Source organism: Ischnura elegans, chromosome 6, assembly GCF_921293095.1.
Source record: "Ischnura elegans chromosome 6, ioIscEleg1.1, whole genome shotgun sequence".
NCBI classification, from domain to species: Eukaryota; Metazoa; Arthropoda; class Insecta; order Odonata; family Coenagrionidae; genus Ischnura; species Ischnura elegans.
In genome coordinates, this window is record NC_060251.1 from 82,425,688 (window position 1) to 83,579,120 (window position 1,153,433).

The window sequence follows — 1,153,433 nt, forward strand, 5'->3', positions numbered from 1 at the left end:
AACTTTTAGCAGCTGTTCGCCGGACACTTCCCGCCTATTTTGAGCTTGATCTCTCAAGCGAGTCTCGTGTTATTGTATGGATCTTTAATATTTTACGGTTTAACTTTTGGCCTTATTAGAATACGAAAAACGTAAGTGATTCCGGTGCAGGGACATCTAGAAAGCGTTCTGATCCCATTATTCTCGGATGAGGGTTTGTTCATAAGTAGATATGCGTAGTCAATCAATCGCCTGACTGATCGTCTTACAGAAAACAGTACAGAGATCATAGGAATACACCAGGAATTCTTTTTAAATATCCAACGTCACGTAAAATCCGAATCTTTTTTAGTATTGTACACACATTATCATTCCATTTAAGTACACTTCGTATAACCTACCGAAAAATGATGGGGGTGGTCTTCAGCCCCGTAAGAGTAATACCTACCCTACAAAAAGCCATTAAATATTTCGGTATTTTATGATAGCATTTTGAAAATAAGAAATTATTGTGTAATAAAAAAGACTGCGACTTTCGAAATTTTACTCCTAATAAAATACCTCGGGAAAATTTATAAACGAGTTCCAAGTGCGCATTAATTATTAAGTGAGTTAGAGATTCCATCCTCAACTTTCGAAAAATATTAACATATTATAATACCGTCCTTTCAACGTCGCAAGTTATATCACAGCTGCACATGTCTAGTTGAATCTAGTTTGATGCCCAGAAAGTCGAAGAAGAAACCTTTCATATTTTTTCATCTTCCCTGAGCTTCAAATGTAGGCATTTTAGTTATTTATTAGCATTTATTGGCGTTGGGTTCACCACCCACCTTCGTTCATAAAGTGTGAGCAGCCATAACAGCACTCAAGCGCTGAATTTCTTATTTTGTCACGAAACTACTAATATTGCCTAGCGCTCGAAGTAACTTACTAACAAATGATAGAGAGAAATCATCTTACATAATAGGAATAACACGACTAAACCATTTTCAACGCCAAAATTACTAACGCAGTGCCGTTAAAGAGAAGACCTTTTTAGGAGTCCAATCATTATGATCAAAATACGAGTCATCCGAATGGGTGAAGTCACAAATAGCATAGACTTACTAGTCAGCTGCAATTTATGGATCGATAAATCAGGCGCACGCATTTCCCAAGAAATATCGTCTTACAACATCGAGACACTCGCGAGCCTAAACTCGGTGTAAAAGGAAACTTGGATAAAAAACTTTCAATGAGAAAATCTACAGTTTATTAACACACATATTCTATTATTAAACATCTCATCTTGCATTTCATTACTAGGAAGTCGTATATTCCTTGTACAGCGATAGCCTTTGTAGAAATCTCAGGTATTCTTCTCTTACCCTTGCGTTGGGAGAATCACTGAATTTCATGAGCGTAAACTACACAAAACTAAATAAACTTGATATATAGCTGTACTCACAGAAACTTTTTCAATTATGAATCCTCGGATAGGTATAAATAGGAAAAAAACTGTTGTATAACACTTTTAAAGCACATTTTAACAATACAAACATGTCACATCAAAGATAGCATCATGGCAACACATTTATCCAGCACCTAAAATTTCAACAAAACACCGAATTCGAGCGTAGCAAAAACCGGCCAAGGAGGCGAAGAGAAAAATTAATTGTTAAAGATCGATGGAATCGCAATCGAGCCATGATCTTCGAGTTTCGATCCAAACTAGAATTTTCAGCTTCGATCTTGACCATTCCGTTTGATCTCAGCATCAAGGGCATACCCAGGATCATAACTAGGAGAGGCAAGCCAAGTTGTGACATTTTAGCATAGAAAAGGTGAATGAAACCAGCATTTTAAGAAAACTATAACTAAGTATGCTTTATTAATTTATGAGATTATTTCTTTGAAAAAATAGTTTTATTTTAATTATATACTTAGGTATCTTATACTAATACATATCATTTTTCGAGGGTTTAAAGAAAATTTGTTGAATACTTTCGTTTCAATGCAGTACTGATTTTGCTGAAAGACTTTTGCAATTTTTGCTTCTAGGAGGGGGGGGGGGCAGCTGCCCCTTGCCCCTCGCCGAGCACGCCCATGCTCAGGATAGCCCCTATCAGCCTACGATAACGCCATCCGTCCCATATGAAAGACTTTTCTCTACGGTCAGTTAAATTCGGAATACACGTCCTCAATCATTCAGAAAGTATCTCAATAATTTTATTTTTCTGCAACCACAAGTGAAGCGAATATTTCAAAGGTGACCCAAAAACTTGGGTATAAGTGCAAGGGGCGCAGCTATAAATTAAGTCTAGGGGGGGGTTTTAGGCGCAACTAATACTGAAGTGTCCGGGGGCTTTGGAATACCCGATAGGGTAAGCGAGAAGTGCGTGGGAAATTTAAATTCCACCAGTGAATTTTTAAGATAAATGGTTCAAAATGGCGCGTTTAATGGCTGTGTGAATATTGAGATGTTTCGTTTGTGAGTCATCCGTCCCCCTAATATGAATTACAAAATTTGTTATATTAAAATATTTTCATAAAACAATTCTCTAAGCTCTGGGGTGGTGGGGTTTATCCCCAAACCCCCCCTCGCTGCGCCACTGGTGAGTGCATTCGCAAATTTTTGCTGCCTAGAATTCAATTATGTTTTCTGAAGTTTTTTTGAGATTTTTTCTACCGCACCAATGTGTATTTAGAGTGTTTTTCGAATGCATAATAAACATATTTTTGTATAAAGTACATTTTTTCATAAAAAATACCGTCGATTTTTTCAATTTATCGATCGTATGGCTCAAATTAGGATTTTTGTGGAATAGTCGATCATTCCATTTCCATTTAAAGTTTATTTTAACTGACATTTTTCCAACTATAGCGGATCGTGAGGAATACAGTCACGTCGCAAGCGCCAATCCACCTTTTTCTGACCCGTGCCATTTAACTACGAATTTGTCGACATTTCGAGCCGCTGGCGAAGTTTTGGTGACATTTTATCACATCATTTTTTCCAAGATTTCCGAATAGCCTCCCTGGTGGTAGCATTGAGCAACTGGTTGAGTTCTTCAATTTTGTTGCTTGGATTGATTAATTCTCGCGTTCTTCAACGAATTTAATGAGCAAGGTCTGGATCTGGCCAGGTCGGCTGGTCGGCGATCGCCGGGGGCCCCGAGCTGAGGGGCCCCCCTAAGTCCTCTGGATTGTCGATAATTCACTACATAGTTCATAATCCTCATATCCCTATGATGGAGTAGTGTAGAGAACTACAATTCAGAGGACTCTGGGGGCCGCGAGCTTCTGGAGCTCACACAACCCTCGCGTATATCATGAAACGGCCGGCATGCACTGATGAGTGAGAGAGCTTCTCTCTTGCTCCTGTCCCACACTTACGCCAAATACGACGACGAATTCATTTGAATCTCCTTCGTGAGAAGAGACCACGGTGGCAACTGCACATGCGACTTTGTATATATCAGTATATATTTTTGGGACTACTAAGGATCATGTGACATTCCATTTTTTCCCTCGTCAACTCTTCCCAATGTCTCCAGTTCCGTAGCGAAATCCGATATCCCCGCAGGTGTTTCTGGAAAGTCGATACCCCAATTTATTCATCGAGGAAAAAATATCAGGTTACAATGTTTGGGTATCTTTACACACCTCATTATTTTGAGTGTTTGACTAACAAGATACTATTACCGTGGGACTCACAATCAGTGCCACGGACGGGAAGTAGGGAAGGAAGGGAAGGAAGCGTTATTGGAGGGGGAAGTTGCGCGCGCACAGCACAAAACTTCTTTATTTTTCCCCACACAGATCGTGAAACTCTAATTAGTTTGGTTAGTGAGAGAATTTCATCCTCTTTGAAGTGTTATCATGATACATATTTACAAAAGCGGTGCGCAGAAAAGAAATGAAAAGAAGAAAAAACTCTTCAATGTTAATAATTTTTGACGAAACTTGAGTGCTTGGCTGAACAAGAACAGTGGTTCCTGCGTTGATTTGCGACATAATGAGAGTATAGATACAGATTCAGGTACATTGAAATATTCGTGTTTTCATTTTAAGTTTGACAAATACCGTCTTGTGACGCGCTTCGAGTTAACTTTCCGTGCGGTTCTTTCCCCTCTCCGTCTATTTTTTAGTTCGTTTTGTACATATATTTTAATTTTTTGTGTGCTTAGTTTCTATGTACTTAGTCTTACCGAATGTGCAGCTCTCTTCCTGTATCGGTTACAATTTCAACGACTATTATTAACTGCAAATACTGGAAGCGTTTGAGATGTGGGTCTGCGGAAGAATGGAGGTGGTGAACTGGACGGGGAGGAATGGGAACAACGAAGTGCTGAACATGGTGGGTGAAGAAGGACAGCTTTTAGATGAGATACGGAGGAGGCAGAAGGCATCGATTTCGGGAGTAATAAGCGGGGAGGGGATGTTGAAAACAGTGTTGCAGGTTAGAATGTTAGGTAAATGAGGGAGAGTACTTATGGAAGAGAATAGGATTTTTAGATAGAATGAAAGGGAGTTGGCCTTACAGTGAAAAGAAGAGGGAAGTACATGAAGGAATGGGAGGCTGCCAGAATGCTTCTCAAGCACTCCATGCTAACCGACCTTAATTGGTAGAATAATACTTTAATAAATATTTTTAGCTGTGAGTGAAAGTAGCAATGTCGTTGAAGGAAAATGTATTATTTTCAAAATCAATGGGATGAAATTTTGAACTGTGGTACTTAATTTGATCTATATGTTCTTGCATAGAGTAAGTATATATATATACTTACTCTATGGTTCTAGTTACCAAATATATAACATTAAATCATATTCCGCTCACTCCAGTGGCGGATACACATGGAGAGCGCAGGGCGCATCTCCGAACAATGCAGAATCGCAACTGTAACTTTTTTATATCATAAGATAGCATTGTCTTTTATATGCGTGTAATCAATTTAAATTAAACTATCTTAAATTTTTCTTATAACTTGATTATTTTTCATCACGATAAAAGTGTAGGTAAGTAATTCAAAATATCTTTTGCGCCCCCCCCCTTGAGTTTTTTCTGTATCCGTTACTGGCTCACTCACATTGAATCAACGCCGCAAACATTAACAGACTGAATTGAATTTTACGGTATATTGCTGAGTGCAATTTTGCATAAAACAAAATCAAGGTTTTGGAACATGAGGAAATCATAAGAACACGGTAGTGCCAACGCATATTTACACTCGACACCTAAGGCCTTGCATGATATATTGCTGTCCTTGAAATCTTATCTATCAAGATAAGCACTACTTCTGATAGAGTGTGACTAACCTTCCTTTTAAAGCATTGCGATCGCGAAGGAAGGTTAGAGGAACAATATGTGGAAATGAATATAAGTATATGAAATTTACATGCAACGATATAGTGTCTTGAAATTTTCCCCAAAATCATCCTCTCAAAAATACTAAATTTTACTCGCTCCAGTTTAGTAGTTTTCTACTATTTAGAATTAATTTTTAAGCTATAAAAAAATAGATTAACAAATTTGTATGTTTGAACTTATTTTTCTTGCTGGCAAGAACGCAGCGAGATTTGACCTGTAGGGCTTCGCACACCATCCCCCCCCCCCCCCCCCCGAAATGCTTCGCTGACTTGTGGTAATTGTTATTGCTTCTCTTGCGTAATAGTACCGAATGCTGAATGTTTATCATTGTCTAGTACAGTTGCAGAGTTTTTATATGTGGATATACTAGTGATATTTGATGGGTATCTCATGATTTCAAAGCGGCAACTGATGAAAGAACTCAGGATTTAAGACTTTTGAAATTTTACTGCGTCATTTACATTAAGGTAAAAGCCTGAAGATCTTAAGCTTATCTTGCAATTACGTTATTTTGCATTAAGTATTACAGTCCCTTTCTAGTCAATTACTTATAAGCCTGTGAAGAACCGCCTTTCTCTCCGTGAGCGACCGCTTCAAGTTCTCGCCATGCCGACGTACAGGGCAGTAAATGTGTGCCATGATTTGCCTCCTCGAAATATCCCCATAAATACGGTTACCACAAGCTGAGAAGCTACTAGTTTTACGACGCGATGCGAGAGAGAGGGCTTCAACAGGCCATAAAAATCACGCCAAGCACCACGATTTGCATACGGATTAAATAATCTCCTCCGGATTTCTATTTTTTTAAAAGGGGCTCTCATCCAAGAAAATTATCGCAAGGGATTATATTCCCCTACCCTCCTTTACGGGGTCGGAATGACTCCAAGACGTATAGAGGACCGAGAAAGCTCGCCTTGGCTAACCCGACAGGATAGACTTCTTTTATTTTTTTGACCGAGATACAATTAATACTAGGTTTCTGGATCACTGAGAAGAATGAACCCTACTCATCAAATCATGAATTCCTGGTATTTAGCGATAATTCTCAAAAATAGACTGCAGTGACTCCAAGCGATGATAGAGAATATAAAAGAGCAGCAAATACTGGAATGAGTATGAAGTCAGAGTTTTCAACCCACGACCCTCGGCCAGCATGCGGCCCGCCGGCCGATTTCTTGCTGCCTCTAGAGGTTCAAGAAAATATTGCATCGCGCTGCATAATTAAAAATATTTATCTACTCACTCGTCAAAAATAATCATTGTCAAAAATCACATTGATTGATCAAACTTTTTAAGCAATAAAGATCACTGCACTTTGAAATTACATCTTTTTTATTTTATTAGTGTGGTGGTAATGTGACGTGGAGAATTGTGGCTCTCCGGACAATGTGACGTAGATTTTGGCCCTTGCATTAGAAAAGGTTAGAGATCCCCTGGTCTAAAGGATTCCTAATTTCCAAGAATTCACTGCTTCAAGTAAGGGATCGACCATTTTTAAAGATACAGAGAATGATAATCAGGCGATAATCGTGCCTAATTTCATATTTGTGCTTAATAGTGTACTCTTGGGCAGGTTAATAAATTGACAAGGCAAGAGACATATTGTTTTTTTATGGTGGGCCGAGGCAAGAGAAATATTATTTTTTTATGGTGGGCCGAGATGGCTCGCCTTGCAAACACGGTAGGATAAACTTCTTTTATTTTTCACCGAGATACAATTAATTCTTGGCTTATGGATCACTGCGAAGAATGAACCCAACTTCTCAAATCAGAAATTCCTGGTATTTAGCGATGATTCCTAGAAATAGACTGCAGTAATGCCAAACGATCATGGAGAAGATAAAATGCTGCAAATACTCGAATGGCTCTGAATGATTTATAATTTCTAGGAATCCTCCGTTTCAAGTAAGGGATCAACCAATTTTAATGAGACAAAGGGTTGTAAACTAGAGGTTCATCGAGCCTCATTTCATGATTATCCTCACTAGTTTACCTTTGGGCAGGTTGAAGAATCGAAATTGGAGCATCAATTTAATAACATCAAGCCGGCGCCATTAATTTACTACCATTCATTAGGGCATTTTACTGGTTAAAGTACTTTTTCATGGTGCATTTTGCTGATTACCCCAGCCTGTCTCCCCTTTCAACTTGGACTTGCCTCTTCACTCCACAATGAGTCCCACCAGTGGCGTAACAAGGAATATGCCTTGGGGGATGGGATGGCGACCCCTAGCCCCCCCAAGCAAAATCTGGTAACATTTTTGAAAAATGACATGCCTGGAAGTACATTTTTCACCATTTTGACACTAAAAATGTAACTTTAAGCAGATGTTGTTATTAAATGTCAAAACTAGGCGATAGTTTTAAATATTTTTTTAATTCTCTGAAGCTTTGGGAGGGGATCTATTCCCTTATCCCTTCCATAGTTACGCCACTGAGGCCCACCCCTTATCATTCTGCCTATAAATCTTATTCTCTTCCTCCCCTTCCCGGCTTGCAAACTATTTCTCCCTCTACCACGGTTTTTAACATTCCCTCTCCGCAGACCACTCGCTCAATACAAACCCTCGCTATCTCCTCCGCATCTCATCTAGAAGCTTCTTTTCCTCACCCATCATTTCCAACAATTTGTCGTTCCTCTTCCTCTTCGTCCACTACACATTATCGATTCTTCTCCACACCTACATCTCAAACGCCTTAACTAACAAATGCAGCGTAATAAATACACATCAAATTTTCCATATTGATTATTTATCAATTCGCGCGGTATCTCAATAGGCTTGGCTCCTGGTCGGACGGTGCCATGCTCAATGAGCATTGCTCATATACCGGCTTCCGCCTACAGCAAGTCCTGGAAGTGCTGCCAATCCAAATCTTGAAATCCTCATCCATCAAAATCAACCTTCAGGTCGAAACACCAATAATGAGTGCGAAGATTACCATCGTTAACAATGGTTAAGCCTTAATTGCATGAATTTCTAAATACGAGCAAAAAATTATTTCTTTACGTAATATATCCAGAAACGCTTCAATTACTACATTTTATTAACTTTTTCTGCTTTTTTTTAATTTTTAAGGAAACTTTTTAATATGTATCACGCACGATAAATCGTGGTTAAAGACAATTTTACATGAAATGGATATGTATCATAGATTTGGCATTTTTCCACAAAATGTTTTCATTTCACATATTCATTGAAAACTTCTCATTGGCGCCCGTGCCCTTACTAATTAAATACATAGATACAACTCAGATAAATCCTCTTATTCGTTTCTCATGCGGGGAGCTGACTTTCTTCAACCTAATGAGAAGCTTATCTCCTTTGGTACCTACTGACCGCTTCGAGAACCACATGGTATAACGACGTGGTGTATCATATCTGATAAGTACACCATGCGCTAGAGCGGAAATATTGTACCTTTCAAAAATAACCGGCAATGAGTGTAGAGTATCATATATGATACAAAATGCAGACTGTTCCACAGGTCGTGTATCATTTTTGACCTCTGATTTTAGTAACTTCGCATCGAGCAATATTCATGAAAATTGGCATACTAATGGGGAAAGGTCCTAAGTTTTGTAGAATGTAAGCAAAATTTTACAATTTTGACCTTTTGACCTCATAATGTCGGTCCAAACAAAAATTTTGAATTTGCCTTATGGGGTTTCAATGTTAAAAAATGTTTTAATGTACAGTGAAGGATTAAGTTTTAGGCACATTTAACAAAAGATCCCTGCCTGCCCCCCTCCCAAATTGAATGCTATGCCTTAGCTCGGCAAGACCTATTTCAATGCATAATTATGTACCTTGTACATGAACGCTCCTTTTACCTTCCTTGCTTACCCAACATCCCTCCCTACATTACAGTATTGATGTGCATTGCCTCCCCTATCAGTGTTTCCTTCTTGTAAATTATCGAATGATGTTTGTGAATCTCCCTTCATGTTAGCCATGGTTCACAGCATCAAAAGTGCAATGGCCACTTCTCGCATTTAAGTCTTCTCTTTATTTATTTGTCGGTCTGAGGTCGTAACGACTTAGTTCCCGTTAAATAAGAGGTTTCTTGGCAACTCTCCGGAGTAGGGTACATTTTCAATTTGGCAAGATTTCTATTTCTAGATTATAAGATATGCTGCAGAATATAATGAGAGCGGAAACGTAGACTTGATAATTAACGCATGTGGTAGATGATAACATTCTTTAAAAGTAAAATCGCAGTAAGTGGAGGCAATTAGCGTATGGATGTAAATTTATCGGTAAGTAGTTATAAGACACGGTCTCAGGCGTTACTCTGTGGAATTGCTTCATCATAGAACAAAATAAAATAACTTTATTTTATTCCACATTTTATTTTTAAATAGCACGACCCGGGCTTCAGCACCTAATGATAGCATTAGATGCTGAAACCCGGGTCGTGCTATTTAAAATAGTGTGGAATAAAACAAAGTTATTTTATTTTATCGGTACTTCACTTAATTGAATTCAGGCAAAAGGCTGCATTCTTTTGCATTCAAGTCGCATTAGCTTAAATTTTCCTTAATATGTCTCTTTTTTTTAACTCTTAGTATTTTGGTTTGTTTCTCAGACATATCGTTTTACCAACTCTTAACTTCCATTTTTGTAATATATTTTATAGATGAACTCATTTCTGAAAAATGGATGGTTGTTATCATTGCTAAAAATGAAAGGTATTAAATATTGTATTGGAGCTGACATGTTTCCCAAATTAGAGCGATTTGCCTTCAAACGAAGGGACTCGGGTTCAATCTAAGTGAAATCTTCTAACACCTTAAAACAAATCTTTGCGATGCGAGACGGTCTACCGTAAATGCGAGTAGTGATATAGTACATGAAACCAATGGAGTCAAAATTACATTAAACAAAATGAAACAAAGGAATAGTCATAACTGGTCAACAATCCTAAGATTAGTTTGATGCTGCTCTCCACTAAATTCCTCTATCATCTTTTTTTTCACAGCCTTTCACAACCTTCTTTACCTGCTCCGTATATTTCATTCGAGGTCTTCCTCTTCCGTTTTTCCATCTACTTATCCCTCGGCGATTGCCTCCATCAGACAATTAAGCATTTTTAAATAACATAGACAAAAACCAGGCCAAAAAAGAATATGGTTTGTGAATACTTCTACGTGATAACAGCCGTGATATTTTTGTTTGTAAATTGCCAAAAATTCACATGTTTTAGTAACGTGTGCACATGCTGCTACTCTCTCTTTGATTGTATCTGGCAAACAATTACGTAAATTTTTGACCCCAAGTATAGAAAGCTTCGTTTAAACAAATTAACATTTGCTTAGGGAATTAAATATGAGTGGGTGAGAAGCCAAGGGATACAAGTGATTTCTTTTTTCCCCACAGAGTTAGGAACATAAATTAGGCATAGAAAACAAACGAGATCAATTAGATGATTAGTAGTGCAAATGATTTTCCACTCGATGTCAGCACTGAGCAGAGACTCTCTCGTATCCCTTGGCAAGTTTTTGTGTATTTATTCTATCAATTAACTGTACCTAGCTCTGTTCAGAAAAAAATCACTTTTACCCCTTGTATTCTCAACAATATGAATATTGTTCGTAGACGACTATATATTCGTATACAGCAAAAGAGAAGAGGCTTAGACAAATATTAAGTTAGAAAAAACAAAAGCTTGAAGAGGTGAAACAGTTTTGTCACTTAGGAAGCCGAATTGCCAACGACGGACGAAGCAAGAAAGAGACAGCAGAATGGCGCAGGCAAAGCAGGCTTTCTGCACAAAGAAGGATCTTCTTACAGCTGAGAATACAAGTATATACTTAAGTTAAAAGTGGAAGCTTTCGAAATGTGGTGCTATCGAAGGATGATGAAGATAAAATGGATCGACGCAGTTGGTGATGAGGTAGTGCTGAGAAGAGTGGGAGAAAAGAGAAGTCTTCTAAAGACCGAAAAGACGGGACAAGTCGGGAGAAGACAAGACGGGAGAACTTAGTTGGCCACAATACGGCGCATGGTGTTCTGATGAATACAATCATAGAAGGACAAGTGGACAGTTTTTAATAGTCAAAATAAATTCATTAGATGTAGAAGAAAATACATACGAAAAATATCACATATTTTTAAAATTAAAACATTATTATTTTTTAATAGCCAATAAGAATAGGGCAGACGCAGGGGACTCTACAAAAAGAAGAATCTTTTGACAGATGAGAGTACAAGCATAGAAGTGAGGAAGAAATCCGTCAGATACTACGTATGGAGCATGTTTCTCTATGGAAGCGATGCTTGGACGTTGACAGCAGCAGAAAAGCCAAGAGTGGAAGCATTCGAAATGTGGTGCTACTGAATAATGATGAAGATAAAATGGATTGACCGTGTAACTAATGAGTAAGTGCTGAGAGGAGTGGGAGAAAAGAGAACTCTTCTAAAAACCTTAAGCAGAAGACTTAGTTGGCCACATTATGAGACATGATGACCTAATGAAAACAATCGTTGAAGGACAGGTGGAAGGGAAGAAGGCAAGGGAGGGCCACGAGTGAGTTTCATAGGACAGGTTATAAAGGATGTAAAAGATATGAAATGCGTCGCTACAAAAAGGTTATCTGATAGGAGAGAGGAAGGTAGAACTGCCTCGAACCAATCTTGAGATTGTTGTCTAATGATGATGATGAGCCAGTGGCGTAACTATGGGGGGGATGAGGAGGATAGATCCCCCCCAAAGCCTCAGAGAAATAAAATAATGTTTAAAACTATTGCCTTCTTTTGACATTTAATAGCTGTGCCTGCTTAAAGTTTATTTTTTAGAGCGAAAATGATGTGAATTGTATTTTCAGGCATGTTATTTTTTTTTTAATTTCCCCAACGGGGGTAGGGAATCGCCGCCCCAGGCTATCCCATCCCCCCCAAAGGATAGCCCTAGTTACGCCACTGTGATAAGCGATATGATAAGTAAATAGATATATTCTCTACAGCTTATATTCGTGATGATTTTTACATATCAAAGAATGATGAAGATTAAATTGATCGACCGTGTTAGTAATTAGGAAATGCTAAGAGGAATCGGATAAAAGACAAGTCTTCTAAAAATCTTAGGAAGACATGATGGCCTGATGAAAACAATCGTAGAAGGACAGGAGGAAGGGAAGAAGGGCAAGGGAAATCCCAGAATGAGTTAGTTGCATGGGGCAGGTTAGAAAGGATGTAAAAGAGAAGAAATACGTCACGATGTAAAGGCTAACGAATAGGTGAGGGGAATGGAGAGCTGCGTCAAACCAATCTTAGGATTGTTGACATATGATGATGTATTTGTTCGAATGTGCACTTCACCTACCGAGATTTATGACTTGACGCATTGAGTTAACCCATTAATCCCCAGCGTTGCGTTCACGCAAAATTATTGAATCCTAATTCTCAGAACAAGTTTCTACTTCAGAATAATTTTTTCTTCGATTTACTGACTTTTTATAAGTATCTCTAGTTCTAATTTTGTTATTTTCACCAACATTATCATTTATGCAATTGTATTTTTATGACTGATGGCATTTGGCATCAAAATCGATGCGCACATACGAGACACCCTAGGAAAAATGACACACCCCAGCATGTCCGTCAAGGCAGAATGGGGAATTTCCTCCAACGGAATACTCCCGGCGAAGATGTCGAGTGTGCAAATCAAGATAAAAAAATAATAGGTAGATGTAACCTAAGTTTTAGAAATTACTTTTTTTGTATTTATTTACCGGAGTTTTCCCATTGTTGCGTATACGCAGCATTATGAAAATCATAGCATATGATGAAAATACTTTTATTCCAAAAATTCAACTTAATTAGGCCAAAATAAATCTGAAAATGCGAAACAACCGAAGTTAAAAGCTCTAAGTACAGTCTGGGGAATAATGGGTTAAAACCGGATCATCAGATGTTGCATCCATCAGGGACCCTTGAATGTCCCGATTTGCTGCCTACTCTTTTTTAGAGCAACGACCTCCTCATAGGGGTCACAGGAAAGTATTTCCATTCCACCAGTATATGCTGCCAACACTGTTAACCGGGACACGCAGAACAATCGCGGTTTCACGTCGTTTCTTTGTGACCCTTTTGTCTTTTTGGCGATGAATATCACTGTGCCCTAGTTATAATAGGATACTGCTGATTTTATGGCTCTACTTTGAGTAAGTTCTCGATCCAAAACGTCGAGGCATGTGAATCAGAAATATATTCCTGAAAAACTTTTTCTAGCCACCACGAAAAGTGAAAATATTAATGACTATACCAATTATCGGTGCATTCTAACTATTAAAAAAATACACAATCTACGATAAAACAATTTGAGAAGCTATAGGCTATTTCTTCTGTGGTAAAGTCAATAAGAAAGTACTTGATAAATATTACTCGTTCTAACATGGTTAAATTCAGATTTCCCTCCTATAACGTAGTGTCCTAAAGGCACCAAAACATTATCTTCTACGTGTAATAAAAAAACTTGTTGACTGTATAAAAAGTATAAATATTATAAATCGATCCATTCGATACTATAGCCGGCAGTACAAGAAATGTGATTCAGAGCAATGTAGTTCACGTCACGGTTTTGCAGAAAAACTCTAATTAGGAAAATATGGATTTCGCAAACCAATCATCTATTTATGTTGATTATCAGACCACTCAATTTTCATTATTTCTCGGAGAAATTATTCACATAAATGAATTCATGTGGCCGAGGAAATCTGAGCTATTATATTTCTCCGGCAAGCAGTTACTTGGTTACATATACCTACACTTGCTTTTAGTTAGAATTGGAGCATTGTATTTTTTCATTCAGGTTAACAATCCCTCGATGACTTCCTTTTCTGTTTAAATCGATACCTCAACATGCATTAAAGAGACAAGAGAATATTCCTCTTTTGAAATCAATATTACGCAACACGTTGCTTATATGTATATCAGTTACTATTCCAACTTACCATCCAAATCACGGGTCTAAGCGCGCTTCAATATTTTTTTCTTCCTGTAAGTAATTTTCCTTGCGCTGTTTAAGTTAAAACTAGCTATTGTGGATGCCATTCCACCATATTTCTTCTGTTATGACTAAAATCACATTTTATGGATGCTTATTCTAGTATTGCATACACACAATCATTATTAATTGGTTATAATAAAAAAAATATGAATGTGATTGAAATCTGAAGTGCCTCGTTCTAGTTTTTCGAGGACACAAGATTCGAGAGAGGTCGAATAACATCGAATTTTGCCTCTTATTTTTATATAAATATTATTTTTTCTCTTAATAGTGATAATTATTGGGTGATTTAAATTGAAATAGTTGGTCTGTGAGGGCCCACTGTAGAATTATATTATGTATTTTTCTTATATAACCATGATGCACTTTATCACTGCTCGATAAGTTTATCTAAACATAATATTGAAGCATATCTTTTTCTAAAACTAGTAATCACTCAGACAAGATTCGTTATTTTTTTGGTTGAGTTACACATTCATAGGATGATTCATAAGACCGCGGGCTAAAATTTTACTTGGCATTCGGTAAATCACCTATTTTGTACATTCATCCTGGTATATTACGAAATTAAACTCATGAGTGAGGTTTCATAGTAATATGTTCATTTTCAAAGGAAATGCACGCTTCATATACCAAAACGTCCATTCCTTTTTCAATCGCCATTCTTTCAAAATTCCTCGGAAAGCCCTGTCATTCAATATTCTACACTAAAATTTGCAGCTTTATAGCCGTTCCAGAGTCCTAAAGGCTTGATAACCCAGGACGCTATCAACATCCGCAGCAGAGACTTCTTAATAGCGGTGGATAAGTGGAACATGCATATTTCACCAGCCTCTTTTTCCATTTAAAAAAAGTAAACAGAATTTTGATGCGCCCTCTTTACCTCATATGATCTCGCGGCCTTGGAAACGCAACAAATCATTATTTAAATTATTTCCGCGCAGACAGCCTCTCGTAAAGGCAATTTTAAACGCGAGCGTTTCATGGAACCACCGCATAGTGGGGGGTAAATGTATCCTATTTATTTCCATGAAGAATGCCTCTTGTCAAGTAGTGATGAAACTGCATAAGAGTTTCATGGAACCACTGCATGATAGGAATAATTATACTGTTTATATAAATTAAAATTGTTCATATTGTCGTTTTTTCTCCTTCCAAAGCAGTCATTTATGACATTGCATTGCAGGAACCAAGTAATTTAGATATTGATAGATATAGTAGACACTATTGTAAAGCGATAAGTTGGTTACTCCAATTTTGAATTCGGCTATTCATTCTTAGAAGCTTGGATCTATAAATTGGATGCATGTATCATGATTCTTATTGTCTATAAGTAATTTATAGGATAAAGATAAAGTGATATTTAGCCATTAATTTATGTATGGAAAAAGTGCAACAAACATTTTTCTTGGGTAAAGGAATTTTATTGACATTTATCCTCATGGATAGTGCAGTTTATCCGTGGGCAGCTATGGCAAAAGGAAAACGCTAATATGACCGAAACTGTATTGAAGTTTTTATTATGTAATCAGTTGATTGATCTCAAGCAATCATACAAGAAATACTTGTAGCTATGACCTCAATTTTCAAATTTGTGGAATTCACATAATGAGTGTGCAGTAGTAATATTAGCGACATTTTATCATTCGTTTTAAATGTCTAGCACTGCACAAAAATGGACAATTTGGAGCTGTAAAATGAATAGATATATGGTCTCATTCTGCGAGGAGACATGTTATAAAAATTATGTTATCCCGCATTAAATAAGTGAAAATTGGTGCGATAGTATTTTTCACTCATACACAGCATCAAATCGATCTGGAACACTTTTCTTTAGGTTATTACCGACAATTGGTCCTTTTGTTTCAGCCCAACGAAAAACAGTACCAGTTATATAATTACGGAGGCTTCCGCGGTGAGTTGATTGGTGATGGTTTTCCGGGTTTACACCGCGTTGATTCATGTCCGCAAAACATGAATCAACGCGGTGTAAACCCGTACAAAACCATCACCAGTACTAGTTATTAGACTGGGAAAAATCTCCCACGATTTTAATTGGCTTACTCGCCTAAATAAAGCGGAAAAATGCGTCTCGAAAATTGATTCGTGTGTTAATAAAATCGGTTACGAATGATTCGGCAATTGATAATTTTATTTGGTGATACAGGTGGCTTGAGCGGGGAAATACATTTCCTGGTAATTAAATAGGAATTTAGTTTTTTTGTTTTAATTTTATGGTTGACGTGATTTGTCTGCCATCACAAATTAGACTGCGGCGTAACAAAAGTTTAAAGTAGTTCATTATATTTTGACAACAATGAGTCCTCCATTTTGTCATCCGCAATCTTCATTCCATTTTTGCCTCTTATATGTAAGCAGCAACTTCAACAACATGGAACCACCTATTTTCGTGGAAATATTAACCCTCGCTCATATTTCGGCCAACTGCATTTGGCACCATCGTGCGACGGGACAATTTATTCGTCCATAAGAAAAGCAAAGGAAGCACAGAAACAGTCCTAAAGGTCTTGCTATTAGGGAGGTAAAAAGGATGAAATACGTAAATACGAAAATATTAACTGATGGGAGAGGAGAACCGCGTCAAAACAATCTACTTGCTTCAGAGGCGTAACTCTGGGGGGGATGAGGGGATATATCCCCCCAATACCTCAGAGAAATAAAAAGGCTATTTAAAATTATTGTCTAGTTTTAAATTTAATAACTGAGTCTGCTTAAAGTTAAATTTTTATTACAATAATGATGTAAAATGTATATCCAGTAATGTCATATTCCAAAAATTTTCCCGGACCCCCGTTACCTGGGGGGGGGGGTCACCACCCTAGGCCATCCCATCCCCCCCAAAGCATATTCCTAGTTACGCCACAGATATACTTAGTGTTAACTTAAAATGATAGCCATAAATATGCATCATATATTATTTACAGAAATGAGTATTCGCTACGCAGGGAAATGATGATAAGGTTGTTTTATTCATCAATCACATTGTTAGAAGTAGAAATAAAAAAAATCGCAATCAAGTGTTCCCAATCCCTGGCTCCGAAGGTCAAACCATACAAGTCTCGATAGCCACTGCAGGGAAGACATGTAGCATCCTTGAGAATCCTTACTTCAGAAGTGCACACGTATATCTTTTACGGAGTCATCAAAAGATTGGAATTGACCACCTTAAGCGGGTAATACGGTTGAGGATAAAGGGGGAATGCAGGTGGCGTGACGTTTTAGCAATCACTTCTTTGTAAGGAGGAGAAGCGACAAGATGAAGCCTTGGAAGTATACCCTGGATATCTGCAGGTATATAAAGGTGGCGCCTTTGCTCGCCGACCCGTAAGGTGTCCTTGCCAGAGACGCTGGTGGATCTCAAGACCTAAGAACAGAAGACGAAGTTGATTTATGTCACACGTTTCGTTTACACGGATTTGGTGTGCCAGTGGGTTCAGCTGAAGTGACTCGATCCGGTAGCAGTGATCCATATTTTGGTTTTCGTCGGCTGACAAATTGTTTTTCTTCGTATTCACCAGCGTTCCATCTACAATATCATCTCCAAGGATACCATCCGGAGATGGTCTACATCCTTTTCATCGTCTGCGTGGCTGCACTCAAAGTTTTCAAGAAAACAACTCCAAATGGTTCGATTTCGTCGTATATACGACGATAGTAGTCAAAATATTACCTTTTCCCATTAATTGAGCATCAAAATATAACTTAATGATAAGAATCTTACACAATAACTTTTTAAGTCGTAAAATACGGGAAATTTTATATATTAATCACATGTGCATATTTTCATTCGCAAATCTGTTAAAATTTTATTTAATATCTTTTGTCGGAAATTTAAACTAAAAAATCGAAAATTGGGTCGCAATTACATATGTTTTTTTTAGAAGATACAAATTTGGAACACCGATCAGATTTCCCGAATTGCGAAGACCTGATTTACGACTTGATGCTTGCTGACTGCTTGATGAATGAAGCTTAATATTTTCTAGGAATGAGTGAAATTAATGCCACCTAATCCCATTAAAGTCCTTCGAAATATATTTGCTTGTTGAAGTAGAGTAGTGCCTGGGATTTTAATTTTTTTCTAATTATTAGTTTTACAGAGCAAAAGGGAGTTTCTTTTGTATTTACCCCATTGTAAATTGCTTTACTATCGGTTGGGAATATTATTTACGAGGGGTCATAAGTTTTCTACAGCTAAATGATCTGATATTATTACCACGAATCTTGGTAGTTATTCGCGCCAAGTAAAAATTTCGTTGATAAAAATAACATACTTGACCCGCATTCGTTTCGGAATCTCACGATTGCTTATCAAACATGCCTCCATTTAAATTACCGTTAGGTAATCTTTCGAATTGAATCTCAAAGGGAGCATTTGATAAATCATGGTTCAAATCGGAGTGTGTTATACAATATTTTTCTACAGCATATTTCATCCCTTGCTTGCTTGAATGTGTGTACCCATGGGCGTATCTACGTCAAAAAATTCATTCATTCATGTTGTTATTCGTGACCGCAAGCGTAATTTTTCGTCTCATTTAACCTCAGCTTCCGCGTCCTCAAGATTTCGGCGGGCATCAATAGGCATACGGAGATTTTCCTCAGGCTTTACACGATAAAATCCTATGGGGTGTATCTTTGGTATAACCTCACACACAACGAATAACTTCCGTCGTATTTCGTGTAATGTGCCACGTCAGTGACCCAAGCGCATTCCCTGAGTAATAATTTCGGCTTCATACCCCCGCGTACGATAAAAATACTTCGCTCTCGGAGAATGCACGCTTCTTTATGGCTAACGCGTTATGCTTTTTTTGTGGCTTACGCAGTCAGCCTTTTAAAAATATTGGAGCCAATCGTTTTCATTCTAACGCGCTTCCCTCATGAAATACCAAGAACCTTGAAGTTTTGGGGCAATGCAGAGCCATAAAAAAGAGCAAAGGGTAATGCGACGTTGTAGATGAATCTTATCAGTCATACGTGTTCATTAATAAAGGGCATTGCTTCAATTGAATTTTAACCTTCCAATATCATACTTGTCAATAATAATAAGCAGAAACCGTAAAATAAACTTCGCAAAAAATAGCCTATGTTTTTGTCAAAGTGTTCATGACTTCATAATTAAGTTTAAATTGTAAATATTCTCATCAACGCAGAGAAAAAATGTCTGACTGGCTTAAGCTCATTATTTTGTGTTTAGAACGCGAAGGTCTTCCGAAAAAGACCTACATGAGCACAAAAGACGGTGATAAATGAATATTTCTAAATGTACTCCTAATAACTTTTTATATAGACCATTAAATTTAATTGCACTATTCTCATTTTACGATGCTCAACTGAGGTTTCCTTTGTGAATATACTGTAATAAAAGCATGTAATGATGGGTTTTAACATAAAGTCATTTATTTTAACTTTTTTCCTGGAAATTATATCGAATAACTTTTGCTATAAGTGTTTTGAGCATTGCTTTGAGGGTGAGACCCTGTGAAGAAATTTACATTAAATAATTACTTGTATCTTCATTTTAAGTATTAATGAATTGTAATAATGAATATGATTCTAATTTTCCTCATTTTGCTAAGCGATTTCACTCGATTATTTGAATCTGAGAGTAGAATATTGGTGAAATTATAGTTACTTTAAAGGTTGAGCCTTATTTAGAATCCCGAGACTCCTTCCTGAAGATCTTGATTGTGCCTGATTTCCTACTACCCATGGTTCTCCCACGAAATATAAGGAATATTGCCTCAATTACCTAATTTTTATGCGATATCATATGAGTGCATGAACTAATACAATGATTTTCAGTAAAATGTGAATCGGTTTGAATCCACATGGAATGACCACATAACGTAATGCAAATGAGTCATAAAATAACTTGTCCTTTTATTGCTGTGCCTCTGCGGTGGAATTCGCTTTTTTATACCTACCTCATTTTTTTACTCTCGTTTCAGTGAAATAATACCGTAACGCTGAGTATTCCAATGCTAGATAACTTCAAATTTCAAAAGCTTCATTTTTTTAACATTAATGCATAACTTTTTTCGATATTTCAACAGGCAAAGTCACTGTCTATTTGGAAAAACGAGAGTTCGTGGACCACCTGGAAAGCATCGACCCTATCGATGGAGTTGTTGTGGTCGAATCAGATTACCTTAAAGGGCGCAAAGTGTTTGGCCAGGTAAGGATTCTTAATTTTCGGAAATGTCCCAACTACCAACACATTTTTTTTAATGCAAAAGCAATAGCTAACCACGATAGCAATGGAAATATTTGGCTGTATGAATATTCGGGCAAAGGGACTGAAGTCCTCGAGAATCAATTTCCTATTGGGAGTGAATAGCTTCAAATTGACTCAGTGTCTTGTGGCGTGGTATAGCGAAATTCAGTTTCAGATGCAACCTAGTGTGATCCACGTAATTTTTGGCATGACTTCTTCACTCGAAAGTTCGTGCGGTTCTTTACAGATTTTTCCGATTTTACAAAGTCGTGGTCATTTTTCTGTTGGGGTAATTTTTCCATTGAGTTTTCACGATAGGAATTTGCCTAGGCATGGCGGACGAGTTTTCACCAAAGATTTAATTATACCATGACCCTTCACAAAGATTTGAATCGATTAAATTCATTTTTCTACCTTTTACGAAAGACATTTTTTTGCATCCAATTACCACTAGTAATTAGTGGAGGTGAATTCAATGAAAACCTAGTCAAAGTAAAAAAACCTTCAAGCCTTTATAGATAACACTTCTCGACTAATCAGGTATAATGCCAAGTTTTAACTCTTAATTTAGTTCTGCCTATGCCTTCATTAAACGTCTCACATCGATTGAATGGACTTAAGTATATGACACCTTTGTTTGAATTTACGAAGCATCATGTGTGTGGGCTATTTTCCGCATTCAATTAAACTTATTCTGAAAAGAGTTAACATGCAGAGTGGTGTGGGCTCCAAGCAGATTTAAAATAAGCCCACACCAAAATTGGCTCCTGGTTTTAGTGTGCTTTTTCAGCTCGGCTAATAGACTGTCTACCTTCTTACATTCTACCCATAAAATCTGTTTTGCATTATCAAGAGCTTTATAAGTAATATTAATAATAATAATAATGTCGTTTATTTTCGTAGGCACTGGGGCCCATGAGAAAATAAAAGTACAGCTTTCTACATTTCCATCTTGGTAGATAAATAGAAGTAAAAAAGTAAATAAATATAATTACAGACAAATGCAACCAGTGCAGATCGCCGAGAGCATGAAAAAACAATACAATATTTTCAAAAATAAATAAATAATCGCACTTAGATATAACAAACTAAATACAAGAATTTAAGGTGACAATACATCATGGCAATTATGACAAACAAACATTTTTTTAAAGAAACCATAACATTAGGATAACACTGTTATTTAGCACAATTCCAAATTTATTTGACAATTTATTCACATATGTATCAAAAAAATAACAATAACAATAATAAGAAGAATTAGGCTAAACATGAATATAAACAAAAGAAATTCAACTTGAGGTTGAGGAGGCATTCTTCAGAAACCCATACGTGCTATGTTAAAACCTATTGATATTTGTATTGCTGACTTTTACACCACCCAACTGCTTGCACATGTATAGAAGTTTTGAGATATCGTGCTGAAATTTTTACTTTCTCTGCGCACAGATATGATTTCAATGCTTATTTTTGACAGGTGACACTTACCTATCGCTTCGGGCGGGAGGAGGATGAAGTCATGGGGGTGAAATTCAGCAAGGAGTTCGTGGTAGCCAATGGCCAGATGGTGCCCTCTAAAGACTCCGACAAGGACCTTACCCAGGCGCAGGTAAATAGCATTTTTAATAGTAGAATAGCTAAAAGCCTTGAATTTGATTATGCAAGGGTAAAATTTGGTACAGCCCTCCCTTCGACCAATGCATTAAATCGAATGCTTGCCAAAATGGTACCTATAACTGATGATTTCAGGTTCCAATTTCTCCATATTTCCGGTGCAACCGCGTCGGTTTGTTGGTGATGACAACAGTTTCGCTGGCACTGCTGCCAGCGTCTTCAGGTCGAAGATGATGCCGGTCCACGATTTTCGTCCTCCTTATATAGGGGGTCAGTCCCGCCAGTTGTGGCTGCCGCTCTCCTATTGGTCCGCCTAATGAGCCTCCTCCAATGGGCATCCAGATGGTAGCCGTCGTCTCTGTTAAAATTGTCCGTCCGGGCTATCTCAATGGATTCGCGGATGAGTCTGGGAAAATATCTGCCTTCTTTCACTATTATATCACTTTCCTGCCTTATATCACTGCCTTCTTTCACTATTATATCACTTTCACTATTACTATACTGTTGTCATCACCAACAAACCGACGCGGTTGCACCGGAAATATGGAGAAATTGGAACCTGAACACCGCGGAAATCTACGTAGTCACATTGATGATTTCAGGGTTAACTGTGTGAAACATTCCCGTTATGGAAATTGAAATAATTAACTTTGTTTGTTGATATATTTGAAAAAAATACGAGCCGAATTTCATGGCATAGTTACATCATCAGGTGTGACCTGACGATTGAACCATGCCATGAAGCCTGGGCTGTGATTTTCAAAAATATTAGTGAACCTGACAAAATTTATTCTTTCCTAAAATATATTGTAGTGGTTCTGCCGTCAGAGGAGAATTTCTAAAGCCACTCGAAAAAATCCTCACCTAGATGCAATAAAATCCGGAAGATAAGGTGTGTCTGAATATTTATTTATTTATAGATTCTACCCAAGATCAGGTTTTACGAAAACGACATTGTTAATAAGGGTGATGTTACACACCCACACACCCAGGCAATCATTAATGCAATAATCATCCCTCGTTAATGCAATTGGGAAAATGACTATTCTTTGAGGATAAAACAAGGGTGCTAGTTTCCCTGTTATCCAAAAAAATTAAAGAAAACCTCCTTTACCAAAAAAGTTAAGTGAAATGGATTGATCTTAATCTTAAATAACAGTGAAACACGCTTTAAGGTAAAAATGTCCCCAAAGTAAATCCTTCCATAGGTTTGGTAGATTTGTAGATTTGAAATCATTGTCTTACGTCAATAAAATCCCCTTTTATAAATGATAACTTTATGAAAGTCCTTTATTACTGCAGAGCCGTCTGGTGAAGAAGTTCGGAGCCAATGCAACGCCATTTTCCTTTAAGTTTCCATCGAACTCGCCGTCGTCCGTCATGATCCAAACAGTCAACAGCGACGACAGCAAACCCTTGGGAGTGGAGTATAGCCTCAAGACCTACGTAGGAGAACACATCGACGACAAGAGTCATAAGAGATCCACCGTCGTGATGGCTATCAAAAAGGTATAGATCCGTCCTAATTCTTTACATTCGGAGACCCTAGCACCATATCTAAAAAAAAGAATATTCCCTAATAGAACAAAATGTTGATTAAAGTACATAAATAGATTCATATTAAGTTGGTGTTTTCATAAAAGTCTTCAAGCACTTTTTTGCCTTCAAAATAACGTTTTCTATGCATAAACTTCTTAAAAATGCTCCTCTTTAAGAAGTTTACTTTTAAGAATTTTTCATGCATTGATCACCCGCCCCCCAGTAATTATTCCCGAGCATTGGCTTGGATGGGTGAGGGTAGAGCTCACCCCAGAGTGAGCCAAAAGCGTGAGAATATGCAAAAACTCAGGGTAGGGTTCTTATCTCTAGGCCACCTATAACCACAAGGATTAATGCATTGATTGCGTTCAATTTGTTCAAATACATTACACAAGTACACAAGTAATGATAAAATATGCGTAATTTTTTTCAATCCTTTGAGTGATCCCAAACGGTTTATTTGACAATTAATCTACCCCTTTATAGGGAGTTTTTCAGGTTATAATGTGAAAATCTATCGTTTATGATTTCAGATTCAGTATGCTCCTCCAACGAGGGGTAATCGACTGCCCAGCTCACTGGCATCCAAGGGATTCACTTTCTCCCAGGGAAAGATTAACCTAGAAGTGACGCTGGATAAGGAAATCTATTACCATGGCGAAAAGGTTACCGCCACGGTTGTGGTCAGCAACTCTTCCAGAAAATCGGTGAAAAACATGAAGGTTGGCTCTTATTTACCGAGATAATAAAAATTTCTTTACAATTCTGGGCACGCATAAATATTGGTTTCAATCGTACCACCTTGCACTGTAAGAATTCTTCTGATCCCTTATTTCTTTACTGATTAAGTCTTTTTTTACTGATAAAAATCCGATCCATAATACTTTCTCATTCCATTGATAACTAAATACTGTCCGCATAAATTCATTAGCTTTTGGCTATATGCCACTAAAATCCGTAAGTTTTGGTTTAAATACTTATTTAATTAATATATGCAAAACGTAAATTTTGGAAATGTCATATTTTGTCATGGATGAAACGATTCCACAAGTTCCATATACTATCGACGCTCAAATTGAGATAATCCTCTAACGATGACATTGTTTGCATAAAGGCATTATTCCATAAATGACTTAAGTGGCCGTTTTCATAACATCATCAACAAAGTATGCGTCTATAAGAAGTGCAATACAGGTTGAAAATGAAGTATCGCCTTACGCGGATATTTTGTATTCCTGTCGTAGACAATTATTACGAACAATTTTTGGCCATTATTATTCATAGATTGTATTAAGTACTTGTTTTTGACATATCGCAGTATAATGCACATTCGGGAAAAAGTGATAGCAAGTTTTGAAGCCATCTCTTCGCACTCGATTTTTCGCCGCGACCAGCTCGAAAAGTAGGCGGCGGATCGAAGAATGGAAAAACGGAGTATCTTTATTTTTAAAGATTTATTACAATGGTCAGTTATTAAAAATATGGCAGCCCTTGTGGACTGACCAAATGAAGATAATATTTATTTTGCGTAAATTGCGGAGGACTTATTTCTCGTAAGAATTTTTTCTCCGTTTTACGAATTGCATTGCGTTATCTCCATAAATGAGATTATAAACTCTTTTGCAATAAAAAAACGTCGCGCATCTCTTCTCATTTACGCAAAAAAATGGGACTTAAAAATTAGTTTCCCCAAAATAGCAAATCATAATCATTTTTGCCATTTTTAAGTGCAAAATCTCCATAGTACTAGCTCATAAACGATTTTGCAATGATAGACGACGCACTTAGTAGAAAAAAATATGATTTGTAAATGGAGCATTTTATACGAGCACACAGAAATCAAAGAAACGAGAATAGGAGAGTACATTGGTTGCGAATCGTAACGCCAATTTGAAAGTCACGTCCTTATATTGTAGAATTAATCGATTATTCATATATTCACTTACTTGCAATACACGAACTGTATACAAAAGAATATAAAGCCAATGTACTCCCCTCTCCATCTTTCTTCTCTAGTTACTTCGTCACGATACGGGAAGAGTGACATCAGACGATTTGCAACCAATGAACGAGGGTTGCCGAGTAGGTAATGCACCACAGTTTTTTTCTCAGGCGACAACAATGCATTGTTTTCAATTGCAATGGTGCGAATATGAAACGTTGCAATGACATATGCATTATCTGAACTTTTATCGCTCCTTCAACAGATAGCGCAGCAGCAGAGCCGTTTCAAAGTGGCGTCTGTAAGTGGTGTACGTTGCAAGCAGCCGTCATTGAATTTTCACTGCAGAGAGCAGTTCGATAAAGTTTTGTGTGCGAGTATAAAATGCTACATTTACAAATCATATTTTTTTCTGCTAATTCTCATTCCATTGATATCTTTTCACTGCAGAGAGACTGTAGGGAATATTAAAAAAACGTATGTGAAAAAGCCTATGGAGTATCTGCTGTTAGTAGGAGTAAGGCTAGTCGCTGGGCTCAAAGTACGAGGACATCAGATGACGGTTCGGCGGTGCTCCACGATTAGCAGCAGTCGGAGCCAAGGGCGTACCCAGGATCAAAACTAGAGGGGGGCCGTGGTTGTTCAAGTGTAGCACAGAAAAGGTTAAGGAAACTAAAATTTCAAGAAAACTATAACAGCGCTTCATTAGTTTTTAAAATTGTTTGCTCAAAAATAAAATATTTTTGAGCGAACAATTTATTATATTTTTATTTTTATTACATAATTTGTACAAATATCACTTTATTTGGATTTAAAGTAAATTTGTTCAAAATTTTCGTTTTGAACTACATTTACTTTTCCTTTTAGGGGGGGGGCAGTTGTCCCCTACTGCCCCTCGCCGGGTAAGCCCATGGTCGGAGGTCAGAACAAGGATTGGTACTAAGAGGGCATACTCGCCAAAAATTCTCTTTCTCATTCACATCTTGAGGAAGGCCGTAGAACGAGACGGAGATTTCGTGTAAAAATACGGTGTATAGTTAAAAAATCATTCTTTCGTGTGTGCAATCCTCATTATGCGCAAAGAATAAATGCGAAAGATAAAAAATATGATGCATTACTTCATGGGTAACCCTCATATTTTATATTTTTAACATAGTTATCTAACGCGCCTGAAGAAGTATTAACTTCAAAGTTGGTGGGAGTCCTTTATAAAAATTAACTCATAGTATTGATTAAAGGTCATGGTGATCCAGCACTGCGAGGTGACCATGGTGAATAACCAGTTCTCGAAAGCCGTAAGCAGCATGGAGACGAAAGAAGGCTGCCCCATCACTCCGGGTGCTTCCCTTACGAAGACCTTCTTCTTGACTCCGCAAGCCTCCTCCAACAAGGACCGCCATGGCATCGCTCTTGACGGCCACCTCAAGGTATTTCACACCGGGAGAGCATATATATACTACGTATAATACCCACTTCCGACCACTGACTAATTCATACCAATATTTGGGGTGAACGAGACGAGATACGACAAAAAGTCATTGAATCGACCCCTCTAAAATCCATCCCTCTTATAAGAGATTAACGAAAGTTAATTCCCTAAGAAGGCAGTGTTCTACATACTCTGTAAATGGAATTTACTTCGAATTACATATTCACTCAAAATTTCTTGGCGATGAAGAATTCATTACAATGTAGCTCATGTTTTTATCTTAACTTTAACCGCCCCTACGAAGCAATATTTCCGTTTTTCTAATAAATTTCGTATGCTATGTCGCACTGGCAACATATGTTAATGTGGATTTCAAATAAAACTGTGAAATTTTAAGTTAAAAATGTGATTTTCATGAAACAACTGACTAAATGAGGTAATTTATCGAAATAATTTTATACTTCATGCATGTGCATAGATTCAGCCATCTGATAAAAAATCATATTGCTCTATCTTGATTGAAATTAAATACTTAAAAAGTAAAAATGAAATTGCTGCACTGAAACCAATGCTTGACTTATGGAACACCATGGGGGTCCCCGGTGATCCCAGTTTCAACGAACTAAATGACGTATACATAAACCTTCATGTTGAAAAACTACATGAATTTACTTAATTTCATGCTGATTGGGAAACATTGGTGGAGTATATTGATCTTGGATAAACCACCCTATTCTTTAATATGGATCCAACCCTTCTTTTGAATAGACTAACAAATTCAGGCGCAACAGAGCCATTTTCAAGGAATGAGACACCCATTATAAACCATAAATGATTGCATATTTCCTTGAAATACAATGGTTTCGGTTGAAAGTACACGAATAAATTGGAGTCATTGGAAAAACATTCTCAGAATACTTCAAAATAATAATGTATATTTATGTGTCCACCATTGTAATTATGTTCCATACTTTTATTTATATATGTACCATTTATGTATGCCCACCCCGTTCAAATCCCGGTGGTGGCAGAGAATTTTCAGAGACTACCCGATCCCTGCTTGAATGTTGTGTCGAGGACATTTCAAGCGCAACAATTCGTCCGTCGGATGGGACGTTGAGCCGTGCTCCCCTTGGCGCCTTTCATTAAGAGCAGGCTAACGCTGGGTTTCTCTCCACCCTCTTGGCGCAAATCACCACAGCTGTCGGTCGTCTCCTCCAAATGCCATGCCATATTTGTGTATGAATTACTTAATGTATCATAGGCTATTCGATTTTTCTCCCTTTCCAGGACGATGACGTGAACCTTGCTTCATCCACGTTGGTCCCCGAAGGGCAGGCTCCCCATGAGGCGATGGGTATCATCATCTCGTATTCAATGAGGGTTAAGCTCCACTGCGGAACTCTGGGAGGCGAACTACAGACAGACGTACCGTTCAAGCTCATGCACCCTGCGCCAGGTTAGTGTATATGTACTTCGATCCATTTTCCACATCTTCACTGAGCCAACATTCCTCGTTTTTCTGGCCTTTTCTGGCCCGTGCCCCCGTGGCCTTCCCTAAATCCGCCTATGTTTACCAGCCACGTCTATTCTTAATTCGCACGCATTTTTTGATCTAATAATTCTTTAACGACTTATTTTCTTGCATTTCATTGAATATTTTAGTATAAATTCATTCTTTTATCTTCCCTTTTCGTTGTTATTCAAGGCAACGGTAAATTTCTAAGTGTGCTTTGCAAGTTTATTGAATCTTCCCATAGTGCATGGAAGGCTTTCAGTGAGCAGATAAAAGAGGGAAAGGGGAGAATTTTCTGCATGAGAGCTCAAATGAATGCATCAAAGGCTTTAAATAATTATTAACTAATGCTCCAACATTCTCGTGACCAGCGCGAACTGCGATTGGGAGAGATGAGTTGCTCATGCCAGTGTTCCGATTGGAAATTTCCCAGAAAAAATAGAATGACGATCCGGACTTCGAATAATATGATATCAGAAAGGAAGCTGATATTCTCGCAGTCCGCAAGCGGGGACACGATTGTTACTGGGATAATGTTTCCTCCACAGTGCTTACAAAATCGCAAAGATTAATGACTAGTATCTTTATCAACCAGGATAGTGTTCCAGTTAATTTTTCATCCTTTCATACTCCTCCGTTGATGACCGTCAGGTTGAATGAAAATTGAACTTTGTTTTTCCACATATATTAATTTAATCACGACCGCGGTTTCGACGCACTGCGTCATCCTCAGGCATGAGGATGGGCCTGAGGATGACGCAGGCATGGAGATGAGGATGGGCCTGAGGATGACGCAGGCATGGGGATGAGGATGGGCTTGAGGATGACGCAAGCATGGGGATGAGGATGGGCCTGAGGATGACGCAGTGAGTCGAAACCGCGGTCGTGATTAGATAAATAGGTATATGTGGAAAAACAAAGTTCAATTTTTATTCATCATGAGTAAATTCCACAAAGTGACGCCTCAAACCATCAACTTCGATAACCGTGAGGTTTTCCGGCTAGTGATTTTGTCGCTTTTTGTATTCCCATTCTCATTCCCCAGCGTCCATTTTTCCTATAGCTATCCGTCATGATCTATATCGGACATTTCCTTTACAGCCTGACTTCCTCACTTAAATTTTTCTACATACAGACTCTCTGTCTAATCCGTATTTTCTTTGAAGGTTTTTCTCACCTCCCACCATGTCTTAAAATCATCTCCTCCATCCTCTTCCATACTCACATCTCTATTGCCGCCAGTCTGATCTCATCCTCTTTCCTCAGCGTCAACGTTTCCGCACCTTAAAGCGCTACCCTCCAGGCTGAACTCTCCGCTAGTGTCCATGCACGAACAAAATGATCTTCGCATCAGTTTTTTTTTCTATTCGTAAACTTCTGCTTTTCTGAAGATATTGTCTATTTCGATTTTCTTAAAGCTCTACCTATTTTACTCCAATGCGCTTTTCAACGTTTAGACTCGTAAATGTTTATTATTTTTTTTCAAATATCTTCAAATATTGTATATTTTCCGTCCCTTGTCCAAATACTCCCAATGGCACAACTTGGAATGTATATTGCCCGTGGTTGTATGATCTTAGGTTTTCCCAGCGTATCAGATGCAGAAAAGTTTCTCGGGTTTTCCACCGGTTGATGTCGTCCATGTCTCCCGACGTTTCGAGCAGCGACTTGCTGATCATCCTCAGGGGATCTTCCGTCGGGAGACATGGACGACATCCACCGGTGGAAAACCCGAGAAGTTTTTCTGCACATATGTCGCCCTTGTTCTGCGGATCTGATTCCACTCGTTTATACTTATCCATTTCTTTCTACAGGGACTGCCCAAGGCACGGGTGGTGGTAATCAGACCGCTGTCGCAAAGCCAGCCCCCGCCCAATACGCCAACACGGATGACGACGACAACATCGTATTCGAGGAGTTCGCCCGCCTTCGACTCACCGCAGACCAGTGAAAGTTCAACCAGAATACTTCCCTTGTGACCGATTATTATTCACATCTTACCTATTTCGAAGCAACAGGGTAAAGAGAAGGTCTAGAGGATTTTATCGCACTCATAAAGAAGCCTAAATGAATTATTACTTGGCCTCAGGGTAACTTTGCAGTAAATGGATTTCCATGTCCAAAGGATCGATCTTTTCGGATGTAAAATACAGTATTATTTCCAAAAATCAGCTGCCAATTAGGTCTGACTTTTAAGGGACGCAGTATGCACCTATTAATTTTTAAATTTGCTCACCCTGTTTCACCATCTTCCGTTTTTGGTAATGGTCTGCCACTCTTCATTCTATCCATGACCTCGGCTCTCTTCCTAGCTATTCCATGCTTACCTGACATCCATCCCTCAAACGCAGTGTTTAATAGCCCCTCCCACGATCAATGCAAAAGAAATATGGCGATTTTCCACAAATTTATTTAATGAAGCTCCACGCGTTGGGACCGATCGGTCATTATCAAGTACATTATTATTATTAATGTAATTGATAATTGATTTACTAGATATTAGTATTATTGAATTTCAAAATGACCTCACGGTCGTGCTTCGTTAATTAAATTTGTAGAAAATGGGCATCTCTCTTTTTCTTTAATCAGGTGCCATTCCACTATATCTCGCTTGCCTTTGTAACTTTTATCCCCTCCCACCTAGCACCAACTCTATCCATATCCTCTGCCTTCTCCCCATCCCTTATGTCGGATCTGGTTGATATGGTGACTAGAGAGTTGGCTCCAAACCCTATGGGCCCGGCATTAGGTCACGGAGGAGGAGATTTTTTAAAAGACATCCCTTGTCTATCCCTTCTTGAGTGTTTTGCTTAGGGTACTTCAATTTGAGCCCTCCCTCCGTTGAATGGGATTTATGGCAGTGATAATTTTTGGCATCTTTCTTAATGAGCAGGCCAATTCTAACACCAGATTTCTCTAAATACCACCTTCCCTTACGGCCCAGATGGCCTTAGCTGTCGGTCGTCGAATGTCTACCTAAATCTCCCACAGCAATCTTCTCACCTGACTAAAGATTCAGCTAATCTTTGCCCATTTCCAATGTTTCCATCTCCTTTATTACATTCAACTTCTCAGTCACCTCGTTCGCTTTGAGCCAATTATCATTCTCCTTTCTCAGGGTTTACTATTTTTTACCTTACATTATTACTATTTAACTCCTTAAAAGGCACTATACAAAGATTCTCTTCACATTTCCAATTCAGTATCTGTCTCCTTATGCCTTTTCGATGGATAAATTTCTCCTTTAACTCCTTCTGTTCTATACAGGGTAGAGAAAAATTTTGTCAAGAAATTTTAACCCTGGGTAGCTGATGCCATTAGGAACCAAAAGTACAAATGATGTTTAGGTCGAAAACGCACCATTTTTAAACAATACAAACTTTGTGCCGAGCGCTCCGATTGGCCGCGAGTTTGCCCTGTTGCCGGATGTCTTGGATACATTGCGATCTCCGGAAGACAAAGCATTCAGTCATGAGTTGTCCAGTGCATCCGGAAACTGGGGAAACTCTAGGCGCTAAAAGGCTAATCTGAGCGCTTTGCTCAATGTTTCTGTAGTGGTTCATTTTCGACCTGAACATCATTTGTGATTTTTTTTCCTTCTGGTAACAGCTATCCTGGGTTAAAAGTTCGTGACAAAATTTTTCTTCCCCCTGTATACACTCTCAGATTGTCCATTGCCTCACCGATGCTCTACAAACATTTATTACAGACTGTTGTACATGCTTTCAGTTCACATTCGTACAATATTAATGAACTCCGCTTTTGCCACCACGAACTAACTCTACTTGCCAGCATTGCTTCTTCAATTTCATTTTTTTTAATTTCGCTGTAAGATGTCTTGGAGTATATGCTTATGAGAACTTCACAATAATCGGTTATAAATAATTCTACCAGAGTTTTTACTCTGATGTTCTCCGCGAATGGTTTTTAATGCCCAAATGAAGCTCTAAGAGGTTATTCAGAAGAACAATCCACAAGTGGATATCATACTTGAGAGAACGCGTCACCCTCGCTCTTACGGCTGTTTTCCGTGGCGTATTACCCCTTAAACATTTATGTTGTAATCTTTAAATTTTCTGTTTGCCCTGGTCAACATTTGCTTGTATCTCAAATTTGAAAGCTTTTCCTCGGCGTTTTCACAAATTGTAATCAATGATCTGAAATGCAAGAAAATGTAGACAAAATTGTACCGTACACACAATTGTCAAGACGGTAACGAGTAATGCATCACAAAAAAGGAATAATGCGACCTTTTGAGAGGGATTACTACTTAACTTAGAGCTGTCTAACGCCCAAGGTAACAACTTATTTGGTATTAACTAAGATCTGTGCGGTGAATATGATTATTGAATGATATATGAATATAAATACACTGATATGCACACGATTGACGCTCATGGCCGCTAATTATGGTTTGTATGAATCGAGCCATGTTGTTTTTAAATTCAGGTCATATTCAATATAAGCATCCTTCATCATCGAAAGAAGTAAAAGAAGAATACCGTTAATGTGATGGACAGCGAGAGGGCAAAGCTGAAATTCCAAATTAGTGATAACTATTAAGACGCCAAAGACTCCAGTAATTACGCACCTAACTTCGCTTACCTTAGTGTATTTATTTTTGAATAGCGCCATATTTTCACGCTGGCTTTGAATGTAACAAAAGCTTATAGAAAGATTTAATGAATGTAAAATAAAATAGTTATTCGCTACTTCACTCTGAAAATTGGATTGGCATGAGCTTTCGCTCGAGTTGCCAATGACGTATAATATGATTTTCGAACGATACAATTTTCTACCACTCGAGGCCAAGTGATAACTCCTGGTTTGAAATGCAATTTTCTGTCTTGCAGCAATCTTTACTTCATGAAATCCTGTAAAACTTTCACTGAAATAAAACTTAATACAGCAATTACTTGTTTGTATCCATTTTACCAAATCGTGCAAATATTCTTTCTTCATGTGTTCCATGAGACAATGTAAAATGTACCGAGCTCAAGTGTAAAGAGAAGGCCAAATAAGTTACAGAATTTGATGAAATAATCTAAGAGTAGATTAACTTCCTTGGCAAATTCCATTTCCGGGTTTGCAAGATGCATGAATTTTTTTCGGAATTCATGTGTAGCTAAAATGAGGTTTTGCATAGTAAACTCCTCAAATCTATGCACTTCTCCATTAAAGTGTATGTTAATTTGTTTAATTTATCGAGAATAAAGTGAAACTTTTCAAAATCTTCATTTATAGCGGGGTTTTGGTTTATTTTTCCGTTGAGAGAAGACATCATTATTATCTGATAAGCATTTTTTTATTTTTCTGCGTGGGTTCACATTGTTGATGTAGGCTGTGTAAGTACCCTTGGACAGGTAATCTTCTATGGATATACACTCAACCATTTAATACTGTATTTCATGTAAATTTAAACTGTTTTTTTTTTAATTTTTCATTGGTAAAAAGTTTATAAGCCCAAATCATAACTTATATCGACTTGGTACCTTTTTTAATAACAATGTTAGTCAAGACTGCTTCCATCCACTTTCGCAGCAAGCTTTCTTTTCCTTTGGGGTTTCTTTCGTCGGCTATTTCTTAAAATGAGTTTACCGGTTACGGGTTATTATTATCGTAAATTTTTCAGCTATCCAACCCTAACCTGTCCCTTGAATGTGTAGTACTCTCACCGATATGCGTTGGTTAGCATGTATAAGTGGAACACAAAAACCAGAATTTTTGGAGTACCTTTAATTGTAAAAATTAAATAAAAAAATCATGAAATCACACCCTTTTAAATAAATTTTTTTTGATTAAATTGCTATAAAAATTGATATCTAATCGTGTAGGGAGCCGAATGCGGCCTTCGGGTTGCAAACACCTGTGGTACATCATATTTATCAGTGTGTTTATGATCTTTGGGCAATAGCTGCTCCGGCGAGTTAAATGTAAGGGGGAAGGCCGAAAATAAACCAAAACGCCGGTATAAACTTGACACGGGGACTTGCTCCCAGGTTGCTTCTCTGCTACGCTATCTATAAACTTCTTTCTCTGTCCACCAGAAGTGTTTCGTCTTCATAGTACAAATACTATACAAGAACTCTCTGTTTGGCTGGGGATAGAGCTGATGCAAACATTGAAACTCAAGCATCAGTTTTATACTGGATTATGAGAATAACCAATGAAATACTTGCGAATAGATTTTATTAAAACCCAAATACTTCTTCATGTTCGTGAGTAAACTTGTAATGGAAATGAAGTTACACGTGAAAATAAGAACATATGAACAAACGCTAACGTCATAATCAGACAATCATTACCATCATATGATCTCGACTGCTACAATTAAATATTGGCCTCTTGGGATGTAGTCGTAAATTCTTCTTGTTGATATTTGCGCTGAGGTATTTTTACGTTCATTGGAGCTAAAGAGGAAGAGAATACTATGGCTCCTTCATGCATCTGCTCGAGCACCTTACGTCTAACAAAAGAGGTTGATTGGGTCAACCCTCTTAGTGACACGGGCCCATATGTATGTCAGCTCTTGTTTCAATGTATTTGAATATTATAGCCAACAAATAATTTATTCATAGTAAAATAAAATGAAACATAGCATTGATATGTAAAATAATAACTTCATATAAAGTTTTTTTTTATAAAGTACTGCAGAATCCTAAATTTACGACAGCTTTTTTCTCAAGTAGCAACAAATTTTCTGTGGTAGTACTACAATTAATAACTCGCCGTAATTTATACACTTTCTGCCTTAAAAATGACACAGCTAAATGAATTATTTCCTCTAAAATAACAAAAAAATATGGTTCTCCCTTCCCCTTCCGGAGGAGCCACTACCTTTTTTCGGGTACTTGTTCGAGTTAATACTCAGGCATAGAAGTGTATCCCACACCACTTCCAAGCACATCATTATTTAATGCTCAAGAGCCCGTTAAAAAGTGTTCGTCGCCACTTGCCCCACGTTCTTTTCAAACACCTGTCATAGGGGTCGTCATTCTGAGCGTAGTCAGCCCCTCCCCCTGTGGCCACAAATCGACGGACGGCGCAGCGGCCTTTTCACCTTTGTCTGTCGAAGCGGACGCCGCTCATTAACAATTCAACAGACATTCAGCGCTACAGGTCTCTGCGCAATCCGCCCACAATCTTAATGGGCCCCTCATGAACTTTGCGTCTGTTTCGTTGGTCACTGGTGGCAGCCGGGCAGATCGAAGACAGAGCGACGACTCGATTGGTGGAGGCGTCGGCGTGGGAGGATTCCTATTCAAGTGATTTCAACCAATGGTGAGAAAGAATGGAGATTTCTATGCGGTAAGGTGGTCAAGATCGATGGACGTGGTCACAGGTCGTCCGGCGTGCGTTACTCTTTTTTTTTATAATGACCGGTGGCGGAGTATTTGCCTTTTGAGGGGACACCTGTCCCATTGTGATTGCGGGGTTCTCGGCCACGCGTAGGTGGCCAACGCTAAACACGCGTACATTCGTAAAAAAAAAATGTGCTTAGGATGACGTGTGATTGATTTCGTCCCCATTCTGGATATCATAGGAGTGACGGCATCGCAAGAAAACAATGGGGAGGCAATCACGTGGCTGAACTTCAACCACCGCACTGGCACTATTGTCATAGGCAAAGATATTATTGGGGGCATTTCTGAGGAAGAAAGAAATAACAGCGATGAGTGACGCCATTGAATAAAAATGTCAATTAAATATTGTTCTGAAAATGTCAAAATAGGCTGTTATATTCATTCAAATTATTGAAATATTAGCCCATTTATTCATTATACGATTGTGTGATTGATGTGATCACTTAAGGATGCTAGTAATGGAGAAAGGGTTGAAATGGTTGCTGAAGGAATTTTTTTAAAGGGATGTCTGTCACTTTTTAAGATGGTGCTGAGGCGTGATTCAGCAGGTTTGACGGAAGTCAACCTCTCAGTCATAGGTTTACCATAACCAATATCATTCTCATGTTCAGCTCTTCAGGAAGATAGTATCAGACAATAATCTTCTTGAATTATTGTGCAAGTTTCCGCTGCATTGTTCATCACAGCTTTGAGATCATGCTCTTAAAATAATGCCCTGAAGTCAAAGAATGCGAGTGAAATGAGTAAAATCTTAAAGCACTCAAACACTTACAGCACACAAGCCGTAAAACAAGCTAAGTGTCCTGGGGTGCTGAATATCTCTTTTAATTAATTTTATATTAAGGTACCAGCAGGTTATATAGGCACTAAGAGGATATTAGAAATAAAATACTTACTGAATCAAGATGGTTCCTCAAACTCCTGCTTGAGATCTTGACATTCACTGTCAATTATATCTGACCTGACCAGAAAGATGTGTCAACTCGGGTCTTGCTAACGGTGTTGTCACAAATGATTTGTCTACCCGCTCTCCGCCGGAAAATCCACTTGTCACACCTTCCCCGTGTGTCCATTAATGATTCAGCGCCGTGTAGTGGCCACGTGCAACGTCCTCACGTAATGATCGGTCTATTAAATTCGATTCTCCTCTACTTTTTCCTGAAAACGGGGGGAACCGCCTACTTCATTTGCGGGTACCATAAGCCACGCCTTTCTTCCCGAAATCCCAGTTACCTCTTACCCTGCTGGTCGACTTCGCCTCCTCCGTGAGTTGAGTGGCGGCAACTGGTGACCCCACGCCGATTCTCCACTCGGGGTCAGAAGGTCTTCGTCGCCCACAGGGTCGGATCAGCCCCAGGAGATGGGTTGCTTTGGAAGTGTTGAAGTAACTGATTGCTAGCATAGCATTGCCGGCGGAAAATCATTCTTGTAGTTTTTAACTCAGCTTTCCTTTGAATCCAACTTCGGGTATCTAAGTCTTCTGCCAAAAGTTTACGGTGACATCAACTGGCGAAGTAGCATTTACCCACTACATTCTTCATAAAAGGTAATTTTTATACTCCTATTACAAATTTTTCCTCGCCGTGTTCTCAAAATTAAATCCTGTGTAGTAAGCGCATCAATTTAATTCAACGGTCAGGAATCAGAAATATGCATGTTACTACTTAAGAGGTGAAACAAATGACATTTTTTCCAATATAATTTGTGTTGATAAATTTGTAGGCTTTTAGTTCAAGTAGCCTCCCAATCCAAAGGTTTCAGGCTGGCCTTACATAGAATGTGTTATTGTAATTATTTCTGCATCTTATGAAACATTTCACTCTCTCTCATTATCTATAATTCGTTTTTGCTATTTCAGACTATTGCATTAGGTATTGAGGAAGAGGCATCACTACAAAATATTTTTGCAAAGATTTTTTTTTTGCTTTTTTAGACAATATCATTAGCAGCAAATGTGAGTTTTGAAAATTGCAAATTTTCCTGAAATCCGTCACGGACAAGTTTTAAATAAGCGCGCGACAATTGACAACATGTAAGGTTCTTTTCTTGCAAAAAAAATATTTACGAGGAATAGGAAAGGCACTGAATGTACCATTGAAACTAAGGGTCAAGCAACCCTTTGGGTCATTGAGAATACTTCTCATCGCCACCAGAGGTCACCTGAGTTGGATTTTTGGAGAAATTCGCCGGAGAATGGGTGAGTGTAACCCTTATTATTATATATTTATGCATTATGCTTATTATATTGCACCTGCAATATTTTTTGCTTCTATCCATCTTTATAGTTTTAAAATTATAAAATGAAAACTCCATCATCATTATCTTCACTGGTCCACAATCCTATGATTGTTTTGACGCAACTCTGCTCTCAATTCTCCTATCAGCAATTCTTTTACTATTCAACCGTATCATATTTTTTGTCGTGGAAAGATTATAGTAATTTTTTTGCATATTTCTGAATGATCATTGCGAATGATTTAATTCCCAATGATCATTCGGCACGATCATTCGCATGATTATTCACCTTGTATTGGGGTCTCAAAACTGTTCATTCCATTGCAGGGCGGACGCTGCCGGCTCCAGTTCGTTGCCGGGTGTGTGGAGACAAGTCGTTTGGGAAGCACTACGGCGTGTACAGCTGCGACGGTTGCTCCTGTTTCTTCAAGCGGAGTGTCCGCAGGAATCTCACCTACGCGTGCATAGGTGAGTGTCGAGCTAGTCTCGTGACGGCTAGATCTACAGGGTGCGGCAATATAAATTCCTAAGTTCAAAACTTAATAAAATCTATTGCATGGACAGTTTTAAGCGGAAAGTAAATTACGCGGCCGCGCAGGGCACCAAGCAAAATGGGGCTCCTAAGCGATCATACTGATGATTATGGTAGCATTTTCATTTAATGTAGTTCATTTTCAGAACAAAACTTAGTCACGTCAAAGTATCAGTCGGAGACCGAGTCCAAAAATTGTCAAAACAAGACGGCGGAACTTTGCCCGCGCCAAAAACTCGGAAACAGCACCTCCAGATATTTACGACCTCCTTGCACCTAAACCATACCTTGCGAGCCACCACTGCGGTGTTTGGCAGTGGGTGAGCATTTTTTTCATCAACATACACTCAGCTAAATGTAGCTGCCACCGCAATTGATCGTGTAATTATGTGGTAGGGGTTAGCTGTCATTTAAAATTATTGAATGTGTTAGGAGACACATTTTCTTAAATCATACAGAGCCATAAAATCCAATTAGAGATCTCGAGGTTATCACTTAAAACGATCCAGATGGTGTGAAGACCTTACGATGAGTATCTTGCAGCCATTTATTACTCTTCGTCGTCTTTCAAAAAGAAAAAGTGCTTTCGGCCTGGAATGTTAGTTATGTATCCTTACTCAAGGCCCCGCAGCGCCCACTATGCATTTGTATTAGCATGAGCATGCATAGTTGTCATAAACCCACAGAAACTAAGTTGCTATTCTATCCCTCCGTCAAATTAAAAAAATGTTTGTTATAACACCGCAAATTTAACACTAACGTACACGTCCGTTCGTCGTCCGTTATAAAATACATTTTTTAAACGCTCCCTGAACATATAAACCCTCGATATGCACTTCTTTTCTTCGTGCTGAGAACTGACGCGGGTATACTACCAGCTAAGAGACATGATTTTTGGTGGCCCAGTCTTATTACGTCACGAAGCTTTACGCCACCTTACTTCCAAGCTTTCTCATCGATGATATTGGCTGAGCGTATCGGTAAATGTCGAAAGATGGACTCAAGCTCACCACCTCAGCTACGATGGCAATTTTCCCGGTCATCAAAGATCTGCTCCCATATACTTCCTTCTTAGGGGATGTTTCCTGCTCCCCTTATTTTTGATACGGTGTAAAAGGTCTGATACATGGGAATACTTCTGAAGTTTCGCAAGGCCCTGGTTTGGGCGCCAGACGTGGTTACCCGAACAATTAGTTAATTAATTGCAATGTTCCTCAGCGAGATAGAAAAAAGCTGTTTTACTCTTTTCCTTATGTGGCCAATATTGGAATGAACTCCTTTGGCGCATTCAGGGGTACCTAGTTCTCAGAGCTCCTGCTCACCAAGGGAGCGGACTTTTACGTAGCTTATCGCAGCCTTCTTGAACGGTAAATTGAGGCAGCGGTACTTGATAGGCTATTGAATCATCTAGAAACACACTATTGACCACATTGAGCTAATACTTAGCGGTTAGGGGTAGTTAGCGCTCAGAGCTCCTGCTCACCAAGGGAGCGGACTTTTACGTAGTTTATCGTAGCCTTCTTGAATGGAAAAAATTGAGCGGGCGCCACTCGATAGGCTATTGAATCATCTAGAAACACACTATTGGCCACTTAGAGCTAATAGTTAGCGGTTAGCTAGAGTTAATAGTTAGCGGTTAGGGATGGTTAGCGCTCAGAGCTCCTGCTCACCAAGGGAGCGGGCGTTTACGTAGCTTATCGCAGCCTTCTTGAACGTAAAATATGGAGTGGGCGCCACACGATGGTCTATTGAATCATCTAGAAACACACTATTGGCCACCTAGAGCTAATATTTGAGCTGCCGCTAATCATAGACGAGTGCTGATGAAGTTGCGACCGAAGAGACATTCCGAAAAATGAATGAGAGCATACACCGAGCTACTACGTAGCGGTCACATTCAGGGGGAAATTCCACAACTGTTGCGGTAGTGCTCTAAGCGCTCCCTTGACTGCGCCGATATGCTGAATAAGTATGTACTAGAGCGCTCAAGGTGGCTGCACGGAAAACAAAGTAGAGACCACTATAAGTATTATACCGGCAAAAGGAGAAATCGAATGAAAAAAAAATTTAAGTAAATTTTAATTAAAATACCGACACTTCTCTTTCTTCGCAGGTGTTGACATTAATGCTGATAAAGTTTTCCATTGGAAATAAACTGCATAAAAACGAACTCTATCGTCGCATGCAGCTAATCAGACCCATGAGACCCGTCACGTGATTTCAGATTTTGCCATTTCAATCTTTGATCCTTGCTCAGAAGCCAAAAATTGCACTCGCATGTGTATCTGAAGGCACGAGAAACAATTAAATCACGTTATCGCTCACCCCTCTCATTTCAGACTTTCCCGTATGTTGGAAGATCTCCTAAGTGGCTGATTCCGTCGATATCATTATTAGATTTGTAGCTCATTGCAGGGATGCCGACTTACAATAAATATTGGGGGGGGGGCAAACCGGGGATCTTGTCCCGGGAAATTTTATAAGTAGTGAGTTTTAAGTTTTTAATCAAATTAGAAGAGTCATACAGGTATGATCAGCATTAGATTCCTTTTAACTCGAATCTCGATATCTAGATACTCCGGGGAAAATCGACAAGTGTGACACATTTTTTTCTCACACCCATAACGAATTTTTGAGGGGGCTCGGGACCCCTCAAGCCCCATGGAGTCGGCGCCACTGGCTCATCGAGTTTTTTCACATTCATTTCCTCTCGATAGTATATTTTATTTCAACTTCTTCTATGTGAGCATTAAATTTTACGAAAATGAAGTTTTATTTAAAAATCTACGCCGTATAAGTATTTTCTATGGCCGGAATCAGCCGATCAGAAACAGTAAGACAACCACGTGATCCTTTCAGCCCTAATTGCATGCGTAGAAACAGATTATCCCTCTTTTTATTCTTACCCTGAGGTCTTAGCATCGTGTTTTCATTCTAAAAAACTCAAAAGACTCATTAAGGTTTAGAAAAACATTTAGCGGTTGCATTTGTACAATAGTTTGCCAATTCTTTACACTTAAATTTTTATTTGGTGTCATCATTACCTATGTGCATTACATTTGCTCATAATTTAAAAAAATAGGTGTGAGTTCCACTAATGTAAAAACCAAACAAATGTTCATGATATCAGAATTTGTTGTAATTAATGTTTTCGCGCAGTATTCAATTTAATGTAAAAAATACGTTATGTTCCATTTTAATGGTAATAGCATTTTTGCTTTCACCACTTTTGGTACTATATCGTTTAATTAAGTTTTATGGCGATAACATTTTTGATTTCTTTTCTAATCGTTTGGTGCGTCAAAATCCTTCGAATGTAAGATAGCCACCTCCCGTTTCAAAAAGTGGTAGAGGCGTTCTGAAACTTACAGTGATGTAATATTGTAATGACTATTAAAATTAACCAATTCCCTGAAGAGTAGCACACACATTGCGAGGTTCGGGGAAATAGCCTTTTCACATAGCTACTTCCTGCGCTCAAAATTTAAAATCATTATGAATGAGGGTAACTAATGAATAAACACATTTGAAGGCATGCATGGGATGTAATCTAATTAGACTAATTAGATAATCGGGATCAGAATCGTGCTTTGTATAAGAAAGGCTGAAGGAAGGACAAAAAGCATGAAGGGACTTAGTATTTTGAATGAAAATGTCTTGAGCTCGCCACCAGGTAAGAAATTTAACATCGGCATACATTTCGGGTTCCTGATAGGGTAGGGGGAACTAGGGTCTGACAGGTCTTCTCATATTTGCGATTAAAAACAAAATACAACAAATACTCTAGAAGATATTTTATTTATTTTGATATAAAAATTATTAATTTTAAATTAAACGATTGTGGCTCCGGATTACACAAAATAAAAAGAATATAATGATAACAGCATTAAAAATCGTGTCAATTTTTTAAGCGTCTGGGTTGGGGGGCCATGCCCCCGTGTATACGCCCCCTAAATACGCCCGTTGGGTAGCTTTAAGTATAGATGGCGAGCCGAAATCGGAAACGTCGACTAACCTTGAATTTCTTATAAGGTGGCGAACCCGAGAAAATTTCACTCATTATACACTGGCAAAGAGTTATGATCGCTCATAACTGACTGATAATGGCTGACTTATTAGCCACTACTCTGTTAATTAATACGAGTCGTACCAAGCTATATATAAACAGAAATTAATAAATTTTAATGCTCCGGCAGACATTAAATCACGTACTTATTAATGGTCTTGCTTCCTATTCTTTTACAGCCGGTACTGGGAAATGCGTGGTTGACAAAGCGCGCCGAAATTGGTGCCCACACTGCAGGCTAAGCAAGTGCCTCGCCGTTCAAATGAACAAGGAAGGTGAGACCTGAACATTTCTCTGCTTTTTAGTGAGCTCTAAAAATCTCCTTTTTTTTAAAGAGCAATCTCAATCGATTTTTCAACACGACTCGTCAATTTCGTAACCAAGGCGAGACCGGTTATCGCAGGTTGAGAGCCGGAGATTAGATAAGTGACACACGATTCTCTGGTGACCACTCATTTTTTGATGGAAGTTAGATTCATTATACAACGATGTATTTTTTCACCCAACATACCCTCTCATTTGCTGAAGTTAATAAAGATGCTTGCGGGCTAATGATTTCATTTCGTTTGGATGTGTATTTATAATTCCGAACTTTCAGATTGGGTTTCTCTGTGATATATGCTGTCACCATGACTTTCATTTGACGTATAGTTATCCCCTCAGGGAAATTGTAGTGAGCGCTCAAGGTGGCTGCGTAGTAAGAAAAATAAATTTGAAAAATCCCAGGGAAACCCAGCCTCAATATTTCTCTACGAAATTGAAAGAGTTGGCAAATGAGATGCCTCAAGATGGATTTAATGAAACCATTCCCGCCAAGAATACTTTCTGCTTGAGATTGGAAAGATATTTATGTACTTTGCTCCTATTGTAGTCTTTAGTAATACTGTGAAATATTTTGGTGATGCATGTACTTGTTTCTTAACACTCACTGCATTTTGTATCAAATATGATACACTACACTTATTACCGGTTATTCATGAAGGGCGCAATTCTTCCTCTTTAACGCATGGTTTATCAGATATTATACAACATGTCGTTATACCATGTGGTTCTCGAAGCGGCCGGTAGGTACCAAAAGGTGATCAGCTTCTAATTATGTTGAAGAAAATCAGCTCCCAGCATGAGATACGAGTTAGAGGATTCACCCGAGTGGTATCTATATATGCAATTAGCAACGGTTTGGGCGCCACTGAGAAGTTTTCAATGAATATGTGAAATGAAAACCTTTTGTGGAAAATTTGTGATGCATACCCATTTAATATAAAAGTTGTCTATAACCAGAATGTATCATATGTGATACTTATTAAACTATTTTCTTAAAATTAAAAAAATAGCAGAAAAAGTTATTAAAATGTAGTAATTGAAGGGTTTCTGGTTATATTTTACAAAGAAAAAAGTTTTTGGCCAGTATTTAGAAATTCATGTAGTGAAGGGTTAAGAGAAGCCCATAGCCATGTACCTTCTTTTGGTGGTAACGAGGTCAGATGTCATTCAATGAACTAATGTCATTCAATTGCTGCGAGAGACCTTGATATAAAGGATTAATCTTCAGGGTAAGCATATTTTTGGGTGAAGGATAGTAAAAATAATCTATAAAATGCCATATCCAGTTTACTTTTATGATACTCGCATTTAATATACATACAGTAGGCGTACATATTGAATTTCGATTTCGCACCCGTCTCTGTCAGTGAGCTTATTTCGACTGGCTTATTAATTAAATTAATTAGTGGATAAAGTTATTGCAAGCTTCAACAACATATTTTATGAATTTCTACAGCAATGAAAAGTGAGGGGTTTCTTCAAGAGGCTCATATTCTTAGAATGGTAGGTCGTAGCCATATGGCTACAGTGGGCGGTAAAGAGTTAAAATCCTGAATTATAAAAAAAAAGATTTTCCAGCCGAAATTAACAACATGCGAACATAATTCGTCGTCGGAATCAACAAATCAGAACCATCAGGCCCTTCGCGTGATCTCGGATGTTCACATTTAAATGTTGGATGCATGCGCTAAAGCCTATTACAATTCTTGCTCGTGTTTTCACTGAGTGTATCCATCTCTTCAATGACTCCCTTTGTTTGTATCGATAGAACATATTTTTCGTCATTAATGATCTCTGACTGTAACAGTGAAGTTGTTGTTGAAGACATCCGTCCCAACCAAAAAGTGTTTTGGCGATACATCTACCACGGGAATCAGCAACTCAATTATCGAATAATTCACAGCACAATTCATAGTAGATCACATGGATCAATGGTAATTCACCAGTTAGTAAGTTCCATTGAAGCAGTTACACCGATAATTGTACACTCTGTGTTGCGATACTAGCTGGCCTCTATTCACCTTTTACATTTCTTATTTACAGTTTGACTAGCCTCACCCAATGTCTTCCCAGCCATAAACCTTTCCGCTTGATTGAAGATCTTATCTGAAGGCCTGCTCCCTTTCATTCTATCTAAAAATCCTATTCCCTTCCTTCCTCTCTCTCGTTTACCCAACATTCTACCCTATAACACTGATTTCAACATCCCCTCCCCGCTAAGTACTTCCTCCATCCATACTTTCCGTCTCCGCAGTATCTCATCTAAAAGCTGCCTCTCCTCACCCACCACGTCCAGCACTTCGTCTCTTCTCCACCTCTCCGTCCACTTCACTTCCTCCATTCATCTCCACTCCAACATCTCGACCAGTTATTTATATATTAAATTTATAAAATCTCGTTGAATGAGAGATATCAGTATGTGAACTGAAACTGGTAATGAGGGGTTAATTTTGCTACTCATTTCAATTCACATCGGCATTATTCCGTGGTCAAGTGGAATGTATGCTGGTGATTACTAGCAAATTCAACAATTTGGGCAGCACATTAGAGGAAAACGCATAAAGCAATAAGGACAGCAGGAAAATAATTGCGTTAGAACATGAGGCGTTCATAAACAGGAAGAAGATTATGAGAGGATCGCTATATAAGAGGTTAGAGAAAAGGTTAGTGAAGAGTTTGATCTGGAGTGTAGCTCTTTAAGGTGAAGAAACGTTGACACTTAGGAAGGAGGACGAGAGAAGATTGGATGCACTCGAGATGTGGGTTTGGAGAAGAATGGAGATGGTGAGGTGGACGGAGAGGAGGGGGAAAGATGAAGTGCTGGAGATGGTGGGTGAGGTGAGGCAGCTTCTAGGTGAGATACGGAGGAGACAGAAAGTATGGATGGAGGAAGTACAAAGCGGGGAAGGGATCTTAAAAACGGTGGTAGAGGGTAGAATGTTAGGTAAACGAGGGAGGAGAAGGAAGAGATTAGTATTTTTAGATAGAATGAAAGGGAGTGAGCCTTACAGTGAATTGAAGAGAGAAAAGCTTGAAGAAAGGGGAGACTCCCAGAATCTTTCTTAAGTATTTCATGCAAACCTACCCTAATCGGTCGTATGTTTAAATAATTTTCTAATGGTCACTGCACAGCCTCGCCGGGGGTTCCACTATGCATTAGCTCCGCAATTTGAAATGCCTGTAATTCGTCAACACCAATTGCTGAGAGAGCGAAATAAGGCGTCAGTTTAATATAATTACTATCTTGTTGATATAGCCGTCATCTTATTTACCCAACGATTTTTTTCCCGTAAAGATGAGGAAATGGTGACTTAAACGATTTATGTTCCCGCAGCTGGAGGATAAAATAAACGACTGATACTGAATTGAGATAATGTCGTTTTCCTTGAATCATTGAAACGAAAACTCCGTTAAGAATATAGATATCAGACTTTATTATTTCCTTAATACATGTTGACGGATTGTGCGGATTTCAAGTTGCGGAGCAATTATATTTTGTAGGCCTCGGCTTGGATGTCCAGTGACTGTAGTGGATACCTACTTGAATTCCGCGTGATCTCGGACAAATGCAGATGTAAAGTGAATCGAGTATTGGATTAAATCCATTTCTTATGGTCAATATTAGGTCATTCCTCGATTCTATTATCAATGGCGAAATTTTTTAATGGTAACCACCGAACTGCAAAAGAGGTATTTGTGATTTTAAGATGGTAGAGCGGAAAGCAATAACTAACATTCATTCAAATCCGTAATAAAAATGCTGAATTTACGATTGCTACTGAGGTACCAGTAAAAATGCCCAACCCTATTTTCATATTGAAGTTGAATACCCACAAATGGAGGTAAAAACCCAGTTATAGAGGTACATCGGAGACACCTTCATGTGAAATTGCTAGAAAAGCTATTTAATTTGCTAAAGTAGCAATTTCATGCGTCTTCCTACTGAAGTATCCTGCATTTTTCATGGATGCTTGCTTTCAATTAATATTATATCCACACTCAAGCCTTTCATTGTGAAATACTCGGATTAGTATGTAACTATGGACAACAGCGCTACGGCCCGAATTATATGCACTCATCAATTACTTTGTTACTTTATTACTTTGTTTGAAATTATAAAAAAAGCTGTAAAATGTCCCGTCGAAGAAAATAAACGCCTGTTTTAAATCAATTTGTGATCAGTGCCGGTTGTAGGTTTCCACACTATTGCTCATACCCTTGTAAAGTTAAAAAAAACTGCTCAGTGCTTAAGTCATTGATAGCATCATAAATGTTATCATTTTTTGGCATTTAATGAGGATATTGATTAAAATTGCGTAATAAATACTCTTCGCCCTTTGTGTTCACTTTGTCCATTCCACAGTTCACACACCTCTCGAAAGGCACTTCACTAAAGAATAGTTCAAGGACCTAAAGATTCAATATTAAGACGGTCAGGAGCACACTTACTTCAGACGCGAAATCTCTGCTTGGGTGTCGATCAATTCATCACACGATTCCAAGACCTAATGTGCACTCCTAAAAAAATCTGTTTCTTTACCGTTCCTTGACGAAACACGTGCGGAATCAGGGAAAACCAGGGGAATATCCGAGATTACTCCGAGCCTAGGGCTGCTCCAAATCACAAGACTGGATATTGGTCGTTGATTCAGATGTGTAACTTAAATTGGTGCTGCCCGGGTCGGTCTTGGATTTTGTCACCCCCGGTCGCGCATTGCAGCCCACGGTTGATCCCTCCTGAAATATGAATCCCGGCGCTGACCGCTCCCCCTCCACCCCACCTAATTACCACCAGCCTCGCTGCTTAAGACAAGTCCCTTGGTGGCTTATGCGGGCTCGGACGCCGCTCTCAGGTACATCGAAGACGCTGATGATGATGCTGCATGTTTATTGGTCTTTATTAAGGCGAAGGATATGAAAGTGTCCGCACCATAGAGTATCACTTGGATTAATGATATCACCTGTAAAATGGGAATACACGAACATTTTTAAGTGTGATTTCATCATTTCACTAAACATTTAACGTAATTCACAGTGTCCGGCGATATCTGGTGGAAATGTTTTATATTCATGAGAATAAAATAAAATGGTAAATTTCTACACAATTGTATTTACAAAATACCGACCCGGTTTCGATTCTTGATAATGACACTACGTGTCGAAACCGGGTCGGTATTTTGTAAATAAAATTGTGTGGAAATTTACCATTTTATTTTATTCTCATGGATTTAACGTAAGTTATGGCATTCAGTCAAATATCAGAATCTGCATTCTTTGAACTTAGAAGGAGGATAATGAAATTTTTAAAAACTTTGCTTTATTCTACCATTTTATTTCCAGGTATGACTAGTTTCGACTCAGCGGTGTCATCATGTGACACAAAAAGTCTAATCGGAGGCATGGTTCTTATTTTTGATCCAGATGACCTCTTATATTTGACTCCCTCCTTTCACCTTCTTCCTCCCCCATCACCAGGGACAAATATAAGAACCATACCTTGTGTTGGACCCTATATCTGATGATGCCACTGCGTCGAAACTAGTCACACCTAAAAATAAACTGGAGGAATAAGAAGTGTTTTTTTTTCATTTCATTGTTAAAGTGAGCTTCCAAAAAGTTGAGTTAGAGACGACAGAGATTTTCAAAGAGGATGGTTAACCAAGGTTTGAATATTCAATATGTGACTCATTCCGATCGCATTTCTCAATATTTTTCCTCTCACTAGATGGCAAGTTCAATTATGCATGACAGGAATGAACTTAAAATAATTAGTGATTATTTTTAATAATATGTAATAATTTGAAGGCAATTTCTTCTCTTCAATAAGAACCCTTTATATAACAAAACAGTGTTTATTTTTTAAAAGAGAAATAACCAAAATGAAGTGTTTAATGCACGATAACAGGATGCTTAGGGTGACTATTGGCTTTGTAATTAATAAGATTTGGATATTATATTTCAACACACACACACCGATGAAATTTAATTTTGCCTTCGCAGAAATTTTGATTTAATTACGTTCGCTTGAATTATTAACTCATTGCCACAGTCCTGATTTCAAATCACTGAATGCGCACTAATGCCAGGTTCAAGCCCGAGGTGGGATGATTGTGGGTGTGTTTTGTCCACCGAAGCTAAAAATCGGTTCCAAGAAATTTTCGTCCTTAGATATATGCTCATTTTAACTTTATTGAAATAAACACTTGCAATTTTCCACGAATATTAATATTTACTCCGACCTAGGTTTCGATGTTTCCACATCCATCTTCGAGGTACAAAAAATACATCACATTAATCAATACAAAAAATGCAGTAAATTTTTTTGTGTCTTGAAGATGATGTGGTAACGTCGAAACCTAGGTCCAAATAAAAGTTTAAAATCATGAAAAAATGCAAGTGTTTATTTCAATATGGAAAAAATACACTCCATCACGCTTGGATCTTCTGATTTTATTTCAACTTTAACATAAATAAGCTCTTATAAAAAAATTTTTTTTAAAAACCAGCCTTTATATTTAGATTACAGGGGATGAGCAACGTTTATATATGACACAAAGCAAAAAAACTCAGTGACCCCGAAAAACCAAAAGTGACGTATTAAAAAAGTCACTATATTTATTAAATTTTCAGTGAATGGTAAGCCCCCTATGTTTCAAAATGCCACCCCTATGCTTTTTAATGCCTACTATGTGGATATGCCTAAAGTGGATAACTTTTACTGTGGTCGCAAAACACGAAAATCGACCATTTGGAACTTCTTAGATCAAAAACATGTTTTGGGGGGCTATAGGTTGACTGGGGGGTGGTTACAGGGGGGTTGGAGAGAGAAAGTTATATTTTCATGTATTGTCATCGGAAATGAAGAAGTGTGCAAAATTTCAGCGTTTTTGCTTCACAGGAAGTGAGTCAAATTTGAGTTACAAGATTTGTACCAGACAAACAGACAAACAAACAGACAAACAGACAGGTTGGTGAGTTGATATAAAGGCTGGAAATATGCAGCTGTCGATTTAATGAAGTGCATCTTGGTGTTTCATGGAGCAAAGTAAGTAGAATTCACAAACATTGACGCACGCCAACTCGAGTAATTCCGTCGCTTCCTCAGTTATTATGAGTTGCATATTATCTACCGTAAGTTTACCTCATGTTAAAGAGGCTTTTTTATTTATAAAATAACATAAGGTGTGATTTCTTCTTTTCACAATTTCCAATACCCATTACTCACCGCGCACGATATGAAGTCATCATTTCCGGTTGCGACATACGTCGTGAGAACAGCCGCTGCGATATATGATGCAGTTAACAACGCATTTGCGCCAAACTCCTGAAAATAAATTTCGAAGATGTAATGGGCACTCGTGATTTGAGACCTACGACTAATGCGTTAACATAGCAGCAGGAATTAATTCTGTGGGTTTCTTCAGTGGGGATTTTTTTATTGGTGCTAATTAAATTCATGAATAGAATATCTAATTAAGAAAAGATTTTGAAAAGACCTAAAGGTACACTTATTTTCATTTTGTGGTGAATGCATTGCCGATACTTTTCAGTAATATTCTCAGAGTTGAAATTCAAAAATAATAGTGAATATACACGTACTCCCTAAAAGGATTAAATAGGAAAAATTAAGTAGGATTCCTACGTTTATTTTTTAACCTTTCATCACTAAAGGCATATGTTGAGGTTTCTGCTGTTTGTTAGCAATTTTTGCGGGTGTTACAGATACATTAACCTACTTTACACGGGATTGTTAGTTTCAAGTGGAGTAGAGTATTATTTAAGTACCTATTTTTAATCACATTGACTTCATATTCCTCACTTTTATGTACTTAATTAACAGTTTTTCTATGATCACTTTAAAAGAAAACTGCGCATTTATTAAAATGTTATAGCATTAAAAATGAAAAATAGCTTTAAATGAATTGCGCAAGGAATACTTTGATTGCAAAACGAGGAACCAGTAAAAGAATATGGAAAGAAGTGGAAATTGGAAATCATTCGCTAATATTGTGACAAGTAGAGAAAATTATGACATTTGGTTTTTATGTAGCGGACTTTAAGCTATTAAGGTGAATTTCATAATCATCAAACATCCCCAAGCTCCTATTTTTTCATAGACAATTAGTTTAGGGATTAAGGAAAGGAAAATGTGACAAAATGTTACCATTATAATATCGTAGGTTATAGATTATACTAATTAATGATCAATGACTTACAATTTGCAGCCATGGAAAATGACGGTAGGCCCGGACGAAGTGGAAAAGGTAGACTCCGAAGAAAATTGCCGTTACGCACATTCCCGCAACTATTACCCCGCAAATGTACTCTCCAATCAAAAAATTGCTTAGGTGCGTCGCCAGTATGATGCAGTATCCAACGAAAGCCACAACCTGAGAAAAAAGTTCATTGTTTCATTATTAAATTCCCTTAGTAGTGGTGTGAATTATTGTATCGGAACCCCCCAGAAGCTTTCCTTTAACCCTTTCCGACGAAGAGTTGCTTCTGTGAGAAATTAAATTTGAAGACCTCTCATTAAAAAAAAAGTGAAAATTTTCTAAGCTATCATAGTAATTGTGGCAGCAACATATTTCATCATTAAATTTTACAGTAAAAAGCGCACGTAGTTTAAACATACATTTTTGATGTTACTTAGAAGCAACATTGGATTATTATGGGTTAAAGAGATTCCATCTTGACTGAAAAACTCAAAACAAATGCGTTTGCATATTTTGACATAAAATATTTTAAATAAAAATCCAATTACAGAAAGACGAAGTGCTGTACATCGTGGGTGAAGAGAGGCGGCTTCAACATGAGATACGGGAGAGATATAAGGTATGGATGTGCTGAGGGGCAGGGTATTGAAAAGAGTGTTGGGGGTAGAATGTTAGATAACCGAGGGAGAAAAAGGAATTGAATAGGATTTTTAGATAGAATGAAAGGGAGAAGGCCTCATTGTGGATTGAAGAGGGAGTTACATGAAGGAAGGGGAGGCTGCCGGAATTCTCCATGAAAATACTAACCTTCATCATCACTGGTCAAAAATTCTAAGATTGGTTTGACGCAGCTCTCCACTCAGTTCTCCTATCAGCTAATCTTTTCACACCTACGCATTTCTTCTCTTTCGCATCCTTCTTCACTTGTACCATATATTTTGTTCGAGGTCTTCCTTTTCCGTTCTTGCCTTCCACTTGTCCTTCGACGATTGTCTTCATCAGGCCATCATGTCTCAAGATGTGGCCTATAAGGTTGTTCCGTCTTCTTGTTAAGGTTTTCATAAGGCTTCTCTTCTCTCCCACTCTTCTTAGGACTTCCTCGTTACTAACTCGGTCGATCCATTTGATTTTCATCATTCTTCTGTAGCACCACATTTCGAAGGCCTCTATCCTTGCTTTCTCCGGTGCGGTCATTGTCCATGCCTCACTTCCGTATAGGAGCATACTCCAAATGTAGGTTCTTAAAAATTGTTTCTTTACTTCCATATTTAAGTTTCCCGCTGTAAGCAGGTCTCTCTTTTGGTGGAATGCTCTCTTCGCCTGGGCTATTCTGCTGATAATTTCTTTCTTACTTCTCCCGTCACTCGTTATCTTGCTTCCCAAATAACAGAATTCATCCACCTCTACCAGTTTTTGCTTCCCTATTTTAATGTTAGTCTTGACTTCTGCTCTTCTGCTGCATACTAAGATCTTGGTTTTCTTCGTGCTAATTTTCAGTTGATATCTACCCCTTACCCTACCCATATTAATCAGAATATTTTTCAAATCCCTCTCTGTTTCTGCTATAGCGGCTATCATCGGCAAATTTTAGCATGCTAATTTTTTCTCCATGGATATTCACTCCCAATGCCTTTTCTTTGATTTCATTAATAGCTTTCTCAATGTAGACGTTGAAAATATTGGGTGACAATGAACAGCCTTGTCGCACTCCTTTCCTAATTCTTGCTTCTTCACAGCTGGGCCCTGATTTTATCACCGCTACTTGGTTTTTGTATAAACTGTGGATGATTCTTCTGTCATTATAAAGAACCCCAATTTCCTTTATAATTCCAAGCATTGTGCTCCAATCCACGTTGTCAAATGCTTTCTCTAAGTCTACAAACGCAACGAACGTTGGCTTGTTCTTTTCCATTCTCTTCTCTATGAGCAGTCTAAGGGCCAATATTGCTTCCCTTGTACCTTTGTTTTTTTCTGAATCCAAATTGGTCCTCATCCAAGTACTCTTCTGCTTTCCGTTCTATTCTTCCATAGATGATCCTTGTCTTATGTATTGTCGATGATATTGTCTTTCTTCAATTTTTTAAATTTTAGGTGGCATTTCATCATAACTAAGTTATGGTCACTATCGATATCTGCTCCTGGATAACTTTTGCAGTCCTTCATCTGGTTCCCGAATCTTTGTTTCACTAGAATGTAGTTGATTTGGAATCTTCTAAGGTCTCCTGGCATCTTCCACGTGTATCTTCTTCGCAGGGGATTTTTGAATAAAGCGTTGGCAACCACTAGCCTGTGCTCAGTGCAGAATTCAAGTAGCCTTTCTCCTCTTTCATTTCGGTTACCTAACCCATATTTCCCAGTTATTATTCCTTCTTGACCTTCGCCGGAGACAGCGTTCCAGTCACCTAAAATAATAAGATTTTCTTCCCCTCTTACCTGCTTGATAACTTCCGCTATATCTTGGTAGTCATCTTCTACTTCTTCGTCTTCATAATCTGACGTAGGCATGTAAACCTGTACCACTACAGTAGCTACAGGTTTAGTATCTATCTTCACCATTACTATCTTTTCATTAAAATGCAGGTAGCTTTTGACACGCATCCCGGCGCTCTTTCTAAGCATTATGCCTACTCCAGCATTACCATTTAGCGATCCTGTGTGTGTCATTCTGTAGCTTCCACTCCACAAGTCTCCTTCCTGGGGCCACTTCATTTCGCTGATGCCTAATACGTCGAGGTTCATTCTTCGAATCTCCACCTTCAAGTTCTCTAGCTTACCGCAGGTACGAAGTGATCTAACGTTCCATGTTCCTATCCTTAACAGTCTATCACCTTTGACCGACGTACCCTCTCGAGTAGTCCCCGTCCGGAGATCCGAATGGGAGACTAGTTTACCTCCGGAATATTTTACCCGAGAGAATTCCATCATGTCATTATATAAATTGAGTGGAGAAGCTGCGACTCCTCGGGATGATGTGGTGGTTTCCCCTTGCCTTCCACATCGCAGTACTACAGCCGTTAAAGTAAATGTTACCACGCCCGTAGTGAAATGTGTGTCACTGTACCGGCCAGTATGGTCTCCACCTTCGCACATGTGAAGAAGAGCTGCTGCCCTCTCCCCCGGGTGATGAGAGGCATAATTATTGGCGGCCCCCAGTCGCCAAGTCACGGTATCTTCACAGGTTTCGGTATCATTTAAATGGTCTACCTCACCCAAGGGTGGCCCAAAACCCCCTCAGAACACCGCCGCTTTTTGTCCACGACTGCTTATTCGACGAGAGAACTCGCTCATCTCGCAGCTAAACTCTATATCTAAAGGTCGACCCACCATCCGCAACCCGGTGGACGCACTCGGTGGCTTTAAGCTCAGCCGCGAGATCCTAACCTTAACGGGCAGAATACTTTTAATAAAAAAAAGATACCATTTATGCAGTAGTATTCGAATGCGCATATTGAGGACGATTCAATGCTTACATTTTTCAACTAGCACGACTACTCTTTTTCTTAGCATCCAGTTCGTGACCTATCTCTCTTTCACGTGAACGAATTTCTGTCTTGCATACTTATATTCAAGGTCTATGTAGTCAATACCCACCCCCTTAAACTAGGTACTTGCGTTTAGAAGAACCTAGGGATTCCATCGTTCAATAAAATGTAATCATTGACTCCAAAATTTAGGTATAAAGTCAAGTTTTTCCTGGTGTAGCCAAATCTCATATAATATTGCATTTTGCGCTACCGGAATCTTTTTTTAGTTTCACCACTCAAAGAGCTGAGTTTCCTCAATTTGCAGTAGTTTAAGGGTAGAGTCTATTAGCAAATTCTTGAAAATGTGGTAGACTCTGGATGATGGCAATGGAAGCTGACTGGTACGTAGAACACTCTCAGTCGCTCTGAATTAAAAGTTCATTTAAAATATTTTTGTACAGGAGAGGTATGCCCAAGTTTTTGAGGGAGGAGGTGAGGGCGGTGTGCTCGTGATTTTCTGAAAACCAACCATAATACGATAGGTGGGGCCTAGCCTCTAAGAAATTCAGTCGCTTTCAGACTCCCGTGATGTACACCGCGTGAGTAAGTTAGCTGTGTTACCAAGTGGGAAGATGGTTTTTGGTACAGTTTTCCGTTTCCATTCACTAACAAAGTCTTTTGAGAAAATATGGCAACTCCGGCCTCCCACTCTCCCCACCCTTTAACCCTAATGCCGCAGCCCCCACCTCCAGCCGCGACGCCTCTCGAAACTTTCCGAGGTAGCACGACTGGGACAGTCGCAAAGATATTTAAAAAGGATCAAGGCGACAAAGAGCAAAAGGCTGGTTACTATGAACACAGCACGTGAAAGTGTTCCTACGGGAAGAAATGCCAGACGAATCAGAAACAGGAATCCATGGAAAATATAAAAAGAATGGCAACCTTCGATACTTGGAGCTAGAAGAGGATACTGTCCCGGTGATCAAATGGACGAATATGTTGAAAAACGAGAAGGTATACCGGAGAATAGAAGGAGCAAGGAATTTTAGAGCACTATACGTCGCAGAAGAATCAGATGAATAGATCATGTCAAGAGACCCAGAAACTAAATGAGAATTATAATTTAGGTGGAAGTTGAAGGGAAATTCCTCCAAAGAACACCAAGAGATAATTACTTGAGGCAGGCAAAGCAGGAGCACTTGTGAGAAAGTAAACCCACACAGAACTACATAAAAATTGTTGAATAGGTGGAAATCACGGGCTGCAGTATATCAATCTTAAGACTGCAAGGCTGTGATGACGATACACGAGCGCTGCATGAAGGCTTTCAAATCGTCTAATAACAAACCATTGGCCCATTAGAACGACCATTTTTGCCACTTTTTGATTTCTCGCCAATCAGCCACGATTGCTAAGTTAAGTAGCGGCTGAAAAGACCGCACAGAAAAATGACTGAACGCTAACCGTGGGCAGCTACGAGGCGCTCGTACTCATGGATATTCCACAGCTGCTATCGAAGGGCACTAATCAATCACTCCAACAGAATGTGCACGTATACATTTCGCTTTATTTCACTACGCTGCGTTCCGATCACTATTTACTGAATCGCTTCCATCACTGCGGAGGTTTGGACTTTAAGTACACAGTCTGAATCACACGATATTATACCTTGTACAAGCCCTATGGCATCGTTTACACCATTTCCCTGACTAAACCCAGAATGCAAGAACTCCTCATTGAAAAACACTATACATGGATTTGCACTAATTTTTTCTTGTTACCATAGGGAGTGTTGTTCATCGCAGAACAAAATTGAAACGTAAATGTAAAGACGTATATATCGCATTGCAAACGTTACAAAGAGTGAACTTGATAGGTCAACGGCTTCCAGGCTTTTCCAGGAGGAAGAGTCACACAAGTACCACATCAATGCAATGAAGAGAACAAGCACGCTAACCATGATGCCAGCGAAAATGCAGCATTTCCATCATGCTAACTCGAAATCACATAGTACTCGATTTTGCATATGCTACCGGGTACACGAAAATTGTACGAGGTCGTGTATCGTGTGATTCAGGCTTAATGACGCGACCATCATACTCTCACTCTTTCTCAATGTGTTCACGATTCACAGTCCACCGATTTATGCTCACAACTTCTCCGAGCCTCATCAGTCCTCTTGGTTCCAAGAAGTACGATCCGTCGCAGTGGACCCGGGCTTCGGCATCTAGGTCCATTGTAGTCGACTGGTAAGGGGAGTGCATCACTGGGAAGTCCTCCGAAGCCATCTGCACGGCTTTTTTTTCTCACCGTCTCCGAGTTTATTATACCGCTGTCCTTCGGTAATAGTTGCCGAACATTTCGAGCGGGAGTCACAGACGAAACATATATCGGACTGTTGCAACGCCTCGTTCGCGTCTGGTAGCTTCGCACCTTGCTACGGCCGAGGCTATCCCCGCTATCTCTGTTCCCCAACCCCTCTCTCCTCCCCAGCTGTCTTCCTGCTTTCAGAAGATAATGCCCTCCCACCCAACGGTGACGAACCACACTATCTCACTCTCGTTCAATGTAGAAGTGTGAGCTGGCAGGACTATCAGTCCTCCTTCCATCGATAATAGTCGCGGAGGAGGAAATTCAATATTAGTACTAATTCATGGAGCGAGTAAATTCTACGAATTCGACGCATTTAAAAGATTGAGGAAAAGTGAAACTATTTTAGTAAAAAATTGTTTCAGATTTGACTTGGTGGAAGAGCGATGCATCCATGATAAAAAAACTGCAAATAGTAATTTCCACACGTTAATACAAAACTCAACTACCGACCATGGCAGTGGCGTAGCCAGGAATTTTGTTCGGGGGGGGGGGGGGGGGTCCTGACCCAGAGGGAAAATGTTTTGAAAAACTTGGTACTAAGTTGAGGGTTTTCAACTAATCATAACACTTTTAATAATAGAAAAAAACTTAATTTTTCAGAAAAATCTTTTGTAAATTCATGATTTTTCAATATTTGGCTTTCTTTTGTGGTGAAAAGTAAGTTTGCTTTTATTTTGGGGGAGTTTGGACCCCAGGTCCCACCTTCGCTTCGCCACTGGACCATGGTTTCGACATTCAATGTCATTTTCAAGGTGATACAAGATTCTGGGTATAAATACTTCGAAAGTGCTTGTTGTATAACCTTGAAAAGTACATATGATGTCGAAACCATGGCCGGTAGCTGAGTTTTGTGTTAAAGTGTGGAAATTACAATTTATGGTTTTTAAGATGCAACTATTTATTTCAAAATATATTAATAACACTATTGATTGAGTATTACAGTCGCTCGTATACCATTTATTCACTCATGCCATTAAATACCCTACGTAAGTACACGGGTGTATGATCTAAATTAGATACGTGGGTAATTTTAATTAACATTAATGAATTAACAGAAGCATTATAATGTATATAGTAAGGATAACTCTTCTGTTTTATTCGATTATGTGACGCCTGATCCGGGCGTCAATGCAAAGCGGCTTATCCACGTCTTCCTGGGCCGGGTCTAACAAGACAGCAAATCGAACCAAACGGATGGAATTCTTTTTTATTTACATCATGGAGATCTTCCCTTTAATCGCTGCCTTTCACAATTTTTCTCCGAAGAAATCATTATCCGAAAGCCAAATAAAACAGGAAATAAACCAAATATGCGCTATCTTTCCGTCGACAAAGGTAGCCAATAATATCGGGGGGTGGGTGTAATAAAATGTAACACAAGAGATGTGCGACTCTTCGCCTAAATCAACCGAAGAAAAATGTTTCAGGTATTTTACTACTTATTAAAATGTTTGAGTTTGGATAATATTTCTCCGAAAAAATAACTTGAATCTAATCAGCAGCTGACCTTAATTTGGTTGACCTGACCTGTTGTTTAAATCAATTTTATAATGCGAGGAACTGTAGGTGCCACAGTTTCGCAGTAAAAAAATTTACTACCTACACCGCTACCCATTACTCGTAAATCACTCTCGAGAACAAGAAACTTCATCGCATCAATTCAAGGTTGAACATTTATGACTGACTCGGTATTCGTAACGTGTAATAGACCAAACAGGTAATCACTATCGATGAAGCAATCGTACCAAAAAAAGATAATTTTCAGAGGGCGGAAGTCAATCATGCATCGCATGTTTATGTAAGAAAATAACAAAAGTTAACATTTAAATAAAATATTTAAGTACATTTAACCACATTCGGTGATCAATGTAGGTATCACAAAATCCCTAAATCAATAATTACTGTTATGCATTCATAAAAACCCTACTTTAAAATGTACACACCGTGCGTAAATACCTAGTAATATACGCCCCAATAACCACAAATTTTTCTGGCATATTTAGAGGAAGAGAAACGACGAAGTGCTGGACATGGTGGGTGAAGAGAGGCAACTTCTAGATGAGATGCGGAGGAGACAGAAGGTATGGATGGAGCGAATACTGAGTGGGGAGGGGATGTTGAAAACGGTGTCAGAGGGTAGAATGTTGGGTATACCAGGGAGAGGAAGGAGGATAATAATATTTTTCAGATGGAGGGTAAGGGAGTAGGCCTTATTGTGAATTGAAGAGCGAAGTACATGAAGGAAGGGTAGGCTGCCGGAATGCTTCTTACAATCCATTAAACCTACCCCAATCGGTAGAGCATTTTAATAATAATAACTTATAGTAATAATATTAATATTTTCACATACGTAACAGATTTACATAGAAGACTGCATGCCTTTGTTATCCTCATCCTGTCTTATATATGTGTATATTCACAATGGCGAAAAGAAGACATGAATCGTTTTTTTCTGTTTTCCATACACGCCGTGTTTGCACACGGTAGTGTTTGCGCTTTGTTCTGGAAGGTCGCTCGACTCCTTTATAGCCTGTTCTAAGGAATGCTCTCCCGAAAGAATCGCTCACTCTGAAAATTATCAAAACACAAACAGAGAGGGTTTTCTGGTGACTCTGGTTATTAATTCCGCTCAAGCTCGCTGCTTTCAGAGCGACCCTCTGCCTTTCGCCATGGAGCGATGCATGATGGGTTGGAGCTCACAGCACCCTCATGTACGAGCAGGTGTTACCGATTTTTTAAAATAAATACGCGGCGTATTGCACCTTGGTGTCAAAACATTACCCACTAAGTTGGCGTGATGGCTGTAATTCCAGAAATACCGACGGAAGCCATTCCAGAAAAAGCAAGACCGTAGCCAGTGTGAGTTTCAAACAGCCATTCTTCATGAAATTTTTTGAGGTCCAGTCTTAGTGACCCCTTAATAATAATAAATATCCCTTAAATAGCCCTTAGTGAGAGTAATAATACAGTATTCCACGAGACTCGAAATCTAACTCCATATTTCCAAGTTATCACTCGCGTTTTTGTTTTTAAAGGTAAACTAAAGTTTACTATGCCTTAGGGCTGGTTTCCATAGAACACTTATTAAGTATTATGGCTTTGTTTCCCCTCACATTATTTCCCTATTCAATTCGCAGTAAGAACTACTATTTTTCATTCTATCTAAACATCCTATTCTCTTCCTCACTCTCCCTCGTTAACCAAAAATTCTACCGTCTAACACTGTTTTCAACATCCCTTTCCCGCTAAGTACTCCATCCATACTTTCTGTCTTCTCCGCATCTCAGCTAGAGGCTGCCTCTCCTCACCCACCATATCCAGCAATTCGTTGTTCCTCCTCCTTTCCGTTCATCTCACCTTCTCCATTCTTCTCCAAACCAGCATCTCGAGCGCCTTCAGACTTCTCTCGTACTCCTTCCTAAGTGTCCAAGTTTTCGCACCGTAAAGCGCTACACTCTAGATCAGACTCTTCACTAACCTTTTCTTTTAGCTCATGTATTACGATCCTTTCATAAGCGCCTTCCTGTTCATGAACGCCTCTTTTGCTAACGAATTTCTCTTCCTTATGTCTTTACTGCAGTAACTGCTGTTGCTGTGACAACAACTGTGTAAAATTAAAAATAAACCCCTTAAAAATATCAACTCTATAGAAGAGGGGTTCGTAAAACTTAATTTTCCACGAAGAATATGAAAAATAAATCTGCGGGAAATCAATTACTTCTTGAAGATGGATTAAAAGATTTAAAATTATTGAAAATACTTTTGCTCTGGCAAATATATATATTAAAATATATATATTTGCCAGAGCCAAATCTTCAGAGGTATATCTTCCATTTTAATCGAGGTCTGAAAGGAGCAGTGGCGCAGCGAGGGGGAGAGGGATTTGGGGGATAAAATCCCCCCAGAGCTCAGAGAAATTTTAACTTTAATCCATTTTAATTAATAGAATTGATATTACTAATAGAATAGTGTAAGGATTAATAAAATATCCCTAAGAAAGCCGTAAAACTCACCATTTTGAACCATTTATCTTAAAATTCCGCAATTTATTAATCTCAGACCTACCGCTTATCCTGGTGGGTATGCCATACCTTAACACACCACGGTATTGGTTGCACCTACTCCCCCCCAGCCGTAATTCCTAGCTGCGTCCCTGGAAAGGAGTAGCTTTTAATGTTCTCGTTCAACAAGTAATTTCTTCCTCAACTATGGAGATCTTCTTTACATTCCCGTTACACTCTTAGATCTGGTCGTGACTTGTCTAGGTAGGTCAGTTTTTTACACTCTATTTCGAGCCTGCGAATTCGAAACCAACGTTTTATATCTACATGGCTTTGCAATGCTGGCATTTTATGCAGGCCACTGCATATGGATAAAAGGGAATGGATAAAGGTGTTTGAATGGATAAAAGGGTTCATACATTTTTCGTACGATGCTATGCGGAATTCAAAAATGTGTAACTCATGAAGTAACTGATATAAAAAAATTAATAATTACGAGACTTGATAAGGAAAATAATGGTGTTCCTAAATATTTTATCGTAATTAATGATTTATAATTTGAAAAATCATCATCAACATCAGTCAACACCTGAGATTAGTTACTCTATGTATACTCTGCTGCTGTCAACGTCCAAACCTCGCTTCCAGAAGAAAAATACTCCTTATGTAGCATCTGATGAATTTTTTCCTTACTTCTACGCTTGTATTCTCAGCTGTAAGAAGATGCTTCTTTTTGTAGAAAGCCCTCTTCGCCTGCGCTATTCTACTGACTATTTCTTTCTTGCATCTTCCATCGTTTGTAATTTGGCTTCCAAGGGAAGAAAACTCTATCACCTCTTCAAGGTTATGCTTCTCTACGTTAATGTTTGCATTAGCCTCCTGTCTATTGCTGCATACTAATATCTTAGTCTTCTTTTTGTTCATTTTCAGCTGATATCTGGCCACTATCCTTTCCATATTTGTCAAAGTCTTCTCCAAATCCTTCTCTGTCTCGTCTATGAGTGCCATGTTGTCAGCAATTCGCAGCATGCTAATTTTTTCTACGTGGATATTGACACCCAAAGATTTCTCCTTGATTTCATTAATAGCTTTCTCGATGCGCACATTACAAATTATGGGGGAAAGTGCACTCCCTTGCCTTACCTCTTTTCCTATTCTTGCTTCTGCACAATTGTGTCCACATTTGACCACAGCTACATGGTTTTTATACAAACTGAAAACAATTCTACGATCATTTTAGAGCTCCCTGAGTTCTGTCAGAATTCTAAACATTGAGTTCCATTCCACGTTATTAAATGCCTTCTTTAAATCGACAAATGCTTGAAAGTCGGTTTGTTCTTCTCCATTCACTTCTCTATGAGAAGCCTAAGAGCCAAAAGTGCTTCTCTTGTGCCCTTGATTTTCTTAAATCCGAATTTGTCCTCAACCAGGAATTATTCTGCTCTTGGTTCTATTCACCTGCAAATGATTCTTTTCAGAATCTTCGACGCATGTGTCGCAAGGCTCATGGTCCTAAAATCTTCGCACTTCTCTGCTATCTTCTTTTTGGTTATAGGAATGATTATGTTCTTTTCGAAGTAACTAGTTAAATCTCCTGGTATAACCTAAAGATAAGGTTAACAGTTGAGTTAAGACCTTTTTTTCTGCATTTTTTATTAGCTCAGCTGGAATGTCATCTATTCCTGTGGCCTTATTCTTTCGTAGGTCTCTTATTGCAGCGTCAATTTCTGATCTTAAGATGCTCGCTCCCATGTCGTCCTTTTCTACTTCACCTTTCCTCTTGTTAAGTCGGAATAGCTGCGACTCCTCGGGATAATAATATGGTGGTTTCCTTTTGTATACCGTTAAGATTTGCCATAGAACGTAGATGTTCAATGAAAGCAAAGAGGAAGAGTTGACTACTCAAATCATGAGTTCCCTGTAAATTAAACATAAGTGCATAAATTGGCTCATTTTCCTTGATCTGATTATGGATGAGAACTTTTGCATGGCAAAGATCGAATTGAAAGATAAACAGAGCGAGAATTTTCCGGGTTCGCGTTCGTTCAAATAGATAGCTGACGCGCCTTCGAGTGAATGTCCGACAATGTGTGGAGTCAACGCTTGGACAAGTATTTCATTGCGCATACATCCGAAGCATGAGTATTTATCCTAAATAGGCAAAACACATTGCTCTTTTAGGATCAAAGCATGATATATTCCGTAGAAAGCACCGTCTATTTGAGTTTCTATTTTAACCGTAGAAAGTAACGAAATTATAAAAAACCTCGTTTTCTAGATTGATGGAATGCCGCTACTCGTAAAACTCCAATCAATTTAATTGGTCATTTGGGGTTTGCGTATAAAATGTAGGTCTTCAGATAAAATACCTATCTGCATGCATGTAAATTGATGTTTTTGTGGTCTAATGGCCGTCTACCCATCGATTTATTTCCATAATATTAAAAAATTGTGAATGTTTAAGTGCCTACGTCATTTGATTTGGTGTCATTATTATTATAGCATTCTATTGGTTATGGTAGGTATCCATGGATAAGTAAAGAAGTAATCTGGGAGCCTCCCTTTGCTTCCAGCACTGCCTTCTTTAATTCACTGTAAGGCCTTTTAACCCATTTACAGCCAACGTTGCGAAAACGCAACATTATTGAGAAATGCAAAAAAATGTTTCAATTGAATTTTATTAATTTAGAATTCGCTTTTTTCTATAAAAATAAGTTTAAACTGATTTTTAGTGAGATTATAATGACAATTAATAAGTAATTCGATATTTATAAAAATACTCAAAATGTGTCAATTTTTGAGTCTCCTGTTAAGCAAGATAAATAATTTTTCCTAAGAGTAACTATTCCCTTTATTAAGTTTTTTATTCGTCCATGTGGACGTAGAAATTTCAATTAACAGATATTAAAGCTTATATTTCGTCAGAGAGTCAACATTATGCGAAAATCAGATCCGGAAAATAATGTTGCGTTTTCGCAACGTTGGCCTAATCCGATATCTATAGGCAGTTATGCAACCCGCATTACTACATATTTCCGTCTCGTAAGTATATGCCGATTTTACTGTCAGATATAATCCTACGCATTTTTATGCCTCGTATTTGACAGATATCGTCATATTTGATAATTAAAATTCTTAGATATTATATTTCCAATGAGATGCTGCATTATTTTACCTAAATCCAATATAAAATAGAGATGCATTACGGCTTGAAAGAAATGAGTCAAAGCGAATATGTTTACAGAAGATAACGTATTTTCCAGTTTTTAAAAAGACATTTTTATCACAACGGATTGAATTACAACAAATTATTATTATTTATGGATTACATGAAAGCATTTCGGGTGCAATGGAACACACAACTTTGTACTTTCAATCCGAATTAGTCCTTCCTTACTTCACGATTCAGCGATATCACTGACTTCCACAACAGGATATTGGGTGAATTAAGACGATAAGGCGTAGATATGGTTCGGCAATGATTGAACCAAAACATATTCAGATTAATAAAAAATAATCTACACTTATCAGACAATTCCTGTCTGGACAAAAATGACAGATTTGTAAATTATGACCTCAATTTGACGACTTGAAAAATTATTACAATTCGGAATATTTGCGCATAAATTTTGAAAAAATGAGCAAATGGTACCTTACTTTGGTCACTACAGTGCATAAATGTTCTTTTAAAACAAGCCTTTTAGATTTTGCTTTTAACTTTGGTGCTTATGTTATTCAGACGGTTTTAGGGTTCAACCAGGCGATAGAAAATTACTTCTATCGAAATTTAGGCTTGGAAGCAAGTGTTATTCTGGAATTTCTCAAGATTATCCCTGATCCCTCGAACCATCGTATGTTTTTCAATAACTTCTTTTCATCTTGAAGACTATTTATTGTTTTGAAAGAAAAAGGATTATTTGTCAATGGAGCCGTCCGTGAAAATACGATTAAATACGTATAACGGAGGAGTTCCTGATAGAATATAATAAAACCATTGACGTGAAACCGAGAGGAACATGAAAATAAACATTTGATAAAGCCCAAGGTCTTAGTATTGTTCGATGGAATGATAAATAGATTGTCCCTGTAGACAGCAATAAAAGTTTTTCGCTTCCATTTGGCACAGGGAAAAGTTTCAGCAGAAAAAAATAAAATACTATTTCACATAATATTCTATGTTAATAAAAGAAAATACCATTCGTGTTATTGGGGAGTATAGTAAATACATGGGAGGTGTGGACCTACTTGATAATGCAAATGAAAATTACCGCACTAGAATACAGGGGAAAAAGGGTCCTAGCTTATCAACTTACTGGACGGCGTTTGCACTAACGCCAGGAGATTGTACAGGTTATGCAACGGAAGTAAATTTCACTGGTAGACTCCAAATCGTATCTAGCAGGGACGCATCTAAAAAGTGAAATGAATAAGTCAGTAGATGACGTACCCCTATACAATTCGCGTCCATAAACATAGAAAAAGTTAGGCCATATAATTCATCGCGGATTCGTGAAGCATGAAGGGACGAATTTGGCCAGAGAGTTAAAAAAAATTCAGTAGTTGCCGAAACAGTGTAAAAGCCAAACCATGTTTGAATGTACGAAATTTTATGTTCCATTGCACCCAAAATGCTTGAGTATTTCATAATTAGCCATTAATTTTTGTAATTCAATCTGCAATGATAAAATTAAAGTCAATGAAAAAATGTGAAATACATGCTCTTCTGAGAAAATTTTCGCTTTGACTTATTTCTTTCAAACCGTAAAGCATGTCTATTTTATAATGGATTTAGGTCAAATAACAACAACATCTCGTTGGAAACATAATATCTAAGGATTTTATTTATCCAATATGACGATATTTGTCATATACGTGGCATAAAAAGGTATAGGATTATATCCGACAGTAAAAACAGCATATTCCTATGAGGCGGCAATGTATTGTAATGCGGGTTGCATAACTGCATACAGATACCGGATTCGGCCAACGTTGCGAAAACGCAACATTTTTTTTTACCATAAGCAAATTTTTTTGAAGGCCCATATTTTCAATTTACCTTATTTAGCATGTTATTAGGTCAATTGAAAAGAAAAAATTATATATTTTCAAGTATTTCTTTACTCGGCCGGTAATGGGTTAATCTATCTAAAAATCCTATTCTTTTCCTTCCCCTCCCTCGTTTCCCTAACATTATACCCTCTAACACCATTTTCAACATCCCCTCCCGGCTAAACATTCGCTCCATCCATACATTCTGTCTCCTCCGTACCTCATCTAAAAGGTGCCTCTCCTCGCCAACCGTATCCAGCACTTCGTCGTTCCTTTTCCTCTCCGTCCAATTCACCCTCTCCATTTTTCTCCATACCCACATCTCGAATGCCTCCAATCTTCTCTCGTCTTCTTTCCTCTGTCCACGTTTCCGCACCGTAGAGAGCTACACTCCAAATCAAACTCTTCACTAACCTTTTCTTTAAACTCTTACATAACGATCATCTCAGAAGCTCCTTCCTGTTCATGAACGCCTCCTTTGCTAGTGCAATTTGCTTCCTGATGTCCTGGCTACTGAGTCCTTTTTCCTCTAATGTGCTGCCCAAATAGTTAAACTGCTCTTCCTGTTCAAGTTTTTCCCCACCAACTTTTATCTTGAGTCTCACATTCCTCGCTCGCGATACTTTACAAAACCGCATTACCTTCGTCTTCTTGTGATTAATCCTCATCCCATACTCCTCGCACCTCTCGTCTAACGCATCCACTAGAGCCTGTAGTCCCCTCGCTAACTGGCTAATCAGCGCCTAATCATCCGCGAGCCTTACCGATTTCAACATCATTCCTCCCACTTTCACTCCAGCTTCCAACTCGTCCCACGCTTCTCTTACCATCTCCTCAGCGTATACGTTAAAAAGCAGCAGCGATAGAGGACAGCCTTGCCTCACACCTCGGCCAATGCTTGTCCACCCAGATTCTCCGCCCGCTAACCTCACATTCGCAGTCTGGGCCATATACAGATTACGAATTAGTGGTCTATCCCTCCAATCAACACCTATTCACTTGAGGATATCCATTAACTTTACCCAGTCCACACTATCAAACGCTTTTTCAAAATCAACGAAACAGGAATATGCGTTCCTAGTCATATTGTAGGTTCCTCTCCACGAGGGACCTCATTATTGCAATTGCATCACGAGTTGCCTTTCCTTTTCTAAAACCAAACTGATCATCGCCCAAATACTCGTTTTCCCTCGCCTTCATTCGTCTGTTAAATATTCCACTTTCGCCGCATTCGATATTAGGCTGTTATTTCTATGATCTTCGCATTCCACAGCATTCTTCTTTCTTGGAAGCGGAATTAAAACCGTCTTCACGAAATCCTCCGGCCAACACCCCTCCTCATAGATGCTGCGAACTAGTTCGAAAAACCTTTTCTTACTATCCTTCCCTAGATTCTTCAGAAGCTCACACGGGATAGTGTCAACTCCCACTGCTTACCTAGCCTTCGTATCCCTAAGTGCTCTCTCTATTTCCGAATCTAATATCCCCGACCAAAGATTATCTTCCTCCACTGCACTTTCCTCCTCTAAAGTCAATCTCTCCGGCCTGTTCCTTCCTCCATAGAGATCCTCCACGTATTCCTTCCATATACTCTTTACCTCTTCTCGCTCGGTTAGCATCCTTCCATCTTTAGCCTTAATTTTAGGCATGGTTTGCCCTCTTTTGCCGCCCGAAAGCGACTTAACTTTGGCGTACAACGCGCCTACTTCTACATCCTTCTGAAACTTTTCCATTTCCTCACACTGCCTTTTTCATCAAGCCTCCCTTCCTTCTTAGTTTCACGCCGTAATCGATTATTTATTTGCCTATACATTCTTTTGCCCTGCTCTGTGTCCATGTTCTTCCACTTCCGTCTCTCCTCCATTTCTTTTACCATTGCCTCCGTACCCAAAGGCTTCTTTATCCTTCTGCTGTCAACGTAGCCAATTGAATTCTCCGCCGCTTTGACTATTCCCGTTTTAATATTATCCCACCCTTCCTCTACAGTCTGTGTACTTCCAATCTCCCGGATACTATTGTCCACCATATCCTGATAATCTCTCCTCATAGTCCCCTTCAGCGCTTCTACATTCCATTTCCTCGCCTTCGTGACTTTCATAAGTCTTTTGAATCTTGCGTTGCATTTCATGAGCACTAGGTTGTGGTCTCAATCCGCATCCGCTGCAGGAAGGCTGCGCGAGTAAACCTCTGTCTTACCATGATGTAGTCTATCTGACATCTCCCCACGTCCCCCGGACTTTTCCATGTGTACCTTCATCCTTAATGATGATTGAACTACGTTTTTGTGATGAATAATTTGTTTTTCCTGCAAAATTCTGCTGCGCTCTTTCCTCTGTCGATCCATAATCCTTGTCCAAAATCTCCTATTTCGTGTCCATCCCTCCCTTCTCCGACTGAGGCGTTCCAGCCCCCCATCACTACCAGATCTTTCTTACCCGGGGTGTTTCTATTTATTTCCTCAAGCTGTTCATACACCTCATCTACTTCTTCCTCCCTATGATTGCTAGTGGGCATGTAAACTTGAACCACCACAAGGTTGGTGGGCCGCGCCTCAATTTATACGACCAGAGTCCTAACGCTTACCTGGTCAATACCTACCACACGCTTACCGATCTTCCCGTTTAACACTAAAGCTACCCCTCTTTCTGGCTGGCTGGCTTTCCTCCCCACCACTATATATAACCTTATACCCGTCACTCCAATAGTCCCCCCCATCCCTCCACCTCACCTCGTATAATCCTAAGATATCTATCCTCCCTTTATCCAATTCTCTTTTGATATTTTCTAACTTTCCCGCCCTCATCATTGTCCTCACATTCCACGTCCCTACATTTATGACTTCTTCTTCTCCTTCTTCTTGGTCTTCTTTTCTTCTTTCTTCATTGCTGCTGCTGATAATGATAAGTCTCTGCAAGGATTTCGCATGCTTACGACCCCGAGGACCTTGACCACCTCGCTGCCGTAACCGACACCCGCCCTTTCCATGTTTTTAGGGAAAAGATAGTTGGTAGAGTTTCCCATTTCCATTCCAACAGTGTTTTTCACGTGACACCATCACGCGGACCACCTTTCGTCTGCCTCCTACCCTTCGACCTATGTGGCATGGTTGGCCCTACCGGGAATAATTTGGAATTAATCCCGCCAGTGCAGCTCTAGGCTTCATGGGAACGCTCAAGCCTTTCCAACGCGACAAAATTGTAGCCCAAGGGAAAGCCGTTGTTAATTAACGAGGCACAATCTTACTCTAACTTAGAGTAACTCTATTGGATAAAATAACAAAAGTAATTGAAATATACAAAATCCATTACCAAGATGACTCAGAACATATGCCATTCATTACCTCCGACACATCGAAGTTTTCCTTTAAATGTATGCATGAATCCACCTCTTTAATTTTTTTATAGAACTTGGCTCATTAAAATTTCCATTTTTTGCGAATCTCTTTACTTTTTTTTTGATACCACTCAATATAGATAATGACAAGCCCATTCTTGGTGTGCTCTTTCACTTTTTCCTTAAGATATCATTTGCATTAATTACCCTCTCGGCACCGACAACAACAGGAAACTTGCCAGGCCACGTTTCCAAACAGCTGTGTGTTGTACGTCATCACTTTTCCGCGAAGCTGACGTGGAAAAAAAAGCAAGAGAATCAATGACGATTGCTGAGACTCTTGAAAATTAATTGATGGAACCAATTGCTTTGGTGCCATGTACGCTAAGGAAAAAATCCTTTTTTGTAGAATTTTCTAAAGGAAAGTCATAACTTCTGAGTATTATCCAAAATAATATTGGTCCTACAGTCGAAATTCAACCATGTAATAAGCCCTAAGGACAGCGCTGATCATCGTATGAAAGTAGAATGCCTGATATGGTGAGCATTTAAAGACATTTTCACGTGTATGAAATAACAGTAGAGCTAAAAGTTCGTTAAGTTAATCTGCTACCTCCTGCCATTTGAGGCAAAACGGCATCGGTGTTGGCATTCCATATAGCCCAGTGAAGTGGATCGACTCTCTAGTTTGAAAGAAACTTTGCACTTGAGGCACAAAAGCCACATCTTGAGATTGAAGTTTCTTATCAACGAGGCTTGCATCACGTTCTTATTAAATGAAGCTTAGAATATTATTAAATAATGAATACGTATTTAATTTGAGTCCTCCGTCATGATTTTAAGTGTTCATATTTGATTAATAGTACTAAGAGATTGAAAACTAACACCTTATAAAAATGGAAAGTCTCCTTCGGCATGTTAATTTAAACTCGGTTAAATAAATATTTTACTACAACAATTACCAACATTCTATTTCAAAACTGATGAAAATTGGATGGAAACAAATAAATTACAACTGCGGAACATGAAAAATTTCGTATTTATTTAGGTCTTCCGTTATTCTTCTAGAGAGTCCGCAAATTATCAATTTAATTTAAATAAACACTCCATTAAACGTTAAAACGGCTATTCAAACTCACAAATTCAAACAGATACCCGGCCTGTCAATGCGCGCCTGACTAGCGCTATCAACGGACACACCTCTGCAGATTATTCAGGACCTGAATTGAACCACCCAAGCGGGAAAACTGTTTCCACTCGGGTAATCCCGAAAAATAATCATGTAACTTCAAATTCAGTTTGTAAGCGTAGCCGAGGAAATCCACTGAAAAAAATATGACAGAACTTCGTGGCAGCGGAGGTAATGAGCGACATATGTTTTAAGTCACTTGGGTATCAACATCAATGAGGAAACGTTGAGACAACAGATTACATTGAAACAATTCTGTGTCGTTGAGAAGAGAATAAATGAGTTTTCAGTTGAATAGGAATCGTAGTATAAATTTCACAATTGGTAAAGAAAGCAGAACGGTGCCAACTTTGGCAGCTTTGTACAACCAGGATAACGGCTATGGGAACAAAATCAGTTATTACGTATGCTCGTAGCAACGACTATTGTATGCTTTAGCAGTAAATTATTAGTAAATTTATTGGCATTGCCTCCTTTTTTTACGTAAAATTTGATTTATGATACTTCTTAGTCTCATTTCATTAAGTGCAGCTATATAGGAGACATCGAAAAGAACGTTGCCAGCAACAATTTTAAGGGTAAATGAGATAATCTCCTGTGGTACCAGGCAAGAATTCGAGGGGGATGAGGTTATGTAGGGGTTTTAGCCCCCCCCCCTCCCGAAATGTTTTCCCTGGTGAGATTACCCGCCATATATCTGCTGAAGGGACCACTAGCCCAGGGCATATTTCCTTTGGCACACCAGTTTTCGTAATGCAGTGCAGTAATATTTCATAATGTCTACCAATATCTAACGATGAATTCAAATTTCTGGCCGGGGAGTGACACAAGGTTGTCCTTTATCGCCGCTGCTTTTTAACGCATACGCTGAGGAGATGGTAAGAGAAGCGTGGGACGAGTTGGAAGCTGGAGTGAAAGTGGGAGGAATGATGTTTAAATCGCTAAGGTTCGCGGATGATCAGGCGCTGATTAGCCAGTCAGCGAGGGGACTGCAGGCTCTAGTGGATGCGTTATACGAGCGGTGCGAGGAGTATGGGATGAGGATTAATCACAAAAAGACTAAAGAAGACTGGCGGTCCTCGTCTACCAATCCGTAGGTCGTGGGTTCGATTCCCGCCTGGGTAGGTGATCCCTAATCAGGGCATGGATGTTTGTGTTGTGCTTTGTCAATGTTGAAAACCCGTTATAAAGGCCGCAATGTGATGTTTACGGGGAAGTGGGAAATAGAGAAATAAATAAATAATGCGGTTTTGTAAAGTATCGCGAGCGAGGAATGTGAGACTCAAGACAAAAGTAGGTGGGGAAAAACTTGAGCGGGTAGAGCAATTCAACTATTTGGGCGGCACATTAGAAGAAAACGGACACAGTAGCAAGGACATCAGGAACCGAATTGCACTAGCAAAGGAGGCGTTCATGAACAGGAAGGAGCTTCTGAAAGAATCGTTATGTGAGTAAGAGTTTAAATAAAATGTTAGTGAAGAGTTTGATCTGGAATGTAGCTCTCTACGGTGCGGAAACGTGGACACTAAGGAAGGACGAGAGAAGATTGGAGGCATTCGAGATGTGGGTATGGAAAAGAACGGAGAAGGTGAGGTGGACGGTGAGGAGAAGGAACGATGAAGTGCTAGACATGGTGGGTGAGAAGAGGCGCCTTCTAGATGAGATACGGAGGAGACAGAAATTATGAATGGAGGAAGTACTAAGCGGAGAAGGGATGTTGAAAACGCTGTTAGATGGTAAAATGTTAGGTAAAACAGGGAGGGGAAGGAAGAGAATAAGATTTTTAGATAGACTGAAAGGGAGTAGGCCTTACAGTAAATTGAAGAAGGTAGTGCTGGAAGGAAAGGGAGGCTCCCAGATTACTTCTTTAGTACTCAATGGAAACCTACCATAATCGGTAGAATACTATAATAATAATAATGCAAACGAAACAATAGCAAACCCATTAACATGCGTGCGAATTGACTACAAAATGTCAACATATGTAACCCGCATATCTCCTAAGCACCCTTCGCAGCAAATTTATGGCTACGTGTCTGTCTGATTCAATATTAACTTTCAGTGAGAAAAGTGGCCAATTGGTAAATCACTGTTACCAGTTATGTTTTTATAGAAATATCTATGATGCTTTCATGCTGTGTCCAGCTTTCATGGGGGACTGCATTATTTTTAATGAATACGCCCTTCTGGGCTGATGTATGCTGCATCCGAAAACGAATCTTGCCGCGATGCCAATCGCGTACATGAGAGCCAATAGCGGACCAAGATAGAGGAAGACTTTAATCTTAGAAAATCCGTATCTACCGACGATGAGTCAGATGAGTCTGACTGTGATGGATACGCCTCAGAGTCCTCGACGCGTGATATCGTAGTAATCGGTCGGATGATTCACTCTTCTCGTTAGATCTCTTACAATTAGTGAAACAGAACTTACCCGAGGATCACGCTGGGCATAAGGTCACGTTATTCTTCCTGATCGTCATATTTCCTTTACGGTCTAAAAGTAATCAAGTTACAACTTTGATAAGTCTCCTTCGTAAAATGTTCTCGGAATCGCCAATGGATCAGAAACTGCATAACTGTCGACGCACAGTGAGCGGAAGTCAGAAAAAGCCGGACAAAATTATAAAATAACTTTTTTTGAGTTATAAATTTGAAATTTCGCATGTTAACTCGGAAATTATTGAACTTTATAGAAATGTACCTCATTTAACATGATTTTTACCCGTTAATAAGATGCAGAGGCTCAAACATGAGCAAATTTCCATAAAAATGCCCGTCTTCAATTTTCTCTGAAAATCTTCCAAATAAAGTCGATGGTGAAGTTAAAGGTGTATTCTTACGGAATAAAAAACTAAATAATCTGTTGTTATGGTATTTTTTATTTTAATTTCCGTAATCTTAACGAATATCTTCGATCTTGCCATGCAGTTACATAATGGCGGACACTGTTTTTCGACAAAAGTTTACATTTAGTAAGAGTTTCAAATGGGTTTTCGGCAAAGTCACGCAAAGTAACTTATATAAAAGTATTATTTGAAGAATTCTTGAGGTGCATATGCAGTTAACTTTGAAATAAGTTTGCGACGCCGGATATTAAATTGACTTTTCGATCGCGCGGCAGGGTTCGTCTCCGTGGCAGTGTTTGTCATCGACACGTCGCGATGTTTCGATGCCCGACTCGGTCTTCATCCTCAAGGCTGTGAGGGTCGAGTGAGATTTTTCCTTTCGTATATACATTCGTTCTCGTGGTCAGGTGACTGCTGATTGACTGTCATCAGCGGCGAGCTCTAATTGGCCTCATAAAGACGTGTTGGTGATGATTTTGACTAGCCATTTTGATTGTTTTGAGCACACGTTTCCAAGTGTTGCTCAATGCATATCCGGAATCTCTATTTACTGTGTTTTTTGCCAATATAATTTCAACTGACACATATATAAGTCGATCCCAAAAACCATTGGATCGGCAGAGCATCTTGATGTTGTCGAACTCAACTGTATTTCTGCAATTTCAATGGATAATGAGTAATTATCATTTATTAAAAGCCATAGCAATTCTTAAGACATTTTGTAGAAAAAATAATCCATTTCGCGTCGTAAACAGAAACACTCTAATTTTAGGAGATACAAATCAGGAATTCATTTAAATAAGCGTTTAAATATTTGAGGCATTTCAGAGTAAGGCGGGAAGAATCATTGTAAAATTCACATGTAGTGAGGCACTCAAGATTAAATTCCTCATGAGCAGCCAAAGGTAAAGACCAGTAGAAATAATTTTTTTTAATCCAGAGTAGCATGTATATATCACATCTTTAAAATGTATTTTTTTCTTTTATCCAAACGCATGTTGAATCGAACGCGTGAAGCATAGCTTTTCAAGGAACACTGATCGGAAAATCACGTGCGGTAGCCATGTCTAAAGACTCATTTATCACGATGAGGAAAAACAGACCCTTAACGCAGCGTGCGACGGTTCGCGCGTAAGCACGCCATTGGCTCATGCTCGGTGACGCCAAGTGTCGCGTGTCCATTGTTTCGGGACGCCGCGCCGCGCCGAGCCGTCTTCATGTCTCCGCCGGGCCTTGATGCAATTGCGACCGCTTCAGCACTTGGCTAAAATGCACGTGCGACAATAAATCCCGAAGCGTGGCCGCCATATTCGCCACGGAACGATGCCAAAGACATCAATCAAGACCTTTAACACCGCTCTCCCTTCTTGTCACTCTTTTCCCACTCCACTAAGTCTCGCGAGAGAGAATGACTGATAACCTCTGTGGCTCATTCCCCAGGGCCATTTTAAGCGTATACAAGGGCGGCTGTTCGAATTTGTGGACCGTGGACGATTCATCATGATACATGAACACCGGACAACCTTGATGAGCGAAGCAACCGCCCGACGGAAGGGGGATAATCGACTCAAGTGACGCTGTCCGCAAGTTTTTTTTCTTTCTTTTCCTCAGCTGAAGGATTATAATGATTTTGGCGGCTTGAGGGAGGGTTAAAAGTATTAGGTGTTAACTTAGGTATTTTACGTTTGTGTCGGCTAATGACATGTCTTTCCTTAACCCTGCGATGGTTATACCTGCTAATCACGTTGATGACCGTGCCGCAGGTGCGTCTCAGAGTGCTGTTACGGTGAACCCAAAACTCACCCCAAAGAGCCAGTTTAAAAAGCAACTTGATTGAATTGGCGTATTTGTATCGTTGTTGGTGCAAAGTGATGTTTGTGACAAATAAAAACTTTTTATCTAAAATTTTCACGAAGTTCAGAATCGATAAAAATTATACATTAAGAATTGGCACATTTATAAAAAATATACATATTTTCCATTTTTAATTATTAACCTTGCTGTCTAATCTTAAATGCATCTTAATATAACTTATTACCAGGCTTCAAAAATACTCAAACATTTCGTATGATTCAAGTCAGGTTTGAATATGTAGATCGTGGACGAATTGATGTATTAATATCAGACTACATAATGAGCCTAGCGCCCACCCATGGAAAGGGTGCCCATGTTTTAACCTCGTCGTATAATATTAAATAAATCTTAATTTAACTCTTATCTCGGCGTCAAAAAGATAAGAAATTTGGTTGTTTCAGGTAAGATATGGTCGAACCGTTCCATCATAAGTGGAAGAGATATTGTAAGTTCACTTGAAAATGATATGAAAGCATCAACATGCGTCATGTAGAAGAGTGAATCACGTTCCTACCTGGAACTCGAAAGATCTCTTTCATTTATGATACAAAATTTCCTTTGATACTAGACAGGAGAGCATAAATATCTTTTAAATTTCTGTAGGAAGGGAGGACTGAAAGTGAGCGGATATCAAGTAATCTCCGAGACTCTCCTTACATTTACGCATTTCGTTAATAAAATAGCCACGGAACCAGTGGTGTAAACAGGAATTTCGTTCGGGGGGTCCAAAATCAGGGGGGTTCACGAGAAAATTTATAAAAAAACTGGGTAGTAAAAAGGTATAAGATCTAAATTATCTGTCACGATGAAATTTGCACGGGCTAATTCAAGTATCTTACTTATGGCCACTCCCCCTCCCACGCACAGAACGCAGCAAAATTCGCACCGAGTTTTGTCGTTAGCCTAACTAATATTAGGTGTTTTAGCATGGCCTGTGTAGGAAAAATCACGAAATACGGTGAATACAGTATCATACAGTGTGCACCTCTGTTTTCTCAATCTCGGCTTTGTAGTCCTCAAGCAACACCTGGGCAAGCACGTCCTGCGTCAATCTCTTCGACACCGACAACGATGTGCGGGGGCGGTTGACGAGGAGTACGCAGGACCCCGCTTCGACGACAGGTGCGTGAGTAAGGGGCCCTTCCCGAAAAGAGCAAAGCCGAAGGGTGCCTCCGGTCGCGTGACCCGTGACAAAGGTAGCACGCGGCCCGTCGAATGGCCACACGCCGACCCAGCCGCGGTTAACGAGGTGTGCAGGAAATGGCTGACGCGTCGAAGCGCGGCCCTTGCGACCCCGTAAATATCAGCCATTCCGTTTCAAGTCAGCTGAAATACCGAGAAAAATGATTGAACGTTGGCCTACCAACAATTTCGACCCCTAGTTAGACTGAGTTAACGGAGCTTTTTTTCAATCATGAAGGTTGCATTTTTCGGATTTCACTGCGTCGTATGCGTCAGTGTCGGATATAAGTTGTCATTTTGAGGGCAGGGATCCATTACTTTCCACGGTGCCTATTTTGTTTGCAACAGTGATGAATTTCGGCCGGAACACGCCGGAGCTGCGCTTTCAAATAATATCATGGCTGTGGCGGCTGGTGGTTATATATCCAGGGTGTGCATTATTCTTCCCGCTTCCCTGCTACAACCTACACATTATGCCCCTCGATCTTGTGATGTAATTGACTTTGGAATTTCTTACAACCTCCCCATTATATTCATTCCCTCAGTAATCTATTCATTTACGTCTGACCATCTTCCTTTAAAATTTTCAATTCCCCTATCCAGCAAAACCATAATGCCTCCAGAATTTACAGTTACCGATTGGGATAAATTTGTTATTTTACTCAACAACTCCCTATCTTCTCTCCCGCAAATTGCCAATCCCACTCCCGAATCAATTAATCAACAAGCCGATGCCATTACTGCCGAACTGCAAAATGCGAAAACCCGCGCTTCACGCACTTTTACCCTACGCATTCAAAGGACTGATCATTTTTCCCAATCCTTAATATCATTAATTAAACGCCGCAATGCTGCCCGTAGGGAATGGCAACGTTTTCGTGTCCCTGCAGATAAAATGCAATACAACAAGCTCGCCAACGCCGTCAAAAAAGAAATTCACAAATTTAGCACCATCCAGTGGGAAAAACATATTGCCAATCTAACTTTAGAAAATCCCACAGAATCGCAAGACATCCGCACCAAACCCATTTGGCGTACCATCAGAGCTTTAAAAAGAACAGAAAAAATCCATTTCATCCAATCACAGTTAATAATGTACTTATTTTTGTTCCTTCTCAAAAAGCGGAGATCCAAGCTGATCACCTTCAAAAAACAATGTCCCTAGATTCTTCCGTTTCTCCGATCGAACCCAAAGTCTCATCTTTTCTTAAAAATCTTCCCTCTTCTTGCTCATATACTGAAATTACTGACCCTTCTGAAGTCCGACTCTTACTAAATTCTCTGTCAATCAAAAAAGCCCCCGGACTAGACAAAATTTCAAACTCCCAACTAAAATTCGCCAGCCGTTCTCAAAATGTTCTCTTCCTAATTACTGATCTCTTCAATCACTGCTATTCCCTCCCATTTATTCCCGCTGCCTGGAAGCAAGCCAAGGTTATTCTCCTCCCTAAACCAGGCAAAGACCCCAAAATTCCAGGTAACTGTCGCCCAATCTCTCTTCTTTCCAACTTATCAAAAATTCTAGAAATTATTATTCTTCGCCGCCTCGAAGCTTTTGCTTCAAAACAATATTATCCGACCAGATCAGCTTGGCTTTCGCCGTAAAATGTCTGCTCCGCATCAAATTCTCCGCCTTGTGGAGAAAATTAGCCATGATTTCAACCGCACTCTCTCCACAGATGCAGTATTTTTAGACGTTGCCAGAGCATTTGATAGAGTATGGCATCACGGCTTACTTTACAAACTCCAACTCCTCCAATTCCCTCCTTCCGACATCCAATTTATCAAGGAATATCTCAGCCATCGACAATTCTGCGTCGCCGAAGGAAAAACATTATCCTCCTTAAGACCCATGGAAGCAGGCGTTCCACAGGGCTCAATATTAAGCCCACTACTATTCATAATATACGTAAATGATATGCCGTCTACAAAACACACAACATTACACATGTACGTAGACGACACTGCAATTGCAGCTACATCACGTAAGGGAGACACAAGCATAACTAAACTAAACACTCACCTAAAACTGATTCACCACTGAAAACAAACATGGAAAATTAACTTCAACGCTTCCAAAAGTACACACATACACTTTTCAAGAAGACAAAAATTCCAACCACAAACATACACACACATAAACAAATCACGAATACCAAGAGCAACCTCGCATAAATTTCTCGGCGTGATTCTAGACAACAAATTAACTTTCACCACGCACTTGCAATCCTGCTTACAAAAAGCTACTATTGCAAGACAGGCAATATTTTCTCTTTGTTCAACCTCATCGCCGTTACCACATAAATCAAGGGCCAGATTATATGCATCAATTGTGCGTCCCACCCTTCTATACGGTTGCGAAATTTTCGCTAGAAATAAAACCATCCGTAGAAAACTGGAATTTTTTCAAAATAAATCGCTTCGCCTTCTCCTGAATCTTTCCAAACTTACTACCATGAATGACGTTCGCTGTGCTTTGCGTATTCCATCTATCAATGATTTTATAAATTATTTGGTAAAACATTTTAAATCCAGGCTCGGGGAAACTAATAATACACTGCTTACAGACATCTGGAACTATGATCCAAACGTTCCCACCACATACATACTGCCTTTGCAAATTACTCTTCTATGAGTCTATCCTATGTCTTTCTTTCTTCTAGATTTAATGTATTGGTTATTATTCAAATAAACTTGTGTCAAATGATATGTTCCTGGACTGCAAACAAAAAGAAAATATATATTAACTAATAACTAATAACTATTTAATCAAAAGAGACAAAACAAAAAAAAAGATAATAAGTTTAAAAAAGAAAAGAACTTAAAAAATAATAATAAAATGTTTAAAAATATTAAAAAATAGATAAATAAAACAAAGTCCAAAAAAAATAATAAATAAATGTGCACTTTATCTATGCATAAAAATTCTTTTATTTTTAATTAATCCAACTGTTTAGTATGTAAGCTTCTGTTAACGCAAACACTCACGAACTCAAACAACACAAACAAATGCGCAAAAAATTATTCTATTGTAATCTGGCTGGTTGTGGTGAACATGGTTTACCGGTACGGCTTTGAACGACGATAATGATTCATCATTAGAGAAGATATACAATGATGAAAAAGGGCATGAAGTTCAAATAAATGCTGCTAAATGGCACTGCATGCATTGACGGACTAGGACCCTTAGCGCAGGTAGTGTAGGTGGCTGTTAATCACCAAATATGCGCGTGCGCACTCGCGTCGTGCTGAGTCTGCTCCAAGCACCCATTTGAACATGGCATGCCCCCCCCCCCCCGCGTACATCGTCCCTCTCGAGCACCAGCAAGCGATCGCGAAGACCGAATATGCGGCCCGGCCAGCGCGATGCCACAGGATCGCACCCTTGTCGAGCAGTGAATTCGCCAAGGAGGTAGCAGTAGCGTTTGGAGCTTCGCATCCCATTTCTGTTTGAACAGGATTTTCATCTCTCTCTATGCAAAGGAATAAATATTTTTCTTTAATAATACATTCATCTTTGAGTGTGCAGTTGCTAACATGCGTATATGCACGCGCCGCCACTGTTTCATGGTGTTTTATGTTTGGTAAAACCTGATTCCCCATTGTATTTTTTATTACAAGTTTTTAAAAAAATTGAATTTTTTAGGGGAGGGAGGCAAGTTATGAAAATCGTGTGGATTAAATGTGTTGCTATACGTTCCGGCATCTAAAATTTTAGAAACTAAGCCCTAGTTTTCAATACCCTTCAGCGATAATGCGTATGTGGTATGATGTGAGCTCCGGTATATGCGGTCTGATAGAAATTATTTTTCAAAATTGTTCATTTAGTTGGTGAATTAAAAACTTTCATTGGAGAGCCACCTAAAAGATAACCATCTTTTCAACCACCGGAATGGTAGAAGGCGCACCATCCCCGCCCTAGGATCGGATAAAGTCGTTGTTTTGGCGGGGATAGGGAGGGGGCGGTTCACTACTTTGCGCGGTGCCTTGGTGGTATGCAATGCCTCTCAGCGTTAATGTGAACACTCTAAGACGAGCGGCTTTTAGATATTCTCCAACTATCTTTAAATACTGGAAATAAATGTATAAAACTTTGTAAGGTTCACCATTATTTTAATATGGGCACGACCCGGGTTTCGTAACGTAGTTACATCTTCAGGCGACTGATCTTACATGCATCTTATATTTATACATACATGTAAGATCAGTCACCTGAAGATGTAACTACGTTACGAAACCCGGGTCGTGCCCATATTAAAATAAAAGTGAACCTTACAAAGTTATATTCCTTTATTTCCAGTATGGAGAGGTTTCACAAAGTAAAGCCTGAAGCTATCATTCATATCTTTAAATAGGCTGCTGAGCTGGTAAAATAAAATCTTGCATTGGAGAGCTACCTTTATGACTATCATTTTTCCAGGAATTAAAGGTGGGTTGGTCCTCTCCCTTAATCGGCCACTGGTAGTTGTGTACTTTGACAACCGTCCGCAGAGGCCCTCGCACAAACATTAATCACTCATATTTAACTACTTCACGATAAGAGGAACGAGGAAGTGCTAGGCATACCCGACGATACCATCAAGGTAGGGATAAGGATGAAATGAAGACGAATGATAAAACCTCAAGCCTTCATTAAGCCATCATCCCCGTCACGTTAAAAAAGCTGGAGGAGAGAAGTAGGGGATCACCAGAGTTTCACAAATTTTCTTTTCAATTCTTGCGGCAGCCAACAACTCGTGCTTTCCCATTCTTGCTGTAGGAACCAACTATTGTTTTTGGTCATCGTTATTAATCCCACCAAATGTGTCCATTTCTTTTCATATTTGTTAAAACTGAGTACAAAGTTCACTTGTCCTTTTAAGGAAATACAATAACTACTGCCGTTTTGTCCCCTACAGCGCAAATACTGTTTTCTTGCCACTCCCGTTAAGGCCTGTATACACCTTACATTAACACGTATGAATTAATGTCTGTTTGCATGAATGATTTTTGTGGACGGGAACGGAACATATACGAATGCATGAACCAAATTAGAACAGGTTCTATTTTCTGTGCATGCATTCGCACAAGTTGGGTGGATGCACGGTGCATTTTGGCGTTCATTCTCGCGTTCATACATTTAGATATTAACCCGTACGTGTTGATGTACCGTGTAAACAGGCCTTTATATCCGAAGAATCCGTGCGGGTAAATGTAAATTTTTTACAGCAATCTCATGAACTTTCGGTCGTTTCAGCCGTTCAAGAGGAGCGAGGCCCACGCAAGTCCGCTCATCGAAAGTCACCGTGGGACAAGAGGGTTGACCCGCAGCGGCCCTCGCTGCCTTCGCCCTCGAAGGCTAAACCACGGCCAGTCGTCTGTACATCGTCGCCCGAGAGGGGTAAATGGACAGCGGAGACACGGAGACCTCCCTGGCCTCCCAGGTAGGGTGACTGTAGTTAAAACATATCATAAACTGGGCTCTAGGGTGTGAATTATTTTTAAAATTTTACTCGGATTCTTAATATGTACCTCATAAAATGCGCTATTGGCGAATAGAATAAATATGCTTGAAAAATGGTATCTCAACTATCTACATACACACTACCTCAAAAAAAAGTAATAATCATTATATTCGCTGATGAGAATTCGCAACCAAAAATACAAAAAATGATTTAAAAAATAATAATCAAACATAGCTTAGTTTTTTTTTAAAGAAAATAATTACGAAATTTAAAATGTGAAAAAAGAAAAGAAAAATAAAAATGACAAAAAATATTATCTTTGTAAACTTGTAGTTCAATTAGTTTTTAAGCTTCATTTTCACGCAAACAACACTACATACGTCAACAGAACATATGCACCAAGCAACGTTATCTGAATGATTGAGCTGAGAAAGGGCTCGGTGGAACAGTTGTATGCTCTCTCTTTCGGCGCTGTGATGTATCGTGAAGGGCGATTGTAAATCATTTAGTGTTCGTTCATGCAGTGGCAGCGAGGGGGGGGGGGGTTTGGGGGATGTAACGCCCCCCAGACCTCAGAGAAATTTTTAAGTTGAACATTTTACTTAATTGAATCAGTATTACTTAGCGAATAGTGTTAGTATTAATCAAATATCCCTCAGAAAGCCGTAAAACTCGCCATTTTGAACCATCAGTCTTAAAATTTTTGTGGAGGAGGGATCACACCACTCCTGCTTACCCTGTCGGGTATGCAATACCCCCACACCCATAAGTATTAGTTGCACCTAAAAAACCCCCCTAACCATGATTCTTAGCTGCGCCACATGGCATCTATGGTTTAACGTTGATAAGTGTTTTGGAGAGTAGGTCTTAAAAAATTTTAATGCAAATTTTTGCCAACGTTTCGGGACACTTATACATATACCTTCATGAGGGCTTATTTTTTAGATGAATTGGCTTTATATAAATTAATCAAGACCTTCACTCCAAGACACCAGGGGCGAATCCAAGATTTTTTCTGGAGGGGTACAAGGGTCTGACAGGTCCTCTCATATTTGAGATTAAATACAAAATACAACAACTACTGTAGAAAATATTCTTTTTTGTTTATGAAAGTTATTTATATTAAACTAAATGATTGATGCTCCGTATGCACAAAATAAAACGAACTTAATGATAAACATATTTAAAAAATTTCTATTTTTTACGCATCTGGGGGGCATGTGCCCCTGTCCCCCTCCTAAATCCGCTTATGCAAGACACTAGTCAACATTAAATGCAATAACAATTTATTTTCTCAGTTAGTCAAAGTGTCATTATTTTCACGGTTTAAATGAAAAGTTATTTCTCTTGAGGGCAAATATTCAATCCGTTTTTTCATCCCAGAAACTGTTTCCGAGGAATAAAATATTTTGGAGTGCAACACTGCTGCGATCTCTCCCATAAACACTGTGACAAGTGCTTGCGAGCCGCACTTAAGGTCAGCTAATTGGTCCTGCGCCTCCCAATACCCTACTTCCCCCTAGCACAAATTAAAAGGTTGAAATCATGAATCCAAAATAAAATCCGAGGTATTGAAAGTGTTTTTTTAAAACCAAATTTTATTTTCTCTCGGGAACGATAAAGTTTGAAAAACAAATATACCCTTAATTTCCCGTTTTTCTATCAATCGCATGATCGCATACTTTAAAAAAATCGCCGCCCTTAACTCTGTCGCACATAAGTCGATGACGTCACGAGCTCATTCCAAGCGGTGCGCCACTTCTCAGCTTTGTACTTGTTCTTGGCCCTCGCGTGGCTTGTTTTTATATAAACTTATCATTTCCTCAATGCAAAAATTTCACGGAACGAGAATATAAACCATAACAGCAATGACGTCACTAACTCATGAAAAGTGGGCAGCAAATTCCATGTGTTTTTGTATCACATCAATTTATGAGGGGACGGCTAAATGAAGTACATAGATGTTTTTTCGTCCACACTTGTTTTTTTATTCCATTTACGGAACTTTTGAATTGCGAATTATATAGAGATGTGCGAATAGTATCCGCGAATACTCGAATACCACGAATACTAGGAAGTATTCGATATTCGAGGTCTCGAATAGTTATGCGAAAAGTACCGCCTCGAATACCTCGAATACTTTGAATTTCGCGTCGTACACTGTCGCACGCACGTCGTTGGTAGTTGACTCGGAAAAATGTTGAGAAATCTAGTCTTTTAGTGCATGCAACGCCGTTTTAGGCAAGTTGACGAACTACATCAAATGCGCGGGTTAGAGCGGTGGAAAGAGTTCGACTTGGGGAACCTAAATTGATCCGGGTGAAAAAATCCGAAAATCCCCGGTTTCCCCCACCAGGAAAACCTCAGTGGCGTGGGATAGTAACTACGTAGCACAATTCCCAAAATCCGCTTCCCCCTCCATCCATCAGCCCTCGGCCCCTCCTCCGACGCTTTCCTCCTCTTCGAAATCAAACAAAAGCCCCCAGCTCGCGCAGGTTTCGTATAAATGAGACGAAGTGTTTATCATGTGCCATTTATGGCTAATAAGCACAGGCACTTAGTTTGAATCTTTTCCAGGAGATGAAACTACCATAGGGAGAAACTCAGTGCCGTGGGATAGTAACATTGGCGCATTTCCCACGATCTGCTATCCCCCTCCATTCAGCACTCGCCTCACCCACTCTGACGCTTTCCTCTTCTCCGGAATCAAACAAAAAGGTCCTCGCTCGCGCAAGGATCGTATTACGAAGACCTTAGCTTCGAAAAAAATATCGAGTTACGAGAACAATGAAAACGTGTTTCACGCCCTCCCCCCTTTTCTCACCCACTGACCTTTTTCTGGCTACCTGCTTCGAAGTTCCCCATTTCCGGAGGTCAACTGCCGCATGAGTACCGTGGGATACTTACATTAGCGCATTTCCCAAAATCCGGTATCCCCCTCCATTCAGCACTAGCCCCCCCCCCCCCTCTGAGGCATTCCTCTTCTTCGAAATAAAAAAAAGGTCACAGCTCGCGCAGGGATCATATTACGAAGATCTTAGCTTCGAAAAATACCAAGTTACACGAGTACAATAGACACGTGTTTCGGACTCTCCCCTCTCTCCCCCACTGACCTTTTTTTTCCTACCAGCTTCGAAGTTCCCCATTTCTTTGAAGGTGAACCGCTGCATGAGTCATCTATTAGCACAAAAGGTGTCCAACAATGACTTTCGTCAGTTGATACTACACCTTTATTGGATTGAAATATTAGCAATGTTCGCGTAATTTAAAAAAGAATAAGACCAAACACGACGTATTTCTGAGTTTATTTAAGCATTTTACGCAAAGAAATAAATGCCAAAATACGACGGAGACTTAGCATTCTGGCGAAACTCGATATCCTCGCAACTGAGCTTCTAGGAAGTTGATGCGGTATTTTTTTCCGAAAACATATATCAAGTTACAATTTATGAGTGGTGCTATAAATCTTTATTGTTACAGTCCCATAGGAAGGGATATTTTCTCAGGATATTTGGTTTCTCCCTGATAGCAATTCCAATTCATCTTCTTATCTCGTGAGAACTCCCAAAGATGGACTGAAAATAATTGAAGAAAATCCGGTGGAGAAGAGCTTGTATTTTGCAAAATGCCTCAGATTGTCAGCTAGCACTTGGCAGCAGTAGTGGGGGTAAAGCGATGTTAGTTGAATTAATTATATGCCCAATTGTTTCCATAAAATTAAAATATTCCATTAATCAGCTAAATTCCTGTTCGAATCCTTATAAGGAAATCAAAATTACTCCTCATAATCTTGTGTTGCCTTCTGCATATGCAACCGAGTCAAACATTCCAGCATTCATCGTTTAGTATTCGAGGTATTCGAAATTCGAGGTATTCGAATATTCGAGCAATGATTTAATATTCGAATTCGAGAAATCTGCTATTCGACCCATCTCTAGATTTATAGCTTATTCAAGTGAATTTATTGTCCTTATGGGCTTGTCTTTTATTATTCTAATTTTTTTCCTTCAAATATCCTGGTGTTGAAAATTGAAGTGGCTACCCTAGCCCTGGATGCTGCCTCATTTAACTAGCTCATCCTTTTCCCAGGGTTTTGGACCACGATGAGGAAAGGTCACCGTTCACTCGGCCTGTGGCAGGAGTACGGCCACTCGTGTCCTCAACGCCCACCGAGTACATCTCGTCCGGGCAGCCATGGAGTCAGCACATCAACCGCTTACTCCCACTTCACTTGAGTCTGTACCTTCCAGGGACCTCAATGATGCTGCAGAGTCATTCGATCTACCAGCACGCGATGGAAAATTTAAGTAAGTGGGATATTGTTCTATTTGCTGTGAGAGAGTGGTGACGCGATTTGAATAAAAATCCAGTAGGTAGGCTATTTATAGCAGAACATGGTAGTGTAATTGATTAAAGGGCTTGGTTACTGATCGAATGGTCCCAAGTTTGAACCTCAAGTGAAGGGTATTTGAGTACTTAGACTAACTTTGTGCACTTTAGGATCTGTCACATCTGGGTATGCAGCGTAGCCTACTAAAGTACATTCATTGGCGCCGACTCCATGGGGCCTGAGGGGGCCCGCGCCCCCTCAAAAATTTCTTATGGGTGTGAGGAAAAAATTTGTCAGGCTTGTCGATTTTCCCCAGAGTGTCTAGATATCGAGATTCGAGTTATCAGGGTTCTAATGTTGATCATATGACTCTGCTAAAATGCTTAAAAAACTTAAAACTCACTACTTATAAAATTTCCCAGGGCAAGATCCCCGGTTTGGGCCCCCCCAATATATTTTGTAAGTCGGCATCCCTGTTCATTGGGCGTGCTCAAAGTTTTTCTTACCTCCTTCTTTTTTGCATCCAGAAAATACAGGCCATCATGACCCTAAATCTACGAAGCTCTTCTCCATCACTACTGGTCTACTCTGGCGGTCCATCTTTGAGTCCTCGACCTCCCCAGCACTGGTTGGAACCCACCGGGACTTCGCCATTGGCAGAATGCGCTGTACAGCATGGCCTCAGCTGTTCCTCTTAAAGGCATCACAGGATGTACCGTGGAATGGTGGTGAGGATATGGTCACACTGGCCCTTGAGAGGGCCTATCAGGTCATGGGAGAGGACCCATCCCTCATCAGGGCTGCCCTTGCCTTGCAGAAGTCTCTTGAATGCCTGAGGGCCCTTGGACTCGACTCGGTCGAGGTGGGCCTGCTGGAAACCATCCTGCTGAGCAGAAAGGGTAGGTGTCCACGATATAAATCGGAAGTGAATTTGTATGGAGTACCCAAGTGGGCTCGGGTGGTTACACTTCTGACACAGGAGAACCAAGTCCAAGACTTTTATCCCCATACTTCTTAGGAGGGGTGAGGAGAGGAAGGAAAAAGGAAGGAGACGCCATCATGATAGGAGCCGGATAATACCTCCAGGGTAGGGATAAGGATGGAAGGATAGGGATGGAAGAAATGTGTGCCATTATTAAGGTGGTGCGGTCTACCATTAGGAAAACCAAGTTTTGCTATTCCTACAGAAAGGTAAGAAAATTCTATAATTAAGAATATTCCACAGATTTTTCTGTAGATAATGGGAAGTACTCCATGGGATGAACTAGTAAGGACATCAGGAAGAGAATCGTGCTAGCTAAGAAGTCGTTTATGAACAGGAAGGAGTTCATGAGAGAGTTTAAAGAAAAGGTTAGTGAAGAGTTTGATCTGTAGTGTAGCTCTTTAAAATACAGAAATGAGGACATTTGGGAAGGAGGACAAGAGAAGATTGGAGGCATTCAAGATGTGGGTGTGGCAAAGAATGGAGAATGTTTAGTGGACGGAGAGGAGGAGGAACGACGAGGTGCTGGACATGGTTGGTGAGGAGAGACAGCTTTTGGGTGAGATGCGGAGGAGACAGAATGTATGGATTGAGCGAGTTCTTAGTGGAGAGGGGATATTGAAAACTGAGTTAGGGGAGTAGAATGTTAGGAAAACGAGGGAGAGGAAGGAAAAGAATAGGATTTTTTTTAGATAGAATGGAGGGGAGTGAGCCTTACTGCGAATTGAAAGGGGAAGTGCTTGAAGGAAGGGGAGGCTCCCAGAATACCTCTAAAGTATTCCATGGAAACCTACCTTAATTGGTAGAATACCATAATAGTAATAGGAAGTACAAGTCTAATGAGGACTCAGGGCAGGCTCACGGGGTTACAGTCCTGAGGGCCGAGTCTCTAAGTCTGACACTTTTCACCCGCACACTTCTGGAGAGGAAGGACAGTGGAAGGAAAAAGGATAGGAGGCGCTGCCACGATAAGAGCCCCGGGATGCCTCCAGGGTGAGAATAGGGTTTGAAGGAGTAGGCTAGAGAAATCCCAACTCTGTCATTAGGGTGACGTGGGCCACCATTAGGGAAACCATGATTTAATTTTTCTACAGAAATGGAAGAATATTCTATAAATAAAAATATTCTATAGATTTTCTGTGGATAATTGATTCCGGTTATACCACTATGGGTATAATCACAGGGATCCTCCCTTGCCCTACATCTAGAAAGTGCCCGTTGCCTCCTGAAAAATTTTGCAAATTGAAAAATCAAATATTTCTGCATTATATAAAACTTCATCAGAAATCAAGCTTTTGTGAAAGTAAAATTGTAAAACATTTTCACGAAGATGAAACACCCTCCTTGAAGTAGGGGTAACCCCCAGACCCTTCAAGGGGAGGGTAGTCTCATGCCCCCTCAGCGAAATTCCCTAGCTACAATCATGCCTTTACATTTTGTTTTCGCACATAGGAGACTATGCGGACGAAATCGTGTATTCTTCAATTAAAGAATGTCTTATTTTGTGGAAGAAATCCATCTAAGTCTCATGGAGACTGAAAGAAATAGTAAGCATAAATTTTCAATAACTCACAAAATTTGATAAAAATATGCTTTTAACTAAACAAATATGTACAGAAATGAAATCACTGCGTAAAGTTTTATTTCTATTCATCATTAAGTGGTCCCATAATTCAAGCCTGAAAATGTAGTTCAAGTAGTCGCATAATTCAAGTTTTTGAAGAAACAGGGCTGAACAGTTGACTTGACCACACATGAAATGTTGTGAAAACAATGTGAAATTGCAATGTGATATATGGATCGGTATACTATGCATCCTTCATAGAGTCACGACCACTCTATCAGCAGATCAAAGAAGCAATAATGCAGTAGAAAAGTTGGGGGTTAGCAAAAATTGTTCAAGTTGCACATTCAGTAAGAGCCGCAAAATATAATACATATGTTTCGAATTTGATGCACCAATATTCCTCGGAATCTCATATAAGCTGTTTTTTCATTACCATAAAAAAAGTTGCTTATTTTATTTTATTTAAAATTTAAATTTTTTCTAAGTTCATAGTTTATTGAGCATTTTAAAAAAGTTACAACGAAATTTCTATTCTACACGATAATATTTTTGAATATCATTGTTCAAAGATGTGCATATGTAAGCTTAAAATAAAAGTTATTTAACCTTATCAGAGATTAAACAAAAAATTAAGTCCATTTTCATTTTTCTTCATTTTTAATACATAGTTTAATATGCTCCAATACCGAGTATTAATTAATAACCAAACCTTTCTGCGCACATTTTATAAAATTGAATTATTTTACTCTGAGGTCTGACAGACCCATGATAGGTGGTTGCAGGGGCGCAGCTAGGAATTAAGGCTGGGCGGGCTTCAGGTGCAACTAATTCCGGGATGTGTGGAGGTATGGAATACCTACCAGGATAAGCGGTTGGTGCGAGATTAATAAATTGCGGAATTCTAAGATAAATGGTTCAAAATGAGCTTTACGGCTTTCTGAGGGATTTTTTTTACTAATCCTTACACTATTCTATTAGTAACATCAATCCAATTAAGTAAAATGGATTAAACTTAAAAATTTCTCTGAGCTCTGGGGGGGGTTATCCACCAAAACCCCCCCTGGCTGCGCCACTGGGTGGTTGTGTGACAAAAATATATATGCTAGGTGTTTAAGGGTTAAGTATACCAGGACAAGCCACAATGAAAAATTTACAGAGTCATTGCAATGCACAAACTGTTCAAAAATTCCACAGAGAAAAAATCATACGCCTTGACCAAGATTCAATCCCAGATCTCCCGATATCTGGTTGAGTGCTTTAGCCAGTTAAGCTTCCAAGGCTCTGTGAAATTTGTGGACTATAGCAAACAAGAACTTAGCTTAACAGGCTAAAGCACTTAAGCGGAGATCAGGATAGCTAGGTTTGAATCCAGGTCGAGGCGATTAATATTTTTGTCAATGGAATTTTTGCCTGAAAATGTTTCACAATACGTTTTGATATTATAACATATCATAATCCAATGATGTCCAACTGAAGTTGTAAATCCTACCTTTCAATTGCTGCAACATGCATGCCACATGAATCTGTAAACATACTTGTTATTGTAACAAATTACTTTATAAGACTGTAGCAGGTACCTGTTACTGATTACCAATTTTTAAAAGTAGTTGCAGTTGACTCCATTTACAACACCATTTTTGAGATACCTCATTCACTATAGACTTCAATCCTCTGCCAGTTTTCAGAGCACAAATGAGATATTACAGAGGTCTACATTTTTAGTTTCTCTAAACATAATGATTATTTTTCAAAAGATGAATATCCCCCACTGTTCACTTTATTGAATCAGATTGGAGCAACTCCGAGGAACATGTGTCAGCCAAGTGGGGCAATGGATGCACAGAGCCCAGCAGTTGGGATGAGGACGAGTGTCGTTTGCAGTGCGCAGAGGAGGGTGCCTTATTGGCCCTTGCAATGCATTCGGATAAGAGACAAAGGGGGCGCCACTCGCTAATCCTCCTTACTGCCATGCCAGCTATACTTCATGCAAGCACCCATGATTGCCAACGACCAACCGGATCTCTTAACCAGCACCAAGACCCTCTGAGTCATCTGCTCTTTGGAGAGTCTTGTAGACCCCTGCTGGAAAGGATACTCCAAGCTGTATTTTGATGGTTTCCCCAGCAAATACCCTCAGAAAATTTGTGAAATTAACACATTCATGTGTACGATAAATGTCGAGAATAATTCCTCTCCCACAATACAGTTTGTTAAACATAATCTATTTTAGTGTAACTATGTATGTAGTTTCCATTATAAAATACAACTGATATTATCAAAACACTTTGTTGATGATTTTTTGAAATTTTCATTGCCATTAGATAAATAAAATCTCCTTATTGTTAGTTAATAACTTAAAGGAGTGAGAAAAGGCATATCAAAAGAGCATAATACCAGATGAATGTTATAATTTATAGAGTACTTAATGATAAAGTGGTAAAGGAGCAATTATGTAGTGGTTTTGGAAAAATAAAAATTGTTCAAGATTGTATTCTTGGAATAAAATAATGTCCAAGGGACTTTATTTGTGGTGAGGACATAACCAAGGACAAGTCAAAAATCTGCTTGTGACACTGAAAAACATCTGATGGTGTTTTGAATGCGTGTCTGAGGGTTCAACTTCATGCCCTTTGAGTTTGAAACCCGAGTCTCACTTAGCTTTTTCAAATGATGACTTATCATTGATGCAGGTGTTTTTTCCCTCAAATTTTCCATGCATTGAGTTGTTTATGTGGTCTTCGATATATAAAGCTCCTACAGTGATATCATATGTTGGAAATGTTATATACTTAATAATGTATCTTTTCACATTTCCCCAGGCCAATTCACATTCATGCCCTTTAAAACGGCATAAACAGCTTTTTTTAATCAGGGATATGTTATAAAATATGAAATAGAGCTCAACAAGAATTATTTTACATTCCATACCCTTTTATTTAAGTTTAAACCCTGTTATTATAATATATATTCATTTTTCTGCATTGTCATAGTCATATTATGTCGTACTACACTTATTGACTATAACAACACAAAAGTAATTTCCAAGGGGAAAGTTACTACCAATAAGATTATGAAACCCATTAAAACCTTCAATAGGGAAGACAGTGGCAGATACAAATGGGGCGAGAGGGGCACCCCCCTACCCCCCCCTTCCTCCCCCTCTCCCCCCCCGCGGATCCACCAGCATTGCCTAACATTACGGAACCACAATTGTAACTTTTTTATACCATAAGATGGCATTGCCTTGTATTTAAGTATAAACAGTTTAAATGAACTTCCTTTAACTTTGCTAATAACTTAATTATTTTTCATTACGATACAAGTAAAGATAGCACAAGATATCTTTTGAGACTCCCCTTGAGTTTTTTTCTGTATCTGCTACTGAGGGAAGATGGACGCCAACTATCCAACTCGTGGAAAAGAGTGCTCAAGCCATCTTGGGAGAAAAAGAAAAATGCAAGGAAAGATGGACCAATGACAAGACGCCTGACTCCAACGGATGTGTAGGTATAAAAGATGGTTGAAACCACCTCTCTGCACGCCATTGGCTTGAAGAAGCCAGCTGCAATGCCGGCAAAACTGTTGTCCAGGACAGTAGACAAACATACTGTGTACATTCTGTATATGTACATATGTACCTCTCTGCTGTATGATCTCCATGACTCCCTTTAAGCATTCAACCTTTTTTGTCACCTGCTTTAAAGTAAAACACAGTGTTTGGCTGGCATGAGTAAACATTTTACATACTTGTGAAGTAAGAGGCTTCAAGGAACAGTGCTGTAGTTGGGCCGGTACGGCGTACCCCCTAAAATCCAAACTAGCAATGAGCGTACTGGTTAAACTACTTTTTTAAATCGGTATAATACATATGTTCAGCTCTTGGCAAATTATGGGTGAGTACCGCCTAAACTTTTTTCCCAACTAAAGCACTGATACAAAATTATGGTTAAAAAACAGAATTAGAGAAATTGATTGCTCAGTTTTATTCCTGTAAACCATGCATCACCTTTGGCTTTACAAAGCACTAAAAATATACATTCTTTAATATATTCATGTATTTATAGTATGTACACAACTATTTATAAGTTCTACATGGTATAACAAAAACCAACCGTTTACCATGTGTGGAAAAGCAAGTAGCATTTTCAACAGGATACTTCATGATGGTCCTGTGAAAAGCATTGCTAGCTAATTCACTTGATTAGATCAGAACGCATAGGATGGAGGAAAACTCACATTCCTTGAATTTTATTTACAATAATGGGCCACTTATTAAATGGCACACAAATAAATCGATAAAATAAAATTCATTATTGCTAAAAGTGACTCTTCGTGGTATGAAAAAAATGTATGTTACAAGAAGACTAGTCACTGTAGAAATGAATGTTTAGGTACCACCAGAGCTTGAGTTTGGCACACCTGTTTTTGAAAATATAGCCACTACATTAATGATAAATGAATGAATTTTCAAGAACAAATTTGGATTTTCTCTATTTTCTTTAACAAAAATAATAGAATTGTGGTAATTTTTATGACCTATAAATCATTTTTGAGTTCTTATGTAAATCAATATATTTGTAGATGATTTCTTATTAAGAATTTACAATTAGATATTATTTTTATATAATTGATGGCAAAATTTTTTTCTTAGAAATAATTGGACAATGTGGCAAAATTATTAGCTTTGATCATGAAATTTACAAGAAAAGGCATTCGTATTTTTGATAGATGATATGGGAGGTCAGTTTTTATTCTCATTGAATGCCTGGTTTGCATTTAATTGCCTAATTGAGCACCAAATTGAATATCAATTAATATTCTATACAGAAATATATTAAAATAATGAAAATGTGATGACCTATTACCTGCAAATAGCTGTATACATACCACAAAATTATTTTTATTGTTTAAACATGATTTTCTATTCTGTAGCATGACTCTGTAGTTTGGGCTCTGACGTTCACTCAATATTATTGCAATAAATTAAAATGCATTTCAAGTTCTAATTTTAAAAAAAATTAAGGTTAGTTTTTATGAAGTCCTACTAAAATTTAAAATTCATTCAATGAAAAAATAATTTGGCCTCCCTAAGAATGATAAATGGTATTGCTTTGAAGGTATCACTAATGTCATTTTATGAAAAGTTTACAGTCACAAAGATGATTCAAAAGAACATATTTGCTTTCAATAAGACCAGGTTGGTAATGGGCTTCCTACAAATATTCAATACTTCAGAACGTGAAGCAAAACATTACAATAGAAAATCTGTGCGTTTTTAAGATGATAACTATTCATGTCTTGAGATTGTCAGTTATTATACACAAATCTGCTCCTGCAATATCTGTGCTTCTTAGCAATCATGGGCATAACCAGCGGGGGGGGGGGGGGGGGGGGGGGGCAGAAGGAGGCAGCTGCCCTCTCTGGAAGCAAAAATCTTTAAGGAAAATCACGATTGGATTGAAACAAAAGTTTTCAACAAAATTTCTTTAAAATCATGAAAAATGATATTAGTGTAAGACATGTAACTAAAATAAAACTATTTTTTCAAGTAAAGAATTTTATAAACTAATAAAGCACCGTTATAATTTTCTTTAAATGTTGCTTTCATTCACCTGTTCCATGCAAAAATGTTAAGACTTGAATGACCATGGCTTGCCCCCCCACTAGTTTTGATCCTGGGTACGCCCTTGATAGCAATTACTAACATAAATGACAGATCCAACAGTCAGTCCTATTATTCAAGTAGAAAAAATAAATGCTACACATTCCAACTTCAAATATTACACTGGCACTTCATTCACAATTATACTTAGGCCGCTCATCTTGAGAAATGCAAAGAAAACAAAGTCATTCATAACAGTTGATTCAATAGTACCTAAATACTTTAAAAAAGTGGTAGTTACCAAATTATGCTCAGCATAACACTTGGTATGTAACAAATGGCACCAATGTCACACGGACAGCTAGCTTAACCAGCTGGAGTACAATTGTCTGCATTTTGTGCCTAGATCAAACTTCAAGAGACTTCAAGCATTGATGCACACGCTGCATGAAGAAAATTAAAGGTTTAATTTCTCCAAATAGTTCACTTAGCACTTGGAATTTCAAAGTGAAAGCATAGAAACACACATAGCTGGAATGTCTTTGTCCAGTCATAGAGGTGGAAAGTTGAAGGAAGAAAGATATGAAGACTGAAAAGACAAGGAGACAATGTTATTAGGTGGCTGATGAGGCACTGAGTTCATTGGAATTGTGGTTATAAGACAATTAATTCCCTTGTCCACCTATTTTATTTTGCTGCGTTTATAGTGGTAGAGTTTGAAAAAGAAAGATACCAGCACTTTTCAATGTTTTGATCCCTTGCCTACTTCTCCAGCCAGTGGCCTAACCAAGGGAGGTCACAGCAGGCACATGCCCTCCCAAAACCAATTACATAATTTTAGCAGAAAAATATTAGCCTATAAAAATAATTTATCCTACTCTGCCAATATGCTTTAGCAAATCAGCTCCCAGATCTATTGTGTGTGTCATTTTAAGTGCCAAAATAGCATAAAATGTCATTTCTAGAGATAAAAATGTTCATATATTTTTTCAAAGAGGGCTTTCCACCCCCCTTCCCTGCAAGTTGTGCCTCCCCCCCATCCCAGCACATCATCTTGGCTACGACCCTGACTACAGCCATCCAGGACCAAAATTCACCATCCTTAATCCTCTCCCAGATAAGTCGATAATGTTTTGAGCTCATACTACTTCTCACCTACTCCTCTTTTGCACCGATCAAGTGTGGTTTGATGTTTTTCACTACTTTGCTTGTGATTAGGTAAATGGGAGAGAGTATACTTCCACCAAACTCAAGATGGAGCTGTTTGTAAAGAGTGGGCTCACCCATGTTCGAAACCTTTTATTGTACACCAGCCGAGTGCATCTGGATGGAATATTTAAGTCAAAGAAATTTTTAATTCAATTGATTATTATGGAGACTAAACATAGATTCACAGAAAAATTAAAATAGGGGAAATTAGCACGCCAAATATGTATGTATTGCAAAATTAAGAAGTTTTCCCAACTCAGTGAAATTACATGGGCAATTTCCGTCATGAATTATAGAATTCTGATGGAGAAAATACATTTGTTGTTCTGTTTACAGCAGGAATAGAGAAAAAAGGCATGAATTTCTTTGCAGGTTATGATGACTTCTGGTGGTACAGTGAATGTAATCTAATTATTAACAAGGGGCACAAATGTGCTATGTCAAAGTTTCAATGCCAATTTTAATTATGACTGATTAACTGATACATAGCATAGATGACTGATACATAGCTGACTTAAAAAATATGCACACTTTTACTTCACATAATACTTGATTCAGATCAAGTTGAACTCTTTCCTAAAATTGTAAGTATTATAATTATTATTAAATAAATTATTGTTGGCTTCTTCACTCTGTGGATCCACGTTATAATACCAGTGGTGGCAGAAATTTCATATACTGCCCAAGCCCTACTCAAGTGTTTTATGGAGGGTGTAGCGTTCAAATCAGTGCGTGCTACCACCAAAAGGCAGCACCGCCTGGAGGGAGACAGGCGGAGGACCCTTGGCGCCGGCAGGGTGACAGGACCCATGGGATTTGGTGCCCTTATGAGGGGAGTAGCATCCTGGAGCCCATGCAAGTTAGACCTGCCAGCCGTAGCGAGAACCTGTGACTGAATCTGTGGCCATCGCGATTCGCCTATTTTCTGAGTGAGACACACTTATATTGATACTTGATACTTGAATTGGTACTTGATATATCGGCCCGGTGGCAGTAAAAGGGTGGCTCATAATGATGCAATGTTTCTCTCAATCCTTTCTTCTCCATGGTACAAATGACTCAAGATGTCAGTCACCCACTCCAATTCCATATCTACTAACCTACCCTGTTTCACTCCTATATTGAGTCCTCTCTGGCCAAGAAATGCAGGCTAAATAAAGAAAGTGAGTGACTGATCTTTTTAAAAATCTCCTTCTTCAATGAATGCTAGATCCAACAGAAATGGTAAATTGAGAGACGTATTTTGCCAAACAGAATAACAATAAGAGAAAAGTATGTATATGAATTAGTTTTCACCCCCAACAATGATGGACTTGAATAAATACTAAGTGGAACTGAGGATGTGCATGTCCTTTTCTTTTTTTTTATATTTTGTAAACAGCTAACACCCCTTGTTACATGTCTATTAAGGTGACTTGTAGGGCTAAATGTAGGTGTAGAAGGCTGAATCCCCTCCATCAAAGAAAAAGTTAACCACATGCCTGGACCTCAACCCTTTCCTGTCGACGCCTACAGTTGGAAAATGTTTTCCGTGCTATGAGTAGCATAAGAATATTGAAAACCTTCCTGGGCGGAGCTTGTTTTTGGGGTGAAGTTACCCTGGTATTATCGTCCCTCACATTTGGGACCAAACTCAGCGGGACACCTGTCCCTTACCCCGGCCACTGGACTAGACCCTCTAACCGTATCATTGCACAAATTCATGGTCAACTTATTGCATTAACAGTATTTTTTTCAACTAAAGATTGTATTTGATATTCGATAATTTACTCTTCTAAAAGAATTACTGAATTTTTTTTAAGCATTGTGGAATTTCAAACGAGTTTCTTGTGTTAATATCAACAAAGTTAGTGAATATAAGATAGGTAATAAGGCTATATGTCTGGAAGTCTGTTCTTTTAAATACTAAAATTTTGTTTAAAAATTGCTTATGCCCAGAAAAAATCAAAGAATTCATTTCAAAGTATAAAAAAAAATTAGTATGCAACAAAATATGTATATCATTGAAATAACTATTGACAAAATAACCACTTCCAAATGGATTCCTGTGTTGAGATGACCATAAATGAGTGGGGGGGCCAGGCAGGTCAGGGAGTGGCCCTAAGGACTCGCCAAGCTGGGTCTCAGGCAGGGTCTAAATGCATCCGACAATTAATATTATAATTATTAAACATTATTATTATAATAATAATAAGCAATTGCTACCACAGTGGTCACTTCCCTTCTCTTACGTCGGCTCTAGCCGACATGAGTGAAGCGGGAAGGGAAAAGAGGGAAGTCATTTGCGTTGAAACATCCGCGACAGCTATACCCGATGTCAGGTCTTCTGCGTATGGAAATGCCCATTGGCTCCACCTGACGTTTGCCACGAAAGGGTTAATAGACATTTTGGCCCATGAATGGGATAATATTTTGCACAGTGGACTTATTTTATAAGTGACTTCAGAAAATAATAATGAGTGGCACATAAAAATATTTTCAAGGTTTACGTTAATCATAAGGAGCACCAAACTTACCAGTTTAATCAGCCCCACAGGACAGTGACAGTAAGCATTTAGGTATAATTATATCATGGTCTCCAGCATCTCTGGGGATAAAGTCTGCTCATTGTGGGGCGTAGACCATTCTCAGCCCTTCACTTCCCCTGACTCATGAAGGACAATGCTTCCTTGGTGTGACGTTGTCGAGGCATTGGAGTTCGATGTCGCAGCTGGAGCACTGCCGGTCGACTGTGTCCTCTCCATGCAAGCTGCAGGCCTCCCATGACCTTTTGCACTTTGCATCACTAAGAGGGACTCGACTGAAGTTGAGCCGGTAAATGTTGCGGATGCTGGAGCTGATGGAGGGACGTCTCGCAACCTGTATTCATTCACATTGATAATGAAGGTTGATAATCAATAATTAATATTTCAGCATAGACTTGGCAGTGGTACTTGATATTAGTGACAAATAATCTTTTCCCAATGGAATAATTTTATCTTGTATGTTGGAGTACACGTAATAATTTGTATAATTCATAAAGAAATGTTTAGTTTTCATCAACTTGTAATGGGAATTGAAATGATCACCAATCATCATTTATGTTTTTAACAATAAACATTCCCATCTTTCAATGGTGAATTTCTATCGTCAATTATCAACCATTATCGACAAAAACAACTTTTTTAAAGGTTGAGATAAGAAATAACTACATTTTTAACAATGAAATTATATGTAAAATGTAATTATAAAATATTTTGCAAAACATTTATTTGAAGTGATAGTCACATGTTTGCAATAAAATATTGTGTAATTTAATGGCTGTGTAAAAGAGACATTACTGTCAGTACCAGGTATGTATACCTTAATGCAAGAGAGAAGAAATGAGTATTGATTGAGGATTAGTACACATCAAAGGCCTTAATCTCAAAATACACATCACATCATTTTACTGCCTATGAATGAAAATTCTATGAGAATAAAATAAAAAAGATTCTACCTATTTCTAGGCTTTAATAATTTCCATATTGCTTGAAGTTCATCATATATATTATCAAATGCAATTTATGTATGATTTACAATTATTTATTTCATCTGACATCAATGCAGATCAAGCACTTCCTTGAGGTATTACCAGGATGGTTAAAATCCCTGAAATTTGGAGATTCTCTTCTAAACTGTGAGAAAGCGTTTATGACAAGAAAATAAAAATTAAGAATGGGATTTAAAAAACCTAATTGTATGACTAAAATTGATGTTCTTATCATGTTGAAAAAGGATTTTCCATTCGTGGATTGCTTACAGTCAGTTCCATTCTACTGTACTATGCTTACGTGATTCAGTGACTGATAATTTGCATTTCATTCATGTCAGCTGTAAAATAATTATGTATGTCTAATTTTAAAAACTGGTTCAAAAAGAAGAGACTGAAATGAAATGAACTTTATTGAATGATATTGATGGTAATGGTGCAACTGGGCATTTTTTTTCGTGAGAGGTTACGGTTCATTTTGTTGGAGAGTGGATGCAAGGAGGATGTTAGCTGAAGAGGATACATCATTCTGGCTTGACCACTTTCTTTTTTAATGTAAATTACCTCATTAACATTAAAGTATTCCATCAGTAAAAGTAGGCTTAGATGGCATATTTCGCCAATCATCTCCCCTCACAACCCTGAATCCTCTCTTCTATTCTCTTTAAGACCATCTACTTTTCTCTTCAGTCAGGGGGGGGGCAAAACCAGGGGGGGAAAAAAACAGGGTACTATTAAGTGGAGGGTGTTAAACTAATTTTAACACTTTTCATAATCGAAAAAACTTCATTCATTAAAAAACATTTTGTAAATTCATGATTTTTCAATATTTTGTTTTCTTTTATGAGGGAAAATAATTTTGTTTTTATATATCGGGGAGGGGAGTCCGGACCTCCTGGACACCCCCTTGGCTTCACCACTGTCTTCATCCTCATATCCCTTGCTTGAGGTGGTTTGCAAAATTGCATAACTCTTGTGAGTAATCCTCATTCTATAATCTTTAGATTGCTTTTCAAAGGCATCCACTAGAGCCTGCAGTTCTCTTGTAGATTGCCTAATCAATGCGAGCTCATCCGTGAACCTCACTGATTTAAATATCATTCCCCCACTTTTACTTCAGGTTCCAGTCAGCCAACCCCTGTCTGACCATCTCCTCAGCGTAAATGTCGAAAACCGTTGGTGATAGTAGACAGCCTTGCCTCACTCCTCAGTCAATGTTTTCCCACCCAGATTCTCCAACCACTACATTCACCAGAAGTCTGGGCCTTATACAGATTGCGAATGATTTGCCTGTACCTCCTGTCTATGCTTATTTTCTTGAGAATGTCCATTTACTTTACCTAGTCCACTTTATCAAATTCTTTAATAAAATTCACAAAGGAGGCATGCACAAACTAATTATATTTCAGGGTCCTCATTACCACTGTTACATCTGGAGTTGACTTTCCTTTTATCAATCCATACTTGTAGTGCCCAAATATTCGTTTGCTGTTGCCTCCATTCATCTGTTTAAAATCCTTAGTGGCACTATTGCTGCAAGTGATTGAAGGCTAATAGTGCTATACACTCTCCACTGCTTTATTCTTTTTTGGTGGCAGAATTAGGACTGTTTTCACAAAATAATTTGGCCCAGACCCTTCCTGATCAATCCTGCCCACAAGTTTGGAAATTCCTTCTCCTACCACCCACCCCAGACTCTTTAGAAGCTCTCATGGGATATTGTCCAAGGTCACCAGTTTCCTAGATTTCATTTCACTAAGGCAGCGGTTCCCAAACTTTTTCTTTCTGTGACCCATTTTAGCCCAGATGCTTTAGCCACGACCCCCTAAAAATGGTTGTCTAAGTTTAAGTAAATAGTTCACCATAGTATTTGTATACATCTCGCGACCATATGTCTCATAGCAAAAACCATCTAGTAATGCCAACTAAACTCTACAGAGTAATAGGATGCCTTGGTAGTGCATGTGGTAGAAAGTTCATGTGAATACGGGAGATTCAGGTTCAAATCCCAGCCAAGGCAAATGATTTTCCCTGTGTGGAATATATGCAATTGATGCAATCATCTCAAAATTTTTGGGGAAAATTGATTGAACCATTCTCAGCCTTTGACTGTATCTGAATTACAGAAATGTTTACATAAGAGAAAATGCCAAGGTAAATTTTTCATATTTGAGATGCATACTAATTGATACCTCCACTGCATAAACGCTCAACAATAGCCCACCGAATCAAATCCGCTCATCTAGATAGCCCTTATAGTAATAGATGAGTGAATTTGTTTCAGTGGGCGATTGTTGAGCGTTTATGCAGTGGAGGTATCATAATGGTGATTAAGGTCACTCCATTAAACCTGAAAAATTCTATTTGGTTGTTCTAGCCTCAAACAAGTAATATATCAGTGGGAAAGACACAATGTGATAAGAACAAGATCTGAATCTCTCCAGCTTTCCTCTCCATCTGGCAATGGCTCAGGTAGGTGGATCAAAGACATAAACTTTGAAAGCACATTTGGAATGCAAATTAGCATATTTTATTGCTTTCATCAAATTCCCTTGATTTACTCAGAGAGTCAAGGTTTGTGAACAATTCAACCCAGAAATATTAAAATGTTAAGTAAAGAGATTTACTCGAATAATTTGTAGAGAAGGAAATATGTGTACTTCTGTAAATTATATATTTATAAGTGAAAATATAAATACCCTTTTCCAAATTTTACAACCTCATGTAATTTAGTAAATAGACTTATATTTTCTTCAAAAGTAGACTCCACATGAATGAAAAAAAATCCCAAGAATGAAGTGCTTGATCCGTCAGTTAGTTGAATAAGAATCGTCAAATTCAAAATGCTCAAGTAAGAAGAATTTTCATTGAGAATTACAAGGTAAGAGCATGCAATAAATATATACTCATCAGAGGACATGAGAGGCACTAAAGATGACTAAATTCTCACCCAAAGACAGATACATGGGTATAACAGAATGGAATATTTACAAGGTCTGTTACCAATATCACACAATACATATGTAGGTATAACACAAAAATACCTGACACCATTCATAGATAAATATCAAAATAGCAAAGCACAAAACTAGAGAAAGTTTTACCCTACTTCAAACATGCAATTAAAAAATATATTATCAAGACATTTTTTTATAAGAACAATACCGGTATTAAACTGCAATACATATTCAGCTCATATTTAAATAACTATGGAATTGAATAATAGCTGTTCATTCCATCATTAGATGTTCAATGAAATGGATGCTTTGACATTATAGGTACAATCGAGATTTGACTGTCCATCAATTGATTATCTGTTCGGTCAATTAGGTAGGTTCTTATCTATCACTTGCTTAGAGCGACTTCTCCAAACACACCCTTACCTACCTTCCTGTAACTACACTTCATTACTCTCACTTTTCTACCTGTCCCTACCACAAAATAACTGGTAGGTATTTCGATGGAATGGGAGTGAAAGATTTAGAGAAGATGTGACACAGAAATCAAAGTAATAGTTGCCATTAAATAATAATGAATGCAGTATCACATAATTAATTATCACCATTCATTGCAGGCCAATTTTAAACTCATAAGAAAATAATGACAGAGTATAAGGTGCCAATTGGAGGAAAGAGGGAGGACTTATAGCACTCAGTGGATCATTGAGATTTTTGAGGCCCTCTCAAAACTATATTGGGGGTTAACATATGAAAGTTATCATTTTATAACTTCCTAAATAAAGGCATCATTAAAAATGGATAAAGAATGGCACCTACTAAAAATAGCTACCTACAAAAATTCTCACAAAAATATTTGGGATGGAGTAAACAGTTTTTGGGGGTTTAGTCTTCAGATTTGGTGTGTATAAAGCATTGAGCAAGGGGGTAATTAGATAGAATATATCTGTCAGAATTTTCATTAGTTACCGTACTTTCTATAGCAGTGACCAAAAATACACCATCACTGGGTACTTAATTGCAGAAATGGAGGGTATGTGTTGAGGGTTGCATGCTATCTGCCATCATGATGTTGTTTTCAGCTTTCTAATCGATCTAAAATGATAATAAACTGTTCTACTTGGGTTTAAATGCTAGTATTCATTATACCTGCTGTATAAATGCCAGTATTAATTATAATTGCTGCATCTAAATCTGAAAATATGGTCACTGAAAAAAAACTAAGCAGTTTTGCTGTTATTTGTTGAAAAATCAAACCTTAAAGGTAAAATTTTTTCATTAAATGATTGAGAAAAAATCACTGCAATAGGGATACAGATTTGCAACTTTAATGAAGTACCAATTGCTACTACTTGTGAAAGGTGAGGGATCCTGTTGATCTTCCTTTGCCTAGCAGATATATTTATATAATATAAATCAATTTCAAAGAAATACATATTTTTGTTATCGTATCATGTAGTTTGTCTATCATACTAAGGGAAGTTTGGTTAAGCACTTGGACACTGATGCTAATATTAATTTGATAATTTTTAGATTTTTAGGCATCATAGTCCGCATTGAATGCAATAATCTATCCACTAATCAATATTTTCTTTTATAAAAATCATCCTTGTAAAAGGTTTAATATAAGTTTTTACTGCTCAGGAACAGGGGCACAGCTCAGAATTAAGGCTTGGGGGAGTTCAGGCACAACTAACACTGGGGGGTGTGGGGTGGTATGGAATACCCACCAGGGTAAGAGGGAGGTGCGGGGACCCTAAAAAATTTAAGAACTTTAAGAAATTTAAGAACCCAGAAAAAATTAAGATAAATATTGAACCATAAATGGTGAGTTTTACCACTTTCTGAGGGATATTTTATTAATCCTTGCACTATTCCTTAAGTAATATTAATCCAAATAAGTAAAATGGATTAAACTTAAAAATTTCTCTGAGCTCTGGGGGGGGAGGGTTTATCCCCAAAACACCCCCTACTGTGCCACTGCTCAGGAATAGTGCAAACAAAAATAATTAAATAACATATTTTTCGCAATAAAAACAAAATTCAATTAAGGGAAAAATATTTACTGTTTTGTACGAATAAAACTTTCTTTATTTGACGTTTAAAATGCCCATCTAAAAAAGTTTTTTTTTCCCCATCGCTAGGCTAAAGCCACGAATGCCCCTTGACTATGTGCCTGTGTAAGGTAATAGCCTGTTGTGGATGACCAATAAATGAGGAATATCAGTTGTGGCGGAGCTCTTAGGTTCGAGCGTCACCACGAAGGACAGCCACCTGGCTGAGGTCGTTTCCCGTGGACCCTGAGGTCCCTGCCGATGCTGCTGCCAGAGTACGTGAAGGCTAGTGCCAGGAACGTACCGCGAGAAAGAGACACTCACAGAAAGGCAATGGAGAAGGACTTCCATGTGTGAGAGACGATAGTACACATCTGTATTGTTTGCCATCGGAATAAAGGTGGTCGAAATTATTTCCGTCCACATTATTGAAGTGAGGTTAGTTACAACACTATCCCAAACTCCCTTCATCTGTCAATCAAGGCTAGGCAAATACATCACATGAACGTGACGGAATGTTGACATGAGCAATAAATGGAGATGGTTGGGAGGGACCTTGTTTTTCAACTGTCTGCCAGTTCCATACTCCCTTCATTATATGCCTTTTCTATCCTTCCCTACCCATGGAATGGAGATTAATCCTGCTATGGTTTTCATGTGAAATGAGACTTCATGAATGGAAATAAAAATAAATTTAATCCATTTGAAGGGTTTTTGTTTTAGTCTGTTTATCAATGTGTTGAAAGTTTCAATTTTTATTTGTGACAAAATCTTATCATTTACTTTTATGTAAGAGCAAGCAAGGAATGTTTATGGTTTTTTGCATGCTGCCTGGTGGATCAATGTTCATTTTATATTTTTTATGAATTCAAATGTTTAGAAAACTGCATTTATAATTAAGATAAGAGTTTTAGTGAGTAAAGAAAAATTCAAATACGTCAAAGACATGGTGCAAGCACAGAAATAGTGAGGGAATGATATTATTAAATCAAATGCACAAGGGCTCAGTAAAATCTCTACAGTATTCTTGGGGATAAGGTAGTGGTGATCTTGATTCTCTTTAAGGGTAAGAAACCAGGGAGATAGAGCATGAAAAATATGCCGCAAGCTTATGTGTCAACAACATAATACATATGTAGATATATTTTTCAATTCTTGAGAGTAAACAGCGATAGATATATATATATATCTCATTTTATAATGGGTTTCCAATTCAGAATGACCTCTTAACACTTGAATCATACTCGGTAGAGATTTTACTGATGCATAGAGTATTTGGATATGTTAGTACATACAATTACATTATTTACCTCAGTATAGAAGTGATAAATTCCTCTGCACTCAATATTTACCCATCAGAACTACTCATTTTGATCATCTGGAAGTAAATCTTAGAATTTCCCCATGGAAATGTTAGTGTTGTTGAAATACTACATTTTCACTGTCTGGGTAGCTAACATTGCATGCCACCTGAAGACCAATCAATATTTTAAGGAGATGAAATCATAAAGAAAATAGTCAAGGATAGGATGTAGTTGCTTATGACTTGGGAAAAAATGAATATTCTGAATGGGAGTTGAATAAGGCAATGAGTACATACTGATGTTGTCCTAAAAAAATTACATCAATATGTAAAAGATACAAGAAAATAGCCAAACGTATACGTAAGGAGTAGGTATGTGTGCAGTGGGTATATGCATACCTAATCACAAATTAATACAGTGTATGATCCCAGTGTTCTTGCAAGGCTAAGTCATAAATTTATCAATACTGAAACAATGAGGTGCACCTAACTACAGAATAAAATTTATCTTGAACTAAGTTACAAGGTTGACAGATAAGCCTCGTAATGCTGTATTATCATTGAAATCCAGGTGAAAGTAAATTTTATTATTTATATGTGATAGAGCATACTTCTATTAAGACGAGTGGAATTCAAAGTTGAGAGGATTGGCTAAAATAGGCCAAAAATAGTCTAATTAACGTTTCAACTAAGAATTTCACCCTATGCATAACGATGATACCAATGTTTTAGTGTCTGCCACATCAATGGAAAGCCTGACCTTAAAATCTAATGATGCAGCACGTGTCTTACAAGAGTGGTGTAATCAAAATTCTCTCCTCCTCAATGTGGAGAAATCTAATTTAATTTACTTTTGCAACAAGAATAAACAGCAATCACAGATCTCTGTCAAGACTGATGGTAAACCTATTCCACAAAACCTCAGTTCCTCTTTCCTGGGTGTAACTCTTGATAATCAAATATCTTGGGAGGAACATATTCAGAAGCTTCGCAGTAAATTGAGTTCTGTCTGTTATTTGATCCTGTCTATCCGAAAAACTGTAGATATTATGTACTATTATCAATTTATTATGGTGAATTCTACTCACATGTAATGTTTAGTATACTCTTCTGGGGCCCTAGACCCAATTCCAAAATAATCTTCAAAATTCAAAAGAGGATACTGCGTATTATCGGCAAGGTGCCTGTTCATGCTCCATGTCGCCCTCTTTTTAAGAAATTCAACATTTTACCTCTCCCCTGTGTATATATGTATGCTGTAATTGTCTGTGCAAAAAAGAATCTTTCGAATTATGCAACAAATGGTGATTACCACTGTCATTATACAAGGAGTTCTACAAGCCTCCATCAAACATTTACAAGAACCAAGAACTCAAGTTATGCACCTTGGCACATGGGCCTACTGCTATTTAACAAACTCCCACCAGAAGTGAAGGGAGTCAAAAACATATATCTCTTCAAATCAAAGCTTCGTGAGTTTCTTTTGAAAAAGTTATTTTATTCTGTGGATGATTTTCTTCATCCATAACACCTTGCTTTTTACATGATGTATGGTAATACCTTGTAGTTTTTTGTATCTGTGTATTTTTTGTACCATAATTGACGTGTCCTATATTTGTGAGAACAAATCGCCGGACAAATAAATTATTATTATTATTATTATGCATAAAGGTCACTTGAAATGTCTCTAAATGCTGAGAGAAATTCTGCAATTTCTACAGACAAAATAAATGACTATAGAAATTGAAAAAAAACTTCGCTCTAACTTTAACTTGGCAAAAACTTATTTTTAAGGAAAGAAATATGACTGAATGGGTGCTAGCAAAGCTTCAATTTATGGCACTTATTAGCATTTTATCCAGTGTAAATTGGAAATCCAAGTGGGGGGTATAGCCCACCCTATCCCCTCTCTGGATCTACCTTTGTAAATGATCATACTTTTAACATGCTCATTGCATAGCATGTTGATTGAAATGTCTTGGCCTTCAGCAGCAGAGCACATAAATTGACATGCTCTATCACTTTTACTTCAACTTGTGTACATATTGCAATTTCAAGAGGAAAAATTGATTGAAAACTAGAACCATGATGAAGTTTTGGCACTTATATGACAAATACATAAAAAATATTGTACTAAGAGACTCATAGCCCAGCCAGTAGATTATTTAGGCTATTTTAGATATATATAGGCCATTGCTTTGGGGATGATGCTTCATTACTTGCTGTTGTGCCTTGATAGTAGGCAATACCTCTCAGCAATAATGCATCTGATGTCTGAAAGCATCATGAGTTTCAAACGTGAGGCTAAAGATAAAGGTAGATGGGCAAAGACTTTAGCACATAGTGGAAGGAAGATGAGAAAAGGCAGAAGGCACTCGAGATATAGGTCTGGAGAAGAATGGAGAAGGCAAATTGATAAGAGAGGAGGAAGAATGACAACAAGCTGAACATGGTGGGTGTGGAGAGAGATATAAAATTGTTTGGACAGCTCATTAGAGGAAAACAGACACAACATGAAGAGAATCACATTAGCAAAGGAGGTGCTCATGAATATAAAAGAGGTGATGAGAAGATCATAACATAAGAGTTTTCAGAAAAGGCTAGTGAAGAGTCTGATGCTGAATGTAGTCCTTTACAGTGTGGAAACATGGACTCATGAGATAGAGGTCAAGAAAAGACTGGAAGCATTTGAGATATGGGTATGAGGAACAATGGAGAAGGTGAATTGATTAGAGAGGAGGAAGAATGACGAGTAGCTGGACATGGTGGTTGAGGAGAGGTGTTGATGAAGTTCAAATGAGACAGAAGGTTTGGATGGAGCGGATGAGTGAGTGGGATGAATGAGGTGAATGAAATGGAATGAACGAGTGGTGTGGGGATGTTGAAAACAGTATAACAAGGAGAAATTTGGGTAAATCAGGAAAAGGAATACATACTTTGTACATATTCTATGAACACATATTTTAATCCGTAGATCACTGAGTAGTTGTGTGAATTTACACAAGGAACTGGATGACCTTCTATTTTACAAATGGATGGCACTTTGGCAAAAGTAGAATTTCAAGATTCATAATCAGAATCGTCCTTAGAACTTAAGCTAAAATATTTTTTCTTAGTGGATTGGATTTCTTAATGGAGGATTATTATACACATTGGGCTACTTATTTGATCATGTTGTCTTGATTGATTTTCAATCAAATGAGCATATTTTTACAAAACGACAATTAATGCTGTACACACATAAATTAATTATGTTCCATGGTGACTCATATATGGTGCTAAATACATAATAGTTCACTTATTACCTAACACCTGATAGGTGCACATATGCACATTTTGTTGCATAAAAAGAGAGTGGGGGCAAAATAAAATTATATGAAAGAATTCTAGGAAAATACTGACAGCCAAGTTTACCCACTGAGTGATAGATTTCACAAAGATAATTATCTATGTACTTTTTAACATCATAATTTAAAAAATCATTGATATCTATCAAAATCTATTCAAATCAGCTAATCACACTGGGCTGTAATATAATTTAGGTACCTAAGTTCTAGATTAAAGGTTTCCACAAATTAGAATTATACAGAACAAAATTTCAGGATTGCCACAAGAAAAGAGACCAAAATCGCCTATATTTCAAAATAATTAAAAAAACACACAATGCTTCTACATGCTATTATCACAGCTCAAAAAGTATAACATTAATCAAAAGGTTTTTGTACCTTTTCCAAAATACCTGCATTATTTTTTAATAAACTTCACTCAAAGGGCACACTCTACTATTGGGCATAGCCAGAATTTATAGTAGGCCTTCTAGAGGTGGTTGATGGATAATTAATTTTCAATCTGCCCATGTTATGCAGTTTCGAATGAAATACATTTCTTTGGGGGGGGCAGCCCCATACTTTGATGTCAGTGATAATAAATGTCTGTCTCTTCATAACTGACATAAAGAAGGTATCCTGTAAAGTCTCTGTATGGGAATTATTTGTTGGGGATGAGTTAATTAACAACTACACAAACAAATTCTTAAGGGGGCTTTGAAAATCACAAATTGAATTTCATTCACAACAACCTTCCTACAGGTCCCTAGGTCTGTAGCAATCCTGGTATAATTTTTGCTCTTTTCTAGAGATATGATATGTGTATATTACAATTCTATTTTATAACTTTTGGTAGAGAAATTTACTAAGCAATTTAAATAAATACAAACAGACTAGGTTTGTAAACACAAATAGGAAGAATTTGCAGTATTTAACAAATCATTTGACTGAGCTGTGATTCAAACCTTGATCTACCCATAACCAGACAGGTATGATACCATAAGCCCATAAAATTTTGGCAATTGTAGCCCATTCGGATTTGCCTCTCTCCATCTCTCATAAGCACCCAGGCCAAGGGCATACCCAGTATCAAAACTAGAGGGGGCAAGCCGTGATCGTTCAAGTTGCAACAAAGAAAATATTAAGGAAACCAAAATTTCAAGAAAATTATAACAATGCTTCCTTACGTGCGAAAGATCCACAGAGAAAAAATCATTCGCCTTGACCGGGGTTCGAACCCAGATCCCCCGATTTCCGGTCGAGTGCTTTAGCCAGTTAAGCTACTGAGACGTCATTCTTCCCTGTGGATATTTTCGGACACTACCGGACAAGATGTTGCTGGACTGCAGAGCATATGATGCCACAAGCAGTCCAAATCGTGCGCACAGCACCACAGCCGGAGAGCAGGCCCGGACATAGAACACAAAGAGGTGTTCGCTCTAGACTAGTTTCGCACGATTGTGCATTGCGGGTGACTCCCGTAAAAGTTATCACCGCGGTTAGTCCCGGTATACTTTGAACTAGTGCTTCCTTAGTTTTTAAAATTATTGTATTTGCTCAAAAAATGTTTTTATTCCAATTATGTACATGTTTTATACTAATATGTATCACTTTTCTTGCATTTAAAGAAAATTTGTTCAAAACTTTCTATTTTAACTAAATTTAAGTTTGCTTCTTAGAGGGGGAGGGGGGCAATTGCCCCCAGTTGCCCCCCGCTGGGTACACCCATTACCCAGGCTAATACTGCTCTTTAGTGAGTTAATGAATCGATAAATGTTGGGGAAGAGTTAAGATAATACAAATTAGGTTATAACAACTCACATGAAATTAGGACAGTCCATTGTACTTCATATTGAAATACTTGGAAATAATATTTATGATGGAAAATCATTGTATGCTATGGCCATGCCCCTATGAATGATTCGTTAAACTCATTAAGACTGTGGAAATGATTCCTCTTTATTTTTCCCTTTTTGGGAGAGCCCCAGGAGCCCCAGATATATAATTCCCGGTGCCACCAATTCACATGGTGGCATACAAACTGAGGTCATGCAAATTGATCCACTATGGAGGGAATAATTACTGGACTCTATAACGGAACCATACCTATCTTCTGACTAGAGGGAGACCTTGGTTCCAATTTTGCTCTAGTCAAATGATTTTTTTCACAAATAGTTTCCTCCTAGGGTTTTTTTTGGTGATGAGATCTATCTAGGATGGAGTTGAACTATCTAGAATTACCTACACCCAGAGTGCTGGTGATTACCACACCTACATCTACATTAGTGGCGTAACTATTAGGAATATGCTTTCGGGGAGGGGGCCCGAGGGTGAGTGTCTTGCTGTCACAGGGTGCGTGCACCCTCCCTGACACCAGTCGGAATTCAGTGATTCGTCTCACTGCCATGATATTAATAAATGATATTTAACTTTAAGCATATCGATGGCTAAGTTCTAACAACACGTATCTCAAGAATAGCAAATTTTCAGGAGAGCAAAAAATGATTATTAATTTATATTACTTATACACTGAAATAAAAAACCAAAAGTTCATAAAACTGAAAAATTTCATTTGCAAACAAAGAGTTGTTTTTTGCTTTTATTTTATTTTTTTAATGTTATTACACTTTGTTTAAGACTCCTGTCTCAAACCAGCCGAATATGAGATACGTGCTGTTAGAACTTAGCCATCGATATGCAGTTATTATATGTCAAAACTATACAATAGTTTTAAATAATTTTTTTATTTCTCTGAGGCTTTGGGGGGATCTATCCCCCTCAATCCCTTCCCCATAGTTACACCACTGATCTATATATCACATCACTGAGATCTACCCATAATGGACCTGAACTACACCCAGAGTGCTTGTGATTACCACATCTAAATCTATGTCCTATCACAGGAGAAGATAAGACTTGGATAATAAATTTGCCCAGGCAGATTTTCTGACCTTGAGTGCAGGGGAAAAAATCAGATGATGAAGTCGAGAGAGAGATAGAAAAATAAAAGACAGGCAACCCACCTGTAAGGGACATGCACGTGCTGTGTGAATAGAGGCAGCCTGTGAGATGGAGGTGGGGTGGGGGGAGGGAGAGTGGGCGGAGACGAGGAACCTATCGAATGCACCTCTTCGATGCGCTCCAGCTCGCTTGCAATCGCAGCGGCGCCCGCCGAGTTCTGCTTGAACAGCCTGCCCCTCGTCTGCTCTCCCCCTGAGCCACTGCCGGCTGAACTACCGCTGCCCCCGGGGTCATCCCCCCTGTCGAGACTGAACTGCCTCTTCAGCAGTCGGCATCCCGGGCCCTGGTTCCCTGGCCTCAGGAGAAGCATTGCTGATGCCGACCCGGCCACCGACGAACTGCTACCGCTAGACCCCTCGCCCGGAGGAAGGCAGCGGTAATGGTTGTAAGGCAGGCTCAGGTCCCCATCGCCGAGGATGCGAGAAGTCAGGGACCGAGATGGTTTGCTGCTGAATGGGGCACCGGTGAGAGCCGAGTCCAGTGGGGATGTGGATGTTGGAGGCGGACTGGACTGAATGCCGCCGTTTGCCTTGGAGAGCTTATCGAGATCTTCTTCCGTGACTGGGTCAGAGCAGACGATGATTTCTTCTTCCATCTGCGTGACAGGCTTCCCTGATCTTCATGCAAAACATTAAATGATGGAAATGAGTGAATTGCTGTTCCCAATTGGAATGGTTCCCAAACGTTCAATGCTGCCCACAAAAATTCTGGCACTGTTGCTTTTGAATCATTTTGTTACTCACTCTGAAATAAATCGCCCATCACCTGTACATGAGTGAGTTGTATTCCACCTGTCCATTTCTGGCCATTGAGATGAACACTTAACCATTCAAGCTCTTACAATTGTTAAATAAATAAGGGAACCAATGATATGTAATAAATTTGGACATTTGAATAGAAAAAATTACAAATTTTAAAGAAAAGTAGATAAATTTACGTATTTGATCAAATTATGAAAATTTGAAACCAAAGTAAACTGCAGCAAGCAAGGAATAGAGGAATGTTAGCTTTGAAAGTAAATTTAATCCGGTAAGACAAGTAAGCCAAGCAGACGAGAATGTCACAGAGTGCAGGAGAGAAGTGTGCTAGTCAGAGGGCAGTACTAGAGAGAGAGCAAACAAGTGCTCAGAGAGGTTACTTGTAGGTGCATAAATAAGTTGCACAGTAGAGAGTATTTCCCTAGGGGCAAGAGCTGGGACTAGAATTTCCCCAAGGGCACACATTTGAACTGCAAAAATCCGCAACATAATCCTCCATTTAGTTTTTATATAGATTATAAAATTAACTTACTCTGGCACTGGAGTTGACGGTGGAGTTGGAAGAGGCTTGTCAAAACCTTCTTTACCTAAAAGCCAATATGTTCGCATTAACCCTTTACCCTTAACTTCTGTCTCTCCTCGGTATTCTATCCTGTAGCCACCAACTTCATCTAATTTCAATTTTGTGGCTTCTGAAAGGTGTATCCTCCAGGGAGAACCTGCTCAAGTGAAAATTGGATTGTTATAGATTTCATAAAGAGCAAGTGCATAATGCATAAATATAAAGCTGGTAGTTTTGTAATACCAACCTGAAGAATTTTTACTTGAGAATTTTTGAACAAAATTAAGGATAGACCATACGGTATGTACAGTATCTAATAAACAACCTAGAGGTGGAGCAACTGAAATATGTATGTCCAAAGCTACTGAGAGGGAGGATAGTAACAAGGGAAATGTCTGAGGCACAGTTCTGGGCTTATCTTTATAAACTATCTGGAAGCAGTGACCGATCCTCTTCTGCACTCCAATGGAGCTAAATATTCATAAATACATATAAGATTGAAGAGGAGGGAGATGAATTAAGTGCATGTGTGGCATATAAGTTAGAGCGAAGGCTGTCTAGAAAGTAACAGACGTTTTGAAATAAAAAATAAGCAAAGTGAAAATAACATTTTTTATCATATAAGCTTTGAAGTTTAGCTATTTTAATCCATACTCGCCATTTAAATTAAGGCATTTGTCTTTTTTTTGATGTGGGTCATTTCAATACCATCTCTGTAGAAATCTGCCGCATATAGTTCAACCACAAGTTTGGGTACACGGTATTGCAGTTCAACATCAGTGTCAAATCGTTGCATAATGAACCACTTCTCCATTGATGGTAACAGGTGTTAGTCCCGGTAGCCCCTCAGAACCAAATCTGGGCAGCATGACTGGTAATAATTGAAAATTTCCCTTCTAAAACTATCCTAGAACTGCTGGGTTTGAATTGTCATGTATGGGTGAGCATTGTCACAGAGAAAAAAAATTTATTGCTTAGTTTTCCCCGATGCTTGTTTTGTGCCATTCATGTAAATTTTTTGAGAGATTATTCATTGACCATACACATGGCAAATTTGGTGATAAATTTCAATTTGTTTGCGATTTTTCACCAACAAAAACTTATCATAGTTCACACTTGACCATTGGAGGGATTTTTAATGGCAGTGATCATTTTAACACTCCACCGTATACAAAGTACCATAGGCACCATGTGCAGGATACCCCGGCTGGTTGCGTACGAAAAGTAGGATCACTCTGACACGAAGATAGCGGCACTAGTCCCACCTAGTGCTGTGATGACAAAATGCCTGTTACTTTCTGGATAACCCTGGTATTTTGAGGGACACAAAGCATAAATCAAATATTACAAAATAGTTCACACAAACCTATTCCTTCGTAAATAGAACACTTTAATAATAATTTGAAAAATAAAACACTAATTCAATCCAAAAATGTAAAATATTCTTATTACATATCTTCTTTTATTTCTATTCTAATTATCTCCTCATTATTGAAATGTAATACTTGCTCTGTAAACTTGATTTTTGGAAGTAGAATTTTCAGAATATATTTTTAAGCTACTGCCACAATTCATTTACAAATTGGTTATACTTGATCAAAAAAATTTTAAGTTTACCTGTGGATTCCATTCTGGATGCTGTGTTGACAGTATCTCCAAAAAGGCAGTATCTTGGCATAGTTAATCCAACTACACCTGCACAACATGGACCTGTATGTAGACCTATCCTAAGCCTTAGAGGTGTCAGAGGCAGATGACGGATACGAAACCTGCCACTCTGGTAAAGCAGGTGAAGTGCCATTGTGGCAATCTGATCAGCATGATCAGGTATTCTCACTGGAAGGCCACCAACAACCATATATGCATCTCCTATTGTCTCCACCTGTGAACAAAATATTAGAATCTTTAATTTCCAAGGGTTTGCAGAGGTTAATAAAAACAGGAGTGGATTAACATTATCGTTTTGAGAGGGACAGTTTATTACTTCCTACACCAACTTGGTGGAAAGCAATACCTCTTAGCGATACATAATGCATTTGAGGTCTGATGTATTCATAAATGCATCTGAGATATATTACCCAGGATTCCTCTGATTATTTCCTTGAGCTGCTCATACATCTAATCTACTTCTTCCTCCCCATGATGCTGGTAGGGATGTAAACTTGAACCATCACGAGGCTGGTGGGTCGAACATCATCTTCTACCACCAGAATCCTATTCCATACCTGATGTATACAACCACTCTACCTCAGTATCAATGCTACCCCTCATTGACTAATTTCCCCACCACTAAAGATAAAGCTGTACTCACCACTCCATAGTTATCCTCTCTATCCTCCATCCTCATTTCACGCAGTACCAAGATATCTATTTTCACTTTCTCCATTTCCCTTTTGATATTTTCCAGCTTACCCACCCACATCATCGTCCTACCATTCCATGTCTCTACATTAACATCTACCTTTTCTTCTACATCTTCTTGATCTTTACTTCTTCTTTCTTGATTGATGCTGCTGCTGATGATATTTCTCTGCATGAGTTTCACATGCTGGCGACCTCAAGGACCTTAACTACACTGCCGTGAATGACACCATAGGCGGATCTAGGGGGGGGGCACGGGGGCTCGTGCCCCCCCCAGACAATTAAAAATATGCAAGATTTTTAATACCCATTATCATTTCGTTTGTTTTGCATTACAAGGTATCCTTATGCCCCCCCAGAACAAAATTCTGGATACGGCCTTGCTTGTGCCCCCCCCAGAAAGAAATCCTGGATCCGCCCCTGAATGACACCACTCTTAGTGGACGGCTCCCATTCAATGAGTTTATAAGGATCACATGAGTGCAGGCTATATTTTCAGGAAAGAAATAGTTGGTAGGCTGAATGTTGATAACTTTCATTCCAAATGTATTTTTTACGTGAAACCATCAAGTGGACTACCTCTTGACTGGGTTCTTCCTTTTGACTTATCTTGTATGGATAGGTTCACTAGCGGGAGTAATTGAGAATTATTCCCACTAGTGCAGCTCTTAGGGTTTATTATCATAAATATTATCTTTATTCCTATAAGTATTCTACCAATCAAGGTAGCATAGGAACATGCAAACCTTTCCAACACGATATGGTTGTAGCCCAAGGGAAAAAGAAATGTGCATGTGGAGGAGAAATAAAAAGGTGAAGCGGTTGGAAAGGAAGAGGAGCAACAAATTGCTGGACATGGTGAGTGAAGAGAGGAAACTTCCAGTGGAGATATAATGGAGAAAAAAAGGTCTCGGTGGAACTAGTGTTAAGGAGGGTGAGGATGTGAAAAACTGTGCTATAGACATTAGAGCTAGGTAAGAAATGAAGTGGGAGGTACAGAAAATATTTTGCTGATAGAATGTTTGGGAATGGGCCTCATTGTGAATTAAAATGGAAAGTCCAATGTGGGAGGGTAGACAGGCCAGGTGATTTACATTTAATGCTCCAAAACCAACAAGGATAAAAATTTAATAAGAACAATGAGTTTCCCATCACCATTTCATGAAGTGTAATAAAATCTCTTATCCTTCATTACGTAAGTCGATACGTACATGAGTAATTGAATTCAGCAAATACTCAATCTCTTACCTTATATACATTGAAGGCATTGATGGTGGCATCAAAACATGTGTAAAGGTCATTCAACAAATCCACCACTTGGAATGGAGTAGAATGTGCAGATATAGCAGTGAATCCTACTATATCGGAAAAATAAATTGTTACTTCTTGAAACTCTTCTGGATCCACTGGTCTTCCAAGTTTCAGCTTATCTGCAACGGAACTGAAAAATTGACAAATAATTATTATAATGATTGGAAAAATCTACATTTTTGTGAATCGTGCTTCATAAATAATATGCATTTTCCTTTAAATATATAAGACTATTTAAACCCTTAAATATTAGCACTAACAGACTCAATGAAAATGGAAGTGGAGTTCACAGAGATTTCATTGAATTAAAGTGGCATTTAGGAATAGGATATTATGATGATTCCAATTTTTCAAGCCTTTAAGACATCTAATGTTAATATCTCCCTGAAATAATAAATTACTGTTGTGCAGGTTTGTATTTTTTTGCACATAAGTAGACAAATTAGAAAATGGACACAGTCGTATGTGTTAACATATGTCAGCAGTGTTGTATTGGCAGTTGTTTTTCTTTATATGCTAGCAGTGCCGGGATTTATTTTTGATTCCTGTTTGTTTCTTCCCAACGATTTTTTTCCCACGCTAAGATGGTGGTCATCAGTTGACGTTGTGTGATGTAGCAAGGTGAAGTCCCAAATATAATTTGTTGATCACGCAATCTCTCACCCTTTTTATTCCACCTTTTACCTGAACCCAACAGTACATACATATCTGGAAGGTAACTGGAGGAGGTCACTAATATCAAAGGAGGCATTTATGAATGAGATAGAGTGAATGAGAGTATTGCTTTATGAAAGAGAGTTAAGAAAAGGCTAGAGAAGGGTCTGATCAGGCGTGCAGAAAAACAGTTGTCATCCATACCTTGGCAGCATCCGGTTTAAGAGTTGTTCAGTCTTCTTTTTCTCTATATCCAGCTGTTCAGTTCTCTCCCTGATCAGTTCTTCCAAATTATTTGAATATTTTTCCAGCATTTGGAACATTGTATCTACAAAGTTTACCTTCCTGTAAAAAATTAAGCATCATGAATTTAACATCTATGTCCCATTCTCTCAAAAGAACTCTTTGCATCAGAGCCTAGTCCTCTCTCACTTCAGTCAAGGAAAATGACTCAGAGATGGAAATTAAGAACAGGAAAATTAAATAAGAAAGGGTAACTTGAGACTAATGAAGTATCATTGATAGTGAAGTGTTTCATGAGCAATTATGATATCATTGTAATTAAGTTTTTACTACTTTATGCATCACCTCATGTAATAAACGGATTAATTTTAATTCATCCCTGTTAAAAATTACCCATTAGTCCCCATTGAAAAAACCTATAGGGAATGATATTCCCCATTAAATTTCAATGGGGAATATATTGTCCCTATGGGTACTCAATGGGGAATATATTGTCCCTATGGGTACTCAATGGGGAATGAATATCTCTTATGGGTTTTCAATGGGGAATGAAAATCTCTCATGTGTTTTCAATGGGGAATGTCAAGTATTTTCACAACTTTAAGTAACTATGGGAAATATATATTTGGCGTTTAAAATACCTTAGTTACATATTTTGCCCATTATATTACGAAATTATTTTTTAATATAACGGATTAAATATCGTATTTGGAAACTAGCGCCACAACGACCGGCGGCCATCTTGCATACCAGTGACCCAAGAGCCATTGCAAATGAATTGTTTACATTCGTAGTTACTGTATTTTGTGACCGTTTTGTGACTTTGCGAATTTAGTTGTGCTGTAGAATCCTCTTTTACAAGCAAATTTACGTTGAAGTACGCAATGGAAGAGGAAAATAATCCGTGTTTCGCAGTGAAGACTGGCAAAAAGGCATCAACACATCTCCGCTGAGCTGGCCATGTAAATGTAAGTAAATGAAACATTTTTTCTATTCGTTAGTAAATCACCGAACATTTGTATGTATTGATACGATTAATGGACCGATAATTTCATTTCAATAAGTATTTAAGATTATTAATTACTATGTTCACAGTGTAATTACAATTTAGCATGATCTTTCCTTTCTCGGCCATAGTAAAAATACAATCCATTAGGACCGATTAAGTTGAAATATCAGGGTTCTCGCAGAAGAATCCACTTTGTTAGTAGTCCATTATGGCATCCAGTTCGTTATGGCATTAAATTATCAATCTCAATTCGCTCGTATACGAAGGGTATTTTCTTGAAAAATTAATAACCATCGGGAAGATATTATGTCGAAGAATTATAGTAATTAATAAGCTGTTCAAAACATTGCCATCGCAATTTAAATCTCTCCGATCATTATCATTTAGGTATTGATTTGTACTTGAGTACATTTTTCACAAATGCCTAAATTGCAATGAAAGTCTTAAAGAGTTATATTGTTATCAATTGCTATAGAATGTTACTAAAATTGAATGTCAATTCAATTCTATTGAAATGTCAACTATTTATGTTAGGGGTTCCACTTACCCCGGTGTTCCTTACGCAGTTAACGGGTATATATAAATATTTATAAAAAATAACCTGTTTGTTGAGCACAGAATAGATACTTGTTAGGAAGTTGAGCCTAGCATTTTGTTCGCCACGTTGATGCATACACATAAATGTGAATGCGTTAGAGTGGGAGTGCATAAATATGCTTGCTAGATGCCATGTGTAAATGTAATAAATAGGTAGATTTCCTGCAGGATAGGTTCATAGCAAATGATATAACCTTGTTTTTATTACTAATATTCTATATTTATTTGCAGGGACAATGGAGAGAGTCTGGAGTCAGGATGACAACCTGAAAAGGGATATACCAACTAGACTAAAGCAAGTTATCACAAAGGCATTTGCCACCAAAAGTTGTGACATGGTTAAATACCAAAGGAAGAAGCTACTGAAAAGTAGCAAATAATACTTCACATGTCTATCCAGACTGATGATGGATGCAAATGCTACCAGCTAAGATATTGATTGTTCATTCCCTGTCAGCCTTTGTAATACTCGCATACCATTCACATCAATCCCCTGATCGACCCCAAACACCACGAACTTTGAAAGAATTTGAACACAATTGTAACATTGGTTTGTATGAGACATTTGAAGTGGTATTTGTTAACCAATTCGGTCCAAATTTTGATATTTTGTTAATAGTTACTTGCTCTTTCATTTGCTTGAAGTATATGCTACCAACTATGGTTTACTGTGTGCAAAAATAAAAGCATTCAAAATTAAATTAAATACTTTACACAATTGGAGATAATTCTTTAGGGCTTGAAATGTTCCAAACAGAGTGGCTTTTTGCACACATCATACTACCATGTGGATTCTCTTCTTATCTTTTTCTCCAAGCACACTACACGTTTTGCCATCCTTTTACCTTTACTTTTTTGGTATCTGTACACTCCAAGGAATGCCTGGTGTTCATTATTGTAACATATCCTTCTTGTCCTTCCATTTGCAGTAATGTTATTACTGCAATATGATATGGCTTCACCTTTTTGGAGTTTTAATTCGTCTCTATCTTTAGGCATATTTTTGCATTTAAATCACAAAGTACAGTACATTAGTTCCTAAGAAGTGTAACTTGTGAAACAAATCTGGCGAATTATACCAATTATCAACATACAATTAATATCCTTTGTTTAGAAGTTTATACGCGGCCATCAAATCCAATACTACCTTTGTATTAACAGGAATATTGTTTACTTCATCATTTCCAACATACATATTAAAGTTATGTGTATAACCATAGCTGGAATTGCATAATTTGTACAGTTTTACCCCAAATCTTGCCCTCTTTAACCTTTTGTATTGTTAAAGAGTAGCATGCCTGTCAACAAATTTATGTTATACAATGTAAAAATGTTTAATTTAGCATTAAATTCATATCAATGGGGGTTGGGGTTGGATCGTCATGGCGCCCAGTAATAGTGCACGAGCCTGTAGTGGCTGCAATAATTCTCTGAATCTAGGTGAAAAGTTTATTTCTTGCGAATCCTGTCCGCTTATTTTTCACTGTAAATGCTCTGGCTTTGACGAGATAGCATGTAAAGCGCTAGTAAGCTGCCGGGATATTTTCTGGAGGTGTTTTTCATGCCGTACTAACAAGTTTTCGATTGCCAAGATGGCGTCCGACCTTGAAGCTATTAAGCACGACATAAACAATCTTAAAAGTGCCCGTGTATTGACTCAGGTCAAACCGAAGAATAACGTTTCGTCCGCAAATGTTGTGAAAGCAGCCGTGGAGCCTGTACAACCAAAAGTTCCCGCACCGAAGTACGAGAAACCAGTTACACGTCAATCTAAGAACGGCGATACATCCACTCCCGCCTCGCGGAACAAATCTGCCCAAAGTGCCCGCAATACTGAACTGTGCAACTCCCCTGACCCTGAATCTGTTGGGATTCTTGAACCTTGTCATCCCCCCAACGCACGAGATGATGAATTCTCCCGTGTGATTAATAAACGAAGACGGCGTTCTCCTCTGGCCATAGGAACATCGGAGAAGAAGTGCTCCCTCGCTGGTATTCCACGACAATCGCATCTTCATGTATGGAACTTCAACTCCAGCACATCTGTGGAAGCTATTCAGGAATATGTTCGAGCGGAAATTCCTGATTTGGATACTTCATCGGGCATGGAAATTGTGAAGCTCGAAGTGACCCGCGGCAACCATGCCTCTTTTCGCATCTCAGTGAATAGTGAGTTACGGGAAACGCTTATAAAGCCTTCATTTTGGCCCAAATATGTGCACGTCGGAAATTATTCTTTTTGGAGGGCACGCCCGACAGCACCGATAGGGTAGCGAGGTTCCTCAAGATCCTGCACATTAATATACAATGTTTGAGTAACAAGTTTCTGGATCTTGAGGTCCTGATGTGTGAACATAAACCTCATGTGATTTGTATCAACGAACACTGGTTGAAATTAAGTGATTTGAAATTTTTAAATCTACCTGGTTATTCCATCGCTGATGTATTTTGCCGGTCGAAGCATAGAAACGGAGGCGTATTAGTTTTAGTTTCACAGTGTGTATGCTTTTTCCCGACCTGCTTTTCACAGGATTTTCTCAATGAAGAGTTGTCCTTTGAGTCCTGTATAGTGGGTCTCAGGGTAAACAATGTTGAATATCATTTATTATCTATTTATCGTTCACCATCGAGTGATTTTAATGTTTTCCTTAACAAACTTGCTAAACTATTAGAGTTAATTCATGATGCTATACCAAAACCTAATTTAATTATAACTGGGGACTTTAATTGTGATTTCTCAAGTAATTCCAAAGCTAAACAGGAATTCTTAGCTATCCTCACTTCTTATAATATTTGTGTTACTAATGCAGAACCGACTAGGGTAAATGGCCATTCTTCTACTATTATAGATAATATTTTAACGAACATTGACTTAGGAAATGTAAATACTGAAGTAATTATGTCCCACATTTCTGATCATTATCCTCTGTTATGCAAGATTTTAATCTTATCTCCTAGTTATTGTAAGAAAATTTATAAAAGGCAGTTTACAGAGCAAAACTTTAATATCTTTAATAATATGTTGAAGGCCCATGATTGGTCTAATCTATATCAACTCAGATCCTATAATGACTCATTTGAGTATTTTTATTCTTTATATCAGTATTATTTTGACATTTGTTTTCCCCTGGTCTCCCAAAAAACTAGAAACTTGTATTTAAGTAATGGAAACCATTGGGTTACTGACGAAATACGATACCTCTCTCGGAAAATGAAGGAACTAGCTATTTCCTATAAAAATAAATATAACTCAATTGATTGCTTGGAGTATAGAACATTTAAAAAAATGTACCGTCAAAAGTTACAATTGGCTAAGAAAACATTTAACAACTGTAGAATTCTTAATGCCGATAATAAATCTAAAGAAATTTGGAAGATCATAAAGGAAGCTAAGAGTTCTATTAATGATCATCATGATTTCAAATTACTGGACTCCACTGGTAATATTATTTCTGACTATTTTCAAATGGCATCTAACTTAAATGAGTTTTATTTGTCCCACCAGACTACTACAAATACTTCACTTCCTGTCAATCATTCTTTAAACCCAAGCCTGCCTAATTCTTTGTACCTGTTCCCTTGCTCTGAATTGGAACTGATGAACATCATTAAAAAAATTCCTAACAAAAGTAGTCCTGGTATAGATGGCATCCCAGGCATTGTGATAAAAAAATCAGCTAATTCTATCAAGGAACATATACTTTTTTTAATTAACAAATCCTTACAACTTGGAGTTTTTCCTGATGCCATTAAATCTGCCAAAGTTGTACCACTATATAAAGGCAAAGGTAGCGAACAGGATATGAATTCTTATCGTCCAATATCCTTACTAAATCAGATAGGGAAACTATTTGAAAAGGTCTTCCATAATCGACTTGTATCATTTCTTGAATTTTCCAACCTTTTGTCTGGCTCACAGAATGGTTTTAGGAAAAGCAGATCTACATCTACAGCCACCTATCATTTGGTAAATTTAATACTTTCAAATCTTGATAACAGAATCGAAACCTTGGGGCTATTTTTTGATTTTTCCAAGGCTTTTGACCTAGTCAATCATCAGTTACTCTTGTCCAAATTAGGACACTATGGTATTCGAGGTATCCCTTATAACTGGATAAAATCTTACCTCAGTGCAAGGCATCAACAGGTTATTTTATCAAAGAATGGCACTAATTTTATTTCTCCCAGTAAAGAAGTTACATTAGGCGTACCCCAAGGCTCAGTCCTGGGCCCTATCCTATTTTTACTTTACATTAATGATCTGCCAAAAATTTTGCAGACGGTTCAAGGAGTTGAGCCAATTTTATATGCTGATGATACTAATGTAATTGTATCAGCACCATCGTTAAACAATTTGTCCTTGAGGGCATCTAGAGTTTCTGAACTCCTGTGTGAATGGTGTACACAAAATCTTTTGAAACTCAATCCTGACAAGTCTGGACTTATATACTTTTCCAATAAAAATAAACCCCCTGCTTTATTGACCATTGATCTAGGGGGATCACGCATACCCCAGATTTCTAGTTCCAAGTTTCTCGGAGTTGTTTTAAATAAAAATGTGTCATGGGACGAACATATATGCAATCTTCGTAACAGGTTGAACTCTATTTGCTTCCTTATCAGAAGTATCAGGAAAACTGTAAGCCTTGATATTTTACTCTCAATTTATTACGGAGAATTTTATTCTTTAATTATCTATAGTATTCTGTTCTGGGGTTCTTCCACCCATTCTGATTCAATTTTCAAAGCTCAAAAATGTATAATACGATTAATATGTAATGCTCCTTTTAATGCACCTTGTCTTTCCTTTTTCAAAAGGTTAAATATTTTGACAGTTCCATGCATTTACATTTATGTTGTAAGCATGTTTGCTAAAAGAAATTTATTTAATTATATGTCTAATGACAATGTTCATTCCCACCAAACTAGAGCCTGTAGAGATCTGCATCAAACATATTGCAGGACTTTAAATGCATCCTTGGGGCCTAAATCCATGGGCCTTCTTGTGCTGAACAGGCTCCCTACTGATTTTAAGTACGAAATGGACCCAGTCCTGTTCAAAAGGAAAATAATAACGTTTTTAAGGAAAGAACAGTTTTATTCCGTAAAGGAATTTTTGGGGAAAAAATAATTATATTTAATATGGAATAAATTTTATGTACTTCATTAACTTCTTTTGGTCAAATTATGGTGCCATACACTTGTGTATTTTATCTTATTATTGTCTGCAACATTTATATGTATATGACGTGTCCTATACACTCAACTCATGTATTTTTTACTGTGTTCAGTGTCCGCTGGGCAAATAAAGGTTATTATTATTATTATTATTATTATTATTATTATCAATGGAACAATTGTTTTTATTCATTCTGTTTTATTAGGGAATTACAGTCCCTATAGGGAATATCTATCCCTATAGGGAATAGGTGTCCCTATAGGGAATGGGTGTCCCTATAGGGAATGGGTGTCCCTATAGGGAATGGTAGTCCCCATTGCCAATTCCCTATAAGGAATTTTAATGGGTATTTTCAATGGGGAATTACAGTCCCTATAGGGAATAACTGTCCCTATAGGGAATGGGTGTCCCTATAGGGAATGGTAGTCCCCATTGCCAATTCCCTATAAGGAATTTTAATGGGTATTTTCAATGGGGAATTTTTAACAGGGATTAGATAGATTTTATTTGACTTTGACGTTTATACATAAATAAAATTGGAGCATTAGTAAACATTGGATTATCAAGTAGAAAAGCCAACTTTACTGCTCTGTCTATGCCATTGTAAGTTTGCAATTCATGCTCATCTAGAATGAAATTGTTATACATAATTTTATGCCCTCGACCCAAGCCCAAGGGTGATGAGTAACAAATTTTACAATAATTTTTTATACACATATTCCTACGGAAAGGGAATCTACTCGAGAGTAACTATGGCATGTAAGCTTCTACCGATGATGCTTGGTTTCCAAATCTAAAAAATTACCGTGTAAGCTTGTGTAAGAGGCGCACCCCTATTTTGAGGATCGAAGCTATAAAGAAAAAAAATTTTGCAACATTTTTTTAATCCTATCGTGCGGTGTTGCAGACGTATGCCTGGAATTTCGACAGTTATCGAAATGTCCTCTTTCAGTACTATTTGAAAGAGGAAATTTTGATAACTGCGGCGGCATAAGAGGGAGTAGAAAGAGTTCCGATCCTCTCTTTGCATACGTTGTACAAAGCCTTGGATAATATCCCAATGATTTTTTTACCTACTTACCTCCCATGATTAAGCTTCTTGAAGAGGTCATGAACAGCATTAAAATCAGGTCTCATATCAGCTGCTTCTGCCCAGCATTGCCGCATGATATTTATTGCCTCTGGAGGTGCTGCACCCTTGCTAACTGATGGTCGTATTAATGGGGGAGGACGTTTAACCTTCTCGATGATATCTGTAATTTGCAAACATTGAAGTTTCTGTGAAAACTGACGAGAAATCCAACAGACAAAACATGGAGTTCGATACCGATACATAAACAACGGTAGCCAGTAATGCGCAGCATCAAAATGCTAAAAAAAGAATAACATAAAGTTATAGATGAACATATCATACAATGAATGAGTGCTATATGTAATGTACTCTCCTAAGAGAACACAGGCATCCTTCATTTTCTCTCTAGCACTTGAACCCTGAATAGGACTCCAGCACTATAGCCACGGTTGGACCATGATCTCCACGACTTCGGCAAACTTAAGATTGGAAGCCAAGGCCTTACCCTGATTTGTGAATAAAATTTTGCTGGTGTTTTAGAAAAAAAAACTCTACCTAAATAGAAATAATGATGGAAGACTACAAATGGATTACCTCTGGGAAAACACAAAAGTGATACAGAGAGAATTGCAATTACAAAAAATCATCATTAGTTTTTCTGGTGGGGCACTGGGTAAGGCTGCTTATGGTACAATAAACTTTAATTGCTCAAGAAGAGCAGAGATCACAGCATATGACTTGATCAGGCAAAAATTTCAGATATAGTTTACAAATATGAGCTAACTATTAAATCTACTGATTCAAAGCAATAGCATTTAATTTGAAAATGGTATTTGGGAATGTGTTCAGCTTAAATACATCCAGCACATACCTTCAGGCGTGAGTGATAGCATACAAAAGGGCTCCCCTCTCACAACAACCTCCTGCATTACTATTCCGAAGCTGTAAACATCTCCTGGCTGACTGCCTTTCCTTCGTAAGGCTTCATCCCTTAGAAGTTCAGGGGCTGTCCATAGAAGCTCTGACAAGGAGAAAATAATTACAGTACTATAAGTCAAGTTGCTAATAAAGTACAATAACTGGATATTTTAAACAGAAGGAACCAGTGGTCTCATGGTGGAACGTGCCAGAATGCCGCTTCAGCTTTGGTAAGCAAAAGACATAGGTAACAGTCAAATAACACTTTTATCAATTTTGTTCCTTTAAAAGTTCTAATACATATATGCAATTGTAATCAAAGCAAAAAAAATTGTAACAAAATGTAAATAATAAATTGTGATTAAAAACAAACAGAATAATATTTCACTACTAAAAAAAAGTTAAGGAAGTCAAGAGCATTCCGGCACTGCTGATTTTGCCATGACGTCATTCAAAGGAACACAAGGAACACACACTTACTCATGCATTTACGACTTACACCATACCTAATTATGACTTCTAATAATGAAGATGCAGAATCAAGGGATAAAAAATGTAGTTGAATTCAGTGGCGCAGCGAGGGGGGTTTTGGGGGTTAAAACCCCCCCCAGAACGCAGAGAAATTTTTAAGTTTAATCCATGTTACTTAATTGAATTGATATTACTAATAGAATAGTGTAAGGATTAATAAAATATCCCTCAGAAAGTCGTAAAACTCACTATTTTGAACCATGTATCTTGAAATTACACAATTTATTAATCCCGCACCTATTGCTCATCCTGGTGGGTATTCCATATCCCCACACACCCCAGTATTAGTTGCACATAAACCCCCCCCCCCCCACCCCCAGGCTTAATTCCTAGCTGCACCCCTGGTTGAATAAATGGAAGTTTTGCAGTGGAGAACCCTCCTTGGTTCCTACTTGGTGTAGTGATTAAACTTACAAACTATAGAAACAAATAATGATAAAATATGAAAGCTGGAAACTTACCTCTTGCTGTTTTAGATGGTGGAGTCAAGTTCTGAGCAGCGTAGAACGATGGGAGGCCATAGTCGGTGACTTTGAGGACCCACCTGGCATCAATGACACAGTTCCGTGATGTCAGATTGCCGTGGACCTTAATAGGGCAGGAGTGAAGGTACCTCATGCCCTGGGAAGGGAAAATAGGAGAAAATCAATGAATGATGAGCTTCAATTGGAGATTTAACACTTTTCAACTATGGCTGCGGATTTTAATTTGATAATTTTAAGGTAAATGATGGCTAATTACTATGCTTGGACCTCTGACCAGAGCAGACTCTTGACAGACAGTTTGATGAAATATTGTTCCATTCATCTGTATAGAAATAAAGGTGTAAAATGTTTGAAACGTGGTGTTACAGAAGAAGGATGAAAACCAAACCAAGAGCCTACTCCACTGTATTATGAGAATTATCGTATGAAGAAGATAATGGTTAATGGACAAGTAGAAGGGAAGAATGGCAAAAGAAAGCCTTGAATAAGACATGTGCAGCAGGTGATAGAGGATGCAAAACAGAATACATAATTACATCAATGGTAAAATATTAGCTAATAGGAGAATGGAATGGAAATCTCCTTCAAACTATGTATTCTTTGTATGTTTGCTATGGATGACAAGCCTGCAGCTGGCAGGGAAGGAGGAATTAAACCTACCCTACAAAATTTGGGAAGATATAAAATTTGGTAAGTATCTCTAACCAAGGCCGTAGCCAGAAAATATTTTGGGGGGGGGGGTTTGGAATAGTAGACAAACATAAAATTATTTTTATAAGATAAATAAAATAGCGTATTCGGTTAACTATACATATTTATTATAACCCTTAAAGGAAAATATAAAAATATTATTATAAAATTGAATTTAGCCTTCTAGCTTTTTTTGCAGCGACCAAATGAATGAACTCCTCGATGGCGATGTCAATTCTGCGGTCCCTCAGGAGGCTCATAAGTCTCTCACCTCTCTACTAATTCACAGCAATATTATTTCACACACTGCACTACAACTACACATACTGCACCTACAAATTCGCTTAGATAATTATTGACTTAAGTCGCATTGGACTACTAGATGACCCTGCGCCGCTATATAATAATGTCATGTGAGCACCAAGCGAGCATAAAGTATCAATTTAATTTTTTTCATTTCAGAGGGGGATCAATCCTCCTTGATCCCTCCCCTGGCTATGGCCTTGCCACTAACCAGTGGCATAGTCAGGATTTTGAAATGGGAGGTGTTTACTAGAGATTTCAGGGCCCTTCCGGAGAGTATGGAAAAGACTTCAGGGCAAAGGGGGGTCCGAGGATTCTTGATGTCGGAAACAATATTTATAGGACTCAAAACAGTATTTTTGTACGAGTATTTATTAAAATAAAGTATTTTCTTATTTATTGAGACTATCCTCTTTTAAAGACCCTTGGTCGCGACACCGAACCCCCTCCCTCCCCTGTGGCTATGCCACTGCCTTTAGCCCCTCTGAGTGAATCCCCAAAAATATGTTCCCCCTCCAAAACCACCAAACAAATTTTTATGGCTGTCACCTTGCTGGTGATGGCTATTCCATCATTGAAAACACCTTTATCCACCCAGAGGACGGGGGAAATGTTGAGCGTTTCATTGAAACATTGGCAGCTATGAAGCGTGACCCAATTAGAAGCGTGAGAATAATTCACAGCAAAGGAATGTTTACACTCAAGAAAGCAAAGTGTGTAATTTTAGAACTATTCAAGGTTCGCTCTGATAGGAGTGGTCCAGGAGAGCATTTCTGATAAATATCAGAAACTTATTCCATAATAGCTTAGCAATACAAATTCTTTGGATACACCAAACAAAAATCCCCAAGTGTGGGGGACAAAGGATTAATGTGTGGTATCACATGCCTAAGTCCACGAATATTACAGAAGAGGATGCTCAAGTCACTCTCTAAACGTGTTGTCACCCACTGCACCAGTGGCGTAGTCAGGAATTTCATTCAGGGGGGGACCAGGGGGGAAAATTTTCGAAAAACAGGGTACAAAGTTGAGGATGTTAAACTGCTTTTAACACTTTTCATAATTGGAAAAAACTTCATTTGTTAAAGAAATATTTGGTAAATTCATGATTTTTCAATATTTTGTTTTCTTTTATGAAGGAAAATAATTGTGCTATTATATTTCAGGGGGGGGGTCAGGACCCCCCAGGCCCTCCCCTGACTATGCCACTGTGCATTGCACAGTGTGCAAAGTTTAGGAAAATTTTAATTTATGTGATTATACTCTATAATACACACATAAAAGGCAATGCCATCTTATGATAAAAAAGGTTGCAATTGTGTTTCCACAACATTTGGCAATATGGGATGCCCCGCAAGAGGGGGGGGGATGCAGTATCCGCCACTGCCTCAATGCAGGGGTGGTGGCTGGGGCTCATTATGGCCCCCTTTACATGAGGGGATTCGGTGGTCCTTCCCAGGAAAACTTTAGGAAGTTGAACTCCTGGAGATGGCTTTTGAATCATAAAATTTTTTTGTGATAATTTCACAGAAATTTATAACATTTAATAATATATTACAGTTCTATTATCTATTTGGTGGATTTGTTCCAAAACACTGCATTAAAATCTAAAAAAAACTATAAAATAACAATTTTGAATAACCCTTTCAAAAAAAGCATCAGGTTCTCTTTTATCTCGTGACACCTTTATTGTATTTGTTGTCAGGGGTGCCGCTAGGAATTAAGGCCAGGGGGGGTTTAGGAGCCACTAGACCTGAGGTGTGTGGTATACCCGCCAGGATAAGCGGGAGGTGCAGGGGCCCTCTCTCAGAAAATTTTTAAGATGAATGGTTCAAAATAGTGAGTTTTATTGCTTTCTGAGAGATATTTTATTAATCCTTACACTCTTCTATAAGTACATCAATCAAATTAAGTAAAATTAATTGAACTTAAAAGTTTCTCTCAGCTATGGGGGGATTTTATCCCCCAAAACCCCCCCCCTCGCTGCGCCACTGTTTGTTTTTTATATAAATATTTGCAGTGAGCATGCTTTAATAAAGCAACTAATAAAACTTAGAATTTTATAATTGTAAAAAAACTTTGGTTCAAGTAATCTGAGTCTTTTTTTATTGCACATTTCATATGCACGCTTCACGATAGACTTATGAGTTTTGGGGCCCCTCAGCGATTGTCGACCAGACGATCTGACCAGACCACAGTTGCAACTTTTTTATATCATATGCTTCCATGAGCGGTTGTAAGTTCACTCCACTGAAAAGGTGACCCATTAACAGGGCTGGGCAAGATACAGGCTTAGAAACTTATTCCATAATAGCTTAGCAATACAAATTCTTTTTTCAAATGTTTTTTTCAATGATAAGGAATGAAAATTATATAAGAAATGAAAAGGGTGAGGACGACGTGGTTCCACAAGTTGTGAATTCCCAGGAGCGCGTCCCCGTGGGGGCCGGAAGACTTCAGGGAACTCCCACCAGCCTGAATTCCTCCGACATCCACTGTGCTGCAGAACCAAGACCACGCTGCCCTCAAACAATTAAGGCGAAAAATTAGGTATATGAACACCGATCCTACCGGTAATCATGGTAATCCCTCTGGAGTAAAAGGTCCAGTCACGAGGCTGGCCTTTTTCGCGCAAAATTTACTTCACCAATCTATAATGTGGACGAGGCTGTACCAAAAGAGATTAAAATAAAAATTCAAAAAACTGCTCCAAATGTATTTGAAATGCAAAATACAAAATACCTTAGAGTTGAGTATTTGAAAAACGAACTACAAAATAATAATCTCTTGAGCAAAATGCTACAGATGTGTTATAAGAGATAATAAGAGATACTTCAAAAGTATTTCACAAATGTATTTTTTATTTTAGACCGTAAAAATTACAAAAATCTCTATTTGAAATACGAAATATAAGATGCATTAAGGTCGTTTTTTATCAATTACAAACTACAAATGTATCTAAAATACGTATTTTAAAATACTTGTATTTGAAATACTGCCCTGCTTATTCACTTCCGCAAAAAATGACCAGCACGAACATAGTGCGCGGAGTATACCCGAAGCTCAAAATACAGCCGTGATGACCAGTGAGAACTTTCACGAAGAAATAACATTCTTGCCTATCGCGATACCAAGGTGAAATAATAGGTAAAAAATTACCGAACCACGATCAATTCATCGATACCACGATCAACATAAATCACTAAACCCGCTTAGGGAAACAGCTAAGGATAACTTTCTTAAGATGTATGAAAAACTGAGATACCGATTGCACTTAAAATTCGTTACTGGCTTAAGAGTATCAGTCATGATCTGTAATAATGTTTTGCAATAAACAGTGTTTTTAAGTTTCATTTTGAAAATGTACTTGTCTACCATGACTTTTCATTAATATTTTAGCTAGAAAAAGGAAGGAAAAAAAAGTTGTCGGTGGGGCTCGATCCGGTGACCTCTCTATTGACAAAGTCTTAATTTTTTTCAATGATAAGGAATGAAAATTATATAAGAAATGAAAAGGGTGAGGACGACGTGGTTCCACAAGTAGTGAATTCCCAGGAGCGCGTCCCCGTGGGGGCCGGAAGACTTCAGGGAACTCCCACCAGCCTGAATTCCTCCGACATCCACTGTGCTGCAGAACCAAGACCACGCTGCCCTCAAACAATTAAGGCGAAAAATTAGGTATATGAACACCGATCCTACCGGTAATCATGGTAATCCCTCTGGAGTAAAAGGTCCAGTCACGAGGCTGGCCTTTTTCGCGCAAAATTTACTTCACCAATCTATAATGTGGACGAGGCTGTACCAAAAGAGATTAACAAATTGAGATAATCTAATTTCGACATTTACGCCAAACATTTGGCGTGTATCTCACGTTCGTACAAAATTTCATATCGCCGAAGCAAATCAATATATGGCTCCATAGTGATGGACTATTGTTGCCCACTTGAGGTTTAGTAATTAGAGTAATTTCACTGTGGTGCTTCAGTTTTTAATTACGCTGTGGTTACTTCTGGATACTGAAATGTAATGCAAAAATAAACGCGGAAAAACTAGGACATACGTGAGCAAATTGGACCGACTGGCCATTATTTTTCTTTTATCGTGACGTATTCCTCGTTAAAAACTGCCGTCATCTTTGTGTTCTCCTATCACATTTTTCAGTCTTTTGCCTGTGCCTCGAATTTAAAAAATCGCATGAGAAAAAGCCGAAAAAATTTCAAATTTGATATACAGGAAAATGTTGACGAGGGTAAAATTTATACGACAGGAAAATTTCAAGATTATAGCACATATTTGAAACAAGTGATAAGGCAGAAAATGAGACGGTCCGAGCGCGAGTGATACATCCTCGCATACATTCGCATATACATCGGCGGAATTAGGGGGGGGTAAGTGCCCACCCAAACGCTTAAAAAATAGACAAGATATTTTGTACGGTTATCAATACGTTCGTTTTGCTTTGTGTATTACGGAGCCTCAATCATTTAATTTTAGATTAATAACTTTCATATTAAAATAAAGAGAAAATTATGGTATGTTGTTTTTAAACTCAATTATGAGAAGACCGTTTGCCTGTGAGACCCTTGTGCCCCCCAGAAAAAATCCTGGATCTGACCCTGGTTCTAATCTCAACTATCCTATTAAACCTCCATATTTGAGTCTCGGCGTGGGTGATGGTGAAGTTTTTGGAGGAGGCGACCGACAGGTGAGCTCATTTTTTAGGCGAATTCCATCCCTGATGCATATACCTTTGCACCTTTGCGCGCAATTTTCAGAAATTCAAATTTGCGGCCAAATTCGACAAATTGAAGAAAAATTGGTTAATAAGCTCATTAAAGATGGTTGAAGCGGTAATCGTATTAAGTACCAATAAGGACGACTAAGTTCATGAACCATTTGCATTTATTTAAAAGCCGGTTTCAATGGAAGGCTAGTTATCCGATCGGATATACAAGAGTGGGATTTCTGGTGAACGACAGTAAATAAACCGCAATCTCGACCCGCTATATCCTTTCGACAATTTGATTGAAAGAAAATAAAATTTCCATTTCATCGAAGCTTGTTTTGCATCAGTCGGTGTAATTCACTGGAACTCCTACCTCTCTAAATTCCTCCATTGACCAATGCGATTAAACTCATTGGAAAGCCCACGGCTAAAATTGCGCTCTGCGAAGAATAACATTTCGGTAGCGAATGAGAGTATGACCAACTATTCGCATTGCAGGCTTTAATCTGTTTCTGGGAAATTGACTGGATTGATTTTGAATTTTGATTTCATTCGTACCAACAATTCGCGAGCTCACAGATATCAGTGCAATCTCTCGGCTCTACCGACCGAGACCCGCGAAAAAATGGTCTTTTTGAAAAATCAAAGGATTGAAAAATATTAACTTGCTTCTCGTGGTCATAAAGTCCAAGGTAATTTTTATCACGTGCTTTATCAAAAATATTCAGGTGAAATAGGTATATGATTCAAAAGAACTAATTGTAAGTGAAAATCGGTGAAGTGCATTAATCCGCTACACAATGACTGCCTTTTAAATAGCAAGGTGCCTTGAATGACACTATAGGTTTTTTATCCCCTGTCTCGGCATTCGAACGATTATTTTAGTAAAAAATTGTCCATCTTCACCCAGAAAATTCAATTTCGAACTCAAGAGTCTTTGATCAGTTGCCAACTTCCTTACAGAATTTAGCCACTTCACGGCAATAATTTATTACTCGAGTAAAATAGTAAAATAATCGTCTTAAGTCGAGAAGTCAGAAGCAGTAATGTGTCATTCTCGCATTACGCAATGTAATGTAAAGTAACATCCCTGTTTCCCTGTTTTATTTAACTTCCATACGACAAGTATTGTACGTACAGTACATATAATGCACGCCAAAATTAAACACCTAAGTCTAATACAAAAAATTAATATTTTAGATGCAGAATATGTAGCTCTAAGATGGAGCAAGAAGAGCATTTTGCAACGACGAAAATCATGCTGAGAGTACAGGTAGTCCGGGTAGTGGCTATTACCATGGTATATATCCACAAAATTTGAATAGCAAGTGTTGTTTAACTGAAGTCATTCTAAATTTTAGATATAATTTATCCGTGGCATATGGATTAGTAATATGTTTTGCCAGCTCGTTCGTTCCTCGCCGGAGTTGAGCGACCAGTAGATATATAAGGATATTGGTTGAAATACAATAGAGTGAAATGTTATCGCCTTTGGCCAACCAGGTGAGTTGCATCCCCAATGGGACTGCATAGATGAGACCCAGCTCCATCCCAATAGAAGGCTGATTTCTGTTGCCACTCTATACCATATTTCCGAACTGAAGGCGGCTGGGTGGAAAATAGAAAGTAGCCAATGGGAAGCGCTGCCCCTTCCACCTCTCCGTTCTCCTCCATCCCCTTCCCTTTTCCACTCCGCTCCCCTCCATCCGGCCGACCGGCGTTGCCAGCCTTGGGAGTAACGGTACTTTCGGGGGCGGCAGAACGAGCGCCAAAGCGATCTCCAAAGATTCGGCTTGGCAACACTGCCAGCTGGAGAGCGATGTTCACTGCTCGGAGTTCGGAGAGAGACTGCGGGATCTTCCACACTTTCTCCTGTCGCTCTTCTGTGATTGGCTAGAAGAGTGGGTGGGTTGCGAGCACGCTCAAGGTCAGCCGCCTTCAGTTCGGGAATATGGTATAGTCGCATTGTAATCGGTATCCAAAAATGTCTGCGGCGCGGTGATGAGTGCAATGTAATCTTTTTTCCAATATATTGCATAATATTGTTTGTAATAGCTAGTAATAGCATTGAAAATTTATGAATTTGATAGATCACATCATCATGTATATAAATTGTGGTTAACACTCCTACTTTCCCCGTGAAACTCGGATCAATATGTTCATCAGCGACGCGAGTGGCCACTTTTGTAAACCCATTTAAATGCGCCATGGGCGGCAAGAGTTTTCTTACCTGGGTAGCCGAATTACCAACGATGGAAGGAGCAAGAAAGAAATACTCAGTAGAATAGCGCAGGTGAAGAGAGCTTTTTACAAAAAGAAGAATCTTCTTACAGCTGAAAATACCAGCATAGAAGTAAGAAAACAATTCATCAGATGCTACATATGGAGTATGTTTCTCTATGGAAGCGAGGCTTGGACGTTGACAGCAGCAGAGAAGTCAAGAGTGGAAGCATTCGAAATGTGGTGCTACCGAAGAATGATGAAGATAAAATGGATTGACTGTGTAAGTAATGAGGAAGTGCTAAGAAAAGTGGGGTAAAAGAGAAACCTAAAAACCTTAGGCAGAAGACGGGACAACTTCGTTGGCCACATTTTGAGGCACGATGGCCTGATGAAGACAATCGTTGAAGGACAAGAGGATGGGAAAAAGGGCAAGGGACGGCCCCGAATGAGTTACTGAGGACAGGTTATAAAGGATGTAAAAGAGAAGAAATATGTAGCTATGAAAAGGTTAGCGGGTAGGAGAGAGAAATGGAGAGCTGCGACCATGGCTGCGTCAAACCAATTCTAGGATTGTTGACTAATGATGATGATGGGCGGCAACGCATATAGAGACCGACTTTAATCTGACTTTTTTGTAATGTAGATTCCGTTTAATGGGTCCACCGGTTACTTGTGGCATTCGCTTAATTGGGGCAGATCTTGAAGAACAGAACCCAATAGAGGAATATCCCAGAGCATTCTCCCCTTAATTGGCACAGCATACCGCTTTATTGGGCCATGAGTAGGCGACAGAGACTCTACACTCGTGACGAAATTAAATTTTTTTGTTTTCAGAATACTATTTTTTAATATTTTCCTCCTTTGGTTTACTCTTATTTTTCACAAATATTCTTATTCTTGCCCTATTTTGAAAGCTCTTGTTGCTATACTATCCGCAAGAGGATAAGACTTTTATTTAATAGGACTTAGTAGAAGACACTCATTCATCGTCGCCCGAGGCTGTGAAAAATATTTAATGATAATAAATTAACTCAACTCGCTGATTTATTAATCAAATTAATATTTTAATAAACTTGTGTTGCATTATAAATATTCTTTAGTCTTCTTTCTATCATTTCAACGCTTGTTTATGCCCATATACAGGATAGTTCGCCTAATTGGGGCAGCCGCTTAGTTGGGGCAAAAATCACAAGTCCCGATATGCCCCAATTAACCGGAATCTACTGTATTAGTGTTCATACCATACATGCGGTTCTAGCTCGTCGAATCGGCCTAGTTACAAAGTTATGGACACGGAGAGAAGCCGCTAACCTTGGCCTTCGCAAACTGGATGCCTCAAGGGCAAAAACGATCCACCGGCTGGATCCGTGTCGACTTTTCATGCATCCCCTCCGTCGGTATTTGTCAATTATCCCTGCTACTCCTAACAGGATGTCGGTCCCTTGCTTCCACCTGTTGCCCTACCCGTGGCTCCAGCTGAATGAAGGAAATGGGGTCTCCGTTGAAAGTTTTGGCCTGTGCGGATGGTGAGCAGATACAGAAAAGGGGGGGGGGCGCAAAAGATATCTTGAGTTACCTTTACTTTTATCGTAACAAAAATAATCAAGTCACATGAAGACTTTAAGAAAATTTGAATTTAAGAGATTATATACACAAACCAGACAATGCCACCTTATGATATAAAAAAGTTATAATTGTGGTTCTGCAAAGTTTGGCGGCCCCGCAAATGAGGGGGGGGGTTCCCCCTGCGCCCCCCATCTGCATCCGCCACTATGGAAACTGTGAGTTCTCGTTTGGCCGCGCTCTTATGCGATAAAGAATTGGCAGTCGAGCCAACGTAAAGAGTGATTCATTCCAATGATTTATAAGATACGGGAGGGTAGAGTTTACCCCAGATAAAGCCTTAGGCAAGGGGACTGCATAGAGGAGGTCAAATTCCATCCCATTTATGATCGATTGTTGATTTCGGATGCCACTGCCATTATAATCGGCTTTCAAAAAAAAACCCGCGGCGCGTAGTTGAGTGCAATGCGATCCAATTATGAAAAATATTTTTCAGTATATTGTTCGTAATTGCTAGGAATAGCTTTGAAAAGTAATGAATTTGATAGATCACATCATCATGAATGTAACTTTCAGTTGACACCCCTAATTATACCTTATTTCCCCGTGAAACTCGGATCAATTTCTTCGTCAGCGACGCGAGTGGCGACTTTTGGTAACTCAATTAAATGTGTAGTGCAGTGGCGTAGCCAGGGGGGAGGTCCGAGGCGTCCTGACCCCCTTCCCCCGAAATATAAAAACGCAATTATTTTCCTTCATAAAAGAAAATGAAATATTGAAAAATCATGAATTTAAAAAATATTTCTGTAGCAAATGAAGTTTTTTCGATTATCATAAGTTTAAAAACCATAACTTTGACCCTGTTTATCAAACATTTTCAAATGCCTCCAAGTTGTCTTCTTTTTCTTTAAGCTGCTGCATTGAAGCTTTCGCGGTTCACGGTGATTAAAAAAGAGTGACATACGGGTGTATGCCGCGTGTCGTAGTGGAGATTGCCCCGGCGCGCCGGGGCAATCTCCACTACGCCGCGGCGTTTCGCGACCGACTGCCGGTCACTTCTTCAAGGGAATGATGCTGGGATTTGGTTTCGGCTACCTTTTTATTTCAGGTGGGAAGGGTGGGCGGAGGGTGTGTGGAGTGAGGACTGGAGGGGGAAGATGACGAAATGTTGCGGATGACCAGTCATCCGCAACATTTCGTCAGTTTCGTTAGCAGTCCTGCCAGCGTCTTAAGATAAATGTTTTCGGCGTGTGGTTTCTGTCTCACTTATATACCGTGGGCTGGATGGCTTTAAGCGAGGGAAAACCACACTCCAATACCTTCAACCTGAAGATGCTGGCATGATAGTCAGCTGTTGTCCACAAGCAAACTGACACGGAAGAAAAACAAAAAAAACAGAGATCAAGCCATCACCGCGGAAACCTTCGAAGGTACGAAACGATCGTTCTAACATTTATGAATATCAAAGCCGTGGATCATTTTAGCGTAGTTTTCGGTGGAATAGCGTTGCCTGAGATTCGAACTCACCCTGACGAGGTCCGTGAGCAGGGAGAGGCGGAAGGACCAATCCAGTTTGATGTCGTCCTGCACCAGGACGTCCTCCAGGGATCCCCTCGTGCACCACTCGAGCACCAGAGCCAGCGGCCTGCGCGGCGGCTCCGTCAGTACACCCAGCAAAGGGTTCACGTTCTCATGTCGAAGGCCGTGCAGCTGCAGAGACGGGAGGGGAAAAGTCACAATGGAACAATTTTAAATTACATTGGTACATAAGCCTGTATGACACTTTACAATTTATTGGCCAATATATCGGCGCGCAGTATTTTTTAAAATATTGGGTGCTACGTACCGTATGATACGTATCAATATTTGCACCAATATTGGCCATAATAGTGTTGTAATATCCTACTAGAGGACGCCATTGTATTTCGATGATTTCACATTGCATAAGCATTTGTGTGATTTATACTTTTAAATCAATAGTGGAACAACTTCTTTCGTCCACATTATTGAAATTTCAAGCGAATTCTTGGAACAAAACCAATGTTTGCAGCCAAACAGCATGTTTCGCAAAAAGCTTCTAGTTTTGGCCTCTAGGAGTCAACAAAACTGACTTCTGATTAGAGATTGGCCGCGAGAAAATAGAACCTGTTCTAAATTCCAAACTGGGCGAAAAATTGTGTCCAATATTGTGAAAAGGATATATTGGACTAGAAATTGGTATGTGTCAGTTGGACCACAATCCAATATCCAAAGGATTGGTCAATTATAAATTGGGAAGTGTCATACGGGCTTCAGGGCCGCATTCCAGAATCTGAGTCAATGTTGATTCTTCATTGTACCTTGGTGGTTCTGACCTCAAACTCGATCTTGAGTCGAGGTTTTAATTTTAGAAGCTAAATTCAACTCAACTCACTTAGGCTAGGGTAATATGATAAAGTTCTGTGGTAAAATCTCGCTAAATAGTACCTTTACTTAGACTATTTTCGTTCATGGTCTCCCGTTGATTACAAAATTGCATTGTTGGAGCGCGATATTGGATAGGAATTCGTTTTTATGATTTTTAATTTTTATTAGTTATTCGTTCGTAAGAGACCAGGCGTTATTTCGTTAGAGCATTTTCTTTTTATGTGTGAACGACTAGTGTCTTAACACCCCCGCCACTTCTCTATTGAAGCGGCTTGCGGGGTAGTATATACATGGTGGTATATAGATGTAGGTGAATATCACACAAGGAAGTGTTTTTACTAGAGATATTTTATTTCGAAAACGTGACACGAAAGTGGCGGGAATCTTGGAACTTGGAGACTCAATTTGAGTTGGAATTCAACGTATCAACTTCGGATTGCAGTTTGAGCGAGCTTTGGGACTCAAGTAAGGTTTTGTAATACCAATGTGGCATCTGAGTCGAGTTTGAGTCAAGATCAAGGCTTGAATACCATTCTATAAGACGACCGTAATACTTTTTATTGAAGAAAATACGCTATTTTCGTTATTTACAAACCAACAGGAAATTAAAACGCTGAATGAATATTTGAATTCATCAACATGGTAATAATTTAACTTTAAAAAATGGAAAATCACATTCATATAATACTCGTTCTGATTTCACGCGGCGTGATGTAATTTTATGCATAGTAGCTAAGGGTAGGTTAGTTCATGCATAGTAGCTAAGGTTTGGTAGCAGATGAAGGTTTGTCCGAGAAGGGTACAAGGTAAAGCAATACGTGAATGACGTCATATGAATCTCAAAATAACGCTGACCGTGAGATTTTCCCCTTCCACCTAATACTCCTTTAAACATCACCGGTAGTTTTCATGCATATAAGTTGACATTTATAAACTCTTCAGACCAAAAGTAAACACATGTGCACCTTTACGTTTTTATTTTTATAATCCTTCAAGCGTGAATTATTGTCGTTTAAACCCGCCGTTGCACTTAATGCTTTGCAGTACACGATTCTTCCACTACACGCCACATGTATTTTGTTTTGCATTCGTAAAACAAGATGGATGACACAACGGCAAGCACGATGAGTGTACGTCGTCCATTATTTTCATTAATTTATGCATTCAGTTGTTTAAAACTAATGAATAATGTTCAATAAGATTATATCAATTGAAAATAATGAATGATAACAAAGTATTTTTGATGATAATAATTTTTTCGTACTAATGTAGTGCATACAAATATAGTTGCAAAATTCCAAGGTGCACATACTATGTGCACCATACTGCAAAATATTTGTTAATAAATATTTCTTTCGAATTTCACTCCGATGTTATTTTTCCCATCCACCCTGATAATGAAAGAAGACTTATGAATTAATAAAACAGCTCAGAGACTCACGGGTCTGAAGAGGATAAAGGTTATGGGAAATGATGTCCCTTGGAACACAGAACCGGGGGGAAAATATCAGCAGTCTCACTTAAAATGGCTAAAAAACAACAAAAGGTTGCAAAATATAAATAATAAACACCTGCAAGAATGAAGGCATCAGTTTCCGAAAATGAGTATAAATAATCGACTACCGAATAAAACACAAAAATGATACTTATTGCAATTTTTATACGCATTGAGGCAGAAAAAATGCAAGTAAGAAGAATATCAGCAAAATGGGTAATTACAGGCACAAAAGATACTTTTGCAAATATCGCACAGATAATTGTAGTTCATAGTCCAATAATAGTTACGCAAAATGAAATGATCTACTCGCATGAATATAATTAGAATAATATCTATCTTTTTTTAGTATTCAAATGATCGTTTAGAGAATTTAAATTTCAATGGTATCCTTAAAAATGGAATCGTTGAAAAATTGTGATAATCCCATTTTTGTATGTTCCTCAAGAAATAACAGATGTATTTCCGCAATGAGTAAGAAATGAATGACGCGATTCACACAATGCACTCTGAAAAAACTCAAAGAAAATAAGGTAAATCTCTGTAGTGGAGTACCGCCTTGGAATGAAAATATTTTGATCCCCATTTAAGAGCTTGTCCGAGGAGGAGCTGAAAATAGAACTGCACGTGCATCCTTCTTTTTCTGGAGCACGGAAAAATATTTCAACGAGTTCCCTCCCTTTTAGCGACTCCGCAAGCCTTTCACGACCTGACCGAAACACCGAGATGCCTCCGTACATAGAGGAGTTTGAAGGAAGAAGCCACGGCACTAAAGGGATTTGAATTTCCGACAGCGGCGGTTGTTTTATTGCTTCACTTAGCTTCCTTCGCGTGGGGATACGAAGAAGACCTTTGGGGTTTTCCCCTTCGCAATCAACATCGCATTCAGCGGCGGAATGGGAATCGGACCTTGAATTCCGCCGCGCGCTGCACAAATTGGCTTGGGCCGGATATATCTGTTCCGCATTGGAAACTGTGACATGGCCACACAACCTCGGCTTGGGGAGAGATAAAGTTCCACTAAAGTCGCACGGTAAGGGAGCAACCTCGTTTATCCTAACCTCAAAAGCCAATCACTAAGGTTAAGCGGTCGAGAAATTTTGTAAAGTATTAATTAGGTTGGCGAATCATTACCAATAACTTACGACTTTATTTACGAGAACCACTTAAAATCACACTTAAAGTTATGGTTCGACTTCGATCCTAACTAAAAAAGCCAAACACTGAGGTTAAGTGGCCGAGAAAAATGTTTTTAAGTATTAATTGGGTGGGCGAAACATAACCAATTACTTATGACTTTGTTTCCTATAACCACTTAAAATCACACCTAAAGTTATAGTTCAACCTCGAGAGATCGGGGTTCAATTCCCAGTCAAGACCAGTAATTTTGCCTCCATGGGATTTCAGCACTTGGCTTACATTTGTGGGTGACTTCCACTAAAATCGGACGGTAAGCGGGCGACCTCGTTTATCCTAACCTCAAAAGGCATTCATTAAGGTTAAGTGGCCGAGAAATGTTTCAAAGTATTAATTGGGTTGGCGAAACATTACCAATAACTTATGACTTTATTTCCTAGAACCACCTAAAATAACACTTAAATCTATGGTTCCACCTCGAAATATCGGGGTTCGAATCCCAGATAAGACCTTTTATTTTGCCTAATAAGTGGAATTTGTGCATTTGATGCGCTCTTGTGAATTACTCCTCGGAATTATACCACAGACTATCCACGGTATTTTTCCTTGAATTAAAAAGATATGCTCTCCTAAATATATCCATTTTTACAACTCGGGCCGTATAGAATGGTGAAGTAACCTAAATACTCATGAAATTTGCTGAAATCTGAGATGATGAAGTTTGATGAAATCCGAAAGGTAAGGAATAAATAAATTGTATATATTATAGTCGAGAGCAATTTTAACTTACCTTATGGGATTCACTTAAAAAACACTGTTGGTACTCTACGTATACCATTTATTAAAGTTATTTTACTTCCTCCTAGTTGAACAGTTACAACAAAAATTTGAGGTTGCATCTACTTGCGGAACAATTTTGTTTTTCAAGGTAGAACGACGAAGCAGAAAATATTCCGATGACTTTGCGTGTTTTTTTAGATTTATTATTAGTATTTTTATTTACTTGTGAATTCCTTTTAATTTTTGGATTCAAAGTGAAAAATAAAAATTTAACATTCAGGTATATGTTAAAATAAAAATAATGGTATATTCGACTAAAATAACTTCATGAATTCCATTCTATTGATTTATAGCTAATAATTATTTTCACAAGGACGTGGAATAGTTCCGCAAAATATATCCATTGACGGAATTTTATCAAATCAATTATAAGGCATCGCTGCGAAATTTCTTTAGGAATTCATTTTCAAGAGCTTTTTCCATCATTTTTACTAGTCAAAATCAAGAAATAGAGAAAAATGAACTAATGCCATCAATAGTTTCATGGAAATAATGAAAATTCGCCAAAAAAAGGCAAAGAGTAGGGGAATGAAGATATGCAAAATTAGAGGGACATATGCTACCGTTTGCACAAGGTCTGATGGAAAAAAGCTAAATTAGAAAAATCTAGCCTCTAATTGTATCTATTTTCTAAAAAAAGAGCAGGGCTACGTACTATTATGAAATGGGACCGAATAAAAAAAATACAAACGCAGCTGATATTCTTGCGAAGAATTTATATTCAAACCTCATAGGGATTGAAGGCGATTCTCAAGGCCACCAACAGGTGGGGTATTCGGGGTAAAGTGCCAGGGGAAGGTATAGGGGGTCACGAGAGACATGTATGACATAAGAGGATTTTGTCATTTTCGGTGACAACGTAAGATTTCAGCTACTCCTTCCCCACCTTCCAAACAAGTATTATGTAAGACATCAAACATATCTGCTCTTAGATAAATACCCCTTTTTTGCAGTTAGAGTTCTCAATTTCAGACATTACCTCTTGAAAAATCAAAAGTTTTAGAATGTGGGGTAGCTCGTTGGCAGGAACCACCTTAAACCATGCACAAAGCTTAAAGAAGACGTATTAGAGTTTTTAGCGTCTATGTACGCAGTGGCGGATTAAGAAAGGGATTGCCGCCCTTCCGTAATTACTGGAAAAATTGAAAAGATGGTAATATTTAAGGTGGCTCTCCAATGAAAGCATGTATTTCACCAGCTCATAAAAAATGATTAAAAATAATTGAGGACCCAAAAATCCTAGGGGTACAAGCGCAATTTTATAATTTTGATGATGAGTGCAGCTGATGATTCGTAGATTACTCAAAATTGTAGGAGCAAAAGTATACCAGTGAATTACTGATACGTGTGTAATCATAGTTTCACTTGTATACTTTTACCGCAACAATATTTAGTACCCTACCAACCATTATGCGCAATTATCTCCAAAATTATAAAATTGCCGTTTTACACCTTGGATCTTGGGTCCTCCATTGATACATTTCATAAAACCACTTGTCCACGCACATCAGACGTCAGACACATTATCGCTGAGATGTATAGCATACCACCAAGCCGCAGCGGAAAGCAATGAACCCTATCCCCAGAACAACGTCCGTAGTCCGTCCATGGATGCCCGTGTATGACGAAGCGATGAGAATCACAAAAACTGCCGCTCAAGTGGTCGTATTTTCATTTTTATGGTGTAAAACCTCTTTACTATTTACGATGTGGTCTTGAAATTTTTAAAGTATAATTAACAGGCACTCTGTAACATTTCATCTCAAATATGAAAATTTGCCTCTGACAACATATTGAGCTAAAATAATTATTTGAAGTTACTATTATAATGACTGAGTAGTTAATAAAAGTCCTAATATACACTTGAGAGATTCAAGTGAAAGATTCTGGTTATAAAATTGATTTTTTCACTGTAAATTTATCGTATTGTTTTCATATAAAATTTTATTATATCAATAAATATATTTTAAATCGAAGTTTAAGCTATCTTGATAATTGAAGCAGTGTCATTCATAATTAATCAATCATTAAAAGACATAAGACAATGCTCGTAAGAAAATCGACCCGGTATTGATTACCTTTTTGATGGACGGATAGAGCACGAGTTCAGGTGGCCTAAAAGAAAAGAAATTATCAAAGAAATGAAAATACAAACAAAAGTATAACAAATAAAACCCGCTATCATACTAAAATGAAAAAATATACAAAGGAGACTGAATTACGAGTAGGATACGTAAAATAAAATAATGATTGCGTGTAAATGATACAGTAATTAATTTCTTACCTATACCAAAAGATTTTAAACTGAATGAAGATGAATATTGAATGCAAAATAAAAAGCCACTCTTAACCAGTGGGAATATACATTGAATTTTCAGTGAGCTTTGTCAATAAGAAAATGAATTACATATAATCAATTGTAAAATATGAAAAATAAAATTAATTAAATTTTACAGTTACCACCATGCTCCCAAAAACATTAAATTCCCAATTTATTTAAAATTTATAAAAATAGAGGATAATTTGAGTATTACTTTGGCTCTTTTTTCGTGTGACAAAAGCAATAAGTAGAACGGTTTTCACAATCTGCCATGATACATTTATATGAAAAATAATTAACAATGGTGAGGGATATTTTATGATGTGATGAGTTCCGGAAAAATCAAGTAAAATATGCCATTGCACAATTATTTTATTTTGGCTGTTGGGGCGGCCGATTGCATCCCAATTTAATAAACGATTTCATTATATTGACTAACATGAAAGAGGGACAAGTGAAAGTTAAACAGAGAGATATAAATGACATTTATTCTCTTTTTAAATTTCCCGGAAAATTTATTGGGTAGCCCCATGGTTCCAGCACAAATCGAAGAGGAGAATGACAAGATAAAGTAGAAATATTATAAGTGAATCGATGTCAGAAGTTTTTTGGGCGGAATATCCTGTGAAACGGTGCCTTTTTGGACTTCAGTGAAAAATATTTACAAACATTTTTTTCTTTTTGGAGAGAGGATGACGCAGGTCCAAAATAGTTAAAAGGATGGCTTAATTTCATTATTTTTGTTTTTATTACGCCTCTGGCCTACATTCTGGGACTTGCCATAACTTATGATTCCACCACGTCAATAATGAATTTATCAAAATCTCGCCTGCTATCCTCAGGACGATAATTTCGAGATATTTCTTTAGCTCACAGCAAGGAATTCTTTGCTAAAAATTTTGCGAGTGCTCGTCAAGGTAGCTAAAAACTTTTCGTGCTGTGTAGCCGCGTCAATGTTCGGGTGGCCCCAACGTTTCCCGATCGATACTTGTCGCTTTATCAAGGGAATCTAGCGAGATAGGAAATTAATCACCTCATCGGATTCCCTTGAAAAAGCGATCAGAATTGGTCGGGAAACATTGGGTTCACCCGAACATTGACGCGGCGACATAGCTCAAAAAGTTTTTAACTAACATTACAGCATTGAATTGTATTGTAGATTCTTAATGATTTCTGACGTTTGGGTATTGATGTATTGATCCTAAGGGGACATGGGCCTGCAGGAGTGATCAAGAATAAAGAAATAGAAATTATGTCCCTTTAGAATGTGGGGTAGCTGGTTGGCAGGAACCACCTAAAACTATGCACAAAGCTTAAAGAAGACGTATTAGAGTTTTTATTATTAATTAGAGCACCATCTTTCACTATGAGCATGAAACGGCTATTATAATTAATGAGTTAGTAATCGCCCTCCTCACATTGGCTACCTCGCACGCAATATAGGTGTCTGTGATGAACGAGGACGGGTTTCGGCGTGAACTCAACCAACTTTTATTTTTTTTAAATTACCAAAATTACCACCACTTACCGTCAGAAGCACGTCCATGGCTTTGTTCTTAAGCTCGAAAGAACTTTGGACAGGAAGCTCCTTCAACTGCACCATATCACCCTGAAAAAGAAAAAAAAACGTATCGAATTAGGGAAAATTAATGTATAGCATTCGCAATAATTACTATCGGCGCAAAAAAGGTAGAACGCTGAACTTGAAGCATTTGTACGAAATTCTGCCGAAGATCTATTGAATCGGGTCATATATCATTTTACTCATTGATTATTCGGCTAATACAATGAATCATTAATCATGAAACATTGTTTAAACGGAAACGTTTGGCTTCTACGGATGAAAGAGTGAAGAAGAACACGTAATAAAACTATGAAAACGGCGAAACGGTCGTCTTCTTCATCTCGTCATGGGAAAAATTTTGAGTTGCAATTGAGAACTGGTGCATTTTATTGTAATTTTTATAGAGAGACTAACATCTTTGCATTACAAAGAGCCTTTCAAGATAAAATTTTACCCATTTATTGATTGTTAAAATGGCCGAAAGGTAGATTTCAATTTCCGAGTTTCAGAAGTGTACATGAATATTGAAGTAACGTATGCTAAATTTAAAATATATAGTATAAAATTTTCGTGTAAGGAAATGTTTATATTATTCCTCTTACTTAAAATAAATCAAAAAAACGATAAACGCCCCGCGTCAATGCACTCTACCAAAACGACGATTTTCGTTATGAAGCTTCGGCAGAATTTTGTAACAGTTTTTTACATCAAGAAATTAAGCCCCTAGTTAGTGGATGTTAAAAATAGGAATTAGTACAATAGAGCAATCGATGTAGTGAAAGGTTACGAGCTAATAATGTTTTTGTGAATCGTTAAAACGAAAGAATAATTGGAACAGCAATATTGATGGGAATTCAAGTTTAATTTTTTTCCCTTTGAAAGCATATTTTGGCTGGCAATAAAATATGTACCAGAACCTGACGGAGTGAAAGGACGTTTATAATTCCCAAGTCCCTTGAGAATCCAGATAAAACACTGGTAGCAGTAAACAATATACAGGCTCATATTTCGTTCGGTTGTACAACGGCTTGTGGAAGTATTTTTTAGTGGCCAAATCATATCTCTAATCGCCATGTTTGTCACTTCAACTTTCTTAATTATTTGGTTGATTTTGTCGAATGATTCTCTGAAAAAACTCCAAAAACTTAGGTGGTCCCATCTTTAACGACTTATTACATGCTTTACACGCTAGTTGATCGAACATTTGTCTAACAAGAGGCTTTCACGATGATCATTCTACAGAAGCAGGCAGCTAAAAAGAAGAACTACCACACTACTACCACACAGAACTACAAAAGACAAAATACAAATGACTGAGAGGAAGTGTTGCGTTCTTCTTACGGTTTCTATCCACGCACTGTGAGACTTTTTATCCCATGAAAAAAAAAATCATTGTGTAAAATGAAAATTACACACTCTCAAGTTCATTTCAAATTATTTTCAATAGCTATGCCGCTTTTCTCGGTTGACGAATGGCATTATTGTTTGAGGTCAACTTAATAATGCACAGTATCATCATACGCTAAGGTGAAAATTGTATTTGCAAGAGTCAATCGACCACTGAGGTAATTTTTCCCGTTCAAGAGCTAAAACATGTTGTTACGTATCGGTAAAACGAGAATTTACCAAAAGTAATACTGGTGTAAATTTAGGTATGAATATTTTCACTTTGAAAGGATATTTTGCACTGTCATATCACCAAAAATTCAAAATGATGTTAAAAGTTTTAAACAAGTAATACATCATGAAAAAGACCTCTTAACGCAGCCCAATATTTCAATGGTACAAAATATACTCACGTTGTATCTGGCCCTGGAGTCGACCACCAGTCCCCGGAGGCTGCTGGTGCTACCCCGGATGGCCGAGGCTCCTTTGGCGGCCGCGGCGAGGGGCCCCGGCCGCAGGGAACCCAGCGAGCCAGCCAGGAGTCCGAACTCGGGCCGCTCGGTCGGGACCAGCCCCTCCGGCGCGCCGCCCAGCTCCTGCAGGTGCTGCAGCCAGCAGCACAGAACCGTCTCGATGCCCGCGTCCACCTGCAGTAATATGGAGGGGAGGGGAGAAATACGGTCACGGGAGCCGCAGAGATGCAGGAAGGTTGATTAAGCGTTGGAAGTCCGAGTTTTTCAAAAGAGAGATACCTTGGTCACGTGAGGAAGGCATATTTATGACTTTCAGAAGCCGAAATTAGTTTTCAATTTTTTCAATGAGTTAAGCGTGATGTTTTACAGACGAAATAAATTTTTAAGTCGGAAAAATGGAAAAATATTGCTTTAATGCCAAAAAAAATCGATGGAATGGAGTAAAAAAATGGCGTTTTTTTAAACTTTTGATTTATAGCTGATTAAAAGTTTGCCGATATGGGCTTGTAAATGTTAGGCGTTTCCTTCAGAGGCAATCGACATGACCCAGACTGCGTAAACAAAGTTTCTTAGAAAAAAAATTGACAGCCAAGGAATTTCATATACCTGGATTCCATTAGTATAAAAGGTCATAAATAAGACTTATTTTTTTTAACGAAATTTGGTTACTTCATTCTCGATCAAAAAAATTGACCTCATTTAATTTAGATATATCTTTGAATAAAGAAGTGGATTAACAAAAGAATGGCAGTGGAAATGCATGCTAATCTTAGAAATTTCCAAGTTGTCTCTCATTAATATTAAAAATTATTTACGACTAAAGATGCTATGATACGTAATTATATGAAAGCAATGATAGGCATGACTCATGTATTAGACGATGACTCTTAAGATGAAGTTTTAACTTATTACAAAGAGTGAAGAAAAGAAGTAGAAATAGAATGTTTAATGTAGATAGAGTTAATCAAAATGATTCGAAACTATACAAATTCCTCAATAAAACCCCAGGTCTTGCCACTTTTCTCCACGCAGATCACTATAACAGAAGGTTTTATAAGCTCATTGGGAGGCATAACATATTTTATTGAACCTTCTAGGCCCATATGGGATGTTTTCATATACCGAACCATTATCACGCTCTTAGCTAAAAGAAGAAGATAGAGATTGACTTAGACAAGAGATTTTACATGGTCAATGACGGAGAAACACTCCTTAATTAATGTTTCTTCTCCTCTACTGTTTGATAGAAACTATCAAATGTAGTTTATTTACGACTTTTTAATTCAAATAAAAATTCATGAAAACAATTTAATGATAATAGTGTTTAGTACGGTAAAAGTATTCAGTGATAATTAAAAGAATTCAGTAGGAGGACGTTAGGCAATAGTAGTATTGCAAAGTAGACAAAGGCGGTATTTCATAAACAATTTTGAAAAATAAACAAATGAGTGATGAATGTCAGTTACATATAAAATAAAGGCCAACTTTGTAAAACATTCATCCGTAATAATGATTTTATAAATATTAGTAACTGATTTATAGAATGTTATATACAATTTCATTTTCAGATAGCAATGTTATTGGCCCTAAAATATAGGTATTTATACAATTTACATTCAAATATATCAATATTAAGGAGTATTTGAAAATTATCCTAAACATAGGTGCAAAATTATCTTGTAACACGCAGCGTTCCAGAATACAAAAGCCAGTGAAAACACAAGAACAACAAGTGTGACCACAAATAGATGGACTCAGAATGCAACCACGACTATCGAGAAACATGAAGCTTTCAGAAACGAATTCGTCAACAACGTTAAACATCGAACAACATAGCACCATTAATCAATGCATTTTCATTACAACAGATATTGTTGGTAAAGCATATTACACAGTTTACACCGAGATTCCCACTGAAACATACCACTGAAAAATCCAATGGACCCTAATTTCCTCGATAATGGTATTACATGTGTCGTGAGATAAAGTGTAGTGAACATGCCATGGTGACTGAATATTGGAATGGACACGTGTTTTTAGAACGAGGATATAAGAATCACTTTGATGATATTAAACTCCTTTCATGATTTTAATCAATTTCTGACCTTTTTAACCATTATCTGAAAACTGTGGTCCATAAAAAAACATGCTGTACATACTTTTAACACTGATTTAAGGAGATTGAAACAGTTTAATAAAACACAGTAAGCTTCGAGTTAAAGTTAAAAGAGTACACTGAAAAGACAGAGCAACGAATTGTGAACATGGAAACTGCTGTACAACGAACACAGCCATCAAGAGGTAGATTCAAACACGGTAATTTTATAGTGAGACAGTCTAGGATTTTGAAAACCATCGAATACCACAACACTCAAAATGTTTTTAATCCTTACTCGCTCTGACAGTATGGGAGAAGGCAGCTGCGCCAAAAAAGAAAAACGAAAAAACACAGTCATCATTTGGACTCCAAATTGCGCCACAAAAATCAATAAAATGGTCTTGCAACAGAGTATATATAACTTAGTTTCAACATGAAATCACTTGGATGTTTAAAAGAATATATGTTAGCAAGCAAAAGCTTTGTTCATGGATGCTTCAAACTTGAAAACAAAAATGTATCAGCCTTGCCTTTCGAAAAAACACTTAAAAAATTCAACAGTATTTTTCTGTTAATTCATTTCAAAAGCTTTGCTAAAGTCAAAACATAGTCTCTGCGACAAAAAAAGCTTACAATGGTGAAAACACCTGTTACTCTTTTCATACCGCTGGATTGCAACAAAACTAAATGGCAAAACATACAAAGGAGTAAATATAATTCATTAGAAACCCACCACACGCGATACAATCTCATATTTAATTTATATTTATGAAATGATCATACTTAATTGGTGAAATAGTGGCTTAAAACTATTTTTCAGGTAATATTACATTTACACTAATTTAAAAATATCGCATTAGTAAAGGTTAATGCTGTTCATATGAGTGAATTTCCAAGACTCGGGACTTAACAATTTCATCTTAATTAAAAAATAGTATCAAAATGTATTTATCAATTGATAATGCATGGCATTTTTTTATGATTATCCATGTTATTGGTCCATTTTTACAACAAAATTATCAAAAAACAGAGCGTTATTCACGCTGCTCATATTTTTGATGAATAATGGGACGTATTCACTGATTTCCTTCCTGTAAAATAATTTTTCGGGAGCACAATTATTTGTTGTGCTATTAATAATTGTGTTTATGAAATATTGATCCATAGAAAAGACCCGATAACGATGAATTACAGGAGCTTGTACGGAATGATGGACAATAATGACCTTCAACGAAATTAAGCGGTTATTGCGACACTCACCCTCCTATTGTCGTGAACTGGTGGAAAAACAAAATCTGATGGCGTCAGCAGAATCTTATACGGACCTTTAGACATCCTCTTCTTAAGGAGTTGCTTCCTGAAAACATTTAGATTCATATTAGCACAAAACAATTCAGCGTCTTTTTTCAATAACAGAATAAGAGGTTAGGTTTGAAGCACTTTATCCACTCGCTGTCTAGGAGAGTTTACGTAGTATTCAACATGTATTTCATGCATGAGTAGAAGCACTTGAATGATGTATGTACAACATAAGTATTGATTGTCTCTTAAAACCAGAACTGTGACTAAGGATGGGATGTACGCTGCTTATTCAGCTATGTAACAAGGGTAGGAATACATTTTTACTATCTTCCATTGCCAAATAAATATTTATCATAAAAAATTTACAACACTTAGCTTCGCGGAATTTTTCAAAATAGTGCAGTTGTTCATATGTTAAAAAATATTTGATAAGTGGCAATGCATTTTTCCCATTAGGGAAAAAGTATTTTGATAAAAATAAATGCTGAATTTAATAATACGTAATTCAAATTTGATAATGTTTAATTCGAAAGTTGATAACTTACTTGATGGTCGATTAACCTGGTCTTCACAGGCCATGTTAACGCTTCATGCCAATCAAAGTTTTTCTCCTATGCACTGAGCCGTAATCAACGTTATTATAAAGATTAATTATGAGCGATCTATCCGTTTTTGCGCCGACAGTATTAAAAAACTTTAAAGCTGATTCTTTGATCTGCTGGGAAATCCTGAGTACATGCATACATATATCATGTATACATATAGGTACGTACATTCTTGAGCCCTTCCGAAAATTTTCCATCTGTTGCTCATCCCAAACAAGCGCTCGTCCGAAGACCCTTATATTCGGATTATGGAACGAAAGGGGGGATCTGGAGGGTCCTTTTGTAAGTCAGGGCGCGGGGTTAGGAGCGATGAAGGCTACGCGGATTGTGGGGATGAAAGTCCGAAGGCTTTTTAGGACGGGAAACAGACGAGGAATTAACGGCGTGGATCGACGTGCGCTGGGGGGATGGGATAGTCGGCCGGGCCCACGGATGAAAAGGCCTGGATTTGCGACGACACCGAGCACAACAAAAGCAACCCTCGGGGATGAGTGGTGGGAAAACGGGGTCACAGCGCCGCTAAGCCAAGCAAACAAACAATTGGGTTGGGCGCAAAAAACATGGGTTGCCCAAAAGTCATCCGATCAAATTCTCGCGGCGACGGCAACAAGCTACTACTCAGATTTTTTCCCTTCCTGACTCCTTTCTTGTTCTCCTTCGACTAGAATGAATTTAAGCGTTGACATGGGAAAGGTAGTTAGTAATTTTAAACGTAAAATTAAAAGTAAACGTAAAATTTACAGCAGACAAAAGAAAGAGGTTTGCCAACATTGTAAAGCTTATATTAATGTTAGGGATGTGCGAGTATCACTTTTTGATCTCGAGTTGAGCTGAAAACTACTCGCGAGTATCGAGTCGAGTATGGCAATTGTGATCCAGGCAACTAAGCAATCAAGCTCCAAAATATTCTCATTTTTCTTATCCCCAATTTTCTACTCTGAATGCTTAGCTTGATCTAAAAAGGAAAAGATTAGGAGGAACGTTGATGCAAATCGTGTCCGAATTAGAAAAGCGAAGAAAGAATTATAGGAAACAATAGTATCGCATAAGAAAATACGAGCGGTACAGCGGTCCACTCCGATAACGCCGCCAGGTCGGAAGACGGTCGTCAACCGCGTCTGACAAAAAAAGCATTCGGCGCCCACGTCGACTACTATGGTGGTTGATTGATACATATACAACAAGCTAAATCTCATAGGCTATGGGATTAGGACGACTTAAAAAAAAGTTTTCTACGGATTAAGGAAGGTTTCCATGGAGTACTAAAGAAGTGATCTGGGAGCCTCCCTTTCCTTCCAGCACTGCCTTCTTCAATTCACTGTAAGGCCTAATCCCTTTCAATCTATTTAAAAATCCTATTATTTTCCTTCCCCTCCCTCTATCCCCCAAAATTCTACCCTCTAACACCATTTTCAACATCCCCTTCCCGCTAAGTACTCCTCCCATCCATACCTTTTGTCTCCTCCGTATCACATCTAAAAGCTTCCTCTCCTCGCCAACCGTATACAGCACTTCCAGCAACCAGAAAGACTTATCGACCATAAGAGCGGTATCATTACATGAGTTTTCTGATAGCACCTCCAGTCGGCAGATTTCTGAACTTACTGGCCTCGACAGCTCTGTAACCGATATTACTAGACTCGACTCGACATTCGTAGTACTACTCGAAGCACTCGAGTCGAGTACCAACTACTCGACTCGACTCGAATTTTCGAGTACCTACTTTCACATCCCTAATTGACGTACAAACTTCGTCAATCGTAGCAACTGATATATTGTACCAATTTAATATCTAAATTTCCCATGCCATTGGCATGTGCATGCACTGCCCTCTCCATTAAAAAACGAAATTTCGATTATTTCTGATTTATTACAATTCCCATGTTAACTATTCAATTATGAGTTCATCCTGCAAAAGACGCTTAGTCATTCTACTCGGCTAGGGTAGGTGAACGGACCTTCTATCTGGATAATTATAAATTTTATAATTTTTAAATTTTAATTAAAAATTTTATTTATAATTTTCCAGACACAATAGATGCACTATCATGAAAAATTCCGATACGCTGACTGTTGGAAAATTTTCATGATAAATATTTATTTGGCAATGGAAGATAGTAAAAATAATGATAAATTTGAAACAAATATTTCTGCCCAGCAAAAATAATTAGTAGTAGAGCCTAAATGAAATAGGACTACCTCCCAACTCCTTTTCTAAAATATGCGTTATTTTCTGCGGTAGGTTGTGATTTCATGTCCCTAAACTGTAATACTCGATTTCAAGGAACAAAGTATTTCTACGCTTGTTACATTGATGAATAAGCAGCGTACATCCCATTCTTAGTCCCAAATTTCATGTAAAAATAATTCAAAAAATTATCAAAGTAAAGGAACGTACCATAGATGCCAACCATTTTGAGATATAATTGTAATTTGTAGCACTAGGTAACGTTGATTATAGCTCAGGGAAATAGATTTATCGTTTGCCTTGGCCAAAAAATATTGATTGACATGAAATGACGGACCTTTTCTGATATTGTTCCGTAATCTAGAAGCCAGTGAGGCTTTACTTTTTAGATTTTCGCAACGATTAGGTGTCAACCGTTTTCGGGTATACTGCTACGTGATAAACTTAGGTGCGCAGCGTTCAATACCACCTGATGGAGACGCCGGGTCTGTCAGCCACTTAAGGTCATCATGCAGTAGTACAAGTACATCCGAATATGGCTAGTAATAGAGATTCTATATTCTTCGTGAATTTTTTTATCGTTTCAATGAACATTGAAGATAAATTAATCCCTTCACGACACCAAATTATGAAAACATTATTGATTATTTTTGTGAAAATCATGCTTTTCAAATAATATTTTCAAACGCAAAAAACAAGGAAAGCGATATATATTTACCAAATTCCACAAAAACATCAATAGGGCCCAACCGGTTCCAAACACTGCTGTTCATGATTTAGTCGAGAGGAGAGACCACATAGCATAGTTATGGGATTTACTTAAGGGGGTATAAAAATGATGGTTTAAGGGCTGATATTAAAAAACGGTTGGAAAAAGAGATGGCTCAGTATAAAGTCAATTTTTATTCATAAATTGCAGCCCCTCTGACGATGTCTCCAGCTTTACTAAAGTATTATGTCGTCCTCTGGAGTTCTCTTAAGATGAGATGATGGTTAAATATTTTTCCAATAAATATATACTTAAGATGTCGACGACAGTCAAAGATTCTTAAGTATTTTGCAATGGTCTGTGATATATGAAAGCCAAGACATCATAATACGTTAAAAATCGCCATTTAAAGGATAATCGTTACCGTAGTTTGAGATATAGTTGGAATTCGTAACAAATTAAAGAACCTTTTTAGATTATCAACCACGAGAAAATTTCCTCGTTCAATCATTAAAAAAAACTCGGGATAGAGTGGTATATAGCATATTATATGACCAGAAAAGCTCTAAAAAGAATTTTCACCAAATAAAATAAGAATCAAGTGACTAAGTCACGGAAAAGTTGAAATATCGTTAGCAAATGTAGAAATCATCTAATAGCAGTTTATAAAATCTAAAATTATATTGTCTATGTGTGCTGCCATGATTATCAGGCATTTTGAATTGATGTACTTGCATAATGAATGTACAAATACTTTTGATGAAAACTAGGAAAAAGATTTGCAGTTTTGTACTCTGTCCCTCAGGCTACGTAGAATTATTATTCTAGTGGCTTTTTATTGGTTTTCTTCTATGGTGGCAATTAAAATTTCATATACTTTTCGGAGAAGAAATACGTCGGCGTTAAAGGATTGGCTGATAGCAGAATTGAGTGGAGAGCTGCGTCAAGCCAATCTTAGGATTGTTGACCAGTGATGATGAAACTTTTTGGAACGAGCAGTACCTAGTAGTCTAATAGTTGAATTCACGGTATTGAAAATTACACATTCACGCTACCTCACAATGTCTACAGACGACCAAAGAATCGAGTATCCTCAAATAGTTTTAGCGCACACGATATCACCCTCATGGAAAGGTGATTAAAGGAAGTCATATTACTCGCATTCTGTTCAAGATGCTATTCTAGACCACTATAGAGTAAAGAATTGCAGTAACCATAGTAAAAACCACGTTTAAACATTAAAAGCATGCAAATGTATGAGTTCAAATTTAAGGTTGTATTTCTCAGTTAATGTAATATGCATGGAATTTATATATTTGGAAAAAATAAAATAATATGACGTCTGAATCTTTTTAAAAGTTAGCCAAAATAATGTTACGGGAACAATATAGCATTCAAGAGCATGAATAAATTTAATAATGTTAACATTTACAAGGCAGCACTGAAAACAAAAGATGGGAGGATTTAATACAAGCAGGTATGATCGGCAACTGGAGATTATAGGATAGGAAAATTATATTTACACTATTGCCACTTGCAAAATTTGTATCACATCCATAAATTATTGGATGAATTATATAAAAAAATCCACAAACTTAGAGATTAGCAGTTCAAATAATCCATTAATGTAAATATTAATGAAACCATTGATCTACTTTAAAATTTTCACTGGGTAGTAGGAATGAGGTTTCCATATTACCTTGCAATTGCTGCAGCCAATACGGCTATTATGACGAAGGCAGCTGATCCAAGGACGATGGAAACTATATGGGCTGCTTTCATGTGATGACCTACGAAAGACAATGCATTTAGATATTTAATTACGACAAAATGGAATATATTGAAAAGAGTAAATTTAATTAATTACTTCAGAAAGTATACATTCCCTTAAATAAAAAGATCTCGCCACTTGAAAAAAATTCCCACCAAAATATTTCCCTACCAAAAGTTAATCCCTCAAATTTGTATCCTAACTTAAGGAATGAATCCAATTTATTAATATTTTTTAAATCAATGATATTTTTTTAATTTTAAAATTCAATTAAGTGGTGTAATTTATTTCATACGCCGATTCAATTAAAAACCTGTTATTTTTAGCTCATTTTAATTAATGCTATGCCTCCAAATTAAAAAATAAATAATTTTCCAACAAAATGTGTATGGGATTCATTTTAAAGTTGAAAAAATATAATACATTGAATCCTCGGAAATGGAGAGCCAACTGGTCAAACTTTGCGTATGAGAAAATTTAATTATACCCTCATGTTTAATGGTTTTGCAAGATAAACGTTCGGGGTCAATCAGGCACAAATAAAGTTGATAATATATCATCGGTCAATTGGGAAACGTCAGGTATGGGTAAATTATGAGGCTCTCCAAAAACAATTTTGAACCGCAAAAGGTACGAAATTAATTTCTGAGCAAATAAAGTAGTCCCATTTAAAATGAAGAATTGATGGAATACATAATGCCTGTATCTTGTCTCCAGTAAATTTTGGTCATTATATTACATTACGAATACAAAATGCAGCAGCCATAAGAATTGATGAATAAACTGATGGAAGCAGGAAAAGAAATCAAGAAATGATTAAATTGATATCAAAAATTTTATTTAAAAACTGTAGCGTAAGTTAGAAAGTAACAGTAAACAAATATTCATGGTAGGAAACAATAATGAATATTTTGTCTCATGTAACGATAGTTTAAAAAAGGTAGTATCATTTAACAGTGATGAATAGAGAAAAAGGAACTGAAAATAAATATTTGAAGTAAATTATTGCAATATTACCTTTTGAAAGGCTCTCTGTTTTGTAAAAGTTATATTTTGTTTGGTATCAATTAATTCGTAGGCAACATTATTGCAATAGACTTTGAGGACTCTATATTAAATTGTCTTTTGCTATATGTTCATTAGTACTCTAGTATATTTAAACATGGTGGGACAGAATAGTAAGCTCATCACAATTATCGTTAGAAGCGGAAAAAAACTCTTTACATTATAATATTTTGGAGAAAAAACCAGTTTTCTTTTTATAATAAATTGGTTAAATAAAAAACAAAAAGGCTATTAGCGAATTTTACGGGTTAACTTATATTTCACCATGATATCCTTCATTTTACTGAGCCTACGACCATGCAAGCACATGAATATGGAGGAAAATCAATGAAAAGGTTAGTGATCCTGCTATATAACTTATCGCTACAAAGTAATGAGAAACATAGTGGCTTTAGAAGACCGTACGTTAAAGTTTAAAGAATAATAAAAAGAGGAATTGATGACGTCTGATTATGATGAAAGTGGAATAAATATTATTTCAAATTAATGTATCAATAGTAGCATAACACTGGTAAGCAAAATCATATTTAACATGTTACTCATCCAAATAGCTAATGCATCAAACGTATTAATTATCAAGGTGAAATAAGTCGGAAACTTGACCTGGTAATAAATGGTACATCCTTCACACCTACTCATTTCTTAACTTCTCTTAATTGCCTTATTAGTAACAGTGAATTCAGGAAAACGTATTGCGTTAGGAATAACATTAGTTCCTTCACTATGAAAAACATGTTTCGGGCGGAATTTCAGCATCTTCTGAAGCATAGGCAATATTCAATATAGGAAGATATTCAATAATTTCTGTCGCATTCAAATTATTTTACAAATGCGAAAATAATTCATATTACAACGTTGGTAATTCCTTTTATAATAGGAAAACTATAGTTTTGAAATTAGGTAAACCGAAAAAGATGGATCGTAAAAATTTGCCCTTAACGAGTTTGGATTTCTGTCGATCAATGGGACTCTACATCACAAAAAATTTGCAAATTGAATTCAGTAAAATGAATTGAGTCGGTTGTAATCCCTTGGTACGACGATAATTACGACACAGAACATTTTTAACTCGGCGAGCGACACTATTCTCCCCAAGTCAAAATCAGTCGATGCGACCACCAGAATTTGAGTGAAAAACAATCAGCGATCACAACATTTTCCCATAGCGAAGGAATTAAAGGGAAAGACAGGCATCTCAACGGTCTGTGGGAACAAAAGGATGACACAGCTTCACTCGCACCAGTCAGTGTCACTCTGGATCCGCCGACCGCCAGACGGGAACAAAAAACCCGTCTCCATGGAAACCTTTAAAGGACATCATCTCCAAACCTTTTCTGTTTGTCTGAGCTGTGGTCTAAAATTTTGATCATTAGCGTCGGCTAAATCCCGGAGAAATAGGGATCTTTATTGATATCTCATGGGAATGAAACTCGTTAGAATCGGCCTTAAAAGGTAGAATATTTAGCGTGCATCCATTTAAATGTGGTATTTATATATTAATTCGTGTAGCACCGAACATATACCATTCCTGTGCCACCAAACCATTGGCCTTTTACATCGGAGCTTATAACTTAGCAATTCAACGTACACGAATATCCATGCCCTGAGTAGTGGCAACCTACCCAGTCTGGGCACGAACCCGCGACCTCTTGCGTACCGTACGCGACCCCTCAAACATATAAGACGTATGGCGTTTGAATTTATCAACGATCTTATTTAAAAAAATAAAGTTATGTGAAAATGGACATTGAAAATAACACTATTTCCAAATATTGTGCAAATACGCCTGTCACAGTACTACTACGACCGCTGCTAAACAGGTATCTTGAATCATATGTGACCCTCCTTAAGCCTCACGTATTTAAATCTCTTGGTTTTGCGGCACACCGATAAACACCGCCGATGTGACACAATTCAAGATACAGAATTCGTAGACAGTGGATTTAAATTGATAAATTCAGGGAAAACGTAAGTGTTCTCCTCTGATAAGATAAGAAGGGGCAAGTTCGGAGGAGTAGGTTTTACGTTCCTCACAGTTAAAGGGTAAACTTGGACGTGTAAATCATCGTGTATATTTGTGTGTGGTTCATGAAGAAACCACGAAACTAATTTCATTATGCTATAGTAGACTCACCGTACCAAGTACCATCCAAGTCCCTCTCGAGAAAGAGTTTGGTCACGGTGGTAAGAAGAGTCGAGCAGATCAGAGAAGAGTGCGTATTTCGTTCTCCACGGATAACCCTTTGCGGTTCAATTTTTTGAAATTCAAAGAATCTGGTCCAAATTAATGTTTAAGAAAAATAAATAATGGCTAGGATTGATTGCTGATCTTTTAAATGTTCTTTTTTTAATTTATGAAGTAAACATCCACCGGATGTAATATTTAGCATGCTTAATCAAAAAGTTTATTAAATGAAAATTTTTAACGTGTGATATCTCTTGAGACATTGCCCTTACAAAATCGCAGCGCCTTGTGATGCCACACTAATCTGGAGGTTGGGCGTACTCGGTCCGTCGAGTTAGCCTCGACGCTTGGCCTGCAAATGATTAACCTAATGGGATATGAATGCATCTTATAACTAACCCCTTGGCTTATTGGGAACAAAGAAGTGCAAAGAACGAAACATAATTTAAGGAATAAATTTTACATTCATCCAACTAAAAAAAAGCTCTTTAAGAAATCACTACTGTCCATGGGTTTATAACTTACTACAAGAGGGCTTAAAAAGCCAAAAAACATAATATTTACTATTGTATTAATATAAGAAGTGTTTTTTTTGTATGTATGTACACCATTTTGTCCTCTCTAAATATATTTGGAATATTCCTTGTAATTATTATTGCCCGTATTGTTCTGTTAAAAATATAAGCTGCCATAAATTCTGGGATGGTAGCCTCATCACAGATATTTATTAGAGGCTACCTTAAGTATTTTAAGTTTTAAAGCTTTTTACTACAATTTAGATACGACCATAAAAGTTGGGAGCATATAAGGAAGGCATAAATTAAACTCAAATGACTGAAATCACGTGGAAGACGTGTCTATTTTGCCCTAATAACGGTATATAATATTCTCAAGTCTTTCTATCCGCTAATTTTTTTCAACAAATTTGTCTTTAAAAGAAATGTACTGCAACGTTCTAAAAGAACTCATCTTTCCGATGCATTGGTTCCACACCATCGTACAGATATGTATCATACATTGTTCATAGTTTCTATTTCCCGCAGATGAAATTAACTGTCTGATGATGCTAAAATATGTAAATTTATCGAAAGCTATAAAAGAAAGCGTGTGATTTTTTTACGAATTCTAAAATGTTCAAATGAAAAGAGAAATTGATCATCATATCTATTGCATGGTTGTATACGCATTAATTATATGTAATATTATTAACACATTATTCAGGATCTTTTAGTCGTACTTTTATAATGCTTTGATTATTTGTTACGCTAGATTATTTAAAGTTGGAGCAGCTGCGACTCGTGGGAATAATAATGAAGTGGTTTTGCCTTGCTATCCACACCGCAGTACTAAATCCGTTAAAGTAAATGTTACCACGACTGCAGTGAAATGAGTGTCGCTCTACTGACCATCGTGGTCTCTACCTTCACTCATATGAAGAAGAGATACTTCCCTCTCCTCGGGTGATGGGAGGCATAAATGTTGGCAGCCTCCCCAAGTCACGGCATATTCATATGCTTAATGTATTTTTTGTGAAGAAAGAAATACATCGCTATGAAAAGGCTAGCGAATATGAAAAAGGAATTGAGACCTGCGTCAAACCAATCTTAATATTGTTGACTGATGATAATGACTTATTTGTTGATTATGTAAATGTTTTCTTTTGGTCGTTAATAAATCAAATCTAAAGGATCCATGTGTCCACGATATTAACGCTTGCATTGGACGTAAAAAAATCTTGTAAATTATTTGTGAAGATCATTTATCTGTTTAGGGAAATAATGAGACTTAATATATTTAGAAATAAACGTTCTTGAATCCAATTTAACGAAATAAATCGCTTTTTAAGATGTCATCATTTTTTAAATTCTTTTACATGGGACCCAAGGTATATAACTTGCAACCAGTCAACTTTAAAGCAAAAAATTATGATAAAAATAAACTTCTCCAACTGATAGCAGGATGGTTACTAACTCAGCAAAGGGTAAATCATTTATTTGATAGACATTTCGTGTGTGTATATCATTTCTTTCTTGAATCTATCATGTCACCATTCCACGAAGTGAACAAGAAAATCTTTAATTTAATTATACAACTTAGATAATTATTTACAGAAAGGATTCTTGGGTTTTCCACTGGGTAATTGACTGCATGTCTCCCGACCTTTTGAAGATCGACTTCCTTTTCTGAATAGAATATCCCCTGAGAATAAACCCTAGGATCTCTTCTGCACTGGATACGCCGTGAAAATATAAGACCTTACATTATATTATTATAATTGAAGTTATAATATTCACCGTTCCAGATGCCATCCTCGTCATCCCGAATGCAGTCATCGGCGTCGTGTTCGTCTCCTCTACACCTGCTCCTCGGCCCCTCCTCCCCCTCCAGCCGCCCCCCCTGCAGCGCTACAACATCCTTCAGCAGACTGCCGTACTCCTCCTCGTACTCCTCGTCGTAGTCCTCCTCGCCATCCTCCACGTCTTCCTCCTCCTCCTCCTCGCCATCGCTGCCCTCCTCCCACGCAGCCTCCTCGTCTCCATCGCCACCTCCGCCGCTGGCGTACTCGCCCCCGGACCCCGCCTCCACCGCTCCTCCACCGAGGGCCTCCGTGTCCTTGTCGCCGGTGTCTTCCGCGCGGCCGTCGCGGTGCTCCGAGGAGGTCGTCGCCAAGGATGGGTGCGGAGGCGGTTGGACGTGGGCGTGACCTGTACAAAACGTGAATTAAATAATTTCGAAATTGTGGAAATTTTTAGGAAACACGACTTTTTAGTCATTTATTCCTGTACCACAGAAAACAGCTATATTGGTATTTTACATCGGGGTTTTAAACTTAACAATCAGATGTAATCGAGGTATCGGTACTATTAATGGCAATATGAAACATACTCGGCGGTGATATTATATTTTTTGCTATTTCTGGTTGCACTTATGGTACGCACATTGTATGGAGTTAAAATTAAGACGCAATTACAAGTTAATGTTGCATATACAAGTTGATAATTTTCATAAAAGTAAGGGCATTGGTACCATAAATTACAACAACAAAAAATTGTTACGGGTCGGCTGTGCAACTAGCTTAGCCGAAAATAACATTTTACAAGTGTAAAATATCCATTCCCCTGCACTTCTACTGGTAATTAATAAGACTACAGCCAATGGAAATCTTACGATAGCGGACCGGTTCTCAATAATAGTACGAAAGTATGTTCACGACGACGCATTATCACCACGATATAACTATATGGACAGTTTAATATACACAGTAGTATGACGAACGATCGGAATACTCCGACGACAATCAAGAAGTAATTGTTGCATTTTCATTTTATAAATCAGAGGAGATATAAGGAATAGAATACTTGATTATATACGTACATTGCTTGAGACTAAGTCCGAAAATGGTCTAACCAAGATGGCGGAATCATGACCACGCTTAAAACTCGAGTACAGCGCCTCCAGTGTATTTAAAACCTCCTTGTAACTATATTTTTTATGTTCCCAAATAAACGTTGTCGCGTAAATAGCACGACCAGTGGCACAACAAGTCAGGTACCGCTCATCAGAGTCACCGCTAACTTGACGCGAGAATAGTGAGCTCACCGTGAAGGGGTCCCCCTGGCCTCTCCTGCCGTAATATCTCCCTCCACCTGATGCCGGCCTTCCTGTGCCACGCACGGTACACGACGAAGCACACGGACCGGGAGCCCGTCCGGGCGTCGATGAGCACCCGATGGCCAGACCGGCTCACGAACACCATCGGCGGTTCCGGACTCGGCGTCGGCGGCGCTGAGGTCGCGTTTCCCGCAAGAGGTTCACCAGTTGCGTTGGATGCGGCAGCCGTAGCAGAGTTGCGAAGCGGCAGAGGGGAGATGGACGGCGAGAGGGTGGTCGGGGAGGTTGGAATGGAAGGGGGAGGCGTCTTTATGGTACCGGTAGATGACTTCGCATTCGCCGCGGTAGGTTTTGTGACTGCAGGTGTGAAGATAAAAAGATTAAAACTATATTAAAATTGAATATTTGGCTAGGCATGGCATTTCTTGTGGCTAAAGCTGATTAGAAGATTAACTAATAAAATGAAAATGATTAAAAACGCACGCTTTTTCCAAAAACAGGCTGAAATGCACTAAAAAGCAAAAAAAAAAAAAATAGTTTTTGCATAACTTGGCGAATAGAGCATGCACAGAGAAAAATGTTCAGGCGGTACGCTTAAACGTTCGGCCATCACGACTGAATACTTTAATCGGTATTTGCTGACTGAACTTTGCAGTGAATTCAACAGGAAAGTCCAGTTACACCAGTTAAATACTCCCACCAAGTGTTTCCTGCGAGAGACAAAATGATGTAGTAGTTGCATTGGAACAATTTAAATAACATGGCTAAATGAAACTTCATCATAATGCCTGAATTGGGTCAGTGCTATTAGTCAAAGAGGACCAGATCCATAATCTCAACTACCTTCTGTGATAGAGTTTGGGTCACCTTGACAACTGTCTTTACAGAATTTGATAAATGTGACTAAATTGTTTAATTGGCCTGTTTAAAAAGTTTAAAATAAATTGGTCAAATACCTTTACTTCTTAGTATTTTTTAACCCCGTTGCATTTGGTGCAATAGTTAACGCACAAGCTGGTATTGGGAAATATTTATGTCCCCAGATATGAGGTAGACAATTACTGGACCTTTTTTTCCGATGAAGTTCATTTATTACACACTTTGGTACAAACAGAAATAATCTCTCCATTCTCAAGTTGAGAAAAAAATCGGGAAAAGGACAGCTTTACATTGATAACATGGAAAGCCGAGGTTAATTAGAAATAAGTGTGGAAAAGCCGAAAAGTGAGTAAGGATTGGCCGTCAATATTGGCATCTAAACCTCATCAGTACCCAGTACCCACTCGTCATTCTCCGAATGATTAAAAGTTTAGTTTTATTTCTTTTTAATGCATCCTGAATTTGGAAAAAGGGCATTCTTTAAAACATTTTTATTTTATGATATGAAATGATACTACTTTGCACTTTTTCTCATAAAACTTTATTTCACCTGAGTAAACATGTTTCACTGGACTGAAGCATTATCAAGACTAACAAAAGAGTTAACCATGCCAGAATAAATAGTCTCGTACAAATTTTCACACTCACGAAAAATGAGAAGGTGAGGTGGAATGGAAATGTAGGAAAATGGACATTTGGGTACAATTGTGTGACACCACTTCATACCTTATATTGAATCTCCACAAAGTATCTGCTTCCACTCAATTGATTTGTTATTTGATTTTTACTTTTCCTGGTGTATCATGTAACCGGTAAAACCAGAACTGTTACAGAAATATCACAGAAAACAATTATGCGCATTTGAGAAATTCCGCACATGAAATTTTTGACTAGGACAGGGCTCTTATCCTCCGCAAATTTTCAGTGATGGAAGTGCCAGAATATACTATTGCGATATTTTTAGAAAATTTAAAAGAAAATTTCCACAAGAAAACTTAATATTTTATAGCATTCGATTGTATGTAGTGATGCGAAAAAGTAAGAATTTAAATGCAAAATCGTTAATATCACCTCTCTTCTTTATGTTGTGAAATATCCCTATAACATGCGAGTATTTTATATTTGTATTTGATGATACCCATACAAGTGGAACCATCTTTTTTGAGGAATAAATATATTCAAATAATTTATGGGTTCTGATAATGCATACTCCTCTTGACGAGCTTACAAGGACTTATATCGTGTAAAAATACTTTATGAATGCCTAGAAATATTTTTTAAATATGTTTTTAATTGTAAATTGTCTAGTGGTCAGTGAAAATCCTTCTAATTTAAAATAATACAATATTAAAAACAGTATATCCACTCACCTTTGACTGCAGGGATTGCTGTGGCTATTCTCTTCGTCGTTAGTGTACGCGATGTCGAATTGGGAGGTGGTGGTTGTGATTTGAAGGTGGCTGAAGCAGTTATGATCTTGGGAAGTTGAGTCTTTTTGGCTTGAAGGACAGCTGCGGCGGCGGCTACGGCGTCATATACCACTGAGAATATGTCCGCGTCTAAAGGATGCATCTCCTGGAATCAATTGAAAAATTTGGCCGTCAATAAATCTATCTATAGAAAAACGTCTGTAATAAATCAAAACTTGAAGCTTGCACGTAGTGGAAGTGATCAATATTATCACTGAAAAACACTTCGCGATTACTACAATTAATTAAAAAAATTACTTCCGGTTTCGGCTGTCACGCCATTATAAAGTTCATAAAATATCCATACACAGACATGAGATACTTCTTGATATTCCTCGATGAGGTATTTAACACAAATATAATCCAGGTTGGGTACACACGGTATAGAGTACAATGAAAGACTCACACGACTAAATTTTCGGTGGCCTCATCACCTTCTTCGCAGTTAAGAACAAGAGCCAAACCCACTTTTGTTCTTAACTCTGAGGAAGGTGGTGGTGCCATCGAAAATTTAGTCTTGTGAGTATATCGTGTCTTTCATTGTGCCCTACACTTTGTGCACCATACTTGGGTTATATTTGTATTCATAGAAATTTATTTACAAGTACAAAAATATTTATGTACAAAGATATTTACGTATAAGGGCGTGATAGCCGAAACCGGTGGTAATTTTTCAATAAATTGTGGAAGTCACTAAGTGTTTATCATTGCTAATACAAATCTCTGGGTGGTTCTTCTTAATAGAATTATCTTCAGTTTCACGGGATAGGTGCAGCAAATTCGGTTTCGCGTATGGTTGCTCTCGCCGCCATTAAGACGGCATTGAGTTTCTCCCATTCCATACCCTTCTATTCCAATCCTTAACCTGAATGAATCGTCGTGCTCTCATCGCTCAAATCTCTTGATTTTTTCTCATGAACAAAGAGTCACTACGTCTCACCCACATTTCTTAACACTTTCATGTCTGAAATTATCACATCCATATCGCAGTTTAGACAGGGGCAGATTCATCCTCAAATTTGGGGCGGGGTCATAACATAGTTCCGTGGAATGTGGAATATTCCCCGGGTGAGAGAGTCTCGTGTAAAATTTTTTATAACACCAATTTTTCAAAGCATTTTAGTGCCTAATGTTTCATTTTTATTTAAAAAACTGACGAAGTTGAACAATTTCAGACATTTAAGGATAGAAAAATTATTAAAATAATAAAAATAAAAAAAATTGGTAAGTTTGGCGAGGGGTCATGACCACTCAATTCTCATGATTTAATCTCATGAACCAAGTGTCAATTTTTTTTAAATTTCTGGGTCAAAATTTCTACCTTACATACTTTCCACTTCACCAAGAGTTATTCAGTATCAGAACTCCATCATACAGAAAATATAAATAAAATGCTTCGCTTGGAAACTGGAAAATTTTGACGCAGTACTGGTACTCTCTTTTTGTTTTCCGAGCTGGTTTAAACTATATTTCCTTAAATAATTATACTCACAATGCTGAAAAGTTTCGTATTTTACAGAGTTTTTACAAATTCGCTTTGCCGTTGGTCGTCTCATTCGGGCCAAATCTTGCAAATCAATTTAAATCCACTTCCTGATCAGCTATCGAGCCGAAATTTTCAGGGTAACTCTAAAAAATGCTGCCATTGATTGAATCTTAACCAGGATAACTCCAAACAATGCTACAAATGATTGAATCGTAACACAATGAAACTACGAAATACAAAGAAGTACACTTATTTACATCTTAATTGATAAGTATAAATTGAGTATTATAGTCGAACATACGTCCTAAGTTTTTCGTTGTATACGAAGCATTTCTTTAGAGACTCTTTCAGGATCATAAACAATTTATTTAGACGAGAAAAACGTCGTTTTTTATAAAAATATGTTGTTCATATTGTAATATTATTTTTCCATATCATTAGAAAGTGCACTAAGCTGTTTAATATGTATCATGCAAGTTTTTATGCGACAAATAGGGCAGAAATAAATGGGACTTTAAGGAAGAATTTATGAGAATATTAAAATTGGGAGCAGCTATTTCTTGAAGGCGAGATAGGGGGCGCTGTGGACCTCATAAAACCATCGAAGCGGAAAAGGATCTTAAATATGGGAAGCGGAAAATATCAGTTATCCGCACATGTAGTTTACAAATTGCAAATTTATGGTCGGAAAAGTGTGCAATATCATGGAAAACCCATCTATATATATCCTTATTTCTGATGAGAGTCGACATATTCTCCTTTTTACCTGGGCTATGTATAATAGATTTACATATTTTTACTTATCGAATGAAGTTTATTGTGCAAGTGACTGGAAGATTGATGGCTATTTAACATCATGTAATAGTTATTTACCGAAAATGACCTTTTTCTTGCTTCTAAGTACTGTTAGATTTCTAATTTCTTGACTAGAAAAAGAAGTAGTGGGATAAACACGAATTACTAGCATTAAGTGAAAAATTGGTCCTAAACTTAATGAGACAAAATTTATGCCAGAGCTATTGTAAAGATTTGATTCAGACAAGCAGGTAGTATGACTTAATTTTCAAGTTCACTCAAACCATTTTGGCTATGTAAGCTATTATATATTGTTTTGAAAAGATAAGATATTATTTAAAAAATTGTTCAAGCATCCTCAAAATTTATCCCAACGTAAAAAGAACTCATTTTATTTCTACAATACTCCACTTCTTTTTTATTACAAGTCAAATTTCATTCCACATTTTGCATGTGAAATTTACAGGTAGAAAGTGACGGCATCTTCATTTCAACCTTTTTATCATCCAAAGGGTTTATATTCTACGCAATCCAACTATCTCATCTAGAAAAAGAGTGAAAAGAACCAGAATATGACCTCGGCTTAAGTTGTCAGACCAAGTAATGAAGGATATCGGATGTAGGAGCTTCGAGAAAATACAGGGTTATCATAAAATAATGGTGCGGTTTCAGTACTTTATAGGAAGATAGTAGGGACAGGGTGGCAGGGATTTTTCAGAGGCTGCCCGATCCCTGCTTGAGTGCCTCGAGGAGGGAACTTGAAGTACAACACCCTGTCCGTCGGATAGTACGCCGAATTGGTACGGCCATGGTCCCCTTGGCGCCTTTCTTTGGGAGTAGGCTTACGTTGACACCGGATTTCTCTATTGTCGAGCGACCAAGGGTGCAAGTATTGACATTTACTCATTACGTAAAAATATTTTTTGAACGAAAAATTTGGAAAATAAATAAAAACATAAACTGTACGAAATGCTGTTTTCATTTCAGCCATATTCGACACCGCACCGTGCTTTAAAAAGATACCCTTAGAAAGGAAGGCCGAGGGACGAGGAGAGCCGACCAGTCAAGGTGCGACCAACCAATCTTCAGACTGATTACCGGAGAAGAAGTATGATTCTGAACATTTAAATTAAAAAACAAATTTTTTAATGAATAACTTAAAATTTGTTTTTACACCGAATTCGTTATTAAGGGAGGGGATAGAGATACCCCACGCCGTCATCAGGACCAACTTGGGCCAGCGCTAGCAACACCATTTTTTAATTGTTACGGAGGCTTCCGCTGTGATTAAGTTGATAATTAAAATAGTTTTTAATATTCTGTTCGCCGGGAAAGTGTAAAACAAACATAAATTGATAATTGCTTTTCGGGTTAATGCTGCATCGACACATTTTTGGTGGACGACAGTTTCGGGCGCATTCCAGCTCCCAAAGAATTCCCGAAGAAGACGGGAGCTCGAAAATGTCGTCCACGAAAAATCAGCCAACGCTGCGTTAACCCTAAAAACAATTATCAATCAACCACAATTTAACATTTCTACGGAAAAAGAAAGACTTGCCTATGGAGAAGAAAAACCCTGCGATTTTCCGTGGATAACTACTTGAGCACTTACCGTCACTCCGAGGCTCACAGTTGTTGACTCGTCGTCCAACCCTGAAGGCCAGCTTCCGTTACCAATGGACACCGCCGCAGCCGTAGTGGTGGAGACGGGTGGAGAAGCCTCGGCGACCAGAGGGTCCTCATACGACATCACCTTGACTTCCCCGCGCCAGGAGAGCGCGGCCTCGATGACGTCACTCGGGAGCGAGGGGGCGGAGCAGGGGTCTGGGGGGATGCAGGTGGAGGGGAGGCGGAGGAGAAAGAGGGAGGGGGGGTTGTGAGGGCGGGGGACGGACGTCAGGGCCTTCTCCAGAAGGGCCAGCGTGGCCCCCAGCTCCGAGGTCGAGGCGCATAGCACCACGGCTGCAATAACGGGAAAATTTAAGTGTGTTACATCAGTAGTCCATGCAATGGTGGAAGTTATGTAATACTTATTTTCTGATGTTGATTAGCGTCTCGGAGTATGAATCTATGATGTACTAAGAATGATATGCAAAGTTTTCGGAGAACTTTTCGCGATTCATTAGAAACTGCTTCGGGCTTACTGATAGCGTTACCCAGATGCTATGGGAATTAGGCTGGGTGCCGCTAGAGACTCGGAGGCTGCGCGCTATGCTTAGCTTGCTTGAACAATTGAGATTAGAGTTTTGGCCGCCTTTATATAGGCAGCCCAGTGGTGTAGGTTCTCCCTGATTGGTCGCCTCGCGGCTAATAGCATAGTGGTATGGGGCGAAGAATCTCTTCCACGTACTGTGAAGTTGGTAGCTATCCTCTCGGTTGAAATTATGAGGATGTTTGGATATTTCAATCGCCTCTCGGATGATTCTCGGAAAATATCGGGATTCTCTAGCGATAACTTGGCTTGCGAGGTAGTATGTAGATTTAGATGTAGATATATTTTATATCTCCTTCAGGGCTATGAATGAATATGATTTCATCAAATTGATACATGAGTGCACGAAAGAGTATTAAAATGTTATTTACAATATTACGACAAAAAATAAAATGAATTCAACTGTACATTAATTAAAAATAAGAGAATAGAGTTTCGACAGACCTTATTACTTATTTCTTATTAAGGGGACGCATCATTCATCAATCCCTCCATTTATACTGCGACCTCCTACTGTTCCCACACCTCAATTACCACATCGTCCATGTAAACGTTAAAGAGCAAGAATAGTGGTGAGCCTTGTCTCGGTCAAAGGTTCACTATCCTGATTCTCCGTCTTCAACCATAAATTTTCTATTTTCTGCTATTGAGAGATTACGAATGAGTCGGTTATCCCTCTAAATGACTTCTATTCTATAGAATAATCATTTTATCTACTCAGCTTTCTTGATCAAGTTTTATTTTAAGTATTGGGAAAACTTACCCATTCCAGATAAATCCTATATTCCTCTCTACCTGATTACTTGATATACAGTGGCTGTCCTAATAATTTAGAGTAATAGGGTAAATATAAAAAAAGTAATTCGTGTAGGAAAAAGAGCGGTCTTTGAAGAGTGACGCGTCTGTCTAAGGTGAAAATATCTGCCAAAATATGACTCCTTAATCAATTTTTTATTTCCCATTTTCCACTAGCATCAAGCTCAAAATTATATCTGATCTTGTTATTTTGAACGATAAGCAGTCTAAAATGTCAAATAGAAACTCCGTGCCATGGAATTGCTAATGCGCATTAAATAGCACTAAAATTATCGTCCTGTGTGAATAATGGTAATTATTTTGAACATTATTTTGCGATGAATCTCTTTTGTAACAATGGTGACTATCTTCTGAAACGGATGATTTAAAAATCAATGACTGATGTTCAAAGTGAAGGATATTCCTCTGAGAGCGGCATGGTTTTCAGTTATGCATACTGCAAATTTTGCATTCGACTTCTTAATTGAATTTATTCCTTCAGTCACATCAACGTGATCAAATGTTTAAAAATGACATGGAAAATGAAACAGAGCGTTCGTGAAAATGGTATCTGAGAAGTTTTATTCCATAGCTATGCAAGATCATCATTAATCAATGCAAAAAAATAAAGTGATAAGATTTTCTTAAATAAATATCAGCTGGCATATGTAGATACTGCTTTGTTATTTGATTTATTATAAGAGCAATCAAAATTCTGGTATACCGAATTCCTTTTAAAATATGAACAAAACTATATACGAATTCGGACCTTAAGTATTTTTAAAAAATTGGAAAATCAATGTTACCTGAAAACTACGGTTGATTCTTTTTTATCACCCATACTTTTATCTTTTGGCTTACCTTACGTTAGTTTGCAAAATTATAAAAAAGTTCAAAGAGATGTCACTCCAAACAACATGGATGACAATGGATTGGTGGCCTTTAATGCGGCAGAGAATTACTCAGCATTGGAGAAACTATGCGTTGCTTGACGGCTGGGAATGAAAGGAAGAAAATGACCTTGTTGATAGACTTCGATCCTGATTCGAACTGTAACGGACATGGAATGGCTTCCGAAGTCCGTATAGCTTTTTCTTTTTCATTCAGTCCCAGATTGTCAGCCTGTTGTTCCTATCCGTCTGAGCTTTCATTACTGCTGCTGTAATTATTTTTTACGGCGCTCGCCAACTGTTCTTTTGACCCCAATATCTCTATATTTTCCGTTAATAAAGCTGTTTCTCATTTTGAGCTCACTCTTCCTCCACGCTCTCACGATATTGCTCATTTCGTCTTTCTTCGGTAAAAATTTTTATGCCTCTTCTCCACAAGTTCATTATCATTTTCTTCACGAACGAACGCTACCGTTGGGAAATGACCTTTCCTCCATCATATCAGATATAACTTACAATGAAAGCAAAAAATGACGGAGTAGTTTATTATTTTCTCTCTTTTGGCCTCTTATGGAATAAAAGCTATATATGATCAAATTGATAGGATGGTTGTAGCTTCGGCTTCAAGAAAATGTTTTGAATCCAAGATTTATTATTCAATGGACTCTCGATTACTCCCTAAGTGTCGCACAAGGTACGGTGTATTTTCTTATTTTCTATCTCACGAAGTCTCCAACTATATTGACCATCGACAGTGGTAAATAAACGACGATAAAAACAAACGATTTCCGCTATTTTTCAATTATTTCAAATCAATAGGTACTATCCAAATAAATAGGTCTTAATACATTATGTAAGTAGAAATAGCCCTGAAGGCCCTAAAAAGAACTAATGATAACTAATAAAATAGCTGAAGGATTGAGCAACGTGATCATTGTCTGATATGAATTGATTTTCAGGCAAATATTTTTGTTTAAAATTGAAGGATGTCATTTGTGAAAGAAATATTAGTGAAGCATTATTTATGTAAAGTTTGAGGATCGTAATCTTAACATAGCGTTAGCACCGATTAACCTCTTCGCTCATATCACATAAATTAGTGGGCGTTTTTCATTAGATCTCGTTGAATCTGGTGAAGAATTGGAATTGTTGTAGAATCGGCACGTTAATCGTTATCATCAGCCAAAAATCCAAAGTTTGGTCAGATGCAAATCAATCTGTTCCTTTATATTACTAGCTAGTATTTCACACTTACATAATTTTTCTCTATGTAATAACTCATCTGCTATATGCATATTGTCCGAAGCATACTCCTGGGGGTTAGGCGGGGGCAAGACGGAGCACTAGCCGTTGACAATTACCAAGGAAATGCGCATACTAAGTTCTGTCTGACATTTATAAAGGGAATTTATTGTTCGGGGGAAAAAAGAATTCCTAAACCTATCCGTTTGGCAAAATTTTTCCCTTAAGGTACCGCTTCTGCAAGACCTGGAGATAAAGAGGGATACTAATATGATGCTCTCCGTGTCGATCTGAAAAACAACTAATCCTAATTGATTAAGCAATCTTAGGCTAACGCGTAGCCTTCGAGTCACTAGCGGCTCCCAGTCTAATTTATAGTAACATTTGCGCAACGCAGTCTGTACGCCCCAGCAGATTTTGACCAATCGTGCAGCTTCCCATTGTATTTACTTAAATTCACGGATTAAGTCTTTCTTCTTCGGATCCCATATGCTCGCTGCATATTCAAGGTGTGGCCGGACGAGTGCGAAATAGCATCTCTCTTTTACTTTTTACTCAAAAATCTTCCGAGAGCACGCTCGAAGAATCCTAGCTTCTTCAGGGCTGCGCCAAAAATATTTCTTAAGTGTTCCACGCGATAGTTTGGAGTTATCGTAACTCCCAGATACTGCACTTCATATGTCGCCTTTGTGTTAACACCATCCACAACATATAAATGGGAATAGTTATACGACCAACGCCAGATGTACTGGCGAGTTCAGCAGAGTTCAGAGAATGAACCGGCGAAGAAATTCCAGAAATAACCGGGCGGATAAGAATATCAGGTTTGCGCACTTTCGTCATGCCGTAATCACGAGGGATTGACAGTGTATTTTCTATATTTACATGAATCTTCCCATCAGATCTCTCCCTATTTCTAATGTACTATGTACAAAAACAAGCTGCACGTGAATCAACGAGAGATAACGATAAAGGCAGAATTATCATGCAAACCCCGCGTAATAAATGATATAAATTCCGCGAAATTCCATGACCTTGACGACAATTCTGATGATGCTGCAGTGCAGTGAAGCATGTTGAATCTTAAATAAACGTTTTTATTTGGAAATTTTTGCAGTATATTTCCATAATTTCAATTTCTATACTACAGACAATTTTCCTTTTAGCTTCAGCTGTAGCTCGTCTCTTGGCTATCCAACCGGCTGAGCTGTATTACCTCCTCAAATTTGTGGTTTCCTAGTTCAACTTTCATCTTAGTCTCTTCATTTTTACTGCTGCCTGATACACTATTTTTTCGCAATACCTAATTTACAGCTTACAGTGTGCCACTTCATCTTCCATATTTATATGACTTTTATTCAGATACATGTATGTAAATATTATAAAGATTCCTCTTAATCTCTGATTTTACATTTTACAAATTTCACCAGCTGTACGCTAATCACCGAGGAATAACGAGTAAGGCAGAATTCTCAGCCACCAGTAAATTTGAAATGAACCATGACGATCGCAATGAAACAGAGGAAACGCCAAAAGAAACACGCCACTTGTGGATATGACGTTACCTTACGATGACTTGCGCCCATTCAGTAACCCCTGCATTGCCTTCGCGCTCTCTTTAAAGATTAATGGGCTTGCGAAGGCGAGAAATGTTTGCACGGTCATTTAACTCGCATGGAAAGACGCGCGCTATTAGGGACCGAATCACGTGGAAGGCAAGCAGCGCGATCTCCACGGTCCATGGAACAGGTCAATGGCTCTCCATGCTCGGTCGGTCAGCTCGCTTTACACCATCTATTGCCCCATTTTTGGATGAAGTATTTGACGGGAAATGGAATGGGTGCTACAGGGTACTCGATGCGAGCTGCTTTTGTCGCCTTGATTCATGCTTTTCCGTATTTCTCTCCTCAGGAGAACGCTTCACTTCCTCTCATGCGGCTATATTGTGCCTTTTTTTCGTGCAAAATAGCAGTTTGTTACTTGAGCTGATATCTTGAAAATTTCAGGATAAATACAATATATCCTTGTCAGTGTTAACCTGTATATCTAATCTCAAGTATTCAAAATTTTGTGCAAAATATATACATCTAAATATAGATCAGAGGTGTTGAAAAAATAGGAAAAAAAGAAATAGTTTGTTGTCATAATGAAATAAAAAAAACTTTAATAAGCATTAACTTTGTGTTGAGCACTTCCTATGAATGGAAGTTAGGTTGAACGTATCCTACGAACAAGTGTACTGCGGGTTACAGAAAGTATGCGTTTCCGAAGCTAACATCTTCGGTCGCTATAAACTAGTGTGCATAACTCAGAAAGTATGCGTTTCTGGATCAATGTTTATTACATTTAGAATAGACTACCACCTGTCAAAGTACTGAATACTTTTTTTCGAACACTTTGAATAGAAATTAAACCTGAGAAAATACCGAGGTGCTGAAATTTTCGATGATGAAAACGGTCGCACAGTACAACTTTGAACAGGAGTGGGACGACGCGCTTACCTTTGTACGGAGGAGATATTAAAGACTTGAGGCCAGCAATTGTCCGGCTCGGATCCGGCGTGTGGAAGTCTGATGAGTGGTGGCTGATGATGAGCTGCCTTGAGAAGATGCCTCGTTGACGCAGGGCGTGCCCAAGAACCCTACTGAATTTCGGCCACCAACCCGTCTCTATAATGATAAAAACATGATAAAAAAAAGGACACCGAATCAATGAGAGGAATTCCTATTCTTCACAAAAATATTGTCTTACATGAGAATCGGAAAATGCTAAGAATAGCAGAGAACCAGACAATCATACAGAGGAAAGAATTTAATATCTATGAAAACGTAAAAATGCATTAGACTCTAATATATTCAACAAAGATGAGTTATATAGTGTAAATAAACAGGATATGGACGAGTTCAAGTTTTGAATTAAACTGCTCGAATTATTTTTAAAATTGCACCAAGAAGCAAGTGAAAAAAATCTAAAATAAAATTTTTGCAAATATTAATCGTATAAAGAATATGATTAGCATTAAAACGTATGAAAAATCCGCGTCGGGTGGATTAAAAATCAAAGTTTCTTCCCCTCTGCCGGGGACCTCTTCAGGACTAATGTCACACAGTAAAAAGGTCCCCGGCAAAAGTTTTATCAATTAAGGTCATACTGACCCCACAAGTGTTAAAAACTTCACCACATGAATATTAAATGTATAAGTAACCGAATCTGCAACTTATAATTAATTCGTTTTGAGCTTGAATGAGCAGGTTGAGCATTTCAACTATTTAGGCATTATGTTAGAGGGAAACGGATACAGCAGTAAGGACATTAGGAAGAGAATTGCATTAGCAAAGGAGGCGTTCATGAACAGGAAGGAGCTTCTGACAGGATCGTTATGTAAGAGTTTAGAGAAAAGGTTAGTGAAGACTTTGATCTGGAGTGTAGCGCTTTACGATGGAGAAACGTGGACACTTAGGAAGGAGGACGAGAGAAAATTGGATGCACTCGAGATGTGGGTGTGGCGAAGAATGGAGAAGGTGAAGTGGACGGAGAGGAGGAGGAACGACGAAGTGCTGGATATGGTGGGTGAGCAGAGGCAGCTTTTAGATGAGATACGGAGGAGACAGAAGGTATGGATGGAGGGAGTACTCAGCGGGGAGGGGATGTTGAAAAAGGTGTTAGAGGGTAGAATGTCAGGAAAGCGAAGGAGGGGAAGGAAAAGAATTGGATTTTTGGGTAGAATAAAAGGTAGCAGGTCTTATTGTGCACTGAAGAGGGATGCGCATGATGTACTGGGAGGCTCCAGGATTCCTTCTCAAGCACTCCATGGGAACCTACCTTAATCGGTAGAATACTTTAATAATAAAAAATCCTTGAAAATTTCATGACCTCCAGGATACCTAGGGACATTTTAACCTAGCATATCATTCGAACCATGATATGACTCATATTTAATGACAACATTCAATACGCACCTGAAGTTACCACAGATATTCTCTTCCACCTCATCCTCTTACTCGCTCGGGAGAGAGCCTCGGCCATTGCGGTCAGCGATGGAAGGAGACTGACCACGTCCCTAGATGGAGTGCCCTGAAAGAAAAGTGCAAACACAAAGTATGTTTAATATGCTTCTCTCAGAATGCCTTTATTACCTATGTTCTGTACCTTAAAGCATCTGTATAAATTTAACAGCCATAAGTTTTCATAGTATAATTATTTATTTTACCAATCGGCGTTGCAAGTAACCATTTATGTGTGCCCTTGAATTTTCATACAAAATTTAGGTAGAAAGGGCAACTTCATTTTTTTTCGGGTTGGCAACTGTATTGGCGGTTCAGTCGGTAGAGCATCTGACAAAAACATTCCTGAAAGAATGGGGAACTAATTGATTTTAACTCAGCATAATTTCGCCCTATCAGTAATTCCCACTCAAACAAGTATAATTCATGCATGCATATTTACTCAGTATAATTTCCACTAACCCACATGGCAATATTTCTCATACCTCAGTAATCAGTAGCAATATTTCTCAGTAATCTCAGCAGCCCGCATTTAGAAGAAAAAAGGGTACTTGTTTTTTGGATACAAAATGATTAATTAACCCCACAAAACAGAATGTGCTTTATCTTCTCTGTTAGTGCGAGAATTTGAGCAGCAAATTACACACTTTTTATTAATGTCTTTCTCTACCTCTAATATTCTATAACTTAATGTTCTGCTTTGCGGGCATCGTGGAATAAATGCACGCATTGAGCCAATAGCATCACGTTAACCATCAACATTCAAAATTTGAGCTTATTTTAAGACTGCGAACCTCTAGTGCCTGAAAATTTACTTGGTAGAATCTACATGCTGAGCAATCCAGACTCTTCACGTTTCTGCAACACCTAAAAAGTGTAAATTTGACGAAAGTAGTAAAACAAGGCAATATCTCTACATTTAGGTCCGGTCCGGTGTTAAAAAGTGGTAGAAATAAATTTTTAAACAACTGATAAAGTCTTGTTAGAAGGTAAATTCATTCAAGTTTAATGATTCAATTGCAAGTTAAATAAGTTTTCCTGAAAATTAAGTAATCATTCCATTTCTTTCATTCCATTTATTTTATTTCAAATATACTTTTGGGGAATTGTACTTACTATAAATCAGTAAGTAATTCATTTTTGGACACTTCCCTTGAGGTTGCTCGTGGACCAGTATCGATACGTTGGTGTTATCACTTGTACTAATTTATGCTTAATTAAATAATAACGATGGTAGCTACTACAGACTGGCTTTATGGAATTTTAACTTCCCGACCTTAACGCGGGAGGTATTTCCAATGCAGTAACTCAACGTGTGAGAAAGAGGATGTACGAGGCACTAAGACTCACTTCAAAACTTCTCCTTCCAGATTTTGATCTGTTGTTCTAAGTTTCCCTGCTACGCGGAGACCCTCGGAAACTTTTATGATTCACATACCTTCCGCCGAAGCACACATTCAGAACAAGGCGATTGAAAGTCGGGACTTTTATTGGAGCGATTCAGTGTTTCCAACGAAGCAAAGATGAAATTCTCAGAAAATCTGAGTCGATTAATTCGACCATAAGAGTTTGTAACTCGTTCCACCTCAAATAAGCGTTAGATTTTCTGCCATAAAACACGGGAAATTCAAGAAAAATCCATCAACTCTCCGCAAAAAGTTCAGTTACTGCTTAAATATGCATGCCTGATAATTTCCTTCAATCATACGAATGATACATAGAACTGAATGCAAAATAAAATAATAATGTAAGCTACCTCCCCACTAACTGTCGTTAAATTATTAATGTAGGTAATATTTAAAATACACTTAGGAAGAAATAAATGAAAATTTTTCGCCGTGCTTTCATGCAGCTTTTGGTTTCGAAAATTGAGGAGAGGAATAAAAAATCTGCTGAAAAAATATGCCTAATTACTTGTTGTCATCTGTAAGAAAAAATATTCAAGTTTCATAAAAATTCAGGTAAAAACGATAAAAATAATAGCAACTGCAGGTATGTAAATTGGAGGAAGGAAGCTCACAAATTGGAGGAGCAAATACTTAATTTGGCGCTCGTCGAAAAAATAAAGTTTACCTTGAGAGAGCCTCAAAAACTACTGTGTGGCAACCTCACGATCAATTTACTATACGAAACATGGCAAATAGAGTCGGTGTTAATGTTTCTTGGTTAGTAAACTTTTTCTTGTACGACTTTTTTCAATAGAGCGACCTGGTCTTTGATGAGTAATTATTATCACCAGTAGTACATTATTATGATAATATATATGATGATTGTTACTAATCAAAACCCGGGTTTATTATGTAATAAAATAAGTGTTATTCTTCTGATGGAATACCACAAAGTTAAAAATAAGTAAGTGAATATTTTAGGGTCAGAGTTACATAAGATTTAAATAAAAGATGGCAGAACTTTTCCACAATATTTTAATGCGTACGACGCGATTCGACTCACAGAGCCATCATCTGGTAGAAGACACTGTCTTACATTTAAATATCACCTTATGAAGGTCACCTTATGTTTGAAGAAGGGGTGAGAAACAGGCGTACTGAGTGGAGACAGTGAGAAAAGATACAACTAAAGAGATACGGGATTCACCATTTCCTTCGACCATTCCCTTCCCGGTACCCCGGCTAATTCTCACTCCTTTCTCAGCTCCCCTTCGGGGACTCCTCTCCCCCGCCTCTTTCCTGCTTCGCTACTCTCCATTTCTAACGACGCGCGGCCTCACTTTTAACCCCCCACTTCTGTGGTTCTTCCCACGTGTCTTTTTTCTGCAGTTATACCTAGAGTCCTCCTTCCACCTTAGGTTTTCCCGTATCTCTATAGTTGTATCTTTTCTCACTGACTCAACTCTGTACTCCTGTATCCCACTCCTTCTTCAAGCATGTGAAATCCTCCCCCACCCCTTTCTCAAAGGTGTAAAGGTGACGTTTTAATGTAAGACAGTGTATAGTACCAGATGATGGCTCAATGAGTCGAAACGCGTCGTACGCATTAAAATATTGTGGAAAAGTGTTACCAATTTTTATTTAAATATGTCGAACTTCCACCATGGTATAACGCCAGCATCTGTTGAACTTATTCGGTTAAACAAGAGCTGCCGAGTGGAAGTTGCCATTTCGAAGGGAAGGCGTCTCTTCCATTGCGATTGTATGCCATGGGTTTTGGAGCGAAGATAGGATGAAGTGAAACCCGTACTTGGCGTAACCCTGCCCTACTGTCGGCGTCATAAGGATGTTCCACTGTACTTTGCAAATTTTTATCTGGACTTTAGTGCATGCTATAACAATGAATAATACGTCAATTTAAAGGAAATTTTATTCTTAATTCTGATTTATCTTTTTTTATGAAAAATTCAAAAAATTAGACACGCGAGTGCAATAAATGACTCCGCGCACCATAAAATTAACCGTTTTGTCAACTTCACCTAGGGAACTTGTAACTCCACCTAGGGAAAACTACTGCGTCTACAAAATTCATCTTCCACAATAAGTTGCAAACATTAATTTAGATTAATAAAATGGTGTTAACGTATTTTTAGAACTCATATGCTGTTGTAAAATAACGAAAATGTTTAAACACTATCTAGTCCAACAGTTTACCCCGGATGAAAAATAAAATTAATAGAAATACTTCCTAATTTATTTAAAAATTTTCTATGATCCAAAAATACATAATTTTTAGATAGCACAGATTATATATAGGCATTAAAAAATACGCCCGAGCGAACGAATGCTACGTTGCCACATCTTGCGCGCGAAACTTAGCAAGGTAACTGGCACTGGCCCGGCGCGGCCCCGTTTGGCAACATGACATTAATAGAAGCTATTTAAATTCACAAATATCAGTATTTTTATAGATTATACTTCATAGAAAATTTTCAAATAAATTAACAAGTGTTTCTATTAATTTTATTTTTTCTTTCGGGATAGACTGTAGTACTAGATAGTATTTAAACATTTTCGATATTTTATAGCAAAATATGCGTTCTAAAAATACACAAAAGCCATTTTATCTATCTACATTAGTGTTTGCCACTTATTGTGGAAGATGAATATTGTAGACATAGTAGTTTTCCCAGGCTTGAGTTACAAAGTTCACGAAGTTGACAAAACGGCTAATTTTATGGCGCGCGGAGTCATTTATGTCACTCGCGTGTCTTGATATTTTATTTTTCATAAAACAAAAAATGAATAAGAATTGAAAATAAAATTTCCTTTCAAATGACGTATTATTCATTGTTATGGCATGAACTGAAGTCTAGATATATATTTTCAAAGTACAGCGGCACATCATTTTGACGCCGACAGTAAACGAAAGGTGCCAATGGGGTTGATTAACGTCCGATCCCACGGACAGAGTGTGGCACTTGAAAGTTACTCCGCATACAGGGATCAGGAAATCCGAAAATTCTTGGGTCTCATCTTATCGCCACGGACCAGCTAATGCTGGACTCCACCGAGACCATAGCATATATGCAATATAATTCCTTTGAACGTAAGTTTGTGGTAAGCCGTACTCATGTCTGCATAATGAAATGTGAACAAGAAAGATAGCAATCCCGTTGAAATCAAATGGCTGTATTCATTCTTACTTGAGGTGGACAACTCCAGGTTATGAGTGGAGTATGCCGCAGAGCTGCCAACCGAGGAGTGATGGCACACAGCCCAGGATCCAGGGATGCCACCACAGCAGAGATGGTTGGGTCCGTTAGGGCGTCCAGGATGGCTGCCAGTTCCCCAGATTCTTGGTCACATAGAGCTGTAAAGAGAGAAAATAGACTTCAGTTCCACAAGTTAATCAATTTATAAACCTAAAGGAGTTTGTTGAACCCACTCAACATTCTTTAATCAGCAATATATTTTTTCAACATTCATTGAAAGAAATTACGCACAATCAATAGGGATAAACGCAGCAACAACGTTCGATAAAATAGTCTAAATGAATTTCGAACCCTCTCTCTCTTACTCCGCATTACCATATCGATGGCTATGTTCAAACAACACGTATCTCAAAAATAGCTACTTTTCAGGAGAGCAGAAAAACGATTATTTTTTTCTAATTGTGTGCTAAAATCAAAAACCAAAAATTTATACAACTGAAAAAGAAGCATACATTTGCCAACAAAGAGTAGTTTTTTGCTTGAATTTTATTTTTTAATGTTATTACACTTTGTTTAAGATACCTATGTCAAACCGGCCAAATTTTGAGATTCGTGTTGTTAGAACTTAGCCACCGATATGTAAAAGCTTTTAATGTATTTGGCTTTGTACGGGTAGTTCTTCACTTGTTTTCCTCTTCATCCATCGCTCTATCTCCATTCTTATCTGCACTGATGGGTTTTCTGTACTTACATGATCCCCACAAGCCGCCTTGATTGGTGCGCGGCGGGGTGGTTAGGACCCTAGCCGTTTACAGAAAGAATGTGCGCGATGGAGTGGTTTTACAACTGAGGCGACCTAGAATTTGTTTTAATTCCTTTATTTTTAGGATTTACGCGGATTTCTATATTAATTCGTTTGACAAAATGTACGTCTTATTTTAACGTTTCTATCAGGCTTTGAAATGTAGTCTAGTTGTGAGATGATATTTTACGTGTCACTTAGAAAGGCATATAATCTAGATTGCTTAACGATGTAAGCCTAGCTCGCAGCATGAGTCTCTAGTGCTTCTAGCGGCCCCCAACATAATTTGCATTAGAGCTATGTAACGCTTTCTGCTCGCTCTTAAGATTTTTTGACGAAATGTAATGATTTTATTTCTATTTTATTAAGTTCACGAATTCATCCTTTCTACTCCAAATCCCATATGCTAACCAACTTTGGATGGGTAATATCTCTGTACCTTGTAAAGCAATGATTCATATTTCGCTTTTTGCTATGTTTATATTTGCAATTTTACACTAAGTGCTCGTGATCAATGGCACTCCCTGACAGGAAACGTTTTTGTAGAAGCGCAGTTCTCTATCCTATATACTTACTGCTGCCATACTATAATTTCTATCTGCTGTAGGTACAAGTTAATTGCCCTTCGTTCTAATATAATTCCATACTTATTTTATAAGTTCTACTATGATAACACTATTCTCGCGTTATATTTCTTTGCCAAAGAGAACTTTATAATCCTTAGTTCTAGTGAATGTACTTGAAAATTAGAAAAGTATTGCAACAATGATGCTAATATAAAATTTCAACTTAATTACATGTATAGTAATGAGGTTTTTGAGACAAGTCCTTCAGCAATAATTCATTAGGAACATCAGGAGATCCTGGCAACGATAATGACGTGTACTAATCTCTAATCTTTCATTTGTCAATCATTAAAATTGTAAGCTCACTTCCTCAAGCTTCCAAATTAAAATTCCGCTACGTGCAAGAAGGGAGACAGAATACAGAGATGGATGTCGTCATATTCGGAATATGAAAGGAAAGTGCTCGAAAAGTTGAGTCAAATGATAAATTTTAATGGAAAATTAGCTGGAACTAAAGAGGATTGAAAAACGCGTAATTAATAATGAATCTGGTTCTTGTCGAAATTTCCTGACGGCTCTAAAGTTTTTTCCATGGGAACTTGAATGTGACTTGGGTGATAATAAGTTGAATCTGAATTTCCACAACTCTTTGTGCATGAAGAAAATTTTGAGTACTGGATTTGGTTGTGAAATTCATAACAAAATGGAAATGTTAAAGAAATAATGACGAAGTATTTATGACAACTTATTCGATTCCCTGAGCAGCGCATGCTGTATAATTTGACTTCGAGAGAAAATAAACAACTATGTAATGCCTCTTACTTAGAAAAGGTTTACAAAAAATTCGTATGGATCTGAGGTAACCTTTTGAAAAAATACAAATTAATTAGTTACGTGTGGAGTAAAGAGGAAGACACCAGACAGAGTCATCTGGAAGGGAATGCTGAGGTGGTGCTACATGGCAGACTGCCTGATGATGACCAGAATGGACTAGGTATAGGTTGATTATGAGAGAGCTGAAGTATTTCTGCACATTTAACTAAAGGCAACATGGTACTACTACATGGTGGTGCTTTTACATAGAATAAATTATTATACATTAAAATATTTTTGCACCCTGTCGGTTAATGCCTGCCACAACGAATGAGGAAGTTATCATTATTAAATCTACAAGCTTAGAAAGCTTATAAATTCGCTCTTTACGACGGTTATTTCAGCATTGCATACCGAGGGGCAAGCATTATAAAAGATTATACCAAAATAAAATTTCCTTTTCGTATTACTACTAATATTCACACTGAAGTGGAAAGTCGTCATTATAGTTGCAATGACCTACCAATTTTATGTATAAGGCCCTTAATTCACTTAAAAAGTATATTGAATGCATTATACCTACCGTAGACACACATCCAATCGGTTAAATAATCTTTAAAAAATGGAAAATGAGTTTCAGATCACTTAATAAAATATTCACTTTTTTATCGTGTTGAAATAATGTTTGTTGAATGAATAAGTGGAATTTAATATCATAATAATAATAACTCTCTCCAGAATGTCATTATAAATTCCATAGCAATTGGGATTCGGCCTAGCAAATATTCATGATATCATTTATGGTGACGTTCCGATAGAATAATTTTGCAACGCCCTCAGGGCTGATTGATTCCGGGTACTCAGATGACGGTCTGTTGCGGATGGGTGAGGCCACCATTGATTGGAGGAGCTGGGTATGACTTTTTTCGCCACTTTAAAAATTGGATTGCACGCTTTGCTATCTTTTGGAATGAGAAGCTAAGCTGAGGCCCACTTGGCAACGGCCGGCTTATGATGACGCAAGGTATCTCTATACCCTTCCTTCCCGGCCCCCCTAAAGTGCAAATAACCTTAGCCGTGAGTCACGTCTTCCAAGTTAATGCCTACCCCTGAACCAGTTTCAATAGAGTAATACAACCGTTAACTCACACTTATCCCTGCTTCAATATACTGCACAGTTCTCTCCATTTTGTCCCTTGTTCCTAGTCTTGATGATTTTCTCAGTAAGTAGTTACGGTCTAGACTGGAAAAGTTAAGCGATGTTAAAGTTGAGTTAAAATGGAACAAAGTGGTCTCTCAAAACCAAGCTCATGAAAGCGTTTCGTGTAAAAAACTTTAAACCCATACCTTGAGTTTGAATACCAGTTTCAGACCAAGTGAATGCCAGACTGGGTGAGTGGATGGAATAGAATTTCCTCTACCCTTGGAAACCAATGCTTGATTTACAACAGTGCGTTTTCTATTCAATTTCAGTGCAATTCAGCTGTGAGTGAATAATACATTAACTCCAACCTCGGCCGTGAATGCATCGCAAAATCTGAAATTCTCTCTCTTTTGACATCCCGGTGGACAAACATTGATAATTTTTCGTGATACTATATCTTGTTTGTTAAAAATGACGTTCAATGACTAAAAAATAAAACTTATTGCCATTTTGAGAGATTTTTTTTATGGGAAATGAAAAGCCACCTTCAATACGAAGACTTAGTCGAAGTAGAAACATTTTGGCTTTCTAAAACTTCGGGTCCGCAATGCTTAATAGCAAATTCGGTTCCTCAAAACGTCGCAACTTTCAGAAAGCAAATTTAAACTTAACTCGAGGGTCATCTGGAAAAGTTTTAAGGTGAACATAATTTTCCAGAACCTGCCACAGATTTTTAATGAGATTAATTAATTTATGAGATTTATTACTTTTAATTGAAGAGGGAAGTACATGAAGGAAGGGGAAGCGTCCAGAATACTTCAAGTACTCCATGAAAACCTACATTAATTGGTAGAATAATTTAATAAAAATAATTTTATAGGATGATAGCTCTGATTTTTATAGGTTTAATATCCTATTCGATGAAAATATTTCTGGAAAAGACCAATTTATGTAACGACCTAGAGTATCTTGATTAGTATCATAATAGTAAGAGACCGTTTATTGCAAATACGATTTTGGCAAAAGATGAGAAACGCGCAAAAGTTGAGAAAAATCTGAGACGCAGAAAGGATGTCCCAAGCTTCATATTAGATTTCTTCACCACAAAATGAAGAGAGATGGGACATAAATTTTGACGCTATCCGTCACCATCAAACCTTTATCAGTCTTTTTCAACCGTGGATGGGGTTCATAATTGCGTTAATATCCCCTTGACGGAGAATTCTAGCGAATGGCTACTTGAATACGGTGAACGCAACAAGCCTTAACCGCACCCACTTAGGCCGTGGGGCGGGCAACTGGAGTATCCAATTGCAGCATGTGATTCTGATCCATCCTCCCCATTTAACGAGCGCGAGCAACCCATTCGACCAGCAGAACACAATGGATCCCGAGAGCGCGAAATGTGTTCGAGTCTCCTTGCCATGCAGAGCGTGTTCCTGACGCCCACCCGACCGCCCTGGCCATAATTCTTCCTTTATTGCCGAAGGGGCCAGGGAGCTGACGTGCTCCAAGGTGGCGGCGATCCCTCACGCCCAATGTCGAAATGCCTGCTCTCTTCGTCCGGCTAAGGCAGTCACGTTCATTCACTACCCCCTTCTACCCCTGACCTCCCTTCTTCTCCCAAGGGCGGAACTCTCATCGGCCATACCAGATCGGTCCTACCTCCACGGCCGATCTCTTGACCAAATTTCGGAAAATTCCTAACATTGCATACACAAGAATTGGCATGAGAAAAAAAACCTGGACCGGGAATAGAACCACGGACATTTGGCTATCCGGGCCACTGCGCAGACCACTTCGCTATTTAGGTTCTTTAATTCCCGAGGCAAATATGAATTATGGCTCGAACACCCATGAATTAAAAAAAACCTGGATAGCGTAGTGGTCTGCGCAGTGGCCCGAAAAGCCAAAGGTCCGTGGGGATTTTTTTTCTCATGGCAATTCTTGTATATTTCACCGCCGTTCCCGCGGCAGGATAAGAAATATTACTCCTAACATTACGCTTTAATTCTTTGTGTCTCATTACTTTCCGCCGTCCAAAAAATCCTGGGATAGCTTTAATGTTGCCTTCTACTAAATTCTTTCAGAATTTCATCCTGACTTTACAATAAATTTCTTTTAGCTTGCAGTTGTCCGTGGTGTTCAGGATTCGTGGATCTCTCAATCTTTCAGGTTTCCATCGCGTTGACTGTCAGATGTTTACGACAGTTTCACCAGGATCCCACCAGGCGTCTTACGGATGAAGTCCGGAATTCAGGAATACATTTCTTTTCCTGAACATCCGCAATAAACTTCACGCACTAAACCCGCAAGTTCAAGCTCATAAAATGGATAAGGATAGACATCGCCCGAGACTAAGGAAGCCCCAAAGCGCTTGAATTTCACAAATCCAGAAATATTCAGGGGGGTTCAGTTCCTTTCCATGGGCCATCTCGCACTGCGTAGGTTTTTTTTCTGGATGTGTCCGAAGGGTTCACTCTGTTGGAACGTAGGACCTCTCAGCCGGAAGCCATTCGCTCTACCCACTACGCTAGCTGTATCTGAATACTAATATTGTTGATAACATACCAATAAAACGTGTCGTGGAACGAAAATGACTTTCTCGCCGGGGAATTGCAGATCTTAGAAAAATCGTGTGTATCAAATATGCTCAAGGGAATGAAGAGAGGAAAAGTCACATAAAAGAGAAGCATAATGCAGACTATTCCATCGAATACAAATCATACATTTTTCGATAGTTTTTATGACATATTGCAGTAGAATGATTCGGTATTATTCATGGATAAATTTGTTTCTTCACAGGGAACATCAGTTTTTGGATACGAAAGATAAGGAAGGAAAAGTCATTTCAATGGAACACGATTGTAGTTTCATCAAAATGTTTATACTTGTTTATTTTCTCATTTATAGCAATTTGAAATGGTCTAAATGACCTACGTAACACAGTAACATTGACCTTAACCTTCTATTTTCGCGTGCACGGGAATTATCTTATTGGTGCAATACCTAATTTTTATCCAGTCATCAGATGTCACCTTCAGTAATGCTCCAAATTCAACTGGACTGGAGCGCGTGGATAGATATCGTTTGGGCCCTCATAACTCAATCCAATGGGTCATTGCATATTCAGTCCACCTCCATTGTACGAGACTATCCTTAGTCTGGTCATCGCTGTTTGCTGACCCCATTTAGAGCCAATAATTTATACCATTGAGAGGAACGACGTAATCCACTCATGTGCTAGAGCAAGCGGCAAAACGCAGATGATTATCTCCAAATGGGGAAATAAATACATTTCGCCAACAAAGGCACAATGCGAGAAATTGTGCATTGGCTACTGTTGAAGTCCTGGAAAGGAGTTCCGATGTTGGCACAGACAAATCCCTCATTTGTGATGAAAGCCACGTCTAGTTGCAGACGAGAATCTAGGTGAAAGAAGTTAATTGAGCTCGTGAATACAGGCATGAAAAATTCAAAGCGGCAAAAATTTAATTATTTTTTCCTCAGCACCAATTCTTTTCCTTTCTGGACTTAGTCTACCTCTCGTTCTTTTCAACTTTCAAGCTATTTTTCTTCTCTCGGAAACTTCGGGTATAATTTCATTCCAAAGTAGCCATTTTGAATTTTATGCAAGTAATTCTAGCCCTAAAGTTTTCACATACTGAATGCAAAACTAAGTAAGCCATGGATATTTGAGAAAAATGCAATATTCGAGCTGGAAAAAATATACCATAAGGCTTTTAAATGGTACCAAGAAGAAGAAAACGATGAAATGTGCTGAGATAAGACGTTTATGATGCATCGTATAAATCTACTTCACCAATTGATTGAAAAGTAATGTGTTACATCTCCAAATATGCTTCATATTTAACCATTAATTGTTCGCGCCTCGAAAGTTACTGTAACTGGTCGTGTGCGGTCATTGTGACCCGAGTTGAGTTTATTGCGATTTGCAAAATTTTTGCCAATATCATTTTATTGCTACCCACTAAGTAAGTTGTTCGAATAAGGTTTATACATTTTTATTGCTAAATTTGCAGTTAGATACACAATATACATTGATTAAACTATGGCTGATGCATACAACACGGTGTCTATATTTTTGCAGAGAGCGTGTATAGAAACATGAATTTTATAAAAAGAGGGAAATGTGTTCAGCTTTACAACAACTGAATAAATCAGCCTGCTATATAAAAAAACTAAAATAAGACTAAAACAGAATAAAGCGTCGGGTCTAAGGTGGAAAATATTTGATACGCTCACGGTCGTGTCGGGTCAAAACATTGGTTACAGCGAAACAAAGCAACACTCTGAAAATCCAATTTTACTGAGCGGTAGAATTGAAATAAATAATAGACTATAAATAATTCCATTTTCAAACGACGTTATTTTATTTAAGAAATTCTCTGAGGAAACATAGTCGGGTCAATATGATCCGACGCAACAAATTTAGGGTTAAGAAATTTCTAGAGAATAGTTGATCATCTTTTTCATACAAATGCGATGAATATAAATTAAAATTAGAAAAAGGATCTTTATGAGGCTTTGAATCATTACTTATTTTACCATATCTTGGCAACTGACAGCTACTCGGAAAGAAAAAGCTCGCCATACACCTATTGGTATAGCTTGCAGGGTAGATTGTTGTAACGTTTGATGTTCATGTTTTAATTACTGTTATTTATTTTATGCGGATATTTAATGAATATGGATGGAATGTCGTCAAGGAGTTGTTTAGAGGAGATAGAAGATCGTTAAGATGAAGGGGACTGCATAGAGGAGTCCTAAATCCATCCAATAGAAGGCCGATTTCCGTTGCCATTTCGGTCGCATTTTTATCTGATTTCATAAATGTCCGTGGCGCGGTGATGAGTGCAATGCGATCCTCTTTTTTCCAATATTTTCCAGTATAATGTTTGTAATTGCGAGGAATAACATTTAAAAGTTATTTATTTGACACATCATATCATCATATAAATAAATGTCGGTTGAAACCGCTAACTATACCTTATTTTCCCGTGAGACTCGGAGCAATTTGTCCGTCAGCGACGCGAGTGGCGACTTTTGTAAACCCATTTAAATGCGCGGTGGGAGACAACACACTTAGAGACCGACTTGTGGATCCTCTTTTGTAATATTTGCGGTTAAGAGGGAGGCCATTGAAAAAAGAGCTTGACGGAGGGAGACGAGAAAAATTTTAATATAAATAGAATAAAGAGGTCTTTGGAAGAACAAATAACCTAATTTTACAATGAGCATGTGGAAGAAATAAAAGCCACTTATTGAGAATGGTAGGTAACTGTGAAATGCACCTGGGTGAAAATGGTTTGAGAACAACAGTGAAGTGTGGAAAATTACAGTGAACTTCATTCATTCATCATGGCATCTCATTCTGCAATCCCCACCAGCCTACGATCGATTTTATGTCCATCACAAGCACCTTAACTCTGGCATTGCAATTGTAGTCGTGACAAGCTGCGGTAATCCATCTGCTTGCTGAAGAGATATTTTCAATCCAGGTCACAGGGGGAAGCGACGCACAGCACGAAGTCAGACCTTATTGAGATCCGCGAATGATTTAAGAGCTTCCTCCCTAAAAGCGGATGCTAATCCTCATCGCGCTCACAGTGTGACATGAGATGCCGCGTTCACGTTGTGTCTGGTCTAATAAAAATGAAATAACATCGCTGGTATCAAGGAGCGACAATGCAGGCATAAATTTCTAAATTATTCTTTTTGTTTTACTCACCGCCTTTATGGTATGAATTGATACGTGTACCGTCAGCTGTTCTTAGGTGCTCACTCAAAAGAATTTCCGATTAAAAATGAATGCGATGACGTCAAAATAACATTTGGAACTCTTCAAAAGGCTACAGAGTAACTGGGTAGCAATTAATGGCGTGCGAATCATACAAATACGAAACTCTGATCCATAGGTAACTTAGCACAAATATCGAGTTACAAACAATAAGCGTACACAAAAAGGCTCTAGGAATTTATTACTATTAACAAGCGCTTCATTCCGAAATAACCACAAAATTTAAGTAACTAACCAATGCGACTTGATTCACTTAAGGTTATGGCTCTAAATTTAAGAATAAGAAGGGTAGGATCAAATGAAACAGGAAATATGAAACACTTTCAAGTCATGCGAATGAAATAAAACTATTCTTAATACTGTGATCCAAATTTCCGTTGGAGAAAATGAATGATGAGCGAAAAATATTCACATGGGTATAAAGGATTGAATACAGACTTTTTTAAGGGAATAGAATGCAAAAAATTCACCCATCATCTTGATAACGTAAAAAAGACAGCTCTAGGTTACCATTTAGTTAATTTTACTACCGTTACACAAGATATGTGCACCATATAGTTTAAGATACGCTTTCATAAAAATACCTTTACAACAGTCATTGTTTATAGTTGTCAATAGGGTAGAATATGATAGTTGTATACATTTTTTAGCCAACGTGACAAGTAGTTATCATAAAATAACCAGGATATATCAACTTGCATATCGGGCCGTATGTATTGTCAACATACCTATTGTGAATCTTAATGCTCCAGGGTTTGATGACAATCAAATGGTGGCCTTTTTCTGCGAGGGGGATATATATCTAAAATCGGACATTAAAGCGTATGATTTTCATCCCAGAAACATTATTCAGAACATTTGAGTTCCAAAACTTGTCTCAATAAATTCTGAGGGGCCAAAAACTAAGAAACATACGCAAACACACAAGATCCGAGAGCAAAATAATACCTGCCATGTTCGAGCCAACGGATATTTCCCCATCCCTCCCACCATGACCTGAGAAGGGTTGAATGAGTCTTTCAGGCAGGAAGGAAAAAAAACTGAAAGAAGTCGACTGAGTTGACAAATATATGCGTGGACCGTTCCCCCGTTTCTTTATTATTTTTTAAAATATAACCCTCGCAATTTGAGCATCGTTATGCGCACCATTCATTCACTTCTTGCTTCCAAACACCAAAGGAACCGCAGGATGACCTTCTTCGGGCAGGTAAAAACGGCATGCATCAACGTTTCAAGTATAAGTATAGAAGACTTTTTTCATCATTTCAGCAAAATTCTGTCGTAGACGTAGTTTTAATAATCTGAAGAAATATTGACTTCCACCGCATTTAACTTTGAAGTTTTATCATTAATTTAGGAGGTTAGAATTGATAAAATGATCAAATTAAAAATCAAAGGCCTTGATCGATAGGGCGGTGTAAGTGACGTCGTGTAAAATTCTGAAATGCCAAAAATAACGGAGCTATTCGGATTATAACAATAGAATCTAAAGATATCTCCAAATTCAATTTCGTTTGTGTAATTTAGCCTTATAAGGAAAAAAACTGACCATATTTCAGCATTAATATTACTCAATAATGTGACGAGCGATTTTTTTAAAGAATTAGCTATGAAAAATGCGTCGGCCAAATGTTTATGGCCCCTGGGCTAATATGCAGATTTTGACGATAATATTTATCCTTTCATGAAAAAAATATTCATTTTTACCTTTGCAGTTCAGGATTATTTACCAAACGAGGAATAAACCTAGTAAGAATAGATGACGCACGACATTGCCTTGGTCTATGATTGAGTGATTGGAATAGAGCCGGTCTCCCCCATTCAAAAGCGTATACATTACTGGAACGGCAGCTTCTAGAATGGTCTCTTACGCAGTTGTAATGATGACATTAAGTTTATGTATTGATCTGTTGAGTTAAAATAATATACAGCATGCACTGATTGCCGATTAGCCATAGATAGTAGTTCCCACTAGTTCATCCCGGAAGCGATTACTTAGGAAGTGTTTACATATAATGTTGTAAGAAAATGTGTTTATAACGCTGATACGTCGATTAACTTTCAGTCAATGCAAATTATTGTCCATTATATAATTTTTTCCCTGGCGATGGAAAAATTCTATTTTCAATCGCCCTTTGAATACGTTTACGTAGTTATCTTCGTAACGACCAGTATTTAAGTAAAATAAATATACTTTACCATATTAATTGATTTTATTTTATATCTAATTGAAAATTACCAACATAAGTAAACGTTTTGATAATGTTCGAATGGCAATCTACATGTCTACTGCTCATTATATTTAAGCCTCAATGAGCGAAAAAGTATTATTTTCATATCTCGGTCTAATATCTAATAATTATTTTCAATAATTATTTTAATCATCCTAGGAAACCCTTTCTAACCCAGAGCTGCTTCTCAGAGAAATTAAATGACAAGACTTCTCATTTTAATAATTTGAAAATTATTTATTCAATCATTATTATTGCAGCAATTGCACATTTCACTATTGAACTTTGCAGCAGGAAAGAACACGTAGTTTAAATATTTCCAGAATAGAGCTGAAAATGTGTGCATTTAGGATTTTACTTAAAAGAAACATTGGGTTATAATGGGTTTAGGATCAATGAGCGAAAGAGTACTGTTTTCAAATCTCGGTCTTATATCTAATATTAGTTTTCAATTATTATTTTCATGAGGACCTGGACTTCAGGTTTATATAAATTGGGTTATAATGGATTAAGCCTAAATAAGCGAAAAAGCACTGTTATCAAATCTCGATCTAATATCTAATATTTGTTTTCAACAATTATTTCCATGTGGACCTGGACTTCAGGTAAAAAGACTACTTACTATTCTCATTAATTAACGTTAATGCCTACAGGTATTTTTTTGCCATCTCTCCTGTACTCTCTAGAGGTTGGATGGAGGAGAGCCATGGAATGGTGGAGAGGAAAAGACGTAAAGAGGGGAGGGAAAAAAGAAGAGTGGCGGCAATATATCACGGGAGGGGATATGAGAGTGGAATTAGCGGCACATGATGAAGCGAGGGGGGCGTGGCGGGTGGGTTGCGGAGGAGAACGGCGGTCAAGAGGCCCCCGGCGGCGGCGGCAGCAGAGGCGGACGATATGGGGACGGGTGAGATGGGGAAGGAAAAGGGACTTTTTTTTTAATTCTAGGGAGAGAAAGAAAGGTTTTGCCGACGACCCCTTCGGTAAAAGGTAGAGAACTCCGGGATTTCATTTTAAAAGAATTCATTAGCGGTCCTTTTTTGTGAAATCGTTTATGCTTTCACGTGGAAAGCTAGAATATAATCGGAATGGTGATATACATTTAAAGTATTTAAATTTAAATTTAAAATATAAAGTTTATCGGGTTTTCCACCGGTTAATGTCCATTATGATCCCCGACATTTCGAGCAACGACTTATTGTTCATCCTCAGGGAATATTTTTAAGATCCCCTGAGGATGAACAGAAAGTGGTTGCTCGAAACGTCGAGATACATGGAGAACATGAAACGCCGAAAAACCCGAGAAAATTTTCTGCATATAAATATATGTCGGTTTGTATCATTGATTGAGGCTGCGTGACTTGGTAACACATTCCCTTTCCCAATGTAGTGTTATAAGTGACATCATGTAAAATTATGACCTGTCGAAAATGACGAAGATATTCTGATTATAATTATAGTTCTAAAGGAACTAATTAGTATTCTTTTTTTTGTGAAATCGCTTGTTTTCACGCGGGAAGCTCGAATATAATCGGATAAGCATTATGAATTCATATTGGTTGCATCAACAAGAAAAAGGCTTTGTGAAGTTCCACAGGAGCAGTGAGATAGCGCACAATAATATGTTGGTGAAAAGAAATATTAAATCGTCTTAGAAGACTAAATACTGTCAACCATAAGGATAGGATTCCACAAATGTCTTCCTCCAAGACTTGTCCTCCTGTAATTCTCCAGAAAAGGGAGATAAATTAAACGAGCGTGAGAAGAAATATATTTTTTTAATGAAGGCGGTAATGCATCCCAAACCTTCCAATTCGTAACAGTGGTATAGAGAATTTCATTACTGAGAGAGTTGAGAGTAAAATATTCTGTATTTTGTCACATTACTGTGTTTCACTACATTTCATCGTCATCTACCTCATTATGGAAATAAAAAATAGACGCTAGAAAATGCGATAGACTGTTATTGAAAGTGCGATGAAATAAAAATAAAAATGCGATTTTCACGTATCTCTAAACATTACTAATTAAAGTTATCATATTCCATGAGTATATTTTTGAATTTTCGTAGCTTTAGCGTTCGTAGCGCTCGTCTTTACATTACTCTACCGATGTCGGTTGTCTCATCAAGAAAATAGGTTGAGAAAATATATGTTAATATTGCCGCAGGGAGTGGTGGACAGGGGAAAGACGGTGGAAGAAGGGTGAGATCGTTTCTTTTCGGCTAACTGGTTGCTGTGATAAATTTATTTTGCAGTCTAAGTCCTTGGGGTCTTAAATTTGGATTTCGACTGCTTTTCTGATGAGTATATCCAAACCCTTTTACTGTAGCAGCTATGTTCAACTTATCGTAGATAATTTCGTGTCCTAGGTTTTATAGCATTATGTGCACAACATTTAGAGTGGCCTTTTTTTCGATTTGATTTCGGCACATCTTCCTAATTTATCCCAATTTTTGTTATTTTTTCAAATATTAAAATCATGCCAATTTGAGGGTATCCCGAAAAAAGATCTAAAAATAAGGACCACCCTAGAACAACAAGCTTGCTTGAACATGATTGCTTGAATAATTGAGAATGGATATCTTTGAGAGCGACACGGAGAACATAATATTGGAGCCCCTCTATATCTCCAGGTCCGACAAAAGGGATAAATTAAGAGAGATATTTTGCCGAACAGACAGAATGTGAATTACTTTCTCCCCCGAACCATAAAGGACTTTAATAAATGCCAGTCATAATGTCGCATTAGCATTTCCTTTTATGTTGAAATCATTGGTGTCCTAACAACCCCTGCCACACGCCTTTTACGCGGCTTGTGGGGTAGTAGGTAGATGTAGATGAAGCTTCTACTCCTACTCCAACCGTATTGCTCTTTCATGTTCATATACCTGCTACCCCGAAGTACTTATTACCACTATTTTGGCATGATAATACTTCGAAATGCAGAAACGCTAAACCGTTTTGATTAGGCTCTGTTTCACTTCTACTTGTGGTACAATATGAAGCGTTGACAAGGGAAAAGTATTGAGATCGAATTGTAAAGAGATTGAAAGAAAAAATTGAAATTCCGTTTTTTTCATGGAGATGGTAGTACATGCACATTCCAATGATAAGGTAGAATGTCAATTGGTACAATATAGCAGTTACTACGATTGACGAAGTTTTTACACTAATATAAGCTTCACACTGTAGGCAAACATCTTTCTTTCGTCTCCTGTAAAATTCACATTTAGTACATCACTACTTTTCTCATGTCAACGTTCCAAATATTGTCCTAATCCAAAATTTGCGAAGGAAATTTCCGTCCACTATTTCGTCCGTTGTTGCTCTAATGTGTAAATGAAAGTCTTACGTCTAGTTATTGAAGTACCCTGAAGACGAGTAGGGATTCTCTGCGAAATTATTTTTGCGTTAAATTTAATCCTGTGGTAGAGATAGCCGATATAAAACAATCAAATTACGATAGAATTCAGAGATTATTCTCGCGTAGGGGTATTTTTATGACTGAGTACTGTCATAATTAAGGACTTATGGGGAATTGAAACCCCAGAGTAAAAGCAAAATGAGCGGTTATCTATTTCTGTGTAAGCTACCAAGATTGAAATGGCAAAATTCGAGCTCACGTAATGGGTTCGAAAGGTCTCATTGGCTGACCACGATTATTGCGTTTTTTATCAATCTGTTCATTTATATTTTAAAAATTTCCATTAAATTAAGTGGACATTAAAAAGTCATCGTGTGTTTAGGTTTAAACACAATATATATTTATAAGTATTTTAAATGTATATATAAAGTATTTCCCCTATTATAATACTAAGGTTGGGATTTGGGGAAATTTAGGTCTACGCAAATGGTTACTGCACAAGGAATTTGAGTGCTCTTGTACACATATTTACTCTGAAATAAAAATAAAAATATTAAAATATATGAAATAAAGATGGCAATATGGGTATTATTGTCCGTTCTCTATTGTTCTTACGTAATAAGATAACAATGACTGCTGATTGTCAAGGAAAACAATGAGGTTGCGAATAACGATCGCAAAATTTAATCTTCGTGATAAAATAAACATTGCGTAGAATTATATTTGGTCATAATTCGTATCATTTTTCAAACATATCATCGGTTTTGACCTTTTCTGAGACAATATATACGAGAGCAACATATCTACGTGGGCGAGAAGACGGTCACATAGATGCTTCATTTGGCGGAAGGACATAGGATGAAAGGGAAGAGATGGAAATGGCGAGCTGATGACCAAGCCAGGGAAATCCGAATGGGGAGACAAGACAAAAGAGAGGTGGAGTGCGTAGTGGTATGAAGGCGGAGGGGAAGAGGACCTGTTAAAATTACGCCGTCCGAGGACATTGCTCAACGTGATCCGACTCCCAATATATCGCCGGCCAGGTTCATTCCAACCCTAGAGGATCCCCTGGCATTCTCTCTCATCTGTTGCCGTTTTCCATCGGGCCGACAATATAACGGGATGCGTAATACAAAGAGCATAAAATGTCGGCTCGTATCCAGCCTCACGGTCATCATGGTCGCGGCATATTCGGCTCATCTGATTCGAATGATGTCATGTGAGTAGCACGAAATACCATTGTGCGCAAAATTCCCTTTCCTATCCTATCTCCCATGATAACTGTGTGGACTTTGAAAGGACCTGTTTGCATAAAATTTACAAATGTAAAATGAAATTATGGAAATTAGAAGCCTGCGGAAGCGTTAAGTTAAAAAAGAGAGAGGTTTAAAAAAATAGTGCAAATAGGAGGGCATTTAATCTGGTTGTAATTAGTGGTAGCTAATGTAAGGCAGCGAATAAATTAGCAACTATCCCTACCAATGCTGGTTTATTTCCGTATGCATACCTACAATCTAGATTTTTCACACTTTCTGATTGGAGGAGAACATAGGCGGATTTAGGGGGGGGGGGGGGCAGGGGCACGTGCCCCCCAGACACTTATAAAATAGACAAGATTTTTAATACGGTTATCATTACATTCGTTTTGCTTTTTGTATTACGTGGTATCAATTTTAAATATTAAATTAATGACTTTCATGTTTCAAAAAAACTAGAATATTTCATACAGTAAATGTTGTATGTTGTTTTTAATCTCAAATATGAGAAGATTGCTTGCCTGTCTGGCCATTGTGCCCCCCCCCCTCCCCAGAAAAGATCCTGAATCCGCCCTTGGATGAAAAAGAAGTTGTTGCAATACGGAAGTGGAGCACACAACCGTAAGCCCCTGTAAAGTAAGCAAATTGGAATAATTATGTTTGTCGGTATTAAATCTTCCTCAAACGTACTCCTTTATCAAAGGGAGACGAAAATGATAACAAATCACAGCTGAAATACTGTTACCCTTCCGTCAGGCGCAATGGATCTGACAGGCAGAGTGCGAGTTCTTTTTTCATTTCTCCGTGCCACTAGGCGGCATAGACCCTTGGCGTATATAAGTAGTAGCTTTTTGTTTTGACATAATCTAAGTAGCCTTTCACTTTTTGCATTTATGCCGTCAAATCAGTGGCGAATTATTTAGCATAATCAAACAAAATAATGGCATATTAGAGCAAATTAAAAGCATTGTTAGATAAATAAGATAAATAGATAAAAAACAAATCTTATAGACTTCAAAAAATCCTAATGCTAAAATACATTACATGAAATAATACTTAATAGCCTAAAGGGCACGTTTATTCGCACCTAGCTCCATCGGTACGGGAATATATGACGGCATATAAAGGGTTCTATGTATAGCACGAAGTACATCATGTAAGTGTACAACTACTCTAATAATGGTGCTTTAAACTTTAAAAGTTTTCCACTGAGCCATGCTAAGTGTTAATAATGTTTTTTCACATTGCGCCTGAACTCAGCAGTTCAAATATTGCGCCTGACGAAAGGTTAAATCATTTTACGAGCGTTAATTCCATGCAACAAAGCGCAGTGCCCATTCAAGGTAGACATAGGCGAGTTTTTTTTCTGGAAAAATATTTCTACACTTTTGCTCGAAGCCGTGACAAGCTCGTCGAAATCCCTCGATTTGGAACACTCTTCGCAGAAGTTTTCGTTGTAGACGCAACTCTTGAAGAAGTGCTCACTTTGTCCCACATAGCATGTGAGAAAAAATTTCCGGTACGCTATTGTCCACGCTTTTAAGGCGATACGCGACCTAAAACGTCCTATCGAACTTAAATTTTTTGTTCCTTATTTTAACCGCAATGAAACCACTATCACAAAATGTATTGTTGTGTTCCCATACTTCGTGATGTTGAATCACGATACTGATGGGTAGAAAGCTCGGTCTGAGAAAATGATTCCAGGGTTAAAATTTGGATGAAACCCTCTTCGACTGTATGTTCGTCAATGGATATCAGTGTCCATTCAAGTATTATAGAAACCAATCGCCGTCGCGGCGGTTGGTATTATATTTGAGCTTAAAAACAACGTACAATTAATGCTGTACACATTATTTAACTGTTTGAATATGAAAGTTATCAATATAATATTAAAAATTGAGTAATCACGTAATACACGAAACATAGCGAATGTTATGATAACCATATTAAAAATCTTGTCTATTCCTTAAGCGCGCTGCCGGACAATGAAACAATGACTGAGCGAGGTCAAACAGAAATGCTCCAAGTTCGAGCAGGCCCAGAGATTGGTAGTGATCTCCCCACCCTGAATTAGTGATGTCCATTAGTCTGTAGATTAGTACGGAGTGAGCCCTACCCTTGATATCAACATCAACCTTGACGCTGAAGCACTGATTAAGTGATAGATAAGACTTGTACGCTAGGGATGGCAAAATAGTGATGAGTTGATGAGTAGCGGGACTCCAGATATTTTGTGATATTTCCGAAAGACAATGCTAATGGATCCGTAGATCAAACAATGGGAAAGCCTGTAGACGTGTGAGATAGACTTCATTCCCACTCCAATTCTACATGGACTGTGGAAATGGAAGATACGGATCGGGCACCAACTTGCCCGTGATCATATCGAAAAGCGCTGCTGTGTGAACTAAGCGTTTGAAATTACGTTCCCCGGATCAGGAGGCAAGGTGAACTCATAACGTGATATATTACTAGGAAAACATTAAATATTAAATTTCTTGCGTTTTGCCATACCAAGTTACTTATCTTGAATGAACTCCTCCTTCATCTATTCTGAATGGAACAGCTTCATGAACTTTCTAGCCGAAGCCCAAATTGATAGCACATATGATATTCTATATATGATATAGTATATTCTCTTGGATCCAGTATGGAATCACCGGCCTTCGCTTTCTAGGCCAATGCATAAACCACTATAATATCAAAGTTTCTTATTATTATGGAAATTATAGCGAGGATCATGGCAGTCATTGTTGAGAATTCTCTAACAACTAGCACTATAAACCACGATAAATTGCCATTGAGACTTTGAAACCAGGATACCACAGTGGTCAACGTATTTGCCTCGAATGCCAAAGGCTCGTTCCAAATCCAAGGGAGTATCTTGCATGGTAATTAACTTAATTTTAAACATATCACTATTATGTAAACAATTTTAAACATATTAGCGGAAAAAATCAATATGTGGCTTGGATCTTTTGATATTTTATTTAATATATAAGTTCTGCAGACAATAATTAGGAATTCGTAATCGGCAAGGCTTCGAATGAGCACAGCACAGTTTGTAGCTAGGTTAATGAAATACCTTCTGTTGTAAGTAATCCACGCCGCAATTACCATGAATAAGACGGGACTGAGACCTTGCAATTTCGTGAGAAAATGTTTCACACCAGCGAGTACAATAACAGAGACCTCCCGGAAACCTCAAACCATATGTCTTTCTGAATATATTAGGCTGTACTTCCCCGTAAGTATTAGACAATAATTTCGGACTAATTTCACAAATATCTTAATCTCAAAATTAGTCTTCGAGTATTTTTTTCTTCAAATATAATAACACAGTATTAAAACATGGCATCTATAAAGAAATTTTCATTTTAAATGCTGTAAATTTTAATGTTTCAATTTTATATTTTAAATGGTTTGAGTGTGAATGCAAATAAATTTATTGCATCTGAATTATTATTAATTTCCTCAAGGGAATATGAAATCAAATTTATGTTTTCTTTCTGAGTGCGAATTAATGCAACCCATCCAATGCTCTGAAAAACAGCAGAATAAATATTTTCGATTTTAACAAAATGTGTTTCTTAATCAATGGTACCAGATAAGCAAAGCTATCATTTCTTCTTGAAAAACGTACGTAACTGCTATTTTAAGACGTGTTCCCACATCTCCAAGTAGAAGGAGACTTTTCATTAATGATGATGCTGAAATATGCTTACTTACATTTTGCCTAATGTTTTAATGCCAGTGAATTCAACAGTTTTATTTTATTCCAAGGAAATAAATAAATTTTAAATTTGGAAATAAATTTACCTTTCAACATCTATTTTATTACAAAAAGGGCATCCATTTATACTTAATAGTTACCATGGACATTTCTTAAGAATTTTGAACGAAAATTCAAATATTGTTTTTAAATATGTTAGAAAAAGCCAAAATTAAAAAAAACATAACAATTTTATGGAGAGAATTAATGTTTTTTTCAACCTCTACGGATATCATAACAATTCAATACTGGTACTTTCATTTTTATTGGAAATGTAGAATGCTCACACAATTTTAAGAAAAAATTCTCCAAAGTACGTATAAACGTGGTAAGTGCTATTCGGGAAATTGAATAACTTGGTAGATATATAATCCGATCACCAATGGCTTTGCTGGAGTACTAAAGGAAATAGGTGGGACAAAGTGAACAATGCTTTAAAAGTTACGTCTCCGACGAAAACTTCTGCGAGGAGTGTTCCAAATTGAGGGATTACAATGTGCTTTGCACGGCGTCGAACAAAAAATACGTAGACTTTTACCGCCCCTGAGGCGCCTGATACAGAATAGCCCAAGTGCATTTATCCTCGTAGAGCAAAAACTTTCTCGTTTACTGGCATGCATACAGATAGATCGTATAAAACTACTTTCCTATCCTAAGAACTCAGCTAATTTTTTTGGTGTAACATCAGTGGCGCAAATCTTGTAGATCAATCACGATAAAATAATTAGCACAAGGAGAGATAAAAAGAGTTTTCTTTTCAAAAGAACATCGAATACGAGTGATTTGTAGAATACATGCTGGAAATATTTGGGTGTGATAAGTAATAAATTTTACTGAGAAAAATATATTTTGAGATAAATATTTTCAAATTTGCAGGCTTCGGTGGCGGTGGAGTACAGTCCTCGTCTGCCAATCCGTTCGAATCTCGCCTGGTAAGTGGTCCCTATCCATGGTATGGATGTTTGTGTTGTGCTTTGTTAATGTTGGAACCCTTGTTGTACGGGCATCTATGTGCTGTTAACGGGGAAGTGGGAAATAATTAAATTATGCTGTTCATGGGTATTAGTAACTTCTAAATCATCTTATTAATCATTTATTCCTTTGAAGTATGCTTCTCCTGGGAGGTAAGGCATGAAAAATGACAGCAGCGGAGTAATATAGGGTGCAGGCTTTACATATATGGTGCTACAGACAAGTGATGAGGATGAAATGGAACGACCGAGTCAATGGTGAGGAAGTCAAGGTAAGGACAGAATAAAGAGCAGAGAAGCCTCATACAGAGCTTTGACAAGAAGACAAATCAACCTTACCGGCCGTATCATGAGACATGACGGCCTGATGAAGACAATGGTAGACGGACAAGTAGAACAGATATTGAAGGATTTGAAAGAGAAGAATGACGTTAAGAGTGAAGACTAGCTCACAGGAGGATTGAGTGGAGTGATGTGTCAAACTAATCTTAGTGTTATTGACCGCTGATGATGATGAAATATTTGCTTAGGCTACGGCTATTTGGAGCGCATCAACTCAATTTTTTATAGCTCACTACTATTGGCGAGGCGCTGTTCAATCACTTCAGTATGTTCTGTCAAGACAAATTAAAAATTGAAATGAAAACTGGATTTTACCTCCGGTATGGTTTAAGTTAAAATTATAAAAAATCAATTGCTTTAAGAACACACAATTTTAAACTATTATAGAGCTTGTTTTCTTAATGATAACGAAACATAAATGAGTTCCTGCGGAGAGCTTACAAGATATTTCTGTCCATGAGTTCATTCTTGCTCAAACATATACTGTTCCTGAAGGAATTCTTCTCGGGTTTTCCACCGGTTGAGGCTTTCCATGTCCGACGTTTCGAGGCTCGACTCGAGCATCGTCATCAGGGCAGTTGAATGATTCATCTGCCTTCATCATTCTCATTTCGAGGCTCGACTCGAGTATCGTCATCAGGGCAGTTGAATGAGAATGATGAAGGCAGATGAATCATTCAACTGCCCTGATGACGATGCTCGAGTCGAGCCTCGAAACGTCGGCCATGGAAAGCCTCAACCGGTGGAAAACCCGAGAAGAAATCCTTCAAATTGTTCGCCGGGAAAAACTTCGATCCTATTATACTATTCCTCTCTCCTCGTCTTTCCATTTCATTGTATGAGTGCAATGATATTGGCCTGAGGGTACCGGGATACGCCATAGAGTTAGTATAAGGCAACGAAATTCTTTGTTTACACAACCGTTCTCATAATTCACACTTCTCGCAGTGTGACAGAATATTCTTACTCTTTGCAAGATAATCTCAAGACAATCATTTTTAAAATCATTGTTGAGAATTACAGGGATCGCTATCATTGGCAACTAAACCCAGGGTCTTTTCGGAGTTTCTACTTCGTTCGCGGTTTTCGTACCATATAAATCATTTTAACGTTATATAAAGAGATATACAAAAGTGAAATACGATTGAATACCTCACGAAAACCAATTAATCATTCACTTTTTACTTTTGGTAAAATAATTAAGAAAAGGCAAAAATATCAAAATAGGAAATAGCTTGGTATGAAACTCTGTGAAAGCTTACTCAAAGTTAGAAATTGCATTTAAACTTCGATTGTGAAGGAAGAAATAGCTTGAAATCCCTTGCAAGCAATTTGAAATGAATATCGCCTAAGTATGGTCACCATAGATTCTGAACAGCAACGTGTTACACAAATTACATGCGACGGTTAGTACTGAGAGTTCACTTAATTTTCAGGGAGACCGTTGGAATTAAGGAGAATCACGGATAAGAACAAGTCCCATTCAGATAGGTTATAACATAATCCCAATTTTGAAGGGTCAAGATCACAAAACCGTCAATAAATAGTAAATCAACGATTTCAGTAACGTCCAACGAAATTTAGAAGGACATTCATATTGGTCTAAGTCACTAACTTCGGTCAATTACAATCACAGTATAGACGTCAGAAACGAATAATTTTAGCTCTTCTCGAAATCCCCTGAATCCAATTGGAAACGAACATCACCTCAGATCGTGGTCTACAGAGATTCCGAACAGGCTCATGAGATTCGAGTTACATGCGACGGTTAGTGCTGAAAGTTGGTAAGAATGGCCCTAGGGAACGGAAATGGATGCATCATTTCAGTCTCCGCTGGGCCTCGGTGGCAAACTTTCTCGGTGATCATACAGCGCGACAGAGACGGAGAATCGAATAAGCTTTGGTGTAGTCGGAGATGGAGTAACTTTGAAATTACTTCTGATAAAAATGGCGCATCTAGGGACAAAACTTTCCTTCGTCTTTCTACCTAGAGTAAGAAAATGACTTACGAAAAGAATATCTAAATGAATAGTTACATTTCTAATATATTCAAATAATTATTCGATAGAAAATGATACTTATAAGAATGTTAGTGGTTCGAATGCCATAGAAATCCAAATTTCATAGTCAGAGATGAGGAACAAGGATGGAATTTGCCGGGATTACATTCATTTTGAACCAATCTGTCCTCCAAGCTCTGATCTTCTAATTATCGGTTTAGCATGAATGGTTAGGAATACCGTCAGACGTGTATATCGATATTGTGTCGAGAATTAAACAGAAATAAAAAGTGCGTTCTTCCTCATAAGGCTGTTCACGTCTCAACGAATCAATAATCCACCTCGAAAAATCAATGTATATTCCTTCCAAATTAATTTTAATTAATAAAAAAATGCCCAGTTTCAAAAATAAAAAGGTGACTTTTTCAAAAAGATATGTCACTTCACCAATATAGCAAGTGGGTGGTTGTGGTTCCAGCCACGGTAAAATGGATTTTTTTCATGTTATATTTGAACCTTCGCTTACACAACTTAGGTTCTCTATGATTGTCCCTTTATCATCATCGTCACCACTGCAAGTGAACTGTGCGATTGGTAAGATAAAAAATTCTCACCTAATGTAATATTCTCAAACCTTTGTAGTTCTCTCTCATATTAACAATCACTCATCAGGATCAGACCGTCAATTTTTTCATGCGCCCATTACTTATTGATAAACCGAGGATTTTGCGTTTAAAACTGTTTCTTTCGGCGTTAATGTACAATATTAATCATTTCTACGTGATACGAACGGAAATAAAAAAGTAAAATTAAATTAAATACCTCATTTGACGACAAGTTATGAAAAATTCACTGTTTATTGTGGGTGAAATAATTAAGGAAAGACAAAATCTTTAGCCATTACCATGTAAACATTTCTCTCTGCTTGTCCATTAGCCACAAGCCGTTGCAGGCATTATTTGTAAATACCTCTCCACCCTATATTTTGATACCCAACGTCGGGAGAATACGACCTCAATCCCCTACACATATGCTGAGGCATTTCATTCGTACACCTTTTTCTCAAGGGAGCGAAGGGCGAGTGAAAATAAAACCCCAAAAATCGAAATATATCACCGTTATTCCCGAGCTAAAAAAGAATAGGAATGCGGGCACGGTAGATATGATTTGCAATACTCTTAAGGCTTGGTCGAGGCGAAAAGGTGGCCAGAAGGGAACGTAAATCACCGTTAAAAAAAGGCGAAAGGTAGTCAGGAGACCTCTATAACTATGATCGAGTGCTTTGTTTCACTGGAAATGGGAAAATAATGTTTTCACTGCTCATTGTCCCGTATTTTGGCTGCCAGTGAGAGAAAATCTAATTGCATCCACTGAAGTAATGTACACTCCATTAAAATGTCTCTCCTAGCCTATTCCAACACATCATAGGATTTTAATTGCGCAGCGTAATAGCCGTAATGCATACAATCGCACGCGACACGTAAGTGGAGGTCAAATGCGAATATACGTGGTGTAGTACACGATGAGATTCTGATTTTTATCATACATTTAATTTTAGAATTGTATCAAATCGAGCTATAAAAGGATATGTAATGAGAATTTAGAAAATTAAAATATATAATTTGAATACAATCCTCTCTGCATGCGCAAATCCGTAAATGCAGTGGTTCTTAATAATATAATTTATTTCTCTTAATGTATATTTAAAATGAAAAATATATGCATTTCATCTTCGCAGACAAGATAGCATGACGTTGAAATGAAATTTTTGAGTAATTATCAAAGTTGACGAATTATCCATATCGATGGCTAAGTTCTGACAACACGAATATCAAATTCGGCCGGTTTGAGACAGGTATCTTAAACAAAGTGTAGTACCATTATAAGTACAATGCAAGCAAAGAACAACTCTTTATTTGCAAATGAATACTTCTTTTTCAGTTTTATGAACTTTTAGTTTTTAATTTCAGTGTGCAAGTAAAAGAAATAAATCGTTTTTTTGTTCTCCTGAAAGGTTGCTATGTTTGATATAAGTATTGTTAGAACTTAGCCATCGATATGTGACTTTACCATTTACTCTATTCTCGAGAGAAGAAGATCTTCAAGAGGAATAATATTAAACGAGCATTTCATAAGCTACCTGCAAAGTTTTCCTCATAGTATCGATCGCCATTTTTCAAATCGATAATCTCCATTCATGAAACTTTATACGATTTATACCTATTTTAGAGCATAAAAATAATCCACGAGGTTCATTAACAAAAAGTAACTTCAATGTTTAATATCCAATATAAGTTTACAATACTCCCAAATAACAAGGCTGGAATTTATTATATAGAACTTATCAATTGTTTCTGTTTATTATGCTACTTTTCCTTGATTTTGATCAATAACAAGTAGTATATCCAGAAGTGCCGAAAAATTAATATTTAATTTCTTGAGTGAAAACTATTTATCTATTTTTAAAAAATCTTTACCACCCACTTCTAATGCTGACACAAAAATATTAGATTCTGTTAAATATTTTATCTTCATTACCACATTTTATTTCCATTTTGAGAGCATATTTATAAATCTTTACCACCCACTTCTACTGCTGACACAAAAGTATTAGATCCTAACTAATATTTCATCTTCATTACCTCATTTTATTTGCATTTCGAGAGCATTTGAAAGACTTCTTACAAATCCACAAACAAGAAGAAAATCCAAATTCCAAAAATCTGAAATCATAGAGACGGATGTTTTTGCTTCTATCTCTCTCCCCCGCAGGACAGGCAGTATTTCTCCCTTGATACCCCCACTTCCCTTGACCGAGATTTTACCCTTTGTGTGTGTCGTGCGGTGCATCTGCGCAAAAATCTGGCGCAGCCGAAGCGACTGAATCGCGAGCAAAAAAATATCAAGAGTCATTGTTTAAGGGACGCGGGAGATCTCCTAGAGATATATATTTTTTTCTTCCTCGATCGCTGTAAACTTGACGGCGGAGGAAACGCTGCTCGGTGCGCCAAGAGTGTCATTGTTTAGACCAGAAAAGCGGGAATACGGCCCCCGCTAAAAGGACACCAACCCAAATGGATTGTGGGGAAGAGTAGCAGCCAGCCGCAGCCCGACGATGCAAGCGGCCATTGCAGTGTCTTGGAGGAGCGAGAGAGAGAGATATCGATTGAAAGAAAAACAAAATAGAAGAGCGTGCGTTTTTAAAGGGCCTTTAAGGTTTTAGCAATTTTTTGTTCACGGTTGGGAGAGCATCTTCTTCATCCTTCAGTCTCTACACGCCCCGAAAGTAGGGCGATTTTCCACGTGCGCTCGCCTAGAGAGCATGGCGTTTCTCTGGTACAAATTTGTCTCCATTAATCGAGACTTGGCACTACCAGAGGAGGCTATTCGGGTTCTCCAACCGGTCAGTTATCGTATTACATTGCCGCCAATGTATCGACGTTAGATGCCTCCATCATCAATGGTTGGCGGGAACGAATTCATAGCTCTGTAAATTTTTATAGTATTTTCAATCACCATGCAAGGATTTATGGCTATCTTATTTCCCATAAGTGTCTCAGGTTTATAAGTGTTTAGGTTCTCCTACCAGTCAGTTATCGTATTACATATCCACGAATGTTTCGACGGTAGAGCCCTCCATCATTATTGACTCACAGTAAAAAAATAGATAGATTTGTATTTATTATAGTTTTGTTAATCACCATGCAAAGATTTATGGCAGTCTTATTACCCATAAGTATCTGAAATTATTGTATTAGATTATAGCCAATGTTTCGACGGCAGAGACCTCTATAATTAAGAGCTTACAGAAATAAATTGATAGCTATTTATAATAATTCCAACCATCACTATCCAACGATTATAGCAGTCTTATTGCCAAAAAATATCTGATGGAATCAACATAACAGAGGTGAAAGTTAACAAAGCCTATTTTGCAAAGGCTTCTCACCTATAATTAAGTTTGATTTAAAGACCACAAAATTGAAGGTTTTAAAACCCTGATATGACTAGTGGTAATTTAATGGGATGATATGAGAACTATACACGATGAATAAATCCGTATGGAAGTCGAAAATGAGGTGATAGCGATGATTAATGAAGGGTAGTGATGTAGGATAATAAAGGATATGGCGATAATTGATTTTCTATATGAAGATATAGTAAAATTCTCCCCTGCCAATGCCACTGGCTTAGCTGGGCCTTGAAGAAAGAATGGCAAAATTAATTAACATCACTATGATGGAACGGGTCAGGACTTGAAGTAGACCGCGGAAGAATTGGCTACAGGATGCAGAAGAAGACTTGAAGCCAATGGGAGTCACGAGATAGAGGTAAAAAAGCAAGAAGAAGAAAACGTTGAAGAAAAATTGTTGGGGTAACCAAGGTGCACTAGATCAGTGGATTTTGATGGTGGTTATTGCCTAAAGAGTAAAGAGTATCTGCCAATCACTGCAAAGAGACATTTTCGCGAACCCTTATTTCAATTTCTCTGATAGAAACGGCCGTGAAACGAATTGATTTCCAGGCAGAGAAAATCTTTTGGACCTGGAAACCAACTATACACCTTAGGCTGTCCAGGCCACAAAAACTATCGCAATATTTAATTAAGTTTGACAAGTTGATACTGAAAGTCAAAAGTCAATGATTCTTATCAGACCATTATCCTCCATTCTGTTAATCTGCTCTCTTTCTTCAACATTCTATCAAACCCAAAATCATTACCTCAATCACGTTTTTCAACATTTCATATGCTTACTATGCTCCATACATACCCTTACTTACTATATGACTTACTTACTATCTTACACTTAATTTACTTAAAATTTTATTTAAGATGATTCCGACTACAGCTCAATTTACGTTTAATCTAAAAAAAAATACGCAAGAAGAGTATTTCAAGCTTTAATTTATGTTTATCAACGCAAAATAACTGAATTTAATAGTTGGCAGAGATAAAGTTTATTTATGTTAAATGAGCCCTTTCAATCTGAAGAGCCATTCATTGGGAAATTTTAAATTCAATTAGCCAGAGGCCTGGAAAATCTAGGCAGCTCAACCGTAAAATTGTAGGAAGTGCCCAAGGGCTCAACAAACTCAGCTAATAAAACGCTAGAATCTTCGATTAAACAAACTGAGCTGTAAAAGTTTCTTTTTCTCTAGTGCTCTCCATGAGATTCAAATTTCCGTGGAAATTCATTGAATCTACTTCCCGTCAGCACAAATTTTCTCTCTCAATTGTCTCTAGAATATTTCAGGGAAATTTCGAAATCTTATTAAATCAGATTGAAAAATGAACACTCGTTTGAAATTTTTTCTTAAGCTCCATCAATAAGTGCGGTTCTCAGAATGCATACTTTAACTGCCAGAATTAAAAGGTTTCCCGTTCAAATCCGCAGAAATAGGGGTAGTAGGAACTTTATGCCATCCAGTCTGGAAGACTAGCCATATGGGGAAATACCGTACAACACAGCAAGATTTGGCTCAGTTCATTTTTCTGACCTTTGAAGCCATTTAAGAAAACGTAGACCATGAAATATGTTGCTTCGATTTTTTTCATGAATGGAAATTTAATTGAATAATATGTCTAAATACGGGGAAAAGCTTAAGTGATGGCTTTGATACCATTGAAAATATACCGAGAAAGCGGCATATCTCAAAATTTTTAGCGAAATGATATACGCTGATTTTTTAAAGGAGTACTCATGTATCTAACAATGAAAGATAAGCTCTCCTTCATCAATGGTAAGATAGAAAATGCTAATTCATTGCTAAGGGGCATGGAATAATTTTTCGTATTATTCAATAGAAGGAAAATACTTTTATGGTAACAAAAACACAATATTCAATGCTCAAAACTTATAACTAGGGAACGGAGAACAAGTGGAGCAGTAATTAAAAGAAAGATAAGATCATAGTGGAATATATACTCCTGCAGAATTCACTGAATTGCAGTGAGAAATTAACTCTGAGGAGTTTAGGATAAAATAATCAGCAATATCTTTCACACATACTGCGTGAGTTTGAACTTCACTCGTTCAATATGCCTTTAATGGGTGATGATTTTAGCAACTATCCATGATATCAATAAAGCATCCTTTACCAAATAAGCCATAATATCCATCTCTGTAGCTTTCAAAATGCCAATCCTTCATTTGTGGAAATGAGGTAACAAGAGCTACTTGTTGCGTTCTCTTCACTAAGTGTTCATTTCATTAGAATGATGAGAAGCTATTGCGGTTCTCTCACATTCCAAGAGAAATGTTTCCATATCGAAATTTAGGAGATTAGAAAATAAGTGATACAGAGATGGAGATTTTACGGGAATTACCGAAAAATATTTTAAACCATTTGCAATGAATCGGATCTTAAAAAGAAGGTCACATCTGTAAAAAGCAGAAAGAGGTAGGAGTGTAAAATATTTATGTGTTGGAAACATCATAGAGTGCTGGAACACACTTAATTTTGAAATCCGTAACTAAAAGAAAACAGAATATCGGACGATGAAAGAAATTATAAAAAATTAAGATAAGAAAGTAATATACCCTATAGAATTTACCAAATCGAATGCAACTATTGACTCTAAGTTCATGAAGATTATGTTCATGAAGAAGAAGAAGACTGACATATATGTATTTTTTAGCTTGATGTATGGTATTCTTTGCCTTAAGTCATTTCGGAGTTCAATAAAACGAACTGATATCCAATATTTCGCGCTGATGCTCGGTATATCTTCATTAAGTTCTTTGGAAATTCTCCCGAATACACAATAAAAATTTTCTACTACCTTCTTGAGTGCAGAGAAAAACTATCAATCTTATTTTTCACATTAAATGCTAGAGGTTTTATAGCTTTTAACGAGAAATTCAACCTTGTGGGTGGTTACTGGTTATTCCAGCAATTGCCATCAGCACAAGAGTCAAACGTAAATATGTTACCTTTTTGAGCATGAAGAAAAATCATTGACTCCATTTTTCACATAGGATGCTAGATATTTTAAACTTATTTTTTTTACAAAACATTCAATATTTTGCGAGGTTATTTCAGCATTTGCATTTTAGCATAAGAAAGGACTCCACTCATACGACAAACGTCGATCGCTAATGGGGGATGATGAGAAAGCTAGGAATATTTGCCTCGCTCTCTTTACAAAATGGACATTCCACGAGAAAATAGAGAAGGAAGTGGAGGACGAGAAACTGTGACACCACTCTCACCTCCAGACGGAGTTAATTGCGGCGTTTTCGGAGAAACAAGCGACCATCTTCGGGCGCATCCATTAATGACGAAGTCTCGGCCCCCTCCTCCGAAGCTGGATGCATCATTTAGTATCCCGTCATACAAAGCGAGGCGGTTGGCGGGGAGAAGGTCTTTCTTGGGGCTCGTGACCTTTCCGCCTGACCCCGAGACGAGCGTGTCCAAATACGGCTGCAAAACTCATCTCCTATCGCAGCCGCAGCGGCACGCGACGGAGAGGAAGACGAGAAATCCTTTCGGGAGAAGAGTGGGGCGGTGCCGCATGACCGTGTTTACTTTTGCAACGGACCTCGTCTCTAACATACGCCAAGGGAAAACCCAAAACACCCCCGTCCACCCTAGGGGGAAGAGGAGGCGATCCTGGGAGGGTTGTGTTGATGTTATTTTTTCCGATAATTCATTGGAAACACCTTACACCTTAGAAAGATGCATTTGGGGGATCGAGAGATTTTACAAATTAGTAATTACTATTATTATATAAGAAAGGAAAGACAATGGCTGGTTCCTCAATTTAATAATCACTGCGACCGATTTCGAATACATAGTATCATCATCAGGGCCTGATGATGGTACTATGCATTCGAAACCGGTCGCAGTAATTATTAAATTGTGGAACCAGCCATTGTCTTTCCTTTTTTGTTTCATCATGAAGGTGTTCCATCATGTTTCGCCTGACCGTGTTTACTTTTGCAACGGACCTCGTCTCTAACATACGCCAAGGGAAAAATATTAAAATGCAAGTAAAACGAATGCAAAAATTAATAATAATTATTGATAAATATAATAATATTTTTGTATATAATTAAAAAGTGTATAATAATAACTTGTTACTGTTATTATTATTTAATTGCTACCCATAAAGAAGCATAAAAATGTTCGTCAATTTTGATGTTAAATCAAAAAACTATGATGAAATTTTAATAATTTTAATTTTTACAAATTAAAATCGTCTTTACTATAAATTCATGACACACTTGTAGTATACATGGATACAGAAATTGTTAAATAACGCGATTTTTTGCTCAGTTTTTGAAACATAAATTTGCCAGGTTTAGATGAAGCATTTTCCGAACCATCGCGCGCGTCCCTTTCCTTCAAATTCAGCTTCCCAATTCCCATTAAAGCCCCTATCATTTTATTTAGAAATCGTATTCTTCCTCCTTTCTCCTTGCATCAGATTTTGCAAACGTACACTGCTTGTAATATGCCTTCTCAACTTACTGCTAGCTCCCTCCAGTGGTGGATCTAGGATAGGGACAAGGAGGGGGGCTAACTGGGGGTCGAAAATAATTAACATTTTATCTAGTGTAAATTGGATACCCAATGGGGGGATATAGCCCCCTTAGCCCTCCCCATAGAACCGCCACTGACTCCATCCACACCCTCTTCTTCATCCGTATCTCATTTATTTTTTTATTTTCCTCGCTTACCATATCTAGCACCTTTTCGCCAAAATCGGCGGAAAATTGCGTAAATTACTATGATACATCATAAAAAATAGGTTAGAACGAGCATGATATGACTCTTTAAACATCCAAATCGCCTAAATTTTAATTTCACTGTATAAAGAAATTAATGTTTGTAATTGAGTATTTTTAATACAGGAATCAATGCTAAAATATCCATTATTGTTGGCTGTCATTAATATCAGTCCGCTATTTTTAAAGAAACCATTAAGACTTTTTTACACATTTGAAAAATTTTATGGATATTTTATTTACCAGAATTGCTCATTCGGATCCTTCTCTGTCGAATTATCTGAACTTAACCTTAGCTATATAAGGTGTAAAATGTCGCGTATTACTGGGTCTTTTCTCGTATAGAATATATTTAAGCAATCATTAGCATCCATTTTTTGAGTGTTTGAAACCGCCACCTTTTGTCAAAGCATAGATTTGTACTGTGGCATCACCAACGTGATACCTCAATTTCGCGGAGGGATAACAAAAAACGGGACGTCTGCCAAGACTGAAGCTAACATGACTAAGTGGGGTAGTTCTGGCGTCCATTTTATCCTTCGCCGTCCAAAATGACGCAGATAGTCGATGGAAGACTTCTTTTTTCCAAAATCATCCAAAGCGTGCGAAATGTAGGCTAGGCAGCGGCAGATTCTGGAGCGATTCCCATCTCCACCAATGTCGGTGTTTTTTATTTTGCTAAGGATAATTATTAAAATTTTTGTATACGCTGTCAGTATTATCATTTAAAAACTGGTCCAACACCCTCTTAAGGAATACTTTCCGAACCCGTAACCCAGAAGACTTAAAATAGCTCATTTATCGCCTAATTAATAAATAGAACTCTGTCTTTCAATTTGCCTCCAACTTATGAGAGTTCTCCATACACCCCAAAATATGTCTCCATCCACCCCAGTCAACTGGTGCACAGACTTGGTATCCACTGTCTTCTTCTTGTATATATTAAAAATGAATTTAGAAATAACTCGTATATTTTTTTATACATTCCTTTGATTCATTCATGCCCACATTTCCTTCATGTATAAACAAGACATCTTCTATAACCATAAGGAACCCATTGAACTTTCTCCACAGATTCAATGGACTCGATTATGCGTGTGGATTCAGGGGGCCTTCATATCAAGTACGTAATGTCGTATTACATGAGTTCGCTTTAATTACATAAATTATTTCTTCATTAAAAAATTATCGGCTGAAATTTGGAAAAAAATGCTGAATAACGAGAATACCAGAACAAGTTGCCGAATAAATTTGCCTCGAAGCGCACCGTTTACAAAAGAGAATTATGTTGACATGTGTGCGCTAAACATTTGTCGGGGATAAATAAGCCTCCATTTAGAATTCAAGCTGCATCCCATTTCGTCCAAGGGAAAAGATGAAAAGATAAAACCATGGCATGACCGATGACTTTGACCTGAAGCATATAGCATAAAAAGAACCCAGTTTGAACACTAGTCATATTTTATAGCGATATGGCAGTGGAATGATGAGGAGCAACCATCCACAAGACATTCACGAGAGCCTCTGCCCCGAAGCAATGTGCACAGAAACCTTGAAGCAGTTCATGTATAGGTGCATTTATGATATTGCAAGTTTATTCGAGTGGCATTTTCAAACCTTTCCACGTTAAATTGCGACCAGGTAGATGTTTAGAAAGGAGAAAAAGAAATGAAAAAAGTCACCATCCTCGAAAGGAGTGTGTGGAAAAGGGCCAACGATTACCCTCTTCGTCTGGGACCGACAGGGGCAGCGCGACCTAGCGGACGACCCACAACGTCGAAACCCCGTGGGCGCATGTTTACCTTCCGCGGGGACACACTTTTAGCGAGCCCTTTATTCATCATCGGTTGAAAACTGGGAGGACAAGACTCGCAACGTGAATTATTAAGCGCGCTGGAGAATAGAGACCGCGCTTTCCATCCAAAAGAGCTCATCTTCCCCCTGAATGGTGAACGAGTAGCCAATCTTCTTCCGCGCGCCAGTGGCCGTGTTCAAAGCATGTATCCCTACGTAACTACATCGTGAATCGGAGCTAAGGGAGTGTGGCAGGGGTTTTAGGATACCAACAATGTTAACAAAGAGGGAATTAAAATATTGAGTGAATGTTCTATGCACAGAGGTCATTGAGTCATCATCGTTCGACATTACAACGAATGGTGTGACGCAGCGCTTAGCACAATTCTTCTGTCAGCTAACCTATGCATATTTTGAATTATTTTTCTATTTTATATGACAGAGAGTGAGACAGAGAGTTTGGCTGGAGCGAGTACTGATCTGGAAGGGGATGCTAATCGCCTTAGTTAAATGAGAGAATGCTAAGCAAGCGGGGGATGAGATGGAAGAGAATAGGATGTATGGATACAATGAAAGACAGTATGATTAACTATGAATTGATGAGAAAAGTCAAAGTTGAGGGAGGAGATATGCCCCGGCAGATCGCAAAATATTCCTAGTAAACCTACGTCAGCCGATAAAATACTTTTAATTGTAATAATATATGTATCTGCTATCAGAATGTTTTTTTCGGGTAATATTTTACGCAGTCACCCGAAAAGCGCAAATATGCGAAATTCCACAGAGGAAAAATCACAAATTTCACAGAGGTAGCTTGAATCGCTAAAGCACTCGGCCGGAAATCGAGAGATATGGGTTCGAATCCCGGTCAAGGCGAATGATTATTCCCTCTATGGAATTTCGTACATTCGTGGAATATTCTTTGATAAGACCATTCCTTGGGTAGCAACATTTATCGAAATTTAGGTCAAGATAATGCGTTATAAGGAGAGTGAAATCGGGGAACAATTTTGCACGTAGGCATGAATATTGGCTCCCCAATATTTAGATCTCGGATCAAGTCCCGAGGGAGGCAAATATTTAACGTACTATAAATCGAGACCTCTACTTAGAGGCTTGGTAGAAGCATTTCAAATACCGACTTCCGTCCATCTGACGGTACGGAAAACCCGTCATTTCTTTGACAGCTTTAATTGAAAGAAGACTTAAGCCGATACCGCATTTCTCTCCACTATTTCTCCTATACTCATCCCTCAGTGGCACAAATTACCACAGCTGTCAGTCACAAATGGCCGAAAACTTTGTCAACTGTACGCATTGCAACACTGAAATCGACGTTCCTGGAATTTGAGCGGAAGTAGCCGGAGCAGAGATTGGTACCCGTTATGTCCATCGCGTGGGATGGCTCAAGTATCATCTCTAGCATTGATCACGGAGCGGTTTTCGGAACGGGAACTGGAGTGAATTGCTTCGACGAAGGCTATTCCCGGAGAGCCCAGAAAAATCAATGACGGTCATACTTGGCGTATTTCATGCATCTTCAACGGAAGAAGTTTATAATAATCTAGCCACTATCCTTTGTTTTTCATTTAGTTAACCCATTGTAACCCAATGTTGCTTCTAAGCAACATCAAAAATGTATAAATTTTCTGCACTATTTAGGAAAATATCTAAACTATGCATTATTTTGTGGAGTAAATTGCAATGACGAAATATTTTGCTTCCACGATCATGATGATTTTAAAATGAATTGAAGTTGTTGATTGATGAAGTTTTTAAAATGAAAAATCTTGAAATTTGATTTCTTCCAGAAGCAGTTCTGGGTTAGAAAGGGTTAAAGGATTGTATATTTCTGGACCAGATATTTTGCCGTGCATTCAAAGTATGGCCCGACTATTATGAAGTAACATTCTTCTTACACATTTTAGTACGAGAACCTTCCAAAAAAATGCTTTGCGAATCCCGGATTCTTTACGGTTCTATCACAAATACTTCCCATAAACATGTGCACACCGCAGGGGGTTGTAAGTTGTTGAGGCAGCTCACAGGGCATTCAGCATATGGAGATGATAATAAAAATGCTTTTAGATATTTCTCAAATGCACAGTACCACTCCCAGATAGATCCTAGATTTTTATCTGTGCCAAAGGATTTCATTTTTCCTCCTTTAAGGATACCTTCTCCACCATTGTTGTGGGTTTTATGTACTCACTCTATCTTTCTTTCTTTTGGTTCGACTAAGTTTTCTTCTCTCAGTTCTCTCGCTCAAAAGAGACTCAGTTTTTCACCGTCTTCCAGGGCTTCACCTTCTTTTTTTGATTTATAACGCAGGCCTCCTCTCTGAAGCCTTTATCTAAAGTTCCTGGCAGCAGTCTCATCCGTCTTTATTATACACCCGTCACTTATTATGCAAATATTGGCGACACGCTTATTGCCGTGGAAGTGATAAGTCGCTAGAACGAGAGATGGCAGCATATCCGGGCTCAAAGATAATGCGCTTGAATCAGCGCATAGGAATAAATTGAAAACAGAACTAGACTATATTTTACTATTATAAAATAATACCGTGACTAGATGGATAAAGTATTGCGGCTTGATAGTTTATTGAAAATATAGCAAATGAATTCTAAGCTCATCACGGCACGCTAGTTAGATAAGCAAAAAAGCAGAATAATGGAATGTAATACTATAGAACAATCTCCATATATTTCAATGCTTCTCTAATGGGATTTAAAGATAAAATGAACGAGGTAAAATGGCACCAAAAATGATTTGCGTTACATATATATATATTCTACATGTGCTTATAGTAAACAGAAAGGATTCATTATCTGAGTTTCAAATATCTATTGCTAATAGTTCTACTTTTGCGCATATGAATTGAAGTACGGGTTCGTCGTAATGAATTTTCAAGGTACAGCGGTAATGTACTTCAGCAAACTATGAATTAGATTTTTTTCCTCACGATAAAACTCAAAAAGGCATGAAAATTTTACAGAATAGAATTCGTATTGCTTTTTCACTCGTTATTTCTCCGTTGAGGAATATTGCTTGAAATCAACGTAATTATTTGTTGCGCGAGCGTGGTGGGCATTTGTTTGTTCTGCTAGCAGTCAAAGGAAATTTTTCATCGGAGTCAACCTTAATTAGACTTTAAGAGTACAGCACGCCGTCACAATTTCGAGTATCTTTTTGTATTAAGTCATACACCCCTTTTTTCCAGATCTTTCATACAGCCGTAATGTACATCGTTATTCAAAGATATAGATTCTCTCTAATCATGGCCAATTAAAGCTACAAAGAAATATTATCCAACACTAAAACCTCAGCTTATGTTTGAATACGAGAATAGCGGATAAAGTCCTAATGAATTGACTTTTTTTAGTTCCTGATACTCCTTCTTTATGACCACAAAATTTAATGGAAATTAAATTATCAATCAATATAAACAGCACGGAAAAAACGAAGGCGTCGTAGTCAGCCAATCAGAGCCAACATATCAATTATGTAATATCGGATTTTTCAATGTATAAGATTTTGTGAAGATATACGTTCTCTGGAAGTATGGATAATTAAAGCTGGAAAGAAATATTATCTAACACTGAAACCCCAACTTAAGCATGATTATGGGAAATGGAAATAGCCAATATAAAGTCCTTATCAATAGACTTTGTTAAATCCTGATGCTTCTTTTTGCGATTACTAAATTTAATGGAAATTAAAGTTCCAATAAATATAAACAGCACAAAAAACGATGGAGTCGTAGTCCGCCAACCAGTGCCAACATGTGATATCGGATTTTGCCATTTCCATATTAGTCACATGCTCAGGAGCCGAAAATGGCTCTCGATTTATATTTGCCCTGAGGATGGGCTGAGGTAAGAACATGGGATGAGGATAGGCGGAGTAAAGAGGTTTAGAGCAAGGTAGAGCTGACCATGCATAAGGGCTAAAGGAGACCCGAACTGGGATAGCCAAAGCAGCGGAGGAATATAGGGAGGAGCTGGGCACAGGATGGAACGGAGCTAAGCTAGCAGGCTTCCTTTTCTGCCCAAGGTTTACACGTCTTCGGTCAAAGGGATGGCACGGGCAGATGGGCTAGCAGCAACAGAAAGGTGAGTGGGAAGAGCCGTGACATGAGGGGAAACAGGGTGGAGCGAAGGATGGCAGTGAAGGAAGTGGGGCAGAATAGATAGTGAAGGTAAGGAAGACTGGCTAGAAAAGGGCACGTTTCAGCTTTCAGGAGATAAGCCGGTGAGTGAAGTAAGAAGAGCTAAGGGGATGTATTACCAGGTGTAGGACATTTATTAGTGTTTACCGATCGGAGAAATCAAGAGGAGATTGGCATTCAGTACATGGGAATTTACAATTCAGGGTACAGATGCTAAAGTTTTACCGTGATGAATACCCTAAATTCATAACTAATATCATTATAATCAATTCTTATCATGAGATAACCTTTTTCATTGCGCAAATGAATTCATGCGTAACAAAAAAGAATATGTAACATACTATTCATGCGTTTTACGCCTTACTCTCTTTTATCGGTTAACTCTTGGCATATTTCTCTTGGATCAGTAAAACCACCGTCAAATGCTCATTTATACATGACCCCTAAAGAAATTATTTGTCATTATTCTATGGAGAAAGTCTAATATTAAATTTTTTAATATGATAAATACACAAAAGTCAAATTTCACAATTTCCATCATGAGGTAACTTTTTTCAATGCATATATTAAAAAATACGAAACAAAATAGAATAAAATGCATTCAGTGTGTTTTAAGGTCTGTTCTATTTTATAAAGTTACTCTCGGAATGTTTTTTTGTGTTTATCGGCGTTTCGATGCTTTGTCATATCTTTATCAGGGCATGAATAATGGTTACAATAATTCAATACATGAATAGATGAACAATCATTACAATGATATTTCTTATAATAATAAAATAAAAAATATAAAGAAATCTATTGTAGATAAATGGAAAATAAAAGACAAGAATTTTAACATACCAAGGGGATTTGGAATACCGGAGAAGGTTACCTTGACTGAGGAGGAAATAATGTACGGGATCATAAACCCCTATCAAGCATCTCGCTCACTATTCCATGGATACGGAGTCAAGTACGCTTGACGCCGTGCCTGTTTGGCGGTCTATGAGGCAAAGTTCGAAGGCTTCGAAACTTTCGTCAAGTGTCCTCATGCGTGCAGTTTAGACGAAACCCAGTTAATCGTCTCTTGTACGCCAACCTAAGTTTCGTCTTTCATTTAGCCTCTGATGACGAAATAACAACTAACTAGATTTCGGTAGTGACATGGAGTAGTCGTTAACGATCCCCTGCAGGATATCGACACTTTTCGAGTTATGTTTCCTCTATGACAGTGAGAGCTATTTGAGGTTGAGTGCTAATACAGGTTGTTTTTAAGAAGGAATCTTCAATATTTCAGGAGGTCATAGTGGAAACAATATTAAGTATTTTTTGTCTATAAATATGGGGTCGCAACTCCTTCCTGAGCTATGACAACGCGCAAATTATTTTGGATGGACTTTGCAATTTCCATGAAAACGGTTGTTCTTTGGAATCCACTTTTCTGGATAAATCTTTGAGCGTAATTAAACGAGAGCTTTGAGCGAGTATTAACAATACGATTGCGCAATCTCACTCATTTTAGGATTAATTGTTCAGGCAATTATAATCGCACATTTTCGTCCAACATTAATTGTTTAACGTCCCTAAAATTCAAGAATGTCGAATAAAATGTCGAAAAGGCTGGATACCCAAGAAAAATCGATTTCATGGTAACTGAAAAGTGCATTCAAAAAATGTTTACGTTGCCGTAGCTCAGTAACTAATGAGTTTCGACCACACGTTTATGGGCAAAAAATGCATGAAATTATGTCCTTCACAACCTACTGAAGTATTGTAGATTCCTCCTGAAACACCCTGTATAGTATAAATGACCCAAAGAACACTCAGACGGTAGGATAATAATTTGTATTAATGAAAGCTTTATGTGTTTAAGATGAAGCACAACATTTTTTAAAGACTTGCTTTTGCGTTTATCATAAAAGTAAGAAGACTGTACTTTAAGTTGACTTTCATTGTATTATTAGGATAAAATATTTAAACAGAAATGTGCAAGTGACGAATGGAATCAGCACTTCCAAAAATTAATGCCTGGACATGCAATTCGCGTTATAAGCTTACTATATTTAAGGGGCTAGTTAGATTTAAGTATCACGTGCTCTGTAAAAGCAAATTGTTTTAGTGGTGTCAATAGTGTCTTAATAATAGTCGATTTCCAATCTGTTCGCAATACATTTTGAATAAATGAATCTTGATTTTTTAATAGCGTTTTCTTAAAAATTCAAGCCTGGATCAGTTTGTCAACGAGAATGGCTCAATTATTGGCCACCTCTTATAGAAATAATAAGAACAACTTTCAAACTATGCTCATTATAGTGCTGTCTACAAAACAAAAGTAATAGCCCTCAACACAGAAAACCGATTTGGAACATACAAAAAATTGATGCGGACCAGAAAAGGTGATTTTATTCCTCATTCCGCGCGGCTGTTTTACATTAGAGTTTTATAAGCGACCATATAAAAAACTAATTTTTTCAACGGTGTATCATAAATAGCTACGCTGCAGTATGAATTATGCGAATGATAATTATCTAGATGGTGCGAGAATTCGTCTCGATCGAGTTTTTGCAAGTTCTACTTCATATTTAATATCAATATGAAATGGTCTAATTAAGTTTATCCAAAATTACCCTCCTTCCGAAAGTTTCTCATTACAAGGAAATTTAAAAAGATAGTATTAATTATTTTTCTTTCTGCGTGCGCCGCTATGAAATAACGAAGGAGAAGAATGTATATACACGTGAAATTCAATCTATTGTACCTGATAGATTAATTCGAAATAACTTTGCTTCGCAGTATGTAGTTCCATTTAAAACGGTATAAATTGCCCTTACAAATGGTGCATACAAGTTCTTCAAGATGCTAAGCAATCCATTTAATGAGTACTAAGCATTGACATACGGATCGAGCAGTTTATTAAATTTTTGGAGGTCGATTCAGGAGCCTTTTAAAGAATATGTAGTTGAATGTTAAAAAAGTCAAAGTTGATTTGAAAATTCCGATGGGAAGGCGTTAGTAGTGAAATTAAATAGTGAAAGAAGTTGAAAAGAAGCACATTTTAATATTAATGAGAATGGAGAACGTTCGCATTAACAAGAATTCCGATGCAAAAATAATTCTGGGAATCGAGGATTGGTAAGGTATAGATATTTAGAAAGGCAGCTGAATATAAACTCGGTTAAAATTTGTAAAATCTAATTGAAACAATAAAATAAACAGCAAAACAAATTCCAAGCATAGTGAGAAAAAACTTTAAAGTGTAAAACGGTCACCCAAGGCGATCGCTATCGAAATCAAGTGCTCTAACCAAGGGGACCAAATATAGTAGGCCCAATTCCATTCCATTGATTTCTGTTGCCAATTTGGTCGCATTTTATTCGGTTTTCAAAATTTCCGCGGCGTGGTGATGAGTGCAATGCGATATCCATATTTTCCAATATTTTGCAGTATAATACTATAATAATTGCGAGTAATATAATTGAAAAATTATGAATGTCATAAATCACATCTTCACAAATGTAAATTTTGGTTAACACTCCAAATACTACCTTATTTAGCCGTGGAATTCGGATCAATTTGTCCCTCAGCAACGCGAGTGGTGACTTCTGTGAACCCATTTAAATACGCGGTGGTTGATAACATACATTGGTGGATATATGGGGGGGGGGGTAAAGGGGGCTTGAATATCCTATTTACATTAGATACAATGGTAATGCGGTGATGAGTGCAATACGATATCCATTTTTTTCTAATATTTTCCAGTATATTGTTTGAAATTGCGAGTAATATCATCGAATAATTATGAATTTGATAAATCACATCCTCATAAATGTAAATTTCGGTTAACACTCCAAATTATACCTTATTTCCCCGTGAAACTCGGATCAATTTGTCCCGCAGCGACGCGAGTGGCGACTTCTGTAAACCAATTTAAATGCGCGGTTGTTGACAACACATTTAGAGGCAGCCTTGAGTATCCTCTTTTGTAATATTCTTGGCTTTAACCATGTCCACACTTTGGCTTGGCCCCATACAGGGATGAAGAGAGAAAGAAAGAGAGGCAGACAGGAGATTAGCGAATGAACTGGGCGTTAATTTGAAATGACGAGAGGAGAGCCGAAACGACGAAGGGACACACTCCAGGTGGGTAGGATAAAGGTAAGGGTGGAGTAAGGAACCGGGGTAAGGCGGATTTAAGGATAAAGGTAGGGTGGGAGGCGTAAGTGAGGGCGATTGGGAGGCTCGATCCCTTTTACTAGGGGGCGGTAAACAAGGGATCCAAAGAGCCTTAGACCGCCATCCCCTCAAGGCGATCGACCCGCTCTCCGAGGCTCTTGCGGCAAGTTGAAGAAAGAGAAAAGCTCGGCTGTCTCCAGGGAGAGACCGCCAAACAGAGTCACTGACGCAGCATCCACCAGAGTGTGCTGGCGGCGCGAGGGAGCATGCAAAAGACTCCATGATTGACTAAAAAAAATACGCTAAGAATATCTCAGCTCAAGTTCAACCAAACCGGTGGAGACTTTTTAGAACAGAGCATTGGAAGAACCCTTTAATGTCCATAAAGATTGCAGCCATAAGATTGCATCACAAAATACATTTTTAAACTTATACCAATGCGTAGAGTCCAAAAACATTTATATGAAAGCGATATCTTTAATATTTTCTGAGATACAATCCGGGACGTGAAACAATATCAATTTTTGCTCCCTTATGGCCCATAGGGACATATGGGTCCTACGTGTCCCACACCATAAACACTCTAACTTTGCGAAAATCAAAGCACAAATACGGAGTTTTTCGTACTAACTCCACAGGCTAGATACATATAAAGTATAAACTGAAAGTCCTGTTATAATTGACGATCTCATTGATTTTTTATAAACTATCAAATTTCTCTTTCGTAAGCAGCATTCCAAGTGAAAGTTCTTGACAATGTGCAAACTACAATATATAAAGGATATCACAAAGAATTTACAACTAGAAGCCAATAGCCTCTTCCTCAATAAAACCAATTCCTATAATCATACAATTTCTCATGTAATTTTGAGAGAATTTCAACAATTTGGGACCCATATGTTCCTTAGACCTTAAAGGGTTAACTGTTGTTAAATTTTTTAAAAATGATGTGGTGAGAAGCCAAAGGGTACAAGTGTTTTTTTCCTAAACAGAATTAAGTATTGAAATTGTACAAGAAATACATAAAATCCTAGTGACTAAGGGATACGAGTTAGTCTTTGTTCTGCGTTGACATCGAGTGAAAAATCAAATGCACTTCTCGGTATCTAGTTGATCTTGTTCGTTTTCTTTACCTAATTTCTGTACCTAAATCTATTCAGAAAAAAAATTACTTCTACCCCTTTGCTTCTCACCCACTCAAATTTAGTGTTAAAGGTCATCATCATAGTTAGAAAAACAATCTGAAGATTGGTTTCCGGCAGTTCACCATTCCGTTACCCTGTGAGAAAGCCGCTAAATATTTGCCTATTTCTTCTCTTTTGTATCCTTAATAACCTGTGTTATATTAGCAATTCATTCTAGGCCTTACTATGCCTCTCTCTCCCTATCCACTTCTCCGTCTACGATGGTCTTCACCGAGACGTCTTGCCTCATTCTGTGGGAGGCCATGATGTCCTCTCAGTGGAGGTTAGGTTATTTGGGAGATGTTAAAGGTTTTCTACCTATTAAGATAGATTTACATTGAGCATCTTGAATCATCCAGCCCATTAAAACTTTGCAAATGTCGAGCACAACACATATGTTTGTTATGTTTTCTGGAGTTTTGGCGAGGAAAAAAATTCTTTTGAACTACGCCAACGGTATTTTAATTTTTTGTTATCAGTCCTAATGGATGTATATATAGTCCTAATGGATGAAGTTGTGTACATTATTTGATGTATGAGTAAACAATTATTATACATTAGCCTAAAAAATTCTCTGAAGCGTTGTCGTAATTTTGAATTAAAGAATTGTTATTATCTGGCCAACATTCCAGAGAGAATATGCAAGTTCAAATTACTTAATTATAGATTATAATAATACAGGTATGAATGTGAATTATGTACTCTTGGCCTAGCACATCCCCTTTTTGCTCATACTCCCCAAGTACGTCATCACCCTCTGAGGTCATGAAGATCTACATGCAACAACTGATGAGCGCGATTCATCCTTAAATAGCTGGCTGCGGGAGTATTATCCCTGGATGATGTGGTGGATATTGCGCAGTCCTCGTTTCCAAAACACTCGACCCACTTGCGCTACCAGACTGGAGCGACAAATCTCATCGGAAATGAATCCATCGGAAATCAATCAGGTGGCCGAAGATTGGATCGAATTTTGACATCCGACGCTTTTCGCGGGGCTGAACTTGCCTCTCTGCTGTCCACAACCTCCGTGACACCACTAATTAATCACTTGTGAACCGAGGACCGTGACGGTATTGAATGAAAAAAAAGGAAAACCATCAAAAGTTCTGCGCGAACATATAAATACAAAACGAGAACGACACTCGTTGCTTTTTAAAATGACTTCAACGTCAATCCATTACGCGAGAAAAAAATATATATATTAATGCATTCGCATTGGGTCATAAATCAGTCTCGAGAAGGAATACGGCAGTCTATTGGAGTTAGATTAACGAGAATTATACTCTTCCCCATTGGTCCTTAGAGAATTGGGTTATTTGTCAGTGTTTGACATCGGAAAATTGGAAATGCTGGGTTGCCTGTCAAAATTTAATGCTGATGAAACGATGGGGTGCGTTGAAAAATGGGACATTTTCCACGAAAAACATAATTGCTCAGCGAGTTTAAATGTGAATTAAATATTAATGGTAACTATAAGTCTTATTATAGTGCATATTTGTATTGCCCTTGTTCTAAATTAACTCATCAATCATTATTTACCGTTATTTACATTTAAATCCCATTTTATCACAGTACGGCTACCATGATAAAATATTCTTCCCTATTGATCTTATCAGTGAAGAAATATAATGAGGTAAAATTGGTGTTTGGCATCGGATGAAATTATTTCTGGAAACGATTTCAAGTAAAATTTTAAAGGGATGCATGAAATTGAAGTGTGCTAGCTGAATCATATAATAATCTTTAACTTTTAATTGGGATTTAATTTTGCTCATAGAATCAGGCAACTAAGGTGGAGACTCTAATAAATTTGATGTATTTTCAGTTGTACCTAGTTATACAGATAACATTGAGGTGATAAGCTAGTTTTTATAAGATACAGTTTTCTGAGTTACAATCATATTTTACTGAAATCTTTCCATCCAAATTTGAAATCGGGATCTTCCATTCCACGCTCTTGTGGTCTGTCCCGTAGGCTACCGTACCCATGTACGCCTTTCTCGTGTCTCATTCCGTTATTTTTACGCTCTAAAACTTTACATTATTAATATTTTCCATGAAGGATAAGGGACGACGGATTGCTAAACAGTATGGGCGAGAAGAAACTACTAGATGAGATACACAGGAGATACACAGAGTGTTAGGATGGAGCTAATGCTGAGCGGGGAGGGGAATTAAAATCCGAGTTAGTGGGCAAATGCTATGCAAGTGAGGGAGAGGAACAAAAGGAAGATGTTAGGATTAATAGAAAAAGTGAAATTGCAATAGAGTAGGCCATATGGGAATCTAAAAGGGATGTCGTCTTTGAGAGCGAGATATGCGGGGTTATTTTGGAAAAAGTTCCATATTATTTTTACCCTAAGTAGGAAAATTAATCAATAATAATAATAATAATAATAATAATAATAATATTTACATATACCGACAGGTTTTCTTTACATTCGCGATTATTTTTATGCCATTAGCTTCAAAGATTTTGAGAATATACCATCATTCACTTATTCCCAGTTTATTTTTCTTAATAATGAGGTTCTATCCTCGTAATTCGATTTAATGCCAGCAAATGGACGCGAGCAGTAAGTTATGTTACGGTCTCTTCGTTGCTCGGCCATGAAGCTGAGCTACTAGCATTCAATGCAGAACTCACCGAGACCACTTCATCCCAGTGGGACTTCACAATTCTCCCAGCAGGGATCTCCAGTGCAGCTATCCGCCGGATCAGCGGTTTGACGTGCCTGCTCGTAATGTGCTTTCATCAGGAGAGGCAGTCTAGGGCTCTTCACGTGCTAAACGGCTGGAGCAACAGCATTGCTACTCCTTAAAGGTGATGGGAGGTGGTACTTGCAAACGTAGTCGATTACTCGGGGAGGGAACCCCATGAGATGGGGTTGAATCGATTGTTGAATACCATGAGGGAGCAAAGAACACTGAACTCAAAACAATGGAACACTGGTCGCTAAGCACCGTGCGTGGGAGCAGTTGAAGTCAGGCTGAAGCCCATTCGAGCCAATAAACATGGCCGAATCCTATGTATTTTAAATTGTGCGCAATGTTTGATTGAAACGATGGCACAACAGCCATCCGTACCAACTTTAACCCTTTCTAACCCAGAGCTGTTTCTGGGAGAAATCAAATTTCAAGATTTTTCGTTTTGAAAACTTGAAAATTTTACAATCAATGATAATTATCCTGGCATCTAAATATTTCGTCATTAAAATATGCACTACAAAATAATATTTAGTTCAGATATCTCCTCAATATAGCTGAAAGTTTGAACATTTTTGATGTTGCTTAATTAGAAGCGACATTGGGTTATAAAGGGTTAAGGTTTTAGCAACGAGTGAGCGAGAGCTTTAGGTCCAAGCAGTATTTCACTTACCCTTACATGATCAATTTTTGAATAAAGAACTCTTAAAAAATTATTAATTCTCTTCATGATGACTTTTTTTGGGATAGGATTACAAAAGGTATTTACTCCGTGTTATGAGAACCAGGGTATTCACATTACTACGCCGGTACGTCTTCATTTCACGCCCATTAATACAGCTCAATTGCTTGCGAGGCTTGCAGTTACGCATTAAAAATAGATACACCTAATAAGTTTCCAATTCTACATTATATAATTATCCAATCATATAATTAGTCAACGTTAAGGCAGGAGCCTTAGCTAGAGACAAATACAGACCATTCTTTAAAATGCCACGGTTATGTAAATTTCATATACTTACGGCTGCATTGGGTAGGGTCCTTTTCTGAGCCTCCTTGAACGTGTATTTTTTAAAGGCGTGCACAGGTTTGACCTGGACTCGAACCTGGTACTTTTCAATCAGTAAAATCAAACGGCTTACGAATTCGAACACCAGGCTCTATGCACTACATAATCAAATGCAGTAGCAAATTTTTCTTGGTCATCAATTCCAACTGCTGCTCAAGACGAAGGAATATAGCACTACACAACTAATACATGACCTAGTGGTACAAAAATCATATGCAGGAAATATTAGATGGAATGTGGAATGGAAATTTGAAAGAGGATTTAAAAAAATAAATGATTGTCTATTCTAACTTAATCACCTATTTATGTAAATTTCTCCGACTGGAAATCTTAGAACCAACTATAAATACGATATTCTGATGCTTTTCCACATATTTTCACTCATACACATGCTTAAGAACAAGTGAAGTATTAATGACAGCAATAACCGGCAGATTCCCTTTAATTTATCATTATTAATTAATTACCCATTAATACGGAAAGAACATAGCTAGGTATTACAGATAAAAAAACTATAATTTTAGCCTTCATGAGAAGTGAAGAGGTAAATCGCTGACATAAATAATGTATTATTCATTTCTATGACCAATGCACACTATAATAACTTTTATTTAAGGTTAAATTAATCTTGAATGAAAATATTTCTTAATTTTTCTGAAGTTAAAAAGTGTAAGTCTCAAAAAATAGTACATATCTTCATAGTAGTTGAGGGCAAATTTTAGCCTTTTACCCCATTGGATAGAATAAAAAAATGAATGCCAAATTCAGGGCAGATCATTGGATACCTCCTTAATCAAGGGTCTCTCTAATTAAACCCTTGATTTAACCCAAGTTATATTTTATCTACCGCATGATCTTACCGAGCGACTCGTATTTTTTTTAGCCCGAATATCACAGCGCGACCTCCCTGCTTGCAACGTATATATTTGCGAGCCACCCTTTTTAAAGTAGGGCGTTCGTGGTAACTCTCATTAGTGCAGCCGCAACGGGGTGTTGGAAAAGAAAAGAAACGCGAAAGTCAGGCCGGGGAGGATTGCGAGCTCAAAAAAGAAAAAAAAGAGGGGAAGAGGGTAAAACCGCGCGCGACCACCGGAGTGTGCTGCCACCTAAAGGACGTGGGTTACATTCGATTAGAAGAGGCGCCTCGGATTCCATGGCCGTGGTAAACTTCGGATCAAAGGCGGATCCCAAAAAGTTATCCTGAAGACAGCGCGCTATAAGGGCGGCGGTAGGTCAGGGGACGGAGAAATGAAGAGAGCGACCCGATACGGGTCTTTGAGTAATTAATGATGCGCCGTCCGCCTTTGCAGCCGAGATACACATCACCCGTGGAGGTAGCAGGGCGAGATTCCACCAGCACAAGATACCGCGAGCACGTTAAAATGCGTTTTCTATTCTTAAATTTGGCAACACCGCGGTGGGAGTAGTAGTATTTATTTGATAACTGTGGAATAATATAGATAATGTCGTCTAAGACCATTCTGCACTATTTACTGACAGGAAAAGAGAAAAAATAATTATAATAATAACACTGATATAAAAAACAAGATCGATCTTATAATGCGATCGGAAAATTTTAAAAAGAGCTGCAATTATATTTTATGTTAAAGGTTAGGTGAGCGTAAGAACGTGATGAACCGAGAGACACATCCAGGATTGTCTCCTAGCTCTTCAGCTAGGTTTCCCCCAAGGTTGTGATTCACCCGATACCTTTTCAATCCTTGTTCTACTTACAGTTGTAAAAATTTGCTCTTATTCGTTTGCGGATAGAACCTGAGATTTTAGCTCGGCTTCCTATTAAATTCTACTATATGCCATTTTATCACGCTTAACCCGTTCTGTGCATGCTTCTTGAAACTTTCCTTAGCTGTTGTTTCATCCCACAAGCCCCTCGATAAACGTCTTTATCCAACTTTCCTGTCTCAAAAGGTGATCGTTAAGTTGTCAGCTGTCATTTCTGCTGTATCCCTACTTCTGGTCTTCCTCGGCCGATCCTTTTGATGCCTTCCGCCACTTCCGCCTCAATAAATTTCAAATACAGAAAAAAATATGTTCTTGTACCTATAACATAGCAGTTATATTTCCTTTTGTTCACGGTATCAAATTTCTGCGGCCATTTTTTCCGAAATTACTTACAAACCCAAAATACAGGCGTTTTTTTCGATTTAAGGAGGGATAGGTTTGAAATGATATACGAAAGAGACAGATTGTATGGAAGCAGCAAAATACTGAGCGGGAAGGGGATGTTAAAAATAATGTAAGGGGGTTGAAAACTGGATAAACGAGGTAGGGGGAAGAAAAGAATAGGAAGTTTTAAATAGAATGAAAGGGAATAAGCCGTATTGTGAATGTACGAGGGAAGTCAATGATGGAAGGGGAGACTGCCGGGGCATCTCTTAAATACTACAGGCAAGCCTGCATCAGTCGGTAAAATATTTTATTTGGTTTTATTTTTTTTACCGAAAACTGCCCTATTTGGACTTCACATCGGGATTTTCAATAAATTTAACAATTAAACGTATAAGAACATCCATGCCCTGGACTGGGGAAACCTACCCAGGCGGGACTCGAACCCGCGACCTTAGGTTTGTAAGCGAGGAGTCATATAGGTACATTAATATTAATAGTTTTGAAACGATTAAGGGAAGCCATATCGGATTTTCCCAGTTCAACTTCGGTTGCATGCGCAGCAACCTAATATCGTTCTTGCTCGCATTTAATCCGAAGAGTGGATGGGGTTGTGTGGTGGCTGAGTGGAGCAGGGTGAAGAGCGAAGAAAGTTTCGTGGTCCCTCTCTTAATGCCTGCCACGAATCCTAATCGAGGCCACATTTCCACCATCCCAGGCCCTCACCCCACCTCCTCCTCCTCCTCTTCCCGCTAATAACTCCGCTCCGAGTGCGGCAACTGTTTTTGTTCTGCTTCGCGCTCACCCCGCGAGACTAACATATCTCCGGCGCTGTCAACCTCCCGCATCCCTTGAACAAACATGCCCCGCGGAGAGCATCCCCATCGCTCTTTTTCTCTCTCTCCACGTGCCTCTTTATATTCTACGCTCTCCCTCCTCCTCTGACCTAATACATTCTCATAGAGGACAAAAAGTAGTCATTACGTATTGTTCAAAGTATTCAGTGATTACTGAAGACGTAGTGAACAAATTTATTTCCTATTTTGAAGATGATATAGAACTACGCCGATCGTTATACTGACCTAATACATGCTCATCCCACAGAGGAAAAAAATTAATCATAACATGTTATTCAAAGTATCCAGTAATTACTGAAGGCGAGGTGAATATGTTTATTCCCTATTTTGAAGATGAAGATTAACGCATTCTTACCCAAAATTTCTTTTAAGAAACATCGAAAATGTATAAATTTTCAGCTCTATTCAAGAAATGTTAAAACTACGTCTTCTTTTGTGCCCAAAAGTTTAATGGCGAAATTAATAGCTTCCACAATAGTTATGACTGAGCAGACGATTTTTACATTTTTAGAATGAGAATTCTTGAAATTTAATTTCTTCAAGAATCAGCTCAGGGTTTGATAGAGTTAACAAACAAATACGCCAATTACAATAATAAGTTAACATATAAGTCATAATAAAATCTTTCCCTTTAGAATCTCCCCAGAAAAAATATTAAGAGGGTGTATTTTCATCAAATTACGAAATATTTCACTGACTATGTTTGTCAAAACATAGAGTAATTAGCCCCCAAGAAGTCTCCGTTATAGGAGCGGAAACATTGGCCATTTTAAAGTCTCTACGCGGGTTACCCCAGTAGCAACGAGAGAGTGTATTATTACGAATAAAGCTGCTTTTGTTAATTTTATATATCCAGGCAAAATTTGACCGAGAGCAGAAAACATCACGTTAGTACGTCCAACTTTGATTACAATGTAAATGTAAAAAATGTACAAGTAAATTCCATATGAGCTGCCTAATTTATTTTTTATACGTAAATTACTAATTTTATAAGAGAAAGGTATTTTTAGTGAATATAAAAAAGGCTTGAATTAAATATCAACGTATAAACTTTTATTTTCACCTCTGCATGCGAGGCATACCCGAATCCACCGTTGACCTCGGATAAATTCACTGATCTTTCAATATGCAAAGCATTACTACCAGGTGAGTTCAATAAATAATGCAACACATTTTTTTCATGGCCAAATTTGATTGAAAAAAACTTGGTATTTCTTGCGGAACATTTTCAAACATTGCCACTTCATCTCGTATTGCGTTGACTTCCAATAGGTGACCGCGCTACACAGAGCTGTTAATATGGCGTTTTTAACCGAGGTGCGTTCCAAACAACGGGTAGTTAATTTATTTTGATGGAAAACCAGGGTATCTCATATATTCATAGGCGCTTACAGCATGTATACAGTGATCTGGGAGTGAAAAAAATCACAGTAAGTCGTTGAACAACTCATGTTTCATCATCCTTGCTTCGGGGATGATGATGAAGTTATTGATACAGTACGACGTTCGCTCCGACATAGACCAGTGGAATGGATCCGTGATGGCATGCAAGGCCTCCCTTTAAGATGGCGTCAAACCGTAGCATTGAATTTATTTCATCTATTTATTTCAAAAGTCCACCTACAGCAATATTGCCAATTTACAGAGGCCCAATATAACAAGAAGACAAAATACATATAATGTAACGGGAATCAAATACATCAAATATGCCGAGAATCAAATCCTTAAAGTAAAAGAATACAAGTACATAAAAATAAAGGGAATCGGAGCAGTGGTAAGAAATGGGAAATGTTGCTTTTGATTTTCAGAGGGGTAAGATAAAGCCAAGTTAGAAAAGACGATCGGGGATAGGGAAAAGGGATCAATAATGGAGATTAGGTTGAAAAATAGTGTTGTATAGCTAAAAGATCGGGGAATAACACGGTGTATTTGGATGCTGAATAAAACAATCCCTACTTAGAAAAAAATGTTTTGCATCACTTATTGAACTCCCTTCGTGGAAAGGAGGTACCTACTATCGCAGTTCACGGGCGGTAGATCGACGCGAATGTGCCCAGAAACTTTCTAATTATTATTTTAGTTATTACCAATTGTGCTGCTATTAAGCTGTAATAAAATTTTACCTACGATTACTAATCCTCTCCCACATATGTTTTAAACCTTTAAGATAACGTTAGGAGGTTAGTAGGAATTATTATTACCACTTTTGTGATTATTATTAATATCATTACAATTCTTAATATTCAAAATATTTATATAAGCGCACATGGATCATAGCAAAATACCCCGAACGGTCCCCTCCAAAATTGGACTTCACTTTCCATTTTACAATAAAACCTACGATCTTCGGTTCCATTGATAATAAGCCCTATTTTATTCTTCTCCTCTACCCATTACCTAACAATCATACCTCAATTCGGCTTTAACCATTCCATTATCTCTTATTACTCGCTCGATCCAAACCCTCAGTTCCAGTGTCGCAGTGAGGGGCGGTTTTGGGGCATTAATCCAAAATACCCCCAAAGCTCAGAGAAATTTTTAAGTTTAATTAATTTTATTTCATTAGATTAATATATTTATTTAATAGTGCAAGAATTAATAGAATATCCCTCAGAAAGCCGTAAAACCCGCCATTTTGTACCATTAATTTTAAAAATTTTCTGGGGGATGGCCCGCACCTCCCGCATACTATGGCGGGTATTCCATACCCCCCTTCCCCTCAGTGTAAGTTGCGCCTAAAACTCCTCCTAGCCATAATTCCTAGCTGCATCCATGCTCTGTTCACTCCGTATCTCATCTAAAAGCTCCCTGTCCTTGCCCATCATGTCTAGCACATCATCGTTCCTCTTTATCTTCATCTACTTCAGCTTATTCATTCGTCTATAGATCCATATATCGAACGCCTCAAGTATTTTCAATTCGTCATTCCTCAGCACCCATGTTACCACACTGTAAAACGAATTACCCCATAACACACTTCAGTAGCCTTGTCTTTAAACTCTTACATTACGATTCCCTCATCAAGCCGTCCCTGTTCATCAACTTCTCGTTTACTACCGCCATTATCTTTCTAATATACTTGCTGCTGCACTTATTTTAAGCCCTGAATGTGTTTGTAATTATACAGAGGTACTTTCGAGGTCCGTATGATAACCATTCACCTTGCTATGTCTAATTCTAAATTTAACAGTATTCATAAACTTGATTTTAAATTTAAGATAATGTTACCGTATCAGTATGACATTTTCTCTCTATCAGGGGGCTTCCAAGTCACGGTTCAGTGTACTGCTAGAAGCCGTGCAAGGTACAAAAAATAATTGATATGCTACTTTCAAAGAACTGATACGCAGTTTTGGGGAAATAGTTTGATAATTGTTACATCTAGAACACGAAATAATATAAGTATATCGTTTATAAAATTTTAGTACAAATATTTACGAGAAGAGCAATATACTCAAATATCTATTCAGTTATTAAATGAGTTATTCATGGTAAAATATTCCTATCATCATTTACCACGATTTTTTCTCAGGAGCAAAGCAAACACGTTCTTGAACGATGCGCTCCGTAACTGAGATCTTAAAAGCTTTATTGGATAAGGAGAAGGGCCACTTTTATGGACCAGAGAAAACAGTAAAAACCAGTTTATTTTCCCATTTATCTTTTACACTTTCTCTTCGAAGTAAAAAAATCACTGAAAAAGAATTTATGCTTCCAGACATACGCTCCATAAAGATAATGAAGCGAAACATAAGTCTCGCTGTTTCTGAGCGATTAGAATTTAAGGAATACAAAGGAACTCAACGCATTAACATTTCTAAAACCTGGACTTTATGACTACAGTAAACGTGAGCCATTAATGTGGATTTCTTACGAGTCATCAAAGTGTTAATAATAAGGATATAAAAAAGATCTTCCAAAGCTTAAACGGTCAATGAAAAATTTCACAGCAATCATAACTTCAAATATTCGTTATTTTGACACTTAGAAATTCATCACTACAGGAAATCTTCTCATATAGTGATACCTAATTAGAATGAAAAGGACGGAAGTTTGTAATTACTACTTACATAGACTAGCACAGCCTCAAGATCGGCCATCGCTAATTAATCTTCTGATAAAATGAATTTTTAATCATTAATGATAAATATCTCATAAACTCATCGGTAGTGTTTTCGTCGAATTGGCAGAGCCTTTGTCGAATCAATGGGGAGTCCGGAATTCATATCCCGAGTGGCACCCTTGAGCATCTCCGAGCAAAAAACTCCTGAAGTATGAGGAGGTACATGAAAAGAAACTGCATTCCCTGTGGTGCGAAGAATTTATACGTCTGCAGCTAGTTCTAGGGTTAGAACTACCAGTAGAAACCCAAAGCAACATTTAAATTGAATCCGAGTGTATGAATTATCTAAAGTTATATCGTGACTTATTTTTTTACCTTCAGCTGCATTGTGATTACATGATATATATTATTTGAAATTAATCATTACTATTTTTGCATCCTGAAATCCAAATTATTTTTCTCAAGTACGTACCTGTTTGTCGAATATTTTTATTTAAATTAAAGCAAACTAAAAAAATGGATTTACATGCCATACGGTTATGTTTTGCGCAGAGCATGAGAGCTATTTGACCATTTAGTTAACAAATAATTTTGGTCACCAAAATGTTTACCATTTAGCATATAAAACTCCAAAAATTAAGGTTAAAAAAATCCACACTTTTTCCTGTCAACGGAGCCGCTCAAGTTGAACCCAACAATATCGTTTTCAATGGCCTGGACAATAATACAAAAAAAAAAACGCGCTTCCAATGGTGATTTTTGTTTTTGTGGTTTATTTTAAGTACGAGGAACAATATAAACATTTCCTTACATGAAATGTTTGGAAATATTTTTTACATATAGCATATGTAACTTCGATATTCATGCACCTTTATAAACCTCTGAACTTGAAATGTACCTTTCTGCTATTAAAATTCAAAGAATGGGTAATATTTCATTTAAAAGAGTTATTTTTAATGCGAAGATGTTTTCTCTATAAAAAATACGTTGAAATGTACCAATGAAATATTTTTTTCCGTGATGAGATGGACAACGACCGTTTCGCCGTTTTCATACTTTTTCGCGTGTTCTTCTTCACTCTTTCGACCGTAGAAGCGTTTAAGTTTAAGCATTCTTTAAGGATTCATTATTGAAGTCAAATTAACAATTAGTAAAACTGTATATGACACGACTCTAAGGCGCTTCGACAGAATTTTATTCAAATGCTTCAATTTTAGGTTTCTAGCTTATTTGCGCCGATGTGGTCGATAATCCGTTCGTCTAACTACAAAAAAGTTCACATGAGAATTATTCATCTTAATATTTTCCACTCCATAGAATCAGAACCTCGAAAAAAAACATTAATTTACTTTCGAACGTGTTAAGTCAAATTGTTTCGCTTTGATTACCGTCAAAAATATAAACTCCTTCCTCTCAATTATTTTCTTTCAACTGCTGCTCATCTCCACTCCAGCACGTGTTTTGAGCCTTTCCTTACCAGCAGCCCTCACTTTTTACGAAATACCTCCACCTCCTCCTTCAAACTCTTTCGCAGGCCTCCTTACCACCGCCTACAACATCTCTCCACCAGTCACCTCTCTGCTTTCTCTTCCACTGGTTGGCTGACTGCTCCCAACGCCCCCGGGACGTTGTTCTCTTTCCAACTCCACACAAAACATCTTCTACACTTCCCCTCAAAGCTCTGCGGTTCCACTCATCCGAAAAAACCATCATTTGCACTCCCTGTTTGTTGTTGACCGGAGAAAGGTGAGCTCTTGGAAAGGATGAAAGAGATGGATAAAGAGTGGCGGGTGAATAATTCTAAAATGCGGCCTGTAATTTACTTCTCTCTCTCTTACATCGGCTTTCACATCCGCCCTTTTTAAATCCTCATTCTAGTGTAAATATGTTTGGAAAGGGGACTTCTATAGGCTACTTAGTACTGAAAAGTCTCTCCCTTCAATAAAAATTGCGATTAACTTTACAAAAGTTTAATCGCAGTTAAGGTTTACAAAAGTTCTGATAGATCTCCCATTTTGCGCGCACTCAACGTATTACCTGCAGTGTAGCTGTTTTAGTTACGCTACAACCTGCAAGCCTAGAGTCTAAAATAAATGAATTCGTTTCAAGCTTGTTCAAGTTTAAAGTTTAAGTTAAGATTTAAAATTATATATATTCCTCGAATATGATTTAGAGTATATATGATGATGGATGGAATAATTATGGAGATCAAATGGATCGAGCGAGTAAGTAATGAGGAAGTTCTAAGAAGAGTAGGAGAGTACGAATCATGATAAGAAAACTTGTTTTGATTGGTCATCTCTTAAAACATGATAGCCTCACAAAGGCAATCGTGGACAGACTATTAGATGGCAAGAACGTAAAGGGTAGACCTGGAATAGAATATACTGCATTCACTGTATGTTGTTGATCGGAGAAGGGTGAGCTCTTGGAAAGGATGAAAGAGATAGTTAAAGAGTGGCAGGTTCTGAAATACTTTAATTTATTTCTCTGTCTGTTACATCTTTTCCTTTCCCATCCATTCTTTTTCAATGTTCATGGCACGGTACAAGGGGACTGCATAGACGAGACCCAATTCCATCCCAATGGAAGGCTGATTTCTGTTGCCACTTCAGTCGTATTTTAATCGGTTTTTTAAAAAATTTCTGCGGTGCAGTGATGAGTACAATGCGATCTTTTTTTCCAACGTATTGTATAATATTTTTTGTGATTGCGAGTAATAGCATTGAAAAGTTATGAATTTGATAAATCACATATTCATGTATTTCAATTTTCGTTAACACTCCCAATTTCCTCGTGAAACTGATCAATCTGCTCATCAGTTGAGTGGAGTACTGTTTCAAATCAGCCTTACAATTTTTGACCAGTGATGATGAGAATTGGTTATTTATTAGGAGTTCAAAACGAGGACATAATTAAATTTTAGCTCTTTAAGCATTTTTATTAGCATATTTGCTGGTTTAACATTGTTATTTGGCTTAGAAATTACTCTCCTTTACACGGATTTACAAAGAACTGGTGTGCCTTAGAGTTTCCTCCATGCGAGCGACCTTTGCAGAAATGATGCTTTGGTTTCAGAGCTTGTTCCATTTCATAACATTTCCGTCAAGTCTTCATTCTTCGCTCCCAGGCGTTTCCGTCCTCATCACTTCTTCGCGACCGTTCTAACCAAAACTTCATGATTTTGGGGCCCTCTTAGGCTCAAAAACGTATTTATTCCATGGGGTTCATGATTTTTTTTTAATTAAATAAAAGATGTAATGTCCTTCCCTTCCCTGTTTCATACAATTTCCTGGACTCCAAAGTTTCAAGGCTTCAATGGATGACAGGAACCTTCCATGTATATAGCACTAGCGGGAGCCACACAGACATTTTAACTCGCATAAACGAATTTCAACTCTCTCATTAGGAACTGCCTTTCTTCCTCATCTCTTGAAAACTCGCTGTATTCTGAGGGCAGGTTTTTTTTTAACATCGTGCATAAGTCAACCAAATTTTATCCGACCAATTTTGCCTAAACCACCCACGAGGAAATCACAGTGAGAGAAAGGATGACTTCTCACATGCAATAATTAATGGCGAAATTAATGCACAGTTGATGATTACTTCATGGCGATGTTGAAGCCTTCATTAATATCAATGGGATATCGCCTATGAGTTGGTGAAGATTGAGGACATCGATGGTACGAAAAGAAGGATGTGCTTCAAAGGTCAGATCACAAACTTAACATGCCAGATTTAGGAGAACCTTTAATACACATTTATCAGCGACTTATTACGATAATTAGTATTAAGATATTATTATTATTACAATATACGATATTACGATATTATTATTACGATATCCGGTAATTTCCGTCAATCATATCGATACTTGAGGCCAAAATTATTCATTATGTTGCAAAGAAATGTGGCAAAGAAGGAGAATAGATGTGGATTTACATCAGCTCTTAAAAATGGTTTATGTGCTTACTTTTACTAAGAAAGAACACAGATTTTTAACATAAAATGTTCTTAATTTCAGGTATTTTGTGAGTATGCTGTTGATAAGTGTTTCTGAAAGCAACTTATTTTTCGTGTTTGTTAGATTTACATGTATGCATAATATCTAGAAAAACTATTTATTTGTTAAAACTGAATGCAAAACAATTAGCAAATAAAAATATTCACTGAATTGCATTTTAAAAATTGCATAATAAATAATTAGCACCAGTTCTGTTGGAAGAATGTATGACCGTAGCCACAAAACAGGTTTATATGTGGTACATATATATTCCACTGCTTTTTTAAAGGGTATACTGTTATTGTGTATGAGTGGAATCAAGATACATTATAATTTTAAAAAGGACTTTGAAACCTTGTTGATTTAGAGGATTCGTGGGAATGTCAGTAGCAGATTAGTGCCTTCGATGAAAAAATAAAGAGTACCTATCCTCAGAGTTCTTTATGTGGAAGTAAAATCTCACGAGAAAAAAAATATATATTTCATTAATTACTAACTTAAAGGAAATATCTATATTTCTTTTACTTACAGATTTTGCTGTGTCTTCAGAAGATAAATTTCATTAGCACTAAGATGGGCTCACGAATTGAACTTACCTGTGAATAGAAAAAAGTACAGGGGTTACTCATAAGCACCAAGCATTCCAAATGATAAATTTGAAATACGATCTGAGTTCAATACATTTAGTGAATGGCGATTAAAACTTAGTTATGGAATTACTCATTAAATATTCACATTGAATATAACATCCGTCAAAAGTTAAATGAACTCCTTCTCAATTGCAATGCGCATGCATTTCATAATATGTATTAATTATTGACGCCTTCATAAATATCAGGGAAATATTCAACATCCTTTCGATCACAATTATTGTTAAAAATAATTACGAGTTAAATGAAACATATTAAAAATCTATAATTGTTTATTTAGAGCAATTTTTTACTCTAACTGATGCAAGGGTGCAGTCTGTATTCTAATGTAATTACTTTAAAGTATGAAGAAAAGAAAAATGTTATGTTATGACATTTCAAATATTTATGAGCAATGAAGTTCATATGCACCGACATACATTGATGGCTCCAGGTCATTGTAGATAGCTTTGGGCTCACGAGGTGGTGTTGCATTTAGTGATTTTATAATTTAAGATTCCCGAGGCTCAGAAGAGAATCTATTAAAACATTGAAGAGGGCGGCCGACCCATACTTACAAATAGAAAGGATTGTTCTTTAGGCTGAATGAGATTATTTTAGAACTGGTTTTTGATAATTTTCTATAACATCATCAGTCGAAAGTGTTTATTTATTGGTTAAATTTATTTCCAAGCCGGCGGTAACGCAAGCTATTGCTAGAAAAACGTTTAGAGAACTTAAAATAATCACTTGTGGAACCGAAATCTGATAAATAAGAAATATAAAAATTGTATGTAATTCTCAGTATTTTGCTGACGCCTGGTAGCTCTAATATAAAATTTGGATATTATTTATGGAATTAACAAAAAGAATACATTCAATGAGTCATCATTCAGGAGGAGGCATCATTCAGTCAAGAATGCATCATTCAGTTGGGTCAGACGTGTATTGAACCATTTTCCTTTCATTCCTAGGGGCAAGTATCGATTTTTATCAAACGTATAAAAGGCCTTCGATCTCAGTTCAAGTTTTTATAAACGCCCTGGAGTTGTTAGAGATTTTATGGAGCATTAAAAACAGCATTTAGTTCTCCTAAGGGCTACTTCCTTTTTTGTTAACTGAACTTCAGTCAGAAATCAACGTAAAGGATATATCTGGCTATTTTGTGTGAACTGCGTTAACCGGGTATTCAGGTCAGACGCGTGTCCATAAACGCGAGTTTGCGAGGATGATTTTTCTCTTTTTTTCTGTAAATGGACCTGAAGGGGACGAATCAATCATACGGGTGCGTTTTAATTTTCTCTTAAGAATCGTTTTGTCATAGAGTTAAAAGAATGCATCGCTTTTGTTCCACCGGTCGTAATGATCCTTTCATCGCTTGCTAATCACTTAATCTTAAGCTATCATCATGGAAAAATTTTTTGGGGCTTTTTTTATGGATACGTTGTGCATATTGATCCCTTTCTTTGTGATGCATATCAATCCATTGTCAACATTCAACTATGTTTTACACAAAAATAAACTATTTCTGAGAAAACATTATGGTAAAATTCCGTTTTGGGAAATGATCGACAAGAGTCTACGCTTAAATTCAGTGAATTTCAACATGATAGATTTTATTACAATCAAGCAATAACTTAGCGAAATGAGACCGGTTGGGCGGTGGTGATGCGTCCTCTATAGGTGGAAATGAACTTAATGCAAAGATTCGGCTCTTCAGAATAGAGGAATAGACAATGAAGACGACAGGGCACAGAGTTTTCGGGCCAGACGAGTTCCCATAAACGGGAGGTGAAGCACGAAGCCGGGGGAAGAATGGTGGATTAAGCCCGTCGACAACCTCCCTTCGGCAACTAACCCCTTCACGGGAGCGCTTCTACTCCGGAGACGACCAGCGAGCGCGCCCCGCTGAGATGGAGACGCGAAAGGCATGCCGGGAAAGCGGAGCAGACGAAAGTCAAATTTGCTCACAGGGCTCCTTCCCTAAGCGTTTTCATCAACCCCGACCTCTTGCCGCATCCGTGAGCTTGAGAGAGGAGAGGTCGCCGTGTAAGAGGCGAGGCGTGGATTAATTTCACCCCTTTAGAGTCTCGGGGCGGCAGCTGAAGAGATTTCGCGGAGTGTACGCGTTTAATCTCTCCCGCGTCGAGGATCGCATAAACAATATTAGGATATTAGATGAGGAATGGCATTTAGGATCGGTGACTTTGGGACGCGTCGAAGCTGTGAATTTATCAACGTGTTCAATTGAAGGTACAGATGTCATAAGGTCGTGAGATAATCAAACTAAGCAGCTATGCCTGTAAAAAGTTGCAGTGATGATTTGAAGCTTTGCCAGTTGAGGCAAAAGTGAAATAAAAGGCTTAGAAGTAAGATTTATTACTGAGATTTGGATAATCAATTGTTATAATTGTTGCTCAGGAATGAATGAAACTGTTATTTCCATTATGGAAAATGAAAGAATAAGCCTTTGATAGACACTAGATGAACCACATAACTGATGATTACCCAAATTTTATTCCAAAATATGGCATCAAAATTCATTACACTTAATTGAAAAACTAAGATTTCGCGGAAAGTATGCATTTCCTGCGTGGAGGATCACATGAAAAATATTGGGATAATGGATGAGAAATGGCGTTTAAGATCCGTGACATTTGGATGAATCAAAGAAGTAAACTTGTCAATATGTTCAGTCGATGGCATAAGACCGTGAGATAATCAAACCTTACAGGCGTGCGTATCGTGCGTAATTTTACAGTGATCATGTAAATTGAGGCAAAAATGGCATAGTAGGATTAAAAGAAGGCATCATTACAGGCATTTAGGATCCGTGACTTTGGGATGCGTCAAGGCTGTAAATTTATCTGTGGGTTCATTCGAAGGCATATAAGTTATAAGATCGTGAGATAATCAAACTAAGCAGGTGTGCGTTTCAAAAGTGATGATAAGAAGCTGAGTAAATTGAGGCAAAAATGACATGGTAGGCTTAAAAGCAAGTTTCATTACTGACTGCGAGATTAAGTTAATCAGGCATTATTGCAGAGGAACAAATTTAACTGTTGTGTCCATAATGAATATATCTCTATAAGTTTATAAAGAGAGAATCCTAGGGTTGGAAAGACATTTAAAGAGTAACAATAAGATAATCAAAGTAAACAGGTGCTCGTATCAAAACGACATAGTGATGAAATGAAGCAGTGTAAATTGAGTCACAAATAATGTAGAGGGCTCAAAAGTAAGCGTCGTTACTGAGATTTAGGGATTCAGGCTTATTGCAGCGGTAGAAATTAACCTGTTCCTTCCATAATGAATATATATATTTTTAAGTAGAAGTTGGAAAGTCATTTGAAGAGTTATAAAAATGGATTTTTGTTATGCAGAAATGTTGGCATTGGTGTCGATGCATAAATTATGATTTATTACAAATGTACTTGTTCAAATTTGTCATATGGCTATGTAATAAAATACTGCGGTTCATTTTTTTTGCTATTAAATATAGTCACAGATCTAAATTCACAGCACCAAACACATAAATTGATGGCTAAAGGTATCTTATATACAAACTACTGAGGAAAATGAATAGATCACAATAATCTTCGACTGGAAAAATATCTCCCACACTATTTTTAAGTAAACTTTGAGGTGCTTAATCTGTGAGAAGCCTTGATGATGAATTCTTAAAAGTCATTCCAGTCCTGTAGACTAAAATTCATCAATTTTACTTTCGTAAATATGTGAAGCATAATGAATCTAGTGAGACACCGATTTTCATCAACCATTTGTGTCAGTGTTTTAATCAGGTTTTGGTACTTAAGTTCTACGGCTTTTTCACTTTCAAAATTATCCCATAAATTTCGTGAGAATTGCTTACTCAATGGAGAGAATGAGAATTAATAAAGCATATTAATATCATTTCGTCGTTATGATAAATTCAGATAATAGAGAAGTTGCCCTTTGATATAATATTAGTCTATTAGGTGGTTTTGAGCCTGTTGTATGACTACTGGTTGAAAATATTTGTCCCTGAAAGTTGCGGGGGAGTGAAATAGGGTATTATGAGTACTTAAAGTGCTATACATTCGTGTAGTTTTGAAAAATAGCGTGCACAAATACACTTTTCAAGCATTTATATGAGTCATTACTGAAATTTTAACTGCAAATGTTGCAAAATGCGTACACATAATTAAATATATTCAGTTCCACTAATGATGTCGAGAAATATTATTTGAAATAAGTATTTAAATTAGATATGAAGGGTAATTATTAATTCTAACTCTCCATATTTGTGAAGTTGGCTCTAAATTTTTGTAGCGTGTGGGATTTTATGAGAACAAAAATAATTAAGTTATTCTTCCTTCAAAGCCCGATACAATAGTCCTACGACTGATCTTCCGTAATTGATTGAATTTGAAATCAAATCAATGGAGAAAGCATATTTTTTTCAAAGTGTAGTCCGTTGGGTATCAAAATGAAGCGGAAGATATAAGGGGAATGATGAAGATGGAAGACAAACAACGTCAAAGAATATATATTTGGTGCGTCTCCTCTCTGCTCTCTCAAGCGCCATAAAATTCAATAATGAAGCAACGAAACACGAAGAAAAATAGACGGGAGATGAAAAAAGAAAAAGCTCAAACGAGACAGAACTCTTCCCGTGGCAAAGAAGTAGGTCGGAAAATCATTTGGACATCTCGTTCATCCCACTTGATTTAAGCCTGTCAGAGAGGAAAAATTGACGACGGAAGATGACAAATGGACATACCGTTCATTCTAACGGGTTCAATTCTTTTGATTTTAGCGTGCCTGAATAGCTGGAAGTCAAAGAGGTCACAAAGTAAGTTTTTTGAAGTAAACTGAGAAAGAAAGGAATAGTTTCAATAGCGATGGACATATATTCTTCAGATTGAAGAGATACGCCGTAGGACAAATATATAGATAATTATTCAAGTCAGTGCCTATGCATGAAAAAGGTTACGTCAACTGGGAGTATAACGTAATGCTAAATCAGCATGAAACAGACTAATTATATTTAATTGCCAGAGGAAAACTGTCCTTCCCAGGCTCTTATGAAGCAGGTACTACATTCTTACACCTTGGGTACTTCGATCAACAAATATTTTAAAAATATTGAAAGAAATGTTTCATTTTAATCAAATATTTAGAACAAGGTTTAAAAATGAATTATAACATATTATATTGAGCAAATGAAGGCAAATTATAAACAACTTAATTCAAAATTCTCGAAGTACGTATTTTCCAATTAAGATCATTTTAATGTAATTGGACAACACATTTAAAAACATCCATGCCCAGGCGGGACTCGAACCCGCCCCCATCGGTTTGACAGGTGTGGTCTTAACCCCGCCACCTGCCAGGCCGGCATAATCACATAATTATTACGCCAGCATTGCACATACTTATTTTTCATCTCCCTGAAAATTTATTGAGAAAAATTCCGTAATATTATTTTCATAAATTTCTTAATATCTGTCGCTTAGGTTGCACAAAAGTCTTTCAATTTGATGATAATTAGCGTGAGGGCAGAGTGAAGAGAACTTATTGTTGCCAACCAAGGGCCCCTGGGTTCAAATACCAGGCAAGGCACCAATATAGGCCAAGCATTAATACTCAAAGTGCGAGGGGTGCTTCAGAAAAGTTACCTGCACTTCACTTCTCCTTGTGACAGCATATCAAATCCTTAGGACGCAGTAGCATTATGCCAAGGGGAATCGAAATGCGTAAATGGTGAGTGTAATTTAGGAGACATGGAGATTGAGGAGGAATCAAGGAAAAGGTAAACAGGAAATGGAAAAATTTCATCCAAAAATGTCAATATGTAAACTCTATGGTTTATGAAACTCGTAACATCATAAATATTTTCTTCTAATAAACGTAAGATTCCCGGCTCAAGGGTCCGTATACATACTTTATTCATCACCTATAGAGCATATGTGGAACCAAATACAGATCCTGAAAATTCTCTACCTACATGCTGAAGCTCCTGTAAATCCTCAACCGACAAAATCGAGGCAAATATTCATTTTTTGACCTTACAGGCATGCTGTATACACTGCTAAATGATAAAGTTGTTCCAAAAATATGAAATAAGTCATTGAACAGATCTGTAAAAGATTGAACGTTAGCAAATTCTTCATGATTTTTCCATTACGAATAAAATATTAAGGTTCGTATCGCCAGTGTTAGAAGTTTGATATTTTTTAATAAACTCGGGTGTTAATATGCGGTGCCCTACCATTATTCAGACACAAGTAGGGTATCTTCATATAGTTTCATCTCCAATCTTTCATATACAGGTTGAATATTTTAATTAGCTACAGTACCCAGGTCGTCCGTATTTAACATCACAAATGGGCCTTACAATGTATACTTGTTTTATTTTTTTTCGATCCATCGTAGTGTAATTTTGGCACGACCGCTAGGATTCCGTAACGAAGTTGCATCTTAAATTAAACGCGTCTGGTTAATTATGGATAATTATGTTTCTAAAATGGAGTCGGGCCTACTTAAAAACACAAGTGAGCCTCATTAACTAAAATTTTTACATTTTCCTCCAATTTTACAGAATTAAATTTTGGTAAGTGCTTGAGTGCTACAGAACAAGAAAAATACGGATAAAAACAGGTAAAGAATTTATTTATTCTAAATAAAGACCACTTGTCAAAAGATTGAAAGCGCATTTTCGCCACATCACAGATAGGAAAAGCAACAGACAGAGAGGATGGGATTGGACAAGGAGGAAAGGTTGACGCAGAGGCATGGTCAAAGGGTAGGGAAGGGAAGGGCTTCCGCCTGAGAATGATTGCCGCTTCTGACCTCTGCCCGAGCGTGTCTAATGCCAAAGCACTTGAGAGGGGGCGTTTCCACCGCCCACTCGCATAACCCCACACAACAGGACTCCTACTAAAGGATGAAGCCGCCCCCTCCATCCTGGCCCATCCTCCTCGTCTTTGCCAAAAACGTGTCCGGAATCTTCTATTAGTTTTATTATCTTGTTTCATTCTTCATTAGCGGGAGATAACACCTGGGCTGTGTATATCGTGTGCATCCGCAGTCGCAGGCTTTTAGCAAATACGTCTGGAATGAAGGCATGCGATGTAAAATTCTGCATGAATGTAGAATACTTCATTATCACACCCCATTTAATCCGGAGGATGTTTTTAATAATGTGGGTAGAGCTCAACCCAGATTAAGCCACAGCTGTCATTCTTATAGGGTAGAGGGTTCGGTTTCTTTCCTTTGGCAACCTTGCACTTCCAGAACGTTTGATGTGCTGTGAAAGCTGAAGACGCGCTGGCCAAGGAGGAGCCAGAACATGTAATATGACATAAAATTTTAACATTATGTACAATGTATATTGAGAATGTCTCCAATCCTCCATGCATGTAGTTACATTATACATGTACATACATGCATGGAGGTTTGAATGCAATGTTAAAAATTAAAAATAGTAAAATACGTTGTAATGGCGGCTATTGAATCTGTATAAAATACTGAATTTGGTGACGGAAGTTATGTTGGAAGAGGTAATCGAATCAATCAGTCAAAGTCGAAAAATATGGCCCTTTTGGAGTGCATAAAACACTTTTTTCTTGAACTAATTGACATTGTCACTGATAATTTCATTCACTTTTCCGATAAGTTTTGTATTTTTGACTCTTCTTATTGCATCAAATATTTGTCTAGGTATAAATAACCTTGATAATAACCATAAGTCTTAAATAACGCAGTCATTTGAGAAAATATACAGTTATTTCAGAAATTCATTCCGTCTGAGGGAAAAAGTGAAATTAAACAGATTATTATTTAAAATGTAAATTTCAAAAATCATAGAACTTATTTTTAATCCCCCTATAAGGATACTAGTGCAGCAAAAAGTAAATAAACACCTTCTGAAATCATATGGTAATTCCTAAATCATTACTGCTGCGAAATACTTAAATGGAATATTTGGATGAATATTTTGGGTTGTATTGGATCAACTATTTTTCTTTCAATAAACCTTGAAGTGCGACCATAAGTCTTAAATTACGCAGCCAACCAAGAAAATGTACAATAATTTCATTAGTTAATTCTGCCCGATGCAAAGAGTGAAATTAAATAAGTTATTATTTAAGTCTTAGAATATCAAAATTATAGATCTTGGTTTTTACATTCCCTATAAGGATACTAATGCAGCAAAAAGTAAATAAATGCCTTCTGAAAGCATATTGTAATCCTTCAATCATTGCTCCTGCGAAATACTTGAATAGAATAATTGTTGCTCTGTGAGTGAATTTGAATAAAAAATTAATAAATAAAAAGTATTTCTACTCAATCACTGGAGTAAGTATTCTGACTAGCCTCTGCGCAATACAAACACTATTGATTATTCAGTGGTAGCTACAACGGCTATAGCCTCTTCGTGGTATTTATTTATCGAATTCGCAAGAAAAGACTGGGGTCAGGGGACTTCATAGACACGAGCCGGATCCAGACGAGCCCAGTGGTGATACTCGGGGCACCTGGACCACTTAGTGAGATAAGAGCTCCAAGCGTGAGGGGCAAAGGAGTACAGCAAGAGAAAGGCTCTGGTCCTTTTTACTTCAAAAACGACGCCAAAGTCAAGAAGGTCACGCAGGGTGATAAAAAGTGAGAAAAAGAGGCATCTCTTCTTCCGTGCTTATGCCGCAGCCATGTCCAACAATTCTTCATCTTGAGCAAAGAGGACAGCTAATTTGAGAAGATACATCTCCTTTTAAGCTTAAGGCTTAAGTGTAGAGCAGACATTAATTTTTACTCAATTGCACGGGTTTTCCAAGGCATTAAGATGCATTTTTAGGTCCTACCGAATATTTTCAGGATCTCCAAATATATTTTATATTTGAATATCCTGAAATATATTTTATATATTTGAAGATCCTGAAATAATTAATACACATGCAAAAATATATATTTATCACATTTGTGATAGTGAAATATCCATGCAACACAGGGTAGTAATTATATGACAATTCTGCTTGCATTTTCATCACACGAATGCAGTGCCAGGATAAAATCTATATAGAAAACACACGAATGAAGTAAAAACCTTTACTCTCAAGATCAATTACGGGTTACAATTGTGCATAAAAATCACAAAAATACATGATTTGATATAGAGAACCTAGGAAACCCAACCTAAAGTAAAAAATTTATAGAAATAAAGGGGAATTGAGTCTCGATACTCGAAGCCTGCATGAGAACAAATACAGGAAAACATAAAAGAAAAAATATGAGAGCGCCAATTCAGGCAAAGCTCCTAATTAATTTGGGACAGGATAGAATTTATATAAAATTTCTGGCCAAAATTTCATCACCTTCTTCTTCCCTCCCGAGGTCAATTCCTGGTAACTCTTCAGAAAAGAATCACAATTATGGTTAACCATCCGTCGGGCTCAATGGATATGACCGGCACAGCGCGAGTTTTTTTTTCATTTCTCCGCGCCACTAGGCGCCATAGACCCTTGGCGCTTATGGTAGCTCTTTGTTTTGACATGAGGTATGCAGCCTTTTTCTTTTCGCATTTATGGCCAAAGATCAGTGGCGGATTATTCAGCATAATTAAGCAAAATAATGGCACTGCAAAGCAAAATAAAAGCATTGGCATAAAATAAATAAGATATGAAAATAAAAAATAACGATCGTAGAGCATCCACATGCTAAAATGCATTACATATATTAATACTTAGTAAAATAGAGAGCAATTTAAATCGCACCTTGCTGGATTGGTCGTGGCCATATAACAGTGTGTAAAGGGGTATATACATAGCAATTAAGGCATCATTTAAGAGTTCGTTTACACTGATAATGGTGCTTTAAACTTTATAGGTACTACTCAGACATGCTAAGAGTTAATAATGTTTCTTCGCATCTGTGCCTGCCGGACACATTGCGCCTGAACTCAGCAATGATAATATTGCGCCTGACGAAAGGTCAATTTGATGATAGTGGAATTGAAGTCTCGCCTCTCCAAAGCTTGCATGAGAACGATTATATGAAAAATGCAATGAAATAAAAAATAAGAGCACCAATTCAAGCAAAGCCCTTGGAAAAAAACGAGAGTTTCAACGTTTCAGTCTCAATAATGAATGTTTCAGCAGTTGTTCCCGCCTTTTAGAGTTCAACAAACCACCCACTCTCAGTTTGGCAATGCATGCAGTAAATTTTCAACGCGGCTTTCACTCGTACAGCCGTGTAAGAGAAACCAAAAGCCTTCCCACCGCGCCCTGTCGCCGCATAAAATTAGCATGTTACACATCCGAGGGACCAAAGAGCTGGAAAATAAAAAAAACGTCACTCACAGAGTTCCGCCAGCACTTAAACCGTTGCTGAAATTTCGAATGTTTGATCGTAGACCCAGCCCATGTTGAATTTCTCTTGTTGGTTCGCTTCTCGCAAGCCTGTTCCTCGATGAATGGAAATGGTACAAGTGTGCTCCAAAATGTACGATTTTATTTTTAACTCGACCCAGTTTTTTACATTCTACGATAAAAAAAATCATGCGCTCGTGTCTCTAAAAGTAGAGACCAGAACTAATAAAAATGTACTGTTTTTTTATTCTTTTCTTATAACTTTTTTTCAAAGCAGCTACCACGTACGAAATGCACGTAAATTTTTAGATTTTATCGAACACTATTTTATGCCACAGCAAAAAGATTGGGGAAAGACTTACATTGAACGATCGTGAGATTTTTAGAGAGCTGATGATTCATCAATCAACCCAAGGCGAGGGATCATGGATTTTTTCCCTTATTTTAGCATTGCTTTTTTTTTTTTTGAAAAAATATTTTCCCACAGCCTGTTTTATTTAACCGACGGATTCTTCTACTTAGAATCTCTCTGATTTTTAAAAACAAAATTCAAATTTAAAAATTTTTTTTCAATCCTCTCATTCTGCGGGCAAAATGTGACCTTTCAACCCCTTCGAGCTCAACATTCACCGTTCTTTTGTCATTTCTCTGCTGCGTTTTCGGAAATATCGGACAAAAATAAAGCTCAGCGCTCCTTTGTTACAGGGTATGGTTATTGAAAAAATATATACCAACCGGGTTGAATGAACAATGCGCGCTACGGTTCCCGGGAGCCTTTCTGTTCATTCCTTTGGCTGCTGACCCTCTCATAGGGCGTGGACTATTTCTCCTCTACCTCTCCTCGCATAGCTCCCAGGGTAGAAATAATACCCATGCAACCCCGCGTTACCACGTTAGGTTTACCATGACTACTCAATTCAAAACTATAACTATATCCAAACTAAGTGAAACCTTTGAACTAAAAAGAGGCAAGTAATAAGACGTATAATATGAATTATTCAACAAATATACAAGCACTGTTTGGCGTTGATCAGTTTCTTAGTCGAATACGACACCATTAGCATTACGTTAAAGTATTATGATGCCAAGTTCATCATTATTAATGGATAAAAATGAATTTTTAAGTATCTAAGACAGTATTATTAAAGGTCTAAGACTGGGATTCATATTTTGATATTTTTAACGGCATTTATTTTTAAACAATAGTTTTCAGTTTTACTGTTCATAGCTACGCTTAGCTATGAGATTATGGACTCTCTTTAAAAAAGTGTCCAGTAATGGACCCAGAGAGGCCAATTAATACTTAAACGTTGAAAAACACATCAAAGCACACACTGACGTAAATCTGTCTCTGTGTGCGGAACGTAATAGCATGTGTAAATTTTAACTGCATCAAATTATTAAGGATTTGGAGCAAATATCTTTATATATAATACGCTTCAAAAGATAAGAGTTGGCTATGGGGGTAGACGATGAGAGAAAAATAGGCTTGATTCCAAAGTGGAGCAGCTAAATGCTGATTTCAACAATGAAAGTACGTGAGCTCGGGATAATTCCTGAGGGTAAGGATTAGTAGAATGCCGGTAGGTAGTCTAGGTTTTCGGTAAACGCGCGTAGGAACCCATCATATGTATCACGTGAAGTAAGATATTTATGCAGCAATGCGCCCGGGAGAAAAAATTAGGCAGATATAAAAAGGGAATACGGAATATATAAATATTTTTAGCATTACTCACTATGAAAGAACACTGAGCTTCCATTGAATGATTTTTCATAGTACCCAAAAGCACAGTAATAGTATGCCACTCGCTAATCGTATGCAAGTCCCACAAGCCACACAATACCACGTTGCTATGGAGACGCGCGAGGTATGTTGTGACCAAGTTGTGACGTTATCCGCCCTTTATTAATCTGTACTATAAGAATAATTAAGATAATGAGGAAAAATTAAAACATTGAATTTCATTTAAATCACATTTAATTCTTAACTTGTGTCCCTTCTTCACCGCGAGATGTTGATTTATTAAAAAAAATAATGAACTCGGTAGTTCAATCGGAAGGTTGTTTTGGATTTTTGATGGGTAAACTTATTAAGCTGCACATAAAAAGGGATGTATAAAGAATTTTACATATTTAGGTGAGGGGGTTCGGATTTGCTTCTTTCCCTTGTGACCCCTCGCACTTTGAGTATTTATGCTTGGCCTGTCTTGGGGCCTCACATGGCATTTGAGCCCAGGTGCCCTTGGTCGGCAACAATACGTTCTCCTCACTGTGCCCTCACGCTATTTATCAGCAAATTGAGAGACTTTTGTGCAACTTAAGCGACAAATATTAAGGCATTAATGTAAATAATATTACCAAATTTTCTAGGAGATGAAAAATTCATTGTATGCAATGCTGACTTAATAATTACATAAATAGCAATAATAATTATATTATAAATACATATTTATTATTAAATATTTTTGATGATGCGGAAGTCAAATCAAAATCATTCCAACGTGTCTTGAGTTCAACCTCACAGGGAACCACAGTTCTTTGAGAGCCTTTCTATCAAAAAGGGTGTATTTTTTTGTCCACGCTCCAACTATCCTTCGTTTGAGGAGAAGAGTCGTGAAGTACGGCCAACTCGAGAACCTTGTTTCGATGTGGAGGGTTTTGAATGGTGCCTCTCGTTATTTGTAGATTGGATGACATACTCGGGAGTTCCACTAGAGTTTTTGAGGACTGAAAACCCGAAGTGGATGTACTGTTTGGGAGCGGGACAGGGTGCAAGTGGGACGGGACTTTAACCCTTAAATATAAATATACTTAGCGGGGGTACCAACCCATCTCTATATTAACAATTCTATTCCAACAAAATGAATTGACCTCTCCTGGCCTTAAAATTATTAATAAAAAATCGTCATGGAATCCTTCAAATCAACCTCATTTTGGTTCCTTTTTTACCGTATAAATGAGCTATGAAACTGTTACAGCTTGACTCATTTAATTGATTTTTAAATTAAATTTCGATCGAATCGAGATTTGCTTTTACTAGTAGTTTAGACGAAGAACTGCTTAATAGCAGTAATTCCATCCAAAAACACAATACCGCGAGACTCCCTCAATAAGAATGCCAATGGGGATTTCCGAGCTATTAAATTCCCTTTGACGGCTAATGTTTGTTATAAATATGCATATTTTTCCCTAAAGGGAAGAATTAATCTTGATTTAATATATTTTGTAAACAACTGAAGAGATATATGAACGTGAATATAGATTTTAGATTTTTTCGGTGGATGGTTTTCACAATTTTTTTTACGATAATTGGGTTGGTATTCTCACTTTTTCGAACCTTTTAAAGGCCGAAACACTATCGCCCTCCTCAAGTATCTTTACCCCTGTTAGCTAGGATTATTATTTTCGGATCTCTTTGACCTACCCAACGCATTGTCTCTGCACCACCATTTGCAGCATCTTTAGGCAGTGATTTTTTCTGCCTTTCCAAAATATACCTATTTCAGGGTGATACTTAATCCAGTTAAAATGGAATGCTAAGAATGAAGCAAGAGTAATGTAAATATAATAAATGCTTCACCTTAGCCACCATGCAGGGATGTAACAGCTGTATTTTCGAGGAAGCCTTGTATTGCATAATAAGTTTTGCAAAAGAACTTTGGTTGACAAGGCTTGGGAATGGAATTACCTATACGTGAAGTTACAAGAAAAACCCTTATATAGAGAAATAATAGTTGATACGACATTCATAGAGTGTATTTCAGTGACGTTATATGAGCAGAAACATATTCAGATGATAGAATACATGAAAATATTACCTAGTACAAGATAATAAGGCATCATTACGGAAATATTACTTATGCTGGCCTTTGTACTCGGCTATAAAACTATTATCTACACTGTTAAATACGCTCGTAGCGTGGGTCATAAGGACTAATAGGGACGATTGGTAGATTAAGGTCTTTAATTTTGGTTATAACTGAGTCCCATTAAACAGAACGTAATCTTTGCTCAAATTTCAGGAATCAGCGCTATCGAAATTATAAGGTGACACATGATGAACATCAAATGTGCTTGTAATATGAGTTAACCTGGAAAACGGTGGAATCAAGGAATTAAAAAGAATTGAAGTGGTCTCACTGAGGTGTAAATATTGTCCTCAAATTGACCTAATGGATATTTAATCGAGTAACTTAACACGGGAATACCATTTGTTATAACTTATTGGTAGCATAAAATGTGAAATATTGCCTCCATGGATTTTATAAGTTAAATTCAAACTCCGTATTTCTAAATTGCTTATTTAAAATTCTTTATTGCAATCGCTCGATGTATGCCGATAGCTACATGTCGCTCCAAATAAAATATTTTTCTAAGAATTTGTACCCAAATGCCATCGTATGATTGCTGTTCAACTTTTCACCACAATTATCTATACTTATTGCACTGTAGAAAGTAGTATTCCCAGGGGGAATAATTCTCTTTCTAGTATAAGTTAAGAATGAAACGACCATTAAACAATTCCTAGTGACGGTGTTACGTACAATATAAGCTTAGCAGAAAGAATGTGAACGAGAGGCTGATATAACGCGTGTTGTAGAATTTATATCTTTCTCCGTCTCATTTTAAAATTGATCTTCTTTGTTAAGCTTCAATGCTGGATATACTTGGCAACCAAGAACTTTGGTCCATTGGGTTGTAAGAGAAGGGTTGGGTTGGGAGGTTAGGCGTTGGCATCTTTCGTGATCCAAACAGAAGGCGTTAAGGGGACCACGGCTTAAGAACTGTGGTTTAATGGCATAAATAGAATCCACAATTCGGTTCATTAAAATTATTAATAAGCAAAATGCACTTATTATTCTCTCGCACCACTCATACATCCCTATTCATCAATTCAAACGAAATAATCAGACCTCTCACTCCTTTATTTTGCAAATTGTGTGAAACTTTCCTCGTTCTCCATGCTTAATTCGGTTGAAAATAACACCGCAATGTTTGAGCAGGCTCGGATTGAACAAGAAATAGGCATGAAATATTGTAATGTTAGCGTGGTTAATCATGGTCGAATAGCAGAATATTAAATCAAATGGAGGAATTTACTCAGTATCAAAACATCTTCTCCAAATGCTGTAAAATATGCTTCTATTGATCAGCATTGAAATTAATTGAAATGTAAAGAAGAATGTTGAATTAAAACTTTTGGGCTATGTCGCCGCGTCAGATTTTGGGTGGCCCCAACGTTTCCCGACCGATGCTGGTCGCTTTCTCAAGGGAATCTGAAGAGGTGGGATTTAAAATTGGTATATATAGGTATACGTGTCAGGTGGTGGGGGGAGGGGAGTGAGAGGTTGGAGGAGTAGGTTGTCGATTATTTTTGCCGATTACGGGTTGCCAAGTACGGCTGATTTTAAGGCCAGTGTCTCTGTTAAAGTTGTTTTTCTCCTCTTTAGATATTTCTATTGCTTCTCTTACGAGAAGCAAGATTTGAATCAATTTTAACGAAGAATTATGTAAAGAAGAAAATCATAGAATAATCAAATAAAAAGCCATATAGTGCATAGTTTCCCATCTATATTACAAGTCAGTCACATAGTTTGCCATCATCCAATAAAAATCGTATATCAGAGCGGAAGTAATTTTTATGATAAAATTCCAATGGATCTAAAATGAATGTGTTTCAACTCCAGAATTTACAAAGTAGACTAAACCATTACCAATACCTGCGAGACGTTTTCTATACTTCAGCAAATTTTATTTTCTTGATCGAAAACCTTAAAAATTGAAGCCAAATTACTGTTTCAATTTCTGTTTCGCCCCTGCAACAAAATAGCTTTGAATGGGTTTGAGTAGCAACAAGGCTAGCAATAATCACACATTTCAAAAATTTTCATCATCCTGCTACCATTTTTTACATGAAGGGGCATCGAAAATGTTCAAGAATTTGAAAGTCATGGGCCCCGAATTGTCTGGTCAAAGTTTTTCCTTCCAGGAAAATAAATTTAGGAAGAAATGAAAATTTTGCAAATGAGACGAAGCACTTTTTTTTACCTGCAAACAATATGAGAGAACATTGATCAATCAGTGAGAATAAGTTTTGCGACGACAAATAAAATGGCAATTAAAGGAACACTGTTTTTTCGATCGAGCGAGTTCTTCCATAGCCTTAATCTTTCCCATTTGCCATGAAACATTTTCCTAAGTACGCCAGTAAATTTCTCTTTCGAACGTTTGCTTGCTAGAAAACTTGCCTCGAGTCATTTCCTCTCTCCGCTTTAATTACTGCTCCATATTGACGTATCTTGTCGATTCCGCGTCCTGTCACATCTCCCCCCTGCTTCTTTCCCCTCCCTTCTTCCTACCTTCCCCTTACAGATCACACCAGTTCGCATTCCCATCGGAGTGCCCACACTCTTCAAGTATCTCCCTCTCACATTCTCCTCTTCTTTCATAAACTCCCCCCCCCCCCCACTCTCTCGCATGCATGCCCACCCAACCTCGCCCATGTAATACTTTCCCGCACCCTCCTGCTACCCATAGTGAGAACACCCCCTTCTTCTCTCGTCCTCCCCAGAAAACTCCCACGTCTCCTGAAAGCTTTCCCTAAATTATTCCGCCTCGGAAATTATTTTCCAGCCGCACGCACACGGTCTGTTGCGCGGCGTGCGAAACGTAGACGCGGAGTCGTCGACACGCGCGAAATATGCGTGCGTTATTTTCAAGGATATTCTTGATTCGTTTGGAATATTCTGCTAATCTAGCAGCTTGGAATCCGGTGTCCCGTGCCCATCGTATTGGTTTGAATAGCGACAGGGCCAACTATAATCACACATTTCAAAATTTCTCATTATCCAAATACCTTTCCCTACGTAACGGGAACATCTGCCATATTCAAGATTTTGAAAATCATCTGTCCAGCAAAATTCCTTGGTCAAAATTTTCTATTTCAAGAAAAACAAATTTTGGCAACCGGGAAATGAGTCGAAGCTATCTACTACCACTTCATGCCATCCATACTATTTCATTTCATCTACTATATGCAAGGATTTGAAAATCATGGGTCCTGCAAATTTCCAAAAGGAAAATAAAGTTTTACGAGAAAAGCTATTGATAAACTACTGACTTTTAGGGTCGAGTATAATCGGCCGAGTTAATCAGCTCACTGTCAGTATAATGCTAAATAGCTTTAAGACTGGACTACTATGATTTATGTCACAATTACTCCCGCAACGCCGCAACAGTGCGATACCACATTTGTTCCAGCGTCTTTAGTTACATTTTGTAGGTTTCTATTCAAATTATCTTCAGAGTGGTTCAAGATTCAGTTAAAATCGAATGAATGAAAGTATCTTCCCATTATCCGGGTTGAAAATGCCATGTAAATAGAAAAGAAAGACTGCAAATGCAGCATAATGAGAAACAGTAGCAAAGGGCATAGCTGAATAAAAGGGTGAAAAGTCCCCCCTCCGGGATTTTTCCCGTAGTATCGGCATACGATTTGGGATCAAATAGGACTAACCTCCCCACACTTCCATCCCGCTAGAGGCCCACCAGGGCCTGCTAGCTCTAAAATACGATTTTCACTGTTTTTTAGATATCTAGGACTAGAAAGCATATTTTGTGATGCGGTTTGTGGCATTTGAAAGCTTTTTTAATGGTGCAGATTTCCATTTGCTTTCAAGAACTTAAGTGAGACAAGGAGAAATGGCGTCGATTTGAAAAATTCTAACACATATTTAAAAAAAATATTTTTGAGAGGGCCATAAAGAACAAATATTTTCCGGTGGCGTTTTTAAATACCTTTCGGCTTGTGTATTGGAAGAAAATTGTAGGTTTTGAAATATTTCGAAAAAAATTAGGATATGCCATTTTCGGCCATTTTTTGCTGTTTCTTTATATGTTCTGGATCTACATAACACCCGTAACATGCCATATTACATATATTTCGTCCTCTCACGAACGCCCATCACAGGTATAGATTTGTATGAAAACTGGCGCCGAAAATGGCTTGAGGGCCTCCAAAAACTGCCAGAATGTGAGAATATAGATTATGAAAATGAGATTACAGTTCATCAATTGATAGGAATAGTTCTATTTCAACATTTTGATAACTATTTTATTGTCGACATATTTTTTAAATACGCTCAGTTGAAGTGTAGAAAAAAACCATTTACCAAATCTTGAAACTTCGATCTAAATAAATGATTAAGGAAAATAGTTTCAACGGCAAATATTTTAAAAAGACATAAGAAAACATAGACAGAACATTTGCATATAGTACGTCAATGGATGTATTTAAAAGTATAACAGTAGGAAAGTTAAAAAGGAATTGGCTTGAGGCTAGTGAGATGTGGATATGGTGGAAGATGGCAAGAACAATCTGGACGGAAGGAAAACAAATAAGGGACGTGCATGAAGAGAGAAGATATCTGATGGGGACGAACACAAAAAAAGGATATTTATCGACCATGCCATCGAAAAAAAATATTTATCACAAACATTCTCGAGAAAATTTAGAAGAAAGAAAGGGAGAGCATTTCCGAGGTAGAGGTATTTGGACGAATTAAAGAAGTAAATTGGATACAGGAAGTACATGAGTCTGATACGAAGGGAAAATGACTGAGTTGATTAGTTGAATTAACATAAAATCAGACATTCAAAATTTCTATAAAATACGTCAAAATTCCTGAGTATATTTGTATGAATAGGCTTTAAGGATTGAAATATTTAATGATATTAGAATGACATAATTTTATTCACTCTGACAGTATATAAATATATAAAATAGCCAACAAGACAGTGCCTTCATTTCATGGTACTCAAGATAGCCGTATCATTCTCCAAACCAGTATCAAGCTCTCTCAGCTTTGGTTACGATTTCCGATGGAACATCTACAAGGGGCTGTTGGTATGATATTCAGCAAAATTCAGATATAAAAGTCAGATATAAAATAATGATATCTTATAGCTCCACAGGAGTAACAAAAAGTATTTATGTTTGGGATTCCAAGCATTTCGTTAAAACACGGTATGTGAGCTGAGTTTAAGCTACTGAGTTAATGTCGCGTCAAGAACACCACTGAACAGACAGGCTTAGACTATTTAGTGACTAAATGATCGTAGTTTTTCCCGGCGAATCGAATGAATAAAATCTTCTCGGGTTAAGCACCGGGTCAGGCTTTTCGAGGCCAACGTTTCAATGAGTACCTCACTCATCGTCTTCAGGGCTGAGACTGAAATTATGTCATTCTAATATCATTAAATATTTCAATCCTTAAAGCCTATTCATACAAATATACTCAGGAATTTTGACGTATTTTATAGTCTCAGCCCTGAAGACGATGAGTGAGGTACTCATTGAAACGTTGGCCTCGAAAAGCCTGACCCGGTGCTTAACCCGAGAAGATTTTATTTATTTAGTGACTACTTAAAAGAGAAATGCATAAATATGCATGTGATTTCAAAGGGCTGTCAAAAGCAGTATAAGGAATGTAACTTCAGTTTTCACATACTGGGAGAAGGAATTACATTTGTCAAGCCTTTGCAATAGCTTTGCTCTTACTTAATCTATCTGAAGAATTTATACTGTTAAATTAAAGATACGTCAAGATTTTAAGTTAGATGTTAACGTATTGACAAAAGATCCGCAAAATCAATAAGATTTAGAAAAAGCATAAGAAAACATGGGAAAATACATATGAAATTTGACATTCAAAAGGAATTAAATGTACTGAATGAAAAGGGAAAGAAAAATGTATCATTAGCTAATATAAAGATAAATCAATCTTTTTAATTGTTTTTTTTTTACAGATTACAAATAAGAAATTTAAAAAAATATTTCAAATTAAATTGTGAAGCATAAATTCATGTAATAATTAAATATAGAGCCTAAATGGTGGATAAAACCTAAATTAGGATCCAATCGCAAAATCGGGCAGCATCAAATAAAAATCATTGATCAGTGAAGAAATGGAACTATTGTCCTTCATTTCAAACCGTAACTCATTTTCTGTCTGGAACTCATCTCATGGAAAATTCTTACCTTTAATTATAGTGTATTTGTCAGGAACTTTTTATCCGGCCTATCAATAGCACTATCTTACATTTTTCTGCGATAAGGAAATCAGGCATTTAAAAGTTTTCCTTAATTTTAAACGAACAGCTCAAAAGCCACCGATAAATGCAGAACTGCCTCCTCCTCAGTATAAAACTCTACTGTCTGTGCCCTTATTTAACGAGGTGCTGCGGTAATGGCCGTCTTTTGGTAGACTCGAGTTATTGGATTCTGGGAAAATTTGTGCGAGAAAGGATTGTGAGCGTCTAGACGACGGGTAATTGAGTTATCTTACTTTTCTTCAAAAAAACCCTAGAGCATACACGTGGTAATCGATATCTCAATCATCATTGCTCTTCCTGCTTCAATTACTGGGCTTAAAAATATATTCTCCTAGAGAAAAAAATCATTGAATTTGGCCGGAAAGTATATTTAAAAAAAGTATATTTATTAAATGTATAAAATAAAAATAAATGCTTTTTAAAAAAGTCGAAAAATACAGCACAATTATCAAAATTCACAATCGATTTATTTTCATAATATATATTTTTTATTTTTTGAAAGTAAACATTGCAACGTTTACATAAAAATTGAAAGATAAAATTTAACAACCTAAAGAGTGAAAGTGAAGAGAGAAGAAAAATAACAAACATTCAACATTTATTTGGAAAAATACCGCACTAATATTTACTGCGGAATTTAATTAACGTCTCTAAGACGTTTTTTTTAATTTATAATATAATTTAACATGGTTTAAGTAAAAAATTAAATAATAAAATGTAATGAACAGGAAGAGTTAAATTATTTGGGACGATAAAAAAACACGATAGAAAAACTTCCAACAGAGAACACTGTGTAGCGTAGAGGAAAATTGTTTGGAGTTGATATTAATGGACTCCTGTCACACGCACGAAGCTACGCTTGATATTTTATATTTCAATCCACGATGATTATGCAAATCAATAGCGCGCTTCCCACCCCGTCCACTGGCACGGAAAGCGCGTGGCGTTACATGGACCACGCACTCAGTACCTACGGCATCGCCGCCTTCCTGTGAAATGTCACACTTCACTCCGGACGGTTTTGCCCTTTCAAAAATTCAAATGAAGGCCGGACGAGAGTAAAATTTCATTTCCCTCTTACTCGCTTGAAAAAGAATCGTCGTGGAGGGAGGAGACACGATAACAAAATTAGCGAACAGGTACCTAAAACGAAATTTTTTTGAAATCATTCCATGTATTGAAATTAGCCAAATCTCAATTTAGTTAATTTCAACATATCTATGCGGTTTACGCCTAGAATTTCAACTATTTGGCCCTTTGGGAAACACCAGCAACGTTTTAAATTGACGAAAATGGGATATGCTGTTTTAAAAGAAAAAAAAGCATGTCGACCTGAAAAATATATCGAATGCAGAATATGGAAGATAACAAAATACAATGTAATTAAAGATAACAAAAATAAATTAAAATGTTGTTTTTTTCATTAGATAAGACACAACCATCTGCACTGAGGTGAATATGAGTTGAATAGAGTCACTGCTAACCTTCCAATGCATGGTTTCTTTGTTAATTATAAAGCTGATTTTGGTGGTTTACTTTTCGTTTCTATTTTGGGAATTTAGACATTTCTTTTCTCGGAAGATATAGTTTTACACAAGAATCAGAGAATATAACCACGTAAATATGTTACATACTTAATTTAAGAAGAAATTTAGAAGTTAAAAATCAATGCTGTTTGATTGAACAAATAATATGATTTGGTACTTGCTTTAATATTTATGGTCAGTAGTGGTCCCTAGCATGTGAAATTGTAACGCTCTTCATCTATGAACTTTCTTCATTATAATATTTGAATCTACTCATTCTTTGTCACTTCACTGCAATTACTAAACGAAAAAAATGGAAAAAAAGTAAAGGATTATTTAAATGTGATCACAGAATCTGCGACTTTTTTCTAGAACTTCAAATGGGTTTTTCGTAAATATTAATGAACGGAAAATATCTTTCCCCTTTGGTGAGACCTGCGAAGAGATAAATAAAAATATTGCCCAAACACCGGAGCAGGGAAGAACTCGAAGCAGTGAAAAAAGTCGCTGTTGAACAGGTCCTTTAATTTGGTACCTTCGTGGGAACAGGATAACCGCAAATAGTAGTGCAGTAGTGAATTCTCAAGTTGGTATCTAGATGTTTTTCACCCATCACACACTTAATTAGGACCACAAAACTCGGATAGAAATAAAGTATAATCAAGGCTATTGACCATGATTTATGTTTCTGATGACGTGATCTATCAAAGTCATAACGTTTGATTGCTATTACTCACGATTGGAAATACTGTACTGCACTGGCGGATTCAGAGAGGCTATATATATGATTGATATATATGATTCAGGCTATAGACCCTTTGGGGTACCCAATTAAATTAGATAAAATAACTACTCCTGAGAATTTAACCACAGACCCTCCGCCCAACCCCTTTTATCCCAAGCCTGGATCCGCCACTGCTGTACTGTAAAATAACGAATATTACAAAAAAGGAATTTCAAGTGGGCCTCTAAAGGTGTTGTCACCCACCGCGCATTAAAATGGGTTTACATAAGTCTCCACTCGCGTCGCTAATGAACAAAATGACCCGGGTTTCACGGAAAAATAAGTTCTATTACTCTGGTAGAGGTGTTAACCGAAATTGAATACATAATGATTTGAGCTATCCAATTCATAACTTAATACTATTCCTCGAAATTACAATAATTATAATGCAAAACATTGGAAAAAAGTGGATAGCATTGCAATCATCACGCGGACATGTTTATTACATGACCCGATTTAAAGCGCGACCGAAATGGCAACAGAAATCAACCTTCTACGGGATGGTATTGGGGCTCATCTATGCAGCCTTTATGTGTAATATTAATGGAAAAAAGAGCACAAATCGCAGCTTTCCGGACATTTTTGAAAACCGGTTAAGAAGCGACCGATGTTGCAACAGAAATCCACCTCCTATGGGGTGGAATGTGGCCTCTTCCATGTAGTCTCCCAGAGCACAGCATACATTAGCCGCAGGTGAGCATGCATGCATTAAGAGTGGGTCCTAGTGCTGGTTAGCGATGCTTTCGCGAATGGCGATATAACCCAGAGGATCCCGGTAGCTGCGGAGGCGATGTTTACGACTGCAGGGGAAAAGCAAGCGTGTCGACACGGCCGTTAATGCGGCCCGTCAGATGCAGCACTGAGAGAGAAGGAAAAAAATGGGACAAAGGTGGAAGGGTATGTGGGTGAGGATACAGTAAGGAGGACGAGTCACTCTGGGCCAGCTACGAGTATTAAAAAAACCCAGACATGTCCCAGTATTCGTATACCACCCACCCATGCACACAACACGGAAGGGTTGTGTCGGGGAGGAAGGGGATTTTGTGCAGCGCTTTGTTGCAGTTGTGCCAGGGAAGGGGAGGGAAGGAAAAGGGTGGTACCACTTTCCATCCTGTTGCGCTCAGCTAGAGCAGACACACATATATATTTCCCCTTTAAAAACTTACGCTGTCTTCGCTCGATATCAGCGGTGGCAAATCGAAGCGGGCCGCGGGAGCAGCTTGAGGCCGACTCATCCGTATATATGCTACTGCTCCATTCCCTACCGAGTGTTTGATAGGCATTAATCAACGCATCACGCAAGAGTGCGCGTGTACGCTCGTGATTGAATGGTAGCTATGCTAAAATTCTCAGGCACTTACCAATGTATTTATTTAAATCCTCAGGTGATTTTTTTACTCAGCTATTTATTGTAAAAGTGTATTGTAGATTTGTTTTTAATTATGCTGAGTTCTCTATAATTTTTGGTTCTTTTTTTTAAAAAATCCAGCTGATCAGCTGGATTAAAAAAAAAAAAAGAACCAAATGCAGATTTGCTGCATCAGCACAACTTCTGTTTCATGAGGTGCTTTAAATTCTATGTTAAAATTTAATTTTCTGTAAACTACTGTATTAATTAATCTATCTCTATTTATGAATCAAGGGAACATACCCGTGGGGTTCAGTCATCACCCGTTTTATACCTTCTACTCGTACGGTCTTTTTTGGCGATATATCACTTGCCTAAAAATAATGCTATCAACTTGGAATTTTGAGGGTATATTAAGTACACTGTTTTCATCATTTTCCAGTGCCTCAAATATAATGTTACCGATTATTTGTTTTCTAAGATGTATATTTTAAATATTTTGTTTAAAGGAAAATGTCTACTTCTCTTACCTATAACTCATTTCTATACCATATGTTTAAAGCGAGTAATCTGTCACCAAAAAAGAATGATCAAGGTAAAACGATACGTTCTCGGAAAGCAAGCGGTCGAATTCCATCTGATAGGCTTTCAAGCCACCCAGGGCATTAAAATTTTTTTTCTACCCCTCCTTGAACCTTCAAGAATTGTTGGGATGAAATGGATGTAATATATTCGTGAGAAAGACGTAACTAAAAAAAATAATTATTAAAAAAATGTAAGTAGGTCGCGGGAGTCTCCGACGTCATCTAGAACATATATGATACGCTTTTTCCTTCTGAGAGTTGTTGCGAGTTCTTTAATGAGAGGAAATTATGTTTATCTGAAATTCCCAGGCTCCTATGTAATTAAATTGACTAAACAACTATTTACGACGCGAATTGCTTCACTCGCAATGCACTGTTTAGTGCACTGCTCACTGTGCAACAATTTTCCCCAAGATTATCACAACTAGCCAAAAGAAGATGCATAAATGTCACAGCGTGACGCAAAACATGCGGATCGCATTAATACAATTTTAAAAAAAGTGTAAGAAATAACCATGACTAACTTCTTGATTCAAAATTGTAGGCTAAAGTATTTTCCTTGTTATCATATGTGGAATCTTCTCTTTAACTCATATTTTGACCTTTGATAGTTCTACTTATGCACACACAATTGATGAGATTCTTGAACAAGTGTTTTGATTGTTTCTAAATTAAATATAAGATTAAGCGAGACTTAATAGATGAAAACCTGACATTTACCTTTTGGTTCTTAATTTTATTGTTATTTACTATGTAAATATCATTTATTATTCCCATTTAATGATGCACGATAGCCAATATTGGACCAGAAAGGTTTATTTTTAATATTTTTTTAGCTTGATCCCTGTCCGAAGTGAAATTCTGCTATTGCAACGATTTCGACGCGTGAAAATGTTTTTGGCTTGCTAGGCATTGATTATTCGGGGAACGACTCACACAACACCAGGTCACAAAAAAGTAGACGCCTTGCAAACTGCCGCGAGCACACTCGAAATACGGATGGCATATGAAAGTGCAATATTGCATTCTTTTGTTCTCAAGACCAGACAGCCAGCGGTGACATTCGGCCCATCCGCCTAGCAAAAGTCATGTTCGACCTTCGCCCGACCTATTCAAGAATGAATCACGTTTGGCTCCAAACATGTAAATCTCCACGCGTACAATAAATGTGAAAAAGTAAATTGAAAATAAAAATCGCAACGCATCTCTCAATGACTCTTGACTAACCAATTCCCATCGGTGAAATTCCCACATTTAAATTCTTAAATTCATTTGGATTCTTCTCTGACCAGAAATTTGATTTTACAAGACATTATTTTATCTCGAATTAAACAAGTGTTCATTTGCCATAACTAAAACCAAAAAGGTATAAAAACAAGAATTTATTCGATTATTTGGAGTTAACTGGTTATAAAAGTGGCCAAGTCAAATACCAATCTCGCGGCAGAATTTCGAGGCTGTAAATTTACCTTGGGAGATCGACTTTAAACGAGCAGAATTGGATAAATCATCACGAAAAAAGTGCTCTTTGGAGGTATTTTAAATCAAAAACGTATCCGAGTTGGAATTTTGAACTGCCATGTCGTCAGTATCAGGTCGTAAAGGTGGCAAAGATAATTATATGTTATCAATTATGGAAATATTTGAGGCTGAATAATACTTTAGGAGAGGATTTTCCGATTTATATTGAGCCAGTTTTTACAATCCTATTTCTTATAAGCTTTTCCTTATTTCAGTATTAATTAAAGACAAAAATTAATAATCTGGAAAGGCAATGGACTCTTATATAATGCTAAAAGCGGATTAATTATACCTTTATGAGAAATTATGCTAAATACTATTGAATTATAAACGGGTTTCATCATTAAGCAAAAGTAAATATAAGCTTATGTAATTTATTAGTACCTATTCCATTTCCTTTGTTTCTTTGTTTTTAATCTTGTTATTTATTTAAGCCAATGTCATCGCTAGAAGCGTTTTCTTCAATGCTATATAACAAAGACATAAAAGTTATAAAGCCATAAAATTTATAAAGATATATCACATATGATCACATGATAAATAAAAAATGCATTGCTAAATATTATCTGAATTCATATTTTAATTGCCTTGCATTTCACATTTTTTGTGATCAAACGTGGTATCTTCACCTAAAATCATCATTTAATAGTATTGCTTAGGCACACACAATTCATTAGTCTCTGAAACAAGGCAATTATATTTTAGCAAGCATAAGCAGAGTCAAATAATCGATGCATATTATTTCTAAAATTTTCAAATTGTAAAGAGCATTGATGGAATTATAATCGACACAAAATCTGAATAATTTAGCCTTCTTTTAGTCGCTATTTCATGATGAATCCTCCTAATGCCAGCCAAAGCACGAGAAACGTTTTTTTCCCGACGAAACGTTCCACTAAATCAATACCCAAGGGCTGGCTAGATTCCGCACTCTTTCAGTGGAACTAATTTCCCGTAATCTCATTCACGGTGTTCGTGGTCGCCACTATTTACCGACTTATCGGTCGACGAAAACTTATCCTGTCTCCGGGCTGCGAGCCAACTTGGAAGAGAATTCACGCAATTACCCGAGCACTTGGGGCAAAGTTAGGCCTTCATATTTCGAATGGAAATTCGGTTTAACGCCACGAGGCGATCCGGGAGAGATAGTCCATGTCATCCAGGGGCACCACAAAAGTTTCTCCGCTCGACTGGAAACTAAGTGTATTTAGAGAGTAGGCTTCCCTGTGGCTTCCGAAAATCTGATGCGTGAAGAACCGAGTTAGCAACTGAGTGGAACTCGGCTTCGGATGATCTCTCCTTCAATATGAATGAACGATTTGCCAAGAGAAAATTCGGAATCAAATTCTGCTCCTATCGGAAGAAACCGAAAGCTGATGCAATAGTGATAGACCGGGCTCCATCCTAGTGATACCAAAAATATGATTTTATGCAAAGGTAGCAAGTTTTTTTAAACCTTTCATCGGAATCACCAACAGATCATATTATATGATATCTCAGGGGAAGTATAATTGAGTAAAAGTTATCTGCATACGTGGCAAATTGAAGATTCCAATTAGTTACTTTCATTAAAATTGTATGGATCGAACATGACGAAGCACCTACCCATGAACATTCCCCAGAATTGCTAATTTTATCGAAGTACATGATACAAGTACATTACGATAATCGTTAGAAAATAATATAAAAAAGATTCGACAAATATTAAATTAACTTAAACAACCAATTTTATTATCAGCAAGCGACATTTTAATCCCTTATGTAGAGTAATCAAATGGTAAATAATACAGATTAAACGTCCTTCTATATGAATTATTCATATCTTAGTCTTGTTTTTTTAATAAAAGCTGGCGTAAAGTGATGAATTTTCGAGAATTATGCCCAAGCGGATAATCCACCTAAACATTAAAGCAAAGAAAAATAAACCTTGTTTTTCCAAGCCCTACCTTAGAAACTCAAGGAAAACTGAGGGAGATATTGAATTTTTGACTGGTCCTGACGCCTATTACAGAAAGAAGAGAGTATCAAAAGCTCAATTTGGTAAGATAACAAAATCTCCTAAGTGAATTTAGGGGAGATTTACCTCCCCCAAACTGTCCCTATCCGAATCTCGCATCGTGGCATTTCCAATTAAAAACGATTCCACCGCGGCTTTTTATGAGTGGAGTTCCATTAACCCTGCCGTCATCGAGGAGGGATGAGATTCCGAGCCGAAGGAAAACCACCCTTAAAAGCTAAGCGTCACAGGGATTCGTCGACAAAATCCTCGCGTCTCCAAGGCGCTCACGAGATGAGGGAAAGGGAGAGTGGATCAGGGACTTAAGGAGGGAGGGCGGAAGAGAAAAAATTGAAACCCGAAGAGCGGTAAGGGCCTTGAGGAAAGGTAAGGAGGGATGGCAGAGGAGAGATGAATGAGAAAGGAAAGAATATCATTGGAAAGGGAAGACGTTTGAACGGACAGGGAAGAACAAGGCAGGCTGGGAGTTAAACCCTTAAGCGTTTGGGAAGTAAACAACGAGTAAGCCCATAATGCGGGGACATTTGGTCAGGAATGGAGTTGTGTTCCCAATGGTTACAAACACAGAGAATAAAAGTAAAACTGACAATTAAGAGTTTTCTATCTCGGAATTTTTTTCAAACAATTTGTTAGGCTCTAAACAAAGAAGGAAGACAAGGTAAGCCGAAGGTCCGTGCTGCATGAAACAAGTGACTGTCACGCGCACGGGTAAAAGGATATATACAACAAGAATTAAGTTGAGAGTTAACTGGGAGAGGTGTTTTTACTGGCTAGGATGCCTGTCCGGTAATTGAGACATCCGGATTCGAATCCCGGTTAAACTAAATATCTTTTCATGGCAAATTTTATCCTTGGCGTGTATATGAACTACTCGCACGCTCCGCGCGCTCGTTAAGGGGCTACGCCCCTTAAAAACCCCGGTTCCGGCTTCGCCGTCTACATTTGTGGTCGTTCGAAAAATTTTAGTTCGAATAATCTCACCTCGGCTAGGGGCCGGCTTCGCCGGCCGGGGAGTAGAGAAGCGCGCCAATCATTCCTCGGAACGGCTTCGCCGTTCCTCGTTGAGAGGCGGCTTCGCCGCCCAGGGGTTTAGTGTGCCCCTCCGGAGCTACCCCGCTTAATTACTCGGAACGGCTTCGCCGTTCCTCGTTTGGGGTCGGCATAGCCGCCCAGAGGGCGAGGGCATTTCCGAACTGTTTCACCGTTATACCGTTCAAGGGGCGGCTTCGCCACCCAGGGGTGGGAGGAGCCCACAGCGGCTGCGCCGCTTGAACATCGGGGCGACTTCGCCGCCCGAGGGTTACTGAAGGTCCCCCTCGCCTGCGCCAGTTACTCCTCAGAACGTCCTTGCCCTTACTCGATGTGGGGCGGCTACGCCACCATTGGCTTGAGAAGCCCCCCCGCGGCTGCTCCGCTTATACTTCATAAATGGTTCTGCTCCACCGAAAGGGGTACCCAGGGCGATTTGGGGGTTCTAATGTGTGGCGGAATTCTGACGATTCTTTTACCCGGAGAGGCGATTTATAAGGAATTTTTGGGGAGATTTCATGGGGTTATCGGGGGTTTTAATAAACAGTAGGGGCTAAATTGTGACGAAAAGTACTCGGAGAGGAGACTTAAAATTTTTTAATTTTTTTCGGCGAGGTTCCAGGAGGTGATCCGGGGTTTTCTAGTATTTTTTCCCGTATACTTTACGGTGGCCCGCCCTCACCAAATATTCCGGGACGAGATGTGCGGCGTATTGTTTGCGAGAAGTTCCCAAATAGGAGACTTAAATACACATTTTACACTTGGGGGGGGGGGGTTCAGGGGGATACCGGGGGTTTATATGCTTGTACACCTGGCGGTTACCATCCGTTCAAATAAATTTCGTGGCGATGAGTCGTTGGGGGCGGTGAAATAGTCACGAAAAGTACCCAAAAAGTAGACTTATATGCAAACTTTTATTTTTTGGGGGGTATATGTTGGTTTACCGGGGGTTTATAGGTTTTTACTGCCAGGGGTCATCAATCGTCCACATCAATTCCGTAGCGATGAGTGATAAGGCTTGGGAAAGCGGCGGAATTGTGACGAAAAATACCCGAAAAGGCTACTTATATGCAAATTTTAATTTTTTAGGGGGTTTCGGGGGGTTTAAAGATGACGATACTATATGGTCACATTCATTTACTGTCATATCTAACAGAAGTGTGCCCTATGATATCCATATTTCAGGAGTAATACAATAAAAAGCAAACCAGTCCCCGAAAAAAGTGAGTAGTGTCCGCCATTTTTATTTTTTCGCGGTTAAATCCATTAAATTATTTATCAAATGTTTTAGTTTTCTGAAAGACAATGCATAGTTGTATGTAACTACAAAGTTTGAAAGAAATCAGTTAGGTTGAAATAGACAAAATCTTGTGTTGATCTTTTAGAAATCGTAATTTTCGGTGATTTTCGGAATATTTAAATTTCTTTCTCAGTAACCAAGGACGATGAAAAAGAATTGTTACCATAATTTCGTAAACGATGTTATGAGCATATATAATAATCATTTTCGTTATCTTACACCTGAAATTAAGTCGAGGGGAGAGGAAGTTATGAAAATATTTTCGAAAAACCACTTTTTGGACGCCATTTTGGCTGCAATTTTCTTAAAATGAAACTAAGAGCATTACAAACTCACATGGCCACGTTTATCAGCTTTCAAAAAATGCATTATTGATTCGTGTAGCACGCACGGTTCCCGCGCAGTAAAATAAAAACCGAAAAACGGTCCCCGGAAAAAGCCCGATTTCGGCCATTTTGTCGTCCTAGCGACGACACGTGGGGGAAACTTCCGGTTTTCGGATTTTTCCTCCGGATCATTTCGGGTTCCCCGCACGCGTGCCAAATTACAGCTCTCCAGCACGTCTGGAAGTGGTCGGGAATTTGTATCCATCAGTGAGTCAGTTACCTCAAGGGCTGTATATAGATAGGAATTGTAACACCTCCTAATTTTAGGTAATTGTGTCACAGTAATTCCGTCACACTGCTTTATGGCTTCGATTAAGCATTTTTTAGAGAATCCAATATTAAAACCTTAGACGATGTCAGCGCCTACCTTTCCAGGAGGACAATTAAATCTCTGCGTTATAAAATGGTGATAGAATAAAAACGATTTAGAGTTTTTGCGACGGAATTTCCAATTATGCATGTGCAGTTTCATACATACTTTTAAGTCTTTATGCGTTGAATATTTAAGTTCATGTTTGCCAAAGTTATACAACATAAAGCACACAATTAAATAAAAAATTGATTACCTTGTTTGCTGATATACTCTTAAAACTATGATGAAATAGTTCATTACCAATCTCTGGCAGCCATCTTGAATGCAACAATCACCAAATAAGTGGCTTAGTTATTTGAAAAAATTAAAAACCGATTTCATTGAATTCAATCATTTAACTGTTGATTTATCAATATGTTAACATATTTCCAGCATAAATTTTAATTTGAGAGAGAAAGTTGACATTTTTATGGAACAGCCCATATAAAAAGGTCCACGATTTGATTTCCGTCTGGTAGAATGTATTCCCATGGAAATTAATGTGAATTTAATTTAATGCGGGAGGCCTAAAACAAAGGAGTTCAACTGATTAAAATTAAGGCTTTATTTATCAGTAAAAACAATTAAAAAAACTATTTTCTGACTTTTTTGTTTGCTAAAATTCATCGATAGAAATTCAGTATTTCCACTGAAATGCTCTTGGCTGGCTTGAAATTTTTTATGTGCTTCTGTAAATTCTCGCAAGAAACTCCAATCTGTCATTGAAAGTGTTATGTAGCTGTAAGGCGTTTCATCATGTCCTAAGTCCTCGTCTGCCAAACCGAAGGTCGTGGGTTTAAATCCCGCCTGGGTAGGTGATCCCTATCCAGGGCATGGATATATGTGTTGTACCTACTTTGTTAATATTGGAAACCCTCTTTGTAAAAGGCTGTCATGTGCTGTTCAAGGGGAAATTGATAATAAATAAATCATGTCTTCCTTGCTTTAATATGTTAAGAGCTAAATTCTGGCTAAAACTTCATGTTCAAACTAGGGAAAATTATTTTCGACTCATCTTGGAAGGGATTATAAGAGTTTTTTAATACGCCTCTTCATGCCATGTCGCCGATCCTTAAACACACTGATAGAACCCTAGGATAGGAAAATATGATGGATGGATGAAAGTCTGGGTCATTTGTATGCTTAAAAATGTCAAACATCCCAAATGAGCCTAGCTCGCTTCGGATATTTGTCCAATGTCAGGATATTTAGTTTGCAAATCCTGTTTTGGCCGTGAAATATTGATAAAAGAACATTGAGAAAATATTGGAACATTGTTAGGTACGTGATAAAACTGATGAATCACTTATTAAATTAAATTACCAATAACTTTGATGCGTGATAAAACTTTTAAATTACTAATGTAATAGTTTTATCCCCCACAAAACAAGGATCCAATTACAAAACCCAGTTCTATCTCATTATAACGCACACGCAAATAAAAAAATGTGGTCTATCTTTTATTTTTACTTTTAAAACATACATTTTCGTCCCCCTTGAATGTCCTAAAAGAATGGTTAGAATAAAATTTAGGCGCTGAAGAGGAGGACGTGGAGAGAAAGAGAAGATGGCGAGGAAAAAAAGGAAATGGTGGCGTAAATAAGAGAAATCCGACAAAATTAAGGCGAGAGCATCCTTTCTTACTGTTAACTACTTGAAAAAGTGAGTAAGTGCAGACTGAAAGAGATTTGCTGGAAAACAGAGCCGGGAGAGATACAGGAGAAAATTTGAGAGGAAAACAGGGGTAAAGACTACGCCACCCGTCCGGAGGGTTCAAATGAGCAAGAATAATAATTCAATCATGAATATACGCGCAGGATGGATAAAGATATCAGGAATAGAGGCAATCTATATATATGAAAGAAAGTCGAAAATCGTGTTAGTTAGTTAGAACACATATTACTCGAGAACGGCCGCACCGATTTTAATGATATTATGTTCTTTGGATTCGTCTCAGCCCCGGATAACATACAAGACATTAAAAAAGGACAATTTCACAAAAAAATCATCTCTTTCTTAGTGATATGTTTTTAGGAGTTAGTGACGCAACAACAATTGATAAGTCGGTCAAAACTACAAATTAAATTATTTGTTTTGTTTTTACCAATTTAATAACTGAACTTTGTGGCAATATAACATTTCAATTACTAAATATATTCAAAATATTGAAATTGTATTTAAAAAATTTAATTCGAGCTAATTGTAAGCCCAGCTCTGGTTGACTCTTCATTAGCGTGTTTGTAAACAAATCTAGAAGCAATTTTTGACAAACGGTAATGTCCGTGTCGTATTCGTGATAACGATTAACGAATCGCATGGCCAGTCTTTCAGTTTTTGTGATGTTTGTGCTCATGTGCTAATGAATACCCATGATTTTCTCATGACCAATCAAACGTGGTATATTAACGAGTCGGTAAATCATCCGCTGTATTTCTTCCTTCGCTTCAAGAGCGCAGCTAGGAAGTGGCCTTTAGCCATGTAGCCAAGAGGGAATATTCAAGAAAAGCCTTTAAAAGTTTTCTTTAATACTTTATTTCTTCATGAATGACACTTACGTTTTAACGACGAGTCATTTTGAATTAACCTTAAATAAGGATATGAAAAAAATCTCTCTTTATCGATTAAAAGTATTTCAGAATATTTCCTATTCGTTTCAAGAAAAGAAAAAGAAAATTCTGAACGGCGATGAGTCTTCAGATGAAATTTAATATTGAAATATAATCTAAACATTGCGTAGGAATATTTCAAAAATTGCCTCGTCTTAATGATAACTAAAATATTTCAATAGTGATTTTTTTAACATTCGAAAAATCATTTAAAGATATAGGCAAATCAAATAAAAAACACAAGAATCATTTTACGCTACTTAATTAAGATTTCTTATATGTACGGAGAATGCCTCAACCATCCAATTCGATTCGAATTGAAAAGAATTTCTCGAGTAGCTGGCACTCACAAACAACTAACTGGTTTTTGCTTAAAGGTCAAAGGAGGTATATTCTCCTCGAGCTTGGAGACTCGGAGCAAGACGATCTAATTAAGCTTTCTCGGTGGACCAAGCATCCGCCTTTAACGTATCCGTGTTCCAGATCCCCTTGGCAGAAAATCTGAAGTAGAGAATCCTCAATGGGTACAATAAGCCACTAATAATGTGGGCTAACGGCAAAGGATCAACTCTCTGAGAGGCATTTTGGGGAGCGGAAAAACTACTCTTCGACGATCTTCCAGACATCAAATACCTAATCATCATCCTTTGGAACAACATTCAGGCCTCCATTTTGGCTTTATACCTATGGCTTTTGTCGGGAATAAATCCAAAAACGGGCTCAATCGGGCTAACTGACTGTTCATCAAACAGAACTAACTGATCGTAAAGAAAGATATATACTGACTCTTTAGTTATTTCCTCAAGATGTTAAAATTCATTAAATTTAGGTATATGAATACAGTTTCTTCTCCTGACCTTCCTTATTATTACAACAATGTAGTGTTTATGACCTTGGAGTATAGGTCATGATTTAAATTAAATACACATTTGGCCAACGTTTCTGAGATTTATTCTCCTTCCTCAAAAACGTTGGCCAAATGTGTATTTAATTTAAATCATGACCTATACTCCAAGATCATAAACACTACATTGTTTTAGGTATATGACAAAGACAAATATGGAAAAAGTGTAATCTAATCTTAGGATTGCAATACTTTAAATTTTAGCATCAATTAAAGTTAAGCTAACTTTTTAAGTCATCTGGGATACTGCACCTTTGACATATCTCTTTTCACACAAAAAAATGCTTGAGAAACAAATGTCGTAAAGCATTTTCCCTTTCCAGAGAAAAATTCTTTTTTAGCTTTGGAAAGGGAAAATGGAAATGGAAATCAATAAATAGCATGAAAACCATTGAAACGTGTAATAATTCGCCACTTGTCCGTATGTACACACATGCCGTGGTATTACAATGCTAATTGCAGTAGGAAGTATTACTACGCAAGCCTCATATATCATACCCCGCGGTTCTCAAGATGCGCGGTACATAATATGATAGGTATTTTTGAAAAGGCATCCATGCCGTTCCAAAGCTGCCTTCGCCCTATTGAACCCAGGGATTTCACTCTACTATTGGCAAGAAAAAATACTTTTCCATCTCCAGAAAAATATTTCAATATTCAAACTTATACCGATAGGATATAGGAGCACCGATATTTCAGAACCACTTAATTCGTGGTTGGGTATTGAATTGGTATTATTTTAACGCCCTCTCCACTCTTACTCTGCAGATTCTCCTAGCATGAAAAGCCCAATAACTAAATTAAACCTACAAAAAGTAATGTCCTCTTCCAGACCATAGCCATAGTTTAAAAGTTGACTTGATTCATAAGCTAAAAAATCGATGTGCCGGCCTCGGTGGCACCGGGGTAAAGTCCCCGACTGCTAACCTAGAGGTCGCAGGTTCGAATCCCGCCTGGGTGGTTTGTCCACCAGCCAGGGTATGGATGCATGTGATTGTCAAACAAGTTTATTGTAATAGAGGACTATCTAGTCCTAAATACGCTTGTAATGAAGACGGCATTGTTATAATTATTTTCGTGAGAACATTCATAGGGCGTTATTTTGCAAGATACCCTCCACTTCCTCCCCTGATAACTCCATTTGATGACTTCCAATTAACCTTTAATCATTTCCAAACCAGAATCTAAGCTCCAAGTATGCACCAATACAACGAAAAATATTGATATTACAGAACATCATCATGATTAATGCAGCATTCGATTAGTATTATTGTATAGGACTCGCACGCTCCGCGCGCTCGTTAAGGGGCTCCGCCCCTTAAAAACCCTGGTTCCGGCTTCGCCGTCTACATTTGTGGTCGCTCGAAGACTTTTAAAGTTCGAATAATCTCACCTCAGCTAGGGGCCGGCTTCGCCGGCCAGGGGGTAGGGAGGCGCCCCACTCCTTCCTCGAAACGGCTTCGCCGTTCCTCCCTGAAAGGCGGCTTCGCCGCCCAGGGTTTCAGTGTGAGTTGAGATGGGGGGAGTCTACAGCGGCTGCGCCTCTTGTACATCGGGGCGGCTTCGCCGCCCGAGGGTTACTGGAGCTCCTCCTCGCCTACGCCAGTTACTCCTCGGAACTGCTTTGCCGTTCCTCGTTGTGGGGCGGCTTCGCCGCCTTGGGGTTGAGGTGCCCCCCGCGACTGCTCCGCTTCGTCCTCATAAATGGTTTTTCTCCACCGAGAGGGGTGCCCAGGGGATTCGGGGGTTTTAATGTGTTATACATGCGTTCACCAGTCGTCCACAGTGATCATGTAGCAATGATTGTAAAGGGTAGTGCAATGCGGAGTAATAGTGGGGACAAGTACCCATAAAAGAAGACTTAATGGCAAGTTTTTCATTTTTTTGCGGGGGGTTCCAACGGAATACCGGGGGTTTAATACTTGTGTTAAACCAGTGGTCACAAATCGTTCTCATAAATTCCGTGCCGACAAGTCCTAGGGGTCCGGAACAGTGGTCTGTCGATTCTTTTACCTGGAGAGGCGATTAAGTAGAAATTTTTGGGAGGTTTCACGGGGTTATCGGGGATTTAATAAGTGGTATTGGCACCGGTTAAATTGTGACGAAAACTATTCGGAAAGGCGACTTTAAAATTTGTTATCTTTTTTTCGGCGATGTTTCAGGTGGTGATCGGGGGTTTTCTGGTATTTTTTCCCGTATGGTTTACGGTGGCTCGCCCTTACCAAATATTCCGGATCTAGAGCTCAGAGGGGACGGGTAGTGCGGCGTAATGTTAGCGAGAAGTTCCCAAATAGGAGACTAAATGACACATTTAACGTTTGGGGGGATTTCAGGGGGATAATGGGGGTTTAAATGTGTGTACTCCTGGCGGTCACCACCCATGTACATAAATTCCGTGGGGATGAGTCGTTGGGGGGGGGGGGGGGGGGGGGGGAATAGTCACGAAAAGTACCCAAAAAGTAGACTTATATGCAAAATTTTATTTTTTGGGGGGGTGTTTGAGGGTTTACCGGGGGTTTAGGTTTTTACTGCCAGCGGTCATCAATCGTTCACATCAATTCCGTAGCGATGAGTGGTAAGGATTGGAAAAGCGGCGGAATTGTGACGAAAAGTACCCGAAAAGGCTACTTATATGCAAATTTTAATTTTTTGGGGGGTTTCGGGGGGTTAAAAGATGACGATACTATATGGTCACATTCATTTACTGTCATATCTAAAAGAAGTGTGCCTTATGACATCCATATTTCGAGAGTAATACAATAAAAAGAAAACCAGTCCCTCAAAAAAGTGAGTAGTGCCCACCATTTTTATTTTTTCGCGGATAAATCGATTAAATTATTTATAAAATGTTTATGTTTTCTGAAAAACAATGCACAATTGTATGTAATTACAAAGTTTGAAAGAAATCGGTTGGGTTAAAATTGACAAAACCTTGTGTTAATCTTTTGGAAATCGTAATTTTCGGTGATTTTCGGAATACTTTAATTTTTTTCTGAGTAACCAAGCACAATGAAAGAAAATCGTTAGCTGCATTTCGTAGAAGATGTTATGAGCATATATAATAATCATTTTCATTATCCAACACCTTAAATTAAGTCGAGGGGAGGGGAAGGTGTGAAATAGTTTTCGAAAAATCAGTTTTTGGACGCCATTTTGGCTGCAATTTTCTCAAATGGAAACTAATAAATTTACTTAATTACGTGCCTACGTTCATCAGCTTTCAAAAAATGCATTAACGACTCGTGTGGCACGCACGGTTCGCGCGCAGTAAAATAAAAACCGAAAGACGGTCACCGGAAAAAGCCCGATTTCGGCCATTTTGTCGTCCTAGCGACGACACGTGGCAGAAACTTCCGGTTTTCGGATTTTTCCTCCGAATCATTTCCGGTTCCCCGCACGCGTGCCAAATTTCAGCTCTCCAGCACTTCTAGAAGTGGTCGGGAATTTGTATCCATCAGTGAGTCAGTCACCACGAGGGCTGTATATAGATTGGACTCGCTGCGCTGCGCGCGCTCGTTAAGGGGCTCCGCCCCTTAAAACCCCGGTTCCGGCTTCGCCGTCTGCATTTGTGGTCGTTCGAAGAATTTTATTTCGAATAATGTCACCTAAGCTAGGGGCCGGCTTCGCCGGCCAGGGGGTAGGAAAGCGCCGCACTCCTTCCTCGGAACGGCTTCGCCGTTTCTTGTCTGGGGTCGGCATAGCCGTCCAGAGGGCGAGGGCATTTCGGAACTGTTTCACCGTTATTCGTTTAAGGGGCGGCTTCGCTGCCAAGAGGTGGGGGGAGCCCACAGCGGCTGCGCCGCTTGAACGTCGGGGCTTCGCCGCCCGGTGGTTATTGAAGCTCCCCCTCGCCTACGCCAGTTACTCCTCGGAACGGTTTCGCCGTTCCTCGTAGTGGGGCGGCTTCGCCGCCTTGGGGTTGAGGAGCCGCCCCGCGGCTGCTCCGCTTATTCCTCATAAATGGTCTTATCCAGCGAGAGGGGTGCCCAGGGGGATTCAGGGGTTTTAATGTGTTATGCATGCGGTCACCAATCGTCCACAGTGATAACGTAGCGATGATTGTAAAGGGTAGTGCAATGCGGAATAATAGTAGCGACAAGAACCCATAAAAGAAGACTTAATTGCATGTTTTTCATTTTTTTGCGGGAGGTTCCCACCGGAATACCGGGGGTTTTTACTTGTGTCAAACCAGTGGTCACAAATCGTTCTCATAAATTCTGTGACGACAAGTCCTAGTGGTCCGGAACAGTGGTCTGACGATTCTTTTACCTGGAGAGGCGATTTATTAGAAATTTTTTTGGGAGGTTTTACGGGGTTACAGAGGTTTTAATAAGTGGTAGGGGCATCGGTTAAATTGTGACGAAAACTGCTCGGCAAGGCGACTTTAAATTTTTTTTCGTCGATGTTCAAGTAGGTTTCATAAGTTTTCTGGTATTTTTCCCGTATGGTTTACGGTGGCTCGCCCTCACCAAATATTCCGGATCAAGATCTCAGAGGGGACGGGTAGTGCGGTGTAATGCTCGCGAGAAGTTCTCAAATAGTAGACTTAATGGCATTTCAGGGATGGGATTTCAGGGGGATACCGGGGGTTTATATGTGTGTACTCCTGGCGCTCACCATTCGTTCACATAAACTCCGTGGGGATGAGTCGTTGGGGTAAGAACCAGCGGTGGAATAGTCACGAAAATTACCCAAAAAGTACTTCGCCGTTCATCGTCTGGCGTCTGCATAGCCGCCCAGAGGGCAAGGGCATTTCGGAACTGTTTCACCGTTATTCGATTAAGGGGCGGCTTCGCCGCCAAAGGGCGGAGGGAGCCCACAGCGGCTGCGCCGTTTCAAACATCGGGGCGCCTGCGCCGCCCGGGCGTTACTGAAGCTCCCCCTCGCCTACGCCAGTTACTCCTCGGAACGGTTTCGCCGCCTTGGGGATGAAGAGCCCCCCGCGGTTTCTCCGCTTAGTCCTCATAAATGGTTTTATCCACCGAGAGGGGTGCCCCGGGGGATTCGGGGTTTTAATGTGTTATGCACGCGGTCACCAATACTCCAGTAATTATGTAGCGATGATTGTAAAGGGTAGGGCAATGCGGCGTAATAGTGGTGACAAGTACCCATAAATGAAGACTTGATGGCAACTTTTTCATTTTTTTGCGGGGGGTTCCAACGGAATACCGGCGGTTTTATACTGGTGTTAAACCAATGGTCACAAATCGTTCTCATAAATTCTGTGCCGATAAGTCCTAGGGGTCTAAAATAGAGGCGGAATTCTGACGATTCTTTTACCTGGAGAGGGGATTAAAAAAAATATTTTGGAAGGTTTCACGGGGTTATCGGGGGTTTTAATAAGTAGTAGTGGTACCGGCTAAAATGGGACGAAAACTATTCGGAATGGCGACTTTAAAAATTTTATTTTTTTCGGCGAGGTTCCAGGAGGTGATCGGGGGTTTTCTGGTATTTTTTCCCGTATGGTTTACGGTGGCCCGCCTTCACCAAACATTCTGGCTCTAGAGCTCAGAGGGGACGGGTAGTGCGGCGTAATCTTTGCGAAAAGTTCCCAAATAGGAGATTTAATGGCACATTTTACATTTGGGGGGATTTTAGGGGGATACCGGGGGTTTATATGAGTGTACTCCTGGCGGTCACCATCCGTTCACATAAATTCCGTAGGGATTAGTCGTTGGGGTGGAATAGTCACGGAAAGTACCCAAAAAGTAGACTTATATGAAAAATTTTATTTTTTGGGGGGTGTATGTGGGTTTACCGGGGGTTTATAGGTTTTTACAGCCAGGGGTCATCAATCGTCTACATCAATTCCGTAGCGATGAGTGGTAAGGCTTGGAAATGCGGCGGAATTCTGACGAAAAGTACCAGAAAAGGCTACTTATATGCAAATTTTAATTTTTTAGGGGTTTTCAGGGGGTTTAAAGATGACAACATTATATGGCCACATTCATTTACTATCATATCTAAGAGAAGTTGCCACTATGACATCCATATTTCGAGAGTAATACAATAAAAAGTAAATCTCTCCCCGGAAAAAATTAGTAGTGCCCGCCATTTCTATCTTTTCGCGGTTATATTAATTAAATAATTTATTAAATTTTTATGCTTTCTAAAAGATAATGCATAGGTGTATGTAACTATTAAGTTTCAAAGAAATCGGAGAGGCAAAAGTTGACAAATCCTGTGTTCATCTTTTGGAAATCGTAATTTTTGGTGATTTTCGGAATATTTTAATTTTTTTCTGAGTAACCAAGAACGACGAAAGAAAATTGTTACCTATGTTTCGTAGAATATGTAATGAACATATATAATAATCATTTTCGTTGCCCAACTCACAAAATAAGGCCGACGGCAGTGGAAAGTATGAAATATTTTCCGAGAAATCAATATTTGGACGCCATTTTGAAAGCGTTTATCTTGGAAATTAACTTAAAAAATTACATAAGTAGGAGTCAACGTTTATTGGCTTTCATAACATGCACCAACGGTTTGTGTGACAGAAATGTATCGCCTGTATAACGATAAATAGTAAACGGACTCCCGGGAAAGAATGGGAAGTGTCCGCCATTTTTAATTTTCTGCTGGTTTATCGATGGAAAAATTGTAAAAATGTTTACATTTTCTAAAACGAAATAAATATTTTTATGCATATACTAAGTCTAAATGATATCAGTCGTGTAAAACTGGACGAAATGTTGTGTTAATCTTTCGGAAATTGTACTTTTTGGCGATTTTCGGCATATTTTAATTTTTTCCTCGGCAGCCAATGGTGACAAAAAAAATTGTTGCCTAAGTTAAATGGAGAATCAAGTGAGCATATATAATAATCATTTTTGTTATCATACACTTGAAATTAGGTCGAGGGGAGCAGAAGGGATGAAATTATTTTCGAAAAACCAATTTTTGGGCGCCATTTTGGCTGCAATTTTCTTGAATTGAAACTAACAACATTACATATTTACGTGCCCACGTTTATTAGCTTTCAAAAAATGTATTTAACATCCATGTGGCACGCAAGGTTCGCGCGCAGTAAAATTAAAACCGAAAGACGGTACCCGGAAAAAGCCCGATTTCGGCCATTTTGTCGTCCTAGCGACGACACGTGGCGGAAACTTCCGGTTTTCGGATTTTTCCTCCGGATCATTTCGGGTTCCCCGCACGCGTGCCAAATTTCAGCTCTCCAGCACGTCTGGAAGTGGTCGGGAATTTGTATCCATCAGTGAGTCAGTTACCTCAAGGGCTGTATATAATAAAGAAGACTCGCACGCTCCGCGCGCTCGTTAAGGGGCTCCGCCCCTTAAAAACCCTGGTTCCGGCTTCGCCGTCTACATTTGTGGTCGCTCGAAGACTTTTAAAGTTCGAATAATCTCACCTCAGCTAGGGGCCGGCTTCGCCGGCCAGGGGGTAGGGAGGCGCCCCACTCCTTCCTCGAAACGGCTTCGCCGTTCCTCCCTGAAAGGCGGCTTCGCCGCCCAGGGTTTCAGTGTGAGTTGAGATGGGGGGAGTCTACAGCGGCTGCGCCTCTTGTACATCGGGGCGGCTTCGCCGCCCGAGGGTTACTGGAGCTCCTCCTCGCCTACGCCAGTTACTCCTCGGAACTGCTTTGCCGTTCCTCGTTGTGGGGCGGCTTCGCCGCCTTGGGGTTGAGGTGCCCCCCGCGACTGCTCCGCTTCGTCCTCATAAATGGTTTTTCTCCACCGAGAGGGGTGCCCAGGGGATTCGGGGGTTTTAATGTGTTATACATGCGTTCACCAGTCGTCCACAGTGATCATGTAGCAATGATTGTAAAGAGTGCAATGCGGAGTAATAGTGGGGACAAGTACCCATAAAAGAAGACTTAATGGCAAGTTTTTCATTTTTTTGCGGGGGGTTCCAACGGAATACCGGGGGTTTAATACTTGTGTTAAACCAGTGGTCACAAATCGTTCTCATAAATTCCGTGCCGACAAGTCCTAGGGGTCCGGAACAGTGGTCTGTCGATTCTTTTACCTGGAGAGGCGATTAAGTAGAAATTTTTGGGAGGTTTCACGGGGTTATCGGGGATTTAATAAGTGGTATTGGCACCGGTTAAATTGTGACGAAAACTATTCGGAAAGGCGACTTTAAAATTTGTTATCTTTTTTTCGGCGATGTTTCAGGTGGTGATCGGGGGTTTTCTGGTATTTTTTCCCGTATGGTTTACGGTGGCTCGCCCTTACCAAATATTCCGGATCTAGAGCTCAGAGGGGACGGGTAGTGCGGCGTAATGTTAGCGAGAAGTTCCCAAATAGGAGACTAAATGACACATTTAACGTTTGGGGGGATTTCAGGGGGATAATGGGGGTTTAAATGTGTGTACTCCTGGCGGTCACCACCCATGTACATAAATTCCGTGGGGATGAGTCGTTGGGGGGGGGGGGGGGGGGGGGGGGGAATAGTCACGAAAAGTACCCAAAAAGTAGACTTATATGCAAAATTTTATTTTTTGGGGGGGTGTTTGAGGGTTTACCGGGGGTTTAGGTTTTTACTGCCAGCGGTCATCAATCGTTCACATCAATTCCGTAGCGATGAGTGGTAAGGATTGGAAAAGCGGCGGAATTGTGACGAAAAGTACCCGAAAAGGCTACTTATATGCAAATTTTAATTTTTTGGGGGGTTTCGGGGGGTTAAAAGATGACGATACTATATGGTCACATTCATTTACTGTCATATCTAAAAGAAGTGTGCCTTATGACATCCATATTTCGAGAGTAATACAATAAAAAGAAAACCAGTCCCTCAAAAAAGTGAGTAGTGCCCACCATTTTTATTTTTTCGCGGATAAATCGATTAAATTATTTATAAAATGTTTATGTTTTCTGAAAAACAATGCACAATTGTATGTAATTACAAAGTTTGAAAGAAATCGGTTGGGTTAAAATTGACAAAACCTTGTGTTAATCTTTTGGAAATCGTAATTTTCGGTGATTTTCGGAATACTTTAATTTTTTTCTGAGTAACCAAGCACAATGAAAGAAAATCGTTAGCTGCATTTCGTAGAAGATGTTATGAGCATATATAATAATCATTTTCATTATCCAACACCTTAAATTAAGTCGAGGGGAGGGGAAGGTGTGAAATAGTTTTCGAAAAATCAGTTTTTGGACGCCATTTTGGCTGCAATTTTCTCAAATGGAAACTAATAAATTTACTTAATTACGTGCCTACGTTCATCAGCTTTCAAAAAATGCATTAACGACTCGTGTGGCACGCACGGTTCGCGCGCAGTAAAATAAAAACCGAAAGACGGTCACCGGAAAAAGCCCGATTTCGGCCATTTTGTCGTCCTAGCGACGACACGTGGCAGAAACTTCCGGTTTTCGGATTTTTCCTCCGAATCATTTCCGGTTCCCCGCACGCGTGCCAAATTTCAGCTCTCCAGCACTTCTAGAAGTGGTCGGGAATTTGTATCCATCAGTGAGTCAGTCACCACGAGGGCTGTATATAGATTGGATTCCCTATTCTCACCTCGCAGATGACCTCATTTTAAAAAATATAAGAAAGTATGTACACAATCTGTACAAAACCATAATCTTAACTTCTAGCATATCAAAATCAGTAAAAGATATCAATGTCACAGACACAAATAATTCTAAAAAGTAGTGATCTATTCAATTGTTGCGTCGGCTTGTCCATCGATATCCATGACAAGTATCGATATTAAATAACCTTCGCATGCCACACAGAGGTATTCATTGCATTTCAACTCCTGTCAAAAACTCCTGTCTTCAGCTATTCTAATTCTTAAATACCCAGAATCTGAGCTTCCAATACCTATCGATTCGTGAAGAAGTATCGATATTACAAAAAACTTCGATGCGTGATAAATCATTTTTGTGGGGCTATACTCCTTACAATGATACTTTTTGCTTATTAATACCCATGACCAGAACCGAATAATAATAATAAATATATCGATGCATTGAAGATATATCGATATTGGGAAACCTTCCGATTCGTGGCGCTGGATTCAATTGGTATTATTGCACAGGCCTCCCCACTCTACCGCCACCGTTACCCCCACCCCCTGAAACCCGGCGCCTCCACTAAACCCTTTGCAACCCTTCCTTCCTTTCTGGGAACACCCCCGCGGGAGGCACCCTTTCCGCCCCGGTGAAGTCCTTCCTTTCCCCACCCCGCCCTTATTGATCCCCTAGGGGTGCCGTCGGGCCGGAGGGAGGGCATTGCAAGGTGGCCGGTGAACAGCGGAGGCAGGTCGGAGAGGCAGTTTTCGGGCCCCCGGGGGTTGTCTTGCTCAGGGGGCGCAGGCCTTGAAACTGCAACGGGGGGCGTAAAGAAGGGTGGGGAGTTAAAGAGGGGTTGGGGGCGCGTCCGGCGACGGGTTAGCAGGGAAGTTGGATCGGAGAAGTATTAAGAGGACGCATCACTCCCGCACGATCGGCTCTTCTCCCTGTTGTGTATTAAGGATGGAGTATCGCTCCCTCTCTTTCAACGGGTCGTATCAGATACTTTTTTTTAAGAGAAATTACCTTTTTTTTAAATTTAAGATACCATCTTTTGATATTTGTGGCATAGTTTAACTACCTTTAAATTTTTTTTATAACATCTGAACATTTATAAATTGTCTAATTGTTATTAGGTGTTGTAATTGTTTTAATTTTTTTGAGATCGTCATTTTGTTTTACACCGCTGTGCACGCGATATGTACGGAGCCTTCTGGCCAACCACGTGGCTTGGAGAGACAGCGTTTGTTAATGAATTAAGTGAAGTAAATTTAGCATAAAAAATCTCGAATGAAAAAAAAACAACTGATAAAATAACGAGATTAATTTTCAAATTTTAAATACGAGCATTATGATGAAATAGGTCCACTACATACAATATGTATTAAAAGATTGTAGCATAAGTTAAAAATGAGTCAAATGCCCCGAATGAATACTGGTTGAGGGAGAGTGATGAGTCTTTAGTTGTAGTCATGAGCAAGTCATGTAGACAGAGTAACATGTAAATTTTTGTGACTGGAGTGGGGGAATATTTTACGTTTGGCATAAAAATTAGAAGACTGATGTAAGTTTTTTACATATAATAGGTAAGGAATAAGACTAAATACAATAGATTGAGTGTAAATTATGCGTTTCTTTAGCGAATTTTAACTGCCATTGCAATTCATTACGATACCATGCCAATAGTTTTATAAAGGATTAAATAAAAATCGTACTTCCTAGTGGTTGACACCGAAATCGCTGGTCAACTCTCACAAATATTCCAAACCATACAACTTTTAAAATGTGGTCCCTGATGGAAAAATTATTAAAGTATGCAGCAAAGAGTCAAATTTCAGGCATAGAATATATCATGAATACATTTTATGACAAGTTAACTTTGTCTTTCTCGGATGAAAAGAATTTATAGTAAAAATGATTCATTATTTTAAGTGAAGACTTCAATAAGGCCTAGAGGAAGCTTCACCTATTTTTTCCCGTTGATGAATTCTGAGCATAAAAGTAGCATTTCCATTCATAGCTGACATAGCAGGTTTATGTACACCCGAGAATCTTTTATGCCATGATACTGATTGCCAATCAATCAAATCTCTCTGTAATTATAAATAATGTATTTATACTATGATATTAAGAATTTATTGAAAGAAATATGCAAAGCTTCTATTAGACCTTTTTAGTCTTCATTATTAAGTAGAATCTTGAATGCTCATTACCGCTGTTAGAGCTTAGTCTTACAATACGTTCGCGAGTACAATGGAGTTTGTTTTTCATGTTAATGTATTTTATAACCGATACTTTCATATATTTTTGAAAACATAAACAAACTCCAAAAAGGCCTTTACTCTCAGGGCATAAAATTAGTTCGGTTTTATTATAAGTTTTTTGTTGGCGAAAATTCACAAACCAAGTGAAATTTATCGCCACATTTGCGATGTGTACGATCGAGGAATAATTATTCAAATAATTAACTCGCGCGACCAAGAGGAAATTAACTGCATAGAGGAGGCCCAATTCCATCCCATAGAAAGCAGTTTTCTGCTACCACTCCGATCGCATTTTAATCGGCTCTCAAATATACCCGTGGTGTGATCCACTTTTTTTCCAATATTTGGCAGTGTGGTCTTTGCAAATGCAAGGAATTGCATTGAAGAGTTATGGATTTGATTAATCACATCATCATGTGTATAAATTTCGACTCGCTGCGCTGCGCGCGCTCGTTAAGGGGCTCCGCCCCTTAAAACCCCGGTTCCGGCTTCGCCGTCTGCATTTGTGGTCGTTCGAAGAATTTTATTTCGAATAATGTCACCTAAGCTAGGGGCCGGCTTCGCCGGCCAGGGGGTAGGAAAGCGCCGCACTCCTTCCTCGGAACGGCTTCGCCGTTTCTTGTCTGGGGTCGGCATAGCCGTCCAGAGGGCGAGGGCATTTCGGAACTGTTTCACCGTTATTCGTTTAAGGGGCGGCTTCGCTGCCAAGAGGTGGGGGGAGCCCACAGCGGCTGCGCCGCTTGAACGTCGGGGCTTCGCCGCCCGGTGGTTATTGAAGCTCCCCCTCGCCTACGCCAGTTACTCCTCGGAACGGTTTCGCCGTTCCTCGTAGTGGGGCGGCTTCGCCGCCTTGGGGTTGAGGAGCCGCCCCGCGGCTGCTCCGCTTATTCCTCATAAATGGTCTTATCCAGCGAGAGGGGTGCCCAGGGGGATTCAGGGGTTTTAATGTGTTATGCATGCGGTCACCAATCGTCCACAGTGATAACGTAGCGATGATTGTAAAGGGTAGTGCAATGCGGAATAATAGTAGCGACAAGAACCCATAAAAGAAGACTTAATTGCATGTTTTTCATTTTTTTGCGGGAGGTTCCCACCGGAATACCGGGGGTTTTTACTTGTGTCAAACCAGTGGTCACAAATCGTTCTCATAAATTCTGTGACGACAAGTCCTAGTGGTCCGGAACAGTGGTCTGACGATTCTTTTACCTGGAGAGGCGATTTATTAGAAATTTTTTTGGGAGGTTTTACGGGGTTACAGAGGTTTTAATAAGTGGTAGGGGCATCGGTTAAATTGTGACGAAAACTGCTCGGCAAGGCGACTTTAAATTTTTTTTCGTCGATGTTCAAGTAGGTTTCATAAGTTTTCTGGTATTTTTCCCGTATGGTTTACGGTGGCTCGCCCTCACCAAATATTCCGGATCAAGATCTCAGAGGGGACGGGTAGTGCGGTGTAATGCTCGCGAGAAGTTCTCAAATAGTAGACTTAATGGCATTTCAGGGATGGGATTTCAGGGGGATACCGGGGGTTTATATGTGTGTACTCCTGGCGCTCACCATTCGTTCACATAAACTCCGTGGGGATGAGTCGTTGGGGTAAGAACCAGCGGTGGAATAGTCACGAAAATTACCCAAAAAGTACTTCGCCGTTCATCGTCTGGCGTCTGCATAGCCGCCCAGAGGGCAAGGGCATTTCGGAACTGTTTCACCGTTATTCGATTAAGGGGCGGCTTCGCCGCCAAAGGGCGGAGGGAGCCCACAGCGGCTGCGCCGTTTCAAACATCGGGGCGCCTGCGCCGCCCGGGCGTTACTGAAGCTCCCCCTCGCCTACGCCAGTTACTCCTCGGAACGGTTTCGCCGCCTTGGGGATGAAGAGCCCCCCGCGGTTTCTCCGCTTAGTCCTCATAAATGGTTTTATCCACCGAGAGGGGTGCCCCGGGGGATTCGGGGTTTTAATGTGTTATGCACGCGGTCACCAATACTCCAGTAATTATGTAGCGATGATTGTAAAGGGTAGGGCAATGCGGCGTAATAGTGGTGACAAGTACCCATAAATGAAGACTTGATGGCAACTTTTTCATTTTTTTGCGGGGGGTTCCAACGGAATACCGGCGGTTTTATACTGGTGTTAAACCAATGGTCACAAATCGTTCTCATAAATTCTGTGCCGATAAGTCCTAGGGGTCTAAAATAGAGGCGGAATTCTGACGATTCTTTTACCTGGAGAGGGGATTAAAAAAAATATTTTGGAAGGTTTCACGGGGTTATCGGGGGTTTTAATAAGTAGTAGTGGTACCGGCTAAAATGGGACGAAAACTATTCGGAATGGCGACTTTAAAAATTTTATTTTTTTCGGCGAGGTTCCAGGAGGTGATCGGGGGTTTTCTGGTATTTTTTCCCGTATGGTTTACGGTGGCCCGCCTTCACCAAACATTCTGGCTCTAGAGCTCAGAGGGGACGGGTAGTGCGGCGTAATCTTTGCGAAAAGTTCCCAAATAGGAGATTTAATGGCACATTTTACATTTGGGGGGATTTTAGGGGGATACCGGGGGTTTATATGAGTGTACTCCTGGCGGTCACCATCCGTTCACATAAATTCCGTAGGGATTAGTCGTTGGGGTGGAATAGTCACGGAAAGTACCCAAAAAGTAGACTTATATGAAAAATTTTATTTTTTGGGGGGTGTATGTGGGTTTACCGGGGGTTTATAGGTTTTTACAGCCAGGGGTCATCAATCGTCTACATCAATTCCGTAGCGATGAGTGGTAAGGCTTGGAAATGCGGCGGAATTCTGACGAAAAGTACCAGAAAAGGCTACTTATATGCAAATTTTAATTTTTTAGGGGTTTTCAGGGGGTTTAAAGATGACAACATTATATGGCCACATTCATTTACTATCATATCTAAGAGAAGTTGCCACTATGACATCCATATTTCGAGAGTAATACAATAAAAAGTAAATCTCTCCCCGGAAAAAATTAGTAGTGCCCGCCATTTCTATCTTTTCGCGGTTATATTAATTAAATAATTTATTAAATTTTTATGCTTTCTAAAAGATAATGCATAGGTGTATGTAACTATTAAGTTTCAAAGAAATCGGAGAGGCAAAAGTTGACAAATCCTGTGTTCATCTTTTGGAAATCGTAATTTTTGGTGATTTTCGGAATATTTTAATTTTTTTCTGAGTAACCAAGAACGACGAAAGAAAATTGTTACCTATGTTTCGTAGAATATGTAATGAACATATATAATAATCATTTTCGTTGCCCAACTCACAAAATAAGGCCGACGGCAGTGGAAAGTATGAAATATTTTCCGAGAAATCAATATTTGGACGCCATTTTGAAAGCGTTTATCTTGGAAATTAACTTAAAAAATTACATAAGTAGGAGTCAACGTTTATTGGCTTTCATAACATGCACCAACGGTTTGTGTGACAGAAATGTATCGCCTGTATAACGATAAATAGTAAACGGACTCCCGGGAAAGAATGGGAAGTGTCCGCCATTTTTAATTTTCTGCTGGTTTATCGATGGAAAAATTGTAAAAATGTTTACATTTTCTAAAACGAAATAAATATTTTTATGCATATACTAAGTCTAAATGATATCAGTCGTGTAAAACTGGACGAAATGTTGTGTTAATCTTTCGGAAATTGTACTTTTTGGCGATTTTCGGCATATTTTAATTTTTTCCTCGGCAGCCAATGGTGACAAAAAAAATTGTTGCCTAAGTTAAATGGAGAATCAAGTGAGCATATATAATAATCATTTTTGTTATCATACACTTGAAATTAGGTCGAGGGGAGCAGAAGGGATGAAATTATTTTCGAAAAACCAATTTTTGGGCGCCATTTTGGCTGCAATTTTCTTGAATTGAAACTAACAACATTACATATTTACGTGCCCACGTTTATTAGCTTTCAAAAAATGTATTTAACATCCATGTGGCACGCAAGGTTCGCGCGCAGTAAAATTAAAACCGAAAGACGGTACCCGGAAAAAGCCCGATTTCGGCCATTTTGTCGTCCTAGCGACGACACGTGGCGGAAACTTCCGGTTTTCGGATTTTTCCTCCGGATCATTTCGGGTTCCCCGCACGCGTGCCAAATTTCAGCTCTCCAGCACGTCTGGAAGTGGTCGGGAATTTGTATCCATCAGTGAGTCAGTTACCTCAAGGGCTGTATATAATAAAGATTAATACCTTAATATTTACCTTATTGTTCCGTAAACTCGGATTAATTTGTCGGTCAGCGACACGAGTGGCGAATTTTGCAAACCCATTTAAACAACACATTTAGAGGCTTGACAACACATTTAAAGGGTGAGTTGAGGATCCTCTTTTGACCAATACCAATGGATGAACTCGCAGGGAGCAGATTTATATTGAGTGGCTATTGAAAACCTTGTATCATGTCATGATAAATGCCTTAATTTAAATGGCGATTATGGATAAAAATATCAAAATAGTTCTTCAAAATGAATGCTATATAAATAGTTATTTTCACTTTGTTTATTTTTTATTTCAAAACGTATGTTACTATATAGACAGCCCTCTTACATGTAGAGAAGAAGGTTTCTAAATAGATAGAAGTACAATGGGCTAAGCATCAGCCTAATATCGCAGTGCCAAAATGAGCGACGTCTATCACTCCTAGTCATTCGACCATAGTTTGTCGGGAAGCAAATTGCGGAGATATAACAAGTGCCGACAGCAAAGCGTAGGTATGCCATCTCCATATCTCACCCTTTCGTCACATCACAAAAAAAGGCAAGCGGACCAACCTCGCGTAACTTTAATCGCGTTTCATGCGAGCAGTCCGGACAAGTCCTCTTCCCCCAGGCCGGCGAATGACACAGTCCTTCATCTCCCGAGCGATCACGGACACGAGAAAAGGCTTATCTCCGCCACGAGATGGCGTCAAGAGAGAAGGAGAGAGACGAGTGGAGAGTGTCTACAATCGACCGTTAAATGGGACCCGCCCCGAGGCGGGCGAGTACCTGCCGGGGACAATTTGACAAAGAAGACGAGCCCGTAAGGGGCTGGCCGGGCGCGTTGTAAATTGGCAAGAGGTGGCGCCAAGCGTCACATGCAGGAGGACACTTCAGGACAAGAAAAACAAAAGAAAATCAGGAGGAAAAAAATCGTTCCATTACTACGATGAGTGCTGGTACGATTGAAGTGGTAAGTGGGAATATTGAAGTAGATTCGCTGGTAGGACAAATGTAAGAGGAAACAAATGAGGACTGAAAGGCCAAAAAAGGAGGAGAAATTAAAACCAAAGAAAATCCATACTATTTGATTTGTGTCAAACTGCGTCTTCTGCTCAATGACGTTACCTCTGGCCAAGACTGTATAGCTAAATTCATCATTGTAGACGTGAGAATATCATAAGGTTTTTTATATGGCTGTTATGAACATGATTCTTAGAATATCTATTCCTCAAAGGCGGACAATACACATATACCGGGTAGTGAACATCGATGATCTAGGAATCCGTCATAGGAAGGAATTTAATGGGTCAATTATTATTTTCACTGAAAGGCGGAAAAATAATTGCATATTTACTAACGTATGCCTATCTGCATCCATGCATTTACAGAATTTATTAAGGTTAATGGTAACACATGAAGATTAATATTATGTGTTATGTGTTTAGCACATGCTTGAATGGCAGAAAAGTGAACAATATTCCTGTCAATGGGACGCTATCCCTGACATTGACAACGAAAAATTTCTGAGTGACTCTCGCTCTGAATGAATGAAGAAGAATTTCCATTGAAGTAGTTATTCCACAGGGCTTTCAAAACAGGAGGGCGAAATGTTCACATGAGCACCCGGTATTTATCGACGCAAATAAGGAAACCCAAAAGATGAAAGGAAAACAATACCGGAAATGGAATTACGCATCGTGAAACAAAATAATAAAACAGGAAAAGTGAAAGGGATACAAGTATCCAACAAGGCGGCCATTAGGGTGAGAGGATTTGGTGCCATTTATAATGTACGGGGGACGGGTTCAGGAAAGTAGGAGGGTAGCCCATGCGCAAAGCATACACAAAGGAAAGGAATTGATGTTTTAGAAAAGGTGTGACTTCAGTCTATCCAAAATCAGAAGAAATTGAAGAAGTAATTTTACTTTTGAATGAATTCGGTGCCATGGTTCCAAGAAATTTTCCATGTGTTTTTTGAATAAAAAGGCAATGCTAATTTATGTCACTTCTAGCATTAAGACTCTTTTAAATTGTGTTGATAGTTTTTTTTTAATTAAAATAAGAAATTTTCATAACTTTTATTCCAAAACTTCTTCGTTTAAAGTTCAGCACAAATCGTCTAGCATCATAAATAATAAATTATGAAGAAAATCACTAAACGTAGAATTGACATTCGTATTAAATTTAAATTAAAAGTATTCCATAGGATTCATTTAAATTTATACGTTTTACAATGGAATATCTATAGTGTTTGTGGTTCAAGATGTTACATCTTCCTCTCAAAAGTGAATAATAACGCTGATTATTTGTATAAAAGGAATATTTTGTTCAATGCATAATCATCAGGCTGTATCAAAGGAGTTATAAATATGAATACATGCTGTGGGTTAAAAATGAGAGAATTCCTATACCCACCACTTTTGAAATATCTTAGACATTCAGCAGCATAAGATAATCTTCCAAATCAGCAAAGGTAAAGGGAAATTATTGAAGAAAAGTTTGAATAATCTGCCAAAGAAATTATGAATGAGTAATACCATAGCTAAACTGTACTATTCAAACTAGAGTGAAGAGGATTTCGTATTTATTACTTTGTAGAGATGCCTATACTCTTCTCATAATTATCATTACCTTATAACTGTCATTCCTTGGGACCATGCTCCTCACAAGCCAGAAAGATAGTTTCATCACTTCTCTAAAAGTGAATCTAGTGAATTTTATCTTTCAATTCATCATATCTTAAGGCTGTTCCACACTGTCATATTTACGTCAAATTCCTTTCAAGAGTCGTTGATCAATCTTTCCCGAATGGATATGAAGTCATGTCAATCGTCATTACAGCGGACATATTGTCTTGAATGCTGCTGAATCTCTTCGTTTCGATTAAATCCGTCTCGTCTTGAACGGTTCTAAGTTCTATTGAATCTTGAATGGTGTTGATGCATTTCGACCAATCACTGAAGGTTTTCTAGCCATCCCAGCGCTACCTTGTAGACAGAATGAGTAGTGACATCATGTTCACTTAGGATATAAACGCTGTGGAAGCTCTCATTAAAGAAATCATGAAAGAATGCCTTTTGCGGCAGAAGAGAAGTTCGGTATCTCAAAAAATTGATACAAATTTGTTGCCTGAAAGTAAAATTATGATTAAAATTCTCTTTCGGTCTTTATTTACGTTATTCCTTCATCGATCATGTTGATTAGCATTATTTACGTCAATTCAAGATTTCTATGACAGTGTGAAAAGCTGTTCAACTCCATTTAAGATATGTTGAACAAATACTCCTTAAAGACCTTCTCGAATGGTATTGAATCTCATTTTAGCGTTCAAAACGACTTGTTCAACGCGACTTGTTCAAGATATTTCGAGTAGAATGAAAGATGCTTTAGCTAAATTGTACTACCTACGCTACAGTCATTCTTTACTTCCCATTGTATAGCGACCGCTCCTATCCGTTACGTAGTATCTCACAAAATCATTCCATACCGGCTTATCTTGAATGTATAGTCCAGAAAATCGTATGTGTAAACTTTCAGCCATATAATATTTTCTGTAAATTGGTCCGTCGTAGACTGGTATTCTGACATACGATTTTATGGACGAATTATTTCAGATACGATTATACAGCTCAAATTTTACTGATACGATTTTCTGGACTATAAATTCAAAGTGCGCATGTATGGAATGATTTTGTGAGATACTACTTTACGGCTAGGAGCGGTAGATGCTGACTCTTGTAAAAGAGCCCTTGCGCTAATTTGTAATATAATTTATTATAATAAATGATGATTTTTTCATATTTTCCTCCTCTGAGAGTCCATGCCCTTCAAAAACAAGTATGAGAAAGTTTCAACATCCCTTCATAGCGTAAAAAAAACTTTACGGAATGCTGCGAGATGAAGAAAACGGGATGAAGAAAGATGCGGGCAAAGGAAGTCTGGTCGATGGAACTCAGCAAAGGAACTCGTAATCAGCAAATTTCTCTCTCTCAAAAGACCCCGGAGAGTAGAAGTGTTGTCTCCCATCCCCATAAGGCTCTCCCCTTGTATTTTGAGGAGGGAAGTCCTCCCACCTCGGTCCTATGTAGAAGAAGAAGAAGAAGAGAACGCTTTCTCTCCTTCCCAATCGAACACTCTCCTCCACAACCTTCAAGTCCTCGATCTCCCGCTCTCTCAAGACCTTTGCCCATAATTGGACCATTACTGCGCGGAGATGAAAACTCTCACCCATGTTCCCTCCCTATAGCAACTTCCAGCGATGGCTGAAGAAGTGTGTGGAAAGAGGCCGGTATAAAGTGAGGAAAAAGAACACGAATATGTGCATAAAGAGAACCCCATAAGATTCGCAGTCTTGTGAAAAGAGTAAATACCGAAAGGGTAAGGCAAACGTTAGGGTTAGAAAAGTATCAGAACGCAAAAGCTTGTTTAAAAAAAGTCTTTTCAATCTTTGAACAAACGCGATACATTTTTTTAATATCATTTACCAATATTGATCCTTGCCATACAACATTGTAACAGAGGAAATTATTGATGATAGGCTTACATCTTGCCAATAAAGTGATGAGTGGGACATACTATAGCTCTTTTTACAGGAGGAAAGATGTCTTATAGAGGATTTACATTTAGTTTGTAGAAGAAACTACTCCCCATAAAAAAATAACATTTGGAGCGTTTTCCTGAATCTATACAGCTGATTAACGAGTTTTCTCAGAATGGCTGTATGAATTTATTCTGAAATTGAATATTTGGGAAAGTTAATTAATATTTCCACGTATATTTGAATTAATTTATAATAGGAAATGACACTCGATCCATTTTTTCTTTGTATAATTTTAATGCTAATATTTTGCTTTACAATAAGTCATAGGTTGGATTAAAGATTTAAAAAAGTAACAATTATAATTAATCGTTAAAATTTTAGTTCAATATTTTATTTACTCGTTGAAAGTTCACTCCCAACTATTATTTGTTATCAGTTTACATAAAATGATCCAAAACTAACTTCAGTCAATTTTAATTGTTAAATTTTGGTGAATGTCGAGCTTTCTAATTTGGGGACTAAGCCCGTCCGGCCTAGACGGTATCTAAGACTGAAATACAGCAGGATAGTTGTGCGAGAATGTAATGAATAGGCCCAGACAAATGCATCCTAATAAAGACGAGGTTGAGTGGATTGTCATCCAAATTTAGGAAACTTACTGACAAGAATACACGATACCACTCAAAGTCAAACATGAGAGAGGGGATCACTATGGCTGGCAACAGGAGAAAGGGGCTCATTCAAAATAACATAATTGCAAAATGAACCGATAGGTTTTTCCAGATGAATACATTTTTTTTCAAAATTTAAGCCAATTTCAACCGACTTCTACCTGCAACGACACACATTCAATTGCAGATTGTAGAGGCAGTAGGATATTTCCAAAGTGTAGCACACTAAAAGATCTCTAAAGCTATATTTGAAATGTCTATATCAAACATAATTCTGGTATTCTAGCAGAAAGTGAAAGTATTTTTTGTGTTGTAGGACTTTTTTCGGATAGGAGAGAATGGATTTCAAAAGCCAATTTCGAATTAAGAATGTAACTTGTGTTTTATGCCTTTCTAAGTTAGATTGAATGAATCATTTTGAAATTGAAGTTTGAATTTAGTTTATCGTAACTGAAAAAGGAGATTAAAAAGGTTATTTCATAATCATTTTCAACTAAAATAAGTAAAGTAACTAAAGAAACTAACTAACACTTTACGTAAAATTTGTTTAGTAAACCTTTTTTACTATTAATTTTAACAAGTTAATTTTTCAGAAAATTAAATTTTAACTTGTTACTTACTCATAGTTTTACTGGTTACATTTACTGATATAAAATTTAACTTTAATTAGCTGCTTGCTACGTTGTATTACTGGTTGAGACGTGATGCATCGGGCTATCTTGTTGGTCAGCCTAACTTGATCATTATTAAAAAGACCGAACGGGAAAGTTTTCAAGCTGATATATACTGTGGTTGCTGCGTCTTGGTTATGAGAATTACGGAGAGGAGTGAGAAATTAAAACATCATATTTAACTGGCACCAAACCGTGCCAACGGGATATTCATTCTTCAAAACACCGTATCACTTAAATAACATTGCGTTGACTAAAATAAATCTATTAATTCCTTAAACTCAGACCAATTGTGGTTGGATTTATTTGAGAGTTTAGACAATAAAAAACTGATATTATTTGCCGCATAATCCTGCCGAAATACTATCTAATTATCGTAGAGCATTATAACCTAACTACCATGACTATTCATAATCTCAACATCGGATACCTCAGGATAACCATCACTTTATCCAAAGGTAGTCAATGTCAAAAGAACATCTTATCCTTGAAGACACTTGCAGCGAATTTAACCTTATGATGCGGAATTTTAAGTATTTTTACAAATTTATTCCATTTGGTGAAAAATGTTGTTGTCGAGAGACAAATAAATAGTTATTTGTTAGCTTCATCAAAACGAAACATTTTTCGCCGTATGGAATAAAATCATTAATTTTTTTTAAATTCCCGCACCATAAGGCTAAATTTGCTTTAAGTACCTTATAGGATAAGATCTTTACTGTTAGCTCCTGTTTCAAATACCTAGGTTTTTCCCCACCTAGGTTCATCCTTGTTTTCATGAGGATTTAAAATAGCTGATAAATGCGTACTTTATATTATTCTTGATCTAAAATTTCAGGAAAGAGAATATCACCAAATGGTTACGGGGATGCATACTATCGTGGAGATGGAAGGAGACATGTAAGGCGTGTGAATAAGGGAACGAAAAGAAGTAAGTGTGGGGTCCTTCCCTTAATGGCCTACCAGGGACCCTGAGCCCCTTAACGTTGGCAGGGGTCGCTTGCTCTATAACAAACCCTCGCGGTCCCCCCTTCTTGCCCGCTAACAATCTCCAGCGCACACACACTCGAAGGGAAAACCCTCATAAAGGTTCCAATCCCATTCAACTGTGCCCGCTCCTTTCCCACATTATTTCCCTCGGACTTTCACCATCTCCCAATCTTTCGAGCCGGTCCAAAGATGGTTGCGAGAGGAGGACTTGGAAAGGAAAGGACAATCCAGATATAATACCTTCAACGGATCGGATCAAATAGGGTGTAAACAGTGGAGTTCCCCATTTCCCTCGAGGGACGAAGCCAAGGAAGGTATTTATACGAGGCCAGGGTTAAGAGGGTTATAACCGCAAGGGTAGATAGGATGAGAGAGGCTAATTTAGGGATTCCGTTGGAACTTTGAATTCGGACGAGCATGGAACCAACTGACCTTATTTCTCTTCAAGAAAGTGCTCCAAAGGGGGTACCAGTGGAATTAAAACTAGGGATTTAGCTCTGAAGATCGTTTTACGCTGTAATTATTTCAAGAGCGATTATCTCAGTTGAGAATCCCGAAAAATCTTGACGTGGCAAGTGTACTTTTGCATTCAAACATGAGCAATACCAATGAGCAAATACCAATAAGTATTCTTGGTAAATTGAAAAAAAAAATCCCGTGATCTTCTGCTTCGCCAGCATCGCCAAAACATTCCGCAATAACATACATTTAGATTAGAGACTTCCGAAACAGCGTCAACTTGCAATGTTATCCATATTATATATAAATACAGGCGTTTCGATAATTTTTGGCCAGAAATGTGGTTCCAATTTCAGCTCAGACTCATTAATTATTCTCATAAAATAAAATGGGGAAGTAAATACTCTTATATAAAGCATTTGCATTTGCTAGATAACAAGGTTTGTAGGGAAAGAGAATCAGTATTGAGGCTTGGAAGTAATTTCCTTTGGTAGATGTAAAAGAGAAAAGTACAATCGCACATTTAAAAAAATTCTGCTTGTTGATTGATACTGTTTTACCTCACAACATCAAATCAGGGACATTTTTAGGCAAAATATTACCCACTTAATCATATATATCGGAGACAACTCTGTAGAAGAATGAATACAGCCTACATTACAACGATTAAGCTGGTGATAGCGTTCTGTTTGATTAATTATGAACATTATCATTATTGACAAAAAACGCAGGAGGAATTCAAAAATAACCGTGAATACTTATTTCTGGCATAGAATAAAATGTTATCTTGTCAATGATCAAAATAATTACAATATTATGAGAAGAAAATTTGATCTTAAGTTCTCTTTAGCTTTACAACGCCTTACTTACTACGTTACATAACATTGAATTGTTTCTAGTATGTAAAAGTCACTCCATTCTCCTGCATTTTTATTACAATGATGTTTTTCTTGTTGCTTAGCATAATTCCTCATGTCTCCGAAGCCATTATGCCATTCTAAGTCACTCTTACCCAAGGATATGCTACACTCTGAATGAAGAATATTCCATGAGGTTTATGCACGCTTCATTACTTCCACTAAACATTATGCATTCTACGAATTGAGTTGCGCTTCAAATCCGACAAAGTGTGTCCCTCCCATAACCTGGTAGTAAAATCCCCGCTCATTATCCTCCTTCCCAGAAAACTTGTACAAATGAGGTCATTTGCAGGCAAGCCTTATCAAAGGCATCCTCCTCTTTGAAGATGTCTGTTTGCCAACTGTGGAAATTTCAGTCTAATTTCCGAAATAGTCACGCGCTCGTTATCTTGTCGACCGATCTCTGAAACTTTTCCTTGTATCCCTCCAACTATTACCATATTTCTCATTTTGCGACTGGAAGAAGCATCTCCTTAACAAACCTGAATTACAAAACATAGAATTTTAATACTTACATCACTTGTTTTAAAGGGCTTCAGGTTTTTCCATCAACAGTTCTTTTTAAATTACTTTACGCATTCAGGTGTGAACGAACCGTCATATTTCATTATATATTCGAACGCTTTGTGCCAAAGCTTTATTTACCAAGCTAGGTTTCCGGGAGTGAATGGAACAGTAAAGGTTCATGAAAGTATAAAGGTTAATATATATATTATTTATAATTAGGGTATTAATAAAATTACCCTGACATATTTGGGTCTAATTTACAGCTCATGGATAACGTTTGAAATAAACTCACACGAGCATTATAAATAATAGAAATTATCATAATAACAGATAGAAATTGAGACAAAGAGTAAGAAACATAAATACTGGACGTTGAGACACTGTGGCGTGGAGATGGAATGAAGGCCGAAAACACATGGAAAAAAGTTCACCTGAACCGGGAATCGAACCACGGACCTTCTGCTTATGGATATTTAATAGTTATGGATATATATCCATGACTATTAAATTGGATACCAATCAATAATTTTAGCTCAAAAGGGGCAGGTATTTTGCGAAAAGACTAGAAGTATAGCGTATGTCGAAAGAATTCTTTTAGTGAATGACTCGCTTTAATTATCACTATCAATAGAATGAATGCCATTTGTAAGCGTAAAACTGGCGGATAAATACTTACACAGCTTCAAATACATTGAACTAGGTCTCCGCATTGAGATTTCGTGGTCGAGATTCTTAATGGTAATAAGGTGATAGTAAAAATAACCTTGCTTAAATTAGTTCGGTCAAACAAAGAGCCTTCGTATATTGCCATGAGTTTTATGTGCTGAAAGAATCACCCAATCATGCCTTTAAAATTCAAAGAGAATAATCATCTGGAGTAATTTCATTGTAACTTTATTCGCACATTTTTTTCTTAACTTATTTTATTTAGGCCATAAAAATGTTTCTCGACAGTAAAATATTTTATTCCCTACATATGCATAAAGGAAATTCATTCTCCTCACGCGATAGTTTCTAATTTAAGACTGCATATGCAGAGAGGGGATAGAAAACACCATGTGGGAAAGCAATGCAACAATGACACATCTATTGCGCAAGGAACTACCATTCTGAGTCCCTTTCCATGCAGAACCGTATCAGACGGAGCATTCAACTCATACAAATCCCGTCAAAAGCTCTAAGCTCCGAAAAACCCATGTCATATCTGCGTTTGGACGCTGAGCGCGAGCTGTCAGGAACAGGGCAACGGGTTGAAAGGAGATTTGAGATGGAGCAAAACTGAGGGGTGCTGCGGGAATGATGGGTGGTATCTTAAGAAAAGAGTGAGGATACAATATACAATGAGGACACAACAAGCGAGAGAGAGAGAGAGAAAAGATTTATTTTTCCGTTGAGTAAATGACAACTCAACTTCATCGATAGATGTATAAAATATTATGATTTCGTAGTGTCTAATATCACATCAGTCCTGAAATCCGACATGAAAAACAATGACAAGGGTACTGAAATTTGTATCTCAAAGTTAATCACTGCAGTTAATGCCGTATTTGATAAACTATGCATGACATAAAGATGCGAAAATATCACATTTCCAGTCTTGCGGTACAAATTAAATTGAATTTTGAAATTAAATTAAGTTGAGAGTTAAAAATATTTTTAAGTGCAAGTAGAATACATTTTGGGAAGCATCTAGAGTGACTAAAATTTTCCTAAAATATATGTTTTCTTAGATAATAAAAATGTAATAATTAATTATTACCGTACAACAGGGGTATAGGAACGGGAACATTAAATATTATAATTTTTGTAATTTAAGAAATAAACATAAACCATACGGCTGTTTATTTTTAGGAAAATTATTCTCAATAATTACAAATTCATATTTGCCTTAGAGACACATATAAATAAATATAAAAAAATGAGAAGTGACCTGAATAAGCTTAGTATCTGATAACTTTAATATCAAATGAGGCACAATGTTCAAAACGATCGAAATGCAAGCTATGCATTGTTTGTCAAACGTTTATTTCCTTATCCATTGAAATGAGCCTCGTATAAAACGGTCTTACGGGGGAAGAAAAGGCAGAGACGGACTCACAATGGAAGAGGAGGAAGCCTGCGTGAAGGGAATCCACGTTTCCTTCACAAAATACATCACGGTCCTTTCAGCCGTTCTCTGCAGGGATAGGCTCCCGCACCAACCAAATCCGGACCGTAAAATATGCGTCATTTACCCGCGTGGGGCATATGAGACAGTTTTCCGGGAACCGACTGGAGAAGGCAGTGGAGCAGGCATATACGGCGGGGAGGAACCGTTTATAATGAAAAGCGAAAACATCTCGTTTATAGCTGAATGCAAAGTTGATCGATTCCGGGGAAAAAATGAAAACTTTCCTCACCATGGATTTGGACTGGATCCTCGTAAGAACACAATGAAATTGATAAAATGAGTAACTCATTGGCATCCTGATACGTTTGTCACTGAGGTAGAAACATTTTATTCAATAGGCATGTGAATAAGTAAAATCTAACGATAAAAAGCAGATAATTGAGTAACCTGCGTCTTAAATAACATAATGGTGACAGAAGCTCTCGCTAAATGCTTGCACAAAAACACTTACGTTAAGAAATATTGAAATAAATTTCATTTTAGCGTAGTGAATAAAAAGAGAGAATAATTAATAATTTATGTTAAATTATCGTATGGAGCTAACCAGTTTGGCTTTGACATGGAAATTATTTTCTAAATTACGCATTGAAACTGAAATAGATAAAAGGAATAGTTTGAATACAAAAACAAAAAACCGTCTTTTTCAATCATGTTCCATAGTATTTCATATCGTTGTTTCATTTGGCCTTTCATAGCGTTAAAAATGGTCCACCACAGGGTAATAGGCTTCCATAAGGTCTCATTAATAAAAAATGGGCAGATTTCTACATCTTTTATAAGGGATATGAGGATGGAAGAATACCAAAAAAATATATCATTTTTAGCGCGGCGTCCTCTCTCAGTGTGTGGGACAGCGATTGTTGATTGCCCAAAATGAACCACAGGACAAGCGCGTAAAGCGAGAACACAATCGGTGATGCTGTGGCTTCGATGATGGTGAAGTCTCGACACAGACAAATCTCTCGGTGATAGAGACTCCGGTGTGCGGTGAAAAGGGAATTCATTACCCCGGAGGCGTGCACTCCCTCACGGGGCGGATCTGCCCGTGGGCGCCCCGGCAATGTACGGCCGCCGATGCGGCTGCATCGCCCGAAAAGCGACACCGGGGTCACCGGCGATTGCCTTAAATTGAGGTCGGTCAACGAGGCGAAACCACTCACTCCTCTAGTTCCCAGAATATTTCACAGCCATCGCAATAGCTGCTGGCTTAAATAGCAATGTTTTTCCGGCAAAGCGAATCTCAGGGATTAGAGTGTATAAAATCTATAAGCTATGTACTTATAGGTTATAAATGTGAATGAGATTTATCTTTGGCCTGGATAAGAAACGAGAACTAGAGAATAATTGCGGCTTGAAAATTTTTGAGAAAGCTCCTCTGGCCATTTGGAAATGTTGATTACAGCATTTTTCAAAGCTACTAACCTAAATCATTGACCACACAAACCTTCAACGATAATCACAAAAGAAAAAGTGCCACAGATTGTCACCAAAAGGACATATTGTCAACTTATTTAAAACAATGATATCAACCAAAATGAATGAGGCGGCTTCCTTAGGTTCGCAATGTAAACCTTCCAAGCTCGCAAGGCTCTTTTACAGGGCTGTCCGTCCTCAGTATCCTCACACACTGTCACCCCATGCGCATTAATGCATAGTGGATGGTATGCCTGCAGGCGTTAAATGCAAATGTTCGCGAGATATTAAAAAATTGATATAATTTTTTTACATTTTCGCATCCTAATTTCTCTTTTAAAAGATGTAGATATCACCCCAATTTTTATTAAATAGACCTTATGGAAGCCTGTTATCGTGTAATGAACATTTTTTAACTCCATAAAAAATATCACAGTCGAATGTCCATGTCAAATACAAATGAATCAACTATAATTTTAGTATTGTTTGCTGCCATATGACTTGTAAATAAGAGGCGACCATATTACACAACAATAGAAATGGACCGTGGATAAGTGGTAAATATTAACCTGCTCGGATTGGCCGATTGTATAAAAAAAATGTGATTAAACCGGCAGAAACGTACTCACATAATCATGACTTCACTGACTAAAGATCACTTAAACCTGCAAAGTACTCATTATTTCATAAAAAACTCTATTTTTTGTAATGACAATTTTCTTATAGCAAAATTTCCCACAATTTTAACCCTTCATTTTTCAATGAAAATTATTATTTCCACATAGTCTGAAAATATGAAAAAAATGTTCCTAAAATGAAAGCTATTGTTATAACAAAATATGTAAACCAGTAATCACATTTTATTAAATTGATCTATAAAATTTGAATTCGGAGAGGAGAGAAAAATCCGAAACACCAGACCCTAAAAAATATCCTCTGAATTATTATTCTCATAAGTAATATGAAATAACGAAATTATTTATACCAGGACGAGGGCCTAATTCTCAGCGAAACATGGATAATCTTGGTTTCAAAATTTAAATCCCAATAAAACATTCTACCATAGCTAAAAATATTAAATAAAGCGTTAAAACCTGGAGAAAGTTCCAGAACGAGAGGGTAAACGTCAATGAGGGTGATGAAAAAAGTACGTAGCACTCACTCAAAAAATAAATTTACGTGTAATCAATAACCTATAAAACATTCATGGAGTTGAATTAAAAAAAGTGTAATGCGAGAAGATGATCCAAACTTTGTAAAGCACCGTTAACGATGGTATCTACATCCACCAATGCCTGAGGCCTACATTCCTCCTCTGGTCCGAAAAACGCCCATCTAGTCGACCCCTTAATCTCTCACACAACCCGCTGCTCCGCGCCGTAACCTTTACACGGATGACCCCATTCGTTCCTGTCTGGAGGTACCTAAACACGCGCGCAAGGGATATATAACTGAGGATATTCTCTCCCTCCTATCCCGAATGCTTAATTTCCATATACCGCCGTAGCTGTAGCTTCACTTCATTTATTACGTTTAAGCGCGCAATGGCGAAGAGAAGATTGCATTTAACATGCACCCAAGGGCATCTGGTGTATCCGGATGAGGTATGATCCCAGCAACCTCATGACAAGGCGAGCAGTTACTCGAGTGCTCGTAATGTCGACGACATGAAATATAAAAACACTTGCTGCGCAACCTGTTGAAAATACAAATCTGCTCTTGCTGTATACACTCGGTAATATCCCTCGTAAACATGCTGAATACGAGTGTCTCTGCTATATTACGTGAAGTTTTCTACCAAAGTATCTAAACAAGAATGATCTCATGAAGCAAAAAGAGATTATCTTGCGCTTAGGCTTGATGAATTGCTCTGCATGACTTAGCTTGAAATGTTGTTCAAACAAAGAGCTCGTTAGCCATTTTGAATTCAGTTGCAAAATACACTCCAACGATTCATTTATTTTCTTATGATTGCTGATTCTTCAAGTGAAAAAACCTTGAAACTTTCATTTCTTGGCCAGCATTTATTTAAAATAGAGGATGAGGTAAGCAATGCCCTATCTACTTATTATATAAAGGATTAGATAAGGTATCTACAATAAACAGATTAGTAATTTTTTTCAATGCGTTTAATGTCGCCTGATCCACACACTACTGCAGTCTATTGTATAGCTGAAAGAAATTAAAATCAAAACAACTGCATTCAAGGCGACTGAAATTCTTCAAGGAAAAAGAACTTAAGTGGTCATAGTTGACTTTTTGGGATAGCGAATTCCCGTATTATCCTCGACCAATAGAGTACCAAGATATTTATCGATGTATTTATGCTTTTCAAGAATTAAATAACAAAAAAAGGAATTAAATTTTGGTTTTCCATACTTTAAAATAGAAAATAAAGGCCCGCACAAGAGAGTAAGCAGCTTCTCCACTCACTAAAAATAATTTGCTAAACCACTATAATAAATGATTGAAACATTAGCCGTGACGTGCGAGTCAACTAATTGTACTTTTAGAACAAGCAAATTAATGAAACGAATCCAAATGTCTTTGTTAACTTATAAGACAGTAATAGTGAAAAAAAATCCCCTAACTTAACTGCCAACCCATTTTTCTCCACCGTAAAAATAGCTATTCGTATGATTATGACCAAAAGTATACAAACCATCACACTTTCAGGAATGTTAAAATTATGCACCGTATGACAAAAAATTCTCTTGAATGAAGCTAACTAAATCTGCATTTTAGTCACAGAAACATGGAATAAGCTTAAATATTGATATTAGTTTAAATATTGATATTAGCTCTTTAATGGTTTAAAATATTTCCAAAATATTATAGAATATTATAAATTTGTAGAACTTAAAATGACGCATTTTATTTTGATCCAATGCGATGAACGGTACTTTTATTTAGTAAAATAAATATTGACTTTTATCTCTCACCTCACCATTTCAATTTTCAACTCAACTTATTTCACTTACTCAACTTACTCAACTACTTTCACTTATCAACTCACCATTCAAACCAGTGCTATGCCATGTATGATTTTCCTGACATTCCTTAGATTTCATTATTTTTATAAGTTCTCATCGTTAATCTTAAGATCCAGCAATACAGTAGCATACCTATTGCATATCTTCTCAAAAGAATTAAATTTGAAATTATGCAACAAACTTAGCAAAGCAAGGGAAATATGTGATAAATACCTCAAAACATCTGTGCAACTATAGCTTATTTATAGCACAAACATTTCGCAGTTTAGCCTACCCAATTTTAACCTCTGGAGGATACCCCACATTCAACGCGAAAATAGGGGAACGCATCGTTCCGAGATAATAAACACGGAGGACCTTGAGACGTCTTGGTTTACAGGGGGAAACATTCAAGCTTCCATATTCGTGCTTTCGAGCTTCCCAACATCCTCAATTATATCCCCCATTCCACTATCTCCCTCAGTTCTTCCTTTACCCCACACTCCTCACTTGCCCCACTTAATACTCCCATCTTTCCTTTTGCGAAAGGCAACGTCGCCGCTCCGACACCTGTTTGTCATGTGGCCTTCGCACCCAAAGGAGAACTTGATGGACTGCGATGGATATCCCCTTCTCCCTTCGTTCTCAAGGACAAACAGACCCTTAAGGGTAACCCTCAGCGCCAGTCTCCCTGGCTGCTCAACGTTACGTTAAATACGTACAGAGATAAATTTGATTTTTCCATTTGTCTTGATTTCAATGTTATTGATTGGGCATTGAAGATAATAGAACAGTTTTTGGGTGCCGTTGGCGAAACTGAATTAATTATTATCGTTATAAGACAATAATGCATTAATACATCTCATTATAATACAAAATCTGCTATTAACTATTTTCAGAAGTGACCCGATTTAAATGATTCATATGATTACGTTAGTTTTTTAATTTAATCGAGGGACAACATAAGTACCAAGGGTATTGCAGTAAAAATATAATGACTTATATGAATTTACTAGATATATTTGATTCGTCGATTTGAAACAAAGAAAAAATTATAGATAGACATGGATATTGTAAATAAATCAAAGCCGTCTAACCCAAAAAATGTATCGGCAGTAATATTTCATTTTAATGTAAACAACTTTTCAGCTCATATTTACCGACAAAAGCTGACCTCAGAGATATCTCCTCGACTGGGATTGCTATTAAAAGAAATGATCCTCTTAGGAATATATGGGTGCTTAAAAGTAGAGTAATTACTCTTACCATCTACCAGAGAAATGAATGCGGCAATTTTTAAGAGGGGATTATTTTTTAGGAATAAAGACTGCTTGTTAGTTCAAATTAATCGTATAGTTTCCGTATTTTAATTCACCCTAGAATTACCAGGTTCAGGTATTATTTTATTCGCCTCCACTTTGTTTTCCGACACCTCCCACGCCTCGGGAAACTCCGTCATTGGCTTCCGAAGGCCCTAGTGACGACAGTTTCCTCGCACGTCCATTCAGCCTCAATAGACCGGAACCTCGTGACGTCGACCCTAATTTACACCTCAAAAGGATGTCCTCTCCCACACACACAGGAAGGTCTTTACCTTTTTTGTAAGGGTTGTCTCCGTAGAGCGCCGTAGTTTGGGTCGGCGCCACTTGCTGTTTAGATACGATATTTCCTCCCTCTACTATCCTGAACTACCTTTCTCCCTTGAAACGGGCGCTTCAATTTAGTTCTAAGTCAGTAACGTAACGAGGGGGGAGGTCCGAGGTCCGAGGTCCGAGGGGTCCGGATACTCCCCCACAAAATATTAGAACACAACACTTTCCTCCATAAAAGAAAACAAAGTATTGAAAACTCGTGAATTTACACAAGATATCTTTTGCAAATGAAGTTTTCTCAATTATGAAAAGTGTTAAAATTAGTTTAAAACCCTCTAATTTGTACCCTATTTTTAATCCCCACCTGGTTTTGGGCCCTGAACAAAATTGCTAGCTACCCCAGTGCTTTTAGTCCATAAAATAAGACTCTTCGTCAATCATGTTTATTCACTTTAAAATCTCGTAGTTGTAAAAATGTATCTCCTTAACTAACCGTCCACATAAGTTCTAGAAACCAAAGTTATGAAAATGTTTTTCGGCTACTTTGATTCTATTAACCCGTTTCTTTGAAATTATTTTCCGTTATTAAATCCTTTGTTATCAAGGAATGTGAAATAGAAATATGAGCAGGTAGGCATATAAAAGGAAACAATTCTTTCATATCAAAGCTTACATAATTTTTTATCTGCTGTATTTATTTAACCAAAACAGATGGCGTTTTATAATTTAAATGCGAAGTTTATTTTGCTTAGAGAGACCAGTTATAGAAATATTCTGTACAAAGACTTTTGACTGCATTGTAAACAAATATCTACTACATTGACATTCTACTGTATGAGTATTAATATGCAACAATGGTTATATTTAAAGTAGTTAGATTTATATCCGAAAACTGTTCTTATTGACTTGATTCGATCACATCAGAAGTCTAAGTAAACGTTTTCGCTTTAACTCTACAGTAATTTAAGGAAATATTATGGTAAAATTCCTAAAATAAAAATTTATAATCTAAATTATAAAATTTCATAAATATTTCCATCTCCAGGACTATTTTCGCGGCTTTTGAGATGTAAGTAAATCCAAAGTTCAATCGAAATAAAATTCAGAATGAGTTAAACTAACTTTATTTAGATTCAGCACTTACTAATGTCGGAGTGGTTTAAACTTTTAAGCTGTTCAACCAATTTTATGGATTGATCTTATAAAGATAGCTGTAAAAAATAAGCAAAGTATCCTTGATATTTTCACTCTAGCTGATACTGTTAATGATTGACGAGTTTTAATTTAAAAAAATTGAAAATTAACTCTTCGGAAGTCAATGCGTCGTATTTTTTAAAGTCTTTCGTGATTACCACCTTTCTTTGCAAAAATACTGCTTGTCGTTCAAGCTCCCACATTTTGGGCATTTGCACAGGCTGCAGATGAAAATCCAAGTACATACCCATTAAGAAGCCTTTCTTGCTAGCTGTTCACCCGACCCATATCATTTTGCGGAAGATTAAATTCTTTGTCGTCACTGAAATACCAATTAACATGGATACTACACTTAATCATTACATCACAGGACAATGAAAGAACTGGGGGTTTCGATCCAGCAGTTATTACCGTGGAATGACAGCGTTGTGAGCAAGGCAGAATAGTATTTGTAGGGGAAGGAATCAGGCCAGGGTCAAGAATGCCCATTTTTCTCCCTCACCCTCCACTCCTTTTTCTATTTACCAAGACCCATTAGTTTTCTCCGTTACTTAAACAGCCCCAAGCCTAAATTCTTGCCTTACAGGAGAGAAGCTCGTCTCCCAAACTCTTCCCTCGCCCCCTCCCAACACCGTCTGCTGATCGATGGCTTTTGACGGTGAACTGAGAGGAATTCCTCCTTGGATCGCATTGTTGATGCCTCGGCTGTGTCCTTGGCGAACAAGAAGAAGAAAGTTAGTCGACTACTACTTCATTCCACCGAAATTTTTGCCCCCTCTAAAGTTTCGCTTGCATTCCATGCAAGACGATGGAAGCGGCTATTGAAGGCCTTCACAAAAACTTCCAAACGAAAATCTAAGGATAAATAAGACGGATAGGAGAAGGAAAATACGGATAAGAGTAAAAAAGAAGCTCTTCAAGTAGTTTTGGAGAATATTTCTCTCGCCCCTTCTCCCTCTTCTAGAGAATGACGAGCCACTTCAGAGAAAGTACTGACATTAACTTTTCCCATCGCCTCAGTCCGTAGCTATGTTTAATTACTCTGGGCTCCTTCATCTGGGCAGTATTTAAGTTCGCGTTTCAGTTGGAAATTAATGGGTTCCCATTCATGCCTATCTAACGTTGCAGTTGAGAGGGACTTGACACAGATTCCGATCAAGCAAATTTTTCAAAAATTCCTTGAGAATTGCGAGTAAAAATTTTACTTTTCAAAAATGGGACTACAAGTCTTGGGGAGCAAAATTATGACCGTAAACATCATTGCAACCATTTACAAAATTTTATCACTATGCAAGATCAAAATTTTGATAACTTTAATCCTACATTCACTAAAGGAAAATAACTATTTTGGGGAAAAAGGACTTATAATGAAACAAAGTTTAATGAAAATGTTATTAGCACATTACCAGATTGCTAAATACAAGTAATCAATCGTCATCAATGTAATTCAACAAGGTAAATCAATTAGTGAGTATAAAATATGAGTTTATGCATTAATATTTCTATTTATATAATAACTGCTGTGAAAATTTATATGAAATTGGTGCATTTGAATAAAAAGCAGTGGCATTTAAACAATAAGATAAAAATATAATCTCCATCGTGCAACGAAAATTACTTAAATAGAAAATTACCTTTGGAGAATTTTTCATAAAAAGTGGCGTGTAATCTCTCATGTAAAGAAAAACTATATTTTCTTCCTATAAATATTTTGGTCTTCCTAATGACTAGCAAGCTATTGATGTGCATACTGAATTTCAGTGATGATTTTACCGTCATTCATAAATGCTAATAGCTAACACAACTAATCCCTCTACATGCTTTCAAGACTCTGAAAAATACATAATATAACAAATGGTCGGTAGTGAATTTATGGCGCACAACTGCAAATAATGCTAAGTTCCGTGGCAATTTTATCAGTGGGTTCATTTTCAATTCAAATACATGTCAACCACCATCAAATATAACTTAATACTTACTTAATAGAATGATAAAATGAAAGAGCACATGCTATTACCATTAAAAATTTTCACAAAGGAATTATTTTAATCAATTTCCTCACAATATGTCAATATTTGTGATTTGTAAATAGAAACTGAACATTTATTTTATATTGAAATAAATAATCGTCATTTTCCACGACAATAAAATTTCATAAATCATGGAAAATTGCACAATTTTTATTTGCCATCACGTATTTTATCTACGGATTTTATATAAAAATATAAATATTATACTTCAGCAGGTGATGCTAAAAACGCATTTACGAGGTTATAATTACTACTTCATTCATACAGTCACTAGTTTGTTGGATACTGTGATTATTAATTTAAATCAACCATGATTTCAAGAGCATTTTTTAGATATAATTATGAAACATTGATTTCAATCATTTAAAGTGCGGAGAAAAAACTATTGGAAACAATATTTTCCCTGGCTATACAAAAACTTTATCATTTTTGAAATAACGTAACTAAAATTGTAACGGAAGGCATAGTATTCATCTTCCCTAAGCGAAAAAAAGCTTACATTGCACAAGAATTGGCAGAACAGGTGATAAAAAGGGGTCAGGATCGTCGTGATAATTGGTTTTAGAGAACAGAACTGGGGGGGGGGGGGGTGACTTTTAATCAGCCCCAACCGGTCCCGTCTCGCGAAATTTTAATGGCCGAACTCGCCAGCTCATACCCCGACCGTCTAGTGCACTCGTACCTAACCCCGACATCTATTATCGCGCGAGAGCGGATAATCTCGTGGGTTTTCGGGAGAGAGCGGCAGCTCTACGCGGTGGAAGTGGCCTAATTTGAAGAGCGATCCAGGTGGAAGGGGGAGGACGTACGTACTCCGCGCTCACCAGAGCGGACCAGAGCTGACCGACGAATCCGCTGGTCCGTTCCAATTCCATCGAGAAACCCACCCCCGAACCAAATTGAAAGGTGACCCGAGTTTGAATTCTACCCGCGCGGAGAGGAGAGGGGATTAATCAATCGCGCAAAAGGCAAAGTGATAGCGCGGAATTCGTCCACTGTGGTACCCAATACCTGGAGCGTAAATAAAATCTAAAATAGAATTTAAAAAGTGGAAAAAAATTCAGCACATTATATCTACGACCTCAAAATGAGTCAACGTTTAAATATTAACCAAGGAGGTAACTTAATGAAGTAAGCTTTCGGATTGAATGAAAACGATTTATACGAGTTTAACATTTTAGTTCACATTAATATACTTTTATATCCCTTAAAAAGTTTTTTTAGGATATTCGCAGAAAATTGCATGCAAAAACGTTTCTCGGGTCTACCTAGTTTATAATAATGTAATCAATTTTTTTTATTAACGCCTTTTACGTAGCTATTAACCTCTAGTACTTAAATTTTTGCATGCGAACGAAGGTCATTATTACTGAATATTTTTTGGCTACTATACAAATTCCCATTAGTTTGAGTATATATAAATGGCGAGGATTCACTCATGATTTGGATATATGAATACTTTAGGTTCAAAATGCTGATGATTGTATGAGATTTAGCAGCTAACCAGTATTTATAAAGGTTTTTTGTTATCACAAAGGGTTTCACATTTTCCACAGATAGTTTTTAACAGGAAGCCACTGAGATATTTGAGGGTAAGGAAATGTGATTAATATTATTTGATTATCTTCTTTATAAAGTGGGATTAAAACTTGCACATTTCCCCATCCGTTCCTCCTCTTCGGAGCCTAAGCCTCGGGATATCTTCTTCAGGAATTAAGTGTTTTAAATCCAAATATTATATTATTTTTACCTTTCGTTGTTCCCTGCATACGTGTGAAGTTTATTATATACCTACGCTCTCAACTATATAATACAGGTTAACTGCAATTTAGGAGTCGTTTTTATAGAGAAACACCCGATGCTCAGCCAGAGAAATTATTTTACTATGTGTACTATGGGTGAATAACATACCTCCAGGTACATACTTTTGACTCTTATTCAGAGGTAGAACATATTTTATTAATTTTAATTATATCGCATAAATTTTACACTTAAAAAACGGGCAGAGAAAATAGTTAAGCATGTTTTGTCAATTAATTGCTACAATCATAGTTACGTCAAAATGGAATGCATTAGGTTTTTTTACGCTTGGATGATTTTTAAGCCAAGCTGTATTTACTTCGGAATCAATTACCACTACATAGAATAAAATTCTTATTTGCCTAACTGGACTTAAACGCGATTATGGACTCAAAATTGAATAAAAAATAGGACATTTATATATCTGCTAACAAATGAAATAGATTTTAGAATAAGTGTCGCCAAGATTGTAGTAGGTTAAGATATTATAAATTATAGAATCACTCTATGATAATCATAGAGAAATAAGATTAACAAAAGCATTATTAAGGTAAATAAATTATTTTAACTAAAATCATCTTAAAGGCTTAAAATGAGGTTCAACCGTAAAGAAAAAGTATACATGGAATTAATGGTCGGGAAAGTTAAAAATAAAAGATCAACTACTGAGATATACAAGAAAACATGTACCTGGTAGATTTCTACTACACTTCTTTATCGTTTCTTGTGAGAGCCTTCGCAGAAAATTTCACACGGAGGCTGTGAAAAATAGAATATAAAAATAATAATTTTTGGCTTTGGAAGGCTTACATCCTGAAGGAGATGAATCCCGAGATTTAAGCTCAAAAGAAGAGGGACGGATGGGGAAACGTGCCAGTTTCAATCCCACTTTATAAAGAAGATAATCAAATAAAATCAATCACATTCCCCAAACCTCAACTATCTCAACCTCACATTCTTCATTCTCTTATTTTTTCCATCCCTTCCTTTCTCCATCAATCGTTTAGTCCTTTCTCAGCTCCATCTTTTCGCCATTTTTCATTCCTTACCTTACGCCATATCTTTATCGTTTTCTACCGCATTTCGAGGATTCGAATGACATTCTAAGGAAACCATAGAGCACAAAATACAACAATACGAACGAATTCTATGAGAATAATTTTTCTCAATATTTTGCTGATTAAATCTTTATCATCTCAGTAATTTACCATACTTATTATTCCAAACACAAATTAAATAATTGTTATGAAATCTTTTTCGCCGGTTTTGAATATTTATTTCGGTTAAACGACGCTAAAACTATAATTATTGATTAAATAATTGTAAGGTAAAATGCCACGTTAAGAGACTAATCAATGTGACTTACATACTTCTGTGTTTCAAATAGGGTGAAATCAATTCATAAATGGCAAAGTTTTATCTTGAAACATTGAGTGGCATCCTGTTAAAAGCTATCGGAGGAAAATTTAAAACCCTTTGAAGTAACCAAAACTGATTCTTAACAAATTCTGGTTTCCTCACACAAATCATTAAAATTATAGCCTAGAATATATTCATCTAAATACACGTCATGTATTCATACACAAATCAATGAGAATTTGCCTAGTAACCAATAAATAATGTTACAAAATGCCGTAGATTATTTTTTATTATATTTGAAATTCATGTAAATTTAACCGCATAAATTGAGAGTAATATTTCTAACATTTTCAGATTTGAAGGACCGCAAAACTCTGTAAATTCAGTGACGACGCGGTCGCTTTTACCATTATAAGCCACTTTTTTCAACGTATTCTGCGCGGATACTGTTATCTGGGCTGGTAAGAAAGATTGTGGAGTAACGTAAATAAAAGAAGAAATCGCAGAAAGCCTGATTCGGTTGTCATTCGGAAAATGAATCATGATTCGCCAAGCATTCGGCTGAAGGAGCACTGAATCGATCAGTGGTATATGGGAAAATCTGAGAATACTCTCCTCCCATTCCTCGAGCTTCAGGTTCTTAGCATTCAATTTCAAGTATCTCTTGACCTGGGACGCAGGTCTAATACTAATGAGGGTATTTTAGGGGATACGGAATTTGAGATTTTCTCATAACCAGTTATTAACTGATCATGTATTAGACTATTTAAAATGTTTGCAAATGTTACGCCCACCAACGACTTACCAAGATATATGAATATGCAGTTTTATTATCCTGGATGGAAGGCGATTCTTGGACCACATAACCAATCCGATTCCCATGAAATTTCACCGAAATGATGTGTGTTGAGTCGAAATGGTTGGACCTTACTTCGTATCCCGATGTTATTGAAAAACGTTCAGGTGAATGCCAAACCCTATTTTGTAGCTCCGCGGAATTGAACCCAAGATCTACGGCCAAATTTTTAATCTACTAGGCTCGAATTTCCTAGTGCATTGTATATGTCAGCAAAAATAAATTTTCACTATCATAATAGTCAACTCTTGGTGTAACATAGCATATTGCGGTAGTTTTTCAAATATTTTAACACACTCTCTGCTCTTGCTCTGAAGGCCGCCTCAATAACTACTAAAACTTACTTCCACTTGCTTTTGATTGGTACCCTCAGAGCCCATGGAGGAGCATTGTCGATAAAATTTACGTAATCATTGACCATGTCTTACATTTGTTCAAGTTTATTCTGATATAATTTACTTCATCGTGAATGAGTCAGTATTGTGTCCAATAATTGCTTTAAAATGAAACCAAAGTTCATTCGTGTTTACCAAAATCTGTTAATATTTTTAGCATTAAAAAACAATTGCGAGTGTTAAACGAGAATTTAATTGCTTTTTTCCGCAGGATATTTGATCATTAGCATATGAGATAAATTTTACCAATTTAGAAGTGCTATACAACGCCGTGGACAAATGGATTCAGGCACTCGGCATATAGTTAAAGGGCTCATATATGAGGAAGCCTAATATTTTAAACCTGGGGATAGCAAAAGATTTTTCCTGTGTCAATGGTGCAGCTCTTGTGCCATTAAAGGATCATTTATATGACGTTAACCGCTGAATAATCCATCCATAATTACAGGCTATTCTGTACTGTCAATTGCAGAACCGTCCCCATTTATTTCCACACAAAGCGTATAGAAGTGTTTTTTTTCTTCTTACAACCTGTTTTTGAACGAAGATATAGTACTTAAACACCTAATGGCAATTGTAACACCCAATCAGGATCACTCCTCCCATATAACAATTTCCTGCAATTGAAATCCATTTTAATCTTACGCAACAGATTTCACCCATACACCGCAAAATAAAAAAAGGCATTTCAAAAATTCCTCTCATTCCTCCCATCACCTTAAAAACGCCGTCAATCTTCTTTAACTCTTGACAGGCTCCGAAAAATTCCAATTCCTTTTTCCTCGCTGGCATCGCGGGTCCTTTCCCAACCTTCCCCGTCACTCCAAGCATCGCAGCCTCTCCGCTCCCTTCACTCCGATCATTCATATTCTGGGGGACCGATACCTTTCAATGTCCTCGGATCGGCATATTTTTTTCGCTTACCTCCTCATTCTCTTTCTCCGCGACTCTCATAACGATTACACTTAATATATATGTAAGCATGAATCGATAAATATATAAATAAAAATTTCTATATATTTTCATTAGGCATGAGAATTGGATTTGCGGTGGAGGTTTGGGATTTGCTAATGTCTGCAGGCATTTTTTTTGCATATTAAAATTAGTGATAATGGTTAAATTTAGTTTAAACATAAACCAATGGAAAAAAATAAATACGCAATCTTTACCTTTCATTTGAATTTCGATTTTCGCGTAATTTAGAGTAAATAAAAAAAAACATTCATAAAAATGCTGGAATTCCTAGCGTCTTGAAATAGCGTTTTCGGCTTACTGCTCCTTGAAACCGTCAGTTTTATGTTGCTGGACATCTCTTTCTAAGTTTGGTCACAAAATTAATCCTTTGTTACAGTCGTTAAAAAGTTCAATAAGCTTTCTCTCACTCACTAAAATTTAGGGCATAAATCGTTTTCGGCCATCATTGATACTATAATACTCAGTGCGTGCAAGACTTTTGGAAATCATTTTCAATTAAAAGAGAAATTATGTGTACGTATTTTATAATTTTGAATGTAGGAAAATTGATAAAATAAAAAAATACATTATTATTAAATTATTTTTTTGGAATTATGTACTTTAATTGATAACTGTTATAATGTGTGATAGAGATGTAATTTGAAAGTTATTGATTAAGAGTATAAAATTGCAATGAATTTAAAAAAAAAAGGTTGATGTTTAGTTATCTATATAGGTTCATCATTTCATTTCATCAATATAAAAGTGCAATGAATTTAAAAAATAAATGTTTGATGTTTAATTTATATAGGATCTATATAGGTTCATAATTTCATTTCATCATATATCATTCACAGTGCGTCATTCTCTTTCAATCATATACTACATCCCCAAAGACTTATTATAAGTGAGTTATTTTTTATTTAACCAACAAAATATTCGCTAGAAATAATTTATATGGCAGCGTCGGGTCAGCTAGTATATATATTCGATAATTCCCCATCTCCTATCCCTTACGATCTAAAATTCTTCTTCGTTTCACGTTCTTCGAATCTATCCCCTCTCTCTTTCTTACTCCTCAGCCACTCTCTTAGATCCTTAATGTGAGTGCCTTCCCATGAAATTCCGGATATGCGGTTTCACGGTTAGCGAGAGCCCAGATCGGTGTAAAATAGCGTGGGACACCGATAGAATATAAAATAACTCCTAAGTGCAAGGGAGAAAAACTTTTGGAGGTGAGGATTAATAATGAGTCGAAACATGGAATTAAAATCTTCTACCATTTTTTTAGTGAATTTTATTTGGCGATAAACAGGAAAAACGTCGGAGTGGAAACCAATTTATTTCTTATGGAAGAAAAGATAATTTTGATGCGGTAAAAACTAAATTTACTGAAATTTGTTTCCCAATACTCTTATACACTGCGGTTAGGGTATGTTTTTAGTGTATCTCGCTTCTACCATCAGTTTTCTGGTATTTACGTTAGGTCAGTCTTATCTCTTGTCAGTTCATCTATGATTCACACAAGTGATGCAGATATATTTACGTAATAACTATTAATTACCCACCTTTGGAGGACACATAGCATGATAGGAGAGTCTCTACACTGTTATTCAATGAATTACATTAAGAAAATTTTTACTCCGCATTAAATTTATTTTATACGCTAGTTAGATATTCAAATGTAAATGTGTAGGCAATGCAAATACATTTCAAGATTAAAAGAAAACAAATAAAAATACGAGAATCGTACATTTATAAAATTCACATAATCTGTTAAGGCCGCGGAAATGTAGTGGTGTATAATTGTAAACTGTACGGTTTTTTATCATTAAAGATATTGAAATTTGAACATTTCATAATTTATTTGACCGTGGATTTTGGTAAATATTCATTTCATAATTTATTTGAACGTGAATATTGGCAAATATCCACGGTCAAATAAATTATGAAATGAAAAATCAACATTAAATTACATCTGAAATCCTTTATGTACGCAAGAAAGATGTTGAGGTGAGAGGGGACGATATGAAGATGACGATATTTGGGAGATGAGGATAAGGGGCCGAGAAGGCTTTTACTACTCGGGAGGGTGCATGCATTATGAATGCCGGGTGTCTGGCTGCGCCGTTCACGTCCGGTTCCCCTGGCGTGGGGGGTGTGTTAGGGAGGGCCTGGGGGTTACTAAAATGCGGTGGGTGTAAGGAGGAGGATTCCAGGAACTTAAAATCCTTAGCGAGTAAAGCGCTAAAGGGAATAGCTCCGGGAAAAGGGAGGAGGCGGTGGCTAGGGTGGGTGGCATTTGGCGGATGCTAGGTAGGGAAGGACATTTAATTCATCTAATTGGCTTCCGAAGAACCTCAATGGAATCCTCGACCGCCACGAATTTCAATTCTTTATCCCCACTACCGATCTGAAGCATGAAATAATCCTGAATATCCCCTACTTATGCGATTAACCATTTGAAATCGTAGGTTTCATAGGATCGGAAATGAAATGGCCAGGCGAAGCCTATAAAATCCTATTATATTCAAGATGGCAAATTAATTTATATTGTCCGTAAAGAATCAAATCTAAATACTCCCGTTTGAGACCTGAAAATAACCTCAAGTTTTATACAATCCTTTATGTATCACGAACTCCATCTCTCTGACTTTTCTTTTATATGAATTTTTCTAATTAGTATAACGCTATTTTGAAGTCATCGATTCACCTGGTTTAATATTAAATGCATCCCTTGTCGTGATAATAGAAGCAAATTGGTAATATCACAGTGCATTGAAACAGGTTGGCAGTACATACAACGAAAACTTGAACTTCTTCGTCGAGATTTCTTCAGGTAAAAGTTCAAATAAATTTCTAAATTATGAAGTTGATGACATCTATCTGTCTGTCTTGATAAGGTAATCAAACCGGCTCTCAGCAAAATGTTTTAGATCATTCTTCACCCTCTTTTTATTCCTGAGTGTTATATTCGCGTTGATGGGAAATACTATCATTTTATCTGTCAATTATAAAATTCATTCGCATCAGCGTTTAAATTTATCTCTCAGGTTTTGGGAATTTATTCAAAATAGTACATTATTTATAGCAAAATAAGATATGTCACTGTAAAATTAGCACCTGTAAGCGTACAGTAAAGTGGTGGTGGTTCTCAATCTGAACCAAGGAAAAAAGTTAGGAGCTATGCACAATCGAGAAAGATAAATTCCTAGGTAGTTTTTCCTAAAATGGAAAATTTATGGTAAATTATGGTGAAAAATATGAGTTTAGTTAGCATACATTTACAAAACACTTCCTAATGATCAAGTGCAAGCAAATTACAATTTGATACAATGGTATAAATTAATTCATCACCATAGGCCAAAAATCCAGCAAAATATTGAAGCATCTTCCCACTTTATTCTCCTATTGCTAAACCTTTTCATATTTATACCATTTTGCTTTCTTAAACATCTATTAAATACAATAAATAATTCCGTTAATAACTACCACTGCTATTATTATCATCCATTATTCCTGTACACATAAAATATTCCGTAGCCATACATGTTTAAAAAAGTCAAAATTAAGTTATTTCTCAAGAAAATTGAAAAATGTAGCACTAGACTACAAACTTTAAATACGAAGGATAAGTGTAGATAAATAATGGAAAAGATAAGCTTGTGAAGTATTTGAAACAAGTGGTGAAAGCAATGAAAGAGAATTAATAGGTCTAAAATATGTGCTAGAAGCAGAGCTGAATGAAATAGATGCTAGGAAGGTTACCAGATGACGGCAAAGATAAAAATTATACACTAAAAAAATTCGCTGTAAAACTGCCAAAATACTTTAAGAGATCATTATTTCTTGAGCGCTAACCAGCTGGCATACGTTTAGCAAAGTGCGGCATGCTAAAAAAAGATAAGGACCGCTCACGGAGGTTTGTTTGCGCTTAGACTGACGAGGACATCGCTAATTACAAGCTTTTTTTTAGGTCGACGCCGTTGCGGCCGTTTCCAGGCAGGTTATTCGGAGACCCCCAAATCAGCGGACACGGGCGAGGGACAAAGCGGCATTAAGAACGCCGAGCAGAGAGGCCAGTAAAAGGATGAGCAGAGGAGCGGCGGCGGTGGCGTCCGAAACTTCGGTCTCCGCACCTCCTCACCATCAATCACCGTTTCCATGACTACCATTATTCAGCCTGTTATCAACGCCGTTTTTCGCCCGGGGTGGTTTTCAGTGACGAGAGTGGGATAGAGAGGTCAGGGTGGGGTTAGGGGATGGGGAGGAATCCCTTACTGGACCCAGACCCTCTCGACAAACTGCAAACTCTTGCCAATATTTCTCTCCCGCACACTTCGCGAGAACAAAAAATATAAACTCACGCGAGCGAGCCGAAACTCACGTAATACCACTACAAAATGGTCCTCTCTAAGTAGTAGTAAATTTGGGCGATATTGTAAGGCTGATTGTCCCAATGTGATAGTGATGCTGTTAAACAAAAGGGGCAGTTCACCCTTTGAGTAATGACTTTAGGAATCAAATCATTGCACTGCAGAAATTAAGATAACATACTTCGTTGTGTCCATCATAAAGATTTATAGAGTGCAACCCCAGTAAATTTACATAATAATTACCTCATTCAGAGTTTTTCAAATTGCTTGACAATAAAATACTGTTTTATTCCCAATTTTATCTTTTCATGATAACAAGTATTTTCAAATTTGTCAGATCAGTTCTTGATCTTTGATTTAACGCTCATTTTATATGGTTTTTAATATAAATTCTATATTAAAAACTCATTTTTACCCACAACTAGGTATTTATTATTGTTACTAATGATATTTTTGAATAATTCATTATGTAGAGCAAAAGAACGTTTTTTTTGGAAGAAATACTGTAAAAAATCTTGATATATCATTAATTATGATCACCGAGTTTGTCAAAATAATCCAGGGATTACATAAATGTCCTAAAGAAATTAGCGATTTGATAAAGTTTAAATTCATTTATGAGTGAACTCGAAATCGCATGCATAATGTTTTTAACTTTGTTCATGAGGAATAAAAGTTTTCCTCCGAATTATCTAATGATTGTTGCAATCATCCTCCGTGTGGATAAAGCCATCATTTGTAACAATTTAATTTTAATGGCCAAAAAATAAGCCGTGATTATTGGTAAAAATTATGACGTTACAAATAAATAATTTCCCAAGAACTACAGGAGAATTCTTAACCACTTACACTGATGGAAAAAAAGACTTGATATGAGAAAAATTTATCAATCTACGGTGAGGCATTACAGTTATAATTCATATAAAAATATAAATATTACACAGCTGCTTATTTTCACCATGGGGTAAGCGTATAACGTCACCATTTCCTTATTGTGTGTCATCCTCACAGGAATGGGTATAAACCCTTCTGACTCTTTGCATTTACTTTCATAATGTGAAAAGCTATAGTAGAAATTACTTTACAATATTTGCAGAGATGACAGATACTGATTTGGATAATTTTCCAAAATTTACAGATGCATAAATAGATTTTACTGAAACAGGCTGTACAATGAATGTTAAAAGGGTGTGGTGATTATTAAGGGAATACTTTTTGCTTGCGGAGAATACGAAAATGGACTGACGATAATGAATGAAAAGACCTAGCAACGGGAAATTAAGTATTTGAAATTGGAGCCTGAGGAACACTCTTAGGATGAAAAAAATCGCACAAAGGGGAGACAAGAATACAATTAGTAATTAATTTGGTACGTTGAAACAGAATATATTAGCTAGATAATATGTATAGTCTTTGAGAATACGTTCAGCTCGAAACTGCTGTAAAGATGCTATATTATTATTTTCATTAAGTTCTTCTTTTTAATTTAATTATCCAGGTGTTGATACCTAAATATAAAAAATTTTATTTAAAAATCCCCGGTTTGCTCATATCTCCATCAAGTCCCTCTCTATTAATGTTTGAAAATAAACTATTTCCCATTTTATACCCATTCTCGCTTAAACTGGAGGAGAGCGATAGCCCACACGAGAGTGATTAATGTAACCAAGAGACGTTAAATCTAAAATATACTCCCAGGCACAAAAAGTAAAAATGGAGAAGCCTCCTTTGAATTTAATATGGAATAGATAGCAATTAGTGGCTACCCTCATTCATGTATATAAACAGCCGTTACAAAGTAGATAAGTAATTTCTAGAGTACATGCGCGATGCTAAAAGTGATGTTTTGGAATATAATGATATTTACGGCACCTTTTAATGATATAAAGTGTGGTCCGATAATTGCCGATTACATTATTCTAAATCCTTGTCATTGTTTGTTTGAATATATTGTATATCCAATTAATTGCTAACATATTTACGTTGGAAAAAATGTAGTAATAATGGTCGAGGGAAGGTTAATTTGAAATACTATATTTAGTAAATATGAAACTAGATTATGATTTTGTGAATAGTTTTAGCATGATATATTATTTGAAGGAGAACTTTGAGATCTGGTTAAAATTAGGGTACAATGAAGAAAGAGGAAAATAAAAGATTACGAAATATTTTTTCTTTACAAATTTATGTTATTTTCCAGAAGTACCGCGGAATACCTAAGTAAAAGAGAGAGTGTCTCAAACTACATTTAAGATATGCTATGCAGCTGGGGATGTATTTACTGATTTTCTTCAAAGCCATCTAATAGCAATTCATTAATTTCAATTATAAGTTATCTCTCTGCTTTATTTATACGCAAGAATTTCAGAATAGCCATTGGGAAATAATTACTGGTGACTGCTATATTTGAACAAACAGATAGATGGAAATGGTCGGAAAAACTGAAAGAAGTAGATGAAAAATTAGAAGATTACCGATTGGTCATATTGTGAGCACATTAAGAGTCATCAGCCACGAGGTAAGTTATAATTTGAAATTAGCAAGAAAGAAATGCATTAAACAAGTATTTAATTAAACACATAAAAGCTACGAGAGGACGAAGAAAAACACATGAAATTAAGTTTGAAACAAAATAGTTTCATAGTAAAACTTAATCGTTCCAATTTAATTGCATATTGCGTATGCGAAGCATCCATTAGTGAAGGTGGACTACAACCGGGTCACAGATAATGAAATAAACACGTGGAAACTCCAATATCAGTTCTTTAATTTGCTGCAGCATTCATCAATGCCTTTTCAAACGTTATGAATCTAAATGACTTTCTTAAAAAAAAGACAGTGGTATATATTGCATTTCAAGCTCACCTAGCGATGAGTAATCAGTCCACTCCGCACTAACCCCCAATAAATGCATTAAAAAAACCCTCTTTGGTGCTGATTCGAGGACGCATTTGAAAGTACTTTTTCCGACTCGAAAAAATCCGCTTCACTTTAGGCAACAGTCGAGCCAATTAAGGGAAATACTTGCTCGTTCTTCTAATCGGAATTCCGAATTGCTTGAGATCCATTGAAAATGTCAAAGGAATTACTCATCATTCGAACATCCCTAGTCTTCAACAGTGAAGTTCTGCACGCAATTTGAAGGCAGTATTGGCTAATACGCTCACAGTGAAAGGGTAATTACTTTAAGGAACGAATGTGCGCGAATGGAAGTTATTTATAAAAATAACGACTAATAAAAATATATCTTTACCGTAGCAATTTCAATAATAATATATATAATCACTGTAACAATTTTGCTTTTCCCCTGGATTCTCTAGTTATTTCTATATTATAATTAATTTCCACAGTTTTGAATTTATTCTTTTGCATAAAATTCCTTTCAGTGTTTTTCTTAAATAGTGAGTATTTTTGGTTCTATATTTTTCTTCATTCCCGCATTTAAAAATTTTGAAGTTAGCCTAATTGGAGGAATATAGCATCACAGGCTACCCTACTTCTCTAAATTTAAATAATTACCCGTATGAAAATATGTATGGAAGAATAGATATTATGTGTTATAACTTATATCGTCAATTTCGTAATTATATCTTGCTATCGCACATTTACTACTTTGGATTTCCTCCTCTTTTAATGCATTTTTCCCTCTATATTTTTACTTCTACCATGGATTTGATTTCCTTAAAAAATACTCCCATTCCTTCAAACGACTTGATCAAGCTACTTTAATCAGCTTACTCGATTGTATCGCTATAACTCAAGCCCTCTTTTGACTAATCCCTTTATGAAGTGAGTTCCTTGGAATATTTTTGTGATACAAATTTTAGAACAGAAAGTTGAACTAAAACCGTAATCACTACAATACTTACGTGTAAATGTGCACTCCTATCGGATTACTGAATCGAATCAAATTCATTTAGCCAGTGTTTCAGCTAGTCTGTTGGTTTTATTAGTGATGGTAAAGTTCGAACCGTACGGAATTCACATATCCAGTATGGAATTCTGGTTTCTTTCCCTTACACACAATTCATGGAAAAGCAAAAAGAAGCTTAGAATGGATATTTTTTATTTCAGTATCAGTTATTTAAAGATTGTAGGTCACGTAATGTTTACGTTTCTATATTACTTGTTTTAGGTTTCCTTGGGGCTTGGCTGAAAAGTTGTAATGAAACCACACGTTGCAAAAGATCTATTTATTTATTTATGCATGTTTATAGATCAGGTAAATTAAATAACGGAAAAAATAAAAAAAAATAGTAAAAGGTGACTATTTCATCTGTAATTACGGCCATATACTTTGTTCACCGCATAGGTCATGCATTTATCCACAATTTAATTCTCCCCGAGGACTTGTAAGTATCAAAATTAAAAGACGAGGAAAATGCCGGCATTGTGGATTCTATTGATTAAATTCGTATCAAATGTAGTAGGAGCAAAATGTAACCACTGTGAAGAGTTTTGCATGAAATGACCAAATAGAGTAAGTGTTCATTTCAGGTATAGAGAAGAGAAATAGTTACAATGCGTAGTTTTCATTAAATACTGGGACACAGCCAATAACGACAGGGAAGCAATCTCATCTAGTGTTTTTAGATGAGATTGCTTCACTTGGGGTATTACCAGAATATTTAATGAAAATAGAAGGCTTGAATAGCCCCTGAACTCATTATCACTCAAGCTATTACCGCAGCTTCTTTATCAAAATCATTCTACCATAAAATTAAAGGGAAGAAACAATACTTCGAAGAACTATTTTTGTGAGATTAAAAAAGTATTCGGAAATTCTTTATTTATAGTACAGAGTTATATATTTTTCTGAATGAATATGCATAAAAATACCTGCAGGGTATATCTTATTATAAAATAAACTTGAAATAAAATAATTGAGTATGGCATTGGGTCCTTCATCAATTTAATCCATTAGTCATGTGATAATTTAGATAAAAAGTTTAAGATACTAAAATTTGTGCGATTTTGATTTGATGCACAACTCGGAAAAGTTTAAATGAATTTTTTGGTGCTTATTATACTTTACAGTTTTTACTTTTGGTCCTACAATATGCCCCCAATCTCAAAATCAAATTTCCCAACAATAGATTCAATTTTAGAAAGTTCAAGATGGAAAAAATCTGAATATCATAATTTAAAAAAACACTTAATAGGAAATTAACATATGTTAAATTATCTATTAAATGTGTGTTTGTAAACTATATGTTAAATTCATATGAAAAACAAAGTAAAACTACTTTTAGTTGTGATGGCCACCGCCAAGATCGCAGGAGCTGCAAAAATCTATAGGGTCTACAGATAAGATACAAAGGAGACAGAAGGTATGGATGGAGCGAGTACATGGCGACGAGGGGATGTTGAAAATGGTGTTAGAGGGTAGAATGTTAGGCAAATAAGGAAGAGGAAGAAAAAGAATATGATTTTAGATAGACTGAAATGGAGTAGGCCCTATTGTGAATTGAAGAGGGAAGTGTATAAAGACACGGGAGGCTCCCAGAATGCTCCTTAAATACTCCTTGGAAACTTACCTTAATAGGTAGAATAGTTTAACCATAATAATAATAATAATAATTAATATTATAAATTAAATCTAAAGTATAAACTCATAAAATTAGCTCTTAAGTATAAACTCATAGAAAATGCAGTTCCTCATTATAAGTACACACCTAAAGCCATCCTTGAAAACGATCACTGTATGATTTATTATGACCGATCAATTATTACCGATAAAACAGTCCATAGCAATAGACCTCATCTAGCAGTGCAAGATAAAATTCACAATGAAACGTACTTGATAGACATTGCCGTACCTTATTCTCATAATATCACGACAGCCTACACCAACAAAATGGAAAAGTATGAAGAACTTAAAAATGAAATTAAGAGATTGTGGAAACCAGATAAGGTACACATAATACCAATCATTATCTCTGCCACAGGAGTTGTGCCATCAAGGTCTTCAAACTATTAGACCGCCGAAAACTTTGTGTATTACAATACAAAAAGCAGCAATTTTAAATACTTGTCGGATTGTGAGGAAATTTTTCAACACAGAGTAAAAAGGCGAGAGTGCTTGGTGATACCCGTACCCCGCCTAAAACCAGCAAAAAGCTGTGAAAATATATTTAATAATAATAATAATATAATAATAATAACTTCTTCAGACATGTTCTATTCAGATCTCCTAATCTCTAGATCCTGTAATAATCATTCATAAGATAGGCCAAATAACTCTCGATATCCGGAAGAGGTCATGTTGATTTTCGAGATCGCACAAAATAGGTTAAGTATGGTCTTTAATAGTATTTTCCAAATCCTTTGATAGTGATGATAAAAGTGTCTTGACTTGAATAATAATAGGGTCTATTACAACTTGAGGGATAAATAGTTTCTATGACTCACCACTCATGGCAGGGAACTTGAGGGTCATATCCATCCTATTCGGGATGGCCATCTGCGCCGCTTCCATCAGCCGCGCCGTTGCGTTCCCCTCGGACCACTGTGGGCCGCACATCTCCCGGACGACCACTGCAATCCTCATAGTCGGCGGGCGGTCCGTCGCCGGCACACCGGTACTGCCGAGGACCCCATCCCCGGACGGGTGAGCCGTCGGCCGTGGGGTGGTGGCGGGCACAACACTCGGCGGTGCCGCCGATGCTGATCCGACCACCGCGGCACACAACAGCAACGCCATGGGAATCTGGAGCGATGAGTTCTGCAGCCAGGCCTTTGTCATGACTCCTCCTTTGATCCACTGTCAACACTTTCCTCGATACATCATTGTCGGGCGGACAGACCCCTCGCGAATAACCTACTTCGGAAGTTTAAACGGCCCTCATCCTGGAAATTTCCTCGCCCAGCCCATACTACGGATCTTGAAAGAAAACTATCGTCTCTGGTCCTGGTGGCTCTTTTACACTAGAAATCAAAAGGGCACACTCAAAATTTCTACTTTTTTATAAAATCAAACAGTGAACTCTATTGAAAGCAAACTCAAATGAAGGCAAACTCTATTAATCTTAGTGACCTGAACTCAAATCCCTTATTAATGTGATATCATCGGTAAAACTTAATTCAAAGTGAAAGAAAGATGCATTGTGTATCTCAAACTGTATTGAGAACGATGTTCTTCGTGGAAGACAATAGTAATGATAAAGTATGGCTAATTACAATTATTGAGACGATTATATGGATGTTAGACTTCACTCATTTGAACAAAAGTCATGAGAATAGTTGATTTAAAAGGATTATTATGCTCATATTCCATTACCATACAAACTTTTATACCATAAATCGCGTGATAAAGGTACAGGAAGACTCAAAAGTTAGTGAATTATAACGAATTTCACTTTAATGAGGCATTTTCATCAGGCAAAAAAAACGATTCTGTCATTCTTTGGTGATTATGTCTTCATCTTCCTCTTCTTTATCATCTCCTTGTACTCTGTCCATGGTGAATGTAATACTTCCGTCTGTTTTTTATCGTTTAATTTAAAAGACACAGAAAACGTCTGCTGGATTTGTTCTACTTAATCATGCAAATTCCACGATATTAAGATGAATTTTCGAAATGGCTCCTATCCTGTAAAAAAAGAGATGAAAATACATTTAAAAATTTGTAGATTTCACTTCCTCTTACAATATCATTTAGAATATTTTTCATTACTCCAGAAGAAAAATATATTCATCCACGCGGCAGACACGTATTATAACATGCGAATCGAAGAAAATAATTACGCCTGGTAGAAGACATTCTTACTTACTTTGAGATTTCAACTTAAAATCTCAAGTAACAAAATAGTTGATTGCTGTTTTATTTACTGATGCTACCATTAATGCATCTCTGAAAAGACCTTAGATTTCCAAAAAAATGAAAGGAAGATTTTGTATTCCTTAAAACTTTATATTGCACGCATGCAATATACAATAAATCAAAAAACACAAATAATAGTTTCATAACATCATACCAACTCCATGCAGAATTAATAATTACTGGTACTAATGAAAATGCCCTTTTATTGATAAAGTGTGCTGAAATAGTCACTAATTATTCTTCATGATCGATTTTCATCAAGAAAATTAAATCTTCGTAACTGTATTTGACTTTAAACAAAAACATTCCTAAAAATTAATGAAAATATATTGATCATGCTTGAATATTAGCCTTGATTAGATACTAAGGAAGTGGGATACACGTCACTCATTTTAGAATTTAAACCCGTCAGATGTGCCAGGTATATCGCAAGTTGTCCTCTGCACGCGGGGAATACTCGTAGGAGGCCAGACCCTTTAGTTGCGATAAGCTGAGTAGATATTAGGGCCTTGTGATCCCCTCCCGAGGCTTTGATTTAGATTCCTCGGGGAGAGTCCTGGCTATATGGTGACGGATTAGTGGATCTTCGAATCACCACGTCAAATCAGAAGGTCTGGATTCAATAGGTGTCGATCTAAAAAAAATGTAACATTTTTTTAAAGCAATTTCTTGCCTCATTAGAAAATTTTGCTAACCTACTTATTTCTTCTTTTCTTAGTTACAATTTTAGTCTCAGTTACAATTTATTAGTTGAATCAATTAGGATATCCATAAATAATTATTCAAGTTAGTCTGCCAGAGAGGAAATAAAATTACTGGAAGACATATTTTTAGCTCATGGAGATGGAATGTGATCCATCAAGAACAAGGCAGGAACTAGTCAGTGGCGGATCTATGGAGGGGGGCTGAGGGGGTTATAGACCCCCTCAGGTATCCAATTAACACTAGATAGAATGGTAATTTTGTTCATACCCCACTACTACTGGGAGGTTACCCCCACTTAGCCCTCCCCCTTGTCCCTATCCTGGATCCGCCATTGGAACTAGTTAGGGTAGCAACAGAGAGTTGTCTACTTTTACACTCGATTTTGGGCCATGAATAAAGTTTTGAAACTATTGGTCCAAACTTACAAAGATCAAATGGGGCTTGGAAAGCAGGTTAGACGGCAAGTCGGACGTACGAGCACGCTTTTTCTCGCAGCAAGCTGTTTACACTGCTTTGATTGCTCGAACAATTGAGAATGGGCATCTTCAAGGGCAACACGGATAACATCATATTTGAACCCCACTACCTTTCCATGTCCAAAAGAAACGATAATTTTTTTGCCGAACGGATAGGTATCGGAATTCATGTTTTCCACCGCAGGATAGAAGGCTTTTATAAATGCTAGGCGTGATTTCATTAGAGCCAATCCTTTTTATATGTAAACGGCTAGTGTTCTAACACCCCCGCCTCGTGGCTATTGAGGCAGCTAGCACGGTATTTGATATAGATGACATACTTATTCGAATAAAATGACTTGTTAAATACTATTTCTAAGGTGCTAAATAAATCACCAAGTAATGTTCCACAAAAACTTTAATTATTCCGACTCTGGATTTCGACTAGTATTTAGTCATTAATTATCAAGGTACAACAAGTCAGGACAATAAAAGTTTTTGCGGGACGTTACCAAGTGATTTATTTCGTACCATGGTTATGCGGTTCCACCAAATGAAGGCTGAACACTTGATAAATATTCGTAAGCTTAAATGCAGGTGTTAGCTTAGGGTAATTTTTGCCGAGTTGGATTTAATCTTTAGCCACCTGAACACCGTCGATATGACCTGTGTCTGGCAATCTGCATAACACCTAATCCAAGGTCGACAGAATGCAAAAGCACTCCCCATGGGTAGAGACAAGAAAAATCGACGGAACATGACAGGCCCTCGAGACTTCTCGACCTCCCTCTTTAGAAGATCTGCACTCCACGAAACCGTTTTCATTACGGCACCATAAATTGAGGGATTTTCCAAATGCTCGGAAAGCTCCCAATTTAGTTCGGGACGGAAAACTCGTTGGCGATGACATTAAGTGGTTTATCGACCTCCTACGTTGGGCCTCCAAGCCGCAGCCAGCCTCAACCCCTTCGCCCTTACACGCCCAGGAAAGGTGTAACCATTCTCTAAAGCCTGCTCCGGACAAGTAACACTATGATATTTATTATTCCAACGCTTCGTCAGCTACGATACTGACCGATCGCGGATAAAGGGGTGAGAGATAAAACTTCTTATTACAATAATTTTATGGAATGAAATTCAATATAAAAATTCAAAATATGTCAAAAAATTTGCGATTCCATATCAATTTACTACGACCCAGGTTTTCAAATAATCATCGGGTACATTTGCATCGAGGGCATAGAATAAATATCAATCAAATCAGATTATAAATATCACTATTTATTCTCTGTCTTCGATACAAATGTATCGGATGATGATGGGTCACGTTGAAACGTAGGACGTGCAGTATAAAAATTATTCGGAATTTCAAAGTTTTTTTTAAAAACTTCATTATGCAAAGTCGATTCAGTGCAATCACGCCCGAGACATCGAATTGTACATTTTTTTTAATTCTTCACCAAATCTAAATAATTTCTCCAATCAAGTTACTTCAAAAATGGTGCACAATACAAGATAGATAAATTATTACATAGGATTCATTTTAAGTCAACTCAGTGGATAACCTTCAGAATATAACTGAAGTATTAGTACAGCATTAGCAGGCATAAAATGTCTCCAGCTGAAAAATATCTCTGTCACAGAAAATAAATTTTGGAAGTAAAAAACAAAACACAGAGTTGCCTACCCCGACTGCGATACGAACGAATGCTTTGAGAGCAGTCTTTACATGGCTAGATCCCCAACCGAGTCAAAAAGGAACCAATTGTGAAGAGGCTAACGAAGACATCGTCCGCATCTTCCACCAATTCAACGAAATGTAATGTGACCCAGGCAAGGAAAGGGCTATAATACATTATACATATATGTTGAATTTAAATGACCGCGGCTACGTCTTGGGATAGTTCTACTCTCACATGTCCAAATGAACCCTGGTGTTGCATCACTGAAAGAGTGGCACCACTAATACCCTTGAACTGTATGCTGTATTAAAAAACCTGATCAAAATCTTTTATCCTTGCCGAAACTGTATATTGGGAAATCAAAAAAAAAATAATAATGAAAATGAGAAAGGTGGCATCGAAAATATCTACAACTCAAAGTGTGTCATCATAAAATTGCTGTACCCTACATATCTCTGTATTATCCTCAGCTCATAATATAATCCGGGGATAAACGAAGGGTTTTACGTCCCTCTCCAAAAATAATATCACGTCTGAATCCCTCCTGAACCTGAATCTCTGAAAAGAAGATTCTTTTCACGAGAGAGAATAAATTCAGCCACGTTTTCATGAATTTGAATACGCAGTGCAAATTACAGCATCCGTTTGGCAGCACTGAGGAGCCAATCAGAGGACACTTCATCTACGCAATCGGACTCGTGATTTTCAATTGCGTAGGCTATCAACATAGATTGAATCGGTTCGTTACACGCATTCTTACTTCCCCTTCCCTAGACCACACTCGGAAGAATTGATAAATATAACATATTCATGGATGGAGCGATAATTTGGCATTTTAACTGGCAACAAATTATTCAGCTCGCGCTAATTTTCCTTTTGAAAATAATATTGTATGTAAAATTGGACGACGTAATTGCCAGGTGAGTTGAACACCAGTTAAGTCAATACCAATTGAACATCAATTCTAATCCCATTCCCATTGAAGTGGTTATATAGGGTATTTTTCCCCATATATACCCATTTCGTTCTCTGCCTCATCCTATAGGAAGCCTCGATTCTGGTTATGCAAAGCAATGGCGGATCCATTGGGGGGCTATTGGGTCGAAACACACACTAGATAAATTCATAATCTTCCCCCCCCGCTTGGATATCCAATTTACACTAGATAGATTGGTAATTTTGCTCGAACACCCACTGAGAGGTCACCCTCCACTAGGTAGCCTATAGGATGAGGCAGGCGAAAACACTTCGGATTAATTCACCTATATTTCATTAGGTTTATGTTTAAATAGTTCGTTCACAATCCACAGATCTCCTCCAATCCCTCAGCTTATCTAAAATAATATCAATAGAATATCACAAGAAAATCACAAGAAGACCACGGTTAATTCCTAGCTAGGAATGTGAGACTCAAGGTAAAAGTAGGTGGGGAAAAACTTGAGTAAGTAGATCAATTAATCTATTGGATTGGAGGAAAACGGATACAGCAGTAAGGGGATCAGGAAGAGAATTGCGTTAGCAAGGGAGTCGTTCATGAACAGGGAGGAGCATATGAGAGGATCGCTATGCAAGAGCTTAAAGAAAAGGTAGGTGATGAGTCAAATCTGGAGTGTAGCGCTTTACGGAGCGGAAACGTGGGCACTAAGGAAGGAGGAAAAGAGAACACTGGAGGCTTTTGTGATGTGGGTATGGAGAAGAATGGAGATGGTGAAGTGTACGGAGAGGAGGTGGAATGACGCAGTGCTGGACATGGTGGGTGAGGAGAGGCAACTTTTAGATGAGATACAGAAGAGACAGAAGGTGTGGATGGAGCGAGTACTTAGCGGAGAGGGGATGTTGAAAATGGTGTTAAAGGGTAGAATGTAGAATGTTAGGTAAATAAGGGAGAGGAAGGAAGAGAGTAGGATTTTTAGATAGAATGAATGGGAGTTAACGTTATCATTTGGTGCTTGAAGGAAGGGAAGTCTGCAAGGATGCTTATTTAGCACTCCATAGAAACCTACCTTAATCGCTGGAATACTTTAATAATAATGAATAGAATTTATTTCCCACATTTTACTTACATTTTATTCGCCAAACGACTTTCAATTTTAATTCTAAGGTTTTTCTACAACGCGGTCCTGTGAGGATGTTTCAAAGAAATTAGAGATTAAAAGCTGTGATAATTAACTCGTAACGCCTCTCTCTGAAATTGAGAGCTCTGCCCTTAAGTTATGGCTGAATGGCTAATCGCAAACCCCATGGGGGACTATCCCCACAAAATTGCACCGTCTGCCCTAAATTACATCGCTAACTGCCTCATAAAATCCGAGTAACTCCATTTTAGATTAATGGCGTAGCAGCCAGTAGTGAAGCAGGGGATTCAAAACGGAATGGCAAAATGTATTTGAGTACACCTTACGCGATAGCTACGAATGCCGGCTCATAAAATTGTAGACCCCAAGTTAATGGCTAATGATAAACACCAATTTCGTACACCGCAAGCTACGAAATATGCGCAGTCGATCTTTGAAATGAATCAATGTGGTTTAGATAATGAGAATTTAAAACCAGTGCTTCCGATTTGCTTCAAAGCTCATTGGCTCTTACGCAGATGAATAGGACACATTTACATTTACATAACGCTTTCTGAGAAAGTAACTATCGTATAATGCCGAAATTGATGCCGAAATTCACCGCTGCACATTACTACGTCACATGATCGATCCTTAACGTATTTTTTCGGATAAAAATATTAATATCCCTTTGAAATCTCTTCACATTATCTGAAATTCAAGCGGATGTAAATATGAAAAAAATTCGTCTCATTAATATTTAAATGTTTAATAGGTTATCCGTTACAGATGATGGAGAACAATGTAATGAATACGGCAAAATAATAATTAATTTGCTCTTTTATTCACCGTTTTCATTTAATAATTTTATTGAATTGTTTTTAATGAATATTTAATGCTACATTTTCTTATTTTATCAACATAAAAGGACATGCATTCGAAATATTAAATACATGAGATCAAAATGAATCCAAATACATCCACTATCTCAAATTGTCAGGGGATGAACGTCAAGTTTTACCAAAAACGTTATCAAAATTATGGTGTAAATATGATCACTTGCTTCATAAGTTTATATGCATTCAACTTTGTGGTTCATTTTTATTATTTTCCCAGGTTTTTGTCATATTTTGAGCAATTTTACCGATAAAATAAATTACTTGGTGGGATATACCATTTATGCAATTGAAAACTAAATCATTTATAACTGTAGGAAATGATTTAGTACAATCCCAAGTTAATGTCTCTACGGATAAATTATTAAATATAGTAATTAATTCAGCAATTGTTTAACAAACGAAGTCATGAATAGATTATTAAAGGAATCGAGCAAAAAATAATCGTGATATCGTTCTAAATATTCATGACCAGCTATGACTCTAAACACTGTCAGTATATTCATTGTAAAGGGAGCACGCAATATTTCTAGCAAAAAAACTTCATGTATTTTCATGCTACTTTAACCCAAAAATGTTATTATATTCGCATTGAAAAATTCAAATGTGTCCTCTTCTCAATAAAAATTTCATTTAACAAAAATTTTGAGGGAGAATTATATAGTACCACAGCACATTATAAATAAAAACAGAAAAGAAAAACAACAGTAAAAGTTTAATACCCAGATTAAAGTGATGCAATTGATGATAAAAGCGGCTTTTTAATTTATTCAAAACAAATAGTATATATTATATGAAAATAAAGAAATATCACTAACGAAAAAAAATAAATAAACTAATAGGAGTTAAAGTGTTCTTCAACGCACTGATAATATTCAGCAAACGTTTTCTTATTCAATGTATAACAAACCAATGGTTTTAATCGTGAAAACAACATGATAATAACACTTCGATTACTCATACAGTCATGGCATTTTATGGTAACGCTATAACTGAGACGTCATGGTAATGATTCTCACTTAAAAAATTTTCTCAGTAGGTAATAAAGCATTAAGAATTTTTTTGTTGAATTTTACAACCACAGATGTAAACTGGTGAAATATATATATTTTTAATTAATACGTATTAATTGCGAACAAAGTTTTTCATCAATTACAGGAAATCACGTTTACCTTTGCACATGAATAACAGTGCAAACTTTCGGAAGATATTGGTAGAAAAAAGGGTATAGATAGGTTCAACGATTTCATATTTTCCTCTTAGTCTCACACTACCCTTGATTTTTTTACTTTCACCTCTATTCTTCACGCCACCTAGTACGCAAATGTTATAACAGAAAACACAATTTTTTCTACACTCTGTTGACCTTGATCCTCATATGATGTTTGCATTTCTGATCTACGACTGCACATAGAGCGGCGTGGCGGAGCGAAGAAAGAATTGTTTGCAGAGAGGAGATACACTGTGGAGCATCTGGTGTTGGTACAAATACGTCGAGTTTGCACTGAAGTAAACCTCTTGCTTGCGGCCGTAGACGTAACGTTGGACCAGCGCGAAAATATCACTCAAGTGCTTGAATACAAAGACTAACACGGTCGGTTTCCCTTGCTGCTTGTTGCTTTGCCCCGAGCATTTCCACCTTCTCCTGCGCCCTTTTGGAAAGCTCCTGGAGTCCCCCAAGCACTCTCCCCGATTTGTTTTGTCAATGCTTCGCCACGATAGAGCGTGACTGTATTGTGATCCAGAGATTTGACCTCTTCCTTTCCACCGTGTGAAAGTGTTTCCCTCAAATGTGAAAGGAGCCAGGTATCCCTGGGGACACCTCTGTAAACCGGAATGGCTATGATTGTGTACCGAGAAGGGGAATTGAGAAAAGGATGACTCGATTTCAGTTGTTTGTTGGGAAACACGGCAGCCCGCTCTTACTGATTCGCATATATGGAGGAGATGGCGTGAAGAGTGAGATGTGATTGACGCGGTTGTTATTGCGGAAGAATTGGTGTTTAAATCAGTGAGGCTCTTGATTAATCAAGCGTTTATTAGCCATCTGGATAATAGGGCTAGGAACACTGGTTTATACGTCCATTAGGTTGTGCAAATAAAATAATGTGAGTATAAATCAAAGGAAAACAGAGTTTTTGTGGATTTTTAAAGTATCTTGAACAAGAATGTAAGGCTAACCGTAGAAGTAAATGGGTACAAACATGAACAAGTGGAGCAGTTCAAATTTTTCGTCATTATATTCAAGGAAAATGGATAAATTAGTGGTAAAATCAGGAAGAAAATTTCTTTATAAAAGAGGCTTTCAGTACTAAACAGGAAATATTGAGTGGATCATTAAAAAAGATTGCTAAGAGAAGACAAGAGAGGAAAGTGATCTGAGGTTTAGCGCTTTATAGTAAGGAAACGTTTACGATGTTATAAGAGGACGATAAATGAATGAAAGCGTTCGAGACGTGGGTGTGTAGGGAATTGGACGGAAAAAGTGCTCAACATGGCGGGCAAGAGGAAACTTCTAGACATGGAACGGAGGAGACCGATGGTTTGGATGGTGCGAAAAGTATACGGAGAGGGGATGTTAAAAACCACGTTAAAGGGAGCAAAATGAGGCACTGAACTGCAAATTGAACAGAGAAATTCAATTTCTGGAGAGGTGATTCGCGAAACGCTCTTATCTTAAAGCATGGAATGACATCATCACATTAATATTACTATACACATTGAGTGAAGGCGAAAATTACCTTCGAGATCTAATGGCCAGTGAAATGTAGAAACTTTCCCTTTCCAAATACTGAAAAATGAATTTCAGTCGGCAACCTCGTTACTACCGCCTGAACGAATGCATTTCTCACAGACGTAAAAGGAGAGCTAATACCCCGAGTGGCTACAGGAACGATCAAAAGATTCTTGCCGACGTGGTATCTATGGACTTCCAAAGAGTGGGAAAATTCATACTTAATATCAGGGAGGCTATGTAAAAAGAATAGTATTCAAAAGTTGTTCCTAGACGTAACAATTAAAATACATTATGCGTTAAAGGTTTTTCTATAAAACAAACCTCGTCATATCCTCAAAAAGAAATGAAGTAGGCAACATAACGCTAGATCAGCGCCAAATTTATCCACCACACACTTCTCAAGAATCTGATGCACACCATTAGGAAGGCAAGAGAATTATTGATAGAAAAGGTGGGCGATTATAATCACTAATGGAGACAGGGAAATTGGATGGCTGAGAGTCAGAGCAGGAAATACGTATTGAGTAACAGGATGCTGAAGGCTGCGGGAAAAGTATGAGGGGTAAAAATAAATAAATTAGATCAGGTATGTATGGTGGCTCATTCTCTAAAGATGAGAAGATGAGGAAACTACTGCAATGAGTTTTTGAAAATTGGTGAGATTGATTAATGAGACTACACAATATCAGCTGATGAAATATTTCTTCAAATGGAGGACAAAATAAATAGGTAGTCTAATCCTAGTTAGAAAAGTAGAACAGATAAGGATAACGGAAGCATGTAGAGTATTTGATTGCACACACACCTGTTAACGCACCCTCAAAGAGAATTGCTAAAAAAAAGTTAATTCATATCCATTTTAATTTAATCAAACGAAAATATTGGAGCACAAACCAAAAACAAAGTTTGCTTCATATTAATTACTTGGCTTTGGCATAACAAACAAAAACGTTTACCCGCATCTCTGTTTGAATAACAATGAAAAAAAAACAAGAATATATATCGACGGGGGATATCAACAGGAAATTTTACAATCATTTCAACAAAAGGTATAATTACTACAAATTATGATAAGAGATATTACAGAGGAAAAACAATCGAAGGGCATCACTGCGTGAAACTAATTTGCCGAGTGGATGCCCTGAGGAACATTTACCGACGCTGCATATCAACTTGCATACATTCGTAGTTTTGCGGTAAAAACTAATTAATCATCGATATGATTTCCATATACCGTCTAATTCACATTCAAGGTTATTAAAAAAAACTGGCGCTTCCTAACGCAAAAAATTCTAATTCAGTTTAAAGGTTTCATACATATGTGGTTCCTAAATTATAAAACATGCATCCTCCCTGCCCATTGGAAATTAATCAGGAACTATTCACGATCTGTTCTTAGAATTGTTTCTTCAACTAGCAGAGGTAATATTATTCCTATATTTTGCTTTGTAAAGTAGCTAGTTATAATTCAATTTCTTTTTTGATTGTATTCATCAGAAAATAGAGGATGATTTGGATAGGCAAGAGCAGAATTGTCTAAATCTCTTAAGCGGAACTCGAACCTGTCACCTTTAGTTGACGATAATGCTACCTCACCTCTATCTAAGCCAGTATCATTCATGAAAGAATGTTTAAGCATGGACCGGATTCAATTCCAAAGTCATGGTAATTAAATTAAAATAAATCTCGAACAATATCTGAGACCAAAAAGATCAAAGCATTGTTGGATTAAGGTGGAATAAAAGTCATTGTGTGATTTAGTTGCAAGTTCGAGATATGTTGTGAATATTCCAAAGGGGTAGAAACGTGGACGCTTAGAAAGGAGGATGAGAGAGAGAGCACTGAATAGATGTGGATGGAGGAGAGAGGCTATGTTGTAATAGGCGGCGAGAAATAGAGTGGAATGAGCTACATCTACAGAGCGGGAAGAGAAAACTGCAGAAAGTGCTTTTTTCTTTATTCCCATTCCACCCAAAACAGCACATAATTTTTTTGCTACAGAAAATTTATGTGAAACAGCACTTTATGGCCTTTTACATCAGGGTTTATCCAATAGTTCAAAAATTACACATAAACAAACAACCTTGCCCTGGATGCGGACCAATTCACCAGGCTGGACTCGAACCGGCGACACATTGCTAGGCAGGCGAGGACTTAAACCGGCCGCCACCGAGGTCCGCAAAGCAGTACTGGCCCCAAGGGGACTGCATAGAGAAGCCCCAATTCCATCCCACGGAAGGCTGATTTCTGTTGCCACTTCAGTCGCATTGAAATCTGTTTTCAAAAATGCCCGCGGCGCGGTGACGAGTGAAACGCGATCCACTTTATTCCAATATTTTGCATAAAAATGCTTGCCATTGCGAGGGATAGCATTGAAGAGTTACGAATTTGGTGGATCACATCTTCATGAATTTAGGTTTCGGTTGATGCCCTTAATGATATCTAATTTTCTCGTGAAAATCGGATCAATTTGTCGGACAGCGACGCGAGTGGTGTCTTACGTAAACCCATTTAAATGCGCGGTAGGTGACAACACATTTGGAAGCCAACTTAAGGATCCTCTTTTGTGATATTCGTCACTGGCCCTTTGAAATATTCGCTCCGTTTTCCGCATTTGCTCCACCACTACTGAAACGGATAGGTGGCATGTGTGTGGTGGTTGGTGTTTGCACTTATGGAAGGATGGTGACCAAAACCTATTTAAAAAAGGAGGATACTGGGAAAGGGAGAGAGGGAGGCAAGAATGGGAACCACGGTTCGTGAATAAAATGAAGAAATATAGGCATTATACTGAACTTTATACGGACCGAATTGATGTTTTGCATGTTAAAGTAAGATGACCTTCAATAATGAAAGGGAAGTGCTCATATATAGATATCATTAGGGGCATCAACCGAACTACCTTAATAGGTAGGTTTCCATGGAGCACTAAAGAAGAGTTCTGGTAGCCTCCACTCCATTCATATACTTCCCTCTTCAGTTCAAAATAAGGCCTACACTCTTTCATTCTATCAAAAAATCCCATTCTCTTCCTTCCCCTCCCTCGTTTAACTAACATTCCACCCTCTAACACTGTTTTCCACATCCCCTACCCGCTCAAAACTCGCACCATTCATACCTTCTGTCTCCTTCGTATCTAACCTAGAAACAGCCTCTCCTCACCCACCATGTCCACCACTTCGTCTTTCACCTTCAATAATAAAAGTAAGAACATAACAAATCGGAATATTTTGTGCTATGAAGAGGGAACTTTTAAATAAAAATGGAGGAGACAGAATCTGTATGGAGTTATTTCTAAACAGAGATGAAATTCTTCAAATCGTGTGTATATAAAGAATGGTAAGAAACCAAGGAGGAGGAAAATAAAAAGATACATCTACTTATTACCCCGCAAACCTCCTAAAAATGCCGTATGGCAGGGGCTGTTAGGACACCAGCCGTATAATATGGAAACTGCTCTCTGCCATAGCTCAAACAAAGTTACGACTAACATTTATTAAAGTCCTTTATTGCCCGGAGGAAGAACCAATTCCCATATATATCCGTTCGGCAAAATTAAGATGCATGTATGGAAATAAAAAGATTAGATCTAATAATGAATTACAGAGAGGATTCAATCATAAGTGGAGAAAGAACCCCGATGATACTCAAAATGCTCCAGGTAGAGCTACCTTAACTGGTAGGTTACCTTTATATTGGGGGATATCGGAACTCTAGCTCCACTTGTCACCGATTTTGGATAGCGCTTAGCGTGGGAGTATGAGAGGAGGGCTAGCTTTATGTGACCGTGAGCAGAGAGAGTGAGCAAATAGTCTAACGGTTGACTCACTCATGCACACGGCCCTCGCTCGCCGTCGAGCGCTCACGTATGAGCACGCGTGGATGAATGCTCGCGTGTGCTGTGGCGTCTCGGCCACTCTATCTGAGAGGCCAAACATGAGAGGCAAGAGATTATGCGACGCCAGGCCGACAGGGGAAGCTCCATCGAAATACGTTTTTCAGCTTAATTTCTTATTTCCCATCTTATCCTACCCTCATATTATCATTATTCACAGAATTAAGTGGTAAATTACACAGGCCAACAATGAAAAAACTTTTTTACTGAAAATACCTTATTTTTATGTTTCTAAAGTTGCTGAATCCTAATATGATGGTTTTAAAGTTGTATTACCCTCCATTTATTCACATTTTACAGTTAAATTTATGAAATCAAGCAAAATTTTTAGAATTTAACAGCTTTTTTATAGTTATAATAAAATTGAAAAAGTAGGTATAATGAACGAAGATGATGGGCATTACTGTTGGTACTTCACTGAGAAGTTCAGCAAGCGATTCATCGCAGAAAAAGCTACACAAGAATCTTCGAGGAAACAAGGGAAAGAAAATGTAGACCAATTCCAGTTGACAAATGAACCCTGTATTATCACGCTGTAGTAAATACAAACAATTTTATCACGATGTAGTGAACAGTTAATACAAACAATTTCATGATGTAACACAGTGTTTCATTGATTTCCCTGTGTACCGTATAGGGGTATTAGACTAAATATTAAGTAGATATTGATTGGAAATTATGGGTGATACCAAAAAACTAAGGCCATGTTTAAATTCGGCACATCAAAATCTATAAAGATCAGCTATTAAAATAAAAAAAGTTTTCAAACAAAATTTTTTTGTTGGCCTGTGTTATCCATATCTAATCTACATACTACTCCTTAAGCCCCTTTATAGGCGTGCAACTATGGTCTAAGGTCAACAGCCGTTAACAACAAAAAGAACATGTGGGAAAATCTAAAAGGAATTAAAAAAATGACTGCCTATCTGCGGCCAAACACCTAGAACTAATAAGGCTCAGTAAAATTGCAACATAGCGTAGTGGTGTAGCTCGGATGATCCAATGGTCAGTGGTTTGATTCCCGGACCATGGTATTAATTTTCATGGCAATTAATGAGGACGACAGGCAATTTTTGATTGGTGTAATAATTCTGTTTGTTGTTTATAACACTAGAAACTAAAATAAAAAAGAAACACTAAATGCGAATGATGTACATACAGCCTGCCTTATCCAGTCAAATTTGCAGGAAGTTACCTAAAATTATTAGTTTAGGATCTCGTATAAAAGTAACATGACCAAAAATGATTTAGCTAACGTGCATGGCGAATATTTAATAGTTTCAAGCACATAAAACCTATTATTTTAAAATTTTAATCAAGACTTTTAGTCCAATAACATTTGGGGACTGAATTTAAATTTGTGTGTGATTGCTATATTTACCGTAACTTACTATTAATCCGTAATGATATTTTTCATGAAATATGTAAAATATTTTCATAACTTTGTGAGCAGGGCTGTGTAAATGTAAACTGCCAGAAAAACCTCGCCGCCTGTCCTCTCGTGCGGATCGCATTAGTAATTTTTTACCCTGATTTTGCTATCGCTTACATCATTTCCATGCCTCTACCCTAATGACCATGTCTTCTTTCAAAACTCTATGCTTTATTTCTACGCGCTATAAAGCATACATGCGTTTTTACTTAATACCATAGAAAAAAGAAAGGTTTTATAATATTTCGAATGAAGTAAATACTTACTTGTCTCATTTATGAGTCGAGTTATTAGTCCATAATTATTATACCTCTTTTTGCGTATACTCTATCTCTTATATTTTTATTATCTACTATATTTGCTATACTATTGCATGAACTACTACCTTTTTCATCCTATATTGACTCTACTAAAAACATGTGACTGATAATCTTAGTTCCAAGTCAAAGATTTTTTGTTCTGCCGCTGTAGCTGGTAACCATCTGTGCATAAAATTTAGTTTACAAAAACTTCTAAATTACAATTTCTGGGCCGATGGTGAGAGAAATTTGACACGGGTGCATGTCAAAAAGCTAATGAAGTCTATGAGCAGTTTTTGTCCAAATTCATCCCCCGCCAAAAAATAACTAAATAAAGCGCAGCAACCGAGAGAGTATTGTACAAAACAACATCAAACATAAAATCTACCACTTCCACCAATTTGTACCGAATTCATAAAGAATGAAACACAAACTTCAATTATTCAATTCACTTAAAAAATTATTCACACCTTTTTACTCGACAGGTAGCCTTAAGGTCTTTGAGCCTCAAACTGCCGAGGTTGAGAAAAGTAACTGCGCAAATTTAAAATAGTCTGGCACTTATGTATGAAAACGTACATAGAATCACCATCACTAAGCGATAGTTATTTAAATTGCTAATTCAGAGAAATAAAAAAGCTTTAATTACAATACAGATACTTCGAAATTATGATGCTCACGATGATTACCCAACTATTCTGTGGTAAGCAAAACTAGAATATATTAGGCATTAATTAAAGTTTTAACTTGCCGAATCAGCGAGTTTTTGATTTTTTTAGCGATATCAAAAATTTGTACTCACACACTCATTGAGTAAAGAGGGTTGGTTTGGATGAGGCGATCCTCAGGATTTTGAATCCGGGACAGTTTGGTCTACAACCAAGAACTCTACCCACAGGCCCATCTCGCAAAAAAGGATGGAAATTTCATTTTATTGCGTTTAACATATTTCGAAATGAATATCGACGGAGTTAATTCGACAACAATTGAAAATCTAATCTACTAAGCCATTAGGACAGCGATATTAGTGTTCCGGGCTTACCAGCCCTAATTCTATGCGGCAAGCGCATCTATCTTTCTGCCAGGAGTTTACGTTTCCCATGAGCAATCAAAGTCAGAAGAAAAAGTTGAAGCACGTCCAAGATATTTTTTACCAGACCTTGCCCGACACCACACATATTCCTTGTTTCATCTACCCTCACCGGTCAAGGTATTCCCTGGGGAAAAACCGGCGGTCTAACCCCTTAATGAGGGTCCAGCCTCGACGTTGACCCTAATCCAGGCTCTCGACAAGGAGCAGACATGAGAATTGCCTTTCACTGCGGGAGCACCACGAAGCAGGTTGGCCATCTTGGATGAAATTTAAATATTATATATATGTTATGACTGATTCACATAATCTATTCATTAAGTGGATAATGACCAGATGTTTCAGAGCAATTACGCCAATGCTACCGATAAGATGAAACATTAGAAAACTACTGCTGTCACATGTAGCATCTCTAGAGTTAAGAAAATAAAGATAGAGCTATATACTCAGTTTATTTTTCAGCTAGCAGTTTCTCCAGCCGTTTGGGACGCCTGTGAGTTCGTAATATTTTAACTGTTATGTTCCATCGTTCTATCTAATCTCAGAGCATAAATTTGAATAACTCGGGTATTATTTTAATTATCCGAATTGCGGCTTGCATATCTGCCAAGAATTCAGTCATACCTGATGAGAAAAAAAATCAATTGAGTCGTTTAAATGGAAGGTTTTGTAAATAAGTAGCTACTTATGTATTGATTAAAAGCAATGGTTTATTTAGTGATTAATCAGAAGGCAGAAAAAAACGTTTCCACCAGTCCGTTATTGAATGGTGCAATGGTAATAAATCTGACAGAATCTAGTTATTTAATAGTAAAATATGGCTACAAGTCATTTCACTTCTTGTAGCACCACCACATCAAGCAGAATTTTACAATTTATGGAAGGAACATAAATGCCCGTCCTTGGAAATATATTGCAGCAATTTGAGGTGGTGGGCCGAATATCAGTGTCAATGAGTCCAATGGCAAAAGTTAAGAAGTTGTCTGCCAAATTCTCTGGTATTACGCAAGAGCACGCCTTGGAACACTGCTGCAAAAATTCTCCGCAGCCTTTCTTTAGAGAAGCTCTTACGTCTCACTTGATTTGATGGTGACAGGAACGTACTTATGAGATTGGAAAAAAGTAAGCAGTGCTAGACCACATCAAGAATTTGAACCGGAAACAGGCTACTGTTGACCTAGTTATCATAAAAAGGAAAAATATTCAAGCACCCTGTACTTTTACACTTATTTCCATGCTCTCAAAATGGAAATTATGCATTCACAGTTTCAAAAAGTATGCCATCATATTACTTTGAATTACACACACCAACAGTAAATACTGACGGTTATATCTTTGAAAATAGAGCCAATCCTTTGTAAATTTATTATTAATAGTATAATATTAAATTTTCCTTCAACTGTCATGGTATTTTTAAGGCAATAAACAGATAATTGAGAAACATAATATATAAAATGGAAGATAACGCAGGTTTTCATAAATGCAGTTATACAATTATTCAATGCTTCTCAAATAATATATTCCAACCACATTTTTCCATTGACCTGTATGAATCTAACCCTACTCCTTTCAAACCATTATACTGTTCCTATTTCCTCTCTGCCTGGCAAAAATTAATGCTTTTACCACACCCATCAGGATATCCACTTCCCTCGGCTAATCCTACATCCAAAGACTTCTGTTCAAGCTATTTAAGTGGATCTCGTATTGAGATATGTATTCCACGTGAGCTAGAGACTTAAATTCTGCGTAAAAATATATTATTTTAATATCATTATGGACGCAAAATGATAGCAAACTCAATTTAAACTAAAGGTAGCGGCCGTGTAATATATTTTAATCAGAAAACCGACGGGAATATGTAATTATTTACATAGAGGTGACAACGTAAAATGACGGAATGAGAACATTCTCCGAAAAAGAAGCAGGTAAATAAAGCACACATATTTTGAATTGTTTTTAGGATATTAATTTGGAAAATGAATACGTACAGAATAAATATTTAGGACGTAGTCAACGAACTAAAAAGGTTTTATAGTTCTTAATTAGTGTTCCACCGCCGGCAAAAGTATAATGAGAAACAATGTTTTTATTTTCTCGAGATTTTTTCATTAAGGATACAGATAATAATCTTAAATTTTAGGATTTTCAAGGAAAATTACTTTTTCTCTCTCAACAGGATGGTTGCTGGTGATTAAAAGCAGAGAAAAGCTAGCTTAATGAAACATAATTGTATATTATTTATCAAAAATTAATTTTACAGACGTTTTGGATACGTACGTATTTGGAGCACTTTTCTGTCAAAGAAATACTTCATTAAGGGAACATGTGCCCTTATTTAATATTTGTTTCCACCCTCTCCCACTGTTAGGATAAAGCAATATCAAAACACCAGAGAGAAATAATGAAAAAGTCCTATTAAAGACATTCAATAGTATTTTCAGTTTTATTTTTGCTGATAAATGAATGACCTTGACCTTATAAGTCATGATAGAGCAATGGTTATCATTACTACCATTAATTAGATTACTGACTAATTCCTTAAGTGACTTAGCAATTATTTCTTTTTTAAATAATTTACCCAGTTACCTTTTGTCACTAGAATTGTGGATCCCTTCCAACGGAAACGTGATTTTCTTGCCCAAAATTGCTAAAATACTTTACTATATTTATCATTTCACCAGTTTCAACCATTGTAATTAAGTCACGTGGGCAGGTAACGGAAAATTTTGGAATTGGAAAAGCATTACACACTATGTCTCATTTTCTTCTTTCATACTATAAATGCTTTTCCTTTACGAATAACGGATAATTGAGAATACAAGCAGTTGAGAAGAAGAAAATAACCGCTTCGAAGCACGTCTTTCCTATACCCAGGAGAGGTGGTTCAGTTTCAGGAACGACCCGAGAACAAATATTACTTGAAACATTTTTCCTCTGCCATTATCAAGCCCTCATTCGATAGAAACCCGCAACTCTTCTTTGCCTCGCTGCCATCGTTTCCAAGGGATATCTCAGCTCTTTTGTTTTCGAGACTTTTTTGAAATGGCTGGTAAGAAAATTTGAGCATCCCACACAATATAGTTAGCCTCAATAATGTTGATGAAAATATTTTGAATCGAAAACACTGCCGTGTTCTTCCGAAATTTTACGTTGAACCGCTTTTCACCTTATACACTTTCACAGGAAAACTAAGGATGACTTCTAATCTAATGGAGTGTTTCTATAACTCGAAGAATCTATAACACTATACCTAATACATAACTTACTTGATGACATTCCACTAATTTTTCTTTCTTTTCAAAATGATGAATTAGGCGTATAATTCCGTATATCTCATCAATGACAATATTCAAAACAAATTTCATGATTCACCAAAATTCTTTAAAAATTAATTGAAATTACAAGTAAAATTTACCGAATATCACAAAAATTGTATTTTACTCAAATTTCAAGGCTACTGACATGAAAATATCTTATTAACAGAGTAAAATTTCCACTCTCACTCTAACATAGGACGGAGAGAATGACAATAATTATGGTTCAGATAAGCAGAAAAATCTCGCTGAATGGCAGAATTAGTTTTCGCTACTAAAGAAAAAAGTCGATTGAATCCCGCAAGCTGGGATATTGAGGGTGCTCCACATTTTTGGCACAGTTTTAGAAAATTAAAAGATAGCCCTTATGTAGGAGGATTTTTCTCCAGGGGATTTCCTTTGAAGAAGGATGTCATTTAATGAGGGCAAGATATGAAGAGCAACTCGAAAAAAATCCCATTTCTCACGCCTCTCCACCATACTAATTTTTCCGCTCTTCTTTTGTCCAGTCCCCATGTTACCCTTTAACCTCCTTCCTCTTCCTGGCTACTAAAATCCGCACGCTCCTCCCCAACTTACTTCCGGCAGTATAACATGACAGTCTTTCATGCTACGTAAAGGTCCGAACTCGTTTTTGCCTCTAAGTTTTCTTATTACCTTCCAGATATCAGCTATCATAATTTAACCATTAAAAGTTTTGCCTCATCAACATTCAAACTTATAAATTTATCACAAATGAAACGTAATGACGAATATCTTTCTCCATATAACGCATGTTATTTTGAAAATAAAGTCAAAATAGGCGTTAAATTTCGTAAATAATTGCAAAAATTACATTTATAAGAGATTATTGATATTCCAAAACTCATTATAAAAACTATTTATATCGAAATATTTTATAAGATTTGCGAACTATCAGCGATTTTTTTCTCAATGAGATTCAGTTTCATCAAGAGGTATTAAATGATAATATGAGGCGTATCACTAGGACCAGAAATTACAAATTATAATCTCCGATCACGATGGGTTTCCACTTTAAAATAGGAGGAAAAAGGAAGGTTCTAACAATAGCCTCAATAGCCAAACGAATCTTGGATTACTATTTGTAGGTTAAAAATTAAACGCAATATGAATCACGCAAGCTGTACTATTCAGGTTTGCTTCGTATTTTTGGCACTTGACTTACCGTATCTCTTTACCCACTTAAGAACTTAACTAGAATTTTCACCTCACCAACGATGCCTCTCCACTTTCTCTATCCTCGGCTTCCTCGGTATTGGTTCCTAATGCAGTTCGATATTCCAACACCCGGCTCTTCCACCACAGTCTCGGCCGACCAAGTGGCCTCCTGCCTTCTGGGTTATACTAGTCTACAGTTTTAATTATGGATGTATCCTCTTGTTCCCATACATATACGGTACATCTTATTCTTCTGCTTTTTATCCTAGCTACAACATCTGGATGATGATATATATCTCTCAATTATCTTGCTTTTCAGATTCCCTAGCCCACTTCATCCTATATTGGTCCATATACTTTTCTTAGCCTCATATTTTTTGTCTCTACATAATAATTATTAATCAAAGTATAAGTCTCTATCCACATTGTTTTGATAGTTCTAAATTTTCTGATCCATAAAGTGGTACAGGAAGGGTAATTGAGTGATGCTTTTGATTTTAGTGTTTTAAACAGTAGCATTGACTTGACCACATCAGATAAGGATGCAGATATAATCTTTTGCGTGCATAGATAGATATATCTACTCTTTCAGTTATTGAAACTCACGTATATTTTGTTTTATCTCGGTTCATTTTCAGTTCAACCTGGATTGCAGCTGGCATTAGAACCTTTCTTAGGCTCACCAGATCGTTTCTGTTGAAGCCTTCATCCAGACTAAGTAGCTTTACTCCATTATCATTAGATGTATCATATTATCTATCCTGTCCAACATATTCCATCCACAGTTCATCCTTGCCAATTTTAGCATTAGCAACCCCCAATACAATCTATATATTATAGTTAGGGATATCGGATATAACTTCCTCTAATTGACCTTATAATTCATCTCTTGTTTCATCTCGTTAATCCTCCGTTGAAACGTATATATTTATCACACTCGTCATCTTTTGGCACAATCATCAAAAATAAAAATACCGCACTCATACCGATTTTTCTCCAGGAGCCTTCCCTTGAAAAATTAATGCAATTTAATGAGAGCAAGGTTTGCCGAGCAACTCGGAAAAAAACCTATTTCTCTCGCCTCTCCACCGTACTAATTCTTCCGCTCTTATATTTTTCGATTCCCTCACGTTACCCTTCCACACACATTCAGCTTCTCTCCCTCTCCTGGCCCTCCAAACCCCGCACTCCTGTTACGGCTCACTTCCATCTGCAGGACTCACACCCTTCGCCTTCCTTCGACCCATTTCGCTTTCCCTTTCACTCGAGAGAACCTAAACGCGACATGCACGCCAAACTGTAACAATGAACACTCGGAGGCCCGAAGCAGAAATGACTGCGATTTCAAAAGGTTCACGCGGAGGGAAGGCACGAGATGGAAAAGGCCGGGAATAACGAGGGGTATCGCCCGTCATAAGGCGCACCACGGTTAATGAATTAAGTTTTGCGTCGTTAGCGTTCTGCGAGGGAATCAGGGGCTCATCTCCAGGGTCCCCAAACTCACTTCCATGGGGATGAGACGTTTTTGTACTAATACCATGCCTCCAAGAACCCCTTCAGGATAAATTTAGAATTTTTACCCAGGTATATACCCCAAAAACCCTATGTACTCCGAGCAATGGATACCAGGATATTTTGTATCACAATGCCCCATCGGTATAATTAAGGAAATATATATTTACAACAAAAATGAATGTTACAGTCGCATGTTAGATGATTTTGTCCTCTATTTCATGTAGGAGGAAATGCTAATTCTTCAATTAAAAATAACGCGTTTCTTCAAAAATTAATGATCAGAATAAAAATGTTCACGGATTAATAGTGAATATTAAGATATTTAGGCCAAGCATGTCATATTTGTAAATAAGTAGAAGTAAATGAGTAGACGCCCATAAACCGGGTAAATACCCGAATTAACTCGAGTGCAAAAATTGTAAATGATAAAATTTAGCTGCTTACATGGTGTGAGGAGCAAAGTGGAGGAAGAAAAAGAATGAGTCTCTCGGTGAAGGTCAAGCGATAACAGTAGTTCGGGCGAGTACAGAAGGTCACAAGGTAGAAGAACATCTGAGAAATGAAGGCATTAGCTAGGTGGAGGGAAAATTGGAGGGCTGCGATATACTGGTGCTACGATTGTATTACAATGGATACATTAGGTTTGAATCAGCGATGAGAAATTCTTTCTTTGGGTTTCAAAAAAAAACAGGCATCAATAAAGGACTTTTACTGGATCATGAGTCGTCATCGAAAACGCAGTTTTCCGAAATTTCTAAAACTGAAAAAATTCCTTCCTTGAATGGCATCCGTTTCATAATTTTTTTGTGATCCGCAGAGGTCTGTCTTTCGCAAATAACTTTAAAAGGCAAGTTCATAAATGTTGGTAATTATTCAGTAAGGCTTTTATGATCGGATATTTATAAATTCAAGATACATACCCGGATTAATAAACAGATAATTTTATCCTCGTACATAATTACCAAGGTATCTAACACCATCAGAGGTGAGCTTAAGTGGTTCCAGTTCAAAGTCCTAAGGGTCGAATATGAATTTCTTAACAAGCAGAAGGACCTTTTCAACGGAAATGAATTTCCTATTCGTCGTTTAGCCGCTATCAGTCCCCAGTTCTTAAGGAATAAATTTGGAATATATTATGTGCGCATGGGATAAAAAATATATACATATTATATATTTTAGTAATAGGTAAAACTGAAAATGGAGAATAAGAGGACAAGTAACAATAGCGGTTTTGACGCCTGAAGTTGTCCATAACAAGCTTTTTTTGAAAATAAAATACGTGTATATTCCCATGTTCTTCACCTAATTTCCACAGAAACAGTGAATGTATAGACAAAAAAAATCGTTCATTTCGCAGTTCAAAACCTCCGAGTGTAAAAAATGACGGTACTTACTCCCTAATAATTAACTTACGGAACAACTCAAAACTTCAGCTGCGGAATTTGCACAGCTTTTCTCTGAACATTCATTATTCCGAGGGATCGAACACAGATGCTTGCGTTGCACAAATTAGTTAAGGTGCATTAAGAATAGGACATACATTCGCTGAGCTGACTGTAAACTCCACCGAGGACCGGCGTAAAATTCTCATAATTCCGTACAGTCCAATCACAACGGAATGGATCACCGGACCAAATGGAATGCAAATATTTACACATGGATCCGCCGCACGGAAAACATGAACAGTTGATCAGGAGGGCTGTTGAAAGCTCAGGCGGAGACGCCAAGAATTGGCCCGATTGATCAACGGATTCATGATAATGACATTGCATATATGGGAACTAAACCTATAGAGGGAAAATCATATTTATCCCACAGGAAACTCATCAAATTAGCGCTCGAAAAAAATGAATGGTGCTCAAATATGAGATGAGAGTTAATTCGGATTGATCCCAATGATCATAAAAAGACTTCGCAGGGAGATATTCTTTCTTGTGATAGAGAGGATAATCTAATGGTAACGAAACCCTTGGGTCGGGTTCGCGGGAGACACTCCTGAGGCGAGGACTATAAGCGATTAGCTTTTCTCCTCTGCCCCCAGAAGGGGAAGGACGGGAAGGAACAAGGAAAGGAGGCGCCGCCGCGATAGGAGCCCGACGACGCCTCCAAGGAAAGGACGGGGAAGGAAGGAAGGGACGAGGAATCCTGCACCGTCACAAGGCGGGCAGGTCCTACCATCAGCGAAACCATGCGTACGCAATTGATATTCTAACGACCTTAGAGGATTATTCTACGAGGAAGAATAATCCAACGATCAAATCGTTAGATAGGATAATCTAATGTGTAATTAGCTTAAGCAGCAATCACGATTGGCAAAAATGTCAGTGGGTATTGAAGGAAACGCCGTGGACGCGCGGAAAGACGCGCCATTACAAAGTCGGCAGTGAATAAAAGTTTAGGATTACGAAATAACCAGCGAACTACAGCCCGTTTCAGCCAAAATAGACGAATAACGAAATTTAAAGCAAATAAATGTCCGTTCATGAGACAGTTTGATTTTTCATGCTTGATTAATTTAGGGTATCTCAAATTTTTCCAAATTATTTTACCCAATAGTAGAATTCGGTTCAGAGACCGAAACTTATGTCATGAAATATTTACACTTCGTATTTGTACAAGAATATTTGCCCCATATAGGTTTTTTTAGTAGAATCTTCGGCTGTATTATAAATTATAAAAATAAGTTAGCGAACAAGTAGTTGAATAGAACAAGTTTTAAGTGCAAATTGAACCCTTAATATTATATTTTAATTAGGATACTACGAAATAATTACACTGTAGTAAAAAAAACTAAACGAATTAACACTGCGATAACTGCTTGTAAGAATAAAACCTTTACAGTGAAACGTTTAATTTTAGCAAAAAATGGTGTCCTACAAAGTTAATCACGTTCATAAGCGGATTTATGGGGGGCACGGTAGCACGTCCCCCCCCCAGACTCTTAAATAATGTACAAAATTGTTTATACGGTTATTACTACGTTCGTTTTGTTTAATGTATAACGGAGCCTCAATCATCAAATTACATATAAATAACTTTCTTCTTCAAATAAATAGAATATTGTGCACAGTAATTGTTTTATCTTGTTTTTTATCTCAAATATGAGAATCTAGTTTGCCAGTTAGACCCTAGTGCCCCCCAGAAAAAAAATTATGGACCCACCTCTGATCACGTTTAAACCTTAAATAACCGCGTAGAATATTAATAATTCACCTTTAATCAATACCATCGTCCATTTCAGGAATAACAATCCGTTTTCTCAGTTACGCATACATATATATATATATATATATATTTGATTAATTAAAATGTCCATTAATGCTGCAACGCAATTCGTGAACTCCAATCAATAAAAAATCGATTAATTTTAGGGTAAAATTGGCTTTGACCAAATATTGTTCTTCGGGCGAGAGTTAAGTCAATGAATTAATTTAAGAATATTCAATTTACCGATTGCTTTCATCCATATTTGATTCATTCACTTTAGGTTCAATTGTGTACCTCAATTGAGACCACAGCTTGATGCCCAAAGGCAAAGATGACAAGGGTGATTTAATCAATACTAACGGCTTGCTAAGACACGTTGGTTTTTGTTTTCGCTGTGAATACAAAACACATAATCATTATCCACAGCTTTACATTCCGGTATGAGTCTTGGCTTCCTCTACAATATAATTCTATAACGCTTGATCTGTCCCTCCACCACCAGATTTCCACCACCTTCAAGTTCTAAAGCCAATGACCATTTCTTTCACTGAGTCTAGCTCTCTTCCTAGCCTCTTTCATCTAGCTCATTCAGTGATAAGGTTGGTTTTAATAGTTTAGGGTAGATATCATCTCGAACTAAGCCACAGGTGTGTGAATCCACACATTAAGGGGGTCCTACAATTCTTGGTCCGACGCAATAAAGTGGTTCTACATTTTCAGGTCCGAAAGAAACGATAAATTAAGAGAGATATTTTGCCGAACAGATAGGTATGGGAAATCGTTTTTCTCTCGAACGATAAAAGGCTTTTGCAAATTCTGGCCGTAATTTCATTGGAGCATTTCCTTTTTATGTGAAAACGGCTGGTGTCCTGACGCCTCTCGCCGCACGTTTGCGGGGTAGTAAGTAGATGCAGCTGAAGGGTAGCATGGCCGATTCCTTTACCTAGGCCAGGATTTCGAGGATTTTGATGTGGTGTATTGGAAGGCTTCGCCCAGGATTTAAACCTAAGACCTGCCGGTCAGCAGCTCTTTCCACTGGCCTACTACGGTCTCCTTTATCAAACTATTAGCAATTATGATTGATAGCTTTCCTATTAAACATTTTTCTACATGTCCAAACCAAGCAATCCATCGAGCATTGGAGAATCTTTGCCCCTCTCTCTAGATATTATTATATCGTTTACCCCCAGGTAAATTCTGATCCCCACCCTTCCTCTTCCTTAATTGGATCTGAAATCCTCTTTACTATTTTTCTTCCAAGTTTCCAAAGGATGACTACTTCAGAAAACCGATGATTTCTCCACTCATGAAATATTAAAACAAAACATGACGCGGTAGATTCACGTAGAACATTTTGTGAAACACCCATGCTTTTCTGCCTTCCAAACCCGGAATTCCGTTTGCAATTGAAACTTACGACTATTTTCTTTTATCCAATCTTTAAATCTTATTCCCTAAAAGGCGCTACACAAATTCCGACCAAACCACCCAACTGTCGGGACCAACTACGTTGGCACCGACAGTTGTCGCGTTTGTTGGTTATTTGCCGCGACGGCTGGAGGGTGTGTAGTAGGGTGGATCAGAAAAATCGATCTTTTTCAAATCCATCTGGCCCAGTGAAAAAAAGTTGTGGGACCGATCAAAAATAAGGCCTGAAAAATTTGAGACCTCTAGGTGAACCCCTGACCCTCGCTCAAATGCAATTTAGGGGGGAGGTTCAAAATTCGAAAAATATATTATTTTATGGTCATTCCTTATAGATTTTGCCGTGTTACAGTTCTTCTAGGACAAAATTTCGTGCATTTTGACGTATCTGCCACCGTTTAGTCACAAAATGCCTAATTTGAGTCCGAGTCCGCGAAGAAAATATTCCAACGCCCACGCAGCGCCGCGGATATATGAACAGCAGGCCGATCGCGTCCCCTCCCCGCTCGCTTCTTCCCCTCCCACTCCTCGAATACAGCAAAATTTATCCCGCGTGTGCTGCTAGAAGGGCGTTCATCTTTGATAATATCAATCGGAAGATGGTGGAAGGTAAAAAAGGATGCGTAGTGAGACGACTTGTCCCTTATTTAGCTCCTCGCCGGCGTTAAACAAATCGATGCTACCAACTTTTAGAGAAGTGATGAAATATTTTTAGATCCGAGAACGAAGGAAAGGAGCCTGCGGTCCATGAAGAGGCCTCTCGAGTTGCTATGAACACTGTGTAGGCCTGTCACCCGACGAAAACAGTCGGACCCGACGGTCGGGCGGTTGGTCCTGAGAGACCATCCAACCGCCGACTGCCCTAACCCAATTTCTGTGGCATCGCACCGTTATCGGCTATTTTTGCAATCAATTTGAGGTTTGATCTCATGCAACTTCATGAAACACACCTCACCCATCCTCAAATAATTTCGGAAATCATTTCCATCCGATTGTCGAAGTGAATTCATGTGGGTGAAACTTAAAGCAGCCATTTCTTCGCCCATACTCTTCTCTTTTTTTATGTCATCAATGAGAACCTAATTGGATAGAAACGCGGAGCCAAAACCAGCCGAAACCAATCTTACTCCACGTGAGTATTTTGTTTACTGAGGAATATTTGGTAAAGGCGGTTTCACACTGCCAAATTCACGTCCAATTCCTTTCAGGACTCGTTAAACAAGGTTTATCGAATGGATATGACGTCGCGTCGCGTCAATCTTCACGACCGGACATTTTGTCTTGAATGCTCTTGAACCCCTTTGTTTCCATCAAATTCGACTTGTCTTCAACAGTTCTAATTTCTATAGAATCTCGAATGGTGTTGAAGCGTTTCGACCAACCAGAGAAGGTTTCCTAGCCTTTCCAGCGCTCCCTTGGAGATGGGATATTAATCAGTATTGGCATCATGGTCGCCCTCATTAATTTTATGAGTGGTAATGGTATTTATATTAAGTGAGCTACCACATGAAGCAGAAGAGAATTTCGACACTGCCAGAAGTTAATACATATATGCTGCCCGTACGTAGAATTTTGATTTTAATTCTCTCTCGGTCTTGCTTTTTGTTATGCCTTTGTCAATCATGTGTTCTATCGTTATTTGAGTGTATTCAAGCTTTTAACAACAGTGTAAAAAGCCTGCCAACTCTTTTCAAGATATGTTGAGCAATTATTCCTGAAAGACCGTCTCGAATGGTCTTGAATATCATTTTAGCGTTCAAGACGACTTTTCCACGTTCCTTGCTCAGGACATCTCGAGCAATTTGAAAGACGCATAAGTTGGTCGGGTCGGGTGGATTGGTTTGGACGTCTGTAGAGCTGACTCCGACAGGGTTGGTCGGGGAGTTCGGTCGTGTCGGGTGATCGGGTCGGAACGTGTGTAGCGCCTTTTACCCTCTCCATTATCCATCAAACCTTCATCAGATGCCACTATAATTTCTTTCCAGACAAGGTTTGATGATCCGGTAGGTACGCTTTCTTTGAATTTTTATTCAACCTCAGCCGCAAACGTTTCTGCAGACCATCTTCATTTTACCTTTAAAATATTAGCTTTGGCAATTGAATCATACTCCTTCAAACTCTCTTCTCCGTGGCTCCAGGCTCTTGTCCTCCGTCTTCAGCATCCACGTTTTAGCGCAATAAATCCTTACACTCCAGGTAAGATTCTTCACTTGCCTTTTCTTTGAAATTTTACATGACGGTCTTCTCATCAGCTTTTACCTATTCATAAGCGCTTTGGTGTATCATTAGCGGAAAATTATGGAAACAAATGAAATACGGCGGGAATTCACCGGTGTGAAAATACATAAGGCTTGAAAAATGCATGAGATATGGAGAAATTCATGATGATAAAATTGGATACGACCCTTGGAGAATGGGACCTCATGGGAATGAGGAATGCCGGGAAAGAGATGAGATGAGAGTCGGCATGCGAAAGGAGGCGGGTGGAAAGGTCGAGGGCAGCGCCACTAAGGGTCGGCAGACAGGAAAACCACTTGAGTGGATAATGGATCGTCTGGTGTGGGTGGGAGTCTCATCCCTCCAACCTGGAGTAATATCTGAGCGGACCAATCACGAGAAGGAAGGCCGAGGACTTCAAAAGTATCCCTCTCTTTCCTTCCATTGCACTCCGACCTCTTTGAATCTTGATGGCTCGAGTCCAAAATGGTGAGCAAATAGCGACTCAGCAAAGAATAAAAGAAAAAAAAAGATATTCGTCCAAATATAATTGGATGTAATTATGACGTGATGAAAAGATAGGTACGCTTTCTTTTAATTTTTATTCTACCTCAGCCGCTAATTATTCCGCAGGTCCTTTTCATTTTACTTTTCACATCTTAACTTATGGCGCTTATGCACTCAAAATTTCAAGCATATGCTTATAAATGAATCTGCACAGTCACTACGGGAAATTATTCGTATCAGCGTTAAAACTGGCTGCTGAGTATTTTTCTGAATTTCAATGCAATATTTTGCCGTTTAGGATTTAAAAAATATTTCAAATGAGAGCCCCGAAAATTGAATTTATATCCTTGAACATTTTGAAGCGCAATATTTATATGAATATGTGTACTTTAAAAATAGGCGAACTAAAACAATGAAGTTCTGAAGTACTACCAGGTTCACAAAGCCACTCAGCACATTAAAATAAGTATAACTGTCATGTAAATTAAACCAATTGAGGCGAAATATAGTGGAAGTTCGGCCTATTGAAATAGCAGCAAATGCATTTTGCAGTTGTGGAAAAGTGCAAAAATATGTTTGATTTCGATAACTGTCTCAATAATTGGATGGGAAGTACACTTCCAAATAAGAGATGTTTTCATAATAATTTATATTCGATGCCTACGTTTTATTTTTGCCTCATGGTGAACACATTGATGAAAAGTACCACTCATCTTAGATACCATCGATGGCTCCTTTTGGTTCATAACATCATACAAAATAGAGTATTTAGTTAGACATCACGACTCGTTTCAACATTTTCGACGAGGGACAGCCGGCGAGTTTTCCACGTACAAAACGGGGTAGACATATCACCGTATCACTCAACTACAAATATGGTTTCCCATTCATTTCCTCATATTTCACTTCTTTCTCCCAATGCTGCTCATGTATACATTTCCCTTATGGACTTTACCCTTGCAAACGTGACCTTTTGAAAGGCAAGTGAGGAGCGGATGTTTGCACATGGATTTTGGAATCGACTTCCCGACAAAGGAACCCAGCGGAAACATGAGCAAGTTGCTTGGATAATTCTCCAGAACGCGGGGGTGGATTAAGTTTATCCAGCCAACATACGGAAAAAATTGCATCCCACGGTAAGGATCTTCCATGCAATCAAAGATGACGTTTAATTGGCTATATAATCCCTCAAAATTTCGATAAGTCCCTTGATATGATAGCTTTAGTTCTTCATAGTCCCCAAATTTCAATTAGTTTCATTTGTTTCGCCTAATATAGATTTGCAAATAGAGTAAGATGCGAACAATTAGGTACTTTTAAGCTTGAAGCATACGATTTGCTTGATTAGTTTACCTATCAAACAGTCTTTCGAATCCATTCACTTCGTTGTAATAATAATATTGCTGGCGTTTAAACTTGGGTTTCACGGAATAATGATATATATCTATTTATTCTTTAACGTTTTTGAATGCCTAAAATTTGATGCGTTACCGTTAATTCGTTTGAATTATCGAGATAAAAGTACATGTGGATCAATAAAACGTCCGCAAGCTCAAAAATGTTTCACTTACAATCTTGGCGCGGAGGCGTGTATTTGTAAACTTTTAGGAGATGCCTCGGCACTTCAGCAAATAAAAATAATTAACTTTCCCACAATTCTCTCCCAACAAGAGATCAGGCGTAAATAATTATAATGCATTGTATATATATCAAATAGGCCATGCACAAAAATTAACACAAGTGTAAAAGATTCCGTTACACATTTTTTATCAAAGTATATTAATCAAACCGAACACACGAAATGATTAATATAATTTTTAAGTATTCAGTATTAAGTATTAGCCACAGTGTTCACTTAATTTGAACCATCCATACTTTAGGTGATCGGTTTGCCGGGGTATCAAAAGTCGACAAAACTCGTCACCTAACGCCATCGCACCGACCTCCACCCAAGTTTAAGCATTACGCTTTGCAGCAGTTTGCCAATTTCTTAAAAATTAAAAAAAAAAATTAATTCCATTTCTTATACTAAGATCATTTTTCTTTAAAAGAAAATTTGCTAAAAACCTTTGTTTTGAACTAAATTTATTTTCACTTCAAGGGGAGGACAGCTGCCCCCTCCTACGACCATGGGTACAGCCCAATCAAAGTCATCAAAACCTAGTGATTAATGAGAAAGCACTCTCAAACTAACACCGAATAATGGGATACCTCTAGACAAATTACTGTGGACGCGATGAAGAGTAAACTGCAGTAATTACCTTTATGGGAGCGAATAAGCACGTTCCTTACACGAATGACAGGGTAATAGGGAGACTAATTATCAGTTGCAGATAATGTAAGAGCCCAATATCACACTGCACTTCACCTACATACCTCTCCCGTCTGTTATGGTCACAAAATATTAAGTACACAACTTTTAGCATTTACAACATCCCTCACCAAAGCCTTTATTACGTTTCAACTGAGAGCATAAATTAAGCGCTTAATTTACAAATCATTCACTGGAGATGAATTATATACCTAAAAATAGCTTAAATCAGCTAAAAAGGAATTAAAAAGACCTAATTTTATTTCAAATCATTCACTGGAGATGAATAACATGACTTAAATTGGTGTAAAGCTCCTTAATAAGGAATTGAAAAGACCTCGTATTTATCCGTCCGCATAAGACAGAGATATCCGAGGATGGTTTTTTCAACCTCCGATGGGTCATGAACCGAAGAAGAATTGATCGATTAGAAATTATTCCATTGCTAAATATTGAGTAAACTTCAGGTGTTCTTTCAATGTGATCACCTCGGCGATTGAGGAATTGGTCGGGCCTGGCAACAAGCTTTATTATACCTTCTTTATAGGATGTTACCGCCGATGACTTCCAATGAATTTTTCCTTTGTCCTGAAGCTCATTGCCCATTTGAAAACGCCTCCCTCCTAGCCTTATCTTCATTTCAGTGTAAAGATGGAAATAACACGGCACTAGGTCCTTATTGCACGGCAGGTGATCAAAAATGCCCCATTGAAATTGCTCGAGGCGCAGTCTGGCTGTATCAACGCTGAGATGCTGGGCGTGTCATGGATCAGAACACTTCCAGCAGTCAGCATGTCTCTTCTATTGTTTTGAATGGGAATCGACGTAATGTTTCACAATCTAGCTAAATTTTATTTTTTGAAATTCTCTTTTATCGGCAAAAAGGCCAAGACATGTCAATGCTGAAGCCATTCGAGTGAGTTTTCTGGCTGTCCCTCCACAGCGGGCACTTGGCGGGAGAATCAATTGAGGTCGAGTAGTTAATGAGATCGCTACTAACCTTAAACTAAAATGGTCGGAAATGACTTGAGCGTGTGATGCGGAGGACGCGCAGTTGCCCTATCCGCGCAATACCCGCCTGTTGCTTGTATGGTGATTTTGCTGTGCGATCAGAGGTTGAAATAAAACAGTACATGGGATACCGTACATCTCCATCATATCTTTAGCTGAGAACATTTAGCTACCGTAAGGTTTACGTAAAATTCAGATAACAAAATTCATGCATCCAAATTAACCTAAAAAACCAAAAATAAAAAATTAATTAGCATTCTGCAATATTTCATTACAATAAATGTCTGTTTCGGGAAGTCTCCAAATCCTTCTAGTGCCTTTTTTCTCCTGATGATAGAGATATTAAATAAATAATAATAATAACAAAAACAACGTTTTGATTTTCTTCGCGGAGACCTACGCTGACACTAAAGGGAAATTTTTCTTCAAAGCGGTGCGGCGATTGAGTAGGGTGGGGGTTACCAGCATTAGTAATTTGTTGCCAATTCGCACGCTTTGAAAACCATACATTTCGTTTCATAAGCTATTATTTTCGTTTGAGAGATATCAACATTAATATTGAACTTTGGTTTTCGCCAGCTTTTCTTCGCCACAAAGACTGCCAGTGATTTTTATTTCCTCAATCTCTTGCTTCGAATCTTTCCGCATTTTTTTTATTAAATTTTGTCTAGTTTCAGATGAGATGGAGCTGCGTTTTCTTTTTTAAACGTAATTCATTGGCGCTCATCATGAAATGAAACTCGAGTAATGGAATGCCTATGTATATGTGCCTCTGGTCTAGTGATCTCTTACGCGGATGCATCACGAGTATTAAGTATCCAGGCAACGTGCCTGGGCGTGCATTGCCATAATTATTCCTTCTCCAACATGCGTTCCACTATTTTTGAAGCATCCATTTCTGTCATACTGAAGTTTTGATGAAATTCAACGACTGAAATACAAGAAAAAGAGATGTATCGTGTGTCTAGCATCTAAACGAAAAATGCAAAAACAGCCTTGCCATAAATATCGTAGCGGCAAACCAGCAGGAGAATTACAGTTTTAAAAAGGTGCAATATGTAATATACAACGAGAACTTCTTTATGACAAATTTAACAAATAACTTCTCTAAATTGTTACTTGAGTACTTGATGAAAACCATGATTTTTCCTAAACCAAATATTTTTAAATACCAAAAATGGATAGCTTAAAAGAGTCGACTAAACTCAAGGTTTAGTCACAAAAAGGGTGTCCGTATTAAAGTTAATCCTTTATTCGCCAGGAGATGAAGGGGAAAAAACAATCATGGGAGGTTTGATTATCCTCACAGGTGTGAAATTTAATGAGTAATCTCAATGCTTTTTGTTGTAAAATTAAGAAATATTTCGTGTAAAGTGTTTATCTTAAAAGAATCCAGTAGACTGATGGTTAAGACTAAAAAGGCACCGGCATTAACGTTGAAGAAACCATGTTTCTCCTGGAGATTAAGGTTTTATAGTAGTACTCTACCGATTAAGGTAGGTTTCCATGGAGTACTAAAGAAGTGATCTGGGAGACTGCCTTTCCTTCCAGCACTGCCTTCTTCAATTCACAGTAAGGCCTACTCCCTTTCAATCTATCTAAAAATCCTATTCTTTTCCTTCCCCTCCCTCGTTTTCCTAATGTTCTACCATACTACTCCTCCCATCCATACATTCTGTCCCCTCCGTATCTCATCCAAAAGCTGCCTCTCCTCACCCTGCATATCCAGCACTTCGTCGTTCCTTTTCCTCTCCGTCCATTTCACCCTCTCCATTCTTCTCCATACCCACATCTCGAATGCCTCCAATCTTCTCTCGTCTTTTTTCCTCAGTGTCCATGTTTCGGCACCATAGAGAGCTACAATGCAAATCAAACTCTTCACTAACCTTTTCTTTGAACTCTTACATAACGATCTTCTAAGAAGCTCCTTCCTGTTCATGAACGCCTCCTTTGCTAGTGCAATTCGCTTCCTGATGTCTTTGCTACAGTGTCCGTTTTCCTCTAATGTGCTGCCCAAATAGTTCAATTTCTCTACCTGCTTAAGTTTTTCCCCACCTGCTTTTATCTTGAGTCTCACATTCCTCGCTCGCGATACTTTACAAAACCGTATAAAATGAGGATGTTACTAATGTAGATTCCGTACCCTTTGCAGGACTTTCTGGAGTAATTAGACCTTGAAAAATGAATCGAAACTCCGACGTTCGCCCGGTATATTAGTGAAATTATGAAAGTATTGGCTGCATTGGCTCATTGACTAAATGAGTGAAAATAAAAATCATGATGAAAATAATGAAACCAAATGTAGGTAGGTCTTGGGTAGAATAAAAAAAACAATCAAGGGAGTTTTGATTTTCCTCATGGAGACCATCGCCGACTCTAATGTTCGGAGTGAGGTTGGCAGCTCCTCTGGCCTCTCTCTCCTCCATCAAATGCGACCTTATGGATGGGGCGATTATACGGCAGGAGTCGAGGGGTTCACTTTTCCCTCGCATTGGGGGGCCAGAGGTGTGGAGCGGCGATCACGAGGATCTGGGGAGTGGGCTTTAGGGCGGGAAAAATGCGGCGGCAGTGAGGAATGATGGGAGATTGGAAAAAAAGGCGAAAGAAAAAAGAAAATGATACCAGGAGGGGGGACGATGAACATTGTAGGGAGAGAGAGACGCCTTGAGAAGTAAGAGAAGAAGGTTCTGACACGTTTATATGATGCGCCTGAAAAATGAAATGAGTCGCACATGTCATGGGGCAACAATTTTTCTTGGTGAACCTCTCAGCATATTTTCTCGGCTGGAGTCACATTTATCATTACTCATATACAAAAATTAAGTTCAAAGGTATGAAATTATACATTTCTCGAGTATCGTCGTGCCATGCAAGAACGTAACAAGTTACTTTAAAAAAGATGCATATATTGATCCTCATTCATTAATTTTAGTTAGGATATATATCACACTTACAGTCATCATTCGCTCTTCACTGGCTATGAATTAAAAAAAAAAAACAAGACAAGCAACTTTAGTCTCTGATGATTCATTAAAATTACTTGAATAAATTTTAAGCTCATTTCTCTGCTTATTTTTATTTCCACCAAAAAAAGTTTTAATTAACTCTTCATGCTAAAACTAATGGCTAAATACTGTGTTAATACGGAAGTAATTATGAAACAAAACTGAAGTCCATTTATTTCTACAATGAAATAACCTATGCTTTTTTTACCGATCGATTCTGCAGCGACCAAGGGTACAAAATCTGACATCCAACATTTTGCTTTTAGCACAAGTACTCTCTATGCGAAAAAATAGAATAATGACACTAATATTTAAATGCTGCTCATAAGCAAAGGATGCGTGCACACCTCAAAAGTCTCTAGCTATATATTCCCACCGATTATTAGGTTTCAATTAATTATCCAAATATCAATTGAGGGCTTGAGGGACTCCCGTGACTCCTGTTTCATTTATTTTCACTTATTTCTGGCCACTAATGGCTCCTCTGATTAATATTGGCTATTACACGCTCGAAAAATATTTTTACTTTAACATAATTCATTCGTATGGATAAAATAACGATGGAAACGTTATTAATGTAGATTCCGTACCCTTTGCAGGACTTTCTAGAGCAATTAGATCTTGAAAAATGATTCGAAACTCTGTTTGACGTTCGCCCGGTATATTAGTGAAATTATGAAAATATTGACTGCATAGTGACTAATTGACTAAATGAGTTAAAATAAAAATCACGATGAAAATAATGAAACTAAAGGCTCCCTTTCATGGTTATTTGCTTAAAAGTACAAGATAAATGAAAAATAGTTACTTCCACATTCCACCTTGGGAAAATGATTTATAATCTCACGCCGATTGAATAAGCTCAAAAGTTTTTTTTGTTGCTCTTTTTGCTTCTAAATTAATTTTAAGCCCATTTATCTACTTTTGTGTGCTTCTCTGCTTTCTTTCCCCTTTCTCTCCACTTTTGCTTCATAGTTTACGTTTACACTTTTCTATAGTTACGAAATATTCCCACTATTTGTATCCCCTCCAACCCAATGCCATTGAATATCAAACTCATATTTCACGCTTGATTAAATGCCATAAAAATTGAAGAGATTTACTTTGGCCTTCAAATATTAAATGTAGAGTAAAGATCCCACTACTGACAAAGCCACATTCACCATGCGATGCCATTTGAACACACATGGCTCAAGGAAATTTGAAACGTTGGTAGACCGGCCTAATTTATCAGTGATGTGTAGTATAGTACCTTAGAACTAATGAAATGGAACCATAAACCTTCTTTGATTAAGTTTTCGCATTTTTGGCACTTCTACGCACACTGAACCATGAATCAGATATAAACCTGCTAATGAAGAGCAGTCTTTTAGGACGGAAGTAGAAACAGCGATGCAATGAATTATAGCTAGCCATTTACGTGGGTATTAATATAAACTACCTCCTCTAATGGTAAGAACGACTTCCTAAGCGTGAGACGATTCAGTAAGGAGAGATTAACGAGTGAAAAATGAAGTCACGCTCGGTGAGCATAACGTTCACGCATCGCACCCGTAGGGAGGGCGAAAAAGATATCTCTTAAAGGAGAGGATAAAGAGAATGAAAGTTGAATGAAGATATGAGTCGAAATGATAAGTGAGAGATGATATAGATAGAAAACGAAAGGTCAGGGGGTTAGGTAGACTGGCATTTGGATGGCAACGCCCAGAGAGAAAGATATGAAGGCGGAAGGAGAGCTAACACACTTTTCTGCCCCCCTGAATACCCTCGGGGAATTCCATCGAAAGGCAAACGGAACCGCATGGGGAATGGAGAGGTTTTTATTTCCAATGATAATGCACCGAGGAGACCCCCAGTTCAAGTTGGGTTTCATTCTCTATGAAAATATATTCTTCTGTCTTCATCTTCTGTTTCGTCTCATGCCCTGACTCTCCTCGGTATGAAGAAAATACCCAAATTAGGTGCTCAGTAATTTAAAAAGAAAGAAAATCGAAATTTTTTTTCTGCATATTACAGAGAATGTGATTGCAATGACGCGAACTATATTACAGAGAAAGTGATTGCAACGATGCGAAAGTTTTTTTTCTGAGTCTGAAGTGTTTTTTGTCGGAAAAACTTGGAAGATAAAATATATCGACTTCGGCGGAACTAACAACGGTGAGAAAACAGAAAAGATCTTAGATTTTCCCGGCGTATCAGTTGCAGAAAGGTTTCTCGGGTTTTCCACCGGTTGATGTCGTCCATGTCTCCCTGGGAGCCCATGGGAGACATGGACGACATCAACCGGTGGAAAACCCGAGAAACCTTTCTGCAAACAGAAAAGACTTCAGAAAACATAATTAAAAGAGAGGACGATATAATTGCGCACAATTTGAGACACGGTAATTGTTTAAATAGGGACAGTTGGGAAGGGGAAAAAGCTTCAAAGTCCTCAAAAGAGAGCAATGGAACAGGAGATTAAATATGGTGAATAAAATAAGCATTAAAGCGTAGATTGGAAACCTAAGTGGAGAGATGGGTCCAAATCCTAGGTTTGTCGCTCAGAGCAATATGAAAAGAGCAATTGCGTACGCACATGAATGGCAAAATTTTACATCACGAGATGGGCGTGCTGTTACTGATTGGCTAACTACGACCGTTCGTTCTCATGTAATTCATTTCAATTGGAACTTTAATTTCATTTTATCCAGTGCTCATAATGAAGGGATAGAATGAGGATGTCAATTAATGTATTTACAATAGTTCTATTTGCTAACTATTTTCATTTTTCGCAACCATGCTGAAGTCTGTATACCTATTTGGCGTCAGCTTTTGCTGACTAAGCAGCCATCTAGAACGCTCTTGTAAATATTTACTCTAAATATGTAAATTTTAAATAAAAATTGAAAAAATTATACTCTAAAAATTAAATACATTTATTTACGAATGCTGTTAAATGATAATAATTTATTCTAATTTATTAATCCTTTAGAGGGAAGTGAGCGCAGATATGCGAAAAAATTACCCCACCTTGATGAATTTTCAATGATTTTCCAAACGCTATTTGCTTTAGAAAAAACTATATCTAATATTTTATGCTCAAATTGTAAACACTGATGGTGAAAATTCTCCTAAAATAACCAATTTCCCCAAACATCCCTAAATGCTTTCTCATTTGCCATTTTCCTTCCGCCATCATTTATTGTAGCTGTGAAATCCAACCCTGCAAACTTTTCACCGTTCTACCCCCAAATATTTTTCAAATTGCAAAATTTCCCCTACGTGACCGAAAAAATTCATTACAGTAATGCTTCGGTCCGTTTACCAAAACTTTAGACAGACCTGGTCCCACATCGTTCAATCCATTTAAATTCTAGGGAACGGATTGCAAAAGGGGAGGGGTTTATCTCGCGGAAAAAAACGAAACAGCGAGGAAACAAGCGAAATACATAATGCACAAACGGTAATAGGGAATTGAAATTTATTTTCGTTTCTTTTTTGTTTCATCCTCTGGAAAAGGGAGGAACTTTTTCCGCTCCACCTGCGAGAGTGCATTTTCCCTAGGCATTTTCATTTGCCTCCTGCTTTTACCGCTCAGCCAAGCGTGCACTTAAAACGTAGGCAGACTTCTTTTTTTTCATCCAACAGGGGAAAGAGAGAGAAGCGCTAGGCCATCTAGCTTCTACATAAGGGGTAAATAATCGATCGGTAAACATTGTGCTTTGGTTTAATGGCTTGAGTGTAAGGGGGAGAGTAATTTTTTTATCCCTCGCCACCACGTAAAATATGTGGGACCATCAGGGGATGAAAACAAATACTGACTGAGTGTTTCATTTGTTTTTTTTTGAGCCTTGATATACATATGTATCGCAACCCCCTTTTATGCCTCCCTTTTACAACAACACCCTCCAAAAACGTTTTACTTAACTACACTCCTCTCTTCATGATGCACCTAATGGACTCGGGGCGGCGTTGAGGCGGGAATACTGCTGCTTGCTGCCTTCAGGTGGGCGTGGGGCTGCATAATTTCAAAGGGAAATTTTTAATTTTACTTCTGCACCTCGTTCTCACGCGAGAAAACGTCAAGTTGGGAGAGGGTGGAAAACCACCGCGCGGCACGTCATGTGTGCCAATTACGAAGGCCTGCGCTAAAGTGGATTTTAATTGCAGCCGTTATGCTCCGGGGGCCGTTCGGAAGTGCCTTCGCGAACAAAACAATCGAGGGATGAATGAAAATCTCTTTTTACTAATTTTTTTCTATAGATGAGGTGGAGCAAAGCAGTGATATACCGGCATCGCAATATATAGGACGTAGCAAGCACATGTGAATGCCGTAATATTAATTCGCATTAATGCACCAAGGCTTGACTCGCTGAAAATATATTTATCACTCCACAGTTCTGAAATGAGAGCTTATATGTAGAACGACCTAATTTGTACGAAAATGATGGCCCCATGAGATTCATTTGTATCGTGCGGCGGGCAGGTCATATAAATAGAAGTTATGGTGTGAAAAAGCTGCTTTCCCAAGAGGGGAGAAATATTCATAAATCTAAATCAACCAAGTGAAATTTACTTAATAGCTCACCTATAATGATGAAACGAACATTAGCGCTCCATGATATTCCCATTCGCCACTACTACCTTTCTAGTGTCTCCACTCCGCAAACCACCATCCGTCACGTGGGCGAACGTGAGTGATGTCAGTTTGTATCCAAATGGTGCCTCAAGCACTCAGTTTAGTCTCAAACCATAACTGTTCACAGGGCCATCTATATCCTTCTTATTTCTAAAATCATGATTCCATTCAATGAATCCAAAAAGATTCAATGATCCAAAAAGAAGATATGAGCGTATGCTGTTTCACTGTCCCGAGATAAAAAAAATCAAGATAGATCACGATTTTCTTAAATAATGACCCGTTAGCAGTAATTTATCACAATATAAGTGGATACTAATCCTGGAACAATCGATCTAAATTTATGAAGATACTCTAAAAATAACTCTATGAGAACTGACAGAGCAACCAACACTGAGCCATCTTAAAAATCGCCATTATTTTTTTCCAATGTTTAACCATTGTCGAAGTGAATACCTGAAAATGTATCAAATAACATCATAACCGAACAGGAATCGGAAATATTTTCCAATTTAAATTATGAAATAATGCATTCGAGAAATTCTGAGTATGGTTACACAAGTACTTCATATGAAGGTGGAATATCCTAATTAATCCCGTACCACACTAAAAAATGGCGGCAAAAATTAACAGTAGATCAATGAGACACCTATAAAAGTGTTACCTTACGAAGTAGTAATATGGGTTGAATGTACGATACATAGCTATTTTTAAATGTAAACTGGTCTATATTTAAAGAATTTCATCCGGCTAATATCGGCATTTTGCGATTAGCAGTTTTAGTACTTAAAAGCATTTTTACAAAACTCTGGTACAGTAAAAAAAACTCTGATGCATGTATACCCAAAATACTACAAGATGTGAAACATTATATGAATAAAATGCATATTATATAACTATTAATAAACTTTAATGCAAATAAAGCTAGTGTTACATGAAAACTTTTCTCGTGAAGCTAAAGTAGATACATTTGTTATATTTATGTTTTTTTTTATAAAATTTTAAAACTGTGTATATTTGTTTAAACTGTATATAATGAAATCAGATTCATTAATGACAGTTTATCTAGAGTCGTCACTTAGCTTCATATTTTTAATTCTAGGAATACGAGGATAAATCATTAAAGTTCTCCGAGAAAAATTTCCTTCAAACCTTTTCCCACATTGAAACGTGGAAATAAGAATGCTACCCATATCTATTATATTTTATGAATCGTATATTAATGCTTGAGAAAATGAAACATTCGTAGTTGTCGCTTCAAAAATTAGCTCTGTGAATAGGATCTGGAATACAGGTGCAGAAATGAGTTTCACTGGAAGATAGAAGTCTCCCTAACTCCCGCAAATTTAGGTAAAGAATCAACACCATCGTTATTCCATCAAATACCTAGTGTCATACTTACAAAGAAAGGAAGAGACCGAAACAGTCTTCGCTAAATTATGCAGAGCGGTTGGCCTGTATTATTTGTTTCGTGCAAATATTTACCGTCTGCGCCGGTAAAACAAAAAATCCCTCTTCGATTCCCAGGCCATAGCATCTCTAGGGTACACTTTCTTGTTTACCTGGACGATCTCGTGTCAAATTCAGTGCAAAGGTTATATTTGCATCGCAGGATGTCGTTTTACTTCTAATAACGGCAGGAAAGAATGAATGACCGACAGTTATGATGTAACTAAACGACCCATCTTTTTATAACATAAGTATCGAATCGCAGTACATTTAATGTACAACTCAAAAATAGGAGTGATATAGAAATTGATGTATTTTCACATGAAAATTAGCAGCCGCTTGCAGCATCAAAAAGACTACACAATCTAATAGAATTTTTATATATCATATACATGAGTGAAGTAAAGAAGTACTTTACCATTAACAAATTCATTTAAGGATATTGTTATTAGATTTTCAACCATATAGATTAATTTCTTTACGCATTTCCATACCACAAAGGAGCATAAAGAAAAATGAATTCGAAGAAGGAAGAAAATTGAAAATTTTCATTGAAAATGAAAACCAACGTTGATGCTTTTGCATGAATCTCAAAACGATCTGAAATATAACCAAAGGGTTGCATTTAGATGCATACAGGCATTCAAATAGTTTCCACTGTTTAATGAACAACAATGAGGTAACTTAAGTAACCAGAAGACCAAATTCTTTCCATTCATGGAACAGTTTTGTTCGACAAAAATATTTGATAGCAAACAAAGTCCGCAAATGCCTAGATTGACAAGTTTATTAAAATAGCCTCTGGGCTCTGATGAGAGACTGAGGAAAAGTCATCACTCACAGCCTTTCAATTACCGTCCGTCACTATTTCGCAACTGAATGATGAGAATCTCGTGGATTGAATCACGGAGCAAAGTCCCATCGGGCGATACGGGCGACCCTACTCTTTGATGGGTTTTTGTGGAGGCCAATTGCAGTTGGGTAAAATCCTTGCCGAGGAGAAAATATGGTCGATATGAAATCAATTTCCAACATTTGCAGAAAAAAACTACATTGAAGGCACTGATACACGGGTGGTGAACCCATTGCAAGATGCGATGAGATAGGGGGGTCACATGCGCTAATTGAACAAAGGCTCCATAGGTATGAATAATATACCAGCTTTTCTTACCATTGTCTCTCCTGAGGGAAGAGGTTATTACGTTTTGCGCTTTCTATCGATTAGCCACCACTTATTCTTACCTACTGCCAAAAATTATATGAATTATTACAATAAAGCCATACGCTGAAATTTTTGCTGCAATGACGAATAATTTTTCTTTTGCCGTTACCTAATTTTACTAAAAATTAACAGAAAAATTAGTGGGTTAACATTGGACAGCCTACGTAGATGTCTGTTTAGAGATCCAGAATCCAATCTTTTACAATTCAAACGATGTTTCTACCAGGAACATCTTCCTTTGGCGTTGGTTAAATGAGGCAGTAAAGATCGAGAGGTTCGCAAGACAATAATTACCGTAGACTCTTGTAACCTCTAGCTAGAAATGTCATTTTGTGTAGTAAAGGAAGATTTTTTCACCAAGCCGCAGTATAAATTAGAGTTGCAATTAAATTTAAATGAATCAGAGTGATAAAGAAATGTCTATTTATTTAATGATACGAACTCCAAGAAAAACGTAAAGTAATAAGAATGGGTTATAAAATATAATAACACTTCGTAAAATTCCATGAGACTTAGCGCAAGTGTTATAATATGGCGAAGAAAAGTTTTGCTAATTTTTGATACAATACGTTCCACAAAGTTACGCCTGAATCGATCAACAAACCAATGGGTACATAATCTTGTCAAATATTTATTAGATCGGAGCGATTTTCTGCCCGCATTTCTCTACGAAAATGTCCACTCCAATTGCACTGAATCCAGTCATTTTCCTCAAGTGGCAAGAGAACTCAATCAGTGCAACTGAATGCGCAACGTAATGCCCCCCAAAGAAGGATAGTAGCCCCGAGAAGAAAATAGCGCCTTTGTTGTGACCCCTTCGCGCTAGAGGTCGTGTTTATAGGGAGACGCCTTTGTTCGAAGGCAGCGAAAAGGGCCACGACAAAAGACTAAGTTAAAGGCACACCCACGCTTTTCAACCAGAAATTCCTCTCCTTCTACCATTCCACCACTTCCGCGAAAGCTCTCGCTTGTCTGAGAGGAGGAGGAACCACCGCCCACTATATCCCACCCTCCCGTCAAAAACTCCCACGCCGAGTGTATAAGGGACCCGCACTTACACACACGCACGGCCCCATTTGACGTGAAGAGACAAAGCACGAGGGGGGGTAATGGGATATTAGTGGAAAGAAGAAGAAGGAGATGAAGACTAAGGGGGGGGGGGGGGGAATAGGGGAGTAAAACGAGAATGGGATATATGGGGAAAGTGTTTCCTCTTGGCGCGAATGAGGAATTGAATGGGACGTTAAGTTGGGTGTTGGACGGCTCGTGCTTTTCGGTTGGTTACGCTGCGAAGGGACAGGGTAGATTGGCGACCATTGGATAGTACCTACAAACAAAAGAGGGGTGTCGGTTTCAATTTTCCTTCCGACTGGAATCGTGTACATTATTACGTGACTGATGGGTGGAGTGAATAAACTTATGTATTTTTCCGCAGTGAAAACAAAATTGGAAAACCTCGAAGATTGGTTAATAATAATACCTTATTTTCAATTATCATAAAAAATTACTATTTTACGCAATTCTACTGCTCTGACCACCTTTTGTCACGTGGGTATACTTGAATTATGTCAATTAGTATCCAAATTGCGCCTTAAGGACTCAGTTTAGACTCAAACCATAACACTTTACAGTGCAATCTATCTAATTTTTTCTGAACTCATGAGTCACTTTCACGATAAAAGATGGTCCAAAAAGAAGGTATGAGCACATGCTGCCTCACTGCTCTGAGATAAAAAATTAGCTAGATCACAATTTTGCTTTAAAATTTATCAATTAATTTTTATTATATCTCGCTGAAGCGCATAATTTTATAGTTTAATGGAAAAAAATGAATACTTTACATGACTATAGCATATTTCTATGTACCATCTAGATGAGATACGGTGGAGACAGAGGATTTGGATGGATCAGATAGCATTAATATGAACGGGGATGTTAAAATCTCAAACGGAATAGATTAGACAAGCGAGAGTGGGGAAGATAGTGGGCTTTACAAATAGAGTGACTGGGAGTAGGCCTTCTTGTACGAGCGCGTATTGAAAAGTAAGGCCTCCTATCTTTTTTTTAAATGGAAAATTAATTTATTCTCAATTATGCGTACATCATTGGAAAGGCTCGTTTAGATATTTTTCTACAAAGGTGCCTTGAAGATCCATTACATTTTGCATCCTTGTAAATGGCTTTTTAATACCGGCGTCGTACCACTCTCCTCAGCGTCGCGAAGCCAACTGATGACTGCGTCTTGCACTTCCTCCTTTGGCTTAAATTTCTATCCCTTCAGTGGAAAAAGGTGGCAGTCACTCGAGGCAACTTTTGGGCTGTAAGGATTGTGGTTTGATGTCACACATGTTGACGCGCTTTTTCTTTTGTTCATCGGTGAGGGGCACAGAGACCCACCTGGTGGACACCTTGTTGTAACCGAGAACCTCCGACACGATATTCTGAAAAGAGAAGCAGCCACACTCTTCATCAAGGCCTTGCTTTATCTCATGAAGGGCTATTCTCCGGTTATTGCCCACCATTTTGTAAATTTGACCCGCCGCACAGTGGTTGGAAATCGAAAAACGCCGGACAAAAGTCCGAAATGGCTTTTTTGAGGTAGACAATTGAAATTTGGCACAAATACGGGGAAATAGTTGCTGATTTTGAAATAGTAAGTCATTTTTATTAAGTCTCAGCCGTTACGGAGTTACGGAGGCTTAAACATGACGAAATTTCGAAAAACACGCCATTTATCATTTTTCTTCGAAAATGTAAAAAGTTACGCAGATGGTAGAGCAGTGGATGGATTTTCATGAAATTTTTAACATGTTCATCTGTCATTATAGTTTCTTGCCTGTACTTTGCATAAGTTTCAGACATTTTTGTTGATATTTGTGTGCTGTAATGTATCAAAATGGCGGAAGCTTTTTTCAAGCAAAATTTCACTTAAAGCAGTCATTATCTTTTTTATAAGAAATATGTATGTCGAGATATTTCGTAATAATACTAAGAAAACATATTTAAACGTTTGTCTGCAAAAGGTTTGGGAAAAAGTTTGCGGCCCTGAGAGAAAATTCGAATTTTCGACCGCGCGTCGCGGTCCGGCTCCACGCGGCGGACCCCGGTAATATCGATTGCGTGTGATGGTTGAAGTTGTTTGCACCTAAATTCCTCAAATTTACCTTTTTCAAGCAAAAAACACTTTTGTGGATTTCCTAAGGCTCTATATCGAAGATATTTTGAAAGCAGTATTGGTCATTAGGTCATAAAATGGCGGACATTTTGTTAGGCAAAAGTTAACATAAAGTAGTCATTATCTCTGGTTTTAGAAAAATGTATATCATGATTTTTTGTCAGGGTATTAAGCAAACATAATTTTAAAGTATTCTGCAAAAATCTGCGGAAAAAGTTTGCGACCCTGAGAAAAAATTCCAATTTTTGATCGCGTTTCGCGGCCCGGCTCGGCTCAACGAGGCCTCGAAACTCCGACTCCCCGCACTGACGAATTTCTGAGGACCTTAATGTCCTGTATTCGCCTTACTCAAGACATCCATGCTGTCAATGATAACCAAATGTCATATATTTATTATCATGGAGGGATACTATATCCAGCGCATGTGTTTGTAGACTGTGATGCCTAACTGTGATCAATATGCTTTTCTTCGGTTACTCCACGGAATTTACCGAGTAATTATGAACTCCTTCAATTCCTGAGTGCACATGAGGGTGTTTTGTTCCTCATACACTCTTTTGTGGCAGGGTGTTGGGTTGGCTGTTTTCCCTTTCCACTCTCTTTGCATTTTCAAACTGCAAGCCGCCAAATCCCTTCGCCTTCACAGCACCATGCGACTCGGTCCCTGAGGGAGTTTTTATGACACCGCGCACCCTTTAACAGTTATGATGGGTTTTCCCTGGGTGGACCTTCCCTATCCTTTATAGAAAATGCATGTTGAGCAGTAGTTCTATCTTGGCATTTGTGGTGAAGTGATGTGGTGAAGTGAATTGGGAGAAATGTATTCTGAAAAATATTTTTTTACTCGCGATATTGAGTGTGAGTGATAGGAATCCTTACCGAGTTTTTTTTCTAAGGTTTGCATCGGTGTTTTTTTCCTCAGCAACCCAAACCTTATTCGAGGTAAGATATATTTCCATGTGTTTTTGCCTGGTGTTAGCCATTCGTGCTTTTTCGTCACAATTTTCTTACGTCCCTTGAACTATTTTTTACAAACTGTGATTTAGGTCAAACGAAGATTTGATTTAGGTCATTTTGATGACGCTATTAGAAGTCTTCGTGAATTTGTCAGAATAAGCTTTTTGTTGCCATACTTGCAAAGGTGGAATAGAAGTTCTCGGAATAAAAAATATTTTTAAAGATCATATAACGCATGGCTCATGGAGTCGATGAACTTTCCTGACACCGTGCGTCAGTATTTGACTAGCACTTCTGCTGAGACTAGTAAGTACCATCCGGTGAAAACCTTTCTTTTTCATTGAACGACATAATATTTTTATTCTTGGGTTATTTACTTTTGAATAATTACTTCCTAGGTTCACTGGGAAGGCCGGAAATAGATTTTAGTGTTTCCTCGGAGAGATCAAAAAGACGTAAGGTCCAAAATATTAAAATGTCTTCCTACGCTGCGGAGCTCGCATTGGCAACCTATCTGAGTTTAAGGGAGGAAGGAGATATTTCGGCCGCCGAACTAATCTCCGAGGTAACGACAACCACTCCTAGTAGGGAGAGAAGAGTTTTGTCTAAATGGAGAAAAAGGGATAATTCCCAGAGGGAAATGACCCCTGAAGAAGTTGTGTCTCTCGTTATTACAACTGAGCTAACGAAGAGTCAGTACAATACACTGAGACGCTCGGCTCAAAATTATGGACACAAGCTTTATCCAAGCTACGATAGAGTCCTAAACGCGAAAAGTATGGCACACCCCGAAGGAATCAGGGTAACTGAAAACATGTGCGAAGTGAGTCTTCAAACTCTCTTAAATCACACAGCTTCGCGAATTCAACCTCATATGATGAAGTAGATTGCACACTAGTGTGCAAATATGGATTTGATGGCAGTTCGGGCCATGCCCAATATAAGAAATTGTGGGAACTATCTGACTCATCAGATGAGTATTTATTTATGAGCTCCCTGGTGCCACTTAGGTTACTAAATGACATTACAGGTATGAGATTTACGTGTCTATTTTATCTGTAATTTATCTAATTGGAATCATTTCGGGAGTTTTTAGTACTTTTAATATTCTAGGTGCGATATCATGGGCGAATCCTCGGCCATCTTCTACGAGATTTTGCCGGCCTATTCGCCTTCAGTGACTAAAAGAGACTAGAGAAGTTGCGAAAGCAGAGAGAGATTACATAAAAGAACAGATTGATTGATTGTATAAATTGAATTTTAGGGGTTATTCAGTAGCATTCAATTTGCTATTAACAAATGATAAACGGAAAAGTAAGGCCAATTCCAATCTCAAATGCAGTAAAATAATATATGGCTTAAATTATTAACCTTAAAAAATATTCTCTTAGGTTTGCAATGCATTGACTGACTGCGCAAGAATGAGATGTTACATCTGCGGAGCAAAAACTTCCGAAATGAATGACATCAATGCGATGAAACGGCGTCCGACTGATATTACCATTGAAGGCGCCTTGGGAGTGAGAAGAGAAAGAAGGTTTGACAAAGCCTTATTCTTCTTCCTCACAACCCCGGCTAATCCGCACTTCGAACCTTCTCACTTCGGTCGGGGACAGGAAATACGCCGCGGGACACCATTCTTTCCTCGAAACCCCATGAAAGTACAGGGCAGGTATGTAGAACCCAGCTGCTTTGGAGTCGCACAGCAAAATACCAAATCTTATCCCGGAGGTTTACCATGTTTATTTTGTAATATTTCGTACCTTAGCATCTAAACGCCCTGCTATTCATCTAATATGAAGGCACATACGCTTATGATTTGAGGAAACATGCCGTAGAGAAACCGAAGAAAAGCATATTGATCACAGTTAGGCATCACAGTCTACAAACACATGCGCTGGATATAGTATCCCTCCATGATAATAAATATATGACATTTGGTTATCATTGACAGCATGGATGTCTTGAGTAAGGCGAATACAGGACATTAAGGTCCTCAGAAATTCGTCAGTGCGGGGAGTCGGAGTTTCGAGGCCTCGTTGAGCCGAGCCGGGCCGCGAAACGCGATCAAAAATTGGAATTTTTTCTCAGGGTCGCAAACTTTTTCCGCAGATTTTTGCAGAATACTTTAAAATTATGTTTGCTTAATACCCTGACAAAAAATCATGATATACATTTTTCTAAAACCAGAGATAATGACTACTTTATGTTAACTTTTGCCTAACAAAATGTCCGCCATTTTATGACCTAATGACCAATACTGCTTTCAAAATATCTTCGATATAGAGCCTTAGGAAATCCACAAAAGTGTTTTTTGCTTGAAAAAGGTAAATTTGAGGAATTTAGGTGCAAACAACTTCAACCATCACACGCAATCGATATTACCGGGGTCCGCCGCGTGGAGCCGGACCGCGACGCGCGGTCGAAAATTCGAATTTTCTCTCAGGGCCGCAAACTTTTTCCCAAACCTTTTGCAGACAAACGTTTAAATATGTTTTCTTAGTATTATTACGAAATATCTCGACATACATATTTCTTATAAAAAAGATAATGACTGCTTTAAGTGAAATTTTGCTTGAAAAAAGCTTCCGCCATTTTGATACATTACAGCACACAAATATCAACAAAAATGTCTGAAACTTATGCAAAGTACAGGCAAGAAACTATAATGACAGATGAACATGTTAAAAATTTCATGAAAATCCATCCACTGCTCTACCATCTGCGTAACTTTTTACATTTTCGAAGAAAAATGATAAATGGCGTGTTTTTCGAAATTTCGTCATGTTTAAGCCTCCGTAACTCCGTAACGGCTGAGACTTAATAAAAATGACTTACTATTTCAAAATCAGCAACTATTTCCCCGTATTTGTGCCAAATTTCAATTGTCTACCTCAAAAAAAGCCATTTCGGACTTTTGTCCGGCGTTTTTCGATTTCCGACCACTGTGCGCCGTTGATTTCGGCAAGTTCGACCTCCGCGACCGCTACTAATCATGGACGCTATCTCATCCATCAGAAAACTCGCGGCACCATTTCCGCACGTTTTTGATGCCCATAGACCTCTCACTGAACACTTCCACTAACTGGTGACAAATTTCCATCGGAGGAACCTTTTTTGCTTTCAAAAATCCAATGACTAATCGTAGTTCGCACGTGGCGGGCGAGTTAAGCGAGAGCTCTATTGTAAACCACTGCTACGTCTCGTCTAAGGGACCTAAAGTCACGTGGGAGGTTTTGCACTTTGGAGAAGAAACCAAGGAATGTATTACCGTGGTACAATTTCGCCTTGCAACTCGCGTTCGGAAATGGCGTCGTTGGAGACCTTAACTCTCAACTAACCGTTGGAGAACTTAACCCTGGTAAATTGAAAAAGTATGTGCAATCGGAAGGGGAAAAAGGCCGGGTTGATTTGAAAATGCTACGTGAAAACCTACCCCAAACACTATAATAGTGTAGCTATTCAAAATGTAAGCGGAATGGATACAAATATGTCTTAAATGGGCTAAGGAATGACGGAAATTTCTAATATGTTACAGAAAAACGATGTTCTGTTAATGCTTTCTTGACCGAAGCAACAATTAGGCCTAATAAAGATAATTCAGGGCCTATGCCATTTCAGCTGACTTTTATAGCACAGAAATTACTTCAAAAAATCTCTTCAGGAACTATTAGAGTAGTGATATATTTTTATCCTAGCTGCTACATTTTAGAGGACCCATGGCACTTGGTCCACTTTGGCCTCGAGGTTCATCATCCTCTTAAGTAATATAATTTACGCGTTAAAAGCTCAAAAGGCCAATCATGTGACGCTTAAAATATAGTTCGCAGAAGTTTGAAGCCACATCTATTATAATTTTAAGCCCCTAAAACTTCTAGAGCTATCCAAGACCCATGCGCATGTGGCTGCCATTCAAGCTGCATTACTGTCGTCTCGAACATATTTTGGATGAAGTCTATATAAAAATCAAACTCACTCAAAGCAAAGAAAATTGACTTTTCATAGTCCACCGAGACGTGAAAAACGTAAAAGAAATACTAAAAGAGTTCTCCTCCTGACGAAATTGATTTAGAGGAGACCAGAACTTTCCAGGAAAAGCTTTTAGCAAAGCACAATCCACGTACGCTTCCCGTTAATAGGCTGCGTCGTGGATCTTGAAACACTTGTTCTTTCAGCAGCGTATATTCCCAGAGATTTAACCCATCTGCCAAGGAAAGCCATCCATTCGTATTACTAAAAAATCGAAGATTTTTAGCAGTAAATATATGAGACAAATCGGAATGAAAAAAGCAGAGCCAATTGGTCGAATGTTGCGTTGACACTATCTGAAAAAAGAATACATGACGCAGCATTTAATCATTATTAGTATTTCTCCTGCTGTCTTTGCATAGATCAGCAAACCATCATCGATTTGCAGATAAATGGACAACATTTAAAGACATTAAAGAATGTGCATCATAGGTGATTTACATTACTCAAATGAAATTAAAAGTTTTTTTCAGAAACCCACCATTCATCATATACTCCTAGACAGAGGAGGGTACAGCGTGTGTTTCTCGTAATAAAATCAAATGAAATTGATATTTTCGTAAATTTTTTACTCTAGAAACTCACGTGGTATGATAATATATGCCTATAAAATAACATATGCTCGTAAAAACGACATATTACCTGAATGAATAAGATACTAATAACTAATTCCGTATCATTACGATCCCAATTAATTCTCCACGTAGACGTCAAATTTATTGCTAGCTACATTTTCGTTGCTAACCAATAGCTGTATATTTTCACATCCTTCGTGACTTTGTCTTTTTCTTACTTCTTGGGCTTCACGGGGAGAAATTAATCCAGCTGTGACTATTACATCAAGTTTTCATTCTGCGTCTCTTAAATGGCCAATAAACGAAGTTTTCTGATTTATGATGTTATTTCATGTCCTTTTTCCACCTAATTACTTAAAAACGTCTTCGTTGCTCATTCAGAATAATCATTTGATCTGAAGTTCCCATTCTTTAACAACAATTTTCGAATGCTTTTATTATTTTGTGGTCAGATTTTCCTGTTAAATGTACCCATTATGGCCATAATTCCATGAATGATTGAACTTGCTCTATTCCCTTAGCGAGAAAACTTGGGAATAATTGATTCGTATTAAAACATCTTTTTTCATATTACATAATTTTTTATGTGAAAGCCCTGAAAAACTTCAGTGTGTTCTGTTTAGAGAAAATTAACAGGAAATTAAGGCAAATTAAAACAAACCCATTTGGGCAGCAAATTAGAAAAAAACGGATACAGTAGAAAGGACATAAGGAAAAGAATTGCGACAGCAAAGAAGGCGTTCATGAACAGGAATGAGCTTATGAGAGGATCGTTATGCAAGAGTTTAAAGAAAAGGTTAGTGAAGAGTCTGACCTGGAGTGTAGCGCTTTACTTTGCGGAAACGAGAGCACTTAGGAAGGAAGACGTAGATTAGACGTTAATAGTAGACGCAAACGCAATTCTCTTCCTTATGTTAGTACAGCTGAATCCTTTTTCCTCTAATGCGCGGGCCATATAGTTGAATTGCTCTACCTGCTCAATTTTTTCCCCACCAACTTTTACCTTGAGTCTCGTATTCCTAGCTCGCGATGCTTCACAAAACCGCGTAATAATGGACGTAGGTCTATCGTTTTCTGCAAAGTCAGCCATATCACAAACAAAAAGAAGCACTTCGTTAGACATGATAATCATCATAAAAGAATGGCTTGAGCCAATCAAGATGGAGGGCATCCTTTAAAACAAATAAGATGAAGACTTTTTCCCCTGTCCCCTTTTACCTGATATATCGCCCTCACGCCCGAGACTTAGCTGAAGGCTTTGAGGGAGAAGGGTTTAGAAGTTTTCCGGCCCTTTGCCTCCGGACTTCCGAGACTTTCCCTGCCTGTCTTAATGATCTCTTGCCCTGACGGCTTAATCAACGAGATGGACCGGACTTTAATGAGCGATGAATTTGTCTTTGGAGTCGGATAAAGAGCCATGGGGAAGGGATGAAAGGGGTAGGAGAGAAAAGATACACAGAGTACGTGGCCACGTGACGCGCACAAGAATAAGGGCTGTATTCCAGATATTCCAGAACGATACTCACCAAGCAGCAGACGACATACATCGCATATCTAAATAAGGTTGACATACCCGAAATACGTTGCTACTACAAGATGAGTATTTTGACAGTGTTACATAGATATCCTATCTGTAACATCTACGATGGGTTGTAAAGATAAAGTTTCATAGATATCATAGTTGTTATACCCGTGATGCTAAAAAAATGGCATTCCAAACGGTATCCATAAGTATCATATGGTCCGTATACAATTGAAGAGCGAAAATGTTTTTTTTGTATGTGTGGGGATTACCAAAAAACATAATAAGCACACACATCATCTACTCATCGGATGTTCTGACGATATCCAAGAAATGTTGTATTATAGACGTTAACTCCAACAATGTTGTCTAGATGTTGTAGGGATATTGTTTGGACGTTGTTCGGCGTGTCCTTTGTATATTTGACAGGTATCCATAAAACGCTAATTAGATTAACATGGATATTGTACGGATTTCATATTTTAACTCCCACAATGTTTCCTGGATGTTGCAGGGACATTGTGTCATGTCTAGATACTGATTCAAACTCGACTCGGTTGTCACTTTGGTTTCACGAGAACTCATTCAAGTCTCAGGGCTCACTCAGACTATTCTCCACAGTTGGTAAGTTGAGTGACAATCCAAACTGAGTGTCCAATTTACAATATGAATTTATAACAGCGAAGAATGAGTGAAGAAAGAGAGAGTGAAGAATGAAGGTGAAGTGGACGGAGGGGAAGAGGAACGACGAAGTGCCGGACATGGTGGTTAAGGAGAGGCAGCTTTTAGATGAGATACGGAGGAGACAGAAGGAATGGATGGAGGGAGTACTTAGCGGGGAGGGGATACTGAAAACTGTGTCAGACGTTAGAATTTTGGGTAAACGAGAGAGAGGAAAAGAATAGGATTTTTCTATAAACCGAAGGGGAGTGGGCCTTAGAGTGAATTTAAGAGCGAAGTGCTTGAAGGGAGGGGAGGCTGCCAGAATGCTTCTCAAGTACTCCATGGATAACAATACTATAATAATAATGATAATAATTTCTAACAGGATTTTAGTATATTCTACCTTCATAAGCAGATTGCCTTCAGAGTAGTCGGCAAGTTTTGCCTTCGCGTGAATTTGGAAGTATAATTTGCTAGTATGCGTAACATTGTTATGACCGTGAGTTGTGAAAGTGGGAATCTTCTTGCATGCTGCATGCTGGTGATAGATCAACCACTGCCGAACATCCTAGAGGTGGTTAGTAGGGTAGTATGCATATATAGATGTCTGCCACCTGCGTCTCTCTTTTTGATATGAATTCATCATCATCACAGGTCAACAATGCTAATTCACTGGACTTATAATAATGTCACCGTCTCATGAAAAGAGGTCACATTAGACCAGAGCTCATAAACTGCACGAGGAAAATGAACGAGTCCAAAAACTCAAATGGTTCACAAAAAGTGATGAAATTGGTTCGTCGTATAAAGTTAAATGAAAAACAGACACGTCTAAGTGGTATCAAGTATATCTCAACATGGTTTATGCAATTTTGTGACAAATCTAAAACCATCATTTAGGCAACCTGGGAGCTCAAAGATACAAAATCAACTAAATCTCAATTTATACACGTAATTAAAAAATAGTTACTCCTCCAACACAATCAGAATCTCAATGTTAAGAATTGTCCATGCTTTTTCTGACACCATCATTACCTTTTTACCTCCTCAGTCCTGGGATATATTTACTGTTGTTTTTGGTTTGAATTTCATATTTTCTGGTTAATTGGATGCTATTAATCAAACTTAACGATTTCTGTGAAACACGCTTACGTGTGATGCTTTTATCCGTCAGTAAGCACTGAAATAGTTACAATGACGACATTTCAACTGGCCAATCGGGAAAAACATTCGAGCGCCGATGTTTGTATACAATACTCCAGGACCGAGTACGTGAAAACTACCTTATTTCCTTTAATATTTTTTTAACCTACTTATAATAAAATTTTAAGCTTACATGCGTTTCGTCAAAAACTGCTACGGGCGTACAGACAGTGTTACCCAGATGTTAAGCGAATTAGGCTGGGAGCCATACGAGACTCGGAGGCTGCGCGCTAGGCTTAGATTGCTTGAACAATTGAGAATGGATATCTTTAAGAGCGACACACAGAACATAATATTAGAGCCACTATATATTTCCAGGTCCGATAGAAGCGATAAATTAAGAGAGATATTTTGCCGAACGGATAGATATGGGAATTCGTTTTTCCCCCGAACCATAAAAGACTTTTATAAACGCTAGTCCCAACCTCGTTAGATCACTTCATTTTTTTTTGCTGTAAACGGCTGGTGCCCTAACACCCCCTGCCACACACCTTTTAGGCGGCTTCCGGGGTATTATGTAGATGTAGATGATAAAAATTGAATAAAAAATGTTGGAAAAATAGGTTTAAAGTTTTGTCTTATGACATTTTTATTTACCTCACCTTTTAAGGGAGCTTTCGTATCATTTTCCAATTCCATTTCCCATAATTTAGCTTGAGTGGAGGCGTCATCTGAGGGGAAAGGACAAGGTCAAATTATTTTCTCCAGTTAGAAAGGAAAGGAGTGAGGAGGAGGCTGGACAACCGACCGTGCAGCGAAAGTTAAAAGACGGGGTAGCAACACTCCCCACTGGTTTTCAGCTTCCAACTCTCGCCCCGGCAGGGGTGGTGTTTAATTGCGGAGTATTAACTTCCGAGTCACACGAGAAGAAAGGAGAAAGCTCCCTGAAGTCCCGCGAACTTTTGGTCACCCTAAATTTGGAGTGAGCGAACCCCATTTAAAAAGTTCTTCCGGCCTGCGTGGAGGAAAGAACTGAATGGGCTGCTGAGTGCCCACGGAGCTGGCAGGTTTAACTTATCTCACCAGAAAAAAAGAATGACAAACTTAGTGGCGAATGAATGAAACGGTATGACTTTCACTAGTTCCTCATTCTTTTAAAACTTTGCGTGCCATGGGTGCAATATCACGTCATGAAAAATATTTCGATTATTTTCTACGGGCGTAATATTACGCCATCCATCTTTAGAAAAATCGGGGGTTGCCGTTTCTTTGACGTGGCTCAAAAAATGGCAACCCACGACGTTTCTATTTTTGCCATTTTTTTGGAATGGAGAGCTGCAACACACCAATCTTATGGTAGAATAGCTAACTTATGACGATGATAATGCATTTTTTTATAAAAGTGGTAACAACCTCTAACTAAAAAAAATTAAAATAAAATCAAAATTCATTGGCTAAAATGGTACCAAACAGCTCATTCTCGGATCAAAGGCACGTTGTTAAAAAATAACACAAAAGTAATGAAAATGGCCAGCACCACCCCACAGATCTACAGTTCTTCGTTCAGCACGGTAAGTATTAAAAGAAAAGAGCTGTATGTACTCTTCCTATCCGCGCATTACGTATGTAGGTAAATGGATGCACAAGCAATTTTAACATTGCTCACAGAAAACCTTAAGTTTTCGAAGAATTTCTAAATTCCCAGTATTAGTTTACATTAGATTACCGACACCCTTTCGAATGGCATCAATTTCAAAGATTGTGAATTGACGGACAACACAAGCATCTATTGACCCTTGATTTGCTGAGGTATAGGAATTTATAATATTAACAATTCCATTAAAAGTGTTGCCTTTATTAGAGCTGGGATTGCAACAAATACTCCAAGTCATCTGCATTCACTATGGGCAATTCACATTCTGGTATCATCAAACAATTTCATCAAATATGAACCGAAACAACGCGTGTCACCATGAATAAACAATTTTATATATTCAATTGGTTTCAAAACTAACTAATAGGAAGGTATTGAAATATATGTGCGTAGTGCTGCTCAGACTTAAATGTAATGGCATTAAGAATTACTAGTTGCAATGTGATAATGTGAGATGTTTTTGAAAAATGATGTGAAATGCGGGTACAGAGATCTCACTTAAGCATACTCAGCTCGACTTGGAAGCGTGGACACTGCACAGCTAAAAAAATGTATTGTCTCTTTCATTGCATTTATTTTTATTGAAGTATAAAATTGAGTAAGTATACCAGTGAAAAAAGAAATACAAAAAACCATCATGAGTAAAACAACTTCCCATCAACTAACATATCATCTATTTAAGAATACGCAATCTATAGGTAAATAGAATCAATAGCTTCATTTGAAACCTTTATCGAGCGCCCAAACATTAAAATTTCTCATGAGCGTAGTATGAGTGAAATATAAAGTAGGTATTCGTTCCATTTTAGGATGGGTAATTTTTACTACAAGTCCTCATTTTATTAAATATTAACAGTTTTCTCGTCCTATCGTAGGTAAGTAGTTAATACTAGATCAAAGTTCTCCCGTGAATAGCATCCGTATGCTCTTAATAATGTTTTCCCTAAACACTTGCGGCCATTAACTGATTAAAATCTCGTCAGAGGGAGAACCTTCTGGATGCAGCTGCCCGCAGTGAGCCCGTCGCGGTATCGGTCAACGCAAACTGTTTTCGAGACTCCCTCGTCTGGTCCGCTTAGATGGGATGAAACTTGAACGGAGTCATGGGCCGCTAGGATGCAATGTATCTCGTCCCACGTTTCCTCGCGAAACTGAAACACATGTGGGGAACACGTGCGCTCTTTGTACCATCACTAGGACCGAAGTCACGACGCCGCGCTGTAGCGAAATTTCATACTTCCAAAAAAAATAAATGCAATGATAGCGGCAACATTGTTTTTAGCTCACCATGCTTCCTAGTCTAGCTTAGTATGCTTAAGCGAGAGCTCCTTTCCCGCATCACACATCATTTTTTAATTGAATGTCACATTGTTTCCTTGAGAGACCGATGATGCTGTAGCGCAATTTTTTAATTTCCAAAAATATAAATGCATTGAAAGCGGCAATATTGTTTTTAGCTCTCCATGCCCCGTAGCCCAACGTACTATACTTAAATTAGTGCTCCTATCCCGCATTTTACATTATTTTTCAACTGCATATCACAGTATTACATTATGTCATTGCAAAAAGTCATACTTAATGCCATCATATTTAGCTCTAAGGACCACACCACAAATATGTTTCAATGCCTTCGTATAAATTAGTTTCGAAACCTAACATTGGCTGTGATTCCATGTCAAATGGCTTCTTACGTGACGCTTCTAAATACTACTTCATATTAGTCATAATATATTTTGAACTGAGAATGAAGTAATAAAAAAATATGGAAGTTCAATCATACTTCATGAATACAATATTTTTTATAGTTATCTTAGTGTTGGAACATAATAATTACATCAACATGAGTATTTTCTTCCTAGCGCTGCACAATACTTGCACCACATCGTAGAAAAGGTTAAAAAATACAACCCTAGTGTGGATTTGTTTTTTATACGGAGGATAAATTGATAAAGTCAACTAGACCATGATGAATTTCATTTGAAATAGTGACCTCAATGCGTACTATCATTATATGCCAATGGTAGCAAGACCTAACATCGCAAATGAATGAGGCCGTATTAAAATATTTCAAGCAAGGATATAATGAGAGACAAAATTTTATATCTCAGATGTTTCGGTCCCAATCACGAGCTATGCTAGGCAATGATATCATTTGAATCGAAGGTAGATACACTAGTGGCACGTTTTATATTGAATTTAATACTGTAATGAAGGCCGGACCGCAGCCAGCCCAAAGAGCTATTTGGCCGAACTCAAAAAGTCCATTCCATTAGAATTCTTAGTGATTGTAGCAATGTATTTTACATGAACATTTTGCTTTCTTCAATCAATCCCGTAGTCCATCTACAAATTGAAGGTATTCAAGTTTGACAGGATTTATAATTTGGACTCGTAATCATGAAACATAGCAAATATGTCAATAATATGAGTTAAGAAGTCTTTATAAACGAAACCTGTTTCAGACTTTCAGCATTTACATATCGTTACAGACATTATGATATGCATTTGAATACCTTGAAATGCCCAACCTACAACCCTAAATAAATTTCAGAATGACCATCGGTGCCTATCAACTCCACATGTTGCTCTGGGAAAGCCATGCACCTGCTCGAAAACAGATAGGACCTCACACGCACTTTTCTTTAATTCATAGATTCGTGCCACCAAGCCATTCCTTCATCACGTGTCCATTCATATTTAATGATAAACAGCCGTATTCTGCACCATGAGGAATCAATGCGACTCCGGCATCTAGGGCACATCTTTCAGACAAAAAATATAAATAGGAAATCGATTTGGTCAATGGAATCCCCTAAAATTATCACGCATCAGAGGAAAAAATATACTGCGAAATTTATATCAAAGGAAGGTTGAAAGATGGAAGCAATCTCCTCAGAAGCTGAAGCCAGTATACCTCCAGTCTCTGGTACATAAAATAAACATCCACGAGTCAGTGCAACCTAGAAGACCACTCGATAATATTCATTCGTCTGACGCTCAGCCGACATAAGGGAGCTGTGAGTTGTGTTGACCTTTAAAAATAATGTCACACCAGGAAAAAAAATTGAGGGAAAATATACGCTCGGTGGATATAAAGATAGGTGGGCGGAACATGAAGGATGACAGAGATAGGACGGAATAGAAAAAAAATATAGGAGGAGAATAAAAGTTACGGGTGTGTCATGGACACGTAAAACTAAGATATCAATCCTTGGCGATGGGATTTAATATAATATTCGCCCAGTAGAATGGATTATAAATATCGTACGCTTTCGAACAACTTAAATAGCATATTCAACAAGCTTTTACGATAAATGCGATGGTGGTTGGCGTAACATGGTGGAACTCCTTCATGATGCACCAAGTGCAAGCAAGCAAGGTTTGTGCAAGCTTTTACGAGGTGACTTCATAAAAATGCCAACCCACTAGAAAAGCTGTTGTATATATTTTCCTTGAGTTTATATGATGCATGAGGTAGACAAGAATGTAAGACGTAGATTTTGCAGTTCAAATAAAGAGTTGAGGAGTTCAAATGAGGAATTAAAATTACCCAGATAGAAGTTTAAGAAACGAAGAAATTGAAAAAAAATAATGAAAAAACTTGATATTTTATGACATGCTTGAGAGATTTTTCAGCCATACTCCTGGAACTTTATGGACTAAAATTAATTTTTAAATATTTACTTCCTTCTAAGCATTCCTTTCCGATTCACATATTCACGATAATTAGTGTTTGCAGCATTTTTTCATCTCTACATCCTTGTGATATTTCATTAAATGTTGCGTTTCCTAAATAGTAGTGGGCGGATATATGAAGTCTGAGGAAGAGGAGACAATGAACTCATTTCATTGACTCAGAAGAAAAAGAATTTTAATTACTTAGCGCTCGTTTTTACCTAACATATACAACACCTACTCTAGTCCTCTCATTCATCACGAGTCGACGACAAGCCATTTCATCAATGCAATAATTAAGACCTTTCTCTGTCTCCTATTCGCCTCATGACCTTTATATTTGCAAGTGGGTGGGATCAACACCCAACAGAAATCAAAAGCAGGAAAACGTTCATTTACTGCATAAAACATGTCACAGTTCAGGCAATCTCTTTTAATCAACTTCCTGCAATATGTTGAATAAATTAAAACCAATTTTTGGAATAATAAAAAATTAAAAAGTATGTATACACAGGAAATTTTATGGTTCAAGTGTTTTTCTTAAAATTTCAAAGTTCCCAATTCCTCATGGTTATATGTTACGCCAAAATATTTATGATTTACATGTAAGATTTAGGTTAATTAATAAAATGGTACTTAATTGACAGTCATATAGAAGTTTCCCGAAAGTTTATTTCAATTTTTTCAGCTAAATGTTCTCTATTTGCCAACTAGGACCTGCTAAAAAAATGGAACTAAGTTAAAGCGAAATGGGTTTAGAGAAAAAATGAAGGCCTTGAGAAAAACACATTTAAGGGATCAGGTAATGTATCATATTAAGTACATAATATAAATTTTAGAAATCAGCGAACGATACGGATATATTTGTAACTCAAGCCATTGGGCAATTAGTAGAGATTTTTCAGCGTGGGCGAGGAAACTCCCTTTTAAGAGGTATATGATGCGGAAACGGGACTTGAAAGGCGAGATTATGAAAGTTAGATGCTCATCTTTTTCATATATATTTTGCCTTCGATTAAAACAATAACCGCTTACTCTTACACCACCCAAAAAAAATATCCCACCGCCCATAAAAGCATGGCGACTTTTCGGAGCTCTTCTCCGAGGAATATGAATTTCGAAGTCGGAAGGGGGATAATGTGGAGAGCGTGGGTGGCCGAAATGGACCGGCTTAAACGGGCACTCCATCCACAAGATCTGCAAACTGCCTCGTTGAACGAAAAATAAAAGGAGGAACTCCGGCTCGGAAAACAAGATCACGATTATCGCTGGGAGAAAAAAAAAGGAAAAAAAATCAACTGGAAAAAGAGCTGGCGGGATTCCCGGGTGAGTTCACCAAATAGGGCGGGGAAGTTGGGCTCAAATTAGCCATTTGAACGCAGGATAGGGTGAAGAATAGTATTGGAAATTGAACGTGGTTTTTAAGTGCCATAGGATGCATTCTATAGTAGATCGATACATCGATTGTCGTTGCGATTTCAAAGGTAAGGAAAGTAACGGATGTATACCGTATTTCAATTAACAGGTTACAAGCCTCGTAAAAATTAACACCCGACGCATGATCTATGCATGAATATAAAACGCTCTGTTTACAGTTTATCGAAGTTTAAAAATGGAGGCTTTTTAAATATAGCGTACTAGTTTATGAACTATTTTGAACACAGCATCCAAATTTAGCCGTAGAAAGACGCCAGAAGACAAAGCATTGGAGATTTTTCGAGTATTATTGGGTGTAGTGAATAAAAATGCGTGCTCATCGTTTACCCCAAACAAAATAGTGAAGTGCTTTACTATAATTGTTTTGCTGGCCCGTTAACACGCGCAAAATACGAATATGCACCATGTCTCAAAGAAAATTATTCAATAATTGAATTATGCAAGCTTCATAACAGCGCTAAATAGAACCAAGTTCGAGGATATGTCGAGTAGTATTTTTCTCTGTGAAGTATATCTGTGCAGCATGTTTGTATGAAAATATATGTATATTTTTTGTGGAAAATACCGTGACATAACTAAGAACACGCACTTATTAGGAGTCTGCAAGACTTTGTATGGAAATGCCCTTCGATAATATTCGTGTTTTAAACCTTTCAACCATTTTAGTCCCTACCTAAACGATAGTTGGTTCTTTCGGTTCTCTCTCGCACGACTAGATGTCAATCGATAAAAAAACATATTTGGCTTTGCTATGACGATCAAACCCCATTTCAGAGAAGTCGTGAGTATTTAATCAAGTTCCTTAAAAACTATTATCCTACTCCCATTAAGTGAAAGTAAAATTATTCATTGATGAAGAATTTCTCGGGTTTCCCACCGGGTGCGGTATTGGGTTAATTCTCCCAACGCTTCAACGGCTAAGGCTGCCATCGTCTTCAGGTATTTACTCTTCATGGTACTTTTTACGGTACTTATTTATTTATACTCTTGCTTGCCCTTATTTCTGTGTGCGGAATAAACCTAATACCACACCCGGTGGGAAACCCGAGAAATTTTTCATCAATCTATACGCCGGGAAACCTTAAAATTTTACACAAGAAATTCATGTTGTCGCGAGTTGCATCCTTAAAATCCATTTTAAAGTCAACTTTTATTACGAGTACCTCTCCCTCCTATCTTGTCTGGTAATGCACATGTGGCTTTGTCCTGAGCGAAATCCACCCTAAACCGAAGAAACTAATCTCCGGGTTAATTCACTGAATGAGTGAGTGGAATTAAAGTAGGTAATATCGGCTCTCTGTGGCTCAATGATACAGTCGAGAACACACCTGTGGCTTTGTCCTGGGTGAGCTTTAGCCTCAACCATACAAACCAGCCTTCGGGTTAAATCACTGAGTGGGTGAGTCACAACACAAAACGTGTTAGCGTAAGATAAGCTCTCTTTGCCCCAGGGAAGATATTTTCTAGTCGAAAACACACATAAAATGGCTTTATTCTGGTTGAGCTCTACCCCCAACCATCCATACCAATCTCCGGAATAAATCACTGAGTGGGTGAGTGAGTGGGAATAAAAAACGTGCTAGCGGAAGATCTGCTCTCTATGCCCCAGGGAAGGTACTTTGTAGTCGGGAACACGCCTATGGATTTGTCCTGGGCGAGCTATACCCTAAAACCTACTTTCCAAACCATCCTTTGGGTTGAAACACTGAGTGAATGAGTGACAAAGTAAAACCTGTAAGCGCAAGATCAGCTATCTGTGCCTAAGGGAAGATAGCCGATAACACACCTGTAGCTTTATCCTCGGCGAGCTCTGCCCTCAACCATCGAAACCAACCAAATGTAAGCTCAAGATGAGCTCTCTGTGCCCAAGGGAAGATAGCCTGTAGCATTGCCCTGGGCGAGCTCTACCCTCAACCATCCAAACCAATCAAATGCAAGCACAAGATGAGCTCTATTTGACCCAGGGAAGACATCCGAAAACACACCTGTAGCTTCGCCTGGGCGAGCTTTACCCTCTGCCATACAAACCAACGAAATACAAGCGCAAGAGCAGCTCCTTGTGTCCCAGGGAAGATTTTTTTATGGGCTAGAAAAAGAATGGAGCTCGGAGAATGGGTGATTTTCTGACCAACCATTGCTGGGGAAAGTGTGACGGTGGTGAAAGACGAAAAACGAACTGAAGATGGAGGGTTTTGAGGGTTGGGAAGGGAATGGGAAGGTGACGCAGGGACGACGAGATTGCCAAAGTTTCGGGGAACCGAGGAGCGGTCGCCATCTATACATTTGACGGGGAGGCGAGGGGGGGACTCGCCGGGAGATTGTGCGGAGCCGGTGCGGAGGAGGACAAACGGATAGGAGGAAGGAGGTGGTGAGAGGAAATCTTTTGCGGTCGGGTCCGTGGACTTAGGCCACAGCGGCAGTTCAGAGGAGACAGACGGGGGCGAGAGGGGGAGAAATGGTGTTCGGAGACTCGGGGGCGGAGATTTGTGAGGTCGGGAAGCAAAATCAAGAATGGTGGCAGAGTCGAAATGTTCTGTATGAATAGGGGGGCTTGGGTATGAGGTAGGGATGGGCTGGGGAAATGCCCAAGCGCTGTAGGGACACTGGGAAACCCAAGCGCTGAAGAGGGAAAGAAAAAAATGCAAGGGCCGCGAAGTTTGGGTAAGCTTGAGGTAGGATGGCAGAATATGAAGAAACGAGCAAGGGTAAGAAAGAAAAGAATTGAGAAGAGATAAACGTTCATGATATCACTATGAATCAGCACTTTCGTAGGGATCTCCAAGGCTTAGTAATGATAATAATAATAATAATAAGATGTCTTAATTCGGGCGAAGTTAAGACTAAGAAGTACCCTCTTCCACCTAACCCCTCGATAGCGTCATTGCAAACATATTTAAAAACGTTAGATAAACGTTTACAATACAAAAGATAAACGATATACACTATTTGTGAAATATCAAAAAATATAAACAAGTATATGTGAAAATTTTGTGTAAAAAAAGATTTGTTTGTGGGAAAAAACATGAGGATAAGGGTGTTGTATCCTTCAGCGAAAAAATCTACTGCAGGAAACCGCCCACACCAGGAGGGGGGCGTGAAAAGCCTGCGAAAACCTACTGACTGAGTGAAAGCTAATGTCATGTTACATGAAAAATACAACATAGTTAATGAGGCACAAAGTATACACAAATATTACTCATGCAATTAAGACATAGTATGGAAACGCCCTTAGGGAATATTCGTGTTTTGAAACTGCTAACCAGTTGAGTCCCTACCTAAACGCAAGTTGGTTCTTCCTCGTACGATTAAGTGCATATCGATAGAAAAATCATATTTGACTTTCCGAAGGTGATTACGGCTCATTTCGGAGAAGTCGAGATCACTTCAGTGAAACTTTATGTCCCTCAAAAAACATTATCGCAGTCCCATTAAATGAAACTATAAATATTAATGTTGTCGTGTTAGTTTTGTCCTTCTAATAAATTTGAAATTAAATTTTTATTACCTCTTTTTATTGGTTTTCCTGGTAATGATTGAAAAAAAATATTAGACCGACAGCTTGTTTGAGGAATTTACTCCATGTCCGAAGCTCTAAAGTGCATGATTCTGACTGCCGCGCAGATTACCGAAATAAAAATAACAAATAATATGTCTGAAATTAGCACAAAAAAATGATAGGCTAGAGCAAAATGAGCATCAAACCATAGTAACGACTTCTAATGTCTAACAGAAGCAAAAGAAGGCGGAAAGAAAAAAATAAGAGTCGTGAAGTTTGGGTAACCTGTGGTTGGATGGCAAAGATGAAGAAATGGGCAAGAGTAAGAACGAACGGAAATGAGAAGAAATCTGAAAGACCAAACATGAAAAGAAAAACTTCCGATATTAGGGAAAAATAGAAGAAGAGAAGAGGAAGGCTGAGGTAAATATTGAGAGCAGGAATTGCAGACGTATCCACGTCCGCATCATCGACGAAGTTTCATCTAAATTGCATATCTAGATCAAGTTTGCTCATAAAAGAAAATCGCCCAGACGTGGCAAACCGCTCGATCTGAAAATATACGTCAAGGTAAGAATCATTGACTGTCGTACGAAAAATTTCGTACCTTGACCGACTGTATAAAAATGTTTAAACTTTCAGCAAAAGGGCACAACCCACAAGTGTCGATTCAAAACTCTAAACCTCAGGGTCGACGTCCTTACCAAGGGTAAAAACGGTCATTTTTCAAACATTTTACTGGCATACGTATGCATGATATTTCAATTTTAAACCGTAAATAAACAAAATCAGTTGGTTTATGTCTTTCGGATAACTTCTTGGGTCAGGTTTTTTAACTCCTCTAACGTTTTGACGACACATTCATCTGTATAAACGTGGAGGAGATGAATCAACTGACCGGGAAGTTACCCGAGGGACCTTCACCTGCACATTCCAGCGGGAAAGCCTTATATAATAGACGCTTCAACAAAATCAGTCGTTTTTATAGGGTGTTACCATCGTATATCGGATAGCAGCTGCGGTTAAGGTCATTTGGCTTTACTTTTAACCCAAACTATTCCTCGCGGCTTGTCCTCCGGCCTTAGGAAATAATTGCTGCATGAATAGCAAAAAGGTGAAATGTCTGCAATCGAGAGATTATTTATTTGTTGCGTCGTGCCTACTATGTGAACGCAATTTCATGAATAAATTTAATCAGCGCCGAAATTAAATTATGCAAAACAGTTTAAATTAATAATAAATGACGATATTTTTAATTGAAATAAATCACCTGTGGGATAAGCCTCAGGCGAAGCAGCGTGCGTAAACGGTATTTACAGTTACAAAATTAACCTAGAAATTTCTTTTATCTCTATGGAAATTTAGGTAGCTCATGCCTGTTTTGATTCCGCATACCTATCAATGGTAAAGTTACTAAGCTGAGCGAGCATGGTTATAAAATCTTAAACCAGCCATGCCCTTTCTAGGAATAGCTTCGAGCAAAAGACATCCATTACGTGTCATTGCAAAATGATTGCCAAATTATATAATGGTGATAAAATTTGCGGTAAACATTCACGTAAAATATGGCTACTAAACAAATTACATTAATTTTCATATTAAAAGGAAACTTTACCAGTGCTTGTTTTCGTTTTTCATTTTGTTTGAAGTAAAATAGTGAACTTCCATTAAGTAATATGAGAAAGAACTAGACTCTAATATAATCCTCAGGCATATCCACAAAAGAGATAAAGTGATAAAATTTTGTTTACAATTCTGCTGTGTTTCACCTCAAATAGCGCATACTTTTTAAGCGGGCAATTAAAAATGCATTGAGCAATTATGTGGAACACGGCCATTTTATATTGACGTTAACAAAGCGGAAGTAGTCAATACATTCTGAATCCAATTAAAAGCATGGAATTCCACATAATCCAAATTTTGGAGCAGATGATGACATGCTGGCAATATTTTAGCACCAACGTACAGGAAGAGGTCCGTCACATTGATCTCATAAAGCCTCAATATTTCATTAATTACGTTTATAGTTTAATGTACGAGCACATACGAGTTTATTTATACATCGTATTTTACACAATTATACCTATTCAAATTCATTCCAAAGGTAATACTGCGATTATGGTATGTTAAGTCAAAACTGGATGATTTTTGAACATTTTCCGTAAAGCACTAACATATGCTGAAGTATGATATCAATTATTTGCAGTCACACTCAGATCAATTCCTTAGAAGCAAGCAAATGGGGTAAAGAGACCCCGTTACAAAGATAACCTTTTGATCAAGCCTCGCTGGTGGTAAAAATTTAAGTTTCTTTAATTCTTTTTAATTGGTGAGATAAAGTCCATGGTAGATACTCCCACAGCGTTTGTAAATTGGATGTTGCTTCTAATGGAAAATTCAGAAATCACCTCATTAAAAGTGAATTTGAACACAGCAAGATAATAGAGCAAAGTATAAACATATACTTCAAGAGCTGAAATCGCCAAAAAAAAATATATTTCTGAGAGTTAAGCCAGTTTTTAAATGATGTACTATGTAAATTTAACTAATTGGGTAGCTTGCAGGAGGAAAATAGAAACAGATTTAGGTGTACAAGGAAAAGAATAGCTTTTTTAAAGAAAAAAACTTCTTTGGAAGAAGCTGGTGTGAGGATCCTTATGTATGATTCTGAGGAATAGGCAGGTGTAGAGCAAAGACATGGAGCGTTAGGACTAGGGAGAAGGGCGAGAAAATACTTGAGGCTTTCAGGATGACGGTGTAGAGGAGATTGGAGAAGGTGAAGTGGACGGATAGAAATAGGATCGTAGAAGTGCTGGACATGTTGGGTGAGGAGAAGAAACTAAAATGAGATGCGAAGGATACAGAGGAGTTAAGTCCGTTTTACACGGTGCACGTACTTGCACAATCTGACGTGTGTACGAAGGCGCAATCAAAATTGCTTCGTGCAAAACGGTAAATTGCTAGAACATATGCGAGAATGCGTGGACGTGAGATGGCAAAATAGTCCCTGAGCTGTTTCGTTCGTACATGTATTTCATTCGCAATTCCGCGTCATAAAGAGAAATTATGGCAGTTATAACGTGCGAAATTACGTGCCCCGTATAAAATGGACTTAAGAAAGTAATGAAAAGTAATAGTATAGGATTTGTAGACAGAATGAGAGGTTGCCATTTTTGTAAGTCAAAAAGACAGAAGTTAAGTATGGGAGGTCCTTGGTTGATTTCAAAAATGCTTAGCGCCAACCGATAGAATTATTCTATATTAAGTTCAACATATTCAGGCGTTATATGGTGGAAGTTCGGCACGTTTAAATAAAAGATGGTTGCAATTTTCCACAGTATTTTAATGCGTACGACGCTTTCGGCTCACAGAACCATCCCCTGGTACAAGACCACAAGTCTTATTGTGGAAAATTGCTAACAGGTTTTATTTAAATATTCTATATTAATTGATGCTTACATCTCCCAAGTATAGATAAAAGTTCAAACAAGACTGTATACGATTATAAATTCTCGTTTTAGCCTCTCTGCAAATCCTCTGTTAACATAGCAGCGGGAGATCCCCCTCTATTCTTGACTCCCGGTCGCTAACTGCCCAAACCCCGGGGACCCCACCCTCTCCTCGCCGCCAGCCCCGCGAGGGAGAGACCATCTCTCAACGCTCTCCCATCTTTTGGTCTTCGGAGCAGCTGAAATATTTAAGCAGGTGAACACAGGGACGAGCACCACCCCCTCCCGCCCAGAATTACCACCCTGGCGGCCTTTAAACACCCGCGCGACCACTCAGCCATCTGGACCCTCAAAACCCCCACCATTTGGCTGGCTTTCCTTAAAGGAGAACGGATTGATGAAAGGTTTTTTTTCCGAGACGTTACGCTATGAAAAAAATTCACAAACTTATTTTTGACTTTGAGGTATTCCATGTTAAGGTTTCTACATTTAATAGCTATTTATACCGCTTTACTCGGCGAATAATCATGCTGAATGTCATACGAATGGTATTATTCGCCGCGTATAACGGAAAAATTTGTGAATAAACCTTCATGGACATGATCATTCAATGAAAATTAGAACATGTTCTATTGAATATGTGCTCGCATGATCCCGTGAATGATGGCAGTGCGAATGATTTCATTCTTATGGTCATTCAGCATGGTCATTCACCGTGTAGGTATATCGGCCTTTATTTACACAACTAAAGAAACCCGGGTTTTAAAGATAACAATCATCATCAGTTGTTAATTATTAAACATTTCCTGAGTTACTTAAAAGAAGTGGGGCTAGTGATAGTTATCCAACCAAGAAACCGTTGTGATATGCCTTCGTGTGCCTCTTTTAAAAATTTTAGGTCCTCAAGCAGTAAACATACGATCATTAGTAGACGATTTCACGTTATTGAAATTAAACTACATAAAAAGAGAGAAATCCTTGCAATTTTCTAAAATATTTTCGGTACAATAAAACTTGTGGCATATGGATATACGCATAGAGAAATGGAAAATTTACTGCTGACTGCGACACATACGGAAGAACACCCTGTTCCCTGTGTAACCGGGACATTGGAAAAAAATCGCAAGGATTCTTACAAAACACAAGATAGCGACACGCTTTAATTGTGTCACAAAGACCACGGATCTCATATGTAAGGCCGAGGACCGCATGTCCATGAATATACAAACCGGAATATACGAAGTCAAGTGCTGTTCAGGAGACTCATTCATTGGTCAAACATCAACGGCCACCAACACACCAAAGGGCCACCAAGAACAGACATTTTCGCCGATCCGCCATCGCCGATCACGTATGGGAAAGACCAACCTACAATAAGGACTTATGAAATATTATACTCTATATTCATCGCTAGAGAGAAGCATTACTATCTCCGACTCATACTCATCGAAATAGTAAAAAAATTTAATTTCAACAGGGATGACAGCTATTCGCTCTCCAATGCCTGGAAGAAAATCTTCCATAAACTGAGCAATCAGGAAGCACCCAGAACTTAATCATCACTCGTTCCATCCATTATATCTTCATCATTTAATACTAGTCCAGAACAATCTGACATATTAGAAAATCTCAGCTATTAATCTGTCGAATAAACATTGCTTGCAAAAATTTAGGCACAAATACATTAACACATTCTTTTCTGAAAACTATCCCTGGATTATTAGAGCCAAGAGAGTATATTTATGAGGAAGGGCGGCCGGTTTTATTTGAAGGCATCATTTTCCATTAAGGTAGAAGTTGGGAGCTATTCTGAACTTTAAAAACAAGCGTTTTACCCCCTGCGGAACTCCCGGGGAAATTTCTCTTTCCGTGTGAGGCAGTTAAGTGAAGCAATTTAGTTGTTACTGAAAATGATTGCTCATACACGAGCTGCTCCCAAGATCAAGCTTCGAATTACACGACAAAAGAACCACCTTAGGGCAGTATCCAGCTGCCAAATAAATGGGTTTTTAAATCTGCATCATTTTTTAAAATGTCAAACTGGTTTAAACCGAATTTAATTCATCATATAACACTGCAGGTCTTATTTAGTCTGAAATTTAACGTACATTTTTTATAATTGATATATTATTTTAAAATTTCGCACGAGGCTATTAGTTTCTTCAAATTACTTAAGATAATATTATTCTAGATAATTTCATGTGTTGTTTTGAATTGAGGAACATACCAGCTTGGACATTAATGAATAAAAAGCTTATATCTGGGAACGCTAGTATGTCACTGAACAAGATATTGAAGATAAATGCCAAGGTATTGTGCGAGAGTGGGAAACTGATCACTACGTGGAATATTACTTTAATGCTATGCATTGATTAATTTAATTATTTCTCAAATACTTCAATGTTTAAGATTAAAAAATTGCGGATAATTCCGTGTTTTCACTTCCACAATAATCAGTTCCAAATTGTTTAGCAATGTACACACTGATAGAAGATATCCATTCTATGATACACAGGGAAAACTGTCTATCATCTTAAAATCAACAGCGCTGTATTTCTTCAATTAGTTAATTTAGTTCAATATTTACTATCATAACAAGATTTATTCGCCAGAGAAATAGATATAGATTTCCTCACAATAACAATTTGTTATTAACAAATATATTTCACTGAGTTCACAAGCTTCATACAAAGCTGTAATTTTGTTCCAAAGAGTAATATAGGAGAATAAGAATTTATTATTGTAATTCTAAAATCACGAAGAATTGCTTCCAACGATATGGTAGATTTAAAATCATTATCTCTGAATTATATATCTAGATAACTCTCCCATACATGAATTAGTAAGTGTTGCAGAAGCTCTTCATTCCTGACTTTGACTGAATCGGAAATGTGGGAAATAAGGCTTCACGTGAAGTAATTGAGGAGATTTTTGCTGTTGATGATGTGTAATTATTGGACTCTGAAAATTATAAATTCATTACCTATCAACAGTAATTGATGCAATGGAAATCAAAGCGTTATTTTCGTATTACCCACTACTCATTATGCTCGGTACTTGCATAGATGAATGAAAAGAATTTTTAGCAAAAAATATTTCGAAACGGAAGAGGCATGACTACATTTTCATACCTTTGCTAACTGATTTGATTTTACTTTCTGCACCCCACTTTCCAGCACATGACCACGAGTTTTTAAGCTGATATAAGCTCACCACCAAAAAGCCATGTCCAAAATCTACTAACAAGAAAGTAATACATAAATGTGTGAACATTTTGACCTCTATACAGAGGGGGGATTTAAATGCTTTTTTAAGATATGCATACGATACGGTGCAGCACATTGCTGTTGATTAAAAGCTATTATTTCTAGAAGTTTAGGAGAACTTTAAAATGTATTTGGACCGATGAATAATATGAGAATGAATATGTATTTATTCCATTATTTTCTTTGTATATTTATTTATAACTAACATGATTATAATGAAGTTTTAACTTTAGTATTCAATTAATGGCCTAGTACTACCAATCCTATAATGCTTGGTCTGTGCAAATATTTGCCACTCTAATTGAATAAAATTTAAGGTAAATTAATTCGCTACAATAATCAAAAACTGTGAGCAGAGCTAAACATACAGCTTACCGATCACACTTATTTCGATGGAAGGAAGTATTTATGTGGCAATAATGCTACTGAATGAAAAATATGACACCTATTTTTTTCATTTCCTTCCGGCGCACATAATTCTATTAGGTGCCCAAAGTTTGCCGTCAGAGCATTATCCGACTACGCGTGCTGCCATGTCAAATTACCGCCAAATGTAATTTCACTCAACTCACGATCGGAATGACGGGCACCACCCACTCATTACACGAATTAGAAACTCCAGCGTCGGTTTGAATTTGGCATTCAACCGCAGTCAGAGCTTTGTGGGAGTCCTCACTGCTTAATCATTTGCGCCTCCAATAGCAGCCTACAGGCCATTTAGCACTTCCACGGATAGTATCAAAAGATAATGATTCACATTTAAAATCAACTACAACAAAACAATTAAGCAAATTAATCAAATTAAGCAGGGTAATTTGAAATTTCGCGCATATCTTACGCTATGATTGGACTTCTCTACTAAACGATCAACTCAATTATTTCCATTTAATATGCCAAAAAAAATGCTTTTATCCGAAATTTTAGTCTTTTAGTACAAAAAGGTACATTCCAAGTACGTTACGAAAAAATAATTTACAATACAATTACGTGTGAATTACAGTGTCCAAGGGATTCCAAATACTAAAGTTGAAATTAGTAAACGACCATGCTGTGGTATTAGATTTTGGATTATTATAAAAAAAATGTCCATGCAAATTAGGAAAATTTACAACAAAAGTAAAGGAAAACTATTTTTATAGCTTTAGATAAAGCTGCCTTAAAATATTCTCAAAATGTGTGTTCTATCAAATGAAGGTATTATTAAGTTTTGATGTTTATTTATTGACAAGAAATTCAACTAAATTCAACCGTCCCATTACCGCCCAAGTGGGTCGTTAACGACCCATCACTTAAAACACTGTAGTTGATGCAATCAAGTATATATTGCAGATATAATGTATTCTCTGAGTGACAGTTAATATTTTCTACTAAAAAAAATCAACTGCTGCTTATTGTTTGTGCATATATGAATTGGCATCCCCTCGTACCAACATGGAACCTCAGACCTAAAAAATTGCTGGGTGGTACTACGTCAACACTAAAATGTGACTCATTGTAAACAAGGCACCATAACAGGAACAGACCAGGGTAAAAACTTAAGCCAAAGATGCAATCAATATAAATACAGAGACATGGTTTCTAAAACCAAATCTCAATACTATCCGAATAAAATGTATTTTTCTTTATCCGCAATATTCCAGATGAAGTTGAGATTTCATGGAAAGACTTTCTTTGGGAAATTCAATTTATTTTCATTTCTTTCGCAACATCTTCTGGGCTATTTTTTTCAATTCATTCTCTAAATTCCGTTGCGACTCTTGCAATCCTAAAAAAAACTTAGACGAATCCACCAACTTCCAGAGAAATCCTTTTTCCGCCGTCGAGAAGCGTAAGGAATCCGCAAGCTGACAGTCGACTCAAGAATGGAAGAATTTAGTGGGACAGATGTAAGAAAACTCCCCCAGAATACGGACCTGTTTTTTTTTCGTACAAATCGAGCCGAAGCAAAGGTAAGAAAATAAAATGATACTGTTCCATGGTGACTCACGCAGTTGAAGAAATTGAAGCAGACTACAGAAGTATAAAAGCGGGACGGGAATTTGAAATCTATCGATATATTAGCATGCCACCCGTCGTTCCTCAGGAAGGAATAGTACACAGGGAAGTGGGAAATTTCGAACTTGGAATTCATGGTCGCATTGCAGGATTATTATATTTCCTGTTAAGCTTGTCAAGAGTTGTGCCTGCCCGGCAGGATGCCAAAACGCAGAAGTTGTATGCCTTGACGGATCAAACGGTAATGAGGGTAGGCAGCAATTCTAACGGATTCCCTTCCCCGTTTAACCATTTTACTGGAAGCATTTTTTACTCTGATTTTATTTGTCCGGTAAAATGGATAAACGCGAAAGGGAACCCGGAAGAATCGCCGCCTACCGTCATAATCTCCGCGGACGCCTACTTGGAAACGGTAATGAGAAAACGACGCAAAGAACGTGTCGAATGCAACCGAAAGAAGAATTACGGTGTTTGGAGGAACGAGATGTACCTACGTTCGAACTTAGGTCACAATCCGTGCACCCGAATGGAAACGCAAAGCGGGCAGACAAACAGGCCCAGTAAACATAATGTGTTGCGGAAACGTTGCAACAGGGTTGCGCGAGATTGCCGGAATTGCAGGATGCAGGTAGGCGTTTGACAACATTTCTGCTACGTCCTAATTACGTCGCTGATACACAAGTTGTCTGAAAAATTTTATGACATAATATTTCAGCCAGAGGATATACATATTTAAATCCGATTTTTTCCCATTCATAAGACACTGTATGTGATATAGGGAGATGTGGAGAGATTCACTAGGTTGCAGAAAGGTTGCGACATGTTGCCGGTCGCTTAGCGGAGTGTTATTTGGACATAGTTTTCCCCAAACACATATTCAAATAAGCGGGTTTTTAAAACGAATTTTGATATTCTGCAGCAAATTCGGCTCTTGCGTGAATTTTTTTCGGCCTTAAGACAGAGTTAGTAAGAAGAGGAGAAAATGTCCTCACTAATGAAGTGTTTGGCATGATGTCCTACATCTTTACCGACGATATTGGGAGGCTTTTCTCACACTCAGGGAATTCAAAGACCGGCATGAGAAAAAGGCAGTTTACCATCACGCTAACCTAAAACATCGTTTTTGGTGAGTTGATCGTCATTGAATCGGTACTTATTTGAGGAATAATATAATTATCAACACACTGTGACTGAAATCGAAAGCATTCATTTCAAGACGCTTTTCGTTAAAAACCTACATTGGCATCTTACAGCTAAAGATGTTAGGAAGAAGGTAATATATTTGCTGAGACATGCTAATTCAAGGCACCAAAGAAATGAGAAGAAGGATGAAAAATCTGTTTTGTCATAAATAAATATTTTTTTCTTTAAAGGCATATTGGGAGTATTATTTTAAAGGGTTGCATAAATATTGCAAGAGCACTGCAGGAGTGGCATATGTGTTGCAAATATGTTTCACTTGAGGTTGCAGTAACGTTGCCATTACGTTGCAAAAACGTGGTAGTGAGGACTTTTGGCTGGTTTTGCAACGTTGCCTTTACGTTGCAGCAACTCCATGTTGGTTGTAGCGCAATGTTTCTGCAAAGTTTTCACAACACTTTTGGTTTACAGGGGCCATCCTCTTTTACATACCGTATTAACTCGTGTAAGCCGCGCCCTTGTGTATCTCGTGCACCCCATTTTTTGGCCGGCTCGTGAGGAAAAAAAACACTTCCTAACGTTTTTGGGCGGGATCTAATATAGGAACTCGTGAGTCGTTGCTAAATCGATAAATTTACGTTTCCATGATTAGTAAGGTTAAATAATATTAGAAATGTAATTCCTGCGAAGGTTTCCTAGTTTCAATGCTAAACTCTGGAGAAATATAAGACAAGAATTTGGGGGAAAATGGAACGTGGCTTGCATTAAAATTCGTAGGATTCGTGTAAACCGCGCACCCCCATTTTTTCTCAGGGATTTCCGTAAAAAAGGTGTGCGGCTTCTTTGGGTAAATACGTTACATACAGATAAAAGAGGATGAAGAGGAAGGAGAATGGGGATATAAAATAATCATATAAAAAGGTACTTTAAAGACATGACAAAGGGTTTAAAGTTTTTTATAAATAAACGAAAGAAACTGAAAGGTGCTCAAATGTAAACTGTCCCAATAATAATCGATGATAGTAGCATCTTCACAGTTATTTACTGTAATTATACATGCTGCATAACCCTGAAGATTGTTCCTAACAAAAAGCATCTCAATCAATAAATTGAATGCCAACTAATGAAGTTAATAGACATGAAAAAGTAATGTCCTATATTTAATATACGAAGGTTACTATATTTCTCGTATAGAATCGTCAACACTATGAAATTTAAATTAACGTCCAGCTCTTCAAGCCACGTAGGTTGGCAACATGTTATTTCTTTCATCTTCCTAATTAACGGATATAACCTCAGTTTCAGCTAGGTGTTAGCGACTCCATTTTCTTTTTTTTTCAGGATGAGTGGGTTTCTAAAGGTAAAACGCCTATCTAGTAACGCAGTACCTGGTAACTAGGTGTGTTGGTATATTAGTGCTCATGAACATCTTCACACGGTCGTGAAGTAGAGTGGACTTCATTAATCGTATTCGCAAAGAAAACCTGCGATCTTGCATCATACAAGTCATTCGACCATCTTAGTAATTAGTTTGACACATTAATTAAATGGATTCACCCTGAAGCATCTGCATCCAAGTATTTTCAATAGCGCTGGGGAAGAGGAGTGGCAGAAGAAATTTAAAGGGGATAAGGGTGATAAAATGCTTCGCGAAGCTGGAGGGTTAGGATTGAATTGCAAATGACGGAATAAAATGGGCGTGAGAAACTGAGGAAATGGAGCACTTTCCATGGTCCCCCATTCATTCAGATTTAGACGAAAATAAAGTGGAGAGCGTAATCAAGAACGTAAGAAACGAGTATTCTGCTTCGAATAACATTGAATAGGAATGTGGAAGGTTACACGGGATTTCCACCGGGTCAGGTTCTGCAACTCCATCTCGGCCGACGTTTCGATGGGCGAGTTGCCCATCGTCTTCAGGCCATGTCGAGTCTTGAAAATCGTCCACCTTATATATGTTTTTCGGCCGTGGCCGAACACAGCATTCCTCCGACCACGCCATCTGTTGGGAGAAGACCAAGGTCTTTTGTCGCATGGAAAAAGACTGGCAAGGGAGGCCATTGAAATTCGTCTCAACACCACCATGAACCGTGACACTGGTTACGCTCTTAGCGCCTCATGGAAACCAGTGCTTAGGATCATTCGTGAGGAACGACAAAAAAGGCGGGAAGTTCTCGACAAATCACATAACACCTGCCCCGGTTGATGCCGCCGTCATCCATATATAAGGAGGACGAATTTCAAGACTCGACATGCCCTGAAGACGATGGACAACTCGCCCATCGAAACATCGGCCGAGATGGAGTTGCAGAACCTGACCCGGTGGAAATCTCGTGTAACCTTCCACAATTCTATACGCCGGGAAAGCTTCCGATCATTCTTCAACATTGAATAGGTTTCAATAGTGTTAATCTTCAGACTGCACTTAGTTTCCGTATATTCATGCGAAAATTTGCCAAAAAAGTTGAGTGTGTATTTTGTATGGTTAAAAACGCAACTGAAGACTTCTATTTCTACACTATCACGTTTGCATTCATCAAGTCAATAAAAAAAATAAATACACGATTATTTGCAAGGCATGCACCGTGCCATTGCCCTAATATTCAACGAAGACGTGGTGCATTTGACATGTTTTCGAACGTATCGTCTCTTTTCAATGCGACAAAATGTATTTCCATCCTCCGTGTGACCATTAACGTAATCACTTAACAGCGTTTCAAATGTATCATACCTGCTAACTTGCTCTCAACAAAAACATACAGAAGTTTCGTCTCCATACCAAAAATATAACCTATATAAAACTTAAATATAAGCAATTCGTGTTACCATAGACTGGTTTCCATGTGAATGACATTTACCTCTGTAAAAAAAACTCAAATTCTATAAACGGCAAAAATGTGAATTCAGGCTACTATAAAAATGTTTACTTGCCAAAATTGTCCAGAACATTGAGATTCTAGCTATGAATCTTAAAGGATTGCATTTTAGTAGTTTCTGTTTTGTTAGTGAAGATGGTAGAAATACTTTAGATGAAATCAGATTGGGCAGACAGGTTATGTAGAACACTACCACGCACGTTATTTCATTTTCAAGGAAGCGTTGACTTGAGCCGCATTTTTCCTCGGAAATGTAGTTATTAGAATGTGCTGTACCCCATCACAATGACAGTGTGACGACGAATGTAAATCCATTAGCTTTTGTCGCTCCGTAGCTGATTCAGTTACGAAGAGCGGAGTACTTATACTGCGAAGTGACTACTGAAAAAGGAAATTCTCTGCGAATCCATTGTTCCAGATATGGAACAGCTCGATAAATGCCATGGCGGCTATAGACATACTGTGAGTGATTCACGAAGCCTAAAAACTGTACTTCCCTCCAAAGGAAGGGAATCGGAGTGATAGTATTTCCTAAAAAGGTTTATGCATGCGTTTATATACTCAATTATCTCTTTTAATTAAATTAAAATTTCCGAAGAATTATTACCACCTATGAAACTTATTTTGTCAAAGAGACATAGATGCTTCAAGCGCCTTCCCAATTTTACTAGCCTATGATAAAAGTCTTTTACACGGCGTTATCATAGGTAGGTACTGATGCTGCTGAGTTAAAACTTAACGGTCAAGATCAAAGTTGAAAAACCGAGTTTGGATCGAAACTCCAAGATCATGGCTCGATCTAAATTTCCTCAATCATTGACGATTAAAACTCGATGCCCTAGATCATTTTCTATTAACAATCGATTATCGGTTTTAATATAAACTTATTTTAATCGAAATCGATTTGAATCGAAATTTTTGTAAACATCGATTTTAATTGAGAGCGATTTTAATCGAAATAAATTTATTAGAAATCGATTTTCATCGATAGAATATTGAATAGAGAATAAATTGGAGAGAATATTGAATTATTATGCAAGCCTCTTAAATGAAGAAAGTTTCATAACAGGAAATACTTTATCGGAAAATTGATCGGTCGAAATTTGGATCTAAATCGATTTTTGTAGAAATCGAAATCGATTTTTCCATGACTAGACCTGAGAGAGGATAGGAATGGCCAAAAAGTCAAAAATGATTCGTCGGAAGGGACAAAAGGAACGCAGGAAAGGGTTTGCGTAAAAAAGCGGCCAGGGAAAGATGGCAGAGCGGGATCTGGGTTTTAAGGGTCCTCACCGCTGCCGCATTATTGACACTGCACTCCTGCATCAGCGGAAACCCTTACCAAACCCCTCCCATGCCTCCTACTCCGCCTCTCCAACGATTACCCTCCCTCCCACTCACCGTTCCACGAAAAAGACTCGACTCCGTCCATGTCCTACGGCCGGCCGGACGCCAGCCGCGAGGGTATACTACCGTGAACTGCGGCCTGGGGGGGGGGGGGGGGGGTTCTTACGTCCGTAAAAGGCTGCGGTGGCAGGTCTCACAGGTCTCATAAATTATATTAATTATAATTTCTGATAATACAAATAATACATGAAATTTATACAGAAAGGATTCTCGGGTTCAACACCGTGTAATTGGCTGCACGTATTCCGAAGTTTTGATGAACGGCTTGTTCTTCATGTCCAGGGAAAAAAGGCAGAAAAATAGAAAACGCCATAGCCAATCTGATTGCACCTGATCCATGGACGGGATGTATCGGATCACAATGGAGGATCCCATGAGGATGAAGACCAAGCCGCTTTTCGAAACGTTTGGAGACGTGCAGCCATTACCCGGTTGAGAACCTAATAATCTTTTCTACACCTGATATGCCGGGAAAATCTACGATATTACATTATTATTAAAGTATTTTACCGATAAAGGTAGATTTCCATGGAGTACAAAAGAAGTAATCTGGGAGCCTCCCTTTCCTTCCAGAAGTATCTTCTTCAATTCACTATAGGACCTACTCCCTTTCAATCTACCCAAAGATCCTATTCTCCCTTTCCCCTCCCCTCTTCCCCTCCTTCGTTTTCCTAACATCCTACCCGCTAACACCGTTTTCAACATCCCTCGTCTTCCTTCCTCGTCTTCTCTCATCCTCCTTTCTCAGTGTCCACGTTTCCGCACCGTAGAGAGCTACACTCCAGACCAAACTCCTCACTAACCTCTTCTTCATACTTATGCATAACGATCCTCTCAGAAGCTCCTTCCTGTTAATGAACCCCTTCTTTGCTAATTCAATTCGCTTCCTCTTGTCCTTACTACTTTATCTGTTTTCCTCTAACGTACAACCTAAATAGTTGTACTGCTCAATCAGAAGATATTACATAAAATATGCATAAACAAAGATTTGGAATTAAACACCGTTTGAGACTGTCGCCTCCCTATAGGGTTGCCGACTCACCCATTTACAAAAATTGCTTTATTTCAAATGCCAATTTGTACCGTGCAACATAAATGTTTCTCTCTTCTTTGAACTTTCACCTTGCTGTTGGATTGCAAAAATATATACAAAATGGACATATAAAACACATACAATAGAAAATACCGTGTCCAAAAAGTCGAAAATGTACAAAGAACGAAAAGAAAAAATAGTAAAACACCTCACAACATATTTTACTTTGACTCAACATCTTTGACAACTCCTGGCGCGTTGGCGGCATCTCCTATTCTTTTCAAATGATTAATAACCCAACTTTTACAGCTTCAAGCAACCAAATTCTGACTCATTTCATGAAATTATTTTCAATACTTACTTCGGTCAGATCTGGCGGTCGTGAGCGTGTAAAAAAAAGAGCGAACCATTTAAAAAATCCAGTATGTTTGAATCGATCCCAATACCATGGAAATTAATTTGGAATTTCACGAGATTTCACGAGGAAACAAATCTCTGTCATTAATTTATTATTTTATAATACAAAATCCAATTCAATTATTCAAAAAAGTCACCTCGTTATAACTTTTCCTATGTGAATAAAAGAAAATGAACCAATGAACGAGCATATTGTAAAAAATTAAAGCTGCTGGGTTACAAAATTTATTCCCATTTCACGCCGTTTGCATTGTCGTTACACTTCAATGGCAAGCATCTTCGACGTACATCGAACACTAGTGTATTTTACTGAAGAGGGCAACCATACACTCCAGTGGAACTTCACTCATCCGCACTGCTTAAACATGCATTATTAGAGCACTGTTACGATCTTCTATGCAGTCTCATTTACATTCCTTTCAAGAGGCAATCCCGGTTTTTTTCTCCTGCAATCAGCCGTGAGTCCACATGAAGTGTTTGCGGTCCATGATTGGGTATTCTCCTCGCGCTGCTATTCTCATGGGGTACGAATGCTTTTACGGCGGCTTTTCTCCCTAAAAACTTCAAGCATTACTGTTTCGCTGCCCTAATTTTCGTTTCACCACGGATACATAGATATTCGTTCTCTAATGTTTACATAGTTATCCTGTCTCTATAGCAATACTAATTTTGTGGTTCACTAAAGAGGATCCATTAAATTTTCGGGGATGAACTAAATAAAAAAATATAATGAGGGAATCCATCAACAATCTACAACCATATTATCTCAAATGAATTCCAAAATTGAAAGGGGTTAAAATTCCTCAGGGGGCCAGTACTTCAATTAATTACATTGCATGCATACAAAATCGTATACGAGGCGTTTCGGTGGCCAATTAGAGGGAGCTATCATTGTTTTTCGAAATTATAAAATTATTTAAGGAAACCTTAAATGTGCATATTCCTAAATTAATTCATCTGAATTCTAGTAAATACTGGAAATGCAAAGTCTTTTTTTAGTGATGGAATACGTTGTGACAATGCCTATTATTTGTAGGTGATTTTTAGGACGGCAACTCTTACATCGATTTAGCCAAGATAGGCAGACCGGACAGAACTGAACCTTAGCAACAATTCATGGAAAGATGTCACGAATAACTGAGCCGCTGTTTCTAGCAGAGGAATTTCCTGAAATTAAAGTCAACTTTCTTAGGAGAGATACCGTGGAACATAACTGATCATAATGATAAACGAAGATATCGTATTGTCCGCAATTTACTAACCGAGTACTACACGTGTTTCAATCGCTGTACAATCATCCCCAGGTACTAGTAGAATATATTAATAACAGTTTGATGAACGAAGTTTGATAAATGATAGCCACAGTTTGATAATTGATGATGATAAATGATGAAACAATTTGATAAAGGATAAACGAAGATATCGTATTGTCCACAATTTATTAACTGAGTACTACATATGTTTCAATTGTTATACAATCATTCTCAGGTAGTAATAGAATATAATAATAACAGTTTCTATTAGAACCTGAGGATAATTGTAGAACCATTATAACACGTGTAGTACTCGGTTAATAAATTGTGGACAATACGATATCTTCGCTATCATTATTCCTGAAATTAAATTTTGATAAAATCCTTTCTAATGCAGCATATAAGCAGTGAATAAGCTTATGATTAACGGTAATTATGAGAAACCCCATTTTACTAACTTTTTAATGCACGGAAAATTAAATGAATTAAAAATTCACCGAATTTCTATGTGAAAAACCTTCACTACGATAAATCACGGACAAATATATCACATTATAAGTTTAATTTCAATTTCTCAAACTACAGTAATTTTGATTAGCTTACAATCATCACCAGATATCTTTAAGAAAAAAGTTGATTTCCACCATGATAATTACAGATTGAATCGTTTTCACGCTGAATCATGAAAGGAATGGAAGCGATTTTGAGTAAACATTTCTATCTGCTTGATAAACACTTTATCTTGTTACTCAGCAGCAGCAAAAAAAAAGTGATGCCCCTTTCTTATAGCAACTGTTCTTGCGACCATTCCCTATTGCATTCCCTACTCCTCCTGAGCTTACGGTTTTTCCCCAGTCCCGGATTGATTGAGTGCTTCGCCCCTAAATCCGCCTTCTCCTGTCTGTCTCAACCCCTGGGAGGCACATTAAGCCACCCGAAACCTTACCGTCCGGGAGCACCGTTAAACTTTCCGCGTCTGTCGCCCCTTTGCCCCGAAGAACCTGGCGCCGCTCAGTCTCAAACTCCGAGCGTAGGGAGAAAGGGCTTCCTGCCTCCTATCAGAAGGCCCCGGGATTGAGTCTCTTCCGAATTCTTTCCACATCTGCTATACTTCATTTTATCTCTGCAAGCGAGCTGTTGTGGCTAAAGCAAGTGGAGATTAGAGGAGGGAAAGTTTCTCAAGTTATGAATTTCCATTTGCAAATCAGCAAACAGTAGGCGTGGCCTCAGTTAGTCGCTCTCAGACCTCCGTCGAGTGAACATCGTGAATCTGCTCGCGTAACAGTGTTGCCAAACCTCACGCGTTCTCCTTTATATAATCGAAAAAACTTCATTTGTTATCTACTTGGAGGGGCGAAGCTAGGAATTAAGGCTAGGGGGGTTTCGGGCGCAACTAATACTGGGGGGCCTGGGGGCATGGCATACCCGCCAGGATAAGCGGAAGGTGCGGAGGTCCTCCGCCAGAAATAAGATAAACAAGATAAGATAAATGGTTTTTAATGGTTAGTTTTACGGGCTTCTTAGATATATTTTATTAATCCTCACACTATTCTATAAGTAATATTAATCCAATTCAGGAAAAGAGATTCACCTTAAAAATTTCTGTGAGCTCTGGAGGGGTTTATCCCCCAAACCTCCCCCCCCTTTATGCCACTGCGCCACTGTCTCTTTGTATGTGTCTAAGTATGCCTTTCACCAACGCTACCTCATTCAGCGAGGTATCTGATATTGGCATGGGCTTCTGTGAAAGGATTATCCTCAATACCTTCCCAATTAGTAGGTATATTGTCTGGGCGCCGGGGCCAAAATACCTGTGGCCACCCGTGACTCACAAGCTCTCAGTGACAAAGTAAGGCGGCTATATACATTTGGCAACGTTAAGTTCGCATCTACTCTCTCTGTCTCCGTACTACCCAAGGATGTTGTGAATATCTGGAAGGGGAACCACTGGTTTCGAGAGTGGAGCGAAGTGTGGGCGGAATGGGGGTGTTTGGGTGCGACAAGCCACGCCCACTTTAACCAAAACATCGACAATCCATCAAGGGTCTATGCTTACTATTTGGTGAAATTTTTAGTTGTAACTCGTTAGTACATTAAAATAAACTATGGAACGCACAATGTAAACTTTTTTTCTTATTTCATTGGTAGGCTTCACGAAGTTATGACTGAAACATCTTTTCCCAGGGACAAATTTTATTATCAATAACCACGGCTACGTTCTACAACCAGCGCAGCTGAAAATGAATTTTTACGAGAGTAAACTAATTATTGATCTGCACTTATACAGGTGTTGAATTTTATTATAGCCAACGGAAATTAACAAATATAGGTGGTAATAAAGTATATTTCCAAGGATATCCCCACCAGTAAAGTGGCTCAAAGAAATAGAGTTTATACATTAATAGAAGTATCGCGAATGATGAGAAAATCCTTTGACAATCACCGGCGAAATACTAATGATTATGATAGCATTTTTTTTAGCACTTATTATGATAGCATAGCACTTAATTTAGTTCATTTTTAGAACAAAACTTAGCCACCTCAGTCGGAGACTGAGTCTAAAAATTGTCAAACTAAGATGGCGGAACTTTGACCACGCCAAAAACTGAGAAACAGCGACTCCAGATATTTGCAAACTCCTTGGTACTACCCCGCCCCAATCAGCGAAGCCCTCCGAGAGTGTCCAGGCTCTCACGAATGCTCACCCGCAAACATTAAGTGAATAGAATATGGCACCTTAGATCTCCTGCACCTATTAATTTACGCGGCTCTCGTGGTTATTTTACCTACTAACAATAATATAAATAATGGTATTACCGCATTTGCTGCTTAACCCTCTTATTACAGTAGATTCCGGTTAATTGGGACATATCGGGACTTGTGCACTTTGCCCCAATTAAGCGACTGCCCCAATTAGGCGAACACTCTTGTATATGGGCATAAAAAACTTTGAAATGGTAGAAAGAAGACTAAAAAATGTTTATAATGCAACATAAGTTTATTAAAATATTAATTTGATAAATAAATCAGCGAGTTTAGTTAATTTATTATCATTTTTAAGAATTATAACATTTTTGTCAAAAATATTTTTCACAGCCACGGGCGACGGTGAATGAATGTCTTTTACGAAGTCCGATTAAAGAAGTCCTATTCTCTTACTGATACTATAACAACAAGAGCTTTCAAAATAGGGCAAGAACAGGAACATGTGTGAAAAATAAGAGTAAAGGAAAGGAGGAAAATAAAAAAAAATAGTATTCTGAAAACAAAAAATTTTAATTTCGTCGCGAGTATAGAGTCTATGTCGCCGACTCATGACCCAATAAAGCGGCATGCTGTGCCAATTAAGCGGAGAATACTCTGGGATATTTCTCTATTGGGTTCTGTTCTTCAAGATCTGCCCCAATTAAGCGGCTGCCCCAAGTAACCGGTGGACCCATTAAACGGAATCTGCTGTATATTGCCGTGGACCGATATATCGTACTTCTCACCCGAAAAGTGTCACAAGCCGAAATATTGAGGTAGTTGATTGATCAAATTAATAGTTATGCAGCAACTAAACTGTTTAATAAAATTCAAGATTGTATATACGTTTAAAAATTAATACAATAAGAGTAAAATAAAATTTTCTCGCCAATGCCACTTCAAATAGGTGGCGCTAAGAGGATTGTTATTGCGGAGAGAGGTTAGTTTTGGAGAAATGAGATAGACGTAGAAATTAAACTGAGGGGGTTGATGTTCAAATCAGAGAAGTTCGCCAACAATCAGACGTGTATTAGTTATCGGCGAAAGAGTTATAAGAACTGGTTGATGCGTCATGCAACGGTAAGAATGTTATGGCATAGTAACTAATCGCAGGAGAACCAAAGCTAGAATTAGAAGGGTTTGGATGGAGCGAGTGCTGAGAGGGAAGGGGATGTGTTACTTGAAAGAATATAGAGTAAGAAGGAAAGAAAGCGTACATAATTTATTGATGAAATGAAAGAGGATTGCGCTTGTTCCGAATTGAAGAGTTTAGTCCAACAGGGGAGGGGAGATACGTCGGGGTTAATCGAAAAATGCTCGGAGTCTACCTTAATTGGTGGAATATTTTAATAACTGCAGAAATAATCCGTTAAAATACTAGGATTCCCCTAACTACTTCCCCATCCATAGTACTTAAAGCTGTCACTTCAAGGAAGAAAACTGATTAGAAAACGTTTATTTTCTCAATGAGGAAGCGAGTTAATTTCAAGAAAAGAAAACTAATTAGATATTGGAGAATTTCATCGTCAATGTGCAGATTTTTGAATTTGGAAATATTATTGTGGATTTTGAATTTTTTATTTTCATTAGATTATTTGAGTTGAAAATCCACCCCTTAGAACCCGTCGAAGGTTTTTAGACAAGCCTCACCCGGATTAAGTTAGTAATGTTGGTTACGACCTAAAGCCATTCGCACCTTTTGAGTTGTTATGGTGAGGCAGCCTGGGCAATTACCCTGATTGTTTCGCGTGATAAGGCACTTTGATTTCAGTTTAAAAAATTAGTAGCTTATAAATTGGAAAAACTTACTTCTAATTGGCATATTCAACAGATGTTTCTCAATTCATATGCACGCGCACGTATAGGCACGTACCATACGAGCTTAGGAAGATCATAAAATGTTTTAATATCCATACGTAAACTGGATAGCGATTTACACCATCCACCATAAGAGTCATAACCACATGGAATATCTCTACAATTAGTCAGTAGGTAAATTGTTTTTTTTTCTAGTTTTTCTAGTTTCTCTATAATAGTTAGTATTTATTCAATGGTCCGCGAAAACTTCATCGTTGCTGGAACATGGCTGAAGTTGTACGTATTCAAGAACTCCAGCCACATGAACCATCTCCCATTCTTTCTCCACAGTCTCAATGCAACGCAGTCTACGGCTTCCGTGGGCTGCTTGGCAAGGTACTACCTCTAGGAGTGGAAGTTTCTCCTGGCGCCCACGTGCTGAGTGGGTCCAGGATCATTTCAAAGGCGTCTCGCATCGCACGGCTCAAGTCGGATCGTAAATAGAATCCTACCGTTTACTCGCGGCTTGGCTCATAGACGTGGTCTCGAGTATCTGGAGTGCATTTCTCGTATGCAACTGGAGGCATTTTCAGCTACAACTCGCTATGGTCTATGCCATTGTTTGTGGTAATTAGAATGGGACGCAAGACTTCATGATGAAATCCACCTTGCAGACTCAGTCGTCTTGATTAGAGAATTAGCAGCATTTGGCCATAAAACACAAAACTCGACGATAAAGTATTCGTATGGAATTAAAGTCATAAAAAAATTAAATACTTTGTATTTTTAATGCCACATAACTTTTTTACAGCTATTGTAGATATTTCCCTAATGATGTCAAGAAATGGTTGATTACATCTGAGCCCGATGAAATGTTTTTGAAATACAATTGCATTTATTTTGACTGCAAATGAGTTAATTTTTTTAGATATTAGAGTTATAGCTTTTTTTAACCTCATATAATGTCTCATATTGACACAGCCCATTCAATGGTTAAATTAATAAAATTTTATTTCCTCATTGAAATTCACCTGATTTCATTGATCTTCCTGGAATCAATCGAATATTAAAATAGGTTCATCAAATACAATGTGGAGTCATCTGTTATTCGGATTTCGTGACTTTAGATTAAAAAACAAGTTGATGAATTGAAATTTCAACAAGGAGATCAAAGAATTTACGGATCGCCTTCCTCATATAAAAGTCTGGAAATTTTGATGTTACGGATTGGACATAGTTACTTTGAAAAGGAGGGATTCTGGCCGAGAAGAATACATTTTTGATACGATAAGGAGGCGTTAAGAGATGAGGAGAAGAGAGCGCTTTAAATGCTAATCACAGAGTATATAAACTGTTGCATAGGGTTCAAGGCTGGGTTTTCGTATGAATTTAATTATGAAAGGTGAGAAACTTGGCCAAACAAGGTCACACACAATTTTCTGAGTCATATAATAGCTTTTAGCCCAAGAAAATAGCTAGATGCCTCTTTTGACGTAGAAAGTCTTCATAAATTGCTAACAGTCATAATGCGATTCAAAATACGAGGAGTGATTCCTCATCCATTTACGAGGCAACAGGCTGTAGTAAATGCAATGAATTGAATGTCGATTTCGAAATCTATTTATCTCATTCGATGTCAAAATCTATTATAATGCGTTTTAAAATACCAGGAGTGACTCCTCATCCTTTTTACGAGGCAACATGCCAAGGACTTATTCCCTTGTCCACCGCTTCCTCTCGGCCCATTCCATCACAGACCTCCATTCATCCGACTTTAGCCTCCCTCTGAATCCCATCTCGGAGAGAGCCCGGTGCGTCGTGGGAAATCGCCGCTGTCCCCCTTTATCTCAGCACTTCTTCTTCTTCGACCTCCTCTTCCCTCTCCCTCCCAACCCCCCCGCATTGTCTCTTTCTCTCTGACCGCCCTAAATCTCCCTCGCATCCCTCTCTTTCTTTCCCTTCTTCTCGATCCCTCTTTCCGACAAACTTCTGCCCCACAAATGGAGCCATGGTGTTTTATATGGTATTTCACTTGGTTCGGAAGCGGGATTTCCGCAGTCTTTTTTTTCTCACATGTGCGCAGTGTTTTTATTTATTATTGTTTTTAAAAAAATAGTTAAAAGTCGACAACGTGGTCGGGTTGTAACATCAGTACAAAACTGTACATAGTTATGGGGGGAAGCGAATAGGAAATAGAAACGAATAGAAAAGAGAATATATAAGATAGTTATGAGGGAAAACGACGGTTATATCATTAATAAATCGTAATTGAGAAATGAAATGACGAAAGAAATTTTCCTCATTCATCCATTCTCTCAAAAGATTGAAAAAAAACATGGAAATTGACACCTAATATTCTCGAGTTAGTGACGTCGTTATGTTTTCGGTTCATCAAGTCCTTCAGAGAGAAACGCTCATGGAGGGAGGCTACCGGATTTTGAATTTAAGCCGGATGTTTCATATTTAAAAATTTAAAAATATACTAATGGTAATATAGTTTAGTTTTGTAATAATAGATTACTGCACATAGACAGCCTTTAAGCATGGAATTTTTTGAATGGATTATGAATAGAAGTCGGATGTTTCATATTTAAAAATTTAAAAATATATTAATGAAAATATAGTTAAGTTTTGTAATAATAGGTTATTGCAGATACACAGGCTTTAAGAATGGAATTTTGAGTCCTGATACATTTCATCTCAGATTTTAACGCATATTTATTTTGATACAAATAAAGCTAACCAAACGCTTGGCAAACAAGTTAAACCAAGTGAATTACGAAGGTACATTATAAGAATTATATTTTAAAGCATCGCAATTGGCGCGTGACCAACTTACGGATTGCATGGAGAATGATATCAAATTTCCGGAGAGAAAGAAAATAATGCGTCAAAACCAAGAAAACGACCGATCAAATGGAAATATAACGTTATGGGAAGTTTTAATTTATTTTAAATCACAGAAATTGCAGAGGAGAACTTCTTAGATTTGAAATACAGGCAAGTGTTGACAATAGGAACGAAAACTCTGGACAGACTCGTAGGAATACACTAAGTTTTACGCCCCAACCACGATAGAAGCCCGCCGTGCCGACGCGACTCCTCCGGGGCACAGACTTGCCCTGGGGTAAGATTAGGTGCGTAACGGTAAGGAGGGAATTATCCCTCCCCGGTATTCGAGTGACTAGGGCCAGCACCAGCAAAATCAGATTTGCTTATCCTAGAGAAACGGACCACACATGTGAAGGGATTAATACATAAATTTTTCTCTTGATAAAAAAATGGTGATAAAAATAAAAGTAAATAAAAAAGTGGTGGTCTAATATCTCTACCACTCCATTACTTTCATTTTGTAGAGTAAAGCGCTGCATGAAATAAGTGGCTTTGCACGCAGTCATGCGCAAGGGTGCAGAATTATATGCACCAAGAATGAAGTTTGCCAAGAATAATTGCTAAAGTTCGTTCGGAGAAGATGGTGTGATTGGCTAATACGCCTGAACGGCAATCGGGAGATCCGGGTTCGAATCCTGGCTAAGCCAAATATTTTTCATGGCGAACTTCATCCTTAGTGTGCAAACTAGCGTAAGTTTTGAATGAGTAATTCGTCGCGAAAAAAATATTGTTTAAGCTATAGCGCCCTTTTAAGTAGGGTGGGAAAATAAGGAATATCATAAGCAGAGGCAATTGCTCCGGAAGGTGAGAGAAAAAAATAGGCTTAAGTTCCACATATAGACCATCACGCCCTGATATGATGAATTTTCATGAAAATATTTGGGGAAAGTGATTGGGGACAGACAGTGACAGTGATAGAGGGACATTTGGATGACAGGAAAGTTTCTAGAGCCTGAAAAGGGCACTCATTGAGACACAGGATATTTCTGGCATGATCATGTTATTATTTCACTATTTCCCGGCCAGTTAAGTTGGTGAATCTTACGAGTTAAGCTCACCATCGGATCAGTTTTCCAATAGCAAAGGTGACCCGAATGTCTCACTAAAAACCTTTTCCAAAAATGTGGTAATGCATATTTTCTCGTTTTTACAGCGATTTATTCGAATTGGTGATGATTATCTGACTAGAATCAAAGCAGAGGAATAATATTATGCTGTCCCTCGAATGACATAAAATATTTTACAATAATCCACGCGATTAATCAGGCTAGTTTTTTTCTCCAAAGGCTTGATGAGATTCGAAAATATTATCGCCCGATTTGATTTGGAGGTAAATGTGGTATGAAAAAATAATCAACAGCAATTTGACTCTGATTTGGAGCTACATAAATTTTTGGGGGTTAATTTATGAACAAATGAGAGATTTATCCGTAAACCTGTGCCCGCTTCATTTCCATTCATCCAATGCAGCAGCATTTCAAATGTTTGTTTGCCAAAACAAACACCCATTAAAGCTTTTTCAAACAGTCATGAATGTTTAAGCTACTGCGAAAACGCATTCGATAGCTTTTCTGGGATAGGATTTCAATTTCCATACGGTCAATTACTTTTAAAGTTATACATTTTGGCATTGAATATTCGAAATCAAACACTTTCACGGATTTGTTTCAAACACTCATCAAGAATGTACTCAATAATAAAATGAATGTACTATCAGAGTGCATTTTTAAAAGTTTACCGTGAGCAAATTGAGTTAAAACCAAGAAAATTTCAAACATCACGGACCTATTAAAATTTTATTTTTAATTAAAAATTTTAATTTATTATAGCTAGATATTGACATGAGCTTTTTATTTTTAAACTATCTTGTGGAAACAGATGAGGAACCAAGTAGAAATGGAGATAATATTATTTCAGCAGATTAGAGGACGAGGGATTTATTTAATGACGCAGAGAGTTTTAATAGGACCATAAGAGAGAACATCCAGAAAGCATGAGTTTGGGTATAACTGTATATATAATATTTATATTTTTGTGATGAGTTGTGGTGTATTTCAGGATCATATAAATAATTTCATACTTCACCATTAAAACTATTCATTTCGCCGATCTCCTTGGACTGAAGTTCTTGTTTCATGCGCCTTTTTCCACTTTCTTCTTATTTCATAATCATATGATATCATGATTTTGGGTTTACAACTTTTACTTTACTTTTATATTTACTGGAAAAAAGCGTTAAAAGTCTTTTCCTCTTTCTAGTTTCAAACGTATCAACTATTTTACACATGCTCTAATCTCCTATTCATGTTGGAAAACTTTACATTTGTAATTGTATTTTAAAATAGTTTCATACCTTATTCACCAAGCGCAACTAAGAATACTGGAGTATATGAAATAGAGTGTTACTTCAATATTGTTTTAATTTATTAAGTACTTATACCGTTGTTGGAAAAGACTAGTAAATTCGTATAATTAGGCATCATTCTGCCATTTAATGTTCGATCGATACTTTTTCCTATAATAGTACCGTGAAAAGCATATTTTTCTCATTAATTATGCCAAATGTTGTTCTCTAAGATCCACCGTTACCGTAAGCTCCAACATTTTTTAATTTAGCTTGAATGTTTTCCATATTTGTTGAAGAATATTAATCCTTACGTGTTCTTAGACACTATGAGTGCGTTACATCATTCAAATCAACCAAGCAAAAACAAATCATGACCGCCGAGTTTGGTTAACTTTCAGCCCACGGTTTGACAAGCAACACGAAGATGAGGAGGGGGGGAGACTAAATGGAGGCATGATCATTCATCCGGAAGGGAAAACTTCAAAACTATTTCAGCCACCAACCATGCGGCAGTAGGTCCCCAAAGGAATCGGCCCGGAATCTCGGGGTAGTCAACTTTGCTCTGCTTAGTTTCCAGTCACCTCGTCTCATCTCAAACAGCAGGGAGAGAGAGAGAGTCGCACCCGTAAGAGGGGTGGGGTAAGGCTGGAGTTACGGTGTTGGGTGAAAGGACGACAGCCGTAATTCCAATGCTAAAAAGGAGGAATTAATTAAGGGAGACGAAGATGAAAAGAAAGGAGAGGAGGAAAATCAGTGTGGAAATTTATCACCGAAAATGTAATCAGCGAAAAAAGGATGCAGGGAGCTGAGATAAGAGAAAATCGAGTAGAGGAACAACTGAACAGGAAAGTCAGGGCAGGATCAAATAGGGGGTCCCATAGGGCCCGGGCCTTGGGCCACCCACCAAGGATGAGCCTTCCGCCAATACAGATTTTTAAATCTCACAAAACCGGGAAATAAGAAAAAAAACATAATGTAAGAAGGGATTCGAAGTGAAGCTCGGTTCTTTTTTGGTTTATAGCAGTCGTCCACATTGACGTAAATAAATGGTTAACGCTTCTGAAAAAAACACTGCAAATCCGTTATTTATGCGTGTATGTACATATATATGAGTCTTTTTCCTAACTCCGAGGAAGGTGGTAGGTAAAACCGAAAATTTCGTTTTGTGAGTATTTTTATCTTTAATTGTGACTTTTACTGTGGGAGTCCAACCTGGGATATACATGTATTAACCCAGTGGCGCCGACTCCATGGGGCCTGAGGGGGCCCGAGCCCCCTCAAAGATTCGTTTGGGGGGGCGGAGCCCCCTCAATAATTCAAGAAAATAATTAAGTTATATTATGCTTTGTGAAATCACAAAAATATATTGGTAATTTTTATTTCCCATGTTTGACGATAGTTACCTTTTAAAATAAATTCAACAATGTGTGATGAAACAATTAATTATAAGGTTAAGCAGGTTAACTGAATCAGGTGGTGTGAATCGTGCTAGTGTTTCGGTGTTGCGACACACTTTGAATATAACCTCTTCCCGGGGCAAGACCTCCGAAATGGGCCCCCCCAATATTTTTTATAAGTCGGCGCCCCTGTATTAACCTGAGATTTATATCTACTGACGTATATATTGTGAATGAATTTGCTGAAATCTGTGTTACTTACATTTCCTGTCACTACGCTACAAACTGTTACACCCTGAAGCAGTGGGCCTCCCGGCCTCCCACCTAAATGGGCTCCGGGCCAGCCACATCATAAATACGTAATGGAAATGGGGAAAGCAGGCACAGAAAGACTTAATGAAGGACGAAGTGAGCACAAAGAAACGGAATGGAACGGATGGAGAAGGAGGAAGGGTTGCGATTAGAAAAGAAAAGGGAGAGAAAATCAGAAACAGAAGGCAATAATGAAGGCAAAGAAGGAAGATCGCAGCAGGAAAAAAAATACGAAAAAGAGAAAGTGCTAGGGGCAGAGGTGGAAAGTGCTGATGAGAAAAGGCTGAGAGAAACAAATATTTGCCGGGAAGTTCATATAGAGAAGGGATGGGATGATAAAAAGAATAGATGACCGGAACACTAAATTAGAAATTGAAGATGAAGAAGTAAGGGACTGAATTCGCCAGCAGTGGGACTTGATATGAATGAAAAGATCTGATTGAAAGAAAAAGAGAGGTATTCCGGCCTAACCGAAGGCAATATCGTTCAAAAAAATGAAGTGCATGTTTCAGTTGAATAATGTAGTTTAAAAGCAGTGAATGGACAGAAATATGACTAGAGATAAAATGATTTGTCAAAGACATAATTTGCCTAACGTAGAGTAGCTACCATAAATTTGCATGTAGTCATAACCACCAATTAATGTATGCTTAATATAACTAGCTATAGTCCGAATCACTGTTTCGATTGATGCATGTTTAGTTCAATCAAAGTTTATGAAAATGTTCCATTATGGGACTACGCGAGAATACATTAATTCATTATATGGATAGACCTATCATGCCTATATTTGGAATTCGAAAAGCAGAAGATTGAACAATGAAAAATCGAAAGTGTTTTGATAATTTTACCATGACTGATACTATTAATTAATAAACACCTTATTTCATAACACAGCGAAGAAATTTAAAGCTATTGTGAAATTTATAAATTTCCCAAAACACATTAATATTCACCTTTCAGTAACAACTATTAATTTAATCCAGCCACATATTTTCGCAAGTGGTTGAGGTTTTAAAGGCCACAGTAAGGCCACGCATGCGTCGCTTAGGAAATATAGAATATCAATCATACCATAGTAAATCTGCATTTCCAGATGGTTTTACGACGTATCTTCAAGTCTCACTGAGAAATTACTCCATTACTGCAGTATTTCTTTTTTGTAAGTTAAATCGTAGCGTCAGTGTCGAAATACCCATTTTCGATTACTCGTGAGCCTTAATATCAAACTAAGCTACCACTCGACTGATTTTATGACAGAAAAGTCGTAAAATTGTTTCAACTAAGAGCTGTAGCCACTGATTCTTCGGAGAGCCATTTATTGGAAAACAAATCTATTTTTAGGCGCATACTTACTAGAATACTACATACCTGATTCTGAGGCAGATATTTCATAGGAGTGACAGCACAGGACTCTTGCTCTGGTAAAGTCTTCGAGGAACGATTTCCACCTGCAAGTGAAAAGGAAATACGTAAGATGACGTACGAAAATGATTAAAGTGTTGCCGATGGCATATATAAAATATTGTAAACGAAATAAATTATGTATATACACACGGATAGAACGCAGGGAAATAAAAAAAATACGGATTTAAAAATTATTAATTTTCAATTCTTAATTTCCAATAATAATATCCTTGGTAGAATAAATACATTTTGTCTATCAGAATGCGGCTTGTGAGAGATTCCTTCGATATGTTGAGAGACTCGTAACCTGTGTGTGAGCGATGCATTTCTCTTGTGATTCCATTCGGGTAAAAAACTTCAACGTAACCAATGTTTCGAAAACTGCGTTGCTTATCGTATTCAGGGCAGTCTGATGCAGGGATCGGAGAACCGTGCTTATATACGATTGCCCAGGGGCCAAGATGGATGTGATTGGCAGATGTGCCTAATGATTTTTAACAGAGACCAAGGGTTCCACCTCAGCCAATCATGGAACCCGATCAATAGGCGCATCTACCAATCACATCAGGCTTGACTCCCTCGGCAATCGTACATATGTAAGCCAGGTTGTTCGATCCCTTTATCAGACTGTCCTGAAGATGATAAGCAACGCGTTCTTCGAAACTTTGGCAACAATGGAGTTTTTAACCCAACCGAAATCCTGAGAGAAATTCATTACTCAAGAAACTTGTTTGTTTTCTGCACCAATGGCTCTGGCGGCTTTTTTTTGCAGAATAAGAACAGGTTGACAACTGATGACTTTGCTTCACCACCAAGCACACGTGCTTAATAATAATAGGTGAGAACTTGATCCTGCACTGCATGACAATTTCACAATCAGTTTGGCTATCTTTATCCCTCTGTTTATTCTCCGTGATCGACTACTTACTTGATCTTGGACATATCCAAGACATATTACGAGTACACTATTCCCTCACCTTAAACCAAATTATTTTTTGCATTTTACGTTTCTATGCCAGTCAAATGATAAGTGTCAGATTGGTCTGTTTGCGAGTAAGAGCCAAATTTTGCACTTATCGCGCTTTTTTCAACGAACTCGACCTCTTTCAATGCATTTGCGTCATAATCATGTCTGCTGGTCAGACAAGGCCTCTTATGCAAAATCATTATGGCATTTTACCGAGTGAGGTAGGTTTACATTGAACATTTTGAGAATTACTACGGCCTGTCTCCCTCTTTCAAATTGGACTTCTGTCCTTAGTTCACAATGAAATCCTGCTCCCTTTTATTTTACCAATAAATCCAATTATCTTCCTCCACCAGCCCCAATTTCTTAACATTCTGCTCTCTTACGCGGTTTTGACCATCCACTCCACACTACGTGCTCTGCACATCCAATCTCTCTGTCCCCTCCATATTTCATATTGATGTTTCTTCACCTCTCCCACAATCTCTCGCACTTCATCGTCTCCCTTCATCTCCCTCAACTTCACATTCTCCACACTCCTCCGCACCAAAATTTGGAATACCCTCTCGTCCATCATCCATGGCGTCTACGTTTTGCAGCATTAGGCTGGTCATGCACTGGAAGCGTTTTCAGGCGGCTTCACGCTCACGTGATACAAGCGTAAACAAGCGACCTCGCGCGGCAAATCCCATAACCCAGAGTCAGACGTCTACTGCAGGGGGCGACCTGCGCGGAGCTTCAGGCGTACCCTTGCTCGCACCTCACATCCTTTTTGGGTTGGATCTGCCTCTCGTAGACGCTTGACCTAAGGCGGTGCAGTGCATCATTATTTGAGTTCTATTTTATACTCAGTCCGATGCCACATCTGAATCTTCTTGGTGGTTCATTTTCAAAATCCATATGCAAATGGCTATACTCGCCCATTACCCTCCTCTTCTGATAAATTGGGTTCATCCAATAATACCTTTTCTTGCCAGCTGCCATCCGAAGTCTTATCACGTAGTTACTGTCAGACAGGTGTAATTCCTCGAAATTCATATTTAATGATAACGTTGTATTACAAACATAACCAAACTCACGTCTATCTGAATCGAATACACACATCCACTGGCTGAGCCCTACCGGTTCGTCCTCGTCCTCGGTTCGGCCCTACCGGTTCCTCCTCGAAGGGCTCGTCCATTGAAATAGCTCGAGCATAAATAGAGTTAACTAACTACTTTCATATCTTAGGTTCTCTGTCTATCATATTTTTTTGGCTTGTTAACATGAAATTTTTTTTTCATTAATTAGGTTCGAAGAACAGTGATGCAGTTATTTTAAAGGATAAACTACAGCAAACACTCGGTATGAAAAATTATAACATAGTATTCGACATTCCTTTCATAAGCCAACTTTCGCTTGTAAAGGCGCGAGTGGCGTAAGGCAATGACGGTCGCTAACCGTGAATGCGGCCTGCGAGCGACCAGCTTGCCGTCAGGGGTGTGACGCGCTGCTGTAGCTCGCGGAAAAGTATTGTATTCCTGGAAAACTGTTGAGCGGACGTTAAAATGGAGCGAATTTTGGCTTTAAAGGGCTGCAAAATCGTGCGTTACCCCTGAAAATGATGTTAATTTAAAAAATCGGGAAATTTTAATGTTATTACATTTATGTTCTTTAAGCGACCTCTAAATGCTAAACAATTGAGCTGAAATTTTTAGGATATCGATCTTGCTGCCGCTTCTTGCCTCTTGAGTACGCGTGAACGCGAAGCCGCTTTGAAAGCGCTTCCAGTGTACGACCAGCCTTACGTTCCAAATCACAATATTCAATATACTTTTCTTTAAACTCTCACATAATGTTCTCTAATCAGCTCTAGTTTATTATCGCACGCCTCTTTTCCTAATCCTCTTCTGAAAAATCCTAACTACTCCGTCTGCTTTGCTATAACGTACTGTTCAAATAATTGGAATGCTCCACTTGAAGAAATTTATTACCAGCTATTTTTATCCTGAACCTTCGATACATTCCTTGCTCATCATGGTTATGATTCAAAAACCCGCTTAACACTGTGCTTCATGCAACTTATTTTTTTATACGCAAAAAGAAAATTTTATGAATTCACCTTCATGTCCACTTTACTCGCTCTCGAACAAATGCACGATAAAACTAAACATAAAAGACCTGCAACACGGCACAGCATAGCATCCGATCGTAATTTTTTCCACTCTATTGGAAGAAGGTTAAATTCTATTTGCATAGACTCCCTTCCACACCATTCGGCTCTCTCCTGAGCCTTGGGACCACCTTCCACCACCCACAGATCCTTCCCGGCCCGCCCACCTACGGCTGCCAAGTCCATCCTCCCCGCTCAATCGCTTAAACTCCACGGCCCGGCAATTTTTTTCCCGTAACCCTCGTAACCCATTCCTCGGCTTCCCATTCAAGAGCTCTTCCTCGGAAGAGAGAGAGAGAGAAGGAGCCTTCCTATATCTCCTTCTATCCACCTGGCACTCATGTAATTGGCAGTTGCCGGGGTTCCGGAAGAGCGGATTGGCTAGATTATACCGCGTGATGTCCGCAGTGAGCGAGGGAGATAGCGTAGGGACCCGGTCTTGGTTTTGGGCGGAGCTACTCCATCCTTAAACATCTATCTAACCTACGTGGAAGCCATCTACTCCTGTTCCTTAACTGAATTGCTTAAGCTTTTCCGTCCGAGGACGCATGTTTCGCGTCTCGATACCTTCTGGTGGACGACGAGGTGGTAAGCTGATTACATTAGGGTTGCTGGAGCGTTTTTTTGTGGACAATATACAAATTTCGACAGTTCTTAACCGCAAATTAGTATAAAGAAAGGTTAATTGAGCTTTATGGCCTCCATTGATTAAAAGATGAAGAAAAAGGTCTCCACTGGCCGTAAAATTGGCAGCACTGCTAAAAAAACAGAAAACCCTCCTGTAGAATATATAACATTGGCTAATAGCACTCCTGTGGTAACGTTGGCTAATATGGATAATTTAACATGGTGGGAATCCGGAGAAGTGTTTACCTCCTTTGGTAGTTAACGGGAATATTACTTGTTCGCCAGGGACAAGAACAACAGCATGCACACGTATCGCATACGCACATAATCGTATCTGAAATTTTGTCCTTTGTTGGCTTCTGACACACGATTTTAAGGCGGAAAGTTTTTAGATATTTTTTTATGCCTCAAATTTTTACACCTATTACGATTTTCTGGACTTGAAATTTAAGATACACTCGAGTGGACTGATTTTTTTAGAAAATACTTCACGACTAGGAGCGAGCGATTTGTGTGAGCCTTAGAGAGTGATATACATGGCGCATTAAAAAAATCACTTGCCTTTTTACCAATTTTTTAGGCGATGTATGCGATTTTATCCCTTATTTTCACGAAGAATATGAATTTATTCACCCCGGAGGCCGAAGCTTTTATTGTGGACAACATTCAGATATATGTAGCCTATGCAGAGCATTATAGAATAATAAAACAACTTCTTTGTATAGAAATTTTATGCGAATTTTTTTCTTTTATTTTCATGGAAAATATTAATTTATGTACCACTGAATATTTCAAATATAAATTTGACATACTTTTCATTCTATGCAAGGTATACCATGTAAAATATTACAATTTTTCTCCTAAAAAACTCAGCAAACTTTACTCATTAAAATTTTAGGAAAAAACTTAAGCAATATATCAATTTTAACGACGCGTTAGACCAAATTAAAGAAATTCATCTTTCACTGAAGATGGAAAGGGAAAATTTGCATCTTTGCAGCTTTTATCGATTCGAGAATAGTGTGTCTCATATTAGTTCAGTATTATTTATGTAACTTTAATATCCATCAGCTTAATACTCATCAATTTTAAGGAATGACGTGGACAATTTAAGCTATACATGCAGTAGCAAAAATTGATAACAAGGGCTCTCAGAGACCACTGTTCAACCGCTCCTACCTTCTTCAGCGCTATTTTATGCAATTCAGACACATACATCCATATTCAATGGTAAGGATAAGCTTAAATTATGGATTTTATTCCCGTTTTCGCATGATTTCAACTGATAAAACTTCATTAACAAGGGAGAGTGCCCATTGGGCAGAATGAAGAAGTTCTAGCTTACACACGAAAACTTCTATGATGGGCAGTGTAAGCTGGTTATGCATCAGTGTTCTCCATGGATTCAGCTCGTTTGCCAGCTCTTCGTGTACCCAACGTATTTGCTTAAGCTTCTCCACCGGAGGATGCATGTATCGGGTCTAGTACGCCTCCTGGCCCAAGCTGGACGATGAAGAGGCAAACTGATGGAATGAAGCGTCACTTTGTGGAATTTGGACACGTAAAGCCATGTTCAGGATTAAGGTGAATCTCTGTACAAGTGCTCAACCTTTAATTTTACTCCCAATACCTTTCAATCCTCATCAAACTCAGTATAAATGGATGCAGGATCATTTTAAAATGTTTTCAAAAGCAACCAATCGATAATGTCAACCTGAATCCTACCATATTACTCTAAACAACCTTACACGTTCTTTCACCTGATAATATTTGAAAATCAATCCAGGTTAGAATTTAATGACTCATTTCAACCATAATCTTCTACCTTCCTCGTTACGTTCTCATTACCTTATTTCTCCAACGCTTGTTTTACGAAAATCCTTACGTTTATCTTTGCACATAAGGCGCATGTCAGTTTCCATTTTAATAACTATCAAAGCAAGAAAAGTTATTCACCGATTCATTCATTGTTAACTATCTTCTATCCTAGAGGTAGTCTACTCTATAAAATACGAACCTGGATAGTTTGATCTCCAAAATATTTTTGAGTTAGAACTGGGCCTTTGAAATAAAAGTGTGTGAACTTAAGTGTTGAATAAACTACCTTAGTCCGCAGATTACTGAAAATAATGGCAACGCAGGAATTATAGAGAACGTTAGAGGATATCCAGGAAAATTACAAGGAAAAACTAGGTTGTATTGATTGATGAGAAATTGCAGAATTGATTTAGTTTCTGCGATTTCCGTTGCCAAATCTTCAGAATACAAGCCATAGATTTCTCCTGCGTGCAGCCTAATTTCCAGCCGCTCCCCATTCTTCCCGTCTCCTGCCCTTTCTTTATATTTCTCCCCTTGTGCTTAACTCTTCCGCGCCTTCAACCTTGCCCGCACCTTTTTCCCTTACCCTAGTAAATCTTTTCCTTTCTCCCAGGCCTCCAACCCCACTTCTGCGTTATCTGAAAAAATCCCGCACCCACACTTGAATAACCTCTGCCCACCCCTTCCCTCAACACAGTCTGGCAAACCGTTCGAGAATTCCGGAAAACTCGAAGAAGCTTCCAGGAAAAAAACCCGGAATTTCCCTAAAAATGATAAGTTCCGTGACTTGAGAGGATTTTCCAAAAATTATTATTAACGTATTCTACGAATTATGGAATGTTGCATGGAGTACTTAAGAAGTATTTTCTTACAAGGAAAGGAAAAACAGAGCATTTATCCCGAATTTTTCCGACTTGATGGAATTTTCTATTTGAATAACCTTTCGGTTATTGAAATAGAAAATCTTGAAACACAAGCAAATATTCGAAGTCTGAAATTATGCAGTGCTCTTCATATACTTGTTAACATTCAGTCTATATGCAGTCTGATATACATACACCCAGACTATATACAGCCTGCTACAAAGCTATGATGCCCTGGATAGACAGGACTCAAACCCGTGATTTTAGGTATTATATATAGATTATAGGGAGGACTTACATCCGCCGGCACTGAGGCTGGTGAAAAGTCCAATTCTCAAGATATTACAGAGCGTTAATTTCAAATTTCAGTATTATAAGAATCGTAATTTAGAATGACAATCCATACGGGAAAAATTCTAAATTGCTCTATATTACATAAAAATAACTCCGAATTTAAATTTATTCCAAAAAGGCAATACTTGATTTCAATGGAGAATCCAGAGAGGTGAACAATTTACACTCCAAAAAATTGTAATTTAGTTCAGACCCGCACTACTACTGGGAGGTTATCCCCCAGACCCCCACCTCGTCCTTATCCTGGATTTGGTGCTGCATTATTTCAACGTAGGTACTACAAAAATGGAATACCGAATTACAATACGTTGCAGAACATAAATTCCGAATTTCAGCTTATTGTAGAATATGCATTCAAAATACTCACGAATCAGTCGGGAAGGAAATGAATATTCTCTCGGAAAAGCACGGGAATTTTATTTCTGTAGGCAAGTTTCCACCCTTCCCCTCGTCACGACCGGGAGCACTTCGCTTCTCCCTCTGCACCCAGTGCCGCACTCCCGCACCCTGCGGAGTCACCCTTCACGGCGGCATTCCTTCCCCGCCACACACCCCCAGGGCTTGCAACGGAACAAACTCTGCGAGGCCTCCTCCGCACCCCTCTCTCTGCGTGCAAGCGAGGGCTGCCTGCCTGCTCAACACCGGGGAAGGCGCGCGTGCGGCGGGCCCCTGGAAGAGTGTGCAAGGGCCTGGATAGAAGGAGAGCCTTGCCGCGGCGGGAAGAGGATTTCTAAGGCTTAAAAGGCTACTAGACCAGAGGAGAGCATTTGAATCTGTTCAGAATTACTCGAAGTTATCATTACGAATGACTGTTTCCCATCGTATTTCATCCCGAATGGTTGATTTCGATCGGTTATAGTTTCGATTGACTGATTCCGATCGGTTATCATTCCCGATGGTTTATTACGATTGGTTATCATTTCCAATGGCTTATCCCGATCGTTTATAGCTTCGAATGGCTGATTCCGATCGGTTATCAACCTAAATGGTTGATTCCGATTGGTTACCATTTCCAATGGCTGATTCCGATCGGTTAACATTCCGAATGGCTGTTTCCGATCGTTTATCATTTCGAATGGCTGATTCCGATTGGTTTAGGACGCGTTTGAAATGTTCAAGCCACACACATTTCAATGACATTGCAGCAAATCGGAATCAACCGTTCGGATTGAAAACCAATCGAAATAATTCCGAACGGTGTCAAACACAATTCATGGGAATTATTATGTATTTTCGAATAAAAATGATCAAATGAGGAGAGCTGTTGGCATCGTTCAATGAGTAATTCATTGCTCGAGGCAACAACGGTGACATAATGGCAATGAACCGTTCCCATGGAAGAGAACCGTTACTCGGAGGCCGTGTGCAGTCACTTATTCAACTTTAAACAATGCTCGTATTTGGCTAAACCTGAGGCATCATTGGTATTTGAGTCCAAATTCGCAAATGCAGAATAACCTCGCTTGAGAGGGATTGGGAACTGCATGCTCTTCGTTTAGGAGACAATTAGGGTGGTGTGAGAACACCAGCAGCTAACATACAAATAGAAATTACGGTACGCTTGAGATTAATTTTACTTCTGAGTTCCACCCAGCATAAGTCGATCTTTAATTTTTAGGGGAAAAAACTAATTCCTATAAATATACCTGTTTGGCAAATATCTCCCTTAGTTTATCGTTTCTTTCAGACCAAAAAATATAGCGTCTCAAAAACATATCTCTTCTTAATAACTCAAAAAATCTATGTAAAGAAAAATTATGTTCCCTTTTTCTATCTGAGAAAGATATGTTCTTAATAGCGAAAGGAATCTAAGTCTAGAACGTAGCCTTCAACTTTCGAGCGAGTGCCAGCCTAATTCTTGTACCAGCTGTGTAACGCGAGATTCTCCCTCTTAGTAGTTTCTGACGAATCGCCTCGCTTTAATTTTAAATCCTTTCACGGTGATTGTTTTGCATATGTATATTTTTTTAGATTTCCATCATAGTAAATTCCAAAGACATTGGAGCAACATATATAACAAGAAAATTAAACTGCTTTAATAAGTATTTATGCCCGAGAATGAAATATTATTTCATTCATATCGTTTGAGGTGTTCTTTTCCGTAAAAAATCCTTGTATTTAGCACGTAGTTTCCCTAGTAATAAGGAATGATGCTGTAAACGAGTCAATGCCAACCAATATCGTTTGTCAGCCATGAGCAAGTTAATGGCAAACACTATCAATGACCTCTTCTTAGCATTATGTATTTGATTGAATTAAACCACAGAGAAAATATTAAGGTGAGGTATTTTCAGTCGGTTAACTTCTCGCTTGTTTTCTAGCGGTAAATATATCAACAGAAATTTCGGTCTCTGTGCATGCGACAAAAAGTGAACCAATTGGCAAATTTGATATCGCACTGTAGTGTATTTTCGGTCTGACTTGATGACTGCGAATTGCGTTTGTTTTCATGTGGTTTTATTTGATTGAAAATTTTATTTCCAATATACTTTTATACTTTCTCTAAGTATCACAATGTCTTTACTATGAATACTATGATTTCAATAAAATATTTAATGTATATGTCACTTACTACATTCTTCCTTCCTCATAATAATACTGAAGTTGGGGCTAAACTGTTGGTTTGTTTCTGTGGAGCCACTACGACCGCTCTTGTGTATACATACCTGAGGTTGAAACTACCACGAGAGAGACGCAAAGGCGAAAAAGCAATGATTTATGGGTCTTCGATAAAAGAGACGAAGTGATTATCATGTTAAGGGTCGATAAAATTCACGAAAAGAGGATAGAAAAAATTCAATGTCGTGTATCGAATCTTGGGGGTGGCTGCACTGATTTTGATTAGGAAAGATCCCTTGGTTGTGACTGACGTTACGCAGGAGCAAACTTATGTTGGTGGAGGGTGAGAAGCAAAGGGAAAGAGAAGGAAAGGAGGGAGGCTTCGGGGGCTCCTGTAATCTTTGGCCGTAGAGTTTTGTTTGTCTAACTGATTTTTATTATTTTAGTCTTAAAATTATTTTTTTGACTCATTCACGTCGCTCCTATTGAGGAAAAATGAAATACGGTGAACCTCATGACCTTGCTCTGCAAACGCTGAATTTCCTTCCGCCAAACATTTATTTTCCCTGCTGGATATGCGGTGAAGAATAAGTTTTATGTGGTAATATTTACCGAGTGAATCTTAATTTTATACGTCCTTCGATATTTCATCTAATTTGCCTTATTTACAAATTTCCAAACTTGCTCCATGGAAGCATTTAATAAGAACCTCTAGCACAATAATACAAAACCGTGATTACCAACCAAGGAATTTTCACAAACCACATAAAATATTCAATTTCCTTCACTTTCGGAACGAAAATACCTTTAAATTTTGTTTACCTTGAATTCACTTTACTAGGAACATTTTTCCATGATCAATTTTTATGCTTAACCATATCACCATTAATGAAAAATTCCAAAATTACGGTGATGCAGCTCTTAACTCGAGGCCCTATTAGTAAATATTTTCCTAATACTTTTAGTTTTCCTTTTTAAATCCTTCATCAATTGTCCTATAAATTTCAAACAATGTCTTACCCATTCTACGCACTCGTCTTACGATGGCAGTCACTGAGTATCACTCTACTACCCCTGGTAATATCACTGTGTATAGCTTTTTTGAGCATGAAATCAAATTAGTATTCCAATTCATTCGCAATGACCCATTGATATTTCATAATACGAACGAGTTAGTGCAAGGATTATAACTGATACCCTATAAATTGAAGAAAAATTCCAGTACATATTCTTCAATCCTCTTATATATTAGATTCGATTGAAATGCCTCCAACATTATTTTTAATTACTTGATCCCGTATATTTTATCTGCTACACCGCAGTTAATTAAATTGTTAGATTGATTTCAGCATAACGAGGAGAATAAACGTCAAATCCTAAAATGTACCTGAGAGATTACCAAAACAAACGAAGAAGACATGAATTAAAAGGAAAAATAATGGATGCATTAGATTTCGACACAAGTCACATGAAAGATGAGCGGGAAGAACAAAGGCCGGAGCATGGATTACAACATTTGTACCAGAGTCGAAAGGCAAAGCCGAGAAGGGAGATAAAGAAACGGCAGATGATTAAAACGACTCACAGGAGCACATGATGAGAAAAAAAGGAGTCCTTTAAGACCGCCCGGGGATTAAAGGGTTAAGGGAACGGCATCAGGAGAGAAAGGACACAAAAAACGGCTCTCTCTAAGTTAAGCGTAGGGGACGGCGGACTAGATATAGGTAGAGAAATCTGAGGTAGATAGGAGCAATCCCATCGGCTAAGCGTGCACGTGGGAGGGAAAGGCCTGAGAGGTATTGGTAACGGGAGAGGCTTTTCAGGAAAGAGTCTTAGCGATTGGAGAAAGGACAACGCAGGAAGATATCAAGGAGGAGCTCTGGTGCTCGCGAAGATTTTGGGGTTTCATAGGGAAGGCATCGCAATATAAAATACCAGAGTATTTTGGCAAATTCTTCCACTGTAAATGGAGGGTGAGATTCATAAATTTTATTCCGCTGATGATCCATATGGTTATGCTCAAGGAGACGGTTGTGCCGTTAAACCCACCAGCACTAGAAGATCAGGAGAGGAAAATCATGGATATATTTCCCAGTTGAGGTTCTTACGATCGATTTTTTTAACCATAGGAGTGTTTTTACTAGCCTAACTTATAATAAAAATGCCATATGGAATCCCAGGAATATTAAATAAAATAAAATTAGTATATTCCACACTTTTTACCGAGGATTCCATTCTTTTTTCCTTCGCGTTTTTTTCAAGCCATTTGAAATGCGTTGGAACCGGTTAAGGTAAGATTAAAAAATGAAGGGAAGTAAAATGTGGTGTGATGTTAACTGGAAATTCATTAATAACTGAATATTCATAAACAGTAATCGGGTTGGCGCGTTCGGGAGTGAGTCGGTTTCAAATCCAGAAGCGTGGACTAAAAACTCGGTGAGTAATAAGAATTATCAGAGGAGACTCAAATCTCATGTTTATGATTAGGAGACTCACCGAGTATGACGCTCCGATTTCTCCTATGGGACTCAAATGTGTGGCTCCTTTCGCCCCTGTCGTTAACGCCGAGTAAAACTATCCATATTCTCTCCTCATGATGAAAGTAACCTTAGTCACTCGTCATCTCCGTGAAACACATACAACAAAATTCCAGTCATTGTAAAGGCATTAAGAAAATGGGGACATATATCGTCGGTGACCACTAGAGCACTAGGATGCTGACGATTATAGATTATATAGCTGGGGTGATAACTGATAATTATCAGATAATTATAATTATCAACGCAAGGAAAGGAAAAAGCAATATATGCAATGCAGCATTTTTCTGCGACCGAAACATTAAACTATTTGAAATGAATTCGAATCGGGCATCGATTATCTATTTTAAATATAAAAATTCAAGTTCAAATCGTTTAATATTAATCTGTTATTAATTCTAATTGTCCAATATTGTAAAGCTGTAATATTGAGTAAACGTTCATGGAAAAAGAATCTTACCCGTTATTTCACTAACTGAAGAAAAAGGGCGAGTAAAATTTTGAAAAATCCGTGAAGCATTCTAAAAAGCATACTATCAAGAGAAAAATTAATTTTTTACACTTTCAGTATAATTTTTAGAGCCCCGAGATGATTTTTTTTCCACGTTCACAACCATTATTCTTTAAAAACCTTTACTACTGACACACGGAAAGCCTGATCTTTTAAAAAAATTAGTAATCAGCTCACACAAGTAAAAGCAGTGATTAAGCCAGCTTCAAACGGTACGTTAAATTGGTATTTACTTCTTAATAATAATTTCACTTAATGTGAGGATTTTTACGGTTATCCTCCATACTATGGAGAGTCAATTCTGATTAAATATGAAGGAGAATGGATATGATAAGGTAGATAGAAAGGTGAAGGAGCGAGGAAGGTGAATTAGTATGGTGGATGTGGAGAGAAATCTGTTGGAAGGCCTATGGAGGTTGAGTCAAGGTGCAGCGCGATCCAGAAGGAGAGAAAATTTTGTAAACGTTAAAGGGACGAGCGTTGTATCGTCAGAGACTAGTGAGTTCTATTTATACCATAGTAACCGATGCTTTATTATTGAAATACATTATTTGAAAAATCCTCCTCACCATGTTGAAATCCACCGGTTATTATAATGACTGTAAAATGTTCTTCCCATACACCTGAGGTTTCATTCGCTTCAGAGTAAGAATACCTAACTTCCCCGATAACCAGCCATAAAAAATATCAAGAAATAGCAAAAATGAGTAATCAATGGCAACAATGTCAAGGAGGTAAGTCTGCAAAGCGCACTTAAAATCAAATAACTTTCGCTTGCATCATCAAGATAGAGTTTTTACACTTAAGGCAACATTCATTGTCGTTATAAAAAAGAAAATGCGACTACACAGAATGCAAGGAATTTAAATTTTATTTATGATTTGATTTCTTTTTTAGCTATTTATTCCACTTTCGTGAACTAACTTGATACGTATTAATTATATCATCAATTTGCAAATAACACAAAACTGACTCCGGTTATTAGCATAAGTTTTGCTTAATCGTGTTAATTGCTGAAAAGCGAACATAAAATTAGATTTTGTCAACCCGACTTATTAATTCTAGCATTAATTACTTTTTTACATGGTTAAAAAATATTCTCAGCAAGAGCCAGAATAAAATAAGGATCTTCCAATAAAAAGAGCGCTAAAGTAGCCTGTCTTTTGTCTCACCCTAATGAAGTACAGTTAGAGGGGCATACTTCAAAACTTAAATAAAAATCTGAAACACTTTGTTCATGTACTCAAGGGGCGCAGCTGGGAATTAAGGCTAGGAGGCGCAACTAAAACTGGGAGGTCTGGGGGGTATGGAATACCCGCCAGGGTAAGTGGAGGTGCGGGGGACCTGCCCTGAGAAAATTTTGAAGATAAATGATTAAAAATTGTGAGTTTTACGGCTGTGTGAATAGTTTGATGTATTGTTTGTGAGCCATCCGTCCCCCTAATAATAGTTACTAATTTTGCGACATTAAAATATTTTTATTCAAAAACCTCTCAAAGCTCTAAGGGGGTTTATCCCCAAAACCGCCCCTCGCTGCACCAATGTATGTACTAACCTTAAGATGGTGCATCACACCCTGTTAACCGGTTGTTTTTTTTGTGGCGTTGTTCTCATTTCAACCCTTCGTAAAAATGTGTGGGTACATATGTTAGCAAATCTTAGTGTTTACTCAACGTTTCCCTGCATCTTAAGAATAAAAAAATAATACATGAGATAATATGGATATGAAAAATTAGTTACACTTCTAGGCATATTAGAGAAGATATTTGATGCAGCATGGGATTTTCAAGATGGCAAATCGAGTTTCGAAGAAGAAATGTGTCAACTGAAAAGACCGGTAGAGTGATAGGGATGCGTTCTCTTAATCAGGGCTGATGCTGTTGCGGAGACGCCTTAAAACTCCCGTGCAAGAGAGCCGGCCGCGTGGAGGAGTCGAGGGATGCAAGGCCCCGGGTGTTGGAGTTGGCGGTGCGGCGGAGGGGGTGCAGGAGGGAGAGAGAGAGAGAGAGTGCGGCTGTAGTTTTGGCGAGGACCAATGGTGGGGGTGGCATTGCGCGCGGAGAGGACCAATGGCTGAATCGATCCTCGGGACCCCCGCCAAAATCGCAAATCCTCCCTTCCCTCCCATCCCTTCCCCCAATCCCCCACCCCAACTCCCCCTTCCACTTCCCACTTTCACCCACCACGCGGTACTAAACCTCCCTCAACCGGTCCCATCATCCCTCCCGCATTACACTTGCTAACTACCCCGCCTCCTTCCTCAAGAATCATCCCTTTCCTTTCAAGAATTTTTCATGCATCAGCTTCTTGCCTATAGTTTTTCCCTCCACGTTGACGCGTTATCCCTTTCTTCTATGCTTAAAATTCTTGTTCAGTTGAATTCCAAGCAATGATTTGGAAACCGGCGCGCCTTACTGAATCGCTAAACCACTCAACCCAACTAGCTCTACGCATGGTCTATGTCGATTTATGAGCTAGCCAATAAACCGTCTAAGATTAACCTCCCCTCGATCGCTGCAGATACAGCGAAAGAGGGGAGCATACATTTTGATTAACAAGAAACTAGAAAATATATATTTAGAGAAATTTATAACATTATATCGGATTAGATTGCGTTAATCATATGGACCATTGATAAGAGCAGGATAGTTAACGTAAATAATTCAACCCATTGTTGCTGACATATTTTTTAATCTCCACAACAGTTTGAAATTGCCCCTCTCCCCCAGCTGCATAGTACAAGCAAACTATTTAACCTACTCTTTTAAGAGTCAATTGTATCCTTTTAAGACACCCCATGAATCTGCCTCCTACCACGCTTTGTATGCTCCGCTAAATTTTCGAAACGATATAAATGGGCATAAATGTTTTTCTTGATTTTCCTTGGTTAGGAAAGAGATGATTGCCCACGAACGCCTTAAGTATTGCTTAAGTAATTCAAACCCATCGTGGAAAATGGAGTTAGAAAATACTTGAGGCATAACTTTGAATAAGCTAGAATTCGTCAAATATGTTGTGGAAACATTTTCGGAGAAAAATGTAAAAAAACGGTGCTATTTCGCGATCGTCAGACCACATATTTAATATGAATCGGTTTGTTTGTATCCGGCGCTGAAGTACTTAATCCGTGAACTGAATAAGATGCATAGAAAAACTACGCAAGATTCGTTAAAAACTGCTACAAGTTAACAGAGAGCGTTTCACATTGTTCATAGGAATTAGACTGGCACCGGCTAGTAACTAAGTTATGCTATGTGCTAGGCTTAGATTGCTCGAGCAATGAATAACATATAAAATTGATTGTTTGAGGCGTAACTTGGTGAAAGCGATTCATAATTAAATTAAAAAGAAGATCTTTGTGCTTTCACATTAATATTTATTCACGACCATGGTTTCAACGTTAGACGTCATCATGATGACGTTTAACATTGAAAACATGGTCGTGAATAAATATTAATGTGAAAACACAAAGTTCTTCTTTTTAATTTGAATAATATATTTTTTTGAGCGACAAGTATAGCATAATCTTGGAACCTCACTGTATTCCTAGGTCAGGCAGAAAAGATGAATTAAGAGAGATATTTTTCCGAATGGATAGGCATGGGAGTTCATTTTTGAGCGATAAAGAACTTTAATAAATGCTTGTTAGGACTCAGAATGCGCATTTCCATATATTTTGTTCTTCTTTTGTTGTTAACCACTGGTGCACTAACACTCCCTGCCACACACCTATTTAAACGGCTTGCTGAAATGTTTGTGTACGCTGTGGGTATTTATTCTCCTCCTGCCGAGATATATATGATGTGAGGGGAGCAATAATTATATTTTGTAGGGATATGAGGTGAATTATTTGTTTTTTGATCTTTCAAAGACGTGCTTTAAACCCTCTTCTATCGTACCCAACCTCTCCTTTTGAAGATAAAATGAACAAGTACAGCAGGTTTGTTGAGGCATGCATGCAGCACATAATCAGGTCAAGAACCGTTGCATTAATATCGAGGACTTTTGCCATCAACTGAAATTGCGTTACACGACGAAAAAACACGACGGAGTGACTCGGGAATATTTGATCTAAAAAAATCATAACAAGATTTAAGAGCGCGCACGTCAGAGCATCAAATAACTTATTAACATTTTTCCTATCTTTACCGTGGCGTGAAAAAAACTATGGCGTTGCATCGATACGCCAGGCATAACCTCATAATTCAACTTGGAAGGTTACTACAGTGAAACGCAATGATAATTGAACAACTGGGAAGGATTAACCACAGCACTTATTTCCTGTTAAGATGAAGAGGAAAGAAAAAAATGTTTTTAAAGGGATAATAGACATGAGTTAACTCCTGAGCACAAGTCAGGATATATTAGTCAAATGAAGAGAAGGAAAAAATTAGATTAACGGTGGAAAGTAGAACTACGAAAGGACAGAAAAAAACTTAATGCTTCTTAAAAAAAGATTTAATATCTTATTTTAAGCTAATAATATGTACATAAACTATTGCATTCTTCAAAGGTAAGCATTGGAAGAGTACAATACCTCCACGGAATAAAATATTGCTGCATCAGTATAGCTCATCATAGTAGGCATTCACTAAATCTCTGAGGAGAATTGGATGGCACTTTCTCAGAAAGTGATCTTGAGCGACTCACCACACTAAGTTGAGGTATAGCGTAAAAATCTCGAAAAAAGTCAGATGTTTGGACATTTCCGAGGAATAGGCCGCAATGAGTCATCCAAAATTTCCCCTGATGAGGGAAAATCCTGCAAAATAATCGTTTCATTAATCTGTATGCAAACTAGGATATCTTAAATTCACCCCAAGTAATCCGCCGCGTTAAGCTCATCATTTCTCACATAAAAAGACTGAATTTTGATACATTAATTAGAGATAAATGTATTCGATGCTGATTTTGAGATTCCTGAGCCAAGTCGAGGTGAATGCTAATAATTTTTCTCCTCAAGATTTTTCAGACTTTGAAGTTTCCCAAATCCCCCTCTATTTACTTATTTTTGTTATTATTTTTAGAAATCTTGCTCCCTCCTGCTTCCTTCATATCAGTAACTTCATGACCTCATTCCACACTTCTGTGATACGTATTTTTTTTAACGCACTATTGCAGCTTTATCCCATCAAGTATCTTCATTATTTGCAATGGTTCCAATTTCAAATGTCATTTTAATTCTTAATTTTTCTTCACAAGAATAATTGTTCCCGTGAAAATGTATGTTGATTTCTACATCTAGGATGAAGAACCCGCTGTATGAACAGGAATGAGGATTCTGCAAATCTTTCCTTCGTTTCCTAATTTCAATATAACCATTGTCCATAAAAAGAGTAAATATTTCCGTAAAAATAAAATATATAGTGAATACGATATCTGGGATGACGAACCCACAGTGTGATCAAGATTGAGGATTCTGCAAATATAACCTACGGTTCCAAATTCCAATATCATTGCAATTCTTAATTGTCCATCAATAGAATCAATATTTCCGTAAAAATAAAATATATAGCGAATGCGACATCTAGGATGAAGAATGCTCTACTTGAACAGGATTATTTGCACAGCACAACTCTACGGCGATAATTCACGACGGCAGAGTGGAAATCGGATGAATGGAATCCGTAAGAAGCGGGGACGAGGATACTAGAATGCAGAGGGGATGCTGAGGAGTTTTGAAGTGAGGCAAGCTGGAGATTGAGTCGAGGGAGCAGCACCTCCGAGGAAGATTGTTTCTCGGAAAAGAGATAAAGGGATACGGATGAAGATTGGATGGGATACGAAAGTGGAGGTGGCGTAAACGAAGGCCCGAGAAAATAGAATCCAGATATGTGAAACGATAAAAACAGGGCACGAAAAGGAATCGCACTAAAAGAATTGCTACACGATCGCATATACTTGGTGCTGGTGAAACAGGAGTGAGACTACTTCTAATCTGGCGATGAGTATGAATGCACGTAATACTATGTACCTCCTGGTCCAATTACATAAAAATATAATTTTTTACTAATTTATTTTTAGCTGATGCCCGCGTTTTGTTATTGTCGTATAAATAACTGTTGTAAAAGAGAAGCCATGAGGAAGAGGGGGCCGAATTGTGGCCTCATCGGGGCCAGGCAAAACAAATAAATATAATCAAACCATATAATATTGATATAGGTAAAATACTATCCATAGAGCATCTATTGATAAATAATATCTACAAACAATAACTGTAGGGCTACAAAATATAGAGAGAGTAATGCAGAACTTGAAGATCTAGGATGCGCAATTACGTCATGATTACAAAACATCAACAAATATTCTCATTGAAGATTTCAATAACTATGCTTTCGGTACCCCAAAGGCACGAAATCAATATAAAATCAATAAGATATCCCCAGCACCCCTTCAAAATACTTCTCAACTTACACCCACTGATTATCCCTTCTTTTGAACTTCTTTCTGTTTCTCAAACCTTTTCAGATCTCTTTCGACTTTTCACAATTCAAGCATCCGAATTTTGATCCTCGAAAACTAAAAATACCACAAACCCCATTGGAAAAATCAGTTTTTCATTTTTTATTCCATTTTTTTCCCAGAACAATTTTTTAGTATTAGGAGTAAATTGTTTTCGTAAATTGTTTATGGTATTTTACAGAATTTTCCATTTCATTACATTTAACCGCAATTATGAAAAATAATTAAAGGCCTCTCCACAGAAAATTTCTCTTCTCATGCTGAACATATTTTCATTGTGTTGTCTTTTTAGATTCAGTCAAAAAATAATTACAGAACAAAGCTGCAGATGAACAAAAATGATATGGCGTGGTGTTTTAAAATGACGCGCAGTAAAATTAATTGAAACAGCCGATTAAAAATGATGTGGGGTAAGTACCTACTAGTGAAACACTACGAAAGGAAAATTAGAGAGAAAAATCGACTATGAAGTCAGAATTCCGTCGGTTGGTTGGGAAAGAATAGATATTTTCTTCTAACTAAACGCAGGATTTAATACCTTGATGAATATCGAACAAGGAAAAGTGAAAATTAATTAACTTACGAATACATCTGAATAATTCCATAAATATTTAATTTTTGCCAATTTTAATCACAATAAAAGTTCATTTCGCCTTAATGAAATTTATAAAATCGTTTTCAATGCCCTGAATTATAATTAACGAATATGACCTCCACAGATCCATGCACGCAAATTGTGGAGTTCGATATTATATTTATTTTTTTTCGATGCTATATGGTGCAAACAGGATGGTCTTAGAAATAATATAACATAGATGAACAATCCTGATGTTGCTTGTCAAAATATTGCCATACATAATGCTGAATTGATCAGTAATATAAACGTTGTCCAGTGTGTCATCAATCAGCGCTTGGTATCTAAAACTATTACTGACAATGAGAATAAAAATTAGAACACTTGGATAAAAACGAGTAAATTGATACCCAATTAAATTTGTTTCACCGTCAATGAGGTATTGTTTTATTGATTTTATTTTATTTTCAATATAAAACTTTAATATTGAACATTATATTCATTTTTACCTGCTAAAAAGGAGACCGTCAGTATGTTCCATTAGTGTGCAATTCGTGAGTATGTTTATTTTCACAAATATAAAAATATCAATAATTTTAATACATCGAGTGCCACAGCCGAATCGACTGTTTTCAAATACTGCTTCATTGTCTCCAGTCTTATGAATTTCGATACAAGCGTTGACATTTTAGAGAATACTGACATCTTGGCTAGAGGTATTCGTTATGAATTGGATATGTGCCCATGAATTTCGATTTGCATAATTTTGGGTAGCATTTTCGAGAGTAATTCGCTTCTTTAAAATTCAATCCGTCAACGCTAGTAAAATCGCTAATGCTGAGATCCTTTTTCTCTCTTAATCTCCGTGTCGTGATCAAAGTGAGTAGCTATGAGTTTACATGGGGCACCGTAAGAGGAAACCCAAGTGCATATAGCTGGTTTCCATGAAATGGTGAGTTTGCTAAGAGAAAGTGAATCTTTTCAGAAAAAAATATTGTACTCGTAAACTGGCTGGTTGGGTGAGTCACTGGGCTCAACGGGACAGCAATTTCACACGCGCCTATTGAATCGGTCATTGAATCGTGACTGAAGCGGTAAGTTATTGGAATTTCTTCGTAATGATAGTCACTGTAAAGGGTTTATTGGTTCAAAAATGGTTCCTTGGAATTAATAGTGTAACAAATATTACACATATTCTAAAACTGGATGGAAAATGCATGTATAGATGATCATGGCAATGTGAAAATTTATCAGTTATTTTTATAACAGGAAATCAGGCTTTAATGGCGGAAAAACTAAATCCGTACATTACTGCAAATAACATATTGAACTTCGAGTTTCTATATCACTCGCCGCTGAACGATAAATTTGATAACTATAAACTTGCACTTGTTATATTGAAATTGATCAAATATACATAGAAACATACATGACGAATTATGTGACAGCATAAAAAGTAAGGTTTTAATTATTGTAGATACACAAGCCGATTTAGCGAGGTTCAATTCCTAGGTGAAAGCATTCTGACGCGCCCAAAACAAACTCCTCGAAGTACGAGGGAGCCCATTGAAAGGAAGGTATAAATACATGAAATTAAATACCAGTGGCTCAGCCTGGAGTGTAATATAACCTCCTCTATTCGTACTAGTAATACGGTTGAATCTCTGAGTGAGTGAATTTAATGAACATCAAATGATGATTGATGATATTCATAAAAATATAACTTCTTAAATTTCGGAGGAGATATTAATTCAAGTGTTTCACTGGTGTAGTAATTAAAAAAAAAAACGTTTTTGTTGAAACAGACGCTGTAAACAATTTTTCTCCATAAATTTCTTGGATCATTTCGACGAAGTTGAAAACGCATAATCATTTTGTTCCAACGCTCCCGCAAGCGGATAGTTATTCTTGTGCAATCACGCTCGGATGGGCTCTACTCCCAATTATTAAAGTCAACCTTGGCGATGAATCACTGATGGGAAAACAAGTTGTGGGAAGTGAGTGATTTTGATCAATATAATTTTATTATCGATCATTATTATTATAGTATTATACCGATTAAGATTTCAATGGAGTACTAAAGAAGTGATCTGGGAGCCTCCTTTTCCTTCCAGCGCTGCCTTCTTCATTTCACTGTAAGGCCTACACCCTTTCCATCTATCTAAATATCTTTTCCTTCCCCTCCCTCGTTTCCCTCACATCCCACCCTCTAACATAATTTTCACCATCCCCTCTCCGCTAAGTACTCCTCCCATCCATACCGTCAGTCTCCTCCGTATCTCATCTAAAAGCTGCCTTTCCTCGCCAACCATATCCAGCACTTCTTCGTTCCTTTTCCTCTCCGTCCATTTCACCATCTCCATTCTTCTCCATCTCGAATCTTCACCACATCTCCAATGCTTCCAATCTTCTCTCGTCTTCTTTCCTCAGTGTCCACGTTTCAGCACCGTAGAGAGCTACACTCCAGATCAAACTCTTCACTGACCTTTTCATTGAACTCTACTCTTACATATCCTTCATAAAAGTGAAAGAAGAAAAACATTTCCGTGAATAACTGGTGAGGTAAATTAGCATTCATTTTAAAAGAAGATTCTAGGCTGTTGTGCTTGGAACGCCTTAAAAGATGGCTTAATCTATAAAATTAGTCTTAAAAGATGAATTGGTTGTGTAGCTGGTTGCTTACGTGACACGCGTGAGGTCCAGGTTCGCATCACGGCTGAGCTAAATGCGTTTTTCGTGGCGAATTTCGGCCTCGACCCTTGCGCGCGACTACGCACATATTGACTTGTGAAATGCAGTGCTTTGCAAACAATGTTTAATTAACAACTTCCTATACCCGTACGTTCTTAGAAGCGGATGGATCTTCTTTGACAGTCACGCACGGATGAGATCATCCCTCATCTATTCAACGCAATCTTCACTGAGTTAGTGCGTGGATTTAATCGAAACAATTTTATTATTGACTCCTTCCTGCTTGATAAAAGTAAAATATTTCTGTGACCAACTGGTGAGGAATAACAGCATTTGTTTTGACATGAATACTCAAGGCTCTAGCGTCTACAACGCAATCGATATATTCCGCTTTAAAAGATGGCTTAAACGATATATTCCGCCTTAGAAGATGAGACAATCGTATTAAAAAAGGGCTTGATGGATAAAATTCACCTTAGAAAATGGCTTAATCGACACTATTCGCCCTAAAGAAGGCTTAATCGATACAATTTGCCATTAGAAATTGGCTTAATCGATACAAATCACCTTATAAGATAACTTGGTTGTGTAACTGGTGTCATATCTGACCGATATGTGACCATTATAAGGGAGATCAAGGTTCGCACCCCGGCTGAGCCACACGAGTGGTACAAGGAAAATTTCAACTTCGGCACAAATTTTCACCCGCGCGCGTTACTGAGTACTAAGTGACGTGCAATGCCTCGTATACAATGTTGAATTCGAAACATCCTTTGACCATTGCGATACAGAGTGAAATGCTCTAATTCCACTGTCTTCTTAGAAGAGGAGAGTGCTTCTTTGACGGTCACGCACGGATGAGCTCGCGGACAAGAGAGCGCTTCGGAGAAGACCGCGGCTGCACCGGTGCAAGGCGTAACCTTCGCAACGGGGCAGGAGTCGGTAGGGGGAAGCCAGGGATGGTCTTGAATGGAGTGGGGCCTCTGTGGGAAACGCAAGAGAGGCATCCGCCCACAGTACCCGCTTAAGCCGGCGAAGGAGCCTTTAACGCTTAATGCAATAGTTGGACGTGCAAGGAGCTCTCTACCTACACTCCGCCTCACTGAGCGCATCTGCTCCCCCTCTGCTCGACGTAAGCTGATAAAATGACGACAGTTGACGTGGATCTTGCGTAACCCGCGCCCTCGCAATACGATTTTTACATGCACTTGCTGAGGCGACTGACGAGCAGAGGACATCTGCCTCGTTCATAAATTTAAATGGGAATTCCGGGGAATTTGAGGAATCTCCGTAGAGCGTGGTGTTATGCGGTGGTTTTAAAAAAATGTTGATATTCCTATTCCAACGCTTTCTGTTGTTTGCCGCATGTGTTTGTTCGATCAGATTGCTTTTTGTGACATGGAAAGTTCAGGATATTGGCATGAAATTTAGTGAACTTCCATTTCTCCCTCCACCTAACCAATTTCGTATGGTAGGAGTTGAAGGAAAAAAAAACTTTGCTTTTTTCCTCACGGTGATTAATTTTGTCCAACCATGGTTTAGTTACAGCGTAACATGTTCGTTAACATCCATAGTAGCATTTTCAAGGTTTCGCCATATGCCTTCAACTCCTACGATAAATGATTTCCAATAAGTCACATGACTATGACTTCAATTTTGTATCACATAAGCCCTTCGTTTTGGAACGGCTTATGAAGTAATCAGGTATAATTAATAATTTTTAGGCAATTACTAGCAAAAATATTTAACATAGATATTGGATGGAATATGTGAGGGTGTAATTTAATAAACCACAGGGGTGGAATATCTCAGATTCAGGGTATCCGATCCAGTTCATTTTGTAGGGCCGCATCACACGTCGATTTTTATTGTCTGGGGGTTTCCCAACAATTCATTGGATATTTGAACCTGGGACAGCTCTTCCCCGATAAGCAGCCAACACCCTATCAACTGGGCGACCTCGCCCCCACCCTTCATCATGCATCAAAATAAATATTACCAGTATCAGTATTTACCTATTAATATCTTCTGTGAAACTGCAAAGTCTTTCTTTCGGAAACATGGCATCGTGAGTTAAACAACGCCTTTTGTATCAAATCAAAAATCATATTTTGAGACACTAATTTCAAATAATGATAAATATTAGAGTAATTAGTGTCACGGGAAGCTGATTACTATAGCCACAGGCATAAAGAGTCAACTCAAAAACTGAGCTCAAATCCGATAATCATCTCTCATCCGGAATTCTTTTTAACCATTCGCCAGGGAGAGGCATGATGCAAATGTCAGCGTGTGATTAGATACATTTAGGTTGTGACACTACGTTCAACAGCGGACAGTAAAGAGCACCAATGCACAGCCAATTACTTGAGTAAACTTCATATGTGAAGGTAAAGCTGTGACAGTTGATTGAATCCACACGCTGTGCCTAATATGTTCATTCGCCCGAGGCAAGTAATAATATTGGAAGCGACCAAGAATAGGATACAACAAAATGGATGATATCCACGGTGAAATTTGGTGGATTTCGCCAGTAATTAAGCATCGGTACTTGAATAGGAGGATTAACACGATGTGACAGCAAATATTCCATGTGTATTAGAATTTTTGGATTGGATAAGATTGATTTGTTTGCTTCCAAATTGAAATTAGCACATGGATTTTACAGTATCGCATTTTCGCATAGAAGATATAGGTGGGTGAACGTTTACCACATGATTAATTAGATTGAATGTGTTCAGCGAAATTAATGAAATATATTTTTTACACACAGGAATCGAAAAAAACTTTACCAGTTACTAAACAACACCCAAAAGTGTTGCCGTTAAAGTCATGTGTAGCTATCTCAATAACAGTTATGCTTCTTATATAATCCATATTTCCTTTGAGCAATTCCTGAGAGCCATCTTACATCAATGGGTGAAAAAATAAAATACTCAAATATTTACCATTATTACATTTTTAACGTTTCAAAGACATACCTATATAGTTATCGTATTGGATTGACCAAGGTATTTACTATTTATGTCTTTCATTGCAGTTCATCTCCATCGTTTTCGGCATAAAAAAGAGTGGGACACAAAAATGAAATGAAATTATACATTTTATCACTTTCTAATGCTTAATGTCCTTTTTATATTTTGTTTGCAATAAAATCATGTAAAATTTGATGAAAACGAAAAGAATAGCGTAATACATTTTCCTAAATAGCGTAATAAATGTTATATTGCCGTTCTGTTGAAAAATTTGCATGTGCTTCATTGGAATACCATGATAAGTACCATGAATTTTAATGTTGTCAGAGATACAAACAAATCATATTTTGTCACATGTGATAAAAATTTCTTTGCTCAACCAGCCGCTTCCTAAAATACTTGAAAAATTATAGGACATAAAAATGATTTTGAATCATAAATTTGATTATTTCATAATTTTTATTGTTATATTGCTAGTTTCAGATAAAACTCTTGCGATATGTTGTTATTTACGCGTTCTATTTCAAAAATTTGCATTACTTTCGTTGGTTTATAAGAATAAGTACCATGAAAATCCGAATGTTGACGGAGAATAAAATACCACATAATAATAATTACTTCGTTAAATTATCTATTTCCTAAAACACTTGGGCAATGATGTCTTTTACTCCAAATACTTTCTTTGACTCCACCTTAAATAAGAAGAAGGTACAGTTGATTCTTTGCTTGTTCACCTTGAAAATCAGGCATGAACCAAGTTATCAGATGCAGAAAGTTTGAACAAGAGGCAGGTAAATACATTAGGGGGAGAAAAATTTGAAGACATTCCAATTTTGAGAGAGGAAATTTAATCTTCTAGCTGAGAGATGAGGGCCTTAATTCTCTCATCACTTTCAGCCCAGACAGCCTTTAAACCGAGAATCTCATGGCCTTGAAATTTTTTTTTTAATCCGCTCCTCATTGGAGCATGAAACTGAGCCATTCCAACTTTCTCGGATGATAAGCCTCCTGCGCGCTTTTTCTTCGTAGGAGATTCACGGAGTCTCTGATGTCACCGAGGAAAAAACGGTGAGCCTGCCTTAAGGAAATTAGCTTTGATTTTTTACCGCGTGACGCCCATTTTTTTCCTTACGACTTGGAAAAGGGGACATGTATCTCTTCTATCCTCTAGCAAACACCCAGGTGTAAGTTGGCTTGCCATTTACCCTCCCTGATCCTTTTCCCTGTATATTTATAAGTATAAATTATCCAAAATGCCATTAAATTTAACATATTACCATAAATCCAAAATTTTGACTAGAATGGCTCCAGATTTTCTCATCACCCCCCAATACAGAACTACCACCGACGAAAAATATTTCTCTGTTGTCGAAGCACGTCTGTGGAACATTATTCCAAAGAATGTAAAAGATTCTGTGTCTTTGTTTTCTTCCAAGCAAAGATTTCTTCAATTTATTCGAACCCTTGAATGTGTGACTTCAGTTTGTGCTTCTCGTATTTTTTAATTGTTTTTCACTGTAATGTGTCCGCCTATTCCTGTGATTTCTAGTTGTAGTTTCTTTGTAGTTTACATATATCTGGGTTTGGTAGCTATAAATGAGGGTGCTAAAATATAACTGATAACTTCAGGTTTTACTTTGTGAAACCTCTCCATATTGGAAGTAAAAAAATATAACTTTGTGAGGTTCACTATTATTTTAATATTGGCATGACCCGGGTTTTGTAACGTGGTTACATCTTCAGGTGTAAAATGTAACCTGAAGATGTAACCACGTTACGAAACTCGGGTCGTGCCCATATTAAAATAATAGTGAACCTTACAAAGTTTTATTTTTTTACTTCCAATGCTAAAAAGATACCAGCAAACTTCTTGAACAGTGTGAAATATGAAATATATCCCTTTTGCAATACCGTTAGCATGTTTAAATATTTATGTCCATGCTATTGGAAACTATTTACTGGTTTTCAAACTTGTAAAGTATGCATTTAGTCGTCATTGTGATTTCAACTATTCATAATTAATTTTTTATAATATTTACCTCAGGTCTGTTTGAAATTACATACCATATTTGTTGGATTAAATGATTTATCATTATTCATGTTCTACTCTAAATTTTGTGATGAGCGTGTGTGTACACTATGTTTAAGTTTTCTTGGTATGATTGATTGAGTAACTTCAAGATTTAATTTTTATGTGCTGATGTGCTAGTTGTGCTGTATTCTATTTGAAAATATTTGATATATTTTGTAAAAGTTTATTTTGTGAGCTCTTTTGTATGCTTTAGCCTATAGATGTTTTTAATGGACAATTGTCCAATAACAATAAATATTATTATTATTATGAAATCTCACAAATAGCTTCTTTATGTATACATTCCTAGTTCAAAGGTACTCGATGAGATATTTTACGATAGCAGTTTTCTCTGCATAATAGTAGACATACGTATAAGCCACGAATGCCAAATCCATTGAAAAATATGCTTATACTTATCCCGTAAAATACTTTCTAATGACAATAAATCATCTCTGATTAAGTGACTCAACCAGAAGAATGGTGAGAATAAGTGAGGGTAGAGCTAACCCCACATTGCAGCAGCCACAAGCCCCTCACTTTCATGCTTTTGGTAAAAGAGGACCAGTTCTTTCCCCTGTTCTTAGACGCAACTCGAGTGATTTTTGCAATTTTCCCGAAGGCTTTAAAGGTAATTTAAACCCAGGACCCTCCGATCCAATGCCAAGCGTTTCCAAGCTCCCCCACTTTAGCAGCAGAACAATTAATTCTCACCGTCAATTATCATGATTTGCCTAATAAATGGCCAACATCGCTCTACCATACCTTAATACTAGTTTGACAAATGTCATTACATCGCAGCCTATCGTTTGTTCGGTAATGTCACATGAATAAGTATCGCAGATTCATACATTAAATAGGCAAAAACTGCATTGAACTGTGTCCTTAGTCGACTCATCCGTACGACTATACGTGATGATCGGTAACTTAAGCGTTTTTATTATACATACCTTTTGCTTATGCTTCGAATGAATTCCATGTATAGCCCCTAAATTAGGAATGCGTTTTTTTTTTCTTCCGAAGCGGCATTGATTTATTCAAGGGACAACTAGTAAAAACGTAAGGGATTGCTTCTCTAACAAGCACAAAATATTAATCCTAATTGAGGTCTAATTGAGGTTTTCCATGACTAACTAATACAATAATTTACCATTAATGTCAACAACCGAAATAATAAAGCAGTACAACAACAATATTTTATTTTGAGTTTATATGGCTGTAAACGTGAAAAAACTATTGTTCTTCAAGGAAAAAAGAATTAAGTAAAATTTCGGGAAAAAGTAAAGTTAGTTAGTAGTGAAAAATAATAAAGATAAAAGGCATAAAAATTGTCATGCAAAGCTGAGGAATCATTAATTAAAATATTGCCCCAAGTTATTCAACGCATTAATTTCCTGATGCTAACCATTTCACATTCTTTAAGTTATTGCATTTAAGTAAAATTTCGGGAAATAGGTAAAGTTAGTAAATAGTAAAAAATAATAAAGATAGAAGCAGGCCTGCCATGAATCTAACTATACAGATACAAGACTGAAATCCATATTAAACCAAGAGGTGTCTCGTATATTGATCATAATATCTGTTCTAACTGAAAACCAGCTAGAGTGGTTTTGTTTCAAAGTCGATTCAGGCGTTAGCCGTTAAATAAGGCATAAAAATTGTCATACAAAGCTGAGGAATCATTAATTCAAATACTGCCCCAAGTTATTCAACAATATTATTTCCTGGTGTTATCCATTTCGTATTCTTATTTAAGTTATTGAATTTAAGTTTGAAATTTGCGACTGTACCATAATTCAGTCAAGGGAACAACGAAAGTTTCCAACGTGATAAATCGGTAAGGAATTTTCCTGGGGAGAACGACATAAATAAACGCACCAAGCTCACCAAAAGTAGAATAATCACTATTCACAGACTGCTCTGCAAGCATTTTTGAAAGCAAACATTGCACACTAATCTATTTACCCTTCCTTTCATAATCCCCAAGGTTCCGCTGTAGCCGGGCTGTTTTCGCTTCGGTGAAGTTGAGGTCGTAGAGCTACTCACAGACTTGGCCCTCATCTTGGAAATTGGTTGCAGACAGGTATTTTGAGCGAGACGAAAGATTTCAAATCAAATATGCCCTGCTTTGGAATGCTGTCGACTTCGTCGGTCCGTGAAGGAGGCATTGGGGCAAAATACGAATTTCTCTTCTCAAGCCGCGAGCATTACGATAAAGGGAGCGAGGAAGTTATTTTTTCTGCACTCGTTTTATATTAAAAAAAAAAGCTGTGATGAATGCAGAGTTTCGGAATTCTAGGCGAAGTTTTCTTTTCCTAAGATCGGTACCACGGATATGCGTCCTGCAGCTTAGTTAGGCCCATTGAATTTGATGAGAAATTTCCAAGAGAGTGACTTTAGCAAAAAACTTAACTCCGACAATATCAAATAGGAAGGACTTCAAAGACCTCATTTCCTTCTATTTGAGAACTAAAAATTAAGAAGGTGGAAATTTCACGGCCAATGTGGGACTCACAATCACAAGTCTAAAATTCAGACGTTAATATTTACGTAATTTAAAAATTGAATTACTTTAATACATCGAAAACTACAGAAAAAAGCCTAAAATTAAGTTTTTCTAAGAAGTAAAATTAGACAATGAAATTGGTTTCATAAAATTTTTAAACAGTTAACATTTAGCAGTATTAATAACTTTCATGCTAAATAAAGTGACCAACAATCTGACACTTTTCTGGTTGATGAATATGTAATTTATAAATTCTAGAAAGGTTGAATTTTAACTTCATTTTAAGAACTGTCTGTACCTGCGCTGAGAGGATTATGAAATTATAAAAATGCAGCTTTTCATTAGGGATGTTATTGAACATGTAGTACAACAGAAATAGTTACTCACAAGATGCATTTATACGACATGAAGGAAAAAAAAACGATGATGATGTCATAATGGTGAGACACGGTATAATATATATTGTTGGTCCAGCGGAAAACTTAAATAGATATAATAAATAAAAATAGAAATATGTATAAGATGATGTTAGTAATACCTGACTTAATGCGTGCCGGGCATAATATTTTGACATTTTCCAAGTATTTTGAATGGAATTTTTGAAGAATGCTCAAGGTCATAGTAACTGTTCTCAAATAAATTCAACAAAATATAAATAAATAAATTAAATTATTCAGTACTTTTAAACAAAATTGCTCAAATGTTTGATATTATTCACACATTCCCCATTTATGACCCCACGATCTAAAATTTTTACGTTTCGTTTTGGCTCTGTTTCTGCTTCAATTCCCGGCAGCATAGACAAATATGCTAACAAACAAATAGGCTAACTACAGCATAAAACATTCATCATCATTAGTCAACAATCCTAAGATTGGTTTGACGCAGCTCTCCATTTCTCTCTCCTATCCGCTAATCTTTTTATAGCTACATATTTCTACTCTTTTACATCCTTTATAACCTGTCCTATATAACTCATTCGGGGCCGTCCCTTGCCCTTTTTCCCTTCCACTTGTCCTTCAACGATTGTCTTCATCAGACCATCGTGCCTCAAAATGTGTCCAACAAAGTGTCCCTTCTTCTGCATAGGGTTTTTAGGAGGTTTCTCTTTCCTCCCACTCTTCTGAGCACTTCCTCGTTACTCACACGGTCAATCCATTTTATCCTCCATAAAACATTATTGCCCCAATTTTAAATAAATTTTGCCAGAGTAAACTTAAATTAACAAGTTTTATTTCATTCAGGAGACACTGTTGATTTGAATCATTTTCCCTAAGATATTTTTGCTAAGAATTTTTTAACCAAATTAATCCCTGAATCAAGCCTATTTTTCTTATTTAATATATCAATTTTTACAGATTACACGCATATTTTATTTTAAAAATCAAGTTTAAACTCAAATCATATATTAATTTTGTAGTTTCATGAAGTATTTTCCATGCATATAAATAGCCTTTAGCATTACTTCTGCAAAGAGGAGGCATTTCACTTTTTAAGTTAACCAGTAACCGCTGTAATATCAGGCGGTGAGGTCCCAGTGCGTACGGAAGGTATTTTACGATACATTATCGTTAAACATAAATTTAGCAGGGTAGAAGATTCATCATCATAGCAAGAGTTTAATAAAATTATTGGAGCGTATTTGAATGAAAATAAACAATTTTGTTTGGAAGCTAAACTATGTCAACAAACAAAGTTAATTAAAACCATGGAAACTACACGGGTTTTCGTTGCATCATCTCATTAGAGGTCTCAAATTACAAACCGCTGCAATTAACTAGGAGATAAAACCGGGGAAGGTGGTCTGAAAAGCTATTTCCATTATTCTAATTGAATGAAGCGTTGCGAGATACGTAGGTAACAAAGGGATAGGGCAAAATACAATGAAAGATAGACTGAAATCTAGAGTAGCAACGTTACGGTTCTGGCACAGTTGTTACAATACACAGTACTACCTTCGGGATTAGACTATACTTAAGGGTCGACGGTAGTAAGATCGCGATTTTTAATGAATTAACGGGGATGTATGCCTTAAAGTATACGAGATTTGGTTTGATATTTCTATCACGACCTCCATTACGACCTCTACACATGATTCTATTAGCGACCTCGAGGCTAAAATGGATATCCAAATGCCTTGGTCAACAGATTTAACCAGGTACTAAGTCAGGTATATTGGAGATTTGAGCACATATGCTCAAACATACACTACATACACTTTCTAAATTAAAGGAGTCATCTAAACAACGACTTCATATGCTGGAGCGTATCAAATAGTGAGGTAATAATCTATCATATCTACGTTAACAAAGGAACTTCATTACGCCAAAAGAAGGATAATTATCCGCAGAAAATATTACGAAGCAGACTTTCGCCATTTAATCCCATTATAATCACCTCGAAAATTTCTGTTTGTTAAAAAATGGTGAAACATAAATGACACTCGTTATATCCAACGTGAACCCTTAATCTGAGAGACCGCTGCGTTTCTAAAATTATGAATATTTTCAAAATTAAGATTTCAAAATATATGTAATTCTCGTTAGCTTCATATTTTTGCATAACAAGGACATCCCACTCTTAAAATTTTACGTTCCTTTTATTAATTTCTGTAAATTTGCAATTGAACTAGATTCGAAAGAAAGAAAAGGAATAAGCGGGATAAATTTCATGGATACTTACTACTTAGCCTTCCAACTTTAACATTAAAGGCCTTTTTTGAATCTGGCGAAATATTGATACATAAATATAATAATTATAATTCAAGTGTTTTTGGCATCAATTTTTTGATCCTGCTTCAAATCACAATTTTTTAATACAAGTTGGTTCGTATTGGGAGTGTAAAAATTTTAATATAAGTTTTAAAATAGTTAAGCATTCAAAGAAAAATTAAACAAAACAATAAAAATGGCGTAGCAATATTTTATGAATTTTTTATTTATTGCGGTCTCCCAGACCGCACGTCATTGGTAGTGTAACAAGAATTGCACGTCACTGGTTAAGGGTTAAGATAATATAATGCTAAATTCGAGGCTCTCTGGGCATAAACCTAATTTATCTGATAGTTCATGTATACATATATTTTATCTGTTTTTTATCTTAACAATGCCTCATCACAAAAAAGCAGGTGTAAAATTGAGACTCTCATAACACAGTACATATTGAAATATTTAGCTTTCTCTTCTGGCGATATATCAATCATTCCCTGCTGCAAAGTTATAAATATCATGGATTATATCCATGCGCATCACGAAACCCTCGAAAACTTAACTAAAATAAAAAAGTAATTCAAGTAACCTAGCCTAACGTAACACCTTAAAGTACAAATAAATAAAAAAATTGATATTTCAAGTATCGGAAATACTACGTTGTAATTTTAGGATAAAAATTCATAATCCTGTAAGAGGTTAAATTATAATTGACAAGTATAATTTTAATTTAATATGAAAATGCCTATTGCATTATTCTGTAAGTAAGAGGTTAACAAGCAGCTTAACATTTGAAAATAAAATAGACACAGTTGAAATACCAGGTCAAAAACAGCTGGCCAAATAGCACCCGTGCGGCAGGGAGAGCTATTAAATTTCAATTGGCACAGTAATTGGGCTATCCATCAGTCCAAGAAACAAGGGGTTTGTTGGACGATAGCGGGGCAATTAAAATGTGAACATTTAGCCATGGCTTTCATTTAATCTAAGAGAGGTAATCGGTCTCTCACACGGATTATGTTTATGTCATTTCACAGGACTTGATGAAAGGGTGCTGAGGCAATTATGCAAAGGATACATTATCATCAGAAACTGTCAAGAACTCCTACGTTCAACCACCCACAGTCATTGACGCCTCTTAATTAAGAATTTCACTCCTCAACGGTCGTACCCATTCAATCGAAGCGAAACAGATTCTGCGTTGTATGGAAATGACAATCGTGGTGCTGAGTAATCGCCATAGCCGGAATTGAAACATCTATGTATAAACACAAGTGTGTTTTAACACGCTCAAGTTATTGAGTCGGTGCCTGAGCGTGAGAATAAACGTGGAAAGGCATGGTGCATTTACCCACCTCGTGCAAATGCATCTACAGAAAATGTATTCTGTTCTAATTTAGTTCTTTCATCAGTGTATGCTGTACTACGTCAATGTCTTTTATGTATTCCAAGGGGACTTTTGGAGGCCCCATTGCGTCCCATACTATTTTCTTTTTCATTACCATTGCGAACTCAATTATTCGGACTGCACATTTGAGGAAAACGGATATAGCAGTAAGGACATCAGGAAAAGAGTTGCGTTAGCAAAGGAGATTTTCATGAACAGAAGCTTATGAGATGATCGTTATATAAGAATTAAAAGAAAAGGTTAGTAGAGAGTCTGATCTGGAGTGTACACTGTACAGCATAACGGTGAGGAAACATGGACACTTAGGAAGGAGGAAGAGAGAAGACTGGAGGCATTCGAGATGTAGGTGTGGCGAAGAATGGAGAAGGTGAAGTGGATGGAGAGAAAGAGAAATGACGAAGTGCTGGACATGGTGGGTGAGAAGTGGGTGAGAGGAAGCTTTTGGATGAGATGCGAATGGGACAGAAAGTATGGATGGAGGGAGGTATTCTTAGCGGGGAGAGAGATTGAAAACAGTGTTAGAGGGTAGAATTTTAGGTAAACGAGGGAGAGGAAGAAAGAGAATAGAATGTTTAGATAGAATGAAAGGGAGTAGGCCTTACTGTGAATTGAAGAGGAATACAGTATACGTGAAGGAAAGGTAGGCTACCAGGATTTTTCTTCAGTGCTCCTTAGTAACCTACCTTAATCGGTACAATACTTTAATAATAATAATTATCACTATGCGTGATTCTAAATCGGTTTGTAAAATTGTCCGCGGCTCTAAGGAAAATGTAGGAAACAAGTGAAGAGTGATCTGGGTTATATTATGTCAATTTGCTCTCTTGTGAAGGCACCAAGGGGATATCGGCTTAACCTCCTACCCAAACGACAAGTGTTTTGTTCTATGCCCAGGATACTTGCAAGAATCGCGTAGCCTCTGAAAAATTACCGCCGCAGACAGGATTTGAGTCCTGGTCTCTAGGGTGGAAAATCTTAAACACTTAACATTAATAAGATCATAGAATTTATCCCGATCACAATGACCCGTTCTACTTTCACAAGCAGCACTAAACTATAAATGACATTTCCAATATTAAAGGTATTCAACCGTTTAACTTTTGCACACAGCATTTAGTAGATCAAATTGGCTAAATGTTAATCCCAAACTTAACTTCCCTTTTCACAGTAATAATAAAGGCACGTTTCACTTTTATATATGAAATACTTATCCCATTCAATCACTCTCCATAAGTGTGGAAAGTACTATGTCACTATATTATTACTATGCGTAACTTCCACGAAGTAAATTCACCCACTATCAACTTCATTCCATTTTCATTTCCCAACAAGACTTATTTCCTTTCAAGCTATTATTTAAACCTATTCTCTCCCTTCCCTAACCGCCCATTCTACTTTATTCCCTCTGACACAGTTTTTAGTCTATCTTTCTCGGTTCGCGCTCTTCCTATTCACTTTAACTTTCCCTCAGTATCTGCTTTCAAAAGTTTCCTATACTCGCCCGCCATGCCTAGAATATGAGAAAATTTAAGCAATTAAAGCTTTAAAAATTAAAAAAGTTCAAAAATCGAAAGGATGCATCAGAATAAAGAGTAATATGCTCAAACATTAATGAACAAAATAGGACTCAAAAATGAAAAACTACCTTTGAAAACTAAATTGCGCAGATAAAAATTATTTGGAACAAAAAACTTTTGTTCTTTTATAATTTCAGTCTCTTATTTATTACAATTAAGAAAAACCAAGATAGTTCCGACAAAAGTGTTTGAGCCCAGTATTTTTTCACTATAAGAGAATATTTTCGATAGCCTCGTAATTATAACTTTAATCAATAAATTTTTTTATCAATCTCCAACGACTAAAATATGTTACTGAGGCAGACGAGATGTAATGTGATGACCTCCCGATTTAATCAAAAAGAGGGATGGCAATATTCCACAAATTTATTTATTAATTTAGGACGCCTTTCAGCCGTCAGATAATTTTCAATTAAAATTCCCTGACGGTCAAAACGCGTCGAACAATATAAAATGAATTATTGCCATCTCGTTTTCATTCGAAATAAATTATGCATCAATTATTCAAGAGACTAAAATAAAAACTTGAAAATTTTCACAGTTTTAAAATTTATTTCGCCCTAGGTTTCGACGTTTTTAAATCATCGACTTGTAATGCGATGATATGATATGGTATGTAGGAACATCGAAAACTAGGTCGGAATAAATGTTATAATCGTGGAAAATTGCATGTTTTTATTTCATAATGGAACTATTCCACACCATTACGCTTGAATCTTTTGATATAATAATTATTACTCAAGATTAGCCGGCCTCGGTGTCGGCAGGGTAAAATCCTTGCCTGCAAAATCGAAGGTCACTGGTTCGTATCCCGCCGGGTTAGGTTGCTCATAAACAAGCCTTGGACGATTGTGATAGTGCATTATTATTTGTCGTAGCCCCTCGAATTAAAGGCCTGATACTGATAAAGTACTGTTTTCGGGGGAATTTATATAAATGAAATAAATAAATATAAATTCTAAATGATCAAACCTTTGAAAAAAACACCCTCACTTCGGTGAAAACGATACCTAAAAACTTTATATGGGGCGTGTCTATCAACACCAATGAATAGATTTCCAATCGTCATGATTCAGTTTTACAACGCTCCGCGGACCGTCGAACAGCGAGGAAAAAAAAAGGCAATCGGAAAATGGAGGGAGAGCTGAGCTGTTCCAACAAAAAAAATCTTCCTGACTCCCTGGCATGAAAACGGGATAAAAAGGGACTGGGAGGAAACAAATTAAGGCCAAACGCTTTTTCATCAACCAATGGACCCTATTTTTCCCTCCCCCCTCTCCCCCGACCTTTATCTCGAGTGCATCGGAAGCAATCACGAGGTCGGGAGCCCGGATGACGACCGAGCGAAAACGCCACCGGGCAACGTGCTACCTTAATTTGGCGTTATTTCCCGCCCAGCCTGTCCAATCGGAGTGCGCGGGATGGCAGGGATAAGGCTCCCAATGCATCCACACCTTTCAACGCTATTCATTTTATCCGGAGGGGGATTAAGTCAGAAATGGTCTAAACCTACGCCGAAAAGAAAGTTTGTTACGTACTGCGGATATCATTTTCCGCGGATACGAAAGCAAGGCAGCAACAGTTTGAATGCAAGGAAATGAGAGCTATAAATTCGAAGCCAAGTTCACGTTCATGGAAGAATATATTGGCGTAACTTTCATAAGTGAAATATACTTGACGAAAGCTATTGAGAGGTATAGATTGAGAGAGCTGGTGGTGGAAATTGTTGGAGACACAACGTTGGTTTGCTTTATACTAATAAAATAATATTCCAAGTGATTCGGGTGGCATACCAACGAATATTACTCTGCATCAACGCAAAAAATTATTAAAACTTTGGCAAAACTTCGAAGATCCAAAATACTGCACCTATTAGGTCATACCAGTAAGATTCCATTCCAGGAGAAACAATATCGAGGCATTGCAACACCTGCGTGAAATGTGAGGCAATATGAGCCATGAATTCTAAGTCATTTTCACTGTAGGTAGCCATGGGACTTTTCTGACGTAAAGTCACATGTGACATAAACTCACAGAAAGGAATTAAAGGAGCCGATTTCATGATTCAAAGATGGGAGTAGCAAATAGTAAAAGACAAAGCTCTACATATTTACGTGAAATTTAATTAAAGAAAATAAAATACTTATCGCAGTCAGACTGTTAGATCTTAAGTGGGTGGTACAAGTAACGCCTGGCAAAAATTCAATATTCAGTATAAAAAATTCAATACTTGAAAGATTAAATAATATATCAATAGCAATGAAACTCATTTGATGGCAAATTACTGAGGAGCAAAGACAACAAAAGTCTCTAATGCGAGGCGAAGGCAATTTGCCAATGTAATTGAATCAATTTCTTGTTGTATCCCAATAGTAGGTCATAGACGTGAAAGTACAATATATATATTTTGAGGAAAGAGAAATAATAGGAAGTGAATAATTCAAGCAGTTTGAGGCAGTCGCGGTGACGGAAAAGTATTATATTTTAGCTGAAGAAAAAAAGAGACGTTCCATTGTGCCTTACGAAAATGTAATAGAGGAAAATACATATAAACCTACTCACGGATTAACTTCAAATCTATGTTGTTACGTAGCGTTGCATTTCAAAATTTTAGCCTCGTATTAAGGGCATTACACTGAAATCAGACCAATTGGACATACCACTTATCCATATTCAATCTGCATTTACGTACCTAATCTGATCACGAAATTTTAATTCGTTGAAAAAAGGAATTGAGAAAATGTCAATGTTTGCGTTTCAAATCCATCCAAATACCATCACGGATTTACGAGGAAAATCTAAAATAATACCATGTATCGTTCATGTAATGATTGAGCTGAAATTATTATAGTTAATATTATTTTTTCTCGAAATTTCTTTTTTAAATGAGGGAATGATTACTACACAACTATCAGTGTAGATAAGCGTAAATTGTTTAAAGAAAATATGCTTATTTCCGATACCAAAAGAGAAATTTGAGGGAATTTTCCAGCAATAATTAAGTCATTTTTAGGAGCTGAAAAATAAAATAACTAATAAAATTTCGCGGCACAAAAAATTTGTGGGAATGATTTCGCGGAAGTTCCAGTTGCCACACTAGATGCAAGATTGTTTTTTGTAAGTTTTATAAAATTGATAATACAGTAACGAAGACTCCACTTCATTACATCTGTAATTCATGGCTAGAGAATTTATACGATTATAGCACACTATAAAAACAATCAGATATGTGCAATTCTGCTAGCGCGGAAATATCTCAAAAATAATAATACCCGTACGTGGCTCACTTAGTTTTCTGCTATCCCAATGGAATTTAATGCAAGCCAATTTGCAGAATGGTACCATGGTATACAAAAATGTGCATGAGTACAGTTTTCATTTTATCCACCCTTCTCCTTCCATCAGGCCGAAAACAATTACCTCCGCGAGGTTTAAATTATTTTTGCGTTTATACAGAGTAATATTCGTTGGCATGCCACCCGAATCACTTGGAATATTATTTTATTAGTAAAATGCAAACTAACGTTGTGTACTTAACAGTTCCTACCACCAGCTCTCGCAATAGATACCTCTCAATAGCTTTCGTCAAGTATATCTCACTTATGGAAGTCACGCCACCACATTTTTCCATTCCTTTCCAACGTGAACGTGGCCTCAACTATATAGCTCTCATTTCCTTGCATTCAAACTGCTGCTGCCTTGCCTCACAAGCGTATCCCCGGGGAATGATATCCGCAGTACGTAAAGTAAATGAAAGAAAGCCCTTTTGTCAACGTCACTGTAATATCTCGCACGAACGTATATTAAAGATTATACTGTAGTCTACCGTGACGTCTGGTATCAGTGTCCATCTTCCGCGTACTCGTCGCATCAGTTGACTTTTCGTGACAACAGCTTTGTCCCCTGTCCTCGAGAACAAGGGATGAAATTGTCACGAAAAGGCAGCTGTCATGACGCATTCCCGTAAGATCGACGCCGAGGTATTATATAAGTACGAGGATTTAATTCAAAATCACACGAATGTTAACAATATCGTTCGCAGTGTAGTTGACGGCTTCTTGAATTCCTTTAAATGGGATTCCAAAAAAGTCCCAGCTCAAGGCAAAAGCTTTATAACCACTCATGGGACACCCCGACGAAGGGAATGGTAAGTCCCTTCAGACGCCTTGGGGTTAGAAGTGAGTGCGTTAGCAGAGGTGGGGTAATATTCTTGCCCTTCGAGGCGTGGCCAACTGCCCTAATTGCCCGGCCATGAGACTCACTCTTCAGCTAGAGCGATTGGCCTTAATTGAAGAAGCCGGAATGACATATAAAAGGGGTCAGAAGGTGAAGACAGCGGCAAGTGTGGCAAAAGGGAAATAGTACAAAAGCCTTTTTACTTAAACAGAAATTTCGGTCTTCGTAATGACTGTAAACAACCGCTAGTGGCCCACATTTTTGAAATCATATTATTACGAGCACTGTGTATGTCTGATAATTCTGCGCCTTAGAGTATAGGTCTTGAAAAATTTTTAATGCAAATTTTTGCCAACGTATTTTTTTCGGTATATTTATACACCTTCATCACGGCTATGAATAAATATGAGAGCATAATTTTGATGCATAAATGGTTATTACAATATTTCTTACAGTAATAAAATAAATAAAAATAATTTTATGTAAATCAATCAAAAATGAAGTTACTAGAATTTTTGGCATAAATATACTGAAACGTTGGAAAAAAATTGCATTTGAAATTCTTCAAGACCTACACTCCAAGATACTGAATCAACATTAAACATAAAAGTCAATAGAAAGAAAAAAACCCAATGAGGGATTTATAAAATGATACTTTTATCTACATCAGGACTCCTAAGGATAGACCACCGATGAACACACAGTTCCCTCACATACATTATTTTAAGGAACATTTTTTTTTTTAGATAATACGTATACATCTTGACTATTTTGATATAAATGACCTACATTTTGAAATATGTTGAAAAATCTTGTTAGTTTTCGGTGTAGACGGCACTAATTTTCACTTTTATAATACCCTTTTTAAGGAAGCAAGTGTGCTTTGCTAAGTGCTTAGCTGCTGATGGAAAGGTTGCGGATTCAAATCCCTGGTGAACTTGTAGACACCACAAACACAATTCTCACCGTGCGAGGAGGCCTAGCGAAATGAATTGGCTCTACCTTAAAAATGTGATATGCATGCACCTATGGCTAAGTCTGGGGCGAGATCTACCCTCACCTATCATAACCAAATTCCTGGTTAAAATGATATTCTATCATCAGTGTAAAATATGAAGACACTGATTCCAAATAGAAAAAAGTATATATATTCATTTAACGACCTAAGTTTAGTCAATGCAGCATCATCATATATATTTACAAGGTGGTACCTTTTTATACCTAAATTAGAGGTAAAGGGTTTGAGAAAAGCGGGATAGAAAACTGATCTGGTGCCAACCATGTCTGGCATCAATAAGAGATTCATTACATTGATTGGTTTACACCCTGACATTGATATTGAGCTGCTTTTAGCAGAATATGTCTATGGCAGAGCATTCAAAAAAGGTTTTTTGTCATGATTGACGAAAGAGTATAAAAGCAAACTTCATTCACGATTGAATGCATTGTATTAGTCAAATTTTAAATTGATTCCCTATTCAATGCTGCCAAAATCATCATCTAATTATCTATTTGGTTAGCAAAAACCTTAAACACTTTCACAAGCTTGGCTATATCTTCTTGACCTATCATCCGTGCAGCAATAATGTCCTCTCAAATCCCCGAATAGCAATTTATTCTAATTTTACATCGCCGGACAATGCGTAGAAACACTACAAAATCTGTACAATATTAGTTTTTTCCTAAAATAATCTTTGTTTTAGGAACTAAAATACGCATTTCCTTCAAACTAGTGGACCCTGATCTCACAGTGTCAGTTGAGGCTTGTGACAACATCAGAAAAATATTTGAAAACATAATTTAATTTAATTTAATTTAATACGCCGACTTTTCAAATAACCTTTTCTATCTAAGCTGGTAAAGACGTTAAGCAGTTATTTTGCGCAGTTCAAACGCAAAATAAGGTACAAAATTAACGATAAGATGGAAAATCACATTATATAAATAAATATATTATCAAATACTAAAACTTCCAAAAAAACATATATTCATGTATTCTCTTTTCAAATATTTTGCGAAATAAAACTTACAAATATTTCAGATATCAGCTTTTTCTCATTTATGTCATCGGTTAATAGTTTGGACCCATGATGAGTCAAAAATCAAATGAAATAACAAAATGACATTGAGTTCATTATTAGCATTCAAACGATTGATTGGCGCAATATTTTTCTCATTATTTTCTTTAATTAAATTAATGAAACATGTAGTTTTAGCCAGAAAAAATTCACATCACCGAATGAAAATGCATGATTAATTCACAAGCATCAATTAAACTTCAATCAATGGCCTCCTATTAAATGGTAAATTAAGCATTAATAAACAATTTCGTGCTTTTTTCGTATAATGGTATATAATTACTATGTTTATTGTATTTCCTTTTTCTAGACACCATCTCTAAGGAAATTAAGGCAGGAAATGGATATCATCACCAGCACGCCCTCTTTATCACTCAAAAGAACTGTAACTCCCTGAAATTGCAAGATCACCCGTGAAAAGGAGTGTTCAACTATAGGCTTAAAATCCAATAGTGTGTTTGATACAGATCTCGACTTAGCTTTCCACCGTACATAGAATACATAGCTCCTCATAGAATGATAAACGAAGTCATCGTGCCGCACACTAATTTTATTTAACAGCCCACAACACGTTCTTTGATTACTTTAAAATATTATTTCTATCTGAATTGAGATTTTGTAGTCCCTGGTGTTACTTGTAAAGCAATCTAAACATGTATTGTGAGCTGTTAAACAAAAAAATTGATCAGTACGATATCTTTGTTTATGATTCGATGTGTTGTTCCACGACATATTCCGGAAAAAATTACTTCTAGTTGGTATATTGCTCATTCGTGGCCATCTTTTGACATTCAGACCGTTAACTTGTCCATTTCGTCCATGATTATATAGTTAAGTTTACGTAGCAAAAGTTTTGGCCGACGGGACTTAAATACATCGCAATATCAACGAAAAAAAGGTAAAATATTCAGAATAGTGATAATATTTCCGTACTGCATTGCCATAAGCATTCTTGATAACATGTCATTGGTATATTGCTGCCTCGTGGCCATCTTTTGCGACTCTTACCATCCACTAGTCCATTTCATCCATGGTCATATTGCCATGTGAACGCAGGAAACATTTTCAACCGCCGGATCACAAATAAATCGCAATAATAACGGAAATAAGGCACCAAATACAGGCTAGTATTCCATTAATCCGAGTCCCGTCCATCTCCGAGTATCCGACGAAATTCACTTCTGGTGGGTTAAAAAAAAATATACAAAACCGGTTAGGGTACGATGAAGGAAAGACCCAAAACTCCTCCTAATTTTTCCAGGAAATGAACTCATTTTCCCCCGTTTCTCTCCAAACCCTCCCCTCCCTAGCCACTTGAAATATCCCCTTCCTCCACCTCCCCCTCAATTCCACCGAAATCCCGTTAAAAAGCAATATCGGAGGGCTCTCTTGACAGAAAGGGTGAATATTACATCGGAAACCCCGAACGAATGATGGCGCTGTTGGAGGGGAGTGGGAGGGAACGAATGAAAGCTACAAGAGGAGGAAAGAGGTGCAAACGACTTAAATAAGCGGGAAACCAGGCAGTCATGAAACATACCGCTGACTCCGTAGCTTCGTGAAGAGGTCAAAACACCATAAAACACGCATACGTACATAAAACACGTATATGTGTTTTTATGTTACGTTTATGTTAACACGTGTAAAAACACCATAATTTTGAATAAATAAAATTTTAAGCCGTGAAACTACTAAGAATGTTTTCAAAGGTTTAAATAACCCTGTGGTTTAGCAATATCATTTTCTTATGGATTTAATGTTTTCAATGCATGAGTTTTATAAATAACTTTTTCTGATGGCCAATGATGTTAGGGATTATTATTATTAAAATGACCAATACCAATAGTTACCTTTTGAGCCGTGAAACTACTAAGAAAGTTTACAATGGTTTAAATAACCCTGTTGTCACTTAACTACATCTTATAATCTGTGAGTCGATTCCAAATGTTGATTCTCGATTCCACCGATTCTCGGGTACGGAATCGGAATCGAGAATCGTCGTCTGTGGTTGATTTATCGATTCCAGGAGGATAAATAAATGGAAAATAGATCATATACTGAGTGGTCGGTATTGTTTGAGAGAATCCACTTGCTAGCAACCTCATCTTAATAGATTCCCATTTTTTCTGCATTTTAATATCATAAGATCCCATTATTTATAAGTAAGTAAACAATAACACTACCTCTGATTTTCTGCTCGTTGTATGTTCTACATTACTCGCAGCTATTGTCCAAAGGATGTAGATACTGTCAGCAAATAATATTTTTTCTACTTAATTCTAGATATAGATTATCTTCCAATTCAAGCAAAAACTTAACGCATCGCCCAAAATTTTATTGGATTAGAATTGCAAGTCTTTCAGCACTTTTAGTTTCAACTATCATTTCAATTTTTCCTTTATTCTTCAAAACGCTGCTCCGCACAATCTGTGAGAGCCTGAGTCAAGTCACTAATATATAAGTTCCATTCCCGTGGATGGAAATAGGCTAATCTGCGTATGACGTCAGCTGATAGGAATATTGCCTGATATTTTGCCGAAAAGCAGAGGAAAATGGGGAATATCAGTGTATTTCAAAAGAAGTCACACAGGTGAAACGATGCTGAACTGTTTCAATTTATTCGCTCGTAAAGCATTATCTGCTCGTCACCTGTCTTTCCCCTGAGAATTACAAAAATTCTTTAAAAATCATGATTTCTCAAATATGGCCGATACTTCACATTCAATTGTAGAAAAACAACGCAAAATATTAATTCATTAGTACCATAGTATCATGGTATCGCTTGATTTAAAATTTATAACAGGTATGTCACCACGGGCAAGTATGCCCCACGAGAGAATGGCAAGGTGCAAAATAGTTGTTGGTCTTTTGAAATTACCTAGTGGCAACAATTTAGACAGGGGTTCCTATTTTAAATGACTGCTTAAAGCGGATTAAGCCAGTGAACTCTAATCTTGATTAATGTTAAAATTTTTAAAAATGTCGTATTATTTATTACTACGACAGTTATGGGTTGCAAATTTTCAAAATTAACTGCCAATTTTGAATGTTTACGTGGTCACCCTGAAGTTAACTTGAATTGATGATAAAATTCCGGAGTCCCTCATCGAAGTTTTTCACTGAAAAATCTTGGAGGTATCCAGAAGTTTCATGTCATTAATAATCCTTAACAGTGCTCTTCTTTGACGATCAAATGCTAGTTACCAAAATCTAAAAAGCCAACTTTAATTACAAAATTTGCCAAACATATTACCTAAACATAAATCATGAATTCACTTACAATTAGGAGGATTGTAGTAGCATGCATCAAGAAGGTCACTACGTGATTCGACTTGAACCAAACTTACTGCAAAAATACTCGAATATTAATCATCGTACTTCGAAGGCGATACAAATTGTGATTTGGCTACATTAGCCAGGGAATTTTTAACTGTTTGCGAGAATAGAAATAAAATTTCACATGAATATCCAGTCCACGGGATAAGATATGTGACACAACTTCAAAGATAAACAATACAATGCAAATAATTTTAAACTTTGGGATTAGTATCACAAAATGTGAGTTGAGCTTCACCAGATATTTACTATTTTTATTACTCAATTCAGATATAGTGATACACTTATGATGTTAGTCATGTGCCACGTACTTACATGTTACATTCGTAACCAGCGTTGAATTACGAAAGTAGAAATGCCTTCCTTTTGAAACTATTATGTATCATTTACAGATAATTAGCAGTATTTAGCCATGAATATCTAATGACCATCAACCGAATCCATAAAAATAACGTAGGGTACATAAACCTCAGAGTAAGGATAGGGGAGAGTGCGCTTTGGCTACAGCGCATGTTGTCAAGATTGTGTCACGTGACCTTGGAACGTTGGATACGGTTGGATAGGAAGCAGAAATATCGCCATAAGATAAACAAACATACGAATTTCCGACAAGGTGAGTAGTTTTTAAAGTAAAACCGTGATCTTACAGTGAATGATAATTATTTTCTTTCTCGATGTTTTTCATTTGTTATATTGAATATATCTGGGGCGTTTAGATTCTTTTTTCCCCTTAATTTCTAAAATACCGTAACGTCAGCATGGTAATGTTTTGCTATGCTAGGAGCTGTAAACAATGTTTCGCGAAAGGAAGTGGATTGCCTTTTCATTGATAATTTTTTTAGATTGATTCTTCATAGTGCCTTAGTGTTCATATAATTTCCGTATCCTTCTAGCCTCAACGGTATTCCTTTTATAATGGAATTTGTGTGTAGTGTGTTTGGAATGTTTGACGTGCCTTGAAATGGGGATATTTTAACCTTTTATTATTCCTTTAAAATATGGGCTTTTACTTAAATATTTCTTACGGCTGATGTATGTGAACTATAAAAAGTGTCTCTTTAGGTTTCCTGATAGTGAAGAAGAAGGAAATTATTGATGAGGAATGTAAGGAGAGCATATTTCATGTCCAGCAAGTGCACCAAAATGTGTTTGACACATCTTACAGTGGAATCCCTTGACAGTGATAATTTCGCTGGTCATTCGCGGAAACCTACAGCTGTGACTACAATTTTTATTCATTCAAGCATCTTTGCCGTAAGAAATGACGGAGTAAACAACTTGTAAAGCCGGGTGTCACAGGTATGAGTATAAATTTTGTTGAACTCGAAGTATGCTGTCGGAATCAGGCAAATCTCGAGGCCTAAAGGTGATGGAAGTATATCTTTTGATAGGAAAAGTTTTCCTATACATGTTATTTTTTTTAGATGGTTATGTCTGGATTTCGTGGAAATTCTTTTATTACATTTATTTCCTTACATTTCATACATGTATGCATTGAAATCATTATTGCAATTTAATTTATTAGGTTATTTAGTATTGTATATATTAAGCTACCAGTTTGTCAAATGGAACATGAGTGTTTTACTCATATAGGGCACTTGAGAGTGGTTAAAATTACATTACTTATGCAGATGTGAGGGTGCTGACAATCACGAACATTTCTATCTTTCATCAAAATCATTAATTTATTTTCCAAATTAAGCCCAATGTCTGTGCAAGAGTATTTTGGTATCGTAACAGTTGTTTGATAGGAAGGCTAATTACCTTTCATAATTGAATAATGGCAGTGTTATCTCCAGTTTACAACGTTTAATATTTTTTGTCATCGTTTTAATTGGGATTAAAAATTGACTCTTATAAGTATCCCTATCTCCCTTTTTTTCCGTAGGCAAGTTATATTATTATATTTCTACCTCTGTACCACAACCAATAACTTGTCGTGTGGTGATTCACAGTTAGTACCTGCGTCAGGTTTCACTGACTAATTATGATGGGCTGTTTTGACTTCACTCATCATATAACATGAGCATGAAAGACAGAATGGATGCCATTGGGTTGCATATGTTCTAAATGTGGTCGTGGGAAAAGTTTACTGTGTCGACAGAGAATGGTATCCTAGGCATTAAAGGGTTTGCAAATTAAGTGATTCTGGTTGGAGGAAGGAAGTAGAATGGTGTGACAAGTTGCTGCAAAATAGAAATCATCCTTGTTGGTATACATTCTTTTTCTAAGGGAATATACCTATTTGAAAATTTTTTCGATGTCATGCCTTTCCAGCCTTAGTAAGAAAAAATTTTGTATTCTCTGATTTATATTTTTTGTACAGCTATCTATGAATCAAGTGGACCTCTCTCTCTCCCTCTCTCTATAGCTCTATCACTCTCTCTCTCCCTCTCTCATAGACCTGTGCCCAAAAATTCAGCTAGAATTTATGAAACAAATTAGACATATGATACATCTATCCATACAGCAACTCATAAATTACATTAGTAATAACCTTCTTCTACTGAAATATTAGTAGTTATCTTTATTATGCAATTTTCTGTTACAATGACTATCTATTCCATAGTTGCATTGGGGACTTCACTCCAGGGGCCTAAGTCCGTAACTTGAATTCTCCTTTCTCCAGAGAAAGAGTTTTCTCCCGTAGTTTTCTCTCGCCTGTAGTCCGTAACTTGGCGGAGAAAACATCAGCTCCTGGCCGCTACCGGAGAAAACTCTAATTCTCGGTATCGGACAGTAAGAGCAGATAGGTATGAAAAATATTGAATCCGAAGCCGGCGATACCGTGAATAATCAATAGAAATGCTTTGTTTCAAATTAAAAAAACGAGCGGGAAATCAAACGATTCTCACTTGTAATAAGGGCTACTCATTCATCATTAAAGTTAAACTTTCAAATAAAAGAAATTGAGGCATCGAAATGATAATTGGTAGGTAGTTGATAAATCGATTTAAATCCATCGCAGTTATATTTGTTCATTATTACAAACAAAAGATCATTGAGAAAGGATTGACTAATGCGTAATACCAATGCATTTGTATGTTTTAGATGCAGGTATTCCTGGCCGCTGTATTCACTGACGATATATATTGCATATTTTTGCACTTCGGATGCTTGCTTCCATTGGTGAATGCGTAATGAATATGGAAAAACATAATTAGCAACGTCAGTATTAGATGCATTTATACTCGAAAAGCTAAAATACATAATATTGGAGTGGAAAAGGGAGATTGAAAAATTTTACTATGCAGAAAAGAATCGTAAAGAAAATAACGTTACGGTAAATGTGTGAATGATTTATTACATTGCAAATACCTACGTACGAGCAATTAGTATCTAACATATGTTTGCAAACTCCCAAAATGTTGTAGTTAAGGAAACACAAAAACCTGCCTCGCTACATTTAAAATTATCAAATACTGACAACGTAGAAGAGCGAAAACATGGGAAAAATAGTTATCTAGAGGAATTTATACATAAAAAACAAAGCAAAATTACCCTTACCTGCACATATTTATTGCTCATCATATCACATATTGCACTACAACGCACACATTTCTCCTGCAGTCTTTTTGATACTTATAAATCATTATATTCGGAATCAACTGTTTCAATGAAAAGCTTGGATCACAATAAATATAAAACACTATTATGTAACACTAATAAAACATGATAATCGGTTTTCCAATCGCATTGCACCCACTAAAAGAATTTGCACTCCTTGAAGTTCGAAAGGATTCTTCACACCTCACTTCCTGCTCATCACTAAGGACTTAGAATCATGTTACGTTGTTTCACATTAACATTGCAAAGACAATTAAATGAATAGGCTGAAACAAATGGCCAAACCAGTTATTGTATCACCAACAAACTTCGAATTTCACTATCGCTCTTACCGTAACCAAGACATGACCAAAACAAAAACAAACAACAACGCAACGAAATGTGTAAAATGTAAACACTGCCATAAGTTCACAATCTCACAACGAATTGGGAAATGGTAATAAATGCAATACGTAATAAAATCAAACAGAACTTAGAAACGGATGAACATTAACAGGCGTTGGATGTATCCCTAAAGTACAACTAGTTCAAATATGAAACATATCCCCTTCGCAATGGTTAGATACCTTTCATCGAAATGTATACGGTTAATTCGTAACCTAAGTTATGTACGTACGAAATAATTTCGCCGAAGATGTTACATTCACAACACACTTCACTCTTTACTTCATCGTCTATATGCAATCAATTCACTAAGGGGTACACTAAGGACACAAATTTTGTTCACTTATACTAGAGGCACAATGAAAGTTCACGGCACGTAGTTTCCTTGCAAATACAGCCATACAAAACTTTCAATTCCTGTCACTAATTACACTACATACGTTGCCTGCCTAACTTGAAGAATGTATTTTCGTGTCATAATTTGGCACAAATACGTAAAAAATACATAAGAGAGTACATATAGAACCGCAGTTCGATCGCCCACAACGGTCCGCCATTGCTATTTTTCTCGTTTTCTCCCAGGGAGAAAATGAATCGGCCGGTCCCGGGCGGGTGACTCCGAAGCACCCGTCCAGGGTGCGTCAGTTTCTCCAAATCGCGTTACGGACTTCCGTCGGGAGAAAGATACTCTCCAGGAGAAACACTTTCTCCGTTACTGGGAGAAAGCTTTCTCCGTTACCGGGAGAAACGAGTTACGGACTTCAGTTGGATGAAACGGATGCTTCACGAGTCTATTTTCTCCCAACTCGGGAGAAAACGAAGATACAGACTTAGGCCCCAGATGGATAGATTTATTAATTTATGGCGTATGAAACAGCATATAGGATGAAATTATTACGGTTTTCCGGGTTTACACCGCGTTGATATCAACGCGGTGTAAACCCGGAAAACCATCACCAGCATATAGGATGATTTACTTTTATGTGTTAAAACCTTATTTTTAAAACATCGACTCTACATATTCGTGCTACTCTCTTGAGGTGGAAAAACTACATTTCCTGTCTGCTTTAACAGATGATTGGTATCGTCTGAATACATAAAATCCTCATCATTAAATGAGTTTGGTAGGTCATTAATGTAAAACATAAATAGCTGTGGCCCCAGGATGGAGCCTTTGGGGAACCCCTCTGATAACCTCCAGGTATAAGGATGACCATTTCTTCATTTTTCCACAGGAAATATGTAGTTACATATTGCATTCTCATTATCTAGAAAGACTATTAATTCTGTTGCAATACTTCTTAGTCCATAGCACTAGAGTTTACATGGTCAACTGAGTCAAAAGCTTTTCTAAGATTTAAAAGATGCTAATTATATTTGCATTATTATCTATGCCATCAAGAACAGAGTCAATAAATTTGTACCCAGCAAGCTCAGCATAAAGTCCTTTTATAAAGCCAAATTGTGACTCTACTTAATTTAACTTCCCTTTTCACAAATTGGGCAAAGGTAAATGTTATTAGAAACTGAGATTACTGGGTATTGTCCCCTAGGTAGTTAGGGAGCAAGATTTGGATGAAATGCCATTTCAAGGAAGCTAACAAAATGGTGATTGGAATGGTTGGCTATATCATTGGGTTCAAACACCTTTCAAAGAAGGTCCGGCTATATAGTCCTCTTTATTCAGAGATGCCTAACATATATCATTAATGAGCATCAAAGTTTTTCTAGCTAAGGTTTGGCAAGTATGGATGAAATTGTTAAATATTTTCCTCTTGGTAATAAATATAGACCAACAATTATGATTCATATTTAAAATATGTTAGGGCGAAAACTATTGCTGAGGCTTAAAATATTAGTTAATTCTTTGATTTACCATTAGAATTATTAAAGGGTTACCAAAATTGAGTTTCATGGAGTAAACTATATAACCAGATTATTGTAATTATGTGGTGATCAATGTAACCAATGCAACCCATATTAAGTTTCGTAGGCTAGCCAATTTAGGATTTTGTGGGGTAGCCAACATTGACCCTCACCTATTGTACCATGCCACATGTAAATACCCGTTGTTTTATATATATTATTTTATTTGTTGCCAAGATTCCTGCTTGGATTAATGTTGAATCTTTCAAATCCTTTGCTTAAATGTTTTATATATTGGTAGATACAACCAAGAGTCTCTAATTTTGTAACCATGACCTGTTAATTTATTCCTTCCATTTATTCTCCAAATCTTCCGTACAATCCTGGTGTTTTCGTGTAGCACTTGATTTGTTGCCTATGTGCTATTCTTAAGTTAATCGAGGAATAATCAATTCATTTTCTGTTTTGTATGGATAATATCAGGTTTTAAAAGATATTTTTTGCAGCCAATTTATTGTGGATGATATGCAATTCCTATTTGCAATTCACCTGGTATGATATCATGTGTGCTTGATGCCACATTGCCATGGGTTTTTTTACTTAATTATATCTACTGTTACTTCAAGATCGCATTTATCTTTTGTACCACATATTTTGCTATTCCTTTCATGTAATCACAGTTTTCTTTTTTCCATTGTATTGTATTGACCAGTAAGGAAAATAAACAGAAATAAAACCCAAACTCTTGTTTTTTCTCTCTCTACCTTCTGTTTATGCTCAATATGTTTCTATTTAGCAGTCTTGAATGAAATATGGTGACCTGGAGTGCAGCATGTAGTGGACATTAACTGTTGCGGTGGGCACAAATTTTGCTACTTCTCCAGGAGCGTTGTATCCCTTTGCCCTGTATCCCTTTGCATTGATTTTAGCAAGACTGTGAAGTTAATCTAAAATGGCACGTTAATGAGGGCTGCTGACTTGCTTGGCATCTTGAAAGTCACAACTCGGGGTAATAGTGGGCTTCAATATGTAGAATGGCTTTCGCATGGCTGGTGTCTAAAATTTGTATTTTATTGGGCATGCTATGCAACTCAACTTTGCCTTATCCTGCTCTTGCTCTCTCTGCAGGAAAAAGTTCGCATGGCTGGGGTCTAAAATTTGTATTTTATTGGGCATGCTATGCAACTCAACTTTGCCTTATCCTGCTCTTGCTCTCTCTGCAGGAAAAAGTTTATCATTAAAATATGCATTTATCTCCAAATAAAAGTGGGAAACATCAAGTGCATTGTTTAGTCCAGAAGGAATCCTATTAAACTTGAAAAATGTATTATTTTAATGCTTTGGTGAATATGCAAATACTATAGACCATAAATAGTGGGAATAGTTGAAAACTATGCATTCTTTTACTTTCCATGGTGAAATAATTTTACTATCATTATATAAATTACATGTTTAATATTATAAATACAGCCAAATCTTGGAAACGTTTTATTCTTGAGGTAATGTATGAGCTGAGAGTCGTAAAGTAAGCCCCTAGTGTAAAAAAAGGTATATATTACTCAATCAGTCATTGGGAATCTTATGCAAAATTTGCATTTAGACTTTGATATTTCTGATATTCTTTTGAAAAACTTAATTGTTGACAATTTTAGATGCTGAAAGCATACAAAAGAAAAACAAAGCTTTACGACATAAATTTCGTTGTTGAAATTTTAAATCATATGTGGGAGAAAAATGGAAATTAATTGTAGATATAATTCCACTGATTACTTTTTCTAAGAGTCTTTGTTACAATTTGCGAGTTTTTTTTGAAGTAATTGAGCCCGATTGTATTCATTTAGCCCTCATTGCATCAACGTAATACGGTAACTTCAAGCCACCCGCGCTTCGGTAGATTTAAATTTCCCGCACTTCTTCCCCCGGTCACGTGGTAACCATGTTGACTACAGAATCTGCCACTGCGCAGCCTGAAAGCGCCCTCTACACCAATCCTTACTCTGAGACATAAACAGTAACGAGAACCATCACCAACGTAACCAAGGATAAATAATAATAGCAGCTGCATTTCCAAAATATTCGAATAGCGTTATCAAAAACGTAAATCCAGAAGAAGGTAATATCCCTGGGTATCAAGTCATTAAATTATAATTTTTTCTCCAATAATGGAAGATCCGGAGGTACATTCAAATAATACGGAGCAAGCAAATAATACATTAATAAAAACAGATTTCCAAAAAGATTCAAAAGTAGATATCCCAGCAGATACCCCAAATACGACTGCTACTGTTTGTGCTGCGTGCAACAAGGAAATTACAGAAAAGGTATGGGGCGACGTTTGATAATTTCTTATTGAATTAGAGAATTTATTTATATGCATTGTATATATTAGAGTATTCTTGCTTTCAACGGACGTAACTGCAATGCAAATATATTTTTTACGTAACTTGATTTAGGTCTACCGTGGCTTTCTTGTAAACTGTATACTCCTATTATTCTTTCTCACGATCACGATAATGGCACTGATTAATTGCATACTGATGGAATAAACACTAAGTGTAACTTGAAGCCAATTTATTTTGTTTACATTTTGTCATAGTATACCTGTCTGTCAACCGCGTTTTACTGAAATCCATAAAATAATCAAATTTATCATCACGATCTTCTAATATTGTGTTTATTATTAAGTGAATTCTTAAAAAACCGATATAAAAGAACATACATACGTATTTCTAATATACCTATGAAGTCCGATTCTTACCATAAAATATTATGCTCTCGTATTCATTCACCAATTTATGAATCAATACACGCAGTTGCTTGTTCTTTTTACTAGGGTGTTTTAGCACTTCAAAAGATGTGGCATTCAGAACATTTCCAGTGCGTATATTGTAAAATCCCAATAACTGACGACGTATTCTTCGAGGAAGGTGGTGAGCCATACTGCGAAGAGGACTACAATAACCTGTTTATGCAAAAATGTGCAGAATGTGAAAAGCCAATAACAGATGTAATTTCATTTCAGATTCTTTTAATTAATGATAACTTCCACAGTTACTAATCGAAGATAGAAACTGATAGAAATAATTGTTCCTGAAAAGGTAGACCTGTGTAGCTGCCTTGGGAAAAAAGTGGCACCGAGAGTGCTTTGCTTGCGCGGAATGCGGAAATAAACTTGGCGGCGAGACATTTATGGAGAAAGATGGAAAATGCTACTGCAAAGATTGCTACCACAAGCTGTTTACAGTGAGATGCCACACTTGCAAAGAGCCAATAACGGATACTTGCGTAATAGCAGTTGGGAAGAACTGGCACAAGAAATGTTTCGTCTGCGAGGTACGCAATTTAGTAATTTCTCCTTTCAATTAGTTCACAAACTATTACTAAAAATAAACGCTTTAAACTATGATTATTATTATAAATAAAATATTCTACCAATTAAAGTAAGTTTCCATTGAGTACTTGCAAAGCATCCTGACAGTCTGCTTTCACTTCATGGACTTCTCTTCAATTCAAAATAAGGGTTGTTCCCTCTCATTGTATCTGAAATTCCTATTCTCTTCCTCCCTTTCCCTCGGTTACCTAACATTCTACCCTTTAATATTGCTATCAACTCCCCGCTAAGTACTCCTTCCATCCATACCTTCTGTATCCTTCGTATCACATCTAAAAGCTGCCTCTCTTCCCCTGCAATGCCCAGAACTCTGCCGTTCCTCCTCCTCTCCGTCGTCTTCAGCTTCTCCATTCTTCTCATCATCCACATCTCGAACGCCTCCACCATTCTGTCGCCCCTCTTCCATAATGTCCACGTTTCTGCATCGTAAAGCGGTACGCTCCAGAAAAGGTTTCACTAACCTTTTCTTTAAACTATTACATTGCAATCCTCTCATTAGCTCCTTCCTATTCCTGAATGCCTCGTGTATAACTAAATAACTTAAATTAGACTATCACATTTACCGTAAGTTTGATTCTGATTTTTTTCAGCGATGCAAAAACATTATCGACACGGCAAACTTCGTTATCGAAGGCGGGTCGCCAAGGTGTCTAGGATGTGCTTCGACTGAGCCTGCATCATCAAAATCAACAGAATCGGCATCACCATCAACAGAATCGCCAAATAGGAAGAAATCTAGGTAGTATAATATTTTACCAAAAAATGGTAGCATCATGTGGCAGAGTCAATGTAAAAATTCTGCTTATAAACGGAATTCCACTCAACGCTAAATTTCAAGAATATACATTTTCTATTAATATTACCATAATGAGATTCACTCTCGCAGCCACAGGTTGTAACATTCTTCGCAAAGACTTCAAAGTAATAATTGATAATATATTTTCCAAATGATAGTATTAACACAAATGAAACAGCCTTATATTATCTATAGAATCAACCAGATGGCTGCATCACAGCTTACTCTTGGATTAATAATGTGAAAATATTAAGTTAAATCTGTAATCAATATTTATTTTTGATCCATTTTGTGAGATAGAATCTTTCTGTCATTGTTGATCAAGATAACGGCTTTGTAGTCATCGATTTCCCTATCATTAATAAGCAGTTACTTCTCTTCAAGGGATTTTAAGGTCTCTTCAAACAGGCGAATTAAATTTTCAGTTGGATCCTATTTTTGCGTATTTAATTTTGCGATAATAAAAAGCATTATTTTATACCTTTGGTTGTCCTCTATATACGAATTTCCTGATTACGCACTTGCGTTTTTTATAAGTTGAGTAGGTATTGTAAAATTAACTTAAAGAGCATCACAATTCATAGGGTCAAAATACTTCTAAAGCTCATTTCCCTAATTTTTGATAATTCCGAATTTCGTTATTGAGAAGAAGAATTTCAATCTTATTGGCGAAAATGAACACAACTCCCAAAATTGGCTCTCTTATATACTATGGCCATTTTTTAAATCTGAAACCGTAATAACAACTTTTCAGTTACTCAATTGCTGCATCTGAAGTAAAAGTATAAAGGCTGAAAAAAATAATTGACGATTTATACGGATGGAAAAATTATTGGGAGAAACGAATCACACTTAAATTTCCACAATTAAAACCCAACCGCTCATTTTTCACTCAAGCAAAACGGAAAAAAACTGAATCTGATGATAATTCAGCATTTTCGAAATTATAATGATTTTACCAACAAATGGAGAGTAAAATTATGATTGTTTTTCATTTATCGCTGCACATCAATGTATCACAAAATTGGGGCAGCCACAGCCGGATTGGTTACGAAAATGCTTCCAGAAAAAAAGTTTCAAATAATTTTCATGAATAGCAATCATTATTGTATTTTAAACATTTACGAAATCCGCGCGTGAAAACAGTATTAAATACAATAATGAACCGACTAAATGAGTATTGAGGAAACTCTCAAAAGAGTCAGAGAAAAAGATAAGACTGTAAAAAAAGAGAAATCCATAAGAAGGTGAAAGAAAAGCAGGTAACACGATGTTAGGTATAAGATGGCCTGATTAAGGAATTGTTGAAGGACAAGTGATAGGAAAATGGACACCGAATGGCTCCAATAACATGCACGGAACACGTAATAAAGTATGAGATGGTAATGAACTATGTTAAGAATGGGCATTTCCATGAAAATGTCAACTTTTTCTCTCAAATGAAAATTTAGGCTGGAAATATTTTACTTTGATAAATCAACAGCTGAATGATTGAAATTTATGTTATCAGTATATGAAACATTATTCAGAGCCTTAAAATAAGTTTTCAAACTATACTTACAATTAGATTCGCAGAGTTTTGAAGATGTTTGAAAGCATTACTATTGGGAGGTTTACCTGACAGTAACTCCGTCACGTGTTAATTTTGGGCACATTTAGGAGGTGCTTATTTCGATATATTTAATTTTGTTACTGTGTACGAACAACACCTTCATAAGTCTTTTTGATCATGCACAGTTTAACGTTTGACGTCTTTTTTATTTTACAATTTTATCGAAATATCATATGGCATAGTTTTCTCAAAAGGTAATTCCGTCACAAATGGAATTTCCCAATTATTAGAACCTAAGAGAACTTAGAGGAAGGGTACATAACACATTCATAAATGTGATGCCGATTATTCGAAGTACGAGGGTAAGTTGATTATTATCCGCAATGTAGTTATAAAATTATATGTATATATGTATTATATATTAAGTACTAATAAACTACTAAAATTTTATGCGTCCATAAAATTCCAAGGCAGAACCGTGATTGATTTTCAGGTGGTGTGCCACTTAGTCAATAGTAACTCGTCTGTCTAAGAGAATCATTTCGCATGAAGCTTAATGTTTTCTTGGTTTGTGGCGGTAAACGGTCGTCCGCCTCCTTAATCTTATGCAACCCTTGGGCGACCATATTGGAATTCTTTTAATCTAATCGTAGACATCCGTTGTGGCATAACAGTGTTCCCGTGCTTTACCGAAAGTCTTCGATAGATTTCGGCCCCTAATACCGACAACAAAAAACGGATCCCTGAACTTTGCTCTTCTTTGGTGCAAATAGAAAGCAGATCAGCCGTGATTAACAGCACGACAGTGATAACGAAACTAACCTAGCAGCTTGAAACTTGCAAAGACATAACAGCAAATAAGCAAAGCATGCGTAAAACAACAGTAATAGCAAATTTACTAACTAAACAAATATCTGTAACTATAAACAAATACACAAAATAAATTGCTGATAATTATTAACTTGCTTCGGTACATGCATCGTAGTGAAAGTTGTAAAAAAAATAATACGGCTCGATAAATAACCGGTTGAGAGAGAGTGATATATGCTCTTAAGATTTCGAGATATTAAAATTACCGGAAGAGTGCCACTCTCTGCTTTGACATGGCTTCATGGAGCCGCAGCCGGTGCTTAAATCCTACCCCCAGGCCAACCGCCGCTCGCGGCCTCATAATTAATGGCGCACCCCACGCTCTGCCGAGGGTGTGGGTAATTCTCTCCCTCAGAAGTGCTTGGGCAGCAGACCATTGAAAATCCCAGGATACTCTGCTTCTAGTCCGGCTGCTCCCAAGCATCAAGTTCATCCCACATCCCAACGATTTAACAGGCGTAACCCTTTCCGAAATGCTACTTTCCAAATTTCTTCAACATTTATTAAAACTTATTTCCACCCGCCGATGCAATATGGCTACATCAGACTATTATGAGCATAAGAGGCTCTTGATAAAAACCCGCACTGTCTTTTGCTGGGACAATTGTCACAAATACATTGTTGATTCTAGCGATAACTTAATTCGTTAATTATTATCTTTTTGAAGACGATCATAATGAGCCCATTGACAGAAGGAGACGGATGCAAAACGTAAATTCAATATGGACGCCTAATGTATGTTAATTTCATGCAATTATCATAAAAATAAAAATAAAATGGCGTTTTATAGATTATCTTAACCTTCCTCAATCTAACAAAATGCTTACCTTGAAGTTTATTAACCTTTTTATAGAGATTACTCGTAGAAATTGAACAACATTAGGGTCTGACCTCGTTATCATCCAGTGCAGCTTTATGGGCATGGGTCATTCCGAAGAAACAAGTTGAAATATCACCAAAGTATTTCAATGGATTACTAAAGGCAGCCATAGGAGAAACATAGCTAAATAATTTCACAATCGCAAGCAGAAAGTTTTCGGGGCGGAAAGGGGTTAATATGAGCCACGGCTCTTTGTTTTTTTGTGCTGTGTGAGTAATTTGTTGACTCCGGTGCTATGTAATCCATAGAAGTGTGGAGGCCTTCGGGAGCTGGGTAGCCTACTGGGTAGATTTATAGCTTCGTTGCTGACAGGAAGGTTCTGGGTTCAGATTCGGTTGTGGGTCTTGATAATCAAAACTGTTTGATAAACGAAGTACCACGAGATCAAATTCCCGGTTTTCTCTCAATTAGTGGTTGGAGCGGATTTAGTAAAATGTTTCAGTTAGTATTACTTAACATCTCCGAAGTCTACGTACGAAAGATACCGAGGAGATAGAAGGCATGGATGCAACGATTGCTTAGCGAGGAATGGATGATGAAAACAGCGTTAGAGAAGAGAATGTTAAATAAATGAGGGAGAGGAAGAAATAAAATAGGATATTTAGATAGAATGAAAGGAAGATGGACTTGTTTTGAATTGAAGAAAGTTTGGGAAGTTTAACGAAGGGAGGGCAAACTGTGAGAGTAATTTGCTTATACTCCATGGAAACTTACCTTAATCAGTATAATACTTCAATAATTATTACTCAGAATATATTACTTTGGAAGACAAGAAATTCATAATCATAGAATAAACATGATTCGATCAATTGTGCATAAAAATATCAAAAGTTTTAGTTACAGTAACTTCTATGATACTGCTTCCGTATCACATCATTGATATATGTTAATTAATTTTGCTGATATGAAGGCTGTTTAAAAACTGTGCCATCTGAATTTTGAATTAAATTTTTTTTGACCTCTTTACAATTTGGTACAGCGCGCGTACCTTAAGGCAGTTCAAAGGGACCAATCCCATTAGCAACATAACATTATTGGTTTATTTTTTTCGATGGCATTTTTGTCAGTTGGTCTTATTAGTTTTCCTGCAATATCTAACAATTCGAAACAATCCAATATTTCGGTTCCGACTTTACATTCTGTCCATATTTACATCATCTAAGCATACATCCCTAGGAAGCATCGAATACATCGAATGAAAACGAGGATAAATAGGCTAATCACAGGAAAAGCCTGTAAAGTGCTTACGGCTTTCTACGTACCATAATAACTGTGCATTTCAGAAACATTTTTTGAAATGATGTAAGATATCACAGACATCAACGGATATAGGCTCAATAAATTCATTCATTCGAATTCTTTATCTCCATGAATATATTACAACTCTGTTGTTGAGAGCTTTCATCAAACATTGAGGATAAAAACAAACAAAAAAGGATATTCTAGGAAGCACTCATAGAAATACCGACTGAAGCAGGGATATGAAGGGGAAAGATAACTAGAGAACCCGGTACATGGCGCACTATTTCTTCCTCAGTTTCCCTCCTTCGAGGCAAAAAGAAAAACTGTTTACGCGAAGGATACAAGGATTTCGAGGAAAAAAACATAATTTCTCGAAGAGACACGCTGAGATATCCGCCGGGGTAAAGGGGGGGGGGGGAGGGATCAGAGTAAGGTTGAATTGGAGGGGTAGTCACGGGAAATCTCTTCCTTTTCCGAAAGAGCGGGCTGAAAACACAAAGGGAAGAGTATAGATTGTCTCCGGAGAACATAAAAAGGCCCTCGGTAAAGGATGTAAGTCCGCTTGAAAAAAAGTATTAGGTGGATAAAGCTCGTCATACTAGGGTTCGCCGTTAAATTGAATGAGTCGCACTTGTGCAATGTGAACGAAGTACGTCGAAATTAAAATGAATGCAGAACTCGCAGAGATGACCGTTTCTTTATCATGAGTGACGAGCTCAAACCAAAATCTAATCTTTGTAGCTCATTGCTCTATGTGAGGGAATACAAAATGTCTGCAGTAACCCCCATAATCTCTGGAAAAAAATGAAAAGATGGTAATATTTATGGTAGGTTTTGAAGGAAAGATTTAATTTCACCAACTTGCATAAAACAATTTTTTAAAATAATTTTTGTATATCTATAAGCTACTTGTCTACGCATTTCATACCTAAGATATATTGCAGCTGAGAATCGTTGAATTCCACGAAGGCGCCTCGGAGAGCCATGAAGGCCTCCTCCACGAAATATTGACCATAATCCTCTCCTGCTTGGCTGCAATGATGAGTTTAGCCACGGATAAAATCATTGGCATAACCAAATCTCTCTGAGTGGGAAATGGTGTGCTAACTGTTTCCAATTTTACAGAACCACGATATAGGAAGATGAAATTCTCTTTGTACGGTCCCTTCTGACAACTATTGCTTGTTTGTGGAGCAACTGACTTCTCCTCACCTTCTTTTACTCCCTCCATCTTCTACGATCCTCACCTCTACGATATTTTATTTTTAAATTATTAATTTAAATAGTTACAAAGTACCTTTTAAAGGACCAAATAGTTACGTAATTTTCGAAACCATTATCAGTAACACTTTTCAATGCGGAATGTACTAAGTGAATTTTATTTTTCTATGAATTTGGGCAGCACGTTAGAGTAAAACGGATACACCAGCAAGGATGTCAGAGATAGCATTTCTTTATCAAAGGAGGCGTTCATAAATAGAAAGAAGCTTACGAGATGATCGTTATGTAAGAATTTAAAGAAAAGGTTAGTGAAGAATCTTATCTGGAGTGTAGCACTTAACGGAATGGAAACATGGACACACAGGAAAGAGGACGGAAGAAGACTGGAGGTGTTCGAGATGTGATTGAGGAGAAGAATGAAAGTGTAGTGGATGAAGAGGAGGAGGAACGACAAAGTGCTGGATATGGTGGGTGAAGAGAGGCATCTTCTAGATTAGATACGGAGGAGACAGAAGACATGGATGGAACGAGTAGCAGGGATGGGATGTTAAAAAATGTATTAGAGGATAGAATGTTAGGTAAACAAGGGAGGGAAAGGAAGAGAAAATGATTTTTAGATAGGATGAAGGGTAGTAAGCCTTGAAGTGAATTGAAGAGGGAAAAACACGAAGAAAGAATTTCCTGCCACAATTCTTTTTTAGTATTCCATGAAAACCTGCCTTATTAATAATTAATTTGCAACCAATTTATACAATATATAACGCTGCCAATTTTCTCTCCAACCCATCATCCGTTATCGTCAACCCATCATTCGAGGCAAGTTATAGGCTAGATTGCCCGAACAAGTGTCCATTAGCATACTTACCTTAATTTGGCAGAATCGGGTACAAACTCCGGCTGAGTCAAATGATTTTTTCACAGATACATTCCAGAGGTGATCTTTGGGGAAAAAATTGTACCCTCGCAAGTAATTCCGTACAAACTTAACTGGCATTATTTTGGCTACTAAGAAACTACTTCCCGTGACCTAAGAAAAAAATATTAATTTTTGTACAATGATAATACCGGACACTATTGAATGCTGGTGAAGAAGATCAGGTATAAGATATTTCGCATCTAATAGAATTCATGACTTACTTAATGCCTAAAGCATGTATTTTTAATGAAAAAATAAAATTTTCTTTGATTTTTGCGGTACTAGGCTGTAGACAACCTAGAAGTATGTTAAAAATGGATTTCAGTGCATACTTTACAATTTTTTCATTATCATTACTCATTTTTTTCTAGTTTTACAAACTTCAAATACCGATTTTACTGATTTGATTTTTTTTACTGATATTAAATTACTGCATGTCTTCTGTAACATATTATTTAATATTAAATTATTCATAAATTTTTTTTTGCATACAAACCTGCACCAATAAGTCATTTATACGTAATTTAATCCATGCTTTTCTCATTTCCTTTTTAAAAAATAGGTTTATATTCCCAATTAGTAGCCACGGATTGAGGGCAAAGGTTTTTTTTACATTTTTTGATTTCAGAATTTCATTAAGCCTGGCTCATTAATTAATAAATATGGCGTGAAGGCTTTCATTCACTCTAATTAATAAATCCTGTCGATTGCGGCTAAAATCAATGCTCCGGAAAATAGCTCTCTTTTGGCGATTATGAAAGCAATCTCAAAATATTATCTTTGCAAAGACATGTGGGCATAATTTTTTTCCCTCGCGTTAAGGTTAAAAAAGATATTTTTAGGGTCAAAATTTGGTTAAGAGGCTAATGTAATTTGTCTGGGATGTTTTTCTTCCGTATGTTTGCATTTAAAAGATTCGGAAGAAATTTCCTCCATTGACTATTTTTAGCATCAAAGCCAATATTAATTTTGAAATTAAGGGCAGATCTTATCATGTTAACAAATTTTTCTTTTAATTTTTGGAAACGCAAAAATCTACGGGTGTATGGTCAAAAACCCGTAGTTTGTAGTAAATTTCCATAACAAGCGAGTGAAGATAAATGAAGGTGAAGACTATTGGTCTAAATACTGAAGAGGGTGAAGAGAAAATTATAACCTATGACTTTGTTTAATTTGCAGCTATCTGCCAATAAATTTACAGAAATCTTTTCCTCACCGTTCAAACTTTTTATTTAAATTTTGTCTCGAACTTTTTGTTGAAGAACCATAAAAGTTAATAAATAAATTAGCATTTTCATAACTTTATCCATATTAAAACAAGATCCAGTCTTTCAGATTAACTGCTCTTCAACTGATCCTTCGCCGGTCCAATTATATAATTGCAATCTTAAAAATCCATAAGATATAATTTGTTAACTTTGGTTAACTTCCTCTTAATTTGAATGATCTTTAACTACTCCACTAAGCATGTTTTACTTACCCAGCGTAAAATAATTTGAATATAGGTAGTTTTCAAACTAAAATATTAGAGTTAAGGCAAAATTTCAATAATGCACTTGTTTCAAAGGCAATATATAAGGATTTTTAAATATTTGAATTCCTTGAAACAAAGTATTAATAATGAATGATCTATCTTAAAAAGTGTATCCATAATTTTCGTTAGCAGCAAGCCAATTCAATCCACTAATATATAAAATATAACACTCGTACATTTTTGCAACGCCAAAGAAATTTGCGGAGTTGTAAAAAGTAATAGAACAATTATTCGAATATTTGTGATTTTTACTTGGTCCATAAAAAAACTGCCTTAACTTACAAATTCTGTCACTGAAATGAAATGGAAACTAGGGTATTTACCCCTTAGGCGTAGCCAAATGGGAGTAAAAACGGGTCGAATGGTCGAAATTTAATTTTCTAAATCAAAGGGTCGATTTTTTTAATTTTGGCAGTCAATTTTTGAAATCGCGAACACACAATTTTGCAGAAGCCCTTTACGAATACATGCGAATGAATTTCTCAGAGAATTTTGTATTCCGGAGTCTTGCACAGTTGCCATAAAATACCAGTTGCATACCTCTTGAATTTCCACAGAGTTTCATCAACAATTGATAGTACAAAATTCTTGAATAAATGAGACAAAGAAAGAAATAACCATCTTTTTAAATGTTTTAAATTTATTAAATTCGGGAATTTTTCCTGGAAAATGATAAAGAAGCGTAAAAACGGTTGAAATAAAAATATAAGTCAAAGGCATAGCAAACATTAAATACGTTGACTGTTGTACTAATCCTAAGAGTGAAGTTCGTGCCATGATATTTTGAAGATATACCAGAACATTGAACAGTTATACCAGAACATTAAACTTCAAGAGAATGAATTTCAGATTTGGATCAATGTAGCTTTTTCTGCAAATATATATTTTTCAATAGACCTTACAGAAAAGTGTAATAATAAACTAAAATATAAGATCTTAGCTAATTGAATATTAACTACAACTATGCTAAAGATCAATGAATAAAGGAAATTTGAATGCAAAAACGGTTAAAGCAGAATTAGATAAAAGATAAGCAAGAGATGCATGGAGGTCTAGTGCCAACCAAGCCAGACAGATATGAATTGCTAGCAATTCATATTCATCCTTACATGTTTACCTTCCTCGCGGTCATCGAGTACAAAAATTACCAGGAAATGAGAACAAAAACGTTCATTCCGCTGGGCACTACGTATTTAAAACTGATCTTATGAGCCTTATCAGCTTCATAAAATGTTGTCCATTTCTTGGCGTATCCTTATGTTAATACAACATAAATTTGCTTTTATATTTATCTTAGGTTGTCCCACTGCATTATAATAGATAGAGAACAATTAAAAGTGACCTGGTCACCAACTAAATCCAAATATTTTCAAAAAATTATATGATTTCACAGACTCAAATAGAATATTTCTCCTAATATGATAGGTATGATTTCAAATACGAAGACCTAAGATTGCTCTAACGCGTGAGTTAAGCGAAATTAACGCTATAAAATAAAATCATCGTCGAGTGATTCATAAAGTAGTATGATGGTATAATTGTCGTATATGGTTTTAGGGTGGCGTAGTACATGGTTTCATAGGAAGTATAGGTATAAAATAAATTTACCCTACGGAGAACACAGACCAAACTCATATCGTTTCTTCTTTGGCTGACGCGATGATTCCTAAACACGAATATGTAAAATTAATAGCAAGACGTGTAGAATTGAGAAAGAAGAACAGGTAACGACGAGGGTGATACGAATTACACGCACAAAGTCGAACCCTTATAGAAGGAACGGGTTGACCCTTTTGAGCTTTCGAACGAAAAAAATTGACGTAATCTCCCGTGCGCCCTCTTCAGTATGCCCGCCTGTTTATTTATAAAATGCGATGCCTGCGTCCGGGGAAAAGGAATAAGGAAGAGTTCAGGGGGGAGGGGTTAACTCCTTCAGACCCTCACCCCTATAACCACCCCTCTCTCCCTGGCCTCCCACGGAAAACCTTTTCCCGTCCATCTAAATCCGCTGCCCATAGAGTTCCACTCCCATTTCGGCCGTTCCTCCCTTCCCGCAAGCACGTCTACTCTTTCTCCCACTCAAATTTATTCCCCCCTCCACCACCCCCCACGACTTTACTCACTGAGAGACCCTTTTTTTCGAAGCCCTCTATTTCCCCTGCTTTTATATGCGAAAGCTCTGTTCTGAATCGGAGACCCAAACTCTTCCCTTCAGATCCTTTCCATGGTACTCCTTTTCACCTTCAAGGAGATTCCGTCTCGACTGCACAACTCGAAATAAATGATATTTTTAACTCTATAACGGATAATTTAATATACAGCTGTCTTGGAAACATGGCACGATATTAAATTAAAATAAAGAAATATTTTATACCCAATGGTTGCGTTTTTAAATCGGTTAAATTGGTTTTAAATTTATAAACCACTCTGCAAGCTACTAACACTTATATTTAGGGTGATTCCATGTCACTTAGGTCACTAGGACATAATCCATGAATTCATTCGCTGATGATGCAAAAAAGAATATGGCAAGGTGACTAAATTTCGTTTTTATAATAATTTTGTACATATAGCTTTGTACCCAATGGCACTTACGGTATAATTTTTACCAATGATTTTTGTCATCAAGAAAATGAACTTATTGTAGCATTCAAATGATTTTCACATAAACGTGAATGACAATGATTGTAAAATACCAAGGTTTTCGACGATAGTGGACGAAGAAAGGTAAAAGGGGATTTTTTAAATTTTTGTGAGAACGATTTCAATTTCTTCTCTAAGTGAAAATCTCGGAGGATGCACCCAAGGTTTACAATCTCTCTTTCGTACGCGACTCTTCCATCCTTTACCCTTTCGTTAAAACGGAGGCATTTTCCCATACCTTTCCCCCCCGGGCTTTACATAACTGAGTTTCACTCAGTTTCAGAGACCCTAACTCCTTCCCATTTCATAATTTCTGTCACACAGACGCTTCCTATACGGCTATGAAGTTAAAATTATTAATTTTATCATTCTATTCAAATATGTATTGTTTTAATTCTAAATCCCTCAATCCTTAAAAAGCAAATTAGGGTAAATATAATGCTATATCTAAGAATATATATGACAGAAAGGCATATAAGTTGATCGTCACCAGCATTTCTTTGACCAATAGTTAAATATTACCTTTGAAATTCATTTGAATATACTGAGTCCAAATTCATCATCTAAGCAATTCCAAAACACAACATATTTTATGAAATTAAGATTACATAATAAAAATGGATGAAACATCTTCGCAGATATAACATTCATTTCGTTTCTCGTGGAACAAACTTAAGATCACTGGCAACGCACCACTCTCACTCGACCGTCCTTATCCCTGACTTATTACTCATTCATCACAAGAAATTTTGAGGGTATACGTATTTTATTGCATCCTTAATACGAAAAATTCTCCTATAAATTTTCTAAGGGGTAAAATTTTCATGTGCTCGGGGTGCAATTAAGGACACCTTGCTGTTACAATTTGAAATGAAATGCATTACTCAAGAAATATCCGCTTGGTAACCTCGAAAATCATGGTAAGTTGTCTATACTTTATATCTTGTATTTTTGCTAACTTATTTCTTTTCTTTTTCATCAGTCTTCAGGAGCGCACACGTTGGCCCACAGTCCACAGACACATCTCAAAAATCATTGGAAAGATATTCGCGAGATATGCTCCTGAAGGTTGATGAAGAAGAAAAGAAACGCGTAAACGAAACTACAAGATATGAAGTATGGATGGCTTTCCACTATTATTGATATCACGAAGCGGAAATTTCTTGAGTAAAGCATTTAATATCGTCACTCTATATTTCAATTAAATTTTCGAGCGATATCGTTAGATTTAAGTAAAACGTCACGGTAAAAGACAAAATACGAGTGGTTGAGCAGAACATAAGGTACGTCGCTTTACCTATGTCATTTAAGCTATCCTCCACTCTTTCATCTGGGACCCTTTGGAAGGAAAAATTGTCTCCGTCACCGCTCTGTCTTTTTAGGCAAAAACTCTTTCCTTTCAAGAACACCAAAATTTCTCGCCGCAGATTCCACTTTTTCTTACATTTAACGGCACATACAACAAATACTTCCTACCTCCGTCCTGTATCCATAGATTTCAGCGTTCAATATGTTATTCCTGCTCCTGCCTTTCCTAGAGAAATCTCAAAGAATCTCTTTTTCCCTTTTCCCCTATGGACTGTAAGTCTTGTGACTTAAAGTGATCGCAAACTCCGTAAGTGCTCGCGAATTTTCTCAAAACAAGAGAGGGAATTGGAAAATCTCGGGCCAAAACATCGCAAACAACGTTCACGTTGGCTCACAGTCCACAGACGTATCCAAAATCGCTGGAAAGATATTCGCGAGACATACCCCTGAAGAATGACGAAGGAGAAAAGAAACGAGTGAGCGGAATTACAAGATTTGAATTATGGAAGGTTTTCCATCATTATTGAGGTTATCAAGCAGAAATTTCTTGAGTGAAGCATTTATCATTGATCCATGATGAAATAGCATAAATGGTAGTAACTTTTCTTAACTACAAAACGATCGTAAATTAAAAGTTTTGTACTTAATTAAAAAGCGTGGAAATTACCATTTGTGTTCTTTCATCACGGATATCTCGAACTTCCACCAAATCAAGCCAAAAATTATTTTATACATTTATCCTTGAGTAAGATAATGAAATTCCAGAGAATAAGTACAAAACGAGATAATATGTAGCTAGATGATAGCAACTTTTTTGAGATCAAAGGATTCTTTGACTTCAGTCATTCTGAATAACATACGATCATTTACTTACGTGTCTTTTCAATTGCTATTTTATTACATTGTGCACCACTTTCCAATGGCGCTAGTTAAGTCGACTGAATTGTGTAGCGTTACACGGAGTCAAAAGATAGACGCTGACGAAGGAGAGCAAGAATAGGGATTGAGACTACATGTGGGATTTGGATACTGAGGAGAAAAAAGTGACATAGGCGACGAGAAAATGAATGAGGTAGAGCTAATTTAGTTGATGTTAGAAAAGGGGAAAGTATAACAATAAAAAATATGGGTATTTGGATCGAAATAAATGTGTAAGGCCTAATGCACTATGTAATATTTACATACGATCAAAAAAGAAGTCACATCGGAGTGTCATCTTATGAACAACCAACCTTCATCCTTCAATCAACCAATTCAACCACCAACCTTCACACTTCATCAGTATATTTTGAACAAAAGGAAAAGTATTTACCTTTTAATTTTCGTAAAATATAACGTTATGGCCAATAAAGGTTTAACTGTTTCAAACTAATACCAAAAAAAATTTCCACCTTTAAAAAGTGCCTTATCGATCCCAACGCTACCATAAAAAGAAAGACTTATCCCATCCACCGGGAAAAACTCGCGTATCTCAGAAAACCTCTCAGCCAGTGTTCCACGACACATTTAAATGCGTCGCGAGTTTACAACCGAGGAGATCATTATCGAATCCATTGAAATACGGCTGACTTCTCGTGAAATATTTATGTTTCCCACTCACGCTGGATAAATAATTTTAAATTTTTTGCGTCATTAACGTGAAACTCGTCTTATTGTCAACAAATATTCGAAAACTTTTTCTCGCACTCATCCTGAGGATTAAACCTATAAATACATCCAACCCATAATTTTTCATTTATGAGTTTAAAAATTCATTTAATGAGATGGTCTCACTGTGACGATATTAAGCTATTATTTTTTTACAGTATGTACAATTTTGCATTTTGAACTTAAAATATAAATTCACTTACTACTCTTAATTAAATTTTCTCAAAGTGAAAATTGATTAAAGTTGGTACAATACAGTAGAAGCTGCTGAAGCAAGTTTTTTTTGACAGATTTTCAAGTAATTATCGAGGTGGGTGTAAAGAAGTTTTTGCCGATATTCACCTTAATTCCATCGAAAAATTTGCTACGCGGTCGTTAACCACGGGCATGGATGTTAATATAACAAAGCATATACATGTGAATCAGTGCAGAGGGCCTGTGAAGCTAAGTCCATCAGAACGCATTGAAAAAAAAACATATTTAGGTACCCATACAGAACGTTTAAGAGATATACCTGAAAACCGAAATTTATTCCGTTAAATCTGTTAAACAACTATTGATCAAATGAGTAGCAAAATCAATCCCGATAAAAGTGTTGGATTATGGGTCGCTGTGGAATGGCTAACGCATTGCAATCTCTATAGCATCACTGAGAGCAATAATTTTCAATAACCCCGATAGTGTTAGGTGTCCAGATCAGGTGGGTTCCAGAATAGGAAGTGGACAGTAGTTATGCAAGTAATGACGTGAGGCAAATATCGCTGATGATAGAACGTGAGAGACTACACCAACTATCTCTTCCCTGAAAATTTGTAACACAATTAAATAATCCTAGGATTTTTTCAAAGAGAATAAAGCCTTCAGAGGCGGTAATCGTTAATGATGGCAGTTCGACAAGGTCCTCATGCAGCGAAATTCATCATGCTTGTACCATGTACATATACCATGTGCATTTACCATGAACATGTACCATTTACGTATACTTAGAGCATATACCATTTACGTATACCATGAACATGTACAATGCGAAATCGTTTCGGAGACTTATCAGCAGCAGACAAAAGAGGAGAAAAAAACTGAGAACAAGACAGAAATGAATATAGAGACATGTAAATTTAGGGCAATGATTGGGCAGGTATGCTAGAACAGATCAAACGGTAAATGGAGAAAGTGGCAACAGATCTGCTGGGAATGTTTGGAGAAAAGACAAGCCAAAATAGACTCTTGCAGTGGTGACTACAATGAGAGACAAGGAATGACTATTGTTGGGAAGGAGGTTCAAGGAGCAACAAAATGATGAAAGACCTATACATTTAATGGTTCCCTATAGATTTGTTTTGATAAAAAGAAGCCTTATCGGAATGACAAATATTCCATAATATTTTCCAACATGGACCACTAAAGGAAATGATGAAATTCAATAATAAATTTATATTGCTGCGGGGCCTGAGTTGAGTTTTCAAAACTGATGAAAGTAACCTAAAAACATAATGGTAGCATCATTATTTCTAGGAGTTATCAAAATTCTGAGAATTGATAATCGCATTTTATTCACAGTGAGAGTACCATGATGTTTCTTTACGCATTACTCTTTTTACGCATTCTTTCATATGCCAGAATCATTGGTAATACATTTATTGTAAATTATTAGACGAAGAAAACCGGACCATATTTAATTTCACTGATTCCTACCAGTTCCCAAAGTTTAGATATTTAACAATCGTGTTGTAAACCAATACTATCCAAAGAAAACTACAATTCGCTATCTAAAATACTAGAAAATTACCCAGGAACTCAATCAACACATGTGCCTTGATATAAACATTCTTTAAACATTTTTATTCACAAGTTATTTCAGATTTGAATGAGCTATGAGTTACAGAGGAGTGTTTTCTTTAATTAATCTTTTATCACAGCGTTCCTTTAGTACTCGGCGACAAAATTGCGTATTTTTTTTCCTCCTCGAGTCTCAAAGCTAAATATTCTGTTTGTCAAAGAGCTCACGTATTCGTTAACTCATGCCGGAAAAACATACAATTCCAATACGCAGGTATTCCTTCTGTTGGTTACAGACACGACGTGTCCAGAATTGGTATCGCAAAGCAAGCTCGAGTATTTCGGTAAAGAGAAAAAAATATACCGCCCCTGAATTCCACACCCATTAATGAGCACGCTGTTATGCATGCAAGCTCACGCAGTAAAAGGTGAAGCATGCGCTGGTATGAATAAACAAGCGAGGAAGGTAATGTTCGTTTCGTAATTTGATGCGTAAGAACGCCAGAAAATTCGCTAGATTCGTTGAAGTCATTCTTTTTCAACTAGATGAATAAGCTGCTATGTCTCCGATACCAAAAGAAATTCCTTTTTGATTCACCAACAAGTTGGCATTAACCGATTTTTGTCTCAGGTAAGGCGTTTCATGAAGTTTTAGGTTCCCATGCATACTTCGGTACGCAGCGATACGATTAACGTTGAGTTTTCGACAGTCTAAACAAGTCGGAGTATGGCAAACCTAGAGAAAAATCGCCCGTTAAGAAGAGTCACTTGTGTACCATACACAAATTTCCACCTGCATTGGCAATCATGAGAGCTGTAAAAAATAAATTATCACTATAAAAATAATAAATAATTCAATTTTACAACATTTTTAATAAATGGTAAAAAATCTCGATAGCAGTTCTCGGGTTTCCTATCGCGTGTAATTTTGGGTAATTGGTCCTGTGGGTTTCGAAGGCTGAGTCTGCCATAAAGGACTGAGGACATAAATGAATAAACAAAATTCTGACAAGAATTTAGCTCCACATTCTAACCCTGAGGACGATGGCAGACTCAGCATTTGAAGCTTTAGGACCAATTACTCAAAAACACAACCGGTGGGAAACCCGATAAATTTTCCTTCCAACTGCACGCCGGGAAACACTAAAATTCCACTAAAACTTTTATAATACGTTCCTAACTTAATGTTCATTCCTTTTTTCCTCGAACTGTAATCGCTGATAAACATAATTACGGCTACTGTTTAGAATTTTATAGTGTATATACAGAACAGAAAATTCCCAGAGAATTCACGTCGCGACATTCTCGATGAAATCAAATTACTGGGAATCTGTATTCACCCAATTCAAAGTTATGATCGGAAAAATTCCGTATAGTTGAAGCGCTTACGGACACAATACTTGGTCACATATGATATAAACATTACCTTGCCCCCTAATCAAACCCGCTTGAAGAATCCCAGCGCTAAGCTACTCGGTTCTCTGGATTAATTAAATCATTAAATATTATATAAATCAGTTTCCTTGAGCAACAATCAACGAGAATTGTGGTGTGGTGGGTTGAATTTTGCAATTGATACGAACGCAATTGTTTAGTTGATAAAAACTGAACTCAAACGAAATATTGGGAGCTGTCAATGATCTACAATAGAATCGCTTGCCCCTGATGTTCTGACCATGTATATAATATTGCCTACGTTAACAATATATCAACCTCTTTTCTACCTTCTACAATCAAAACAGAATTGGGACGCCCAAACGTGTTCCCGAACTACAAGTTATATCGATCAGTTGGCTTCCCAGAATTGAAACTTGTAGCCGCCTACTATCTCACCTACCTGCGAGTGACTACAATGAGGAAACAAGGGCAGTCCCCACTGGTCTGTTGATAAAACGAGCTACGAGGAATGGAGGGGCACGTAATTCATTACTGATAGCACAAAAGCACACGCTTCCGAAAGATAAAACAAGAGCGAAACAAAGAGAATTCAAAACAACTGCGTTCGGAACACCACATTGGTCGTAACCAGGCGTAGCCCGATTTCCAGTTTCGAGGTACGCTTAGTCACAGCTTACTTTTTCGAGTCAAATATGATTAATACGAATTGCAAGTACCGTAATATAGGTTAACTTTGGGTTACTTTGGCTCATTTCACTACTTGTACGCAAAAAATTATTGAATCGATAAATGTGATTGCATGCGTTCTTAAATATTTTCTATATTACTTTTTGGGGTTATGACTATGCGTTACATGAATTTCAGATGCAGCTATAATTCAAAAATTCCATAGTGATTGTTTTTAAGTTGGGCCAGTGATGCCCGAGCCTCGGGTTACTTTGTCCCATAAAAGATATTTCATGGTTATGATGCTTGTTTTTACTCATGGGTTAAAGTAATCCCCAGAAGGAACTTTTCCCATCACATTACAATAGCATGCTTTGAAACCGTCGAAATTTATATCTATTGCCACCTAATGTTAACAGTGTTCACTATGAGAATATTTTGACTGAATAACTGTATGAAAATATGAAATCTCTTCTTAGAGTTTGGGCCAAAGTTACCCTGATGGGCTAAAAAAATAACCCCACCTTACGGTACTTTAAAATAACGGCCTCTCATATTGGGGATAATTGAAAGCTCCCAATATTTCGTTTGGGTTAAATTTTTATCGACTAAACAAATTGTGTTCATATCAATTACAATACTCAACCCACCAGTCCACAATGTTTTCTTATTTTTTCTCAAGTCATTAAGAAGTATAAGTTTCAATTTAATATTAATTGATATTCTTCCGAGGGTTCATCATGATCTGATGTTCTTTTACGACTAATAAGTATTTTTGAACTCGCTTTTTATCATCTTGTCCGGATCAACTCAAATCAATTCTAGCCCTCGTTTCCATTAGCTATCAAGCTGAAATGTTTTTAATAACTCAGAACCAAATGACGATGAAATATTATAACACTTTTATTGTGATTTTAACAGTAAATTGATTGTTCCAAAAAAATGGCCGCTTTGAGTGATGGTTGGTGTATTTTTAGTCATGCCAGATTTTTATTAAATATATTTTATTTTTAAACATTCAGCGAAAGTTTTTCGGTTAAATTCTATTTAATAATTGAGTTTCATCAAAATATGAACCATGATTATGCATTTTATTTCCCTTATCATTCATCAATTTCTAGCTCTAGCCTACTCGGCTGACCCCAGGTCAGTTGACCTAGAGTTTTCTGTAAACCCTAGGTCAAATTCGTCATAAGCCTCGGCTCTAGCACCCAAGCCTCGCTACCCGTATGGCAGTGAATAACCAAAATAAAAATTTTGCACCACACTGTTATGCAACGTCCCCAGGCTCCGGTCGTTTCGAATCTTGTGGGCGTTTGAAATTAGATTCAAATCCTCCCCGTGTCAAAACGTGACGGTGTCGGAGGAGAAGGAAAATAAACCAAGTGGAATACTCGGCCTTGGCGAAAAAAGGGTTGAATGAATAATAATACCGTTGGCGGATCGATTATTCGCACCGGGGACGATTTTTCGCCCGCCATATTATGGCGACCCGTCGTCGTCGTCATGGCTTCGATCACCGCGATGGAGCCCCGGCTCAACCCGGGGACAATTCCTCACGCCCAATCTCCCCCGGCCGAATTCCGTGTCCTACATAGGAGGCCTCACTATGAGCGCCGCACAGCCCATACACCCCATCCCTGCCATTTTTTCCATTCCCGTAATCCTCTATTCTTCCCTCCCCTTTCGTCCCCGGAGACCTTTTCCCTCATCGTCCCAAAATAATCCTTCTTCCCGCCGCCCACGATCTCCATCCTGTCTCGCTGATCTTATATCTCCCGCTCCCTCTCTCTCTCCACATTTCCCTACTCGAGCCACTACCCTCCTTTCTGTCCATGCTCTTCGTTTCCGAAACAGCTCTTCTCGTCGTCTCCAATAGTTGAATTGAAATTTACCTCCTACATGAAAGTGATTCTTAGTTAAAAGATAGTTAAGCTTAGGAGGAATGTCGATTTTATTATTACCATTAGCCTAAATCTTCAGGAAAAAGTTAATAAAGTTATACCTAATCTTTTGGGCACGTCTCTATGCTCTCAATGAATCCAAATAAATTTATCAGTATTTTTTCACTAGGAATATATTATTTTTGTCTGCTTCTCTATTTAAACTCGCAAATAATTGATGACAATGTGTAGTTGGATCTTGTTTTCGCCATTTAGATATTACGGATCAGAATGGGACATCTTTATCATGTGGTGATAATGGCGAAACGAAGGCGGTGAAAGTCATTTCTCTTCGTTTTTTCCGATGCTTTTGAGTACAACTGAGCATATAAGATCGTGACTAATCGGTAGAAATATTAAAGCTATTACAGTGGAGGAGGTTGAAATGCATGCTTAGAGGTTACTGTTTTATTTTTCCTGTAAAACCACTGGGGGTTGAATGTATTTCTGGAGAGCCAAGCACAGTTATTTCTGGAACAAAAGATATCAGATTCAGAAAATATGTGAGGCATCGGTTGTTTGTAGAGTAAAAATGAGAAGAATTTTGCTAAAACTGAAACAAAACGTTTAAAATGTCCCATTCTCGGAAACCTTCCTCCTGTTCTCGAAATAGTCCATCCTTTCCACTGATCTTACATCATCTCCATCCCTTTTTTTCTCCCCTCTCAACCACCAGTCTCGTCTGTCTCCCAAATTTCCCTCTTTTGTCCTCTTCGCTTTCCAGGAGCAGCAATTACTGAAAGTTCTTTTTATTTTATCATAAAGATAAAATATTTTTAAATACACATTCCTAATTGGCTGTTATATTTATTTGTTTGAAAGTGTATAAAAATATATGATTACCTTATGCATTTTTATATTCGAGGAAAGAGATAGAGGAATTTCTAGAAATTTTAGGAAAGCAGAATAATTTCTTGTGGAGACATAGAAGTCAAATAGGGCTTGTTTAGCAGCCTCAATGCGCCACCCGTCTTCGTTTAGAGGATGGAGCAATAAGTTCGGCCTCAAGTCACCCAAACTTCTATATCTTCTTGAGAATTCATCGATTGCACTGAAATATTTATGAAAGACACATACTCTTTCAAAGGATACCCGGTATTTCTACGGGAATCCTCTCTCTTTGTAAACTAGACTGCACCTCAACAGAATGGAATTTTTAGAGTGTGCGCAAAAAAATTTCCTTTCAGCTGTGACTTGAAACTAGAACTAGAAATATTTTGTCATTAGGGTATAAATTAATAGAATATGGTCATTTTATAAAGGATAATAAAACACGGGATCATATAGGAAATACATTAATTACTCTGCACTTTCGTGTAGTTTTCAGGTCAATTTTCATCCAATTTTTACTCTTCAATATTTGAAATATCATATCTAGCTGGTTCTCCAACTTCATGAAAAAAATTGCATATCAATCGCCATACCTTTAGCCGCCTTTGTTGATTCTCCTGCTTTGGTACGGCTGGAGCATAGAAAGAACTATAACTCCATTTTGTGAAAAGAAATTCTCATTGAAACAAATGACTCCCAGCTCAAATGAGATGTACAGGTACTATAGATGTACACTCTGTAATTATTCCTTTTAAAAAGTCTAACTTTTGTCTCAATATGAAATCCAACCGCAAAATCACGCCAATATTTCGCCGAATTCGTAATTAAAAGGTTAAGAGAGGAAACATTTATTTTATCTCTCATTTGGAGAGCAAATGAAAGAAGGAGTAAAAATATTTTGGGCTCCATTTCTTACCCGGAAAACATGCGCCTTCATTCCTACAATTCTAAAATGATGTGTTCTGAACTATGTTGAATCTTCAGCTATGGGAAGGGATTAATATAGCTAGAATCCTAACGCCATGATAGTATCCATCAATAACATTCCAATTTCATCTTTACCACCGAATTATGTAATTTAATACCAATCGAAATATTCAAACGAAGGAAAATATGCATTCCCCCTCTTAAAGCACGGCCTTCGTCAGGATGAAGATACTTTTTCTCAGAATTTTGTCTTCGCCAGAGAAAACTATTATTTAGTTTCAAGACTCAATTTCTGTCTGGGCTATTTGATTCTCCAACTCCGGAATGCGTGGAAAATTGCGAGCGTCCTGCCGTTAGTTAAAATGGTATGAAATGTTTAGGTAATGTTCAATCTTATCTGTTGCACCATAGAATTTTGTTCAAAAATTTCAGAAGAATTATAGTTATCCTTCCAATTAAATACAACCTTAGAGTGATCGATAAGATATAAATGTAGGAGATAACTTTCTCCTGATTTTTTACTTTGCCGGAAGAGCATTTCCCCACTTTCCTGTCCCGCATTCTTTAATAATACTGATTATTCTCCAGCTCTGGGTTGAGCAGATCATTAAGACCTCATTGCCATCAGTCATTTCATCTGCAGCTTCAGGGTGAGCAATAAGGAAGAAACGTAGGAGACATTTTTCTCCTTAGGGGTTTGCCTGCATCCACTTTTTAGTCCTCCATTTATGAATGGCTCCGTAGTCTCTCCAGCTCCGTAATGTTTCTTCCTTATTTTTTTGGAACTAACCTAATGCCGGAGGAACTTACCACTTTTCAGCCCTGCATTATTAAAAAAATACTGATTATTCTGCAGCTCTAGATTGATTAGATCATTGCCAGAATAATGCTATTTTATATGCGACTGTAGAACGATCCACTAGAAATAAATGGAGGAGATATTATTCTGCCCAGTGTTGTACCAGCATCCACTTTTCTATCTTCGATTTCTGAGTGACTCCGTTGACTCTCCAGCTCTAGAATGGGTGGAGCATTTTGAAAATCCTACACCCTGCAATTAAAGCATTCATGAATAAAATTTAACTTCATTCCATTTCTCAATTGAATTTTCTAGTTATCAAAAGATTTTCGCGAAGAAAACTATTTTTCCCTCATTTAAAGACTTGCCTTAGAGCGACCAATGAGAAAACTTAGAGGATATATTTTTCTGTACAATGTATTAATCTAAATCCACTTCTCGTTCCTTCATTTACGGATGCCGCTGTTGATTCTCCGGCACCGGGATGAATAGAGCGTTATGAGGATTCCACCGTCAGTCGGACTGAAAATCGGCCCTCCCTGCGACGAATCCGAAACGATTTTTCCTCTCTTCTCATTGGAATGGGATGATGCTGCAGCCGTCTCAAGATAGGTGGAGTGGAAAGGAGGGGTCTCGGAGGTTGTAAAAGGCTGGAAGGAAGGCAGGGGGAGGACGGGGTATTAGGAATTATCGTCGGAGAGAACGTCGATTTTAGAAGTGGCCCGGTCGGCCTGAAGAGCTCGTCGCAGCCCTCAGCGTGGGTGGTTCTGTACAGGACGGTAGGATACGATACCGTTCGTTCACCGTATTTTTAACGATGGAGCGGTGGAGTCCAGTATCCCAGGTACACATGTTGGCGAGAAGCGGTGGAGGCGGTCACAGGGGACGAAAGAGGGAGATAATTAGATTGAGTGTTCGCAGTGTGGTCTGAAGCAGCGTTATGGTTTTTAGAGCAATGAACAGGGAAGGAATTCGGGGAGAATATGATGGACATTTTGGGATTGAGTGATGAGAGGTTTTTAGTGAATTGAGCCGGCTCCAGAGAGGGGGAGAGAGAGATATTATATCCAGCTGGAGCTAATTCGATTTCACATCTATACACTCTGTCCCCGTTCAAAATGTTTTACTCGAGCGAATGCTTTTGATGAGAAGCGGAGACAAAGTTGATGAAATTTATTTCCCCATAAGTCGTATGTTCCTGTCCGTTGGTTTCCATTAGAATTTGAGGATATATGTAAAATAATCTGTTAAAATTATACATCATTAAAATTAAGATTACTCGTAGATATTTTTGATCGTGCCTTTATTTATTTACCGAAATACTTGGTCATAGACGACAAAAATGCAGTGATAGCTGATGTATATTAATTTTTTTATTCGCATCTAATATTTTTCTTCCTCATTGAACAGCATTGAGTAAATAACTAGCTTCAGAATTTATTTTATCATGCATAAATTTTTAATCCAAAATTAGCCAACGAGATGTAATTTATTGTTTAAAAATGTTGAGGGAATGGTTGAATTTTGTCTCATTCAGCCCTATTGTAAATCTCTCTTTGGCTAAAGAGGAAAATCATCATTAAAATATCAGATATTTTCGATAATTATCGTTAATATTTAACACATTTAAAGCCATTAACCCTTACATTGTCCCTTATAATGGGCATGAATTTTAATGGAACCATAACGGTAGATGCCAAAGGTATTTTTCTTCTTTTGGATGGATGGATAGATTCATTACTTGCTGCATTTTCAGCAGTATACCCTACTTTTCCTGTACTCTCAATCTGTAATAACCTCCCAATGTGCATTCTTGTCCATAATAATAGATATAGACTATAAAATTTACTTCGCCAAAATTAGCCAATCTTTTTAGCAAAGTGTTCATATCATCACAATTAAGGTTAAGCACTGAAAAGAATAATTTCCATCTACGCAGAGAAAAAATATCTGACTGAAAATGTTGAAACGTTTTCGAAGTTATCTCATAAAATATTTTTTAACAATAATATCGAACGATATATTTATCGCAATTGATACTGAAAAGTCTCACGTCAGAGACACGAATCGTAATTGAGATTGATTAGCCGTTCGATTTGCAGCAAACTGATGGAACCCTCCCCAGCGTTTCCCTTTCATTGTCCTCACTCCCCCTATCCCTCTGGCAGCGATCCCCGGTCGTACGTTCCCCGGGACGCGAGAGCATATTTCCCAACCGGCTGTGACGCATTCGAAGAGGCATTGTTCCCAATCAATCGATGAGCGCAAACATGAATTTGGATCGCCTGAATAATAGAACGCGACTGTTTCGATTCGATTTGGTCGAATGCGGCGTGGGAGGCTCGGAGAGTCATTAGACTGCCCCCGATCGAATGTGCCGGCGTGTGTTTCTCTTCCATTTGCTCTCCGACTTCCTTCCTTCCTTGCTCGCTTTGCCTCCCTTCGGAAGCGCTTCCTCTCCCACCCCCGCATCCTCGGCTGTCATTACTTCGTGCATGCATCTTTGATGCAGTCCGTCGACTGAGGGCGGGGAGTAATCGATGCCTCTTAGGCCGGCGTCCAACGCAGCTCCGTCCGCCAAGAATCACCCGCACGGAGTGAGGATAGATTTCGATTTCTGCGCATAGCTGCTGCGACTGAACTAAAATAATAATAATTATTATTAAAGCATGCAACCATTGGGTAGGCTTCCATGGATTACTTAAGAAGAATTCCTGGAGCCTCCCCTGCCTTCATGTACTTCCCTCTTCAATACTCAATAAGGCCTAGCCCCTTTCATTTTATCTAAAAAAACTATTCTTTTCCTTCTTCTCCCTCGTTTACCTATCACTCTACCCTCTAATACCGTTTTAAACATTCCCTCCCCACTAAGCACACCCTGTATCCACACCTTCTGTCTCCTCCGTATCTCATCTAAAAGCTTCCTCTCCTCACCCACCATGTCATCATACCTCTTCCTCTTTGTCCACTTCACCTTCTTCAATCTTCGCCACACCCACACATTGAATACCTTTATTCTTCTCACGACCTCCTTCTTAAGTTTCCACGTTTCGCATCGTGGAATCTACACTTCAGATCAAAGTCTTCACCTGCGTTTTATTTAAACTCCTGCATAACGATCCTCCTTTACAAAATAAAAATAATTTTTTATAAAAATCAACTTCTTTTTCGCGGACAAAAAATAATACAAGTATATTTTTGCTCAATAAATTTTTCAATGAACTTTTATGCAAATAAATTTCTTGATAAAATTCTTTTCATTCTTTTTCCTTAATATTAACCACAGGGGCCATTTTTTGAACTAATATCCATATTTAATTTTAAATTCTGAATTCGTGGGGAACAGATTTTATATTGATTTTCAAAATAAAGGAAGGCTTCAACGAGTACTTTTTTCTAAATAACAATAAAACCTATTCAACCGTATTTCGGTCAGTATAGTAGTTTAGAGACATGATAGAAATTGCATTTATAAATCGGGGATGTAGAATAACTGTAAAAAAGAGCCACCCTAATAAAAGTCAATAGATATTTATCATTCTGCAGATCAAAAATGAATCAGTAAACATTTTCTAAAGACAAGTGTTTTCACCTGACAATAGCATTCCAACATTAAAAATAAAATTATTTTGGAAAAAAAATTATGGACAAAATATTTTCTTCAGAATATCATTGGTTTTAGAACCTGTAGAACGCGAATTTAATATCATATGAACATTAAAATAAAACTACTTTACCTAAACTTGTACAAGCCAAATTTGCCAATGATATGATTGAAGTGGCGTACAATGGTGCGAATAATAGTGAAATAAACATTATAATCATTATAAAAATCAATATCAACTAATTAAAACTGAATTTGACTAAATTATTCTCCTTTAATTGGATTATATGTTTAAATTTTATTAAATAAAACTGAAATTGATATCATGTATACTCTTTTTCGGGAATAATTTAAAGATCAGTATTTATTTTAAAATGGAAAATTATTGGTGGAATGCGTTTATATTTGATAAAAATCTTTAAAATTTAGTAATTTTTGGCTGTTAATTATAGTACATTGATATTCTAATTATTATCGTACTCGAAATTAATTATATTAATGCAAAGGCATGTGCCATTCACAAATAAACGGATATCATTTTGGTCTAAAAAATACAACCCCTCACTTAACACGTATTTATTGATTTTACATGATGTAGCTTCTCTGCATGAGCATCCATTACTCTAAAGATATTATGGAAGAGCTTGTCACAATCTCTGCCCGGGGCATTTAAAGTAAGATACTAAATTTCGTATTTACGTAGGATTGAAAAAAAACTAGGTTGAGTATGATATTCAAATCTGATCCATTAATATTTATTTCCCTTTTCTGATACTATTACGTTAACTTTTAGAACCTCACTCTATCTCAACGTAATCGCGCCGTCATATCAGCTACGGTATTTTGATAAGTATGCTGAAAGGTGCCTTTGCGTGAACAGACAGCCTTTTGATAAAAATTCAATTCCCATGCATTGCTAGTACCCATAGAACCACTCATTCGTAACATATGTGAGATGTAATCGCTGCTCTGCGTTGCTGCTTGAGCCAGGAGACCTGTTACACTAGCACTTGTTGGTCCACCTCTCGAAAGGAAGTCTAACACGCTCCCTCTGTTCCTTCCCGCGTGCAGATCAGAGGCCATCAAGTCAATCTCAACTACATTTTCCCTCTTTTCATTCCACTGATATTTTGATCGAAATTCTATTTTACAATAATACATATAGGTATCTCGTGTAAACTTATAACATTGCTAGCAAAAACGTCCTCCACCATTTTGCCGTAATTCACAAAGTATGGAGATAAGGGAACCTGATGTAACGGAAAATACTAAAACGCTCCGATGAAGTGCGACAGTTTATGCAAGAAATTGACGTTGAAACTTAGGTTTCACTCAATAACCGTTTACTGATAATACAAGAAAAGGAAAAAATGGAACAATATAAATAAAAATAGCCTCCTTCTCAAGGAATTTGTGCTTAAAAAATTTTCTTTGATTCATATGATTACTGTTACGTAAATTTTAATGATATGATATTACATAAGGTTGGAAACGGTCAACATTTGTCAAACGAACATGAAAATTTAAAAAATTGTTAAATATATTCCATACAAATGAAATAAATGCAAATAAAAAATTATTCAAAGTAATGCTTTACGGCTCAAACAAAGTATTAGGGGCAGGAGAACACAAAGTAAATGAAAAACTATTAAATAAAAATCAGTATAAATATCCACTCAGTTTGGACGAAAGCAGTTACGTTTCGTGGTGGCTAGTTTTCAAGCTTCTTTGGCGGTCATTTGTCATGGTGCAATAACTTACAACCTCGCGGCTATGGTTTTGAATGCTACTATTATCGAAAAAGAGTGAAAGGGAGAAAGCTGGAGAAAAAGATTATTAAAGATTTATCACTTATTTTAGAGTAGATAACAAGTAGCATATCTGATTATTAAGTAGCCTTGCCAGGGAAGATGAGAGTTGGCTGAAATTTATGTCACGCGTACGAAGTAGAGTGGGATAATATATAATGTACGATATTTAGGGAAGATGAGAGTTAGCTGTGTCTTAAATACATGGTAGAGGAGTTAAAAATGGCATGATGATTAGGAGTTATACCCTCATGATTTCACTTCATGACCAGCTTAACATATTTCACTTCCGGGGAATATGCCCAAGGGAACTAAGTCCCCTTTCAGGAAAATGAGGAGAAATCGCTGAATGGACCCCAGATCAGGATATAGGATGCAAGGAAGATAAAGCGACAACTCGATTGGAAAAACAGCATTTGATTTCGCTCCAGCTCTCTGCCGCGCTTAACCATGTGACAGGGATCCGGACTTGAGATGTGTTTCCGGCATCAACCCCAACGAACTTGTTCCCTATCACCCTCGTCCCAATCGACATCCTAACTCCCTCGCTTCCTCCTCCTCGTCTCCATTTTATTTTCGTCCCCCAATTCCTCTCCCTCTCGAGGAGAAAAAAGAACCCTTCTCCTCCCTCCTAACACACAAATGACTTCTTCTAAATCACTTCCCTCCCTACCCTCAAAACACTTCACCCTCACCCCACTCTCAAAGAAAATACCCTGCCTCAACCCCTTTCCTTTTCCCAGGTCCAAAACCTGGAGCATCGCTCTACCCTCAGTATATTTCTCTCTCTCTCTTTCTTCAGCGAACCCTTGGCTGCAAAATCCTGGTTAAACCCTGAAACCTCAAAATTTCTTCAAACTATTTCCATTGGAAATTTCTCTAGAATATTTTTGCAAAACATTATGAATCGCAATCGAAATTGAATCATTACGAAACAAAACATTATGAAAAGGTATCAAGAAAAAACTTAAAAGAAGAGCAAATATAAATTGGAGTCTAAATAATTAAGTTGCAGAGAAATTTATTCAATGAGTTACTGGGATATACCCTGCCTCAAACCCCTTTTCCACATCCCAGGTCTAACCCTGGAACACCGCTCTACTCTCAGTATATTTCTCTCTCTCTCTCCAGCAAACCCTTGCCTGCAAAACCCTGGGTAAACCCTGAAGCCTTCGCTCCCCTTTGTTCTCCATCTTCTCACCTGGTTTCTCCCCAGATCGACCGACTCCTCCCCCCCCCCCCCCCCAGATTCTTCCAGCACCATTTACGGGCGAAATTCCCTCTTAATCTTCTTTTTTTTCTTCAACCTCTCCTGCTTCCCTCGGTCTTATTCAGCCCCCCTCAGCTTCCACTCCTCTTTCTCTACCCTTCCCCAAGTTTTTCCCCGCTGCTTCTGTCTTTTCTGCTCGATTCCCCATCTCAAGTTTCTGCTAACGTCGTCCGCGCCGGCTCAGTTCATTCGCTAAAGTTTGCACCTGGTAGCCATCCAGTCCAGGGTCCATTTCATAGCAAAGTCACTGTGTGGATGGAATGGAATGTTGCGGTTTACACTAAAATTCTGTATCCTCGTGATCTACCCTCATAACGTGTAGGTCATAAGTACCCGGGATTTGGCAAAGCTTTAGGTGTTTACTCGTGTAAATTCAGATGGAATTAATTAATCCTGAGTAATATTTTATAAAATGTACTATAATTTATTAAAGTATTTCCAGAAAGGAAATTTGTCATATCAACCAAGCTTATCCAACAAGCCATATTTAATCCCCCTCATTAATTCACAATAGCATCAATTCCCATCACACTATCATTAAATCATATTCTCTAGATATTGCAGTCAAAAAAACCTGTGGCCAGGAAACGACCAAGAATGATAATTGGTAATTGTTGACTTTGAATCTCTCAAAAGCCTCAAAAATGAGCAAACTACATAGTACCGAATTTTTGGAAATCTCTAGATGAAACAGGAGATTTATGTCGGGATATCATTCTTGAGTACAGCTTTCCCGCAAGAATAGACCATTCTAAACACTAAGAATACACTTCTGCACGCCATAAGAATACACTTCGATACCTTCAGTGCACAAGCTATCAACAATAAGAATCAAATCCGCTTATCTAGTATCCCACCAATACGAATGCACTCATCTGGTAGTATCCGGAGCACAAACGCTCACCTCCGCAGCTTTGAGTATTGGAGGTAAGCATTTATGCCCCTGCTATTGCCAGCAGAGCGCATTTGTATTGCTCGGCTACTAGATCAGCGGATTTGATTCGGTGGGGGATTGTTGAGCGTTTTTGCAGTGGAGGTAACGATTTATAAACTCTTTAATTGCAACGTGTAGTTTCAGGGACTTCAAATAAAATTATCATCAAACCATTTCCATTAAAAAACTTTCATTTTTTGTCCAAAAAATTATCGAAAGAAATCGAGAAAAAAAACTTCAGATGAGAGCAAACATCGAAATGGATTCTAAAAATTAAAGTAGCATCGAAATTTCTTGAAATATTAACGGGAAAATTGTACAATAAGAATCGTAGATTGCCAATGAGGAAAGTATAATTCCTAACAAGTCATATGCATATGATAGCATTAGATTATGAAGTGAATTTAATTTTATTCCACTGAGAAACAGTAATGCTTTAATATCAATCCAAAATTTTATAGCTGAAATTCAAACTAGATGGTTTTTTTAAAGGAAAAGTAAATTTAAGAATGCAAGGCATTACTCATAGAGTCATTTTTTCATTTGCACATTAATTGAAAACAAAAATAAAACGCAATTAGTCAGCCTTTTGATTGCTAAAAAAAAATATGGATAAAAAAAATTACCACAGGATTTCATGAAAGCTTAACGGATTCAGAGAGGAAACTAATTGCAGGAAATGAGGTTTAATTTTTTCAAATTACATTTCTATTCCTCCGTTAATTTAGAGTGCCTTTAACGTGATATAAATTATATTGGGCATGGTAAATTAAAGATTAAAATTTTATACCAACTAAAATTAAGGGATAAATGCTGAAACACACGGCTAATTGAATTAATTTAAGCTCGGAATAAAGAAATGAGGGCACTTTTTTCGTTCATTCTTTGTATTTTAGCAGCATATTAACATAAAAATATCTCGTAGTTTGAAGTTGCAAAACTGAATTCATGAAGTAGTGTACAGTACCTATTTATATTCATATCTACCATAAGTAAACTCTCTAGCGTAAGGGAACCCGCATTCTCAATCATTTATTCTATGATAAATTGATAGATATATTTATAAAATCGATATCGTATAAATTTAAGTAACTAAAGATTATTTCAATATATTTCCAAAGCTTACTAGCATGCATAAATTACATTGATTTTTTTAAGTAAATACTTTTTATTTGAACTTTTTATGGATTTAATAACATACATGAGTGGCGCTGCTCCATTTCCAGAGGTAATAGCATAAATTTATCTTTGCATTCCTTAAATGACCCCGTGCGTAACCTAAACTCTTTAATATACAAGGTTGTGTACGCATTGTTTTAAAACTTGTTCAGTTTATCATCTAACTGAATTTTAATCATATTGTGCCGCACAGCCTTACACATGAAAGGGTAAAGGTTACGGCCTGGGGACATCTTAAAGCACCACACTGTGGAAAGATGCATTATTGAAATCGACTACATTTCGTGTGTTCCACGCATGTTTTAATTAAACACCTGTTTGGATATAATATCCGCGGAGTATAGTGAGGTATACTATTGGCGTGCAAAAAATATCGCGTATTTGAACTTTTAAGTTTTCCCAGAAAGAAAGCTCAACTTGGATGTAAGATTTCATTCGCTGGCATAGAGGATTGTCGCGGATTCTTGAAATAGGGAGCGCAAAGCCACAAATACGTTCACTTGGAGACGTAGTATAAAGGTCGCTAAAAGCCACCGCTCCTTACGAGAACCCACACCTGAAGATAAGCCACCAAAAACCTTGAACTTGTCAAACCCCCGCAACGGCTTTATGGGCGAGGGGGGGGGGGGAGGGACACAGTTGTGCGTGAACTGTGGACCAAAATCCTTTGCTAGGTGATCCAAGAGGAAACATGCTTTATCTTCCCCCGTCCTCTCCACCATATACACCCCCCTCCTCATTTGAGACCTCTCACCTTTGTGTACGTGGCGGAACATAATATACGAGTCTCGTTCCATATTTATAAAACGATCGATACACAGCCCGCTAACCCTTGCTCTCGCCTGGTGAGTTAGCATACGCTTCAAATGCATTGTCACCCCTGAACGCATCGATACCCATCTGCTAAAAAGAAAGATGTAATCCTCGCCCTTCTTTCCTCCAAGAGGCAAGTCGTATAGGGATTCATGATTGTATCCTCATGTAATCCATCGGGTCAGTACGGCAAGGAAAGTGAATAAAGTCGATACAGAAAATACAGGATGGAAAATCTAATCCATTACTACGAATAGGGGCGCAATGTGAATTTATGCGCTATCAGATATAATTTTCTCATTCAGCAATACCAATAAAAATGTTATCAAAATATCTCATTGATAGTTTTCATGACTCTTTTACTTTCTTACGAAATTAACTTTTCGCAATGATTTACGAATTATATTATTGTTCGGATGATTACCACAATGGCACTCTGAATCGGGCTTGTCCAAAATATAAATAAAAAATATTTAATTTATTTTCTAGAGCTCCTGACCCACGAGCTAATAATTTTAAATAACTTTAACAATTCAGAATCGATCCATGCGTAAAAATAAAGGAAAAAAGAAAATATCAAAAAATGCACCTTGCGCCCATACCATGGAGACAATTCAACAGTAGTAATTTTGCCCAAGTATGTTGCTTCCACCTTAACTGAATGGAATTAGAACTAATAAGGTCATTTCGCCAGCATGGGACCACCGTGAAGTGGCATCAGCAACTGACTTAAAGAGTTGGATCAATGGCCAAGGCTAAATTCGAATCTAAACGATAATGCTTCACTACGCTCAAAGAATATGTGAGTGGAAGCAAGCAAGTATTTTAAGAAAACATTCGCGTGAACTGTCTCACTTTTCATTTCCAAAGAATTGACTATTTGCTGATCATAAAATAAGAAGGCCGGTGGACCGAGTATTGGTACTACAAAAGGACACTGAGGATCAAATGGATGAAAGAAGAGCGAAACGGGGAGGCGTGCAGAAGAATAAATGAAAGCAGGACGTGCGTGAGGACCGTGAGTAAATAATGAAAAGAGTGAGCCACGGCGGAAAGGAAGTATACTTATCTCTTGGATAACACTTCAGTGGCCGGGTCTACAAGTAACACAATTTTTACCCAATTCCTCAGAAAGCGCTAGATTTTTGGAAAAAATAAGGCTGTGCCGAGGGGAATACGACGAATAAGATTTAGGGCGAGTTCCGAAGGCGTGGAAAGGGAGGATCTATAACCATTATAGAGGTGGAGCAAGCCACCACAAGGGAATCATAGAATATTGTACATCACGGAAAGTGTACCCATTTGCTATAAAGGAAGAAACGATCATCGATTTTTCTATCTACCATCGATTGGGCACTGAGTGGGTCGTATTATTCACTTTGGAAATGCAATTGAAAAAATTGAAGGCAAATTCTCGTTTTGGACAAATACTTGGGGAATTCCAACACGTAGACGCATTGAAAGGCATTCAATGAGAAAAAACTGGCATTAAAAAGGAACTGGTAAGGGGAGCTGGAATTATGGAGTTAAGGAGAGCTGCAGTAATCCAGTCTACTAATGCTACAAATGTCCTACTAATAACATCATGATGAGACTCTGAGACTTAGGTGTTTCCATAACTTCTTTTAATAACATTCATCAACTACGTTACGGTACGGTCTGTGCTTATTTCTTCCAGTGACAACGCCTTGAGGAATTACATTACTTCGTACTCCCGATCAAACCGTGGATTATATCACTCTGAGATTACTCCCGAATGCTGGCATTGTATTCATGTTCTAGCTTAATTACAGTGGAGCAAAATCGCACATGCATCTATTCTATTGAGAAGCTTCTAGTTAAGTAAGCCTATTCTCGTCATCTCAAAGCAGTACCACGAATACTTTGTTGCCAGAAAATTTCCTTCTGATTTCAATTCCAAGTAACAAAAGTGAAGGGGGTAAACACAATTTGAAAAATCACCAAGAACGGTAGAGTTATTGGAAAAATTGAATGAAGCTACTAATTGGCTCAAATGATTAGGTCCGAAGACCGGAAATCCAAATACCACTACAATTTAGGAAGAAAATAATGTCCGAAACCGATTTTTCAATTGAATTGAATTGCTGATGATATTGTTTTGTGCCACAAATGTTTAATTATTCTGACCTTTGAGAATGACATAGTTAACAGTCCCGAGACCGGGGTCAGACTAATAAAAAAATTATGGAACATGTGATATTACAGTACCTGTGACTATGTTCCAAATGGACCCAATTTCAAAACTTCGTATTTATTCAAGTACAAATCCAAAATGAACAGGCTTTATACCCGTACAAGAGGAAGCTTAAAAGTTTTTTTCTTAAAAACGAATTTTTGAAAATCGATGGCTAAGGTCTAACAACACGCATCTCAAATTCTGCCGATTTGAGACAGGTATCTTTAAAAAAGTGAAATAACATTAAAAAAAACAAAATACAAGCAAAAAACAACTCTTTTTTTGCAAATAAATGCTTCTTTTTCAGTATTATGAACTTTTGGTTTTTAATTTCAGAGTAGGTACAAGTAAAATAAATCAATCATTTTTTTGCTCTCCTGAAAAGTTGCTATTTTTGAAATACGTGTTGCTAGATCATAGCCATCGAAATGGTTCCATTATTTAGAATTATAGAATACATACACTATAACTATATTATTATAGTATATAGGTATTTTATAATATAATATTATATTATAGAATTATAGATTACATATACTATAACTATATAGATTACAAGTATAACACATTATTTCCTCTCTAACCCTCATTCTACTATTTATGATTTTCCATACCGCACTTTAAACATCGGATTAGGAGTAAATCGTCGGAGTACGAAGTCGGTGGAGCAGAGAGGATGCTGATAGCTCCGAACTTGTACAGAGAGAGAGCGGTTGATGCCCCAATCTTTGTTTCCGAGCCTGACTCCTCCTCCCGCGCGTTTTCCATTCTCCTTATCACCGCCGGCTCACCTTCAGGAGACAACAGCCTCTCCACTTGATCCCGCTAACCCACCCGCTATTCTCCCCCACTACAGACCTGAACGCAAAACACACCTTTAACCCCACGCACAACGCCCTTCATCTTTTTTTTTCTCGGGCGTGGGTTCGCATTTTGGTCGCTCGAGCGGCCACCTCCCAGCTCCTCCTTCCCATCCCAAATTTCCCAGTATTCATTCTTGCTTGCCATTTTGGGATTTCGCTTCTCTCTCCCGACAGCGGCAAAAGCGGCGCTTTATTCTCGACCGTGAAGTCGGAGGTATATTAAGTTTATTCGCCGCGAGGTGTGAACTTAATTTTTTTTTATTTTTTACAAGATATTCCTTATATATTTGTGATGAAAAATTTACATATGGTAAAACGGTTACAGTAGCACAGGCATCAAGATGCAAATTGCACTAGAAAAGGAGGCGTCCATGAACAGGAAGGAGCTTTTAAGAGGATCGTTATGTAAGAGCTTAAAGAAAAGGTTCGTGAAGAGTTTGATCTGGAGTGTAGCCCTCTACGGTGCGGAAACGTGGACACTGAGGAAAGAAGTCGAGCGGAGATTGAAGGCATACGAGATGTGGTGAAGATTCGAGATGGAGAATAATGGAGAAGGTGAAATGGACGGAGAGGAAAAGGAACGAAGAAGTGTTGGATATGGTTGGCGAGGAAAGACAGCTTTTAGATGAGATACGGAGGAGACAGACGGTATGGATGGTAGGAGTACTTAGCGGGGAGAGGATGGTGAAAATGATGTTAGAGGGTAGAATGTTAGGGAAACGAGGGAGGGAAGGAAAAGAATAGGATTTTTAGATAGATTAAAAGGGAGTAGGCCTTACTGTGAATTAAAGAAGGCAGCACTGGAAGGAAAGGGAGGCTCCCAGATCACTTCTTGAATATTCCATGGAAAACTACCTTAATCGGTAGAATACTATAATAAATACACTTTATAATTTTATGTTGGCTTTCGATTTTAAAACCTAAGACTCTAGGTAAAGAGCTAGGACCAACACAACATCTGGATGAACTTCACAACCCTCTGGTATCTCCCAAAAACAGCCAGTTTTCTCAAGAGGCAGTATGCCACGGTTTAGATTAAAAAATATATTTTTCCACACCGCAAAACCAGGTGAACGGAACATGTCTCAGAGCCATTTTGAAGCTCTGCAAAACACTTGTTCACCAGGATGAAATTATTTGACTCAGTTCGTATATTTTAATATTGTTGTTTTACTTATGTGTAAACTAATACTTGGCCTTCATAAATTGCGTGCACGCTCGTTCCATTTTATTAATTGTAATGCCAATCCGCAACCTTTCTTTAGACTTGTAAAACGAGCTCTTTCATGAACAACTACCCATTTTCTACTCACTTCTTTAAAATTTTTACAACGAAAACATTTTATATGTATTTATTTTGTTTATTGCGTATAGGTATCCTATAAATTTATTCAAGTTACAAATAGAAACTTGAAAAATTAAAATGACTTGAGTAATAGCTAAGAAAATATAACAACTAGCAATGCCACGTACCTTGGCATGTGAGCGGAAAATTCATCCAAAGATTCTCGATACAATTACCTCCCGAGAACAACTGGTGGTGAGATATTGCTATGTCTACGGAGTCTTTTTATCTTAGCACACTTACACTCGGAAAGAAGATTTCTTTTGTCTCTCTTCTGCGGTTACGCTAGAATGCAATTGCCTCCGCCGTGTTTGAAGACAGGGCACGAATTGTACGACAGTGTTGTCTGGGTTCCATTTAAACTTACCTACACTGGACCTACCTCAGCACTTTTAGAATGCAAAAACAATGTTGTTCACTTTGATAGTACCAGCTGAAAAAAGCATGGCAATTGCATCAGAAAAAGTTTTTCCGGCAATAATATATGTTTTCCCTGAACATTGTCCCAGGTACCAAGGCTATCGCAGTTTTATTTTGGCAGCTAAAACCTCTTTTGAGCTGACTTCAATTTCCTACTTGGTACGCATTCATGTTGGAAAGCGCAAGTGTGATCCTGTAATGAAGAAGGGACTAATTGGCCAACATCCTTAGCTTATCAAAAGGGATATAGTATTTCACATATTTTGAGGTGTAGTATTATTATTACGATTGCCTGCATAGCTTATTTTAATACACGAAGTGAGAAATTAATTTTTAATGATATGCGTAATACATCACACCAATTGTAGCAGCTATATGCGCGACATACCTACCCCTCGGTTTCTCTCCCATGAGTTTTACGTGTAGCCCTTCCCCAGAATTTCCCAAAATTCAGGCTAGGTGATAGTATTGCTTTTCGCGTATCCAAATATAAAATCCTAAAATTGTAATATATAGAAATTACCCCTATGTACTTCATATTTATACATTTTACATGCTTAATATGGGCCTATACTGTAAAAGTTTTGACAGGTCTCATCATCTTGTTACGTTATCAATTTAGGTTGGCTTTTCACTTTATAATCTATGGCTCAAGAGAGAGAGAGAGAGCAAGGACAGCTCAACGGCTGGATGAACTTGAAAAGCCTCTGCTACCTTCCCTGGAAACAGCCGGTTTTCTCGATAAGCATTATGCCAAGATTTAGATTAAAAAACATATTTTTCCGCACCCTACCACCATCTGTGCGGAACATGTCCCAGGCTATAATGAAGCTTTCCAGCACACCGGCTCCGTAAAATAATGACTCAATGCCCCTTGCTTATTAAACCTCAGCTCAACGTTTACTAAGCCTTTTCCAGTCTTTGAAAGATAGCACGAAATAATTCTATGCGAAAACACTAAGTATCGCCACACCCGACTCAACACCAGGTGTTTACGGTCAGGAGGAGCCCCTTTCTTTTCCTTACAACATAGTGAACGAGCATAGAAAGAGATTAGTAAAGGAAAAAAAATATTATCTTCAGAGATTAGAGAATAGAGAGCTAATATAAGAGAATTTTAATGGCTACTTAGTTTACCGTAGCTAAACAGATTCTTTTTCCAAGTCATCAACCAATAAGAAGTAATTATCACCCTTTTATCTTATAAATCTTTTCGAAGAAGCATAATGGTCAAAATAATTAGACATATTTTAAGGAACGCTCCTAATGACAGAGGTCCGGCCCCACTCGACCTCCTTCAGCTTTTAATGGATGTCTTCTGTTGAATTTAATTTTCTTTGTCCCTCCAAATTGCCCTCTTCACAGGGGCAAAAGATGTGACATAGGACCCCGACGAAAGATTTATTGTCATCTCAAGATGCCCTATGGAAGTCGGCTATAGTTTCTTAATATTATAAAATATATTTTTTAATTTCAATAGCTTCAAAAATACATATGCCTTCAACTTACGATAAAAAATAAACCCTACTGTCAAAATTCTCAAAAAAAACAAGGAAACACAGAGCCTTAAATACCTGTCAATTGATTTTGTTTACTATTTTTGGATGCAAATGAAGTCTTAATATCTATTTTTGAGTACCATAATTGATAACTCTTCAATAAACTCTGAAAGATACATGTCCTTAGGAGTAGTTTCAAAAACTCCTGCCATAATTTCAGCCCATTTCATTAATGAGGACCACTCCCGTTAATTATTACTCGTAAAATTTTACCCGTACTTGGTAGGTTACTTTTTTTCAAATGATTGTAACGAAACAAAACATTTCCAATTATATGAACACTTTTTACACGAAATTGTATAATTCTATGCATAACTTACGTTCATCAAGTATTCCCGTTAACATATATGTATGTCCCCCGAATTATATTTAAGCATTCACATCTGACAATATGCGTTTTGTGTTGTTGTTTGTGCCTACTATCCTCCTCTTAAAATGTGTTGTAGCAGGATTATATATCAATTCCTATTTCATTTTATGGAACTTACACAGATGAAGTAATATAATGATTATAGTCAAACTCATTTCATACTTCAATTAGTGAGTAAGAGAAAGGAGACCCAATTACAGTTAGTCACTATTTATACAGGACTATATTATTACGCAAGGGCATCCTCAATTGCCTTAGTCTATGCATATTTACCGGAACATACCAAGGAACTGACGCACTGGTCAATGGTTTGGGTTGAATGGTGGGAAGCCTTGTCACGATCATTTCTTCAACAAGTGCTGCAGCCACTAAAGATGAATAGATAATCCTCTTTCGACAAATTATAATGTGCATCCTTTTGACCTAAAGACCAATTGATATGCAGATGCGCGTTAAAAAAGTGACTTTGGTGCAAACAAGAAGAATCTATCCTAATTAACGAGTCTTTTTTCACGACGAAATTCTCGTTAAAAACTTAAACTATCGCATAACCATTAGTATTTTACCTTTAAATACATTACGCCTTTTCAACTTTTGGCTCTATCTCCAATTTTCGCAATATTACCGAAATTTTCTCTTCTGTAAAATTTTCACATTTGAGGTTAGATTAGTTACATTTTAACGAGAAATTTGTCACAAAACTACTCATATTACGACCAGCGTCCTCATAGCTACTCACTATAGTAAAATTGACATGAACGCAGTCAGGTTAGTACGAACACTATTTACAGGAAAGCTAGAAATGCTAAAAAGAATATTATTGGGAGGAGTTGGCAAAATTCTGTCAGCAAAAAAATGATGGCGCATGATATACGCAGAGAAAGTAACTTCACGTTAGAGAATGCAGGAAACGTGAGATTTCACCGTTTATCAGAGTCAAAATGGCTTCACTAGGGTTGAAAAAAAGTATAAGGAATCCTGTTCCCCAACCGAATCCTCCCACGCCTTTTTCGTTTCACTTTGCCTAACCCTTCGCCTTGCCCTGCCATTACGACGAAGTCAATTCCTTTTCTGTCGTGCCCGACTTTCAATTTTTGCCCTCTTCCTTCCCTCACTTCTTCAGTCTCTTCGCTGAATCACCACCACTCACTCCTTTATCGATTTTCCTTTTTTCTCCCGCTTCCAATACCTCGGGTTTATCTACCCCGCTCCCCCGATGGAAAAGGGTATAAAAAGATAAGTGAAAGAGATGCGTGTCTTCGATGGACTCAGCCATCAAGTATCCTAGAGTAATTACAAGCAAGGTCTTTTGATTGAGTATCAACTTCCAATATCTCACCGGAGTGTATGAGGAAAAAAGTAAATAGAAGAGATGATAACATTAGTATTGCGAAAAATCAGCAGTGGCAGAACATTAGGCCGACGCTTGTTTTTTCAGCCTAGCAGCACATGCATTCACTGATACTGGGCATCAGAAAACGATTGATAAAGCAAAATTCCTTGCCAAAGATAAGCATTACTTTCCTCGCATCATTCTGAATGCTATTAACATTTGAAAAAGTAGCACACAATTTCAATGGAGATAATGGGCATAGACTAAATACCACTTGGTGAAGACTCATACGCCAAAATCGGGATCCTCCTCGCTAATTTTTCGCGCCACTGATTGGGCCATTTTCATCTGTCGGCACTCTGATTTTATCTGAAGATGTGGTAGGTATAGGCCACGAAATGTTCTCTTGAAAACAACTTGACGCATCTCACCCAAAACCCATAGAGAAATTTTCAATCCATCGCTGCAAAAGCCTCAAGCATTGATGATATGATATTATTGTGAGCTGCAGAGCTCTATTATTTAGAAAAATTTGACCTTTGGGAAATTGCATCCTAAAAGATGGCAAGACCTCAAAGCCTGGTGCTGGATAAGGATCCGTGTAAAATATAAAACCTGATTTATACTATTAAATCGATTGCTAATATTCCCTAACTTTCTTCAGCAACTCATTAAATTTAATATTCGATTAATTGGCTATAAGTTATGCTACAATTCAAATTAAACAGTAGTAAAAAAATCAGGCAAAAATTCAATGAAGTAGATTAATTACTCCTATAAACGAGAACATGTTAATTATTTAGCTTACCTAACCTTAATATTTCGTTGAAGCGATGGGAACAAATAGATTCAAATCCAGCTTCAGTGGCATTAAGATGATACAAGCGCAACGAAGCATGCTGGCTTACCTGAAAAAAAGCAAAACAGTACATCAATTATTTCTTCATACTTTTCTCTATTACTTTAAAAAATGAGAACAATCGTGTTTACTCTTACATACCTATTTAAAATGAGACCAAATTTGAGTTGTATTCTAAATTTTTCCACCTTAAACGTCAATGATGCATGTAAAAAACCAAAATCTACCGTTCTGAGAGAATAATTTTCACAAACTACCCAAGAAATATGTCGCTATAAGCTTCATTCGTAAGAGGAATCATGAATCAACAGGTAATGGAGAAGATTTGTCGCAGAGAGGAAGATAAAAGTAAAATTTATACTCGTTTCCGGACTGACTTTACGAGTTATTAGCACGTAATTGCTGCAATTGAAGCCAAATCACATTACTTTCATGGAAGTGGCACCACAGCTGGCTGAAATTCCTAAAAAAAGTGTTGAATGAAAAATATAATGATTGAATTACCCATAGTCTCTGAACACTTATCTGGTTCGATACTTGATGAGTGGCATCTGTGGCGAAGCCATATTTTTTTACAATAAAATGTCCTGAAATATCTTGGAAAGGTCCTCTGCTCAAACCCCGCATCTTCGGACCGCCCCAAATAAAAACCTGGGTGTGCGACGTGGCGCAGGTAGAGGAACAGGGCCCCAACCCTTGTGATATTCACTTGCCTATGGTTAAGTCTGGGGTGAGCTCTTATTAAATCCATTCTTTGCGATGAATGAGTGAGTGCTGCGAAAGTTATTTACTTTGAATCCCGCAGTTCTGACCTTGCAATCATGGCGAGTATCATAATATCCTCAACAAACTTAGACTGACAAACGAAACAGCGACTGACGACCACATTGAAGAGTTTATTAGTCCTTTGTTTCTGGAAAGTTCATTTGAAACCCGTATTTTTGTAACTGCACGACGATAATTGTCAAACAATGCCAAAGACAGATGAATAATTCAGAAACATATATTAGGGTGTTAGAAGCAAAAGTGATATTTTTTCTATACAGAGTTAGGTGCGTAAATAGATAGAAGAAATTTACAAAAACTTGTAGGCCAACAGATTCGAGTGAGTCTCTACTCTGTGATTTGATTTATTTGTTTATTTTACCTATCCCAGATGAGGCCACAATCCTGTCCCTCTTTTACTGTGCTGAAATTTATAGGAGAATCAAATCCACTACTATCTAGTTTATCTCCGGAATACTAAGTCAGTTGTAAACGATTGTAGTAATCAAAGTCAAATTATGATACTTACCTGAGAATAGCGCCACCATTGGTACAAATTGCAGGAAATGGTGTGAACTAATTTAATATAATTATTCAAATACCCACATTCTCAGTACCTTTTTTTTCTTTTAAAGCTCACTAATTGTCGACTAAAACGGCACAATATATTTTCATTTACAAGGAATTTTTTTTAATAGCACAGTTCCGAGCCTATGTCCTTAAAGCCGTAAGAATGAAGGCACCCAGTTTGGAATTTCCTTTGAGTCGAGAGAATACTGGAAGATATTTCATCCATCAATCGCTTTTCCCTTCGTGGCTTCATTTTAGCAGGCATCGCCCACGAATGTGCCTGCCATGACTCGATTAGCAGAGCAAACCCTGCAAGGAGATGGCGGTGCCAAGTGTTCTTCCCGACTCGTCCTTAAGAGGCTCCTCCATTTCCGAGAAGGAGAGACTGAAAACCCACGAGAGGCGCCGCTATTGAGATCAAACGGAGCCATTAATTACCATATAACCCCACCCTCATCCCCCATAACCCTTAATCCGGGACCCAGAGATTTATCCGACAAACAGAATTCGAACGGCTCTGTCCCCGGCTCATTTGTTCTTAAAAGGCAAAGCTTTCTCACGGATTATCTCCATGCGCGCATGCATACATTGAGATCCTGCCAGGAATTAAGCGGAGATAGGAAGTAGTGATGCGGAAAAATTCCCCCCGATTAGGCTACATATCACTCAGTAACTCACCGATTCGACACTTAGGTTGATTTGAATATGCGAGGGAAAATCTCGCCCCGGACTAACCCACGGGTACGTGAAGGTAACACATTCAGGATATGGGGCCAGATATTTTCCGTTGTCAGATTAGATGCGGAGGAGACAGAAGGTTTGGATGGAGCGAGTAATTAGGGGGTAGGGGATTTTGAAAATAAAGTTAGAGGGTAGACTGTTGGGTAAACGAGGTAGAGGTAGGAAGAGAATACGATTTTTAATCTAATGAAAGGGAATAAACCTCATTGTGAATAGAAGGGGGAAGTGCTTGCAAAAAAGGGTAGACTTCCACAGTACCTCTCAAGTACTCCATGGAAACCTACCTCAATCGGTGGAATACTTAAATTACAATATCTCGCACGTTGAAAATTTGGTCATGGTTTTGCGAAGACTTGACCCGCGATTTGAACCCGGAACCCTACGATCAGGAACCCAACGTTCTACCCTCTTGGACGCCACGTTAATTAATTGTTAGTAATAAAATGATGATGAACGAGAGAATAATATTTAATTTTGCTAAATTGGTCATTATAATGGTATTTATCCTTAAGGTATTTTCCCATAAACGAATAAGAGCCACATAAACTTGTGCAGTATAAAAACATAAACAAATTCCTCCAGTAATTTGTTATTACTCCCTACTTTCTTCATGAGTTAGGCAACAAAATATACCTAAATTTCTGTTTTTCATCCATAGTCTCCTTTGCAGCTTCCTGTTCCCGTTTTCCCTATGCTCAGGATAGTGTCTTCTGATAATTCTTCATAACCATTACCTTTTCAATAGTAAAAAGATAGTTCCAGTTTTTTTATATCCAGTCTATGAGATTGATTAATTATTTGGAAAAAAGTATTGATTTGGATTAGAAAAAGTATTAATTTGGTTTTTTCATATATTATATCTTTTGTTTCTCTGTTGCAACACTAAAAGAACAAACATAGCCTCTTATCGCCTTGACCTCGACAGTTATTTTGCTGGTAAAGTATTCTGGTGGGTGTCTCGTGAACTTGAATATTCTCTGAGCATTCTACGCCGATCTAGAACTTGATTCGAAAACTCCAATCCAAAAACATGCACAAAATAAACATGTAGAAGAGCGGTCAAGGTTGCTGTGTGATTGCTGCATGGGGAAATTTCAACGATTTGACCCTCAAAGGAAATACATACAAGGCGAACATGACGGTAGAGTACGAGCAGTTGGTTTCTCACAATACATAATAAAAATACATACGCGGGGGCTCATGGTGGCTACGCTATACCCTATACACGAGACCAGCACTGAACACGTAAGTTCAATATTTCACTGGAAACGGAAAAAATTAGCATGTTGAAAATGAATCACTACATTTACTTAAGGCCTGCTGCTTCTCCTTTCGTAAAAGCATTAAATTTTATTTTCTAATCGAAATAAAAACAAGAAAACAAACGCTATCTTCGGAGTCAGTCAACCAAACCATGTATGTGATCTCGAATTTCGCGATTCAATTTTGGTCCCAGGCGCAGTAACCGATAAAAGCTTTTGTAAGTTCCTTTTGAGGATAAACAGATCAAATTGCTAACGATATGAACTCTTTTTTGGCACATTATTAGCCAATATGGATGAGACCAACAGACCTGGCTAACTGCATAAGAGAAGAAACGTTGGTCAATTTAAAATCTTGACGCGAGTTACCCAAAAAATATTTTAAAATTGTCAGACATGGACCGCGGAGATTTTAGAATAATGTTACTCTTAGCCATCGATCTTTGATTTTTGACGAAAATTGTTGATAAATTGATGTATTCACAACGTTATTCCATACAACTTAATTAAAGCGGGACTAGCCAAGGTGATATCTTTACGGAGTTACCCGCAACCCACAAATTGTTTGAAAATTCCACGGAGAAAAAATCATTCGCCTTGACTGGGACTCGAATTCGGAATTGAATTCCGGTCAACGCGAATGATATCTTTTCTGTTTAATTTTCGTTACTCCAAATATTTAAAAGGCTCAGCACTAAATGCAGGGCATATCCATCGGGAAAAATCATGAAAAATAAAGGGAATGGAAAGGGGTAGCAAATGAAATTAATTGTAAATGCATTTTATCTCATATCTTTAGTAAGCACTGAATGTGGAAATGAAATATCTAATCGAAAAAATTAAAAAAAAAAAAACAGAAAAAACATAAGCGTCGCATACTTACATTCAATCGGAAACATCACCTCATCTCAAATTTTACCGTTTCAATCCTGGTCGCTTGCGCAGAAATCGAAAAATCGCTCTTGTTTGCATTCTCTGCGTGGCAACATTCGAGCATTTGATCAACCTTTGCACCGATCGCGGTCCACCTATCCCCGGGAATCGGGCGTTCTATTGCCGTCACTGTGGTTTCTCGCGATTCACCGATGCGACAGCATCCCTCACGCGGCCCGCTGGCGACGCGGCAGGGGAGGGGGGTCGCAACTCAACGGGACGGGTCCTGGAGATTGCACGCGTTCTCTCGGCCTTCCAGTTCCGTGGGCACGGAAACATGAGCCTGGATTTGACAGCTGTAAATGAATACGAGAATGACGCATCTTCTCTCGGCGAGCGAGGAGAGAGGCCATGGTGAAATCCAGTGGGGTGGTTATTAGGAAAGTTGAATTATTCTTTCACATAAATCTGGACGACTCCGAGTGACCTTGAATCAGCACAAGGGGCATGATGGCAGAGAGAGAGGGTTGGATGCAGGGATTGCAAGGAAAAGAAAAAGGAACCCCAAAACAAGAAAAATTTCAATAGTTTCGTTCCCGGGAGCGAAATGTAGAAACGAAACGATTTTTTGGACGAAAAGAAATGCAGATAATGTTTCCCACCGGAGAGATCACATGCTCCACCTTCAAACAGCTTAGTTTCGACCCACACAACGAGAACGAAGTATGGTTGAATGAAATAGAGGTTCAGCCTACCGCCATTAGATGCATGGGGCACTCATATTTTTACCACTAACAGGAGAACGGTGAACGCAAAACCGGCTATTCGATTTTTAAGAAGAATGTTTTGACCTCTCTACACGTATGTTAAACGTAATCGTTCGAAACTATTCCCTCTTATCCCCCACCACTCAATTTTTGGGATCAAAACTTGCCTATGAGTGGGGGAGTTTCGATTAATTTCGTTTCGTGCCTGGATGTAAAGTTTCGTCCTGGGTCGAAACTAAAACTCCTTGGTGATTTTAATTTCGTTCAGGAACGAAACTAGACCTAGCCCTGGTATTTTCGTTTCCCTCCGGATCGAAACAAAACATTTTCGTTTCTTTTCAGTTGCCATGCTTGGATGTAAGTATCAAGCATATGAGAGGCATATTTCAATCGCGTGCCGTGGGAAGCGGGTATTAGGATAACCTAACCTTATAGCCATTATTATTGTATCCTACCAATTTAGTTGGTTTGCATGGAGTATTAAAAAAGCATTATGTATATCTCCCCTCCCTTCGCGGACTTCTTCCTTCAATTCACAACAAGGCCTACTCCCTCTCATTCCATCCAAAATCCAATTATCTTCCTTCCTTTCCCTCGTTTACCTAACATTCTAACCTCTAACATCGTTTTCAGCATCACCTCCCAGCTAAGTACCTACTCGCTTGATCCATACCTTCTCTTTTCTGCGTAGTTACGTAGTGCAGTAACCTCAAGCACTTACACCATATTCTCCAGCTTTATAATAAGCTCTCCATTATAATTCTTTTATATATTCTACACTTAAACGTTCCTGACTTTTTTTTTCTATTTCACGATCGATACAAAATGCTAAATACTTACTATTAAATATTTTTCATCTAAAATATTTCAGTTTTTCCTGGTAGGAGTATAATGCAATGCATGTTATTATTTCGCCGCAGCAGTGCCAAAGCTTTGCTCTCAATTACTCAACACCGCAACAGATCATTGAGCTTCAGATGTCACTGTCTCTGCCTCAAAGTAGTTTCAAGCTCCAAACCCTAGAGGCCACTTAATATTCACCGCAGAGGTCCGGTGAGATGAAAGTCAAAAGCTGACGTTGACGCCAAGCTGCAGCCCAGCTGCAACTCCCATCAAAACTTCCTGGGATATATAATATTCAAACCGTGCATATCAAGTCCATCCGCAACCAGACGGAGCGTTTGGAATGATGAAAGGTCATAGGAAGGGGAGTAAACCTTAGGGGTATTGGTAAAGTGAGGAGGGAAACTTGAGGCCAGAATGAGACAACCTTCCAGGGACAAGCAGATCTCGCGAAAGCTGCACAGTAGAAAAATAGTTTGCTGCGACGGTGTCCACAAAAAGAGTCATTAATGTTCATTCAAACAATCAATGGCCGGATAAACATTTTACGGTTTTTAGAAAATAGCATGATTCTTTCGCGTTAATCTGGAATACTCGGATCGACCTTGAATTAGCGCAAGGAGCATTACGACGTAAAGAGATGTATGGATGGATCACGGATATGAGAGGCATATTTCAATACATTGCAGTAGGCTGCGGTTATAGGGATAACCTTATAACCAGTTGCAAAAAATTTGCGTCGTTGTAGAAAAGGAATTCTTTGATTTACAACCTTCACAGACTCATAGAGAAGAGATTATGGCAGATTCAAGATTTTGAACGCGATCAGTTTTTTACTGCGGCATCGGGGCGTATTAGCATCATTCGGCTACTTTTATGTTTTGTGACATCAACTTTTATTCCGCAATTTCCTAATTTATTTCGCATCGCTCTTTATTCCACTTCACTTAACCTCGCTGATTTTTACAGTCCATTTTTCCGAATCTCCTCAGTGAATACATTATTCGAGGCACAAAACTATAATTTGCAAAACCTTTTACAAAACATGAAGGTTTGCTAGACAAAAGCCATTACATGCCATCCCAAATAATTATATACGTGTCATTCTTTTTTTCGGTATTCTATTACAGGCATATACTCTCAGAGCTATTCGAAAGACATTTTACTCGCAATTAATCCATTTTCAGATAATTTATTAGTACGTACAAATACTATAATCTGATGAAGGTTATAATCCTCTAGGCAACGCAACGTTTCCTTTCCTTCTCCGAGTGTGCAAAAAGTCCTTTGACTAAAGGTTAATCCGCTTTGACACTTATCGGTGTGTACTTTAACTTAACGCACATATAAATCAAAATGAAAATATACACCAGTTTTTTTAAATATTAATTCATTAAAGAGAATTTTTTGCACATTCAGGAGACTTTTTTCACTGATTTTCTAGGCTCGCTCTCTTTAAAAAATAGGTACTCTCTGTATCTATCTCTGTAAATGGCTAAAAAAATCTGTTCAAAATTTAAAATTGTAAGAATGGCATTAATGTTCCAACGCTTTTACACTGTTGCTCATCGTGGTTGATTATTTACTTAACGGATGAAGCTATAACACGAGCTCTGGATCGTGGTTACGATGTGCTGCTAAGGATTAACCGTTTGTGTCAAGGGAGATTTTCCGCCGTATTAGGGTGAAAAATGCGTCGGTTGAAAAAAAATGAAAACTGCTCCCTTCCCTCTCCAATCTCCCATACACATATACCTTCCGTTCTCGTTCCCTGTGTACTCACTCAAAAAGCCGCAACAGCCTTTCCACGGTTGGCATTGGGTTTTTTCTCCCTTGTGATTTGCGATCGCCCGAATGGGAATTAGTGCTTGCTTACAACTCTTAGGCACGGTGGTGATATGACGGATGACAGATTATTGTAAGCTTTCGCTCGTGTTAATTCATCTCTTTGTCGTTCGGGATTGGCGATATTTTCCTTAGCAGTTGCAAAGTTCAAATCTGTATCGGAATATTTAATTAATCAGTCTCCATGCCAATGCTCAAATTGTAATGCTTTCCTAATCGAATTGATCATTATTAAAGATTACCGTTTCCCGTACTCATGTTTTAAACAATTCTCTTTTAATTTTATATCGCCGCCTACAGAAGTTAATTTAACCCCTACAATATGGATTTGAATGAAGAATCGATATTGAACTGTAGATGTAATTCCCGTATCTGTATATATATTCCGTATTAAGCGTCGAAAACGTTCAGACTTAAGGTTATTTCAAATCCCATTAAGCCATTATGCGTCAAGCTGTTGAGGAATTCATTTTTATACAATTACCACTTCTTAAAATATTCTTGTGGGCTCGTGAAATAAGATTAAACACTTCAATGCCTGTCCAGTAATATTTTACACTCTTTAGAATAACTATATGTAGATCTGCTTAAATGGCGCAGTTACCCAACGTAATAAGTTAACTGAAAAATTTAGGGAGCGAAAAATTAATTTATGAGTATTATTATTGGTAGGGTTACATCGAATGAAATAATGTAACATATGATACAAAATACCTTACCTACTTAACTTAACTAATACCTAACTTATACTAATGTTTTGCTAAGGAATATCTTACTTCTATTCACAGCATGAAGACCTGCTAGAATCGTATTAGAATTATAAATAAACAAACATAACTTGGGATAATTTTACATTCACAACATAAGGAATGGGGAAAGCTTATATCTTGCGTTGTCTATGTATAGATATTAGTAACCTACTACTAGTAATATTCTTTTGATAAAACTCCGCATTATACAACAATTTTAGCATATTTTTAAAATATTTATTGCTCTACCAAAAAGTATCTCTCTGGACAAACTACATAGGAAAGTAAAAGCTGAAAATGGTAGAATTTTCTTATTCCCGCAGACATCACTAGCGACGGCTGGAAATAAATATGACTAAATAATAGGTAAGATCTTTCTTTGAAAATATAAAACATGGATTAAGCCTTTTAAAGAAAAATTAGAGTTCAGCCTCTCTCAAAATATTATTTCCTCCTGAGTTAAGTTTTATTCCTTACACCCCTCGCTTATATTAAGGAAAGAGTAAGATTACAATCCTATGACTGGGAAATATTTTCCCCTTTTACCAGAATAATTGTTCGTAATTGAGAAGATGAAGGAGAAGCCAGGGAAACCAGAATTACTACCTAAATATTTCTTCCTACAGTCGAGCCTGGTAACCTCAGCCACTAGTCCTTAAAAATAGTAACAAAATTTGAGCAACTTAAAAATATAAAGAAATTTCCTTCTAAAATGTGAATAAATACCCAGTTATAATGGAGCTTAGGCTAGCAGAAAGCTTCGCAATAAATCAGATAACCAAAATCCATCATGGAAACACAAAATACACTGTTTATTTTGATATCTAAAAATCTAATTTTTTCTCTCCTCCTATATACATAGTGCATTTGATAACTCACAATCGGTCCTCGGTTAGAAACCTATTATCCTTCTTCGATCAGCAATAAATTTTTAATATATCATCTGGATTATTTTGGGATCATAAGCCATTAACTGGCACTTGAAAGGCCTCATTTTTCATCTCTACGGTTCATTATCACTATGGGTACCATAATCATATTTTTGTGATAATTCAAAGTAAGAAGAAAAAAAATCAACTTCAATGGGTGAAAATGACGGGTGCAGAAAATAAGGAAAAAATGGACTTTGCAGCCATATCAAGAAAGGAGTGATGAATTTTTGTTTGGAAGTATTCATGGATATCACTTAGTGGAAAATGAGAAGCTAATGATCAAACTCACGATGAGGGGAATCATAAAGGTAGCTTTCATTTTAGAAACGATAAATGGAATTTTATATATCCTTACGACATCCATTCATCATAAATTGTCCTCGAAGGATAAAATATTTCCGACGACCTTTTTTAGAGAAGCCCTTAATCATTTGGGAAATAACATCGGTATCAAAGTATGAGATTGAGGACAAGAATAAGCTTTTAGCCTCTCCAAAAAAATTAAAAGATTCTATGCAATGTGTAGAAGCATTTCCTTCATCATTCAAGGAGTTATAAATTAAAACTAATGAGTTCTAAATTGGAAGCTGATAGGTGCCATTCTTAATCTTTTTGAGATTTTTCCTTATTTCGTAGATATCCAAAATACATTTCAGTAACATCCAAAAAAAAAAAGAAAAAAAAACGAAACAACCAAAATATGATTAAAGTGAGAACAATAATGAGCTACCCTTTCATTAAAAAACTTTTTTTCGGTAAGTTATGGAGGAATCATTCCATACCTCACTCTTGTCATGCTATGCATGTTGAACTGCGACACAGCCCTTAGTGTGGGTGAAGATGGAATCAAAATAGGATCCACAGGGCGGTTGATTATACTTCGAGATCGAAAGGGGATATTGGATGCGCTTCCAATCACCCAATTTCAGCAAGAGAGCGCTTGTACCGCTGACGACATTGATGTAATAGGAACCGAATCATCACATCCCCATCACAGGAGCACTTACAGCCGTAGATTGGAAGTCGCGATCCCTGATTTTCCCACCAAGTATCAGAGGCACTCTTAAAGTATTGTTATAACGAGGTATTCAAAGCGACTCATCATAGAGCTATATATTCACCAGGTGGCAAGGCTAAAAAAAATTTATGCGTGGATAATGATTCAAAATACCGGGGTATTTAATATTCCATGTTTTAACCTATGAAATTACGAGAAATATGATAAATTAATACAAGGGTTATTATGTATTAATAAACATAAGGATAATATTATAACTACACTACGATCGTAATCAACTTACCCGTAACTATTAGCTGCTGCTTAGGTGTGATGCAAAGTAATTCGGGTTGAAATTTTGTGGTTTACTAAGGGAAATTATTATGGGAAAGAATTATTATTCAGGAATCCTTAAAGAGAAAAAAGTTTTGGTCTGTTTAACGTAGATTACATTGGATTACAGAAGAAGTGGGGGAGCTTGGCTCCCAGGGCTAGGCCTACATGCTTAATTTAAGTTTGTTATCAATAATCCACGCAAATTAAAACGAAAAGAAAAATCGTAAATATCTCAATTTCGAGTTTAACGCCGAAAAAATCCATCGCATTACGTTCTGACGAGCCCAGCATCATAAATAAGAAAAAGAGACGATCCATTAAAAAAACTCAAAATATTGGTGTAGTGTTTCTACCCTCTAAAAATACTTTTTGAAATGCAATGGACACTTAGCCCCTCCTACCCTCAAGTTATATTGGGAATATTACTCTTAATTATAAAATTTCAGACTTGTTTGTCACGACCAGTTATTTGGTTTGTTTACTAGACGAACGTTAACCAATATATTTATCAACTCCATTAGAATCAAAAGCTTTAGTGAGTATTAAATGTCAACAAATAAAACATTATAAAAAATGATAGACTTGACCATATTTCTACTCATGCGGAGACATTTTTCACATTTCAAAGTTGACCTTCTTACTGGGTGAAAATAATTTTTTACTGAATTGTTAACCTATTTTTCGAAAATAAGCGTCTCGCTTAGAATAACAGTACAAATACTAGCTTTTTTATTTGAAAATTTTATATTTTACCAATAAAATTAGGGTCCCAAATTTCCACTTTTAAACAAACTCTTTCAAATATTTTTACATTTTTATATGCAATATCGTGAGGAAATTGGCCAAAAAAATTTATAAAAGGAACTTCAACGGACATTTATCACCCATCGAAGATGTCTCGAGAACCAATGCAACAGCAAAAAACAACACATGCACTTAAATACACCACGAAAGCTCCAAGAGCTCAAATACAGAGAGATACGTCGGGGGTAAAGAATGTGCCGATTTTTCTGCTGTCACTGAAACGGAAAAAAAATCTTAACAGAAGCGTTTTCCGGTTCCCACACAGCAGGACTCCGATGAAAAATAAATGGTGACGCTCTCGACTGGACAAATTGAAAATGACGATTCCGCGGCCAGTCTCGGGAGACAAGCCTTGATGCTCTAAATCACGTCGGAGCAAACTTTGACATGTCATCGGATCCGCGCTTTTTTTCCAGCGAAAATTCTTGATTCGTCGCTTGTGGCCAGCGCCAGGGAGCTTAAAACTCATGTCCACTCAGCCCCAATGGGCATGGTCAAATGCCAAGCACGATGAATTCAGCAAGGAAGCTCCCTAAAGTCACTCATTCTTTAGCGTCCACATTTCCTCCGTTTTGACCAGAATTCATTCCTTTTCATCGGGATTTGGAGTGAGACCAAAATTTTAACCTCAAACAATGGGAGTAGTTAACAAGAATATTACATAAGATAATCATCCAATGAGCCTCTTGTTGTGTTCTCACTCACCATGCATTTTTAGGTATTTAGAAAAGTGGCCACTCGCGTCGCTGACAGCAAAGCGGTCCAAATTTTACGAGGACGTAAGCTATAATTAGGGCTTCAAACCAAAATATATGTTAGTGATCATTTAATATATCAAATTCATAATTTCTATTCCCATTCATCGAAAGTGCAAATACTCTATTGCAAATACTGAAAATAAAAGAATCGTATCTTTTTTGAAACCCGATTAAAATGCGCATTGCGTTGTAATATTAATCAATTCTGCACAGGACAGAATTGGACCTAGTCAATGTAGCAAATTTTCTGCGTAAACGGCGATGGACTTCATGTGAATACCCTCAGTATAAAAAACCTTCGAGTACCGTACAAACATTAAGGTATGTACTTGTAAGATTTTGCTCGAAGATGCTGACATTATTTAGATCTCCTGCGCACTCTGCATTTCAAAATTTCCTGTATTTCACAAGTCAAAGGAATTGTTTCTAGTACATTAATATATTAAATTGATGTGAATTTCCCAATTTCGCGTGCAAGTGATGAGAAAGTGCTGAGAAGAGTGGGAGAAATGATTAGTCCTTAAAAACCTTACCTTAAAATCTTCGTCAAACCAATCTTAGAAAGAATGATGATGACGATGAATTTCTCAGCTGCCCTTCATCAAAAATACCAGAACCTGTCAACAATGCAGCAAAACAAACTGTTAACGAAACAGCAATAGGGGTCATGATAACAAGCACCTTATATTTTCCTTCTCCTTCGTGAAGTGATGTCGATAGTTGGAAGCTATTTCCCCTCAAAGTTAATAGATCCTTACGCCAGTTCCGATATCTGAGAAGAAAATTCCGGTGAGAGATGATTACCAAGTTTCTTCCCTTCCACAATTCCCATAACACGAAAATCGATCCATGCAACTTGATTTTTTTCACTCACAAATGTCACTCCGTGGAAGGCAATATAAGGAAGGTGCGCTAGATTCAGAGGATTAATACTTATGGATAATGTTCCACTTCTCAAAACGCCATGAAACTTATGGATACAAATTTAAAAGTTGCTTTCACAATTCAAACTGTTCAATGTGTAAAACGTAAGACCAAGGTCCTCAGATATCATCCGCTCATCTTCCAATCCACATTAGTCTATTTTCCATCCACTAACTGATTTTTACGGATACGTGAGAGAAATAACCTCATAGTAGGAGGAAGAGTTATCGGGTTTCCAGCCGGGTCCAAGGGTTTTTCAGCACCAAGGGTGCTGAAAAACCCTTGCACCTGGCTGTAAACTCGAGAACTCTTCCTCCAGTCTATTCGCCGGGAAAACCTTAGATCCTTCAACCTCATAGTAAATATAAAAATGAGCGATTATCGAGGGCTGCGCATATGTTCAATTTTGACAAGCATATGCCTGTGATCACGCAATAAGCCTAATTCTCTGATTCTGACGATAGCGATTGCTTTTCGTGCATTTCAATTCGAGGCTAAATTCTATTCCAGTTAATTTGAATGCGACTAGAAGTAATAATTGTAGGGTTACGATCAAGCTCATTTATAAGCACTTAATTAGCTATTTTGATCCATTTCCCACAATAATATTTACACTAGAGCCATAATGCACGCCAGTTATGATCTCTGTGTAGTTACTTTCAGCGCTTCAAATGTATTTATTGAGGAAAGCACCGTAGAAACGGAATCGCTACTTGAGAATATGTGAAGGTAATGCTGCTCAATTGATAAAAATTACCTGAACGAGAGATCATGCATAAATAGAACGTTCGACGTGGCTTCGCCGAAGAATTATCAGGTTTGCGAGTGATACTTGAGGTTAATATTGAAACCTCGCCTTGTCGGAATATTTTTATATCTCCATGGAAACTGGGAAATTTGAGTAGAGTAAAACTTTGTGAAAATTTTCTATTATAACCTGATACTTCTACTTATCGAGTTCTAAATGGAATGGAATATATTTTGTTACGAATTTAGCGAATCAGGTTGCGGTCTTGCCTGTAACGAAATGGTGGAGGGGTATGGGGTTTCCAAGTGCCTTTTTTATTTCATTCCATTTATAGATTGAAAAAAGGGCAATTGTTGGAAAGGAACGTTTATGTATTTTGACGGTACCTTTTCCTTAAAATTCACTTAAGATAAAATGAGTTAGCTCAGACAACGTTCGCCTAAAATATTTAAATAAGCACAATTTATGACCGCATGCACCGGTAAAGGCTAATCACAACAACTTTACTCGGCGTAAGTTTGGAGTTAAAAAGGTCTATTGGGAGTGTCTCATTGGCCAAAAATAACTTAAGATCGCAAAATTTGACTTGGTAGAGAATTGCTTGAGAAATGGATAAAATATTTCTTGAATTTAGCGAATTACAAAGAAAAGAGTTTGGCCTATCGAGGGATATAGATCATATCATATCTGAGATCAGTTTCACCATAAATTCGCGGTTCTTACTATGCTAGAAGGACTATATTTGATAGTTCTTACGAATCGAACCACAGTAAAACATCAACAAGAACTTCTTCCCGCAAAAATATAATTCTGCCCCATAGCATTTATATAGCGAGTAATAAGTTCCTAGAATTTGGCCATGAATTTGGCCATGGCCAATTCAAATATGAGTTAAGCCAACTTCTAACACATTATGGCTAACTTTAGGTAAAGGCTATATAATTCTTTAAATATTTTTCTTTTCTTTATAATATATAATAAGTACCAAATTGGTACCCGTGCACTTTAAATGAAAGACAGTTACAGACAGTTAATTATTAAGAATGCGCTAAAACTATTATTATTGACAAGAGTTATCTCCATAAAATCTACTGAGAAAGCGATGAATTGGTATATATTAGGGGGAACTTTCTTCGTTTCCCGGTTGAATTAAAATATTTTCCTTTAGACCTATGATAAAATTCACAAGTAAAAAATTGATTTCGCTTGGACGAGATTCGAGCTCGAATGTCTCAATTAATTTGCGGCTTGGCACTAGTAAGACAACGAATTCAAGATAGATACACATCCAAATAACGGCTAAAACAAATTATATTTTCAACTTAATTTTCATTCGTGGTGAAAATAACTTTGCACCAGTGTGTATGACTACATGAAAAGTTATTCGTTAAATATAGTACTTCGGAAAATATCGAACAACGTGAGCACTTGTTGGTGACTACGTAGAAGAGCTCATCGCGGGCTAATCCGCAATTGTTTCTCAAATAATAACAGGAAGATACAAACCACGAGTGACCGAGGTATTGTTTTTATCGTAAAAAAAAATAAACTTTCGAAAAATGTATTTTTTCCATTTTCAAACCAGAGTTATTTTATTCTCGGACGGGAATCGCGTCGACTTCAATTCCACCGCCGAGCGATGACAAAGAGAGAGAAAGAAATAGCGAGAGAGAGAGAGGGGCCCGAAATGGAAATCCGATTGGGTCTAAGCCGAGTGCCTGGCTGCGGTCGCGGTGAGTGAGGAACAAGAGAGCAATCCACCACGTCCAGGTGTGAGACCAGAGGAACAAAGTGCGCGAAATAAGGGAGGAGATTACACTCTCGAGGTCGTAGAGTTAAATATGTAAAGCTAGTGGTCAGCGGCACGGTAGAGTTAAAATCACAGCCAATATCGAACCATGTTCTCGACATAAAGTAACTCTGTGGCAGGGTTAAATCAGACTGATCTTTCAGCATGTTGAATACTACATGATAATACCACAACAATCAATAAAATTTATAAAGTATTTTTCAATGTAAAGATTCATGAAAACTTTTAAAGGGTCTAGCAGGTTAAGATGGTGAAAAGTGCCCCCAGAGATTTTGAAAAATAAAAAATATATACTTAAAGTGCATCCAAAATCATATGTTTCCCCAAAGTTTCAGCCCTCAACAATGGAAAATAACCCCAAAAAAAATTGGAACACGATTTTTAGTTTTTTAACCACATCTCCAGTTTTATTGTATAGTGCTCACGTTGTTCAATAATATTTTCCTGAAGTACTGTATTTAACGAATAACTTTTCATGTAGTCATGCACACTGGTGCAAAGTTATTTTCAGACCCTTTTCCTCCATCATCTAGTTTAGGCATAAAAATTGCGTAACTGTCTCAAGCAACGCAGCCAGAAAAAAAGACTCAAGGCATTTTTGGAAACAGCTCCTCTACCCCTTCTGAGGTAATTTTTGTTTTTAAAATAAAACTTTTATTCTTTCATAGAAATAATTGCTCAAAATAAAAATTAAATTGCCTATAATAAATTAAGGCTAGGAATGCGTTTCAGAGTAGTTCTTGGAAGGAGTGACGAGTTTAACCAATGCAGAGACTCCATTTGCAAGACTCTTTGTGTCCTTGGAATCTTCTAAATGCGAATAGGCCGTGCCATACAACTTTATACCCAAAAGCCTACCCAGTAAATGAATATTGAGGGTTTATTTTAGACAGATTTTTTAACGACCTCATCATATTTCCTCGGAAATTGAAATAGTTTGGCATTTCTAGATAGATATTTTAAACGATATTTTAGCCCAGATTTCTGCTGTGATGAAACCTTATATTTTAATGCATTCATTTACGCTCAGGGGTAGATTAAAATTACTAAACCATTTTAAGGAACGTTTTCGTTATTAAATGTTGAAGATTCTTTCGCCATATAATGTTGACTGCTCTTTAAAGGGAACTAATCGATAAAAGCTACACTGCAGATATCTCTGATAATATTTTACTTACATAGGACTTAAGACTTCAAAGGATTTTTTCTCGAGATGAACCGAATCTTGCAAAGCCTCATAAAACCTATTCCAAAATTGGTTCGAGGGTTTATTTTAGAGAGACTTATACAGACCATAGTATGTCAACAGGAGTTTAAATAGTTTCAAAGTTTATTAACAGATATTGTAAACGATACCTCGATTTTGGTTAGACTACTGCTTTGATAAAATCTAAAATTTTAATACTCCAAGACAGTCATTTACGCTAAGGAGTAGATCAAAAAATTCCAAAATATTTTAAGGAACGATTTCATAGGACTTATAACTTTCCTTCGCCATGTAATGATAAATGGTTTTCAAAGGGTGTTCGATAAAAGCTACACTGCAGGTATCTATGATAATATTTGATTACACAGGACTTAGGACTTTTAAAAAGGATTTTTTTATCGTCATGAACCGCAACTTTTAAGCCTCATAAAACCTATACCCACATTGGTTCAAATCCGAAACTCACCCCCTGACAGCCCGCCCACCGTACTCATCATCGATGCGGGAGAAGATCTTCAGATATTTCCACCACGGGGGCGTAGGGAGACAGGCAAGGGGATTATCACGAACTTCGGAGGGCTTAGAGGGGGTGGTACGGTGGGGGCGGAGGGTCGTGGACGGCAGGAGATGGAATCGAGAAAGAGGTGCCGTGGTCATCGCGATAGACATTTCTATCTCCAGCGAAGCTGTCCACTCTTCCACCTCCCTCGATCCCTCTCCTGTCTTTCAACCAACCGACGAACGGCGAATCAGTGGAGTCGCATCAAAATTGTATTGGATCGAGTCCGCTCGGTGGCCATGCGAAGCCAGGAATTCTAGAGGCCTATAGGGAATAATAATCGTTTCTGGCTTCGTGTATCCCTCTTTCTCGGACTCATTCACCAAATCATACGCCTATTGAAGGAGATTTCGATGAAACTATTTAGATAAACAAAATATTGACATCCAAAGTTTTGGATAAATAGTTTAATAAAAAAAATTTTAATGATAAAAAAACGTTTTCATCACGAACTAAAAAGAATACTAGTAGTACTTTGTTCCATTAAATTTTCCATGAACTTATGCGCAATAAATCCGGTGCTTTAACTCACTATCATTCTCGTTCCTTTTAATGATATCAGCGCTACCATCGGATTTTTGTGTCATTTTTAAACTAATCTCCGTATTTAATTTTAAATTCTAAATAACAATCAATATACAATTAAAGTCGCATTAAGAGTTAGCATATTGCATTGTCGTCTAGTTCTCAGATATCCTGAAATTTTCAGCTTGATAACCAATCGGAAAGTGGGATAAAATTGAGTCGAAAGATTTGACCCTAGCAAGATGACAAACAACAAAGCGAGTTTATAAAAAAAACTTTGAAATACCCTTTAGATTTGAGGTATTTCGGTGCTTAAAATCACGCATTGCGACTGGATTTTCAAGAAATAGGTATGTTTTTTTCACCTTTCAATCCGCCGCTGAAATATAGGTGGACTTGAAATTTTCAAATGAAGTTATATCGACTAAAATCACAGATATACTCAATCTCCTGCCTTTCAGCCAATCGACGGAACAGTCGAGCCGCATCTAAATTGTTTTGTATCGAGTCTGCCTGGTGGTCATACGAAGCCAGGATTTCTCCAGGCCTGGAGGAATTACAACACGTTTCTGTCTTCGTGAACCATTCTTTCTCGGACTCATCCACCAAATCATACACCTACCTACGGAGGTTTTGATAAGACTAAGTAGCTAAACAAAATATGGACGATATGAATATTGATTTAATATAATTTATTGATTGAATATCAAATATTTATGCTAATCAAATTATTGCATAAATAATTTTAAAATACCCTTTAACTAGGAGATTCACCAAATCATACGCCTGCTTCAGGAGGTTTCGATGAGACAAGTAGTAACAAAAAATATAGACACCCAAATTTTTGCGTGAAAGCTGAAAAATGCTCATCAGACATGCTCATGTTTTGATGTTCAAAAGCACGTTATAAGAGGATTTTCAATGAATATTTTTCTCTTGAAGTTTTATCCCGCAGTTGACTTAAAATACATGTGGCAACCAGTAGGTAAATTCATTTTAACAACAAAAATGCATGCATGGTAAAACTCATACATTGATAGACTTCAAATTTTTAAATGACGATATATTGGACAATGTTACAGAAATACTTCCTCTCCTCTTTCAGCCATCCGCTCGCCCAAAGAATCAGAGGTGTCACATCAAAAATGAATCGTATCGTGTCCACCCGGTGGAATACGGCGCCGGGAATTCTCACGACCTGTGACAAAATGTTTCTAGCTTCATGAATTACTTTTCCGGACTTATTCACCTACTAATTCATCGACATGGTAACGACGCACAGTGGGCTGAAATCGAAAAAAGCTGGCCAAAATTCACTGTAGCCTAAAGTATTGCTAAATGAATGAAACTTTTTGCAAATTGGGTATTGTATAGACACAATGAATCTTATTTACGAGGATTTAGTCCATTACAGTGTTTATGAGGGCAATAAAATTTAAAACATAGGAGAAAGTTATGCGGGAACCATAGTTACCAGGGGCAAGTCGAAATTATGATTTGGGAATATCAAGGGAAATTCAGAATTTCTTCCATATTCAACTATGTTTAAGCTACTTAGTAGGTTCTCATAAGGTATATGACGATTGAAAATTGATATTGAGTCTTTTAAACCTGAAATTTTGGTCATTGAAGAGTCATAATAAAAATGAATACCATTGATAAATATTTTTTTTGCAAATTTCTCAAAACAAAGGTGTGCCACATTAAATTATATTCTGAGTTAGAGTCTAAAGACTCCTCATATTCTAAAATATTTTCGCTCTTCACCAGAAGATTTTTCAACTCCTCTGGGTAAATATTTTACTTTACGGGGAACACCCGCAGAACAAGAAGTGGAAGGATCCGACGTAATCAGAAGCTTAAGGAATAGGTCATAGTTTGTGGTAATTCTAGAAATTTTCATGGTGTGTTTTTCGCGAATTCCATGGAAGTTGCTACACTTAATTCCTCCAGTGAAGTAGGACTTCTCAGTTATATTTTTTTCTTCGTTTAGACCTCTCACTTGCACTGTCGAAATGCAGTGACGGTATTCCATGAGGAGAGCTCTCAGTTAAGCCTAAAACAATGGCAAATTACTATGAAATAATAACAATTCATGGACTATGGCAACAACGAATGAAATACTCGCGCAGTTGTATATGCGTGTAGTACATATTATCATTTATCCGTAAACATTGGCATACACCCGAAGGATACGAAAATAGGAGATATTTTAGCACAGCGTCAGGAAGTGTCATTGGCTGTTTTAACCAAATATGATTCAACCTCAGACATCTACTGTTAACTCTGGTGAACGCATCTCACTCTAGAAAATTAATGAAAAATACTTTTTGACTGAAGGTCGCAAGAAAAGTTTTTAATTCTCATCATTCTCATCTCCTCCCAAAAATAGGTTTTAGTATTAAAAACTCCAGTAGGTACTAACAATTTCTTCTGCTTGACGGTTCCCTTTCTATTTGCCAATATAACACTATGCAAATCTTGGCGAGTCACTAATGCTGTATCCATAACTGGGCAAATTAACTGTGAACGACCTTCGGCACAAACTTCAGCAAGGAATACCGAAGGGAGACTGATACTGAGCACTCGGCTAGAAATGAGCGTGCCAATCGCATAGACGGCATATTTTGGGACCTACGAAACGGATGGTAAAAACCTAATTTGTAGAATGGAAACACTTGCACGTGTCCATAGTAAGAGAACAAATCTGGGTGCATTGGGGTAGCCGCCGAGGACAAACGGCTTGGAGAGCGCGCGAACCGTTAGGTTTTTACCATCCGCACGCGGTTCCCGCGGAAAGACCCAGGGATATAATCGTCAGAGGAGGGTACAAACCATAAATAACAGCAATTAAGAAGTAGTTGAGTATAATGCACTCACAATTAAGGGAAAATCCAGTCTCTTAAAAGGACTACAACGCATGTCATCCTAAGTTCCCGAGTGCCTATTCCGTGTATTGCGGGTCACGGGGAGCGACAACCGCCCGACATCATTTTGCTTTCCCACAAAAAAATCGGAGGGGAGCAAGTTGGAGCAAGATTTTTCTTTTCCGTCTAATAATATAGACTTCAGTCTAACACCTGGTGTAAATATCTTAGGAGCGGCAAGCGGCGGTAACTACTTTTATCCTAGCATTAGGTAAAAAATTAACGAAAAACAGTGATATTTTTAGCAATTCATAAAGTTAATAAATAACAATTGACTAAAACAAAAGTTCGGTCTTAATTAACTAAAAGAGTGGTACAATCAATAAATATTCTCAAAAATTTCGAATTATTAACGGTATTCTATTGCATGGGGAACAAACGTTGACCTTTTACGTATAAATCGCGCACTCATAATTTCATAGATTTTTATTGATTTTTGGCAGGCTATAAAAATTAAACAAAAAATTTTGACCAAAAATTAAATTCAGATTTACATGCCCAGGACCTTCTAAAATGATAATCTACCATTCCCGGTTCGAAATGAAAAAGTCGATATTTTGATTTTTGGCCAGCTTTTTTCGATTTCAGCCCACTGTGCGACGCGACGAGACTGAGGAGACAAATGAATGCTTGTATCCGAATGCTGGCGAAGGTGCATAGTTTAGAAGTTCTTACTCATATGCTCTTTCGACGCCACGAAAACAAGCAGATATTCTAACGAACATGGTTAGGCACCAACGTTTGACTTTTGTCGTGATGATTATTATATGATGCATTACTTTTTGTTTTGCTAAAATGGCATTAGCATACTGATTGCCACCGACATATTCTGACGCATTGAAAATCATGGCTATTTGGGCTCACAAATGCCGATTTTAACAAAAATAGGAGCCAATCATGTAATTGTTGAACAAATATTTAAAGTTACCTTTAAAATTATATATACCTTCGCTATAAGCACCATAACCGACCCGCGCTCACGAGATGTGAATCTATAATTCTTGCGAATACACCCACCCGATTCCCAGTGAAACATGAATAGGACTGATTGTGAGTAAAATTCAAAACGAGTAATTGCTACCGATCTAGCTTTTTGCTCACCCTTTGAGTGTCATTTTTAAGTTTTTAACTTAGTGCAGCGGCTTCATGTTTACATGGATTTCACCAGGAAAGTAATGGAGAAGACATTTCCACAACGAAGTGGGATAGCCTATGAAATTTCATGGCGATAATATTTTGAGAGGCCATCATGCAAAAAATTTTAAAAAATGTACAACGTGACAAATTGAGTGGCATCCCGTTGGGAAGCAATGAGGTTTTCCCCCCACGAGAGGGAGGCAATAGGCTTCCGAGAACCGCAATGTCACGTGGGGATTACATAAAAATAATGTGTTCCCCCATATGCGGATAAAAACAGCCGGAGCGAGGGACACGTCGCTGGCCGGTTCGTAGCCTACCCCGCGGTGCGGACCTCGTGACACATTCAAGCAGCGTCTCCTTTGACCACTATCTGTCGCAGACATAGTCTCCACTCGCTGTACTACACCTGTCGTGTAGGCGTACCGTCCGTAATGGCGCCGAAACGCGCGGTGGCACCACTCGAAAATGGTCCGAGTAGGGATAGGAAGAAAGTAACGCCTTTTGGGTTATGTCTTACCCAAAGGCATCCTTCCGACTAAGAGGAAAACATCATAATCCCCGCTCAATCGATTTCCTTACGCTTTAAAATGATACTCAGTTAAAAATTATGCCACCATATTGAACATGAATGCATAACAAAGTAGATCCTTGTCAAGATTATCCTGTACCTTCAATTTGACATCTTTACCTCTGTATTTTCACTCATGTAAAAAATATATGTTTTAGATACAGGAAACTATGAATGAGGTCTCCTCTATAAGTACTAGGCATTTCAAGATGGTAACGTAAGTTGTTGACACGAAAGTAAGTAAGTAATGCGTCTAGAAATATGTTTTAAAGATACGACCTGTCGATAGGAAATGATTCGCCTCTTCAGGTAGATTTATACAAAGCATATTACGAGGGAGAAGAACCATCACCTCGGCTCAATTGGTCAAATCACCCTGTGCGAATCACTCTAACCTGTTGTACCTCCCAGATAGAACTTCCATCCGCGATTTAAAATTCGGCCTATTGGCTTTCATTCTACTAATACATCTTATTCTCCTCATCCCTCTTTCCCGATTATCTACCTGACATTCTGCCTTCTATTACGGTTGCCTGCATCCCCTCTCCGCTCAGAACTTGCCCCACCTAAATTATTTGTCTCCCCCGTACCTCATCTAGAAGATATCCCCCCTCATCCACGGTATAAAGCACTTCATCAATTCTCTCTGTCAAATTCACCAAATCCATGTGTCCTGCATAATCGCATCTTGGACGCATTTATAAAATATGGCTTTAAAAATCACACTCTATTCAACTTCCAGGTACTCGGATGTATTTTCGTTCAATTTTTATGAGATTCGTTGACTTAAACTAGATCAATCGCTATTTTAGGTAGTAAGATAACCATTTGGTAGAAACTTTCCAATATAATAAAGTAATACCTGAATGAAAAGCCACAAGCATCCTGCATATATACCTGCTATTTATTAAAGATTAGGGTCATAATCATCGTCTAAATTGTAAACAGTCGAATATTTGAGTTCTCTCATCCACTGTTTGAGAAAAAGGGAATTTTACCAGAAATGGCATCATCCTCTTATAGTCAGAGCCTACTCACAAATAATTCAGAGCACGTTCCATAGCCAAAATGGCCGATTCTGCATCTTACAATAAGTTCTTATTCGAACTTCGTATCATACATAATGCACACTGCACCAACAAATGTCACGGGGCAACGTTATTCCTACCACCCTGAGAGGGAAATTGTTTACGCAGCTAAAACACCTTCTACCGACGCTTCCACAATACAAGGATTTGCCGGCCTCGGTGGCGGCGGGGTAAGGTCTTCGCCTGCCAAACAAGGGGTTGCGGGTTCGAGTCCCGCCTGGGTAGGTTTCCCCGGTCCAGGGCATGGTTGTTTGTGTACGTTTACTTGTTACATATGTTGAACACCCCGGTGTAAAATGGCCAGTAAGAGCTGTATCCGATGGTTTTAGAATAAAATAAAATAAATAAAAATAAAAATCACATCGGAACACGGAAGCTATGCTTGTATCTCAACTTGAAAAAAACTCTTTAGGATTAAAATATTATCTTTCATTTTATCAGATGTCAACTTTCAGTAAAATAGAATTAAGTGCTAGTGTATTATGATACCATTATAAATATTCACAGTGTCAATATAACCGCCCACAATTTCATTTATAAACCTGATTTCTGCGAAAACGAATTGATTTCTTCCTGCTGCTCAAGCAATGTCAATCAAGTAAGACAGGGAACAAATAGAGTGATTGATAGGACATTGGAAAACGAGCAGCAGAGGATGGTCTTTTATTTTGGGAAAATTGAAGGCACTCAAACAGATGAATGCTACGAGGGTTATTCACTTAGACTGCTCACGGTTTTATGACCAATTGACGCTTCAAACAACACGGGAATACCTCGGAAATAATCCAGAACCGCTGAAATTAAACACAAGCCTTCTCAGCCAATTCATTTCGAGAACGACCCAGCGCGTTTGGAAATTCCATTTAATTCCAATGCGTAAAATATTACTAACTAATAATTACCGTCTAGCAGGTCTGCTTAGTGTTCAATCATACCCATCTCATTTGGAAATTTAAGGGAAAAGTTGTATGAAATGACTTTAAATATGAGTAAGACAACTTTTGTCCGTCATTACCTGCATTAATCAATAGAATAAAGTTACAACTAAAGAGACGATAGAATAACCTTATATTCATTCTTGATTGTCTAAGACAGACGCAATAACGGTAACGCCTAACTTTAGGTGAGCGTTTACAATTTCCGGAAGTCCATTATATAGGTGAGTAGTACTTTGTAGTTATTTTCTTAAGATATTTTAAATTCAAAGAATTCGTTAGAAGACTTTTCTGGCTTTCATTGAATGCAAAATTACCCAGGTTTTAAAGAGATATGAGTGACTTGAATAGCTTAAATGCTTACCTGCTACCATTCAGCGATGAATGTACATGTAGCTATTATGAAAATTTATTTAATCCCTTCAATATTTTAGGCCAGTAATGATTACCCGAGTGAATTTCCAAAAATTGGATCTGCGGACCAATTGCTCAAATCGTGATATATTTGCCATTTTTTACCATCATTCTCACCCAATTCATTAAAAGACTTTTCTGGTGTTAATAGAATGCAAAATTACCAAGGCTTTGGAGGGATATAAGAGGTTTGTATAGCTTAAAGGCTTAAAACGCCACCATTCAACGATGAATATGTTTCATATTCCAGTCATAGCGCCAGCGTTATTCGGAGGGAGAATTTCCGATAAGCCGCGGATTATGAGAAGCCATGGATAAGTTTCGAGGGACAGGCTTTTCAAAACAACACGTGGAACTGGAATTCATTTTTCAGCAAGGAAAGGAATACTCGCGGACTTGTTAAGAAGTGCTCTAAGCTATACCTAAATAAATAAGGTATGAAGACACTGATCATTTCCCTGGTCATGTAAAACAGCCGTGGAAAGATGTAGCAATACAGCTATGAGCGGTAAATAAAATTGAATAGAGAATACAAAAATATCTAATAAAAGACAGACCTTAAGTCAAAATGGCTCGAAGCTGATGGATATCTGAATATTTATCTTGAGTATAAAATATATTGTCTTTTAAAAACTCATTCTTTGATGGAATTCAGTTTACTCATAATGATCATCAAATATTTTCTCTATGATTTTTAAAATAAAAATTTTCCTTAAAAAAACTGTCAGTACTATCTTCACTCATTAGCGTTCCGCAGAACAGTTATGGCACTATTTTCATGAAAACATACTGCTCCATCAAATATTTATTCAATTCCTTCAAAATTTTAAGCAATCAATTGATTACTCAAGTGAATTACAAAATTGGATTGGTCGTTACGCAGCTGCTAAGATCACGAAATTGTCATTTGTTTCAATCATCTTCACTGAATTCGTAGAAAGACTTTTCTCGAGTTAATATATTGCAAAATTACGAAGCTTTTGGATAGATATAAGGGGCTTGTATAGCTTAAAGGCTTAACCCGACACCATTCAGCGATGAATATGTTTCATTATTCCAGTCATAACACAGCCGCTATTCAGAGAAGAAATTCTCGATAAGCTGCGGATTATGAGAGTTCATGGATTATTTCCGAGAGACAAAACTTTTCAAAACAACTCGTGGAACAAGATTACATCTTTCGGCAACAAAAATTACACTCATGGACAAAAAAGTGAAAATTTTTGCCTTGGAAACACAAATTAACATTTCCGAACAACGCTACGAAAATATTTACTCTCTAGTGCTAAACGAACGAACTATATGTCCCAATATTTATATAGATTTTCCATCATTAGGGAAAATAAAGATTTTTCAAGAATAAATTATGAATCTCATATTTACAACTTCATGAACAACTATACATTGTGGATGCAGTATTGTATTTTCGATTAAATACAAAAACCACCTCGTAAAATATAATAATTTTGTTCATAATCAGCAATTTAAAAAGGAATCGTTGGCTCTTTTCCGTCAAATTTGGTACCGTCATTATTCCTGAGAAAGTTTCTTTGAAGCAGATGAAAGCTATTTCTTTTGAATATTGATTTTAGCAGGAAGCTTATTAATATTTCATTGATGAAGTAAGAAATACATTTGTAGAAATACTTAAACACCGCCAAAATATAGTAACCCGTTAAAAAGAAGAGTATTTGAATCCCCTCTAAGGTTATGAACGAGTACGAGTTCTCAATTTCACATTTTCTAATCAAAAGATGCAAGGTGGTTAGGTGGGTATAAAGGCCACTGTAGTACACCTATTCCTACGGCTACATAATACAAGCACAACTTTGGGCTTCTGGACAGTTCAAAATAAATCATGGTGTTCTGCACAATACCTCATCACTGGGCATAATATATCACACGTTCGATATCAGTATTAAGAGAAGTCAAAAAATGTTTCGTTGTTTAAAGTTCCAATTGCGTATGGAAGGTGATCTTAGAGTGTTTACAGAGCTATGAATGATAATTTGTTACGAGGTATTTTTACCTTGAATAATTCAGCGAAATTCTCATTTCAGATATCAGTAAACAAACCAGACTTTAGATAGAGAAGACTTAATTTTACTCACTAGAAATTCAATGCAATAAAATCTTACACCGTATTAAAAATAAGCTGAGATATTTACACTTCAGCGCAAATATCGTTTTCCCTAAATGGGATTGCGCGAATACTATAAGAACTACCGAGTAAAATAAATATTACTTGGCATTAAGACAAGTCTTTGAATTTAAAAGAGGAAATTTTATTATAGCATTCTACCGTTTTGGTAGGTTTCCATGGAATATTCAAGAAGTGATCTGGGAGCGTCCCTTTCCTTCCAGCGCTGCCTTCTTGAATTCACTGTAAGGCCTACTCCCTTTCAATCTATCTAAAAATCATATTCTTTTCCTTCCCCTCCCTCGTTTCCCTAACATCTAACAACTACCCTCTAACACCATTTTCAACATCCCCTCCCCGCTAAGTACTCCTCCCATCCATACCGTCTGTCTCCTCCGTATCTCATATAAAAGCTGCCTCTCCTCGCCAACCATATCCAGCACTTCATCGTTCCTTTTCCTCTCTGTCAATTTCACCTCCTCTATTCTTCTCCATACCCACATCTCGAATGCCTCCGATCTTCTTTCGTCTTCTTTCCTCAGTGTTCACGTTTCCGCACCGCAGAGAGCTACACTCCAAATCAAACTCTTCACTAACCTTTTCTTTAAACTCTTACATAACGATCCTCTCAGAAGCTCCTTCCTGTTCATGAACGCCTCCTTCGCTAGTGCAATTCGCTTCCTGATGTCCTTGCTACTGTGACCGTTTTCCTCTAATGTGCTGCCCAAATGTTTTAATTGCTCTACCTGCTCAAGTTTTTCTCCACCTACTTTTATCTTGAGTCTCACTAGAGCATCGCTCGCGATACTTTACAAAACCGCACTACCTTAGTCTTCTTGTGATTAATCCTCATCCCATACTCCTCGCACCCCTTGTCTAACGCATCCACTAGAGCCTGCAGTCCCCTCGCTGATTGGCTAATCAGCGCCTGATCATCCGCGAACCTTACCGATTTCAACATCATTCCTCTTACTTTCACTCCAGCTTCCAACTCGTCCCACGCTTCTCTTACCTCAGCGTATACATTAAAAATCAGCGGCGATAGAAGACAGCCTTACCTCACACCTCGGCCAATGCTTGCCCACCCAGATTCTCCGTCCCCTACCCTCACTTGCACAGTCTGGGCCATATACAGATTACGAATCATGACGATATTCACGATGACTTAAACATTATATATCCTTCCTATAAGGTATCAATATTACTGTAATTGAAGCGGAAGCAGAAATTACACACAAAAATCACGACTTTAAATAAACAGGAAATTTGAAACCAACTTTTAGCTACGCCCGTTTGAGAAGATCAAGTAATATCAAAACGGGGAATCGATAGATAGGCGATACTTAAATATCGATAGAAATAAACACCATTGATGAAGTGACGAAATCCTAATTACTTACGTACCAAAAAGAATAACTACTGCATCTGTGCATACCATCTACCGTTAATTTTATGCACTAGATCTTCTCAACGACGCAGACATGCTATTTTTGATATCTCACAAGTTGCTTACTTCTACTTAACAGGTTTTTAAATAAGATAATGAAAGCTCTCGTCTGAATCCACACTTTATTATTTCTACCGTCGTAGAAATATAGAAGTCCTTCCATTATGTTTATTATCAAAGAGTTCTATCCAAATTACGTAGGAAACTGTATCTTCTATGCTTTACATAAGCTTTACTTCGGGACCTTATGAAGTGAGCGAATAAAATGGTCACGATCATGGCTTCTACACCAGGAAAAAAAGTATTGGCCTTACTTCCAGCTACGCTTGAAAGCGTACACTAAATCAAATCATTGACAGGAAGACAAATTTCCCATTCCTTATCTGCCACAAGGAATAACGCAGCCAGAAAGACCTTCGTCGCCCGGCGGCAAACATTTCACCCGTCGTCGACGACACTTCCACCGGGAGAGACTTCCACCTCTTTTCCGCTCTCGACTCCTTCCCATCTTCGTCTTTCCTTTTTTCGGGTCTACTATATCACCTTATTCCATCCTTTCACTTGGACAGGAAGCCCTCCCAACACAACCCGTCTTACGCCCCACACACAAAACCCAACGAGCCTAGGCGACCCCGCCTACGCTTCTGCTGCCCTCCACTTCATATCCTCACTGACCCCGAGCACGCGACTTCTCGTCTTTCATCTCACTGACGATGAAAGTATGTACTATGAGGAAAAGAGCACGCAACCCACTTTTAAACCGCGTAGAGAAGAAGTCGGTAACCCCCCATCGCCATAGCCTGCAAAACCAATTAGGAATTCAATTGAAAATGGATAATTATGCGATAAAAATGTGTCCTCCACACTGTAAATTGCAGTGAAGGCTGTTCTTCTCTAACGCGCGTATTATTCGTAAAACTCCAGTTTGAAAATTGTACGATAATATTGCGTTCCAAACGACCCAAAGTCAGGCATTGCGCAATGTGTACTCCGTAAAATATTTATAATTATTCACAACTGTTTGACACACCCTTCAAGTTATGAATCAGCATCGCCGTCTCTGTTTGTTATCGTCGTTAGTGTTTGTTTCTGCCATGGAGTGAATCTGCTTCCTCGCAATCTAATGTCACAGGACGTTCTAATAGCGTAAATATTTTTAGCAATTGTCGTGAACGTTGAAGCTCTCTAGCAACAAGAATACTTGAGAGTTATGTAATCATATTTTGCATACCTTAATTACTTTAACTTACTTATCTATACATGTAAAAAATGACTATTTTCATTTTATGATAGCACTCCATTGTTGTAAGTACACGCCATACACCCCCGCTTTGCAACGAGATCGACTTGCGAGATGGATTTGGCATAATGTGAGCTAATGTTTATGGCTCTATTTAACTCTTTTAAACCCAATCCCGAGTATTACTCGGAATGTATATTTCCTGACAAGGAACCGAGCCCGATTCGGAGACCTTGCCTACGCTGCTGCTTCATGTCCTCACTGATACCAAACACGCGACTTCTCGCTTTCCTTCTCACGGACGATGAAAGTATGTACAACGCTGCGAAAAATATCACGCAATTACTTTCAAACCGCGTAGTGCAGAGGTCGGTAACCTAAAGACCTTATAGCAATTTCAAATAGCCCATAAAAAAAAGTTGTAAGTACGTACATACAATACACTCCCGCTTTAAAATGTGTTCGACTTACGATGTATTGGGCATAAGGTGAGCTGATCCCAAGCAGAAATTAATATCCTAATAATATCCAAACAATATTGTCGGCACGGTAAAAGCAACGGTAAAGAAGAGTTAAAGTTAAGAGTTAGTAAAAGTTGTTGTTGTGATTAGGTTACAATAATAAGATAAATGCATTATAATTTGCGACTGATGATGATGATAACGCACCGAAACCTGAGTTGTTTTATGTAAAAAGAGTATTGGTATAATGGATATATGTCAAATACCAAAAGTACCCACCAAATAACGTTGCAGCGATGCCCAACAATGGAATTTAGAGGTCCGTATTACATCTCTTAGATATCTTTAGAACATCTAATGAGTAGATAATGGGTGTGCTTATTATTGTTTTTGGTAATCCCCAGACATACAAAAAAAATTTGTACTCTTCAATTCTATTAGAACTTATGCTACCAATGGATACTGTTTTGAATAACAATTTTTTATATCACGTATACTTCTACCTAGATATTTATGCAACGCGTAAAGATTGTGCTACGCAGCAAAAAATCACACAATTCATTTCAAACCGCGTATTTCAGAAGCCGGTAATCCCCATAGTAATTTCACTCAGCCCGAAAAACCAATTGTTGTAAGTACGCACAATACACCCACGCTTTACAATCAGTTGAAATACGATGGATTATGAATAATATGTGTCGATATTTAAGGCGCTTTTTTAACTTTGAAGCCCAACCCGCAGGATACCTCGGAATGTACATGATTTTGTTCTTTCCTGGAGTGTGATACTGGTGGAATATTCTCGTGTTTTCCACCGGGTGAGTTGCTTGTAGGACGACGTTTCGATAGCTACGTCTGCCAACTGATTCAAGATTTCAATATCCTCGTAACAGGGGCGCAGCTAGGAAATAAGGCTAGGAGAGGTTTCAGACGTAACTAATACTGGGGGGTTTGAGGGTATGGCATACCTGCCAGGGTAAGCGGGAGTTGCGAGGGCCCTCCGCCAGAAAATAAATAAGATAATAGGTTCAAAATAGTGTGTTTTACGGCGTTCTGAGGGATATTTTATAAATTCTTACACTATTCTATAAGTAATATTGATCCAATTACATAAAATACATTAAACTTAAAAAATTGTCGGAGTTCTGGGGGGGGGGGTTTATCCCCCAAAACCGCCCCCTCGCTGCGCCACTGCCTCGTAATATATATTTTCTGCCAGGGACCCGCGTCCGAGTATAGCTTTGGCAGTCACATTTTATTCCTAAGAAACCTTAATTTTAAAGGCCGTAGTAAGTATTCCCTAAAGACTTCTTGAGCCTACTAAACAGTGCACTCATCCCGCGCGCTGCTACCCGCTCGCTTTTGGGTGGGACGAAACGGATATTGCAGGAAGCCATTCCACCAGCGAGAGAAAAATGGCAGAGAGGGATGGGGTTCGTACATCCGGAAGAGTGAATGACTATGTGGTGTGAGGGAGAGGTAGTCCACACAGGAAGGGAATGTCGGCTAGAGTGGGAAGGACAAAGAAGGAAAAAAGGAGAGAGGTAGATGGTGTTCTTTTTATAGCCGCAACGCGGTGCCTTGTGGGTAGGAGTGAGAGAGAGATTGAGTGAGAACCGTCTGAGAGGTTCGTGATGGGGAGAAGAAACAGACTGCGTGAAAGAGAATTCTCCGAATCCTGGTGAAGATGGGCACCTTGAATGTAAAACTACCTGCCTTCTTAAGAGAACGCATCCCTTTCACTCAAACGGTCTCTTTTCTCTTATTTCTGCACACATTTAAGATATCATCTTGAAGATATCAAGGTAATTTTATTAGATCCTCATCAAAATTTGCATGTACCTCAAGTTTTTCCACCGCAACTTCAGAATTGTAAAATCTTCGTCTATTCGGTCGGCTTCGGTGGCGGCGGGGGTAAGTTCTCATCTACCGTGCCGAAGACCGTGGGTTCCAGTCCCGCCTAAGCTAGCATGGCAAGAGTTCTTTAAAATGAATCTCTATATTGCAGAAATTCTAGTGCCTGTTTGAATTAGAAAAATTGTAATGCTATATTTTTGGATCACGTAAATGTTTACGATAGTTTACCCTCTTTACTCTAACATTTTTAAATACAAAGAGGAAGATTTTTACAAGTAATTAGCCACAAAAATATTTAAAAAACACGAACGTGGTAGATAAAAAGTGATGCATCACCTTAGAGTTTCCACCTACACCATTTGAGGACTCAGTAAGGGGAAATAGGGGAAATCCACCCTAATCCCTAAACGCCACAAGAAACCGAGAGTGATATAATATAACCCTGAAACCGATTGTCATAAAGAATAGTGAAACGCCAAGTTAACTCTCAATAAGAGGCTCCGAGCGATGAAAATAAAAAAGGATATTTTTATAAAAAAGAATATCCCACGAAGAAGACTTTCATATAACCACATAGCACATAATTATGTATTTCAAATTGCCTCCGCGCCCAATATTTTCAAACCCAATTTCAAATTTCAAGTCCGAATTATAGGTCTTAAAGTTATTCTGTATTTTAAAAGTTAGACTTTCGCGCCAAAAGTAAAAAAATATATATTTTTCATGAGATATAAATGGATGAGGCACAGATTCAGTGAGGAAGTAATAGTTGCGAACGGTCGCCCACCTCTTCAATAGCCGTGGAAAACATGAGATTGTTAAAGTCAACTAGTTCTTGAGAGAATCGTGGAATATCTGATGATAAAAAAAGATGTACTACTGCCCAAAAATTTTAATTATCAGCTCACAGCACGTGTTTCGATCGCCCAAATCAAAAAATTGAAATAAGCGGGATTTAAGCTGTTAAATTACATAAGTGGGCAGGAGGATATATTTACTTATCATGAGATTATAGCGCTGTAAATGTTTTTATTGCACAGATTAAGAAAAAAAAGTTGAGTGATACGTGTGCGTTGGAAATACTTCTAGAAAAATCCTTCAAATAAAACAACTTGGAACGACATTGATTTTTTTCGTAAGAAGGATAAAATTTTATTGTAATTATTTTATATATAAAATAAAATTATAATTATCACGTTTATGATTGATATTAATCAGGGGACAATAATCGATGGCTGCTCCCGCACAAGCCGGAAGTCAGATACGGAACCCAGTACGGAAAGCTGATTTTCACCTACATTACCATCTAACAAATAAAGAACCTGGCGGTTTTCATCCCATGATGAAAACTTGGTGGCTTCCATCTTTGCCAACACACGCAACATCAAACTTTTTTCCTCATCGCCACAAAATCCATTCCCCATCCTCCGTTATGATTGCGTGTCTGGTGGGAATGAATTGAATGCGCCACCCACCCGCCTTTTCCCATTTGACGGAGGGGTTCACACATAGCCCTCTGCGGCATCCCTGACCAATCGCCGGCTCCGGAGAAAAAAAACTTGCCGGATTCCCCTCACTTCCCGTCAATTCGGAGGAGAAGTCGGAAGAAGCACTGGAAGCCGAATAGTTGCGAGCGAAAAAGCATAGCGTCCGATCGCGGCCATATCCCATGGGAGAGTAGAATACCGACAAGCGTAGAGATGTCCTTGGGAAAGTTATGGATTCGAGGCCGGAGTTCCAATAACTCCCATTGCATGATCATGAGAAGTCCTGGTGGAATATGTTTCAGTAGAAATTAAAAGTGAACTATTTGTTTATTTTATAACACCAATCATTTGAAAACGATGAAATCATGGACCTTTGTGCGCAAATGCAAAAAGGATTTCTTTCAATAGAAATGCAAGGTTATATCAAATTCGCATGAAATAGAAGCCACCTTTTCCTAATCTATGATATGTTAGCTAAGACAAAGGTCAAGGTCGCGTTTGATATTTCTACAGCGTTGCTGAGAAAAGATAAAATTATAGTGAATTGCAATATTAATACATTATTCAATTACGTAGAAGTACGATCAAAAGATCACTAACCAAATGAGTGATAAGCAGAATTTGTACATGCTTCTTTTAATTTCAACGATGGTGCTTGTTAAGGTAAAAACTTCAAGGTATTGCCCAAGGTTTGATAAAATAAAAAACATAATTAATCATGCAAGTGGCTCTCAAATACTATTATGCTAACTAATTATACTGTTAAAGCTTTTTCTTTGGAAGACGTTTTCATTTTTTACTCCAACAATGTGAAATTTATGTTCAATTTTGTGTATAATTTCACCTCATGCCAGCGTGATCTTGTTCTATATCATGTTATTATTTACGTATGAGTTGTATGATTTATTCACCTTAGGATTTATTTAAGCTGCAGTGTTTAAATCTGCAATCGTTCCTTTTCAACGTTACGTGATATTTCTCACTTATCTTCTGACAAATGTTTCAAGGTACCAAGAAATGATCTTCTTTTATTTCGTACAAAATAATTCATTTTTGCACTGTATAACTTAATGAACACTGTAGCTAGGGTTTCATGAAGTCTACCAACATGGGAGACCTCTCTTCGCCCCTCAAGAATTATATTCTATGATTGGGATCAAGGTTAATCTTGATACCACTACCAAAGCATTGATGTAATACCTTATGGATTTAAGTTTATCAAAGACATTACTTCTATAAATTTGATTGTAGTTTTACCAATTCCACGGTTATGAGAATTCCCAGGATACGCTAATTGGCAATTTTTCCGCGCGTTACAGTTCAAATTGAATACCGATTTCTCAATGCCATCCTCGTGACCAAAGACTTTGATTTGCCCAAGCTTCACAATGTGTCCTATAATTAGCATGTGTTGGTTGACATGTATAATTATCACATTTATAATTTTTATAAAACATAACATAATGCCAACACAAAAAAATATATTTCATATTGTTTGTTATTGACTTCATTTTATCATTGAAAAGTGCTTGAAAGCGGGCGAGGCTTTCCATCTGAGATTATTTTTTTTAGATTTTAATTGTGTAGATATCCTTTTATTACTAGTCCCACAGACAATTTTGAATGTGTGCGCTTTTTAAAGAAGCTAGAAATGAACAGTCGAGATGAGTTCATTTTTCTGATTCGTATCAAGTGTTAAGAGATGCTACCATGAAATAATTTGCTAAGTAAACCGTATCCATGATGTATTAATTTATTTTTATTTGCTTTATTTTTTAATGTATTTTATTCTCAAACTACCAAATATAACTCCTATCGGCCATTTTATATCGGGGTATACAACAATTTTTTTAACAATTGCACGCACACAAATAACCTTACCACGGATACGACAAATCTACCCTGGCGGGACTCAAACCCGCGACCTCCTGTTTGGTAGGCGAGGACTTTACCCCGCCGCCACCGAGGCCGGCAATTATATTATAAAAACGTTATAAAACCATTTATTATGTCATTCAAAAGAAAAAATTTCATATTTCAAATTTATATTGGTTATCTAAATAAATGTTATTTTATAAAACTTATTTATTCATATTGTCTGTTGATTGATGAAGCAACAAAAGTTAACTTACATCATGAGATATAAGGACACCATAAGGGAACAGGGAAGAAATGATGACACAGAAGAGAAGGAAAAGTAAGAACGTGAAGACGGAAGAAGGGACAAATGAGGGAGAGAATGATACGAACGTCGTTTGACGAGGGATATCCGCCGCAGACACTCATTGACTTTTATTTCTGCGCCCCGTACACACCTTGAGCTGGATGGGTTTCCGGGCAGACCAGGGATGTCATTGATCCTCCGTCGGGTGGGTGTAAAAGGTAGCAAGAGAAAGAGACGGACAAGAGGACGCCAAGCTGGAAAATGAAGCTCAGTTGATGAAAAAAAGAACGAGGAAATTCATGATGTTCCATAATTAGCGTGTTTCCGTTGAAATGTATGTGATTATTATGATGTTTGATAATTTTTAAAAACCTTTTATTACGTCATTCATAAAACATTTTCTTGGATCAAATATCGAGATGAATGGGGAATAAACATTATGCTGTAGGAGTGCCTAACTGAATAATCTTTCTAGTATATTTAGTTGGACATGAAGTTTCAAGCAAAGTCTAATGGACTATTGGATAGATCAAGAGGACGTCATCTTGAAAAATAGAGCTCAATTGATGAATAAAGGGAACGTGGAAATTCACATTGCCTTCTATCATAAGTGTGTGTCCGTTCAACTGTATAACTATCACGTTTTCTAATTGTAATGAAACAATTTATTATTCCATTCGGAAGAAACGTATTTCATACTTCAAATATCAAGATGTCACTACACACTAATGAAACAACAACATATAAGCATACATTTATCCATCGCATTACCGAGAATAGAATAATCATAGGTATTTCATTTCAATTATGTTATAAGAGTTCCTTGTTGACTATTCTTTTTAATATTTTCAATCAGATATGAAGCATCAAGTAAAGTGTTGTGACAAAGAGAAAGAGGCGGAAAAGAAAGCGCTAAATTGCAAAATGATACCTAGTAGATGGAAATAATGAACGAGGAAGTTCATTATGCGCTCTATAATTATCATGTGTCCGTTGAAATGTATAATTATCACGTTTTCTAATTCTCATTAAACTCTTGATTATGTCATTCATAAAAAAAATATTTTATATTTCGAATATCAAGAAATATATTATGGATTAGTTGAGAACTTAATGAGATACGGGCTCACTATATGGGGAAATGTAAATAGTATGTACCATAAACTGCTAATCAAGAAACAAAATAAATTCATGAAAGTTTTATATGATAGAATAGACAAATCATATACAAATATTGAACATGCTTATAAATATTTAGGCATTTTAAGGTTAGAAAAATTATATAGATATATAATTATACAGGACAATTATTTCTGTAATAAATATAAAAAATGCGTTCCTTTCAAAATAGTGAAAAATTGCGTTCAATAAGAAAATTTTGTGTTCCTTTGAAATATACAGGTTATGGTAATAATACGTTTCAAGTGATTGTACCAAAAGAATTCAACAAAATACCAAACAGTTTAACTACATTAACTACTAGACATGAAGTCAAGACAAAAATAAAAAAATGGTTGTTGGAAGAACGATAGGTAAAATATTTATGTGATGTATTGCATTAAATGTTTTAAAAAGTTCTAAATTACATATCATAATTGAATATATGTACCAGTATGCTTACATAGGTATACAATTGAAAAAAAAAGTCATGTGTGTATTTTATGTATGTAATAAGGAATAAGTGTATGTTTGATGATCAATGGTTAAAAATTATTGTTAATATGTTGTTGAAATATCTGTTAATTGGTTGTTGGAAAATGAAAAAGAAGGTAAATGAAATCGAGTGACCGTTTTTCTAATGTATGTTATTATCCTTGAAAGCAATATATAAATATAAAAAATGTATATAAATGTATTAGATACTGGTATACTAATGTATATGAATATCAATTGAAGGCTAGTTCGCATGTGTATGTATGCTTGCATTAGTTGGGAAAATGTATCTGTATTATACAAATGCTGTCATATATTTTTGTGATGTATTGGAACCCGCTGACAAGTCATTGAGACTTAGCGGGGCCTAGATTGTTATATGTTAAAAGACATGATGGAATATGTATATATTGTTATTAATAAACTATATTAATAAAAAAAAAAGATGCTACCACTTTTTAAGGAATTGACATGAGAAACGCATACCTTTAACCATCGCACCACCAAGAATAGAATCAAAGTTTTCTCGGTATCAAAGTTTTCTTTTCAGTTGAACTATAGTAATCGAGGGCCTCATTGAATATTCTTTCTAATATTTACAGTTAGACATAGAGCATAAAGAAAATTCTCGTAGCCTGGACTGGTGAACTATTAGGACGTCATGCTGCAAAATGTAGCTCAATTGATGAAAAATTAAGAATAAGGAAGTTCACTCTGCATTCTATGACTAGCGTGTGTTCGTTAAAATGTTAAATTGTCACATTTTCTTATTTATATAAATTCTATTTATTACGTCATTCAAAAAAAAAAACATTTTCTTTTTCAAATATCAAGATGTCACCACACTCTAATAAATAAACATTAGAAAGGAATACCTTTAACCATCGCATTACCAATAATAGAATTACCAAAGCTATTTCAGTTCAACTATATTATGGGAGCGCCCAGCTGAATATTCTTTCTGATATTTTTAGTATGACATAAATCATAAGGAAAACTGTTATAGACTAATAGTCAAACCAAAAGAAAGAGACGGACAAGAGCATTTCAAGTTGGAAAATTGAAGCTCAGTCGATGAAAAAATACGAGGAACTTTAGAAGCATGCTTGCGTAGATAACGCAACATTCTCCATTTCCTCAATTATCGTACTAATTTGGCATTTAATTATGTTTACTCGTATTAGCTAAGAGCATGCATTATCCATTATCTCAAGGGATAGGTAGTATGTGTACACAATAGCCCCCGTAGGATTTATAATCAAACAACCTGGCCACCAAAAGATGTGAGGTGAATTCAAAGCGTTACTGCTGAGTTGCAGAGAATGGAAGTACAGAATTTCAGGGATAACGCAATTCATATTTCTTTTTCAATTAAAATCCTATTTTTTAAACCTCCTATTTGCATATATTCTGTTATTTCATGATCCAAATAAAAACATACTTTCGTCTTTAGATATAAGGCCAGAATGAGTAATCACCAATATAAAAGTGAATAAAATGTAAATAATAAATGGATGAAATTTAATTCCAGTCGCATTAGTTTATGAATAAAAAATAAGTAAGTCTATTTAGATGAGTTTGAATAATATTGAAATTCAAACGTCGATATGATTGCCATCACTAACTGAAGAATGAATGTCAGAAAAGCTCATTCATATTTTGCCATCGCATTACCGAGTTATTAGAGTAAAATTAGCAAAGTTAGTTACTTCATTTTGATTATGCCATTGTCCAGACTTACTGGAAATTATGTCTAATATTTTCAGCTAGTCATGAAGCATCACGAAACGTTTTGTAGACTCTTTGTAATGCCGATTAGATTCAGATGAAATGGAGTAAGACATACATAAGCTAATCCTTTGGAGAGTATCATATAAAACCCTTCGTTTTATTGCTACCCCACCAATATTCAGTAATACGAACACATCAGAAATCAATACTTTAAAGAAATTTGCCCTTATACTAAATTAAATCTTTACTTTGATAAAAGTGTGGGAGCAATGGAGAATTTTTCATAGGAGTATCGACGAAATTTTCAAATATAGACAAGGTTTCCAAAGTTAAAAATCAAAATGTTTGAGTAATATATGTAATTACACTATGAATATGACATCAATACACGCTTTGAAATAATTATTAGAACATTGAAAGCATTGCGGAGGGGTAACTATAGTTATGCACGACTCGGTTACGTGCTCCATAGACCGCTTTGGAATGCAACCCCTATTACGAAAAATACATGCACATTGCATAAACATCAGGATATTTTGCCTCATGATCGGTCGCGACGGCTGATCTCTAGAGGTTTCCTCTCGGATTCGTCCCGGTGGAATGTAAGTCCAGGTAAAACCGATAGCTCGCCAACATGGAAGGGGGTACTTAAAAATGCATTACCCACTGCTGGAAAATTACCACAAATTACCTAGAGTTGATAAACCAAATCAGTAAACAAGGAATTCTGAGTTCACTAGCCAAAAATAGAATAGAAAATAGCACAAATAAATATGAAACTCAGAATTTCAGTATTTTAACAAAAAAAAGTTTGCCTCACATATTAAAAATATTCATAGTATTTCCAAGGATTTCTTCACGCATTATAATTATCCAATTCTTAATTATTAGTGAAATATTTCCATACAAATGAAAACAGTTACGTATTAAATATTATACCCCCACATTATCTATGATTCCTACCCACAATAAAACATCTAATGTCAATATTAGAAGAACTAATGTTTAATTTAACAAATAAAGGTAAGTTTTGAAATATCCCTTCAACATTAATAAATCTTAGCAACGATAAATGCAATGCAATGCTTTTCGTGCAACACATTGAAAATAGCACCGCTGAAAAGACTAAGCAGTCAAAATAATGATAGAAAAATAACATTGTTCACTCGATAAAAGTCACATCTCCTATAAAAAATTAAATATCTATTTTCCATTGAAACAGAAGCGAATAAAAAACAATTTTAGGGGTGCAAAGACATACAATCGGTCCAGGACCCAAGTTAATACCGAAGTTTAGAAAGAATAATTGAAAGAAAAATGTAACAGGTCAATACCACAATATCAATGCATATTTTTTAATTTCTTGCGTTAAATCCCTCTATAAATACTTAAAATGAGAGATTGATGCTGGTTGCAGCAGTTTGAAACAACAAAATTGCCTAGCGATGAGGTCGCATATCTACTTCAGACAACTCGCATGTAAAACACAAAGCAATCATTTTGAGACCAGCTGATCCCTCTGATCGTGAGAGATCAACACACTCCCTCTAGATTCCATTACGGAACCACTATGGAAAAAGGCACTAAAAAACCTTACCTAAATCTGCTTTTTCATAGTTTCCACCAATACCCCCTATTAATTTTACTATCCGTTTTGACCATGCAAAGATTCTTGCTTTTAGAGTAACCCAGTATCATAACCCAGTATCTGGCCCATGAGAAAATAGTTACTGTCGTTCAAAGAATTACATAATATCTTCTTGAAAATATCCTGAATTGTGGCATTAGGTAGCTGGCGACCATGCATAGAGAATATTGAATATCAAAATATGATTGGCACAATTTATATAACACACAAGAAAGTGGAGCATCTGAATACTCGTTTGATTTAGAGCCGTCTACATCTGTTCGAAAATTTGTAGACATGAGGATGAAAAAGAGAAGAAATATGTGGCTATGAAAAGGTTAATGCTCCCTTTCAAAGCCTCCCTGAAAGCCTCATTCTCAACAAATGTCCATTGAAAAATAACACTATTATGTTTAAGGTGGATCAAGGGCATTCATATCTCAGAATACCTCGAAATGAACTTGCCGTGAAAACCACAGAGACCCAAACCTCTGGCTACTTTCTTCACCGTCCTCGGATACCATAGAAGGTATTCGAAGACAGCCAACGGGAGAGGTCTACGAGATCAAATCTCCGTTAAATATAACCGTCACAGCAAGAGACTTCCCCTTCTATAAAGGTAAATATTTATTAAAATTGCTTTGATCTGGAATTAAGATGCATGGAAAAAATGTGGAAAAGTAAGCAAAAAGTGTGATACAAAGCAATCGATAGCACCAAATCATTTAAGTCGCAGTGTTCGAATTTGGTTGCCGATAGTTTAAATACACAACTGTCTACAAAATATATCGTTTTAAATTAAAATGTAATTAAGCAGTCAAAATTAACAATAACTAATATACCGCCTTTGAGTCTCACATTGTGATTAATTAACTTTGAAGCCTGTGAAAAAATTAAAAGCTTCCATAAATGCGGCGTTTTTTGCGCTTGGGAGGGCGTTAAATTGAACCTCATTTCAATATTTCAAGATACGCTTGCATGTGATGAACATAAAAAAATGGTATGTCAACGCTGTCATTTTCAATGAGCGCTCAATGACTTTTTCCGAATGCGAAGTTGAATTTTGCCAAGCGGCATCCTCCAATATTCTCCCATATGAAGCGAATTTGGGAAAATATATTTCAAAATTCAGAAAAACTGCTGATGAGTAGACTAATTCAGACGTAGTTCCCCGGATGGAGAGATTTGCAAGAAGATGCGGCGTTTAAATGGGCGGAGACCAAACGAAGAGGCCGAAAAACTTTTCTTTGATGAGGACTTTCGTAATGGAACTAAGTGATCTAGATTCTAGATCTAGATACACTCTAGATTACTGGACATTTCCTAAATATGAACTTCATGTCCATGGCATGGCATGATCCGACTTTCACGGGGAAATGAGGTATAATTAGGGATGTTACCCGAAATTTATATACAAGCTGATAAGATCCATGAAATTCATAACTTTTCAATGCTATTCCTCGCAATAACATACACTATACTGAAAACTATTTGAAAAAAGTGGATCGCATTGCACTCATCACCGCGCCGCGGATAATTTTGAAAACCGAGTAAAATTCGACAGAAGTGGCAACAGAAATCAGCCTTCTATGGAATGAATTTGGACCTCCCCTATGCACCTGCAGTCCCCTTGCCAATACATATAAGCAAAACAAACAAATGCTCCAAAAAGATTTAACAAGCTTTCACGTTTTAGACCCCCTCAGCGAGAGCCACCGGCTCGGACATCGGCGGTCGACCGTCCCCCTTAATCCTCACGGATTCCCCGGCCTCGACCGAAGGAATGAAAAATCCATCACAAGCCGCAGCACTAGTCCGGGAAACGGCTTCACTCCCTCTCTCCCCCTACTTCAAGCGACCCACCCCTGAAACGCGATAACCCTTTATCGAAACAAAAAGCGATCTCGGAACGGGGCGAGGGAGGGGAGAGACGGTCAGCGGACGTGATGGAGTTGAAATAAAGGACGAACGGAGTGCGAGAGCTCAAGTCCTTTATTTCTGCAACGCATTCCACCTTTGAGTGAGAAAGGTCCACGTCCAGGAAAAGGGACGAGTTTTTTATGATCCAGGTTGCCGGTGAACATTCGAGTCTTACCCTGTTGGGGAAAGGTGCGAGGCTATGGAGTAAGCAAAGGGTAAAATCCGGGTTCTGGATAAGGAATAATTAGAAAGGCAACGCTTGGAAGCATAACAGGTCCTCCTAGGCAACAATTGTAGCATGCAACGTCATTTTCAATATCTAAAAGACCTTTTCCCCATCCTCTCAGACAATACAACCACTTCCAGATTTTTCCCGCGATGCCCTTCCCTCGTCTTTAAAAGACCACCAAATCTGGCCAGCATTTTTAAAACAACAAAACCGCTGCCCAAGCAAAATACCTCTATTAAACCCCAGCCCTCGCCCTGCAACCGTGCAAGATGCAAAACTTGTCACATCCTCATCACCGAACCCCTTCCCGATCAATTCCTTGCCTTCCCTCTCCCCTCAGTGTCGGACATTTCCTGCACAACAAAAAACATTGTATATATACTGTTTTGCCAGAAATGCCCGTCTTTTTATATCGGCTTATCCACCACTCCCCTGTGCATCCGAATGAACGGGCATCGCTCTTCGTGCAATAGCGTTTCTTCTGTTTCTGCTTCCCTTCCAGTCGCCGTTCATGCTTCCTCCCACAAAGCTCTGTTTGACCAATGCTATAAAGTGGGAATATTGGCCTCACTCCCCCCGTCTACCATCCCCCTACAGCTGAAGGACTTGGAGCAGGCATGCATATGGGCTTTCCGTGCGTTTTCTGGACCAGGAATCAACCGCGCCCATTAGAAAGAACACAACCAATCCCCGTCCACCGTTTTTCCTCCCTCCATCTTTGCCCTCTGCTTTGCAAGAGGTTCTTGGTACTTAGACTAAGTTGATTTTATTTTTTATCTGCTTAACACAAACTCTATTTTTTCTCATTCAATTTGCTGGAGAAAATTTGATTCTCAACTCAATCTCTTCTTGGAGTTAAATCTGGTGGCATGGCCCACGTTCACCCCAAAGCTCACCCTGAGGGTAAGCAGCGAGGTAATGGAGTAAGCAAAGGGTGAAAATCCGGGTCGTATAAAAGGAATAGTTACGAAGGTGCCACTTGGAAGCAAATAACTATTATGCATCGATTGGAGGCGGGTACTTCTAAGCAACGGTAATACCTTGGACAAACATCCTTCCGCTTCAGAGAACATATCGCTCAAACGATAGTGTTTTGTCTTCATAGACGTATTATCTGACCAAAACTTACCTCACCACCTTAAAATTTTCAGATTGCATAGAAAGCTTGTGGTTCAAAATTTGCCGCTTGTCTCCCTTGTCTGTTCAACACAGCCAACTTTTTTTAAATCCAGGTTGCTGTTGAGCATTTTATTCTCAACCCAGTCTCGCCCTGCAGGAAAAGCTGCGAGGACACATAAGTAAGCCATGGGTGAAAATCCGGACACTGAAAAAACGAATAGTTACGAATGCGAGGCTCAGAAGCAAATCAGTTTCATGCATCGATTGGATTTAGGTCCTCCAAAGCAACGATACTATCTTGGATCAACATCCTTCTCCTTCAGCATCGCTCAAATGGTAGTGTTTTGTCTTCATTGACGCATAATTTGTCTCAAACCTACCTCATGGCCTTGACATTTTCGTAGTTCATAGTGCAATTAAGGTTCAAGGTTTTAATGCTTTTTTCCCTCATTTGTTTAACACAAATTCCTTTTTTTTTAACCGTATTGCTGATGAACTTACGATTCTTAATTCCTGTACGGAAAAGCTGTGTCGGCATGGGGCAAGAAAAGAGTAAGAATCTGGATACTGAAAAACGAATAGTTACGATGGCAACGCTAGTAAATATACCTTTTACATGCATCGATTTAGTGCGGTTCCTCGATAACACCTTCGATCAACATCCTTCCCCTTCAGAGAATGCATTCCTCAAACGGTTTTGTTTTGTCTTCAACGACGTATTAGCTAAAACTTACGTCATCGCCTTGAAATTTTCTGAGTGTAAGGAATAGATGAGATTCAAGAACTTGCTGCTTTTCTCCCTTGTATGTTTAACAAAAACTAACTTTTCTCTGACCCAAGCTCCTGGTTAACATTGGATTCTCAGCTAAAGTTTATTATTTAGGGAAACCTTCGAGGGTACGGAGTAAGCAAAAGGTGAAAACCCGATAATTGAGAAATAAATAGTAACGCAGGCGACGGTTAGAAACATATCGATTTCATACGTCAATTGATAGTGGGTTCCAGCGGTGGATCCAGGAGAGGGACAAGGGGGGACTAAGTGGGGGTTAAAATTCCAGCAGTAGTGGGGGTGGGAAAAATCACCATTCTATCTAGTGTAAATTGGAAAACCAAGGGGGCCTATGACCCCCTTAACCCTCCCCCCATAGGTCCGCCACTGGTGGGTTCCTCTGGATGACGACGATACTTTGGATCAGCATCCTTACACTCAAGAAGACGCATTACAACCACTCAAACGGTCGTTGATTCTTGATGTATCACTTATTTTAAACTAACCCAATCATTAAGAACTTTGAAGGAATGTAGACTAGATTTAGGTCTTCCTGAGTCAAAAATATTTAGGTCTGAGAAAAAAATGAAGTAAAAGTTTTCATATTTGACTCGAGTAAAAGCCGACAAGAGTCTAATTTGCATCAATTGAAAATTTCAAGACGATACCTCGGCTTTTAAGCTAGCGTTACAATTTTATTTTACGCTACTTAGACTTTATGTCACACCTTATTTTGTCACACTGGGGAACATATTACAAAAAACATATTAGGCTCACTCTAAAATAACTGTTAAAAATCATGTATCTCAACCAATAAAAATGAAGTGACATTACATACTTGCCGATTACAATAGCAACAGTTAAATAATGTTATTACTCATTAATTTGATTTAATTTCGGTATCGTTTAAGGTGAGACCTATATTTTTAGAGTAAATAGTTCTTTAAAAGCAAATATTACAGTAAATAGTATTAGTATCGATGATTATTCTTCCTCCACATTTATAATTCATGACACAAGCTGTCTTTCCGACAGTAATCTTTGATGAAATAATAAGAATAGGGAAAATTAAATTGAATATAAAACAATGAATAAATAAATAATGAAAGTTTTTGCATAAAAACCTAGTTACACAACCTTGGGGATGACCAAACAGTATAAAAACGATGGTCTGTTGTGGATGTGTGTACTGAAGTAAGGAAATAACTGCTGGTGCTTTATATTTCATCACGAATATATCGTACATATTTTCACCACTTTAAGCCTGAAACGATTTCATACGACAGTTATTATACTAAATCACTGAATAATCCTGACGTCCTCCTGACTCGAGGCAACCCATGAGCCGAAAAATCCTCCATTTACGTCCTCGGGAAAGAAAAAGGATTATATGCTGGAGAAAACCGCAATGCTCGCGTCTCAAGACGCTCCTCACCTGAGCCCAAGCTCGCCAATACTTTCCAGAGACCGTCGTGAGAGAGAAGGAGCACAGTAATTTCCGGAATCAGACTCCCATTGGCTTTCTTCCCTTCCCTGTGATATGGAAAGACCTCGGAGAAATACAAAAGGAGACAGAATGGATGCAACCGAGGCGATGGCTTGGAATTCGCAACGCGGGGAGGGATGGGGTTGAAAAATTTAAGAGACGCGAGCCGTGGATTCCTCCCGGGTGGGCACGGCCGGTCAATTTCGGCGCGGGGAAAGGAGAGACCGTGCGAAATGCTTCGGAGCCCCGAAGGCATTCTGGGAATGGTGAGCCTATACGGAAAGGTCATATCCCATCGGAACAAAGGTTAGATTGGGAGAGTGGCGAAGAGGTGAACGCTATGGTGACTCCGCAAAATGGAGGTGAGAATCGCCCTCGTCCATGTTGAAACACTTTTGAATGAATATAATATATTTATATAATAGTGAATGGAAATTCAGGTTGAAAAGCGTCGCAGGACTAGGATAAATTTTCTTCGCAGTTATTTCATCATCTTACATTTGAGGACCAGAGCATGAATTAAATACACCAAAGGATGAAGTTCGCCATGAAAAAATATTTTAATTAACCGGGATTCGAACCCGGATCTCCCGATTAACGGTCAGGCGTGTTAACTTGTTCCACCACCATAAAAATGGCTTGGTGGTGGAACTGGTTAACACGCCTGACCAGTCATCGGGAGATCCGGATTCGAATCCTGGCTTAGTCAAATATTTTTTTCATGGCGAACTTCATCCTTTGGTGTATTTAACTTTGCACCCGTGCGCGTGACTGCGTACAAAGCCACTTTTTCCTGCAAAGCTTGCCACAGCATAAAAATTGCGAATAAGTGGGAAAATTTTATAGGGATGCGAAGTGAAATGATACGAAAGTCAAAACCAGTAAAATTTCAATAGTTTCCTTTTCGGGAGCGAAATTTAGAAACAAAAAGAAATGGATTTAAACCCGGAGAGCTAAAATTGGGGTCGGAAGAAAATCGGAGTCAAAACTGCTTAGGGTGGATACTGAAGTAAACCTCTGGGACGAAACGAAACACAGATAATGTTTCGCACCGAAGGGACCACATCTTCACCTTCAAACAGTTAAGTTTTGACCCACACATCGAGTACAAAGTATGATTGAACGAATTATAGGTTCGGCTTACCACCAATAGATGCATGGGATACATATTTTTACCGTAAACAGTATAACGATAATCACAACCTGGTAATAAGAATATATTAGTTTTTCATAATTCTAAGAAGTCAAAGGATATTTTCTTGCATATGTTTAGTAACAAATATTTGAATTCCACTGCGCAAATATTAAAATGTATAAAGTTATTTTTTATTTCAAGGGGGCATTTTTTAATTCAAATCTTACTACGAATTTTCTTGAGTGTAATCTCTTTTCAACCCAATTTTCGGGAATTATTTGCATTTTTTACACGAAATAAAATTGAAATATATTTTGCCCATACCTGTCTCAGCTGTAAAAAGAGTATTTTAGGTAAATATAGTAAACTTTAAAGCGGCCCAAGGAGCGATTTTAACCTCGATTTTAACATTTTCGTCGGAATCCGACTCCACATTGGCTCGACGCCCATGATAAACACATCCATGGTCTCACCGTAGCGGCAAGCGCCATGTTATCCCCAGAGTGTGCACATCAGTGACTTCATCGGAGCGCTTCGCAGAAGGGAAACACAAAATATGATACACAGATATAGCGTGCCGGGGGAAAGATCCGATTCCGCTGCAAGCATGTACACTCCATAGCCTATTTACACTCGTATCGAAGAGGGGAAATGTGCCAAAATGAAAACTCAAAGATGTAAAAAGAACTAGACGAAAAATTAAAAAATGACAGGTTTGTGGTGCACTGGATAAGATTGTGAGCTCGTGATCAAATGTAGAAAGGAGTATACGAATGCATGACTCTCAGACAAACCACGATAATATGAACAGCACAAAACGACTTAAATAAATAGACGTTACTATTCGTTGTCTTCTATATTTATGGTAAATATTATTACTAGGACTGTGCATGAGTGCTCAAATACATTTTTTGGAATAATTTTACTAAATTCCTGACTTAAGTACCCCAGAAACTCGTGAAATAACCTAAGCCTGACCCCCGCATATCATAAAATACCTTCATACATAACTATAGCGAATTGCGTGCATGAAGTCAGTTAAAGAAGCAACACCCCTTAAGCAGTTAATTTTTAGTAGATATTGTAATTTTATTCTTATGTGATAGTTTTTTATATACCATGATATATAATCAAGCTATTTCTTCTCTTCTTACCTAAATAACTTGCACTTGGTGCCATGGAAGGCGTTTTAACCTTTGAATAAGTTAGATGAACGTCATCAGTGCATACACACCTGTAACTTGTATTCAATTCTCATACTACTTATTGCTACGTCAAAATAAGACATTCCAAGCCTAAAGTTATCGTTGTTGCCCATCTTTAAGGCAGATGGACAATTAAGGCACTCACAAGACCTCAAGCTTATTGGAGAAGACCACGTTGCTTGAGGTAGGAGGAACTAGCCTCAGATAGCACAAACAGCGTGCAGGCCTCGCAAAATAGTACCTCCTGAATGTGGGCACAAAATATTTCAGTATTAAAATGGTAAGTATTAAAAAATATGAAAATGAATTTAAAAATATGATTTAAAAGATACAATAAATTCGTGATTAAAAGCGCAATTAAATGACATGAAAAGGAATTGAATTTGAAATTGATAAATAAAACTGAATTTTGTATTTCAACTAAATTTAACAATCGCTTTTAATTTAATTTTATATTCACTTTCGATTTTATTTAATGTTCACTTACATCAAATTAAACTGTCCTCACAAAGGGTGCCTATTGACGAGTTTACAAGGTGAATTTGCTGGCACAAGTTAATTCCTAAATGCATAAACGAGAGAGTGAACGCCAAAATGCACCATGTAACCACCCAACATGTGCAATTGCATGAACATAAAAGAGAACCAATTGTAGTTTGATTCATGCATTCGTACATGTTCCGTTCCGGTCCACCAAAATCGTTCATGCAGTCACACATTAAATAGTGCGTGTTATTGTATCGTGTAAACAGTGCTAGCAGTTGACTACTATAGCACTTGCAGTTTAGTTCATTATTGGAACTCGATTTTTAATCGCTAGTGGCCAATGCGTGCCGCAGAGACCTTAAGCGTGGACGTCGCACAAAAATACCTACTGTTGCGACTTGCCATAATATTCCGCGAGGACTTAAAATATGGCTAATAAAGATAAAAACGATGACCGTCAAATTCCAGGTTCTCCAACCGCGTTTGTCGATTGCGAGTTTCAATAATTATTTAAGCCATCCTTCTTTTGCATTCGGGTCAAATGTGAGAAGTTCGTCGCATTGACCGTCCTGCTAAGCGCTGATTGCTCAGCACTCTCTTACACACGTTGCTTGTTAGGTAGCCTTTGTTCCTGTTGATATCATGGATCTTGTGGATTACCAAGACTTCCTTGAATGATAGTGGCTCCCTTTTGCCACTATCTTCGCTCTTTCAAAATCAATCTTGTGGCCTGCCTCACTCTAAGTGTGTTCTGAAATAGCTGACAGGTGGAGTTTTTTTCTGTTTTGCGGCTCTTACATGCTCCTTTTTCCTTGTCCATGCCTATCCAATCAGCAACGAGTGGAAGAGGGTGCTGACTAACCAGCGCTCTGCGGAAGGATAGCCGGTGATATATAAGGCATCGAATGAGGGCCCAAGGTGTGCCCTATGAAGTACACAACACACCGGGGCCGGGACCCATTAATTCAACTGATACGCCCGATCACCCGGGGTTATGAATGAAGTGGAAGGAAGAAAGGAGGGAGGAGCCACCGCGATAGGAGCCCGTCGATGCCCCCAGGGAGAGGACAGGGATGAAAGGTAGGGGATATGGACAAACCCGCGTTACCATAGGGACAACGGGGCCTACTACATAATAAGGGGGACCACTATATAACGCAGAGAAAACACAAGACTTCTCATTTCCGATTTGAAGACAAAAGCAGGATGGCTTTCAAAATTGTTGTCATATACAAACGACAGACGCGGCTAGAGAACTCGGAATCATGAACATCGTCACATGAACTTACGCAAGTATGTCAACGTCCAACGCCGGACGAAAAGCAAAGAGTAGGAGATTTTCTTTCCAAAGACTGAGATCAGTGGTGTAGCCGCGGGGGTTGTAACCCGAAAACTCTCGCCCTTTTAAAAATTTTACTCCATCTAATTTATATACTTAATTTTAAGAAACGCTAGCACAACATTAATGTTTTATAGTCCTAAAAAATCACGTTTTCAACATCAAATATTCCCAAAATTTTCGGGGGAAGATCCCCTGAGGAGGATTCCCTTTACCCTGGGTTGTTTTCCATACACCCCGGAAGAGCCCCGAAATTTCCGGTAAACCCTGAAAAAAATTTCAAATCCCGGCTACACCAATGACTGAGATACGTGGGCCATTCCGCGTCCTCAGACTATTTTCCGTTGCAAATCTCTCCACGTGGCGAGCAATCCAAAAATCACAGCTTTAAAATATTTCGGACGGAAAAACGTGGACGGCAGAAACGGAACGAAATAGAAAGAGTCGTTGTTAAGGGTGCGGAACGGTAAAAATTTCTGGCAAGGGCGCCGAAGCGAACCGAATGGAATATTGCGCTGGAGTGAAAAAAAAATCTAAGAGACGCGAGAGAGTGTGGGCGTTGAGCGCAAAGACTTTCATAAGCGCAACGAAAAAAAATGGTGGGATTTCATAAGGGGAGTAAAACAAAAAAAATAGTTGGACGGATTGTTGGCGGGGAGGGTTGAAGTAGGAGTGCGTGAAGGAGAGAAAGATCGAGAGGGAGAGAGGAATTTGGAGGAAAAGGAGAAAGAATGGGACCCGAGAGACTTTCAGAGCTCACTCAAAACTCGCGCGGCACACGGCTCTGCGCGACACGGATCTGCTTTTTAGGGAAAGAGGACTGGGACGCGTTGGTGAGACCGCCAGCGCACAGACTACAATCATTTCACGCGGCGCTTAAATGACGAAACGGAAATATGCTAGAATCAGCTCACCCCTCCTTTAAGAGTCATTGGTTGCTGCGTTGCTATGGAAAAATACTGGTATCAACATCACAATGAAAACTTATTCTCACATTAATCAACCCAAAATACTGAAGATACAGCCATGAAATTTACAATTATATTCCTTACGTGTCGCGCATCGGCACTTTATGAAAGGGTTTTTGGGAAAACAAAATTGGAGTTGTATTTATCTCAATGCAGTTTATTTTTTATCTTGCATACAAATCCAAACTATTGGTAATGCAGCCATGAGATTTTAAATTACTTATTCCCAGAATGATCAACAGGAACATTGAGGGAAGAATCTTGTGAGAAACAATGCGTCGGACGGTTTTTGCATTAATTTTAAGTTTAATATGCTTAGGAACCTTATAATGCATACAAAGGTACATTCTGGTGTAGGTTTCCGCGGCGTTGCTCATGGTCAGTGCTGATTTTCGGGTTCCTCAGCCGCGTTGGTTGTTTTTGGATGATAACAGTTTCGAGAGCCATCCTGCTGATGCATTGTATGGCTATGTGTCAAGGTGCATTGTATGGCTAAATACTGCATTAGATGAGTATGGGGTAAAGCCAAGGTTACTCGTGAAATATCCAGCGTAAACCTCCCATACTCTGTATAACACCAGTTATGATTCAATAAAGGGTTTCGAGTTTCACGAGGAGCTTGGTCCGATTAATGAAAACCATACATTTACGCCTGATTAACGTTAGCTAGCTTCCCATAATTAATTATCGTATCCTTAGAGCTTCTCCGTAAGAGTACACTTAACGGGAACAGGCTCGTCTAATTACTACCTAAAATGCATGCGTGAAGACTGCAGATTCAAACAGTTGATGGTCAAAGAGTTTAAGACAATAATACAGGAAGAAATCATGCCTAGAAATATTTTATAACGCTTAAAAATGACGCAAAGAGCGTGGTTAGAGAATGGATGGGGAATTTGGCATCTGGTCGATAAGTCCTAGCTTCAAATCATTGCATACGGCCGCTTCTCTCCCAAAAATCTTCGAAATGGGAGCACATGGAATTGGCCTGACCCTACTACCACAAATGAGTAAATTCACACTACTTATGGTTAGTCTGGAGTGGGCTCTGAGCACGTCCATTCAAACCGGGTTGAATCACCGAGTGACAGAGTGAGAAGAAAAACACACACCTCTTAGGTATTTGAGAAGACGGCAGGAGATTCAATGGCGCATAAAATACAGCAGTTTTTCAGGCAAGCGTTCAAATAGCAAAAAGATACAATGATATCACAACACGACATTGAGGTTATTAACCATTAGATGCCATATTTAGAATAGAAGTCATAAGTTAAAGCTAGAAAAAATTAAAATCTAGAGAGATATACTACTGTCGTTTTGCCATAAAAGATTTGCTCGCTTTACTTTCATCCTTAGCCCTCTAATGATTCAGCAAGTTTGATCTTCCTCTCGTTGCCTCTATTGTGAGTTAATTAAGAAAATTATGTTATCTTTTATTTTTTAACAATTTATAAATATATAAAATATTTTTTAACTTCTTAACAACAATGACAATTTCTTGTCTTTTATTTTTTTTAAATAAGTACCTCCTAAGTTAAAGTAGCTATGATAAATTGAACAGCCGTCACTTAATTTCAACGGAAATCCCCGATTGCAGCTAAGCCAATGAGAACTTGATCCACATCACACCATTCCTGGCAGTGCGCCGTCCAATATCCTCAACCTTCTCTTGATTGACCTCTCCAGCACTCCCTTCAACAACCTGTTACACGCTCTCCAAATTCTTTTCTATCAGCACTTACGTCTATTCCGTAATCATTCATCAAACCTTCATTCTTGCTTCTTCACGTAAAAAAACAAGCGTATTTGAACATATCCACCAACATTAGAACATTTCTGACATGTGACTGGCTTTAGGACATTCTCATATTCAACACCCTCTTTCCATGGATGCCTCTCATCAGCTCATAATTTTCGCATGGGGAAGGCAATATCTCTTTGGCTTTGATTTTTATTAACGTCCATTAGCAAATTAACTATCTCACAATCCCTTGAGAGTAATTACATACTTCCAATACAATACAATGCCATTTCTACTACTTCAGCACCTTTTCTGTCCATCACGGCTACGATGGCAATTCTCTCGGTTATTGAGTGACAACTTTTATGTAGCGGGCATACTGCTGACTCGCCACTGGACTCATTGATTGATTTGTATGTGAGCATATTTTCATTTTCAGGAATGAAATTTTCGCATTTAAAATTTAAGACTAGAAATATTTATGATGTTCTTACAGTTTATTTATCAGATTAAATTATTATTTTGGTTGTGCATAATCATTAAGTTTGGAATATAATAATAATGTGAGAAAATATATTAGAAATAAAAGCTAAAAGATAGTACAAATAGCAAATTATTTTAACTACTAGGCCCTCTTTTTTCCGTTTGATGGAGACAGACATCAATTGTAACTGATATTTCAACCGTGTAGCATGGACTTTTTCGAGAAGCCAATCGTTGCATCCTCCCAGTTACTCATAGCATTTGAGCATTCGCATCATATTCGCAAAGCTTAAACTCTAGCTCCCTCGTTTACCCATTAAAAAGTAATAGATTATCAATTTTAAAAATCATAAAATTAGAGTAAAAATTCATGAGAAGGATACAAATAATTTTACTTTAAGAATTAAACCCCAATTACGAATGTACATCTTTAAACCTTGCTTCACCACTCACTATTCAATATCATAAAATAAAATCTAATTCCAAGTCCATAGCTACTTATTGACTAAAAACCAAAAGCAATAACTGATAGATAGTTTGAAGAGAAATATCCTCCTCACTAACAACATATTTCAGTCTCTTCCACCTACAACTACGGTCCAATCATGAAAGCTACAAGAGTGACATAACCTGAGAGTAATACAGGTTAAAAAGAAGATAAAATCCAGTCGGTAATTAAATTTCCCTCAATTTACAATAATACTGTACTTCAACAGTTGCTCAATATACTCTTAGCTCTTTTGAAAAGGTGAACTTTGTCTTTAAAAAATGGTACATAATACCCCTTGGTTTGTAGTTATAAAATACTGAGGAAAATTCAGCAGTCTCACGTAGAATTCCCAACATCGCATTTAAAGTCCTAAAATGGTTAACAGGATTAGCAGAGGGATAGACAACTTTGGTTGAGTAGCTTACCGCAATCACTCAAAATGTAATTTTCATATATCTCGCTGACCTTTTAAGAGCAATGGTTAAATATCAAAGGTTTATGACCTTTGAAATGTTTGCGAGATTATTTTATGCAACGTAAATTTTCCCCCATGCATATATCATTATTATAATCATTATATACCTTCGATCTTCTTTAGCCTTCCTCATTGTGTGATGTGAAGCTCTTTGTGATTCTCTCTTCCTCTAAATAAATTCAAATACTCCAGTCATTCCAAATTTGAAACTAGTTTGGACCGTATGTGATGAATAGAAAAGGATGTAGTGTTTTACTGTCTTTACACATGCAGGTAACTTGGCAAAACTACTGCAAATGAGAACGTCAAGTTATCCCTACTAACTAAACTCTTCGCAAAGAAGTCAACTCGTGTACAGAATACAAGTGTATGCACCCCTTAAATAATGTTCATTGACAGTTTCGTAGCAACATGCTGTACAAAAACATCAACAGTATTCGGTTAAAAAGAAAACAAAAGTTGGTGCCTGAAACAGCTAACAGTGACGCATTTATTGCATTTGAAGAAGTAAACGTTAGTCTCCAAAATCCTATTTAAAACTAGGCCCATAAAAAATATGGTGAGTTTTACTTCTAAAGAAAGATATGCAGTGAGTGAATAACGTTTCAGCTCGAGGCTAAAAAGGAATACAGAGTGTTAAAATTCATTTAACATCTTGTATTATTGTCTTTTTCTTAGCATGATATTATATGTTACTGATCCGTGACGCCAGAAACTCTAGCATTAATCGAGGTTTTTCATTATACTTGAAATCGGTTTACTTGGTTGATGATTTAGAAAAAGTTAATAATCGTACTTTGGGATATGTATGTAGGTAACTTAGAAGACAATTCGGCTAGTACTACTGAATTATAGAATCACTGTATACATTCACAACGGATGTATTCAATAAATATATACTATGACATAAATTATACCACTAAATATGACATATATCATAGCATTCTCCATAACTCTGCTTGCATTTAATACCCAGAATCCAAACGACGCGGAAGAAAACCCGAGAAAAATACAGAGGTTACCCTTACGACAAGCCTTTGAGCTGTATTATTTTCACTTTTATTACCTATGATATATCATAAAACATCAATTATATCAGGGGAGGCGCATACTCTTACTTTCATTAAAAAATCTGCAGTCAGCTGCTACGGCAAACACCCTCGAAAGATAAAATCTGAATATCAATTCAGCCAAAGCAGCAGACAATAAGAGCGGAGTGTGTCGACCAAGCAAAATATCATTTTTCCACCGCCGAAAATCCACCCCCATGGCGTCACGTGAGAGTCAGTTGACTGCCCATTGATCAGCGTAGTCCCAATTACGAAAACGGCGCTTCGCATTAAAAACCTTTCGTGCTACTGCGCATGCGCGGAGCGACGGGGTTGAATTGGCTACAAATTGAGACGGCAAACAGAACGAGGCTTCCGAAATCAGGGGACCGAATATAAGAGATTTTAATGAGCTGTTGGAATACATGCGCTCTTCGTCAACGGGTCATGTGGCAATGCGCCCGCCATAATATACCACGCCGAAACAAATCCACAACGTCATCACGGCGTCGAGAAATCGTTTTTCCCCTCCGGGAACACAGAGCCTCGCCCTGATTGAGGCCCGGGCAAGTTCTGCCGTCCCGCTGCACTCGGCGAGAAATTGTTATTGCTCACCTTAACAAACGTGCTCCGCAGTTTGAGAGGTAAATGTATCCCGCCCCACCGCATGATGGCGCTGCTGCGGATTGCAGTTTCCGGACTAATCAGTTGGCATGCAAACTCAGCGATGCGGAATGTTTCCCAACACCCTCGGAGCTGGTTAATATGCAGAGAATCATCGCGTTATGAAAGTATACTTGAGCTACTGCAACGCCGGATGCACGGACGTCTCCAAATCAAACGGCGACATCCACCGGACAAGTAAATCATGGCGAGAATAGTTGAGGCTGGAATGAGTCGATTCCGCTTCAAATTCAAATTCTTTCAAATCGATTCTCGATGACGATTCCTATTTTTTCGTATCGATTTCCGATTCTGAATTAAATCGATTCTAATTCATATTAACAGGTGTGATAATGATTTGCCAGTAGTAATATTGTCATTAAAATTTAAGAATGGAATGGAATAAAATAACAAATATAATCAAAAAGCCCAAAAAGCATATTTATTAAAATATTGAATAAGTATTATAGTATTATATTCTCAGCTTAAATAAAATAATAAACAGTTTAACTGTTTCAGACTTGAATCCTTAAATTAATAATGCACAACGCAAAATGACTCAGGGGTGTGGCGGCATTAATGCTCCCAGCTTATAGTCTATTTTCAAAATATTTATCTTCCTAGAATCGATGGAATCTGAATCGACTTAGGCGATCGATTCTCGATTTCAATTCCGTGGAATCGAGTATGGAAGTTTGGAATCGACTTGTCCCTAGTTAATGCCCATCGATCCATTAAATGCCAGTAAAAAAGTTCTGCATACATACCAATCCAAGCGTCAATTGCAGGGTTGGAAGATTTTCGTTTGCCATCGTTTAGAAGTCTCTTAAAAACACCTTTCTCCAAAAACCACTTTTTGGCCACTGATAACTGCAGGTGATACTGTATACGAATTGGCCAAGCCTCGCAAAAACGGATTCCGGGGGTTGACGATTTTTATGAAGTCATTCCACATATAGATTTTTCCGGGACAGATAGTATAGAGCCCGTGTCGCGGTATATGAAATAACGTCGCGGACAATAAAGACGTTTTTCGCGAGGAAGTCAGTTTCTAGTTAGGAAATTTGCTTACGTTTTCTAGTTTGAAAAAAACTATTTCCTTTATATCTTCTATTGCTGTTAGCACCAAGTACATTCACTCTTGGATAGCTTGTAAGTTATTCTGTCATTAAGGTTAATTAGTAAATAATCTCAGCAGTACCGGAAAAGCTCGGATCTATGCAGGCAAAGTTTATGAAACAGTTTTTATAATTAGTCTAATCCATTAAAAATAAAACTACGTCAGCATAACTATGCATGAGGAAAAAGTTACCTGAGGGAGTATTGTTATCTTCGTAGCAAAAAGTATATTTTTTAGAGAAGTGGTCTGCACGTGAGAGATACAAATTACCTCAGTCATTTCCACGACAAAAAATACCGAAAAGCGAAGAAAAAATCCGATTCATCTCACGGCAGTCATATACATACTAATCAGCCGCCGTGCAGGAGAAATTATATTTATAAACACCGAGGGAAAAAACTAAAATTTGCTGGCCTGATACGGCAGAAATCATTTATTAGCCAGGAAAAACGGTAAAAAAAATGACTAGAATTTTACATAATTCATTGACCGTAAGAGTATGGTACCCGGCCGGAAAACCCTAGCGTCATTTATGGGGAAAAACAGAGATTTGAATAAATAATAACTAGATCGATTGGCGGAAAGAGGGAAAGAGTCATAATTAACTTAGAAGTCCAAACGCATCGACGATGCAAGCTTGAATTCTCATGTGTCCCTCGACAGAGCGACTGATTGTCTCACGCTGAAAAATCCATAACTCCGATCGATTCGAAACTGAAGGAGAAACCGTTAAAAATTGATCATCCAGACGAGAAATGGTTTCAAAATCCCATCTCCACCTGTTCTACCCATCACGTCATTCCTTGTTAAAAAAAAAAGAATTTCCGAAAAAATGCCACCGTCTTCTCTTTTACCCGAAAAAAAAAACATTTTCTGGGGACTCTCAGTGCCCATATCCGGCCATTTCGAATACCAATACCCTCAAGGGTTAAAAACAAAGGCGAAAAATCGTTGAGAGAAGCAGACGTATCCCAAATCGATTCCGTAACAAATACGCGCCAAAATTCGTCAGAGAGTATTCGCAGGTATGCCAACTTGGCGATGCAAAGTGACATTAAATATATTATTATTATTACATGTTGCTGCAAGTAGGCAATTACCTGGTGGCAGCAATTGATTTACATACATGAATAACAAATGTACCAATCTAATAACTACGTAAGAAACAGAAAAGACACCTAAAGAAAAAAATCATACATTAATTCTTATCGTACAACTAACAATTGAACTGTGACCCCAATAACCCAATTCCAAATATTCCATAAATGGACATACGTATATGGACAAAGGAATAAAATGAATGCATTCACTGGTTGTTTTGAAGGGCTAGAAATCCATCTCTCGCCTTATCTGCGTATGTTTAGGATACATAAAACCCCTAGAAAAACTTACGATAAAGCTTGGGTTCTACTAAGCTTAGTGTTAGGCAGAGGTTCAGTGGATTTCTTGAGTTAAATTTCAGAGGTGTGGTCGATCTGAACATGCGTTTTATTTACACTCTCAGAGTATAACCCCTCAAAATGATGACAGCGGTTCCCCACTCATTTTTGACGTATTTAGTTCACTTCGCTCAACCACCATCCTTATTTTGCATGCTTCGTTTATATAGGTTTTCCACCAACGCAAACATATTTTAGCTCTGCAATAACTGTCACTCTCCTACCACATAATGTCAAATGCATTTTAAAAGTATTTAAATGTGGGATGATAAACTGATTGACGGTGTTTCTCTCCTTATAATTAGCTTTTTAAGTCATCAGAAAGATATACTAATACCGTACCACTTCTCTTTGGCCAAAAGTCAACAAAACGTACTCAGAATCCGTCTATCACCTAGATCTGAAACAAATAGAATCCCTAAGTACTGCAACCTCAATTGTGTCTTTGGTTAAGGACAAAGTGTCGAGCTTGGATTTACTTATTTTAATTGGCTTGAAGGCATTTTTCTAAGGTTTTCGTAAAAAAATTGAGGACAAGCGAGTCTTATTTATTATATCTGACTCAACTGCCATTCTCGTCCACTACCTTACGTTGGCTATCAATCAATCCAGGATCCAATCATTAAAATAATCCAACCATTCCAAGAACTTTCAATGATGAAGCAGATTATGAGTTATGTATGGTTACTCTCAACTATTAAGTCAGCATAAATTATTATTCACAAAATGGTGGAGGTTCTTAAATCGCACCATACAAAATTTACGCTACATATAAGAAAATATCATTTGCCAATCTACTCACTTAAAAACGAAAAAATTTCTCATGCATAATGTTTTCGTTAGAGCTTACGTAAAAATATTATTTTTTGTGTCATATTTTTTATTTATATTTAAACCATATGATATACCATATTTGTTCAAAAGAAAATTAACCCTTGGAGTCTCCAACTTAAAATACATTTCAGGCTCCCCAACACGATGGAAAATTTCTAAATTTTCCCGAGTGGATTTCCAAAAATCATGATACTCATTCTGAGGTTATATTTGATAAAGGTGCTGTCGCAACAAAATAACGCCCTTCATTCCGGGTCTTTTTAAGGTACACACAAAATCTAACCCCCAAATCTGTGTGCACCCCAAATCAGCCGATTCAACTCTTTCACTACGTAGTTGGTAATGATGTCTTCCTACGTCGGAAGGAGTACAAACCCGTAACATCAGTCGAATAGCTAGGATGCCAAGCCTCCCGGCAAGCCAAGACCGGGATAAGTGCCTATTAGTGGATCTAGTATTGCTTCGTCAGATCTATCCCAGTATCTCTTAATTAGGAAATAACATTCGGCCCATTTTCATTTCAAGTACTGGCACCACACATCTAAAAATAATACGAGTAAGTATATTAAGTAGAGTAAGTATATACCTACAGAAGCAATGGAAATTCACCCAAATCGGACATGCAGTACCGTGCATTCGATAAAATTTAGATTGATTCATGTAAGTAATGTAACAAATGATCACAAGTAAGTGACCTATAACTTAAAAAAGTTTGGATCGAATCTATGGTCTTGACCACATCTACATCAATTCAGCACCGAGGTTAATTTGATTGGCACCAGAAACGGGTCCCTACATTAATCATTCTTCAATCTCACTATAAAACTGGATTAAATACTTTGATTTATCCCGGGACCAACTGATTTCCACCATAGGATGAAGCATAATGAATTATACAAACTTTTGGGTGAAAACAGTAAAAAAATATCAAAATTATATCGGTAATCGACAAAATAGAAAATTATGGGCGAATAAATAACCATAATTTTATAGTTATGATGTATTCATTTTAACCTAGCGTCGAAGTTCGTTAGAGTGGCAACACAAGCGCAAACACACACCACTAAGTCTTGGGCTACTACCTGTTCAACCAATTTGGTCTTGATTATACAATAAACCTGTTCTAGAACTTTATCTTAATCTAAAAAAAATCCTCCTAAGACAACACTCTGCCATCTCCCATTTCTTTGGACTCTTTCACGCAGAATTAATGAGGACTTCACAGGGTTGATATGTATACGCGTCTTCTACAGTATTCTGTAGAAGTGTGTGGGTTCCACATTTTCCGACGTAAGTCAGAATGAATCGAGTTAGTATGGTAGCTAAAGTTTTGGCATCTCACCCCGTGGGCTCGGTTTCCCGGTCTCAAATCCCGGTGATGGCAGAGCATTTTCAGGGACTGCCCGATCACTACTTGAAAGTTGTGAGGAGGACAGAATATGAGAGCTCAAGGGAGGTTTTGCCGAGGTCCCCTTGGCGCCTCTCGTTAAGAGCTGGCTGATTCGACCCTTCCTTCCATACCCTTCTCTCATGGCACAAATGACCACAGCTATCGGTCTCCTGCTCCAAATACCATAACAATACCAAGGAAGACAAAAACTACTATTCAAATGGCTAAACTTTTGCAATCAATATTTCAGCAATTTATAATAGGGCGATAAAAATAATAAAGCGATATAATGGTTAATAAAACGGCTATCATAAATTTTGGCTCATCTTTCCGTCTTTATTCATTCTCTCAGAACGAAAAGTAATAGTGTATCAATGAGAAGCTGAGTGGATAGAGAGAAAATTAGCAAGACCCAATCCATGCCTTGAGCATGGGATGCACACGTTTAGGTCAGGGGGAGGATAGTTTTTTCCCAGGGCCGTGACGAATTTCTTACCCTTATTGTTCTCATACATCAAATATTTACAATATCCCCATTCATCAATATGCATTATGTCTTCTCATATTATTCCACCTCTTATTTCGTCCTTTTATGGCAATTACCTGATCTTATCAACCTCATTCAGAAATACGTAGATGTATGATTTTATTTAGAATTACAGGAAGAATATGAAAATCGAATCCATAAATTGATTTTGCCGCTAGTTGTTTACAATGCACACGAGGGTATCACGAATGGACTATTATCTTCTGTGTGGCAAAGAAAAGATTGCGTACCCATTACGGTTCACTAATATTTTATTGTTTTTACATTGCCAGGTACCATGTTTTATGAGAATAAAATGAAATAATGCATTGTTTAATTGATCTTTTGGATCAATGAAGAGCACTGATAGGCTCATTTATTCAATAAATTAAAGCTAAGAAAAACATATCAGATACAGTATTAATTCATATTTTCACATTTTTGCGATAACCAGAAATACACGAAGAGGAAAATCAGTAAGTAATGAAACCTCGCAACGATGAGGTTTTCAAGTTTTCGCAGAGCACCGAAAGGCCCTCGATATATCCGAGCTGGAATTTGACCCGCTTCAAAATGGCCTTCGATGAAGAACGGAATCACGAGCTTGGACGCGTTAGGGGCGATGGATATTCGCAAGCAGGGCATAGGGACCAGTGAGCAGTGTGATGGACACGGAAGTGGAAGGGAATAATGCATATGGAATAAAAATGGAACGCTTTGGGATGAGGTTTCACGTATCACTTCATTTCAGAGAGATTCGACCGAGATACGAAACGTATTGTTGGTAAATACCAAACGTCGCCATTGGTAATATAAAACGTTTACTTGGAAGCAATCAACCAGTGCATTTCACGACGCAAATCTTGTGCATCGTTTGATACTTATCCATAACGTTTGATTCAACACTTTCTAGGCGAAGAGAATAAATATACTTATCTCGCGCGCGCAAACCCAAGATAAGTTTATTCAACCTATCCGCAACGTTTATAGAATGTTAAAAATGTCAAGAAATATTATGCAACAAACGTATTCGCATTAAATTTTTAAAATAATATTTCTTGATACCTTTTGATCGACGAGGATGTCTAATGAAAGGAACAAGGGATGAGATGACTCGCGGAAACAAACAGATGAAGTCGATATAATCTAATTGGTCATATTTTGAGGCACGAATATTACAAAAGAGGATCCTTAAGTCGGCTTCCAAATGTGTTGTCACACACCACGCATTTAAATGGGTTTGCAAAAGTCGCCACTCGCGTCACTGACGGACAAATTGATCCGAGTTTCACGGGATTTTAGGTATAATTAAGTGTATTAACCGCAATTCATACACATAATGGTATGATCTATCAAATTAACTATTTTTAAATGCTATTCCTCGCAATGACAAACATTATACTGCAAAATATTGGAAAAAATTTGGATCGCATTGCACACATCAACGCACGGCGGACATTTTTGAAAATTGATTAAAATGCAACCGAAGTGGTAACAAAAATCAGCCTTCTGTGGGATGGAATTAGGCCTCTTCTATGCAGTCCGCTTGTTTTGAGGCATGATGGCTTGATGAGAACAATCGTATTGAAGTTTTGATGGCAAGAACGGGAAAAGGAAGGCCAGAAGAAAAGAGATGGAACAGGTATTTACAGATGTGAAAGAGAAGAATTAGAACGTTGAAAAGACAGAAAAGTGTGAAAAGATTAGTTGATTGGAGAAATGAGTGGAGATCATTAGGGCTGCGAAGGCGAGATTTTGGGGGGTAACCCCCCCCCCCCCAGAGCTCAGATAAGTTTTTTAAATTTAATCCATTTTACTTCACTGGATAAATATTACTTATAGAATAGTGTAAGTAATAATAAAATATCCCTCAGAAAGCCGTAAAACTCACTATTTTGAACCATTTATCTTTAAAATTCCGCAATTCATTAATCTCGCACCTACCGCTTACCCTCGTGGGTATTACAAACCCCCTCTTTCCCCCAGTATCAGTAGCGCCTAAAACTCCCCCTACCCTTAATTCATAGCAGCGAGTCTGGTGGAGAGCAGCATCAAACTAATCTTATGAATGTAACCATTTATGATAATGATTAACAAATCATTTTTATACAGTTTACCGAAAAATTAGAGTTATAGATAATGATTTACAAATCGAACGAAATCATTCTTGACCAAATGAAAATAAATTTTTAATTAGATCCATCTGTCAATAGAGATCGGAATACTTATGCACAAGTCCTCGATTTTCTCAGATCTCCATTCACTTCCTCAAATATTTTTTTTTAATCTGAGAAGGAAGCAACGTTCGACGAGGCAGTAAAACTTTTTAGTGCCTTTTTTTAAAATCTCTTCGAGGTTTTCGCACCCTTCATTTATCGAAGATCTGCATTTCTTTGGGCGAAAATACTCAAAAGCAGAATTTCACGGATAAAATACAAGTGGTCTTTTAAATTATTTATAATAGACGGAATAGGGCTGCAATATGTGTTTTTTATTTTAGAAATAACAAATATATTTTTTTGGACTTTTCCACTAGTTTAGCAAACGGTGAGTAACAAAGTCACTGAACCCCTACATACTCATAATGAAATGAGTGAAAAAGTACAGACATTACGATCTTTTGAGCTCTTTCTGTAGCTCACCGTCATCAGACAAAGCCATTCATATCATTCAATGGCTCGTTCATAACAACATAAACCAGCTTAATTTGGAATTGAGACATTATCAAGAGCGTTTGCTATTTAAAAGTAAAATAAGTTGGCGTAACTCGAATTGGCGAGACCATAAGTTGAAGAAAGATCCGCACTTTACTAAATTTTAGTCAAATTGTGGGAGATAAAATCTATTAGCATCATTAGAAACTACATATGAACATTTTAAGTCGATTTTAGGATTGACGCAAGGTCTGAACTGTGGTTGATGAAATATTTTAGTCAATATCTGACCCCTAATAAGTCAAGTTAAATCAGGAGTTGTTGAAAGTGGCAAAACACGTTGTAACATAGTATTTTCAAGCACCGTAAGTATCGCAAATAATCTTGCTGTCGATGGATTCACGCATAACCTAACTGTTTTGCGAGTAGAGAGCAACAAAACGTTTTCACAACACACTTCGCAGCCAAAATCGTTTGAAATTTCACTAATTCTAGATTTACTTCGTGGTATTCCATTACAAGTTTTCCTGGGTATCAGGCAATTACTTATACCACTTATTTTTTATCAGAGTTTCCGGGTTTCAAAGAATTATCATCATCATTACAAATAGCGCCAGAAGATGATGATAATTCATTGACACCCGGGTCGCGCTCTGATGAAAAATAAGTGGTAAAAGTAACTGTCTGATATCCAGGAAAACTCAAAATAGTTTGAACGAGTATGGATTGCTGTCCACCTGTTTATTTGCGACTGTCGTGAAATGTATCCCCCTCAGGGTCGATTCGTGGAGGAAGAGCGCGAAATAAACTGATGATGAGGCTGGCCGCATTAATGATAGCCCTGGCACTCACGCGAAGAGCACCTCTCCTCTCGATTCAGATGTGGTCAGAGCGATATGGATCGTATCATCGATCTGGGCTCACCAAAAATATTCTGCTTAAAAGCTATTTTTGTAATCAGAAGCCGGAGGACAAACGAGACTGTTGTTCAGTAGCCGCAATGTTCCTCTGCAGCCTTAAAAAAATATTGTACGTGGATGAAAATAACGCACAAGGACAGCTTTCAAACAGGTAGAGATGAAAGGAAAATTAATTGAATAAGGTAAAATTTGCAAATGGGATGATAAGGATGCTGATTCATCACTTGATGGAAATACAATTTGCGATAAGAGAAATTTAATAACCATATAGCAACATTTTTTATTTCACCGGCCCAGATTTCAACATTAAGTAAAACGCTGCATAGTGAATTAAATCTCAAAACGCTTAACAGTCAGAGAGCTATCAGTACTTCAAGATTACCAGCAAGGAAGGGCATAATTACTCATACATTAAGAATAGTCATTACGTGAGATTTGTATCAATTTTTCAAAGAAATCTCGAATTAATTTTTGTCACAATAACTCCTAAATCAAGCTTTTCTTTCATCCTTTGATATGAAGTGACGGATCACTTGTTTGAAAATCACAACTAGCAATTTTTTAGGGTGCATGTAGGAGATACTGGTCATTATTTGCCTGATTCTAATTGATAAAATTACTTCTTGCGAGAACTTACATCAGGGAAAATACAGAGATACAAGGTTTCAATGTGAGGTGCAAGGAAATGGTCATAATGGTGTGTTCTAGACACTCCGTAGCTTTCAAAATGATAGCGTAAGTATTAAATGATTGGTCCATGGTTAAATAAAAGAATATCTGAGCGAGACATAACCTGTTAAAATGAAAAAAATCTCGTGAAATGCCTTCTGCTAATGCAACCAGGTGCATTTAAAGGCATGATTATTTTATGACAGTTTTTGTTATATTTTAGTACACCGTTTCCATTTCAAATTCAATTAACGCCGCTCATCACCAGCATGCACATCGATCGTTAATCCGTTCCTTACTGGGCCGGAATATCCGCTTTCCAGAAACACGCAAACGACACAGGGCTGGCGCACAGTTTAGAATGGAAGGAACAGGAATGCTTTGCATCGTTTGCGAGAGGATGGCATAAGGGAATGCGTGTACCAGGTTAGATGGGCTGTAAAGTGAGGTATGGGAGTAAAACCCCTAGGGATGTCGGAGCAGTTACGCTGATGAAGTGTTTCCGAGAGAAGGCGTCGGCCAGACAGGAGATTGTGAACGGGCGGAAAGATGTTACGCCGGCGCTGAGATTGGATCAAGCAGAACGGGTGGAAGAGACAGACTGAAGATGGGTTCGAGGAGTGGTGGCGAAGAGGAGAGGAAAGATAGAGCGGGAGGATGGGAAGTGTATGAAGTCATACATGGAACGATGTAACAGGTTACATAAAAAGGAACGAGAAAAGAAGGTGGAAGAGCATATTCGTGGAAAAAAATAAAGCTGTGTGTGCATCGTGCGATGAACACCTCGAGGTCTCTCAAAAGTACGTGATTTCCGCAAGCACGAAACGACATTTGGCAAGGGTTGACACGAGAGGATTTCCTAGAGAGAGGACATCGCTGCGGAGAAAACTTGGAAAACCAGCGTTTAAGATCTCCGCTGTGGGCGTTCGGAAATGATTCCACTCCCAAATAGGTTGCCAGAAAACAACTTCCTTTTTTGAGATTTTTTTTAGAATAATCGGGAAAACCTATCTTGCAAGTCTTTGATATTTAATGTGAACTATATCCCAACCATAGGAAAAGACTTTTAAACAAACTGAAAATTTCTTGAAAAGAGTTTGAGCAGCTTAAGCCGAACGTCCAGGTGTCAACCTGGCAGACAAATTACGTTGAGCAAACATCTTTCACCGGAATAACTGATATTTAATCTTTAGCTGATCCAATTAGTACGGATATTTAACGAATATTAATTCTCCACGATGTAATTGATCTAAGTAATGTTTCAGATAAACAGGTCGAATATAAGTGATATTCTGCGAACACCTGACCGATGTGAATTTCCCCGATAATATACATCTACAATGTGTACATGATTCTACATCTAGATGTACCTATATTACATCTACATACTACACCGCAAGCCGTCTAAAAAGGCGTGTGGCAGGGGGTGTTAGGATACTAGCCGTTTACACATAAAAAGGAAATGCTCTAGCGAAATTACGATTAGCATTTATTAACGTCCTTTATGGTTCGGAGAAAAAAGAATTCTCATATCTATATGGCTAAATACATCTCCTAATATCGCTTCTGTCGCACCAGGAAATATTGTGGGGCTGTAACATTATGTTCTCCCTGTCTCTCTTGAAGATGACTTTTCTCAATTTTTCAAGCAATCTAAGCTTAGCGCACAGCCTCCGAGTCTCCAGCGGCTCCCAGGCTAATTCGCTTAACGTCTGGGTAACGCTGTCTGTTCGCCCGTAGCAGTTTTTGAGGAACCGCGCAGCCTTCTTCTACTTTCTTCAGTTCACGAATTAAGTCTTTCTCCACCGGATCCCATATGCTCGGCGCATATTAAAGGTAAGGTCTGATGAATGCGAAACAGCACCTTTCTTTTACTTTCTCATCCAAAAATATTCCCACAATACGCTCGACAAATCTTGACTCTTGACTTCTTGCCGCCATGACGCAAATATTTCCTTACATGTGTTCTCCACGAGAGGCTCGAGGTTATCGGAACTCCCAGTTACTACATTTCGTCTGTTGCCTTTATTTTAATACCATCCACGGCATAAACAATAAAAATTGTATATGTGTGTGCGTTACAGCATGACATTTTATCTTCACAGCATGTATATACATTTTGCCCCAAAATTGTATTAAATTAATCTAAAAAAAAACTGTATAAAATTGGTGGTACTGCAACTCTGGTTTTATTCACAGATCTGTTTTCATTCATACTAATTTATTAGAAAGTATACAATTTACCAAAGTTACAAGAGTCAAAAATCTTAAAACAATTTAACAGTTCTCAGCTAAAAAGCTCCAAGGCTATGGATGATTTTAAATCTCTCCCATAGAGGTCACCTTCCTCCACAAAGGACCTCGTGCTTAGTTTCTGCGGTGCGTCAAGGGAAATAAATTCTCAATTGACTGATTTTAAGTCGTAAGGAAAGGGAGCACATGAAATTGAACTACTCTTGCGGCTTAAACGCAATGCATAAATTCGGAAAGTTTAACCAATAATGATGATGGGTATTCATTTGGAATTTTTTTCTTAAAAAAACGGCGATAGGGTATCCGAAGGTAATTATTACAAATAAATAATGTTTGCCACTATTACATAGTGCCATCATATAAACATACATCATGTACATGTATATAAGACCATCACAGTATAATAAAATGGCTAAAAATTGAATATGTATCGTTTTCAGAATCACAGACCATAATTAATGATCACCTACGAGCAATCTTAAACAGTACGATTTGAGAACCATTATTGGCCCTAATGGAAGTTTTAAATACTCATTACAAGCGTGAAATCCGGAATGGCCATACTTGAGGCGAACACTGCAGTATGTCAATGGCATTTAGAGAATTCGGCTCCGGTTTATAAGCTCTATCGTACTCAAGAACTTCGTTGGAATGAGAACTACTGGACTTCATTTGACTTTAACGGAGTGGAGGTAGCGAGCGAGATCTGATTTAAAGCAAGAATCCGCTGCAAATTCCTAAAGACCGCGCAGTACCTTTCATGGTCCGGATCGCCTAAAACCGCCACTGGTGTGGCGGTAGCACGATTCGCATTAATTCAGAGTTTATCCGAAGGATATCTGTGCCCCACTCATCCGCATGACCTGCTCACATGAATACCTACTCCCACCGCTGAGTAGACCACGCTGTATCTCCTGATTACGGAAATTAATGGGACCACTAAGAAGCTCTGGTGGGACGTTTTCAATAAAGGGGTAAGCTTAAACCAGCACTATCATTCACTGCTTACTATTTGGAAGAGCCAACATAACTGAAGAGAGATTTTCCATGATCACTGGGAAAAATAAGGCTATTCGCTCCACTCTGTCAACAGTTTGTTTTTGTGAAGTTTCTACAGCATCTTCTTAGCTTCAGCTTCTTGTAGTAAGCAACATTTTACGCTTCTTGAAGGATTCTTATATATTTTATCACTGCGCGAAGCAATAACGTAAGAAAAATTCTTCTAATTTTGATATTTAACTTCACCAAGCTTTCTTTCATTCAACTTACTGAGTAAAGAGTATAAAAAATACAATATCAAATACAAAAACATTCCGATAAGGTAACTCCCGATATTCTTCACCTTGATACAACAATCATTTTTCCGCTCCTTTCGTAATCTCTTGAGGCAGTATTAAAGTATGTTGTTTTTATCCATCCATGTTATGTTTGTTTTTATTTGAATTCAATGACGATTATGAATTTTGGGGCCTTTGGGAAGGTAGTGGCCCTCTCCTGTACATCCTGATTTGCTATCTAAAGAAAAACATCAATAAACTAATATGTCATGACTGAGACCTTAAATTCCTCAGATACGCCGTCGAACCAGCCAGCCAGTTAAGAGACTGCATCAGTGCATCACTGCGGTTCGGCATGTCTGTTTCCTCGACGACTTACTCATTTAAAACTTTCTCTATCTTCCTCAAAACTGGAGTGGACTATATGGCAGACCCTCATCAACATTTTCCGGTATCTCATATTAAAAAATTTACCTCAGTATTTTTCATGCATGATTTATTTTCTCACGGCTGAGTTTAAAGCCACCAAGTGCGTCCACCAGGTCGCGGATGGTGGGTCAACCTCTAGATAGAGGTGATCTGAAAGATAAGCGAGTTAACTCGTCGAATAAGCAGCCGTTGACAAAAGCGGTGGCGTTATGAGGGGGTATTGGTTTATCCTTGGGTAAGGTAGGATATTTAATCACATCAAAACCTGTGAAGACACTGTGACTTGGCGACTGGAGGCCGCCAACAACTATGCCTCTCATCACCCGGAGGAGACTGAAGCAGCTTTTCATGGTTGTGAAGGTGGAGACTATCTTGATTGGTACAAGGCACACTACGGGCATGGTAACGTTTACTTTAACAGGTTCAGTACTGCGATGTGGAAGGTAAGGGGAAACCTCCACATTATTATCCCGTGGAGTTGCAACTACTCCACTTATTTTTTTATAGGAGAATTCAGTGGAGAGTTGCGTAAAGCAAATTTAAGAATTGGTGATTGTTTTTCAGGCAACCGAAAAGAAAAATTTTCGCCTATCTGCGGTTGCGGAGCACGCATGGTCAGAACCTGGGCACGTCATTCTATTCCATGAATCACAAATCATCGCCAGAGAGAATAAATATTTCCCTCGGCTGATATGGGAGGCGATAGAAATTGCGAATCATGAGAATAACTTCAATGGGGAGACGGCTATCCTTTAGCTTCATCATTCAAACGGCTCTTCCAACAATGGAATTCAAACCGAGGAAATCAGCATGCGCCTGACGAGCCTCATATTTATAAGAAAAATTGCAGCTCTGGATATCATTTGGACCCGAAGACGGGAGATGAAACGCGCCCGAAACTGTTGTCCGCCAAAAAATGAGTCCACGCGGAATTAACCCGAAAAACAATCACCAATTTAATCACCGCGGAAGCCTCAGTAATAATTTCAATTTTAGTATTGTTGACCAGTGATGATGATTTTTTTTAGAAACACGAAAATTTCGGCATAGATATTTTCCATATGCCCAACAAATTTCAAGATGATATTTTGAGTTTTAGAACGAGTGATCCTTAGGGAAAACAGGGAAAATTAAACCGATAGAGACGGAGCGATACGTCCTCTCAAGCAGCCTGCTCCCTCATATTCCACATTGGAGCATGTCCACGGCAGCAGAGGAGCAGGACATGTACGCAGAGCTAAAAGGAGAAACGAGAAGAGAGCGAATTATTCCCACGCCCTTCCCTGATGCCATTAGGATGATTGCGATCGAATCGCAGCTACGGAATCACTTCACTTGTTCCAGAAACGGAGCGATCGCAAATGCGAGGATATATATGTATACGTGCCGCGTGGAGAAAATCTCTCTCTCCGTTTCAGATCCCTTTTGTGACTCGCGAGGCGTAAGAGCTTCCATTTGGAACGATTCAAAGCCTAAATTTCGAACGACTAGATGCGGGAAGGGGAGGTGATCGGAATCATCCCCTTGATGAGGCACCTTCCATGCCTCGAGAAGACGACGCCGTTCTGAAGCGGCATTCGCATTTCCGAGCACGGAATCATCTTTTATTCACACACTCTCGGTTCGCGTGAAGCATCCGCGTCGCCCGAGAAAAGAAAGCCGGGAATCGATAGGGATTCCAAAATATTCCGCCCCGCTCTCGATCAACCGGTCATTGGCGAGGTTCCTCACGAAATGCCAACGAGGACGCGTGTCCGTTTTAAATGTTTGAACGCCAGCGAAGGAACGGACCTCCCTCGTCGATGGCGTCATCCGCGATTGACGTCGGCAAGAGGACTAAGTAGAATTTCAGTGCTCTTTATTTCATTTGAGTATAAATTATATTTTTATTAAATTCAATACTAATAAAGAATTATTATTGTGAATTTAATGAAATATACTACAATTATTTTCTTTACCAACTTCACTCATTTCCTAAAATAGTACTGTAACTCGGACTTAAATTCTGGCTTTTTCTCCACATGGAGAAGGGTCTACGAGATATGAAGTGAAACACTTTGCGCTTCCCACATAAAATTTGTTTATTAAACTACAGTCGACATGTTTCGCTGCACTGCAGCACTATCAAGACTAAACCAAGAAATTCCTTTTCTTGATTTTTGGTGGAAATTTCTTGGTTTAGTCTTCATAATGCTGCAGTGCAGCGAAACATGTTGACTGTAGTTTAATAAATAAAAATTATGTGGAAAGTGCAAAGTGTTTCACTTCATATCTCGCAATGGATCTCCACAAAGTATCTGCTTCATCCATCCAATTCAACGGCCTACGAGATATTAGACGAGGGATTTTCTGAAACACGTTCGAAGCGTTTTCCAAATTGATGATCGCCCGTGTAATATCTATGCTCATGGTTGGGAACAAGGAAGCTATATAGAAGAGGCCGCAGTCCACCTCGTTGAGGCTTGATGTCAATTGGCGCATTTAAATCGGTTTTCAAAAATGTCCCCAGAAAGTATATGAGGTGGGAGCGATTTATTTATGCTCAATGGTATTCATCATTAAATATTGACAAATGCGAGGAATAAATTGAAAAGCTTCGATTTCATAGATCATATCCTCTTTGATATAAATTTCATAACAGCTCTAATTCAAGCTCATTTCCCCGTGAAATTCGGATCGTTGTGTCCATCGACGCCACTTTTTCCCTGTATTTTGCAGTGTAATATTTTTCATTTCATTGAAAAGTTATGAATTTGATAAATAACATAATCATGAATGTAAATTTTGGTTTAAACTCGCTATTTATATCTTATTTCTCCGTTAACCTCAGATCAATTTTTCCGTCAAAACGCGAGTGACGACTTTCATAAACCCATTTAAATTCGCGTTTGGCGACAGCAAATGGCGAGGTTGACAAGAGAATTTTCGATTGTAATGTCCATGGGCGTCGGCGATGAAATCGACTGGTCGGCATCAGAGGATTCCGTGACTCCACTTACCATTGGTCACTGCTCCTCAAATATGCGGGAAGTATTCGGGACCGGTCCAAAAACTTGCCACAGAACCCATCACACAAGCTCGTTTCACTTCCGCTTCCATTTTTAAATTCTGCCCCGAACTATCCTTAACTCATCGTCTCATGGTTCGTTTTATGCGACTGGTCGACATAATTCTATTGAAATTGACGCTGTAAACGCTGGAAACCGGTCGAGGTAAATAAAATAAAGTGTTGAAAATTGTTTTGATCGTTCACTCCGACACGAAACCACAATTCATGAAAAGGATTCGATAGATATTCGATAGATTTGATGGATGGAAGGGTAAGATATATCGCGACAAAATAAACCTGTTCTTTCATGAGTTAAAAATACAGAAAACGCTAAAGTTGATTCCCTTTTTTATTGAGTTGGTTGCTTCATGAAAGTTCCAGTTCATTGAATTTGTCGGAGATAAGAGCTCATTTAGTTAAAGTGATCGTTTCCATATTCTTGTGAACGAACTATTTGCTAAAACTTTTAGCCGAAGGTAAACGCAGTTTTCAATTTAATAAATTATATATTTCATAGGATAATAGTCGATACTGGAACTTCATGCACTGTATGGTAATACGATAAAGACAGTGCTATACTGCATCAATTCTTTCTGGTCAGAGATATTTCTTTATACTTTGCATATAAAAATCGGGGATTATAATTAGAATTTTACAAAATACCTTTACACCAGGAGTAATGTGGAAAAATAACATTTCTTGAATTTCACTTTATTTATTACGGAACGCACGATCTGTGGCTCAATACATTGTGTTGATTCATGACATCATCAATGGCTGAGGAAGCCTAAGAGCACTGAAACCTCTGCTGCATGTCCTCAAAGAAATTAAGTCAAATTAACAGAGGTTTTTGTCCCTCGGCCACCCTCCTCTGAGAAAATCTGTGAAGCCATCACATGGGTAAAATGTAAATAAATAAAAGACTTAAAATTGATCATTTGGGGGACTAATGGAGTTCTACCCTTAACAGCTTCATTCACCGGAGAACTTCATTAAGCTAGGGGGAAGGAAACGTTGATAATTGAAAAAAAGTCTAACTCGGATGTAATTTAAAAGTTTTTCGTTTACCCTTTTCTCGAATGAATAGAGAAACGACTTAGGTAATAACGTCCCCTTTCACATTTTTTACAGTAACATGAGAGTGGTATTACACAGGCCTTATCACTACTCATTCCAAGAAAGATTTCGTATCTGGCAGCGAGATTCCCATTTTTAACTCTAATAAATCAAAGCGTAGGTGGTTTGAAAAAAAGTTTTCTCATTCGTTCTGTGTGGACCAACAAAAACTGAATTTACTAAGTAAAAAGGAGAGAGTACTCCAGAAAATAGTCTCAGATAATAGCGTAAATTAATGTAAAAACAGTTTAGAAACAGCTGTAATCAATCCTGATTGAATACTTGGGGTCTGAATTGAAAATATATATTAACATGCTCAAAAAATAAGGAGAATATAGCATATATCCATTTAATTTCAAGTATGAAAAAGTAAAAATAATTATCAAATATTAATAAAATTTGGGTAATAATCTGTTACACTACAGACTTGCCAGATTGTGAGGAGATTCCTGCGGCGGGTATATTCGGATAAGGTAGTATAGGGAGAATCCTCTTCCTTAACATCCGAGCCTCATATTTCCAGCTTGTGTTAACCAACTGAGAAAGTGCAAAAATTCTATGATAATAAGAATTTGAAATAGATATTAAAAGAATATGGACTACGTAAAGAGTTTTTAATAGCGCCTGATGTCGCCTCTACTACCAGTATCATCCCAAAAAAATGCTTAATAGTTTTACAATTCTCAACCTGAATCCAAATACATACCTCAAACTGCAATTCACCATCATAATTTCAACAGTTCACGTAACGATAAAATTTTTCATTCAACAGAACAGTAAAGAGTTACTTACCAGTATTTTTTGCATAAAAAAATGAAGAAAATTCAATGAAAAAGATGCGCTGATAATGATAATAATATTTTTCCTTGTACAGTATCTACATGGAGGATTTCCTAATTGGGCGGGGAAATGGGCTGGAGTCATGTACGATATACTCCATATAAACCAACTATTACCGGTAGAATAGTTTAATAAAATAAAATGTACGCATAATATGTATCGATAGGAATAAGCCTCTCACAACCGCCAATATAGACCCAGAACCGAAAATTCGCGACAAAGCGTCTCCTGAAAACAACGTGGGGGAATCACCAAAATACTGCACACAATCCGCCTGTGACATCGATTTCATTCCCAGAGGCACTTGACTCGACCTTATGCATTTTCTCCACCATCACGTGAAAATTTCATTTCACGCCAACCCGTTGAGATGATTTCTGGGGAAAATACAGCCACCACAGCGCCACCTGTACGGATGTAGACCCTGAATTCTAGACGACGCCGCATAAGTGATCCCGAATCCTCAATATCAAGCGACGCGTTGCCATGGCAAGTTTACGCCGTGGTGATCGCTACGCCGCGCCGCCGCCAATACAGCGCTAAATACGTAAACAGCCGCAAGTGTTTAAGGTTCCTTAGACAACGACGATATCTTCAGGATTTTCCAAGTTATTTAGTTTTTTCAATTATGGTTTATTGTGTCCTCGCTAGCTACTAGGCAATGCTTGTTCAAGTAAACGTATTCAAAAGATTATCGATTTTTGCTCATGCCACCAAAATTAAAACGGCAAAAATTGAGAAAATATGATGGTAAGGAGATTGTAAATACAAGATGTTTATTTACAACCTCCTTATACCTACAGGATCTCTGATTGACTGATCATGACGACAGCATTTGCTTCATTCTTGATTATTTAAATTGAAATTTCTACTTCCACAAAATAAAATATTCATGACGAAAGATACGCAGGTACCAGGATTGTACTGAAATCTATTTTTTTAATTGCCTTTTCTAATGTTTTTTTCATTTCCATAATAGTACCGAAATTGGAGGTTTTAATTTCGGCCTTGGCTGTGTATTACCACGCACCCTCATGAGCGGCCTTTTCAATATTTACTTCAGGATTTAAATACATAGCGTAAAATCGCATAAGCACTGTTAACGACCGGATTTACGTGGGAGTCAAGAGATGGAAGGTTGGGAGCAAGAATATTATATAAGAGGATTCTCAAATCCGCCACTAGAATTTCTGTCGCTCTGCGCGCATTAAGATCCGAATCCACAATTGCCACTCGCGGCGCTACTAGTCCATATTAAACCTGAGCCCATGATAACTGCATAGAGAAGGCCCTATTCCTCCATATAGAAGGCTGATTTCTGTTGCCACTTCGGTCGCATTTTAATACGGTTTCAAAAATGTCCGCGGCGCGGTGAAGTGTGCGATACGATCCACTTTTTCCAGTATTTTGCAGTATAATATTTTTCATTGCGAGGAATAGCATTGAAAAGTTATGAATTTGATAAATACCATCATCATGAATGTAAATTTCGGTCTAAACCCCCTTAAACCGCTTTAAAAATACCTTATTTCCACGTTAACATCAGATCCATTTGTCCGTCAGGGACGCGAGTGGCGACTTTTGTAAACCCATTTGAATGCGCGGTCGTCGACAACACATTATGAGGCCGACTTGAGGATTCTCTATTGTAATATTCGTGCCTGAGCCATTAAATCATATGAACCACAAATTAAACAAATGAGAAACGATTGTCAACTAAAAAAGACCACTTCCTCCACGGTTGATGTCGAAAATCGCACTGAACGAGATACCACTGCCTAGTGGCGCCGCCGAATAAAAAGCGCGCAAAACGGCAACAGATGTAACGCTAAACCGCCATGTTTATTCGTGTTACGAAATCAAGACAGTAAAATGCGGCGCCCTTTTTCCGACGAAGACCCGACATTTGTATCCGTGCCAATGCGTTTCCTCACCACCCACACTACACGCGAGAATTTCATTTCACGCCATCCCTTGCGATTCCAGGGGAAAACAGTCATTTGCCGCGCCTTGCAACCTCACCGCACGCAGCTGACACTTGTTGGCGCGACCGAGTCCCGGGCCAATCCTCTCGACTACCGAGAGCTGCCTTCCGGAGCTCCTGCTGCGACCCCTCCTCCCCTTCCCCTCCCTTGTTTTAACCTTTTTTTCCCGCCATTTCAAGGTCCCCGATCACCCTGGCCAGCTCTTCAGCCACCGCACACAGCACCGGGTAGGGATCGAAACATGGACCTCTACCGCAGGGTGTGGGTACGACCTTGTTTTCGATGCAGCGGAGTCACAGGGAGTTGGAAAAACGTTCAATTTCAATGATGACCAGTGCTTTTGATACTTCGCAGACACCTCGATAATTGTATTGTAATTCATATTGATTTTCTTCGTCGGAAGAGGGCGCCACATTTTACTGTCTTGATTTCGTGACAGGGATACTATAATAGAGGATTCTCTAGGCACGCCAAATAATTATAGACACAGGCAAGAATATTACAGTACATAATTCTCCAGTCGACCATCAAATGCCTCTCTTTCGGCACCTTTAAATGAGATATTTGCTAGTCGAGACGCTAAAGATCGATAAATTCGCATTTCAAGGTGAAATAGAGAAAAATTATTCCTGAAAACAGAATTTTACTCAAGATGATACAATCCATCGAATCTATACCTTTCCAATGTCATTCCATGCGATTCCCAATGTTGTATAATAGACATTGGTAAAAAATAAATAGTCTAAATGGTAAGTTCCTTTCGGAAAAAAAATGGATAGCTCAGCGCTTATCACCGCCCTGCGGATATTTCTGAAAACAGATTTAAAGCGAGCGTAGTGACAGAATTTATCTATCTCCTACGGAATGGACTGGGACATCCTGTTTGTAGTCCCCAGGGTCACAGCCATGAATTTGGATAAAGATAGTCATCGAATCATCAGACAGTGTGTCCAAACAATTGGGAATGAGAAAAATTAATTAGAAAAATTAAAGATAATGAAGAATCAAGTAGCAGTGGGAATACTGCTGTGCAATAATGAGGTTACATTCTGTACATCTCTTTTCCTTTCCTGTTGTTACGACAATATAATAAGAATTTTTCATGTTGTATATGCAACAGAAGCAGGCGAGATATAGTGGAATGACATCCTATTAATATTGAAAGAACAGAGGGATGGCACTTTTCCACTGGTTTATTATTGAATTTACGACGCGTTCCATGGTCAGTACGTATTCAAGTGCAATTGTACTTGATAATGACCTGACCGTCGAAACGCGTCGTACTTTCAATAATAAACCTGTGAAAAATAGCCATTCCTCTGTTCTTCCAATACTTATGTTATAAATGGTCGAATTGGACGAAACAAATTACTTAGATACATTTGAGCGTGATACAAAATAATATTTAGTTCGTCATCAGAACCGTGACTTGAATCAGAACTCCTGTATGAGATACGAGTAGGACAAAGAGTCTGGATGGATCAAGTTGTGTGGAGGGGGTATACCGAAACTCATATCAGAAGGAAAAATGATAGGAATGTAGGAAAGGGCCAGAATGGGATTTATATAACGATAAAGGAAAGTAGGCGTCAATGGGAAATGAAGAGAAAAGTCAAAAAGGAGATAGGGATCACTTGGTATGATTCTTGCTATGTGTAAACCTACTTTCACCGGTAGAATATGGTCAATCAATTAAACTTACGGGACTTCATTTATTAAGAATCATGGAGACGAGAGGTGGTTCGAAAACGCTATTTTCCGACGATGGCGCTCACACAACATCACATGTTATACATTTAATTATTTCACTCCAGAAAAGCATTTGGCAATCCAGTAACCCAGTCGTCGCTGAAAAGTTTTCATTTAGACTACTGAATGTGTAACCATGGAAAACATATCGATTTCAGAGTGACAACAAAAGATTTAAAATCCTACTATCAAACCCTATTCAGTCTCCTCTCCGAAGATCTCATCACACGTCAGAAACAAGTCAAAGGCGTTGTTTCCACGCGATGATCAAGAGGGCTGATGCACAAAGGAAAATTGACCGCCAATCCAATCGATATAAGGAAGAAAGGTGAGCGCATCTTCTCGTGACTCACTCAAAGCCCAAAGCAAACAAAACTATCGCACAATAGACGCTTCTGGTAGCGCTATCCTTTGTTTCATTAAAACTCTTCGAACGTCCTTTGTACGATCCAAAATAACACGGGCGTCGTAATTAATACCTGAAAAAATATACGTGAAAAGTAGAGCAGCGAAAAGCAAGTGAAAGTAGAGCTGATACACAACGTTAACTAAAGCACAAAAACAAGAGTCGTAAAATCCACAGTAACGAAGGACAACATTGTTAGAAACGGAATAGAGGTGTACAGATCACAAAGATCAAGCACCTTTATGATGGTAAATACTCTCAAGAGTGATGTATGCATCGAAAATGATGATCGTATTGAACTGATAAATTAAGGAATCATGTAACAAGTTAGTTAGGCCAGAATATTATAATCCCGGTTAACGTTTCGATCGAAATAATTCACCTGGAAAATTCAGGATAATCGCACAGCTCATTATGAAATTCACCTCACGACCTTTGAAAGACGAACATTATTAAGTATTAAAAGAAATTTTGTAAAAAAATCGTACCCTTCGAGTCCCTTCTCAATTACGTTGAAGTCATCGTCAACTACCTTTCTCCGAACAAAGCTCCCCTTCATCCTAAGTATGTATCATGATGTAAAAATCAATGACACACTCATTTCTCGAGTGCTACTCCTCTGCAGCTCTCAAATCTCCCCTTTCCCCTATCCCCCTAATTCCGAAACCACTTGGATACTACCACTAGTCGCCGCGCCGTCTCTACCAGGAAATAGCATCAGTTAGATCAAGAAGGCAAGAGTCCTTAGCCGCAGGGATACAATCACCTACTCGGGATCTCATCCCTGCTCCCCGCGTAAAGGTTAGGGAAATCAAATGAGACATTTAATTTTTTATGCATTACAAGGCTTTTTTTAATCCCATTTGGCGACAGGTCATGTTTTACTTAGATGAATAACCAAATAGCAGTTTATAATGCAGGAGAAAAAACATCTTATTAGTTACACCGCACTCAAAGCTTTTCTGTAAGATCATTTACGGCTTTAAGGCCATAAAATGAACACCTTTCTGTCATACAAGCTAATAATTAACATTCACAAATATCGAATGCTCCTTAAAAAAGTAAAAGAAAACATTAGCCAAAAAAGAGGAAGTCAATGCATGCTCGGCAAGAGCTTAGTCTGTTATTAAGTATCCTGAACGAAAGTCGACGTTCTTTTTTATTTCTGCCAAAAATTCTCGCTGTGTCAAGCGAGGTTTCATTTCTATTGTTTTGGCACTAAAATTTGACGAGTTTGTATGAGCCTAAGTTTTGAAGCATATTTTAAAACTGTGTGCATTAAAAAGGTATCCCAAAACTAAAAACTTGGCATAAAATCAATTTCAATTTAAAAAAAATAAGATGAACCACCATTGCATGCTGGGAAAACGTTTATGGGATAGGCATAACATGCTCACCCGCTGAATCGACACTCAACGGTGAGAGAGTGGAGAAACAGAATTATTTTTCATTCTATTTTTTTTATTTTCACGCCTCCGAAAACAGCACTATTCGGCCTTAACATCGGGGTTTTATATAATATTATAACAAGTTTTCCTGGATATCAGACAATTACTTATACCACTTATATTTTATCAGAGTGCGACCCGGGTTTCAATGTATTATCATCGTCCTCAGGCGCAAATTATGATTTTTTTATCTTATTATTGTTACCAAGTTACTTGATGAATTTTAAAACGGACGCCAGAATAGGGGAGAGGGATCGGTAGAGATATTCATTTATCCATCCTTTTCCCCTATTCTGGCGTCCGTTTTAAAATTCATCAAGTAACTAGGTAACAATAATATGATAAACAAATCATAATTTGCGCCTGAAGATGATGATAATTCATTGAAATCCGGGTAACCCGAAACCCTCTGATAAAATCTGAAACCTCTGAAACTCGAAACGCTCTGATAAAAAAATAAGGGGTATAAGTAATTGTCTGATATCCAGGAGAACTTATAATGGGACACCACAAGGTAAATCAAGAATTAGTGAATTTTGTACAATATTATAACAATCGAACGAGCACCAACATCCATGCCCTGGATAAGGGTAACTTACCCAGGCGGGACTCAACCCGCGACCTTTGGTTTTGCAGGCGACGACTTCGGCCGACCAACTTATCCCATATATGAGGGGGTGAGATGCCAAGGGGTACAAGCAGTTTCTTTTTCTAAACAGACTTAGTTACAGAAGTTAAGCAAAGAAAACAAACAAGAATAATTAGATATTTAGTAATGCATTTGATTTTCCAGTCCATGTCAGCACAGAACAGAGACTCACTCGTACCTCTTAGTCACCAAGCTTATAGCATATTTAGTGTACCAATTTCCGTTTCTGTTTAGAAAAAAATCACTTGTACCCCTTAGCTTCTAAACCCTTCATATGAACTCACCTCATGGATCATTTTGATTCAATCACTTGTACCCCTTAGCTTCTAAACCCTTCATATGAACTCACCTCATGGATCATTTTGATTCAATATTGATTTTTTTTTCAAAACTTTCGATAAATAGAGAGGAAAATGGATTATTGGCGGAATAAAATATATTTTTGCTTGAAAGGCTTGAACGTATCCGAGTGAGATCAACAACATATCACCCCTGATGGCATAGACGGATTTAGGGGGGCACAGGGTACGTGCCCCCCCCCCCCCCCAGACGCTTATAAATTAGACAAGATTTTTTTGTACAGTTGTCATTACGTTCGTTTTGTTTTGTGTATTACGGAGGCTCAATCATTCAATTTCATATTAAAATAAAGAGTATATTTCGTACAGTGATTGTTGTACGTCGTTTTTAATCTCAAATATGAGAAGACCGTTTGCGTGTCAGACCCTTGTGCTTCCCCATCGAAATAAATCCTGGATCCGGCCTTGCCTGCGAGGGTAAATCAATTGTGAGTTTTCATTGAAATGAGTATTAATATAATAAATACATAAATGTGCTAATATGAATTATCCATTTAAACTGTCTGAATCCGAAATTAAAAATGTCAATTGAAGTGTTTATTTTCAGTTGTGTAGTATATTTAACAAAAATTCTCGATAGGAATCCAAGCCCAAAAGGTATAAGAATACTAATCTGGTAAAGGTCTCAGTAGCAAAAGATATTTCTACCAATACCTGCACCCGTAACCATTTGCCGTCGACCAACTGCCGAAAAAACTAAAATGTATTCTGTTCACATTTTCGACTATCTACCCTGATACTGAGCCTTGCAATTTTTTCAATGAGTCCTAAAAATAAAAATTAAGTGTATTAGCTCTATCTTGATCCAAGTGTTTCATCTTATCCCCGTAGAGCACCGGATTATCAGACCTCATCTCCTGGTGCCTGCAAGTCTTCAGTCGACTAAGTAACGTCCGATCCTCAGTAAACTAAACTGACTTTGGGACAAAACTACCAACTGTAATTCTATTTCCTACCCTCCTCAAGTTCAATATCTTCTCGGTTCACGTGTAAAACGAATTTGGCAACACCGGATTGCCTTACCTAACCACTTCGCCTATTACTGCCCAGCCTATTTCATCGTTCACCACCCTCATTAACACGATATCGACCACATCCAAGTTAGGGATTATAGTCTATCCCAATAATCCCCTCATTAACAAGCTCCTTCCCGTCAATATACTCGTATATCGTACGCGATCCATAAAACGCTTTCCCAAAGTCAAGGGTAAAATCACGTAGGTGGCGTACAGTATATGTTTGCAATCTTCGACAAAAGTTAGCGTTGCCTTTGCACAAAAGTGCAGGCCACTAATATTCGTTTCATTCTCGCATCTTCATTCCAACGATTCAGACTATGATAAAATATAATTTCCGATAGTTACATTTAAAACTTCCTTTTTTACAACATTCCCATATTTAATTCCCCATATCAAGGGGTAGTAGGAATCCATAGTTAGCAATAAATATTGCTGCACAGTTCAAAGACCGATATCGAGTTGAGTGGAATGCAGTCTGAATAGGATAAGACGGAACAAAAGCACCTATGTGGCTTGTTAAACGATAAGTATTTACTCATACCTAGCCAATTAAAGCCTCTGAATTAAACCAACTGAACTCATCCTCAGAAGTATCAACAGTTAACACTACAGCGAGACAGTGTGATACATATTATGTCTTGTTCAAGTGCATAACATACCAGCTTCTCACAGCGAGACAGCACTCTTCAATAAAATTTTCTAAAGATTCGATAAACGAAGCCACGCAAAATCTCGGACCTAAATATTTTACCAACAATAGGACCACTCTCGGAAAAAATATATTCATCTTTACCCAACACATACCAATCCTATTTAGTAATTCAAAACCTACATAGTTAATATTTGGGAGATGAACTCGACTGAAACCCATAAATAATTGACTCATGTGTATTGATAGCAATATGGAAGTCGGAAAATGCGTGGAGGTATAGACTTTCCCATCCTCGACCCTTGTGAGGCTGTCGGAGGTGCGTCGTTTGAGGTCGGACATCCTGAAACAAGGTCACCGCACGCTAAAGGAAACATATGCGACCTTGGGATCCATCTGCAAGAATTTTTAAGTGGTTTACAGCAGATTCCGGCATCATGAATATGTGACAGAGTTGTGGCCGCTATAGTGATCCGAGTTTCACGGCAAAAAATGCTGAAATTAGGGCTGTTGATCTAAATTTTATATTCGTAATTACATAACATTCAATGACATAATCGAATCCATAACTTGAAATTGGTGGCGCCGGGGTAAAGTCCCCGACTGCTAACCTAGAGATCGCGGGTTCGAATACCGCTTGGGTGGATTGACCACCATCCAGCGCTTTAATGTTTGTGATTGTCAATCAAATTAATTGTAAGAGTGGACAATGTTGTCCTAAATTCGCATGAATAACAAAGATTAAATTATTATTGTTATTATTATCATTATTATTCCTGGCGAGCTCAATTACTCCATTGCAAACATTGAGAGGAAATGGATCGCTTTGCGCTAATCGCTGCGCAGCGGAAATCTATGAAAACCGATTAGAATACGTCTGAAGTGTTAGGATTAATAAACCTTCCACGGGTTAGATTGTGGCCACTTGTATGCTGTAATCCAGGTTTTCAACGCCACCGACGTTTTGACATCCTGCACGTCGTCATGTCATTGACCGATAACCAGGTATGAGCATTGGAAAGCGCCGTTTCCAGCATTCAAAGTCTACGTCAAACATGGCGAGCCTTTCTCTACCGTTTTCCTCACTCAAAATCCGCGATGCACTGCGATAAGAAACATTGAATAGGAGTCCTGCCGACGGAAAAATCGGGCGCGTGTTCGACGCATCGGTGAGGGTACATTATATTAGACAAAACACGGTCTGGTTCGATACAGAAAGATAATCAAACGAACCCTTACAACGGAGAGCGCGAGACGACGGGGACCGGCACCTCACGCCCGACCTGGCCGGCACCGTCACGTGCGACCGCCGGCCCACCCATCCAGGCGATCCCCCGACACCGGAGAGGAGAAGGGGACTGGTCTGGCTGTCTTTGATGCCCTCCCTCCGCCGCATATCCGCTGGCCCACCTTTGTCAGCCGCACCACTCTCATTCTGAAGCCATGGCGCCATTGTTTATTTTTGCAAAGGTCCAACCTCGCGTAAACTCTATTGAGATAGTGCGCCCAGAGTTCGGCGACTCCGCCACCGAAAAAGGTACGTGGCCTGGACACCATATAAGGACGCACACAGGGGAGCAATAAAAAGAGATGAGCTCGAAAAAAAGGTGTTGCAAAAACCTTTGCCATGATTACAAAAAAAAAGAATCCATGGAATACCCAATCCATTCCACTGATCAGTCCACTTCGGGCCTCGTAAAACGTGCATAGTGGTTCTACAGGACTTGTAAATTCATCGGTGTTGCAATTTGAAGTGAGGAACAAGGGCGTAGCCAGGATCAAAAAGGGGGGGAAATCCATGGTTTTTCAAGTTATAGGTAAGATTTAAGCATGGAAAAGGTGAATGAAACCAACGTTTTAAGGAAACTGTCACAGCTCTTTATTAGTTTTTAAAAATATTTGCTTGAAAAAATATTATTTTCCTTAAAGAAATTTGCGATTTTTGCTTCGAAAGGGGTGGCAGCTGCCCCCTCTTGCCCCTCGCTGGATGCGCCCATGGTGAGGAATGAAATTAATTAGCATTTATTGCTACTGCGTTGCTTGAAAGGTACGTAGAATACAGATCAGAGTGAGTTTTTTTTAAGAATTTTTTAAAAACGGAAAAAGGTGTTGCAAAAAGCTTTTCCATGACTACAAAAAAACGATTAACGGAACACCCAATCCATTCCATCGATCAGTCAATCTCGGCGTCTGTGATTTCGTGCATAGTGGCTCTACAGCAATGGCGGATCCAGAATAGAGACAGGGGGTGAATTAGTGTGCTCCACTCTCCGGTAATATTCGGCATCTGAACAAAATTACCATTTTATCTAGTGTAAACTAGATACCTCTGGATCCGCCACTGGTCTGTAGAACACTTGGAATACAAGTGCTGTAGAACACTAGTGAATTCATCAGTGTTAGTTTGAACCTACTACAACTTTCGTCGCGGTATGAATTTCTACAAGGAAACTAACATGTGATTAAACTAGAAATAAAGCAATATATTCAGTTTGAAAGTGTATTGCAAAGAGAATCACAGCGATTAAAAATATTACTTCCTGCAACAACCAATCCCTTCAGTTGATCAATATATTTCATCATGTATACCTTCGTCGGGATTTTGAAATGAACCTGTATCTGTTTTATCGTAATGTGACGTAATTGATAGGCTCAAAGGTGGGTACGAAACTGGTGATTCTCTTTCATCACGACGAACAAAATTAAGTTCCACGGGGGCACTAAAGAGTTTTCATGTTAACCTTATACTCAAACGATCTTATCACGAAAATACCCTGGGATATACTGAAAATGCAATTTTAAATGGAAAACCCCAAGCTGAATACATTTGTGTATCAAGATGAGAATTTTTTCCCCACAAGGACGACATATGAGTTTTATTGAAGTTTCCAGTTAATTTTCCGAATTTCACGTTTGCGGATGCGATACATCCAGAAAACGCTGAGAAAAATGTTGTTTTATTCGCTTTAACAGGATTTCATCGATTACTACACATAAATTTATTCCCCTGAGGATTGCAACCTTAAGCGTAAAAAAATGTTCCCAAACTACGATATTACTGTTTATGTATGTATTATTTAAACAAAAACTTCATTTATTAATGGAAAAAACAACACGCTAAAAGAATATTGGGAAAATATTTTTATGTCCAAAAAGTAAACCTTGTTCTGATCTTTATTCTACACGCCATTCCAACAACAGAGCAACCATAAAAATACTAACTAATTTCTTTCTTCACTTAAAGGTACAAACATTCATCTCGAATAGCACGAATGATCAGACGTGAAAAGCATCTAAGTAGGAAATAAAACGAACAGTTCCTAAATTCATTTCCAACGATGTCTCCCATCGCGTTATTCATTCAAACTCTATTTTTATTTCATAAATATATGCCACAGAATAATAAAGCTCTTTTCCAAAGGGGTCTTTCCTATCAACTGTGCATACATATATTAAATAATATAATGATATTATTTGTTTTCAAAGCATAAGATCAGGCAATGATTGTTATTTTACAGCCGAAAACAAACGATTTCTCTCCACCTTTCCTAAATAAAAAGTGATAAATCCAATATTATTTACTTATAAGAATGAAATTTTATGAGGAATAACATTGCCGCTGAGCTTAGGAGGCCTGCCTAGCCGTGTATAAGTAAGGATTAGGATCACATCTACCCAAATTTCTCAAGAATAATGCGCACGCGCCTCGTCAATTCTGAAAACTTTTCGATATATTTTTATGCGTGTTATTTACAAATAAAAACGAGCGGAAAGAGAAACGTTTAATCAGGATTTCTCATGGTTAGTTACCATGTTCTTTGCACTGCCTCGTTGAAATAAATTCGCCTTTCAATATTTCCGGGAACATGGATTACTGTGTAGTATTCCAAACCCTGCCGCGTGAACGGCGGTGAAATATACAAGAATTGCCATGAGAAAAAATTCCCCTGGACCGGGAATCGAACCACGGACCTTTGGCTTTCCGGGCCACTGCGCAGACCACTACGCTATCCAGGTTCTTTAATTCGGTATAATTGCCATGGGAATTAAAGAACCTGGATAGCGTAGTGGTCTGCGCAGTGGCCCGGAAAGCCAAAGGTCCGTGGTTCGATTCCCGGTCCAGGGGAATTTTTTCTCATGGCAATTCTTGTATATGGATTACTGTAGTCAAAGTTGTACGGCTTTCCTATGCGTAATAGTATGAGTAGCCGCCGCTCTTGAAATTTTGGATGCATTAGGATCACCATTCTTCTTCCTTTTGGAGTCGTGATGCCCACCAAAATTATATTTTCTAGAAGCAACTACATGGAGCTTACTTTATTCAAGCAGTAAGTGTTTGCAAGAGGAGGCTATGTTCCTTGTCCGCGCGATTTGAAGCGATCAACTTACTTGGAGCAGAGGTGGACAGAAAAATGATTTTTGCGGTATTTTTACTCATTTTTTTCAACTATAATTAAAATGCTAAAATCAAAATTCAAACCTCAATAATTAAGACCGCCATTAAGGCCGCTGACGGCAAATGATTTCATTCGCATGATCATTCACCGTGTATGACGGAACAATTCGCGAATAAACCTTCATGCGCATGATCATCGAGTGAAAATTATAACATGTTCTATTTTGCTCGCATGATCACGTGATCATTCAGCATGATCATTCAAATGATCATTCACCGTGTATAGCGGCCTTTGCAGACCACCCGAACAAAAGGTGCTTGAGAGTAAAACAAAGCGGTCGTAATATGACGCATGAAAACATACAATGAGGAAATGATCAACTGGTAAGATAAAGGTCTGAACATTCGAAGAATATCATTTTTAATATCGATTACGGCTGGTGAAGGGAAGATAATATAATGATAAGTTGTCCTTCTGAGCGCGATACGGTCGATTTCTCGGCACGCAAATACGTCAATTAGAGAAAATCAATCCCACATCGCCATTCTGAAGGTCTGATTTTAGTCGCCTTAAGGATCGACCCGTTTCGTGATGAACTTTCAAGGTTGGCAGAGTTTCCCGGGTTTGTGATTTATGATATGATTCCTTCGAGTTTTGCCCAATATTCCTCCATAAGGAAGATCTCCGATTTCTCCCCATAATTAATCAAAACTGTTTTTGGGCCCTATCCATCACAAGAGAAATTTCGGGAGCTGAAACACATGTTTTAATTACGCAGCTAGAATATCGGATGACGTTTCACGGATGTTCATAACTTTCCGAATAAAGCCGGTTTAACAACACATTATTGACTTCATTAATTTGTCAGTCGTATCATCGGGTTTTCATTTGAGCCGTAATAATGACCTTTCAAGTGTCATGCGATCAATATTTTAAAGGGTGATCACGATGATGCACGTATAAGGCTGGTAAACGTTATTTTTCCCATGTTTTGAAATTATATTGCTCGTTATATTTAGGAAAAAAAGCCAGGATTTTGGAGAAATTTAACTCGTAATTTCTACAAAAGGTTTATATCACATTTAAATGACTTCTAAATAATATATTTAACGTTGATTGCGTTGAAAATACCGAATTACCGAGTTACTCAAACAAACAGAATTCATGTTTTGCAGTTTTTTCTCCGAAATAGATTCTATTGGTAAAGACAAAGTTTATTACAAAGGTTGGATTTTTAGCTGCGTTTAATTTTTCGAATTCCGATGAAAATGAGGGTACTTGCGTTTCTGATAATAAAATTATTCGATTGTTAAAAGTCCTCTTCTGGTTACATTTTATACAGCCTACCCAGGGGATAGTTTTTATATTAAAATGATTACTATTATTCACATATATTACGGAGCTACATACGATTGGAACGTATTCATAAAATGGTTGAGAATACAGCTGCAATAGCTTTTTTATGAATTTGCTAGTAGGGATAATGAATAAATATAGAATAATAAAAGAGAATTCAAAATCTTTTAGTTTACACTGCCAGATATGAAAACTTTTAGAGCATATGAATTCAACGCAAAAAAGAGCACGGAAATTTACTCTCCGGTATGTTTAAGCGATACCTTCATTATTTCCTAGCTGACAATTTCGTTATGTCGGGTGTTTAGCTACCAAACTTAATCTAGCGTCTCCAGCCCCGGTAACGGTAATTTCGAAGTCGGATATGATATTAAAAACACAAAGGGGCATTTGAAAAATGCATGAAAAATAACCGCATTTATTACTTTTATTGAGTTCCACGGAGGATGTTTCATTAAACGTTAATTTAGAAGACTTTGCGGTGGATTACGCTTTTATGTGGCCACGAGGAAGGAATATAACGACATAAAAAGAATGAATGTTCGTTTTATTATTTCACGGAAAAGACTAAATGAGACCTGAGCCTCAGATTATTATCTTAAGAGTGTAATGTCTGGCGAAGATTCAATTTGGGGAAGACTACCCATGTCAAGGTGAAGGGGGAGTGGAAATTTGAGAAAGAATGAGGCTGTGATAAGTGAGTTGGACAAGAAGATAAACAATCCAGCAGGTGAGGCTATCAAGGTAAGAGAGGAAGCCCGTGAATGTCGGAATAGGATATAATAAAAGTTTTTTTGAAAGCATCCAGGGATGATGATGGATGTGGAGTAAGTTGATGCATTGAGTGTAAACGAATATCGAAACCGAAGGGAATATGGTTCAATGAAGATATTAAGGAATATTCTCATAAATCTTATCTCCCGCGTTTGGAAAATAATTCTCTCTACCTCATAACTAACTACCTAAATTTTTATGCCGACGTTAACGCGATTGCATCGTAGATTTTTTTAGTTCTTTTAAAGGCTATCCAGACGTGTGTGGTCGAATTTTCCTCTTCCTTCCCAAACATAAATAGTATTTCAAAAATATGCCAGATGGAAACCAAAAAAGCATGAGTATAATAATAATAATGATAAGTTTATTGTTCAAGGACCTTGTCCTAAGGAAAATATCACATTTTACAAATAAGTCTGGGGATCGGGTTGGTGTGGTGGCTAGTGTTTTGGCTTCCCACCCGGTGGGCTCGGGTTCAAATCCCGGCGGTGGCAGAGAATTTTCAGAGACTGACCGATCCCTGCTTGAATGTTGTATGGAGAACACTTCAAGCGCAAAACTCCGTCCGTCGGATGGGACGTTAAGCCGTGGTCCCCTTGGCGCCTTTCGTTAAGGACAGGCTAATGCCGACGCCGGATTTCCCTCCACCCTTCCTTACCTACCCCATCCCTCATGGCGCAAATGACCTCAGCTGTCGCTCGCCTCCTCCAAATACCATACCATACAATAAAGTCTCAGGAGTGAACAACAATGCAAAAGTGAAAATAATATCTTACAGTATTAATGATATATAGTATTACAGTATTTTAATTGCTATTATATTTTTCAAGTAAATAAGCAAACATTATCATTTTGAATTGATTTTCAGTGTTACAGTTAGCAATTTCGTCCGGTATTTCATTCCATATTCTTATGGCAGAGTTTAAGGTTGACAATTGGTCCACCGTTTTCGGCAATTTTGGCATGTATACGTCATGCTAACCAATTAATCCCCAGCGTTGCGTTAACGCAACATTATTGAATTCTAATTCTAGGAACAAGTTTCTACCTCAGAATAATTTTTTCTTCGATTTACTGACTTTTTTAAGTATATCTAGGTCTAATTTCGTCATTTCCACCAACATTTTCATTCATACGACTGTATTTTTACGAATGATGGCGTTCGGCATAAAAATCGGTGCGCACATATGAGACACCCTAGAAAAAATGACATTCCCCTGCATGTCCGTTAAAAAGCAGAATTGGGCATTTCCTCCAAAGGAATACTGATAACTCCCGGGGAGGATGTTTAGTGTACAAATCAAGATAAAAAATAAAAGATGTATCCTAATTTTTAAAAATTACTTTTTTATATTTATTTACTGGAGTTTTCCCAGCGTTGCGTATAAGCTGCATTTTGTAAAATCATATAATAAGATATAAATATTTTTTTTCCAAAAATTCATCTTAATTAAGCCAAAATAAATCGGAAAAGTAAATCGAAAAAAGAAAAATACAGTCTGGGGAATAATGGGTTAAGTCGAGATAAATAAACCACGCAATGACTAATCTTCGGTGGTCCAACCTCCGAATAGTGAATGTAACACCCCTGCGGACCACTAAGCCCACATAGCTAACACTTTAGAAATTTGACTTCACATCCAAAAATGTTCAATCGAGCAAAGAATATTCCTTTTTTATAACGGTATTGCAGCGAAAATACGACGATAAGACACTGGATACGCATGGTTTTAACGGTCAAAACGCTCGCTCGTGCTCTTGAAGTATTCCAAAAAATGCATAGAAAGTTGACAGAACACCTTTCTACAGCTACGACCACTTTATTCAGAACACCTTGATTCTACATTAATGCCCTTCCACACCTCCATGTCAAGATAGAAGGACTGGTGAAACCGCGAATACTATCATACTAAATTGAACACTACCAGATCGAGCGCTAAATACCCAAGTCACCACACGCCGCAATGGTGAATGGTTGGTCAATTTCGATGCAACTGTGAGGTGAGCTTTAATATATCAATTTCGGTATGCACTCATTTTTGCGGCGTTAGGTTTATATATGCGAGTGATTTTCAGCAATACTTATTTGCTTATTTGCAATATTTGCTTATTGGCATTAACGAACAACAAAAAAAAGAGAATAATCAAATTACTCACGTACAAAACATTTCAGGGTGGTTTCCTAATTTTTTTATTGTCTAAATCGAAAGATTATTACTCTTGGAGTGCGCATTTCACGCTTTTAGATTCTTAAATGACGATCTATATTTTTCGCGATTAAATGAAAAGTGAAAATTTCGAAGCGCGCGTAAACGCGACGGCTAAGTATGAATGCTGGGTAAACCCGGTGTGACGTCATTCTGGTTCCCGCTGTCGACATGTGAGGTGACCTTGGGGTGAGGATATGAGCGCCACTGCGATGCAGGCTGCTGGCCGGTAGCGCTTGGCTTAAATAAGGGTTATTAATACCTTATCAAAAGAAGGAAGGTTTCCGACCATAGGCAGTTTTATGGGTGATTATTAAGAGATGTTTCCCTGAGCTCTGTGCCTCATGCATGCATTGGTAATCTCAGACGATGTAAAACTCCTATCTACTCGTATAGAAACTAGGTCCCTGTGACGTCACGTGGAGTGGCATCGCATGGGCGCCAATCTGGCCTTTTTCAAATGCGGTTAAAATTGACCATTAACATTCGTCTAAACTGGGATTTCTAAAACCAAATAATTTGTATATTGTCAAATTGCGCAACGCTTGCACACCGTCCTTAGGTTTGACGACACCAAAAGGATGATCATTACATAAATTAAGAGTATGTATATGAGATGTGATGACGACGCGTACGAGGTTAAGCATGTGTTGCGTGATAAATAGGGGTCAGGCCCCCCCAAAATTAATACTCTTCACAACCGCAATCGACACACAACGATACAATACACTAACATGATATGTGAATTCATTCATAAAAATATGATTCTCATTTTCCCTCGTACTTGATCGTGAATGAATTCCAATATCTTCGGTTGCCAATTCGTTGCCGACAAAACCTCCGTGTATGTGGACTGAAAAACGTAAAAACAACACCATTTGACTTCACGAGGTAACTTCTCCAGGATATACGGAGCAGATAGAGACTTTGAATGGAGCGATTACCAGCGGGGAGGGGATGTTAAAAAAAACCGTGTTAGAAGGAAAAATGTTTGGCATGCAGGTATCAATGAGGAAGAGAGTAGGATTCACAGAGAGTTTAGGCTTCTCTGGCAGTAGAGTAGGAAAGTTTAATTTAGACGAGGAACAGGCTGCGATGATTCGCAAAATCCTACATGAAAACCAACGTTTACAAGTGGCTTTAATCATAATAAGAAATCATCTCCTCATCAATGAAATATAAACGCCACAAATACCTTCCATGGTAATATCCGGGAGTTTTTTTTTAAAGAATGTTACTCCCTAAAGACTCCAAACTCATTCATGATTTCTGAACGCATGTCCATTGGGCATAGCCCAATCCACTTACTTTCTCTTTCCCCCATAGAGCCCCATAATCGGCTGTTTCCTACTATTTGAACTCTCTCCTTTCCAATTTCATTTTCTCAGTTGACCTTCAAAAGATTCTCTTCGTCTTATTAATTACACTGTTATCTTTCCCTTTTATTAGTTTTTCCTGCTTACTTTCCCAAAGATTAATGTCCACTCCATGGTTTAAAAAAAATCTTTTTTAATTGGGAGCTTTACCAATTCGAAAAACATTTTCGTTCCAGGAGTGATCGGGCAATTTATAAAAATCTTTGACCCTGCTGGAGCTCGAACCCGGGACCATGGCGAAGCCAACGCCCAAGCCTGACCTCCATACTCCGCCCCAAAACTCTAACGTACCTCATAATTGAGTTTGGTCCAACTCTCCTTCAAATGAAATGTAAAAAAAATGCCAACCCTCACCATTATATCGCCTTACGTAACAATTAAACGCTTAAGGCGCGATGGTAAAAAATTAAATAATACCCGTAATAACCGTGAAGTTAATCTGGAGTGTGTTTTTTCATAGCATCGAGGCATACACTAATCATAAATAAAATAAGAGAGATAGATTGTAGAACTGACAGATTAAGAATGTCATTTTTTCCACGATCGATAAGAGATTATAACGGCAGCGATAGAACTCATAAATAGATTGCATGACTTGTGGTGTAGACAACTAACCTATGTAAAACTTAATGCATGTTTCTTCATTTTTTTATTATTTCTAACAGCATATAGTAGTATAATTTGTTAGTATGCGAGACGTTTCGTGAACCGTGTGGTGAGCATGTTGGAGTCCAATTGCATGCTGCATGCTGATGATTGATCAGCCCCTGCCAAACACCCTAGAGGTGGCTCGCAGGGTATTATGTAGATGTAGATACACTATAACTAAAAAATATACGTAAATGATAGAAGCATTAAAAATGACTAAAATTAATTAAAATAATGGATTAAAAAATCAAATGTAATGAAAAAGGCATTAATAAGAAACAATGTCAAAATCCTAAAAAATAACAGCTTAACTAAGACAAAATAGGTCATGGCCTAAGATAATCACCAATGTTAAAGTAGCGAGAAGATCCTCAAATAATTCCCCAGGTAAAAAACGCGAAGAAGATGAAATTAGCCGAGATGAAAAAACACTGTAAAAATTGATGAATGGAAATCAATCAGCAAGCATCAATCCAATCTTATGATTTCTGACAAATGTTAACAATAATTATGATTCTCCATGAAAAGTCATGATGGTCCTTCGTTTTCCATCACCTCGTTTTTTTTTCTCAAAACCTTGCCAGTATCACATATAACATAATTATTCAATTCGCTTATCGAGGTAAAACGATTCCTTGATGCCATTAAAAAGGAACAACTACATAACCCAGACGACTTCAGATGAAAAAATGCAAACAGATCATCAAACTTTGAAAGGCCAGTTTAGACTAAGAAATGGCTCTTTAGGGAGTTTTTCATTTATATTGCATCAACTTTTTCATTAAAAGAAAAAATTATATGAAAATCAAATAGGCAAAGTTAATAAAATGATTTTGAAAGAAATCATTTTCGCAATACTTCCGTCAATGAATAATTGAGAGCTTCGGCACGTGAATAACCTTCATGTCCGCCTATTTTTCTTGCTGTGCCATCAGTACTAGCGCCTCGATTTCCCTTTGCACTGTTAAAAGGGTAGGATTGAAAGGAATAGCAGCCAGGAAACTATTAAATCAGCGTTCGAATTTTGTATAAGTGCAAAAGATAGTCTCCATGGATTTTTTACTTGCATTGTACGAGCATTCAACTAGAAAAGACTTCATGTCTGTGGGCCACTGTAACCTACACAGCTCTACTCATTATATTTAAGGCGAAATCTCTTATTTTTCAGTTTTTCATAACTTAAGATAGGAAATAAATTCGATTCAGCTTTGGAATTGAAAGGTTCGGCTGTTTTAATTAGCAGCTGTCTCAAACACATTTCATTTAGCATAAAAAAATAAATAGCGGTTTCCAATTTTTGTAGAATTTCACGCCCATTGACTCGAAAATTCTAAAGAATATCTCACTTTCACATCACGCACAGACTAAGCATTATATGCCAAATCCAACAGGATATGTGTCAGAAAGGCGAATATGTCTTTTTACTCAACCTATTCGATTTATAGGAGACAGAAAGTGATCAAGGGAGTATTTAGCGGGGAGGGTGAGTTGAAAACCGTGTTAGAGGGTAAAATGTTAGGCAAGCGAGGGAGAGGAAGGAAGTGAATAGGATTTTTAGACAGAATGAAAGGGAATAGGACATAGAAATGAAATGAAGAGGTAAGTACATAAAATGAAGGGGAATCTGCCAGAATGCATCTTAAGTACTTCATGGAAGCCTAACTTTAATAATAATAATAATAACAAGAATTCGATTAGTACTCTATTATTACACATGTTATAAGCAAAATCATAAATTATACCAAAGAAATCTTTCTTTCCTTCGTATAGCAAAGATGAATATTCCACGCTCAGGTACTCTGTTGGCGGATTAAATAAGATATTTAAAACACACTGAAATGATTAACCACGTATACAACTAAATCTGTTTCAACCAAAGATTTCAAATGTTGACTAAAATGTTCGATACGTTCCTAATAGTTCGAAGTTTCAACTACTTACTAGTTCCAACCGCTATCTAGTTGGAAAGCTTACAGTGGTTTGGAAAATACTAATTTGTGCGTGCTATGGATAGGCATTTGAAATGGAGCAATGGTGTATAATTTGTAATAGTTGCTTAGGAGTTTGCTAATGGAACACATTATATTCGAGTCATAAACATATAGCAAGAACGCAGTTATTGTGCGATTGCATCGGTAAGAGAAGAAAAACTTCTTAACGGCAATTCCGAGCCTGGTATGTTCAGGAGGTGGAATTGAAACTTCTGTTCTACGGGCTTCTGTTAAATGAGGTTACTCATATTGCGCGCAGAATTGCCTACATTAAATTTCAAATCACGAATTCTAATGCCAAGTTATAAAGGAAAAAGAAAAAATATTAATAGTCTCGGCAAAATGAGTTCCCGCATCAGTAACGTCAAAATCTTTGAAATGTGAGAATGTTTTGTTCAGTTTTTTGGCAAAATTATTTACCTTAGCGATGTAGAAGCCTCACATTAATAACAGGACTTCTAAAGAAGCAATTATGCAGTGACCTTCGATTTAGAAATACTATTAACTATTTTCATTAAACAGATAACGCGAATGGCAAAAAAACATTGGAAAGCCGGGAAATTCTTCGTGATGTCTCATTTTCTATCATTTACTTAAATAATCGACGCCTGGCTAAGATATGTAAATTTTAATGACATAGATAAGTACTGAGGTTTAATATAGTCCCAAAAAACATCAAATATTTTCCCTAAATATTTCAGTTTAAGAAAATTAGAATACATCACCAGATGTTTCGTGGCTGGTACGTAAAGGAGTCCACTTCATTTCAGATAAGAATGTCATAAAACAGTCCTTATTGAGCTATGAAAAAATGGAGAAAAACTGAGCGTTTCTCACCCAAAGTGGGTTTTTAAAGCATTTCCAAGGCCCTTCCAGATTTACATATCCTAGATCGGTTATAAACAATTTTCACAGTGTTAAAATAAAAGCGATGGAAAGCAGACAAAGAACACCACAGTGTGCGTGATTCCATCCAGAGAATATCTGGTTGCTGTTCATTTTGTGACGAACGTTAACCATGATGATCGTATGATATTCAACCGTGATATCCATTAATATCATCCGTTTGATGGTATTCATAAGAAGCACCTCTTATGCAATTATGACTGGTATTTTACATATTCGACACCTTAAATTGATAGTTTAACTTTTCAAGTGCATGTACTTCGCATTTGCTATGGCATCCATCATTTATGTCCTTATATCTCTACATGGGATCTTGTGATAATACCTATGTTTTAAAGCTACATTTTTAACATAGTAACAGTAGAAAAATCAAATCCCTGAAATTGGAGAACTCTACGAGAACACCAAGGATTTGATACCAGATTCATCATTGAATTGATTTCGCCTGATGTTGGCATCAGAAAGCCTTTGCTGTATGAAGAAAATGCAAGGCTGGCAAGTGACTTTGGGACCCAGAAGGAGTACAGAATGGATGTAAAACAATGAGTAAGGGGCGCGGTTTCTTACTCTAGCAACAGGCTCCAAAACGTGCGATTCCGGTATTGCCAGTGGAGAGAACCTCCTTTGAATTTATTTATCTCAAATCAATTGAGATGGTTCCTTAAAACATTGTCAGCATGACACCAATCGGCCAATACAACTGATTTCTACCAGCATTGATTAGTAGACGGACTAAGACTGCAAGCTGCCAAGTTCCCATTAGAAAAGCTGCTGAGGAAAAGCATGGAATCAAGGTATATGTTTAAGTTGGTGAATGAGGAGTTAAAATCCAACCGAGAGATATGAAATAAAATAAAATCGAAGGCTACAAAACATCGTCCGAGAATTGAACTGTAACTACAAGAGACTGGGTACGTAATGATTCAAGATTTCCTGACTCAACTTCGTGGAATTAGCCATTATGATGGACGTAATATTGACGAATGTTACAATGTCATTAACTCCCATCGATTTCATATGTAGTCTAGGATACAAGTGCAAATGAATAAATACCAGAGGAAAAAATTCCTTCGGTGAAAATGACTAGCGAAGGATCGGGTTGGTGTGGTGGCTAGTGTGTTGGCTTCCCACCTCGTGAGCACGGGATCAAATCCCGGCTGTGGCAGAGATTTTTTAGAGAATGCCCGCTCCCTGCCCGAGTGCTTTATGGAAGTCACTCAACATTGGGTCCGTCGGATGGGACGTAAGCCGTGGTCCCCAGGGCGTTTTTCGTTAAAAGCAGTCTAATGCCGACGCCGGGTTTCTCCCCGCCGTTCTTTACCTACCCTTCCTATGCACAAATGACCTCACCTGTTGGTCGTATCCTCCTAATACCATATCAAATCATATCAAAAATAAATAACCAGAAAATCCACGGAAACCTTCTAGAAGAACCACAACTAGGTGGCGTAACTGGTGGCAAGCCGAACCGGCAATTATGTCATCCCGCAGAAATCAAATTATTTTTGTCAGGGTGAATTTATAACTTTGTTTTCCATTTAATCCGAGGGTTCCCATGGCTGACAAAGAATGGTCCAGTACTAGTAATATACCAGGCGGTCGAGAGGGACAATGAGATCTTTCCAGAACCGAGAGTAAAAGATTAAAAACGGCGAGACGTTGAAATACTCCACCCGTCCATTCGCTGCCAAAAAGAAAATAGCCTACTCACCTCACAGGTCCAAGGCGAGAAAACCTTCGGCGAGTGCACTGCGACGCAAACGAAACGACGACGACCTTCCGCAGACCCGGCGAGAACTTTTCTCAAGGGAACCCCGGCCGTCGCGTAGAACAGTGGAGTTTCGAAGACTTAATTACAGCACGACCGTCAACCCAGGACTGTCTGCCCCGAGTTCCAGCAATGCACACACGTAGTAAAAAATATGAGGGATCTTTACACTCGTCTTATCAGACAGGCGAGAGTCAGAAACATGAGGCACCAAACTTCCGAAGCCGAAAACTTTCAATTAATACCCAAGTTTGGAGTACTTTTAAGGTCCACCCCGCCCATGACGGGCGGAGGCGGAACTGTTAACTTATGGGGTCCTAGGCAAGTTTTTTTAACCACGACAATGGGAGCAATACACTGGAAAGGGGGAGGAGCGCGCGTGGTAGGTATACCTACAGGAATTGGCACTGACAGCAAAACTTGTGGCACTCAAAATTTTTTCCGGGTTGTTGCTTGTAATATCTTCCGTAGACCCACACGCGACGACCACTTCTCGGCCGAGTCTTTCCCGACACGAGGTCCCGGACCCCCGCTTGCAGCTCCACGGTCGGGATCGAACTGAGTCACTTGGTTCGTTGGTCCAGGCAGCAGGCCGCCCGACGGCAGAGCCGAACTCTGCCCCCTCCACTCCTCCGGCGCCCTCCGCGCACCCCCCTCCATACTCCCCTACTCCTCATCCTCCGGTCTCCTTCCCCGGAGTCGCGCACGCACCTCCCGACGCGATTGAGGGGTGAGCAAGGCGGGCTCGCTTGCCCCTATCTCACGCCCGGAGCAGACTTCCCCTCTCCCGCTCTTCCTCAGGGTCCCATTCATCCCGCTGCGTAGCAGGGCCCAATTCTCTTTTCTCTCCCGCGCCAAAGTTTCCCCAGTCTTTCTCTCGATCGCGGACCTCGCTAGCCTTCCAATCCACCTGGGCGTTGAACCATTTCAGCCCATACGACTTTACGCTTGCGATTTTGAAGGTATTTAAACATCTTGATCAAATGGTCTTCGAAATTATACCTGGTAAATATTTTAGTGAATTATTTCCTCAAACAGACCAGTTGCCATATGACTCCACTGGTCATTAACGGGATCATGGGCGTACCCAGCGAGGGGCCGGAGGGAGCAGCTGCTGCCCCCCCCCCCCCCCCAGAAGCAAAAATTGCAAATGTCTTTCAGGAAACTAACATATTTTCAAGCAAATAATTTTAAAAATAATAAAGAGCTGTTACAGTTTCCTAAAAATGTTGATTTCATTTACCTTTTCCACGTTTTAATCTTACATACCACTTGAACAACCATGGCTTGCCCCTCACCCCCTAGTTTTGATCCTGGGTACGCCCTTGAATGGGATGACATTCATTGTGTGTGATTCATTTTCTATCTTTGAACTAGATAAAAAGGATAAAATCTTAAAGACAAGCATGACTTGGGATGAAGGCATGTAAAAATCACCTTTTCGATGCCATTGCTTCCATCATTCTTTTGTATTAGTGCCAGATAGTGTGAGTCCATATTGCACTTTCATTTGCATCCTCCTCTATCTGCAAGTGGGCTTATTTTTAGCATCTTCAAAAATAAACTAATAAGTGGATTATCTGAGCACAAGTTCTAATAACATATTTGTACATTTGTGACAATATGGCAATAGAAAATTGAGCGGTTATTCATCAAGAGTCTCATGTGCTCAGCACGGAAGAGTGTAGCCATACGGGTACGGTGGGCGGAAATGGGTTAATTCCAGTTTCTTTTGTCGCTAAGGATACGCCACAGTGAATATTAATTATGCGAGATTTTAAACAGTCATAGAGATGACCTTAAAGTATTACCTGGGTCGATGCTGTGGACATGTTTCATCATGTACTACGGAATGATTTCCAAATCTATACTTTCATAAAACAAGTTAATGTCGGTAGATGGTATGGAATAGGTAAAGAAGAATGGGAAGGAGAACAATACGTAGTTAATACGTAGGAAAAGATAATACCATATGAAAGCAGAAGAGCTTAACAATGAATTTCGCTTCCCAAATGGCAATACCTTAGTTTTACTGGATTATCCCCAAGAGAATGACCATGTTCAGAATTGGTCCTGGACATTCATCAAACATTATCCGACAGATTACTAGAAAGTTTGAAGAACGTTCCAAGTTTGAGAGCAGTAAGAAATCTACCTTTCTCATGGAAAATTAAATCCTGAGTTAAGCTTCTGAAACTGTTATAGGCACGTAAGACAAACATTGCCTTAAGTAACTTTAGACCAACGTCACGTAGCATTTGTATATAAGTCCTAACTAAAAAGTCATAAATGTCGAAATGAGGAAGCATATTTTATCGAATTTAGTAACGCCGAGAAGTTGATCCGCAACGAGAGGGCAGGTGGCTTCGATGAAAAACCCCTTTACTTCTTTCGGAGTACCAAATGATTTAAATTTTGTCATTCCAAAAGAAAACAGCTCTATAAACGCCATTTTTAAAATCGCTCCATGTTTTCAAATAAACAGCTCAAAAATTCGGGTGCACACTGACCCAAAAGAATTAGAAATATCGTCTCTTAAGGCCTGGTCACACGATAAATTAACACGTACAATTTAATGCATAAATGTATGAGCACGGAAATGTACCGTGTAATCACACAACTTGTGCTAACGTATGATCGGAAAATAGAACCTGTTTTTCGTACATGTTCCGTTCTATTCGTACATATTCAGTCCACCAAAATCATCCATGTATTCAAACATTAACTCTTACGTATTAATGCACAGTGTAACCAGGCCTTAATTGCCCAAGTGTTGCGTTGTAGGCACACATTCTTGCAATAAACTTTTGCTTCGGTAAACATTTTTGTCAATTTCTTCGCTATTTCAGCATCTCAACTATTCATTCTCGTCTTCACATGAGTTATTATGGAATAAGACAGTAAATGAAACATTTCACCAATACCAGCTCTGAAAGAACATCAATCATGAAATGCATTGTTGAGGATTTTCAACAGTGTTTGGACTACTGATAGTGAAGCTATCCTCCTTTCTCTTGGCTACATTCCAGCGGAAGTTCACACTTTTTCCAATCATTGGGCTTGTTAATTATAGTTACGCGGCCAAATGCTTCGTGAACAAACAATGGCTCTGCACAATTAGTCAATTCTATACTAGCACCAAATGCACTAAACGAAGGAGGTTACGTAAGCATTAAGATGTTATATTTCTAAACTGACGGAAAAAGCGTTCCTGCAGATACAAACATTAAAGAAACGACAAAGTGGGCGAGGAGAGTATACTTCTACATGAAATGCGTTTGAGACCGAAGGCTTGATGGAGCGCGGAGATAATGGTTAAAACTGCGTTAGAGGGAAGGATGCTGTTTAAGAGGCAGAGGAAAAGAATAGAATTTATAGATGGAATGAAAGAACGTAGGCCTTACATGGAACTAAAAAGAAAACCAAGAGTAGGAGAGACAAGCTATCAACTTGCGCCAGGCATACCTATCTGGGGCCGTATTCTGTATTTCGTCGGTGCCGCACTGGTCGGTTTCCCTTCCCAGCACATCATTCCGTACCGACGACAGTTTCCATAGCGACGACGGCTAATTCAGCGATTCAGCATGGTCGTCGGTATCAAACCAGTCGGTACGGTTCCCCCTCCTTCTCAAACAGGGAAAATCCGAATATATCCGAAGTTAGAAGTCATCTAACGTGTCTCCACCAATGAAAGAAGGGTAAAAACAAGTGAAGACACATTGGCACAGTTTGTTGTCGTCATTCTCAATCTTTTTATTTGCGTAAATTACGACTTATTGCTATATTAAGATAATCGATATTGGATAAGTTGTTAACAATGCTTATATAATGTGTTGTAGTAATGCTGTACCTACAGAATCGAAGGAAACAATATTACAACATCACAATATAGTTTGTATGTGATGGAGATTGTTGTTGCTGGAATGAATTATTGAAACTATCCTTGAGATCGTAGTTTCTTTTAAATATTGGTTCCGTATATTGCTATTTATTCATGATTTGGTAATATAGTTGTCATTAAGTAAGTTCCGTCTAAATGTTATCAACGGAAGGTTATGCCATTGGCACCGTAGCAGATGAAAATAACATACCATGGAACGTGAACGTAGGATTCAAAAGCAAATGTAAATGCCATATTAGAGGAACAAGTTAGGAAATTTTTATAAAAATATGGAGCTGGGTGTAATTAAAAGAAGTGTAATGACGAGGAAATAAAGAAATTGTGATTGGGTGAAATACATTTGTTTAAGTTGCGCATTCCAAGTGAGAGAAAATGATAATATTGCGGCAAATCTCATACTTATTAACAAATATCTTCTTTTATCGTCAAGGGAATCAATGGCTGACGATAAAATGAAATATAGTTGCCTGTTACAAATGAAAGAAACTGATGCCGTTGTGGCAAACTTCATACTTAAATGAAAAGATCTTATTTCTATGCCGAGAGAAACGCCAAATGATGATTGAATGAAATAATAGGTGCCTATTCAGAGTGAGATAAAGTGATAACATTGCGGCAAAACTCATATTTAATCAAAAATATATTTTTTATGTCAAAGGAGCAAATAAATGATGATAGAGAGAAATAAAGCCTATTACAAGCGAGTGAAAGTGGTAACATATATGAGAGAAAGTCATTATATGTTAGCAAACCTCATGTTTATAAACCAATATCTTATATTTCTGTCAAGGTGATCAATAAAGATGATGACACAGTGAATTATAGAGGCGTATTCGAAGGGGCAGAAAAAGATAGCATTGCAGCAAACCTCATTATTTACTCGGTGATGAGGTAAAAACAAAATAAAACGTACAATGCGCACCGGGGAGTTCATGAAACCCACTAGTCGGTGGCCATACCGACACCTTTTTGCTGTCGGTACGGCTACCGACGATCTCCCGTCCTCACGTCGGTGCCGCACCGATCGGGTTCGTACAGAATCGCACCACTTCTTGCCGGGAATCGGTGTGACGTCGCACCCGACGAATCGGTGCCGCACCGATCGGTTTGGAGTTACAGAATACGGCCCCTGAACCGTTAGAAAAGTTTGATGATGTCGATTATTATTATAGTATTCTACCGATTAAGGTAGGTTTCCACGGAGTTTTAAAGAAGTGATCTGGGAGCCTCCCCTTCCTTCCAGCACTGCCTTCTTCAATTCACCGTAAGGCCTACTCCCTTTCAATCTATCTAAAAATCCTATTCTTTTCCTTCCCCTCCCTCCTTTCCCTAACATTCTACCCTCTAACACCATTTTCACCATCCCTCCCCGCTAAGTACTCCCCAAATACGGTCTGTCTCCTCCGCATCTCATTTAAAAGCTGCCCCTCCTGATGATGACGATAAGAGAGAACAAAAAAGAATAAAAAAATAGACGCAGACATTTTTTTCAATTCTGTAATTTTGTACTCTTGTGGCAATTGGTAGCACAATAGTTTTCCATCACCGATTCTTCCATAGTAACCAGCATCCCCCAGTGACTTGAGAAAAAAGCTAGTCTTCGGAAAGTTTTAAAATTCTATTCGAGAATTTTATTTGTTTAATTTCAGCTGGCAGTAGATTAAATAGGCCCCATGTAGAGAAAGCAACATTTATAAAGTTAATCTTGGTCTGTTACAAACATTGACTAACTCCATAAACTATATTTACATTCGGTATGTAGCCACTTCTGGCATGAAACCACTTTAAGATTTTAAATAAATAACAATGTGTTTATGGCAACAATTTGAGGGTCACGAACGACGAAAATGAGTGTTTATAAGAATTTTCGTACGATATTATACGAATTATTTTTTATGTGTTCATGTATGCACTTCCCCTGAAGATTATACCATAAGATATTTTGGAATGGTCAAAAGCATGATAACTAAATAACTCCGCATCATGATACTTAAGTACCTCGAAAGTGATATACGAGCTTTTTTTATGCGTAGCAAACCCTTCAGAACAGCTTGCAATCCCTAGTGGTTCGCATAGGCCCGAGGCTAGGAACCGCTCCATCACACTCTTCCTGGCTCGCCCTTGGTAGTTAACCTTCGCTCCCCGCCCTTGACTTTCTCCGTCCCGCCCCTTCTACGACTGCGATGCGGTAAAATGGGGGTGGACCTTATAACAGGGATGAAGTTGAAGGGTTCAGGAGACGAAGGTAAGGATCCTTATCTAATGTCATGGATATACATTGAGACAAGTAGACGGTGTAGCTATTCAGGTCAAGTTTAGGTTCAGTTAGTCACCCGATTCTGGTTACCGTTAATTTTTTTGACGCACGGATCTAAGTGAAGAATCTTCCTCGTGTTTTATTTTGGATATAATAATAATGTACGTATATTTACTCCATCACTGTTTGCATTATTTAAGTACAAATAACTCGGAGCTTTAGGCAGGTACAAGATAACACCTCAAAGGTACCAGCACCTGTATTGAGACTGCCTTACGTAAAAAAATGATGTCATTACTGGTGTTGTTGTACAATAACAGAAATTTCCGAACACATATAATGTACACAAATTAGGAACATTTCATTTATGCCATTTTTTGCACAAGAAAGAGTACATGCGTCTTTTTTACAATGCATCAAGCTAATCACTTAAACACTTAACATAATTAGTTACAATTTTGAATATTATTTGAGTTACAGTCTAATAGAAAACAATCAATTTCATTTATCGACAGTATCCATTCCTTTAGCAGCTTTAGATTTCTCTTTTTTTTCTGAAAACTTTAAATACTCTGGTATATCATTAAGTAGTTTAAATTCTAAGTAAACAAAGGACCTCTCATATCATGTTAAGTTTAGGTTAGGGGTCGTTGCACATCGCTTCCTTCATAAATGGTATCACTTATTGGAATAAGTGTATGTAGCATGGATATTCAATAGAAAAACGTGTGAAAACCATATAAATCGTATTAAGTGCCCCGTCGCTCAAGTTTCCCTATTTCCTCGCCGGAGAAGGTTTTTGCTTGTGTCCTAAAGGACTAAAATAAGAGAAGAAAGTGGTTGATGGCCAACAAAACGGAGTTAAATACTTTATCTACATTGTCAACGGGATAATTTTCAACTTAAGTACACTCTTGAACCAGGGCTGCCGTATGGTTTAATCAAATCGATCAAATCGCCAATTTTTCTCGGATGGCCACCAAATTTAGGATGTGTCACTCATTTCAATTTGTTAACAACCCTATAAATGTGCCTAATAGTCCATAGTGGTCGTTTCAACTGGTATCTCAACCATGCGTTAATATCATGGATGAAAAGAAAGCCGATAAAGATTTTATCGTTGAATTATTTAAGGTGCATGGTGGTCTTCCGGCTCTGTGAGAGGTGGGATACAAATATTATATTAATCGTGCGAAAAAGGGGGAGAAGTGAGATGTGCTCGTAGAGAAGTACCGCGAAAAATACCTGGACACTGAGAAACAAGAAGCAGTAAGCCACAGCAACTTTCACGCAGCACAATTCACTTTCACTCAACATGTTGACGAGTGTGTCGACGTATATTTTATATTGAGCGGCGCGATACAATATTTTATTTAGCCTCTAAGGGTTGCAAGAAATTAGCCGACTGGCCCCTAGTTAAAGGGTTAACCAATATTGCACAATAATATTAAACGTTTACGGGCCGCTTTATGTGTTGTACATCCGTCATTCCTCTTCCTCTCCGCCCATTTCATCTCCTCCTTCTCCCCCTCGTCCATATCTCGTCGAACTCCGGTCTTTCGCCGTTCTCTTTCCTTAGCGTCCAAGTATCCGCGTTACATTATAGATCACATTCTGTCTTGGAGGAGGATGAGTATAAAAATATTTCTTGGACAGTTAACAGAAATTGAGGTTATTTATTTCAAAAGCGATTTTTCATTAACATCTATATTTACATTTAGGGCTCCTCCGCCGAATTTGCACATTTTAATGAGTTGATACCACGATTAAGGCAATCGACACTGCATATAACCTCCGTCGTCATTCGTGAAGTGCATCAAATTTGAACCAAAAATATAGACCTGTCAAAGTAGTCATATTAGTTAGCTTATTTTATTCCTAAAATATTTTACCATTAGCAATTTACTTACTCTTTAGAAGGTAACCAACGAAAATCCACCAGTTCAGAATTCTTTCGACGCCTATGAACTTCTCGGAAAGAGAAAATACTACCAATACTCCACCGAAAATCCAATAAAAGAGATAGATAATTAAGTAAATTTTCATTTCACATTCCTTATACTAGTTTTATTGTCATGCATGAAAAACTAACATTCATACATAGACAGAAATAAGACTTGAACACATAGGAAAAATATGATAGGTAAAATTTAAAGAATAAGGCGCCTAAATGCATTCATAAAATTACGTATCTCATCTTTCTCATCATATACAAATATTTGGCCATGGGAAACATCCCAATATCCATATGAAAAAAAGCTCGCCTCTTGTCGCTATTTCACCTTCAAAATTCACCAAAGGCTACAAAAATAACACGCTTTTTTACACCCGGCGTACGAAATACCTTAGGAAATTGCCCACCCTTAGGAAATATTTTGCATTTTTCATCACCAACTAGGAGTTCTTCCCAGTGAACCGTAATCTTTGAGGCGCTCCCTAAAAATAACTCGATTGGCCAAAGCAGACGGTGGAGCTGGGTCTCGACTGTTGACGCATGATGTCGGGGGAGAGGAGTCCACGATCAAATTGCGGCATTACTGATGGGAGAGATGGGGTATTGGGGGAGGCAAATATGATCGGAGCTGAGTAAATAGCGTCTCCCAATTGATACGGGGCGAGGGAGTGGGGGTTTATTGGCTGAGGCGGGCGGAATATTATTGGGCGGCCTTTGACGGCGATCGGCCAAAAGACGGAGCAGCGAAAGTGTGCGGATATACGGGCCTCAACGTCAGGGACGGAAAAATAAAGATAAATACGTGGAGGACCGTGCATTAAGCGAATGAGGATATTGAGTCTTGACTTAATGCGAGGCCAAATCCCTTATCCCTTTTTAACCCAGCGTTTTTTTTATTGGGAATATTAAAATTGAAGATTTGTCATTTAGAAAAGTGTATACAGTAGTAAGGACACCAAGAAGCGATTTGTATTAGCAAAGGAGGCGTTCATGACCAGGAAGGAGACAGAAGGTTTGGATGGAGCGAGTACTTAGCAGGGAGGGGATGTTGAAATTGGTGTCATGGGGTAGAATTTTAGGTAAACGGGGGAGAGGAAGGAAAAGAATTGGATTTTTAGATAGATTTAAAGGGAGTAGACCTTACGGTGAATTGAAGAAGGCAGTGCTGTAAGGAAAGGGAGGCTCTAAGATTACTTTTTTAGTACTCAATGGAAACCTACCTTAATCGGTAGAATACTATAATAATAATATCTTCAGGTCAATATAAATTATGATGCAGATTTGTATTTGGCCATTTTATTTTGCAGAATAAAATTACCCGTAGTTCACATCTGTCTTCAGTAGAGTTGATATGCACCGCGCACATATTTTGAAATGCTGTTTCTTTATGTTGCTCAGAAGTAACACTGGGATGGAGAGAGTTAAGTAGGTATTGCTTCGACAATTGGAGTCTAAGTAACTACTTCATTGCAACTTTTATTTGTGCATAATTAAGAAAACTCTACTCACATAGATGACAATATTTCACCATAAAAACTAAAAAATACATCGCAGATTGGTCTATGAATGTCAGATTGAAAACAGTTTTTTCAGTGAACATTTGCGAAATATTCTCTCAGCTAACGTATTTTGACTATAGTTGAAGCATCAATGCAATAATTATACAAAAGTAGAGCACATTGAACCAGACAATTAATTGTTATTTAAGTTTTTCATATCTAAGGCTAGAAGTAGATTTGCGCTTCTTTCAATAGGTACTGACATTTGCATCAAATTTTTAAACTACATTTGCTCACGGTGCCAAAAATATGCTATTAAAGTCCATTATATATTAACGAATATTCAATCTCTGTTCTGGATCTGGTTCATTTACCAGTCAGAATACCAGTATCATGTAAGGATTCACCATTGTGCAGGAAGTAAATTGCAATTGGAATCGTAGTATAAAGAACTTAATGCAATCACCTAGTTACAATTTCGTTATTAAGTAAAGGCGTATTTACCATTTCTGGGTATTAAAATTATGTTATAGGTCTTAGGTCAGTTTCTATACATTTCTCAGAGTAATGCCGAGTGAATGGGGATCGGGTTAGTGTGGTGGCCAGTCTAAACTTCCCACCCTGTAGGTCCCGATTCTAATCCCGGCGGTGACGGAGATTATTCACAAAATGTCCGATCCCTCCTCCATTGCTTTGTGTGGGGAATTTCAAGCACAGCACTCCGTCCGTCGGATGGGAGCCTTGGTACCCTAGGTGTCTTACGTTAATATAAGGCTAATGCCGACGCCGGTTTTTTTTTCTACCCTTCCATTCCCACTCTTCTCTCATCTGTCCGAAACCTCCTCCAAAAATCATGATCCATACCTTACAGAATAAATAAGATAAACAACATATACCAAAAGCAAGATTGTGTGGGATATCTTTTCGCTCCGTCTATAATTCAGGTGGTTTGGTTGAGTGGATTGCTGAAGGAGGGTCGAGGGTTTTTACGCTAAGACCGACGCAAAAGATATGTCAAATAAATAGGGCGTGGGGGGAAAAATCAGGTTTATTGAAAGTAGGAGGTAACCCGTAGTAAGTCCTACGCTTAGAAAGAGTAAATTGCAATCGATGGATGGAGGCCAACGGGAACATGTGAAATTCAGGTTTTAGGCTTCCGTTCAAGCCTACATTCACGTGTTTATCATCTATTTTAATGGTTACTTAGCATTCATATATGTGCGATTTTATTAATGATTCTTATCAAGCCCAAATTAAAATTTGGCCTTAGCTGGGGAGGCGTTAGTTAAATTAATTGTTTATTTTGTTTAATTGGGTAATTGTAATTCTATCGACTTGTTTCATTTCATGGCCAAGATGGTAAGTAAATAAACGGCTAAAATCGAAATTTGTTGAATGAATTTTTATCCCAGTGACCAAAAGCCTTAACAGCAGCAAACATAATTGAATATTTGAGTAAATCCATTGGAAAGCCGGCTTGGGGCCTTCCCTCGCTGCTGTGATTCTTCACGCATAGAAATGTAAGCATTTTAAGGGTGAATAAATCCCCATAAGCTGTCCAAAAATGCATACACCAACCTATAAAATATCATTTAATAGGTACTTTGACATACCTATTTATTACACCGTATAATTGTCATAACTTTTTTTTACTTTCCGGATATTGAAAAATAGCGTAAAAACATTCCCTCTGATTTGTTACACGACGCTATCAGCTAGGTAAAATCGATCTACTTCCTTTTGTTAGCATAATACGTTTCCTTACAAGTAAATAAGCAGTGTGTTTTTTGCAGGGTAGACGTTATTCGTGAACATGTTTCAGTGAAAAGTAGGCGCATTTTATGTTAAAAGGAAATTGAGACCTTCATGAGTTAATATCATGTTTCATGGATCCAATACCACGTCACATGCTCTGTGGGGCCCATTCCCATGCCTATATCACCCAAGTCAATTAACAATTACTTTCAATCAAACACAGTAATTTAGCAAACTTAGCCTTCATGGCGGAAACTAGAGGCATAGAATAATAAACCTCAAGATTGAGCTTTGCCTAGGAAAGCACGTCATCCACAGATTATCTCGTCGCTGTTTAAGCCGGTGAGAACGAGGCTCATCTAATCGCTACGCCCAAGGGCACCAGAAATTCGCACGTTCCAAAGCAAGTGGGGTAAGCAACTCCACTGCTATTGAGTCAACATTGGCTTCAGGGGGAAACCCGCAGCCTAGGGCATAGCACACCTTCAGTTTGATGAATGCACACCACCCAAGAGTACCTAATTAGCCCCCAGATACCTTCTCTCCATAGTTCATGCACTGCAAAGACCACCGCGTAATAAATAAAGGGTGTTACGCTGCCGTCAAAACTTAGGGAATCTTTTGATGAGAGGTTATTTTTTTAAATGGCCACTGTCATACCCTGCGCTAAAAAACGGAATAATCCTAGAAGTGAATGACCCCTAAGTTTCCTCGATGGTTAAGAAGGCATTGCATCTAACCTCAGATTTAATCACCTTCACGAAATACAATTTATGATATTATTAATGCTATCGAAAAAAGTGTGTATTACCCTTAATTACAAATTACACAATAAGAGAACCAAATGAATTTCGCTTAATATGTGTTAAAAATAATTGACAATCAAGACGCAATAAAAGAGTGAAATAAGGACAGTACATGTTGGCATTACAAGTAAAACCGGGTCTAACCCTACGCCTTTGTCAAATTTTCAGTAGTACGTGAAAATTTAGAGAAACTATATTTTAACAAAATGTTCCTGTTTTTTCAAGGGAGCAAAAAAAACTACGAAATGTCAACCCCATAACCTGATGTAAATAAAAGTCGCAATCTCCATCTGGAGTGTAGATTAAAAGAACATATTTCAGCACAATAACATTTCATTCAGAATGATAATATTGTCCTTCTTCACACGGTAACTTAATCCACCTCACCCAACCTCCATCAAAGACCGCCATTTGCTGGCTGGTCAGGAGCCAACTTATGATGGATAGAGTTGAACTTTTATATTTTATTTCATCTGTAACCGACAATTATGGCACAGAAAAAAACATAAAAAATGAATCCCGAATCAAGGCGTCAAAGATAGTTAATTCTAAGCTGAAAATCTTATTTCCATTAGCCCATGAGACATGATAGCACGTTTTCATACAAGTTACGTAATTTTTAGCCAACGATTATGTACAGCAATGACCAAATTCATCCACAATTAACAGAAAATAAGCGCCCTATTAAGACTTAACTCAGGACCTCGCTTATTTACATGTAGCTTAAACGCAGAACAAAGTATTTAGGTATTTTAAGTCAACGATGGACAATAATACGCATATATCCGCTGATCATAAAATTTCCCATTCAGGAGGACTTATGTATCATTTTCCCATATTTTAGCGAACGCAGCATTGCATTCATGCTAATGAATTAATGCCGGGAGATTTTTCCAAATAGTTTAAAAAACTTTAATTCTTCGTTAAAACTTTCGCGGGTACTCATCATGAATCGGATTGCCTTGAAAAAGCGACCATCATCGGTCAGGAAACGTTGGGAACACCCGAAAATTGATGCAGCGACATGGTCCAAAGGTTTTTTAACTGACATGAGTTCTAATTTATGTCAGTGGAGTTTTAATTACGATGGAGTACAAGCATTTCAGTATAAGAGCAAACAATTTAAGAAATGGAGTTAATCAAAGCTGTAGAATAATCATCTACGGCAAATTAAACTATGTATTCCATGAGGGAAGCTTAATTGTATTCTCTTTTACCGATGACACTCCTCCTTTACATGGGAGCTTTTCTGATTTATTTACATTACACTGGAGTGTAGATTTAAAGTACATATTTCAGCACAATAACATTTCATTCAGAATTATATTATTGTCCATCTACGGCAAATCGACCTACGCCAGTGAGGATTACACTTGAGTACAAATTAGATATAGCTATTTCATTACAAGAGAGTAAAGACCTAAAAATTGAAGAATTAGAGTTATCAAATTTAAGCTGTAGAATGCTTGTGAACGCCAAATCAAACTATGTATTCCGTGAGGGAAGTTTAAGTATATACTCTTTCACCGATGACACTCTTTCGTTAAGTTTTCTTCTCGCCCAAAGAAATCGGAATGCATTATTTTCTCAGCGACACAGCCTGGGCAGAGCAGCGATGCCCTCTTCGGGTCGTAAAAAATCACTTTCGAGAGATCCCAAATTCCGAGGATAAACTTGGAATACGTGACTGAGTCGTAGTGTCGTCCTCAGAGAGGAATCGGTGGATGACGCGGGTCCCCAAAACCAACGTGGAGGTAATCCAAGCGACAGCCGCGGATAGAAAGGGACCATCTCTCCTGTCAACAACGGAATTCCTTCCCGCACGAGTCTCACAAGACTGCGGAAAGGAAAGAGGGTGTGTCTCTGATCCTATGCATGAAAACACTCGCGTTTTGCGCCCGATATCACATTCAAATCGGTTTGGAGAACCACCAGGGTACAGATGACAAATACTAGAAGAAACTGATATGAGTTAGTGAGAAGCCAAGTGGTACAAGTGATTTCTTTTTTCTACACTGAGTAGGGTACAGAAATTAAGTGTAGAATACAAAAAAATCTATTGGATGTTGAGAAGAGAATTTGATTTTCCACTCGATGTCAGCACAGAACAGAGACTCACTCGTATCCCGTGACAACCAAGCTTTTGTGTATTTCTTCTAAAAATTAACTTTACCTAACTCTGTTGAGGGAAAAAATCATTTGTACCCCTTGGCTTCTCAACCTCTCATATAAGATTTGACGCCGCGCGAGCGAATAATGTGGTTACCCACATTATTCGCCGGCGGTAAACTTAGCCCCGCCAAAGGTTTTTGGGACTGCCTCACGATATAAGCCGTAGGGATAAAACTGTAGAAGAATAATTTCAATCGAGATTCCGGCAGTTCATTTTTTACAAGTCGCCCATTGAATATACAATTGAATTTTTTTATCAGTTGAGTTACAGACGAAACAATACATATACCTCACGTGACATAAACCCGTCAAAATTCGCGCAGGAATACCGTTTTAAATTCCCGAAAATAAATCTTTTTGGCCTCTTTATGATAGTCAAATAGGGTGGTTTCCTATTATTTTTTTATTGCCGATTACTACTCCTGGATTACGTATTTCAAGCTATTAGATTTTTAAGTGACCACATCTATTTTCCGCGATTAAATAAAAAGTGAAAATTTTCAAGCGCGCGAAAACGCGACGGCCAAGTAGGAATGTTGGGAAAAGTCCGTGTGACGTATTTCTGGTTCCCCCTGCCGCCTTGGGAGGCGACCTTGGGGCGAGGCTTGGTACGACGCAGGCTGCTAGCAGGTAGCAGAGTACCCTGCTAGCAGGTAGCGCTCGGCTTAAATAAGGATTATTATTCCCCTATCAAACGAAGGAAACTTTCCGAACTAAGGTATTTTTAATGTGTGATTATTAAGAGATGTTTCCCTGAGCTCTGTGCCACATGCATGCATTGGTAATCTCAGACGATGTAAAACTCCTATCTACTCGTATAGAAACTAGGTCCTTGTGACATCACGTGGAGTGGAATCGCATGGGCGCCAATCTGGCCTTTTTCAAATGAGGTTAAAATTGACCGTTGCCATTCGTCTAAACCAGTATTTCTAAAACCAAATAATTTGTATATTATGAATACTTTAATGGTGGGTAAGGAATCGCAATCAATGCATTTCGTTTTCTTTGATGAAGGAAACTACCCTATTGGTTAGAAAATTCATCAGGACGAAAACACCAAACGGGACGGGCCTTCGTCATTCAAAACTGAATTATGCTCTTCAGCTTGCTTTCCTCAGGAATACACTGGATCACCATATAAACCTTTTTGAAGTTAAATAAAATCAACTGATTTGGGCGTTACTTGGTGGAACGATGAAATATTCATGGTGAAAACAAAAACACAGTACTCTTGCAGTACAGCAGTCTTGATAATGACGGTGTAAACGTCGAAACTAGTTGACAGCTAAAATAAAGTTTGTGGAATAGTACTGTTTTTGTTTTCACCATGAAAACTTTTTGGAGTAATAAAAAAATTAAAAAATCTTAGCCACCTAGAAAAATATGTTTTTTAAAATTTACAAATAATTTACCAATTTTATATGCATGAAGTCCTAGGAGTTTCCCGCTCGATATCACAATTAAATCGGCATGGATATACGTCAGGGTAGAACGCAGTTGTCAAATACGTACAAGGAGAAAGAATTTCTGCGCTTGAGTGCTTCCGAATGAAATTCAATATTTCAGCTCATCTTTTATTTAGGCGTCAACTTCACCTCCACATAATCCTTCATGGAAAGTCTGAAATTCGCAGTTTTTCACATTGCGAATTCCAAAAAAATATTGCTTTGGAAACACTATTTTAGCACCAATCGCTAGGGTACATTTCGATTTACGCATTTTGAAATTTCACGAAAATTCTCTACGAATCACAGTAGAATCTCTGAATTCCTCCCACTCTTTCGGGTCTCTCCGGCTAAATTGAACCTTTGAATTCACCCCACGGAACAATCAGATCCTGGAAGTGCCGTACCATACGAATTATAAATGTGATGATGACCATAATGCATTACACCGTTATTTTTGTCATAAAATACCGAATGCTTCAGAATGAATAGCAGGGTTAAGAAAAGATCTATTCAACCAGTTTTTTTTTTTTGCTGGTAACAATGCGCATGTACACCCAATGTTTCCGTTAGAAAGTGCCAGTAGCAAATATGGCGAGTAGTGAACAGAAAGCTTTTTGTGTTCTACGAATTTCCAAGACAGAAACTTTAGAGACCGTGCAACGTGCGTTCGGCATCAAGTTCAATTGTAATCCTCGAGGTGATCAGGTATCAGACATCCGTGCCTCCATTACTAGTTAACCTTTCCGAATTATGAAATAGGATTGAAGCAGCTGTTGCAACAATTACTCGTGAGACCCTAATCAACCTAAGTATGGGAAGAACTCGCATATCGTCTTCACGTGTGCCGAGTGACAAATGGTGCTACCATTGAATACTTGTAGGCCATTGTATAAAACTGTTTGAGTTTTTCTTTCATTTGATGCATAATTTATAGCTGTAATGTTAGTGCAATGAATATTAGAAAGCGTTGAAACCCAGCTATACATTATGGCACACCTGGTATATAAAATAATCAAATATTTAAAATTTCCATAATCACGCAGACATAAAATTCATTATAACTAATTCCATTGACCTGGAAAAAAATACATTTGCCAATGCGATATTGACAAGGAGGTGTATAAGGATGACCGAGTTTGCACGACAGATATAAGATCCTTCTTTCTGGTATTTCAGGATTAGGATTAACTGAACGCACGGAAGCCCCTTGTTGCAACAGTATGGAGTGGGCATGGGGGACTCATTAATTAGCCCATAGGCGAACCACTAATTGAAATTAAAACAGTGCCTGTCTTCATTTCCGTTTGATAAAAATAGCCGCCCTTGGCACTGTATCCTTTCACCTTTGCTGCTTCCCTGGAGAGGAAAATATAGCCCCCAGGCCCTAATTCTGTAGCTCACATTTGTAACTGGAACAATAAAATATTGTCCTTGGTGTCGACTTCTCAGGTTTTCCTCCGAGTGATATGATTGTATGCCGACATTTCGATAGCTGCCTCTGCCATCGGCTTCCGGGCATCTTATCTCTATGCCCTGAAGACGATGTCAGAGGCATTCGTCGAAACGTCGGCCTACAATCATCTCACCCGGTGGAAAGCCCGAAAAGACCTCACCAGCATAATACGCCAGGAAAAAAGAACGTCATACATCAGATATTGTCCTTTTTTATTGAGTCATTCACTTAATTTCTGTTATGTCTCGTTGAGAGGACCACAAGCCCACGGGAATCTATTCTCTCGCACTCCATTTTTCAATTCAGTCACATTTTGTGATGTATGCAAATAAACAACGATCTATCAAACTTTCAGGATTATGCACAAAAAATATCCAGCTGATTCAACAAAATTTATTCTTTTCTGATACGTGAAATTCGACAACAACCAATCAGAATAGGCAACCCCATTTCCACACAAGACCCCACCAAAGCAAATTTCTCGGACGTGCCTGGTTCATGGCTTTATTATTTAAACAGCAGTGTTGCCGGAGCGACTGCAATACATAGAATTATGAACTTAAACTACACTGTTCGAACACTCAGGAACCGCTTATCAAAGTTTTAAACATTCCAGGCTAGCAGGACAAAATAAGATATCAAATGAACTGCAAAGAAGATATCAAATGAACGCTAGAGTAGTGTTTACACAGAAGAAAAACCTTCATTTTGTCGGTCAGTAGTGGAAAAAACTTCCCATAGTAAAGAGTGGATAATATACATCAATGAAATAATTTTATAAAATAGGCCCGTTTTATCTGCTATTTTCTTAACGAAGCTTTTGCAGATAGTGGAACTAATGGGTGTAATGAATAGAATACAGCACAGAGCTGCCAAAGTCGTGATAAGTGTTCATGATAACCAGGGCAGCAACCGTTCCTATGTGTGAGACCAGTGCGGTTGGGACTCTTCATCTTCACATGAGGTTGGGGTAAAATATAGTCAGTATTCACCCAACGAATTTAAAGAGTTTTTTTCTCGAATGAAATTCAATATCCTGCGGCTACATTCGCGCAGAGGTGGAGAGAATGAAGATTGGGACATTAAGGAAATAGATTATATTAGAAAGAGATTTAAGGTGTTATTCTTTTCTTGGACTATAATGGATGTTAATTGCTGCGAAACTTATTAAATTAATCGCAGCTGTACTCGCCAGGAGGACTGATTGCATGTTTTCCTTTTTCTGTTGCATCTTTTCGTAAAGTTTGCATTTGCACATCATCAATAATCTTGCGTGTACGAATATATTTTGATTGTTAAGCATTAAATATTTTTTGGAGGTAGCACACCCCTTCTGCACATATTTTGGAGGAGGTTAATAAATAAGGTGCGTACTTTGTAATGCATGCTGCAATACTGCATGCTCGTGATTATTCACCACCACCAAACATTCAGGGTATACCTCGCAGGGTATCATGTAGATATAGGTACAAGGCTAAACTTGTTTTTTCAACTTAGAAATGATGAATGATAATGAAACTAGGGTTAAGGTATTGAATGAAAGATATTAAATTATTTTTCAGATTTTATTAACTTGCGTGGATTGTTACATTTACATTGATGAGCCTTTTTTTTGATACTACCAAAATTATCCATGTACAAAGATTTGTGCCGTTTTCAAAAATTATAAGAAACGATCAAACATGATAAACTTTGATGGTAAAACATATACAAATAGATGTTAAAGACGTTGGCACACACGGCAGCATTTCAACTACTGGTTTTTAAGTAGGCAGGCATGTCTGATGTTACTTTCAATCCCCAAAATCTCGCAAAACAAAAATAAAAAATAAACGAGGCAGACCAGTCGCCAAAAGTAGCCTCTGTTTTTTATTGATACCACACTGCTGGAGAGCAAAATTTCAGGGTTATCCTCAGCCAGTGAAATTAAAATTTCTAGCCCGAGCATTTCGAAACGGTTCTTATTGAAATGCTTGATTGATTCCTCAGTTTCGCCAAAATTCAAGTATCTTAATAAACTCCGATAGGATTCAACAAGATAGTTGAGTAATGGCGAAACGCGCACTGAGGTATCCACGTGGAAAGTTGTTCTTTTTTTTGTATATATTTTAGCTTGATTCAAGGTTTATATATATACTATCAGTATGATATACAAATTCCTGGTATCGAAGAGGGTGGAGCAGGTCTAGGCGACAGGTATGTTTTAACCATCGTAGGCAAATGCTGGACTTTCTGACATTCAGGTTTACGATGGCTTAAAGGTGACATGTAAAGGTTTTCCAGGAAGCCGTTTCCGAATAGCTTCGCAAATCAGCAGCAGTAGTCGTCTATTGAGGTCTTCCAAATGGTATTTCCCGCTCCGGTCTGGTTCTGCTTACTGCTGTTCGGTGAGGCGGAGGTGGGCGAAGTCCTCGAAGACAATGTTGTCGTCATCATCGTTGGACTTGGCAAGAGGCTTGGCCTTCTTCTCGGCGGTGGCATTCTGCTGCTCAACTGAGCCTGAACAAGAGAGAAAGCGAGTCATAATTACAAGTAAGGTTATAATTGAGGGTTTGAACGAGGACTTTCTCTCATATATTTCGCATTGAGAGCTTTTTCTGTCATTTCTCAACACTCTATGACAACTATTGAAGTTCTTATTTCCTTTTTCGAGTTAAAATTAAATTTTACACCTGCGTTATCCATTCTGGGAGCCTCCCAGTCCTTCAAGCACTTTCTTCTTCAATTCACTATAAGGCCGAATGTCATTTCCCATTCCATCATAGCCAAATGATAGCAAGGCACCCAACGATATAAGCCACCCACTATTTCCAAGTAATAAAACATTCTTGTCGTATTATTGAATTCAATATCACCTTACGTTTTATTTGTGAATTGAAGATAGCATACAGATAAGGATGATACAAATTTTAAATTTGCCGCATGCTATCCGCAAGAGAAGTAAATTGCACAAAACTAGCCAAAAATTGCTGAATAAAAAATATAGAGTTCCTTTATCAATGGCCACTATTTCTCTCAAAAACATTAACTACTAAGGACCAAAATGGTGATCAGAAGTTCTCAATGCTAAACAGGTCACCATAGATGGCAACGCTGATTATTAGTATTATAGAAAAAAGGCGTTAACAATAAGTATGGATTGCACCTTTTATCACTACATTTAATTTCAAATATCAATGAAATAATGTGATCACAAAATACATAATATTCCGAATAGAGCGAAAGTAAGCCGCAGTTCAGTTCCCATTTGACCAGTCATCCTGGCTGTAACAAAAAATATAAATAATGGCCGCTACTTTAGCAACGTGAGAGCAAGTCATTTCAGGCTTCACCTTACGGCAACACCATACTAATCCTCATAATTGACTTTGGATGTGGTGTTAAGAAAGGTAAGACCAGAGGACAAGTCAAAAGAAGCTCCTCCTGTTCTTAAACCAATTGAAGAAACTCATTGAAGCGGCAATTTACTCCGAGCTTACGTAATTCTCAGAGATGAAGTCTACGAAGCCAAACACATGCAGACTTAATTTTTAGGGCAAGAAGTTGAAAGTCTTAACATAACTTTACATCGATTTCTCCTATAAATGAAAAGGGATGAAGTCCCTAACATCCATAGTTAAGTTGATTTAATGTTAAAACGGTTGGAAAAAAAATTAAATTCAGGCACAACTGCGCTGAGGATACTTTTATAGTTACATTTTAAGCGCAATAGTGAACAAAATTGAAAAATTAATTATTCTCTTTTCCTTAGGAGTGTTTTCAGTTCTATAATCCTTGATATATGAAGTAGCCATCGCCAATTGGCATAAATCTACATTAATAAGCGGAATATCTGCAGGATTTTGTCTTTTTCGGCTGAATTATAATTATTATGACTTTTCCCGAGTTCCCTGCGTTGTGAACTTGTTGTAAGCCGCCGCATCGACAGCTATCATCTTCCCCTTCCTCAGATTTTACCGAGGCGATCGAAGCTGTACAGCTAATAGTGATACATGAGTTGAACCATTTGCGTACAAAAAGCACTCCCCTTAGAAACCCTAACACGAATTCCTTTGTTCATAAAGAATTTTCGGACATGGTGGCTCATCCTAAGATCTCATGTTGAAGGTGCATATAATTGTTGAGGCTTTGAGGGGGCAACCCACCTGGAGCAGGGTGGAGGAGCTTGAATGGAACGTCGGTCTGAAGTTCGCCTCCAAGAGTGCCGCAGTTCAGCTTGACTCGGAGGGAGTAGGAGACGACAATACCCATGGCCTCATGTGGAGCCAGTCCCTCAGCAACAAGGGTGGATGAAGCGAGGTTCACATCATCGTCCTGAAATCGTGCACAATTTTTATGACATTAAAAATCAGTTAAGCATATACTACCTTCTATTCAAAAATAAGGCCTAAGCCAAAAAAACTGGGAGGTTTACGTGGAGGGGGAATGCATTTAAGAGGGGTTCATTTAGAAAGGGTACGCCTTAGGCCGACTTCTTCCAGATATTTCGGTTTGTACTAGCTCGCTACAGCCTTGTTCGAACATCTAAATTCACAATGGTTTTAAATAAATGAAAAGCATTTGGAGCAGTGAATCAATTGGATATAATAATATCGATACTTCAAAGTTATGTCAGCGAAATAAAAACTATTACCGCGCTATTTTAGGAATTTACGCTCAAATTGATGGTAGCACTTGCCTCTTAAATAAAAAATAGGTTCAAGTATCCTCTAAGAAGGTGATTTCCATTTTGAGTAAGAGCAACAAATCTTTTCCCTCATCAAATTCATGCTCCCACGAAATAAAAACATTTAGAAAGTCGCAACGCAAATACTATATTTAAATTCTCATAGGATGTGGTCCTGGGATCCTCTGGTCAGCTACCCATGAGAACATCATATTTGGAGAAATCACATGAGGAGAAAGCGATTTCACCGGTTCAAAAAATGAAAAATTCATTAAAAGCTGACCAGAAAATAACCGAAAACTTAGTTGCATAGTGCTGGCACCAGGTACTGGCGATCAAATAGATGGATACGGAGATAAATGAAGTGTACCAAAGATTAGGTAAGTAAAGGGATATCAGAGCACCAAGTTCCATTGAAGGACTCGATAGGGGGGGTCATTTCAAATGGCAGCAATTACAGGTGGAATACGAAAGAGGTAAATATTTGAAGGAAAAGTCTCGCAACGAAGACCAATAGTTCACTAATTGGGTCAGATAAAATGGAAAAAAGAAAGAACTTATGGTAACAGAAGAAACTATATAAGGAAAAGAAGAAATGGAGGATATAAATATCTACCAATATCTACCAATCTTGGGATAAAAATAACATGAGTGATTTTAAATAAGTCACGCTAAGAAAACATTCTGAACAAGTTTTGCGATACATTCCGAAAAAGGAAGGTCGAATAAAAACTTCTGAAGACCTGTCTATTGGCGTAATATTGGCTTATTATGTCAAACGACGAATATTAGTTCATTACGGCGATCAGCGAGTCAATTCACCTTAAGGTGTCCATCAAGAGCGATTCCCTGCTTGTCCTTGTTGGAAGAAGCGAGTGGCACAAGGTAGAAAGTCTTGGTGAGGGATGCGCCTGGAGTGATGGGGCAGCCTTCCCTGGTTTCCAAATCGGCCACAACGCGGGAGAACTGCATGTTCACCATGGTCACTTCGCAGTGCTGGACAATCATCACCTGCAGGGGCAAAGAAACATTGTGCCATCAGTATGAGTTGCAAAATGTCAAAACTTTGCCAGTTCCATCAAGATGATTGACTATATGTATAGAGGAGACGAAAGTCTGTTCCCTTAGATGCATGATTTGAGCTGACAATTTGCAAGCTTTTTAATTGGTTTCCTAAAATTTCCGCCGAGCGGCGGTGTAAGGAGAGCGATCCGTTTATTCTCAATAAATGCAATCAAGTATCAGTAAATGCAGCAAAGTGCACTCCAAAGGAATAGCTTAGAAAGTTATAAATTCGATAGATAAAATCATCATGAAGATGAATTTCAGTCAACATTGAGAGTAATTGCAGCAGAGTGTACTTGAAAGAAATAGCATAGAAAGATGGAAATTTGATGGATACAATCATCACGAATATGAATTTCGGTTAAAAATCTTATTTATAGCTTATTTTCCAGAGAAATTCAGATCGCTCTCCCGTCATACAGACGTAGGCGGCAACTTTGGTAAGCCATTAAAAAGCGTGAGGGTGATAGCAAATCGAGTGACCGACCACATGACTCAACATTGTATTGAGTAGTAGTTTCATGAAGCTTCTACGAACCTTCATGTTCTTCACAGCCTTTCGGGAGTTGTTGCTGACAATCACGTTGGCGGAAACCTTCTCGCCGTGGTAGTAGATTTCCTTGTCCAATGTGACCTCAAGGTTGATCTTTCCCTGGGAGAAGGTGAATCCCTTGGAAGCAAGGGAGCTGGGAAGTCGGTTGCCCCTGGATGGTGGAGAATACTGGATCTGGAAGAGTACATAGAGCAGACGTGAATTAATCTTCTTTGCCTCACACTCTGCTTGTTCTAAAGTAAAATTCTCATGCTAAACAAATTTATTCAACTTAACATTAATATTCACTTCGTTAGAGTTAGCTTTATTCCAAAGATGATCATGATAAATATTTGCTATCCAAAATATTGTTTTCATTGAAATCTAGCCTTGGATCAGTTGTGATTCGAAAAACAATTACGGAGCCTAGGATATCGAATAACGATTACGATACTTCGACTTGAAACACCATGTGAAATTGACGGGCTATGCACAATAGTAATAATCACCATTGTTGAACATCGCACCTTCCAATTAAGAAAATAGTAACTGAATAAAGAAATCCCATTGGAATTTGGCCATAAGACTTGCAATCGCATTCATTCTCTTGATAAATCCGTTGAAAAGTTAGGAGAATATTTATTACAAAAAGCAGCAATAGTTTCGTGTGGTAACATCAAACGCTATGGCGAAAAAAATTGTTTTCCCCTATTTCCATCCCTTTTTACGCCTGATGCATTCTAAACATTGTATTACAAAAGTAACACTGTTCTAACTTAAAAGCAGTTGATTAGTTTTTTTTTCATGGCCTTATTCCAGTTCTCGGATTGGTCTTCCATTAATTTCAGCGAGCGACACTAAAAATTATGTACCCAAACCCCACATAATAATAAGAGTTTCCACTTTCAGCTTATTGAAGTAGAAACTCTAAGCAACACTAGAAATCCAAGCAGGGATCGAATGACCCATTGATGATTGATGAATTTGAACCCAAGCCCATGGGGCCCAATAATCATAACCGCCACACCAAACGAATCCCCCGGTATGAATTCTTAAGGCCAATTCATATTTAGACAGTCCACGAACTAGTTCTTTCAAATGACATGATAGCGATGCCTGATTACCTTCTTGATGGCAAAGGTGACGGTGGATCGCTTGTGAGTCCTGTCATTGGAGTGCTCTCCGACGTAGGTCCTGAAGCTGTACTCAACTCCGAGGGGCTTGCCAGTCTCATCACCAACAGTCTGGAGCATCACAGAGGATGGGGCGTTCTGGGGGAACTTGAAGGTGAATGGAGTGGCGTTGGCTCCGAACTTCTTCATCAGGCGTTCCTATTGCAATCATCAGGAGAATTAGAAAAGTCCGTAGCATTGGATATATTATGAGCATTATAAAGTTATCATGTGTGCAACTATGGATACGTGTAAAGATAAGAGACGTGTATTCAGAAAAACTTGAAGTCCTCATGTTTTACATTATTGAATGGTCAGTAATTTAAGGAAAGCTGACAGTAAATCCACATTGGTGGATATATGAATTTGCCGCAATGTGTGTATGTTTAAAATATGCATGTTTCGAATATGTAACTGAGTTATGGTCTGCAATGAAATATTTTTGGCATAACGTAAAGGAATGTTTTCAAGATGAATGTTGATTTGAACTTGTCACGTCAATATGAATTGAATTTGAGTGAAACATAACTTAAATGCCAATAAAAGTATAATCAGCATATATTAATCAATAATAGTAAAACTTTTCTCTATGGGTGGAATGTACAGTCGCATTCAAGTTTCATTCAAAATGGCACCAACCTGAATTGGAGTAAGTTCCCTTTCGGAATCCTTCTGGGGAACCATCTGTCCGTTAGCCACCACCATCTCCTTGCTGAACTTCACCCCCATGACCTCATCTTCTTCCCTTCCGAAACGGTAGGTCGCTGTCACCTGAGGAGGAATTGTTCAAATAAGGGAGTGGAATTGGGAATTGAACACGATGTTTTGAAGTAGCACGCTAAGGAGCCGTTGCATACAAACGCAATATATATGGTTGAGCATTATAAAAAAATGTATAACGACATTGAAGAATAATGGCATCGAGTTGTTGCTAACATTTCTGTAGAACCTGGGTGAAATTATCGCGTAATGCCCTCGTGAATATTACCAGTAAAAGCTTGAAACATTTTATTCGACGTGAACACGAAACTGGATTAAAATAATGTTTGTTACAAACATCTCTGGCTCAAAGATCATCAGCATTGACGTCGATGAAATCGGTAGCTTCATCCAGGGATCGAGAGCCGTAGGTTTATCAACTTGGCCGCAAACGCAGATGCCAGAAATAAGAATATCATAACCTTCTCGCACGCATTAACCACTTTATTTGAAAAGCTTAAGGAAAAGAAATTATCATTTTATGCCAAAGATTATCACAGCTGATTCAAATTCATGAACATAGTAACTTTATCACAATGCAAAAAAGCAAAGAGCGCGCATCAACAATTAATAAAGATTCGGTCGTTGTAACACAATGCATCACCGGCATTGTTTACTAGCGCATTTTAGTTGGATGTCAAATCATGGACGATATTTCGCCGCCCTATTTACAGTTTAGCATCTTCTCAATATTAGAACTATTAGATAACCTTATTTATTGTCTTGTATAGACATTAGAATTTCAAAAGTCTTTGATTCAAAGTACATTTTTAGTAACTCTGAAAGCTAATATTGTGTCTATTGGCGGTATAAACTCTTAAAACGTCATCCAATTGAACTAGCAATCTCATAATTCCCGTGAAAAATCTTTCCATGTTTAGAAGAACGTTTACGTTACTCGGTATCATTAAGATTTAAAAAATAACAGTAATTCAATGTCATTCTTTTGGCTATACAGCTATCGATGTATTTAGAGAATAACTTTATTTCTAATACGCAATATGTGACAGCCTTCTCCGCGATTTGAGTGACACGCAAGGCCCAATTAGAAAATTAGACCAAAAATATTCGAATGAAGCCATGGAGTAATGGGTATTAAGTACTTAACCAAATTAAAAATATTCAACAGCTTTATTATGCTTCCGTTCACTTACCTGACCGAAGACCTTGCGTCCCCTAAGGTAATCGCTTTCAACCACGACAACTCCATCAATGGGGTCAATATGGTCGAGGTGATCCACAAAATCTCGCTTTCCCAGGTAGACAGTGAGCTTTCCTGTTTTGGCGAAAAGAATTATGCATTAATAAAAATATTTCTAAAATAATCATCCTTCTTTCAAGAATATGAATGAAAACTACACCAGCAGCTGATAAACGCGAATTGAATTACTCGAAACGGGGAGTATATAATTCAACTAGCTCCCAATTTTTGAAAAAAGTGATAAACAATGTCGCAAATAAAGCCAAAACGTTATATTCCGAATTCAGCAATGCAATTATAATTTCGGTCCGGATTTGTGACCCCCTACGCTGACTTAAGTCAAGAACCTCTTCTCGTAAATATTCGCAAGCAGAGAATCAACACCCTAAGACTGTGTTATATTCGAATTGCCTGTGGAATTTACGAGCAAAAGTGAGACTTTTAGCGCGAGAATTTTCATGATGTGAGAACAATCTCAGCAGACCTCTGAGAGAGACCTCAACAAGGATTCTGGCAGGAACCTGGGGCATAATTAATTACTTGATGACAAGTAAAAGGAGCTTCAAACACTTGGTGTTTAAACAAATGTTGACAACTCACCCACAACTTTTTAGCCTCATTGGTTCTTCAAATGACTATATTCCCCACCAGCAAATGACTATATTTTAATTTTGCGGTCTGCATGATGTGTGTAATTTCCACTTAGCGGAAAATCACAGCGACATTGTTCAAATAGGATATATTTTCCGTAGGAATTATCATAATGATCCGCAATCCCAAGTAATTAATGAGTGAAAGGGGCATGAGGAGAAAATAATACCCAGTCTAAGAGCTGTATGATATTCAGGAAAATGATTAACTAGCCTAAGAATCTCATTTTGAGCATTGAAACAAAATAATTCGAAATTTTACTATTTCCATATGACCCAGAAATAAACCCTGACATTAAATAGGAGAATATATGTAGTATGTAAATTATGAATGGAATATTTTATGCACAAACCATTTGGAGTAGACTTCTTGAAGACTTTGACTGCGACTACGAAGACAAGAAACAGAAACGGTATCATTTCTGGAGGGTTACAAAAGCTGCGGACACAGAAGGAACGGGCCTAAACGACGACTGCTCTCCACACTCCCAAGCACTATTCACTCAGGAACACGTCGGCGATCACAAGAACACAAAGCGGAGAGTTGAGAGAATCGTCGTCCAGGAGTTCCTTCCGCGTCTCAGGTTAGGGTCCCCACGAATCTGGGAGGTGCAGGCGAGCCTTTTATATGCAACTCCTCCAAGAAAGTCGCTGAAGGGCTTCCCTTCGTCACCGCAACCGCCCCTTCCGAGACATTCTTCATCCCTGCAACCACTCCTCCCCCTCTTTTTTTCTCCCATCCCCCCTACCGTCACCCAATGGAGTTATCCCAATGGCGTGGTGATGGAGAAGAAAGGTATCTTCAAGACAGGACACTGCGATTGAACTGCGGCTGTTAAGGGTGAAAGATATCAAAAGGGTGAAGTCATCTTCATCGGTCCATGATAGAAACTACAAATAGTAATTTCGACACTTTAATTCACAACTCAACTACCCAACCTTGGTTTGACATAACATGTTGAAATGACAAGGAAAATGACATAATTTGCTGACATACTATTTAGTTTAGTTAGTTTTTATCAAGGATATTCTTCTATTTTACATTTATTTAGAGAACTTCCATAAAGTCAAGCCTAAAACGATCTTTTTATATCTTCATCAGTCATAAACCTCCAATCGCCACCTAATAATTAATACCCAGTATTCGAAATTCCACGATATCAAGATGGTACAAAAATTAATTCTGACATAAAAAGGGTGAATATGTGAAGTATATGAATAATGGATCGAATAATTTATGGCCTGGAGTAGACTTCTTGGAGACCCTGAGTGCAACTACGAAGACAATAAACGGTATCGTCAATGGAGACGATATCATCTCACCATAATACTTTCAAAACTACGTACTCCTACGTGCTCTTCTTCATTTTCCGTTACTTGCGCTGAATCTTTCGCGGGCACATGAAAGGGTAAGGTTTTCTATTTCTGCCGACCTTTCAATAGAATACTTTTCCATCGACCTGGAGGTTGATAGATGCTGAGAGCTCAGGTGATGGAGCAGAGGTATCTGCAAGACAGGACACAGCGCACGAACTGCGGCTGTTAACCCACTATCTCCCGGTGATCTCATATGAGATCACTCAAAAATTAACAGATTTCGTAATTATCTCTGTGTGTATTTGCATACATAACCTCCAGGCTATATCTATTTCATTATTTCTCCATTTCTCCATATCTACATGAGAGTTTTTGAAAAATTGCTTTAAATTAATTGATATGCAAGCTTTCACCTGAAATCTGTTAATTTTGAAGTGGTCTCATATGAGATCACCGGGAGGTAATGGGTTGAGGACGAAAACTAGCGAAGAGTGAAATCATTTCCATCGGTCATAAAACCTCAAACTGCCACCTAACAATTAATACTTAATATTCGAAGTTCCACGATATCATTATGGTCTAGAAATTAATCCTGGAATTAAAGGGGGAAATATATTTAATACACAATAAGGTTCGAATAATTTATGCACGAACCATTTGGATCTGACTTCTAGAAGACTTTGACTGCAACTACGAAGACAAGTAACAGAAACGGTATCATTTACGGAAACGATATAATTTCACCTTATTACTTTCAAAATTAAGTACTTCCGCTTCTTCATCATTCATCAATTGCGATGAATATTTCTCAGGCATACGACAGGGTTAGGCTCTCTATTTCTGCCGACGTTTCCAAGGAATACTTTTCCATCGACCTCGGGGGTTGATTGATACCGAGTTCTCAGGTGAAAACATTAATTCCATCATTCATCACTTGTACTATACAACTAATTCCAGGCCTCACTTCGCCGCTGTTGGTGTACGCTAGTCCTTCGGTGATACTCTTCAAGAGGCATTTTATGACTCACGGTCAGAATGTGATCGAGTCCCGTCTTCTCAGGGTTTTTTAAAAAACTTCGCTTCATTATTTTTTCTTTTATAATTATTACTCTGACGATGGGCATAGGTGAGTGTGTCCACACCCTTCTCTAACTGACGGGTGATATACATGGAGAAAATTTTTCACTGAGAAAACCGCAGCTAGAAAACCGCGAATGAAGGAATAAATTTCGCGTTAAAAGTATGTATTCTGGAAGTTATCAGCCAGGAAACTTCACTGTTATTCACATTTGAGTAAACTATAGAAAACATTTGACCGTATACTGGATATTGCAAAAAAAATTATAACTCCATGTTTACGAAACGTGGAGAAGGTGCGAAGGTGCATTCCGTACCTAAAATACAGCATATATTTTCTCCAAAAATTCAAAAGAAACTAACTCCATGAAATCTAGCATTGGTGCCATATTTTGACCTCATTAAACAGTGCATTGAGTATAAATAAATTCCCAGCAAACATTACGCTCCTAATAGGTTTGTTCCGAAGTAAATGCGTTGTATCCGATTGATTTTATTGCAATTTTCTAAATGAAACTTACGACAAATATACATGCATCGAAATTTCGATTTCGGCCATGAAAAAAGCTTTCAAAATAATAATTTACCATTGCCACGAGTTATCAGTTGATAATTAAAATGATGCACGGGATAGTCAGGAAATTATAATTTAAAAGGACCTTGACTTGCCAGATATGAAACTTGAGGCATATATGCATCCATGCGGTGTGTTTAAAATAAATATTTTTTATACTTATTCACCTGATGGGACTACCGTTCACAAGTATGGGCACTGGTTTTTCGCCAATGCAGAAGGTAGCCTCGGGGACAAGAGGAAATCGTGCCTGTCAGTGCAGTTCAGAATATTCAAATTCAGTGAGACACTAACTCGTGCTAGCAGTAATTAGGAATAACTTAATAAGTTGACTCGATAATAGTAAAGGGGCTTAAATCAATGCAACCTTAAGTTAACTCATACTAAATAAGGACACACCATGATTTCTTTCACTCAAAGCAGCGACTTTTGACTGGCCGACTGATTTACTCATCCATCTATACGCAGCCGAAGCTACTGAAATCGTACGATATCGTGCAGCCATGAAATTTTCAGAATATATTCTGTGTCATATGCAAACGCATTAAGAAAATGCATTTGCGAAAAACAATGTTTGGGGTGGTTTTCACCCCATGATGTTCACTTTTTTTTAACTCACTTGAGAGAAATATTGAATTCCGCGCAGATGTTTTTCTTTTTTATTAAAAAATTACTTCCATGAGAAATATTGAGTGGAACTTTATTCCATTGGGCGGAGAGAGTAATTCCATATTTCACCCTTTCACCCATTTTTTCTATACGCTTCGTTTTCTTCTTATTAATGTTTTTGTCCAAATTTATCAATTTTGATTCTATTTCATCAATAAAAATCAACCATAGCAACCAGGAATAAACATGCATTCGAAACAAACAACAGGGAAACTGCTTCTGCCTAAAAATTACTTTGAGCACCAAACCTCAACTTTAACAATTGTAAAAACATGTGCTAATCTACCATTCCCGTTGAAATTCAACATGTACCTTTTGCTAGTTGAAGTATACTCGAGTAATAAATACACCATAGAATATCGCTCCATGCTTCACCCATGCCTTCACTCATTATTCATCATACTACTCCAGGCTAAAGTCTTTCACTTTTCTTTCTGCATTTCAAGCCGCTCTTCATGCACGCCCCTGTTAGAATGCATGCGATAAGAACCGATAGGTATACCACTACAGTAAGCATAGGCTGCTAACCTTTGGCAAAGACTGCCGAATTTAGCATGTGATATTCGTTACGTGCAAGTTTTTACCAACTCGCAGGTTTAATCAAATGGCAAACGACAAGTTTTCGACAATCTGGAGCACGACAACGCCAAACAAGTCGTTGGCGGGATGTCGCACATTCACATTAATTTCCTGCTTAAGTTTCAGCATCCAAAAGGGGAGCAGAAAGAAGACTTCCAATTCGAGCACTCGTTTCCGGGTCAAGACTGCGTCAATGAGTTGAGATTCTATGCACAAGTGTCTCGAAGAAGTTAGGATATGAATTCAAACTCGTTCTTCGTGGATGGAATCACTTGCATTCTTCTCGGTTAACTGAAATTCAGGTTTCGTTGATGCAATATCGTAGAAGATTAGTTTCAGCCCCTTGTATAAGATTTAACATGTGAATCATTACCCCGAGCATCATAAATATTCTTCGCTGTTTCTACCTCGCAAGCTCACATTCAATACACGACTAATCCGAAAGAACTTGAATCAAAAGTACTTGGCAATATACAGCGATTGAAATAGAATTTACTTTCGTAACGAAAATAGCAATGATCTTGGCTATTATAACTATTCCTGTACCGCTGTATTCCAGCGATAACTTCAGCTAATAAAAATTTAATATTGATGTTATGTATAGCTCGAAACATTGGGGAAAAATACGATGGCAGATATGGAATATGTTTCAAGAGTTATTTGTAGGAATCTGGTTTGAAATTTAGGCCACCATAAATATCTGGGAGGCTTATTCATCATATTTTTTTATTGAGTGACTTTAGCCTCTAGCCGTTTTTAAACTGCTCTTAAGAAATTGCTGCGAAAATAATATGGTAAGGAAGCGAGTCTAGCACTTGAATTAGTTCATTACAACCAGTGGAAATATTTCATAAAAAATAAAAGTCATTTAATACTAGTTTGGAGAATGATAGAGATGGTGTAAGGGGAGTTAAAGAATTAGTTAGTCGTGAAAACCATTTAAAAAGGCAAATGAAACGAAACTACTGAATGCTATGACAAAGTTCATAAGCCGTTAAATATTTATACTAACTGTGGATATGGAAATGGCTAGTAGTTGTTATGTCAACGATAATTTTTAAAATTGATTTGCAGTGCAACAATGGCGATTTGCAGAGTTTCAACCAACCTTCAAGTCGTAAGAGATGAGATCACGCCAAAATGAAGGCAGTGAGTCCCTTATCCTTTCGTCTGATTCTATTCACGTTTATGTACTCTCCATCAGTCATTAATCATCATGTAGATGAGATATCTGGAGCAATTTCCCGCGACACATCCCAGTGTGCCCGTTTTAACAAGATTCCATCATCCAAAATGGGGTCGAGGAAATGGAATGTGTCCCCAAACGGCGAGTATTGCTTTTTCACTTCTTAAGGTGAATCACTGCCCCAAGAGACTTGAATAAATTAGAAAAAAAACTTTAAGACTTCGAGAGGAGGATAAAAATTGTATTTTGTTTGATATGATAAACCTTAGGAGTTGTAGTACAATGTCAATAAAATACGGTGGTATGGTATTTGGCGGAGGCGAAAAACAGATGAGGTCATTTGCACCATGAGGGAAGGGTATAGAAGGGAATATGGAAATAAAACCGGCGCCGGCATTAGCCTGCTCTTATCGAAAGACGACAAGGGGACCACGGCTTAACATCCCATCCGACGGACGAGTGTTGCGCTTGAAATATCTTCCAAACAACACTCAAGCAGGGATCGGGCTGACTCGGGAAATTCTCTGCTATCGCCGGAATTTGAACCCGAGTCCACAATATGGACACACCAACCCGTTCCCCTCCATAAAATATAGACGGAAGCAGGGATGCCGACTTACAAAAAATATTGGGGGGGCCCAAACCGTGGATCTTGCACCGGGAAATTTCATAAGTAGTGATTTTTAAGTTTTTTACGCATTTTAGAAAAGTAATATGATCAACGTTAGAACCCTGATAACTCGAATCTCGATATCTGGGCACTCCGGGGAAAATCGATAAGCCTGACACATTTTTTCCTCACACCCATAACGAACTTTTGAGGGGGCTCGGGCCCCCTCAGGCCCCATGGAGTCGGCGCCACTGGACGGAAGAATATTCATTCATGATTTTTTGACGCATTCAGTACACAACTTCTTGCGCCAATGCAATATTTTTTTCTAAACAATCGGAACACTCGGCACAGATTAAACGAGTGGATGAGTGGCAAAAGGCTTCAGAGCTAAGGAGCAGCCACCCTGTCTATAACCTTCATTTCAATTGTTGCACTTGAGCTGCCTCCTACGGTATGGTTTCAGACTTGAGTTTTTCCACCAACGGAAGGGCTTGGCTTTGGTTACAAAATCGAATGATACTTGTTGGCAGATTTGAAGGTCGTTTGGGTGTAAATACATCAGCGAGATTTATGATAAGTGGACGATTTCATTGCCTCTTTCGTAGGACCCTCAGAGGGGAGGAAATACAATTCATTGTCAATTATATAAAGGAGGTAAGTCGACGACTGCAAATCAAATACTTATCTTAGATTTGAATGAAAACTGTTTGGAAATAATAGATTACATTCATCGACCTTTAAAAAAAATAAAGGCACATACATTGTGGATAATGCAATCAAAATAATTTAAGTCGACACGTTTTTCAGCTATTTGAGCCGAGACCGTGGCGCCATTTTTAAGGAACCATCATGAATGCTTTCAATTACTTTCACATTCATTTGAAATTCAAGCAAATAGCAAAATTAAAAGAAGTAGTCCGTTGAGGAGCCCAAGTTCTGTTTTATTCATGAATCTTGTGGTATTACGAACATTTTATCAGGTTTTTCCGTCATTTATCACCATTTTTCGTATCCTCAAACGAGTATAGCCAGTAGATCCTCTTGAAAAATGCAGGTTTTCAACAACAATTTCCAGGAAATATGGAATGAAATGCATATATTTAATAGCCGTATGGCTATAAAATATTACTGAAGTGTATAGTTTGATTTTTTTAAGACAATGACAATCACAATGCTTTCGGTCCAAGCCTAGTGTGTGACCGTGAATACATATTTACATATTTCTTTCCATGGTAACGATGGATAACGATACGGGAATACGCTACGATACACGAATGCTAAACTATTACTCTTAAGAAGCGTATTACATGCACTTTTCTTAACGATATTTATTTTTTTAAACCTAAATTTCTTTTCTTATAAACACAAGTACAAATTGCCCAAATTAGATTGCTGCTGGTAATCCTTTGCATGTACTTCTCACAAGAATAAATACGCAGTAGACGTTAAGAATTTGCCAATAATTTAAAAAGCATTGTGCGCTGGAAAATGTATTAGTCTCTGAGCTTTGTCTGAGTCTTTGAGGAAAAATTAACAAATATATTTTCGGTTCTACAAATAAAAAATTATTTCACTCGAAATTCTCGAATAATGATACTATTACTAGAGCTACATCCAAAACGTTCCTATACACATATTGCAGCACTTAACGTATTTTTACATTCACAAAAGTTGTTTTTACATAAGAATATCAGCTGAGCGTTGTAACTACTACATCTAAAACGTTCCAATTTGCAGCACTTTACGTACTTTTACTCTTGCAAAAGTTGTTTTTACGTAAGAATATCGGCTGAGAGTTATAAATTTGCAAGCGCAGAGGTTTCCCAAATAACACATTCGGAATTATGCGAAAATAAAGAGGAAAACACAGTATGGTTTCTCGCAAATCCTAAGCATTACCTCAATACGTTATATCTGATTTAGCATCCCGGTGAAGTCACTCCCAGCGAGCAAGTTAGCTCATCGGGAGAGAGTAGATGTTAGCAGAAGCCGTTGTTGAAGTCGTTGTACAATACCGTAATTCTTTTATATTTGACCTATTGCAGGTAACGACTCCTTTCCCCAAGAAATGGACGGATCATTTCTTATTTCGCCGCCATTATATGATTAAGAAAAAATACATCAGAATAAAAATAAGAAAAAGTCAAGTAACAAAACCTTACAACATAATCACCATTTCATTAACTACCAATGAAAGCATGCAGACATCCGTTTCTAAGACAAAATGAAGAGTATATTTACAATGAAACATACTAATGTAGTAATTTACGTAATGTCCTGCCATGTCCTCTGAGATTAGTACGCCAAAAACCGGATGATACGATAAACAGAGTAAAATCCATCCCGTGAAACATGGAGATGCCACTTTTCGAAATAAAAGTATCAGAGTTCGTCCATTGATATTAAAATTTAGCAGCATAGTTACCGCAAAGCTTTGAGATGACGTAGGCTGTAGTCGGTAAGCTAAGAATCTTGTACCTGAACTTCGTCTCCCTTATTTTATGCAAGAGATAACAAAGAGGACCCCAAAGGGAAAGAAAAGCAGCGTTTAGGGTTCATTCTCTCAGATTCGAGGGGACGCTAAGAAGAATGATGTTGAATAAGTGGGAAAATGCAACAATGAATCTCTCTATACATCTCATGAATTATAGGAATTTTGTACGGACCGGAAATCAAAACGATTTCCTACGGATTTCCAAGATTCAGCAGATCACTGAGTATTTTTTTCATATTTATAGATTTCTGGGATCTAATTGCAGTGTAGCTATCTGTACCTATCATTATCCTGCACAACTCATTAGTGATTGAAAAACAGCCGAGCTAAAACTTTAAATTAAAATTCGTAGTATTCCATATTCCTTATCTAATCCTATGAATACGCATTAAGTCTAAGGTTATGGGAACATAGTTAAGAGTTAAGTAAATCCCAAGAGCTAGCTCAGAAATAGTACAAATATTTAAAAAAAATCCCTCTGGTGGGCTGTTCAACATCCTCTTTCCTAATTCCCGCTCCAGTCACAAACACAGCATCCTTATTAGTTTACATATTTTACAAGATAATTCAAATAATTGCTCTAAAAGCATCACACCCTCTGCATCTTCTTCCATAATCTTAATTAATATTTCAGCATCCTATTCCCTTCCTTGTTCTCCTGGTTGATAATACCAAAAGACTCTATGCTTCCAATTGGGCTATTTACCAATGCTACCGAAACACAACGCAGTCTTCACATATTCATAACAAGTCATATTACCATAAGTATTATGGCCCCTAGCCTAGCAATCGTATTGTATTGTTGTAAATTGCTCATTATGATGAGATTTGCTTTGCAGGAAATTAAGTACGTAGGATAGGATAATATGGTGATTTTCGGCCGATTCCCTCACATTTTATTTGTAGCCGTAAGTTATTGCGGAACTATCTTTAAGCACTCCTAGGTGCATTAAAATTACTATGAAAAGCACTCTAAATACGGGTAAAGTAGGGGAAAAATCATTCCCATGCCATTAAATTACGATAACTATATTATCGGTCTCTTCCTCTGGCCATAGTTTAACTTTACTTTTAGAAGTAATTTCACTTATCCAAATGCATTCCTGTATTTAACCCACATTAATTGCCGGTGCGAGAAACGCGAGTTCTCTCGTATAGAAAGATTCATGTCTTTATTCGGGCGATGATGAGACTGAAAGTCCCCTCTTCCTCCTAACTCTTAGCAAGCGTCATTACAATGCACTATATATGTATGCAATGTCATTGCATACATACACATAAAGGTGAATAAACATTTACAATAGAAAAATGTACATTTACATTATAAAAATATACAATTACACTGTTCACTATTAGTGAAATGTCAAACAAGATGAACAAGATATTAATGTTGAAAGGTTAAAATTTCACCAGTACCTATGGAAAGTTTTTAATTAAAGGATTTCTGTTTATGGGAAAAATATGAGGATAAGGGATTAATATCCTTCAGCGAAAAAACCTGCAGCAGGAAAAAGCCTTCACAGGAAGAGGTGCGTGAAAAACGTGCGGAAACATACTGATGATAACTAATGTTTCAATGCATACAACATACTCAATGCTACAATACTCAAAGATTCATAGTACACACAATAAAACGGATAAGGGAAAGGATTAAAACAAGGCTTAAGCATAAACTGAACCAGTGTGAGCCTTATGTAAGATTTTACACTTTCCTGGCGATCAGAATATTTAAACTTTTCTCGGGATTCCGCGCGGGTAAGATTTTCTTTGGTGTGAGCCTTATAGTGAATTAAAGAGGGAAGTTGGAAATAAAAGTGGAAACAGGTTGGAGTGATTCGCTAAGTGCTTAAATTAAGCATATCTTAACCGTAAGAATACTCATAAAAATAATCAACCATGAAATTTTAGTCTGTTATTTTGATTACCTAGGTTCGTATGCACCAGTATTTTTCTTTAAAAAATGTGTTTAGCAAGTAATTTCCTTCTTAAGTAATAACCCAGATATTTAATCCTTACAACACGAAGGACATATGGAACTGAGCGTTGCTACTTTCTCTCAAAATCCCCTGTTGAAAGGTTTCTCTATATTAGCTTACAGGGTACAGCACGAAATGTACAAAGACGAAGTCGCACTCGCTCAAGAACACGTCCTCTCACTAACTCAAGTCTTGAACTAAATTTCATGTTTTTATTTTTTATATTCTCACCAGCAGACTTGAAATTTTTCGAAAAAAAAATGCCCTCCGCGCCGCACTAATAGTGAAAAATAATGTTTTTAAAAAATTTCACTTTTTTTATCAGCCCCGACAATTTCTAGTAGCATTAACACTACTTATACCCAGGTATCCCAGTTACGCCTCACATTGCATCGGTATAATGCTGGTAAGTTCATCAATGTTCTCTTAAGGACCGTTAAGATTATGAGGATTTCTAACCACACTAGCTATTTCATGTCACATTATCAGTCATGAACGCTACTTATAAATAAAAATGTAAAGCAAGCCTGATTCAAAGGCCCTGTAGAATCAAACAAAAACTACTGAACGCTGCACTAAACAGCAAATGAGTTCGCATTAATGAATACTGAAAACCGATAATTTTTTTCTTTTCAAAATATTGTAGATATAATAAAATAATTTGTGGAATTGGATTTTTCAAAACAAAAAGTTTTTATTATTAACTTTAGTCTATATGCATTCATGCATTTTGAAAAGAGATATTTACAATAATATTTCTAGGGATATATGAATTGGTAGGCATTCAATCAGTGGCTGTAAAAATTTACAATTTTTCAGACGGTTTGCATTTTAGCTCACATTGTCAACCAACCTACTAGACCGAGTTCGGTTACAATGTTTCATCGAGCAAATTAGATGCTCTGAGAGAAGAGGCCTCACCAAAATTGTCAACTCTGTCTGTGGAAACTTAAATATCAGGCTACTCAGTGGGCAACTATATTTTTTTGTTATCAAAGTACAGAATCTTTTGATCTAGGGGTCGGCACAAAGGAAAAACTGAAATTTTTTCTATAATAGCGGCTTTTTACGATTAATTTACTTTGGCAACTGATTTGACAACATTAAGTCGTCACCATAGAGTCGTACATTAAGGGAGGTATTTTGTCGTTTGTACACCCTTCAATTTCAAATTCATATCGAAACTATCGCATGGAACTAATTATATTTTGTTTTATTCATAGGAATGTATAGATAAATTGTTTATTCCACCGATATTTTGATGCATGAATTTAATGTGTGTGTCAGATTTGTGCTTCTCAGCAAATAAGATAATATATTTCAGGATTCTATAACACAATGCTCTTCAAAATGTTTTACCTTTCCACGATCCTTTAATGTTCTGCATTCAAGTTTTACAGATATCCCGCACAAAGGGTATATCGTTGATATATTTCCTTTTAGCTTTAATTTCTCCATAAATTAGTCCAAAGTTGTGACTTCGTACATATACTTAGGTGTTCTAATTTGTATTTGTCATCGAAACGGTTTAAGGCGGCGCAAAGCATCACTTACCAATCAAACATTACCAATAGAGTAACTATGATTTCAATAAAATAATGGTATTTTCCGACGTTTTCAGATAAACGGGATGGGATTTAATAAAATAAAACAATAATATTGTCATTCATAAGTTTTATTATTCCCAAAGTACAAAAATTCAAACTTCGGATTCAGAACATAAACGAAATTTTTTGACCATATTAAACATAATAATCCAAAAAACTGTGATTAAAGCTTTCTTACCAGGTCGAGAGCATATTCACAGAAAAGACATTGCTATTCCTGAGATGACTCAAGGAATCCATTTCACACATGTTCACCAAGCATGAATGTGATTCGTTTTAACTCAGAAATAAACACAATGAGAGTACATGAAAATCCTTCAGGCGTTCAGCACGCAAGGTGGCCTAGACGACCGGAGATATTAAACAGCAGGCTTCATTTATAAGTCTGAATTACTAATGTGGAAAAATGAAATTACATTAGCACTTCCCTCAGATGACAACACTGGAAGTAGGGAAGGATAGACTCTTCTTAGTCTATCACGTGAACAGGTAAATCGATAGCAGCAAAGCTATGATAAGCAAAGCCGTTGGATGGACTCTTATCTCCGGTATTGCAAACTGAATCCATAGCAGTTCGCCCGCCACCTTGTGTCCCCTCCTCACCACTTGGCGGCGCCTAAATCGAGGAGTTTTTTTTAGCCACTACGCTGTGCGGGGAATAGTTACGCAAAGCTTTTTTTATATTTTTTTTACAAAATTTCCCGGGTTTTTCGCGAAAGTTTAAGGCGATTGCGAACTGAATAAAAACAGAGAATTGAATCTCAAAAACGGTGCGAGGGAGCAAATATTTTGAGGGCGTGGGACGGATGGAAAAATGAACAAAATTTTAGATTACGCCACAGAGTGGCGGGTATCGAAATCATTTATAAGAAGCGTTTGGAAATTTTCCCAGAATTTTTTCCGCCCGGAGACCTGAACAAAAGATATACACGAAGCGCCAGGGCGGATCGAGAGAGGGGGGGATACAAATTAAGGCGCGAAAGCAATTTTTTTGTTTGTTTTTTTTTAAATTTTTTCCTTAAAAGGATATGGGAATGTTTGGCAAATGAAACCTTGTTAAAATTAGGACCTCCGGACATATTCTGGGAAGAGAGATAGAGAGAGAAACTTAAAAGAGGGTCAACATATTGATCTTAATTGGTAGGGTGATCTCGTGCTTGTGATGTCGGGCCCTCTCCTTCGTCTCTGCTCATCGTTTACTCAGGCTCGGAGAGTCGGAGCCTGGAGAAGTCTTCGAAGACGATGTTCTCGTCGTCATCGTTGGTGTAGCAGGAGTTCTCGTAGCGAGTTCGCTCCAGGGACTTGGCCTTCTTCTCAGCGTTCATGGTCTGCTTCTCCATTGAGCCTGAAAAGATAAATGCGCGAGGTTAGGCTGTGAATTTCACGATGCCGACCTTGAAGTTGAGAAATAGATATCCATTTACTCCGTTCAGATGAGACAGAATTTCCTCGAATATTCGTGAATGATCTAATTCTGAAATGTATGGTTTCTAATTGGGGGTCATCAATTATTCTAACCGACATATATTCTGCTTAATTATCATAAAAAAACTACGTTGAACTCAATTTTCTTCCTAAAAAATCACTTTTTGTTTGCATGAAACGATTTAACAAAAAGAAAGGGCAATATGAAAGGGCCAATGATTCCAAGTAAGAGCAAAATTACTGGATAATAGATTAAATTTCTACCACAGCAGTTACTACCCAAAATTTTCCTCAAATATGAATGTGTCGATCACGAATGGATTTGTTATCGATTTATTAAGAATAGCATTAAGTGCTTCAACGCATGGCTCTTGACTTATTAGTCCCATGGGATACAAACCTGGGGCTGGGTGAAGGAGCTTGAATGGAACATCGGTCTGGAGGTCACCGCCGAGAGCACCGCAGTTCAGCTTGACTCGGAGAGAGTAGGAGACGACAATACCCATCGCCTCATGTGGAGACTGTCCCTCAGGAACCAAGGTGGAAGAGGCAAGGTTCACATCGTCTTCCTGCAATTCAAGAATAAAGAGGAGGTTACTTTAGTAGGTTGGAAAGGATTTGGAAAAAAACTAGAACGGTAGATATGCGATGAAGGGAAACTAATAAAAGCGATAAAAATTATTCAAAGGCGGGCAAGACTTAAATAAAGACAATAAGGAATAGGTAGTCAATTTAGAGACTACAATTCAGTAAATAAAAGATGGCTGATGAAGCATAGGACTGAAGGATAGTTAGCATGGAACAGGAAGAGAGAGGTAAAAATAGTTCTCGTGGAAGCTTTGCAAAAGATATGACACAAGGCAAGGATAGTAATTTTTCGCAGCTGTGAGGATTTTGGCCCTAAGAATTGTGAATTTGTAATAATCTTCGACTGCATTAAGCCACAGAAACCCAATTTTGATAGTAATTACCCAACTCACTTTAACTATTATAAGACTGGCGACTAAAGGAGAATTATAATTATGAGCATCAATATTCAATTATCATTCCGAATGGTGACGTAAAGTTTATGCACGATTCCAATTCTAGTCAAAGCTTGATATGATGTAATAAGGCTGTCATTTGGCCAGAATCTGAACCACCATTTCAGCCCACTATTCTCTAAAAGGCAAGATGAAGTATTGAAATAGTAATATAAGAAATAAAGAATAAACATTCTGATGCACGATGGAGAACCTCGAGTCGTAAAAATACTCCAACTGCATGCAACTCCCCTGTAAAAGTACCCTTTGCAATGATACTCGATGAGTGAAAATCAAGTCCTGAATTTCTTATGGTCACATTACAAGAGGACATCAAAAAGTAGTCCAGGCCGTTCATCAACTATCACAAGGCTCTATCATTTACTCTAGATACAAGTGCCGATCTGGGTCAATACAAACAGCTTTGGACGATAAGAGGGCCGAAGCAGTTAAAAAGGAAGAGACCCGAAAGTACACATTCTAGGGGGTAGCTTAATGGGATAAATGTTTGAAGGTATTTTTGCTGGGTCCGAGAGAATTTCTACGTTGTCGATCTCAATATTTATCATAAGATTCCAACTCCAGACTATTATAACCGATCTAGGCTGTTGCGAAAAATAAATCTGGTTAATAAGTGGACCCAAGTGGTTTTCGGGCCAACTTCAAAGGATAGTGCCTGAAAGTATAAGGTTCTGGGGTACCAGCTGAAGGCATGTGTGTTTGGTCAGAGAGGATGTCTGTGGTTGCCAATGGCTACGTGAATGTTCCCGAACCTTGAGGTGTCCATCAAGTGCAATTCCAAGTCGGTCCTTGTTGGAAGCGGCCTGGGGCACAAGGTAGAAAGACTTGGTGAGGGAAGCACCGGGGGTGATTGGGCAGCCCTCCCTGGTCTCCATCTCGGCAACGAATCGAGAGAACTGGTTGTTGACCATGGTGACCTCGCAGTGCTGCACAACCATGACCTGCGGGAAAGAATCGATTCGTACACAACATCCAGAAGACATTTCTCTGGCTTTCGTTCCTAAGCAACATTTCAGGCATGGTCGCCTTTTCTACCTTGATGTTCTTCACAGCCTTGCGGGAGTTGTTGCTGACGATGACATTAGCGCAAACCTTCTCGCCGTGGTAGTAAATTTCCTTGTCCAGGGTGACCTCGAGGTTAAGCTTGCCCTGGGAGAAGGTGAATCCCTTGGAGACGAGAGAGCTTGGCAGTCGGGCGCCTCGGGTTGGAGGAGCGTACTGGATCTGTGAATAAATAAATCGGCCATCAAACAGTTGTCCAGCCTTGCCCAGCCAGGATATTAACTCATGGATCTTATTACCTGATCGAATGATTAGCAGTACGCGTATGAACTGAGTTTCAGTATCTCAAACAGTAAGTTGAAGTCGCACGTCAAAAATATTACGTTAAAAATTGGCTGTAAAGCATTGCTAGAGTCCTTCAAGCTTGATCCAAAACGGTGAACTATGGCACGCTAGTCTGGGTGCCTTCAGCCAAGCCCGCAGAAACATGGAAAATCCCAGACACATTCCAATATGCACTGACCCGGACTCAAACCAGGTTAAGTCCTCAAGATCTTTCTCCGACACCGTTAAGTACGGATGACAGTGTTAAGGTTGACCGCAATTGGCCTTGTCGCAATTTAGTTCTGTAACATTTAAAAATTTCTACCTTTCGAGCAAAGTATTGTAAAACAAGTGTTTTGTAACATAGTGACAATATAAAGCGTACACCTCGTTCGGTCGATTTGGAGTATTCAGTACACGCAGTGCTGATTTTGATTTTCGCCAAGAATTTGGAAAATGTTAATTGGAGTTAAAAATAATATCCTGTATCGAACCGTAAGATTTAAGAAAATATTTAGCAGTTCCGTTTTCAAGTTTACGTTTCAGTTTGAAATTTATATTTCATACCGAAAAGTAAATTTCAGGCATTTTTCCGAATACTCAATGCACGCGAATATGTGGTCTGATTCTAATTTTCACCTCGACTTTGAATAAATACGAGCCATAAAAAAAGTGTTACTTGGAGTCTTAAACTAATATCCTTAATGAAGCCGCAATAAAATTACACAAAGACGTTTGGGTCCTGCTTAAAAGTGCAAATTTGAGTCTGAAATTTTACATTTCATACCGAATAGTAAAACTTGTGCATTCATTTTTTTTTAATCTTATTTCATAATGCCATTTTTATTTGGGCATGCTTTGATATGCAGAAATCATTCAATACCTTCTTGATGGCCATGGCGACGGAGGATCGCTTGTGGGTCTTGTCATTGATGTGCTCGCCAACATAGGCCTTGACGCTGTACTCAACTCCAAGTGGCTTGCCGCCATCATCCTCACCGTTCTGGATGAACACGGAGGATGGGGCACAGGTGGGGAAGTTGAAGGTGAATGGAGTAGCGTTGGCTCCGAACTTCTTCACCAGCTTCTCCTGCAGTAAAATAAACAATCACTCTCCGTCAAAAAACGTCTATCACGCTGAAAAAACTTGGTAGATTCAATAGTTGAATGGCAAAAATTTATTTCGGTAAACTATAATATTTGAAGGCTAGCAATGGAGGCATGTTTTTCAAAATATACACGTAGCAGCTGCTTGATAAGTTCTTATATAGTGCTTCTCGTTTCCCTAGAAAGCTATAACCAGTGGAACGAATAAGGTTGTATGCTATTTCGCGGATGAAACTAAAGGAACTTACAGTATTAAAATGTTTGAGTACTTTGCCAGTGAGTGCGTAAGGGTAACTGAATTCTGTATGAACTGTTGACGGAATGAATCAGACATATAAATATTATCTATTACTTTATAGAGGGTGTCAGCCACTTCAAGATTAAAGTTATAAAAAGCATAAATTTGTTTGATTCTTCGTTTATTTGGTCATAATATATAAAAAAAAAAGCTAATGACATGATTTTGAAGTGGGGACACATCAATGGAAGTCGCAATATACAACATTAGTTCCGAATAAATTATAATTTTGATATTTTGGTGACATTTTCAGCAGATATTTTGAGGATCTTACTGGTTGGAATATAATTTAAATGATGTTTTACGGGTAACATTCAGCTATTTCGTATTTCCACACTTGCCTGGATGGGAGTCAGCTCCTTGGAATCCTTCTGCGGGACGATCTGTCCGTTAGCGATCACCATCTCCTTGCTGAACTTAACTCCCATCACCTCATCTTCCTCCCGCCCAAAGCGGTAAGTTGCTGTCACCTTAGGACCATGAGGATTAAGAAAATTAAGAAAAAAATACGTGTCACTATTGGAGTGAAACAGATCGTTTCATAAGGTTATACCCCGAAATGAGCGTTTAAGTGTCTCCATCTTTGAGGATTATAAGATAAGAGTTACCGAATGATTTCTGCCGTTGATTTATTTCATCTTGAGGCCAGAGTCTATTTGAGAAATTGAGATTCCTCTCCCATTTCATTTTTACGGAATTATTCCTTCTAAAAGTTATGCTCAACGCTTAACATTTAAAGATTTTTGAAACAGATAAATATTGGAATAAAATCAGGGAGGGAATTACTTCAAGCCGTGATAGATTGAAAATAAATAACATGATTTCCCCGAAATCGAGTCAGTCACTGGATACAATAGGTGCACATAAATCAGATAACTCAATGATTGAGGAAAATTTTCATTTCAGTGATGGTACAACGGGAACAGCATCATTTTTTTACTTTAAGACCCTCGAATTTAGAGATTCAACAAGATAGCGTAGCGCATTTATCACAAAATGCACCATGGCGTCTTTAATATTAACTCGCATATCTGATAATGCTGAGTTATACTAAAAGTGAGTCTGTAAACGCGCAAATAATACGGAATAAATAAAGTTGAAGGATTTTTAAATTATGAACATGTTTATATTCTCCCGTTTTTGAAGGGGATGCGTTCAAATAATTCACTCACCTGGCCGAAGACCTTGCGTCCTCGCAGGTAGTCGCTCTCGACCACGATGACTCCATCGATGGGGTCAACATGGTCAAGGTGATCAACATAGTCCCTCTTGCCGAGGTAGACAGTGACTTTGCCTGTTCAAAGAAACCATTTAAAATTTCAGAAAAAAAAACGCTGAATAGTAGTGGCAACAAGAGCGCTTCAACAACTGGCTATTCTCTCGAAACGATATTATCAAGTTAAGGACTCACAAAGGCTATTTTTTTCGGCGATTTACCATTTTTTGCGTCATGCGACCACTTCGTGTTTCCTTAGCCACTTACCGAAGCATATTCTATACCGCGGTAGCCTTGGTTAGGGATTGCCTACTAAAGAGCTTTTTCTAAGAACCTCAACGCGGAAGGATAATGAGATAAGTGACCACCACCGTCAAAGGAGATTCCCCGTCAAAATTTTGTTAGGATTCGCACAGAAAGCGTCAAATAATGTAGAGCACGAAGAAAAGGGATTTAATTTTTTTAAACACTAAGCAAAAAAACGCGGAACACAATAAGAGTAATAAGCTACATTTTTAATAATTCACTCAAAAAAATAAAGTAGCAGCTTGGCGAGCGTAAATGTATTTGGAAATGCGACAAAAAGACTGCAACAAAAAATGAGAGAAGAATGGTAATATTTATCAGAATTCAGTAAAAAGATCCGAAAATAAAATTTCGTAAGAGGGCTAAAAACGATACAACATTTTATTTTAACAGAGAACATATGCGTAAACAGTCAAAGAATGCAAAAACAATACTGATTCATTCACTTCCCCTTAAATGAAGATACAGTGGTAAGAAATAGTGAGATGACACTGCCTTATTAACATTAGTATCCATTAACTTGCTAATAGTATCAGCATAGAGACGGTGGTTAGCGAATACAATGTAGTCTGTAATAACCGATAGTATAACTACATTTGACAGAAAAAATTACTAAGCATAACATTTCACATCACCCGATAATACACATGGAAAGATTAGTTATCTGTAGAGAATACGAAAGTATTAATTCACAGGAAATATTAAAAATATTTATTTATGATCGGTGAAAGAAATAAACTGGCGATTTCACATTATGAATTAATTCATTCCAAACTAGTTTCAGCATATTGCGATGGCATATTGCAGAAACTTATGAATACCTTACTTTTTAAAACAATACTGCCACCCTTTCATCGCTGTTTTACTTGACAGTTAAAAAAATGTTCTGCGAATGAAACTTTCCCTGAATAAATATTCAAACATTCTCTCTGTACTTGGCTTCAAAAATAATATCCGCTTCATACCCAGGGCAAAGCATCACTTTATACGTACAATTCAGAAAATGTGATTTCACTAGAGCTATTTGGCTTAGAAAGTAGTGAATTGGCAGGAAACCTAAAACAAGAGATATTAAAATGCCATACTCGAGTCATTTACAGCAAAACTACCGCATAAACCTCAAATTACAGGCCCTAAAATAAATTCGTGTATTTTTTGTAATTAGACAGCATTTTCGAAACAATTTCTCATCATATCAACTTTTCACACAATTTTCTCCTCGTTTGCGTAAACATACGATCAGTGTTCCCTGCATCGTTTATTTAACCTCAATCATCAAACCAAGTTCAGTAATAATAAAAATGTGGTAGAAACGATGAGATTTAAATGAGGTAGAAATATATTAAAAGAAAACGAGTACTCTTGAACCAAAAGATAACTAATGAATTACTAATTTCAGCCTTGAGTAACTTCAAATTAGTAATTTGAACCAACAATAAATCGAGGCTATTGTTTAAAGTACTTTTTCGAGCAAATAACTCTTCGAAAGTATAGTAACCAACAAAATTATTATATTACTTTCCCAAAAAATTATCCAGCAAGTAAATACAGAAAATTGGAGAGGAAAACATAATTACTTAGTCTACCGAGTCCCTATAACCGAGTAATTCAATCTCGCCATTGTTACCCGGAAAATCTAATTTGAATAATCCGGTTCAACCAGTATATGATTAATGGCTGAAAAAATTAGCTCAAGAACCCCGCGTATTTGGACCGAATTACAATAGAATCTCTCCACCTCGTTCACGGATATACAGTTCCAAGGAATAATGGCTCAACGCTAAACCGCGGAGAATTGCAGCCCCCGGGTCGTGGGTACTCACCATTGGGAGTGGTTTTCTTGAAGACTTTTACGGCGACGACGAAGAAGAGAAAAATTAACGAGATCATTTCTTGTATGCCGACTGCGCTCGGAAGGACAGACTGGAAAACGAGAGGATGGCTTCTTCACTCCGCCTCAATTGAAATACCGTCACAAAAGGGCGACACTCCACTATCCTCGGAGATTATAGGCCTCCTTCGCCTACAGTTAGTTCCTTCTTCGTCGCAGGCAATAATACCCTACAAAGGACCGCTGGTCGCCGCAACCTTTATATACTCCATCTGGGTGCACATCAAGGGTTTCCCTCCCCTGGTACCCCTGCCTTCTCCTAGCATTTGCTGTACGACACCCCCTACCTCCATCCCCCCTCCTCGCAAGCATTCAGACCGCATTCCTTTTCGTGGCTGTACCAAGCAGAGAAATTCTCCACTGGCCACATCAGAGAGACTGTTTAAGAGTCTACGATTGCTATTGCTGGGCTTGTGCCTAATACTTCATCAGGACAAGCAGGCTACTAGCAGGGCAATAAGGATGGTAAATATCGGAGTAGTGAAGTAATTATATTCTAAGTACACCATCAAAATTAACTCTAGGAATTAAGTTTAGAATCGCGATTTCAGGCTACAACTTCAAAATGCAAAAATGCATGAAATATACATTTTTGGCGTAATTCGGTGGAAATCTTTGATATTTAACGTAATGAAAGCATTTGTCTCTTTCCACACTTCTTTATTAATCTGAATCGGTAGAAATAAATAAGTGACGAAATAGACAAGTGCTTTCATTATTTTAAATGGCAAAAATGTAGTTTTAAGTTTTCAAGAATTGATTTCCCTAAGCAGTACCACAACTAACAGATCCTCACAAAAAGATAGTGTGGTATCGGTGACATAATTCACAAGCACAAGGTAAAGTCAGCAACAAGTAATTTTCCGCAATATAGACTCATGAACTTTTCTTCCAATTATAGCAATAATAACAGCAATGGGTGCTAGGGCGTATGAACGGCATTGGTCATTCAAATCCTACAGTGTATAGCAATATTTTTGGTATGCCATTACAATTCAACTGAGACGTATCACTATTTAAAGGAGTACTAGACCTTATTATAGAGAAAATACCCGCTCCATTGAGTAACTTGATTGCGCTGTTGATATTATTAGTGATTATCACTCAGCATTTGCCTTCATTAATCGGACATTATTAAGAGCCCTTACACCGGCCGGTATTTCAAACAAATAGAACACAGGTTATCATCTTGGGGCCGCAATACTTTTGTTTTCTGGTCCAACAGAAAGAACGAAACCAGGACATTATATTTTCGAACACATTGGCATAGAAACTCTACGCGCAATATAAGAGCAAGATAAAAATTTAGCAAGTATCATAATACTCGAAATTGGCTTAAAATCGTGATACTGTTATTTTTAGGATAACTAGCCCACACCACACGCCAGTTGAGACAGCACATATGGCAGTATAGAATTAAAACGTCAGACTCAAAACGAACATTTATTAATTTACTTATTTTCATCGCCCCGAAAACAGCTCATTTAAGGCCTTTTACATCGGGGAGTACAACATGAAACAACGACTATCTCACACAACCATGCCCTGGGTAGGGGCCACCTACCCGGTCGGGACTCGAACCCGCGACCTTCGGTCAGGCAGGCGGGGACTTTACCACGCCGCCACCGAGGCCGGCATAGTAATCAATTTACGGACACGAACAAAAGTAACTGAAGAGCACTAAGGCTAGATTATGGTTTTAATCTATTAAATTTAACAAAAAAATTATATGCAAGATTTTCATGCAATCAAGAATAACTTGACCCAAATAGTTACACAGCTAACAATTCTTTTGTCTTGTAAACACTGTACCTTGAGCCAGGAGTTACTTCTTATGAGACCTAATTAGAAAATGAGATGTAAAAATGCGAAGAACGAGGCAATCTATTCACATGCATGCCTTCAATCTCTGATTATATCGGCCTCGGTTGTGGCAAGGCAAAGTTTTCACCTTCTAACCCAAAGGTCGAGGGTTCGAATCCCGCCTGGTTGTTTTCCCCCTTCTAGCTCTTGGATGCATGAGCATCACATGAGCAGCACATGATTAAATGCAACAGAGGAATTCATAATCCCAAATACGCCTGCTGAATAAATGCAATAGTCACTAACTCAATGATTAAAACCAACGCTGGCTTAGATAGGTGAAAGACTTAGCCATAGGCATATGTATTTCACATAAGCCATTGAGGGGGCTACTTCCTTTCTCTGACCCATCTCGTACTACAATGAACGTATGGTATAGTATTTGGAGAAGGCGATCGACAGCTGAGGTCATTTGCGCCATGAGGGAAAACATGGAAGGAAGGATGTAGCGAAACCTGGCGTCAGCATTAGCCTACTCTCAACGAAAGGCGCTAAGGGGACCACGGCTTAACGTCCCATCCGATGGACTGAGTTTTGCGCTCATTATGTCCTCCGCGCAACATTCAAGTAGGGATCGGACAGTCTCTGAAAATTCTCCGCCACCCCCGAAAATTGAACCCGATCCTAAGGACTAGGAAGCCAACAATATAGCCATCAAACCAACCCAATCTTCGATGATTTAGATGCGAGGTATCTTAAGAATTCTGCCGGGGTTTGAACCCAGAACCCCTCGATCAGCAGCCCAAATGCTCCACCAACTTGGCTACCTCACTCCCGAAATTTCATAATTGCTCCCGTTATTTAATTTTTCGAGCAATAAATACAATATTATTATTACTATGTTTCCTTCTTCAGCTCACCGCGAGGTCAAAATGTTCCCCTGGATATAAAAAAACTATTTTTCCTTGCTTCCTTATTTTTCCCGTATCCTGCATAGCCTCCAGCATCTCATCAGCCCTTATCACGGATTCCCCTCCCATAGTAATGTCCTGTGGACAATTATGAGGGTACTGTCATCAATTACCCTACTATCACTGAGGGCACTGTCGCTAATGCGAAATACAGTTATTAATTACCCCACCACACTGGGTACATAGTGCCAACGATTCAAATCGGGCTCTCTTCGCAAACGTGCGACGGAAATTGGATCATCGCCATGGCTGACTAATTACGTCCACCATCTAACAGACGATTAAATTACATTCTAACTTCAATTCGTTTCCAATGGACGCGACCGGGAATAATGAAGACCGTGTCATTTCACCACTGACTTATGGGATCAGATAACAGAGATACAGTTTCAGAGCACAATTAACAAAATGGAAGAGAATATATATCACTGCGATGGATTTTTCCTCACCGATTTAGTATAGAATAGACCACTCCAATAAGACTAAATTATGAAAATTCAGAACTCGTGTACATAGCCTGTTGTATCAATTGTAAGATCCAGCAAATATATCACTTTGCCACCAGTTTGTCATAACTCCGTTTGATTCTTGCCACCATCAAACACATATATTGTCACCTTTTAAACCTTTCGCAAACTTTGACAGCATAATGCATTCCACTGCGCTTCTTGATGAATGTTAATGCTTAAACGAGTGAATTAAATATTGATGAATAATATCAGTTAAATACAATAGACAAAGGCTATTACAAATACTAAAATAACGATATTCCGGAACTGTTGAGTCTACAGAAGTTAAAATAGGACATCCACTGAGACGGCAATGGTAATAAAATGTGCCTTATGTTAATCCGGTGATTTTAAATATATCATCAACGTCTCGGCATCTTTCGCAGTTGCTTTAGTGTTGACCAATATTCGCTTATTCCATACATCTCAGAATAGTAGAGGAAAGAAAAGCACGAGTGCGCAGCAACATTCTATTATCAGTCACATAATGACGATATATCATACAAAGATTTCGGGAGATAAACGCCATGGCTACGCATATGATTTTTACTTTGCGGAACTCATTATCTTGAAAGTTTTACCTTTGGTCAATCCACTCATTCCTTCAGGACTAAATGCAGATTTGAGACACACTACGGTATGTGGTGACTGAATTAATTGATTTTCAACAACAATTTCTTAGGGATAAAGCGAGGATGGCATAGGAAATATTTCTGGATTGTACTCTGGGCCATGGAGCGCACTTTTCATTAATTTTCAGCCTCATCGGGAAAGAGTTAGGATAACATTATATACAAAACTTGTGATGCAGTGGAACTCAACTGATTAGCAGTGATAAATAAACGGCGAGAGTCATATTTTATTTCTGTCTTGATTTTAAAAGATGCAGCGACTTAGCAGAACAACACGTGATAACATTATATCCCACAAAATTGGTAAGTTATACAATTTTTCCACCATAAATTTCAACTCAATCATATGTTTTCTAGCATCAAAATATGTCTCTGAAGGGCGTTTTACGTCTCACATTCAATGCCTCAAACTTTTACATATACGCAAACTTTGATATATTTATATAAAATATATACCTATCAACTGTTTTCATTGAGGACATAAATGAGAAGCAAAAACGTAAAAATTTCCAGTTAAACTCGAATACATACTTCTTGTTTGAATTACTTGAATGAAATTAAACGTATGTAACTAATAGACGATAAATTAAACACATATTTAGAATGGTATTGTTTAAAAACGATATGGATTCATGTCAAAATACGAAAGTAAGGTTCCCATCTACATCTTATCAAGATTTCACCAAAATGGACTACCAAATACGCATAAGTTCACATACACCTGCATAAAGAAATAATATCACTCCCGCTTCTTTGCAGGGGTACCTGAATCCACGCTGCAATAGGGTGGTCCTTATTTTTTGAATTTATTTCGGAACATCCCCTCATTTTATGCCAATTGGTGCAAAAACATATCCTCTATAATAGTATTGCATTGGTTATCGGGAAGACGTGCCGCATCGCATAGAAATTTTGGATTTTTTGGCTGTTTTTCGGAAATGAACGGCGATACGAAGCTGGTGGTATTTCTTAACTGATTTTCTCTGGTATCCAACGACACATCGGACGTTTGACATGATGTAGTTAAAATATTTTCGAATTAAGACCCGTGGTTCCCTAGATACGGCCCCAAGAGTTAGCGCGTGCCACTTTTAGTTTCGCCAATGCTCGAAGCTCCCTAATCCGTCGCTTCATTCGGCGTTATAGTCCTATTCTTTCAACTCTGCATCGAGTGTGACTGCATAGGATAACGGTGACTGCAATACCTATAACTGTAACCATCGATAAAAAAGCTGTTTGTTTGAACTCAGATATACCAGAAAGAGGGACAAAAAAGAAGATCGCTTCTTTCCGAAAATCTTACGGTTAAAACTTTCCCACGAGCATTTATAGTCCTGACATTTATTTTGAACCGCATTCTACACCAATATAAAAATTAAAGTTGTAAAAAATGAAGACAACATCTCTATCCGAGTGGTGAAGGTATTCTTAAAATTATTATCGTGATTTCTCTCAAGAGAAATATTTTTATAATAAAGAATTCTAATTTTTCAGCTTCAACAAAACAAAACCGATACATGAGATTAAGAATTTTTTAAATGTTATAAAACCGATTTCTTATTTTTGGCTTTAGATTTTTTTGTTCTTCCGCAGAAAAAATTATTCGGCGTAAATAATACTCCGTCAATCACCTGCATATAAGTTGCTTAAAATAATAAAATCTGAATAAATACTTTTTGATCCAAGCAACCGACGTACCTAAATAATCGCAGATTGATAGGTAATAAAATCTCATATCCACACCTAAATTTGAAGTTAAATAGTCCCAATTGTGGAAAATATTTCAGCTTTGCGCGGACATCTATGGAATGGATATGAATATCATGAAAATTATCGAAATAAGACATCTTATGTAAATACGAAAGATATACATATCAAAAATGTGTACAAACTACCCGGTTAGAAATGTAGATAATTTGGGGAAGGCGGTTCTCAGCCAGCAGGAGCAACGCTGCGGCTCACTGAAAACACTCACTGAGCCGATTTAACTTGATATGGAGATTAGCTTTCTGCGAAGTTCATAATTAGTTAGGAGCTGAAGTCTATTGGCCTGTTTCAAAATTTTAATTCGATAGTTGATTCTCCATAGAAATCGGATAGTTATTCATTAGCTATGGGGTAATCGATGTTATGAAGCCACTTATATAAAGGCATATATACTTAAGGCAAAATTCTATTTACTGAAGCGAAGAAAATTTATCGCCCTCCTTTGCGGTACGAGCCAGTCACCGAAGTTGCACATAAGTCCAAATAAATCTAGGAAATGAGCACAGGAGGCAGATTTCAGCCTCATGGGCTTCCATGTCCTCTGCACAGAGTACTTGTGGGAAGATATATTCCACTAAAAATTTCTCACCGGGAACATAGTGCGTCTTAGCCAAGGCTCAAGTTTGGAGTCGTCAGGTTAATCTAGGAATTAATACTCTAACTTCTAAGTAAGGCAGCAAATTCAAATATTCGACCGTCTCACGGGCTTAATCTAGGCTTAACTTGAGCTACGGGACTGGTAGAGAGAAACAAGTAAGTTCCATGTCAATTGCAGTTTATTTCGCAATTAACATCTTTCAAGGGTATTCCTTAGCATTTAAGCACCAGTCACCCAAACCAATGTGGAGTATCTGAAGCATTCAGCTGGTTAAGGCCGGCTTGCACAAAGCATTTTCGGAATAAACCAGGATTGTCCCCCATCCTAAGTTGGATTCCCATTTACAGCCGAAAGTAAGGACTATTCTCTATTATTACTCCTAAAACAAATAAAATCATAAAAATGTCAGATACAAATATATAATAATACTACAATGGGTTTGACGAACCTCTCCACCCAATTCTTCGTACAGCTTATCTTTACGTCCCCACGCAACTCTTCTTTTTTGGGTCCCTCTTTACCTGCTCCACATATCTTATTCGCGATATTTCTTTTCCATACTTTCCATCCATTTCTCTCTCAAAAATTACCTCTACCAGGCTATTATGCCTAAAGATACGACCGAATATAAGCACGGAAAAATGAAAATTATTACCAACCTATTCACTGATGGTTCGTTGTATCGAGTTCAAATCATCTACGGCTACATAATACCCCGCAAGCCTCAAAAGGTGTGTGGCTGGGGGTGTAAGGACACCAGCCGTTCACATATAAAAAGGAAATTTTCCGACGAATTTACGCTTAGCATTTATTGAAGTCCTTTATTGTTCGGGGACAAATAACCTCCATACCTATCCGTTCGGCAAAATATTTCTCTTAATTTATCGTTCCCGTTGGATCTAGATGTATAGATAGTCTGGTTCTAATAAGGTATTCTTCGTGCCTTGTTAAACATATTTAGTCTCAATCGATTAAACAATCTAGCAATAAGCATAGCGCGCAGCCGCCGTATCTCTAGCGATCACAGCCCAGTTCGTTTAACATCTCTGAACTCTTTCTGTACGCCCACATCAGTTTTTGGCGAATCGCGCAGCTTTCCTGTGTATTTTATTAATTTCACGGAGTAAGTCTCATCTTGTACAAGTATGTATAAGCTTGGAAGAGAACGAAGGAAATTATCAGCAATCGGGAAAATGCAATACAATCGTTTTAATATATTTTGCCAATCTCCCGCAGAAAAAAATTATACGGCGTAAAAAATACTCCACCAATCACCTGCATATAAGTTGCTTAAAATAATAAAATCTGAATAAATACTTTTTGATCCAAGCAATCGACGTAGCTTAATACTCGCAGATTGATAGGTAGTAGATTTTCTGGTATATGTAGGCAAAATATGTTAATACAATCGTATCAATATATTTTGCGGATACATATACCAGAAAATATACTCTTGATATTGAAAAGTACGGGGACATGGTGGAATAGTGGGTAAGTCGTTTGACCACTGACTTCAGGAATCGGGGTTTAAACCCTGGGTGGAGGCCAGGCTCGGTACTAAAAGGGCGGAGCAGAGGGGGCACGTGCCCTGGGCAGCAGATTTCAGGGGGCGGAAAAATTTGAAGAGTTAATTTTAAAAATTTATTCCATTTTTCTTATTTAATTATTTAGCAATAATTATTCATTTATAAATTATTAAACAATTATATCAATAAAACTTTATAGAGTCACGGTTTTCGGGCGTTCCACCGCGTTGTGTTGTACATAGGAGACGACAGATTCTCCAGCCATCCTACGGGCGTCTTCAGGTCTGAAGTGAGACGCCAGCAGGATGGCTGGAGAAACTGTCGTCACCTATGGAAAACACAACGCGGAGGAACGCCCGAAAGCCGTGACTCATATGGATAAACGCCGCGGAAACCTTAGATCCAAAATCAATAAAACTTATTAATACCAAGCATACTGTGTGTAATTTCAACTACCTCATATAAAAAAATTGCGGATGTCTCATATTAATAGTGGTGGGGAGAGGGGGAGGGAGGGAGCGAGTAAGGATTAGGGGAGATGACAAATATCCTAGTCCCGGCCCTGGTGAAGGCACACACCCGTATTATGTAGATCAACCGAGAATGTCGATGAAAATTTGTCTTGAGCTAGTTGAAGGTGTATTTTGAAGATTTAGAATCAAAATCTAGCAAAAAAACTAAGCCACAAAAGTAACGAACTGGAGTTCAGATCCAAATTCACTCATCGCATTCCTTCACCGTCTTCACTTCATCCTATTTAGAAAGAGAAATTGCCTTCCAATAAGTTGAACAGCGATCACGCGAGAGGATAAATCACAGGAGCAAATGAGGTATAGCTCAATAATAGCCAAAGCCGCCACCCCACCGCAGCTAAATGTCTTGCGGCGCAACACTTTACGGAATGCATTCCGGGACAGAAAGCCCACAAGCGCGAGGGGTATCTCTCGGCCGATAGCATACTCGAGTCCATCAAGGCAGACTGCAATCGAGGCGACGAATGATGGGCGTGCCTTTGTTCTTCGTGATGCCTTACAAACCCAAAAGTCATTCATTGTTACCAAATCGGATGCGTCCCCAGGAGAACCCTTTTAGGTGCAAAATCGATGGGCCTCGAACACTGAAAAAAAACTCCTTGATTTTTACATAATCTTCTTCTAAATATATAAAAGAGGATGCTGTTTGTCTGTCCGCCAATAGTTTCCATACGGCTGTATGTATTGCGACCGAAGTTAATTCGTAGGTGCATCTCATACTCCCGAACCCCTTGGTGCTACATTTGGTTGCGTTTGAGGCGTCCTTTGCGTCGTTTTCTCATTACTGTTTGTTACGTTTAGTCAGGGACGGTCAGGGGAGAGTTGGGGCCCTCGGCTGGGACTAATTATGGGGCTCTCCTCCTCATCACGTGGGCCCCCCGGAAAACTTAAGGAAATTGCATGCTCAGAAATGGATTTTGACGCTTTTCTGGCTCTTAAAAATTAGATAAAAGTCATGAAAAATAATATTTCACAGCTTATAAACTGTAATATTGTAATATGGTTCTGTTAAAAATTTAGTGAATTTGTTCCATGTGCTTGCACGGTCATGTAAAAAATCTCTAAATGACCCTCTCGAATGGCCCTTTCATATAATCGTAAGGTTCTATTTAATCTTCTAACACCTTCATTTTATCTTTTATGTATGATATTTTCTCACTTAGAACGTAATATTATTATTACAGTTTTCTATCGATTAAGTTAGGTTTCCGTGGAGTATTCAAGAAGTGATCTGGGAGCCTCCCTTTCCTTCCAGCACTGCCTTCTTCAATTCACTGTAAGGCCTACTCTCTTTCAATCTATCTAAAAATCCTATTCTTCTCCTTCCCCTCCCTTGTTTCCCTAACATTCTACCCTCTAACACCTTTTTCAACATCCCCTAACCTCAAAGCACTAACTCCATCCATACCTTCTGTCTCCTCCGTATCTCATCTAAAAGCTGCCTCTCCTCGCCAACCATATCCAGCACTTCGTCGTTCCTTTTCCTCTCCGTCCATTTCACCCTCTCCATTCTTCTCCATACCCACATCTCGAATGCCTCCAATCTCTCGTCTTCTTTCCTCAGTGTCCACGTTTCCGCACCGTAGAGAGCTACACTCCAAATCAAACTCTTCACTAACCTTTTCTTTAAGCTCTTACATAACGATCCTCTCAGAAGCTCCTTCCTGTTCATGAACGCCTCCTTCGCTAATGCTAGTCTCTTCCTGATGTCCTTACTACTGTATCCGTTTTCCTCTAACGTACTGCCTAAATAGTTGAATTGCTCAACCTGCTCAAGTTATTCCCCACCCACCTTTATCTTGAGTCTCACATTCCTCGCTCGTGATGCTTTACAAAACCGCATAAACTTAGTTTTCTTGTGATTATCCTCATCCCATACTCCTCGCAACGCTCGTATAACGCATCCACTAGAGCCTGAAGCCCCCTCGCTGACTGGCTAATCAACGGCTGATCATCCGTGAATCTCACTGATTTGAACATCATTCCTCCCACTTTTATCCCAGCTTCTAACTCATCCCACGCTTCCCTTACCATCTCTTCAGCGTACACGTTAAAGAGCAGCGGCGATAGAGGACAGCCTTGCCTCACACCTCGGCCAATGCTTGCCCACCCAGATTCTCCGTCCGCTACCCTCACTTGCGCAGTCTGGGCCAGATTACGAATTACAGATTACGAATACAGATTACGAATACAGATTACGAATACAGATACAGATTACGAATCAGTCGTCTATCCCTCCAATCTACACCTATTCTCTTGAGAATATGCATCAAATTTACCCAGTTCACCCTATCAAACGCTTTTTCAAAATCCACGAAACACTCATATACGTCCTGGTCATATTCTAGGTTCCTCTCCACGAGGGACCTCATTATTGCTATTGCATCACGAGTTGACTTCCCTCTTCTGAAACCAAACTGATCTTCGCACAAATACTCGTTTGCCCTCGCCTCCATTCGTCTGCTCAATATCCTCAGCACCACTTTCGCCGCATGCGATATTAGGCTGATAGTCCTATAATCTCCGCATTCCACAGCTTTCTTCTTTTTCGGAAGCGGAATTAAAACCGTCTTCACGAAATCCTCCGGCCAACATCCCTCCTCATAGATCCTGCGCACTAGTTCGAAAAACCTTTTCTTACCTTCCTTCCCTAGATTCTTCAGAAGCTCACACGGGATGTTGTCCACGCCTACTGCTTTCCTAGCCTTCATATCACGGAGTGATCTCTCTATTTCTGAATCTAATATCTCCGGCCCAAGATTATCCTCCTCCACTGCACTTTCCTCCTCTAGAGTCAATCTCTCTGGTCTGTTCGTTCCGTCATACAGGTCCTCCACGTATTCCTTCCACCTACCATGTACCTCTTCTCGCTCGGTTAGCATCCTCCCATCTTTAGCCTTAATTTTAGACATGGATTGTCCTCTTTTGCCGCCCGATAGCGACTTAACTTTGGCGTACAACGCGCCTACTTCTCCATCCTTCTGGAACTTTTCCATTTCCTCACACTGTCTTTTCCACCAAGCCTCCCTTGCCCTCTTATTTTCACGTCGTAATCGATTATTCAGTTCCCTATACATTCTTTTGCCCTGTTCTGTGTCCACGTTCTTCCACTTCCTCCTCTCCTCCATTTCCCTTATCATGTTCTCCGTTATCTACGGCTTCTTTATCCTTCTACTGTCAACGTAACCAATTGACTTCTCCGCCGCTTTGACTATTTCCGTTTTAATATCATCCCATCTTTCCTCAACAGTCTTAGTACTTTCAATCTCCCGTATACTAATGTCCACTAGTTCCTGATATTCTCTCCTCATACTCCCCTTCAGGGCTTCTACGGTCCATTTCTTCGCCTTCCTAACTTTCATAAATCTTTTGAATCTTACGTTGCATTTCATGAGCACTAGATTGTGGTCCGAATCCACATCTACTGCAGGGAAGCTGAGTGTATTTTTCACACTATTCCTAAATCTCTGTCTTACCATAATGTAGTCTATTTGAAATCTCCCCACATCCCCTGGACTTTTCCATGTTTCGTTTCCATCCCTCCCTTCCCCGACTGAGGCGTTCCAGTCCCCCATTACTACCAGATTTTTCTTACCCGGTGTGTCTCTAATTATTTCCTCGAGCTGTTCATACACCTCATCTACTTCTCTTCCCTATGATTGCTAGTGGGCATGTAAACTTGGACCACCAAAAGGTTGGTGGGCCGCGTCTCAATTTCTACCACCAGAATCCTATCGCTTACCTGGTCTATACCTACCACACGCTTACCCATCTTCCCGTTTAATACTAAAGCTACCCCTCGCTGGCTCTCTTCCCCTCCACTGTATATAACCCTACACCCATCACTCCAATAGTCCCCCCCCCAATCCCTCCACCTCACCTCGCATAATTCTAAGATATCCATCCTCCCTTTATCCATTTCCCTTTTGATATTTTCTAACTTCCCCGCCCTCATCATAGTCCTCACATTCCACGTCCCTACATTTATAGCCGACTTCTTCTTCTCCATCTTCTTTGTCTTCTTTTCTTCCTTCTTCATCGCTGCTGCTGCTGCTGATGATGATGATAAGTCTCTACAAGGATTTCGCATGTTGGCGATCCCGAGGACCTTGCCGACCTCGCTGCCGTGCCCGACACCCGCCCTTTGCGAACGGGTCCCGGGCGATGAGATTCCGAGGCTCATTTGGTTGTACTCCATGTTTTCAGGGAAGAGATAGTTGGTAGGGATTCCCACTTCCATTCCAAATATTTTTTTCACGTGACACCATCACGTGGACTACCTTTCGTCTGGCTCCTACCCTTCGACCTATCTGGCATGGGTGGCCCTACCGGGAATAATTTGGGATTAATCCCGCCAGTGCAGCTCTAGGGGTCATAGGAACGCGCAAGCCTTTCCACCGCGACAAGGTTGTAGCCCAAGGGAAAGGAGAACGTAATATATAAAGCTACAAATGAAAACGTGTAACTTTATAATTGCAAAAAGTAGTTGAAAAGTGGTTGAAGTAATCTGAATCTTTTTATAACATTTTTTATATACACTTAACGATAGACGCGGGCGTTGTGGGGGCCCCCTAAGCTCGGGGCCGTCGGCGATCGCCGACCCGCCGACCTGACCAGACCGCCCCTGCGTCAAGTCATACAATTTCTGCGGTTGGACAGCCTACCGGATAAGCACACCTATTGACACGCTCAAAGAAAATATATAAAAATCCTGCTATGTCAAGTTTCCCACTTCTCCGTGTACTATCCTTCCCGAGCAACGCCGGGTGGCCTACTAGTAAAATATAAAACACCAGCAGTAATTTCCACACTTAATTACACAGCTCCACTACCGACCATGGTTTCGACACTTACATCATTCTCATGGTCTCCCCTTGGAAATGGCATAAGAGTGTCAAAACCATAGTAGGCAGTGCAGTTGTGAATGTAGGGAAGAAAGAAGAAGGATTTCGCTATGAAAAAGTGACGAGTCACGGCCACGAAACTTCAGGCAAAAAAACGAATAAGGACGCGGGGAACACCCGAAAAAACATCATCAACAGCTGCAATGACTCGCGAGAGCTTCAACCTAAAAATTATCATTGGTGTTTTATATTGTATCACGCATGTATCGTATTTCCACCACGTCAAGCTTGAAATTATTTTATTTGTTCCCTCATTTTTAGAATAATTCTCATATTATCCGAAGGCAAAGATAAAAACTAACTGCACAGGAATGAATTCTCAGAGCGAAACTTGAATATCAGTCCAAATTTTTTTCATGTGATCAGCCGTAATACTTACTAAACTAATTACAGAGGTTAAAGACCAAAGCGAGTAGTGTCCTTGCGTAAAAAAATGTATTTGGGATTTCCCAGCATCAAATTTTATAATTGGTCAACCTCTCTCCTCCTTTGCCTAAGATTTTGGACATAGATGATAAGAACAGGACAATCTCACTCACTTCTATCCACCTTATTTTCCCCGAGAGTAAACTCAATCGCTAGATGGCAGAGTCGGCAATCGTCCTTCTTAATTGATCAGCTAATCATGGTAACCCTGCCAAAAACGTTGAATTTGATGGCGCTTCCATGAAATTTGGTAAAGTTGTTCCTTGGAAAAACTCATGCGATTTTCTTAAAGCAAATTCATCACATCCCCATATGATGTGGGTGGTGGAAGGTAAATGGAGTGGGGAGAAAATAATGAGAATTTCTTAATATGATTGACTTGAATACGGTGTCGTTTTCATACAAAGCAAGGCCGGTGGTGGTTTGAAATTTGCTCTGCGCAACGAGAATAATTATTTACGAGTAAAAACAGGCCCGGAACCATAGAGTTATGCCCGGAACTATGCCGTGGCAGAGGGCGGCAGATTTCTGAGGAGGCAAAATTTGAAAATTTTATTCAAATTTTCTAATTAAATTATTAAACAATAATTATTAATTTATAATTTTTTAAACAATTATTTCAATAAAACTTTTAAAAAGCTAACATGCGGTGTGTAATTTCAACGATCGCATCTCAAAAAAAAAGGTAGCTTATGGATGTGTTATATTTTAGTGGTGGTGGCGGTGGGTGAGAGAGAGGTGGGGGTGGGTGAGAGCGTTAGGGGATCGGGCTAGAGGGGGGGTGGCAAACTGATCTTTTTCCCCCCTGACAAATTTCCCAGTTCCGGCTATGTGTAAAATTATCCTCTGATTACCGAAGAGGAGGTGGGGTGGACTTGGAACATTCAAGATGCTGTTTTTAAGTAAAATCTTCTTTAGGCCCGTTAAGTATCTATTTTGAAATTCTACAATGCATGGGTTGCAAATCGTGTGATACGGCTCATCGTCACGCTTGGAACGGGGTTGGACTCAAAAATACTTCTGTGGATTTTCTATTCTTCAACAATTTTTCCGTGGTGTAGTGCTTATCACAGATTTTTTTAACATTACTTTTAATTTTATTCTTCCAGGAGATTGAGTGCATTTACATCAATCTCTTCCAAAACATCAATTAATTGCATTTAAAGGGTTACATATTACACTTCCATTTACTTTGACACCCTATCTAGCCCATTGCATTGTGTTCTAAGTTTACAATTAAGTATATCATGGATATAAATAAAATAGAAAATTTTTAAAAATGAATTTTTAATTTTAATAACAAGGATACATTGTTCTCAATACAACGAAATCATATACTAATAAAATATACAATATTTTGCACACATTAGGCCATTTCTAATTCTAAGTAATCATAACCTGGCACATTGTTTTTCTCTCGTGAAATAAAATCTTTTATCTTTGACTTCACACTTAGCATTTATATCTAAAGATATCATCAGGATACGAGAAGATACCGTATTTCGAAACAAATACAAACTCAAACTCAAAGCGAATCGCAATGACAAATCTTTGCTTTCTTTGATCATTTGTTTTCCACGGCAAAGCTAATAGTATATGTTACCCGGAAGGAGGTGTCATAGGAAGAACTTGTACAGTATGCACAAGGTCATACTCTCATCCAGCTAAAAAAGCAACGCAAAATTGTTAAGGAGTATCAAAAAAATTTCAAATTTGACTCATAAATTAAAACCATTCTTAGAATCATAGAGTAAGTATATACTTACGCTATGATAGAATTCACTAAAAACGCGGATAGCTTCAACATTATAACCAGAGAACTTCATCACAAAATCCAAGAACGTTCCATGAGGACAATCTTCAAATTTACAGCAATAAACTCGCATCATTTAATTATTTTTTATCCCAAAAACACCTGACCAAATATTAATTTACTTTTAAATCTTTGGATCTCGATGCTAGGCCAAGAAAATAATTCAGCACCATCACGTATGAACTTAATGAGGTGGCTGATAAATAATTAATTGGCTCATGAATGGGGTTATGCAGTTTTCAATGTTTTTCTACACGGCAAAGATCTGAAGAAGCTAATCAACACAAACGAGCCATTGCCTTTAAGACTGGAGTATTAAGGTCTTCTGGCCCAACCCAAACTTGAACATCCAAAGAGTGGAATTGTGTGCAGTGGCCAAAAGGAAAAAACAATAAATGTATTCATATTTATGGCAAATTATCCCATAGAAAATATTCCTACCAGCCAAATCAACGTAAAAATGTTACAAAAGTTACAAGGGAGACGTAATTAAAGAACATGCTTTCTGGAGCTCATCAGAGCTTCAACTTTAAAAGCTAGACCAGTGGTTGGTATTTCCACTTCAAAGTTGAAAGCGGGGGAGGAAAAAGAGGATGACTTAAAAGTTCACTTTCCAGAAAAAAGAGCGCAAAAATAGTCCCAGGCAGCGAGGAATTTGCCTCGGACTGGCGCCGAGGAATTAGGGTGCAGTCTGCCGTATTGATTCAAGATGTGCACACGTCACCCACAGTATTTTAGCATAACCTAATCCGAAAGTTCAAGCAGATGGCAATGCACTCCTAGGATATGCACAGCACCCTAACTCAAGCTAATTCCAAAGCATCACACAAACATACTGGACAGAGTGGTGTCACACACAGCAACTTGATCCATACTAAGTGGTCCAGGACGGTGGCGCGACCATCACAGAAAAAAAATCATTTTTGAGGATCGATAGCCTCATCATTCCAGATAAGTCTCCAAGTTTAACACGACACTGCAGTGTAAATAAGTAGGCACCATAATTCGCAACAGCTTTAATTTTCATTTTTAACACGCCAGTATCTTTGTAACTAGATTTGTCTCAAACCTGATTTTAATACCATGGTATCTTGGTAAAAAGATCTTTAATGCCCGCTATTTTCAAAATTAAACAACTTCACCCCAGAGATATGGTGGATAATATTGATCTTGAATTGAAGCTACAACACTGATTTTTACATTATGAACATGGCTGTATCGTTTTCGCTGGATAAGTTTCAAAGTTGTATTTTATAATGTAGTCACTTGCATAAAGGTTAAGAAAAGACTTCGCTGTTTCACAAAATAAAATATATTTGCGACCGGTTTCGATACAGCGTATCATCATCTGGCAATTACAAGTATCAGTACATAGAATTTATACCCTTGAAGGCGTTAGAGGGGCGGTGGAGTGGAGGTGGAGAAAGGGGGGAGGGAATGGGGGAGGGGGTAAGGGAAGGGAAGGTAGGTTTGGGAAGTACGTCGCTGATGGGTCACTGCACGGGGTAGCCGAGGGTTGGTGTATGATGACGAAATACGGGGAGGGGTGTTATGGAGTGGCGAGTGGCATCCGTAATGGTTTCTCAGAAAAAACATTGAAAAGTGGTGAATGGTGAGAATACAATTGCTCGTTAACTAATGTTATGTTGGGTGAGGTTTGGCCCACTAAAATTTCCAACTGCTCGAGTGCGTCAAGCCTTGGGCCGTTGTTTTCTTTATGTAGGATTATCGGTTCGAAATCGCTTGTGTGATCGGAATCCAAGAGGTCTTTGGCAAAGTGTGAGGTTTCTTTGTTGTTAATAAAACATGAACGATGTTCCTTGGCCCGGATGTTGAAATTCCATTTATCTCGCATTAACCATCGCATTTATGTAGTCACTTGGTCTATAGATCACAAATGTCTTAAATTTTCAAAATTTTGAACATCTGCTCTCCAGAGATATTTAAATTTAAACACAGCAAAATTTTTTAAAGTTTTATTTTCACGACCATGTGAAATCAAACATACTTCTGACCCCAACTCCAAATTATTTAGACATAGAGTACCACAAAAGGTGTGTATTACCCTTGAGTGTAAAGTATTAGCATACATCTTCCTCTAATGAGGAAGTCCTAAGAAGAGTAGAAGAGAAGAAACATAATAAAACATACAACATTGTATCTCCTATTATGTTTCCCGTCACCAAGTTCCACCAAATATCGCCATCAAGCACTGAGTTGAGTAGAAGAGAAGCCTCAGGAAAAACATGATAAGAAGACTGATCAACATGATAGGCCACATCTTGAGACATGAAGGCTTAATGAAGACGATCGTCGAGGAATAAGCGGATGACAAGACCGGAAAAGGAAGACATCGAAAAAAATACAGGGAACAGGTAGGATGAATTAGATATGTAAAACTGTGATGCTGGTGTACCAAAAAATCGCTTAGACATGTTCCGCGAAAGCTATAACCAATTGATAATATCCCAGAAGTTTATAATGCTATTAGTAATAGCATGGCAGTATCAATTAGCTAATAATAATTCACCACCTGGTGCTCAAATTTATAGCCAAAAGAAGTCATGCCTATAACGAAAGTTTGAGTACATATTTTTTGTTTCACATTTAGAGATGCCCTTCAGACACAATTATGTGAAAAAATATCTTGGAGCATCGACTTGTTTCTGTCAAGGGAGATCCCGACACAAATAGCACAAGAAGTAGTAAATATGCATAAAATATGGTGAGTCAGGATGCTTATTAAAAAAACACCTAAATCCGATTTTGTACCGTTTTATACTGGCTTTTATACAACTATTTCGGTCTAACAGATTCGAAATGAGGACATAACATGAAAAACTTGATAAGAAGACTGAATAACATGACATCTCTGAACAACATGACATGAACACATCTCTGCCTTATTCATGTTTACAAATGTATAAAAGGTGCCCTCCAAAGAGAGGTAAATATTAGGTGTTCCAAAAATTTGGTAGACATAACAAATTTCTTGACGATTTAGTTAATTTTCGATGGTATATTTTTTATCGCTGCAGGTAAAAGTAATGCCTAACGTACAACATTATGGTACACATTTGAGCCTACATTATAATTACGTGCAAAAAATCATGTAAAACAAAATACTCGGTCGTGTTTCAAGTTTCAGTCCGAGCTGGCTTTAAGTTCCAAGCCTCAGGTCGTATGTAGAGGGTTACACCACTCCCTAATCAAATCAATTTCAAACTTTATGTTTGAATATGTGAATTCATAGGAATTGTCATTTATGTTGTTAAGACTAGTACAGCTATTCAGACGTTTTGTACACGAAACTGCAGAATATCCACATGGTATGGTGGCTAGAGTTTCCCACCTAGATGGTCCAAGTTCAAATCCCGGCGGTGACAGTGATATTTCAGAGGCTGCGCGATCCCTACACGAGTGCTTAGTGGAGGGCACTTCAAGTGCAGCACTACGTCCGTTGGATGGGACGTAAATCCGTGTTCCTCTTGGCGCCTTTCGTTCAGATAAAGCTAATGCCGACGCCGGGTTTCTCTCCACCCTTACCTACCTGCCCTTTCCTCGTCACGAAAATGACCTTAGCTGACGGTCGCCTCCTCCAAATACCATACCACAAAAACCATACCACCACATATAGTAGTAAAGGCTAAGGATACTGCATAGAGGAGGCCCAATGCCATCCCATAGAAGACTGATTTCTGTTGCCACTTCGGCCGCATTTTAATTGGCTTTCAAAAATGTCCGCGGCGCGGTGATGTGTGCAATGCGATCCACATTTTCCCAATATTTTGCAGCAATTTCTCTCCAATTGAAGAGCTATAAATTTGATAAATCACATCATCATGCATAAAAATTTCGGTAGACACCCCAAATTATACCTTATTTCCCCGTCGGATCAATTTGTACGTCGGCGACGCGAGTGGTGACTTCTGTAAACCCATTTAAATGCGCGGTGGGTGACAACAAATTTAGAAGCAGACTTGAGGATCGTCTTGTGTAATATCCGTGGTAAATATATTGGCCCTTATCACCCTCTCATTTTGTCCTATTAACAGTCTGGTCCGCTACTCGTGCGGGTAAATAGGACCCCACAGTCACTTCAAAAAATCGTTCCAGCAATGTATTATTCTGAGCAATGCACCTCTCCGTGAGGTGGATCTCGAGATCTGAGTAGTACTAGTATCAAAGGTCGCCCACATATGCACAACACAAGGCATAGTCTAGTAGGTCTTGAAACTGAGAGGGACACGGGAGAATTTTTGACGGAGACAAGAGGCTCTCCAACGGCAGTTGGTGGGAAGAGGGATTACGGCAGAAAGGCAAGTAGATGTTCTTGGATCCCTTTGTGAAGTCCTGGCTATGTTTTCGAAAAAAGGAGAAAAAGAGGACAGGTGGCGTGAGCATTCAAACTACTCGCATTTACGATTCCCACTCTGGCCCGTTATTTTAAATAGAATTCCTATTTTCTGTTTGACTGGATTAATATTCAACTATTCAGCGCAAAAGTAGTAAAATAATATAATTGAAAATTATTCCAGAATTCATTTGATAATATTCATATAGAATTTGAACGATTTATGAACTCGAATTTGCTGCATCTATGGAAAGAAACTCCCGTTTTAAGTTCATCGACTCAAATATTTCCTAAGGAATACCGAATGCTATCAAAGAATTTTTGCGTTCACAAGCTTAAAAAAGTGATAATACCAATTCTACAAAATTTATGTTACGAAGCCTTCCGCGTGAACGGCGGTACGCGGAAATTAAATATACCCGAATAATCATGAGAAAAAATTCCCTGGACTGGGGATCGAACCACGGGCCTTTGGAATTCCGGGCCAGTGCCTAGGTTCAATTTCCATCCACGGTATTAATTAATTTTCAATGTGTTATAACAAAATGTTTACCACCTTAACACCAAGCAAAATTTTTTTTCTGACAGCTCTTCGAGGGACCAAAATCCCAGACTGTCAAAAAAGATCCTCTTTCCTTCCCTTCAGCTATCCGTGGAAAGTCTCTGATCTTTGTTTTCAAATCTTCGTTAACTCCCTATAACCCTCTACACATTACACCTTGGAACTTGGAGACATTGCCAACGTTTTGGATTTGAGCAAGTCTAAAATCCAACAAAAGCGAATTCTCAATCTATCGCAAAAGTACCTTTACTGGAGTAATTTTTCCAGCAGAATAGCACAATCCTCACTATAATAAATGCATTAACGTCACGTTGAAATATCAATCAGCATGTTTCTCCTTATTACGCCAAATTTTAAAGGCTGAAACAAAAGTAGAAAACAGCGTGTAAGTTACCTGAATTTTCGCGCAAAATTTTACTGCATAAACACCTGATTACAAGTATGAAATGTTTATGGGTAATAATAGCAAATTTTATGGGAAGTTAAGAGAAGTACCTGGTGCTCGTCATTTATTTTAAAAAATGCTTCACACAACCACTAGATGTAACAAATGATAATAATTCTGACTGTGAAAACGAAAACAAAAAAAAACAGAATTTGACACAAACCATACTACTAGTAGCGATGGATGTTACAGCAGAGATGAAGACAATATATATAGTAAGTAATTCACTAATGGACAGTGGACATATCCCACCAGAATTAAGCGTATATTAGCATGATTTCTCATGCTCTGACTTCAAAGGAGGCAATTGTCAAGGTATCATGCAATCGGGTATTAAAAATGATTCGTAGTACGCATAGACTGCTCAAAATTACTGACGAACCCTTTCATAATAAAATTAGTTACGAAGTTAAATACAAAGAAGTTAACAAGACTGTGGGCAGAAAAAATAAACTATATCTGTCAGAATTTACTAACTCTTGGTTAACCTTGTGGTATTCCGTTGTACGTTTTTCCTGGATACACACAATTACTTGTATCACTTTTTTTATATAAGAGCGCGACCCGGGTTTCAATGAATAATCATCATCATAAGGCGCTAATTATGATTTTTAAATCATAGCAAGGGGGGAAAGCAAGTCAAGGAGGGGAAGCAAGTCAAAAGACGGCCTCGAATTATCTATATAGGATTAGTTCAGTGACGTAACTAAGAATAAGTATGCTTTTAAATCGGTTCCATCAATTTAGAACTGATTGAGGATGACTAGATTCAGAATTATAAATTTGAGGGTAATTCATTATCAATTGCATTGTTCTATTAAAAATACTCTATAGCAGATTCAACCATGAAATCACTAAATAAGAGAAGGAAGGAAACGCAAATTTTAATTGCCAGAATTTAATGTCATAGCTACGCTGCTGTAGTTACCCTTGAGTGGAATGAAATAGTCAGGGCATCAAATATAATGGAAGTATGTAATGACACGTTTGCACCGAATAATTTAAACTGATCAAATTACAATTTACGCGAGTAATCCAACATTCATTTTGGATAGACTTGGGCCACCACTATGAAAAGTATATCATTATCCAAGTAACTTTCCAACAACACCAACTAAATTAACTTACTTACTACTACTTAATACTTACCTACTAAAGCTTAGTCATATAAAACGGACATTTATTTACTTTTCATTGAATTTCCGAAACTTTTAATTTGGAACACCCTACCTCTTGAATGTGTCAAATAGGTCCAATCCATGAGGTAAAAGTTTCAGATAACGTATCATTTGCCTTAATTTTTTTGGTATAAACCTTCCTTAATTAGACATTTTTCGCTACGCTCCACGGGTTGGGCCAAACTACCTCAAATTCTGACAACATATTCTTTGTATTATCAAAGAAATTCAAAGAGATTCAGCTCTTTTAAAACGTAGGCAAGTTTGAGAGCCCAACGACACATACGGCAACAAGCCATGTTTTTAACTCGACGATAACAATTCAGGAGTTTAAAGATATACTTTGGAAGAGGCCACATCACACACGATGAGGGTGAAATTTTCAGAACTTTCAAAAGGACCAAAAAATATATTTGATCAGGAAAAAATGAGCCTCCCCTTCTCATTGTGAAAGAGATTGGTCTCTGTGTCATACCCAAATTCATCATTAACCGTATTATTCCTTTTGATATTCTCGCCCAAAATTACAATCTCCAGCTAGCCCAAATTAAGTCTCAAAAATCATGATTGTATTACTCCTAAATGAATTAGGATTCCGAGGATTTTTATCCTAGTACACACTTTATAAATGCCATAAGATCTATGAATGTTCCCTCACTCAATCAACATATTAAGTTCCTTAACTGTTAATCACCAGAAAATTTGAGAATTTTTTAAAATAACTCCACCAATAGGCTAAAATAATTTTCTTTAAAAGGATCAAATTATTCCTATCAGTAGCAATTCGTACAAGGGGTCCGTCGGCGGCTGGATCATTTGCTTTAAGTTCAACCGATTCAGTTGTGACATAGTGGAAGTTCGACATATTAAATTGAAAGGTAGTTGCACTTATCCGCAATTATTTAACGCTTACGACGCGTTTTCGGAAATGAATTTCGCAGAGTCATCATATAGTACAAGACCAGATAATTTCAGTAAATCATCTTCTCTCTGGTATATCTGCGAAACGTACTCATCTCTCTTTACAAGAAAAAGGCTTAGTACTACGACGACACATCTTCTACAGTTAAATGACATTTATTATCTTGATTAGTGAAAATCGAAATGCTTACCGCGTCACCAAATATATCCACGTCAGTCGGAAAAAATGTGTGTATCTCGTGAATTTACGTGAATTCTCCTGAAAATTACATTTCTGGAAGTAATAAATAGGCATTTTCCGCTTTTTACCTTCACGTCATGAAACCGCATTATTTTTCGAGTAAATGAGAGCATAAAAAATATGAAGACCGGAATGAAATGAAAATCCGACGTTATGACATTCGACGTACAGAAATTTAAAAAAAATCAACCTCGCGGTGGCCCAAAATCAGCTGGCCAATATCGTTATTCACTCAGCAGAAAATTAATGGGAGCTGTGATGAGATTTCAGACATAAAAGCATCCCTTCAGCGAAATCCAAGTTAATAAGATGCACCCAATTTTTTGCAGCTCGTTACGTCGAAACCTTTCGAGCCAAATATTCCGTGAGATTCATTTCCCTCCTTCCCCCATCGAAATGGAGATTCAAACTCGAAGCATGTGCAGCCTTCCATTAAGCCCTTTTACATTTTATGATATCATTTCCTTCATTTCGCAACCATACAGCACACGACCCAAAGGCACACTTTTATCAAGCCGTTCACGGAGTGTAAAGTTTGACGAGAGCACGATCCACAGTCGACGCGGAAATCCAAAATAAAACCAAATTAAATTAAAATAACATTTTCCTAGAAAAAAAAGAAAAAAATTACAACAGTCAAGTTCGCCTTCCATTTACGAGTTTGTTGGCCACTCGTGGGAGCTTTTCTGCGTGTGGAATGGATCGATAAGTAAGGATTTGGAGAGAGGGAGGTGGGCTGGGGCCTCACTTGAGAGCGGAAAGAATCTCATTGCACGTATGCATGGGAGTGTATTCCGGTTGTCGAGAGTTCCACATTTTAACTGGATTACGGATGGGGTAAAATGGGGCGGGCGAGAGAAGGGAGGCGAATGGGGCTCAGAGCGTGGAGGGAGCTGTATCCTCCGGGGAGGAGGAAGCCATTGCAACGACGAGGCGGAGGCTTGGGCTTTCTGATGGAGGTCGACCGGGAGGAGAGGAACGCGGAGCGAAAGCGGGGGATGTTGTACCCGCGGAAGGTCGCGTGATGAGGTGACGCCGTTCTGTTTTTTTTCAGCCGAATGGTGATTATAATTATATACGGTAACGGCGTTCAATGATGTGTCAAAGGCTGTCGGGTGGTCACAAGGTTGGGGTTTTAATTTGCGTGACGCGGACCCCAATAATAGTGAATATAAATATCTCTAGAAACAGTAAGTGCCAGCCAGATGTGGAGAATACAATCTTAAAATGATGACTGGGTGAAATCTTTCATCATCATCATCATTGCTCAATAACCCTAAGATTGGTTTGACGCAGCTCTCCGCTCAGTTCTCCGGCCAGCTTATCATTTCCCACTCATGCATTTATTCTCTTTCACACCTACGTATCCTTCTCTTTCACTTCCTGATTTATCTCTTCCATATATTTTACTCCCTTTATGTTCGCTCTAGTTTTTTTGTTACTTCCTTTTCCCATTCTTACCATTTACTTTTCCCTTGACGATTATCTTAATTAGGCCACCATGTCTCAAGATGTAGCCTCTTAGGTTGTTCGATCTCCTTATCAGGGTATTCACGAGGCTTCGCTTCTCTCCTACTCTTCTTAGGACTTCCTAATTACTCGGTCGATTAATTTGATCCCCATCATCCTTCTTTAGTACCACATTTCGAAAGCCTCCGCCCTTGATTTCTCCGTTGCTATCATTGTCTATGCCTCACTTCATGTAGAGAAGAATACTCTGATTAATTTTTTCCTTACTTCTATGATTAAATTTCTCGCTTTAAGAAGTCCCTTTTGGTTGAATGCTATCTTCGTCTGAGCCCTTCCGCTGATAATTTCTTTTTCCTTTTCCCATCGCTAGTTATCCTGCTTCCTATATAGCAGAATTTATCCACTTCTTCCAGGGGCGCAATTTTGTTAACGCCCAGCGATACCAGTCGGTGTTGGTTTCTGTCGAAAGTTGTCGCTTTTTATCGACAGAAATGGTATTCTTGACATAACTCTGCCAATATTCGTCGATACAACCGACAACTACGTGACCCCATGCTGTTGTCGATAGGAAAGAGATGCTTGCACACGAGGCTCGGCGACGAAATTGTTTTTTACTATTACTTTAACGATGTACCGTTCATCTTCATCCACGGCTTGTTTACATCGCGATGCATAGTTTTTTGCTACATATCAATCACTTCTTCGGGGTAATAATTTAATTATAAAGCACGTAGTCGCTTGAAATCACATTTGAAACCATTTAAAATATATTTGTTGAGAAACACCTAGATTTCGGGGATGTTCCCACACAGCACATCGTTGCCAAAGGACGGCCGCTGCGCGTCCTCTCCCTGTCCGCGGATTTTCAGGACAGCCAGAGGACAGCCGACTGCCGTCCTTGCCATCCGTCCGCACACTGTCCTGTCTCAGACGTCCAATTAGTGTCCCGTTTGTACGAAGGTTTTGAACAGTACACTGGCAAATTCATATGCAGCGATAAAATTGTATCACATATGCCCAAATTTCCTAAAAATTCGTGAATTAACATATGACACAGTAGTATCCAGTTCGTATCTGGATACTAAGATTCGTATCCGGTGTGGGACTATTTTCTTTCTCGTATGGTGCCATAGCCACCTAGAAAGAAGGCCCGCGGAAGGATCGTCAATGACGGCTGTGGTTGGAGATTACGTCGTTAACGTTACGTCTCACCACATTTCAGGGATTTTTGTGGTTAAGTTGTTGAAAATTAGAGTTTCTGTGAATAGTGAAGTTTCCGTTATCCTTTAATTTCATTCGGTGGGCTTCAGAAACTTGTTTGTGAGGTATTTTTGTTAAAAATGCCTTTCACTTGTATAGTGCCGGGATGCGAAGCAAACTCCGGGACTAGACCCAAAGTTCAAGTTTTTAGCTTTCCTATAGATCGTGAGTTGAAGAAGAAGTGTATTTGGGCGACAAGAAGAGACAATTTCACCCCTACGAAAGACATTAAGGCATGTACCCTCTCTCCCTGAAATTATTTGGATGTAATTTCTAGTCAGAAGTGGCTTCGGGATGTTGATGAACGACTCCAGGACTGAAAGTGGTGATTTAAAATATTGCAGCAGCAATTCATTTGAAAATTCTTGCATTTTAGTTGTCTTTTTTGTATTCTGTCGTTCGGTCAACGTGTGGTAGAAGGAGTTACTTGGAATATGCAGCCAAGTTTATAGAATCGAATATTCTTTCTTAGCTTGCCCTTTGATGTGTTATGCGTCGGCTTTCATCATTTCAAAATTATCTTATGCTATAGTTTTAAATATAAAGTTATTGAGGTATACAATTATCTCCTATGTTTATTAGCCTAGTCATTTGATTTCTCATGCAGAAATGCCATAAATTGGAAATTAAATGACCAAGTAATTTACAGGGTATTTTCGTATTTATTAAGTTTAGGTGTGTCAGCTTCAATTCACACCTTGTGATATTAGAAAATAGTCTGTGGCGTTAGACGAGAAGACGGGGAGGACAATTAATGTCGAATTGAAGGCGCCCAGATTGGAGGAGTGTGCCATTACTTCAGTTACCAAACTATCATCTAGAAAATTCGAAGAATCAAGCGAGATGGAGTGGAATTGATTCATAATGAAACACTGACTTTTTGTGGAAAATTGCAAGTCAGTGATTCATTATCATCTAGAAACCATAGCAGTAGAAGTGACTTTTAGATCTATGGTGGATGTGGATTTGTTTTTTTTTTTTTTGTATGTGAATGTTGTGTGATGGACATTCATCGGACATCGGAAGAAATAGCGTGGTTTCCTATTATTTTTTTATTTCCTAAATCGAAAGATTATTACTCCTGGAGTACGTATTTCACGCTTTTAGATTTTTAAATGACGATATCTATTTTTCGCGATTAAACGAAAAGTGAAAAATTACAAGCGCGCGAAAACGCGACGGCTAAGTAGGAATGATGGGAAAAGTCCGTGTGACGTATTTCTGGTTTCCGCTGCCGCCCTGTGAGGTGACCTTGAGGCGAGGCTTGAGCGCTGATACGACGCAGGCTGCTAGCAGGTAGCAGAGTACCCTGCTAGCAGGTAGCAGAGTACCCTGCTAGCAGGTAGCGCTTGGCTTAAATGTGGATTATTACTACCTTATCAAACGAAGGAAACTTTCCGACCTCAGGCAACTTTAATGGGTGATTATTAAGATATATTTCCCTGAGCTCTGTGCCTCATGCATGCATTGGTAATCTCATACGATGTAAAACTCCTATCTACTCGTATAGAAACTAGGTCCCTGTGACGTCACGTGGAGTGGCATCGCATAGGCGCCAATCTGGCCTTTTTCAAATGAGGATAAAATTGACCATTGCCATTCATCTAAACCAGTATTTCTAAAACCAAATAATTTGTATATTATGAATACACTAATGGTGGGTAACGAATCGCAATCAATGCCTTTCATTTTCTTTGATGAAGGAAACTACCCTATTATTTATAATGTTAGCTATTTTTGGGCCTATTTTTAGTCAAATGTGTCGATGTAATTTTGTGCTCCTCCGTGCTCCTCGAAGATTCCTATGCTGAATCATTGGGAAGAGTATGTACAACAAGATAGAGAAAAAAAATCTTGCTTATACTTCCTCTACAGGGTTTTAAGTTGAGCGGTGCACCGCTCCGCTGAGGGCGGCTGGCCGGCGGCCGGAGGGAGACAGTGGCATTATCGCTCAAATATTCCTGTATCGGTGGTCGAACTTGCATGGTGTATACTTAGCATAATTCTACATCCTGTAAGATTACATACATCAAGTGCTTCACGCCTATCGTATGCACACTTCTCGTGTGTGCACTCACCTTCAAATATTCATGAAACCAATGGGCCGGTTTTCATGCTCTTAATGAGAAAAATTATGAGTGATCAAAAGCGACTACTCAAGTCACTACGCGAGAACCTTACAGTAACCACAAGATGCTTTTCTCTGCAAAACTTTCCTCGTATTTTTATAGAGAAGAGATCCCTTAAATGCTGTACAGCGTTGTCAGCACGTTATTCCGAAATAAGGTCTTGGCGCTAAGAGAAATAAATGCTCCAATGCCAAGAATTGTTCACATGATCATTTCAACAACCCATAGACGTAGATAGGATGGAATTTGGAGGGAAAAATTCGTCTAAGCCCACCAAGGGAGCGTGCATCTTGCAAGTGTATTTTTTATTAATAATGGAATGAGGATGACGGCCTCCCTCACCAGAGCCATTGCATGAATGTGGTGAATATTTCCCACTCAGTTTTATTAAATGATTTTCTCAGCAAACAAGTGCAGTTCTCCGAACTGTGTTCACACGGGTAACTCAAGAAACTTTTTCTGTGCGGATAATTAAAGCACTTGGTTTGCCAATGTTTGGCATTAAAATCTCTCTTATTCAATGTCAACTAATAATTTCCGGTTTATTATTGGTTAAAAATAGACAACTTCTAGAAATCACATTCATCGTTTTAGCCTTAAATACACCTGTTAAATTTGAATTATGGGTGCCGCAAATGTTTTCGTACCTTGCGGTGTGCAATAAAAATACAGAGAACAAAGAATATTCATAAGCGAAGAAGAAGGAATACGTCGTGGAATTTTTGAAAACAAGATTTCGACTGAATGAAATCAAGCATGCAAAAAATATTCTGACGCGTTTTGTGCGAAGAATGTTTTCCCAAAATACCTGAGAAAGTGGAATCAAAGCTCGAGGACAGATGAGCACATCAAAGAGACGTTCAAAAGCTGCTTGCAGAAGGCAATGAAATTCCCTCCAGAAGTATATCAATATCTCCCTCATATGGTTTTCATTTCTTCCTGTAAAATTTTATTTTCGGTATGATGTGGTATTTGTATTAGGCGACCAACAGCTTACTAAAATGAAATTCCCTCCAGAAGTATATCAATATCTCCCTCTCGTATCTAGTGAGTGCAAATGATTACAGTGTATGCACAGTCGGCGAATATATGCAGTGAATAAAAATAATCATTCATTAATCTCAATCATCATATTTTTAAAAGTGGAGTTTTAATTCAGAATTTCATTTCAGACAAGATGAAATTACGTGTAAATATAAAATTATAATCAATAAGTAAGAAATATTGGACCCGTTTCCATAATTTTGAAAAATCTACCAACAGGTTCTTTATATGCATGAAATTTAGTTATTAATGTGATTTGCAATTTTCACGACAGGTATCGATGAAAGACTTATCCATAGACTTTCAGTGATGTTATAATCACTATCCTGCGGCTATGAGATAAATAATGAAGCCTTCAGGAAATGGCTGAGCTGTACATCAATTATGGTTGGTATTATATGTTGCTCATGGTACATTAAGTGCTCATACATGGAACAGCAATTTCCAAAGAATCCTTTCTTACAATTGAAGTTTTAACGGAGAAAACATTGGAGGCCAGGAACATAGGCATGAGGAAATTCCGAGAGCAGCGTACAAGAAAATCCTCAAGAATGTTAAATTACGAAGATGTCTTTCCAAGACTCCTTTAAATATCTGAATCATACATTTTAATAACATCAGGAGTTACAAAAAACGAGGTCATCCTATCAGGCGAGGTAAAAATTTGCTAATTTTTAAGTGATTCGTATTGCGACAATGAGTCCGATAGGGTGACATCGGACGACGATTCTTTTAAAATTCGTTTTTTGTGATAATTGAAAGCGATTTTATTGCAATTCGAACATTATTTTCCTCAATGTTCTTAATATCAGTCAATTTATTTAATCTAATGTGACTATTCAAATACATGGAAGCTGAAAATGTATATGTGAGAGTAGTTTTCCGATTTTGGTATCTCACCGACTATGCTGATGGTCGCGGGCTCGAATCTCACCAATTTCATGTCGTAAATTCTATAATGGGTTTTAACAACAATTTATACATCTTTTACCTTAAAACTATACTATTTTAAGCTCTCCATGAACACCAAGTTATCGCCAATCGCAATGACATCTATATCGAGATTTTCTAATAAATTGTTTAAATAATAACAGTTCAAAAAATGCTAAAATGAAGAGATATCGTAAAAATAATGCGAAAAATCAGATTCAGACGATCACAATCAGTAAGGGACATCCACTTTTGTTGCTATTTCAGGTAAAATTACGACGTTATTAATTTTGGCCAGCTTTTTTCGATTTGGTACCACATTGCGCCGCCGGGTTTCTCTCCACCAGTTGCAATGGCGCAAATAGCCAACAAACAAACAAACCAAATAACAATGGCGCAAGTAATTTCATCTTGTCTGAAATGAAATTCTGAATTAAAACTCCACTTTTAAAAATATGATGATTGAGATTAATGAATGATTATTTTTATTCACTGCATATATTCGCCGACTGTGCATACACGGTAATCATTTGCACTCACTAGATACGAGAGGGAGATATTGATATACTTCTGGAGGGAATTTCATTTTAGTAAGCTGTTGGTCGCCTAATACAAATACCACATCATACCGAAAATAAAATTTTACAGGAAGAAATGAAAACCAAAACGAATTTAAAGGGGCTTTCATAATAACAGTTTTTCATATCTTCCCTGGAAACCTCAACACCCCCCTCCCCCCCCAAAAACAGTCGTTCCCGCTATCCCAAAGATCACTTCAATCCCTTAATAGTAAGGCATGATAATTGTACCTGCAATCGTTCACATCATTCACAACTACCGGAGGTGAACCCGAGAACTTGTTCCTGGTCAAAGGCAACCCATGAGCTTTTGTGGCTCATCTGGGCCAGATAAAAACAAATCAAATAAAACCGCTGCGAATTATTACAGTTTTGCCGTATAATATGAAGATTAACTTTTTTTAAGAGTCAAAACGTGAGGGTTCAACAATCCACACCGAAAGCTCGTCTATTCTGCGGTGACGAGGCCGAGGCTGCTGAAAATAAGATCGTGAGTACCCTATAACCAGTGGAAAACCCCCGTAACTTATGGGAAAATTGGAAAGATAGCAATGTATATGAAAGTTTTTCCTTCAACAACTTAATAAGCGATGATTAAAAATAATTCATGAATATCTGAATCTACGCTTATTAAAAACCAAGTGCATTATCGCTGAGAGGTATTGCATACCACAAAGGCGTTTCGGAGGCAGCGCGCCCCTCTAAAAATAAAGAACCAAGTCCGCCCCTGCCGCAGAATATACTCAGTACTAGAGGTGTATGTAGAACTATGCACCCCATATTGAATCTTAAGCTTTGCATATATAAATTATTGGAACTCATTATTAGCCGTTCGTAACTATAATGCGCCTCGTATGCACATCAGTTTGGAGATCGGCGCGAGCCGCACACCGCAAAAAATACGCCTGACACCGCCGCATCCAATTTTTTTTATGGACACACACGTCCAAAAGCAATCTAGTTATAGGCTACTCACTACCTCGCCCTCCTGTCGCACTGCAACCGCAACCAGCAGGCACCTAAAAGAGTCCTCCACTAATTCTAAGCGCCCTGGTTCAGAAATCGAGCCCCAATAAACAACATTATGGGACAAAACCATCGCGCGAAGTCACTTCCAGAACTTTCGCATCGTCACTTTTCTTGACGGCAAGATCCGCGGCTGTAACTATCCATCGTAACAACGGACTTTTTCAACAATTTCGATCAATGCCCTCCCATAGCGACGCGTCGTCAAGCCTACGGTTGCCACAATTCGGAAACAACTGCGACAAACATGGACGGAAAGTATACCTTCGTGAAAGTGAGCGACAGAAAACTCAATGGTTTCGACAAGAATGAAGTGCAGGAGTTGCTGCTGAAATGGTTAATTAGAATTCTTAAATGCTGCCTTATTTATTTCGTACTTTTTCAAGACTCAAAATGTGACTCCTTATCACTTTAGGTCAATGAAAGAACGTCTCAAGATACAGACCTATTGCTTCAACGAAGAATTTCACTCATACGACAGCCGTCAATTCGTAATGGTAAGTACACCCGTCTTGACGAACGGCTATTCCACTAAAATTTACTTGAACACTTGACGAACTTACGAACGGAAATTCCACGCATACCTATCTATTGGCATTACTCTCAACGGCTTGAAGACGCACGACCAAAACTGTTGTCATTAAACACCACGACACAAAAACAGAAGAAGCCGTAAAAAATAAAAGTCCACCAAAAGGCTATTGCCAATTACTTGTGACTGAATTTGGTTGGCACAACCACAAAATTTTACAAAATCTAAAGGGTAAATGGTAGAAAATCACCTGGAAAAAGGTAGGAAACGGAAATTTATCAGGCCATAAAGCCCAATGTTTGCACGCCGAAAAATGAGTTTAGGTATAGTCATAGAAAGTAAACAAAAGTGAAAGAAAATATACAATCCCTTTAAAACAATTTGCTCCTGTTCTCCATTTCTTCCTTATTTTTTTTACCAAGACTGAATTCTGATAAAGAAAAATCTATACCTCAGGACTTCTTCAAGGACCCTACAGTGACCACCACTTTGGAAAATGTGGACTACAACAACGTTTGGACTCCAGTAGGTAATGGCTGAAATAAATTTTAGTAAACCTCTTCCTTTCATTATCGGCTTCTACGGTAAATGATTATTTTAGAATGTGCACATTATCAATGTTTTAATATCATTTCACTCTAATGCTCTGATAAGCAAACATGCATTTACTCTGGAAACTATTTCCTATCTATTTATAAAATATTATCACAACAGCAAGGTATTTCAGGGATGGGTTTGCTTCTTTCAATTATAAATTGTTTAAACACATTTTGACCCAATTGCTCTGAGAAAAAACTGTATTTCTGCTCATAATAAACAAATTTTGGAATCTACATTTAAGTGATCAAAAAACAAGCAATATACAATGTTATAATTTTAGGAAAAAAAGAATAATACGTATTTGTAAAGAACAGAACATAATACTAAAGAACAATAAGGCATGATGCCAGATAATGTTAATCTCATAATGGATTGGGCAGAGGGATTGGAGTTCCAATTCTATTAGTTCTCCACGGTTGAACAGAAAAATACAAAAACTCCTAGTTCTCCAGGTATTTCATTATATTTTAGACGTAGCTGAATAACTAAAAAAATCAGGACTTCTAATACAGATTACTTTATTTCAGGAATAGCAGCAGGTGACGTGAAAATAGAACAAATACCTTGCACCATAACATCAATGGAATTCTTTGATCGGTTGCAAGAAAAGAGACAAGTCGCAGACAAGAGAGGACACATAAACAAATGCCTTGGCGAGCCAATAGAAAACTTTGAAATATGGGATGAACTTCGAAAGGTATGAAACCTAAAACAGCAACAGAAAAATGTCAATACGTAAAAAATTGAGAAATGACGCAGTCATGTTGTTTTAACTTTGCATTTGCTTAACTCACATAGAAAGGCATATGGATAACACGTAATCCTCATTTCTTTCTCCATAATTTTTAGAGTTGAAGCGTTGAAAATAATAGGATCAACTTTCATAAATATGAAAGTTTATACTTTTATTTTCATCACTTCAACATAAGTTCAACAGTACTAAAAATCTAGTACTTCAATCAATATGAGCATCACCCCAATTTATCATAAATTCTATCGCAAAAAATGATGCAGCTTAACATTTATCCTACTTACAAGAGTAATCTTGGTTCACAAATAGGTCCCAATTGACATTTCTTAACTATTAACCATGAAAACAGTCTTACCCTTAAATAAAATTTTAAGAGTATAATCAACTTAAGGTAGTGACAGAGACTTATAAACTGCTTGGTTGTAGAGCAGATTTCATAAAAACATTTCAGACCATCTGAAATAAAACTGGTCACTGGTTTTTCATGATATTCTCTCAGAGTGATTTAAATTCCAGCATTATCTTAAATAATGACACAAAAAGTCAGCCGGTGATAGATTGACCACAGCCAATTCCCTGATCCACATGAGATTTTAAGAGATATACAAATTATTAAATCTTAGCTCACCTTCATTCCTATGTATGTACTCAGTGGCGCAGCGAGGGGGGTGTTTTGCTCAAAGAAATTTTAAGTTTAATCCATTTTGCGTAATTGAATTAATATTACTTATAGAATTAATAAAATATCCCTCAGAAAGTTGTAAAACTCATCATTTTGAACCATTTATGCTAAAAATCTTAAATAAAGGGCCCTCACACCTCCTGCTTACCCTGGTGGATAATCCATGCCCCACAATATTAGTTGCGTCTAAAACCCTCCCTAGCCTATTCCTAGCTGTGCCCCTGTAGGTACTAATATTACATTTATATTATATCCTAGATTAGATACACCATTCATGTCACTTTTCCAGAATAATTCACCTCATAAATGACATTTAACTCTCAGAAAAATCTGTAATAAATGAGGAATTTTATTCCTGCAGCAACAATAGAGAGAATCTTAGCAGCAGGGACCAACAGAATTACAGGAGTTAATCCAACTGTGCTAGCACATTCAACCAACCTCTAGATAGAAGCAAAAATAATGCAGAGATTTGAAGATTCAGTCAAATCCTAATAAATCTAAGAAATCAAAATTCAAATGAATCCCTGGATTAGAGATGCCACCCATAACCAGAAAAATGTATTTTCTAGTTTCATTATTGAACTGACACATATACTTACTACAAATATACATAATTAAACATACTTTTTAACATGAAATTCACTTTGTGCCCACAGATGTTACTGGATGAAGAGAGTGAGAACAGAGAACTTTTCTCCAAGAGCGAAAAAAATGAATTCATTTATCACCTATTCTACCATCTTTGTCTTGGAGGCCAACTCTGCCAATATGAGGATACCCTGCCACCATATTTGAAGGTCACCAAGCTTCTATACAAAGATTTAGTGAGGTATGATATCATATTTTATTTGGGCATCTCTCACAATTCAAGCAGCAGGCAAAAAGGTAGCCGCAATAGGGTAGCCCATAAAAACATTTCATTTTTTTAAGTTTGGAGTGTGGGTGGCAATGCTTACTTCGTTGGACCTCAATATTTCCTTAGAACACAGATAGATAAGCATTAGCCATTTGTTCATGGAAACTTCACAGTCCTTTGCAAACAATTACCTCCTTCATAATCGGGCCTGTAATCAGTATTTCTCAATTATCCCTAGAGATTGCAGGAATTGGCCCAGTCTACATATATTCTTAAGCCCTAAAAAGTGGTCACAAAATGAAGTAATGTTCATATATAATGTTAAAAATACCATGAAATAAAGACTGAAGATATTACTTAATAATAATATCTGTGAGAGTTACTATGTACTTACAATGCAATGGTATTCAAATCTTCCATATGTATGTACATATTGAAATGTTAAGCTTGAAGAGAAGTTTAGCTTACTTTCCACAGTTTTATCCCATTCAAAACTAAAATACTCTAACTGAATATCCACTACCGATTCCCAAAACCAAGAGTGTCACCAGGGTATAAATACTTTCAAAAAATCAGGCTGTAAGTTTAAAATATTAATCCGATTCACTTATCATACTGTACTCCCAAGCTGTTTTATCTAGAAATTTGTTTATTAAGGAAACTGAAACAAAAAATTCATCCGCACTACCAAGTTACATTTTTTTTCCCCACAAACTGCTAGCAACACAGTATTTATTGCAAATATGCACCTTTACACAACAATAAACACTTTTATTCCCTTCTTGAAACAGGGCATTTCAAAACCAGACCGTTATAAACGCAAGGGGTAATACAGCATGACTAGCTGATGCACCACTTTGCCTCGCTATAAAACCCATACATTACATTGTTTAGATGTTGCAATCAGCTATTTACTACCTGTTAGGAGTATTGTGACCAAGTTGTTTTGCATAAAAATTTTGTAAAAAATCACAGCACTGAAGGATCTATGTAATTTGAATTTTAACCCATCCACTGCAAGAAAGATGCTAAGTTTCCCTCCAGTAGAAGCTAATAGGAGTGAAGTGATTCATTACTACGGCTTCATCTCACTCAGTGAGGCCAGGATGACTCGATTTGATGTCATACACTGAGGACACAATAAATAACAAGGAAATATAAATATTTATCAAGATGCAATGATCTTAAAAATTGTCCATAAAACACAGTTTCTATTTAAATGAAAGTTAAGTTATTGCGAATTGGAATTGACTTTTAAATACCATTTTATGAAAAAATTAAAATTCAGCAAAACCGTTGCAAAAACAAAATTTTTCTTGCAGTGTTGCCAAGGATCAAGACACCAAAAAAATCGTAACAACATCAGTGGTGTACAGGGTCGTTGCCAAGGATAAAAATGGAAGATCCTATTTCCCAGAAGATGCTGAACATCTTCAAAATTTTTGCTATCTTATTGTTGATCCAATGAAAAGAGCAGTCAAATGTGTTATACATCAATTTGGAAGCTCATTTTAAGCACCCCATAATTTGAACTCCCACTATTTACTATTAGAGGTGAATTGTTAAAAGCTCCATGGAATTGAAAATGGAATATTTAAGAATTGCTTTGGCAAAGATTTACTCATAATTAGGCATTACAATTAGCTAATAACAGCCTATTACAATTGTATTTTTGTAACTTTTGCATGAAAACAATAAAGATTCAAAACTAAGTTTTCCCTTTTCCTTCCAAATTTGGACTGAAATTTCTCCCCACTTCTTTCGACGAATTTCTGTTCTCAGGAGGGGCACCAGTCATAATTTGAATCACACAATTTCTCCCACCTACAAAATATGGTCTTTCTTCATTTTCTTAACAGGACATACACAATTTCCACAACCAATTTACACCTAACATCAAGGTATTTTAGGAGGTAATAAGTAGTTAATCTAAAATTACTCCAGTAACAAAATGCATTGTCTTAACCTTCCTTCCTGAAACTAATTACATAAAGCCACTGCACCATTGAGGGGTGTAAGCACCATTACATTCATCAATAAGGAGACAGCTAGTATTTTTGGAAGGCATCAGAAAAATCAGGGTGGGGGATGAAGGAGTTACATCGCAAAATTTTCAAATGATATGATAAATGTCATACTTCATTACAATCTATTGAAAATTAGAGGGCAAAGCCTCCCTCCATACACTTAACACGTTGCGTACCGGGGTATTTAAATTCCTAGGAACGCCGAGATTGGAAATATGTGCCTATTAGGGCGTAATTCCCTTGGTTTAAACATGGTTAAGAAGCTAATGTTTAGAATATAACTTTACCCAATCAAACGCTATGATGCATCGCTTCATTATGAATAACGAACAACAACTGAAAACGTAACGACGAATACGTATTGTTCGCATTAAAATTGTTTATGTTGACGCGCCTGAATGACGAGAATCTTCGTCATCCATCCGGAACGTTCGAGAAAAAAATGACGAGAATTCTCGCCATCCGTACGCAACGTGATGGGTATGATCCTAGCTCACAGTGTAAAGACAATGAATGTGTAACAACCCAGTAGGTACAAGCTACAGAAGACATTGCATAATCAAATGAGGTATTTTGCTGGAAGAAAATTGATGAGCTTGTGTGCTTCATGGCTATTACATATTTTATTAGATTGAAGGTGACAGAAAAGACATGAACTATATTTTAATTATCTAGCATCACACACATCAATGGTACAGGAGCAGAAATGTAAATTCTTCTCTAGGTCTCCAACAGTCTTCAGGCATTTGAGGTGAAAATGGAGAAAGGAAATGGATTGCCAGAGCATTAAAAACTTCACAGGTGGTGTCCATTTGTAAAAAAATTATGCTCGAGTTTCTCAGAGTCCCATTTTTAGGGCTCATAATCTCACCCATTTTTGTGAGTCAATTATTTTTAGTCAAATTTATATTAGATTGCTGTAGTTGATTCAGAATTTTCAACAAGACACGATTCAGAATATTCAAAATCCATTCCCAAATGCAGGTAAATATTGGCCCACAATGTAGGCAAGATTATTATCGCTGTAAGGTCTGAAGCAGAAGAGAAGAAACATTGACCATTTTTACAATTGACCTGGGAAAACCCAAAAATGATTCCATTCTACATAGGACAATGGATACGAGAATAAGAAAAAGGAGTAACTTGACACAGTATGTTAGTGAAGGTAACTTTTGAATGAGATAAGAATTAGACACAGGTGGATGAAAGACATAATAAAGTCGAAGGGATGCTGCAGTCCATAACAGAAAGAAGAAAATGGGCAGAGTTAAGAGGAGGGTAAATTGGGTTTATGGATGGAATTAAATATTGAAAGTTAGCATTATATAGTGGTCGCAAATGTGTTATTTTGTTTTTTCATGCGTCTTTTGCCATGTGCTATACTTCTGTTCACAGCAGTAGCTTTTAAACATACTCGTCCAAAAATAGAGTGCTTCCCTTAGTTAAAGTTAATCCTCTGAAATCCTACCTAGATCAAAACATCTTGAACTTTTCATGAAATACAGAGCAGACTTCTGTCTACATTTACCTGTATCTCAAATATATAATTATTAAATCTGAGAAAAAAAACAAAATTTTCAAATTTGTAACACAAGAAAAAAATCAGCACGTTTCCATTTTCCATATTTTGAAAATTTCGAACTGATTGTTTAAGACTAAAATGAGTAACAGAAAATAAAACAAAAAAGAACGGCCAAGCAGGAGCAATACATCTTCTAAACAGTTACATGTTGACTATGGAGGGTGTTTGTTTTCAAAACTGTTGGGAATTTCAAACACAATAACCATCCACTTCAAGTGCTTAAATGCACAATACTAACAGTGGGTGTTAAGTCACACAGATTAGTCACACAGGATGGACCAGCAAGATGGAATTCCAAGCTGCACATGCTGGCTCGCCTGAAAGAGGAATGACAGCCCATAGCCCTGGCAGCTTAGGAAATTTGGGAATGGAAATGACGTTCATAATGGAGTAAGTGAAATGTTGTATATTTTCCAGCATCCATTGCAAGTGGTGATATTTTCTACGTTGATTGGTTTATTTGAATTTCCATGCTTAAAGTGCTTTCTGATCAAAGTTGATGAAGGGTAAATATTCCTAGAGCAATGGATCTTTAATCTCTCTATTCAATTAAGTGTTAGCTATTTACCTGTTTGTGGCCTAAAGAATTTCTGTGCTAGTATTCCCATACTATTTTTATTTTTTCACATGTGTTTAAATTTGGAGGCAAAACAGCCTTATCAGTATTCAATATACAGGAGATGTATTTTTTTTTAATTAGGCATTTGACTTTGATATTCAAATACAAATTTGAGAAACATGAGATTCGACCCAATAGGGTGGTTTCCTACTATTGTTTTATTGCCTATATCGAAAGATTATTACTCCTGGAGTACGTATTTCATGCATTTAGATTTTTAAATGACGATATCTATTTTTTGCAATTAAATAAAAAGTGAAAATTTTCAAGCGCGCGAAAACGCGACGGGTAAGTATGAATGCCATGTGACATATTTCTCGTTCCCGCTGCCGCCCTGTGAGGTGACCTTGAGGGAGGCTTGAGCGCTGATACGACGTAGGCTGCTAGCGGGTAGCTGAGTACCCTGCTAGCTGGTAGCACTTGGCTAAAATAAGGATTATTAATACCTTATCAAACGAAGAAAACTTTCCGACCTTAGCCAGTTTTAATAAGTGATTATTAAGACATGTTTCCCTGAGCTCTGTGCCTCATGCATGCATTGGTTATCTCAGACGATGTAAAAGTCCTATCTACTCGTATAAAAACTAGGTCCCTGTGACGTCACGTGGAGTGGCATCGCATGGGCGCCAATCTGGCCCTTTTCAAATGAGGATAAAAATGGACCATTGCCATTCGTCTAAACCGGTATTTCTAAAACGAAATAATTTGTATATCATGAATACACTAATGGTGGGTAACAAATCGCAATCAATGCCTTTCGTTTTCTTTGATAAAGGAAACTACCCTATTCTAATGATAATCAGAAAAAAATAAAATCTCACCATTTCTACAAAGAAAACAAAAAAATGCTTATTTTTATTTAATAAGTAACAACTAGAATTTTAAGAAAATATGTTGAGGCAAGCATAAGAACATGGTAAAATATCAGAGAAATATTTATCAATAAAATGATGTTAGAAACAACATTTTAAAGCCATAGCAGGGAAACAAACACTAGATAAAATATCTGAGGAAAGGTGGAAAAGTCAACAGTCAAGAAATCAAGTTATTGACTACAAATACATAAAATACAGATACCAGCATTCAGCTGTTTCTGCCAATCCTTGAAAGTCACTGTCAGCCATAAAAGTTAAACTAAAGCTTTCCTAAGTACACCATTAACTTCATAAAAAAGTAACTTATATCAGTAGTAAAAATTTATTAATAATTAGAACTCAGTACCTCTTCTTAAAGGAATGGAGACGGATCCAAAAGAGTGAAACTTTCAATGCATCCCACAAACCACGTAATGGGCAGAGACTTAAAATGGGCCATATTGTATTTTATAAAGCTTGGATCTCCCCTCTGCGTCAAATTTTTCGGATCATCATCCTGATACAATAACACATGAGAGCAATTCTTCAGTGGGTGGTCCTGCTCAAGCCCTGTAAAAATCATAAACAGTCTCTAAGCCCAAAAATAAATTGAGAAGGTAACACTCCACACAGAGAATAACAACTTCTTGAGATATGCGGTGGGACAAAAAAATGAATTAATTAATTTCCTGAGAGTAAAAGATTGAACACCAATGCAGCTTCCACTTAAATAGCACCAGATAATAAACAAAAGTGGCGCAGAGTTTCATTTTTGGGTAATTTGTCCCTAAAAATACAGCGGCTGCTCCCCAAAGATACAGTAAGAGCCGCCTTTTATAGTAACACCACCCTCAAGAATTTAATCGGCTCCAACAAGGACAAAGAGAAGATAGAACAGCAGAGTGGCGTCTATATGCTACAATGCTCAGATTGCCCAGCCATCTACATCAGCCAAACAGGGAGGAAGTTTGCCACCAGAGCTGCAGAACACCGGGCCTGTTTCATTAACAAGAAGGAAAACTCCCAATTTGCCAAGCATTTAATAGAAGAAGGCCACAGCAGTGAATTCATTACAAAAGTCCTGCATGTCGAGAGGAAGGGGCCCAGATTAGACGCCTTAGAAGAGCTTGAGATCCTGACTCACCTCAACTCAGACCAACTGGTTAACGAACACTTGTATCCCTCACGCTCCCCCCTCCTACATTTCCCTTACCTCACCCATTACCCACCCACTGAGACAACCGTTGCGGTACTCCCTTCACGAGAGGATGCAGGTTAGACGCCCGGGCAGAGCTGGAGACTGATTCACCTCTCCCAACAACGGCTCATCACCCCTCCCCCATCCCTTCCTCCTTAATCCTCCTCCACCCTAACCACCCCCACGTGTTGGCAACGGTTTTTTTCATATTTAAGTGGAAGCTGCATTGGTGTTCAATCTTTTACTCTCAGTATGATTGACTTCCACAGAGTACTGCCTGAGACAGTGTCGCCTAATTAATTTCCCATAAATGCTGTATCTGCCATGAAGTATTTCTTAACAACGGTAACAATTAGATATCAGGATCATTCTTACTCAATTCAATTAATCATTAACCAGTATGTAAAAAATAAGTAAATGTAAGCATTCTTTCCCTCAGGATTATTTTAGCTAGGTAGAGCCCGAAAAGCATTACATATATTGCGATGAAATAAATTATGGTAAAAATCTTCCAATTTTTTTTCAAAACCAACCAAGAAAGTGATACATTAGCATAACATTAAAAAACTTATTTAGCGTACTAACTTAGCCAAATTACATGACACCATTTGAAAAATGAGATTCATGGAAGAGTAATTCATAAAACAATACAAACCTGTCAACTCCTCAACAAAATTGTTGGCATAGAAAGGAACAGTTTTCTCATGAATTGGTATGGCCTCTGGATCTGGTTCTCGACTATGATACTGCCCATTTCCCAAAGAAACCAAAGTGGCTATGTCATCCTTCTTAAGGTTGTCATATGTCAAGTTACGACATACAGATGATATGGCAAAATGCATGCCACTAAATATGCTTGGCAACTGATATAGGAAACCAAAAAATTATCAAAAAAATGCACACATCAAAAACAAGACTTCTGATAAATCTAGTTAAGTAATGCTAGTTAATATCTTATCTAAGATGATTATACCTACATCTCAGATATACCTCAGGCAATTTCAAGATAAACAAAAAGGTTCCAAATAATGAAAGCAACACTCAGAAAATCATGACTTTATAGACGCTATTGACCTAAGTATAATATGAAACTTACCAGCTTCCTGAGACAAGTTCTTGCTCTAACTATGCCATTGGCGTAAGGGTAGGTTTTGGTTGACTTCACAACATGACAATTTTGATGCTTGATACTCTTCACTTCAATGGAATGCTGCACCCCTGTTTCATTAAATAGAATTAATAATGATGAGTTACTATTAGGCATGACAGTCAAATTTTAATTTAAAAAATTAACAATGACTTAAACTTACATTCCATAGAAACAAAATTCTTTCCAGACAAGATTCCACTGAGAACATTTGCTGAGGTATTGCAGGTTCCATTGTCTTCATTTACTACAACATAAGTAACGTCTGGCCTGAAAGTGGAGAATGTAAACAATGATGATGCCCTTAAACACAATTCAGCATTAACAACAAGTAGAATAGTAGGAGTAAAGAGCATATATTAACAGCTAACATTAGAAAATGATTGATATTAACATCAACTTCACACACACGATTAAAATGCCAACTGTTTAATTAGTCTATAAAAGAAACTGAAAATATTGCAAATAATTATCATTCAATAGGAAGTATGTACTGATATTTCAAGTGAAGCTGGTTCCATTCTTCACACCAAAGCATACATACATCAACTACCAATACATTTGCAAGTCTAATTCACTGGTATACTAGACTTAAAAATTATTTTATGCATGAAAATATGGTTGACCCTTTAAATATAAAATGCTTATATTAAGTAAATTAACATCTTTCATCATTTCATTTTACAAAATAAGCCAATAATTAACTTGTTTCAAAAGTGAATGATTGAAAAATCAACCAAAAATCGACGCCCAGTCCTTTCAGGGAGTCAAAAATTTTGGTCCCAACACTGGTACATAATATCTTTGTTAAGGTTAATTTCTATGTTTAACGATTAATTAAAATCAGTATTAGAAGGTATCCATAAAATTCTTTCAAGGAGTTAGAAAAAATAAACAAGAACTGAATTTACATCCCCTAAAGCAATTGGTCCAAAACAAAAATATAAATATGTAGCTACTTACGTAAGTGAATGAGAAACTCTTGATCCTGGTATAATAGAGGACAAATTCAAGAGCAATTTCTGGTTACTTTTGGAAAGTCCATCTCCAAAGAATACAACACGTTCCTCTTCAAAATCCACATCGTCTGACACTTGACCCAGAATGGTGTATTTTGTAAAACTAGTAGCATGATTTTCCAACATTCTGGTCACTTCATCTGACTGAGAATATTCTCTGAAACAAAGGTAATCATCACAATTTAGTTTGTCTACGTTCTCCCACACCCAATTCATCTTCATCATTGTCTGCATTCTTGAATCTTAGTTCCAGGGCGCAAAGATTCCATGCACATAACTATCTGATTCAGGCTCTTAATCCATAAAACTTTATGATGATAAAGAGCATATTTATTGATATAATGATGATCATTTTTGTAGTAATTTTTAGTTAGGACCATTGAAAATTTAATCATCCATAGGGGTGAAGAGTTGTGAGATATTTTTAAGCCTTTGAAGCTGCCGGCATTTATAAATGTTACACTTTCCACTATACGGTAGTTCAAAATAAATTCTTTTGTAACTAATGCAGATGAATTTTTGGTTTAATAAAAAAAAAATACAGATAAAATCAGCTGGATCTCATATAACTGGACCCAGCCAAATCGTGTGGGAAAATTTCAAGCGTATTTTGTCTTCATCTGCCTAATTTATAGGGGTGACACTCAGGTTTTCCACATAAGGTGGTGCCACAATGTCTTCAGCACCACTGAAACAGGACATGCCAAGAATAGAAAAAGTGATATGGAGTCTCATTGCTGGAGTTATCCCTATGTACGATTATTATCCATGTAAAGACCTGCAGAATTACAGTACACTCCCGGTTATCTGGCCTCGTGGGGAGAGGCGACACGCATAATCGGAAAACACAGATAATCCAAACTTTACTCTTATTTCTCGTAATTATCATAATTTACTAGTGATGGGTCGGTTCGATTCCTCGATTCTTCGATTCTTGACCAAGAACCGGAATCGAAAACGAGTACTTGCCAAGGTAAAAAATCGATTCCGATTCCTGTAGTACTTGAAACCACAAATTTATTTAAGACCGCGTTTCCAACAGTCGTTTGAATTTTCGCGCCACGTAATCGTAATAAGAAAACACATATCTTCTAGCGAGTGCGAGTACTCGAAAATTCAAGGCGAGTCGAGTAGATGGTACTCGACTCGAGCGTTTCGAGTAGCATTACGAATGTCGAGCCGAGTAGTTAAGGTGGTTAAGGTTACAGAGCTTTCGAGGCTAGTAGGTCCAGCAATCTGCCGACAGGATGCGCTATCATAAAACTCATGTAATAATGCAGTTTTTAAAGCCGATAAGTCATTTTAATGCCTTGGCCTGGTAGTTTCAGCTTGCCGAATACACTATAGTTTTCGACGTGGGCGCCGAATACCTTTATGCCAACCGCGACGGCCGATCGTCTTCCTACCCGGCGCACACTGGTCTGAAATCGGAAAAAGCTGGAATAAAGTCCAAAATGACCTTTTTGGGGATAGAGACTTGAAACTTAGCGAAAATACTCATAAATCATAACCAATTATAGATTTATATGCCATTTTACATAAATACGACCCTTTAGTGAGATACAGTGGCCCAAACATGACCTTTTCAAAACCACGCGCGATCTCGTTTTTTCTCGAAAATCTTTGAATTTATCGAGGTGGAGTTGCGTTGGTATGATTTTTATGGAATAAAAAATGCAATATTCCTTTGACCTGGTGCTTTGCCTGTACTTTCAATGACTTTTGAAGATTTTGGCTCTCATCTGTCTGGTTTTACAACGCAAAATGGCCGACCCGTTTTTCACGGGAAATTTGACATAAAGTAGACATTATCTTTCGTTTACGAAAAATATAACTCGGAAAATTTCAACCACTATATAAAGAAGAGATTTCTAAAGAGTACTAATTAGAAATCGTGGAAAAAAAAAGTTTGCGAAGAAGGAAATATGAGCGATTTTTCAATCGCGCGTCTAGGCTGAGCTACACGCCGCGGAACTCTTGAGGCTCGGTAACTGAGGCCGATTTTTCAAGTTTTTTAAAACATTAGTCTTGAAAATCGTCGTTCAAAGAATGGATAATCGTCTTCATTGACTTAAAACACTAAACTGAGGATGTTAAAAATGATTAATTATAGATCGACAAGACCATTTAGCGCATTACTCGAGTGAAAATACTATAAGGATTGGATATTTTTCGGAACCATCCCACGCAAAAGAAATATGGCTCGGGTATTGAAGTAAAGTGAAGAGATTAAGTCAGCATGCTTAAGAGAGAGAAAAATGAACTATTTCCGTGAAAGGCAACAACCGATACCCTTTTTCCCTTTCCACCTTCGCCAAGGTGAGTCGCTCGGAGGGGGGTTTTCACACCACAAGGCTCTTTTAGCTTTTTTTATTACTGCGTCCGTCCGATGTGATATTCATTTGTAGCGTTTACTTTCTTTCTTGAACTTAAAAAAAAGCAAGAGATTTTAAGGTTGATTAAATGACGTGAGAAGTATAGAATTTTTTTGGCTCTACAAAACTAAAGTTTAGTTCTATAATTAGTTCGCTTCATCCACTTGAATTCCATGAAGATTCAAGATCCAAAAAAAATCTTTGATATAATTTTTGATAAAAATTCCAAAGTCTCCGAAATCTTGCAATTATGGTAGGAAAGTACTTGCCCAGTCATACAAGTGCGTAGCAAAAGGCAATTTTCTGCAGGCAGTAATACTGCAACATGGAGACGTCAAAACCTGCTGGCTGAGCATGTAGAATAATTGGTTTTTCTGCTTGAGAATTTGAAAGGGACAAATACAACATGATTCATATACGTAGTATGTAATCTTTATTATAGCTGTGAAAATTACTGTACTCAGGGCTCTCCCTTGTAGTTTGGATACATATATATGGTCGACATATTGCTTGGGGTTAATTAATTTCAATTGTCCCTATGGAACTGTTGAAGACACATTAATTTTCATTCATCTCCTACTTCTGACAATAACCATCAACGATCCTCATTATATTTTCCTTCTAACATTAGGCTAGACATTCATCATAGAAAATTGGAGTAGAATATATTGTAGTATGCATTGCTGTATTGCCTGGTTCAGAAATTATCATACTGGACTCGATACTCGCGAGTAATATTCAACTCGACTCGAGATCAAAAAGTGCTACTTGGAAATCCCTATTATATTCCGAAGGAGCAAATGCAGAATAGGGAGCCTGTGACAGGTATATGGTCAAGATACAGTTATGCATTTGGAAAAGTACCCAAAGTCACCATAGCAAACACTGTTGAAGCTGAAGTGGAAGCTTATTTATCAGAGATGAATGCACCACCAAATTCCTTCCCTGGGAAATACTGGAAGGCTTGTATCTCCTACCCAAGGCTGAAAGTATTAGCAAAGAGGTTTCTTGCCATACCGACATCCACTGTGTTCAGTGAAAGACATTTAGTTCTGCAGGAAAAATATGTGATGTAAAATGCAACAGGCTTTATCCTGACAGAGTGAAGATGCTTTGCTTTCTGAGCAAAAAATTTAAAGTCTGTAAAAGGAGACTAAATTTGTCAGACATTATTGATAATGATAAGATATTATCAATAAAAGATAGATATTAAAGGAGATACTTTTATTTAAATTTAAATGTGAGTGCTAATATTCTAAAGTGATACCTTTCATGTAACACCACTTTTCAGGTATGTTCTGTTTTGAAATTTAGCTATTATATTTTAATTATATAGTGAAGATATGAAAGATGCTTTTGTCAACTGACTCCTCACAGAGTAATATTTTTTAAAGTGGTTTTCTTGTTGCCTGGGATTAAGTGATATTTTTCTTGGAGCCTATGGCATCAGAATCGATGGAATCGGTATCGGTAGAATCGGAATCGAAATGTCAGAATCGGAATCGGGATCGGAATCGATAAAATTTTGGAATCGACCCATCACTATAATTTACATAAATCAAACCATCTATTATTACCTACGCACATTGTCTTTTATTTTAGATTGCTTTCCAAAATCGTTAAAAGCTTTCTCTTTCCAACCGTAATCTTTTTCACGGTGATGGATTGTGCTCGCATTCTTACTGCTACATGTAATACCTGGTTTCCGAAAACCACGCACCCGTGGCTGCGAGGTCACGGATTCAGAAAAGTTGTTTGCACAAATGCTTCAAAACCACTGCAAGATGCTGGACCCTACACTGACAGGCACTATGCCAAGTAGGCATGTCTCGCACAAGTTGCCTGGGATTTAACTGCTGCGGGACGCGGATCCATAATCACTGAGCCCAATCCCGCACCTCGATGCTTGGAAGAGGAGCATGGAACTCCCGTGAAGGCAACGGGCGAGCAATAATGCCATCGTGCAGCAGTGGTTATAGGAAACCAGGACTTAAGGCAAATTGTCTACGCAGGCAGGTACCTGGCTATAACTCCTGCTATCTCTACTTCCACTTCCCTGCTGCTTTCACTTCTACTATTCCATTCTACTCCATTTGGGCCTTGACTGGGAACGTCGTAAACATGCCCGAGTGCAACAAAATCTCCTGTTCTTTTGGACCATATTCAACCGCATGCGAGGCCACGGCAATAATAGGGTGGTTTCCTATTATTTTTTTATTGCCTAAATCGAAAGATTATTACTCCCGGAGTACGTATTTCACGGTTTTAGATTTTTAAATGACGATATCTATTTTTCGCGATTGAATGAAAAGTGAAAATTTTCAAGCGCACGAAAACGCGACGGCTAAGTATGAATGCTGGGAAAACGCCATGTGACGTATTTCTGGTTCTCGCTGTCAGCGTGTGAGGTGACCTTGGGACGAGGCTTTGAGCGCTGATACGATGCAGGCTGCTAGCAGGTAGCAGAGTACCCTGCTAGCAGATAGCGCTTGGCTTAAATAAGGATTATTATTACCCTATCAAACAAAGAAAACTTTCCGACCTTAGGCAATTTTAATAGGTGATTATTAAGACATATTTCCCTGAGCTCTGTGCCTCATGCATGCATTGGTAATCTCAGACGATGTAAAACTCCTATCTACTCGTATAGAAACTAGGTCCCTGTGACGTCACGTGGAGTGGCATCGCATGGGCGTCAATCTGGCCTTTTTCAAATGCGGTGAAAATTGACCATTGCCATTCGTCTGAACTGGGATTTCTAAAACCAAATAATTTGTATATTATGAATACACTAATGGTGGGTAACGAATCGTAATCAATGCCTTTCGTTTTCTTTGATGAAGGAAACTACCCTATTGTGCATTTGTAATATAAAACATACAATTAAAGTTCGTAAGTACCATTTCTGTGAAATGTCATCCATCAATAAATTCAACTTACATTGGAATATTTCCATAAATATCAACCAGATTCGGATCAGCTCCATATTTCAATAAAAGTTTGATTGCTTCCAATATATTGAGAGCAACAGCCTTATGCAGAGGAGTACAGTTTTCACCACCAGGAGTATTCACTGATGCTCTTCCTTTTTCAATCAATTCTTTAACTATTTCAATATGACTGTATTGAATTGCTTCATGCTGAAATAAAATTCACACAATTAGATAAATCTTTGCACCTAAGGACATGATCTCACACATTTTTCTAAAATGATATTGCACCAATGCCGATCAAGAGCGACTACATAATTACCACTATCCAATCTCCGAATCATACTTAAGTAGCACCAAATATGTACATTTTCAATGGATTTCAATGCTTGATAAAAGCATACCCATCCTCCTCGCAGTTAATTCCAGGAAAATTCACACACATGATGTAGCGATTCACTTTGACCCAAAATTACAATTCATTTAAAGGATTCCACAGATGAGAGATGACAAATCGCAATCTTCCAAATTTGGCCATTTCCTTGCAAGTTTAACATTCAAAATGGGGTTTTGCCATGCACTTTTTCACGATTTGGTGATGTCACATTCAGTCTTGGTTGATTTACTGGTTAACCGAGAACTTTTTATTGAGGGTTCCAATTAAACAATAAGAGAGCAAACAACAATGAATCACTTGAGGCTCATGCGCAACAGGGCATATCAAAAAAGGGCTTATATTCCAAAAAATTAACTGAGTGGAGCCATTCCTAATATGTATTAAGCTATAACTAGAACTGCTCCATTTTAAAAACTATCAATGAAATAAAAGAGAAAGCACCATAATTGAAAATCCACAGAAAAAATTGGCATGCTGCAAATTTCTGACGATAAAGAAATCACAGAAGAGACAAAGAGAAATCAGAAGTAAATTCCATTAATTATAGAAAACTGAATGACTAGATACAAGCAGAAAATTAATGCGAAGAAAAATGTATTGGTCTACAGTAGAAGAGAAGACACAAAGACCAACCTGAAACTAGGAAACTGAGAACTTCAGGTGGTGAAGAAGTTCTGATATGGGTAGCCAAGTGACCAACGATGGACTAAGCAAGGAGGAAATAGTAAGTAGAAAAGAGCAGTCTTCTTACAGCTTAAACAATTAGTACTTAAGTCACAAAGCAATTTATTAGGACTTTCAGTCACAACCTGCTTCCGTATGGCAGTGACGACGATGACAGCAGCTGAGAAATTACGGCTGGAAGCATTTGAAATATGGTTGTACGGGAGAATGATGAGGGCTTTCCACTCTTACAGAATAAAAGCTTTGGTTATTACAATAACTTTCATGAATTTTTGAGTTTCTAAATGTTTTCCAATTTATTTCAGTTGGAATCCAGTCTATTTCAGTTAGAATAAAATTATGCATTTCAATTTTTCCTACATAGTTAGAGAAAGATTGTTCAATAAATAAGTTTCACTCGATGCTAATCGAATAAAAGGCATACAAATTTTCATTAAACATAAATATGTTTTTTAATGCTGATTTTCAAGCATTTTGGATGCATTATCGAAAATCTGCAAAAAAAAACAAATTTATCTCCCTACCCCATTCACCCTTATTCACACCGTCATTGAAGTTTCTGAAAAGCTGTGATTCAATTGGCATGAGTACGTAACATCATCAACCTCCTGGCAAAAGGGTTAAGAGCATTGATTTTCCTAACACTGATTTTGACTGGAATAGTAAGTATGTAACACATTGCAAATCTTAAAAATACAGGTCTTTTTATTTGGAAAACTATCACAACCAACCATGAAATGAAATCAGTGAATGACCCCATTGGCTTTCGATCCTTCAAATTATTCCCTTGCATTGCAATTGATTATCAAGAATTCAAACTTTGGATTTTAATTTCCTTGTAACATCTTGGTGTGGGATCCAGTCTCCATGGGAAGTTGCACATGTTATGTGAAATGCTGCTACCATTTCCGACAAATAGAGAGACCTCGAGTGTCACAGGACAATGCAGGCGTTGAGCATAGCTTTGATGGCAGAGAGACTTGGGGAGTCTCGTGCTGTGTATCTGATGGAAAACATGTATCTGTTGTATGCGTAAACAGGGTTCCCACTCTAACTGAATTATAAAATTCACGGTTTTTTCCAGGTTTTCACGGTCTACATATCGTCAAGTTCACCGTCTGTTGATAGGCCATTTTAGGCAGAAATATTGATGTAACAATCACCGCCCGCACGTTAACTAAAAATTTATCAACCGCAACAGGCAAACGTAGAAATGAAAGTGCTATTTCTCATGACGTCACCAATCGATATCAAAATTTAGGTGAAGCTTAAGGTTGTGAGTGGCAAAATGGAGGGAGCAGAGAGGTAGGGAAGTACAGAAGTGTCTTATTTTTTGCCAGGGTTAATGAAACTTTGTGCGCCGGTCTTCCAATCACAGGCTCAAGATCAATGTGTCGTCATGGCACAAGGACCAATAATTGCACTTCGAAAATACGTGTGGAGATAAACGTGTGGATAGTGTCTGTATGTGGCTCGGCCTTGAAACATGATTGAAATATCTTTTTTTTCTTTTGATCTGTCAATTGTATTTCTTTTTCCATGTGTTTGAGAGATTTTTAAGGTTTTATGATGGAATTCGAGGCTATTTCCAGGTTTTTTCACGGTAGACGAAATTCACGGATTATTCACGGTTTTAAGGTCTTCACGGTTGAGTGGAACCCTGGTAAATTACAGCATTCAAACAAAATATCTGGCTTGTTCCCACCTTCCCCAGACCCAGCCTTGTTGACTTCAGCTAATCGTTACAATTCAAATGATTTTCAACCAGAGGTGGCTCTGTCGGACAAGTTGCACACCCTATAACCCAACACATATCCCCGTAACTCTTCCCCCTTTCCCACACTCCTCAGCTTTCTCACCTGAGTTGTATACCCTCCATTTATCAAACACACAGTCCTAAACAGACATCCAACGACACATCCCCTTCCCCATCCCTTTCCTCGCATTTACATTCCTAGCAATGGACATGAATATGTTACAGAGGTGAAATGAGTTGTGCAGTTGAAAATATAATTACTGTAGAAAACACAATTTTAATCTTTTACCATGAATATAATAAATTTCCTCACCATATAGCTAAAACCTGTTGCTATCAATTTCACTTGAACTTTCAGTAGGAAGGATGCATGCAGTTTTAATGAATGAAGACAGCTCCATTGAACCTTAATTAACAATATACAAAATTGCAGTAAATTTGATGAACTCATATTAGCTTCTTAATAATAAATTTTTCATATTTTGGGCCTTCAGAGTTCTGTCACATTGCTCATCTTGTAAAAATGCTATGAAGTATATTATTCATTTAATGTAAGTATTCATTTCAAAGCAAATACATTAATAAGGAATGAAATGAAAATAAGTAAGATTTAAAAAATTAATATGTATATAGATGTTCTTACCAATGGCGTCCAACCGAAATTGTCTTTCACATTGGGATTAGCTCCATTTGCAATTAATTCCTGAACTTGCTTCAGAATACCCTGAAAAATAAATGTCTCTCAATAAAATTTCATTTTCTAAGATTTTTACAATCAAAAGACATGCTAATAACACGCACAGACAAGAAAAGATATTCTAATGAGTATGCTTAGTGATTTGTCCACCTGCCTTTTTACAAGCCACTTGTAAAGGTGTTTCTCCTTTGGCATTTCGTTTATTAGCTGCTTTCCTGGCTGTGTCAGAGACGTTTTTGACAAGACTGTCATGTTGTCTATTCTCCTTTGAATTTTTCACTGGAGTGGTGAAATTTACATCTTGAGTTTCCATTTTCTTGCCTTCTTTAATTTTAGGCACTAATCTAGCACTAACAGATGACTTGACGAGTTTACTTTTCCCAACAGGTACTATCACAGATGAATCTAAATCTAAACCAAGGGGAACATTGGCATTTGAAGGAAGTTTTGGATTTGATGCCTCATTTTGGGTGTCATCAAACGGGTTGGGGGTTTTCAGCACAGGTTCATCTGAAATTCTAAAGAAATAAATTTTTGTTGATTACACAGAATATGTGCGGAAAGGTTTACATTACAAATGAAAAAACCCGGGAAAAAGATAGAAAAATAAGCTGTTGCTGCATGAAAATTCAGGAAAGGTGGATATTGCAGTGGACGGACAGAGGGTAGTGGAGGAATGCTAGGGCAAATACATCAGTTCCAATGATATTTACAAAGAATGTCATCTCTTACAAGGCCAAATAAAAGGACTTAAGTACATACAAGATGGCAAAGAGTAGTAGTGGGAAGATGGGAAAGGGAAACAGCAGAGTAAAGGTGAAGAAGCGTTAATATTTGAAAAATAAATATGACAGAGAAAATCAATTGGATTCATGGAGAAAAGATGGATCACTTCAGAAATTATTTTGAAAATCGAGGAGAGAAGAGTGAGGAGAAAAGTAGACTGTAGAAGAAGCCATAAAAGATGTCAATTGATGATCAAATCAACAAGCTTTTAGTTCAAGATTCTTGATTCCATTACCCATAAATTTTTTACTTGAAAACCAGTCAGACCATGGCCGAACTTCGGCCAACACCTTCCAACTAACCCAGCCTTTTATGAGCCGTGTGAAATTCTCAACCTTTAGGCATAATATAATAGCCATCTTCGCCGCAATTGAATTCATCAGCAGTAAACTTATCAGAAATGCCCAAAATCCCAAACAGTGGATAAAATACACACCTCTTTAGGGGCACAGAGGATAACTTTTTGCTCAACTGTGCGTTGCGTCGCTGTCCGACCCTCCTCTTCGCTCCATTAGCACCTTTCAAGTCATTTTCCGCATCCGAGTCTTCAGGAAGATCACTCACACTAGAAATTGATCCCTTCCTTCTTCCCCCCGACTCGCTGACATTTTTTGGTGTTAAGTTAGAATTTTTCCTCTTAGTTCTTTTCACTGATTTCACGCCATTATCCGCATCCGAGTCCACAAGAAGTTCACTCACGCTTTGAATAGAAGCCTTTCTTCCTTCCACTGGCTCGCTGACGATTTTGGCCTCTAAATCAGCATTCTTCTTAGAATTGGGACTATCTAGATCAACTGTAACACTTAGGCATCCCAAGGCCTTTTCAATATTCTTGACGTAATTTGTCAATTTCTCAACGAATTCATCATGGTAGATATCCTTAGCTGAAGATGGAACTCGGCATTCTGGACAATTCACACTATTTTTAATACAGCCATGGCAAAAGAAGTGTAGACAGTTCCGAAATGTTCTAGGACTTACTACAAGTTTAAAACTGGAAAATATGGTTGATGAATAATATGTAGCCAATCACAAAGTATATACATATCAATGACTAAGTTCTAACAACACGTACCTCAAAAATGGCAAATTTTAAGTAGAGCAAAAAAACCATTTATTCTTTTCATTGTATATAATTTAAATTAAAATTAAAAAAACAAAAAATAACTGAAAAAGAGGCATACATTTGCAAACAAAGAGTTGTTTTTAGCTTAAATTTTGTTTTATTAATAGTATTAGCAGTACCTATTAACTTAGACCGGCCACATTTTGAGATACGTGTGGTTTTAACTTACGAATTGATATGTTTTACAGCTATGTAAATCAATATTTGGCGAAATATTCACACCCAATTTGCATATTTCAATTATATTTTAGCTTAAAATAAGAAAATGAAGCTCCCTGCTTACCATTTACAGCACACTAAATCTCCCTCAAGCTCCTTCAAGGCCTTAAAAGTCAACGGCCACTTTGTGGACTGTACGGAGGCCATAATTCGCCGGGTACTTCCAACACTAAAAAATTAATTCCTTCAATTCGATGCCATCTTTACGATCAATTCACTTAAAAAAGATTCCATTAACCAAAAGGCGACAACACAACACAGAAGAATTCAAAATTGTAATAAACGATAGTGAAGTCAGCTAGAAATGTTTACAACAACTTGCACTGAACTTGTCAAATATAATTACTAATAATGACGTACACACGATGCAAATATTGCCACAAAATTTCATAGAAAGACAAAAACATATATAGATACGACTACTTGGACTTCAGTTCATGCGCGGGAAAATTTCAGTCGATGATTCGAGGAACTTCTATTTTCGTTTATACTTTGTTTTTGTTTTTAGTCTTCCTATTTCCCACATGACAGCGGTCATTTACAAAAATATTTTGCTTGAAAATGTTTTGATCGGTATGAGATTTTGACGTTTAATATAATCTATTCAATAGGATAATCTAATCATATACTCTTAGAAAGCATGAGTGAATTACTTGGCACCAGCGATGATACACCATCCAGTGCAGCTCAGATTGCTGAGGTAAATTTGAATATTGAAAACACTGTGTCAGGTGAAGGCTCATTGTCAGTTACTGAGAAAAATCATGACAGGGAGAATGAAACTGAAGTAGCGTATAATTGGCCTTCATACGGGTTTGATAAATGTGCGACTCACATCACAGGAGCCTTTGAAGAATATTCTTCGGGGGTCGGAGATAACTACACCAATGGATGCAAATGGTATTTCATACGCTATCTTGCCTTTAGTTGTGTATGTTTTGAGTTATACTATTGTTCACGTTATTAGTAATTTGATTGGGTGTAATAATTTTAGGGCTCCAGATGGTACTTGTTTAATTACCAGCAGTGCGGACAATTGTTTGAGAATTTTCAACCTACCTTCAGAACTGCACTGTAAAGCGACGTGGGAAAATGACACACTCCCTGAAATGAAAGCTGTGTTAAGGATGAAAGAAGGGGATTTAATATACGACTATTGTTGGTACCCTCCAATGTCTTCATGGTACCCAGAAACTTGTTGGTAATCGAGTTTTCAATTATTTTCCCAAAGTTACGACAAGGTTCAACTTTTGCTGGTGTACTTTCGGTCATGTTAGTCCATCTCAATTGCATTGCTGCTAAGTAAATCCCTCCATGTATTTTCCCAACTTCCTTTTCTCAGTGTATTCTCCCTTCCTCTTAACAAATGAAGTGAAGGAAATGCAGTGGTGAATATTTAGTTCAAAAATGGAAAAGGAAGCTAGTGATTATCGACTAATGGCACTAGTCACTGATGTAATGCATTAATAATTTTTCAAGTTTAGAATGAAAGAGTCAAGCTGTTGCATCTTGTGGGGGTAGCTGCCCCTCAAAAAACTAATATCATTGTTGTTGTCTTCAATCTGAATGTGCTTGCTTGGGTTGCATCATGAATTACAGGTGGTTACCCTACTGGGAAGATCTGATGAGTTATTTGCTATGCCCATCAAATGCAAACATATGGAATTTAGTATTTGGCTTGCACGTTACAGTATGTAGTTTGCTTCAGGGTGGGGTATAGGATGTGGGTGGCCCATGGCCCATTTTGATGGGCCCACTGTTTCAAGGTGTTGCAATTTGTCAGTTAATAACAGGAAATGTGACTAACATAATTTTCAGCAAATTTTCAGAGATACATAAACAGCGATAATGGATCAAGTGTTTTTTATCAGCAGCGTTAACCATCCATTTATGTCAATGTTGATGACTACATGTTAACACTTTGTGTGCCATGGACGTAATATTACGTCCTGCTAATCCTTCTGAGGATTGCCATGGACGTAATTTTACGTCTTTCCATTTAATTGGCGTTGTATGTGTGAAGCCATAATATTTCGCCCGTGGTACTTTTCCAGTTTACTGCTTAGGGGTTCTATTTTTTCAGAAATCAACTGCTCGGTGGAAAAAGAATTCACTTTATGTCTTGAGGACGAAAAGTCCTCTGTAGCTACCGGCATCCTCATCGTAGGCCACTTAGTGTGAAAATTCTTTGGGCCTATGGACCGTTCGTTGAGGGTGCATTGACCCTTTTTGTCATCCGGGATTTATAATGCTTTGCATGGAACAATGCTTTTTTATGATTTCCATGCTTTAAATAGGTCAAATTGAGCGTATTAAAAAAATTATTATGCATGTTACGGCGATACAGCATTTGTTGCAACTATTTTATTTTTCAAAAACAGTAGGTTTTCATTGTTAAATTATATATTTAAAAATTAGCGATAAATGTTATTCAACTCATTCTTAAAGTAGAGCAAAGTCCATTTTTATTGAAATGCTCATTGATATAAATACATTTTTGATGCTAATGTTTTCAAAAATGTACGAATATAGTAGAAATGGCTGGATTTTTCAGTAGGGCGTTAAATTTAGCAATCGGCACTCTAAGTGTTAACCAAAATACAACCCAGCTTCACTTTGAATCCCATCACACATGATGATTTTTTTCGTTTTTCCGATTTTGTGAGATATACCTCTATATTGGCGGAAGGCATATGTACAGTGGGTGGCCCAAGGCCCCTTGGGCCCCCTTTGATCCGGCCCTGGTGTGCTTAAATTTTTATAACTGCATCCTCGTTTTGTGCGTACCATGAATCATTTTAAGGTAGATCTCATGACGCAATGTATGCTATGGTCCAAATGAAAAAAGTAAAGTGAACATTAGAAGTTATTAATAGATACTTTGGTAAATGAAATATTCCTTATTTCTTGCAATAAAAATCAATATTTTTAAACTTTCCTCCCTCAGGGCCATGCCACGTCAGTTCACTCGGGCATGCTACCCTCCGACTCGTATTTGAATGAGACTTGGCAATTTTCTTCCTTCCATGTAGAAATATTCTACCGATTTGTTCACAAAATCTTGTGGTGAAGACCCGTCATGAATACTAAAATCAAGTTTGAAAAATCTTTTCCTTCTGCCCTTGCCTAATTTTTTTGGAAACAAGTATTAAAAGAGAAGAATAATGTCTACACCAGTCACTCTATTTCTACATTTAAAATTCATGGTGTGAGATTGTTCCCATCTAAGGCACTTTGTCTCTCCATGTTGAATTACTATGGCGTGCTCCCTCTGTCTTTAACATCTTTTATCATATTTCTTCTCCTTCTGTGAACGTCTTCTTTTTTAGTTGATGTCTTCCATTATTAGTAATTGTTTTTTATTTGGTTGTATCTCATTTGCTCCCAGGTAACATCTTTAACTTGCCATGTAGCTTGCATATCTCTTTATGCTTCTGATAATGTTCTATTGGGAAGCTGTAAACTTCTGTGGCAATTTGTGTGTGAAGGAAATATAAGTTTTTCTCTCTCATTGCTCTCATTATTTTATCATTATGGTTACTTAACATTTTTTTTTAGCTATACAATATTTTTTCAGTGGCATCTATTACAAATCTTGTAAATTCTGAAACTAAAGTTTCAAATTCCATGGTGTCTATGCTGGAGTTTTGTCTGTGGGTCCTTGGTTTCAGCTGTGCTGTTGCATAAATAGTATTATTTTTTAAGCTTTTTATAGTTTATAATGCTTTGCTTTTCTTTTATTCAGTTTAATAAGCACCAGTAAAGGAAACCCAATTCACTTGTGGAATGCATACACTGGTGTTTTATGTGGCAGCTACATTCCTATAAATCAGTAAGTACATTACAGTTTTGAAAAGATGTAAGTTTTTTTTTTCAATGAACTAGGATCTGATATATTTTTTATTGCAGTTTGGATGAAGTAGTATCTGCCTACAGCATTACATTTAACCACTCTGGTGACAAAATTTACAGTGGTTTTTGCAATCTAATTAGGGTGTTTGATACAAGCAGGCCTGGAGGAATATCTGAGAAAAGAATTTTGAAAGGTAATTATCAACTTGACTATTATCTGCACTGTGAGTATCATAGTCTGTCATGGCCTATCTGCTGGTAATTGCTATTATTCAATACATTAAAAGAATTTTTTACTGTCTTCCTTCAATTTGGCCAAGTATAAAAACCTTTCTTATTTGATTGTGTTTATGCGTTAACTTTGGATCCACCGCTGTTCAGCAATATTGCTTTAATGTTATTGCTGTGCTTCAGTTTCAGACTCAGACTACCACTGTAGGCAAACTGGAATAGTTTCTTGCTTTGCTGTTCATCCATTAGGAGAGCAAACCTATGCTGTAGGAAATTATTTAAAGACTGTTGGTATGTATTACTTTGTAGTTTGAAATAGTGATTGCAACATCAAGAAGAATTTTTTTCCTTGTTGAAACTAGACTCCTTAATCAGCCATATCTTGTGATATGATGGCCTGATAAAGGCAGTAGGGTAGTTTCCTTCATCAAAGAAAACGAAAGGCATTGATTGTGATTTGTTACCCACCATTAGTGTATTTATAATATACATACAAATTATTTGGTTTTAGAAATCACAGTTTAGACGAATGTAATGTCTATTTTAACCTCATTTGAAAAAGGACAGATTGGCACCCATGCAATGCCACTACACGTGATGTCACAGGGACTTAGATGCTATACGAGTAGTCATTTAATCACGAAAAATAGATATCGTCATTTAAAAATCTAAGAGTGTGAAATGTGTACTCCAGGAGTAATAATCTTTCGATTTAGGCAATAAAAAAAATAGGAAACCACCCTATTGCCGAGGGACAAGTAGGTGGTAAAAATGGAAAAGGAAGACCGCAAATAAAAGACATGGTCCATATATTGGCAAAGAAGTATTTGAAAGGAAGAGATGTGAGATGTTTAAGGTGTGAATTGATTAGCTGACGGAAGAATTAAGTGGAGCGCTGTGTCAAATTAAACTTAGAATGACCAGTGATGATGATGAACATACAATGAAGAATGATTGCAGACTTTCCCAGTGTATTGAATTGTGGAAGGTTACTCAGGAATTCCACCAGGTCAGTTCTCCAACTCCATCTCGGCCGACGTTTTGATGTACGAGTTCAACTCCTTCATTGTAACGTTACCCGAGATGGAGTTGGAGAACCTGACCTGGTGGAATATTCGGGTAACCTTCCACGATGAACAAACAATGTTTAAAAATAATTGTGGAATGTCTAAAATCCACTTGTCTATACATATCAGACCTCAGATATATCATAGCTGAGAGGTATTGCATACCACCATGGCACCACATAAAGTACATAATGCATCCCCCCAAGGGCAGATCCAGGATATTTTTCCTTGGAGGGGGGGGGTCTGACAGGCAAAGGATTTCTCGTACTTGAGATTAAAATAGATGCAACAATTACTTTTTGAATATTCTCTTTATTTTAATATATAAGTTATTAGTATGAAATAAATGATTGAGGCTCTGCAGTACACAAAACAAAATAGACATAATGATAACTGTATTAAAAATTTTGTCTTTATCTTATCTTCTCATAAGTTACTGGGGGGTGTGTGCCCCCCCGCCCTTAAATTCGTCTATGCATCCCCCCCAAAAAAACAACATGCTTAACACCTTTAGTGAGGAGCACGTCAATTGACATGCTCTGTCGGTTGGGCTGGGAGACCTTTCTCCGCCTCCGTACGAGACTAATATCCACTTCTGAGTCTTCCGACTGTATGTATGGCCTTCAGCAAGCTTCCCTCTTTCGAACCGTGTGTGCCGTGTGTAAAAAGCAGTATTTGAACAGAAGTTATGGTGCAGAAACCTCCCTTTATCTTTCTTATTTCAACGGCCGATTTTGATGACTTTAATGAAAATTGGGCCCGCATTGAATGTGTTAATGCTCCTCTGTTCCATATTTTACTCTGTATCACCACATGCAGAACATAGTATTTCTTCAACCTTCTTCAATGCCTTTTGATTCTTCTAACTTTGTCTGTTCTTCTCACCCACTTGCATGATTTCTGCTTGTTATGTTTCTTTGTCCTTTTCAAGGTCCATCCAGTACTAGCTACAATCTGTGTAAGGCTCTTCATCAGCTTCTTTATTCGTATAGAGTGTTCATGTCATAAACTCTTACTAAATAGTTAATGGCACCTTTGCCAATGCTATTCTCTTCCTGATAATGTACTGCCGTCCCCAATTACCTATTTTTCCCCCTCTACTTGTATAAATTGTTCCACCTGCTTTTATTTAGGGCCATCTAATTGTAAATGTGGCCTCAATTTATTTTCCCTCATAGCTCTTCAAAATCTCATGACGTCATAGTTTTCCTTCTTGTTAATCTTCCTACTGTATTCTGCTTAGCTTACTTACCTGAATGCATGGCTGCTGACCTTTCATTGATTAACTAATGATTATTCTTTGCTTGATAATTTATGTACCTTACTGACATTAAAATCCATCTTCTATTCCTTCAGCTATCGAGCGCTGTAGTCATTATGCAAAAGTTAACTTTTGACCACTGCTTTGACTTAAGCCACCATAGCTTTAAAGATGCTCACATCCAATCAAAAAGTTATCTTTAGTGTACATTCTATAATCTAAGTTCGAATTTCAAAGAATAAATCAACTTCATATTATAATTAATTAAGAATCCAGAACCGTGTAAAATTTTCCTGCTAGATCAAAAGTTAGCTAATAATGGTGCTTAGTGAATTTTAAATTAACTCGTTGCTATTTGACACTGTTGTCTTAAAAAATACTTCAATAATTTCTACTTCTTTTCCATGTTAGGTATTTACGCTGAGCCAGGAGGAGTTCATGTTGCTCAGTTAAGGGGACACACTGGTGGTATTACTCACTTGCGCTTTTCAGCAGATGGAACAAAATTGTATTCTGGTGCAAGAAAGGTAACTGGAGGCACTGTTTCTTTATGCATATGGCGTATCTAAATGCCCTAGTATTATTGGTGACTTATTACTTTTTCACCCTTTTTTCATCATGTACATATCGATGGCGAAGTTCTAACAACATGTATCTCAAATTCAGCTGGTTTGAGACAGGAATCTTAAACAAAGTGTAATAAAATTAAAAAAATAAAATACAAGCAAAAAACAACTCTTTGTTTGCAAATGAATGCTTCTCTTTCAGTTTTATGAACTTTTAGTTTTTAATTTCAATGTATAAGTAAAAAAATAATTGTTTTTTTGCTTTCCTGAAAAGTTGCTATTTTTCAGATACGTGTTGTCAGAACTTAGCCATTGATATGTTCTTTCAACTTGTAAATGTACTGCTTTTTCATACTACTAAAGACTCAATATTTATGAGTAGGATCCAAAAATACTCTGCTGGGACATGAGGAATTTAGATTCTCCATTGTTTGCTATGAAGAGAGAGGTCAATACCAATCAACGATTAACATTTGATATGACTCCAGATGGACGGTATTTCATTTCTGGTGAGAATATTCTTATTATCCCATGAAATTTACCATCACTTACTTCATTAAAGTTATAGTTTTTATTACTCTTACCAGGGCTTTTTATGCTTATAAAAGTTGTATGACTTGTGGTGCGCATCGAGTTCAATGAGTGAAATTTAATTTGTAATTTGAATGGAGCAAACAAACATAACAGCTTCTTTTTCAACTATAAATACAGCTGATCATGGTGAATGTTGGACATTGAAACCATTGTATATTGTTTGCACCAGTGAAAGTTTAATCCTTGTTTAGGCTTTTGCAGTGTAAGAAGATTCAGCAAAGAAGTTTATGGGATATGTACTGTGTGTCTCCATCTTCGTATACAACAGTTTTGCCGGCTTTGCAGCTGGCTTCTATAGGTCGATGAAGTGCAACTCTTCGACTTTATTCTTTCGTTGACCTGAAGAAGCCATCTGCAAATCCGATCTGATATCTTTAAGAGCGATACAGAGAACATTATATTAGAGCCACACTATATTTTCAGGTCCGATAGAAGCGATAAATTAAGAGAGATGTTTTGCCGAATGGATAGATATGGGAATTCATTTTTCCCCCGAACCATAAAGGACTTTAATAAAAGCTAGTCCCAACTTCGTTAGAGCATTTTTTTTAAAGGCTAGTGTCCTAACACCCCCTGCCACATGCCTTTTAGGTGGCTTGCAGGGCATTATGTAGATGTAGATGAAATCCGGTAAAACTGTCAACTTTGAAGATGGGCTCACACAGTGCATATCCAATAAACCTCTCCACTGAGTGGAAGTTTAATTTCATGTGAATTGTTTGTGATTTGGAAATTCATTGAAAAGCATCTCAGAAGGTCTTATAAATAATGACTTGTTGTAGCAAAGTATGTACTATTCAATTATCGTTTAGTGAAATAGTGAAACTGATGAAAAACTTGTTTTCTTGATGTCTTGTTGACATCCATTCATTATTATTCCTCAATATTTGCTAATATAATGTGTAGCATGGTTATTTTTTAAATGAATCGGTTAGCATTCCTTGATATCATTATCACTTTCAATTCTTATAGGGAATACCAATGGCAAAGTGACTGTCTGGGACTTGGATGAAATGCCAAATCAGTGGGATAATGAATTAACAGAGCCACTTCTGAAACCAGCAAAGGAAATTTTTGCTTCCAAGGATTGTGTTAATGGAGTGAGGTAAAGGCTTTATTATTTTAACAATGTAAAAACACAGTAGAACAATGCTTACCCAGAATTGTTTACTCTAGAGGTATCAAAGATTTTTGGAGCTTGATTTTTCGTGCGGCTCATTTCAAACCTGCCACGTGAATGTTGGTGAAATTCAGATAAATTATCATGAGAAAAGATTACCCTGGACTGGGAATCAAACCACAAACGTTTGACTTTTAGTTAATTTCACTGCCATTCACTCAGCAGGTTTGAATTAAATCACATTTACCACCAAGTGCAGCATTAAGCGCTGATATGGGGTTCACCTTTCAATAGTGGCTTCTTTGAAGTGCATATTCCCTTGCATTGTCATCCTTGATAGACCGCAAGGGCCTAACACCTATCACCGTTGTACCTCAGTAATAACTCCATGGGTATTAAAGAACTTAGATAGTGTAGTGGTCTGTGCAGTGGCCCAAAAAGCCTTAGGGCAGTGATTCAAATACTGCTCCAGGGAACTTTTTTCTAATAGCAATTAGACTGATTTTTCATGTTTTCCAGCTAAAATGATGGCTATAAAAATGCTTAAAAAGTGGCCCTTTTTAACTCTTAGGCAGCATGTCAATCTAATGTGTGTCTCCTATGTAAACTATAACATGTGAAGAAAATTATCCTAGTTATCCTGTTCAAATATTGCTGGTATTTCAATGCTAAAGAACCAATGGTATACATAATATATTCCAAGAGCTTGTCCTTGCCCCTCTTTACATTCAAGGCAGGCATTGGGAAAGTTTAAATTTCATGTGCAGCTAGTGGATCAAAAATTACTAATACCTATCTTTTAGAATCAGAGCTCACATGAAATAATGGCTGCGGTTGAATTACCTCTATCAAAACTATTTAAGCTAATACATCTCACTATTCAAGATTCTATGCTGGTTGCATTTTGAGGGCATAGAGCAGATAGTACCAGAGAATGAAGTATGTATAATCAACTCTTTACCCCTGTTAAAGGCCATTTTACACAATGAATGATCATGCTAATGATCGTTTGAATGTTCTTGTAAAATTGCTTGAAAGCAAGAAAGCTTGAAACGTCTGCTCTACACCGTGGATGAATTCGGCAAAGTTTCAGTGCTGATAAAATAAGCAGTATTGTGACTATTGATAGTTCATTGCAATTCTAGCAATATTTTCAACCACAGGCAGTTGTTTTGTAAGCCGCTTATGAAATTTTTGGAATCGCTGCTTGATGCCAAGGCATCAATACCGCCAAGCCTTTGAGAAGAAGAGAGATGTAAAATCCTTGTTATCTACATTATTTTTGTATGAAGTTAATATTAAGAAAAGATTGTTGGCTCACTCACAAATCTGAGAAAGCATGGGAGAGACACTATGAGTACACCTGTGTAATTCCTCCTACTAAATCTTGAAATGGTTTCAAGAAAGGTTCATTGCATGAACTGTACAATAAACATATTACTGCTTCTTCTGACAAAGACTGAGTTAGGGCCTGATAAATTTTGATCCAGAATGGTATTGAATTGACGAGTGCTCCATACAATCTGGTATTTTCACTGCATAATTTTTAATGACAATAGGGTAGTTTCATTCATCAAAGAAAACGAAATGTATTGATTGCTATTCGTTACCCACCATTAGGGTTTTCATAATATACAAATTATTTGGTTTTAGAAATCCCAGTTTAGACCAATGGCAAGGGTCAATTTTAACCTCATTTGAAAAAGGCCGGATTGGCGCCAATGCGATTCCACTCCACATGACGTCACAGGGACCTAGTTTCTATACGAGTAGATAGGAGTTTTACATTTTCTGAGATTACCAATGCATGCATGAGGCACAGAACTCAGGGAAACGTCTCTTAATAAGCACCCATTAAAATTGCCTAAGCTCGGAAAGTTTCCTTTGTTTGATGGGGGAATAATAATCCTTATTTAAGCCAAGCGCTACCTGCTAGCAGGGTACTCTGCTACCTGCTAGAAGCCTGCATCGTATCAGCGCTCAAGCCTCGATTCAAGGGCACCTCACAGGGCGGCAGCGGGAACCAGAAATACGTCACACGGTGTTTTCCCATCATTCCTACATAGCTGTCGCATTTTCGCACGCTTGAAAATTTTCACTTTTTGTTTAATCGCAAAAAATAGGTATGTATCGTCTTTTGAAAATCTAAGAGCGTGAAATTCGTATTCCAGGAGTAATAATTTTTCGATTTAGGCAATAAAAAAATAATAGGAATCCACCCTATTCTGTGAAAATACCCAAAGTATGGAGTATTCATCCTCATGACACTGGGGAAGCTTTCACTGTTATCCGTTTAAATTATCATGGTCCCTCATTGTGCAGAACAGTGATGAGTGTTGGGGAAGATGCAATTTGTCGGAGGAAGCTTGGTGGGGAAGGTTTTTACTGAAACCTTCCTTCAATAGGTTCATTATTGAGGGAGAGGAAGGGAGAAATTTCATCAAACTCCTGGAAGGAGCAGTTTACAAAAATGGGAGCATCTGGGTGGTTGAAGGGTTTCTGGGCACTGGTCATGATTTTTAAATCAGACCAAAGCAATGCACAGCTGTCTGTGAGAAGGGTTGGTCTTCCATCTCTTCTCCTTGAACACGTGCAGCTGCGGGAAAACTTTTTCATCCTATTAATTCAAATTCAGGCAAATTACCATCAAAAAGAAAGAGAAAAAGATAACTCATGAATTATACGTAATAGATTTTTCTGTTCACTTTCCCAAAAAAAGAATTTAATCTCTTGGTGTTTTATTCTATTAACACCTAATGAATTCAAACTATTTTTAAAAATTTAGCTCATATTTGACACAAGTTATGTCATCTTATCTCTATTTTCCTCTGTGGCATCTTATACTGTTGGTAAAGAGTTACCTTTGGTAAAATGATGTCAAAGTAATGATTTGCTTTTGTGAATTTGTTTCTGCTCTTTGTATACTCTCTTCCATTCCAATTCACTAATTGTGCTTTCTTTCCAAACTAGTGTTCATCAGCAGTATCCAATATTAGCCACATCCATGGGACAATGGCACATCAAGGAGCCTAACAGTGACTCAGAAGATGATGAACTTGGAGATGGAAAAGAGTCCAGTGAAGACACTATCAGTATAACTAGAACAGGAGAAAATAATATTGTTAAAGAAGCACCTGTGAACACTTTTTCCTCTAGACCACTTCTTAGGAATATTAACTCAGAATTAATTGATAATTCCATTAAATTATGGTGGATAGGAAGTTGAAGTTAAGTTCAGAACTTGGTGTGAAACCGTGTTTGCATTGCTTGGAAAGCCTTGCCAAAAGAACTCTGAGCTGAGTTAAGTGGAAAGTGGCCTTCACATAAGTATTGAAATAAAGGGAGACATGCAAGGAAAGGAACTACGGTTGTCAGTGAAAGAATCAATTGTGGTTTTTCTCCTAATTGGCCATAATTTTTGCATTTAGAAGCAGTTGAGAAGAATTGTGCTATGGCTTAAAATTAATGAATGCATCAGTTTTGGTCTTCTGTTTATGGTTTTACTCATTCTTGAGGTTGGAACCAGAGATAATGGAGAAAAGAAATGGTGCCAAAATAATTGGTGAGGAAATGGGTTTGAACCCTGTTCACTCCTTGCAAGGAAAGATTTTTCAATAAAACCGTGAAATTATATGCTTTGGTGCAATAAAGTTCTAGCTAATGAATCATAAATCACAACTTATAAGGACATAATTTATGGTACAAATGGCAACTTAAATGATGATTGCCTTTTTTCTGTTTTCTAATTGATTTATGTCATAAGGTAACTTATGAGGGGTTTGTTTTCCTGAATATAGTTGGACAACCATAATTGAGAATGCCTGATCCAACAAAAGTCATAGTTAGGTTAAATTTAAAGATGTGCGAATAGTAACTGCGAATACTCAAATACCTCGAATACTAGAAAGAATTTGATATTCGAGATCTCAAATAATATGCTAGAGGTACGACCTAGAATACTTTGAATTTCGATTTACACTGCCGAACGCACGTCGTTGGCAGTTGACTCGGAAAAATGTAGAGAACTCTAGTCGTTTAGTGCATGCAGGGCTGTTTTAGGCAAGTTGACAAACTACATCAAATTCGCGGATCAGAGCGGTCAAAAGAGTTCCACGTGGGGAACCGAAAATGATCCGATGAAAAAATCCAAAAACCCCCACCAGGAGAATCTCAGTGCCGTGGGATAGTAACTACGTTGCACAATTCCCAAAATATGCTACCCCCTTCATCCATCAGCCCTCGGCCCCTCCTCTGACGCTTTCCTCTTCTCTGAAATTAAACAAAAGGCCCCAGCTCGCGCAGGGTTCGTATTACGAAGACCATAAATCAAAAGCTTCAAAAGAAAATATCATGTTACAGGTTTCACCCTTCCCTCTTTCTCTCCCACTGGCCTTTTTCTGCCTACCTGCTTTGAAGTTCCCCATTTCCGGAGGTCAACTGCTGCATGAGTCATCTATTAGCCCAAAAGATGTCTAACAATGACTTTCGACAATTGATATTACACCTTTATTGGATTGAAATATTAGTCATGTGCGCGTAATTTAAAAAAAGAATAAGACCATACACCACGTATTTCTGACTTGATTTAAAAATTTTATACAGGAAATAAATGTCAAATTACGACGGAGACTTAGCATTCTGACAAAACTCGATATCCTCGCAGCTGAGCTTCTCGGAAGTTGATGCGGTATTTTTTCCGAAAACATATCAAGTTACAATTTATGAGTTATAATATAAATCTCTATTGTTACAGTTGCAGACGAAGGGATATTTTCTCAAGATATTTAGTTTCTCCCTGCCAGCAATTCGAATCCATCTGCTTATCTTGTGAGAACTTCCAAAGATGGACTGAAAATAATTGGAGAAAATCCGGTGGAGAAGCGCGTGCATTTTGCAAAATGCCTCGGATTGTCCGCTAGCACTTGACAGTAGGAGTGAGGGTAAAGCGAGCTACCTGTTGGAAATAAGAAGTTGGATGAAGCCGAGTCTCAGATGGGCGTGCCGCTAAAATGGCATTTGGTAGATAAGAATGTATATATCAGACAGAAATCCATCGTAGCAGTGTAAATGCCGAGATGGCATGAAATCATTTTTTCGCGAGGTGGTGTGTCCCCTTATGATATTTGTAAGAGATGTTAGTTGAATCAACTTTATGCCCAAATTGTTACAATCACAATTGAAATGAAATCAAAATTGCTCGCAAAAATCCTGGGTTTCCTGCTGCATAGGCAACCTAGTCAAACATTCCTGCATTCGTTTTTTTTTTTTTTTCGTCCATCCCCTTGTATACGATAGATCGAGGTTCCACTGTATACCTTTTTATTTATAAATGCATCAAGTGAAATAGAAGAAGAAAGGTACGTTTAATATGCTTTGCGCAATTCTAGTATTCGAATATTCGAGCAATGATTTAATATTTGAATTCCATATTCGAGATCTAGAAATCTATTCGACCCATCTCTAGTTAAATTATTATTGATACTGATGCCATGGAAAACAGAAATAAATTTTACTATGACAGTCATTCCTAGAATACTGAAATTGTTACTCATTCTTAAATACCTCAATATGGAATATGGAAAGATTTTTTACATATTTATTAATTCTAACTGTGTGAAATGAAGCCACATTCAGATATCTCTATTGCTAATTCCATGTTTTTGTGATACTTACTGACAACTTGAAGTTCGAAAATCATTTTTCATCTGCAAATGTTTGTATGAAATCATTTATTACCTAGGTAATTTTAGAAAAAAATTTATAAGTAGAGGCATAGATTCCTAACTTCAATGATCATGGTTAGTGGAAATAGGGAAAATTTTTCATTCTAGATGCATCGCTGAAGTGCCGATTTAATATGTGCAATGTAGAATATCTATAACAGCGCATGCATATAAGAATTAGAAAACTTCTAAGTCATGCAGTGAATTGGATTTGGATTGTATTTGGATTCAATGAATGAAAAGGGATTTAATGAGAAAATGATCCCTCTTAGGTTGCTAACAATGCAGTGATATTTAATTGCTTTGGCTTGGGAATTTTTCAGAAAGTGTTCAGATGCCCCTGAGAAATGATTGAGTGGAGCTTAATTTAACCAGGACAGCTCAGAATAGAGTCTAAGGTCAAATATCCATGTTAATTTTTTTCAGTTACTTGTCTGTGATGATGTATATCCATGGCTATTATATTGGCAATAAAATAGCGTGAATAGTTTGTTGAGCCTTGTGATTTGTAATTATCATGCATGGTACTCTGTATAATTTCATTTAAAATAAATTCAAAGACTGTTAGCGCGAATATCTGTGAAAGGAAAATTTGGACATTGGACCCACGGTCAGTTTTTATCTCTTGTTTTACTTCTGCTCAATGTGAAATTGATTTCTGGTTCTCCATTTCTTTGCTATGATTTGCAATCTTATCAGTTATAAACAGTTCTAAATTTGTAGAAATGTTATATTTAGACCAGACATTTTTTTCTCTGTAGAGCGAGTTCCATTAAAATTATACCTTCATAAATTATTTACTGAAATGCCTTTACTTTTGTATGAGACACAACCAGGTGTGTGTAGCTATAAAATTTGCTTAGGTGGTGTGCAGGTTACATACATTGATATTTATTGTCAAATTACATACATGGGACATCCGTAACCCTCGTTATTATGGAGTCCACGGGACCGAAAAAACGGAGATTCGTAATAATGAACTTAGTAAGAGCGTTTCTTTCAGGAATCATCGCCAAAAAAAATACACTGCCAAAATTCTTTGTCTCTTCAATCTTGCATACTTAAACTCGCACTGCGGAATAGCTTCAGAGTATGATATACGTGATTGAATTATGTGCCAATTCAGTAAGTCTTCGCAGCACGAACACGTGCAATCCGAGAGCTTGTTTGTAAGTTGATAAACCTATATTCAAGGCTTCGAAAAGTTTGGTTATTCTCCAGAATGCAGCACTGCATTACACTTTTGATGAACTGATTTAGCTGCACGTGAAACGTGGATGTAGCCGGAAAACATGTGGAAGGAAGACCGGGCTAAATGCCGAACAGTTACTGACTTCACAACAGATTTAATTGACTCTTCATTCAGACTGTGCCCACAGTGCGAGTTCCTTTACGCCACATGGCGTTGCATTGGCCAACTCCAAAAGCACCAAATATGAAATTTGGGGAATGCTTGAATTTTGCGAATGTTTGTACTAGCTCGTTTGAAAGTTCGTGAATCTAATGTTCGTAAGAAGAGGACATACTGATTGTAATTTACAAGCAGGACACGGATTCCACAGGAATGAGGCTTATCATTTGATGTTGCGTGGATAATGAAAAAAGAACTATAATTGACTTTCTTGGGCATGGTGCACGAGAAGAAATTAAATGTAGTGCAATAATTATGGCGTAGTGCAGTGTATATCCACCTTTAAAATCACCGTGTGTTATAAAATGCCGTTAGTTAGTGTGTAAATGCAGTTTCTTATCTGTGGAACTTCTTAATAAGGTTCACTTTATAACCTCCAGGACTAGAACTGTGGTGAGTAATTTCTCAATAACGTTTCTTTTACTATACATTGGATTAGCCTTTTTGTCGGGACCAATGATTGGCTTCGTAAAAACGAGAATGTTTTTCTTATTAACGAGAGTTTAGTGTAGTTTTATTGAATCATCTATATATTTTGTCTTCATAATACTGAAACTGTAAGTCATCATTGGTTGACGACAGACAGCAGGGAATGTAACTGTATCAAAAATGGAATGTAAGAGGATAGATGCCTCTGGGCTAGTGGTCTCTGCTGCAGTTTCATTGCAAGTACATAGTTACCGCAAAAACAGAAAATTTTCAGGGGTCTGAAGCCCTCATGTAGTCTGGATACATCCCTGTTGTCGGAGAAAGGCTTGGGTATTCCAGGCACTCATAGAGCTGCAATAGCTGGAGATATTTTCAATTATGTACATACTTCTGATAGGGTCACTAATAGGTCAAATTGTAGGAACTAAACAGGAGGTAGTCCATGAAAGATCTTTTTTCTCTCCCCACAGTTGCTTTTTTATTCTTAATTCAAATTTCCTTATTTAATTTCCATCCCTCCCTTTCAAAACTGAAGTGTTCCCATCTTTATCACAAGTAAATTTTTACACCCAAGACTTCCCAGTCGTTTCCTTTAGCTGCTTGTTTGCCACCATTTACTTCCTCCTCTCTTATGTTGTCAGCATGTACTGCCATAAGGATGCTGAGATGCGCCTCAATTTTGTCCTTCTTAGAAGCAGCTTCCAATTGCCTCCTGAAAGCTGAGGTTCTAATTGTAAGACCCTTTTCTGGTGTTACTTTAATCTTTTGTACACTTCATACGGAAAAAACATTGATTCTCTCTTCATGGCAAAATAAAATGACCCTGATTTTGGCACTTCATGCCATTGGCAATATGATAATGGCAAATATGAATAGAATAATGGTGACTAATTACATTCATTGCCAAAATGTGGGTCTCTTTGTTTATGAGTGAAGTATTAAACAAAGCAAAAATTCAAGTTTGAAGCTCCACCACCTGGCTGAGGTCACTGCTCTATGTCCTTGGTAAGGCTGCCACGAAGCGAAAACTCCTAGAGCCAGAGAAGTGCCTTTCACACACAGCGACAGCTGACCATACCAGTCTTCCTTACAAGAGACGACCTTCAGAAGTCCCACACTGAAACTCTCTCCAACTCTGCATATTTATTCCCTGGCATCAGCACTAAATGTGGTTCATATTTACATGCATCAAATATTGGAAGTGAAGTTAAATTACAGTCTCCATCAACCCATTCATTCATAGCTAACTTGGGAATTAGCAAGAGGCAACTATTTAAAAGTTAGAAACTAATTTAGTGGTACATTTTGCCATTTGCCTTTCCCATGGACTACAACCTTTGCGCAGTGGAAAGGTTTGCGAGTTCCTATGACCCCTTAAGCTGCACTGGCAGGATTAATTCTAAGGGTAGGAGCCAGACGAAAGGTGGTCCACGTGATGGTGTCACGTGAAAAACACTGTTGGAATGAAAGTGGGAAACCCTACCAACTACTCTTCCCTGAAAACATGGAGTACAAATGGGCCACGGAATCGCATCGAACGGAACCTGTCCGCAAAGGGCAGGTGTTATTCGTGGCAACGAGGTCGGCAAGATCCTCAGGGTCATCAACATGCGAAATCCTTGTAGAGACTTATCATCATTATCAGTAGCAGCAATGAAGAAAGAAGAAGATGGAGAAGAAGAAGTCTGCATTAAATGTAGGGACATGGAATGTGGGGATAATGATGAGGGCAGGGAAGTTAGAAAATAAAAAAAGGGAAATGGATGAAAGGGAGGATATATCCTGGGATTATGCGAAGTAAGGTGGAAGGATGGTGGGGACTATTGGAGTGATGGGTGTAGGGTTATATATAGTGGTGGGGAGGAAAGCCAGCAAGGGGTAGCTTTAGTATTAAACTGGAAGATGAGTACCTACGAGTGGTAGGTATAGACCAGGTAAGCGATAGGATTCTGGTGATAGAAATTGAGGTGCGGCCCACCAATCTCGTGGTGGTTCAAGTATACATGCCCACCAGTAATCATAGGGGGGAAGAAGTAAATGAGGTGTATGATCAGCTTGAGGAAATTATAAGAGAAACCCTGGGTACAAAAATCTAGTAGTGATGGGGGACTGAAACGCCTCAGTCGGGGAGGGGAGGGATGGACACAAAATAGGAGATTTTGTACTAGGAATGCGGAACAACAGGGGAGAGAAAGCAGTAGAATTTTGCAGGAGAAACAAATTATTCATTGCAAACACGCGGTTCAATCAATGAAGGGTGAAGGTACACATGGTGGAGAGAAGGAAGTGGAAGAATGTGGACACAGAGCATGGCAAAAGGAAGTATAGGGAACTTAATAATCGATTACGGCATGAAACTAAGAGGGCAAGGGAGGCTTGATGGAAAAGGCAGTGTGAGGAAATGGAAAAGTTCCAGAAGGAAGGAGAGGTAGGCGTGTTGTACGGCAAAGTTAAGTCGCTATCGGGCGGCAAAAGAGGACAAGCCATGTCTAACATTAAGGCTAAAGAGGGGAGGATGCTAACCGAGCGAGAAGAGGTACAGAGTTGATGGAGGGAATACGTGGAAGATCTGTATGACCGAAGAAACAGGCCAGAGAGATTGACATTAGAAAAGAAAAGTGGAGTGGAAGAGGATGACCTGGGGCCGGGGATCTTAGATTCGAAAATCAAGAGAGCACTTCGTGATATGAAGGCTGGGAAAGCAATGGGTATGGAAAATATCCAGTGCAAGCTCCTAAAGAATCTAGGGAAGGATACATAGTAAGAAAAGGTTTTTCAATCTAGTACGCAGGATCTATGAGGGGGGATGTGGGCTGGAGAATTTTGTGAAGACTGTTTTAATTCCACTACCGAAAAAGAAGAAAGCTGTGAATGCGGAGATTATAGGACTATTAGTCTAATACCGCACTCGGCAAAAGTGGTACTGAGGATACAGAACAGACTATAGAATAGGTCAGGCTATAAAATAGGTTTTGTAAAGCATCGGGAGCAAGGAATGTGAGACTCAAGATAAAAGTAGGTGGGGAGAAGCTTGAGCAGGTAGAGCAATTCAACTATTTGGGCAGCAAATTAGGGGAAAACGGATACAGTAGCAAGGACATCAGGAAGCGAATTGCACTAGCAAAGGAGGCGTTCATGAACAGGAAGGAGCTTCTGAGAGGATCGTTATGTAAGAGTGTAAAGAAAAGGCGAAAAGTTTGATCTGGAATGTAGCTCTCTACGGTGCGGAAACGTGGACACTAAGGAAGGAGGACAAGAGAAAATTGGAGGCATTCGAGATGTGGGTATGGAGAAGAATGGAGAAGGTGAAATGGACAGAGAGGAGGAGAAACGACTAAGTGCTGGGCATGGTGGGTGAGGAGAGGCAACTTTTAGATGAGATGCAGAGGAGACAGAAGGTTTGGATGGAGCGAGAGCTTAGTGGGGAGGGGATGTTGAAAATGATGTTCGAGGGTAGAACGTTTGGTAAATGGGGATGGGAAGGAAGAGAATAGGATTTTTGGATAGATTGAAAGGGTGTAGGCCTTACAGTGAATTGAAGAAACATGATGGAAGGAAAGGGAGGATCCCAGATTACCTCTTTAGTACTTCATGGAAACCTACCTTAATATAGGTAGAATACTATGCATAATAAAATTTGCCATTCGCATACATATAAGATTTAGAAAGGAATTACTGTATGCTGTTGCAAAAAAATGGAACCCAGTTACTTGGATTGAGCTACAGAATCAATGAGTGCACAAACAATTTACCATTAAAAAATGGAGGCATAGGTTTGAAACTTGGGCTACAACTTTACCAGCTCGAATTCTACGATGGGCCAAGTCATGATCTGGTTTGTTAAATTCCTAATCAAGCGTGAATCAAAATAAGTTCTTAATATTTTCATTAATTAATACCCATTCGTTGAAAGGACGTCCAAGGGAGAGTCACCGGCTAATTTAAAGTAATTGTATGACAACAGTGAAGGACATAATGAAAATAGAGCACAGGTTGTTAGAGGATGCTTCAACAATAATGGGTCAGTAGACTTAAAAAAGATGAAGGCAAGCTTAATATTTTTGGCAAGTCTTATCTTGACTCTTGGCAGTGGAATATGAACGTATAGGCTGTGAATAAGTGGACTGCATGCCCAGTTCCATCCCATAGAAGGCTGCTTTCTGTGGCCACTTCGGTTGCATTTAGTCAGTTTTCAAAAATTTCTGTGGTGCTGTGATGAATGCAATTCAATCCACACTCTTTTCAGTATTTTGCAGTATGATCTGCTTGTAATTGCATGGAATAGCATCAAAAAGTTACAACTTTGATAGATCACAATCATGTATATAAATTTACACCTAATTATACCTTATTTACCATAACACTCTTGATCATTTTGTCCGTCAGCGACGCGAGTGGTGACTTTTGTAAACCCGTTTATATGCATGATGGGTGGCATTTTTGGCAACACATTTGGAAGTGCACTTGAGGATTCTCTTTTGTAAAACATATTCGTGGTTGTGAATCTCAGATTAGCTGATCACTCCTGATGATTAAGTGAAGACTTGCTAGGTGTGGAGGCATAGGTCTTGAACACATCACCCTTTGATCAGCAGTGAAGCACTCTACCCACTAGTCTAACATGTAGCACTACAACTTAAATACGTAACTCAGATGCAATGCGAAATGAGGGAGGCATTGCACCCAAGAGATTAAGACACAATTTTATATCACCATGGGCAAATTCAGAATAATTTATAGGAGTTGTCAAACTGCCTCTTATATAGAGGCACCAAATATTGACACATGGCAAAAACACAGCTGAGCTAACAATTCTTTTTCATGTTGTAACATAGACAAATTGGAAAAGTAATTTATATTCTATTGTCGAAGATTGTAAACTGAATGCAACTATGGATAAGAATAATGCTGCATGTACATGTGATTGCTTTTTGGGAAAATTCAGTACCTCTATTCATACTAGTAGGAATTTTCCATACCTCAAGAAAAAGCCAGAATATGTACATCGGCCTCCCTCTCCTTCAAGTAGTAAGTTGAAGACTATTGAAATTCATTGAACTTTGACTAAACCTAAGCTATAAGTTATTTTTCCATCTCGATTAGAGCAATCAATCATTTTAAATTTTTATGGAAATCCCACTTTGGAAAGACCCTTTTTCTGGCAAGTGACCCACGCCTGGGTCTGTGCCCAGTGGGGTAGCCAGGAATTTCATTGGGGGGCGGTCCAAAACCAGGGGGAAAATTTTTGAAAAACAGGGTACTAAGTAGACTAAAACTAATTTTCACACTTTTCACAATATAAAAAACTTCAATTGTCAAAGAAATCTTATGTAAATTTATGATATTTCAATATTTTGTTTTCATTTATCAAGGAAAGCAAACTGTGTTTTCATGTTTCGGGAATGGTTCAGACCTCTCAGACTTCCCCCCTCGCTACACTCTGTGCCTGATGCTAAATCTGAATGATGAATCCACTGCAGATATTCGATTCCCTTAATCAACTACCCTCATTTTAAGAGGTACACACACATCTTTCACGATAAATAATGGAAAGATGAATTTAAAGAATGATGGACGAGTGAAAAAATCGAATTAAAATCACCAAAGTAGAGTAGAGCACCAATTCATTCCATTTGCTGGATAATTAGGGTACCAGTTTCTAACCAGTCCTAGCAACTTCTCCCCTGCTTTCCCTTTATAACAGTCTCAATTTTTGCCTTCCTGATCATAAAACAATGAGTGCATAAATTGAACGATCATGACAGATGATGGCACTGAAACTAATGTCAAAGCTATGAGGAAAATGATCTTGAATGGATAATTCACAGCTAAAGATGTTCATTTGACAATATCCCTCATTAGGATCAATAATGACCACTCCACAGCAGCAGCCTTTTTTCTGTCATTTTTGATAATAGAACTGGTCTCCTTCAATTTGCATAGACTTTAGCTATAAAGAATAGATATAACAGAGAAATGGAATCCTGCTATGTTTTTTTAAGTCTGACAGAAACAATAAAATAAGAGAGATATTTCTCCAAATGCAAATGTTAACAAATTCCTTTTACTCCCAAACAATAATGGACTTAAATGTTAAGGAGGATTTAGACGGCAAATACATATTTCCAAAATATATATCTTTTCTTTTTCTTACAACATCTAGTAAACTAAAACCACATGCCTATTGAGGAAGCTTGTGGGTTAGAATGTAAGTAATTCTTCACCACATCTTTCCAGACAATTGAATTTTTGAGACCATGAATTGCAGAATCCCCTACACCAGGGTGGCTACTCAAATATGAAGATTATTTTCCCAGGCTTTTCCAGACTATGTTTGTTCTCTATTTTCCAAATAGTTTTACAACATGCCTAAAAATGATCTATGCAGGTGATAAAAATGTGGTTAACAATGCAGTGCAATATTGTCCTGATATAGGAAAGTAGTGATGGAGCAAAAGTATGCCAGTGTTTCCTTGGAGAACTACTAACACAGAAGCAGTATTTAGGAGGTTTTTTCGAAGAGAGATCACGTCGGCCATTTTACGAATTTTATTGATACAGGAGTTTATCACAATTTCTTATTAGAAAATTCATGGGAATCAAACAGGCACTGTCTCATACTCAGAATTACAAGACTGAACCAAAACGATTGAAATATCAATGGAATCTCATCACTGAGGTCCCAAGTAATCCCATTGCACAGAAATAATACAGGTTTCAGAACAGCAGTTGAACATTAAAGTAATTTTCCAAGAAAGAAAAATTCACAAATGTTAAGATTCATAGGATTCTAAGAAAATTCACAAATTTTATCCATTTTTTCCAGCCATTGCTTCGCTGTAGTTCCACCTGCTTGTTCCACATTTGATGTGGAAATTCATTTTTTTTAACCCTTTGCTCCAACTTATTGAACAGAACTGAATTTGCTGACATGTACAGGACTATAACACCATGACGGGAGACATCTTGTAGAGAATAATATTCCAGGTACTATTGGCGAACTCTTGCCAAGACAACACAAACAAATTAGGGAAGCCACTAAAAGAGTTCTTAAAAACTGCTCTTGCCCCCAAAATATTTTGAAAATTGGTTCACCATTTGCTCAAATTTCCTCATCAAAATAAAGAAAACATCCTTAAAGAATCTTCATTCTTCATGTAAGTTAGTTAAGATTAGCTCAGGAAATCAACAACAGGAGTTGGTGGTGCTGGTAGATTAAAAGTTCAAACTCCTGGTAATTTGGCAAACAAAAATAAAGATACTTTTTTTATAATATTCATTGGGAGAGCAGATGATATTAACACATGCACAATACACAGCGGACAATTCACCTATATGCTCCATCTTCTTTTTCACTTAATTTGAAACACACATAAACATCCATACACACACACCATTTAGACATTGCGCAATCTGCTGCTTAATGTAATGTTTATAGCTACATAGATACTAATAAAAAAAAATAAAAATAAAATAAGAATGTTTATGATAATCCACCAATGAACTCTATGGATGAATTTCTCTCTTCACGAAACCTTGCCACACATTCTACTGCTACCCACTCGCTCAACAACAGGATTATAATTTCCATCCACAGCAATGCAATATTAATCATTGTGAAGTGGCTTCCTGCATTAAACGTGGGTGACCACTTGAAGGCATTACACAAGCAGAAAAAACAAAATGGTGACACGGTACAACTCATTAAAAAAAACTTAGCCACTTGGAAGTAACACATTGTTGGGAGCATAATAAAATGCAGGGAATGCAATCATTTACAACGATTGAGTTCTCAAGGGTAAAAATATGTGTGGGAAAACGAAAATAGGGGAAGAGAAAATATATGTTAAGTGATCCTGAATTGGCCCTAATGAAGCAGAGGTCAAGTTACAAGGCCACCACAACACCACAAAAAGCCCAACACATGGGCTAATCTCACTCTAATCAACGATCTCCATATAAAATATTACTCTCTACCTTAGACAATCAGGTTTCACACTTTGGTCCTCCCAAAATTCCTATGAGGGATTAGTTTCAATACACCATACACTCCCATCAATGAAAGCACTTTTCTTCAACGGAGCCAAACATACTATCCCTATATGCTCCTCATTTCATCCCCACAAGGTTTGGTTGAAATTTCCTAGTTGCATGCACTCCGTACACTGAAATTATATCCTTTTCCTTGAACCCATTACTTATGCACACACACACATACCATGGCAGCACTAGTCCAATCATACAGAAACACACAAACAATTGTCCTAAATCTTCCCTGGCCAGTCTGGGAAGCCTTAACTAGGAAAGGTGGAAGGAGTGTTGTCCTTCACGAGCTGCCAAATTCAATTTGACACGCATCACTTCAAGAGATGAATAGTCTGGTAATTTCAAATAGTTCACACATGTCATGACAGAGGGTAAAAAGTCATCTGGATTCATATTCGATTCCAACGTCTTCCTTACCACTGTCAACGGAGGGGAAAGGCTCTTGAATCCTGAAATTAAGTAAATAGAGAGTTAATATTAGAACACACACTTCAAAAGTCACATCAATTAGTTTAATTTGGGGAAAATTATTTTATCATACCCCTCTTATCATGTAAGACTGAGCTTTATTCTTTGGTTAGCGAAAAATATATGAAATAAGTTGCCAATAATTTGAGAACCTAAATTCATCCATTTGAATTTATTTCACAAAATCACTCATATGTTCCACATTAACAGCAGGCAAAGAACATTTTAAATCAATGGAGCTTGGCAACTATAAATAGAATAAGTCAATAGCATACAAAGAGAGTGGTCACAGATTTCATGCACTCAGACATTTTTGTATTAAGTGGTTAAGATGCAATTATATGCAACCCTACCTACTGGAATAGTTGAAGCTACTTCCTCTTCCCACCAAACAGAACAAAATGACTCAAACATAATAGATAGAATAGAACCAAATTTAATCCCAACCAATAAACAAATGAAGACCAAATAATCCGACCCATTAAAGGAAACTTACCACCAACAGGGAGCCTTGGAGATCCAGTTACAAACTGCACAAAAAGTCTTTGTTCATCACGATCATAATGACTGAGGATTTCAAAAAGGAAGCGAATTGCACGACTATCTGGAGTGTAGCCATGGTCAGGTCGGCAGCATTCCATCAGCGTTTTTACATCCCAACCAGATGAGGAGGACAGATTGTTTGAGAAGGAACCACCTGGACCAGCCAATGGAGATGGTAGAAGCGATGATGAGCCACAGAAGACAGCTTCCAACTCCTCTGGATAGAACATTTGCAGCTGAGAGAGAGGAAAAACTGCCTCAAATCCTTCACGCAGGGCCTCCATCTGACGTGACACTCCTTCAACCAGGAACCAGTGAGAAACCAGCTGAAAAAAATCACAAAATGTATTGACCGAGCATGAGAATTATTTATTGGTTACACTCATAATAACCACATTCAGTAGACTCTCGTTAATACAAACAACCTTATTATGAAGTTCTCATTATCACGAAGTAAATCGTTGGTCATGATGCAAAAGCCTATCCAATCTATAGTAAAAGAAACATTACAAAAATTTTCGTTATTACAAAATTACTAACCTCTGTTCTAGTCCTATCAGTTGCAAAATGAACTTTATTAAGCTCCACGAATAAGCAACGGCATTTAGGTGGATACACACTACACTACGTTACAATCATTGCGATATGTTTCCTATATAAGTTCTCCTCGTGTACAGTGCCTAAGAGCATCTATGATAGCACTTTCTTCAGGAAGAGATACTTCAGAATGTACGCAACACCATATAATAAGATTAATTCCTGTGGAATCATGGTTACCCACTTATTACCACTTAAATTTGACGTACAGTTCTTCTGTACGTCAAATTTGTCTTCTTCCAACGCACATTTGATTTATGAACTTTCAGAAATACAAGCATTCGAAAAATTCAAGCAAGCCCAAAATTTCAAATTTGGCATCTTTCGAGTCGACTGTAGCAACACGGTATAGTGTAGAGGAACTCTCACTTTGGGCATAATCTGAACCTTATCATTGAATCCGGTGTGAAGCCAGGAGCTGTTTAGCATTTTGCCTGTTCTACCTTCCTGTGGACAGCAACTTTTTTCAGCTCTGGCTGTGTCGCACGCCCAGCTAGATCAGTTAGTCTCAATAGTGATGCAGTGTAGTATTCTGCAGGATACCTCACATAAGTATATTAACTTACGAGCAAGTTCTCAAGGAACGTATCTTCATCATATGAGAGGACTTACTGTATTCAGGAAGATGTCAACCCTTGATTGCATCTTGCCACATTCTTCTTTTGAGATTATGAAACAAAATGTGCCTTTTATATATATTTGCACGTAATTTAATTGCATATATTACACACTTGACTCTGAAGCTATTTCGCAGAGCTACTATAAGTATGGGAGCTTGAAGATATAAGACATTTTGACAAACCATGTTTTTTTTTCGATGATTCCTAAAAGAAACTTTCATACAAACTTAGTTATTTCGAACCTCCGGTTTTTCAGTCCCGTTAAATTCATAATAACGAGAGTCTACCACATATAACTACGGGTATCATTCAATGAGCCCATCCACTAGAACTGAAACAAATCAAGAGTACCTTCATCAATTCACAACATTCTTAAAGCAGGCTTCTTCATAATAACTGTGAGCAATTTAGTAGATCTAATAAAGATTTTACTACTGATGAAAATTTAAGTAGTTTTACATACAGCACAGTTATAAGATTAGTTTACCATCAATGAAAGATTCATAAGTATCAACCCAAGCCACATGAGGAAGAAATAATACTCACTCTGATATATTGATCCAGATTATGAATAGTAACAGGAATATCCCTCCCTCCACGCCTGAGATCAACTGATGAGTATCCTGGGAGTGTAAAATCTAGACCAAGGTCCGTCACAGGACAACCATCCAGGGATAACCTTTCAATAGCTTCTCTTCGCTGATTTGGCGTATATGAAGTGTCCGATTCAATGGCTTCCTTTTTCAAAATGATATCTTGCAAACGGACCAAAGATCGGTGGACTTCTGGCCGAACATAACATAGATCACCCAAGCCAAGAGATCCCTCTTGGCCAAGCAGCCATCGATAAAATGCAATGCTGAATGGCAGGTCCAGCTGAGGAAAGTAAGATTTCAAATATAGTGAAATTCTATCCACACTCTCACTCAATGAACAAGTCAAAGCAATAACCATGACACCTTAATGAAAAATGCATAAATGCTATACATTTTATTCCTGTAAAAAATTTCATCACTACAATGATTTGAAGGCCATTAGTAGGGTTCATTGATTTTTGTCATACCTAGGAAAAAACATGGGATAAATGACCTTGAGGACCGAATTATTTTACTGTCTTTATGTTTGTGAAATATTTTCCGTTGCAATTCAATCTACCCAAAAGGTACAACCCTGCACCTCCAGATATAACCCATACATCTTAATTCCACTTCCACAGACTTCTCTTCTACCATTGGAAGTACATTTGGATCATTAAAATTTTCCTTTTGTTTGGAGAAAAGGTTTTACTTAATGATTATACTTACAGTTTTAAACAAAAGCTGGATCTTTAGACAGACTTTTTGCATTGATTATTAGGCCCTTTTTACATCGCTTTGTTAAGTTAGTACTTACCACAATCTGGGAGCCCTAGCCATTACCATGAAAATTTAATGCACTAGTCATTTAGTAACAAAATCTAATAATTGGACAATAGCTATTTCATCAATAATGAGCAATAGATGAGAAGTTGGGAATGAAAATGATAAAAAACAGAATCTTGTATTGAATGAAGTAAATGTAAAAGAAAGCACTCTTAGGTGTTCACAGCATTATTTTACCAGTAAAAATGCTCATGTCAGAGTAAATTATTAACCATAAGTCATAAAAATAGACCACAAATGAAAAAGGAGTTCAGGTTAAACTTCATCAGTCAAACAATAAACACTCACCATACGAGAATCCATGACTGCCTTAGCCATAAACTTTCCCAGAAAACGAAATTTGCTCTTTATCCTGGTGACCTGAGCAACTTTTGCATTTCTGGGTAAAGGGGCTGGAAATAATCCAGTCGGTGAATGAATGTAAGCAACCCCTGAAGAAGAACCCAAGGAGAGACCGCCATGGATTACACGCTCACCCAACCATAGCTCTAAATCGGCTCTTTGTACCTCTTTTGATACCAGAGCATAAAACTCTAGAGTTGGGCCCAAGCCTGTTCCAACCTGCAAAATTGAATAAGAGGTACTTTGAGGCAAAATTTAATAAGAGGTAGAGGAGTTTCTGAATGCATGATAAGGAGGTCAAGTATAAAAAATAAAGACATGAATGAAGGAGAATATGAGATAAGAATGAATGAAGATGTCAATAAAGAACAGTTGAAAAACACTTCCACCCTATGACAGCTTACCTCATTTTCATATTGCACTTCTAACAAAGCACGGGAAGAAGCAAGATCAGCAATGACCTGTTCTGCCTGCCTTAGAATGTCGTCTCGTGATACTGTCCTTTTCCTTCTGTCAAGACGAGGTGTTACTCTTTCTGCACTATCAGAACCACTAAGCTCTGGGGTGGAATCCAATAATCTCTGCAATGCTCTATCCCGGTCAAATGATGTCGCGTAAAAGAGCAATTGCCTCGTTTCAAAGGGGAAGAGGAACGGGCTGAAAAATTGGAATTAACATTTTAGAAACATCAACTACAATAAGATACTGTCTTGAACAAACTACTTGCAAATGGGTATGTAGATGGAGTATTCAAAAAATAGCATGAATTTTAGTTTTTTTGAAAAACAATAATTTATTCGTTCACATAATGTTTTACCTTCAAATTACTCCCCATAATTTTTTTATTATTTAGTCTCATTATTTTCTGAACACACACAGTAGGTCACAAAATCAACAAAAATTAATGTATTAAAATGACTTTCAATATGTACATAAGTAACTCATGATCTTCTTCCTCTGTCTATAATTGCTGTCCATATTTATTAATCACTATTTGCACTTATGGGATAAGTGAAAAAGAACTTATGAAGTTCAAATTCAAAAGCAAACACTAATTAATATACACCAATTAAACTTACCAAGCTGATGCTATCTGCTGCAACCACGATGGAAGGTTACCTGTCATTATCACCAATGGATCTTGAAGCTGACGACTTGCTTTAGCAGCAACTTTGCTATTAACAAACTCCTTGAAGAAGGTAGAGACATGAAATGTAAAGACTTGGTCTAAAAACATGACGGTCCAGTTAAAAGCATAAATTCATACAAAATTCAACATCGACTGATGCAGCAATCGAAAGGGAATAAAAAAAATTGATCACACAGCTCTAAAGTAGTCCCCTTAGGTAATGAATGTACGTAAATAGGCCCCACAAATACTAAGTCATACCCCAAATCACAGAGGACAGACTGGAGAATGAATGGTATGCTATTTGAGGCTAGAGAAAATGCCTACTGACCTGCTGGTTGAGGACAGGAGCATAATGGACGGCTGATGGGTATAGAGACCCCCAGTGACGGTTGAGTGCATGAAGCACTCTTAACAAACAGAGCACTTCAAGAGAAGCATCCTGGATGGATACACTTTCTGGAAGCCGTGAGTTGAGGAAATTTTTTAATGGAGAATGCAAGGCTGGCACCACACCTTCTGAGAAAAAGAAAAAAAAAAAGAATTGCATGAGTAATTCAATTAGAAAAAAAATAAAAGCAACCTCAGATAAAATAACTTGGTCAAATTTTACCCTTTGATCCTGAATCATAGGTTGAAGTTTGAAAAATCTAAGTCGGAAATAAAGGACAACAACAACAGCTAATCAGTATCTCACATAACATTTTCAATGTGTCCGACAATCCTAAACCAAGAGTGATAGTATCATTACGGTTACACATAAATGATTTGATCGAGTAAGTACTTGATTAAGTGGAAATAAAATTAGAGGACTAGCAGGGTATGCAAACAAGTATAAATGGTGCTGGATGTATTTGCACTGATAACAATCTTACAAATTGGTTACAATGAAAATATATCTAGCACCTAGATTGTATCTAGATTGCCTGGGTTATGACACCAAGGAGAGTAAAATTCACAACAAAGATTCCACCTACATATGGAAATCTTATATATAAAAATGAATCGCAAAATGTGTTGGTAAGCGCATAACTCAACAACGCCTGGACCAATTTGGCCAATTCTTTTTTTAAAATGTTCGTTGAAGTCCAAGGATAGTTCTTACGGCGAGAAAAAATCGAATAATTGCCGGGAAACCCTAAAAACAGCCCTTTTCTTTTTCACACCTGGGACCTGGGACGACGAAGTCCAGAGTCGGGACCTGGGACGACGGAATTTCGGATCTCGAAAAAAGATCAACCCACGGCGGGATCAGACTACGGCACCAGTACGATCATACTACGGAATAGACCTACGAATCTGCAGGCGCTCGAAGGGAAGAAAATTTTTTTGACGATTTTCGAAGTGCCGAAAAATTTCAGTCCAGAGTCCGGACCTGGGACGACGGAATTCGGACGACATTTTTCAAAGTCCGAAGCCGGACCTGAGACGACGGAGGGACTTCGAAAAATTTTCGAAAGCGGGGGTCTCGCCGAGTAAAGCAAGACGAATCCCCCAAGCTAGGGCTGAGTCTCAAGAGATCGCAGCGTGGCAGCTGCTCTACCGAGTACAACACCCCGCTCGGTACCAAAGTCGTCTACAGACAATTCCGAGACCCGACGCCGTCCTCAGTCGGTCACCCATGTTCGACCGCTTGGGGGAGGCATCCCGTCGGCGCTGGATACGCCCCGGGAGCCCCGGTTTCCCCGATCGGCAAGTCGGCTCGGATACCGACGCACCCCTAAGCAAGGCGCGTCGACTAAGAGCAAGAAAAGTGTCTCGAGCCTGCCGGCTCTCGGGCCTCCTCAAATCACCGTTACCTCATCGGCTAGAGGGGATTCTGCCTTAGAGGCGTTCAGGCATAATCCCAATAATTCACACCGAATTATTACCAGGGTGACGGTTCTGTTCAGGATAATTTTTTGCAAAGAATATAAAAAAGGTAGGAACAAAACACTGCCACATTACAAATTTTTTTGACAGGACGAAGTCTGTCGGGTCAGCTAGTAATGAATATAAATCAACAAGTAGCCATGCCATGGGCAAAATCTTTAATACCACTTCTTCAAACCATATTCAATACCTTAACACACATGAAATAAGAAAAACAAAAAATATACCAAGACTAGTGATGGGTCGGTTCGATTACTCGATTTTTCGATTCCTCGATTCTCGACCAAGAACCGGAATCGAAAACGAGTACTTGCCAAAGTGAAAAATCGATTCCGATTCCAGTAGTACTTAAAACCACAAAATATACGACCGCGTTTCCAATAGTCATTTGAATGTTCGCACCACGTAATCGTGATAACAAAACACATATCTTGATGAGAGGGGATGTGCGAGTACTCGAAAATTCTAATCGAGTCGAGTAGTTGGTACTCGACTCGAGCGTTTCCAGTAGTATTACGAATGTGGAGTCGAGTAGTTAAGGTTACAGAGCTTTCGAGGCTAGTAGGTCCAGCAGTCTGGCGACAGGAAACGCTATCATGAAACTCATGTAATAATGCAGTTTTTAAAGCCGACAAGTCATTCTAATGCCTTGGCCTGGCAGTTTTAGCTTGCCGAATACACCATAGTTGTCGCCATGGGCGCCGAATACCTTTACGCCAGCGGCGGCGGCCGTTCGTCTTCCTACCCGGCGCGCACTGGTCCGAAATCGGAAAAAGCTGGAATGAAGTCCAAAATGACCTTTTTGGGGATAGAGACTTGAAACTTAGCGTAAATACTCATAAATTATTACCAGATACAGATTTATATGCCGTTTCACATTAATACGACCCTTTAGTGAGATACAGTGGCCCAAACATGACCAATTTTTCAATGCCACGCGGGATATCGTTTTTCCTCAAAAAATCTTTGAATTTATCCAGGTGGTTTTGCGTTGGTATGAGTTTTATGGAATAAAAAAACGCAATATTCCTTTGACCTGGTGCTTTTCCTATATTTTCAATGACTTTTGAAGATTTTGGCTCTCATTTGCCTGGTTTTACAACGCAAAATGGCCGACCCGTTTTTCACGTGAAATTTGACATAAAGTAGACATTATCTTTCGTTTACGAAAAATATAACTCGGAAAATTTGAACCACAATATAAAGTATAGATTTCTAAAGATTACTAAGTAGAATTCTTGGAAAAAAGTTGGCGACGAAGGAAATAAGAGCGATTTTTCAATCGCGCGTCAAGGCTGACCTACACGCCGCGGACCTCTGAGGCTCGGTAACTGAGGCCGATTTTTCAAGTTTTTTAAAACATTAGTCTTGAAAATCGTCATGTAAAGCAGGATAATCGTCTTAATTGACTTAAAACACTAAATGAGGATTTAAAAAAGGATTATGTATAGATCGACCAGGCCATTTAGCGCATTACTCGAAAGAAAATACTATGGATTGGATATATTTCGGAACCATTCCACGCATAAGAAATATGGCTCGGGTATTGAAGTAAACTGGAGAAGTTAAGTCAGCATGCTTAAGAGAGAGAAAAATGAACTGTTTCCATGAAAGGCAACAAATGATACCCTTTTTCCCTTTCCACCTTCGCCGAGGTGAGTCGCACGGAAGGGGGAGTTTTCATATCACAAGGCATCTTTTAGCCTTTTTTATTACTGCGTCCGTCCGATGTGATATTCATTTGTAGCGTTTAGTTTCTTTCTTGAACTTAAAAATAGCAAGAAATTTTAACGCGGATTAAATGACATGAGAAGTATAGAATTTTTTTGGCTATACAAAACTAAAGTTTAGTTCCATAATTCGTTCGCTTCGTCCACTTGAATTCCATGAAGATTCAAGGTCCAAATAAATCGTTGATATAATTTTTAATAAAAATTCCAGTCTCCAAAATCTTGCAATTTTGGTAGGAAAGTACTTGCCCAGTCACACAAGTGTGTAGAAAAAGGCAATTTTCTGCAGGCAGTAATAATGTAACATGGAGACATCAAAACCTGCTGGCTGAGCATGTAGAATAATTGAATGTTCTGCTTGAGAATTTGAAAGGGCCAAATATTACATGATTCATATACTTAGTATGTAATCTTTATTATAGCTGTGAAAATTACTATACTCAGGGCTCTACCTTGTAGTTTGGATACATATATATATATATATATATACAATTATAATAACATATAATAGAAATTGAAACAAAGAGATAGAAACATAAATACAGGACGATGACACACTGTGGCGTGGAGATGGAATGAAGGCCGAGAACACATGGAAAAAAGTTCACCTGAACCGGGAATCGAACCACGGACCTTCTGCTGACCATCTTTAATTCCATTTCTTCTTCTGTCCGCGTTGAATTCTTCGTTCGTGGCGGGACCTACGCCCAGAGCCATCTCTTGGCCAAATGATAGGGCTAGACCTCGGGGGATTTGGTGTATAAACCCCCGCCGAAAACACTGGAGATTAGATTAGCCTGGATAGCTCGGTGGTCTGAGCATCTGCCCGGAAAGCAGAAGGTCCGTGGTTCGATTCCCGGTTCAGGTGAACTTTTTTCCATGTGTTCTCGGCCTTCATTCCATCTCCACGCCACAGTGTGTCATCGTCCTGTATTTATGTTTCTATCTCTTTGTTTCAATTTCTATTATATGTTATTATAATTGTATATTCGCCTGTGGCGACCTGTGTGAATGTGAATTTGAAATATATATATATATATTATCATACTCGACTCGATACTTGCGAGTAATTTTCAACTCGACTCGAGATCAAAAAGTGCTACTTGGAAATCCCTTTTATATTCCGAAGGAGCAAATGCAGACTAGGGAGCCTGTGACAGGTATATAGTCAAGATGCAGTGATGCATTTGGAAAAGTACCCAAAGTCACCATAGCAAACACTGTTGAAGCTGAAGTGGAAGCTTATTTATCATAGATGAATGCACCACCAAATTCCTTCCCTGGGAAATACTGAAAGACTTGTATCTCCTAACCAAGGCTGAAGGTATTAGTGAAGAGGTTTCTTGCCATACCGCCATCCACTATGTTCAGTGAAAGACATTAAGTTCTGCAGGAAAAATATGTGATGAAAAATGCAACAGGCTTTATCCTGACAGAGTGAAGATGCTTTGCTTTCTGAGTAAAAATTTAAAGTCTGTAAAAGGAGACTAAATTTGTGAGACATTATTGATAATGATAAGATATTATCAATAAGAGATAGATATTAAAGGAGATACTTTTATTTTAAATTTAAACATGAGTGCTAATATTCTTAAGTAATACCTATCATGTAACACCACTTTTCAGGTATGTTCTGTTTTGAAATTTAGCTATTATATTTTAATTACATAGTGATGATATGAAAGATGCTTTTGTTTGACTGACTCTTTCGCAGAGTAATATTTTTAAAGTGGTTTTCTTGTTGCCTGGAATTAAGTGATATTTTTCTTGGAGCCTATGGCATCAGAATCGATGGAATCGGTATCGGTAGAATCGGAATCGAAATGTCAGAATCGGAATCGGAATCGATAAAATTTTGGAATCGACCCATCACTAACCAAGACCATGAAGTAAGATCTGATGCTTTCCTGGTGAGTATATTCGAAAAAGGCAATTTGGGCTTCCAGCCAAGATGTATGTATTGGCAGAATGGAGAGAGACCACCCGGCTGGAAGGCCGAATAGCCTTTTTCGAATACCAAGACAATTTCTCAGCAACCAAACGCCCTGTAAACATACCATGACGCTTTTTATAACATATGACCAAAACTTTGGTGCATTAAAGAAGCCTGAGAGCAAATTAGGTACTTCAGTCAGAAATGGGACATTTCAACCTAAGCCTTTCATAGCCATAGAAGGGAACTATCTGAATCAAACCTAGAGCTATGAATCAACTACTTCAGGGTGTCTAGCCAATCAAAGCAGAAAAATTCATTCATAATTTCTGCTTTTCCAAGGAAAGTTACAAAATTCTAGGTTAATCTTACGAGATTACCACAATAGATAACAATTTGAAAAACACCAAAAATTACTTCAATACTTTTAAATAATAAATATTATATTTATGTACTTACAAAGACAATGAATAGGTTAGTTGGCACTCATTGTATTTAAACTTTGCATTTATTCAATGCCAGCCAAGATGCTGCTTCAACCTCATACATAGATGTTGACGTCACCTGGAATTCTATTCCTCAAGTTTTTTAATCTTACTTGAGTCCAAAGTGCTATAAATTTCGATTCCGTTTTCTTGCCTGACATTCCATATTTAGATGCGGCTGTAAAAATTCTACTCAGCTGATGCACTTAATATTACGAAAAACACATATCAGGCCAGAAAATGGGATTTGAAGCTGCAAAATTGTACGTGAAACGAATTTGAAATTAAAGATTTTGAAATTCCCGGTTGGAGCGATAATTCCAGGGACTATAAATTCACGCTCAATTCCAGATTTTCCCGGTTTTCCCACTTGCTGAACATCTTGTTCTTATAACTCACATTAATTTAGTCCATAAAATTTTAGATCATAATTTCACCACATTAAGGCTTCCCAATAGAAAAGTGATTTTGAAGTCACATTTATTCATCATAATTAACGATGCATACCATTCCAGAGGTCGTCCCCTTTCCTGCGTGGACTATTCTTACTGCTGGAACCTTTTCCTTTCCGGCTACTAGAACTGGAACCACCAGGCTTGCTACTTGAGCTAGCTTCATCCTCTGGGACAGGTCTGAAAATGAAGAAGTTCACCATGAGTTACACACACAATCTGATAAACTTTTACAGCTATCAAAAAATAACAATAGAGCTAAACTAAATAAAAATAAATACCTGTAATATATTGTGTGAGTTTGGACCCATATTCCAGCATTTCCTAATGGAGCCTCACTATCAGTGTCTGTCTCTGACTGATCATTTCCTATAGGACTGAATTGTCTCACAGCTTGATATACAGTCATGTTATAAGGCAATACCTGCTCACCCATTAAAAACTGCAATTTGTGTCTTGCAGCCCCTTGGCTGATGACCACGGCAGCCTGAGAGGAATTAAAGTATACATCATTGAAATTCAGAGCAGCTATCAAAAGTCAGAAGTTCAAAAGCAATTATTGCATTTTGATTGGATATGATTTATAAAAGAAATGAGCACACAAAAAAAATCACACATTTTTACATACCAAAGTATCATCTATGTCTTCCTCACTGTTTTCATCGTCTGAATCACCTGAGTCTTTATCTCTGAGACGGCCATAGCCACGAACAACAAGATACCGTTCAATAGCTTGCACCAAGGCTAGTGGATCAATTTTAACTGTGCCTCCTTTCCACTGTTTTAAAATGGAACAGTCTGGATGACGCTGAAGATTGCACTGTGAATACAAAAAAATACACAAATTAAGTCATGCAAACATTTTTAAGGGCAAATTTTAAATAACTTAACTGGTTCATTCAAAGTTAATATAAAGCAATACTTATGTGGCAAAATTTTGTCTTCAAAAGATGCACCTTTTTAGATAACAAAGGAGAAAATAAAAATGGCTGGATAGATATAGATAAAAATTAAAATTGATCCTCATTTGTACTCTACAGGATGCCCTACAGTGACCACGGAAATAAATAAAGAGGTGCACAGATGAGGAGTTCCCAGGAGCCTCTGATGACAACACTACCCACTATAAACACCTTAGATTTAAGCTATGAATCCTAGTGTTAAAATTGAATGTAAAAATGTAGCATACAGTTCCTTTAAACATCATTAAAACAATCTACTTTTGTCTCACCTTTAACTGATGAGTATTGAAAAATTTGAGAGCACTGGTTCCGCCACGGGGACCTCCAGTGCCAGCTGGCAAATCATGAACCTTCACAGGGAACTGTTCCAGCTGTGAGACACAACCACTCAGCTTAGAGACCAGCGCTGACAAAGTGGAAGGGTTCCAATCCTCAGGATATCTCCTTATAATCTCACCATTACACTCACTCACTAAACCATTTTTGGCATCCATCTAAAAGGCAAAAGAATACAGTGAATAAATTTACAGACAAATATGCTGAGCAAAATAGATAGATTGACATCTAATGCAAGGAAAGCACGAGAAAAAATTTGACCCATCCACGGAGAAACAAGAGAAACCAACTACTACTCCAATACACATATAAAAGTTTATTCATGGTTCAGAGATGTTGGCGAAAAGACTTTTGATAAGAAAATGTGTACTTTCACCCAGAGGATAAAAAATATACCTCTGCGTAAACCATAGAAAAATTAATTGATAGGTAGAGATCAAAATAACTACCAACTATAAGAGAACACAATCTGAGATTCTAGGCAAGTTGGTGAAAGGGTAAAGCACAACTCTTTTTGGAATAATAATAGGCGACTTTCCCTGTTGAAGAATTTAATGCAACCACCTTTGCTTATTTAATCATTGTATTGTAGCGGTACAGACCGGAGCCGGCCCGACGCATCATATAAAACATCGCGGCTGGGGGGGGTTACGTCTGCGCGCACACTCACATTTTTAGCATTTTTTTCACGGAGTTCTATCCTGAATTTATGTAAAGGGTTTATTTTGTTTTTTCCATGGTAGTATATTTTTTTTTATGGATGTGACATGGTGTGAGAGTGGATTTCCGGGAGAGGCGACGCAGTGGTTCTCTCCCGGAATACGTTTGAAAACCCGCCTTACGGCCGGGGAAAAAAGAGGGCGTTGAGGTGCACCAGAGGTGATTGTGGGTAGTGCAGAGTTTATAAAAGAGAGAGACGAGAAGGATAGCTCTCTCTCTCTTACGGTGTGACACAAAGATAAGTCATAGTGGCGTGCGGTGACAAGCAGCAGCAGCCAAGCTACGGCACATGTGGAGGAGGCCGATACGCGGACAGCTCTTCAGGGGTGGCGAGAACATCGGATAAAGGAAGTAAGCTTGGAAATTACCAAAGCCCGAATAGATCCTTTGGTGTCCAGATGGTTCCCCCCTTTGAAAGTCCCAAGTGTGCTCCCCACAATAAGGCCCTAGTGAATTTACTGTTGGCTGGTTTTAGTCACGGCCCTGCAAGACTTAAGTGCGGCACGTGGTGAAGTTTGAGCATACTTTCTGAATGTTAGTGTCACTTGGCGGATCATTGAGCCCGAGTTCAAAACGGGTGGCCATTTGAACAGTAACGCCCAATTTATAATTGCTTTGCACGGAAAGTTCTTTTTGTAAGTTTGATGTCACTATTTTTTACGTTGCTTATTCGCTAAAGAGCGTGGGTACATTTTGTTGTTGGAAACATCAATTTTTTTATAATCATTGAGAAAGTGCTATTGTACTTTTGGAAGGAGAAGCCGAAGGTGAATATTTCATGTTGGAGGTGACGCCGATGGATTTTGGAACGGGGATTTATTGTGTGTGTTGGGAATGCTTTAGTGTCAGTGTAAATTTTGGAACCTATGGTAGTTCAATTATTAAAATCAATTGTAAAAGGGATGTCATTGAAGTTATTTGTTTTGCTATTGCCACGATTTCCTTAGATCCTGTTGTAAGTGAGTGTGCGTGCAGGCACGAACAATTGGGGAACTTGATTTTAAGCCCGGATACGGTAAGTCTCCGTAGGGGCAATTTTCTATTTTGGGGGAGTGGAGAGTTAACAATCACATGTACGGGGAGATATCGAACGGGAGGCGAGCGGGCGGCTCTCGCGGTTTGAACCGTTACATATGAAAAATGGCGCTGCGGACAGGATCCCAATTCATTCATTCACTTTTAAAAGGACAGGATCCCAATTCATTCATTCACTTTTAAAAGGACAGGATCCCAATTCATTCATTCACTTTTAAAAGGGCAATTGAGGAAATATTTTCTGGCAGAGTTGATTCGTTATGGCAAGCGAATAGTTCTTGTATAAAAATTTTTGTTTCAGTTACGGAAAGACTAATTGTCAAGTGTGGAGTGCTGGGCTCATTCAGGTTCCTAAACCACGGATGCGTCGTCGGCGCGGAGGGTTCTTTGGTGAGGCCTGGGCACGCTTTGTAGGGGGTGTATTTGTGATTAGTGTGGGGGAGAAGTTGGTTTTCGACGGGGACGTTTTGAAAAAGAACCATATCGTGTTAAGATGGCCGAGAAGAGTCAAAGGGAGGAAAGGTTCATGCTCAATCGTAATATAGGGGATTTGACTGGGTTGGCCATTATGGAGGAAGTGGAACGGGACGCAGAGTCACCGGTTGGTCAAACGGAGTCCCCTATAGAGTCGATTTACCAAACGCCGATCGCGTTGAACCCGGTGCGTGAGTTATTGGAGGAAATGCGAAGGGAAAGGGAGAAGGAGAAAGAGGAAATGCGGGAGAGGGAACTCCTAAGGGAGAAGGAGAAAGAGGAAATGCGGGAGAGGGAACTCCTACGGGAGAAGGAGAAGCAGGAAAGACGTAAGGAGAAGGAACGAGAGAGGGAACTCTTACGGGAGGAGGAGAAAGAGAAGGAACGGGAGAGGGAACTCTTACGGGAGAAGGAGAAAGAGGAAAGACGAAGGGAGAAGGAGCAGGAGAAGGAGGAATTGCGGAAAGAAAGGCAATCCCTTCAGAGCGAATTTTTGAAAATGATGGGGGCGGTCAATAACCGACTTTCCCAACAGGAATCTACATTAGTAGAAGTTAAGGAAGTGACGATCAATCTCGGGGAGCGGATGAACAGAATAGAGGGTGAGGTTGAAGTTACGAGGGAACAAATAAAGGAGTTGACGAAAACAAAATTTGAAGTGTTGAAGGGGCGCTTGGAGCGTTCAGAGCAACAGGGGCCTACCTCGGTATTGGGTGGAATCACATGGGCGAAAGACGCAATTGTAATGCCTACGTTCCGAGGATGTACTTACGAGAATCCGATTACTTTTGTGAAGGAAGCAGAAAGGTACCGTATAAGCGCGTGTAAGAGGCGCACCTTTTTTCCCAAATATTGCAGCCGAAAATGGGGGTGCGCCTCTTACACAAACTTCTTATCTTCCCCCCCTCCCCTTCACCGGTTGCAAGTTCAAGGGGAACTGAGTGGCCTTGGTTTTCAGCGTGAGTCAGTCATCTGAAACCCTGGGTCAAAATCAAGCGGCAGGCAGGGGAGTTTCTCCCTTAGTGACGTATTTTTAAAATGCTCCTGTTTGAATTTCTTGCAAGCATCGCGCCGTCAAGTCGGTTCCCCAGAGGTGAACATTGAAAAGATCGCGCGGGGTGATTCGCTCCGGAGCGCGCGCTAAATTTATTGCCACGAGTGGGCATCCCGTGGCATTTATACTGCATATAGTAATATTGGTGTCAAAACCTGCGGTTAAAAAAAATCAAACGAGTGTGCTCATTGTTGGACTTAATGGTGGATAGAAGAAATCGGAAATGCTTATAAGTGAAGAGCGCTGAAGGAGAGGTCGAGGGGAAGAGGGCTCCCTCCCCTCCGTATATTAAAGCTACGAGCGAAGGAGCAAGGGAAGAACACGCCCGATCTTGCATGTGACGTCGTTGCCTTTGAAGCGAAGGGGCGAAGGCGCAGCTATGTGATATACGCAGTTTGCGTTGCCTGAGTTTCCAGTCCGTCTCGTCTTGTTTGAATGCGCTTATGCTACGCTTGTTTCTTCCGAAATTGTCCTGTTTGGACTATGTTGAATATTAGTAGCCTTATTTTAGCTATAAATCTTTGTGTCAATCAATTAGAGCTCAAAAAACTTAAATGCTGTAAGATATACGTCGCGTTAGGTCTAATTCTTTTTAGAACCTCGTGCGTGTCATACAATTGCTGAAAGATATCGGGATATCTTCGAGCTCAGAAGGTGACTCACGTAGCATTTGACCTCCAGAAACTCGGGGAATTGAACCTGGTAGACCGAAAAAGGTCAGTTGGTGGAATGGGGTAGGGATGAAACACGTTTCCATTGTTCCCCTGTAACTTGATATTTTCCTGTGGAGTCTCGGAAAGGAAAAAAACGGCAGAGGCATTAGCTGATGGAGAGCCGAGTGTAGTTCCGTTAGGCCCCTTGCACACACACCGATTTTGGACGGCCGGTAAAATATTGGCCGATATTTTACCGGCGAAGCGATGCTTGCACACACGTCGGATTTTTACCGGTCAAACGATACGTTGCTAAGTTTTTGAGCCGGCGTCGGCGATCCACAATGACAATAGCCGGCAGCTAACCGGCATTTTGCCGGTGCCGGCGTGTGGTCGGTACGTGTGCAAGCTCCAATGCTCGCCCATTGTTCACTATTGGAATGTGGACGGCCGATATTTTACCGGCCGTCCAAAATCGGTGCGTGTGCAAGGGGCCTTAAATCTACGACGTGGTTATTATCCTACGGCGCTGAGTTTGCCCCGATTGTTGGTCAATCTCTTGGGAAAGCTCATGCCATTTGCCTGTCGTGTTTTGCCTTAAAATTTTCCACGGCTGCAATTCTATTGCAATACTCCTGCGAGAGCTTTTAAATAAAATTGTTCGTGAGTAGGACAAGCAACGTAGAGCGATGGCGTATGCAAAGAGAGGATCGGAACTCTTTCTACTCCCTCTTATGCCGCCGCAGTTATCAAAATTTCCTCTTTCAAATAGTACTGAAAGAGGACATTTCGATAACTGTCGAAATTCCAGGCAACACCGCACGATAGGATAAAAAAATGTCGCAAAATTTTTTTTCTTTATAGTAGAGATGTGCGAATAGTATCCGCGAATACTCGAATACCTCGAATACTAGAAAGTATTCGATATTCGAGATTTCGAATAGTTATGCGAAAAGTACCGCCTCGAATACCTCGAATACTTTGAATTTCGCGTCATACACTGTCGCACGCACGTCGTTGGTAGTTGACTCGGAAAAATGTAGAGAACTGTAGTCATTTAGTGCTCGCAGCGCCGTTTTACGCAAGTTGACGAATTACATCAAATTCGTGGATTTTAGCGGTGAAAAGTGTTCGACGAGGGGAACCGAAAATAGTCGGGTGAAAAAATCCGAAAATCCCCGATTCCCCCACCAGGAGAAACTCAGTGCCGTGGGATAGCAACCTTAGGGCATTTCCCACGATCCTCTATCCCCCTCCATTCAGCACTCGCCTCAACCACTCTGACGCTTTCCTCTTCTCCGAAATCAAACAAAAGGTCCCAGCTCCCGCAGGGATCGCATTACGAAGACCCCTGCTTCGAAAAAAATATCGAGTTACGAGAACAATAAAAACGTGTTTCACGCCCTCCCCCCTTTTCTCACCCACTGACCTTTTTCTGGCTACCTGCTTCGAAGTTCCCCATTTCTGGAGGTCAACTGCTGTGTGAGTACCGTGGGATACTTACATTAGCGCATTTCCCAAGGTCCGGTATCCCTCTCCATTCAACACTAGCCCCCCCTCTGAGGCTTTCCTCTTCTTCAAAATAAAAAAAAGGTCACAGCTCGCGCAGGGATCATATTACGAAGACCTTAGCTTCGAAAAAATACGCGAGAACAATAGAAACGTGTTTCGGGCCCTCCCTTTCCTCCCCCACTGACCTTTTTTTTCCTACCAGCTTCGAAGTTCCCCATTTCTGTGGAGGTCAACCGCTGCATGAGTCATCTATTAGCACAAAGGGTGTCTAAGAATGACTTTCGTCAATTGATGTTACACCTTTATTGAATTGAAATATTAGTAATGTGCGCGTAATTTCAAAAAGAATAAGACCAAACACGACGTATTTCTGAGTTTATTTAAGCATTTTACGCAAAGAAATAAATGTCAAAATAGGACGGAGACTTAGCATTCTGGCGAAACTCGATATGAGCAGCAGAGCTTCTCGGAAGTTGATGCGGTATTTTTTTCTGAAAACATATATCAAGTTACAATTTATGAGTGGTGCTATAAATCTTTATTGTTACAGTCACAGACAAAAGGATATTTTCTCAGAATATTTGGTTTCTCCCTGATAGCAATTCCAATTCATCTTCTTATCTCGTGAGAACTCCCAAAGATGGACTGAAAAATAATTGAAGAAAATCCGGTGGAAAAGAGCTTGTATTTTGCAAAATGCCTCAGATTGTCAGCTAGCACTTGGCAGCAGGAGTGGGGGTAAAGCGATGTTAGTTGAATTAATTATATGCCCAATTGTTTCCATAAAATTAAGTTATTCATTAATCAGCTAAATTCCTGTTCGAATCATTTTAAGGAAATCAAAATTACTCCCCAAAATCTTGTGTTGCCTGCTGCATAGGCAACCGAGTCGAACATTCCAGCATTCATCATTTAGTATTCGAGGTATTCGAAATTCGAGGTATTCGAATATTCGAGCTATGATTTAATATTCGAATTCGATATTCGAATTCGAGAAATCTGCTATTCGACCCATCTCTACTTTATAGCTTCGATCCTCAAAATAGGGGTGCGCCTCTTACACGTGTGCGCCTCTTACACAAGCTTATACGGTATTTTACAGCGGTATCTTGTGGGGAAAATCAAAAAAGTATAATTTTTGTTAACATGTTACGGGAAAAAGCAAGTCTGTGGGTAAAGACATTGGAATCCATCGATGAGGGATACGAGGACTTGAAAGGGAAGTTTTTGGGTCGATATTGGGACTTGAAGGCCAGGTGTCGATCTCGAGAAAATGTAAGTAAAGGGAGATATTATCCCGGGGGAAGGGAGACAATGGAAGAATATGCGATGAAAAAAATCGTATTAGCAAAAGATTGCGAGCCACCACTAAGTGAGGAGGAGATTATTTATTTTTTGAGCCGTCAATATCCCATTGGGATACAGAATTTGTTGGGAAGTGCGAAGGTAGCATCGACCCATGAGTTACTGAGTATGTTAAGAATCTACGACTCAGTGAAGGACGAGGAGAGTAGGTCGGGGCCTCAGGCAGCCCAACAAAACAGGCGAGTGGCGTCCATAAACGTTTCAGAGGGAAGAAGGGGAGCCGTAGAAAGGAAGGGTGAGGGGGAGTTGAGAGGGTCTGAGGCGAGAACTCCCGTTTTGCCCACTTTTACGATCCCACCGCCTGCATTAGGTAATCCCCAGAGAACGAGAAGGGAAGCCGAGAAGGAGGGAGCAATTAGTAAGGTTGTAGGTGAGACGACCCAAGGTGAAGGCGCGGGGGTTAGAAGCATTGAGACGATACCGTTAAACTGGTAAGGTCCGAGGCGAGTGATTCCGTCGGCTCGGAAGAAAAAAAAGGGGAATCACGAGAAATAATAGCTACGTGCATCCTAGAGGGTAATCCATTAGACGACTTATTGTATGAGGAAGAGAGACAAGTTATGAGGAGAGAATGTCCGGAGATTCAAGTGGAGTGTGGAGGTCATAGGGTAGGGACTCTGATAGATACGGGTAGCGAAGTCTCAGCGATAGACGAAGCGTTATTTGAGCAGTTGTTAGCTAAAGACCCCAAACTTCCAATATTTCCGATGAAAAAGTGTTTTTTGGTATGTGCTAATAGAAAGAAATCGCACGCAATTACCAAGCAAGCGTTAATTACGGTGCAAGTGGGAATAAGAGAAGTTGACGTAGTGTGTCTCGTTGTGCAGAATTTAATTCGTCAACTCATCTTAGGGACAGACTGGTTGGCGGAAGTCGGCGCTACGATTGATTTTAAGGAGGGAAAGGTACAATTTAAGGTGGGAGAAGAGGGTGAAGTAGAGGCTGAGTTTCCCGTGTGTACGTTGACTTTGGGCGAAGAAAAAGGGAGAAAGGGCGCCACTGTCACGGACAGCGAAATTAAAGAAACAGTCCAAAGCCTCAATCATTTAGATATTGATCAAAGACGATCATTGGGTGATTTATTAAGTAAATTTCAAGGGATTTTTTCTGAGGAATCGGGGTTAGTTAAAGGATTTACGCATAGGATTCAGTTGACGGAGGAAACGCCTTTCGTAATGAAGTCCTACCCCATTCCTCGCGTGTATGAACCCTTGGTAGATGCCCAGATTAATGAGATGGTGGAAATGGGAATCATTAGGAAGTCTCCTAGCCCATCTGTAAATCCACTTGTAGTGGTCAAGAAGGGAAAGGGAAACGTGAGGTTATGTTTGGATGCTCGCCGTTTGAATAAAGTTACTATCCCTGAGCGTGATAGGCCACCGCAGGTAGAGCAACTTTTGAGAAAATTTCATGGGAAGAGATTTAAATTAAATAACAGCCGTCTGACAAGGTGGATGTTAGCATTGCATGAGAGTACGGGATTAACTCCAATGGAAGTGCATTTTGGGGAAAAACCATCCCGGGAGGATGATGAATTAGTAAAAGTACCAGGCCAAGCTGAGTATTCACGGGTTGATGTGACGCATTTGGTGCGAGGGAGACTGAAACGAGCCGGTCGCATTCGTCGGTCTAGACAGAAGGGGAAGACTCATAAGTTTCAAAAAAATGACCGAGTCTTGATGAGAACCCCTCGTCTTTCGGACGCGAAAACAGGAAGGTTTCATAAATTCTTTCACTTATTCACGGGACCGTTCCGTGTCTCAAAGTTTGCGGGTCCAAATGCTTGCCATCTCGAAGAAGACTCAGGGGAGTCAATTGGTATCCATAATGTGGGAAATTTGAAACCATATTTTGAACTTCCTCATGGGGAGTAGCTAGTCTACTGTGGGGATGAGACGATTGGGTAGAGTGCTAAATCGGTAATTAGTTTTGTTGGATTAATGTCATTGTAGGCAAAATTTATTGTTTTTGGCTGGTAAACTAACCAGAGGGTAATTTAATTGGAGATACCCCGTGTTTAGTTTAGTGTGGGGGTGTGTAGCGGTACGGACCGGAGCCGGCCCGACGCATCATATAAAACATCGCGGCTGGGGGGGGTTACGTCTGCGCGCACACTCACATTTTTAGCATTTTTTTCACGGAGTTCTATCCTGAATTTATGTAAAGGGTTTATTTTGTTTTTTCCATGGTAGTATATTTTTTTTTATGGATGTGACATGGTGTGAGAGTGGATTTCCGGGAGAGGCGACGCAGTGGTTCTCTCCCGGAATACGTTTGAAAACCCGCCTTACGGCCGGGGAAAAAAGAGGGCGTTGAGGTGCACCAGAGGTGATTGTGGGTAGTGCAGAGTTTATAAAAGAGAGAGACGAGAAGGATAGCTCTCTCTCTCTTACGGTGTGACACAAAGATAAGTCATAGTGGCGTGCGGTGACAAGCAGCAGCAGCCAAGCTACGGCACATGTGGAGGAGGCCGATACGCGGACAGCTCTTCAGGGGTGGCGAGAACATCGGATAAAGGAAGTAAGCTTGGAAATTACCAAAGCCCGAATAGATCCTTTGGTGTCCAGATGGTTCCCCCCTTTGAAAGTCCCAAGTGTGCTCCCCACAATAAGGCCCTAGTGAATTTACTGTTGGCTGGTTTTAGTCACGGCCCTGCAAGACTTAAGTGCGGCACGTGGTGAAGTTTGAGCATACTTTCTGAATGTTAGTGTCACTTGGCGGATCATTGAGCCCGAGTTCAAAACGGGTGGCCATTTGAACAGTAACGCCCAATTTATAATTGCTTTGCACGGAAAGTTCTTTTTGTAAGTTTGATGTCACTATTTTTTACGTTGCTTATTCGCTAAAGAGCGTGGGTACATTTTGTTGTTGGAAACATCAATTTTTTTATAATCATTGAGAAAGTGCTATTGTACTTTTGGAAGGAGAAGCCGAAGGTGAATATTTCATGTTGGAGGTGACGCCGATGGATTTTGGAACGGGGATTTATTGTGTGTGTTGGGAATGCTTTAGTGTCAGTGTAAATTTTGGAACCTATGGTAGTTCAATTATTAAAATCAATTGTAAAAGGGATGTCATTGAAGTTATTTGTTTTGCTATTGCCACGATTTCCTTAGATCCTGTTGTAAGTGAGTGTGCGTGCAGGCACGAACAATTGGGGAACTTGATTTTAAGCCCGGATACGGTAAGTCTCCGTAGGGGCAATTTTCTATTTTGGGGGAGTGGAGAGTTAACAATCACATGTACGGGGAGATATCGAACGGGAGGCGAGCGGGCGGCTCTCGCGGTTTGAACCGTTACAGTATGTGACGATACAGTAATATGGAGAACAGGTAACATGAAATTTTTCAAAACTTGATGCTGCCAGGTATTTTTCCAAGAGCTATATGAAGAGACCTTTTTCTGCTATTCTTGGGCATCCATCACGGTAACTAGATCCAAAATGGCAAAAATTTGATGAGTAACTTTCATATTGAAACATTGAGACCGATGAATCCAGAAGCCCACAATGAGGCCCAAAAACTATTCAGCATGAAAAGAGATGGACATTATCACAGAAATAAAAACCTTTTTTAACTATCAAAACCACAAAATGCTTCAATCATAACTCTAAAAATATATAATGTAAAGTTAAGTAAAACTTACTGGGCAACCTGAAAAGATATGCAGGAACATACGAAGTTTATCATCACGACTGATGCCTTGGCTGGCAGGCACCAATGCAGCACCATGTGAAACTGTGGATGGATATGAGGTATTTCCATGTGGGATTTCATCGGTAATAAATCTCAACAGGGCACGGATAAGCCCACTGTGATTAACCTCAAATGGGGAAATATCAGATTCTATCACAATGTCACGAAGTTCACGTAGGGCTTCTAAAGCTTCTTCAGGCTGGAAAATACAAATAAAACACTGATTGAAATCATAAAAAAATCACCACACTTTTAACATCGATTTCATTAAATAAAAAAAGGATTTTATAACCATGTTTTGGTTTTCAAAGATTTAACGGCTTGTTTTTACTTGACATGTTGTCAGTTCTTAACAACTATGAAAAAATGAAATTAAAAAAAAATAACTTTGTCACAATTTATTTTATGCATACATTGTTGAATTCATTCTCAAGTATTCCTCAATCACCAAAATTAATCCAATAGCCCACAATATTTAGCTGGATTTTATCAATACTTGACTTTTTGTTTGAAGTGATGATGATAGTATGATAGTATTTAAGAGCTACAGCTTAATTTCAGTAACTACTTATACAACTTCCTTCTCATGGATTTCATTTCATTAATATTTCAAGCATTTAATTTCACTTTTGATTTGGCCATGAACAATCGTTTTTGATTGTTTTTTGATAAAAGACAACATTTTTTCATTATTTCTCTCGCCATATAAACAATTATTATTTGCCGAAAAACTGTCGGATAAAGAGACAGATATTGTTGAACAGTGGTATAGAATGACAACATTCTGTTTTTCTCAGAATCATTAAAAAATAAGTCAACAGGCTCAATAGTTACAATGACTGTCACAACTATTAAAAATTTAGTGCATTAGGTACAAGATGACAATGTTGAAAAAAAATACACACCAATTAACATAAAAACCCCAATCAAAATCTACATTTTAAACGCCATCATTCAAGTTATGAACAGCATAGTAGTGGATACTTGAAAACCACAACACGCATTTCACCACTTCATAAAATTTAGCATAGAAAAACAGAATTTCTATTTAATTGGCTAAATATCAGCAAGTCAATAAAAAGACAGCCCGTAGAATTTTCACAGGAGTGAATGGGAGAAAAAGAGGCGGAATAGTATCAAATTGAATATAAGAAAAATATCAAGAAAAAAAAGGAGGGCATAAAAAAAGCTAGAGATAAGACAAATATTATAGGTAAAACTGAGAGATGAAGAGCTTACTTTGAGATGACATACCCTTTGATTGAGACGTTCGATGGCAAGGGTCAAACGTGAAAGAACGTTCAGAGCAGGATGAGGAGGGCCCAAGCCCTCATTTGTACAGTGGGCCTCAACAAAACGAGCAGCTTGTTCACGAACCCAAGCTCTGGCTTTCTCTTTGTTGCCAGCAGTCAAATTCGGGCTGCTGGATGACTTAGATAGAGAAGAATCCTAAAAAAAAGCATTAAACATTCTGATAACAATTACCATTGATTCAAACTTAAAAATACACTATGTATTTAAATATACACACATTTTAATTTTTTTAATCAGAAAGGGATACTTCATCCATATAATATATTTTAAGAATTTTTTTCCATAACAATTTTTAAATACACTGAGAAAAATCTTTATACTTAAATAAAAGTGTGAAACAAGGTTATTAATAAATAATACCGAATGCCAATTAATAAGAATATGAAAATGGGAGGCAAGGTGCATTGTCGCCATAGCTATAACAGTAAAATGACAGGAAAGTGGGGAAAAAATAGACTATTAAGCTACATTTAAAGCATTTATTATCAAATAATTACTGGATTTGGGAAGTGTTAGACAAGAAACCTTACGCACTCATAGATGACATTCAGGCATATAACGTACAATATGTCAAATTAGAAACGAAAAAAGGTACAAAAGCTTAAGCTTGGGGTCCTAACTTCAAGGGCTAGTTGAAACAAGGCCACAGTAAAAAGGATCCTGTTGATCACTCTGCCACCTCTGCCAGGAGGCTTCTGGGACCACCAAACACCTGACCTAGCCAGACTGTTCCTATTTACATAAAATGAATGAAATTTCTGTGATCATACGACTTGTCTGAAACAGGAACTTGGAAGTCAAAATTGTCAGTCAGTTGCGCTACCAGATACATTATCAAGCCATCTTCGCATAAGGTAAATTTTGGAGGGATTTCATAATATATAATCTGGGATTCAAGTTTACAAAGGACAGAGTTGTGCTCAGAAAGACACTGTCGGAGAAGTAAACCATATTTGTTGATCACTGACAAATTTTTCAAAGAAATTCTTCCAGCAACTACCTAAGTATGCAGATATGCACACAGGAACAAAATAAAGGAATGCTATTAATGAATTTGTAAAAAAAATTCCATTAATGAAGATAGCAATTTGTGAAATATTGAGTACCCCTGAATTCCTGATTATTGCCATTACATTTAAGAAAATTGGCTATCAAAGAGGCCAGCACTTTAGCTTGCACATTAAAGGGTATTTCAATGGCAGTCTTTAAAATGTTCAGAAAATGTAAAGATCTAAAAAAATCAATTTATAAAAGACATCGATTCTTACCTTATGATAAGGACGATCAGATATACCAGAACCAGATGATGGGTTCAAGCTGCGTCCCCATCGTGCAGGGTTAAGACTGGCCAGAAAACTTGATGTTTTGGAAGTAGCTCCAGAAAAGCGTGACCTTCCGCTGGTAGGAGTTGATCGACCTCCTGAATCACGCCCAGAACCAGAGCCTGCACCACTGTTGCTTCCAACTCCTCCACCACTGAGCGACGTGGCTGTTTACCAAAGGAGAAGAAATTTTTGTCCATATTAATGGAAAATTTTATACTAATATCAAATATATTATAATGATGAGAGATTTCTTCAGAAGTGAAAAGGGATTATAAAAGGAGATTACAATAAAACCTCTTTGTAGTGAACCTCTTTACATAGTAAACCTCCCTTCTGATTTACACGTAAATTTAAAGGTAAACCTCTTTGTAGTGAATCTCTTTTATCTCATAAAACCTCCACTTATCATACCAAGGAAACACCCCCGAGACGGCCAAACTACCTCCACAAATCGTACCAAGACAACTAGAGACCATTAATGCAGCAGCGATTACGTACATGGAATGACATTTTCAGCAATAAATGTTTCACGCTTATTTTTTTTCTTATACAACTTAAATATGCTGTAATTTTCACGTTAACTATTAGTTACGGCCAATTTGTTCGATATGAGACCATACCTAACAAAAAATAAGAAAAAAAGGTATCCAACTATCCTATTCATTTTAATTGACTGTTGAATTAAGAGAGCTCACATTCTTTTCTCTCGAATCATGGTAAAAATCACGCGATAGCGCTCGCTTTCTGTAACTATTAAATAATAAATATATGTTCACTAATGCATGCATGTTTGTTTAAGCACATAAATATAATGGTTTAAAATACAGTAGTACCTTTCATTTCCAAAGGATATGAAAAAATGGTGCCTATCACTAAAACCTCTCTATAGTGAACCTCCATACATCAAATTGCCCAAATTTTGGTCCCTTCCAATACGATGTAAAGAGGTTTTACTGTGATATCTTCTAATCATCTAGAAAACATGTACTTGGCACAGTAGAGACAAAAGTTGAAAATAGAGAAGATTGGTAAGACTTAAGTGCAATAATATAGGGAATAAAAGTATAAGAATGAGAAACGACATAAATGATAGTTATTATACACTTGCTATGGTAAATGCTTGAGCAGTTCAGTCCAATGCATGGTGGCATATTTATGCAGCAGTAAAAATGCACCCCTTACCTTTGGAAAAGAGATCTTGCATGACGGAGGAAGACAAAGTGTTGTCCTCTTGTCTTGTTTTTCTACTAGATGACATGGCTCGTTTTGTTGTTCTTTTTCTCTTCAAAACATCACTAAGCCTCCTAAAATGAAGAGCATTCAGAATTTTTTTTGAGGAATACTAAAAACACTTTTTGCCAAAACAAGGCCACCATTTTCATTAATAAATACACGGCCACAATAGTAAATTGTAGATGTAAAAATATTTGTGCAAGCAGCAACTAAAAACTCCCACAAAAAACCCTACTGTGATGTTTTGACGAAATTAAACACACTGTGTAAGAAGGACTAAAAAACGTGGACCACTCACAAAAAGAGAAAATCAATTGCTAACAAAGCTTTATGTATGCAGAGTTATGACTTGTTGCATCACAGTAGTCTTGATAATCTGAGATCATTCATAGACAATGAAGACAGTTACCTATGAATAACAGCCACAGAGTAATTATTGTTGGGATAACATAATAAAAATTATAGAACTTGCTTTCACCTACACGACATTCATTTGAACCAGGATTGATTTCTGTTGTTCTCTATTTGAAAATAAGGCAATTAAACATTATACCATGCATAAAGGTCATCAAGTTATCGACTAAGAGGCAATTTCTTACTTACCAAGTTCTTATAAATCATTAGCAGATATCCAAATTAATTACAATATGACAGGCATAAATGAAAAACTATGGCTTGTGAATTAGATCCATCATATGCTCTATCACAATGTAAACCCATGTAATGGACCCTAATAAAACTTAAATTGAAGCTGATAGTTTTGCAATAAAAATTTGGCTAAGTTAATGGCTGCCTTCATACTCGCCCAGTCCCATAAAAACCACACACAAAGTCACCCTTACTCATTATATGAGAGACTTATTTAAGGAAAGTTTACTATAAAAAGAAAATTTCACAAAGTGAAGCTATGCTCAACCATTTGTATATCACATAAACACATACATAATAATTGTGTAAATAAAGAGAAAGGTAAAGCTAGCTTTGTTGAATAACCACCTTAGGTGGTAACTTAGTGTTTTATTAATATCAATGATACACTCGCACTTAAAAAAGGAAGCTACAGAATGCTGCAGTCAAAAATGATATAGCAAGCTGAACATTCACCAACATGAAACTTCACTTACAAACAACTAAGTTCAGACTTCCCTATAAAAGAGTAGTTACTTAATTTCATTTTTTAAATTAATTTTACTATCCATTATAATGAAATTAGGAAAATGAATTACAGGCGGTCCTCGACTTTCGTACACTCGACTTTCGTACAATTCGCACTTTCATACGTTCAAAATTGACACCTTTTACTTGACTTCTGTACTCTAAATTCGGACTTTCGGACGTTGGTCTGTAATTTTTTTTAAATTCCTGCGCTGTTTACTGCGCATCCCAACATTCAATTGTTTCAAATGGCAGTATATGCGAACAATACGAACGTATACAAGGAAGGGAATAGTTGGTAATTGACCCTAATCTAAGTGATTTATTTGGGAGAGAGACTGCCTGCAATAGGCTCATTCATCAAGAGAAGAAGAAAGCCTTCTTTGGAGAGATTTTTCAAAAAAGTTGACTAGACATCATTCACTAGCTTTCAATAAAACTAGTAAGATCTTCCTTCTAATGGTGTAGTTTCGTTTGAGTGCTGTTTAATTCATGTACACCTTCAGCAACGATATTGCACGTAATATCACCCGAATTCTGTTTGTCTTTTGTCTCTTTTGAATAACATGCGAAATATACGCGATCACGAATGTCAACTGCCGAATGTCGAATTTTGGTGTAAAAATTAAAAGGTATCCAGATTGCGGGATCAACAATTACATTTTATTATGCTTCTTGATACGTCTTTTTATTTATAGTGGACATAATAAGTGGAATGTCAACTTAAATGCCAAGAGGAAGTTTCACTTGATAGCCAACGGAGTTCTTGTTTTTTTTAACTTTTATTTACATTTTTCCTGCGTATTTTCGAAAGAAATTGGATGACTTTAGGAATTTTATTAACATATTATTAAAATTTAGTGAATTGAAATAAAATCAGCAAAAAAAAGGTTTTAGTACGTATATTCCGCTCTTTTGGAACGTAACCCCTAGTTAGTATGGAAATCAATGGTTCGACTTTCGTACATTCGACTTTCGTACAAGTTTTCGGGAACGCATTGTGTACGAAAGTCGGGGACCGCCTGTAATGAAAAAGAATTTTTTTGAGTTCTTTAACTAGTAATTAAGAAATTCAAGCCATTTTAACCAATAGTACCTCCATATGTCCAGGCTTAACATCCACATAATATCCTGCAAAAAGGACTAAGATTTTCAGCTTGAATGGAATGAATTAGTAGCAAATTTGATGGCATTTTATGTGATGATATACACTGCCTGGATGAGGAAAATCTTCCAGACTTAACCACTTGTAAGACTACCAATAATTACAACAGCTTTACCAAAGTTATTCGAGACAGCACAGACTTTTACAGTGAATCTAAGGCTTTTTATAAAGACAATTATGAAGCAGCTAGTTTCATTCCAGTTGAAAACACCACACCACTATGGATTCCTGACTCAACACCACATTCACAAATACCTTTGGATACTTAAGCATTCCTTAATTAATCTCTAATCAATTCACTCTCATTTTGAACCCCCTAAATCAATACACCTGCCAGCAAATGCTTTTGTTATATGGCCAAATCATAATTCAGGATTTAAAAATATAAGGTCAAAAACCTATAACTTGAAGACCTACAAAGCAGTTTATGCATTCATTGAGGGGAAAAAATACATCTTAAACATATTTTCATATCACCGTGATGTCAAATGAATAAAATTAGTTAATTTTACAAAATCAATGAGAAAATAGCAATCGTATTTCAAACCAATTGTGCATTATCCAAAATACCCAGAGAAATACAAGATGAAAAACGTTAACTAAAATCATTATGAAAGATGGAATGCTGAAATGAATTTAACAGATTCACATTTTATGCAGCATTAAATTTTCTACACAGTATCTACTAGGACATTTTTCTTAGCAACACTTATTTCAATGTTAACATTGAATGAGCTGGATAAGAGTAAGACTAAATATGGATGCTACCCAAGTAACTTTTAAATTTTCACGGATAGATACTTGGGTGCTAACTCAAAGTATCTAATATGGATGAATAAATCCCAACCACATCCATCACCAACTACCCACAAAATACATATAGCCACACACAAACTTTCTTTTTGCAAATTAGTGACATACGCTTAAATCATATCTGGCCCAGCTAATAATTGTGTCTTTACTGTGAGTAACTGATGGAAAAAAAAAAGATTAGCATGCATGAGCGTAATAAAGAGTAAAAACAGCAACATTGATGAGCAAACAGAGAGAAACTTACAGTGAAACCTCTCTATGGCGGCCACCCACAGTTCCAACAGAAAGTGGCCACTTGGAGGGGTGACCGCAGATAAGGGGGTGGTCCCTACATGTGAGACAGTACATTCAGACAAAAACACGCATGCAATCACAAAAAAGAGAGCATTATGATTAGTGATGAGTGATACAGTTTCACCACCATTCACGAAAGAAACACCACCCACAGCCAAGGCTTTCATTGCATTTACTAGTGGCGAACCTGAAAGTACCCACAGGGAGCACGCATCAAACTAAAGAGGGAGGTGAATTCAAAATTTTTTTGCAAAAAGTTTTTTTAAATATTATATAGCAACTTCAAGGGCATAAAACAATTTCGTATTTCCTGTCGTATTATTTGGAAATTCAAAGTAAAAAATAAAAACATTAAATAGGTTTACAAAATATCGCATAACAAAGACTTGCAAAAACTAATAGCTCACACCTGCTAGAGCACATTTATTGTTCCAAGAGCAACATTATTCTTGAGTTAATTATAGGTTGAAAAGAAATGACATTATCACTTTGTTCAAAATATAAAAAATTTCTTTACGTGGGTTTTAACGCTACCACTGAAGTGAGTCAGCATAAGCAGCAAAATCAATAACTCAGGGAAACAAAAGGATTTCACACACAGAAAACGTATCTTCCTGTGTTGAGTTTTATGGAGACATAAAAAGTGATAACTATAATAACACTTCCGCTCATACCATGTAATAATAAAAAAAAATAATTTACTTCTGTAAAAAGAGAAAATTCATGTGTACCTAACAGGCTCTTAGGCCAAGAGAATGGAGATCACCAAAAACCCATCACCAGTTTACACAAAAAATGCAACGAAAGCCTTTCTATATTTTCTGAGGTGGAAAAAGAGAGGGGTCATATAAATCATGAAGTAGTAAATACGGAGAGAGCACAAATAGAAAAAAATATAAGTATTATTGCAATGACTCATACAAAATATTAACAAATGACTGAAGCGCTAAAGAAATTCCCGTCCATTTCAGAAAATGTAATCAAATAATGGATCGAAAAATTTTTGTATACAAATTTTATCTTAGAAATTTGTGGTCAGTAACAAAAAGAAAACATTATCTACGCATAAGATAGATATTTGTTTCCTTTGCCATTTAAATTTTAACGGCAGCTGGCCTCACTGCCATCTATGTCGTCCTTGGTCACTCAGTGACAAGAAAAAAGAAAAACAAGGGTCTTAGCCCATTTACAAAGTAACCTTTGTAGGTTACTATTTGTAGTTCCTTCTGTATTGTCAGGTGAATGTACATCTTTTTAATTAATTAAATTATAATTCAGTTAAGATCATTCATTACGTAGGCTATGATTCTCCATTGGCGAATATTTGAAGTAAATTCTTTTTGAGCACTTTGTCCGGCTGCCATGTTCAATCATCTTTGGGTACTTAAAATGGAAGACTTCATATTCATCATCAAGGCCATTGATGCAGGGTGTGAGGCACCATAATCGCAAATAAATAGTAGCATGGAAAGGACAAAGCAAATATCTAATTTTGATTGAAAAGTCTGCAGAGAAGAAGAGAGACATTTTTATAAACGCAGCACCTAACCTCACACCCGGTAGGTATCAATGGCCATAATGACGATGGAAAAGTCTTCAATTGAAACGTCGGCAGAGAAATAGATGGAGTGCCTTACGCGGAAAGAAACCCGAGAAGAATGTAATTCGATCTTTAATAAGATTTTTCTTTCTCCTTTCCACGCTAATATTTTTATCAGTTCATAGCATGCCTATTTCTAGTGCTAAAACTAAAATTTTTTTTTCTATATCAGCGTTACATAGCATTATTTTAAATACAGTGAAGTATGAAACCTGAAAACTAAGAAGGCCAGCGTATTGAGATATAATTTTCAAGAGTTCACGAAAGTAAACCAGCATTACAAAATTACAAATTTACATGATATTTAGAAAATTATGAGCCCAAAACAACATATTTGTGACATCACTTAAGTTTGTTTACCATGTTTATTGCAGTTTAATAAAAACAAAAAAATTATCTCACAATTTCAGATTGACGCCAAGTTTCAGCTCAATTTTTACAAATATTAACACTTATTTAAGCCACATACTTAATGAACGGAATCATCAAATCCCCATTCAAATTGGCAATAGAGGAGCCATTTCACCCTCAATATGGTGTCGTGAATAAATCATTATTTCATCAGTAATATCCTTACTACCTCTCCCCACCTCTCGTCGTTGAAAACCATAGGCGGTTTTAGGGGGGACTTTTGGTGGATTTTACGTATTAACCATAGGCTTATAGCTGGGACCGCAATTTCACTTCGTGTTATCAAAAATTTTGTAATATTCAGCTTCATGTAATCAAGAGTTTACTGTAGAATTATTGAATCACGTCTGGGGGATGTGCCCCCCCCAGATGCTTGAATGACAGACAAAATTTTTAATATCATTATCATTATGTTTGCTTTGTTTTGCGTATTATGGAGTCTCAATCATTTAATTCCATGTTAAAAACTTTAACATTAAATTTTCGTACATTAATTGTTATATCTTGTTTTTCATCTCAATAATTACAAGATCGTTTGCCTGTCAGGCTCTTGTGCCCCCCCATCCCCCGAAAAAATCCTGGATCCGCCCCTGCTAAAAACCGCAGTATTTTCCCCGACCTTTCCCCCCTCCAAAATGTAACGTTGTCTCTAAAATGAAACTTTAATATGAAGCATATTTCCTCCATCATTAAGTGACTTAATGATCTTCCTTCCTCATATTTCCAACTGTTGATTTGAACAATGGTGTCACGAGGTCGCTTATTTACCGGCAAGAATGTTGAAAATTGAGTATTTTATGGACCAGTTACATTTTTTTGGTATGATTCAATTACATAGGGTTAAAGTAGGAGTGTAAGATATACCCCACGCAACCTTCTTCAAATGTTAAACTACAAAGCATTGCACTTACATTCCACGAAGATTCAAGACCCATAAAAATCATTAATATAATTTTTAACAAAAATTCCAAGGTTACTAAATCTTGCAATTTTGAAAAGAAAGTATTTAAGGATTCCAGCCATACAATTGTGTAGTGAAAGGCAATTTTCTGCACGCAGCAATACTGTAACATGGAGACGTCAAAACCGGCTGCCTGAACATGTAGAACAATTGGCTTTTCTGCATGAGAATTTTAAAGTACCATATCATACATGATACATATACCTATAAAATCTTTATTATAATATTAAATAACAACAGAGGGTAACCATTTTTTGGACATTACAATTAATATTTAACTCATTAATCGGAAAAAGTTAAAAGTTTGAGAATGCCTAGAATGTAACTGTCAATTTAATTGATTTCATTGTAAAAAACATCACTTTCAAATACCATATTTATCTGAAAATAGTCCCCCTTTTTTTCCAAAAATTCCCATGGTAAAAAGTAAAGGGGGGGTTATATTCACACACATATTTTATACTTTTCTGTAAATGAAGCCTCGAAATTTTGGGAACTTAGGAACTATATTAGGGGGGAATTAGGGACTATATTCGGAGAAATACGGCAAGACTATTAAATTAACTGTTGATGAAACACATAAGAATGAGCATGACTATTTACATGGAAAGTCACTGATTGAAATTTGCATCCCAATTATTTCAAATACATTTATTTCCATTAGCCCAACTTCAAGATGGTAATTTCAAGGGTAAAAATTGAGTGTGATACATCTATTCTATGAGAAAATCTTATTGAAAGTTAATGATACCACAGAGTAGTAACAAATAAATAACCTGACTAGTGGAAAGCAATGGTTAACTCAATTTAGAAAATAATCATGCATATCATATGAAAATTCTCACAGCTAAACGGTTTATTTACAAGAGGACAACATTTTGACAGTGGAGACCATATAGAGAGGTTTCACTGTAAGAAATTACCACCCATATGAGAGAATATTAGTAATTAGTGCAGACTGCCTCAGCTCCGACTTTTGATAAAGGAAACTACACTACTTTTTTAAGTTCTTGGAACTCTGAGATACTCCCCAGGGCCATCAGAAAAATGATTATCAAGGATTTTTAAATTCATAATTAGTATTATTTCCATAGTATGATGGGTGTTAATCACAATTCCAAGTATTCTTGTTGATAACTGAAGGATCAGCATTAATAAATAAAAAATTGATAATGGTTAAAATTCAACAATAAGATTACATAAATATTGTATTTAGCTTTTCATAGTTTTCTTGAAACTTGGGTAAAGGCATTCAAACATATGAATACACAGCATATCTCCCAAGAAATTTTTTCAGTAATTCTTACTTCAGAATGAAAGTCTTATTTCACATTGAGTTTTACATAATTTTGAAAAACATAATGACTATGACAATTGGTCTCCCCTTTAATGAATCCTGTATGTATTTAGATACATTGGGATTTTGCTACCAAGTAAAATCCCAGAACATATGGGTCCATTATCGTAATCCCTTGAGTTATGAAAAGGTAAACAAAATAATGCATAAAACACAATTACTCATCAAACAAACAGCCACTCAATGAGCTGCCCTGAAATGGACTCCACAAATATGTTGAGCATGCTTGAGCACAAATAATCCAAAAGGGTAGCCTACAATGGAATATCCCACCCAAAGACACCATTTGACCAAACTAAGATTACCTTCCAATCAAATAAGGCCATATCAGCCAATACCGGCAGAAAACATAGAAGGCAACACCATAAAGATATCCTTCATGGCATGACTTACAGTTGAGATGGACTGACAGCTCTGTCTTCCATGGCAGCATCCAAGAGCCTGCGATCCGGTGGGTTGACTGGCGAGGAGAAGAAGAGGCCGAGCGGAGGAGGGGGAGGAGCCACGGCACCCGAGAGGCTCCCATTTGGACTTGCTGAGGCAGGAGGTGGAGCCACCATCGGCACCAAGGCCGGGAGACCTCCACAGAAGGAAGTATAAGGGGAAGATGAAGAGGAGGAGGACGAAGAGGATGGTCCAGGGCAGCACGGTGGAATCGGAGGAAGAGGGGGACCAGGAACTAAGACTGTGTTGAAGGGCCCGGGTTGCAAGTGGTGCGTATGAGTGTTCACGGTCTGGTGCTGGGGATGCAATGTCTGATGGGAAGAGTGTGCCGGGTGGTTGGGGGTGCTATCTCCTGCTTTGGTAGGTGAAACCCCGAGCGGGGTGTCTGGATCAGCTAACTGCTTAATTTGGTGCATTACGCCCTCTCGACGGAAGTGGACCCCAAAAACATCGGGCAATTTGTGCATCAATATCTCGGCCATTTGGAGGGCTCCTACAACTATTCTTAGGTCTTGTGATGCCATCATTCCAGCAATGTGGCTTGAAACTACTTGATTCTTCAGCACTTCCTGAAAACAAAAGTTTCCACCATGAGCTTGATATAATCAACCAAACAACTCTCTAACAAATCAGTTGGCTGACAGAATAACTGAGAATGAAACCAGTTGATAACACTAAGCTTCATAGACCAATGCCTACCACCAGTATATTTCACATCAAATTTTCTATGATGAAATACATCAGCACATCAGCTAAGCAAGATTAAGGTAAGACTTTTGCAGTATTTTGAATTCCATTCATAGAAGATACTCTAATGCCAACAGTTTTTCTACCTTGAGACACTCAATTTACCTGAGCTGTTACTTAAGCTGGATTAATATTTGGGGGGTAAACCTAACAACATTACTAAGCCTTAAGAGACCTCTAGAATTCTAATTTCTATTTCTAAAAGGAACCTGAGTATTATTGTGGCAATCAACAACAACTATTGGTTAGCTGCTTCAATTTTTGATAGTTCAGAAATTGCTTAGAAGAAGTTGATGAACACCTGCATTTTACTAAGGATACAAAACAGCTCAAAAATGTAGGGTATGAAGCACTCGGTTCAACCAAAACCTATATCCTTCAAAAAATAGTCAATGCATGGACAAAAAATTATACAATAACAATTTGCTAGTTTGAATTTTGAAAAATTACAAGCTTGAAAATTGACCAATTTTTGGCTTGAAAATAAGATATCTTAACTAATAGAATAATGAGCTTAGGCTACACACAGATGTATCATAATTCTATTTAAGTTTAACTACCTCAATGACCTAGTACTTTTTATGCACTCTCTCTCTACAGCACCACTTAAATGCAATGGCATGTAGAAGAAAGAGATCTTCAGGGAAGCACGTTAAAATATAACAAATCATACACTCTTGTCTACTAAGTTGAAAATACATAATTTACATTCAATATGGTAAATGAAACAAAGCTTGTGAATTCCAAACAGCTTTATACATTCCCCAATTGACTTTAACAGCTAAGTACCATTTTCAAGGGCAAGACAACCAACTCAGAGCAAGAGGTTCACTCTCCCTTGAAAAACAACTTTTCCATCTCGTTTGTGTCTTTGCCATCTAAACTGATTGGGGAATATAAAAAACTGTAAGTAATGTACAAAGTTTAATCAATTTACCTTGCTAAATGCATGTAATTTCCGAGTAGTGCCTTTATCCATTAATTTAAAACACACAACTTACCTTGAGCAAATCAGCTGATGCATAATAAACCATTCTAAGGAGAGCCCTAAGGCATTTGCATCGCACTGCAGGTCCTGCCGAAGAGCTGTAAACTTCGTAAAGTACTGAGAACAGAGATCGGATGAAGGAAGAGGCTCCGGCTGGTCCTTTCTCGTCTCTGAGGCATGCCACGCGAGCATCCGTGGCACAGGTGAGGTAGGAGACTCCCAGTGGAGGAGCACTCGGGACCGGGATCGGTGACGATGCCACTGGTGGAGGAGGAGGGGGAGCTGGTGGGCTGACACGCCGCTGGACGGGCCTCGTGGTGCCAGTGTCTTCGTTGATTTGCTGCATCGAGTGGAAGTCAATGGTGTACGTACGACCCAAGGTTGACAAACTGATTTCATCTTCTCCAGATTGGTGCGCAGCCTGACAACACAAAGCCAACATCAAATCTTGTTTTACCAGAATACACTGGAGCTCCCATTAAAAATTTTCAGGTGTAACATATCATTTAACATGTCACATCATAAAGAATCAAATTCAATTAGAGATTTAACTGGTGCTAGTCATGAGTAGAAACTGCCAAAAAAACTGCTAAAATAATTGTATTCTCATCAATATTAGAACTTTGAGTATTCCACTAAATTAGATGTAAAAAGCAATTCAGATGTTTTCTGAATCACCTATAATGCTGACTTAACATCAATCTTAAAGCAGTAGTACATATATAGAGAATTCATGGAAAAATGCTGCAAGGTAATTGTGAAATAAAGTCAAGCAAAAGTAGTAATAGCAGCAGAAGAAAGCCAAGTAGTGCCAAGTCAGTGCTAGCTCATGCTGCCCAGCCAGGATGTCAATGCGCATCTTACCGCAATGCTTTCTGCATTCAAACACAATTTTCATTTTTTTGTTGTGCCTCTGGAGTTTTTCCCTAACAATAACCCAGTTTCCCAGACATTAACAGGACTTAGCTAACTAGTGGAACCATGAGCTGAAACTAGCACTTGAAGTTAATTAGGGAGAGTCAAACATAATAATAATAATAACAATAACAACCAATTTACCTCAATTATTCGGGAATCTATGACACCATATGGATGCCAGAGGTTGCGATCATCCCTCCACTGCCACTGGACAGTGTCTTGGTGAGTGACTGGAGCCCGCTCCAGCAAAGCATCAACACTGAAGATTCCATCAGTAGGAAGACGAGGCATCAGTTCTCCAATGAGGCAGGTGATTTCATACAACTCTTGTGGACTTCTAGGAATAAGTTCCACCTGCAAAATAAGTTTCAAATTAAGTTGCAATTCCAGAGGGTGCATACTTTAATTTCCATTGCAAGGTTAGATACCTAATTTCCACATGCATTAAAATTAGAGATGTGCGAATAGTATCCGCGAATACTCGAATACCTCGAATATTAGAAAGTATTCGATATTCAAGGTTTCGAATAGTTATGCGAAAAGTACCGCCTCGAATACCTCGAATACTTTGAATTTCGCGTCATACACTGTCGCACGCACGTCGTTGGTAGTTGACTCGGAAAAATGTAGAGAACTGTAGTCATTTAGTGCTCGCAGCGCCGTTTTACGCAAGTTGACGAATTACATCAAATTCGTGGATTTTAGCGGTGAAAAGAGTTCGACGAGGGGAACCGAAAATGGTCGGGTGAAAAATTCCGAAAATCCCCGATTCCCCCCACCAGGAGAACTTCAGTGCCGTGGGATAGCAACCTTGGGGCATATCCCACGATCCGCTATCCCCCTCCATTCAGCACTCGCCTCACCCACTCTGACGCTTTCCTCTTTTCCGAAATCAAACAAAAGGTCCCAGCTCGCGCAGGGATCGCATTACGAAGACCCCTGCTTCGAAAAAAATATCGAGTTACGAGAACAATAAAAACGTGTTTCACGCCCTCCCCCCTTTTCTCACCCACTGACCTTTTTCTGGCCACCTGCTTCGAAGTTCCCCATTTCTGGAGGTCAACTGCTGTGTGAGTACCGTGGGATACTTGCATTAGCGCATTTCCCAAGATCCGGTATCCCTCTCCATTCAGCACTAGCCCTCCCTCTGAGGCTTTCCTCTTCTTCGAAATAAAAAAAAGGTCACAGCTCGCGCAGGGATCATATTACGAAGACCTTAGCTTCGAAAAAATACCAAGTTACACGAGAGAGAACAATAGAAACGTGTTTCGGGCCCTCCCTTTTCGCCCCCACTGACCTTTTTTTTCCTACCAGCTTCGAAGTTCCCCATTTCTGTGGAGGTCAACCGCTGCATGAGTCATCTATTAGCACAAAAGGTGTCTAAGAATGACTTTCGTCAATTGATGTTACACCTTTATTGAATTGAAATATTAGTAATGTGCGCGTAATTTCAAAAAGAATAAGACCAAACACAACGTATTTCTGAGTTTATTTAAGCATTTTACGCAAAGAAATAAATGTCAAAATACGACGGAGACTTAGCATTCTGGCGAAACTCAATATGAGCAGCAGAGCTTCTCGGAAGTTGATGCGGTATTTTCTTCCGAAAACATATATCAAGTTACAATTTATGAGTGGTGCTATAAATCTTTATTGTTACAGTCCCATACAAAGGGATATTTTCTCAGAATATTTGGTTTCTCCCTGATAGCATTCCAATTCATCTTCTTATCTCGTGAGAACTCCCAAAGATGGACTGAAAATAATTGAAGAAAATCCGGTGGAAAAGAGCTTGTATTTTGCAAAATGCCTCAGATTGTCAGCTAGCACTTGGCAGCAGGAGTGGGGGTAAAGCGATGTTAGTTGAATTAACTATATGCCCAATTGTTTCCATAAAATGAAAATATTCATTAATCTGCAAAATTCCTGTTCGAATCATTTAAAGGAAATCAAAATTACTCCCCAAAATGTTGTGTTACCTGCTGCATAGGCAACCGAGTCAAACATTCCAGCATTCATCATTTAGTATTCGAGGTATTCGAATTTTCGAGCAATGATTTAATATTCGAATTCGATATTCGAATTCGAGAAATCTACTATTCGACCCATCTCTAATTAAAATAAATTAAGGCATACAACCATATCCACACGTAAATTCTCCATGTAATAGAGAATTACACTAAAAGTCTAATGAAGCAAGTGTAGGCAATCCTTGAAAAATCATTCATTCTAATCAAAACTATTGACAACCAAAATGTATTGAAAATTGTCTCAGTCAAACAGATGCCACAGATAATGGAAAACTTGAGAAATAAAGTATGGTATTCATCTAACCGCAAAATGCACAAGTATTTCAATGAATATTGAAAAATGAATACAATTTTTAGACCAGAGTTCATACAGATTCATAAATTCATAAGAAGGACAAACTCAGTGATACCATCAGCAATCAAGATGATAGAAAATTATTGACAATCATAATCACAAACATAAATTAATACTACAACATTTTCCTCTAAATAATATCAGAATATCTTACATAAATAAGCTGCTACATCACAAAATATTTTCAATTAAATCATAACTTCTATAGTGCACACACAAATATGTTATTAATGTAAGTGTAATTTGAAATTATAACCCTTGAATTACTGGAAAAAAATCACAAACCTCATCATGTGTAGTATCACCAGATCCAGTGAGGAGGTAACAGAGTGTTTCTGCAATATTCTGCCTGAGGAGGGTGATGGCCAATTCTGGGCAGTTTGCACACATTACAGACAACATCCTTAGCACAGTAATAAATGTTCCAGTGCTAATAACAGGAGGAGAGACCACCAGCTATAATAAATAGAAAATAAAAATACATTCACTGATTATGATACAAAACAATAGAGTAATAATGATTTGTAACAAAACCTGTAAAATGAATTAGAAATGTTCTTTACCTATCGCAAATAAGAGAATCACAATTAATACTTTGAATCACAGAATATGGTAAAACCTCGTTTTCTTGAAATTGAAGGGACCAAAAAACTTAGACTTTGATTTTAAGGGTTTGAATTACACATACTTTCTGGTAGTAATCCAAATAAAAACAGAAATTTCAAAAAATATTGCACTACAGCATATTTCTATCTATTGGTGCAAGATGCAAGTAATTTAGGGCAGTTTAAGAGAAAAAACTCAATATTGGAAGAATAAACATGAACCTATGCACCAACTACATAATTTGATTAAAGAGATGCTCATAAGTATTTTTTGCTGAGCACAGCAGTATGCCACATATCTTATCCACAAATTAATTTTCAACTTCTTAGTCTAAGCCTTTGTACTTTGACAAATGGGGTCATTCACCATTTGCATAGAAATGAAACCAAAATTTAAGATGCTGGGGTACACACCAACCATTTACAAATTATAGTGACTTGAGGCAGAAAGCTTTTATTTCAATCACTCATACTTGTATGAAGACAAACTTAATTAAATGGAAATCTTGTTTTATAATTTTGCATAAGGTTGGGTTCTTGATTCCAATATTTTTTCAATCTTTGTCAATGGTTTTGCGTTAAAATTCAGAGGAGAAGTCTTTTATGACTTCGTGGCATAATGTTTAATGTAACTGCATTACCTTCTGGTATAATCATTTTCTCAATTATTAAGAGAGATAGAATTTTTTATGGATTGAAAAAATTTCAATACCACAATGGGTATGAAACAATAAAAAAAAAAAGTCTGACATAAGTGAGACTATAACTCCATCGGAAAGAATGAGACGATTTTGTAAATATCGGTTTAAAATATTTACCTCAAAATACATTAAATGCTCATTACTGTATTTTTAACATGCATTAAATTTAGAAGAACTGAGGCAGCACTTAGCCAATCAACTTTGCTACTGGATGGAATTCTTCCTGCAGTGTGAGGCAGCAGCATCCTTGAGGATAAGGTTGTGGGGTGGGGTAAAGGGATCTTGTTCTTTGAGGTTTAACTGTAATACACTCCCAGAGAATTATATTTTCAAAAACTAATGTATTTTTGATAAATTGAGATACAACAAAAAACAATTTATGAATGATTTAGGGTGAATATCACTTCCATAAGTTTAGCGGAACTAACATAAAGTTTATACGTTGGGAGAGTAAATTACTAAATTTCAAGGTCAGCATTTAGCATTGATCTATGTTCGTTGATTCTAAAGATCATAAAGCCCTTTCAACTTCCGAATAGCACCACATTCCCTTGCAAAAAAAAGATGAAATTAAAATTTTAATATGCTTATTGAACAATTTCAGAGCAAGAAATACCTACCAGTTGTTGAAGATTGGTCAACAATTCTGGACTTGCAATTTCTTGAAGTTTTGCTGGGTCATTTTGGAAGCTGTCAACCAAGCGACTAAAGGCAAGACAGACACTTTCCACACTTTTCTTGTCCTGCTGGGTCAACCGATTTGCAAGGAGTGGTAATGAATCTGACACAAAGTGAAACTCATCCACATGAAGATTTTGACAACAGTTTGATGTGATGGCCAATGCTGCACGCTGTGCATTGATGCTGAAGAAGTCCAAATACATCAGGCATGCTGTTACACCTCGCTAAAAAGAAAGGAATTTAAGCTTCAATTATTCCATGAATTATTGCAAAGCATGTGTTTTTGCCGACTGGAATGATGAAAATTGTAAACATGTTCATTAACATAATGTTGAATTATATTTAATTATTGAAAATTGTTAACATATTTACTCCACGTAAACAAGTGTGTTAAACGATAGGTTTTATGTGCTTGTTTAAACGTAAATTCTGTAATGCTGGTACAGACTAGATTAGTCGTCATCGTTTTCTGCAAGAACCTGGCAAAAGCTCTAAACTCAAGCAAAAAAGAATCCCAAGGAATTTGACCACACGGCAGATTTCGCTACACACTTAACAGAAATCAAAAACATCAAATAGTGCAAAGTGCATTTAAACTATGATGCAAAAAAGGCATTTTTTGAAGGCCAATACACTCTTTGAAAAAATCAAAAACTATGCATTATGAGCCTTCCTCATATATTCACGTTCACCCCGAGGTCGGCCATAATTTTTCAGATTTAGGGAAAGTGCACAAAAAGGGGAGCATAATAGCCAAGTGGATTGAGCACTTGTTTGCTGATCGAGGGTTGCAGGTTTCAAATCTTGGTTGAAGCCTTCGAGCACCCCAAATCAAAATCCTCAAAAGGCACAAAGTTTCCCAGGCAATGGAACTGAATCCTGAATAAGTGAAATATTAACATACTTCTTTTATCGATTACCAGCTGATGACAGTCAAGTTTAAAGTCACAGGCAAACATTTGATTAGGGAAACCTGATGGCTCCAAGTAAAAAGAACCCAGAATTTATTTTTTTACCATAATCTATTAACCATCTAATGTAGCAAATAAGTACTATGTCGATTGAATACCAAAATACATACTTACTGATTCCAAACCACATGGACAATTTTCTAAACACTTGGTATGAAGTTATCTTATTAAGTTAGTTTATTAACATTATTTAAGAAAGGGACAAAGAAGAAAATTCTTATCTACATAATGTTGTGATCCACCAATGCATTAAATGGGTACAAAAACTTTGGTAGAAGTAAAAATAAACCTAAAATCCCACCATATTCATAAATGAAATCTAATAAAATCATAATGATTAACAAAAATGAAATTAACAATGGAAATATTAAAAGAACTTACAGCTTGAAGAATTGATTTACTATGGCGTCTGGACAGCATTTCTAAAGCTGTTAAACTTTGCTCGGCAACATCCATGCACTGGATAACCTGAAGCTTGTTCAAGAATACAGGTACAGCATCCACAACAACGGCTGACGACCGTGGTAAAGCTTCCATCATGTATGTTAGGGCCCGACATGCATGGTTCATCTGATAATTAAAATAAAAATCAATCAGCCAAAATATACTCATGATGATGATGATGATAGTGGTTATATAAATTTTATTTTTGCCATGAGGTCACAAATGAAAATGTATGGAAGTTTTATAAAACAGGAAAAAATCAATAGCACCATAATTCCAATTCTCTTCAGAAGAACCCATTTTCCAAACTTGAAATAAAAAATATACCCCATACATGGTTCTTCTAATAATTCACAAGGGGATGAAAAATCTTGAATTTATTTACTAGGTGAATGATTAAAATGATTGAAAAACTTTAAGTTTATTTATCATTACTTGAGAAATAAAGGATAGAAAGCATTCCAATTTTGAATGCCATTGGTAATGTCAACTACATCCCATTTGGAATATCATATTCTGTTGATCTACGGAAATTAGGTAAATAAATAACTTTATCATACCATATCAAAGTTGTGCTCCATTGCAAGCAAGGAAGCCAATGCAGGAACAACTTGCTTTACTGGAAAACCAGCCAATGTATCTTCGTTACCCATGACTAACATTTGGCACATTTCTATCACAGCTTGGAGTTGTTGTCCCTCATCACCTGTTGCTTGCAAGCCCTGCAGAAGCTGCTGTGCTCTTGAAGCTGTTGACAAAGGAAAATAAATGCTCTATCATACGTTCTACTCAATCTTTTGAAGACAGCTTGATAAGAATCTAGAATAATATAAATAACTTTTGGACAAGCAACTTCAAATATGAGTTGAATCAATGAAGATTTTGTTAAAAAATGTGCCACTTATAGGTAGATATCAGGTCCGTAGTATTTGATAATATTGAGGAAAATGTATACAGTAAACTCTTGATTTTACGAAGCAGGATTTTACAAAGTTTTCGATTATACGAAGTGATGTTGCGGTCCCGGTGAAAAGCCTATGCTAAATACATGGCGCTATTCGATTATACGAAGTTTCGATTATACGAAATGTTTTGAATTTACGAACCTCGGCTCGGTCCCTAGGAGCAAATGGCATTCGTTTATACGAACCACGGCGAAAAATTTGTCAACAAAACTAGTTACGCCGGCGTAAGTAGCTAAAAAATCAGCGCTTCCAACTGTGGTCCATCAAAAGTGCGAAATCGTAAATGATAATGCAACTTTGGAGAGAAATGGGTCGCCAAAAACCTCACTGTGGGAATTTAGGGGGAGTAGGAGTTCAGTTAAAATATCGCGGCTGACATTATGCCCCTATTTACGTGCCTGTTCGTAAACAACATCGACAATAATTCGTAGTTTAACATGTCAGGAAGGTCGCGCGGAGTATTTCGTACACCCCTAATTAACCCTTTGCACTGCTGTGAACGTACTTCGAAGACTACTTGACTACTTTTCGCCGAAGCACTTCGAAGGGTCCCTAATCCGGGACCCTTTCCTCGACGAGCTCACCCTCGCTGGCCCCTGAAACTGGGCTATTTTTTAATGCATTACCTGACGCAACCCTGGGTTTCAAAGGGCAAAGGTGCCATGGGGGGAAAAAGAGTAAAGTGCGTGTTACTGTGGGGCTGTGCGTCAACCAAACGGGCACGGACAAAATAAGCCCGTTGTCATTGGGAAATTTGAAAGGCCACGGTGCTTAAAACATGTAAAATTGGAAGCCCTCCCCGTTTGTTACCATGCAAATAAAAACAGCTGGATGACCCGAGAAATTTTCCAGCAAACGGTTATACGTCTACAGAGAAAAATTGCTGGAGAGAACAGCAAAATTGTTTTAATAATGGATAATGCCACCGTTCATAAATACGTGGAAGGTCTAAAATTGGCTAATGTTCGAGTCCTCTTTTTACCCCCGAACTCGAAAACCAAGTCCCAGCCCTTGGACCAAGGCATTATCCAGAATTTTAAAGTCCTATACCGGAAGAAGCTTGAGCGGTATTACTTGCGATGGATCGGTATGTATACATTCATCTATTTTGCTCATGTGCGTTTGGATATCGATTTAGATATTTTTATTCATGATTATCATTCTTTCAAATCTATTTGCTACATTTATAAATGGGAACAGAAATTAATAACATCCCGAAATGGACGTTGATACATGCAATCCGCGCCATAATATCTTTTCGTGTATATATTGGCCTTTGTGAATGAACAACTTAAATATCTTAAGTACTGGGCTCTATTTACCGCCAATTTATGTTTCAGGCTTCTCGTAATGAAGACGCACTTCCAAGTCTAACCATGAACTTTCTTCTCACGCGCTTCCCCGTTCTCCCATGCTGGGGTTCTGTCTTTCCAAAGCCGTCCCTTCCCTCCTGCCGCCTTTGGCTGATCTTGCTGACACCCACCTTACGCATCCCAAACCCCTCCTTCCCCAGCATTTCCCATTCACTCCCTCCCTAAGGAGACTGAGCTTGTGTGCGTCGCAAAAAAATACGGCCCCCACAAGTAGACTGAGGCAGAGCTGAAGGCCATTTCCCCACCCTTCTTTGTCCTGCCCCCTTCACCAGTCCTTGTGCTGACCACACTTCTTCCCTCAGGCAATCCCCATCCCACTCTTATTCACCCCACCCACTGGGAACGTTCCCCGATTGTGGAGAAGGGCATGGTTCATCTTTACCTGCAACGGGGGGAAGTTATTAACCGGAGAGAGGCGGAAGAAGTATCTTCCACTATCGGGAAAATGGTGCCGCGCTTATAATTGTCTTTCTTCTTCTCAGCTGACTTTTCAATTGAAATTAATTTCTTTGCTCTTTCCACACTATATTTATTTACGATTATGGCGCGACTATTTTTTAGTGCTAAAACTAAGAAAATCTTTTCTCTATGTCAATGATCCTTTGCCTAACTTTCAATACGGCGGAGAAAGGAACACGAAAACTAAATGAGGTGACGGTACAGGTTTTTGCGTGTCATTTTTTGGGAATTCACGCTAGCGAACCAATACTTAACCACGTTGAGAAATGATAAAACGTCTCTTGTAGGAAAACAATCAATGTGGATAATAACGTTTCTATCTATATTTCTCCGATACTGTAAGATGTTTCTCCTGTCGTTTTCCGGTTGGAACCTTGCTCCTGTCGGCATAAAAGGAGAGAAACATACTATATGAACAGGTCACCTCACACCCAGTATGAAGAATACAGTCCTGATGAAGAATTAAGTCTTTTATGGCAACGTCTGCGAAGATGATGGAACACAGTAGTCGGACGGAGAACTCAAACAGAATTTACTTCAAATATTCGCCAGAAGATAATCACATCCTACGTTATTTATGATCGTAAATTAATCTCAGTGAAAATAGAGCACATTCTGCTGAAAATACGAAGTAACTCGAAATATTAACTTACGAAGGTTATTTTGGAAACGGGCTAAGACCCTTGTTTTTCTTTTTTTCTCGTCACTGAGCGATACAGGGTGACATAAATGGCGGTTAGGCCGGCTGCCGCTAAAATTCCGTGGGCGTCAGAAACAAATACCTATCTTTTGCATACTTAATAGTAGCTATTGGCTCCTAACCACAAATTTATAACTGTTAATTCTTATAATAAACATTGCAATTCATTATTTGATTACGTTTTCTAAACTGGTCGGGAATTTCTTTAGCGATCTTTGATGTTGAAGTATGAACAAGAAATGGGAATTTTATGGTGGTATCATTATTTAACGATTTTTCACATCATAAATCGATAGCAAAAAGCCTTTTCTATGAATTATACCGAGAATAACCACCGAAAACATTTAAATAAGACCACTAAAGACAAAAAACGGCGGAAGAAACAAAAGCGAACATTTTTTTCGTGACTTATGAAAAAGGTTTGAATTTACGAAACTCGATTTTACGAAGTGCCAATTTTCCGGTCCCACTGACTTCGTAAAATCAAGAGTTTACTGTATAAGGTAATACCTTCATATTTAATTTTTCAACCACAGTCCTTTTTCTAATTTAGTACACAGCTTTTTGCTCTAACTTACAGGATGTTAGTTATGAAAAGACTATTTTAGTACTAGTGACTAGGGCTGTGCGATTCTGGACTTCTCGAAATTTGAGCAAGAAAACCACGAAAATTACAAAAGAGGATCCTCAAGTTGGCCTCTAACTGTATTGTCACTCGACATACATTGAAAGTGTTTAAAAAAGTTGCCACTCAAGTCGCTGAGTGACAAAGTGATGAAAGTTTCATGGGGAAATAATTTATAATTAGGGGTGTTGACCGAAATTTATATACATGATGATATGAATTATCAAATTCATAACTTTTCAATGCTATTCCTTGCAATTACAAACATTATACCGCAATATATTGGAAAAAAGTGGAATGCATTGCAGTCCTCACCGTGCCATGGATATTTTTTTAAACCGATTAAAATGAGAACAAAGTGGCAACAGAAATCAGCCTTCTATGGGATGGAATTGGGCCGCCTCTATGCCATCCCCTTGGAGAAAACATAACTGCCTAACTCCAGCTTGATTTTGAGATTAATATGGTCAGAAAACCAAGTTTCAAGCTTATCTCAAGATGGTTGGAGATCGCTTTCATAGCAGACATAATTCTTCTGACCCATCATGCAAAAAATTACGATCACCAATGTACACATGGCTAGATTCTGCTTATGAATCCCATGGATTTCCACAGCAATGAGTTTCAATGATAGACATAAGTGATCACACTTACATGAACCAGCCCCCATGCTCCGATGGAGCAAATGCTGCATTCGAGGTCCAAGAGCACCGAAAAGATGGGGGGGCAAGCCCCGAGCTTCCAGCAATGCCTGGAGTTTGCCAACCTCAGAGTCGTCTCCACTCTCGCTGTCAGCAGCCACCAATGATGCAACACTCACACCAGAGCTTGACTGTGTTCCACTCACAACCGCTTGGGCACCTGAAGGACCACCAGATGGTCCACCAGAAGCTGATGGAGCTGCAAAGTTAGACATCATTAGTTCAAAAGGGAAATGAGGCAAAAGAAAAATTATTCCAATGATCAATAGGAATCAGAAAAAAAGCAAAAAAGAAGTGAAAAAAGCAAGCAAGGTGAGGTATATTAAAAATAAAAATATACAATCCACCATCTCCATATTTTACCAGGGCCTTCTATCACAAACATAAATTTTGAAAAGACATCAAATGATTTCAGAACACTAAAAAGAAATATCCAAAACCCATAATATTAGGCACATGACGATCTTCAATGTTTTTGCAAGATTACTGTGCATCTTGTACTGGCACTGAGTTAAATTAGCTTGAAATATTCAGTTAAACACCATTTGTATTCCATTTATTCAACAGAAACCATTACATCAGCTTAAAAAAAAGTGCTACTTCCAACTCTGTGATTGGGTCTGATGCAAGTGGATTAAACCCATAGTGTTTCAAAAAGATATGATAAAAAACATGCAAAAATCACAAAAAAGACCAACCTGAAGCAGCTTGTGTGGCCTCTTCTCCGACTGGTGGCCCAGACACGCCATTAGAAGGCACACCGCCCCCACCACCCCCAACGCCACTACCGCCACCTCCTACCCCACCTCCAGCATCATGGCCCCCTGATGATGACATCCCCCCACTGACACCTGCCAGTGGAAGCTTTCCGGCCCGGGAGGAGCGGCGGCTACTTTATTCATCAAGAAAAACAAAATATCATCAGTTATCATGAGCAAACACAGACTGATAAAGTCAGCCTTACCTATGTGAAACTTTTCTACTAAGGAAATTTTTAAAATTACGGTTTTTAAGGTTTATTTTTAGAATTTTATAAATATGAAAATGTAACAAAGATCAAGAAACCTAGGTCATGTCCGGTAAAATTTGCTAATAGAACCTGATTTGTCATTTATTAATATAATACCCATTTTCACAACTATAGAAAAAAAGCAGCATAACAATACAATCCGGGCATGTAGACAGCGTAGTAGTTGCACAGTAGGAGCATAGTGTAATAGTTGAATCTGGTGATTAATGATTGAACACCCACAAGAGACATCCTATCTGCAATTGATACCCTAGGAAAATCTAAAATCTTACTTCTGAACCATTCCCTTAAAAAATAAACTAGAGTGCAAAATAGGAGACCAATAACTATCTGGAAGTAGCATATATAAAGGCAAAGATGTTCGGGTATACATAACAGAAGTTGAATTGTAACTGATTACCCAAACCAGGAAGAACCATGAATAGAAAGTAAGGTACGCCATCAACACAGATGAGTCACAAGATTATTTTCATAAGGCCTCATGGTTTCAGTGATTTGAAAACATTTCTACTGAGAATTATAATTGACATGTGTATATGTGAGGTTAACCATGGCACAAGGGACTGTAAAAATAAACAAAATTGGTGGTTCAGGACTCAGCACCAGAAGGAAATGAATAATTGACATGGGCATTGTAAACAAACGTTTGCCTGTGGTGTAAACAAATAACTGAAAAAATTTCTTAAGTGTATTTTGAAAACAGTCTAAATGAAACAGTATTGGTTTTGAAAAGGAGTTAACAGAGGTATGAGGCCAAAAAGGTTAGAAGCCACAAGAAAACTATGATACTGAGAACTATGAAGCTGATAGAATTAAGCAGTTCAATTAATTTAACTGTATAAGACATTACTTTAAAGGACAATTTTAGAATTGATAGTCATGTTTATAATAATAATAATGAAAAAATTTAATTGTGCTAAAAATCCTTAAAGCAAGGTACAACACATCAGATACAATATTATGGTGGATTTAGTTTTCAGTATACATAGACGATTTGTGGATTGCGTTGTCACGGGATGAGCAACGACTTTATTTATGTTGAAGGCTTGAATCATAACTAGAGACATGCAAAAGTCACAAATGCGATAACGCGAATTCCGGGGTTTTCCCAAGAATGCGCAAATTTCGTGTTGTGATTTTTTCCAATTTAAGGGCAATTTTCACCAACTCATTTTCATCATTTTTTTCTTCTACTCATGCTTCTCTCATGAAATTGTTTTTCGAGGCGTATATTTCAGCTAATTGTTCTGATAAACCCGAGATTTTGATAGCTTTCTCAGCTAATTTTCAACAACAACTGTTAGAATAACAGTGCTGCGCAATAGAAATTAATTATCGTAAATGATTCATTAGCGAGAAATCACTGAGTAATATTTTCACCTTTAGTATAAAATTTTAAGTGGCTCTAACTCAGTGCATCATAAATATTCCCGGAGTGGATGAAGAGGTTGATTAATAACGAAAGGAACTGGAAACTGATGTGATATATTCATAATGAACATAATTGAACACATATGAAAACAATATGTGCAAGAAAGTTTTAGAAAAATGCCTTTCTTGTCGAAAGATGACATCTTTCACTTTCACATCAGGCCACTTTCAGACGCAACAACTTTTCGCCGGCCACCGTAATATCCAGAGAGATGTCTCGTTTGAAAGCGGCCTGAATTTCACAGCAACATGCCATGAACAGCAGCCGACAAAAAGTCTGAAAGTAGCCTCAAGGTAGCACTGTGTGTATTTCACGCCATAGACAGTGCACCGCTGGGCCGGATTGAAATGGGCGCCTTGGTGACTGTTGACAATGCCATGCGGTCAACTGCACGATTCGACTTGTTTCATTCAAGACATCCACTGAGACCAATGGTTATTTGAGAGCACAGCACGGTGCCGTTGACAACGGCTGGAGCAAAGCCGGCTCGTCTGAAAAAGGCAAAATGTGGTGGTGTGCCGTCTATGCCTTGATATACACACTGTGCTACATTGAGGCAGCTTTCAGCTGAAACGACTTTTTGCCAGTTACCGTTTACGGCACGGCACCATGAAATTCAGGCCACTTTCCGACGAGACAACTCTCTGGATTTCATGGCGGCCTGCCAAAAAAAGAAAAAGAAAAAAAAAAGCAGCCCATGCAGTGAAAAAATTCATGATTTCCACAAAGAAACATATCCGAGGAAATAAGGTGACTTGTTTGTCAGGAGGCTGTCTACACTGCGTTCACACTATGTCTACAAAGACAAAGACGCCAAAATCCCATGGGAAACTGCCACGGGGCCGACATATCGGCCGCCGCTGGTTGGGCGAAAACTGTCAGGGGACGATTTATCCGCCCGACTTATTTCCCTTTTTTTTTTTCGTGATTGTGGCCTTTTCAACAGCTGTAATTTAAGCAAACCCCCATAATCTACCTATGGTTATAAGATATAAATATATCTTAAGAATTAGGAAAAAATCTAGATGTATTAAATAAAATTAAGTAGCTGAAAAATTTTAAAATCTAAATGTTGCAAATTCTTGAAAATAGCCTTCGCAGTCTTCGCACATCCCACCCGAAATGGACTGGCAGTAAAAGGGTTAATCAAATTTCTGTAGGGTTCAAACTATCCTAATGCACACACTTTCTATAGAGAGCTAAGCCGTGTCCCAATTGGCCATCTGGCTATGCCAATCCCAGAATTTAGCCATGACGACATCTTGGAAGGATGTCCCAACTCGTTAGCCAGCATAAGGGAGGGAATTTAGGCAGCTAATGCGGCCGCCAGATTTAGGCATCAAGGAGTGCATCCTTCTCCCCACTTTTCCCATGATTGAAAGCGTGCAAAGCGTCTTCAGGAAGAAATCAGAGAAAGGGCATCATGGCTGTCAACAAGGGATAGTACTTGTTTGCAAGTAGTGATGATATTTTGAGACTTGTTCGAATAATTAGTAATTTTTATTTTGTTTATAATTATGAAATTGCGTTAATAGAAGTGTAAGAACTACGGAGAAATTAGTTAAAGAGAAGGTGGCGTTAATTTTAATTCTAATTAATGTTTAAATGCTTCTTATATATGTATATGTTATTTTATAACTTTTTATACCTATCACATGTTATCTTTTGCTACCCTTTTCTTTTTAAACGTGTTAAATAATGCTTATTGATGTTTATATGATTGTTATATATACTTAATTATGTAACACTGTCAAAATTCTTATTTAAGGAACACTTTTTTGTACATTACGTTAACACTCGTAAGAATAAACAATTATTATCATATGTTATTGGACGAAGTCCCGAAATTGGAATCGGAATAAGTGACAAAAATTAAAATCTATAGTGATTATAAGAATGATACCGAAACCTCATTTATGTACGTAAACCGTAAGTTGTATAAACAAATTGGCTAGAAATCTAATGGAAAACTTTAAATAGATTTTGAAAATTATTCCCAAGTCAGACGGTAACCGTTTGAATAGACTAAATCGACCTGTTCTTAATAAAACAAAACTAGAAATTAAATTGCTAAAATATAAGAAAGTCGAAAAAGTACTTGGTTGAGAGACGATTGAAGTATTACAAACCAATTACAAGGAATATATGCTAACATTTCGCCACAAACTTAGCTAAAACCTCTTTAACAAAACAATACGAATTTGAAAGTATACCCCTACTTAACTATTACAAAATCAAAAAGGTTGTCTAAGATACTAAAATTATGATAAAATACTCTTCTCCGACATCTGATACTGACACATCACATTTTAACAATTGTGGGTGGGTTTTGTTCATCATTTGTTCAAATCATTCCGAATATCTCTTGTTTTGCATTGGCCTAGTGCCCAGTAGATGACAGCACCAGCGTAAGGATGTCCCAATTCATACTCCCTTGTGGTTGGCTGCCCAGAATCTGGCTGGCTAAATACATGATGCCCAATGGCTAACGAGTTGGGACACGGCTTTAACCTTTCGCTACTAATGACAAAAATATGCGGCAGGACGTTTCTTGATCTGGGAGATGAAAGCCAAAAAATTTCGTCTGAGATTTTCCTATGCAGGCGGACGAATGGCAAAAATACACATTTCCTTGCTCTCCTCCTTTTATGACATTTGTGGCTTTGCAAAGTCTTAGTTTCGGGATCCAGCACAGTGGAACACAGGCCGTACCACCGAAATCCGAGAGCATGTACCTGGACCCCGTGTCTTATATTACCCCTCTTTGTGGCAAGGGACCACAGTCATACAATTGTTTATTCAGTTAGTTTGCGAAATAAATATTTACTTCTTTCTCAAAAAATATAAACTGAGAATGGAATTCTCTGTATTTTGAGCAGCGTTTACAATTTTTAAATGTAATTCTACCATAAATATTAACATATAGCTCGATTTCAGCATAAAAATCAACATGGCAATTGTTAATGCATTAAATCCATTAATACTAGCAGTAGAGTTTCGTTCAAAATTAGTAAATACTCAGAATAAAATGAGTAATTCAATTGGAAGTCTGCAATTTACGTGCAAGCAACAATTATCCATATAGCTAATTCATGTAAACAAAGCATGAGTTGACAGTAACCCAATGCCACTGGTAGAGTTATAAACCGCAAAAGGAGGTAGCCCAACTACCCTCGGATTCCTAGATAATGCAGAGTCCCCACTAGGAAGTATCAAGAAAGTTTGGTGTTGAGAGTGTGTGATTATCTGCAAGACCCTTCTTAACCCTTTCGAGACGGCAGAGTTTTCGACTTAGCATGACTGCAGTACTAAACCCCAAGAGACTCTTCTTTCTCGTGGTACGGAGCATTTTTGGAGGACATTCATTAGGAAAGGTCTCGCGGAACCTTTTTCGACCCATCTCCGATGGGACTCCGCATTATCTCGGACACCGAGAGTAGTTGTGCTCCCTCCTTTCCGGGTTTACGACCATACCGGCGGCATTGGTTCGCGGTCAACTTATGTATTGCTTATACAGTGAGTCCTCGTTTAACGTCACCTACCGTTCCTGAGAAATGTGACGATAAACGAAATGACGTTAATCGAAGCATAATATCCCATAAAAACAATGTAAAAATTGTATATCGGTATATGTAAAATACCCGTTTTTTGCGCGTAAAATCAAGGTGCCCAACTTTGAGCGCTTGGCATTCCCGTAGTTTTCGTTCCTATAACTTACAATTTTTATATAAAGAAGCCATATCAATTACTAGCAGTTTGCCGAAAACAAATTGTTTATACCACAAAAATTAACGCAGTTGTTGTAAACAACGCAAACCTCTGCGGACTTCAAAACCAGTGAGTCAATTGAAAATTGATTGGTACTGTTATCTTCCGTAGAATGTTAGTAATGTATATACGTAGATCATACACGTTAAATATAAGCAGTATATTCAATATCTTTTTATATTTATTTTTGTTTTTAGCTCTTGTTGTCGCCTTCTCCCTGCCTGACGGGGATGGGCTAAAGAAAGCAACAGAAAAGAGAAAGTCTCTCGAAGTCGTGCGCAGTTGCCACATAGCGCATCGTGACTCACAGTACCCTAGCAGTTAATGAATCATTCGCTGGATGCTTTAAAACGTTTACCTTTAGGGATGATTCGACTATTGTTGGTGCAGATTCCCTCGGTGAATCAAGCGTCCAAGAACAGGTTTTTCGGAGACCGAAGTCCAAATGGTATTGAGTACAATTTGCTTTTTTCGCTGCGAAGCAGAAAAAAAGTATGGACAAAAGATATCCTGTGTATCAAACAGTGTCTGATTGTCTTGGTATCAGCTTGATATCAGTGAAAAGAGTCACGGCTAAACAGAAGGATTATGAATTTTTACCATCAGATAAAATTTACGCTATTATGGCTTAGAATTTACGTCGTAGAAAAGCATTTTGATGAAAGCTCAGCCCAACCTGACCTTAAGTTTACCTGAAGGGTGCAACAACGATACTTTCATCATGCGAGTCGGTCATTTAAAGGAAGTGCGGCCTCTGCTGAGTCGGTGGCAACCACGCACCTCTTTTCGCCTCCCCCTCCCACGACGGAGCTGCCGGTACGCGCATAGAAACATCTAGATAAATAATAAGTGATATTGACGTTATTATTGATATTTAATATACATTTCATATGTGCTTGCATTACTAACATTCTACGGAAGACAACAGTACCAATCAATTTTCAATTGACTCACTGGTTTCGAAGTTAGCAGAGGTTTGCGTTGTTTACAACAACTCCGTTAATTTTTGTAGTATAAACAATTTGTTTACAGCAAACAGCTAGTAATAGATGTGGCTTCTTTATATCAAAATTGCAAGTTATAGGAACGAAAACTACGAGAATGCCAAGCGCTCAAAGTTGGGCACCTTGATTTTACGCGCAAGAAACGGGTACTTTTTTGAGAAAAAATTAAGTACAGGAAATACTACTTAGCCAAAGAATTTTTAAAGTACATGATATAACGTAGAACTAAATTCTCTTTCGTATACTTTTTATTGCATTGAAATCGATTGCTTCATTTAGACGCTAGAGCTCCTCAAACTCGAGTATCTTGCTTTTTTTTTTACAGACAGTAGTTTATTTTTCTTGAAAAATGAACAAATACTTATTTGAAAAACTGACTGGATAAACAATTGTATGACCGCTGTCCCTTACCGCTAAGAGGGGTTATAAAAGACGAGGGGTCCGGGCACCTGCTTCTGGATTCTGAGGGTAAATCCTAAACCCTGCAGCGTTGGGTACCGAGACAAAGACTATGTAAACCCGCAACCGTCCTAAAAGGGGAAGAGCTAGAAAACGTATATACGTATAAACATATAACGTATAAACGTATACAGCTTTCGTTCTCCAGGCTAGGAAAATCTCACGCCTATATATAGGGCTTTCGTCTTCCGCGTCAGGAAACGTCCACACGTATATACACATGTGTAGCAGGGAAAAGGTTAACAAATGTCCAACATAAATGCTCCATACAGAGGGGACCGAGGAGTCTCTTGGGGCTCAGTCCTGCATTCATGCTAAGGAGAGAACTCCACCGTCTCAAAAGAGTTAAGGAAGTTAAAAATGAGCCTCGAGAATACGTATTCATAAGGATGCTTTTTTTCGATAAAACCACTTATTACATTTGCAAAAAATGACAACCTCTAAAGCAGCTGCTGTAAAGTAAATACTAATGTAGATGGCTTAAAAGGCATCAACCAAACTTAGTTTTCTAATGGTAGAAGACCTAAGCAGAAAAATAGGTACATATTTGAAAAGATCTCAGTTTTTGATCCCCAAGAAGTTCCGACTACAGACGTGAACCCTGACTTAAAGACAAAAAATTAATAGTTTCGAGTCAATGGAGACAAGTTGATGTTGGGGTTGGGAGAATTACAGAAATTACTTCAAAAGCAAAATTCCAAGGGTTCAGTGGATATCTGTAATTAAAGCATCAGCTCAAATTGTCTGAGACATTACAGTAGAATCCTGATTTAAGATTTTTCAGGGGGGACAAAATTTAAAACACTAAATGCGGAAAAACACTAAAAGAGGACTTGCCGTTTTTTTTTCAGGTTTTTGGGTCTATAATGATTGGAATGGCTTTTTGTGAATAAAAAATATTATTTTAAGTAACTAAAAGGTGCTGAATGCAGCAAAAAATTCTTTAATGAAATGTTCTCTGCCCTATGAAGGTTGGGTAATACTTTTCAGGAATCAGCTAAAAAAATGGGTAGTAAAAATAAGTAATGAGAGGATGACAATTGTTTTGATGAAATATTTTAAGAAAATTCAAATAAACATCAACTTAAAAGCATTCCCGCACCGATTATTATTATGGACATTAGTGATTCCATTTTTATGCATACATATTTCAGTGGTATCGATGAAATGTAGAATTTTTTCTGTAAAAGTGACATGTAGGTGACTATATAGTAAGAAAATATTTCTAATATAGTAAGAAAAGGTGTAAGTAGGTACTCGAAAAATCATGAGGAATGAATGAAATAAAGGAACAGCAGAAAATCGCTAATCCCGATTTCTCAACTACCGAATATCTATAGTAAAAGGGAGGTTTTCTGGAATTTTGCCGACTTAACGTTTTCTGTTGCCTCGGCGAAACAAGGAATTTATGAGCCTTTAAAAAGCCTCCTATGCGCACATTTTGGATTTCGAGGTCATCCAAAAAAGTAGAATCTTATTTTAGTATGCGTACAAGTCGATGAAATTTAGAATTCATGATGGTGATTCAACTCGATGATAACACCAGATTCGTTGTCATATATCCGCGGCCTTATGCAGGTCGAATGGAGCCAGGAGAAGTTGCTTTGATTCCGACTCGCCTTGTTTCTCGGCAGCTTTTAATAAAATTTGGTTGGACCTTGAATACCAATTAGCTAAACTCTGTTAAGTGAAAAGGTTTAATCTTCAACAGAACTGGATTTCATCCGAAAAATTGTCGGTGCCTCTGGAGTTTGGCAATTTCGTCAGGGTTATGATGTCGAAGTCAACCACCAAAGGATACCTGCCGGATTTTCGTATTTTTCCGCGCTCATCTATTCTACCATGAGTATGCGGTGATTTTTTTTCCAGCATGAGCGATTTATTTAGAGTCATGGACCGTGATAGTTCTTCAAAACTCCGATTGTCATTCTCTTTTGACATTAATTAGCACCAGATAAATATCTTTTAATCGACAGCGATATCAACCAGCCGTATGTTGATAAATTGGCTCCGGGATATGTAATTACGATCTAAAATAATGTTGTTCCGCAGGGAAAGAATGCTCTACTCACGGTCATGACAGGGGAAACACTTCCTCTGTTCTTTCGCTGTTCCTCCGTGGAAACTGACCTTGGAATGGATTATAGAAAGAATCTTCTAGTGAACTGCGCAATTGATATTGGGCTAATAATCGACTGCCCGTAGGTAGTAGAGTTGAAAGGGGCATAAGCCATCAATTGAAAACATAACGAGAAAACCATTATTGTAGCGGCCCTCGGAGGATAATTCGTGTCATCAGTCGTCACGTATCATCGAAGTCAAGTTCAAGAAGTGAAGGATAAGGTAGTTCGAGGTTACTAAGGGATGACTTTGCTCCATTAGATCGGATCTGATACAAAAAAAGACTTGTTTGGATCAGAAGGGGAGCGAAACATTACGAGAAGACAAATCACCCAGCTTGCGAGTTGAAGGTCGCAGCGCTGCGCTCGAGGAAGAAAGCAGTTGAAGAAGCGTTCCCCGGTAGATTCTATCGACTCTTGGTAAACTTTCATGAGACTGTTCTTGTTGATGAGCATAAATTCGAAGATTTGGATGAACCGTCATGAAAAACATTAAATCGGGCAAAAAATTCCTGAGCGGGACAAATTTTTACGACCATAAATGCGGAAAAACGCAAAATGCGGAAACACTAAATACGGATAATGTTTACATTGTCCTAATAGGGAATGAATCGGGACCCAAAAAAATAAACGCTAAATGCAGAAAAACGTTAAATGCGAAGACGTTAAATCCGGATCCGACTGTATTTGTATTTAAGTGCCTTTAAGCAAGTTGGACCCCCTCTACAAATGTTGACTCAGAAAGATTTCTTTCCTGCTATAGCACTGGGTTAACAGATAAGAGAACAAATCTAGAGGAAGACAATTTGGTCACAATAGCAATACTTCTTTTGAAATTACAAGCATTTTAAAATAATTTCTCTCTCTATGTAACCTGGATATACAGGCGGTCCCCGACTTTCGTACACAATGCGTTCCCGAAAACGTGTACGAAAGTCGAACCATTGACTTCCATACTAATTAGGAGTTACGTTCCCAAAGAGCGGAAAATACGTACTAAAACCTTTTTTTTCACGGAATTCATTTCAATTGACTTAATTTTAATAATATGTTAATAAAACTCCTCAAATCATCTAATTTCTTTCGAAAATACGCAGAAAATGCAAATAAAAGTTTAAAAAAACAAGAACTCCGTAGGCCATCGAGTGAAACTTCCTCTCGGCGTTTAGTTTGACATTCCATTTATTACGTCCACTATAAATAAAAAGACATATCAAGAAGCATAATAAAATGTAGTTGTTGAACCCGCACTCTGGATACCTTTTAATTTTTACACCAAAATTCGACATTTGGCAGGTGACATATTCGTGATCGCGTATATTTCGCATGTTATTCAAAAAAGACAAAAGACAAACGGAATTCGGGTGATATTTCGTGCAACATCGTTGCTGAAGGTGTACATGAATCAAAAAGCATTCAAACGAAAAAACACAATTAGAAAGAAGATCTTACTAGTTTTATTGAAAGCCATTTGATGATGTCTAGTCAACTTCTTTTGAAAAATATCTTCAATGAAGGCTTTCTTCTTCTCTTGATAAAGGAGCCTGTAGCAGGCAGTTTCTCTCCCAAATAAATCACCTAAATTAGAGTCAACTACTAACAATTCCCTTTATTATATACGTTCGTATTGTTCGCATATACTGCCATTTGAAACAATTGAATGTTGGGATGCGCAATTAACATTGCGGGAATTAAAAAAAAATTACAAACCAACGTCCGAAAGTCCGAATTTAGCGTACGAAAGTCAAGTAAAAGGTGTCGATTTTGAACGTACGAAAGTGCGAATTGTACGAAAGTCGAGTGTACGAAAGTCGAGGACCGCCTGTATGGATATATATTGCATTCTTGATGAAAAATGAAAATCAATGTTGTCATGATCAACTGACAAAATTCAGTAGGTTGATTCATTAAACTACATAAGTACTTCATTGTAGGAAAATAGTATTAGTTGTACTACTGATGATGACTTATTGAAAAAAATTATTTATTTATTGCCTTTTAAAGTAAACTGAATGCCAACGAACACAGTTATCTGTGCCACTCATGGTCCTTCAGCCTATGTAACCCAACCAGTACCAAAGGTTTTCAATGAGTGGCTGGTTTTTCAACATCCAAGAGTCATTTTACAATGTTTAGACTAGGATGCTTGAATTTTTTAGGAGAAATATATTGTACCAATGGCTGGCCAACAAATCGTGTGAAAACATCAAGTATTTCAATGGAATATGAGCTGAACAAGCAGATAAAGCATAGTGCGGACATCAAGGTCAAATCTACAATGAAAATGAGCATGAATGGATAAAAAATGTTTTTTAATGGACTATTTCTCCCTAACCCTTCATCGAGACTGATAATTCGTGCTCAACTAAAACCTTGATATTTCTCACACCCCCTAATTACATTGAAAGCATTTCTTCAGTAGATTTAGAACTCAGCTAGACAAAGTACAACTCCTTTGAGATTACTGGGCACACTAATCACCCCGTATTCCAAAAAATATGTTAACTTCATTCAGGAATAGTTTCAAAACTACATGAGGTTCCATGTTGATCATATGATGTCATACACTAAGGAAGCCAGTAGCAGTTTATAGGTATATTTCAATTGAATTTGCAAATCAATAATTTAACCAAGCAAATTTTCAGGCTTTACACCAAATTTCAAATTTTGCAGGAGTTGAAGGAATTTAACATTTGCTTTTTTCACATGATATTTTACCCTTTCCAACCATGACTTTGTTATGGGGTAACATTTTCAAGGTGAAGAGCAGAAGGAAAATTGAGCAGTATACATAATGGGGTAAAGATGGAAAGGGAAATTTTCAGGTGCTGAGAGGGTGGTGGTTACGTAGGAATGACCCTTAAAGAGAGGCATCACCCATAAAAGAAGATATTCAATGATGCAACATGGAACTTCATTGTAAACCACCACCCCTCAGCACCAGAAAATTTCCACTCCATTTTTAATCCAATATGTATACTACTAATTGTTCTGTTGTCTTAACTTTGAAATTTTAACCTAAAATGAAACCTTGGTCAGGAAAAAATAAAATATCAATTGGAAAAAGCCAAGATGTAATTACTTCAACTCCCACAATAAAAGATTTACATAAAGTCATGCCCCCTACTATTTCTTATTTCAAATTTTTATTTTCCTATTTTTCCCTCATTTTCAGTACGAACTTTTGAAATTTCCCGAAATTTATTTCAATGGAAAAGGAGTTGTACACATGGTTGTTAAGGAAAAATACTGCAAGGTGTATCATAAAATAAAGTCAAATAAGTCAGAACAATCCTGTACCAACCAGCTAGGATGGTAGCAAAACTCCCACCTCATCCTTTATAGACAGCAATTCTCCACTTATTAAACTATGATTTTCATCTCTTTGCTGCACCTCAGGAGTTTTTCCCTGGTCATAATGTAGCATCCCTGATGTAAAGTCATAATTTATATTTCCCTAACCAGCATGAACCCCGATTTCCCAGCAATCAATCTGAACTAAATCTCACTTGACACATTACTTTACATAATCAAATACAATTAATCCAAACTTGAGAGTACCCATGTGAAAATACAGATAATTGATACCACAATAATTGTGATAGTGAAGAGAAATTACACAAAATGAAACACGCAATAGGTCTTGAGCCAGAAAAAGTTATCTAGCAAGGGTAACTAAAAATTAGGTGCAAATACCCACCTGCTGCTAGCGCAGGACCCCGTGGTGCTCTTGCTTCGAGTGCTTCGTCTTAATTGGGGTCCCTCGTGGACGTTGCTAGAAGAAATATCCTCAGTTTTGCTGGATGTATGGTGATGAGTTCCACTAGTTCCTGAGTTGGATGCTGTGTAAGCAAATAAATTAATCAAGCCAGTCCTAAAATTTTACACCAAAGCCAAATTCTAACATTATAATCAAAAGCTTATGCATCTATAAGAGGCTTACAAACTGGTACCATTTAAGCGGGTGTTGCAATGTAAGGTTTTTCAAAGGGATTTATCTACTACATTTCCTCTGAGAGTGATGGTGCTGAATGATAATGTGTAAATATGAAGATCACCCACCCACACTCTTGGATGAGCTCTCAGACACCTTGGCCTTCTTCTTAGGAACCACTGTGGACCTCCGAGTGGATACTGGAATTAGACTGGGAGGCTTTGCTATTGGCACCTCAATGCCTGAATCTGTCAGCTTCACCTGACTTCGCAATGGGTACTTCTTTAGGACAGGTGCTGGTTCTGGTGGAATACCTACCAAAGACAAGAAGTCTTTTTATACTTTTCGAAAGGACTTGATGGTTGCTTGAAGTAATATGTCCTCCCAAGCATCTCATTTGCAACTACGCACATGTAAACTTATTTTATTTTCATTGCTCGATATTTTAAATAAATTAAATTCCACCATTTCTAGCTACTTGCGATCTCCCATAAAATAAAAATGACCCATTTTTAACTAATCAAAACCCAGTCATTAAATTTCCCGAAACAATAAAGCAAACTATTTTGATGATAGGCCAAGCATAACTAAATAATTGGCTATAAAATAATTTGATCACGCAACCTTGTCACAGATAATTTTTTGAAAGCATCATCCACATGGTACGACTAAATACTCCAACATCTTGTTTCCGCAAAATGTTAAAATTGATATAAAGTAGAAATGTCAACCTAAAAAAAAAGTGGCCATCTTCATATAATACCCAATATCTTTCCAGCACATTGAAAGCATTATGCTATGAATACGCCCAAGAAAAATATCTTAAGAGCACCACTGATAGCACAAGAGTAGAATTTCTCAAACCCTACAGCAAAAAAATTATAATATTATTAATAAATAAAAATGAAAAACCTATAAGCCTAAATTTTATGATTGCCTTGTGAAATTCAAACCAAGTAACAATGACTACTTTTAACATCTTGGTTTCCTCTCAGAATAAATATGCAATGAATTTCACATATCCGCAAAAGAAACAGGCATAATTTTCCCTTGACATGAATCTGCTTCTTCAGAGACTAACTGCAACACCCTTTTTTCCTTACTTTTTCATCTTGTTAGCCTTATTTTTTTTGCTGAAGTAGGTGATGATTTCAGCCCTAAACAAAATCACAAAGTAAAAACATGCATAAATCTTCAACAGAAATCAATGAACCTTTTTAAAGTAGTTGAATTAAAAAAATTCTAATGGGATACATTAGAGAGAAGCTCCAAACAACACCATTTGCATTATTTACATGACACACAACTACAGTTACAAAAGCAAGATGGAGAAGAGAGCTTGGATTTTAATAATTAATAAATGGTGTACTGACAGCAAAGTAGTGCTATTAGTAAAAAAAATTAAATATTTAACAGCAATATCACAGACATTGATCCAAATCAAAAGAGACAGTGAGCATCCCTACCAGAATTGTTCAAAGGTGTCCCATCCAAAGCCAAGTCCCGCTTTCGGCCCCTCCCAGAGGCAGGCCTCTGGAGCAGCTGATTGCGGGATGTTGAAGAATCACTTCCTGACCCACCTCTGCTAAATGCAGAGCTACCCACTGATGCCAACCTATCCAAATAAAAGTCAAGCAGGAAAATAAGTACAACAGAATAGAGCAGAGAAAAGAAGATGTCACAACTAAAATAGGTCTCATTACTACCTCTCTCAGTAGCATCATCACAGAAAGTACTTGTCTAATGTCTTAATTACTTTAGTCGACAAAAAGTTACTTTGAGTCATGATGGTGTTAACACTCTTACCAACAAGACATAAGCCTCTCTCACACCATGTGACATGGTTAGAGAGAGGCTTATCAAAACTAAACATGGACGTGGAGAGGCAGAAGAAAAATCTTTACAGGATAACAAATTCTACAATAGATAATACAGTTTAAAAAGCTGAAATGAAGAGAAATAGTTAAGGACAGAGAAATAAGGGAAGATATACAAAGTGAAAGGCAGCAACTCCATATGTACAATGAATTTTAATGATGGTACCTAAACATAAACATGAGCATAGTGGCTTCCATAAGCCAATAGCAGTTTTTAATAAATTCAAAATCCACATAAAATCACTACATAAGTATTTGGAGGTGTACTTTGGCTAAAAAATATCTTTAGGGTAAAATACCAAGTTAGGGCACTTATCGGCCAAAGTCACTCCCTTACAACTTCCAGACTACTGTAAGGCGCCAAAACCTGATTGCAACTAACTTGTGGCCAGTGATTAGTTATGGGGTGCTACTGCATTCCACATAAAACCATAAAATAATTCCACAGGAAAAATAAAAAATAGATGCCCGAGTATGAAAATGATGAGAATTTTGGTCCTCAAAGAACTTGGGAGATATCCATGGACTAACCAGAGGAGTATCTTTACAAGTGCGTGTTAAAGTACAAAAATTCCGCATAAGAAAAATCATTTGCTTTGACTGGGGTTCCAACCAGGATCCCCAGAATTCAGGACTGGTGTCCAACCGCTTAGTTTCCAAGTAAGCATGAGTCAGTTCTTAAATTTTTTCGTTTCTCGGTACCAGTCCAGTTCTCCCCCATCGGTTCTTGGTTATCGATTTTCGAATCCAAGCATGAACTCTTATTATCTGAATTAATGGCAAATTTAAATGAACAACCACAAGAAATGAATGAAAATAATTTCACTAAAAATGTAAATTAGCAGGAAAGCTCTGTAAAAAAACTTAAAACCATCTCCATAATTGTATTTGCCAAGCAAAAAAGTTTAAATAACATGTTGTTAACTAATGCATGTTTGAACAATACGTCACATTACATCAGTCAGCGACTGATTCTTTCTCCAGGTTTCGATTTTAAAAATTCAACATTTTTACCCTATCTAGGTCTACTCTATTCTTTTTTTGGCAGAAATATTGCCTGAGGCACTGATCAGGCGTTCAATGAAAACAGTAGTAGTCGATGTTCATTTTGAAGGGCCATGCTAATGGATCAATAGTGAAACTCCCCCAACATCTGACGACATCATCCTTTAATTTGTTGTAACTGGTGATTCGGTTCAAAATATATTGTATTCTGCGATGTAGCTTAAATTGTTACTTAAATCGACAACTTATTCACATGCTTCACTGCCATAGTTCTTATAACCCCAACAATAAACTGCACATCACGCCAGTACAGTGACACTATGGATAAACTGATTGGCAGTGAGCTAACGCAAAATTTTAATGCAGTGTTTTATACTTCAGTACATCCACACTTTTCGATGCCTCGCAGAGGTTTATCAACTTACGAACAAGTTCTCAGAACGTACCTTGCTCGTATGTCGAACAATTACTGTACATGTACATGATTCAATCGTAAAATCACTTTCAGACGAAATGATTTTCCATAAGCTGCCATTCACGGCACGGCAAACGGCATAGCAGAGAGTCGTCTCATCTGAGAGTCGCCTGAAAATCACGTGAATGGCGGCAGGCAAAAAGTTGTTCTGTCTGAAAGCGGTCTCAATGTAGCATTGAATGAATTTCACAGCGGCCTATCGCCGGGTCGCATTGAAATGGGCGCCATGCCGTTAACGGCATGATTAGACTCATATAAGAGATCCATAGAGATCAATGGAAAATTGAAAGGACGGTGCCGTGCCATGGATGGCAGCAGGTGAAAAGTCGGCTCATTTGGAAGTGGCTTCGGAAATGTTACAATGTTAGTGAGAGTGACAAACTGACGAACATTTAAATGCACGTGTTAGCCAGCAACTTGCAAAAGAAAAAAAGTGGATGCCATTCAACCGAATAGTAATACATGCATTTTTAAATTCTTTATTAACTTTTTGGCCTTGAATACATTGCAGACCATTTTGGCTTAGAGAGCCAAATTCAAATCCTCGTGACCGTTCCGAGCCAGTTCCAAAGCACCAACTTTATGCGATCGGTTCTCAATACCGGTTCCACAGGCCAAGAACCGAAAACCGGGAACTGGAACTGACCCATTCAAGGCACCCTATTTCCAAGGCATCTCCTTTCTCTTTTTTTGGCTTCCAAGGACAAGACGGCTCATGCTGCCAGATGAACAATGTCACAGGACCCTATTGTTTGTGTGCATTGCACCATGCTCTTTAGCTTCTGGCTTTAACTTCCCGACTGTGGTACTATGGGGAAGAACATGCTGCCCTATGGTATTATACATTTGGCAGCCTAAACCATTATGTCCTCTAAAGCAAACAAAACCATGCAAATGAGGAATATGCTCTGATAGTTCAGCTTTGATAGTAGTAGAACATCTGGGGTGAATTCAAGAGATACAATTTTGAATCCTAGTTAAGGCAAATGATTTTCCCTCTGCGGAACTTTTGCACTTAACCTCCACAATAATACCCAGTTAGAATATTTTCCCATTACTATGCACATTTGAATGATGCGAATTAAAGCCTCTAGAGTAGCATCTTAAAGTTGAACACCAAAGCTAATTCATTTAAAATTTCAATTTTAACCAATGGCTACAAACATATTTTAAGAGCTTGAAATACAAAATCCAAGAAAAAATAAAAAAAGCCACACCCAAACATACTCCAGAGCTCTAATTCCCCCACTAACTATCAGTTTATTTAAAATAAATTCCAATTACCTTTGCGTTGATACCTCTGCTGGCGAGGCAGATTCTTGATGAACAGACGAGTTCTGTGGATATTCTGATTCTGTTGCAGCAGCTTCTGATGAATGCTCGTCCCTGTGACGACTGCCCTTCCGCTCACTCCTCTGTGCACTTCCTCCCCTTCCACTAGAACTTGCCTCACTGCTACCTGACAAGGTTCGCCTTCTTTCAACCTAGAGAATAAATATGAAGATAGTTCACAAATTATCAAAACTGCACAAGCGTAAAAATGAGAAATATTAATTTCAAAGGAAACATTAAAATAGAATTCCTGACCAACAGTGCTGACAAGGAGATGTTACCTGACTGAGCAAAAAAATTATAAATTGAGGTGTTATTATTCTGGACTTGACCATGTATGAGGAAAAAATTTCTCCAATATTGACATTGAGCTACAGAGTGCTAGTGTACAGTGAATTGTTGCACAGCAAGGAAATATTTATCAACAAAGAAAAACCTTCCATTCAGGATACTTAGTTCACATTCTAGTCTTCCCTAACAATATGGTAAAAGAGGAGGACAGTTTTTTTTCCCAGACAACTGAGCTATTGCTCATGGCAATTAGCCAACTTCAGAAGGATGGAAGCAACTCCATATACAACCCTCAAAAAGGAAAGGTTACAACATATAATAGGGATCATGCATGAAAAAAGTTTCTTGGATAGACACATTAATTAAACCAGGAATATTTTGGAAAGTATATTACCTACATAAAGAGAACAACCTAATATAAAAAAATGAGCACTAAACCCTCACGAGCAGTGGCGTAACTATGGGGGGAGTGGGGGGATGTAACACCCCCCCCCAAAAGCCCTCAGAGAAATCAAAAAAAATATTTTAAAATCTTGTCTGGATTTGATGTTTAATAACTGCATCTGCTTAAAATTGAATTTTATGTGCCAAAATGATGTAAAATGCATATTCAGGCATGTTATTTTTCAAAATTTTTCCTGAACTTCCGATTCCTGGAGGTGGGGGGATAGCCCTCACAAACCCCCTCCCCCCAAAGCCCTCTCATCCTCCCCTCAAAGCATATTACTAGTTACGCCACTGCTCAGGAGAGTATAGATAGATACTACTGAATTATTAGAGCAATCAAGAGTGTATTGTTTTCCTCAAAGTGATGTAAATGTATTATCTCTATAGAGACGTTTCTCTACTTAAGTATTCACTGAAAGCACTAAAATTTAGCCCATAACTTATTCATGTGAATAATTTTTGCATCACCAAAATCACCAGCACCAATAAAAACTCAGGCATCGAAACTGCTTCTTTAAAACTTTTGACTCCATGATGTAAGAAAATCAACCCTGAACAAGAATTAACTATTGATGAAATGTTTGTTTTGGCATAGGCGGCAAGACCAAGTTCCCCACATGAGCTTTATGCAATATAACAATCTTCCTTCTTGGCTTTGAGATGGTGAACAGCCTGTTCTACCTCTATTACTACAAATGAATGGGTAAACTTACTAGTTAAAATAAGTAAATAATATAAGAACACAGTAGAACAGTGTCACATAATTCACTTGCAGAGTATACCTTAACCTTTTCCCTACCGTACACGTATATATACGTGTGGACGTTTCCTGACCCGGGAGACCACGGGCGTATATATACGTGTGAGATTTTCCCGGTCAAGAAAACGAAACCCGTATATATACGTTTTCGAGCTCTCCCCCTTTCAGGACAGTCGTGGGTTTAGGTCGCCTTTGTCTCGGGACCCAATGCTTCGGGGTTTAGGATTAACCCTCCGAATCCGGGAGCAGGTACCCGAATCCGGGAGCAGGTACCCGGACCCTTCGTCTTTTACAACCTCTCTCAGCGGTAAGGGACAGCGGTCATACAATTGTTTATAGAGTCAATTTTCGAAATAAATATTTGTTCATTTCTCAAGAAATATAAACTAAGAATTGAATTGTTTGTCTTTTGAGCAGCGTTTACAATTTTTTAACGAAATTCTACGACAAATATTAACTTATATCTCGAGTTATGTATAAACATCAACATGGAAATTGTTGCTGCGTTAAATTCTTTGATAATGGCCTTAGAACTTCGTTTAAAATTTGACAATGCTCAGATAAAAATGAGGAATTATATTCAATGTCTGTAATTTACGTGCAAGCAACAATTATCCATTTGCTAAATACATATAAGCAATACATAAGTTGACCGCGAACCAATGCCGCAGGTATGGTCGTAAACCCGGAAAGGAGGGAGCACAACTACTCTTGGAGTCCGAGATAATACGGAGTCCCACCGTGGAGGGGTCGAAAAAGGTTCAGCGAGACCCTTCTTAACGAATGCCCTCCAAAAGTGCTCCATACCACGAGAAAGAAGTCTCTCTTGGGGAGCGGTACAGCAGTCAAGCTAAGACGAAAACTCCGCGGTCTCGAAAGGGTTAACCAAATGGGATATCATCGCCAAAATTAATTCACATTTTTCCAACCTAATAATGAACACAATGTCCTAAATCCACCACCTAACTAGTATTATTTCTATTAAAAATTAATGAAATTCACTCTAAAAATAATGAAATCTCTTTAAATTATCAGCAATTGATCATAATTTATATATTTCCTTTAATAATGGAAACTGTATTAACAGTAATAAGCTGTTAAAGGGTAACTAAAGTCAACTGATAAGAACAATAACTTGTAAGAAAATAAAGATGTAAAGAGTAAACTAAATTCTACTAACCTGCCAATGGGTAGGGTGGCGACCAGTGCCAACAGCTCGCACCTCTCCTGTAGATTTTTCTGATGATGAACTTCCACAGCTCAACGTTGCTTCGGCGTTTGCCGATTCCCGGGTGACAGAGGAAGCACCAGAAGCCAAGGAGGAGGCAGTAGACACCCTTCCCCTCCCTCGGCCTCTACCCCGGCCCCCGCCACCCTCTGGTTGGGTCGACGAAGCACGCCCGGGGACCCCTCCACCTCGCTGGGACGCCAGCGAACCTGACTGTTCGGCAGAACCTGATTCTGAGCACAGCTCCTCACCAGGTGATTCCCCACCCGATGGGGATGACCGCCCAACCAACTCCTCCCCAGTTCTAGATAAAGAACTCAGCCGTCCTCTCTTCTTACTCCCTGACCTACCACGTTTCCCAGAATAGCCACTGATTCGCCGTTTCTTCCCAGCTACTAGTGAAGACCTTGGCCTACAAGAAACCAAATTTTGGCATACAGACCATATGTCTAAAACAAACTTTGCGGAGAATAATGATCACTAGTTCAGGATTAAGTGTTGGTCACAACGAAGAAATTTAAAAAAGCTTTCTTACTCAAATTGGACAATGCCTAACAGGAACAATTTACGAGTAAAAATTCTTGACCCTTCCCCAAAACATAAAAAAATCTCTATAAAAAAAAGTATAGAGAATAACAAAAAACACCTAAGTCCAGTGCAGCAAAATGATGCATCTTATCATCGAAAGATACAATATGTATTTTTTAAGGTTTTCATTGATTTTTTCAAGAATTTTCTCACTACTAACCATCCTCAAAACAACAATAACAATAATATGGTGCACATAAAAAAGAGGGAGGGCATAATAAAATTACATTTACACATTACAAAATACCCATCTTCAAATTAACCTCATAATCATCACAAGACAACATTTTCAATTTGCTGATCAACCACCTAGTTTTGAATAACGGCCAGAAAACAAGAACAGCCAAAAATAATGTGGCCTGCATTGTACATCACATCCTCTTTCCCACTGCTTTATTCAATCACTTGGGATACCACACACCAATCCAAGCATCAGGTGCGCAATAGTAGCATTTTAACGAAGTGGAGAACACAATGAAATAGAGACACTGTCACTTGATTTGAGGCTTATAAAGGTTACAGCAGGAATGCTATCATAATTAAAACTACATCAGTGATGCTACAGGTTTATACAAGGAAGTGGGCAATTTACACTATACCATAGATAAAAGATCCCATTCAAACCAAGTTTCCTTGTTATACATTTATCTTTACACATAACTTTACTCTAACATACTGAACCACCATATTTAGGCCCCTTGCCACCAACACAACATTTTTTCCAATATATATCACAAGCATTAAGGCAAGTATACCTAGCCTTAAACATTGTCCATAGTTCAATCTGTCAGTAAAATCTTAAATTTGAGTATGGTGTAGAGCACAATAATGACCAAAAATATTATTCAAGTCATCACTATTAATAGTCATGGGGAATTCATTTTAACTGCAGAGAAATACTTCACTTGTTAGGAATAGATATCTTCATTTTCCTTACTTGGGCACTGAAACTAGTCTCTCATTCTTTAGCTATCTTTGAAGGGGATCAAATTCCTATGAATTTTTACACGAAGACAGATGGACCAGGAAATGAAGTTTAAATTAACTATCATTATCAAGCCCACCTGAAATATTCCTGAAGTAAGTACAAAATTTATATAAGTGAAGACTGCATTTATGCCAGCCAATACTTAACTCATAACCAGGCATCCTTTATAACAATAAGTAAATGATGCTCATATGCAGAAATTGAAAGATCTAAGCAAAGACAATGCATGTATAAATTAATAGCTACACCTTAACAATAGCTGCCAATAATTGGCACAGATTTTATTGTTTTGAAGAGCTAAAACAATTTCCTCTCTACAATATAACTTGAGTTTAAACCTGACATACCTAACATTTGCAGCGTAACCTCGACATAGCATACCTTGTAGCATGAAATCACACCCAAAGATATTTTTTTCTGCATACATCTGGAATTTGAGGAGCAACTTAAGGTCTTAAAAAACAATGAATGGGCGAATGCTAAAATTAATTTCCAGTAATAATGATTGACTGCCATGTTATTGCACTGAGATATAACATTACTTTTTGAAAATGATGATCTACCATGGGGATATTGGTAGGACTAAATCACGTGGCGAAATAAGAACCTTTAGGTTTTGCTGCCATATCTATACACCACTTTCATTATTTTCCGACATTGTACATAGAATGGATGCAATATATTGCAATTTCATACTGAAATAGATAAGAAGATTACATTCAGGCTGTAAAACTGAAGTACATGGAGCTTGGATATCGCAGACTAAATCTTGAGAAACGAAGAATGGAAAAACGTGTTTCGCATTACTCATTGTATCAAATTATTATTTTTATTAAATAACATGATAAAGAACTGCCAGTGTAAAGGAAGAAAAGAAAGTAGGGAAGAGGCTATTTAGGCACAGGGGCAAGACTAACAGAATTCTGGGAGTTGAAAATCTACTCTGTAGAATGATAAGCTTTTGCAAATACATACATAAAAATGAACCAGTTGATATAATTTGGAGTGTGTTTTATGAGTGAAATATGATGACATCTCGCATGAAAATGAAAGCAATGGATTTTTAAGAGTAAGTACTTAACATTATATGCAAAAATCAATACCCTTAAAACATTTGGTGTGGTCACCACCGATAGGCGGCGCCTTCTCCAGGAACGTCCACCGCCTTTCGGCGTCCTATAACACAATATTTGAAACTCATCAGATAAAAGATCCAGATCCAAAGCAATTTTTTATGGGAACTATTAAATAGACCTATCTTATCACTGGTTTGGGATTCAACAAAAGAGGATAAATATGCCAGGGATATGTGAAGGCATATCTATCTTGATATCATCTCAGGTATTCCAGTGGCAAAGTATATGTTGAGAACTAAGGGATCAGCCTTAAAAATCTACAACCTTCTAAAATTTTTCCATGGCATGTGAAAATTATGGATGCAGACCTCAAGTTCAAATCCATATGTTATTTGTCACGATGGAGTCATTCACTCACCCTTGAAATCGCAATTCACTGAAAGTATTTGATAGGTGGAAGAGGAAGATAGGTAAAGGCGAAAAGATCTTCCCAATTCAGCCATTCCCTCACTATTTTTAAGTAAACAAGGTGAACGTTGCCGCCCACTTTTCTTAATTTGGTGACGTCATTCAAGTACTATTTTATCGACTCTTTCAGGGAGAACTATTAATTGCCTGAATGATTCACTTACAAAAGTATAAAACAACTGAAAATCACAGAAGACAGAATCAATGAGGAGAGGAGTAGATGGAAAGCAGTTACCTACTCAGAAGGAGTCAGAGACATCATCAAAGTATTAGCGAAAGGGTTATTGTTGTACATTTTTCACCACAAATAAAATGAGAAGTAGGCTACAGATAGAAAAACAGAAAATAATGGTCTCTTTAGTCTTCAAAATCAATAATACAAATAAATCCATGAAAAACCCATTTGATTAACATAATTTTCTGGCAACCACTCTCAAGAATACTTAGTTTTCCCTGGTAGTAACCTAACTTCACATCCTAGAAGTTGACACATTTCGATGCATCATCATCATCTGTAAGTCTGAAAGTGTTTTGAACACAACAATTCAGCATTCACTCTTGACTTCAAAAGGCGTGAGGTACACTGACTCCCCTTGACATACTGGATTAAGAAAATTTCAGTACAAATTAAGTGAATCATGCAAATTAAAATTATCATATCCACACCAACTAAATACCATAACTGGTGCCGATTTCAGCTATAATTTCTGAGAATTGAAATGACAATCCACTGAATATTACCCTAGCATGATATCCAGAGTAAGGAAATACTAAACATTTGATGGATTCCATCGGGGAAATGGAATCACAGCTGAGCCCTGTGGCTCTATCAATATGCTACTGATTATTGTTTTAGAACTAGAGCTTCCATTGATGCTCCGCCATTATTAATCATACCACGAAAAACAAATAAAACTTCTCATTCCACTACACATTTCACTAAAGCCAAGGTAGACTTGAAAGGTAAAACGATAAGAATAAATAGGGAGATACATGAAGAAGTTGAAGGCAGACAGATGAATTCATAACAACTGACAAAAAGAAAGACAAAATCTAAAGGCACAAAGAGTTAATTCACAACAATAAAATCATTTGGTTCACCCTTTTCTTGCAATTTCTGGTCAGTTATGCTACCAGTCACAACATTAATAGCTTTTCACCCATGTGCAATACTGCAAACAAAGCTACTTGTTTGGTGTAGTATTTGTGAAATGTATTAGTAGGTTCAACAAGAAAATCGAGCATTAAGATGAAATAAACAAGAACAGAGGAATAGATGGTCTGACTGTACTCAAATGAGTGAATCGGGGGAAAAGCATGCAAAATCAGTTTAGTTGTGACTCTAAAATGGACATGAAGAACTAGAATGGAATAATATGAAAAGGGGAAGATGAAAATCTGCCACAAAAAAATTACCTTCCCTATCATATACAGCATACTCCCGATTATCCAGACTAATGATGGGGAGAGGCAGCACAAATAATTGGAAAACACAAATAATCCAAACTTTCGCGTCAATATCATTTACTTTTCATAATTCATATAAATCAAATGATTAAATATTATTTATGCACATCGTCTTTTATTTTAGATTGCTTTCCGGAATCATTAAGAGCTTTCTTTTCCAGACCGCAATCTTTTTAAGAGGCATAAATTTGATTATACTCGCATTCCTACTGCTCCGTGTCATACCTGGTTTCCGAAAACCATGCTTCCGTAGCTGCAAGACTACGGATTTAGAAAAATGGATTCCAGGAATACTTCAAAACCACGGTGCGATGTCGGAAACTACACTGTCAGGCACCACGCCACACAGTCGCGTCTCGCACACGTTGTCCGGTATGTAACTGCTGCAGGATGCAGATCCGTGATCACTGAGCACGATCGCACAATGCGATGCTTGGAAAACAGTAACACGGAACTCCCACGAAGGCAGCAGGAGCACAATCATGCCATCGCGCAGCGGCGTTTATAGGATACCAGGATTTATGGAAAATTGTCTATGCAGGTGAGTGCCCGACTATAACTAATGCTATCTCTACTTCCACCTCCCTTGCTGCCTTCACTTATACTATTCCCTTGCTCTTCAGTTTGACCTCGACTTGTTGCAGTGTAAACATGCACGAGTGCAACGAAATCTCCGGTTCCCGTGGGCCATATTCAACTGCACGGGAGACCATGGCAATAATTGTGAATTAGTGATAATAAATATCCAATTAAAGATCGTAAATAACATTGTTCCTAAATAAAGATTGGTTAAACATTGAAGAATCATTAAAAATTAATCAAGAGTTTTTTTCCTGCTCCTGATCGTCATCAGCACTGCTAGAGCAGACGTCCAAGTAGACTTGATGCATTCCTAGTCCACAAGTAATTAAAATACAGTAAAACCTCTATGTAGTGAACCTCTTTACATCATAAACCTCCACACTTCATACCACCCCTACAGATTTACACGTAAATTTATAGACAAACCTCTTTGTAGTGAACCTATTTACATCGTAAAACCTCCACTTATCATACCAAGGAGACACCCCCGAGACAGCCTAACTACCTCCACTAATCATACCAAGACAAGTAGAGACCAGCCGCGATTATGTACATGGAATGATATTTTCAGCAATAAATGTTTCACGCTTATTTTTTTTTCTAATACACCTTTAATATGCCTAGTTAGTATGCTGTAATTTTCACGTTAATCATTTGTTGTGGCCATTTTGTTTGATATGAGAGCATGCCTAGCAATAAATATAATGGTTTAAAAGACAGTAGTGCCTTTCATTTCCAAAGGATATGAAAAAATGGAGCCTATCACTAAAACCTCTCGATAGTGAACCTCCATACATCAAATTGCCCAAATTTTGGTCCCCTCCATTATGATGTTAGGTTTCACTATAATTCCATTTTATGAAGGTGATTCTAATAGAAATAATAAGTCCGGTGTAGTCTAGCATTAAAATGCTAACATCCTGGTGCTTTTGCATCATTTTAAATTTTTTTAAAGATCGCAGAAAACATTGAATAAGTGTAAAACTCGTGCACATGTAAGCCGCAACACGGATAAATAGCAGCTGGAAAATCGGGAGTCTGCAGTATATATTATTATTATTGGCTCACAGAAACTCAGATATAGTAACCCAAAAAAGTAGTACCAAGACAGCCTATGGAATGAAATAAGAATTCAATATCGATTTATTCCAAAATTGGCAGAAAATACACCGAAAATGGAGAAATGTTATGAAGAAATGCTTAATAATTGGCCTTCTAAACATATATTCAATTTTGTACAAGTCACAGGAACTATTATAGATGGCCATTATACATAAATAAATGTGGAATGAGTGAAAAAGATTTTCTACCAAAATAACAATGGTAGTCACATACAGCCGCAAATGCTTAAATGCAATAGTCCATAACAAGACCTTTTCCAAGTAAAGTTATCCCCTACAAAATGCAATACAAAAATGTTCAATCAAATTTAATATCCTCGCAATACATACTGAAATATGTAAAAATACACTATGGATCATTTTACCAATGGTAATGCTGGGAAACATCTAAGGACAACTCGCAATCAAAAACCCTCCAATCCTGAAATTCTGCATCAGATTAACCATCTGTGGCTTATACCCAAACAGCTTTCACTTTAAATAAGCGATCAAACTTATTTAATTTTATGATCTCTTTAAATGGCCAGGTGTTTATAGAAATATCATCAAAATGCAGACCTGATGAAAGAGGTATAGCATCAATTCATCACACTTAGTAGGAAAGTGATTCACAAAACATTGCACACAGCTTCTCCAGTTGCCAGTTTTAACTTAAAGACTGCATAACACTATTTAAGATGTCACTCCCACAGAAATGCATAACAATATAAACAATAAAAATCTTGAAGTATCAGCAATATCACCAGCAGACTTTTTAAAAACATCACTGGACAAACAAATCAATACTTTCAAGTCTCAAATGGACACGAACATTTTATTCCTTTCATAGATAATAAGCACCAAGCCATACGTGGGGTCAAATGAAAAACTAATATTCCACATGATAATGACAACTATCACTACCTTACTTCCTAAACTCTCACAACCTTATTGCCTAAACTGCATTACTTCCAAATCAGCTCCTGACTAGCTCGGGACTTCCCGAGATATATTATTCATCTCACCATCAATAAAACAATGTTTAAAAAATATAATTGCCATAGAGTAACAAAAAAATAATTGCATTCATGATGATGGCATTTTGTAAAAATGACTCCTGAAAAAAATAATTTCCCCCACTTGGCTGTATGCTTTACATATGGAGGCATAATCATACTTCTTATAAATTACTAAAAGTCAATAAAGATCTTCCGCCTAACCAGAGTAACTACTAACATGCTGTAATTACGAACAAAACACTGACTATTCCAAAAGGCTAAAGGCCATGACTGTGGAGTAATTGGCCACAGTTTTACGAAATTAACCACAACTGCCTCATGAGAAAACAGGATAGCAAGATATAACACAATTTTTTTTTATTAAACCAATAAGGTAAATGAAAAATCCAAGGAAAGGAACTTTGAACTACATGAAATAAATGACCCACATGGTACAACAAAAGTGTAGGTATAAATTAACAAACCATTGCCAGGGCAGGTAATAGATGGGAATACCTTGAAACTGATACAGTAGACTCTCGTTATCACCAACAACCTTATTACAATGCTCTCGTTATTACGTAGCAGATCATTGGTCCCGATGAAACTGCCTACCCAATCCATGGTAAAAGAAATGTTATTACCAAATTTTCAATCTTACAAAATTACAACCTTAGTCCTGGTTCCGCCAGCTACAAAAACAACTTTATTACCAAATTCCACAAATAAGGAACAGCATTTAGGTGGATAGACACTATGCTACATTATAATCATTGCGCAACATTTAAGTTCTCCTCGTGCACAGTGCACATCAGCGTCAATTATGGTTATATTCTTCAGTAGGAGATACTTAAGTATGCACGCAACATCATTTAATAAGCTTCATGCCAGTGGAATCATTATGACCCACTCATTACAGCTCGTAAATTGGACGTACAATTAGTCCATTGCCTACGCACATTCTATTTAAGAACTTTAAATATACAAGTTTTCAAAAAATTTAAGGGTGCTCAAAATTTCAAATTTGGTGCCTTTTGAGTTGGCCGATGCGTCGCGGTGGGTCGTAAAGGAACTGGCACTTTGGGCATAATCTGAACAAAGTATCCTTTAATCTGAGATGAAGTCAGGAACTTTTCAATATTTCACCCGTTCTTCCTTCCCAAGGACAGTGATTTATTTTTGGCTACGGCTGCATCACAAACCTAGCTAGATCAGTTCATCAAAATAATGAGTTCACACACAATTGTAATGGAGCATTGCATTTTGCAGGATAACCGCACTTCTCGATGCCTTGCACAGCTCTATGAACTCACGATTCCTAAAAGAAACGTTCATACGAACTTCTTTGTTAGAAACCTCCGGTTGTTCGATCCCGTGAATTTCGTAATAACGAGAGTCTACTGTATATTGACATGCTGACTGATGACATTCAATCAACTAAAAAATGGATTACCCATCTTCATTATCCATGTTGTTGTACACATGACAGCATTGTGTTAAGCTACGTCTCCAGCACCAGTTGAGCATCTGAATCTATAGCTATTGTAGTATTGGATTACATTTTATCTGATTTACACTATTTTCTTACAAAAGTGGTAGGTATGTTTAAACTTCCTGACCAAATTCCATGCAATATTTTAATTCCACGTTAAACCTGAGAAAGTAAGGAGCTGGGCATTTCCAATTTTACCAAACATAACAATTTAAAAAAATTTATTTATAACAATTTATGCACATTGGAAATGTCTTTATGACAACTTTGCAAGGATGCAACTGAATGCAAGGAATTTCAACACATTTTACAACTCTACCACAATCCAAGCAATTTCTAAGAAAAAAATTCAGATTTATGAAAAAACCATTGAATTTGCCTTGCAGCAATCATAAAAAAACTTTTCATAACATATGCACAATATGAGAATCATTTGAAACAAGGCGTGGCTTGAAGTAATTGTTTAATATCTCTGGCAGTGTGATACCTTAAGAAGGATTTACCTAATAGCCCTTTAATTAATACAAAGACCCTCTGCTGAGTGATAGGCACATACATACATATTTTACTTATGAATATTTCTTAGTGGGAAAGTTGTCTTCCTCTTCTGGTTGATCTTCAGGCCAGATTTCTAACTTCCTAATCTAAATTCTGAACTTTATCTTCCAGAGCATTTTTCTTTTTTGGGTAACATTTTCATAATCACTCTAACATCGTAATTCCATTTCATCTTTGAACTATTTTCACCATTGGTAACATCTCTACACAGTAATAAGACTTAGGAATGGGGCAAAACTATAAAAATATTACTTGACATTTCTGTGGCACCAGTAACATATTTATAAGTGGGATTCATTTTCATCAACAGCATCCAGTAAGACTATTGTGTTATTTCACCTTAAAGCAACAAATGCTTGTCCTTAGGGTCTCAGATTTCTATGAAAACTTTTGTATGCGTCTACGTTCACCTCAAACTCAATACCCTGAGACCATTTTGTGAAAAAAAATTGTAATGCATTACACAAGATTTTCATTGCTTCACATATTGAATCATAATTGCTAATACCCTTACTTTCCTTATGATTGATCATTTTTCTTCGTAATGGCATCACTTTTCCAAAGCAGTGAACAGACCTTAAAATCCCTTGCGTAATTCATTAGTTAATATATTGTATTCTGAACTTGGACATGAATCAATCCATACAAGTCTGTCCTTCCCTCTTCCCAAACCTTGTTATTCAGGCTTCACTTTAAGAAGCAGAAGAATACGTGCAATCTTATCATATGCCTTTGAACTGCTAACTAGCAAACAGATTCATACTCATGTGATCACAGCAATTATCAATTACTGACTGAGCAGTTCCTCAACCACCATACATCATCAGTTCACTACACCAAAACCTTTCTTGAAACTTGTGCAGTGCACCACGCCACAGAAACCAATAACAGGTACTCCTCTGAGTATACTAAAATGATAACATGAATCACCAAAAATTTACTCAAAGATAAATCCTCATTATTTTCTCTTTATTTTGCACTTCAACATGAATGGAACTAAATTTTCAGTGGCCAATGAACAGTTTGCACTGTGGAAGCTGAAGCTCAGTATTTTTTTGTCTCCAATTACCACTAAATTCCCTCTTACTGATCATTTTAAAACATCAGTGTGTCTTAATTCCAAAACCTTTTGGTTTCAAACCAATACATCCTAGTTTCATTCTAGGGTGAATTACATAACCATACCCACCGCTAAAATGGTATCACAGAGGAAAATAAAAAGTACATAGTTTTGGTAAGGCTCACTAACTGTACACTAACAAGGGGAGACCACGTACCTTGCTCCGTCTATTCCAATGCCCTATTTTTTATGGCATTCGGAATGGCAAACATATCTCTGAACTGATAGTGGTTCCATTGAATGGGCCTTAGTTTGGCTGTAATTAATTAATTTCCGAGCGGTATTTTTAACAAGCATTATATAATCCCAAAATAGCACCTTCCCACCAACTGGGTAAGTTGACACTGCTTTAAATACCTAAACGCCGTTGTGATGATAAAAATTTTTTCTCATGCCTAAGCTTGCTGCAATTAACATTAGTGAAAAACTTGTCGTCGTATGATCAAAATGAAATCTACAAAATATACTGCCATGACTAAGTATCAAACCCGAACCCCCCAGGTGAGAGCTGGACACGCACACCACTAAACCAACATGTTAGAGAGAAGGCACTATTTTGGGATTATAAAACGCTTGTTAAAAATACCGCTCGCAAATTAATTAATTACAGCCAAACTAAGGCCCACTCAATGGAACCACTACCAGTTCAGAGATGTGTTCACCATTCCGAATGCCATAAAAAATATGGCATTGAAAAAGGCGGAGCAAGGTACGTGGTCTCCCCTTGTAATTAAGGTTTCGTAAGGTGGCTCAGCCTAATGATTTAACTACATTCTAAACATATACAGTAAACCTTAATACAAAAAACTATTTTAATTTCCCATAATGAAAAGTTATCATATAGTACCCCCTGAAATATAAGTAATATTTTGGTATCATAGGTTGCACCTTCACAAGTAATGCATAGAGCCAGTGCGGTCACACACATGGATAAAATTTATCTATTTAATTCAACAATGAAAACGTCATTTTGAACAATGGATATTTTCCAAAAAATGAAGTTCAGAAAATGACTGTCATTGAATACAGACAACAGGTTTATTTTCCAGACAGTGGCTTCATAAGCATGAATATCATCTCTTGAGACACGATGTGGACTTGAGCATCAAAAATTTTGTTTGGTAAGCCTCGTCTAAAATTCAAATGAAGTAACTTGCCGCATACTTGACCAGGATGTTGAAGATCGCGGTTTGAATGCTCTTCAAGCCGAATTTTTTTTTCATGACAATTTACATATTTAGAGTAAATAACTTTTATCCACCTGTATCACTGCAATGGCCCATTAACCTAAAGACAATGACAGAGAGCTCCTTTGAAATATTGGTACCATTTTCAACCCAAGGACCTGACTGGAAACCTAAGAAGTCTTCCAAGAAGAAGTTTACTTGTAACAATTGTTTTATCTTCACATAGAATGTCATTTAATTTCATGGATAACAATGTATGAACCACTAACTGACATTTTGTAAGAAATTCGCTCAAATGAATGAGAACAATTTATCATCAGCCCACCACATAACATATAAAGGGCAATTATTAGGCGTGAAGAAAACTGACCCCAGACAGACCCAAGTCCAAATACCCAGCCTGTCTCCTCAGCCACTAATTCTCATCCAATTCATCTGATGTTTCGGTAACTTTGCCTTTCCTCAACATCTTCAAATTTCTTTAAGCAAATAAGTACACAAAGGGGTCTAATCAGTCACTATAAATGATTACATCACCAAAAATGCAAGGTTAAGACCAAAAGGGCAGAGAAATAGTTACAACATCAAGGTAATATGCTGCAAAACATTTCAATTACTCTAAATAAAGAAACATTTTCAGGTCATTAACACGAAGACGATGAAAATGATGCATTTGGTTCGAAATAAAAAAATAAGTAACAAAAATATTTCCTTTCTACAGATATCTTTAATTACTTCCATTTGGTTCCACCAACACTTCATCGCACCAGTGATCATAAAAACCTCCCTTGGGAGACTTGAAGAGTCAGCATAATTACATTCACAACTTAAACTTAAATGAGACTACACGTTTACCTATCAACTTACTAGCATAGGCTAAAGTCAGTTTAATTATCGTAATGCACTGCACGCATTGACAATTAAATTCTGGGAGATTAGGGAAATCTCATTAAAAGAATAATTCCTTAGTTTTAATTACACTGCATTCATGACGTATGTGCGGATTCAAGATAGCACCAATAAAAACTCAAATCTGCTAAACAGCATAAGAAAAATAATAACAAATATCACAAAAAAGGGCATTCATTTCAACTGTGTTGTCACGACAAAGACTTTCCTTCCCGGTGAACGCAGCCTGTTCACCAATAAGACAAGGCCCTCCTTCAACAGGCCCAGCTTCCTAATACTCATTTACACGACCACAAGTCCTCAATGTCTGAACAAGGAAAAATAAAATTCTTGAAAAACGTACGCATTCACCTCTCGGCAAGATGAATAAGCAAATATTCCAAGGAGATCGCGGTTAGCAATATTTGATAGGTTTACACGATGCTCAAATCATGATGAAAATATCATCAGTATGATAATAAAATAAAATAATTGACGGATGCACAGAAGAGGTAAGCAAAATTTATAGGCTTAATGGAATGCAATAAAATGTTGTCCAAGCTCACGAATCGGAACATGAAATAATACGAAGTAATGCTGCAACAACAACAAAAATACCAATCATGTCAGTTGAATAATCTTTGATTCAGTGGGCAATTGATTACATACCTTGATCCTATTTCAATAAAATCCCCTGGCTCAATATTGGATTTAGACCCCCCAGACGCGCAACTAGGTTGGTCTGCCATAGACGCTCTTCATGTAGTGAAACATGCCACAATCAAAATACGCCTGTGAATGAAAAACAGAAGATATATACTAATTAACAAGATTAAATATTCAAAGAGTCATTTCGCAGCTGACATTAAAAATTAAGGAGAGACGTGTTAAATCGATACATGAAAACATGGAGAGAATTGTGCAAAAATTACATAAATTGTCTTTATCATCACGGTGACTAACTAAAAACGCAGCATATAAACAGTAATAAGCAGAAAAATAATTGCAGAGTAATGACGGCTCTCAGCGTTTGAACTAGTTTATCCTAGAAATTGAATTACCGAGGGCAATGACGCATTAGTTATATCAAATATAAGCAACCGAATGACTAGTAATAAACAAAGAAATAATCTGCAAGAAATATTTACGTTATACGAGTAAGTGTTGACGGGTGGCGGAACTAATAACAACAAAAAAAATAATCAAGTACCGTAGATATTAAACCACTCAGATTATGAATGTAACTTACTCCCATGGAAAAATATAACACAATTTCAGATAAATAATACATCATGAAATCCCAATAATTCCCGCAAACAGTTATAAACGTAACGGTACAAGTGAGTCATTACTTATCGACTACCTCACAAAAGATAAAAGAGTTAAGTGCTGAGAAAGGTAGATCCACATGAACGATAAGACTCCAAGTACTTCTCCACTTTCGTAAGATACTTAAAATTCTTTTCACTCTACCAAATACGCACAAAACTTACGATTACGAGATATATGTGAAACAAGAAGCGATCTATTTGTAGACCTATCAAGCAAAATGCTTCCATTCAACTACAAGAATCGATTTCTTTTACTCATGGGAGTTGGATTTCTGTAAGAGAGCTGAAATAAAATAATTAACGAATAAATATGAGCAACACGATTCGGAAAGTAACAAATACAGCAATACGGAACTTTGCATTAAGAACGAATAATTACATATCGTGAAAAAGACAAAAGAGCCACCATTGGTTTACACCATTTCTTTCTCATGTCCAGGGAGTGTTTTTCACAGCCAATGCAGTTATACTCTACCTTCCTGGGAGATCCAAATAAACGAAAGAGATTTTCCCCCAAACAATATATGAGTTTTACAGCATAATTGTGTCATCAGATGTTTAACCATTGCTCACCCTCGAAGAAAACGCTAGAGACACGACTGAAACATTCTGAACCCTCTGATGTCAGACCCGACATGAATCTTGGCTTTCACGAGAAATAGTTCTACGATAAAATACAGATAAGAAAACTAACATAACAAATTCAAGTACTAAGTGGGGAAATTATGTTTTAAGATTAATTATATTAGTATTACGAACCAGTATGGAGAGAGAATTTGGCCAAACAGCAAAGAACCATCCTCAACAGCTGTTTAGTTGCTATCACTCCGCGAGTCAGCCGTATGTTTTGGGATTCCTCGTATGGTAGACTGGACTGGACTACCTGGTTGATGCAGCCTTGATACTGAGGTTCAGATGGATATGCAACAATGACAGTTGCTGTTGAAGATTAAGTTGCGAAACAAACATTTCAATGAAAAAAAGAAAATATTAACTAATGGAATTTTTCTTAATTTGATCCATTGTTTTGAAATACTTAATTCACTTGCTCTCACCGATGTTTACACGATCTCAAATGTTGATTCACGAGGAAGAGCGGACGTAACAATAACTCCATACATCATTAGGAAAATAGCGTTATCACTCGCATCTTTTCTACGGTAAAACTGCACTCACTTCGTGGTAGTTTGAAGGATGTCCCTTATCTAAAATGGAGCGTAGCCATCCGAAAAGTATAAAGCTTCCCGAAACCCTTGAAGTCTTCCGGAATATAAAGAACGCAAAAGGTTTTGCCATAGACATTGGTAAGTATGAGTAACTATTGCATGATGATTAGCCTGCTACTGTTTTACGACTTACCTCCATTGAAGGACAAGTCGGACTTATTTTTAGGTATCACTAAATTATTAGTGGAATGGTAAATTTTTCTAATTAATTTATTATTTACAGGTATATCTCTGACGAAAATAGCCTATTGGTCAACTATCTCCCATCGCCGAGCGTTGTACGACGAAGGATTTAACAATACCAAAGATGATGTGCGTGTTATATTTAAGTTTAGAATTACAGTTAGCACTGGAACTTTGCTATATGTCTTGCATTCATTATTTCAGTCTAAGAAGATGTATGAAGTATCCGAAGGCGCCCGACTACACTTCATCAAATTTGAAACAAAATACATAGAAAACTGTTTGGACTTCATTAACCAGAATCTTGTTGGGTCCCCGTCTACAATGATGGGAAAAAGCATCAAGGGGACAGGTGGTGGCACATACAAATATTCTGAACTGATAAGATCCAAGCTTGGTCTAACGTAAGCACCTACAGCTATAATTATTCATTTTTAAGCTGCTGTCATGATTGACACTTGCCAGTGGTTAAGAGGTTTTAAGAAAAATTTTCTCCGTCGGCTATCGCATGTTGTTATCATAGAAATGTATGTAAAGATAACACACCTATAATTATTTTGGCTAAATATCTCTTGAGTTGCCTTGCATAAATGCACACTTATATGAAACGATTCATTTATTCGTTAACATTAATATAATGCACGAGTTAAAAGACACGGCCAAGTTAGAGTACAGGGAAGTGTGAATCTGGAAAAGTATGTTTCAAGAAATTTTGTTGATACACCAGTCCTGTAATTTACAGTTGTGTAGTTCATATCAATTCCCTCAATTTTCTTACGTAGCCTTCATCTTTCTCTTCTCCTCTAAGACTGCCTTATGATAACATTATTCTGTATTAGTGTGTCGCTGTATCTGTAGAATTGATGCATATCCCCCACCTTTTCAAATTTATCGCTGATCTGATTTTCGAATTGCCAATAATAATGTGTCCTTGAGTGCATGTAGACGTTCATTCTTGTCTGTTTTGTTGTTTACATATCTTGCTCATCACACCATTTTTTCTTGTTTGGAAACATCTATTTACATTTTTATGACATAGGGTTGAAAAAGAAAATGAAATCAGTTGCCTCATCAAAGGATGTAATTTCCTCCTGAAAAACATGGCAGATGAATCATTTGTGTTCCAGCGCCATGGAAATCCAGAATACAAATTCCAAAGTGTGGATCCTGACATCTTCCCTTATTTACTGGTGAACATTGGTTCTGGTGTCAGTATAATGAAGGTACCTATTTCACTATTTTTACTCTCGAATTTGAAAATCATATATGTATATCTATGTTATTTTACATTGCACGTGACAAGCTTTTGACTCTGGTGGAATTTTGTTGTTAATATTTTTTGCTCATTGATTATTAGGTTGAGTCCGAAGATTCCTATGAACGTATTGGAGGAACAGCCACTGGCGGTGCAACCTTTTGGGGATTGGGTAGCCTTCTCACCAAAGCAAAGGTTAGTCATTTTTGCAAATAGCTACAGATATAACCAGCTAGAATTGATGGGTTGGTAGGACTGAAGGCCTCTCAGTATTTTCCTCTGGCTCTTTCAAGCTAAGAGGACCTTTTGGAAGGCCTATTTTAAGGCTGGCAAAGTTTCGTAGGAGCACGGTCCTTTTCAAGGTTGGTTCTTCCAGCAATAATAGCTTCAGTGTTTCTGTATTTAAGTCATGTAATTGACTTTATACCTCAAGCATAAATAGAGAAGTAAAATATGCTAGTTAAGGCAACTGCAATCTTATACCTCCATGTAATAGGTCTGATTCTAAGGAATTCTTCTAAGTCTTTGTTGAAGGTGAATAAAGGAATCTAGGGGTTTCATCCTTAACATTCGAATAAAAATAATGCTTTATTGGGAGAGCTATTATATCGGTATTATGAGCACTCCTTAGACCAAGCTTCCACTGTAGTAGGTCAAAATAACTTTCCTCCAATGACCACTCCTGAATGTGTTGTCATTGTACACTCCTATGAAAAACTCATGATGAATCTACTATCATATAATTATAGATAAAATTCGACTGTGAAAATTCCCTAGCAATGGCAAATTATCTCTGCTGGTGTTCCCTTTACCTTTGACTCTCTAGTAACCGATATCGTTTTAAAATTTGTCATTAACAGTGCCTGGTTAAGATGATAAAATAGTGATGCTTCTTTCCCCGAATTCTTTAATTCCATTCCGTTAGGAACTAGATTAACTAGACTTAGGAAAGACGCTTACTGCAAAAAGTTTACATGCTGGAAAATAGAAGCATGGTAGAACTAATAAATGAAGATCAATATGTCAAATCCATGTTGTGAATGCAGTGTGCTGAGTCAGCTCACTTTCTCTGTTCAGGGGCCGTATTCTGTATCATCTAGGCATCTATCCTGAGAGACTCAAATTTTGGTAGTGTTACACTTCATACTGCCTGCCTAAATTCAACTATGAATTTAACTGTTAGCATTAAGCTAATCAGTTTTATTGCTGATTTGATGAAATGTATGCTTTTCCAATGTATGCAAATTGAGAACAAAAGATCAGTACAAGCAACCCGCATACCACCTAAGCTCACTCTGGCAAATTTCTGATGTGCTATCCAACTCATAATTTCTGGGTTAGTAGGCAAAGACTTGGCTCTTGCTTCCATCAAGATTTTCCAAACAATCCTCAGTGATCGAGTCTTTAATCATGCTCAGCACCCGGGTCCAACGTGCAAACCAATATTCTTAAGGCATTTCCCTAAGATTAATTTGATGAATCCATGTTGTGCCAACGTATGGACAGTCATTTGACATGCTCTTTCTTTTGTTGAGTTTGAGCTATCTTTAGTATATATGTTATTTGTGTGTGTATCTATCCTTTTTTGCTGAGAGTTTAATTTTTCTTCATCCTCTATATCTATCTGTATTATAACGTGTTGTGGGGTGTGGGACTGTGGGAGGGTTCGTCCGGGATGGACGGGTCGTGGGGTGGGGAAAGGGGAGGGGGAGGAAGAAAGAGGGGGTAAGAAAGGCGAAAGTGGGTGTGGGGTGGGTTTCTTCGCTGATTGCTTGCTGGTGTACTCGAAAGAACGAAGGCTTGCTACACAAATTATGAATTCATCAAAACATATAATGCAAAAGTTAACAAGGAAAAATACACTGAAACACATGAAATTGATTGTTTATCTTTACTTTAAAGCACACTACTGGGCAGTGAAATAAGAAAAACAAAATTAATCAGATCTACCCAAAACAAATGACAGTTATAAAATAATAAAAAAAATTAAACAAGAATCTTCACTTCTTGTGAAAAATTAGCGCGAACACAAAAACAAGTGAAATGAAAACGCCAATACTAATCCTAAACACTCTGTCCTAAATGCTAAAAATATTGACACATTCACAAAAAGGCTGCAGAAATGTTTAAAGGAAAAGCTGCTTCAGAACTAATGATATCATGGACACACATCTCCCTTCATAATTCAATGTTTTCTTTTGCTGAAGGATCTAATTGATCCCTGGGGTCTTCTGAGAAAGTATTGAAATTATCATAAAAAGAAACAAAGTCTGAAGTATCTAATTTTATGTCCATATATTTATAAATATTAACTTAATATTGCTATAAAGTCATGAAAGAATATTGCTCGGTATAAAATAGTTTTCAAAAAGCATGCATGAAATTTTGAAAAAGCGTCAAGTTGATCCCTGTGGATATTCTAGTGTTGATGATCAGGAATGCTAATGGTGTCATCAAAATCATGATAATAGGGTGGTAACTTGTGCATTGTTTTATTCTAAATTTATTTGAGGTTGCCTGAATTAGAAAGCAGGGTTTCCGGTGACTGGGAGAATTGGGAATTATGCGTGATTTATTCATGAATTTTTGCTCCAATCTGGAATTTCTAAATCTTTTATTTCATTTCACATAAAATTATGCCAGTTTAACACCATTTTTTGGGCCTAAAATGTGTTTGTCATAATTTTAAGTGCCGCAGCTTAGTAGAATGTTACAGCTACATCGAAAAGTGGAATATCAGACAAGACAACGGAATAGAAATGTCTAGCACTCTTGACCCTAGCAAGACTCAGAAACATGATGCCTAGAATTTCCATGACTAATTGAAAGTCTTTAATATAGGGACATAAAATAATACATAAATATAATATTATTTTAAAATATTGAAGTAATTCTGGGTGTTTTAAAATTCTTATCTGTCGCAGTAATCATGTAAGATTAACTTGGCATTTTGTAAAATTTCCCTGGAAAACCAGGAATTGTTTATGAACTTTTCTGCTTTGATTGGCTGGACACATGGGAAAGAAATAGGTAGATATTTTTCTTCCTAACATGTCTTTCCCTTCTAAATTGCCAAATTCTGTGAATGAATTCTGATTTCTGGGCTGAGTGAAAGACTCCATTCACTTAGGCAGAGAGCAAAATTGTAGTTATCATTTTCAACTGATATTGTTGGGTATCCAGAAGATAGAACCATACAGATCAGATGTCTCAGAAACTTACTTCAGTACACCCTCGTTAAAATGAATAACATTACAGTGCCCGTTAGTACAAAGCAAATTATTGGTCCCGACGAAAAGGCCTATCCAATCTATAGTAATACGAAAAAACAGTTTTTATTCCTATAACAAATGCATTGGAAAACGTGCATAGGGTTTTTGTATGAATTTAAAAAAATACTTGTAATCGGCGTTAGACCAAGTAAATGACTGGGTTACAAGGCTAAAGGAATGAGGAATGTTAAATGATAATATTTTTCATTCATAGTGAATCCATAACGTTACTTTAAATTTTTTTCCAAACCCCTGGTTTCCTCACCCGTATTTCCCGTAAGGAATGCATTGCGTGGAAGACTGATCTTGCAACGACTAATTTTCGTACTTTTAACCTTTTCGAGCCGAGCTCCTTCGCGGGAAGTTGCTTCTGGCTCTACGAAGGGTTTGAGATTTTCTCTTTCGCCCCGTACGGAGTTTTTTTTCGGCTCGGGACTGACCAGGTAGTCGCTTCCTCCCCTTAATGACCTTTCCTAGTGGGGATAATCCTCAACCCTTTTCCCCGAGAGCGGCCCATCCCGGCGTACTTTTGCGGTCAGTTAATTGTTACCAGTGCAATTTTAATTTTTTTTAATTGTTACTGTTGCATTAAATGTCAGTTCATCAATGTATTCCTTTCATTTTGCAATGCCTGTAGAACTTTTAAACGAAGTTCTACGGTTATTTTTATGGTTTCCAGCAAAACGGCATTACATCATGGACCAACAAATACTTTAAAGGGAATGAAATCTTTCAATGTTCCTTTCAATATCTATTATTTTAAAGCAAATTTGCTTGCATAAATATAAATTCATATTACGCACGAAATAAGAAAAAATACAAAACAGAATAAATTTCCCATCCTTCTTTTGCATCCGGGCTTTGGACCGGCGAAGTTTCAGACACATCGCTATCCGAGCCACCATCCTCGTCTTCACTGTCTGTTTGCGTGAGTATTTCCAGGATCGATTGATCCGTTACTAGCCGGGACATTTTCCCAGTGCAAGTTAAGTCCAGGAAATTTGCCTAACGCTCCTCTCGGCCAAGCAACCCCGAACAGGTTGAGAACGTAAGCAAAACTAACGAAAGCGAAACGAAAGGCACTTCAAGAAAAAAATCCTGGCTGTATAATTCCAAGAAAAAATGTAATTCCACCGAAACATCATTTGAAAAAAAAAATCCTTGCAGGAGGAGAAAGGGGAATGCATACATAACATTTACGGTTAAATTTGAATACACGCCAAGAAAATTTTCAAAAGAAAATTAGCTTTTCCGAGAAGGGTGAGGTTATCATCTTCCACGTACATATTTCCGTAGGAGAATACTTACACCAATATACTCTTGGGTCTTCCAGTTGGAGGATGATAAGTTTTTCCTAGAAAACATTAATGCGCTAATGTGTCCCGAAATAAGCCCGTGAGGGGCACAAAGAACACCACCCGGATCCTGACCAGAGAAGCAAGATATGAGAGTAATTACCTGGGTGGTGCAGTTCTCTTTCATTCATGGTATGGGCTGCATCGCACAACAGGGTTCCACAGAAACCATCACAATAGGTAGCGGAATGCGTACAGATAGTTAACGGCTAAATTTGAATACACGCCAAGAAAATTTTGAAAAGAAAATGACCTATTCCGAGAAGAGTGAGGCTATCACCTTCCACGTACATATTTCAGTAGGAGAATACTTACACCAATATACTCTTGGGTCTTCCAGTTGGAGGATAATAAGTTTTTTCAAGAAAACATTAATGCGCTAATGTGTCCCGAACTAACTCTGTGAGGTGCAACCTGACCAGAGATCCAAGATATGAGAGTAACTACCTGGGTAGAGCAGTTGTCTTTCCTGCAATGGTATGGAATGCTTCTCACAACATGTGTCTACGTAAAACATTCCTTATCATACATTATCGTACATTAAATTTACGAATTTTTAGGATATGCATTAATCAGTATTTATAGCGAAATTCGTTTATAATACCTTTGTATTCAAAGGTTGGTAAGAGGTTATTAAAAATAGTCGCTGTAATTTTGGCTCACGACAAAGAACTGAGAGAATCATATTTTATTACATTACGAGGGCTTTTTTTCATAGAAGTTAAATCGAATATTCTATTGAATTTCACCGCAAATGTACATCTAGAATGTAGCTAACAAAATAACGTATTTTTTTAGATGTAAATCATTACAATATCGCTCCTACAAACTTGCTAGTGAGTTATAAAAATAACAATTAAACATTTAACCTTAGCGTCTCCAAAAATTGTTCTAGGTGATGATCAACTCCGTTAATATGAACGCTAGAATTCCGTTTAAAATTTGGAACCAATCAGCAGAACATACAGAATGTAATTCTTCGCATTGATTTTCAATAAATGCAACATGAACGTTTTTAGTTATTTTAACTTATAAACAAATAAGTGACCATGAGCACCTTCCTTGAGTGGGTCACTAAGTGCCGGGATGGGCCGAGATAATCCCCACGCGGACAATAGGAAAGGGTCGGACCTCTCACGCCGAGAGACCCTAATGGCGGTTGGGACCCACTTGGCATTCTTGACCGCGAAATCGTGAAAACACGGCCTTTGGACTTTTGCTTCGAAAACGTCAAGCCGTGATAATCCGGCCTTCCTTCTTTAGCATCAGAAAATTCAGGCCGTGAAATAACGCCCTGCGTAGGGAAGAGGTTAATTGGATTATACCAATGGAATCATGAAGATACGTTCGAAATACATTTTAGGAAAGGAATACGCATTACTTTTCCGGCCCTTGCTCGTGAAAACGGTTTGGGGGCCCTTAACATGTCATGGCCTTTCCCCATAAGAAAAGTGTTGGATAGGTACCGTGCAGTGGGTTTTTCTATTAAATTTCAAAAATGCTTTTAATCGCAGTTAGACCTACTAAATGACTCAGATGGAAGGCTTAGGAATGAGGAGTGTTTAAGGATAATACTTATGATTCTTAGGCAATCCAAAAACTCACCTTAGCACATTTCCAAACCCCTGGATAGCACACCCATATTCGCCGTAAGGAAAGCATGGCGTGGCAGAGTGATGCTGCAATGAATTATTTTGGTACTTAAACTTGGATTATTGGAATGTAATTTGGAAGATTGATTGGAAATATATTAAAATAATGTAATACGCATTCCATTTTCGTCCATCAGTCGTGTAAACAGCCTCGGGGCCCTCAACGTGCCGTGACGTTACCCCGTAAGAAAAGCATTTGATCCGTGCAGATGGTTTTTCTTTTAAATTTTAAAAATATTTTCAACGACCTCAATGCTTTCTTATTACCACAGTATCAAAGGTTAAGGTGTGGAGAATTTTTTAATGCCATACCTTTTCGACGAAGACACTTCGTCACCTTTCTTACGGACCTTTTCTCCATAAAAAGGGCAGTATTTCTGAGGTTCGATCAACAATGGACATCTCCGTGGCAACCAAACCATAGTAAACAGGCATGTTAGCACCATTTGCGTACGGGAAATGTACTCTGAGCAGGCACTGAGGAGGGATTCCTTCTAATACTCGGTTAGACATTGTATTATCTGAAGGAGGCATACCTTGAGCTAACTACTTCACATTTCGTAGAAACGATATTACGAAGTTTTCATTATTACGAAATTACAAACCTCAGTCCCGGTCGTTACAAAATTAACAGTATTACTAAGTTCCATGAATAAGCAATGGTAATTAGGTGGGTATACATATGCTACGTTATTATTATTGTGCTACATTTCAGTTCTGCTCATGTAATGTGCCCAAGAGCATCAATTATGGTTCTTTCTTCAGTCCGAGATACTTCAGTGTGCACGCAGCATCATATAATAAGCTTCATTCCTGTGGAATCATGGTGACCCCCTCATTGCCGCTCGTATATGGAAGTACAGTTAGTCCTCTTCCTATGCAGATTCGATTTATGAAATTTCAGAGATAGGATCATTCGAAAATTTCTAATGTGCCTGGAATTTCCATTTTAGGGCCTTTCAAGTTGGCCGATGCGATGTGGTGTGGCATAGAGGAACTTGCACTTTGGGCATAATCTGAACAAAGTATCATTGAATCCGGTGTGAAGTTAGGAACTGCTAAGCATTTCGCCCATTCTACCTTCCCACGGACAGCTAATTTTTTCAGCTCCAGCTACATCGCACGCCCAGCTAGATCAGTTCGTCTCAATCATGAGTTACGCACAATTGTAAAGCAGTGTTGCATTTTGCAGGATAATAATACAATTGTAAAGCAGTGTTGCATTTTGCAGGATAATAATACTCTATGCCTTGCATAGGTTATCAACTTACACACAAGGTCTCAGAACGAATCTTGTTCGTATATCAAGGTCTTTATGTATTTGGGACGATATCAATCCTCGATGGCATCATGCCGCATTCTTCGATCAAGAAAATGAAATGAATGTGCTTGTTTTTATATATTTGCACGTAATTTAATCATGTAAATTATACACTTGACTATGAAGCCATTTCACATTGTGACTATAACTTCGGTGCATAATTTTGACAAACTGTATCTTTCGATGATTCCTGAAAGAAACGTTCATGTGAACTTCGTTATTACTAATCTCCGGTTTTTCGGTCTATATTGATCTATACTGCCACTTCATTCACTTTTTAATCAGTTTTTAAAAAATGTGTGCAGCATAGCGATTGGTGTGGAATGATCCATACTATCAAAATGTTTGCAGTTGAGTGTTTTTAAATGCAGGGAGTTGGATGCAGAAGATTATGCATAAATTGTAGTTATGATTATTGGATGAATTTGATAGGTTATATCATCCTTCGTCCTGAGTACATTTTTCGGTCATCAGCTGTACGTAATTAGTAATTTAATTAATTTTCCCATTAATTTTGGATTGCTCCACTTTTAGCATCGCTAATAATGACATGTATAAACCCATTTAAAGGCATGGGTATTGACAGAAAATTTACTGGCTGACTGTAGAATCCTTGAACCTTGATATTTATGATTGCTGATATTAGCACTTTCCATTTTAGTGATCACTTTAGCAACTATATCGGCTCTAGATATGTTATTCAAACTTCATGGTATCATTTTCTAGTACTTCTTACTTATTGCTGAGAGTATAAAATTTATGAAAATAGAGTTATGAAATTCAGTCCATTATTTAGAATCACCCTGAATTTTTATTGCTTTGGATGAAATGCACACTTCTTTAATTTCAGGGATTTGATGAATTGTTGGAATTGGCAGAGAAAGGTGACCATCGCAAAGTAGATGTTCTAATAAAGGATTTAAATGGTAGAGACTACTTGGAGTTGCCTGGAGATTTGATTGCAGCTTCCTTTGGGAAGGCAGCCCTTATGAAGGAAGGAAGGGATGGTGAATCAGGTATTAATAATCAAATTAGTTTTGCATAAATATAATATATTTTTTGCATTGATTCTAATTTTCATGCTCGAATGATACACCTAATGTGATTGGCTCACATTAGAATAATGTTTATCTCACTTGACTCTTTGGACTATGTGTAAGATATATATGCAATTGCTTGGTCTGCATGCTTTGGAATTTCAACATCCGGGCTTCATGCTTGATTATAACATAACTATTTATGCCATTTCAGTAAATCAGTTCTCTGAGTGTGATATAGCACGCAGCCTACTCTTCACAATCAGTAATGATATTGGCCAAATTGCTTGCCTTTATGCCATGATGCATGGGTTGAAAAAGGTAAGAAAAATTAAAGCTCCCATGAAAAACTTTGGTTCATATTTCTTCCATTAATGTATATCTTCACTATCCTCCTAAATACTTTGTATATTTTATTTAGAGATGCGTGAATAGTATCGCAAAAACTCAAATACCTTGAATGCCTCGAATACTAGAAAGTATTTGATATTCGAGATCTCGAATAATTATGCTAAAAGTACGATCTGGAATGCCTCGAATACTTTGAATTTTGCACCATATACAGTACCACGCACCTCGTCTCGTCGATATTTGACTCCGAAACAACATACATAGAGGACTCGAGTCGTTTAGTGCAAGCAGCGCCGTTTTAGGCAAGTTGACGAACTACATCAAATTCGTGGATTAGAGTGGTGATAAGATTTCGTTCGACGTGGGGTACTTAAAATGGTTGGGGGGTAAAAATCCGAAAATCCCTGTTATCCCCCACGAAACCCCTCAAAAAATTTAAAATGGCAGGAAAAAATATCGAATTTTGGGGTACCTTCTGTTGCACATTGAGCTACTGCTCCTGAACCGTTCCACTCATCGGAAAGATCATCACGAATTCAAAGATTGCAAGGGTGTGGGCTTCCCCTGACATCAGTTTTTTTTCTTTATGCCGAACGACGGCTCCGCAATGATGCATCAAAGTTGATAAAGGATGGAAATTTTCATTAAAATAATAGTAAAAAACAGCATATGCACGGGCCTCTGGCTGAATGCATCAATACACTAACATTCAAAAAATTATTTTCACCACTTCTCATTCTATGATTATCCAGAATGAACCCGCTATATGGAACTCCCTTTTTCTAATGATGAGGCGTCTTCTGGAAAAGAAGCAAGCCATAATATTAGCTGCCTCTAACCTGAGTTTAATGTAGACAACTCCATCAAGGTGCGATGCTATCAAGCAATTGATTGATGCCCTGGATGTTTTCGAAGGAGCAACATTTCTTGCTAGTGGAAGTGCAGTCACAGTTTCATAAGTTATCCCCCTTATGAATAGCATTATTAATTTCCTAGAAAGTAAGAAGTTCTCTCATTGTCATCTACAAGGTTTCGTCAATGATTTGCTGTTTTCCATTAAAAGTTGGTATGAATTTCTGGAAAAAGAACAATTATTCACTTTTGCCACAATTCTTGATGTGCGATTCAAAATCAGTGATTTCCAAGATTCAAATAAAGTTGAGGTGATAAAAAAATCAGTTGGCTTTGGAGATGACAAGCTTGTCTAAATAGAGTACAACCGAAAATAGCTGATGTAAAGCAACAACAATCAATGTGGGGAATTTTTTCAAATTAAAAAAGTTTATTTTTTAAATGTATTTGATATATGCCTATTTATTTAAACATTCATCAAGTGAAATAGAAGAAAAAACGTACATTTAATATGCTTTGCACAATTCTAGTATTCGAGGTATTCTTATATTCGAGCAATGATTTAATATTCAAATTCGATATTCGAGTTCGAGAAATCTGCTATTCGACCCATCTCTAATTTTATTATAGTCACAAATGAGTGAATTTTTTCCATAGCTCATTTACCTCATGGTTTAGACGGTAATTATGTCCTAATAATCCGCATCTAGGGTTTCCCACTGGGTATAGATTTGGTTCACAGGTCCCTGGTTAATAGTCAACACATGTCTTGCCGAGTTATTTCCATTACGCTAAGGGTTTAATTTTTCAAGAATCATCTTCAGACAATATTATGAGGATCATTGCAATTGAAACTTATACTGGTGTTCAAACCTGCGGTTTAAAAAATTCAAATGAGGATGTACATTGTTTGGACTAAATGGCAGATTGAAGAAATCAGAAATGCTTGTAAGTGAAGAGCGCTGAAGGAAAGGTAGAAGGGGAGGTGCACGCTCCATCCCTCTTTCAAGCAACAAGGCTATGAGCGAAGGAGCAAAGGGCGAACATGTCCGATCTTGCATGTGACGTCGTTGCCTTCAATGTGAAGGGACAGCTATGTGATGTACGGAGTTTGCGTTGCCTGAAGTTTCCAGTCCATCTCGTCTTGCTTGAAAGCAATCATGCCACATTTGTTTCTTCTGAAATTGTGCTGTTTGTTGATCAAAGGACAAGGGTGGTTTTGTGAAATCTACGCCATGGTTATTATCTAAAGGTCCTGAGATTCCCCCGATCATTGTTCAATCTCTTGGGAAGATTCACGCTATGTGCCTGTCATATTTTGCCTTAAAGTTTTCCTCGGCTAAAATTCTATTGCAATACTCCCTCAAGAGCTTTTAAACGAAGCTTCTCGTCAGTAGGGTAAGCATCGGAGTGCAACAGGGTGTGCAAAGAGAGGATCTTTCTACTCCCTCTTGTGGGAAGTAGCATTCACAAAAGAATTGATTTTAAATTTCGGATTCAGATTCAATTTCTTCGACGAATTTGGATTCGAAGTAAAAGGTGGAGGGCATTATCCAATCCGACCATCCGAAGTAAGCATCATAAGGTTAAGACTATAAGTGAATACCTAGATATCTCCAAGAACCATACATATGGCATAAATTTAGTTGAAAAATGCCATGTAAATTTTTAGTATTAACTGTTAAACTGTTGAAAAGTATTAACTATTTAACTGTTGAAAGCCCAGGCATACGTCTGAATTTAAAAAAAATGCAGCAAAAATTTTTTTTTAGCCCTGATGCTCAAAATAGGGGTGCCTCTCTTACACGCGTTTTTACGGCAATTTAAGAAGCCTGTGGTCCTTTCTTTCAAAATGAAAAAAAACATGGGTAAGATAAAATAATGAGTGCCCTAAAGAAAATAAATTGGACAAAAGTAATATGTGAGCTATCAACTCTTTTTTCCTTGCATAAACATTGGGATCAATTATCGATTTATGATGTTGGAGGGTTGTAATAAATTAGTAGTTTCTCTAATTTCAGAGGAAGCCTCAGACTAAACAGGAAATCATTTTCCATGTACAAATGTGTCTTTAGCATACGAAAGAATTATTTCATGGGCTAGTGCTGATTTAGTCAGGGGGCCTTGAGAACTCATTTCCTCTAATCATCCTCATGCTGCTATTTAGTTGGTCCGCAGGCAAGCTAATCAAAATTCCCTCAACCCTTGCTTTTAAAATTCCTGTTTGCTCTCGTCTATAAAAAAATCAAGATCTGCCTGTCATGTACTAATTAGAAGCATGAAGGCAACTGATAATTAATGGTTGGAATTTTTATAGTAAACGTTGATTATCTTAATGATTCCTAACATATCCTGTTGGAGAAGTGTAGCAATTGGGTAGTTTCCTTCATCAAAGAAAACGAAATGCATTGATTGCGATTCCTTACCCACCATTAGTGTATTCATAATATACAAATTATTTGGTTTTAGAAATCCCAGTTTAGACGAATGGCAACGGTCAATTTTAACCTCATTTGAAAATGGCCAGATTGGCGCCCATGCGATTCCACTCCACATGACGTCACAGGGACCTAGTTTCTATACGAGTAGATAGGAGTTTTACATCGTCTGAGATTACTAATGCATACATGAGGCACAGAGCTCAGGGAAACATCTTTTAATAATCTTACATTAAAAATACCTAAGTTCGAAAAGTTTCCTTCGTTTGATAGGGGAATAATAATCCCTATTTAAGCCAAGCGCTACCTGCTAGCAGGGTACTCAGCTACCTGCTAGCAGCCTGCGTCGTATCAGCGCTCAAGCCTCGCCCCAAGGTCAGCTCACACGCCGACAGCTGGAACCAGAAATACATCACACGGACTTTAACCATCATCCCTACTTAGCCGTCACGTTTTCACACGCTTGAAAATTTTCACTTTTCGTTTAATCGCGAAAAATAGATATCGTCATTTAAAAATCTAAGAGCTTGAAATGCGCACTCCAGGAGTAATAATCTTTCGATTTAGGCAATAAAAAATAATAGTAAACCACCCTATTGCTAAATAGCTGGTAGCTCAATAAAAATCTCTTATGAAATATGTAGTGACCCAGGGTAACCTGAGCATTGGCAAAAGCCTTAGGCCTACTAATAGAATCCCTGTGCAATTTAAGTTTTGCTTGCAAAAGTCTTATTAGTACTGTTGATAGCATTTGGGCCTTAAAATATTCACATTTATGTTTTGAAAAAAGTGGATCAGGAAAATTTTCGTATAATTTATTTTACCATATGTAAGAATACCCTTATGGTTGAGACCATGAATTCATCTAAAAGTTCAATTTATTTAGTGATACTGGCCACAGAATAATATGTAAGGTTTATTTGTTAGTTATGTATTATTTATTGTGCTATCAATTACTTGGATTTCAAAAAAATTTTCCATCACTTGGCTTAACCTTGAGACCTTGTTACAGCAATTATGTTTCAACTCATAATTTTTAAGGATTTCTCCTTTTCCCAATGGAGGTGGTAAATATTTGGATTAAAAAGCAAGCAATCAAAATGGTAATTAAAATATGTACTTTGATTCTCAAATATGTTGTTGGACCTCGTCATTGGCCAACCTTAATCATGTCTTAAAAACAAGTGTGCGATATCCTACTTTTGTCTCCTAGTGGTATAGATCCGTGAACTTCACGAGAAGCGATATTGTAAAATAACAGGAAATTACGTGAAATCAGTTAATAAAAGCTAAATTTTTCACAAATTTTAGGTGAATTAGCAAAAAAATCCCATAAAATGAGTTATAATATTTAAAGCCTAAGCCATCATTGTTTAACGCTGTTGACGTTCATTCAATCTATCCAGTTACGATTCCAAGGTCAATTGACTTGTTTTGTCTTGCGCATTTTGCATTTGCGTGATATCACACACTGAAGTGATGTCTCTGCCAGAATTTGTTGTGAAATTAATAATGGCCTCTCTCTTCAATTCACATTTATCAATCCTTAAATTCTCAGAAATAGCTAGAAAGATGTCCTTTCTCTCCCGAAGAATTAGATATTCTGAATCAATAAATATTCTGCTCGGCACTGATGCGTGCCAGGCGTGTGAGCTTATATTTCAGCTCATTTGCGGCCTCGTTAAATTCCTTTGAGCACCCAAAATCACATAGTTTTAAAACGAATTTTAGCAAAAATTAAAATTACTTTCAAGGACCTCTGCCTATTGGCCTTTGATATTAAAAAGCCTAAGTTTGTAACTGAACTTGTTTACAAAAAAGCTTGACCAAAGAATCACTTTTCACTTTCAGGTGTATTTTGGAGGTTACTTTTTAAGCGGGCATCCATTAAGCATGCACACTGTGAGTTTTGCCATCAATTATTGGAGTAGGGGTGCTGTGCAACCCCTCTTCCTTCGTCATGAAGGTTATCTTGGTGCAATTGGTGCTTTTTTAAAAGGAGCTGAAGAATGTGGTAAGTTCATTGTTTATCAGGTATTATATTGCATTTGACATTTTACTTTTGGAATAATATTTCTAAATATGTCAGAAACATTAAAGCACATTGATGCTATTCATACACCTGAAACCATTTGTAATGAATACCTCACTCCATATGGTTTATTCTCCTGTAAGTTTTTGGCTTTTTATTACTGAGATGGAGTATGTAAATTGCCAGTAAATGTTAGTTTACTTTAGGGGATGATGTTAAATATATGACAGTTAACTGAATCTGAATACCTCCTCCATAATTTTGTCATTTCATGAGCTAGATGCTGAGAAGTATTCATGGCTGGAAAACTATGCTGGAAGCTCAGGTCTTGGCAACCCTATGCCTACACACATAGCATCAGATTCCTTAGGTCCTCTTCATTGTTCTCCACCTGACACTTCAAGTTCCTCAAGTGTTGTGAACTGTGCTCTCTCATCTCTTGGTGTGAAATCCCCTGTTGGCCTTGTGGTGGATCAGTTGGAAATGGACCGATGGGAGCCTCAGGCTGTTTACTGCCCATTACTGGCACGGCCTGCAAAATATGTGCCTGATACTGAAGACCTCACCCAGGATGCTGAAGCCAGGTCCTATATTTGAAATTTCATGTATATCACCTTATTTGTCAAGTTTTTTTTTTCAATGTGGTTATGTATATGCAAGGTATCCAAATTAAGATTAGTTTCAGGGATAAAATTCTCATTTCTTTCCCATATTGTTTTTGGTGAGGGTATTAGGTTGGTTTATCCTTAGAGATCCGTGAAAGTCGTCTCATCTGAAAGCGGCCTTCCGTTCCCAGCCAGCGGCCATGTTTAAGTCTACAAAATTGTTAAGTTAGACCCACACTTAAGTTTTTCGTGCAACAAGTTCTCAAATAACCCTGTTTACTGTGTCACGATGAGTCACCGGAATTACTGCTCGGTATTGATGCATGCCGGGCGCGTGAACTTTAAGCTCTTTCGTGGCCTCATTGAAATTCTTTCAGGTTTTTATCCATTCAGAATACATATCTAATTATTCAGGAGAGAGAGCGCGTCATTCTAGACATTTCTGATAATTTCAGGGTTGATAAATGTGAATCGAAGAGAGAGGCCGTGATTAATATAACATCAAATTCCAACGGAGACATCACTACAGTGTGCGATACTATGCGAATTCGTTATGCACGAGACAAAACAAACCAATTGACCTTGGAATCGTAATGAGATAGATCGAATGAACGTCAGGGCAAGGGCCTTGGAATATTTTCTTCGAGGATCCATACTCAAAATTGACATCTTGTGTCTTAATGGTTGCAGATACATAAAATGCCCAAAGTTTATACTTTTAAGGGCTATAACCTGGAGAAATCAATGGGAAATGACCATGATATATAAAATTCATCAGTTTGTGACCTTCCTCCCCATAAATGGCTGAGGAGGGAGGGTCATGGGTTCACCTTGAGGTCACGATTTTTTTGGCCTCATATTTGATCATTTCCACAACTTTTTTCATTGGGCCAGATTTCCTTTAAAAAAAATTTATTTTTCCGATCTGCCTCATTGAACACTTACCTGTGAAGTTTTGAATATTTAGCCCTCCTAAGTCTTATGATAACCATCCACCTGCCTTTCCCAAAATAAAATCCCACACCGAAAAGTAATGTTAAACCATTTTCAAGGAAAGCATGAAGCTCATCCCAATCCTGGAGTCACAGGAATGTAATCATTATGGAAAAGTAATGTGATACATTTTTTAAGGAAATATCTATCTCCATTCAATCCAATAATACCTCTGCAAATGTAAACCAATACAGAAAGTAACTTGATACGATTTACAAATTTTTGCGAAAATTTAGTGGAATGGGGAGGAGGAACAGCCACAATTGCAGACACAACCTTTGATTCAACTTGCTATGGTAAATAAATTTCGATACTGTGATTTAATTCATGCTAATCCACAGAATAGTGTAAGGACTAAAAAAATGAAAGCTAGTTTTCCATAAGTGATGCTCAGTGAGATATTATTGAAATTTATTAAAAAAGGAGCTGCCCTGCAGATTTTTTGTCAAACCATTTTGACCTTTGAACCACCTCGGCGTTTCGAAGAGGTGCAAATTGCCAAGCGCTACTGTTCAGAGTGGCACAAAGGTTGAAGTGGAGCAATAGATGGAGCTGAGCAGAGCTTTGACTTCCTTTGCATGTTTCTTATAGTAGGAATCATCAGAGTTGATTATGGCTTTCACCAAGCCAGAGCATTAAGTTTCCTTCATGTCCTCTGTGGTGTAGGTCTTGGATGTAAACCCCTGCAAAACTTGTAGCGGAACGGTTAAGATGTGGTACCCTCCACTGTGAGTCTAATTTCTGTTTATTGCATAAATATTGATGGAAAAAATTACCTGTAGATTCCAAATACAGTGCAACCTCGATATAACGACACCCCACGGTGCACTAATAAACACTCGCTATAGCGAATTGTCGCTTTACCGGAGGTGGAGCAAATAATAGCCAATATACCTGTTGCGAACAGATATACAGGAACAGGAGTGGTGCGGCGACAGATAAACATCTATCCGATAAGCGTAAGCATAAATCCAGACGAAAGGCGATGTTTTTTTGCATCACTTAATTTCCTTACTCAAATAACGACTAACTATTCAAACAATTTATAAGCGCCGCACTGAATAAAAATCATGCAAAGCATTGTTTCGTCAAAAGTTAAAGAACGACAGTTTACCACATAAATTTGAGACTGAGCACTCATTAACTTCATTTCTAACAGATCGCTAGCAATTACAGAGGTTAAGGAGTCTTGATGAAAGTCTTCCGGCGGTGAAACCCTCGCTATGGCGAAAGCCATCACCGAAAGGGTTTCGTAAAAACGAAATTTTTAACACGCTTATTATAGGGTCAATTGACGGTGCATCGGCTATCTCTCGTAATAACGGGGGTGTCGCTATAGCCCGTACTCGCTTTAACGAGGTTCCACTGTACTATGTTTTTTTTCTTCAGTAATTTTTTCTAGAGGAGAACTTTTTATGTTCTGGGCCTAAGCACAGACATCTTTGGAGGGAGTTTTCGTAATTAGAAAGGTTTGTTACAGGAAAGTGTTTTGCTTGCATTGTTTGTTGGAAGGGTTCGGGATGGGGCCAATGACTGGTTTTATGGTCTTATAAGCTTTTATGGTCTCATGCCAATAAGGTTTCATGGTCTTAATGTGAAATTTATAGCTGGAAACAACTTGGGTGTATGATCAGAATTCGTAAGTACCTTGTTTATATTTTGCAGGTGTGTTTGATTTTTTTATTCCATAACTCCTTCGGTGAGGGGTCTGAAAAACTTTTTTACAGCCATTTATATATGGATTAAAGTTAAATATTGTATTTTATAGGGATTACTGGCTGAGCTGCTTTGAAGAATCTGTGGAAAAGTTTGCAAAGAGGGCAATGGACAGTCAGCCTGGTAGTGCAACAGCCATAGACAGGGCACATAAATTTAAACAGAAGTATGTTTGCCGTCTTCATTACCTTCGAGAACATCCTTTGTAAGTAAAGTCTTTTATCATCTCGTTTTTGTTTTTATCAATGTGTTTGGGATTAGGCAATGTCCTCAGATTACTAATTTTACTGAGCTCATAGCATTGTTTATAGTGTTGTTGCTTTTATTACAGCTTAAAATTTTTGCATAGCTTAATCTTTATATTTTATGTTTGTAGCTAGGAATTTAAATACTTGTGTGGGTTAGTGGACTATATGTGATTAGAGGTTATTTCCTATGTGTGTGTTTTATTGCCTGATTTATATTCTAATATCTGTCCTTACATCCTGTTGGAGAAGTTGGAGTTACCGTTGAAAGGTGTCTGAGAATTCATTAACCAGCCAAAATGTGTGTCAAATTTAGCAGCATTGCAGGCTTAAGTGCTGAAGCTGGCTAATGATGTGTGTGCTTCTAGTCATCGGGAGGAAGAAAGGGCATTAGGACCAGTACGAAGGGAATGCAATGCTATCAGCAGATACATTGTCCAATTATGAACCCTCTAGTACATATGCATATGCGTAAAAATGTTTCTAATGAGCCTGCAGGTTGAATTTCTTTGTTCCTGATTGATTTTAGCATTAGTACTTTGTTCATTGTCTTCCTTGTCTCATTTCAAACACTGCAAGTTAACGCTAAATTTGTTTTCATATATTAGAAATCTCCCTTCCATAAATCTCTGGATGTGAAATAGCAAAAGTCAGTCGAGGATTAGCATGATAAAGATAAGTAAGTTTTATTGTCAGTACCCAACACTCAGCATGTAAGCATTGTAGTGAGTGGTTTTGTATGGAGCTCAATTTTCTTTCGATTGCCATAGTGAAAGCTCTAAGGATTACTATATGCTGAAACCTGGTCCCTCCTCTGGCTAGTGATAGGAAATGTAGTCAAATTTGTGGCAAAACTTTCAATATGAAAAAGGTGAAATGCTGCTCAAGCACTTGATTGTGGTAAACTCAGCAAAGCAAAATGACTGCTGTCATTAAAATGGACTGTCATTCACTCTAAGAAACCAAAGGAGAAGAAAGAAGAGTGTAATTTTGCCATTGCTGGAGCATTTGAAGTGCAAGAATCGATAGATAGAAACTCAGTAATCTTAAACTAAGGGAATGGCTCTATGAAATACATTATCAATTTACCATCTTCTGATTATTTTGCTGTCATTGAATCCTAAAAATTCGGTAAAAGAGGTTGAGTTTAAATTTCCTTTCTTTCATTAGTTTTCATTAGAAATACAAGGATAGTTCAACAACTAATGTAACACATTTTTTGTCTGAAACAGGGGTTGTTTTATTCAGCATTCAAATACACCATGTTACTCCCCAATCTTTTAGCTATACAACACTATTTTTCAATGTAATCTCCATTCAATGCTACGGCATGGTGCCACCTTGAAGGGAGGGCCTGTATGCTACCATTCCAGTGGTCGATGTCGGAGCCTATGTCTACACATCCACGTAGCAGTGATGATGAAGAACACATTGCCCAATGACTCACTGTGCTCTTCTCCTCTACTTGATCACTGTAGACATGCTGCAAGCGCCAATGAATATGTACATGCTGCAAGCGCCAATGAATATGTATATGAGATACCCTGGTTTTCCACCTAAAGAAACTCAATCACTACCCGTTGTTTGGAACGCACCTCCATAAAAGATGTTATTTAACAGTTCCGTACACTGCGGTCACCTATCAGATGTCAATGCAACTATACAAGACGAAGCAGGAATGTTTGAAAATGTTCCACCAGAAATGCCAAGTTTTTTCATCCAAAATTTCCTGTGAAAAAAAATGTGCTGCATTACTCATTGAACTCAGCTCGTAAAAGATGTTGCAAGCTTAACTTAAGTGGCTCACACCCCTTGAAGTTCTGGGGAGATTCTTAAATTGAAGTGCACCTCCTCCTAATGAAACCCTCAAAATTTACCACCCCCAAAATTTATTTTCTGGCCATGATCCTTTCTGAAATATGATTAGATGTATGCAGTGTCATGCATTGTAATATCCACCTTCGAATCCATTGTAATACCCACCTTCGAATCCATTGTATTACATTGTATACGATAACAATGTTACCTAAATAACTTCCACAAAACAATTTTGAATACTTTCAATATTTAAATTTAATTATTCTTTCGATATTATTTATTATTATACATTAATTTAATAAAAAACTTATTGGGCCCAATTTAGAACAGGTAGACATTTAAATCATGAGATCAATCAAAAATTTTGTTTGATTTGTACCAAATTAAAACTCAAACTTTGTACTTTTCCTCACATTTTAATTTGTACAAAGTTTGTGTTTCAATTGGGTTGTCATGAACTTCCACAAAGTTGAATCGCTAACAGTTGACTTCATTTTATTTCATAGATCAAGTTGGTGTAAGCTTCATGAGTGAAGAGTACTTTTGTCTTAGATTTTTTATTGTTTTTTAGATGATTGTTTACTAATTTTTTAGGGCTTGACTGTCTTTTTTTCTTCTCTTGTTTAAATTTTTGGTACAGTAGTTAAAGTTCGTTTTTACACTCATCGTTCTCCTGTTCCAGCCTCAGCGCACACCAGTTCTCCTCAGATTCATCGCTTTTCTCCCAATGTGCTGTCTTGTTCTCGCCGTTATTCGTCCCTTTTTCGGCCTCTTTCTAAATTTTTATCATGTCCCTCTGTTGGAACACCCTATTGGGAGTTCTTATTATCTCCCTTGCAGCATCCAACTTGATTGAAGTATTTTTTTCTACTCCCCAATCTGTACTTTCCCGCATCCCTGGTTTCCTCCTTTATTGCTTCGTTTATTTTTTCCAAGATCACTTGGTTTCTTATCACAGTTACAATTGATTCTTTTGTGCCTTGACTCCACACATTTTCAAATGCAGATCTCTGCTTGCCATTTTGGGATGAATGGAGGCTATGGCAAATGAGTACTTGGTCAAGGACTAGTTTGATTTCAGAAGAGGAAAGTCAGCTTAAAATGCAATAGTGGTAATGAGGTCCCCAGTGGAGAGGAAAATAAAATATAACCAGGTGGTGTATGCTTGCTCAGTGGATTTTGAAAAGCATTTGATAGAGTGGTCTGGGTAAAGTTAATGGAGATTGTAAAGAGCTGTAGTTTGGAGGCTTAGGCAATTTATTTGTAATTTGTATATGGAATAGTGAGTGCAAGGGAGGGTAGAGGACAGAGACTCAGGTTGGGCAAGCTGTTCAATACTGCTTTGCTTTTTTACGTGTATGCTGAGGAGATGGTAATAGAGGCATGCCCGAGTAGGAAGCATGACTTGAAATGGGGGAATGATGTTTACATAAGTGAGGTTTGAGGATGATCAGGCATTTATTAGTCACTCTGCGAGAGAGTGTTAATCACCGGGAGATCAAAATTTTACAGTTTTGTAAAGTACCACGTACAAGGAATGTGAGGCTCAAGGAGGTGGAATGAGGAAGTTGTGGACTGGGGAGGAGAGGCAGCTTCTAGATAAGATGTAGAGGAGACAAGTTTTGGAGGTAAAAAGTACTGAGTATTATGAACTGTTAGTGAGAAGGACAACAAAAGACTGAAGGCCTTTGAGATGTAGGTATGGAGAAGGTTAAGTGGACCCGGAGGAGGTGGAATGATGAAGTGATGAACGTGTGAGGAGAGGCAGCTTCTAGATAAGATGCGAGGAGACAAATTTTGGAGGTAACGAGTACTGAGTAGAGATGGGATGTTGAAAAATGTTATAGGGAAAATTTTTAGGTAAAAGAGGGAGAGGAAGTCAGAGAATAGGATATTTAGATAGAATGAAAGGGAGTGGGCCTTATTTTGAATTGAAGGGGGAAATCCATGAAGGGAGGGGAAACTGCCTTAATACCTTCTACGTAAATACTCCTGTGAATGTAGATTGTTTCTTAAGTTCTCCATTGAAACCAACCTGAATCTGTACAATACTTCAATATTAAGGAACAAATGTAGGTGGATTTCATTTCCTTGTGGGACTGTAGATGCCCCTTTTGCAACATCAGAACTAATTCCATCAAGAACTTTCTTTCTTTCTGTTGGCTTGCAGTTTACTGTCACTCAGGCTGTGGCATGTCCATTTTAATAATTTTTGTTTAACCATCATATCTAACTTGTTTAGAAGTTCATTTTTTAAAGTACCGAGTCAAATGAACTAGAGAAAAAAATTTTTAATCGCCATATTTGGTAATTTCACTAAGAAAGAGCCCAAGTTGTGTTTCACAAGACTTACCCTTCTGAAATGCAAGCTGACAGTCATGTAGGATTTTTCAGCTGTGCAGGAAAGTTGTAATTTTGCTAACAATTATAAATATATTTGAGAATCATTGGGCACATTAATATTGTGCTCAATCTTTGAGTACAATACATAGTATTTAAGCCTCTGTGCATCCTACAGTAGAAGTATTCATTATGATGTGTCATTTGGCTTGCATGCTTTGACAATTATGCCAGTAGGTAGTGTCTCACCAACACAAAATCAGTAGTGCTCTTGAGTTTCTGTCTGCTCATTGATTTTGAAATTTTTCTGTATGTATTACATCCCACATTTGAGATTGGCTGTTATGAGCCATTTCTTATGAATTGCATCGTATGGCATCCATTTTTTGGCTCAGGTCAGTTGTAGGCAAGGCATCAGTCTGTTGCGTTACCTCATTCTTGGTCCTCCCTCTTGTACTCTTAATTCGAATAAATGTTTGTATATAAAACATTTTCCAAGCTGAATGTATGGGGTATCTGTATGTACTTGGGGTCCGTTGCAATTTTCTCTTCCTTGTTTATTCAGCATTTAATTTGATAGCGATGCTTAATGGTAGCCTGAGGTACTGGCCTTAATTTTGATACTTTTTAATTTTATAATCTATGTAGGAATAATATGTCTTTACTTCTAAATTCACTGTATCACCTCAGGAATTATTTTAAATAGTTATTTTTATTATATTTATTTTGCTCGAGTCTTCTGTGTTGTGTATGAAATTAAATTTCATGTCCAATTACTTTTGTGAACTGGTGTGTGATGTGATTTTCATGCTGTTAGTCCAATTTCTTTCGCCTACCTTTTATATTTGTGTAAACTTTCAGTTTATTCGATGTTGAAGACATTGAATAAACTGAAAATCACCCTCCCCTTCTTACTCCTTAGGATTGTAAAGTATTTTTATTTGAGTCTATGTCATTAGTTTGTGTACCAAAGAATCATCCATTAGGGAGCAGGATTCTATGCAGCAAATTTCTGACAATCTTGGACCTCTGGTCAGTGAAACAAAATGTTGGGTTGTTCTTCTCATAGTAAATGGATACTATTATTTTTTAAATCTTTATTTCTTTTTACATTACAGTGCATATGGTTGCCTAACTGTTAGAAGTCTTTTAGACACTATTGAGCACTGCTTAAAAGAGTTTGATTTCCCTGATCCTTACCTGAAGGTTGGTATAAATAGGTTTTCTATAGAATGAAATTATGCAATAAATATTTTACTGTCTTAAGCACTCATTTCGTAGAATATCCATCATAATTAATAAATTTGCATGCTAAAGTGTTGTTTAGATTTTCATTACTTATTTAATGATTCATCCTTTTATCCAAATCTTTCCATGAGTTTAGTTGCTTTTTTACCTTTGTTGAAATTCTTCAAATGGTAGACTCAGAAGTTAGGAGGTGAAATGGTAGATGATCATATGTGTTTGCTTCACTAGCATGACTTTAAGGCAGTTGTGTCTGCACTGTTGCATAGATGAGAATACTTTTCACCTTCTATTATTCAAAGGCAGATCAGTTTTGTTGATTGGAAACCTGTTATTTAGAGAAATGACTTCCATTTCTTTAATTCACTACAGGTTTTTTTAGTCTTGGGCTAGGTTTGTATCTCAATTTTCCTAGAGGAGTCCTAAAACTTACTTAATCCCCAGTGAGGCCCTCAAGTCTTAATGTTTTCAGATATCTATCACTGTAGTAATAACAGATGTTTATAAACATTTTAATCATTTCGATATATTCCTTTCCTCCATTCTAGACTATTTCCTTTATTTCCACACATATAGGCATCATGACTTTCATTCATAAGTCATATTTTTATCTCGACTCTTTGGTTTCTCTTTTTAATTTTTCTTGTTCATGTATGGGGATTTTCTAGTAATTTTTGCATGCTCCAGTATTTCTGGGCCATTCTCATCAAGTCTATCATTCGAAGTCCTATTCTATTTCTCTTCTCAAAGTTTCTATTTCACAATCCTACCGTCTCAATAATGCACTTTGTGCACAGCTCACATTTTGATAAGATGTCATTTAAAAAGCTCATTGCATTAGATTTCTATGAATAAATAGGTATTCTAACGTGCGTAAGCCTTGAGTGAAAGGACATGTAGTTGTGGTAACTTGATTGTTTGGCCTGATACTTGAGTGAGTTGGCTTGAAGAGACGTGAACAAAACTGAGATGCATGTGAAATTATGGAACAGGATGGGAAGGCATATATATGCCTCACTGTTATGAGGCTGTAGCATCACAATTTGAAGATTTTTGTGGTAGCTGTCCAAAGAAGTATTATTCAGATTAAACAGTTCGTTTTTCAGATTATGTCAGACCTCTCTCATAACCAGTGGTTCAATTTTCAGTGTCCTTTTATCGGTGGATATTCTTCAATTGGCTTGTTATCAATTGTGCATTTTACTCGTTAACATTTGTGGTTGTAAAAAAAGTAACCTGGTTGTAATAAGGCACTCAAATTATTTAGCCATCTATGTGAAGAATGTGGACAATTGGAAATGTAATGAATTAAAAAAAAATACTTAGTTTTGTGCGGGCGTTGTTAAAATATCTTTTATTCTATTTCTTTTTGTAATTCTCTCATATTAAAAGGTAACTGCAGCTTTTCTTGCATGGTCCTCCAGGTTGTTGGGTGCATGGAACGATTTTTGTATTACTCATTTGCTACTGTGTAAAATAATGAGTGTTTGTTCTCACCTTAGTTTTCTTTTGATTGTCAAAGGTACTGTTAATTCAGTCCTCCAAATGTGGCCTTTGAAATTGTCTTTTGTACCGGTGTAAATACTAATCCTATAGCTATTTAATTCAATTATTTATCATATTATATTATTGTAAACTAATTCCAATTATCTCAAAAATATTTCATGGTTTAGCAAAAGCAAGAAGAAAATGAGAGAGCCTTTGCTGCATTACCCTCTCGCCTCCAAAAGGTAGACAGTCTAGAATGGAAAGAAAGGCAGGAGCTACTCATTACAATGGTTCTAGCTGGAAATGTATTTGACTGGGGTGCCAGAGAAGTGGCAGAACTTATGGAATCTCCGGATTTTGGACTGGAGGAAGCAAGTCTTCATTTAGAAAGTAAGTGAAACCTCAGACCATATTTAATGAAACAGTAGTGATTTACTACCTCCTCAAATTCTGGCTCTCTTAACTAGTATTGATCTAAAAGAAATGAAAAACATTTTTTTCTCTGCTGTCTCACCATCCCTATACCATAAAAAAATTTTTTGTCCATCTGAGGGATTGTTCCTACAATGGCTTTTCAAGTCATGTATTATAATCTCTCTGCACAAGGGATTTAATTGCTGTTCACAGATTTAACCAAAAGAAAAAGGAATCTTCCTCAAATGCAATTACTATTACCCTTTATAATTGCTAATTGGACAAAAACTCCATTTTCTATTAAAATTGAGCTCTTTGAGTCCTTGATGAAGAACCCAAACTGATTACCGGAGCCAAAGCTGAAAATCAATGCAGAGCTAGAATGGGAAAAAAGTGGAGGCAACCCATCCCTAAGCTCAAATATTTTAATAATTCTTCATTTTTGCCTTTATACTGCTATCCTGATTGTGACTTCTCTGCCATAAGGGGACTTCTAAGTAATTTACTTTAAATTCTGAAAATTTATGTGTGTATGCAGATTTTTACATTAATGTACTAACTCTAGAAATTTAAGGCCTGTTCATGGAAAATGATCCTGATTCTTTTCAAGTAGTTTGTAATTTATCTCTAATATTTACAGAGACAAATTCTTGTGCTAGAGTTTGGGACATTATAATGTCTTTTTCATAGCAGTTACTAACAAAATGTCTGATTTCATGTTGTGTGTGTATTTAAAGTGCTGGTGTCATCAATGTCAGCTCTATAAATGCAGTGTTTATTCTGCATCCGCTAAGTTACCTTAAAATTTATCCATTCACCTTGCTTCTATAAATATAGGACGTCCTTGGATGGTTGATAATTTGGATGCTTGGATAGAAAGATTGGAAGGACCTCCTCATAACTGTGCTGCCGTCTTTGTCGACAATAGTGGTGTTGATATAGTGTTAGGTATTTTACCTCTGGCAAGAGAGCTACTTAAACGGAATACTAAGGTAAGAGAGGAATTTATCTTTTATAAATATGAACTATGAATACAGCAAACTCCCAATTATCCTGTTCTGGATTATCCATGTTGCGGATTATCTGTGCATAAGTTTCACACTCCTTTGATATTTTCCGCAATCTTTATAATAAAATTAAATTTCACGTTAAAAGCATCACGATTAATGCATTTTAATGAAAGGCTACATCGGGCTTATTTCCATCAGCAATACCTAAGTAAAGCAGCAGTAATTTATTTACTTGATGATAAGGAATGTTCAAGTTAGCATGGATGTCTACTCTAGCGTTAGAAATGACGACGAGTGGTGAAAAAAACTCTTGATTAATTTTAGAAAATTCTGCAATGGTTGCCTTTACGGGAGCTCCGTGTTTCTGTTTTTTAAGTACCACAGTTCAGGATCGTGCTTTATGATGACAGATCCACGTCCTGCAGCAGTTGCATCCAGGGCAACTTGTGCGAGTGCCGTGGTGCTGGACAGTGTAGTTTCCAATGTCGCACAGTGATTTTGAAGCATTCGTGCAAACCACTTTTCTGAATACGTGATTATGCCAGAAAGCATCATGCTGCCACAGATGCATGGTTTTTCAAAACTAGGTTTTATATAGAGCAGTAGGAGACTGAGTACAATCAAGTTATCACTGCTAAAAAGATTGTGTTCGGTTGAAGAAAGCCATCATTGAGTCTAAGAAGCAATCTAAAATAACAGATATGTAATATGCATAAATAAATAAAATAATTATCAATTCTTAAGCACTTCATGGAAACCTACCTTAATCCGAATAATACGTTAATAGTTATAATTCTATTTTATTTAAACAACCTCCCTGGTAAGATTTTAATCTGTTGTTATATTTATCTCCTGTTTTTTTTCAGGTTATTTTATGTGCAAATTCAGCACCTGCACTTAACGATGTGACTTATACAGAACTGGTGATGATACTCAAGCAAGCTGGAAGTGTATGCAGCATAGTCGAGAGTGCTCTTGCTGAAGGAAGACTGATAGCAATGGAAACGGGACAGGCTGGCCCATGTCTTGACCTCAGGTTTGTAATCTTCATGTTTGCAAATAGGAGGGTTATGGATCATAGTGAATTGAGTTATTGAGTTGATGGCAAGGGTTCCGCAATATTTCTTCAAGTATAACAAATACAGTAGAACTGCAATGCAGTGAAATTTTAATAATCCAAAATTTAGGAAGTTTGTTGTTAATAATTGAGAATTTTTACCTTAATTTTATATGATATCCTGGAATGTAAAGTAAGATTAATGGAAGTTAATATCATTTGATAACATTTTGTTCACATTTTTCTTATTTACCGAGTTTAAAGTTTTTTATTTTTTTATGATAGCAGATTAGTGTTCAAGCAGGAACGTACCTAGTTTTTGCCCATTTCAATACTAGAAAATCTCATCCCAGTCTCTCAGTTGCATATGTCCGTCCCGAGAACCACCTTGAAACTCGACTCTCAGGTCCAGCTATCCCCAGCTTATATAACCCAGACTGGCCAAGATGGCTGGCCCAGGCTGAACAGCTGCAAGGAGCACTGTCCTAGAAGGACGGTCGGCCAGGTTGGCCTCGGTCTGAGCATACCTCCAGGACGCCCCACACGTCGCATTCTTTATTATTTTCAAATACATGTTACAAAAGTAATCGAGAGTAAATAAAAGGCCAGGTCCTTTCCTCACCGCATGCAATATGGCTTGGTTGTCAATATACATTGTGACATCTGAATGATCTGGAACATTTTTGAACATGATAATCATACCCTTCACTGCCGCTATCCCTTTTGCATAATAAATAGGAAGTTGGTCCGGCAACACTCATTGTGCTCCAGCCCGATCTGTGGGGAAACCACTGCCCATTGGAATGGTGTGGCATCAGTGTAACTTACGTAATTCACACTGAATGGAGCACAATGTCTAATTTTATGAAACACTTTCAAGCGTACTAACCAAATATGTAGTTTTATCTTTATTTCGCTCGGATGGTACTGGGACCAGGAGAAATCGTCGTGTTAAGGAGGAATACATGCTAAGGAGGAATGTACTAACCAAGCTCTGCTGTAGTAAGTTATGGATTGGAGGAATTGGATTATAGGTTTTTTCCCCGTTATTTTATACATACTCTATTATGAACATATGTAATACATTTTTGAATTTTGACATTCAAAGATCTTTCCCTTGAGCTATAATTTTTACATAGTGGAAAGGCTTCCATAAATCTTACCCCTGTCTTTGGAATACTTTTGAAAATTAGAGCTGTCATCACGAGTAAATCCTTTTCTTTTAGCTTGATAGTAAAGTATGCACTCTTGATGCATGTTTGTTGATTATTTTACCTTCTCTTTGCAGTCGAATTAGTCGAAAATTAGCTGATGCTATGGTGAGCCACAAAGTTGACCTTGTGATCATAGAAGGAATGGGACGTTCAATTCATACAAACCTGGATGCTGTTTTTGTCTGTGAAAGTCTGAAAGTGGCAGTAGTGAAAAATCGCTGGCTTGCAAAAAGACTTGGTGGAGACATGTTCTCTGTAATGTGTAAATATGAACCAGCACCTAAGGGAAGGGATCAGGTTTGCTAGCATCAGATAACCTAGCAGTGATTGATATTTGAAGAAAATGGAAAATACTGAAGTGATCATAATTCTCCAATAGTATTATTCTTACGTTGAATACCTTCAGTGGTATAAGTACATATGTTTTCACTCCTATCTTGAGGTAAGCATTCTCTTGCCGATAGATTTAAATAAGTTCCCTCAATTTTTTTCAATATTTAGAAGAAAATATTTATGCTTTATTTATGAGCAAAATTTTTCTGAAATATCTAGTTATAGAGTCATTGATTTTAAACTGAAAATTATGTTATATTTTTTATTTTATCATGATATTTTGGTGATTTTTATTGACTATTTTCATAGTTTATCATCAAGGAGTGCCATCAAATTATTATATTTTGATTAAGATTTGTTGTTGATAATATCATAAGTACAAAGGTATGAGTCACTTTTCTGATATAAGCCTTGATGGGTTGATCATGATTTGGCCCTGGTTATTTTTGAGTGTTTTACCTCGTGCCATTCCACCATTTAAACAATACTTGTTTCATTCAAATTCCCTATTTGTTCTTCTTTTTTTATCAGGGAACAATTTCTAAGGGCCAACTTAGGTCCTAACTTTCCTTGGTTATCCAACATATAACTTTCAATCTTCTTGTGAGGAAATAGAGGCTTTACTAGGAATGCAGATAATTCTTTATTATTTTATGTCAGAGGAATAAGTACATATTTTCCAAAGGAATTTTATAAATTTTTCAGGTGGTAGCAATGTCTTTGAGGAAATACATAAGTTCAATGAACATGACATTTATCAGAATTATGCAGATAGGTATATAACTTCAATGGTAATCTGATCTGCATGTTTGCCATCATAATTAGTGTGAGGTTTCTTTTTTACATTTCAAATGTCAAAAAATTCTTATTATGGCAGTATAGAGAATATTTGAAAATATTTGCTATCCTTTTGAAGTATTGTATTATTTTACTGCATCTGTTGGTTGTTGGGTGTGCTGCATTTTTCGTTTCCTTGCAGCTCAGTTTGAAATAGTTAACCAGCAAAATTTATCATAATTTATTTTTAAGGTATTAGTTGAGCCTCCTGGTTCGCTGTTTCTCTCTTATTATGCTCCCCATGTATTTAGCCGAAATATTTATTATTCGATAAAGTGGTGCTATTTAAGATAACTTTTACTATTTCATCCAATGCATCCACTCAAATAGGGTGTTAATGAGGGTGATAGTGAAGAAAATATTTAAATTTGCCGAAGTTACTAAAGAGATTCCTATTTCATGATCTTTACACCTAGTGAACATGGATAGGGGTATTTTAATCCTTAATGATGGAGAGCTATCAAAATTAAATTTTATTGCCTGAGTAGAAAGGTTATTCATGATGGAAGAAACCTGAGAAATACTGTCAAGAAATTTTCTGTGATGAACATTACGTCAAAGTCTTTCTACTTTCTGTTAGAATCCAAGGAGACCATGAAAAAATTATTTTTTGTTGCTAAATTTTTGTTAAACTGGCCTAAACTTTTACTTTTCATTAATCAGGCAGAATGGATAGTAGACGTTTGATTATTTTTAGCCTTAATTTCTAAAGGCTCTGGAATCAAATTGGTAGAATTATGATCAACTCAATGAATCTCTGCCTGTAGAGGAAGTGAGTGATTTTGATGAAAGTAATAATGTAGAAATCTGAATGGCAATAGAGATGAGAAGAAATGGAATGTGTCAAGACTCAATCCCAAGTATGAAAAAAATTGATCACCATGTGTAAGTTCAGAGTGAATCCAGTACTGTGCCACTGCCACTATGATTTTGAGTGATGTACTCAGGACTGGGTCATTATTGTTATGATTTTACATGTTGTTTGATTACTGTAAATAGAATAAATGGTTTTCAAAAGGCTTATTTTTCAATTCAATTGTGGCTAGCTTCTTATAATTGGTATAGAAATAGTAATAATTCTTTATTATATGCAGGTGCCCTATTTCAGGAAGCAACATGATTGCATGTAGCATATGATAAACATTGTTGTAATGCACAGTATGGTAATACACGAAAGAGAGGAAAAAAAGTCCAAGTTGTTCCCATAAACTTAGGAAGAAAAGCTTAAAATAATGCTTTGTTACTCTATCTCTTGTAACAATTCCTCTCCAAGCATTCTTAAATTTTGTGACTTGTTCTTCCCTCAACCCTTTCCTGCCGGCGGCTGCAATAGGAAAATATCTTCCGTGCTACGAGTAGCATGAGAATATTTAAAACCTCTCCATGCGGAGCTCTTTTTTTTGGGGTGGAGTTACCTATGAATTTTCGTCCCTCAGATTTGGGACCCAACTTGTCCTTGGCCCAAATCCACGGTCAACTTATTACATTACCAGTGTTTTTTTTTCAACTAAATATTGCATTTGATTTTCTTTAATTTACTCTTCTAAAAGAATTACTCACATTTTTTAAGCATTGTGGAATTTTAAACAGATTTCTAGTGTTAATAACAACAAAGTTAGTGAACACAAGGTAGTAAGACTATAAGTCCGGAAGTCCGTTATTTTTAACACTAAAATTTCGCTTAAAAATTGCTCATGCACAGAACAAAATGAAGAATTCATTTCAAAGTAAAAAGAATTGTTGTATGCAACAAAATGTATCATTGCAAAAACCATTAACAATATTATGAACCACTTCCCAATGGATTCCTGCGGTGAGGGTGATCAAAAATGAGTGGCAGGGTCGCGCTTAATATGTAGCTGAGGAGTGGCCCTAAGGGCCAGTGGCACAGTAAGAGGTTTTGGAGGATAAACCCCCCCCCCCCACAGAGCTCAGAGAAATTTTTGATCCATCTTACTTAATTGGATTGATATTACTAATAGCAATAGGATAGTGTAAGGGTTAATAAAATATCTCTCAGAGAGCTGTAAAACTCACAATTTTGAACTTTTTATTTTAAAATTCTGCAATTTATTAATCTCGCACCTACCGCTTATCCTGGTGGATATACCATACCTCCACACACCCCGGTATTAGTTGCACCTCCAGCCTTAATTCCTAGCTGCGCCCCTGCTAAGGTCTCACTAAGCTGGGTCTCAGGCCGGGCCTGAATGCATCTGACAATTGCTAGCTCAGCGGTCACTTCCCTTCCCTTGCGTCGGCTATACCCGACTTTAGGTTTTCCGCATATGAAAATTACCATTGGCTCCACCTGATGTTCGAGGCGAAAGGGTTGAAACTAATTTGCTTAACACTTTTTGCTATCACGCATCTGGGTCTCAAATATTGCGTTTCCTTTGTCTAAGCAATCTTCCTGCTTAACCTCGAATACAAAACCAGTCAAAATGCTAATCCCATCTTTTCATGGTGTCAAATAACCTGGAAAACATGAAACTACAGCAACTAGTCCTCTATTTTTGTATGAAAAAACTGTGAAATACTATACATATTTAAAATATAAATATACAAATCATTTGTATGCATTTAGGTATATTAAATACTTTTGATAACCCCTCAAGCGTGCACAACAAAGCATATGCGTCCTTGCTATTCCGTCCCTGTACGGTGCTTTAATCGTAGGCATTTAAACCACCCAGGGTGCTTTAATTTAGAGGCACTTCAGATTTTGTGCAGACATGAAGTAAAATATTTTTTTCAATCTTATCACAATGCAAAAGAAAAATCCAAAAAAATATATAAAGAATTGTTTAAATTTTATAATTATGAATATGTACGTACAATTTTCAGACCCATTAACTTTTTCCTGCTCCTCTTATCCGGTGGTTAATAGTTGACCTGTGTGTGATACTGCTCAAAACAGGGTTCTAAGCAGAGTGAGGGTATAGATGCAAAAACTGCCCAGGGTGTCCCGGGGCAGTTTTTGCATCTATATGTTGTCTCTTTTCTCTTTCCGTTTTATGTGCACACAGCACACTTTCTTCTTCCCACCTTAAATGTCTCAGTTTTCGGGTTTTGTTGAACAAAATGCTGCCCGGTCAATCGCGTACATTCCGTATCGATATCCGAGGGCCGTCCTTTGCGCTGTTTTAAATTCTGTCCGTGATACTTAGCAATTATTTTGTTCACTAAGCTCATTCTGAATGCTAGGTGATCTTTGTTATTATCAGCCTTACGGTATAAAATGTTTGCGTTTAACACAGCCGTATTAACTAAGTGATTGAATAATTTCTTGTACCACACTTTTGTCCTTTCTCTTTCCAGTAGGAACGATTCTAAAAGTTGATCTTTTAAATCTACACCACCCATATATTTATTACATTCTGTAACACACATAGGTTTGTTTACACATTCTAGCCCGCCCTTTCGACTTACGGGTTGCATTTGGTGTGAATGCTTTGTAGTCAGCAATGCAACATCGAGTTTATCCCTCCACTTCAAAGCAACCAATTTCCCACACTTTGCACTAACAACTTCTCCTTTCTTTAGTTTCTTTTTGAGGTTTACTGGCATACCTTTATGTGTGATTTTCACGGTTCCAACAGCATCTGTTGTCCTCTGAACTAACCTATGGAAAAGATTGGGACTACTGTAAAAATTGTCCATATAAACACATCTACCAGAGTCTAATAGTTTCTCACACAAACTTAGAACAACTTTAGTTGAAAAAAGATCTGTGTCCTTTGTGATTTCACAGCCCAATTTTGTCCCTGAACCACAGTAAATAATAAAATTCCATAAATACCCTGCGGAGTCACTAAGTTCAAACAATTTCATCCCAAACCGGGAAGCTTTCATGGGAATATACTGTTTCCACGACAGTCTACCTTTCCACAACAACAAAGACTCATCTACACTGATTTCCTTACCGGGTATATACACTTTTTGGAACTTATTTTTCAAATATTCACTAATTGGTAAAATTTTATACAGTTTTGGATCCTTTTTTTACAAATTCCTCATCGGTATTATCTACAAAATGGAGAAATTTGGTGAGCAATGAAAATCTTTGCTCACTCATTACATTGGGAAAAAATGGAGTCTAATAAATGCTTTCTGCTAAAATACATTCTGAGGCTTGGTTTCTGAATTATTCCCATCAACATCAGTAAACCTAAATACATACACCCTTATTTCCCCCAGAGTTGTGGGGGACCCACTTATGGAAGAGCGATTTTTTTTGCTTCGTAATTTTCTCTTTTTCACAAGCAAGAAACTGTGCCGCGTAGCGGTTTGTCTCAGTCACTATAATTGAAATTATTTCATCATCAAAAAATAACTCAAAATATGCCAAGGGATCATCTATACACAGAACAGGCTATATTTGTTTTCCCACTAATTCACACGCAAAAGGTTGAGGAGGGTCAGCACTGTCGATCTCTTGCCAATTATTTTCTTGAAGATTCACAGAAAAATGAGAAGGTCCTTCGCTCTCTTCGGAACTGGAATCCAGAGAGTATCCAATTGAAATTTCCAAAGTAGTATCTGAGCATCCTGCGCTCTCTTCTTACAAAGCGTCAAGCACTTGCTCATCGCACAACTCTAGCACAAAGCTAGAAGCCATGGTCAACTAAAGAGGGGTACAGATATGGAGTGGATTCAAGGCCGAAAAAAAAATAAAAAAATCACCAAAGTAAGCGTAGGGGTGAAAACACCCCAACCCTTAGCCTCAAACGTCGTAAATAAGATACCAAGATGTGGGGATACTGGCCGCTCTTCGAGGCTCCGAGAGGTGTTGAGTGACAATGCCTGGACGGACCATGCCTTCACTATCATTGCCTTGATGAAAGAGAAAGGAAACGATGAGGCAGAGAAGCAGATGATAATGAACCGGAGACGAAAGCATTCAGCATCCCCACACGTCACACACAATCGCTAAGAAAGCACACAACCAGAGCTTGAGTGGAAGGATATCTTTCATTAGCATCCACCAGACGCTGACCCTAGAGGAAGCGTTTCTTTTCTGACATCAGCCAGAAAAAAATATTCTAAAACATACGAGAACGCAAACACAGACCACACAGGGGCACAGAACGATAGCAGGCAGATGTGTCTCACATATATATGTACTCACTAAAAGTACATATATGGAAGCTGAAGAGATAGGAATACCTAATGAAACATTCAGACGCATAGGGTGTGTCGCGCACGCTTTAGGCATGGCAATCGGACAACACAAACGCTGTGTCGCACACGCTGAGAGAATGACCACGGGCATTTAAAGTCACGCTTGAGGGGATAATCTTGTGCAGACCAGTAGTGAAGCATCTGGTCATCTCTGCATTTGCCGATGACTAAAGCAAAATGGAAAATATATAGAAGACTAAAGAAAAGGTCAGAAAATGAAGTGGAGTGAGGGTGCGATGGCAGTTCCATTTGTTGCCAAAGATGTGACGTAAAAAGATCGAAAATAAACCATGGGTTCGCTTGTTTATGACAATTTTTTTGGAGGCATTTCCACCCCCGACGTCCATCCTCGCCAATTCCTTTCACTGTAGATGGGTATGGCATTTAGGCAGTTTGAGATACATATCAATGGCTGAGTTCTAACAATAGGTATGTCAAAAATAGCAACTTTTCAGGAAAGCAAAAAAACTATTATTTTTTTTACTTGCACATTGACATTAAAAACAAAAGTTCATAAAGTTGAAAAAGAAACATTCATTCGCAAACAAAAGAGTTGTTTTTTGATTGTATTTTACTTTTTTAATGTCATTACACTTTAAAATACCTGTCTCAAACTGGCCGAATTTGAGATACGTGTTGTTAGAACTTAGCCATCAATATGGGGTTTTGGGGTTGGAGGGTTAGCGCCAGTCCCCCCTTATGGGGTCAATAGCATTGCAGAACCACAATGGTAACTTTTTTATTTCATTAGATAGCATTGTCTTGAATGCATATATGTAATCAGTTTAACCAGTGATTCTGTGCTCATTCAGCTTCTCTTGGTCACACTCAGCAGCTCTCATTACTATAGGAGATCTTAGTTTGACTGCACAGACAATTGAACATTAGCCACATGGAAGCTACGAGATTTCTGATGACATTTAGGAGAATAAGAATTTATCAGGAGGCAGGCATGAGGGCAATTCAGACCTGTGAAGTTTTGCTAGGCAATTAGTCAGAATATCTGCACTCCACTTCACTGGACTAAGACTTCATTTCTTTCTTTTTTTTAAAACTTTTGGATGAGCCTAAGGTCAATATCCTGCAGGGGAAAAGAGGCAGTCTACACATCCTCTCTTGGGTGGGTCAAATGGCACGGTATCATATTAAAGTTTTCTTGTGAAAGCAGATGCCTATTTTCGAGTTTCCTTGAATAATATCTGCGTAGCAAAAGAACAAAAATCTTTCATTATGAGTGAGATAACTTCTTCTATCTGGTGAATTTGGAGACTTTGTCTTATCATTATACTTGTAGGTTGTTATTAATGGACAGTTTTGTAAAATTTAGAATGAAGAACTTAATTGTAGCCGTGAAGTAATGAGTTTTTAAAATCTAAAATAACAGAAGTGACATTCCTCATTTTGGAAATAAGTAACTTAAAATCGGGATGACGTTGATAACTTCTAGAAATAAAAGGAGTACCTTTTACTATTCTGTCATTAACTTTTCCAAGTGTTATGATGATATAGTTTTCAACATACTTTAGTCATACTTGTTATTTCTGGTATTTACAGTCAGAGTATAATTGCGAGTGATATCATTTACTCTCCTTAGATGAATTCAATTGGAATAAAATCATGCAAAATAAAGGTCAGGCATTGTTTATAAATAAGTGGAAACGTAATCAGTTTTTTTTACTTAATGGTTGTATGCATAAATATATGTTCTTAAATATCTTACAAGAGATCATAAAATGCTAGAAAAGTAATGGTGCAGTTTTAAGGCAATCATTCATTTCAGTCTTCAGGAAAAAAATTATTATGGCTGAACAATTTTCAAGGATGTTGGATCCTTCTTCTAGAATGTTAATGTACATATTTCAATTCATGTATTCCTATTAAGGAATGTGACAATAATGGCACTGGAGTTGAACTCAGAAGGCCCAATATACAAGATTTTCTCACATCACAATCTCTTCATTTCACTTTTTCTCATAAATCACAGTTTCTTATTTGGTAAGTTATCAAAAATAGAAAAAAATATTCGTGCGTCCTCCTGTTGGTCCATAATCAAGCTCATATTAATAGTATTGCTTGGTGGTTATTTTTCTTCAGCTATTTCAGGAAATCATTCTCACAAAATTTTCCTCCCACTCAAAGATGTCTTACGTGGAGGATTGCTGCTTCCCAAATACACAATTTGGTAACTTGGGTGTCGATCTTGAATTCTTTCAGCCTTTTAAGAGAGGCAGTGGTAGTTTCTTAAGAACTACTGATTGATTTATGCAGGGCTTAATCAACTATTATTTTCTCTGTTTTATTTCTCAAGTAAAAGCATCCTGCCTCACTAGTCTGCTGGTTGAAATTGTAATTCCAGTTGAGTTTCTCTTCCAGGAGTAAGACCCATTGTAAGGTGTCACAACCATCTTTCTCTGTTTAGGGAAATAAAAATTACATTTATGTATAAGTTATCATAGGTCTTGAATCACTGCATATATAGCTTGAAAGAATTTGTTAGAATGATGAATTATATTTGGTAAATATATTTTATGATTTCTTGGGGTGTTGAGAAGTTGGTCTCTGTGGAAATAAACATCATGACATATTTATACATTCTCCTTAGAGCATACATGAAATGGTGCAGTAAATTCAGACAAAACAATACAGACCAACTTCTTGACACCCAAAAAATAATTAAATAGACATTGTCGATGAACCTTGAAGTTGTGAAGCTAAGTTTTTTAAAGTGCTTTCTTGTTTAATTTTATCTGTAAACAGGTCTCTTTGGAAATAATTTATGCAGATTACACACGTTTTTGACGGACATGGATGTCTGCACATTGAGAGTCATTCTCAAGGTTTGACTTGGAGAATGGCACTTGATTTGCTAAAATTATGGATTGAAAGGAAGAGTTTGGAATTTTACTATGTATACAATTTTCAATCTCATGAGAAATGGTAAACGGCTTCACTGATTAATGTTTCAGAATTCTCTGGCACTATAATCTTTTGAATGCCTGGCATTTTGAACCTATGTGCTTAAATATTTATTGACGGAGGAGGTATATGTGCTAATATGTAATCTGTTTTAAGGTTAACATTTTTAATTGGCCTTACTTCAGTTTTGTTTCATTTTGAAGAGTTTTCCAACACTGCAAATTCACTGGTGTGAGAAAATTAAATTCTTGGTGAAATTTTGACAAGCAGGGTCTTTTAGGTAGGTTCAGACACAGCATGTGCAACCTCAGATCATTTAGAATGTAAGAAGTGTGTGCTAAGATCTAGACTCCTTGGATTCATAAGTTTTTTACCTAATCACTTCTTTTATTGATATCCATTCTATTTTATGCTTGTGATATATGTACTAGCATTGGGAGAGAATGGGGTCTATCTCAAATCTTAAGCAGTAGGTACGTTTTTGGCATTTAGCTACTTATGTATTGAGGAGTTTGGTAGCTTAGTGGGTAGAGAATTGGCCTGCCGAACAAACCTCAGGATCAAATCCTAGATAAAGCATTTGGATGCCCTAGACCAAAATCTTTGAAGTGCAAGGTTGCCCAGATAAAGGATCTGTCCCTAAAATCGTAAACATATGAAAATCATTCATCTTTGGCTTTGTCTGGGGTGAACTAATCTAAATTAACCTTTGTGTTGAGTGAGTGAATGATGCTTCATTGTTACATTTTTATGGGTATTATTCTGCCGAAGTGTTTGGTACATCACAAGCTTATGCCAAATTGTCTCCGATTCTCAGCTGCTCCTTGGCCTTGTGCATGGGCATCATGTGGTTCCTTGTTGTTTCCACTCTTTTGAGCTATTTCTTCCCTCAGTGAATGGTTCTTCCTGGTCGAGTTAATGGAACAATACCCTTGTGACCAGTGATGGTGCTAGGGGAGGGCCCAGGCCCAGCCAATTAAGATGGGCAAATTGCAGAATTGAAGTCCAAAGTTAAACTTCATTTTATAATATTAAAATAAATTGTGTACAGTTATATGCATATGGGAAAACCATTCTGTTAAGTTTCAAGTGAATATAAAATGAATGCACTCTCAGAAATGCGTTAAGGCCAGAGGCATAGTTTGTTTTTGTTGTGAGGCATGTCAGGAAAGGGGTGCCATTTTTGTGAGGTCTATAAATTACCTAATATTTTATGCTGTTTTGTCCTTCGTATTTATCTGCATTACCTTGAGGTTAGGTCCACCCATTTTATAATCTGGCTCACCTTTGGCCCACCCATGTGACACATGCCAGAGCCGTTGCTGCTTGTGACATCACCAACTCATGAATAGTGGGTGGCAGTATTTGCCTTTTTTAATTTTAAACTTCTAAGAGAAATATTGAATGAGGAAGATGTATTTTTTGCCATAACTTATCTTTCCCTCCCATCTACCAAAACCTTTAATGAATCATGATTTGTAATTTTAGTGAATGATCACATGGGTAAAAGAGTTAATTTATATGAGTAAAGATCCCATAAGAGTAAATTTATAGTTCTCTCTTAGCTTTTGAGGGGAAGTGTTCCTCAACTTTTTAAATATTTTTGTGTATACTCCATGGAAATTGATCTAGCTGATTGGTGATTGCTGATTTTGCATGTACACATTCATATAATGACATGAAAAACAATCATTTAACATATAAAGAAATGTTTGAATTGTTGTATTTGCTGACTGTTTGAAAAAAAATGTTTTCTGGGTTCTGTGCTAAGTATTGGGCTGGGTATTTTATGTGCTTGCATTATATCATATGCATTTTTGAAATTTCTATACCTACTTTCCTGTTTTACTTAATAGATAATGATATTCCTTTTATAGTGCCTTGTTTAGTAGGCCAATATATTGCTGTTGTGAAGTAGATACTTTTTGGTAGTTGAATGTTATTCTTTCCAGATGAATACAATGATTTCTGTAACACTAAAACTTAATGTTCAGATTTATGATTTAGTAAATGCCCTTGAATGAGACGAAAGACAAACAAAAAAATAACACATGTAGTAATCTTCTAACATAATAATGACATCAGTACTGCATGATGCATTAACATCTACTCATTTCATTTTTGCTTCTGGATTTTTATTTCCTCTCAGTATCTTTTTATTCACTATCATAAAAATATCAGTTATCAATATTTACCTTATTAAGCCTCCTCAATATTTTCATTGGTTTCCTCAATACTGCTATCACTACATCAGGTATCAGGCATATAGCTACTACCACTGTGGATAATAGCCAGAAGGTTGGTGATTGGAGTAATTCTGAGTAAACTCCATACATCTGAAACTCTCTGAAAAAGATTTTTTGGTCGTTATACATTTTCTTAGTGGTGACTATTATTTGTTGATCATTTTTTAGTGTATTATGGTACACAAAAGGAACTTACACAGAAACGATTGAGTAGAAATATGTCAGGAGCATGTTGCCAAATATTGAAATTAAAATTGATAAGATGAATATCCTCGTCCAAAACTTGCTCTCTAACCATATCTGTAATTAAAATATGAATAGTAAAGTAACTTTGACAGTATTTTTCACTGACGATGGTATTTATCATTGACTGTGGTAAATTATAGTACACACAGCACCTCAGCTCATGGTAAATATTTTAGTTGTAAACTCACCTTCAGGTTTACAACGATTACCACAATGTGAAATATTGTTGTGCCAAAGCATCCCAGATCTGCTGGACCTCCATCTGTTAAGATTGAGCTATCTGCCTGCCAAACTCCCCAAACAGCGAAGTACAGGGCTAGTGCATGCCATATGCCTGTTTCAGAATAGGAGATAATTTAGGAAATTATAATATTCATACTCGTGAATACTTATACAATAAAATATTAATACATACAAATAAATAATTCAAACCTTGATGCATTAAGTAAAAGTAGGTTGTTTTTATTGGATGAAAATTCAAGTTAGGCAGTTAGAAGAAATTAAAAAAAATATTATTGTCGAGTGGGTACATAATATAGTTTGAATTGACATACCACATGTAAATGAAGCTGTCAGTTATTGCTAGTTGATTTTAATGAGGAGAGGGATGAGTTAGCTGCAAAATTATAGAAATGTATGCTCTTTTGGTGAAATAATTTTGCTTTTATAAATTGAATGCAAGTCATATTTGTTCTGTTAGCTCTTTATCTTTATTTTTAAGAATCCAAACAGGTTGGTGATATCGGTTTGACCTTGATTAGTTAAATAGAGATACCCTTAACTATTACTATTGAATGCTTCTATTGTTATTAATCATTGAATATGCAATGATACTTACCAAGAGAGGTCCATTTGAAGAAATTTGGCCAGGACATGAGAGAATTGCCTCTGTTGTTCAGGTACAAGTGAGGATATTTCATCAGAGTTTGAGCATCAATATTTTGTTCAAATAAGCCAAACAAGGTGATGGGAAGTGATGTCATTAAAAGATTGTATGCCGTGAGATACAGGCCATCATAAAGTGACTGAAAAAGATTTCAGGGAAAAATGTATTTTCATATAATTATAACAATGTCAGTTGATATTAGGAGAAAAAGTGTTATTTGAAGGAACCTGCAGTGTTATTAAAATTCATAAATTTATTAAAATTTTTATGTATGTTGTTCTCTCTATGGTTTCCATGTAATTTGTGCGTCAGACATACCATCCTCATCCCTGAATCAAATTATTTTCAAGCTGATGTCTCATGACTCAGACCTGATCTGAAGATGTGGCCAGTATTGGCCAGGAAACCTCATCTTGAATACAGCTTGACGCAACTAACCTGGAAACCATGGAGAGAACCCAATCCAGTGCTAAAAAGCCTCAAGCAGAAAGTTTGTGTGTATTTAATTGAAGAAAAATCCAGATGAAAAGAAGACTTTATCCATAGAGGTCATTATCAAGTACTTGATAGATAATCATAAGACTTCATCCATAGAGGTCATTATCAAGTACAGTAGAACCTCGTTAAAGCGAGTACGGGCTATTGCGAGACCCCCGCCATTACGAGAGATAGCCGATGCACCGTCAATTGACCCTACAATAAGCATGTTTAAAAAATTCGTTTTTACGTGGCCCTTTTGGTGTTGGCACTCGCCATATAGCGAGTGTATTGCCGGAGAGATCGCCGGAAAACCTTCACCAAGAGTCCCTTATCTCTGTAATTTCTTGCGATCTGTTAGAAATGAAGTTAACATGTCTCAGTCTCAAATTCATGTAGTAAACTGTCGTTCGATATAAATAAGTAGTTCATTTTGGTGAAAATACTGTGGCATTAACATTCGCGAATGCTTGATTTTCTTTTGTTCCACGGGCGGCAGAAAGCAGACGGCAGCATACCCGCACGTCCGTGAGTTGCGTGAATAGAAAGCATTTGATGGCAGACACCATGACCAAAAAACAATGCTTTGCATGATTTTTATTCAGTGCGGCGCTTATTAATTGTTTGAATAGTTAGTCGTTGTTTGAGTAAGGAATTTCAGTGATGCAAAAAAAACATCGCCTTTCGTCTGGATTTATACTTACGTTTATCGGATATAAATTTATCTGTCGCCGCACCACTCCTGTTCCTGTATAACTGTTCGCAACGGGTATATTGGCTGTTATTTGCTCCACCCCCGGTAAAGCGACAATTCGCTATAGCGAGTGTTTATTGGAGCACCGTGGGGCCTCGTTTTATCGAGGTTGCACTGTACTTGATAATGACCTCTATGGATTAAAACTAGAGATGGGTCGAATAGCAGATTTCTCGAATTCGAATATCGAATTCGAATATTAAATCATTGCTCGAATATTCGAATACCTCGAATACTAAATGATGAATGCTGGAATGTTTGACTCGGTTGCCTATGCAGCAGGCAACACAAGATTTTGGGGGGTAATTTTGATTTCCTTTAATTGATTCGAACAGGAATTTAGCTGATTAATGAATATTTTAATTTTATGGAAACAATTGGGCCTATAATTAATTCAACTAACATCGCTTTACCCCCACTCCTGCTGCCAAGCGCTAGCTGACAATCTGAGGCATTTTGCAACATACAAGCTCTTTTCCACCGGATTTTCTTCAATTATTTTCAGTCCATCTTTGGGAGTTCTCACGAGATAAGCAGATGAATTGGAATTGCTATCAGGGAGAAACCAAATATTCTGAGAAAATATCCCTTTGTCTGGGACTGTAACAATAAAGATTTATAGCACCACTCATAAATTGTAACTTGATATATGTTTTCGGAAAAAAATACCGCATCAACTTCCGAGAAGCTCTGCTGCTCATATCGAGTTTTGCCAGAATGCAAATTCTCCGTCGTATTTTGACATTTATTTCTTTGCGTAAAATGCTTAAATAAACTCAGAAATACGTCGTGTTTGGTCTTATTCTTTTTGAAATTACGCGCACATTACTAATATTTCAATTCAATAAAGGTGTAACATCAATTGACGAAAGTCATTCTTTGACACCTTTTGTGCTAATAGATGACTCATGCAGCGGTTGACCTTCACAGAAATGGGGAACTTCGAAGCTGGTAGGAAAAAAAAAGGTCAGTGGGGGAGAAAAGGGAGGGCCCGAAACACGTTTCTATTGTTCTCGTGTAACTTGGTATTTTTTCGAAGCTAAGGTCTTCGTAATATGATCCCTGCGCGAGCTGTGACCTTTTTTTTATTTCGAAGAAGAGGAAAGCCTCAGAGGGGGGGCTGGTGCTGAATGGAGAGGGATAACAGATCTTGGGAAATGCGCTAATGTAAATATCCCAAGGTACTCACACAGCAGTTGACCTCCAGAAATGGGGAACTTCGAAGCAGGTAGCCAGAAAATGGTCAGTGGGTGATAAAAGGGTGGAGGGCGTGAAACACGTTTTTATTGTTCTCGTAACTCGATATTTTTTTCGAAGCAGGGGTCTTCGTAATGCGATCCCTGCGCGAGCTGGGACCTTTTGTTTGATTTCGGAGAAGAGGAAAGCGTCAGAGTGGGTGAGGCGAGTGCTGAATGGAGGGGGATAGCGGATCGTGGGAAATGCCCTAAGGTTGCTATCCCACGGCACTGAGGTTCTCCTGGTGGGGGGAATCGGGGATTTTCGGATTTTTTCACCTGACCATTTTCGGTTCCCCTCGTCGAAATCTTTTCACCACTAAAATCCCCGAATTTGATGTAATTCGTCAACTTGCGTAAAACGGCGCTGCGAGCACTTAATGACTAAAGTTCTCTACATTTTTCCGAGTCAACTACCAACGACGTGCGTGCGACAGTGTATGACGCGAAATTCAAAGTATTCGAGGTATTCGAGGCGGTACTTTTCGAATAACTATTCGAAACCTCGAATATCGAATACTTTCTAGTATTCGAGGTATTCGAGTATTCGCGGATACTATTCGCACATCTCTAATTAAAACATGTCGTACCGAGGAAATAAATCAGGGGAAGTCAACAAAGTCTTCTTTTCATTTTTGAATATCAACTTTGACGTAGTTGAGCCTGATACCATTGAACGAAAAATCCAGATTTTAAGAAATGCATCAGATTTTGAGGTTCAGTAAACTGAGGCTTGGTAATGTTTACTTTATCTTGAATACACAAATTGTATTCCTGATTGACTCTGTCAGTGTATCAAATTAAAAAACAATATGGGGGATCACTGAGGGATTTAGGATGTAGGTGGCTCACTGCCCATCTTGGTGGGAGTCCCACAGTTTCAAGGTGTTGCAATTCGTAATGTAATGATAGGAAATGTAAGTAACACAATTTTCCATTTATTAATGGCAATACTGACGACTAGACTATTGACCAATAAACAATCCAGCTTCACTTTGAATCCATTCGTACATGGTGGTTATTTCTGTTTTTCCGATTTTATGAATTTACCTCTATATTTGCAGAATGCTCATGCTTGATGGGTGGCCCAGGGCCCGAGCCCTTTGGGGCCCCCTTTGATCTGGCCCTGATCACTGATAAATCCCCAGAATTAACAGTCAATTAGGTAATTATTTTAGTGAAAATTATAAAAGGTGTTTCATCTAGAACTGATATATGTAGGTAAGAAATTAAAAGTTTTAATAAAATAACTTACCTGAGTGGAGAATAAACTATAAGCACCAAAACACACTTGAGGAGTATTGAACACTATATTTTTGTAGAAAAAATACTGTATTAGGGTTGCCAGGCGGACATAATACCAGTGGCCGTGGACCAGTAGAGCTTTTCGTAGGAAATGAAACCTAGCTAGGGCAAAATCTGAGCTTCGTGCTGCTTGTCTGCCTTCTTTTCCCATTAATCCTGCAAAAAAAAAAAAAATTCGTTAACGAAAGAAAGTTACCTGGCATATTTGATGCGCACTTTTTAAGGCTATCTATTAGGTATCTACTCTGAGTACTTTCTCAGTACAAAAGGAAGATGCCAAAGACAGTTCCAGGACCTCAATTTATAAAATTGCAATTGGGATAGGTTTATAAGCTATGATCATGGAATGAAAGTATTCCAGAGATCGGGAGTAAGTGTTCTGAGGAAACCTCTGCAAGTTTAGTTTGAGTATAAGTTAATATCAAATATGCAGACCATTTTTTTTCACTTGCTACATTGGAAGCAACTCTAAATAAATGTTACTGTTATCTCTTATTTTTAAAATCAAATTAAATATCATTACTTCAAGCATGAGCTCCAATAATATATCGCAAATTTTAGGAAAACTGTTAAGTCGCGGCCTTTCAGAAGGTTTTTAACAAGTATGTATAAATCCAATGAAAAGCATTGAAATGAATGCAAAGAAATTCTAATCAGAATAGCATTCAGATAGGCCTTAAACCTCTAACTTTAGTTGAATTTTTCATCTGTGATAATGGCAATGATGTTTGAAATTTGTCTTATACTTTAAATAGCACACCGTAGAAAACTGAACTGTTGGTTTTTTAATGAAGATTTGATATTGCTATGGCTTGCTTTGGATAAAATAGTTAATACAAAGCATGAATTTTTAAGCTGACCTCGGGATACTTACCTATACCTATGTGAGCCTCTTGTATCATTGAAACATCATTGGCTCCATCACCAATAGCAGCAGTTATTGGCTTTGTGCTCAAATGCTTGATTAATTGAACAACCTGCAATTGAATTATTTGGTAATTAGTTAAATTGAAAAGGTAGCGCATGTGCCTTTGTGTTATTAGAATTTAGCTCTTTCAGGTGTGAGGAATATTCTCACTATGTTTTTCAGTTTGGATAAAACAGGAGAATCGGAATTGATTCTATAGAGGGGTGACAATCTTGAAAAGAGCTCAGCTTCAAAGAAGCTTTGCAGGCTTCTCTGTGGACGTTTCATAAGGGCCCAAAGCTAATTCTGCAGGGAGTAGGGGAACCTCTGGACACACCTACTATCAGAGATGGGCATTATCGAAAATACTTGTATTTGAAATACGTATTTTCGATACTTTTGTAGTTTGTAATTTGTATCGGAAATACATTTCCTGAGAGTATTTTGTAACGAAAATACATCTAAAGAGTATTTTGTATTTTTTAAATACATTCAAAATCAAAATACATGTTTTTGTGCATAATTAGAAAGAGCGTGTGACGAGATGGCAGGGATCCCGAATGAGTCGGTATTACTCTGCCATCTATGTGACAATAAATTGCCCCTTAATTTACTTCTGTAACACACATAGGCGCTTGTATACTTGCAAAATGTAGTTGCGTGTGGAGTAGTTGGCGAAACGAAGTTGTGCATTGAGTAATTTGTGGAGGGGACTTGTAGAATCTTATGCTGTTCCAAAAGGTGCACGAGACATTTTTCTTCATTTTATTAAAGACATTTTGCCATGGATAATGGTATAATTGCCAGTTTCCTATAAATACGTTGTAAGAATGTTTGAGCCTCTCATTCTAAAAATAGTTCATATTTGAATTGATTTTAATTTTTTATTAGGTAAGAACTTCGGTGAAGGCATGTATTTTAATGGAGTATTTTGAAATTACATTTGTATTTAGTATCGAAAATACAATTTTTAGAAGTAATTTGTATTTTGTATTTGAAATACAGATTTTAATAGTAATTTGTATTTTGTATCTAAAATACATTTGACATGTGTATTTTGCCCATCTCTGCCTACTATACTATACCTATATTAGCCTTGGAAAAACCCTTTTTACACATATCCCTTTCAATACCTAGTGATGTTTCATTTCACAAAATAAAGAATATGATGAGTGATTTTGTAGATTGCATATTACTTTTATACTCACATTGCATTTCTGTAGTGGAGACATTCTACAGCATACTACTGCTGTGCAGGAGGTAGATATGGTTAAAAACTGATTCACTACATTTTTATGATCTGCTTGATCAGTTTCACATAATATTTGATGAAGGCTCATACCATCCACTACAAGTCCATATTGCTTATCTTTGTCTGACTTTATTTTTTCACTGAAAGAATAAAATATTGCATTAGAAATAAAAACAAATTTATGGCGTATTAGTATAGTACTATCAGATTTAATGAGATGTATGATGTAGGGATTGAATGGCATGTTAAAAATTGTAGAATGGTCTTCTCAAATACCATTATCATTTAAAATACCTGCGAGACTGGTGAAAAATGTGCTGGAATTGTGTTTTTAGTGTAGGGTGTGACACACAAGAAATATCATTGTCCAAGTCCCTAATATGTATTTTAATCTGCAAAATCAATCAAATAAACATCCAGAATAATATGCTTTGAATGGCATAATTATTTGAATATCCATGTATCATATAAATAAATTCATAGGTAAGGAAAGAAAGGGATGGGAACATATGATAGAAAAAGGACGAGGACAATGGTGCTGTGGTAGAATGTAGAGAAATTAGAGGATTAAATTATTATTTTAGGACTCTTATTGACATTACTTATTTATAATTTATGTAAGATGGTGACTTCGGTTGTTGTCATTGATCTAATTATGGTTCTAAACTAAGGTGAGAGTTATAACTTAAAATAAGTTTTTATTGGATGAGGCTAATCAGAGAAGTTTCTATTTTGAAGTATGTACTGATATTTTTTCGAAGCAGATGAAAAGTATGTGATTCAACCCAAGGGTTGGTCTGGTAGGGCAGGGGTGCAGCCAGGAATTAAGGCTGGGGGAGGTTTAGGTGCAACTAATACTGGGGTGTGTATAGGGGTTTGGTATACCCACCAGGATAAGCGGTAGGTGCGAGATTAGTAAATTGCGGAATTATAATGTAAATGGTTCAAAATGGTGAGTTTTACGGCTTTCTGAGGGATATCTTATTTATCCTTACGCTATTCTATTAGTGATATCAATCTAATTAAATAAAATGGATTAAACTTAAAAATCTCTCTGTGCTCTGGGGGGGGGGGGGGGGTTTATCCCCCAAAACCCCCCCTCGCTGCACCACTGTGGTAGGGTGGGGGTAGAGCTCAAGATGAGCTTAACTTCAGGCATGTAAGAATTCATGCATGAAGACATGTCTTCAGTGCAAGGAAGACATGCCCTTAATCTCCGGCCCACCTCTCAGCAAGGATTTTAATTTGAGGGAGTATCCAAAAGTTTCACCTGGGATTTGAACCTGGTACTGAATGGCACGTTGCCAAGTGCACTAAATACTTCATGCTCCCTTATTTAAATAATTCTTTTTATGTAAATGCGATGGTGGTTGGCGTAACATGGTGAAACTCCTTCATGATGCACAAAGGTTAAGAAAACACTTAGCTGTTTCACAAAATAAAATATATTGCGACCGGTTTCGATACAGCGTATCATCATCGGCCAGATGATGATACGCTGTATCGAAACCGGTCGCAATATATTTTATTTTGTGAAACAGCTAAGTGTTTTCTTAACCTTTGTGCATCTTTTTATGTATTTCTTTATGTGTGCATTGGTATCTAATATTTAAAAAAAATATTACTGTGTTAGTGTGTTCTTGGCATAATTGCTACACATACCTGAGAGTATTTAGAGCCTGGCAGCACGTATCATATTTAGTGTGCCCCGTAAGAAATAGTTGTTTGGTTCCAGATTTGAAGTGGCCACAGGAGAAAGAAACGTTAACTGCTGTCTCCACTTTATCCCCAGTTAGTATCCATATCTGTCAAATGAATACCATGTTTTGAGGAGTTAATATTTGTGAAATTGATTATCATGAAACAGTAGCCTTCAAAACTAGAAATCGATATTATAAATTAATAGCTTGAATTCTATTTTGGCCAAAATATTGTAAATCAAATTAACCTCTTTAAAGCTGAGGTCATATATTCTTTTGAAGACAAGTTAGTTGATTGGTTGGCAGGAAAGGTGGAGGTACTTATTATGGTGGTAGTATTAGCCTGTCTTTAGCAATTGACATAAGCATTTTGTGTTGCTTGGCATACCATTCTAGTCGCCATCAAAGTAAAAAAACATTCAGGAAGCATTTACCAAATGTAAATGAATTGCATGTGAGTTGTATGATGTTTTCATGATTCAGAAATTTAAGTCAATACCAGAAGTGGAAATACTATTTCAATTTTTCTCTTACTTTCATTCCTGCAGCTCTTAAACTTTCCAGCGTTTCTGGGACATATTCCTGTAGTTGATCACGTACAGCTGTTGCTCCAAGAATTGTCAGGCCACTTTCAAATGCTAAAATGGCATCACTGTTTTTCAAACCACTGTCTCTCCTTGACAATGTGAAAGACCTCACTGACTCTGAACTTTCTTTGGCATTCAGCATAGAACCCTGTCTACTCAGCAATCTCTTTAGCATACTTACACTGCCCGCTCTCTCCCTCCCAAGATTTGACCTGGGTCCCATCTCAGTATTATGCCGTGGTCCATAAATATAGGCATAATCTGAGCTAGACTTACTCCTTGAGTGTTGCATCACTGCTCTCTTGTTTACATTAGTGGATGTAATTGTGGCACTGTCTAGGCTGGCCTTTCTCTCTTGAAAACTGGTGTCCACACTGTCAAAATTATTTTGACAACTACATATTATTTTTTCTTTAAAATCTTTGAAAGAATTTATATCATCTTCACTAACACTTTGAGCTATTTCTGTTGAAGCGTAACCAAATTGACTATTTACATCACTATGAGAACACCTTTTGCTTGCACTATCTTCCTGCACTAATGGGTCTGTAGCACTGACAATGTTTTTATCCAATTCGTAATTATTAGATGAGGGAGGATCAGTTTTGCTGGAATTAGTGTCCATTCTCGGGGAAAAGTGGGATGTAATCCCATTCATACCTATATATGAAGGGTTTATGACTTCATTTGAATGACTCTTTGGAACTGCTTCCTCTTCTTCAGTTCTGCTGAGGTCAAAAGCTTTTGCCATGTCTAAAACTCCTCCAGCAGAATGATTTCTAGAGTGGCCAGGACGGTGCGTTAAAATGGAATGCCTTGGCTGTGGTGGGATGGCTCTTATTGATCCAATCAGTGACCTCCTCTTTGAAGTGGCAACTGCCTGACGTATTCTGTCACTCTGAATGGCTGCTGAGAGCTTGTTGAAGTCCTTTTTTGTTAAAACACGTCGGCCAACCATCAGTGTCCTTAAACCCCTCTATTAGAAAAAGGAAATCATTATAGTATGTAGTAGGTTATGTACAATGTAATGAAGCAAAATCACACATGTTATTAACTGTATCTTTTTTAAATAGCAATGCAACTCATTATATGAAGGATATTAATCATGAAATTGGTTCATGTTTGGCTTTTCAGTAGTGAAAATAGTAACTAAAATTTTCATCCCCATAACTGCCTCATATTTTATTTTTTGCATGGTAAGTGTAAGTACTTAGATTTAAAATATCTAATTCTTTATCAGCATAAAAGGTCATCATTTTCATTTCCATTGTTTTCTCTTATGATAGAACTAATTCTTCAAGACTTGGCCTATATTTAATGCAAAGTTTAAAAATCATATTTTTTATAAATGCATTCAAATTGAATGTCATAAGCCTGGAAGTATATACAGATTTATTAGAACTGTGACTAGGAGCAGGTTGTAGGCAGTGGCAATCTTCGAGGTCATTCTGGAATTAGTAATCTACATATTAACTGTGAACAATTTCAAGATAAGGTATCTTGGAATCCACTACTTTTTTATGAATGAGGTAGTGAGTTTCAAGATAACCAGAACCCCACTCAAGAGAGAATAAATGCACCAAATACTCACTTGTGCAAAGTCATCAATGTGCTTTATTGTCTCTTCCTTTGGCCCATTAATGGACAGCTTCTCTAATACTGTTTCAGCTCCTTTACAATAAAGGAGAACTGTGGAATCACAGGATTCAAGTTGTCCATTAATGCAAACAACTTCTTCTACTGCAATAGACATTCTACTCCTCTCTGAAACAAATTTGTTTTGCATTAAAAAACATTTACTGGCCTTACCCTACTTGTAGTGATGAATCGAAGGTGATAGAGAAGGAATATCTGCGTAGGAATATGCATTACTTATTGATTAATCAAAAATTTATGCACTCTGCTAGACTTTTTATCTGCTAGTGTAGTCCCAAATATAATGATTCGTCTTACCTGAGGAAAATTCAAGAACCTCCAGTCTCATGAACATGCGTACTCTGTCTTTCACTTTAACATAAAGTACATCATCTTTTTCACCAAGGTAAGTTACTCCGCATCTAAATGTTAAGAATGCACACCAATGAGTTAGGATAACTATATAATCTTCTTAGAATGACTATAATTTTACAGTATTTTTGAAACCTGCATGAAGCCAAACTTAATTTTAATTTCACAATACATATATTTACAATTGGAAGAAGACTTTTAATACATTTCTCTCTTAACTTTAAAAGTTATGTCCATGATGTCTTGTCAAAAAATCTTTTGATGCTGTGTGTGGCATAATAAATCTGAGTCCTTTGCTCTTGGCTGAGAAAAGGACAGTGTGGGTAACTGTCAAATATGTCTTGGTGCTACTAACATGATCTTTATTGATGTTAATTTCCAGCTCCATTGATTTTGCAAGATACAATATAGAAATAATGACATGAATTGACTAGCATTTTTATTTTGCAATAACATTGGATGATTACCTGCGAGCTGCTTCCAGAAGGGCTTTCTCATCAGGACTAGATGCTTGGTAGACAAGGCATGTAGGATCTCTTGCTGCTATGTCTTCATTCTCCTCATCCTCAATGCTATTGCTACTGACAGTATTTCTTAGGGAGTCAGAAGACTTCACTTTTTCTACTTGGGCTGTGTGGCACAATGCCAGAGCAACAAAAAATTCTTCAATTTCTGCCTGAAAAATATTCAAAATATTTAATTTTAGAATTATGTCTATCAGCCGCCTTGCATGAAACCAATTCAATTCTATTTTTCCCAAATATATTTCAAAATTTCATTGTTTGTCCTGGTAATAGCTGCTAGTTTATAAGTTTGCAGGGTAGTTTCTCAACTCATTATGACATGAAGACTTACACTCATAAATGGAATTTCGATTCCATTTTCTTCTCTTCCATCAGCTTTCAACTTTATGAGATGTCCTTTTGTTTCCACATATGTTTCCTTGTTGATTGAGCATCGTTGGAATTCCATCAGGTTCTCTGTCAGGGTTCCAGTTTTGTCAGTGAAAAGATATTGAATCTAAAATTGAAAAAAAAATCAATTAATTATGACAGAGCATTAATTATGTACATTTTAGATGGGCTTATCTACCAAATACATAGATTTTTTCCTTGAATCAGTCAGTACTGAAAATCAATACTGCAAGTATATATGTATTCAATTTACACGAAAAGCAAATTTTGGTCCTTAGTCTGCAGGCTACTTGAGGGCAGAAATGGAAGTCTCAAGATTTTTCTTCAAACCAAATTTAGTTTTAAAGTTTAAAACATCTTCACACATATTTACCTGTCCCAATTCCTCATTTAAGTCTGAAGTATTACACACAGCAGCTTGTTGTGTCTTTTCACAGAACATATCTGCATCCCAAATGAAGAAAAAAGTTCCAAGAAATTTTTGAAGCTCTGTAATAAAGCAAAATTTTCTTTTATAGGAAAAGGAAAAAATATTGATTTAGTTAATTTGATTTCTCTCCGTGAGTGCTTTAAAAATTAAAAAAAGTTCTCTTAAAATATTACTCACCTATTGTAACATACAGTGATATTGGAATGAGGTAGTTGTACAGTATAATGAATGAAAACACATCTTGAACAACTGTACTTGTTGTTGCTAATCTCTTAGGCTCTCGCAGTGATATATTGACTGTGGAAAAAATTGTATTGTAAGTAAACTTGTCATCATTCTGTCAGCTACAACAATATTTAGCAATGCATTGAAAATATACATGCATATGTGATACTTTTTTAAGTTCAAAAATATTAAATTTTTTATTTACATTAAAGAAAAAATGTATTAACTGCTGTGTTCTGTATCACTTACGAAACACTCTCTTAACCCCTTCCCCACGAATGATGAAAAGCAGCTAATTTTTTGTTGGAGATTGTTCTACGTAAGCGTTCGAATGCCGAAAATATATAATTCCTTGCTCTCCCCCATTTATGACGGCCACGGGTTCGCGAATTCTTAGTTTCGGGACCCAGCAAAGCAGAACTTAGGCCGTACCTTCAAAACCCTGTAGCAGGTACCCAGACCCCTTGTCTTGTAGTACCCCTCTTAGGGGTAAGGGACCGTGGTCATTCAGTTGTTCATTCAGTCAGTTTTCGAAATAAACATTTGTTCCTTTCTCATAAAATATAAACTTAGAATTGACTTTTTTGTCTTTTGATAAGCGTTTACAATTTTTTAACAAAATTCTACGATAAATATTAACTTATATCTCAATTTCATCATAAACATCAACATGGAAATTGTTAATGTTAATTAAATGCATTAAAATTGATGGTAGAGCTTCATTCAAAATTTGAAAATTCTCAGAATAAAACGAGGAATTCAATTCAAAATCTGTAATTTTCATGTAAGCAACAATTTATGTAAATGAAGTATGATTGACCGCAAACGAATGCCACTGGTAGCGTTATAAAATGCAAAAGGAGGGAGCACAACTACCCTTGGAGTCCGAGATAATGCGGAGACCCTGCTGGGAAGGGTCAAAAAAGGTTGGTGCTGAGCATGCATGATTATCAGTCAGACCCTTCTTAATGAATGTCCTGCAAAAATGCTCCATTAGGGCAAGGAAGAGGCTCTTGGGGCTCAGTACAGCAGTCATGCGAAGACGAGAACTCCACCGTCTCAAAAGGGTTAAGGGCATGTGTATAAAGTGAATGTAATATCGATTTTTACCCAACTTAATACATACATACATATACATATTCACAATAAGGTGCACCTACGTAAAATTTAAAAAGTTAGTCTGATCACAACAGACGTGAACAATTTCTGAGCTGGTTTCTCAGGTTGAAATTTGTTAGGCATTCTTATTTTGGCACATTGCTAACTCAATATAATAATAATAATAAATTTATTTCACCATTGGCAAATTATACATCTGCAAGGCTAAAGTCAATATGAGATACCAGCATACATACATGATTGAATATGAGATACCAACATACATACATGATTAAAAATTTTCCAGGTTCTTGGGAATTCTCAAGATAATCATTTCACTATATGTACAAAACATTAGAAACAGAGCTGAAAGGGTTATAAACATACTAACAGAAAGTATGGAAAATTATAGGCATTCAAGTTGCCATCAAGAAAATTTCCTTTATAATGCATCCTCCAGGTATTCATTAATACTGTAATAGCATTTTTCAGCTAGGAGGCTTTTTAGTCTCCTTTTGAATTCGGAAGGTGATTTGCAATTTTTTATTTCATCGGGAACTTTATTGTATAGGATCGAGGCAGAGTGGTAGGGACCTTTTAGGCAGAGAGAGCTGGAATATTGGTTGGAATGGATGTTATTTCTAGAACGGGTGAGGTGATCATGGTAGGTAGAGTTTTGAAGAAAATGGGAAGGGTTTGCTTTGACAAAACAGGCACATGTAAGGATATATAAAGAAGGGAGGGATATAGTGTATGCATGAAAGCAACAGGAATAATTCACCAGTAGAAAGATGGAAATGATACTTACTCGATGCAAAACTTTTATCTTGGGTTAACTTCAGGGCTAGAGATACTACAATTTCAATGATCATTATGACAAGGAAGAAAAACAAAAAACCATTGATGGCCCTGATAGAAAGAAAAGATGTGCATTAATATTTGCATATAAATTCATCACTAGATATTATTATGGCACTGGGAAAAGAGTTGAAACCAAATCTCCATTATCATGTACAAGATTGGAAATATTATGCATATTTTGACCAAAATATAATTTGGTCATAATTGCTCAGGCATTTAAAATTGAAGCTTTCTCATGATGATCCAAATATATCCTTTTAAGTTTTTTCCTGTACTATTGGTACATACTGTAAATGAGAGTATATTTTATTTTGAATTAACAGTAATTTTGAAATGATGAAATAATATTATTAATTTTTTGAAATTTACTAATGTGATATTAATTTAGGGTTTATGCATGCTTCATGCCTCTAAATATAATTAGAATTACCTAGCACAAGGCCTACAGTTTCATTTTTGTATTGGGAATTTTAAGAAATTACTTGTGACTTTTATTTTGAAGGTACTCTTACCTTTCAATGGAGGAAAATTTGTTCCTTGTGAGTTTGGAATTAAGGGATAATTTAGTTTCTTGTCCTGTGTAGACTGAGCAGCCTGAAATGAATTATGATGGTACCATCAATTATTTGAGGGTTCTTTGTAACTTGAGTCAAAATATAATGTGAAAATTTTATATGTAATTATAATTACATGTAAACATTTTAATAGTACATATTTGAATTTTAAAATTCTATTTGAATTGGATACAATAATTATAACTTTTAAGTCAATTTTAATATAATAATTACATACAGTATTAATAGGTTTTTAAATCAATATTCATATTATATCACTGGTTATGAGACTTGGTGTTAGATGGAAAAGGGTTAATGAAGGCAATAAGGTCATAAAGTGGGATATAGAAGCTTTGAATGAAACTTAAAAAAGTGAGTATGTATCAGGAACTGGTGCTATGGGTTAGCCAGGTATTTGGTTAGGGGGCGTCCAAAACCAGGAGGGAAAATTTTTGAAAGAAAATAGGGTACTAAGTAGAGCATTTTGAACTAATTTTTACTCTTTTCATAATTGGAAAAAAACTTGATTTTTAATTCAAATATTTTGTAAATTCATGTTTTATCAATATTCTGTTTTGTTTTATGCAGCAAAGTATGTACAGTGGAACCTCGTTAAAGCGAGTACGGGCTATAGCGACACCCCCGCTATTACGAGAGATAGTCGATGCACCGTCAATTGACCCTATAATAAGCGTGTTAAAGAATTCGTTTTTACGAGACCCTTTCGGTGTTGGCTCTCGCCATAGCGAGGGTTTTACCGCCGGAAGACTTTCATGAAGACTCCTTAACCTCTGTAATTGCTAGCGATCTGTTAGAAATGAAGTTAATGGAGTGCTCAGTCTGAAATTTATGTGGTAAACTGTCGTTCGATAAATATAATGATGACGAAACAATGCTTTGCATGATTTTTATTCAGTGCGGCGCTTATAAATTGTTTGAATAGTTAGTCGTTATTTGAGTAAGGAAATTTAGTGATGCAAAAAAACATCGCCTTTCGTCTGGATTTATGCTTACGTTTATCGGATAGATGTTTATCTGTCGCCGCACCACTCCTGTTCCGGTATATCTGTTCGCAACAGGTATATTGGCTATTATTTGCTCCACCTCCGGTAAAGCGACAATTCGCTATAGCGAGTGTTTATTAGTGCACCGTGGGGTGTCGTTATATCGAGGTTTCACTGTAATTGTGTTTTTATATTTCGGGGGTAAGGGGGAGGGTATGGACTTCCCCCCTTGCTACTGAATCGATGGAATGGTAAATGGGAAGTATGAGGTGAATATGAAGAAGGAGGTGGAGGGCCTGACCCCTTATCCCCAAAACGAGGATTATATTCACCACTGGAGGAGACAGAGGGTGTGCATGGAATGAGTACTTAATAGTGGAGAGGAGATGCGAAAACTGTAATAGAGGGAAGGATGTTTGGTAGTTATTTGGAAGGGGGGTAAAAAGCAGGATTCTGGTATAGAATGAATGGTAAAGGGCTTTATCCTGAATTAAAAAGGAAAACTCGGTTTGGTACTGATGACTGTGGAATTGGAAAATTTTCTGCGAAACCTCACCCTAACCAACAGATTACTTGTTATGATAGGTTTTACATAATTGAATATTTACTTACCATAGATAAATTCTGTATTCTTTAGCCTTGCACCTCGGAGCAGTAAGTTGTCGATGGAAAGTGAAACCTTGGGTTCACATTTGAACTTTGTCCTCAAGGAAGTGCGAAATGCTGCACGTCCGTCTGCCTGATTATCCGAGTTGTCCTTTTCATTGTTATTTTTCATCAATTTATGTCCATTGAGGAGCTCAATGGTGCCACTGAAGTTGTATAAATCTGGAGTTGGTTCCTCACAAACAATTTTAATTTGTGACTTGGCCAGCTGTGATTCAACACCTGGACCACCTAAAAATCTAAGAGGGCGAGGACACTGGAGAGTCTGAAATGAAATGATTTTTGGTGAATTTAGAAATTTTAGTTTTTGTATTCAGCCTATAGAAGTCTATTAAATAAAGAGAATTATCATCAATTTTCATTACTGTAGGAGTCTTCACTTGGCGCCAAATTATTAATTTTTAACGATATATTTTTTTATATTTTGTCTGCAGAGCCATAAAAGTTTTACATCACACCCATTTCTATCTCTTCCTACCAAATATTTTCTGAGATACTAGTGCATGAAGCTTTAAAAAATGTCAACCCAATACAGTGCTGCTTAAGTTTGCCGCATGGAATCAAGCGAACGACCCAGTCTGAGCAGGAATTGCATTAATGAATGAAATACTTTAGAAAGGTTTATGTGAAATATCCATAATCATGGTTTGAGAAAAATGGCCTGAAAATCCTTGCTGGCTCCCTGAATTAGTTTAAGTCAATATGATTTATATGAAATATCATAAGGCCAGGGGTGGTCTGAGGTGCATCATGATTAGAGGCCCTCGGCTCATGCCCCCCCCCCTTACCAAGGAATTCAGGGGTCCTAATCCGGAAAATTTTAGGAAATGTTATGCCAAAGTTGACGCTTCTCTGGCTCCTAAAATCTAGGTAAAAGTTAGTAAAAATTGAAATTTTGCTAGGAAAAATGCTATGAAAATTGAGAATTTCATAGCTTATAATATTTAATAATGTATTATAGCTCTATTATAATTTGAGTGAATTTTCTCCTTTAAACTGCAATGAAATCTTAAGAAAAAAACCTCTAAACCTGAAACCTTTTCGAATAACCTTTTCAAAAAAAATATCGGGTTCTCTATTATTTTCTGACAACTTTTATCTTATTTATGTTTTACATAACTGTTTTAAACTAAGTATGTTGTAAATAAAATAACTAATGAAAACTTCGAATTTTATAATAGCAAAAAAAACATTGGTTCAAGTAATCTGAGTCTTCTTAATTACACCTTTCATACGTTTCACAACAGATGCGAGCGTCGTGGGGGCACCCTAAGGTCGGGGCCCCAAGTGATTGAAGACAAGCCTAGTCATAGCTTTAAAATGAGACAAAATGGCCCTACGACTGTTACATGGAGAACTATAAGGAATGTTATGATTTGAGGCTCAGATTTTTAGAAATTTATGCAAAAAATAAAAATCCGAATGAATGGATAAACTTTTTCTGAAGTAAAAAAGTCCTAGTGTATGTAGTTTGAGGTGAATTAAATACTCTTAAAGTTTGATCAAAATCTGAGACTCTAAGGTTAAAAAATTTGTTAAATTGAGGTGGAATAGCCCCAATGATAAAGTTTACATAAAAGAATTCAGATTCAACAACCTGGAGTGCAATTAAGCCGCTCTAAGATTTTCAATCTTGAGGACTAAACAGGTACAAGGTGATGCCCGAAGGCCGTTGTATAGATAAAGTTCCATCCTAGGGAGAACACCATAAGGTCAAAAAGACGTCTTCTAGGCGTCTTATAGGTTTGGCCAATGGTTTTACTTTAGTTTTGAAAAGAAAAAAAATGACCAGCAAAAATAATGAGCAAAAGTTGTTTAAATAGTTCAATTAGCAGTTCTAGGACATTCTTGAATTTTCATAGAGATTACTCGTTAATTCAAAATATATTTACTTCATCATTAACGTGGCCTATGTTTAGTTTTGAAATGGTCTAGAAGACGTCAAATAAGACGTCTTCAAAAGAGGTCGAAAAGACATCAAAAAACGTCATTTAGATGGTTAGAAAATCCTATCGATCTCATAATAATAATACCTATTCCCTAAATTTGCCCTGTGCGGGAAAGTTGCCAGCTTATATCAGGGTCTAGATCCTATTTTTTTCAAAATCAGATATTGTTGACCACTGCCGCTATGGTCCCCCCTGGTGATTAGGCAATTTCAACGCCTGTGAGTAATGTTGGATCATTACTCAGGCAATATATATTTACGTACCTTGTCCTTGACCATCAATGATTTTTAATTGTAGAAGAGAATAGTGGAAATTGCGTCCGATTTTTTTCGCGCGTTCCTTCTTGATCTGGGGTAGGTGCGCATTGTATGTACGCTCAAATCGTAAAACTCTCCTATAATATTTGTGGAAACGCCGTTTATGAGAGGGGACTTCCTATTCTTCCTGAAGGTCATTTTAATTGCTGAATGGAAAGCTCACTTGGCACTAACCAGTCTTGTCGGCGTGTGAAAATCACACATCGGAGCAGGGTCGGCAGCACCTTTAGCGTGCGTTTGTGGTCGTCCGTGTTATTCTATTCCTGGAGAAAGTACTGGTCACATGTTTGAAAGGGCTAGCGACCAGCAAACGAGGCCTCTAGTGGCATTAGGTATACATAGGTTTATCAATTAGCTGTAGGAATATCAAGAGATCGAAGAAATGCGATGATGAATATCCTGAGTCGGCATTTGAACAGTATTCAACTAGCATCTTTATTCTATTATTTTGACGGGATAAACGCGGTAAATTGGAATGTAAGCCTTCTCGCATTTTGGGATCTGGAATCTCGTCAGGGATTCTATAACATACACATAAAAATCTAAATCGAATCCGAACTACGTATCAGTTGAATGCAATTATTAAATATTAATTTTGTTCGAATTCCTGAGCAGCACCGAGATAGATTGTTACCTATCATATTCAGATGTACTCACCCAGCTGTAAATTTTATGAAATAATAATATTTTTCGAGTCTTACCGCGTGGTTCAGGTTTCATCCCTGCGTTTCGCGATCTCTGCTGGTTGCTTCTTCAGAGGTATTCTATCATCCTATCACCTCCGAAGAAGCGATCAGCAGGGGTCGCGAAACATCGGGATAAAACATGAACCACGCGGTAAGACCCGAACAAGTTTATTTTTATCAAACCATGGACCGCGAAAGCCTCAATGAAGAATTTCTGAAATTGCTTCCTCTCTATATAATTTAAAAGTAAAAAGTATATTTGAATTCTGAATTTTTTGGCAACTTTACCTTTATTTTTCCATTACCATTTTTTCGTGGGGATACTAACCAATCGCGTAGTCACATCTTTATTGGCTCTCTCACTGACCAAGGATGCTTCCACCTTTAAGTTGATTTAGGTAAGTTAGGATAGATCTCACCTCGGAATAATTCTCTGGCATGAGAATTACGACTGGGGAGGGGATGTATAACCGTGTCCGTCCGTGACACCTCGCTCTGTGAGGATATGTGTCGGGGTATCCTACGGCTTAGCTCGGGATTTGAACCCAAACCAGTTGTCTAAAGCTCCACCCACTCAACTTCCACGCTCCCAAATTTTCATACATGACGTTGATTTTTTTCGGCACCCACATGAACAGCTGGCGCCTACTATTTACCCGTTTCTACTTAGGTATATCTTCTTTACACAATGTAATGCTTTTATTTGCGCTCACCTTTGTCTGACTTTAAGGCGAAGGGTTATTATTTAAGTATTCTACCGATTAAGGTATGTTTCCATGGAGGACTTAAGAAGCATTTTGGCAGCCTCCCCTTCCTTTCTGAGTTTCCCTATTCAATTCACAATGAGGCCTATTCCCTTTCATTCTATCTAAAAAATCCTATTATCCTCCTCCCTCTCCCTTGTTTACCCAACATTCTACCATCTAACACTATTTTCAACATCCCCTCCCTACTATGTACTCGCTCCATCCAGACCATATGTCTCCTCCGTATCTAATCTAGAAGCTCTTCACTCTCCATGATCATCACTTCGTCGTTCCTACTCATCTCCGTCTACTTCACCTTCTCAACTCTTTTGAATCTATATGCCATTTTTCATAAATGCGGACCGTTAATGAGATGCAGTATCCCAAATATGACCAATATTTCAAAAACACGCGCGATCTCGTTTGTCTTCGAAAATATTTTAATTTAAGCAGGTGTTGTTGCGTTGTAGAATGATTTTTGTGGAATAAAATACACAATATTCCTTTGGAAATAATATACTTTTACATAATTACTTAATGAAAATAGTTTCATCGCCTCAAATGCTTATGCATTTGAATATCTCTCTTTTTATTCTCATATTTTTGTCAGTCGACGCTCTGTTCACATGACCGATCTCGCTTTCGTTGCATGGTACGGCTGTTGTTTTCTCCGCAATTCTGAATACACCACTAGGTTATCCCTTCATCTCGTAAAACTATTGTGGAGAGCAGGGGCGCAGCTAGGAATTAAGTTTGGGGGGGTTTAGGTGCAACTAATACCGGGGTGTGTGGGGGTATGGAATACCCACCAGGATAAGGGGTAGGTGCGAGATTAATAAATTGCGGAATTTTTAGATAAATGGTTCAAAATGGTGAGTTTTACGGCTTTGTGAGGGATATTTTATTAATCCTTACACTATTATATTAGTAACATAAACCCAATTAAGTAAAATGGATTAAACTTAAAAATATATCGGAGCTCTGGTGGGGGGGGGGGGGGGGTTTATCCCCCGAAACCCTCCTCGCTGCGCCACTGGTGGAGAGTTCAATGAGCATGACCCATTATTGATTGTAGGTTGTATAATTTTCGATACGAATGTGGCCAGGCTAGTCGGTGAAAAAAATTAGTTTCATTGGATTAGTTCTTACTTTCAAGTTTGTTTCTCCATCCAGATTTGCCGTGGTGACGTGCGCTCTTCCATCCCTTCTGCTGCTGACTAGTAGAATCATGTCGCAAGGCAAATCTTCTCCATCCTCCACACGTATGATGTCACCGACCATCAGGTGTGAGCATTCCACCGTCTTTTAACCATGGTGAGGAAAAATGAGAATAACAATTGTTAAACAGATAGGAGTGATTGCTTTAGGCTTTACATAGAAGCACAAAGAAATTTTTGTCTTAATTTGGCAATGAATTGTCTTCCATTAGACTCCTACTATTTAATATACCATGAAAATAACAAGTTGTTTGAGCGAAAAAAATGCTTGAATTGGTGGAAATAAAATAAGTTCGAATAGGCATAGTTTTTTATGTGTACTCCTTCTCAAACTTGCAATAACAAAAATTGGAATTTAAATCTGGGAATGTGATAGGAATCAAACCCTTGTATATCGAGGACGAGATTTGTTTCACTAGCTGAATAAAAATAGAACGGGTATGTCTTTCGGGTTAGGCCAGGCAACCAAAATTTTACAAATGGATTAGATATATTTTCCTCATGCTTGACAACATTTGGCAATATTTAACCCCTCTGTTTAATCTGTGTCCTGCTGATTCGGAAGATTTTACTGGGCACATTTAGCTTCTTCAAGTGCACAAAGGTACTGCTGCTCCGAGGTTACACGCCGCGCTTAACGGTATGCCGTGTCGGTACAATGTTATGGTACTACGAAACACCAAGTGTCTGCGACCTGAAGACCGCCTTCCTCCCCCAACTGTTAGGTTGGGTGAAGGACCTTCCAAAGAATTTAAGAGCATCTCAAAATGCTCACTTGGATCTAGACGTCAGGCATGGGTGGGAATGTTCACCATATCCAGTCCCTATATCTCTTCTTTCTCTCCCCAAACGAGGGCAACCTGTCGATTTATTTTTTATAAACGATTGCGTATTGAAAAGTAAGGTGTCCTATTTAAAAAAAAAACAGAATATCAATTTTTTCTTAAGTTGGCGCACATCATTGGAATGGCTGATTATTTAAATATTTTTCTGCACAGTCGCCTTGATTATCAAATACTTTTTGCATCTTCGTAACCAGCTTATTAATACCGTCGTCGCACCACTCCTCCGCCGCGTCGCCAAGCCAACTGACGTCTCCGTCTTGCACTTACTTGTCTGCCTTGAATTTCTGTCCCCGAATGAGCTTTTTGAAGACGGGAAAAACGTGGTAGTCGCTCGGGGCAGCTTTCGGGCTGTAAGGAGTGTGGTCGATGATTTCCCAACCGAATTTATCGAGTAGAGCTATCGTTTGATGACACATATGGACGCGCTTTTCTTGTGTTCATCAGTGAGCTGCTTAGGAACCCAGCTGGCGGACTCCTTGTTGTAACCGAGGACCTCCGACACAATATTCTGCACGGAGAAGTAGCCACACTCGTCATGAAGACCTTACTTTATCTCATGAAGGGTTATTCTTCGGTTATTGCGCACCATCTCGTCAAATCGAGCAGCCGTTGATTCAGGCAAATTCGGCCTCCCCGACCGCTGCTCATCGTTGAAGTTTTCCCGTTCATCAGAAAACTCCCGGCACCATCTCCGCACGTACATGTGGCCATTTTAATCGTACAATATCACTAACTGGTGACAAATTTCCATTGAAGAAACCTTTTATGCTTTCAAAAATCGAATGACTGAGCGTACTTCGCACCTAGCGGGCGAGCTAAGAGTGCTCTCCATCCTAAACGACTGCTACTCAGCGTCTGAGCGGCCTAAGGTCAGGTGAGTGGTCCTACACTTTGACGAAGGAAACAAGGAATGCAGTGCTGTAGTCATGTTTAGCCTAGCGACTCGCGTTCGGAAATGGCGACGTTGGAGACCTTACTTTTCAATACACCCTCGTAGAACCATTTTGCGCTATTGCTGTTTGATTAAGAGTAGAATTTTCTTTCGCCTACAATTGGCGCCAACAGGTATAAGCAGGCCCGGAACTAGGGCGTGGCAGAGGAGGCACTTACCCTGGGCGGCAGATTTCAGGGGGTGTTAAAATTTGAAACGTTTATTTTTAAAAGTTACTTAATTTTTCTAATTAAATTACTAAGCAATAATTATTAATTTATACATTATTAAACAATGATATTAATAAAAATTCTTAATAGCAAATATAAGCTGTGTAATTTCAACTACCGCATCTCAAAAAAATAGCTTACCTATAAGTTATATCATAGAGTAAGAACATTCCTACTATACATACATACTCTAGGGTTCTATTTTTGAGATGCGGTATCCGTATACGTATGTATTTTATTTTAGTGGTAGAGGAGAGGGTGAGGGGTTCAGTGCTGGGGTGCGGCAAACAGATCTCTGCCCCCCGGCAAAATTCCCAGTTCCGGCCCAGGGAGAACCACCATATATCTAGTCCCTATTCCCACTCTCTCTCCCCAACCTAGAGCAATCCGTCGATTTATTTCTTTTTGGTAGAAACATTTTGCGCTTTAGGTGTCAGAATAAGAGTGGAATTTTCTTTCCTCTATAAGTATCGTAAACAGGCACCAGTCCCGTGATAAACAGGCGCTGAACTTCCTTTCTTTTAGATTGTTGGTTTACAAGAGATTCCTGTCTCGGAAGAGAGGGTTCTTGTCCCGCATGACTCACCCCCCCTCTTGAATCCGCCACTATTTGAAGCAGGGTTGCCATTTTTCGCAATGGATTTTCATGCTCTCGAATTAACCCTTAGAGTGCCGGGTGGCGCTATCGCGCTCCTATCTCTCGCGAAAAGTACCAGGAGCACTGTCGCGCTCCTTATGCAATGTCACTCTTAGATGCTGATAATTAACTAATCATACAATTGTCAATATTCATTTTATTTTTACATCAACTATTTTCTTTGAATTATAAAAATTAACTCATATTGCCAAAAATTCGTCAAATAATATAATAAAAAGGTGAAACCATATATACTAAATATTTCCTAAAGTTTTTGAACAAATACCTTTACTTGTTTTTGAGACCTAATTTTTTCCCTAACCTACTGCAAAATCAGCAAAAATGCCTCGGCACTTTTGGCATAGTACCTAGAAAATCGGTTGGGACTCAAAGGGTTAAAATCGCTGAAACAAGGATTCGAACTATTATCATGACCACATAATTATCATCAAATGTAGTTCGGAGGAACTTCTCTTTAATAATGTGATATTTGAGTGTAATCCTGGGATTTATTGCCTGAGGATCTAGAAAATCATATGATCGTCGGTTGGAAATAAATCACCTCTTATGTTGCTAAACCGCCAATACACCGGAATTTTTCTCCGTTATACGCATTTCGATCTTTTTATGGCTATAAAACGATTCGCAATAAATCATTAAATAAATATGTGAGCTCCGTGCTCAAGCAGATTAGACCTGTTTTTTTGTACCGTTTCGAGCTGATAGTGCCATTTGAGGCATGACTCTTTTCTGTTTCAAGTGATAAATAACTTGATAAGGGAGGGAATAGAATTGACTCTTCATTTTATCTTTAACTTCCGTTGCTTAATCAGTGTATCATCGTGTACGTACAAAATGACGAAGTATGGTAGAATTACATTAATTTCTGGTAGATGGTAATCTTTGATTAAGAATTCAGGTTTCAGCACTGTATAATATACACGCACACCAATTTTTTCAAAGGAAAAATGAAACCTGATGGTGTAAGGAAAATGGTAACACAGGAAACTTTTATGAATTATGGTTACATTTTCGCTAAAAAATTTTGGCTGTGATGGAATTGATCATCGTTATTCAGGGAAGTATGATATTAATTATGGATTGTTACGAAGTGGTCATTGATTGGCGATAGAGGGCATGTGGGAAGTCAAATTCTCTGACTGCACGATTACGTATTTTGAGTTTATAATAGCACCATGAGAGAGTTTCGCTTTCCTTACTCGAACAGGATAGCCCCGTGATAAAGATGAGGCGTTTAAAAATCCGCGGGAATTATTAATTTGTAGTTCTCAAAGGCTCTAATTAGAACGAGATTTGTATACTTATCTTAAATATGTCGAATCAGTCCCTTTAATGTGATCACTGCTGAAGTCTGCGAGCGGTAATAAAATGATGGGTATAACGAGATGTTTAACTCATCAATGTGTTGATTTACCCATGTTAATAATAATGAATTCAAGAATTAATTAAAGTTTTTTTTCCAATTCTGACAGCAAAAAGTAGCTCAAAAACAGATCGGATGCTTTCCCGGCGTATGCTGGTAGTGAAGGCTATTCGGGTTCTCCACCAGGTAATCTCCTCCATAGCTGCCGACGTTTCGGGCTACGAGTCGTACTCCATCTTCAGGGCTGATTGTCATTTCTCGGAAGGTGTTCGCTTTATATAACGTGCCGGGATGTCAGGTTCCCTCTTACCCTCTGTTGAAGCCATCGCTGCCTAACCGCCATCTCTGTTGAAGTTCAACAGAGATGGCGGTTACTCCCTTAATAACGTATGAAGTTCAACAGAGATGGCGATTACTCCCTTAGTAGCGTATGGAAACCCGTATTGAATAAAATCCGATTGGCTGATGCCAAGGGCCAATCAGAGGGAACCTGATATCCCGGCACGTTATATAAGGCGAACACCTTCCGAGAAATGACACAGCCCTGAAGATGGAGTACGATTCGTACCCTGAAACGTCGGCAGCTATGGAGGAGATTACCCGGTGGAGAACCCGAATAGCCTTCACTACTAGCTCAAAAACACTTGCAGCTCCAAGTAACAGATCATTACTATTTGTAAACTGAGGCTCTACTCACCATTCTCTTTCCGTTGGGGTCAATAATGCTGGCTGGTGCCTTGTTAACCTTCGCATCTGCTCTATGCCGTAGCCAATCCTCGTATCCTTGCTTCACTGCTGTTACCATAATGACGAAAGCCAGTGGCAAGATGCTGGTGGTGGCCGACACTGGGCTGTCTGTTGTTAGCTGATTGCGAATAGAGACAGGCAAGGAATTTTAGCTTCTTGGAAGAGAGGTACTTAAATGATTGATTCGTACTAGTCAACTTTTGTATACAATTGTGCGTAAATAGTGATAATTGGTAGAACGGGACACTCACTTGTATTATTGTGATGCATAAGAAATAGAAGTTTGCTATCCGGCGAAACTGCTCAAATAGGTTTCTTGGAATAAAACTCCACAGCGTGTACTGCAAATAAAAAAATGAAATGCAAAGGAAAGTATTGGTAAAATGGCAATAAAGAGTAGAATAAAAATAAAAATAATAGCATTTTTGAGACATCCTATGATATTCAATTACGGAGAAAAAATGGAAGAAAATGGGGGGGGGGGATTTTTTTACGCAGGGAATTTCCTCCATGGAATAAGGGTTAATGATTCAAAACAGTAGTGTTTCGAATAGAAATACACGCTGGGTGTAAGCTGATTGCATTGGATTTGACCTGCGGGTCGATTATGTAAATATTACAGGTGCCATAAGCGGCAATCATCATTAGTGAGCCGCGCCAAGGTGCTTTCTCTCCGTGGGACACCCCTCCCTATTGGGTTAAATGGAAATCATATCTGCCCCCTCACCCCCTGCCCCACGCCGCCTGTGCCCCCTGCCCTTTTCTCTAAACCACCTCACTCACACAATCCAAAAACACCCTTATGTAGGGGCGCAGCTGGGAATTAAGGCTGGGGGGCGTTTAGGTGCAACTAATACCGGGGTGTGTGGAGGTATGGAATACCCACCAGGATAAGCGGTAGGTGCGAGATTAATAAATTTCGGAATTTTAAGATAAATGGCTCAAAATTGTGAGTTTTACAGCTCTCTGAGGGATAATTTATTAAAACTTACACTATTATATTAGTAATATCAATACAATTAAGTAAAAGGGATTAAACTTACAAATGTCTCTTAGCTCTGGGGCGGTTTTATCATCCAAAACCTCCCACTCACTGCGCCACTGCCCTTATAAACCCAACTACAACCAACCCCCAAGACCTGCACTCACTCCAAGACAGTGGCGTAGCTAGAATTTTGAAATTGAGGGGTTTATCGGCGATTTCGGGGTCCTCCCGGAGTGTATGAAAAAGGGGGGTCCTCCCCCTGAAAATTTTGGGATTTTTGATGTTGAAAACGTGATTTTTAGGACTCAAAAACAGTAATTTTGTACGAGTATTTATTTATCGAGGATTATCTCACTCACTTTTTGTGCCTCTTTTAAAGGAACAAGAGAGAGGTGGTGTAACAACCTGGAAACTCCCCCCCCCCTTGGCTACGCCACTGCTCCAAGACATTGAATCCACACATTTCAATTTACGAGATTTTCACCGTTCACGCCCGGAACTTGGGCGGGGCAGAGGGGGCACGTGCCCCGGGCGGCAGATTTCATGGGGAGGCAAAATATGGAAAGTTTATTAAAATTTTATGTCATTAAAAAATTAAATTATGCAATCACAATTCTTAATTTATTACTTAATAAACAATAATATTAACAAAACTTCTTGATAGCAAACATACGCTGTGCAATTTAAACTAAAGCATTTAAAAAATAGCTTATATTATATTTTAAAGGTGTGGGAGAGGATGGGAGGGAGCGAGGGGGATCACGGGAAGGGGGGCGGCAAACTGATCTTTTCATCCCAGACAAAACTCCTTGTTCCAGCCCTGCCAACCCCCCCGACCTATACTTCAAGAGACTGAATCAACGCGTTTCGATTAATGAGGTTTTCACCGTTCACGCGGCAGGTTCGCAAAATTCCACAGGAGAGTCGTCTTCTGACCGATAACGGCTGATGCTGTCGTTAGAGACATCCCAGTTTATCCTTTCGTATCAGTGGCATAGCCAGAGAAAGGGTCCGGGGGGTTCGGACCCCCCAAAATATAAAAACGCAATTACATATTTTCCTTCATAAAAAATTGAAAAATCATTAATTTACAAAATATTTCTTCGACAAATGAAGTTTTTTCGATTAAGAAAAGTTAGTTTAATTTAGTTAGTTTTAATTAAATTAGTTTAAAACCCTCTACTTACTACCTTTTTTTTTAATTCCCCCCCTTAGGTTTTAAACCCCCGCTGAACGAAATTACTGGCTACGCCACTGTTACGTATGCTCTTTGTTTAGTGCTGCAAAAAACATCCATCCCGCAGATACGTGTGCGTCATCATTTCGCAACGGCTGTGCTCCTCACCTTCGAAGATATCACCCGGTTGTCGCAAAACTTCCGCGTGGGCCATTGGCCATCGTCTTCCCCTTCGTCTCCTGCGTCTCCGGGCCCATCTTCCACGTCTGCCTTCTTCTCGTTGTTTAACGGTCGTTTCTTCTTCTCGCCTCCATGCCTCTCCTCGCTGCTGGATCGTTCCACTCCGAGGCATATTATTCGGTTCTCGTGCAACACAGAGCCGCCGTTTCCCTGGTTGGAAAAAAAAGAACAAATCGGGTTTTAGTCAGGGATGGCAAGTGAAACGAAACGAAAATGTTTCGTTTCGACTCGGAGCGAAACGAAAATACGAGGTCTGGGTTTAGTTTCGTTCCCGCACGAAATTTAAATCACCAAGGAGCTTAGTTTCGACCCGGCACGAAACTTTACTCCCGGGGACGAAACTAAATTAATCGAAACTCCGCTGCTATAGTTAAGTTTCGATCCCAGAAGTTGAGTGGAGGGGGATAAGAGGGAATAGTTTCCACCCATTACGTTGGACATGCATTTAGAAAGGTTAAATCATTGAGCTTAAAAATCGAATGGCCAGTTTGCGTTCTCCGTTCTCCTGTTTGTGGTAAAATATGAGTTCCTCATGCATCTAATGGCGGTTAGTCGGACCTCTACTTCATTCAACCATACATCGCACTCGGCGAGTGGATCGAAACTAAACTATTCAAAGGTGAAGCACGTGGTCCCTCCGGTGCGAATCATTACCTACGTTTCGTTTCGTCCCAGAGTTTTAGTTTAGTTTCGACTCGAAGTAGTTTTGACTCAGATTTCGTTTCGACCCTGAGTTTAGCTATCCCGGTGTAAATCCATTTCCTTTCGTTTCTACATTTCGCTCCTGGGAACGAAACTATAGAAATTTTACTGGATTTGACTTTCATTTCGTTTCACTTGCAATCCCTGGTTTTGGTGGATTGAATTATTAGTAGTTATCCTCGATCAAGGCCTGTTTACACGATACATTAACTCGTACGAGTTCGTAGATGTTCAGTTCCGGTCTACCAGAATCGTTCATGCATTCACGCATAAGCTCGTATGAGTTCATGTACGGCGTAAAAGGCCTTTAGGCGAGAAACGCAAAAGCAGTTACAAAGAATAGGAGATGAGAGGGAACTGTGTGTCACTATACGCCAGAGAGGGACCCGGTGGATAGGTCATGCCATAAAGGCCTGTTTACGCGATCATACATTTAGACATTAACTTGTACGAGCTAATATACCGTGCAAACAGGCCTTAACACCACTTAGCAATATGTGAGTATTAGTTTGAAGTTACATAAGGAACATGCTAGAGATAACAACTTGGGATTGATTAGAAAACGGAAGGAATTATCTCGGGAAAGGGAGAAATGGAAGGCTGCAGAATACCAACCTTTGGATTTTAATACTATGACTCTCTTTCGCTCGGAAAAGTCCTGCGGCCTTTTCTGGTACTCCGCTAGTCAAAAGCGGATTAAGGGAAGGGGCAGGGGGCACGTGTCCCCCCCAGACGCTTAAAAAAATGGAAGGGATGTTTTAGGACTGTTATCGTTACGTTCGTTTTGTTTTGTATGTTACGGAGCCTTAATAATTTAATTTCATTTTAATAATTTTCATATTAAAATAAACACAATATTTCGCATAGTTATTGTTGCATGTTGTTTTTAATCTCAAATATAAGATGACCGTTTGCCTGTCAGGCCCTTGTGCCCCTCAAGCTGGCAGGTCAAGATGCTGCCAACCGATCTTCGGATTGGCTATCGGGGAGGAATGCGGAGTGGAGCATTGCATTAATATTGTTTTAACCTATGAGGCTTTTGTCTCTCCATGAGAAGGCCGTCTAAAAAAATGCTCCGTGCTCAATGGTGCAAATATTTAGCTTGATACTATAATTTCGATATAGTTGAACCGTTCTTTCAGAAATAATTGGTACCTGCAAAGGGTTTTTCATTTAGAAGACAAAAGTTATTGCATCTTCAAAAAAATTTAATTTTCAAAATCAGATTGCCCATCGGTTGCATAATCATTTGTGCTCAATTGGAGAATTATAATTATATTAAGGCATTATTATGGCATTATGTCGTTCTACCGGTGGAGGTAGGTCACTATATAGATTATTTTTCGAAAATCCAGGCCTGTGCCGCTCCTAAATTGTATTCCCCTCTTTATTCTCCTGTACCCGGTGAATAGGTCATGCCATAAAGGCCTGTTTACGCGTTCATACAATAGACATTAACTTGTACTGCTAATATTGAACAAAATACTTTTCGTGTACTATTCCCTTAAATTCTATATCTATTAATTGAATTCTCTTCCACCCCTTTTCCGCTTACGTAACATGTTCCCTCTAACGCGGCCTTTAACTATCCTACCCCGTTTATTACTCGCTCCCATGGGGACTGAAGAGAGTAAGCCCAATTTCATCCCATAGAAGGTTGATTTCTGTTGCCATTTCAACATATAAAGTAAAATACTTTGCACTTTCCACATAAAAAATGTTTTATGTGGAAATGTTTATATGTAAAAAATTTTTTATGTGGAAAGTGCAAAGTGTTTTACTTCATATCTCATAATGAATCTCCACAAAGTATCTGCCTCATCCATCCAATTCATCAAATCAGCCAATGTTGCCATTTCGATCGCATTTCAATCGGTTTTCAAAAATGTGCGCGGTGCAGTGATGAGTACAATTTGATCGACTTTTTTCCATTTTTTTTTCATTATTATGCTTGTATTTACGAGGAATAGCATTGATAATAAATGAATTTTATAGATCACATTAGCATGTGCATGAATTTCGGATAACACCCCTAATTATACCTTATTTCTCGGTGAAACTCGGATCACTTCGTCCGTCAGCGACGCGAGTGGCTACTTTTGCAAACCCATTTAAATGCGCGGCGGGTAGCAACACATTTAGAGGCCGACTTGTACTTTTGTAATATTCGCGCTTGCTCCATCCAAATTTCTGCCTCCTATGAATCTCTTTTAGAAGTTTCCTCTCCTCGCCCACCGGGTCTAGCACCGTGTCTTTCTTCTTTTTTCTCTCTGGCCATCAATTCCTCCTCTTCGTCCTCCGTGAAGCGCAACGATCCAGATAAGACTCTTCGATAAAATTTTCTTTATGGGGAGGAGAGGTTCAAAATTGAATTACCGGAACCGAAGGTTCAAGCTCACTGAGTATTTAGTGATAAAATGGGGAGCAGCTCTGAAAATTTGAGTCGATAAGTGAGTCAGTAGCAGAAACGAACATCCATAGACTGTTTTGCTCCTTAAATGATGCATTTAAACGCATTAGATCATGTGTATTTGCTAAAAATTGCCTGAGGTTTTATCCAAGAGCAATCGTACCTCGAATAAGTTGCCACGAATAATTTTTTCTGAATAAGTAAAAGTGTTTATTCCTCACTAGCATGGTTACTAACGGTTAAACGATAAAAACCTGTTTTTGTCGGTATAAGTTGAGCTTCAATCAGCGGCAAGTATACTCTTTGGAGTTTTTCATAATCATACAAATATAATTGATTATGTTTTAAAAAGTGAATCGGATTCCATGCTCAAATCGGCGATAGGCCTATTACCCTAAATTTTCCATCAATCCCGCTTTCTTCGTGTCTCTTCCCTGCTTTTCCAACATATTTATCAATGTTTTCGGCATTCCCCCAGTACTTGCTGTATCGTCTCAATAATTATGTAATTCAGGTCGGGTATTTTGCTACACATTCGGATAGCATTTTTGCGTCTTTAATTTTACCTTTTTGAAATATCTATGTTTGCCAGCCTCTAAATAGATAATTTACTGCGTATTATGAACCCTCGATCAGGGAGGAGGTTCTAGGAAGGAAGGATAAGACATGTGTCACTATGGTGTTTGTTGGAGGGACATATGTGACCCATTGGTAGGTGCAACATAAGTACTTTCCAGTTGCTTTAGTAGGTAGGTTCACGGCTGCGCGATTCAAAACAAATACTTTTCGTGTATGTCATAAAAGAAACATTTTGCCGTTGTAAGCGAAATAAATCAAGCTAAAACAGAAAATTTATAGTACGGAGTATGACGATAATTTTATCAATTTTTTAGACTAACTCTTACAAGCTATAAGAACCGACCGCAGATTTATATCATGTACATAACGTAATTTGGCGTCTAATTCGTCTTTTATTTGCTAATAACTCAAAGAGTCGTTAAAAATAGCTTAAGTAATGTTGTTTACAGGATTCTTATGCTAACGTGAATTTTGCATCGTTATAATGAAAACGACTTGCATAAGCTGGCATGAACACTTTTCGTATCCTAAAGGAAAGCCTAATTGCAGAAGAAAGTAAGATGTAAGCGGGAACACAATTAATGGAACATATTTTGAAATTTTAATGAAATTAGCATATTCATTAATATTTATTTTCTCGGCCCAACCTTCTAAAGGATGCAATTTGGTTATTGTTGTGGTGAGATATGATACGACTCTGATGTATGCGAAAAATTTCGCACAATTTTGTGCAATGCGGGTGACTCCCGTAAAGTTATCCCCGTGGCTGGTCCCGGGAATTAGCTTTAGATAATGGAGGAACTGACAGTGAGATTTTGGCTGAATTAGTCCCACTATTACCGCACCGTTAACAATACCTCCCTCCGTGGGCCGAACTTGATAGCCTCGGCTTCACCAATCTCTCTTCGGCCAACTTGATGGGGTCGTTGTGTCTCCGCGGGCGGATGCTGCTTCGCCCTCCGCCGGCGACGGGAGCTCACCGCAGCCCACCCTGCCCTCACGAGCCCCAGGAACTGCTCATATTCTTCCTCGTCCTCCTCCTCTGTCTCCTCGACCACGGTTTCGGCCACCCACGTCCGGCGCATCACTGCGCGATCTTCCTCGCTACGCGAAGGCGCCCCACCTTCGCTAGAGTGGGCGTGGTGCACGCTAATTGTCTCTCCGGTGCCCGACAACTCAACAAGGTACAGTGCGGAAACGGACGCTGTTCTCTTGCGACATTACTCGCGGTGCAGGTGTCTTCCGCCTACATATTCCAGTAGAATCAATGAAATACTGTATGGTATAATAATGCCTATTCATCATCATTGGTCGAGAATCCTAAGATTGGTTTGACGCAGCTCTCCACTCAATTTTCCTATCAGCTAATCTTTTCACACCTACCTTCTTCTTCTCTTTCAATCCTTCTTTACCTGTTCCACATATTTCATTCGAGGTCTTCCTTTTCCGCTCTTGCCATCTACTTGTCCCTCAACGATTGCTCCATTAGACCAACATGTCTCAAGATATGGCCTGTAATGCTTATTATTTGTCATTAATCCTCATTTTAAGTATCCCATGTTCCAAGGGCATAATTCCCAAACTATCAATAATTTCTTATTCCAATTGGGTTCCATCGCGACTAAACGAAAAAAATAAATATTATTTGCATATTTTGTTAAAGAAAAGTTTTGATTTCATATATGACATCCATTGATGCTGAAAAATCATGGTAAGGGTGCTCAGTATGAGGAAAATTCCTCGCTTATATATTTTTAAAACAGTCTATTTTAACCTTTTCTAGCTGACCGCACTGTTAAATAGATTGTCTTCAATCAAGATGGATGGATATCAGAGTAATTTTGCGGCTATAAGATTATTTTTAAATGAATAAACGAAGGTTTATTTGATAGAATCCTAGCAATATCGTTCTGTCAGAATTGATATACTCAATTAGCAGTAATGTAGTTAAATAATTCGACCTTTTACGACATTTCAAATGTATTGTCAAAAGATATTTGATGCTGTTCAATAATGAACTATTTTTTCGCATGAAAAGCAAGCACAAAAACAAACACAATTCTCCATTGATTACTCTTGTATTCGTATCGCTAGCGATGCGGTTCGTGTTTGTTTTGAAGACGAAGGCTGAACTTCTAACTCACCGAGCCTACAACAGCGTGACGTTTCTAGCGATATTTTATTGATGGTATTTTTCAAGCATGTCCATGAAACTCTCATACTTGGTGACAGTGGCGGATCTAGGATAGGGACAAGGGGGGGAGCTAAGTAGGGGGTAACCTCACAGCAGTATTGCGGGTGCGAAAAAAATTACCATTCTATATAGTGTAAATTGGATATTCAAGGGGGAGGGCCTTAGACCCCTTAACCCGCCCATAGATCCGCCGCTGCTTGGTGATATCGAACTGACATTATTCATTTAATTGAATGAATTTAGTGAAAGTGTGCTCCAACTTAATTTTTTCTATCATACCTGCTGTAATGTCTATATTTCTTGTGGAATTCGGTCTGCGTTTTGATTTTTTAGTTTGACAATTCATTTTATTTCACCTTTAGTTAATTTTATTCTTTACCGAGATTTTTTCCACATCGATTTTCCACTTCGAATCGATGTGAATAACTTTCATGCCTTTGGTTATTTCGTTCATCAACTGTTATCATCACAGCCGGATATAGGTATTTTCGATACCTTTATTATGTTTGCTCTCTTCTTCAAGGTTGCGCTGCCACCAACTAGCATTTATGAAGTTTTTTTCCGGTGAACTTCCCTATTTGCTGTGACCCTTTTTGTTTACTATACTCTTTTCACTCCTCCCAACATTAAGAGTACAGCTATTAAGTTAGAAAAATAATTTTTTTCCTTCCAAGTGTGTGGAGCATTAGTCCAAACAGTTTTTATCTTGTTTCCCGTGCGGTGCTTGACGACGATTATCATATCTCTCGTGTAAGTTAGTGCAATAATGTTTTCTCTGAATTCTTATATTTAAAGTTCTCTCATTTAAAATTAAAACTGATAGTGATTTATTAGCTTTACCCAATATCCGCTATTCATCTAATACAATGCATTTTTATTTATGCGCATTATATGCAAACTGTCATCAATGTTCCGCCAATAATCAGACGTTATTACTAGGACTCTTATATTAATGAGTATGTACTTGATTTTTGCGTATGGTTATTAGCTTTATGGAACGTGTTTACCATTTATATGTTATATTGATCAAGATATGGAAGGATCTTGCAATACTGTTACGATTAAAACGTTCTATCAGATATCTGCCTTATTCAATTAAAATTCATTCATTATTTGGATAAGATATAAGGCGACGCCATAATTACGTAGAAATCAACATTTTACGTTAACAATCCTGAGATTGCTTTGACGCAGCTCTCCATTCCTCTCTCCTGCCCGCTAGCTTTTTCATAGCAACGTATTTCCTCTTTTTTATATCCTTTATAATCTGTCCTATGTAACTCATTCGGGGCCCTCACTTGCCCTTCTTTCCTTCCACCTGTCCTTCTACAACATTTTTCATCAGGCCATCAAGGCTCATAATGTGACCAACTAAGTTGTACCTTCTTCTTCTTTTTTGAACTTTTTTGAAGAATTCTCTTCTCCCATTATTCTTAGCTCTTACCCATTACTTAATCGGTCTATCATTTTATCTTCATCATTCTTCAGTGGCACCAAATTTCGAATGCTTCCAACGCTGTAAATAACTTCTCTATCGCTGTCAACATCCAACCTTGCTCTCATGTAGGAACATGCTCCATTAGGCTGTCCAAAAAAAACATTTTTTTTTAAATTTCAAAATCGTCAACCGGATTTCAATGACCCTCGGGTATACAAGGATAGGAAAAAAATAAAAAAAATAAATTAAATAATTAGTTAACGAGAGGCGCCTAAATCCCAGCACCCTTCATTTGTCATACGATTTCGCTAAAACTGTCAAGATTAGGGTAATCAGGGGAAGTTATGTTCCGTAGTTCTAAAATTTCATCGGTTTTTACATATCTTGCACCATTTAGGCTTTGCGGCCCGCGCAGCCTGGCGCCAAGAGTGGCGCTAAGCGATGCGGCTCGCGCGACGCGGCGCAACAGATGGCTGAGGCCGTCCCCCTCCCCTCCTCTCCCTTCCCTCCTCACCCACGGTCGCCCGCCATGTTCACTCTACTTATATACTTACTCTATGCTTCTAGCTTTGAATTCTTTTTGTCATATCCTATAGATCATAGGCGGGTCTAGGGGGGGGGGGGGGGTCACGGGGGCACGTGCCCCCCCAGATCCTTAAAAAATATGCAAGACTTTAATACGGTCCCATTATCATTGCGTTAGTTTTGTATTACGAGGTATCCTTGTCCTCCCCCCCCCCCCAGAACAAAATCCTGGATACGGCCTTGCTTGTGCCCCCTCCCCAGAAAGAAATCCTGGATCCGCCCCTGATTTAGATATTGTAGTTTCCACATTGTTACAAACATTCACTTGAAACACTGTTTACGAAGTGGAAATTTGATAGTTTATAGCAAATCGATGAGAAGGTCAACTATAACAGGACTTACGTTTTATTCTTTGTGAGAACCTGGCCTGTGGAGTTAGTACGAATAAATCCGCGTTTGTACTTTAATTTTTTTACAAAATTAGCGTCTTTATGTTATGGGACTAAAATGAGCGAGGGTTGGTATCATTTCGCGTCCAAGACTGTCTCAGAAACTATTAGGGATATCGCTTTCATTTAAATGTTTTTGGAATCTTCGCATTAAAATTAGCCGTAAAATATATTTTGTTATGAAATCTAATTACTGCAATCTTTATGGACCTTAGAGGGTTAAACAGCCTTACCCGATGCCAAATCCGGAAAGATTTCATACGCCTGTAATGCTTGTTAAGGCCGATTTACACGGGGTACTTCATTGCGCAATCTGAGGCACGTACGAAAACGCATACAAAATTGCGTCGTGCAAAGCGGTGAATTGCTAGAACGAATGCGAGAATGCATGGATATGAGATGGCAAAATAATTCTCTAGTTCCGAGCTCGCATTTTCGCAATTTCATCATTTTTTCCCGTGCTACCCTGCGCAATGACGTGCCACGTGTAAAACAGCCTTTATAAATTTCATCCATCATTACTTCATCGATTTTATATATATTCAAATGGCATAATCTTCGATGCAAGGAGTTAATGCAAGAGGTTCTAAAATGTAAGTGATTGAGGCATAAGAGCAATGAGATAATTTTAATGCCATTTCCTACTAAGATGACCATAATGCCTATTTACAGTCACGTTCTATTTAGTTCATTACTTGTGGAAACATCAAAATTGTGAAATGGATTGGCAAATTATTTTCTTCATTTTCAAAGTGAGGGAGTGCCTTCCACGTGCAAAACTTGGCACAGGGAACTAGATTTCAATCCTTCTTACGAGTAGATCGGCGTGGTAATCGATCATTATGAATTACCGTTGAGAAGCACGAAAGCAAACGTGGAGGTTTTAACTGCTTCACAGTTTAAATGGAAATGCTACTGTGACACCTAACGGCTTTAGGAAGAAAACCCTCCTGCTCTCTTTATTTCCTCTCTTTCCTTGTTTTCCGTACATATTGCATTTCAAAAGCGACTTTTTTTATATCATAGGATGACTTTTCCTTCTTTATCCACGCACAGAATGTCTTAATTTCTTCAAGTAGATTACTTTCCTCCAAATCTCTCGACAATCGACCGCGACGTATCCTCTCACTATCTATGGGGATTTTGACTAATCCCCTCGTGCTAATAGGGGTTATCGATCAAATTGATGTTTGTTCAAAGAAATACGATGCTATAATTTAAAAAATGCAGAAATCGTGTGATATTACGTGCGTTTTACATGATTTATTTATATCTTTCATTGTAGTGTCTGATGTTAAACTAAGCTTCTTTAGGAAATAATTGAGGAAAAAGTTTTGTGGTGTATGAACTTGAAATTATGGATATTTATCTAACATTATCTTACATTCTATGTTTTGATGATTACTGAACTTACTTCATTGAGCTTTATAATCACGGCGCGAGAACTCTAAAAAAAAGCGTCACATAGATTCGTTTTCTGCCTGGCTACTTAGGTATAAATTCTCTGTTTTTTAAATACATATCTTGGTAAGTTGCAACTTCATGAATGATACAACTTATTTTACAAATATTGTGGCTTTCGTAAACTGTGGGTTTAAGTGGATTATACAAAATCACTTTCATTTATGGAAGGCTACTTGTTTTTCACGGTGTTGTGATAGCAGTGCAGTTAAGAACTTATTATGGAAAAAAATTCACAAGAACTACATATGTATAAAAATTTTAAATTCTCAGCATGTGATGTGCGGGCGTGGAAATGAGCTCTACGATATGGCATTCTAATTTTACTTGCATGGAATCGTAAAATTACAGTTTAGTAAGTCAGAAAATTGAAAAAAATCTACGAAATATATAAGAAAAAAATTAAAGCATGCAAAGACTAACAAAAATAATCTATGTTGCTTCGATTAATGAACAATTGATTTTTTTCAATTGATTCAGTTTTTTTGTGGTGGAAATATTGGACATTCATTGATGAATAAGTAAAATTTATAATTTCAACGTATTTATTTCAGACTCCCACAATGCGACTCACCACACTGTGGCGTAATCAAGCCACATAAACGTAGGACTGGTCTGAAATAAATCTGTGGAAATTAAAAATTTTACTTAATCAATTATCGATGTTGCTTTTTTACCGGGCACAGTTTTTTAATTCTCGCGTATTTTTGTGAATTTTTGGACCATAGCATTCCAGCACTTGGTCGCTCCGGCGCGCGCCCTCCGTGAGAAACTCTTTTCTTTGAATAGAACTGCAAATTTTCCGCAGCTGCGTGTGATTGCGCATTTCAGCCCACTATTGTGACCGAGACCTTGAGAGACTAGTTGAGTCACTCACGTCGTCTTCATCTTATGCTTCGCTTGTGCACATTTTGTATGGGCTTCTCCTTTCTTCTGACAACGACTATATAGCAGCCCTTTTTGTAGTGAGTTTTATTGCCTTGGATATTGTTGGAAACTTATAAATGACGTTTCTTTAAACATTTATTTTGTATTTGAACTATTTATATAACTTATTTTTCTGCGGCAATTGAGAATTAATCAAATACTAATGCCTTTTAGCGTATAATTTGCTAGAATAAAGAGTGACATAAACATTTGCCTTATTAATGTTCACAACTTTGGGTTTTAATTATTATTATTATTAATAGCATTACTAAAAGTGTGTGTACAACAATATTTAGCGCGATGTACTAATAGGTAAATACTGTCTGGTTATGGGACTAATAGACAGGTGATACGGTGATCCCTAGGGTGATAAAAATGAGGCTATATTTCATTTTACAGCCATTAGAGCTTAGTAGAATCTTTTTTTAAAGGTCTCATGACATCTGATCCTCTAAATAATGTGGGGAAACTGAGTTACCCCCGCACAGTCTTGGAAGGTTGAAAGAGGCACGGAAACATGCCTGTCTTCAAAAATCGTAAAAAAAAATTTGTCTTTAGATCGCTACGGTGAAGCGTGTTTTAAAAATAGATCGTATCTAAATGAAGACCTGTCAATCGCCACCGATAATAGAATCGAATGCCTAGTAATTTGTGTTTATTCCCGGGTTTTCACTTTATTTTTATTCCAATGTTTAGTGTATGCATTGGAATATGTTCGTGTGTTTTTAAATTTATCCATCAATAAGTCACCATTGCAGTCTCGATCGGGAGGTTAAAATAAAGTTTTTTCTCCAGTATAATTCTGCGATAAGGAAGAAGGCTGTTGACGCCCCCCTATATAGCTAGAAACTGACTCATTGATTGGGTGATTGATACAAATTAGCAGCCCAAACTGTGATAGGTGTGGGTATATGGAATATTGGACGTAAAAGTAAAAAAATATTCATCGGGAGGAAAAATCTGAAAACTTTAAAAAGTCGATTAGTTTTCGAGATATATCGACTTGAATTAACATGGGGGCCTTATGGGACTAAAACTTTTTCACTTTTATTATGTATTTCTAAATATGTGAGGAACATGAGATTCCCTTGACATAAACAAGATTTTTTGGTTGATTTTTTGGTGTGGTTGTCATTGCGATAATTTGATATTTAGTATTTTTTATGATTTTTTGAAAGTGCCCCATGCTTTTCTTATGGCACTACGTAAAGAATTTTTTTGACCAACTTGCAATCATCACAGGACAAATTCCTTGAAACGCAAGATACTAGATTTTTTGGTTGATTTTTTGGCTATCTCGGAATTTTCATATGTCGAAACAATTCCGAGGAATAAACGATTTCGACTTTCCATTGTAGAGGTGGTCGAATTTTCAATCTTGGATTTCGGCGTTGAGACATGTGCCATATGAAAATTTGGAATCTCCAAGAAAAACCGTTAGAGGGTTCTCCGAACCCTCACGTTTGAGCTTACTTTCGCCGTATCCCTCTTGGTTAATTAATAATTAAATTCCAAAAAATGTCCTGCTAGCGAAAAATCATTGTCGCCATTTTTTTGTGGAGCATGCAATCTTGAATATCTTAGCAACCGTTTAAGCTAGAGGAATGAAATTTTCAGAGTAATAATATTATTAAAATGGTCAACTTTTGCAATGATGACCATTCCGCTCGATCGATTCATGTGCGAGTTATATCGATACGAATCTCCTTGGATACGCTTTAATCGCTAATAAATTTTTTATTAATCAAGTTTTGAACATGAATGTCATACAAAATACGACTGAAAATGTCATTCATCCGACAAAAGTTAAATCAGGCGAATCGATTGATTAGACTCGAAGTTATGATCGATACAAGGTTGTATTCGATTGAGCCATTTTTTGGGCTTATTTACATAGTTACGGAAATAAAAATTTTAACAATATGTAAGGAAAAAAATGAATTATGCGCACACATAAATTATTTAGATGAATTATGTTTCCTAATGAAGATACATCGATTTGAATTCATATATTTTTGTATTAGGCCCCCGTAAGAAATACACGCATCCCGTCTGTCTACGTCACCAATATAAGAACATAGGCTAAATTTTGAAAGCGGGGATATTAGAGAAGGCAGGGATAAGGGAGTGACCATAGAAGGGATATCAATAGGATTGCGGATTTTACAGTACAGATGTCAGCAGTGTCTAAAGTACGATTCGATTAGTATAGCAAATACGCAAATTGGCATAACTTGATAAGTATATACGTTGGACCAATGAAACTTGGTAAACAGGTACATCTTGGTATTCCTCACGATACTCTATGGTTTTGTATTCAGTCTCACGTTCGATATATATCGAATCTACTTTTTCTTAAAATATATCGAATTGCTATAACATGTAGGATTTAACATTCAAGGACATAGTTTACTAGGGATTAAATAGAAGATACCCATAGACTGGATTTAAAACCAATAGCATTGCGGATTTTACAGTACAGATGTCAGTATGATCGAAAAATCGATTCGATTATTATAGCAAATACGTAAATGGGCATAACTTCCATAGATTTACCGTTCGATCAATGAAAATTGGTGATTGGGTACATATTGGTATTCCTCACGATGCCCAATGAAAATTTGTTTTGTACGTAGTCTCACATTCGATATATATCGAATCTACTTTTTCTTAAAATGTATCGAATTGCTATAACATGTAGGATATTACATCCAAGGACATAGTTTACTAGGGATTAAATAGTAGATACCCATTGACTGGATTTTAAACCAATAGCCTTGCGGATTTTACAGTACAGATGTCAGTATGATCGAAAAATCGATTCGATTATTATAGCAAATACGTAAATATGCATAACTACAATAGATTTACCGTTGGATCAATGAAATTTGGTGAATGGGTACATATTGGTATTCCTCACAATGCCCAATGAAAATTTGTTTTGTACGTAGTCTCACATTCGATATATATCGAATCTACTTTTTCTTAAAGTATATCGAATTGCTAATACATGTAGGATTTTACATCCACAGGCATAGTTGACCAGGTATTAAATAGTAGATACCCATAGACTGAAAATTAAACCAATGGGATTGCGGACTTTACCGTACAGATGTCAGTATGATCGAAAAATCGATTCGATTATTATAGCATATACACAAATTGGTATAACTTGAAAAGTATACCCGTTGGACCAATGAAATTTGGCGAATGTGCACATCTTGGTAATCCTCACACTGCCCAACAGAAATATGCTTTGTATGTTGTCTAACGTGCGATATATATCGAATATGCTTTTTCTTCAAATATATCGAACCGCTATAACATATAGGATTTTACATCCAAGGGCATAGTTGGCCAGGTATTGTATAGTAGATACACAGACTGAAAATTAAACCAATAGCATTGCGGATTTTACAGTACAGATGGCAGTGTAATCGCAAGATCGATTCGATTATTCTATCAAATACGCAAATTTGCGAAACTTGATTAGTTTATACGTTGGACCAATGAAATTTGGCAAATGGGTACATCTTGGTATTCCTCACAATGCCCAAATGAAACATATTTTGTGTATAGTCTCACGTTCGGTATTAATCGAATCTACTTTTTCTTAAAATATATCGTAATGCTATAACATATAGGATTTTACATCCAAGGACATAGTTGACCAATATAATTATGAGGAAGATAGCCATAGACTGTAAGTTAAATCAATAGCATTGCGGATTCAACAATACAAATGCCAGTATAATCGAAGAATGGATTCGATTATTATAACAAATACATAACATTGGCACAAGTTGAATAGTGTATCCGTTGGCCCAATTAAATTTGGTGCTTGGTACATCTTGGTATTCCTCACAATTCCCAAAGGTAATATGTTTTGCATGTAGTCTCACGATTGATGCATATCGAATATGCTTTTTCTTAAAATATATCGAATCGTTATAACATAGGATTTTGCATGCACGTACATAGTCGACCAGGAATTTTAGTGTTGATGATCAAAGATTGGAAGGTAAATCAATCGGATTGCGTATTTTCAATGCACGTGTCAGTATACTTGATAATTCGATACGATTATGATAGCAAATATGCCAAATCCTATTTGCAAATTGGAATAACTATTTTTTAAGACCAAAGAAATTAGAGGAATCGTTACAATTCAGTATTTTACAAACTGCATTATGGACATTCGTTTTGCAAGTGGAATATCTTTATATATTTATCTAAAGAATCTGCGTTGTATTTTCAAGAGTGGCTTATCACAATGCTTATGGACTTTAACAGTTGAAAAATAACCACATAATCAACACTCTCTTGAAATTTTTAAAACCTTATTCCGATTATGTGTCAATGGTTAACTTAATGGATCAAAGAATCAATTATCCGTCAAATAAAATCATATTGAAAATAACAAATATTTCTAACAGTGAAAAATTTAGTTCCTTACCCTTTCAAAAAACGGCGGGGAAATATTTGAATATTATACCACTTATGGGCACATGACTCGAAAATATGTGACACAACTATGTTTCCACCCCCCCTAATTACCCGCTTGATGAATTCAAGCGCCCAATCGACTCGTTACATATATAAAGTGGGAAAGTAATTGATTGATTGGGTGATTGACACAAATTAGTAGCCCAAACTGTGATAGGTGTGGGTATATGGAATATTGGACGTAAAAGTAAAAAAAAATTCATCGGGAGGAAAAATCTGAAAAGTTGAAAAAGTCGATTAGTTTTCGAGATATATCGACTTGAATTAACATGGGAGCCTTATGGAACTACGACTTTATCGCTTTAATTTTGTACTTTAAAACGTCCGAGGAACATGATATTCAATGGACATGGACTAGATTTTTTGGTCGATTTTTTGGTGTGGTTGCCATAGCGACGAATTGATATTTAGTATTTTTTATTACTGTTTGAATGCTCTCAATGCTTTTCTTATGGGAAAACTTTAGGAATTTTTTTGACCAATTTGCAATAATCGTACGACAAATTCCTTTGCCAAAAAGTTAGAGAATGTTTTGGTTAATTTTTTGGCTATCTTGGAATCTTCATACGTCGAAACAATTCCGAGGAATAAACGATTTCGACTTTCCATTGTAGAGGTGGTCGAATTTTCAATATTGGATTTCGGCGTTGAGACATGTGCCATATGAAAATTTGGAATCTCCAAGAAAAACCGTTAGAGGGTTCTCCGAACCCTCACGTTTGAGCTTACTTTCGCCGTACCCCTCTTGGTTAATTAATAATTAAATACCGAAAAATGTCCTTCAAGCGAAAAATCATTGTCGCCATTTTTTTGTGGAGCATGCAATCTTGAATATCTTAGCAACCGTTTAAGCTAGAGGAATGAAATTTTCAGAGTTATACTTTTATCACAATGGTCAACTTTTGCAATGATGACCATTTCGCTCGATCGATTCATGTGCGAGTTATATCGATACGAATCTCCTTGGATACGCTTTAATCGCTAATAACTTTTTTATTATTCAAGTTTTGAACATGAATGTCATACAAAATACGACTGAAAATGTCATTCATCCGACAAAAGTTAAATCAGGCGAATCGATTGATTAGACTCGAAGTTATGATCGATACAAGGTTGTATTCGATTGAGCCATTTTTTGGGCTTATTTACATAGTTACGGAAATAAAAATTTTAACAATATGTAAGGAAAAAAATGAATTATGCGCACACATAAATTATTTAGATGAATTATGTTTCCTACTGAAGATACATCGATTTGAATTTATATCTTTTTGTATGAGGCTCCCGTAAGAAATACACGCATCCCGTCTGTCCACGTCACCAATATAAGAACATAGGCTAAATTTTGAAAGCGGGGACATTAGAGAAGGCAGGGATAAGGGAGTGACCATAGAAGGGATATCAATAGGATTGCGGATTTTACAGTACAGATGTCAGCAGTGTCTAAAGTACGATTCGATTAGTATAGCAAATACGCAAATTGGCATAACTTGATAAGTGTGTACGTTGGACCAATGAAACTTGGTAAACAGGTACATCTTGGTATTCCCCACGATACTCTATGGTAGTATGTTTTGTATTCAGTCTCACGTTCGATATATATCGAATCTACTTTTTCTTAAAATATATCGAATTGCTATAACATGTAGGATTTAACATTCAAGGACATAGTTTACTAGGGATTAAATAGTAGATACCCATTGACTGGATTTTAAACCAATAGCCTTGCGGATTTTACAGTACAGATGTCAGTATGATCGAAAAATCGATTCGATTATTATAGCAAATACGTAAATGGGCATAACTTCAATAGATTTACCGTTGGATCAATGAAATTTGGTGAATGTGTACATATTGGTATTCCTCACGATGCCCAATGAAAATTTGTTTTGTACGTAGTCTCACATTCGATATATATCGAATCTACTTTTTCTTAAAATGTATCGAATTGCTATAACATGTAGGATTTTACATCCAAGGACATAGTTTACTAGGGATTAAATAGTAGATACCCATTGACTGGATTTTAAACCAATAGCCTTGCGGATTTAACAGTACAGATGTCAGTATGATCGAAAAATCGATTCGATTATTATAGCAAATACGTAAATGGGCATAACTTCCATAGATTTACCGTTGGATCAATGAAATTTGGTGAATGGGTATATATTGGTATTCCTCACGATGCCCATCGAAAATTTGTTTTGTACGTAGTCTCACATTCGATATATATCGAATCTACTTTTTCTTAAAATGTATCGAATTGCTATAACATGTAGGATTTTACATCCAAGGACATAGTTTACTAGGGATTAAATAGTAGATACCCATTGACTGGATTTTAAACCAATAGCCTTGCGGATTTTACAGTACAGATGTCAGTATGATCGAAAAATCGATTCGATTATTATAGCAAATACGTAAATGGGCATAACTTCAATAGATTTACCGTTGGATCAATGAAATTTGGTGATTGGGTACATATTGGTATTCCTCACGATGCCCAATGAAAAATTATTTTGTAAGTAGTCTCACATTCGATATATATCGAATCTACTTTTTCTTAAAATGTATCGAATTGCTATAACATGTAGGATTTTACATCCAAGGACATAGTTAACTAAGGATTAAATAGTAGATACCCATAGACTGTATTTTAAACCTAAAGGGTTGCGGACTTTACCGTACAGATGTAAGTATGATCGAAAAATCGATTCGATTATTATAGAAAATACGTAAATGGGCATAACTTCAATAGATTTACTTTTGGATCAATGAATTTTGGTGAATGGGTACATATTGGTATTCCTCACAATGCCCAATGAAAATTTGTTCTGCACGTAGTCTAACATTCGATATATATCGAATCTACTTTTTCTTAAAGTATATCGAATTGCTATAACATGTAGGATTTTACATCCACAGGCATAGTTGACTAGGTATTAAATAGTAGATACCCATAGACTGAAAATTAAACCAATGGGATTGCCGACTTTACCGTACAGATGTCAGTATGATCGAAAAATCGATTCGATTATTAAAGTATATACACAAATTGGTATAACTTGAAAAGTATACCCGTTGGACGAATGAAATTTGGCGAATGTGCACATCTTGGTATTCCTCACACTGCCCAACAGAAATATGCGCTGTATGTTGTCTAACGTGCGATATATATCGAATATGCTTTTTCTTCAAATATATCGAACCGCTATAACATATAGGATTTTACATCTAAGGGCATAGTTGGCCAGGTATTGTATAGTAGACACACAGACTGAAAATTAAACCAATAGCCATGCGGATTTTACAGTACAGATGGCAGTGTAATCGCAAGATCGATTCGATTATTCTATCAAATACGCAAATTTGCAAAACTTGATTAGTTTATACGTTGGTCCAATGAAATTTGGCAAATGGGTACATCTTGGTATTCCTCACAATGCCCAAATGAAACATATTTTGTGTATAGTCCCACGATCGGTATTAATCGAATCTACTTTTTCTTAAAATATATCGTATTGCTTTAACATATAGGATTTTACATCCAAGGACATAGTTGACTAATATAATTATGTGGAAGATAGCCATAGACTGTAAGTTAAATCAATAGCATTGCGGATTCAACGATACAAATGCCAGTATAATCGAAGAATGTATTCGATTATTATAACAAATACATAACATTGGCACAAGTTGAATAGTGTATCCGTTGGACCAATTAAATTTGGTGCTTGGTACATCTTGGTATTCCTCACAATTCCCAAAGGTAATATGTTTTGCATGTAGTCTCACGATTGATGCATATCGAATATGCTTTTTCTTAAAATTTATCGAATCGTTATAACATAGGATTTTGCATGCACGTACATAGTCGACCAGGAATTTTAGTGTTGATGATCAAAGATTGGAAGGTAAATCAATCGGATTGCGTAATTTCAATACACGTGTCAGTATACTTGATAATTCGATACGATTATGATATCAAATATGCCAAATCTTTTTTGCAAAATGGAATATCTTGAGAATAACTATTTTTTAAGACCAAAGAAATTAGAGGAATCGTTACAATTCAGTATTTTACAAACTGCATTATGGATATTCGTTTTGCAAGTTGAATATCTTTATATATTTATCTAAAGAATCTGCGTTGTATTTTCAAGAGTGGCTTATCACAATGCTTATGAACTTTAACAGTTGAAAAATAACCACATAATCAACACTCTCTTGAAATTTTTAAAACCTTATTCCGATTATGTGTCAATGGTTAACTTAATGGATCAAAGAATCAATTATCCGTCAAATAAAATCACATTGAAAATAACAAATATTTCTAACAGTGAAAAATTTAGTTCCTTACCCTTTCAAAAAACGGCGGGGAAATTTTTGAATATTAAACCACTTATGGGCACATGACTCGACAACACGTGACACAACAATGTTCCCACCCTCCTAATTACCCGCTTGAAGAATTCAAGCACCCAATCGACTCGTTTCATATATCTCTGCGTCATGATCTATATTCGCTGACTTTATTGCTCTCTTTTTTCTTTAGATCACCTTAGGGCGATCAGGAACTGCTTATCTTCATTCAGTTGTCACGTTCTTGAGACTAATAGATAAATAACACCGCTTCCTTGTCTCTCCGACGTGGCTAAAATATTTAGCACGACAGGTGGTCGTTTATCATGATTTTGTAAGCAGCACGTCATCTAGGAATCAAGCCCAATGTTTTATATCGGCGGTGTGCTTGGGTTATTACACTGTAGATGTTCGCTCTGTATCTTACCTTGAAATGGAAGGACGGCAAGTCGCACAGTTTTTATCTGCGTCAGCATTGATCGAACGTGAAGATCACACAGGCACCAAAAGATTAGCTAGCCTCTAGCTTCCTTTTTCTCCCAGACGGTTTCGCGAGTCATGATGGCATTGGAGAGGAAGATATAGATGCGACTTCTCCACTTGTTTCCAAATGCGAAGATCACGAGGTGAAGTGAAGACATACAAACATTTTCCTCAATTACAGAGTGAATATTTCAATATATTCAGTGCCTAGCTATCTTCATTCATCCATCCTCGGTAGAAGTGGTTAGGAAAGAGGAAAATTGCTGCTGGATATTACATATGGGAATCGGCAATGAAGCACCAAGGTGAAGGAAGTGGGATGCTGAAAGCTGAGATGGAAAGAAGAGAACTACAGTATAGGCGATGAGGAGGCATAGGTACATTGCATTTCATGAATAGATGAGAGTTGGGAAGTGAATATATATATTTGGAGTAGAAATCTGGTTTACTCCCTGTGTTCAAAGCTCCCATTCACCTGCTCAACTGCCGTCTATTTCATATTTAACTCAGCTAGATTGTTTTTTTTTCGTATATGGCCACCTGGCTCAAGTCATACTTATTAAATGAACTGTAGCGAAGCTATGTCTTGAAACTCGGAATCATATAGTGCCATGGCCTTCAAATATGAGAATTACCTTATTTCTTTAAGTAACTACTACGACTTACCTGGATTTAAATATTTGTAACTATTCATAATAAAGAGTGCTAAGCGTTTCCATGTGAAAGTTTTCATCTGGTTGTTTATTGTGAATAAAGCGTAGAATATAAGAAAATATTATCAATACTTAGTCAAACGTTTTTATCATAAGAAACTCAGAATTTCTCATCAAGCAGTAATGTTCAACCCTACGAACGTTCTGTAAAATTCCCTTTTAACAGCCCTTATCCGTAAATACTCTAACCGTATTGATCATAATCCCCGTTCAGCTGCCAATCTGTTCCATTACCCTTCATGCAGAAATGTATGTTTTCCCGAGATCCTATAAGATTTTTCCGGTTGATAACTCCATATACCACCTCACTCACTCGACTCGACACCTCACTCACGTGATTCGACCCGAAGGTTGTTTTGGATTGGTGAGGGTGGATCTCACCTCTACCTAAGCCACAGGCATGTGAAATCACACATTCAAGGTAAGAGGGCAAGTTAATTTACCCAGGCCAACTCGCGCTTCAAGGATTTTAATTGTTGGTGCCCGAAGTCTATACTACATATTGAGACATGAATCAACTATGCATTCCATTTCCTTGTGATATCATTCAATAATTCTACGATAGTGTGGTTTTTTAGTTACAGAATATAATTGAAACCGGCGATAATGGGTAACGCAAGGTATGAAGCGGTCATCCTGTAGAGCAACCAGTGATACGAAGCAGTGGGGGTACACCGAAAATAATCGGTAATGGCGGACGCCAGGAACTATGTATCTCTTAACCAGGAAATATGTAAACATTATATGGGGCTCGCGGCTGAGCTTAAAGCCACCGAGTGCGTCCACCGGGTTGCGGTAATTTTCAACGTTTACATTGAAAAAGCCACTAATGAAATCAAAGAAAAGGAATTGGGAGTCCATGGAGAAAAAATTAGCATGCTAAGATTTGCCGATGACATAGCCGTTATAGCAGAAACAGAGAAGGATTTGAAAAATATTCTGGTTAATATGGGTAAAGTAATGGGTAGATATCAACTGAAAATAAGCACGAAGGAAACCAAGATCTTAGTATGCAGCAGAAGAGAAGAAGTCAAGACCAACATTAAAATAGGGAGGCAAAAACTGATAGAGGTGGATGAATTCTGTTATTTGGGAAGCAAGATAACTAGTGACGGGAGAAGCAAGAAAGAAATTATCAGCAGAATAGCCCAGGCGAAGAGAGCATTCCACCAAAAGAGAGACCTGCTTACAGCGGGAAACTTAAATATGGAAGTAAAGAAACAATTTATAAGAACCTACATCTAGAGTATGCTCCTATACGGAAGTGAGGCATGGACAATGACCGCAGCGGAGAAAGCAAGGATAGAGGCCTTTGAAATGTGGTGCTACAGAAGAATGATGAAAATCAAATGGATCGACCGAGTTAGTAACGAGGAAGTCCTAAGAAGGGTAGGAGAGAAGAGAGGCCTCATGAAAACCTTAATAAGAAGACGGAACAACCTTATAGGTCACATCTTGAGACATGATGGCCTGATGAAGACAATCGTCGAAGGACAAGTGGAAGGCAAGAATGGAAAAGGAAGACCCCGAACAAAATATATGGAACAAGTAAAGATAGATGTGAAAAAGAAGAAATACGTAGGTGTGAAAAGATTAGCTGATTGGAGAACTGAGTGGAGAGCTGTGTCAAACCAATCCTAGGATTGTTGACCAGTGATGATGATGATGATGATTATATGGGGTATTTAAAACAAAGTTTCCATTTATAAAATCATTTATAACTAAAAGTGTCAGGTATCCGCAGTGAAATTATGTTATAAAATGTGCACGTTACATTTTTGGGGGTACAATATTAGTTACATACATATAGATGGGTGCGGGAGGAAAAAAGGTTGGGAACCACTGCTGTAGAGGATAATATACCGGGATGGGATACCAAGGATTTCATTCGGAACTGTGATAACTCCCCCACTGATAAATGTCACTTCAATATCGACGTCTCGCGTACGGGGGTACGATATGACATTGCCAATACGTGCATTTTTCCTGGGAAAATGCTCGAATGTTATAGCGTGAAATCACCTTTTCTCTCTGGGTAGGAAATTTATTGGATCAAATTATTATAGGAATATTACTTAAAACTGCATAGGCTAGCCAATGTCACAAGCATCAAAAATAAAAGAGTAAGAGACATAAAGATAGACAATTTCCTTTTAAATAGTTGACAAAACTGAAATACGGTACTAAAGTTTAATATGACTATCATCTGGTGTTCTATTCGGAGGAGGCTACCAACAGGTGAGGTCATTTGCGCCTAGAGAGAAGAGTCGAGAAATATGGGTGAAGAGAAAACCTTGTATTAGTCTTAACCAAGGCCGTAGCCAAAAATATTTTCGGGGGAGGGGGAGGGGGTTATGGAATAGTAGACAAACGTAAAATTATTTTTATAAGATAAATATAATAGCGTATACGGTAAAATATAAATATTTATTATAAACCCGTAAAGGAAAATATAAAAATATTATTAAAAAATTGAATTTAGCCTTCTAGCTTTCTTTGCAGCGAACAAATGAATTAACTCCTCGGTGTCGATGTCAATTCTGCGGTCCTCAGGAGGCTTATAAGTCACTCACCTCTCTACTAATTCACAGCACTATAATTACACACACTGCACTACAACTACACACACTGCACCTACAAAGTCGCTTGGATAATTATTGACTTAAGTCACATTGGACTACTAGATGTCCCTGCGCCGCTATATAATATCGTCGTGTAAGCACCAAGCGAGCATAAGGTACCTATCTGTTTAATTTTTTTCATTTCGGGGGGGGGGGGGATCAATCCCCCTTCATCCCCCCCTGGCTACGGCCTTGGTCTTAACTGAAGGCGCCATGGGGACCACGGCTCATTCAGCGAATGGACTGCTGTCCTTGTAGTGCCCTCCACAAAGCACTCAAGAGGGATGGAGAATGCAGTGATTAATCTTAACCGCCGCGGGAATTTGAACCCAGATCCACAGTTTGGATCAAACCTGCTCAACTGCCGCCTATTTCATATTTAACTCAACTTGATTTTTTTTGTCGTATATGGCGATCTGGCTAAAGTCATACTTATTAAATGAACCGTAGAGATGCTCTATGTCTTGAAACTCGGAGTCATATAGTCCAATGGCCTTCAAATTTCCTCAAATGTGATAGAATGAATAATCCAGATCCAAAGGCTGGAGAGCCAATGCTCTAGCCACTGACCCACTGTGGTCGAATTGAAGCGAAATACTTTAAGATTGCTGTTGATATATTGGCTTGTATTGACTATCCTTTTTTTAAATTCCTTACGTCATACGTGACCGCGATAGTGGCAGACCAGTCATTCAGAATAATTCAGCTATTACTGATAGTAGAATGGATTGTAATAGTCTACGGCCGAACACCTTTCAATCGGCACGCACATATGAGTTGTCACACGATATTCACAAACAGGGTCATTCCGATCGGAAAATACAACTTTATAGCTTGTTACACCTTTGGCATTAAACGCCATCAGAAATCATTTTTATTGACTATTGTCCCCAGTGGAAATTTATTGAAGTGTGTCACGTTTCATCGTTAATCGGTCTTCGTATAGGTGAAATGCAATATTTATGGAATAAAAAATCACCGCTCATAGTTGTAATTGCTTATTCGTGCTCTTTGCCGATTACACTGAAATGGTTGTAACTTGATAGACATCAGAGTTGTAGAAATAATCATCGAAGTACGAGTGGATGCTCATTTATAATTGAAAGAGGACTAATAGATACCGATTGGCGAGAATTGGAGACATTAGTCAACAAGCTCTGCCAATTAAGTAGCTTTTCTGAGAAGTTAGACATGAAGTTTGGCGTTTTATCGAATTAAATCAATAATGATTTAAATTCCCAGCATTTAAATGGAAAAGAGAAGATTGAGCGCTGTCGCTGAGCGCCAATTTCATTCGGTACGACGTCATCTTGAAGTAAACTAAGGAGCGGTATCTTGCAAGTACCTTTGAAGAGTTCTTAGAATTTTTTAGATTTGGTGTGCGTCAGTCACGCCCCTTTTTTTCTAGACCGTCTATGCGAGATAGGGGCTGGGCGATTTTCGCGAATCTGTGGGAATTTTTAAATATTAATACCACGTCAAAAGCCTGAAGCATACGAAAATGTTTCACGTACAAGTACATGGTCGGCAAGCCAATTCCAATTTGATCTAGGCTTGGAACGCGAAACAAAAACCCATAGTCATGAGAATGGCACTTAAAAGCATCTAATTTTAACTTCCCCTGTTAGGAAGAGTTTATTATTTACGCTCAGTTGATTCTGACTAATTGATTGGTTCTTTACCGCTCAAAGAAATCTTGTTTATTTATCTAATAACTGTAGTGAATGAAGATTTTAAGGAAATTAAATTTATTTAATTTCCTTAAAATCTTCATTCACTACAGTTTTAAGATTTCACTACAGATTTAAGTAAAATTATTGAGCATGCTCTAATATAGATACGTAAACGAGTAGATGTCATATATATAGGAAATATATCCTTTAATTTTATTTCTTTATCGAGCGTTAGGAAAAGATTTTTCCAGCGGGTGGCTACGAGGGCCTAGGTCTCTGCCAGGTATGTCTCTGTCACTCGGACATTCGTCAACAAAACAGCCAAAATTCAGAATGTCCACCTTTCACTAATCATTTTTATCGATGTCTAGCAAGCCACCCGGCATTGCTCGAGAAAGGACAATACCCAGAGATATAAAAAAAAACGATTTCCGTATACCGCGTACGGGATTAGCTTATTCCCTTATACATATTGTTAGTCATCAGTATTTGTTCCCGTAGTGCGTGGACCAAAAACATCGTGTGAACGCATACTCCTACAAAAATGTTTTCACCGAGAGGATTAATGTTTAAGTCTAGTGTTCATAGAGTTAGATTTTTGAGAAACCACCGGGTCCCTGCTGGGGAGTATTCAAATTATAGCACTCCGACCTTTGGTTGGGACGTTAAGCCGTATATTGCCTGTTTCCAACCCTGAGTTTTTCTTCGCTCTTCCCTTCTGCACGAATCGCAAACGTAATTTGTAGATCGCCTCTACCAAATTCCAATTTGAATAAAAAGTGTTACGCAGGGATGTTAGGTCTGGAAAAATCATGAATCCACTAAAGGTTGAATCGATCGCATGATTTAGTAATTGATAAAATGAGTTATCAATTTTCATTGTCATACATAATCACTCAACTTATTCTTGAAAAATGTCGATACGGTAGAGACTTCAGTGAATGTGTCTTGTGAGAACATATGGCAACCGTTGACCTGAGATAATAATCTTAATAGAGAGTGTCGCAGTTAACTATGCTATTTTTCGCCCTGTTAGAGGATATCTAATTGGATATAATTATTTATATAATCTCTATTGGACCGGAAAGTAAGGACATGCCCAAAGCAACAATTTTTTTCTGCTCTCAATTTTTGTATGCCTAAGGAATCGCGAAATGCTCATCAACATCATTCTGCTTACAACGCATAGCGTCGGATCTAATCGAAGTTTGTGAGCTGCGCAAAGCTTTCCGTTTATGTTTTTTTATTCACATTTTATTTAAATGCGAATATTTACCTTTAGACGCGCACTTCCTTTTCCAAAACGCATGCTATCTTTTACCAATGCAATTCATCAATTCACTTGCGTGAATTCAATACAATGTGACAAATAAATGTCCTAGAAATTAAAAATCTTTCTTTCTATAACGTTTATGCCGTGGTGATCATTTCATTTTTAATGAATGAAATTCTTTTCAGACGGGCGCATATTAAAAAAAAAACAGGCGCGATATTTTTTTATGTCAAAATTCATCACGACGCACTTGCAAAAGAAATACACCGCACAATGTATTATTTTTTACGTATGTAAATCTGAGAATTCATGTATGTACTTAAAAATTGCTCATTTTTAAATGACTTACCATCTGAAGACGTCAAGAGGGCACGGCTCACCCGTCGACCCGTAATTGAAGATTTGTACTGCTCGAAGTGATCGGTTTTTTTTCCGGTAAACAGTCGAAGGTGATCCGTGAAGGGATTACGCAGAGTCTGTGACTAAGACTGACTGGTTCCCGTTTAGTGCGCTGTCACACCCTAGCGACCAAATCTTATCTCGGAGGGGTGTGATAAAGAAATAAGTGGCAATGGAGGGAAAGATCAGCCTGGACGCTATCTCAATGGCGTGCGAATATTGACAGTTTCCGGAGATAAAATATTTGCAGCCTCTGCTCGATCGTGGGCTGTTCGGCATATTGAAAAATTGAGATGGAATTAGTTAGGTGCTTTCCTCTCAGGGGAAAAACACGGATGTGTTATCTTGTTGTATCTGTACTGGCTTAGTTGGAATATTATCGTCTGTGTTTTTTTCTGCAATCTGTTTATCTTGGAATCACCCACAAGAGCGAGCGCTATTATCCAATTATCGATGGAGTTTTAATTACGTCATTATATGCCTGAGTTATCTGTAATTAAGCCGGTTGGTTGTTTATCAGTGTGGGTGTATTCCCTTAATTCCAAAAATTCATGTGTCCTCGCAATTGAATGCATTCTTTATTAGACAGATATCTACGTGTAAAAAAATTCAAGGGGACGATGCTATCTTATTATTCGCAATTTTGATACACTCAATTTACTAAAACATTCCTTACTACATTTCTTCGCTTATAACTTAGTCGTAATAACCTAGCTAGAATTGTCGGATTCGATAATCTGGAAGAACTGCCGCTAGTTGTTCCTTTGCCTGGCTTAAAAAAATCCTGCAATTAATCGCATTTCACCTCCTGCCAAACACCCTTTGAAGTTGCTCGCAGGGTGTTGTGTAGATGTATATTTTAAAACATAATTCATTTGAAACTTTCTCCACAGCGTGAAAATCAGTATGATTGATCAGTAATTTGATAAATTTACAAATACAAAACAAAACATGTATTTCGCCTTGTTTAACGATATATCCTGCCATAAAGGATTTTCAAATTTCAACTATTAGCTTTCAATGAGTGGGATTACTTGATGACATATAAGAAAAAAAACTTCGGTTGGAAGAATTCCGTTGAGCAACATACATATCAATTGTGTACCATTTTATCTTCTTTCACTGATATCAAACTGATCGGAAAACACGATTTGAGTTTGTTCCATGACATGTCCTTCAATTACGTATACCTTCTCCCCGCTTATTTTTAGCTGAAGTTCTGTATCTGACTGCCTACCCATAGTCTTTTTGAGAAGTTGAGCTCTTCTCTTTGGTTTTATCATTAAAAGTTGTCATTCAAAATCTATCTGATCACCTCTTCACTAGCGCTCGATCTCACAAGATATAAATAATCGCATCCATCGTTCGTTGGATAGACAGTTACCATTATGCTTGCCCATTACCTATTTTTTTCTTTGTAAGACTGTGACGGTAGCTGTTTAATTAATTCATCGATAGCCGTTCGGGAGATCAAAGGTTTTCGTTGCAATATGTTAGAAAGTACTTTTTCATGACGTTTTTGAAGCCATGACAATCAAAAGCGGCACAATCCCACTTGGAATGAATGAAGGTTGAGCGGTATTTTTTAATAATATTTTGGGATACTGGCAGTGGCGCCGACTCCATGGGGCTTGAGGGGGCCCGAGCCCCCTCAATAATTCGTTATGGGTGTGAGGAAAAAAGTGTCAGGCTTGTCGATTTTCCCCGGAGTGTCCAGATATCGAGATTAGAGTTCTCAGTGTTCTAATGTTGATCATATGACTCTTCTAAAATGCTTAAAAAACTTAAAACTCACAACTTATAAAATTTCCCGGGGAAAGATCCCCGGTTTAGGCCCCCCCAATATTTTTTGTAAGTCGGCGTCCCTGGATACTGGAGTTGTTTACTCTACATTTTTCTCTCCTTGAATGGATATTACATTGAGCAATACATCTTCTTGGTTTTGATGATGGCTTTGATGATGTACAGAGAAAGTGGTTTGCCTCAAATCTTTGCTGAAAGGACATATATGTTCTTTTGGAGTTAACGGCTTCTTTTGTTACTGTATCATCACCAAGCTTGTGTTTAAGGGATGTGAAATTATCATCATATCTAATTACACGATTTTATGATTGAAATATGTCGATGGTATTAACGAAGCGTCTTAATGCGCATTTTTCGTGTGCGCATGGGTGGAGAGAAAATTCCATTCGAGGAAAATTGCTTGCACGAACGCACAAATATTAGCGATTGTAAGACGAAAAAAAGTATAGTAGTTTTTTCCACTCTCGTTTACCAATTGTATTTGCCATTTTTCACTTCTGTGATTTAAAATTGCAAGCCTGGATATTGATGAGCAATGAGAGACACTTGAAAAATCTCAGCATGTAGCAGTGAGTGATTCATTATTTCAAGCCAACCTTGCACTTTTAGGTATTTAGAGCTGTGTAGTGATCGTGTGGAATTCTTGAAATACAAAGCGGCGATAGCCTAGCTTTGCCTTGCCTTGCCACTGTATACCTACCTCGGCATACTTCGTAATTGAAATGCATTGGTTTTATTAGGTTTTAGGGTCAGTTTCAGGAAAGTAATAACCGCACTTCACTTAATTGGTATTGTTCGTGACTTCCATTCAAGCGGATACGTTGAAGCCTGTTCTACCAAGGTAATCCGTTATTCTCGCGGTAAAAACAGAACAGATTCATTTGAAAGGAAATGTTGGCTGAAGGAATAAAAAAGGACGAGGAATAATCTAGTAATAGACAACCCGGCAATGAGGACTACATAAAATTCGTAATACTATTTCCGTAAAGGAAGTAAAGAAATATCAGTTTTTCCGAATAATAATTATGTTTTATCTACTGAAACTAAGGAAGCATTAAATTCATTTATTTCTGCATATTACGGTTGAAGTTCTTAAGTGAGAGTTAAAATCTCCTTAAGGCGGATTTTAAGCATTTACGATTAGCAACAAAAGTGAGGAAATACCGTGTATTGATATAGAACATGTTATTTGTGTAACACGGATGAAAATATCAAAGATAATGTGAGAAAGTCCACCATATTGTAGTACTAGAAGCTAGACCTTGGTGTGATACTATACAGGATGGTCAGCTGTACTTGTGTCCTGTTGGTATTAAGGCCAAGTATCCTTTCTAAAATATGTTTATAGGTACACTGGGAGCAATGTCTCATATGTATCGCAGAAAAATGTTTGATAAGAAATTTCCCTCCCGTGGAAAGATCAATTTCACTAAATATAGCGTCAATTTATTTGTTTAATGCAATGGATAATGTAATGAAATCATAAAATAAAAAAAGAAATACGTTGAAGTGGTTCTTGATTCTCAAGTTTAACAAATGGCACTCATATTTGATGATATTATCAATTAAATTAATTGAATTCAATTGATATACCGATGTTTTTATCAAGCTTACGATATACATATATCTTTTTTCTGCCTGTTTTTTCTAAGCTATTTCTACCTCAATTAAAACTATTCACTTAAGCACAAGCAATGTCCTAAAATAAAAATACTCTGCATGAAAAAATGCGAGGTAAGAAGTATTCGTTGAAAATGACGCTGTTAGTTGTCGAAATCTATCTTTCAGTCAACAAGAGATGAATGATATGTGCTCTTCAGTCGTGCTTAATCTTTCGAGTTCTCAGGAATCATTCTACGTTGATCACTGCTATGGACGTAAGTTCCGCCAGAATCCTTTCTTATCGTATTTTCTTGTCAGAAACAATGTGACGCTGCTTTTCCTGCTGATTAATATTCTCGTATGATTTGTTTCTGCTTTGAAAGACGGGCTCCCGATTGATTAAAAGCATATGCTTTTCTTCTCAATACATGTTTTTATTACAATATTCTACCGATTGAGGTAGGTTTTCCATGGAGTGGTAAAGAAGTAATCTGGGAGCTTTCTTTTCCTTCGAGATTGGCCTTCTTCAATGCACTGTAAGGCTTACTCCCTTTCAATCTGTCTAAAAAATCCTCGCATTCCACGTCCATACATTTATAGCCGACTTCTTCTTCTCCATATTCTTGGTATTATTTTCTTCTTTCTTTATTGCTGCTGCTGCTGATCTCTGCAAGGAATTCGCATGTTGACGACCCCGAGGACCTTACCGACCTCGCTGCCGTGAACGACACCCGCCCTTTGCGGACGGGTCCTGTTTCCCGAAAAAATATTTCTTTAACAAATGACGTTTTTCGATTATGAAAAGGGTTAAAAATTAGTTTACAAACCATTATTGAGCACCACGTTTTTCAAAAATTTCCCCCCTCATTTTGGACCCCCCTCGAACGAAATTCCTCGTTACACCACTGTTATGAGGTATGAGGAAGTAGAGTTTCTGTTAAGAAAGGTGACATAAAAATGTTTTCCGTAAAAGGTATATTGAATGTTTGTAATTCTTATGCGTTAATATAAGAAAGTTAGTTATCCTTGTGCACATTTTTGAAATATCACAAGTGAATGCAATCGGTAAGATAACAAATCACTGAGCTCACCGAAATAAATTTACTTTTCATGTATGTTTGCACCAGACCTGTACAAAAAGTGTAAGATGGTAGCCCCAATCAATAGTCAATAAGGGGTACCTGCATATTGCACAATTATTAAAGTGTTTTCTGATGCAATATATTTGAATATTAATGGAATAAAGTTATATTATATTATATTATATATTATTTGGTAATGCATTTGATTTTCCACTCGATATTAGCACACAACAGAGACTCACTCGAATCCCTTGGCCTTCAAGTTTCTGTATATTTCTTCTATCAAAATCTGTACCTTAATCTGTTCAGAAAAAAATCACTTGTACCCCTTGTTTTCTCATCCCCTCAATTATTCCGATGCTCGGACAAAGTCGGACGAGCGCTGTTATGTGTTCTTCCACGAGCATTCTTGGGACACACCTTGCACAAAGCCTGGCATACCTTAAACGATCCATCAAAATTGTTTCAGTCTTGCAAATCTTGTAGACTTCAGGTTTCATCTCATAGAGCTCCTGAACCCTTCAAACTTTCAGCATTGTATCATCCATTTTCAACTTCCACTGTTTCCTTCGAAATCGTTTAGAACGCTGTTTGTTATGAATGTGAGTACGTCCGTATTAGATTTACCTGCACTAATTGCGCAAGTCATGCACGCTCTCACACTAACTTTAGTAGAATTTACACTTTTGGAATTTATTTAAACTGGTGCGTCATTTTTTTTTTTGCTCAGAAAGGCGAATCTCATTGCGGCATTGCAACCTGGCGGGAGAAGCAAGTCGGAGCTCCATGTTTAACGGTTGCCAAGCCAACGCTGATTGTTGTAGACAGCACGCTTGTACTGGGAAGTACAAGGGACGCCTTTGACCTCGAACGCTCGGAACAGCATGAAACCGCGATCGGGACAACAAACAGACATAAAAAAACAATGGTGTCAGTCATTTCCGTGCAAAACTCCGCACTTGTCTACTAGCGCCATTAGACTGTGGCATAGACTAGCTGCACTAACCAGTGCTCCAGTTGCGTGAGTGGTGTGGCTTATAACGTTCAATTTACCCCGTAACTTCACAAATCTTGTCAATGCAAATGCAAACCCTTTTTACAAGTTCCTCCGGCGAAGACATCGGGAGCGACGACGCGTATATCCGAACGCCACTATTTTCATTCCAATATTTCCTGTATTCTTTATTCCGCGTCGTCAACAAGAATTGTCATCCATTATTGTTCGACTCCATTGTTTAACTCCCATAACCGCAGAGAGATTGTTACAAGCTGCTGTAGTTATTTGTCTCAAGGAGAGTTCTCAAGCAAGCTACTGTGTAAACTGTGTACAGTGCAGTGATATTATGAAGAGGATTACACTGACGCCATTAAATTAAATATAATTTCCTTCCTATTCTATTGATATCTTGTTACTTTTTGTCTGCCTATTAAAATGTTACTTGAGGTAGAATGCTACGCTTTGCATGGAAATGATTCACACCACCAAGGGCGTACCCTGGATCATAACTTGGGGGCGGGGGGCGCCATGGTCTAGGGGGAGGGGGGGCAGCCAAGTTGTGACATTTTATCATGGAAAAGGTGAATGAAACCAACATTCTAAGAAAATTATAACAGCGCTTTATTCGTTTATAAGATTATTTCCTCGAAAAAATAGTTTTATTTTAGTAACATATCTAATACTAATACATATCATTTTTCGTGGGTTTAAAGAAAATTTTATGAATACTTTCGTTTGAATTCAGTACTGATTTTTCTGAAAGACTTTTGCGATTTTTGCTTCTCGGGGGGGAAGCTGCCCCCCCTGCCCCTCGCTGGGTACGCCCATGAACACCACTGTTTTGTCTATGACTGCTTGTTGTTCCGCGATTTCGAGAGAGGAGGAAACAACCTACACGCTGGTGTCCCCGGATCCTACGTAACATCGTTCCTCGTGACTGCAGTTCTTTGGCAACATTGTTTTACGCGCAAGCCTCGTATATAACTAAATCTCTAGTTGCACTACAGATACAGAACTGAAGCACACATTTTTGAAAAGGAATATAATTAGCTTGAAACTAATAGTAGTTTACAATGCGGCCTGTTTGTTTACATTTACAAAACAAAAATCGTGGACTTAAAATGTTGACCTTTTTTGCCTCAAAACTCCCCTTCAATTTGTGAGAAAAGCTAGCGCCAAAAATGCAACCAATGACTTAAATAATAATGATGATTCAAAATAATGTTATAATTCAGGGAAATGGATAATATTTGCACATGAAATACTTTTTATTAAAATTAATGTTACTTAAATCGGTTACTTAAATTGGGACCACGAATTCGCCATTTCAATGTTGCACCGAAGACAGAAGTCGTAGTTTGTATCTTGTCCGAGGCTGTACGTATGACCTGGCACAACTCGGAACTAATATAAGAGTTGGAGTTTGACATTTCAATCGCGGCCGGACGCAGGGGCGCAGCTAGGAATTAAGGCTAGGGGGGTTCCAGGCGCAACTAATACTTGGGGACCCGGAGGTATAGCATACCAGCCAGGATAGCGGGATGTGCGGGGTCCCTCCGCCAGAAGAAAACTAAGATAAATGGTTCAAAATGGTGAGCTTCACGGCTTTTTGAGGGTTTTTTAAAAATTAATCCTAACACTATCGTATAAGTAATATTAATCCAATTAAGTATAATAGATTCAACTTAAAAATTTCTCTGAGCGCTGGGGGGGGGGGGGGGGGGGGGGTTATCCCCCAAAACTCCCCTCGCTGTGCCACTGGCCGGATGTATAATACATGTTCAGCTGTTGACAAATTTTGGTGAGTACCGCCTAAATTTTTTCCCAAATACAGCACTGCGTATGGCACTTCAGAGTTTGAAGTTGTTGAGTGTGATGCGAGAAATATAGAGGACGTCACAGATATTGCGGCATCTTCTTCTCACGTGATAAATGGGAAAGTCCGGGAAATACTATGCTGATGTAATGGTGTGGTTAGGTAAACAACCTACCCTGGAGGGGGTATCAATACGTGAGCACCGTGGCTTTATTTAACTTTAAGATGAAAAGGTTAATTAGAAACTTTGGAACTTGCAAGATATCTTAAGGGTGCCATCGTTTTATAAAATTTCTCTTACAAATGACGTGACTCCTTTGTAATGAAGCCTCGTTCTTTATGGCACAGTGAAATGGAACATGTGCAAGTGGCGTGGTTATGCAAAATTTGGAGAGGAGCAGATTATGCTACAAGTCATAAAATGAAAAAAATTAACCGAATCTGACATTGTTTTAGATGGGAATGTTTACTGAAAAAAGGGGTATAAATATTGCAAGGGAGTCGGCTTATGGGCGAGAGAATATTTAATCGAAAAGCTTGGCACATCGAATGAATGGAATATGATTTTTTGAAGACAACAGCGATGAATTGGTGAAAATAGTTTATCTTATGACTGCCTGATATCTTAGACGTGCCGAAAAGGAATAATTACCCAGAAATAATGTTGTATTCTTTGAAAATACGACTGTTCTATACCGCAGTCTATTGCAAAAAGACAATATTTGAAAAGGGCCATAATTTATAAATATAACTTCCCTTTTTAATCTCGAAATATATAGAATAGAAATACTCTCGTAATCGAACTTATCGGCGTAATAGGCGGCGCTCTAAAAAAAAAAACAAGTGTCCATATGCATTGTGTAAAGCATGCATTTCCTTCTGGTTAAGGTATGAAGTGCAACGTCGTGAGAGATGAAATGGATCGACTGGTCTATTCACCATCATGGCCATGCATAGAAATGCAATCTTAATTAGAATTAGGTCAAGGGGTGAGTAGGAGTGCCAATCAGAACACTCGCTGGAACGTTCGCTGAGTGGAAATAGTAAGGATCGGCTTGCGCCAAGGAACCCCAAGAGCGACGGCACCTAGCCTCTTGGGCTTCTATCCGTCGAACTCTCAAGGGGGGGAGGAAATGGGATGGGAGCGGGAAGGAAACACGCTTACCCCATGGCTATGAAAGAGCCATGGAGGGCGCGGGAGGAGCCGGGAGGAGTGGAAATAGTGTGATCTGAAACAATAAGTTGTGACTGATGAATTAGCTTTACATCGCTTTCCTCTGTAATCCTATGCTTGAATTGTAAATTTTATCATTTTTTCAATATAATTAGTGAGTTTTTGTTGTTCATTTATCTCGTTTCGATGTCACCAAATTAAATTGTAAAATTCTTGAAGTTTTCAGTGAATGAAATAATTATGGCAGTCCTTGGAGATTGGTCAATGGAAACTTCATATTTCATACTTATTTGGCGTAAATTGCTGGAGACTTATTTTCCCCAATTAATGAATTTTAATGAAATTAAGATTTCAAAATTATTAATAGTAATGACTTGTAATTTATATTGCCATTAACTTCAATATTAGAAAAGAAATACGTAGGAAATATTAACTTTCAAAAAATATCGTCAGTAATGCAACCGCGAAAGTGAGGTTATACTAATCAAGCGTACTAATCATCATTTTTAAGCATTTTAAAGAAGTTTTTCAGTATTACTTATGCAAATGAAATCAACACTGAATGAAATTGGGAGTGCTTGCAAGTTAGTAACGTCTAATAGCCTTAAAAAGACAAAAGGAATTTTTTTCCATCTGTTCATCGTATTTACTGTCATCGATCAACGTATCAAGTTGTTGGGATTATACCTTACATTCCACTAAATTCAAGCTAAATTCAATTAAAAGCATTGAAATTTATCTGAAACTTAAAATTTTCTGATACTTTTCTTTATTTTATTGCATTTAAGTTCAAGGTCATCTTAAAAAAGCAAATAGAAAATTAACGAAAAGAATAGATTAATCTTCACTGGCATAAAAAACAGGTATTCCTGGGTTCATTGAACTACCTATATACCTAATTTGAAAAAGGATCATAATACTATTAATTTATCAATCGAAAAAAAATTACTATACCTACTTAACGGTCTTTGAATTGCGTGATAGCAATATGCTAAGTTATGAATACCCAGAATAAGAAATGTCCTAATGTGTGCTAAATATTGTCAATTTCATATGGATATTATTTCGTTCAACTAATAACAAAGTATTTTTGATATTAAAATTAAAAATTCATTTCTGAAATTTGCAAGTTTTATTTTATTTCTATCGCTGATATACTTGTGAACTGCGATCACAATGTAAGGGGCTTGCTTGACTGCCGAAGTATATGATTGTGTAGCATAGAACGATTTAAAATGCAAATAATTGCTGCTAAGGAAAAATCTCTCGATGTGCTCGATTTACTGCGAGAAAAAATTGGAAAGTGATGTCCACAAAGATGTTTCCGCCAGGGATCGAACCTGGGACCTACCGCGTGTTAGGCGGATGTGATAACCACTACACCACGGAAACATATATTACTAATCATTTACCAGAAATTAATTAACGGGAATTACGGGAAAATTAATAAATCTATTTTTTAGAAAGTTCACGCCACAAGTGTGACGGATATGACGGGTCAGGCACCTTGAAAACTGTGTAGTGTTTAATAAAAGATTTTAATTTCTCCTGGTGAATACTATTGATGAATTCTTCTCGGGTTCTCAGCCAGCTTAATTCTTTCCGACGTTTCGAGAAACGGCTTGCCTCCCATCGTCAAGGCTGCGTTACTCTTCAAGTTAAAAGTCCAATTTCATGTAATGTATAATTTTATACAGCTACCTAACGCGCTGAGAAGATTTACTTCCAAAAAACCGACTGATAAATATAATGTAATCAGATTCGAATTTAAACTGAAGATAAGTATTCATTCAGGCTTATAGACAGAACAATTTTGACAACTCTGGGGGTTTTCCTGATGTTTTTCGGGTGAGGACAGTGTATTTTGGTGTCCGTTTCGCCAGTAGCCTCACCTGAAAATTTAGGTCAGAGGTAGAGATCCTCGGTGATTTGGTCAATATACATGAGTATGTAACAGTCATGGTTCTTTGGTCCTTATAAACGTTCTTATATACACGGTTATTACTCATATCTGTACATATTGACCATGGTACCAGTACTCGTATTGCTTTGCCATTTTTCAAGCAAGACCGATCTGATTGGCCAGAGATGCAACCACTATGTTATGAATGTAGCCGACGCGAACTTCCTTAGGTCGTCTTACACGAGAAATCGGTCGACAGTTGATTTCTGTCCCAGATAGCACAAAGTAAGAGAGTTATCCGTTTCTTATGGTTTTCTTACGGAAAAAATTGATAAGCAGCTTATCGTAAGCTAGGGGGCTTATATAAGGGAAGCGTAAGATTTTAGGGAAGAATAGGTTAGGAATGCCGTCAAATATCCTCAGGCAACGTAAGTCGCTTCTGTTGGAGCGCCAAAGGCGGCTGAACAGCGTAGTACACATGCTATGCGGCTCATCCCGACATGAATTTAAAGCCTACCGGTGAAATTCAGCAAGTCTTTATAAGAGCTTAACCACTGATTACAGATTTTCCCGTAAATAGAAAAAAAATTAACAACTGCAAGCGACCGGATGGTGAAGATATAAAGCATAATACAAGTACTTTATCATTGCGGCGGAAAGAAAAAAAAATCATTCGGGAGAACGGAACGTATGACCTACGCATCCGCAGCTCTGTACGCTAACTACTACACCGCGGTTAGGGGCGTAGTTACCAGTTTAAAATCCGAGAATGTGGAAAAAATTGGCTGGTATGTGCATGAAAAACTGAAATTATTCAAAGGTCCACACAATATAACATTTATTAATTTTAATTTATGGCCTGATAACCCGATGAATATAATATGTATATTAGAGATTCCTTCCGACATTTTAATATTATTTTACGTCGCTATTCTTGCGAAATGATGTGCTTTTCTTACCACCGTCGTTTCGCTGCCAGTTCATAAATGTGAATGTTTTTCAAATTATGGCCGTATAATGTTATTTTTACTCATATTATAGAATTGCCAAGAATGGAAAAAAATATTCTCATACTTAATTTCCTATATGAATACTCTAAAACGATGGAATGAAAACAACATCTATGGAAGTGCTGAAAGTTTGGCATCTATTTTGTCGTTATTCTGGATGTTTGTCGGCCTGGCAGTAAGAAACCCATAACAAGCTTACTTGATAAGCGCCTTCCTTATTTCTTCCTTTCACCTTATCTCAATGCCTTATAATGTACTAGTTGGGGTGCGGAAATCAGCTCAGAAAACACGCATTTGAATTCCAGGATTGAATCTAATCTGATTCTTGAGACGTTCATTAGTATTGACGTGTTCTGAATTCATATTATCCATGTGAAAAAATAAATTTGGTTAGTTTTAAATTAATATGATATTAAATTTTTGAAGATAAATTTGTAATGCTTTTTTGATATTTCATCCTATTTTTTCAGTTTTAAAAATGTTGGAGCTCTAATTTGAATTGTATTTTATAGTGCCTTGAACAGTATTTATAAAACTCACTGCATTTTTTTTGGCATCAGTATAATCATGTAAGTAATGATTTTAAGTGTGATAGTATTTTCATGGAGGGAAGGAAAATTACCTCTTTCAGAGAATGTTGTTTTTTACATTTAATCCTGAATGTAATGGACAGGAAAAAAACTCTGGGTTTCGTACAACCCTGTTCCCCTGATGGTTAAATGGGAAATCCTGGATTGGGTGATAATAAAATGAAAGATTGTTTACGAGTTGGTATGAAGTTACTTCTCTCCATTGATTCATTTTGATTGGCCTTTAGAACTGAGAACCGGATGAAATATAATGGTCATACTTATTTTGCTTTCCACAGCCAATAACCCGGTACAATTACCAGCATGTAGAGCTCAGTGAATCTTCAGGGCCTTCTGTAATAAGCTTGATGTAAGCCGTTTTAGGTCTCCTTTTATTATTCTCTAGCAGGCCACCCGGCGTTGCTTGGGAAGGATAATACCAATAGAAGTGGGAAACTTAGAACTTGGGTTTCATAGTCAAATGGGAGGATTTTTAGACAAAGGAACAAAGCGATATAAAAAGTGATGGTATAAAAATTTAGCATCAAACAATGGAAAAAACGATTTCCGCATGCCGCCAACCGCAAGGAGGTTGTAAATATCTGAAGGCGCTGTTTCCGAGTTTTTGGCGTCGTCAAAGTTCCGCCATTTTAATTTGACAATAGGGTAGTTTCCTTCATCAAAGAAAATGAAAGTCATTGATTGCGATTCGTTACCCACCATTACTGTATTCATAATATACAAATTATTTCGTTTTAGAAATACCGGTTTAGACGAATGGCAATGGTCCATTTTTATCCTCATTTGAAAAGGGCCAGATTGGCGCCCATGCGATGCCACTCCACGTGACGTCACAGGGACCTAGTTTCTGTATGAGAAGATAGGAGTTATACATTGTCTGAGGTTACCAATGCATGCATGAGGCGCAGAGCTCAGGGAAACATGTCTTAATAATCACTTAGTAAAACTGGCTAACAATAAGATCATAAAGTTTTCTTCATTTGATAAGGTATTAATAATCCTTATTTAAGCCAAGCGCTACCAGCCAGCAGGGTACTCAGCTACCCGCTAGCAGCCTGCGTCGTATCAGCGCTCAAGCCTCGCCCCAAGGTCACCTCACACGCCGACAGCTGGAACCAGAAATACGTCACACGGACTTTTCCCATCATTCCTACTTAGCCGTTGCGTTTTCGCGCTCTTAAAATTTTTCACTTTTCATTTAATCGCGAAAAATAAATATCGTCACTCCAAAATCTAAGAGCGTGAAATGCGCACTCCAGGAGTAATAATTTAATCGCTCCAGGAGTAATCGATATAGGCAATAAAAAAAATAGGAAACCATCCTATTGTCGGAGCACCTTGGTTCATGTCAAACAAAAACATTAGGAAAGACCTAAAACTAACCCCTCTCCTTTCCGTTTTGAAGTGATACCTTCCACGAGAAGATAGGAGTTATACGTCGTCTGATGTTACCAATACATTGCATGAGGCGCAGAGCTCAGGGAAACATGTCTTAATAATCACTTATTAAAACAGGCTAAGGTCGGAAATTTTTCTTCGTTTGATAAGGTATTAATAATCCTTATTTAAGCCAAGTGCTACCAGCCAGCAGGGTACTCAGCTACCAGCTAGCAGCCTGCGTCGTATCAGCGCTCAACTCGCCTCAAGGTCACCTCACAGGGCGGCAGCGGGAACCAGAAATACGTCACACGGAGAGATTTCCCGGCATTCATACTTACGCGTCGCGTTTTCGCGCGCTAGAAAATTTTCACTTTTCATTTAATCGCGAAAAATAGCTATCGTCATTTAAAAATCTAAAAGCGTGAAATACGTACTCCAGGAGTAATAATCTTTCGATTTAGGCAATAAAAAAATAATAGGAAGCCACCCTATTTTTGGACTCAGTCTGCGACTGATATTTTGAGGTGGCTAAGTTTTGTTCTAAAAATGAAATAAATTAAGAGAAAAATGCTACCATAATTATTAATATTTCGCCGGCTATTGTCATGCGATTTTTCTCATCATTCGCGATACTTCTATTAAAGTAAAATCTCTGTTTCTGTGAGCCACTTTACTGGTGGGGATATCCTTGAGAAATATACTTTATTGCGGTATTTGTTAATATCCCTGGGCTACAATAAAATTCAATACCTGTATAAGTGCAGGTAAATGACTTGTTTACTCTCATAAAATATTATTTTCAGTGGAGCTGATTGTAGAACGTAACCGTAATGATTAATAATAATTTTTCCTAGGAAAAGATATTTGAGGAATAACTTCGCGAAGCCTCATTAAGTAAGAATAAAGGTTTCCATTGTACGTTCCATAGTTGATTTTAATTTTTTAACGAGTTAAGACCAAAAATTTCACCAAATAGTTAGCGTTGGCCCTTATGGGATTGTCAATGTTTTGGTCAAAGTATTATTCTAGAATTATTACGTATTCACAGAGCTAGATTCGTTATCTTTGTCCATATCCAATTGATCTCCAAATGATGATTTCATTAGTATGCACGGCCTTTAGTCCACCTTGCTTATAAGTTGGGAGTTTTCTCGGGAAACGGAAGTGGTGAGCGTTGAAATGGAGGATCCCAAATTCTTTTTTTTCCCCCGTCATGCATCATTGTTTACTCTCTCAGCAGGCTGCATCACCGCTCGAAGGGCAGTCCGAAGGATGGGAAGAAGTGTTGACAATACGCCGCCTCGCACGCGCCGATAAGACTCGCGATAAGTCGTCAAAATGGGCAAAATATCATTTCGGCCATGCGTCATCTGGATTAAAGGTTCCGTCCGAAAGGTAAATGACTTCGGGGCATATCTTTTACAACTCTCTCTGTGGGTTATAAAAATTTTACTACTCGCCAGTGCTAATGGATGTGCGTTCAGTATTACTTTGAAACATTTTGCTAATGCCTTTGCGTTGAATTAACATTGTGTGACGAGTGTGCGTGCTGGATAAATGTTTGCTGATACATTTGGTGCACTGATTTAGAGTATGTCACCTGGGCAGCAATTACATTTGTATATTTATTCGTGTACCACCGAAAACCGCTCCATTGGCCTTTTCCATTGGGGCTTTTCACTTGACAATTAAACGTATACGAAAATCCACATGCCCTAAATAAGAGCAAACTCCCAGGAGGGAATCAAACCCGCGACCTCTTCACATTAATTGCCGTTGGAAGAATGCATATTGGACGGGGATGGGACCATGGACCTTCGGCTTTTCGGGCCACTTAACAGACCACCACTCTTTCCACAATCCTTAACTCTTACAACCGTTATAGCACTATTTCGCCCGTAAGGTGCACCTAGAATAGAAATAGGCTTTTAAGGAAGCCATAACTAATGCGTGATCTCATATCGACTCTTTAGCCATGATTAATATGGTACCCCCAATTATGCCGCGCAAACGGTGATGAAATCCACAAGTTTCTTGATTGAATTCTCCATATGTGGCCTTGGCGTGCTGCAATACCTAATATTTTTGTTTTCGAAATAGAATGATGTTACACGTGAGCGCAATATATCTATTTCCTAAGAGATTTGTACGTAATAATGCAATTAGCCTTGCTAAGAACCACGCCATTAAAACTGTTAGAGAGTGGATATTCCAGGTAAACGAGAGAGAGGGAGGAAGAAAATAGGATTTTTAGATAGAATGAAAGCGAATAGGCTTTATTATGCATTGAAAAGGGAAGTTCATTAAGAAAGATGAGGTTGCCAGAATTCTTCTTCAGTAATCCATGGAAACCTAAATTAATCGGTAGAATGCTTTAATAAAGAATATAATTAATATAAAAACCCGAGTTGGATGCGAAAAGACTCTGAGAGGTGGGTTTGTTGGAAAATGGAGACGGCGAAGTGGACGAAGAGAAGGAGGAACGACGAAGTGCTGGTTATGGTGGGTGAGGAGAGGCAGCTTCTAGATGAGCTACGGAGAGGGCAGAAACTATCGATTGAGCGCGTCCTTGATGAAAAGGGTTCTAGAGGGTAGAATGTTAGGTAAAAGAGGGAGAGGAAAGGAATTTTTTAGATAGAATGAAAGAGAATAGGCCTAATGGTGAATCAAAGAGGTAAGTCCATCAAGAAAGAGGATATTGCCAAAATAATTCGTGAATACTCCATGCAAACAGACCCTAATCGATAGATTACTTAAATGATGAACCACGCAATCGCCTTCATATGCGCCAGCATCAGCTCATGCTGATGTGTACTTTATTTAGTAAACTCTCTTTCGTGCATAACTGTGGGGTGGCATTGAGACGGGCATAAAATTTATTCCAAAGAATCTGATCGTCCAAGGACATCTCATATTACGCTCATTTATTAGCTATGTCGTTAAGGCTATAAAAGTCGTCACAAATGTTGGCAGGAAGAGGTGTGGAGTCCATTTGGCCTTTAGTTGGCATCGGATGTATCTTATAAACCAAGCGGCGGTTCTAATATCAAGAATTTATTGACTTATTATTGTTGCATTTATCGTCTACTAAAAATTAGGTGGAGCAGTGACTTTACTTTTTTAGTATCTCCACTATTTTTGAATTAAATGCACATATCAGTAAATAAAATGCAGCTATAGGATTGAGTCAATGAAAATGGTTTGTTATAGCGGTTGATAATTACTCTTAAGTAACCCACAACTGTTTTTGAAAATGAAAATTAATCTCTTTATACGTAGAACACTTCTCTGTAAATTTAATTAATCGTTTCTTGACAATTATCCATGCTGAAATGGCCATTAAAAATTTTATGAATGCCGGTTTTAAAGCACCTTTCAGCAAATCAATTCGCTACATTTAGAAAACAATACCGTTTAATGACACCACGTTGTTGGAAGATTTTCTGTGCTAAGCAGAGTTCCATGCATTGTTGTCAGCGTTGGTGTAAAAGATCAGCCCATTTAACGCTCCCGAACGCCAAAGTTTATGGCGCTAGTTATTTCCATTTAAAATACGACAAGCCTACGTATAAGGCTGAAGGATATGATGAGCGACCAAGGTAATCACCATCCACCAAAATATCAGACCTTGAAATATACAGTGCCTATCACCCTGAGTGCTGCGAAATTTTACCATAGCTTCGAAAAATTATCAAATGGCGCAGTAGTTGTTAAATACGTACGAGTTTAACAACTGAGGGCTTCATATACCTCCTGGGACCTCTTGATGCCTCCTGAGGTTATGAACGGCCGTTTTTTTAAAATGCAGATTTTCGGTGGAGTTGGTAGGGTTTTAGAACGTTGACTTTCCACCACAAGAGTTCGGGTTCAAATCCCGGGGCGGCGATTACTGCATTTTCCAGTTATTTCCTGATTCCTACTTAAGTGCTGTGTGGAGAAAATTTCAAGCGCGAAACTCCGTCCGTCGGATAGGACGTTAAGCCGTGGTCCCCTTGGCGCCTTTTGTGAAGAGCAGGCTAATGCCGACGCCAAGTTTCGCTCCATCCTTCTTTCCCTGCCCTTCCCAATGGCGCAAATGACGTTAGCGGTCGGTAAATTCCGTCATATCCTATACCATGTTTTCAAAGTTTTACATTGGCCACTGAATTGTACAATTCAATAGCCAATTCCTTTCCCAATGGCGCAAATGACGTTAGCGGTTAGTCACTTCCGTCACATCCAATACCATATTTTCAAAGTTTTACATTGGCCACTGAATTGTACAGGAATTGTGAAAACAAATAGTGACACGCATTAATATATTGGGATATAATTTATTGGGACAAAAAGGTGATTACTCCATGGATTTTCAGTCAATTTTTTTCCTGACAATAATTGTTTTGGTGACACCTACAAATTCCTTTTTATATATCTACATCTGAGATTTCAGACATCTTTTCGCAATGAACATTTTGTTTTGATGGTTTTAATTTTATATGATATTATTTTCCTAAATAAAAAAACCTTTCTTCCCTACTCTTCTCTCATGGCACAAATGACTCAGCAGTCGGTCACTTCGATGAAATCCTATACCATATTTTCAAGGTTTCACCCATGATAAGTACTTAATTGTACAGGAATTGTGAAAAAATAGTATCACGCATTGATATGTTAGGATATAATTTAAAAAAAGGACAAAAAGTGAATTCTCCATGAATTTCTAAAGGTAATTTTTTTACTCGCCATTATTCATTTGGTGGCATACCTATAAAGTCCTAATTTTATATCTTTTTCTGAAATTTCTGACATCCATATGCGATTTACATTTTATTTTTATGGTTATGATTTTACGTGATATTTTTTGCGAAATATCAGAACTTATTGTTAGGATATTAAAAAATTCAGCATATTCATCATAAAATTTAGAATGCAAACATTATAAAGTGATCTGTTTAAATGAAATCAAAACAAACGGTGGCCTCCTCTAAATAGCTTTACATCTGGGCGGAGTGAGCAGGCAATATATAATATCTGAGCGCAGGGGTGGGCTCATCGCTACCCTGTCGTGGGCCCCGAATTATTGAAGGCACCTTAAATTTACAAGTCTTTTGACTGGCACTAAACTTCGTGGGTACGAGTTTGGAGGCGACCAACATGTAAGGGTGGTTTGAGCATCGAAATTGGGGAGAGGATGTCATGGACCTGGGAAGGATGGAAAAACACATGGGAGTTCTTTCTCTTATCTCGTGTAAAACTTTTAAAAAGACATTTTTTACCCATTTTGGAGCCTAAAATTTCATTTTTATTCTTAAAACATATGAAATTGAACAATTTAAAACATCTAAGAATACAAAAATTATAAAACTAATTAAAATTATACATATTTGGTAAAATTTGGGGGGGGGGGGGGTCATGACCCGAGTGACCTCTCCGCTACTGCCTACAGGCTAGGCCATCTGCGCCGAGAAATAAGAGAAGGGAGTGGAGAATGAAGATATCCGTCGACTTAGGGTGCTACTGAGGGGACGCATCGATCATGCATGTCCGATCGCATTTTTTCTTGATCTCCTGACATATTGTTTGTTTTAAACTCATGTTCTTCCTATCATCTTTAAAAAAGTAGGGCCTATTGAGCAGATGTCTTTCCATTTTAACCTGCATCTCAAATACGAAAATTTCCTCGCATCATAGTTACGTTTAGCTTATTTTTTTTACTTTAGAAGGGCAAGGAACGTCCCCGAATGAGTTATGAGTAAGGGCGGTTTGAGAAATTGGGGAGAGGATGTCATGGACCTGGGAAGAATGGAAAACCACACGGGAGTTCTCTCTCTTATCTCGTGTAAAATTTTTAAAAAGGCACGTAGTAGAGGTAGGTATAAAGGTTGTAAATGAGAACAAGTATGTCGCTATGGAAAGTCTAGTTGATATGAGAGAGGAATGGATATCTGCTCCAAACCAATCTTAGGATTATTGACTGATCATGACTTAAGATGGAGTTCACTGTCGACTGGCTGACTCTATGTGCCCAGAAAATTTTATTATGATGTAATACTATTTGACGTAGTAATATTTCACGAAAAAAGACGAAATACGAAAGCTCAGAATGGAGCAATGCATCTTCTTGACGAACAAAAAAATGAGAACCTTTCCCTGGAATTTTCAATGACGTTTCGGCACTGCCACCTGAAACGGGAGGGGTGTGGTTGATTCCAATGGCCCACAAACGGACTAGTTGCTGTGTCTTACCTCCACCTCGCCTCTCGATCGGCCGGGACTCGTTGGACTAGTTTCCGCGCGCCCCTCTCATCGCCAATCAAAGTCTCCTCCGCCACGGCAATAATAACACGCCGCGCGCCCCACACTCCGGCGAGCGCGCGCGCTCCCGAGACGATGTCGCCCTTTACTCGATCAGATTGCCGTGGAGTGAGGTCAATGTTGGTGTCCCAAGGAGGTCCTATAAGCACCACACACTTCACCCAACGAGAGCTGACCTTGTCCCGGATTCGCTTTTTCCGCCGCCGGCCGCCTCCCGAGTTCGTTTATGCATATATGTCCGCTTACTATGCCCATTATTACAAATAGTAGGCGTGTCGGGTGGGAGAAAGGGACGCTCAGAATGATAGGGACGGAGATTGTGTGGGAGATGGTTAAGCGTTGTGTTTTTTCGCGTTCTGACATTAGGTCTTCCAAATATGGCCGGTACGATAACGTCTGACCATCGTCATACACGTTTACCTTTAAGGAGCTTGGATCGCGTTTGCTCGTTTCAGAAGGAATACATTTCCCATTGAGTTTATGCATACTATATTTCTGACATTTCCCTTGTCTCATATGAAACTGCTTCCAGTTGTTTACCGTTAAAAATTCGAAGTACAGTACACAAGATGTGGATAAACTAATCCTTATATCTATAAGCTCACACTTTCTCCCGATATATTAGCCGACAGAAAACCCCAGTTGCATGTTGTAGTTTGACCTCATGTATGCTTTATTTTCTAATCACTCAAACAGTAATTTTGCGACGTGTCTTTATTGTTTCGCGATTTTTATAGCGTAATGGAGGAAATGCCAGTTTTTTTGCAAAATACCATGCATAGTATAGAAATTTCCAAATATTTTACTCTTGTTTAACAATATACTACCGTGAGAACCTGCACAAGAAATCGGATTTCCAAATGCAATTTCCAGGAATCATTGTGCGGAAAGGCTATTTTTTGCTGCTGTCAGGTGGTGAGGCACAAGTAGAAGAGCCTATTTTGCAATTGCCTGTAACATTTCATGAAAATCATTTCTTCGACCAACCTACTAAAATTCGTACGATGCATTATGACGTAAAACCATTAGAAAAAAAATCGCATTACTCATGGAGAAACTTTTATATTCGTCATTGCAACTATGTCAGAATGGTACCAAAATTTCCTCTTCCCGTTATTCAAGGGAATCTATAAGTCATTGAGTTATTAGAACCATTCTGACAGTAAGAAGGAGAGAAATCCTTAAGTTTTATCAATTTGCAGACTCTTATCTAGTTATCCGAAAAATTTTCTAAGTTCCTGTGCATCTTGCGGGTCGCTTAATATATCAGTGAAAAATATCTGCTAAAAGTACGCTGACACATTTTGAACAATACATATGCCAAAAAAAGTTACGAAATAAACGATTTCCGTATTTTAAAGTTGAGAAAATGACGTTTTCTAACCTGTATTTAAGGTGAAATTGTTTTGAAAGAGGAATTCGGGCAGATTGTAAGATGTAGGTAATCGAAACCTGCTCTACTTATTGAAAGTTACCCCCCTCAATTTCAAAGTAACTTATTTCCTTCGTGAGAATATAGGGTAACATTATGTAGGACATCAAATAGAAGAACTAATTTCGACGAGTTGTGGATGAAAAGAGTTTGGCTACGTGATTAAATTATGTAGCTTATTTTCTTTCGTTATTGGTAATAAGATCCGTTATTCAGATGCCGGAATAAGATTAATACTTGAGATTTATAATCAAGTTACGAGATATGTTTAAAATTTATGTAGTAAATAAGTCCATTGTTTTAGGTAGGTTTACAAGAATCACTCCAATCGGTTCCCTTTCGTCATCTCACATTGAATTTCCCTCCTCAGTTCGCAATAAGAACTTTTCCCTTTTATTCTATCCACAAACCCCATTTCTTCCCCCTCCCACGCTTGAACTATTATTTCCTTTAAACACCGATTTAAAAAAAATTCTCTGCCGGCTCCGTATCCACTCTAAAAGTCATTCCTTCATCCAACTTCATCGAATTCCTTGTCTTTCCTCTTCCTCGCCGTCGATCTCGCCTTCCCCATTCTCATCCGCACCGTCTTATCAAGCGCCGCGGCGTTAGTCAATTCTCGTTCTCCGCCATTTCCTCCGCGATTTGGATAAAATAAATAATATATAACGTCATTTTTTGTAGCTGAAACGTTTTCTGCGTCTGCATAGTATTGTAAGATCGTACATCACAAGATATCCGTGATACATCAAGTGGTTGATTTGATACCAACAGATTGTCTTTTATGAGAAGCTAGTCATTGTCTATTTGAGCTGCCATGTGATAGCTAATGTTTTCGTCAAAAAATGTGGAAGACCTTTTTCTACTGAGGTTTTCATTGGGTGAAGAAATTTTGTATTATATTGCATTTATTATGAACTATTATTTAATATGACTGGAAATAAATAAATTTTGGGTACATTGAATATTTTGCTGCTTAATATTGCACGCATGTTCCAATGTAATGATACGAAATTCAGAAAGTTTGTTTTCAAATAGCCCATAAATATTGAAATTAACATTTAGAAATAGAAGCACTTTTTAAAGAATTTTTACCCGAGGAATTAAAAATGCACGTAGGTATATTATTTGGTTCTGTTCTTTGATATTCTTCCCTGCTATTCGCGCAGTCCCATCTTGTCTGAGGATAAATTAGAGCTGGATTACATTGCTTAATGAAATTCATCTCTTAGTCTTTTCTTTCACTAATTGTAAGTTTTCTTCTTCACACGATGCAGTTTCCACTGCTCCTCAAGTTCACTTAAGAATATGCATTGAAATGTCTTTCGTGATTTGTCTTCACATTATGTTTGGCATGCAAGTGGTGACGGGTTACCGAAGACGAGATGAGAAAATATTTTCCTTCAAAACTCACCATTCCATGGGCTTTTCTCTTCAATGTCGTGCCAAGCTGCTGCCGTTGGATGTTTCAATGGCCATTACTTCCACCTTCTTTCAGGGCATCACCGTAGTTTTCAAGAAGCAGTAGTCAGGGAACCATGATTTTTCTAGCGTCTTGAATCTATAAAGGGATAAGAAAAAAAATTTATGAGGCTCAACTCGAATATGAATTAGAAATATTTTGAGTAATAAGAAATAGTTCATCCTCAGTCCAAATAAATAGGAAATAATAGCTACCTAATGCATGTATTCTTTATTTATAAAAATTCAAAGTAAAAAGAGTAGTAATTCAGTTATTGTGAAATGCTGATCTTAGAATGATATCTGTACATAATAATTAATCTGGGGATTGGAGTGAATATTTAGCACTACTTAATGAGCTAAGTTTCTAGTTGATTCATTGTCACTTGCTTATTTCACGTTGTGATCACAAAATTACTAAAACAAAATCTGTTGCTGAGTTTGCTGCGCTTATACTGGCTGAGTCGTCAATATGAAACAGTTCTGACTTGGGTGACATCGTTACTGGTGTTTTCAGACGAGCGGCTGTTGGAAGGAACGCCCCAGTGAGACTCGTAGACCGTGGCATTGGCTATTCTCAAACGGGTATATCGATTTACGAGGCCATCAATTTGTTGGAGCGAGAGGATTTGAATTAATATTGGTCATTCTGGCTAATTTTATACTCGCTCAACTGCTGACAATTGGGCTCACCATAGGATGCTCAAGGACAGCATTCCATCTTTTAATAAGTGGAACTATTTAAAAAATATATTTTTTTCAATTGCATTTATGGCATGGAGGTAAGCCAAAATTGCCATATCTCGGGCGCATCAGCCTCGTATGATGTCATAACAACACGAAGAGTAATGAGGTTGATGTTTTTTCCCTGCCTATCGGTAATCACGTTGTTTTCTTTTACGAAAGAGACTTCGCACGGCCCGCAGAAGCAGGTATCGTACAATTAGAGGACAACTGGGCTCAATTCCACGTGCCGATGGACCAAGGACATTAACGAGAGGTAAGGTATACGTAATTGTAATTCTAGGACCTCCCCACCGTGTAATTGCTGAGGTTTCTCATTTATGGCGTTGAACGTCGTTTTTTTTGGGTAACTTCCGAAAACTTCAGTGCTCCATGCAATCTTGAGATCTATAAAAGGTAATATTAGGTGTAAACGTCTCCGGCGGGAAGAGAAGCCCAGTATATCTATTTATTTACTATCCATACCACCGAGAACAGCACTATACGGCCTTTTACATAATGGCTATGAACAAGTTAACAAATTAACTCACACAAACAACTACTCCCTGGATAGGGGTAACTTACTCAGGAGGTACTCGAACCCGCGAGTTCGAGCCAGTTTGGCAGGCGAGGACTTACCCCGCCGCAACCAATGTCGAGGTGTGATGACGGCGCCACAGAGAGCCGCAAAGAGAGTGTTGGACGTTATTTGTACGTATTTGGCGATGATTGCAGTGAAACTTGGTGGGGAACAAGCCTCCGGAAGGTCTGGGATGGGGGCTTTAGAATACCTCCCAGTAGTAGAAGGGTCCGGGGGATCTCATTCAGAAAAAAATATAAATTAAGCTAATAGGGTAGTTTCCTTCATCCAAGAAAACGAAATGCAATGATTGCGATTCCTTACCCACTTACCATTAGTGTATTCATAATATACAAATTATTTGGTTTTAGATATCCCAGAAAACCTCATTTGAAAAAGGCCAGATTGGCGCCAATGCGATTCCGCTCCACGTGACGTCACAGGGACATAGTTTCTATACGAGTAGATAGGAGTTTTATATCGTCTGAGATTACTAATGCATGCATGAGGCACAAAGCTCAGGGAAGCATCTCTTAATAATCACCTATTAAAACTGCCTATGGTCGGAAAATTTCCTTCGTGTGATAAGGTATTAATAATCCTTATTTAAGCCAAGCGCTACCAGCTAGCAGGGTACTCAGTTACCTGCTAGCAGCCTGCGTCGTATCAGCGCTCAATCCTCGCCCCAATGTCACCTCCCAAGGCGGCAGGGGGAACCAGAAATACGTCACAGGGACTTTTTTCCATCATTCCTACTTAGCCGTCGTGTTTTCGCGCGCTTGAAATTTTTCACTTTTCGTTTAATCGCGAAAAATAGATATCGTATTTTAAACATCTAAAAGTGTGAAATTCGTACTCCAGGAGTAATAATCTTTCGATTTAGGCAATAAAAAATAATAGGAAACCACTCTATTGTGATGTTAAAGCATTTTTTACTCCATTTTAAGCTAATTCATAATTACCTCATTAAAGTCTCTAGGGTAGGTACATATCCTACGTATTAAATATCGGATGGGAAGCGTCCCACACATTATGGACGCCAGTGTTTATAAGAGTTTACACTGCTCAATTCCCATAAAAGGAAGTCCACCGAGAGGCTCCCGCAATACATTCAGACATTATGAAGTATTTTTAGGGGTACAAATCTCTCACTTGGTGGAGAGAACTGTCATGGCACCCTGGTCTGAGACTCATTGGTATATCGTCGCGGTAGGGAGTGAATTGAAAAAGATTCTGGTTAATATGGGTAGGATAATGGGAAGATATCACCTGAAAATAAGAAAAAAAGATGTTAATACTCAGCAGAAGAGATGAAGCAAGGGATAACATTATAATACAGAAACAAAAACTGGTAGAGGTGGTGGAATTCTATTATTTGGGAAGCAGGATAACTAAAGATGGGAGAATCAAGGAACAAATTATCAGCCGAAATAGCTCAGGTGATGAAAGCATTCCATCAAAAGAAAGATTTACTTACAGCGGGAAATTTATCCATAGAAGAAAGGAAACAATTTATCAGAGCTTACATTTGAAGTATGCTACTCTACGGAAGTGAGGCAAGGGCAATGACAGCCGCGGAGAAATCAAGGTTGGGGGCCTTCGAAATGTGGTGTTACAAAAGAATGATGAGGATCAACAGGATCTACCGTGTTGGTAATAATAATAATAATAATAATCTTTATTTGCCGGAAAGACAATTATATGCAATACATAAATTGTATAAGGCACGTCAAAAACACAGGTTGGGTACAAATAAAAGATATAAGGCACAAACAGCAAAGTGAGGTGAGCATATATAATATTACTGTGACAGGTACTCTGATATAGAGTAAAAGCAGCCTGAAAGTAAAAAGTCTTTCAGCTTGTTTTTAAATACCCCTTGACTCATGGGATCTTTTAGCTCCATAGGGAGCTTATTGTACAAAATTAGACTCATAAATTGTTCACCACAGGCAGCACTTTTAGTCCGTACATAGGGGACATGCAAATCTTTGTGCTGCCTCGTATAATGAGTGTGAATGCTGGCGTTTGGGACAAAGTCTTGGAAGTTAGTCTTTACTTTGAGAAGTATGGTGAATATATAAAGACAGGGCACAGGTAATATTCGTAGATCTTTAAACAATGGCCGACAGGGTGTCCGATAGGGTTTGTTGGACAATAAGCGTACCACTCTTTTTTGAATTTTGAATATGGTAACGGCATGTGGAGATGAACCCCAATGCAGAATGCTGTACAGAACATGAGAGTGGAATTCACCATAATGCAAGAGTAGCAGAACATCTAGTGACACAGTGGAGCGTATATACCTGATTAGATAACACACAGAACTGAGCTTACGTGCCAATTCGCTGATATGCATTGCCCAGGAAAGATTAGAATCAATAGTCACACCCAAAAACTTTGTACTCTCAACTTGTGGTATACATGCACCGTTAAGGTCCACAGTGATCTGCCTATTATTTTTTCCAATATTTGTGAAGTAGATAAGTTGAGATTTACAAACATTAGGCTTCAAACAATTTTTAACACACCATTTATACAACTGCTGGGATACAGAGTTAGCAGAGATACATAAGCTATTCACTTGAGATGAAGTAACCACAAAATTGGCATCATCAGCATATAACACTGGGGTGATATCAGAGGATCGAGAGACAAAGTTAGTGAGATCATTCACATATACTAAAAACAAGATAGGGCCAAGAACAGATCCTTGGGGGACACCTTGGGAAATAACTTTTGGTGGGGAAATAAATTTCACACCATTGGACACTACAGCAACAGTCTGTGATCTGTTGGCGAGGTATGATTCCAACCAGAGAAATGGAATACCTCTAATACCAAAATAGGATATCTTATTCATAAGAATTTTATGGTTGACACTATCAAAGGCCTTAGATAAGTCATAGAACAAGCCAAGTACTTCAGCTTTGTTGTCTAGAGCATTCAGAATTATATTGACTGCCTGAGAAATAGCTTGGGAAGTTGATCTTTTCTTTCGAAAACCATATTGATGGGGAGAAAGATAGTTATTTGATTCCAGGTAAGAGGTCAATCTGTTGTAGAAAATTTGCTCGAAAACCTTGCCAAGCTGATTGATAATTGAAATTGGTCTAAAGGAGTTAAAATCATGAGCAGAACCCTTTTTCTTGTAAAGTGGGATAACTTTAGAACTCTTTAGAGAATCTGGGAAAATTCCTAGCTGGAGAGAGTTGTTAATGAGTAGTAGAAGAGGAGATTTAATGTATTCATATGATAAACATATTAGAAAATGGGGGACATCATCAGGACCAGCACAATACTTAGGGCTAGACTTGAAGATGATAGAGGTCAATTCACGTTCAGAGCAAGGATGAAGGAAGAAGGAGGTAGGTGAGGGATGAGGTTGGAGGGGGAGGAAATCAGGAGGGGGGGATAAGCCAGAGGGGCAAGAGAAGTGATCATTGAAGGCAGATGCTAGTTGAAGAGAATCAGTGATGAAATTGCCAAAGCTATCCTTGAGCTGAAGGTGAGTAGGATTTACATTCAGTTTTGAACTATTTATAATCTTCCAAATGGCCTTGGACTTATTATCAGCAGATGCAATTTGAATGTTATTATAGTTATGTTTAGCTTCAGAGATCATTTTTCTATATTTCTTTTTCAGCTCTTTGTGTCGAGACTTAAGTTCAGGATTATTAGCCTGGTGACAAGCATATGCAAGGTCTTTCAGGATGTGAGAAAGGTGACGTATGTCATCTGTGATCCAAGGATTACAAGGAGAAGGTTTAGCCTTAATTTTGGTCACAGGAAATGAAAATTCAAAGAAGGCTAAATATTTATAGTAAAATGAATTGAAACTAGTGTTAAAATCAACTGAGGAGTTGACCTCATCCCATGACTCATTATCCAATAAGCTTAGGAAAGTTTCTATATTGGATTGGGACCAAGAGCGACCCATACGAAATTTGATGGGGGCTGCAGTTGTGATTGCAAAGGAAGCTACAATAGGATAGTGATCAGACAGGTCACACTTGAGAACCTTTGAGACAGTAGATGTAGGGTCAAAGTTAGAAATGATGTTGTCAAGCAAAGTAGAGGATTGGTCTGTAATTGGTAATGAGGAAGTTCTAAGAAAAGTAGGGGAGAAGAGAAGCCCCATGAAAACCTTAATAAGAAGACGGAACAACCTTAAAGGCCATGTCTTGAGAAACGTTGGCTTGATGAAGACAATCGTCGAGGAATAAGTAGATGAAAAGAACGGAAAAAGAATACCTCGAACAAAATAGATGAAAAGGGTAAAGAAGGCTGTGAAAGAAAAGAAATACGTAGGTGTGAAAAGATTAGCTGACAGGAGAATGGAGAGCTGCGTCAAACCAATCTTAGGATTGTTGACCATTGAAGATGTTGATGGGATGAATGGGATAAACGGATAGTTACAGTGGCGTAACTATGGGGGGATGAGGGGGTAGATCCCCCCTACGAAGGCTCGGAGAAATATAAAAAAATATTTAAAACTATTGCCTAGTTTTGACATTTAATAACGGCATCTGCTTAAAGTTAAATTTTTAGCGGCAAAATGTAGCAAAATGTATTTCCAGGCATGTCATTTTACAAAAATATTCCCGGACCCCCCGTCGCCTGGGAGGTGGATCGCCACACCAGGCCATCTCATCCCCCCCGGAGCATATTCCTAGTTACGTCAATGGATAGTTAAGGAAGGAATGAGAAACGATCATTTATTCCACCATCATTGGAGTGATCGCTGGAGGTGTCCCTCGGGAGGGATGGAAAGAATGATCGTGTGATTCTGGCTAACCCCTTTGCGTTCCAACGTCGAGGCTGACTTGACAGGCCTATAATCTGTATACCGCAGGGTGGCGCACGGGCTCGCCGGATACCTGAGTCGGTCCCATAGTTTTTATGGTTGGTCCTTTCCTCGCCCTGGCGCTCGCGGACCGACTCAGATAACTGGCGGGCCAGCGCGCCACCCTACGGTATACTGACTATAGTGCTAGTTCAGCGCTAGCATCAGGTCCAACGGTAACTCGACACCACAAGGCACTGCGATCATACTACGGCTTAAAGGATTATACATTATTTCAAGAAATATCACACATAGATTTTCCAAGAAAAACTTTTTGATAGAGCATGGATAATATTAAAACCATTGGATTTTTACTTTAAACAATAAAATAAGAGCATTTAGAGGGCAAAAATCAAACATGAAACTTTTTTCCTAAAAATGATTTTGGAAAAAAAATATATATAATGAAAAATTGAACCGGAATGGGAAAAAGATTCAATATTGAATATATATTCTAGTACCAAGCATATTCTGAGTGATGAATGCATTATTTTCAGTTTCGGCAGTGCCCACTTCTATCCCAGCGTTATCATTATTGGCCCTACTACTAATTCAATTATGTGCGCATCGCCCCTATTAAATTCCCAAATAGTTGTAATACTTCCACGCCTCGTCCATAAATATATTAAACTTTTGATCTGTTTTTACCACAATAGGAATTGACCAAGGCTCATGTTTGTTTCTTCGACTTCAATTTCCCAAATATGTCAGCTTTTTGCCCCGTGGATCAGTACTGAGGCTCTTGCGGACCCAGTGATTGGAAATGATGGTCTACAGTGGTATATAACAATGGTAAATACAATAAAATTTGGGTGGCAAGCAAGTGTAATGGTGGACGTATTTATAACTGATATCCATTCAGACGAATTTACAAAAGATTTGCTGTTTTCCCCGCTCTTATTTATGCTTTAAACTTTAATTATTTCAAGTGTAATTCTCGAATTTTGACGTAGATACTGCAAAAACACTTTCTTACATGCCTTTAGATGATGATCAGCAATAGAAGTGGAAGAATTAAGAGTAACGATATAGATATAGGCTTGGAACTGGTGTACCTACTATTGTTTTTAATGAAATATTGAGTATTGTTATAATCAAATATTTCGATATACTGTGGTTTTAGGCTAAAACCAAAATCTTTGTCCCAGGCAGGATTGAAAGCTCAAATTATAATTGAATATGTTATTATTAATTAGAATAATTGATTCACTTTCTAAAGAATAATTATTATTCATTAGAAAGTGAATATGAATAGTCTCATTTGAAGAAAAATATCAACTTGATTGTTACTTAGCTTACCAGCATTTTAGAGTGCTAGAAGAGCAGTACATCGTGGCATCGTGAGTATTGACCCTCCGTCATCTTCGCCAATTCTGTGTTTTCTTGGTTCTTCAAATAACGCTCGCATGCTCTCCTCTAGGAGTTACTTGGCTACTCATTCGTGAGGGGGTGGGTCAGAATATTTGAGCTTATTGGCCTATGCATCATTAAGAGCTTGTTACGGCGTCGCATTATGAGCGCTTACTACATTTTCTAATAGCCAATTGATCTGAGAATCAAGAGGACACTGCGACTGGCTAGGTCAAATGAGAATATTTCTTCTGAAACTCATTTCCACTACTTTGATAATCCTGCCAAGCGCAGTAAACTCATCCATGAAGATTTTTTTACCGCCGTACTTTACAGTTTACACTGATTGTGATCCCAAGTTTTACTGCTGCAATAATTTAGAATGGATTTTTATAAATATAACTGCCCATTTTTAAACTCTACTATCGTAAAGTTTTTAAGTGGTTGTGCTCAGATGTTTTTAAGTCCTTATTGTATTGATATCACTCAATTTGCAGCTAATTGCGCTCAGAGGCTGGTTGATAGATGAAGTCGCATAAAAATTTTAAGCTGACGCAGTGTGGATACATTGATTCACTGATGGATAATTTCCAATGTGGATTCACTCGAACAAAGTTACGGTAAGATTGAAAAAAAAATAAAATTTCACAGAAAGAATTTCGTTTAAAGGCGACTCGTGTGAACTGTTTGATATTGTCCCCTTCTTTTTGTTCATGTAAAAATGAAGCATTTTGAATTATCTGCGTGTACCATTTGTGAAAAAGTGAAAATTTAAAGGCATATTTATAACTGATATTCATCCCGACAAATTTTCAAAATATATGCGTTTTCCCCGCTCTTATTTATTCTTTTAAACCAATTATTTCAAGCGCAATCCTCGAAAGTTAGATATGAAAATCTATTTTTGTCATCGAAAACTTGTTTTCCGAGTTTCTTTGGACTTTATTACACGGGATTGAAGGAGCTTAAGGTAAAGGATCATGAAAGATGAAAAAAATATACGTGGGATGGTTATCGAAATAAGTTATTAGCAAATTTCCTGTGATCGCGTCCTCGAAATCGTCTCAAAGCTCTTTTAAAAATACTCTGAATTAGTATTTAATTGGTATAATTATAGGTAGTCCTCTCTTAGTGCAGGATGGAAACTGTTTTACTGCATATTTAATCAACATGCCACGTATTAATGATGTTAAATAGTGCTAATATTGCTCATAGTACGAATCGAGCTATATTTATTCACATAGTTTGTGATTTTTATCATGTAGAAGACAGGACAATGGATGGAAACGAAACCCTAGGGCGGGCTCGCGGGGATACACTCCTGGGGCAGGGACTGTTAGCGCTAGCTTTTCTCCTCTGCACCCAGAAGGGGAAGGACGGGAAGGAGCAAGGAAGGAGGCGCCGCCGCGATGAGAGCCCGACGACACCTCCGGGGAGGGGATAGGGAAGGAAGGGAAGGGACGAGGAATCCCGCACCGTCACAAAGGCGGGCGGGCCCAACTAACAGCGAAACCAAGCGAAACGCAATTAATATTCTACCAATCCTAGTGGATTTTCCTATGACAGAAGACAGGACAGCTAAGTTGGCCACATTATGAGACATGATGGTCTCACGAAAACAATCGTAAAAGGACAGGTGGAAGGGAAGAAGTGCAAGGGACGGCCCGGAATGAGTTACATAGGACAGGTTATAAAAGATGTAAAAGAGAAGAAATGCTATGAAAAGGCTAGCGGATAGGAGAGAGGAATGGAGAGCTGCGTCAAACCAATCGTAGGATTGTTGACTAATGATGATGAATTATATCGTGGATTTTATTCTTTGTGCGGATAATGCAGCTCATTATAGCCCCTGGTTGTTAACTCGTTTCCAATGATTGAAGATATTTTTGGTGGACGTGATTTTTCGTGATTCTTTAATTCTCAAGTAAATATCAGATATTTGCATTGTGGATGTCGAGTCAATCTTGTTGTCGAGTTTTGAGGCTCCCCATTGTTGAAGCATAATCCACAATAAAGAGGAATTCAAGTCTAATGGTCCTGAAATAAACGAATCAGAATTTCGAAAAGACGTCATAAGATAAGTTAAAAAAACTCATAAGATAAGGTTTTTAGAAATCTCTCAAAAATGTCTGCGCGGAATGATGGTATTAATATTTTTATTCAGAGATCTGTAGCATATAAATTTAGCTTTAGCAGATTTGACTTTTTTGTTGCCAGGTCATTGCAAAGAACCTACGATAAACAGGAAATGCGCCGCATTATCTAGTATTTCTTTGAGCTGATCTCTAAACATTGGTTCAGTTATTGTTCGTGAGATGATGATCGCGCCAGACATATCAATCAACTGTCTAGTTCAATTCAAGATCACGCTTCCTTCGGCCTTCATGCCACCTTCGACAAGAATCACTTGCTGTAACCCATTTTTAAAACCAATATTGAGGCAAGTAGATTCAAGGATAAATCCATTGGCACAAAAAAAATTCCGCAAGAAACAGGAAATTTATTTGGAAAGAATTTAAGACGTTATTTAAGCAATTGTTTATTGGGTAAGTACAAAGTTGTCACATTTTATGTTTAAAAATGCTTCTTTTAAGCGAATTTTTGCTTTTTTAACGAAGGAGTTGGGTCAGATGACTAAGCTAATTTTTTCATCACAGTAAAGACGGATAGACTACTACTTGAAGTTGTCGAAATGTTAGAGCCGTCCAGAAAAAGATTGCATTGTGGTAAAAAATTAATTAATGCAAATTAATTAATTTTAATTAATTAATTTGCATTGTGGTGTCTAACTTATTAGCATTATATTACCAACTATAATAGGGATAGATCTAAATTGACCAATATGAATTCGGTGAAATGTAAAGATATTGATGTAAAATTTTATATAAAATTGTGCTACTCAAGCGCGGAACAATTGTGAAGTGAAAAACCTGACATTGAATGACCTCAAGGAGGAAAGTTGATCAAAATTAAATATTTATCGATAATGATAGCACAATTTTTTTTACCATCATGGACGAAATACATTGTGGTTAAAAAGTATACTTATGACTATCAGAATTATAACTCGCAAATTATTCAATCCTTATCACTTTAATCCTTGCTGTGGTTTAATACTTGTTGTGCTCTTTGAATCAACTGGTACAACAGTTTGTTATAACTGACGTGATTTGACTTTAATTGCTGCCTATATGTGCGAATAACTCATGAAGAAGTAAGGTGAAGCACCTAATTTACATTTTTAACATGCTCTTTAAGGTATAACGAGCAAGGCATTATTTTTTGTCAGAATGTAATACATAGATACTATAGAAGTTTTTACTTATGTAGTCTACCGGTTAATGCAGGTTTACACGGAACATTTTGCAAGTTATCCTGCCCCCCACCCCGGCCGGTCACCCCTCCTAACTTGGACATCTCTCATGAATTCGCAATAAAAGCCTGCTCCCTTTCTTTTTATCTATAAATCCTACTCTATTCCTTCCCCTCCTACGTTTACCGAGCATTCTTCCATCTTACTCGGATCTTGGCATCCCCTCCTTTCATCCTAAAAGTCTGTCTCCTCTGTATCTCATCTACATGTTTCCTCTCCACGCCCAAGATATCCGGTACTTCGTAGTTCTTCTTCGACCACTTCACCCTCTCCATTCTCCTCCACGCCCACTTTTTAAAGGCAATACATGCTCGGTCTCAATACTTATTGCCCATGTTTCCGCACCGTAACGCGCAATATTCCAGATAAGAATTACACCAGACTCTTGTTTTTTCATCTCTTCAGATATTTTGCTTTTGAACTAAATCAACATTTTTCCTATAGTAAGGTAACGCCGTAAAAGTCTCCATTGTGATGTAGATTGTACTTTAATAGAAATTATAGGACGGTAAAACCATTGTTTGCTGTCATGTTCAGATAAAGGACGGTTGGAATTTTATTTTCTTTTCATGAAAATGGCTTGTATTTCTTTTCTAGTAGCTACCTCCTTTGCATGAATGCATTCATCTCTTTAATTAAGATTTCTCAAACGGAGTTTAGCTAGTCACAGATGGACCGCTGGTCAACTAAATAACCTACCAATAAGTTGGGATCCTCAAAGGCGTGTTCGTTGAATGGTATGGAGTAATACGGGCCTTGAACAATGCTTCATGTGTTCTTAGAGAAACTATTGTAACCACATAATGATGAAATGCAAAAAACTTTGTAAATCCACTTATAGTCAATTATTGTGGAATTAAAAAGTCTTTTACATTTCATTATATTAATTTGATTCCATTAAGTCACGCTCGAGACAACGAATTATATTTTAATCACGTGTACATTTGGAAAAAGGGAAAGGTTACAAATTTTAGGATGACAGGGAGTTGAAGTTGTTCCGAGTTAGATTTAAATTTAGAGCTAATTTAGTTGAATGGCTGAAGTTCTATGGGTGGCGATCGAATGTCCAATGCGAGTATTGACTCTGATCAACGTGCATAATTCCTAGCATGAAACATTACTTTTGTATATTTTACTACAGGAAACCTTAAAAAAAAACGAATCGTTCACTTTTACGTTTTAGACCCCAACCACTTATTCGCGTTAGCACGTGAATGCTTTTCTGCCTCTTCGTATACGCTACGGCACCAGTCTCATAAACCCAATATCAGTTATGTTTTGGCATTACGTGTAGACGACGGACGAGTATTACGTCAGTCATCAAAGGCGTGCTATCAAAGGCTTGATGTTCGAGGAAGTGGCGAAAGGGTCACAGAGATCAAAAACCGCGAAGTGTCCATCCATTACACCGACTACGTATTTTATTCCTACCCCTCATCGTCTGCATAGCTTCCATTTACACTCATTCTTGAGGCCATAAGCCAAAACTGCAGGCCATATAGGCCTCTCATACGATTGAACATTCCTTTACGGCGCTTGTGATCTTTATCGCGCAGTATATAAGAGCGCTCGTAACGGCTGGGTTTTATCCGAAGCATAGACAGACGCTGATACCACGAGACACCGTATCAATACGGATATTACAAGTTATGAAACCTGTAAACAATGTGTGATGGATAGCTCGGAGCGTAGTTTATATGTAGATTCTAATATACCGGGACTAGCCACCGTGATAACTTGTCCCCAGCGGAAATCGCGGTTGGCGAACCGCAGTGATGACTTTCTACTAAGGTAGTCACTGAAAACAAAACATCCTTCGTTGTGAGTAATATTTCTAAACCTGCCGCGTGAACGGCGGTGAAATATACAATAATTGCCATGAGAAAAAATTCCCCTGGACCGGGAATGTAACCACGGTATAATTGCCATGGGAATTTAAGAACCCTGGATAGCGTAGTGGTCTGCGCAGTGGCCCGGAAAGCCAAAGGTCCGTGGTACGATTCCCGGTCCAGGGGAATTTTTTCTCATGGCAATTGTTGTATATCCTTCGTTGTATTTGAATGTGAGAAAACTTAATTTTGAGAGGCCTTAGTGACGAAATAATTTCTCTGGGAGAACTAGAAAAGAGACGTTCAAATAATGAAATAGGTACTCCATTGGCTTCAATGATTGAATTCGTCAAGTCCTTTATGGATATGCTGAGGCATTTCAAGCTCAGGGGTAATCTTGTGGGACCCAGATATATTTAAAAACCGAATCTTAATTTGGGAGTATATTATTGTGGCACTAATAAAAGAAATTTTTTGGATGTGAATAGCGGTAAGGAATTGGAAGAAAAATGGAAAAAGTTAGGAAGAAAATATAAAAAACCCTCATGCCCTATTACCTTGTAGGTTACTGGATTTCCAAATTAAATACGGTGTCAAAAAGACATTTCCATTAGTTTTTAAAAATATGGTTTTAAAAGTAATATTAGCACGTCAAATCCTCTCCTAGATTGCGCGGTCGACAATGGAATTCTAATTACAGGGGTGACGTTTCAGCAATATATTATGAAATCGTATTTGATAAAATTAAGAATATAAAAAAAATTATATTATAACGAAGTCGAAAGAAGAAATATTTCCACATCCCAAATTCCGGACAAACATATAGCTCTGGAGCATTAGCGTGGGGGGGGGGGGAGAAAGAGGGTCCTAGGGGTGCGGCCCACCCAGGCAACGGGGGGTGGGGGGGGGGAAAGTTCTTGGAAAACGACATGCCCGGAAATACGTTTTACATTGTTTTGGCGCTTAAAATTTAAATTTAAGCAGATGCTGTTACTATATGTCAATATAATAATTTTTATATTATTTATTGTTTAAATATTTAAAATCATTATTATATAATAATTTTAATTTTTTTTTTCTCTGAGGCTTAGGGAGAATCTATCCTCCTTATCCCTCCCATGGTTACGCCTCTGATCTGGAGGAAATCAAAGTCTGCTATCACTTCCGGAATTTCGCACGACAATGATGTCACGTTGCTGTAACATATTATGGCGCCTCTTCTGTTAGCCACGCCCGGCGGCCATGTTTGTTCTACTACCACTGCAGTGATGTAGCGTGCATTCCCCCTCCTCCGTGGCTCGTGCCCTTCCCCTCTCCCGCCCTGTACTCTTTCCCGAGAGGGCAATGCAATTGATCCTGAGAGTGGAAGTGATTTAGTCAAGGGCACGATCTTGGTCCTCCAGCCTCCGCAAAGCGGGTTCAAGGGGCCTCACACGGCTTCAATCACCGACACGGCTTTATTAGCCCCACCCGCTCATCCACACTCGTCGCCGCGGTATGCGCTCAGATACGTTTGATACGATACGAGGATACGTTCCCCACGTGTGCGAACTTTGAGTAGAGTTTTCTCTCTATTCTATGATTCCCCCTGGTGGAAAGTGTTTGAAAAACAGGGTACTAAGTAGAGGGTTTAAAACTAATTTTAACACTTTTCATAATAGAAAAAAAACTTCATTTGTTAAAGAAATGTTTTGTAAAATCACGATTTTTCAATATTTTGTTTTCATTTATGAAGGAAAATAATTTTGTTTTTATATTTCGGGGTGAGGGGGCGTCCGGACCCCCACCCTGGCTACGCCACTGTCATTAGTGATTATTGATGTTCTTGTAATATCAATTCGACGGCGGCAATGGGGGAGCTGAACTTCATTTAATGAAATTCGGTGCCTCCTCCCATAGAAATATATTCAGCGATCCTTTCATTTCATGTTCTGTTGACAGGTTAAAATATTTTAAAGGTTATTTTTGTGATTTATTTTTTTTCGATTAATTTTTTTGCATTTAAATATTTAATGCTAAGATAATACAGACTCGAAATTAAATGATGCGGCAATAACGATAAAAATTACCTGCGTTTGATGTAAAAAAAAGATGCATTTTCCATTCGTAAACAAAGGATTCAATTGTAAGATGATGCCGTAACTCGTTGAATCACGCTGTTCAATCATAATAAAAACGGCAGTCCTGTGTTCTATGCAGTCAATATACGTATAGACAATACGCGCCATTGACGTCTTTATACATTTTTACGGTTAGACCCCAACTATCTTAGGAACAATTTTCTCTTCGTGATACATCGTAATATCGCGTATTTTTATTATTCTGATGAAGAATACAACTTTATTCGTTGAGTTAAATCATTTTGGCAGAGAATTTCTTATTCAAAGAGTTTGAAAAATATTACATTCACCCCATTGCTGGTAGCATCTCAGAACGAAAAATCAACGAAGGCACAGTTTTCTAGGAATTGAAGCAAGTGAGAGGCATGAGGGAGTTTCTTAGACTTTCCTCGTACAATAGTCCTTATTGAGATGTCCTCCAACCGTGGTTGCCCTCTCTCGCTTAACGCTAGAGTAAATGTGCTTCCAACCTTGTCTTAATACCCCTTATACTTCCACTCCGAGCAGAAGGCGAATATTTCTTCAGAATTTTTCCGCAAATTTATTATGGAAACTGAAATCAGTGGTATAGTCTCGGGGGGGGGGGGGGGGTTTCCGGGTTATAACCCCCCATTGAGCCTTTAAAAGAGGCGCCAAATCCAAATTATATAGTTTATTTTAATAAATACTCGTACAAAATTACTGTGTTTGAGTCCTAAAAATCGCGTTTTCAGCATCAAAAATCCCTTAATTTTCCAGGGGAGGACCCCCATTTGCCCTGGGGTGTTTTCCATTCACTCCAGAAGGGCCCCGAAATCTCCGGTAAACCCCCCCTCCTGCAACAGACTGAAACGTGACATTATTACGACGTTATGATTGTTCTTGTTATTGGAAATAAAACGCTGCTTTCTCAGGTGGCCAAAATTTTCAGGCAGAATATAAAATGAAGTGAGAACGTTGTTTAGAATATTCCAAGAGCAAATTAGAGTATGAATACTCTGAAGGTTTGCTCTTTCGGCTGAGCATTTGGCGTTTAATAATGGGAGATATTATTTGCAAAATTTCCTGGAAATACGAGTCGATATTCTTCAAAGGACTTTATGAGACTATTGTTTGAAATTATTAAATGTCCCATTATTTCAAGCGTCACATTGATAATGCATTTTTGACGTATTGCGGAATTAATTAGTAAATTATAAGAACATTTGATTAGTTTTACGATAAAATTTAGGTCGGCGCAAGAAAATAAAACAGTAAAACCCTGTTCGGAATCGCAGGGTTTTCTTAATTTTTATAATTTCACTGTTGTTAAGACTTCGAGCGCCTGATAACGGTAATTCTGCAATGGAATGGTATTCAGCCATATTCAGAAGAGGACAAAATATTAGCCTGCAGTTGCTATACCTCTTGATGGTTTGAATCCTTGGTCGAACATACAGTGATAAAATATCGCAGGAAACCAGTCCTTATCATCTTTCGCTTCCTGCTTGAAAGACGGATGTGCTAAATCGCATAGGAAGTGATTATGAAACGTAGTGTATGCTAAAGGTTACTCTAGCACAGATTAAAAAAATGCTAATTTCCTGACAAATTATAAAGATTTATTTACATCATTTTCTCTTGTCTGTTTTTCCCTGATCATAGAGTCTTTCAGTGCCTCATAACTTGTGTATTTTGACTCTATCCTATTGTTTGTTCACCATCTATCTCTTTTGTGTAGCTACTAGTTGTTGCAAAATTTTTTCATTCATTATTTTTACTATTAGAGTCATATGTCTATTTCATTCTCTTCTGTTTAACTACGCAATTTCATAATTATTGAAGGTGGACTTTTGTATTTTTATTTTAGGACATGATCGCAACGTATCTCCATAGATTTTCGATCTCATCAAGTGATTGTTGACATATTTGATAGAATATTTGTTTGGTGTATAGCCCGGTCAAAATAGACATTGACCCTTACATAAATTGCCAACAAGCTGAAAATTTCCATGAACCTTAAGGATACCACTCTAACGAAATCCTGAAAAGTCCCCATCGATCCCGTGTGTGCAAAAAATTTTATTCTAGGTCAAAGGTCACAAAAATGATTTTTTTTGCATTTTTTGGCCAAACGGTTAGTTTTATGATAAAAATTGCTCAGACCAAAATTGTAGATCAGAAATTTATCTACAAAATTGCCGTTTCACTTTTTTCTCTAAGGTTTACCGTTTCTGAGAAAAAGCCATTCGAATGTAGGCTGAGTTACGCGTCCAATAATGTTCGCAGAGCGCAACAATATAGTCATGCACATTACGGAGAATACAGCTCCAGCCTACATTCGAATGGCTTTTTCTCAGAAACGGTAAATCTTGGAGAAAAAAGTGAAATGGCAATTTTGTAGATAAATTTCTGATCTACAATTTTGGTCTGAGCAATTTTTATCATAACACTAACCGTTTGGCCAAAAAATGCAAAAAATTCATTTTTGTGATCTTTGACCTTGAATACAATTTTTTGCACACACGGGATCGATGGGGACTTTTCAGGATTGCATTAGAGTGGTATCCTTAAGGTTCATGGAAATTTTCAGCTTGTTGGCAATTTATGCAAGGGTACCCCTATTTTTTGGGCTAATTTGACCGGGCTAGTAGCTCATTATTAAGAATGCCCATTTGTTATACTTTTCAATTATATAATGCTATCAATAAGGGGGAGGGTAAGAGAATCCAACTTTCTGAAATATTGAGGAGATATGGTGTAGTCCCTCTTAATGAATTTAAACGTAACCTCTCACGAAATCCCCTACCTTATTTTTTTGTCCACGATCTCGTTTCTCCCATCTCTCTCAATCTTAATCTTTAATTACTACAATTTATGTATCGTCTAAATTCGGCATTATCATTTATACGGATTTCATTGCACTTGTCTTACGAAGTCATAACACTTCAATGAAGGTACATTTGTGCGAATGCAACCATACGTGCGACTACCTATAGTGCTGAAGAGTTTGACTGGAGGAATTCGACTTCCGATGTGTGTCTTTGCTTAAAATTGTTTTTCTTGAAAGCAGTCTGCCGGTTTTATTTTCCCGTAAATAAGTAATATTCGAAGTTTTAATTATTTTATGATGCATGGAGCACTTTATCTTTCGCCGAATGGACAAAACCTGTTTAATTTTCATCCCCCAAAACGATGCATTATTGAGGAAAGAAGTATCGTTCGCACTTATGTGTCGCCATCTAGGAATACGGTTGGTCATCAAAAGAACTGAAACTTCCCGTAAGGCTCCAATCGAGTGGGATAGTAATTTACCAATCTCCTCACGCTGAATCAGGTGTGAGGATCCAAACGGTGTCAGATCAACGCTTCGGTTTTCCTCCTTTGGAAGATTCTTGTTTTTCTTCCCAAGTGTTTTCGAGGAAGTGATGACGGGTATGGAGGGACCAGTTTCTCTTTCGCTAGGTCTTTCCTGTAGCGGATGGCTCACTCGCGTTTCTCGTTCCTCGAGTATAACCTCTTGAATTCTCGGTAATTATTTACTTTTTCCCCAAGTATTGAGTACGCGATTGCATTCTTTCGCTGAACTACTTGACAATTTCATGAGAAATGCCTGTCACTTGTATTGGTAGCGTACCCAGTGGCGCCGACTCCATGGGGCCTGAGGGGGTCCGAGCCCCCTCAAAAATTCGTTATGGGTGTGAGGAAAAAATGTGTCAGGCTTGCCGATTTTCCCCGGAGTGCCCAGATATCGAGATTCGAGCTATCAGGGTTCTAATGTTGATCATACGACTCTTCTAAAATGCTTAAAAAACTAAAAACTCACTACTTATAAAATTTCCCGGTGCAAGATCCCCGGTTTGGGCCCCCCCAATATTTTTCGTAAGTCGGCATCCCTGAGCGTATCTGAATTCCTACCCCTACATTAACCTTTCAAACATGAGATCTGCTCTCTGTAGTCAAATAAATGCTTGTTTTTTTAATTGTATCACCGCCGTTTCTTCTATTCCTGAATACATATTAATCGAATTTTCGAATGATAAACTATTAGAGGGTAATATTCGTTTGTCTTCCTTGTGGAATACTCCTTCCAATCTATGTACATTTTGCTAGTTACTGAATGGCAGCGGTATTTCATCACCAGTCTTTCAAGTCTGCTTTGTACGAAGCGACGTTTAAAATTGCAATGATCGAGCTTAGGATGAACTCTTAAATGAATTATTTTTCAAGAAAAAATTTCCTTTAAAAGATAACGGATAATCTATTTTAGGCCTACATCTTTTGACTACACTTAATCGTTTGAAGCTAAATTTAGCGCGTCTAAGGCACTGTGCTGGTGTGATGTGTGAGAGAGGCACCCATATAGGGTTTACTGGATCGCGAAAGAATTCATAGGGCTTGCTTGGTAATATGCATCAGTGAAAGGAGTTTAAATCTTTGGTTTGACCATATTAGGCGAATGGTAGGGAGTTGACTGACTGAACAGATTAATGGATGCTACAGAGGCATAGGAGATGTTACTACAAGGGCAGGAGAACGTGGAAGTAGTTATTGAAACAGAGCAAGTTTCCTTGGCCTAATATCGATAATTGAGGTCTTTCCACTATGACGACCCAGAAAGGGAAGTGATGGGCTATGCATTGGTGACCGTGTGTGGAGTATGTTTGTGTAGCATTCCTGGACCGCAAGGTTTACCCAATTTACCTTGTACTTATTTTAGTGACACCCCTTGGTTTTTTTAAGTTTCTGTTTGATACTTATGAAGCCTTAAGAATCTTTCGCTAGCGTTTAAAGGAGTGTTTTTTTCTTCCAGAATAACTATTTAATCGTCCACATGTTCTATCCACAGAGTGCCGTGGCATAATCGTATTTCTTTACCAATTTAATTTTTAATTTCAATTCCTGCCTTATTTGGGATCTAAAGCTGCCCTCTCGTAATTAACGGCTTCTCTGCTCTGATTTCACTTCCAATTATAGTTATTCCATGTCATCATGATTGTTTGGCCCTTAAATTGTTGCCACCTCTTCTGTTTCTCCTCATTTGAGTTGACGATTTTATTTCATATGATTCCTTTTGAATAAACATGCTTCGTTTAATTCGTTTTCAAGTTTAATAATTCGCGAAAGTTAAACTTACGTAAGAGTTGAAAGGTTTTCCGACAGACTGCTGAGTGGAGAGCTACACTAACCCAGTCCAGAATCGTTGACGAAAGGTGATGACAGTTATTGCTATGGTAGTCATTAGAATGCAAAATTCATTCTTCAGAGTTTTTACTCCTAGGTAGGCCAATGAAAGTCAGGCAATTTCAGCATAACATTTGATTAGTCCCTGTGAATAAAAATGTTCTCAATATATGGACTTTTATAAATACTTTATTATCAATTTTAAAACAAGAAGTAATTTCTTAAGATGACAGTGAATTTATTACAGAAATAGGTAGGTATTTTACTACCAAGTTTTGAGATAATGGAAGGAAAAAAATACTTAAAAAGTCGATACCGGTCGCAAACAAAGTACTTGTGAAATAACAAAATTTTCGCTGTCATTGTTTTAGATGTTCGGCAAATCACCTCAATTTTCACATCTATTTATTTGTGATTAAATTCCACTTCGGTATTGATACAAGAGTATTGGTGAATCTGTTATATTCGAGATTGAAGTCCGAGTGGGGTATTACGTCTGACTCTTCTGATGCACGAACTTATAATATGAATAAAGTCAGGGGCGGTCTGGCCAGGTCGGCTGGTCGGCGATCGCCGAGGGCCCCGAGCTTAGGGGCCCCCACAACGCTCGTGTGTATCGTGAAGCGTATATGAGAGGTGTAATAAAAAATTCTAATTGAACAAAAGTTTTTTTGCTGTTGTAAAATTCTAGGTTTTCCATAGTAGCTTTAATTACAAAATACTAAAAAAAAATACGGTGTAAAATGATTATTAAAAAATAAATAAAATAAAGTTGCGAGAATATAAAAGAGAAACTGATGCTTTTTTGAAAGGGTTATTCAAAAATGTTATTTTAGAGGCTTTTTAGATTTCAGTGCAGTTACATGAAAAAAAATTCACTAAATAGAGAATAGACCCATAATACGTACAATATTAAATTGCAAAAGCTGTGACCTTCTCACTTTTCTTAATATGTTTTCCTACGAAATAGCTATTGTTTTTATCTAGTTTTTAAGAGCTAAAATTGCGTCAAAATCCATTTGCGGATTTCATGAAATTTCCTAATATTTTACGGGGGAAGATACCCAATTCCCTCGGTAAGGGGGGTATTATGAGCCCCAGCCGAGCGCCCCCAATCACCCCAGACCGCCCTGAATTAAGTTAAAATGAAGTATGAATAGATATGATTAAATAATCATTTCCACCAATGGAAAATTAAAAAATAAACGCGTTAACGTTTTCTCATAGCGATCACTTCACGCGCATTCTGCTACAAAACCCATGCATCGGAGTTCTCATCAGAGAAAAAATATGCCAAAAAGGTATGCGTTAGTGCGAGTGTCCTTATAAAAAGGTTTGACCGTTATCTAAAAGAATATCCTTCTGCCGGGGAATTCATAACTGTCCCAATGTAAAGGTTAACCTAAGTTAAAGGATTCCGTAAGCAGAGGCTCTGCAGTAATCTGTGTAATCTGTGAAAGTCAGTGTACTTTTACTTGACTCCTAAGTGGCTTTCCTGAATAAAGAAATATATAATTTATACTTAATAATGTTCAAAATATTTCCCATATTAATAAAAATAATATGTTTCTTTTAAAAGAAAACTGTGAATCCGTGTGACGCATATGCTGGAATTAAATCGCACTGCGAAACATGATGTGCTTTGGTGAAACTGTAACGTGTAAGTATGGGTGAGAAACTATGTCCGATTCCTCCGAATTACGCACTTACAATTAGATTATGATGAGGGGAACTATCTGTTTCCTTGGGAATCTCGGGTATCCACAACAGAGACCATAATCAGTGGCACTCTATTGGGGAACGGATTTCGGCAGAGGAAAGGTCACTGAATTTCTGCTTGACTTCTGAGTGGCCTTCCCGAATGAAAAAATACTAAATATATACTTTCAGATTAAAAAAATATTTTCCCTATTAATATTAGAAGTATTTTTTAATAAGGCTGTTAATTTATTCCATAAAAATTACCCGTGTGAAGCCCAAAGTTCGAGGTTATATTCTGGGACCAAATATCACTGCGATACATGATGCAAGGACAGGAGCGGATTCAGCATCAAATTTGAGAGTGATCATGACATGGGTCTTAGGAGCATGGTATACTCTTCGGGAGAGAGGGACGATCTCCCGTGTAAATTTTTTTTGCAGGGAGTGCTACGCTCTACCATAAATACAACTCGAATTACTCTCACGTTTGGGACTTGTAGCCATGTATTTGCACTTACACTCCTTTTTCTCCTTCTAAAGGATACAAAAACTACTAAACTAATAAAAATTTTAAAAATTTGATAAAATCTTGGGAGGTCATGACCCCTGCAATCCCCCCTGAATACGCTTCTGTAGAATGATGCGTAGGTAGGGAGACTCTGTTACTATTGATTGAAGATTAAACTATGTTTTTTACATGTAAAATATTTATTAGATCACTTTTAATTTAAATATGTGGAAAAACATAGTTCAATTTTCATTCAATATGAATAAATTCCATAAAGTAAGCCTCAAACCATCAAATTCAGACTCTGTTACATTCATGGTTGAATTCTGAGTGGGAAACCACGTTTGATTCTTCTGAATCACGAACTTAGGTTATGATTTGGAGGGACTACCCGTTTCCATGGAAATCCCGAGTGTAAACATCTCCAGTGCATCAACAGTGGCCCTCTCATGGGGCTGAGGATTATCGGGTTCCTCTTTCCTCCGGTCTTCCTCAGAACATCTGCGATCCATTCGCCATGTGCATCGCCTTTCCTTCCTCGACTTCGCTTTGTCGGGCTTCTATTTTTTTGCCCTGCCTGCAGAGTTACGCGGCACGAGCGGACGAGGCCAATGTTTGTCCTTAATCTCGACTCGGTCCCTTGACCATGGGGTAGGCGAGCAGCGCTTTTAAAGGCGAAGCTGAGATTGGTACAGAGCTGCGGAGATCGGACGGCTCGCCTTTTGCGTTCTGAAACTCGTTCGAACGACTCAAGAAGGAAAACGGGATTATTCTACAGTCATTATAGTTATTCCATTAACTTCCGAAGATTCAGCTTTGATGCTGTGGAGTATGAACGGCTTGCCCACGAATATTGCGATTTAGAAATAATTAGATTTTTTCTTTACTCTTATGTTGACCTCATTTTAGTAATGATATAATAATGATTAAAAATGCTCCGCATGAAGCGTTGGGGATCATCATCTAAGTACACCATGGAAACCTAGCTTAACCGGTAGGCTATTTTAAATAATAATCGTAAGGTTCTTGGAGTATAGGTCAAATGTATATAATGCAAAAAAGTTGTTAGCCAAAAAACGTTTTTGCATTATATGCATTTGACCTATGCTCCAAGAATTATTTTATCATTGATTAAGAAATATCGAGTTGGCACCTAGCTGAGATATTTGGAGGAGGCGGCCGACAGCTAAGGTCATTTGCACTATAAGGGAGGGTAGGATGGAGAGAAACCCGGCCGTGAACCTGCTCTTTAAAAAAGGCGCCAAAGGGACCAACACTTAACGTCCTATCCGTCGGACGAAGTGCTATACTTGACGTCCCTCACTAGGCGCCCAAGCAGGATTCGGAAAGGTAGTGAAAAATCTCCCCTGCTGGGATTTGAACCCAGCCCCCTGGGTGGGAGGCCGACTCTAGCCACCACACAAACCCGAACTCCTCCTTTAAAGATGTTATGATCCGTCGCACATTTGAATGGGTTCACGAAATTCGCCACTTGCTTCGCTGAAGGGCGGAAGTATCCTAATTTCGAGGAGTAATCAGCTTCAGATAGAGCTGTTAATCGGGCATAACATTTGTGATGTTATCATCTATTAAAGTCATAACTTCTTAGTGATATTCCTCGCGATTGTAAATTTCATGCAGTAACCATTGAGAATAAAAGATCGAGCCTGTCTCATTGCCGTGCTGCAACAATTTTGATGACCGATTATTATGCGTCGAGACTGGCAGCAAAAATCAAGCTTCTACGGGACGGAATGAGACCTCCTCTCTTTAGTCTCCATGATTATGCCTTATTGATTATTGAATAGGGAAGTAAATGAGGGAAGGGGAGGCTACCAGAACGCCTTTCAAGTACTCCTTGGAAACCTACCTTAATTGGTAGTATACTCATATAATTATCACTACGTACTTATTTTTAAAATTATGTTTCATAATTCAACTATTTATTGGTGTATCACTCAATATATCATATTTTATTCAATTTTTATTCCTTTTTAGGCAGGGATGCTGACTTACAAAAAATATTGGGGGGGGGGGGGCCAAACCGGGGATCTTACCCCGGCAAATTTTATAAGTAGTGAGTTTTAAGTTTTTTAAGCATTTTAGAAGAGTCATATGATCAACATTAGAACCCTGATAACTCGAATCTCGATATCTGTACACTCCAGGGAAAATCGACAAGCCTGAAACATTTTTTCCTCACACCCATAACGAATTTTTGAGGGGGCTCGGACCCCCCCCCCCTGGCTCCATGGAGTCGGCGCCACTATTTTCAGGACGATGACGTGAACCTTGCATCATCCACGTTAGTTCCCGAGGGGCAGGCTCCGCACGAGGCGATGGGGATCATCATCTAAGTACTCCATGGAAACCTACCTTAATCGGTAGGACACTTTTAATAATAATCGAAAGTTCAAGTTCCTAAGTAGTTTAAATAATCGAGCAATCCGCCGCGAAAAATATCTGGTCGAGCGGCGGTGATATGCCCTCGTAATTGGAGCGTGTCTCCGTGAGATAACACTACGGCAACTTCCCATTCACCTACATGTAAATTAGACATGAGCGCAAGGAGAAACCCAGGCTTCGTACATTCACAGCGACAGTAGGATATACGGAGAAGGGAACGCGTGCGTCGTGGCACGCGGCCAGCTTAAATACATCATTGCGATTTTGGTGCGCACCTTTAATGCGTCTGTGCTTCAAAATACTTTCTGCCAAGACTGCTAAGAATTATTGCTCGGTTGAAAGTCCTTGGTATCTTAGCAGGAACCGATTCTCAGCCAGAGCGAGGATTTTTGGCAAGTCGAAGCTATAAAGGGTTGCGACGTGCTGCATGATTGATATTTTACAAAACCTAACCGTCTCGTATTATCCTCTCTGATGAAATTAGTTCTCCTCTCCGTCTCTGAAAGAGATTGAATTAAATCGCCTAGAAGATTCAGCTGGGCTTAACTAATTTTAATTTCACTTGTGCTCTTGGCGTGGAGAAGAATGGAGAAAGTAAAGAGCACAGAGAGGAGGAGGAACGACAAAGTGCTGGACGTGGTGGGTGAGGTACGTAGGAGACAGAAGGTATGGATGGAGCGAGTTGTTAGGGGTGGGTGATGTTGAAAAATGTGTTAAGGGGGTAGGATGTTATGTAAACGAGGGACAGGAAGGAAGAGAATAGGATTTTTAGATATAATGAAAGGGAGTGTGGTTTACTGTAAATTTGAAATGCATGTAGAAAGGGGCGGCAGGCAGAATGCTTCTTAAGTACCTCATTGAAACCCTCCTTAATTGGTAGAATACTTTAATTGGAAGCTTTGGTGGTGGTTTCATTTAAATGGAACATTTTGCGAATCACCGTGAGCTGCCCCTAATTCCACATTGAACTTAATTCTTTTTTCGCAATGTGCTCGTCCGCTAATTTCTTCCAATTTTCGATTATGATAAAGCTTGAAAGATGATTAAAGCCATGATTAACGTAGCCGATTCTTCGCCTACTTCTCAAGCTATCCGCGGCTTGATAATGATCCACTCGTAGATAATTAGATGGTTTTACGCTATCCTGTCGAATGGATCGCCCCTTTTCCACCACTCCTCGGCTTCGGCAGTGGCGGATTTAGGGTCATAGGAGTCACAGGATTTAGGATGTGGGGTCACAGGTGCCATGATCCCGCAAATTTAATCAGAAATTTCAAATTTTTATAAGTTTTATAGTTTCTGTATCCTTGTAAAAGAGTAAAGGGAGTGTAAATGCAAATGCATTGCTACAAGTCCCGAACGTAAGAGAAGTTTGAGGTGTCTTTATAGTAGAGTGTAGCACTCCCTACAAAAGGTTTTACACGAGATAACAGGTAAACAGCTAAGCCTACTCCCTTTCATTATATCTAATTTCTCCCGGGGATCTTCCATACTCCCTGGACCCAGGTACCAATGATGGACCCCGCAAAATTTATGCTAAATCCGTCCCTTAGCCTCACGTGGCTCGTTGACTAATTTTCTGTTTTGAGTCACTCTTTACCTTAAATAGGAATTCTCCCTGAAAGAGTCGATTAGCCGAAAGTTTAATATTTGTAAATCAGAAGTTACAAGAAAATTTTACCGCAAAATTACAGTATTTTTACTGAATTATAGTATTTTTTATTTAATCATATGTTATTATTCCATCAGATGAAGCCTCTCAACTCTATATATTCGGAAACTCTTATATTAGGAAATATAATGACATTACCAACTATAAAAAGTGGCCGGCGAAGGTTATAAACGTCATGATTAATAATTGAGTTTATAGGGAAGGACGAGCTGAAGTCTTTACCATCCTATGCTACCACGAAAGATAGCCAGTACCATAGCACTTTGCATTTTCCACTGTAGGCAAATGTAAATAGACCTGTATAATGTATATTGCAATGGTTCTAAGTTGCGTTATTCATAAATAAACGCTTAAGTTTTCACTACGAAAATGAAATTCGCCATGAAAAAAGCATTTGCTTTTGCCGATATTTTTTCACGTTGACTGTTGTCATTTCATCTTCTTATATATAAAAATGAATCGCAAAATGTGTTGGTAAGCGCATAACTCTACAACGCCTGGACAAATTTGGCCAATTATTTTTTTAAAATGTTCGTTGAAGTCCAAGGATGGTTCTTGCGGCGAGAAAAAATCGAATAATTGCCGGGAAAACCCTAAAAACAGCCCTTTTCTTTTTCACATACAAACGTTTTCTAACTAAAACGTAGAATCAATTTGAGCTTTATTGCTATTATATATAAAGTTCATATTAAATTACAAGCACTCACTGTTATCTAAGAAATGTAGGTGTGTTCCTAACGTCAAAAAGTAAATTTGCACTTTCTTACCGCTATAAAATTTTTGGAGGCTTTAGACAGAACCTTAAAAGATCTCCGGAGCAATCAGAACCGATTTGGTGGTGCAATGATTTTATTAGCAGGAGATTTTCGTCAAACATTGCCAGTGATTCCACGATCAACGCCAGCTGATGAACTCAACGCATGTCTAAAGTCATCCAATTTGTGGAAATATGTCAAAGTACTTCATTTAAGCAAGAATATGCGTGTTGAGTTGCAAAATGGCCAATCTGGAAACATATTCTCTAAACAACTCATTGACATTGGTAATGGCAATTTTCCTATTGACATGTTAACTGGATGCATTAACTTTCCTCAAAGTTTTTGTCATTTAACTCAATCAAAAGAAGAACTCATTCAGAAGGTATTTCCAGATGTTGCTCAAAATTACAGAAACCATGATTGGTTAAGCGAACGAGCTATATTGGCAGCCAAAAACATTGATGTAAATGAATTAAATTTCAAAATTCAAGAACAAATTACAGGCGAATCGAGGATATATAAATCAGTTGATTCGGCAACTAACCAAGACGATGTAGTTAACTATCCACCGGAATTTTTAAACTCGCTGGATTTGCCAGGATTGCCACCTCACAATCTTCAATTAAAGGTTGGATCGGTAATTATAATGTTGCGAAATATCAACCAACCGCGCCTTTGCAACGGCACACGGTTAGCGATAAAAAAAAAACTACTAAACAACGTGATAGAAGCAACTATATTGAAAGGAAAGTATAAAGGAGAAGATGTTCTCATACCGCGCATCCCAATGATTCCGACTGATGTGCCATTTGAGTTTAAACGACTACAGTTTCAAGTGCGGCTTGCTTTTGCAATGACCATAAACAAGTCCCAGGGGCAATCATTAAGTGTTTGTGGTATTAATTTGGAAAACCCATGTTTCTCACATGGTCAATTGTATGTTGCCTGTTCCCGTATTGGAAAACCATCAGATTTGTTTGTCTATGCGCCAGGTAATCAAACAAAAAACATCGTTTATCACAAAGCACTACAATGAAAATAGAACTGATTTTTTTTGTTAATAATTATGATTTACATGATTAAAATTACTTACTTTTAAATGCTTATAGTGTTTTATTTAATTATTTTTAATTCACACCGAATTATTACCAGGGTGACGGTTCTGTTCAGGATAATTTTTTGCAAAGAATATAAAAAAGGTAGGAACAAAACACTGCCACATTACAAATTTTTTTGACAGGACGAAGTCTGTCGGGTCAGCTAGTATTGATATAATAATGGTTTAAATAACTTAGCACCAATGTGCCTGAATGCGTGCAAAGTTTATTGTTACGTGAATTATTTTGGCTCATGTATTTGTTAAAGAAAGAATATTAAACAATATAATCTTGATTGGACCTTTCAAGACTCGAATTTGAATTTGTGAACATAAAAAAAATGCAATTCTGTCTTTTAAAAAACATGACTGCTACATTTCTTATTTCTAAAGAAGCTATACTTATGTGCTTATTCTCTCAATTCAAATATGTAAAAGCTTTGAACTACAAGAAAATGTGATTAAGATATCTTAGTTTAACATAGCCAAAGTATATATCGCTGAGATAGAAATTGATTTTGAAACGGAATCGCAATAAGCGTACGTGATATCTTTGGCGTTCCATCGACATTGCTTCTAACGGGTCGTTACTCAATCAACTGATTTGAAGGGAAGGGCAACTTGGCATTGATAAAAATTTACATTCATTGCATTAATTTCCAATCCATTACTTTGGAATTCCTTTAATTTCTTCCTGTTCCACATTTTTTCGTCCGAGAACGATTTCATGTCAGAGATAGTGGGATGACTGCTTCGGCGTTTGGGGAAGTAATAAAAAATGTTGAATAGAACTCAGCTCTTATTTAGGTGTGAAGGAGCTATTATTCTATAATTTCGTGTATGTTTCAAAAATTTCATCGTCAATTTTAATGGTTGTATTTATTATCATCTTCTTCAGGTTGACACATTCTCACCATTGTAAGCCTCACTCCATTAACACATTTACCTCCGACTTCTTCCCTGTTTTCCAAAAATATTTACAGCTCTACCATATTATTAAAGTAATTTTTGAACTCTATTAAATTTAATGATATTATTAAAAAGGTATCGAATTAAGAGTTACTGTCCGTGAGGTGATTCCGACTTTTTGTATCGGTGTCAGTGGTGAAGTATGTAAATCGTGATATAACTAACAAAGTCAATTAGCGTTGCTTCTCTTTGAGAAAAATAAATGGTAAACTAAGTGAGGAATTGATTTTATGATGTATCAATAAAACCTTCTGGTGCTATAATTCTGCATAAAACTAGTAATTTTTAAATGGTCTGATAACTTCGCTATTGGAGAAGTACTGGTCAGAGAAGACCACTTTATAAAGAAACGGTCAGAAGTACATTGGAGATGATATTAAAATCGTTAATGAGTTGAGAGAGTAATATAGATAAACGAGGAATATAGTGAACAATGCAAATCATGAATGGTGTCAAGGTGAAGACTTAATAATAAATCGCTTTGATGGTAAGCGAGTGGGGAGTTGCAAAACAGTATTTCTCTGTCGCTGATTGCTAGCAGTAGCTTCCAGAATGTTCGTATTGACGATGTCATGATTCTGGCTAGATTTAAAAAATATTTACAAAATTAATTTTGTATGGAAATTGATTCCACATTTTGCCACCGGTAGCGCTACAATCTTATTTCAGCGAATTTTTTGTGACATGTTGAATGTTGTGCCACATATAAGCGCATTTTTCAGAAAAAAATTACAAAAAAAAAAATTAAAATTTTATCAAACATAAATTTGATTAAGAAATGTCCGAAAAATTTATTCATAGTGTAAAATAAAATTGCTTAAATTGATTCAATTAAAACTATTTCATTATATTATTGATATATTTAAATGATTTAAAACTATAAAGAAGAAAATAATATTATAAATTTAAAAAATTTAAAGCGTTTTTCTCGCCTAATAAAAAGAAGAAAATAAATTTATTAGTCAAAAATATGGACAGAAATTTATTTTCTTCTTTTAAGTTGGCGAGAAAAACTTTTTTTTTTTATTTTAAATTTATAATATTATCCATCACTAACTGCGAAGTCGGCGGAATCTGAAAAAAATAAAATGAATCGCTTCTACCGAAAGATCGATCTATCGAAAAATATCGACGGTTATTTTTAAAATACAGTTTGTCCAAAAACGCGTTTATTATACATTAGAAAAACACTCAAAATAGACATTACAGATGAACGAGAAAAAAATCACAAAAAGTACAAACTAAAGAGAGAATGCTGTAATATTCAGATCATATTCGAGGTAGAATTTGTAAAAATTAATAAAGTAATAACTTTGCAAGAGCGGATACCTCGGGGGCACCCATGGTGTGGGTACCTTCGGGCGCTCCGCGTGGGACTCCACGCGCCTGGTACGGCTCTACTCCGAAGGCGGCGGCAAGTGGTGGCGAAATCCCACTACTTTGTGGAGCGTGGACGGAGGCGCTTATGGCAGACACTTGTTCCTTTCCCTCCTTCTTCTTTCACTTCCCCCAATGCGCAAGGCCGCCCCGAGAGTGACCCCGAAGCGGCTTTCAAGGCTGGGCCCACCACCACCGCCGCAGCCGCGACGACGTGATTCCATCGGGATTGAGCAGTTTTTCCTTCTCTTTGCATATCGCGGGACGAATTTTGCCGCGAGGCGTGAAAAACAATTGCCGAGAGCATAGTGTCCTTAAAAAAATTGGACGTTTAAACGGGCGCCTCAGAAAGAATTCCGAGATTTGTTTGCGCCCAATTCTCCTCTGCTCATTCGTGAGACTCGTGGTAGAGAAATTGCACATTTGATAAGCCAGCCACAAAGCCAATCTAATAGAAATCATAATCGCTAAGCCATGATAAAATTTCATGAGATCATAAGTGAAAATGAAATACTTGGACATAAGACATGTCTTTAAAGCTAATTATAAATTAACTTAATTAAATGAACTGTTTCCATTATGTAAGTTCAAGAGTGTTGAGAGTATAGTATCCATGTGATGGAAAATATTTTTCTGCCTTATTTTTTATGCATTAAAATATTTAGCCTGATCATTTCCTATGCTGGGGAAAATACATGGGAATGAAGGAAATCATAAGTCGTAAAGCGAGTGGACGTGAAGCTAGGTGATATCAAATTTATACGGACATTGGATCAAGTGATAGTAATAGTCCCCAGAAAGTACAAGCGAATGCCGTAAATACAGCTGTAGAAAATAGCGGGAATAACGAGAAAAAAGTAATAATAAATAAAATAGAAATGAATGTAACAATGATAACTAAATGATCATTTTCCTTTCACTCCTATCATTCAGAATTTTTGACAACGGATCTTCGGAAATGAGAAATAAGTTAGCAATCTCAATATATCCTTCGTTATTTTCATTTTCTCTTATTTTATCAGTTATTTTTGAAATGCATAGAAAATTGCATTCTTAAATAATTTGCATGGCAGTGAAAGAGGTAGTGGTCGAAAATTGTGTCAGTATAAAATACCGCAGCAGGATGTTAGGCCTTTTTTTGTTAAATTCTGTTACGCTTGCTTATCGTGGACGTTGAGATATCCCTACCGATTTTGCAAATACATTTCAACCTAAAACAGTTTCCTTCTCACAATCAGTCGAAACTGTTTCTTGCTTGTTCGGCATAAGTTGTGCCTTCATTCAATCCAGTCATTGACTATTTTCTCTCTATTTTTTTAATCTCTTCCTGACTTTCCCAACACCCTTTCCTCTACCAGGTACCTCGGCGACACCCTCCATTTCGCTACCTTAGCCCTAACCACATCTCATGTCTCCACCTCATCAGCCTCAAAATATTTTCTCTCAAACCATCTTGCCCAAAGTATCTTCGTTTCCGCCTATCTCCATTTTTTATGTTCCCGCATCGTAAACTGAAGAGGTGTTTTATTATCACTCTTTCTCAGAGTATATGTTCACATAATGAAGTACTATTTCCCTTCGTATGACTCTTCGTAGGTTAATGTTATTCTTACAGTCTTCAGGCTACTGCATCGAGGAACATGGTAAATGTTATTTTTTGTAAAACTTTATCTTTCAAGATTTAGCAATACAAGATAAAAATTTTTAATATTTGTGTTATGCCGATATTGCAGCCAAATAATGATCCACACAGTATTTTAATTGGATATCTCATCCAAAAACCGGCAAAGTTGCCCAAGAAATTAAAGAAATGATACATTTAGTGCATTAAAAGCGTAAATTAGATCTTGAATATGCGTAATTTTAGTAGAGAAAACATAGAAAACATAGGCTACCAATAAAAAGCTAGGACCTTATCGTGCTTTTTAAAATGTTGTTTGCCACTTAATCACTTGATTGAAGTTAGTGACGTTAATTGCATGAAATTATCCACTACTTCTAGCTAAAGTCGTTCGCTATTGGTATGCATCATAATATTGCCATCTAAAATAAAGAATATTCAATGGAAGCAATGAGATTTCAACAATATACCTATTCAACAGCTTAGCACCATGTATTTGTTTAGTACCATTAAGTCACCGTGGAAACTGCTGAAATTTTACCTTCGTATTTCCTTAGTTAATTTTGCAATCTGCTGAACTCTATAGCGTATGGTTGCGTAGTGGATGGAGCATTTGACGCCTTTGGGCGCACACGAAGCAAAATAGAAGGTGGTCAAGGGAAAAGAACACTCTACCCTTAATTGGCCGAACTCGCTCGCCTATGGCTTAGGGGTGAGCGTCCCCTTCTGTTATCGAAACTAACCTTCACTGCGAGTTGAATCATCGAGTGTGGAGATTTTCCATGGAGATTAATTTATTAGCCTCGGTTGGGGTGGGTATGGTGATGTAAAAATATCGGTCAAAATCGATTTTTCGAATAATCGATATTTAAACGAAACGAGAAAGCTCAAATTTTCAAAAAATTAGAAATTTGAATTAAAAATTGATTAATCGAATATATCAAAAGCTCTTTTTTATTAAAAATAAAATTTATACGAAATCATCTTATTTACACGCTGGGACGGACATGAGACGGATGACGTTATCATAGGCCGGTTTTGACGCTACTGTGATCAAACAAGTCGAATAATCGAATGAAATCAATTGATTTTGGCGTGACTGGGTGGAACGATAAGATATTCATGGCGAAGCAAAAACCCAGTACTGCTCCACATACTTTTTTTGCTGTCGACTAGTTTCGACGGCTATAGCGTCATTATAAAGACAAGCAAAAAATTGAGTTTAGATCGAAAATCGAAGATCAAGGCTCGATCTCTATTTCCTCGACCGTTGGCATTTAAAACTCGATTTTAGATTTTAATTGAAATCGATTTTTCCATCACTAGGTGGGTGGTAGTCTAGGTTACCGAATTAGAGTCGCATGTTCGAGTCCTACCTGGGATATTGTCTCCCATCTCCTTGCGTTGTCCTGTGCGCTTTTCTGTTATTGCAGGTTGTACTATGTGGAAAAAGATATTCCGAAAAAAATATACCGCCCCTATAATCTGTTATGCAGGCCTTATTCCGACGAGGGAAATAAAACGTTTCGTTTTTTTCGATTGATAAATATAACACTTTGTAGGGATTTAAATACGGATAATCTTATGCGCCAGCAATAAGGTGACTAGCGCGAATACTATCGGAGTTAGCAAGTGATTCGTATCCTGTCTCCGACTTGTACTGTGAATAGAGGAGATGACGGTGAGTCTGCAATTTTCCTCGTCGGAATTTGGTCGTCTAGGAATAAAACGCCATCAGGAAGGAAACCAATTTAATCGCAGATCAATAGAGATGGTCCAAGCTTGGTCGGGATTCTTTTTACAGACTTTTTCTCATCTTACTTCGTCTACTGGTCTGTTTCATCGATGAACTCTTGTAATTGATTTTCAGCTCACTTCCAATTGTCGTATTGACTTGAAATTTTGCACTTTTTATTGCTTTTGGTGACAGTAAAATATTCAGTAATGAGACATTTGAAAATTTTTTCCATTGGGCTCTAATTAATAAAATAACTTTCCGAACTGAAAAATAGTTTTGACTTTTCTCGATAGACGTCATTATTTATAATTTTTTGGCAGAAATTTCTTTAACAGCTCGGGTTTAATGTCTTAGATGAATCACTGATAAAAAGTATAAAATAAAAGTAAAAATAAAGTAAAAAAAAGTTTAAGAAAAGACGCTTTGTCCAAAAACCGTTTTAAATGCCCTTAAAAGTAAAAAATAAGTTTTTCATCACTAGGAGAACAAAGCGAGGAATAGCACCCAAGATTTAATCTCCAGAGTGATGAAAAGGTTAATATTAACTTTGTAGTGCATTTTATACAGCTGTTTTTGTAAAAAGCGAGGTTTTGAAATCATTTTGTTTTATTTTGGCATCTATATATCTATAAGATGTTTTTATGCTAGAAGTAGTGACTCTACCCTTCCCCTTTACCCTGCGTAAAAGAAGTGTGCCCTAACCATAACCAAATTTGACTTAGTTACAAAATATGCTTCTTGTATGTAGGACCAAAGGAATTTAATTTGTTACCCCAGTCATGCTTGATTTCTAAGTCTTTGAAAAAGTTTTTGCAGAATGCAAATTCTTGGCTTCTCGCTAAAGGAAGCGTAGGACAAATATTGTTATAAAATATTATTGTAAATGAATTATAAATACTATTTTCGTTGTTATTTTTCATATACCTACACTCTTAAGGCCTGTTTAATCGATACATTAACACGTACTAGTTAATGTCTGTTTGCATGAATGATTTTTGTGGACCGGAACGGAACATGTACGAATGTATGAACCAAATTAGAACAGGTTCTACTCGTATTTTCTGTGTATGCATTCGCACAAGTTGGGTGGTTGCACGGTGCATTTTGACGTTCATCTTCGCGTTCGTACATTTAGACATTAACCCGTACGTGTTAATGTGCCGTGTAAGCAGGCCTTTAAGCTTTGATAGCATAGATTACCTAGGTAACACAAAATGAGCTAAACTATATGTAAAGAATAATATATAATTATTTTGGATGGTAGCCTTAAACAGGTTATCCTTCGAGGCTACCTAAAATAACTCAATTTTGCTATTGACATATAAGTTGTGCGTGGAGTAATAAAAATTGTTATTATTATTATGTTACTAGCTGACCCGGCGAACTTCGTACCGCCTAACAATCAATGAACTTACAGTTTACTTACACCATTTATAAATCAAGAGCGGCTGTATCGTTTTTAATCATGTTTAATTTATTATAATAAAATAAGGATACAAATTCAATAAAACTACGTAAATGAGAACCAAAATTGCTTGTCAGAAAGACATTTTCTTTATCGAATCTACATAGGGTGAATCGGAGCACGTTTACGCGGATTTTTTTCAACAAATTTTCTTACGTTTTAGCTTAAGAAATTTTGGGCATTGTGGTTTGATAAAGCAGTTCATGAAATAAAAATTATACGCATTCAGTTGTTGGCTATTTGCGTTATTAGCTGTAAAAAAATGTTTTTAAGTCCAAGTCTGTTGCATACACTTGGCCCATTCAGGGGGCAGGTTGACACGACCCCAGACCGACGCTTGACTGATGCTCAAAATCGTGCAAGAAAAGCCCCTATGAAGCAGCATTCGCATTAAATAACTTAAGGCGCGCCAGTTTTAGTATCTCTGTTTGGAAAAAATGCACTGCGTAAACGTACTGCATGCGTAAACGCACCACGGTGAGCCCTACACATTCGGGTTTAATGTCTTGCGTCAAGCACCTTCTGAGAAACAACAGTTTTTGTTTTGTTATCAGGCGCAAGATGAAGCGGATGCTAAATAAATATAGCGAAGCAAAGCAGTGACGCAGCGAGGGGAGGTTTTGGGGGATAAACCCCCCCCCCCCAAAGAGCTTAGAGAATTTTTTTATGAAAGATTATGTTATTAATATTAGGGGGACGGATGACTAACAAACAAAACATATTTAACTATTCACACAGCCACAAAACCCACTATTTTGAACCATTTATCTTAAAAAATGTCTGGGGGAAGTGCCCCCACACTTCCCGCTCACCTTAGCGAGTTTTCTATACCCTACAGACCCGTGGTATTAGCTGCACCCAAAACCCCCTATCCTAGCTACGCACTTGAAGCGAAGGAAGAAATACAGAGGATGGTTTATCAACTCGTGAACATAGCACGCTAAATTGACCATGAGAAAATCATGGGTTTTCATTAGCACATGAGCACAAACAACCCAAAAACTGAAAAAATGACCATGCGATTTTTTAATCGTTATCACGAATGCAACACGAATTGTAAATTGAATACGTTTAAGCTCAAAAGGGCATATGAGTTGAGATCATGGAATCTACGGAATGAGGACTTCCTAACCTTTGAATTTTCCTTTGAGTAAAGTTGCGTGAATCACATTCATCACCAATTTTTTTAATGACCAAACACGTTCCGTTGGATAGTTATGGTTGGTTTAGGCTTCGAAAGATCATGAGCACAGAAACTACATTTTTCTGTAAATCGTGCCTTGGTAAGCCAGGTACGTCCAAGGACTTAAAATATTCAGATAGATATTTGGTGATTTCTTCTTCGTTTGTTACACATTTAAAAGATCGAATCCATGCAGAGTACGAACTATTTGAATTTACCTCGTTTTAGTCATCCACATCTTCGTTCTTGCTCGCTAAATCAACCATCTTTGATTCTTTTGGTGATCAATCATGTTCTGGAACTCTTTGTTGATGAGCTCACTGAAACTAATTTGCAATCATTCCAAGGAAATGAGTTAAAACTACTCGATTCCTCGACAGGAACACGGACATTACCGTTTGTCAACAGTTGCTTGGAGATTTGTTTACAAACACGGTAGTGAAGTGTCAACTCGAGCTGGGCCACGGCTGGGCTTACAATCAGCTCGAATTAAATTTAAAAAATGTAATTTCAATTTAATTAATATTTTGAATATAGTTAGTAATTAAAATGTTACATTACACGCCTACATTTCTTAGATAACAGTGAGTGCTTGTAATTTAATATGAACTTAATATAATAGCAATAAAGCTCAAATTGATTCTACGTTTTAGTTAGAAAACGTTTGTATGTGAAAAAGAAAGGGGCTGTTTTTAGGGTTTTCCCGGCAATTATTCGATTTTTTCTCGCCGTAAGAACCATCCTTGGACTTCAACGAACATTTTAAAAAAAGAATTGGCCAAATTGGTCCAGGCGTTGTTGAGTTATGCGCTTACCAACACATTTTGCGATTCATTTTTATATATAAGATTTTTCCTCTTGAATAGCACCTTAATGTGGAGGCTGTTTTCAGCGTTTGTTTTAAAAGTGAAATTTTAAAAATTCTCCTAATACTTGAACAACCAAGGCCGTTTTCTTCCAACTCAAGTAATTTCCCAACCATTTCTCCGTCCTCAGAAGTGTCTCCTTGAAAACGAAGTGAATGTTATGACATTGTAAACGTTTAGTGTGTCTCTTTCTGCGGTGGCGAGCTTCTTCCACTGAAAGCAGTGCTGGAAATTCCGAAACGGTAGCGACCTTCCACTTTGCGCTCTCATGACGTAATCGGTTCAGCTCGATGTCCGAGGCGGTGTTTTCAAGTGCCGCGTTTTATTACCGTGATGCACTAAGCCCCCGCCCACTCACCCTGCACAGCGTGAAAGGATGACACGAGTCGGGGTTTAGCCACTCGAAAGACTGAAACTGATTTTATCCATGCAGATGAAGTTACGTGCGTCTCTATGCGTTCTTTGTGGGCGTGGTTTTTCTTTAGAACGTGGAGATCACTTTTGTGGAAGCATTTGAAGCTCCAATGTTATGGTATTTGGAGGGGGCGACCGACAGCTGTTGTGTCATGAGGCAAGGGTATTGGAAGGAAAGATGAAGAGAAACCCGGCGTCGGCATTAGCCTACTTTTAACGAAAGGCGAAAAGGGGACCACGGCTTAACGTCCCACCCGGCGGGCGAAGTGTTGCGCTTGAAATGTCCTCCACACTCATCCAACGATTTGATCATTGGATTTTTCTCTTTTATAGAAAAATCTTCCAAAATCGTTAGCACAACAAATTATCGTTTCTCTAGTAGTGGGCCCTGGTCGCTTCCATAGCGGCGAGGGTATACCCTATCCCGCCTCTCCATCCCTATCCCTACCCTGAAGGCGTCGTTGGGCTCCTATTCCACTCCCCTCCCCGGGTGCGCGGGCGTATCAGTTGAACTGGTTCCCGGCCCCGTTGCGTTTTAACCCTCAGAGGACCCCCCTTGGGTCCTGATTCTCTGTCCTCCAGACTACATTCGAGCAGGGATTGGGCAAAAAATTCGTCTCTGAAAATTCTCTGATATTGCCGGGATTTGAACCCGAGCGCACGGGGTGGGAAGCCAACACACTGGCCACCAGATCAATCCGCTTGAATCCGATCCGAAATTGAATGCTCCAGTGAACGCTTCTTTTAATGCAGTCCTACGATGAAGCTAATTTTAACCCTCATATGGATTCGCTGCGCCTTAGCGGCGCTCGTGCTTTTAAAAGTGGTGTAAAAATTTTCCATTCCAATGAATCATTTTGAAATTTTCAGTAGTCTATTTTTTCTGCTTTTTGCGTCTAAATATAAAATTTTGTTAGCGTAGTGTCTATAGTTTACATTTTATTGGCCTCTAATGGAAAAAGTTACGTCGTTGGATTTTCGGCGCCGCTGCGGCGCTCAGTATTTCCTCGTCGCTACGTCGTTGACTGCACTCTCAATGTTAATGTCAAAGCAATTATGTTTCGTATGAAATGCTATAATATATTTATAATCATATTATTTATATTTCTAAACATTATAAACAAAATAAAATTGTTAAACAAAAGGAAAATATTACCATACCAATTTTGCTTTCTATTTTAGCTAAGAATCAATCTATTTGCCTCGTTATGATGTTCATTGACAAAACTTCATCTTTTTACGAGAATTATTCATAAAAACTCATGGCTAGTCAAAGTTGTTTTTTCATGGGCCTCCGACTTAGTTTTGCTTGGGCCGAGAATTTCCTCGTCGCTACGTCAGGGTCTGCACTCTCAACGCTAATGTCAAAGCAATTATGTTTCATATGAAATGCAATAATACATTTATAATCCTATTATTTATTTTTTTAACTTATAAACCAAGTGAAATTGTTTAACAAAAGGAAAATATTACAATACCAATTGTGCTTCCTCTTTTAGCTAAGAATCATTATGTTTGCTTCGTTGTAATGTTCATTGACAAAACTTCATCTTTTCGCAAGAATTATTCATAGAAACTCATGGCTAGCCAAGTTTTCCTTGTTTTTTCCGTGGCTTCCGACTTAGTTTTGCTTGGGCACCTTCTCCGCTCCGCGCCCACGTACCTGCCATGGTGATAGTCGCCTTTGGGTACATCCTAGGGTGACTCTGTTTAGAATTACTCCAAGCCGCAATTCTAAGAAAAATTTAACACAATGCATTATCCGAATTCGTAGAATAATGCTTCCTCACCGTTGTGTGAATATTTCTCGCTGAATGAGTAACTGTAACTTGCCAGGAGATTCAGAAATTTCACCGACTACCGTGAAGAACACATCGCACAGTTATTGTTATATGTCTTGTACCTTTCATTCGAAAAAAAATCCCTTTGCGTCTAAGATAGTCTATACAAAATTGCAAGCGTTAATACAGTTACTGATGACGTGACAGTTTACCATTGGGGTGAAATCCAGATAACTACCCAACTAATTGTGTGATAGAAAATAATTTCTCTTTCCTGACGATGAGTTTAGACTTCACATGGTAAAAATCGTTTCATTATGAATAGGTGAAAAGACAATTTACCGTGAGGTGAAAATTTGTGAACATATTTCTCGTTTCTTTGTGTACTGAAATGCACAGATGTTTTATGCATTGGGGGTGTTACTAACGTAAAGGGGTGAGCGAGGAGGAGAAAGGAGAAGGAATGCCAAGAGGTTGTTTTGAGGTGAAGTGGTGGTAGTGTGTCGACTGCCAAGGATCGGGGAATACCCAGATCGTTAGGACAGGTAGGAGTAGAAAATCCTTATTGCGGAAAAGGTTGGGAGTGCAAGGAGGCAATTAGATACAAAAGCATGCTTTTTCTTCTTCCTTCCATCGCTGCATGAGGGACAGGGAACAAAAGCCTTGTCAAAACGCCCCGCGGTGGCCCTCCCTTCATTCCGAGAAGGTCTAGCTCGGTGGGTCATTAGGGTGGAGAGAAGTTCAATCAAGTTCTGTGGGTGGGGGGAAGAAGGTGGTGAATGACGAATAAGGGAGCTTAGTGGGAAGGTATGGACAGTCTCAATGTTTGGGTCAGTGAAACGCTAAGAAAGAAAACGGAAAGAAAATGTAAGGGAAGTCCTTCCAAAGTGAGGGTATTTTTGTCACCCCAAAGCATTCTTTCATCGGTTTCTCACGCAGAGCTGGACGAAAAAAAGGCAGCTGCTCCTTCTCCCCTACCACCAATAACACATACTTCTAAGAATTTATTTTTTTTGGATTTCCCACCAATCCAGGAGTAAAACCTAATCTGATGCACTCCCACGCAAAACATTTACCCGTCCATATCTAAGGAAACCTTTTCCTTGGGCTACACGTCCCCAGTGGGGGAATAGGGCTCCGTGGTAGGAAAAGAGTACCGACTCTTCTAGCTTCAACTCCAAAGAAGCGTAGGGTTCTTTGACACGTCGCTTGTCATCCCATATTATTTATATTTCAAAACCCATAAGACTTGATTTTTTTAATGCAGGACATAAGCTCCCAGAATATTCGTAAGATTTGTCTTGATCGCCAGAATCTAGTAAAAATCACGAAAGTAACACTCGTCTCTTCTCACTTAACCTATCTGTTCCATTATTAACGTATAATAACTTATCCTTCTATATACACTGCAAAGATATAACAAATGGGTGGACGTAGTGAAGCAAAATTATGCAATATGGGCATAAACGAATTTTATTCGGTCATCATTTTTAGTATTTAGATACATAAAATTATAAACAATATAAACATTAAAAAGCGGAGTTTGTCGAGCTCTGCATATCAGAAAAATATTTCAAACAACAATAACACATTAAATTAAAACTTTCATTCAAAAATAACAAACAAAGGGAACTGAAATAAAGAGCATTACGGCAAGAAATGGAAAAGAATGCAGCGTTCAAGATTTTTTGTTATAACTTCTACAATAAGGGTTTAAATCTAGCAAAACACGGTAAGAAATAAAGATAATAGATGTATTTACCATTATCAATCGGAAAACTTGTAAATTCTGGCTAACTTTGAAAGATAATAGCAAAAAATGACGCGGCGCCGCTGCGGCGCCGAGAATCCAACGACGTAACTAATTTTGTAAATCCATATGAGGGTTAAAAAACGTGCCCTATCTTGTTAGCCGTGTTGGCTTAATTTGTCATTGAACTACTGGCGGTTTGTGCTTTTTCTATGTTTTTTTTTTGGAATATTTGTTCCCCCATCACAAGGCTCTCCTTTTTCACGGTCATCACCGTTACTGCTTTGGGAGAAAGGGCAGGGAAACGATTGCAAAAAATAAATGTTACACTCCAGTAGCTTCAAAATCGGTAGCTATACCGTAGCGATTAATTGGCCGTGTGACTGCCTTCCTACCTCATTTTTTACCTTAACCTCATTTTGAATTGACAACAATTTGAACTTTTGTCATACTCAGTCAAGACAAATTTTTAGCCTCAATAGTATTCATCAATAGGTATGTACAGTACCTGTTTTCTTCCATACCCACTCATGGAAATTTTCAACTGTTTGAGTTTTAAAAATGAAACGAAGTGTCAACCTAACTCGTCAGTTCTCAGATATTTCTTTCTTCTTCATGAATAAACTATCTAAGATATCTTAGACTTGCACATGACCGTACGAAACGCGGCTATTGGAAACAATGAAATTATAATTTAAAAATTGATGAGTATGTTTGTTTTAAAAAAGTGCTATTATACTTATAGCTTAGTACAAAACTTTTAATTTGTTGTGACTTTTGCGCTATGTAGAGTACAATATTAGTGGCTATTGCGATTCTGTGCTTCGGTATGCCGTAATAGTAAAGCAGTAACTTAGTCATTGATGGGTAATTGCGTTAGTCCAGATTCCTTCATTCAATAAAATATTTTGCTTTAATCACGTACGTAGACGCAAGTCTTAAGTTACCAGTAAAGCTTTTTTACGTGAAATTGTGGAAAAAATGTGGGATGGCCTGAAAATTTGCAATTTTTCATCGCAAGAAAATGAAAAGTGAACAAGTACACCTAACAGATTAGTTTTGTATGTATACCTTATGCAATATAACTCATTGACTCATGGAGCGTAGAAGAAAACACTTCATAATATATATTAATCACCGAAAAGCTCTTATTCCAAGTGAGATATAATCATATCAATATAGTTTTTAAGGTCTTCTAGAAAAATTAACGTACTTTGTAGGTCGCAAGTATCGAAAAAATATGTTACGATTGCATTTTTGATGATTCATAATATGCCAAATCATGTTACATTGAAGTATTAATTTGTTATGGCTTTGATTGCCGCGAGACTTTTGAATCCCATCTTTTAATTATCTTTCCTTATATGTTACAGGGAAATAGTGTATTATTGGCGTGGTCGTAAAAAGATGTTTATCTGGACAGTCCAATTATTCCGCTTCATGGCAATACAGTTATTGCTGCCCCAGTCCCCTTAAACCACTCACGTGACAATGGAACCTCGGTCCCGTGAGTTTGAATAATCGTTCTATTCTCCAAGGTAAATAGTAAAAAGAAGGAAAGAATCCTAGGATGCAGAAAAATGAACGCACTTGGTTAATCGCAAGTATCGAAAATATATGTTACAATTGAATTTTTGATGCTTCACAATAAGTCAAATCATGTTATAATGTCAACTGAAATATTGCAGTGGAATTCTCTATAACTCGAAGTGGTTATACCGAGCAAGTTGATGCCTAACGTTCTGTGCTGGGGATTCCCTCAGCCGGAAAGCATGACGACATATTGGGCTGACCATATAGGGTTTCCTGTTTACAAAAATGAAAGTGGTAATCGGGTTAAGTTTTCTTTGGTGCGTTTCAGTGAAGAGTGACGATAAGAATGTTACACCGAGTCCATTGTGTCCGTAGGTACACTCACCCAATTTACACGCGCGTGGAATCAGTCACAGGCTTTCAAATGTGAGGAAGTGTGGTTCCGATACGTCCTCGTGAGTTTGACTCGAAATAAGGAAGTGGGAAGAGGCTTATGGATAACAATTGTTCTCTTAGTTTTTTCCAAAAGCTCGTCAGTGTGTAGCTTTTAGAACATGAAACTCAGTATGAAGAATGCTGTTTTAAAAACATACTTCTTGTTAATAATAATGTAATCTGATCTCTGTAATTTGAGTTGAGGCGAGAGGAGAGAACTACACCAGCTTTAGTATATATGTGTTATAATACGGACGGGTGGCATCACCGATTCGACAAACTTTTGATTATTTTCTTTTGCATAATTATGCTAAATAAATTTCAAATTTAACAAATACATCAAAATACATGTGCTATGGTTCTCAAATTAAGCTCAGAGAATTTTGCATAACTTTTAACCTTGATAGGGCATTTGTAACTCTTTTTGTAATATAAATACTGGGATATCCAAAGTCATTAAAATCGAGTTATGTATTAAATCATCTTGTGCTCAGTCGGTCCTGCTCAATATTATGGGATACTTGGAGAAATTAAGGGGGGTACTGAAGTTCCTCTTTTCTCCTTCCTGCCCTAAGCGCCTTTTTGCTGTTGTTCCCTGAGTTATTGTTAAACATTTTTTCTGGGCTGGAAGCTATTTCGCAAATGCATTGTTTTATATCAATAACTTTCTTTTTGAAATTTCGCTATGATTTGCCTCATTTCTATTTCAAATGTTGTTTGAAAGCCTGATTTAGTTTGACATGAAACTTGGTATGGCAATTGAAGGAGGCGATCGTCAGCTTAGGTCACTTGCGCCATGATGGAAGGGTAGGTAAGGAAGGATGGAGAGAAACCCGGCGTCGGCATTAGCCTGCTCTTAACGAAAGGCACCAAGGGGACCACGGCTTAACGTCCCATTCGACGGACGGAGTGTTGTCCTTGAAATGTACTCCACATAACAATCAAGCAGAGATCGGGCAGTCACTGAAAATTCTATGCCACCGCCGAGATTTGAACCCGAGCCCACGGGGTGGGAAGCCATCACTCCAGCCACCACACCAACCCAATCTCCGAAATGAAACTTCATGAGCTGCTTAGCAGTAGCTTTGTATTTATCCGCTGAAGTAGATTTGTGAGTATAAAGTGTAGAATTAGGTGCGAGAAAAGGTTAGTTGTAAGAAAATATAATGCTTTTGATGAATTTCCTAGCTTTGTAATAACGGAGAGTAATACCCAGTGAAAACGATGAAGTTTTCCTCGTGATAATTAACAGTTTTTACTTCATCTCATTTTAAATACTGCTGATATTTTCATCTTGGCTGTCTTCAGATGAAAGCTCCTTCAAAGTATTATGACTTGTCAAAGTGGAAAGTGGTTACTAAATAGTTTATCTTCGTTACATAACGTATCTCTAAGAAAACATCGGTTAGCAAAGCCTTGCTGCTATAACTCTCCCTTATTTTATGTTTTCAATGTCAATGGGAACTAGCTTTATCTTTGCTGCAAAAAATTGTCTGAGGTGATTGCACCTAATCATTAATGAGTCATATCTGTAAGTGCACCTCACCGCCATTTTTCACTGAAAATTTTTTACTTCGAGTTTGCATAGCGTATTACATATTGTATTAATTCATAGTAGTGCAATCCTAAGATTGGAATTCTATAGCCCTCCATTTCTTCCTTTTCCAAACCTTCTGTTCCTTGATATCTTTCTTCTTTTTGCCCTTATTTATATGTCTCAAGTACTTCTGTCTTGTCCGATCTCTTATCTTATCCATCATCTTGAACTGCTGGCATTTTAAGATTGTATTCATTATCCCACCACACTAAAACTACTCAATCATCCGCTCAATTTCTTCATAGCAATAGTATGACATCGCATACCTCACCTCAGACTCTCTTCACGTGCTGACATACTTCACTCAGTTGGATTATTACACCCCACTCACCGCCCATTTACATCCGACATCAAATTTCTTTACCGCATCATGAATGGGTCCTTCAGATGCATTGATCTCCTGACATTATTTTCACTCCGCATTCCAACTCGCGGAACCGCAATACTGACGCTCTGCGCCAGCCCAAATTCCTTCTGGCAATATCCCGTAGATCCCTCTTTTACCGCTTACCTTCTATTTTCAATTCCATCGCAAATAATTATTCTTCTTTTGACCTCTTTGCCTCCCGCATCAATTTCAATAACCAATTGAAAAGACTATCTTTTTGATACCCACCTCTTGTATGTATTGTATACGTTGTAAATGGTTGTTATTTATGAGATTATTCTTATACTTGTTTTTTATTATATTTACATAATTTAATTTGTTTATTAAACCCAATGTAAAAGCCTTAGTACTGTTTTTGGTGTTAAATAAATTAAAGAAATAAATTATACCCCGCCCCCAGTAACGCATACTTGTTACCCGACATGACAACATGTGTACCCCTCCTCCCCCGCCATTAATCTGGCTACGGCCCTGTCTCTTGATCTTCCATGCGAGATTTTTCCTTCAACTTTAGCACTTAATATCTACTAAATTACTTACCTAATCCGAAATTGATGATAAATAGTCTCATATCATCACTAACCGCCGTCAGAGCAATGAGTATGGCGTAATGGGATAGGTTTTTTGAGGTGATTAGAATGTTGGCTCTCCATCAGGGAAGCTCGAGTTCAAATCCCACGTAATGGCGAAGTTTTTTCAGAGCTAGACCGATATCTCCGATTGCTGTGTGAGGGTACTTCAAGTAGAGCAATCCGTAGGACACTGAGAAAGTTGGAGGGAGGAATTGAGTGTGAGTCATTTTCATGAAATGTCCCAAATATGATGTCGTAATTGTAGTTAACAACTGACGTGACAAGGAATAGGCTTCCCGTGCTACAGTATTCGGAAATTTTATTTTAAAATCCACATTTTTGTATAGGCTCTTTCGGCATTGCTTGTCTAAGCATTTGAAAAAAGTTAATATTAGAATACTAGTGTCAGTTTGACAAAATATGATATAATTTTCGTAATACCATTGGAATATAGACGAACATTAAAGTTAGGGATTAGGTCCTACGACTTTTTTTTGTACCAATACATGCTTTCCGTGTTTATCAAGATTAGGGTATTTTCACTTCAAGTGAGAGGCTATCAAAGTTAAAAAAAATATTTCTATTTTAATTCAGCGCATGCATGCTTTCCTAGGTAACCTTCTTGGTACTAGAGACGTTTCTAAGACGTACGAGGCTAGTGATGTTATCTAAAACTACTAGAATAAAAAAAAAATTCGCGGGGGAATAATCAGGTGTAGCTTTCAATTTGTAACTTGCGCGTCAGTGATTATTCCCTACTTCACGGTACCCGATCAGTGCTATGTTACATCATTCATCGGTATTTTGTTAGGGACTTATTTCTTTCCCTATCTCAGTGCCCGTGGTGTTTTTTCTCTCTTCTTAAGCGCACCAAAATCTCAAGTGCCTCATTTTTTCCTATCAAGATTAAGTGAGTACAAAAAGATGTAACAAAAATGTGCATATTTTATTTTTGCTTCGCTTTTACGAAAATAAATAATAGATAAGTTTCATAGATTAATGTGTTCTATTTATCTGAACATAATTTATCTAAAGGATTAATTTTGTTCAGAACTATAGTTGAACGATGTTCTATCTTATTAGATTATTTCTTTATTTGATCTTCATCCAATCAGAAGTATATAGATGTTCCAATCAGTAAAATAAAAAAGTCATTTTTCTCGCGATTTCGTCCTGGGTATCAAAGGTTTCGTTCTTGCTGTGATCATAAATTTTTCTTATGCATAATTTTATCTCGTGCATGTTTTTTATTCACTTAAACAGCTGGTGGATTCTAATTATTTTTCATTTTGCGCCTGCACTAGCGGATTTCACCGGAAAAAGTTGAGTTCAAAGCAGTTGAAAAATATCAATTCTTGGAAATATTTATTTGAATGAAATAATTAATTTTCACCGCCGTACTTTTACGTATACAGGTTGATGCATAGTGCGACATAAATCATTATTGGTAGAAATATGTAAAAGAGGATGTCTGTTTGTCTGTCCGCAATGCGTTTCCATACGGCTTAACAGATTGCAACCAAATTTAGTACATAGGTGCATCTCATGCTTTCAAAGCCCGTAGTATAACTTTTGGTTGTGTCCAACGCGTCATTTGCGTCGTATTCTCATTATAGTTAGTTACGTCACGTCATACAACTTTTGTTGTTTGGCATCCTGTCATGTAGACATATCTCTTGACAAGATCAAAGGGAAAGCATAACTCAAAGGATTCTACACTTAACTATCAATCCTCTTGGTGCAATCTTTTTGCTGGGGTACGCGTTCACACGACGCGTCGTCGCGAGGTTTTTGGTCTACGCACGTACGGACATGCATAACGATCAATGTGGTGGAGCGGGGTATAAGCTGATCCCGTGCACGGTGTATGGAAATAATTTTTTTCTATTGTTTGCTGTTATATCATATACCTGCTTTATTCCTTTACCTAAAACTCCTGCCATTCGACTATGAATTCCAAGTTTCCCACTTCTCTAAGTCAGGGGCGCAGCTAGGATTTAAGGCTAGGGGGAGTTTCAGGCGCAACTAATACTGGGGTGTCTGGGGGTATAGCATTCCTGCCAGGGTAAGCGGGAGGTGCGAGGGCCCTTCGCCGGAAAAAAAATTAAGATAAATAGTTAAAAATGGTGAGTTTTACGGCCTTCTGAGGGATATTTTATTGATCCTTACACTATTCTATGAGTAATATTAATCTAAATAAATAAAATACATTAAACTTAAAAAATTTTATGAGCTCTGGGGGGGGGGGGGGGTTATCCCCCAAACCCCCCCCCCTCGCTGCGCCACTGCTCTGAGAAGATACGATTCTTCCTGAGCCACGCCGGGTGACCTGCTAGTCATTGTTAAAAATAATTTCCCTTAGGCTTAGGAATTTTATTTTAGCAATGGGTAGGAATTTTTGCCTTGAACCGTTCATCATTCGTGTTCTATTCGCCTCGAAGTTCTTCCACCCATAGTGACCTTGAGCATGATGTGAGTGATTGTATTTTTCGTGATGATGTCATACCCCATGATCTCTTCACGAAGTGGGGCTCATTTAAATCGCTGCGAGGCACAAAAGGCTTCGTATAGTTATTTTCACCATAGGCAAGACTGTCTACGGATCAAAAGCTCTGCCGCCGTTCGCATTCTCTTTTTGCATAGCATTACGGATTCGAACTGAATCACCTTTGCTCTGCCTCTCCTAAGATATGGCTAATAGATGCCACCTGCCCAGAAATGTATCGTTCTCTTCTCTTGGTTGAATCACTTCTCGGAGAGTGATGAAATAGTCATGAAAGTAATCTGAATAGCATTTAAATCAGTTCCATTCATGGCTTAAGAACTTCTTCGACAGAACTGTAACCGTACTTAACGAAGGATTTACTACTCGCGCGATTCGATCTGAAATTTGGTTTAGTTGGGTGAGGGTAGAGCTCATCCTGTCCTCAGCCATAGTATTTAAAAACTCACAAATAACAAAGAATACGTCAATTTAAAATTGTATAACAAAGTCAAAATAATTTTTAGGCGTGTTTTTCTTAGAAGCTGCAGAGTATTTAAATCCCTTTATTGAAATAAATACTTGCAATTTTCCACGATTATAAGATTTATTGTGTCCTAAGTTTCAATATTACTATCTTGGAGGTTGTAGTAACATGGAAACCTTGATCGTAATAAATTTTATAATCGTGGGCAATTGCAAGTGTTTATTTCAATAAGGAAAAATTCCACTCCATCACACTTGAATCCTCGATTTTTATTTCTCACTCGTTTAGCATTCAGTTTAGAGAATTCCTTTCCTTGGGCCGTCTCGCTCCTTGTGGAACTTTTTGTTTAGGGATATGTAAAGGGTTTTAATCCGGTATTTTATCCGGGTATTCGGGAAGTGGGATTTTAATCGAGGAAAATTCGGTCAGCAGCCAAGGGCACAACCCACCAGGCTACCACTCAGGTTAAGCTACTTAAAAGTGTCGAAAATTGCTGTCTCTTTATGTTGAATTTAATATTAATATGTGGCAACTCTTAATATAACAAGGTACACATTATTTTGCTTCTGTTTTCCTCGGAGGCTGCAGAATATTCCCGCGCGTAAAGCAAGTTTGGCGCTTATAAGTAATTTTTATTTGGAAAATACTTATTCATAGTCAGAGGTGTCGTATCTTTAACTACGTGTGTCGAGTAACTGCTGATTCTTCCTGATTATTAAAAATAATCCAATTCAAGTTGGCGAGGGTAATTACAAAGGCTAATATTATTTAAACTTGAGTGCTGTAAGTGCTAAGGAGACTCTTGAATCATTATCTTTTCTCGCGACGTTCGAAAGAGATTTCACTTTTAAATATTTTATATTGCCTTAGGAATTAATTAATTCCTGCCATAAAATTCGAGTGCGGAATCAAAAGAGGGAAACCGCAAGTGACCTATCGTCATTCCAAATGAAAATAATTATGACCAATGGTTCGTCTCTTTCAGCATAATAACGGATGATTGTTTTGATTTAAACTTAGTCCGCATTTCCTGCATGCGTGCTTGTGTACTTGAAGAGAGGGAGTGAAGGTGGGTAGAGGATTACGGTCGTATTTGGAAGAGATGTGGGTGTTTTTGCTCCCCGTTTGGCCTGTCTCATGTAATATCTTTTTTTCTGACACAGTGGAGATTATTTTGGGATCCCGTTGGTGATTACCATGTTGGTCGGGTATGAATTGATGGATATTGAACCGGTTTCGTTCCGATTGCCCGAAAATACTTCTTAAGTGAGGGTATTTGTGCTACATAAACTATACCATTAGCAGTATTTTTTAAGCTTAGATGCTCCGTTGATATTAATAGAAATTTAAACAGATCTTAAGTTCTATTCAAAAGGGCTCTTCTTCCCTGTCATAAAAATTAAAGAGTGCTCATTGTGAAAGACATGGACATCTGCTTCATTAAGGAATTGCTATTGTTTACTAACTTTTATCTAGTTTTTTAAGAATCGTAATAGCGTCAAAATTCATTTCCGGGCAATTTCCTAAAATTTTCTGGGGGAGGACCCACGAATCTGCTGGGGGCCTAATTATGAGCCCGAGTCGAGGGCCCCCTGTCACTCCAGAACCGCCCCTACATTTCGACCATAAGCATTTTTCTTACCATCAAAATTCGTATTTCTATCACTATTCTTTCTATTTTCATTTTTACGAGAATTAATCGATAAAATATTTTTTAGGCTATTACATGGAAATTATTTCATTATATGTGACTTGTACCTCGAAAATATACCGTAAAACCCTCACTGCATGTTATAGCTGTAGCGAGTATAGAAAAAACTCAAGGGGGGTGCAAAAGATATCTTGAGTTACCTTTACTTTTATCCTAATAAAAAATGATCAAGTTACATGCAGGGTTTAAGAAAATTTTAACTAAATTTATTACACACATATACAAGACAATGTCATCTTATATAATAAAAAAGGTTATAATTGTGGTTCTGCAATGTTTGGCAATACGGGCGGGCCCGCAAGGGGGAGGGAGCGCCCCCTGCGCCCCCTATCTGTATCCGCCACTGTATAGCTTATTGTTGGTGCGCTTCATTGACCTATGATATCATTTAAATAAAGAATGAATATAGAAAGTTTAATGTTTTTTTTAAATTGTCTGTTACTCTTGTAAATTACTCCATGTGGCATGTTTTCCCTGCATCGTGGTTTCCCACTGCCTACGCTTGAATAGCTTAGTCGATACAAGCGTTCGTCAAGAATCTGACTTCCGGGTTCTGGTTCGCGCAGGATTCACTCAGGTTGGCGATCAAATCCTTTCTAAGCCAGCCATCTTAACTCACCTCCCTTGTCTCTAAACAATCCACGATAAATGCCAATAATGAGATCACAATCAGTCGTCAGCCGCCTACCCACCTATTGAACCCATTAGCTCTCCGCGGACCTCCATGAATAAAAGCCGCTTTATTTCGGCGAGGTATCTTCGCCGAATACGCATATCCTGTTTCGTGCCGCAGCCTAATACATCATATTACCCCTCTTGACCTTTTCCCGCCTTCAGTGGCGGCTCGTGAGTCAAATGCCTGGGGGGGCGCACTCCACCGGGCACCACTCCACTTTTTTAATATTTCGTGTATTTTATTAAGTTTTTACGGCAATCTAGGAATAAAATTTAGTAATGCCATATGTTCCGTTTTTTTCAACAAAAATACCTAGTTTTCCTAATAAAGCTTGATTAATAAATACTAAATGCGGTAGACTCTCGTTCATGCGGATCCGCTTAGTCCGGACTCTCGATTATACTGATCAATGATCTTGAAGAATAAAAATATAATTGCTGCGATATTTTGCAAATACAAACGAAAATACGTAACTTTAGGTTTTAGCGCCTACATTCTTCGTGCGGATATGCCCGCAATACACTTATGTTGTTCGTTTTGCAATCATAATGCGTTATTTGTCAAATCTATTCGACATTTGCAAAGATTTAGGTAGCAATGACACTTGTAACACCTGAGGAGGGAGGGGAGTGTCACTGACTTCCACTAGGCAACAAACACTACTAGAATGCGCGCGCTTTGCTATTGTAGATGTAAACTTTGATTGCGGTGTTCGCGTTGCTTCTTGAATACAGTATGATTTAAAATCAATAATTAAATATTTCTCACACATTTTTAACAAAATCTGAAATACTCACATGCCTTTAGTTATATTGCACAAGTCCATCCTTCTTTCCTTTTGTCCAGCAAAGTGATCAATTACACGTTCGTTGAAATCAGCGCCGGACAACCATTTCTTTCCGATTGAACACATAGCAAGGGCGCTAGTCTATAAATAAACAAGGGACGACACAAAATGAGCCGACGAAAAATACGACCAAAAAGAACAAGGTGCCAGGACACAGATTTGGGGACAATTTTTCCCTATATTTCCCTAAAACAAAAACGAGCACTGTTGATTAATTCAAAATTGTCTTCTTGAATGTACACTTAGCACTAAGAAACTTCTTAATCGGCAATTAAGCACAGTTAACTCCTCAAAAATGATGTCTGAACTCATTTCACTCCGTTCTTAAGGAGAGTCTTGCGTTACTATAAGGAAGACTCAAGGGAGATAGAAGTCGTGGTCCACAAATGATGATTCAGCTGAGGGACGAATTTAAGGTCAGCAAAGGCACTCAAGCAAACAAAAGACGTCACGCACCATCTCCTTGAGTCTAAGATTCATATGTGGCAAACACACGAAACGCCAACGGGTCGCACTTGGAATAACCATGTCTTCGAAATCATTGCCATGATATAATAGAAAATAAATTCTAGATCGTAAAAGAAGACGGCTCTGAACCACAAATAAGAGCTGTAAGGATCTCCGCACTGATATGAACTCTTCGAAGCCACTTAAATCAGACCCAAGTGGACATTTTCCGTCAGACAGCTACCGCTCTGCCACTGAGGAATTAGGTGAACATGAACTAATACAACAAGGACGGCTAGAAAAATGATGAACCTACACACAAAAGGTGCATTGTACGCGAAACTTCTTGACATTCATTGAATGACTCTATTTAAAGTCACGTTTTACGGGTTAAATCATGTTTAATCCTTCACCCTATCACGCACGCACCTATTTCTTAAATTATAAATCAGTGGGGAATGTTAACTGATTTTTCCTAATACTGCAGGTCTTTTGATAAATTTATCTGAAAAATAGGTACCGCATTTCTAATCATCGGGAAGATATGAATACATTGTTCAGGCCTAAACATTATAACATTAGTTTCCCCAAGGTTCTTGAAATTCGTAATCATAACGGAACTGTGGCAAATACTCGAGAATAGTTTTCCTACGTCAATACGGCCTTTAACTGGTTGGATTTTATGTGTTCCGGAATTCATACACCCAAAAACGCAAGTATAATGAGATAATTTATTTTCTGTATCAATACTTACCAGTAATTAAAAATTAAAATCGTATAACTACACCCAGTACAGTGACCATTCTGATTCCGTACGTCCCTTTTCTGTGGCAGCACCAAGTAGACGCCAGTTTATACGCCCGCCGGCCTGCGCAGCGATATCAACTCACACGTCGCTCTGCGCATTCTCGGACGACGTCCCAAGACCTCCATAAGACACAACGTTAGACGCGTCATAGCACCAGCGGCCCCCACCACTACCACTCTCCATATAACTGCATGGGGATGGATTGGGACGTTCTGGCCAGCGCCCCACGGCTACAAATACGAACTTCTCGCGCCATTTCTTTTCGTGTTTTTCCAATACTTTCGATGTATGGGACTGAAAAAACACTTTGATTAATTAGATGTTTAATTATAAATTAATGGATATTTATTTTTTTTACTTTTTCAAATATTTGGGAGGGGCGGCGTCCGAGAGTCCTTATGGGCAAGCCGCCACTGCCCGCCTTCCATAGTGAGGGTGAACTAACCAGACAACCTTTAGCCACGCTACACCCTACTCACTCAGTCAGTCTAATTCCCGTTTTCTTTCTGGCCGCCCCGCGGCATTCTCGGAGAAGATGACCTGACGTCACTCCTTTGAAATCCTGGCCTGTGTGGTTGTGAAAAAAACCACGCAAGGTCTCGGGAGAGTTTTAAATGCTGCGCAGAAAACCATCGTCTTCCTATATGCTGCAACGGTGAATGGTCTGTACTTCGTACTTGTACCATGTACTTGTACTTGTACCATAGAAATTTCATTTGAAAAAGGTTAGGTTCTGGTCTTGATCACCATAAATATAATTTCTTTTCTCTCAGAGTGCCTACCAACTCGAACAAGAAGTTATTAATTTAAATCTTGGGTAATAATCATAATAATAGTAATAATAATAACAATGCACCAATGCATCAAGGTCTAAAAAATATTAAATACCGAAAAACCTGTTCCTTACGATATAAAAAGCAGGAATTTTAAATACTTTTCGAACTCTCAGAAAACTTTTAAATTCAGAATATAAAGACGAGAGTGCTTGGTGTAACCCGTACCTCTCCTAAAACCGGCAAAATTGGTGTGGTGAAAAAAATAATAATATAATTTATTGTTCTTGAAATTGTCCATTAAGATCATAATTTGGTTAGACAATATATTAAAGCTCAGAATAGGCATGTAAAAAATTATATGATGTAACTGCGAGAGTTGTTTGCGGGATCAGAAAGAACCATTTAGTAATAATAAAAGAATCACATAAACCCTGGGTCGGAGCAATAAAAGTTTTTGTGCGACATTGCTAAGTGATTCATTTAGCACATTAGATATGTCGTTCCACCAAGTGAAGCCTAAGCACGTGATATCGATTAGAAAGAGTTTGTGGAACGAGTATGTAGTGAGGTTTTACGAGATGAAGAGGTCCATCGCAGAGTGGAGAACCTAAGGTAGGCATTGAAGGGTGAAGAGGTTTCATGAATGAAAACGGAAATGGGTGGACAGAACTGAGCTTCGTGAGCGGAGTTGGCTAATATTTAGGAATACTTAGGGCCCATCAGAGCAGAAGGAAATCAAGAGTTAGCGCTGCTTGTGAGTAAATCGAAGTGTAAATTAGTCTAAAGATTAATTATGCCTTATCTTTTCCTCTTATCTCCACTCTCATCTCCATAATTACTATCATCGGTCAGAAGTCCTGAGCTTTACTTATTGTAGCTGTACTTTCAACTCATTTATCGTATAAAATGTGTATATGCTCGTATTTATTACCGTTTATTCATCTTTCATTTTCTCTGTTAGTGTTAAAATTTATTAGAGGCCATCCTTTGCCATTCTTTTCATTGCCTAGGTTTTCGATGCTCGCCTTTATCAGATCATTATGTCTCATGTTACGTCCAATTGAATGGTCCCGTCTTGCACTAATAGCTTCCAAAAGATTTCCTTTAGTTCCTATTCTTTCCTCTTGATTTCTTAATCAGTCGATCTATTTGATAATTGTTAATCTTCTTTAGAATTGCACTAGAAAAAAATGCAATAAATGTTGTTTTATCGAAGATTAATTTGAAAATTCATTGCAGGTACTTGGCAGGCCGTCCTTATTCTATCCCCTGCTACTGAGAGTCTCCCTGAACTGTTTTCTCCTCGATTCTCAAGTAAAAAGTTTAACTACATATTTTCCTAAGTTCATATTTGCTCTGGGACTGATTTTTTGTCCCTTGCGAACAGATGAACTGAGATTATTCCCCAGGAATCCTTCTGCCGCGCGGTTGTCAAAAAAAATGTGCTGTCTCGGACTGGTATTAATTACTGTTGAGAAATCCTCGACTTTTTGAGCTGCAGCAAAAAATAAAATGTAGTTCATTTCATCCGTCGCATTTTAAGAAAATTTTTGGGCACGGTTTGATGGAGGAGGAAGTCCCTAATGGAAATTATTGGCGGAGTGTGAGAAAGTACCCTAGTTAGTAATGCGGCACAAGATGATGAGGATCATTGTTGAGTTAGGGTTTTGAGATGAGCACGGGAGTGTAAAGAGCAAAATAGATTTCATGAGTATAAAATGGAAGATGTGGAGGTTTATTTTAAGATACTGGGAATCCAAAATGATAAAATAGGTATCCTTTACTGAAATTATTAATTGGCTGTAATCCTACACCACTTAAAATATACATCTAATCGATAGGCTAATTTAGATTCATCCTACGTTACTTGTGAAAAAATGCACTGTCTCGTTGGGGTATTAATTACTACAAGCGTGCTGCGCCCGCTCCCAGCGGGCTTCCCCCGCTCTTTTCAATGCAGGTCCACAGAGGGATAGGCGCGTTTCTAATTTTAAAGTGTAGAAAAAAAAGCAGGGTCTTATGTACAAATTTAATTGGAATGTTCATGTACAAATTGAGGTCAGAGGACCTCTTTAAACACAACATTGGAAGTAATTACACTATCCTCTGTTAAACGCACATACTTACGTATCAACAGGAGACTTGAATGTGGAATCAGCCGCATTTTGATAAAAGTTATTTGAAGAATGCGAGATATTGTTGAAAATGAACAAATGTATCAGTTTGTGCGCCGTTAACGTCAGGAACATTTATCGGTTTTTGGTTTTATTTATTTTTTTTAACATTTTTTTATTTGAAAACCAATTTTAGGACACAATAGCAATATTTAGGAAGTAAGATATGCCATCGCATGTTCTCTGATAAATTCTGTGCATTTTGGTACCTCATTTGTAGAGTTTGGTTGCGTATAAGTTGAGAAAAAGGTATCTATACAGTAGAAATGATATAGAGGATAGAAGAGATAAATCCTCTACTTTTGGGCTGCAGAAATAAAAAGAGTTTACTATTAAATGCAGTGGATTAACAACGGGGGGATGAGGGGACGTATCCCCCCAAAGCCTCAGAGAAATGAAAAAATAATTTAAAAATATTTCCTGGATTTGATATATAAAAACTTCATCTGCTTAAAGTTAAATTTTAAGTGCCAAAATGATGTAAATGCATTTTCAGGCATGTTAATGTTCCAAATGTTTCCTAAACTCCGTGTTTCCAGGGGGGTAGCCCCCACTCACCCTCCCTCACCCCCCCCCCCCCCCAGAGACCCCTCACCATCCCCAAAGGATATTCCTAGTTACGCCACTGACTCAATGAAAATTACAGCGGACAATAAAAAATTGTAGACGTTGCTGTTTTAACAAACATTACCCACGTTATTAATGACTGATCCCTGGCGGGTCGAGGTTATGATAACATTTGTCGACGAGGATCTTTCTTAAAACTTTTTTAGTCTTTCATATTTCAAGTCGCTTAAAAATCCTCTAAATATTTCGCGTCGCTATATGTTGCCCTAGATTTTATTTTTTATACCCGAGAGGAGATGACCTGACGTCACTTCCCTAAAATCCTGGGATGCGCAGTTTAGAAAAAAAACACTCAAGGTTGCTAGTGACTTATAAATGCTGTGTGGAAATGCTCGACTTCCGAGCAGCTATAACAGTAACTTTTCTGCGTTTTATGGCTTGAAAACTAGAATTCTGTGTGTGAGGTCGTCGCTAAAGGAGGGAAGAAGAGGAAAGGAGGAAATTAGGAAGAGGCGACGTAAGACAAAGGCCATTGTAAAAGAAAGAGGAATTAAATGCAGCTTACAAAAGGAAGGGATATAATAGATTTCATGAACTGAAAGGAGAAAATAAAATAGAATATTGAAGAGCTTATTTAACTGATAATGCTCACTAATAAACTGGCCGCCCGTTGTACACTAATTTTGATCCCACCCAAGTTCTCCCTTCAAATCACATTAATTTCAGAGTTGCATTATACGTTTCAATAGCAATTATTATACTTATGATTTAAGCATAAAGCTAGTGTAAAATAAAATATGCTGAAATTTGATTCTATCATGTAAATATAATTCCATATGTGGTATGGGATTTCGTTTTTGCAAGATGAAGGACTTAAATCAGTTCTAGGTGTACTTTTATTTGAGCATTTCCTTTTATATGCAACGGCTAGTGTCCTAATACCGCCACAAGCCCATTGAGGCAGCTTGCGGGGCACTGTGTAAATTTAGATGTAGAGAGAGATTGTTTGAAGGTTGCGTCCATTTCGAGTAATCTATCATTAAATTCAATTTAATTTAATTCCAATTTCAAATTTTAGATCTCTTCTTTTGATTTCTCTTTGACTTTCTCAATTTTCACCAACTTTAATGTCGATAGTGATAGGGTTTGAAAAATAAGAAGACCTGTATTTTTTTCATTTTTCCATTTGCCAACCACTTCTGTAGCTATTTGAGACGAAAAATCGATGGTATTAACCCTTTAGCAGACTAGTTGATGACGTCTCGAGATTATACTGAGCACGTAACCACTTCTTCGTCACTCATAGGTCTTGCGAGTCACCTCTCTTGGTTCATTGTTGTTTACTCCCTTCTGACAATGAGTGGTTCCCTACCTCAGTGAATTTTTTTCCCTTAACGAGTGAATGAAACGGGATTCTAATGACGTCATTATGGTGAAAAGTGGGTTGCAACTTTATGGTTGTAACTCGTCATTGAATGTGGGTGACAACTTTTCTTAATGTTTGCCTAATGTTTAGTTTAGTAGCTTCTACCAATCCTTAACACCAGGGTGTGAAAAAATCGTTGCCTATTGCGCAAAAGTGTACTTAAAATTGGCAGCCTTTAGAACTCGTATAATAATCTTAAAATGAGTGATAATTGGATAATTTATTGAGAATATTTATGGATAATTTATTTAATAATAATTGGATGAGTGAATAATTTCTACCTTGATTAATAGCATCTATCAATTTAAATGTGATTTTAGTGGCGAATATATTACTAGTATATAAAATCCTTTATAACATTACCAAAATTTAGCTTATTTAAATCAAAACTTCCTCCAAATTTGCCAACAGAGGGTACTTCATAATTTTAATGTGGGTATTGGGTATATTCCAAGCCAAAAATTGCTTGCATTAGTTTTATTGCAGTTTCTAACCAAATTATTGATGGATTTATGGAGAATTTTTTTAATTCTATTTTTTTTTAATCTTCCCTAAATCTTTTAGATAGACTGCACACATTTTCAATATTTGATATACTTTCAAACTTCTAATATGTTTTATCTTGCTCATATTCTATTTGTTTCCTTCTCTTTCTCTCCACGCTCTAATCCCCTAATCTTAGCTCCACCGCAGCGTATCATAAACCCTTCATCCACATTAGTTCTTCTATTAACCCTCATTATATTCTTTGCGTACTTTTGGAGCACCATGTCAATAATATTACCATTCGTCACCTCACTCCGTCATCCCTGGCCCACTTCATAATTTCCTTGTAGTAATCTATCCCTTGTGTTTCTCCTTGTGACGTGAATGTTATCTGAACCGCATTACAGTTTACCACTGTTATTTTCCCGTTTAGTGTTTTCCCTACTTCCTATTTAATTCCTTCACGTACCTTGCTTTGTACTTTTTTATGGTCATTCAAAATAAAAATAAGGAAAAGAAGTTACGACAGCCAGAGAAAAATAGAATTTTGGAAAGCTGTTTATTTCATAAATGTCAACCCTTTACGTAGGAGACATAGCTCCTATTTTTGAGTCTAACTATTTCTTATTTTTAATCCTTAGTTTATGTAATCTATGCTATGAATATTTGTTTCCTGTAATATGTATATTTTTAAGGTTATAGTTTTAATAGAATCAATCGAACTTATAGTAAGTATTAATTGAATTGAATTGATTAACAGAGGTGAAATCTCTTATCATGTAAAGTTGGAAAATGTTTGGGTTTATTTGAAGGTGCAGTGCATCAAATATAACTCTCGTGATTAGAGGTATTTCTAATCCTAAATTTAGCAATTGTATTGATAATTATAAGAGTATCAATTGCATTTACAGTGCACATTGATTGAATTGAGGTGAAATACCCTTATTATTTAAATTTCGAAAATGTGCAGGTTTATTTGAGGTGCAGTGAATCAAATTCGACTTTTGTGATTAGAAGCATTTCTAATTGAAAATTTAGAGATACCATTCACAGGAATATAGCTCCCAGATTCTCTCTTGATAGCCAACCTGAGGTGCGGCTTTTGAGTCCCGCCCTACGTCTCACTGTTAGTATGAATTCTAGCTGACGTTGTCGTTTACTCTACAGTCATGGGACACCTCCTTTAGTGTTGTTTTAGTGACGCCCGAGCCGTTTCCTTTTACTGCGCACGAAGCTCTTCCCTTCCGGTTACAGGGCGACGCGATAAGGGTAATCACATCTACAAAGAGGCTATGATAGTGTTTCCGCGACTCTTCGCAATCGAGGCTGAGAACAAGCCATTAGGGGCGGCGAAATTTCATTATCCGATTCCGGACATGAACCACGTTTCCTGATAGAATCTGTTATAGTATTGAACAACAGGGATACGAGATGATGGTTATTTTAATGTTGCGATATCATACGTTTTCTCTCGTCCTTCGTCTTCTCAATCATATACCTAATTATGTGGATTAAACGAATTACCAGTCGGTCGAGCGTTAACAAATGAGTATTTACTCCCGGCCTGGGAAAATTAGGTACCCAAAACGAACGCGTTTTTGACTGAATACCCTTATTTTTCCAGAGGAGTCTTTTTCAATCTTTGCAGATGTAAATAAAAAAATGAATAAATGGTCATTTTCTTGTCCTCAAAAGGACTTTTTCCTTTTTCATTTAAATATAAATACATCATTAATACCCGGCATCCACCTCTGATAAAATTCCTATCTAAAGAAACTTTTGCTGCTTTACCTTTCGGGTTTTTTCCATGATCTGGGGACTATGATAGCCGCGTTAGTCCTGGGTACTAGGGTCATTATGATTTTTGGGTAGTTGCCTTAAGTGCGTATGTATATTTAAATGCATTTTCTACTCCAAATTTAATAATCAGTGAAAGGGTTATTAAGTACTCAGGTGCTTACTCACGCACTAAAAAATTAATTTTTATCATTAAATGTTTCTTTAAATATCTGAATTACGATTTTTCTCACTGAAAATTAGCATTTTAGCAAATTAGCAAAACACTGCTGAGGCTGATTAATTTGATTTTGATGCTTGGCTGAGGAAAATGGTCTGACGTGTGCAACACTTTAGTATCTATTTTTCCTTCATCTTCATTTATTATTTTTAAAAAGGCAAATAAATGAATAAATGTCTCCCTAACAAAATTCACTAAATCTTGATTTACTTTGTGGTATTCCATTATAAGGTTAATAAGGCGCTAATTATGATTTATTTATCATAATGAGCGCCTGATGATGATGGTAATTCATTGAAACCCGGGTCGCGCTCTGATAAAAAATAAGTGGTATAAGTAATTGTCTGATATCCAGGAAAACTTAAACGTCTCCCTACCGCCACTCCAAAAGGCATTTCGGAAGACCGCTCGCGGAGGCCCACTTGCGTTCCGCGCAAACTCAGCAATGTGCATGAGGCGAATGCCGCCGAAATCAAAAAGATAGACTTACGTTCAGTATGATTGACCACTCGTGCCTTCAGTATCCGTAGATTATTCTTCTCAAACAGTCTCCTCCCTTATAATAATAATCCTCGGGGTTGATTGTTGATCACCGATGATTCTGTATTACATTCCACGTCTTGGGGAAAGTACTTTTTTTGGCAAGCCGGTCAGGACACTGGGGTATTTAAAACGTTTTGCCACCCAAAATTTTCGAGCTATGTTCACTTGTTTAAAATATTTCACACACTGACGAGAATGCTGTCCTCGATCTGGAGGAAGTTTATCGCCACTTCTTTATTTCGGGGCAGGGATTTCTCCAACACCCGAGGAACCGCAAGAGATAACCGAAGACCAAAGCCGCGCAGGAAGTCAATCGCCCTCACTTCCAACCGGGACACAGGCTAACGAGTCACTGTTTGTGCCCACTTGCAAGGATTGAAAGTCTCCCGCCTCCATCCGTAAAGTCCGTCTCGCGCGCGAGGACACACCTTTCAGTTTCCTTCTGCTTGATCGCAGTGCGCATGCGCGGAGACGGGTCTTGTTTGTTGTCCCTCTCGTCTTCTTTTTTTATATTATTTTTTTCTCTCTGTTGTGGACCGCGAGGAGACGATCACGGAGAGCGCGCTGGAGCAGGTTGAACCTTTCGGCACGACCCTCTTTCTTAACTCAAAGTTGTCCCTCAAAAAAGAAAAGCATTCCATTCGGGCGTATCTTGAATTTCTAATCCAGAAAATCGTACGTGTAAAATTTGAGCCGTAGAATAGAATCTGGAATTTCGTCAATATAATCGTTTATCAGAATACTATTGAAGACGGTATACGATTTCAAACACAACTGAGTGGTTTGGAAGCCAAGGAGTGCAAGTGATTTCATTTTTCTATACACCGTTACTTGTCATGTGATTGTCAGACAAGTTAATTGTAAGAGAGGACTATCTAGTCCTAAATTCACTTGTTAAATAAAGACGACATTATTATTATTATTATTATTATTATTATTACTTAAGAAATTAGGCATAGAAAACAAACGAGATGAGTCAGATACTTGATATAGTGTATTTGATTTTCCACTTTTCCACTGAGACTCACTCGTATCCCTTGGCAATCAATTTTTGTGCATTTCTTCTAACAATTAACTTTACCTAACTCTGTTGAGAAAAAAATCACTTGTACCCCTTGGCCTCTCACGCCCTCAATAAGGTGGTTTCCTATTATTTTTTTATTGCCTAAATCGAAAGATTATTACTCCTTGAGTACGTATTTCACGCTTGTAGATTTTTAAATGACGATATCTATTTTTCGCGATTAAATGAAAAGTGAAACTTTTCAAGCGCGCGAAAACGCGACGGGTAAGTATGAATGCCGGGAAAACTCCGTGTGACGTCGTTCTGGTTCCCGCTGCCGCAAGTGAGGTGACCTTGGGGTGAGGCTCTGAGCGCTGATACGACGCAGGATGCTATCAGGTAGCAGAGAACCCAGAGAACCATGCTAGCTGGTAGCGCTTGGCTTAAATAAGGATTATTAATACCTTATCAAACGAAGAAGACTTTCCGACCTTAGCCAGTTTTAATAGGTGATTATTAAGACATGTTTCCCTGAGGTCTGTGCCTCATGCATGCATTTGTAACCTCTGACGATGTAAAACTCCTATCTACTCGTATAGAAACTAGGTCCCTGTGACGTCACGTGGAGTGGAATCGCATGGGCGCCAATCTGGCCTTTTTCAAATGAGGATAACATTGACCCTTGCCATTCGTCTAAACCGGTATTTCTAAAACCAAATAATTTGTATATTATGAATACACTAATGGTGGGTGACGAATCGCAATCAATGCCTTTCGTTTTCTTTGATGAAGGAAACTACCCAATTATATGGCTGAATTGAGTGATTTTTTGAGGTACAACTTTCGGCTAGGAGCGGTCGTTATGCTCTCCTCTCATCAACATAGGATTCAAGTATAAAGCACAAAACCTATTTCTTGGAGCCCCCATGAGGCAAGTTGCCCAGGGGGCCCACAGACGTCCCGAAATTATAATGTTTGTGGCGAGGGGGGGGTTTTGGGGGATAAACCCACCCCCCACAGCTCAGAGAATTTTTTAAGTTAATTCTATTTTACTTAATTGGATTAATATTGCTTATAGAATAGTGTGAGGATTAACAAAATATCCCTCAGAAGGCCGTAAAATTCAACATTTTTAACCATTTATCTTAATTTTTTCTAGCGGAGGGCACCCGAACCTACCGCTTACCCTGGCGGGTATGCCATACCTCCAGGCACACCAGAATTGGTTGCTCCTGAAATCCGTTAGCCTTAATTCTAGCTGCGCCCCTGGAAGAGACCACCAGCCCAGGGGTACCCATCCACTCCATTTTTCGATATCGGCTGTTACATTTCATAACTAAGGATAAATTTGTCACAATATGCATACGAAGTGTATAGCTGATTCAATGAAATGTTTGGTTTTACGATGCGAACTAATTGACGACAGAATATCAGTAAAGACCACCCGCATACCACCAAAGCTTCACCCTATGCAAATTTCTTGCTGCGTGACTGGCCCCTACACTGTTATGGGCCCCAAAAAATTGTTTGAGCTGGCGATTGTCATAAATGCTGTATAAATATATATACTGGTAAACTTAAATATCATTTGTGCGTAACTTCTTTATTTTATTTTACCTTAACCCTCTAGGTATTCGAAAATTATATTTGGCTCTGATAGAGACTATCTGGATTTACAAAGAACCCCGTATCTCAGAGAGTTTAGGGCCTTATTAAGTCTAAATCCGGAGCTACCTCCTTACATAGCCATTGTCAGAGATAAGGAAAGCAGGTAGGTACCTATAAAAAGTGTCTGGATTTTTTTACAGTTACTCTTTTAAATTTTTAAACAGTTGCGGTTTCCAGTTAAGATTCAGGTGTCAACTGGCTCTGCAAGGTCTCGTCTGGACAAATCTTTCTGTGGGTGTACGGTCATAGTTACTCATCATAAATTGTTTTCGATAAATTCCGAAAAGAATAATGCACGAGAATGTATTGCACGGTGATAGTTTAATCTGCAATTTAAAAGCACTTTGTCTCGCAGTATCAAATATTTATTTTATTTTTTTATATTTTATTTCCTTGGTGAGGTAATAGTAGAGTTATGGTGGATAACCTAACGCTTCCACAAGACATTTTCGCTTTGGGTTTTATTCGGCATAGCAGTGCAGAAAAAGTAACGATTACTTTTATAAAACAATGAGTGGACTAACAGTATTAGTTCCATTTTTGAATTTTTTTTTAATCACGCAAAATGTAATCGTATGCGCTCACTCTGTTACTTTTACCCACGTCCTCACCATCACTGGCCTTTGGGTAGGTATATACCACCCGCTTATCGTGTGTGTGTGGCCGAGCCCAAGGTCGTACGTTCGTTCACGTACGGGTTTAAGATAGGAGGAAAAAAGAAAAAAAAAGAAATACGATGTGGGCACTCGTAAAAGAGCGTCGCGTCGTGAGGCCGCATCTCACGAATTTCTCGTTCACTTGCCGCTTCAAGAAATTGTTAAGTCATCGACGGCCGTGACTGGCGCGGCCACGCGTCTGGTCAGCGCATTCACATTTCGCGGTACTCCGGAACTATTGCTATTTCTATCAGGAGTGTCTAATGGTAGGACTGATTCAAGGAATAATAGGTACTTACCTGGACAAACTGCTGTTGTGCCGACCTCCTACTGGGGGATTTGGTATGGAATACCCCTCAATAAAACGGGGGGCTCGAGGAACCTCCCACGGGAATTGAAAAAAAACTTTAACTTTAGAATAAATAAAAATAATAAATATTTTTAAAAAACTTTAAAATAGTGAGTTTTGGCAAAAGTATGTACCTACAGTGTGCGTTTTTTCGTTAAAAAGAGTTGTCAGAATGTATTTGCCGTAGTTAAATAAAGATTTTAATCCAAGTAGTTTAACATAGAATATTTAACATTTTTATACAACATATTTTGTGTGTTGCAAACAAAATATTAAATTTGTAAAATCAGAAAACAAAAATTTTTTGCTGCTTGGGCGTTTGGTCGCCCCCTTAGCTACGTCGTCGCCCCGGGCAGTCGCCCGGGTTGCCCGGCCCTCAAGCCGGCCTTATCTAATGGATATAATAGCACTGTCCATTCATCCCAAAATCTTAGATAAACCTTTTTCTTATTCTTCTTCAGACGCAACTAGGCAACCCGTTATACGGTCATGATTTGCACAACTTCACAGTATTCATAGGCGTAATTCAGGGTGACAATGGGTGGTTATTGTCACATCAAAATTCATGATCAAGTGTTTAGCATTGAATTTCCTGGGGTACATAACACAATGCTGGTAACTATTCCATGGTAGGAAAATACTCCCATGAATCCTCAAAAACTACAAACTCTGTATCAGTTTTTGGAATAAATATTACCAAGCTTTCATTCAATATTTTATGGAATATAACTATTGAGAAATAACTATAATTATAGGAACCTATTAACAGTCTTAGTTTGTATGGGGTCTTAGGGTGTATGCATCAGTTCAAAGCGGTGTCCAATATCCTCTGTGGCTCCAAAGAAATGATGAATCTTCCACTTCCTTGGGGACCTTTGTTTAATGGGATGTCCTAAATATGAATTTCTTCATCTCCTTGAGTAGGTATTGCATTAAATACATGTATTATAGTGATGGGCCTTCCTTCAGGATTTTGAAGTCCTCCATAAGTAAAAATTGGAGGCTAGACACCTTCATACAATGGCCCCACACCAATTAAAAAATGTGAGCCCACGTGGGGACCTTGTGTGTGAAGAGTACACTACAACAGAACCTTGTTATACTTTACTCTGAGGACAGCACTGATTAGCCCTAAGATTGATCCAGTTCTATTCAAGATACCAGTATACCAGTACTTTTGTACATACCATATTTCTCCTAATATAGTCCCCCCCCCCTTAATTTTGAGGCTTCAGTTTCGGGAAAAGTTTAAAAAATGCGTTTGAATAATGTCCCCCCCTTAACTTTTACCATGGTATTTTTGGAAAAAAACGGGGGACTATATTAAGACATATACGGTACTTCACTTAAAATCAGGAGATGGTGGCGTGGTGGGTGGTGTTTCATCATTGACCAAAGGATCCTGAGTTTAAATCCCCGATGAATTTATTCTTGGATATCCTGAACAATAATCTGTATGAAGTGAGGTGGCCCAGGTAAAAGAACTGGCCTTCCTACCTCAAATGTTACAAACTCATCTGCCTTTGACTTATTTTGGGGTGAACTCCACCCTAACCTGCCTGAACCAATGCAATGGTTGTAGCCATGACTGTGAGTGAAAGAGTATTTATTACTAACACAAATGCACTCAATCCCTTTTCAGCTATACTTTATGATACCATTGAGTCAATTGGAAGCTCAAACAAATCAAGGCATCTTCTGTGTTAGAACATCACCAAGCCCTACTCTTGAATTGTGTACCCAGATGCTCGTAAAGAAGCTGGTGAGAATAATTTGTCAATCAAACCTTTAAATAGTGCAATGGTATGATGGCACTTGATTTTAATGAGAAAAAACAAATAGGTAGAACAGCATTTAGTCCAGATCCCTATACTTATCATTTTGATGGGCCGTGGTCAAAACTGGATCCAGAATTTTTTTCTGGGGAGGGGTCAAAATGGCCAACGGACAGGTAAATGGTGTTAGAAATTCACTACAGAAGAAGATGAAGAAATCTATGGAATGTGGATAATATGGGACTATTAGCCTTACATTGCATGCTGCAAAAGTGGTAAAGAGGATTGTTAATAGATGAATGGAGAAATCATCACTTCGAGATGCAATAGCTGTAACGAGGACCCTATTGGAGAGGAACCTAGAATATAACCAGGACATGTATGCCTGTTTTGTGGACTTTAAAAAGGCATTTGATCCAGAGGACTGATTAAAATTAACTGATATTCTTAATACACAGTGGCAGATCCAGGATAGGGTCAAGGGAAGAATTAAGTGAAGGGTAACCACCCAGAAGTAGTGGGGGTCAGGGTTGGGGTGAGTGGTCCGAACAAAATTACCATTCTCTCTAGTGTACATTGGATACTCAAGGAGAGGGATTTTTGACTGGATTGTAATATACCAAAAGTGTGTAAATATGGCCCTAAGTTTAGACCTAATTTGTAATTCAATTTATTAAAGTAGGTAAATATATCAGAAAATATAACAAAATAGTTTTGTACTGAGTGGCATCCTCTTAAAATTTTAATTTTATCTAGTGTGTCTTGACTCAATGAGGATTTGGGGAGGGGGGCTATAGCCCTCTAAGGTAGCCCCCCATAGATATGCCACTGTTAACTTGTGTACTGAGGTATTTAAATGTAGAGTAATCTGTTCAGAAGTGTTGAGAGTAAAAATATGTTTAACTTTGTGCAAAATGTCTTTGGTTTAAAAATGGTTAAAAAGCAAATGTTAAAAAATATAACCTTACCAAATCCAGCACTACGATACATCCATTCTTGAAAAGCACATATTGAACAACAACTGAAAACGTACCTCCAAATTACTGTAGTAGGCTTTAAAATTGTTTTACCCTTTAGCTGCGAGAGTACATGATTTTAGCTACCAGCCTTTGTGGGAGAGAACCAAGAAATATTTTTCCCTCTATCCTGTACGAGTGTCTCCCAAAGAGTGAATCCTTTTAATCCTGGGCACTTGTCATTGGCATATTAACAGTGTGAAGCAGGAAGGTGCGATGACTACATGACATGCAGGTTCAAGCGTGAGTGCCGTAGCCAGTGGCGCAGCGAGGGGTCGGTTTTGGGGGATAAAAACTCCCCCCAGAGCTCAGAGAAATTTTTAATTTTAATCCTTTATACTTCATTGGATCGGTATAACTTATAGCATAGTGTTAGGATTAATCAAATATCCCTCAGAAAGTCTAAAACTTGCATTTTGAACCATTATTCTTAAAAATTTTCCAGAGGACGGCCCGGATTACCCTGGTGGATATGCAATACCCCCGCACTCCTAAGTATTACTTGTGCCTAAAACCGCCCCTAGCCTTAATTCTTAGCTGCGCCCCTGGCCGTAGCCTCCCGATGCATTTATTGGTGCCAAAACAAATGAAATACATAATAATAACATGCGTATTCAAGCAGACAATACATACATTACAAAGGAAACAATACGAAATGGGTTGTATGATAGGAAATTCCGGGAGGCACCCCCTTGCCATGACAGATGGCCAGGGAGAGTTAAGCCTCATTAGTGATCCCAACAGTGAGGGAAAGTGCACTTGGGCTGTACCCCGGTAGCAATGAACATTTTGGAAAACTGTAGTTTAAGCAATGGTCAAATGTTTAAAAATGTTTTTTCCGCAGTCTAAGGGTTAAGTTGATGCACCTTAATGGCTACAATCTTCATCATCCATCCAGAACGCTCAAGAAAAAATGTGAGAATTCTTGCCATCTGTACGTAACACGTTAAGAATATATGGGTAGATTGGAGAGATTGACAACTCATTAGTAAACTGTATTTGTGTCAGACAGCTCAAGTGAGGGTAGCAAAGAGAGAGTCAGTGTAGGCAAGGATTGGTCAAGCTGTGAGATAGAGCAGTCAGTGGCGCAGCGAGGGGGGGTTTTGGGGGATAAAACCCCCCCAGAGCTCATACAATGTTTTAAGTTTAATCTATTTTATTTATTTAGATTAATATTACTTATAGAATAGTGTAAGGATTAATAAAATATCCCTCAGAAGGCCATAAAACTCACAATTTTCAACCATTTATCTTAATTTTTTTCCGGCAAAGGGCCCTCGCACCTCCTGAAACCCCCCCTAGCATTAATTCCTAGCTGCGCCCCTGAGAGCAGTCTAATAATCCCTTCGCTGTTTAATGTGTATGCATATGGAATGGCGTAGGAAGCACGGGATTAGTTAAGAGGCAGGAGTGAAAGTCAGTAGCGGACACATAAAAACTCAAAGGGGGGCACAAAATATATATTGAACTGCCTTTACTCATGTGGTAATGACAAGTAATTAAGTCAAATGCAAAGTTTAAGAACTTTTTATTTAAACTTATGATATGCATATACAAGACAATGCCATCTTATGATATAAAAAAGTTACCATTGTAGTTTTGCTATGTTAGGCAATGTGGACGCCCCCACAAGGGGGGGGGGGGGCGTGTGCCTCCTGTACCACTCTTATGTATCCACCACTGGTTAAAGTTGGAGGTTTGATGTGAAAATCAGTTAGGTGGTGAATGATCAGGCTTTGATTAGCCAGTTGGTGAAAGGATTGTAGGCACTGGAGCAGGCATTTGAAAGGCATAGGGATGACAATGAATATGGCTTGAAGATTAATCATATTAATCATCATCATTAATCAAGAAGACCATAGTTATGTGGTTTAGTTACATATAATATAATATATATAATAATAATTTATTCTTCCATGCATACATATTTTTTACAGACTATTACATCCATTCAAGGAAGAAAGGTAGCCCATAAGGCAATAAGCCTGTGTTTAGGCTAACTTCAAATTTCATAAATTGCGGAAATGATAACGCATACAACCAAAATATGTACCACAAGCTAGAAGCATGAGGCTCAATATAAACATAGGTGATCATGAAATACAGCAGGTGAATCAGTTCTACTATTTGGGTAGCACATTAGAGGAAAACAAACACAGCAGTGTAGGCATTAGGAAAACAAATAAGTTAGCAAAAGAGGCATTCAAGAATCGGAAGGAGCTTTTGAGAGGATCATTACGTAAGAATTTGAAGGAAAAATCAGTGGAGAGTCGGATCAGGAGTGTATTGCCTTTCAATGAGGAAACCTGGATGTTGAGGAAGGAGGATGAGAAGAAACAAGAAGTGTTCAAAATGTGATTGAGGAGAAGAATAGAGACCGTGGAGTGGATTGATTGGAAGAGGAATGACAAAGTGCCAGACAAGGTGGGCAAGGAGTGAAAGATTTTGGATGAGATACGGAAAAGACAGAGGATTTAGGTTAGGCAAATCCTGAGAATGGAGGGGATGTTAAAAACTGTGCTGGAGGCAAGAATGCTTGCTTACTGTGGTTGACTTTCCTCCCCACCACTATATATGTATGTATAAGTATTTAATCATCACCCCAGAGGTCCCCTTCAGTAGCAGATCCAGGATAGGGGGCTAGGTGTAGACACCTGGGGTATAACCTCACAGCAGTAGTTATTATTATAAAAGTATTCTACTAATGAAGGTAGGTTTTCACGGAGTACTCAGCCCTTTTAGTGCGGCAGGCTGATATATCGGCTTTTGCCACTCAGCCAAAAAGTGTATGGGCTATTACGTAGTCATTATTTAATTTGCTAATACTTATTTCAATAAACATAAAAATGTTTTGTTAATATTAACTCTTTCTCTTTAATCTCATCAATTTAAAGAAAAACCGCTGATGGATAAGTAATAAAATAGCTTTGTATTGTTTTTTTTCCAAGTTGCTATATTATATTAAAATATCCTCTGCATTTCTCGCTAGTACCCCAGGAACAAGGATAGCACTAAGTCAGTTAAGAAGCATTCTGGGAGCCTCCCTTTCCTTCAAGCACGTCCCTCTTCAACTCAAAATAAGGCCTACTCTCCTTCATCCTATCTAAACATCCAATTCTATTCCTTCCTCTCCCTTGTTTACCCAACATTCTATCCTCTAACACTGTTTTCAACATTCCTTCCTTGCTAAGTACTCACACCATTCATACCTTCTGTCTCCTCCATACCTCATCTAACCAGCAGCAGTGGGGATCCGAAAAATAATATCATTTTATCTAGTGTAAATTGGATACCCAAGGGGGAGCTATAGCCCTCCTAGCTCTGTCTGGATCTGCCACCAGTCTCCACTATCCTTCCATCTCACCTCACACAATTCCAAAATATCTGGTCTCCTTCTCCCCATTTCCCTTTTTATGTTTTCTAGCTTACCCCTCTCCCCTCATCTGTGTCCTGAAATTCTATGCCACTGCTTTTATTTCTGCCTTCCTCTAATCCATCTCCTTGGTTTTATTTTCTTCTTTCTTGTATGCTGCTGCGGATAATAACTCTCTGGAAGGACCTTTCCCATATTTCTGCCACCTACTACACCCATCCTTAAGGACAGGGTCCCTCATTTCCATCAGAGATTCATTTGATTGAACTCCATGTTTTCAGGGAAGAGGTAGTTGGTAGGGTTTCCCATATCCATTCCAACTATTTTTCATGTGACACCAACATGTGGACTATATGCTAGTTAGTTTTTCACTTCTTTTGTATTCAATAGGTACCTATGTGAAAGAAATCCTTTCACTACCATGTTTACCTTTATTGTCTGTTTAGCTCATCAAAGGATTACCTGATGTCTTCACAGATAGGTGAGAGGTTTTTGTTGGTGCCATCAAGTCTTCCAAATCAGCTAATTATATCACAAATCACTGATATGTGGTAGGTAGGCTTTCGCCCTTGAGATTGCCATCTACCATGTTTAAAGTGATGAATCATGCTGAACAAAAGAGATATGCATTCCTCTACACCTTTCATATCTTCTACACCTTAGCCTCTGGTTCTCACGAATCTCTCCCGTATGTATCCAATTGTAAGATGCAAGCAACTCAGTGGAGTAGCCAGGGAGGGGGTCCAGAGGGTCTGAACCCCCCCCGAAATATACAAACACAACTATTTTCCTTTATAAAAGGAAACAAAATATTGAAAAATCAGGAATTTACAAAGTACATATTTCTTTAACAAATGAAGTTTTTCGACCATGAAAAGTGTTGAAATTAGTTAAAAACTCATGACTTAGTATTCTGTTCTATTCAAAAATTTTCCCTCTGGTTTTGGACCCCTCCCCCGAACAAAATTCCTGGCTACGCTACTGAAGCAGCTCTAATACTCTTAAATGCATTGGCCCGCTTCTTTATCTCACTCCCTTAGGAGGATTTAGGAGGAGGGGGGGCACGTGCCCCCCCCCCAGAGGCTTAAAATATAAACAAAATTTTTAATACGGTTATCATTACGTTCATTTTATTTTGTGTATTACAGACCTCAATCATTTAATTTAATATTAATAGCTTTCATATCAATATAAAGAGAAAATGTTCTACAGGTATTTTTATAATTTTTAATCTCAATTATGAAAAGAACTGTGAGACCCTTGTGCCCCTCCCCCAGAAATAATTCCTGGATCAGCCCCTGCTCACTCATAAACACTGATATGTGTCTCAAGAATTGCTGTCATGAGCATGTGACTGGCTTTCACTTCTCTTAATTAAAATATCTACATACATACTACCCAGCAAGTCACCTCATTAGGCATGTGGCCTCATATATACATATGTGTTAGGGCACAAGCCATTAGCAAATGAAAAGGAAGTATTCTAATGATGTTCCATCAAGCACTTATTAAAGTCCTTTTTATTGTTCTGAGGAAATTGAATTCCAAGACCTATCTGTTCGGCAAAACATCTCTGTTAATTTTTCATTTCTGTTGCACCAGAAAATATAGTGGGGTTCGAATATGATGTTCTCCATATCACTCTGAAAGATGTTATTAATTTTCAATTGCTCAAGTCTAGTACTCAGCTTATGTGTCTTGGGCAGCTCCCAGCCAAATTCATTTAACATCTGTGTAATGCTTTCTATATGCCCATAACAGTTTTTGGCAAATCGCACCGCTTTCCTTCATATTTTATTTAAGGTGTGGTTGGAAAAGTGAGAAATAGCACCTCCCTTTTACTTTTTCATTCAAAAATCTTCCCACAACACACTTGGCGAGTCCTAGCTCCTTCAGGGCTCTGCCACAAATATGTCCTATCTACTTCCCTCATGATATGTTCAAAGTTATCATAATTTCCAAATTCTTCACTTCATCTGTTGTTTTCATGTTGACACATCCACCCAGTGAGAAATGGGTGGTGGAATCCACGTGGAACCCACGTGGAAATGTAACGTGGATACCACGTGTTTTTGGTCGTGGAATCAACGTGGAATCCACGTGGAAATATGGTGGAAAAATTAAAACAGCAGTAGGTGCTGTCCTAAAACTATTAAAACCTCAACCACTCTATAGCTAAACCTTCTATATATGTGTCTACGATTTTTCATGTGCTCTCATGGCTGCCTTTCCACGAATTATATAAAAATAGAATGTGCGATACATTTTCACATAACTAGCGTGGTTTCAGGATGATAAATGACGCAATGTCACCAGAGAGTTAAGTTCCACAAATTAGAAATTCTGTTTACCATTTTATGCTAATCACCACAAATCCACTTGAAATCAACGTGGATTCCACGTGGGTCCAACCACTCAATATCCACCACCACCAAATATCCACCACTCAACGTGGATTCCACGTGGGTTCCACGTGGATTCCACCACCCATTTCTCACTGGGCATCCACCATCCATCCTAGGCATGTAGGTATCTACAAAGAAATGGATGAAATTATTGAACATCAAAGCATAGCAGACATTAGAAAATATCAGAATTGTTCTTATTACATAAATGGATGAGGTGCCGTTGATAACATCAACTTACAATTAACATATCTACCTCCAACGGCCGTGGCTTAGACTGCTGCAAAGATGTTACTGACTTTGTGGTTTAACTACTGTTCCAGTTTATATTTTATGCACTTATTTAGATATCAATATTGTAAATAATACAAAATATGAGGGCTTCTGAGCCTCTATATATATTGCATCCGTAGGATATTTTGCTTCACATTAGAAATAACCAACATGCAGTGGTGCCGACTCCATGGGGCCTGAGGGGGCCCGAGCCCCCTCAAAGATTCGTTTAGGGGGGCGGAGCCCCCTCAATAATTCAAGAAGGTAATTAAGTTATATTATGCTTTGTGAAATCACATAAATATATTTGTTATTTTTATTTCCCATGTTTGACGATAGTTACCTTTTAAAATAAATTCAACAATGTGTGTTGAAACAAATAATTATAAGGTTAAGCAGGTTATCTGAATCAAGTGGTGTGAATCATGGTAGTGTTTCGGTGCTGCGACACACTTTGAATTTAACCTCTTCCCGGGGCAAGACCTCCGATATGGGCCCCCCCAATATTTTTTATAAGTCGGTGCCCCTGCCAACATGTATCACAAACGAAGCTCTCACAACTGCTCAAAACTCATACAAACAATCATAACAATACATAACGTTGTCTGCTGGCGTCCAACGCAAGGTAACTGTGTTACCATCTCCAGCATACGACTCGTTACCTTTAAGAAGGCATTGGTAGAATACATCGTGTATACTTATGGTCTACGGGTAACTTCCATCGGTTAAGTTACCTGTGGACTAGAAATATCCCAAATATATAGCCTTCAATTTTTCGTGTACTATCCATCGCGTATATTTATAATAGCTGTTTCAGGCATAACTTTATGGAATCTACTTGACGTGATGAAAATACATCATATTTATTTGGAATAACTGTTTTCTTTACTTTTCACCATGCGTATATTTATGGTCTACAGGTAACTTCCATCGGTTAAGTTACCTGCAGACTAGAAATATCCCAAATTTATATGTCTACAATTTTTTGTGTGCTCTCAGCCCACATAGCAGAAATACGTCTCGGATACGTCTCTGAGACGTCTCGAATATCATATGTTACGTCTCAGAGACATTCAGAGAGCTTCAGAGGCATCTCTGAGACTTCTCTGAGATGTCACTATGTCCAAAAAAATGGTCTATGTGACATCTCTTGAGACATCTCACATAAGTCTCTGAGATGTCTCATTAGACTTTGTACGTACTATGGTATGCTTTAAATTTAGGCAAAAAAATAAATTAAATTTAAATTATACAGTTATGGCCTACTTTTCTCGATCATTTTTAGCGACAAATTTTGTGATGGATCACCTTTTGAAAATAAGAAACCCATATTAAATGTCATGATTTTAATAATCAAAACTGCAGATTTGCACCGAAAAATATATATGGAAGGCATTGATGGCGTTTAAATACGTTTTTTTTTTTTTAATTCCTGAACGTCTCACGATTACATCTCCGAGACATCTGTGAGACATACGTGATATTCGAGTCATTCGAGACCATAGTGAGACGTCTCTGAGAGGTTCGTTGCTGTGTGGGAGGGTAGCTTCCATTATGTCGATCACATGTCCTATCTCAGACCATGCCCCTATGAAATAATTGTATAAACCTGTATAAAATTTAATACATTCTCATGTCATGACAATGTATAAGAATTTATACAAATTTTATACAGGTTTATACAATTTTTTCATAGGGGTGCTTACTCTTCATTTTCAGATAGATGGAATGGCATGGTTTTCATTGCATTTTGGGGTTCAGGTAGTTGGCATGCCTGTTGGAATGAAGCCAAAACTGCTATTGACTGTGGTAAACAAACATGATATAACTGAAACAAGATGAAACATGAACCTATACATGACTCCATGAAAATATTTGCCGTAATTCAATTCCTCAACTCTGGCATTGTTCTTAAAATTGGTCATTATGTCATTGATAACTAGGGTTTTTACTTTAATTCTCATGGAAATTTCCATGAGAAAATATTTTTTAATAAATATTAGGTTTTCAATAAGTATTTTTTCTTTTGTTTGTGTCAAAAATTAAAAAAAGAAGGAATAATTAGTTTTAATTTGTGTGTTGAGCATTGGTCGACTCAATAAGGACGACAAAGGCATCTCTACGAACTTGATTCAAATATTCTCGTTCATAAAAAAATGCTTCGGGTGGATATTTCTAGGAAATATTTTACACTGTTTTCTTTTGTAAAATAAAATTCTTATTCTTTTATAAGTGGAGGAAATGGGATAAAATCTCATTCCGACGCTTCAATAATAAATTTTGGTGATTAACTCTAATTGCATTATTGAATTTTGATTTCATAACAAAGTTTTACATTTTCTAAAACTTCTCTTAAAATTACCTAGGCCAGTAAACTCAATCTAGCCTTAGTTACTCACTGAAAGTCTAAATATAACCCTGAGCGACTAATAAAATAATTGCAAGAAGGAAATACATAAGCAGTCTCATTTTTGGAAAGTTCAAATTTGAATTCTCATCGGTAAGTCTCCTTACTACTTGTTAAACGACCATATCTTTGAAGCGCTGCATTGAAATACGGCGCCTTTAATGCCGGAAAACTTTCATTACTTAGTTCGTCCATTTTAGCGCTGTTATCGAAATCGGCAAACATTGACGGCCTCATAGTGCAGTAATGGCACAACCTCAGATCGGCGGCGCTAAAATCTGAAATCTTTGCCAAAACAGCTGTTCCTGCATTATGCAGCAACATTTATTTTTAGGAGGCCTATGATCGGTGTCTTGTCGTAGCCGAGAGATCATTCGTGTTTTTGTGACGCGTTAATAGTTACAGTTTCCTCATGATAATCCATGAGATTAATAGTCAACGGCTCCTATCATCAATAACTCATATTATATTGTGTTGCGTTAGGTTATCTGCAGTGTTTCAGGGATCTAGAATAATTTTGTTACCTTAGTGAAGTTTGCGATGAAAAGGAAGAGTGGATTATTCCGGGATATTTATGAGCAGCCGTACGATGACAGCGTCAGGCTCAAGTTGTATAATAGCAGTAAAGGTAAGAAATCATCTTTGTGGGAATGTACCGCATTGCTTTTGGATCCTTTAGAATGGTGGAGCTTGGAAAGTAAGTTTCTTTGAATATGAAAATTATTTGTGTCCCAATTCGTTTTAGGGAGTTGCGATCTTATGCAGCGAATGTGTTTGATGAAGAAACTTCCAGTTCATAGCGGATGCGTAAACACGATCTCATGGAACAGGACGGGTGAATACATATTATCTGGATCTGATGATCAACACATCGTCCTTACAAATGCCTACAGTTATAGGGTATGAACTATTTTTCTGATTTACACTGTTGATTGACACCTTAACATCAATTATAATCTCAGTCTTGTGGTTGAATAAATCATGCCATTGATTAGACATTTGTTTATGCCAATGTTTGCCCTTGAGTTTCTTTATTGGGCCCCATTCATTAAGTTATCTATGAATTATTTTTCCCAAGATCATTATTGCTTTTATTCGGTGAAATATATAATTTTTATGCCATGAAAATTTGTTTATACTATAATTTCTTCTGTCCTCCTGTAGGTGTTGACAGACCATAAAACCAGCCACAGGGCTAACATATTTAGTGCCAAGTTTTTACCTAGTACGGGAGATCATCATGTGATATCATGTTCAGGGGATGGTATTATTTTATTTACAGGTAAGTAGAGTCATCTGTTAACTTATTTTCGTCAGGGATTATGGGTTTAGATTTTCCTATGGTTTAATGCACTATTCGGTATATTAATGTCAAAGTTGGCATCTAGTATCTCCAAGTTAGCTTGCTGTGAAAATGTGTCTTTGGCAAGTTGATATTTGCTTCTATTGACATTTATAATTCAATATTAATGTCAGTGTTCTAATAGACTGCTTGTAATGCCTATGGCAAGCACTCAAGTCTGTTAATCTGACTCCCTGTGACCCAATGTTTGGTGCTCGATATGCCTTTCATGTGTTTTGAACCAGACAGAATGTGATAACACAATGAACATTTATTTCATGAATAAGTATTTTAGTCAAGGGGCCTGATTGACAATTTAATGGGAAATTAGAGTAAACAATAATGCCAGTGGGTTTTGGTCGTACAGGAATTTTGTTTTGAGAATTGGTCTGTATTTTAAAGGATATTAAGAGTTCCATTTTCTGTTGAGAAAGAAAGTAAATGTGGGAATGTGAATTATTTTTTTTCTCTTTGGGAAATTGTTTTGTAGCATGAATGATGAAACCAAGAATTTCATAGGTTGCAATATAGTTTTATTTAATTTACGTGAAATTTCCTTCAGCATCGTGGGATAGGTAACATGTCAGAATTTCATATGTTATTTTGGTTGACAATATTTTGAATTCTTAGGTTACTGTCGCATAGCTCTAACTCATGGATTAATTCTGTGGGAAATATCTGTTGAAAGCTATGAAAAATCGATCCGGCTCATGTAAGCCTAGCATTCCCTGTTTTCCGTGGGATATCATTTGAGAGATGCATGTATAGAACTGTAGAATGCTGTGGTTTGACCTTACTATACCTAACTCTTTGGACAATATGATTTATATTTTTCCTCCCTTCTAAAGGATTTTCAATGAATTCATCACATGGTCTTGATGTGTTAAACACTCATTTAGTTGACAAATGAATTTGTTGATATTATTTTAGATCAGACTAATAAACTGGTTTGACTGGTTTCACCAAATTTTGGAATGGCAGAGTTTTTATTCCATTCTTGCTTTGAACCCATTATACTATGCTAACTGGACCCTCTACATCTCGAAAGTTGAGCTAATTCCAACTTGCTCTAGTGCATACTTTTTGTAAGCATTATCAAAATATTCTACCAATTAAGGTAGATTTCCGTGTGAGCATGTTTTGTAAGCAAGTATGTATGCTCAAAAATCATTTTTTTCTAGACATTGCCATTACTTCACTTATGCAAATGTTTTAGCAACCCTGTTAGATATTTTGATTTTTTAAACTCCTAATTGTGTCCATGATTAATTAATTGTTAATTTTTGCCCTTACCAAACTGTTTTCTTGTGAGCCAAATATGAGTGATGGGTGAATTCATCTCTCTTATACGTACCTATAATTTTAAATGAATAAATCCAATTGGCTGTTCTCAGAAATGCCCTATCCAAGCAAATCAATCTCATGATACTTTTGCTTCTGATCACATTTATTTTGGGTACCTGAATCATTGTGGGCTGTTAAGTCTACATGTGAGAGTCAAATCTGTACCTCAAGAAATTTTTGGAAGTTACGGTCTCAAGCTAACACCCCTATATGTACCTCCTCTTCAAAAGTATATATTATCATCCATTGTTCCTGGGCAGTAACCGGATTTCATGTAATACCAGCAAGTTATGCTTTAAGAATGGATTTATGCTACGTAAGGCTGAAAAAACTTTCTGTATGTTACTTACAAGCACCCTTTGAGTGTGTGTATTCATGACTTTTTTTAAAGATAAAATCAAATCCAACTCTCCATGGATTTGTTGAAAAATATCCATTTAAAAATTTTTGTGAATAAGAGAGGTATGAAATGTTACTAAAACCAACCCCCGAAGGTAGGGGCCAGGAGATGCAGGGACTGCACTCCTCATAATTCCTGGAAAAATAGGGAAGGTGGTAATCATTAAAGGGGCTCCCCTATGCAAATTGTAATTTCACTGTAAAGCTGAATAAATAATGTTAAAGGATAATTGGAGAATATATAAAAGCAACTTGTCATGAGCAGAGGCAATATAACTTGTGAGAGGTGTTGCATACCACCTAGGGACTGCAGATAGTTTTCAACCTTCCCGCTCCCCCAAAACAATGATCTTAATCCATCCCTGCTTAGAAAATATATCACAATTCATCCTATTAAATTACTTCAATTTTTTTGCAGAAAATTTTAAGATTTCTATATTATTGATAATTTAAAGGTAACAGTTATTAGAAACCCATTATAAATTATTACTGGGTAGCACATTTACAGAGTATTGGTGTGAATGTGATATATCAGGGAACTAAATCATAATTTTTTACCCATTTGTCCTCATTTATATACCATTAAACCTTTGCAACTGTTGAGTATTCCAGATTTTGCAAAGCACCCATTCTAACATGTTCAGTATTAGCTTTTTAATAAGTCCAAAGAGAGAAATCTTAATAACAAAATATTGAATGTTTATGGGTAAGTCTTTTTACCTTTTAATTGTTAGTTATTTTAGTTGTAGCTGATGCATTGAATTGAAGCCCTTTAGGTTGTGTCTGCTTGTATTCATAGTGCATGAGAAGTAATTTTGAATTTTAATCATATTTCAATTATTATATTCCAGATTTGACGCGAAAGGAGGAAACATTTTATAACCAATTCAATTGTCACTCAGGGACAACTTATGAAGTAATGACAATTCCAGGTGATTCACATTCCTTTTTAAGCTGTGGAGAAGATGGTACGGTGCGGTGGTTTGATCTTAGAGTGAAGGACCGATGCAATAAACCCAACTGCAAAGAGGTAAATACCTTAATCAATAGTTATAAATTGTGAGTTTTCAGTGGGACTTATGATTAGTTAGCCTAAGTTTTACCACCCGCTTCAGCTTGACTTAAGCTTTCATAGGATTAGGCACTCTAACAATAAGCTAAGAAGTTGCTGCCGTTAAATTTGGAAACGTCAATAAAGATGCATAGGATTCTTATAAGCTTGCAGTGGAACTCTTATGGTAATGGATGTCTCACTATTAGCAGTACTTGTTCTAATCCAGCTATACAGTATTTAACATCTTTATTGTGTACCTCTGGAATTAGTCATTGAGATCGTAATAGTGATTCCTTATTTAGTAAGATTTGAATTTTAGGTAACTGATTAATCTATTACTAATGAAGTTGGTGCATATTTTAGTTTGTCTGGCAAATCAAGTGAAAACTGGCAATTTCATTTTTTTACATCTACTTGAACTAGTAGATGAATTGTGCATCTCTTTGTTCAAAGGTAGGAGTAGTAATTTTTTGGGATATTTTTTTCTTTTATTGTTCAATAAATTCAATTGAATCCTAATCATAAATTAAACTTGCATACTTGACATGAATGGTGCTCATATGGACATCAAATAGTCAAATGCTTTAGCAGTGAAACTATTTAAGGTTTTCACCTAGGAAAGTATTTGGTGATATGACCTTGAAATGTTGCCAAGATTTTTCTTGGCTCTGATGACACACATTGGTATTGCTATTTCTTACCTACGGTGTTTATGTCTGTAGTGGGAAGGTGTTATAGACGATGTAAGGGATGTGACTTTTTGTTCCAAAGTTTTGTAAATAGAGGGAGGACTGAAGTATGTAGATTAATGTAAATTCTTGAAGTTGACCTCTAAAATTTTCTCAGATTCAAAGCTGGTATATCCATGTACATAATGTATGTAAATAAGGTTGATTATGGGAATGAAGTGTAAAGATAGTGAAATAATATTAATGATCAATTTTAGCTCATTTTTCAGTGAAAGTTGGGTTCATGCCAAAGCTAAAATTCTTAGCTTGCAGTCATTGCACTGTAATGAAGTCATGCAGTATTTGATGTAATTTTACTCTTTGTATCTCCCGGTCAAATGGGGCTCTCATTCCTCCTTGACCTTCATCTTCATTCTATTCTGGCGATTCTTTAGTACACTTCATACTCTGCAAACAATTACTTGTATTTATCCTGACGCTCATATATTTCAGCATCGTAGATATTTTACCCGTTGAAGAGTGGCTATGATGGTGATATATAAAATAAAGGGCCAGTAGATCATTTTAAAGCCCATGTTGTCTCTAACTGAATTAGGCCTTATATATCAATTTCCTTTGGCTGATTTATTGAATGGAAAGAATATTTACATGCTTTTTTTCATCTTTGACATTATATTATGAGAATCAAATGAAATATGTATATGTATATTATATATGCCAAATATTATGGTGTTTAAAATTAATTTTTTAGCCCAACAAAATTTCTCTAAAGTTAGGGGTTGTCTTATGTGACCAGTTACCTGTAACTCAAGAATATATGGTGTATATCATTGAAGTTTATTTAGAATTCATGGCTGGCGTAGGAAGATCTCCCTACTACATAAATAGTTGTTTATTTCCTTGCATTTGGTACATGTCACTCATAGGTGACTGCTAGATAAACACACTTGTTTTTTTTAACACATCTATTGTTTCATATTCTAGTTGGAGTGTGTTTTTTAAGCCAGTTATCCCTGTGAGATATTCATTCCTTATGTTTCTTGTGATTTATCCTCTTTTTGAACAATCCATGATTTTTGTGTGTTGTGGAGAGGTTAGTCCTTTCGAGTTTAAATCATACATATCCAGGTGTGCATGAATTTCGGACCTTTACTCAAGAAAATACATTGGGTTTTACTCATTGTGTCAAGGCCCATGTAGTTCACATCTCTACTTTATTTTTTATTTTCTTTTTTCTGAGCTCGTATTTGCTATTCTTTTTCCATATGCATCCTTAATGATGATGTTTTCTTTATTATCATATCTTATTATGCTCAAGCAAATGCAAAAATGCCTCCCATTCTTTCAAAAATGTGTAATTTGTATTGTTTTGCTAAACTGTTAAAATTTGTTCTATATTTAAAATTTTAGATGCAGAATAGTACAAAAAATACCTTATTAATGAAGAAAACAATGCGAATGTGAAGCAGAGCAAACATATTCCTCCTATTCATCTAGCACCTTTGTTTGTCTTGAAAAATATAAATTCAGTTTTTTGTTATTGGATTATGTGTATAGACCAATAGTGTTTGGATTATATTTTTGTGAATATCAGTTTATACATTTTCATCATTAAAAATGAGTTTAATGCAGGCTATATATCATTGGCTGGCTTTGAATTATTCATAAATTCTGCTCAGCTCATGAAGAACTGTGTATTCAATCATCGAGTTGCAAGATTCAATTTGGAGCGCGTGTGAAGAAAGGACATAAATCTAGCCCAAGGTTGTTTGTAAGGGATCTGAGCCAGCCATATTCTCAGTAGAGGCATTTGGTTCAAGGATACAGTCAGTGTGTAGACAAAACATGTGAATTCCATTTGACTCGAATCCAGAGATAGATATAAGATTTCAAAGCCTCTAAGGAATCTCTACAGTTGCCAAGTGAATTCTTAACCTCACATTGGCAAAAGTGCAGCTGTGGCTCAATTTTGGTTGACCTCAATACGTCTGCATTGGGAGTACTGGGCACTAAGCCATTTATATATGAGGAAATTGAGAAGAATGACATGCTTTACCTTTAAGTTGAAATATAACATTTTTGTGGAAGGAATTTTCTGGAGTATTAGGGTACATTTGGCAAAAATAAATTTTCTACTGTGAATAAAAATTAAATGGAAGACTCATGGCAATTAATGGAAATACCTATCATATTACGTTCAAAATGCCAGTAATTTGAAGTATTTTAGAGTAAAAATACTTTTTATAATATTATTTAGCAATATATTTGACAGGGACATCATAGAAGTTGTTGTTATAGTTGGGTTGTTAGAAGAATTTCACTTTCATAATGGAGTACATATTTACAAGGCAATCCTGTGGAATATTCTTGTCATTATACCCTTATTCATATTTAATCTAATGTATCATGGTGGTAACTTATTGAGTTCAGTTTGTATCAAACTGCAGTAATTTTTTTGCTCCACAAATTGAAGTAGCTGGTGAAAAGTTTTTTTTGCGATGGTAATGAATAATGTCAGTTCGTGGACATGACCATATAGTGTGTGCCTTTCAAAAATTGACTTTTCAGAGCTTACTTGATGGTGATTTAAAATATTCTTGTACTTTCACCCGTATTTGTCTTTACAATAACATACATTTTATGGTTGTGGCTGTTCGTGGTAGCAATGCTTCAGATCCAAAAATTGAGCAATCATTGAATAGTTCTATGTAATGATAGGGAGTAATTTCAGTGGAAGGAATTTAATTGCAAGTTATTTTAATAATTTATGTTTCTAATTTTAGGATGTGATGATATCATGTAAAAGAGCAGTTACTGCACTGTCTGTTAATCCCGTGGCCCCATATCAGCTTGCTATAGGATGTTCGGACAGCACTGTCAGGATCTTTGATCGAAGGATGCTTGGTACAAGAGCATCAGGTAAGCCATGGTTCTTGTGTTTGTTAATCTTTTTGTGAAGCCATAATTCGCTGGTCATCATCGGATGTCAATTATGATGTGAAAATTATTCATTATCATGAGAAGGGACAAAGATTAGATGCAGCCGAACATTAGGAAATAGTAAAAAGGAAAAGGAAGAAATTTGATTTAAAAACAAAAATGATTACCTATGTTAGGTGGTCCCCTATCTTTGATGTAATCCATTAACTGCATTATAACCCCACTCCCTCTGTGCCCCTCCCAAAAAAAACCCTTTGATATTACGCAATTCTGGAATTTTGTCTTTTAGTCTGTATATATTTAATTTTTTAACTATGTTTCTGTGCTCCTTCCTCTTAATTTCACCCCCCCCCCCCCATCCATCCTTCAGATCCATCCCCTCCCACTACTTTTGGAAGACTTATACATCTGTCCAGAATTGAAATTGTTTACACGTGATGACAACTACAGGCCAATTGAAACAGGGGAGTAGAGTTAGTGAAATTAAAATTGAGTAGACAGTATGATATCTTATTGTATCATTTATTTTAAATGATTATCTAAATTTGTGATAGATGCACTTGAATCAAAGAATCAAGTTGACATGCAAGACTAGCACTATTTCACAGGGAATATTAGTGTACTAGCTTGGAGGTCTTGTCATTTGATTTTTCTAAAGTAGTACGACTGCCACGCAAGTTTCAGTGTTGCATGTTTGGTATTTCAACAGATATTGGCTGGGAGGCTGATTTCAATGTTTATTGTTTTATTCTTTCCGTTAAAATTTCTGTACTCGTGTTGATTGAGGAGCAGGTATTCATATAAAAGCTTTCAATTTAGCTTATTAGGATAGAGTTAAGACAATGGAACTAAGAAATTTATTCAGGGAAATTTGAAAAAAAACTCTGTCATATGATCTTTATGCTTGCATCTCTTTTTAAGAGTATATATTTTATTAGGTTTTTGAAGGGATTCTTAGTCTTTTTTTTTCCTAATGAATGTAGGTTGTTGCTGATATTTGGTTTTCATTTCACTACCTAGGCTCATCTGTGTCAGAGGTGTCAGCTTCATTTGGACCATTTTGTTCTTTTTCTGTTCCTGAATTCAATGGTCGATCATACAGAATTACCTCACTTTCCTTCAGCCCTGATGGAGAGGAAGTTCTAGTCAGTTACTCTTCCGATTATTTGTATCTTTTCAGTATGAAGGTAAGTGCTATTTTTCACTTACTACTGCCTTTCCTTGAGCCATCTGCTATTTATTCCAGTTTTTTCCTGGAGATTATTGAAGTTTGCCTCCTTCCCGACGAAGACCCTAAGAGGTCGAAAATTTGAAAGAAACTAACGTGTGAGTCCTCTTTTATTTGTGTCTATGTTTTTGTGGCCTATCATGGCATTTATTTATATTCATATCACCTGTGGTGTCTTTCATAAGTAACATATATATAATATATATATATATATATAAATAAATGCCATGATAGGCCACAAAAACATAGACACAAATAAAAGAGAACTCACACGTTAGTTTCAAATTTTCGACCCCTTAGGGTCTTCGTCGGGAAGGAGACAAGGAGATATCTCCTTGTCTCCTTCCCGACATGCCGATATCATGGCATTTATTTATATATATATCACCTGTGGTGTCCTTCAAAAGTAACATATATATATATATATCTTTTCTTTACTTCAGCTGCAAATAAATTTGTGAGATTGTTATCGTCAGCCCTTAAGCTGTATGTTAAAAGGTGTGGCTGTGCACTAAAGTAACTCCTATCTAATTTTTTATTTTTCAATTGCAGGATAAAGATAGCTATATAACTCTTAAAGATAGCCCAATGAGTGGTTCAAGTAAAAGTCCAAGTGCGTGGGAGAGGGCCAAAAAGGCATGTGGTTTCCATCAGTCTCAGTCCCAGCAGCCCAATCCTCCTGTGAAACGATTGAGGTTACGAGGAGATTGGTCCGATACTGGACCCGATGCAAGGCCTGAGAGGGAGGGTGGTCGTAGGGGAGGTGGGTGAATCGCGATCACATTTGTGTTCACTTCTTCTTCTCTCTTGTTTCATGTCATACTCTCGTAAATACTTTATGTTTAGTATGTTCTAGTGAATATGATTCCTTTCATCCTTTTTTTGTTTCTCTTCATTCTGTCATCTTTTTTTTAGACACTGATAGAAAAATTGTTAGGGGTGAATACAGTGCCGTGTAGCTTTTTTGTTTAAAGAGTTAACCAAATGTAGTTTTCTTTTGGTACATTTTATTTCCGGAAAATTTTCATGAGCCATATATGGGGTACCATAAGCCATCTGATATTTATTCTAACCATTCTTAAGGAAATTTTTAAATCACCCTTCTCCTGTCACCCATGATTGACTGTGACCCTATTAAAGTGTTTTCATCGTTCATGAGTTTTATGTAATAATACATATTTGTGTGGTAGTAGAGTGGTAAGTTATTATTGTGTGGATAATGTGGTAAAGCTCAGTGAATTTGTTATTTAAAACTGTCTGTTATTAGTATTCCTTGTTAGTCCTGCCTCCCTTACCTTCTAATGGGTTTAACATTGTAATTTTCTGTCTTTTGATCTCAAATTTAATTTGCAATGAACTTTCATTTTTTCACCACTTCAACATACGTATGTGCTTAGTACAGAACACTAATGATCCAGAAAATTCTCATGAAAGATTTCTTTAACCGTCCCTACCAGTGAGACTTCCTTTGCTTATCAGAAGATATTTAGCTTTTAGGTATATAAATGTTTCCGTAGTCCATCTGAGAATTTTTCATGACCGATATTTAGGTTGTGTCATATATATCAATGTCACTAGAAAACCTGTTCAGTCTGCAAGACACAACTCTGGCCTCTTGTTTGACCTCAATTTTATTTGAAATGGGTTTTCAAATTGTTATTGGATTATGTATAGTTTATGTGGTGTAGCTGTTTAAGAATGTCCCTCGTTAGTTACATTGAAATGTAGAAAATTCACTCTTTTTGGTTGTGTTTGCATTGATCTTTGAAAAGTGAGATTTTCTTCTGCATGGTTCCTGATCCTCGGGAGTGAGATAGTAAATGAATTTGCAGAAAATAGTTTCCAATATTGTTGGATAGGTAAAATTTCCAGAGAAATCATTTGGAGGTAGTAGGTAGACTGTGTGGTAGATACATACAAGAGATGAAATGCTAAACTCCTGTGAAAGAAACCTTTGTAAGTAGTTTATGTGCATTGAGTATTTAGCTAAATGGTTTCTTGTGAGTGTCAGTTTTTTTAAAGCTGTTTAACATTTGACTAATTTTATTTCATTTTTCCTCTTCCTTAGTCTAGTCTACACCCATTCTTGAAATCGACTCTTAATTCATGAGTCTTCATTCTTCATTCTTCATTTATATCATTCTATCTTGTCCTTCTATGCTTATTAAAATTAAAAGTAAAGCAGCTCTCTATTTAAAAATATAATTTTTATTTTCAAACCAGTTTGGAAATGCAATTTGAAGTGCATGGCTTTCATGTTGGAAATTGTAAATTTCTTCAATGTGTAATTAATTTACTCTTTACATCTTTTACCTATGCTTAATTTTATATTTTGAAAGTTTTATTTAGTTAAAACTATGAAAGGAGGACACAATGCTCTAAAGTTGGCTCAGGATAAGTTATTCTTGCCAATGATGGCTCTTAGCTATTATTTTTAAATATATTCTTCCCGTCTTGAGTAGTAAGGGAAGAGTGATGTTAGTAGTATTAACTGAAGTACTAAAAAAATTGCGTTTGAAACTGTCTCAGATAGCTCACAATTCGTTTAATTGTCAAACAATTTCACCCTTTTGGCAGTGGTGTTTTCACATAGTTTTGCTGATAGATTAGGTTACTTTTAGTAGATCTTAATTCATATGTTAATTTTCAATGGAAAATGGTGTTTTTCCAATCAAAAATTATCTTCGTAACGCTTGAGACTAGTGAGAAGCACTTTGTCTTTTGTGCATTTCTGATGATTTCGATCTTTAGCCAACTTCGATGCATTTGAGCAACCCTTGTGAAATGTCTTCCTTGCCCCTTGAGTAGATAGATGAAACCCCCTTTGTGTGCATTTGAACTCTAAACTTAACACTGAGACACAGTGGTGGACATTTGCCCTCGTCCCAATCCATCAGAGATTGCACAGGCGCGGCCCACTCTTCACGCCAACCTCATGCAGCGAATGACTGATGTGCTGTCACGGATGTTGAATGACCCTGCAACCAGAGCTGCCCTCAGTGGTGGTGGGGAGGAGTCGTATGAAGGAGAGGAAGGGGAGCAGGCTGCTCAGGGTAATCTCCCTCCTGGGTCGGAGCAGTCCGAAGGTCCTTCAGCTGCAGATGCCCTGCCAGATCCACCTCAGCTGGGTAAGAATCTTGCTATAATGTTATAATTTTTTTGGCGGAGTACATTTTAGGGACAGGTTGGTTCATTTCTTTTAGGTATGTGTCAATTCCAAATGTCGATTATCGATTCCACCAATTCTTGGGCACAAAATCAGGATCGAGAGTCGTTCGCATAAAGTTGAATCCTATTCCATTGATTTGTGGAAGATAAATATTCTGAAAATGGGCTATAAGCTTGGGGCATAAAGGTAGACTCACACCTGGACCATTGTGGACGGTACATGATTAATTTAAGAACTTAACTATAATAAAATAACACAAATGGTAATTTCCACACTTATAATTCAAAACTCAACAACCGACCATGGTCTCAACTAGTGATGGGTCGATTCCAAAATTTTATCGATTCCGATCCCGATTCCGATTCTGACATTTCGATTCCGATTCTACCGATACCGATTCCATCGATTCTGATGCCATAGGCTCCAAGAAAAATATCAATTAATTCCAGGCAACAAGAAAACTACTTTTTTAAATATTACTCTGTGAAAGAGTCAGTTGACAAAAGAATCTTTCATATCATTGCTATGTAATTAAAATATAATAGCTAAATTTCAAAACAGAACATACCTGAAAAGTGGTGTTACATGATAGGTATTACTTTAGAATATTGGCACTCATATATGTCGACAACATATATATATATATCCAAACTACAAGGGAGAGCCCTGAGTACAGGAATTTTCATAGCTGTAATAAAGATTACATACTACGTATATGAATCATGTAATATTTGGCCCTTTCAAATTCTCAAGCAGAAAATTCAATTATTCTACATGCTCAGCCAAATCTTTTGCAAGTTTTGACTTCTCCATGTTACAGTATTAATTCCTGCAGAAAATTGCCTTTTCCTACACAGGTGTGTTATTGGGCAAGTACTTTCCCACCAAAATTGCAAGATTTTGGAGACTTTGGAATTTTTATTAAAAATTATATCAACGATTTGTTGGATCTTGAATCTTAATGGAATTCAAGTGGACGAAGCGAACAACTATAGAACTAAACTTTAGTTTTGTAGAGCCAAAAAAAATGCTATACTTCTCACGTCATTCAATCAACCTTAAAATCTCTTGCTTTTTTAAGTTCAAGAAAGAAACTAAACGCTGCAAATGAATATTACATCGGACGGACGCAGTAATAAAAAAGGCTAAAAGAGCCTTGTGGGGTGAAAACTCCCCCTACCGTGCGACTCTCCTCGGCGAGGGTGGAAAGGGAAAAAGGGTATCGCTTGTTGCCTTTCACGGAAACAGTTCATTTTTCTCTCTCTTAAGCATGCTGACTTAATCTCTTCACTTTACTTCAATACCCGAGGCATATTTCTTACGCGCGGGATGGTTCCGAAAAATATCCAATCCTTAGTATTTTCACTCGAGTAATGCGCTAAATGGTCTAGTCGATCTATACATAATCCTTTTTAACATCCTCAGTTTATTGTTTTAAGTCAATGAAGACGATTATCCATGCTTTAAATGACGATTTGCAGGACTAATGTTTTAAAAAACTTAAAAATCGGCCCCAGTTACCGAGCCTCAGAGGTCCGCGGCGTGTAGGTCAGCCTTGACGCGCGATTGAAAAATCGTTCTTATTTCCTTCGTCGCAAACTTTTTTTCAAGATTTCTACTTAGTACTCTTTAAAAATCTCTACTTTATATTGTGGTTCAAATTTTCCGAGTTATATTTTTCGTAAACGAAAGATAATGTCTACTTAATGTCAAATTCCACGTGAAAAACGGGTCGGCCATTTTGCGTTGTAAAACCAGACAGATGAGAGCCAAAATCTTCAAAAGTCATTGAAAGTATAGGCAAAGCACCAGATCAAAGGGATATTGCGTTTTTTATTCCACAAAACTCATATCAACGGAAAACCACTTGGACAAATTCAAAGGATTTTGAGGAAAAACGATATCTCGTGTGGCATTGAAAAATTGGTCATGTTTGGGCCTCTGTATCTCACTAAAGGTTCGCAATTATGTAAAATGGCATATAAATCAATATTTGCTGATGATTTATGAGTATTTACGCTGAGTTTGCAGTCTTTATCCCCAAAAAGGTCATTTTGGACTTTATTCAAGCTTTTTCCGATTTCGGACCAGTTAGCGCGGGGTAGGAACTAGGAAGACGATCGGCCGCCGCGGCTGGCGTAAAGGTATTCGGCGCCTACATCGACAACAACAATAGTGTATTCGGCAGACTGAAACTACCAGGCCAAGGCATTAGAATGACTTATCGGCTTTAAAAACTGCATTAATACACGAGTTTCATGATAGCGCTTCCTGTCGGCAGATTGCTGGACCTACTAGCCTCGAAAGCTCTGTAGCCTTAACTACTCGACTCGACATCCGTAATGCTACTCGAAACGCTCGAGTCGAGTACCAACTACTCGATCGACTTGAATTTTCGAGTACTCGCACATCCCAAGAAGATATGTGTTTTGTTATTACGATTACGTGGCGCGAAAATTCAAATGACTGTTGGAAATGCGGTCGTATATTTTGTTGTTTGAAGTACTGCTGGAATCGGAATCGATTTTTCGCCTTGGCAAGTACTCGTTTTCGATTCCGGTTCTTGGCCGAGAATCGAGGAATCGAAGAATCGAGGAATCGAACCGACCCATCACTAGTCTCAACACATTGAGTCATTTTCCTGTGAAAAATGTTTCCTGTGAAAATGACACAATGTCTTGAAACCATGGTCGGTTGTTGAGTTTTGTATTGTAGTGTAGAAATTACCATTTATGTTATTTTATCATGGATGTATCGAACTTCCACAAAATCGAGCTGGAAACCATTTAAATGTTACTAACTTAAGCCTGAAACAGTGTAAGTGTTTATTATTTTATTAAAGCTGAGAATTTATTGCTATTATACAAATTTGCTATTTTTAATAAATATACTTTTGGGCCACTTAACTGTCTTTGTTATTTTATTCCATTCAATTCCAATATTTTAATGGTGGAAATATTACTAACAAATCATTATCGGCCTCTGTCGGCAGGGATAAGTCCTCGATTACCATACTGAAGGTCGCGGGTTCGAGTCCCACCTGGATAGATTGTCCCTTCCAGGACATGGTTGTGTGTGATCGTCTGTTGTTGATTGTAAAAACTCCCGATGTAAAGGCCTCATTGTGCTGTTTTCGGGGGCAATTGAAATAAATAAATAAAATTTTAAATAATATCCCACCTGTTGGTATGAATAAGAATTGATAGAATCAGAGTTGAGAATTAGAATCTATTTGAAGGAATCGAAATTGAAAAAAAGTGGAATGGACTCATCCCTAGTTTCTTTGGCTCTAGGTTCCACCATTTTAGAGCTTTGAACTGGAATCAGAACCGAAGCCAGAAGAAACCTATATTGAAAAACTTGTACAAAATTTAATTGGCTGTACTAAACTTTTTCGTACATAATTGGCTTTCTCTTGTTTACATTTCTTGTTTATATTCACTTTCTTATGTTCATATTTCTTATTTATATTCACTTTCTTATGTCCATATTTCTTGTTCATTTATCTTTTGTTTGTCACCTTAAATTTTGTAATTAGTGTGTTATACCTAAGTGCGATTATTTATTTATTTTTTTTGTCGAAAACATTGTATTGTTTTTTTTTCATGCACTAGGCGATATGCACTGTTCACATTTGACAGTATATATATTTATTTATTTACTTTTTGTCTCTTATTTAACTATCTCAATGTGAATTGTAGAAAGCTGTACTTACATTTTCTCATGGGCCCCAGTGCCTACGAAAATAAACGATATTATTATTATTATAATTGGCTTTACAGAAAAATAGTGATTTTTAATAGAGTGATTTTATGGATCCAATTGCTTATGAAGTTATATGTATGATGTGATATTTTAAGCAGTTTTCATACAATGAGGAAAGTCATTGAGGATGAAGCAATGAAAATAAAAAGTTTGTCAAGAAGCAGAACTAATGTTTATCCACTCTTTTCATTTAACAATAAGGCAGACTTGGTGATCCTTCTGAAGATAAAAATCTGTAAGCCTACTGAAAAATGCTTTAAAAAATGGCAAAACACTAAGGTCATTGAAGCTCAACTTTAAAGATGTGTTAATTGCTGATGGAATAAGTGTCAGAACTTAGTATTTTTTCTGCCTAAAGTACATGCATCATGCTGATTTACATCCTAGTTACACTAATTTAGTGCACCTTATGAAGGCTGTGTTGAAAAAAGGCATTTCATGAATGCATTTCACAGGATTGGGAATACCTATGTGTCAGTCGTGTGAAATTTAGTTGAAAATTCTGAACACCGTCTGGATTCACTTGTGGAAGAGTAAAATGTATGTTCATGGTTGAACAATTCTAGCAGTCTTGTACAAATATATATCAAATAACTGTTGTAATCTTCTCGAAATGTGGTGCTACAGAAGAATGGTGAAGATCAAATGGATCGACCGAGTTAGTAACGAGGAAGTCCTAAGAAGAGTAGGAGAGAAGAGAAGCCTCATGAAAACCTTAACAAGAAGACGGAACAACCTTATAGACCACATCTTGAGACATGATGGCCTGATGAAGACAATCATCGAGGGACTGGTGGAAGGCAAGAACGGAAAAGGAAGACCTCGAACAAAATATATAGAACAAGTAAAGAAGAATGTGAAAGAGAAGAAATACGTAGGTGTGAAAAGATTAGCTGATAGGAGAACTGAGTGGTGAGCTGTGTCAAACCAATCCTAGGATTGTTGACCAGTGATGATGATGAATCTTCTACAGATATATTTTCATATTCATATTTGTGGAATGCCTCTAGAATTACTCAACCATGGTTTTAATTATGTATGTGAGAACTAATCTCTTTATCTTAAGTCTTTGGTACAAGGAGGAATCTGTAGCTGTTTTGGTCGTATGGTTTGAAATGGCTAAGATTTTGATTTCTATCTCCAAATGCAGATCCTGCCCCAAGTGTGACTGCCAATTTGCCATTGTCCAGTGGTGAAGCTGCTGTTGGAAATGTGGAGGTAATTGCAGAAGCTCCTGAAGGCTTGGGAAGTGAAAATCCTCCACCTGAAAATTCCAGTGATACCTCTGTGCTACAGTCTGTTCCCCAAATCTCATCCCTTTCTTTGGGATCACCAGCTACAAATAGAAATCATCCAGAGAATGTGGACGCACTCAATTTGTCCTCATCAGTGTCTTCCCAACAGTTTCAGAGCAACGAAGTAGATGCCCAGATGCCTTTCAATCAGACTCCTCCATTTGGGTCTGAAATTATGACCCAAGACATAAACAACCTTCAAGATCATCTCTCATCTTTAAGAGAAGGATTTATTGAGAGGTGAGTATCACTATGTCTGTAGTCAATTTTTCATTATGATATTACATATTGGTTTATGTTTTCTTTTAATTGCACGTTGATGCATTAAATCTAGTGTTATACATAATAGATATTTTAAGATGGTTACTTTTATTTTATCAAGCATGTTAGAAGTGCTGAATCTCCACATTTACTCAATTGATTGTAATGAAATTAATTGATAATATATTTCTGTGTTACCTCATCAGAAAATCATGTTACTGCAAATAGAGCTGCTGGTTTTTGAGCAGCAAAAACATGCCTTATGCTGCAAAAATTTAGATAAAATAACTGTTTATGTTGTGATGAGTATCTTAATGTTGAGGAAACAGAAACACATTTTCTTCAATTTTCAGTTTATTTCATCGCTACCGATCAAGTAGTTACCAAGATACAACTTTTCAAACTGGATATCTTGACTTTTTGCAAGGGAAGTAGAGTCACAAATTTTTAGTAAACTTTTGTGAAATATAAAGATTTATGGATGCTTCAAGTTATTAGTCTTTAGAGCAGAAATAGTGTAGTTTTTGGATTTTAGTGGATATTTTTCAAAATAAAAATCTGTTTTAGCCATCACAAACCTCTACTTATCAAAAGTCTTTGACAACTCTACGTGCTTGGGATAGAGAGTATATCCCCAGGGCTGAGAAGCTACCTTCACAGATTGAAATATTCAGTGTTAATTGTTCTTCGTGTTCCTATGTTTCATCTCTCTTTTCCCTCAATACTTCTGCTCCATTAATTTAAGTCTATATTTAAATGCTGACAAAAAGATACAGCCTACTTTTTAATGCACTCAATGTTCAAACTATAGTTTCCATCATATCCAATTGATAAGCTACCATCAAATGATTTTTAGGAATTTTTGATATTTCATAATCGTGAATCATGACGTCAATGGTTGTATGAAGTCATTTTTATTTCAATCCCCCCTCTAATTTTGTCTTCATTTGTTGGAGTACCTTAATTTAATTGATGCACTTTTTGATGTTTGTCTGTTTTTTTCTTGCTCTTGGCACTCCATTTCTAACTTTGCTCTGATGTTTTTTTAACATTGATTACTGCAGTCTTATCTGAGTGTGTACTTGTATAAGGATGTTGGTTGCAGCCTGGTTCACTGGTAGGAAAATAATTTATCAATGGAAATTGTCTTCAACCATTGCAATTTTTGAGCATGAAAATCAGCTCCTTGGTGAAGGTTTCTAGATGGGTTAAGGCAGGAAAAAAGTACTACATGCCCATTCAATTCAGAAACCACCAAATTTGCAAATACATATATGTCTGCAGAGTATGTGCTGAGTAGGATTATTCCTAATTCATTCATAGATACGCTCAGTTTCAACTTTCTGTGTGATATAATGCATAACCTTGTAACTGTATTTGTTCAAATTTCACCCCATGTTACTCTTATGCTGGCTATATAAGGTGAGGGAGTGTTTTGAGAGCATTCTCATAGCTGCCAGATGGCAAGCATATGCAACCTGCAATCTACTAAAGCAACTTCCCTCCACCAAACCCTCTTAATTTACAAAGTTTAGCAATTTGAGTCCCATTATATTTATAAATGGGAGTTTTTATTGTATAAATCCCTCAATATGGAATGCCGAAAAGCTATTAAGAAAGAGTCTCCTTGGACCTCCTAAAAACCTAATGTGGGCGACTAATAAGGCGTTCCTTGAAGCAACAAAGCTGTTACAATGTGCCTGTTTACATTTCTTACCCATCACTTAACATATTACAGAATGTAGTATGTGGAAGGGATTGATGGATTTTTTCTTATACATATTAACGTATCTACGTACTGAGAACGTTATGCAACCATTGCCTCTACGTTATTGCCTTTCTTAATTCCATGATATCAAATTAAAACCTTATCATAAGTTAAAAAATAATTTGGAATGTAGGCTTTTGCAGCGAAATTCATTGGTGTCGACAGCTTTCAAGAGCAGCTGCATATTGTGCTTTGTCACTCTTGCTTTCGCTGCCATTGCAGGTTGCATCATCAGGAGATAAATGAGAAAGGCATTCAGGAAGATGAGCGACTTGTTTCCTTCTGCCAAGGACCGACTCCATCTCCTAAACGTGGAAGGCGTGTATAAAATCCTGTGCTCTTGCGGGAAATCTTACATTGGACAGCAGGGCATTCTGTTACTTCCCGCATAAAAGAACACAAACGGGGGTTATTACATCGTGACACAGAGAAGTCAGCCGTTGCTGAGAATGTTTACTTTGAAGATGGACATAAAATTCTAATGACTAATTTGGGAGGCAATTGAAATTGAGAAATGCCCCCAGCCAACTGGATGGCAATAACTCAGCCAGATGTGGAAGCGAATCTTTGGAAAGAAACAACGGCGATGATGTTTCCAGTATGTTTCAGCTATGATTCACCTGCCCGCCACACCACAATGGGCGAGAGTCCGCTCGCCGCTCAAGGACAGGCAGGGTTCCCAATCAACCGTGAAAACCTTAAAACCGTAAATTAGATGTGAATTTTGTCTACCACGAAAAAACCTGGAAATAGCCATGAATTTCATCGTAAAACCTTAGAAATCTCTCAAACTTGATTGTAGAACTACAATAGACAGGTTAAAAGAAACAGTTTCACGTGCAGATACTGTCCGCAAATTTATCTGCACACGTGTATTCGAAGTGCAATTATTAATTGGTCTGTGTGCCATGACAGCACATTGACCTTAAGCCTGCGATTGGAAGACATTAACCCTGGCGAAAAATCAGGCACTTCTTCACTTCCCTGCCACCCTGCTCTCTCCATTTTCCCACTAACACTCTTTAGCCGAACCTGAATTTTGCTAACTATAGGTGACGTCATAAGAGATAGCACTTTCATGGCTACGTTTGCCTTGAAGGCATGTGTTGCGTTTGTTACAGTTTTAGTTAACGTGTGGCTGATGATTGTTACGTGATCATTATTTCTGCCTAAAATGCCATATCTACAAACCGTGAATTTGATGACATTAAGGCCGTGAAAACCTGGAAAAAATGGTGAATTTTATAATGTAGTTAGAGTTGGAACACTGACAGTGCTGATAGTACTTCTGACGTCAGCATTACTCTTCTCCCCTACTACTCTGGTGGAGTGAGGAGGGTTGACGAGTATATTTATTGACAACCTTTCTCCAATTTCTCATCTCGCCTGATGATGTGACCTGCAGTGGCTGTGAAAGCTCGCATAACAAAGCGCAATACGCAGCTGCTCCCGAAAGCTGTTGACACCATAGATCAATAATTGTCGAGATCAGTTTTCAAGGTAGTAGACATAAGTGTGTTATGGGAGAGAATGAAGTAAGTCAAAATAGGGAAAGTATTTTTTGATAGCTTAATTTGTGGAGGCAATTAACTTTTTAAGGGGCGTCTAAGAATAATGCTCTGGAAACTGAAAGATAATTAATTGCATTGGGGTAGACAATGATTCAACTAGTCATCTGGTATCCCATACAAAATTTTATATTAGTTTGTCATAAGTAAAAAATGGTGTAAGCAGTAATTCTTTTTTTTCCAAATTAACATTGTTTTAATTCGAAACTTTTCATCCAAATGGAGTGATTCATTTATATGATCAATTAAGTACTTTGACATCAATGGAAGAAGCTAATTAGCCTTTGTTTTGTCCTACCAGGCACCACTCAGAGCCAGCTATTAGCTTGGTTTACTCTGAGCATGGCTCTACAAGTGGTAGTATATCCCTTGGTGTGGGAGATGAGGTTGGACGAGAACTCTCTTCCAGTCAAATGGAGAGTGTTCCATCTCAAGGAATGAAGGAGACTAAGCATGAACCAACGTCACCAGAGAGTAATCCAGCCCTGGCTGGATGCAGTGGAACTGGTACAGCTGCCAGGGAAGGTAATTCATTTCATTTTTTAATTGTTCTGCTATTATTATGAAGAGCAGTCTTTAATCAGTCTCTCTGGAAGCTAAGTCTATGAAAACAACATTGACGAAGAAGTGAATTGCCTGAAATGCCTGAAAACAGTTACAGATGAAATCAGATGAATTACAGAAAAATGAAGAAAAACACAATTTTATGACCTCCGAAAGAATTGAAATTTCCTGCAAATATTGCTTGTAATTTAATATCTCATCTGTTTTATATAAAAACATTGTTTGAATGATCTAGGATAATACTCACATTCACAAGTTTCAATCAAACAATAACCAGGAATTTCAGAATCATTTGACTTCTATTAAATTTGTGACTTTACATTGGTTCAACTTTGTTGCAATTGCATGTAGCATTCTTTACTCAGCTTTTTCAGTGAAACAGGGTACAATGTCAGGGTACAGCAGTCAAAGTACACTCAAGAGTAGAGATTAAAAAGGAGGCACCCTTGATAATCTCCCTGGTGTTTCTTGTTATGATGTATGTGAAAAACGGTTACAGGAACAGAGATGGATGAAGGGGGAAACCTCCACTGCATATACCATTGTAGTCTGTCCGAACTGGGAAGGCAGGTAAGAGATTAAAGCACTGCTCAAGAACCCAACCATGCCTGTGTCCTACCGTCCGCCAGACATTAGCTCCAGTTAACAGTTAATTAGCAGAACTTTAGATATGTGCCTACATTATAAAAAAACAAATAAAAATTTTCTGTTGGATACAATGGGAAAAAAAGGAAATTTGAAAAAAGGAAATTATATTGCCGCACCCTGTATTTCAGAGCGGAATGCGATTAGTTACCCATTATAGAGCTCATGGTTGACTGGACCTAGGCTATTGTTTGGCGGACGGTAGGATGGCAGGCATGGTTGGGTTCTCAAGCGTTACCTTAATATCTTACCTGCCTTCCCTGTTCGGACATACTATAATAACCTTTAGGAAGTATCCAATGCCATTAACCCATCTGATGATGCATCCTGTAATTTCAGTGGAACTTGGTTGACTAAGTGTCTTACTATACTGTGACTGAAGCAGACAATCCCTGGTGCTAAATCCTTCAAAAACTGTCTTCTGGCTGCAATCTTGAGTTTCTTTAGTATAGTTTGTCTATTGCTAACAACTGATTCATTGATTTTTGTAGCTACAATTTTGATGCCAAAATGCTTTGACTTAACAAGAGAATTCTAAACTTAGTGAACCCTCACGACCTTGTGTGGTGCATCGTATGTCTCCTTCATCAAATCATTATTAGATTCTGTGCTGTAAATTTGTGTGAATTTACTAAGTTATGCATTGCATCCTTTTTGTTGATCATTTGCAACCACTGTGTGAGGTTGATATCATCAAGCTAGATATTTGAACCGTAAACACTTGGTGAAATGTTGGTGATGATTGGGCATTAGTCGAGGGAACTCCTTACCTTAACCCAATGTAACAATCTTTTGATACTCTTGAGACAGAAATGTAATGAAAGCCTTGCTCCTATTGGATGTTTTAATAGTCATTACTTGTCTTATAGGGGAGATACTTATAGAGAGTGGAAAAAATATAATGATTTTAATAATCCCGTTACTGTGGAGATGGGCGAATTCTTTCTCAAACAAAATTTTAAATTATGGAATGGAATATTTTCTTGTATAATCCATGTGTGGAATAATTTCTCTTATTTTTCTTTGAGTGGAGATCATACGTATTTTATGAGCAAAGGCTTTTTTCATCTTCTTCCTTCCTATAAATGTAGTGTAATCTCCTTTTATTACCCACTAGAAATTATTTTCCTGCATGTTCTGTTGGCTATTTTTGGTTTTATGGATAGGTTTATTCTTGAAACCATTATTCCTTGAAATTTTGTTATTATTTTGCATTGTGTTATGACTGGATTTCATTTATTCTTTACTCTTGAAAATATGTTTTGACATAATTTGCATGGTGTTAATGTGACAATGATATTTAGTCCATATGAGAGTTGCATTTTTGAAATTTTTTCAGTCTTCATTAAAGCATTTTATATAATTTAGCCTTTATACATATTTATTTACAGTGGTGTATCTACCAAGAGCTGTCAGTGGACCCTAAAAATATAAATGGTAAAAATCATGGAGGAAGGGATACTTAGGTTATTTTATTTATAGCATAAGGATTAGGAATTTTGATCAATATCATAATTAGGTGGATGAGAGAAGCCTTGATGTACTATCCACTATGAGGTTGGTCAATTCCTGTTATAAGCATTTGGTTTGTAACTCAATATCTTTTTCTTACATGGTAATGGTGGATAAACCTATATTATATGTATGTGTTAAGGGTCAAGGTTTTCCTGTTTATTGGACTATATTTTGGGAACTTTTTATTTGTATGTAATGTCAAGGTATCAGATTTAACCCTTTTGTGCCTTGAGGGAAATTCTTCCATGATGCGAGTCCAAAATTTCTGCACTCCCCTGTACAAAGCTCTCTCGTGTTGATGAAAGGCAGAAGGTCGCCTCCATCCCAAGCTTGGGACCCAACTCAGCAGGATGCCGATTCCTTTCCTCCACTCCTGTCTGAGACCCTAGAAGGATTAAAAGACACTCTCACAGTGCGAGTCCACAGTCAACTGAATGAAATAGCCGTGTTTTTTGTAAACAAATTTTTTTGTTCCCATCGATTTTTAAATATGTAAAATGAATTCCCTGTGTTTTTCTGAGCGAGGAAAAATTTTAAACTACCATATATGTCTGAATATAGTCCCCCCTTTTTTTTTCAAAAACGCCTGTGGTAAAAGTAAAGGGGGGGACTATATTCAAATGCATTTTTTAAATATTTCCCGAAACTGAAGCCTCAAAATTAGGGGGGGGGGACTATATTCAGAGAAGTACGGTAATTTCTATTGACTGATTTGAAACTGAACGGAACTCCGTTGATATTAATGCTGGAACTCCGTTCGAAATTTCCATATGATGTGCGGAAAAAAAATTCATTGTTTAACTTTAGTTTGTAATAAATACTCAACAAATATTTTTTTGGAGGAAACGCTGCAAAGAGCAGTGATCGACCATGCGGAGGGGATGGGAAAGAATTGATCCGAGAGGCTGAGGAAGGGCCTGGGATCTTGTTTAGTTGGGTCTCAAGGGGCAACCACATAGCTGGCCCTATTGTGTCCACGGTGGTCACTAACCTCCACTACGCACCACACCTACTGTATTTCTCCGAATATAGTCCCCCCCTAATTTTGTGGCCTCAGTTTCAGGAAGAATTTAAAAAAATATGCTCCAATAAAATCCTCCCGTTTTTTACCACGGGCATTTTGGAAAAAAAGGGGAAACTATATTCAGATAAATATAGTATGCGGCTTTCGTTCCTTTGCAAAGAAAATCCTTGCCGCATGTGTGTGGCTTTCGGTGTGAAAGGGTTAAAGTTCAATTTTATGATTTAGGAGTGAAATAGATTGCTAGCTTCATGAGTGCAATCAAATGCAACAATAATGAGATTTAAGGTTTATTTTGTTAGAGACCCATTCTAATCAAATGTCACAAAATCTTAATTGACCTCATTACCATGTGTGATTATTGCAGGTATTTGTGGAAAGTATTGGGTTTTAATGTGAATAGCTTTTACATAATTTCCATGTATGTTGTGGTAGCTATAAAAACCATATCTAATTTGATAGGTGAAAAACCATCCCCAATTTTATCTTTTAATTAACTGGTGTCTCTTATGCTTATGCTATTCACTTTATCTTCCTTGAATCATGAAAATTGCAGGGTTTTTTTATGACGTAATCCCTAAAGCTACAATGGGAGACTATTTAAATAAGGATCACAGTAGAGTGTTCTCTGGAGCATCTGTGACTATAAACTGAGCTAGTTAAGGATTTAAGAACTGAAATAGAGCTATTCAGAACTTTATTTTGCTAGGTCAACTGGTGGGGCTATATTTAGGCCTTGATTTGTTTCAGAATCCTATTATGATATGGATGATGACTTCAATGATAGTGAGGATGAAGATATCTTGGATGATAGTGGTCCTCATGCTTCTGGAAGTCAAAGGTGGGTTCTTATTCTCTATCTTATCAGAGGGTGGTAAGTCAACTGATGTTTTTGTTAATGTAGCCACATGTTGACTTGAGAAATTAGTCTTTTTATCAGACTCCTTGGGAAGGATGATGGTTATTATGAGCCTGAACTCATGCAGAATAAGTTAGTGATCAGTATACTTTGTATTTCATGGAAAGCCCGGGTTCAAACTTAAGAAAAGCATTTGAAAATGATTTTTGGAATCGTGGATGGGAAATTTGTGTTTTTTTTTGGGATATCACCCGTAATTTCTAATGACTATTTTTACCCTTCTGTGACTGTGTGGGTTAACTTAGTTACCCCAAATTATGCTGATGTATAATTATTTTATTTTGTCCGTTAGTTATTTTTTGTGTTTGAGCTCAACTACTTTATACTTATTTAGGTGACGAATGTTTCTTTTTTACATTTAAATTGTTTTTGAAAACTTCAATTTTTATTGGTTAGGTAACTGTGTTACCCCGCACAGCTGTGCAAAAAACTTGTTTGTTATGTAAGTGCTGCGATAAAAGTTGAATGCAATAAATTTTATTATATTATAACTTCAATAACGCCAATATTCTACATGATGGCACCTTTTGTACTTGTTTTTTCATAGCATGTTAGTCAATTTACTATTACAATAGCAAAATATGAAATATTCCTGCCATTTTGCACAAAATCAATGTAAAAACATAAATATAGCCTACAATGTATTTATAAATTATACAAAACAAGATATTATATCATTAAAAAAGAGCCATGGTGTTGAATTACTGAAAAGATTAAAATACAATGTATAATTTATGAATTATAAATGGGTTACCTGAGATACCCCACACAGTCATTCGCGTAGGTTTTCTTGGCACAGTCATGGAAAGGTTAGAGAAAATTCAGTTAATGCAAATATCCTCAAATGTATTTGACAAGTATCCTTAGCTACTTTGAGAACAAATCTTTTTTTTTTATTAGCCTCTGGTGTGCATCATTATCTAGTAATGATGCTCATAATTTTTCTGCCTAAAAACTCAATATATACAGTGCTAACTTCAGGGCTATAATTGTGGACTTGAAATTTATTAAATATATGTACATCATCGTGATCATTACAATTAGTCTCATGAGTGTTGTCACTGTAAATGCATATGCATAGTCTTAATGAATTATTGCATTGGTGAAATACCTTGTATCTGTAAAGTAATCATAGTCTGATGGCAATATTTGTTTCTCAATTTTGAACACACTCAATAGCATTGATTTGAAAGAAATGCAAGTGAGTTTTTTAGTCCACCATTGGCTAAATGACAGTGATTATATATTTTCTGGATAATGATTTTCTTCCAGGATAATATGAAAATTAATATATGTATACATTTATTTTTGGTCTGTTTAAAGGTTGATCCCACCTAGTGAGAAACAGGATAATGATTCTGTTGCCATGGATGATGAAGTTATTGTTCAAAATGGTTGTAAATCTCAGCAATTTATGTGTGGTGATAATTGTTCTTATGATCCAACTATAAAGCAGAAATACACTGGCCATAGAAATGCAAGGTAATCTTTCCTTTATTAGTAATTCTTGGAAATTGATTATATATACATGTAGTTATTACGGAAAGAACTAATTTATAATGCTTGATTTTTAAAATTTTGTTCTTATTTTGCTGCAGTCACATTTTGAAATTCATTCTTTTTCAGAACAATGATAAAAGAAGCTACCTTCTGGGGTGATGCTTTCGTGTTGTCTGGTTCTGACTGTGGTCACGTGTTTGTATGGGAACGCGATACTGGCAAACTGGTGATGCTGCTGGAGGCAGATGCCCATGTTGTCAACTGCCTACAGCCTCATCCTCTTCTTCCTCTTCTGGCTACCTCTGGAATTGATTATGACGTTAAACTCTGGGCTCCAATAGCTCAAGAATCGGGTTTTGATTCAGCGTATGCAGAAGAGGTTGGTGGTGAAAGCTTAATTCTTACATTTGCGGTATTCACTTTTTTGCCCACTGTTTTGAAGCATATGTACTTACATATAATAGACTCTCGTTCATACAAACAACGTTATTTCGAAGTTCTCGTTATTTCGAAGCAAATCGTTGGTCCCGAAAAAAATGGCCCATCCAATCTATAGTAAAAGAAATGTTATTGCAAAATTTTTGTTATTACGAAATTACGAACCTCAGTCCCGGTCCCGGCGGTTACAAAATGAACTTTGTTGCAAAGTTCCACGAGTAAGCAACTGCATTTGGGTGGATATACAATACGTTAAGTTTTAATAATTGCTCCACGTTTAAGTTCTTGTGTTCTGTACCCAAGAGTGTCAATTATGGTTCTTTCTTCAGTCTACTCGCAATATCATATGATAAGCTTCATTCCTGAAATCATGGTGACCCACTCGTAACCGCCCGTAAATTGGACGTACAGTTAGTCCTCTTCCTACGCACATTTGATTTACGAACCGTCAGATATATGACCATTCAAAAATTTTAAATTTGATTTTTGCACCTTTCGATTTGGCTGATACGATGTGGTGTGGTGTAGAGGAACTCGCACTTAGGGCATAATCTGAACAAAGTATCATTGAATCTGGTGTGAAGTTTGGAACCGTTCAGCATTTCGCCCGTTCTTCCTTACCACGGAGAGCGATTTTTTTGGCTCTGGCTGCATCGCACGCTCAGCTAGATCAGTTCATCACAATTGTGAGTTAGAGCACAATTCTGATGCAGTGTTGCATTTTACAGGATAACCATACTCCTCGTTGCCTTGCATACAGTCCGGCTGGCAAGAGTTGTCTGATGACAGCTCAAAAGGAGGGGTGGAAAACCCTGCACCAGCACGGTTGGTAACCACTCGTTGTCCCCCAAACGCTCCTCACACCCTCGCCTAGTCGTACAACATTGTCACATGCATATGGAACATCGAAATAAGCCTGAACCACTAAAACAAGCCCTGCCTTCGAATCACCTAAACAAGGGATTGTTCCGTCGGGTTGTTCATGCTCATCGTCGTCCCTGGCTCCTTTCTTCACCGAACCCATTAATTGCTAATGACATTGGCGTTTTGCTTTCTTACTTGGCAACCTTGCACCCTACCCCTAATTAGACCCATCTGCCTGTCATCGGACAACTCTCGTCTCCCAGACTGTTGGTTTATCAACTTACGAACAAGGTCTTGGAATGCATCTAGTTCGTATTTCGAGGACTTACTGTGTTCGGGAAGATATCAGCCCTCGATTGTGTCATGCTGTATTCTTCTATTGAGAAACTGAAACAAATTTTCTGGTTTTTATATATTCGCATGCAATTTAATCGTGTATATTACATGCCATGTTTTTCGATGATTCCTAAAAGAAACATTAAGACAAACTTCTTTATTACGAACATCCGGTTTTTCGGTCCTGTGAACTTCGTAGTAATGAGAGTCTACTGTATATGTCATTGAGTGGGTAATGTCATGGGAAATGGACAAAACTTTTATCATTCAAGGTTTATTAATATTTGGAGGGACCTAGAAAAATTTTCTGAAAATTTTTATGACAGTGAGGGAGCTATTTCCCTACAAGTATGAATAAAGATAATGTAAGGCAAAATGATGTATGTATGCATTGTCTATCAACTAACTGACTCAATAAATGCCATATGGTAGGTATGGCAGTAGTGCAATGGGGAAGGTAATGTTTTTCTTAAATACATTAGTGCACATAAAATAATGTAACTCATAGCAGAGGAATGACATTATGTTCTTAGTTGTTTGTGTTGTTGTTTTAGTAAGTCTTTTCAGGTCCTAGGTAGACCTGCTACCTTGAGAAATTTGTCACAACACTGGTGAAATTGTTGTCTGATAAAGATAACTTTTGTGATTACGAACCAAAAAAATGGAATGAGCATCAGTTAACTGCTCCATGAGAACCATTGAGCCAACATTATTTTAGTGAATATAGAAACAAATCCAGTCTAAGAAGTAGTGAACTTTTACAAAGTATCTCAAGACTGTCTGTGGCATTAAGATTTTTTCTGAGGGGAAATCATTTAAATTTCATTAATCTTGGGGAAGAGGGTACTTGGGCAACTTAATTTTTTGTACCAGGTGACACTAATTTTGGGTTCTTGATTTGAGTCCTGGTAGATTTATCTCTGGAATTTTCATGACCAATATACAGTGGAACTTGGTTATAACATCATCAAAGGGACCAGAAGATTTTTAACGTTATATCCGAGTGACGTTATAAAAAAAGCAACCTTAAATCTGAGTGAAAGGACAAAGTAAAGACGCAAATGTTCTACTATATACAACAATGTTTATTGAAATCTACTCGTACATTGGAATATGTATAATTAAAAAACATTAATAAAAAAATGATATTCACAATTAAATATTTTATAGCCTAATAAAAATCTTACTTAACTGTCGAAAAAAATCTGTGATCTTCTTTTGAACGGTCCTTTCAGAAATATAAATTCTCTCCGTTGTGCAACAAATGTCTTGAAGCGCGCTGAGTGTTGAAGCAGTGAAGCACTTTTGCAACCTAAGAACTGCAAAATTTTTGACGCTATACCCGAGCGTCGCAATATTTGTTGACGATATAAACGGGTTTTCGTACAACATAAAATGTTCAATTTTGGCCGGTCTGTATGAAATGTGACGTTAAACCCGAGTTGACGTTACAGCCGATGCCGTTATAACCAAGTTACACTGTATTTATTAATGATTATCATAGTGCTGCACGAAAATCTTTGAGTTGGTTTACTGTTTGTGTTTTATTGATTCATCCCTGCTCATTACTTTTTCATTTATTTTGTATCAATTTATTTCAGCTCACAAAGCGTAATGAAGTTATGCTTGAGGAAACAAGGGATACCATCACAGTTCCAGCATCTTTCATGATTCGTATGTTGGCATGTCTAAACCAGATACGAAGGGGTAAGTTATAGCCGAAATTTTGTGCTTATCATGATAGTATATTGCTCGTGCATTTAGACTCTCTTGCTTTTCCTTAGGTGCCCGAAGCAGGGTTAGGAACCCAAGAAGACAGAATCCAATGTGATGATTGAAATTTTTGTGGATATTTTTATAAGGAAGAGACTTGTGTAAATAAGATTACATATAAATAGTTATATTTATATCATTTACTTCTCTTCGGCTCCTCTGCCAAAAGTTTGATACTAATGGCCACATTTTCGAATTTGGTTCTATAATATTTCTGTTTAGTTTAAAGGTTGACATGTGCATTGCTTGCATGATTTGTTTTATTATCATCTATTGCCCCAATAAAACTTGTTTATTTAGCATGTTGACCAGTCAAGAAACTTCATAATACTGTGATAATAAGGAAAAATATTTTGCATAACCTGTCATGTCCTTTTTCAAATGACATATGTAACTCACCATGTACAATTTTGAGCTGAAGGCATATTATTGCCCTCCTATTTTATACATAGAAGCGTACAAAGTAAATGTCACATGTAAACTCCTTTGCTGCAGTATTCCCAGGTGTGAGTCATATTTGGGATAAGTTAGCCCCTATGTTGTGTAGTTGGAAAAGACTGCATGGAAAAATGTGAGATATAAACATTTTAATTTTATGTTGTTATGTATAGGAGATATTATTTTGCTGTTTTTTGAATTGATGTTGATTACTGGTATGTTAAAATAGAATAAATTTTTGTGTCATGTTGCACTCTATAGGAGAAATGCTCCTACACAATAATATGTTTTGAGTTTTATTTTAAAGCATCACATTCACTATTGATCGGTCGAATATTTTGCTGTCGTAATTTCTGATCCAGAAATGTTTCAAAATTCATGTATAACTGCATATACAGCCTCTAAAATGAGGGCATTAACTCATCTTTGGGGCATGTTATGTGGATATTTTGTTGAAACTACAGATGTCAAAAGAAAAAAATAACATTATGTACTAAACAAGTATGTAATGTGATGTTTGGTGCATGATTTAAAATTTGCATGCTAGGGTGGAAGCCAGCCTTAGTGAAAACATCGATCTGTCACCAAAGAATTCTTTGGTCCATCATGTTTGTTTCTGTGCTAATGAATGGCAATAGATGAAAAATGTCTATTGTGTCATTGGGTAATCTTACTCGTGGAGTATGGTTGGAAATAAAAAGAAATCTTTGAAAAAATACCTCCTACAATATATTATTTATAGTTTTTGCTTTATATGTTGTTAAGTTTTTTGGTGATGGGTCAGTATTTCTCATAAAGTTTTTGCAAAGTGTTATCATTTTTCCAAAAAAATTGATATCAGTTTCATGAGTGACTGTTAACCTCTTATGCCCTGTATAAGGTATTATTGATTCATCAAGTCCAAGAAATTGTATAGTGTTTTTAAAAACTGTGAGAAGATAATTTTAACTCCAGAAGGTTAAAAAGCTGTTGCTTGTAGTGAGATCATGAAATTCTTCAGCAATAATTTAATATGAAATCATTAAATTTATCCTTCTCTCAGGACAATTTTTCCATCTCTGGAGTTACCTAAAAAAACCATGTTATATCATTATCCTGTAGTGTTGCTGGAACTTGTCTAGTCTGAGAAACATATTTCTGCAGTTGCTTGGACTATTGGAGTTTGAGGATTTTGATTACCATGGCTCTTAAATCTTGTCTACAAGTTTTCTTAGATTACATAACATTGACCTTCGTATGTGTATTTAAGGATAGGGTCGAATTCTCAAGGAGATCGGGCTGGTGTGGTGGCTAGAGTGTTAGCTTCCCACCCTGTGGGCTTGGGTTCAAATCCCAACGGTGGCAGGGAATTTTCAGAGATATCCTGGTCCCTGCTTGAATGTTTTATGGAGGACATTTCAAGCACAACAATCCATCTGTCGGATGGGATGTTAAGCCGTGGTCTTCTTGGAGGAGGAAGAGCAGGCTAACGCCGATGCTGTGTTTCTCTCCACCCTTCCTTGCCGACCCTTCCCTCGCGGAGCAAATGACCTCAGCTATCGGATGCCTCCTCCAAATACCCTTGAAGTCTGAATTAATTTCAGGAAAATTAAAGAAAGGAAAAAATGTAGTTGTTTCTTTGACCTATTTTGTTTGGATTGCAAACCGTCATCATTTTTCTGAAGTCTGAAATTTTGAATGTCGGAAAAACTTCCATTGATTTTAGACCTTGCAGAGAAAGTTGAAAATGTGGTTGAAATACACCACTTTTGAAGTCATTTTTAGGGTAGGTAATGCTTTACATGGTTGCTCATTTTTGTAGTAATTCTGGACATAACAGATGATAATTTACTTTGAAAAAAAATTTATGTTCTCAAATTATGACTACCAAGAAATTGAGTCACAATGGTTGTGTAACTTTAATGATTATTCTGTTGATAACAACTAGGCTACATTTTTTTGCACAGAAAATTTCTCATACTGCAAACTTTGAAGATTTCTGTTACTTCACTGTAAGGGTACAGTTTGAAGTGGTGTGAAAGATAAAGTTGGTCCTGAAAAATAAAGGTTCATGTTGAGGCTTTAAAAAAAAGAGATATCTACTGCTTACCTGTTATTATATTTTTTACCCTTAACAATTTTTATAAATCTGCATTTGAAGTGATAATAAAATACATACTAATTACTTCATTATCTTTTTAAAATCATCCGAGAGTCATTTTACTGCTGTGCTGCTGATTCATGTGATACAGAAAGTGATGAAAGAATTATTATTGATCTAATGGTGGAAATGAGTATGCATCATTTTTAAGTGATTTCATTGCTTCTCTTGACAGAGTGCAGTATTGGTTGCCATGATCAGAACAATCTACCCATGTGCCCTGACTTAAATACTTAACCTTTTGCTATCTTATGAATGCTTAATGGCTCTACAACCTGATAATCTTATATCTTTTAGTGAAAAGTTAGAACTCTAAATTATATTTCTCCCAAGTCTAGTGATGTTGAAAAAAAGTTAGGCTTCTTCAGCTAACAGGATTCCATAGCTCGTACTGGCATTAAAAAAAAATTAAATCGTACTTCATATGTATTTATCCCCAAAGACCATGTTATTTTCTAGCCACTTCCCAACTGACTAATATGATTGGAAGAAAGCTGTTCACTCATCACTGAAGGAAAGTGTTGGTTTTTGGTTAATTATGGTGCGACAGAATGAATATTAATTGGTGTAATTGTTTTAGATGTACCAGGCATATGATTTTGACTATTACGTTGATATTTCAGGGATTTGGGGGTTGTGCTGTATCTTTTATCCTTAGCTGAACTTGAGTAAAGCTGACTAATTGATCAACACAGTGGTTGAACAGTGTGTGGATCATCATCTAAGCTCTCTCAACCAAATTTAAATTCATATGTCCACTTGACAATAGTTAAATATGTAGGAACAGAGTCCCACAGTGTATTCTGAAAATTGGCATGAATGTCTTTTGCTTTCATATCTTTCTTTACAAAGTACTTAATCACTGCTCGAATCTCGATTTTTTTCCATCTTTGCCAATCACTATTTCATATTGAACCTAATGTGCTGAATTGATGCTTATCCTTACATTTCAACATGTGCAACTGAGAGTGAATCTGCCGGCCATGCTTTTAAAACTGACAAAAATTCATTTTAAGTAATAATAATATGGTGTAGAACTCCTGGGAGACTGTCGATCCAGGTCCCCAAATCATGATTTGTGGGTCTCAGTCCTCTCTGATGTTGACCTGTCTATGACCATGTGTACTTGACTCAATTGAGTGTTGATTGGCAAGCTGCTGAATTTAGAGGAAGCTCTACTTGGCTTAGCTGTTATATCTAAAAAAGGCATTATGGTGTTTAATATATCTTCCTTACTTGGTGGTATTCAATCAGAAAAAGTTAATTGGAATCAATGTGTTTCAAACCTTGGATTTGTGAAATTTATTTGTTCCCTGAAGGTTTTGATCAAAATATTGACCATAATGTCTCATCAAAGTTGCTTATCTGTAGTCTACCAAACTAAAACCATTCATTAATTGCACTTTCCTTTGCTCTTTGATTGTCATGGGTTAAACATCCTATTTAAAGCATAAATGATATCTGAGTGTTGGCTCAAATCCTGGGAAATTGTAAAGTTTGAGTTTTTTGGTCTGAAGGATGAAACTACATACCTATATCCTTGAGTTGTGAAAAAAGTTGAAAATGTAAGAAAGTATTCTTTTTGAAAACTATGTAATGGTAGATTTTGAAATTAATGGTGAGCCTTAATATTGTGGAGGAAAAACATATTGCCATCAGGAAAATAAACATAGTTTGTCTACCCATAGTTAGAGGATGCTTTTGTAAAGCTCTCTTCTTAAACTGAAAACTAAATTCCTCCAAGATTTTTGTGGTGCATCACCATTGCATTGGCATTGGAAAATTATAAGGTTACATCATTATTTGCATAATAATTAATGACTTATTTGAATAAGAGTTATCTCTCACACATTACTCGGTGAGATGATGTATTATTAATTCAAAGGGAATAGACTTGGAAAGATTCCTGCTGAGGAGTTTTTAATAAATTTATCAAAGTTTCAATTGTTAACTAATCAGGAAAATGATAATGACCAATGAAAGCCCTGGTTAAAGTTTGAAATGAGGTCCCCCTGTGAAATAGTTAGGTAACTGGTCCCTTCTCCCTTGTCTCTCTAGTAGGGCCTTCTGGTCTCATGAGGTCCTGAGTAGAGGTGCAGGTCTGAAACCGAGTAAGCTGTTGCCTGGCTCTGTGTAAGGAATGCATGCTGTAACCGTAATGCTCAATACTATCTTTTGCAATCATTTCCCAGGTTCTAACTGGTATGACTGCCTCTTGCTTCTGGGTGCTTACCACCAAGAGCCAGATGACTTGTAAGCAAGTTCCACTGTAAATGGTTGCCTGGGGGCAGTCCCTCAACTGGGATTATGGAGAGGGAGGGTTGTTCTTCTGCATCATTAATTGCCAGAGGCTGTTGAGTACCTGTCATGGGTGTGAGAGAAAATGGAAAACCTTTTTGTAAGCCTTCCCACTGCTGCTGCAACGTGCTGCCTTCTTTCAGAGGTGATTGATTTTGGTTTAGGGAGAAAACTGATTACTACATACTTGACTTGGAAGGCTTGACCTGTCAGTTGGGTATGGTTGGTCATCTTTGTAAACTGGTTGGACCCAGTAACGGGCTCATTAGAGTATGTGTCCAGGTCAAAGAAAGAAAAAATTTTGTGTCCGCTTGCAGATTTTAGCCCTCAGTAGCAACCATGCATGCCTCTGGTTCAAATCATCCATGATTATCAAGGTGATTGGAGTTGGCATGTGGGGTCTTGATATACCTTTAAGTGGATGGACACTGTGAAAGGATGATGGGATTATAATTATTTCCTCATCATATTTGAGAAAGGCATTTTTAATTTCAGTGCTTGGAGACAATTTTATTGCAGCAGTTGTTCACTGTAATTAATTTACAGGCCCTTTCTACATTATTTCTATAGAGACATGGGATCCAGCTTGGAAATTAACTTTTTATTATTTTAGTCATTTATCACAAGTTGGCTTCAAGAAAAAATTGTGTGATCGATGAAAGAATGAATCATGTTAATCATTGTTTCATTGACATACATGTAGTATAAGATGAGCAGTCACCTAAAAAAAGTTTATTTAAACTAACCTCTCTCTTCATGGTTTTCACTTATACACCGATGTAATTTATTTGTTTGCTTAAGGCCTGGTTACACGATACATTAACACGTACGGGTTAATGTCTAAATGTATGAACGCGAGAATGAACGCCAAAATGCACCGTGTAACCACCCAACTTGTGCGAATGCATTCACAGAAAATAGAACCTGTTCTAATTTGGTTCATGCATTTGTACATGTTCCGTTCCGGTCCACAAATTCATTCACGCAAACGTACATTAACTCGTACGTGTTAATGTATCGTGTAAACAGGCGTTTACAGTTTGTGCTCACCAATTTCTTTTGCAGACTCGGGAAGAAAAACTTAAGGTGGAGCATTTAAGTCTATCAGGTGGTTATTAATCTACAGATTCAATAAGTCTTGAACCATTCTAAATTTTGATAGAAGAAAAGGGAATTCAGTATGAAATGAAATAGAGGATTGTAATTCATCTTCAATGTGCATAAAAATCCCTTTAAGAAGTGTATGGTTAATTTGGGGTCAATTAATATTCAAGTTTCTTCATTGCACCATCAGCTGAAATCCATTGAATTGCTCTTTAAGTTTATCAATAGTACGAGTAATATTAAAAAAAGGGGATGAGATATTGATTTTTTGTTGAGGATGGATCTCGTGCCCCAATAAGATTCTCTGATGCTCAAACACTTCAATACAATGGATTGATTGGCAATTTCATATGGTGCAACGTGGTAGAATCCAATTTCAGGGAAATAAGTACATACACCTAAGCAGGGGTGTAGCATTTTTAAGGCTGGGGGGGGTTAAGGTGCAACTAATACCGGGGTGTGTGGGGGTATGGAATACCCACCAGGATAAACGGTAGGTGCGAGATTAGTAAATTGCGGAATTTTAATATAAATGGTTCAAAATGGTGAGTTTTACGGCTTTTTAAGGGATATTTTATTAATCCTTACACTATTCTATTAGTAATATTAATCCAATTAAGTAAAATGGATTAAACTTAAAAATTTCTCTCAGCTCTGGGGGGTTTTATCCCCCAAAACCCCCCACTCGCTTCACCACTGCACCTAAGTGTAACCCATAAATATATTTTATGTCATTGACCTGAGCAAAATTTTTTATATTATAGTCATTATCTGGGTATCAAATGGAGGCATGTCCTGCTTATGAGACTGCTTTGCCTATTTTTTTTATTATAAAAGAGCTAATGAATCTAGAGGAGCAAAATAATAAGAAAGGTTTCTTTACCTGAAAACAGATTTCTATGGTGGCTTTCAAACTCAGCCTGTCAAAAAAAAAGTGGATTACGCTAAATGAAAATAATTTTTTCTAAGTGAGAATAATTTTATTCGAAACAAATTCAAACTTCACTTTTTTGTTGGTAATTATGTGCTGGTTTATTTCAGGAGGTAGAAATTTAACCTTTGAAAATACCTAAGTTACTTGTAGCAATCTTATTTTACAGGTACCAATTAAATCCATTGATGTCTTCTTTGCCCTTCCAGCGGAAAGCGTGCCATTCAAAATTTAATATCTAAGTAGTTAACCGTGTTTAATGTTCCAAACTTTAAATTGAAAAATTTCTAGCCTTCCTTTTGTTTTTAAGGGTAACCTCTGCAACTGTAAAAATTGGTGTGCAATGCTGTTGTTAGAACCTTTTAGTGGAGTTCCATCTTGAAATCGATAGCTTTTTTCTCTAAATATGGTTCATGTAACTATGTATGTTGTCAGATGCATGTCTCTTGAATGACTTTTTTGTCTGGCTAATGAGCACGACGTTACATTTTGAAGGTCCTGTCAGGCATGCAAATCCATCTCTAAAGATTACTATTGTGGTTATTTACCCGTACAAATTTGTGCTCATAAGTAATTAACCATTGCGTTTTTCCTTTTTCTTCATTGGTGTTACCTGCTACTGCATCTGCTTAATTAGGAATTGGAAGGTCATTGTGTGGTGCAACGTGATTTTGTGGTTCCTATTATTATTGTCATTCAATGACTGTTTTTTAATGAACAAGAATAAGGCGATACGGATCTATGTTATAAACGGATTGTGATTTCTACTAGGTTATGGGCTATGTAAGTATTCATGATGGCAATAAAAATGTCTTGTGACTTATGTGTGATTGGAAAAATCTCTTTCTGACTTTGTCTAGTTCTGAATCTTAATAATGACTCATGGTTTCTGGTTTCTCAAGAAAAATGGACTTCTTAACACAGGACATTGATGCCAATGGCTATGAATAATAGGCTCTTTTCAGCAATGAGTTCAAAACATATATATTTTATTCTGTAAAAACCAATTGAGTTCACGTTATTGTATTCATGCTCTGGGTTTGCTTTTACTCTGTGTGTAAAGCATAGGAGATGGGAATACACCAATTGTGTGAATAATGCATTTGCTGTCTTCATTTGAATTTCGGATGAGTGGTTGTTGATTTACCTTGGTTCAACTCAAGTAGAGATGTGTATTTTTTCAGAGATTTATGGGCAGTTTTTGTGACCATAACCAATTTTAACTTGTTCAGGAATGTGATCATTTTTGTTTAACTAAGCTTCAAAATGACTCTGTGTGAGGATGGAAAAATGAGTACAAGTGCAGCCACAATTTTGAAAAGAATTACTCAAATGAAATGAAATATATTTGTAAGCATTTAAGATCTATGACTTCATTTTGTTCAGCTTCGTTTTAGGCATTAGTAAAAGCAGACTTTAACATATTTCATGTGGTTTTTGTCATTCTTTAGCATTCATTGTAGTAATGATGTTACCTTTGGGTGTACTTAATCTTGCACTAGTATATGCTCTCTCGATCCTGTAGTAGATTGTCAATAATGTTAGCCACTTAGCTCATGAGAGATAGCTTATGTGAAGATTAATTTTGATAAATTGCATCTGGTAGACTCCTCATCCTTTGGGAGAAAAATCCATGAAAATAGGGGAGTGGAATGAGACCTCTACTTCAATGGCGAATTACAGTCTGACCGCCGAGAGTTGCCTGATGACAGGCAGAAGGGTCTAGTGTGGGGTAGGGGTGAGGTTGCCTAGTCAGAAAGGGAAACACCCATGTCACTTGTAAACAAAAATGCTACCATGAAGAAAGGAGCCAGAAGGGATGATGAGTGTGAAGGGTCAACAGAAGAATCCCTTGTGCGAAAGATCCACAGAGAACAAATCATTCGCCTTGACCGGGATTCGAACCCGGATCCCCCGATTTCCGGTCGAGTGCTTTAGCCAGTTAAGCTACCGAGGCGTCATTCTTCCCTGTGGATATTTGCGGACACTACCGGACAAGGTGTTGCTGGACTGAAAGGTCCTGGTCAAGGCGAATGATTTTTTTCTCTGTGGATCTTTCGCACGAATGTGCATTGCGGGTGACTCCCGTATAAGTTATCACCGTGGCTAGTCCCGGTATACTTTAAAAACTAGTCAAGAGCGAACACCTCTTTGTGTTCTATGTCCGGGCCTGCTCTCCGGCTGTGGCGCTGTGCGCACGACTTGGACTGCTAGTGGCATCATATGCCCCGCAGTCCAGCAACACCTTGTCCGGTAGTGTCCGCAAATATCCACAGGGAAGAATGATGCCTCGGTAGCTTAACTGGCTAAAGCACTCAACCGGAAATCGAGGGATCCGGGTTCGAATCCCGGTCAAGGCGAATGATTTTTTCTCTGTGGATCTTTCGCACGAATGTGCGTTGCGGGTGACTCCCGTATAAGTTATCACTGTGGCTTGTCCCGGTATACTTTAAAAACTAGAAGAATCCCTTGTTTTGGCGATTTGAAGAAAGGGCTTGTTTTAGTGGTTCAGGCTAGTTTCAGTGCTTCATATGCATGTGACAACGTTGTTTGACTAGGTGAGGTTGTGAGGTGCATTTGAGGGTCAGCCATTGGCTGCAAACCTGGCCAGCACAGGGTTCTCCGCCCCTCCTTTTGCACTGTCATCAGACAACTCTCGCTGGTTGGGCTATAATGTTGTTGTTTTTGAGGGGAGGGGGTTCGTTCATTACTTTCCATGGCAACTTGGTGGTATACGTTCCTCTCCAAGATTATGTGTCTGAGGTTTGATTTGTGTTGTTAGTTTATTTTTTCAATACAATTTTTGTTAAACTGTTGAAATAGTGACTTTCTTTAGAGAGCCTCCCTTTAATATTTTCAATTTTTCCTGAAATCCCAGAGAGGGTGGGCAGCTGTCACACACACCCCTCCCTTAATCTACCACTCCCCCTCTTCAGATATTCTTTCTTGTAATCATCAGTATGCTGTTAAGAGGATGTTCAAGTACCTATTGCATTGCATGACCCCTTTGAGAGAGAGAGGATTGTGAGTGCTTACTTTTGCTGACAAGTCGTGGGTGTCACAGCATTGCTTATGTACTACCGGACAGTCTCACCCATTAGTGACGAAAGGAGTGGTGGCCAAGTGGAGGATTTTGTTGGTATTATGCTCAAATTAATTTTTTTCTGCACTATGCAGAACAGTAAATTAATATATACCTTAACATAGTAATTAAAATTTATTTTGAAATGCCCACAAAAATTTTGTTTGCTAATATGCCCAGCATAAGTATTAAATAGAAATCATTTTATTGGTAACCATGTTATATGTTTAATGATACACTTGAAATAGTGTAAGATATTTGACTTTCTTAATATAAAACAAGTATAAAAAATAGAAAACTCTTACAAAAGCAAGTGGATAGGGAGAGAGGTTTGGCATATGGTTATTTTTTCATAAATGGGGAAGGGAAGGGTCAAAGATGTCCAAAAATGTGCTTGCATAGTTCTTGAAACACTTACAATTTTCCACCTCCTGCTGATCTTCAGGACATGCGTCCTTCCTTGAATAAAGCTATTGCTTTGTCCCTTGCCTTGTGAATTCAAGTTTGACATTGACCTAGGCATCCAAGTTGTGTACAAAGTTTGGGAATTTATATGTACTTAGTTTATCTGTATGTTTCAAGTGCTTAAGTTAGTGTTAATTTTATGTATTTCCATTATCTTTTCAGTCACTTAGGGTGCATTCACACCAAACAAACTTTGCATTTTGTGTCGCTGTAGCACAGTGCTAAGAATTGTGACAAGTAGGAGGCACCCATTTTTAACAAATTAGCTGTTCAAACTAGTGGCTGGTCGTCAGGTATTGAAGGTTGAATAGGATAAGCAAAGCACCAGTGAATGAGCAGTGTTCGTTAATTGCATTGCCTGAAGGGGGTTAATTTTGTGGAGGAAACTGTCAGCAATACAGTTTTAACCAGGGGAGAGATTTGGCATTATGTACTTCTAATCCTCTTTTTTTTTGGCCATGCTCCAAGAATTTGGTCTGAACAAGCACTAAGTGAAGACCAAAGCTTGGCACAATTGCTGCACATGACAGTATTTGTTATATTGACTTCATTGTTTCACGTTTTCTCCACATTTTTATCCTGGGGAACAAGCTGGGGTGATTTGCTAAGCAATCCATGGAAACCTTTCTGCACAAGTAGAATACCATTAATGTCCTAATGCCAATAATGTTATAAGGAGACAGAATTTTTTTGTCTTCCGCTCTTGGACTTCAAAAAGTATCTTTGAATCAATAAATACATTATAAATGGATTTCCGATCTTTAGAATATTACTGTATGATAAATGTTATATAAATAGTTTGCAACTTCGCATGCCCTTAATCATATATGCCCTTGCCACTTTCAGATATCCACAGTTATTTAATCAATTGCTTGATTTTACATGCATTACTGCTGCTATCACTCACAAATTCCATTTTAAAGCGGCAGTGTGTGGAGATAAAGGCAATGACAAAATTTTCTGGATAAAAGAGATTGCTTTATTGAATCAGTAGTTAGAAAATGAGTTCACCTGATAATCAAAATAGTCTGTAATACCACTTCAGTCTCTCTAAATCTTATATTTAGTTTTATAGGAGCTTGGAGAATGAACACATGAAATGACAGACATTTAATTCTTTTTCGTCTCAAACACCTTTGCTGCAGCTACATTTTTAGGAATCCATCATCTGTCTTATGCCAATACCCATGATAAAATCTTTGTAACTCTTATCATTCACATGAATACTTGATAAAATTTCTTAACTTGAGGATAAGGCTCAGAGAATTACTGGGATCAGTAGAGATTTGATTGTTACAGGTTTGATGCTAGGGAAGTAGATTAGGGGATTACCATAAAAAAATGTTGATGGTTTGTATTTTTTTGGACTTGAAAGGTAACAATGAAAATAGTAGGTCATATTTTTATGGTACTTCTCCATGGTATTAATTTGTAAATATTTCTTTGCATTTATGGTTCTGACTGTTGGTTGGAAATGGTGTTGATGTATTCTATTAAAATGTTAGTCATAGATATTGTTAACTTTTCTGCAGCAACATTTATAATGTGAACTATTTTAGCCTCTGTATATGTAGTTAAGGATATTGAATATTTACTAGAAAAAAGTCATGTTTCGTGATTAAAAATTGGTTTTGTGATTAATAAAATGTACCTGGTCAAAATTTTTTGTAAATAATTTGACTGAGTTGTAATAGAAAGGATATAAGAGATTGATTTTTTTGTGTATTGATCAGAGTTGGTGCTATTCATAAAAATTTATTTACACTATGATCTTTTTTATTTCCTGAGTCCTGTTGGGTAACATTTCAACCATTAACACGTTCCCTGCCGTGGATTTTGAGATGAATTCACCCATTGTGCCAAAGTTTTTTTCTTTTGCTTTTTGCTTTAACACTTGGAACCTTTCTATTTGAGTTTTTGCGTGCATATTTGGCTATGTGGGCCATGTCAGTCACATCAGGGGCGCAGCTAGGAATTAAGGCAAGGGGGGGTTTTAGGGTAACTAATACTTATGGGTGTGGGGGTATTGCATATCTGCCAGGGTAAGCAGGAGTTGCGGGGGCCCTCCTCCAGAAAATTTTTAAGAATAATGGTTGAAAATGGCGAGTTTTACGGCTTTCTAAGGGATATTTGATTAATTCTAACTCTATTCTATGAGTAATACTGATCCAAATATGTAAAATGGATTAAACTAAAAAATTTCTCTGAGCTCTGGGGGGTGGTTTTATGCCCCAAAACCCTCCCTCACTGCGCCACTGGGTCGCATAATACATACGCACGGCACCAAAGTGGGTGTGACTAATGGCATGTTATGAAGGGCCAAAAATGTGACTCATTCTTTGGTTATTACATATAACCGAAATGGTGTGAAGGTGAAGCATGCATTTCGTTCGTTATTACTGAAGTGGCATTGAACAATTTAATCACTGCACTCAAGTTGCTGCAAACAATGTTGATTTAGTGGTAGATCTATTTCCCTGAAGATACTTCCTAGGAGTTAATTTGTTGATGGGTTAAAATTAACCTATTTCTAGTAATAGGGTAGTTTCCTTCATCAAAGAAGGTGAAAGGCATTGATTGCGATTTGTTACCCACCATTAGTGTATTCATAATATACAAATTATTTGGTTTTAGTAGACGAATGTTAATGATCAATTTTAACCTCATTCGAAAAATGCCGTATTGGCGCTCATGCGATGCCACTCCACGTGACGTCACAGGGACCTAGATGCTATACAAGTAGTCAGGAGTTTTACATGGTCTGAGATTACCAATGCATGCATGAGGTACAGAGCTCAGGGAAACGTCTCTTAATAATCACCTATTAAAATTGCCGAAAAGGTCGGAAAGTTTCCTTCGTTTGTTAAGGTATTAATAATCCTCCTCCAAGACAAGCGCTACCTGCTAGCAGGGTACTCTGCTACCTGCTAGCAGCCTGCATCGCTGCGAAGCACATACCCTCGCCGCAAGGTCACCTCATGCAGCAACAGCAGGAACCAGAATGACGTCCTACAGGCTTTTCCCTGCATTCATACTTAGCCATCGCGTTTTCGGGCACTTGAAAATTTTCTCTTTTCATTTAATCGCGGAAAATAGATATCGTCATTCAAAAATCTAAAAGCGTGAAATGAGTACTCCAGTGGTAATAATCTTTCTATTTAGGCAATAAAAAAATAATAGGAAACCACCCTATTAACAAAATAGGTACCTACACTCTATGAGAGACAGTGGCACAGCTAGGGGGGTGGGGTTTGGGGATCCCCCAGAGCTCAGAGGGATTTTTAAGTTTAATCTATTTTATTTAATTGGATTGATATTACTTTCAGGTTAGTGTAAATATTAATAAAATATCCCTCCAAAAGCCTTAAAACTCACCATTTTGAACCAGTTACATATCTTAATATTTTCCTGGGGGGAAATTTATTTATTTATTTTTTTTACACCTCCCATTCACCCTTGTGGGTATTCCATACCCTCCAGACCTCCCAGCATTAGTTGAGCCTGAACCCCCCCCCCCCCAGCCTTTATTCCTAGCGGTGCCCCTGATGAGAGATGCTGACAGATTTTCATTATTGGAATAATTCTTACCTTTGAATACATACCTACTTGAGGTAACTTAATTAGAGTTTGCTGAACTGCTAACTAGAACTGCTATTTGTTGGGAAAAGTCATGTGCCAATAAAATTGGTTATTTTATTTATTAAACTTTGTTTTATTTTTATAGCAAACTTCAGTTATGGAAGTACCACATCCGTCACTTGCTACCAAATCACATTTCGTCCATTCAAAAGAGTTTTTCTTTATCTTCCTAGCAAACTGTATTAAATCTGTTCTTTGCACTCACAATTCACTCTATACTTTCACATTCCTGCTCCATCATATTATTCATCTGGAAAATATAAGTCTCTTCTGTGGCCCTTAACATTTCATGGAAAGTAGCACATGAGCTAAAAAAAAGTTTATTTTAATTCCAAAATTTCAATGCAAGACTTCCACAATTTTAATCAACACTTCCTTTGCTGGATTGGTCCAATATTAATAAATCAAGGTAATATTAACAATTGTAATGTCAGCCTAGTAAAACAAGTGGTGTGCATATCCTTTCCCTCCTATTATTGGTGATTTGGATCACCTTTTTTTTTCAATGTTTCCACAGAGCAACTCGTCCTTAGCCTAATATTTCACTTTTGGTGCAAACAGTTGAAGTAGGATCACCTTTTTTTTTAACTCTCTGCAGAAGTGACACAGAAACTGCATTGATAAAAAACACTCATATACCATTACTCTGTGTGTATTATACAAATATAGTGAATTCAGGATACTCCATCAATGTTGCACACCATTAGTCTTTTTTTTTAATAACTCTTTCCTTCCCTTTATTTTCGGGAGTTGGAATGTTTCATTTAGATTTCACTCGAGTCCACTAACTCTTCCACTTGGGGGAGACCACTAGACCCTCAGTTCTTCCGCATTATTCACCACCTTGCCTGCTTGCCGCTGGTGGGCCTTCTTGACTGTGGCAGTCCCCGACTGCACTATCGGGGATGTCCTGAAGGTCTGCTGCAACAACTGGATGCCCTGGGGCAACAGGGGCTGGCACTCTGACCGCGGTACCTTGTTCAAACCCGCCTCATCGCCGGCGGAGCCCGCCTTGGGCGGCAGCTGTGACTGGGACCCTGGCGACGCTGAAGACACCTTGGGCGGGGGCGGGACAGGCACCGGTACGGCCACCAGCCCCGCCCCGCCCATCGCCGGGTGGTGGTGGTGATGGTGGTGGTGGTGGTGGGGCAGGTCCGCGAACTCTGGGGGCGGCAGCTGCGTCCTGCCGTTCCCGCCCCCGGCCGTCTGGGGGCTGGCCTTTGCCGACGGCAGCCCCCCGGAAGAGGAGGCAGAGTCGCCCACCTCGCCGCTTATGTTGGGCATCCGTCCGTTCTCGGAGCGCTTCTTCGCCTCCAGCCGGTGCTTGTCCCTCTGGTAGTAGACGCCGGCGAAGATGAGCACGTTCAGGATGAGCAAGGAGCAGCCTATTGCTATCGTGACGCTAAGAGCGGTGGAGTAGGCCGCGAAGCCGTCGTCGTTCTCGGATCCCGCGGCCGAGGCGGCCTCCACGGGTGAGTTACCAGAAGACGAGGATGAAGAAGAAGAGGACGAGGAGGTGGAATGGGTGCGGTTGGGGGCGGGTCCGTGACCGGAGGCGGCCGCCGAGGCAACCGCCTCCGCCTCCGACTCGCCGATCTGCCCCTCGGGCCCGTCCTCGTCCCACTGTCCGCGAGGGGGCACCAGCAAGGCGGTGAGGTTGAAGGGGGTGTGGGTGCCAGGGGGCCCGAGGCGCGGAGGCGGCGGTGGAGGGACCATGGCGGACTGGCCGTCGTAGGAGGCCACGTCGGAGGGTAAGAGGTGGTGGGTCGCGGGCACGCCGTCCCCTCCTGGTCGGTGCAGGTCCGGCACCAGGTTGAGCCAGAAGGAGAGGCGGTGCGCGCGGTAGTGGTTCCTGAGGCGAGGCTTCGTATCTGCAATGGAAACACGTCGAATCAGTCATTTAAGTTCATTTTAACCCCACTCAGTGCTAGCCAAGGTCGGATCCAGGATTTTCTTCTGGAGGGGGAGGGGCACAAGGGTCTGACGGGAAAACGATCTTCTCGTATTTGGGACTAAGAACAACATGCAACAATTACTGTATGAAATATACTTTTAATTTTAATATAGAAGTTATTGATATGAAAATATTAATAAATTACATTTATGATAATGACAGTTTTCTATTGTGTTTCCTTTAGACACCTTACATATTTTTTAATTAACTCGCGTTCAATAGCTGTTAAATCAGTACGGATTATTTTCATCTTTTCATGGAATACTACCTGTTGCCTTACTGATTTTCTGACTTTTGCCTCATAACATCTCGCTACCTTATTTCTTTTTATTTTACTAAGGATATAACTTATGATATCTGAATTTACGTGCGAATGAAAAGCTTTTTAAGTACCCTCTACATTTAATTCTATTACTTATTACATAAAAAACGAACGTAATGATAATAGGACCATATTCAAAGTCTTGTCTCTTTTTTAAGTGCCTTGGGGGAGAAGGGGAATAAACATGCATCCTTACCCTCCGGTAAATCCATCTATGGTGATAACCCTTAATATCTTATCCCTTCCCTCAATGGTGGGGAATTTTTCCTAAATTTTAGAAATTGCTATTAATTTTACAGTAGTACATAAAAAGTTGAAATAAAAACTGCCATATCTAAGACATCTAGTGTATTTTCCACTCACTAAATCAGGGGTTCCCAAACTTTTTTGTACCACGCCCCCCCCCCCACCCCCGCTACACATATCAGTTTTCCATTTTGAAATACCCTATTTCCACGGTGCCGTACATACCAACTCCTACTTGTACAAGTACTTGTACAAGTACTTGTACTCGTACAAGTATGCGCCTACTTGATACGGTGAGTAGGTAGATTTTTTTGTTCACTGTTGAATGCGGTAACGCAGAATGGAAAGATTCAATAATTGTACGTATGATGAAAATTAAAACAAGTATTACATGAAAAACGGATATAATTACTGATATTAAATTAAACATTGTAACACAGACACATTTTCGATTTAAGGAAGGTGAAACAATAGGCCTACCTACTTACAAAAACAAAACATAAAATGTAATTTAGTGAGATGGGTGCGCTTGCATGTTCTGGATAAGTTGACAGATCCTGGGTTGAGTTTCAGACAAAGCACAGCGTAGGTCACTTTCGACATCAAGTTTGTTGCGGTACTTGTTTTTGATCGCCACAAGAGTTGAAAACGCTTTTTCGCACATTTATGTTGTTGAAAAAGGCAAGTACATCCGAACAGCTTTCTCTGAAACTATTTTAAAGATCTGAGGAAATTATTTTTGTAATTTTATTTATTTATTTCATTTGGGTGTCACGCCCCCCCCTAGACTTTCTCCACGCCCCCCCCCCCAGGGGGGCGCGCCCCACAGTTTGGGAACCCCTGCACTAAATCGTCTAATGAACAATCCTGGGTATATATCCGACCGTAATATTACGGCGTCAATATAAAAGACGATCAACTTCGAATAGGAGTTAAATTACCTACGTTATCCGCACTTCTACGAAGTTTCGCCGGAAGGTAATATTACGTCATTGGCACTCAAAGTGTCAAGAAGGGGGATCCCCTCTCAAGAAAGAAGAAAGACGGCACCGTGGCGCCGTAAGTTTTAAAATGGTTAATTACGAAAATACAATTCAATGATGGCAATTTTAGCGATATTTTTCAAATTTGAGGCCAAGAATTTTGTTAAAAAGTAATCTATGAAACACGGTATGCGCTGAAACATGCACCAATGTATTGACGGCACTTGAGCAAATTTTCAACTTCCATTTCTAAAAAAAAACATTTTCGAGTGTTTTCTTGCCAGCTTTTTTGCTGGTTTGTATGGGGAAGTTATTACTTCTCACGGCGCGCCGCGGCGCCTTGTTGGTATGCAAATATCTGTGAGCTGTTTTGCGTGTAAGGGCAGATATGCGTTGATAAGTGGCTTTTAGACATTTATCAATTACTTGTAAACAATATTACGGTGATTAAATTGATTTTTGGTTTCCGACTAATTTTTGGTGGGCGACAGTTTCGGGCGCGTTCCAGCTCCCGTCCTCGGGACCAGAAGACGGGAGCTGGAACGCGGCTAAAACATCCGTCCACCAAAAATGAGTCGATGATGAATTAATCCGGAAACAAATCATCACTTGTAAACATTGCTTGTTATGTTGGTGGAATAAAAACTTTCATTGGGGAGCCACCTGAAAGATAATCAATCTAAATCTAACCCGATCTTTTCAATTTTCTCATAAATCACGGGTGGGCGGCTTCCCCCAACCACGTTCAAAATAAAAAATAGGAAGTGATGCATAAGAAATTTCGATTATAGTATAATCTTAAGCAATATAGGTTATCAGGGTCGTGATCGAGTGTACCTTCAGAAATCCTGGGTCCTAAGGTAAAGATATTTCACGGCCCCTTGTTACCTCTTCTCTTCACCCAGCACCGACCGCAGTTGGCTCGGAAATCGCCGTAGTAGTTTTTTCCAAAATACAAAACAACACTATCGAGCCCGCATAGTAACTCACGATATCAACTCATGTTGCTCTTTCAAAACCGCTGTAAAATATAATTTTCATGAAAGAGTAAAGAACTACACACCAATTCATGATTTGATTCAGCTCCAGAAAAATCTCTCAGTAAATACCCTCTCTGGGCCTTTTCGTATTCTTCACTCCTCGAATTATTTTTACGTAAAATTTTGATTGAGGAAGTTTGTAGGGAAAACAGTTACTTAAAATATAAAAAGATTATATTTAAAAATATCAAAATATGCCACACATACCGAAAGAGAGGTACTTTTTGTGCATTCCTTCGTAAGGGGACCAATCGATGTTACGGAACCTGTTCCTCTCTTGCCGTACTCCCCTTGCTGCTTCTGCTTCTTGCGGTTCATTTGGGTTCCTGATGAAGGAAGTAATGCATTAGAACGGACTTCCAGTCTTTATAACTGCTCTAGATGATTTTCTGTCATAGTAATAGAGAATTAGCCTGAGCTAAATTCACATTCGAATTCATTCAAATATGCAGCGAACTTCAGAATAACTTCAATCATCATTAGGCATGCTGAAGGCACGTTAAAGCTGTCCCGGTAAATCATATTCACTATAACCAGCCACTTCGCATTACAATTAATATTTTTTAAATTTGTGATTTTCTCTTTTTTTAATACAAATAGCAGTTTTTAAAAATATTTATTATCACTACTATCATTTCAAAAGATAGTTTACAAAATTTAAAAAAATAATGAAGTGAAAATTTACGTATTGTGCAAGAAGGGATAACATTGGTAAGACTGATTGAAGAGTAATTTTTTGAGGCAGTTTGTATGTAATTGGTGGATCATAATTCCATATGTGTGTGAGGAGTGTGTTTTGGGTTGCCCCGAGCCTGGACTTGAAGTTATTAGCTAGTTTGGAGGTGAATTGATTTACTGTGGGAAGCTTATGGGCAGAGAGGACGTCTGACATTCGGAAAAACTCATAAAAGCTGAATATAAGGCTATTTGAGCATTATACCCGAACTTTCATTTCAAATCCATAGACCATGATTATTTAAACAATTAAAGTTTCCATGAAACAGCCATAAAATTTGCCCAAAATGGTGCATCTAATCGCTTATAGCTTGATCAGTTGAAAAACATGTCATTCATGAGCTGAAGAAACCGGACATTAAATATCAGCAATAATCCTAACTAAAAGTGATGATTATGCTTTCATTTTTACTAATGATGAAATTGTTTTCCGGTAATTTTTATGAGTACATGAAGAATTAAATGAGACACATGTAAGATAGATAGAGGAGAAGAAATATTTGTCTTAGATAATGTAAATAACTACCCTAATGAAGAAGTTATAGAATACTTACCCAGTGCGAGCAAAATTGCTCCAATAGATGATAGTGGCTTCCGAGAGTTGAGTTTCTGCCTTGGTGAAATTCTTCGGGAACGGAGTGGCAGTTTGTGGTGCCAAGGGCGCTCCGAACACATACGGTAGCTCTTCACCATGAACACAGCCTTGTCGCTGGAAGAGAGGAAATCTATTAAGTTTATTACATATTAAGCAGAGTGCTTGGTAATATGCCGACTTCTATAATTTGATACAATACTTATATAAATCGCTTTAAAATTTATTGAAAAAATTGCGCGATCTAATATAACTGCCCCCAAGTAGCCGCCTTAGAATAGGTTTAAAGAAAATGTAAGTGCGTGCGCACTAGAAGATGGTCTGTTAGTTGCTGGAAGGGGTGCAAGAGATAAGCTCATTCGTCTGTTTAGCGTCTAGGCAGCATTGCGATTGAGTCAAGAGCACCAGAGGACAGAAAATAAGTTTATTTTTCCTTAGGTTCAAGCTTCACCCCAGCCATCACTCCGTCACTCACTGCGGGGTTTGCTCTCGATCGCTACGGCCGAGATAAGGAGTAGTCTGTAGCCTTGCAAACCTCACGCTAGTTGCAAAGGGTGATGGAGGCCACAGCCTGGCTTACTACCGCATTCGAACGCAGCTGTAGACTCAGTCAACTGGGTTTCCTGTGGCAACAGCAACGATGCGACCGCGACGCTTAGACTCGACGTAGGACGATCAGGCCGCGACGCATTTGACGCTGTCCCGGCTCTGGAAATTGACGCGTTGTCGTAATAGTGAAGGGTGAGGGTACACTCCTTAACCTATCTGTTTGTTTACCTTACCCATTCAGCCGGTGAACTCCCAACTGAACAATTCTAACACAGAGAGAGGATATGAACTATGATATGACCTATTTTACTCCCAATCACCGTGGCGGTTGCAGTTCGAAAAAGTCGTTGTGGGTTCGTCCGCCAGAACCACCGAAGTCAGTGTCGGAATAGATTGCGAGGGAGGTAGATCGGTGGGTAGCAGTTCCTACACTGCAGTGATGGCGTTGAGTTGCCAAGTTTTCTTACGCAAGTGAGGGTCGAAGAGGCGGAAAACCTCTCGTATCCCGTGATTCAGAACTAGCAGTAATTGTGGATCTACTCTGCTAAATGTAATACGAGGAATTCTTCACTCGCTTATTCTGTAGTATTGAGTTTGCAGGGGGAAATGCGACGTACGAAAAGTGGGGAGTTTCGCGGGGTTCGGGTAAGAGTGACTGCTGGAGTGTTGCCTTCCCATCTCGTGGGCTATGATTCCTACCCTGGCGGTGGTGGGAAACTTTCAGAGACTGCCCGATCCCTGCTTGAGCGAGTGCTTTTTGGACAGCACTCCAAGTGCAGTACTCCGTCCATGTGATGGAACGTTGATCCCTGGTCTCCTCGGCAACTTTCGCAAAGAGAAGGCTAATGCCAACGTCGTGTTTTTCTCCACCCATCCTTCCCAACCCTTCCCTACGGCGCAAATAACCTTAGCTGTCGGTCGCCTCCTCCCAATATGACACCGCTATAGCGCGAGCAGTTTCGCCCGCTCTCGTGATCGAGTTCCTCGTGAAGCCCACTGCCGGGAGTGTTAAAGAACTGATTTGCAGCGGAAGCACGCTCGTGATGGGCAATGGGAGTGCAGTGTTATTTTGGAGCCCTCTATCCCTGAGCTATGTTTCCCCTAACTTGAGCCATGTGAGACACAAGTCGGCTCGGTGATACTGGATTATTGAGATTTCGAGTTTTCCTAAGTTGGGCTTCGGAAATCACGGCCTCAGAGCGGTAAAATAGTTTTATGATGATTATATATATCTTCATATAATAAGCCCCTTGAAAATGGCCTTGGCCTTATCGCTATTATTTCGCAGCTTCAAAAGTGGAAAAACATTTTAACTATCCATCAATTTGTTCCTCAAGAATATTCGTTTCTCATACGCTGAACTACCACCACGGTCACATTTTCAGTAAAAAGAAAGCAAGTACCTAAGTAGTCCAAACCATACTATGGAGTGATCCGTGCTCAGCCCCTGAGCTATCACCACCTACCTGAGGAAAGCGGATGGAGGCCAGGGTGGGCCTCCAAAGGATACAACCACGAGAGCCGGGAACCGCAAGTTGTTCAACTTATTCTCCCAGTCACCTCGGGAGGGGGGGGGGGGGAATGTAGAGGAAGTAGAAAAAAGAACGGAAGCGCAACCGCGATGTGAGCCAGACGACTCCTCTAGGATAAGGATCGGGACGGGAGGGATGGGGGAAACACCTCGCTGTCATCAGGGCGACGTGGACCATCACTAGTGAAACCATGATTCGATGTTCCTACAGTATTGGAAGAATAATCTACAAAAAGAGACTATTCCGCAGATTTTTCAGTAGATACCTACCTGAGGATAATCTCCGTACTTGGTCTGGTACTCGAAGACGTAGAAGTAGGTGGACTTGGTTTTCGGTGCTGAGCCTGAGGTGGAAGGTGCGGGCGCGGGTGCCGGGTCGATGCCCAGCGGCGGCTGCGGTGGCGAGTTGAGCGCGGCGGCGGCGGAGGCGTGGTAGTCTCCGGTCTGCACGAGAGGCGCGACCACCGTGGCGTCCGACAGCGCCTCCAGCGTCTCGTCTCGGATGTTGACGGGGTGCTGCACCGGCCGCTCCCAGTCCGTGTACTCGTTGACCACGGTGGCCAGAATCTCGGAGAGGTGGTAGCGGTACGTGTTGCGGACGAAGGTCCTCAGCAGGCGACTTCTGCGGTCCGTCTCGATGCCGTACTGTGGAAAGAGAGAGAATGGGGGTGAGTTATCTTCAGTTTATTGGTATCTGAAGGCCTGTTTACACGGTACATGAACCCCTATGAGTCAATGTATAAATGTATGAACGCGTGAATGAACACGAAAATGCACCGTTTAACCACACAACTTGTGCGTACGCATGAGCGGATAATATGTAATGCTCTAATTTGGTCCATGCATTTGCACATGTCCGTTACAGTCCATCATCATCGCTCACGCATTCACACATTAACTCGTGCGTGTTAATGTACCGTGTGAACAGGCCTGAAGAAAGGAATGCCCTTAAGGGTTCATACCTGTCAGGGAAATTAGATAATGATCGGGGAAACACTCCAAAGGTGCCACAAAAAATACGAAACTCGTGAAATAAACGGTGTGAGGCGAGAAGTTGTGGAAAATAATGAAGTAAATGAAATATGTAAAGGGTGTAGTGTACAGTATTTCACTCTAATGTTTTACGTTAAACGAGTCTCGATGCATTCTTGCGTGATCTTCGTCTACTTCTAATGGTTCTAGGTTGTGGGAGTATTTAAACCTGGTGTAAGCATAATCGGGGAAGGGTAGGAGGGGTGGGGATTTAAGACGGGAATGACATTGAATAATAAACCCATTCCCTGATACTATCCCTCCTGACTTAAATCCCTTGCATGACCTTCCCCTATTCATATATACCCCAGGTATGATAATTCATACAATCCGAGAGCATGAGGAGAACCCAAACATGACACGGATGACTGCTTCGAAACAAGGTAGGTATGGTATTTGGAGGAGGCGACCGACAGCTGAGGTCATTTGCGCCATGAGGGAGAGGTAGGGAAGGGTGGTGAGAAATCCAGCGTCGGAATTAGGCTGCTCTTAACGAAAGGCGTCAAGGGACCACGGTTTAACGTCCCATCTGACGGACGGAGTGTTGCGCTTGAAATGTCCTCCACACAGCATTCAAGTAGGGATCGGGCAGTCTCTGAAAATTCTCTGCCACCGCCGGGATTTGAACCCGGGCCCGCCGTGTGGGAAGCCAATACTCAAGCCACCACACCAACCCGTTCTTTCTTTCTTGAAAATTTTCTTTGAAAAATGAAGTTTTTCGATTATGAAAAGTGTTAAAATTAGTTTAAAACCCTTTACTTAGTATCCTGTTTTTAAAATATTTCCACCCCTGGTTTCGGACCCCCGCCCGAACGTAATTCCTGGGTACCCCACTGATTAAAATAGGGTGGTTTCCTATTATTTTTAGCCAAAATCGAAAGATTAAGTATTACACCTGGAGTACGTATTTCACACTTTTAAATTTTTAAATGACGATATCTATTTTTCGCGATTAAGTGAAAAGTGAAAATTTTCAGGCGCGCGAAAACGCAACGATTAAGCATGAATGCTGGGAAAAGCCAGTGTGACGTCATTCTGGTTCCGGCTGCCGCCGTGTGAGGCCACCTTGGTGCGAGGCTATGAGCACCGCTACGATGCAGGCTGCTAGCAGGTAGCAGAGTACCATGCAAGTAGGTAGCGCTTGGCTTAAATAAGGATTATTAATACCCTATGAAACGAAGGAAATTTTCCGACCATAGGCAGTTTTAATAGGTGATTATTAAGAGATGTTTCTCTGACCTCTGTGCCTCATGCATGCATTGGTAATCTCAGACGATGTAAAACTCCTGACTACTCGTATAACATCTAGGTCCCTGTGACGTCACGTGGAGTAGCATCGTATGGCCGCCAATCTGGTCCTTTTCAAATGAGATTAAAATTGACCATTGATATTCGTCTAAATTGGGATTTATAAAACCAAATAATTTGATATTATGAATACACTAATGGTGGGTAACGAATCGAAATCAATGTCTTTCGTTTTCTTTGATGAAGGAAACAACCCTATTGCCTGGCTGTGTGTGGCATTACTCTAATTTTTGACTTTTAGAAGCCGAATTAGCCGGAAGCTACCTCCTTTATCAAATATTACCCCTTTTGAATGACTCAATTATCCTCTACGGGGAGATAATTCCCATTGTGAACACGTGGAGTATGACTGTTATACGGCGCGCTGCGAAGTGGGCATTTTGGTGCCTTTGGGCCGGGCTGCACACAATAGTCTGAAATTGACAAAAATAGGGAACAAGTCACTTGCGCAGATTTTATCGAATATGTGATGGCTGTTTATTTGTGAGACGGAGGAATAGTGAAAAAGACGCACACAACAATTTTTATTCTTTCCAATACGCATATTTTTTTCAACGATTAACAGAATTTAACGAACAATTTGACAACGTCCTTTTCGAATGAAATGCAAAGGCTTATTTTTCACTTGCATTTCCTTCATTGAGGAAATCAGTGTATCGAACGGGGGGAGTTGCCTTCTGAATAGAAAGTACTTCGTATCTTTCCTAGAGAAAAAAAATGAAATTGAATATGCTATTATTGCGTACTTATGGTTCCAATAGTACCAACTTATCGAAAAAATAGTAAAAAGTGGGTTTTGAGCATTTCCTGGAGCAGATTTTGGGGTATTGAACGTACGTGACTCACGGAAACAATAATGCTTGCTACTCGTTTTTATTTAAATAAAGGAGGCTTTCCCGGAAAACTCAGATTCATATCTTTCCTCGTGACTGTACCAGGTAATCCGGGGAAACATGAATTTATACGGCTTATTACGAATAAATCGTCACTTTATGAGAGAGGTGGATTTACAAAGATATTATCAGCGCATACAACTCGTTCGACGACAGATAATTCCGCTTTAAATCACGGGTTTAAGCATTCACCTTACAGTCATATCTCTATTGCAAGAAAGGCGTAACAGATGTTAATTATTTGGCGAGTGAAACCTTCTAACTTGTCGGGAAAATTTGAGGTGCACAGTGGAGTGCTTATAACATTGTGCAATCGAAACGACTAAATATTTTTTCTTGGATAAATGAGGCAATAACCACTTACTTTTATCTTGAGGTTTAATTACGATAAAGTCTCGTGCCATGCAAGAATAAAGTCCAGCATGATTTAAAATACACGTTTCCTCTCTAAAACCGCGGCCTCAAACTGGGAGAAACGATTTAGGATAAAGTGAGCGTAAAGGAAAATGAATTCACTAATATACTTTACTGTCCATTCAACATATTTTATGCTGTCCTATAAAAAAAAATTATGTAAGTCCAATTTGTATTCCCACTCTTGATTATCATGTTCAAAGAAACCGAATACACGGTACTTATTGGAACGGCTGGTGTCCTAACTCCCCCGCTACACGCCTTTTTAGGCGGCTTGCGGGGTAGTATGTAGATGTAGAGGACAATGTTTTGAGTACAACATGAAGCGTTTAATTGTAGTGAATTATGGTTCTTTGATCAATTTGTCTTTTAACCATCCCATTAAACATTCCATTTTTTAAACCTTTTTCTATAGAATTAGAAGGAAATCTCGAGTAAATTACTGTTATCGTACTAGCTATTAGTGAAATTGTGGAATTATTGTGGACTATTGCATAAATATTAAGGCATTTATGTGCTAGTATTTCAATTGGTTAGATATTGGTTGTGATTATATACATCCATAATCTCATAATCTAAAATTATGGTTCAAATATATTTCGTACCAGAAGGCTGTAGGTATATCAAAATTATTAAAGCTACGTGAAACGGGATTATGATATTTTTACGGGATGATCTCCTGTAATTAAATTATGAATGGACAAAATAATTATAGTTGTCTCTACCAATTAGCACATGTATGGTCTGAAGATTTTTTTAACGTACCGATTCTACTCCATGCGGTTATGCGGTATTTAAAGCATCGCGAACTCTAAATATGCGTCATAAAATATAAAGTAGGCGTTCATAAACTTCAGCACGGGGAGCAGTTCAATATTTGTGTAGTACACCACAGAAAACAGGATACAGCAGTTAGGATATCAGGAAGATAATTACGCTTGCAAAGGAGGCGCTCGTGAACAGGAGGGAGCTAATGAGAGGATCGTTATGTAAGAGTTTGAAGAAAAAGTTAGTAAAATGTTTGATCAGGAGTGTAGCACTATATGTTGCGGAAGCAAGGGATATTAGGAATAGGACAACACTAGAATGGAGATTTTAGCATTGAGAAGAAAAGAGAGGGTGAAGTGAAGGGAGAAGAGAGGAACGCCGAAGTGCTGGACATGGTGAGTGAGGAAACTTCTATGTTGATACGTAAAAGCAGATTTGAATGGAGCAAGTACTAAGCGGGCAGGGGGAGTTGAAAAGAGTTTTAGAGGGTAGAAAGTAAGATAAACGAACGAGAGGAAGAAAGGAATCAAGATTTTTAAAAGATAGAATGGAAGGGAATAGCCCTTGTTGAGAAGCGAAGAGGCAGGGGCATTTTCGGGAGGGTAGACCGGCCGAAGTAATATGCAAAATGCTCCAATAAAACCTGCCTTTGAGGCTGAATACTTCAATCGCAATAGATTCTACAGCTTGCGTACTATATTCCACTGGCATGCGTAGAAGGCATTGCACGCTGGCAGTAGTTAGTGTGAGGAAAAGGTGCTATGGTACCTTTTATTAGCCTTCCACGCGACTGCAGTTCACCTACAGATCGCGAATGCCTGATGCCCACTAAAAGGTGGATAACGCAGCGCGCGCGTGAGATAGGGGAAGTGAGCGCGGAGGGGTGTTGAACCCGGGAAATTAAGGTCATCCTTGGGGAAGGGGCGTGTGCGGTCTATGCTGTTAGCCGGTGTATGTGCCCTACCAGCTCGCCTATCCACCTATCGCAATATCCGTGGATCGGAAGGCACACAGGACCGAATTAATTTGCGCCTTTGTAATAACATGAGTTTGCTGACCTGGTTCGCCTAGCGGATACTGCAGTCTCGCCTATTAACTCGAAGGTAAATATCTTACCTCGCCGAATTCAGCCTCAGGGCGTGCGCTGTGCGCTGCGTAACTTGCGAGCCTGTGGCTGCGTACTTTACGGTGAGGTGAATGAGGATGGGTAAGGGATTTTCCGAGAATATTTTCCTGGCGAGAATGAGTTATCTCGCGATTATATTACCTTGGCAGCCGTGGATGCTGGCTAGACAAAACTGTCTGCCGTTTGGAATTTGATTAAATTGGAATGGATTATCGAGTTATTTATTTTGGTTATACATCGCAATTTCAGTTGTGAAAACTCCTGAACTTTCTCCAGGTGAAATGAAATTGAGCGAGGTGCTGAAAGTTCTGATCTTGTAGTCTCGCCTGTGTAGTCTAGTCAAAGTATAGGAGAACCCATTAATGGAATATTGAGCACGTATTGTAGATTTAGATTCTTTTACTGTACTTCACGTCAAGTAGAATGCCTTCTCAAGCAGAAATGTTTCATTTAGGCTTTCATTACGTGCCGATCATTCTTTTTGTATTACATGTGATATTTATATTCTTTCTAGCAAACATTCACGCTTGAAAAAGTTACATGCTCAGTAATTTCGTTGATATATGCAGCAATTAACCTCCTCTATCTACTTCTAAAGTTTGATTAACTTAGAATAAGTGTGGTTGATATGATAGCGCTAAAAGGTATGCATCGTCTGTGACTTTGACAATATCCATTTTATGATACTGTGATAAAGTTGTATTAAACTGTCTCAACTAGTGAAAATTAAATATGAAAAATTATATTCTGATGACATCACACTTCATGTTAGTTTTGTGTCAATTCGTATTGTATAATTTGAAAAATACATCATATTCTTTGAATCGGATGTGTGGGTATGTGTGATCTCTTATGTGCCGGCACGAACTTAAAATAGCATTTAGGCATCTTTAGTAAAATCGGTTTTATGTTGTTGAGGGAACTCAACCTTTTTTTCCACAAATGTTTTACAGCTTAGGAAATGTATCAATGACAGCGTTTTCTGTTGGTTAACTCTTGGTTCTTTTGCAATGAACACAATATTTTTTAGAGATAAAATTTTTTCATCCGTCTAATCAACTGAATATGGCCTTTTCTTCTTACGTTACACTTTTGGAGCTGCAACCTTGCCGTCATCTCAGACTCTTATTGATTGCACGTATTAGCCCTAAGACTATTGTGCCTCACCGCAATATGTAAATATAAACAGTTTTCGTGGCTTATGAAAGTATTTTTCGAAAAAGAACGATCTTATACTGTGGTATCTAGATATTTAAATCGATTGAGGTGCCTGGTTTTGTTGTAATACGATGTATATGGGTCTTAAGTCATATGGTTAAGATTCTGAAATTTTATATCCATGCGTACTTTGTATTCCGCACATAGGCCTCAATAACTCCCATCACTAAATGCCTCATTTGTTAATCATCGTTTGCCTTTGTCTATAATCGACTGATTCATCTCTAGTTTCTGGAGAATTTCCTAAATTTCAGCGTTGAGTTGAGAATGGAAATGGATTTGAACCCGCCTTTTCCTGTATGTTTCAAATAAAGTGATTTCGATGTTTTAAATATTTTTATTAATGCAGTACGCTGTAGTTTCAAAGTAACTCCTGATACGGTATGTGGTGTACATTCCTTATATGGAGTTGAGCAGATTCAAAATTCTTGTATGCATTTAAAATCATCGCTTTAAATCGTAACACACATGCTCTTTTTACGTCTGTCGTTTATCTCTTAAGAAAGGTAATTTAATGTTGGCCCGAAAACCAGGCTGCGTAAAAAAGCGTACCTTTTGTCCGAGCCTCAAGTTCAAATTTACATTGCTACGCTGGACATAAATCTCAGCAATTTCAAGAGATATTTATTTTTATAAACGGTCAGTGTACATTGCTTTCACTGGCAAGGGAGAGTTAACAACAGAGCAGTGGTGTCTTGCAGCCGGAACGCGTCGGAACGCCGTTCTGGCACTGGTTAAGGAAAGACCTAAGAGACAAATGACACTTTCATCAGTTTCGGTACTTCAAAATTTCTGATATATAAATTTTTAACCAAAAACAAAAATTTTGTAATGGTATGTAAATTATTATTATAGTATTCTACCGATTATGGTAGGTTTCCATGGAGTACTAAAGAGGTGATCTGGGAGCCTCCCTTTCCATCCAGCACTGCCTTCTTTAATTCACTGTAAGGCCTACTCTCTTTCAATCTATCTAAAAATCCTATTCTTTTCCTTCCCCTCCCTCGTTTCCCCAACATTCTACCCTCCAACACCATTTTCAACATCCCCTAACCGCTAAGCACTAACTCCATCCAAACCTTCTGTCTCCTGCGTATCTCATCTAAAAGCTTTCTCTCCTCGCCAACCATATCCAGCACTTCGTCATTCCTTTTCCTCTCCGTCCATTTCACCCTCTCCATTCTTCTCCATACCCACATCTCGAACGCCTCCAATCTTCTCTCGTCTTCTTTCCTCAGAGTCCACGTTTCCGCACCGTAGAGAGCTACACTCCAGATCAAACTCTTCACTAACCTTTTCTTTAAACTCTTACACAACGATCCTCTAAGAAGCTCCTTCCTGTTCATGAACGCCTCCTTCGCTAATGCGATTCTCTTCCTTATGTCCTTACTACTGTATCCGTTTTCCTCTAACGTACTGCCTAAATAGTTGAATTGCTCAACCTGCTCAAGTTTTTCACCACCCACCTTTATCTTGAGTCTCACATTCCTCGCTCGTGATGCTTTACAAAACCGCATTACCTTAGTTTTCTTGTGATTAATCCTCATCCCAAACTCCTCGCAACGTTCGTATAACGCATCCACTAGGGCCTGAAGCCCCCTTGCTGACTGACTGATCAACGCCTGGTCATCCGCGAATCTCACTGATTTGAACATCATTCCTCCCACTTTTATCCCAGCTTCTAACTCATCCCACGCTTCCCTTACCATCTCTTCAGCATACACGTTAAAGAGCAGTGGCGATAGAGGACAGCCTTGCCTCACACCTCGGCCAATGCTTGCCCACCCAGATTCTCCGTCCGCTATCCTCACTTGCGCCGTCTGGGCCATATACAGATTACAAATCAGTCGTCTATCCCTCCAGTCAACACCTATTCTCTTGAGAATATCCATTAACTTTACCCAGTTCACCCTATCAAACGCTTTTTCAAAATCCACGAAACACACATATACGTCCTGCTCATATTCTAGGTTCCTCTCCACGAGGGACCTCATTATTGCTATTGCATCACGAGTTGACTTCCCTTTTCTGAAACCAAACTGATCTTCGCCCAAATACTCGTTTGCCCTCGCCTCCATTCGTCTGTTCAATATCCTCAGCACTACTTTAGCCGCATGGGATATTAGGCTGATAGTCCTATAATCTCCGCATTCCACAGCTTTCTTCTTTTTCGGAAGCGGAATTAAAACCGTCTTCACGAAATCCTTCGGCCAACATCCCTCCTCATAGATCTTGCGCACTAGCTCGAAAAACCTTTTCTTACCTTCCTTCCCTAGATTCTTCAGAAGCTCACACGGGATGTTGTCCACGCCTACTGCTTTCCTAGCCTTCATATCACGGAGTGCTCTCTCTATTTCTGAATCTAATATCTCCGGCCCAAGATTATCATCCTCCACTGCACTTTCCTCCTCTAGAGTCAATCTCTCTGGTCTGTTCGTTCCGTCATACAGGTCCTCCACGTATTCCTTCCACCTACCCTGTACCTCTTCCCGCTCGGTTAGCATCCTCCCATCTTTAGCCTTAATTTTAGACATGGCTTGTCCTCTTTTGCCGCCCGATAGCGACTTAACTTTGGCGTACAACGCGCCTAATTCTCTATCCTTCTGGAACTTTTCCATTTCCTCGCACTGTCTTTTCCACCAAGCCTCCCTTGCCCTCTTAGTTTCACGTCGTAATCGATTATTCAATTCCCTATACATTCTTTTGCCCTGTTCTGTGTCCACGTTCTTCCACTTCCTCCTCTCCTCCATTTCATTAACCATTGCCTCCGTTATCCACGGCTTCTTTATCCTTCTACTGTCAACGTAACCAATTGACTTCTCCGCCGCTTTGACTATTCCCGTTTTTATATTATCCCATCTTTCCTCTACCGTCTTGGTACTTTCAATCTCCCGTATACTAATGTCCACTAGCTCCTGATATTCTCTCCTCATACTCCCCTTCAGGGCTTCTACGTTCCATTTCTTCGCCTTCCTAACTTTCATAAGTCTTTTGAATCTTACGTTGCATTTCATGAGCACTAGATTGTGGTCCGAATCCGCATCCGCTGCAGGGAAGCTGCGCGAGTTTTTCACACTGTTCCTAAACCTCTGTCTTACCATAATGTAGTCTATTTGATATCTCCCCGCATCCCCTGGACTTTTCCACGTGTACCTTCGCCCTTTATGATGATTGAACCACGTGTTTGTGATGAATAATTTGTTTCTCCTACAAAATTCTGCTGCTTTCTCTCCCCTGTCGTTCCGTATTCCTAGACCAAAATCTCCTATTTCGTTTCCGTTCCTCCCTTCCCCGACTGAGGCGTTCCAGTCCCCCATCACTACCAGATTTTTCTTACCCGGTGTGTCTCTAATTATTTCCTCGAGCTGTTCATACACCTCGTCTACTTCTTCCTCCCTATGATTGCTAGTGGGCATGTAAACCTGGACCACCACAAGGTTGGTGGGCCGCGCCTCAATTTCTACCACCAGAATCCTATCGCTTACCTGGTCTATACCTACCACACGCTTACCCATCTTCCCGTTTAATACTAAAGCTACTCCTCGCTGGCTTTCTTCCCCTCCACTATATATAACCCTATACCCATCACTCCAATAATCCCCCCCATCCCTCCACCTCACCTCGCATAATCCTAAGATATCTATCCTCCCTTTATCCATTTCCCTTTTGATATTTTCTAACTTTCCCGCCCTCATCATAGTCCTCACATTCCACGTCCCCACATTTATAGCAGACTTCTTCTTCTCCATCTTCTTGGTCTTCTTTTCTTCTTTCTTCATTGCTGCTGCCACTGATGTTGATGATGATAAGTCTCTGCAAGGATTTCGCATGTTGGCGACCCCGAGGACCTTGCCGACCTCGTTGCCGTGCCCGACACCCGCCCTTTGCGGACGGGTCCCGGGCGATGAGATTCCGAGGCTCATTTGGTTGTACTCCATGTGTTCAGGGAAGAGATAGTTGGAAGGGTTTCCCACTTCCATTCCAACAGTGTTTTTTACGTGACACCATCACGCGGACTACCTTTCGTCTGGCTCCTACCCTTCGACCTATCTGGCATGGGTGGCCCTACCGGGAATAATTTAGAATTAATCCCGCCAGTGCAGCTCTAGGGGTCATAGGAGCGCGCAAGCCTTTCCACCGCGACAAGGTTGTAGCCCAAGGGAAAGGGGTATGTAAATAATAACTTGTAATAAAAAATACATAGAGTGATCACTTTCGAACGTGATTAACCGATTTGTGGACTGTATGTTACTGCCTAATACTCGAAATTCGTGGCATCGCGAACAGTTGGCGTTGATCGACTTGGTGTTGAACAAAATACACAACCGAAAACAGTAATATTTCACTTGTAAAAAAAAATTTAATGAAAGAACGTTCCGGAACTGCTAAATTTGCCATCACTGCAATAGAGAATAGTTTAGCGGAACTTAGGAAGATGATTCAGAGGCAGCGTGCCGTGAATTATATCTTTTAAATAAACTAGTATCATATTCGATTAAAAAAATGGGCTTGAAGACGTCAGCATTCGCATAAATCTTCGAGTCACTTTCCAATTTTCTATTGGTACGTCCCATGACGGAGAACCCGCGATATACATCCCTCCACCCTCGTACATCAAGACGACACTAAAAATGAAAATTAGTTTATGAAATATTTTATAATCAGTTAAAAGTGGAAAAGGTTAATTTTAATGGCGATATATCTCGTATGATCTTTCAAGGTTATTTGCTGAATTACTCCTTATTTCGTGGAACTCTAAAACTATTCTTTGAACATCCCTTTAAGTCCCCTTGGCGGCCTCGGTGGCGGAGGGGTAAAGTCCTCGCCTGCCAATACGTAGGTCGCGGGTTCGAGTCCCGCCTGGGTAGGTCCCTATCCAGGGGATGAATGTTTGTAAATGTTGAAACACCCGTTGTAAAGGCCATTCTGAGCTTTTACCGGGGAACTAACTCACTAAGTAAATAATAAAGAAATAAATAAAGTGTTGTAAGATATACCATCATATCTCGTGATATAATGAACCATGAATGTGGTTAGCTCCTTTCGGGAAATACTGCGTTGGTAACATTCGGACGTTTCACTTATCCTACTGGGAGCGTTTTCAAGAGAATGAACGTTCTCGTCCCGATCTTATATGGGATTCGTTATCCCATTGTTGGCCCGATTATAATCTCCCACGGAAGGTGATAGCCGTTGGGCATTAGATTGGGCCAGGAACCCTTCCCTTATGCGGCCGAGGTTATATCCATCCTCCCTATTGAAATTATTGACACGCCGAGCAGAAAATGTTACCAACGCAGCTAAACTTACCACATAGATAAAAGAAGCTGCGAAAATCTTCAGATAAAAAAACGTTGTAAAAATGAACCATGAAGTTACATTCATTCGAAAATACTTCATTGAATATCTTGTTGAGAAATGCGAAACTTCTATTTCTTATCGATCACCTTTCTAGAAATACCTTGGCCAAACTCTTGTTGTAAGTTAAATCATTACGCAAAATCTCTTGGTCTTTGAAGATCTAATATTACTTCTCAGAAACCTCCTTTTGTCTTTCAACGGAAAGTATGAAGACTTCAATATTAACAGCATATCACCTCGTCTCAGAGAGTCTTATTTCCATGAGAAAATTCGATAGAAATTGAATACAGCAACCTATTGTACGTTTCTTGGGTAATTTATTCGATAAATACAAACTTACCAGACGTTTCTCCGCTTTCAATGCTTTTGGGAAGTTCTTTATGGCTCCTCAAAAGCGTTTGAGGGAAAGAGGACTTAGCTATTACGAGCTGGAATCGTAATGGGGGCTTGGGCGACATCAAATGTTGCTCATCGTCTTCGAGGCGAGACCGGATCAACGAAAGACCGCTTCGGTAACCAATTAAGAGCGCGCAAATTTTCCGGAAGGCGCTAATTAGTGGGGAAACCATCTGATTCAATAGGGGGAGCTTTGAAGAGGAGCTTGCTCTGGCGATAATTTATTAACCGAGACGGGGTAGAAACCGGGTATGATGGATTCAACAGTATTGGCGTGCGATTTTTTTCTGTGAATTATGCAATCGGCTGCTAAGGGTACGTAATTGTAGTTATTTTATCCTGTAATCAATGCTGAAGTTTAAAAGATTGATTTATTCCGCTTTTGATTTATCTCTAGACTTCATGGGTTGAAATGTGAATGGGCTTGGTTTGCCTCTTCCGTGATAAGTTCGATCATTAATCAAGCAGGAAAAGTCGGAGATGGGACAATTCAATTTTACCGGAGCAAGTATTATTCTTTAACTAGTAATGGTGTAAACGAAATGAGTAATTTCAAGCATGACCTACATGTAATAAAGTAATGAAAACATTCTTAGAGGCCTATCAGAACGTAATTAGTTAGTTTTAGCGATTTAATGGTAGATAACAAGCGAAAATGGACCCAAAGAAATTAATTGAAAACTACTCCGGCATTAACTGGATTTTCGTATCAGAGAAGATTATTTATTTTTTATGTTTTTCACTCATAATTTACAACAATATTTTTAAAATGCCTCCTGATTACGGTTATAATTGTAAAAAAATTCTTAGCCCTTCGACTTACTTTGCATCTCATAGGTAAACCAAATATTAAAATGACTTTTTTTTAAAGCCTTTTTAATCACAAAGTATTTCTCGTGAGGAACAGGTAAGTTGGTAAACATTTATGTCAGAATATACGCAACCATGGTATTAGTTCTCTTTTATTTCCCTAAAGTGGAAACAGAAAGTAGCGAAAGAAAGAAAGCAAATTGGCTCAACATCGATTATTATGGATTTGAGTGGCAGAAAAGTCAGAAAACTACTTGCGACTTTTAATTATAAGGAGAGAATGCATTAGCGCCTTGAAGGGTCTTGACATGTAAATGTAATCATGAAAAGGGAAAAAATAACTCTTTATAATACGGCGTATTAGTATTTTTAGAAATAGTGGTAGATAAGTTCTATTTTACGTAAAGTATTTAGTGCTCTATGATGCGAAAAAAATGGATGTGTTAGTAATACAGAATGATATCTTAATATCGGTGGTCTTGAGAATTTGCAGTTTGACATGTACGGAATTGATTCAGAAAATGTCTACAGTAATTCTTGTTTCAATTTTGTCTCCGTAGAAACTTGCTGTTAATTCGGGTATATATTACAGTGTACGCACTATTCAATATAGATTCAGGGATTGGGTTTGCGTTAGATACATGGGGGCTTCATTTCAGTCTTGAATTCTTTGAGCGATTGAAAACAAATATCTCTCTTGTGACAGAATCCTTTCCTTATGGAGCTGAGTAATATTTACCAGTCCGGTAGAAAATATGATTTTAGGAAGAATCTTTTCCGAATTAATACGAATTATTTTTTCCACGGGCAGTAAAAGGCAACAGTAAAAATTGAACATATGGGGACAACGATTCTCGAATTCTTTCAAAGCTTGAAAATTCGCGTGCTCATACTCACACGTTTATCCCATATTTAAGACTCGCATGTGGTGTCCACCAGCATGTGTGTCATGCACGCGGGGTAGTGAATCTATGGACGTAGATACAGATTACCGTAGATAAAAAACCGATCCATTCTTCCCAGCCATTTCATCCCGTTTTTCCTTCGTCTACAAATATTGTTAATCACTCTCCGTATATCTCATTAGGTTCACGGCCCTACCGTATTAGCAAATGGTCAAACATTAAAGTCGAGCTACGTCTTTGGGGTAATAGATAAGTATTCGCATAGTATTCTGCGGATTTCGCTTGTAAATTTCATCATAAATGAAGTTGGTGCTCACGAGAAGAAAAGGTGACAAAGTAACAATAATATCTATCTAAAAATATTTACTTTGTTTTTTTTCGCTTTTCGATAATGATACGGAAGATGGGGTTTCTAATGTTGGCCTCGGCTGTTTATTTCTACGTAGCAATTATGTACGCTCTTATTTAAATTTTGCCAAGAGATCACGTACACACAGACGGTGTCTTCGTAGCTATGCGTGGCCCTACGATGCTGAATTGACGATGAATCATAGCCGTCAAGAGAAATGCCTGGAAACTGGAAAGCATGAGATCCGTGAGTCCTTATGCGGGAGACTTCTCTCCATGCCTCAGCCGCTGTGTCACTCCAATCTCAAATGCCATCATTACTCTTGATACCATCCAAGTATGGAAACAGTGGAAACCACTTCACTCTGACAAGGTCTCCCGTTCATTAAGTCGGAATTACCGACTCTCTTTGAATTATTTGTCTTTACGGAGCAAGAGCTGGCACGAGGCGACGTAGTGGGAGTTTATTCCAAAATAAGGTCTTTCGCGATTAAAACGTATCCAAGCAAAAGAGCTCGATTTTAAGACATGGTACGCGATTATCCCCCAACTTTTAATGAAATTCCGCCTCGCAGATGATCTTTGAGAAGTCGTTTTGAAAATATTTTCCCCCACGGCGGAGGCGAAAGATTTTTGGGACATTCCTGGCAAAACAAATTATCATCCCTTTTGCCATGACTGTACGGGAGACGGTTATTTTGAGTTCATGTTTCATTTGGGATTTTAACAATGATATTGAATTAATTCCTTCAGGAAAGATTTCGGAAATGCTTCATTCAGTCTTGTGACGCATGACGTACATTTTAAAGGTTACCGAAGTTTGAAAGATGAGACTGTTACAGTCGCAGTATAAATCAGTTACCAACTTAGAGACTCGGGGAGGGGTGGATTGGTTAGATATGATTAACAATAATGTCTTCCTTGACAACAACTCGGAAAAATGTTGCCCTAATTTTCTCATATTCATGAATTAATGAGATGAAAAGATTCAAGTGTACGAAGAGTATCTCTGTTGAAGAGCCTCTGATATTACGATCGTTTCTGCTCCGACGCTGTTGAGTCCTTTGCTTATACGTAACTTGATCTCGAGGACACTACGAAAGACAGGGTAATGCAGTTTTCCTCGATTATAGTTATGTTCTGATAAGAATATTGGAAATAAATATTTTTATTGCCCCTGAATTCCGAGGTTCTTAGCTCTCTTTTATTTACAAAACCAAGCGGATAAGAAGAAAGAGAACATTTTTAGCAAGGGGTGTGTAAGTAAAATTCTTCGAAACCAGTTTAAGAAATACTAAATGAAATTTGGACAAATAACGTTTAATATGAGAAGTTTTGCTCAACAATCGATGGCGAAGAAACGCTATAAAGGCCTTCAGATGTGATGTAGGTGACAGAAGGTATGGATGGAGCGAGTACTGAGCGGATAGGGGAAGTTGAAAACAGTGATGTTAGAGAGTAGAGTTTTGGTTAAACGAGGGAGAGGTAGGAAGCAGTGGCGTAGCGAGGGGGGGTGGGTCCGTGGAGTCCGGACCCCCCCTCAAAATATAAAAGCACACTTACTTTGCATCTCATAGGTAAACCAAATATTTAAAAATCATGAATTTACAAAAGATTTCTTTGAAAAATGAAGTTTTTCCATTATGGAAAGTGTTAAAATTAGTTTAAAACCCTCTACCTTGTACCCTGTTCTTAAAACATTTTCCCCCTGGTTTTTGACCTGGTTTGATAGGATTTATAGATAGAATGAAATGGGGTAGATCATATTGTGAATTGAAGGGGAAGTCCAAGATGGCATTGGATATTTCTGAGTACTTTATGGAAACCTACCGGTAGATTATTTTTAGGTACGTACAGTAGAGAATAGAACCCTCTAGATAATTGGTTGAAGGATAGGTATGGTTGCTATCATTAACGGCTTACCTGAAGGTCTTCAGCGGTGAAGGCGAAGTAGGCCTCGGCGCGCACGACGCCGAACAGCAGGTCATATCTGGCGAGGCGATCAACGTACTTCTTCCGCCGTCTTCTGCGCTCCGCTTCGGCTGCCGCGCTCGCCCCGTTGGCATCCGAGTCGAAAGATCCGCCCGTGCCGTCGAGCGACCCCGGACCCGAACCGAGAGACGAACCCGGTCCACCCGATGAACTGGCCGAAGAGCCTGAGCCGGAGAAGCTGCCCGGACCCCCACCACCGAACCTAGTGGATTTGGAATTTAATTTATATAAGATTTTACACTTTCCCGGCGAACAACATGTGTAAACTCTTCTCGGGATACCGCGCGGGTAAGATTATGTAACAATCATAATCTTACCCGCGCGATCATAATCTTATCATAATATTATTATCACATAATTTTACCCGCGCGGTATTCCGAGAAGAGTTTATACATTTAATTTATAGCTGATGTGATACTTACAATTGCGTTCTCATTTGCTATTGATTTTCAAGTTGGCCTCATATAACATCAATAATTTTACAATTGGGCAATTCGCCCGGTGGTAACATAAATGACCATGATACAAAAAAATGTACATCTTTGCCCTGGTTAAGCTTTGCTGGTAAATCTTTTCAGTCTAGTAGTTTTCTATTAATGTATGGAAACTCTTGAAAGATGCTAAACTTGTCATAAAATTTTCAGTTCATACCATGACTAATGCTAAGGCCAAAAATACAGAATAAGCTACCCAGACACCCAAACTGAGTGTAATATGCTTGGAATTAAATTTAGATATAATTTTTTGGTAAAATTATTACATTGAAATTTATTATTAAAATTAAAGCTATGTTTTCATAAAATTTTCAGTTCATACTTCGGCTGAAGATAACTCAAAACTACCGTAGAATCTGCCCAGGCACACGAACTGATTTTATGTTCTTGGAATTAAATTCAGAGATAATATTGTGGCAAAAATTACATTAAAACATACAATTAAAATTAAAGTTTGCGTTTAAGGTTGTCATAAAATTTTCAGTTCATGCTATAACGGTTTAAGCTTAGGCCAAAGGTACCTACTGGCAAAATCGTACCAATAATTATCAATATCTTTTTAAAGGCAACATTATTATCGTTCAATTGATAAGGGCGCAACGAAAGTGAGAAAAATCATGGAATAGATCAAAAAGAAAGATGCTGGCTTGGATGACGGATGGATGGATGATGAATGATTGGCTGACGCAACATGCCTTTTAGGCGGCTTGCGGGGTATTATGTAGATGTAGATGAAGGTTGGTGCAGACATAGTAATCCACCTTTCACCACCTGAATCACTTTGAAGATTAAATTTCATGGCAGCCTTGGCCTCAAGAGAGCCACAGCATGTAAATGTCAACGATTCAGTAGTATAGTTACTACACGTGTTGCCAACCGTACAATTTGTGTCCGAAGCCATGCTGAATTTATATCCTTTCTCCTACCCATTCTTTCCGCCATCTCGCACGTTTCCTTCCCGAGATCCTTGGCGTTCGATAGAGCGTGGAGGTTTGGCAACGGAGCCTTTTTTCTAGACCCGCCGTTCACTCATTGGAGGAAAAGATAAAGGTCATCGTAAAAATTCATGGCGTCTCAAAGGCAGCATGTGGGTAATGCACCGTGGCAACTTCAGTAGGGACATTCTGTGAAACGAAGCGATGTGTTATGGCCGGCATTGCTTTTGGGAGCAAGGCGTTAACTACGCCGTGAACATTCCCTCGTATACAATATCAACAGACCGTACGTTCCGGCGGAAATAGCAACAATGGCCGATTTTCGCTTACCGCTCAACCGTTCGAGGTACACGTTGGGGCAGTTCCGAGGTCTCAACGATAGGCAACGTTCTCATACTACGTGTCACGCGCGTAACTAGGCAGAAAGCATAACCTGTATTATTACGACATCAGGTCTTGTACTCGAAATGCGATTTGTAAAGCGTAAGCCGGACAAATCGCCTAACAAAACTGGTATAATTCGCGGAGTATCCTCTCGTATTAAACTCGTGCAGTATAACTTCATTTCATCTATATATGTTTTCTATCCCGCTTACGGTTACGGCGAAATGCAATTCTCCCTATCCTCCTCCAGCCTACAAAGGCAACTCAATTCTGCTATTTCATCCCCTTTAATATGCCTATCACGTACATTTAATCCCATCAAAGATTTAATCCACTGATTTTCCAATATATAAGGCGTTCCATCAATTTTCCCGCAATCCAGCTTATTTTCGCCTATAGTATGTAAGCGGATCCTCAATGGCTACCCTTATCCGCTAATCTTCGCTCTTCTGCTGTCTTTTTTTTTTGAAGAACCTATGTGTTGACGCTCTCTATTGAATACTTTGTGCATATCTTCTACGAAGTTGCATAATCCTCGTGTACGAGGATGCAATGGTATTCGTAAAAAATTCGGCAAATAAATGGCGATAATACGTGGAAGAAAAATACGGAGAATTTTTTATGCGAAGGCAATTATATTACTTATGACGAAGCGTGAAGGATTTCATTTACTTCCCTCAATCCCTACAGATATTAAAGAGCAAGTAACACGTAATACGATGAAATTCTAGAGCTGATTATGAGGAGCCGGTAAAATAAATAATTTTGATGTTTATATCTTGAAGATTATTCAGCTGTGGAAAGTGAATGCGACCAAATGACTGTCATTACAACGAGGAAAGCGAATGATCGACCTTATAAGGCTTCGAATTTTTGTAAGAGAAGTAGTTTCAAATATAATTTCGGGCTTCTGGAGAGATGGAGTGGAAGCTATTCATGACGCCACGACTATAATTTTTAACAGCAATACAGTTCAAAGGGCCACGTAGGATAAGAAGATGAAATCGGCTCTTAATCCGATTGAAACCAAACTGGCACCACCATGTAGAGAATAAAAAAATATGTTTTCCACGAATTTTATGCTCACTACTAGTCCACGTGACCTGTCTGGGGCCAATTGAAGATCAAACGTTTTTTTTTTTGCAAATATCTCTGTGAAAAATGAAGGTATTGAAAACATTAAAATAAAAATTGACACTTATAAGACTCTTCCTATCACATAGTTATGAATTTCGTGTGCAAATTTAACAAATTTCAAGCGTACAAAAATAAAATCGCGTTCCTCCAATTTTAGTTTTACAACAGTTCAATTACCAATTGCTTATAAATATGTCCAATAACATTCTCACTGTGAGTGTTATTGGGCACATTCTGTGACGTCATCAGAATTTGAGCCCAAGTCGAACATCCAGAATACCTCTCCCTCCTTATTTGCGCAATGACCCAGAAAGCCAAAGCTTCCAGTTCTGGAAAGTGAATACTTTTAAATGACCCTCATTATCACGTGGTAAGCGTATGATTTACCTGCTAAGGCTGCGACTATTTGAAAGAGAAGAATTCTCAAATTTAATTTTATGCTTCAGGAGAGATGGTGTGGAAGCAAGCACAAAAATTTAAGTTCTCAAATAAGTAATGATATGCATATAGTTTAATTTAAAAAGAATATTTCATATACTTGACGCAATCGCCTAAATGGCTTGATTAGCTAGATATGATTTGCCCATATAGGTTCATGACTCATCGGTCGTTAATTTAAAAATATTTGAAGTATGGATCGTTGCCACGAACCGAAGAAAAAGATTTTGGAATATTTAAACAGTTGAATAGGCAGGCATGTAACTGTGGCAACATACAACGAAATGATTTCAATTAAAGTAGTAGCGTGGGGATATGAAAGAATGATTGATACGTTATTTTAGAATAAATACTTCTCTTTCAGTGGCTAAGACGAGGGGTTTTACAATACTCATATCCAAAATGGTGTTTCCTCGGAGGTCTTGTAAAAATGAGGTTCGGTCGAGGAAAATTTCAATGTTATTTTAGATACCCATTGTAAAAAGATACTATTGCGATTTTCAACTAAACCTATTTGAGCATGACGGTTCAGTGGATTTTTTCTGCACGCAATCGTGTCTAATGTTAAGATGACCGTAGGAGTGTATACTCACGAAGTGGATCGTGGGGGCGGCAGTAGTCCCCCGGCAGCGTCCGCGTCGACCACCACACCATCTACGCTGGGACCGAAAGCGGTGGCTGCAAAGGGCGTGGTCGGAATGGGCGCGGAGGTGAGTTCGGAGAGCGGCTTCTCCCGGAGGCAGCGGAGGAGGCGGGGGGAGGGAGGCAGGAGCCTCTGCAGACGTTCGTCCGCCACGCCCCCGCCGCCTCCTCCCCCGCCATCGTCCTCTTCGGCGGCCTCGTCGTGGCCCACAGGGTCCCCGGGACCCATCCCTCCAGCCATGGACTGCATTCCTGCCCCCGTCCCCGTCGGCGTCGTCGTGCAGTTGACGTGGCGGGCCACGGCAAGCGCGTGGCGCCACGGGTCCTTAACCAGAGACCACGGGCTCAGCGTAGAGCCGCTCATGAGGATCACGCGATGGAAAAGCATGCCTGGAATGAAGGGTTCCCATTTTGAGTAAATAAGACTTTTTATTCATTGACGAAGTGCTAGGCATTTATAACGTTGTCCGCATGTAAGCGTCTTTCAACGTAATTTATTTCTTTTTATTAATACTCATATACAATACTTATAATCATAGTATCCTTCCATCTCTATTCAGAAATCCCCCTCAAATGTAAACAAAACCTTAGAATCAGAGTATCAGAGCATCCTTCGGAGTCATCCAACTGAGTATCATTTCATCTGTCTTCAGAAATCCCCCTCAAATGTAAACAAAACCTTAGAAACAAAGTATCAGAGTATAATTCAGAATCGTCCAACTGAGTATCCTTATATCTCTCTTCAGAAATCCCCCTCAAATGTGAACAAAACCTTAGTACCCTAACATACATAAGATACCTAAGCTAAAGGTATTAAAACGCAACCCCACTAATACACCAGACACATCAATACAGGGTAGAAAAATATTTTGTCACGAATTTTTAACCCCGAGTAGCTGATGCCAGTATGAACCACAATTAATATTGATGTTTAGGTCGAAAACGCACCATTTTTAAACTACGGAAACTTTGAGCCAAGCGCTCCATATTAACCGCGAGTTTGCCCAATTGCCGAATGCTTTGGATAACTCATGATGCTTTGCCTGCCGGTGATTGTATGAGGTAGATATGAACAGTAAGATCGATTCGACATATTTGCGTATCACAATGGAAAAGTGCGGGGCTAGGAAAGTTCGTTTGTGTGAGCTTACCGGTCAATCGACGCACTGTAAATAGGTTCTCAAGGCCGGACGTTTTAGGTAAGACGCGATCACCTAAAGCTCCAAAATCAGTTTCATATCTATGAAATTGAAATGGTTCCATTGTATAAGGAGCAATAAATATATAATAATTGTTATCATTATTTTATTCTACAGTTAACCTAATATTTAGTTGGAGTCAGTGGCGGATTCAGGATAGGGACAAGGGGGGGGGGGAATTGGGGGAAATTCTTCCCGCAATAGTGGGTAGTGGGGGTCAGAACAAATTTCCATTCTATCAAGTGTAAACTGAATACCCAAGTGGGGGGCTTTATCCCTTCTATGTATCAGCTACAGGAAGGTAACATACCAAAGCGTGTAAAATAGGCCCTACGTTTAGAGCTAATTTGTGTATCAATTCAATAAAGTAGGTAAATATATCGGAAAATATAACTAAATATTTTTGTACAATGTTTTGTACCTCCAAAAATTTCGATTTTATATAGCATGTGTTTCGACCCAATTTTAGCCCCCTCATAGTTCCGCCATTGGTTGGAGTACCTCAGATACTTAGCGGTGAAAGAATAAGCTAAGGTGCGCTTACACTGAGTAACATGTAATATAAAAAAGTTATATATAACATGTTTTACGAAAAATTTACAACATCTTTGTAACATGCTACACATAAAATTGTGTTATAAAACAAAAATTCGTGTTATGCAACAGGTTTTTGTTTTAAAACACAAAGTTACATGTGACATGTTACACAAATTTGTAACTTTTTCATAAAACATGTTACAGCAGATTCCGGTTAATTGGGACATATCGGGACTTGTGCACTTTGTCCCAGTTAAGCGGCTGCCCCAATTAGGCGAACTCTCTTGTATATGGACATACAAAACTTTTAAATTGTAGAAAGAAGATTAAAGAATGTTTATAATGCAACATAAGTTTATTAAACTATTTATTTGATTAATAAATCAGCGAGTTTTGTTAATTTATTATCATTTTTAAGAATTATAACATTTTTGTGCGGCGACGCTGAATGAATGTCTTTTACTAACAAGTAAGTCCTATTAAAGAAAAGTCCTATCCTCTTGCGGATAGTATATCAACAAGAGCTTTCAAAATAGTGGAAGAATGGGACCATTTGTGAAAAATAAGAGTAAATCCAAGGAGGAAATATCAAAGAATAGTATTCTGAAAACAAAAAAATTTAATTTTGTCGCGAGTATAGAGTCTATGTCGCCGACTCATGGCCCAATAAAGCGGTATGCTGTACCAAATAAGCGGAGAATACTCACGGATACTCCACTATTGGGTTCTGTTCTTCACCGCCTGCCCCAAGTAACCCGTGTACCCATTGAACGGAATCTACTGTATATGTAACTAGTTTATGAAACATGTTACTCAGTGTAAGCGCACCTTTAGGTGCCTTTATCTCTCATTGAACGTGTTGCACCTTCCTTTGCACTCACCGTCAGGAATCGCGGGTGAGACCATAAGGAAGTTGGCACAGGCGGCTCCGGTGCCATGTCCCAGGATGGTGACGCTCCCTGGGTCTCCTCCGAAAGCGGCGATGTTCTCCTGGATCCAATGCAGGGCGGCGATTTGGTCCATGAGGCCGTAGTTGGCGGGCGAGCGGAAAGGCCCCGTGTCCGAATTCGCGTTCAAGAAACCTTAAAAAAAGGGAAAATGACGGCGTATTAAATAGGGAGCAAGCGTGAAAAATGCATCAAATCTTGTATGATGTTGGGCACGATATGGTGGAAGTTCTTGATATTAGTAAAATAAGACATTGCCATATTTCCACTGAGTTTTATTATGACACTTCCATTGTTGTTCCAAACAACTTGATAATCTAATGATAATGGAACACTTGATAATGTTGTTTGTAACGACGAAACGCGTAGTGTCATAATAAAACTCAGTAGAAATATTGCAATGTCTTATTTTGATAACATCAAATCTTGTTTCGGCGTAAATTGATGGAACGAATTAATACTCATAGTCAGGGACATAGCCAGAACGATGTGCGATATGCTGGGGGGTGGGAGGCACGACCCAGAGGGTCAGAGGGGGTAAAATCCCCCTCTGGAGAAAATGTGAACATTTGTATCTCTAGAAATCACATTTTATGCTATTTTGGAACTAAAATTTACACAACAGTCGGTAAGCTGTTTTGCTAAAACATATTGGATGAAGTAGAAAAATATTTATTTTTAAGGCTAATATTTTTCTGCCAAAATTAATTGGTTTTGTGGGAGGGGTGGACGGCACCATGTGCCGCCTCCTGTCTACTCCACTGATTATAGTATTCCCTACAAGTACGGTTCCGCAAACTGTTTATTGCTGTCAACTTGTTTCGACGAATTGGGTCATTTTCCGGACAAACGGTACAAGTATCAAGTTGTCATTAAATTAATCATTACCATTGCTTCAGATCCCGGGTAGTGCATAGCTTTGGGTATTGCTGCGCAAATGGCCATATTTGACCATGTTGCTGCCTCAGGGAGCAGCATCATATGCTACTAACTTCATGATCGTATTGCTTAACCTCAATACCCTTAGTATGCAAGAGTAAAGCTATTTAAAGTAAAGTAAGTTGTTAGCAGTTTTAGTAATGCTACATCTAGGAGGCGTTGATGTACATATATATAAGTATAGGTCACTTGTATAAGTCACTGTGCCATAAGGAAAATACAGCAAAATACTGTTCCACAAAATTCATTGCTGTCGACTGGTTACGATGGCTTTTTCCCTTTAAGACCGTTCACGGCCAAAACCGTTTTCGATCTGTTGAGTCCGACCGGTTTTCAGAGGGCCACAGGTTCAAATGCCGGAGGAGTTCAAATAGAAACACAGGACCTATCTGTATGCAGCTCACTAGTCTCTACCCATTTGACTGCCCCACACTCCTTCCCGGGTGAAGCCATCGGACACTCCTCAAACCAAAATCCTCCATGTGCATGATACCCTAGAGAAAGCGACTTGGTCCCCTCTAATCTGAATAAGTGAAAATTCACTCGCCTTTGGCTTAGTCTAGGGTTAACTGTACCATCATTTCACTTCTAAATTTCAGGTGGAATACCTGAATGATTGGGGATTGTATTTGCAGTAGGACCGTCATGATGTTGGAACTCTAGGATGGATGAGATCAGTGGCGCCGACTCCATGGGGACTGAGGGGGCTCGAGCCCCCTCAAAAATTCGTTATGAGTGTGAGGAAAAAATGGTTCAGGCTTGTCGATTTTCCCCGGGGTGTCCAGATATCGAGATTCGAGTTATCAGTGTTCTAATGTTGATCATATGACTCTTCTAAAATGCTTAAAAACTTAAAGTCACTTCCTATATAACTTCCAGAGGCAAGATCCCCGGTTTGGGCCCCCCCCAATATTTTTTGTAAGTCGGTATCCCTGGATGAGATGACGACGAATCCAAACTTTTTTGTTCCATTCTTAGCTTATTTACATAAGTAAACATAAGTAATATCCACAAATGCTCGATACCATTCGTGTGCTCAAGTAATCAAAGTATTATAAGATAATTATTAAAGTATTCTATAGCTTAAGCTAGGTTTGCGTGGATTATTTAAGAGGTACTCTGGCAGTCTCCCCTTACTTCGAGCGATCCCCTCTTCAATCCACAGTAAGGCCTACTCCCTTTAATTCTATCGAAAAATCCTATTCTATGCCTTCCTCTGCCTCGTTAATCAATCATTTTACCCTCTAACACTGTTTTAAAATATCCACTCGCCGCTAAGTACCTGCTCCATCTGTACCTTCTATCTCCTCTATGATAAGATGTGAAGTTTATTTTTTCGCCTTCATTCCTCGTTTACTCGAAGTCAACTCGTCAGCCATTGAAATCGTTACATTGGGATAATTATCGAACCAATTGTGCGTGCAAAATATTCATGCTGAATAAAAAAATAACACTTGGCGATAGCGCTAGGGTTAGGAACTAGGAGACAGTTGAGGTTACGCAGAATTAATTTTTTAATGGCCAATGGTAGAAGGAGGGAATTGAAAATGAAGGGATGTCGAAATATATTTTCTTGGAAGAAATAAGATTTTATAAACCTCAGATTCCCTGGAACTTGTTTAGCTTCACCTTTTGTTTGATGGGATGGATTCGTAATTGAGTGGAAAGTTTTTCGATTGCATACGATCGATAGAAATAAGGGATTGGTGAATGAGATGAAATTCAGCTCGAGAAGCCCTTTCCGAGTCCCTCGGTTAAGAAAATGATCAAAAAACCTTTGCTGAGAAGAAGATGATTTCTCTTTTCCTCGCCTCGACGAAAGCTATGCCTTAAAAGATTTTGTTAAAAAAATAGAATATAAGTTTTCTTGAATAATCAGTGGCGTACAAGTATGTGCATTGTGTATCACTTATGATCTGTTAGTAGTTACACATGCTATCAGAATAAAAGTGCAATTATCATTACCCGTCACTTATCGCAGTTGTGTAGCTTAGAATCTTCCCGTTCCGGTATACCAACACAGTGTTTTGTTTGTACCTACGTCGAGGTCCCTTCGTTACGGCCATTGGATTTTTTCACCCTTTTTATTTATTGTGTAGCGTAGATGTTTTGGCATCATTGACAGATGCGTAATATGCCTCTATCGCCCCCGCATGAAATATTACAGGAACATTTCTGAAGAAAGGAAATATCAATATGCTAGAGTTTTTATGGAGCATGTTAAATTCTCACCTTATAGAAAGATATAAAATTTCATGATGCATGATTTGTATTTTGATATGAATAGTCTTTAAATAAATACAAATAATCGAAATGCAAAATTTTTTATCTTTTTAGAATAATTTTGAGCGAAAATAGTATCAATGTATATTCAGGACTACTGGCTGCACAAAGCCGCCGCATAAATTTTAGCAATTCAAATTTCATTGTGAACATTAAATGTTGTATAAAATTGTTTCAGGCTTGATTTTGTGGAAGTTCGCTATATCCATAATGAAGAACACAATTGGTCATTTCCACATTTTTTTAATTCAACACTGAACACCGACTATGGTTTCAACACGTCATTTCATTTTCATCGTGTCATTTTCAAGGCATGACATACAGCGTCATATATGTGTCAGTCAGGTATGACACTATGTGTCAGGTATAGGACACTATGTGACAGGTCATACCTGACACAATGCGTTGAAATCATGGTCAATGTTCAGTGTCGATTTAAAAAAAATGTGGAAATTACCATTTGCGTTCTCCATTATGAATTACATATTGTAATACAAATTAAAGTATGGGATTACAATAGAGATTTTTGTCGAGCCACCTTTTTTGTCTCGCATACTCTTCGTCAATGATTTGTGCATTTTTACGTTGCTAATAATGTTTTCCCATGTCCCACAGAGCCCCAGTCTCCTCGGGCGAGAAAATATGCCGCAAGCGTCCGATCTAGCCGCCCGAACCGCAAACCAATCGCCGATCAGCAGGACAACAGAATTGCGCTGTGTTCACTCGCGTTTCAAACATTGCTTGACAGTTTTTTTTGCCACTGGAAGGATAGTCTGGACAAATTAATTAATCCCTTTCAATTTTTCCCTTGAGATTAGATATCATTTCAGCTCCAGGAAAATTAGGGAATTTGAGAGTCAATGTTATCATTTCTGTGAGTACGGGGTATAATTTGTCGTCCCTAGTCTATCATTTCCATGCAGTTTGTTTCATGTTCAACGAGGTCGTTGGTGTCTACAGGTACATGCGATACCCTCTAGACTCATTTATTTTGCCGTAGCAGCCGCTCTGATTAGCAGCAATTAGGGTTCAATTGCGCCCTCAGGGATTGAGAAAAAAAACAACTGTTGAAGTGGGAGTGTGTTAGGAATGCCCCAGCAGTCTCGCTGTCCCTCAAAACGATACATTTCGATTTTACCATTGGATTTGGCCTTGAACTAGCAGGAAAAAATAACCTCATGATTCATGCATGGCACCACACATAGGTGAATTAGAGTCCTCTCATTTTTGGTCCCACCTAATGTTTTGTAGGTCACGACTAGCATTAATTTTTAATGAATGGATGACAATTCAGGGGGTCAAGCATCAAGTTGCCGTTAGAGTAATCATTACCAATACTACGTATACCGGAGTGAACCGAGTTGATATTGCTGCATAAATGGGCCACAATATTGACCATATTGCTATCTCGGGGAGCCTTGTCATATATTTTTAGCTTTATGATCCAATGGCTAAACCGTAATACCCGTAGTAGACAATAGTAAAGCTGTTAATAGCGAAGTAAGTGGCTAGATTTCGTAAGCTAAATTTAGTAGTTATCGTTAAAAAAATCATAACTTTGATAGGATACTATTTTTCTTCGCAAATATTACAATTTTACTCTAAAAGAGTAATGATAGTCCGATGATAACCTTATGGGAAAATTTCAAGCATTTTTTAACGGATATTAAGCATTACGTGATTACTGTGCCTATAATTTTTAAAGTGAAGGCATTTGAAATTCTGACTTCGGTTTTTGTACGCTATGTAATGTATTCCGCTGCGTTGTGGCCCTTAAACATACATAACTATCCGATGTATTGAGGGTCCTCCAACGCGACGAGTTTGGGGAACCGTGCTTCAGATGAGTATGCTTATAAAAAGAGTGTATTGTTTCAATAAGGAGTATAAAAGTTACATATCTATATGTAAACTCAAGTGTCTCGGACACGCGTAGCCAGGCTGCATAAAATATACGACCACTGGACATGAACGAGTTTAGCATAATAAAAGTAATTGTCTACTTCCTTACTTATTTATTTATTTCAATCTCACCAGGTTTCGGCACATAATGCCATTTTCAAGGTGACCTTAAAAATGGCATTGTGCCGAAAAATGGGTTGGTTGGAATGAATAAATAAGTTGGGAACTAGGGAAGTACTTTTCACTATGTTAAATACATTAAAGATTCCCACCGATTAACGCTGGAAACTGTATCTTTTATGAACCAGTTGATGAAGTTTTATCTTAAGTACCACTCTAAAAAGAGAAAAATCAGTGTCAGAAAAATATAGCCTTTTTATTCCTATTTACTTCACCCTTCAAGGGAACTGAACGCAACGTAGTAAAAGAACAGCATCAGTAACTATTTATTTCGAGTATCATTCCACCAAGAGGTTGAGTGATCATCGGCGTCATAGACGGATTAAGGGGGGTCACGTGCACCCCAAACACTTAAAAAAAATTGGCAACATTTTTTGCACGGTTATCATTAAGTTCGTTTTGTTTTGTATATTACGGAGCCTCAGTTATTTAATTTCTTATAACTAACTTTCATATTAAATAAATAAATAAACAAATAAACAAATAAAGAGAATATTTCGTACACTAATTGTTTTGTCTTGCTTTTAATCTCTTGTATGAGAATATTGTTCGCCTGTCAGACCCTTGTTCCCCACACGCCCCCCACAGAAAAATCTTGGATCCGCCCCTGATCGGCGTTCCTCCAAATTTTTGAAGCCGGTCATCATTTCAAAAACTGCCGCCAATGGATTTCTTCCATATTATTTTTTCTTCCTCTTTCCATTTCCGAAGGAGGTAAAAACATGGCGGGATAAGGTGGTAGGGAGTGCTGGTTGTGAGGGGAATGGGATGGGGTGGACTTAAATGCTCCCCCGAAAGAGATTTCCCCGTGATTAAGGGTCCTCTCGCCCGGAAAGAGAAGACGCGCTCTTTCTCGCTCCTTTCCCGCCACATTACTCCCATTGACCCGAATCCCTTGCTCGTTCATTCTCCATGCCCACACCCTCCCTCCCTTTCCCGTCCACCTCGGGAACGTTTTTTCCCCCGCTCTCCTCAAACACTTCTCGCGGCCCGTATGGTCCTTCCCGATCCGTACATCAGGAAATGGATACCGAATGAATATTTTTAGATATTACCATCGGCGTATGTAGAATGAAATACGCATCGTATATTGCTAATCATAACAAGGGCGTACCCAGGATCAAAAATAGGGGAGGGAGGAGTCGTTCAAGTAATAAAATTTTAAGCAAGAAAAAGGTGAATGAAACCAACATCGTAAGACAATTATCACAGCGCTTTATTAATTCATAAAATTATTTGCTTGAAAAAATTATTTTATTTACATGACTTATACTAAAATCATTTTTTCGTGTATTTAAAGAAAATTTGTTGAAAACTTTCGTTTCAATCCGGTCCTGATTTACCTGAAAGGCTTTTGCGATTTTTGCTTCTGGGGGGGGGGGGGGGGGGGCGGGGCTGCCCCTTCTTGTCCTGCCTGGAGGGACTCGGAGGTCCTTCGCTGGAAAATATTTTAGAAAATTGCATATCCCGAAATAGATTTTTGCCCTATCCTGGCTCTAAAAACTAGATTAAGGTTAGTAAAAATAGCGATTACGTAAGAATAAATACGATGAAAAATGAGAACCGCAAAGCTTATCCAATATAATGCATTATGGGTTCCATGTTATGTTTAGAGAAAATTGTTCATTGAAACTGTGCTGAAATATAAAAACCACTAGAATAATCTTTTTGAATAACGCTCTCAAAAAAGCATCAGGCTCTCTTTTATATTCTGACTTTTTTAAATTTATTTTTTATATAATATTTTACACCGAGAATGTTATAAATAAATCAACTAATTAAAAATAGCATTTTTTAATTGCAAACACAATTTCATTCAAGTACCTAATCTTTTTTACTGTTTATTTTTTTAACCGCTCAAGGAGTATTTCTTTATCACACCTTTCATATACGTTTCACGATGGACGCGAAAGTTGTGAGGGCCCCGTTAGCTCGGGGCCCTTCGCAATTGCCGATCCGCCGACCTAGCCAGACCGCCCCTGATACCCCCCTTCTATACTAATACTATTGTTTCAGCTAATGGAAGGCAGAGTGAATTATGGATATGATCAGGAGAGCTATTGAGACATGTAGATCAGGTTCTAGGAACAGCCGCTTACATGCAGCGCCCTCTTCCCACGGAAACAATCTATTTGTATTCTAGCATGCCTCAGACTATAATTTGAGGCATCGAATGCGAATCCACGGCTTTTATGTTGCTTGAAGGTAAACCACATGCCTCACTCACGTGGAAACATGCAATTACACGTTCAATGAATTTTCACCCATTAGTTGCTATTAAATGCTGTGAAAGTCCACAAAAAAAGTTTTCAGTGAACATTCACACAACCTAGTATGCTCCTGCAATGTTATAATAACTTGTAATTGAATGTTCTTTAAACGTAGTTAGTTTGTTTTTAATTTGTTTTTGAAGATTCTTTTTAGCTATTTCAGGTTTACAATAGCGTCTCTGATAAATTGTATTAGTTTCCAATGGATGTTCCTGATACCATTTTAGACACATGGTGTTTGAAAAATTTTCATGGGAAAAATCATTGTCCTTGAACTATATTTGAAGCAGTATTCACTGCCAAGGCTTTTTTTAAATGAAAGGCGGTGATTAGAGCCGAGGTGCGAAAGCTCACAATTTGGTTACTGTTTCAGGGATAATAGAAATTTTATTCCAGCTGATTTAATCTTATTAGTAGTTCGAGATATCCTTGACGGAGGAATCGGAGGCAAATTATAAATCGGCACTTCTCTGAATTGTACGTTTAGTTTGTGACACTACCGTTTTAGCGTAAGGAATAACGGCCACCGCAGTCTTAATTCGTGTACTGATTGAGTGCATTGGCGAGTCGCCTAGCTGTTCACTGGCATGAATAATCAGATAAAAGGCGTAATTACGCGATCCTTTGAAAAGATTTATCATACATTTAAAAATAATGACGTAAACAAGCCACTGGCGATAGTTGGCCATGGAAAAATAAGGTTTAATGAAGAAATTTTGGAATATACATGATAATTTTTCCCTTAAAGCTTTATATTGAAAGAAGGAAAATAAGATTTGAGTGTGGCCTTAGGTGACGAAGAAAGGACGAAATAAAGTTAAATGACTCCATTACATTTGTTTCCGAGGAAGCGGTGGATCAACGTTCCATCCGAAGGATACGAACTTTATAAATTGCCGACTTTACTAAATATTAGGGTAAAACCGATATATTTGATGGAAACATTTTTTTCCTGCATTTACGCGTAGTTGCTTCTGAGAAATTATCTTGAAATTAATGTGTTAATAACATGTTAATGCTATCTCTCAACAGTACAAATTTAATTTTAAACCGATAAATTTCGTTATGATGCAATTTTTTCATCACTGCTAATCCGACTTTTCTGCGGATGCATTGACGGCCGGCTGTCTGCACGGTGTTTCCCTTTGTAATTGGTGATGCCTGCAGAATGCAACAAGGCTTATGAAAATAAAGCTCGCACAAGCTAAAACCACGCCCTCTTCAGTCTATCACTATATCGACATACACTGACTACCTAGTGTTTACACAAAAAAGTTGACGACTTTTATCAAAAACTGTGTCGTCAGGCAATCCGCAGGCAAATCTGGGGAACCGGCAGATAGTGGGCCGACGGTCTGCATACAGTGGCGTAGCCACGGCAGGGGGTGGGGAGTTTTCGGGTTATACAAGGAGGTTTTAAATATCTGTATGCGCCGTTACCGAGTTTTTGGCGTGGTCAAAGTTCCCCCATCTTAGTTTGACAATTTTTGGACTTCGTCCCCGGCTGATATTTTGAAGTGGCTAAGTTTTGTTCTGAAAATGAACTACATTAAGTGAAAAATGCTACCATAATTATTAGTATTTCGCCGGTGAATATCATAGAAAAAGATTAGTAGAAGTTTTTCCTGGGAAAAGATATTTAAGTCATAACTTCGCGAAGCCTAGCAACGGAGTAAGAAAAAAAGGCTTACATTGTGCCTTCCATAGTTTATTTTAATGTATTAACTAGTTTTGACCATAAATTTCATCAAATAGTCAGCATTGACCCTTATGGAATTGTCAATATTTTGGTCAAAGTGGGCGTGGCTTGTCCTACCCAAGCACCCCCATTCCGGCAACACTTCGCTCCACGCTCGAAACCAGTGGCTCCCCATCCAGATATTTACAACCTCCATGGGGTTACAACCCCTTTGAAGCCAAGCCTAAAACGCGCCAAAAACGAGTAAGATGGCCTCAATGGATAAAAAAATAATTTATTTTTAATAAATACTCGTACAAAATTACTGTCTCTGAGTCCTAAATCTCACGTTTTCAGAATAAAAAATCCCCGGGCCTCCCTTTGCCCTGGGGTGTTTTCCATACACAGTGGCGTAGTGAATTTAGTTCGGATGGGGTCCAAAACCAGGGAGGAAAATTTTTGAAAATCTGGGTACTAAGTAATGGATTTTAAACTAATTTTTAACAATTTTCATAATCAAAAATACTTAATTTCTTAAAGAAATATTTTGGAAAAAATCATGATTTTCATTATTTAGTTATCTTTTATTAATGAAAAATTGTGTTTTTATTTTTCGGAGGGGGTCCGAACCCCCTGCACCCCCCTGGCTACGCCACTGACCATACACCCCGGAAGGACCCCAAAATCTTCGGTAAATGACACCCATTTCAACATCCTGGCTACGATAGTGTCTGCATGCACAGTCTCCAAGTGTGAACGAGGCTTTAAGTATGCGAAGAATCGTGACATCTCCCCTCCATCTTTTTCTCTTACCCTCCCTCCCCCCTTTAAGTATTATGCCCGCGACTCCGGGGAAGAAGGACCAAGGCCATCGGAGACTCATCTTCCGACGCTTCGTCACGGAGACCTTTGTCCCACTTATCATAACCGCTCCCCCGTGCTCTCGGATACCGCATCATTCTCCCACTTCCTCTACCAGCCCACTCTTAATCTGTGCCGGCCTATTTATCCCTACTTCATTCCCTTCCTTCCAAAAACTAATCCTTTATATCTTTCTCTTTTTTAACCCTCAGCTGTGCTTGTGTCGTATCCAAATCCCGATGGCCCTCCCTCTCGCTGTGATTATTTTTCGTTTCCCTCCGACGAAATGAGTTCGTTTACCAGTAAAAGAAGGAGGGAGTAAAAAAAAAAAAAACATTCTGCCGCTCATCCTCTTCTGGGTTGGAAGAGCGCCGCGGAGTCGCTGCAGTTATTCAAACTACCATCTTTCATTAGGAGGCGAGCCAGTTTTTTTCTTATCCCGTCTCCGGCCACGCCACCATTCCCTCATTATTTAAGGCGTCTAGTTTTGGTTCCACGGAGGAGTCATTTGTTTGCGTCTCGGGAGTGGGACTCGCAATCTTAGAATGAGGGTCCAGCGGGATGATCGAAAGATGATGATGCCATGCGGAGTGAAGATTTTTATAGCGAGGCTAATCAAGGCGTAGATGTGTGTATCGTTCCATTGGCTTTTCATCACGTAGTAGTTGGGTTTTATTAAAAAATAAAAGTCGAAGAAAGGTTTATGAATTCGAGAATGACTTCAGATAAAAATGTTTCACCTCCGAAATTAGTTAGAACATACCCCAAGCAGCAGGCGAACTGACACGTATACTAGAGCTGTGCCGGTGAGTCAACTAACTCACCCCAACCAGCCAGTTGACAAAAGTAATGAAAAACTGATGCATGTGTACCGTTGTCAGTATTAAATGTTGTTTGTGTGGAGTAAGAAACTTAAATCTATTGAATTTACAACAGGAAATACAATTCTGTTGAATTTTAAAGTTCAAGTTGTTATTGGATTTTGTTGCATCTATTAGTTTCTGTTATTATAATATTTTTAATGCCCGTTTTTATTTAATTTTTTAATTCTTTCTTTAAAATATTTGAACGGTGCATAGTGCGGTCCATGAATGCAATGTGAAAACTATGCTTAAGCTTTCATATAAAAAATAAATTACTAGTGATAACTTAAGAATAGAAGAAGGAGGAGACACACGAAAGACTAATGGAAGAGAAATAAATCAGGCAGTATTATTTTTTTAAATGTCTGAGATAATTGTGTGTAAACGTGCCTTCGGCCTGGATGTTTAAACCATTAAGGAATGTGGTGGAGAAGAAGTTGATTCAAAAGGAAAGACTTTTTTTCATTAATGCTTTGTACGAAAGAGAGATGGGAGGAAATGCTTGAAAACAAGGCGAGTAGCTCTCTGTTCTCATTGGTGGATGAGGGATGATCGATGGGCGGTTGACGGTTGTTAGATAGGGATGGAAATTCCATTGAAAATTGAGATCTAGCAGCAGGTGATATCCATCGTATACAGACTGTCCCACAGGTCGTGTGCCATTTTTCACCTCTAATTTTAGTAACTTTTCATCGAGAAATATTCATGAAAATTGGCATAATTATGGGGAAAGGTCCTAAGTTTTGTTGAGTGTAAGCAAAATTCTACAATTTCAACCTTTTGACCTCACAATGTCTGCCCAAACAGAAAATTTGAATTTTCCTTATGGGGTTTCAATGTTAAAAAATCGAGGTAGAAAAAAGTCTGAATTTTATTGACCGAGATGTCAATTCTTAGGTTTTCGGACACGAGAAAACCGAAAATAACATTTTTATTTTCGAGAATTCAACCGTTGACCCAGTAAGGTCACATTCAAGGTCATAAGGGTGGCAAAAAGAATAGCATACCAACAAAAGTGTCGATCCATAGGTTTTAAAGGGTGCCCTTTCCTATTACCCGTATTATCCACTCATTGACCTCCAAGGTTAATCCGGAAGTCAAAGGTCATAGAGGTAAACGTTGTGCCATCGTGACAACCAACGTGTGGAACCATAGGTTTTAAAGGGTGCCAAAGTCGGTTTTGCAGTTCATAGATCCATATTGTTGATAGTTTGACTTCCGAAGGTCATGATGGGGGTCAAAGGTTATAAAGTTAACCGTCGGGCCATCGTGACAAAAAACGTGTGGAACCATAGGTTTTAAAGGGTCCCCAAGTCTGTTTTGCAGTTTGATAGATCCATATTGTCGATTTTTTGACCTCAGAAGGTCATAATGGGGTCAAAGGTCATAGAGTTATGTTTTGAAATATCAGGGAAACTAATGTCCTATACCAAATTTTTTGAAAGGTGACAAAGTGAGTGGTTATTTTCGGTTTCCTCGTGCCCGAAGACCAAAGAATTGACATCTTGGTCAATGAAATCAAGACTTTTTTCTATATCGATTTTTTTAGCATTGAAGCACCTTGAGGAAAATTCAAATTTTTGGTTTGGGCCCACATTATGAGGTCAAAAGGTCAAAATTGTAAAATTTTGCTTACACTCAACAAAACTGAGGACCTTTCCCCATAAGTATGCCAATTTTCATGAATATTTCTCGCTGAAAAGTTGCTAAAATTACAGGTCAAAAATGGCACACGACCTGTGGGACAGTAATGTTACACAGATAGCCGGCCTCGGTGGCGCCGGGGTAAAGTCCCCGACTGCCAACCTAGAGGTCGCGGGTTCGAATCCCGCCTGGGTGGCTTGACTACCATCCAGGGCATGGCTGTTTGTGAATGTCTAACAAGTTAATTGTAAGAGAGGACAACTCTGTCCTAAATTCGCTTGTATAATAAAGACGAATTATTATTATTATTTGTAACATCCATGACGAGTAGTAAAAATAATGTTGCATAGACATCCAAGTTGTAATAACCGCGATATTCTTAACTGGCATTGAATAGTTGTAATCCGTACGTATTAAACTAAAGAAAGGAAGTAGAAGATTAAGTCTACATAAAATAAGGGTAAGTAAAAAATTACTCTCGAGAAAGTTAATGCACTTCTCCTTTTTACCATTAAATCAAGAATCAGCACTCATTTCCTTAAAAAAATTATTCCAAAAATATCCTTAGGTGAAATAAATGCTGCATAGAATTGAAGAGCAAAAATAGTTTGTATGTATGTATGTGTGTTGATTAGCAAAAACCATAATAAGCATAACCATTATCTTGTCATTTGATGCTGTGAAGACATCTAAGAGATGTTGTAATATGAACTCCATGTCCACTGTTGGACATCGCTGCGACGTTTTTGGTGACCCTTGGGATATTTGACCGATATCCATAGAACAATTAATTGGATTAGCATGGATATTTCACGGATGACATATGTTAACTCCGAAAATGTTGGCTGGATATTGATTGCTGATTGGGAATTGGGGTTATGATCGGTTTTCCGCACGGAATTATAGCACTAAATTGAAATCCAGATAAAAAACACTGGCAGATCAAAAATTGATATTTTATTCCATAAAATAAAATAGTTTTTTAATCAATACAAGTTAAAACCTAATTTCTGATGGCGATACATGCTTATAGTTGTTATTAAATCGCGCTCATTTTCCAGTGAATTCACTTGAAATGATGAAATTACTTTTTTCCCCTGTCGACGTACGTGGGAATTTGTGATTGAGTAAACTCATTAGGTGAATTTTCCGCCGTTGTTGGTAGGATTTGTATTATTTCATCCAGAAAATAGCCCAGTTTTAGTGCTGCAAAAATAAAACTTTTCATGAAAATGTTCACGAAACATCCGGTGATTTGAGCGCTTGTTTCCGTGAAAAAAGTTTTTTTGTTGGATTATTACTTTTATTGTGAAGGAATTAGCATAAGAGTCATAATGTACAGTAAGTTTGGAATCTGTGTGGATTAAAGGCACTTAACATGTAAGACTTCCACACCATATTAAACGTAAAAGTGATTTAATAGCTAGTCTTTCTTAATGAAAAATATGGCCCATAAAAGAAGTTGCCTTTATGGGAATAAAATATTTATTTAAATATCAAATTCTTAAGAAGAGGAGCCCAAATATGAATCGTAGGCGGCATTTTCGTTCTGTGTGCCTTGAGAAGCACGTGGAAAATCTTTATTGGTCAAACTTAGCTCGATTCCACTTATTTATTCTCTCCATTTGAATTTGATAGGCGGTAAAATCCTTTAGATATTTCATTGTAGAGATTAAATGAGAGAGAATTAAAATTTAAGATCCATCAGATTAAGGTCTTTCGAGCTATAATAATCCTCCATTACGAGTGTTCCAAATAAGAAGTAAGCACCCCAAGAGATTTATCGTATGCAACAGCAATGTAGGGTTTTTGCTTGGAATCCAGGAATTATTAAGATGACCACTAACTGTTTTCATTTGGTGGTTCATTATTTATCCGCCCGCAAGCTTTGTTTCCGTGGCTTTCATCCAAATTTTGTTGGCATTTCTAAATAAGGATCAGCTATTTAAAATAATTCAACCTCAGAGTTTAATTTAATTTGTGTCCCTCGATGTTCCAGTTACAGTTTGGCAACCTTTTCAGTTGTCTCATACGAGTTATAAATCTTATCGCACTAGGGTAAGCGGTATAACGTGTGACTTGGCAAGCCTTTCAAAATGTAACATCTACACAAATATTGATTTTCATGCTCTTCCAAGAGAGTTAATTCATTTGTAACATGTATCGCATTTTGGTATTTATCCAGTCATTAGCTATGGTTCAATTCTTAGCCATTTTCATAATATTTTTGCGTCGGTCGAGTTAATGGCCTTTATTTCTTGGATTTTCCTCCTCTCACCTGAAGTCAACGAACTTTTGTTGATATTTGGATTATAAATTGACCTCGCGTCACTCCTTAAGGGTGTCAGTATACTTGAATAGAGGTAAATTGATAGTCCTCTTACGCTACGTCCTCCCATGGCTTCCGCCCGACGTGTTCATTGTCACAACAACGTTTTAAGTACGTCATATTTAACTATGCGATAAAAAACGCGTCGTTCGGACACGAATTTTGTGAAAATATTAGGCAATGTCTAATTTAAAAAGAGTTAGAAAGAGTTTGTTGTAATAATGCGATCGTTATACGAATTCAGTAGGGAAGGGGGTGGAGGTTAATGGAATTACTATGATTTTTTTTAGTTTTAGGGAGTTTTAGAAACAGGGAGTTACAGCTGTATAGCTTATTGGATGGATCATAAGAAACAAAGTAAACGAAGAACTGATGAACGTGATAATTATTGCTTCAAAAATAGAAAAAAACTTACACCCAAATGGTTGCATAGAGGATGTCCTATCAGCGATTATTTCCAATTCTACGCGTTTAGGTTTCTGGCCGGTGGCACGTAGCAGTCAAATATTGAATTATTCAATATTTAATTAACTTTGAATATTGAATGTTTGATTAAATTTAGTGCTTCATTCATTTGTTGGTTCACTGATTGTCAATTTTACTCCAGCAAGACTCAAAAAGTGACCTATTTTTTAACCTTTGCTTTTCACATTTTTACATGCTATTCTGGCCTACGGGAATTTCTACCTCACACATCAGTATTCTTTATCTAAGCACTTTGATACTCATTGTCTCAATATGAAGGCATATTTGATTTATAACTTCCTAATTTTAAGATGATATGAATCAGGCGTGGAAAATTAGCTGACTTTGATATTTACTAAGATCACCGCTGCTGTAACTAAATTAAAAACCTGAGACTGTTAGTTGAGAATTAAAAGGAGGATAGCTTTTTCAGTTACTTGTGGAAGTATTTTTTATTATTATTATGTATGTATGTATGTATTAGGACGAAATTTTAGGCATAATTAAAAAAAATGGAATATTTAATAAAAAATGAAAGGATCAGTGCTTTGAAAGAAAGAGTGGAAAAAATCCAACGGTTCACTATTAATTACTCAGTATTTTTATTTTAATATTCTTATCACAAATGTTTCTTTATAGATTTCTTATCGATAATACAACTTGCAGCAGTAATAAATTAAAATAATTTTAGCCCTCTATCATTTTTAAATTATCATATACTATAACATCAGTGTTCTTAAATTTTAGCTTACAGTGATTTATTCTATCTAAAGGTTATCTTTTTAGTCGTTCTCCGATCAAAAGGGGATCTTTTGTCAGCGCTAATCGCTCATATTTGGTAGGTAGTCTTTTAAGTGAGACATAAGAAAAAATATAATAACTTTGGACTTGGATGTGCATGCCGTTGGCCTGCTTTGGCGCAGCATGTTGAGTACCTAAACCTACTTTTTGCCAACGAGGTCTTGAGCTAGTAACGAATTTAATGACAGTAAAAGCTGTTTCGTATTTCGTCCAGACTGGAGAGTGACATATGTTTTCTTTTGAGGGCTCGAGGAGGGGATAGCATCGCAACTTGGGAGGAGGAGGCACTAAAGTGCCAGGTAGAGTGGAGATGCATTTTTGCCTCTGGAGGGTCTAATGGGTATCAACGTATGGGCGTTTGTGGTGAAGTGCAGGTTATGTCATGCTGTGGAAGCAGTTTTCAGCGCTTTTTAAGTTTAATTTTTTGGTTTTGAACAAGTTATGGCAAAACGAAGTAATATTCTCATCCTTCTGATTTACCTCAAATATGTCAAATATTATATCCTATAACGTCAGACGTTTATCTTGCTCCAAATCCTCTTCATTTTTTAAAAGTTCAGCATATTTTTGCTTCAATTATTCGAGCAACTTCCCTTTTTTTCTTTCTCCTTAACAATCCTATCCCATCAACAACTCCCTAACAACATCAATAATTATATATAAAAATGTTTGAATCTACTGAACATACTAATGAAAATCTGCAATTTTAACTAGAGCGGGATTCTTTCCCAAGGCATGAGAATTCAATTCGAGGAAAGTGTGACAAAATAAGACAACTTTTAGAACCTCTCTAGGTTATGGCATTGATAGAATGGGAATCATCGTTAACGAATTTATTAAACTTAATTGTTTAAAATTTAACTTTGTGAAAATCCATTGTAAACAATAAAAGGTATGGTATTTTTTCACACAATTTATTTAAGATGTTTCTTCGCAGAGGCGACATCTTCAGGTACGGAATTTTTATAGTTATTTTTTTAGTTATTTTTCTTAAAATAACAATTTCTGTACGTGAAGATATCGCCTCTGCGACGAAACCGGTCGTCTCAAATAAACCGTGTAAAATAGTACCAGACCTTATATTGTTTATAACGAATTCATTGATGAAATCATTGAATAGCACACCTATTCAATGATTTCATCAATAAATTCGTTATAAACTATATAAGGTCTGGTACTTTTTTTACACAGTTTATTAAAGACGACCGGTTTCGTCGCAGAGGCGATATCTTCACGTACAGAAAATGTTATTTTAAGAAAAATAACTAAAAAATAACTATAAAAATTTCGTACCTGAAGATGTCGCCTTTATGACCATCTGGCGGCTTTCAAGGGCACTTCCATTGAAATTTTATGGCCTAAAAATACATTATTAAATAATGAGCTGGATAAAAGTTACTGAGTAATATACAGAGAGCTACTAGTACTGTAACTATAGGAATTGAAATTTTTAATATTAATGTTTTAATTTTCATTTACTTTAATTTCACCTAAGTGATAGGTATTTACCTAGTACGCCTAGTCGAAAGTTGATGGTCACCACGACGAGACCTCCGTGAGAAGCCAGTATCGATCCGTCATACGGGTTTCCTGAATTCCATTCGAAGGATTCGCCATGGATGAACACGATCACGGGCAGGCGCATGTTGGATCCTCCGCTGCTGCCGTCTAACCTCGTCAGGGGAACTGAAAAAGAGGAAAAAGAAATATGTCATTAACACACACGCACACAAATAACTGAGGGATATTGTAGAAAAAGGGGAACATTTCCAAATTTAAACCATCTTTAAGAAGACGCCTCATTCTTTCCCAGTTAGTCATTTTTTCGTGCTATAATAGGGTGGTTTTCTATATTTTTATTGCCGAAATCGAAATATTATTACTCCTGAAGTACGCATTTCACGCTTTTAAATTTTTAAATGACGATATCTATTTTTCGCGATTAAATGAAAAGTGAAAATTTTCAAGCGCGGGAAAACGCGACGGCTAAGTATGGGTGCTGGGAAAAGCCCGTGTGGCATCATTCTAGTTCCGGCCTCCCCTGTATGAGGCGACCTTGGTGCGAGGCCAGCTTGAGGCGAAGCGGCGCTACGATACAGGCTGCTAGCAGGTAGCGCTTGGCTTAAATAAGGATTATTAATACTCTATCAAACGAAGGAAAATTTGCGACCATAGGCTCGAAATGAATCATTTTCGTTTCGTTTCAATTGCATCCCCTGGTTGTCACTCATCGCGCATTTGAATGGGTTTACCAAAGACGCTACTTACTTCGTTAACATCAAAGCGATTCTATTTTCACGGAGAAATACGCGTATTCAGAACAGGAATGCAAATGCTATATTCCTAATGATAAGATCCATGAAAATCATTAAATTTTCGATGATTTTCCTTGCAATCACAATTATTACACTGCGAAATATTGGAAAAAGAATGGATCGCTCTTCTCTCATGGCTGAGGGCATTTTAGAAAAGCGGTTGAAAGGCAGCAGAATTGGTGACATAAATCAATCTAATATGGAATGGGATTCCTGTATACAGTCCTCTTCATCGCAGGTTGAAAATAATTTCTTAGCGTAGGGTCTCCGAGGTTCGCTCATATTTTCTCAGAGGTTGAATAATCGTATTTAGCCTAAAAAAATATTAAATAGTCGACGATGGCCTAATCTATGTTTAACTTTAATGTCAATTTATCGAAATTTAATGACTCTTTGCACTCATATTAATATGATTCATTTGAAAGTATAAATAAATAATTAAAAGGCTTTTATGGTCATGTTACCATATGAGTTAAAAAATCTGGTCAACTTGCACTAGCAACAAAGCGTTCGCCTTAACTTGGACTTAAAGCGGCAACGTTCCAGGTCCCCTTCGCATGGGGTCTGGCAATTGTTTACGAGGGTGCATAAGCCGTCCTGGGCTTACAGTAAATTTTGTGTGCAATGACGTCGTAATAGCAGGTTGCTGCGTTCGTTAATTGCTTATCATTGCGACTCTTGTGCGATTTTCATCCGATGACCTGTTTCTGTGAGGCCAAAATGGGCAGCAAAGCCTCTTAGAACTCACATAAATTTGATAGCACAACCCTATGCCTCAAATCCGTACGTTATGACCACGTGATAAGTATTAGGTGTGTGTTTTGTACAGAATACGACCACAAGCTCTTAGTTAGTCACGAGATTATTTATTTGAACTGGAAGCTTCAACGATTTCCTTCGCCTAAGAAAAAATAATTTTGTTTATTGGGATTTTTATCTTTAATCGTGTTTATGGTACATAAACGTAAACGGAGTGTAACTGCGTAATAATGCTGCAATATCTCCGTAAAAATACGTTAATTAATGTGTGGAATGCCCTAAGGGAAATGAGTATTTTCCACGCTAGGAAAGAAGTCTGAAAAGAGATTTAAAAAGGAATAGAGAGATAAAAACAGCATGCTACTATGGAAGAGTTCCTTCATTTGAAAAAATTTAAATTTATTAAAAATGCCATCAGTACATAAATTTTTCGTAATGTTTTACGAGCTTTTTTATTGTGCTTCTTAAACGGTGTTGGCTCTTTCATGAAATCTATTTGGGCAAAGGAATTTGAAGGGTAAAAGAAGCTTTAAATTTGTTCACGAGGTTGATCGTAGGTCAATCGTGATTAAAGACGAAATCAGGGTGCAATAGCAATATAGGTCATATGTAGGTAGAATTATGAACATGGGAAAACTTGAAATTTGAGAAAATTTAAAGTTTTTATGAAATTATAATGCTAGTGAACCTCAATTTTCACCTTGAACCTCTCAGAGCCCAGATGTTTTACTTCCCTTTCCTTAATCCTGTACATTACGGCTTCACTCATGCTCCAAATTTGCTTGCACCTTAATAATGAAAACAATGTGTTGAATAATCGATTGTAAAATAAATATATTTGTCAAAGTATAGTTAAAAAGTTGCCCTTAGCATTGTGTTTGGCCCTTAGCGGGATTTAAAGCAGGTTTGGCCTCTTTTCATAATGACTGCGCTTGCGTGAGTAGCCTCGTTGTGCCATTTGATTCGGAAGCTTTGCAACTGCACACAATGGTAAGCCATCGCCATTACGTGTGAAGGGCACCCATACTGCCCTGGAATCCAACGGAAATACGTACGTTAATAACTGCATTACTGCGTACGTGATCAGGGTCGAATAAGGTCCTGGTCGATCAAATTTGGGAGGATATCGGCTGATGTGTTTTATTGCAAACTTTAATATAATTCGAAGGTGACTATTTTTTATATAAAGTGCAAAAAAGTGTCACAATATATTCTAGTAAATTAATTCTGAATACAGTTCAAATTAACGTGTTCTAAAGAGAATAATGCCCAAATGTGCGTGATTCCTCTAAGCGCTCAAATGTGGCTTGATTCTTAGTGGTCCTTCCTTGGAATGAACGCTATCTTTAGCTTCCCAAGGGGATAACCTTTTTTAAAAGTATTCTACCGATTAAGTCAGGTTTCCATGAAGTACTTAAGAAGCATTCTTGCAACCTCCCCTTCCTTCAAGGTCTTCCCTCTTCAATTCACTGTAGCTACTACTACCCTTCATTCAATCTAAAAACTCCAATTATCTTCCATCCTCTCCCTTGTTTACTTCACATTCTTCCCTCAACCTCTGTTTTCAACTCCTTCTCCCCGCGAAGTATTTGCTCTGTTCATGCTATCGGTCTCCTTCGTATTATTTTTATACTTAAAAAATACTGGAATTTATCTATGGCACATTAGTCAAATGTTGGTCTCTACTTTTGGCTTTAGTGCAGTCCGTCATGCAACAAGTTTCGGGATGCAGTTGCGTAACTTATTAGGCGTGTAATGGTGGAAGTTAAGAGTTTGCTTCTCATGTCTCATGAAAAAGTTGTGATGAAGGTACCAATGCTTTTCCCTAGCTACAATTCTGCTGCTAAAGGAGTTAAAACCCATTCATAATAGTTTAGAGTAATCCACCGAAGTAAAACAATGAAATACTGGTTGCACCACTCACGGGAACAGTTGATCCCCGGCTGGAGCTCGTCCAGGTCCGTCTTCATAACATGGCCGACTATCATGTATATTTAGTGGGAAAATGCGTAACACGATTTTTTAGTGCATTTTGAGCTGAAAAACCGTTGTATGTGATCAATAAATCCGTCTTCCTCGTTGCGATCTCATCGTATGTATATGAGCTGAGAAAAAAAATGCAAATTTAGACGATTGTTCATGTTTAACGAAAATTAAAAATGTTTAACTCTATATTAACTTTATAACTGATGATTTCAAGCTAAACTTTGTGAAACATTTCCACTATGGGAAATGAAATAATAAACTTCGTTGGGTTCATTAACATATCTAAAAAGCACGACGCGGGTTTCTTGACATGGTTACATCGTCAGTTCTGTCAGTTATCTCACGATGTAACCATTTTATGAAATCCAACGCATGCTTTTTGTGAACCTTACAAAGTTTATTCTTTAATTTCTCATTAACATGAATTTATTAAAGAACGATTAAGAATCGAAAATCAAGAGTATTCTTCATCGAAATTAGGTTTCGATGAAGAATACTCTCCCGCACATCATCAGGTGTACATCATCATCAGGTGATATGCCATTTTGAAACCTAAATCGTCCCTTCATAATTCATGTGAAATTAAATAGTTTTAATTTTCTTTATGTTAAGTCGCTTCCATGAAGTCACTCCCGAGACAACGGATGTTCCATTTATTTAAATAAATGGGAATTCTTGATATTTATTCATCTATTTATTTTCATCACCCCGAAAACGGCGATATTTGGATTTTTTATTGGGGTTTTTACAACAATTTACATGGGTCAACCGCAAACATCCAAGCCCTGTTCAAGGTTTACCTATCCACGTGGGACCTCATTTTTCTTCTCAAGATGGCCAGGTGTGCAATTCCTCGGTATACTTCAGAAGGAAGTATCTATGCTCCATAGTTCAAAGTTTAATAATCTAGTCACGAATATTACGAAAGAGGATCCTCAAGTCGGCCTCTAAATGTGTTGTGATCCATCGCGCATTTAAATGGGTTTACAGAAGTCGCCACTCGCGTCGCTGTTGGACAAAGTAATCCGAGTTTCACGGGGAAATATGGTATATTTAAGGGTGTTAACCAAAATATATATGCATGATGATTTGTTCAATCAAATCCATATCTTTTCAATGCTGTTCCTCGCAAGTACAAAAATTGTAATGAAGAATTTTTGGAAAAAAGGTGATAGCATTGCACTCATCATCGCACCGCGGACATTTTTGAAAACCGATTAAGATGCAACCGAAGTGACAACAGAAATCAGCCTTCTATGGGGTGGAATTGGGCCTCCTCTATGAGTCCCCTTGAATCTAGTAATCGGACTAGTTGGCGGAACATCTGCCACCCAGAGAACTATCGGAGTCCGGCGGGAGACAGGGTATGCGTTCTGGACTAATCCAGCCGATCGCTTGCTTCATTTTGCCTCCACCGTTTCCAGGGTCTCCCCCGGTGATCCAATTTGCACCACCGTTCCGCCCGTTAGACGTCGATCAATCTGTCTCAATCTTCCATTCCTTCCTCCCCCCAACCCCACGAGAGAACCCCCCAACGCTATGTATACTGCCCCCTTGAGTTGTTAATCACAACAACCCTCTGGAGGGCGAATCCGAGCCTCCCTCGCTTACTCACTCACTCTCCGTCGATACATAAATTAATTTCGCCCGCTTGTAACCGATTCCAAGGCAGCAAAGCGTGAAACATTACTATTTTTTTCTCTCTCCATTCCACTTCTCATCCCGGAGGGAAGGAAGGCTGAAAAATACCGGATGTTGAAAAAAAAAAATGGCCACTCCGTAATTTTTTAATATAAATTTATTCAGACGACTTAGCACTTGAAATGCTGAACATGAAATCGAGTGTCGAATCTGAAAATTTGATTTTTCTACGATCTGGGCTTTTATTTTCGTCACTTGGTTGATCATCATTGACAGTTTGAATGAATTCGTGATGATAATACGGAATGTTTAAAAAAAATGACCAGTACGTAAATTTATATGTAACTTCCTTCAAACGATTTAGCACTTGAAGTGCTGAAATTGAAATCGGTTATCGAATCTGATAATTTGATTTTTTCTGCAGTCTGGGCGTCTCTCTTAAATAATAGATTGGTAAACATGGAAAGTTAGAATAGATTCGTGATGGGAACACAGAATGATCCCAAAAGACAATGCGATTCTATAAATTCCGTCTGAATACGGAACATAAAATCGGAGGAGATATACTGTTTTTTCACACTATGGGTGTTTCTCTTCATAAATTGGCAGATTAAACGAATTTAAAGTTACCTTAAATTCGGGAATTGTGAAGAAAGATCGGATTGCTTCTGGGTGGATTAACTTTATGAAATTTCCCCGCGTCGTCAACCAGGTGAGGTGTTTTTGAGTAACCAATGCTTTCATTTGATGACTATGCGTCAATTTATACTGAATATTGGAGGTAATGAGGTCAGTCAGTTTGCCATTATGATTATGTCATCAAGCGTGGTTTATATTCAGAGGGAAAACATTTTTGCCACCACCTTTGACTTAGGTGATATAATAACGTCTAACATAACCATCTAAAACCTTTGTATCCATTCACATCAATTGAATGATACATTAACAAATGAAAAACTAGATGTATTAGCAATTGACCTATCTTTACGTCTGTTGTTGTTTTCACCATCTTCCAGGTGCAGTTGTAACATAATCAGGGTGGAAAAACCGATTTTGATGCTAGAGTCCAATTATGAATTTTGACTGCTTTTAATGATTATGGAAGAATTGCAAACTAGATACATTCGTAGTGATATTTTAAACATTCAGTCTCAGTCAAATAAGTAACCAAGCTTGGATAATGCGAAATAATGCTAAGGTTTTGAGAATAATCTTAATTTGTGTCGTGAATTCGGTTTCAAATACCACATATAGCGTTACTTAAGGTGAGATACTGCCACCGCATTTATTAATATCAAGCATTAAAAAAAATCTCGATTCAGCAGAGGCCCCAAAAAATATTTTGTAAAAATACTCATCTCTGAATTAGCCATTATCCATCTAAATATTGTCTTAAACAGGGCAGATTATTCTAGTGCCATGCTATAATGAAAAGGAAGGCAGAATAATCGAAATAATTTGCATTTAGAGGAAAGTATTTTGATTTAATTGTGTAGGTACGCCACTATCTAAGTCCAAATTGATATTATTTTAGAAATGGTACTAAGCTAAACATAGAAGAGGGAAGGTACAGCCATGATAATTATGTATACGAAATTTTGTAGGTTTTAACCGTCAAAATTATATTTAACCATCCCAAATTTCAGCTACCAATAAAACTCTAATAATTACTATGTAAAAAATGAGATATAAAACTAGAATCGTCAAGGTTTACATCTTCTTAATCAAAATATCGTAACTGAAACCTGAATCAGCCTAATATATTTTTTTTGGATGGAAATTAACCAAAATATTCTGAAAAATGTTATTATTTTATTTTCAGGAAACGGAAACAAAAAATTTCTGGTATTTTATTTATTAATACGTCTCAGCGAATTTAATGAGATGCTAAATCCATTCGAAGCACTCGTGTCAAGTGACGACTTACCTGGATGACTTGCAACCCTATGTGAAAGGTCGTTTTTTGGGTACCCCTGTATTCATTCGTTTTGCTTGTTTGATGCGTTCACCAACGATTCCGACCGCGAGCGATGTTTACATATCAAAAGGAGAGTTAGAGAAAAACGGTGCTGAGGATCGATGAAGCTACCCTTCCCCCACTCTTCTTTGCCCTCTCCTTGAGGTCCCCGCTCGAGAGAGAGAGAGAGAGGGCCTTTGTCGCGAAATTTACGAATAATTTTTCGCCTCACAAAGGTCCTTTTGTTTACGAGAGTTTAGTTGCTTGAGTCGCGGGAATGAGGAAAGCTACCCCAGAGTGGATGAAAAAAAATATTACGTGCCGAAAGAAAGGGATTCGTGAAGAGCATTCACCAAAAATGGATTTTGCAGTACCTTTTTATTTCCTCTTTTTTTTTCTTTATTCCGAGCTCGGCATTATACGTGGGGATGCAAATCCGTGGAAATGGTATATTTCATCGACAGCGTTCGAACAAACTGGGGAAAACTAGGTGAATTCCGCTTTTGTTGCCCGGGGAAATTGGGTCAAATGCATTCATATATGCAGGATGATTTTGGTAACATTTTTCGGAACGTGGCATCTCTATTGCCAATTGTGGCGGGTTTCGTTATTTATCACTTCTATATCAATTGTTGCGCCAGTTCATTTCAGTGGAAAATCTGTTTTTTTTTTTAATTTTAATTTTGAGATTAAGGGTGAAATGTGTTGGATTGCAAAATGTGATTAAATTTCAATCCTTTGTGATTTATTTTTCATGACGTTAACCGAGGTCTTAATGTCAGGCCATATCTTCGTTAGCATTTTCGTTTTTGGCGGAAAAGGCTTTTTCTTAAATGAAATTGAAAAAAATGAAATCTGTATATGAATAAATATGAATGAATGAAATAAGAAATGAAATATGGATTAATAATTTTTATTTGCATCTGCTTCAGACATTTATTCAAATAAGTAGCTGCTCCCCATAAAAAATCTAAAAAAAAAAACTCTGATACTGCGACTGAAATGGTAGTGATTGTTCATTTGCATGTTTGTTGTGACGATTGCATTTTGAATGTCTTTTGTAACTTTTGCATTGTGCAATCCGGCATGGTGGGCGCATATGGTTTGCAGTTAAGACTAGCTTGTTGGTTATTCCACATCCTATGCACAACATTTTGGCGACGAGGATGGGATACTTAATTTGGTAATGCTTTTTGTTTACCTTTTTTAGCTGGTATATATTCATGCCTAATTCGTATACAAATATTCTAGTGATAGTAGAACATTTAAATTAAGGTCTATGTGCATACTGGGTTCTTGTAGTTCTCAGAATACTGGGAAGAATAATTTCGGGTTTAAAGAATTAGTATGTACGCATTTCTCTCGGCTTGGTCTGGGAAATGCCCGAGAGAGCCTCAGATATGGCATAAAGCGGTGTAAAAGAGCCTTCTGCTATGGTTACGTATTTGCTGATCCGGTTGAAAAAATAGTGTCTCTTTGACCCATGGCAAGGAAATATGTATGAGAATAAGTTATCAATGAATGTAATTTCGTAGTTGGTGCTGGTGCAGAAATGGGATGGAAGACCAATTCAATACTTGAAGCTATGATTATAAATCATTGTTGAGAAGAGAAAAACACTGAGGTGTTGGCGGTGAGTTCTTATGGCAATGAAACTGAAATGTAAAAATAAAGTTACAAAGCGTAATAGCAAAATATAGGCATTTTGGGCCATATGTTCCAAACTGAACTCACTCCCTTCTATTTGCAGACAGAACAAAGTATAAATTAATTCAAACTGTAATTTATCATTACGTAAGTCACAGAAACTTCAATTACGTAGTTTATTTTTTGCTCTGGGAGCAATTTTTGGCTGCTTACGTGCTTGGAGATATTACTCTCTGAAAATATTTGCATTTTGGCCTTTGGTTCGGCGATCAATGAAAATGTTTACTTTTACTGATAATTTTTACCCTATGATGGTTTAATTTTAGCCTTTCCTTGATGAAATCGGTCTCTCCGAAAGTATAACGCCATTTTCTGTTAATTTGTGAGAATACCCTTGATAACTGGAAATTTTTTAGATGATCAAAAGTTTTTAATAAGATGATAGAAAACAAAGGCTCGATTTTAGCCTTTTTGATGAATAGGGTGTCAAGAGGGTAGAAATTATTTTTGTACTCATGCTCAAAACGCTTTTGATAAAAAATAATTATTTCGAGGAGTTACGTCAATGCCGTTTTGTATCACGGAGAACCGCAAACTAAATGATAGATTGAATTATCATATAGTTATTAAAGGCTTAAGATTTTATCAAACACTATATTGGTAAAAAAATCTTGTTTTTAATATGACTGGGTTACAGGAATGACAAACACGAAGGTGAATGTAAAAAAACATAAGGAATAGCTTTTTAGCATTTATCAGTGGATTAAGTTGTATGAGTACAAAAATTTGTCATTATATCTCGGTCGCACACCTTCTTTCAATACCATTTTTTGAATTTTCTACTTGTTATCCACTTTCACATATCAATATTCTTCAGAGATCTCAATTTCACTCGAGCACCAAGCGATAATGCGCTCCTTTATTATTTCCCCAGCAGTCTGTGGAAGGTAGATTACCGATTTGATGTAAGCATGAATAATGCTATAAACTCCATTTCCCATACCTTCCTTGCATTACGTGCACATAATTTCGAATTAATATCCTACTAAGAGTTAGCGTTATAACATCAATCAGCCCCCATTCTTTTTTTCACCTCCGTTCTACCGGAGTTGCTATACCTATAATCCCGCTAGAGTTACAGCATTCAATTTTTTATTTCAAGTTAATCTTCGTGGAAAGCCTTGCCTTGAACATTCATCAACTGCAGCGGCAAATCGCACCTCTACTCGCTCTTGTATAAACTAATAGGCGACCGACGTAACTCTCTCTCCCACACAGCCGCAATCGACTTTAATAACTTGGATAAATAGGGGAAGCGTGTGGATATTTTACAGGATTAAAGGCTTTGCTGTCCCCTTCAGGATTTATCTGTGCTATTACGAATAAATGAATACGATTGGTCTCTCTCTCTCTCTCCCTCTCTCTCAATAATTCTCTTGCTCTCTCTCTTCTAGACCAGAATTCAATACATCGAACGGGAAGCTATTACGGGAAACACTTTATCTCTACCTACACTCTCCGTATCCCTTCCCAGAATGCATTCGCCGGACGCTATAGAGAGGTAACGGGGGGGGGGGGGGGCGTTGTGTATGTATGCATGCATATATGCCTCTGTGTGTGGCGTGTGAATGGAATCCCATTGGGTTTTCGTGCGCGGAAGGAAATAACACAGTCGCCACTCGCAATGCATTCATGCACCCGAATTAATATTCGCGGTGTCCGTGGTTTTTGGGAGCTGAAATTCTTTTCGTGCCGCACCGCGGCGCATAAAAAGGAGCGGTCAGGAAAAAAATTATGCTAATTGAAGTGGGTGCATGGGGACTGAAAAAGACGAACCATAAATTTTGCGAACTCGCCGCTCGTCGTTTGAAGCTTTTTGAGCGTTCCGGAGTTCGGGTGATCGAGAGGGGAGGTTTGCGAAAATGGAGTTTAATTTTTTTTTCGTTTCTTTGTTTTAGATTCTTCTTTGTTACCTTTGCCGCATCAAACTTTTTTGTGCCTATCCTATTATCCTCTTGTGAGTTCCATCATATTGCCGGTACATATCTACTCGCAGTATCGTAGGTGGAGAGTGTGAAAAAGTAGGTTTCATGTTTCTCCAGATAAAACATTATTGTTAAGGAAGGCAATAATGTTGACAATTATTATTTGTGGTCTACGTGGCGTCGGTGTAGTTTATTATCCTGACTATTGCTACCCAAATAGTCTCCCATCTACACACACTCATTTTTATTCATCTACAATGATGCAAGTTGAAATTCCATAGGAAAAATGAAATAAAACTTCTTTTAGGTGGAAATTAAGACATTTTTCATTTAAAGAGAAATTGCGAGATTGTATCGCGTATCTCATGTTATGTAGTTGAGTTTTGATTTGTACAAAATGATTTTCAATACATGTTCAATACCGTAAGAGGTGGTTGTATGAGCAATGTTAACTCTGTTTTTCTTCGTTTACATGGGGTCGGAATTCGCTACGAGCGCAAGTTATTATGGAAACGTCAGAGTAAAAATCAGGGAACATATTCTGATAAAACATTTATTTCTGCATGCAAAATGAAAGTATTATGTATTTTCCATAGTCAATTCTAGTTATTGGTGGGTCCCATTGGGATGAAAGCCCTGAAAAGTATCTTCACCAAATTATGATAAAGAATACTTATGATATACTCAAAATGACAAGACATTTATTTGCATTAAACCTGATTAATATTTTCTATCTTGTTAGATAAAAACTATTGAAATGATAATACTCTCAAAAGAGGAAATATTTCTCATCGGTTATGTACTATCTAGAATTTGCAATCACGTAACCAGATTTTGTCAAGCGAAATGGGAAATAAATATATTTCAACGTCAAATTAGTTTTATTTCATTATTCCTATGGAATTTTACTATGCGTCGTTGTTGGTGAATTAAAAGGAGTGCGTAATGTAGATGTGAGACATTTTGTGTCGAAAAAGCCAGGTAAATAAATAATATCGACCCCACTTTGGTGACAGAAATAATTGCCAAAATTGCCTCCTTTATCACCTCCTAAAGAATTAACCATTTTTCGTGAATGCTCCCGCATAATAGTGAAAATATTTGGTGCAAGATGAGAGTTGGATCTATTTAAGGTATGTCGCATCGTCCGTGCACGGTCGGGGAAGATGGTGTGAGGATGAATTTTTTTTATGGTGCTTTCCAATGGTGTCGAGAAACATCCGTGTCGGAATGTTGGTAGGAGGAGGTGGTCACGGATGCGAAGCCGTTGTTTAGGGTATCGGCCGGGGCGGTGGAAGGGGAAGCGGACCTCAGTGACGAAAAGAGAATCCATTGGGTGGAAACCAATAACCGATTTCCATATTTATGAGGGAGAGACATATACAGAAAAGTGAGTGAATTATTACCGGTCATCATTTTGCAGATTTCGTTCCATTTTACGAGTTTGCGACGGCAAATGAAACACGGGGACTGTGCGGGTTGGAGCATTGATAAAAGGGACCCAAAATACTTCCGGTAATTTTTCATGCTTTTTTTCTGATTCAATAATCGAGTGAGTGATCGTAGTTTAGCTAATAATGCCCTCCATTTCCGTCCCCTCTGTCACGTGATCGGATCGCTGCGGGTTTGCAAACGAGCGGACGTTGACCGCGATTCCGCCTTTTTAATGAGCAGAAAAGGGTCGCACGAAATTGACGCGAATAGAACTCACTCCTACATTAAGATTGTGGATGTAAACTGAAATGATGACGTAAATAAGGTCAAAATCGTGCTGGATTCAATATTATTTTATTTCATTCAATTTATTCCCAAACCATTGGATACAGCTCGTATTGGCCATTTTATAATGTGGTATTTAACAAATTGAACAATTAAACGTACAAACAACCATACCCTGAATGAAGGTAACCTTCCTAGGCGGGACTCGAACCAAAGACCGGCCGAGGTCGGCGGCCGGCGAGGACTTTACCCCGCCCCCACCGAGGTCGGCGAACTGGCAGCTATCTTATTAATATATAGTATGTCATCCTGCAAGATTTATTGACTTGGGCCAGGATAGTACACTAAATAAATTGGTATTTTACCCACTGCTAAGGTAAATAACCGGATATACCACTACCACCAACATGGTAGCTTAAGGGTAGGAGCGCTTGGATTATAACCGCACTGTCCTGGGTTTGAACCCCCTAGGAACCACCGTAGTGCGATGAGCTCGGAAAAAGAACCTGTCCCCCTGCCCATAATACGTAATAAATGCCATCTTACAATGTAAAAAAGTTTCAGCTGTGGTTCTGCAATGCTCGGGTAATGCGAGCGGCCCCGAAAGGGGGAGGGGCGCCCCCGGTCCCCCATAATTATCCGCCACTGCGCCCCCATGACTACAGCTTCCGGTCCTCCAAATACCACTGCCATCAACATGGTAGTTTAAGAGTTAGAGCGCTTGGATTATAACTGCACTGTCCTGGATTTGAACCCCCTAGTAACCACCGTAGTGCGATGGGCTCGGAAAAAGAACCTGTCCGCCTACCCATAATACGTGAAAATTCATACTCCCGTGACTTAACTCGGGGTTATCCCAACTCACGCCTCTCCAAACCAATATTCGGGTTGAATCATTGAATGCATGAGGTTATTTACCCTGAGTGATAGTAATTATGAGTTAACGACCTTTATCATCAAGGGGCACATTTTCATGAACGCGGGAAGTGACACAGAACTCACAAACGGACCTGGAGTGTAGTATTTGCCTCAAAAGATCTTCACGACTTGTTTAACACAAAATGATTTATTCAGACATTACATCTACTTGTGTGATATGAAAAAATAATATAAAATGTGTAATTCAGCTGGTCCTGCGTTAACGCAGAGGTGAGGGTCAGTTCATATATGTTTCGAATTTCATTCATACCACTGAATACCTGAAATACCCACACCAGTGAACAGGGGCGCCGACTAATAAAAAATATTGGGAGGGCCCATATCGGGGGTCTTACCCCGGAAAGAGGTTAAATTCAAAGTGTGTCGCAGCACCGTAACACTATCATAATTCACACCACTTGTTTTCAGTTAACCTGCTTACTATCTTAAAATTATTTGTTTTAACATATTATTGAATGTATTTTAAAAGGTATCTATCGCCAAGCATGGGCAAATACCAATATATTTTTTTGATTTCACAAAGTATAATATAACTTAATTATTTTCTTGAGTTATTGAGGGGGCTCCGCCCCCCCTAACGAATCTTTGAGGGGGCTCGGGCCCCCTCAGGCCCCATGGAGTCGGCGCCACTGCCAGTGAAACAAATCAGTTATTTTATATCAATAGATTGCTGATCTGATGCTTGATCGAATTTATTGGTATAAATCATAGAGATTGAGTACATGGATCACGAGGCTCCTATTGAGTTTAACGTCTGCCGTAATGGTACGATGTTTTCTATACGATTTCTTGGAATGATTAATAAATAATTGTAAGAAGTAAACGCAAATGAGTAAAAAGACGAAATATTCTGATGGAGATGCGATAAAAGCAGGAGTAATTACGGAAAGAAAATGCTCAAACCTATTCATCTTTGACCATGCCATTTAGTGTTACATTGTAATTTGATACTATTGTTCACGAATGAAGGAGAAACCCCTTTTTGTCCATACTCAAGGAAAACAAAACAGAAGAATAATGTGCCATAAAACTAAAATTCTTCTCATCCATTACAAATTTAGGGAAAATTCTTGTGTTGTCGTACCAGGCTGTAAATTTAGTAACTGCTCAGGACCGTAGGAATATGACCTACAATTCCAATTGTGAATTACCAATGCAGCCAATATTATTTACTCATATTATTAACGATATGCTTCAGCGAATCTTACGCGAGAGATGTACTGAAGATTGTGGACCAAACAATTGCTAAATGTGCCTTATTTTCAAGCCTACTCGTGCCATAATGCTTGAATAAGATACTATCTACTTTTTGTGCAAAGATTTGAGATTTTTATGTACAAAATTTGTTTATTCAATGTCTAAAAGGCTATGTAAGCGTTCCTCTCATCATTTAATGGACAAAAGCGTAAAAAGGTATCAAAAGTGCAAAAAAGAATTTGCATATTCGAGTGACTTTATTTTTAGCTTCGCTATTATAGGACCAAAGCTACACTCTTATAGTTCCACTATCTCATTAAATTGATAAAGAACGTTCAAGTATCACGTCAGCACTCCTTTGAAGAGTTGGTATTTGATCCATACGCTCAAATTGATGCACTTTATTCTCAAATGGAGGGAAGTTAACATTAGGACAGAAGTTTCTGACAAAAATCGAAAGAATCACTTTAATGAAGCAATCATTTAGGTATTCCGTGCAACCGTATCTCTATCAAAAGTTGTTATGGTCGGGATGAAAAAATACTACGTTGAAACTATGCAGATAAAACCTTCCATGAATGGAAACAAATTTGAAAGGTAGTATAGAATCAAGGGATCCATTTACCAATTAAAATGCTTTCGTATGAAAATAACCAAGTTTTCCATAGTTAAAGTATCCCGAAAAACATCGTGATAAAAGTTGACTCGTGCATAGGATACGATGTAGTGTTGAATTTAAACGAGTACCTCCGTGCTAGAAATTTATCAGTAGATAAAATTTCGAGGGATAAAAGTGAGTTTTTCGTTTGAAAGCGTGCAGAAGCTAATTGAAGTTTGCCTCTCGATGAGAACTCCACGCGCAAAGACGCATTCATCGCAAATTATATTCATCACTTGACCTAAATTATGAAGCTCCCTGCTGTCTCGTTCACTGTTCTCTAATAGGCTTCGAACGCATGGAGCCGTATATACATATATGTATTCATACCCCCTATTCTGGCCGGTCGGCATCGGAATATTTCGCATCTCTTTCAGAACACATGATCACAGGAATCAACTCAACTTTTAGTCGAGTGCTGCGTTTAGTTAGATTCTAATGATGGCCGATGGTAAATCAGTTAGCCCTCACCACACGCAATATGCCTCATTACTTTCGAAATAGTGTCTAAAAGCTTATTTAGATGGCGTTAAAAGCATATTTATCAACGATCTTTTTAATACGCCTGAAGGTGCTTCACCGTTTTAAGCTCACTGAAGCTCAACACTCGTATCCGTTGGAAAACGAATGAGAGTAGAGATGAATAATCAGCAGCGGAAATAGTTATATAAACCTTTGATGTCCTAAGTCTCCTCAAAAAATGTATCGACGTCTGTTGTCAATATTTTGTGATTTCCATTAATATAACATATTATTGGATTAATATAACATTAATATACGGTCATGCATGATCTTTTAAGTTTTCAATCAACAATCTCAGCTTTCCTGAATTCTATAATAAAAATTATAATCTCAGGGAAATAGTGCTCATCTCGCGAAATATTCCTCAAATTCGTCAACCACCCAGTATTAACGTTCTATCGGAAAATTTCATACTTCTTCGATGCCTGTTTTTGCTGGTGACTGGAAATTGTATGAACGAATGCGTTACAATGTACTTGTGCTTGAGATGCAGGTGAAACAAATGGGTGATTCGTTGACGTACATATACATGGGCGTACATTCGTTGCCGGACATACAGGGCGAGGATACGTATTCATAAATAGATTCTTCGCCGGTAATTGAAGGCGTTATCTTCCTTGAACATTGCTACCCTTAATTATGACTGGAGTGTTCGCTAAGCACGGTTAGTTAGGTGAACATAATCTCTGGAACTTAATAATTACTGGAAATGAGACGAAAACAGAAGTAATTATGGAAACAAAATCCTATTAATCTTTTTCTATGCTATTTAGTGTTAAAATTTAGTTCGATGCCATTATTCACGCACGAAGCTTAATGAACTCATAATTAAAACTTACTGAACCCTCCCCTATTATCAAAAATTACGTAATATAAACGTACACGAACCATCTTATTGCAGCCCAGGCAATAACACAAAGTATATTTAACTACTGTGTAGCAATGATGTTTCAGTTATTTATAATAAGGATCACATTTAACTTATATTCAAGATGACCGCCAAGCCAATTACCCATTACAAGATTATAACCGTGTTTTTTTTTATTTTCTCCCAGTGTATCCTTACTTTGTGCCTATGGAGATAAGTTTTAATAAAAGAGCAACCACTGTAAATGTAGAGGAAAATTACATTATAATCGTACACGAGAATAGAGATCCCATTCCAAAGACCGGTGTCTGTAATAATTTTATTCGGAATTTACAAATAGTCTTTTAAAATACGCAGAAGTGTGCTAAGTTAATTTTCTCTGCAATTTAATGAATGTGTCAATAAAACTTTGAGGTATTTACTTCTAAAAACTTCTCGTATTCTCATTAAATCAATGAAAACTTATCGATATTAACCCATTCACATGGTGTAAGCAAAAGTCACCATATTTTTTTCCTAGGAGTACCTCACCCTACTTATTCCAACCGGAATCTAAGGTCTCATTCGATTGACTGATTTTTTAACGGGAAAATGATATAACCCGTTGGTTCGACTATAATTCCGTACAATTAAACCGCATTTATCATGCGCGATTCAGTGATGCATTTTAGCATATCCCGTTATCTCCATTATATTTATTAATATGTTATTTCTTTCTTTTGCGATTTTCAAAAATCCCATATAACTCTTGAAAATGTAGCATATTATCACCTTTTAAACTTCAATTTTAGTTAATCTGTTTCATCATTTTTTTCCTTTAATGGTTATTTGTAGTTTCTTAAGACAATTGCGGCTTCTATGCTATTTTGCATTTCCTATGCTGATTCAAGCTAAAATTCCTGAGATGTGAGAAATATTCAATTTTTTTAGGCATACGCATATTCAATTCTTTCAAGATTTTATCTTAATTATCATATATTATAACTAAATTAATAGCTCAAGTATCATATATGAATATATATTTTCCTAATTTTTCTAGCAGAATCTTTTGCATGTTCTAACTTCATGGGCAGATTGCCTTCATGAGTTCAATATAGATTAATCTCATAGCTTACATGTCATATGTAGGGAATTCGTTCTATAGTGCATGCTCTTGAAGTAAATTTTATTCCTTGGATGCATTTTTGTATTTGTTCACCCCCTCCCAGGCACGTCTGCTGGTGGCTTGGAGAGTAAAGATGTAGATGTGGATGTTTTTCTTATATTCAAGATTTTTACAGCTGGAATACATGCAAATTTTGAAAACGGTCTACTATTATTTCTCTTAAAATTTCACGATGATAGCGTAACTTTTAAGCAATTAATTCGTTGGAAGAAAAATATGGAAATACGGCCAATCGAAAGGGAATAATTCGACCTCTTAGAATAATTCTTAAAGGGAATAATTCAAAATGTCTCAATTTTTGCGATGATTTTTGATTCCGCATTCCGAGCTATATCTCGCCGACAGCCCTGTAAAGGGGGGTATGATTGCGGAAGCCGTTTTGTGGGGGCTCCGGTAGTGATGACCCGCAATGGTCGTCTCGTCCTCGCCATCATTCCCGGCGCTCAACACATCCGAGGCTCATCGCCAGCGATTGCCGATGACATGATCAGCATCGCGTAATCTGCGGCGCCGCCGCCCGCCGTCTCGTGTCCATTAGCGGCATTATCCCAGGCGAATCCAGGGCGCGCGAAATAATCTCGGTTAAACATGAATGGTGGAATGAGATGTGTGCCAGGGCGGGCGGTTTATTGAGATCCAAATGCTCTGAAGAATGAATGACTGGATAATGGGCTGGACAGAGAGAAAATTGCAGGGAAGAAGACGTTTTTTTTGTTGGAAATGGATCGAGTTTTCCCGTAACTTTAGTGCTCTTAATTAGACTGTGTGCTTATCAATCTGATATTACTACTTGTACTACCAAAGGCTACTCTTGCTTCAAAGAGATTGTTTGGAATACGATGCATTAATAATAATTTTTTCAAAATATATTTTCGAACTAAAATGGAATTATCTAATGGGCTCCCGAGTTTTTTCTACCCTTAACTGAATCCCTGGATTAACCTCATCATTGTACTAAGAAGAAAAAAATAATGCAGTCCTATAAATGATTTAATAATAAAGTAAGCGTTGGTTTAAAACCATTGCCGGCCGATCTCTGAGAAGTAAGATGATAGTATTGAAATTATGGGTGGTTGAGAGAAAAAAGTCAATTTTCATCGATAAAGTTTTTTTGCTGTTAATATTAATATATTAGTCATATAAAATAAAAAGATAAAAAAGACGATGACGCTAAGCGTCGAAAAGTGTTGTTATTATTAATTGACCTCTGGACAGTACAATAAGTTTAAAAAAAAATGTAAGACTCGGTGTGGAGGAAATGTTGGCCAGGAAGTATCGTGGAAGATATCCTTTTATCCTTTACTATCACTTCACGTGATGCCTACTCGCCCTCAAAGCTTGCAAAGACAGGGGTCTCCGGCTGTTCTAGAGTTATCGCCGTGATCAAGTTGCATCTCTTTCGGAGAATTGTTGCTCATCACTCAGAATGGGATTGTTCTCTTCCCCATTGCGATTCCCAACTTCCAAAGTGTACTAAACTTTTCCGTGAGAGGTAAGAAGAAAATTATCAAAGTAGAAGTGGTCCAAAGAAAAAAAAACCTGCCTTAGATTTAGTTTTTCGTAAGGAATCGAAGTATGGGACAAATATAGAAATGAATGGATGGCGACACCAGTGACTTAAATACCATGTATTATTTTTTTCTGTTTTTAAGTAATGAAATTAAAATGGCCATAACCGTATCCGGATAACTATATATATGTATACGTGATCTACGTGAAGGATTATTTTCATCTCCTGCCCCTCAATTATTTCCTTCTCGTATAGGGAGAACATTTGGAAGAGTAGCAATTGAGACGAGTGGACAGTGGCGGATATATGGGGGGGGGGCTAAGGAGACTATATTAAAGTGTGGGAATTATCATTCATTGTTCATATTTTATCATGGATATATCGCATTTCCACCAAGCCAAGCCTGAAAAGATTTCATACGAACTATAACAATGTCTTATCTATCGATGAGCTCTGAGCTCCCCCACTTTGGTATCCAATTTACACTAGATAGAATGGTAATTTTTTTCCGACCACTGCTACTGCTGGAATTTTAACCCCCACTTAGACTCCCTCCTTGTCCCTCTCCTGGATTCGCAACTGAGAGTGGATACTAGTTCTCAACAACTAAGAAGGGCACAACTTGCATTGCAAACGTCATAATAAGAAAATATCAAATATCCCTTGGAAGTAGACAGTATCAAGGAAACTAATAATATTCATCGATGAAAGGGCGAACTATCAATAGTTAGTTCTTTAAAATAGATTTCGTGATTAAAGCGTGGAATGAGCAAAATATTGGCTAAAAAAGGAAACTTCGTTGATTTCCACTGATTTATTTCGTCCGTACGACATGTTTCGAACCTTAGAGGTTGAACGAATGTTGGCTAAACATTATTGTGGAAGATGTCCTTTTCTTCCTTCACTTTTCCTTCATCTCTTCACGTGATGCCCGCGCGTCCTCAAAGCCTGAGAAGAAACGAGACATGGGTCTCTGGCTATTCTTGAGTAATCGTCGTGATCAAATCGTATCTCTTCCGGGGAATTGTTGCTCATCACACACAGAATGCGACTGTTCTCTTCGTCATTGCGAATCCCAACTTCCATTTTCATCGACCCCTTGGCTGTGGTGGTGGTGCAGGAGAGGGATATTTTTTTTCCCTCGGAAGATAATCCTCAGTCGTGACCTTGACCCGTCCTCTGCCGCTCTCCTCTTTCGCTTCCCGTCTAAGCCCTTAGTTCTCTTTTCAGGGACATTCCCACGTACATTTCGCGTATCCGTTCTCTTATTTGCCAGTCTTTTCAATTCGCCCTTTTGCGTAATCTAGCGAAAAATGCGATGAGCTCTGAGCTATGCGAGAAATTCTATTGAGTTTTTTAAAAAGACCCTTGGGCATCTCTTTTTTTTAGGATTAATTTCAGAAAAGGTGGACTCAAAACGGAATATTCGCTCCCAGCGATGCAAAATATTGGGTCAAACAAGCTATGGATGGAAACGTTTCTTTGGAATTTTTTTTTGTCAATCCAAATGTTCCCCAGAGCGATTAATAAGAAAATCAGGGAATGGAGGCATTTCCCGTTCTCAAGTCTTACTTTAGCCGAAAAATCTTCAACCGCTAATTATATTTTATGCTCATTGATCATTCCTGATAAAACAAAGGGAGTTAACCGACGATTAAGGTCACTTGATCAAATAAATTTTTCAATGCTGTCGTTTTATCAACTTTAATTGGCAAGGGTGGTAAATCCACTAAAAGTAAATGAAGAGGGTTTTATTCTTTTAAACCGCCGAAATAAATTGCCAATTTTGCAGCCCTGATGATGTATAGGATTTTTTCGAAACTTCAGCGTTGAGGAATCGACAATGTTGGTCAACCGACACTAAAGAGATGTTTTTAATTTTCTCCTAATTTCTGTTAATTATATGGAATGTACTTAAGTTAAGGCGAGGGGAAACGATCTTTGAGTTTCTGGGGTAGCAATCTGGGAAAGGCTGAAAGGATTAATTTTTCGGTATATTTCAGAGTGAGTATATCAATGCAAAAGCTAATTCCCTTCTGCTGACGATACAAAGGGAAGTAATTGATGAAATGGGTCAATTGATCCAATAAATGTTTCAATGCTGGAGTTTTTCCAGCTTTAATTGCATCTCTAGAGTGGTGGAATCCACAAAAATAAATTATGAGGGTTTTATTCATTGTTACTGCCGTCATAAATTATCAATTTTGCAGCCCTGACGAAATTAAAGGAAAGAAAATGTTCGACGACTATTCCTTTTAATCGCCAACGATGTCACACATTAACTCACAGCCAATTCTGAGGAGAAGGAATCAGCAATCATGTTCTACTTTTATACTCGGCCACGATTGGCTTTTAGTGAAGTTGGAATAACATTATCGGGATGGGTCGCGGTCATCAAATTAGCCCTATTTTGATTTTAATGGCTTTTGCACTAATCGCTATTGCTTTTTTTTAAAAGTTAAATTGATGCATTGATCTGAGCTGTTTTTAGGACACCACAGTATTTCTTCAAACAGTTTTGTTTTCATTTTATTTTCACAAGAAAAATTTCATTCGTGAATGAAATTTGATCATCAAAGTTCCCCCCAAAGTGAGTAATATCTTTGATAATTGGTTCGCCCATTGCTGCTTTATTTTTATTGTTAATCTATTACGTGATATGACTGCCATGAAAGTTACTCCATTCTTTACGGGCCTGCGATAGTGTTTAAATATATACTCAGGGTGTTTACTCTTGGTAATACATGTCAGGGTTCCGTGGCATATCTAGGAATACTCTTTGGGGGGATTGGATGGCCTTGGGTAGGTGACCTTCCCAGGCAACGGGGGGTCCTGGAAAATTAAAAAAATTAAATGCCTGGAAATACATTTTACGTTATTTTGGCACTAAAAATTTAAATTTAAGAAAATGCAGTTATCATATGTCAAAACTAGACAATGGTGGAAACAATTTTTTTATTCCTTTGAGGCTTTATGATGAATACCCTCATCCCCCCCATAGTTACGCCACAGTCAGGCTTATTCGCATTTTGTGTAATAATGGAGGATAAATAGGTTAGAATAATAGAGGTAAATAGGTTGAAATTATCAGCAGAATAGCCCAGGCGAAGAGAGCATTCCACCAAAAGAGAGACCTGCTTACAGCGGGAAACTTAAATATGGAAGTAAAGAAACAATTTATAAGAAGTCTACATCTGGAGTATGCTCCTATACGGAAGTGAGGCATGGACAATGACCGCAGCGGAGAAAGCAAGGATAGAGGCCTTTGAAATGTGGTGGCACAGAAGAATGATGATAGTCAAATGGATCGACCGAGTTAGTAACGAGGAAGTCCTAAGAAGAGTAGGAGAGAAGAGAAGCCTCATGAAAACCTGAATAAGAAAACGGAACAACCTTATAGGCCACATCTTGAGACATGATGGCCTGATGAAGACAATCGTCGAGGGACAAGTAGAAGGCAAGAATGGAAAAGGAAGACCTCGAACAAAATATATGGAACAAGTAAAGAGAGATGTGAATGAGAAGAAATACGTAGGTGTGAAAAGATTAGCTGATAGGAGAATAGAGTGGAGAGCTGCGTCAAACCAATCCTAGGATTGTTGACCAATTATGATGATGATAATGATGAAATAGGTTCCATTGATATTTTCATATTAATGAGGAACATTTTTCTATAAATGGGTAGAAGATTAGTGAGAGACTGGTCATTTTGCGGTGGAAATATTTTCTTTCCGGAGTCGTCGTTAACGTCACTTCTTCCCCAATCCTCTTACACGTTATGATTTTTTCCTTCACCTCTCCAACCGTTGGCAAGTATTTTCCCCAAAAATTCAACCAAGTAACGATGGCTTTCATTAACACCGAGTCTTACGGATGTAACTCGCGTGGAGTTAAACTGTTCCCTCAGGCGTCGCGCAAAAAGTGTCGGGGGGGAAAAGTGACGAATATATTTCTACCCGGAGGTGGTGGTGCCCAGGTGTTGACGCGCGGGCTCAATTTAACTCGGCCAAATTAAAAATAGATAAGATAAAAATGCATGGAATAAAATCGCGGATATGGCGAGGAGAGGAAGGGAGAGGGGGGAAGGGGTTGGAAAAGCGCTAATCCGTACAGAACACCCACAGCATCCAATTAAAGCTTATTTTTTTCTACCTCCTCTCTCACCACTTCAACGTAATTTCCCTCTTCAATTTTCGGGGAATGACTCGGTTTTAGGCGAGCTTATACGCCCAGCCTATCGGGAGGGGGGGAGCTTGCGTCTCACTCTATTCAAAGCTTTGCTCACTCCCTCGTTATTGCCGGAGCTACCAAGGAAATAGATGCCGTCAACGTACTCTCAACGCACACACATGCAGATAGAACCCCGGTACCCCTCCTATATCCTTCCCACCCCACCCTAAAGCGCTTAGAACACACCCCGGGGGAGGAAAGGGCCTCGCTAGGGTCTCGAGTGCCTCATTAATGTCAGCATTATGACTTGACTCAGTCAACTCGCGGCTCGCTGCATTTTTTTTCTTTGCCCCTGCCGTGCACCGAGGGGAGAACCCCATGAGCGTGCACCTATCCGCGGAGAGACCAAAATCCACTGCGAGAAACGTACCCTGGAGCCCAGGCTATAACTCTAGGGAGCTGAGGTTGTGTGTGGCGTTCCACAATGACTGATTCTCCGCTAAGTACCCATCTCGGGCGAAAATCTGCATTCCACGTGCCCCGGTGCGATGCAAATTCTACGTCCTTACGCATTGATTCGTGAGAGATGTTCCAATCATCTATTTGAATTACTCGAAAGGAAGACCTGGGATGGTCAGGGTCACGTATTTAAAAGTGCATTGAAATGATTTTTCCTGAGTGTACATTCGACGATTGCACTCAGTTGGAGATTCATAATTTTAGCTTTAAAAAAGGATTTTAATTTAATATGCTCCCACTTGTGTCACATATCGGGTGCCAGATTCCCCAGCAGTAAAGTTTGGCTCTTTGTTTCTTTTGCTTTCTTACGCATCTGGAAATTCTCATGCATAAATTACTTCAGCCCATTCATTCGTGTAAGTTATCGTTTTTGGAAAACTATATATGATTCTGACTAGCTGATTCTGATAAAGTCAAGTTTGATTCAGCCTCACGTATAATTGAAAACGGTTTAAAGCTATGATATTTTCAACAGCTGTTTTATGATTTCACACGAATTTCACACAAGCGGGAAATCTTGGAATTTATCGGCTCAGGCATTTTACTTGTTTTTCTACGCCGCTCAGGTAGATAGGTGAACACTATAATTCTTTTCAACTGATACAAAGATGGCCATCGTTATTTGTGGGAAATAATGCGGTCATAAGAAACGGTAGTTCGCCCTAGGGCCGCCAGTTGTGCTGAACTATTCTTTTCTCCGGTTACTTCATTATTTTTTTAATAAATTATCACTTGAAAAAACTTATTTTTTTATAATAATGCTAGCTCGCGAAAGCCGGAATTACATAGGAAGTAATTTGAAAGTTTAAATATGACAACTACAAAATTTTTTACCATTAATAATAAAAGTTTATAATTAGCAGCCCTGAGTTCGGAGAAGGGCGCTTACTCGCAGCTCCCTTTTCCAAATAAGATAGAGTTGTTAACACTGAATCCCATCTGAGTACGAGTGGATTATACAACACAGAGTTGGAGAAACAAGATGGTATCACCATGGTGTTTACGTTAATCATAATCAGTACGGAAGCATATAAGCTATTACTTAATTGTTTGCCAGCTCAGATAATTGGCTCGGCTCTCAAGCGGCAATTACCGCCTTGTCACTCTTCTCTTCTCCTAACCGTTCGCGGCGTGGAGACCACCAGTTGTCCCGCTGACGACTCGGCTGGCCTCGCGGCCTGCCGCTCGCCACCTTATACCCCGCTCCGTTTCACACGGTGACCGCGGCCGACCACCTCCAACCTCCTTACCTCCGCGGCCGGCATCTTAGCCCCCTCCACACCGTCTGCACACCGCTCCTCCTCTTAACCACTTCCACTTCAATTTATTTTCTGAATATCGTGTTTTCCTATCCTCTATTTATTTCTTCGGTGGTTCTTTTTAAATGAAAGGGTAGATTATGAAATGATAGTAATGATACAAACAGTTGTAGTAATTTTCCACACTTTTTAATTTGCTCAACCAGTTTTAACGATACACATTATTATGAAGAGCTGTCTGTAAGAAACTCGTACAGAACTATACCCAACATATTACGGTAGATAGGGACTTAAAAATAAAATGAGAGAGATGTACTATAGAAGAGATAGATACAGAATTTCGTTTTCTTCCACGATCGATGAAAGATAATAAAGGCAGCGTTATGACTTACTAATAGGTTAGTTAACTTGTAGTTTAACCTACTAACTTATGTATTCCTTAATGTATGTTTCTGAATTTTCTTAGTATTATGTTTCGTGCTTTCTACCTGGATAGGTAGATTGCTCTTATGATTAGTTGCCTTTTTTTCCATATTTTGCCTTTGGAGGAATGTGGAAGTATATTTTGTTAGCATGCATAACATTTTCATGACCGTATGGTGTGCATGAGGGAATCTTCGTGCATGTTGTATTCAGGTGATTGATCACCCCCTGCCAAAAAACCCTTGAGCTTGCAGGTTATTATGTAGTTATTGCTGTAGGTGATTAACTTTCTCCCACGAAGTCTACTATATTCAAATCGTACCCAAAGCGTTCTAAAGGTGATGCATGGTCGCGAGGAAGAGTTGACTTCTTTACTTGCTAACTCGGCCTCCTCAAGAGCGATATTTTGCTCTGGAAAATGGATAAAGTGACCGATTGCCGTCCATAAACGCTGAGTATAAGTGGACGGAGCTTTATAATTCCGATCGATGAAGGCTGAAAAAGGGCCGTGGTAGGTGTAGTTTGTTTTCTTCCTCTTTCTGATTTTTCGGTCGGTGAAAGCAATACTGAGCGATGATAACAAAGTTTCGTGACGAAAATTTTCTGCCAAATGTGTTTCAAATTTTTTTTTTTGCTTTTTTGTTTATATTCTGAAATAACTTCTCAGTTAAAAATTAAAGTAAGTCGATTTTCAAACAAATTTATTCCCCTTCTTACCTGATGAATCGTCTATTCAAAATTGACGTTCGTCTCAACAAAAATCCACCTTTTCCGTACCTAATTATTCAAATTAAATAGGCCTGTAACGGTTTCTTCGGTTTTTAACTTTTGATTTTGAAAAATTCGGCACTACATCGGGAAATGACCTTAACTCAATCAAGTATTCAGCTGCTGATTTTTATTGACATCTCTCGCTTCATTTTTTATTTTTTCATGTACTTAAGTTTTTATTTAATTCCACGATTTTACTCAAGTAACTAAGGGTTTATAATCTCTGTTTTCTGCCTATGATTCTTTGGTTATATCATATGCTCATTTACTTTATATTCATTCACTAATATTTCTCCCTCATACACTGCTGATTTTTGTGATGAAAAAGTAATCTTTTATCCTCTTTGTATTAATTTTCTGCATTCAAAGAGTGCGTCTGGTTAAGAAATAATGTATTAAGTCCACAAACTCGCCTATTCACCGCTAACACCACCAATAAAGCCTTTTTAATTTGGCTGCATGTAGCGAAATCGGAAAAGCTCTACACACGTGAATTTACCTCTGTGATGCTATAAAAAATTGGGAACTAAACCATCAGAAAATAATGATTAATCAAAGATTAGAGGCGGAACTAAAAATATAACCGCCAATTCACAGTAAATCCCACATGCCCGGTCTTAAAATAGTATTTGAAATTCATGCGTCAACCCTTTCATTCTCTCGCTTCGCCTCTGTCTTCATTGCATTAAAAAGAAACCTACTCGAGGTCTATTCCCATTCATCCATCACAAGAGCTTTTTCCGGCCCAAAAAATTAAATTAACTTCCAATTACTCATTCTATACCCCTTCTTGCACCTGCCCAATTTGGGAGTAAATCCTTTGAAATACGAAACGCCAATGCCTCCGGCGTCGACGGAACAAAATAAGCACTCTTCGGTCCGAATCCTCCCTAGTTTCACTTCTAATCCAATCCATTACGAAGCAGGGGATTTCTCATTTATTCATCCACTTCATATTCAGTGTGATCGAACCAACCAATCACTCTAATGATTCATCGTTGGAGACCATTCTATAAATGAATAGGGATCCACAGTTTTTTTTTAGCTCCTCCCGAAAAATCTTCCATCTTTCATTTTTCCTATTCTCAGAAAAAAATCAAAACATTTCGATCAATTCTATGTTCAGAGATTTGGCTGAAAATGTTAAGGTTGTAAGGAAAGTGGGACTTGTGTAGGAAATATAAATGTAATTAACTCGTGGGCTGACTTTTTAATATTATATTTCATATTTTGCATACCATAAGCCGCTTAGCAATCACCACGTATTTCTATGCTGTTGCCCAGCGTGTTAATAAGCTATACAATACTCAATTAATATAGTTTTATTACCTGTGAACAAAAATATCATCTGATAATCAACAATAAGTCGTTGAGTGAATTTAGAGTATTCATAAATACCTCGAAAGTTAGCGATAACGTGTTCAGGGAATGCTCCGCAGTATAAGCTTGCTATTCTCGGGACCATTTTCATCTCGTATGGTTTTCACTATTCATTTCCAAACTCTAATGGCATCAAAATTTTCCATTTACTTCGAAGCTCAAATATGCTTGGACATGCAGTGCTTCAAGAGCGACGAAGTATTGAAAGACAACGTGAATGGTTGACTAACTAAACTAATGGTAAAATTTCTTCATCATTGGGTATTGAAAATCTTATTCCTCAATCTAATAAATGCATAAAATATGTTGATATATGCTCATTATCGTCAATAGCTAAGAAACATTAAACGGATCCTACTTTCCAAACTGTCACGTATGGTTTGATCGAAACCATACTTGAATGCGATTAACTATATTGTTTAAACACTCCCAGGATTCAATATAAAAATTGAATCTTAGGAGCTGTTTATGTAAGCCGTTTTATTACTACGAACTCCTATTTTTTGCCGTTTAATTAAGTTGATGGGTTTGAAGTACACCTCAATGAAAGGCTACATAATCGCATAAGTGTATACTCTCATTTTAATATTTATTACATTTTTCCAATGCGTTATAACCAATATTTCCCCTTTTTATTTATCTACATTTATATGCATATATTGTGCGAAAAATCCACAGAGCATAAAATCATTCCCCTTGACCAGAATTCGAACCCGGATACCCCGATTTCCGCTCGAATGATTCGGCCAGTTCAGCTACCGAGGTGCCATTTTTCCCTGTGGAAATTCGAGGACTATAGCGGACAAGGTGGTATGGACTGCTTAACATATGATGCCACGAACAGTCCAAATCGTGCGCACAGCGCCATAGCCGGAGAGCAAAGCCCGAACTTTGACAAGATAGAGGCGATCGCTCTTGCCCGAAGGCGTAACTATGGGGGGGGGTGGATGAGGGGGATAGATCCCCCCCAAAGCCTCAGATAAACAAAAAAAATATTAAAAGATATTGTCTAGTTTTGACTTATAATATAATAGGGGGGTGGGGAGGGGGGTCGTCGCCTCAGGCTATCCCAACCCCACAAAGCATATTCCTAATAAAGCGACTTCTCTTGACTAATTTAAGTATACCGGGACTAGCCACGGTGATATATTTATTTTTACAGTCACCCACAATGCATCCGAATGATTTTTTCTCTGTGGGGTTTTCGCACGATTGTGCGAAATGATGCGAAAAATTCCGGAGTCACCCGCAATGCACATTTGTTTACATTTTGTTGGTTTCCATTTGTGCATTGCAGGTTATACCGTAAAGATATCACAGTGGCTAGCCCCGGTATTCTTTATTATATGTAGGTATGTTAGTATCAATATTTAAGACAATGCATGAAACAAGAGACTTTGTGCGCAGTCACGTCCACGGGTGCAAATTTATGTACACTAAGACCATTATATACGACTTAGTCGTTCAAGCATTGATTTTAGATCCTAAATTTAGATGGAAAGTTTTGTGTTCCAAATATTGTAGGATCATCCGCGAACTGTTAGGAACTCCGGATATTATATCTTTTGGATGAGCTGCTGCCAGAAACTATAGGTAACTTTTAATCCCAAATAGGAGATACATTTAGGGTGACGGGTCTCTAGAAGGAAACAATCTGAATTTAAGACTATTGTGCGCAATATACCTAATATTTTCACCTGGTTTTTGTCGACATATAGGTACTTTATTATCTTGAACAGATGTGGTCTATTAATGAGTCATAAATGAAATTCACTAACTCATAATTATCTTTGTTATATTCCATTATAGGTTCTCCTGGATATTTCACTATGGGTTATAAAAGTAGCGCTATAAGTAATAGTAAAGTATCCAAGAAAATTTAAAATTCATAAATGAATAACAAACGATGTTAATGGCATTTTTATGGGGTTGCTAATGTGGACATAGCCGCAAATGGACGAAGGGGAGGGGTAGCTAACCCATTTTAAGAATATGCAGAAATTTCATTCAGAATCTGTAGCTGTAGACCGTATGTTACGGATATCCTGGTAACTTGAAGGAAATTTTCTCGGGTTTGCCACGAGGTATGGTATTGGGTAATTTCTCCCAACTTTTCAACGGTTGAGCCTGCCAATGTCTACAGTGGTAGTATCCTTACGGTTTTTTTTAATATTAAAATAACAGTGCTTTTCACGGATAAAAATACAGACTAGCAATAAACGGTCTCCCTCATTTCCTTATGGAAAGGTATTGAAGTAGTTTTTAATATTACTAATTTAGTACCTACTTAAATTGAAAAAATACCGTAAAGATTCTACCACTGAAGAATATGGCAGACTCCAAACGTTGGGATCAATTATCCAAATCCAAACCCGGTCGGAAACCAGCGAAACTTTCCTTCATTCTATACACTGGGAAAAACTCAAATTCTACATCCTGGTCACTTGATCAGTATAATTCTACGATATGCCTGCGTATATTTCATATAAAGTTTGTTCCCCTTGCAAACTCACCCAATTTTATATTCTTGACGTCAAAAAGGTATGCATTTACTTTTATTTCTATCGTATGAAAATTAAATTACGTAATGATAATTATTTAATGATATTCTATTTGGAATTAATACATATATATTATTTACATTCATTTGAGTAGTTTTGATATTTATGGAGCACTATTTCAGTTCATTTCAATAATTAAATAAGAGAGACAGTGTATTACTAGTTTCTATTTTTATCCTTGAAAAAGCACTGTTATTTTAATTAAAAGCACAAATTCCCAATCCAGGTAATGGAATTGGAGTGCTGATGAGAGTTAAATACAATTTGTATGGCGTGGATGGGTATAACGTAATCTTGGCTGATTTACAGCAGATCACAATCTCTCTTATTACCTGTTTTGATTTATCTGTGGTTCTTTCTCACGTATCTTTTCATCTTACAATTAGTTAGATTAATTTAATATTCAACATACAGATAAATGTTTGACTTCTGGTGCCAAGCCTTACATTATGGAATTATCTGTGGAAATATCCTAAACTAATTTATTTTTCTTCTCATTTTTGTCCAACTAGATGATAATTATACGCTTCCTGCGCTGACATTTCTGACCTGAGTACTACCGTTGAATACCGCCGGGGACTTTGTCAATCACACTTGAGTGGGGACATGCAGATATAAGAGGTAAGTAGAAAGATAGTAATTAAGCTGTGTCAATGAATTTCCTTATGTTCTTGTAATGTTTTATGGTGAGACAAAGTTTTTTATTTTGTCACCTTATCGATTTTGCTTTTTTAACTTAAAAATGTTGATATCGGTTTTGTTACCCAAAATTTGGTTAACTTTCCATAATATCTCATGTTATTACCTTAAATTCCTCCCTCCATTAATTTATCAAACTAAGAAAATAATCCCTTTCATTCAAAGGAAAGCCTTACATACTAATCAAATTACAACAGTGTAAGTAAAAAATAATGACAGCTACTATTACATTTTTATTCACGATTTACTTCCACTATCGTAATTTTTAGTCTTAAACACAAAAGTGTTTTCTTGAAAAAGGTTTACTCATCAAGGCAAGGGCAACAGTATTTTTACGCTTAATGCCCTTTATCAATTAATATCACCTCTCAAGAGTTCATGGTTCTTATTTCTACATTCTTCCTGCCCGGTTGCAAATGAACTTTAAAGATGATTGCCTCACCTCTTCCGCGCTCACGTTTTAAATTAGCGACTCGATCCGCTGGGTGCACTCATTCCCTCATGCATTTCCATTTTTGAGAATCTTTTCTTAGAAGAAGAAGAAAAAAAGAAGAAAACTCCCCATCGCGGGACTCTTTTCCGCGTTTCTTACCTCGACCCAAATGAGCATGCTTTTCTGGCCCCATTAGCCAATCGTGTGAAACGCCGGAGCTTTCAACGAGGACCATATTATTCCACTTGCAGCCGGTCGTTAGTCGGCAGAGACCGCTGCTGCTCTGTGCCGCCGCCACTGCCCGAGAATACCTCTTGTACATGCAGGGGAATGTTGCACATCCTCGCTCCCTGTGAGAAAACCCCTTCGCCGAAGATAAAGATCGTTACGGCGGCGGCGGCGTGCGCATTTGCTCTCGCAGCCAAGGCCTTCAAGGGGGCAGACCGAAGGCATATAATTGACAACGGTTGCCATTAACGTCCGCGGGGGGTTTAGGAGAGGAGCAACTCCGACTTGAGGCATTCCTGCATCTCGTGTCTCGGTTCCTGAGGTTACCCCACCTTCCTCCTTCCATCCCTACTCTCGTCTGATGGAGAGAAGCCCTGGTTTTGAGGTGTATTGGAGACGAGAGGGGTGTCGGAGGAGAAGACAGTCGATGGCTAGGCGAGTAGAGAACGGTTTGCAATTCAAATGGTGAATTGCGAATTACCTGAAGGTTGCAACTAACTTTTTTTTACAAGCGTTTACATGAACCTCTCCGCAGTTTTTATTCACTATGACTGTGCACTATTGATTTCCCACATTAAATTATCTGGTTTCTCCGCTTCTTTTCCTAGGATTATCAAAATTCGATATTATAAACTGGTTTCAGAAATTGCTATACGGTCTTACATAAACATTTGTTTCATTTTTGAACGCTGTTATTATGATGGTGAAGCTAACATTTAATATTTTTGCAGTGCGTTTTTGTGCTTTCAATTAATTATTTCGTCCACTCAATGGCATTAGAAGCAGGGTATTATTCTATAAGCCATTTCTGCTTCCTGCAATGAATATCCTCAACTGTCAGATTCCTGATATTTTTACACCGTCGAGAAATCTAAGGGATTGGCTGTGTTCAATGTTCATTTTAATACTGCCATCGGCCAAGATCTATACGTGGTCTCACGAGTAACGGTAGAATCATGTCGAAATTTTTCTTTTCAGTTCTCAAGCCCAAGAAAGCTCTTAGCGTATGGTAAAATCCTGCGTAAAGTTCACGTTATCTAAGAGACCATAAAATCAACAAATCGTGCAATGGGTCAAATTAGTCATTATATTTTGACACAATAACTCTGATGGAAATAACACTATGATGGATATTCATAACAGCATTTTTATACTCATTTAGTAAGTTTTTTCCTCTAAATTACTTTATCCCTTGGATTATTTCATTTGCCGTCATAAAATCGATAAATGATGCTGATGTGAAACTAATAATCACCATTAGATCAGCAAAAAAATGATTATATTGTGTTGATTTTTCATCTTTCAAGTATTTTCATCGTTCGAATAATATTAATTAACGCATATTCCCTTAACCAACTCAATATTTCTTCATTTACTTGATTTGCATAGTAGATTTCAGCTTACCTATACTACAACTTGATTATTGCATCCCATTAATCAACTACTTTTGATTTTAGTTCTGCCATTAAAAGTTATTTAATACTTAGTTTAGCGCTTGATTGGATGTGGTGGTGTGCATGATGAAAAAGAGAATTTTATAGACGGTAGTCGCTAAAATATTGAATAAAATTATGTCGCCTCTTGGTATTCCTACTAATTCTATTCATCGATGCTCCTACCAACCTGTTTTTGCTTGTACGTACGCCAACAATCGCTCATGACTTTACTTGATACATTTTAACCCATTTATATTTCTTAAGTTCATGCTCATGTTCAATCAGAGGAAATATTTAAGAGGATCTGGGGAACTTTGCGGAATATTACTGCTTCACTGCTCCTTCAAAGTCAAAATAGGATTTTATTCCAGTTTATAAAATAGCTTTTAGGCCTTTTGTAACACATTTTGTAATTAAGGTACACTTGGTTAAACGGACGATAAATGTGTATTACATTGTGTTCTGAGTATATGATCCTCATCACAGAAAATACTAACATGACAATCCAGTGTGCTCGAAGACAAAACAATCATAACTTGGTTGAAGTCAAAGAAAAATCGCATTCCTTGGAAATTAAGAAGACGATGTCAAAATGAGCTTTAAGAAATGTGTTTCGAAATACTACTATTTTAACTTGTTAATTTAAACGTGTACGAATATTTTTGGT

At 37.8% G+C, this 1,153,433-nt stretch overlaps 16 protein-coding genes, 1 long non-coding RNA gene and 1 other non-coding gene across 33 annotated transcripts; 9 read left to right on the forward strand and 9 right to left on the reverse strand.

The window, feature by feature from the left end:
- Positions 1 to 17,701: 17,701 nt before the first annotated feature.
- LOC124161071 (arrestin homolog) lies at positions 17,702 to 33,537 on the forward strand. 2 transcript variants are annotated; one of them, XM_046537242.1, is made up of 9 exons: positions 17,702 to 17,789; positions 17,881 to 17,988; positions 20,422 to 20,543; positions 22,060 to 22,191; positions 23,499 to 23,705; positions 24,269 to 24,457; positions 26,916 to 27,104; positions 28,397 to 28,565; positions 30,437 to 33,537. In XM_046537242.1, exons 1-9 carry the CDS (start codon positions 17,753 to 17,755, stop codon positions 30,571 to 30,573), a joined length of 1,290 nt encoding a protein of 429 aa, XP_046393198.1. In that variant the 5' UTR covers positions 17,702 to 17,752; the 3' UTR covers positions 30,574 to 33,537. The 2 variants fall into 2 exon arrangements, with proteins under 2 accessions (XP_046393198.1, XP_046393199.1); XM_046537243.1 differs by having other exon boundaries at positions 17,706 to 17,988.
- A 5,004-nt stretch (positions 33,538 to 38,541) lies between these two features.
- Positions 38,542 to 43,512, forward strand: LOC124161414 (nuclear receptor subfamily 2 group E member 1; the record flags this gene model as incomplete). The annotated part of the gene is made up of 2 exons (XM_046537731.1): positions 38,542 to 38,689; positions 42,999 to 43,512. Coding segments are annotated over 2 exons (255 nt in total), but the record flags the coding sequence as incomplete, so codon positions are not given.
- Positions 43,513 to 46,438: 2,926 nt separating this feature from the next.
- On the reverse strand, positions 46,439 to 57,270 carry LOC124161072. The gene is made up of 4 exons (XM_046537244.1): positions 56,977 to 57,270; positions 51,360 to 51,533; positions 50,369 to 50,467; positions 46,439 to 48,104 (listed from the first exon to the last, which is right to left on the reverse strand). The coding sequence occupies exons 1-4, from the start codon at positions 57,109 to 57,111 to the stop codon at positions 47,970 to 47,972; spliced, it is 543 nt and encodes a 180-aa protein (XP_046393200.1). The 5' UTR covers positions 57,112 to 57,270; the 3' UTR covers positions 46,439 to 47,969.
- Positions 57,271 to 75,319: 18,049 nt separating this feature from the next.
- On the forward strand, positions 75,320 to 91,214 carry LOC124161415. The gene is made up of 6 exons (XM_046537732.1): positions 75,320 to 75,380; positions 76,485 to 76,720; positions 81,814 to 82,076; positions 86,187 to 86,404; positions 86,955 to 87,326; positions 90,766 to 91,214. Exons 1-6 carry the CDS (start codon positions 75,320 to 75,322, stop codon positions 91,086 to 91,088), a joined length of 1,473 nt encoding a protein of 490 aa, XP_046393688.1. The 3' UTR covers positions 91,089 to 91,214.
- A 3,445-nt stretch (positions 91,215 to 94,659) lies between these two features.
- Positions 94,660 to 618,870, reverse strand: LOC124161073 (retinal guanylyl cyclase 1-like). The gene is made up of 25 exons (XM_046537245.1): positions 618,268 to 618,870; positions 423,974 to 424,053; positions 328,312 to 329,491; positions 182,667 to 182,833; positions 178,028 to 178,142; positions 176,570 to 176,737; positions 170,542 to 170,891; positions 166,550 to 166,754; positions 164,289 to 164,657; positions 162,983 to 163,393; positions 157,367 to 157,457; positions 152,124 to 152,220; positions 148,706 to 148,939; positions 146,871 to 146,951; positions 138,672 to 138,854; positions 127,616 to 127,775; positions 126,577 to 126,726; positions 125,715 to 125,886; positions 117,810 to 117,950; positions 116,889 to 117,081; positions 114,897 to 115,161; positions 113,250 to 113,436; positions 111,962 to 112,576; positions 98,304 to 98,646; positions 94,660 to 95,167 (listed from the first exon to the last, which is right to left on the reverse strand). The coding sequence occupies exons 3-24, from the start codon at positions 328,643 to 328,645 to the stop codon at positions 98,415 to 98,417; spliced, it is 4,920 nt and encodes a 1,639-aa protein (XP_046393201.1). The 5' UTR covers positions 328,646 to 329,491; positions 423,974 to 424,053; positions 618,268 to 618,870; the 3' UTR covers positions 94,660 to 95,167; positions 98,304 to 98,414.
- Positions 118,524 to 119,993, forward strand: LOC124161075. Its single transcript, XR_006865313.1, has 2 exons — positions 118,524 to 118,816; positions 119,686 to 119,993. It is a non-coding gene; the product is annotated as an uncharacterized LOC124161075 (long non-coding RNA).
- Positions 476,802 to 479,443, forward strand: LOC124161074 (transforming growth factor beta-1-induced transcript 1 protein-like). Its single transcript, XM_046537247.1, has 4 exons — positions 476,802 to 477,097; positions 477,610 to 477,783; positions 477,879 to 478,109; positions 478,758 to 479,443. Exons 1-4 carry the CDS (start codon positions 476,939 to 476,941, stop codon positions 478,908 to 478,910), a joined length of 717 nt encoding a protein of 238 aa, XP_046393203.1. The 5' UTR covers positions 476,802 to 476,938; the 3' UTR covers positions 478,911 to 479,443.
- An 18,250-nt stretch (positions 618,871 to 637,120) lies between the features above and the next one.
- Positions 637,121 to 646,221, reverse strand: LOC124161076 (arrestin homolog). The gene is made up of 8 exons (XM_046537248.1): positions 645,968 to 646,221; positions 644,918 to 645,039; positions 643,644 to 643,775; positions 642,957 to 643,163; positions 641,839 to 642,027; positions 641,058 to 641,246; positions 639,715 to 639,883; positions 637,121 to 638,068 (listed from the first exon to the last, which is right to left on the reverse strand). Exons 1-8 carry the CDS (start codon positions 646,032 to 646,034, stop codon positions 637,944 to 637,946), a joined length of 1,200 nt encoding a protein of 399 aa, XP_046393204.1. The 5' UTR covers positions 646,035 to 646,221; the 3' UTR covers positions 637,121 to 637,943.
- Positions 646,222 to 657,758: 11,537 nt separating this feature from the next.
- Positions 657,759 to 666,489, reverse strand: LOC124161077 (arrestin homolog). The gene is made up of 8 exons (XM_046537249.1): positions 666,251 to 666,489; positions 664,078 to 664,199; positions 663,247 to 663,375; positions 662,384 to 662,590; positions 661,210 to 661,398; positions 660,927 to 661,115; positions 659,532 to 659,700; positions 657,759 to 659,051 (listed from the first exon to the last, which is right to left on the reverse strand). The coding sequence occupies exons 1-8, from the start codon at positions 666,315 to 666,317 to the stop codon at positions 658,903 to 658,905; spliced, it is 1,221 nt and encodes a 406-aa protein (XP_046393205.1). The 5' UTR covers positions 666,318 to 666,489; the 3' UTR covers positions 657,759 to 658,902.
- Positions 666,490 to 698,163: 31,674 nt separating this feature from the next.
- Positions 698,164 to 703,074, forward strand: LOC124160283 (cilia- and flagella-associated protein 300-like). 2 transcript variants are annotated; one of them, XM_046536110.1, is made up of 6 exons: positions 698,164 to 698,274; positions 698,354 to 698,435; positions 698,927 to 698,999; positions 699,598 to 699,767; positions 701,163 to 701,335; positions 702,685 to 703,074. In XM_046536110.1, exons 1-6 carry the CDS (start codon positions 698,186 to 698,188, stop codon positions 702,875 to 702,877), a joined length of 780 nt encoding a protein of 259 aa, XP_046392066.1. In that variant the 5' UTR covers positions 698,164 to 698,185; the 3' UTR covers positions 702,878 to 703,074. The 2 variants fall into 2 exon arrangements, with proteins under 2 accessions (XP_046392066.1, XP_046392067.1); XM_046536111.1 differs by lacking the exons at positions 701,163 to 701,335; positions 702,685 to 703,074 and adding an exon at positions 700,865 to 701,009.
- Positions 703,075 to 706,421: 3,347 nt separating this feature from the next.
- On the reverse strand, positions 706,422 to 721,241 carry LOC124161078 (BRCA1-associated RING domain protein 1-like). Of its 2 annotated transcripts, XM_046537250.1 has the most exons (11): positions 721,139 to 721,241; positions 720,843 to 720,947; positions 719,870 to 720,427; positions 718,802 to 719,165; positions 718,594 to 718,674; positions 715,124 to 715,323; positions 709,753 to 709,965; positions 708,953 to 709,059; positions 708,739 to 708,860; positions 708,298 to 708,505; positions 706,422 to 707,014 (listed from the first exon to the last, which is right to left on the reverse strand). In XM_046537250.1, exons 1-11 carry the CDS (start codon positions 721,183 to 721,185, stop codon positions 706,818 to 706,820), a joined length of 2,202 nt encoding a protein of 733 aa, XP_046393206.1. In that variant the 5' UTR covers positions 721,186 to 721,241; the 3' UTR covers positions 706,422 to 706,817. The 2 variants fall into 2 exon arrangements, with proteins under 2 accessions (XP_046393206.1, XP_046393207.1); XM_046537251.1 differs by having other exon boundaries at positions 720,843 to 721,213.
- A 63-nt stretch (positions 721,242 to 721,304) lies between these two features.
- LOC124161079 (telomerase Cajal body protein 1) lies at positions 721,305 to 733,102 on the forward strand. Its single transcript, XM_046537252.1, has 9 exons — positions 721,305 to 721,678; positions 721,773 to 721,979; positions 724,524 to 724,610; positions 724,688 to 724,824; positions 725,045 to 725,152; positions 727,601 to 727,716; positions 728,138 to 728,264; positions 729,322 to 729,454; positions 732,440 to 733,102. Exons 1-9 carry the CDS (start codon positions 721,419 to 721,421, stop codon positions 732,693 to 732,695), a joined length of 1,431 nt encoding a protein of 476 aa, XP_046393208.1. The 5' UTR covers positions 721,305 to 721,418; the 3' UTR covers positions 732,696 to 733,102.
- Positions 733,103 to 743,566: 10,464 nt separating this feature from the next.
- Positions 743,567 to 829,661, reverse strand: LOC124161080 (E3 ubiquitin-protein ligase TRIP12). Of its 11 annotated transcripts, none has more exons than XM_046537256.1 (32): positions 829,576 to 829,661; positions 828,155 to 828,277; positions 814,926 to 815,385; positions 812,200 to 812,399; positions 809,025 to 809,173; positions 807,687 to 807,872; positions 807,325 to 807,466; positions 794,510 to 794,703; positions 793,765 to 794,010; positions 789,549 to 789,736; positions 788,926 to 789,114; positions 787,513 to 787,797; positions 785,872 to 786,042; positions 783,343 to 783,555; positions 782,297 to 782,704; positions 780,498 to 781,117; positions 775,726 to 775,809; positions 772,298 to 772,419; positions 771,059 to 771,279; positions 769,716 to 769,925; positions 768,427 to 768,675; positions 757,902 to 758,126; positions 757,299 to 757,490; positions 756,952 to 757,157; positions 756,726 to 756,850; positions 750,530 to 750,717; positions 750,149 to 750,258; positions 749,474 to 749,726; positions 749,016 to 749,288; positions 747,853 to 748,182; positions 746,043 to 746,415; positions 743,567 to 745,527 (listed from the first exon to the last, which is right to left on the reverse strand). In XM_046537256.1, exons 2-32 carry the CDS (start codon positions 828,232 to 828,234, stop codon positions 745,331 to 745,333), a joined length of 7,089 nt encoding a protein of 2,362 aa, XP_046393212.1. In that variant the 5' UTR covers positions 828,235 to 828,277; positions 829,576 to 829,661; the 3' UTR covers positions 743,567 to 745,330. The 11 variants fall into 11 exon arrangements, with proteins under 11 accessions (XP_046393212.1, XP_046393211.1, XP_046393217.1 ...); XM_046537255.1 differs by lacking the exon at positions 829,576 to 829,661 and adding an exon at positions 829,390 to 829,475; XM_046537261.1 differs by lacking the exon at positions 829,576 to 829,661 and adding an exon at positions 829,292 to 829,473 and having other exon boundaries at positions 793,765 to 794,001.
- Positions 829,662 to 829,679: 18 nt separating this feature from the next.
- Positions 829,680 to 862,124, forward strand: LOC124161082 (4'-phosphopantetheine phosphatase). The gene is made up of 15 exons (XM_046537266.1): positions 829,680 to 830,120; positions 830,266 to 830,354; positions 830,430 to 830,629; positions 831,265 to 831,448; positions 831,583 to 831,675; positions 839,931 to 840,096; positions 840,332 to 840,438; positions 845,610 to 845,772; positions 846,071 to 846,374; positions 849,157 to 849,309; positions 854,626 to 854,713; positions 856,426 to 856,630; positions 857,492 to 857,646; positions 858,531 to 858,700; positions 860,010 to 862,124. The coding sequence occupies exons 1-15, from the start codon at positions 830,027 to 830,029 to the stop codon at positions 860,239 to 860,241; spliced, it is 2,403 nt and encodes an 800-aa protein (XP_046393222.1). The 5' UTR covers positions 829,680 to 830,026; the 3' UTR covers positions 860,242 to 862,124.
- Positions 862,125 to 867,795: 5,671 nt separating this feature from the next.
- Positions 867,796 to 1,011,521, reverse strand: LOC124161083 (phospholipid-transporting ATPase IF-like). Of its 2 annotated transcripts, XM_046537267.1 has the most exons (25): positions 1,011,097 to 1,011,521; positions 949,863 to 950,009; positions 900,579 to 900,800; positions 898,500 to 898,589; positions 898,199 to 898,366; positions 893,407 to 893,559; positions 888,506 to 888,824; positions 886,848 to 886,929; positions 886,283 to 886,383; positions 884,329 to 884,448; positions 884,095 to 884,210; positions 883,663 to 883,827; positions 883,275 to 883,483; positions 882,754 to 882,857; positions 882,392 to 882,564; positions 880,748 to 881,776; positions 880,176 to 880,318; positions 878,470 to 878,653; positions 877,229 to 877,331; positions 876,305 to 876,510; positions 872,536 to 872,722; positions 871,886 to 872,031; positions 871,648 to 871,751; positions 871,401 to 871,551; positions 867,796 to 868,700 (listed from the first exon to the last, which is right to left on the reverse strand). In XM_046537267.1, the coding sequence occupies exons 2-25, from the start codon at positions 949,863 to 949,865 to the stop codon at positions 868,593 to 868,595; spliced, it is 4,386 nt and encodes a 1,461-aa protein (XP_046393223.1). In that variant the 5' UTR covers positions 949,866 to 950,009; positions 1,011,097 to 1,011,521; the 3' UTR covers positions 867,796 to 868,592. The 2 variants fall into 2 exon arrangements, with proteins under 2 accessions (XP_046393223.1, XP_046393224.1); XM_046537268.1 differs by lacking the exons at positions 949,863 to 950,009; positions 1,011,097 to 1,011,521 and adding an exon at positions 927,316 to 927,503.
- Trnav-aac lies at positions 937,159 to 937,231 on the reverse strand. The gene has a single exon. It is a non-coding gene; the product is annotated as a tRNA-Val (tRNA).
- A 14,623-nt stretch (positions 1,011,522 to 1,026,144) lies between the features above and the next one.
- LOC124161084 (DDB1- and CUL4-associated factor 6-like) lies at positions 1,026,145 to 1,057,627 on the forward strand. Of its 2 annotated transcripts, none has more exons than XM_046537269.1 (15): positions 1,026,145 to 1,026,702; positions 1,026,820 to 1,026,974; positions 1,027,239 to 1,027,356; positions 1,030,011 to 1,030,189; positions 1,033,686 to 1,033,821; positions 1,034,863 to 1,035,029; positions 1,035,623 to 1,035,833; positions 1,037,935 to 1,038,198; positions 1,043,155 to 1,043,539; positions 1,047,198 to 1,047,421; positions 1,051,392 to 1,051,482; positions 1,052,884 to 1,053,042; positions 1,053,187 to 1,053,439; positions 1,056,300 to 1,056,405; positions 1,056,483 to 1,057,627. In XM_046537269.1, the coding sequence occupies exons 1-15, from the start codon at positions 1,026,615 to 1,026,617 to the stop codon at positions 1,056,527 to 1,056,529; spliced, it is 2,583 nt and encodes an 860-aa protein (XP_046393225.1). In that variant the 5' UTR covers positions 1,026,145 to 1,026,614; the 3' UTR covers positions 1,056,530 to 1,057,627. The 2 variants fall into 2 exon arrangements, with proteins under 2 accessions (XP_046393225.1, XP_046393226.1); XM_046537270.1 differs by having other exon boundaries at positions 1,026,146 to 1,026,702; positions 1,037,968 to 1,038,198.
- A 12,993-nt stretch (positions 1,057,628 to 1,070,620) lies between these two features.
- On the reverse strand, positions 1,070,621 to 1,119,702 carry LOC124161085 (neuroligin-1-like). Its single transcript, XM_046537272.1, has 8 exons — positions 1,119,529 to 1,119,702; positions 1,101,739 to 1,101,939; positions 1,099,073 to 1,099,511; positions 1,095,023 to 1,095,293; positions 1,078,791 to 1,079,165; positions 1,076,403 to 1,076,557; positions 1,075,321 to 1,075,439; positions 1,070,621 to 1,072,439 (listed from the first exon to the last, which is right to left on the reverse strand). Exons 1-8 carry the CDS (start codon positions 1,119,662 to 1,119,664, stop codon positions 1,071,379 to 1,071,381), a joined length of 2,757 nt encoding a protein of 918 aa, XP_046393228.1. The 5' UTR covers positions 1,119,665 to 1,119,702; the 3' UTR covers positions 1,070,621 to 1,071,378.
- Between the last annotated feature and the right edge of the window lie 33,731 nt (positions 1,119,703 to 1,153,433).

Bases quoted from the DNA above. Each gene is read 5' to 3' on its own strand.
- LOC124161072 (XM_046537244.1), bottom strand. From the start codon at position 57,111: ATGGCTTCGGAGGACTTCCCAGTGATGCACTCCCCTTACCAGTCGACT. The intron at 51,534-56,976 runs GTGAGCATAAAT...CTTTTTTCTCAG, and splicing joins TGATGAGGCTCGGAGAAGTT to GTTGTGGCTTTCGTTGGATA. The intron at 48,105-50,368 runs GTGAGTAATGGG...CCCATTTTACAG, and splicing joins ATGACTTCATATCGTGCGCG to GTGATATCATTAATCCAAGT.
- LOC124161080 (XM_046537256.1), bottom strand. From the start codon at position 828,234: ATGGCAGACCAACCTAGTTGCGCGTCTGGGGGGTCTAAATCCAATATT. The intron at 794,704-807,324 runs GTGGGTATTTGC...TGATGAATAAAG, and splicing joins GGGTCCTGCGCTAGCAGCAG to TAGCCGCCGCTCCTCCCGGG. The intron at 789,115-789,548 runs GTATGATAAAGT...TTTAATTATCAG, and splicing joins TGGAGCACAACTTTGATATG to ATGAACCATGCATGTCGGGC.
- LOC124161078 (XM_046537250.1), bottom strand. From the start codon at position 721,185: ATGTTTTTGTCTTTCTATGAAATTTTGTGGCAATATTTGCATCGTGT. The intron at 709,966-715,123 runs GTAAGTTGAATT...CCTTTGTTTCAG, and splicing joins ATTTATGGAAATATTCCAAT to AGAATATTCTCAGTCAGATG. The intron at 708,861-708,952 runs GTAAGTTTAAGT...TTAATGAAACAG, and splicing joins GAATTTTGTTTCTATGGAAT to GGGTGCAGCATTCCATTGAA.
- LOC124160283 (XM_046536110.1), top strand. From the start codon at position 698,186: ATGGACGGAAAGTATACCTTCGTGAAAGTGAGCGACAGAAAACTCAAT. The intron at 698,275-698,353 runs GTTAATTAGAAT...TTATCACTTTAG, and splicing joins CAGGAGTTGCTGCTGAAATG to GTCAATGAAAGAACGTCTCA. The intron at 699,768-701,162 runs GTATGAAACCTA...TTGTGCCCACAG, and splicing joins TATGGGATGAACTTCGAAAG to ATGTTACTGGATGAAGAGAG.
- LOC124161084 (XM_046537269.1), top strand. From the start codon at position 1,026,615: ATGAAAAGGAAGAGTGGATTATTCCGGGATATTTATGAGCAGCCGTAC. The intron at 1,043,540-1,047,197 runs GTGAGTATCACT...TTGTCCTACCAG, and splicing joins AGAGAAGGATTTATTGAGAG to GCACCACTCAGAGCCAGCTA. The intron at 1,047,422-1,051,391 runs GTAATTCATTTC...GATTTGTTTCAG, and splicing joins TGGTACAGCTGCCAGGGAAG to AATCCTATTATGATATGGAT.
- LOC124161083 (XM_046537267.1), bottom strand. The intron at 881,777-882,391 runs GTGAGTATTTGG...TTTTTCTAATAG, and splicing joins ACATTGATGACTTTGCACAA to AGGGGTTTAAGGACACTGAT. The intron at 871,752-871,885 runs GTGAGTTTACAA...TTTTAATTACAG, and splicing joins TAATCGTTGTAAACCTGAAG to ATATGGTTAGAGAGCAAGTT.
- LOC124161076 (XM_046537248.1), bottom strand. From the start codon at position 646,034: ATGATACCGTTTCTGTTTCTTGTCTTCGTAGTCGCAGTCAAAGTCTTC. The intron at 645,040-645,967 runs GTTTGTGCATAA...TCGCCAAAACAG, and splicing joins CAAGAAGTCTACTCCAAATG to GAAAGCTCACTGTCTACCTG. The intron at 639,884-641,057 runs GTGAATTGACTC...GCACGATTTCAG, and splicing joins CTCTTGATGGACACCTTAAG to GACGATGATGTGAACCTCGC.
- LOC124161073 (XM_046537245.1), bottom strand. From the start codon at position 328,645: ATGACAAAGGCCTGGCTGCAGAACTCATCGCTCCAGATTCCCATGGCG. The intron at 157,458-162,982 runs GTGAATATTATA...TGTCTTTCGTAG, and splicing joins CGAGGATGGCATCTGGAACG to GTCATCACATGAAAGCAGCC. The intron at 146,952-148,705 runs GTGAGTATATTT...TTTCTTTTTCAG, and splicing joins ACTCCAGGGCCAGATACAAC to GGTGATATGGTGCAGTTGAA.
- LOC124161082 (XM_046537266.1), top strand. From the start codon at position 830,027: ATGGAGCGTAGCCATCCGAAAAGTATAAAGCTTCCCGAAACCCTTGAA. The intron at 831,676-839,930 runs GTTAGTCATTTT...CTTTAATTTCAG, and splicing joins GCCTTCTCACCAAAGCAAAG to GGATTTGATGAATTGTTGGA. The intron at 840,439-845,609 runs GTAAGAAAAATT...TTTCACTTTCAG, and splicing joins TGATGCATGGGTTGAAAAAG to GTGTATTTTGGAGGTTACTT.
- LOC124161079 (XM_046537252.1), top strand. From the start codon at position 721,419: ATGAGTGAATTACTTGGCACCAGCGATGATACACCATCCAGTGCAGCT. The intron at 724,825-725,044 runs GTAATTATCAAC...GCTGTGCTTCAG, and splicing joins TGAGAAAAGAATTTTGAAAG to TTTCAGACTCAGACTACCAC. The intron at 727,717-728,137 runs GTAACTGGAGGC...ATTTATGAGTAG, and splicing joins TGTATTCTGGTGCAAGAAAG to GATCCAAAAATACTCTGCTG.
- LOC124161415 (XM_046537732.1), top strand. From the start codon at position 75,320: ATGTCTTTCCTTAACCCTGCGATGGTTATACCTGCTAATCACGTTGAT. The intron at 82,077-86,186 runs GTAGGGTGACTG...TCCTTTTCCCAG, and splicing joins AGACCTCCCTGGCCTCCCAG to GGTTTTGGACCACGATGAGG. The intron at 87,327-90,765 runs GTAGGTGTCCAC...TTATTGAATCAG, and splicing joins CATCCTGCTGAGCAGAAAGG to ATTGGAGCAACTCCGAGGAA.
- LOC124161077 (XM_046537249.1), bottom strand. From the start codon at position 666,317: ATGATCTCGTTAATTTTTCTCTTCTTCGTCGTCGCCGTAAAAGTCTTC. The intron at 664,200-666,250 runs GTGAGTACCCAC...TTCTTTGAACAG, and splicing joins CAAGAAAACCACTCCCAATG to GCAAAGTCACTGTCTACCTC. The intron at 662,591-663,246 runs GCAAGTGTGGAA...ATTTTACTGCAG, and splicing joins AGGAGCTGACTCCCATCCAG to GAGAAGCTGGTGAAGAAGTT.
- LOC124161071 (XM_046537242.1), top strand. From the start codon at position 17,753: ATGTCACACGTTTCGTTTACACGGATTTGGTGTGCCA. The intron at 22,192-23,498 runs GTAAATAGCATT...TTATTACTGCAG, and splicing joins AGGACCTTACCCAGGCGCAG to AGCCGTCTGGTGAAGAAGTT. The intron at 27,105-28,396 runs GTATTTCACACC...CTCCCTTTCCAG, and splicing joins CTCTTGACGGCCACCTCAAG to GACGATGACGTGAACCTTGC.
- LOC124161074 (XM_046537247.1), top strand. From the start codon at position 476,939: ATGGAAGATCCGGAGGTACATTCAAATAATACGGAGCAAGCAAATAAT. The intron at 477,098-477,609 runs GTATGGGGCGAC...TCTTTTTACTAG, and splicing joins ACAAGGAAATTACAGAAAAG to GGTGTTTTAGCACTTCAAAA. The intron at 478,110-478,757 runs GTACGCAATTTA...GATTTTTTTCAG, and splicing joins AGAAATGTTTCGTCTGCGAG to CGATGCAAAAACATTATCGA.
- LOC124161085 (XM_046537272.1), bottom strand. From the start codon at position 1,119,664: ATGCGCCTGCCCGTGATCGTGTTCATCCATGGCGAATCCTTCGAATGG. The intron at 1,075,440-1,076,402 runs GTAAGTATTCTA...TTCCTTCATCAG, and splicing joins AGCAATTTTGCTCGCACTGG to GAACCCAAATGAACCGCAAG. The intron at 1,072,440-1,075,320 runs GTATGTGTGGCA...TTTCCATTGCAG, and splicing joins CAAAAAGTACCTCTCTTTCG to ATACGAAGCCTCGCCTCAGG.